General features: G+C 40.9%; 1 protein-coding gene across 1 annotated transcript; it reads right to left on the minus strand.

Annotated features, from left to right (window-relative positions):
• Window positions 1-191024: 191024 nt before the first annotated feature.
• LRP1B (LDL receptor related protein 1B) lies at window positions 191025-939649 on the minus strand. The gene is made up of 92 exons (XM_060279545.1): window positions 939336-939649; window positions 726939-727058; window positions 595769-595906; window positions 498673-498792; window positions 497821-497949; window positions 488695-488952; window positions 473496-473658; window positions 416129-416351; window positions 413009-413180; window positions 407486-407629; window positions 405323-405559; window positions 399577-399757; window positions 391660-391879; window positions 389628-389817; window positions 385267-385389; window positions 383980-384120; window positions 377839-377964; window positions 376367-376483; window positions 368016-368096; window positions 366341-366508; window positions 361035-361217; window positions 357893-358093; window positions 356991-357236; window positions 354097-354294; window positions 351787-351991; window positions 350022-350186; window positions 348529-348773; window positions 346844-346975; window positions 345541-345768; window positions 343185-343359; window positions 342176-342270; window positions 334861-335010; window positions 320443-320583; window positions 316035-316160; window positions 314241-314372; window positions 312744-312878; window positions 310140-310269; window positions 309262-309388; window positions 308965-309116; window positions 308535-308659; window positions 300701-301072; window positions 294119-294308; window positions 292215-292419; window positions 290208-290400; window positions 287754-287879; window positions 284700-284828; window positions 284392-284511; window positions 281966-282079; window positions 281589-281738; window positions 281049-281171; window positions 279552-279671; window positions 278871-278999; window positions 278604-278726; window positions 276742-276882; window positions 275219-275406; window positions 273062-273245; window positions 271602-271687; window positions 269487-269609; window positions 267626-267807; window positions 264445-264644; window positions 261508-261696; window positions 260338-260486; window positions 259518-259611; window positions 255620-255736; window positions 254065-254184; window positions 253674-253793; window positions 252498-252614; window positions 250793-250899; window positions 249184-249313; window positions 248727-248833; window positions 247661-247793; window positions 245605-245727; window positions 244469-244591; window positions 243155-243292; window positions 239410-239544; window positions 237706-237825; window positions 236165-236406; window positions 233407-233630; window positions 232064-232170; window positions 229251-229367; window positions 227705-227878; window positions 225787-225912; window positions 224317-224481; window positions 215538-215699; window positions 213169-213343; window positions 212368-212472; window positions 211863-211976; window positions 202111-202187; window positions 199791-199881; window positions 197951-198089; window positions 195315-195413; window positions 191025-191899 (listed from the first exon to the last, which is right to left on the minus strand). Exons 1-92 carry the CDS (start codon window positions 939418-939420, stop codon window positions 191759-191761), a joined length of 13905 nt encoding a protein of 4634 aa, XP_060135528.1. The 5' UTR covers window positions 939421-939649; the 3' UTR covers window positions 191025-191758.
• Window positions 939650-1153433: the final 213784 nt, after the last annotated feature.

Genomic DNA, 1153433 nt, shown 5'->3' on the forward strand with positions numbered 1-1153433 from the left:
ATGCTATTATACAAATCTAAGGCATGCACAGCCAGTCCAAGTTATTTTGGCACTGGAGGCAAACCACCAAATAGTGACCCCACCTCCCCACCAGGGATCAAGGTATGAGTAAACATTTACAAGAAGAACAAGGGAGGAATAAAGATCTACATCAGGCATCCCCAAACTTCGGCTCTCCAGATGTTTTGGACTACAATTCCCATCTTCCCCGACCACTGGTCCTGTTAGCTAGGGATCATGGGAGTTGTAGGCCAAAACATCTGGAGGGCCGCAGTTTGGGGATGCCTGATCTACATCAAGATTGGCTGCTCCTGTGGATCCTGTTACCTAAGGCAGTCACCTCACCTTGCCTCATGGAGGGCCGGCCCTGATGACCAAAACTGCAGTTGGAATATTCTGGTTGCCTGGCCTCCAAAAACGATATTGTGGAGTTGACAAAGGTTCAGAGAGGGGCAAGCAAAATGATTGAGGGAATAGAGAAACTGAAGGGATGCTAATACTCTAGAATGGGGATCATTAAACACTCTAAAGTGCCAACTTAAATAAAATGTTGTGGGGACATAGGAAGCCCCATCCCATATAATCACATGATGTGGTGCACACACACTGTTTGAATGACCATTCTCATCAACTTGGGAGGAGATGGCCCCCTCAAATATTTTATTGTGGGGGCCGAAGCCCCCACAGCACCTAAAAGTTGATTCCTATGCTCTAGGGCGGGGCTAGCTAACACCCTATTAAGGGTCTTATCTGAACTTCCAATACATATTTTATTATCTCCCCAAGACCCTACCAATTTTTGCTGCAGAAGGGGGATTGTGTTCCTCTATATTTGTCTGCCTCTGTCTGTCTGTCTGTCTGTCTGTCTGTCTGTGTGCGCGCACACACCCACACACCGTCTGCATGTGCATATTCTTGTGAGGGTGAATGCAGCTGTCAGTCCCCCTGCCATTCTAGAGATAGGTAATACCCGCATAGGATACATTTTGCTGTATGCAGCATAGCAACAGCTTCAGATGTCTACCAGGCTGCTTGCAGATGTCAACTTATCGTCTTCAGCTACAGATGTGGCTAGATGAAACAGCTTCCCTTCTGCTGCCTGACAGGCTGAAGTGTTTACGCTTCAGATTAATAGGCGTTCTTGTCACTAAACTCAGGTGGTAACAAGATACTGTATTTTATGACGTATTCTATCCATCTCTCAAATATCAAGCTTGAAAGCAACGGCTGTGCAGAGAAAACTATTTGAGGGTGCTTAAAATTAATTGCAATTGCAATTTATGTGAAATGGAATGATGTGCATTCCTGATACTGTATTATTTTTACATTGTTGCAAGAATTAGCGAGTTTAAAAGGCTGGAAATAAGAAACAAGTCTTCCTCATAAATATCTATCACATCCATGGGACTTGCTTCTGTGCAAACCTGCATAGGCTTGCTCTGTCTGTGTTTTGTTTTGTTTTTAATGAGCATTTGTTCAATTACCAAGCAGTCTGGTACATACTGTTGTTACTCTATTGGTCCCAGTGAGACGATGAGGCATGCTTAAGTGATAGGGTGCTGCTTATGCTTGCCAACTCTTGGTTTGGGATTATGGACTCTTTGGATCAAAAACCCTTATCCGACAAGCTGCCAAACCAATTCCCTTATTGCAGCATAGAAGTGTAACCTTGGTAGAAACAGCAGCTTCTCCTTGCTCTCCCACTCCAAAGCTTTCAAAACCTCTTGCAAGGCCTGGTCTCCTTTTATATTGCTGCATGCCACCCAAATCTCCAAGCGGTGCGAGATTCCATGGGTTCCAGGCCTTTACCCAGGGTTGATGTTATTTTAGGAAATGAAACACAGTGGAGACTGTGATGTCTTCACATTTTTGCTGTGGCTGCCAGCCTCCACCACCTGCTGCCACCTCCAGGGCCTGAGCGCCAGAGTTAAGGCAGTAGGTGATATGCAGAGGTGGCGGGCAGCAGCTGTGGCAGGGGGGGCAGCTCCTGGAGGTGGAGTCAGGCTGCCAGCGGGTGTCATTATGGTGCGGCACAGTGGGCACTAATGTTGGGCACCCGCAGTGTGGGCCCCAAGTCTGAGCCCCTGGATGTCTTTATGATATATGGTTTATTTACACATATATCCAACTTGGGCTTACGATGGAGGGGTGTGCAGCATTAACAAAAGTTTCTTGTTTCTCTCATAGCTGCAGCCTTTGATTCGAGCAGAAATCAAATATTGTGCTCTGCCTCTCTGCCTTTCCAGCCTGCAGCCTTTTCCATGCAGCTTCTAACTTACATAACTCCTTGTCTAACCTCCCTACTCTAAACTCTAGCTTTAGCTGTTGAGAGAGGGGGTCCTCACCCGTTTGCCATCTCACACTGAGCCACCTTGATGTTATTTTCCTCTTAATGGCCTATCACACAGGCAATCACCTCAACACAAAAATTTAGCCTGACTTGATTAGCTTTTAACACTTGCTGGATCGAATGATTGGAAGTCTGGCACCCAGCTTGACACCTTGATTCTAACCATAGCTGCCAAGTTTTCCCTTTTCTCGTGAGGAAGCCTATTCAGCATAATGGAAAATCCCTTAAAAAAAGGGATAACTTGGCAGCTATGATTCTAGCACTTACTGGATCCAGGGATTTAGAGAGGTCTAGCAACTCATAACAATGTACTCAGCATGTGGGGTGAGATCTCCTAAGCTATTATTCCCTAGAGCAGTGTTTCCCAGCCTCTGGTCTCCAGCTGTTTTTGGACTACAATTCACATCATCCCTGACCACTGGTCTTGCTAGCTAGGGATGATGGGAGCTGTAGTCCAAAACCAGCAGGAGACCAAAGGTTGGGAAACACTGCCCTAGAGCATAACATATCCACAGATTTAAAAATCACTATAATAGTGGGTGGCACAGTGGTTTAAACCACAGAGCCTAGGGCTTGCTGATCAGAAGGTTGGCGGTTTGAATCCCCACGATGGGGTGAGCTCCCGTTGCTCAGTCCCAGCTCTTACCAACCTAGCAGTTTGAAAGCATGTCAAAAGTGCAAGTAGATAAATAAATAAACGGCATTTCCATGTGCTGCTCTGATTTGCCAGAAGTGGTTTTGTCATGCTGGCCACATGACCTGGAAGCTGTACGCCGGCTCCCTCAGCCAATAACGCGAGATGAGCGCCACAACCCCAGAGTCAGTCACGACTGGACCTAATGGTCAGGTCCCTTTACCTTTACCTTTATAACACCAAATAATAGTGTTTATGCCTAACCTGCTCCCACTACATTAGCTGCCATAACTTCCAGCTATTTTCCTATATCTTCACTCTCCCTGATCTCATTCGTTTCTTCAAGCTGCAGCTCTCTGTGCAGCTGTCTCTCAACTCATCCCTTCTAACTGTCACTTCTCAGCTCAGCTCTCCATCTGTCATTTTCTCCCACCCTGCCCATCACACTCCCCTGCTGTCAATCATTTTTTTCCACTCATCTTTTTATTATACCTCTTTCATAGTGAGGTACAGGTGGTGAAGGCTGGAAAATAGGGAAGAACAGACAATTTTTAGGAATGGGCTGGCAGTTGTAATTAGTACTGAGACAAAGAATCACTAAGGCAATATTTTAACATGAATTCTATGGCATGCGATGCATGCAATACCCCCTAAACTCTCCCCCAAATGTATCTGAAATGCACAACTTCTGTGACTGCAAAAGAAGTAAGGCAGCAAAAGTAACACATTTCCCTGTCTTCAGTCATCCCTGTCTTCTCCGTGGCTCCCAATCCAAAGCTTAAAGTTAAGCAGCTCTTTATTGTTTTGGTGACTGGGCATCACTCCCCATCGTCCAAACAATGTGCAGCACATCAGTAGTGGTTGGTGGTCCAGCAGTGTTTACATGACCTCCTATCATCGGCGTCACTGCGGTGTACCAGGAGTGGGAGAGGCTTGGGGAAAGGGCTTTCAATTAGCTCCAATAATGTAATAGGTTTAAGGAGCAGTGCAGGTAGGTTACAAAGGATTTTCAAACATTCTCAAGCTGCTCTTTAAATTTCTGGCTTTTGGAGGTTTAAGGAAGAGCACTAGCAGCAGGATGTTTTTACAAAGGGCTTTCACTGCTGGGTGACCCTTCCTCATCTGGTTGGATCTTCCATGTGATTCCCATGATGTCTGATCTCATGCTGCTGTTATGAAATGTGGGAGGGAAGGTTTAAAACTTCTCCCTGCCTGCAACCACCCAAGCACTGCTCAGCTGACTGGGGAAGAGCTGAGAATGGTGAAAAGGGGGCTGGACTCAGGAAAAGGAAACCTGAGTCGACATGTGCACACTCCCCAAGGCCTTTTGGGGTTTATGAATATGGCTGGAGGGTGTACAGAATTCATTTTCCTTTGTAGAGTACATGGAAATGTAAGGCTGTCGCCACCCATTTCATGCAGGAACATGAAAAGGTCTGAAGAACAGGGCAGTCTGGTGGCTTCAGAATTGGGTGGAAGGCAAGAAGGGTGCTTAGTTGTTGCAATGTGTGGGAAAGGAAGATCCAGGGAGTTACCATAGGTGTGGTTTGCAAGGGGGTAGGCACAAAAGGAGGGGAGAGGCATGGGCATGTGGATGAAGGTGAAAACAAGGGCGCAAAGCATGCCGGCAGAAATAGAGGAAAGAAATGGGGTTGCGATGGTGAAAGTGGGAAGTGGAAGCCCTAGGGGATTAGTGTGGGGCAATGGCAGAGGGATTGGCAATGCTGATGAACATTTTGGTTTTCGAATGCCGTAAACCCGGAAGTAAATGCTTTGGTTTTCAAACACACCTCGGAAGTCAAACATGCCATGCGGCTTCTGCTGAGTGCAAGATCTGGAGGCCTACCTGCTGGCTATTGAGTTTTTGGTTTTCAAACATTTCAGAACTCGCAAGGTCTTCTGGAACAGATTACGTTCAAAAACCGAGCTCTCTCCGTGTGTGTGTGTGTGTGTGTGTGTGTGTGTGTGTATGCGAGAGAGAGAGAGAGAGAGAGAGAGAGAGAGAGAGAGAGAGAGAGAGAGAGATCAAATTTATTTGGTGAATAGCCAGCTCTATAATATGTGGCCTGATTTTCAGGCAACTGGGGAGAAATACCTATCAGCTGTGATGGTATCTGATCAGCACGGGATAAAACATGATACTGAAAATCCTGCTGCCTGGAGTGGTTTATGGTAGAAATAAGCTGGTGTGTTTTTTATATATATAAAACTCTGTTGAAAGCTTATTGTGGTCCCCTCAGTGCTACACAGAGTAGCAAAAGACACAAATTTATCTTAAAACATTTTTCTCCGTTTTACAGCTCTACTGATGATTTTAAATGTTTATGCTATTGGTGCTTATATGCAGTAAATCATGAATGATATATTGCAGCAACCCTTTGAAGTGAATTGCTTTTCTTACCTTTATTTTTTAAAAAATGTGAATTTAGTGTCTGTGAAGAGTAACAGATTGACAATACCAGTACATTAAGTCCCTCATTTATCTTCAGCAGAAGTGTAACGTGGACAAGAACAATATACTTCCAGCACCCCCCTCCCCTCACGACACCGCTTGGCTCCCATGGCAAGTCACCCAAGCAAGAAGATTCCTCAACTTTGTTATTTTTTGCTCACTTAATCTGTCTCCTCCAGGCTTGCAAACATAATCCTAGGTTTGTCATTTGCTTATCATAATTGGGATTTCAAATAGAAAAGCAGTGGAAAAGAATATCTATTGCATTTCCAGCACTCCAAATCGTCACATTTCACTGGTGCTTTGTTTTAATTTCTTATCCATCCTTACCCTAAAAGCTATCAGTGAGTAACTGCTTTTTTAAAAAACAGGTGGCAGAATAGTAAATTAAGATAAATACTTGCGTATTCAGTCTCTTCCAACATGTACATATAGTATGAAATCTATATCTATATCTATATCTATATCTATATCTATATCTATATCTATATCTATATCTATATCTATATCTATATCTATATCTATATATATATATGTAAAAATCTTGAAAGTGTCGGCCATACTTTTCTCCGTAACCGCTTGACCGATCATCCTGAAATTTTGACACAACGATCCAGGCCACTCCCCGAGCGTTGTTGGGGACCAAAATCCCTGACATCTCACATCTGGGCAGGTAGAAACCTGGTTTTCCACCAAGTCAAACAGCACCCTCAAGTGGCATTATACCCTCCTCCACCCCTTCCCTTCCTGTGAAATCTAAGCCACACCCACAAACCAAATGACATCATCAACCAAGCAACTGAAACCACCAAGGCGGCCATTATCAGACCCCTAGCCCCTGCCAGGCTGCTAGGCCCCCCACTAGGCCCAAGGGGGGGGGAGGTTGAGCGCCCGGATCGCAGGTCGCAGCATGGCCTTTGTTTTATGTAGCCCCCTGCCAGGCCCCCACTAGGCCTGGGGGGGGGGGAGAGGACAAGCACATGGAGCACAGGTCACAGCACAGCCTTTGTTTTATGTAGGCCCCTGCCAGGACCCCACTAGGCCACTGGGGGGGGGGGTAACTCACAGCAACGCACTTGGGGGCACGGCAAGGGGTTTTTACTTTACAATTTAGCACCACTATCAAGTAACATTTTTACTTGATAGAGCTAAAAAAAAAGTTAACCTTGATGTTTGCAATGGAACTTGTACAGCACTTATTTAGGAAAGTGTGCCATTACACCTGAGAAAAGCAGCAATTAGGGGACATAATGGTTTTCTAAAAACAGTTTTAGCTAGCAAAAATAGCAGAGACAGCCTCCCCCCCCCCAGTATTCCAACAACCCTGCTTTGCTCAAACCTCTGCTGTTATTTAAAACTACAATTTTCCTCTCAGTGATTCTCCGCCCATGCTTTACTCAAACCTCTGCCATTGTTTTAAACCACCACTTTCCCCTTCCCAGTTTGTGTCTCTTCTCACTCCCGTTTCATCACTTTTGTTGTTGTGCAACCTGCCTTCATTTCCCCCTTCCAGTACCTTGCCCTGACTTAATGCAAATCCAGGATTGTGATGCGGAACTACAGATCCTCCAATGGCGGCTGTATAATGACAGCCTTACATTTTTATTATATGGAGAGGCAGGACACATGACTACATAGGTATCTGCACTAAAGAATGATGCGCTCTTGCTATGATGAACAGAGCTCTGCAGATTTGCAAATCAAATTCAAGTAGTGGTTTCCCTTGGTCTAATACTTAAATGTGCACCCTTGGAGAGTTACCACATCAAATTATTCTCTTTGGCTACCTAGCCATCATTTAATTTGCTGCAGCAACCTCCAATTTGTTTAATCTAATTTTGAAACATTGACTGAAAATGAACTAGACACTTTGTTTCCACATCTGTAACAAATGAGATGCAAAGGCTAATATCATAAACCAGCCATTCTGGAGAATTTCTGTAAAGAAATTGGTTTATGACTGTGTCCACATTCAACACAAAGGACCAAAGTATTCCACAGGTATTACAATTCAGTAGTTTGCATTTTTTTTCTCTCTATTCTGTAAACTGTCACCATATGAAGACTGGAAATAAATCTGGGAATACAATAGTAGTAACAATGTAGTATTAGATGTAAGTAATGTAGTAGTTATAGAAGCAGTAGTAAGGCAATGTAATGGCCTGACATTGTAGTTTATGGTGCTTTAAAATAAGCAAGAAACCCAAGAACACTAATCCCATAAACAAAAGAGAGTTGCCTGCCCCCAAAGACCATACAATCTAAATTGCTACAGTAGAAGAGAAAACAGAGAAAAGAGACTGCAGACTAGGCCTAACATCTGAGGAAGAATAAGTCAGAGGTTCATACATATTAGATACAGTCATACCTCAGTTTAAGTATGCCTCAGTTTGAGTATTTTCAGGTTAAGTACTCCAAGGACCGTCTGGAACGGATTAATCCACTTTCCATTACTTTCTTCTTCTTTTTTAAATCTATTTATTAATTTTTCCAATTAAAACACAATTATATCACATCCATTATTTCAAATTATACAAATACATATCAATTAAACCGAATGTTATGCCAAATCATAAAAAAAAAATTCAGTTCCCATGCTTCAATATTTGGGGATTCCTGACAACTGTCCACACTGCCGTCTTTATTCTAATGTCCTAATCGTCACTCAAAGTCCGTTATAATCCCGATCTTTCCCAACAGTCGCTCTAGATGTTTTCTTTCTTTCATTCATTTTTTTTCCACAGCTGCTGAGATAAGCATCAAATGAGATTTAACACATATTCATTCTCCTGTTTGAATCTTAATCAGTCCGGCCTCCCCATAAATCTCTCTTTGTCTGGAGTGCCTCTCCTGCTGCGTCAATCTTCCAGCGCAGACCAGCGCCATCTTGCAAGACTCAGATCGGTTTCCCTTTCTTCTCAAAGCTCTTAAACTTTCCATTACTTTCAATGGGAAAGTTCGCTTCAGGTTAAGTACGCTTAAGGTTAAGTACAGACTTCCAGAACCAACTGTGTTTGTAAACCGAGGTACCACTGTAGGACTAGGGCCACCCACAGAAAGTCCCAATGGTTTTAATGAAGATGCTCTGCATATGCTTGAAATCAGCTGAAATCAGCTGGTCTCAAAAGTGCTTAACATTGGCACAACAATAAATTGACAAGATGTGGGGCTGGCTTGTAAGAAGTAAGGAAATGTGTAAGATTCAGCTGAGACAGAGTCTGAAAAATGATAATCTCTGCTTAATTCTAAGTAGACAAAAATATAACTTTTAAACTTAGGCAGAGTGAGGTGACAGTCTCAGGCAGCATATGCTAAGGAGGAGAGAGCGATCAGTTCTCAGTGTGCCACACAGCCTATGCTGCATCCAGGGGACTCTCTCCCATCACCAGCAAAAAAACCACTTGCTGGTCTTGTTGGCTTTTGTACATGGAATGGAGGAAGCACCACCTTCTCCTTCACCTTGCAGGCAGCAAAAAGTCTTGGGCTGACCTTAAGCTGGTCAACGGGAAGGAAATGCCTGCTTTGTAGCCAGCGCAGGAAAGGAATGAGTGTAGGTTCCACAAATACAGCAATAGGATGTTACCTTTTGTCTTAAATCTTCCCTGCATGCATTTATTTAATATACAAATGGTTATATCCTGCCTTCCCATCTTTGATTCCTGAGGTGTCTCAAATAAATTAAAATATCTCAAAAGGCAAAAGAGATTCAAAACCAGAGCTGTTTAAAAGTTGAAAACCATGACACAATGAGACAAAGCAGCAGTGTGGGGAGAGGGAGAGGCAATGTGGCAGGCCCAAAGCCTGCCAAAACAGGAGGGTCAGCAATGAGGGGGCAAGATATCTCTCTCTGGTCAGGGCCATAAAGAAGTCTTGGTCTCATATTCCTACACAACGCTGTTTAGATGCTGGCAGATGTGGAGGGAAACCATTGCTACAGTAAAGAACCTAACAGATGAGCATATACAGGAGGTATATGTGTATGTTGAGAAGTTATTTTCACGTGCAGTGGGATTGATTCGCATATGGAAACTTGTTTCCGTAGTGCTGAGTAGGGAAAACGATCCCAAGTTCTCTTTCTTAAGTGGCAAGTCATATAATGACAAGAAGTGGTTTCCACCCACCCGCACTGCAGATGATTTATCATTTTCTATTTATCAGCGTGGTGTTGTTTGCCATTTTGTACCCGTTCCATTCCCCTGGGGCTCTGTGCTGTAGTGCACTCTGTCATTTTGAGCAGCTTCCTTCAGACTTAACTGCCTTTAAAAGTTTGTCATCGTCTGCTAATTTGCCTGACACTTCGCTCTTTGCATCACTTTTATAGGTTATTAATCAAAAGGAGAAAAATAAGGTCTGATTTTGAACTTGGATTCTCTCGAGGCAGTCATTTTTCAGCTCTGAAGAGAGTCAAGCCACTGATTCTTTATTGTCTCCACTCTTATTCTTTTTCGGACAAACTTTCCTTGACCTCACATGAGTAGCATCTTTTATTGCAAGCTTTCCCCAATAAAAATACTTTAAGAATAAATAAAAACACAAACCCAGGATGCTTACATTTAACAATCCTAACTGTTCCCTGAATCCAGGTGTTCTAATGATTTCTGTTTTCCCCTCATTGCTTTGAACCTTTTGTGCTAGTACTGTCATCTGCCAAGGGCTGCCATTCATCACCAGGGAATTCTCAAGTGAGTGAATTTGATTAATTCCAGGTATAAATGTTTCTACATAGGAAGGAGTTGATATTTTAAATGACAGGGGGCTTCTATATTTTTGTCATGTTCCAGTGAAATGCTGGACAGTGGCAAAAATCTAGTTAGATATCAAGACCTTTTTATTAGATTTTTTTATGACTTTCCTTCATACCCATTCTTCTTTGTTGAGTTTTTATATAGATAGATTTTATACAGCCTCAGACCTATGCTAGCAAGGAATCGTGTGTTCATTTTAAGATCCCTGTTGAAGAATTTCATTTGGAACAAATCAGTTTTACACAGCAGAGTAAACATAAAAAGCTACATAATGAAGCTCATTTCATCATAAACTACAATAAATAATATAAATTTTTATGTTTACATTAAATTATTCTCAATAAGGCATTAAAAGCATAGGCTTCTGCTATATTAATACTAATTATTTTAAGCCATCTTGCGGATTCATTTAATGCTGAGGCCAAATGCAAGTACAGTATATTCATTCCAGAGTCTGAATACAGTGGTGCATAATTCTAAGTGTTGTATATAACTACAGTCATACCTCGTGTTGCGTTAGGTTCATGTTGCATCTTTTCGGCTTGCAAACATGGCAACCCCAGAAGTGTATACTTCCGAGTTTCGACGCATGCGAGTGCGCAGAAGCGTTCTGTGCGCTTCACACATTCACAGAAGCACTCTGTCATGCTCTGTGCTTGCGCAGAAGCGCCACTCTAGTTGCGGACTTTTCGGGGTGCAAACAGCACCCTGCAATGGATCATGTCCACAACTAGAGGTACCACTGTAAGTCATCCTGTTACTGCAAGGATTTCCATTTGTGCAAGGAAAGTCTCCCTCCCCTTGCCTGCCCCAATCTGCTCTGGGTTTTCCTCCAAGCCCCAGCAACAGATTTGGAAGTTTCAGAAGTTCATGATGAGGAGCAAGGAAAGGGAAGTTTTATTGCACAAGTGGAAGGGCTGACAGTAATGGGATTATCCTGTGGGTACAATACTAAGTAAATGAAGGAAATGGTGCCATTTTCATTAACTCATCTTTGAATTTTGTTCTAGACTGCAACCAAAGAGGCAACTCTGTTAAACTCTGTTGAAAACAATGGGATTTTCTACTGTATAATGGGTGGGTACTGTCCAAAGAACCATGGGTTAATGACATTAACAACAACAACAACAACAACAACAACAACAAACGTTAGGGTTACCTAAACTTCATTGAACAGGATCCCAGAAGTTCAACTGATTTATACAGGATATTTAAGCAGATGATTAATTTCTTACATTATAATCAATGAGATATGGTTACCTTTGGTTAGACTACCTACTGAAATAAATGAGACTTGAGTACATAGTAAGGAATAGTACCATTGATTATTACGGGTCGTAAGCTGTGACCAGGATAGTGCTCTTTTCACATTTCATTTCATTACAGTTTTATTATTTGCTATCCCAGCAATTAATTCCACATATTTCATTTTCATGTGTTCTACCTCTTCTCAGTGTTTTTTTTACATCAGAATTGTAAAACAACTGAATTTTCCCCAATGTATCACTGAACCTATACACTCCAATAAATTTAATACAGTGAGATCATACTTATGCGAGGAGGGTGGATGGCAAAATTTGATAGTGAAGGGCAACTACTATGACTGAAAAGAAACCAGCAGAAAAAAGGAAAAGCTAATATGATTCCCTCTCCCCATCCACTAATGAACAGGGGCCGTAGGTCCAAAACCTCTTCTTCTCCTTCCTAAACTTTCTAAGAAATAAACTGTACTTATAGGGTGACTGTGTGCATTGCAAATATGCAGTGCAGGTCAGAGCCCAGCAATTCATCATAGGTAGATAGGTAAGTAGGTATGTATAGATATATTCTTTAAGTACCTAACAGCACCCCACATAATGAAATCCATGGAATGGAACAATGACTTAGAAGAAGCAGAAAAGAAGAAGATCTATGATCTTTAACAAGAAACAAGTTTTTCTATGAGGAAATTCAGAATATAAGCACAAAGTAAAGAGCAAAAGTTTTGCCTAGCAGTAGATAAAGCTATCAATCTTTGTTCACAGGCTTCTGCGGAAATGTGGGGAACTGAAATCAAGGGTAGAAAAATTAGAAACTGACAGAAATTGAAATTTAAAAGTCCTCATGGGCATTCATAAGCATTTTAGTGTAGATCTCTCATAAAACATACATTTTCTATGAAATTTTGCCTAATATTCACATTTTTGCAAAGCAATTTCTCCTCATATAGTGCACTTTCGTGTAACTTTCACCAATGCACACATTTTTTTGTGCGCACCTTACCCTAGTAATATGCATTTTGTAAAAAGGACTTGGTTGGAGAACTGCATTTCAAAATTCAGAGAAATGCAAATTTTGAAGGATGGCTGGTTTGGATTGTGTATTGTTTCAGAAAGTACAAGTTAGGTATGTTCACCTTTCAAGGCAAACTAAATAAAATTTCTCCTTCATCCAAACCTTTGCTTTCTTATTTCATAATACCACCAGCAGTTACCTGTCTTTCTTTCTTTCCTTCTTTCCACCTATCTATGCCAATCCAGACACATGCCAGAATATCTCCTCCTCACTCAGTCGAACTGACAGCTCTGTTTCAGAATCACTTAATCAGAGTAATCACTGGGTGAACTCTGATCAACTTCGCTAAACTAAAGCAAGGGTATGCTTTGGGTGTAAGAGTTCTATTAAAATGTGTATGAAGTTCCCTGAATTGTTTTTTTGTTTAGAAGCAGCGTATGATGACCAAAATAATGGCCAACTTACAGAAGGTGGCTTTCACAACTAGTATGTAACGAATGTGTTGCACGTTTGCTTCATAGGGAAAACTGTATGAGCCTATTCAGACATGGCTTTTCCACTGCCTTGGGTAAAGCTTCTCTAGGAAAAGTCTGGCAATGGACCTTGGGCTTGTACACACCCTTACTCGTTCTTCTCATAGAAAGGAATGAATCTTTTAAAGGAGAACTTAATCTTCCACAGTCATGGGAAACGCTGAGATTGAATGGATGCCCACAATTCCTCCAGGGGAGGAGAGGGTCAGGCTAGGAGCAAGAAATAGATACATGACATGTCATGGCCTACTCCCAAACTCTCCATGGGGAAAATACCTCACAAAGCAGGCACCCCCAAACTTCGCCCCTTCAGATGTTTTGGACTACAATTCCCATTTTCCCTGACCACTGGTCCTGTTAGCTAGGGATCATGGGAATTGTAGGCCAAAACATCTGGAGGGCCAAAGTTTGGGGGTGCCTGTCATAAAGCAAGTGGCATCTAAATAACCCAGAACCATCCCTGCCTGATGCAAATAACAAAACGGCACCTCCCCCCATTCCATATACAAAAGCTAGCAGCTGAATCTGATCTTGACACTGACAATAGGAAAGCTGGCTATTTTAGGGAGTGTAGGGCAGGTCATGTGGAACACACAGCTCTATCTATTTAGCATTTTCCATCTGAGGCGGCTGCTTCACTCTGCCTCACAGTAGGACTGGCCCTGGCTCTATGTGAGCCTACTAATCAATAGAGAATATGCGAAGCCACACGCTTCTTTTGCCGCCACTTTCCCTAAGGATGAGGCAGGCATAATAAAGCGAAAGGGAGATAAAATCCCAATTGTATTGGACAGCAAAACACTGCCGTGTATAAGCGTGGTACTTGCGTTGTTTGGCCTTCCTTTATTTTGTTATATAGCCTGTGTCTTCCACCAAACAACTAAGGTTTACAGTAAGAATAACTGATTTGTAACCCCATTTTAAAAGTGTCCTGCTTTTGTTGTATGCTCTCTGATGCATTATAGCCTGGGTATTACTCTAAGCTGGTTTGTGTCAAATTATGCCACTGCTTGGCCTCAAGTCGAAAGTAATAAATGTTTTGTTAAATAATTGATCTAAGACTATAGAATGAAGCAATTTATCACTGAGTCATGATTTTGTGCCTGTTTCCAGTAAATTGTTACAGTATAATTTCCTCCAGTCATTCATCTTAGAAGACTTCTAATGCTTAATGGCACCACACAATACTGAATTTGCCATGTTTAGAAAGAGGATTTATGCGAGCATCAAGAATATCTGTATTTGCCCCCAATGCAAAAATAAAATAAAATAATAATGTGCATTATCTTTTTAGTTAATTGACCTACGAGGTGAAATTTCAGTTGCATGCAGACTGGGACAAAATCATAATGCTTAATGACAAAACTTGTTGGATAATTGGATGAAAATGCAGGTGGAGAAAGGAGTAAAGTGGAATGTGTGGTAACCATGTCTAACATGCTCCTTCTGTTATGGAAAGGCAGCTTCTGTAATGACTTTTCAACATCTCTTAAAAATGTATAAGCTTATCCAAGCTTTCCTGGACTCCATTAATTTTTAATCTTTTTTTGCTTTAGGCTCAACTCAGTTTTATGTGTGATATACAGCTGCATTTTGCTCTCAGCTTGTTTTTTTGGAAATTTTCTTGAACTCTGTTGTGTTTTTATTGTTTTTATGTAAACCGCTTACAGATTTTATGATATTAGGCGGTATAAAATTTTAATAAATATATAAAATTCTAGGACTCAGCACAGATACTTTATTAAAGACACTCCACAGTTTATCCCTGGTCATTTGTTGAACGAATGAAGCCCTGGGTAGATCTACATTTTATCCAACAGCTGGTAGTATGGTGGGTGACAGTGATTGCCTGGTCTCCCAAGAACTGAGTTGCTACTGAAGGGAATGGTGGGGAGGTCAGTGTGAAGCAAACACACGGGCAGGAATGCCGGATTATCTCTGCCATGTACCAGCCTTCCCATTGCCTCACCCCTCTGCCTCCCACTGCTCCCTCCCAGCAGTGACTTGGTTGTTAGGAGGGCAGATGAGCACTACCTGCTTGGCATGCCATATGCTACTGATTTTATCAGTGGTTTGCATGTAGCTAGTTAGCTAGCTAGGATGATATATGTGTTTATGTGAGTCCCTTATTTCCCTGGAAACCCAATAATCTGGATAAGGGAAAGTGAATTCTGCATATTGATTGGAAAGCAAAACCTGCCATATATCACCACTGCCACACAACCAATAACTCCCCCCCCCAATTATCGCAGTCAAGGGAGGAAAAAACAGAGCTTAGTGAAGACCTTACTGGTGGCATCATGCGGCTGGTGAGGCTGCATTCTCTCCTTGGAAGGTTTCAAGTTGCTTTTGCTAACTTTGTAGCTTCTCATATTAGCAACAAGTTCACTTTTTCCAAGGATGATCTTTGTGATGAGCTGTCAGGCTGCAGCGAGCTTTGGGAGAAAGATTCATTCTGCAGATACTCAACTAGAATCAAGAAGTCTTAACTGAATCAGGCCAAAGGCATGTTCGCACTAGAGTGTTTCAGCTTCCTCCATCTTGCCATCCAACCAGGCTCCTTCTGGGACCCCCATCCTCCACTAGCTTCTAGGCAGCCAGCTGTTCCTTCCTCGGATCCCCACCTCCCCTCAATTTGCTGCTAATTTTCATCGCAGGAAAATCTACCCTGTTTCTCATATTTTAAGACATACCCATAAAATAAGCCATAGCAGGATTTTTAAGCATTCAAGGAATATAAGCCATACCCCGAAAATAAGACATAGTGATAGGCACAGCAGCAATGCCGGCCGCGGCAGGAGGAGGAGGAAAAAATAAGACATCCCTTGAAAATAAGCCATAGTGTGTTTTTTTGAGGAAAAAATAAATATAAGACATGTCTTATAATATGAGAAACACGGTATCAGGGTGACGGAGGAGAGCAGAACTCTTCCCACTTCTACCCACAACATTAAGGACTTTTAAGGGATGAGATCTTCAATCTGAGAAAGTACAAAGAGATGTACTCGCTGTCCTGTTTTCAGCCTCCAAAGCAGAATTGGGGAGGGTGTGGTGCACACGGGGAAGACAGTGGTTAAAGTCCCATTGTGCTTATGGTAATCTTTGCACCAATGGGACATGTAGTAAAATACTGTTCTATGAGAGTTAAACGAGATAGGCCTTTTCATTTTAGAGTCCATTGAAAAATTGACACCAGTTCCCAGGCATATGGAACAAACTCTGTACATACTTGTGCTGTGTGCCTTACTGCTATGTCTAGATATAAATACAAATCAGTCTGAAATTATGTACTTGCACCAGTTATCTGTTGCTCTGTGTTCTAATTTAATTATTATTTTTAACTAGCTATTGTTATCTGCTAAAATCTGAATTTACATTCATATAGCTTATTTGCTTATGAATTAAATTATTGTGGATTTTATTGCCATTAGCTGCCTTAGGCATTTTTTAAATGGAAAGGCGGGGGGGGGAGGGAGAGATAAATTAATAAACAAACAAAAATGGAAGTAGTTGAAGGATGCAAATCAGTTCTCCAATATATATTTTCCCCCAAATAAGTCAACTGAGAGAGGTTGGCCTATGCTAAAAGTTTGCACTGTTCACAGAGAAATAATTCTGGATAATTGCCCCAATTGACAGTAAGAGACAGGTGAGAGAACATCCTGCACCCAAAGTGTAGGTACAGACATATCCTGCCAGTGAACTGAGACAATAATACTATGCTCACTTGGCTTGTGACATAAGTCAAAACACCATTCCTGTCACATGGGAGTGGTTCCTTTTAGAGTGCAACTAATTTCCAACTCAGTTATAGCTCAATTTGAAATACTCCTGCAAACACATCAAAGGTGCAGATAATATACACCTTACTTTATTCAGTAAAAAAATAATTTATCACAAAAGCTGCTTTAAACACAGAGGGGGGGAGGGAGAGGGAGAATGATAGAAGTTTTCGCTAAAGCATTTTTTCCTTGCTTTTAAATGTATAGAGCTGTTGTTCTTGCAATTTAGGTCTTTAAAACATTCTGGGGGTTTTTTAGGAGGGGGGGATGAGGGGGGAATACAAACAGTATCATTGTTGGTATTTTTACCAACATTTAAGGAACAAGATTTATATTGATTTTCTGGAAACTGACTTCACTTTGTTATTTGTTTTTATGCCTTTCTCTCCTCACAGAATACAAGACAGCATACATGTGGTTCTCAAATGGTCACCCATCCAAGCATTGGCCAGACCCTGAACCACCATTCAGTAGAGGGAGCAGGGTTGGGCTGAGGTAAAGCTATCCTAGCTCTCCCACTGCATATAACAGGCATAGGTAAACTCGGCCCTCCAAATGTTTTGGGACTACAACTCCCACCACCCCTGACCAGTGGTCCTGTTAGCTTGGGATGATGGAAGTTGTAGTCCCAAAACATCTGGAGGGCCGAGTTTGCCTATGCCTGGCATATAACAAGCTGGAGAGTAATGGTGTGATGTTGCAGCTAAAGCAGGAGTGGGATGGGATGGTGAATGGGATATCCTTGCTTGAATGCTGGAATGACTGGGTGGAGACTGGGTGGAGACTCCGCTGTCCTCTTGACTTCCACGTATACTGTTTAATTCTTCATACAGTGGTACCTCGTTTTAAGTACACAATTGGTTCCGGGGAGCCGGTCGCTCCCTGAAAAGTACTTAAACGGAGTGGCAATAGCGTGCATGCACGAAGCACCGACAGAGCACTTCTGTGCATGCGTGCACTGCACAGATCACTTCTGCACATGTGCACGCCATGGAACCTGGAAGTAAACACTTCTGGGTCCGCGGAGTACTCAAACCGAAAGTACTCAAACTGCAGCGGACGTAAACTGAGGTATGACTGTATACCTGTGTGTATGTGATGATACACGTGTAGAGCTTTCTCCATGCAATCAGGAAGCCCGGAAAAGTAGTGTGGAAAGAGCACTACAGATACAATTTTCTGTGCATATGGGATTGAGGCTTTCAGATTAAATTTTGGAGGTCAGAAGAAGACACAGCAAACACAACTAATCTCCCCTTCATCACTTAAAAAAATACGTAATCTGTAATCTCCGAAAATTCTTATCAACTCCATCTGCTACTTTCCCTAAAGGGAGTAAACATATTCATGACAGTTTCAGAACACAACACAGAGCTGGGGATTGCTACTGTACCTGTGGTGCTTCACTATTGGTGACAATTTGTAAATGCCATTTCTTGATAGGCTGCAAATAATTAACGACTGAATGGCTAAACAGATTGCTTGGAAATAAAGCCATTGTGAGCTTTGATCACTGAAAATTATTTTCTTTTTTAAAAATAAACCCCCCAAAAACAACCTGCTGCTAACAGTAGGTAAAAAGTTAATGAGAAACATGTAAATGAGATACATGTAAATAATTAATATATCCTTCAGTTCTGAAAAAGATTTGTTGGTGCTGCTGCTTAATAATCAGTTAGTTCATTGTGTTTTTAATCCCTGACAATAAGGGTTGGACTGTTCTTTTCATACTTTTTAAAAAAGAGTTAAATTCTTGTACTAATTACCTGGCAAATTGTGGCTTTTCATGTGTCTACCACCCAAACATTGTATTGGGATGCCTAGGGCAAATCACTTGGTAATATTATGCAAGAAGGAACATGCTACCAGGGCATTATAAACAGAAAAGAGCACATCAGTTTGCTAAAAAGAAGTGTCAACGGCATGGCTGTAATTGCACAAATGTTGCTGCTGCTGCTATTAGCTATGGCAGCTGGGGCAAAGCAGCTAATGTTGAAGGCACCCTTGAGGCCAGGAATGAGATTTTTTGTTAGTACTTTGTGCTGTTCTTACCTTCTTGTGCCTTGATGCTGCAGTTATAGACATGATGCTATTGGGAAACATCAGCCATTACTTTGACCTAGTTTGGTGCACTTGTGTTATTAAATTCTTACATTCTTAATGTAAGACATGAACTGCTACGTGATTAAGAAGGCTCATACATTCTTCCATCATCACCTGGTATGGGATATTGCAGCTGGGTATCTTTGTTTTTCCATTAGTTATTAATTGAGCTCATAATGAGCTGTCCCAGCATGGAAATAATCCAGGTCATTTGAACTGTGAGTTTCAAGTTTTGACATCAAAATTTGCAAGTTTGATGAGGAAGAGCCTTTCTTCAATCCATTGAACAAACCACAGAAAAGTTTCTCTCTGCTTTTCATCAAAATTCTGTATACCAATCATACCTTACAGCTGTGCAAAAGCTCCCAGGGGTAAATCTCTAATTCTCCAGCGAACTGTGTACCAACAGAGTACAGCACAATGAACCTTCTGAGCTCTAGGAGCAAAAAATGTTGACAATGCCGCAGTAGTCTGTCCAACTGTTGGCAAGCTCCCCAGTCAAACTAAATGAAAGCTTAGGCAGAATCATTTTACATATTTTCTCATAGGCACTCCTGCCAGCCAATATAATTGTAGCCAAGACTGGGTAACTAGCTAGAATGGGGCAGTCACCAGCCATAGGAGGTGAGGCATCAACTCCCAAGAGATTTTGTGATGGGACCTTCTAAGCACTAACTTGGATCATTAACTTTTCCTGAACTTGGTTTGTCATGGTTAGGGATTGAACTGGACATTTCTTCCTGAAGTTTAGGCACATGAACAATGAGATTCGAGGTTCAGCAGGAAAATAAAATAAAATCCAGTATCTATTACCTTTAACTTTGCTCTCTTGCGCAAGCTGATATTGTACACAGTGTGAAAGCTGACCACATTGCTAAAAACTTCCAAGACATCTTGCCACAATTTGGACACAAGATTGCACATCTTTGTTTGGATTATACTTCCTAGTTCTCCTGCCTAGCAAGTGATATTTCTAAATCCAGCCCTCTCAGCAAAATTCCTCCTAAGAAATTTTATAAGAAAGTTATGATTGATGAGGGTTGATTTGTGTTTTAACTTTGCAAATTTGCAATATTATCAGCCTTAACATCACAATATGAAGAAATGTCTCCTATCTGAAGAAGTGTGCATGCACACGAAAGCTCATACCTATGACAAACTTAGTTGGTCTCTAAGGTGCTACTGGAAGGAATTTTTTTGTCTCCTATACTGTATTTGGATTCCTCAGTCAAATTCCGAAATGAAAGAAGCTAAAACCAGCTGCAAATATATATACTCCTTTTTCTTTTTCTCTCCCTCTGAATCATATGAGGACAATATCTAAATGAGGACAATACAACTTTCACTTCTTTCTGTCAATTTCAGGCTCGTGCAACTGTTACATGGGGCAGCCCAGGAGAAAAGTATCTGGCCTTTCTCATGTTGTTTTCTATGCTTCCATTTGGAGTCATTGCCAGGCAACCAACCAGGAATACAAGAAGGTGTGGGAAGAGCTAGTATGCTCAGGTTACCTTTTGCAGCTGCTGTGGCAGGCACTTCCAGTGCTATGGAAAATCTCAAATCTATTACCACAGGGCTGCCTGGTAGACTGCTGTTCTGAATCTTATCACAGAGTAGTGCCCAGTAAGACTGGATGAGAAAAAGGGTTGTCCAGCAAGATACCTCATGGGTTCATCAGAGTAGATGATTTTTTAATCAAGGACTTGTGCTTTTTATCTGGCTATCAAGGTACAGAAAATGTAGAATGCACACATGAGTCTACATAGATAGATTGTAATGACAAGGTCAAATCAGATAGCTATTCAGGAATGTAATTAAATTGCTAGAGTATTTTACAACATTTTCATTCATATATTTTTAGTATGTTCATAATGCTTACACATTATCCAGTAGATGGTGGTATTATTTCAGCAACTCTCTCACTCTTATGTCGGAACTGGTGACTCAGGATCTCTCTCTCTCTCTCTCTCTCTCTCTCTCTCTCTCTCTCTCTCTCTCTCAACACTTGGGGTTCATAGAATCATAGAGTTGGAAGGGACCCCAAGGGTCATCTAGTCCAACCACCTGCAATGCCGGAATCTCAACTAAAGCATCCATGACAGATGGCCATCCAACCTCTGCTTAAAAACTTCCAAGGAAGGAGAGTCTGCCACCTACTGTTGAACAGCTTTTATTTCCAGAAAGCTCTTCCTGATGTTTCGTCAGTATCTCCTTTGTTGTAACTTGAATCCATTGGTTTCAATGGAGCCAGAGAATACAAGTTGAGAGGTCACTGGGGGATCTTGGAACATGTTGAAAATAAATGTTTATAAACCTGCCCTGGGATTTACTGATGGCAGTTATGAAAAGTACCTGTATGAGATTTATGAAAGCTTCCGTTTTTGTAAGTACGAGAGAAGCACAGTCCAAAGTGGGCTCTGATACAATTTTTGGTTCTTAGGTTTTACTGTTTCTTCATAATTCTGAAAATGAAGATATGAGAGATGCACATTTTAGTTTTACTTGGTTCCCAGGCTTGTGTTTTTGGCAGGATAAACACACTTCTCATGAAATAAGGTCTTGCTCAGAAATCTCACTAATTAGTAAGCATTCATGGACCACATGACTCTTTGGATATCATCTGTAGGTAGGGCTGCCATATGTCCTGCCAATCAGGCAAATGTCCTGGGAAACTGGAAACAGGGGTTAAATCATGCCTTAAAAAGCTCCTGGTTTAAACTTTTTGAAATATGGCAACCCTATATGTAAGTGCTGTACAAAAAACAACATCAAGTCCCTCCCCACAGACTTTCATTCTAAATTAGCATAACTAAATAATCCAGTGTAAATGAACTGAGTTGTAAAATGGTCTATTATTGTGCTGTAGGCCTTTCTTCTTTTACAGAAAGCCTGGACACGGCAATGGAGCGGATAAGGGCCAATGAACTAAAAATCAATCCAGACAAGATGGAGGTACTGTTTGTGGGTGGTTTGTCCCCCTGGATTAGTAGTGTGCAACCTATTTCGAGGGGAGTTGCACTTGCATTACCCATGTTCATAGTTAGGGTTGCTCACTGATCAATCTTCTGTCAGCATCGGCTGATACACCAACTGTGACTCTAGCTACACACAGGTAACCCTTGCTTCAGTGATCCATGTCCTGGTAACCTCCTGTTTGGATTACTTCAATGGATTGTAAGTCCAGTATATGGCTGAAAGATTGTTAAATTGGAGCTGGGAAACACAAACATATTACAGCAGTGCTTTGACACATCCAGTGATTTCCAGACCTGATTCAAAGTGTTTTTCTAAAGGCACCTCACAGCTTGAGACTAGAGCATTTGAAGGATTGCTTCTCCCCTACCCAGACTTTGAGAGCTTTGCAGAGGCTCTTCCCAGGATATCTCCACTGGCAGCTAACTAGTGCGAAAGAGCCTTTTCGGTAATGGCACCTTGTTTTTTTTTTAATTCCTCCCACAGACAGGGAGGTGCTTACTCTGTTTTGATACCATGCAAGTATCTTCCTATTAACCCAAGCCTTTTAGTCCACTTTTGTTCTCTACATCCTATTCATTTACAGGCTGTCATATGACAAAAATGCAACCTAAAATCAAACCACCCCAAACTGAGTATAAATCAACATCCTGTTGTTCAATGCCACAACTGCAGGAACAGATGGGTGTACCAACAGTGCTGACATACAGAACACAGGAGGTGTAACACAGATGGAACAGAAGCAGCAGGACTGGACATGATACATACCAAAATACCTTCAAGGTTTTCATTATTGTGGCACAAACCTATGTGCCTAATGGTTAGAAGCAAAGCAAGGTTGGTGGTGTTCAGGTGTTGCTAGGCTCCCAACAGGTCCTGTGCTAGGAAAGAACTACGGTAGTTGCTTGAATAAAATTCACTAAACGAGTTCAGTAATCTCTAAACTGCTAGGTGAACTAAAGGGGATTTAAGTGTTGTGATCACCAGTTTATCCCATTTAGCAAAGGGGAAAGTGCTTGTTTTGCTCTGCATAGGTAGGGTTGTGCAAAAGTAATAATAATAATAATTTATTTATACCCCGTCCATCTGGCTGGGTTTCCCCAGCCACTTGGGGTGGCTCCCAATAGAATATTAATAATATCCAAGAGCACACAATCACAGTGTGACTGTATGACTCTCAACAACTTCACCCTTGTCAATTATCCCAGTGACCTGAAATGTTTTATACTGTGATGCCAATAAAGATATTTGATTTGATTTGATCTGAATAATAATAAAGTGATAAAACATCAAACATAAAAAATTTCCTAAACATGAAATAAAAGTCCCTTTTACTTATCCCACATATATATCTCAATATTCCCTTTAGGGCAGGGGTCAGCAACCTTTTTCAGCTGTGGGCCGGTCTACCGTCCCTCAGACCATGTGGTGGGCCAGACTATTTTTTTGGGGGGGGGGTATGAACTAATTCCTATGCCCCACAAATAACCCAGAGATGCATTTTAAATAAAAGGACACATTCTACTCATGTAAAAACATGCTGATTCCCGGACCGTCTGCGGGCCGAATTTAGAAGGCGATTGGGCCGCATCTGGCCCATGGGTCTTAGGTTGCCTACCCCTGTAGGTGAAGTTTGGTAGCAGCTCTATCAAGAATTACCAACATTCCCTTCTGAGTGGAGAGGTATTTTTTTGCTGTGGACTCCCCACAGATGAGACAGAATGTGACAGCCGTAGTCCATCTTGACTATTACAAAAAAAACAAAAAACTTTTAAGAACATTTATTTGGTGCTAAACTGTTCTGAGAAATGTCACTTCTTTTAGAAGCTTATTTTCCCCACCCTGCTTCAACATTTGTTGAATATTTTAGCTGAGCAGAAGCCGATAAATTTCCCTCAGACTTTAACTAGGCAAAATTTAGTGGCAGCTCTAGATGGGGCATCTGACAATGGATGAAAATGCTACGTCTTGCACTATAAGTAGCAGCAGCATAGAGCATCCATTCCACACAGAGAGCCACTACAAGCGCAAAAACAAACAAAAGCAATTCACATTCAGCCCTTAATGCAAGGGAACTGTATTAAAATGGAAAGCACATGCGCATAAGGCTGCCTTAGAAATACAGACATGCTCCCCCTGCCCAACCCCAGTAATATAAAGCAATTTATATGTAAAGCATCTGTAATCGCAAAAAGTGTCTTAAATACAATATTCACATTCCAGCAATAAGAGCTCCTATATCTGACAATGATAAATCAACATATTAAAAGGCAGGCTGCTCTCCGCAGCAGATGCTATTTGGAAGGAAAACAACAAGTGAGGTTTGTAATGCGGAGTGAAAATAGTGACAGCACAAAGGGAGAGGAGTAGCTGTAGGCCAGAATACACACACCTTCAGCTGCAATGTGCAGGCACACAAGGGGAAGAATGAAAAAAATGCAGTGAATTTGGGATGCCTCTCTGGCTGGAAGAAAAAGAGCCAATGACTTGAAGGTTGGGGTTCCACCACTTCTGAATCCTGATTCAGAAATCCTGGCTGTTCTTTTGGAATCTTGCATTGGCTTATCATCCCACATTATTATTTTGTGTCACTATATTGTTGTCAGCTAGTTTGAAAGCAAGTAGAGATATGTGGATATATTTTTAAAATAATAACAATAGTCCTGCTTTCAACAAATCCACTTGTTCACAGAGTCCTGTATTCACACACACTATATAACCTTTTTGTATCAGATCGTCCTCATTTTGACAGCTTTCTCACAATATTATAAACCATGCATGCCAATAAATTTTGACATCCTGGGCATCAGTGAACTAAAATGGATGGGAATGGGCAAATTCAGTTCAGATGACCATCATATCTACTACTGTGGGCAAGAATCCCGTAGAAGAAATGGAGTGGCCCTCGTAGTCAACAGAAGACAGGAATGCCTGGTGTGCTCTAAACATAGCTGCCAAGTTTTCCCTTTTCTCACGAGGAAGCCTATTCAGCATAAGGGAATTTCCCTTAAAAAAAGGAAGAACTTGGCAGCTATGGCTCTAAACCAGTGGTCCTCAACCTTGGGCCTCCAGATGTTTTGGCCTACAACTCCCATGATCCCTAGCTAGCAGGACCAGTGGTCAGGGATGATGGGAATTGTAGTCTCAAAACATCTGGAGGCCCAAGGTTGAGGACCACTGCTCTAAGCAACTAAACAACAACAAACAATGCATGCCAAACTAGGGAGACACCACATCATACATTTAAAGCACCATAATACGGCTTTGAACACTCATAGGATGGAATCATAGGATCCTGAGGATGGCGGCCCCCAAAGAATTCTGGGAGTTGTGGATTGCTAAGGTTGCTGGGAGACTCCTCTTCTGCTCCCAGAGCTACAATTCTCAGCTGCATGGTTTAACATTCCCTTTTCCCGGGAAACTCTGGGAATCATAGTTCTGCAAGAGGAATACAGGATTCCTAACAACTACTTGCATCCTTAACGAACTGCAGCTATCAGAATTCTTTGTGAGAAGCCATGACTATTTAAAATGGTATCATAGTGCTTGCTTGAAATGTATCATGTGAATGTGGTCAGAGTCTGGAAAGTAATGTCTCCACTGACTGGTAGCAGCTCTCCAGAGTTTCAGGCAAGGCTCTCTCCTAGCGCTACTTGGAGATGCCTGGATTTGAATCGAGGACCATCCGCATGCAAAGCAGATGCACATACACATGAGCTACAGACCTGGTTTAGATTAGTGTGAAGCAGATGGCAATTTTTGTAGTTTGCAACATCTCATTCTGTCAGGAGAAGCATTTCAGCTTTTCCAGATGGAAAAATTCCCCCTCTTGTTTTCCTGCATGCTGTTTCAGGGGTTCTCCTGACTCCCCCAGAACTAATACCAGTTGGGGGAGAAATCCCATTGCACAAGTTCAGGGCTTCTGCTGATGGGACCATAGCTGCCAAGTTTTCCCTTTTCTCGCGAGGAAGCCTATTCAGCATAATGGAAAATCCCTTTAAAAAAGGGGTAACTTGGCAGCTATGGATGGGACTCATTAGTTGAATCCCACCCCTTATCTCCATTTTACCTTCAAATGTGTGCCACCACAGTAGTATTGCAATTCTATCCATAATTTGTTTACCTCAGGCTCCACGCATGGTCACCTGTTTGTTGCCAAAAACGTAGTAGTTCTAAATCCAGAATCATCAGTGTTCATCCTCAACGTGCTGCTTTCAATCTAGACCAATTCTAGATTCCGTTGTCCAGAAGGGAGGGTGTGATTACTTGATATGCATTTGTAAACCCTCCCCTTGATCAGGTTATCCACACCTTATCCTTCCTGCACATGCACTGCATGAATGAAGAAGGAAGGAAGAATTACGATCTTGGCCTATGTCCTCCCACTATGTGGTGTACAGATGAGGCCACCTACGTCTATTTTCAAATGGACACATTGAGGAGTAATGCAGAACCCATCTGCAATGAGCTTCTATTTTTTGAAATAAAACCAGTTTCCCAAGAAGCACTTTTCAGGGAAAAGAAAATATGCAGCAGATCTAGTTTGTGCATGGACTACATAGAATAAACAACTCCTCAGTCTCCATTAATTCTAGAATAAATTATTGTGTATGCATAGCCTGAATCTGGGAAAGGGACTGCATGTAGGATTGTGCTGGTCTGCTTCAAAAAAAGAAAATATGCTACTGTTTCCATAAGGATCCCAGATGTATTTTGTCTGAATCTCCACCACAAAACTGATTGCAGCAGAATGAATTCATGGTCAAAATACAGAAATTCTCTATGGAAACTATAACTACCAGCTATTATGAGAGTAATATTTCCATCAGTAAAACAAATCCCCTGGAGATTTTGTTGTGTTTTGTCTAGGGATTGGCTTACTTTATGCGTTAGAAAAGATGATGTGATGTTTGCCACATTAATTACTTTCAGCAAAAATCAGAACACAAATTACAAACTTTGCATGCATGCATGCATGAGGTACTTGAAGTGCAGGTGCAGGCTCTGACCTTTTCAGAATATGCCAGCGTTTGCACCTGTGGAATGAAACCAGTTCTTTGCAGCCTGAGATCTCAGAATCACTCCAGTTTCTCCCAGACTTATAACTGACTTTGGCACATGATGCAGGAAAAAAACAACTTATGCCTGGCCTATGTTCTGCTTCAATGGCAACAAAACAAAACAAAACAAAAGTTTGACTAGGCTGATGGGCTTTCCAACAATCCTAGTGGGGGACTTGAAATTTCAGATGGTCACCATCTTCTTCTCTTTTTTTGTTATTCTTTTTATTTGATTCTCAAAAATATAAACATACAACAAAAAACAATTCACAACCCAACTACAGTGGACCCTCGAGTTACGTACCTCTCTGGATACATAATCTTCGGGTTGCGAAAGCAGCAAACTCAGAAGTATTTTTCCGGGTTTTGCCACCCACACAAAAATCCTCTACCGTAGTTACAGATTTTTCAGGGTGCACACAGACATCCAGAATGAATTAAATCCATATCCAGAGGATCCACTGTAGAACAGTTTTTTTAAAAGATAATTAGCAAATGTGCAGGAATCATAAATCCTTTATAATCCAGAATCACCAATATTAGTTTAGATTAGATTAGTTTATTTTAGTGGCTACTAAGCTAGGTTCAAGGTGCTGGTGCAGGTGAACAAAACCCTATATAGCCTGGGACCAGGATAATTGAAAGCTCATGTCACCCTTTATATACCCAATCCATCAGCAGTAGGTCAGATCCATTCTGTACTAGGAACAGGGCCTTTAGTGGGGAAGAACCTACCCTTTGAAATTCCCTCCAGGTACATGTTAAACTGCCACTATCTCCATTGGCTTTTGGGCCCCTTCCTTTTTCAACAAGCCTTTTTTCACTAATATCTTTATCCCAGTCTGCATCTGTTCGGGAACTATCTTAAACTGTTTTTTATATATGGAAGTGTTTTTAATGGTTTTTACACCTTTCTCATGTTGGGGTTGCAACAGTTTTATTTGTTTTATAAATGCATATTTTATCACTGTAAGCCACACCGGGACTTTATGGTAAAGGATGGGTAAGAAATCTAATAAATTACTATCATCACCATTTATTTATACGCTGCTTTTCCACAGAAAACTACTCTCAAGGTGGCTCACAATAAATGACCTCTCATCTGTCTCTTCGGGTTGCTTGGTATATTTTGTTGGTTTGTTTTTGTCCAACAGTGAGTACACTATGAGCACAAAACAGAGGCAAACAACTACTTGCAGCTTAGTGCGCACTAAGGATGGAGGGAGAATTCATTAGAACTGCTTGTCACAGCAGACCCAGTGAATTCAGCAGTTCCAAAGTTGCCTCAAATCAGAAGACAACTCTCCAGATTTTGCAATACATTTTCAGTGTCCCAAAAATGCATGTAAAACATATACTTTACAGGGGGGTGGGAGGCATATAAGGTGCATATTTTACAGAAAATCACATTGAAAAGCATTGAAATAAATAAGTATTCTGTGGGAAGGCATACAAAATTGTATACATTTCACATATTCTTTCAAACACTCCATGCAATATGGGATGCAACAGACCAGACAAAAATGAAATCCGATGGGGTTAGCCTGATCTGTCCATCCTTAGTGTAAACTAAAAAAGAGAGCTTCAGCCTGTTATGTCTCTCAGATTTATAGCCAGATAACTGCAAACACAGTATGTGTTGCTTTATCGTGTCCTTCCTCAAAGAGGGCACGCGTCGCAGTGAGACCTGGCAACCAAACCCTTGTGTTGTGGGTGGGTATGATTGGATAGCCACAGCACCCTATAGGTAGGTCCCTTGATGCTGGGTTTAATCTGACCAATGGGACACTAGCCAATTGGATCAAGGGACCTATATGTACCTATGCACGCGACCCTGAGCTTTCTCTCTTGGTCAGTGCACCGGAACACCCGCCCACCTTGCCCTATGTTTAGGGCTTGTGCGCTTGACCTTGCTATGCCATCATGTGTTGTCTGTCGTTGGGACAGGGGCACAGCAGGAATTTTGCCCATTGGCTGATGGGCTGGTGCCATTTGGGTTTTGCCTGCCACGTAGCAAATCGTCACAACTTGTAAGGTTGTGGATAGGCTCTGGTTCATGTGATAGGGATGGGGGAACACTCTCGCCATCCCTATGTGTAGGATATTCCGTTAAAGGAATCCAGGGACTCAATGGTTTAGTCAACCCTGTGAGGGGGTTGTGCCTGTGCCTGAGTCCAGGGGGACATCTGGTGGTGGACATAGCATGTACCCGGCTTTCCGCCTATCCAGGTGTTTACCCTAGGCTTACTTATGGTAAGTGCCCTGGGTCAGTGCTACCTGCAATGGTGCAGGGAGCTAGTCGAACCAGAGCCTATGCAACCACTCACTTGCTGTAATCAATAAAGTTGTGGCTTAAATTCTGCCAAAAAACCAAACCCAAATTTGAGTCTTGTGTGAATTTATTTAAAGGTTTACAGGTCTAAACACACAACACACTTTATGCTGTTAGATGTACACACCTAAGAAATGTAACATGTGGAGAGGTTCTTAATTGAATCTCTAATGGAGCTATGCAGTGCTAAAGAAAAATCACAATTATGGTGATATTAGCCCCCCCCCCCCCAAAAAAAGGCAAAGCTCTGCTTTGTTTGTCTTCTAGTGCAACTGTGATAGTAAAAGCTTGGAAATTCTGTTTGTGTTCAAAGCTGCCAACCTTGTCACCAAGGTTAATAGCATCTTTGCCTTGGGCTTGTTCACACAGGCAATGAATCCCAAAGTGTTTTTACCCACTAATCTGAGTCATTCTTAGTTCAAGGTGTGTTCCTGTGAAATACACACAATGACCACCTCTGCCTATGAGGGTACTATTACTCTGCCCGTGATGCTGACTATAAGTTCAGTTATACTGAAGTGAGACAATGGCGAGAAATTATCCAGGGGACTTTCTTCTCATTTTGAAACTGCCATCTTGGATTTACAGCTTGATAATGCACATCTCAGGATAAGTGATCAGGCCTGCAGTAGCGGCAAGATGCAGTACCTCCCCATGGACTCTCAGTTAGCTCCCATCGCTAGCAGCCATTACAAGGGAAGGTAAAATTCTAAGTTCCAGAAATAACAGTGTTAGCGCCTTGGAATGAACTTGGCTCAGTGATACTCAGAGCAGTATGTCACAAAGCAAACCCACCCTCCTTCAGAATATACAAACATACCAAGCAAAATCATAGGCATTTCCTATAATGGCTCTGCAGAGAAGTATAAATTTTACAGAGATTGATTGGTCTGGTAGATAAAGCCCATATCAGGTGAGCATCAAGCTGTGTTGTGAGATAGCTGTGCAATATGGGGCATGGAACATGAAACCTGGGGGAAGCGTAAAACCTGGGCAGAGCATCCAGTTACTACATAAGTAGATTAACACACACAAACACACATGCCTTGGTTCAGCTTTCTAATATCCAAGGCTATATTCAGCTTTCAAATGGGTAAGCAAAAACTCCTCATCCCCGACAGTGTGCTATAAATTCAGGAGGCATAGCTATATCTAAGGTGAAAGCAATAAGCTTAACCTAGCCTTGACTTGCTGTTTGTCCTCCAAAGTTTTGGCTCTTTATTTTGTATTACTAGCCTCCCACATAATTCACAGTAATGAAATGCAAGCAGAACATTATATATATATTTATAATCCTTGGTTCACATTATTAGGAGTCTTAAAATAGCTATTTTGTAGCAATCCATAAAGTTTAATGTAGAGGCTGAATCCAGCATAAAAGAACTCTCTTCAATTTCTTTTGCATAGGGTTACGACCTTATTCATATGTGGCTTCTTTATTAGATTCAGAATGTGCCAAACTTTTTTATATGTATAGAAAAACACAGCAGGAACTGAAGTGACACTTCTGGCTCCTTGTGCACCTTGTGCTTTCATGATTCTGCTGGGAAATGGAGAAACTTGAGGACCCTACAACTTTTGTAGTATTATGCAATAGGAAAGGGCTTGCTGTTAGATTTTTTTAACACCATGTTTTCATTGGTTTTCTAGCAAGCAGTAAAAATAACATTGCAAGTAACACAATCAGTGCTGCAGTGAGTAGACAAATGCAGAGCAATGAAAGAGCAATGGCCAATCAGAATACACACACACACACACACACACACACACGAACTTAGAGCCCTGCCTAAATTCAGTGATATGAGAAGTAGCCTCTCCATTGTGAGACTTGAGGTGCTAGTGGATGGTATGTTGTGCTGAATTTTGTTATCTGTTTATTGCACTGATATCCCACCTGTTTCTCCAAGGATCTCAAAGTGGCATACATGCTTCTCCCCATCCGCATTTAATGTCCACAACCTGAGGGCACCCAGTGAGTTTCATGGCCAAGTGGGGATTTGAACCCTCATCTCCCACTCAAACCTTTACCCCACACTTCTGTTAATAAAGCTTATAAATGGAAACAATGCTATATTGAATTTATTGTGTTTTGCTGTTCTTTTAATTAACCTGTAAGGAAGGGCTTGTTTACAGGAGGTAATAGCCCCTGGACTTTCTTCAACTGTGATTTTTTAAAATCTAGACTCCAACTGTGGTCTGTGGCACATTCTTGCTGTCTATCTCAATACAGGCAGGTTTTTCATGGAAACAATGGCTAGGTTTTCACAATGCTACCTCAGGATACCCATTCCGGAGGGTAGCAACATGAGAACAGGCAGGGCCGGCTCATCATAGACCCCCGGTGGCGCAGGGCACCATGGCGCCGGCCTGCCAGGAAGGCGCCGCGAGCTGCGCCCGCCCGCTGGCCGGCCGGTCCGCTGGTCCGCTGTGCAGCTGCGCGCGGCGCCCACCTGCCCACCGCGCTGGGAAACGGGGTGGGAGGGCACCGGAGAGATCGCGCTGTGTCTGCCCGTGCCCACCCGCCCACCACGCTGGGAAACGGGGCGGAAGGGCGCCGGAGAGATCCGGCGTACCATGGCGACAGGGGCGCTTAAGACGGCGCTGAGAACAGGCCTTCTCTGCAGTGGCTCCCTGCACTGGTTTTAAGTGTGGTACTTAAAGTATGGTACCTTCCATTAACAAGCCGACTTCAGTTCATTCTTTCTTTTAAAAAAATATATTTTTTATTATAGATTTTCTTTGGTTACAAAAGTACATGCTTTGTCCTTTTTTCCAGGTCATAGAGTCTTTTCAGGATGATTCAGACATAACACAAAACTGTGGTTAATTGAAAAAAGGAAGCAAAGGTTCTGATCTTCATAGCCATGCCAGAAAGGTGAGCACACAAGCCTAAGTCTTTTTCATGTAATGACAGCATGTCTGAATGAAGCCAGTGTGTTTGGTAAGCGGTAAAGATTACAACCATTTAAATTATTATCACTCCTGTCTATCACATGGTGAGACATGCAACTCACCTGCTCCTCCTTTTTGAAATTTTCTATGATGGGGAAGGTGCTCTGCTCTTTAGTTCAGATGTTATGCTGCATGCATAAGCAAAGGCAGTTCAACTCCCTTAGCTTGCCAGTGTGTTTTGTGACACCCACCAGCATCCTTGGCCACCTGATGGAAAAGCAGAAAAGAATGATAGAAGCAAAGGAGGGGGTGGAGCTTTTAATTTTTCATAAGCTTCACCAGCTATTGTAGGTATCAAACATTTTCCAACACAGCTATTGTATGCATCAAACATTTTCCCTTGGCTGGCAGAAAATTTTATTTCTTTTTGTTCTTATTATTCTGAATGCTATTTAAATTGACAGTGTCTGAACACTGTGCCATGCACTGGCGTCAGCTATGTTATAATTTTATTTTATTTATTTTTAAAAAGCTGAGTACCAGTGCATGTCATTAGAAATTCCAAATACTGTCTCAAATAATAGGGGGAAAGTGGGAATTTATTGGCATGCATGTCACACACACACACAGTCTGAGGACAAAATACTTGATTGCCTACCCTTAACACAGAACGAGGATTACTCCAGTCATAGATGATTATCTTTAGAAGAGAGGCACAACAGAGCTACTTGTATCCCAAGAAGGATTCTCTGATTAACATGGGCTGATAGTCAGAGGTTTATTTACCAGAAATTACTCACAACTTTCAATTTTGACTTGCCCTTGACCGTCTGCAAGCAAATGGAAGAATTAACAAAAAGGTGGTGGAAGGACAGACACCAGAGCAAAACATAATTGTCTCTTACACTGTGCTGAAAACCAAACCATTTGAATACAGTATCACATGACATGGTTCAAATAATTCTGATTAGCAAACTCTATTAGAGAACACAAAGTTGTTATCACGCAGAGGGAAATGCAAAAGCTACAGTCCCTCAGCTCCCGCAAATCAGTTCGTTGAAGCAAATGGTGCTGCGCTGATTTACAACTGTTGGGGATGTGGCCCATTAGGTTTTGTGGAATCCTCTTTTTAGCAATTCTGCAATTTGATGTCTATTACAAGGTCCATGGAGTTGGCTTTAGGCATTGAAGGAAATGAGAAATACCTTTCCTATAGAGACAGGTTTCTGGGGGTATGGGAATTGGAAGAGGGAAGATTGTTCATTTTTGCTTCAGATCTGAGAGGAATGTAACTACATTTCTAAGAAGACGAGAGATACTTTAAGTGTTCCTAGGTCTCTTCTGCTGTATCCATTCACCTATGCTCCATTTGATAAGTAATCTTGCTGACCGCTACTAATGGGAACGTAATAGTGGGCCAGATGGACTTTGGTTTTTCTCTACCTATAAGAATGGTGTCAACACGTCTTTCTCCAGAATATTGTTTTATCTTATGAAACCATTACCAAGAGAAAGATGTCAAATCCTACCTGCTTTATTGTATGTAGAGGTTTAGTACATCTCCACTACAGCAAAACCTGCACCACTTGTTCACTCTCAGTGTCTGCTGAACTGTGAATGCCAGAACACAGGACCTCTGACAGAGAAAGGAGATGAAATAAGTTTTGGAGTCAGCTGGGGTGCCGCAGTGCATTTTACTTCAACCTTCTCTCACGGCTGGAGTTATCATTCCACCTACTTGAAGCAATTCAAACCACATAATGCAAGGAGAAATTTGTGCACCCAAGATCAATTGGATTGACAAAACTATCAGGGATGAGGAACTTGTCATTATATGAAAATGACTTTGGGTTTCATTTTGTTGTCTGGAGATAAGTTTGTATAGAGCAGCCCCCATGGTCCTGTTCCAGTCCTGCAGAGGAGCACTTGGGGAAAGGCAGTTGTCACAACACCATGGACAGGTCCTAGTGAACAACTTGCTCCAATAAGTGGAATGAGGCCTTTCCTCTGGTCCACTTATCCTAGGCTCTGCCCCCACCCCTTAGGGAACTAGAATCTCTTATAGGAACAACTCTCTGGACTGAAGATTGCCTTCACTCCTTGGCTTCCTGCCTGGTGCGTTCTTTGTGGTTCAACTGGCAAGGCAATGTGGGAGGCACTCAGTTCTTCAGGGGAAAGTGCCAATGAGGTTTCCTCAGGCTCTGGTACGTTGGGATACTGTTCAGTGAGCTCCTGCTTCCCAGGCATGGGAGTGAGCCATTGAACTTCATGTCACAGCCTCCACATATATAGTTTAGTATCCTCAGACCCTGAACTGACCTCACTTTTCCTAGCTGGCTATTGATATTTCCCCCATTCCAGTTATGCATTGCTTGAGCAGCAGGGTCTTCATGAGCACTCTAAGGAGTTTAATGTGGTGTGCATGGCTTTTACGCTCACAACAACCCTGTGAAGTAGATTAGTCTGAGATACAGTGACTAGTCCAAGTTCACACAATGAGCTTTTATTCAATTCAACCCACATCATAATCTAACACTAATCATTACATTACAGTGGGATTTTAAAAAATAAAATAAAAAAATTAATACAAATTGACTGTTGTTACATCCCTCTCTATGAGGGATATGGGTGGCACTGTGGGTTAAACCACAGAGCCTAGGGCTTGCCGATCAGAAGGTTGGTGGTTCAAATCCCCGTGATGGGGTGAGCTCCTGTTGCTCGGTTCCTGCTTCTGCCAACCTAGCAGTTCGAAAGCATGTCAAAGTGCAAGTAGATAAATAGGTACCGCTCCGGTGGGAAGGTAAATGGTGTTTCTGTGCGCTGCTCTGGTTCACCAGAAGTGGCTTAGTCATGCTGGCCACATGACCCGGAAGCTGTACACCGGCTCCCTCGGCCAATAAAGCGAGATGAGCACTGCAACCCCAGGGTCGTCCATGACTGGACCTAATGGTCAGGGGTCTCTTTACCTTTACCTTTTTACATTCCTCTCTTTAAATTGGCTTCTTATTTCTCTCTAGGCCACTTGAATTTTAAAGAGACTGAGATCTCCCAAGCCCTCTTTGTGAGCATAAATGCATGGAACACTGAAATCATATGCACAGAATGGAATGTGGGGGGAGGTCATGTGACCTGAAATAGTTTGGATGGTTCCACAGTATCTGAAGCTCAGGCAACCTTAATTGTTACTGTTTTAGTTGACTATCAATCTTTAATCAAAACTTACTGAGGTTGTATTTTGAGAATAACACATAAAATTCTCTCTCTTTAAAGAAAGAGTTTCAGATAGTCACGTGTCCTTCAATATGGGTCAGACTACATAAAGAGGTGCTAAATGAAACTCGATCATGTCTTTTCAATCACATGTCCCTTTTCTGTAACTGTTCTATGGCTTGGTGCTGACCAAACAGGCCTCCCCCACCCCCCCCACCCCGCTTCTGCTTGGCAAACATCCTTTCCAGAGGAAAGGCAATGCACAGCAAGCTTTATGGATATCAGCTTGTGAAAAAAGAAGTTTACAATGGATTTGCTGACAGACCTTCAACTATTATAGACCTAGTCAACCAGCTATAATAAAGGGATTTATCTTGGATTAGAGTCCCTGGAATTAATCATTAATTGGATTAATGAACAGCAATTCATCATGCATGCCAAGCTTTGCCTTTTTCTGACTTCTTGCTCCAATCCCCTTGTAAAAATTTATCAAGGGGAACCCCTCTGCTTGCATAAAGTTCATGAAGAAGTCTAAGAGATCTGTAATTTTGTCTTCAGTGGAAATGCCCAAAGTGATTACAATTCCTTCCGTTTTCTTTGATTTCCCCTCCCCCTGCCCATGGTTATCTTATTATAATTTCCTTTTACTTACATTGGCTGATTACAGTCATACCTCGGTTTAAGTACACCTCGGTTTGAGTATTTTCAGTTTAAGTACTCCGCGGACCTGTCTGGAACAGATTAATCCACTTTCAATTACTTTCAATGGGAAAGTTCGCTTCAGGTTAAGTACGCTTCAGTTTAAGTACTCCACGGACCTTCTGGAATGGATTAATCCACTTTCCATTACTTTCAATGGGAAAGTTCGCTTCAGGTTAAGTACTCTTCAGGTTAAGTACAGACTTCCGGAACCAATGGTGTTTGTAAACTGAGGTACCACTGTACTCTTATTAAAGGGAAGTTGCAAAATGATGGTGATTGGATTGTGGAGAATTTTAAAGTGGTTTTTTAAAATAGAAAACATGGTCATATGTTTAATAATGCTAAGTCAGGAGTGGGAATGCAATATGGCTAAAAGACCACAACAACTTTCAAGTCTTTTCAGTTTCAGTGATGCTCCAAAGTGCTTCTGTTTGGTTGGAACATGCCCTGGGTAGTTAGCATTGATAACCCCTAATAAGAAAATATATCTTACACTTCAGGGTCCCTTCCAACCCTACAACTCTATGATTCTGTGATTCAATACAGTTTTAATTCTCTCGCCATAGCTTGCTGAAGATGATACATGATAAGAAATAATACAAGAATTGTTTGCAACTTTTCCCTTGGTTAAGCAATTTACACCTTCAAAGGGAGCCATTCGCTGACTATGATACTGTCAAATGAAGGGATTCCAAAATAGCACCAATGGTGCTGTTTAGCTTCTCGAAGGCTGAAAAATAAAATTACAGGATGTTTAATCCTTCTAGAGTTGCTAATCATTTTCTTTCAATACCCATAGCAGTTAGAAATGCTTATAATGCCTCCGTTAACAGCAGGTCAGAATTAGAAAGGCAAATAATGTCTAAAACTTCAAAGTTACTTCATTGTAGATCTTCCTAATGCATATGCACAGGGTTTCAACTTGAAATCAAAGAAGTTGTTAGCATGAAAAACTATGTAAATCATTAAGGCTGCAATCCTGCACATAGGCTCCTTAAATCCCATTCACTTTAATGGTACTTAAGCTGCCTAAATATGTGTAGGTTTGTAGCCTAAATCCTCTTTCTCTCCTAAAAGAAGATTAAAAGGAAAATGCATAAACCAGTATTTCCAGGGGAGACAGACAGTCCCATCAAAGTAAACATACCTTACTAGGTCAGCATTATTTATCTGTGTGACAACTTTGTTTCATTTTCCTTCCTCTTTTGAACCACATTACACCCATAATGTGATGTCACAGAATGCCTAAAGGACAATTATAATCCATATACCGTAGTTGTGTCTAATGCTTCCATTCCTAAGAAGTTAAGAGGAACCCTGCTGAATCAGGGCCCTTCCAGTCCACTGTCCTCTTTCTCATAGTCACCAGCCATAGTCACCAGCAAGGATGGCTGGACCACACAGCACTGGGATTCAGGTCAAGGCATCTTTGCATTTGCCCTATCTTAGTTACATAGACATCTCAGAACAACTAACAAAGCTGAACGGTGTGTGGATAGCCCAGTATAAACTCACCACTAATACCATAGGATTACGTCAATGACATGTTGCAAAATACACCTTCCTCCTCATCAGTGTGGAGGGGCCCGATTTAATTTTGGGGGACAGGAGTGTTGCATACCCTTATGTTATCAAATTCTGCCCAGAGTCACAGCTGAAGTTGCTGCTTAGGTATAATATGAAGAATGATGAAAGAAGAAAAAGAGTGGAGGCATCCTATGCATGCACAATCATTGCGATTCAATAATAATAATAAAAAGGATGGTTAACAGTTGGAAGGGCTACCATGAGGGTGGATCTGGCCTAAAGCTCTAGCCCCCCCACCACCACCACCACACAATCCAAAGAAAATGCTATGAGGAAAAGGCGAAGAACTTAGACGTGAGAATGAAACAAGATTAGTAGACTAGTAAATGAGTCAAGGAGTTGACGAGCATTAGAGTACATGGATGCAATACTCAGGACCTATTGCATGTTGAATACTCAAAGAAACTCTAGACTCCAAGCTAGGGCCAGCAGCTCCATGGGATATCCAACTACAGGCATACCTCAGAGATATTGCTGGTTCAGTTCCAGACCACTGAAATCAAGTGAGTCACACATTTTTATTTTTGTTTCCCAGTGGTATAAAAATTATGTTTACACTATACTGTAGTCTATTATTACAGGCCACTATGGTTGCAGGGGTGGGAGGGGGAAACCCTCCTCCACTCCTGTGGCCAGAAGAGAGGCAGTGGGCAGAGTGGGGCCTTCCTTCCCCTGGAGGCAGCTGGGCTGCCTGCAGTTGCACCCACGTCCTTGAAAGAGGCAATGCCTGTGAAGCTCAATAAAGTGAGGCGCAAGTCTTCCCTCCACTCTTCTACCCATGAATGCTCTGCACTGTCCCCAAATCTGTGAGGCTTGCGGGGGGGGGGCAAGAACAGATTGGGAGGGCACAGCAGGAGAGGGGATAAGTCCCATTGCACAAGCAGAAGTTGTTCTGCCCATGCAATGAGTTACTTGGCACGGTTTGGATATAACCCATGTTGCTGGTTGCCATGGATGCAGTCTGAGATGTGTATGTCCTGGATGATGATACACTGTGGTTTGGGCAATCATAAAGCAAAAGAGGCAGTGTTGTGTGTTCCAGAGCCATGTGATCACTACAGATCTAGACAGTTTTAGAAACCCTCAGGAATGAGTTCACAGGATCGGTTCCATATAACTGCTTTTAATATATTAATGGCTATGTTTAAAGTAGATTTTGATTTTATTTTCCCCTTCCTTGCATTACCATTGACATTAGCAGAGGCAAAGTTAGGCCAGTGCTGAGCACTTCTGCAAATCCCTTAAGCTTCTTAGCTGAACCATTGTAGAGCTCTCTTTTAACACTGCTCATGCTAATGTGAGTTAGATGTGTTTTCCTGGTCCCTGTGGAGGCATCAAACTGTCTTTAATTGAGTTTAGAAAACCATGTTTTCTATCCTGGGCATGGCCCCCAAAAGCTCTGCCCAGATAAAATGGAACAGAAATGAATTTCGAAACAACTCCGATGGAATGGTTAAAGAAACATTTATTGAGGTGGACAAAAGCCATATCATCCATCAGAAACAACACATAGCTTTGGCGAGTGCATTTGCTGAATAGTGTACTCACCATTTAACAATGGAAGCACCTTACCCCAGGGAATTATTTCTGTACAATTGTGTGGCTCAGGTAGAGATTCTCTGGCTGTGATTCCTCAACAAGATAAATAATGGCATGTGCTTCGCGGAACTGTGAATGCAATGGCAGTAAAGAAAGAAAAGTTTATTACATATAATTGCTTGCTCTGTTTATGCGACTTCCATAGGAGTTGGACAAGCAATTTAGTTTACAGAGATTTATAATGGTTTTCATGAAGATGTATGAAACTAAAAAGCTGTGAGCTTTTCCCAACCACCTATAAATCATTTTACACATTTAATTTCTCCTGGTTGCGTGTTTATATATGTATGTATATAAAAAAAATTAAGGCTGGCTTTCTGAACTGGCAGGTACTTTGGGATTTCTTTTTCCCACTCTGCATAAGTACACCCTCCCTTCATTCAATTCGTAATATACATTACAACTGTTTAATGCAGGGTTAATGGATGTTATCATTATGTTTATTGACCCCCCCCCCCCGAAAATAATGTATTACAGGTAGGTGCACAGAGGCATTATATATTTGGCTGCTAAGCTAAATAATAGTAATCATTATGGAAGAAAAATGAAACCAACAACTACATAATGATACATAAACAGGGTTCCCTGTGTCTCCTAAGTAGCCCCAGAACTCTTCTAAAGATCTGGGTCAATTTCCTATCTTCCAACATTACCCAACTGAAAACAGGGACACTTTTATGTATTGTTTGCCACTAGGCCCCTATCCTATTTCTTGGCAGTGGCAGAATCTGCATCTGCTGCTGCTGAAGGGAACAAAAACCAAAAAATGTACTGCTAGCTTACAGTGGGGAGGCCAGCATTAGGAAAACAAGCCGTGCAGAGTCCAGTGCAGGTGGCCATTGTCCGTTGCACTCTGTGACTTCTGTTTTTGAGGGATGCTTGAAAATCTTCATGGATTTTGAAGAACTCAGAGAGCATCAGTGGTGCGTCCTATTGGGAAGGGTAAAGAGCAAGGGAATCTGGTTGCCTTCTCAGCCGCTGCCTCAAGGTGCCTGGAGCATCTTAAAAGCGGTGGTTCCAATGGCTCCCCTCATCTCTTGTCTTTCCCATCACAACAGGAAAGATAAGAGCCCATGGAAGCTGGCTCTTTGCTCCTACTCATCTGTATCATCAGATTTGGGTGGCTGTTGTGGGGAGGAAAGTTTTAAACATTCCCTCCCGGCCACCTCCTCTGCTCTCCTGCCACAGTGGACGGCGATGTGTGGCTCCTGTGTTTGTGGTTTATTTGAGAGTTCTTGGGTATTGTTAGTGTACAGTTCTCTGAAGCATCTGTATTCAAGCTCAAACTGAATGCTCGTCATGAACACCATGCATGGTGTTGCCAAGGTGAGTGAGTCTGTTGTCCCCCATTGGTTATGTGCAAATTGCTTTTTCTGTTACTGATAATTTGGACTGCATTTTACAAAAGATTTCACACATCCTGGGTTAGTTGTAGCAAAGGAAAAATTGAAAGCGTTTTCTTAGCTGAAAAAAGAAAGAAAGGAAGTACTCATTCTGAACCAATGTCACTAGTATACAGTTGTGGTAGATTAGCAATATTGTATTATGTATCAGTGAGTGAGTGAGTGTGCGAGTGAGTGTGCGTGCATGCGTGTGTACATATTCTTTTTGGCCCCTATAGTGCCAATGAAATTCCAGCAGTGAAAGATGTAAAAGAGGGATAGGAGAGCTAGCAGATTTCTGGGCTGTGCATTTCACAGCTAGCTGTACTCATAAGCATTGCACTTTCCAACATAAAAACAGTCAAGTACAATATTACTCATCCAAATAGTCTGGAGTGGGTGGGGGAAGAGAACAAACCATTTAGGCTTTGTACATATGAACAAAGGCAAAACAGCAGCACATCATTACAGATTATATGGGCAGCGGTGGGAAAGCGGCTGCTGATTTGGGTAGTCAGACTTTGGAGCGGACCTTAGAAAAAGCTGCACCTGCTTCTTCAGAAGCTGTAGGAAAAACAACAAAGGAACTTGTGGTGCCTCGACAAGTAACACATTTATTATGGCACAATTTTTATGGTCTAGAGTTCACTGAATCAGACGCATGGTGTGTCACCTAAATTGGAAGGTACACACACACACACACACAAACACAAACACACACACACACACACGGTTGAAGAGGGGGAATTTAGAGGAGTCAGGTTAAAGAAAAACAAAATGAAAAAACAAACAAAAAACCAGCCGGTAATAAAGACACAGAAGTTACTGAGGGTGGAGACGGGGAGAGTACGGGATGGTGAAAGTTTGGATACGATATTCCAGAGCATAAATAGATTTGTGCCTGGGGAACAGTATTAGGTGCTGTGAAGTTCCTGTGAAGGCCTTCTTAGCTATCTCCACACCATCCTTTGGGCTGAACAAGGAAGGGTCAGTGAGTAAGCAAGAGGCTTTTCCTGACTGACTGGTGCAGGTCATGAGAAGTCAGGTAGGTGGAACTGCTTTCATCCTTCTGCCCTGCTAATTTAGCCCTCTTACCTTGCACTATTCCCACCCTAAGTCTGCATCCCAAATCCTGTTTATTAGGCAGCAGTGCAGTCAGTTAAAGGCCAGTTAAGCCCAACAAGCATAAGGATGGGCCCCTTCCTTTCCTTTTCCCTTTGTATATGGATCCTACATACCCTCCAATATTCCACATGACACCCATACCATACATTTAAAGTACTCTTATACTACTGTAAGAGTCATGACTTCCCTCAAAGAATCCTGGGAACTGTAGTTTGTTAATGGCGCTAATAGCTTAAAGGAGGTGCTTAACAAACTATAGTTCCCATGATTCCTTGGATAAAGCTATGACTCTTCCTTAAGGTGGCATAAGAGTGCTTTTAAATGTGTGGGGTGGGTGTGAAATTTATTTGATCTGTCCTCATGTTGTTTTCCTGGCAGAAATAATAGCAATTAGGATGGTGAATAAGTAACATGCATATCTAAGCTCTGGTTGTAATTAATTTGAAGGAGTGTTTATATAGGTAGAAGATTGTGCACTATGTTCTCCATGTCAGACGCACACAGATTAATTAATTAAGCAGTGCCTTAAAAAAACATATCTTCTGTTTGTCCGCATTTTGGTTCAGAACTTTTATACTTAAATTGGACAATTTTGCTTCTTTGCATTTTGTTTGGTAATTAGGAAGAGCATTGCAGCTTGAGCTTTTCAGTGACCTCTCTTTAAGATTCTGTTTGAATCGTAGTTAATTTGTTAATCATAATTAGGGACGTGCTGGGATTAAGACATCCACACTCCATGTATGTTTTTGCAAAGTATACAGAATGGATTAAGAGACATGCTTAGCACAGTTATTGGAGATGCATAAACAGCCTTCTTATACCTTTGGATCCAGTTCACAAGGTCACAAATATAGAATTTATGTGTACATGGTGTAATCCTCCACTAGTGTAATGTCTGTATTGGATAGCATGCCTTCATCCACACATATCCTTGATTCTTGTGAACTTCCCACCTTTAAACATAGCTGCCAAGTTTTCCCTTTTCTCGCGAGGAAGCCTATTCAGCATAAGGGAAAATCCCTTAAAAAAAGGGATAACTTGGCAGCTATGCCTTTAAAGGGAGGGGATGTGCAATGGTAATATTGGCATCCTGAACAAATTAATGATGCCATTTCTTCTGGTGGCAGCACAACTGGAAATCACAACAAAATTGGAGAACTGAGGAAGAGGGGTCTGGATGAAGAAACATAGAATTGAATAATAGAATCATAGCATTGGCAGGGATCCTAAGGGGCATCCAGTCCAACCTCCTTTTGCCCAACATGGGGCTTGAACCCACAACCCTGAGGTTAAGAGTCTCAGGCTCTACTGACTGAGCTATAAGAAGCCACCAAAGGTAAAACGCACTGTTGCAAACAGCTCTACCTCAGAAACTGTTGGAACAAATTCTTGCAATGAAATGCATGCCTGCTGTAGAGATTTATTATGCTGCATTCAGACAGCACCCTGTTCCATTTTCCTGATGTTTCCTTGACTGTTAATTTCCACATTTTATGTGATCTTTCACACAAATAAAAGCCACGTCTGGAAATCTAATAGAATCCAGTAGATGTTTAGCACTCATCGCATTGAATTGTTTCCAGTAAAATCCATTTGTAACCCCATTAACTCAGAAAATCATGAGAGTTTTGCATTGTAATATCTTGTGAGAAAATTGGGAGTGATATCTTGGCATACAGTTCTTTTCCAACATTTAAAAATGAGTGCAACATAGCAGTGTATTGATCAGAAAGGCAACATTCCACGATGGAACAGGTGCTGCAGTGTAAAAGGACATCAGAAATTAATGCAACCTGTATGGTTGGAGTCTAGCAACAACCTACTCATTCTATCCTATTACCCGTAGCATGGCTATGAATAACAACATAGGTTTTCAGTCCTTATATAGAAAGCCTTGTCCTCTTCAATTCCACACTAGTTCTCTATATGGCGTATTTTCAAGAACTAGCAACAGTAAACAAATTATGTGTTTCCATACTGTTTTACATGGCAGTTAAGAAGTTCAATATCTTTCCATTACTTCTGCAATATTTACCTGTTGGGACATTCAGGTGAAAACTATATTTTTGCTCTGTGCTTAAAATGGCACAATTGTAGACTACTGTATCAACTTGCATTTCAAAGCCATAAATCCACAAAATTACATTATGCTTATAGTTGTCATCAAAATATAAAAGGGAGCATTAATCTTCTAGAATTTAATTTTGCCTGAATTTTAATTCCTCTCTTTATTACCAAGGGGATTTATAGATTTTCACAAAGTTTATGCTTGAGTAAATGGTATGCTACAGTACTAAAGTAATTTTCTAGCTGATAGTTTCAGCATTGTCCTCTTATTTTCTATTAATTTACATGCAACTATTATGATACTGATTTATTTCTCAACTCAGCATAAGTGTTATGCTTGCAATATTTCCACACTTGGCTGATCTCTCCAACCAGACATGCCTTTGCCGAGGGAGAAGGTTGGATCTTCCTACTTTCTCCTTTTCCATCTTTGTTGGGTGTAATTTGCATAGAGGCAGCTAACTTTGTTCCAAAGGGAAAATGCTTGTGTTGTTTATTTAAAACTGTACAGGTTGCAGTTTCCCTCAATGGTCCATGGTGACCAACAGATAAAATTACAACTAAAATGCAACAGTAGAAACAAACCAGCAGTACCAAATCAAATAAAAGGCCAGTATAAAAGATGCACAAGCAACAATAATCACCTAAGTTCAAAAGCCTGGCAAAGCAGCAGCTTCCTAACAACCAAACATCCAGTGCACAAGGACTAGGTAAACTTTTATGGGGAGAGAATTCCATAATGTGGCCACTATGGAAAAGGCCCTGTCCTGAATCACAATCAGCTGCACCTCTAATGGTGATGGCATCCAAAGCAAGGTCTCCTTAGAAGACCTCAACAGATGGGCAGATTCATGCAGGAGAAAGCAGTCCTTTAGGTCTTCTGGGACCACACCATATAGAGCAGAAGTGGACAACAGTGTTTTTTTTTTCTGTCAAGAGCTGCATTCTCTCAGGGTTAATTTGTCAGGGACCGCCTGCCAGAAGTGTTTGGAAGCAGAGCTGATGATGGTTGGAGCCAGAACCAGACGTTTTATGGATTCACTCATCTAGAACAAATACCACCTTGCTTTTCACCCTAGCTAACTCAGCTTAGAATTCCACTGCAGGTCTACTCAAAAGTAATCCCTGCTGGGTTTGATGGGGTTACTCTCAAATAAGTATACAGGACATTTTATGTTTTAGTCCAACAGATCAATAACCTTCAGTTGTGGAAAGCAAGTGAAAGTAATTCTTTCTGACTTAAGTATTCTCCATGCACAGACCCTGAGCATTTTTTTTATCAGATAAAATACTATACATCCTGGGACCCAGGTGGCACTGTGGGTTAAACCACAGAGCCTAGGGCTTGCTGATTGGAAGGTCGGTGGTTCGAATCCACTCCCGTTGCTGTGTCCCAGCTTCTGCCAACTAGCAGTTCGAAAGCATACCAGTGCAAGTAGATAAATAGGTACTGATGTGGCAGGAAGGTAAACGGTGTTTCCAGGCACTCTGGCTTCCGTCACAGTGTTCCATTGCACCAGAAATGGAAAGCTGTCTGTGGATAAATGGCAGCTCCCTGAGCCTGAAGGGAGATGAGTGCCACACCCCATAGTCACCTTTGACTGGACTTAACCATCCAGGGGTCCTTTGTTGTTGTTTAGTTGTTTAGTCGTGTCCGACTCTTCATGACCCCATGGACCAGAGCACACCAGGCACTCCTGTCTTCCACTGCCTCCCGCAGTTTGGTCAAACTCATGTTTGTAGCTTCAAGAACACTGTCCAACCATCTCGTCCTCTGTCATCCCCTTCTCCTTGTGCCCTCCATCTTTCCCAACATCAGGGTCCTTTACCTTTTTACCTGATACCCATCCTGGATAGGCTGAAGTGCTTTCCATGAGGCAGAGTGCTGAATATGAAAAGAGAACTCTTGTGGGGAAGCCAGTTTGCCTAAAGGCTGTATCTGGAGAAACTTCCACCTCAGCAGAGAGCCCAGCTGAATTTTCAGAGCAGAATCTGAACCTGAAGGACCTGGTTTGTCTTGACTGGTCAGTTTCATCTTATATTCTTAGGTGGTGTATACATGGCACTATTCAGAAAGTGTGTGTCTATAGTAGTATGGCCCTTCCAAGACTTGTATCACTCCAGAATGCTGGTGGGAGAATCCACAAACACCACCTGCATGCATAGAAGGTTAGAAGAGTCTTCTACTTGATGCCCTGGGTTTCTACAAGCAGAAGGTTTTTGTCACGAGGGAGTCATACCTCTTTTCTGAAATGGCACAGCCCTAGAAGGATTGTATCACATGCCTCTCCCAAATGCAAGGACTATTTCTTTGGAAATGCAGGGCATTCTCCAACTAAGCAGTTACGCTAGTGCAATAATCCTTAGTTGTGCAGTGGAACTTCCCCACCATCTCATCTACCCACATGCACCGCCTGCCAGGTAAAACTGCTCTGGAGGGTTGGAGGGAAAACCCCAGAACAGATTTAGGGGTTCCATAGATGTATTTGCAGAGTGAGCAGAAGGCAAGGAAGTTGCATTGTGCAGTTAAAAGTCCTTACGCTAGCATAACTATTGGACACCACTCAAAGGATGCAACCATATTTAAAAGGAGAGCACTCAAAACTGTCATAGTTGAATTCTGTTGAAGAAATAATAGTGGTTTGTTGAATGTCATCTTTTCTAAAACACAGATCCTGATGGAAGAAGTACGGAAAGGTTTAAGCAAGGATATATTCATTTAGACTTCTCCTTTAGCAGTCTTTGTAGGAAGGCAACGAATAACTTATAAATATAGAAATATGACACAGCTATGTTAATTTAACTCATAAATATTCTATGGACTCCCTAAGATTGCATATTGTTTTGCTTTGCAGCTTCCTAACTTGTACAACCTATTTTTAGGATTCAATTATCATATCAGGAACAGCATCATTTTCAATGAGCACACACATACACACACAATTTCACCTATGAACAGAATTTAGCCAGGTGAGATTATTTAACACCCTCCCAACACACACATTTCAGTTGTACTGTACTAATTAATAGATTGCTAAAAGTAAAAACGTTGTGATGCTTCATGTGGAGCTGCCAGCTCATGGGGGCAGATATATTAGCCTGAACCAGTTACCTTAATTGTTATCAAACCATTTACGTACAGTGGTAACTCTGGTTATGAACTTAATTCATTCTGGAGGTCCGTTCTTAGCCTGAAACTGTTCTTAACCTGAGATACCACTTTAGCTAATGGGGTCTCCTGCTGCCGGCGCGTGATTTCTGTTCTCATCCTGAGGTAAAGTTCTTAACCTGGGGTACTACTTCCGGATTAGCGGAGTCTGTAACCCGAAGTGTTTGTAACCCGAGGTACCACTGTACAGTCATACCTCGACATCCGAAGGCTTTGACTTCCGAAGGTTTTGACTTCCGAAGACAACCGCGGAACGGATTGTCTTCGTAAGTCGAGGTACCACTGTACTGTATTTAGTTTTGAATGGTCTGACATTGTTTTTTAAATGTTTTGCAAAAACTGAGTGTAAGAAAATAATTTCATGAACAGCTGTAAAAAGAAAAAAAAAGCAGTGTTTAGAACCAGGTACAAAGACAATTATGTGAACCGGGAAGTGGAAACAAACTTAAGCTCAAAACTGGCTTAGAGGGTTTATGACACACACATACCTGCCCTAGGAACTGTAACTGAACCATGATTTAAATTCCCTGGCTTATCTTGAAAAGAACACACACACACCAGTCATGATGGATATGTACTACCTCCAGTATTTGTGGCAGTATGCCTAATCTTACCACCTGCTGGAGAGAGTGTTGTTATAAGCTTCCTATAGGCATGTGGTGGACCATTGGTCTGATACAGCATAGCCCTGCTTTGTTCAAAAGGAAAAGTTCAGGAGTTTCTTTTGTGAGTGATAAGGTAAGGGCCTCACTTCCTCTTCCGAGTAACCATAGAGAGGAAGGCAAAAGATAGTATTTTTGTAAGGTAACTGTTGGAGGAGGTGAGAGGAGTAGCAGGAATCATCCTGGGATGGAGGGATCATTATTCTGTTTGCTGCAGGTATTTTGTTTCACAAATATGAAGTTCATATGAATACACAGATAAAGCTAAGCTAAAAGTTTGACATTTCTAGAGGCTGTGCTATATTAACATGAGAACATGAGGAAGAATACTCTGCATCTATGCTATGATAAACTAAAAAGCCTAAAACACTTTGCACCTCTCTCGTGTGAAGATGCACTACCTGTCTTTGATCATTTTGTGCTGCGACGCTGTGCAGATTTAGTTAACGAAGTTGAAATTGCTTCTGAATAGACATGCTTATGATCCAGATGCAAGCTGGCCTAGGGGATATCCTTTCTGAGATGAATAAACCACAGTATCAGTATTATACATGTGGCTAAAGCACACACACACTGATACAATTCCATTTACACTTGCCAGAAATCAGAAATACCTGAAATGAAACTAAAATGATGTTTTCTTTTCCTGCCATGCTAGCTGATTTAGAAATAATATTGTAGGACTGTAATTCATTCTTCCTGCACAGCTGTCAAGGAATTCTTTTTATATATAATTACAATGATACATACAAAGGAAGTAGCCACGTAATTCTATGCATGTCTACTCAAATGTAACTCCAACTGAGGTCAGTAAGGCTTGCTTCAAGGTAAGTATCATAGGTTTGCAACCTAAATCATATTAATTCCAAAATAAAAAGAGGAACAAATTCTTAATATTAATGTATGTATGTACAATACTAAAAGAGGAGTAAAATCCAGGCATCACATTTCAAAGCAAAGCTAACAATGGGATTCTTTTCTTTTTAACATGATGTTGGTACAATACGCTAACAGTTATTGTGGATGTTGCATCTTTGTATGGAAATTGCTCCTTTAAAAATACAATTTTTCTAAAATTATTTATAATAGTGTCATATTTCACACTGCAATTGTAAACTGCACACTAAATTTTCTATATAAAATGCATTTGGATATATATAAAATCAGTTAGATTTTCACAGTTGTGTCTGGACTGGAACCAAACCAAATAGGAATGAACAGGAACTAAACCCATATTTCTAATGGGGCAGCTCTCTAAAGTGAATACAGCAGTGCAGCCTGATCTTGTTCACTGCACTTAGCAAAGAAATTGTGTTGATCCATAAAAACTTCAAACCATAATTGGATAATACCTTCATGAGGACCAACAAAAAAGTTACAAAAATGTGGCAAGCTTTTGAGTTCTCCAGACCTCTTCACCATGCAGGATGTTACAGAAATCAAGGAATGGTGGGACAAGGGGACAAGGATATGCAAAATAAGGGGGGCAAATGTAGTCAATAAGTTAAAGTTAAAGCTTTAAAGCTTAAAGTTAAAGAAGTTAAACTAAAGAAAGTGTTTTTCAACTGTGGACTTTGAAAAATGGTGGCTTGTTCACACAGCCATAACTGCCAGATGTTTTAGTAGGATGTCCAAAACTCTTAAGAGATACAGAAATAGATGGAAATGAGATTTGTTGAAAGGGGGTGGTGGTTGTGGCTAATGCCATTATGTCTTCCATAGACCACCTAATTCTCTTAAATTCCCAGCATGTATCATGGTGGGTAACCTGTAGCCCTCTAGATTTTGCTGGACTCCACTCCCTTCATTCCCCCTCCAACTCGTATATACATACCATTAGTGCAGTTTTGTTGCCTACTGTAACAGGTGAAGAGGACTCAAGAAATGGTCCCGAGTCAAAAAAAGAATAACCCAAGGAAAGCCTGTGGGTATTGCTGCCTATCTTCTACCCCATATGTTGAGAAACTTTCCCCTTTGCTTGTAATCATTATTCCAAAACCTAGAGAGATTTCCAAAAAACTTATCCATCCTTCATATTTTCTCCAGGCACGTTAAATAAAAAATAATCCCTTGCAATTTGCAACTGCGTTCATGTGGTGATCTTTCACCCAAATGTTTTACTGTCCAAAACACATTGCGCCTTCCATCCCATTCATGCTTTACTAAATTTTTGAAAAGGTTAATACAGGTGGGCTTTTTTCGCTTTAATAGCTACTTGATCATTGCTGAAGTCATGCTGTACGCATTAGTCATGCAGGCTAAAGAATATATCTAAATGTCGTATCCAATTATAAAGAGAGTTTTTCTTCAACTGGGATATCTATATTAGCACAGCTGGGATTGAGCAGACATGTTTATTAGGGGAAAGGGCACTGGGTTCAATGAGTTTTGGGTGTCTGCCAATCCTGAGGTAGTTGACTAGACGCTCGCCATCTGGTCAGTCAGTTATTTTGACTGTATAACCCATCCTGATAATGCATGGTAGGAACACACCATTGCTATTTATTCCGCTGAGCGTGGTGCTTTCACAAAATTGCATTGTGTGCTGGGAAAACACAAGCATGTCATGAACAAAGGCACTACAACTTCCTAGTTTCCAGATAGAACATCTTTCCTTCCCCTGAAGGAATCAATGTGAATGGAGCTGTCCTGGCTTGGCAAACTTGTTGCGCAAATGCATGGAAACAGAAATACAATGTACAATGTCACGTGTTGGCATGGTTGGAAATCTGCCAAGGGTCATGGTCTAATGGGAGGTTCGTTGCCAGCTCCCTGGAGGCTCCTGCTCCTGCTGCTTCTCATCCTATTTGTTACTGCCTGTTCAAAGCAAGCAGGTAGGCACAGAGTGAGGAGGAAGAGCAGTGACTTCCACATACTTTGCTCTCTTTCCCATGGAAAGTAAAGTGGGCTGGGCTCAGCGAGAGAGGCAAGTGAATGGGCAGTGGTGGGGAGGAGAGCCTCTTGGGAGGAACTTGTTCAAATTCTGGAGTCAAGGTTGAACAAAATATGATTCATAAAACTCATTCTGCCCATAGCACTCTTCTTGCCTAGTCACAACATTCTAGCTGCTGTCATTACGAAATACAAAAATGGGAGTGAGCTTTTCATTTCACTCTCTTCTTGACCTTAATATCCTATCCAGTTCCCTCCACTGCTACACATTGTTTCAACAGTGCTTTTTTTCTTTAAAAATGTTTAGGAGTACTCTCATTTTGACTCAAGAAAATCACCATTTTATAGTTCAAATCAGGAAAAATAAATACAGTAAATAGACAAAAGTACAAAGATTCACAAAATGTTTAGGGGTATGCGTACCCCTACGTCCTCCCAGAAAAAAAAGCACTGGTTTCACCTATGACCAGCGAAAAAGTCAGGAACACCAGGTGAGATTATTTAGCTTCCCCCCTCTCCCCACATTTCAGTTGTATCAATGCAATGCTGAAAGCAAAGACACTGGTGCTTCATGAATCCTGCCAGCTCATTCTGTTTTCTAAATTGTTATCAAACCATTTAAGTAGAATGCATATTTGATTTCAAACTATGCACTCAAAAGGAGCCACAAGTGGCTGAAATGGCAAGAACTCTGTTCACCCCTGGCTAACATTCAGTCTTTCTCCTACTGGTTTGGCTTTGTACACTTCTTTCCACCATCAAAAGATAGACAAGTTGATGCCTTGTGAGTGGAAATATCAATGGAAGCCTGAGACTACATGCGCTGTCAGGTTGTAATTCACCATTTTCAAATTGCACAATAGAACAGGCATGGGAAACCCTAAGCCCAGGAATGAATAAGGTTGTCCAAGTCTCTTTATCTGGTTTTCCTGAGGCCACAGCCCTCAGTGGCCTTGCTTCACAACTTCTTGAGTATTTTCATGTGGCGGGAATGTATCCTTGAACTCTGATAATGCCTCTTGCTTGCCTGGATGTAAATGAGGGTGTGGATGTACGTAGAAAGTAGCTTAGCATGTGAAGGTAAAATGTACATTGACTGTTCCACCCACTTTTACCTTTGGTCCCGTCCACCAATGGCGTGTAGCTCTCAGGTGGTTGCCCAGGATGGGATGAAGCCCAGTGGTAGAATGTGGCACCCATCACTATGAGGTCACAGATTTTGATCCTGTGATTGTCTGAATTGTAATAGTTTCCTCTCTTTGATGCCTCAAACTCAACTATCGATGGAATATATAAGAAATATACAGTCCCTTTTCTCCTACTAGAAAGGGAACATCCCTAAAATAAACACTTCTGGTTTACATTCAGAAATAACACCATTTATGAATATTATTCAGAGAACTTCTGAACATCCTCAAAGCAATAAAAAGCTTTAAAATGAGACTGAAAATTGGTAGTCTAGAAAATGGCATTTTCAAAATGGTAATGTCTATTCCACTCTTCCATTACTGGCAAAAATTGAGCTTGACATTTGGCGATATTGAAATATATTTAAACGTTCTTCTGAATCAGGTATGGAGTTAAATAAATGATGGGCTTAACATCATACCCCCCTCCCTGAAAAAAAGAGTGGCGCTCCTGCCTCTGTTTTCCACTATGTTATGATTCTGAAATTAGGTAATTTATAGATAGATAGATATTCAGTGAAGCAACATGCTAGCTTTGTGATTATTTCCTAAACACTGGGGTTAAGTAGCATTCTGTATAGCTGCTCAAAGAATCAACATTTCCCCTACCATCTCCCACCCAATCCCTTTATCAAAGCTGTTGTTTCTCCTATCTGTTGCTGATTTGTTGTGTTTTTTATTCTTTCTTGGTCACATGGCTGATCTAAGCCAAACAAGGTATGTTGTAGAAAGAATGATCTTACAATCCAATACAGCCAATATGGCTATGTGATAATGCCATTAAGGGCAACTGAGGCCAAACAATAATGAGGGCAATGTTCCTTGGATCACTCACAAGGAATATCCCAACCATTGTACATCTACAGTATTCAATGTACTATACGCCATCTTCCTTCCAAGGAGCTCAAGGTGGCATACATGGTTGTCCCTCCTATCCATTTTTTTCTTCACAGCACTGCGAGTTTGGCTAGGTTGACAGACAGTGACTGGCCCAGGGTCACCCAGTGAACTTCACCACTGAGTGCTGATTGGAGATTTGAACTCTGGTCCCCCAGGTCTTCCCAGTCTGTAATATTGATTAGGTAAATATTCAAGCAACTATAAAAGAAATGAGTTTTGGATTTGAATAAAATTGTGAAACATTAAATTCTATACTAAGTGCCTCATTAAAATGTCTACATTTACAGTGACCGTTTAGTGTTATGTAGCCAATCATATTTGGCTAGCTGCAGGTGGTACTGAGGGCAAATGAAGTCAATTCAGATGAGGGCAAGTACTGTAAAATATATATATTTGAAGCAATCATTGAAAAAAATCCAAAGAGAACACATTTAAACACAGCTGAAGATTCCCCCCCCCCCCCAAAAAAAAAGTGGAGATGCATTTTGACGGAACCCTAGTATGCATAAATTTGCAGAAGTACTTTATGCACTGAAGAGGAACTAGTACATATTTAATAGATTATGCAGCATAATACATAAAGCATAGTTCGTGTCCTACACAGTTACAATGCTCCCTTGCACATTTCCTCATGAAGAATGTGGTGTACAGCAGCTCCTACAAGCCCCTTTACAACCCCACCACCATAATATGTTTGCACAGTCTGGGTTTATTCCTTCAGGTGACATGAGACATGGGCCCTAACTCTGGGCCTTTGGGAATTAATAGGTGCACTCTCAGATGCTAATGCAAGATGTGGGATAACCTCAGTTGCAATAGTACAGTCTTACTAACTTGCAGTGTGCTCAGCTGCTCATGTTACACACTTCACTCTCCATGACTAGAGAGTGAAGATCTGGACTCTAGTCTGATAATGCAACAATATGTTACAATGGTGTTTTTGTTTGTTTGTTTGTTTGTTACTATTTATTATCATTAGACATAAAGCACTGTCAAAAATTGACACTTTTTTCCAGCATGCATAATAATGCATTGCAAACAAAATAAGCACCATAGTTACATAAATAACCAGTAAAAAGCTAACACTAGATGTTCCAGAAATGCATATTCTTATTAAAATATAATTGAACTTCCTCATTAGGAAAAGAAAAACCCTCTACAAATGTTAATACACTTAAAATATTGCTCAGGTAGCTATTCAAGCAAGAGTAATAGAAATGTGGTTTGCATCTGAAAATAGCTATGCTTAGCATATGGGAGCGTATTTCTAAATGAGGTCAGAGAGATCCGTATCAAATAAAATTGTGAAACATGTAATTATATACCAACTGCATCATTAAAATGTCTACATTTACTCAGTTTCTCAGGCAATGGTGTGGCACAAAGTACAATTAGATAGATATAATTGTGTTATGTTCAAAAGTGTCCCTTTAAGTATAACTGTAGCATGGTTTCCATTGTTATCTTTTCCCCCTTGTTAAACATTTTAATTATGTTTTAAGGCAGCACAGAAACAACCAATAGGAAACAGATGGCCAGTCATGATATATTTTCTGTTAACCCAATCCTAGTAAAGGCAAAGGTACCCCTGAAGGTTAGGTCCAGTCGCGGACAACTCTGGGGTTGCAGCGCTCATCCCACTCTAGAGGCCGAGGGAGCTGGTGTTTGTCCGCAGACAGTTTTTCCGGGTCATGTAGCCAGCATGACTAAGCCGCTTCTGGTGAACCAGAGCAGTGCATGGAAACGCTGTTTACCTTCACGCTTCATGCTGGTACCTATTTATCTACTTGCACTTTGACATGCTTTCAAACTGCTAGGTGGGCAGGAGCTGGGACCGAGCAACGGGAGCTCACCCTGTTGTGGGGATTCGAACCGCCGACCTTCTGATTGGCAAGCCCTAGGCTCTGTGGTTTAGACCACAGCGCCACCTGCGTCCCTAACCCAATCCTTCCCACCTGTAAATCCTGCATTAGCCAATATCATTGGATTGAGTCCAAATGGATTTTTACTCACATTTATACACTCGGGTAGATTATGAATTATTTATGCTGATTTTTTCATTCAGTGGCAGCTTCCAGCAAGTATATCCACTTTGCTACTGATGATCCCTCTACAGTGGTACCTCGGTTTATGAACACAATTGGTTCCGGAAGCCTGTTCATAAACTGAAGCGTTCATAAACTGAAGCGAACTTTCCCATTGAAAGTAATGGAAAGTGCATTAATACGTTCCAGATCGGTCCGCGGTGTTCGTAAACCGAAAATTCATAAACCGAGGTGTTCATAAACCGAGGTTCCACTGTACTTTCAGAGTAGAGTCCTCAAGAGGTCAGAGAAAGAGGGGAGAAATCTGATTTGTTGGTTCCAACCCTGCTGAGTAGAGATGAACAGCAGTAAGGATGCATGAATCTCTCAATTTCCATTTCTCATTTTTCCAGACTTGTCACATTTCCACAGCATTGTTTTGTTGTTGTTGTTTTTTAAAAAAGAAATTTGCATTAAAATTATTCAGCATTTTCTGTGTGCATTCTTTCCCATAATATAATGCATTTGAATAGTCTTTTTCACTAACATATGTGTCTTTATTCACACTTTCCCCAATATGTGTGTTTTTGCACACTTTTTTTGGGTTGAGAAACTGAGTTGCAAGATTTGCAGAAGTGTGAATTTCAAAGGATAGCTAAATTTAACTTTATATTTTGTTTCACAAAGTGTGAATTTAATAGGTTTGTATTAAAATGCAAACTGAAATTCTTCCCCGTCCCTAATTACCATATACCATATACCATGGAGGTAAGACATACCTTAACTGATAGAAAGGAAAAGGAGAAGGAAACATGAAATATTGATAGCAGCCTGGACAACTCAGTTGGTTAGAGCATGGTGCTGATGTTGCCAAGGTTGCAGGTTCAATCCCCATATAGGACAGTTGCATACTCTTGCATTCCAGGGGGTTGGACTCTAGATGATCCTCGGGTCCCTTCCAGCTCTACAATTCTATGATCCTTAAGAATTGGTCAAAATTGCATAACCCCCGCCCCATTCCATATTTTAGGTCAACTCACATATAATATAGACTGCATCTATTGCGACCATTCTTAGGCATTTTATTTCATCTATGAGAAGTAAGGTGCCATCAGAACATAAGTCAATGTTGATTTTATTTGAAATTAGCACAGCCAGATGTTGCTGGACCTTTAGTTAAAATTTAAACCCAAATCTCTTTTGAAATGCTTACATTAGTCATTTGTTTACCAATGTAAGTTACATTACATTAAGTCTTCTAATTATAATGAACAGGAATGCCATTTGAACACTCCTTGTTGGCCTGGTGTTAATTAAGATTGTTTCAAATTTGGTCAAAGTGACCTTTATGGCTCCCTTTTCTGGTAAAAGTTGAAATAATGCCTCTTAGTTGCAAATGCTGGAATTATTTCGATTTATCATTATTCATTCAGTGTCTTTACTCATCTAAAGACTATCAGTTTTCTCTCAATTATGTCCATGAATCTTCCTAATTCATGAATAATCCAAGTAAATTTATTTCCAGGCAAGGCAAAGCTTTGTTTAAATACAAAGTTGGCTAATGACGTTTCAAGATTCCCCCCCCCCATTTATCTTAAAAGATAATGTTGCTAATATATTCATGGATTACTGCATAGATTTAGGCTAGTTTTAAATGATCTTCTGTTGAACCAAGATGACTACGAACATTAATGCTAGAAAGAATTCTTGCTCCAACAGGCAACATGATTATTTCTTATGCATAATTTTAAGCAACTGACATTCCACATCATTGGGGGCTCCTGTATTATTCAGTGTTGTGTTTGATTGGCCTCCACGTACAAAATGTGAAAAGGTATCCAGTCCTTTGCAAAGACCCCCTCCCCCCAAAAAAGCTAATTTCTAACCCTTGTACTTGCAAAGACATACATGCACAATGGTACTCTGACCTCTAAAGTGGGATGAAAGCATACCTTGCTCTTCCTTCAAGGAGCTCAGAACAACATAGTATCACTGGAGGGCAGGGCAGGTTGAAAGATGGCATCTTGCTCTGGGCCACTTAAAGAGCTTTATAGGTCAGTCTATGGTGTTCACATCTAAACCCTGCACTTTATTGACTGTATCACGTTTATTATTTTTGCTGGATTTGATCCAGAGTGGAACTCTGCTCAAAAGACACAGGACAGAAAAGGGGATGTGTGGTTTTTCCTGATTCCTTTTTCCAATTGCAGCCTCCTGAAAGACTGATATGGAAGGTTGGGACTGTTAGAAAAACACTGGAACCTAATTTGAATAATAGAATGCTTGGCATCTGATGGGCGGAGCTTTTGTGTTGTGCTCCGGAATCAGCCCCTCCCTTTGGGTGTTCAGTTAAGTTCAGTTAGAGCAGGCATCTCCAAACACGGCCCTCCAGATGATTTTGGACTACAACTCCCTTCATCCCTCGTTAACAGGACCAGTGGTCAGGGATGATGGGAATTGTAGTCCCAAAACAGCTGGAGGGCCGAGTTTGGGGATGCCTGAATTAGAGAGACCAACTGTCATTCTTGCCTCATGAGGTTGTTTTAGTTTCTCTCAGACAGTATGTTATTCTGTTACAGTTTTCTTTGTTATTAAAGCTTTGTTTGACGTATACATGAGCCTCTTACATTGCTGAAAGAAAAGAAACTCTGCTGAAGAATGGTGGGATATCCTAAACTTGGGTGAGTGAGGGGATATTCCCAGTCTGAAAGGAGAATTGATTTTGTTTTTTAAATCACCTACATCAACCACAACAGGGACACCCTCCAAAACAGCATGGAGGGAGGATCTGGGAATATTGCCTTTCTCCTTCCTCCAGCAGGTGCCTCCTTTGGATCCCAATCTTTTCCTTCTGTGTAAAGCAGCTGGAGGACAAGGAAGAGGAGAGAAAGAATGAAGAAAGAGCTGTGAGTGGAGGGGGGCTTTTCCCATCCTTTGGACACCCTGGGAAACTCAACAAACCTTCTGCACCTGGAACTGAGTGTGGAGGGTGCAGCTGAATGGGACACAGCTGTGGACAGCCTGTGGAAATGCCATCCGCCTTGGGCCTGCCCATAATCAGCAAGTCTAGAGGGAGAGACTAGAGTGATGTCTGCTGTTTCCAGGAGCTCTTCTCATGGTAAGACTTTTGTGGGTGAGCCGAGAGTTTGTTGGACCCTGAGTGAGAACCCAGAGGCAGTGAGGGAGGCTGTGTCAGAAGGAAAAGGATATTGATTTTTTTAAAAAAAATGGGGTTTATAAACATGAAAAATTTTATACAGACAAGTATACAAGTTTTCTCATGTCATTTGTATATCACAAAAATTGCATAATAAATGTGGAAAAATATCTACAACATATGTTTCATTATTAGTGGTCAGTGTACAAGTTCTTGGTTCATGAATTGGTTTAAACAATTAGGAAGGGAAAGAGGGGGAAATGGTGGGTGGGGTGGTTATGCTTCCATTATTCTACTTAGTGTGTGTGAGGGGTTGTGTCACAGTTACTTGTATGGGTTCTCTTACTTGTTGTCTTTCCTTAGTGTTGAGAAAGGTTGGGGTAGCATAGGGTGTGGTTGGTTGTCTTTGGTTAGCTGTAGTGTGAATTGTGTGTGTGTGTGTGTGTGTGTGTGTGTGTGTGTGTGTGTGTGTGTATTTTTGAATCAGGATAGCCAGGTTGATTCGAATGCTGTCGGCAGTTTCTTGTTGTGGTCTTGTTGGGCTGATTTTTATATATTGGTAACTTCGCACTGAGACAACATTTTTATATGTAACTGTGTATTTTTGTGATACTTGTTTAAGTTGTCTGTTGTTACTTCTTGTTTGCACACCACTTAAAGATACTTTTAATATATTAAATGGTATAGCAATTAAATACAGTAATCAAATGAAAACCAAGGGCAAGCCTGAACCCAAAGCTTTGCTTTTACTAGTATCATAGACCACTGCCACAAACATGTGAATAAGTAAACAAAAGCCCTTCCTACTAGGGTTTAGTAGGTTTGCATGGCTATAGATGTTTTCTTCGACTCAGTAACATGCAGATGAGGGCAGTGGATTTCAGTGGCGTGTACACAAGTACAGCAGCATGAAGGATTGGAGTCTAACCTGGGTTTTTCATGCCATCTGAACTGATTTACATCTCCAGTGTAATAGTAGTCGTGTCCCAGCCAAAATTCTAAAGAACAGCAATTACAAGATAAATAGTGCAGAGCCTGCTACCGTTCACCTCGCAGGGTCATTTATAATGAAGCACTGGAATCCTCAAGAGGGATTACCAGGGAGCTGAACCAGTATTTAATGTCTGGCATCTTGAAAAATATATTGTCCAAAGGACCATGTGATTGCCATTAAAACAATCCCTTTGGACTGTTTGATTTAAGAAGCTGGTGGCAGGAGGCAAATTCTAAGCAGATGCAACTAGAACGCAAGGTTAACAACAGAGAGCCTAGACATTTTTTAAAAAAACCTCTTTAACAAAATGTAAGCACACCAGCCGAGAGACACATCTTTATCACTACTCCACAACATAACCAACTTTGGAAGCACGTATGCATGCACACACTCCGTCACTCCAAGGCACAGTCAGCTTACATGTGTTTTATAACATGGTGAAAGCAGTAACAACTCCTCTGCGACTAAGGTTACTTCATATGCCAAGTACTGTTGAGTACTTCAAGTGTCAGCGAAATGGCAAGTTCATTTGTCTTCTTGAATGCGGATCTTAAAATAGAGAAAGATCTTTGCTCTGTAAATGCAAAATGATAATTGAGCTGCAAATCTCAATGACCAGTTAAAATACAGAGGAAGAAAGTGGTGGCAGAGGTGCTGGCTAATTAGTCACCCCAAATTTCAGAGAGTTACCAGTTATGACACTACTAGATCAGCCTCCGGATGAGGAGTCATACCATGAGATCATATGAGAAAGTGTTTTATTTCTAAGCAAGTGTTTTATTTCTAAGCTTGGTTGCAACAGCTTTGAGGACATATGGAGTCCACAGTAATTCAACCACCTGTTGTGTTTCTTTGCACATTTTCTAGTTGAGTGTCTCAATCTGGCCATCTTTTTTCAAGCCCAGAAACTCCTGTGTACAGACTGAATTCACCTGCATCTATGGTGTCTGCATAAATTTTCATGAAGGAAGATGATTTTTATGTCCCTTCCTTTTCACAACCTCCATTTTGAGTTATAGGGAGAGCCAGAGACACACAACCAAAGCAGGCCCATGTGTCTATATAAGTGCAAATAGGTTTTTGGGTTTGGACCCTGCTGTTTACTTGTTTGAGGCAGATTATCCAGAAATGGAAACAGTGCTCAATATGGAGATAATATTACTTTGTTCTTTTTAAACCAACTTTTATTCTCTTTACTTTTTAAGGTTTCCCATGGTTTGCTTCACCCTGGCATTCATTTTCTCCATCCCTCTGCCATTACACTTATTTAGGAATAGATAAAATGGTCAATTTCAATTTCTCATTTTCCCCCAATCTTAAATTCACTTTGTCGTCATCTTGCCATTTTTTTTAAAAAAGGACCCTCCTAAAAATTTGTCTGCATTTTAATGAACATTCTCCCAATATGCACATTTTTGCAATAGGCTCCCTCAAATAGAACACATTTTTGTATGTCCTTTTCAAGAAACCATGAATTTTTATGGGCACTCCCCCTAATACATGCATCCCTCTGCACATTTTTTGGCTAGAAAATTGAACTGCAAAAATTGAGAAGTGTGAATTTTAAAGGAGAGCTGTGCTTTGGTTCCTATACTATTTTGGAAAGTTTGAAATGGATAGGTGTACATCAGTGGTGTGCGGTGAATTCTTTGGTAGGGGAACAGTTAAAGGCAGAGACGCCAGCTTGGGAAGGCGACTTTGTGCACATGTCTTCCTGAAGTCATGTGTGTGAGCATCATGCCTCCCGCTCTAAGCTGGACAGAAGCTTCCCGGGCTTTGGGAAGGAGGTGCCAGGGAACATTTAGGGAACTAGCCTGGTCCACTGACTTTTGCATGTCGAGACCCCGTAACCACCCCCTCAAGGAGGAATAAAAACACTAAGATGCAGGATACAAGGTTAATGTTATTGGGCAAATTTAGGCCACAACTTTATTGGTTACAGAATGTAAGCAGATTCCTTTAACAGAATACACCTAAGCATGGAGGGGCAAGCGATGGCCAGGCCTCCCCTCCCCCATCAGAAGGTCACCCAATGCCTAACTAAAAAACCTTACAAAGTTGTGACGATTGCTACAAGGTAGGCGAAAACCAAATGGCCTGAGCCAATTTGCCAAGTGGAAAAATTCCTACCAGGCCCCTCAATGGCAACCAACCGAGGTCCATAGCAAGGCCATTAAAGACTAAACTTGCAAATAGGGAGGGAGTGTGGGAGATTGAGAACGAGAGCCGCTCACACCTCTGTTTTAACTGGTCCAGGCCACGCCCCCCCCAGCCAGCCGATTGGCCAGCCAATAGATAACGTGGCCGGGATCCCCCGGGCGGCATGGAACAACATCCCCGCCCCCAGAGGGGAGTGAGTGGGCACGCGGTCCACTGCAACTCCTCCCCACAGGGAAGTGGAGCGGATTTACTGGTCCTGGAACTCCCTGTTTTACTTTGTTTTAAAACTTTGCCATCATATAATTCCCTTCCCCTTTCCTTTTACTCTTTTCTGTTGACCCCACTTTCCTTTTCATGTCCACTGTCCTTCTCTTTATATCTCAATTGAATTGCAAGCCAGGAAACTCGTCATTTCATGTGTTTGTGCAGTGGCTCATATATTTTAGACCCTCTAGTTAAATGGTAAAGAAAAAAAGGGAAGTTGTGAATCATTTATAATTTTTCTGACTAATATATAGTCACAACAAAGCAAGGTCAAAGAAGCAAAAGGGAAATCATATTTTAAAAGGCTTCATCAATTAAACCAGAACATTGCTATTTGTGCTAAAGAAGAAGGAATAAAATTGCATAAGGTCATCATAATTACCAGGGAGCCTCCTTTTGTTTCATCAAATTCAAAGGCACAGTTTTGTTCCGGGTCATCTTCTTAATTTTACAGTGGCACAGAACTATCTACAATTATTCCAAAATACCTTCCTTGATTAGTTAGTAGTAAGTAATTCAGTAGTCAGTGGGTTGCTCAAGATGTGTTCTTTTTTTCAAAGTGGAAGTTCAATATAACTTACTTAACTGTTCAATGTTCCAAATAAAATTGTCATGCATCTGTGGCCAAAGTACATGTGATGCAAATTATGTCTCTTAAGTTGTATGTTTCTGACCAGGTGCAAATTGATCAGGCTCTTGAACCTACAGAGGGTGGAGGAATTTAACCCTCTCATGCTCTATCACGGTCCAGATGAAAATTGCCCTTCCAAAATTGCAATTTGCATGAGAGGAAAGATTCCATTAGTGCAACACTGGAGGGGGAGGGATTTCTCTGTGTGTCACCTTTTCTCTTCCCACCACCTTCCCATCACTCCAGAACCTAATTGAGCTCTACTGAGCCTGCTATTTGCATTTGAAAAAAATATTCACACAATATAACATTTAGTATTTGCAGTTTGGCCCCGACAAATTCAAATGAAGACAATAAAGGAGAAATATAGAAGTTGCCTTAGCCTCTAATGCACACATTAAGGCACACACAGGTGGATGGTACCCCCCCTACCCCTTTGCTTCACACCAAATTGATCCCTATAGTTTCAGATAGCAAATGTATTGTTAAAAGCAAGCACATGTCAAATTATTTTCAGCATCTTAGAGGCTGAAGAAGACTAACTTTTTACTAGTTAGGATGGCGTAACTATAGAGATTTAATTTGAGTAAAAAGAACAAGGTTGATTTAACAAGAATGAGGAATTCCGTTGAAATACTCTCTGAAACCTCTAGCACCTCCCAAGAATCAGATTTATTTAAACTGTTTGGGCTTTGCATGGCCATTTTAGTGGAAAGGGATGTGGGACAGCAACTATCTATCCATATGCTTCTTATTATCCCATGCAAGCTGAAAGTAGAAATGCCGTATTGGAGGGACACGTGTATAACTTCTCTCTTGGTATATTGCTACTGAAGCTCTGCAACTTGCACTTCCTTAAAAATGCATAGTTGAAAAATTATTATTGTACTGTACAGTGCTTATATCCCACATTTTGTCAAGGAACACGAGGTAGCATACAAGGTTCTCCTCCTCACCTTTTTATCCTCACAGTAACTCCTGTAAGGTAGATTAGGCAGAGAGTGTGTGACTAGCTCAAAATCAGCCAGCGAACTGAGCAAAGAATTGAATCCTTGACACCCAGCTCCTCGTTCAATCCACTAACAGTTACACCTCACTGTCTCTCATGTTGAAGATAATTAAAGTAAAATATAATTACAGAGGAATGGAGGAGGTGATGATCTTGTAAATACGTTTGAACCAAGCTAATTTATAGGTCAAAATGTGCACTTTGAATTGTACCCTGAAGGCTGCAAGCCTACAAGATGCCACATAAGCAGTGAAGCATGAAGTTAAGACAAAATGCTGGCTATTGCATTCCATGCAAGCAGAATATGAGGAGGGGGGAGTGCTACTGGGAGCCTATTCTGAGCCATCACAATAAAATTGGATAGGAATAATAAGAAATGAATATTCAACCAAAATAATGAATGAAGAAAGCGACTGAATGGCTGATTTTCAAGTAATGAGTGTAGTCAATTTCCTCACATTTTATACAGCACAAAACAAGTTTCCATCAGGAAAGTCACAAGGCATATCCCTTTCCAGATGTTTTATTGAATTATTTAAATATATGAGTCTATTAGCACCAATTCTTGTCAGCGCTACACTTCAGGTGTGAAACGATCTTAAACGAATATCAGATAAAGGATGGACCTGTTGCAGCAATAGATTTACTGTTATGGATTTAAGAGGTCTCCACTGTATTCACATTACTTTATTGCCATTTAGTGCACTCTAATTAAAAATAAAAAGACTTCTCCTTGCCTTCCCCCCTCTTGCGCATTTCTGGAGTGATTTAGCTTTAAAGCGAAAGAGCAAATGACAGATCACAGGAAAATGTTAAACTATAAATCACCCGCTTTTCTGGACACACTGACTATTTATGAGGTTGGAGGGTGAATTCTAGTTAAGTTTCCAGGCATTTGGATACATTAATTCACCTCTGTCACTGTATCCACCATGCACCATACTTCTGTGGATGTTAGTTACTGCCTTACTGAAAACCTGCCAAACATTTAGCAGGTCCTTGCCGGTTCCAACTGAGCCGTGTTGCAGCCTGGCATAATGACTGCAGTAGGTCACTGAAACATGCAATGCATAGAGGTCAGTTCAGGTTGCTAGCATGGCAAACCTCTGGTCATTGTAAGGGAAGAACAGACAGGAGGACAAATCAAGTTCATCCATATTTTAGAGGTGTTTTGGTCAGATATGGGCCAGGTATAGGCAACCTTGGCTCTCCAGATGTTTTGGAACTACAACTCCCATGATCCCTGACCACTGGCCCTGTTAGCTAGGGAACATGGGAGTTGTAGTTCCAAAACATCTGGAGAGCCAAGGTTGCCTATGCCTGATATGGGCTCTAGCTTTTGGAGGGGGGTGGAGGACAAAAAGAACCACCTGTAAAGTGAAGGGAGAATAAGAGAAATGTTGCCAAGATTTCATGGAGGAAAGAGTTTATTTGGCTTACCTTCCATCAAGGGTGAAGAATCTCAGGCCTGGGGGTTGAATGTGACCCTTCAAGTCTCCACAGGATTCCCATCACACCTCTTCCCCAGGCCCATTGCCTGTTCCCAGCCACACCCATAAAACAGCCTTGCTTCACAATCTCCTCGACTGTTTATGCCTGACTAAAATATGCCCTTTAATTCCAATAATTGCTTGCCTGGGTAAAGAATAGTGAAGGATGTGTGTGTGTAGAAGCTAGCATAGCATACATGAAACAGTTACATTCATTGTTCTTCCCACTTTTGTCTCTGGCTCTACACACCCCTGACATATGGCTCCTGAAAGGTTGATCAGAAGGTGCTGCACCCCTCAGGCTGAAAAAGGTTAACCACCCTTGCTTTACATAGAGTCGTAGAGTTGCAAAGTACCCCAAGGGTCATCTCGTCCAACCCCCTGCAATTCAGGAATCCATGACTAAAGCATCCATGACAGATGGCCATCCAACCTCTGCTTAAAAACCTCCAAGGAAGGAGAGTCCACCACCTCCTGAGGGAGTCCATTCCACTGTCGAACAGCTTTTACTGTCAGAAAGTTCTTCCTCATGTTTAGTCGCAATCTCCATTCTTGTAACTTAAGGGCTACCTTCCAGAGCTTGCTCCATCTTCCACATGGAAGCCCTTTAGATATCTGAAGATGGCTATTATATCTCTCCTCAGTGTCCTCTTTTCCAAATGTCTCAAACATTCCTCATAAAGCAGATGAAGGCATCATCCAATTGTGCTGATGCTGGTGTACCATGACATTTCTTCTTTCTGAGCTCCTCCCAGTGGTCATTCCTCTTCTGGGCACTGCTGTGGATACATGACCGGACTGATTGTCTCAAGACACTGCAGTCATCTGCAAGGGTTCACCACATAGCAGGGTTAATGTTGCCAACCTTCATGTCACATTTGCAGACATCTTTGTAGTGCAGAGTTTGTCTGCTAACAGACCTAGTGCCTGAAGTCAGTGATCTTTAAGGATCCTGCTATCTCCCATTCTGTGGACATGACCAATCCAGCATAGATGTCACTGAGACAGGAGTGCAAACATGCTGGGAATGTGGGCTTGAGAGAGCACATCTTTGTTTGAGACTTTGTCCTGCCATGTGATTACCAAAATCTTTCGGACTCTTTTCATCAGCATCAAAAAGTGACCAGGGAAAAAAAATTAAAATTTATTACAGGTTAAGAATTGAACTCAATGGGGCTTATTTTTGAGTAGACTATACGGCTCTCAACCTATGCCTGTCTACTCATAAATGAGTCCCATTGCTTTCAACAAAGCTCACTCCCAGGTAGGTGGGTATAGGCTTGAAACATGAATGTACATAAATCCCATGGGATTTAGTGATACATCTAAGTAAACATACATGATCTAATGCATGCTTAAAGGTAAAGGGACCCTGACCGTAAGGTCCAGTCGCGGATGACTCTAGGGTTGCGGCACTCATCTCACTTTACTGGCAGAGGGAGCTGGTGTACAGCTTCCAGTTCATGTGGCCAGCATGACTAAGCCACTTCTGGCGAACCAGAGCAGCGCACGGAAACGCCGTTTACCTTCCCGCCGGAGCGGTACCTATTTATCTGCTGCTTTTGTACTGCTAGGTTGGCAGGAGCTGGGACCGAGCAACAGGAGCTTACCCCGTCGTGGGGATTCAAACCACCGACCTTCCGATCGGCAAGCCCTAAGCTCTGTGGTTTAACCCACAGCGCCACCCCTGAAAGCAAATCCCAGTAACCTCTGAAGCAGTTAGATTTAGTAAATGTAAATAGGCTTTAATAATAATTAATGAATAGGATCAAGACCCAACAATCAATGTTTATTTTGCTTAATAAGTGGGGTCACAGTCTTTTAATCCTACTTTCCCTTTCTACACTGCTATTTCTGCAGAGCTAGACACGTTTTTGTTTTTTAAAAAAAGTAAAAATAAGTGATATCTCAAACGATGTGCAGAGCAGCATAATGTTCTGGACAACAGTTATTTTATCCTATGTTTATTATGTTAATTTGCTGCAGATTTTCAGTATATCTGTAGCAAAGTAGATCATTATAAGAGCCTCTGCTCATCATGGAAAACATTTCTGTTTGTTTTTCATTATCTCTCTCTTGTAGCAGCTGATTTTTCAATATTCATAAAAATAAAAGGTCCATTGTGCGGTGTATTATACACTCCTGCCAGAATCTGCTTAGTTTCCCCTCTGAAAGCTGAGTGAATCCTGCTTAGCATTATATAGCTGTCCTTAGCTCTCTTTTTAGCAGTGGCTGCCAAACCGTTTGGAATTACTTGCTGTCTTTGTAACTTACACAAATGCCTGCTGGGGACTGAGATTAATACCAATTCACAGAGTATAACCTTTCCCACCTGTTCTCACTTTTACTATTAGGATTGCCTTTTCCTGGGAGGAACAGTAAAAGAGGGTGATTTTCCTTGTTAAAGGTTGTCCTGGTTAAAGGATATTCTTTCAGCACCATTCCATAGTTTCTTGTTTTCTTTCACTCCTTTGTTGATCCAGCTGTCTTTACAAGTTCCAAGCGTTGCCTTGTTAGATTAAAGCAGACTGAATTGAAGGGGGGGCGGGGGGACATAAATGCAAGAATCCCTGCAAGTGCTGCCAGCTCTCGTTCACTCTGACTTGAGCAAGCCTATGCCTAGATATATCCACCATGAATTGGGCCGAAAAGGTGGCTTGAGAATAGCCTGCTTTCCGTGGAGTATAAAGAGAGGGAAAAAAACCCACTAGCCATTAATTGTCCCTTCTAAGATCTTATGTACCACTCTTCAGCTCCCCCTATTCAGGAACTGTGACAGGTGTTTAATAATGAATAGTGAAGTGTTAAATTGTATGTATATGAAGTCATTTTTCCTGATCACCGAAATTCCCCCCCCCCCAAAAAAAAACCCTTTAGCAGCTGCACGTTAAATTCTGCAGGTTATGCCGCCAGAAAAGAATAATTCCTAACCCATAGAGCCATTCATGTATCAATTTAAATGCATTTGTCTGTGTGATGGAATAAAGCAGCTACTCTGTGAATGAAAAGCAGAGGAAAAGAATAATTCATCTAACCTTCACAATGGGAGGAAGTGGATGAGAATATGGTAATTATCTCAATGCAGTTTGACTGGGGCTCTAGTTTCATTACTCATGGAGGAAGCTGTGATTTCTTTTATAAATATAATCGTTTAGAATTGTTCTCTTTTTCTTTCGGTTAAGCAAATAATAAAGTGCTTTAAGGAACTTTATGACAGTTTTGTTTTTTATAGATGTTGAGAATCAGGGCAGCATGTGCTTTCTTCCTAGGAAAATGAGGAGTCAAATCTAAAATCAACATTTCGCCCCCTAATCCGATAATGAGTGGGTCTTTCCTAGGCCTGCTCGCAAGATATGTGTGGTTATTGAGATGCATAGAAAGGAGGGCAGGATTACACCCTGCTCCCAATCTCTGTACATGCAGCTGCAGGTACAGACAGAGGCTGGATCTAGGCACATCAAAGAAGCGCTTCAGTTAAACATGTTGTAAACTTTGTATGAGAAATCAGATTGGCAAAAACGGAACTCCACAGCACCATTTGGTTTCACAATGTTAGAATGCATATACAACACATATAAAGTGCTTTTTCTTTGCCAATGTAGCTGAGTCCAGAGCCTGTGCATGTGTGAACATGCATTCAATTGGGAATGCTGCCATTTGCAGTATTCCCTTTTGCCTGCAGGCTGTGTTCACAGTAGCAAGCATGATCTTGCTGCAATCTCCTACTCCACATGCTCAGAAAACATATCTCTTGTGAACAGGGCTTCTCGAGTTACACAGCAGCTGGTTTAATATGTTGTTTATTTATTTGAAAAAATTTACAGACCGCTTGATTGTAAAAAATAATAATAATCCTCAAAGCAGTTTATAAAAGATAACAATGAAATAGAGAAAAATTAAAAACCATGCTGAAAACATACAATAATTAAAATGCTAAAACAGATTAAAATTACCATAACTTTCTAAACCTATGGGTAGATGTTATAGAGGAATAGTCTGTTTGTCACCAGCATACTGATGACACCCCAAAACTCCTAATGTCCACTCCCAACGGCTTCATGTACCGTAGGTAATAAATAGTACCAGATAAGAAGATGCCAAGGACCACTTTATTCTTATTCCACATTTTTTTTGCGGGGTTAAAATCACATGAGCAGAACGGAGCCTTGGTGACCACTTGCACAAAGTACACATTGGAGGCCACATGTCAAGCAGATCCAGGGATGTTATGTGGCAGAGGCAGCTTGTCTTGTTTTGCCACCGAGGCAAAACAGGAAGGAGCTGCAATCTGCCCACTCCCTCTTGCCAATGCCACTGAAGCCTCGCTTACCACAATCTCATGAGGCTTTCATGAGATCTCCCCCAAACCCAACAGAACAAATTCTCCTTGCTTCTCCAGCAGCAGCCAAAGGGCTTCGGTTTTTGCTTTGTTCCTGTTCCTTTTGTACAGAGGCTGAAATTTTCCATTTTCCCACTGAATCTTCATCTCCCCCTCCCATTTGTAAAGCTTATCTAATCGGTTTTTATAATCGTGCCATCTGAGTGGGGATGGTTTCAGGAATAAAATGGTGAGGCGGGGAGACCATGCCATTATTCCTATCCAGGCTGGGAGTCTTGTGGCTTCTTATTGCAAAAGGAAAGAGTTTCACTCTCAAAAATTTGATGTCACATCTAGCGTGACCCTTAGCAAAGTTGCGTTAAGTGCATATATTGAAGCTTGCTCCATTTTCTTTGTTCCTGTGTAGATAGGTACCTTCCCTTTGGTTTTCACTTGGAAATAACACTGGACAAAAATGAAATGTACACTGAAGAAAGGCCTGAGGATAGCATGCCTTCAGCCCAGAACAAATGGAGGAAATTCCTCAATAAAACTATCATAATTTGCTTCATAACAGAGTTTCCAGACTGGCTATCTGGCTTGGCTTCTCTCTCAAGCCTTTACCTTAACTCTTTTTCTTGGTTTTAAACCTCCAAAACCAATCAATGTCTCAGATCTTATTTGGATAGTCTGGCAGTGTGTGGAGGGATGCCGGCCACGTCATTAGGACTCCCAGCCAATCAAGCCCCCCCCCCCCCCCGGCGAACCAATCAGGTTAGCTGGGGTGTGTAACTGGTGCTATTTAAATTGCAGCGTGGCTGGAGGGCGAATTCCATTTGTCTTCTTGTTGGATCTCTTTGCTGCGGAGTTGTCGTCTTCGTTCACTGCTCTCAAGCAGCTGCTTTGCCCAGGCTCCATCAGCAGCGAGGCGGCTGTAATCCCCGTGCCCCACGAGATCAGCTGTGAAGCAGCTCCTCTGTTTTCGTAGCTCTTGCTTTTGTCTTATCGGAGAGCTTGTGTACGGGCAAAGCACAGCATGGTGAAGGGCTGGATAGTGTCATTAAAGTTCCAATATCATTAACAGATTTTCTGCAGTTCTTGAATATGGATCGTTTGAGCACTGTGATTTAAGAATAGCTACCCAACTTGAAGCATTCTCTTTATACATGAAAGAGAAAATGCCTTTTGCAATATTTACACACATACATTTCCCACCATTCCAAAGGGGGGGGGGAGATGCATTTTCTACAATTTGAGTCAGTATCATTATTATTATAAAGACAAGATGGAGGTACTGCAGTAGCCATAGCAACAGAATCGGGGAGGAAGGAGAGAATGGCTAAGATCTGTATGTGTGTGTGTGTCAGGGCTTTTTTCAGCTGGAACTCACTGGAACTCAGTTCCGGCACCTCTCAGGTGGGCGCCATTACTATTATAAAAGAACAAGGCTGAGTTCCAGCACTTCTTTTTCTAGAAAAATGGCACCTGTGTGTGTGTGTGTGTGTGTGTGTGTGTGTGTGTGTGTGTGTGTGTGTAGACAGACAGAGGGGGAGAGGAAAAAGATGAATGAGAGAGGATATGATATTAGAAAAGCCATCCAGACCTTTCTAAAACAGCAAGTAATATAATCTGTTGGTCAATTATTGCTCATATCTCATTTTTATAGTAATTTTTATCCAGAGTTGCACTAAGGGACATCACAAAGGATGCCCCCATAGGCAGAGGCACGGAGGCAATTTTCACCAAAAACCTTATTCTTCCTGGAGTCCCCCTATGCCTCCTTGTCTGCTCCCAGAAATTGAATGACCCTCAGAACACCACAGGTGATTATAGTAGGCAGGGTCAGTCCACCCATGAGGCAAGGTGAGGCACTCACTTCAGGAGGCAGGATCCATAGTGGCAGCAGATCTGGCCTACAATGGAATGCATTGCCTGCTGCTGTTGCCACGGTGGCAGTAATGGCTGCTGTGCACGCCTTGGGGACCAGATCTGCTGCCTCCTCAGCAGCCCCCTCCCTAAGAAAGAAGATTCCACCTAAACGTTCAAGAAAGAAGGGCTTGTGCTTGACTTGACAAACAAACTTCAAGAAAGAAGATTCCACCTAAACATTAGGAAGAACTTCCTGACAGTAAGAGCTGTTCGGCAGTGGAATTTGCTACCAAGGAGTGTGGTGGAGTCTCCTTCTTTGGAGGTATTTAAGCAGAGGCTTGACAGCCATATGTCAAGAATGCTTTGATGGTGTTTCCTGCTTGGCAGGGGGTTGGACTGGATGCCCTTGTGGCCTCTTCCAACTCTATGATTCTATGATTCTAATGCTGCCTCTACAGCAGCCTCTTGGTGAATAGGAGGCACTGCTGGTACCCTCCCAGGGAACAGATAGTGGAGGCTGCCCTCTGGGATCTCCCACACTCTTCAAGTATCCCTGCCGCTGAGGAAACCTTTCTAGAATTGTGCTGCTGTTAAGCATGTCACAGCAAAAGATACAGACCAGTATGAAGTTGTGATATGACAACAGGTTTGCATGCCACATTCAAAAAAGTAAAAAATGCTAATTAATTCAAGCTATCTGCTTTGTGTATATAAAGCCTTTATAAAGGCCAGGCATGGGACCCCAATTAAAATCTATTAAAAACAATAAAAAATATAGAAAACAATTATGACAAAATACTAATATATTTTCAAGGGAGCTGAAACTAACAGAAGCTGTTGGTGCACAAAACATCTTTGTCTACCAGTGAAAAGCACCCTCAGTTACGCCTTTTGTTTTAAGAACAACTAGAATGAAAATGCTAGACTTCCATGCAGCACATTCTGATCAATGAGCCAAATAATGAAATTCTATTAGCCTTATATATAGTAGCAATAATAGAGGGGCCAAGCAATCTAAAACCTGACTGCGCAGTGGCAGGGACAGTCCCATCATTGTACCAGCCAGAGAAGCAGAGGGCAGAAAAAAGGCAGCTGTGAGCTATGTCAGCCTGGATTTGTCGAGTGAAAGCAGTGGGGCTGGCTTGGGATCCAGCAGATCCCAGGCTGGCTCTGCCCCTTTTTTGGTTCTTTTCAAAGGCTACAATGAGCAAAACACGCACCAGCTATGCTTCCGCCACTTCCTGCAGTGAGCAGGAATTACTCCCATTAGTATTTACTCTACTATATTAGTAATTCAAAAACCAAGCAGTCTGGTCAAAGAGGGACAGATCGCTGTGTCCCTCAACTGTTTGGCAGAAGGTGAGAAGGTTCAATGCTAGTAGCCTCTTAGCAGGCTAATACAAACTTTTGCAGGTTCTGTTGCTCAGCCAAGAACCTCCTGCTCCACAACTGGTCTTTCAAGCAGGGCAATTCCTAATCGACAACTTGAATTGGAATTTGAGGCCTCTGTAGGTAAGTGCCTCCACTTCTGCTTACCATCCTACCCTCTCATCATGCTCTCTTGCCAGCTTGACTCATAGTTTCACTGGAACCAAGTGTTAAAAACAATTCAACAGTTATAAGTTTATCTACGGTAGTCTTTATTTTAAGTGGTTTGGTCCTTTGGGTTTTGAAAAAGAAATCTCCATTTGTAATACAATTGCAAAATGTTGCTCATAAGAAAATAGCAATTGGTTCAATTTAGCAGTAGGAAGTGTGGCTAATGTGCACCTCACCTTCTGCTACAGTCGAAGCAAACAGGGCAGTGATTTCAAATGGCTCTTTGATTAATGATCAGAAAAACTTCATGATTCCTTTACTTGGGTGAACAGCTTTGGTGAAAACAGCAGTCTGCAGGACCTCAAAAGCAGCTGGATTTCATTGTTTAAGAATGCAATAATAAAGTATTAATTTTACTAAACACAAATCCATCAAATAGCAAATCCCTAATGATGGGGGCAGGGGATGTTGTGAATCTGCACCTGGTTTTTCAACTGCTAACATAATTTACAACTGCATAATTTATATTAGAAGAATGATAAACATATATCGCCGAAGGGTTCTTCCTTCTATTTTAGATGGTTTAGCTATTATTTGGGTAATGAAACGACGATAGAATGGCCATCAATGTTTTGGGAGGTGGACATGAAAGGCCAGCCAAGAAGACCAGAAGGGAAATAACATTTGTCTCAATATGTCTGATTATTGCATTCAGTGGAAAAATTTAGCCACATTTATGATGAAGTAAACTTCAGATAAATAGGTTGCAGGTAGGTAGCCGTGTTGGTCTGCTGTAGTCGAAACAAAACAAAAAAATTCCTTCCAGTAGCACCTTAGAGACCAACTAAGTTTGTCATTGGTATGCACATGAAAGCTCATACCAATAACAAACTTAGTTGGTCTCTAAGGCACTACTGGAAGGAATTTATTTTTATTTTGTTTCGACTTCAGATAAATAAGTTTGTCTTTTTGGATAAGTGTTAGCCAAATGTATGGACAACTGTAAAAAACCCATATTTTAGATTCCAAGTGAAGAGACAGTCCTGATATTTCACACTTTAATCTAACCTCTTAAATGTACACTTGACTAATGAGGCTCAGTATATCAACACAATTCTGCCTGAATGCTGCTGTTTGGAATGGACACCGGGAGGGGGGGGGGAGACTCATACATCAGAAATTGCCATGAGTTTTGCGTGTGGAGACCCTTTAACCTGGCCTAGAAATAAATTCAGACAGGACTCAAATTTTAGGTTTGGTTTTTGGCAGAATTTAGGCCACATCTTTATTGATTACAAATCAAATGAGTGGTTGCATAGGCTCTGGTTCAAAAGCTACCTACGGTAGCGCTGACTCTGGACAGCAGCCAGGAGACAGCCGGGTGAACACCTGGGACGGGGGTTGACTAGCACCGGGCCTGGGTTCCCCCAGATGTGCCCTGAACTCTGGCTCAGGGCACATCCTCGCTTGGGGAAGACCAACCAGAAGTCCTAGGATTCCTTTTACAGGAATACCCATGCATAGGGTTGGCTAGGAATCCTGCCACCCCTATCAACCAGAACCAGAGCCTATCCGCCAACCTTACAAGTTGTGACGATTTGCTACGCGGCAGGCAAAACCCAAGTGGCACCAGCCAATCAGCCAAATGGGGAAGATTCCTGCCGTGCCCCTGTCCCAATGACAGGCGACACACGACAGTATAGCAAGGTCAAGCACAAGCCCTAAATATAGGGAGATGTGGACGGGTGTTCCGATGCATGATGACCCGAAAAGAGGATCTCTAGAGTCACGTGCAGCAGTTAAATAGTGGTCCCTCTGACTCTTAAGACTTGCATGCCATTAGCCTAATTGCACCCCATCAGAAGGACCACCAATAGGGTGTTGTGGCTGCTCCAATTGTCCCCACCCCAACACCTAGGCCTGATTGCTGGGTCCCACCGCAACGCTTGCCCTCTCTTGCAGGGAGTACCCGATTTCCTATTCAATATGCATATACACTTTCGAAATACAAAGAGCAAAGAAAGCCGTATTTGTCAGGGGCAGTGGGGTGGGAGATGAGCTATTTATAAAGCAAGAATCTGAACACAGGAAAGGAAAACTAATGAGCGTTTGTTTACGTGAAGGTTCAAGCAGCTTCACTTGGGTTCTCAGCTCCAAAGTAGAGGATACACAAATATGTCTCTGGCAACTCAATTCCTAAATGCATGCAACAGGGAAGCATAAGGACCCACCCTCTGCCTGCACAAAAACTCTCTCTCTCAAACTCCTTCTCCCAGCCCCAGCCCAGCCTCTACCTGCATCCCATGATAACTCTTGCTCTCACTCTCAGCTTTCCTCCTCCCACCGGGTCCATCCTCTGCCTGCACATTTTTGAGGAGTAGAAGAAGCTCAAATATGTGAAAAGGGTGTCCTGTTTGAAGCCCACACAGGACAGGGGATACTTTTCTCAAAAAAACAAAAGGATGATCACATTTTTCCAGGGACAAGTGGCAACCCTAGCTATGGATCATCTACTTAGAATAATTCAGACCCTTAATCAGCATTTATACTTGGTTTTACATTTCAGGCCTTAAATGGTCTTAAATAAATGATAGGAGGTAACTCTAGTGCTGGATTATGAACCTGTCATATCCCACATTTATATTTATGCTAGAAGCTAGAATGGCCTTTTCTTTTTATCTAGGCTGATGCCCAAGTGACTCTGTCATTACCTTATGTCCTGCTATAAAATGCTGCATATTTATCTAAATCAGGCACCACAAGGAATATAGATAGATACACACATACAGATAGACAGAGATACACAGGCAAACAAAATCAGAGGGTGAAATAGAGCAAAGTTTCTTTAAAAACACTCCCTCCCCCAGCAGCAGTTTGTTCTTTTTAAGAGCAAATGGAACTGCAGACGTTAAAATTAAATCAGAGCAATTTCATGAAGGGAACAAAAAATGTCAAGACCAGTGAAACACATGCATAACTACATAATGAAGAATCCAAAAGGAAAATTGGCTAGGAAAAAAGAACATATGTGAGAAAAGACTATTCTTGAAGTCTACTGTGCAGTAACTATCTCAAAGCCTTAAAAAAATATGAAATGAATTATCACCCTCTACTCACTTCATACCACTTATAATGAACATCAGGGAAAGGCTTTTTCTAATGCTAGAAAATTCTATCCATCCATCCCTATTATGAGGCTCATTCATATGAGGTAAAAATCATTTTCATTTCTGATTTTGAGGATTTTATAGGGGAGGATTGCTTATTCCTTTAAAGAAGATTCAAAAAATATCCTGTGTGTTGTTGACTGCCATTTTATAGTAGTTTTTGACAAATTTTAGTACGGGGGCAGTTTCGAAATCACAGGTACAATATGAGTGCACCTAAATCCCAGTTGGGCCAGGTTAGTCTTGACCAGGCATAGGCAACCTTGGCTCTCCAGATGTTTTGGAACTACAACTCCCATGATCCCTGACCACTGGCCCTGTTAGCTAGGGATCATGGGAGTTGTAGTTCCAAAACATCTGGAGAGCCAAGGTTGCCTATGCCTGGTCAAGACGTTGCCAGTAGGCAGCTGTTCCTACAACCCCCTGGCCTTTTCAAGCAAACTTAACTTTTGAAGGGCAGGGAGATGGCCAGCAGAAAAGAGCTTGTAGGCCTCATTCCTAAGGCCTGTGCACACCTGAGGTTTTGTTTGTTTGTTCTGTTACTGGGATACATGGAAGTGTAGTTAAGTCACATCCCTATCCACTGCACAGACTTTAAGAATGAAACATGCAAGGCCAATAAATGTCATGAGCCAGCCTTGTCCACCACTAGTCCCTTGCTCCCTGGCCAAGATCAGTCTTTTTGGGAAGGGTGAGACTGGATGAGGGCTACCACCCTTACAGACCCTCCAAGTGTCACTATTTTCCAGGACATGGCTGGATCTACAGAAGCCATCCTAGTTTCTGATTTGATGCTGGACTGTCCCGCTTTTCCTTAGGATGTCCCTATTATTGGAGAAATGTTGGAAGGTAATTGAGTTATGTGACCCATGAGCCAAGAAGATATGTAACTATACAACCTTTAAAGGTAAAGGTAAAGGGACCCCTGACAATTAAGTCCAGTCATGAATGACTCTGGAGTTTTGACGCTCATCTTGCTTTACAGGCTGAGGGAGCTGGTGTTTGTCCGCTTCCACAGACAGTTTTTCTGGGTCATGTGGCCAGCATGACTAAGCCGCTTTTGGCGAAACCAAAGCAGCACACGGAAATGCTGTTTAGCTTCCTGCCAGAGTGGTACCTATTTATCTACTTGCGTGCTATCAAACTGCTAGGTTGGCAGGAGCTGGGACTGAACAACGGGAGCTCACCCCATCGCGGGGATTCAACTGCCAATCTTTCAATAGGCAAGCCCAAGTGGCACAGTGGTTTAACCCACAGCACCATCCACCAACCTTTAGAAGGTTTAGGGAAGTTTTTAATAATTTTATTATGTTTTTATATATGTCAAAAGCTACCCAGAATGGCTGGAGTAACCCAGTCAGATGGGCAGGGTATAAATAAATAAATAAATAAAATATTATTATGAAACATGACGTTCCTATTTTCATCAGAAAAATGTTGGAGCGTATGTTATAATGAATAACAGTAAATCATAATAATCCCCCCTCTGCCGCTGTGTGAATTTCAGTGCCAAAAGCTGAATATCCTCCCCCCCCCCAAGATTCATAGGCATTATGCACAAGAGATTCATTCCCCGTGTCTGCATTCATGGGATTGTTGTCTATCACATGATGATATATGTTTTCATTCCACAGAGTGGAAAATGAGGAAGACAAGATGTTTGTGTTGCTGTGTGCCATGAAGTGGGACTTTTGTCCTTTGTTCATTTCCTTTGCTGTCTGATGCTAGAGAGAGAGGGAGCCATGTTGCAGTGCTCCATGTGTGTTTATATGTAAATGAAAGTAGATTAGCCAAAATGCTGAGTTGCTGAGTTCTGTTATGCAACTGTGCAAACTCTGCGGATCCATAAGTGTGCTGATGTTTCTTGGCATCAGTCGCTGTGATGTTCGGGCTGAAGAAAGCTTTTGAAGCTCCTGAACGATTGACCGGGAGGGAGGGAGCATGCCAGTCAGGCACATGTCTCTGCCAGGGTCCTACTTGTGAGTAGGAGATCCTAACAATCTCTAGTCAATGAATCTTCAGTCAGATCTAGTTCAACCAAGATGTAGCATGAATATTAAGACAAGAGATCAATGAGGTTTCCCTTCCTCGTGGAATTGCTGAGTTTATTTGCCCCCATTGACACATGCACCCCCCAAAAAAAAACTCCCACTGCAGTAACCTTTGGAAAATACGCAACTCTCAGTGAATACCAGCTCTTTTTTGCACACTAGAGAGGAAGGGATGGGGGGGGATCTCTTCTTCCCATTTTAATGCCACTGCTGCTGTGGTCCAAGTCCAATAAGTAGGCTTTTTAAAGGGAAGGACCAGTTCCAGACTCACCATGTATTCAGTCTCTTCTGATGACACACCCCCATAATGCATATGAACTAGATGTAGCCGTACATTTGGGGAAATGGGGCATCTGTAAACAACTCCAGCCTCAGATTACTCTGGCAGAGGATGAGTAAATCACAGATTATTCAGAATGTGATTTTATACACATTCCCTATAGAAAAGAATTCTTGATGGTGTGGGCTTATTGAAGCTGCTGTGCTGTTCTTATAAATTAGACCAGGTGAAAAACATTGGGGCTATTTCACCTCTGAGGCAAGTTGACATGATTCAGTGGAGCTCCAAATTACAGCAATGAAAAGTGATTCCACATGTGTAACTTTCAGGTTAAATTTACAATGCTATAAAGGAGATTTTTAATAATATAAATAAACTTAAATCCCTCAACCTGCTGTTTTTTGGCCAGGGGGAATGAAGCCCAATTCATTTTCAATGCCATCCAGAGTACATAGCCCCTCAGCAAAGGCACTCTGGGTAACTTTTTTTATCTTTTGAAGTATTTGAGTCTGTTACTAAAATGTTTAGATAATTTATCACCATCTTCACTTGGGAGAGATACTGCCTAAGAAAAACTGAGAAGAAGCCAAGAGGGATTGTCGAATCTCACAAAACTAGCATTTAGCAGAGAACTGCTAAAGAATTTACAGTCAAGATGGATTGGCAAAAACTTTCCTCCATTCAGGCAGGCATGAGTTGAATTGGTTCCATCTGATTATTTTTTGGTAACTGCATTTCCAGATACCATGTCAATGAGAAGCACCTGCTTGTCTTGATCACCCAGAGCAATGCAGAAGAAATCAAATATAATCTAATTTGTTCAGTAATCCAGATCAGGTGGGGGAAATGATTACAAATTACTGGCAGGGAGGGACTTGCTTTGCATTATTCAATATCATTTACCTCTCTACACCACAGCAAGTATACTACTTTATATATATATTTTTACAGGGGTAGCCAATGTGGTATCATGCCTGTGTTGTTGGACTACATATTCCATTATCCCTGATCAACAGCCATGGTGATTGGGGTTGCCAGGAGTTGGAGGAAGATTCCCTACCCCTTCTATTTAACAATTATGTAAGGGAAGAGGACCCATGGACTGCAAGAAGATCAAACCTATCCATTCTTAAGGAAATCAGCCCTGAGTGCTCACTGGAAGGACGTGAAGCTGAGGCTCCAATACTTTGGCCACCTCATGGGAAGAGAAGACTCCCTGGAAAAGACCCTGGTGTTGGGAAAGACTGAGGGCACAAGGAGGGCACAAGGAGAAGGGGACGCCAGAGGACAAGATGGTTGGACAGTGTTCTCAAAGCTACGAACATGACTCTGACCAATCTGTGGGAGGCAGTGGAAGACAGGAGTGCCTGGCGTGCTCTGGTCCGTGGGGTCACAGTTGGACACGACTAAACAACAACAAAGGGAAGAGGAAGAGACTCCTCCTAACAATGGAAGAAGAATGACCACCATGTCCTATGGGGAAAGGAGAAAACCATATCCTGTAAGTACAGATGGGATGGGGAGAGCACAAAAAAGGCAGACATTGAGGCTTGACAGGCATATGTCAAGAGTGCTTTGATGGTGTTTCCTGCTCGGCAGGGGGTTGGACTGGATGGCCCTTGTGGTCTCTTCCAACTCTATGATTCTAATTAAAATGACAGATAAACCCATAGCATCCCTAAAAATGCTGCCAAAGATATTGGAATGTAATGGGGGGTATCTGTTCATGTATGTGATGTGTTCTAAGTAGATGAGTGTTAGAAATGTGTTCAAATTCTTAGGAGTGTCCTGGACACAGGCTGTTTGTACAAAGTACTATTTTCTGTGCAAAGTACCCTTTCACCTTGTTTATCGTTACTAAAATTCCTCCTCCTGAGCTCTAAGTTTGCATGGCATAGGGACAGAGAGCTATAGATGTGTGCTGCAAAGCCCCATCAACTTAGTATTGGTCTTCGTGTGTGGGGTTTATATAGTGGTGGTGCTGCACTGTGACTGGATGTCAACATGCACCGTGTCCCATTCTCTCTAGTGGCAATGTGGGCAGTTGAAGGAAAGTAAAGGAAATTACCTGGACCAGGGCCAGTGTAAAGTTGTACCATCAGAGGGAGCCTGACGCCACTCTGTCCTGTTTTAATGGGGTGTTCTGTCAGGGGATCAGTTCTTCTGGAATGTTATCAGTGGGACATCCGTCAAATCTTTTATCTCATCAGCTGACCGAACCTGATCACAGTATTCTGTCCTTAGAACACAATCCTAAATACAACCCTCAGAATGGAACTTACTCTGAGTAAAGATGTATAGGATTCTGCTGTACCAGAAAGATGTTTGATAGGCCGCAGCAGATCAATGGAAAAAGAAGTGTGTGTTATTAAAACACCTTTATTACCATTCAGCCATTATCTCACTGATGCGTCATGGAGGTAGATGAGGATTTAGATTCAGCTCCTACCTTTTAGTAAAACCTGCAGTTTCAGTAACTTTACCATTATCTTTGTTAAAGCTCTGGCATCTTCCAGGTAAGTATTTCCTATTGCAACCATTTCCCATTCCAGTAAATCTATATCCAGTTCAAAATGGCTGATGAATTTGCAGTTTTATAGAGGTCTTTCTAATTATCTAATTTTTCTCTTGTCGTTTCTCACCCCTGGTAACACTTCTGAGGTTTATCTGTTCAATTTCATGATTTCTTTTTTCACAGAAAAGAAATTAAGACCTGAGCTTGCCTTTAATGAGGGCAATGAAGACAAATGGATGGCAAATAATACAGTAAGAACAATTTCCTAATAAATATAATTTATAGATAGAAAGGATGGAGTCGCCTCCTTAAAAAATACACCTTAATTCTGTTACTTCTATTTTAAGATTTCACGGGGAAAGAATATTGTAAATCCATGTGCTAGGAGACCTTGAATAATCATTTATTTTCTTAGGATAAGAGAAATCTTAACTACAGTAGAATTGAGTAATATTCCTCCTCCCTAAACATTTTATTGTAGTATACTCCTGTAGTATTCAGTGGGGGCTACCCTGGGTCAAGTGACCTAACAAATGCAGAACAATGTTTTACTCACTGAAAATTGTTTTTAGATTGGAAAGAGAGCTCCTACCTTATCTACTCTGCAATCTCTGGACTTTAGCAGAAATGGGAGATGGCATAGGGGAGAAACACAGTGCTTGGCCCTGTTTTCTTGGCTTAATAGCAAACTGCCAATAGAAAATAGTGTGTGCAGAGTTACCTAGACCTATGGCATGGCATGGGGCGAGTTGCAGATTAAAATAGATGGATGCCTCACTGCCCACCATCTCTTAATAGCTGGCATTCTTCTTGCTCAGTCCAGACCATTATGTGGTAAGATGGGAGGAACTTGAAACTTCTCTGACATTTTCATGTGCCTCCTAGGAGGCCTTTAACCGATGTACCAGAGACTTTTCATATTTAGTTAAATATACCCACGTGTACTTTACTACTAGTTAACCCAGGGATCGGGACTCCCCTCCCCATTGGTAACACTGGCTAGGCCTATTGGGAGCTAAAGTCCAACATCTGGAGGTCCCCAAATTCTCCTCCTCTGATATAGACATTGATGAACCTATGGAGTCAGCTTGAACCTCCAATGGACACTTGCATGGTGACTTTAGTCTTCAGCTGTCACAATTTCACAAACGGTGATTAGGAAGTACAGTCTTACTTTAACACAGGTTTTGAAACAGTCCTGGTCTCTACTTGCTCTATTCTCTGTATAACTCACATTTTGAAAAGTACCTAAATACTTTGTGCAAGGAAACAAATGCAGAACGCAGAAGCTAAAATGCGTAACTAAAGGATTTGCTTTGGGGTAGGATTTTCAATAGCAGGAAATGCTTATAGACCACCAGAAAGCTCTGCTAAAAGTGTCCTTTACATGGCTTAAGAAAATTTAAAATTGGGAGTGGGAAGCTCTTGCAAGCATTAAGAGCATTTGGCGTCACAGATTTCTGGATAGCACACAAATCCAAGTTCCTAGTTTCAGAATAATCATGAGCATGCACTGCATGAGTTGTGACCGCCCTGAAATCAAAACATTAGTTTTGACCTGCTGATTAATTATAAATGCGGGTCATGCCACATATTGTTTATTGACCTCCTCAGAATCAATGTAACGTAGATCATACTAATTCAAGGTATCCAGACTGATGCAGCATGCATGCCCATTGTCTTACCGAGGTGGAGGGTTGCTACGTGTATTATTTTCTTTTGTGAAATGCTTGCCTGCTCTTATTACTGTAAAATATTGCTTTTGTCTTTTTCTTTAGAAGCCCTCCCCAGGGCCATGAGATCTAAGAAGATACTTGATGTGAGGGAGGTAGGTGTGGGTTTTATTTTTCCTCAGAGCAATGCTCATTTAGAATTCACAGGAAGAACTCAAGGAGATATTTGCAACTTTTTCCCATCACACAAAGTTAATTTAATTTACCAGTAGTTTGATTTTCATGGCAAGGTACTGAGACACCTGGCATGGTTCTTTTCTGTGATTTAAATTGTATCCACCGGTTCACATGCTATTATTTGCTTTGCTAATCGTCTTGGTTCACCTACCACATCATGCAACAAAGGGCAATACCTTCCATGCCTTAAAAATACCCAGGAATAATTAACCTTCCAAGTAGTCCTGTATGCTCGTCAGAGAAGAGTCGTTAAACAAATGTAGAAACAATGGAGGCCTATAATTAAACTTCACTGAAGGACATTCCTGATATTTTCTGAGCTTCTCTGGGTGCTTTTTGTCAGGCTTTGTCTGTTGCTTTCAATGCTTTCAGCTTTAGGCAGAACTGAACTGAACATTCACTGTCCCCATTGTCAGGGCTTCGCAAAAACATCTGTGAGCTGCATTCAACCCACTCAACCTTTTTCTCTGTTCCCTGCAGCTGCCATATGGTGTGGCACTTCATCATAACCGCGAGGCTTGTTGTTCCAGGGCAAAAGCCGGGGGAACTTGTTTAGGGAATAATGCATTATTACAGGTTGGATATTATGGCCCTAAAGTCGGACAGTGGTTGTTCATACTGATAGATTACACTATTCCATTGGATTTCTCCATGATTTGGATATTTTTATTATTTATTAGATTTGTATACTGTTCTTCATTAGAAGGTCACAAAATACCTAATAAAACAAAAGGAAATGAACAACCCCCCTCCCACAAACACATTTAAAATGCCATAGGACAGTGGTGGCCAAACCTGGCCCTCCAGCTGTTTTTGGACTACAACTCCCACAATCCCTGGCTTAACAGGTCAGGGATGATGGGAATTGTAGTCCAAAAACAGCCGGAGGGCCAAGTTTGGCCAGCACTGCCATAGGATGTTAATCAGCCAAAGGCCTCGTTATAGAGAAATGTTTTCACCTGGTCCCTAAACATATTTAATGAAGGCAATAAACACGTTCTCATGTTACCACCCTTTGTCCGTTGCCACTCCTCTTCTGGAGGAGGCACACAAAGAAGGTCCACAGATGATGGTTGTAGGGTCTAAGCTGGTTCATATTGGGAGAGGTTTAAGTATTAATAGGTTAAAACCAGCACTTTGAATTGGGCCTGGAAACTAATTGGCAGGCAATGCAGTTGAGCCAGAATTGGTGTTATATGCTGTCTTGCCTCGGTGAGCAATCTGGCCACTGAATTTGCACCAACCAGCTAATGTTTATGAAGTGTCTTCAGAGGCAGCTCTACGTATAATGTGCTGCAATGATCTAGGCTTGAGGCTATAAGGTATAGATCTGAGTTAGTTATACCCACTGACTGACCATCATTCAAGAAGATTTTTGTGCTGCCATATTTCTTTTCAGTTGACTAGGCTCAGCACAGCAAGTGCTAAGAATTCGTGGAGAATTTTGGATCTAGAATTACAAGATTCTAAGATACGATATTTAAGAAAATGCATTCACCTGAAGCATCAGGTAGAATGTTATGCAAGATGTACATAAATCTATAGCAGGGATGGGGAAGTGGTTTTTTTTTTTAGATCAAGGGCCATCTCCCTTAATGGAAACTTCCTGGGGTTAGAACACCTGTGGTACCAAGAGCAAAATTTGGTGATGCAACAGTGATTCTTACCTTTGTACATTCCGGTCAGTCAAAATTCAAGGGTTTCTCACACCTACACACCACATACACATTTTTCCATATTTCATCCAGGCAAAGAAGAAGCATGATCATATTTCAGTGATGCATTCCAGCCATGCAAAAGCACTTGAGGAAGGCTGATGAGGGTTGAGTCCTGGGAAGAGTCCCTGGTGGCATCTAGTTATTGCCTGTGGGCTGGAGGTTCCATACCCCTGAATTGAGGAAACCTCAGGGGTTTTAACTGCGACATTATCAGAGCGCTGATAAAACAGACATATTAACTAAATACAGATGTAGGTGACTGTATTACATTTAATCCACTGTTTTACTTTTCCCCCAACATGGCTTTCGGAGGGGGGTTTCATGAATATTTGCTTATTTTCCTGTACGGTGCTTCCTAGCACACAAAGATGTGTTCATATAAGGGAGGCCAGATGCATCTCTTTTTAGTATAACACTTCTTGCACAAGTAGTCAGCAAAAAACACCTCCTTGGCTGTTTTTCATAGGTGTTCTAAAAGGAGGTGTTTTACTAAAAATATACATCATCATCGCCCTTGGCATGCATGCGTTCTCCATATGAGATAGAAAGTAAGCCATACATGTGTGAAGCTTTTGGCAAAGAATGGCAGTATTAGTAGATCACTTTTCATGAGACTGGGGTTGAAGCTGTGTTTGAGAGGCATAAGGTAATTTGTAGTCGGACAATCATGTATATTTCTCAGGATGAGGTTTGCATAATTGATTCATGTTGAGAAAATAGACATACAGTCTATGCCTCGGTTTGAGTATTTTCAGTTTAAGTACTCTACGGACCTGTCTGGAACGGATTGATCCACTTTCAATTACTTTCAATGGGAAGGTTCGCTTCAGGTTAAGTACGCTTCAGGTTAAGTACGGACTTCCAGAACCAATTACAGTCATACCTTGGGTTAAGTATGCTTCAGGTTAAGTACTCCGCGGACCTGTCTGGAACAGATTAATCCACTTTCCATTACTTTCAATGGGAAAGTATGCTTCAGGTTAAGTACAGACTTCCGGAACCAATTGTGTTTGTAAACTGAGGTACCACTGTATTCATAATTGCTTAACCAATTCTTGTTGGTAGTTGTATGGAGAGCAATAACGACAATGTCTATAGAGAATTACCAAATCCTATGACTAACGGGGAACATGACAGAGATATTTAAGATTATTCATGGTGTGGATAGAAAAGAACTTCTCCCTCCATTCTCATTATACTGGGACCTTGGCCCAATCAATGAAACCGAATGTTGTAAGATTCAGGACAGACCAAAGAGAGTATGCTTTTCACACAGTGCTTAGTCCAACTATGAAATTCACTCACACAGAAGTAATGATGGCTGCCAATCTAAATGGCTTTTGAAAGAGGATTAGACAAATTCATGGAGATTGGGAGATTGCCACTAACATTGTGATGCATCCTTTAAAATGCACATATAAAAATATATAAAATCCAACTCATAAGTTTTCCTTAGTGGTAAAATGTACAATGCTAATGCATAGCATCTCCAATGAATTATTTTAGTGACAATATATAATAAGTGATAAAATAAATTCATACATGCAACCATTACTGCACCTCACCTTTTTTCATTTGGAAGCTGGACACAAAATCCCCCCTCCACCCCACAAAAAATGTTTTGTGAGGGAGGATAAAAACTACAGTTTTGGTGGTCTAAAACACAAGCATCACTTGAAGAAAACATGGATTGGGAAGAGTGTGGGACTTCCTAATCCTAATTAAGGCTGATACAACTAGATAAATGGAACCTCCTGTGTACCAAACAGAAGAACTTGCAGTGCAAACACTTCCTTTACTATCCCAGGGATGGCCTTATATGTTGTCCCTGTTGCAAAGATAAAAAAGTAACTCTGTAGAAACTAATGTAACATTATTGTTTCCATTTACTAGCTCCTTCATAATTTTTTTCTTCAAGACCGTAATTTGAGCACTTAAATCTTTGGCTACTTTTCTTTAGAGAAATCCCTAGACATAACACTGAAAATGTAATCCTAAGCATTTGTACTGCAGCCAAGAAAACAGGTCATTTCACTTAAGTCTAAAAATTCATTCTTTAGTCTCCCAGTGTGCATGGATTTTGCAGCACATTAGTTAAAGTCACATATTTTTCAGAGACAAAAATAACAGCTTGTTCTTAAACCACAGCACATTATGGGTTCTTTTAAACAGCAAGAAATACGTGGTTTGATTCAAACACAGTTATTTTTGCAGCTTTGCCAGCATAAAACACTTGAGCATGCATCTGCTAGCAAACATTTTGATCTGTTGTAAGAGACAATCAATGAAATGAGTGTCAGAACATTGTTTCCATATTGCTCCCTAGATTACCATACCCACTGCCCAAATATTACAGCCCAAGAGCGGGTGAATGAATGAATGAATGAATGAATGAATAAATGCCACAAGGTGCAGAAAGTTTGGCTCTCTAATCATCTTGCAAAAGTTGTGACATTTCCAAACTGGCTGGTTTTATGAGCAACTAGTGTATTGAGGTATTTAGTGTGTGGCAGCCCCAGCTCCCAAAAAACCCACCATTCTTGGGCCAATAATTACATTATTAGGTACATGAATGAAACAAGTTGTATCTGTTGGGGAATCGTGCCCATTATTTCACACTCTGAGTTTTTGCCCCTTTATGACCCCTCAGGAATGGGGTAACTGAAACCAGTGCTTTTTTTTCTTTAAAAAATGTTTAGGGGTACTCTCATTTTCCTACTCATATTGAAATACTGCCCCAAACTTAGATTCACAAAATGTTTATGGGTATGCGCACCCCTGCATCCCCCCCCCCCAAAAGCACTGACTGAAACCATTAAGTTGGTAGCACTTGTTGGAAATCATTTTCCTGCATTGTAAAATATCCACTTCAGGATTCCACTACTTCATCTTGCAGCACTGAATTGCAAGGCTACGAACAGCTCCATGACTGGGTATGAACTACGTGGAATTATGTCTTCGCCTTTTTGGTCTCCTCTGAGAACGGTGCAGGAACGTTCCTACCTCAGCAGCTCTAATGGGCCAGAATGGGCAGGGGATCAGGTACAGTACAGCATTTTGTTGATACTGGTACCCTGACAACCTGGTAAACACTTTTCTGAGTTGCTGTTCCAGTACTGGATTTCATAGGACTGGCCTGTAAGCCAGCCTAACAGTAAATTGCATTGTCTTACAATCTGCTTTCCAGTATCATCACTGCTTCATGAATCTTCAGTACTCATTTCTTTTTCACCCCCAATCATAAGAGATCCAGCTGTCCCTGGAATTTTTCCATTGGAATTGAGTCAGATCCTTGCCATTGTCAATATGTACTTTTGTGAAGGTTTGGAAGAGATTCCTTAAGTGGAATTGGAGGTTTCTAATTTGTATTTTTATATGGCTCATTGTTATGCTAATGAAATCACAATGAAATGGCACCAGATGCAGTTTTACTGCCATGTACATGGTTCCTATTTCAAGAATATCCCATTGTGCTGAGTGGCTAATTGACTTACAATATGACTGATGAGTGCAGTATGCTTTAGACTCATTTCCAGCAGTTTCAGCTGTTATCGCACCATATTTATAGATATTCTGGAAATATATACAAGAAATGCCTGCTGAATTATTAGTACAGTCTCCTGTCTATTGTGGTAGAGTCAATAGAGAGCATAGGAACATAGAAGGTTGCCTTATAGCAAGTCAGACCATTGGTCCATGTAGCTCAATATTGTCTACTCTGACTGTCAGCAGCTCTCTAGCATTTCAGACAGGGGGCATTCCCAATCCTACATTGAGATGCTGGGGATTAAACACAGAGCCACAGACTTGTAGATTTGGACCCTGATGGTCATCTAGTCCAACCCCCAGAAATCTCAAGCATACAAAACTGGTGGCCATCCAATTTCAACTTAGAAAACCACCAATGAAAGAGAGTTCACCACCTTCTGAGGGAGTCTGTTCCACTGTTGAACAGCTGTTACCATCAGAAACTTTCTTAAATCAGTATGAGAAATGAGGGTGTGTTGTTGAGTGTTGTGCATAGGGTGGGGGGAAATCACTCTCGGTCTCACACGCATTTCCACATTGAGTTGATCACTGTTCCTTTGAAAGGGAAAAATCAGTAAGTAAGAGGAAGCAAGTGAACATGACGCTCATACTGTCTTTCATATGGGGGGGGGGATTTCGTATAGTCCCTTTGATGACTCCCTAATAAATCATTGCTTACTCACATTCCTTCTCCTGCAAGTATGTTAAAACTTCAGCAAACCACTGATCTTGCAAGACAAACAATGTGCCATCCATTTTAGAAACTATTATCCTTTGCTGTTGACGAAAGAGAGCCTTTTGTGTCTGGCTCTTGGAAACCAAGCTACATTGATATGCAATTCATACAAGTTCAATTATGCCTCTGATGAAAACAATTACAGCTGGAATTTAAAAGTACAGATTAAAAGGTTTGAATACTTGGCAAAAGTGATTTTAAGAAATATTAAAAGTAAATGGCTTTTTAATTCTATGAATTCATCAATTTGTAAGTTAATGAAATTAATGAAGCAAGAAATGGAATGGAAATTCTAGAAGTTTGCAGGCCTGTACTTAGTTTTCTGTCTATGCAAAATCCCAGAATAGGCATTTACCACCACTATGAGCTAAAGGTAATGAATAGCTTCATTTGAACACTAATTCAATTATACAACTCTCTTTCCCCCTCCCCTTTCCCATCCACCAAATAATTTACAAATGTCTGAAGTCAATGATGGATGGACTTTCTTTTCTGACCAGCAGAAATCTGGGAACAAACACAAATGGCCCTGATCCAGCTAAAGTTAGTCCCACTGAAGTCCTGCTGAAAGCAATGGACAAAGGGGGGTTTACTTTAGACTAACTTCTATTCTAGTGGTTTTAGTGGGAATTCAGTCACAGTCCAGTTCAGTTGGATTGGCACAATGGTGAATATGAAGGTTGTAATACATAGGTTGAAACTACAGAACTATTGCTAAGGCTTCTGTACGGGTCCACACACTCCCTCCTCACCCTGAATAACAATATTAGCTAAGTTTCGTGCTTTTTCCTTCATATTGCAATGGCTATACTGAGAAGTGAGACTTTCTACATTATGGAGTGTGAACAGCAACACAATATCCAGAGAAAAGATTTCTTGCCGCATTTTTATTAGGAAGTGGGGAGTGATGAAGAGAGGTCCAAAGGCATTTGCTATAATTTCTTATTCTTTTCAACTTAGTTGCCAAAGGGCAATTTCAAGAAAGAACATGAAATAAACTACAAACAGAACTTGAGATTCATAAAGCCTTGAAGTTGGGGCTTTATTTTTACTTAATTTTGTTCTGCTACACAATATAACCATTTTGTGAATCTAGCCTTTATCCACCACTCACAACCACTCCATACATTACAATATCCTCCACATATATTAACATATCTATTAGGTGCTTATAATGTGGACAAAATTGTCATGCTGCACTTAGACCAGCCCAGTGTTGGCTTTCCAGAGTCTCTGACAGAAAAGGGTTTTGCTGGCAAAGCATGCTTTCTATCATTGAACTTCAACCCATAAACTCCTAATGAACCAAGGCCAAGGTAGGATTCTCAAAAGGAGTAATGAGCTGGAATAACAAAGCAAAGGAAAACCTTTGGGGTTCAACAAATCACATGATGAGGCATGAGTGCAGTCAAGCCTTCAGATTCAGATGTCATACCCTCCAACATTTATCCAATGAAATTAGGGACATCCTAAGGAAAAGCAGGGGATTCCAGGATCAAATCAGAAATGGGGGTGGCTTCTGTAAATATGGGAATGTCCCTGGAAAATCGAGACACTTGGAGGGTCCGAGATGCTCCTTCCTCTGTTCTGGAAACATAGGTAAATGGTGTGTGTACACACACACACACACACACACACACACACACACACACAATATAAATCATTGATCTTCAGTTAATGGGTTGTAGTCCACAAGTGGCTCACACCAGGTGTAACTAATGGACCAGCTAGTTTTAAAGGGGAGAGGGGTAGAATAAAATAAAGGATAAAGAGAAGTGGCAAATAACAGTGGTCCACATGTTGTAAGTTGTGGCCAAACATGGCCCTGAGAAGTTTGAAGACTGTTGAGTAATAGAATTAAACTTTATATGAGGGGAAAACTTTTCAAAGTTGGCAGTGGGCTAACTGTACATAGGCCTATGTATGATGCACCCAGTAGTACTTCCTGTTTTTCATTGCTGTACCAAGATCCACTGGCATCGCATCGGGGGGGGGGGCTGCTCTCCCCGGGTGCCATGTCTGCGGGGGTGACAAGAAGTCACCCTGTGGGGCCTCATGGTGGGGCGAGCAACCATCACACCACCACAGCTGCATGTAGAGGATCTTCTGTTCACGGCTGCAGCCACGAGCAGAGGATCCCGGCACCACTGGCAAACTGGCACACATGCGCTGTACGCAGCGACGCTGCACATGCTTTATATAGTGATTTGCCACTGTCGCCGCTCCAGCGCCATACAGACGGTGCCGGGATCCCTCCATCACTGCTACAGCCGCAAACTGAGGATACCGACACTGTCCGTACAGAACTGGAGCGGCAGCGCCGGCAAACCACTATGTACAGCGCATGTGCGGCATCGCTACGTACGGTGCATGCATCGTACGTAGCGACACCGCACATGCGCCCTACGAAGCAATGCCCGCCCCAGGTGTCACAGCGCCTTCCTTCGCCCCTGCCTAGATCCTGGACCTGATGAGATTTAGTTTTCTAAAACTGGGTAAAATTGCTACTTTGCCCAAAACAAAACACTATTCTAGTTGCAAAGAAATTTTTTTCTGTGAATATCTTTCAGATTTTCACACTAAAGGAATGTGTTGATCTTTGATGCCTTTGACCATGTTCAGTTTGATGCAGTCTTCATCCATTTCAAATAATTACAAATACTGTAATATCTCTTTGTGATATTTTCTTTTTTAAATTTAATCATTGAAGTCATACATAGTGTATGACTAGTGCATGACCTAATCTGTGGTCTTGCATCTCTGGTTCTCATGTTATTGTGGTTGCTGTCTCTCTCTATAGCTTCTCATTGCTATGCTGCATTATCTTGGCAGCAGCAAAGTAATCTCTTTTTTAATCATATAATTAATCTATGAGAAAATGTTGTTCTGCATCATCAAAAACTGATAAATAGGTATTATAAAAGGGTGTGAGCCATGATGTTAAAGTAAATGGAACCTGCACGCAATAACTTGATTAATCTTTTTTTTTTTTTTACTTTTGCAAGAATTTAACCTTGATAGGGAAAATTCTTCTGTGATATTAGTTAAAATGCTGTAATAAATGTGTTCTGTGAGGTTGGATCAAGGGATCCATAGGGTTGTGGTGGGATACTCTGGAACTGGGTAAAGGCTCACAACATGAAAACTATTACAACCGTAGTCATATGGAATAAATAGAACATCAGAAAATACACAACCAAACTGAACAATTTCCACATAAATCATAATAAAATTAAACTAAAGATACAAAAATTAATATATATAACACCAACAACCTCCCCCAACCAAAAACACTAAATAAGCATCTGATTAGTAGTCAGGGAATGAGCAGTCTATTTAATATTTTTAAAGTAATTTTTGTTGTGGTAATTAGGAACTTAAAAAGTCAAGACATAATGATACAGTACAGAAAATATTTTTTCCGAATCTTAAATCAAAGATATTTTTAGACTGTAATTATTATCACTACCAGCTCTTTTGACATGCACTTGCATTTCTCGACACCATACAAGTTTTCTTTAAGTATTGCAATTAGCTAAGCTTGAATATTGTGCTGAACTGATAAAGAATTTCGTGTTTAGCTTCCACTTGATTTTTTTAAAATAAAAAATAAAAAAATGTTTTAAAACAATTTATGGAGTTTTCAAGAAAGTATTACATCATTCCAAGTAATTTGGTTTATGTATAGCATACATTTCATGCTTTGTTCCCTCATATAAAATTATTCTTTGAAATGTGCAGGTAATATTAGACAGCTGAAGTCAACTCATTTTCAAGTTAACCAAAAATGACTCTATAAATTGTTGAAACCAAACAAACTTTTTCTGATGTATCTGAAGAAGTGTGCATGCACATGAAAGCTCATACTAAAATAAAAACTTAGTTGGTCTTTAAGGTGCTATTGAAGGAATTTTTTAATTTTGTTTTGACTCAGACCAACACGGCTACCTACCTGTAACTAAAACTTTTTCTGGTTTGTTGTGATAGCAATAGGAAAGGAGGTTGCCACTATGACAGGGATATAAAACAGAAATTTGAGTGAAAGTGGGTTAGATTTATTTAATTTAAGACATCTGAAGGCAGTCCTGTTTAGGGAAGCTTTTAATGTTTAACAGACCATTGGTATTATTTATCTGCCCCTTCCCTTAAACCCCACCTTCTTACCGGTAGATGAGTAGAAAGGCCTCCCTGATGCACTTTTCCCAGAGTCCCACAACACTGGGCAGCCTGATACAAGCTGACCTCAAAAGTGCAGCCTGCCTTGCTAGGGAGTCTCTCAGTCCTGAAGGCAAATCTTGAGATTTTTAGGCACTTTTAAGGTAGAAGGGGTAAATTACTACACCCTACCTCCTAAATGTGACCAAATTAATTTAACAGCTCCCACTCACCAGCCTATTAATTTACCAGCTCCCACTCACCAATCTATATTTATCATGATAGAGGACTTAAAACAAAACACGGACTAGGCAGAACACACACAATTTGTCAGTTGAGCCAACATGATAACAGGCCAGAAACTCCTACTCATCCCCAAATGATGCCAAGCAGAGGAGCTTTTTACTCAGAGAGCTTGCACCTCTTAACAGCTATCCTGTTTGAATCTGAATATAGATAGATATAAAAAAGATACAAGCTCCCTAGGAAATATTAGTTGCGAAATCTTTTGTCCGCTTCTAATCCCCTTTCTAGGAAGCTACCCGAAATCTTTTCACTAGTGAAGTGATGCTCAGAAATCTGAATTGCAACTTACCGTATTTTTCCACCTATAAGATGCCCCCATGTATAATACGGTAATTGTCTCTGCTCAGTAAGTCTCAACATTTAAGACTGCATTCCTATAGCCAATTACCTGACTGGAAGTAAGCCCCAGTGAACTTAATGGTACTTAACTCTCCGTAGACACATATAGCAGTTTTAGACTTCCATGGAAGAGTCATATATTGTTTCTAGCTCCTTCAAAAAATCAGTATGGAATCCAGCCTGAAATATTTCATGCAGTCTTATCAAGAAACTTTTCTTTCTTTCTTCACTGAATGTTTTGCCCACTTAGAAGACTCTGCACTCATCTTTCTTACTATTTTTTCTAAATTTAGTGACAATACGATAGTTAAAATGTATAACATGTGTAGCTTTAAGTCAGTCCTCAAGGAAGCCAGCATTCCCTTTCCAATTAAAATACGGCTCTGGAAGTGAGAGAGAATATTGAAGTGAATTTTAGTTCCATATAATGAAAGCTATAATGATCTTTATTTCTGAAAAGGAAGCCACAGTGATTAAATATGTAATCATTATAACAGCATGATCTTAAACACTGAATAAAATACCAGCTGGACCCACCTCAGGTGCCTAATTCTTGTGGAGAAGGAGAGCCCAGTGAACAATTTAATTTCAAAATTAATAGGTGGTTAGTAAGAAGCTAGGGACGAGAGCATATAAAACATTGTATGTCAACGAGAAGATAGGGGGGGGATGCCCCAAGTTTGAGTCCATAATCTACATAATTTAGGTATGAATGGATTTGTTCACATGTAACAAAATGCAGATTATGGTATGCATAAGACCGTGGTAAAATAGGAATATAAACAAAAAATTGGATAAGACAAGGTTAGCTTTGCTTAATTAGACCTTTTTGAAAAAAGTAACTCACATTAGTGACAGCAAAAACAGATGTAGTTTTTGTTTCATAATCACTTAATAGAATAATAGAAAGCAATCTTACAGTCATTCCCTTTTAAAAGGGCAGACAGATTAGTAAAATATTCGGAAATATTTTGTTGTTATGCAATGATGCTTCATTAGGCAGTATAGAATCAGGACAACATGGGGAGGTCTTTGCAGACCCCAGGCACTTCATCATCTCAGGCTGTATTTGAACCTGAAAGACCAAAGAAAAGTGTGGATGGATAGAGAGGAAGTTTTAAGCAAGCATAATTTGTGGTGCTGCACATAAATGATCAGGGGCACGTCTGTAAAGGCATCAACCTTTAGCCTAGTCCAGGGAGCTTGATGCAACATAAAATAGCTTTTTAACTGTAGTCTTACTGGCAAGTTTTTTGATCGTTGGAATTTTCTGGTTTTTGATTTTTTAAGATGCTATATTTTTCAAACATAGGTGTTTTTGCATCTCAGACCAGTGTGTGTGCGTGCGCGTGCGTATGCACCACCCTGCAAACAACTACTGTGTTGCAGGATGTGTTTGTGTTGGGGTGTGGAGTTGCATTCCCTTCATGCAGCTACAATTGCGCTTCAAGACCCCCAACCACCCCCCAAAAATGAAGACACAGTGACACAGGATTTAAGTTACAGTCATACCTCAGTTTAAGTACGCCTCGGTTTGAGTATTTTCAGTTTAAGTACTCCGCGGACCCGTCTGGAACGGATTAATCCACTTTCCATTACTTTCAATGGGAAAGTTTGCTTCAGGTTAAGTACGCTTCAGGTTAAGTACGGACTTCGGGAACCCATTACACTCATACTTCGGGTTAAGTATGCTTCAGGTTGAGTATTCCGCGGACCCGTCTGGAACAGATTAATCCACTTTCCATTACTTTCAATGGGAAAGTATGCTTCAGGTTAAGTACAGACTTCCGGAACCAATTGTGTTTGTAAACTGAGGTACCACTTTATTGGGCAAAATTTCAGTCACAGCTTTATTGAATACAGAATGTGAGTGGTACTTGCTTAGGCATTGGAATCATCCAAACTACCATATTTTTCGCTCCATAGGACGCATGACCAACCAGAGTGGTGCAGGACATAGCCCTGCCCACATCAGGAGGTGGGAGATGCTTGGGGCCCCGAGCTCAACACGTACCCTCCTTGAAGAGGATCCCATTTCCCATACTGGTTTAACATTTTATCCCTCTTGACAGGGCACTCCGGCACCTGTGGGGGGAAGAGGGGTCACTTAACTCTCATAACCCTTAACAAACTGCAGGTCCCACAGCTCTTTGTGGAAAGCCATGACTTAAAGTGGAATTATAGTGCTTTAAATCTGTGTATGTCCCCATCCCCCCCACTCTTCTCAGGCTAGAAGCAGCAGGGCTTGCTCTTCGCTGTTTGCTATTACCTCCCAGGAAGAACAACCCACTCAGACTCTATCTACTAATAGTTATTTCATATTATTATATACATTCTCTTTTAATGGAATGGAACTGAACATTACACAATCTTTAGGGTGTTCAGGCTTTCTAATAACTTGCCCACTTCAACTGTGTGGGGGTTCAGCAATGACACCCTTCAACTGCCATTCTTTGGTCTCTTTCCTTCCCTGTCCAACAAGGGCAGGACAGATTGCTGTTGCCACAGGTCTGAACTGATTGCGTGAGGAGGGCTTATTAAATTAGGCCAAGAGCCATTTGAAATTAGGATGAGGGCTGCATGTGGCCCACCTCTGATCCAGGCCAACAAAAAATAAGCTGTCCCTTAAAGCTCTGGCAACACCATTTCACAGAATAATTCCATACACCACAGTAAAAGGAGGTGTGTAACAAACTAGAAGCATGAATTCTTCAGTTTCTCACAGCAAAAAAATAACCCAGTTGTCCAATTTATATTATTTTGATCTGAAAGTTTTCTGTAGTAACTAGTTATTGTTTTGTGGTAGTGGTGGGTTCTTTTTTTAGTAGCTTGGTTAAATTCTAAGCTTCATTGACCTATCTGATTCCTTCCATTTTTCAGAAATTATTTCTTCTGGGCATATTCTTTTCTGAACATGGTTTACTGCCTGCTCACACACACACTCCATTGCGTCTAATCAATTCTGACTATCCTTGTATGATATTTGTATGGAGCGCTGTCAGCTAAAAAGTAGCTGAAGCAGAAGACCTATTTCTTCACAATGGAATGCTAGAAAATTCATCCCTTTGACTCCCCAAATGCATTTGAAGGTAGACAAATACTGTACAATGGATTTTCAGTGATGCCTGCTACGGCATGCGTACCTATCTGGTATATCAAAAGATTTTTAGCTGAAAATCTTCACCAAACTGAGTGGTGTGTCTCCACGACATGCACACATTAACTCACTCGCACTGTAAACTGTTTTTCCTTCAGGGAAAAAAAAAAAAGGTCTGAGATTATGTTAGGTGAGTAAACATGTTTAGCTCCAGGTCAGACATTGTAACAATAATAACATCAGTAAATTATTTCTAGCCCAGTCTCTGTCACATATTCTCGCCAAGAAAGTTATTGGCAAACATAACCCTTTCTTACGCTTCAAGAAACTGAACTCTGTTCGGCTAATTTGCACATATATAATAAATGTTCATAAATGTACCACGCAAACAGTTACAGGAAGACAGGCCTGAAAACCATTTTGACTCTCCCAAACTGACCAGAATTAAAGTGATATCCATCTTGTTGTAGGAGTTTCCCCCACCCCACTGAATCAGACACACACATTTCCACATGACTAGCAACTTGGGAGCCATAATCCTGTCAGCCAGAGGCTCTGCCAACTGGACATTTCTCCATCAATGGTGCCAGACTGCTAGCCATCTCATTCACAATGGAAGACTCCTCCAAACAAAAGACAGTGATCAACTCTTATGAAAATGTTAATTTTTCTTTGTGTTTAGGAATTCACACCTGGGAGGGGTGAGAGGAGGACTAGGAGGTGTCAAAAGTGCTCAGATTTCTACCTTGAACCCTCATTTTTGTGAGGTATTGATTACATAGCTGTGATGTAGGAATTATGTATTGGGGGTGTTTCTTGGTGATGGGAAAACTGATAAAAGTGGAGGTTCTCTTTTGTTCTGGGTTCCTTCCTTGTTCTCCTGCGTGAGGGGAAGGACCCTGTTGCAACAGCAAAAATAAAGGCTTTGCTTCTCAAACTTATCTGGTTGGCCTCTTGCTATACATTCTCTGACCGATGGAGAACCCAATAAGGCTCTTATGTACCCCATAAGGAAATAAGGGCAGATTTTTGCTTTTAACACTACTTTCCTGAGTGGTGTGCAATTTACTGGGTTGGTGCTGTTTGAATTTGGTATCCTAACCTTTGGATGAGAATAGAGGTGGACTGATAATTTCTACTGTTGACCCACTTTGGAACCCTTTGGGGGAAGCAAAAGTGGGTTCAAATCTACTCACTATGTCCCCCATTTCCACATCCAGGCTATTCTTAATGGTTGCTCTGGTGGTGGCTGCTAGTTGATAGACATCATTTGTTACTCTGAATTTCCTCTGTAAGTGACAGTACATTATCACATAGCTTCAGTCCCAAGGCTATTCTGGGGGAGCAAGAACCACCACTTCCCACCTGGAATGCCTTTCTGAACAAGACTTGGTGCTGATGTAGCTGTCAAGAATTCTGCTCAATATTGATCCAGAGCAGATTCCAATGTATAGTTAGCAGAGTAAAATAAATGTGGCACATTACAGGATTCCAAAAAAATAGACCAGAGGCAATTAATATTTCATCAGCAGAGCTTTATTGCTACTGAAGGCAAATGAGCATAATGGCCACAAATCCATACATTCAGGATTGGCACTGTCCATAAGAAATCCAGTTGCAGCAGTCTTAACTGAAACTTACAATAGGACTGAAACCTTAACACTAAGCATACTATGTACAGAACACATCACAAGGAAAGAGAGATAGAAACTGAAACTCAGGCTGCTTCTGGCCTGTTATTAAAGTCTGCATGACTTTGAGTGAAAGAGATAACAGAACCAGTTTAAACCACCTGTTCAGCTTATCTGAAGGAAAAACCAAACATCGGGATCTTTATGCCTGTTTCTAGGCAGAATAGAAATTTGCTTGTCGGTAGAAACTTCCAGCTTGCACTAGCTTGTATCACGCAGAGAAGCTTTCAGAACCCTCCTGAATCAATAGAATAGGGAAGTTCCTTACACAGCTGATCAATACCTTCTGTACCAAGTAGCATCTATCACAGGGAAATGTATGAAAAGGGTGGGGTGTGTGCTGTTGACTGGGGAGACAAAGCCACCAAAAAGCAGGGCTTTTCTTCAGGGGGTACTCACAGGAACTCAGTTCCAGCACCTCTCAGGTGGGGCCATTGCCATTCTAAGAAAACGATGGAGGTGTTCATGGTGAGTTCTGGCACCTCTTTTTCTAGAAAAATAGTATTTCTAGAAAAATACTAAAAGTAAGTTCAGAAATTTGTCCATATCAACCAAGGCTTCCTGAAATGAAAACCCCTCCCCAATTTTGCAACACACATATACAGTATAGAGGCAAAATAGGAGAGGTACATTTCAGTTAAGCCCTAGATGGGAGAGCAATAGAGACTTGTCATTTCAAAAATATTTATGCTCTCTCTGTGTTGAGATCCATTGGAATAGTGTCACTTTCTCCAAGATCTGATGCATTTCAGATTCCTCACTGTTCCCTAATTATTGGCTGCCATCCGCCAGCCATTGTGGGCTATTAACTAGCATTCTGTCTCATAAAGGAATTGTAAGGCAGAAACCACAATAGCATAGTTTGCCAGCAAAGTTTAAAACTCTGCTGCTATATTATCTCTTCTCCCTGAAGACATAACCCAAGATAAACAACTTTACCTTCACTACTAGCCAGCCTAAGGATTTTATTTCTCCTGTTACTTTTATTTCTTCCTCTCGGTTTTGTTTATTCTTTGCACATTTGCATGTGAAATGAGAAAACTTTGCATTAGCTTGGCGAACTAGCTCCTTGGGACATTTATACCTTGTACTTGGCACTGTGTTGAAGTCTATAGACCATCTACATGATGAGCTATTCAATGCATGTCTACCAATTTTAAGATTGCTTCTTAACATCTGTTCAGAATTTGTTCATCCTGATGGCCCAGACATCCTTTGTGCTTGGCTGAACATGGTAACTTATGATTACTCCAGTTATGCCAGTTAAAAATCTAAACAACTGCATCAGTGTGCACTCTGGTTTGTTTGCCTTTATAAATATATTGAATTTAACTTTTTGGTGCCTTTGGGGGTTTCTGTCTGAAATACAAGAAACTCTTTTAGACAACAGCTACAGCATCATCATATAAGAAGCAAACAAGTGTTCTCCCAAGTTTGTCAACCTCCCCTCTAACTTTCTGTTATTACATTATCCCAATCACCCCCAAACTGCGGCCCTCCAGATGTTTTGGCCTACAACTCCCATGATCCCTAGCTAACAGTGGTCAGGGAAGATGGGAATTGTAGTCCAAAACATCTGGAGGGCCGAAGTCTGGGGGTGCCTGCATTACTCTATCACTTCAAGTTAATGCTGGTGCTACATGTAAAAAGGCGCTTTATTGCTGGATTAGATTAGGGTGCCCATATGTACTACTTTCCAGAGGTCAGTTGAAGGGCTTTCCAGTCATAATCCAGTTTAAAGATGAAGACCTATATACTGTATCTCCAGACTGTCTCTCTTTGGTTCTCTCATAGCTTCAGCCAGCTTGAGTCCAGAGCAGCCAACCATGCTCCCCTGTCTCTGAGTTGCAGCTTCTCTAGTCAGTCTTGGTTGTCCTCTCTTGTTCCCCACCAACCCTGGCTCCTTGCAAAATGACATTCTTCTCCTGTCATCTCACTGAACATACTCTCTCTCTCTCTCTCTCTCTCTCTCTCTCTCACACACACACACACACACACACACACTTTCTCAACACCTGCCAATTTCCCTGTCTCTGTGCACTCCTCAGAGCTGGGGCGGGGGAAAGACAGGTTGCTTTGCATGAGCTGGTCCAGTGATTCCTTGTCTGGTACAGTTCTGCAAATTGCATTTCTGCTTCCTATCCCAGCTAGATTCTAATTTATTGGATTGCAGGGGTTGGGGGTCCTCATACCTAGCAACAATGATATAATGGAACCATCATACAACCGCGTCCAGCCGACACACGATACCCCAAAAAACCATGCCTCACCTTCCTATCAGTTTGGTGGTGGTTTTAAGGGAATTGCAGGCTGGTTGGGGGGGGGGGTTGCGGTTGAACCTAGCAGAACTTTTGAGGGCTAGTTCAGTAACAGCCAGTGAGGTGGCACGGGGGGGGGGGGCACTCCCAGCTTCCCAGCACTGGGTTGCTGGCATTTACCAAGAGGAAAGGGGTGAAGTGCAGGGAGGTTTGTGCTATGAAGAGCATAAGCAGTATCAGATTGGCACTGTGGCCATGTACTGCACCACACCAAGCTTCCTGTGCCTTGGCCCTCCCCTCTCCCTCTAAGTAAGCAGCAGTGTTGGGAAAGCAACAGAGCCCCATCCACACTGCCTCACCAACAGCTAGTGGGTGGATTAAACCTTACCCATTTTGACAATCAAAATCCTGCCATCACTTGATGTTTTCCCGCTCCCAGGAAATCTAAATAGTCACCCTCTTTCTTTTCATTCACAAGTGGAAAGCAGATGGGGTGGGAAGAATGGCCCATGGTGAAATGGTTAAGTAACCTCTTTTGCAGTGTCACCGCTGCAGTTGACTTCATTGCTGTTCCCTCTAGCCTGTGCCATGCGTAGTTTGAGCCATTGGATTATTAATCAATACTGCTTCAAAATGCTGCACTAGAAGTTATAATGTCCCCCTCCTTCTTCCAACACCTGGTCATTGTCTGTCAGCAAGTAGTTTACATTTCCAGAAAAAAAATACACCAGTATTTCTTCTAAATGTCAATTTCGTGTGGATGCCTATCTGGACATTTCATGGCTTATATTGATTTATACCGTATATTTAAATTAATATTGATGTGTTGATGCTTATGATATTCAATCTTAATGTGAGATTATGGGTTTTCCCCTCCTTTATCTGTCATTCCATTTTCTTTTATTCCTTCTTTCTCTGTTAAATATCTTATAAAATTAATAATAAAAATAATTTTCATAAAATAATCATCAATCCAAACAAAGGACCTCTGAGTTGATGTTGGGAGGAAGCCCCACTGTCATTGCAGTCAATGCAATGCATTCCTTCCAAGGCAAACAGCAGCAACTGAAGAATGATTTTTCACCATGATTGCAATTGTGGAGAGGCGGATTAAAGGTTTGTTCCCCTTCCCACTTGATTTGCTCCCAGTGGCTGCTGTCTTCATTTTTATTTATTTTTTAACAACACTGTGAACATTAAATACTAATACATTTTTATGTCATGTTCAGCTTGGCTGTCAGTTTGTAGCAAAGGCCTATCTAATCAAACTACCCCATTCAGTCCCTGCCCAGTCTAAAGCCAGTGCAGAATTGCTTTGAGAAATTGCTAAATTGAACTAACTTGTGTGAAAATGCAAATTATGCAATGCATGTTTGAGCCTTCCAAAGTTGTAAACTGAAAAGTTAAACTAGAAGGTTGGGTCTCCCCCCCCCCTCTCTCTCTCTCTCTCACACACACACACACAGAGAGAGAGAGCCTTTGTGTCTCTATACTTCAATCATACCCCTTCTTTATTTTTCAATAGCAGTGGTACTTTATGACACAGTGATTCATGCCATCCTCACTACTGAGTTCAAGCTGCTTCACAGCAGTTTTCAGCAATGCAAAATGAAATATAAGTGGTAATTTCAGAGAGTAGGGAATGGTTCATTCAGGATCTCGGGTAAGCAGGTGTGACCTAGGCAGGCCTACATGATAAACTAAACATTTTGTCTGGGAGTAGTCTTAAGCCTTTGCTCTGAATCTCCAGACAGTTTGTGCCCAACAATTATATCTTAATTAAACACTGAAATGCTTCTTTCTTACTGGAAAACCCTTGCACAAACTCTCCCTGTACCCTATTAAGGTCTTTCCTGGTGCCAGAGCATCACTGCCAAAAGCTGCTTCTGCTTTGGCAAGGAGATGGGCGAGGTCTGGCTCTTAGCAGTGGAAGCTGAATCCGGGCATAGCTGTCAACTTTCGGATTTGAAAATAAGGGATCAGCAGCCTCACCTGTCCTTGGGACAGTCTACGGTATATCTAACAATCCAAGAAAGCAGTGGGAAACGACGCTGGGATAAGGGAATTTCCAGCAAAAAAAGGGAAAGTTGACAGCTGTGGCTTAGATTAAAGGAGTTTCCCACAGAAAAAGGGAGGGTTGGCAGCTATGAATCTGGGATCCCAGCATTCAGTTTTATATTTTGATGATGCTGTGCAGAGGGGCATAGAATCAGACTCCTACTTTCATAGACTTCAATAGGAAAAAAGCAGCTTAAATGTAAGGGTGTCACTTTTAGTGATTCATGGCTCTCATTGTACATTCTCAGTTGCCGTCTCATTAGAGATGCTTTCCTCTAAAGAGATTTAGCTCCTTACCATAGCTGCCAAGTTTTCCCTTTTCTCGCGAGGAAGCCTATTCAGCATAAGGGAATTTCCCTTAAAAAAAGGGAGAACTTGGCAGCTATGCTCCTTACATGCTTTGCTTCATAAACAGACCGTGAGCATCATAATGCAATCTGATGGCGAATGTTACCAAATATTGTTATAATTATAAAAATCACAAAGTTGTATATCCCAATCACATATAAAGCAGTGCACTAATACAATGGATAATGCCTTGACCGAGGAAGGAATATGTGTTCACAGAGCCAGACTTTCACGCACACTTTCATTTCTATGATTCAGAGTGGGTGTTGAAGAGCTGTCTATGTATCAACATTGCAAAGTATGACACAAGTCACCCAGTGGGTGGGTGTGTATAAGTCCCATTTACAAGAACATAGGAAGCTGTCTTTTATTGAATCAGACCAACTGATTCATCTAGCTCAGTATTGTCTATACCAGGTTTCCTCAACCTCAGCCCTCCAGATGTTTTGAGACTACAATTCCCATCATCCTTGACCCCTGGTCCTGCTAGCTAGGGATCATGGGAGTTGTAGGCCAGAAACATCTGTAGGGCCAAGGTTGAGGAAGTCTGGTCTACACTGACTGGCAGTGACTCTCCAGGCTTTGGAGACAGAATTATTTTCTAGGCCTTCCTGGAGATGTCTGCAGAAGCTCTAACCAATGAGCTAAGGCCGTTCCATATTGAAATATGGATAGGATGGATAAGAATGCACATTGCTGCCTAATGACTTGGGCCACTAATCATGCACAACACCTTGTTTCATGTAAGTACAACTGGACTGGAGCCAGTAAATATATTCTAATATCACAGCACTTTAAGAAAGACATTTAAGACAACATAAAGGAAAGGGAAATATTGATATAAAAGATGTAGATTTCAGCATCTTACAAGTGTGTTGTGCTTGTGCTTTTATACTTTTTTATCAACTGCAGGATGATTGTTAACAAAGGCTTCCCCCAGTAGCTTGTAAGCAAAATGAAAGAGAAGATTTAATATGGATAATATGAAGCTCTTACCTATGTGCCAGAAAGCAGCTGATAAGGGTTTTCTTTGTGAAGTGCTGTTTATATTCACAGGTGAGAGAGTACATGCCATTTCCTCTGAGGACAGATTCATCTTTGTGGATAGAATCATAGAATTCTGGAGTTAAAAGGCACCCCAAGGGTCATCTACTCCAACCGGCAATGCAGGAATCTCAACTAAACCATCCATGAAAGGTGGCCATCCAACCTCTGCTTTACAAACCTCCAAGGAAGGAGAGGCCACCACCTCCCAAGAGAGTCTGTTCCATTGTTGAACAGCTCCTACCTTCAGAAAGTTCTTTCTGATGTTTAAACAGAATCTTTTTTGCTGTCACTTGAATCCATTGGTTCAGGCCCTATCCTCCAGAGCAGAAGACAAGCTTGCTCCATCTTACATGTGACAGCCCTTTAGAAATGTGCTAATTTTTTATTTTACTTTGGATGCCAAACACTGACAAAGATCCAAAGGTTCCCCCCCAAAGAAGTTAGCTTCTACAGGTAAACTACTCCTGAAGCTCTAATTCTGTAGTGGCTTGTTGGACATCATGGATGAAAAGGACTGCATTGGAAAGAGGGGCTTCAGGAGTCTAAGGTCCCCCATTCCCATTACGGTTAGGAAATACTTTTCCTTTGAATCTTAGCATAATACAATTGCTAACTTTTAGTTCGACCCAGCATCCCAGAGCAGCAGCAGAAAATAGGAGCAGCTCGTTGCTGCTGCTGCTAGCCCAGCCATAGGCAAACTCGGCCCTCCAGATGTTTTGGGAATACAACTCCCATCATCCCTAGCTGACAGGACCAGTGGTCAGGGATGATGGGAGTTGTAGTCCCAAAACATCTGGAGGGCCGAGTTTGCCTATGCCTGTCTAGCCTGACACAGGATGGAGGAGAGTGGTCACAGTCATCACTCGAACACTTCATGTCTTAGTGAGCCACCAGAGAGCAGAATATTCACATCATCTGACATCACCTCAACAAACACAATGTTTTTCAACTGAGTTAACATTTTTAGCTGCAAGTCATAAAATGACAACAAATCCTGATGTAGTGATTAGAGTCTCTGACTAAGGCTGATTGAAATCCCCACTCAGCTGTGAAATTTGCTGGGTGATTGGGCCAGTCATTGTCTGTCAGCCTAACCTACCTCATAGGGTTGTTGTGGGAATAAAATAAAGGGTGGGAAAGCCATATATTATTATAAGCTGCCCTGAGTTTCTTTGAGGAAATGTGGGATAAAGATGTAATATAAAAATAAGGTGATGTACATGCAGTGTGTTTTTCCCCCTGGCAGTATGCTGTGATATGGAGTACCAGCACCTTGTGGGTGGGGGTGGCATCTTTTAAGGTGTGAGCACTAACATGTCATTTTTTTAAAAAAGCACTTTGTACATGTATGTATAAATAAGCCCAGGCATCCCCAAACTTCGGCCCTCCAGATGTTTTGGACTACAATTCCCATCATCCCTGACCACTGGTCCTGTTAGCTAGGGATCATGGGAGTTGTAGGCCAAAACATCTGGAGGGCCGCAGTTTGGTGATGCCTGAATTAGCCTATCACCCTTTTGTATCTTTTAAGCACCTCTACATATCACAATTAATTATCACACAAAAGAAAACCAGGTGTAAAGACGTATATATTTCCCAAGCTCCAAAACCTGAGATAAAACAATTGCCAAACAGTAGTCAAATAAAACCATTCACGTGTAATGTATCTGCCAAGTGGTAGTTGTCAAAAACTCAAAAAGATCAATTTGAACTGCCTTGTGGTAAGTTTTGTTTACCAAACACAGCATCCAGCCCCATAGCCCCCAAAATATTATTATTCTTTTCTATAATTGTACAGTTGTTTACTCTGTCTACTCTGATTGCAAAATCTTTTAAAGTACATTAGTAAACTGAAACATTGAAAGCAGACACAAAACCTAATTATCCATTGTTTCAAAATACCATATGTTTCTTTTAACATCAAACAATGAAGTAGAACACATGCATATTTCAAAGAAGTTTTTGATAGTAATGGATAAGGAGGAAAGGCATTATCTTGGCCTATATACGGCACGTATGTTAAAAATTTTATTGAATGCTTTTATCTTGGCCAAATGTTTTACTTTTCCTCATACAGAAGGGTAAAAGAAAGCAGGCAATGTGTAGACATAATTTTGGATCCATTTATGGTCCTGTAGACTATTTTTGGCATGTTGATCCCTCTTACAAAATAGCCAGATGTTTTTACCGACTATGAAGGGGCAGGGGAGACGTTGAAATAAAACATATACCGATAGCATCAGGAATAACCCAATTCTTTCTGAGTAGCGTAATCATTCTAAAATGCAAATGAAAGCAATTGCTTTTAATGCTGGAAGAAAAACTTATCTGCTGTGTTTTTTGTTGTTGTTGCTTTTTACCAGCTGGAAAAAAAGAAAGAATTCCAATCACAGCATGCAACCTAAGTATACCCTTTCTTCACATTCAAGTAAATGGGACCTTGAATAAGAATTTAAATGTCAATAAGAGGGGACTAAATAATCCTTTGCCAAAATAAGCCAAAAGATTGCCCATGTGGCTCTGTCTGGGAAAACAATAATTGCGTGGGAGAGAGGAGAGGTGCCGTGTACGCTCACTCTGCCCCTTCCTTTGTCTACCATGTTGTCCCTTCCCAAAGGCTGTTGATAGGTTGAGAGCACATCTGCAGTGGAGCTGCCTACTGAACCCACAGAGGCTGTCCCTGTGAGCTGGAACCCTGAACAGCGGTGGGGATAAACATGCATGTCTCCTCTATCACCCAGTTTCTCCTCTATCACACCATTGTAGCACTTATGTTTGATTAAGGTTAGCTTCTGGTGCTCTTTGGCTATGTGTTGTTCCTAAGAACACCACACCAGCTGCATCACTGACATGCCATTCTGTATGGGATAAAAGCAAGAGAGGACTTTGAAGTTTCCAAACTCTTTTCTTCTACTTCCTCTACATTATTGCTATTATTCTTTGTAGATTAGTTCATTTTTTTTATTGTATTGTTAAAAATTTCAACAAACCTTTTTTTAAAAAAACAAAACAAAACCCACGCCATTGGGTCTCTTCCAAGCATGCTGGGATTTTACAATGTAACAGAGCATAGTTTTTTGTACACTACTTGTCCAACCACACTGAACAATAGAAACTGGAGCCATTAACAGTATTGTAGGATACTCATGAAATGAAATACAACTCAATTTGTACTACTGGTGCAGTAATCCTCCAGGTTCTAGTGTTTGCACTCTGTAGGTGCAGTGTTGTACACAGTTAGGTAAAGGTAGTTTTTTTAAGCTGCTCAGCTGTGGACTGAGCTGCGGTTATTTCTATAGGTAAAGGTAAAGGGACCCCTGACCATTAGGTCCAGTCGTGACCGACTCTGGGGTTGCGGCGCTCATCTCGCTTTACTGGCCAAGGGAGCCAGCGTACAGCTTCCAGGTCATGTAGCCAGCATGACAAAGCCGCTTCTGGCGAACCAGAGCAGCGCACAGAAACGCCATTTACCTTCCCGCTGTAGCGGTACCTATTTATCTACTTGCACTTTGACGTGCTTTCGAACTGCTAGGTTGGCAGGAGCTGGGACCGAGCAATGAGAGCTTACCCCGTTGTGGGGATTCGAACCGCCAACCTTCTGATCAGCAAGCCCTAGGCTCTGTGGTTTAACCCACAGTGCCACCCGCGTCCCTTAATCACACAGTTACCTGGGAGTAAATCTCACTGAACTTAGTGAGGCTTGCCTCCGAGTAGGCATGCTAAGGCTTGCACTGCAAAATACCCCAAGACATCATGGTAATTATGTGCCGTTTCAGTTCACTCTACTTCCCCCACATGTGCCTAAATCCCCTTCTGTGCTTGAGTTTGTCCTTCCTGCTGTGCAATTAAATGCCATTCGAATCCTGATACCATCATAGCAGATTGAGCTTGCCCTTGTGATCTTTTGCCATGGTCTAATCAAGAGAGAATAATAGACTTTCAATGTAGGGTTAGCCCAGATTAATCTCTGTTATATGTTTCCTACCTGCCTTCATTGCGAATCGAGAATAGAACGGTTAGAGTTCAAGAGCTCCCCTACATAACTATCATTATATTAAGTAGAATTATTATTCCTGTGTAGGCTAAAACGCAACCTTAATGATAGCCTCAGTATTATCATTAGTAGGTGTTTTCCTCATGATCCTATTTTTGAACGCTGTTTTCCTTGACTCATCCTACCAGCCAAGGAGAGTGAGAGCTAACCTTCGCTGCCTCAGGGGGACAAAAATCCCCTGTCAACCAAAACAACTGTTGTTTAAGACAAAGGAAAAGTAAGGTGTTGCTACATCTGCCTCCTCCTCTGTGGGAGATAAGCACACATATCCCACAGAGCTCCCCGCCCTGAATAGTCCAACATTATATTTTGTTCTATTTTTAAAGTAATGTTCTGTGCACAGGTGAGTCTCATGCTGGGATTCTGATGGATTTAAGGTCTTAGTATGCAGATTAGTATGGAAATGGGGAAAGGAGGCGGGAGGAATATGTATTGTTTTCCACACTGCAGAAGTCTACTCACATCGGGGGCTTTTTCAAATTAGCATTGTTTTGAGATTACTTTCCACTAACACAGCTGAAAAGTTCATACCACAGCAACACTTCATATCTCCGAGTATAACAGATGCTTGACAGTGCAAGCCTGAGTGTGCTTACCATACCCACGCCAGTGGTGTAGGACTGTAGCAGTGGTGGGCTAATTTTTCCTTGGTTCATTTTGGTTACTGAAATATATTTTGTTAGTCATTCATAAAAATGACATTCATTTAATTAGGAAGCCCTTAAGATCACATGCATTTCTTTACTTACATGTCATATTGTTGGTTCCTTTATTTTAAGGAGCAACAAAGCTGGTTTCAACAGCTCCCTACTGGTAGCCATTGTTCTATTTTCAGAGAGTGTTGTTGTCACAGATGGGGTGTTGGCTACTCCCGAGTAAGCACTCCACACATCCTCTGGATTTTCATAGTTTTATTGTGCATGCTATATACAGTGGTGAGATGTCTCAAATCATGTCTGCTCTGCATGGGGCAGAAGCCCACAATGGCGTCTCGTGGGCTCTGACCCCCCTTTTAAGACTGTGCATCCAAACGCCCCTCCTCCTTGCTCTATGGGTCCTCCGTGGTCCCAAACCAGGCTCCTGAGGTGCCGGTCTACCTCCTTTCCAGCCCCTGCTGAAGCTAGCTCCTCCCCTGCTTCCCTGCTACCAGCCTGGAGCTGAGCCACCAGGACTCTGCAGAGCCCTGGACCCGTCTTAACCCTTCCTGTTCCTGATTTAAACTCCCAGACTTGCTGCTGCTCTCCCATCTGATGGAAGTAAGCAGAGTGGGCTGCTCTCTGCAAGCCCTCTCTCTTACATCCACTCCCCCTCCAGGCTCCCCCCTCCCCCCTTTCTGAGGCCTGGGTTGCCTGGTCTGATGTCTGTAAAGAGGGCTGGAAGCCTGACAGGTCTTCCTCCTCTGCTGTAGTGTGTGTAAAATCCTGTTCCCAGTTGGTGCTGGGTGGCTGGTCCGTGTAGTTCCCTCCGTTGTCATCCTCCTCCTCCCTCTGGACAATTGCTTCCGATTCCCGGAGGGCTCCTTGGGTCTGCGTCTCCCAAGCTCCCCACCTGGGATCGCCCTCCCCCTCTGTGTCCCCTGTGCTACTGACGTGTGGTGGTTTGGGTCTGTGGGAGAAAGGAGCGTGCAGTTCCAGTGTGCGGCCCTCCCCTTGCATGGTGTGCATAGGTGCCTCCGCGTTTTGGGAAGCAGGAGTGTCCTGCCTGGCCATCAGACATTTTAACCCCCCCTCCCCCCTTCGGGAGCCCGGGCTCGCTGTGGCACTGTAGACCTCCTCCTCTTCCTTTCTTTCTGGAACCTCTTGGCTGCTTTCTCCCTCCACCCTTCTGTCTAGTGTCTTTTGTGTGATTTCCTCCCCCTCCCTCCTGTCAGCGTCTTGTGTTGGATGTGTGTCACGTCCTCTGAACCTTGGGCTTTCCCTAAAGTGCGAGAGCAAAGACCTTTGACCCACGGGATGGACCTTCCTCGCTGTAGGACCTTCCCCCCTGAAGGTGACAGGGTAGATCTGTGTCAGAACCTTGAAGGGCCCCAGCCTTCTGGGTGCCAGCTTCTTCCCCCTTCCCCCCATGGGAAGGCCTTCTGACCACAGCCAGACCCTGTCCCCTCCGTGGAAGACCTTCTCCAGTCCCCTGTGATGGTCTGCCCCCTCCTTGTAAGCCTCATTGCCCCTTGCCAAGTCTCCATCCAGTTGTTGGTGTACTGTCTCCCTCCTCTCACTCCATGCCTCAATAGGTGGTCCCCCAATCTCCCCCTCCCCCTGCTCTGGGAAGGCTCTGGGGTTTCGCCCAAGATTGGCCTTACTGGGCGTGAGCCTCATGAAGACGTGTACTGCATGCCCCTCCATGGGGTTGCCATGATATTGCTTGAGAATTTTCCCTCTGAGGGAGTCCTGGGGCATATACCGGGCATCATTGCTAAAGAGTAACCCCTCTTTCTCTGCAAGCCCTTCCCCTGCCCCCTCTCCCTCCCTCAAGTCCCTCCGTATGTTCTGGGTAAAAGTGTCCTCTTTGGTGAGTTGGCTCAGTTTCTCTTCCTGCATCCCCGCCTCTGCGTCGTTCCATCCGCCTGGGGAGCTGATGTGGTGCGATCCTGAGGATTCTCCTTCTTCCATTTTCACGATGGCCACCGTGGCTGTGTGGTCTCGGTGTTCTCCTCCTTCCCTGCCATCTGCATCTCCGAAGGTGAGATCTCCCTGGCACTGGCTGCCCACAGGGTCATGGTCAATTAAGTCAAAAGCTAGCACTTCTGAGTGCCTATTCACTGTCCTCTTCAGAGAGGGGGTCTGTTGTGTGACCTCACCCTCCTGCAATTCCCTGCCGTCTATGGCCGAGACGCTCATGGGAAGCTTCCTTGGGAAAAGGGGAATCTGATTCTGCCTAGCAAAGTCCACCGATAGGAAATCATTGCTGCTGCCCCTGCAGAGAAGCCCGACTGTCTCCTGGGTCTGGCCTCTTGGCAGCTGCAGACTTACTTCCATCTCTTTGTCGTGCTGTGGGGTGTTACAGGAGGGCTCAGTTGTTGGTGCTCTGCCTGGCCCCTCCCCTCCTGATCTGGCATCCAGGCTTGTGTCTGTGCCTGCCTGCTCTCGCCATTCCTTCCTCTGGGGGCAGTGTTCCACCCAGTGGCTGGGTGCATTGTAAAGGCATCTCCCGCCTTTCTCTTCCCTCTGTTTTCCCGCGTCAGCGTTTGAAAGTACCCGCGCGCGGGCTTTGTCCCTCTGCATCACATCTGGCTGGAGGGGTCTGTGCTGGGCTGCAGCTGCCTTCCAGGGACTGTATGGGAACTTGTGGCCGCTGCCTTTCCCTTCCGTCTGTCCCCTCTGCCCGGACTCGCCTCTCAGCCTCCTGCACTTCCACGCCACCATGCCTCTCAGCCTTAGAGCCAGCTTGTGCTGAGGGCCGCCCTACAAAGTGCTGGCCCGTCCCGAGTGTCCTCTCTGCTTGTCCAGCCTCCACTCCTCCGGCTTGGCTGTGTTCAGAGCTGCTCGGTTCACTAAGCCTGGCTTCCCCTGTGCCCGGGTGCCTACCTGGTGCTTGAGCCGTTCCATAGTTGCAGGGTGCTGGCTGCAGCTTGCTCTCTGCTACACCCCTCACGCATGCCAATCCTCCCTTGGCATCTCTCTCTTCTGCTTTAGATGCTGCCAACTTCATGCCGGCTGCTACATTTGCAGCCCTCTTCCCTCGGGGTAGCCATCAAAAGATTGTGGGCTTGCTGTCACAGATGGGGTGTTGGCTACTCCCGAGTAAGCACTCCACACATCCTCTGGATTTTCATAGTTTTATTGTGCATGCTATATACAGTGGTGAGATGTCTCAAATCATGTCTGCTCTGCATGGGGCAGAAGCCCACAATGGCGTCTCGTGGGCTCTGACCCCCCTTTTAAGACTGTGCATCCAAACGCCCCTCCTCCTTGCTCTATGGGTCCTCCATGGTCCCAAACCAGGCTCCTGAGGTGCCGGTCTACCTCCTTTCCAGCCCCTGCTGAAGCTAGCTCCTCCCCTGCTTCCCTGCTACCAGCCTGGAGCTGAGCCACCAGGACTCTGCAGAGCCCTGGACCCGTCTTAACCCTTCCTGTTCCTGATTTAAACTCCCAGACTTGCTGCTGCTCTCCCATCTGATGGAAGTAAGCAGAGTGGGCTGCTCTCTGCAAGCCCTCTCTCTTACAGTTGTGTGGTTCCGAGGCATTCTTGGTCCATGGGGAGGCATAGCTCAGTGGTAGAGCATGTGCTTTACACACAGATGATTCTAGGTTTAATATCTAGCCTGAAAACCTAGAACAGGCACAGGCAAACTCGACCCTTCAGCTGTTTTGAGACTACAACTCCCATCATCCCTAGCTAACAGGACCAGTGGTCAAGGATGATGGGAATGGTAGTCTCAAAACACCTGGAGGGCCGAGTTTGCCTATGCCTGACCTAGAACGCCCCTTGTGGTCAGTGTAGACAACACTGTGCTAGATGGACAATGGTCTAACTTGGTATAAGGCAGCTTCTTATGTCACCTGTTGGTGGGGGGATTGAGTCACAGTTTCCTCCCAGAACAATGCAGTACCCTCTAGGTTGCGCCCATCAAGAGAAACTCCTGCCACTAGGGAAAAATAATCCCTCCCCCAATGACTTATAAAGAGGGAATGAAAATGGACTCCACATTTATTTGCTCAATTAGTACTCCTGATACTGTTTCAAAACAAAAGACGAGTGAACCAAATCTAGTTCAATTTTGTGTTCACCCTGCAACGTGCACCCATAGATTGCAACCCAAAAACTTTTTTCATCTGTGTTGGTTCAACACATGGGGAGAGGTAACATAGTGGCTCTCTTCACCCCAATTATTATGCACAGCCAGAGGAGTTAACTTGCATTGAATGGCAGACTGGCATCTTGGCAGCCAGATCCACAGATGGATGCCCGAAGTTTTCTTCACACATAGCGTAGCCGGCTTCCACTTAAGAAAAGCTTTGCTGGATCAGGCCAATGGTCCACAGAGTGCAGCATCCTGCTCTTAGAGTAGCCACTCATATGGGAAGCTTGAAAGCAGGACCGGAGCACAACAGCACACTCTTTTTTTAAAAAAAGATTTTTATTGAAGTACGAGAATTTTTACATACATTATATTCTCTCCTTCCAATTTTTAATTTCCCGTACCATTTTTCCTTTCCCTTCCCACCCCCTCCCCCACCCATAATCCATTGGAAGGGTTCAAACAGTTGTCCTCAGCCACAGGCACAATGTCTTTAATTTCCACTGAATGTCTTCTGGTCCAGTAGTTGTTATCCATTGAAGATAGGGGTTCCATCTGGTCCTTATCACAGTAGACTTGGCCTTCCATGTTATTTCCTGTGACGTTACTGCCACAATGTCTGACTGAATAAATTCAAACAAATAATTAGTCCAGACCTCTACTGTCCATTTTTCACAGTGCCAGCAGTTAGGGTTCAATCCTGGTATCATATTGGCTAGCTGGGCCGGAGTTCTATACCACTTTAGAAAGAATTTTAGTTTGAGCTCCCTAAATTTGCTTACTTTAATCTCATCTATTCCTTTCATTATCTTTTCGACCTTTGATTCACTAATTTGTTCTTCTTTACTCCATATCTTTTGAATAAGTTGGGTTGTCAGTTCTTTATTTGTAATCATCCTCTTATAGATTTTTCCTATCATTCCTTGTTTAGTTTTTTCCATTTGTTTATATAGTTCCTCTATTGGCTCTTCTAATCTCATATTTCCTATCTCTTGGGCTTTGAGAATTTTATTATATAACCCTCCAATTTTTAACCATTTTAACCATAGAGGAGAGTCCTTAAAGTCATTGCAGGAAGTAACAGAGAACATAGATAACCGACACAACAGCACTCTCCTCGCTTGTTTTGCCCTCCATGAATTCCACAATGCCACACAGCCATATATCAGTCAGCACATAGTCCGAATAAAGCTTTGATGTGGTAGGCCTATCTGCAATCAATACATGTATTTAAATTCTGTGTTTTCTAGAGCAGCCAAACATTTTCTCAGCTGGTTGATTCCAGTGTGGCTGTTGCCATTTGTGTGTTTGAAGGACGGAACGTTTCTGGAGAATGTTAATAATATAAGAGAAAATCTGTTTGATTTGCACTTCGGTAATGTACATATGCTTCATTTCAAAAGGCAAGAGTGCCCCCCCCCCCCCGCACAGTTCCAAGAAACAGCAAATTTCATTTCTGGTTTTCAACACACAACATGAGGTGTTGAAAGACTTGGTGATGTCAGCCTCAGATTGGAATGTGATGAAAGAGGACATACAGCATTACTGGACAGTAAAATGCCTCCAGCCGCAAGCAAACCTGTCCTTGTTAATTTTATCTCAAACCCATTAGTGATTTGTCACTGCCTCTGAATTCTTCAATCCATTTTCTCTATAAAAATGTCGAGCTGTCTCGTAAATTCATTTATGCCATTGGCTTTTATGACCTTCCTTGAGATCTTACTTTTTGTTATTTCCCATCTTGTATGAAATAGCTCTGCCTGAGTGAATTCCCGGGTTGCTCTTAATTTTCTATTTTTGGCTCTGAGGCTGTGTGTCCCCTAGTTACTAAATTCCTTACCAACAGGAACATTTTGTGCAATTAATTATTTCTTTTGACCCAGTCTATTATCAATTAATTGGCCAAAATACCTATAGAAATAACCTCAGCTCAGTCCACAGCTGAGCAGCTTTAAAAAAATCTAGTACGTGCAGATAATTATAAAAAGTTGCAGAAATTATGAAGGGATTGTTCACACAGGGAGTACACACAAAGTGTTCTCATCCAAACACTAGATTATTCAGGGCTTTAATCCATGTCCCTGGAATATATATGTTTATGGTAGCTGGTAGTTGGACAATCAATCTCTGAAACTCTGGACAGCCCCTTGTGGCCTTGGCTTGATTTTGGCTGTGGTAAAATAAGGCATACAAATATATACAATCCTTGGAAACAAGTTCCATTCAAATCAATGTAACTTTACTTCCATTTAAATTTTGAAGCATCATGTTGGCAGCCACAAATCATGCTATAGTTTAAATGCAACAAAGCTTACCCAAAAGAAGCCAGGTAAAACAGTCTATGTTCCAGTTCTGTTTTCATAATATATTGAAAAACAGACTTGCCTATTCAAAATCAGGCTTCATAGAATCATAGAGTTGGAAGGACCCAAGGGCCACCTAGTCCAGGCATCCCCAAACTGTGGGCCTCCAGATGTTTTGGCCTACAACTCCCACAATCCCTAGCTAAGAGGACCAGTGGTCAGGGATGATGGGAATTGTAGTCCAAAACATCTGGGGGGCCGAAGTTTGGGGATGCCTGATCTAGTCCAACCCCCTGCAATGCAGGAATCTCAGCTAAAGCACCCATGGCAGATGGCCATCTAACCTATGCTTTAGAAGCTCCAAGGAAGGAGAGTCCATCACTTCTCATGGGAATGTGTTCCACTGCTGAATAGCTCTTACTTTCAGAAAGTTTTTCCGAATGTTTAGTCGGAATCTCCTTTCTTGCAACTTGAAGCCATTGGTTCAAGTTCTATCTCCAGAGCAGGAGAAGACAATCATGCTCTCTCCTCCATGTGACAGCCCTTCAGATATTTGAAGATGGCTATCATATCGCCTCTCAGTCTCTTCTTTTCCAGGCTAAACATGCCCACCTCCTTGAAGTGCTCCTCATAAGGCTTAGTTTCCAGACCCTTGATCATCCTGGTTGCCCTCCTCTGCACAGGTTCCAGCTTGTCAACATCCTTCTTAAATTGTGGTGCCCAGAATTGGACACAGTATTCCAAGTGTGGTCTGACTAAGGCAGAATAGAGTGGTTCTATTACTTCTCTTGTTCTGGACACTATAAGTCTGTTGATGCAGCCTAGAATAGCATTAGCTTTTTTGATGCTGCATCACACTGTTGACTCATGTTAAGCTTGTGGTCCACCAAGACCCCTAGATCTTTTTCACATGCACTGCTAGTAAGCCTGGTGCTGCCGCCCCCCCCCCCATATTTGTGAATGTGGCTCTTCCTGCCTAAGTGCAAAAACTTACATTTGTCCTTACTGAAATTCATTTTGTTAGCTTGCGCCCAGTTCTCCAATCTGTTAAGGTCAATTTGAATTCTGATTCTGTCTTCTGCGACATTAGCTACCCCTCCCAGTTTGGTGTCATCTGGAGATTTGATGAACATCTCCTCAATTCCTTCATCCTAGTCATTTATAAAGACAACAGGCGCGGGACAGAACCCTGCGGCACCCCACTTGTCAATTTTTCCACAATGATGAGGAACCATGATGAGGAGCCAGGAACTCTTTGGGTTCGGTCAGTCAACCAGGTACAAATCCATCTAACAGTTACCTTGTTCAACCTACATTTTACCAGCTTCCTTGCGAGAATATCACTTTGTCAAATGCCTTACTGAAATCAAGATCACTATTATTGTCCACATCATTTCCCTGATCCACCAAATTTGTAATTCTATAAAAAAATAAAAGAAATCAGATTGGTCTGGCATGACTTACTTTTGAGAAACCCATGCTGGGTCTTAGTAATCACAGCATCCTTTTCTAAATGCTCACAGGCCAACTGTTCTAGACCTTCCCTGGTATCGATGTCAAGCTTGGTAGTTACCTGGGTCTTCCTTCCCCGCCTTTTGAAGATGGAGACAACATTTGCCTGCCTCTAGTCTGTACAGACCTCACCTATTCTTCAAGAATTCATGCCCAGGCCCATGCATTTACCCACTGGAATTTCCCTGTAGAATCAAGTTCATAAGCATATGACCAAGAACAGCAGTGTGCATACAAATTCCATTTATTTGGTGATTTGATACCTCACTTTTTGATTGACATCCTCAAAGCAGCTGACAGTGTTTATAAAATACGTGGATACAGAATATCCCACCCCTGTACAACTACACCCAAGAAAGGATGGCATTCCTCTCAGGGTGAAGCAGGAACCTGATGTCTTCCTTACCTGCCTCCCCTCCAACTTCTTTTTCTCAGAGCAGTTGGTCTTAGGTGCTTCCATGGTTTTCTAGATTTGTCCAGATATAACACTTTCATTACCCTTTTGTAGTTAAAACTTTGACACCTTGGGTTTGTCATGGAAGTCCCATATTATAGTTTCCTACCGTATAGTAAAAATGTACCCTTACCACATACGTTTGTGAACATTCTAGAAGGTTGCTTGCTGTTTTATCACGGTGTAACGTTCAAACCAATGGCCCGTGCATTAGAGAGGCCTTTTAAGTGCAACTGTAAATAAATTCCTGTGCTTACAAAGAAGCAAACATAAATAAAGTTCAAAGGCAAAACTCCCTGAGACATAAATCAGGCTTTGAGCTCACTTTCTAATATATATATTTACATAGGTAAATGAATAAAGAAGAATGAAATTAAATACAACACTCCACTGCTAATAGTGTCAGGCAAATAATAAATTTACAAAACTAATCTGTTCTACACAAGCTGAGCTAATGAGTGTCATATGGGTCACATCCTCAAATTGCAAATAAATGCTATCATTTATCAAACGAACATGTTATTCAATAAATCTTCACCGCCACTCTTTGTACTTATCTACTGTATCATTTCATATTTATTTCCGATTTAAGAAACTGTTTCTCATGTCTGACCTCGTATAATGGAAAACTACAGAAATCAGACAGTAGCTAATTCAAGAGCCGTATAATTTAGAGCTGAACAGAGTCAGAGACCACTGTTGGTGTGCTCCTCTTTCACTGCACTGTGTATCCTGAGCACAGATATTAACAACTGTTCCTGTTTCTGTGAGAAGTTCAGAATGCAAAACTGTGTGGCTTTTGAAAGACTTCAGAATGCACCAAGTTCAAATATGAAGGACTGTCATTCTTAGTGGATGTTCCCTTCACCTGATGAGTGGTGTTAAGGAGACGTGGGGCAATATTAATTTACATCATTACACATACATTTCACTGAGTGAGCTGATACTTTTAAATCATAAGCCACATTGAGCAGAGGCAGGAAAACAAATAAAGGCTCTATTAATGCAAGTTTGAGATTAAAGGGCCAATGTCAAAGGCTTGGGATCCCTAGATGTTTGCCTCAGGCAGCGCTTTGCAGAAGGGTGGTGCTTGGCAGTGATTAGGGTATTCAAATGGCAGAGAATTTCAGGGCGTATGAATGTTAATTTAGTCTGTGTCTCAAACTGCAGCTAAAAATCCTCTCGCCATCTGCAGCTTGCGCTAGTGGTGTGGAGGATTAGTTGAAAGCAGAAGATTCATTAATGCTCTCTTGAATCTCTGGTTCAGCATAGAAAGGGAAACCTCTTTTTCCATGAGTGAGTCAGCTATTGAGTGAGATTCTACTCTTTTTGGGAAGGGTTCCAAACAGCTGTTGGGTTGGAAAGGGGAGCTACATGTGCAGGACCTGTTTGTGCTTCTTTAGCTGGATTGTGGCTGATTTGTGAGAATGCATATAGGAAGGGTAGTCAACAAGGTACCTTGCAGGTGTTGTTGGACTACAAATCCCATTACCCTTGGTTATTGACCATACTAGATCAGTCCAAAAACATCTGCAAGGCATCATGTTGACTACCCTTGGCATATATATATATCATAGGCCATATATATCATTGGCCAGATCCTGGACTCCCTTACCACCCGTGGGCCACTTTGACAGGTCAGTATGACCGCCCATCTGTCAACAACAGTATCATGGCATCAGGTGACCCAACTTCAAAGGAAAGAATTGGGAGTGCACTCTAAGTGAGCTCCTGGTAGTTTCCTTTCTTCTTTTGCAGCCCTACTTGAGTTTGCACCATCACCACCAAGGAAAAATATGGATCTCTGTAGCCAATCCCAGCAGCAGTTGCAGTCAGCATTTATCAGATGACCAACGCTGATTGCGGGCCTTGCTTTTGGCAAGAAAAGGTGCCAAATACAACCTCCTGTTTGCAAAGGAATAATCTGGAGTGCAATATGGAGTGCACTTTTAGGCCCCCTGGTAATTCAAATCCCCAAAATGCAAGAAGAAACTTGCAAAATTTCATAGGGATCCCCAGAATCAGTTCATACATCCATTAACTCAGGTATGCAGTTGCATGAGTCTTACTTTGTCTAACTGCATATGGGAGGGAGTGAACAGATAAGGCTGAGTTTCCTGCTTGATGCAGAAACTGTACCACATGTTCATTGGATGATTATGTCCTCGTCCTGCTTACTTTCTTTTTACAGTTGTAAGGGGTGGGGCAGTACTGAAAGACAAGGTCTTTTTTCAGAAGTGACATTGTCTGTGCTCCTGTGGTGAGATGGGGTTAATTACAGCTACAATCTTAGACAGGAATTCATCCATCCTGTAGCCATAAGGGACAGAATGTTGTAACATCTTGCCTTCAAACATGATTCTCCCTTTCTCCCCCACCCCCCTCTCTCAGAAATATTGGATTAATGTTGAACCTGCTTCTCAGTGTTTGAGTTATTGTGGAAACAGATAAAAAGTTCTTTCTGAAATCCATGCATGCCTCAACACTTAACTCACTTAAAATCATGGGCTTTCTGTCCCCTTCTAAAGCAGTACCCAAGGGGCCCATTACAAAAGGAAATGGGGCCAGGCCACCTCTGCTCAAACCCTGAAACACTTTTACATGTTCTTACTTAGGGTGCACTTGTGCCACCCTTGTGCCTAGTTTGGAAATTACAGTTACTGCAAAATGCATCTGCTGGGATGCTTATTGGGAGATGCAATTTTACACCAGTGTTGAAAGATCTGCATTGTGGCCTACTACCTACCGGTATGAGCCAAGCCCAATGTTTTGCTGCTGGCATTCAATGCCTCAAACAACTTGGGAACAGGGAACCTAGCAGCCACTGATACAGATCTGGCTGATCTTGAGATCCTCCTGGGCGCCCCTGCTGGTTATTCTACAGCAAGCAGATTGTCTTTTAGTGACAGTGTGGAAGCCTTACATTCAATCCTAACATTAAGAGCCAGACAGGGCTTTGGATAAAGCAGTCCAGCCACCTTCAGTCCCTCACCCATTTTAGGATTTCAGCCTTTGTATTCTCTGGATACTGGGGGCATGGAAATTTCTCCAAATGGGGTGAAACATGGCATTACGGTAGAAAACGCCTCTGTCTGAGACCCAGGGAAATGTTTGCTGGTAGAGAGTACTGGCCTAGATGGAATATTGATCTGATTCAGTATAAGGCAGGGTCATTTCTTGTTCAGCTATGCAGCAATTGGGCCAAAAGTTTGGATAGAAACAATTCACCCACAATAATTTCTGATGTTGGTCAAGGTCTCAATACATAAGCAACACTCTTGCCCGCCGGGCATGTTGACAAGAACAACTTTGCTGCACTCAAATAAAGGAAAGATTCTTTTTATGACTTTCAACATTAAAAATGAATTAGCAAAGCATAATTTTCTAGGGGCCTATCTTCAGATGTCACATTGCAGTTTCTTTTGTATATTCCTTTTTTCTTTCCTTCTGAAGCTGGTTAGAGCTGTTATTTGAACATTAAATGCAGAATTATCAGAAATGGGGATATGCTAGTTTAATTGTGATCTATCAATGTGCAAAGATAATGCAGTTCAGAGGGTTACATCTCTCCTGCTTCTTGAGAGCATATTCAAACATGGTCGGTTTCTTTTTCATGTCCTCTTTCAAACTGAGTGAACATGATGGAAACAAACCTGCTGCTGGTATTATTAATATTTTTAAGATTTCTTACCTGCCCTTCACCAGGGCAATCCCAGGACAGGTTACAGAAAACAACAACCAGCAAAGCAAAACAGAACAGAACACCATACAATATTAAAAGCAATTTAAAACCAAAAGAATAGGGTGAGTCCTAAAAGTATGACAAAAGCTGTGCAATGAAGGTACAATGAAGGTACATTTCTGTGGGGAGGGAATTCCACAGCTTAAAGGCTGCCACAGAGAAGGTCCTCTCCCAGACCCCCAATGCCCAAGTTTATGAGGGAAACTAAACTACAGAAAGAGCTCCTTCTGCCGATCTTAACACTCAAGAGGGTCAGTAGGGAAGTCTGAAGTATGTGGCTTTCTTGAACAGCCAATATGGGAATTAACAGGTTCATTATTTATAAGCTGTAAAAAGTGAAATGTACCTACCTTAGTGCTGAAAGACAACTGGTTGACTTCATTCATTGTGCCACCATCTCCTTCCTAATTTTCCTAGCCATCCACCCTTTCTATATTGCACCTTCCCATTTACCTTCTGCATAGGCATCAAAACAGGGTTTCACATAATCTATTAATGAATTGCTACAGAGGTACACGTGCAGAAAAAATTATGTTGTAACAGTATTCTTTTTTTTTAAAAAAGTATCTTAAAAAGTGCTTTACAACACTGCATTTTTACAGTCCAGATCAGTAAAAGTATGCAAACAACACTGAAAAGCCATCTGTTTCAATTTAAGAGTTTGGCTATGATTTAGCATTTAAATCCTCCTTTACAATAGGCCTTCTCACACACACCCGCCACTTTTTTGCTTTTCTGTCAGCGACTCTTGATGCTACATGCATCATTTGACAACCCTGCTGAATTTTGTCGCCAGCATGTTTAGTCAGTCATAGGCTGCTCGTAGAAAGCACCACAGAATACATTGCTCTGTTTCTCTGGATTGCAGCCCATGTATTTTAATAATGATGATTTATAAAATAGCTTACAATGCTTGTGTACATCTTGCTTATTATGAATGGTATATTAGGCCGGTTTAAACAGGCAGCCGCGGCAAACACATTTACTTGATCTTTAATGGTGCATGTCATATTAGAAATAGCTGACTAAACATATGTAAGGCATTTACAGTAGGAAACACAACAGTTAATATCAGGTAAATACATTTTTAGCAATTTGGCTATGCATTGTGGCGTTTCAGTGACATAAACTATATGCAAATGATTTGTAAGACACATATACACTGGTAGGTTTTTATCTTTAAAGGGGAGCATTAAAATACATCATTACCATAACAGCAAAGCAAGACATTCTCATCTGAAGTATCTCAATAGCCTATACTTGGAAGGAAGTCCTATTATGCTTAATGGGGATTATTCCCTGGTAAATGTGCATAGGGTTGCAGTCTTAGGTCTAATAAGGATTTGGAAGGGTTGCTGACCTGTCAAGAATCTGTATGATACATAACCAAATACAGTAGACACAAATCAAGTCTTTCAGGGGATAAGTCCCACTTTCGACTACCAGAGAAGAATTTCAGCAGGCTCTTAAATGTATCCTTGTGCTAGGATAGGGGTGGGGAACCTTTTTCAGCCCAAGGTATGCATTCCCTCCTGGGCAGCCTTTCAAGGCCCACATGCTAGTAAGTGGTGAGGGCAGCTGGGGCAAAAGTGGGAAGAATCATGGGTGTGACTCTTACCTTTGTACATTAGTCTGCATTCAAGCCATGCAAAAGCCAAACTGAGATTTCAGCTGTCAAATATAAAAGTCAAAATGGCAACTCCCTTGCAGGGCTTCTAGGTGAATTACAAGTAACAGCATGAGTATGGGAAAGCTAGACCCAATACCCTTAAGCCCCAAACCTACTCTGTTCTGTGTCAAGTGAATACATTCCTTAAAAAATAATATTCTGTCAACATATCTCCATACTTTTAAACACTTTTACCCTTTAATCCTATTGCCATTGACCAAAAGCATTATCTCATTAAGGAACCATCTAGGGATGGTCACCAGCCTCTCACATTTCTCTGAGCAAAGGTTGTGGTATGAAGAGTTCGTTCAGGAAGGTGACATTGCAGAATGCTATTATCAAGGTGCTACACAGATGCTGACACATGCAGTTGGTCCTCAGAGCTTAGCTGAAAATATATTACTGTCACCATAGAACAGTTCTATTAGAGCCAGATGTTCAGAAAACTTGGTGTACTTCCAAGAACATATTGGCTTCTTCTAGGCCTAGGGCACCCCAGTTTTCTTCAGGGACAGTTCCCTGCCAGCTAGCACAAAGCTGTACACAGAGCAACACATTAGCAGAACAATTAGAAGTTTATCTGATATTTGTGAGTGGAAAGAATGGATTCCATGCTGTAGACCAGGCACCCCCAAACTGCGGCCCTCCAGATGTTTTGGCCTACAACTCCCATGATCCCTAGCTAAGAGGACCAGTGGTCAGGAATGATGGGAATTGTAGTCCAAAACATGACTAGACCACCATGGCAAGGCCAATCCTGTCCAGAAATAGTCATAACCAGTGATAGTGTTAGTTTTCTAGAAAAAAGGGGTGCCGGAACTCACCATGACATGACTTAACATGGCAATGGTGCCCACTGAGTTCTGCTGATAGTGATTGATCTAAGAGCATCCTTAAACCACCCAACTGCTCTTTCAGAGGGACTGCAAGGCTCCCCAGAGCTGGTACATAGCTCAGTTCTCAGACCTGCCATTCCCCCCACGCCACTTAGCACATTAAATTCCACCCATTGTTTTCTTTCCAAAAAGTCAGGGAGATGCTGCAGAAGTTTGCATTTGTTCATTACTGACTTCAAGAGACTAACCTGACAGATAAATAGCTGTGTTAAGAACAAGGGGTAAAATAGACAGAGGTTGGCAAATTGCAAGAATGAATCAAACTTAAATGAATCTGACTCATGTTATCATATCTCCTGTGAGATATAGGAAACAATCAACTCAAGGTCATGAAGTAAAATAATTGAGGCAGCAGGTTCAAGAGAGTGCAAAAAAATCTCACGACAGAGCAGCAAATGGCACTGTCTGAAGCCAAAGTGCATAGCATTAAAGGCTGGCCCCGTTATTTTGACTGAGGCAGAAAATCCCATGTGCACCACTCTGTGTGAGTAAAAATACCACAAGAAATCAAATTACTAAGCATTTGCCACCCTCTCACAACACCCAAAATCAACTGCCCGATGCACCTCTGCCTAATAGTAGAGCCAGACTTGACCATAATAAGAGTACATGAATGCAGAGGTTTCTGGGGCATCGAGTGCTATGACAATCCTATTCCCTCCCCCCACTAAAAATTGCAACACTGACACCCAGCATCTCTTAACTGGAAATATCAGGGATTGATCCTGGGATCTTGAGAGGCCAAAGCACATCTGCAGGTTGCAGAACTGATGCAAGATGACTTGACATCCTAATTCTCCACCATTGTAAGATACAAAAACTGTAGTGGCCATTGGTGCTATTGCTTCATGGCTGGGGAAAGAGACCTCTTAAAGCAGAGGGAGATGGTGGGTGTTGGAAAAGGTCTTCTCAGTTCTCTCAAAGAAGTAAAGGGGGAGAGTTTGTGCCCCATCCTAATGCTCACACAGGACCCTCTGAACACAGTGTTGTATTGGCTAGAAGCAGATTTGTCAATGCCATGGAAAGCAAGTGTTCATGGAGCTATTCAGCACTCTGCCCCCTCCATGATTTATATGTGGTTCAAAGTGTGGGATGCACTAAGAAAAAGCCAGTGTGATCTCATCTAGTGTGTTTGGTTCCCCTTTGTCCCATTCCCATTTCCACAGCATGAATGGGGTGCCAGTTTAGTGGCAGGTCCAACCCTGAACCACAGAACTCCTCCAAAAAACCTATTTATTGAGCAATCACCCTGATTTACTTACAGAAGGCTTGTGCAGAGGTTAGACCATGCCTGGCCTTCACTGGGCATTCATTCTGATTTGTTTATGGGGCAGTTACACAACGGTGAACATTCATCCGGATTTGCTTGCGGGGTGTTTATATGACTTCACATTAAACATTTATCCATCCCAAATTTTCAGTGTGAGTCCCTGTCACTTCCTTAACCACAACAAGTCTGGGTGTTTGTTTTTAATATAAAAAGTAGATTTGCTGCACTAGGGAAACAGTGCTTTAATCCACTTTGAAGGCACAAACCTAAATTTCACAAAATAGGGACAGCCCGAAGGCACCTCTTTCCTAAAAGTTGCACAAAGGATTTATCCAAACCTAGCTCCACTCTCCTGCTCCCCTGGACTTGACTGCAGGTTCTTCTTCCAATTGCCAGTTAGTCTTTGTTTCCAGTTCCGCAGCACAGCAACCATTTTTGCAGCTGTTTCCCTGAATCCTTCATAATGCCTTCCGCAGTTCACAACACATGCCCGTTGCTAACAATAGGTAAAAATCTACAAATGAAAGGGAAGGATGCCAGCCGTAGCCAGGCAGGCACCCGCTCTGTTTGGCATAACATTTATGAATTACCGCCAGGCTTTTTTATAATTCAATATGCCAACCTGTTAAGTACGCAGTTTTGCCAGGCCTTTTCATTCAGAGCATACGATCTCCTCCCTAGATACGGGATTCTACTTCTGTCAGACTTTGCAGCTAAATTGGATACAAGGTTACCTAGATAATTAATCACACCCAGTGCTTATTGTGCATCATCCTTATTACGATGTGTGGGCAGATTTTGCACAGCTTGTATTTTGCTCCTATCTGATTGTGTGAAAGCAGCCGGTTATCTCCCCTCCCATATAATCAGCTCATCAGCACCTCCAGCTTTCTTTCTCTCTTTATCCTTTTAAGAAATGTGAAACATTGCTGGAGATAATACGAAAGAGAGCTGTCAGGGAACAGGTCTCTAAAGAGCATTAAATAACGTTTCCGATTACACAACCTCAGTTACCACTGCGTGGCATTGTGCAGTTAACAGCCACCCAATATTTCGCTTTTCTTCCAGGTAGAAAATAGCGACGCATTATTGTATTGTAACATTTTTGATTGTCACATCTTAGTCAGTCACATGCTCCCCTCAGTTATAATCAGACAATTACAGTGGAGTTAATAGAAACCATGAGAAAAGAATTTGACACAATAACACAGAATCCGAACATATGCAACCAATACGTGGCTATATGTTTGTGGCAGAATAGCTATATACCGTTGAGTGTGATCCAGTCATTTATGGAATATTAATTGCTCAAATGTTACAAATGTGGTTAAAAGAAAGAGGGATCTATCTTTGCTTTTTCACATTGTTTTTTGACTCTTGTTTTTGGTATTTTACCTCATTTTTATTTTATTGTTCACCAATTTAATAGAATCGTAGAACTGTAGAGTTTGAAGGGACCCTGAGGATCATCTAGCCCAACCCACTGCAATGCAGGAATATGCAGCTGTCCCATACAGGAATCCAAACTGCAACCTTGGCGTTATCAGCACCACGCTCTAAGTAACTGAGCTAGCCACCTGATAGCTTCTGGCTGTGATGCAGTTTATAAATCTGTAAAAGAAACAGAATAATAATGGAATGCTGTCCATATCTTTGGGGTTCTGTTTTTAAATGTTGCTGTTGTTGCTTCTCCTCCTAGACATATTTGCCCCAAAGACTGATGTGTTCCATTCTCCTTCTGCATGTATCGCCTCCTTTATTCTCTTTAATCATAGAGTAGCATTGCATCTTTATCAGCCATGGTGAATACCATCAAGACCTGGTTGCAGATTCTGATTAGGAGGTTTATGTTAACTGTGGTTAGCAGCAATGGAGACGTTTATGTTTGCCTGCTCGTTTAACACATTTATATCCCTGCCCTTTAGTCAAAAAGGCTCTCTTGAGTGGCTTACAAAGTGTAGTATTAAGACAGTCCTTGCCCTCAGAATCACAATCTAAAAGACAAGACCACACAAGGAAAAAGGATTAGGAAAAGCATAGCACTATGCCATGGTTAAGCAAACCTGGTAAGGTTTATCAGGTGTGTTGTCTCTGGGCGGCTCAAAAGGTGTTGCCCAGACTGCCTTTGTTACAGCTGTGGAAGCCCCTCCACATTCTGAGCCCACAGAAACAGAGAGGGTAGAAGGAACTCGCTTCACCACCAACTATTCTGTACTACCTCCTCCATGTCCATGTTTCCTCTGGTGTCATGTGGTAGTCTGCTCAGCTGCACCCTTGGCTCAGTCCCTTGCTGTTGAAGGGAAGCTTTTGGCCAACTCTGCTTCTGGGTAGCAAGCAAGCTGACTCTTGGTCTCGTCTGTTTTGCCACAAAGCTCTTGTGGCTGTACCCTTGAGCCACAGCAGAATCTGTACTGTCCTAAGTTTGCATCTTCCTCCAGCTCTTCCCACCCTTTGCTTGTCTCTGTCCTCTCTTTTGCTGCAGTCTAATGAAGCTGCATATACATTCTACCAGCCTATCATGTTGCTGCATCCTTGGAAGCTCACAACCCTTATGCTCCCCAAAAGCTTATTTGCATGAAAGAGGAGGAAAAGGAGGGGAGCAGGGATATTATGAAGGGGAAGCCCAAGGGCCCCCGTGCTCCATATTTATATAAATGAACCATATATATGCGGTTTTTGCTTGGCCAAACTCTCCTGTCCCTTCTCCCTTTTTTAATTTATTTTTTAATTAACTTTGCATACATAAATGCTGGGCATGCTACAAAGTGCAGTTGCTGGGGAGATCTCACAACCACCCATCATTCTTAATTACTCAGACATCTCAAATTCCATCTAAACATATAAATTACCATGTGAAAATTTGTGAAAATTTTTGAGATGGGCCTATGGTAAGTCTTCTTTTAGTTTTCAAAATGTTATTTTGAAGGTAAAATAAGAATCTGGTAAGAAATAGGAACTAAAATAAAGAAAACTGTACAAAACAAAACAAAAAAGGTTATGCACTGAGTCTTTTAAGTACCTAACAATACCTGGGGGTGGCGGGGTGGGGAGTGTGGAAGGCATGTTCCAAAAGTGTAGAAAACCCATGAATGCCACCTTGAATTTCTCGGGGGAACAGTGAGATACAAATGTACCGTAGTTAGTCAGTCAGTCAGTCACATAAGCACTGAATGGGAACACTCTGTCTGCTTTCTGGCCTTTGAAATGAACTATCCAGTCAAAATTTAACATAGTGTTCTTGCTTTTAAAAAACAAACTCAGAGGGAAGTGAACATCATATTCAATCACAGAGGCAATCACAGACAGTCTTTCTTTTCTTTCTTGTCCTGCTAGGTTTGTGGCTTTAAGCTTCTTTTGAAGCACAGAGCCATAAGATGCTGGTATGTTACATTCATGCATTCCTGTGAATGAGTGTGTGTCCTTAGTATAAGAAAGGAAGCTGCTCTGTGCCAGAGGCCAAAAGGGTGGGGCCCCCTTTCTCACCTGGCTGGTAGTGAGAAGGACAATATCCAGAGTTGTGTGAGAGCTGGGCTAGAGGCAGGAAAGCAGGCAGAAGCCAGAAAGTGAGGGCCATGCTTAATTTCTGCTTGAATCCAAGACTGTGACTATTGGGGAAGCTTGATGCTGTGAACTCCTCCATTGTAGGCTCAGGTTGTCTATGTGTGTAAATGAACCATATATGATAAAGACACTACTGTCTCCACTGCCCCACATTCCAAGGAAACTGAACCTTGGTTAAGCACCTGGGACCCCTGGAATCTCATACCTCTCGGTGAAAGAGCGATGTGCAATAATATCAACAGTTTTGTCCCTATATATCTATGTAATTTCTTGCTCTGTTAGAGATAAGAGGGTGGCTAATATTTTGTTTGCATATGTACAAGTTAAGGCTCAATATAGCGAGCCGTACCACTAGTCATCTATTCACACTTGACAACAGAGTGCAAATTGTGGTTTGGGTCTCTCTGGACAGGTGAGTTAAGTGAGGAGTCCCTTTTTAAACCACCTTACCACAGTCTTCCCCCACCTGGTACCCCCAGATGTTGTTTGACTACAATTCCCATCATCCTTGGCCATTGGCTATGCTGGCTGAGGCTGATGGGAATTATCGTCCTCCAACATTTCAAAGACACCATGTTGAGGAAGGCAGCCTTTACCAGTTACTTTTTGTGTTTGCTTCTTTTCTACTTTTCATGTCCCTCCATCTTATGGACATAGAGCTTCTCTTAATTTAATTCAAACTTCTGCAGGTTCATGAAACCAAGCATTTAAAGTAATGATGGGCAAAAACCTCTCAATGTGATTCAAAAATAGATAATAATTATGTGCATTTTAGTGAGCCTTCTTTAAAAGAAAGCCAGTTTCTTTCCAACTGTCTTAAATATATTCATAATTCATCATGCTGCATAAAACTGATTGAAAATCTAGTCCAAACCTCAGACAGCAATTTCTGCTTGCACAGAATGAAGGAGGGGGGAGGGATACCCAAATGGGACTTTTAAAAATGGCCCCAAAGCCAGTGACACAACCCCGTTCATGAAGCTTTAGGCACATGACGGTGCAGCCAAAGAGGTCTGAGGCTTTTTTTTAAAAAACAAAACAAAAAACAAAACAGGTTTTAATAGTTTTCTACCCAGCTAGTGAAGCATTTGAGGTCTGTGACTACCTCAAGATATGTTTTGAGTCAACACAAATCATATACCCAAGCAAATGGCATAATGTCCTCTATGAGATGGCATTGGATCCCATCCAGCCCAGAGATTCCTGCAGGTCCATGGCACGGGAATGAAGGAACACAGCTAAGTCTACTAATTTCAGTGGGTTTACTCTGAGTAGAACTTATTTGAATACCATCCCATTTCTATAAACTCAGAGTATAACATGCACAAGCATTCTATATAACAGGCTTCCTCAACCTTGGCCCTCCAGATGTTTTGAGACTACAGTTCCCATCATCCCTGACCACTGGTCCTGCTAGCTAGGGATCATGGGAGTTGTAGGCCAAAAACATCTGGAGGCCGGAGGTTGAGGAAGCCTGCTATATAACATGCACAAACCATGAATTTCCTCAGGTTCTGCTCAGTTCAGTGGGGATTTCTCCAAGTTAGCTAAGTATATCAGCTGCTATATTGCATGCACAGTCTTTCACATACTTGGTGGATGTACTTGCTATGCAGGATTTGTTTTCTGGTGGTGAATTATAATTTATCTGCCCGTTGCCTGTTCTGCTGTATCACAGAGTATATTCGAATGTTCTTTCTCTTTACCCTCCTCCTTCTTCTGGTCACAAAACTCCTTGATTACTCAGAGATATTAATTTCCTGATTCACTACATCCATTTTCCTATAGGACGTGGGCAGCCAACATGCTGCCTTCCAGGTGTTGCCAGAGTACAAATCCTGTCATTCCTAACCATTGGCCATGCTGGCTGATGGGAGGTGGACTCCCACAGCATCTGGAGGGCATCACATTTGAACCCCTGCCATAGGATGTCCTAACAACATCTCAGTTGTTGAATACTGCACAGTCTCACAGTAAGATTTCATTCATTGCTTTCCTCTTTGCACCTCCTGCACAATGTCTGTTGATCCAAATTGTCCCTACACTGTTAGCGCTGAATCACTCTAAAATGCCTTCCCATTAATGTACTCAGTTTTTAAATATGCAAAATGAATAGACACTGGGTGTATTGTTCTGTAGTACAATGCAATTTTACTACACTGAAATCCCCCAAGAGCAAAATATTATCTGTGATTAGGGCATAACATATTCTAACCATTATAACATATGTTAGAAACAGGCAATATTCCAGTTATTTCAAGAGCATTTTGACTTTGAATATACATTGGGCTTCTCCCACAGAGGATGTTACCCTTATTTGTTAATATCATGCAAGTTGGTTTTAGAAAAGATACATTGGATACATAGAAACAAACTCAGCCCCCACACCCCACACCCCCAAAAAATCATAGTGAGAACAAAATTATGGTAATGGAAACTTTCTTCTTTGAAAAGACACATATGTGGAAGTGAAGATTTCCACCGTCACCAGAACTGACATATTAGTAATTTTCAAAAAGGAGAGGCAGTGTGATGTAGTGGTTAGAGTGGTGGACTAGGCCCTATGGGACCAGGGTTCAAATCCTCACTGGGTCATTAAGATCACTGGGTGACCTTGGGCCAGTCACTGCCTAACCTACTTCAAAGCAATGTTGTAAGGATTGAAGGTGGAAGGGGTGAACCATGAACTTTGAACTCCTTGGAGAAAAAGGTGGGGTATAAATGTAATCAATCAATCAAATGTATTAAAATATTTCATGGAAATGCACAATTATACTATTCCCCACCACCACATATGTGCTTGTTTGCAATCACATTCTCTGAGCCAAGTAATAATTAGCCTAAATTGTTCTTTTAATTATAGACCAAGTTAAAGCAATTATTTGAGTATACTGGAGAATGAATGTTTTACAGTGAACTCAGAAGAAAATCAAACACACAGAGGTCTTAAGCTCCCCCATTATTGCCAATATCCCTTGCTGCCATAGGCATTGAGATATACCGCTAAGTTGAAATAATAATAATAATAATAATAATGTGTATATATATTTATTGTTGCTTAGTTGTTTAGTCGTGTCCGACTCTTCGTAACCCCATGGACCAGAGCACTGTCTCCCACTGCCTCCCGCAGTTTGGTCAGACTCATGTTGGTAGCTTCGATAACATTGTCCAATCATCTCGTCCTCTGTCATCCACTTCTCCTTGTGCCCTCAATCTTCTCAACATCAGGGTCTTTTCTAGAGAGTCTTCTCTTCTCATGAGGGTGTGTGTGTGTGTGTGTGTGTAGAGAGAGAGAGAGAGAGAGAGAGAGAGAGAGAGAGAGAGAGAGAGAGAGAGAGAGAGAGATATGTAGGTAGGTAGGTCTATGATAGTACTGTATGCACACTTAAGTGGGAATTCATTAAAAGGGTTAGAATAGACATACATAGGATTGCATTGTAATTCATTGAATCATAAAATTGTAGAGTTTGAAGGGACCACTAGGATTATCTAGTCCAACCCCCTGTAATGCAGGAATCTGTTGCCCAATGTGGGGCTTGAACCTAGACTCTGAGATTAAGAGTCTCATGCTCTGTCACCTGAGCTATCCCAGAGAGCTGTGTTATCCATAAATCTTCCATATCTTGCATTGTGCTGCGGAACCTTTAAAGCCCAAAAGGCTTAGCTAAAAAGTTAACATGTAAAACAGGGTTTTTACAAACTGAAATTTGCTCATAAAATTCTTATCAATGGAAGTAATTGAGGAAGACCACTATAACATCCCTTGAGCTTTGAAGGTCTGCATTCCAACTTTTAAAATTAATGGAAGTCATTCTATGAATAAAGATACTGCCTTATTGCAAGGAAATTAATTCAGCAGTGAGGAAGCTGTTTTCTCATCTTCCCTTTAAAGTTACACAAATGTGACTTCTTAACTAATTAAGCATCTAGTAAGAAAGAGAGGACAGAAGAAAGGTCACCGTGGTAGAAGCTGGCACAGTTTGTTTCCCTCAAGAAAGATTATGGGATTGCTGCAGTTGAAACTGTTTGAGATTATAGTTGATAATTTGTAATTAACTCTCCAGGGTATTGTGAGACCCAGTTAATAAATACTTGAAACACACTTGGGGACCATTGAAAGAAAGGTGCTATGAGGATGCAAAAGGTCACTACTCTCCTTTCCAGTTTTTTCCTCCCTTTACAGAAGAATGCAGGGAAACCTCTGGATTTCTTGACACTTTGCAAACTGCAAAACCCCTGCAGATGTAAATTATCTCTTCCAGAGGGAGTATGCATGTGTTTACATTGAGTATTACAAGTGTAATTCCTTCTATAGATAAACAGTAATTGTTTTAATAATATTCACACTAATGTTGGTTAAGCTCTTTGCCGGTAGATAAGAGAACCACAAAAAAGAGTGAAATTATAAATACCAATGTTGTTACCCATTAACAAGATTTTCGAGTTTCTGCTAAAGGCAAAGAATGCCAATCACACATTTCCATTTATGAGCATACCGTGCAATTTTTATTCTAAACAGTCTGCAAGGCATTTTAAACAGTTAAATAATAATCGAAAGCTCAGGACTAATTTGCATAGCTGCTGGGCTAATGGAGAGGGCTAGTTTCCAGACTCACAGCGAACTGTCATTTAGTGGCAAGGCAATTTACACAGGCTTACCTGGAACCAGAAGCCCAAATTACAACTATGGGAGTTGCAGAAGGACCACTGACCTCCATCTCCTATCACATCTTAGTTGTATGTAACTGAAAAAAGATGAAAAGATAAATGACGGGACAAACTCTTACTGGCATCTGAAGGCAGTCCTGTTTAGGGAAGCTTTTAATATTTGATGAATTATTGTATTTTAATATTTTGCTGGAAGCCCCCCAGGGTGGCTGGGGAAATAATAATAATAATAATAATAATAATAATAATAATAATAATAATAATAATAATAATTATTTATGGCATTTCCCCACCCCACCCTGCAGCAGAGGTCAAAACAGTTACATGATGGCATTTTGTGGTTCACCTTTTGTCGGCCCTACAATGTATTTCTGGGTCAAGAGAATATTTCCTATTATGGCCCTTAGCACTGCAGGTTGTGATCTCTAATATCTCAGAAGAGAGCAGGGGGGCACAATCCAGTGGGAGATTTTTTTCTGTGCACATCTCACTGAAATGAATGGGAGTTACCCCAGAGGACTGTTCCACTCTTGTGCAGCTCTCATTGTTCCAGTGGGGCATGCAGAGGATATTGCCCCCATCATCATTATCACTACGTTTAGGACAGAGAGAAGTGAGCTTTTGGATAGATCTCCTACCAAAATAGCTCGCTTACTTTTTTATGAACCCAGTTACACTTAAAAAGAAAGAAAAAAAGATGCTCCTAATTATGCTGTTTAAAATTAGAAGTATCACACCAGCTGGGAAACATAAAAGAGAGCATTTACAACATTATTTAAAACACAGCAGCAAAAGAATAGAAGCCACATTGCCTATAAACTATTGGTGGAAAGAAAACAATTCTCAAACGCTAACTATATTACAGGAAGCTACGGTACTTGTCCCTTGACTGTATCAGCCTTTCATAATAAAAGCCTGAGTTGATATCCTTCCCTATGTGGGCCATGGCAGACAAAGCCCTGTGGCTTAACCTACTCTCCAATTCCAGGTGGTGGTGGTGGACTTGTACATGCCTCCTGTAGTCCATTCATTTCTTCCCCTCTCCCTTGAGTGCAACAACTTGGGTAATTTTATGGAGTTCAAGAAGCATGGTAGATGGTGCTATGGGCATTGATGGACAAACCCCTAAGTTTATCTTGAGATGGGACAGTGAAAACAGTATAGACTTCACTAGAGCAACTCCTAAATATCTCAACAGCATCTCAGATATTGTTCTTCGGGGCAGTTTTGTCTATATATGGAATGTTAGGCATCTCAGAAACTAAATGTTCCAGGGTCTTTGCACATGGGATGCTGCACCCAGATCTCCTAGGCACCTGACACCCACATTATGGCACAGACACCCCAGAGAACTATGCCTTCTACGCTGTCTGGGGCTTGGGGTGCTGCTGTGGCAACAATCTAGGTACCAGGAAAGGAAGACATAATTAAGACTTTCTGCAGATGTATCTGTGCTACTTTGCAATGAGGAAGTATAAATGAAGAGTTGGGGCACTTATAGGAGCAGGAACTGATGGAACCTGGCAAATGTTTTATGAACCCAGCCTCAAAACTTCATTTGAAATGGGAATTTCGCAAAACACCTGGGACAGGGGAAGAGAGATTTGTAAGAGGGCCATTGCACATACCAAAATCCCCCCTCAACTTTTCCACTCTGTTTCTAGATTCCAAAATGCCATCTACTTATTGTTCTTAGATCCTCAAGTGTGCAATGTTATAGAGTCTTAAGCAGGCTTTATAGGACAAAATATGGCACACCGAGCTCCCTTAATGTATTAATATCCCCCTGTGCTCAAGGCAGACTGACTAGAAATATGAGCAGCTCATTTATTTGAGGACTACGGGATTATATTGGTTTGCAAAGCAAGGAGCTATTAATTTCTGGCCATACTCATGCATTCTATTGTGGTGAATAAGATGCCTCCACAGAGTTGACCAGATTTAGTTCAGGACCTATATATCCAGCAGCAGAAAGACAGCTCCAAAAAAGATGTTTTAAAAGGTGAACGCTGTTCTCCTTAATCAATAGACTAAATCAAGGTTCATTATGCTCCATCCATTTGTTGCACTGCTTTAAACACAGAATTAATTAAGATTCCTGAAAGCGTTGCCTAGGCTTGCTACAGAGGTAGCAACGGTGCTTTGCTTCAGTTCTGTCTTTCCTGTGGAGTCCAAGTACTGCAGAGAAAACTTTGAGCGTCTGAAGATGATATAATTGCTATACATGCTAGGGGTGTGATCCTTTCCTACATAGCTAGAGCAGTCTCCACAGAGTTCAACAGAGCTGTATTTTCACATCTTCCCAAGCATGGATAAATGCAAGGCAGAGTACCAAAGCAGGCTGAGGAAAGGGAGAGGCATTATATGTAGACAGAATCATAATTTGGCCACATAAAAAAGGAATTGCATCAAAGAAGAACAGATCTGAAATGAGTTAAATATTACTGCAAGAGGAGCTATATATGCTCAGCCATAGTGTGGGCTAGCAGTGGGTATCTGAAAATCAAGTTCCTGTGTGTGGTGACACCAACAGATAACTGCCCCAAGAGGAGAGGCAATTCATGCAGGCATTTCAGTTGCCAGCTACTGGGTTGTGTGAATCAGCTGACAGTTGTAGCTTCAGAAACCTGGCCTTTTAACATGCTTTTCATTGCGGCTGTAGAGTTTGAGCCCATTTATGTGCACTGAGGATATTTTCAGATGGTTTACTCCTTAAGAGCTCCTTCAATAGCTTTTCTCTTAACAATGGCTTTCCCCCAAAAAAATTTTTTTGGAAGGTGTTGTGTGATTGTGGTGACAATCCCCCTAGCTGAGCTTTTATACCCACATTAAAGACACACATCTTGCATCCTACCAGTGCAATTGCTAGAAAGGCTTGTATAACAAAAGCCCTTTCAAACACATTAGCAATATAATCCAAGGACTGGTTTTGGGCTTGCTGTTGATGTGTTTTCTTCTTTCCCCTGATTTATGTTAGCAGCAGGTCACAAACACAACATTGGTACTAACAGAAGGCAACTGGGATGAATAAAATGTGGGATGAATGAGACAAAGGCCAGGGCATATTGAGGGGCTTCTTGAAAAAATGAGCAACACTTTCTCAGACTAAGATACCTAGGAATCCAAATACAACAGGTTCTCTTGTGGCCATAACCATGTGAAAAACATGACCCTATCAACCCAGCAACAGCACTGCAAATGGCAAAAAGGAAGAAAAGGACGGACTTAGGAGTGTGGAACCAGCAGAGTAAAGCAACAACAATGGTGTGAGAAGGTGGGAGGGATGGCCATTGGTAGCCATACCTGCCAAGACTCCCGCTGAAAAATGCGGGATCAGCAATGGTGCAGCACCGAAAGTTGCGTAGAAGCAACTTCCAGTGCCGCTCTTCCCATGTGTGGGCACTGGAAATAGGGCAGAGTGGCACCGGAAGTCGCTTCTACACATGCCTGGCGGCCATCTTGCTGGTGGTCGCATGGTGGCAGCCATCTTGGTGGTGGCTGCATGGCGGCGGCCATCTTGGTGGTGGCTGCATGGCGGAGGCCATCTTGGTGGTGGCTGCATAGCAGCGGCTATCTTGGTGGCGGCCGCCGCCATGCGGCCACCACCAAGATGGCCGCCGGGCATGCGTAGAAGCGACTTCCGGTGCCGCTCTGCCCAATTTCCAGTGCCCACACATGGAAAGAGCGGCATCCAAAATGGAGGCTCCCTGGCAGGTAGGAAATCCGGGGGATTTCCGGAATTTTTCTCCATTCGGGAGAACAGCGGGAAATGGATTAAAATCCGGTGTTTTCCCGTGAAAAAACGGGATACTTGGCAGCTACGTTGGTAGCAGCCTAGGAAGCTTCCTTAAACCAAGTCTAACCAACTGGCTCAGTATGGCAGGGGCTGGCAGGGGCTCTCCAGAGTTGCAGGAGGAAACATTCCTAGCTGTAGCTGGAGATCCTGGGGATTGAAATGGGGACCTCACATACAAATAATGTGCTTTGCTACTGAGCCTTTCTCCTTGAGTGCATAACATGATTAATATACAAATCACTTTCTAAGTGTTGTGCTTTGTCCAGCTCCTCACACATTTCTGGCCAAATGTGACAAGCACTTTAGTGATGTAAGCTTCCTGCAAGGAAAAGGAAAAGTTGCAAGTCTTACCCACTTCACTATCTTCATGTGTTTACAAGCAGAGGGCCCCCCTCTAAGCATAGCTGTCAACCCTCCCTTTTTTTTGCGCGGAAACTCCCTTATTCCAAGCCACAGCTGGCAGCCTTCCCTTTTTTTACTGGAAATTCCCTTATTCCAGTGCCATTTCCCGCTGCTATCCTGGATTGTTAGATATAGACTGTCCCTGGAACAGGTGAGGCTGCTGCTGATCCCTTATTTTCAAATCCGAAAGTTGACAGCTATGCCTAAGTCATGCAGGAAAGGTCTTTGTCCATGGAGTTTTCTTGGCAGGGATACTGGAGTGGCTTGCCAGTTCCTTCTCCAGGTGGATCACGTTTAGTCAAAACTCTCCACTATGACCTGTCCATCTTGGGTGGCCCTGCATGGCATAGCTCATAGCTTCTCTGAGTTATTCAAGCCCCTTCGCCATGACAAGGCATTGATCCATGAAGGGGATTTGAATTATGGTGCTGGAGGAGACTCTTGAGAGTCCCATGGACTGCTAGAAGATCAAACCTATCCATTCTTAAGGAAATCAGCCCTGAGTGCTCCCTGGAAGGACAGATCGTGAAGCTGAGGCTCCAATACTTTGGCCACCTCATGAGAAGAGAAGAATCCTTGGAAAAGACCCTGATGTTGGGAAAGATTGAGGGCACTAGGAGAAGGGGACGACAGAGGACAAGATGGTTGGACAGTGTTCTCGAAGCTACGAACATGAGTTTGACCAAACTGCGGGAGGCAGTGCAAGACAGGAGTGCCTGGCGTGCTATGGTCCATGGGGTCATGAAGAGTCGGACACGACTAAACGACTAAACAACAAATGCCTAAGTCATAGGAGCTAACTCCTAGGGGCCAGAGTCCATTTGCCCTACATAAAATATTTGAGGGGACTGGGACCCCCAAAATTATTGGTCACTGCCATTCAAATGCTATGTGTGTACGGTATCTTGTGATTGATTATGCAGGATGGGCCTTACATTCCCCCCCCCCATTTTATTCAAGCTGGCACCCCTGCTCTCAGTCATATTTTCTCACCATGCTTTCCAGATGCAAACACACCTTGTCGCATGTGTCCTCTGGTGGACTGTGCACCATTTTTCAATGTGATAGTGATATATTTGAAGAAGCTAATTGTTCACCTGGGCCCTTATCTTTATGTAAATGTGTGGCTTTGCCTAGTGTTACGCAGCCTGAAAACCCCAAGACCGAGAGTTCGTCATCTTGTAGCTGTTTGTTTCATAATTAGATAACAAATTGCAATCAATCTGAGACCACTTAAAATGTTCTCTGTCCCTTTCCCCCCAAGATTCTGATTTGCTTGATATTAGAGCATGTGCATCTTCACACAGCTGATTTGGAATTGTGGTGGCATAGGAAATCATGCAGTGTTCTCTTTCATTCTTGCTATGCATGTCACAGTAAGGAAGGGGTTTTAAAGATATAAAGAGACACACACACCCCATCCTTGCTGGGTCCAAAGGCCTAGGAAAAATGACTCCCAAAGATGCCTTTAGATGATGATAGATGAAATGCCTTGTCTGATGAATAAAGACCACCCATACACAACACAGAAGAAAGAAATCAATTCAAAAGACCTGTTGCAAATCAAATAGGAAGAAGAGGTTAAAAAAACAAAACATACTGTCGCAAGCACATTGTTTGCCATATTCGTCAACCTCCATCTTCAAGGCCTTTAGGAAAGCAAAAACAAATGTTGAATGACAAGAAAAGGCCAATAATGTCTGTAGACCGAGCTGGATAACACAGAAAGGCACCCTAGAACAAGAGACTAAATGTTAACACTTCCTTCAGGTACGATTTCTAACACAAAGAACAAATATTATTAGGAGCAAATGTTAAAGTATTCCAAGCTCAGCATTTTAGTCTGCAAAGCTCAGCCCATCTTTGGTGAATAATGCTCATAAATACATCTAAAGGGGAGACAATCATGAGAAAAGAGATTATATTCAGAGACACAGCTTCAAAACTACATTTATTATTAATTCAATGGAGCCCCTCTCTCTTGAATTATTATGCACTTTTCATTTCAGATGCTCCTCTAAAACAGCATCATTGGCAAGACTAAGAATGCAGTTCCACTTCTCATTTAGTATGAAGGCATGAAAAATACACTTTGCATAACTTGATTTATCCAGTCTTTTTTCCCCTAGCCAAATAAACAGGTCTGTTTCATTGCTATACTTGTTTTGACCCAGACTATACTGCATACCTATAAGGTGCCCTATGTTTTCCTTTTAATTTTAGGGTGGTAGCACATGAGGACAATGTGTGTATGAAGTTGTAACCTTTAATTGAAATTAAAGGTAAAATCTCATATGAGCATTGTGTCCGCCTCAGAACACAAACAGGATTTGGGATTAGAGTGAATGACTTCATTAAAACTAATCAGGATTGCCACTATTTTGCATTTTGCCTGAGTCTGCATCCGTATTTCCCTTGCTAGTGTTTTCTAATTTCACCATAAGGAAAAGGAAAAAAGCAGTTTTGTCTGATTCTGCACTGCATCATTTTCTGTATCTTCCAAAGAACACAATGTTATTTCTGCAATCTAACATTAGATTAACATGGCTGGAGAAAAGAAGCAATTATGAAGAGGGCAAGCAAACACCCCTGAAATTTCTTAATATTGAAAATGTCAGCGAGAGAGAGAGAGAGAGAGAGAGAGAGAGAGAGAGAGAGAGAGAGAGAGAGAGCTCATCAAAGTCTGACTTTGCAATCCTCTAGTCAAATGGTTGAATTTAATCTGGGAGGAAGAATTATTAATATTCCTTAGCATTATTAACCCTGTTCAGTAATAAGCTTAGTCAGTGCTTCCTTTCTATTAGAGATGGGTGGACCCATCCCTCTCTGATATCGAATGTGGCTACACAGAATGGATTAATTTGCAGAACATCACTGAATATTCAAATTTTGTCTGTTTTCCTTTGCAGTCCATTCTGAATGGAGGCACCAAAGATGATCCCAATGATGTCATTGGGAGCACAACAACTAGAGGTATCCCCACCATCAGCCCTCACTGCAGGCCATTGCCACCAATTCCCTAACTTACCGGTACTAATGCAAGGAAATGTGAAGGGATTGTGAAAGCAATGGGGAACCACTGGAGAATCTCCCTCCAAAAGCAAATATTAACAGAAGAAGAGGGATTCCTTTCAGGACTGCATTCTCTGATTCCATTAATTCCCCCCCCCCCAATAATATGCTATTTGCATTTTTTAATAAAAAAAGCAAACAACCCCTGTTTATTAGTTGCAAGGTGCATTTAACATCATACATACTTTGGCCCTTAGGCTTCAAGACTAGTGGTGGTCAGGTAATGAGGAAGCACAGGGAAATGTAGTTTCTATGCCTTCCGTTCTGGAGTATGCATACTGTATTATGTGCTCAGCATATCCAGGACACGAGGATGAGGAAACACAGGAATTACATTTCCCATGTTTTCCAGCCTATGCAGATAATGCTAATGCTTTTAGTTGCTGGAAGCCTTCCCCACCAATCACCTCACCCTGACAGGCAGGCCCAAACAATTGTTCTATTTGGAAAGTCATGCTTGTCTTATTAGAGAAGTTTTTTACATTGTGGTATTTAGGGTTTCCCCCCCCCCCCAAGTGCAGATAATAATTCCACCATGTGAGATGACTGGCATGTGTTTAAGTGCTGTAATACTACAAATGAAGCATGAAACAAAATGTTCCCAGTATGGAGTGTTGCAGTTCAAGGTTCCAGTCAGCCAGGCACGTTCTCTTTCAAGATACTCTCTTACATCCTCAACTCTGGTTTCCACTCTTTGCTCCCAAGAGTCATCATTTTCTGTCCACTGAGCATACTCAGTCCTCATTGGACTATTTTGGGTTTCCACATATACACACACAAAACACCACCACCTCAGCTCTGGGGTACCCCAAAGCTTATGAGTATCTCTCCCTTGTGCATGGATGGTTTCATTATGGGCACATAAGTGCCTGCACTCTAAGAAAGGGTTATTAGCATATCAGGTTTGTAAGTCATGCATCTTTTGACTGAACTGTAATGCAGTGTTTCCCAACCAGTGTGCCTCCAGATGTTTTGGGACTACAACTCCCATCATTCCTGACCACTGGTCTTGCTAGCTAGGGATGATGGGAGTTGTAGTCCCAAAACATCTGGAGGCACACTGGTTGGGAAACACTGCTGTAATGAATGCACAAAGCACACAGAAACTCCCCCCAAAATGAGCTTATTCTATCAAATGCATCAGTAGATTCTGCACAACAGCAACCAGGACCAGGGCCGGCCCTAACATCAGGCAGATTAAGGCAAGTCTCAGGCAGTGGGTGCTGAGGGGCAGGGAATCATAGTGAGGTGCTGGAGGAAAGAACTGTGCATGCTGCCCTGCAGCCCTGGATGTCTTGGGCTCACACACCCTGGAACAGGCGTAGACCACTTCTGATCATCACAAGGAAATGTATCTCTCTCATCACAAGGAAATTCATCACAAGGAAATGTATCTCAAATAGACTACCTGAAGAGCTAACTGCCTAATGACAATTCTCTAAAGTACACAGCATTATATTTAAGACTTAGAGGTGACCTTTGCTCAAGTGCCAGTGAAGCAGCTGCCTTCAAAGTGCCCCTGCGTCCAACCTCCACCCCCAGTGTGAAATTGCTGCATCACACCACTGGGATTTTAAGTAGCTTTGACAGGGTGAGTTAATGTGTCAATGCTAACATTCTGCATCAGGCTCTTTTCTACGTGGCTTTCATTCTGTTTTTCCTTATATGGGCTAAGAATGTGAGCCAAGCAGACCCTGGTTTCTCGGCCATAGACTCACATTGGTCTTAGGCAAGCTGGGATGCAAGCAGCATCAGTTCACAAATGCAACATGTGAATGGCAATAATAGCTTTATTCAGGGATTCGCTGGAAGGGCTAAAAGTGAATACAGAGAAAGTGTAAAGGAAAAGGTACAGGGACCCCTGACCATTAGGTCCAGTCATGACCGACTCTGGGGTTGCGGCGCTCATCTCGCATTATTGGCCAAGGGAGCCGGCGTACAGCTTCCAGGTCATGTGGCCAGCATGACAAAGCCGCTTCTGGCGAACCAGAGCAGCACACGGAAACACTGTTTACCTTCCCGCTGTAGCGTTACCTATTTATCTACTTGCACTTTGACGTGCTTTCGAACTGCTAGGTTGGCAGGAGCTGGGACCGAGCAACAGGAGCTCACCCCATCGCGGGGATTCGAACCGCCAACCAAGTGTACCGAGCACCTAATTTCCTGACACAGGAACTAATCATCCACAGCATCATCTTACCAGGATACAATGTCAGATGATGGTGATGATTGCGAGTGCATTTATTACCTGCCTTTCACCAGCAAGTCTTAGTGTGGGTTACAACAATTTAAAATTCAGAATTATTAGCTCCCGTCCAGCCCTTCACTACTCCAACGCCTTCACAGCCTCTCCTGATTCAAATTGGCATCTCCCAATGGTTGTTTTTTTTATCAGGGCCAGCTCAGTACCTTTTGCTGCTAGAGACTAAAAATAAAAAATAAAATGATGCTGTCCCCTTCCCCCACCTCTTACACCAGGCATCCCCAAACTTTTGCCCTCCAGATGTTTTGAACTACAATTCCCATCTTCTATCCTACTGAACTTTCTGAGGTCGCAACACAGCCTTGGCATTGTCCTGAAACATATATTGTCCCCGTTTCCACGATACTCAGTCACTATTTTGAATAGTGTACTATGTCTTTGCAGCTTGGTTAGTTCAAAAAATTGATTTTTTTCCAATGAATATGCAGGAGGCAAGTCTATTCAGATTACTCTGTAAAACACTGTGTGCTTAGTCAATTTTTGTTATTGATTGCACTGTGTTTAGTTTAATGTGTCAAGCCTTTGAGTATTACAACTTACTTCACGGTTCATTCTTTATGCCTGTGGAAATCCTTCTTTTTTAATTGCAAAATAAAAAAAAGCCTGCTTTATAGTGCAGCATGAATACAGATAGATCCTAGCTGCAAACTTTGGATACAAATCTGGATTTATGATCCAAGGCTGGAGGGGAGTTTCATGTAAGTCCAGGAGTTTCATTCAAATTTCCTACTATTTATACTGGTTGGAAGGTGGAGAATATCTCTGTATGAAACATTTAATCTTGGTTTGTGAAGGAATCAGGGGGAGGGGAGCGTTGTCCACAGTCCTATGTGCAATGTTTTGTAAAAGTCAAATGGACTTACTTCCAAATGAAGGTGTCAGACTTGCAGCGCCACTTTGCAAATAGTTCTGCTGAAATTCATTTTCACGAAATTTAGATTGATAGCCTTGTTCCGGAGTGGCATTACTTACTGGACTCTGACTTATTACACTGACCAAGATCTATTGAAATGGATGGTGCTTGCATAGCAACACTGAACTGTGGATTAGGGCATTTACACTTTTACATTCTTCTGAAGATTACCTCCGTAGCAGCTTGAACAACTGAGGTTTATTTCTAACCAGACTCACAGATCACTCTCTGACCTTTACCTTAAACAATATCCCCATGGGGGGGGGGGGTGTTGACCTTAACCATGTTTCGGACGGTGTAGTGTGACAAAAGACATGAGTCTTTGTTAACGCTGGCATACTAAGGTGCATCTGAAGCACAGGAGTGGGCCTGCTTCAGGAGCAAAATACCTGTGTTTCATGTCTGATCATTTAGAGTCTCTTCAAGGCACTAAAGGGAATAAGAGATGGATTTGTTGGGGAGGGGGGAACCCTCTTCCTCCATTTCATGGCTGTCCATGCAGCATCCCTAATTGAATCCCTTTATTGTTTTCCTGTCCACCTCCCATATCCACTACAAAGATTTTGTCCCTAGCTTCAAAACCCTCTTGGTTATCTTTCTGACCTCATAGCTCATGCTCAGTGTTGAATTACCAAATAGGCCAGTCTATGGCCCCATGCCTTTTAGGGCCTCCATATCAATGGATCAAAATAATATTAATTTGATCTTGAAAGAAAGTCACGATCAAGCTTTCTTAGTTCAATGTTATCCCACTAGAACACAAAAATATGTGGACCTCCAGACGCTGATAGAATCCAGTTCCCATCAGTCCCAGTCAGGGAAGTTGGGAATTGTAGTCCAGCAACATCTGGAAGACCACAGATTCTATATCCCTGAACTATGGTTTATTTCCTTATTCCTCATCACTTTACATAAATTAAACTGAAATACATGTAGCTGAGCACATATTCTTCCACGTTGACTCTCCCCTGCTCTTCTTCCCCTGCTACTTTGAGCACTAACAATTCATATTCTAACTTGCATTAGGTGTTTAAGAAAAACCGTAGGTGTGAATATAATACACAGTATTCTGAATGCGATTCAGTGAGCCAATGAACAAATTTAGCCTTGTTGACGGCAGCAGTTATCTAAAAGTTTGCAACACTGAGCCGCACCGTTGATGTGTTTTGCACCGAATTTTCTCATGTAAAGGCATAGCAGAAGACAGTTAACTTGTTTCCGATTGTATGCAACACGAGAGTGATTTTGAACCAGCTGCCAATGCCAGGGCAGTTGTTGCAGAACATAGTAATGCCAGGGAGCAGGGGTGGGGGCAGGGAGGGGAAGAGAATGACACCTGGGTATTTATCAGCTAGCTTCCCAAAAATGCTCTCAAGTGTCAAATACAACTTGTATTCTCCTCTGGAAATCTTTTCTGGTTGGAAGGATTTCTTCATTCCAGAAAAGGCTGCGACCTCCACTTGAGTGCAGTCAGCAGTGCCAATTATATTGGGTAACCCAACTGAGCAGAAACAAACCTTGACTTTCTTACTCTTTCTGTCAAGGCTTGTGCACTGAGCAGAAACTGGATTACATATTGATTTAGGGCATCTTCTCATCCAGGCATGTGTATTCGTGGTTGCCTGAATATTACTGGGCCTCAAGCCTGACAAATTGAAGTAAACTATTAGTTTCAGGATGCAAAACAACACACGCATAAAGTCTTGCTGTCAGGCACACCATGTTCGCAATTTAGTCTTCTCAGAGAAGCTTCCCATTCATGTCAGAGCTTGGTTCTACCAGGACCAATATTGTCAGCCTGCAGGGCTTAGGGAGGCAAGTGTCCCAACCCTTGGACTTCAAAATGAGAGATAGGGGGCGCTGTTGTTCAAGTGGCTGAGAAAGTAGTTTGAGAAAGTACATGGCTTAAAAGGCAAGTATTCTTTCCCCTCTCACTGAAACAGAATCCTGATATGCATGAGCCAATGCAAGGGCGTACCCACCATGCGGCAAGTTAGGGCAGCTGCCCTACTCTAGAAGCAGGGCTGGTGGGCAGAGGCGGAGCACAGCCCGGCGGAGCGCGAGTTCGCCATTCCCGCCGCACCGCGCCGCACCCTCCCTCCAGCTCCCCGGCGCGCCCTCAGGCAAGGCTAAGCGCGGCGGGGAACCAGGGAGCGCGGCGCGGTGGGCGGGAACGCCGAACTCGCGCTCCGCTGGGCTCCGCCTCCGCCCACCAGCCCTGCTGCTAGGGAGGGGCACAGCCCGGCGGAGCGCGAGTTCGCCGTTCTCGCCCGCCGCGCTGCGCCCTCCCTCCAGCTCCCCGTCGCGCCCTCTGGCAAGGCCAAGCGCGGCGGGGAACCAGAGAGCGCGGCGCGGCGGGCAGGAACACTGAACTCACGCTCCGCTGGGCTGGGCTCTGCCTCCGCCCACCAGCCCTGCTGCTAGGGAGGGGCACAGCCCGGCGGAGCGCGAGTTCGCCGTTCCCGCCCGCCGCGCTGCGCCCTCCCTCCAGCTCCCCGTCGCGCCCTCTGGCAAGGCCAAGCGCAGCGGGGAACCAGAGAGCGCGGCGCGGCGGGCGGGAACGCTGAACTCGCGCTCCGCTGGGCTGGGCTCCGCCTCCGCCCACCAGCCCTGCTTCTAGGGAGGGGCACAGCCCGGCGGAGCGCGAGTTCGCTGTTCCCGCCCACTTTGTGGCCCCTCCCCTTCCGTGCCTTGGCCCCTCCCCTTGCCCCCCCTAGTTTTGATCCTGGGTACGCCCATGAGCCAATGGTTGTGGCCAATCGTTATGCTCACAACAATAATCTGTTACCAAGAAGATCAGCTAAAACTCTCTACATGCCTCAAGACCATGTGTGCATGTTAACTTGGCTCTCGGTAACTACTGTGGCGACACTCAGTGCCTTTTTAGGTTAAGTGAGAACTGAGTATCATTTACCAGGGGAATCCACAGTGATTCCCGCCAAAGAAGCTCCTCAGAATGTTTGCCGCAGAAGTGAATTCCCCTACATGTGACCAAAATTATGATCCCATTTACTTAATAAAACCCTCAGAGTTCAATGCCCCTCCCCCATTCAGGGTTAATTAGAAGGACAAATCCTAAATTTAGAGTTGAGTTGCAGTGATGTGGGCAGGAAGCAAAGCAGCAAGCAGGGAGAGCCATGCTGGATCTCTGCTTGAATCCAAGGCTGCAGCTATGGGAGAAACAGTACCCTTTGGAGGTGTTGATGCTGTGCGTTCCTCCATTGTAGGTTCAGGTTGTATATAAACCATATATCATAAAGACACCACGTTCTCTGCTATGCCTCAATTCCAAAAGGAAACACAGACCCTGGGTAAGCACCTGGAACCCCTGGCCTTTTCGGAGATGGGAGTGGCATGCAATAGTGTATTAATGTAAGCATATTTTGATACAGTTATAAGCATTGGTGTATGTGCTACTTTTGGAAATCTGGAATGTATATAACATGTAAAAATTGTGCATATTTTTTTTAAAACAAAACCAGGCAGTAACAGGATGGGGAATAAACCTCATAAGAAATTTTGGGATGGGCATTTAATGCATCAGAATAGACAGGAGACTAAAAAAAACCAAGACGTGGGGAAGGTTTACATGAATTTGGTTCAAGAGAGCTGTAAATAAGCAAAGTATAGGGATACGTGTGTGTGTGTGTGTGTGTGTGTGTGTGTGTGTAGTATATTCAGAATATTTTGTTTAGGGGTGCTTTTAATGTTTAATCGATTATTTCATTTTTCTGTTGGAAGCCGCCCAGAGTGGCTGGGGAAACCCAGCCTGATGGGCAGGGTATAAATAAATTGTTGTTGTTGTTGTTGTTGTTGTTGTTGTTGTTGTTGTTGTTGTTGTTGTTATTTTATATAAAAATCCCCATATAAAAAGATAGGGGTCTGAATCCCTATATTTGTTGACAACCCAAATAATAAAGCATCACCCAGTAGATAGTAACAGTGTTACTGTCTGCTTTCTGCCCTGATTCCTGTGGACAATACTGTCTTATCTTTGCTCATATTTGAGATTGGAGAGCAGAGTGCCTCATCCTCCAGTTCTAACCAGGTAGCACTTCATCTGACCATATCATCTTAGGTTACTGGCAAGATTTTATCTCAATGGGTCCGTCTACATGCTGGGCTGGCACATTTGTGCCAATGGAAGGCTTTTTCTCCACAGCAGCCATGAAGGAAATATCATGTGTGAGAAGGGATGTTCTATGAATAACATGGCTCCCATGAGTCCAGGTGCAGCAGTGGTGACACCCATGTCATCGGAAACTACCCCAGCCCTACATGCTGTAATCTGTCCTTAATGTTTCTAGTGTGGGTTTCCTCCCCCCCCATTGGACAAAATGTTCCCACTTCACCCTTCGTCTATAACTGGAATGAAAAAAAAATACATTTTTATTCCTGCTCCCCATCTGCTGTAAAGAGTAATTTACCTGTAGGAGTAACACCAGTTCTTTATACGCCAGTGATTTCTTAATTTATAAACCAATCAGTTATGCACATTTCCCCATGAGGACCTGGCATGCCAGGATATATTTTAACAGTTTATAAGCACTTCTAAATTAGATTAGCAATATAGTAAGTAATAACGATCAAGGCTTGGGTCATTTCCTAGGTATTAATGGCCAGCTGGGGAAAACTGATAGGGGCCAGGAAGGAACCAGAGATGCTGTTATCATTTTGTTAGAGATTTGTTTGTTTGTTTTCAATTATAGGCAAAATGCTTGTTCCTTTGATGCGATGCAGCATGGCAGCATAGGAATAAAGTCGCTCAGCAGAACAAGAATACTTCCACTCACAATTGCAGGAAATAATACTTCACTATGTTTGCACCTGATTAGATTTGAGTGGAATTTATTTCAGATACATACACTGAGGACTTTTGCTTGTTTATTCATTTCTAACATCTATATCCCACCTTTCCTCCAAGGAGCTCAAGGTGGCAAGCATAGTTCTTCCTCCTTCCTCGTTTGATCCTCACAACAATCCTGTGAGGTAGGTTAGGATGTATGACTATGACTGGTCAAAGGTCACCTTGTGAGCTCCATGGCTGAGTGAGGATTAGAACTCTGGCCTCCAAGGTCCTAGTCCAACAATCTAACCACTACACAACACTGGCTCGCTCTTCAGTCCAGAGAATGGCATGCGTGACACTGCTGCCATGGGCTACCATATGTCTGGGTTTTCCTGGATACATCACCGATTACCGCCCGGACACTGCTTGTGGCTGCAGTATTCCGGCTATGTCTGGGAACGTCCTAGATGTAATTGAAATCAATGAGATTTGGTCATACAGGTATTCTGAAATCCCATTCAAATTAATGGGATTGCTAAATTAACTGACCAGCCCTAAAGTGGTGGTTGATTGTGGTTTTTGTTGTTTTGGCCTCTGAACATACTGGGACTTATTGTTGTAAGGGGGGGGGGGAATGAATATGAGAATTAACCTCTGCAGCATCAGCCTTCATAGCAGACTGCAGTCATAGCATGCATGTTGCTGTCATGAAGGGTTTTGAGCAGAGGTGAACAAATAGTTTTCAGCAGTGTTAATCTCCATGAAATGTAGCTGATCTGAATGAGTTAGATTTTGAATGTGACATGCTTGTAGTTTTTGAGTGTCATGGCAGTAATCTCACAGAAAAAGAATGACTTAGTGGAATGATGAACAAATGATTGAATGACAAATTGAAATATACTTTCTATTTTTAGTCAGATCATGCCTTGTCATGCCACTGTGTTATAACCAAGGCCCAGTTCGCACATGCATATTATAGACCATTTAATTGCTTACCAATGCACTGTTCGGTATGTGATGACAGGCAGTTCAATGGATGAACTGACGAATAAGTGAATGGGCTGCGTTATGTACAGTATGGACAGCAATATTGGCATAGGAGCCAACTCCTAGGGGCCGAGGTCCCTTCAGCACCCCAATATAATCTTTGAGGGGGCTGCCCCTGCAAAGTTGATGGGCATTGCCATTTAAATGGTGTGTATGCACTATGTCTTGTGATCAGTTATGTGGGGTGGGGCTTACCTCCCCCCTCCATATTTTATTTGAGTTGGCACCCCTGGATAATATGAATATTTTGTGGGTGTAAGGAATTGAACTACTGCTTCAAGTAGCAAATGGTGTCTCTACACAGCTTCAGTGAAGAACCATCGGGACTGGCTCTACCTAAACTAGCCACTGATTTCTCCTGGGCAGGAAGGTGTATAAGAGGCTTCCTGTCACAATGAGACCTTTCATCTTCCTGCACTCTAATGTGCTCTTGTCAAGTTATTCCTCTATCCTGCTTCCTGGTTTGTCCTCTGGCTCTGTCTTGCTCATCAGTTCTGACCACTGAACTTGCTCACAGTTCCCTGCCTCCGGATTCTCGCCAGACTGCATTTCACAGCCCTGTCCTATCATTCAGGCACACAAACAATCATTTAATGTTGCAGTAAGAAATACAGTGGTACCTCGCTAGACGAACACCTCACAGCACGAAAAAATCGCAAGATGACAACATTTTGCGATTATTATTTTTTGCAAACTCGGAAGACGAAGTTTTCTATGGCCATGCCATAGAAAACTTCGCGCAACGAAGCAGGGCGCCGCGAGGAGAAAGTCAGACCGAGAGTCTGCCCGCCTCGTGCTTCCGCCACCGCCTCGCGCTTCCGCCTCGTGCTTCCGCCGCCTACCATTGCCTGGCTTTCGCATCAGCCGGATCCCCCCTCACTCACCTTAAGCCTGCCTGCCTGTGCGCGAACAGGCTGTCTGTCTGGTTGGGCGCGAGGGTCCGGCTACTGGGGAAGGAGGGAGGGAGCCTCTCCCTGGCCCTCCTCCTCCTTCCCCCTCCCCAGAGCCTTAAAAACTTCCAGAGCGGCCATGGCGGGTGAGTCGGTGCCTTTTTTTGCACTTCCCCTCCCCATAGGAACACATTGATTAAATTTCAATGCATTCCTATGGGAAACCGCACTTCGCAAGACGAAATTATTGCAACACGAAACGACTCGTGGAACAAATTAATTTTGTTTTGCGAGGTACCACTGTATAATAAAATATGTATGTGTGAGCTAGCTCCATGAAGGAACAGGACATGATACAGAGCCAACTTCAAATGAGGCAAATGCAAACCGTGCTGTGTGGAATGAATCTGTTGGTGTTCACTTTTAGTCATCTATCATTTGACTTATCTTTCCCCTCTATCACCAAGTTTGCAAATATGAAACTGTTCCTTCGTGCTTATCGTGGGCTGGTCTCACAGCACCTGCATTTTAGTATATTTGCTGAAGCTATCGTTAATGACACTTCTAGAGAGGAGCATGTCTACACATGCAACAATTTTTGCAGACCTTGGCATGAACTATGAATTGTGTGGAACCATAAGTACAAGGCGCGGCTGTTTACTGAGGTGGCGAACGTTGTTTATCTAAACCCATCTTTTGAAACCGTCTCAAGGCTCTAGTCATTCTGTGGCCGCCATCCGTATACTGATGACATGGGCTGTATAACAGCTATCACTGTTATAGATGCCCAGCCATAGTTTACAGACACAATTGCATAACCTGTAGTAAATCCAGCCTACACAAAGCACAACCCTAGCCAGCATGACAATAGTCGAGGATAATGAGCGTTGTAGTCCAGAAACATCTGCAAGACACCGTGTTGTATACACCAGACGATGTACACAATGCTGAACTAGATGGACCAGTGGTTTGACTCAGTATAGGGCACTTTACTGCAGTGGGGGAGGAAGGGGAGTGCAGGCCGCCCCTGGTGTCATCACCGAGGGGGGTGAAAAAATGAGTTGTTGTTGTTTTTTTTAAAAAATGGGTTCACAAAACTTTTTAGGAGTGACGTTGTGACTTAGGTGCCTGCAGGTTCCATGCTGCCTGAAAAGGCAGTGTGGGACTTGCGTCTGCCTACTACCTACTGCCTACAGCTGAGGGGGAGGCGGCAGAGAGGCTCCAAGTGGCGGAGAGGCTCATCCCCCCCCCATGGGCATGGATCACCCTGCCCCTATGGGCGTGGATTGCCCTGCCCCCGCCCCAGGCACCCGAGCAGCTAGCTATGCTGCTGCCTTCCTGTGTTGCTATAGATACTGTTGGCAGTGCTTCTGAATAGGGGGCAGGAATTAATGGGTGATAATGGCTCAGCTCCATATTGCTGCTCTGTGCCTTCGAATGGGTGAAATTATGTGCAAATATGAACAAGCCTGCTTTTAGGTACCCTGACCATGAAATTCAAACATGAAGGACCTTGACTCTCACTCTCTCTCTCTCTCTCTGATGTGTGTGTGTGTGTGTGTGTGTTTGAGAGAGAGAGAGAGAGAGAGATTCTTTCATGTTATCAGATCAAGCAGCATAATGCTGAAATGCTGGGAGCCAACAGCATTCTGAGCATTATTCTCTCCTAACTGCTGTTAGTTGCTTCCTGTAGCATAACTTTTAACAGCATGAGGACCACACTTTCTCAATGCATGACTGCCACTTGTCCAGTAGGTGTTCTTGTCAGTCATTCCTCGGTTTGACTTGAGTGAATAACTGTGGAAATAGAAAGGCAGCAATTATAACTAAGCACACAGCTCCTGTGCTATAAGGAGAAGGAAAAAAAGGTCTTGTGCAACTTATATTTTACTCATCACAACCCTGACATCTAGTCATCTGGCTCAACAATTTGTGTGACATGGGTTAGCTGAGAGTGGAAAGAAGGGCTGGAAAGGGAAACAGGCTCTGTCATGTAAGAAAAGCGTATGAAATGTTGATCTGGTGTGAATGCAATGAAATGTGTATGTAGTGTAATTATTTCAGATGTGTGTATCCAGTGATTGATGTGCGTGGCAATGTCAGCAAGTAACATATCTCAGGTCAGATCCATTAGGGAGCTGTGTTTTTTTAAAATATAAGATACATATGACTGTACCTATAAAGCAGAATAAAAAAGGAGACATTGAAAGCTATAGTGAGATGGAACTGGTTGATGATCGAGTTATAGAGTTGGAAGTATGCTGGTTCAAGCCTTGTGCTTGATGCAGGATTCACAATGCAAATAGCAACTCCAGCATCAGTGAGAAATGGCTATCCAGTCTCTGCTGTTGGGAGAAGAGGCTATTATATCTTGAGGTTCCACTGTTGAACAATTCTGACCATTAGGAAGTTGCTCCTAGTTTACTTTATTTATTTTATTTCATAAAATTAGGCACCTCTTGATTGTTTTTTGGGGAGGAACCTCAAAGCAGTTAACAACAACCACCAACAATGTTTAGGTGAAAACTGCATCTCTGCAGTTTTTACCCATTGATTCTACTTTGGCACTGTGGAAAAAACAACAAGGCTTATCCATATTCTGTGTCACAGTCCTTCCAATATTTGAGGACAGTGATAATGTCCACACTTAATCTTCTCTTCTTCAGGCGAATACATTTGGCATTCAACGGTTCTGAGCCCAGAACCAAGAGAACTGAATGATCTAAATGACATTTATTGGTAATTCCACAGGGTGCAACTAAGAAGGGCTTAAAAACATACAACTACAATCAATATCCAGGGTCTGTTGCCGCAAAATGCCCTATCTTCCTGTAATATGGGGACTAACGGCAAGACAACCAAAGTGGACTTTACAAGGGCTTGCAGTTACTAAGAGACTCACAGTGCGAACTTGGAAGGATATTCACCATCTATTATGCAATGGATAATATGCTTGCTTCATTTGAACGTGTTTTCTATATCTATTTGTACATTTGAAGGGCATCTGGTAATCCACATATGTAAATTAAGATAGATGTGTTGATGTTTATTGTATTGCAAATGTGTGATCAGTTTTTGTTTCGTATTTCTTCTCCTTTTTGTGTTGTAATTTTTCCATTTCTTGCATAAGTCTGCAATATATCTATAGATGGATGGATAGATGGATAGATATATGGATGATACTGGGAAAAGGATAACCTGAGAGAAACCAAATTTGACAGATAACCCCATCCCTAGTGTGAATGAGGAACAGGACTTCATCCAATGGCCATGTCCCCACTGGCTGCACATTCAGCATTAGTAGGAAAGGGGTCCTTGTATTGGGTGCAGATGAGAACAAAGAACAGAGGTGCATAGTAAGAGAGGCTAGGCCAAATTCTCTCTTGCTGAGATATGGACAAAGGACTCGTTGCTGTTGTTGTTTAGTCGTTTAGTCGTGTCCGACTCTTCATGACCCCATGGACCAGAGCATGCCAGGCACTCCTGTCTTCCTCTGCCTCCCACAGTTTGGTCAAATTCATGTTCGTAGCTTCGAGAACACTGTCCAACCATCTCGTCCTCTGTCGTCCCCTTCTCCTTGTGCCCTCCATCTTTCCCAACACCAGGGTCTTTTCCAGGGGGTCTTCTCTTCTCATGAGGTGGCCAAAGTATTGGAGCCTCAGCTCCTTCCAGTGAGCACCCAGGGCTGATTTCCTTCAGAATGGATAGGTTTGATCTTCTTGCAGTCCATGGGACTCTCAAGAGTCTCCTCCAGCACCATAAGGTAGGACTCCTTACCTACCTGTTAATACAGTGTCTTCCATGTGCGGCTTGGGAGAAAGCGGCTGAGAAGCGTATTAGTGGTCTCTCTTTTTCTGTGTCTGTGTGTGTGTGTGTGTGTGTGTGTGTGTGTGTGTGTATGTATATACATATATATATATATATATATATATATATATATATATATATATATATATATATAGCTTGGGTTTAAGGATACAGAGGAACACCTGGGAAGCCTTTAGGAACCAATTTATGTTTTAGGACTCCAGTTGCCTATCCCTGCTTTCTGAGTGAATATGGAATATAAATGACCAAGCAAGGAAGTAGCAATTCTTAATTGTAATTTGAAAACATTTACTTAAACAATGAAGTTTTTAAAAGGACGCAGCAATCTTATTTATTCCTGCCCACCACCAAAACCAAGAGAAAACACCCTTTCATTTTGTTACTTAATTAGGCAGCCCTGTTTAGGGAAGCTTTTAATGTTTAATAAATTATTGTATTTTAATATTTCTGTTAGAAGCCGCCCAGAGTGGCTGGGGAAAACCCAGCCAGATGCGCGGGGTATAAATAAATTATTATTATTATTATTATTATTATTATTATTATTATTATTACTACTACTACTACTACTACTTAACTCATCCCGCTTATTAATACTCTCTCTCTCTCTCTCTCTATATATATATATACATTACTTAGATTCAGTACATGCATATTTTACCAAGAATTCTCTGCCAGGCAAATGGCTTGATAATTTGGATTGGAATAGTATTTATTTAGTATGGGCCCTGCCTCTGAAAATAAATTCAACCTTCTGTCCACTGACATCAGCAGTTTGGCGTATTACTTCAATTATGAACATATTAGAAGGATGAAAGGATTGCAGTTCTGTTAGAGGAGCACATGAGAGGTGTAGCCCACTTTAATTATATAAGTAATGAGCCTGGAGGTTGTTGTTTTACCAGATCAGGCGGTGTGCCTTTAAGCAAAAGTAAATATGCCAGACATAATTATTACAAATCCCCCAAAGCCTTCCTTACAAATTAGTTTTTGAGAAAGCAATTTTAAAAATGTCCCCACCTACTTTCTCACAGGATCATCCTTTAATGTTCTTGCCATTATTGGGATTCTGATTCCTATGTGTTTGATACAGCCTGTTCTAATAGACAAGCCGCACGCTGAAGCTCTCAATTCTCCAACACGTAAGCTCAGTTTGTTCATGAAACAGGGTGAAGCCGCAGTTGTAGGGTGGCAAAGTTTTAAAGCCAGTGATTTCGACCCCAGCTGTACCATCACCGTGCCTATTCCTTTAATGATCCACATCACCCTCTTTCAGTAGGAATAGGAAAAATGTCCGCAGGTAAGTAGTTTAGTCATGTTCATGAAGCAAAGTTTGAAAATTCCTGTAGGAAACAAGCCAGCCCACTCTGGAGTGATTTCCCCTATTGCAGTATGAGACAGTGATGTGCTTGATGCCAGCGGCAGAGTGACCCCTGGGCGGCGCGCATGCCCTGTGTCCGGGGCGGGGCCAGCCGCCCACAGGGGCACTGTGGGGGCTCCGAGGAGTCTGCCTGCCTCCTCCCACTCAGCCGCCCTACAAATGAGGGGGAGGCAATGGGAGGACTGTTTGGGGCAGTGTGGAGCCTGTGGGCGCTCAAGCCACCATGTCACTCCCAGGAGACATGGGTGGCTTGGGCCCCACGGTGAGTGCCTCCCACCATTTTGTCACACCCCTCAGTGAGGACAACCGGGGCAGCCTGCGCCCACCACACCTCCCTTGCTACGCCCCTGCTTGATGCATGTTGACAGGCAAAGCACTCACAGCAGGGATGGGGAATGTGGTGCCCTCCATATCATATTAGACTTCAGTTCCCATCATCCCTGAGTTTGGCCATGCTGGCTGGGGATGATAGGAGTCCAAAAGTATCTGCAGAACACCACGTCAGCTGCCCCAGACTTACAGGAATAGTTACCAAGCTGTCTCTGAAGTCAGCTTCTTGTTGCAGTGCAGTAGACATGATAAGACTTGTTGTCTTTGTAAGACTTGCTTTTTCATGCAGGCTTTTTTGGGTTAATGTTTTGGTTTGGCAGTGTTTGTCTCTTTTGCTTATTTGCATTGTTTGTGATTTTATTGATTTTATATATTTTTGAATCCTCCTCCCTGGAACTCTTTGTCTGAGAATCTGATTCTCTCTCAACATCCTGGGCCAGCAATAAATAATGTGAACAAAAACAGGTAGCAGGGAGGGCACAAATCCTTACTAGGAAAGGTACAGGAAGGCATTTTCTCAGTCCCATTGGTGATGCCATTGTGTGAGGTGACTGGCGATTCATAATTAATCAATTTCAGAATTATTTCAGAATCAGATTTATTTATCATTTGTCACTTTTTAAAAAAATCTGTTCTGGGTCTCCCACCTCTAAAACAAACACAGACCACTAGCTCCAATGCGAGAGATTTTTCTGCTAACTTTCTCCACCCACAACCCACAAAAAAAGCGTAACACTGAGACTGCACTGATTGTTTCTGGAATTGCAGCTGCAACTTCCCCATCATCAGAAAACCAAGGAAAAAGAAAAAGGAAAGAGGAATGTTTCCACTTTCTATAAACAACTATTACTACCCCTTCCCCCAACAGCTCACATCAATCAAAGGAGTCTGAAGCCAGTATTTCAAAGATTGCATTAAAGCTGCATGCACACATAAAAATATTTTAGAATCAGTGGAGACTAAGTACTAATTTTTTTTCCTACATATTCCACATACAATCTAGAACTATTTATTTTATTTTCTCTTCTTCTTTTGCCCTGAAAAGTGCTTGTTGAGAAATTGGCTTCATTTTGAAAACAAAAGCTCATTGCAGGTTGATTCTGCATCACCCTGTAGTGTGCCAGTTTGAAGACAAATTTAGGTGGTCCAGGGAAAATGGTAAAGGAACCTTAGATGGTTAAGTCCAGTCAAAGGTGGCCATGGGATTGTGGCGCTCATCTTGCTTTCTGGCCAAGGGAGCTGCCATCTGTCCACAGACAGCTTTCCGGGTCATGTGGCCAGCATGGCTAAGCCACTTCTGGCATAATGGGACACAGTGACGGAAGCCAGAGCGCACGGAAACGCCGTTTACCGTCCCACTACAGCGATACCTATTTATCTACTTGCCACTGGTGTGCTTTAGAACTGTTAGGTTGGGAGGAGCTGGGAAAGAGCAACGGGAACTCACACCTTCATGGGGATTCGAACTGCCGACCTTCCGATCAGCGCTGTGGTCTAAACCAGTGAGCCTCTTGGGCCTGCCAGTAAGAAGGTTGGCAGACATACGTAGTGAGGAAAAGCTAATCAAGGGAAGAACTTTCAAATGTGTATCAAGTAATCACACCCATGCTTGCTAGCAGCAGGATCTAGAATAATTCTAGCACAAAAGCAGCATGTTGATGAGAAGTGTGGAGAATTCCAAATTGAGGAAAACTACAATTTTTATATGTGCTGCAAATGGGCGAGTGTGTATGAAGCATGATACTTTGGAGACACTGACAAAGCTTGAGACAGCTATAGCCCTCAATGTACTGAAGGTGAAATTAATAATGAGTAATGGAAACTTTGCACATATCTTGAAGGAGTTTCTCCTCTCCTGTGTGCATCCTAGAAATTTTAATGTGCAGATTCTTTCATTCAGCAGTGGAGAATTTCCAGCTTAAAACACGTAGGAGATCAGAAGGAACGTGAAAGCAGGCAGACAAGAAAAGTGCAAAACAGCGAGAGCTATTCTGCAAGGCTATAATGACCTTTTAGTGTTCCTGAAATTCCTATGCTGTGATGTTTCATATTGAAGGCTGCCAAACAGATGGCGCTGTTATGCAGTCTCAAAAACAATACAGCTCATATACCTTAGGGAAAATCCTGAATTTCAGATGAAATGCTACAGGTTAGCTATGATCAATTGCACTCACAGTAGAGGCTTGTTTTTGTGTTTTTACAATCTGGGAAATTTCAAAAACACGGATCTAAATCGTCTGCATTTTTTGGCCACATCTGGCCAGAGATGATATGAGCATATCTTTTTATTTTTATTTTACTGTGAATTGGAAAGTAAGTACCTGTCTTAGTACTGTCCTTATAAAAATGCTATGTGTGATGTGTAAGTGAGGCCAATTAAATCCAATGAAGTTCCTAAAGACACAGTTCCAGAATTCAATTACTGGTTGAGATAGTCATATTAATGAATTCAGATTTTTCATTTGGAAGCTAAAAAGAGAGGGGAGAAAACCCATTTTCAAGTTTTATTTCGAGACTGAACCTCTAAAGCAGAAGTATTGTAATAGATTTTCGTGGGGAGCAAAAAGTAGCAAACTTCACCTGCTGCCAATCTAACAATGAGCACTGCTATGCAATGCCAATCACTTTGTGCCCACAGAAAATGAGAGCCGTTTTATCTGAAAAACAACCCTCCTCTTTCAACTTGATTTCCTTGAATATTGCACTATTTCCAATCCAGCAAAATAAAATAGAAAGGGATAGCATGAATTTTGGCAGCATCCTCTAATTATGCTACATCCCCCTGTGGAACTATACGAGGAGAGGGGATTCACACCCAAAGTTGTGCATGATTATTCAAGCTTTGTGGGGACAAACGGTCTGAATCACATTTAAAGCAACAGAGATCACATGTCTTCTAAAGAACCATATGAGCAGTCATTATTGTGTTTTCATCCCTAATGCCCTAAGGATATGATAGCAGCTAAGCAGCAGAATAAGATGACAATTGACTTTTGTAAACTGCTCTGAGAACCCTTTTGGCAAAAGGGTGGGGTATGAATGCTCTTCATAATGAGATAAAATAATAATAACTGTGTGTGTCTATGGTAATATTAATGTTATTGGTTTCCAGCTGAAGTGGTTGCAATGTTCTTTCACATGCATGTTCCTAAAATGAACTCCACTTCATCTGTCAAATGTTCACAGTGGATTGGATCCAGACTAACACATCAAGCTTCAGGTCTCTGTCTTAACTTAGTACACTGTTGTGTACACTGCACAGGGTTAGGAAAAACCACAGTGGACCAGTCAAAGACCTCACTTCTGTGGTCCCCCAGTGGGCAATTTAAACAGATCAACAGCATACTATGCAATGAGTAAAAGGTAAAGGTAAAGGGACCCCTGACCATTAGGTCCAGTCGTGACCAACTCTGGGGTTGCGGCGCTCATCTCGCGTTGTTGGCCAAGGGAGCTGGCGTACAGCTTCCAGGTCATGTGGCCAGCATGACTAAGCCACTTCTGGCGAAACCAGAGCAGCACACGGAAACGGCGTTTACCTTCCCGCCGGAGTGGTACCTATTTATCTACTTGCACTCTGACATGCTTTCGAACTGCTAGGTTGGCAGGAGCAGGGGCCGAGCAACGGGAGCTCACCCCATCGCGGGGATTCGAACCGCCAACCTTCTGATCGGCAAGCCCTAGGCTCTGTGGTTTAACCCACAGCGCCACCCGCATCCCCTTACAAAGGATAAAACACCATGGCTAAACTTATGCAAGTTAGAATCTCACAACAGAATAACCTCTGCAAACATAGACAGAGGTATAATCACAAATCTCATCAGATGAAACAAATGATGGCTGATAAATAATGTCAAGATTGTTTAAAATGCTTTTACATATATATATATATATATATATATATATAAAAGGTCGGAGGCAGGAAGGATTTTACATGGTACTGAAAGGATTGTAAAGTGAGTGCCTGGTGAGCCACCATGGAAAGGACATTCCACAGGCAGCTGCCACTGCTGACCTCCCCACATTGCCATCCTCCAAAATTTTACAGGAGGGTGGTGCTCTGAGGCGGGTCTCCAAGGAACCTTAAGGTTCTAATAGGCTCATTGGTTCAACTAACTAACCACAATCCAATACATGTTGATTCAGAAGTACGGTACCACTGTATCCATTGAAATCTACTCCTAAGTAACTGTGTATAGAATTGCAGCTTTAGTTTAGCTCCAACCCAGAAGAGTAGATCCCCTAATCGTGTACCTAAAAGGGATTACAAAGGCATCCAAGGCATTAGTATTTAGAGACATTCCTGGAAGTATGTCCAGCTTCATAAATATCATGGGAAATGAAGTGTAGGCAAGATCGTTGCAGAATTTAGCATTTATTATCGCTCTCTTCTAAGAGCTGCTCCCTTCTAAAAGTCTGCAGGCATTTATCTTAGTATTCTTTCCTGGAATGAATTCACCCAAAATATCCAACTCCCTTCTTTGAATTATTGCGATTACTAATTTGATTTAAAAGAGGCAATTTTCTTCGACAAGGCCAATCTGTATTTAAGGGAGGACGGAATATAGTATTATTATTCCTTCTGCTATCAATAAAAAAAGAACCAAAGGCACCCTTGCAATTTCCCCCTTAAACGATCACTCCAACATAAAGAAGTAATTTAGCATAACATGATGATTAAAGACCCACAGATGACAGCATCATAAGAAAGCTATAGAGCCCTATGACTTGGAGCATTTTTCTGGTTTACTGCCTATCCTCTCTTACAAGGGATTGTGATTGTGAGTGTTGGAATGAATTCACCCAAAATGACCTCTAGAGAAGAAGTCCCATTTTGCAAGAATGCTTTGAAATCAAGTGTTATTACTGCATTATTATTATTATTATTATTTTAATAATAATAATAATATAACTTTTAAAAAATCATATTGATGAAGAGATAGTAGATAGGCTTTATTATTATTTTCATATTTTGTACGTGAGATGGTCTCATATTAGAAATAAATTAAAAGAAGCAAGGATGGTAAGAACAACAGAGAATGACAGGCCTGCCTTGCTCAAAGAGCAGATGAAATGTAAGCTGAGGAGATAGGCACAGTGCTTTTTTTTTTCCTGGGGGGCGCAGGGGGATGCATACCTCTAAACATTTTGTGAATCTAAGTTTGGCCTCATTGAGGGGCAGTATTTCCATATGGATAGGCATAAGAGCAAATAAGAGGTGTAATGGATAGAGTCCCAGAAAACAGCTAGGGAGCCCTTTCTTCTTCAGACCCCACTCAGCAGTGAAGCCCACTTCATGAATATGAGTCAGTCACCATTTCTCAACATAACCTGTCCTAACAATCTCACAAGGTTACTGTGAAGACAGCATGGCTGGAGGAAAGTACAATGCGTGCTATCTGCCCTGACCTACATGGAGGAAAAGCAGGATAGAAATGCAATCCATAAATAAAACACCCAGACCAATTCAGACTGGAAGGAAGCGTGTTCTTCCTTCGCTCCAGTCTAGCTGCATGCATAACCAACAGCAATTATATGAAATCTCAGAATGAAATGTGTAATATCCCCAAGATCCAGAACATGACCCTGGGCCCTGGAGGTAACTGGGCATAGCTGCCAAGTCTCCCGCTGAAAAATGTGGGATCAGCAGCGGCGCGGCACTGGAAGTCGCTTCTACGCATGTCCGGACATGCGTAGAAGCAACTTCCGGTGCCGCACCACCCATGTATGGGCACCGGAAATTGGGCGGCGCTGGAAGTCGCTTCTACGCATGTACGGACATGCATAGAAGCAACTTCCGGTGCTGCTCTACCCAATTTTCGGTGCCCAGGCATGGGAGGAGCGGCACCGGAAGTCGCTTCTAAGCATGTCCGGGCATGCGTAGAAGCAACTTCTGGTGCCGTGCTACCCATGTATGGGCACCGGAAATTGGACAGCACCAGGACCCAAAATGGAGCTTCCCTGGCAGGTAAGAAATCCGGTGGATTTACGGGATTTTTCCCAATCCGGGCTGCCAGCGGGAAACAGTTTAAAATACAGGGGTTTCCCGCGAAAAACAGGAGACTTGGCAGCTATGTAACTGGGTAAGCTACTATAATTAGGTGTCTAGTGGCTCAGCCTGTGCATTTGGCTCACCACAAACTCATCCAGAGTAAACTGCTGCCACCACCCATAGAGCAGCAGGGCTCTCCTTAAATATGTTTCACCATGAAATATGGGGTGACAGAGGTGCCAACTTTAATAAAATATTGTGGGGGGGGGCCTGCCCTGCATAATCGATCACACGAAGGAGTACATGCACACCATTTGAATGGGAATGCCCACCAACTTTGTGGGGCCCCAGTCCCCTCAAATATTCTATTGTGGGTGCCAAAGCCCCTACAATCCCTAGGAGTTGGCTCCTATGTAGGGTGAGATTTATTTCCCTGGACTCCAAGCATACACATCACGGATTCAAACCAGCTATTGAATATGTTTGGGACGTGTAACCAGGAAATGTAATCATTTAATAAAATATAGGAAACATATATCCAACATGGATCAGAACTGTTTCGTTTCCAGTGTGCAGGAAACAGATAGACAGGATTTTCCCATATTTAACAATGTGATTCTTCTACCTTCCCTCTAAATTGCTACAAGAACAGTTGTATCGCCTGATCCGCAGTTTGTGCAGACCCAGATAGAGAAGAATGTTTACGGAAAAGAATGTTTGGGGCATTGAGAGAAAAAGCACAGTGGTATTATCAGCTGTCATATGTTGTATGCCTCCTGTCTGACGAAAGCAAGAAAGAGAGGTGAATGAAGTGATCCTGCCTGTACGAAGTGAATGGATAATCCGCAGCCTTCCTTTCCAACCTGCTATCCTCCAGATCTATTCATTCAATTCATGGCCACTAGCCATGCTGGCTGGGGCTGATAGGAATTGTTATCTAAAAACATCTGGAGCTGATAAGAGTTACAGTAAATTGCACATATAGGCAGCAGTGGATGTCATGGTGGGTCTGTGCTCATCTGACCTCCCTCCAGCTGAGTCACTACAGCATACCGGGATGCAGAGCCATCATTCAGGGTGTGTTTGCATCATGCCAGTTTTGTTGCTGCTGAGCTCCTCCCCCTCTCAATCCTGGTATGCTGCACTCAGCACAGACCCACCATGCCATCTGCTGCTGCATATAGGACCTTCACTTCCCCCCCCCCTATAGGGAAATGCTTTCGATGTAGGAAATACAGATGGCATCAATCGCCCTCGGTCTGTGAACTGCAGGAAATCTAACCATTTCTCTGAACCAGTCAACTTTTGGAGAGGTTTTCATCTTCCCACTTACAAGGATTTATGGCAGCGTTGCACACCGTAATAAAGACATGTAGTCATTATTAGAAGCCTGTGTTGGATAATCTGGTTGCTTAGGTTACTGGGCAGTTTAGCCTGCCAAAAATGATGCATGAGTTGATATAGCATCCACAAAAAGTAGAACTTAGATAATTTTAGTAAAAACAACAACACCTCATTAAGTAAAGGTCCAAAAGACTTTAGAATTAGCCTAGCAACCATCTTATTCTTTTTGCACAATGGTAACTTTCATTTGAAGATATCAGAATGAAAATGATCAGGTTTCCATTATCACCTTTAACAAGAATAAGATTATCTCCCTTGTTTTTTTTCCTTTAGTGAGAAGCTAGGAAAGGGGAACTTTTCAATGGCTTGGGTGTTACAGATTTTGCTGTACAGTGGAACCTCGGGTTGCGGACGTAATCCGTGACGGAGGCACGTCTGCCACCTGCAGCATTCGTAACCTGCAGCGCTGCATCTGGGCACATGCATGGCATGATTTGGCGCTTCTGTGCATGCGCAAAGTGTGATTTAGTGTTTCTGCACATGCGTGAGCAACAAAACCCAGAAGTAACCCTTTCCAGTACTTCCAGGTTTACCGCGGTCCGCAAGCTGAAAACGTGTAACCCGAAGTGTTTGTAACCCGAGGTACCACTGTATTTGGTGGGAGTGTGGTGATACTTTGCATAGGTGGCTAGGTCTGATAGCTGACAACTTACCCTAGTGACTGGCTCTGGGCACAAGGAAATCGATTACATCATGGTTGTCAGGGCTTTGCCAAGACAAAATGAGTGAACCCAAGACAGCTCACTACACCTGACAGGAGGACAAAATTGTAATTGCACTCACCCAAGTTTCTCTGAGCTGGGCTCCCAAATAGCATTTTGTTTGTCAGCCATAATTCTGTCCATCTTCATGCACGTGATCATCCTCAACGCATGTGTTGTGAAGCCCAGAAGAAGATGATTGTAAAACAGATTAATGTTATTTTCCTTTTGCCACCAAATAATGCTGGCTAGTTAGAAATGGTCTGGCACATTCAGCTTTGAAAAGGTGCACAGATATATTAAAAGAGAAAGAAAGAGAAATAAACACTGCCCTAAATAAAATAGTTCAACCATATGCCAGCAAAGCTAACTAGCCCACAGGCACTCTGAAAGCTTTGCTCATAAGAAACCTTGATTGTAATGCTTTTTGTCCATTAGTCACTTGGCGTGGATGCTTTAATCAGAAATATGCCATTCTGTTCATTACTTTGTATGCAATATGACCACTTTTCTTAAGCTATTTCCTGTGCATTTCCTGAAGGATAATTGTGTCATAGCAATGTGGTTTAGGGTGCATGTATGTATCATATCTATTGAGACCCTCTTGATGACTTTGCTGTCAACTGGAATTCCATCTTGGCTGGATGGGATTCCGTCTCTGATGTGAAATTATTTATCTATATTCTGGTTGCGGTGCTACAAATCCAAAATCCATGTAGCAGTTGCTGCTTTGACAGAATAACTGAACAACAAGCAAAATGTACCTCAAAATCATCCAGGTACATGTTTGCTTTTCACAAATTGGATGTCCACACCACAAAGAGAGAAAGCGAAGAGAATAGATTGTGGGGTCATTTCAGGTCTATGTGATTGAAAGGGTAACAACAACAACAACAAAATCATTGCGTGAGAAAGATTCAAGACAGGTTTGGGAAGCCTGCTTTGGAATACATCCAAAATTAATATAAAAAGATTCTGATTTCTACATAGGACAAGCAAGCTTCCTCAAACTTGGCCCTCCAGATGTTTTGGCCTACAACTCCCATGATCCCTAGCTAGCAGGACCAGAGGTCAGGGATGATGGGAACTGTAGCCTCAGAACATCTGGAGGGCCGAGTTTGAAGAAGCCTGCTCTACACAAAATAATAATTATGACATTAAAAAATGTCCCAATGGCTGAGTCACTGCTGCTTATTGGTTTCACGGTACTGATCTCCCTGCCTCTGCCTCGCCCATTAAGAAGCAGCGACTCAGCTGTTGGTAGGTCAGGTGAGCACCACTGATGTAACACACTGTCCACTAATGGTCACTGTGCTGTTTCCGCATGCATTTTAACTTTCAATGAATTGTCACAGACTGAACTTTTTGCATTTCGTTACCATTTGATCTCTGCTACCATTTTCCCTGTCTACCTGGCAACTGGGGATCAAACGTCATGAGGTCACAGTTTTATACCAGATATATCAGTGTTCTCCAGGAATAGTCATGCATGATGTGTGTGATGAAACCTCCAAATCAGGCATCCCCAAACTGCAGCCCTCCAGATGTTTTGGCCTACAACTCCCATGATCCCTAGCTAACAGGACCAGTGGTCAGGGATGATGGGAATTGTAGTCCAAAACATCTGGAGGGCCGAAGTTTGGGGATGCCTGCTCCAAATCTTTCTCTAAATGTGGGCCCCTGGTTTCTTTATTAGATCTTTTGTGATGCTACTTCTGTAAAATAATTTCTGGACAGAAAGTTGCTATATAAAGCTAAAATAATAATAATTACTTTTGACATAGAACATCTCTTTTCAGAATAAAAAATGGCACCTTTTAATATCCTGTAATGCTAGCTTTCTCAATCTGTCATGCTTCTCCCGACCTGCCAGAAAACCTGCTAATTGTGTCCATAAAATCTTTATTTGTCTAACTTAAAACGTATTGTCCTAAAGCAGCAGCAGAGAGTAACAATAAAAAGAAAGGTTAGATTGAATTTGCAAATAATGATACTTTTGATACTGAGCACAAAAGCTATGTTCTAAATCTAAATTTCTGTTTTCCAATGGAATATTGGACTCTAACCAATTAAGCAGTCAAATATTGTCCCCTGATGAGTCAATTGATTGCCTGTTATTTGACCACAGTCAAATAATATTTCATGAAGGCAGGGAATGCCTCGGCTGACAGCCTGTTATTTTTTTATTGCAGTTATATTTTTATTGCAGTATCTCACTATCAATCCCCCAAATTATCCTATTAATAATAGACCACCTTTCTTTGTTTTATTTTGGAAAACCTCATTTCTGTTTGGTTTCTGCTGTGATCATTTGTCTCTTTTCTCTCTGTACCTTAATAATATATAGAGCGGGACACAGGTCACTGCGGTCTAAACCACTAAGCCTCTTGGGCTTGCCGATCGTAAGGTCAGTGGTTCGAATCTGCGTTACAGGGTGAGCTCCCGTTGCTCTGTCCCAGCTTCTGTCACCCTAGCAATTCAAAAGCATACCAGTGCAAGTAGATGAATAGGGGAAAGTAAATGGCATTTCTGGGCACTCTCGCCTTCGTCCTGGTGTTGCTCCAGAAGCAGTTTAGTCATGCTGGCCACATGGCACGGAAAACTGTCTGTGGACAAACGCCAGCTCCCTAGGCCAGAAAATGGAGATAAGCACTGCACCCCATTTTCAAATTCGAAAGGACTTAACCACTCGTCCAGGGCCGTCTTTACCCGGGGGTGCAAGGGGTGCGGGGCACCCAGGCACCGAATTCTGGGGGTGCCAGGCACCTGCCGCTGAAGCCGCCTACCGGTAAGCTCTTAACCTGTTATGAAATAATAAATTATTTTGATCAAGCTAGAAAAACAAAACACATATATACCTAGGTATTATCAAAATGTATACCTACTGTTTCACTAAAAGACTTTCGACTTTGTGCACTCATTTACCAAAGATGTGCCATGCCAGTGGCGGCGCTTATCATTCACAACAGCATGTTTTAATTTCATCACTTACAGTTCAAATTGGTTTAGAAAAATACTTAAGTATACAATATACTTAAGTATAAGTGTATTGTAAATAAATGAGCAAATAAAAAAGTATGTTTCTTTTTCCTCCCTTCTTTCGTAAATAAGAGATTAGGCGTAAGTGTGGTGTCTGACATAAGCATAATAAAGTTAATTTGAGGGCTAAACTAAATTTGGAGTCGGATCTTTACACCCTGATGGCAAAGATCTAAATGCTAAAGACAGCCCTGCATCCATCCATAGGAATATATAGAACATTTAAATATTGTTAAGTCTACAAATGACTGTTAAGAGAGACCGATGTGGTTGTGTGATTCCTACCTGTAAAAGTTCTCATTCCTTTTACTAGGCCTTGGCAGTTTTTATTTGAAAAGCAAGGTTTGGAATTTCCACCCACTTTTGAGTAATAGAAGCGTAAGCCAAACTATATTATATTTCCTGACCATCATTTTTCACAAGTATCCTTTGCATCAGCATTTCTCTCATGCTAAACCAGCTCCTTTTGCACTAGAAGCCCTGAAAAGGTTGGCACCTCCAATCTGCAGAGGAGGACACACACATTATGCTCTCAAGCTTCAAAATCTTTTTTTTTTTTTTTTTAGCTCTTCTCCAAATTCTTCTCCATTGACCCTTGACTCCAGTGTCACTTAAAATGGCTATTGAAACAGTGATGGCTATTATACAGACTCTGTAAAATCCCTTGCAATTACTGCAGAAATTGTCCAGAGGGATAGGCTAGGTTTGGATATAACTACAGAAAACACAGCTATGCCCGGGGGTTGTGGGGCGAGAGAAATGTTAAGGTGGGCACAAAGGTATTTCTTTTCATTCCTCCAAACTTTGTCACTCACACATTTGTTGCCCGAGCTCAAAATGAAATAATTGGAATCAAAGGTCAGGTCATACAAACGGCTTCTCGCATTGCTCTTTGGGATACTGAAATAAGTCACTAGTCTGGAATCTGGCATCTTTATACAGCCTTTGGTTCCAAAGCAGCAGCAGAACTTTCAAGACCCTACCCGACCCTAGTTCTTGGCTTTGTAAAAGGAAACGCCAGCAAATACTTAAAAATTACCAGTGGCTGCTCCAGATTTTGAGGCAGGCAACCAGACAAACATAGCTGCCAAGTTTTCCCTTTTCTCGCGAGGAAGCCTATTCAGCATAAGGGAAAATCCCTTTAAAAAAGGGAGAACTTGGCAGCTATGGACAAATAGTATAATTCCTGTCCCAGTACTGCAGATTTCTGTTCTCCACATTATTCACCTTTTAAAACTAACTATTATGAAGCAAAGGGTAACAGGTGGGTGAGAGGTTTGTTTGTTTTTTCCATCTGACTAGTAGCTCATGAGCAAACAAAATAGGCTTTCTATTCCCACCACTATGCTGGGATAGCTCTGTTAGTAGAGCATAAGACACTTAATCTCAGGATCATGAGTTCGAGCCCCACGTTGGGCAAAAGATTCCTGCATTGCAGGGGGTTGGACTACATTACTCTCGTGGTCCCAGCTCTTCAAAAGTGACATTTTATTCCTTTCCTTCACAATTTTTATTTAATTCTCTATTGGCTTATTTTCTGCTCTCTCTATAAGTGAGTGACATTCATTCCTGTACAGCGTTTTGCTATGCACTGTGCAATGTGGATTATGAAAGGAGCAAGCCAGAAAAAAGGACTGAGTATTTTGACTCCCACATTATGGGAAATTATAGCTAGTATGATCAAAAGTGATGCATGGATATTCTACATATACAACTGCAAACAGATGCCATGCTCCCACGTATATTTTCCCTGTAGCGTTTAATCTCACCTAATTTGGTATAGAGGCAACATTTACCGTTCTCTTCAGAGAGTTCTTTCACAGCCCAACCCATTTCACAGTATGAACATTGCCTCAACTGTCAACAGCTATGTTTTCCATCTGTTAATTATTTACTCTTATTTTTGGCACTGCACTTTCCACTATGCTATAATTAATTCTCTTGTTTCTTGCTTGCTTCTCATAAATATTTGTCCCTTTGGAATTTTCTTCATAAATATAAGCGGTGAACTGAATGAAATGTGCCGGCTCTCACACAACTGTATGACCTCAAAATGCCTACAGGAGAGTTCTACAGTGGTACCTTGGGTTAAGAACTTAATTCATTCTGGAGGTCCGTTCTTAACCTGAAGCTGTTCTTAACCTGAGGTACCACTTTAGCTAATGGGGCCTCCTGCTGCCTCCGCGTGATTTCTGTTCTCATCCTGAAGCAAAGTTCTTAACCCGAGGTACTATTTCTGGGTTAGCGGAGTCTGTAACCTGAAGCATCTGTAACCTAAAGCGTCTGTAACCCGAGGTATCACTGTATATAGAATCTAACCTCATGTTTCCTCTCCTGGACACGTACGGTCTCCCAGGGCCAGCAAAATGCCTACATGGACTGCTGTCAAAAAAGGGGTCGTGAATACGTAGTGTGGGGTTATATCATCCAATGATAGGATTGCATCAGTTAGTTGGTGAATCCAGACCAGTTCTCTGCATGCAACTGCCTCACCACTACATGGGACAGGTTTAAGAATTATGTAGCACGACAATAAACAGGGATGAGTATTGCTAGCATGCTGGTCTAACCATGTGGGAGGAAATTGCCTGCATTGCTAAGATTCACCATTAGACAGAAGCAGCTATGCTGCTCCAAATAATGTGTGAAGTGCCTGATCAATAACCAGAGACTATCCTCTTCCCTCTCAGCAGCGACCTTAAATGAAGTCAAGTTTAAGAGGGGGATGTTATACAACCTCTTAGCACGATAACTTTGGAGCAGCAGCTTTTTCAAGATATGAAGCTCTCAGCCATGTGAAATGAAACATGAATTTTCACACATCAGTATTCTAATATTAAAGCTTCAATGCAAATGACTGCCCTGAAGAGCCTTCCATGGATTTGGGGCATTTTCTTAAGGATTTAACTTTCATTAGAGAACTATCTTGGAAACTTGAGATAGATATAATCCTGGTCTCATGATTCACAGTCCACCCAGTGACATCCTATCCATTTTTGGAGGCTGACAAATATACAGATAAGAAGTGTGTTGCTAATCAGCATGAGCTTGTGATAATGTATGAATAAAATGGAATTGGCATAATGAAATTTCAGACCCCTAGGAGAAGAAAAATGGATATAGCTTCTTTTTAAACATTCTTTGCCTAGAACAGAATAGGGTTTGCTTATACGAAATGTAAGAAATGTCCTGTTTAAAGCTATCATAAGAGCTATTAACTCAAATCTTAGCATTTGGTGGTACCTGGCTTTTTGAATTTGCAAATAATGGTATTGCAAGAAGCAGCACAGCCAGAGGAGAGGAGGCTGATAATGAGATGCCTGTGTTAGATGGTGCACCGACACATACGAAAACAGGGCTGTCCAAAGAACAGAATTAGAATTTTAATCAATACTTACTGGTATAGTTAGTCCTTATCTATCTAAGTTCCCCCCCTTTCACTTTCTTTGACACTTTTTACAGCAGTCAATCTTGTTTTGTCCATGACGACATTAATAATATGTAAGGAAGCTCCAATCATTAAGTTATGCGGAGTGAGAGAAACACAGAACTGGATTATTATTGTCATAATAATGATGACCCTCTTTGGAATGCTTGGAGAAATAATAATAATAATAATAATAATAATAATAATAATAATAATAATTTATTATTTATACCCCGCCCATCTGGCCGGGTTCCCCCAGCCACTCTGGGCGGCTTCCAACAAAATAATAAATGGATCTTATACAGTCATACCTCGGTTTAAGTACGCCTCGGTTTGAGTATTTTCAGTTTAAGTACTCCGCGGACCTGTCTGGAATGGATTAATCCACTTCCCATTACAATGGGAAAGTTCACTTCAGGTTAAGTACGCTTCAGGTTAAGTACAGACTTCTGGAACCAATTGTGTTTGTAAACTGAGGTACCACTGTACTAACCTATGCAAACTTTTGACAATGACATTGCCACAGTGGATACCTACTATACACAGCGAATGACGTGATTTACCTATTCATAACTTTGTGGCACTCAACTGTCTTTGCTGTGTCCATGAGGACCTAGGCATATGTGACCCTATGACAAGTCGATGATTATGACCCATCTGTTTTACAATCCAGTTCCATAGATTTTGTTTATTTCAATGGATTTAACTCCTCCTGAGTAACAGAGGCTAAATCACCTGAAACTCTTGTTTCAGTCTGTAACTGACTGATTTGTGGATTGCATTTTTTTTTAAAAAAATTCATTTTACAATTTGCTGATGCCCATAGTTTTAGCATTCTTTCTCCATGCAACTTTTGTGGCTGTAGCAATTATTAATATGTTATTAAATTTCTTCTCCAGCAGCTGAGGAGGCATTAATTTTTAAAATGGGCATTTTCATGAAGGTGATTTGAAGGTTCCATCCATGTCATTCAGACATGACAGTGGCTCATTAATACCAATCTATCTGCCTAATGTTGTTTCAGTAAACAGGACTTTGAGGTTCTCTGTTTTGATTGTTTTCTGCTGTCATTTTGCTTTCTTTTTCCTACTCAAGCCACATTATTATTTGGAATGCACAAATTCTTTAACAGTGCTTTCCTTTCAGGGAGAGATGAAGCCCCAAACGATATATGGATGACTTTCTTTAGGACTTCACCGTATATCTTTGGAAAAGTCATTTTCCAGTAGCCATGCTCCAGTAGTGGGAAATCTCCAACCCAGGGAACAAATTAGGTCTGGCAAGGGTTCTACGTTAGCCCATGAGGCTGTTTATGAAGTAGGAAAAGATGCAGGGCATTCTAATTTGTTCCTAATTCAGATAATTTCCCCCTTGTTTTGGTAAAGGTAAAGGGGCCCCTGACCATCAGGTCCAGTCGTGTCCGGCTCTGGGGTTGGGGCGCTCATCTCACTCTATAGGCCGAGGGAGCCAGTGTTCGTCTGCAGACAGCTTCCGGGTCATGTGGCCAGCATGACAAAGCTGCTTCTGGTGAACCAGAGCAGCGCACGGAAATGCTGTTTACCTTCCCGCCGGAGCGGTCCCTATTTATCTACTTGCACTTTGATGTGCTTTCGAACTGCTAGGTGGGCAGGAGCTGGGACCAAGCAACAGGAGCTCACCCCATTGCAGGGATTCGAACCGCCGACCTTTTGATCAGCAAGCCCTAGACTCTGTGGTTTAACCCACAGCGCCACCTGGGTCCCTCTTGTTTTGGTAGCTAGAACCAAAATCTTGTAGTAGAACCAAAATCTTGTAGTAGACTCTCCAATGAGAGGGGATGTCATTGGCAACCCTGAGTAGCAGCAGAGAAGCGATATTGTTAGATAACCTCCAAAGCTCACCACCAATTCATTAGATAGAAATGAGCTGGCATAAGTTGGATGTAAGGTGGTCACTTAACTTTTAGTGATAATAATAATAATAATAATAATAATAATAATAATAATAATAATAATTTCTACCCTGCCCATCTGCCTGGGTTTCCCCAGCCACTCTAGGCGGCTTTCAACAGAACATTAAAACCAAAATAAAACTTCAAACATAAAAAACTTCCCTAAACAGGGCTTGATAAGTCAGCCGTGTTTAGAAAAGCTGATTCCTTAACTTGTGTCTTTGCAATAAATTTGAAATACATTTGCAAGAAGACACCATGAGCAACCATTTCTGTGCTTTATGAAAATCTGGAGAAATAGCCCCTGGCATGTCACAAGGGAGTGACAAAGCTTGCTCCTTAGAGGGATGGCAGCTTCAGTATTGTTGGATGGAACAAGGGTTTAAAGCCCTCCACTTTTCTGTACATCACAATCTCAACTTAGGTCTTACCCCCCACTTTTTTTTTAAACAGCTATGCAAAGTCATGCTATGGTAAAGTTACCAGATTTTTTTTTCAATGAATGCAGGGACACTTTTCAACTCCAACAGATTTTGTATGGGGACTGATTTGTAAACCTGGGGACTGTCCCCTGGAAACGGGTAACCTTATGCTACGGGGAAACTGCCATGCCTCCAGTTTGGGCCTCAGTGGAATTTGAGTCTTATTTAGTAGGATGCGGCCCAATGGAAAAACATTTTAATGATTTTATTTATTATTCACTTTCCAAAATGCAAACAGTTTAAGAGAAAGCTAACACAAACAAACACTGTTTAGTAGCTAACGGCTTACCAGTGCAAAGGGCAGGAAGAGCTTAGAACTCTGCATGAAGCATCATTATCCTGGAATAATTGTTGATGCTGTGAAATGGGATGCTGGTTTGATTTTGTGTAATTCAGTCCCAAGGAAAACAACAGGAAGGGTCTGACAGAAATGAAGGAAGGCAGAATGCAATTTGGTCTTTGATGTGTAAACAGATTTAGTACAACAAAGATCAATGAGGAAACCCTCCAAAGGAATGTGTATTTTAATGAATTATCACATTTCATGATTATTATTTTTCTAAAAAAATAAATAAATTTCAATTATAGACCAGTTTACAAACAGTACTGTGCCTCTTGGGGAAAGCATATGGCAATCAAAACTTCAATCAAAGTCCTGCCAAGTCTCTCATAAAAAAATAAATAGCCATAAGCCAGTGTGTTATTGTCCTTTTAATGTTAGTTGAATGCCTATAATTCTTCTCATGTCCGCCCCCGCTGTCAGCTTTGTGACATTATCGGCCTCTGTTTCACGCTCCTCCCCTTGAAGATAGGAGATTAGCTCATATAGAAAATGTTGGCATGTTAATCTGGAGTATTATTTTGAGATGGGATGATGGTTTCTTTTTTTAAAAAAAAAAGCAAGAAAAATTATACATAATAGAGAAGTTACTATGAGGAGGAAGGAGGGAAATGGATGTATCTTGTGAAAAAAACTGAGTACAGCTGCAGTAAGGCAGCATTCCTCACCAATTATACTCAGAAGTGTAATTAAATGGGGCTTACTCCCAGGTAAGTGAAGTTAGGAATGTACCTTAAACTGTTTCTACAAGTAAATAGTACAAGAGCAGGGCTGCTTCCCATCTTCCCAGAATGCTCCTGTCCAGGGCAGTCTCGAGCAGGTTAGGTGCCCTGGCGCTGAGGTGCGGAAATTGCTCCGGCACCACCGCCCTCGCAGCGCGGCTTCCACACAGCTTTGCTGCGCTACACCCCACCTGCCGGCCCGGCGCCCTGGCACCCCGCGCCACTGGGACTATACCTAGAGCCGTCCCTGCTCCTGTCCACCACACGGACATAGCTCCCTGCCTGCAGAGCGCATAAGTACTTTGGGATAGTGTCACATGATTTCACTAAAGATGATCCTTCTCATATGGGGTGGCGGGGTGGGAAATCTATATAGTATTCAAAGGCCATGCAATGCATCTGCATGGGCAAATGATCTGTAAATCATACTTTTTTCTTATACATTGCACACTTGGCAAGCCATCAGTAATTTCCAGCCACTGTTCCTGTGTTAGTAGCTGTGCTTTTGATTAAAAGTGTCTGTATCCGAGAAGCTGCATGGCCATGCTGACAGAACAGCAATTTAGAATCCTTGTACTACAGCTTCAAAATTTGCAGTTTTTGCTCAGAACTCTTGTACTGAGGAGGGAGGGAGTTCCCTTACACACACAGAGAGAGCTACTGTCGGCATAAGTGCTGCTTATAGGGTAAGGCGTGCACACGCAGAGTCAACCCTAGTGGAAGTAAGAACATACATTGGCAAAAAAAATACATTGTACTCAGTCTACCAGCACTTTCCCACTCATAAGTTACTTCCAGACTGTCACTGTTTTGCAGGATGCATTCAACAGTGTTCTGTTGACTTGGCACAACAAAACCACTTTTCTTGCAGTTTGGGAAACGACAGGGAAATTCATTGAAAAGGATCGGATGAACGCATGATTAATGGAAAGACATGGAGATATCCCACAGACAAATCAGACCAAAATGCTCAATAAAGACCAAGCCTAGTGTAATCTCCAGATATGCTTTCTGCAAGCAAAACAGAATGAACGCACAATAAACATGTCACCCGGAGGAGCTCAGTTTTGCTTCTTGTATCAGCAACTGTGAGAGCAACTACTACCTTATTGCCCTCCCCAAAATCAAAATTAGAGCCTCACAGATCAAGCCTGGATACTTCATTCAGAAACAGGGCAGTCTCGAGCAGGTCGGGCGTCCTGGCGCTGAGGGGCGGAGATCACTCCAGCACCCCCACCCTCGCAGCGCGCAGCATGGCTTCCGCGCGGCTTTGCTGTGCAGCGCCCCGCCTACCGGCCCAGCGCCCTGTCGCCCCGCGCCACCGGGACTCTACCTAGAGCCGGCCCTGCTCAGAAAACTCAAGTCTCATCTAGAGATCCTTGAATCATCCATCTATCTTGAACCTTGTTTGATTGGCAATGTTGCTCCTTGTGGTGAACCAGAGAATGACTGACACAGTCCTCTTTGTCAGTATCAGTTTAGACCAGGCATCCCCAAACTTCGGGCTTCCAGATGTTTTAGACTACAATTCCCATCTTCCCCGACCACTAGTCCTGTTAGCTAGGGATCATGGGAGATGTAGGCCACAATATCTGGAGGGCTGCAGTTTGGGGATGCCTGGTTTAGACACTGCCATGGGAGGAGGGGGAAATAGAAACCCGCTGAACTGCTTTGCCTACTATTTTGCTTCTGCCTTCCTAACTAGCAGAGGTGCAGGAGAGAATGGAATTCTCTGCCAGGTGTTCTGGCTGCTAGCTTAGCTTACCAGATGCAGGTGAGGTAATCACTAATTGATCTAGGAACAAGTGGTTCACTCCCTCTGCTGATCAAGTCCTTGGTACATTTGCCCTCAGTTCCAGTGGGTTAAGACAGATTCCTAAAGGCAGCTGGTGGTCAAACAGAAGGTATACAGTAAGGAGACAAATTACTTCCTTCTAATCCACCTGCTAAGTACAGCCTGAAGTGGAAGGGAGTCTGGATGACAGCCATAGAGGGAAATATCTCAGCCCTTGAGAAGGTAAATATCTTACACTGAAATTCCAGGGGAACTTTTTCACTCTAATGTGGTACCTCAGTTTAAGTACACAATTGGTTCCGGAAGTCTGTACTTAACCTGAAGCATACTTAACCTGAAGTGAACTTTCCCATTGAAAGTAATGGAAAGTGGATTAATCCGTTCCAGACGGGTCCACATAGTACTTAAACTGAAAGTACTCAAACCGAAGCGAACTTAAACCGAGGTATGACTGTATTACAGCTGGAATTAAAAGCGTCCCTCTTTAGCTCACTGTCTTCTAAAGTGATGCATTCTGGAGTAATTCGGGTTCTCCAAAGTTTGAATGCAAAAGGGATAGTGCCTCACTAAAAGAATACTTATATTCCAGACTAAATACTGTACAGTATAGAGGAAAAAGTGATGCTATTGAGGATAGGTGAATTTACCCTCTCCTACTTTCTCTTTCACCTCCTTTTCTTCCTTTCACTAGTTCTATTTATGTCTTACTCATGTGTAGGGCATGAGTGTAAAGTTGGGCTGAGCATTTTGCCCTTCTGTAATGTTGCATTTCCATAATAATTGTTCTTTGTTGTCGCATGTGGATTGTGCTCACCTGTCAGCCATTTTTCTTTGTTGCATATCTGGGAAAGTCACACATATTCCAAAGTTCCTCCCCAGTTCTCCTTAGACTACTTTAGGCATTACAAGTCTAAGAACATGTAGCTGAAACAATTGCATATTATTATTATTATTGATTATATGTGATCCTCAAGGCAGTGGCCTCAGAAGCATCATTCACACTGATGGTGCTTAATAATAACCATACTCAAAGCAACAGTAATATGTTGTTCTACAGCATAAGACCAATTTTATTGGGTCGTTGGTTAATACTCCTGATTTTGGTGCTTCTGTTGTGTGACTTTAAACGGTGGAACCTGCATCTCTCACATTGCCATGCTGTATCTCGCTGCAGCTCAGATTCCTGGAGCTTGTAGTGAGGAAGGCACCCAACTTCCTCTTCCAGTTACTACAGCAGAAGTGCAAAGAGTAGGCATAGCTCTGGAAGCCAGGCACAGCCCACCAGCTATTTCTTGCAGCATGCTTGAAACTTTTCTTCTCTGCAATCTTGTCAGGGAACAAAAATAACAAGTTTATTGAGCCTTGTGGACTGCATTCATCTTGATGAGTCACACGCTGCTCAGGTCTGTGCGATTGCCACTTCTCTGTAATGTGCAATGCAGTCCTCAGAAGTAATATATGTTGGTTTCATGGGCACTTTATTGTTCTACGAGACCAAAGCAGCAATGACTGCCTGTGCCATTTTTAAAAATAGAATTTTGACACTTGCATGGCTGGATTAGCCATTAAAAAAAAACATCCACTGACGGAGATCAAGCTTGGCAGTAAGATATTTTCTTTTCTGAAATGAAGCAATAATTCTTCTTGGTCTCACCACTTGAAGTGTTGTGCAAAATATTGCAGCTACTAATGGGTTAAGCCAAAATAGGGTGGGGAAGCAATAACCCCATGCATACTTTTCTACGAAATGCAGCTGGAAGGCATAAAACATGGCGCAACACATGAAATAGTAGGATGTTTGTTCTTACAACAGTTTCTTGAAGCACTAGGCTGCAGGTAAGATGGATGCGTTGTAAAAGCAAATGAGAAAGATTAGAAGCTGGGGCTGCTGACCTCTGTGGTGAGATGGAGGAGGCCAAGCTGAGGAAGACTTAGCAAAAACAAGATTTCCAGTAGCCTAAATCTTAGGGAATGACAGGTTGCTGGATTAAAGAAAGCCAAAACCACAAGAACACCCCCACCGAAGTCAATTAGTGAGCATATGTCCTCCTAGAGGTGAAGCAGTTTCACACAGAGTTTGTGAAATTACTAATAACATCAGAAGGCTAAGCCTGAAGAAATTAGTTCTTTTCTAGGTATGATTGCTCCAAGTGCCAATTAATGCCTGAGGTCTTCTGACTGCAGGAGAGAATGAGCGAGCTAGTATGTTGCATAGATCGTTTGGCAAAGTGTATTGACCCTTAATGAGGCCAAGTGTGTGGTCCAGAGTGAAGGGAGTTAGCAGCGCGTGAGAGAAACATGTTATTGTCAAAGAGATATAATCAGATTATTGATCCATGAAGTCAAGGAAGGCCAAAAAAATAAGAGAAAAAAGAATGCAACAAAATTTGTTTCCAGTGTTGGCAAGATTAATTACTTAGGGTCAGGTTGGCTACAACGCAAAGCAGTACTGTTTTGTGTATGTGGGAGAGGAACATATGCACAGCTACTTCACTTGCTATTTCTGGCAGATCCTGCCAAAGAGACAAACTGTTAAAGAGATGGCTTGGCAAGTACTGTGGTAGAAGTAGTCATTCATACTAACTACGCAAATTCCAGGCTAGATTACTGTAGCATTCTCTGCCTTTGAAGACAGCTCAGACGCTTTAGTTAGTTCAGAATGCAGCTGTGTTAATTGGAGCAAGCACATAACCCTTACTATATGATCTGCAATGATAACCATATTGTTTCAAAGTGTAGCTTTAATCATTAAAACCCCCAAACAATCTAGACCAGAGTGTCTTAAACATAACCTTCACCATATGGATGTGTGTGGCCTGGCCTCTAAGAACTGCCTCGGAGGCTTTGCCCCCGTTCTCCACTCAGTGGCACTGAGATGTTAACAATATAAGAAGTGCCCTGCTGGGTTAGACCTAGCTGCACATAGTATAATGTTTTGTTCTCACAATGGTCCAACCCAAAGCCCACCAGCAGGCCATGGATGCAACAGCATTCTGCCTAATAATGCTCCATAGTAACTGGTATTCAAAGGCATAGCACCATCACGGCCAGTCACTTTGGATAACCTTATCGCCCATGAAATTGTCTAAAGCAGGGGTTGTCAACCTAGTCCCTACCGCCCACTAGTGGGCGTTTCAGGATTCTAGGTGGGCAGTAGGGGGTTCTACGGCACAAGCTGAATCCTCCTTCCATTGAGCACTGGTGGGCGGTAAGGAAATTTTACAATCAAGAAAGATGTATTAGTGGGCGGTAGGTATAAAGAGGTTGACCACCCCTGGTCTAAACATTTCTTATGCTATCCCAAGTTGATATCTTGTGGTAGTGAGTTTTTGTAGTTTATCTATGTGTATCCTGAATATGTCAGCCTTCAGCTTCATTGGGTGACCGTAGATTCTAATATATGGAGCTAAAACATTTTAATTCCCATGGAAAATATTTCCTTCTGGTTCCAAGCTTCACTGGTCAGTCACAATGGAGCTTGTCATCTCTACCCTTCATTCTTAGTGACATCTGTTTTGCTCTTGCAGACTTGCTTCCTCCCCCAAAGCACAGGGGTCGGAGGGCTCTGCTAAAATGATTCCCTCTGATCATACATAAGACCTCTCAGAGTTCCCCTTCCCCATATGCAAGTTTTCCATAAGCAAGAGATATGCATTTGCAAAGCTACTCCTCCTTGCCTTCCTCCCCCTGCTGTGCTGTTTTGCTAAAACAATATGCTTTAAAAGGTAAAGGTGAAGGACCCCTGACAGTTAAGTCCAGTCACAGACGACTCTGGGGTTGTGGCGCTCATCTCACTCTATAGGCCAAGGGAGCCAGTGTTTGTCCACAGACAGCTTCCGGGTCATGTGGCCAGCATGACTAAGCCGCTTCTGTTGCAACGGAACACTGAAAGCAGAGCAGCACACGGAAACACTGTTTACCCTCCTGCCAGAGCGGTACCTATTTATCTACTTGCACATTTTGGTGTGCTTTCGAACTGCTGGGTGGACAGGAGCTGGGACTGAGCAACAGGAGCTCATCCCATCACGGGGATTCGAACTTCTGACCTTCTGATCAGCAAGCCCAAGAGGCTCAGTGTTTTAGACCACAGCACCACCCGTCCCTTCAATATGCTTAGATACAGCTTAACCATTAGTAGACACTTGTATGTAGCATTTCTGGGGTGTCTGGACCTCGAGGTGCTTCAGAGGGCCCTGGTTTGAATTGTGCATTGTCATACAATTCCTTACAAGGCACACTGCCTCATCTCTCAGTTCAATTCTGATGAAAATTCCTATACTTTTATGACTTACCTAATATTCTAGTACAGTCTAATCCATTTGCCTTAGTAAGTTTTTACTCTGCATTTAAAAAGACAGTATAGCTTTCTGGGTAAATACATTTATTTTTTTTCTGCTCATGCTTCATGAACCTGGAAAAATGTGACGAGAAGTATGCATTCAAGATACATGACTATAAGAACATTATTCAGGCATCATTGTGCATGAATAGGTATGACTGCTCCAGAAATATTGTGAGATAAATATTGTGAGATAATATTGTGACTGTTCCAAAAATAGAAACCCAGTCATATATTTTTTAGTGTATTAGAATGGATCTTCTATAATTTTTAGGATTATTAAAGGATATTTCCAGAGTGTTTATGTAAATGAATTGTTTACACATTGAAGTGGGCTGTAGTCAACAAAAGTTTATAACATAACAACTGCTTAATGCAATATAGGCCTATTGTCACCTGTCAAATTTTGAAATATTTGGATTTTCAATTGCCTTAGCAGAGACCATGTCATTTTGGGTGGACTGTGCAAACTAAATAATAGTTGTAATAGGTTGTCTAGTTAGCTAAAGGTCATCTACAATTTCCCAACTGCAAGTTCTCTCTATCTCAAGAAATATAAATGCAGGACAGCTTAATAAAGAGCTAGACCCACATCATTACATGTCACCAAATTTCAGAACCATACCAGTCCCTTCAAAAACTTGCATAAGCATAATCAGAATATATATATATATATATATATATATATATATATATATATATATATATATATATATATATATATAACAGTGCCAAGCTCTTGCTGCCAGCAAGCTTCAGGCAGTAAATTTATTGTTTACCAGAACTTGGCTATTGCTTTCAGTTGTCAACTGTGTTTAAAAGTGTTGTCTTCCTACTCTGAATAATGAGAAGAAGAAAATACAGGGCTAGGGATTCTAGACATGAATATGGAGCAACCTAATTTGTACATGATAGTCTCTCTTTCAAAACCATGACCCCTGGAAGCCTAAACAAAATGTGTTAGAAAATAGAAAGGTTTATATGAAAATCATCCACAGGCAGAATCTTAAGTCTGTAAAGGTGTGGGCTCCCACCCTCATGAGTACAAAAATCCAGAGAGCTGAAGTAACAATATGAAATTTTCTCCGAAACCACTTGACCGATTGTCCTGTAATTTGGACACAACGGTCCATGTACAACCTCGGATTGCTCACCTCTCATACCTGCACAGGTAAAAACCAGATTTTCCACAAACTAAAACAGTGCCCTCAAGTGGTGTTATTCCCACAGCTCCTCCTCCACCTCCTCCTCCCTCCCCATGGAGTCTAGTCCACACCCACAAACCCCGCCTCCGCCACGAGATCCTGTAAAACAGGGGGACTCTGAGACTCAGGGGGATCTGAATTACCCTCCATTTGACAGACTAACGCACAGCAACGCGTGCAGGGTCAGCTAGTATAAGATAAAAAAACAAATGAAATAAAACCTACATACAGCAACAGTGTTTTGTTTTGTTTTGTTTTGTTTTGTTTTGTGTAGGCTCCTATGATGTAAGTAATGGGCCCCGCCTGCTAGCCTGCTCCCTAAAATATCACATATAAAGGGCCCCTTTACCTTCAGTAGCTTAGGGCCTCATCAACCCTAAATACCCCAAATCCAGCCCTGCTGCTATGACTGGCATGGCCGTCGTGGGTTTCAGATGGTGGTCTTCTTTGCCAGTCTTACTTTAATTTCTGACTTTTTCAAGAGAAGATTGTGCTGGTTTTAAGTGTGCATGAATATAATTTTGGGTTTTGTTTTTTTAAAAAACCTTACTTTCTTTAACATTGTACAATTATGATACAGTGGTACCTTGGTTCTCGAACTTAATCCGTTCTGGGAGTCCGTTCGACTCCTGGAACCATTCGAAAACCAAGGCGCAGCTTCCGATTGGCTGCAGGAGCTTTCTGCAGTCGAGCGGAAGCAGTGTCGGACGCTTGGCTTCTGAAAAACGTTCGCAAACTGGAACACTTACCTTCGGGAGCCAAAACGTACAAGTACCAAGGCATTTCAGAACCAAGGTATGACCGTAGAACGTTGGGGTTTTTTTGTTTTTTTAAAAAATGATTGCATTTTTTGTGGGATTTTAGATTTTTATATTTTGATACTATCATTATGAACCAATGGAAAACAAGATGTAACAGAACTTGGCTTTGAGAACCAGCATTTTAGAATTGGCTCTAAAATACTTTGAGAGATTGCACACTTTTGCATCTAAATAGATATTGCATCTTACATAATCTAGTTTTGGTGCTCTCTCAGTAGTTTGCTTTGCTGGCAAGCCCCTGATTCAAAAATGAATGTCCAGGCTTTCTGTTGGAACTTGGCTTTGTTTCACAATACGAATTTTTATCTGAAATTTAATTTTATTATGCCTGTTCATTGAAATTAAATTGCTACTGGAGTGGCTCCATCTTGGGAAAATACAAATGCAGCATTGTTGCTCCTTGATCAGATTTCATGGTGATCAAATACCTCAATCACACACATTGTTATAACTCAGCCCTTGAAATGTTGTTGAGCAATGCTTTCCATCAGGTTCAAATTGATGATAGGCCACTATATATGAAAAACATGCAACTTCTAGCATCAAAATTCCTTGCTGACAACATAAAAACATCCAAGCTCAGATATATATATATATATATATATATATATATATATATATGTGTGTGTGTGTGTGTGTGTGTGTGTGTGTGTATGTGTATATGTATATGTATATATATATGTATATGTATCAAAAATAAATGAAACTGATTAACTGTTGAGTGCTGCATAGACTACAGCTAATTAAAGAGGCTTCACTGATGTTTGTGCAGATATGCATGTTTATTACATCTGAAACCTATTATTTCCAAGCCTGGGAGGGCAGCTGTCTTCAGTAGCATAACTTGATAACGGCATAGTATTCTTAATTTGCTGACTGAAGATGGCCATTCCACAGCTATTCCTTCATAAACGTTTTGGGACCTAGGAAATTGTGATTTGTATTGCCCAGTTGTTAAAATCCCTATTTGAGGGCATGGTGCTTGAGAGGTAGTGGCAGTTGCCCTCAATTTGTTTAGTCTGGGTTTCGGCACTAAGACCCTAATGTATGAGCTTTGTTGAGCGGGGGTGGAGTGTGATTCTGTTAATTCTTCTTGATCTCTCCGCAGCTTTTGATACCATTAACCATAGTATCTTGCAAGATTAACTCTGTAGAATGGGAGTTAGGGGCACTAATGAGTCCATCAGCAGAAGACTTGTGCAAGGATTTTTACTTGCACAATGCCCCCCATTTCCCCCCATGCCCTCTGAAACTGGTTGCAGTGGTCAGAAGAATCCATGGAACAGTGCAGAACAGGGAGACAAGAGGGTGGTTGTTCTGTCTGGCAGGCTGAAATGCTTGCCCTAATGGAACGATCATCTTAAGGTGACATTGGATTCCTCCCAGTTCTGCTTTCAGATAATAGCATGGGTGGCTTTTGCTTGACTCCATTGCATTGTGCTGTAGAGTCCTGCAAAATTCCACCTTATCCCCCATGCATATGTACCACTTGGTGAGATCATCAGAGGTTTGGAAGTGTGGTGTTTTTCTCTATGTTATCTAAGTCCAGCAAGGCTGTGCAGGTGGTAGGCTGCGGTCTGTGTAGATTACAACTGAATTTGTGTAGATTACAACTGTGCAGATTACAGTTTGTGTAGATTACCACTGTGTAGCTACATCTGAATTTGATGTGGCTTGGATGAGGACAAATAAACTAAAGCCAAAGCCAGATGAGACAGAGCTGCTGTTGGTAAATGGTTCGTTTGTACAGGAATGAGGTGACCAATCTGTTCTACATGGGGTTGCATTCCCCAAGGGAGCGCAAGTGTGTAGAGACCCATGGCAGCTTTGGGGTTGGTTTGCCTCCTACCACAACTCCTGGACTGTGATAGTATTGCCGCTATGATGCATTCTCTGGTTGTTGTTGTTGTTGTTTAGTCGTTTAGTTGTGTCCGAGTCTTCGTGACCCCATGGACCATAGCACGCCAGGCACTCCTGTCTTCCACTGCTTCCCGCAGTTTGGTCAAACTCATGTTCGTAGCTTCGAGAACACTGTCCAACCATCTCGTCCTCTGTCGGTCATCCCCTTCTCCTAGTGCCCTCAATCTTTCCCAACATCAGGGTCTTTTCCAGGGAGTCTTCTCTTCTCATGAGGTGGCCAAAGTATTGGAGCCTCAGCTTCACGATCTGTCCTTCCAGTGAGCATTCTCTGGTTAAACTCTTGATTTGATTACTCAAATGTGTAGTATGTGGAACTGCTGTTGAAAACTATTTGGAAGCTTCAGTTACTGCAGAATGCAATTGCCAGAACTTCAGCTGGCACAGCCCAATGGAATAATTTTACACATCAAATCTGAATGATGTACATTGGATGTCTATTGGCTTCTGAGCCTAATGTAAGGTGCCTCTTCTTCCAGGTTTAGTTAAGCAGCTCGGGACCAAATACATGAAAGGATTATTGCCTTTCCTTCCTCTAACCTTAATCTTAGGATCTTCTGAGGGGTTGGCTCTCCCCTTGCTCTGGGAAGTGTATCTGAAGAAGTGTGCATACACACGAAAGCTCATACCAAAATAAAAACTTAGTTGGTCTTTAAGGTGCTACTGAAGGAATTTTTTTTATTTTGCTTCGACTCAGACCAACACGGATACCTACCTGTATCTGGGAAGTTTGTTACATGATAACAAGGGAGTCTTCTCTGTGGTGGCACCATATCTCTAGAATCCCTTTTCTATAGGAATACTGTTAATACCAATGTCAACATTTATATTTTATTTAGGTATTTTTCATTTATTCATCCCTTTTATATTCCACATTGATATATTTGGAGATGGATGGCAGCAAAAGGCTTTAAATATTATAATAATATTTACCATCTGACTGGGTAAAATATAATATGAACGAAGCTGGAAGAAATACCTTCCTCTTAGTGGATGCCTCTGCTGGATCAAAAGCAATCCCACAAATGCAAGGGGACCAGTTGGTTACTCCTACTTTACTGCAGCGCATTCAAATAAGCTACAAAGCCAGAAGATTGTTGCTGTCAGCCATTCACACTGCAATACACTGAACTGTAATTTGTATTTTACGTACAGTTCTTCACAAAGCATGACAATACTTTTGAACTGTCACTGAGTAACTAAGGGACTGAATTTGGCTCAGTCTCTCACTGTGTTCTAGTGACCTTGCATACTTAATCATAATTGAGAGTCAAGTGACTTTTATGGGACATGAATTTTAATTAGGCTTCACATTAACAGTGAAGGTACTTTGTCTAGAATTCCTCTGATTGTGATAATTAATTGGCTGTCAGGAGTCAGCCTCCTGTCTTCCAGAATCTGTTGAACAGCATATTTTCAAATATTTATGAAGATGTTTTAGTGTGTATCATAGAAAATTTCATTATCATTATAATTACATTTGGAAATAGGACAGTTTTCTATTGTCAGATAAACCTTCGAGATAACCCTTATATACCCAGCTGAACGCTCAGCATGCTCCTGCAGTTGCGTGTGAAGACTTTTAAACCTCCCCCTTAAATAAATTCAGACAAGACTCAAATTTCGGTTTGGTTTTGGGCAGAATTTAGGCCACAACTTTATTGAATACATCAGGTGAGTGGTTGCATAGGCTCTGGTTCGACTAGCTCCCTGCACCATTGCAGGTAGCGCTGACCCAGGGCACTACCATAGGTCAGCCTAGGGTGAACACCTGGAATGGTGGAAACCCGGGGACATGCTATGTCCACCATCAGATGTCCCCCTGGACTCAGGCATGGGCACAACCCATTGACCAAACCATTGAGTCCCTGGATTCCTTTAACGGAATACCCTTCACATAGGGATGGCGAGAGCACTCCCCCATCCCTATCACCTGAACCAGAGCCTATTCGCAACCTTAAAAGTTGTGAAAATTTCCTACGTGGCAGGCGAAACCCAAATGGCACCAGCTAATCAGCCAAGTGGGGGAAATTCCTGCCGTGCCCCTGTCCCAACGACAGGTGACACACGACGGCATAGCAAGGTCAAGCGCGCAAGCCCTAAATATAGGGAGAGGTGGGCGGGTGTTCCGATGCACTGACCAAAAGAGGAAGCTCTGAGTCATGTGCATGGGCATATATAGGTCACTTGATCGGTTTGGCTAGCATCCGATTGGCCTGATTAAATCCAGCATCAAGGGACCTACCAATAGGGTGTTGTGGCTATCCAATCGTACCCACTCACAACACAGGGTTTGGTTGCCAGGTCGCACCGCAACACGTGCCCTCTTTAAGGGAGGACATGATTTACACACATGCCATGAAGCCATATGGTCAGTGCTCTCAGGGGGGTAGTAATATTTGGAGTCTAGCACCAACACACACATGGACCCATTCAAGAAGTGCATTAAGAATAAAAGGCAGATGGGCAAAAGAAAGAGGCAAAATAAAGCTTTTATGGAAAATAAAGAAAACAAATTAAGTCTATCCTATTCCAATTACTGAAGAGCAGGCTTCTGGTCTTGTTGCAGTGTTGCAATCAACATTGCAGTGTTGATAGATAAAGGTTGAAGACCGTTGGCAACTATAATCTTCTAATGGCACTTTCCTGATGGCCTTTGACTGACAGCTGGCTCTTAACTAGCCACTCACAAGACAGTCATGTTAGTCAGGAAGAGGTGCTTTAAATATTTGGACATTGGGAGAAGAGTTGGTGCCTGGAGCTATTTCTCCCTTCCTTGCTAGGTGCAGCCCATTCCTCACTTAGTTTATTCAAGGGATATGTGTGTCTTCCATTATACATAATGGGGGATTAGGTAGACTGGGTAATCTTAACAGGACAGGCTGACAGTAGGGCACGGAGCCATGAGCTTGGGGGGGGGGTCTATATGGTTGACCATGCTTGTGGAGAAGGGGGAGTTAAGGGCTTCAGTGAGTTCTATAAAAAATACTGTTCTGGGATGGTCTGTTCTGTTCATATTGTTTTTTTCTGTCATTTTTAAAAGATCTCCCTCATCTTTATGATTGCCAGACAATAGCAAGTACTAAATTAAAACTCGTGTAGCAGTGGGGTGCACCTCTAGCATGCTTCAAGCAAGAGAGCTTGTTTATTTAAACCACCTGAAGATATGTTTAAGGGGGGATCCCAGTGTATAATATTTTCATTAATACTGAAACTTCCAAACTAGGTATACAGGGGTGGGGGAGATTCCTCAATTCATAGGTACGGTAATCTACCCATTGAAGGGAGTGGGTGACTCTTGGCTTGGCTCTACAGTGTGAGCGGAAGAGAAAGTTATGTGAGAAGTGGCAAAAATTACTCCATCACAGACATTTCCCCCTCTGGACATAAATCGTGTCCCCACTATCTTTTTGGCTGTAGATAAACTGATCAGATCCGTTTTGCAAACATCTCTGTCCATTTAGATTGTACTTAGGTCAACTTTGAAGTTAGGGTGTTTACTTTAAAAGTTAAAAATGACTGCATACAAAGATGCTTTGAAAGAAACGAAAGAGCATAATGTAGGCTGTATTTTCAACCTGCTCCATAGGAAGGAGAGTGTTAATAGGTGCATTATTTTTTTTTACATTTTCCTATGCATATCATTCTGTAACCTGTATTGTCCTTTGTTACTCTCTTTAGTATGTTCTTCAATTTGGTGTATAGAAATTGCACCCTTTAAACTGTTTATTAAAAATGCAAATCCACCCTCTATAAAAGTAAAGTTTAAGAAAATTAGCCTCAGTTGATCAATTCTCAGCCTTTGAAGCACCATGGCAATCTCAGCAGAAAAGCCTCATGGTGTTGCTTTTTGTCTTTTAAGTTTGCTGCTGCGGTGTAATTCAAACTTCATGAGGCAACAGTTTTATCCTGAGAGGAGCTTAGCCTTCTTTGGCAAGCTGAATTTCTTCTTTCACTCAGAGTGGATAGCATGTCCTTTATCGCAGCTGATCGCACAAACATGAAAGGTTGTGTCTGGTGCCTTGCAGGGTACTTTAGATTTCCTTATCATTATAAGTCACCTTACACTGCCTCCCCACCCCCCTACTTCTAAGCCACTATATTCCAAGATGAAAGAAAGAGGCGATAGGAACTCAGAGGAACAAACTTTCATTCTAATCCTTCCACAGGAAGTATTTAGTTCTCTTTTTCTTTCTCTACCAAAGACTACCACATAATGCAGACACTACTTACCTCTTTTCAGATTAATACGTTGGAATATAAGAAAACAATGCTCTAACATGGCACTAATATAGCTTGCCTTCTTTTTATAGGCAAATGGTCTTAACATGACCACCATCTTTCAATGAAGTTTTGAAATTCATGATGTTCTGTCACTTATGTTATCTCAGTTCTTTTTCATTCATCTTAACTATCAGTTTTCTCTTTATATATTCCACTTGCTCAAAGCTGCTAGTGAAAAATGCTGGCAGAATTAAAATAACAATGAAGTATTGAATCAAAATATAAATAGATCAGCAACTTTCTAACATGAACATTGGTGATAGTAATTTTTTAAAAAAAAACGGGCTTGAGGGGTGTTAGGATTTTGTTTAGTTTAGTTTTATTTTGTCACACATTTATGGAAAACAATAGAAAATACTTAGCAAAGTAAAAAACATTAAAAAATCCTGAGCTTATGGTTTCTCCTCATGTTATAAAAATGTACTTCAAAGAAGGCTACTTTTAAATTGTAATTACTATAATTACACTCTATATTATTATACAGCTTCTTGTTTGCTTCATAATATCAATGCAGTACTGGACATTTCTAGTGCACAATCACTGGGCACAAATGTGTGTAATTTCAGACGTAATAAAAACTATCCCCTGATCATTTTTAAACTTTTCTCCCCTACCAATTGTCTTTACAGAGTGGAAGAAAACTCAGATAGGGGGAAATCACTGGGTGAGGCATTGGCAGTGCATTTTGGTAGATGCGAAAACTGGTAAGTACCCAAGCTTTCTCTGAGACTCTTCCATGTTGTTTTGCAGTCCCTCCTTCACAATGCTTGGGGAAATGTGTTTGCTGATGTCACACATAATTCTGCCCTCAAATACCATGCCACCAAATTCTTAATTTTTCTATCCATGTTTCTGATCTTAAACCAAAGGTAGGAATTGACTTCATGATAGATAGAAAGAGAGAGAGAGAGAGAGAGAGAGAGAGAGAGAGAGAGAGAGAGAGGATAAACTGTTGCCTGTGGGCATAAGGCCTCATTATCTGTGAGATCACCAAGTCTGAGTCCCCACTATCACTCTCCCCACACTCTGATACCTAAGTTTCTATGCTCCCTGTATCTGCATCACTGTGACTTGGTTCCATCTCTGCAACTCCAGAAAAGAATTCCCGGGAGGGAGATGTGTGTGTTTTTCCTCCTAGTCTGACAGGTTTGCATGCACTAAAATGGTGTATTGCAACTGGTTTGTGGCTGTGAGTGTTCATTTTGATGCCCAAAGCAGGCTCCTAAACTTTTGTTTTTGTATATCTGTTGAATATCTTCTTCTACTGGTGCTGTTAAAAGTACAGGAAATTGGTGCAGAGAATAGGTTGCAACCATACTTGTTCCCCACAAAATGTACAATCTGGAAAATCTGCATGGTTGGAGCAGGATTGTATACTGCCCAGTGAACTTTGGATGAAGGGCAGTATGCAAATTTAATAAATAATAACAATAGTTGTCATTTTTTTAAAAAAAATTTTTGGCTCTGAACCCAGGAGAAAACTAATATGGGAAAATATGCATTGTGTTGGGTTATGAGATAAAAAGAATGTTGTAGCCTATTGTTCCTATGAGATTGATTACCCTGTGGTTACTAACATAATTCTATGCATTTTACGCAGAAGTAGTGTGTGCAGGCTTGCAGTGCTCTGCCTCCCTTTCTTTCTGCTTCTGCCTACCATTATCTGCCCTACTCTTTGTCCCACTGGCCAGTGCTGGAAACAGAACAGGAGTGCCAGCTCCCATGGAGGTTATTTAAAAGCACATTAAGAGAGATTAGCTAAAATGTAGGCCACAGATTAGAAAGGATGAACAGGACCAAGTGGCTTCTAGGGTAGTTGATTAGCAGTGTCACAAGACTATGGGAAAAGCTAGCCTAGCATTCTGTTCTCACAGTAGCTGACCAGCTGCCTATGGGATGGCAACAAGCAGGACCTGAGTGCAAAAGCACTCTCCCCACTTGTGACCCCCAGGAACTGGTATTCAGAGGCATACTGCCTCCCAGCAATGAGGAAGAATTTAGCCAGCATCAGCTAGAAGCCCTTGATAGCCTTATCACTCCTCTTTTCAAGCCATCCATGTTAGTGGCCATCATTATTTCTTGTTGGAGCAAATTCCATAGTGTCAAGGTAGGTTTCCTTCAAAATTGGTGGACCTTCCCAAATGATGATAATTAACAGGAGTACCTGCTTCGGCAAAACATGCAAACATTGATGGACTTTGAGGAGCAAATTGGTAAAATTATAAATATCAGCAAACCTACCATAACATTACTTTCAATGGGTCTTCTGTGAGTAGGACTTAATTGGCTACTGACTTGGAACATTGAACATGTTTGTTTGTCACTGGTTGGACAGAGAATAGACTTTTGTGCAGTATTCTTCAGACTGACCCAGCAACTAGAACCATGGGTACTAGCCATTTAAAAACCTCTGAAATGTGCCGTTCATTATTCAGAAGGGCGAGTAGGGAGACAGGATTCAGCTTCCTCCTGCAACTTTTTCACTTTTCTTCCATCCGACTAGTGAAATTTCAGCTTTTTTTAAAAAAAGGCTTTGTGTTTTCAGTTTGGTTACTTTGTCTTTGTCGTGGAGCAGAGCCACCATGTTTCTTTACCAACTTTGACTCTTCTTAAAAAGAAGTAGTAGAGTTTGACATTTTGTACAACTTTGTGTTGAGGGCAAAATATGACATAGAAATTGAAAGTTTGACATTTTGCTCCCCACGTTTAGTATTAATGGATCTTTGTTTCTTGACATTGCTCAAGAAATATGTTTTTGAAACTCCTCAACACGGTTGTTAGAGTGTTAGAGTTTCATTTGAGTAAATAGAAGTCAGCATTTTTGTGAAGTATGTAGGACTTCATTTTTTTTAAAAAACATAGGCAAAATGACTTTTTAACCAAATGAAATATATTATTCTATTAAAAATAGTTTTAACCAATACTCAAAAAGGGTTGTGATATGTATAACATCGTTCAAGCACAACTGCACTAGTATTACATGAATCAAGTTCTTTTTAATAAAGGCCTCAACATGGCAAAGTTTAGAAATAGGTAGTATGCATGCACATAATACAACAAAATCTTTTTATAAAACAGCTGTATTTTTTTTGCAATGTTCGTACAAAGGGAAAAAAGAGCCACCACAAACATATTTAATCTGTTAGATTAATATCTCATGACAGCTAAAAATCAGTAATGTGTAGCAGAAGAACAAAAGCCCCCACCCCCATTCTTTGTGTACAGGTGTGTGAAATCTTTTTTGTGCCTTTAAAGTTATGTATAAAATATTTCAAGGATTGTTTTTTTCCCTTAACAACCTAGAGAAATTGCAATACGTATTTCTGTCACAATTGAAAAAAGGCAAATTGTATTGATTTTTCTTTTTTCTTTTTATTCTTCATAACAACATAAAATAAGCTAATACCGTACCAGAGAAAGTGCTGGAAACTCTTTACATTGAACGCTCTCCACCCACTATTGAGAATGTGATTTTGAGGTTTGTTGAAGAAATTTTAAAAATAATCCACAGTAGCTTTTAAACAGATAACAAAATGATGAAGACTGGGTTAATTTAATATTTTTAGGCAAGTATGGGTTTTCCCCACTCTTCCCTTTAAGAATTCTTTTATTGATGTGTGTGCTTATGGCTTTTTGCTCTCCTTACACCATGGGGGAATTCATCATATACAAATAATGCATATGGCTGAGTAAATAAATATATAATATGTGTGTAGGCGATGCCCTCTTGTGCTCCAGGTAAGCTACTGTATACAGGACTGCAGAATAGGCCTTATAGCACACATCAATTAAGGTCTTTCCACTTGCAAGTCGTATATCACTAAGTTCTATACGGTTTTACTAAATACGAAGGTTTTTTACATGGTATATATGTTTAGTATAGCTTGGACGACCACTGAATCTCCAAAAACGGAAAAATCTGTGTTCATGCAGACCATTAGATGTTCTCTATAGTACTCATAACTTCTCGGCAACCTAAAGCTAACTGTAAAAGGAAGTTATGTTTTATTTGTGAAATTAGGTTTCCTAAAATTTAAACATTCTGAAGTGGATTTTTAATGGGCATAAAGAGAGTAGACCATCCATACTTCCACCATTTAAAAGATAAACAAATTCACACACTGTACTACAGCCTTCAGACCATATAATGGAAAAGTGCAGATATCATCTTCATCAATTGATTAAGTAAAACCAAAGGAAAAGGTTCATACAAAATAGATTGCTCATATTCACACTACAAAGGATTTTTTTAAATTTGTAACAAATTCAATGTGTGTTATATCAGCAGCATTGTTGTAAATTTTACTGTAGTGCAGATTCCCCCCCCCCATAAAAATACCATACAAATGGTCAGTCAAGTCATCAGCAAAAGAAAAACCCAGAAAACCACCAACCAAACAGAAAAAGAATAATCCAGAGGTAATGCTGATGCTAAAACAATTATAATACTGTTGGTACATAGAAAAGTAATCATTATATTTTATACATTTATACAGTATACAAAAGGTTACAATGGATTATGCCACAGTCTCCCTTATGCCAATTTCTATTTTCTTTGGAAGGAGTTCTTTCCGCTCATCAACACTGGCTAAGGAGTTTCGACAATTTTGCCCATCCATATACAACTTTGCATACACTGGATTGGAGTAGTTTGTTGGCTGAAAAGAGATAAATATGTGATATTTAGAATAGCTCAAGCACAAAAATCAAGAAACCTCTCGTTTTAATACATCATACAACATGCACACATAGGAACAAATCGGGACATGATTATTCATTGCCTTGGCTCACGCAAATCACAAAGAGTTGTTAAATATCTAATGGGACATGCTTTTAATATAACTGATGACATGCAACATGAAGGGAAACTGTTTTTTTTTTCAGGGGGTACTCAAGAGTACACAGTACTGGCTCCTCTTTTTGTTAAAAAGTGTGGCACTTACTGTAACAACATCATGGCGAGTACCGACACCTATTTTTCAAGGGGAAAAACACTGAGGGGAAATCAAGTTTATTGGAAATATGGGTGGGGAACATATGAAAACTATGCCAATTCATTTCTCAGTTTCTTATATTTTCATATGATCCTGTTATGGAGAATATGAATGGCAGTTACCCTTGGAATGACCACAACTCTCAAGGGATACTGCTGTGGAAATGCTTACAAACTCCATAGCATGTTAGGATACCTTCTCTTCAGCCCAGCTGCCACTGCAGTATTCCGATTTAAAAGTTAGTAATGGACAGAGTGCTTTAGTGACAATAATGGGTGCCTCTCCAGCCTGGATGTTGATCTGAGTCAATGAATAGTGTTTTAAAAGCCTGCCTTCTTACTATGTACAGACACATATATTCACATGTGTGCAGTCCATTTGGATACATGTTCCACAGGCACATGAAGTGACTCTCAAGCTAAGTTCTCCACTTGTATGAGGATAGTTGATGGAGATAGTCATATGCACATGTTTCAAAGGGCAACTAGATCAGACTTAAATAAACTGTTCCCCTAAGTTCTAAATATCCTATTCATACAGTTCAATATTTCACTTGGTAATTATACTGAATATAAAAGCTACCAGATCATCAAGACCACCTTGACATTGAGTCCATAGACAATTATTGGACAGATCTATTCATTAGACTTCGTTATGGTTTAATTATGAGCATTTTTTCAAGATGGTTGTCCATAGATGCTTCCCCCCCCTATAGTAATGTATTTACAGCTTCTGTATCATTTTATTTACAAAATCAGAATATGCTTGAAGCATGAATGAAAATATTAGATAATTATCACCATTGTGATATGGTTAAAGGAAAGTTCTGGATTATTAAGGCAGCAACCTTATGCATACCTAATTTATACTAAACTTAGTAGAATTATTGTTGTGTAAACACACATAGCATTGGGCTGAATGTTGTGTGATATAACCATAGTCTATGAAATTGGCTTGAGCTCCATTTTTCATGGCCAGATAAGCTCACAATTAAGCCCCTATAAAGGCCCAGTGAATGGGTCTGTCCAGTCTGTTTGTCTCATGCTGTATATTGTAAAATAAAATAAAATAAAATAATAATAATAATAATAATAATTTCCAACTCTCCAACGTCCTATGAACATTTTGGTGCAATACATGCAAAATGATATCCAGTTGCAGAAACCACATTACAAATGAGTGTAAATGATTTCATATAAATACATGCATCCTTGCATATGAATATGATCATTAATAATAATGTCACTGATGTTTAAGAAAGTTTAAAGCTTTTTGATTCATTACTCAAAAATTATGGGTTGGAGTCAGTCTTGACTTGTGGACATAAAGACTTGTTCTGTCCACGGAAACCTTGTGATCTATGAGGAAGAGTGGCAGGGGGAGGTTAATTTTTTTCAATTTCCCTCTCACTTTGCTGCCAGCAGTGTCACCCCTCCCCCACTGTTCTGGAGGGTCCCTAACCCTCGGGAAGAGTGTGGGAGAGAATTAGCAAAATTCACCTTCCCTCTTCTACTTAACTGGAGCATACCCTGAGTGGAATGCCACTTGGAATATTTTCACCGGCAGGGAGCAAAGTCTGGATCCAGTCCAGCAGATGAAATTTAGAGAATGTTGGGAACATTCATGTCCAACTACTTACTAATAATTTTTATGCCTTTTAAGTTTACCACTAACTTTATTTCGATTCTGTGCCTTGTGCCCATAAATGTGTTCCACTGCCCTAAAATCTTTTACACAATCCAGGACACAATCAGGTACAGAGAACACATCTAATTGGGCATACCATTTTGCTTATTAAGACACAATTAAATATTGTGCAATGTTACTGTCACATTATTTTGAGCAGCAAATAATACTCCAGATAAACCAATTGTCTGATGCAGGGTATTAATATAAAGTGGCCAGTTGATCCTAATGTTAATGAAAAATTGACTACATTTATTTATTTGCCAGAGAAATAATTTTGTCATAAATTTGTGCATTTTTTGCTCCTGTCAGTTTCTTTTAGTGTGATATGGTTATGCTTGCTTACTATCTGCCTGTTGGTTATGCTTGCTTACTATCTGCCTGAAGTTTCTCTTAGAATTAGTAGCAAAAAGGTGCAAACGCTGGTTTCTGTGAAAACAGATGCCAAAGCATCACCTTCGACACTACTGTCTAAATATGACAGAATATTTGAAATTATTTCTTAGCTGGACCTGGCTGCACCATAATGGGGTAGAGCTAACCGATTTGAAGTTTCAAAGATGGCACTGACAACAACGTAGTGTCCAGTTCCTTTTGAGGATTATAACTCTTCTTCAGAGGTGGCCACCACATCATCTGTGGAAGACAGTTTTGGACAATTTCTCTTTGAAAGACCTGAAGAAGTATTATAATACTCAAAGGTCATTGGGTAATAATTTGCTGATGCTCATCTTTGGTTATGCTTTCATTTGGTTACTTACTGTTTTGGGTACCTTTCCTTCTTTTCTTTGTTTTACTGTGATGGGAGCCATGTCTGTTTTAATTTTTCTGAAGAAGCAAACAATCCATATGCTGCTCTGATGCTACATAGCAAAACATGACTTATCTATGAATAAGTTTCCTTCTTATTATTGCTTTATTTCCAGGGCCAAACTAGATGTGACATGAAGCTGTGTCAATACAATTAATGTGCATGTATCTAAATAGCAGAATTGTGAGGGTGGGGAGCAGAATTTAAATTCTTTATCTGCCTGCCACAAAATCACCTCTTCGAAGCTGCTACTTGTGTTTCTAAGGAAGCTCCCATTTGCAGCTGTATATATATTTGTATATATATTTGCAGCCCACAGTTACCCCAGGCTTCCCTGCAGCTGTTATTCACATAATAAATGTGCACATTAATTGCATTTTCACTTTTAACATCAGGTCTAGATTCATTGATACTGTTTCATGTTATATTGTATGGCTATTTTAAATTAATACACCATTCATTAAATACTTGTTTGCATATTAGTGCTACCTTTATCAGTTGTAAACTCATACAAATCATTTCTAACTCTTGAGTAGGGGGCTATGGTAGAATGAGCATGGAAAATGAATGGCAGTTTCTCACCCCTGCTGTTAAAGGTCCTTTCAGGTCAGAGTTTAAGTAGATTGGCGGTGCTGTGTGGGGAAGCTTGAAGACTGTGGACCCTCCCCCTATATACCTGGCCTGCATTTAAATACAGCAATTTTTTCCATTTAGTTCTTGTTTTTAAAATATTGCATTTTCCTTCTACACTTTGAAATAGTATTGAACAAGTAATGAGTAAAACCACATACTTGAACTTTATCTTTTTCCCAAATATATTTTTAATGCATACAAATTAAAAAAAAATACTTTCATTAGTACAGGAAGCATTTCTGTTCTAGAGTAATCTTCAATTTGTCAAATGGCCTAGGGGCTAGCCCTAATTTATTGTTTATACATGTGATTAATTGATTAGGACACACTTGGCCATTCCTAAAAACTATTCATAATCCAGCTATTCCTCTGTCATAGAGAACTTTATACAATACATCATAGTATTGAAATAATTCTTCAAGGTCTTGTACAGATGATGGTAATTTGGAACAACAGGAGTGTTTCCTTTTAAGTGCTGGGGAGATTCTTTGAAAACTTAGCAAAACTGCTTTGCTAGTGTTAGGTATGCAACTGAGGGGGGGGAGAGACCTGTTCATTTGGCACGTAACAAAGAGAATGGTCAGAATTGTTATGTGCCTCAAAATACTTCACATGTACAAGCTGAAAGAAGCCTCTACCAGTACCATTAGGTCGCCCCATGTTAAGAAAGGATATTACAGATTTGGAAAAGGTACAGGAAAGTAAAGTGAAAACAGTTAAGGGTTATTGCACTTTCCATACAAAGAATCACTTCAGTATATACTGGTAGGTCTTTTTAGTCTAGAAAGAAACAATTAAGGATTGATGAAGTTGCATGTATAGAAATCCCTTTCGCATAATGCCAGAACATTTGAAAAAACAACAGTCATTGACACTGAGATGTGCAGATGGCTGCTATGTCTGATGAATTTCAAAAGAATAAGATCTATTTTCCATGAATGGATCAATTACTGCCAGCATTAAATAAATTGAACCTCTAGGTCTCTGAGGAACAGATTTTGACACCTTCATTCCATATGTGATTTTTCTAGATACACTGCTAGAAACAGAACACTGGGCTAGATAAACCATTAACTCTGACCCATCCAGGCAGTGATAATCATTAAAATAACTTAAATCCCTATAATGTTCCAGGCAGTTCTTAAGTTTTTACACTGTTTGCTCACTATCTTGCTATCATTCCAGCATCACCATTGAACAATTTGGCAATGGTACAATCATCATTATGTAAAATAAGTCATTGAGCAGTCTCAAGCATGAGATATTTTGCAGCAGCGGGAAAGAGTGTGTTTTCCCATCACAGGTCTTCAAAATTAATTAGGTAAAAACATATGGTTAGTGAAGATTTCAAATACCTGGTGGGGATAAGAAAGCATTACGGTTCTTCAATTGAAAACAATCAATATTTATTAGGAACAACTCACAATTGTTACAATGTATAATACTGAGCTGGTTTCACACATGAATGTTTGCATTTGTGACTTATAGATTAAGCATTCTAGAAATAATGAGTTGGATTCAAATGAGTCTTTCCATTTCAGAAGAGGCCCTGATCAGTAAGGTGGTGGAGGCTGGTCCACAGCCCTTCCACTGAAAATGTCACGTAATTAAAAATCCCTTCTCAAAATCTCGAAGCCACACATTATGTCCATATTATTTCTACCTTTCTACCCTACGTTTGTCAGTGGACTTCTGAAATGAAACGTTAGGGCACCGTGCCTGTCTGGACATGACTCCACATACTTCACCAAATCTGGAAGATATTCTCCTAAACCTCAGACATAGCATAGGTTAATTCTGATTAGTGTGGTGTAATGAGCTTTTGCACATGAGCAGAGATTATTACGGTACTTCACATTTTCAGGACTAATCCATGCATTGCAAATATGTTATGGCTCAACTGTCCTGTCCCCCATCCCCCGACAGTTGGAATACTTTTGGGGTTTTTTTGTTTTAATTTAGAGAAACATATTTTGGATAATGAATAGTTAAATTGATTTTGGAGAGAGGAAACCTGTGTAAGTTTTTATGTGTTTGTTTACTGGCAATGGATGTATAGGTGTAAACAATACATAAATTCAAAAACTTAAGTCATGTGGTATGGCTGAATTTCTAAGAGGTGTGGCGTCAATCTTGTCTGAAAATGCTACTTAGACCCTCTTACAAGGAAACACTTTCCCTGTCCAAAGATGTGCAGAGAAAAAGTGTCAGTGTCACTCTGTACACATATAATGGCAAGCTGCTTAAATAAGTGCTGTCAAAATCCTATCGTGATGAAAGAGCAGGTTAAAAAATTCAGCCCTACCAAGTCAAAAAGCTACCAGCCACCACTGAATAAGCAGAGGCATTTTCACCCATTTTCTCCCCCCCCTCCTCCAAAGAGCTTTGGAACACAATAGTGTGGGAAGTACTTAGGAGGGCTGTAGGGGAGAAGAGATATTCGTAAAAATTGACCCCCTCCTTGTCTATTAGCTGGAGCTTCTTTTTGCAAATGGAAGAAGACCTTTGGATCCTACCCAACAATAATATTTTACTATTATTTAAAACATAATTATTTGAATTAGGAAACAAATACTTGATTTTACCTTTTCTGGATTTAATGTAAAATCTGAAAGACTTCTTTCGTTGTGATTATGGCCCACCTCATACATATTATATGATGGATTTCCAATCTCTACATTGATTCCTCCATTTATAATTGGTTGTCGTCGGATTGTTTTTGCCCTAAAATATATCACAAGGGAAAGAGTGAATAAATTAATCTCTATATTGGTTGTGTGTGTGTGTGTGTGTGTGTGCATATATATAATATAAATTGACAATATGTGAAAAGAAGACGTGATTTTTTTGGGGGGGGGGGAGAGATATTGCCTTGCCAGCTTAATTTTCAATGTTTCCAAGGGGAGTGGGAAGCTTTTCCTCTGCACACACCCCCTGCACTCAACTATCCCTTGACAGTTCTGTGCTTAGTTTCTTACTGTTCTCTTACTAAACTCTCTCCTTGAAAAACATATTAATTCCTATGACTTTCAGTTTACCTCATATGTTGCCCCTGTTACCTCTATATATACCCCACAGCTTTCCAGTCTCGCTGTCTGCCAATTGCTCTAATTGATTCTGGGAAGGGAGTTATTGTTTTGTTTTGTTATTACTATTTATGTTGTGTTCTCATTTTGTATTTTTTGTGTGAATCGCCCAGTGATCTTTGGATGAAGGGTGGAATACAAATACTACTACTACTACTACTACTACTACTACTCCACTAGGTTGTCTAATTGCAATATCAAGGTCAGCAAGTCCAAGCCAGAACTATTTCTCTTTCCTCCCAAGCCTTCCTTTCTTTAGTCTATGTCTGGTCTCCTTGGTAAACAGCTTTCATGTCTCTCTTTGTACGCTATATCTAAATATTTGCCAAAGTTATGTCACTTCTTCCTGCACAACAGTGCTTTCAATTTCTCTTTGTTTCCTTTGATAAACTCTGTTTTGTAAATGGGTTATCTTCCACGTTGCACAAGCGTTTCTCTGCCCTTCTTTCATACCTAAGTCCACCACTACCAAAAAGGCCCTCTGCCACATTCAGATGGTATGACAATTAATTATCTGAACCCGGCAGAGGGCCTTTCAGTAGTTGTGCCCACTCAGTGGAATGCCCTCCCACCAGATGTTAAGGATATGAGTAATTATATAACATTTAAGAAACATCTGAAGGCAGCCCTGTATAGGGAAACTTTTTAAGGTTTTATATTTTACTGTTTTTTATATATGTTGGAAGCTGCCCAGAGTGGCTAGGGCAATATAAATATAAATTAAATATAAATATAAATTTGTACCCAACCCATCTGGCTGGGTACAAATAAATTGTTGTTGTTGTTAGTAGCAGTAGTAGTATATCCCCCCACTTCACAAGCTGTCCCTTTGTGTACCCAGCCTAAATATCTTGTCCTTACCTATCGTATCTGTTGGTCTTGATTTGTTGATGCCCATGCTGTCCGCTCCACTAGCTCTCTCTTACTGCCTTAAACAGTCACACCCATTCTCCCTTCTTTTTGCTTTGTTTAACTTTTGCCATGAACATGTAGCTGGTGTCATTTTGTTCCTTTCCTTCAAGGCCCATCTGAAAATGCACCTTTTCTATGTGGCCTTTGACTCATCTTCTTAATCCCAGTTCCCAACTATGATCAAGCTTTAAGTAAGTGAACCACATTTGCTCAAATTCATCAAGCCCTACCATTGACTCTCCCACCTCTGTTCCTGTTATATTCCCCATTGGCTATTTCATATTGCAAATTATTTGTATCTGCACATGGTGCCATGCAGAGATAGGATTGGACTGAAATTACACAACCATCATCACCATCCAAGGTTGGTAGTCCTTAGAACCTATCCAGTAAATTGTTGCTTCTTCCATCAATGGAAATTTCTTACCTTCGCTTTCTTTTACAAAGTAGCAAACCTATTACCAATGTAGTAACCAAGGTCACCAAGAGGACGAGTGGAACAATGATTGCAATGCTTCCTGCAACAAATAAGAGAAACAGGTTTGACTATTTGAAAATTTAACACTTGGCAAGGAAACTTTGATAATACCTCAGTAAGCAGAGTGACATGAAACTTTGATTGTACTGTAGATCAGGTTTTAACAAATAGATAAGGTAAGGTAGGAATGGAATACTGGAAGCTGTTTAATGGTTTTTGTGTCACCTGAAACCTGAGTTGTAGTTTTGTTCCTCCCAAAAAGCTGTGAGCCAAGAATAAACCTTGGTTACAGCTCGTGGGTTTGTTTGGAGATGATACTAAGCAGGAGCATATCTTAGCTCCCAGCAGTGTGGAAGCAGCCTGAACAGGGGAAAGCATTATGTTCACCTTTTAAACTATAGTTCAGTTTAATTGCGTTTCAAACTGATGTCCGAACCAGGTCACTGACTGACCTAAACAGTCATTCCATGAGTTGTTCATTATATTCCAATGTTCTGATTCTAAAATATTCTACTGAGAAGTCTCTTTCTCTATATGACAAGATGGAAAATGTAGATTTCTTCTACTATTAAGTTCCAGCAGTTGGCCTGCCTGTCATTCCTAAAGTCCTTTCTCAAAGCTGACATTTTACTTAAGCCATTTGTTGAACTATTTAATTTCTCTTTATTAGCCATTTCACTGCCACCTGACAGTCATACTCCAGTCCCTATTTGTGTGTCAATCTGTCACCAGTCTCCTAGATACCGGTAGCTCAGTTGGTTAGAGTGTGGTGCTAATGATGCCAAGGTTGCAGGTCTGATTACCATGTGAGGCAGAACCATATTCCTGCATTGCAGGGGGCTGGACTCTCCCAACTCTACAATTCTATTATTCTATCCCAGTTTCAGTTTGTTAAAGTAGATTACAAGCCTTCTGGATAGTGTTCATGACACCATACCATATGGTTAAAGTTTGTAACCAAATACTAGTCTGCCAAGCACAGGACATGCCAAACATGTTTATTTGCTTAAACATTACATTTGACTTTTCAAATGTAAGTATGACCTATGGATCATACTTAACTTTTTCTTAACTACTTATTAACCACCGACTTGTCTAAATAGGTCTCTAACCCAGTTAGAGAGTATACAAATGCAAATACATGTTTCTGCATATGTATATCTTACTTGTTGAGCACAAACAGGTCCTGCCTGGTTATCCTCTTGGACACAATAGCCCAGATTGTGTGCAAGAAGCACTTAATTCTTTTTAAAAGTGAATTTCCTTATAGTTAAATAACTACCTTTGATTTGGTGCACTTTATTTTCTGTCAAGTGCTTTTTCAAAACCTAGTTTTCCATTAATTTTGATTTATTCTGCAATTCTCCTAACTGAAACCAAACTTTATTCATCACTTGTTAACTTTCCTCCTATTGTCTTCTTATGGCCATACTAGATGTCATGCTTTTTAGTTCACAAATTACCTGCCATTGTGGGGACCTTGATTCAGATTGTGATTCAGGCATGGAGGGGTAGCAGAGCTTTAACCTTTACCCTTATTTGATCCTGATTGAGATCTGTACCCCTCCCCTAATCCTGCAAATGTCATGGCAAGGGAGAAGAATCTCCCAGTTGATTAAATGGTCCAATGTAAATTGCAGCTGCAGGGCCATAGCTGTCAAGTTTTCCCTTTTCTCACGAAGAAGCCTATTCAGCATAAGGGAATTTCCCTTAAAAAAGGGAGAACTTGACAGCTATGTGCAGGGCCCCCAATCCATATGAAGTCTGCGTCGGTGTAAACAATTAACCTCCCCCTTTCCAGTGTCCTGTTCCAAATTGTGAGCTTCCATGCTGTCAATTTGTAAAAGAAAATGTTTGCAAAGGCAAACTACATAATAAACATTTCACATAGGCTCTAAGAGTTGCCCCATACTTTTCATACTAGAGTGACCCACATGTCCACAGGAATGGTCAATTATCATCATCATTTTATTTGTATGCTGCCTTTTGAAAGTTAAAACCATGCTCAAGGCGGCTTACAACATGAGAATATTTACATTACAAACACAACAAAAGTAGTCATAAACAAGAAAGAAAATATCAAAAAAAACACAACCAAATTGAACAATTTCCACTTAAATCATAAGATGTAAAAATAAAGATACAATAAATTAATGTCAATAATAGTAGCAAAATGCCAATTCCAATAACTTCCAGTGCTATCAAAATATGCTTTGTTCCTTAAATAATGGCTTAAATTATATTAGCATTGTTATTCAAAAAAACTTACTTGTACTGATATTGTCAGATTTGCTGCTTTTGGGAGCTGGCCTCTCACACTGTGTACCAGACCAGTTGGTGGAGCATCTAAAACAACCCAATTAATATAATAAAATCAACTCACACCTACAAATTATACAAAAATATATTAAACAGACATAACCCACCTTAATGAGCAAAAAATCATGATCTAGAGTAAACACCAATAAGGTGTAATGATGCTAACCATTTTCATTTCTTCAGTATCAAAAATTTATAAAATAGTTATGTGGTAATACAACAATGCCAGTTTGTACTGTTAACATTGGGTATCAAAACCTGCAATGAAAGCCACAAATAATAACTAAATATAAAGTCTCTTGTTAGAAGAGACTGATGACATTAAACATTCACAAACTGGGAAGTTTCATTTTTTACTTTCAAAACTGTTTTCATTTTACTATTCTCTCCTGTGTCTTTTGCAAAATGTCTTAACCTAAAATGTATTGACTTTAGACTAATAGAAGCGCCAAAATAGGAATCCTAGACATATAAATAGCTATTATTTCTGTTCCTGTACAATAATTGTGCTTTTTATGAACAGGCCACAAGCAGAAATGAAAAGCTATTAAAAATGGAATATTCTGAAATGAGTTACTTGTTATCCATTAAGCTTGGGTGAGACCTGAGCTGCATTATTTTAATTGGCTGATTTTCATGGGTAGTCAACCTGGTGCCCCCTCCAGCTGTTTTTGGGCTACAGCTATCAACCTTTGGACATAATGGCAGGGGTTGCTGAGCTTTGGAGTCCAACAACATATGGAAGACACCATGTTTGATACTCCTGCATTAATTGATTTGGGGTGGGGGTGGAATGGATTCCAGAGAAGCAATGCCAAATGAGATAACAGAGTGAAAACTAATTCTACCTCAGAGATGTCTGGCAATGGGGGGGGGGAGCATCTAGGAAGATGCCTGAAGGGGACTGACATAGAGATATACCTTGTTTCTGATCATGTGGGCACATATACATTGTCTGCTTTATATCATGCCAGATATAAATTTTATGAGACAATGCTCAGGAGCAAACTAGTTAATTATTCTTGTCAATTGATTGAAAGGAGTAAAAAAGAAGGCAATACTGTAACAAAGCCTTAAACTTTTCTACATCTCATGGATGGAAGACAGGTATTCTATCTGCCAGTACTTGAGCCCCCTTTTCATCATAAAGGCAAGAGTAAAGCAGGACATTTTAATGTTCCTCTTCTTAAGATGAGAAAAAATGATTAGCATGTTGTATGGTGTAATTTTTCTTATCCAAAGAAAAGTATACGCCTAGCTTTTGTTTTAGTAAAATCTGCCTACAGACTGATATACTGTGTGTGTGTGTGTGTGTGTGTCTATACACACACACACACACACACACACACACACACACACACACACACACACACACACAAACACTTCCTCAGGCAAGGAGGTTCATTAACGCTGAAATAGAATTTGTAGTGATGCAGTGTTCAAGTCGATTAGCCTGATCTTTGCACACTGTGAACTACACACACTTGATCAATTCAGCATAAAAAGTATTAAAAGCAACTCTATTTTCATACTTGCATGAAAGTTACCTTTCATCAAAGAAATCTTCAAAGTTAAATTTAAGCTAATAGTACAAGTGTTTGCTATCATCTGTCATAATATTTGCTGCCATCTGTCCTGTATACCTTTGCACTGTTGTATCTCCATCCCAAACATGTTAACCATTGGAAAAAACTTGCCTTAGTATCACATCTGGTTCTATCCTATATAGAGAAATGCAATTAATCTATGGTTTCTAAGAATATTGCTAATAGCAGCAGACTGTTGGAAAAGAGACTGCGTGGAATGGGATGTGTATGCAGGTTCTGGCTTTGCCTGCAGTCACCGTGCAACCCCAGGAAGGTTCTGCATGACTGAAAGGATGGTGCAATCTGTTATATGGCTGCACTGCATGTGTGTGTGCATGTGCATCTGGGGAGAGGGGGAGCACCACTATTCAATTTTTCAGGTCTATAAAGCAGGCCTAACTTACCTGCAAATGGGATCCTCTTTAACGAGGGTCCTGGTTCTGCACAGGCCCCTGAGAGAACCCCCGCCAGGTTGAAGGTGCTTGGCGTGGCCCAGGCCTTGTCTGTATAGCCCCACAATCACACCAGGCTGTCTGAGCCAATCAGTGCAGGTGGCATGATTGATGGAGGCTGAGGCACTTGCTTTGCGCTGCCAAACACCCGCCCTCCCATCCCTATTTGTAGGCGTTGCTACTTTGGCCTTGCTTCAGATATTGGTTGGTCGCCTGTTTTGGAACAGGCCGGGTAGGAATTTTTCCATATGGCAAATTGGCAGTGGCCACTTGGTTTTCACCTACCCCCTTAGCAATCGTCACAACTGTGTAAGGTTTGGCAGTTAGGCATTGGCTTAATGGTGTGTGGGAGGGGAGGTGTGGCCATCACCTGCCCCTCCATGAATAAGGGTATTCTGGTAAAGGAATCTGGGGGTCCTGGATCTCACCCGGTCCGCTTGGGGGGCTAGGGCCATGCCAGGACCACAGGAACCCCGGGGTGAGCTTTGGTTGATCTTCATCGATGTTGCTCCCTCGTTTGGTTTGCTGGGAGGGCAGGAGTCAGTGATAGTTTGTCAGTCCTAAGCCAATACCGCTCACTTTGCTGTAACCAAAAATGTTGTGGCCTAAATTTTGCCCAAAACTACATGTCAGTGTGAAGTTATTTACTTGGGGAGGGCCTTGGGAGCCTTGGGGCGCAATAGACCATCAGATAGAAACTATAGTTTTTGGAAGCATACTTGGTATAAGAGAGTTGAGAAGATAAAAAGATAAATATAGTAAAAGTTTGGATACATTCCAGTGAAGAAATATGAAAGTGTTTATATTCTATATTTCTGCAGTGAGTATCTGACCGTATTTCTGAAAATACAAATTTTTAAAATCCTTTACATATTTGTAGCTTGTATGGGACAGTTTACATGTTACTTATGCTTGATGGCAACAGATTCATTTCTACGTAGCAACACACATAAATAACTTGCTACTTTCTTTAAATTGTGCTGGCTATAAGTCATAATACCACAACTAATTTAGCACTGATGTATGTGATAAAGTGCTTCCAGATTTTAAGTTCTAAACTTATTTCTGGAATATCTGTACACTTAACTGAAAATTTACAAAGTTATATTTCTTGCTTTAAAAATCCATAAAGTACAGTGCAGCAAATATCACTTTGGTTTACAATAACATTTAGCTTTCACAGGTGATAAATAAAACACCATTTGTAATAGCATACGACATGTGCTGAGTCCACACCTGATGACAACACAAAACAGAAAAGCAGAAAATCATACTACCGTGTTTCTCCAAAAATAAGACACCATCTTATATTTATTTTTCCTCAAAAAACCCACTATGGCTTATTTTCAGGGGATGTCTTATTTTTTATTAAGTATGGTACAGTTTAACCTACAAGGTTAACCTGTATATCAGTATGGCTTATTTTGGGGGTATGGCTTATATTCCTTGAAAGCTATGGCTTATTTTATGACTACGTCTTATTTTCGGAGAAACAGGGTATGTAGCCTAAATTAATGTTGAAAAATAATAATTAAAGCCAGAGTAGCTATCTATTGTTATAACTAACAGACTGTGTTCCTGGTACTAGCAATACTCATTTCAACACCTTTGAATGATGTAGGCGCAAATACTCAAAAACGGGGGAAATGGCATATTATAGTATGGCGGCAGTAGAAGATATATGTCCATCTATCTGTGGATGTGCTGTAAATCACAGAACCTTAATTTGGAGAAAAATCTTTCATACGTCAAATCTTAGTACCTTAACTTCGAAAACAGTGAAATTGGGTAGCTGGTTATAAATTATTATTATATTATTATTATAAATGGTGAACACATTAGGCACAAATCTAGCTAAGACTAACATTTCTATCTCCTATAAATTACCATAGGATCTCTACCCATAACTATTCTTGAAAGTGCTTAATGGTAGCTGGATTGGTTGCGAGTTTGGTTCTGGGGCTAATACAAGGTGCTCATATTAGTGTTTAAAGCCCTAAACAAATTAAGCCCAAAATATCTGAAATACCAGATCGTTCCCTGCAGATGCTCTTGTAGCTTAAGATCAATAGAGGGGCCCTACTTTGTATTATTATTATTATTATTATTATTATTATTATTATTATTATTATTTCAACTTACAGTATATCCTTGCCTGAAGGAGTCCATCTAAACAAAACGAATTTTAACCCCATACAGTATACAATTGGTAGTTCCACTGCCCTCAGTAGTGTTTGCTTTTTGAAGGGTGCAGGTGAAGACATCATCTGTGGCAGTTGTGGCATTCCCTCCCTATGGAGGTGCATCTGGCTCCTTCATTTTATAAGGAGGAATTCATCTGCTCTTTCTTTAAGCACAATCATTTATTCTTGCTAGACAGTAAAGTCCCCTTTTTCTTCTCCTGCATGCTGTTCTGGGGGTTCTCTTGACCCTCCAGAATGGATCTGGCGGAGGTGTGGAGGTGCAGAGGGAGAACTCCTATTGCACTAGTGGGATCTCTTGCACTGGCTTCTCCTAGTGTGAAGGATTGGTTGGGCTAAAGATACCTTTGTATGCTGAAGACATTCTCTCTACTCTGGCCTTTGACCCTTCAGACATATATTTTAGGACCCACTGCCAAATATCCCTCTGCCTGTAATTATTTTTGAACTTTTTTAAATAAAAAAATATTGAATTATAAATTGCTGTAACCAATCCTGTAATGGTGAAGTGTGGATAAGATTAATAATTAATTGTGCTTTCCTCTTCTCAAAATCTGCATTAGTGGGTGAAATGTTGAGAACTTTGGGCATCAAGTAAAGCCCTTGCTTTACTTACTTATGAACAACAGTACCTGTTCTGACACAGCAATCTACACTTGCCCTATATCTTTCATTCCTTCTCCCCCTGACTTTTCCACTGTTCATGAAGACTTCATATATGTAATAAAAACTAAAATTCTCAAATAAAGTATATTAGAATTGTTGGTTGTGGTTTAGACCACTTTCTGTAAACAGAAGACTAGTTGCAGCAAAGGGTTCCTTGTAATGGTACTATCCTTGCCTTGTATTCCCCTCAGAATGTTACTTCCAACACTTTTCTGTGTCAAAAGGGAACCTTTTGAATCCAACCTATTATTTACATACTGCAATCACATGATTAGAGCATTTTATCCTTAGAATAATTTTCTGAAATATATTCATAGATTCACTTGAATCAGTGCTTACAGAAACAGAGTTTTGTGATTGGTGTTATCTGAAAAGATTCTGCAGAATTTATGCTGGAAAAAGGTGTGTGCCTATTCTAGACTAAAAATTGTACATTTTAAAGGACCTGATTTTGAAGGAAAAAATCAAAATATTTTTGATGATATTGTTTAATTTTAAAATGTTCTTATAAACTTGTTATAGTTCAGTACGCTGCAGAGTAGTATTTTTCAAAAGAAAATGGTTAAGAAATGGTTAAGAAAATGTTAGTGATTGTTGTTGTATTATACAGTTCTGTCACTTGACGGAGGTATAGATGAATGCATATGGATGTTTCATATCATTCATAAAATATCAATTGTTTGATGAGAACAATAGTTTTCTACAAGAGCCATATCCATTTTTAAGGGTAAATATTCAATCAATCCACATTGTAGGCTGAAGCACTGATGGCATTTTGCCATTCTGCAGTGTACTCACGGTAACTAAAGTGGCATTCGTAAAAGGAGTGTTTTGCATATATTTGTGATTCACTGATATCTGAGCTATCGAATGATTTAACGGGGCAGTCCTGTACATATCCACTGAACAACAGGTCCCAATGAGTTCAGTCTAAGATAATGCCTAAGATCAGTCTCTGTTTTTGATTACATTAGGTAACTAATGTGTCTTGGTTGGTCTTCAACCTTTCTTCACATTTGAGTAGAGTAGATTTATATCTTCAGGATGATATGGCTTAGGACAAATGAAATGAGCTGGTTAATGTAAAATAATGATGATGCTGCTTCAGGAAGCAATGGCAGTGTTTATAAGGGAGACAGAAAGAGTGGTCTATTTTGGATCTGTGTGCCTTGGATTTATTTGGGCAGCCACGTATGTTTAGATGAACCATATTAGAGAGCCTTTTTATTGCTTTTAGCTTCAAAGAGGAAGTATAACTCAATATTGCCTGTTTACATATCATTTTATAAAGAACAGATGATGAAAGACAACATTCTATGAGATTCAATAATAAACCTCTTATCTTAGGGCAGTACCTTTATTAGGCCAAAATGTTGCAAATACAGTGGTACCTCGGGTTACAGACGCTTCAGGTTACAGACTCCGCTAACCTAGAAATAGTACCTCGGGTTAAGAACTTTGATTCAGGATGAGAAGAGAAATTGTGCGGTGGTAGCAGCAGGAGTCCCCATTACTGGTAGCTAAAGTGGTACCTCAGGTTAAGAACAGTTTCAGGTTAAAAACGGACCTCCGGAATGAATTAAGTTCTTAACCTAATGTACCACTGTAGTGTGCAAGCTTATGAGTTTTCTGGAAATCTTCATCAAGCTAGAGTAACAAAGCAAGAGGGCTGGGGGATGGGTAAGTGCATGGTGATAAAGCCATGGATCTCAGACTGTGGTTTGGTAAGTCTTAAGACAGAATGTGAGAAGAGGCAGCAGACATTTCATTGAGGTTCTGTAGGTGCTCACACATGGTGATATTGTGGCTGGCCTAATAATGGTATAGCCTTAAGACGGATTTTTTAATTCAGCATTGCTACCTTCTTGTGTGACTTGAAAAATATCAAATTGAATCAGTGGAATCCTAAACTGGGATCTTATATAACTTTTGTAGTTCTATTCTTTGGCTGAATAGTCCTTCCATTTTCTAGGAAAGATGCCCAATTTGGTTCATGGTACTTTTTAAAATTATCTTATTAGACCTGCTGTCTTGGGGAGGGATCTATCAATCCATCTATAACACACACCCATGTATGTGAACTCCAGCTTTTAGGAATATATTCCTTGCTTAATATCCCTTAAAACATCCCAAACTCTGTCATGCTTATGCTTTGGGTCATGGCAAAATACTGGGAGCTACTGCAAATAAAATAGGGGTGAACAGTCTCGAGCTCAGGAAATGAAAGTAGCCCTCCATACCTTTCTGCCTGGCCACACCACCTCCTCAGGACCACCCCCTCACCCCAGTTCTGCTCCACATCATCCTTAAGTCCTTTTGGCTGTCTGGAATGCATCCTTGAATTAGAATAATGCTCCCTGCCTGGTAGGGCTGGGCGAAATATCAATATATTGTCCAAAACCAGTTTGAAGTCCATGTCATGATATTCTTTGATCTAGCAGTATATCATGATGTGTGCGCTATGCAAAGTCACAATGTGAGGAAAACTATGAGATTTTGATTCCTGCAGCCCCTGTTAACTCTGCTTGCTCAGCTCTTCGCTGCCTCTTGCAGCAGGTAGAGAATCACAAGAGCAGGCACCAGCAAAAATTAGGATGTGGGGGAAACCCGTTAAGACTGCCAGTGCCCCTGCAAAGTTTCAGACATTGTGATGATTGTGATATATCAGTATACAGTGGTGCCTCGCTAGACGAATGCCCTGTTAGACGAATTTTCCGCTATGCGAATAGGTTTTGCGATCGGAGGTTGCCTCGCAAGACGAGGTTTTTTTTCTATGGCCGCCGCTTCGTCTTCTGAAGCATGGCCATAAAAACCTCGGATCACAAAACCTACAGGGCATTCCTCTAGCAAAAGGGGAACGGGCTGCAGCACAGGAAGTAGGCAAAGGAAGATCAGCTGAGAGGCGCTGACAGCTGTCACTGCCTCTCAGCTGATCTTCCTTTGCCTTCTTCCTGCGCTGCAGCTCGTTCCCCTTTGTGTTCTGCTGGTCTCTGCCGGTGAGGGGCAACCGGCAGAGACTAGCGGAACACAAAGGCTGTAGCGTGGGAAGAAGGGGGGAGAAGTGGATTCTTCCCCCCCGCCGCCTGGGGGGGAAGCGGAGGATCCTCCGCTCCCCACCACCACTGCGGGGATTGGATGAGGCTGGAGAAGCCTCGTCCGATCCCGGGCACTGTGTTGGGGGGGAAAGCTGAGGATCCTGCGCTTTCCCCCCCACCGCCAGACAGGGGCTTGCTAGGCGCCGTTGGAACGGCAGCTAGCAAGCCTGCTGTTGTGAAGGGGGGCGGTGGGAGCAGCGCCCGAAAGGAGCCCTTTCGGGCACTGCTCCTGCCGCCCACCCCCTCACCTGGGCAGGCTTGCTAGGCGTCGTTGGAATGGCGGCTAGCAAGCCTGCTTTTGCGGGGGCGGCGAAACACCCCCGCATCGATGCACTCCGGGTGAAGGGGCCGAAGCGCGCCGATGCAGGGGCAGTTTTACCGGCTGCCTTCCCCAAGCCAAGGGGAACGCAGCCTGCAAAACACCCCCGCACCGGCGGATCTGCGGGCGGGGGGAGGGAAGAACGGAGGATCATGATGTGTCTAGTTCACATCTTAAAAACAGAATCTTTTTCTTACTAAACTCATTCACCGATAGTCTTTACCCAAAGGAGAGCCATATATAAAGAAGGAAAGAGAAATGCCATACTTCCAGCAGGCTGCTGGCAGAATGTTTGAACTGTGAAAAATGAAAATGGCCAAGTTGAGAACTGTTTATTTGTAGCAGCAGCAGCAGCAGCATTACAATGCTCTTTAAGACTGCTAAGTGTATGGATTGGCATGAGCACATAGGTGCACCCATTGGGAATGTGTCACATTGTGTGTAAGGTTCTCCATGCTCCTCAAGCAATCCAGATGGGAAGCAGCTTTCAAACATTAGCGGACCACAGTGGCCCCACCATAACAAAATGTTGCTTTCAGTGATATGCGGCAGCCCTAAATTATGCCCACAAAACACAGTGTATGCTTTCTGCTTTCTGCTTGTTTCTATCACTTGGTTTAAGCATACTTAATTGTATGTGGGACATAGCTGCCAAGTTCTCCCCTAAGGGAAATTCCCTTATGCTGAATAGGCTTTCTCACAAGAAAAGGGAAAACTTGGCAGATATGGTGTGGGATTGCACCTAGTCTCAGTTTCAAATTCAAGATAATTCATTTTCCTGTTGCACAAGACAAGTGTAGCTTCATGTTTTTGATCTGCATATCTGAATTGTGATTAAAATTTGGGAATAAATGAAGATAAATTGTACATAGTAAAGAGATAAGGCAGATCTTCTAATTTGTTGTTTGGAGTAATTGCTTTAAAAATTCTTTTCTATTACATTGATTAAGATGTTTATCACTTCCAACAGCTGACAAACTGTCTGCTTTCCTTGTTCAATTAATCTGTACATTGTAGAATTAAAGTTAAGGTTTCAGAATATCAAATGATGTATTTATGTGTAGTTTGGCATTTTTTATAAACTTCAAGCTATTTAAATATAGACGTATTTATGAACCTCCTGACATGTCACCTTCTTGTCATTATGTAGATAAATAGTAGTATAATATCATGTTCCAATAATATAGCAATAGTATATCTGACACTATTTTAATACACTCATTAGCTCAAGACTACACAAAAGCTACATTTTATTGCACAAATGAACCCTGAGATTAAGTATAAATTGTGAAATGTATATGGATGTGCATGATGTGAACCAATGAACTGTGGCCTGAAATGATGTCACAAAATGCGCAGCATTAAGTGGAAGGTTAAACCTACTTGCATCTCGGTTCATTAAACGCAGTTAAAGTGCAAATTCCCTCATTCTGACAGTAGTAATCACAAGGGTTCACTTTCTGGTCACAGCGCTGACTTTTAAATCCCACAGAGCATCTGCAGAATTTCAGTAAAATACAGCTAAATAAATAAATATTCTGCCTTTTTTTGCCGAACATATTTCAAATGCATAGATAGTAGATAGATAGATATACCACATTTGATGCTAAAACGTACAAGGAGAAAATAGGCTCAGCATATCTATCTATGCACTAATTCAAGTGGGTACAAAGAGCAGTTATAACATATACTATGTAATTAAAGATGCCAATCACCCCTCTATCATTTCCAGTTAAAACTCTGAAAACTGTCAAAACCCCAAAAAAGACCTGGATCAGCAAAAAATTCATTACCACCACACTTGGTAAGAAAAGAAGATAAAATGGCACAAGGAATTGATTGAGTGTAAAAATGTTCTAATAATTGTCAGATACAGCAGCATACTCACAGACAGACGGGTATGTTTGTCTCTGGATCCAACTGACATATACCACCATTGTAGCAATAGCCATCACATAATTGACAACTGGATGCAATCTTTCCATTTGTGCAGCTATAGGAGAAACATCATTACTGTTAGATACACTATTACTGTTGAATGCAGATTCTAGAAACCAAAGTCATAAAATAGTCACTCCCAACCCATGTTTACATTGTCAGTTATTTGATTCTACAAGGTTGAAAAAAAGATAATGCATAGGAAGGTCAGAAGCCCTTGGATAAAAAATAAATATACGAAGATAAGCAAATTGTTCATATCTGGATGGTCCTGACAGTTCCATAGTAAAACACATGCCAATTATCCTAATTGTTGTGATATGAAAACAGCAGACTGGTCCTTATTCTGAGATGAATGATTGAACAATGTGAATTTATATCCAGGTAAGAAACAGAAGTCACTGATTAATATGTCACATTTTTAGCAGGGAAGTGAAGGTACTAATGATTTCCATCCCTCCCATTCTCACAGACACACACAGAGAGAGAGAATTTCCTGGGATATTTCTTCTTCTTGCCTTCTGGCTTGTTTTGAATCTCTGTGTCAATCGGAACAATTGGTATATATGTGTATTTTAAAATCTCATATGTATGGCACCAACTCAAGTTCAAGTACATTTGAACCACTGACTTGATATGCAAGTAGTCACACTGTGTGCCACTACTTTGATACATGTCGATTAACTCTGCATGCATTGCACTGTTAAAATATTTTCCTCCTATTTAACTATTTATCATAATGTAGACTTACTTGCACATTATGTCATCGCTTTCCTTGTCCAGAATGCACTGCCCTCCATGGCATTTTATACATTTGTCTGTTTCACACTTTGGACCTTCATATCGTAGAGGACAGACACATTCTACATTGCCATCATCAGCAATGGTGCAGGATTCAGAATTAACACAATAATGATGGCAAACATCTGCAACGAATAAACATTTCATACATTGCAAGTAATAAAAATAGGATATCTACACCTCATCAAACCCCTCCTTAATACAGGCCCATCCATACAATTTGAAAACTCACTTAAGAGCTACCCATATTTTTGGCCGTGTTTGGCTAGTTGACACAGTTCCAACAATTTCCTGTACCTTCCACACTGCTCTCAAGCATTGCCCTAACATTTCCCATTGTTACAGGATCAGCCTATCAAGAGCTAGAATAGGTAAACTTTGCTTACATGGCAGTCATCTTGGGTTTTAAAAACACAAGGCTATGCTCAAACCACTTTGCTTTCTCTTATAGACAAGGGCTTATTCTCTTCATTGTGTGTGAATGTGTTTGTTATAATTGCTGTCCTGCATATATAATATATGGCAAATTTACATTAATTACTGTGCATTTAGTTTGTGTGTACTTTCTCTTATAATAAGTCATGCTTCTGTGTAATCTTTGAGAGTGTGTTTGTAAGGGGTGGTGTAGGTACACATTTAGGACAGTGTGCAGTGGTTTCCACACAAAAGCTGAGAGATTATGACTGGCCCAAGGTCACTCAGTGAGCTTCATGCTGGTGCAGAAATTTGAACGCTGGCCTCCCATCCTCACTGTATAACACACTGACTCTCTCTCTCAAAATTTTGATTTAAAATTTTGCTCCTCTCCTATTTAAGGGATAATACTACTGGCCTGGATTACAAGATTCTTGTAAAATTACTCCAACAATGCATGAGGAACATACCAAGGCCATAATGGTGTTGTAAGTGTTGTTTATTATAATGAATAAGTGATAAGCTACATAAGCCTATTTGGAGGTAATTGTTCTCTACCTTAAGCCACAAAGTCTAATATATATTTAGGCAACAACTGTTTACCATAAATAATTCTCAAATCCTTGGAAGCATTAAATAAATAACACCCCTTCCTTCTCCTTACTTTTATTTGCTCATTAATGGATTTAGTTTATCTGAAATACGCTGTTATTTTAGACTATGTCAGCAGACATTCAAATCTGATAATCAACACACAGTGTAGCAAGTACCCTTAAATTTACATTTAAATGAATTCTTTTTTTTAAAAAAATGATGTTTGCAGAAGCAGTCAACCAGAAACAATTTGTCTGGCTTTTGAGTAAGCCTCAAGTAAATATTTTTTTCTTAATCTGTGTGTCTGTCTGCATTGATTTATGTACTATATTGTTTTCAAATACCCAATTCAAGTTATTTTAGGATCCATAGAGTTTATTCAATACCAAGAAGAACAGAATCACAATTATTGCTGGGGGGTTTTCATTAAAAGCTTTGTATTTATTTAATAGTCTGCCTACTATAAATGTGCTCAATGGAAATTCTATTTAAGATGCATGTGATTTTCTTTCTTTCTTTTGCTGTTTGACAGATCTTGCTGTATACAAATGAAACACTTGAGTATAATATAATAACTCATTTTATCAGAACTGTTCCACGGTTTTCTTCTGGCTCTTCCAATTTTACAGTAAGAAAAAAATTAAATACTTCGTGGCTTTGTTGAATCTTTTTATTAGTTTGCAACTTTGTTTTTGTGCTTTTTATTAATGGTGGATGTTGTGATTTAAAAATGGGCATAGCCAAGATTTTTGTTAGTGGGGGGCAGAACCTCTGATTTGTATTGATTTTGATTTAGGCAGGCAGGTGTCCCCCCTGCCCCCCCTGGCTATGCCCATGGATTTAAATTATGGCTGTAACGAGTGACATGCCATGATGTGGATATAATCAAAAATATAAATAAGAGCCTCCTCTTTGAAGGTTATGAAAACAATGCAAGGCACAGAAAGCACTTTTTCAGAGGGTGGCTCTAAAAGCTCTGGAATGCTCTGTCCAGTGTGTGTTCATTCCTGCTTATTTTAGAAAGCTTTGTAAAGCTGGTTTCAGCAGGCCTTTCTGGAGCTTTGAAATTGTACATAATAGCACTGGCTGCTTGATGATGGTTCTGTTACTATTTTGATTGTCTGGTTAGGGTTGCTTTTTATTACAACGTAAATTTTAATTATACGGTTTAATTCCGCATGCTGGCTGCCCTCAAGTGTCTAGAAGAAGCTATCATTTTTTAAAATAAAAAAATGCAGTTCGCGCAGGTTGCTATTCATGTTTTAAACTTGCAAAGCTTTAAGTTTGCTGCCTTATATTGATAATACTTACAATATTGGCATCTGTCACCAGTATATTCAGGCTGACAATGGCAACGGGGCTGATTTCCAGCGGTGACAGTGCAGGTCCCCCCATTTTGGCAAAAATGATCACAAACTGTTTTGTTGCAGTTTGGACCTGTAAAGCCCACTGTACAGCTGCATGTAGGCCTTCCTAGAAGACAGAAATTGAATTTGTAAAACTAAGTATGTATTTTTGACTGAAAAATATACAAGTGCAGTTAAGGAAAAAAATGTATGTTACAGACCAATTATCATTCATGCCATGCACAACTAAACATTTTATAATTACTACTCAAATAAGGTAAAGGTAAAGGGACCCCTGACCATTAGGTCCAGTCGTGACCGACTCTGGAGTTGCGCGCTCATCTCGCATTATTGGCCGAGGGAGCCGGCGTATAGCTTCCAGGTCATGTGGCCAGCATGACAAAGCCGCTTCTGGCAAACCAGAGCAGCACATGGAAACGCCGTTTACCTTCCCGCTGTAGCGGTTCCTATTTATCTACTTGCATTTTGACGTGCTTTCGAACTGCTAGGTTGGCAGGAGCTGGGACCAAGCAACGGGAGCTCACCCCGTCACAGGGATTCGAACTGCCGACCTTCTGATCAGCAAGTCCTAGGCTCAGTGGTTTAACCACAGCGCCACCTGGGTCCCACTCAAATAAAGGAAACTTAAATTTAATAACATTAGCAGAAAGAATAGCAGCAGGTCCATAGGTGAAATGGAGGAACAATAAGTGATTTTGGCCCCTGTTTATGTTACGCAAATTCTAAATTTTCTTCTGAAATTCATTTAACATTTAAGGGTTATAAAGTATGGGTTTTTTTTTTTTTTTGCTGAACAGAATGTACAGGGCCTCAATGAGTCACTTTTTTATTACAGATCTAGTGTCTTAAATGATAGTCAATTCATTTTAAATGTGTGCTTCATTATTACAAAATAAGCAGCTGCAACTATGATAGGACGGGTTCCCCATTACAGAGAGCACGATTTGCGGTGGGGGCTGAAAACCACGCCTATGGCAAAGGTGGGGGCATGAGTGGCCACCGTTTGATTGGTTAAGGGCTGTTGTTGGGCAAATTGGTATGTATCATTTTGTGAATCAAACCTTGGGGTGTATTTAAGCTTAACGTTGGTTTTTCTGGACCCTTCTCTTTGGCTGCGTTTCTGATCACTCGAAGCACTTCTGGAGGACAGTGGAGCAATCTTCTCATTGTCTGGTTACATTTTGTTATTTTCCCCTTTGTTCTAATCCTCTCCAGTCCCTTAATTAATTTAACTCCCCTTCCCCCCCTTTTTTCTGCTTGATTTCCCACCCCTCCCCTGGTGGGGTCTTTGTCACCCCAGGAGTGCTGTTTGGCCTCTTACCTGGCCTTTGGGAAGATTCTCCCTGTACCTCTGAGCACTACCCATGCGTTACCCTCCTTGGTTTGCCTTTCCTGATAGGGGCTTTCTTGCAAAAAGGTGCCCCCCCCATTTTGCCCGTTTTATAATTGTAGGCTAGTCAGGGCTGTTCCAAGCCTGGCTGGAATCTCTTTTGTTTATAGTATTCCTAAGGTTGGCTTTATTTTGGGTGTGTGCAGCATTTGTTGGCTGAATTTTAATTTTGCCTTGGGGCTTGAGTACCATTTTGGGCTGCTTCTTTTCGCAGCCATCGCCATTGGGTGTGAGGCTTGTCATGAGACAAAGATTCTTAAGAGCAGAAGCAGTGAGGCCTACACGGCCCATACAGATCATTCAAGCCTAAGCCTGCTACTGTGCTCTCTCTAAAATGTATCTGTTTGCTTGCAGGCTCAGTGTGTGTGTGTAACTGCCTGAATGTGCTGTTGTTGCTAATGCATATCTGTGGCAGACAGAGTGGAGCCAGTGACTCTCTGTGCCTTCAATGACTATGAGCACTCTGTGTATGCTCTTTAACTATGCTATTTCTGAGCCAGTTTATTTTCTTAAAGTATGTTTTGCCCTGATGATAATGGTAGTAGTGGTGGTAGTAATAATAATGATAATAATTGTTATGGTTATTATTATTATCATTTATTTGTATCCCGCCCATCCGGTTGGGTTTCCCCAGCCACTTTGGGCGGCTTCCAACAAAGATTAAAATACATTGAAGGTGCATTGAAGGGTTGGTGTCGCTGGTTCCTCACATGTTTTTAGTTCTTTGCAGATTATGGTGGGGCCTTTTCAGATGCTTCCAGAGGTTGCCTCTCCCAAAGGAAGGAAGGAAGCGTCATCGGAGGCAGTGATCCAGAAGGAGGCAAAGAGGAGCGGGGACGATGATTCCACTTCATCGTCAGTCTGTGCCAGTCTCTCCCAGGTCTCTAGAGGTTGCATCTCATGCAGAGGATGACTTGCTGGTCCGCCGGGCACCATCTTCTGGAGGGAAGTGGCATCAGCGTCGTCTTGCCCTGGCATGTTGAGACAGGATCAAGGATCTGGGTCTTTGGCGGAAGACACTCTGCCAGTGCCGGCCGGAACATTTTCGGGCAGCATATGCAACTCTCGCCCAGTCCTTATTCATCCCTGCGACCTTGAAAGTGTATAGCATCAAAGTGTTGGCCACAATGGCCTATGCTGCACCTTTATGGGCGGCCTTTGCAAATCTCTCACCTTTTGAGTCGCTTCAAAGCCAATTCTTACGCCGACTTCTAAAATTACCAACATGCTCTTGCCCAGGCACCTCCAGACAGGATCCTGTATATGAGTCTTTGGCAGTTGACAGTCTCCAAGTCCCGGCTAGAATGTATCCAGGTGGAAACCACTGACATCTCCAGAGGTTGCATCCCAGAAGAGGATGCTTGTTGGTACACCGGGTGCCATCTTCGGGAAGGAAGCGGCAGCGGTGTCGGTGATCCAAGATGAGTATATTGAGGGGTGGGGATGGCGATTCCAATACCTTGGCATGTATATCCCTCATGGGCTATGATGCGATTCAGTTGGTACCTTGGACCTCTACAGGGGTCTGGGGGGGCCATCCCCTCCCTTCAGGCCCATCGCAGGTGGGGAAATCTTTAAAGTCTTGGCTTAATGGCTTTCAAATATTACAGGGTTACGCTTACTTTCCCCAAAACGCGCCCTGCAGGGGTCTTGGGGACAAGGTTGGGTGGACTTCCGATGGGGCTCCACCTCTTGAATGGCTTCCCCTGAGCATTATGAGTGAGGCAGACGTGCTGGAAGCCGGTTTAGCAGCAGAATTTGGGTCTGCAATAGCGGTTCTTGTTAGCCATGGCCCTGTGTGTGTGTGTGTGTGTGTGTATATATATATATATATACATATATATATATATATATATATGTATATATATGTATATGTATATGTATATATATTTATACATACGCAGCTGTGTGGGAGGTGCCCTTGGGTATCAGTCATACACTGCTTGCCCTATCAGCAGGGCCCCCACCATGCTTTTGATAGAGTGCCCCCCCCTGCAGCAACCCAAATCACCTCCTCCCCAGGCTGATCCGAGGTTGATAAACATGTGTCAATATCCCTTGCCCTTGGTGGCACCCCACTGATTTTATTCATCTTTGATTTTATTTGTCCCCTTTGGGATTATACCTAGTATATCCCTTCTGCCTTCTGCCTGATCCATTATTGATTGCATCGCACAGCCCCCCCCCCAACCGACTCCATTCCAGTGGAAGTCCTTGGATCAGGTGGTTGAGCACATTTAAGGCAACACGGCACTCTCAGTGGGACATAGCTTTTCTATTGTAAGGTGATGCCAATGGGCTGCGCAATCGCTTGTGCTGTATTCTAGTCCTTTTGGTACTTTCCTTCATAGGGCCTCTCAAGTTTGGCATGGTTCACTGGGGTGACCCATTATAACGTTTGTTTGCTTTCTGGGCTAGATCAGGTGTCACCTGCATCGGCACAGCCTCCCTGGTCGCCTCTTCTTCCCCACTGAGGAGTCGGGGGTTCTGTGGGCGGCGGTTAGACAGAGGGCCCGATGACCTTCCTTTTAATTAGGAAACCAATGGGTCATCAATGCTTGAATATTCCATTTGCCTTTGGAGGGGCTGTCTGCCCTGGAGGAAGTTATTTTGTAATACTTCCTTTGTAGCGAGTGATGCTTGTCAGATCTGCTCTGGATGGGTGGTCTGTATCTTGCAATGAGTGTGGTTGCCCCTGGTTGCCACTTCTGTTCTACAGGAAACGGGGTGGAACCCATGCCCAGGTTGCAATTCCTATGTTAATGCTATGGTAGTTCACCATGGCATTATGCCTTGAACCGGCTCAGTGCTTCAGGTTCACTATGATGCTAAGTTCTTGACTTTTGGTCCTATTTCAGGGGGGATGCAGGTATGGCTTCGCCCTTGGGGTGGTGACATAATCGTTTGTCATAACTTTCCTTAATCCCCCCCATTGTAGTAGCAGTGCACATTTGGACCCAGGGAGCCCAGTGATTGGCGGTCCGCTTTTGGTGCGATACCTGGTAGTGGTGAGCATTTTGGCTTAACAGCCCTCACGCTACAGCGAATATCACTGCCTTTCATATACTTCTTGTGCTGCTGCTCGCTTTATTCCAGGATCCTCTAATGATATGGCTGGTATTCCTTTCAGCCTGCTTAGGAAGCGCCTTGGATCCTGGGCTCAGGTCCCTCAGTTATTGCTGTAATTTCCAACCTACCTGTGTCACTTTGATAATAATTACTAATTACAAGGTATAGCTTCCATTTTCCCTTCAGCTTCAGGTCTTAATGAAGGCCTGGACTGCTCTTATGGCATTTAGCTGGCAGTCCACGGACATTCGGAGGTATTTGTCCTCTCCTTCTGAGCAGGTCCTGCAAGTCATGGCTTACTTGCTGCAGAATGGCGGTGATCAGGAGACTACCCATATTCAGCCCTGCTATGTCTGTTATCGTGCGGCTTTTATTCAGAGACCCTTGCAAATGGTTTGTCATGCGCAGGGCTTTGGAGGGTTGGGATAGGTTCCAACCTCACTAGACGTCAGATGGGAAGCCAGTCATTTTGTCCTCTTTATAGTATCCCACAGCTATAGCTAAGATTGTCTGTGGGTTAAGTATCTAGGCGGACCCCCCCCCTTCTCATGCCATTGCATTTTGGAGCATTAAGGGTTGGGGTAAGTGTGTCGGAGCCTGCACGGGGTTGAGAGTCTGGAGGCTTATTGCTTCAGGACTTTCCTTCACAGCCTTGGAGCTTGCCGTTAAGAGTCAGGAGCTCTAAGACGGACCTAGCGGGCAGGGGTACCATCATCAGGCTTCTGGTCACAGGTGGAGTGGGCCCTTGCCCAGTTAGGGATACCTGAAATATCGCGCTCTTCATCCTCTTGGGGGGACTGGCCTGCTCCCAGTGCAAAGATTAAAAGGTTTCCCGTTAACCAGGCATTATTGCTCACCTAGTGTGGCAGTTATTCTGCTTTATGCTTGCCCTTCGCTGAACGTGCCTCATTCCTTCCAAGCAGGGCTGCTACAAAGGTTGGGCACTGGGGACCTGTCAGGGGACAGGATTGTGCATACGGTTCATTGGAAGGGTGACACGGATAAAGGTTTAAGTTGGGAAGTGTCGTAGTAATGCCTGAGCTAATGCCTGTCTGTTATTTTCCTTGTGTTTTCATAGGACCATTGCTGTGAACTGGATTGTCTGCCGCAGCTTCTTGCACTGGGGCTGGCAAGCCCGCTGACAAGTCTGGACTGGGGTGCCGTCTCGGCCGCTTGCCTTTGCAAGTGTATCTTGGATGTCCAGATTGGGAATGCTTTAGGAGGATTTCATTCCTTTGGTGCAGTCGAGTGTGACATGCGAGGGTCCTCCTGCAGCGGTGATGGGCAGCTGGGCGGTTGAGTGGCCTGTAACGGTCCTCCCGTAGCGCTAGTGATGATCTGGGTGGGAATGTTTTGCCGTCTTCGCCCGGAGTAAGTTTGCGTCCTGCAGCAAGCGGACTTGGATGAGCTGTTGGCAGTGCCCCCGGGATAAAGAAAATTTAATTTTAATTTGGGCGACCAAATGTGCGGCAAGGTACCCGCTGCCCAGCTGCCACTAAAGAAGTGAATACGACAGCCCAGGAACTTTGCGGGGGGGGGGTCATAGCTCCTCCAGTAATTTATTTCCAGAGCTCAGGAGTTGGGCCTTGGTTCCAGTCTCGGACGCCCGTTGCACATGCATGTGTCTTGGCTGGCCAGGAGAGGGATGTTGTGGGGCGAATTTCTCCCATTGATGCACAAGCAGTTGCACGCTGATGGACTCCCCTCGGCAATTGTGGTGCAGTTTGGTGAAAATGATTTGCCTACCATGGACTGTCGCACATGGCGGTTTTCAATTTGTGATGACATCCATGAATTGAGTGCCCTGCTGCCAGCTACACGATAAATTTGGTCCCGTCTATTCCAGAGAAGAGAGTGGCGGGGGAGTCGATCCCTCGCTGCCACCGGACGGGCTAGGAGACGGGTGGATTGGGCGGTAGTTAACTTAATCAGGGAATTGGGAGGGCTGATCATTGCTCATCCCCATATTTCTTTTGACGCTGCCCAGGTTTATCGTCTCGATGGGGTTCATCTTTCCACAATGGGTAATGTTTTATGGTTGGAATCAATCAGAGGCTGTTTGCAGTCTTGGTTGGGTCTGTGAGTGGTTTTGGCGGTCGAGCCTTCGGCTCTGGTGGCGGTTAGGCATTGGTTATGATGTTTGTATTAAGGGTCTTAAAGATTAGTTGGCCCCAAGTTTATGCCTGAGTGGTGGGGAAATCCTGGACAGGTATACAGTGGCTCTATGCTGTGTCCGTAACCCCGAGGTAGGGGCCAGGACGGCATATTGAAGCCTCTGGGAGCCTGAAGGGAGAGGGGAGAGTTCTGTACACCCGGTCCCCGTCTCTCCCTGTGGGGATTTCCCCGTGTTGACAAGGCAAGTTTATCTTATTATCAGTTCTGTCCTTAGGTGACAGTTGGGAACCAATGCCTACGCAACCACTCACACATTGTTTTGGATTTTAATAAAGTTGTGGCCAAATTCATGCCAAAAACCATTAAACTTAATTCTGTGTACGTTGTGATTTATTTAGGGGTGATTTGGGGACCTCCACACGCAAAATGTTGTAGTATCCCTACCCCCTAAGACAGCAGGGAAGGACCTATGGCCTACAGGCCTAATGAGGCACACTAGGCATCAGACGATGGTCCCCTAGGGGCAAACTACACTCACTAAATTACTCTGGTGGTATCACCAACCACAATACTGTAGAGGAGTCTGCCAGTTTCGGCATTTCTAGCTTTCTGGACTCAATACCCTATTTGACTTAGCAATACTATCTCCAGTCTGTCCTTCCCATTGAGTTTATATTCAGAGATAGCCCTGCTGGTTCTTTCCTTTCTACCAGGTTTCAATTTATGCCCCCTCTATCAATGCTGTCATCCAAGACCAAGGTCTTCACTTCATCTATCTTGGTATGGAGGTTTCTAGCATTAGCATATACAGACTTATAAACAGTGTCTCCCTTCAAGGGATAAAAATGAGAGCTTTCTATAGAAATAAATGGAGGCTTGTGCTGTAGTTGGGATTGGGAATCAATGTGTCAACCATTTCTCACAAAAAACCTTCCACAAAATCCTTGTGCATCATGGGTGTTTCGGTTTTGGGCACACAGGTGTGGCATTCTCAGCTGATAACTGGTAACAAAATATAAGATTATAGCTTCAACATCCAATCCTATGCATGTGTACTTAGGAATAAGTCTCATTCAGCTCAATGGTACTTACTCCCAGATAACTCTGAGCTCCTGGCTCCCTCTACCTGCTTCTCCGTTATACCCTTTCCCTCTCAGCTCCTCATACCACAACTGACCCCATTCAATAGGTCTCTGTCCTTTTGAGGGATTTACGTGTCCAAGGGGTACCAAGGAGAGTAGGGGGCAGGACAGTCAGCTTCTGCCCTCCCCCTATTTGTTACAAATATGTGGATCTAATCCTATATGTTAATCAGTTCAATAAATTCATTTCTACTGTTGCATTTTGGACACTAATTCTTGAAAAATAGAGTACATTTTTCATGAACTTTTGCTATTGTTCTTCAAAATTCCTACTAGTTTTGGTTTTCTTGAAAATAGTATTACAGCTTTAGGTTTTAATTATGTTTGTCAGAGCTATGCTTTTAATTAACAGATGACATTTTCTTCGGTCACTTATAAGAGTTCAATACAACTGTCACGAATTTATACATTTTAATTAAAACAGCCCCAAACTCTACTTGCATGATGTCCACAGAGGAATTTACCAAAGGGCTTAACTGTAAGTAAACCACTAATGAATAAATCTCAGAGTTGCCGGTGAGATTTGTTTAACAAATTAACATTTGTGTCCAGATAATGAAGATCTATAATTTACAAGATTGTGTAGCACAATTTTAATCCCCAGCACACAATGAATAATAACTTGTGATCTGCCTAATTGTTTACTTGTTGTTATACCAAGTAATATGTCTGATCCATAGATCGACAGGTGCAGTATCATTTGTAGACCTCCCTGTTCTACCTGACATGAAATGGGAAAGGCCCTCTGAATTTCACTCCTGTTTCCAAAGGGGAGACCCTTTCTAATTAAGCCTTGCTGCCGGTTTTGGGTGCTCTATACTCTCATTGCAACATTTTTTTCTTGGGGCACATTGGAAGAATCCAAAGATATGGAAGCTATTCCTGTGCATGTACATTCTTTTATCAGGATTATTTATTCCTGTATAATGCATGTATTTCATCAACTACTGAAACTTTTTTTTTTTTAAAAAAAACAGCTTTCACTTAAAAATGGTTTAAATACTCACCAAGGACAGAAGCTACACAGGTTCCTCCATTTTGGCAATAGTTGTTACAGTGGTTAGTTTCGCATCTTTCCCCTGAATAACTTGGCCAACAGTAACATCTTTGATCTCCCTTTTCATTAATAACACACCTTCCTCCATTTTCACAAGTCAGCTTACATGTATCATCTGTACTTAAAGCATAAACATGCAGATCAAATTCCTATAAATGTTAATCCAGGCATTGAAAGAAAATGAATGCTAGAATGATGTGAATCATGTGAGCTATAAGCATTTCAGAAATCTTGCAAAAATGTGCATATTTGCCTTTACAAATAACGTATGTCAGCTACTTTTCACCTTGGCAAAAATATGCATTGGTGCAACAGGAATGATTCTGTTAGTGCCTCCTAACACGGTTACATTTCCATATCCATAACATGATATGGCTGTAGGAAATAATAATATTTCTTGCTCTGCTCAACGACTGAAATGAATGTGCAATTTCAGATTTTAGCAGAGAAGCACAAATCAGAGTTAACACTTTTCAATTCTCCATGCATTTCATGCAATTTAGTAAGTTTTTTTCTGAAGTTGTTACAGTTTTTGAAATGTTAGTGTTTTTGGAAACTCATCCATTAGTTCAGGCATAGGCAAACTAGACCCTCAGATGTTTTGGGACTATAACTCCCACCATCCCTAGCTAACAGGACCAGTGGTTAGGGATGATGGGAGTTGTAGCCCCAAAACATCTGGAGGGCCGAGTTTGCCAATGCCTGCAGTATATATCTTAAAATCCCTATCGATCAGCGCCTCTGCTCCTGCAGTATGAAAGGACCTTCTACATTTCTTATTTCAGTGCCCCCTATACGATTCAATAAGATCTAAACTTCTTTCCTGGATCCTGCCCTCCATTGTATCTAAAGACAACTGCTTGAAATTCTTATTAGTAGATGCAAATCCTCAAATAACATGTGGTGGCTGTTTTTATTGTGCTGGCATTGAAACGTAGGGATTCCTTGATAGGGACTGTGATCTAGAACAGGACAATTAACACACTTATACATTTCCAGCACATATTAATTCAAGTCCATCCCTGTTCTTAGCTGCTTGGTCTCTACCAGTAATTCTATAATCGGCCTTAGGAGTTTTAAATACTAGCCCTATCTGTTATTGTAATTCATGTTTTATTTTGTTATGTTATGCTTGTAGCTCAGTGCTATTTATGTATTTTATCATCTTATTGTTTGTATTCGGCATTACTTGTTGATGTTGGTCGGGTTTTTGCTATGGCTAATCGCTAACGCAATAAAGAATTTTGACTTTGGCCTATGCCTGCATCAGTTCTAAGACCTTTATATACAAAAACAAAGGAAATGAAATTCAGAATTCTGCAAGGTTCTCCTGTTGGCCATTTGCCGAAAAGGAGACAAACAAGTTAGCAGCTTGTACATTCACAATCTTTTCTTGAGTACAGTAAATCATAATACCCACCTAAAATGCTTAAATCAGTGCATGTTCCATTAAACAATGACTTTCCTTCAGGACATACACAAGCGGCACCTGAAGGGTTGAGTAAACAGAGGAACTCGCAGGTAAACTCCAAACAAGGATTGAGTGCTGTTTGAAGAGGGAGGAAAATCAGAAATGCATAAATGGATTATTTCTGAAATAAAGAATAAACAAATGTGCCAAGGCCTTAAATTAATTAAGTCATGCCCTGAACAAATCTCTATGAATCAACTTGTGCTTTATTTAATTAGCAATGCATTTAATTCCAGAAATAGTATTTTTGTCAGTGAATATTTTCTAAAGCAATCTGCTGTTCTATTACTATTTTAATAAGTATTATTAATAATCATCATCAACTAATTAAGATTAATGTTCCTTTAAAATCCTGTGGTGCAGAAAATCAGAAACTTGTGATACAGAAAAATGACAGGTTGGAGAATTTTCTACTTAGAAAACAATCCAGTCAAAATAATTTTTAAGTATATTGATTTCAACAGGAGGCATTAAAGCACATAACTGACAACACAATCATATACCTGTCTCTTCAGATTAAATTCAATGGGACTTGCTTCTGAGCTGAGATGTTTAAGACTGCATTTTATCTCTCTTAATGATATAATTGGGCATCCATTGCATAAATGAAAACAAAGCTGATACCCCTAAACCTTGAGCTGTGGTCACATTTTAGCCGCATGGGCTGTGACACTGAGGAGCATTAGCTTTGGTATTTTGCTGCATATATTTACTTACTTATTGCATCATCCCAGACCCTTTCTCCTAATCCTTTAATATCTGTATTTTCCTCCTTTTGTGCACTCAGCTCCATAGTTATCATGTGGTAGGGCTGAGCATGGGGAATTATAATATTTGATAGCAGGCCATATCTTAAGCTCTCCAACTGGGTTCTATGCTTTAGAAGAATAATTTATATTTATTCCACAGTTCTATAGGTGTGCATCAATCACGCTGTCTGTTATGTTTCAAGCACTTAGAAATATACTTATAATTAACTAAGAGTATGTTTTAAGACCCTAAATTGGGTATTATCTCTGCTTGATCAAGATCTAAAAGTCCCAGTAGACTTTCCGGAATAAAAAGAGCACTGAACCAAAGTGCTTTGGCTAGGTATCAAAATGGGCAATTAGGTTTCCCAACTTAATATTCTTCTTTCAGTATAACTATTGGGAGTAATCTTCTTCACTTTATATGATATGCTGTGGTGAAATAAAAAAAGATATATTCTTATGTCTGAAGTATTTATACAGAATAGATTTTTTTAGTTAACGGTGCTTTGTAAAATAAAGACTTTTTAATTTAAAAGACAACTTAATTTTAAAATATTTCAACAATTTTACTTGGAAAATACAGTCAATCCAAAGATAAGTTTATCTTAATTAATTTCACCCCACAAACATACCTGGCAACTGAATTATGACTATTACAAGATAACAAAGCCAATTAATTGGCAACATTAAAAGTGCACACCCAACTCTTTGCTGAATATTCATGCTCGATGGGGAGACCCAAAATCAGACAAACTGCATTGAGGAAAGAAGGCAGTTGGTCTATTATTGCAAGTGTACTGGTTACCTTTAGTTTTTCCCCCATGAAATGCTTCCTACCCCCACCACACCCCTTCTCTCCTCTTCCCCCTTTTCTCATCAACCACAACACACTTGGCTATCAGTATCAGTTAAAGAGCAATCTGCACCACCCAAAGGTAGATCCAGTAGATCCACTTATCCCCAGGACGCCAGAAAGTAACTCACTTGAGTACACGTTGACGGCATGCATAACACCTATGAAGTGATCACTTGTTCATATATATATTCCATATATGATGTCTTAAATTTATAAAGATCTTAAAATATTGCATTGAAAAGTAACAAAATATACTCACAGTATGTTTGTTTGTAGTGATGTGAAATCAAGGCACTTTTTGTCTTATCTGTCTCCGTATTTAGATATTCTACGGAGCCGTGACCAAATTTTTGTACTCTAAATGCACCATTTTTAGGTCCTGCTCCATATATATAATTTTCAAAAATATCAATTCTATGGGGATGGAGTAATCCTTAAAGAAGAAGAAATGTGTACATGTCAATTTAGATGCTATCATCTGGTAACAACATATTGCTAGTTGATATAAGCAGAATTTGGAGTGCCCAAGCGATGAAGGGTTTACAAGATTTCCCTGCTAGCGATAGGCACCCATCAATCTGCTGCAGGATTCTGGAGGAATGTATCAGGAGACAAAAACTGATTACAGTATTTGGAGTGCACCACAGCCCTCATCATAGAGTGCTTTCTTCACCACTGTTAGGTTTGGCACAGATCTGGTGGATGGTTGAGTTTCTGGGAGGATCACTGTCCTTTGGGCAGGGAGACTCAGGAAGCGTAGTATTCAAGCCTAAGGCTGCTAAGGACTTGTAAAGGTAGGTAGTGGGCATTCTAGGGACTGTTCCTCTGAGATGTCCACTTCACTCCATTCCTCTTCTTCCAGGTCTGCCAATTAGATTAGGTCTGTGCCAGGAGAAGGCAGAGTGAGTGGGATTTGGGGATTCCCTGCAGCCCTGTCTCTTTGAAGTCAGAATAGATCAGGGAAAGTAGGAAGCCTGGCATCTCTAGCTTAGCCCCTGAGGGGCATCTTAGATCTAAGCAGTTTGTACTGAAAGAGTGGGAGAAGAGTCCATCTCCCTTGCAAAGTGACTGCTTTGTTCAGGCAGGAGCAAAAAACTGATTGGGAGCTTCCCACTTTCCCAGGGAGTTTCTTCTTCTCCCTCATGACCAGAGCCACAGCCCAATCCTGTTATGCCAGGAGGAGATGTTCAAGTGTTACTTTCTAATAGTTTCAAAGACTCATACATGTACAAATACCCAAGAACATCTTGTTCATATCACAAGCCCTGCACTAAAGAAGAATTTACTTTAGCCTAACTTTGTCTAAATTATAATTTGAAAACTTGTTTTTCAAGCACAACAACAACAATTTATTATTTATACCCCGCCCATCTGGCTGGGTTTCCCCAGACACTCTGGGCGGCTTCCAACCGAATATTAAAAACAGTACAGCATCAAACATCAAAAACTTCCCTAAACAGTTGTCTTCTAAAAGTAAAATAGTTGCTTATTGCCTTGACATCTGCTGGGAGGGCGTTCCACAGGGCGGGTGCCACTACCGAGAAGGCCCTCTGTCTGGTTCCCTATGCTGCAGACTTATCTATAAGACTAAATGTATTTGCATGGTGTAGTTTAAGCAAAGAATTTGGTTTACTGCTTGTAGAATATAAATTATAAATCCCATTTTGTGCTGCCTTAGATTGCAATAACCGTTCCAAAGATGGTAAGCTAGTTTTAAAAAGATGAAATAAACTTTAAAGCAGCATTTTTATATACGTTGTGATTCAATTTAGGGCCTGTGGCCAATTGATTCAAATTATACATACCTTGCTTACTGGTCACACATATGACCAAATCAGATCCATCAAAAAGGACACTTCCAATTACAGATAATTCAAAATCAGCCCAGAACAAGCGCTGACTGAAGAGATCAACTACAAGACCTGCAAAAAACAACATTTTTCTCAAAACAATTCTCTTGAAAAATAGTAAGAAAAGAAAAATAGCACATACTCGGTACATAGCAAGAACACAAACACTGTTTTAGAAGTTTGCTTGTAAGGTTAGGTTTTTATATAGTTAACAAAATTTCACGCAGAGTAGACCAATTGAAATTAATGGAGCTAACTTATCCATGTTTATTAATTTCAGTGGGCCTACTCTGTGCAAAACTTCATTGAATACTATCCAGTATCTTTACTCTGTGTCAGTCCTCATATCCAGTACTGCATAACACCATAAAGTGATCAAAAAATGATCCAAACTACCTTTACTTTTGTATAACTTTTCAGCACAGGCTATGTGCGATTAAACAAAAATTCCGGGAACCAACTTTAGTTGCATTATAACCTCCTGTCTGTTTGTAACAGATCATTTAATCTGCTTAGCAATGCTGATTTCACTTATTGAGCTGTAATCATCCTGGGATATTCTCTGGATTAGGCTTGTGACTATAATGGGTATGACAACCATCTAGTGTTTGGTCAAACTTTGATAGAATGACATGCAAAGAACTGTAGTAGGATGTTCTCAATCATTTCATCCACGCAATATGCTGCTGGTTGCTTATGCATATCCTTGAGTTCAATGGGACTCACTCCCAGTTAAATGTATAGAGGACTGCAGTTCTAGGTTTATATATGTGTATTGGAAGATACACTTTCTTTGACAGCAATAAGTACTTTAATGTTTAAAACATAGCTACATTGTTGATCTATCCATGCAAGAGCACTCATATGGCCAGGTAAGAACAGTAGGAATCAATATTGTTGACAATTCTACCACAGAAGAACAGGAACAAGAATCATATCACATTATTTGGACCTATTTTAATCTTATGTTTTATAGCAGAAGAAGTGGCAGAGTGGGACCTTGCTCATTCTACTTGATCTTTCAGTGGCTTTCAGTACCATCAGCCCTTCTTCACCAACTCTCTGAGCTCGAGGCACATTATTACAGTGGTTCCACTCTTGCCTATGGGACTGGTTCCAGAAAATAGCACTGACTGACCACTTGAATGTTGTGGTAGATCAAAGATCTAGTCCCCCATGTTATTTAATATATATATGAAACCGTTGGGAGTGATCATACAGAGATTTGGTGTGAGCTGTCACCAGTATGTTGATGACATCCAGCTCTATCTACTGGAATAATGTGAAACTCTGCAGGTGCTTAATTGGTGCTTGGAAGCTGAATGAGGGCTAATAAACAGAATCCTTAATTCTTCTACCTCCCCCTATGCTATCCTGTCTGCAACTTGAGATTCACCAGGGAGACCATTTATTCCATTATCTAACAAATCTGGTCTCTTAATAAGGCCTTTTTGGTGTTCGCATTCAGATTGTGGAGCACACTTCCTCATAGATTAGAATGGTGCCAACATTAGCTAGTTTTTGGTGTCAGGTGAAAATATTTATTTTGGGCTTTTAAGCGAACAACATTGGTCTTTGTATCAGAGTGTGACAGTTGCGGGATCATGTATATTATTTTACATAGTGATGCGCTTACTGTGTATTTTATGTTTGATTTTATGTTACTGTATTTCTGTTTTGTTGTGTGACCTGCCCTGAGATCATCTAGTGATGAAAGTTAGGGGTCAATTAATTAGAGAAAATTCCCTTTCCTCCTTGTTGTTGTTTTTTTCATTGACATGCTGCACTGCAGAATTAAGGTCCCTTTGGATACTGCAAACCACTATATATAATTCACCCCAAAAATTTTTTTGATGAGAAGCTACTTCTATTAACATAGTGTTGATCCTATGCACATTTCTTCACAGTTTATAAGTATTAGCATTTCTAAGACAGGGAATTAGAACTTTTGGCCCCCACTGCAACTCCTGCTGTCCCTGACCATTGGCCAGGCACACCGGGGGGGGGGGGTGATGGGGGCTGTAGTCAAACAATTATCTGGAGGTCCACAGCTTCCAAGAACAATGATGAACTGTGCCTTATCAGCCTGTAGGCAATGACATTACAGTGAAATCTAATAGGCCATGGTTTAGTAAGGAATGATTAAATGATTACTTTGATGATCTGAGTCATGTTAAGAGCTGCAGATGGTAAAAACATTTGAACCATAAAATGGTTTAATTTCTTGCTGCTGCTGTAACAATTTGACATTTTATAAGAATGAAAGGGTTTTTTATTATTTCTACTGAGGTAATAAGCGTAAATCAAATACTGCAAGTTATATATAGCAACAAAAGATCTTCTGAAAGTACAAAATTGATCTTCCACCGGGAGAAAAAGAGGAAATTGTGAAAGGCTTAATTCTGGATAGGTGAAAGAGATACATATCTGCAGCATCAAAAAATGACAGGGGGGACAAAAGGAAAGGAATGACGCTATCCGGTGCAGCATACAGTGGTCTACTGAATGGGACGTAATGCACAATCAGCACCTTCACTACCTCTGAATGAACTACAGAATGTCTTAATTATTCTTAGCTGAATTAGAATGCATTAAAGTTAATTCTAGTATGGGTAAGAATATTTAAAATATAACAACCATTTTTAACTCATGTACTGTAGTACCCTTGTCAGTATCCTTGTGACAGATTAAAAAAATCATTTAACACATTGAGTCTTTGGAAAAGAATTTACTTAAGAGAGGGTATAATAAATCAATGTTTTCCGTACCTGTTGGTCTTTGCAAATTTTTTTGTACTAATATCCTCCTCAAGGTCCCATCCATTGCTGCTTCTTCTATATGAGAATGGTCTCCAATTACTGTCCAGTACATCATGCTGGAAAGAGCAAACACGAAAACACATCTAAATGACAAGCTTACATAAACAGTAGAGGATGCCAACTGAACTTTGTCAACATCTTCCGTTGGTTTCAACTAAGAATGCAAACATTTTCTTTTGAACATCAGCTATATGCCAACTATATCATAACATCCTATATGCCAAACATTAAATGCAGATGCCCTAGCATTTACCATAATCATGTAAAGGCATCTTGCACCCTATAAATAGGAGGGCCCAAACCTGTACAAGCAGGCATTCTATGGCAGCAGTAAAGAGTACAGAGAGTGGCTCAGCACTGTGCAAGGTATATCTCATATTGGCACATCTATGTGATATCTATGTTGTTTGCCAGTGAGTAGCTTTGATCATTCATGGTGATGTCTCTGCCACCATATTGTGACACTGCCTGGCAATGACACAAGTGATCCTTACCCTGCAATTGTCAGTCAGTGGTGACCTCTTAATACATTGTGTGTTCCCTTGTTGACTAGTGTACCTGAGCTGCCATCATTTCAAGGTTTCCTTGGCTAAGATCACCAATTTGTTGTTGAGGCATGCTTTGTTTTTCCAGGTACATTCCAGTTTGGTTGAATTAATCATATTCTCTGCTATTCTAACTTTGAGGGGTGGGGTTCTGTTAAATAAATGTGCATGATTCCAGTGTGCATATTCTCTTCTTGCCTCTGGCAAATCTCCAAAATCTCCAAAGATCCAACCTACAAGTTCCATATTTTCAACTGGGCTTTGGGTTGCAGTTTCTTAAACAGCACTACCCAGTATGGCACAGGGAGTCTGCTGCTGAACAACAACAACCAAAACCCTGTAAAATAATTCAACCAAACCTTTGAGCTAGTCTGAAGTAAGTTCTCTGGAGCCACACTAGAATTGTGTTTGTTTTTATAAGTGAGATCTTAAAACAAAAACTTGTTTAAACTTCATTTAAAGCTTGAGTAGGACCTATGTGACTCAGGTGAACCACTTAACATATTATTCACATAGGCTGTTGTGTGCAGGATATGTCTTAGCATTGGCTAAGTATGTAGCTTAGAATGTGGAGGAAAGATGTGTAACAATTATTTCCCACATTCTGAACAAAAGTCATCCAAGACACAGAAACCACACTGAATGATCTAGTAAGATAAATTTCCTAAAGCCAACGATAACATGTACAAAGTTAGGTTTCAAACTCATAGAACAAAAATAGATCAAAAAGTCTTCTTAACAACCTACCCTTTCGGAGGATTTACTGCAATTGCATATGGTTCTCCTGCCATATTTGTAAGGAGCCTTGTGCAGTTTGGTCCATTTATCTGTCCTACATTGATGGAATATCTTAAACTTGTCCAGTGAGTTGTATAATAGCTGAACCAGTGCATTCTAGAATGATCAGTCCAGTAAATATTTCCAGCTATCCAGTCAACAGCAATATCTCTAGGCCTTTTGAATTCAGGACACTAGGAAAAAACACATCAGATTTTAAATTTAAAAGGGCATACATTTCTCATATTTTAAAACCAACATTTTAATACTGAGTTCAAATGAACTTTTGAAATAAAGAATTAAAAAGGCATTGATTTCAATAGTCTGCAATATCATACAATTAAACATGGAAAAATCAGTATCAACAAATATATTCTGAGGTTTAACATCAGCAGTCACCAAAGCTTCTCCACTTTTTTTTTGCAAGTTCCATATGACTACAATAAATTGCTGTAGGGAAAATATGAATAATAGGTAGGAGGGTTGCCAGATGGTTGCTTTGTGATATGTCACAATTGGCAAGCTTTCCGTCCCACAGCACAACAGGTAGCTATTTAGGCACCTGTGCTTTGTGGTGTCCGGAAAACATTCATTATGGATTTTGCTAATAACTGTAAATGAATAATTGGCAACTACTGAGGTACCATGCAGCAGCAATGAAGCAGTCGGGAGGTGGAACCCAACTGACAATGAAAGCAAGGCAGACAACAAGTAGCCCAAAAGTGGGGTGATGGAGGAAAAGTCTAGCAAAATCTTCAGGTGATGAAAGAGCAAATGGGGTGCAGTAGCTCTGTCTGCAAAAGCATAGAAGAGTAGGTAGCAGTCCCAGGACGATCCTGTTTGCTCAGCTCACTAAGTTTAGACACTACCAGACAAGCAGTTCAGGAGCCCAGTTTTTCACTGTAGGGAGCATAATTGGTAAAGAACATTCCTTGAAATTGCAGACCTGCACATTTCGTGGTCCAGCAAATGGTTTTTAGCCTACTGGTGTTATATTTTGATCTGTCAAAATACTTAACAATTTTCTTTTTGCAATTCAGCCAAGTAGAAAAAAAACAGATATTTTATTTATCAAGCTCCTGATGGTTGTATAAAACACAGGGCAGACCTGCTTTATCTGATTATCAGACCCCGAACTGAACTAAGTATTCTTGTTTATAGCCCTGACCCTTCCCCTAGAATGTTTCGCTCTCAATTTTTCAGGTATACCACCACTAGCATAGCTGCCAAGTTTCCCCTTTTCTCACGAGGAAGCCTATTCAGCATAAGGGAATTTCCCTTAAAAAAAGGGAGAACTTGGCAGCTATGACCACTAGTGAGCGTATTATATTGTTTCAAAAATGAGCTGGGGAAAAAACAGAATAATATCTTTGCATTCAAAGTGATATATTGTACACAGAAAACATTTAAAGAAATTCTTTTCATAAAGCAAAAGGTCAGTTCAATCTCCAAGTGATATGATAAGGACTGCATGGCGAAATCTCTCTCTCTCTCTCTCTCTCTCTCTCTCTCTCTCTCTCTCTCTCTCTCTCTGTGTGTGTGTGTGTGTGTGTACATACACACACACACACACACACACACACACACACACTTAATCCTTGAAAAATGAGAAAACTACCCTCCCTATTTAAATGAGTATTGAAGAAGAACTCACAATATCATCATAACAATGTTGCTTTGAGATCATCACATGGGCAATGACTTTATCTAAAGAATTGGGCTTCTGCGGTATTCCAGGCTTCTGCGTTAGACAATCTGAGTTCTTATGTTACTCATAAATGCTTTCAATTATTTGCATAAGACAAATGGATCTGATATATGATAGTAACAAAGACCTAATGGTATTACTGTTTGGCACAACAGTTTCCAAAATGCATGGACCAAAACAGAGTTTGAATTTAGGGGACTATCCATAAAAATGCAAATTGGAGAACAATTTCCAAACATATTTGAACACTCTTCAATAGCAGCAAGTCTTTGTTAAATAACTACAAATAAATATAAAAATAGGCCTGGATCCTCTGAACTCCATGCCTTGCCACCTTGATGACCTAGATGTGCTTTTCTCCAACCACCAATACACTGTGCTTTTTGTCTTTACTGCTAACCCTGCCGCCCCCTGCTGCTTCTTTGCTCTGATTTACCCAGTATCAGTGCTGCTGTGCAGCACAGAAGCAGGTCATTGGGCTCTTGTTTTGGTTGCATGTAACGTTTAGCTAATTTTTAAAAAATTATAATAGATTCCCCTGAAGTCTTAAGCTGAATGACTGAAGTCTGTCAGCTGAAATAACCTGTGGGAGGTATTGTGATTCACAACATGCTTTATTTATGTTTGAAGTTTTATTAGTCTCTTTATTTGAATTATTTATATGCCACCCTGGGAAGGCAGCACAACTGAAAAGGCCCTTTCTATGGTCACAACGCACCTCATTTCAAAACGTAGAGGGATTTAGTGGAGGATCTGTGAAGATGATCATAACATTCAGCAGGTTGATGTCAAAGGAGGCAGTAGTCCCAGGACTGCTTTTCAGAATGAAAAACAAACCCCTGCGGGAGCCCCCTTCATATTATTACTAACCTAGGCTAATCTGAATAGTAGGTAATCAATCTTGATTAATGGGCACTTTTTATATTTCAAAATTACCACATGTAGTATACAAAAACCAAGGGGGGGGGGAATCCAGTTCCAAATTAAAAATGAGCAAAAATATATGCTTAGTTTACTTACTATCACACCATTACTGCTTTGTCTCCTTTCTCCCTCATGGATCTTTGTATAGAAAATGCCTCCTGGATTAAACTGAGTACTCCAAATTATAATTTCCCCTTGATAATATAGATCCATTCCAGTTATTCTTGAATTATGTTCAATGTGTGCAATCTGTTGATGAACATCACTGTAGTTGAATGGATATACAAAACCCAGGATATCAGTGTCATTAGCAATGTAGAGAACTTGATCTTCAGAGCCTGGAGATTATTGTAATGAAATACAAAAATAAAGTAAATTTCAACTACTAAGAAGTAATGTGCTTCATGTATGTTAAATTTTCATATTTATTTGGGTACTCCTGTTGCCATCCACACCCCACTTAGCTTTGGATACTTTTAAACCCCACTGAAGTCAATGGGGCAGTTTCAAAATAATTCCAGAGGTAAGAGTAGTGTGGAATGAAACCCTATAAACCTATGGCTTTCCTACAAATAAAATATAATCTAATGTTAGCAACAAGTGTCTCATATGTAGGTATATTGAGTAACCTCCCCAGGATTACTGTTATGTGGGACTTCAACATTCAAGCCAAAACTGCCTTATCACAGCTGGCTAAGAATTTCATGACCACTGTGACAACCATGGGTCTTTCTTAGTATATTACTAGTCCTAGCTACAAAACAAGTGTATTTTAGAGGAAAGTATATTCATACTCTTTTCATGGTTGTCACAGTGAGTTTTGTCTTACTGTGGCTACTTCTCTCTGTGGAGGTTTTAGGCCCATTATGATGACCCACTTCCATAGATTTGTGGAAGCTGACAAGTTCTTAAATGATCTTGGAGATTTCCCAGTTAATACGACTAGTGCTCCTGTGGAAGCTAGAGAAGGTGGTGTCCTTGCTGTATCAATTAATTTTGAGGCTATCAACCACAGTGTACTTCTGAGTTGAAAGTTTATCTCTTCTTAAACAGCATATTATGTGACTTGGCATTCTGCACTTCAGTAGCAACAGTTCAAGGTTTTTCAATCTGGAATATGATACTGAGAAAAAGCTGTTTCCATAAATGCCTCTCTTTTCAAGCGTAAGAGATGCAAGCACAAAGCTGTAATTATCTCTTCACTTAGGGTGTTATTCTTTTCAGCACATATCATAGAGATATCCCAGAAGGCTCAATAATGTTCTGTCTCTCCCTCCCCAGTGATATAAATAGCAACACATGAAAGCAATGCACTTGGACTGCAGAATAGGATGTACACCTCCACAAGCCGTTAATTCAGTATGGTGCCAGGTTTTAAGCAACTTGAGATATGCAGAATTGGGAGGGCTTGATAAGGATATTGGAGGTTTGCAGAGACTTCCCAATGACTAGACTGTCCTGGTGCACTGTTTCCATATGCATATGGGAGGGGAGTGGGGGTAGGGATGGGGAGAAGAGAAGGAATTGTCTGTTGAGTTGTACAGGGATTCATTTGCTCATGAGCACTGTGGACTTCTGTGGGAAAGGATCATGGCCAATATGTCCACTAGTATATTCAATTTGTTTTGTCATCTTACCTTTTGCAATGCATCTGCTGTTTCGTTCTTTATAATTTTTTTCACAAGTACATTTGTATGATCCTTTCACATTGATACAAAGTTGGGAGCAGATGCCAAATATTGCACATTCATTGATATCTAGGAAAGAAAAGCCTTTATCATTTCTTTTTCAATTCATTGTCAAAGGTCGTGACAGATAACAATAAAACTGGAACTAAGGTTTTTAAAAGCCCAAAGCAATTCAACTGTTAAAAAAAGAAAATAGCTATTAGCTCAGTCTACAGGTTTAACCTTAGACTCCTAGACTAAGCAAAAGATGCTCAGATTTGAGTTCTGGCATATTATTCTAGCTATTGAAAAGAGTTTAAGCAGTCAAGATGGGCAGTTGGCAACTTATAGGCAGTCCCTTCAGGACACCAAGTAGACATATGAGACTGTTCAAAACCAATCCAAAGAATCTCTGTTAAAACTGAGAGATAAGTTGGGTAATGAAGTTGGGCTGTAGCCGAGTAAGAGCAACTTTGAAAGTTGCCTTTCTCTCTAGCTTTCTTTCGCTTGGTCTCTGTTTTATTTATGTTGTCTTCCACTGGGACTTTTGTTTATTTGTTTATTTATTTATTTATTTATTGCAACATTCTTTCGCCTACCTTTAAAACTAGAGCAAAACCGCTTCATCTGTTTGCTGCCTGATCTGCACCCTTACATCATGCTTTAGTCACATAATGAATGGAGTTCCTTTTTATTTACTTCAGACTGTCCCTCCTTTCCCCAAGTTGAATTACGATGGCCCAAATAAAATGCCAGACTTAGGTGTTCTCTATAACTGCTTTTATCTGTAAACCTATAGTTCCAGAGTTTATAAGCATGGAAAAAATAAATTGCTTTCCTTGATGAGAAGAGTGTTGGTTGAGGTATGGAAATAAATGTGAGATATTAATGCTATGGGGCTGCTGTCACAAAGGTATCCTGTTGGAAATGTGACACAAGGAAGGATACGATAGTCCCCTGTGCAGTTGGGGAGTTACCCTCCTAGGTGAAAGCAAGCCCCAATCTACCTCTCTCATTCACTTTTCTGATAGTACCTCACTTGCCCACAGACCAGATTAGTTAAGGAGTACAAGGCAGACTAATGCTGGTGGTCTCATAGATTCTTGGAATCCCTGCAATTAAGTACCTTCATTTCTGGAAAATTTGTGGTATTATTTATTTTAATCTGTATCTGTTAAGGGGGTGGGGAGGCATAACAAAGGCAGCCAAATTCTTAATAATTTTGCAGGAGCTTAAAAACACAAGAATTTTATTATGAATGGTTAACTTCCTACTTCAAAATAAAAGGTTTTGTTGTTATTAATTTCAGACCCCCAAAGTGGACATCTCATAACCATTCTTGATTGTTATTTGTCAGCTGTTTCAGATTCATTGTAAATATATACAGTAACTTTGGACCTTTTTATAACTGAATTTCTGTTTTTTTATCTGCTTTTATAATACTATTTTACTGGTTTTTGTGTTGTACCTCTGTTTCTGTTATACTGTTCTACTGTTTTCAATTCATGTTTTTGTATACCACTTGGGGATTTTTAAATACTAAGTGGTTTAGAATGCTTTTGAATACATAAAACAAAAATAATTGAAGGCCATCTTTTGACATTTAATGTTGCTATTCATTTTAATGGAATGTTTTTGAACATAAGGATTTCAAAGCAGTTTCTACACAAATACCTTCACATTGCCAGTTCCTTCTGTTCCTTTGAAATCCAGGCTTACACTGACAGAAAAGAGGTGTTTTCGTTTTATTACAGTATGCATCATCACCACAAGGGTTCACATTGTTTTCGCAGCTATATTCAGTTAAGCCTAGAAATAACAAAATAGGAAATTTTGGAAATAACAAAAGATGCAAAATCAAATGGATTTTAGTTTATTTCCATGTTTGATACAGAACATCCATAGCCAGTGTCTTCATTCATAGCTGATGAAGAATTTTGTCTCCAAAGAAAGTCAGCTTTAATTTTTGTTTTGAAGTAAGTTAGTCCTGATATTGTATATGGATGTATATACTGTAATGCCATGTTTCCAATCCTTCATGGTTTGGAGCATCAAGAATGAGACCCATCCTCCTTTCCCATAATCAGCTTGGTTCTTACTTCATTTGATAACGCCATATTTGAGTGAGCCCTCCAAACCAACTTCAGTTTGTATTCTACATATAGACATAATTTTATTTTTATACTGCCTTTCCATAGCTAAAACCATGCTCAAATAGGTTTACAACGTGGGAAAAAAATACATGATTGCAAACAATGAACAAACACCCCAGTCCAATAATCTGTTCAGGAGCCTCAGTGTTTGGAGCTGGAGTCAGTCAGGGCCCTGTCCTCCCAGGCCAGGTGGAAAAAGGCCTGCAAGGCATGGAGAATAGGGTGGGTCATAAAAAACTTTTTTTGGAAAATGTTTCCTCCCTTGATCTTATATCAGGCGTATGGTATAAACATAGTCAAATTTCAAATTTGGGACAAATCGGTTAATATTTAGACCCTGCTCCTACAGATTGAAATTTTGCCTCACTACGCGTGATGAAAACATAGGAATTTGACTCATTTATTCTCAGTATGTTAAATTGTGAACTTATAAACATAATTTTTAGATTTTATGTAGAGCAATAATAGTTGCATACTATTATTTTATGCAATATTTATTTATTTAAGATAAAACATGTTGATAATTTACATGAAAAACCAATGGTTTTGAACAAATTATATGGATAAATTAAGCAAATGGTGTACTAAACAAGTAAACATAAACATTAAACAATAAAACACAACTCATATTATGTGTTGCGTCAAAACATCACATTATACTTAATTACTTAGGTATAAATTGTACTAAATGCTTACATTTTGTGTAATTAATAAAATTTTGCCTTCTGCAATATCATACATGGTACATGTACACCATATTATATCATGCTAAAAATATGCTTTTATGCCTTACACTAAACGTCTATTTTGATGCAAAGTCCTTATTTGTCTCTTGTTTTGGGAATTTAGAGTGATTGTTCATTGTTGTTTTGATGGTAGCATCACGTCTTTTCTCTCCAATAACTATCCTAGATGCTCTAGTAACCCCCTTCACTGCACGTTCAACCATTTTCAAATGGCACTTGAATTTTGGAATTGTTAATGGAGTGGTCACAATATTTAACAGTTCATTGTTTGTCATGTTCCTGATTATTGGTGGCTCATATGTTTTAAGTTTACGACCATTTTATCATTTGTTCCATACAGCCGGCAGATATGTCAGGCACTAGGGAGCCACCTGCTATGGGCCAATTTTGAGCAGCTGTAAGTCACTGCTGAATTCTCCAGAGATGCGTGCAGATGTAACTTGCCACAAATACTTTTTGTCAGTAGATTGATTTTTCCAAACTACTTATGGCATTTCTGGGATTGAATCTGACTGTGCAAAGCATTTATATTCAACAACTGGCAAATCGTTGACACTGGGCAGTAATTTCCAAATATGCCCTGAAAAGGTGTTAGCCCCAGATGTGGGTCCATCTAGTTCAATGATGAGATGTTGTAGAGGCAGTTCATTGGCAGGAAGGAGGCAAATATTCCATTGCAATGGTCGGCCAATGTCTATTTCAATAAGATGCTTAATTCCTCCCGGGGCACCTATGCTTGTGTTTGTCCCATCACAAGCAACTGCTGCAAGTTGACTCACACTAGGTCTTTTTCTCTGAGAAATGAGTTAAGAGAATTTGCAATAGATTTCACCTTGCTATCAACCGGTGTAACATGACCACCAATGTAATTTCCATCAGGCAATGAAACAATTGAAATATGCTCCTCTGTTAAATTTTATTATTACACAAAATGTAAGCATTTAGTACAATTTATACCTAAGTAATTAAGTATAATGTGATGTTTTGACGCAACACATAATATGAGTGGTGTTTTATTGTTTATGTTTACTTGTTTAGTACACAGTTTGCTTAATTGTTCCATATAATTTGTTCAAAACCATTGGTTTTTCATGTAAATTATCAACATGTTTTATTTTAAATGAATAAATATTGCATAAAATAATAGTATGCAACTATTATTGCTCTACATAAAATCTAAAATTTATGTTTATTAGTTCACAATTTAACATACTGAGAATAAATGAGTCAAATTCCTATGTTTTCATCACGCGTGGTGAGGCAAAATTTCAATCTGTAGGAGCAGGGTCTAAATATTAACCGATTTGTCCCAAATTTGATATTTCACTATATTTATACCATACGCCTGATATAAGATCAAGGGAGGAAACATTTTCCCAAAAAAGTTTTTTATGACCCACCCTAATGGAGGTGGTCTTCCAGGACTCACAGCCAAGCTCGTCTAAGCATGTTTCCCCCACCTCTTACTGCCCAGAAACAATTAAAAATACATCCCTTTCTTCTAGAAAAACTGTCACAATATTTTCCACTACAGTTTTACAGTATTTAAATAGGTTTATTAGTAGGAAACAAGCAAACAAGAGATAGTGTCCAAGATGAACTTTGTAGAGCCAGTGTGGTGTAATGGTTAGAGTGTTGGACTATAATCTTGGAAGACCAGGGTTCAAATCCCCACTCAGCCTTGAAGATCACTGGGTGAACTTGGGCCAGTCACCATTTATTAGCCTAACCTACCTCACATGGTTGTTGTGAGGAGGAAACAGTGAGGAGAACTGTGTACACTACCTTGAGCTCCTTGGAAGATAAAGACGGTATGTAAACATAATAAATATTTTTTTCTCAAGGCTAAATGCAACAATGGCTCCTCCACACTTCCACTCATCCTGTTCCTAGAAAGCACAGATCTGAGAGATGTGCTGCTTCTCCCATAGCTTTCCCCGGGAAATCTTCTCCTTTCTGCTGAATCGGAGCAAACATTAATCTGAGGAAAACCCAGTTGATGTTTGCTCCAATTCAGCGGTAAAGAGTGGGTTTTCCTGAGTGAAAGTGGTGGGACGAGCAGCAAGGGAAGTGTGGGTGAGCCCTGTCAATGTATCTCATTCCCTTATTACATAAAAGACTGCTTCAGATTGCAGATTGGAAGCTGTATTTGCAAAAGGGAAGTGAGTTCTTTAAATCATTTTAATATAGATATTTATGTATTCCCCACATTTTTAACATACAATGCACTTTATGATCCTGATCAGCTAATAAATTAACAAGAAGCAATGTCAACTTTGGCTCAGTGGCCACTTTCACATGTAAGCCAAACTCTGGTTTATTGGCACCATGTGAATGTCCAGGCCCTTGGATAAGGTCACAGATGGTGTGCTCCTCTCCTAGCCGAGTTAGATACTGTTTGGTTGATGCTAATTTAAATTCTATAAGATTACACATATCAGGTTCTATATAATATAAGCACACATTCTTTTTTTATTTATTCTGAGAATGGCAAACTTTCAACTTCTAAATCAAACTTACTTGTTTTACAGCCTTGCTCATCTGAACCATCACCACAGTCATCAAACTGATCACACTCCAGTTCCACCGGTACACACCGCTTATTGCTACAAGCAAATTCATCCTTTTTACAAGGCCTTGCCTTATATGTAGTTTTGTCTGCAAAATGTTACAAGTGAGCAATCAGATTTTTCTCCCTTTGCTATTATTATCATTAATGGAACAAGTGCATTTAACAATGAAACACTACCAGTAAAAAAATACTGTTCCCTGGATATGTAGAGACCTACTATATACTTGCAGCAGCCCATGAAATATGACAACCAGAAGATTTCCATTTCTCCCATGGGAGAATTCAGCATCCCAGGATGCACATGTGAATGCTACAATTACACAGAGAAATACAGTGTCTGCACTTGATGCTTCAAGAGGCGGTGAGAAAACACAAAACCAAGAGGAGGGAGCAGTCTGAGTTGGCATACACTCCCCTACCTCATTTTCTTGTTTTCTACTTGGGAATGAGCTTGGCCCTCATTGTCAGGCTGTTTTCACTGAGTATCATGTGAAGCAAGGAGTGGGAAAAGGAAGATGGAATATGCTGGTCCCACCTATGGTCCTCCTGTGCCTATGCCTACAAACAGCATGGAGTACCACTGCACTGTATACAGAGTGTATAGGACAAGAGACAGAAACTAGCAAAGGAGTGGTGGCTGTTGTTGCCACGCTGATGCTTTAGCTGCAGTCAATTCTGCTACTCATTCCTTTAATTTCAGTTCTCTATTCCACTGGGAGTCAAGGCCTCACTCAGTGAACCAGACATGACTTGGACAGTACAGACTTTGGTACTTATCAGGGCAAAATGATCACAATGGTCCTATGAAGTCCAGGTGATTGTGTCAAAGACCTGGACTTTATGGGATATCCTTAACATGTAAGAGATGTTAGCATTTCACTGGATACAGTTGTTAGCCTTAGGGTTATATATTGCTACTGCCCTGCTACCTACCTAGTCTGCATACATAGCTCAGTTGTTAGAGCACGAGACTCTTAATCTAAGGGTCGTTGGGCAAAAGATTCTTGCATTGCAGAAAGTTGGAGAAGATGATCCTTATGGTCCCTTCCAACTCTGATTCTATGAATATCATCCAATTAACTGCTAATGATCCCATACAGTTCGTCCCATTACTTAACATGGTCTCACCCTGTAGGCCTCCGAATCTTTTAAGGACAGTACACAACGTCTGCACAGTGTTGATGACAAGATATAATCCACACATTTTCATAAATAAAATGAGAACTTTGGTCATGATAATCCAAAGAAAAAAAATTACCCACCACAATGGTCTTCATCTGAGTCATCACCACAATCATCAATCCCATTGCAAATCTGCTCATGTCTCAGACAGACTCGGTTATTTCTGCATCGGTGAGGCCTTGTTGGGGGACATGGAAATTTTACTGTGGAAAGGGGAGAAAAAAACTAATGCTATAATGCTCATTATGGATGCAATGTATCCGCTTTGAATAGAGAGGCAAAAGTGATTACATGCCAGATACTGTATAACCTTGGATTGTATCCAGTGATCCATGTGTGTAGTTCTGCTGTTGCAATGGGAGTTCCATTCACTCTTCTACCCCACCCCTTGCTCTGGAGGTTCCCCCTTTCCTCCTACCCACCTGGGGTGGGTTAGATGGGACAGGAGGGGAAGCAAAGACTCAGCTGTGGACACAGAAGTCTGTTGTACCAGTAGATTTAAGGGATTCAGCCCCTTAAACATTTAACCAGGCCTTTACTGCATGTATATACTATGGCTTTAAATCTGCCAGATTTAGAAGAAAAAGTATTGTTGAAATGTTCTCACTCTAGCTCAACTATAAAAAAAAACCTCTTGGAACGTTTGGAGGGACCATGCAACAACACTACTGTGTTTTAACTTGCTTCTTTCAAATGTAGTATTTGCAACGTTTACTATAAAGACATTGGCTGCATACACACTATACCTTTAAAGAACCTTCCAAACACATACTTCCCCTCAAAGAATTCTGAGCTCTGCAGTTTATCCCTCACAGTTACAATTCCCAGCAACCCCTTAATAAACAACAGATCACAGTATTCTTTAAGAAGGAAAATGTGCTTTGAATGTGCTTTAGCAATATTGGGTGGAATTCAACATAGCGCTAAGTGGGGTATTCATGCAGGGAACAGGGTCACACAATGGGAATTTTCTACTGTTCCTGCTGCACACACCCCAAGCCATTTTTACAGAGTAGGGATTAATATTGTGCAAGCAGACCTTGTTCTATGCCACTCAACAACTTAGTTGAATCCTGCCCACAATGTGTACAGTATGAAAACAAAACAGAACAAAACAAGACAAAACAAAACAAAACAAGTGACCACGCAAAACAGAAAACTAAGTGGTCTAAAGGTAGTCAAATCAACAAACCATACTGTAGGAAATGAAACTTACCACATATTTCAGGGAGTTCATCAGAGTTATCTCCACAGTCATCTTCTCCATCACAAACCCAAAAATGCAGTTTACAGAGTGAATTGTTGCAAAGAAACTCATCCGATCTACATATATTCCCTCCTGAAAAACATGGAAAAGCCAAAATAGTTTATACACATATGTTGATGCTTTAATTGTGTGTATAATGTGTATGATATTTTTCTACTGGGAAACTGTTATCTTGTTTGTTTATGCATTTGGGGGCTCTTGCTGTATGCCAGAGTCCTTTCTAATTCCTGGATCAAATAAGGATTCAATTGCTGGACTAGTCAGACGTTTCTTAGTAAGGACCCCTGAATATGGGTTGTTCAGGTAACGGGAATTGGCTCTGTGCCAGAGGACAAATGAGTGGGCTCCCCTCCCTCACCAGGCTGTTACTGTGAAGGACAGGCCGGAGTTATGCATGTGAGCTAGAGGCTAGAAGCGGGCAGCAGCCTGGGCAGCAGACAGACAAAGCCATGCCTGATTTCTGCTCGGATCCTAGGCTGTGGATATGGGAGAAGCAAGACCTTCTGGAGGTGTTAATGCTGTGACTCCCTACATTGTACGCTCAGATTGTATATATGTTTAACTAAACCATATGTAATAGAGGTGCAGTACCGCAATCTCTGCTGTCCCTCATGCCAAGGAAAATGAGCCCTGGGTAAGTGCCTGGACCCGCTAGAATGTTGCACTGCTTGGAGATTGGGGTGGTGTGCGTATATATTATTATTATACTGCCCTATACCTGGAGGTCTCAGGGCAGCTCAAAGAATAGAATAAAATAGAAATAAAAACAACAACCCAATAACCCCACCCCATATATATGATTCAGTGTTGTGTTTTAATCCATGGACTTGATTGATTGATTGATTGATTGATTGACTGATTGCTGCTGCCAATTGGAAGTGGAAGTGACACCAGTAGGGCAACAATTTAAATCCTATTTTGAAGCACGTCATTTAGATAAAATAGCCTATTTTCAATATGGTTTTATTATGGTCACTTCCTAAATCTGATTTGCCTAAATCTTCTAAAATAATACGCTTTTTCTAAAATGAAAAATTAACTTAATAGAGGAAACAGTGTTTTTCTTCAGAATTATAGATCTCAAAAAATAGGTGGGCTTAATGCAAACACAGAAGGATTGATAAAAGAACAAATCCAAAAATCAGCAGATAGTTTAATTATAAACACAGCCTTCACAGAACATACACTTCAGATATGGAAATTGGGATTATTCCTGTGATTGCCTAGGTTTAGGATGAACTAGATTTGTGAAAAGGCAGCCTCAATGAGATAATATTGCTCTATATTTTAAGGGATTACTACAAGTCATAATTCTATGGCTTTTCTGAAGAAAATAGTGACAGTTACAAAAATGCCAAGTTGTGCTAACAGCCAAGGAAGAAAGTCTATTCTATTGAACAAAATGTGACATTCTGCAGGTTAAGGTAAAGGGGGTGGGAGTATCGTCAACCACCTCTGTTGCTACCAGCTTTTTCTCCTTTTGTGCAAGTTATATCACTTGAACATTTGGACAGCAACCTGAAAAGAGTTGAAGGCTGTAGTCATAAGGCCAAATTGCAAGCTCCCCTTCAGTTCAACAGGGCTTGTGCCAATAGAACAAATATAGTTCTATTGTAGATTCCCCCCCCCCCCCCATGGTGACCTCTTACTCAGAGGCAGCCTCTTTTCCTTGTACATTCTTATAGCAAAAATAAATAAAAATAAGGGCAAATAAGAATTATTTTGTTTGTATTCAGTCTTATGCAATACAATTTTACCCATATCTACTCTGAATCAAATCCCATTGAGTTCAATGGGTTTTACTTCCAGTGTGTTTTGATTACAGCCAATTAAGCACTGGGGAGGTTCATTCTGGTTAAACATGCATAGGATTATCCTGTGGGCGCGCATATAATGGCAAAAGAAAGAAAAAATCATTACAGTACTGACATGGACTGTTATGGTAGGGGTATAAATAAATTATTAATCAATTAATTAAAAAGTGGGGAAGAACATAATGACTCACCTCTGTCACAATGTTGTTCATCACTGCTATCCACACAGTCTTGGATCCCATCACAAAGCCATCTGATAGGGATACAGTGGGCCTTATTTTTACATCGAAACTGATCTTCCTTACATTCTGTTACACAATCCATCTGTTTAAATACATTTATATGCGGCAGTATTTATAAACAAAAGCAACAGAGTTATAGACAGATCAAGTAGAATTCGGCAAAACTGATAAAATTAATCCAAAGGTAGGTCATTTTTCTCTTAGTGACAGAAAAGTTACAATTAACACTGAATGTAAATAACTACAAATGCAGACAACAACATTTTGAGTTATAAAGGAGGGGGCATGAGATCGACACCTTTGCCCTAAAACCACTCCTTAGCATCCAAAGTTACAGGAGTAGCAGTGTGACTGTGCACTGGGCTTTTCCACCTCTCCAGCTTTCAAGCAAGACTTTTTGTGAGTATAGAAAGTTGGGACCTGGGAAAGAGCTCAGGGGTTGGAGGAGGAAGGGGTATAAAAAGAATTGAAGGAGGGATCTATGTTTTGTGAATGGAAGTGCCCTTGCAGAAGCACAAAACACTTTTGGGTACAGCTCATTAACCAGCCCACAGAGCACCACTGTTCTTATGAAATTCCCAATATTTATTTCTTTATGGATGTATAACTTGCTTTTTGACCAAAGCCATCAAAGTGGGTCACAATGTGAAAATGTAAGGATTAAATTGTTGCATCCAGTTGCATATTGGTTTTTAAATGCAACAATTAAAACAGCAAGCCTGGGCGTCTACAACTCAAGTGGTTGTCTGATCTTTCAAGCTTCTCTTTCAAGCGCCACAGACAAGAAACAGATCTGGTGAACCTCTGACATGAGGTAATTCCAGAATTTGGGGGCCAGAACTGAAAGGACCCTACAGCTATGCAAATCAATGAAAGATTCAACTACCCCATTATTTTCTGTACAAGGAAACCTCTGGGGTAGAATGAAATTCCATAATATTTGCTACTTTAAATTCAAATTTCTAAATTTGCTAGCCAAAGCTTTAGGTCAGGTGAAGACTAATTCACTGCTTACCTCATCAGAGCCGTCAGGACAGTCGTATTCTCCATTACATCTGAAAGATGCTGAGATACACCCTCCACTGGCACACACATACTCACTCGAAGAGCAGGTTGGAGATGCTATTTCAGAAATATATTTGGCATTAGAGAAAGGCAGTGCACTGTAAGCTTGGCATTTGGTAAAATACAGAACTACAGAGTGGCATGTTTGGTAAGGGCAAAATATATTTTATATAAGTCATCTTTCCAGTGACTGATTTCTGTCAATTTTCACAGAAGTCAATCTAGACATTTTAAATTTTAGTCTTACTGAGTTTTGGACTGAGGTATAGAACAGAAAAATAATTGTGGCATTAACAATTATTATGAAATGTGTGACAATGTTGCAAACCTATCACTCGAATTACTAACAGTGTTTTTCATTGCAGTTAGTAATTCTATTAACCCCCCCCCTCCAGATAAAGATTTACCTGGTTCACAATTTTTCTCATCTTCCCCAAGAATGCAGTCATCGTGTCCATCACATTTCCACTTTGCGGAAATGCACTGACCATTGGAGCATTGGAACTGGTCTTTTAGGCAGCCAGAATCACAGTATCTCTGTCATAAACAAAATAATGCAACTAATTGAAGTAATATACAATATGAAATGAAAAAAGAAGATTATGCCTGAAAACGAACAGCATTTGTGAATTCTCCAGTAATAAAACAATCATTTCCAAAGTTATACAAAAGTAGCAGAAGTTATAAAATGGAATAGTAATCACAACTGGATAGCGGGTATAGTAACAATTTTATCAATTTGATTGAGTGATAGTCATGGACAGTCATGGACATGGCCACCTCAAATACGGTGACATTTTTCTTTAAGTACATTCAGAATTATCACTTCAAATTTCAGCTAAAAATAGGGATATATGAAACCTTTCTTATTATTTTCTGTGATATTTCCACCTCATGGAATATTGAGACCACATGACAGGGCACATATTAAACAGCAGTCAAATTTTTGCAAGGTTAGAATTTTCAGAACTCTTAATTCCAAAGTTACAAAGCTTCACAGTAGTTTGGACCTGGACTTAAAAGAGATTAAGATGAGGCTTGATTATGCATTGAATCAAAGAATTGGATGGGACCCAAAGTTCATTTAGTTCAAGCCCCTGCAGTGCAGGAATCTTAACTAAAGCATCCATGACCAACTGTCATCCAACCTCTACTTAAAAACGTCAAGGAAGGAGAGTCTACCACCTTCTGAGGGAGTCAGAAAGTTATCCCTGATGTTTCTGCTTTGGAAAAAAACAAGAAACCATATTGCTGTTGGGAAGCAATGTTTTACTCATCATTTCTGATACCAAGTATGGTAGCTTGCTTTTCCTCAACTGAGCAGGCTATGATGACATTTTATTCTGTGCAAACAAGTGTCCTAAAATGCTGACTTCCTTATGCACAGGTCTTACTGGCTAGTTGTTTCTTGTACTATAGCCCCCCCCCAATGCAAACTACTGAATAACTTCCCTCAGTAGATAAGGATATTTCCTGCAATCTAGTTCTTTAAGCAAAGTTAATTGACCCCAATTCTGCAGTGTACCAATGACGTGAAGAATTTTGTGAGACCATGTTGACTCAACCTTACTTTTAACTTTCTAGAAATTCTTACGTTTGAGCCTCTAAAGTCTTACACTTGAGCCTAAATTTTCTTTAGGCAAAAACTAATACTAAAACTGAATTTTTGGCAGTATGTTCTTCTGTCTTACCAATTACACAATGTAAAGGAGTGGGTTTAAAGTCATTTGCCACTCTTGCCATATATTTCTATACTGCCTTTGGGTCTGCTTGCGCAGCAGCTATGAAGGGGAACCGGGACCAATACTTGTAGATTCAAACCAAGTTATTAATCCTGGATCTTACGTAGAGTATTGATCACATGGTTTTAGGTGGTGTGTGCATCAGTATATAAGCCCAAGCATGGATGTCTGGGGGGTATTGAGGTGGAAAAGGCAATTCATCCCCTGCCCCTAGTACCCCATCATATATACAGTAGGTGGTAAGTATCAAAACCAATCTCTTGCAAAGCCCTACCTCATCTGAGCCATCTGCACAATCATAATCACCGTCACACCAAAATCTTGCAGACATACAGTCTCCATTTGAGCAGTGAAAGTCTTTCTGAGCGCATGTCTGTGGTTCTGAAAGAAGAAATGTTTCAGATTCGAACTAAACACAAGTTAGAGAACTATTTTCTTAGTTTGATTTAACTTTCCCAAGCTTACCCTTGATGCACTAAGAACTGGAATCAGAACTGTTTCCTGGTCCCATTAATTTTGTGTTCTCCCTTTATATTATTTATAATGTTATACATCCGAGGGTGCTAATTGGGTTTAATAAATATTAGAATTTAATTAGAACTGGTATGTGAGGACCCATAATAGCTGGATTCGTGTGTATTCAAGATGTGGGCTGGCAGCTGTTAATATGCGAAGAGTTAATTAACCTAAGCACACTTCCTGGGTTGTGTATTTGACATTGTAATCCTGTAGAATCAACAAGTCTAAAAGCTAATTAGCTGAGGTAATTTCCTTGTGCGGTGACCACCTGGGGATAAGCCATTTAGGTGAAACAAAAGAATGAAAGGGTAGGTCTCATTTGCAAATGTGCTGGTTTCCTCCCTCTCTCAAGGGCTAAGTGTGAATAAATGTGAAAAGCTAATCCCTTTTCAGGCAATGAGTTTTAGGACATCAAAGGAAGGGTCTTCCCCTGGGTTATAAAAGAGACCAGAACTTAGGCTATGGGGGTTAGGGCTGGAGTGATGTAACCAGGAAGCTGGGTTGTGCTGGGCTTGTTGTTGCTGCTGCCATGGAATACTCTGGTGTGTTTTGGGCTGCTGCTGCTGTGAGCCCCTCCATTGGAACTCCAGCTTATGTATATATACAGCATATATATATATATATATAGTGTGTGTGTGTGTGTGTGTGTGTGTGTGTGTGTGTGTGTGTGAATAAACTAGCCTCTGTTGAGCCTTATTCCTGAAGGAAACACTAACCCTGGGTAGGGAATGCCTGCAACCCCTGGAATATTATGCAGCTGCTCGGCAGAGATTGGGGTGGTGTGTAATAATATTGTGACATTATTACTATTTTTTCAAAAAAAATTCCAGCTTAAAAATGGGGGGGAGGGGTATGCTCATACATATTTAAAATAAGTATGCTTGAAATTCAGAAACTATTGATAAAAGGTATTTTACTCTTACATACCCACAGAGGCTCTCCACTTTTTAGTTCCATATAAGAACATATGCATTTTTAAAAGGGACTATTTTAACTATCAAAAGCTTCCCCAAAGCTTTTGATGTTACTACAATGTAGGCCAAAGTTTTAAAAAGAGGAATTCAATGTAGTGCTAAGGAGATCACTCCATCAGTTCGAGCATTTCTGCTTGTCTGATGAAATTATCTCCCTCCTTTTCCTCTCCCCACCCCCCGCTGTATGCTGTTCTGGGTATTCTCCTGCTCCCCCCCCCTGGTCAATTTGGGAAGGCATAGGGACATACGGGGGTAGGGGAGGCAGAGGAAGGGGAAACCTCATCTTGCACAAGCTTCTGCAATAATAATAATAATGTGGTCTGACCAAGGCAGAATAGATCTGGACTTGATCTACTTCTGTTGATGCAGCATAGAATAGCATTAGCTTTTTTGTTGTAGCTGCATCACGCTGTTGACTCATGTTAAGCTTGTGGTCCACTAAGACCCCTAGATCCCCTTTCACATGTACTTTCAGAAATTACTTACTGCAGTTTTCTTCATCAGAATTGTCACCACAATCATTTTGGCTGTCACACCTCCAGTGATCTGGAATGCAGTTGCTGTTCTTACATTGGTATTCATGAGGCCCACAAGTTTTTTTATCTGTAACCAAGACAGATACTGCTTTTATTCTAATAATCTAAGGTAGTTAATCATTCTGAAAAATGCATGCCAGATTATTATCTATACCATATTAAACTATGTTTCACTAGCAAAGGTCCTGAATTAATTATCTGCTGCTATGTCAGAATGCATTTTATTTTTACCATATTATTATTTCCTCAGGGGTGGGGATAATTATTTGCTTGGATCCAAACTTGGATGTGGCTGGTGGGAAAATCCGAAACAGAACTTTTCACAAGAGGCACTTCTGCCAGTAGAAGGGAGGAAGCAATTTAAGACCCCCCCCCACTGCTGCAGCCTCTTGTGCCCTCAGAAAACTTGCTTCAGATGATTTAGGGATTGTCTAGAATAGGCAAGGCAGCAGAGGGAGGATAGAATCAACAAAAAGTCCCTCCTCTCCTCTTTCGTCAGTGGGATTCTCCACTGGATCAAAACCCCTTTTCTGCAAGAAGGAGTCATTCTAATATGAAATGATTCCAATATGAACTGACTTTATTACCACTAGTTGTGATGAAACACTTAATATTCTTGGGGTTTTTTTCAGGACCCACTCATTTCCTTGGTTTCAACTGTTTTAAAATATTAATTTTAAATAGCTGCAAATCACCCTGGGACCTACTGGTGAAGGGTGGGTAATAAATTTAGTAAGAGTATTTTAAAAATAAAAAAAATAAAAAGAATTCCTTCCAGCAGCACCTTAGAGACCAACTAAGTTTGTCACCTACCTGTAATTAAAAATAATAATTCTTACAAGCCTTACAACAAAAATTGCTCCTGTACATGGTTACAAAGAGATGGCATGCTCAATTCCATTCCCAATCTCACATGGTTTTTCATCCGAGAGGTAGGCTGTATTCAATGGACAATGAGTATGCTCAGTGGTCTTTGGCCTGTTGGCTTCTCTCACCACTTCATGATTTCTCTCTCTCTCGTTTGGTATGTCTGCAAACCCTGAATTTCTACCTGCTGATATTTCACTCTTGTACATGGGGCAGGCACTAGAGAATCGCATTTGCCAGTAGTATACAGGATACTCACCACAGTTTGCCTCATCAGACCCATCAGCACAATCAGGATCCTCATCACAAACCCATAGTTTAGAAATGCAGTGCTTTGTTGTTTTACACTGAAAATGGTCAGGAGAACAGCTGTTTTCCGCTTTAAAGAAAATGAGCTACTTTAAGTACAGAAACTGTTTTCTAACATTCAGAAATTCTAATTAAAACAAATCAAAGCTATTTTAAACTAGCTTTCTCTAAATTCTCCAAACAAACAAACAAAACCCAACAAAAAAACCAATGTCTTATCTCCACTTCCTACATTATTAAAATTGTATTATTCAAAAGAATTCACCAAAACAACAATGTGTATAGTCTGTTTGACTGACCACAAATAATGCAATTTTGGAGTTTCTGCATAAGTAACTTACGACAATCTCTTTCATCTTCTTCATCACCGCAATCATCCTGTCCGTTACACCTGAGATTTATTGGAATGCACTTTTGATTTTTGGTGCACTTGAATTGACCTGACAGGCAGACATGTGTATCTGAGGACAAACAAATAAGAAGACTCAGGACAGAAAACTCAGGTGATTCTCATTTTATATTGCTCAACTATATTACTGCTGTTTTGAAAGCCTCATTATCAGGGCTGGTACCAGACTTCAGTGAGCACTCAGCATGATGTTTGCAATAAGTCCCCACCTGGATCTCTACCTAGTGTTGCTACATGCTACTACTGGCACTGCTGTCATCACCATCACTGTATGCTGCCACCAGTCACTCTTCTTGCCTTGAATCAGACTGGACAAGGCAGGTAGCAACACCTGCTGCTACAGCATGGCTGCCACAACTTTTCAGTGGGAGCTGAGCTGTTACTTGGTTCTGATTTGCAGTGCTTGGCATATTTGCTTACCTAAAAATCAACCATTACCCAAAATAAAGAGATTTGAGGTTAACTATTGCATTTTGGGCAATCATATTTGATATTGAATTGGCTCTTTGAATCTTGTTTGAACTGTTCATTAAAGTAGTTTTAAGTTCAGACTTCTTCACGTTTATCTTACAACCCGAAACTTGGTGTGTGTGTGTGTGTGTGTGTGCGCGCACACACACACACACACACAGTAATTCCAAGTGCATTTTGAAATGACAAGCTGACAATACATCATAACATCTCCTTCGTGTAATTATGTTTTCCCTTCTCTATCACTCTTTTTCATTCCTCTTGTACATCCATTTTCTCCAGGGTTTATTGCCAGACAGCCTTTTCACCAAACAAAGAAGAGTGTTTAAAGAGGTCATCGTTTTCTTGTAACTCTCCTGATAGCTGTTATCAGTCATCTTATAATAATATTAGAGTGATACACTCTTTGTAATTATCTTCCAACTTCTTAATGATTCTTAAGAGCTAAACATTACTGGCAGCCTGGTACTATTCAGAATTTTAGCTAGGGAAACTCAAACACCTGGATGCACAACAGCTGATAAAATGGCATATTCTCTATATCAGTTAAAGAGACAGACTCGTCCCGTTTTACAGATTTCTAGCATTGTATCAGATCTCCTTAGTACTCTTGTGGCAACAGTAAGTTATAGAAACACTAGGGAGGTTTCTCCTTCAGTTCTTAGAATGTTGTGCTGGGATATTTGTGTGGTTTCACTTCCCCCACACCTTTTCTAAACCCTTGCACAGCACTTCTGCATCTTAAACAGGACTGTCCTCATCCTGGTGCAATAGCATTGAAGACTAAACCAGCCACTGGGTAGGAGATATGAAATGCTGGCAGCCCTTTTACAAGGGAAGAATGAAACTGGAACACAGTACATGACACTGTGCTGCAGCTGATGAATGGCAGACTATAGCATCAGATTCTCTAAAAAGCTTTTTCTTTGATTTCTTTGATTTCAAAAAATTATATACCACTTGATTGTAGACGACAACAGCAACCTCAAAGCAGTCTCATGCCATATAATGCTTACCACAATTGAGTTCATCAGAGTTGTCTCCACAGTCATTCTCTCCGTCACATATAAATGCTGGTAAAACACAGAGTCCAGTTCCACACTGAAATCTGCCAGGCTGACATTTAAATTCAGCTGGAAAAAAGGATCAAGTGTTGAACATCTGCATATGGTAATAAGTTTTTTAAAAAAACAACAGCAACAACACAACAGCCTTTCATAGCATTTCTAGGCTTATGAAAAAGCTATCATATATTTGTTTACTAATAAATACAGTAGATATGTAAAGTGTCTATCTCTCAGTCCAAGTACGTTAATGAATGTGTTCCATTATAAGTCAGTGTTTTTTTAATCAAATGCATATAAAATGTTTTGCAATTAACAAGGATGCATGCCTCTACTTTGTAATTTTTAAAGCAACGTGAGAACTATCAGAAACTGGGTGATTCTAATTGCTTCTCTTTCCTCAATGAAGCAATTAAATGTATTTTCTCTTAGCTGTACTAAAATTGTTTCAGCCAGATGACTCTTAATTTACAAATTCACAGCTACACCTTTCTCCCACAACTATATGACATCCAAGCAGGAGAAGTGGAAGCTAATTGGCATGGAAGCTGAATTTCTCAGCAACTGTAAACTGTGGGATTTCCTGCATTCTGATGTTCCTCAGGACATCAGATTGCAAGTACAGACCAGCAAAATGACTGCATTCAAACTACTTAATGCACCAGTATTTACTGTGAATATCTGGATGATAATATTGATACACAAAGCACAAAGACCTTCTGAATACAAAACAAGAAACAGGGGCAGCTAAAATAAGTATGTGTATGCCTAGGTTAATAAGTAAAACTGAAATTTGCCTCTCTGTGAGTGTGAAACTAGCTTGTTTAAATAGAATCTAGCCAACTCCAAAATTATTAGCAAGATTCTCGGCATCCATAGGAAGAAGATGTTCTAGGCTGGAATTACGACTGCTATGCTATGGGACTGCTACAAATCACTACTATGACACCACAGTCCTATGCATGCTTACTCAGAAATGAATCCCACAGCATCATCCATTGGTACTTGCTGCAGTATGTGCATTTAATATTGTGGTCCATGAGTTCTTAATTTTATTGATTCATTTTTAAAATTCTACATTTCCAGTGTTTTCTAAATTAATGGAAGATTTAATAAAACATTCTCTCCCAAAAATAGTAAGGGTTGCACATTTGGGAAGCCTTTCTCCATCCTAATCCTCAGTGTGAGTCATATTTGTTCTTTATCATGGCATTACCAGTAGTGACTTCACTCCTTCTAAGTAGCAAGCCACTCTTCTCAGGTCACCGTTAACCTTGCTTACATTTCCTCTGCAGCAGAGGAGGATACTTTGAGCTCTAGACCTCAGAGATTTGATTGAAATTTGACAAGTGGGGTCATCTTAATGGATGGTCCTGGTTGCGGGCAGGCCCTCAAGCCACTCCCCCCTGGCATGGGAGGAGTTATTACCCTCATGCCAGGGTGGCACCACAATTACCCAGGGCCAATTGCCCAATCAATCTGAAGGGTAATTGTGATGAGTAGTTTAAAGGCAGCAGTGTGACGCATGCCAAGCATTTGCTTCGCGCTGCCAAACACCCGCCCACCCTCCCCTTTTTGTTGTGTTGTTTTAGATGTCTTCTGGCCTTGCTTTGAACTTCGTTTGGTTGCCCGCCTTGGGACGGGGACCGGGTAGGAATTTTTCCATTTGGCAAAATTGGTACAGGCCACTTGGTTTTTGCCTACCTCTTAGCAATCGTCAGAACTTTGTAAGGTTTGGCGGTTAGGCATTCACTTAATTTTGAGTGGGGGAGGGGAGGTCAGTCATTACCTGCCCCTGCCATGGTACAAGGGTATTCCGTTAAAGGAATCCAGGGCCTGGATCCTGTCCGAAGTCCGTTTGAGAGGCTAGGGCCATGCCATGCCTCAGGGAACACCAGGGAGATGCAGGTGGGGTCCACCGAAGCATTCTACCCTTTGGGTGGTTTACCCTTATAGACTTCCTGCAAATGGGGCAGGAGTCAGATACAGTGGTACCTCAGGTTAAGTACTTAATTGGTTCTGGAAGTACGTACTTAACCTGAAGCATACTTAACCTGGTGAACTTTCCCATTGAAAGTAATGAAAAGTGGATTAATCCATTCCAGACGGGTCCGTGGAGTACTTAAATTGAAAGTACACAACCTGAAGCATACATAACCCGAGGTATGACTGTATAGTCTTTAGCCAATGCCTAAGCCAATACCGCTCACATTTGTAATCAATAAGTTGTGGCCAAAATTTGCCCAATAACCTTAAACTTAAAATTCAGTGTCTGTGTGAAGTGCCTTTATTCTAACAGGGGGGTTGGCTTGGGGGTCTTGACACACAACTGTTGGCCCTGGGAAGCAAAGGCAGTTAAACATAACTAGTTTCCTCCCGAGTAATCCAGTCTGGGTTTCAAATTATAGTGAGAAATCACCTAAACTCCATTTGAATTGACCCGCATGTATAAACATACCTATACGCAGCAGCAATCAGTGTGATCGAGTGGCAGCATTCACTCTTGACAGCTGAGTTGCTGCTGCTTACGGAGAGGAAGAATGAGGCAGTGTTGGCCCAGCGAAGATGCGCCAGCAGTAAAGCTAGATTGGTTCCGCCCAGGGCTGGCCTATGCATGATGCAAGGTGAGGTGACCGCCTAAGGTGGCAGGATCTGCAATGTTTATTTGTTCCTGATGCCAGTCTTCTCTCCCTCCTCCCCTGGCAAGGAAGGGGGGTGCCATTCTGTAGTTTGCCAAAATGCCACGGGGTGACCATGGTTCTGCTGGTGTGTTAGCCCAATGCCATCTTCCCTGCTGCTTTGCTGATCCGCTACATGCTTTTTACTGGCGGACAGCATTTGGTTGTTGCCTAGTAACTGCCTGACAGACTTCCAACATAACCAGATGAAGGAATACTGTTAATTGTAATGGTAAGAAAGTGACCTGCTGGGGATCCTGTTTTGCTTCTGCTGTTGCACTGGAGCTCTAGGAAGCTTTTAGTATGCTGATTAAAAAAAACCTACTGGCCTAGTTTGTTTAAAAAATTGAGAATGAAGAGATCTGAAGAGTGTGTACCAACCAATGTAAGCCATGTGCAGCAGAAAAGCAGTAGAAAAGTCTCCACTATGAATTACCATGCAGAAAATGCAAAGCTACGCAAGCCTGTTTTCATGAATATAATATATTTGTATTCACCTGTCACGTATTCATCTGTCATGGCAAAATTATAGCAGGCATACTTGTACCTGCTGCAAACATTGTTTACTTTTAAAAAAATGACAGGAGTATTGTGGCAGGTGCATGAACTATGAGCCTATCAAAATATCTGCAGATTTTACAGCACATTCAGGATCCTGCAGCAGTGTTATTAAAGTGCTAAGCAGCAGTACATCTTATGAAATCTCTAGTGATTGCCAGACTGCTGCTAATCTTCTTTTGTATTATTTGTAAAAGCTATAATATAAATAAGGGAGCTATTAGGAAATTATTTAAAAAGTTAAATATTATACCAACTTGCAGCAGAAACGCTTAGAAAAAGTTCTATTTCTCCAGATAATTAAGTTATTATATAAATTGTTTATTCACTCTGTGGCAGTCTTGTAGATTTTATTGACTCAACAACAACGACAAATTTATATCCCACCTTCCTCCAAGAAGCTCAAGGCGGCATTCATGGTTCTCTATCTTCCCATTGTATTCAAACAACAAACCTCTGAGGTAGATTAGGCTGAGAGATTGGCCTAAAGTCATCCAGCAAATTTCATGGCCAAGTGGAGACCTGAATCCTACTCCAACCCTCTTAACCACTGTACCACATTGACTCTTACAGTATGAAAATGCTAGGTTAATGCAACTTGCTAAAATACTTACGGCATTCTTCAGGTTCATCTGATCCATCCCCACAATCATCTACAGTGTCACATTTCCACCAGAATGGAATACATTTGTCAGTTTTGCAGCGGAACTGCAGGAGAAAGGTATTATATAGAAAACCTTAAAGTGTTAACAGTTTTTATTGAAATAACATGATTTTTTTTTTTGCAAATCGGAAAATAATTTATAAGAAATCAGAGCCCAAAGCCAGAATATGGAGTCTGCTGTTCTTTGAAATTAGTTTCTTCCCCACTAAAGGTATTAATGATCTGGATTCATAGGCATACTTGAGTGAGTGGAAGGCACTTCCATTCTCATGGGTTGGGGGAGGGAGGTATCTTTGGAAATTCCACAGCATGCCAGTTCAGAAACAGAGGGAGACAGTGGGCTATAAAAGCAAATGAGAGATGGAAGAGCCTGTTCCATGAATAGAACTTTGGAAATCAGGATCCAAGCCAACATATATCAGTCAAGTTGGGGTGGGGGAATAACTTTGTTGATGTACCTTAATGAAATTTATCCAAACAAGGAATATAAAGATAGATAATTTAGGCTTCAACATAACTGTAACACCATAAACCAGATTTTTCTGATATATATATATATATATATATATATATATATATATATATATATTTAAAAAACAACAGCAACAAAGTTCCTAATCAATAGTACCTTCATTCATTGCCATTTAAAACTATTAGTGCCCTCCCCCCCTTAATCTCAAAACTCTCACAAGTCTTTACACTGCTTCAAAGTCTCTAAATACATTAATAAGTAATCCTTATAAATGTTACAATATACACATTCTACTTACTTGACTGGCTGTGCAGTTTGATAAGCAAGTCTTATTATCTGCTGCGAGGTAAAAGTTGGTGGGGCAGGCACAGGTGTGTGTTTTGCCTGGGGCCAGGAGGCACAGGTGACTACAGCCACCGTTAGTCAATGCACAAAGATGTTTAGGCACTAGGAATGCAAAAGAGGAAACAATTAAAATGTGCTAAGGTGATTCACATGAAAAGCAACATAGCTGGCTTTCCCCCAGATAAACGTCTGGCAAATAGAGGTACCTTGGTATGGCTAAAAATAAATAAATAAATATGCATATAAATATTATCATCAGACTGTCTATATGAATGAAAGTAATTTTTTCCAGGGGCGGCACATCCCATTTCGCCACCCGAGGCAAAATGGAAAGGTGCTGCCCACCAAGTCCTCCCTTATCTGGGTCATGCGGCAGTTCCAGCAAGATCTCATGGAGTGCACGAGATTTCAGTGAGATCTTGCCAGAAGAAGCCTGTGTCACTGCCACTTCTCCTCCAGTGGTGGAGGCGATGAGGTAGGGTACCCACCTAGGCACCTCCATTTTGTGTCCTGATGCCAGAGGCAGCTGCCTTAGGCTGCGTCATGGGCAGGCCGGCAGGCCCTGTGTGGGTTTGAATGAACACAATTTAAAGTCCTTTTGTACCTTTTTTTACTTGTTCCTAGGATACACACACACAAAAAGGTACAAAAAGCCTTTAAACTGCATTGATTCAAACTGTCTATAAAATACAGTTTACGTCATATTACCGGTATATTAGTTCAGACTAATTCAGCCAATTGACAAGCCTGAGGGATTCCTGAAATTCAAAAAATACTCTGAACTAGCAGAGAATTCTGGACCCTGTGCAACCGTGAACTCTTTCCTGGGGTCCAGTAGAGACTTACTGGCAGTGGTTGCGGGCTCAGTAAGAGTTTACTTCTTTCCAGCACCCATTACAAAAATTGAGTGAGAACTGAGGCGGTTCACAAAGCCAACAAAGGCTGCTTATGTAATGGACCTTCAGTGTCAGACCTTCAGTGAAACTAACCATACTTCTAATATTTTGCTCTTATTTCTGTCATACTTCTTTAGCAATCCAGTATAAAACTGCTTAGTTTAATCACTAAGCAAAGTCTTCAGAACTCTAATGAATTCAGAATGCTCTTTACAGAAAATATTTACCATCAGGCTGTCTGTATGAATGATACACTTGGATATCAGTTATGGCATGCCACGAGTTAATCAGTGCTACTTTATCTGCTCCAGAGGTTTTATGGGCACGGTTGACTGTCTTGGTTTTTCCATCAGTCCAGTAGATGTAGTCTTCAAATAATGTGAGAGCAATCACGCCTAGAATATGTTGATTAGGAACTGCAACAGAATGTAAGATTAATGTTCAGTTTTGGAAGACTGCCAGCTAAAATATTCCATACTGCAAAAGCTGACAAAGACAAGGACTGCATAACTTCTTGTGAATAATGGCTGTGACAACCTGTCAAACCTGGAGGCTCTTTGTTACCAGTTTAAAGTATCTAGGATTAAGATTAGATACATCAACCCCACTTGGCTAAACTCTGTTGGCCTAACCATAGTGAAAGAAACAGCTGGGTCCCAGGGAACCGATAGCAGGAGACTATTTGTGCGCTGCCACATGCAGATTTGAAAGTTCTTGCACAAATTGTAGGCTGGATGTAATTTATAGCTTCTGCAGGGATTCCTTAATTCTTTGGATGCAGTTTAGTTTCATCATGCAAGGTTATTGTTCTATTTAAAAAGGCACTTCAAGGGCATATTGTTTTGGTTACACTGTGTCTAGGCATGGATATGGTGCGCTTCAAGTCACCACCAAAGAAGAAGAAGAAGAAGAAGAAGAAGAAGAAGAAGAAGAAGAAGAAGAAGAAGAAGAAGAAGAAGAAGAAGAAGAAGAAGAAGAAGAAAGAGTGTCAGAACAGAGCCTATTACCATACTTTCTGGGCATGTACAAAAGGCTGTTGCTTTCCACACAGCTTGAGTTCATGTTCAAGATAGTGAGTAACCCACTTCTCCAGCAATTTTGTTACAGTATTTCATTTCTATCTGAACTTCTCCCTCATTTTGGGATTGAGATTCCAAATTAACTGATTTTGTTTTCAGAGTGGCACTGTACATTAATGGCAAATCATCCTCTCATGTCCCCCCCCCCCTCAACTTCAGAGCTTTGTTCAGACCACTTTGTATGTTTAGGTCAGTGTCCCTTTGCATGCTGGTTTAAGTTCACCCATTACTAGTAACAAGCATGTAAAATAGTCATTCACAGTTCATAAAATTATCTAGCACTCCAGTTGGAGACCAGCCTTTACCAAAGGTGTCATGGACTTTGAAGACACTCAAACTCAGGACGCAAGGGAGAAACATGCTAAGAGGAAGTCACGCTTGGCAAATCCACACTGTGATCAACTCCCCCCCCCCCCCCCGGAAACCAATGTCCCCACGGTGGAAGGACGTGTGGATCCAGAATTGGCCTCCACAGTCACTTACAGACCGATTGTTAAAACCGTGTTTATGGAAGACAATCTTACTCAGATACAAGTGATTGCCAAAGAGAAGAGAGAAGAATATAGAGTATTTTGTCAAAGGTTTAATCAAGAGTTCATATACAATTTACCATTTTATAAAAATTATGCTCTGAATCTCGCTCATTAAATTATATACTCTTTATGACAACCTGTGTACTTTCTTCTTATATTTTTTAAAAATTTGCAGACAGGTCAATATCGATTAATATTTCATTAATAAACTAATATTGATGTTTTTAATATGATTTTGAATACAGTACTTGTGAGATTTGAATAAAAAAATGTTAAAGGTAGATGAATTCAGAAAAGTCCATCATTGCTCATATGTATGACCCTCCATTGTCTTCCATAGAGCTTTAACTATTTCATGTCAGCTGCAGAAGTAGTATTTATAGAGCTGGCCTCATGAATAGAAGCCAAGTTGGGAGACAACTCTCTCATTTCTCAAGCACTATGAGGTTAGGAATAGGGCGCTTTGAAGTTGAGAGCTAACTCCCCATTTGAACTTCCCCAGTTTTGACAATATATACACAAAAATCAAACCGTGCTCACAAGAAATAAATTGGTAAATATGTGAAAAGTGATTCCCATTATAATCCTGATAGACAATATTATTACTCCTTTATTCTAGATGTGACCTGATGCTATGAGACAGTCAATTCCCAGATAACAACTAATAAGGCGAGATTCAAATCAGGGAAGTATTCATTTTAATTAGCAGCTCAATCTGTCAACCATTTGCTGCCTGGGTTCTCATTTTAGTAGCAATAATCCCCCAAGCTTGCCTAGTAGCAAATAAAAACATTTGGTACTTACACATGTGCATGTACATTTGCTGTGAATATATATATCAAGAAGTTTAGTACAGGAGTCAGTGTCACAGCAGTAATTCTCAAATCACTACAGTTGATTAAGGAGGTGAAGATCTCCAGAACTACACTAGCCAGAAGTAGCCAGCATGCTGCCCTCCAGATGTTGTTGAACTACAACTAATCAGGGGCAATGCTGATTGGGTCTGATGGGAATCATAGTCCAATAACATCTGGAGGGCACTTGCACTAATGGAACCCAGTAAACGAAATATAAAAAATGACTGGATTTTAAAAATTCTATTTCACTGGATTTTTATACTAGAGAAAGATAGATAGGAATAGAAAAAAATAGTAAATACACTCCATTAATTGGTCTTTATATATTCTCACTCATTGGTCTTTGTATATTCCTAAGTTACATATTCTTGAATCACATATGTACTGTCATTTTAAAAGAACTAATGGCTGCTCTTTTATTAATGAATGGAAATAAATGTTTTATGCTTGTACTGGTGATTTTCTCCCCTTTTATGTCTGTATTAAGTATTTTTAGCTTTGGATAGGATAATTGAGTAGTGCTTTAAAAAAACAGCTACAGTCTCATGTTTTCCATCCTCTTTGATATGCAGTGTTCTGATTTCTTAGCATACATTATTGGTGAAAATGTAGTAGATAGAAATACATTCACTTCCATAATGAGCATAAAAAACCTAGCGAAAAAACAAAATTTCTGAACTTTGAGAGCAACTGACCTTTATTTCTATGAGAGCCATCCATGTTAGAAAATTCAATATGGCTTTCATCAGCCCAGTAGAGTCTTCTGTTGACATAATCTATTGTAAGAGCCATTGGTCTAGATATCTGTGTTTCTATCACAATTGTCTGATCAGAGCCATCCATGCCAGCTCGGCCAATGTGAGGATACTCACAGCAATCAATCCAGTACAAATATCTAGGAAATAAAATAAGATAACTATTTTGTTTATTGATACAAATGTATTCATCAGAAAAAAATATGTGTATCATCAGGGGATCAATAATTATTCTATTACTGCAATCCTAAACATTCTAACTAGGAAGTACTATTGCTGGTTAGTAAATATAGAGCTCACTGATTATATTACTTGTCAAAAGAGTGAAAATCTACAAACTATGGGGCAAACTAGACTCTATGGCGGTAGTAGCAATCTTAATGTTACAATAAGAGACATGCATTTTCCTATGTCCTCTTCCCCTCAGTTGGAGCAAAGGATTAAGGTGGAATGTGGTTTGGGAAAGAAAAGGGTTCAGTGCCCTTCACCCACCTCTTAATTTTGTTGTTAATAAAATATCCCCACCCCAATTTATATGGATGTCATGAGCATATGAATGATGTCCCTATAAGACCTAGTTTGGCTGTACTGTCTCAGAAAACAGAATCACATATTGCAGGGCTGTTATTGTTGCTCGAGCAAATGATTCTGCAGGGAGATCCTGACTTCATCAATCAAATGACAAGTTCACAAATATTGATATTTTGCATTAGAAAAGAAAAACAAGTGACCCAGATGTGGATCACGGGTCACATAAGATAAGGCGAGCTATTTCCACCACTGCCAGCCCCCAAAATCAGAAAAGGCCTCTGCTCATTTCTGAGGAGGGGAGGAGGATAGACACTACTGCAGAAACAAAAATAAGATTTATAAAGTGCACTTAATCAAAATTTATTCAGGCCAATTAAAATATTGGTCAGGGGCAGTTGAAAACAAAAGAACACTTTTTGTTATCTATATGCAATGTTACACATCCAGGCTTTAAATCTGCATACTGAAATCAATGGGCAGTTCAGAGCATAAAAACACAAATACATAATAAGAACAAGAACAAAACAAAGCAATAACACCCCTCGCTCCCCCCCACACACATTTAAAAGGACATAGAGTCCTAGAATGTTAATCAGACAAAGACCTGGTTGAAGAGGAACATTTTCACCTGGTGCCTAAAGATGTATAATGAATAAAGACATCACTATTGATTTCAAGACGCTGCAGCTCCAAAAGCTGTTGGGTGAGAAACAGCAAGCCACCGCTGAAGGCCCCTTTTCTCTCCCCTACCAGATGTCAAAGGGATGGCTGGGTGCTTGGCAGAGTCAATCAGGAAATCCTACTGCTTGCCTGTTCTTTGATGTGAACACTATTGCTCACCTGTTCTTTGAGATGAGAGCTCCCAAAGCTAATTTCTAGGCTAGACCAAAGCTGGCTTCGCTGATATCTCTAATAAAAAGCTACAGTCCTGACTTGTAACATCCAGAGAAATAATGCCCAAAGAAAATATGTCACTGGGTATAATTCAGAGTAAAACATCTTGTCAAGGAACAAAAAAGCTTTACCAAATTCTTAAGATCTACTGGATCTTTGTAGGGAGGGATCTATCTGCTTGTTAATTGTAAAGAAAAATTCCTTATTCTGAAGCATAGCTGTTTAAATATAGGGGAAGCTTTACTGCTTTATTATCTTATTTAAGGATGTTTCATCTCTTAATGATATTTTGCTGTAAAGTTTTAACTTATTGCAAATTTATCTCTGCCAGGTCACATAACTAACCCTCCTTCTGCCTTCAGAGGAGAAGAGGATATTTCAATTTTCCGTGAGGGTTGCGGAAGGGGTTAAAGACATCCCCAGGATTGGGGGTGGTGTTGGTGAAGAAGGAGTGTATGTAATAGGACCCTTTTTGGTTGCTGGGGAGAAAAGCATGTAGCATGTTTGATTGGCAGGTAAGGTAAAGGTAAAGGGACCCCTGACCATTAGGCCCAGTCGTGACCGACTCTGGGGTTGCGCGCTCATCTCGCATTATTGGCCGAGGGAGCCGGCGTATAGCTTCCAGGTCATGTGGCCAGCATGACAAAGCCGCTTCTGGCAAACCAGAGCAGCACATGGAAACGCCGTTTACCTTCCCGCTGTAGCGGTTCCTATTTATCTACTTGCATTTTGACATGCTTTCGAACTGCTAGGTCGGCAGGAGCTGGGACCAAGCAACGGGAGCTCACCCCGTCACAGGGATTCAAACCGCCGACCTTCTGATCAGCAAGCCCTAGGCTCAGTGGTTTAACCACAGCGCCACCTGGTACTGACCCTTAAATCCTCAGCGTCCTCCAGTTTGTTTCACTTTTGCAAAGAGCATCGGATCTCCCTCCCGCCCACTGCCTTTTCTTAATGGTTAACCTGACATTGCTTTGCCTGTCATGGGGTCGCTTGCTTTGCAAGGGCCCAGCGGGAACTCTGCCAATTGGCTGATTGGCTCTTGCCATTGGTTTTTGCCTACTGCTTAGCAAACCGTCACAACGTGTTAGGTTGGCGGTTAGGCATTGGTTAATAATTCTGGTTGGTGGAGGGGTTTGGCATGGAGGTGCCTACCCCTCATTAAAATTGTCGCTCCACATAGAAGTATTCCGTTAAAGGAATCCTGGGGCTCCGGGGCTCTAGTCCATACACCCCCGCAATGGGCGGGGCTGGGGCCACTACAGAAATGCCTTGGGGAGCATTTCTGGTCGAGGGGAGAGTGCCTGGACACAGCTACCTCCTCTCCCATGGGGTGTTTACTTGACTTCCCGATACAGATAGGGAAGTCGGAGCTGATCTGTCCCAGGCGGGGGACAGATGGGGTAACCAATGCCTAAGCCAACACTCACATTTAATTTGTATTTAAATAAAGTTGTGGCCAAATTAATGCCAAAACCCAAACTAAAATTCTGAGTGCTGTGTGAGTTATTAGGGGGGATGTCTAGTACCCTCGATACGCAAATACTTCAGTTGTCTTTTGTAACCGTTAAACACATTCATAAACTAACTTCAGAGCAGCTTTTGGTGAAAAGAGAGAGACATATATTACATAACGCACATTCTCCTAATCAGATGTGATCAATTAACATAATTAGTTTGTAATATAGTTCCATACCCAGCTTGAGGATCTAAACAGAGATCTCTTGGGAACTTCACCCTTTTGCTCACAAGAACGGTGGGATATAGGCCATTGACTTTTGATACTTCAATAATCCTTTTTTCTGTGTCAGACCAATAGAGATTCTTTCCAACCCAGTCAACTGCAAGTGCATTAGGAACAGCTGTGTTATGAACTACCTAGAGAAATTAAAATTGTATAAGTAGTGGAATACACAGAAAAACAAGAGCAGAATCCATTTCTTATTCTTGAAAAATATTTAAAAGATGCAAGAGAGAAACAAATGATATTACACTGACAAATGTGATTTCATAATTGGCAGCACAATTAATTGTATATCTACTCAGAAGTAAGTTTTGTTGCGCTCAAAGAGAGTATATAAGATTACAGACCAAATTTCCCAAGATATTTGAGGGAAATTATGCATTTCTTAAAGAGTATTAAAAACAACAAAGAAGAGCCTAAATTAAAACCCAGCTTGGTTTGAGAAAGCAGGTTGCGGTGGGGTCTAGCAAGACACCCCTCTGCTGCTGGGCGGAATCGTCTAGATGGCCATGACTGTGATTGGTGTCTTCTGGGTTGTTGGGGAGATTTCTATGTTGTGATTTTGATGGACAGCCCAGAGGCTATATATCCTTTGCTCGCAGTGTTGGGCCTTCTCTTTCACTGCGTGCATTTTTAGTTTTGAAATGTCCGGGCTGAGTTTTTAAGGCTTTTGTGTAGTCCAGCAAGGCCAAAATTTTCCTTTTAAAAAAAAAAAAATTCAAACCCTCGTAACTCAAAAACGGGATGAGATTTTAAAAAATAAAATTTTAGATTTGAACTTAGTTTTGATCATTGAACAAGTGTACAAAACATTAAGGAAATTGGATGACATAAGGTAAAAAGGTTGGCTCACTTGCCATGGAATGCCCCAGTGAAGTTTCCGACTGGGTAGTTGCTGCAGTCAGGGCCCAGGATACTGAAGCTATCAAGGATAACTATCCAGTTACAGCTGTGCCCTTGCATGGGATGGGCTGTACCACTGCCACTTCATGTACAACTTCTGCACCTAATGGTAAGGTCACACATTCCTCATCCCACACAGAGCACACCTGTAATCTTTGATGTATTTTAATGTTTGTTGGAAGCCACCCAGAGTGGCAGGGGAAGCCTAGCCAGATGGGCGGGGTATAAATAATAAATAATAAATTATTATTAGTATTAGTATTATTATTATTACAAGGTGTCACAGGCAGTGTTCCCTGCCCCTCCTGAAAAATAGGTGCTGGCACTCACCATGAAGTTGTTACAGTAAGCGTCACACTTTTTAACATAAACAAAAGAGGTGCCGGTACTGTGTGCCCTTGAGTACCACCTGGGAAAAAGCACTGATCACAGGAGTGTCCTGAGACCTTGTACAACTGTCCCAGAGCCCTGCAAGCAAGGCACGGGGCTTTAAAAAACTGTTTGCACTAATAACTTGTTAAGAAAAATAAGTTGCAAACATACGGGGAGAAATTCAATCAGCATCCTTAAAGGACTTTTCTAAACAATCAAATAAAACAAGCTACTTTGACTTAATTCAATCACATTGTGACATACAACATACAGTTTTGTAACAGCATATTTATTTTTATTTGCTATTAGAATTACCTAACTACACATTTAACTGGACATGTATTAGCTGAATAAACTATTTGCACAATTTGAGCCCAGTTGATCTCTAGTAAAAAAATAGAACAGATATGCTATTTTGTATTTATAATAGTTCTTACTGGCATAAGTTGTGCAAATGCATAACCCTATTTGGCATATATAATAATATTAAGTAGGAACCCAAATAATGTTTATAATTCCATGATTACTTTCCAGTCACCTTGACATCATTTCCATTCAGATTCATTCTGTTTATTCTACTGCCATTTGGCCTGCTGGAATCAATCCAATAGATGAACTCCTCTTTGTAATCAAAGTCTACTGCAATCACATTGTTCAGACCCTGAAAAGGAAAAAAATAATTAACCAGGTTTTTCCATAAGCTATTTAATACAACAAAGATGGCAACTCTGACAAGATAAATAATCAAAGATTAATCAAAAGTGTATATAACTGGTATAATATATGTCTTGTATATTTTCAAGTTTGATTTATATCTTTTAATAGAACATGATGCTGAAATGAGACTGCTCAATTGTGACACCCACATGTTATTTAAACTGATAAATATAAATAACCTGAAATTAACTCCCCATTTGAGTTAATATATGTGTTACAAATTCAAGTCAGAAAGCAGTAAGGTTTGTATTTTTAAAAAGCACATTGAAGCACATCTACTAAACACCTGGAATTCCACAATTTCTGTGGAGGGGTGGTGGAGTCTAATTTGGCTGCAAGGCCATTTTCCAAGACCTTTGATCTCACAAAGTTCTTCTTATTATTATTATTGCAGCATCACTAACAAAATCTATGATCCACATTCTGGATTTTTAAAAATATATACAACAGGAATCAAAGTGAGTGAGGCTGAGAGACTCCAGAGAAGTGTGACTAGCCCAAGATCACCCAGCAGCTGCATGTGGAGGAGCGGAGACGCGAACCCGGTTCCCCAGATTACGAGTCTACCGCTCTTAACCACACCACCACACTGGCTCATTTGTCACCCATTCAGTGGCAGTTTAGGTGCAGAAAATAAATAGTTTGGTTAGGCATGTTGACGTGCTTTAGGCACCTTTAGGGGATGGGTTGGCCCCCAAGGCTCACTTCTCGGATTCTGTGGTTCAGAGGTGAGACAGGAGCCTCCACCTGGGGTTCTACAGTCCCAGGGGTAAGGTCTCCTCACCGGGAATTGGGGCAGGCTAGGAAGCCGTGCCCTAATTCCTTAGGCAAGGGTGGGTCGCCCAATGGCAGTTATACAGTTAAGTTAGTTATTGTCCCATTGGTCACCCCCCTCTACTGATTTCAATTTAAGATCTAAATAAAAGTGTCCCAGTTCAACCCCATCTTGTGTGTCTGCCTCTTTGCCTATTGGGGCGCAAAAGCAGGTGCAGGAGAATATTCAGGATTCCATTAGAAGTGTGAAGTTAGATCACATATCACTCAAATTGGGAACTCTCAGATGTAGTTTCTGAGAACAAGCTCTGGGGGGGAGGGGGGTTCTCTGGGAAGGGAGAATACATGCTGTTCATAGCATCTCACAGTTAATGAATCAAATGTTCTTGACAGGATTTTGAAAGAATTCATCTTTGAGTATGCCAAGCTGGCTTAGGTGCTTTACTAATTCTTAAAGAGAGAAGCAGATTCCAAATATAAAGAGAGTCAATAGGAGGCATTGAAACAACTTAAACGTTGGTCAACTTAAAAAACAAACAAACAAACAAACTCATAATTTTAGCATATTCTAATTCCAGTCAACTGATACTTTAATATTTATGCCCTCCAGAAAAAAGTCCATTAAAAACTGTGCATTTGGAATACATGGTCCAGTATTTCTAGCAGAAATACTTACCGGATTATACATTTACAAAATGGGATGCGATTCACAGTAGAAATATGGGTCTTATTACGAGTAGGATAACACATTATATCATGATGACTGGTGCTCATGAAAATAGGCACTGGCAGTGGAACTTTATTTGTAGGGGGAAAAAACATTTCAGCAGGTATGGCTACTCAGGATATTGGGACCTTAATAGTAATTAGATTTAACCTATTATACATATTCTTATCAGGTCGAGTGGTCCATTCACATAATTAAGTAAGGTGACAAAGGAAAGTGTAATAAAGAGAAACCTCATTTATTATAGCCCTTTACAGTTACTAGAAATACAACAACTGAATTACAGACTTTTAATGCTCACAGCCAACCCTGTCCATAGCTTATATTGTGCTATGGGTTGCAGTAAAGACTGTGGTTTTATGCTCATCAAGCATTCTAAAGAGCAATGAGTATTAAGATTATTAAGTTTTAATTAGATGATAATTGGAATTGTACCTGTTTCAATGAAGTGTAGTTGGATCCGTCAGTACTGATTTTTCTGATTTCATGATGATCAGCAAGAATTAAAAAAGGTTCTTCATCTAAATATAGCGAAAGGGGAAAAAATACTATGCTAGCATTTAAGTTAATTTATGGAACTTCAAGAACAGAAATACAAGTAGTGAAAAATAAAATGCTACATGCTGTGAACAGTGTTGTGGATGAAGGAAACATTAAAAGCATAATATTTCAAGTAAGATCAATGATGCGTCATAATCTGAACAAGAGATTCAATTAGCATTTCTTTCAGAGTACTTTAATTTAGCCTTTGTAATACAGAAAATGTATTAGCACTCTCAATAATTTCAATTCCAAAATGAATTTAAGCACAGCTACTCAGCTTGGCTTTTAAGGGACAAATAGGTGATAAGTAACAGTTGACATTAAGAAAGGGGAAAATTCAAAAGTCAGAAAGGTCCAAATGAATGCATGCCAGAATTTTCAACAAGTAGTGAGCTGGATAGTTCTGAAAATACATTTAACTTACATTTTAATAATTCAAAATTTCTGTAAATGAAGTGCACGTGAAGCATACTTGGAGCTACTGTGCATTAAAAAAATACATTTATAGTGTGATACTATACAGGTGCAATCACAAAGAAGTCCCATTAATTTTATTGGAGCTTCCTAGTAAGTTATTCTCAGCACAACCTTAGAATAATATTTAAGAAATTTACAATAATAGGAATGCCTAGCAAATTCAAACGACTCTAAGCCCTGATTTTCAGAGTGACAGATTTTCAGAGTGACAGTTTTCCAAATCAGTTCCGGGCTACTCAAATGGCATACAGAAAGTCGGTGTTGCCATGATCACTCCTGGCCTGATCCTTCCAGTGCAGTGTATTTTGTGGAATGTTTCCCTGTAATTTCCCAACAATATATGCCTCTTGCAACTGGGCCTACTGAACATTAAAGAACATTTGCATCAATTCTATTCCCACTAGCCATCTCCTGCTTGTGAAAGGTGCATCCGTCCAATTTCCAGGGACCCTCCTTCCTCCGCAGCCCCCACACCACAGGCTGTCCCATTCAGCAGGCCCCATTTAGCTGACCCTCAGGAGAGGATTTATGGAGCAGCTACTGGGGCAAAGGAGGGGAGGAAAGCCAGCTTTCTCCAGCCCCATTCCACATGCTTTTCTACATTTCCAATCCCATAATGTGAAACAAAGGGTGGGACAATATGCTCACATCTGGACAAACATCTATTTTTACCTAAGTATGCCTTAAGACAGTTTGGTTAGTTTAATGCATTGTGCGTTGCACAGCTAATTTTGTTTGAAAAAAGTATGTTTAGGATGACTAAAGGAAATTTTAAAACTAACTTAAGTTGCATTGCTTTCCATGGGACTTAGTTATGACTAAGCTTAACTGCACTGAGACAGTAAAATTCCGGAAGCCAAGTAAGCAAATGATACCTGAAAGAGACTTGCAGCCATTTGGGTTATTAGGTTGCGCTTCATAACCATCTGCACACAAACATTTGTAGGTGCCATACGTATTGACGCACTGCTGGCTGCACGGAAAGCCAGACAAACATTCATCAATATCCACACATGTTTTGCCATCATCCTTCATGTAGAAGCCAGGCCAACATTTACACTACAAAGAAAAATAAAAGCAAATTATGCACCAGACACCCTAAGGGTAGCTGCTTTCTTCCCTGCACAGGCATGGTATCAATGTGATACAAATGTTGTTTAAAACCTAGTAATATAACATCTAAAATAACTTTTAAAAGACAATTCAGACCAAGTCTTCCTCTCCAGGTGGTTTTCCATAACAGAAGTTTTATATTTCTGATGCATGTTTTTGTAAGAAATTCTGAAGCCCACTTTATGAAGGAGAAGAGGTAGCAAGGTTTGAGGATACAAGTTAGAGGTGGACTGGGAAGATATACCCAAAGCATACAGATGACTGTGATCTCCATTGGTAATGCTACACTAATATTTAAATGCTACACTAATATTTACCATCCTGCTCTTTCCATGGCCAAAGCAGGGCAGAGAGGAACGTAACTTTTCATACCAGTCATACTCGGCTAGCAGGTAGAAAGATTTTTCAGCAGCTTCTGCTCCCCCCATCACATACATACACACACGTGCAGATAGACCTTCCTTTACAACTCCCATGATCCCTACCTAACAGGACCAGTGGACGGGGAAGATGGGAATTGTAGTCCAAAAATCTGGAGGGCCAAAGTTTGGGGATGCCTGCCTTAGATGCTTTAAAGAACCTTAGGGAAAAATATTCCTCATGCCACCTCCAATTCTTTCCTCCTCATCTTTTCTCTTCTACTTTTCTCTCATACTTTTCTCCATTTCCCAGCCATTAGACATGGGATGCTAGAAGCATTCATACAAAGTTCTCGGGGAAGCCAATGGGCTAGTAATGTGAAATTTCATTTCCCCCTCCCGCTTCAAAAAGGTGAGCATAATCAAGCTCAGTCTTCATGCTAATTTACAAAAGCTCTAAAAACATTTTTTATTTGTCATATAATTATTTCATTGGTGTAATTTTGATATTTTTGCTGGTTATTCAGTGTGATGGGACTAGTTTCACATGATTTTGTAGTTGTTTTAATGTTCTTTTAATTGTGAACTTCTGAACAAAAATTTGTGGGAAATTAACATTTAAAAGTAAAATGGTGAACAATTAAAATATTTTTAAGATGACTAACATTGCTATGTTAACATTGCTAATGGGACCCAGGTGGCGCTGTGGTTAAACCACTGAGCCTAGGGCTTGCTGATCAGAAGGTCGGCGGTTCGAATCCCTGTGACGGGGTGAGCTCCCGTTGCTTGGTCCCAGCTCCTGCCAACCTAGCAGTTCGAAAGCACGTCAAAATGCAAGTAGATAAATAGGAACCGCTACAGCGGGAAGGTAAACGGCGTTTCCATGTGCTGCTCTGGTTTGCCAGAAGTGGCTTTGTCATGCTGGCCACATGACCTGGAAGCTATACGCCGGCTCCCTCGGCCAATAATGCGAGATGAGCGCGCAACCCCAGAGTCGGTCACGACTGGACCTAATGGTCAGGGGTCCCTTTACCTTTAACATTGCTATACGTTTTTTCTCTGCTGCTTCCCTCAGTCTGTTTCTCCTTTTCTCACTACTACCACCAAAATATTTAGCTCATAGCCTTAAATTAGAGGGGGGAACCTGTGTTCTGGATGTTGCTGCACTACAATTCCCATGGTGGGAGGGGGACTGATGGGAGCTACAGTCCAAAAACATTAGGAGGGTCACAGTTTTCCTGCCCCTGCTTTGCACTACACAGTTTGCTGTGCAGTGTCCCAGATTTTAAGGGTTTAGAATAATCCTTTATTCTGACCAAAAGAAAGGCATATCAAGATATTCAGACATATTTCAGCTTATTTGGCTTTCCATGAAACATCCCCCCCCCAAGACATATAAAACAAAATTAAATTAATGGAATAGCAAAAGCTGGGGGGCACAAGGTGTGCTCTCTTTTCCAGGAAGTGTCAAAATCTAATGTTTATGGTACATATGCAAGTCAAATTTTAGATTTAAAGCTCTATTTATAATGTACTATTTTACACACCAGGACTACCAACCTTGTACCCAACAGGAAGATCTTGGCAATCTTGAGAACAGCCACTGACTTTCTTACTCAAGCATTCATTAATATGGCAGTTTCTCTCATCCGATCCATCACCACAATCTTGTTTAGTATCACAAACATTTTCTTGGGGAATGCACTTGCCATTTTTGCACATAAAAAAGGAACTGTTGCATGACTGTTCTAAAAATAAGAAACAAGAGGGAAAGGACACAAATGGATTGCAATATACACGTTGAGATGTGTCAGAAGTAACATGTGGTCTACATATTAATTTATAAACAGATCATTCGTGAAAATTCAGTCCAGCCCTTCCATATTATGTTTACATATCCCACAGCAGAAAGTTTGCCATCATTTTCACTGGATTGCATCACCAGTCAGTGTAACTATGAATAGTCATAAACATACTGCTGGTTTGTTTCAAATAGTAAATGCAAGTTCTGCCTATATTTCCTTTCGTCCAACACCTATATGTATACCCAAGTGTGGCCCTCAGCTGGATTTTATCTGGCCTTTTTGAGTTCCCTTCTGTCTATCAACTATTTAGCATAAAGAGGGAAAAGGCCTTCATGTTGCAAAATATGGAACAGTGGGTCCTGCCTCTGCAGGAAGATCAAAGCATAGGGGGAGTAATAAAACAACAACAACCCCTGCAGTACCCCACAGCTTAAGATCCAGGGGGCTGAGAAATTCTCATCCAGTGCTCCTTTCTGGAACTTCCTCTGCAGACAAGACCAGAACCACTACAGATCAATGCCTTTGATATCCATCTCCCATACACAGTCCAGGAGGGTCGAAAGCCAAGGAGAGATCTTGTAACAGCAACAGGGTTCTACTCCCGCTGCCTTCTAACAGAGATTATCCATCAGGGTGACCAAGGGAGATTCAGTACCAAACTGTCTCACTAAAGATGGTGATGACCCACCCTTCACCTTATAGTTCCAGGACAGATTCCAACATTAAAACACTATACTAAAAACAGCTCTAAATAACTTATAATCACAGAAGTAAGGTGTGTCCTAAAAATATACACCTCAAATGTCAAAAGTCAGGGTAAAGAGGTACATCTTCATCATTAACTGGAAGCTGTATAAACAAGGCACCGGATTCATCTCTGTGGGGGTTGGGGTTCCCTAGCTTTGGGGCTGCCACAGAGAATGCCACATTCTCGGTCACCAACCCCTGAGCTTCTGAGGGTGGAGGAACTACTTGTGTTCCTTGTAAATATGCAAATTTGCACACCTGCAGTTTTCAGGATGCAATTGTAGTTTTGACGTTCAAGATTTTGAACAGAGAGAGGGCAAGGTTTACAGTTTTGCTGTGCAATCACATTACTAAACCTGGGTTGGACAATTTGAGAGCCTGATCCTCCCCTTAGTTCTTCATGGCCTGAATGTTCTCTCCACACTCCACAAATACCAAATTTTACTGAAAACTACGTACAGCATTATTTAACAACAATGCTAAATTATTATACACATATATTTAATTGTAAAAATATTTTAAAGGCTGAACCTGCACTTCTGCATTTTATGTTAATTGGATGTTCATCAGAATGGTCTGGACAATCAAAATCTCCATCACATTGCCACTGAGAATTTAACAGACACCTTCCATCAGCACAGCTGAATTCTCCAGGATTACAGTGACGATAGCCTAAAAAAGAGTGGCCAAACATTAATAATGTAGACCTCTAAAATTTATATTCCAAAAAAGGTACTACTATCTTTTTCAAACAGGAGCTGATCCATAGAACATTTGCAAGTACTTTGCAGGTGTCTTCCTTAGCAGATGCAAACTTCAGCCATAGTGGTGACCGAACTATCCACAGGTGACCACGGTATGGCCAAAAGGAGCAGTTTCAACAGCTTTCAGCAAGGAGCTACAGGGCCACCACACCCTATTCCATGGCTGGAAGCTGTTGTAACTACTCTGACAAAGCAGAACAGTCCCCAGCCATGAAACAGAGCACACAGGGCTTACAATTCTTCATGACTACAGTAGCAGATTTAGCAGTTTCTGGATCTCTGCTAAATATGATAGGGTTGGGAAATGTCTAGAATTCTACACTGAAACTAGTTTTTGAAGACAGACTAGAAATGTGTCTGATCTGACAAATATAAAGGGTTTGAGTTTAGAACAATAAATTTTCTTACTGTACTTTGCCAAACCTTTATTAGGCATTACAAGTATAGGCCATCATAAAATATTCATATATAAAATTTTAAACTATATACAAATAAACAGCCATATAAAATATATAATAACAAGGATTTTCACTGTGATTTCTTCCTGCTAAATAGTGCCATTCACCACTCTAAGAGATACTATCCAATACATTTGTCAGTTTAGAGTTCTTTACTCAAAATTATTCCATTGTGAGTTAAGCAGTAACCTGGCTGAAGCCACCCAATAAATATTATGGCTCAATTCCAATTTGATCCCAAGCTCTGAAATTTCCAAATCCAATACTCTATCCACAGCAAAGAAATATCTATTTACCCCCTTGTTCTTTGATTTTACTGTGTGGAATATATGTTTTAAGTGTGAAATGTATGTTTTCAAGAGAAATACATAGCGACTTATTTATAAATGATAACTCCATGGCCTATTCAAAGTCGACTGGATTCCACATTTTGTCAAATTAGACATATTGAAAAGATCAAATATCTGTTGCTTCTTAGAAACCGTTTTAATACATTGACAAATTGCTCTGAAAAGGCAAATATTTTCTCTACAGAAATCTTAAAGGAGTATGAGCATTGCTTCCTTAGAAGAAGAAGAAATTAAAAACCTGTTAACTTACTTTCTTCAAACGATTTTATTCTATTTGTGGGGAGTTTATCCTTGTCAACAGACAAATGCAGAGCACACAAACTTCAGCATTAAGACCCGTCTCTGTATCAGAAATTAACAGTGCAATCTCATACAGGTGTCCTGAGTAACTCACATTGAACTTAACAGACTTTCTTCCAGGTGTGCATAGGATTGCAGCCTAAGCTTCTCACAATGCTCCATTTATAGTGAATCAATGTACTACTACTAATGCCTTATTTTAGGGGGAAATATTTTATGGAAAAATGTTTTAGGGGGAAATATATTAGAAAAAGCAAAAGTAAACACAATTCCTTCGGAACATCTTTCTTTGGGAACTTGGAAATTTCAACTGGTTCAAAATGAAGCAGCCAAATTACTGTCTATTATTTAATTTCAAACTCATATAGCTCCAGTTTTAAAACAGCTGTGCTGGTTGTCAGTTTGTGTCCACACCCACTTCATGGTGCTCACATTAAAGCCCCAAATGACATAGGCCCAAAAGTATCTTAAGAGTGCCTCCTTCTTTGCTGAAGCTTTCAGGTGTAAAAAACAATACTTGCCACATTCTAGTGATTCATCCGATCCATCTCCACAGTCATTATCATGGTCACATACAAACTGCTTGGGAATGCAGACTTTATTGTGGCATGTGAAAGTATTTTCGTCACAAGTATTATTAGGAGCTAAGAAAAAAAATGGAACGGAAGACAGTGAACCACCAACTTCTAAAGGACAAATGTCAAGTTATTGTCAGCCACCAATACAGTGGTACAGATAAATACAGCAACCCCTCATCTTATTTATGTATGTTGCAAAATGGTTCATACCACATCCTGCTGTAGCAAGCTCATCACTTCCATTCGGACAATCTCTTTCACCATCACAAAGCCAGTGCTGAGGAACACAGGCATAGGAACCTAAGCAGCTGAACATGTCTGAGGCACAGGTTACGGAGCCTGGGGGGAAAATATTGGTATGATTTTAATTTTATTTGCTACGTACGAAAGTTATATTCTGAAGTGACTAGTTAAAAAATAAAATAATATATACTACAATTTTCTTTAATGATTTCTAAAATCTCAAGTCACATTTGTGTCAGTAACAGTCAGGGACATGCACGGGTGGGACTGCATTGCTCAGCAGGGACAGTGCAGGCGTAACATTGAGACTGGAGGGTTGTGTCCACTTCTGTGCCACACTGTGCTGAGCTCCTTAGTGCCTTTTCCTTCCTTCTCAGTAACTGGCAGTGATGCGCAGAAGAGCAACACAGCTACTCCTGCACAGCCCCACTACTGGTTCAAGGAACTTGGATATTGCTCATCAAGTTGTTATTACTGCACAATACTATATGTCTTATAAGGGATACCAAATATTACATATATTTCTTATCTCATACAGAATAAGATCCAATACTTATTGTCCATTGAGTTGACCGAATGAAGAGTCTAGGGCCAAGTAATTTTGACATGTGCACCCCAAGCTCATATTTGTATCATTGTAGTACTCACCACATATAGGTTTGCTTTCATCCAAGCCATTTCCACAATCATCCTCCCCATCACAAGTCCATTGTTTAGAGATACACTTATTTTCAGAGCAAGCAAACTGATTCCATGAACAAGAGGAATCTGCAAGGGCATGTAAATGATAGGTGTTGCATATGTTCAATAGGAACAGATTCAATATCAACACTATAAGAAAAGCTCTAGCATGCCCCCCCCCACTGACAAGCAAAATTCTTCCTAGAAATTTCTGATGAAGTTCATTTCACATATTGCCCATCTGGAAATTCCCTCCAAAATTCCTAAAGCGCCAATGGAATTTTGCTCAGCTTCTCCAGGCATTGTTAGTATGATCTTAAGCTTGTTTTTATATTTTTAAATCACATTATAAACTACCTCCCATCTTTAACAAATGTAAATAAAAACAATTCTTGTTCTACTATTCATAAAAGCATACCACACAGAGCACACAGCTACGTAGAGGAAAAGACACATATCCATGCCTTCCAACAAGCATTTAAAAATGTAATTTTATGGTAAACAAATATCCTACAACAAATTATGTGAATACTTTTGCCCACTACTAAAGGTATTTTAAGTTTTCATGAACATATTGTAAAAAAACAAAATAGCTCTAAGATCAAAATAATTACAAACTTTCTTAACAGCTTGAATATATAGGCTCTCACAAGAAAAATGGCAAAGTTCTTTGAGTGACTAAATATTCAGTGAGGGACATTCCACCATAGTAAAACATATCAAACTCATTGAAATTGCAGAGGAGTCCTGCAGCAAGGCAGATTTTGATTATCTGTCCTTCTGCAGCCTCCACTGACATGTCCTTCATTGTTCCAGAAAGTTCTCCACCCCCCTGGAACAGCTTTTCAGAAGACTGAATAATTTGTGGAAATCGCCTCTTTCCCCGCCACCTCCTCTGCATACTCTAATCACACCAAAATATATTTATAAGTCTGTTGATCTCTAGGAAAGGAATCTAACAGCAGAATCCTATACATGTCACTTCAGACTCAGCACCTAGGTAATTTTAGACTCTGGAATGAATGGTCTTCTTGCACCCCTCCTTTAAAAGCCACCATGTATTTCAGTTGCGCAGCACGCAGCATTTTTTCTCTCCTCCCTCCCACACTACCATTACCAGATGTTATACTACTTATTTTATGCTGCTCTCTGATGGTCTTTGCAGGGGGCTGGACTGCATCCTAACTGGATCACTCATTACGGAGCTATCCTAGACTACAATCTAGGTATATATGTATATGATTATAGCCTAAATGACCAAATTATAGAATAACGTGTTTGCTATGTAACATGCCTATATAATTTGCAAGGATTTCAAGCTGTTCATTGAGATTTGTAAAAATACCAGTTTAGTTTAGTTTAATTGTATTCTTTTTCTTGCAGAGATTTCAACTGACACCTCCTTTGCACAAACATCCATGGTTCAAAGATAAGATACTAACAACAGTGAGGTAAGATACTAACCACAGTGCAATTCATCACTTCCATCTTCACAATCTTTTTGACCATCACACGCCCAGGTATTCAGAATACACCTCCCACTTGGACAACTAAAATAATTTTCTTCACAGGTATGCTTGTTTCGAACTGCAAATAAAATAAAAGAAGCAATTTGTTTCTGGTAGTCATTGAATTTTGGATGAAATATACATAGAAAAGATCATCTGGGTTAGATTCACTGAATAGAAGGTCTCCTTCCATTCATGGAATGGGTTTTGATTCAGCAAAGGCTCCCACAGGAAAAAGAGGCAATATTTGCCCATTTTCTCTTCCCCATGCAGCCATGCCACATTGTGCATTCTTTGGACAGTTCCTCAGCTGTCCAGACGAGTTTCTCAGGGCACTGAAGGAATCACCAACATTGCCACTTCCTCCTATATGCAGGAGTGTTCCATATGCAGGATTATCAAAGAGAAACTCAACATACAATGAAGAAACAATCCAACTAATGAATAATTATTTATCATGAATAAATATAGAAATTATTTTTATTTCCATAATTACCTGGGCATTTAAGTTCATCTGTGTAATCTCCACAGTCATTAGATCCATCACACATCCATTCTGGTAGTATACAAAGTGATGTAAAATTACAGCTAATAAATCCTGAAGATTTGACTCCAAGTTTATAGAAGTGAGCACAGTCTGTGCTATCTGAGGTACACAAAACGGAATGGGCATACATTAGAATATATTCTTTTCAGTGTGGATCTCATCACTGTGATTTCTTTGACAGTGGTTGCTTAATTTAGCTTCCACAATCACAGCATTGCCTGTTACCAATTAAATTACATCACACAAATTAATTAAACTTACAGTTATATATTAGTATAGTATAAGAAACAAATCGTTACAAATGAAAAAATAACTAAATTCCTTACTGCACTTTTTCTCGTCAGAAGCATCCAAACAGTCCACAATCTGATTGCATTGTGCTGATTTTGCAATACAAGTTCCATCTGCACAGTGAAATTCTGTTGAAGTACATCCTGAAACTACAGGGTGAAGTGTTTGGTGGGTGGGGAGGAAGAAAGATATAAACATAACTTGCATGGTTTGAGATATTTAAGTTTAAAGTTGCTACTAAATTAATTACAATGCTTAAATGTGTGTTGTTTAAAAGTAACAAGTCACACACATCATGACCACAGCCCAGAAAAGCACATTTGAGGGTTGGCCTGTTCAAGATGCAAGCCAATAATACCCTTGTGGCGTTTTATATACCCCTTGCTTCTTCATCCCACAGTCCATTATTTTCCTGGTCGAAAGATCTCTGCATTGTAGGGGGTTGGACCAGATGACCCTCATAGCCCTGTCCACCTCTACAATTCTATGATCCTATGTTTCTAATTGCAGCCTTTTTTGCATGTTTAAGGAAGGTGCTGTGCATTATTAAGTCTCTACCTCCAAGTCTGAAAAGAAAAGCAGCGATATTGATCAGCTTGAGCTGAGAGAAGCTGAAAAGGGACTTTAAAACTGCACACACAAATTTTTGAGCTTCTGTAAAAGAATGTGTATCCAATTGTGCTAATCTGGGCCCTACTTGGCCTAAATACCCAGCAGTTATGATAGGTTTAGCAGAGCATCCATGGTGGATTAAGATAGATGGCATTATGTCTGCCATTTATATATAAACTGCTTGGGATTTTTCTGCGATCTTGTGCTGCTTTCTGTGAGACTAATTGAGATCATGGCAAGAGTCTCAGCAAACAATTGTAAAGCAAAAAAACAAAGGGGAAAGCATAACACATTTTTTGCAAGCCAGCACTGGAGTGTGCCAACGTGCCCTGCCTGAAGAATCGCTGATGAAGCAGTGGTCCTAGTTATTCTCTTCCCCATCCAACTATAACCAATTGATTTGAGATGCTTTAAATATTATCATATGCAAGTTGCCTTACGTTACTTTATTTTTAGATATTTCAGCTCACAGAATTGGTTTTATTTTCTGTACGTTCTACAAACCTATCATTTCACAATGCCTTTGCACTTTGCGCACTAAAAAAGAAAAAAGGTGATTCGCCACAGTCACAGTCTTGAACCTGCTGTTTCATTGGTTAAGCCAGACAGAGATTAAATGAAGTAAGATAGAATTATAGGATAGAAATAAGGTAAGTGTCTGAGAACTACAGTAGACACATCAGAAATTGAGCCAGTGACAATATTCACAATTTTGAAAGTACTAATCACTGGGTTGGAGATTCGGGGATATCTGAAATCAATCTCACACAACATTGGTAAACAGTGCACAATGTAGGAGCATTGCGTTTGCACTCTGAACTGCTCAATTTTCACCTACAGAGGCCTATTTTGCACACATAGGACTGCTGCTGAAAGTGAAAAACGTCTGCAGATGCTTATTTCTACATACAAATTGTCACTTCTAGACTAGGCTTATTTGTTTAACATGATAAAAAAATCCTTCCAGTAGCACCTTAGAGACCAACTAAGTTTGTCATTGGTATGAGCTTTCGTGTGCACCAGACCCTTATATAAAGTGAGAGGGTGGGGAGGGGTATTACTCAGAAGGGTGGTGGGAATGGGTGATCATGTATAATGCTGAATTGCAACTTATTACCAAACTTAAAACCATGGAGAGACCTGGTCTGAATACAGTGGTACCTCAGGTTACAAACGCTTCAGGTTACAAACGCTTCAGGTTACAAACTCCACTATCTCAGAAATAGTACCTCAGGTTAAGAACTTTGCTTCAGGATGAGAACAGAAATCGTGCTCTGGCGGCGTAGCGGCAGCAGGAGGCCCCATTAGCTAAAGTGGTGCTTCAGGTTAAGAACGGACGTCTGAAAAGAATTAAGTTCTTAACCAGAGGTACCACTGTAGAGACATTGGATTCTTATCTCATTATACATGATAATGCTATTTTTAGCCATCTCACCCCTTGCTTTTTCCTGTAAAACCAATCAGTTGTTAACGGTCATCAACAGGTTTACCACACCTATCAGCCAATTACCCATTCTCACCACCCTTCTGAGTAATACCCCTCCCCAGCCTCTCACTTTTTATAAGGGTCTGGTCTCTAAGGTGCTACTGGAATGATTTTTGTTTTTGTTTAACGTGATTTATATACTATATATTTGACAAAATATGTTGACTAAAATATTTGACTGGAATTGGGGGTGGGATGGTGGGATTGAATTATAATTCTGGAGTTCAGATGTGACTTTTATTGGTAGTCAGTGAAAATAAATATTTGGTCATTGGTTCAGGGCACTCACAGATTCTTGAAATTTAATAAATACTAAAATTCATAAACATTATACTGCAAGAAAAGAAACCCCCCCAAATGTACCTTCACAGCCTATTTCATCAGACCCATCACCGCAGTCATTTTTGCCATTGCACACTTGATCTGTTGTAATACAGCGGCGGTTAGAACAGGGTTTAAAGCCTCTTCGACAGCTTCTATTTTCTGGTAAATTAAAATACAAAGACTATTATTTTATTTACATAACCTTCCTATTAACATGGCTAGATGAGAGCAAGGTTTGGAATTTGGAGCAGAGTCAATGAGCTATGAATCAGCTTATATGGCTAGTCAGAAACACTATATGGAAACAAGATATGGCAATGTAACCCAATAAGGTGAAAGAATCTTACCACAATAAAATAACTTCTCATCAGACTTGTCTTTACAATGGGTGATGCCATCGCAGGACAGCTGGTAATCAATGCATTCTCCATTTCCGCATTCAAACTCAGAGTAGAAGTTGCATGAGGAGTTTTTAGCTGAAAGAGTGAACAACAGAAAAGCAAGCAGGAGTTTATTTATTTATTTAAAGTATGCATAATCTGCCCTTCTCCCAAAGTTGCCAGGGTGGAAATATACACAGTCTAAGCAAAAAAGAAAGAAAGAAAGAAAGAAAGAAAGAAAGAAAGAAAGAAAGAAAGAAAGAAAGAGAAAGAAAGAAAGAAAGAGAAAGAAAGAAAGAAAGAAGATCAAAACAAGTGTTAAAAGAAGATACAGAAGTTCAAAGTGAATAGGGAAACAGCCAATGGCAATTATGTAACTAACTAAATATATATTACATAAATCTTGTGTATTTCAGACTGCAAATATTCCACTTAGAGCTGCTGATGTTATAATACAAGCTCATACACTAGATGCTCTGGACCCAAGCCATGGGGAAATAGAAGCCATGCTGCTATGAAAACCTTTTTCTTTCTTTTTTTGTAATTTCCAACTTCATGATGTTCTGAAACCCTGAATCATTTCAATTTCTATCCAATTAAGAAAGACTAGTTTAGGAATAATAGAATCATAGAACAGCAGAGTTGGGAGGGGGCGGCTCTTCAACTAAATAGTTGCACTAGCAGGAGCCACAGCAAAGAGACTCCTCTCTCTTTCCCCTGTGTGCCCACCAATCAGTTCTGGGAGGATCAGAAGAAGGGGAAGGAGAGGGGAGATGGGCCTCTCTGGCCAACTTAAATGCTTGAATTGATGGAATAACCAGCTTAGCAATGTGTTCAATTCCACCCTTTGATGCCAGCCATTTAAAAAAAAAAAACACCACACACACACATTTGTGCCAACCACAGATTACTACTGTCTACTACTGATTCCATACTGTCAATTAACAAGACCTGAACTGAAAGCAATGAATTTGGATCAGAACAGAAGACTAAATTGGAGGTAATTTAGTATACCAAAACAGTAAAAGTATGCTCTTGCCTTCATTTCTCTACACATGAAAAAATTTAAGCATACTTGGGAAAGATGTAAATACAGTGGTACCTCGAGTTACAAACGCTTCAGGTTACAAGCTCCGCTAACCTGGAACAGCTACCTCGAGTTGAGAACTTTGCCCCAGGATGAGAACGGAAATCGTGTGCCGGCGGCGCAGCAGCAGCAAGAGGCCCCATTAGCGAAAGCACACCTCTTGTTAAGAACAGTTTCAGGTTAAGAATGGACCTCCAGAATGAATTAAGTTCATAACTAGAGGTACCACTGTATTACAATGTAGTGTATCTGTTACCTAACAACCAGTGGTGAGATCTATACTAAAGCTGTCTGAGTTAATCAACTTAATACCTTTGGGAAGTAAAAATACTTGAACATGTTGCCAAATTAATTCCAGTTTCGAACTTACTGCAAATCAGCTGTGTGAGGTGTTCTCAGTGATATGCTGATGGTTTGTTATTAGCGGTTCCAAGTCTATACTGAAATAAGCTGTTAATAAGAAATACTAATGTTTTAATTACATTAACTTGGGACCATTGCAAATCAGGTGCCTGTCCATACAATATCAATTGATCTCTACAGGATATGAGTTTCACAGCTATTCTAAGATTGTGGTACACTGCAACTGTGCTAGAGCTTTAATTAACATGCTTTTTATCACTGTAAATCATCTGTAGGAGTCAATTTATCTTAATTATAATGCCAAACAGGAGCACCAATGCAACAAGGACTGCATATGTATAGTATAGTCACTTTAATTTATTTAAGAAAATCTGCTTTAGATAAACTCTACATGCACAATTCCAAAGTTTTAAACATTTTAATTCCAGCAGTCACCTATGCTCTTTAAATAGCCTCTTGATGTGAAGTATTCAAATAAATCATATACATTATTAAATACAATTAATGTAACAAAATATGGAAATATAAAAATTGATGTAAATTTAATTGACGTTTACAGTTGTAAGCAGCACTTAAAGATTCTTAGAAAACACTGAAAATTTCATTGGATAATGGTCCTAAATTTTAGAGAATGGTAAAGGCAGAAGGCTTACATTTCTCAGCTAACTTGCTGGATGTTTCAAAATACTGCTTCACATTTCTAGCTGGTGGTTTTAGATTGCTCACTTTATGAGAGTAATGGGTATGTGGAGAGTTCGGAGGCTGTGAGGGGTGGTTCCACTATTTGCCACTAGTCATGACTCTTTGACATTTGTGCAGTTGATATGCACAAATAACAATTAGTACTGATTTGATTTATAACCAACATTTTACCCTACAGTTTTACACTGAGTCATACATTCGGCAGACAAATAAGTTAAGACAGAAGATAAAGGGTGCAGTGAAAAAGTTTGGGTACTCCTCCCATGGTTATGTGTAATTGTAAGGCATACATAATTCATGGAACACACAAGGGCAAATTCAAGCACTTACATATATATAAAAGAAATGCTTCAAAAGCTTTCATCAATATATTTTCCAGACAATTTAGCAGATACAAGCAAAATACTGCTGGATCTAGATATGCTGTAGGATTTCAATCTAACTAAATTTTACTATGAAATTACCCTGTCAGAACCTGCTTCACCTGATTGCAGTTCAAAATTCCCTATCTATGGCTTTCATGCCTTCTTTTGTTCCTGGTGCCATTCCAGTGGCGGAGCTAAGCAGCCGTGGTTGCCTTCGTTTGCCCTCCATCTCTCGCCCCGCCCCTGAGGTGCACAATACACACACACTCCCCGGGCAGCGTGGAGACAAGCTCCGCTGCCAATTGCTGCTATTATCAATTAATATTACCCCATCCACCCTCCCAATCCCTATCTACCTCGTTTTCCCTCTTTCTTCTTAGTGTCTCAACAAATGAAACTGATTTGCAAAAATGATACATGTTAAAATATGAGAGACACTGCACACACCTTTGTAATTCAAGAAATCCTTAATAAAAAATATTTACAAAAAAAAATATTACTTACGCACACATCTGTTGTCATCTGTAAGTATTCGTTCACCCCTACATGAACAATTAACACGGCCATCAGGGGTCAGAAGACATAAGTCTTGACAGCCCCCATTCATCTGGGCACAAGGGGATAATTCACCTAAAAAAGAGAAAAAGAGAGACATTATAATATAAAACCATAAAAAAGAAGTAATCTAATATTGACATTGGAACTACTTGCTTCATTGTTCAGAAACTCTTGATAATAATAATAATGATGATGATGATGCCCCGCCCATCTGGCTGGGTTTCCCCAGTCACTCAATCTTGACTGATTTAAATCTTAACAAAATTATGGGACACCTAAGGAAACACAAATTAATTTTAAGCTTTGCTCTTAGTACATAGAGGAAAAAATGGGAAATAGGAAGCTGTAAGGTGCTTTATCTGTGACTGTATTTTGATACCTTCAAAACTGTATATATAAATAAAAATATTGCAGTTTTTAAAAAATGATTTTCTTTGCATAGCAGAACCTTGCACCCTTCTCTTTTCCCCATGCCCCCCTCAATCTGTTCTGGGGGTTGTCTCAATGCTCCAGAGAAGACTTGGGGACAGTATTGTGTGCCAAGTCCCATTATGTTAGCAGGAATCCTTGTGCTGGCTTCTGCTAGTGCACATTTCTGCAATTAGTTTTCTCTAATACAATGCATTTATATGCACATTTAACACTAATAATTCCCTAGAAAAGACCCTGATGTTGGGAAAGATTGAGGGCACTAGCAAAAGGGGATGGCAGAGGACGAGATGGTTGGACAGTGTTCTTGAAGCTACCAACATGAGTTTGACCAAACTGTGGGAGGCAGTGGAAGACAGGAGTGCCTGGCGTGCTCTGGTCCATGGGGTCACGAAGAGTCAGACATGACTAAACAACTAAACAACAACACTAATAATAGGCATTTTATATGCATTTTTAGATGAAGAACTGTATTGCGAAATTATGAGAAGTGTGGGTCTCAAAAAAAAAAAAGCTGTCCTTCAGATCATGTACTGTTTTAGGAAGTGCAAATCATGTAGATTTGCATTAAAATGAGAACCAAGCAGAATTTCTTGCACACTCCTAAGTGGTGGTGAGGGTAGCACCATATGGTTGCATTGGTGGGAGTGCTGCTGCCAATCCAACACAAACCTCAATTTAGGAGCTGCCCTGCCCCAGGACGGTCCAGGTAAACAGCAGTGATGTGGGGAGCGGGGCGGGGGATGACTCTACACACACAGAGAGAGTTAATGGAGCAGTCTAATGAGCAGGCCAATAGTAACTATATTAGAAGAATTAGGTATGTTGAATTGGGTGGCATTAGTTCCTTCATGAAGTCTGTGTCTAACCCCATTATTATGAGTTACAGGTAGGTAGTCGTATTGGTCTGGCGTAGTCGAAACAAAATAAAAAAATTCTTCCAGTAGCACCTTAGAGACCAACTAAGTTTGTCATTGGTATAAGCTTTGTCATTGGTATGAGCTTTCGTGTGCATGCACAGTTCTTCAGATATCCTGAATTATGACACTATAATGGTGTGTGATACAGATGGGCAAACTTGTCAATTTCTGTTTACCCCAGTTTCTCATTTTTCCCACTCTTAAGTTCAGTTTTCCACATCATGTTGTGAATTCATTTTTAAAAAGGTCTTGACAATTCATGAGCATTTCAGAGTGACTCTCCAAAGCTTTGCATGCAATTTTACATTTTGCATGTTATTTCCCCTAAAATGGTGCATTTATATATGCAATTTTCACTAATGTGAGCATTGTTTGGCACACTTTAGTCTATAAATCTTTATACTTTGCTGGACTACTGCATTGCAAAATTCAGAGAAGTTCAGATTTTGACAGAAAGCTGTGCTTCAGTTAGCACACTGTGTTAAAATACACAGTTGTACAAATTGTAAATGCATATCAATGCAAACTGAATTAAAATTATCCCCATCCCTAGTGCATGATGTCATAAATGCCTAGTACTACACTGTCTTAGAGAGCAATTTAGACTATGGGACATTCACCCCAAAGAAGTTTGAAATGGATCTCTATCAAACAGTGAGTTCCAAAGACCTTCCTGCAAATTCCAAGCCATACCAAGATGCATTGTGCATTAGCCTATGAAGTTAAAAGTGGCCATGCTGGGCAAGTCTGATTATGGTTATAACTTTTCAGGTGTTTGCACAAGGCTTGAAGAGAATTCTTCATTTTTTTTTATCCAAAGGAACACTGCAAACCCATCATCTTGTGAAGATTAGCACTTGTCAACAAATGCTTTAGTTAAACTTGCAGCCCCATTTGGTATGTGACTTTCCTGTCCTATAAAAGGTTACTGTATAACTAAATAAGGAATTACAGTATGATAAACTACAAAAATAACCCTTTTACTTAATTTTTTTTAAAAAAATAACTATCTGCCAATAAATAAATATGAATGGTGTGTTTGGTAACTTACAGCTGTTAGTGTCATTAGCAACAGCTATGATGCCCATTGGTTGATGTGGTATGTCAGATCTAAGAATTTTTGTATCTCCACCTGTGTATTTATTGGATCGCAGAATAGCTCTTCTCACCCAGTCGGTCCAGAAGATCCAGTCATCATAAACAGCCAGACTGAGAAAGGTGCCAGGTCCAGATTTGACAATCACCTGGTTAGAAAAGGAAATAGACATCAATTGAATGTATATTTATACTCCTGCTGTTTGTCTATTTCATTTCTTCCACAGGATGTTATTTTTGTTTCAATCAATACTGGCACTCGGCAAGACAGATTGTTTCAACAAATGGCAAAAAGATATTTCCAAAGATATCTGGCAAGGGATAAACCATAAAATATAAAGTATTGATAGATGTGAAAGAGAGAGGAGGTTTCTCCCTGCTGGATACGGGATTATATTACGAAGCAGATTGTCTGTGCTGGTTGAAGGAATGGTTGTTATTGAAGAAATCACATACAGTATTTTAGATTTGGAAGGTCACAACAATATTTTTGGTTGGAATGCTTACTTGTGGTATGAAAAGGTGAAAGTTCATAAAGGTTTTACAAACCAGGAAAAAATGTGTATTGAGTATGGGATAAGTATAAAAACTTGTTGGAGACCAGAACACCACTATGGCTTTCACCTTTGGAAGCCATAGAGGTGGGGGAAAAAATATGATGGAAAATTGGGCAATTTATAGAAATTTATTAAGAGAAGGTGAAGAATTTAAATTTAAAGAATTTAAGGATTTATCAGAGATGTTAACAACATGGTTACAATATCATCATTTGAATGAAGTATTTAAAAAGGATATGAAGTGGGGATTTGGGGAACAAACATCACAACGAGAAAGTGACCTGTTAAACTGTAATGTTAAAGTGATATTTAAAATTTATAAGATGTTATTGGAATGGGAGACAAAGGACGGACAAGTGAAACCTTCAATGATACACTGGGCAATAGATATTGGTCATAATATAGAAATGGATGCATAGGAACATTTATGGAACATGGATATAAAATTTACAAGATGTTATAGTTTAAGAGAAAACTATATGAAAACGTTATATAGATGGAACCTAAAACCTAGAAAAATGGATAAAATGTATAAATCCAAATCGAATATGTGCTGGAAATGCAAAGAGAATTAAGTTAAGTTTTTTCATATGTGGTGGTCTTGTAATAAGGTTAAAGCTTACTGGGAAATGATATATAATGGACAGAAAAAGATGTTGAAGATAACATTTATTTATAAAAAACCAGAAGATTTCCTTTTGAAAATTATGTGATCAGAACTATGTAAACAGTATAGAAATTTATTTATGTATGCAACCACAGTTGCAAGAATGTTATTTGCCCAAAAATGGAAGGAATAAGAGGTCCCGCTGAGAGAAGAATGGCTACAAAAGTTAATGGACCATGCAGAAATGGCGAAACTTACCGGAAGAATAGGAAATCAAGATAACAAAGGAAGAAAATGGCTTATTGAGTCTTTACAAGCAAACTGTAAACAGATTAAGACATTGGCAGGATTAATGTAAAAACCTGCAGTTTCAATATATATATGGGATATATATGGGAATAGATATATAAAATAATATGTTGAGATAATTGGAGTATGCGGGAAGATGACGAGAAATTTAAAGAACCACAGAAAGAGGAGGAAGGGAGTCAGAGTTTGAATGAATAATTGTTGTTATATATATAAATTATATAAAAAAGTAGTTGGGATGTTACGTATCAGTTCTTGGCATGCTGGCATCATTGGTGTCATTGGCATACAAAATAGTTCAGAAGATAGTTGCATTTCTATAGCAATGTAGTTGCATTTGGATAATTAAAAGTCACACATTATTTTCCCCACATCAATAAGGATTAAAGGATATTGAATGGTGAAGGCAATATTATTGTAAATTACTTTTCTTTAGTTAGACAGAAAGAATCAGCATATTTCTAGAAATCAGCATTATGATCTTACTCACATTTCTGTGTGATCCATCATATTCACACCTTTCTATTTTCCCCAAGCTGCCATCGGAAAAGTACAATTTCTCTGCACTGTGATCAATCGCAAGTCCATTTGGTGTCAGGAGGTCAGTGCTAATAACAACTTGTGCATTTTTGCCATACAATGTAGCTCTCATGATGCTTGGATGCTGCTCATTCCAATTAGTCCAAAACATTAAACTACAGAAAAAAAGGTTGAAAGACAGACACAATTCCCTTATCTTAAAATGGACATTTCAGCCACATAAATGGACATATAATGCAGCAGTGGTTCTGCTTTTAAAGCTGATGGAATTATTTAAAACAGGTCCTTGTAATCACCATAAAATCGCACCTACATCAGCGGCACTTCTTTAGATTAAGGGAATGGTGAAACAAGTACTGAAATAGGATGAAAGGTTCCAGCGTTGAGGGTAAATCGTCTAGACGTTTTGGGAGTGGGAGCTTTCCTTGACATCTTTTAAAATATGTAGTACAAGCATTAAAAGGTCTCCCCACCCCCACCCACATGGTCCCTCTCTCTGCTCAGTCGCTGTAGGATATGTTTTCCTTAGGAGGTGACATGATGGCAACAGCATTGTGTCGGGATGTAAGTGCTGTTGCTGTCAACTCCTGTCAGGGTGGGGTGGGGGGACTTTGGCTGGCAGTGAGAGACAGCGAAAATGTGCTTAACTCTTGTGCTACTGTTTAAAACATCAAGCTAAGTGACACTCCACCCAAATATTTTGGCTAACCCCACCATCAAAAGCGGAAATGCAATCTATACACACATGCACACACACAAATCCCCACATTAGGATGGTGAAGTGCCGCTTCTGTTCAGGGATTCTAACAATCTAATCTTAGGGTAGAGATGCTATGGATCAGGCATCCCCAAACTGCGGCCCTCCAGATGTTTTGGTCTACAACTCCCATGATCCCTAGCTAACAGGACCAGTGGTCAGGGATGATGGAAATTGTAGTCCAAAACATCCGGAGGGCCGAAGTTTGGGGATGCCTGCCATGGATATTCATCCAAGCTTGACTTGAAAACAAATGTCTGGAGAAGAAGACTTTAAAAGAGAGATTTCAAGAAGCCTGGAAACTGTCACATCTCCAACTTGGAAGAAGAGCAGTACAATATGCCATTCAGTACAGTACAGTACAGTACAGTACAGTATGGCATTCCTTTCCCCCATAGCTACCAGTCCCTCAAGAACCCTTCTCTTTATTTTCCCACAAGTAGGAGGTAGCAGTAGCAGCAAAGACATATTATTTTTTCTTCTTTCCACTCATTTGTCTTGAAGTGCTCCTTGGTCCATAACTCAGGCCTGGGTCTTGAGACTACAGGCCACAATGCCTGTATAGAGATTCCCAAGGGCCAAACTCAACTGCTCTGCCAGTTATAATGCACTCTCCAATGTGTTAGGATACAAGAGGAGGAATCGGGGAGAAACACTTCCTACTATCGCCACCGTACTGTGGCGATACTTTAGGAGCCAACAGGAAGGTGTCCATTTGACGAGTCCTTCAGACTGGCGTGGGAAATAAAACACTCGAACCCTGCATAGGCAACATATATAAAAACGAATGATACATGCCCTTGCCCCACACGACTTCAGTCTTTTTACAAGCATCAAAAATTAAGCAAAAAGATAAAGAACACTATCCAATACCGACAGGAAATTGTAGAAATCAAGACATTTTGGACAAAATCCATAAAAAAACAATAAGGTGCACTTATTCTTTGGTAGTCCCACAGGCTATGATTGATTGGAATGATCTCATATTAGAAACATATACACACACAACACTGTTTGTTTCCTAATGCATCCAAGAGGAACCTAACTTGACAAAGTAAAGTTTGTCATACAGTAATGAATATGACTATGGCACTTACTTTTGGCATTCATCAAGAGCTAATACATGTGGATGATCATCTTCAGACATAGTTATGACTGCTTCTCTGTTGAAAGCACCTCTCCGTTTCTGATCAACTGTGTGTCTTGTGATAGAAGATGTAGTAGAGCTGGTCCAGTACAAAGTATCCCATGTTCTATGATATGCAAGACCCTCCACAGAACCGACATCTGATAGAGAACACATATTCCATATTTAAATCAAGTGAGCACGCTCCAAAATAGAATTGTGTAAAACTGTCATTGTCACATATGCAAAAAAAAAATTGTAATTACAAAAATAAGCTACCTGTGCAATGCTAATGGACACATGAATGTTTTAATTATTATTCTGGAAAATAATGGTTGAATAAGACTTAAATATGATTGAACATGATTGGATATGCTTGTTAAATAATAGTTCAAATTAACAGCAGTGGATAAATACAACAATTGGAATGTAACATTAAGTTTGATTCAAATAGATATATTTTACCATTGTTAGATAATAGCAGCTTTCTGATTATATCATTTTTATTGGATGCTCACTGAATGTGTGCATGATGTCTTAAAGCACACAAAAAGTGCAAAAATGTCATGAATAACGGAAACAATATAATAAATTTTGTGCTCTAAAATTCTATTTTTCATTTAGAAACAGACAGATAAGAGATTTACGGTCCTTGAGAAATTAATTTTGCTGGTTGACTATTTTCCTACACTAGACTTGTGGACTTCTACCTTTGTGGTTGTTCTCTCTTCCAATTAAAGATGCTGGTCTTATACAAAGTAGGAAGGTGTGTGGGGTGGTAGTGGTGGTGAGTTATCTTGAATCAAGAATAAAGGGTGACAGCCAACTAAGTCATATGCAGAGTTTTTAAAGGCTCTACTTGGGGTACGACTAATGTTGAATATCATCCAGCTACTGGATACTGCAAAGCTTCCATACATACACAGAATGCTTCCAACATATATTGCCAGGCAGCTGGGACAACAAACGTTCCCAACATACACAGCAATCAGAGTAGTTTGTACATGTAGCAGGGGGACATAAATGCAGTTTATAAATAGTGGTTTGTAAATGTAGTAGGGGGTGATTTGTGGGGGTTTGCAGAACTATCAGGGAAAGTGAGTACATAAAATGACCCCTTCAGAAGTCATGGGAGAATGGAGACTGCTGCAAGTCCATTGATTTCAACTGTAATGTAGCCTATTGGAAATAGCCATTAAAGATAGATATGAAACCCTTAGCAACTGTCATGCACTAATTATTTGCCAACAAACTCATGATAAATATTTTTCATTGTCATCTGAAGTGTCAAATAATATTTTGATAACATGAAAATCAATGCCATACACTGATTTTCTCGATCTGTAATAATGCACAGGAATTATATATCCATCTATATAATATTTTCTGCCCTGACACACTAAATCAGGGTGGGGAACCTTTTTAGGCTAGTGGGCCAGATCACTATCTCTTCACCCCACACTTTAGTGCCTAAATTAAAGCACCGATGGCATTCAATACAGAGAGCACCAATTATATTTATTTCATATCATTCATGAAGCAACAGTTTATGAGTTTCAAATGAAGTGAGCACTAATACAATATGATATTAATATACAAACACTCACATTATTCACCTGCTCCTGACAATCTGAATTAAATCAGTAATATGGTATATAACTGATTAACTGTCTACACAACGGAAAGCAACAGCTTATGATTTACAGAGGCAATGGTACAGTGATCACATCATTACATTGCCAAATGCCATCTATCACTTTTACTGAACTTAACGAAGATGGATTGCATCCCACCAATGAGATGCAGCCCATGAATACTACCCTGCTGCTCTTCATCTGACTTGCCTGGAAAACGGAATAGCAAATAAATAACAAAAGTAACTGATGAAATCACATGAAACATCCTTTCTTGTGCATAGACAATGCAAACAACTAAAAAACACCAGCCATTGCAATTGACACTTTTATAACTGGTTAGTTTAAACCAGAAAAACACACACAGAGAGATTGTAAATATTTCCCCCCATTTTAAGTTGACAGTTCATTCAACGTATTACGTTTCTTGTTCTTAAGATTCTATTCTTAAAATATCCTACAAAACCGGAAGGCACAGCTATTCCTCCTCCACCTCAGCCCTCTAAGACATGGTGAATAAGGTAGATGAAACCTATTATGCCCCATGCAGGGTTGGCCCAGGACATTTTGCCATTTGCCCTGGCCCCTTGAATTTGGGGAAAAAAAACAATATTGGGGGTTGTTGAACTGAAAGCAGCTGAACAGCTTGATGCACGTTCCTTGTTTTCACACACAAAAAGTTCCTACATAAATCTTTCCATCGGGTAATGAAAAAAAGCGTAGTGGTGGTGGTGGTTATACAAGACTAACGGATGGTTATGCAGCACAGATTTCAGCAAATACAATCTGTTCTCTCACCACTGTATATGCTAAAACTGGGAACTAATAATGGCCATGCATAATTAGGTGTATGGCCTAAAGTATATCCATAAAGAATATAGTGAGCTGAGTTGTGGTCAATGAATTTTTGGGGGTATTTTAACCATATTATGCATTTACTGCTTGTTTTCTTGTTTACTGTGCTCACTCATTGTGTTCACGCAATTTACCTTTTCAGGAAGAGTCTGTCAATTGCTTTCCTAGCCCAGATGCTGGGAATGAGGTTGGTTTCTGACAATCTGTTCACACAGAATATTTGTAACAGACAACAGGTGGTCACCATTTGGTGACTGATATTAAAGCAGTGTTTTGAAGCAATAAACCATATGAGGATATGATTCAACAGTTCACACAAATTATAAATGGCACAATGAGAGCACTAATTAATTCTTTACTCTTTCAGTGGGTTCCTAAGATAGTCACAAAGCAACAAACCATCAATTGCCTACCCCCACCCCCAACATGTAATAATAAGGTGTAAAAGAAATGAATAAATTGGCAGGATGAAGAATTTGTCTCCTGACTGACATATTGTTTGATTGTCTGATTAGATCCTTTTTGCAAACATTAAAAGAAAGATGCATATGCATACCTATTTTCTCATGCTAAGTATGAGAAAATAGGTATGCATATGCAATTTGTAAAATTAGAAAATGTGGCACTTACTGAACTCATCAACAAACAAACAAATAGAGATTTAACACTATAATGACACATGCTATTTGCGGAACTCTTTATAGACCCAAAAGAAAGTTAAATATTAGGCAATTTCTAAGGAGCCTATTAGTAAAAAACACAAAACATTTAATACTTCCCCCCCCTGGATTTTCAGACTTCATATTTTATTCAACTCATGGTGAAATTACAAAAATGATATAAAGATCTTAGGATTTTATTATAGAAAAAAGTTATTGTACAGAAGCCTAAAAATATTAAGGGAACCTAAAATATATATCATGATTAATACTCAATAAGATAAATGCTAACCTAGATGCTTTTGTCTGACAGTTACATAGGAACCACTTAACCAAAAGGAACAGTAACCCACATTTGAACAACCTCAATGGAGAGATATGCAATATATTACAAAGCCAGTCACTTTGTGTTAGGGATAAATTGACTTTTATTCTATAACTCCTATTGCTTAAAGGTACAAATAGTCTAGGCAGCCTTTCAATTCAGAACACTAATATTATGAAAAATGTGACAAACTGACAAAAGCAAATCAATACCATTTTCCATATGCTAGACACTGAATTAATACTAGCTTTTCTCTCTCAGTCCTTTAATATCCTTTCCTCTTTCTGTCAGATTTTAAAAAAAAGATATGTATTGGCTTCATAACTACATCATGGTATAGGAGTTGAAAGGAACTGGAGTCCAGTAGATAAGCTGATAAAGCTGTTGAGAGCAGCCATTAGAAGTTTTGGAGCAAAGTGTCACCAACACATTGATGACACACAGTTCTATTTCTCTGTAGCATATGAATCAGAAGAGGCTGTCAAAACTCCGATCTAAATGCAGTGGTGTATTGGAGGAATGCAGTGGAATGCAGAATGCAGTGGCATCGTTGTTACAAACAAACAAACCTACACTGGCTTCCCACCCACTACCAGGTCAGGCTTATGGTTAGTTTGCACGGTTCTGAACAACTTAATCCTAGTTACTTTATGGACAATCTGGACCTATTTATCCAAACTTGATGATTGAGATCATCTGTAGGAGTGTTGTTAGTCAACTCCCGTTAGTAAGGCTGAATAGTAAGTAATAAAAGGGGAAAGGAGAACCGAGGGAATCCATCTCTCCATCCCTTTCCTCCATTGCAAGTGGAGCTCCATTAACCCCAAGTCTGGCTCCAACTCATCATAATTTTAAACCAAATACAAATGAAAATGCAACTTGTATCCCCAGTTGTTACCATCAGCAAAACAATTCTAAAACAGCAGCTTTTAAAGTTTTGTCAGGACAGTCAAAAGAATACTGTAAACTGCTCTGTGATCCTCAGATGAAAGGTGGTATATAAATGTTGTTGTTGTTGTTTCAGTGATAAAGCAATGATATTTTTTTATTTAACACCATCATAGTGCATGGTGCCTTACAGAGTTACATGGGCATAAAAGATAAGTCCTTGCCTCCAATCTAAGATGTAAATGACATCTAACTATAACCCCCCCATTTAAAAATGATAATTATATTTTAATAAAAGCCTATCTCCCACTTCTCCTATCCTGGTTTGTGGCTTTTGCAAGCTCTCTCCTCATCCTCGCCCCCACGCCAGTCCATGCATAATCCATGTTGGAAAGGATGCAGTGCATTCTTATGGACATTCAGACTGAAGAACTTTACTAATATAATTCAAACATAAAAGGAGAAGATGCAGTCAGTTTTAACTTGCTCTTATATAGTTACTTATGCACCACTACAGGTAAATAATCTAATAAAGTAACAACAACCAATACCAGGTTTATTAATGACCAACCACTAATTTAGTCTTAAAAACCATCTAAAAACCATAATAATTTCACATCTAAAATACCCAATGTTGGAGAGTAATCTAGTAACGTTCATGTGCAAGAGATCACAAGATGACAATGCAGCTGATCTTACATGTTAAACATACACAAGCACACACCCCTTTATTATATTAATCCGATGCTTACAATATAGTATTTAATTTGAAAAAGTGAATGCAGCATACATGACAGTTGACCGAACATATGGTGAGTTAAACTCTTCTTATATTTATTTATGGTGGTTAAAACTTGTCAGTGACTGATATCCTTGTGAGTTTTAAATCTGTTTTCAGTGAACTGGAAACATGTTAGATAATGGGTTGTTTATACACTGTAAATCTACTTTCAGTGAGCTGGAAATGTGTTAGATAATGGGTTGTTTATGAGTTGCAAATCTGTTCAGTGAGCTGAAAGTTTGTCAGATAATGGGCTGTTTATGAATTCTAAATCAATATTCAGTGAGTTGGAACTATGTTTGATAATGGTTTGTGTATGAGTAGTAAATCTGTTTCCAGTGAACTGGAAACATACTAGATAATGGGTTGTTTCTAAGTAGTAAATCTGTATCCAGTGAGGTGAAAACATGTTAGAGAATGGGGTGCTAGTGAGTTGTTAATCTGATTTAGTGAACTGGAAACCAGTTTAACGGAAGACTCCTTACAAGTCATAAATTTGGTTTCTGCGCAAAGAAAATGTTAAATTATGTGTAGGATTTGGGTAACCATTTGCTTTTAGGGATGTGTAAAATCCATCAATAAATAGTGTCTTTTTAAGTAATAAAGGTTTCTGTGAAGTAGAAATGTATCTTCAGATTCACCAATTTTATTATTGAGTGTTTCAATGAAATACTTTAGCTATTTGCTTGAATATACAGCAGCCAGATACAAATTTTGTTTTTTGGATTTACCATGGTTTTCCTTTGAGGTAAACATCACTTAGTTGAAATTGGAAGCCAGTGCTCAATGCTACTTAAATAGCAATTGTGAATGAAGGCAAATATTTTTTTTATAAAAAGTTCAACTGCAACCAGTGCTTCAGTATCAGATGATATCCTAAAACCTTATAGAATATATTTGGATTAAGAAATACTTAAGATGCCCAATTTATTATTACAGCTTCCAATCAATTAAAATTCAGTAATTAATCACTTACCTATTAACCATTTAACCATTTACATTAAGCTAATATTGTGTATTACCCAAAACTCAACAAATTGCGTTTGGAGAGTCTAAACAAACTATAAGATCATTACAATTTAATAAACAAAAGCTACCACTCACTGCTAACAAGAAAATCTAGCTGGAATGTGTGTTTTTTTCATTCCCTGTTATGGGAACAGGCAGCTATGAACATGGCAGTAAAAAAGTGCACCCTTAAACTTGCCATCCCACAAATTAAACCAATTAAGGCTGCGATCTAAAAATACGTACAAAAGATAAAGTCCCAGTGAGTAAGCATTGTACTGTAAAGCTTCATTTATTGCAGTTATAATTAAGGGCATGAGATGGTTGCACTTTTTTGGGGGGGGGTTAAAAATAACTAAAATACAAGTGGATTCAAAAAACAACCATGCATAAGTATACTTACTTTCAACTACAACTTTTCTGCCAGACCAATCGTCTTTAATAAGTTGTATGTTTCCAAAGTGTGCATCACTGAAGAAGATTCGGTTAGTACCTCTTCCTTTTTGGCTGTAGTCAAAAGTCAGTGCTATCACATTTTTGAAATATTCAGGATTTTCATAAGGTTGTATTGGTGAATTTAAATTTGTTTCATCCGAAAGATGTATACTTTTAAATATTGTTCTTCCTGAATAAAGCAAATAGCCATCATGTCTCAGGCATGTAACTCCATCCTCAGCTAGGTAGCCATGTGCACAAGCACATGTTCTCTGCATATTTCCTCGAAAAAGGCAAAGTTGCTGACATCCACCATTGTTCTTGGCACAAATGTTGGTTCCTGGAGGGAAAACAATAAATATTCTGATTTTTATAACTTACCATGTCACAGTGATTTTGATCATGTTCATATCACACACCAGAAATGTTATTCATCCATGCACTTACAGTAATATAACTATTACATAATTAAATTAAATGGCTCTTATACCACCAATGGAAGGAGAGGATCCCACCCACCTGATTTTCCCTTCCATTTGCAGCTCATTTTGTACCCCAAAATAAGCTATGGAGGGTTGGGGGATCCTCTAGAACAGTGGGAAAGGCAGAATCAAGAAAATGACCTCTCTATCTTTCTGCTGGAGCTATTATTTACCACAGTCATTAATCAATAATTGAAAGAATTGTTGAGATTTCTGTACAATTGCTAAGGGTTACTGTTATAGATATATATATCAGCTATGAATGTTCAAACATTTCATACAAGGTCATATTTTATTATTTTAGAGGTATTAGAAGAGATCTATGAAATATTAAGAAATGCTTATTTAAACAACTGTACTTGGAAATAAATTTCAATATAATTTAAAACAAGTGTGGTTTGTTTTTGTTTTTTGTTTTGTTTAAAAAACACAGAGATTGAAACAGCCATGCTATTTTAAAGTATCTGAAAACAGTATAAAACAATAGTTTATATAGAAATTATATATATACTTAAGTATATATAAACATAATCAAAAGCACAGACTTTTGTTTTAAGTGGTCTGGTTGGTTATAAATGTTCATTGTAATATTTGTTAAATCAGGCAAAAATGAATGATTTAAGGACCAACTGTCAAAGTAACAACTTTTAAGTACCTCATGTTGGGAGTCCAACCTGTTACTAACATAGTTGTCAAAACATATTTCAACTATTAATTTTAATTTGTACTTCTGATGTTAGCACAGAGTTTCTAATTATGGCTTGGATCCTGAATTTGCTCCTGCTGTTGGGAGAATCTTATGAATGGTGTTTTTCTAATGGGATGCTCCCACTCGTGAATGAGGGCTGATTTTGGTTGATTTCCCTATCCCTATGCAGCCCCATCCTTGAAAACTGGCTCCAGGTGGTTGGAGGACGCCACTAGAACAACAGCGGGGCTTTAGGGAGAAGGAATTGGTAAAAGATTGCCTCAGCCCTTCTAACTGTGCAATAAATATTTGCTTTTCTGCATTCTTCCATAGACAAAAAGAAGAAGAAAATAGTAATGAAAACATAATGATTTGATTACAAATTCAATCCTGATTCAAATGATTTAAGGAACTAATGTTTACTATTAACATTTTAGGTGTCTCTGACTGTTCACTGTTTTAAAGAAGTCTATCAATTATTGTTCATTCCAGTAGACATCAGGTGACAAACTATTCTGCCACCGACAGCCGGTGGCCAGCTTCTTAATTGGACGTTTTTTCTTGCTAGGACCCAGGCCCAAAGAGGAGGGGCTATCTAGCTGGATGTACGTCCCCTTGCCCCTAGCTGGGACACATGAGGTGGGTGAGTAGGAAGGTGATAAGGTATCACCACGCTGGTGGCGAGTGGCCGCCTTCTTGTCTAGACGGCCCCCTTCTGTTAGGTCCAGCCCCCGCCTAGGGTGGGCCATCTAGGAAGGAGTGTTTGCCCTTGGCTGAGGCATGTGGGGTAGGGGCGACCTTCCTTCCAGTAGACAGGACCCTTTTCTTGACCTTATTAGCTGCCTGCACAGCACTACTAGGGGTGTCCCTCACTGTGCACCTACGCATGCAAGGGGGGGGGGAGATATCACCACATTCAGTTGCCATAGCGTGAGACCTGATGGTAAAACCAGCGTGTGAAAACAAGGACTAATGCTGCTTGACGATGTAACACTGTGGGAGCAAACTGAAATCAAACAGTTAGATTGCTAAACTAAGGTCTAACAGACGGCACCAGCGACCTTACTGCACACACACACCGCTAAAGGAAATACTCACCAGCAAAGGTCCTGGAACCTGGAAGGAAAACAAGTGAGCCTGGGCCGAGGGGCATTGGCCCCTTATGCTTGCCCTCGCCCCATCCCCAGCTGGCTGCCCATAGGCCTGCCGAGATGGAAGCAGGTGGGTGGCTCACCTGTCCCAGGAGCCCACGCAGTGTTGCAAACCCCGCCCACCCAAGGGAGGGGGCGAGCGGATACTGTTTATATGTAAACACATTCCAGTAATTTTGGTGCACTGCTAATGGGAGAGAAACCAAAGGCACAATTCACAGAGGTGCTCCCCACTGCTGATGTAACCTTTCCCACCAACACAAAGCAGCTGAGACTAATTTTTTATTTCAGTATCTCACACACCATAATCTGTTGCCATGTGGCCATAAAAATTGCCTGGCTTTTCCCTTGCCTCTGTAACACAGCAGACTGATATGGAGAAATTAGTAGGTGAAGCTTTTCATGACACAAAAAGTACACATTACTAAATTGCTGCAAATCAAATAGCTGTTAAGACCAACTACAGAACAGTTCAAAAGTTGACAGCTCTTGCTATAATATTTACCCTGATAATATCTTGTTCCTTGCTGGGAGCTTTTGCAACTGTTCTAGCATTAACATCTCCCAGTGAAATATGGGTTAGTTCCAGTGCCATGACCAGTGCTATTTTTCTAGGAAAAGAGGTGGCAGAACTCACCATGAACACCTCCTTTGTTCTATTATAATGACAATGGCACCTGCCTGAGAGGTGCTAAAACAAAAGCCCTGGCCATGACTTTTGGCCTTGCGGTAAGGTATGCCCGGGGTTTGCTTAAGTATCAGATGCCTGTGTAGTATGGGGGAGCGAGGGAGGTAAAAAAGCGGCCATTACAACAAAACAGAGTGAACTTGTAGATTACACTACATGTCCCCAATACAGTGGTACAGAAACGAATGTTTCTACTTACGAACGGAGCTCCGTCCACCATCTTGGATGTGGTTTAGATAGGATTTTTTCTACTTACAAATTTTTAGATAGGGTTGCTTTGACTTATGAATTTTTTCTCCCAATGCATTCCTATGGGATTCGACTTACAATTTTTTTCGACTTACGAATGCATATTCAGAACGCATTAAATTAGTAAGTAGACTTTACTTTATAAGTAAAGTCGAGTTACAAACTCCACCAACCTGGAATAGTTACCTTGAGTTGAGAACGGAAATAATGTGCCAGCTCCAGAACGAATTAAGTTTGTAACTAGAGGTACCACTGTATATCTAAGCACATGCAACAGCTTTCCTTGCCAAGCAATCCAATGAGCCTCTATGTGCAAGTCTATGGATGTGTACAGTATATGAACAGAAAGGCCCTTTCCTTTGGGCAGAACCCAGCCATGTTAAGCACTTTGAACCCCATTGATTTAAAAGGAAGTTTTAAATACAGCTTTAAAGAGCTTGTAAGTTGACCTGAATCATTTCTTCCTTTTCCGAATAGCAGCTCCCCCACCAAGAAGTTGCTCTCTGTCAGAAAACCCAGTATGCAGTGAATCATGCAATGGTTGTTTGCAAATTAAAATGTTATCTCAAAAATTGATCTATCTGTGGTCTCCTCTCCATCTCTGCAGTTAGCACAACAAATGCCACAAACAAGCTTCTAGTTACCTAGCATAACACATTCAACTTATGCTGATGTCAGTTACTAAGTTTATACTAAAATAAAAAAATTCCTTCAGTAGCACCTTAAAGACCAACTAAGTTTATATTTTGGTATGAGCTTTCGTGTGCATGCACACTTCTTCAGATTCAGTTTATACTACTTATTATAGTATAGCAACCGAGAAATACTTACAGTAATTGTTTCTTTTAGATGGAAAGACTTGTGCAATCATGCAAATAATATCAAATATCTTGGAGACATAATTTTACAATCATTAATGTTCTAGAGGCTAGAAAGGTTAATATGTGCTGTGGAAGGGTGTATATGCCACTTAATCAGTAAACATATTTAATAGTGTTACATATTTTGGATCATCTTTGATTGTTGTAATGCCTTTCTGTTGTTGGTCTTCATCTGTCTCAAGAGACCACTGAGTGTGCCTGTGGAAGCTAAGTCAAAGTACTGTGTTAACAGCACCAACTGACCTCATAGGGACACAAATACTGGCATTCCTGTTATATTTTTAGTTTCTTTACAACAACTTTACACACCCTGAGTGACCTTAATGGGACTCTGTGCAAATGAAAACCTGACTTTTGGCTTCAACTACTTTTTCACTGATTTTAAATGCCCTTTTAACCATGCATTCAATTAAGACCCACTATCTAAAAATGAAGTTAATCCTATCAGTACTTAGGATCTTGCTGACAATGAAGATGTGGGCATCTGTGCTAGAAGGTCACATTAGAGGGTCAGTACTTGTTAAAGGATAAAACAGGTGTTTTGTGAACAATGAAATTATGTCTGTGCCAATGCATTACAGCTTTAGACCTAAGTTAATTACTTCTATCTTAATAAAACTTACTTTTAAAAAAATAGTTGAAATGAGATAGAAAACATTTCAAAATATTTTCTCCTGCCCCCCCTTTGTCTTGCTGGCTCACTGACAGCCCCCCCCCAACCCCCAGACATGTTGCCTGGTAAAATGTGAAAAGTGTATTAATATCATGCAGATATGATTTTTTTTTCAAACTGTCAGCCATCGAATTCTAGCATGTTACTTCATTATTCTCCCTTACCCCCAATATTATTTCATCTAGCGCAATCAAGTTGTAGCACAGGCACCATTCACCAGAATAAAACTGTCCAAAAGAAGCATAAAGCCCTCTTGAAGCAAACAGGCATTAAAACTTACTAATTCAGCTGGGAGATATAATTTTTAAGGCACAACACACAAACATGCAAATATTTTTATTTCTAAAGGTCACATGAACAGAAGTGGGCACCAACCATCTATCAAAGCAAATAACAACAACAACAACAACAACAACAACAACAACAACAACAAACCTTCTAGAGCGTTAGCCATGTTAGTTTGCAGCAGGAAACAACAGCAAACCATTGTGTGGCATATTTAAAGACTAACAGATTTATTGCACTATTTCAGGATGTGACCTGAGGACCGTGAAAGCTCATACCATGAATATTCCACAGTTTTCATACCATGAAATATTGCACAGTTTTAATTGTTATATCTCAAGTGGATGCAGCATATTGAGTCATTGCATCTATAGTTACCATGAGTAAACAAAGACAAGCAAGACCTTTTGTATCCCTGAAATTTTATGTGTATTGTGTATGTACAATTATAGTTCTCTGTTACCAGACCTAGTAGGGAAAATGGATGTGTGTCCAATACAAAATCATCACATTTGTGTTCATCTATATTCTTGTAACATTAGAATAAAATATAATCACAATGGGTTTTATCCAACTGATGCCCTTATCATGAGTGCAGGAACTTTTGATCCAGCAGGAAGCATCATTTAATGGAGAACAAGAGCAAGGGATTTTTAATTAATTCTCCCTCTACCCTGCAGCCCCCAGCGGAGGCTTGACAGCCATATGTCAAGAATGCTTTGATGGTGTTTCCTGCTTGGCAGGGGGTTGGACTGGATGGCCTTTGTGGTCTCTTCCAACTCTATGATTTTCTTCAAATGTCCTGGGAAATCTCCCATCAACCCAGTACTGGTTTATTTTATAGGATTCATAAAGTACTACAGCATTCATTATCTATAAACCAATATTAACAATATTAAAAGCCAAAAAATAAACTAAGCACTGCTGAATTCAGACACACACACTTCCCAGCCATGTGACTCATTTCACTCTATGACAGTAGCAAGTTTTAACTCTTTATTAGCAACAATGTGGTCAGTACCAAGAGTCTAGCCTAATGAGCACAGCAGTTCATCCCCAGTAGGTCTTGCCCCATGGCTCAGTGGCCGAGACTGTAAGTTCCTACCACCCCACAGCTGTACAACTTCCCTCTTCTCCAGGGATTTTTCCAAGCAATCAGATACTGTGCCTGTGTGAAGCCTACCTCTCCTCCACCCGTTTCATGCCTCTTCTGGTTCTGGGAGGCCAGCAGGGAGGGGAGCTTGTCATAGCAGGAGGGGGAGACACCTGTGACTCTTCACCAACTTGACTCATCTCTGCCTCTTGGCATCCCTCCTCCCCTGCTTTGGCTTTGGCTTCTGCCTCTGATTCTGAACTTCTCTCTTCCATAGATTCCTCCAGCTTACTAAGCCCTGTTACCTCATTAGGATCTGACATCCCCTCTTCCCAGTCCTCTCCCTCTAACCATTCGTTGTTGTCCCACCACCGCTCCCTGGGGTTTCAGACCTCTTCCCTTGTTGGTTCTCCAGCTGGTTCTTCCCACCATTCCTCTGCATCCAACTAATCCATGGCACTATTCAGTTCATTAAAGACACATAGAAATAATGCCTACGACAGCAACTCAGTCCTGAAAGTTCCTCAGGCTGGAGGTGGGGCAGCACAGGTGAAACCAACCACCCCGTAATAACAGACTAAGTCTCTTGGAAACACCTCTGTTATGAAGGCTCCTAGGGTTGGAGGGTGGAGCAAAGCAGGTGGAAATGTTCGTTGTTCACTGCAGATTCCTTGTCTAGAATTTCAAGTGCTTCTAATTCTAGGGTGAGACTAGTTTCAGCCTGAGTGCAGTCACCAAGTTTATGATGGACTTGGAGGATCATTTTCAGTTCAGCTCTAGTTCTAAGCGGAATTTATCACTCAGTATGGAAAATAGGGTGCTCCTTGCATCCCGATATCAGTTTATGTAATGCCTTCTTGATCACAACAGTCAGGACTGGCCTAAGACATTTTGTTGCCCAAGGTGAATGATTTATTTATTTCTAAAAACATTTATATGCCACTCTCTCATAAAAAAAAACTGAAAACAAAAGCAGGAAACAATATTTTTTTTGTTGCTACGTAAGTGCTAAAGAACTTCTCTATAGAATATGGCTATAAAATGTCCATTTTCTACTTTCTATCATACAATAAATTTCATTTTGAGTGACTGCATATTAAGTACTGAAACTATGTAACCTTTAGAAATTTCCTATATATTCTATATTTATTTATTTACTTACCTACTTACTGTAATATATTTCACCATGTAGGTCCAAAGTAAGGTGGGACTCAATGTCATAGAAATGTGGCTCACTTTAATTCTAAACTTTGTTTCAAACATACTGTGGTAAAATGTAGTACATTTTAATTTCACATTGTTCATTTCTATGATATTGGCCTGAATATTGTATGATCTTTACATATACTGTACTTTCTCCTATTTTTCATTTCCTGAACTATATTTATAAATATTATGTAGGGGGTTATCTTATTTAATCATCTTTTAGAATATTGGTTTATTTACTGTTTCAATAATATACTTAAGTCTTGTATTTGTGACTGCTATTTAGCAATTTATGAAAACATTGCATTCCAAAAATACAGTTGCTATTTTGTTTCTCATGCAAAAAAAGGGGGCGGAAGAGGGAGAAGGGTACAATCAAACATTAAAGTGTTGAACAAAAGTTTACCTTTCTCACGTCCTCTATTGAAGACTTTCACTTCCTTCAAGTTTATTCCAAGACCTGTCCTCATGGATACTGCCTCTGTGGCATCGTTTTTGTGGCCTCGTCTGATGGATCCATTTGCATGAGCTCTGCCAAAAAGATTTTTTTTTTAAAAGAAAATATCTGATCCACAAATCTCAACTAATTAAAATAAATTAAGTCAGTAAAATGCAGGAGACATCTGGCCTAGCAGAAGGTGAAAAAGCATACTTTTGACTGTGATGTTGATATGGTTTAGCTTTGAATATCGAAAAGTGCCTTTTCTCTGGAAATTACATAGCTTTGTGAGATCCTTTCAGTGACCTTGCTAAAGAATGGCTAATCCTACAAGGGTGAAGCATCTGGCACAGAAATAACATTTTGAGACTCAAATACTTATGGAAAAATAAATTACCTGTCAGACCAGTAGATGTAAGCCCCGAAGACTGCGACTGAAAACATATCCACATTGCTTCCTGACAGCACAATCTCCCGATTCCTTCCACTCTCAAGGTCAATTCTTTCTATCTTGTCCATTCGAGCATCACACCAGTACAATTTATTTTCCTATGGATCAATTGAAAGGTAAGCTCCAAATACTTTTATCCTAGCTTTTATTAGGAAAATAAAATAATGAATGTTATGTGGTGTAAATGTTTTAGCATAGCATAGCATTAAATGGACTCTATTTAGAAGAAGGCACAGAACCAACCTCATGGTCTACAGAAATTCCATTAGGCCATGTAATTCCAGTGCCAACAAGAACCATCTTCTCTGATCCATCTAAACGTGCCTTGCCTATGCAGGGTGCCTGTCCCCATTCTGTCCAGAATAAATATCTATAACATGGGAAAAAATAGGATGAAATCTATGTTTATTGAAATTGATCACAGGGCTAGTTCTTGAGTACTATGAGCATTAGAAGGTTTAGGAAAGTTCTCATCACTGCCTGTTCACTGCATCTCTCACATATGTTTCTGAGAGTCAGAGGGTATAATGGATGAATGGTGTGGGATAGGAAATAAGGGGCTACTATAGGAGGTAAAAATGGGCAAAAATCAGACAGAAGCACCTTGTGCAAGAATGATAAACTTAGTATATTAAGGGGTAGGGGTACAATATATGTATTTTTCAATTAAGGTTTTGTTTTCTAAGTTTGCAAACTTGCAATCCGTTATTTTGTTCACACACGCTTCTGTATTCACAAATGTGCTCCATGAGTAAGAATTTTTGCTACTACACACTCATTAATGCACCCACCCCTTAATGGCATCACATCATAGGACCACATACTGGATTCCCAGCATTCGCCCAAAGGGGACTATGAACTATGGCCTAAATCCAAATTATTAAACAGTTGGTTCAGCATACTTATGTAAGCTTTTGGCTTGTGCTTCTTGAACAGCTGCCCTTTGTTCCACATGAGAAACACCTCCATTACTGATAGGAGACTAAGGCTGAGAGAATTACATTTTTATAAGATTGCCAAAGAAATTGAGGGATAAATTGAGAGTTAAACTGGGAACATGAATACTTAACCACTATTTCAATAATTTTGTTCAAATGCATGCATATAAATTTTTAAGTTACCCTTTTTCTGGGTGTACAGCTATAGACCTTGGCTGGTCCAGACCCTGAGAAATGACTACATATCGAAAAGATCCATTCAGTCTGGAAACTTCAATATAGTTGAAGCCATGATCTGTCCAATATATATTACCTGGAATGGGGGGGAAGCACCATTCAGTTATGGTGACATAAGTCTTTAAGAATGCTTATACTAACACGGCTATTAATGTAAGTTTTATGCCTGACTTATTACTTATTAATAAACAAAATCAACAATCATATCATATCATAATCATTCAGTCAAATTATAGTATAGTATACTTGTTACAAATTCATACCTAACAATGCTAAGAGAATGTTTAAAATAAATCTTCAGGGAAAGGCCACAAGGAACAACAATCTACCCCCCCCCAAAAAAAAAGTAAACAGAGTTCATCAGAGCTTCTTACTGAGTTAATAAAACAAATACATCCAGAATAAAAACAAACAAAAATAATGTGGCTAGATCTAGACTCCCCATGAGTGGAGTAGAGATGTCCACTGCAGAAAGGGAGTCAAGGTGATTTTCACAGATTTGTCGCTCTTCCAGCAGCCCACTTTGTCCCCTGAAAAGCTGTTCTAGAGGATTGAGCACTCTCTAGAACAGCATGGAAGGTAGTGTTGGACGCTGCAGGGGGAAGGAATATTATGGGTCTCTTACCCCACTTTCATTAGATTGATGCCTTTTCCATGAGTGGAAGGAGTCATAGAATCATGGTTGGAAGGGACCCAGTCCTTCCAGTCCTATGCTTGCATCCATCCCACTGAATATTGAAAAGGAAACTGAAAGATGCAAGCATAGCTAACCTACTATTTTTCCCTTGGTTACAAAGTAAACTTATGATTTGAAATAATGACTAGTATAATTGGTTGTTTTAAAAAGCATTTGATAGCATTGAATGGAGTTATTTATATCAGATGTTAAATTTAGCTTTGGAGAGAAATTTATCAAATCGATTAAATGGATCTATCCAACCTCCCTGCCATTTGTTACAGTAGAAGGAATGAGCTGTGATACTATCCATCTTTATAGAGGATGATGTGTCAGAGCTTCCCAATCTCTGTTAGTATTTGCTTTATCCAGTTCTTTTTTTCTGGGGGGACACAGGGGTATGCATACCCCTAGACATTTTGTGAATCTTAAATTTGGCCCCTAAACATATTTTCAGCAAAAAAAAGCACTGGCTTTATCAATCAAACAATTCACAGAGTTTATCTAAATAAGTTCAGAACTAAAAGGGGTTAACATTTTAAAAGAGTGCAGGGCAAGACTATATGCAGATGATAGCAAATAAACTTTGTTTGACCCAGCAAAGAGGTTTGAGAATGGGATAAAAATACACTCAGAATTTGCATTAATATCAGGCCGTAAGGTTAATATGAACAAATCAGAATGGTTAGGATTTAACGTTGGGAGAAAAGAAAAAGACATGATAGCCACAGATTATTAAGTTCTTTTGGGGGGGGCACCAATTCAGTAGTTGAAGACATGGAAAATCACCATCATCATCTTAAAAAGGTAAAGGGTAAAGGGGCCCCTGACCATCAGGTCCAGTCGTGTCCGAATCTGGGGTTGCGGCGCTCGTCTCGCTCTATAGGCCGAGGGAGCCAGCGTTTGTCCGCAGACAGCTTCCGGGTCATGTGGCCAGCATAACAAAGCTGCTTCTGGCGAACCAGAGCAGCACATGGAAACACCGTTTTATCAATAACCAATTGCTGTGGCAGAACAATCCAAACCATCAATGTGTGTGGATTGGATGAAAGTGCACCTCTACTGAGCTCTGCCACCTAAGCCAGCCTTCGGACAGCCAACGAGAATGGAGTGATCAGTGCAGCACTTTCCTGGGTGGACAGTAGGATCCCCACCAACAGCAATGGGGTATTCTGTGGCAGGGAATGGGAGGTTCTAAGCTGGCCCAGGTGCTGTGGTTCTTGAAATGGTTTCACTGCTATCACATGCAACACCAAGTCAAATATAGGCTCAACTGCTGCATGAGCTATAGGTTGCCACAGCAATCTACCTTCCATCCACTTTCTGCCAAGGCCACCAAAGGCCACAGCAGGGCTGTGAGGTCAGTGGTGGCCATGCTGCTTTGTACAGTCTCATCAACCAAGATTGTGCTTAGTCATACATTTAAATAACATGATAATACCAGATGACAGATAAATGGTAATAACATTTATTAATGGCAGCACATTAACTATTGCCAACAGATGGAAAACAATTCCACGGTCGTATGCATGAAAACATTGGATACAGTTTATATGGTGAACTTCACCAATGTGACTGAGAGAGAAAAATAATCGGTTCATACCAAAGAGCATCTTTCTCTCTTCATTACTGGAATGACAAAGTGCAGACATGCTCTTGATCTTCTCTTGTGCAATCTTATTAATCTACTTTTGCTGTCATTTGTTTCATATATATAAATTGCCACAGTACTATTCTATTTATTGTTCCTTTTTTTTGGGGGGGGGGTGAAATGGGACTGATAATGTTTTTCATATGAAAGGTAATTAAAAAAAGGAAAAGTCAAGCAAAACCTAAATGAACCTAAAGAATTAAAAATAAAGAACTGGTGTTACCCGCTATCCAATCCACTGCAATGCCTTCTACTCTTCCCAAACCATTTGTAATTATGTCTTCCTTCCATGTCTGGTCCCTTCTAGCTCTGCTTATTTTGTTGAACCCCATGTCTGTCCAGTATATTGTATCATTTCCTATGAAAGAAATATTAAAAATTAGCAATTATCAAAAATACAACCTTAAATCTGTAATAAATGCCATTAATTGACATAAAACAAGATCTTGTGGAACAGGCTCATTCTAATGGCGGCCCCCATCTTACCACCTCAAGTGCATGGAGATGTCATTGATGAGAAACAGTGCCTCCATCTGGGGGATGTGTACATAGCTGCTGTGATTTGTGTAACTCTACAAGACTGGGCGGGTGTGTGTGTGTCAGTACAAGGCTGTTAACTGCAGCCAGCTAATCCAACAACTGCTCACATAAGCAGTGTCCTTCATGAACAGTCTTATTGACAGTGTGAATACACATGGCAGTTTCCTGTGAGCAGGAAAAGAATAGGTTTCCATTTTTACTTCCAGTAGCACCTTAGAGACCAACTAAGTTTGTTATTGGTATGAGCTTTCTTGTGCATGCATACTTCTTCAGATACCTGAAGAAGTGTGCATGCACATGAAAGCTCATAACAATAACAAACTTAGTTGGTCTCTAATGTGCTACTGGAAGGATTTTTTTTTTATTTTGTTTCGACTACAGCAGACCAACACGGCTATCTACCTGTAACTAGATCCATTTTTACTGTTCATAAAAGGTCGAGCTATTTATCAAATGAGAAGCTATGATGTTGTATAAGTTTGGTCTTCTGACGTTTCAATGCTCATGCATTAATCAATGCTATTTGGCTGCAGACACTTATTTGTGATTAAGACGGAACTCAACAGGTTTTACTTCTGATGCACATCATCATATTGACAGTTGCATTAATAGAAGCAGCAGGTACAAGAGGGCTGAGCTATCATTACAAAGAGCAAATCAAAATGTAAAGGTATCAGAATGTTTTTCCTGAATTTTCAGAGGAGGCCCTTGAGGGGCGTAGGACAGGGGCATCCTCCAGGTGGTGTTGCTTTCCTTGGGATTGGGGGCACTGGGTTGGTGGCATTCCACCCATAGAAATGACACACCTCCACCCCCACTCCCATGAGCCACTGCTGTATTAAGTTTTGCACACACTTGCCTTCCCCTTGTCCCTTCTAACAGTAACATAAGCATTCGTTTTTCCAACGTTTAGTTAGTATAGACCTAATCTAGGGATGCAAGTATAGATCAACTCTGATAAACGGTTTCATGTTCAGTTGCATCAAAGATTCAAGACTTCCACTCCCTTCTCGAACTCACAAGTCGCTTCCAAAACAGATTACGGTGACAATATTTTGAAACTGCTCAAGATAATAATAATAATAATAATAATAATAATAATAATAATAATAATAATAATAATTTATTTATACCCCACCCATCTGGGTATGTTAATATAAAGATAAATATTTGTATTCACCTGCATGAAAATCTATACCCACAGCAAATGAGGCTCCTGATATAGGCATTAATGCGTCTGTCTTATCATTTGGATCAAGAGGAACTCCTCTGATTCCGTCATGAACAGAATACATCAGGAATGCTTCTATGCCTAAAGAAAGCACACATGCACAGAAACAGTAAAGATAAAAACAATTATGAGTATCAGCAACCAGGGTGGATGATGGGGACTTCAAGGGACATTGGAAGGGAAAGGGAAAAACATCAAACCTCATTAATGGCCTAATAACAGTTTGGGGATCTTGTCTGTTTAATGATAGAATATATATTATAAATGGAACACAAAAATTCTTACAAAAAAAGTTGTATGAAAAAATAAGCACCTAATGCTACAATTCTACACCCATTTACCAAGGAGTAAGTCTGAGGCAAATGGTTTACTTTGGAACTAATCTGGTGCTTCTCACAGTTCATTTGCACCATGCCCACCTCCCTGGCCCCTCAATCTTCCCTTCTCCCTCATGATAAGTGACTGGCTTACTGGGAACCTAGCAAAGGGGCTACACCCCAGCTGGTGAGCTACTTCTAAATAGCACTATAATTCAATTACTCCAGTCCATTTGCATTCATCGGATAAAACTAGAGCTGAGCAAAAAAATTTTTTACAACATTTCTAAAATGTTAATTTCCACACACACACCCTAAAGAAACCTCTATGGTGGCTGACATTTTCCCCCATTTTGAGAGGCATTTCTACATGGCTTTAAACAGAAAATGGCAAGGTGGGAGGAATTTTACCCTTACTAAGCACTTGGGCAGAATATTGCCTTCACATTTCCCCTTATATCTGCAAATATTAAATAGGGTTTCTTAATAAAAGCTTGATTTTCAAGGAAACTCCTGGAACATTGGATGGTTTGTGTATGTCATGCTACAGCCCTGTAAAATGTCTACAAATACTGATTACTTTGAGCCAATGGTTTTCAAACTTTCTAAACTCAGAGAACATTTCCCACATTAACTTTCTTGCCTTGTAGAGGATTATGTGAACCGAGAATGAATCAAACATTAAAGAGGAACATCAATAATAGCAGACAAGCTGTCTTTCAAGAAATCATGTCCTTTCTTATAAAAAACCCCAATAAGCTTCCAAGGAAACCTAGTGTTCCCAAGAACATAATTTGAAAGTGCTGTTTCAAGCAATTATTTCAGTGCATGTGTACAACTTACTAACACACTGATATAGTGCTGATAGAAAAGTTTGAAAACACACAAAGAGAGAGTGAAATCATTGGTTACAATTTCTTTGGGCGTTTTGCATATTTCCATATGTTTGTTAGAAGCAACATGTCAAAAGGCTACGAAATCACTATTTCTGAAACTGCAATAACTAGCTTTCTGTTATCAATATCAAAATGCAGAGATTGGAATTACAACAAATCCCTGTATTACCATAGTTAATGTTGTAAATTCTATAAAGTTAGTATAGGAAAACCTGTAATAGCAATAACATGCCAAAAATACACTCAGAAGGATCCAGAGCAGGCATCCCCAAACTGCGGCCCTCCAGATGTTTTGGCCTACAACTCCCATGATCCCTAGCTAACAGGACCAGTGGTCAGGGATGATGGGAACTGTAGTCCACAACATCTGAAGGGCAGAAGTTTGGGGATGCCTGATCCAGAGTAACAATATTCATTGTATTTCCCAACTATGAAGCAGTAGGAAAATTACTCCAGTGGTTTTTATTTATTTATTTCCTTTACTAAGCATTATTATTTTATTTTATTTTTTTGTAATAGTGAAGCTGTACCTTGACATGACATACGGTTTTTCCGAAGGTTATAGCCTACTGTACACAAGCATGTCCGGGTTGATTCTGAGGTTGGTAAGCAAAGCTGGGAACACCCTCCATTACTGTGTTGACATGAATTGCTACCTATAATACAATGGAGTTGGGGAGGGGGGTGAAATAGAAAACAATGCAACATTTATGTGTCAAATAAAAATACGTTAAGGCTAAACTACACGTGACCTTAATTGCCTAATTCTGCCCTTGAGTATAGGTTCTGTTCCACAATACCAGAGTAAAAGCTTTGATCCAGATGGGTGCCCTAAATTTCAGGGCAGGGGGCACTTTAACCATTTGTCCCTACTGGAGTTCCAATCTGGGTTGGCTACCCACACCTACAGTTTGCATTGCAAAAACATTTTATTGTTTTAGTCTGGAGCATAAGCACCTTATGCACCACCCTAGGATCTTGACCCAGATTGGGCCTCCAGCACTGGCAATTTGGGGGCCAGGGGAAGTTGCTTCGAAGTAGACAAGTAGGACTATGGCTTTAGTCATGTAATGCTGACATGAATTACAAACATATTTATATAGTATTTTAATTAAAAAGGAGGGTCACTTTTTGGGGGCAAATATTGCAGTGGGAAAATAATCATCAAATTGATTTAATTATGAAATTTAAGGGACTTCTGGTCTACTGTGGAGCGGAATGGCGGTGTGCTCCGTGTCGTCTGACTAAAAGATGACACGGTCCAGGTTGTTAGGGCTCGGGGGGTGAGTGCCAGGGCTAGGTGCCACCCCCCCGGAAAAAACCCCCACAGACAAGTGGAGACTCCAGGGGCCCAGCAGAGCGAGGAGAACTCGCCTTAACCCCAATCTTCCCGTCGCTGGTGTTGCGAGGGGGAGGGGAAGGGGCTTGAGTGCACTCACAGCTCCATCGCACCCTACAGCCGAAGCCACATACTGTCACCAAAAGCACTGGATCTTCCGATTAAAGGTTTTTTAATTTTTTAAAAAAGAATAAATTAGGCGCAAATTATCTGATTTGGTAAAACGGAAGCCAAAAAGGGAGTCAGCTTTTGATTTCTGGGGACAGGCTCTGCAGGGAATCCTTTGTGAATGGTAGTGGCTGCCAATGGAGACTTTTTAGCAACTTGAAGTTTTAAGAGACTGTCTTTCTTTTGGATACATTTTGGCTACAGTTGTGTCAGGTTGCCCTTCAGAGGGTAACTTTGTGATATAAGTTGACAGTCGGTAGATACAATTTGACAGATTGATATTTGGCAGAGAAGAAGGCAAAAAGACTTTTGCACGAAGAGACTGGAAATATAGGCTCTAAAACTCTAAACCCTGGAACTTGGAGGCACAAAACCAAAGCTAAGCAGGAGAACTCTCTATCTATATTGGGGGCAGGAATCCCCCAGGAAGAAAAGAGAACCTGGAATAGCTGGAGTTGGATTGGATTACAAATGCTTACTGAAGACCAGGTGAAATTATTTCAACACTACCTGCAACAGGTAATGCTTCAACATCTTTTGATATCTTTGGAAGCATAGCTCTTAAAGTTTAAAATTGGAAGATCTGGATTATAATATTTTGGATCACAAAGCTAAAGAACTGGACTATAACATATTGGATTACAATTAAAAAAATAGGACTACTTTCCATTCACCGCCACCTTTTTGAAAAGGACAGGAATCGCTGAAGAGAAGTATATTATTCTGCATTGACTATTTGTGCTGGTTTTGCTTACTTTTTCTGGTTTTATGTGTGTCCTGTTGGATATATGGTTGCCATTCTTGATACGTAGGATTTGGTCGAGTTAATTAATTAATTTTTGGGTGAAAGGGATAGATATCATTCACTTTTCTATATATTTCTATTTTTGCTGGCTGGATTCTCTCCCTTTTGTTCATTCTTTTCTTTTTTGTAAAGATTTGCAGGGGTGGGAAAAGGGCCCAAAAGTGTAAAGGGAAGTTTTTTGGTTCAGCTCGCGAGTGGAAAAATAAGAACTAAGAAATGCAGGTGTGGCCTTGAACAGACTATAACAAAGATTCTAACTGTGGGGAAACCCTCTAGTGTAAAAAGTGAAAAAAGTGAAACATGATATGGGAGCTGTTACTAAGAAGGCCTCCATTGAGAAGTAACGTGCAAGTCTACAGGAAGAGACAATAACAGAAAAAAAACAATGAAGGCAGATTATACTGACTTTCTTACAGAGCAATTTATTGATTTTAGGGAGGAGATGGCCCAGTCAATGAAAAGTCTGGTGCAACAAGTGCACTCAGACTTGGAGAAATCTACCAACTTTTTGACAAAACAGTTTGGGAAGCTGGGTGAGAAGGTTAACAATATAGAAATCAAGGTTGACAAGTTGGAAAAAAAATAGTGAGGAACTGGGCCATCTGAAAGAAGAACAGAAAGCTGTCATGGGGACTGTGGGAGGCCTTCAAGAGAGATAAAATGATTTAGAAGACCAGGTTCTTCTTTTGCAGCTAAAAGAGAGGGGGGGAAACAGTGGGAATAAGAGGATTACCAATTTCAGAGGAAGAACATAATTTAGAAACATACGTTGCAAAGGCAATTTCAGATTGGATGGGGGAGAGCCAAGAGTGGGTGGTGGAAATGGCTGTTTCAAAGTTCGCATGAGGGAAACTAGACAGAGAAAGCAACCAGGAGATGTCCTTTTAACACTTGTTACAAAGAAAAAAAAGTAAGGAATGCAATCCTTAAAAAAAAAAAAACTTTGAGGACAATCTTGTGGTCGCTGGACAGAAGGTGGACATTTTTAGGGAAATCCCTTTTAAACTTAAAATCAGAAGACAGAGATACAGGTTTTTGACATCAGCTCTGATAAGAGCAGACATAAAATACAAATGGGAATACCCAGAGGGGATCTCATTCACATTTATGAAAAAGAGATACAGGCTGACAACAGAAAATCAGGCCTTGGAATTTTATGAAAAATACAGAAGAGTCTAGATGCCAGACATGACATTAAAACACTAGCAGAACAAAGGGCTGCTTTGGAGCGGCTGTCACTGGAAGGAGCAGCGGGGGGGGGGATGGATATTGTAAATGACTCTGAAAATGACCAATCTTAAAATATTAACTTGGAATGTTAACAGTTTGAATGACAAAGTTAAACACAACAGAATTGAACATGTAATTTCAAAACAAAAATTGGATATAATTTGTCTCCAGGAAATACATAGGAAAGGAAGGTAGGTTTGAAATTCACAGTTTGTTCTCTATTGAAGGAAGATTATATGAAAATGAGCCTGGTTTTGACTGGGGAGGGCGGGGTAAAAATAAATTATTATTATTATTATTATTATTATTATTATTATTATTATTATTATTGTATATTACACCAGTGAAAATGGCAAAAATGTACAAAGCTGGGTCAAATACAACATAAAGAAAAAGAAGGTACTTTATATCATATGTGGTGGGAATGTAGAGAAGTCAACAAGTTTTGGGAGATGATATATAATAAATTGAAAACAATGTCCAAAATTACATTTGTAAAAAAACCTGAAGCATATTTGTTAGGGATCTTAGGACAAGACCTGCCAAGGAAAACAAAGAACTTATTCATGTATGCTATAACAGCGCCAAGAGTCTTGTTAGCACAAAGAAGAATGAGGAAATACCAATGAAAGAACAATGGCAAGGAAAACTGAGGAACTATGCGAAACTGGCAAAGTTAACATACAAACTGCAGGAGAAGGACAATTGTGACTTCAAGGAAGAATGGGAACTTTTTACAAATTATTTAAAAAGACAGCAAAAGGATTCGGACTCCTTGGCAGGTTTTGAATAAACATCCACAAATTTATTAGTGGAACAGATGTATGTACAATTTTACAACATGGAGAGAACAATATGTGTAAACAAACCAGAGAGGGGAGCTGAGGGAAGTCCATGGAGGGTGGGAGAGGGAGGGCTGGGAGAGATTAAAATGGGGGGAATGTAATTGGGTATATTGATTGATAAACCGTTTTGTTAAATTTGTTTCAATAAAAATATTTTTCTTAAAAATTATGAAATTTAAGTTTTATATTTTATATTTTCAGTCAATCATAATTGTATTTCAAATTTATGTACTTTTTAAAGTCTTCAAACCATGAGGTTTTCAATATTTTACAGAGAAAAGTTATCAAAACCTTCTCTAATAAAATATTTTAATCACATGGCCGCTTTCCAAACTATTTGGCATCCCCCCCCCTAACTCTAATTAGGCTCCAGAGGGCTTCTGAACCCTTTTGGGGGGAAATTTCAGGGGACACAAGGAAATAATAGCAGGAAAGAATAACTGGTGAAAATAATTTATTTGATTCTATTTGTGAGAGAAGAGTGGAGTTCTGCTCACGGATCACTGGAGCAAACCATTGAACTGATCATAATCATGGAAAATACAGTTTACCTTGTTGTGCTGCTTTATCATACACCTTCATATGTACAACTCCTGCAGTTTTGTTTCGCAGAACTGTGGGATTTCGTCCATCTTTCTTATTGCAGGTGCCCAGCTGGCCTAAGTTTTGGTCTGCCCACCATAGCTTCCGATCTGTAAAGACAATGTTTATCATTAAGGAAAAACACTTCTTTACTAATATAACAACTCTAATATAAAAATAGATTCCCATTTGGTGACTTAGTTATTTATTAAGCAAAATGTTTTTAATGTATTACTGTATTTAATTTTAAAAATGCCTTTTCTCTATACCTAAGCATTTTTAATGAACAATAAATAATAGCATGTGGGTGGTTGGATTTATTTATTTGATATACCACCCTTCATCCGAAGATCACAAAGCAGTTTACAACATAAACACACCAAAAAATCCACAAAATACCGGTACATAGCCAAATAGCAAAAAACAATACCATCCATCCAATGTATTAAAAACAACAACCCATGAACAAAGACAGTTCTATAACGTTCAACTACAGTGCTAAAAATGGCAAAGATTTGTCAAATACCTAAAGCCTCTTTTTTTTACAATTCCCTGTCACCCTATTAATAATAATTAAGATAAGTAACAATTAGAAAGTAATATTGTTTAATTAAGTGCAATGCATGATGCTGTATGAGCTACACCACAGATATATGAAGCAAAATACCATACCCTAGAGTTCCGGAAACTGTTTTGATTGTTTTTTTGTTCACAATCAAAACTATTCCAGGAACTCTAAGGGACCAAATTAGTCTATTATGTTTTGAAGAAAGGCATTATATTATAACACTGGGTACCAGGCTCTCAGCACAAGTGGAGGTTCATCCCCTAGCTCCAACACTAAAATATAGTTCCATATAGCCAACCCACTCAAAAAGCCCAAAAAGATTGGCTGCGTGTAAGAGATTACATGAAAAAACACATTGTCTTCAAACTATATCCTGTTTATGTTTTGACTAAATCTTGCAAAGAGTATTACTGAAAGAGAAAGAATTGGGAGACCTAAACAAAATAAAGAACAAATAACACAGTAAGGGGGGGACTGCAAAAGAGAAGCCGCAGTGAGGTGGTGGGAAGTCACAGGTGGAAGAAGATTTGTATGAGTAGATGTATAATGTATTAATTTAAGGATTTATGTTGTAAGTAACTCAAGAATATATGTATATGTGTACAATCTACACTCAATAAAAATTAAACTTAAAATAAATAGTCCCATCCTCTGTCAAAAATCATTGTAGCTGGACAAGCACGGCTCAAAGGCTGATATCATATACAGAATCATCATGCAAGTTGCCTTTTAAAAACACAGAGCAGGCCAGCACTATCAATGGCTCCAGAACTATTTCCTGGGAGTTATGAGACCAGTCCTAGCAACCTATGACAACTTGTGCTGGTAAAATGGCTGGTAAGGGGAAAAGCAAGAAGGAGCAGAGATTTTAGAGGACATGTCTATTGCTGTTGCTTTTTCATTTTTTGAACGGGTAACTCTTTATTAAGGCAAATGCCAGACAATCAAATAAGTTCACCACCAAAACTAGGATTCAGGCACCTACTTTCTCACCATGCATTTCTTTATCTTACTAAATAATTTCTACCATACCCTTCAAGACCAGGTTTCCAGGCAGTTTACAAATAAAATGATAAAACTCTATCAATACAAAAATACAACCGAATGCAGTTAAAAGCAGCATTAAAAAACAAAAACACAGTGTAAAAGTCCTTTACAGCACATACTTATACATACATAGGCTACTCTTTAAGCAAGAACAATTGAGTTCCCTGGTAAATGTGCATAGGATCACAGGCTTAGGATTAATTTCTTAGTTCTTATTAAAAAGCCCAAATATTTTTAAAATCCTAGGAGAATAAAAAAGTGTCCAGAACACACATGTGAAGGAAGTGGATTTTGCTATCCTGGATTGACCGTAGGTCAATACTTGTAGGTATTGTAGCATAATTTACATGTATGGGGAAAGATGTCTTTCTTATATGGACTGTTGCATTTTGTAGGGGGCGCATATTTTTACCTGTCTCTTTATTTGGGAGATTGTCATATTAATGTGGACTTCCACATTTGTAATGGGACTTCCTTTCACTCTCCTCTCCTCATACCCCATGCCCCTCAAATCTCCTAGGGAAGGCTGGAGGAACCAGGAAGTATTTAAGCAAATACTTCCTGGGGGGGGGAAAGCTCTTGCACTAATGGGATGACTTTGTTGGATAAAACCCATTGTTCTCTTACTGTGGTCTGCTTTATATAAGTTCTATATGTTCTGTTTTATGTAATTGTCTAAGATTTTTTCAAAAAATAATAATAATTGATTGTTATAAATTGCCTTAGAGATCATATGGTCAAAAAGTGGGATGTAATTAAATAATGCATACATTAAATAAACATTAATAAAATAGGTAAAATGAATTAGTATTTTCTCTTGCTGAAAAAAGCTCATTATTTTCAATCAGAAAACACAGGATCATCAGTATGTTATTGAAGGGTCCACACAGGAATTCTAAATATGAATAATAATCAACTGACAGCTGTGAAAAAGGAAAATTCCATACTTGGGATCATTAGTAAAGGAACTGAAAATAAAACTACAGAACCTATATCATCACACAATTATACAAATCTATGGTGCAACTGCATTTGGAATAATGTGTACAGTTCTTGTTGTCTTACATCAAAAAGGATATTTTTGAGTTGGAAAAGATTCTGAAAAGGGCAATGAAAACAACCATTCTCCTATGAGGAAAGATTGCAGCATGAATGGCTTTTTGGTGCGGAAGGAAAGGTAAGAAGTGACATGACATAAGTTTATACAATGATTCATGGCGTGCAGAAAGTGGATACAGAATTTTTTTCTCCTCCCTCTCTCATGACACTACAATTCGTGTGAAGTTGTATGTTGGAATATCCAGTTCTTCAGCACACAGAACATAGCTAAACTCAAAGCAGGAAGTGACAGCCACCAGTTTAGATGGATTTCTAAGAAAGGGTTAGACAAATTCAATAGCTAGTACCAGTTCGAAAGCACATCAAAATGCAAGTAGATAAATAGGAACCGCTATAGCGGGAAGGTAAATGGCATTTCCATGTGCTGCTCTGGCTCGCCAGAAGCGGCTTTGTCATGCTGGCCACATGACCTGGAAGCTATACGCCGGCTCCCTCGGCCAATAATGCGAGATGAGCGCGCAACCCCAGAGTCAGTCACGACTGGACCTAATGGTCAGGGGTCCCTTTACCTTTACCTAGTACCATAACTATGCTGTGCTGCCACGGTCAGAGGCAATATGCTTCTGAATATCACTTGCTGTAAACCACAGGAGGGGAGAGTGTTATTGTGCTCAGGTCCTGCTTGTGGGTTTCACACAAGCATCTGGTTGGTTGTGTGCCCCTTATGAGGCCTGCCCCACCCCATACCTCCCATTGCTTAGAACTATTGCAAGTGGAGTCCCCCACTGCTCTCCCCAGCTCCCCTCTTCCCAGGCACATCTTACCTCCCTTACTTAAAGGCAAAAACCCCCAAATTAAAACACACACACACACACACTAAAAAGCAGTTAAAACAACTTAAAACATTTTAAACAATTAGGGCAAGGCCATCCCCAGGGAACATGATGTCATTCCTCCAAAGCCATCCCCCCCCCCAAAAAGAAGACCTCGTCAGCCCCACTCCCCTGGCAGATTGAGCCAATGTAGGCTCTCAACCAGTCAGTCTGCAGGGCGTGGGGCAGGCATCCCTCTGCTGGCCAAGGGTGCAAAATGGCAGGCTTCCTGAAGAGGAAGCAGTTGTGTCTCCTAAGGTCTTATTAAGATGCTGTCTCTTGACATATCTGCTTAAGTGTTCTCTTCTAATGAGGCAACATGGAGTTTTCTTGGCAGGGATAATGGAGTGGCTTGCCAGTTCCTGCACCAGGTGGATCACGTTTAATCAAAACTATCTACTATGACCTGTCCATCTTGGGTGGCCCTGCATGGCATAGTTCATAGCTTCTCTGAGTTATTCAAGCCCCTTTGCCACGACAAGGCAGTGATCCATGAAGGAGCTAGAAGTAAGAGCTGGAGCATAAAGAAGACTGATCGCTGAAGAACTGATGCTTTTGAATTATGGTGCTGGAGGCGACTCCTGAGAGTCCCATGGACTGCAAGAAGATCAAACCTATCCATTCTTAAGGAAATTAGTCCTGAGTGCTCACTGGAAGGACGGATGCTGAAGCTGAGGCTCCAATACTTTGGCCACCTCATGAGAAGAAAAGATTCCCTGGAAAAGACCCTGATGTTGGAAAAAATCGAGGGCACAAGGAGAAGGGGGTGACAGAGGACGAGATGGTTGGACAATGTATTCAAAGCTACCAACATGAGTCTGACCAAACTGCGGGAGGCAGTGGAAGACAGGAGTGCCTGGTGTGCTCTGGTCACGGAGAGTCAGACATGACTAAACGACTAAACATCACCAATGAGGCAACAAACACATGTCATAAATAATTAAATAGCAAAGTCATTTAATAGCACAAATCCTAGCCATTAGAAGACCAGCTCCTTTTTTATTGTTTGCTGAATTGCCTGACAACCAATAAGCCCTTATCACTAGTTAACATTGCAAAAAATATGCTCTCAGAATACCAGGTCAGCGCCTTCACCTGGGTCTACCTAGTGATATGCTAATGTCGCCAAGGGGATAGAGTCCTGTTGCATCATAGAATGCCTTAGGTCAGCTTTCCACAGAGAACAACAAAGTCTAAACAGTTCCCTAATTCCACTGAGCTGCTTGCTTTTAATTAATTTACAACTCAATAGCCCAACAACCTATAATACTCAGCCTCCTTTCTCCACGCTCTCACACAAAACACACACCCTCACCGAAGGTTTAATCTCCTCCCCACTCCCCACTTTTGTGTTTTTATTGAATCAACCAAGAAAAAAGTAATTTATGGGGCTGATAGTTCACAAATCAGAACACTTGGCTCAAATTTTAGGAGGGGCCAAAATCACTCTCCTGAAAATAGGTATGACTTGAAGGGTTAAAATTCTTTTTTAAATAAAAAAATTCCTTCAGTAGCACCTTAAAGACCAACTAAGTTTAAGGTGCTACTGAAGGAATTTTTTTATTTTACTTCGATCCAGACCAACACGGCTACCTACCTGTAACCAATTCTTTTTTAAAAATTCAGGGGGCTTATCCTTGGTGATGGTGCAGTGGTCCTTCTCAATCCTTTTCTTTATGCTACCTCTGCTGACCATGGGAGTGACAGAGCTTCTCTTGGCAGCCAAATCTACCCCTTCCCTGCAAATGACCTGTTGTAGTACAACTCGAGGACATTATGGGGACATCAGTGGCATCCACCCACTCCCACTGAAGCCAATTCCCTTTAATACCTCATCAATTGCTTTTTAAACTTAGAAGTCACTATATTGCAATAGTGCAATAAAGTGGGCTGCTGATCCCATATATATCTGATATTTTGTAAGTCAGGCATATCTACATATAATTAATTTACTTTTAAAAAATTCTCTTGAAGCAAATATGAGAACTGAAAATCAAAGCAGCTATGATTAACAGAAAACAATCTTACACATGTCTACTCAGCAATATATCCCACTGCACTCATGGAAGGGGTAGCCTTTTGATCCAACAGACATGTCTACTGCTGAAAGGGGAAGGGAGTATTATCATTTTGTCTTTCCCCCTCCCCTATGTCACCCTCTTATGGAGAATCACCTAATTATTTGACGCTGGTTTTCAGGGATGCAAGGTTGAGGGGAATCAGTAAAATATGCCTCCCCTCTTTTTCTGTCGGAGTAGGCATCCATTGGATCAAAGGTCCTTCTGTGAGCATAAGGGCATCAACTGGATCCCAGTCATTGAGTTCAATGGGGGTTATCACCCAGGAAGTAGGTATAGGATTGGAGCCCAAATATATGTATCACGTCATTTCATATATAAATAACCAATGGCACACTCGTTCTTTTCTTACTCATAATGCATAGAAATTCAAAGTGTTTATTAGGAATCTATACAGATGCTTTGTGCATACATTGTGAATGCCTCACTGAACCGCAGTAATAACTAATGCATTTTTTTCTAACACTTTAAACAGGATAATTAAGTCCAAATGTAATGGTATCCACTTCCTGTGCAATATGATAAATTTATAAAATGATAATGGCATCTCCTAACCAATAATTCTGTGAAAAGATTGTTCTATACACATTATTATTGTAAATGTTTCTGAAGAGGTACAATGAATGTGTTTATTTACAGCCACCGGCATGGACATAAGATGGGGACAGCAACAGCATTAAATAAAACGATGGAACTATGAAAGAGAATTTCTAATTATGAACCAGATCATCAAGCCTGGCCCAGTTCTGTTAGATGGATACAGAACAACAACATGCAAATAGAGAAAAAGGTAGGCAACACTATCCTCCTCCAGTACGAAGACAAATTATACTCACTATAACAAACACTTTCACCTTTCCTACGTTATTTATGATGCATCAAAACTCACAGTACTGTATATATATATATTGCATGCCTAGGCTACCCATATATAAATGCTGTAACGGGAACCCAACAATCCATGCAATGAGAGACTATATTTGCTGTGGTCAGTATCATTGCTAGATATTGTTTAGTATGTTAGCCATACCCTCCACTGTTCTAGCATTGCAAAAGTGAGGCAATCAGGAGTCAGACTCTGTTGACTTCAATCAAACAAAGAAGTGTTCTAATAGTAACTCCCTATGAAATTAATAAGCGGAATATTCACAGTACTGTTTGACTAATAGGCCTAACAAAATTCTTGCTCCCTGTCAAGTCCTATACAGTACCAGGTAACTCTGCAAATGGGAGCTTCCCTGTGTAATCTGAGCAACATGTCTTCAGCATACCCCAAAGGAACATGTAATGGCGAGGCTCTTCTGCCTATTGAGCTACTAATTAAGATAGTTGCTATTTGCATAAATAGTAAATAGTCTCTAGTCCACCTACCTCTCCTGCTAATTCCAATCATGTAATTAGACAATCCTGTTATCTTTGTTCTCAGATCACAGAATCATTTTTCACAACAGACATTAGAATTAGAAGACAATTCAGCACAGGGTTATCTCATCACTAGCCCTTAGAGTATTGGCCTTCTTTGCAGTCTCCTGCACCTATACAATTAAAAAAAATTCAAAAAATCAAAACAGAATTCTCAAAAATAGCCACATGCTGTTATCTTGTTTTCATCTTTGCAGTGACAATGGCTAAAATCCTTCTTAGGCTGCAGAAATCCCATTAAAATCTAACTGTGAGCCAATGTCATTTCCTTTGTACCACTATTTTTTTAATTACAGTAGAAGCTGTAATTTCGTCAAATTGGGGGGGAAAACCATTAATAAATTTGACTAAGCTCAGGAACTAAAAGTCCCAGTCACACAAAGCCTAGGCAATAAACTACATTTTGAGGAACCAGGAAGACTTGACATTTCAATGTTTGCAAGTAAAGAAATAAAAGAGCCTAGTTATTCAAAAGGAGATTTTCTATGCTCACCTGCCAAATACATAACCTTAAGCTAAAGAGCAATGTTTGTTCCCATTCAGTTGGAACAGAGAAAACATAGCATAACACAGCTTAAGTTCCATCTATTTTATACAGACAGCAAGTGTGCTATGTAAGCAGAAAACTTGTATACTTTTTAAGTGTCCTTCGCACATTCTTAAGCACAGACATTTGTTTTCACTTAAATAGTTTATTAACTGGATAATATTAAAGTGTATCAATATTAGAATAGACAGATCAAATTAAAATACCTACCTGTGCTATTCACATGCTATTTTATTTTAATATTTTAAGTATTATGTTACATTTAAAAATATATAATTGATTTATGCCAACAGTGTTTTCCAGTAGCTAATTATAAACTTATTACTGTAGTTGGTTTATAATGATATACAGGTGTGTGTGTATATATATATATATATATATATATATATATATATATATATATATATATACATACCTGTATGAGAGCACACACACACAAACACACACACAGACACAGTAACACTTCTATACTTAGTGATACATGTTTTCCTTTAAGAGTTGAAACAATACTTTGAATACAGATTCTGACGGGGCATTAATTTTCATTAATGATGGTTTAAATCCTTAAGAGATGACAACCATATACTGTACTTAAAACTGGACAAATTGTCCAGACATATTTCATATATTACTGCTAATGTGCTTAAGAATATTGTGGCAGTTAGAAAATTTAGGTGTACAGCGGTACCCCCGGTTGCGGACGAGATCCATTCCGAAGCACCGGTTGAATCCTGAGGTTTCCACAACCGGAGGGACCACTTCTGCACACACACGAGCGACGGTAGAGCACTTCTGTGCATGTGTGCGCAGCAAAAACCAGAAAATATACTTCTGGGGTTTGCCGCTTACGTATCCCGAAGTTTACGTAAGCAGAGGGATACATAAGCGGAGGTACGACTGTATATATTTAACATCTGTTATAGTGAATATTGCCTGTCATTATAATCAATTCAAGACTCCTTGAATTGCTAAACAATATGTAGATGGATATCTGTTTAGGTGAAGTCTAATATAATATAATCATATATCATGTAATGTAATGCATGCATCAGTTTATTTAAAATGTAAGCTACAACTTTCTACATTTCTATACTGTGTGAAATAAGTAAAACACTTCAGGTATTCAAAGTATTTGTCATTTGCTTGCCTCTGTATTCAATAAAAAATGTATGTCATTGTAGTAGTTACAGTCTTAATTATTGGTTATCAAATCCTATGGCAATTTTGCTAGGGTGCATGCATATCCTGGTGCATATACAAAACAAACATGAAGAATTGGAAAGGAACTTTTTGCCTTTGCCCGTGGTTATCACAGAAAATGAGATGGGGGAAAACAGGGAACCTTTCCATTAAATCTTTGTTAAAATCAGCATGGTACACAACGAATATGAGCAATTTTACATTACATAAGAGTATATAAAAGTGCACAGCTGATACGTGCATTTCAGAAAGTTTGACTACTGGAACAATACTTAATTCTAATTTGCACAGTCAGTATCATATTTTATCAATTATGTGCCTAGTTTATTTGTTCTAGTATATTATATTTATCACTTAACTAACAAAAGCTTGTTTGACATATTTACATTACTTTTTAGTCACATGTGGGATGGGCTTGAACAAGACTAAAGAACATCTCCAAAGAAGACCCCTCTGCCCCTTGCAAATCCACCGTGACCTGCATTGATTTTGTACACCTCATCACTGTTCACCAGATGTAGAGTGTCTAAGAAAATCCAAATCAATGCCTAAATCAATGCCTAAATCAGGATGCCTTTCTAAGGAAGAAGGGTGTTGGTTCTCAACTTTATTGCTACTTGCTACAAAATGCAATATGTCTGAAGTGGAGCTGGGGGGGGGGTGGAACTGAAGGGAACTGCCCCAGGACTCACATATGAGAGGAACACATCAACACTGGCCTTGCAGCATTGTTGCCCAGACTTATGAAAAACAGAGAGTGAATAACTCTATCTCCACTCATTGTTGATTTCACCAACTGGGCTGGGGTCTTCCTCTCTGCATACAGAGGCCATCTGCAATCCTGCCCCATCCCCACCCTGGCCCTGCATGCAAAAGTGACACTGCTACCAGGACACTGCAATGCTGCTGCTCCCCATGGCTACTCCTGACCACCCATAAGAGGTAAAGTGAGGCAAGCCATGCTAATTGTTCTTCAGTGATGATATATTTGTGAGAAGAAAAATCCCTTACAGACCCATCTTTCTCCAGGAAAGCTAACTGGGAAGAGGAGTTTGATTCAGGCAAAGGGTGCATGAGGGGAATTTGTTCTCCTTACAAAAAATGGGCAGCAGGATGCACAAAAATTTAAGGGCTAAGTGAGCACTTCTGAATATGTACAGAAGATGCAATTTCATCATTTTACTTAGTAAGCAACAGAAACGGTAGCTATTGAAACAGCTATTGGGGGAATATGAATTTAATTAGCTGCTTAGACTTAGGTAAAGGTAAAGGTACCCCTGACCATTAGGTCCAGTCGCAGATGACTCTGGGGTTGCGGCACTCCTCTCACTCTATAGGCCCAGGGAGCTGGTGTTTGTCCGCAGACAGCTTCCGGGTCATGTGGCCAGCATGACTAAGCCGCTTCTGGCGAGCCAGAGCAGCGCATGGAAATGCCATTTACCTTCCTGTCGGAGTGGTACCTATTTACCTACATGCACTTTGATGTGCTTTTGAACTGCTAGGTTGGCAGGAGCAGGGACTGAATAACAGGAGCTCACCCCATTGCGGGGATTCGAACCGCCAAACTTATGATCGGCAAGCCCTAGGCTCTGTGGTTTAGTGCCACCCGCGTCCTCAGACTTAGTTGAGCTATTAATTTGACTAGCACAGTGCTGCCCTATTCTGTCTGGCAACTATGTTTCTGGCATGCAGTCCTCCTACCATTTATGCTCTTTAACTGGTGATGCTGACAATGGAACGTGAGACCATTCCCCCTGCACAGACACCATCAGAGTACCCATCACAATTTGCAGGGCCAGTGGCAAACATCAAGGGGTCTTCAGCATGATCCAGGGATCCCCAGTCACCACTAATCCTACTTCTTACAGCAGCAGAGCTGTCTATCCTCCTCCTCCTCCTTCCTCCTCTATATTACTTTAAAAACAAAACAAACACACGTTCTTCACCAACAGCTCCCTAGGCACCTGGGCTCTCAACAACAAGAAGAGTTTGGATTTGATATCCCGCTTTATCACTACCCGAAGGAGTCTCAAAGTGGCTAACATTCTCCTTTCCCTTCCTTACCCACAACAAACACTATGTGAGGTGAGTGGGGCTAAGAGACTTCAAAGAAGTGTGACTAGCCCAAGGTCACTCAACAGCTGCATGTGGAGGAGCAGAGACGCGAACCTGGTTCCACAGATTATGAGTCTACCGCTTTTAACCACTACACCACACTAGAGCCAAAGGAACCCTCCTTCTCATAGAGCCAGGCATCGTGAATTGTTGCAGAATTGTTTTTTAAAACTTAAAAAAAAATACCCTAAGTTTTAAAAGCATTACCAGCTCCCATGACAACAAGTAATAATCATTACTAATTTAAAATAGTTCAGTTTTTGATCCTTCCTGCCTCTTTGGCAGTGCCGACGTCAGGCTCATATGTGCCCATAGTGCTGGCAAACCAAATGGGTCTGGTAGTGGTGCAGGCAGAGTCTGGTAGTTGGCACCAGCAGCACTGCCCGTTTGTGTTCTCTGCTCCCCCAAAATTAAAACACACCCTCACTGATGCAGGCAGAAGAAACTAAACACAGCAGCAACAGACTCTCCCCCTTCCACCACTACCTCTGAGACTGGCAAAGTTAGCAGTTGGAGTAAGTAGCAGAGCACAGTCTGGAATCACTGAGTTGGCAACAGATCACAGTTTGACAACCCTGATTAAATACCCAAACTCTGAACATTTCCAGTTTCACATTTTTAACTAACTTTAAAAAAAAATAGTGATTTGCTTTTACTGCCCTGTCTGTCAGCTCCAATCAGGGAAGCGCATCCTCACGATCCCTTTCCCCATCTCTCCTGTAATGTGAAGGATCACTTACACTATGTTGTTGTGACATCACCTCATTGTACATTTTCCTAATCCTGTCAGTGGCTGCCAATAAGCTACATTAGAGCTGGGAAAATGTACTATGTGATGACATCACGATACAGCAGGCATCCCCAAACTTCGGCCCTCCAGATGAGATTTATTCATACAAAGTTAGAAGTCTAAGGCAAGTTTACCTTTTGTTTTTCTGTTATTCATGGAGTTTGAGGAACTGCAGAACGCTGCTTAGACTAAATCAGGCTTCCTCAACCTCGGCCCTCCAGATGTTTTGGGACTACAATTCCCATCATCCCTGACCACTGGTCCTGTTAGCTAGGGATCATGGGAATTGTAGTCCAAAACATCTGGAGGGCCGAAGTTTGGGGATGCCTGCGATACAGGATCCTTCATAGTACAGTGGAGAACATGACATTATGTTTTGAGCATAATGAGGAGAGTTGCCTTGTGGATACAGGGAAGGATTTAGTCCAGGCTTTCTCAACCTCGGCCCTGCAGATGTTTTTGGCCTACAACTCCCATTATCCCTAGCTAGCAGGACCAGTGGTCAGGGATGATGGGAATTATAGTCCCAAAACATCTGGAGGGCCGAGGTTGAGGAAGCCTGATTTAGTCTAAGCAGCGTTCTGCAGTTCCTCAAACTCCATGAATAACAGAAAAACAAAAGGTAAACTTGCCTTAGACTTCTAACTTTGTATGAATAAATCTCACAAAGCAGTTTGGTTTCATCAGTGGATCACTGCAATGCCACGCAAAACCACACAGTTATTCTTAATAAGAGTAATGGATCCTTTCCTGCCTGTTTTGTTGTTGTTGCTTTTTAAAATCACCTCCAATACTGCTGGTCATTGCCAATTCCAGATACTACATAGTATTACATTGTAAGATGCAGGTGGGGTTAAAATAACTTGTCACATGTGTTTATTCCTCAGAAGCACCACTTTTACTGGCCAAACCACCACAAATTATACATACTTCGTTACTAATTGCTATAAATAATTGCATGGGTCTTCGCATTAGATATAAATGCCCAAGCTACAAAACCTTATGTTTAAGAATTATGACAGTTTGACCCTCCTTTACTGTATCTGCAGCTGTGACGCCTAGTTATGGCCTAGCCAGTCCAATTAAATGACCATCCCTGACTCGTTTATTTCCACTCCCAAAGTGCAGAACAGGCAATGAGGCGAACCACTGCCACACATGACACCAGCATGCCCCCAAACCCTACTTGTTACCAACACAGCAGCAAGCTACCCTGCATTCTCCTATGGAAGATGAGGTAGGAGAGGTTGCACAACGTTCATAACATCCTTTGTCCCCATCACAGCTGCACACGCAGAGTCCTTGGATTCAGAGTCCCTGAAAAGCAGCAGCTCTTAGGAAATGGACCTACTCCCTGGTCCATCCAACACAGACCCACCAGCACCAGATCCCTCTCCAAGCCCTGCAAATCCTAAGGATTTACCTTTAACTACAGATATCAAGGAGTGGGCTACCTGCTCTTCTGAGGTTTAAGAAAGGCCTGCAGCACCTCCAGTGACCAGCAGCAATTTATCATGGCTAATATTGTGTGGCTACACCAACTAAAGCCATGGTTACTAACAAGGGTGCCACAATTGCCAGGATTTATAACGAGGATTTGAAATTCATTTGAAGCATACCATGGTGCTATGGTCTCCTCCTTAAAAAACAAAACAAAACCCCAAAACTTGTTACAAAATTGTGTGCTTGTGTGGTGGGATGTCCGTCTTTCTGGGGCTGGATCTACATTCACCATTTAAACGTTATTAGAACAATATTAGAAATATCGTTATAAAAGATCAGGACAAAATAAGTCCCATTTGGTTTCTCTTTTGCTTCCTTTCCACAAGGTCTACCTAATTTATGACAGCTAGTTGCTCTGCAGAGCGCTCTGGTGTCACATTTTAATAACACATTATTAACGTTTAAAAAGAATGTCATATGGCTATATGGTTATCAGAACCATTCCTTAACTTTTTTTTAGCGTTAAACATGAATGTAGATCCACCCTCAATTTTTTCAAAGCAGTATTTATATCAAGCAAGAATTTGCAAGAATCATAGAATGCTAGCATTGGAAAGGACCATGAGGGTCATCTAGTCCAACCCCCTACAATGCAGGAATCTTTTGCCCAATGTGGAGTTTGAACCCACAGACCTAAGTTTAATAGTGTAATGCTCTATCGGCTGAGCTGTCCTAGGTTCTTCTACCTCTGGTCCCTGTCCTTAATGGATGAGGCATAGTATACCTGTACCAGTCCTAAATTAACAATTCTAGAAACTGATCTTCATTCTTTAATAGCAGCCCTCACTTACTTGCATAGCTAAATACTAAAAGCCGCATATTCCACAATACCAAAAAGGGAGGTATGGAAAGGTTTGTTACAAATATGGAAAAGGGGCTGTAACTGATAATGTTATATTCACTGTGGAGCAGAGAGACTCCCACGGATAAATAATGCACTCCCAAAATCACCTAACTTCCAAAGTTTCTAAAACCATCTAGTTTAAAAGAAGATTTCTATACTATAGCTCAATGGAAATTTATCCATCAAACAATAGTTTAAACAAAAAAAATTAAAATAAAAGATGCTAACTTCAAAAAATTATACTAAGAAAGTACTTTCAGAGCAACGTGGGAGTTACTTTGAAAGGCTGACAGGAAAATGAAATGCTGAATATCAAACATGCTTATTTAGCTGTTTACTTACCCATAATGGTTAAGGCTGTAGCTTTCGTTAGTTCTTCTTTCATTGAATCTATTACGTCAAAACCGCCACCATCTAAATTGCATCGGTTTATGGTTCCATTTCCTGAACTGATCCAATAAAGCCTGTTTTCTGCATAATCTATAGATAAACCTGAAAAAATACAATACATGAAGCATATTTGAAACAATTTAAAACTTATGCTTTATTTTCTGAATGCTTACACAATAGCAAAATTTATCTACAAATTGTAAGACATCTAAAAAGTAAAGAACTGTTTGTGGCAAACAGCAAGGTAAGTTTTTATTTGGCTGAATAGTGTTGTGAGTTTGTGGGTGCTAGACCTCTAAATTCCTGGATCCTTTTAAGTGTTAGAATTTAATCAAGGCTCCAGGTGCCAAACTGAGTGCCAGACACTTCTAATCCCTGGATCCAACAAAAGCTAATAGCTAATTAAAACAACAAAGTATCAAAGGGCTCGTGCTAGATGGCAAATGGGTAGAGCCCCCTCCCTCAACAGATAAAGCCAAAGTTGAGAAGAGTTATATGAGCTAGAAGCCAGATGCAAAAAGCTGCAGGATGGAAAGGCAGAGAGAGAGAGAGCCATGGCTGATTTCTACTTGAATCCAAGGCTATGGCTATAGGAGGGGAAAAAAGACCGTATGGGGTGTTGATGCTGTGAACCCCAGCATCACAGGCTCAGGTTATATATACAGTGGTCCCTCGATTTATGAACTTAATCCATTCCGAATGCACATTTGTGGGTTGAATAGTTCGGAAGTCGGAACGCGGCTTCCCATAGGAAAAAAAATATTGCTTCCGTCTTATTTATTCTACCTCTCACTTATTAAAAGAACTAACAGGGATGGTCTGGGGTAAACCGAGCCTCCCCCCTATTGCTCCCCTTAGCCTTTCTGTATTCCCTCATGCACTCGAGGGTTTTATTCTATTTCCTTTTCTTTTATACAAAAGAGAGGCCTCTTCCAGCACAACTGTGGCCAGGTACCTATTAGGGCTGTATCTGAGACTATCCCTTGTGTCCACAGTATAGGACATAAGTTCTGCCTCTAAGAATCCCTTTCTGTAAAAGCTTGCCCCTTCCCTGAGGTAACTTTATGACACCCTGGGTCTGTCTGCCTGGCTCGCCCCCTTTTGTGCACCCCAAAGATACAAACTAACAGTTCCACTATTGAAGGAAATGTTGTCTTTTTAATGGGTGTCCTCATGAATGAGTTTCATGTACCTTGGCTGGAAAATAACACAGACGATTTTCTGATTGGCACTTTAACACTGGAAATTTTATTTCTCAAGAACGTAATGGTTGCTTTAAGGTATTCCTGTTGTACAAGCTTGGTTTCAATCGTAATAACCTTGTTACTCATGTACTGGATAACCCAACGACTACCTAACCTTAACCTACTCTCCTAGATCTTCTTTACAACCACCCTCACACTCCCGTTCCCCCAGCACCCTCTCAACTGACAAAACAGCTGTTCCTTCTCTTTAAACATTCAACCATTCCCCTCCCCTCATGGAATGTCCAGTCAGTCAACACGGAATCTGAGTTAACCCTTGATGGGTCGGGTTGATAAAGAGTAAAAATGTCACACCAAGGCTATGGCTATAGGAGAAAAAAAGATGGGTGTTGATGCTGTGAACCCCAGCATAACAGGCTCAGGTTATATATACAGTGGTCCCTTGACTTACGAACTTAATCCGTTCCGAATGCACATTCGTAGGTCGAAAAGTTCGGAAGTCGAAACGCGGCTTCCCATAGGAAAAAAAATATTCAGAAAAATTCGTAAGTTGAAAAAATCGCATGTAAAAATTCGCAAGTCAAAAAAGCCACATTTAAAGCCGCCAACGGTTTCCGTTCGGATGTAGAAAAATTCGTAACCTACAGATGTCAAGTAATTCGTAAGTTGAGGGACCACTGTATGTGCAAATAAATCATACATCTTAAAGACACCACAGTCTCTGCTGTGCCTCATTTCTAAAAGGAAACACAAACCCTGGGTGATCGCCTAGAACCCCTGGAATCTTGTATCGCTCTGAGACTGGGGTAGAGTGCCACAATATGTTGTCTACTGTTCTGAGAAAACACATGGTCACTATACAATTCTTTCTAAAAGGGTACTTAATATGATTGCTTAGTATTAATTACTGTTGCTGTGTTCTAGATTAGCATTTTTAGGGGGGAAATGGAGATTGAAATACTAAGCAGGCCGCAGGTTTATAGAAAATATGATATAAAAGCATATTTTGACAGTAGCAGTATAATTACACTTTAGGATAAGAACCCAATAGTACTATGAAAGCATTCTGTATAGCAGCCTTCACTAAACGGGTGCTCTCCTAGATGTTTTGATGCTGGCTAGAGCTGATAAGAGTTGTAATCTAAAATACCGGGAGGGTGCCAGGTTTGTGAAGGCTGATGTATAAGGTTCTTCTCAGGTCTCACACAAGCAGAGAGCATGGGATTTTTTTCCTTTCCTTCCTCCCTTCCTTGGCAACCAGATCAGAAATATGTAGGGAATTCATTTAGGATCACCGCAGTCAGATGGAGGCCTAGCAATATTGCCATCGTAGGACTACCAGAGGATGGCTCCTTACTCTTCTCCACTGCTAGCAGACAATGGGTGCTTGTTCCTTCTGTGAATGGAAGGGCTCCAGAGACTGACATTCAGTGGAGGCTCAGTGCAGTCATAAGGGGAAGGAGGATCGTCCCCTTGCAGATCTGTGTGTCATAGCCTACACTGATTCATCTTTGTGGAGGCACATTTTCAGGAAACTGTAGGGGAGAAAGAATGGGTGAAAACTGACCCCTTCTTCCTACAGTGGAATTGTCCTATGACCACAGTTCTGCTCATGAGAACTCTGGAGCCCATCCATAGAATAACTTATTTCAAAAAAGCAAGGATATATGAAATTGATTACTTTGAATTTATAGTATTAGGTTAAATAACTTCATTTTTATTGGCTCAGAATTTTGGTCTATGCCAGTATTTTTGCATTCTATTCACCACTATGGTTACTCTATATCATAAAGAGTGCACATTGTAAGAAACATACATAGTGGAAGATTGAGATGTGTGAGGGAAGGTACATGTTTATTTGAAAACAGATTTTAGAGGCAGGGATGGGGTGGGGGGACTCACACCAGGAAAGGGAAACTGGAAAATACTTTAACTGGAAACTGGAAAATACTTTAAATTAATGACTCCAACCACATACTTCTAATTAATGAGTTCATTTAATTAATGAATCAAGCTTTTGCTCTTAATACTTCTGAAATCAAGCCATAAATCTAAATTAGGAATATTAAAGAATGGATTAGCTTTGAATTTAAGAGCAGCAAAATTCATTCAGCCAAAACTGCCTGAAGGCTGCAATTATTCACTCAGTACCAGTACTCACTCATAGAATGCAAGATGGGTGTTCTGACAAGATTATGATGCACTTGTATTTCAAAATTTGCTTATGATTATAAGGTCTGGCAAAGTAAGTAAGATTTTAAAAACCAACAAGAACAAAACATAAACCAGTCAATTATTGAACACTTTCTTTCTAAAAAAATCAATCCAGTGAACTCTAATAAAAGAAAGATTTCATATTAAATAAATCATTATTTCTTTACAATTCTAGATTTTGTGGCTTTACTAATGCTATTAGAAAGCTCACCTTCGTCCAACACCTTGAATGGGGCAAGGCAACAAACATTATATGCTGCTCTTTCAAGCAGCTCTTTTTGGATCTCGCTTTTTGTTACCTGCTTAAAAGCCTGGCAAAAGCATTCTGTACCAAATATAGCTTGCACACCATTTTCAAGGGTAATCCTATGTAGAATGCATCATAACAGACCAATTGATTGTAATGTTTCAAGGGCAAGGATTACTGAAGCTATCGTGGTCTAGGGTTACTACATTGGTTGCTGAGGCTACCCTAATCTATGGATGGTCATAGCTGTTGAACCCACAGGAGATAAAAAAAATAGGCACTCCTAGCCATTGAAGCCACCAGGGCATCAAGTGACAAGACTGGATCCAGGGGGATCCCCAAACTATGTCTTTGATCCTTTAAGGGAAATGCAACCCCATCAAGAACAGAAAATCTTCCCGTTTACTGGACACAGGAGCAACCTACCTACAGTACCTCAAAGTCACAAATCTAATACACCAGGAACATTTATGAACAAGTCGGTAAGGAAATATTTATGCCAGGATTTAGACATAGAGCGGAACTGAATGTGGATAAAGAATTTGCCAAGGTTAATATTGGATGACATTAAAGAAAACTATTTTAGAACCCTATCCCCGTGGTATTTAACTCCATACAGAATAAGTAAAATATATGGAACAGAGCAATGTAACTGCTGACGGTGTAATACACCTTCGGCAGATTTCATTCTTGCATTTAAGAACTGCTGGATAATACAGATCTACTTGATTTTGTAACCAGTGCATCTAATACAGTATTAATATCATATGTACTCTGATTTCCTAAGTTGAACTGTCCCCAGGGGACATTAACTTACAACCGAGGAGGGTTGGAGATAGAATTGCCAGTATGCAAAAAAAGGAACAAAGGTGTGCATATTCTGATTGACGGTTGAAGGTTTAGAATTCTTAGTAAGGCACAGTGGTTGGCTAGGGCTTGCCTAGACTGGCCAGAAGAAGTGAATATAAGTCTGGGTGCTAGTCAGACAGAGGTCAGTCAGTGTTGGTTGTTGCTCGGTGTTCCTGGTGGGTAGCCAAAAGAAGAAGACAGCACAGGAAAAGGAGGGAGGAAAACAAAGACCTGAAAGGAAGGCAGAGTGGCTTGGTGGCTCCAAAACTTGCCGGGGTAATATGGCGCCCTGAATGAGAACAAAATTTGGAGTGTCCCCCAAAAAAATATTCCTCATTTTCACAATAATTCCTTTTGGTGCAGTTGCTTTTTTAATGGATTTTCTCAGTAGGTACACTTATAAATATAGAATAGTAGTAATAGTAATAATAATGATGATGACGTCAACACCACCACCACCACCAACACACCCCTTTGGCTCGGTGCCCTGTGCACCTGCACTGCCCTAAATCCAGAGCTGGGGGTGACTAAATTACTAGGTTTAAGCTGAAGAGAGGAGAGGAGAACCTATCTAGGGTGCTGATAGGCAGCTGGGAATGCTAGGCTGTGGTGTTTAGTAAGAGAGCCAGAGGAAGATTCCAGGACAGCAAAACCAGGCATGTGCTTCAAAAGGTCAGTAGGAGTTGAAACAGAGACTTCAATGAAAGACCGCAGTGACAGTGTTCATGAGGCTTAACTGGGGTGGAGTAAATAGAAGGGCAATCTGGAAAAAGTGTTTTTAAAAGGTTCCACAAAGCTGTCTTGGTTTAGTAATAGTAGCATTAAATAGGCGGTATTTAAGTAACAAGTTAGCAAAGTAGATACAGTGGTGCCTCGACTTACGAAGGGGATCTGTTCCGCGGCGCTCTTCGTAAGCCGAAGCTTTCAGTTGTTGAACTATCTATTGTGCGCAAGCGCAAAGTGTTATTTTGCGCTTTGCACATGCGCAGGCCACGCACGCCGCTTCTGCACAGGCGCAGAACGCACACACGATGAAAAGACTTCCGGGTATGCCGACTTCGTAAGTCGAAACCTTCGGAAGTCGAGTCATTCGTATGTCAAGGTACCACGGTACCTATTTAAAGACACAGCCAGATGGGCGGGCTATAAATAAATTATTATTATTATTATTTAACTGCATAAGCTTCTGTGCTACATACTCTTGCAATAAACATTAATATCTTGTTAAAAACACTAACTTGCTAGCCAAACCCCTACCATTGCCCTGCAGTAATCCTCTAGACTAGAGTATCCCATTCCCATCCCACGCTACTACTAAGCTCACTTTTCACCTTCCCAACTTAGATTTCATGATTTTATTCTACTTCCTGCACATAAAACAGACAGCATAATGTAGATAAGAATTGTTTAAAGAATTGTTTAAAAAAAAACCAATGTATTAGTCTGCATTGGGTACAATTTGACATGTCGTAATCAAGAAATGCTCTGATTGTGTCTTGGTTAAAATTTCAATGCTGCTGACCCTTTTATCTCTGTGTGAATAATGAGCCACTGTTTCTTTTATCATTCATGTATCACCAGACCATGGAAAGAATGAGCGTCATTAAAATAGCTCTAAGTGATATAGATCACAAGTGAATATTTTAGGACTTAGCAATAAAAAGTCAATTAAACTATCTCCCAAAAACAGACATTTAGACATAATTTATCATTTTGTGTTCCTAGAACTCTGAGAACATCCAAAGAGATTATCTGGTAGTTCTCAGACTCAAAAGCACATTATATTTACGATAATCTTGTTAATTACGTGCTGTGCTTGTCAAACATGATGCTATAAAGCAATAATAAATGATGAATGAAATAAGAAATGAAGAATGCTACAATGTTAAGATTCTAGAAGAAAGCAAATCTGACCTTGTAGCATACAATTGGAAGAGTGCATGACAATATGAATAATTTTCAGCATTCAGGAGACAGTTATTAGAACTACATAATGATAAAATGTTTGAGCAGTAGCCTCTAGTAACAACAGTATATATTAATCAAAATCCATGGATACATCAATCTAGAAACACAAGAGAGAAATTTTCCTTCATCTCTTTTTGTCACTGGCTACAGAATGGCAAGAGAGCTGAAACCAATGCTATCAGTCTGGCAAGAATGATTTATTGGATAGAGAATTTGAAACTTGGTCTGTAGTTTGGATTCGGGAACACTGAAAAGATACTACTGTGAAACTTATAAGGTGACACAATCCATGTCACATGAGCAGGCTTACTTCCCCTGGGTCTTCCACCACCTCCTACACCTCTGGAGCTGCATGTGGGGCTGCAGGGGTGAAGAGAAATCCATTCTGCAAATGGTGTCCATTCCATTAAGAGACAGACACCACTGGTTTTCACCCATAGTGCTGTATACTTGCTTCTGTACTGACCTCCCTCCCTGATTATCCACTTAACTTGTTCCTTTCATAACAGAGCTCACATGCTACTTGGAGTATCTCCACAACTCATACAGCAATTCTAACAATACAATAGCAAATTGAAATCTGGAAGCCAGATTGCCCATGATTCCTCATCCTCAGTCCTGAACAAGCTGTGACCCAGCAAGCCAAACACTAGGCATTGTGACCTATTTTTCTCCTTAAAATCATATAAATTATGAATATTATGCAAGATTTTTTTATTTTATTTAAGAGAAAGTTGCACCAAAGTAACTTTACATGAAAATGAGTGATCATAGTAATATTTACCAACTGGATCCTTTTGATTCTGAAACAGAATTTTGCTGTTGCTGCCATCCATATTTGCCACATTAATGGTGTTTCCATCAGTCCAAAAAAGTTTTCTTTACAAAACAAAAGAAACAAAAATTACATCAAAAAGATCAAGCTGCAATCCTATTCTGTTTTACATTATCATATTGGAATTAAAATTCGCATGAATCCAGAGTGTCTCTGTATAGATTCTACAATATTCTTTTTTGACCACATTCTTCCCTTAGTTAAATAAATAAGTATGGTAATATCATATACTGACCATGCCAAAGGGTCACAATACAGATTGGTGAAAAAGCAACACAGAACCTTCCCCCTCAAACAAATAGCATCCCCATCAGAGATGAATGCATGAAAACCCCATTTGTGATTTATTCTTCCACACTCCCCTCCCCCCCTTTTGGTAGGTGTGGAATTCTGAAAATTCATGGGGCCTCCAACTCCCACAATGGGTTATCTATATTAGGAAGCTGGTGATGCACAAGAACAGAGGCATCACTTCATAACTTAATTTACTAGTTAGTACAAGCAGAGCTCATCTTACATAAATTTCACTTATGTGATTGCACCTATATGCAAATCACCCCAAAATAAATAAGCAAATAGAGCATGGGAGAAGGGGATGGGAGAGCGGGAAGAAAATGGCCAGCAATCCCATCAGCTACTGGGAGAACACTTGGCTATAGATGGAGAGTTGGCAGAGTGCAGAGAGAGACTGGAGGAAGGTGGAGCAAGCTTTGGAGGCAGTTGGAGAGAGATCCGAAGAAGCTGGAGAGGTTGCAGAAAAGGTTGGCAAGTCATCGGAGAAAGTTGGAGGGATTTGCCAGGCTTTTAAGGTTTTCTATGGAGTGTTCTGGTTTTAAGTGATTTTGCTTATACTGTACACACAATAGCTAGGAACGTAACCCTCATGTAATATGAGATCAACCTGCGTTTCACCTGAAAAACAATTGCAAAAATATTGGTGTAAATAATCATACTTTACCCTTTAGCTGGATGAACAGCAAGACACTGTGGTTTATCAATTCCATGTATAACTGAGGTTTTTAAAGAGCCATCTAAATGTGCCACATTAATTTGTGTTTCATCAAACTCTGAGCTAATCCAGTATAAATTACGGGATAACCAATCCACAGCCAGTCCCCGAATGCTTTGAATGTCTGCAAAATGTCAAACAGCAAATAAGTTGCCTAATCAGCTCTGCCAAGAAGTTTTCACTCATTTTAAGAAGGCTTTAAATATCACTGAAATTGTAAACAGGAAGACCAAAACACAGGTAATGGGATGGATGCATTTGCCATTTTGTAATTAGAAAGAATTTTTCAATCAATGGAAGGGACAGAGATCTAGCAGAGGCTCCTCCTACTGGTGGAAGGAACTGTAAGGCAATTTGGGGTGATTTCATCCTGCAGCTTGCAGAGCCATCTCCAATACTGTTCTAGAGGGTCCCATGCTTCTCCAGAGCAGCTTTTTCCCCCAATGGAGGTACAGGGTATTGGGGAAGTCTATGAAATTATCTCCTCCCTTCCTCCAGTGGAAGAGTACTATGGACGGTTAATGGCCCACATCTTCCTATATCTTTCTGCGTTTAGAAAGGCATTGTTCACACACCTGTGAAAACTGTGTTGGTTGCAAAGTGGGAAATGTGTGAAAGGGTCCCATACAATACAAATTTAAGCATTATTTTTTCATAGATCTGTAGCAGTATCTACTTTTCTTTCTTTTAAAAAATGCCCTTAAACTATGAATCTGTCCCTTCAATGCTGAATTTCATGGTGAGAAAATTGAACTTAAGAACTTAAGAAATGGTTTGTTGGACCAGATCGAGATGCATCTAGCTTAGCCTTCTATTCTATTATCAAAAGTGGCCAGATGTCTCCTGCAGCTCACAAGCAGGTATGAAATCGATGACCTTTATCTGCTTATTACAAATAAGATTCTGCCCCTGAAGCATCTTTGAAGGACTGTTTGTTCTAATTTCCCTTAGACTGAAACTGAATTCACTTAGCAAAACCACTACAATGCATAAACATGGGTCCTAAAGTTCATACAGTATAATATACCCATTGCCATAGCTATTCCATGACAACTCTCCAACATAACATCGTTAATGATGCAGAGCAGAAGGATTAGAACTTGAGAATTACTTACAAAATCCCAGTGCTGCATCAATGGTTTCTTATTATTTGACAAACATGAAACTGCTGCTGTGGTATGTATCATTAAGAGTGAATTCAAAATGCTTAAATTCCATATTCTCCTGGGAACTTGTTGGAGGCTTTAAAAAGGCAGCAGAATTAAATTAAAATGGTGGTTGTGGAAAAAGGTGAATTCCATGTTAGGTATTGTTAGGGAAAAGATTTAATTTAAATGGCTAAAATCACAGTGCTGCTACACAGACCCAAAGCGTAGCTGCACTTGTAAAGTTCTAGATACAGCAAAACTAGAAAAGGTACAAAAAGAGAAGCCATAATGGTCAAGGGGCTGGAGCAACACCCCCGAGTACCTAAGAATCTGGGATTATCCTATGAAGCGGAACATTGGAAGATTCAGGAGTTAAATAGGGACTACTACTTAATTCAGTAAATAGTTGAACAGTGTTAACTGCCACAGGATGTAATGGTGGCCACTAACTTGAACGGCTTTAAAAAGAAGTTAGAGATATTCATGAAGGATGAGGCTACACAGGAACACTGGTCACGGTGACCATGTAAAATGTCCAGTATGGTATGTCTCTGAACACCAGTTGCAAGTGGGATTAGTGTATTGCTCATGTTCTGCTTGTGGGCTTCCCGTAAGCATCTGCTTTGCTGCTGTAAGAACAGGATGCTGGACTAGACGGGCCATTGGCCTGATCCAGCAGGGCTCTTGAGGAACACAGGATGCTCTTTGACACTGCATCAGACCCATTGGTCCATCCAGCTCAGTATGGTTTGCACTTGACTGCTCCCCAGGGTTTCGGTCAAGAGTCTGTCTCAAATCTATGTGGAGATGCTGAGGATTCAATCTGAGGCCTCCTCTGTGCAAGGCACATACTCCACCAGTGATCTACAGCCCTTCCTGCTCTTATAATGCAGTTACTCAACACCACCATTTCTAACCTGAAAAATTATTTCTCAATATAGTCTTAGGGTGCTGAATGATTCAAACTAGATCAGATACATGCATTATGTAATAATTGACAAGTGTCTTGTATTGTACCAAATAATCAAAATTAGTTTTGCACATTAAACATCGCAACAAGATGCTTTTAGGCATAAGTGTTGTCAAATCTCCACAGTTCAGTTTGATAGCCCCGTCCACCAGCTAGACTTGGAATGTTGCATTTAAAATATGTTTACCTCTTGATATAACAGTTTCTAAACCAGTCCCATTAATGAAGGCTCGTTTTATAGTTTGCGTTTTCACATCAGTCCAGTATAAGCGCTCCTCTGCTGCATCAAAATCTACAACTGTTACATCATCGATATCAGGAACCGTGAAGGCTGTTATGTAGTTGAAGTACGGGTTCTCTATGTCAACACCTCTTATTTCTGAACGTCTGGCATAAAGAAGAAATTTTTTCATTTCTGTAAAAAATATGTATGCCATTTATTAGATGCAGATCAAAGGAATATTATTACAATCTGTATTTCGTTTTAATGATGATCTGAGTTATACATTTATATATTATAATCTGGTATTCATACATAATTTAGTACAAAGCAGGTAAGCACATTCATCTGGTCATTCGTAAAAAGTTCACATTGTCCACGATATGTAAAAAGTCAGCCATGTTTGTTTTTAAACAGACAAAAAACTAAGAAATTGTTTAAAATCCAAGTATCTGTAGTTCAGAATATTGTTAAAAGACATAACATTATTTGGTAATTCTAAATGGCAGTAGCAGGCAGTGTGCTGGGGAGGTGGTGTTTATCAGCTGCATCAGATTGGCCTACTACAGGCAAAGGCAAACTCGGCCCTCCAGCTGTTTTGGGACTACAACTCCCATAATCCCTAGCTAACAGGACCAGTGGTCAGGGATGATGGGAATTGTAGTCCCCAAACATCTGGAGGGCTGAGTTTGCCTATGCCTGGCTTACTAGGATGTAATGGGGAAGGTGTGAGATAGTAGTGAGGTTGATGAGATGCAAATGCACCAGCAAAACCAATATGCCGTTCCTGCCAATGTGTTTGCATCATAATGCATCACTATAGTTTTTTTTTAGTATTTCTTCTTATAAGCTGCTTTCTGAGCTAGTTCTTAAGACTCTGAAAGTGATATCAAGACAATTTCAGAAGATGAGTGCACTGAGATTAAAAACTGTTAAGTCCTTTTTTTTTTCATTCTGCACTTTACCCGCCTCATCATTTTCTGATGATGCCCTTTCTGCTTGCCAACCTCCCTGTTCTGCAGAGATAAGTTCGGTGAACGTACTAGACACATCCACAACAAAAAAGCAAAAGTAATAAATATCAAAGCTTGACAAGCCAAATACATTTGGGCGTCTTGTTGGTTCATGCGAGACAAGAGTTACCCTCAAAGTTATCAGTAAACAACATGTCCCCTACTCTGAAATTTAAGTAGTTAAGAGAGAGAGAGAGAGAGAGAGAGAGAGAGAGAGAGAGAGAGAGAGAGAGAGAGAGAGAGAGAGAGAAACTTACCATAGCATGTTTTTCTGTCTATAGACAGCTTCATCAGGTGAGGACATGCGCATGCAGCACTTCTGTTGTGATTGATCAGGCACATATGAGAGCAAGGACCTCTTCCATTGTTAGCAGCGCAAGGATTGGGAGCTAGAATTAAAAATGTAAACTGAACATGTTAGTCATACTAATAAATCTATTCTGAAGGAGACCAATGAAGGCTGACAATGAGAAAAAATAGATATTAGAAGAGGGGAGGGGAAGAGAATGGCAAACAAATTTATTATATAGTAATAGTTCACCACTGATAGATCGCCTTCATTGGAGGTTTTAAAGCAGCGGTTGGATGGCTATCTATCACAGATGCTTCGGTTGAGATTCCTGCATTGGAGGGGGGTTGGTCTAGGTGACTCTCAGGGTCCCTTCCAACTCTACAAAATTCTGTGATTCTCTGCTGTTGCATTCTGGTCCTTCTTGCAGCCTAGGCATCTGGTTAGCTACTGCAAGAACGGAATGTCGGACTAGATGAGCCACCAGCCTGATCTGGCAGGCTCTTCTTATGTTCAGAATTGTGTACTCACTCACGTGGGTTGGAAGAGATTGAGATCCTGTGGAGGCTCCCTAAAGTCAAGCAGTCTTCACCAGTTTGCCTACATTGACTCCACGCTGCTCTGAAGCACCCCCAACCCCCTGGAATAGCTAAGAGGGATGAGAAAAAGGAAATCCCTCTCCTCTACTGCATTCTGTTTATGGGAATTTTGGATTCAAGCCATTAAAGCTTCAGAATAACCTCTTCAGAATTATCTCCCTGGTAAGCAGGGCTTTTTTTTTAAAAAAAGCTGGAACTCTCTAGAATTCAGTTACAGCACCTCTCAGGAGGGTGCCATTGCCATTTTAAGAGAACGAGGGAGGTGTTCGTGGTGAGTTCTGGCATCTCTTTCCTAGAAAAATAGCACTGCTGGTAAGTGATCTGTTTCTGTATAGATGCAAAATAATACTACATATATTTCTTAATTTGAAGACTTGTATTGTAGTAACCAAAGGTAATTTGGATGGCATGCTAAGAGATGCCTTTTTGAACTGCAATTATTTACAGCAAAGGCTTGTAAAAGGGAAGCAGATACTTGTAATCCCTTCCCCTGCCTCAAATCACAAGAGGTGTTCCTGCTGCCATAGCCCTTATAAACCACAGGAAAAAGCAGCTGTTAACATTTGCCCCCATTCCATACCGATCTATTAAAAATAATGGCAACATGAGAAGGTTCCAGGTCAGTGCCATATACAATATATCAACACAGCCTAAAACAATATTTGTTATGGTTCTGACCTAGGGCTAAAAAAAATCTACTGTCTCCCATTTTCAAGCGATTGCTGGTAATACTTCACTGAAGCAGATGCAAAGGGCTGTTAACTCAATGTTTATGATTTCTTTAGTGCTCTTAATATTGCTAAAGTTTTAAGATGTCATTTAGCCAACAATAATGCTGCTCAGAAATGTTCCTTTTCTTTATATAAGCACCACAAAACAGGAAGCATTAAAAAGCATTTGAAGTGGTACTCACATAATGTCAATTTAACAAGTCAGTCATATAAATAATAATACTTATTAGCTAAGAGGCATTCATTCATACTGCTGGTATGTAATGTAGAATCTGACTATGAACAAAAAGACTATGACACCTTTATTAGAAGTGTTAATTTACCTTGTGGTTGACGACTTGGGTGATAGATCTGAAGATCAAAAGGTTGTGCACTAGTTTTTTGTATCACACTAACATTTTGACCTGTCCATTTGTTGGCCTTTGACAATGTGTTTGTCCTCCAGTCTGTCCAATATACTTCGCTCCCATATAAAGAGACAGCAAAGGGATGAGAAAGATATTCATGTCCTCGTATAATTTCTATCATGTCAGTTCCATCATACAGTGCGGAATAAATAGCATCTGACCTGAAAGATAACCCCCCCAAACAGAAATCCATTGTTTGAAAAAAGAGCAGATGTGAGATAAATCTGAAACTGGGCTTAGTGCAGTTATGACCTTGAAACTATATTCTGGAAAATTAAACAAATATGAAAGGAATGTAATTCAAATGTTTGGGAAAGGATCATAGCTCAGTGGTAAAAATATAAAAAAATAAAGAAATACATGCAAAGGGGTCCCAGATTCAATACTTGGCATCTCCAGGAACAACTGGGGGGTGGGGTGGGTGAGCAGGGCGAGGGGCGGCCTGAATCCTTGGAGAGCTGCTGTCAGTCAGTGCACACAATAGTGAACTAAAGCATGAGTGAGTGGCTAATCAGCAGTCATCCAGATGTCATTGGGTTTCAACTCACTTCAATCCCAGTCAGCACTGTTTATAGTTAGGGATGGTGAAAGTTTAATCTAGCAGTATCTGGAAGGCAATATGGTTCCCAACCCTGGGCTAAGAAATCTGACACGGTGAAGGCAGCTTCCTTATCTGACGTGCCTCTAGCCAATTCACTGAGACTGTGAGTGGAAGCGTTGTATAGGAAGTGAGGTTGGAGCAGTGCAATAATGTCAGTAGGGCCAATTCTCCTTCCGATCCATTTACATTACACGAGCCCCACCAACAGGGCTTTTTTCAGCTGGAGCTCACAGGAGTTCAGGTGGGCACCATTGCCATTCTAAGAGAACAAGGGAGAAGCTTATGGTGAGCTCTGGCTCCCCTTCTTCTAGAAAAATAGCACCGCCCGCCACCATTTAGCCCCTCCCTCTTTGGTTCTGGTGTGCAATAGAGATCAGCTGGTGGGGGTTGTAAGCAGCACAGCCCCAGAGCTGCCTGAGAGGTTGGGTTCTGGGAGTCTGAACACAATGAGTGGCTTGCCTTTGTGGCACTGTGGAAGTGCCTGGTGTCTGTTGTGCGCATAGCTTAGTGAGATGGATAGATCACCCTTGGACCCAGGGTGGAATTACTCATGCCAGGTTGAGAGTGGGAGAGGAAGAATCCCAGCTCTCACATGAAGTGTAGCGAGCCTGCACCAAAGGAATGTTAGCTTGTTGCTAACCTGTCTCCTTATGATGAAAATCTGGTAAAAATTAATAGGGCTGTTCCCATTTATCCCCAAACACTTCTTGTGCCTTCATTCCTACTTACAGGGGTGGGAAGACAAAGAATAAATGCAGCTCTGCAACTTTTCTTTTTCTCATACAAAAAGCACAGGAAACATGGTTACCTGGCATCTGTCCATACTATTCGTTTTTCAAAATGATCCACGGTGAGGCCATTAGGCCATGCTCCACTATCCATGTCTTTATATATTATCTTCCTTCCCGCTCCACTCATGGAAGCAGACTCAATGCGAGGAAAATTGGCATCCCAATCTGTCCAAAACAGAATTCTGAGTGATGCAAAAAAAGAGAAAGAAAACAAAATGTACACTAAAAGATGAAACAAATAATATGTACAGGTGTTGTTTTTTTAAAAAATACCATCAAATTAGCAAATCTGGGCTAGTTATTCTAAGTAGAATACATTTTTGACATTACCAAAACGGCTATAAAGTTTAATCATGGAGTTCCCTAACTTTCTAACACAATGAAACTATTCTGAAAGGAAATGAAACTTTTCTCAGGATAGCTCAGTCGACAGAGCATGAGGCTCCTAATCTCAGGCTCCATGTTGGGCAAAAGATTCCTGCATTGGCAGGAGGTTGGACTCGATGACTTGCATGGTCCCTTCCGACTCTACGATTCTGTGATTCTATGAAGTTGAACAAATAGCCCATTTATATTAGAAACCCAATTCTGCCCTATTTCCTATGGCCTCAGTAGCGGAGACACATGCTCAAAACAGTATCTCAGTCCCTCCTTGCCACCAGCATGTCCTTGTCATTTACGATAGGGAAGCGAAATAAGGAGTGCGCCAGAAAGGACTGGAAAGCATAGATACATTTTCATTCAGCCTAGACTCCAAATGGTGTTTGGGTGTGCTCAGATCTGATCTTACTCCAACATCCACAGGAAGATAGTAATAATATGTCAAGGGGCGGGGGATAACATTTTAGAGTTGCGCAGGAGGTGATGCAAAAGATCCTAACCAGGAATTCACCATTTTGAAGCACTGATAAGACTGATTTTCTCCCTACCTGATTTTCTTCCCTGCAGTGTGCCCTTATTCCCTCTTCTAATATTGCATATGGATAGAATTTTGAGACAGGTGCTTTACATTCCAGTGTCAAGATAAGTGCGAGTAATGTTAAGGCATAATCAATGCTAATTGGATGTAGACCTGATACGCAATGGGCATTTGATTGCATTTGGACGTATAATTGCAACACATTTGAGGAGTGGTAGAAAGTAATGATCATGCTCTAAATCTATAAAGGATATGTCTCATTGTGAAAGAGGTTCAACTTGGGAATTAAAGATCCATTTCCCCAAATGTAAGGGAACATGGCTGCTCTGCCTTCAGATACATTAAACTGGTATGAAGCAATCCTTGGAATTTGTGTCACTGAGGAAATGGGATGAAGGGGGAACATTATATATAGCTGATAACATTACACAAGGCTCTTTTGGCAATTATACTATTTAATTTTCCTCCTGAAATATCCTACTTGATTTAATTAACATGTTGCTCTGACAGTACACACTACCACCTCTAGAAACATGGGAAACGAAAATGAATGTGTGTGTGTATTAATTTTATTAACATTATTATTATTATCCTAAATTATTATTATTAACATTATTATTATTATCATCTCCACATCAGAACATTAGATACTCAGGAACAGAAAAATATATAGACGAGTGAGAAGTCATCATGCTAATCTCAAAAACAATCTGTCTTCCAGAAAAGATTAATAACTTGTTTCATAGTAGGGTGGGTCAAAATTACCAGTGCTAAGGACAAATGAAAAACCACATCTCACAGCACCTATGAAAAACATTTGCGCAGTTTCAATGTAAATAATAATCACAAATACATTTAATTACCCATATCTAGGATCCAAAGCAATAGCCCTAGGATGTTCCATGGCACCTGCTATTAATGTTGTCCTCAGTGTACCATCTAATTTAGCAACTTCAATTTGGTCCAAATTGCTGTCTATCCAGTATATATTTCCAGCAATCCAGTCAACAGTAAGACCTTCAGGGGTAGCTAAACCATGCTGGACCACTACTTCAATGGAGCTTACCCCTGTGAAAATATTAGAAGTGTTCTTAAAATGATTAATGCATTAAGTTTAAACTTGCACAAAGTAGACACTGCAACAGAAGAACTACTTACTTTTAAAATAACGATACTGGAAAACATTAGAAAAATTAAAATATTAAATATTAAATATTAAAAAAATTAAAATATAGTACTATAAAACATTATAAAATAGTAGGTTTATAGCCCATTCACAACTTTGCAATTATGGAGAAAACTGAGAAGTTTACTAATTTCAGAATGGTGAGCTATTTTTGCAACAACATTCACCTTTTTAAAAAAATGGCCCCGTGTCAGTGGGACTTGCTCCCAGTAATGTGTGTAACCCTATACACACATTACTGGAAGCAAGTCCCACTGAATTCAATGACGCCTACTTCTCAGTAGACATGTATAGGATTGCACTGTGAGACACTTACTGTGGAACAGGAATTATCATGACCAATCCTCTAATATGCAAATTACCACACTAGGCATAGTACGATACGCAAACTATTAGGATTTACTAATATTATTTTCTTACTATAAAATACAGTACATTTCTGGCGTGCATCACAGGAAGGGTGGCGCAGTGTCAACTAACCTTCTATTAAGGCTGAGCAGAATTTGGCCACAATCCTGCACACTGTGTGCATGGAGAGCATGGTATGGATGGATTCCACGTGTCCTCTTCCCGCCCCCCACTGTCGCCTCTGTTCATAAGCCTTCTACTATTCTAAAAGCCATCGTGTGACTCGACTGGTCAATGCCATTTGCACTAGCAGCTGAGACCCTCCCCCATCTTACCTTCAAGCATTTGGAGCCTGCTCTTCCCCAGGCCCATGGTGTGCAGGCTACTCCCAGCAGAAGCAGGAGTGGAGACACGTGCAGGGGTCTGGTGGGAGAGGGGAGGTTATACTAGAGCCCTACGGGAAAAACTTCACACTCTGTTCTCTGTGCAAGCAGCATGCAGGATTTCGGCCTGTGGAAATTTTAGTGTATATGTGTGTGTCTCTGTTTGTTTGTTTGTTTTTAAACATAAATCAATCATATCAACTGCATCATTTATTCTACTGGTGGTAGGCTTTCCTTCCAGAGGAGAAAGAAGAAATGCTGTGAGCAGAAAGCTCCCCTATGTTAATTGAAGCTTAACAGTAGATATGGAGCCTGAAATAGAGCAATCTGAGTAAACATATTTACTCAGAAAACATATTTACCGGTACTCAGAAAGAAGCCTATTGTATGTGCTTTAATGTATCCATAATGCACATTTCAAAAGGCCATAAAATGCATGTATTTGGATACAGCAGAATCCTGTGTATGCCTACTCAGAAGATAGGGTTGCAGCCTCTGCAGTCTGGCAGGGAAGTGTCTGCCGTTCTGCCTACTTCCAAATGGTCTCTTTCTCAAAAATGTCATGTCCTTTGTATTGTGTCCCCCGGTGGGACCGCCCCATATTCTGAGAACCACTTTCTGAACAGCTTCGTATTCTAGGCTTGAGATGCCTTATGTTTAACACAACAGCCATACCAATAACCCTACTGGATCCATCTAGTGCAGAACCCTGTTTTCCACAGCAACCAGGTGAGCTTATAAGAGGGTCTTATAATAGTTCTCCCTCACTATTGCCTCTCAGCAAACTATATTCAGTGGCATACGGCCCTAAACATAGAGGTTCAAGTTTGCCTAGGAAGCTTAGTTTGGTCAGAATTGAGTATACACTTCCAGAGTTTATGCTAACTACATTACTTCTGGTAATTACTTCTGGCCCATGAGAGGGCCGTGAAAATTTATGTCTCAGGCTTTTTAGACTCGTTTACCCATGTACTATCTGAAACCAAAGGGGGACGTTGGTTGCCAGATGGATTTTTTTTCAGGTTTTCTATCCCACTAGTACCACAAGCAAAAGGTGACAATAAAAAAAGTTTGGAGAATGTTAAACAAGGGGAAAATAGTATCACATTATAAGAACCATTTTGGACTGTATTATTTAATAGCATGTGGGGAGAAATAATTTGCCCAAATTTCATGGATTCAACATAATTTCACCAGTTTTCTCCAGTTGGCTTTTACCAAGATCATTTAAAAAAAATCTAAACTTCATTTCATACCTCCAGTTTCAGAAAGCTTGCCTCTGTAAATTTTATCTTCAACCACATCTGTCCAGTACAGTAAACTCTGATTGAAGTGAAAATCAAGGGCTATTGTATTTCTCAAACCAGGAACTAATAGGCTGTAATCCCGTTTCTGTAGATCGATCCTTCTGATCTCATGCCGAATAGAGAAAATTATGAAAGCTTCAAATGGATCTGGGATCACAAAAGTACAATTTGTATAAAATATAATGATTAGATCATTATTGTGACAGTAATAAAAAGGCATTCATTAGACTAACCCTCACAGAATATTATAATTGTAAAATACTTATGCATTACATTTCTTGTAGTATTGTTTTTCTAAAATACACATTGCCACTTAAATCTAATCTTTATTCAGATACAATAATATTGAACTGACACTGCAAATATGAAAATTAGATTCAACAATCTAACTGTGGTCTGAAGCTCTAGTAGCATAAATTTGTCATTGGCGACAGTTCAGAAATATTCACAGCAGAATCCTGTACATGTCTACTCAAAAGGAAAACCAACTGTGTCCCAATTGTGCTTTCTCTCATGTAAGAAGTGCAGCCTGGCAGAGCAATCCACCACCTCAAGACAAGGGAAGGAAACAATACAGTTTTCATTTTCCTCTCTCTAGAACCCTCCCCAGTGTTTTGCTATCTAGCCCTGAAGGGCTGAGCATTTTATTGATATATAGTAGAAAGTGTGGGGCAATTCTATTGTGGGAAAGGAAAAACATGTCCTTTTATCCTCCTGCAACTTCACTGTATTTGCAGATGAGTTTTTAGAAAGCACTTCATGGCACTCTGTCCCACCACCTCCAGGTGCCTAGGGCTCATTTCCTACCGTTTCCTTCTCTCCCCTCCCCACAACTTACACCTTCAACATTCCATGCTTCCTGGAGGCTACTAAGCATGTTCAGTCCTTGCTTATTTTCATTTTATGAACTAACACATAAGTGTTAGGATTATTGCTATCCTGGGCTGCTTCAGCAAGGACTGGTGTGATTTGTTTATATCACATGAGTGTCATGAGTCTGAGAGAGTGTGGGGAATGGAAGTCTGTTTTATCTGTTTCCTACAGAGAGTGTTATTGTATTACAGTGGTACCTCGGTTTGTGAACGCAATCCGTTCAGCCGAGGTGTTCACTCGCCGAAGCGTTCGCTCACCAAAGGCACGCTTCTGCGGAGCGCAAAGCGCCGATAGAGCACTTCTGCGCACGCGCGCGCTGCACAGCTTCTGTGCATCAGACGCCGCGGAACCCGGATGTAAACACTTCCGGGTCCGCGCCGTTCATAAACGGAGGCGTTCATAAACAGAGGTAGGCGTAAGCCGAGGTTCAACTGTATTCAGTTTCACTTCTGGTGTGTCACAGTTCAGTGTGATTCTGTTCTATGGTGGCAGAGAGAGCAGATGTGATCATGGAGCCTCTGTATATAGTTTGCTAATGAAGTAATTTTAGAACTACACATGAGTCTTCCTTCTCGCCCCAGCAGACCGAGGAGAAACGCCGGCTGAAGGAACTGGCTCAGCGGCAGGCAGAGGAGGAACCCCTGAAAGCCCCCACCGTGGTCAACCCCAACCCCAACTACAGAATAGAAATAGTGTTCCAGAAACTTCATATATGTCAACATATCTTCAGGCTCAGCAACAACTTTAGCCAGGTTTACCAAGAAACAGGAAAACAAAATAGGATAAATAAAAATTGTATTACTTTTATTTATAAGTAATAACCCATCTAAATTCAACATCCATTTGGAATGAGAGGAAAATTGGAGATGAATATGTATATTATAGTGTTGGATGCCTAATGGCAGCAGCTTTATTTTTTAAAAAATAATAATCAGATAATAGTTAACCAGTTGAAACCCCCAACTCTAGCCCTGAAGTTGTGAATCATAAACCCCTTTCCTCGTAACAGATTTAAATATATGGGGTTCTTTGGTGTAATCTAGGCCACAGGAACTGTTGGCTTAATCATGTATGGATGTCTCTAGGTAGATGTTGCTTGCAGTCTGTAAAAGAGGGAGTGCTGTTATAAGAGTTTTAAAGAACTCTGTTTTATTTTGTAAAAAAAGAGAAAGTTTATAAATGTTAAAAGGAGGCAGACCAACTATGTTAATCCAGTGTTCCACTCATTATTACTCAGAAGGGCAGTTACTCACACAGAGGTCAGAACAAAGATTATATAATCCCCAGATAATAATAATAATAATAATAATAATAATAATAATAATAATAATAATTTATTATACCCCGCCCATCTGGCCAGGTTCCCCCAGCCACTCTGGGCGGCTTCCAACAAAATATTAAAATACAGAAATCCATCAAACATTAAAAGGTTCCCTAAACAGCGCTGCCTTGAGATGCCTTCTAAAAGTCTGGTAATTGTTATTCTCTTTGACCTCTGATCGGAGGGCATTCCACAGGGTGGGTGCCACTACCGAGAAGGCCCTCTGCCTGGTTCCCTGTAACTTGGCTTCTTGTAGCGAGGGAACCGCCAGAAGGCCCTTGGTGCTGGACCTCAGTGTCTGGGCAGAACGATGGGGGAGGAGATGAGGAGATGCTCCTTCAGGTATACTGGACCGAGATCCAAGCTTACTCAATGCTTCACACTATGAATGTCCCCCATGTGAAAAATACAAGTATAAACAATCAGATCTGTAATGTCAAGCTTTGTTAATTGAATGGCAATTTGTACATCTCTACAATTTGTGAATAAACTTTCAAAACCTTGTTATCCTAGGTGTTTAAGAGTTAAAGATGAAACAACCTGAGTGACTCATACTGCTTCTCCAAAGTGAATAGGCCTTATTTTGGTTCCCCTATATTTTCATAAATAGAGCTCTACAGTAGTGAATAGTCTGTAAATGTCAACTTACCAATATTAGCACAGCTTTCTCCATCTTTATTGAGCTTCCAACCTTCGTAACAGGAGCACTTAACAGTATTTTTATGCTGTTCACACACTTGGCTGCACTTCTGGTGTTTGGCACAATGATCTATGAATTCACAGGTTTTATTGTCTGAGCTCAGGTACAATCCTGGTGAGCATGAACACACAATTCTACCTCCAGGAACTATTGAACACTGGTGGCTGCAACCGCCATTGTTAAGCAAGCATTCATCTGCAATTGAAGAAAACAAAACAGAAATTGGTGTTTTTCAGACATAAAATGCAGACTAAAAGAAGGCTACTTAGATCGGTAGTAAATTGTACTGGATTGAGACTAGAGAAAATTAATGTATAGAACTTCTCAGGAATCAGTATAAACTAATTTCACTGCATCTTTTATTAGCATTGGAAGGAAAAGAGGAGTATGTTACTACACATAAGGATTTTTGCTTATACAGTGGTACCTCTGGTTACAAACTTAATTCATTCCAGAGGTCCGTTCTCAACCTGAAACCATTCATAACCTGAGGTACCACTTTAGCTAATGGGGCCTCCTGCTGCCACTGCACGATTTCTGGTCTCATCCTGGGGCAAAGTTCTTAAACCGAGGTACTTCACTGTATTCACTTTGAAAGTGTGAAAAGTGTCACTGAATGCAGAGCTTGGATGTCTGCTACAACCATCTAGAACTGGGGAAACGAAAATTGTGCAGATCCATTTCAGTGAAATGTTGTGCAATTTCAAGCGTAACAAGGAAAGGGATAATGAAAAGCTCAAGTGATAATGCACAAAGCTTTCACAATATTAATGTTTCCAAAGGGCAGAGGCAAGCATACACAGTAAATCTGATAAAGGGAACTTTTTAATATAGGAAAGAGCATGAAGTACCACAAAGGACATCTTCATCAGATCCATCCGGGCAATCTCTTATCCCATTGCAGAGCTTCTCTGGCTGTAGGCAGATGGAAGTTTCATTCGCGCAGGGGTATTTTGGTGGTCCACACATATACCCTTCACAATGATCTTCATCAGAGCGATCCTCACAGTCAATGTCCCCATCACACAGCCATGCTTTGCTAATGCATCTCCCTTGAAAAGAGCAAAATAAACACACAGAATCAGACCAAAAGCAAATGCAGGAAAATATTCTGAACAAAAATGTTTGGAAAAACTTTGCTTCGTATCTTAAAATAACACCTATAACACCTACAACAAAGTTGAGAACAGCCATTTCCTGCCCCAATGTCAAATTTAAAAAGCCTTTGATGGAACAAAAGTGCATGGAAGTAGTTCAACATTTTATCTGTCTGAGGAGAGTATATAGAGAAAACACGTGTGTGCGTGCAGTGTTATTTAAAACGTGAGCTTTGTTCCTCTTCCTATTTAGTGCATTTTTAAATGCAAAAGAGGAGGAAATTTTATGGGAACGGTTACACTTTGCAATGTGAATAGGTAAAAACAGAATTATGAATAAGAATAGAAGAGGGAACAAAGTACCACTACCACCACCCCCGTTCCAAGATGAATCTGAAACAAATTTATGAAGGATAATAATTTTTGAATAATAAAAAATAAGAAGGGGTAATCTATGATCAGTTATTTGTTTAGATAGAATACTTATAACCAGCTTCATATCTCTGAGACACTCTCAAATAGGGTTGCCATGTTTCAAAAAGTTACCACTATATCTGGTATCAAGTATAGAAATGTCCCTATAGGGACATGCTTATTCAGGTGACATTTTCTGCCTTCAGCCTTTTTCTTTTCTTTCTCAAACTGACATTTTTATTTAAGCAATATTAAAATAGAAATCTGAATTATTGAGATTAAAGGCAAATATTGGGAGTTAATATGCTCCTAAATTTATTTCAAGTCAATTGAACTGCCGAAGCACCGGTTTCGTTTTAATCGCCCTTCTGTGATCATTCTGTAATTAGCTGTATCTCAATCCCGGTTCAAACATGAATAGTGGCACTCGGGAACCTGCTGTTTGGGATTAGTGAAGCGCTATACAAGCTTCACTATGTATTTTCATTAATATATACAATGTTATGCACACTTCCCCCAAATATACACCTTTTTTTTGTTGGTAAACTGCATCATAAAATTCAGAGAAGTGCGTATTTTGAAAGCTAGCTGTGTTTTGCTTCAGGTGTTGTTCCAGGAAGTATGAATTCCTCCTCATCCCTACTCAGTGGCAGAAAAGCTCCCCAGATCTGCAAATGAACAGCAGCTGTTGTCTCTCACTAAATTCAAACTTTTATAGCTGCCAGCAGGCCCCATACTGTCTATTTCAAAGATGATGACATTCAACTTTCCCTGCTACATCCTGCTCCTCTCCCCCCCCTTGTTTGATCCCCACCCCCAATATTCTCAGGTCTCATCCAACATCTCACAATTGTTATTTTTTTCAAAGCTGCTCATATTTCCTCCTCTGTTCTCTTCAAGTCCGTTGCCTTGTTGGCCCAACATGATGTTTTTATTTAATTGCCCAGTCTAGGCCAACAGGGAGCTAATGAAAGCCACTGATGCCAAGTAAATTGGAAATAACCCAAAGTAAATTGAGTTCGCTCCCATAATAACACACTGCCTCAATTTTGTTTTATAGATATATACACTTTTAGAATAAGTCTACTTCCTTGACTTCTTTTTCACCTTTTCCCCATAATTTATATAAAGATGACAAAATGACATTGGTGACCTCTATTATCTCAAAAATTCCAGGCAGGACTTCCAAATGGTATCTGGTCTAACTTTTGACAGGTCTGAACAGATTATTAACAGAGATTGTGGATGGATATTTCCTTCTGCCTATAAAAACACAAATATCCATTGATTAAACCAGCTGCTGTTACAATTTTTCATTGGGTTAAGGTGTTTTTTAAACAAACAAACAAACAAACAAACTTACCTTAAAATATGTAAGTTAAAGGTATCATGTTGTATAGCTTATTTTAGACATGTTTTAAGTATTCCTGACATCATATAGCATATATGTAGTACAACCCATTTTAATGTACTTTGCATGTTGTGATATTTTACTTGTATGGTTGTTGATTTAATTTTGTTCAGGTTTGTGACCACATAATAAATATGTTTAGACTTCTTTTCACCTTGATGAAAAGAAAATAATCTATAATAGAATATTCTTCCTACACTCTGATAGGCTAGACACTTGCTATTATCTAAAACAAAATGCATATGTGAGCACATTAATCTTTGTTGCACTACCTAGGAAAAGGCCTACAAGTAAACTTTTATTGTTATGCATGTTTTGATACTTATTTATGAAAAAAAAGGTTTTTCCCCTAGACACTGTTTTATTCTGTATTATTCTCTAAATAACTGCCCTATAGTAATCCATTCTTTGCTTTTATAGCTGTTACATACACACAGCTTCTACCTGCAAAGCTTTCAATCATTTTGAAATATTTACACTATGCTATATTTCTTATTTAATAGCACTCTTTGCCAATTGCATCTGGAGTGTTTTACATTGAAATAATACAATGAAATAGATAAAACCACATCAAACAAAACTCCAGAAATAATTTTAAATGAGGGAGGTCACTGTAATTTATAAAATAACACAGCATAACTGTGTGTATATATCAGCATTTCTGCTCACAGGAAGTGACACTCACCGTGCATGAACAAGGTCTACTAAGGTAATAAAAAAGAAAATATTTCAAGCAGTAATGTAGCTTTTAGTCAAGCAGTCCCTGGGAGCTTGTCCCATGGGCCACAGGATAGTATCAGACCTCCCTTCCAAACTTCAGAAAGATTTTGGATCCAGTATCCCTGCCAACACAGAATCCTCCGTAACCCTGGCAGCTCCCATGTTGGCATGGCCAGCGGTTCTGAATCCAGCTTTAAGTGAAAAGCAGATAGTAGCATTAAAGAGAAGCATGACCACTTTTATATTAGCAGAGCCAAAAATTATCTCTGGTTTTCGCAATATAAAATTGGCATATTGCTTTCAAATAAACAAATATTACTTTACTCTTAATAAAACATGTTTTTTTGGTACCTGTGGTCTTGCAGGAAAATTTTGTTTTAGCATCACATGGGCGTATGGTTCCATTACAGAACTTTTCGTCACTGCCATCCTCACAGTCCTTTTCTCCATCACAGCGCCATAAGTCAGGAATACAGTTTCCATCCGGGTGGCACTGAAATTCTTTCCCATTACATCCTCCAAGAGAGGCTGTTTCTAATGTGATAATAATAATAATACAAATAGATGGTCAAGATGACATGTCCACATGTACCAATACTCCACATGTTTCATTAACTGCAAATAAACAAACACAAATGTATCTGCCCTTTGCTGGATACCGAGGCGAGATGCAAATGGGGGTTGTGCTACACCCCTCTCATTTCCTAAAGATCTCAGATGCAGTGAAGTGGGTGTTTTTTTTAGTTTCCCTTCAGTGGATTAGAATGAACTGTGAAAACAATTTTGACTTCCTAGAGTTTTAGTGCCAAAATTCAGTGGAGCAGGACTACATGGTTCAACCCATCCTGAGACCACAAGCTTGATGGTTGTATAGCTAACCAGTGAGTAACAGAAAGATGGCGGGTGGGAGGACTCAAGCACCCTACACTATTCAGAGATCCAATACATTCTGAAGACCAAATAAGCAAGTTGGAGGAGCAACTTCCGGCTATATAATTATCATCATTCTTTTCTTAGAATGGGTTTATGTATTCTTCACCCCTCTTCTGTTGTTAACCAGATAGTATTCTCTGTGGGATTAACAAGAATGAGATGAAATAGGATAGGAGCTGCTGGTCAAGTATTATTCGCCTACACACCATTTATTCTGATTTCACCCCAGTAGTAAGGAGGGAGAGACTAGTAGATTGAGGGGACCTTCACCTCCCACTACTCTGAACCAGGTCTCATACTTCTGCCGCAAAGAAATGTATTTTAATTAAGTTCGTTCTTACTCCTCCTTCCTCTGTGATAGTCACAATCCTATGCTTTCTTTAAACTTGGAGACATCCTTTTCAGTTACTAATTTTCTTTACTCAGTCTATTGATGCCGAGAAGATCAGAAAACTGTTGCACTGATGCAACTTGTTTCTTTATTTTACTCAAAGACTGAAAGAACTTCAAGGCTACCTATGGTTGTTTTACAAAAATGAATGTACCATAAATTTAGCTTTTGCAAGGTTTGTCAGTGTAATTGCTCCTAGTTCTCTTTGAAGTTTTATACTGCTATTTTTGTGGTGTTACTTTGAGGCAATTTCAAGCAATCCTTGCTCAAAGTCATCACATCACTGAGTTTCAAAGCAGGGAGAAATCTGTGCTTGTGGCTTCACAGTGAAGTGTCCTTAGCACGACATACAACATATTCCACAACACAGAACTCAAATGCTTATTTCATCCCGACTTTTCAAGCATAAAGAACGTATGCTGGTACCCTGAGAAAAAAATGCTATTTATGAGGATATTTGCTGAAATTATAATGAAACTGACTAGTTTCTATCATATAATGATATTTGGGTTTTCAGGAGTCTAAAACCTAAGTGTGCATGTGTTGCTCATTTCCAAACTTTCCAGCACATAATGATATTCCAATGACCAGCCATTCATAGTCATGGATTTATGTGGGACTTGACGAGTGGTAAACTGCATGCAGAACCACTTGGCAAAGACATCCAAGCAGATCTTACAGCCTATTTGTAATTAAGTCACTCAATTTTCTCTTAACTCAGCAGTCTCCAACAGCAGCCAACTTTCCTGCTGTTGACAGAATGCCCTGTTTGGAACCCGGTGGGAAGGCAGCTTCTGAAGCAGTTTGAGTTAATGGTGCATTATGCAGCCTTCCCTGCTGTCTTGCTTCCCCCCTCCTCATAAGTAGCAATGACTCAGCTGTCAGAAGGTCAGGTAAGCACTGTCACTCCACCTCACTACCTGCCAATGATGCAGAGTCAAGTGTCCTTCTATCCACAAACACAGACAATTGCTCTCTAGTTGTTGTTTTTTTACCTGGAAATCTTTATTCCTTTTTTTCCTGAGTCTACAACTAGATTTGGATGCCATTCTTTGCTTAGGAGTGCCCCTGTTGGCATCTACTTTGCCCATAGCTTCTCCTTTCCCTAAACATGTTAAACACTGCACCTTTTTCCTGAACATTTGCCCACTTTCCAAACAGGCATTTACTATTCTAGGTTGGTTGCTTGATTCTGCCCTCATCTCCCAGTAAATCCTTGTCATGGTCACTGAATGAGAATTTCATTTTGCTTTGGATTTATGCTGTGTCAGAGGATCCCCACTTTCACTCTTTTGTCACAGGTTTCCAGCAGATTATAAAAGGAGTCAGATTTCAGCACTTTCCCCACCACACCACTTGATACTGAAGCATCACTGTGCATGCAAGTATTACCGGTATTTTATCTGTAGTGCATCAAGCCTTCAGTAATTTGCCTTACGATCTGCCTTGAAAAAAAAAAGTTTATCCAAAAAAACCTCTCCCTTTGTTACTCCTGCTTGGGTATCTCAGGAGGCCCCCCTGCTACCTAGAACAAAGCTCCCAACATTACACACATAACATAAAAGTTTATGTTACATGTAACATAAAAGTTTCTGAGCCAGTTCTGCCATACTAACAGCAGCTTCCCCTTCAGCAGATTGGAGTCAGGGCTACAAAGAAAAATGATTTTCTTAGCACCAGATTAATTTCCTCCACTTGTTTAATAATGTTTCAGAGGGCTTATTCACAGAATGAACATAGGAAGTGTGGGAACAATATACCTTTGGAACAGAGCACAGGCAACCTTTACACTATTTATGAAGCTTTGCCTAAATGTCATGGAACAGAGATGCTTAAAATGAGTGTCTTCTTCAGTTTGACACTATTCATCTACAGTCCACTTGGGGAGGCTGTTTTCCATATCCCAATACCATCTGAGGTGCAATTGGTGGGAATATTTGAAAATACCTCATCTGTTGTAGCACTCACAATATGAAATGCCCTGCTATGAGATTCATTTAGCCTTGACCCTGCTGATATTCTATGGCCAGCCGAGAGCAGTCTAACTTCAGCGATCTTTCATCTAACCATTGATTGCAATGATTGTTCTTGGCACTCTTCTTGCGAGAGGGGGAAATCATATGAACCTTCTCATACACTGAAGTTACAGGACCACACTGACTGGCCTTGGCTTTTACATCTGGCTGCATGTTTGGCAATTGTGTGAAGTGCCCCTATGCACTGAGTTATGAGAAAATGACTCCTCCTGCAAGGGAAAGTCCTGGACCAATCAGGAATACTACATTATTGTTTTATTTTTATCTTGCTTTTCAGACAATTATTCTCTCCCAAAGTGGCTAGCATACACAATTTTTTTTAAAAAAGAATGAGAAGCTCTACCACAAACTAAGTACAGTCATACCTCGGTTTAAGTACGCTTCGGTTTGGGGACTTTCAGTTTAAGTACTCTGCGGACCAGTCTGGAACGGATTAATCCACTTTCCATTTCTTTCAATGGGAAAGTTCGTACTTAAACCGAGGTACCACTGTATGCGTAAGAAGTCCTGTTGGATCAGGCCAGAGCCCACCTACTCCGGCATTCTGATCTCACAGTGACCAAGAAGATGCCTTGGGGAAGTGCACAAGCTGGGTGGTTTTTGTAAATTAAAAAGAGAAAATGAGATACAGAGATCCTGTCTTACAAATTTAAAGGACAATACACTTCTGGGGGAAAATGGGAAGGAGAAACAGAAATGCCCTTCAGATGTTGGCGTACTCCAGCTCCTGTCAGCCACAGCCACTATGGCCAATGGACAGGGATTATGGGAGTTGTAGTCCAATAATTTGGGGGATCTGGAGGGCCACAGATCCCCAATCCCTGTTTTAGTAATTAAATGTGAAATGGAAAGGAGGGAATTTACATTTTTAGTTAATAACATAATAATCAATTAAAATGAAATAAATTGAGTCTACTCAACAGCGCCTCAGGATTTTCTTCAGCCAGCACCTACTTGGGTTTCTAGTCTTTTTCCAGTATGCATGGCATCTTTCCTATACTTAAAAGAGCAACATAATTCAGTGCAAACAGAAATGTCTGCATAAAGGGCAAACTAGATTTTATAAAGAGCTGCAAACCAGATTTTAAGTATAGTATTTAAAATCACATTCTCACAGACAGCTTGGCCTCAAGCTAAAATGTAGCCTGAGGATAAACACACATTTATAAATAATTCATGTTGCTTTTAATGTTTAAATATTAATTCTTTTGTGCTAAAAGCATCAGGATAAGGGAAATCTGTGAGGATAAGTTGTGATTTTTTAAAATGAAGATTTTAATTTGTGTATGTATTATGCATGTGATTTCCTCCCCCCCCCCCAAGCCAGTCTGGTTTTCCAGCACCTCATACACTGAAAGCATAAAGGGAGACGGAAATGATCCATGCTTCTGGAGCAGGGCAGTCCAACCTCTCAGACCAAGTGGGCCGCAAGAGTTCTTAGACACAGAGCCCATGGGCCACACAATTAATTAAATTTCTGTATCGTAAATAAGAAGTCATTGCAAAGCATACTTCTCAGAAACATCATTTCTGTCAATGGTCTTGATAGTTTGGCTTGTTCATCATTGCTGCTTACCATACACAAATTCAATCCAAGCAGATGAAACCCGAGAGCACAGAATGAAGGGAGTTGCAAATTCACTCCCTCATGAGCCTGCATTCTTTGAATGGATTTTTACAGATCATCTTAGAGAGTAACATAATGCAATATCTATAAAAGTATTTATATAGTGCCCTTCAGTCCTGAAAGGGGTCCACAAGACAGTTAATTACTATAAACATACACCTCAATACAGTGAAAACTGAAAGCACTGAAAATATATAAACAATTACTTTAAAGATAATAATAATAATAATAATAATAATAATAATAATAATAATAATAGTGTGCATTTAGTAATTAGATTATAAACTACCGAAGAATAAAAATGTTTTAGTTGGCACTTAAAAACCACACATGATCAAAGAGGGGGCCAGCCAATTTTCTCTAGAGAGAGTTACAGCTGCTGTGCTAAGACTGAAAAAGCATGGTCATAATAAAAATGTTCCCATCCTTAACACGTGGTATATTATATTTTGACTTTTTTTCTAATGGAAGTCCAGAATGTTTACTAAGATTTGTTAACAATCCTTCAGATGTTCTGAGCTGTGTACATCTCTTCTTTTATACATTTATACAGGCTCAAGTTTGAAGTTCTTCAATACCAAATATCATATATGTGTTGATTCAGTTTAGCAGTACGTTCTCATGCGTGTCTACTTGGAGATGGGGGAGAGAAATTATATATAATGCCAACCTTCCTTGGTGCAATTCGGTTTGTTTTCATCACTGAAGTCTCCACAGTCGTTGTCCCCATCACAAGCCCAATGACCTGGAATGCATCTGCCATTGGAACATCTGAACTGGTTGTCAAAGCATGAATGAGCACAGTTCAGTTCATCACTGCCATCCCCACAGTCATCATCTGTAAAAATGTGTAAATATTTTTACTCATGCCTTAAAGTAGTATTGTGAGCTATAAGCAGAAAATAGAATTTAGGATGGGTTCTCACTTCAGTTTAACCAGCCTTTAATTCATATTATTTTCTCTTTTTCAAATCAAAGTTAATACACACTCACCAAACTAATAATTGTGTACATTTAAGTGGATCAAAAGTCCTCACCTTTAAACAATGCAACTAATACAGATAGTACACATATACATGTGTATGCACTTGACTCGCATAACCATTTTCAATTTCATGAGACAAAGTCCCTTCCGGCATAGCAGGAGGGGAGGTTGCGGACAACCACAGGCCCTTCACGTGCTGGGTGTGTGTGGCTGTCATCCCTCATTGCCATTGGCTGTGCCCCGGGGGCAACGCTCCTTGGTGCGTCCAATCTGGATGTCCTGGGGGAGCGTGGCTCACTGATTTAAGTGAGCGTGCGGCCGGGGGCTCAGTCTCTTGTGTCCTGCCCCCAGCCGCCGGTTAGGCATTGGATTATCGCTGAAAGGTTACCGGTGGGGGGGAGGTTGCTGCCATCACCTCCCCCAAAATGCTGAAGGGCACTCCCTTAAGGAGTCCGGGTGGTGTGGCCATGTCCGAAGCCGTGGTAGGTGAGGGCCTAAGGCACGGCCCCTATTGGTGGCCCCAGGGTGAGTTCCTAGTTGATCTGCGTCGTAGGGCTCACCCAATGGTGGTTAACCCTTCCCAGACTGCCAGCACATCGGGCTGGAGTTGGATATAGTTGGTTAGATCCAATGCCTAAGCCAATACCTCTCTACATCCCTAATCAATAAAGTTGTGGCCTTTTTATGCCCATTAACCTTATTCACCGTGTCCTGTGTCTTTATTACTTCGGGAGGGATCGGGGTATCGCCACGCAATACACTGTATATGGTGTGTGTGTTTGTGTGTGTGTGTGTGTGTGTGCTGTCATGTAATACATTCCCTGTGTGAATGGAGACCTTGTGCATTTGATGCCTCCCAACATGTAGAAGATTCTCACTTTAGGAACTGCTGAAACAAAGCCCAAGTGAACCAGAACAATAGGCATATATATAAACCATGACACTTGAACAATCTGAGAAAATTTCCAGAGTAAGGACATTTCTACCCCTTCCAAATGAGACTCTGCCCTCCATATAGAGCAGGCATTCCCAAACTCAGCCCTCCAGATGTTTTGGGACTATAATTCCCATCATCCCTGACCACTGGTCCTGTTAGCTAGGGGTGGTGGAAGTTGTAGTCCCAAAACATCTGGAGGGCCGAGTTTGGGGATGCCTGATATAGAGAATAATTACTTCTTTACAATGCAGACAAAGAGAAGGAAGGAAATTTTTGTGGTATTGTTTCATTAAATATGATGTTCCACTAACTATTCAAATAATTAGATACTCATGTCCTGTGGCAAAATGTGCTCTTGATACACTAAAGCATTTAGGTTAAAAACATACATATGGTCAAAAAAACTGAATTATTGGTTCTTACCAGAATCGCACTGCCACTTGCTACTAATGCATCTTCCATTTTTGCATATAAAATGAGCTAGTGGGTCACAAGTAGGGAACTCTGTAAAGAGAAAACTCTAACATGAAATGACAGAATTAATATACCAGTTTGACTCTTCCTTCACCAATACAGGGATGGAAAATAAAAGTGTTATTACATTAGTAATTGTGGTGACTGAATCACGAGAAAATAATGTATATCTATAAATTTGTGCCATCTTTTAAATGCCTACTGAAAATGCTTCCATTCCACCAGGCCAACACAGACAATGAAGAATACATCTTTCCATAATGGTTTATTGATATTCATTTTAAACATTTTAATATGTTTTTATTGTATGTTTTATGTATTATTGCTGTAAATTGCTTTTTTCTTTTGATGATATTGTGGTATATTATATACCACACTCTTCCTTGAGGTTTCTAGCAACCGGTATTCAAAAGCAAACTGTCCGACAGTGGAGATTTAACATAACGATCAGGGTTAGCAGCCTTAGTGTTTAGTACACAGATAAACCTATAAAATAAAACATTTATGGACAGTCCCCACACATTTCCTGCAGCCAAAGACATCTCAATGCATTAAACACACCAGGATTATCACCAGCTGTTCTGATAGTCGTACCTGATTTATGTCAGAACATAAATTAAATTAGCTCCTAACTTGTGTATACACCCTGAGAGATGTTTATACAGAAGTCACAAGCTTGGTATTTTCCCCCCAAGTCCTTAAAAAAAATTATTTATTGTACTAGCATTTATTTATGAACTATTGAACATATTTGCTAAAGCATTATTATTCCAGCTGAAAAGATTTCAATGCAAGTTGAAAGCTAGATACAGACAGGACAAAGGTGAATCAATGTATGACACTGTATTCACCTTTACTGCATTATACATAGCAAATCTTGCTTCTGCAGACAAGGTTAGAATATATTATGGCTAAAGCAGAATCAACACACAGTATAAAGCTAGAGAAGCACCCACCCAAAAAGTAAACATATTTTGTTACACATGCTCTCCTTAACAATTTCATCAGACAAATACCGTGTTTCTCCTAAAATAAGACACATCTTATATTTATTTTTCTGCCAAAAAAACACAACATGGCTTATTTTCAGGGGATGTCTTTTTTTTTTTAAGCTACTACCCTGGGAGGCTCGGCCCGCCGCTGCCGCAGCCGACATCCTCCCAGGCAGAACGCTCCGCAGCGCTTTGCCCCACAGCGAGCCCTTCAAGGCGCCACCACCACCGCCACCGCCGCCACCGCCGTTGGCCACCAGGTGCTGCTGCGGATGCGACGTCGGCTCCTCCTTCCGCTGGCCGCCGCTCATTGTCCTTTTCGGCCGCCGCCTCCCTCCCTCCCCGCTGGGCCGCTGCTGGGTCGGGGCTCGAGCGGGCGCCGGCAAAGACAGGCGCGCCGCCTCCGCCTCCCTCCCTCCCCGCTGGGCCGCTGCTGGGTCGGGGCTCGAGCGGGAGCCGGCAAAGACAGGCGCGCCGCCGCCGCCTCCCTCCCTCCCCGCCGGGCCGCTGCTGGGTCGGGGCTCGAACGGGCGCCGGCAAAGACAGGCACGCCGCCGCCTCCCTCCCTCCCCGCTGGGCCGCTGCTGGGTCGGGGCTCGAGCGGGAGCCGGCAAAGACAGGCGCACCGCCGCCGCCTCCCTCCCTCCCCGCTGGGCCGCTGCTGGGTCGGGGCTCGAACGGGCGCCGGCAAAGACAGGCACGCCGCTGCCTCCCTCCCTCCCTCCCGGGCCGCTGCTGGGTCGGGGCTTGAGCGGGAGCCGGCAATGACAGGCGCGCCGCCGCCGCCTCCCTCCCTCCCCGCTGGGCCGCTGCTGGGTCGGGGCTCGAGCGGGAGCCGGCAATGACAGGCGCGCCGCCGCCGCCTCCCTCCCCGCTGGGCCGCTGCTGGGTCGGGGCTCGAACGGGCGCCGGCAAAGACAGGCGCGCCGCCGCCTCCCTCCCTCCCCGCCGGGCCGCTGCCGGGTCGGGGCTCGAGCGGGAGCCGGCAAAGACAGGCGCACCGCCGCCGCCTCCCTCCCTCCCCGCCGGGCCGCTGCTGGGTTGGAGCTCGAGCGGGAGCCGGCAAAGACAGGCGCACCGCCGCCGCCTCCCTCCCCGCCGGGCCGCTGCTGGGTCGGGGCTCGAGCGGGAGCCGGCAAAGACAGCAGCGCGCGCCTGTCTTTGCTGGCTCCCGCTCGAGCTCCAACCCAGCAGCGGCCCGGCGGGGAGGGAGGGAGGCGGCGGCGGAAGAGGATAATGAGCGGTGGCCGGCGGAAGGAGGAGCCGACGTCGCATCCGCAGCAGCACCTGGTGGCCAGCGGCGGCGGCGGCGCCTTGAAGGGCTCGCTGTGGGGCAAAGCGCTGCGGAGCGACTCAGCGAGACCCAGCGGGACCCGGGAGAGACAATACCCCAACACGTCTTATTTTGGGGGATGTCTTATTTTTTTTTCCTTTCGAAAATTGTGCCATGGCTTATTTTAGAGGCACGTCTTATTTTAGGAGAAACACTGTAGATGGCGCCTAAATCCGAATTGATATGACAGCTTTCTTTATTTCAAACTTGGCTTCAAATGAAAAACAATGTGACTGAGAACATTGAGCTGAAAACTACCCTAACAAGAAGACTGTTGCTTGCCTAATAGTTGTGATATAATAATTTGTGCATGCGATAAGAATTGCTGGTGATGTTGACAGAGATCAATGTACCTGTGTTTTTGTTGCCTTGTGCTAGCTACTTTGAATTTAAACAGCTTACATTGTAACATTTTGATATTGATGTATATTCTATAAATATCTAAGTGATTTGGATTAACCAGTGAAAGGTTTAACTAAATGAGGATTTTTGTGTGTGAAGAAGATAATGTTCATACGTCTAAGGAAAATTTAATTTGAATGTCTATTAGCTTGCACTCTCTTAGAAAAAAACAAAACCTTCCAGCATTATTTCTCATACCCAACGTGGAGGAGGAGGGGGAAGAAGCTTGTGCGGTCTCAGCTAAAGGCAGTTCTGCTATTACAATGCCCAGCAGTATGCAGAAGAACATTGCTTTAAATCCTAAGCTCCACAGGGCTCAGTACAAGGATAGTATGGCATAATCAGCATCTCAGAAAAGCAGACTACAATAATAATAATAATTTATTATTTATACCCCGCCCATCTGGCCGGGTTCCCCCAGCCACTCTGGGGGATACAAAGGTACAGGACAATATGAGCAGTATTTCCTTTGTTAACTTAGCTTTAATTGGAAAAGGAAATGCTGAGTAAACAGGTGTCAATTATTCTTGAAACACATTGAAGGTCTGTTGAAAAACTCATGCAATATTCTAACGCGTTTATGGTAAGCAGAATTAACACAAGGCCCTTTTTCATATTATCTAATTTAAGATCAAGATACTAAGGATGTCTTAGTCATCCTTTGTATCTGGGTGTAAAAGATAAGTAACTAGTATCATATTAAGCCAAACTTAAACTAAAAAAGGCTCGTTTTCTAGAAAGCACCACATGCAAATTTTTCACCCCCACCTCACCTATAATATAGCTAACTTTTACATACAATTTGATGTAAAGTTGTGTCTAAGTGCAGGGGCGGAAGATCCCTTTCCCTGCCTTGCTGCTCCCACCACTGCCATACCTGTTGTCAGTGCAGCTTCTCCACCTGCCCTGCCACTGCCATAGTTTTAGGCAAGAACTTGCATGGTTTCAGATGATACCAGAAGTGCTTCTGTGCCAGAAGCGGCAGAGAACCTGCAGGTCTGCAGGGGGGGGGGGACTTCAGCCATCTCAGTTTAAGTACTCCGCAGACCCGCCTGGAACGGATTAATCCACTTTCCATTACTTTCAGTGGGCAAGTTCGCTTCAGGTTAAGTACGCTGCAGGTTAAGTACGGACTTCAAGAACCAATTACACTCATACTTCGGGTTAAGTACGCTTCAGGTTGAGTACTCCGTGGACCCGTCTGGAACGGATTAATCCACTTTCCATTATTTTCAATGGGAAAGTTCGCTTCAGGTTAAGTACACTTCAGGTTAAGTACAGACTTTCGGAACCAACTGTGTACTTAAACCGAGGTACCACTGTATATCATTCACATATCTTGAAGTGAGGTTTATAGGTATCTTATCGCAGGAGTGAAAATGTGTCTATAGATGTAACAAATGTTAGTGATAAAAATACACTATTTATTATATGTTCACCCAAGTGAATTTTTCAGATCAAGCATTTTGCAGTACCTGAATAACAGAAATCAAGATCCTGTGACAGTTATTATTAGATATGCATATTATTATTATTATTATTATTATTATTATTATTATTATTACTATTACTTATACATCAGGTGTCATTTACCACAGCTGCCAAGAAATTAATGTGCACACATTTTAATGCATTTTGTTAAAGATTTTAACTGATTTTAATCATCATGCTAACAATTCTAACTTGCATGTGCAGTAAACAAGGTGTATATAAAATTTGTTCATGATAGATTTCTATGCATACTGTCAAGGTACCTTTTTGAACAACAGCAACAACAACCACAACAACCAAACAAAAAGCCACTAGTTTTATGCCAGCAGAAAAAATAGTCTCTACTGTGTATGCTGTAGAAGAAGGAGAGGACAAAGGAAGAAAGAGAGGACTGAGAAGGAGGAAAGATGACAGACGAGGATTATAACAAGTTGAGCAGCAGACCAGTGAGTGCATTTATCGTAAAAATAAATAAATAAAGTCCTAAATAAAGAGTGAGGGCATGGGGCGGGGGGAAATAGATAGCTGTGATGGTCCAAGAAAGCAGAATTATTTATTTAACCTTTTATTTTTTTTCAATTTTTTTACCACACTCTTCACCTGTAGAGGATACCAGAGCTGCTAGCAAATCAATTAAAAAAACAAGGCAGTCCTCACACCTTTCAGGTTTACAATCTGAAAGTCATGACACAAAAGGGGAAACAGAAGTTATAGGAAAGAAAATGAAAATTGCAAACCAGTTTGGAAGCAATTCAGGGAGAGGAAAAGGAGCTGGACTTACATGAAGTTCCCCACTAACTTCTTAGTGCAGTCCTATGCATTTTATCCAGAACAAGCCATTCTAGATAGCAGTCCCTCAGGGACAACCTTCCAGGCGTCAAGTGGCAGTGGTGTGTCGGTCCAAAGTCCAAGTGTGTTGAAAAGGTGGGTAATGCAATGGATGTGACTCTTACCTTCTGCACTGTAGGATGCATTCTACCCACACAAAGTCCACACATGGACACATATCCGTGCATCCCTCTCCAAACAAGCAAGATGAATTATCATAGTCCAAGAACAAATCTCAGTAAGACAAAATGTCTGTGACATAGGGAAAGGGGTATGGCCTGAGGAGAGGGTGAGCCCAGGGAGAATCCAGAGGGCTGGAATGAGAGGTCTAGAGGGTCATATATGACCCCCAGGCCTAAAGTTCTAGGCTCTGTGACACTTACTTCCAGCTCGGCCTTATCCAACTGCTAGGTAGAGTGAAACAGCTACCTCAGGAAGCTGATGTGCAGTGTCATGAAAGAACAGCAAATTGTGTGTTATTTATTATTATTGAAATACATTTTGTTTCCATGTGACCTTTTTTGTCTGAAATGCCAGGATAAGTTGGAAGCCATAGATACTCAACACATTGGCAATTATTATTATTATTATTATTATTATTATTATTATTATTATTATTATTATACCATGCCCATCTGGCTGAGTTTTCCCAGCCACTCTGGGGAAGGATGCAACATTTGCTATAATGTCTCAGGCTGAAAGACATCTTGGCCCAGGCTGACTTCCAGGTAAGTGTACATAATTCTGCAGCCTTGAGAACTCAAGCTTGCCAGCAACATACAAAGCCTGTTGAGCTCAATCTACGCTTGATAAGTCTATAATTTGCATTCAGAGAAAGGAAGTAATCCAATGTTGGTAAAAAGCTACTTAATTTTGAATAGTAGGATAGCAGTCACAGTAGGGTTTATTGATGCATCTATATCTATATCTATCTATTACCTATTATTTATTATCTATGGTAGAGATCACGTTAGCCTCAAAATGCACTCTGGTTGTCTAAATGACAGTGCCACCTCAGCAAAGGACTTTCAGAGGCATACATAGGAAAGGTAAAAGGGTAAAGGGACCCCTGACCATTAGGTTCAGTCGTGACCAATTCTGGGGTTGCGCGCTCATCTCGCATTATTGGCCGAGGGAGCCGGCGTATAGCTTCCAGGTCATGTGGCCAGCATGACAAAGCCGCTTCTGACAAACCAGAGCAGCACACGGAAACGCCGTTTACCTTCCCGCTGTAGCGGTTCCTATTTATCTACTTGCATTTTGACGTGCTTTCGAACTGCTAGGTTGGCAGGAGCTGGGACCAAGCAACGGGAGCTCACCCCGTCACAGGGATTCGAACCACCGACCTTCTGATCAGCAAGCCCTAGGCTCAGTGGTTTAACCACAGCGCCACCTGGGTCCCATAACATAGGAAAGAGCCTATCTCAAATCTCTGTCTGGCTTTCTATGGTGACCCATAGAAGAGACTCCTGTGCAGAACAACAGCATACAAGCTTATAGTAAAAATAAATAAAGTCCTAAATTGGTTGTTGTTGTTTTTTACCATACTCTTCACCTGTAGAGGTTTATTGATTTGCTGCTAGCAAATCAATTTAAAATAAAAACATAAGGCAGTCCCGACAGGGAAACATAGAACAACTTTAATGTAATTCTAAAAAGACTTCCTGCTTTATTTGTATGTATATCAGTTTAATTTTTTTCTTCCTCTTTACTGCCCAGGTTTTATCAGTACAAATTAGTGGCCGAAACTATTTACCACATTACCACACACTGTAAATGTGAATGTAAAAATATTAATATCAAAATAATTGCTGCTGTTTGCCATTACTTCATGTGTGTGCAATGCACTCTCTCTCTCTCTCTCTCTCTCTCTCTCTCTCTCTCTCTCTCTCTCTCTCCTGCTTCTGAGAAGTGCAGTTTGTCAGAATAAAGGTAGGGCTGTTTTTCACATGTTCAAAAGAACTCATCATTTTTCATTGAAAGTGATGGAATAAAGTCCTAATGAAACTTATAACCTTGCCAGCATAATGAAAGAAAGGGAAAAGCCTCCATTTGATAAAATCATTAGTGATCTCTCTGCAATGACCTCTATGCATAATGTGGAGTTTTGGGGAGAGAGGGTGCATTTTTGTCTTGTTTAATCAGGGGAAGTCATGCTACAGTATTAAACATTGATCAGCAGACATTCATTATTGGACTAATGTCTTTCTGTTTCAAGCTGAAATACTAAGCACTCTGGGGAGTAGGTACCTTTCGACTCATTTCCTTCTGGGTAAACATCTGAAAAATCTTTACATTCATAGGTAAAGGGACCCCTGACCATTAGGTCCAGTTGTGACCAACTCTGGGGTTGTGGTGCTCATTTCGCTTCACTGGCCAAGGGAGCCGGTGTACAGCTTCTGGGTCATGTGGCCAGGATGACCAAGCCACTTCTGGTGAACGAGAGCAGCACACGAAAACACAGTTTACCTTCCCACTGGAGCGGTACCTATTTATCTACTTGCACTTTGACGTGCTTTAGAACTGCTAGGTTGGCAGGAGCTGGGACCGAGCAACGGGAGCTCACCCCGTCGAGGGGGTTTGAACCGCCCACCTTCTGATCGGCAAGCCCTAGGCTCTATGGTTTAACCCACAGCGCCACCCACGTCCCATATTCATTCATAGGATGGCTCTTTAATTCTGTGAACAGAACAGATGATAAGAACCCAGGAGAACCATGAAGGCAAACCTTCCTCCCCTCAGACATTCACACCCAACATACTGTACATGCCAGCAATGGTACAGCAGCTCCTTCAGTTCTGCTACTATGCTACTGGCTCAGAATCACTGCAATATATAGAAGGAATTTATTCTGTGACATTGGTCATGAGAGGGGTAAAGAGGTGAGGCAATGCATTAACCCCTATGGATGGAAATCAATGTAATGCTGGAGGAGGGGGAAGTATGCAGGGAGACCCTTCCGCCCTAAGGAGTTGGTGTGCCTGCTTTCTGTCAAAATATGTATTTCATTCCAAATTCTTCTCGGCTGAATTCCCAATAGCATTACCAAATCAGCAAAGAATAGTGAAAACAACAACAGGCAGAAATCTTCCCATCACTGTAATATCTCATGCTTTATACAGGAAGTGTGGAAGACTTTTCAGATGGCAAAGGGAACTGTTTTGTGCATCCTTCCTCATGAAAGGGAAGTCTTGGCAACAAATTGGAAGCCATAACATATGTCTTATTTCCAAAAGGGGTATTAATTAACTTACCACAAGATGCAATTTCATCTGATTCATCACCACAGTCATCTTCCCGATCACAAAGCCAGGAACTTGGAATACACCGTCCATTACCACAAGAAAACTGGTCAGCTTGACATGTTCTTGCTTGAGAGGGAAATTGACACCGAAATAATAAAGTATGGAGGTCAACTATAGTCTAGTTGAATCATACGTAGTTACTATATATCAATTTCATGCACAACTGTACTTTCTAATATACATTCTATAGTAGCATCATACTTTAATTGAGCCATTGAGCTTCTAAAGCATCAAAAACCATTGTCAAAATTAAAGCAAATAAACCTCTTAAAACATATTTAATTTATTTATCTTTAAAAAAGGGAAAAAAACCTTCCTGATATTCATGATATGGCCTTAGGAAGAGAAAAAGGGTGAGAAATAAAACAAAAAAAAACTCACAATAATTGCAACACACACACACAATTAAAAAGTAATAATATAAATAATGTTAAAATCACAACACTATATTCAGAGATAATTCAAATATGACTACATTAAATGTATATTTATGTTCTGAACTCTCATGTGCATCAGTGAAATCACTCTAAATGGGGAGTCACCTGTCAGCTCAACAAAGCTCCACTGATGAGTGGCAAAGAAGTTTTCCTGCTTGGCAGCTGAGCTGATCAAGGGAGCCCCGCTGACCCTCCGGCTCACGCAAGCTGGAGAGGCAGTGGATTTGCATAGCTGGTGCGCAGGGAAGCTTCTACACCGTGTGTCAGCTGAGCTGATCAACCAAGCCTAAGCTGGAGTCACAGCAGGGCTTTCTGACTAACAGCTGATGCATGGGAAAGTGCAGCAGCCACCGCTTTCTCATCCATCACTTGTTAGCCAGGAACCTCAGCAAAGCCCTGCCGTATCCCTGGATCACAAGGAAATATGATGTCCCCTTTGGGGTCTGTGGAGGGCCTCCTCGTGAGCCAGAGGCACAGTGAGGCTTTGCTGAGGCTCACCAGGTCTCTCCCCACAGAGATCTGCATGTATGCATGGTTGTATGTGAATATGTGTAAATGGGGGGAAGGCAGCCGGCATATGTAAATACATAAATAATTATAACTCCAGGATTCAGGATGAAAAATAACCTTACATGATGTCTGTCAGTGCATCCTGCTTAATTTCAACTCCAACGAAATGTTTAAGAGGGACAAGTTTCTACTTTCAAAACAGCATAATGCTCTGATGGTCAAGTAAAGCCATATGGATAGATTAACTGCCAAATCACTTTGGAACAGCCAGGCACAAATAATAAGTAAAATGTCATTGGCATTCCAAACCTACTGCCATCAAAATCTCAATTCATTTAAATCTGCAGTAATCAGATAATCACTAAGAGTTTGGTTCAGTGCAATTTTCCGCCCAGAGAATTTATTCAATGTAGGATTAAGATAAAACTTTGTCACCTCAGGAAGAAAGTTGTGGCTTCCCTCCCTCCTTTTTACCTGCACAAGTTTCATTTGATTCATCTTCACCACTGCCACAATCATTTGCTCCATCACAAAGCCACCTCTTGGGGATGCAACGGTTATTGTGGCACTTAAACTGATTGTCAAGACAGCTGTGATTGACTGGAGAAAGAAATACTACATTTTATCTTAAGTACGTAACCACAGTACTGCTGAAACACTGATAATATGGCTTATTTTACATCACATTTGGTGCAAAAAGGGTGATAGGCATATAGTGTAATGGTATACATGTCTACCCAGAAGTAAGTCCCATCAAGTTAAATGATTGTAAGCCATTGTTTTATCTTTGTTAAATGAATTTCCCCCCCAAAATTAGCTCAATGGGGCCGTTTTCCAGGGATATGTGTGTATATGTTGCAATCTTCACATTTTTAGACTACATACATTTCTTTATTTTGGATCCTAAAGTTTCAGTTGCCAAAAAAGAATAATTCATAATTTTTAAAAAAGAATTAAGGATTGAAATTACCCTTATAAACAAATAAAGCTGCAGAATTGGAAGGAACAATTTTAATGTACAAAGGTCAGAAACTAAATCATCCCTCAAATATGTTAAATTAATTAATTAATTTAGCAAAACTTATATACCTCTTGATTGTCTAAGGCTATTTACAAAAAACATAAAAATGTTTAATAAATACCAGGTATTTAGCAACGTTCAAAATATGATGAAAGTCATCAATAGCCAGAAAGAGATAAAATATATGCAATTTCTATATGTCTCGATAATGCTGCTTAAACAAAAATGTTTTAAACAGGTGAAGGTACCTGCATGTCAGAAAACAAGGCAGCAGCAGATGAAATGTATTTGGAGGATACAAACCCTAACAAAGATTTTCCCCACTCCATTCTGTTTTGTTGATCTGGACATTGGCAAACATTACAATAGAATATTCAACATTTGGATTTAAAGAAGCATAACTTTCTCTCTCTCTCTCTCTCTCTCTCTCACACACACACACTCTCTCTCACACACACACACACAAAATTCTAAATACAAGACAGAAATTGGGATAAGGTTTTACCAGGGATGGGTACCAGAAAATCAGGACTAGGATTCATGAGCAGAACTACAGATGGATTTTGTTTTGTTTTGTCTTCATCCCTCAACATTCACCAGAACCAGTAAATTAATGGGTGCTGCTGCACACTGCTAACTTTTAAGCAATATTTAAGGCTTAAAAGAACTATCTCATGACTCCTGGGCAATGAAATGGCATGACTGGGATGATTTCACTTCATCTGAAGTGATATGCAGTTTAATATTGTTTGTGCTTTGAACACATAATTGTGGCTCTTTTAGGTGAGAAGGTTTTTTAGCAATCTACCCAATACTGAAAAACCTGAAGACAGTGCTATATGTTTGTTTATTTATTTATTTCTCTATCTGCTTATTTAATTTTCTCACAGACCATCACAAAAAACTACCGTTTGGAGTAATAGTATTTTACTTGTTTGTTGTTGATATGTGTTTGAGGCAGTAGGAGTGGTTGATTTATGTTTGGGTCTACTTAGAACTGAATTGATCTCTAAAATTGCTATTCATTGCACTGCTGTTACTCAAAAATGCTAACGTGCAAAGCTTAACATGAAGTTCTCTAGTCAGCTATGGTTACAATAAAACAAACAAAACCACCACCGTAAAGTTAATGAGCATGAAATGTTGCTTATGATGCCCATTCAGTACATTCTTCCATATTTATTACATATTTTATAATGCCATAACTTATTACTACATGCCTTCACAATAATTATCTATCCATACATATAAAATTAACGTAGTTGAGGGCAATGCCTATTAACCAATAAAACAAGGCATCTTACAGTTCAAACCAAGAACAATAAAAGTTAAAGGATGAAGGAAGCTTATAAAGGCATAATGTTTCACAGGGAAGTATTAAACTTCCATAACAAGACACACAGGGAGCCAGAGCTGACTTAATACCAACCTACTGTGTTCCTTATGCTTAAAAGCCCCAAAGCCCTTAACTAGTTTTTCATGCTTTGTCTAGTTATACTACAGCCGTCTTCTTTTGGAGTCATTTAAGTATGTATAGTAGCCACTTATAACACTAACAAACAGAACATTTTAAGCAATAACAAACGCTCATTACTTTTGCTGCCTTTGACCCAACTCTGTATGTGGTACCAAATGAATTGTTACTATATATTCTCTATATTATGCCCAGACAGGTAGACTGTGTATTGTTAATACCTCTGCTGCTTTTATTATTATTAAGCAAGTTTAGGATATGAGCTTCATTGTTCATAGGTTTGTTCCAGAGACTGTTCGCTGTTGTATCCGAGTATGTTTTTATGCTGCTGAAATTATGTCAAGGTCCTGCATAACATGATGTGGAAATCAATTGACCTATTAGGTTATGGGCACAGGGCAAGATGCAGTAGTTTGCTTTGTACGCCTGGTTTATTGATATGCCACCACATCTAATCACTGTGTATATTTAAATGAGAGCCAACTATTTCTCAGAGCATCTCTCTTGCTGAAATCAAATGGAGTGTTTAATTTATGCTTGGATCATGCCCTGTGCTTTTAATGACACTTCCTATCGGTTTCATTTTGCATTCTCACATTTTGAATGATTCAAAATGATGATCTAAAGGGCTTTGTATCTGCAAGCCTATTGCTATGATTTTGCACAGACAATATAGGTAGCAAATGGTAGTAAACTTGCCTAGGAAACACAACAGCGTAAGATGAAAGCCTAAGGCTCTGAGGTCATAAAAACCACCTACAGTTCAGCAACCCTTCCAAAATGATGAAAGGAAATCTTTACTGGACTGAAAAAAAAGTGCAGCATATAAAAATGTACCTTGTGCTAAGCATTAAATTAGTCAAGATCTAAAACTGATTAAAATTTGATATAAAGCTTTTATATTGTGCCAACAACTAATAGTAGAACTACAATTCTCACTACAAGAAAATGACCACTGTTATTAAAAAGAAAAAAGGTCTGTTCAGTTCCTGTACTTATCAAATACTTGTTAACATCATACAGTTGTAGTGCGATTGTGCAGGGGCCAAGAAGCCAGTAGTATTCACAGCCATTGCTTATTATTACTATTCCATAAGCAGAAAATGAGGGATATAACCAAAGACTACAGAAAGAGTGAAGAGAGCCTCAAGCTGTTAGTCCAAAACCCTGGTGATTTAATAATACAACATAAAATGCCAATTTATTATTATTGCCTTATCTATAGATATGGACATCAACGGGTTGCAGTATTACATATTATTGGTCTGTAGTAGCAAAGTGCCCTCAGAATCAGGCTTTTGGTAGCAGAAGAAACAGAAGATTGGATTTTCACTTTTATCTTAGTGTAAAACTAGTATGGGAACAGATAAAAGCCACGGATGGAGATGGTGAAAAGCAAAGGAACAAAGACATAAAATCTAACTTCGAAACAGAAATTCTCTATCACACAGTGTTCCAAAAGCACTGCGCTAGTCTTAGATCATACTGAGGGCTTCTTTGGCGATGGTTAAGGGATAGATAGCTTTGAATCACTTTTGCATTTGTTTCATTGTATGTCCATGCAGTCTCATTTCCACATTAATCTTCGATTTTAAAAAAGAAGCAAAAATTGGCATTAAGATACATATATTTGAAAATGTTTACAAATGCATATAAAATACAGTGGTACCTCGACTTACGAACAACTCGGCAACCAAATGTTTCGACTTACAAATGGGGGTAATGGCTGCGCGCTTAGGAATGTCTCGACATCCGAAAGAAAACCGTGGAGGTTTTAGATAGGGATTTTTCGACTTATGAATTTTTAGATAGGGTTGCTTTGACTTACGATTTTTTCCGTTTCCAATGCATTCCTATGGGAAATCGCGTTTCCAATGGCGTTTTTTGACTCACGAATTTTTTGACCTACAAAGGTGACTTCGGAACGGATTAAATTTGTAAGTCGAGGCACCACTGTATGCATTTCTGAACACATTTTCTCTCTCAAAATGCACATTTCTAAATGTATTTTTATACCTAATATGAATTTTAAGATGCATTTTAAAACTTTTTTGAGCCAATAACATCATCACAAAATTGAAGTGTATGACACCTGAAGGATGACTATATTTTGAGCCACACATAAGACCCCAGTGATGCGGGTCAATTCAGCCCCATTAATATCAGAACTTCAGAAGCTTTATTCTTCAAGCACTCTTAGCCGTGCCCTTACTATATGCAAAGTCTGCCGTTACTGGTCCAAACAATTGCTTGCAAGTGCACATTCAAATAGTAATTTACTGGTAATGATTGAATGTTTGTCATCTGGAGAGAAAAACACTGCTAAAAAAGTAAGTGTGAAAAGTTATAAAGTGCTATTTTTAAAATGAACAACTTGAACAGACAGCAAGAATATATGCCTAGAAGTATGTCTTTTACAGAGATCAAAAAAGTGTTCAAAAATTCATCTGTTCAAGATAAAGAAACAAGAATTATTTAAGCACGTATGTGTCTTTCAAACCTGAAAAGGCACATAAATAGCTCCCAATAAAGACCTTTATCCTTTTTAAAATGATACCATAGTGATCACATTTCCCTAAGCCGGGTACTTTGATTACGGGAAACTTTCTCATATGCTCACTCATCTCTGTAAATTCAGGAAACGTTCACACATAAAAATCTAAATTTTATATTAAAATACAGAATTTTTTTAAAAAAATTGATGCATTTTGGAGCTGAGAATTGCATTGAGGCACATGAAACTGTGAAAAGGTGATGGATAATTCAGTTCCGATCTGCACTTCACTCCCAAAAGATCAGACTACATACTTTGTTCTGGAATCTGCAAAGACAGAATTCGCCCAGCATTCCTGCCTATGACAAATTGGCATGCTGCAGTCTATCACCCTGTTCTCTCCCACATGAATGTAACACTTTACCCAAGATATGGAAACAACTTCTGTTTGGCACTATTCCCTCATGGTATGTGTGAATTTGTTTATTTTAGCACATTTATATTCCATTTCTCTTCCATCATGGAACCCAAGCTAGAGTATATGGCGTTGCAAGGCAGTCTCTTCCATACAGACACTGATCAGGTCTAATATTTATTTAGCCGCCCTGGGACATTTTAAACAACTGGGTGGAGGTAGACCCAATTGTGTTGAGTTTTCCTCATCCAAATGCCCCCAACCATGTTTCTGCTTACATGCAGGTGGACCAGATGTCCCATAATTGCATGAGATTGCACCACTCGGTACATGTGGCCTGTGACATCTGCAATATGTATTTTCAGGACGCACCATATCATTTGTGATATTTTTAATCAGAAGTTTCAAAAGTTGTTTTTAATAATGTATTTAAATTGTTGCAACCTACTCTGGGACCTTAGGGTGAAGGGCAAGTAATAAAACATATATAACTATAACGACTACAATATGAACTAGAACATTTGAGAAGCATTTTAAGATTCACAAAGAAATAGGGACGCTGCAAATTATTGCTGACATGCTGTTGCCTCCAGTCGCATAAGCATTTTTCATCCTTACAATGGCTTTTAAGTAGTAAAGTAGTGGCAAACATTTAAGACATCACACTTTTGCCTGCATTTCAGTTCCCATATGTCTCCTTTACAATATATCGAGGCAGCAAAAGCTGTACAGCATCTTGTTCCAAACTTATGTCTGTTTTCTTGGACACTCTTCAAGAAACCATTGCCAAGAAGCAATGAAGTGTTTAGCGACCTTCTGCACAGTAATTCTGGCTCCTGGGCATTTAAATTGATTTCCCTCAGTTTTTCCAGCAGAGTTTACCTCCTGGCCCAACAACCATGCAAGGGCAAGGGGCAGTAGCATGTGAGGAACAAAAGCAGACACATCAGAGGGTGTGAGGATCATTAGCATGATCAGTGTTATGAAGCAGGGCCCTCCCAGTATGCTTTAGAGTTCCTATTCCCTACAAATGCAGACCGAGGAAAAAAAATGAATGATATATACATCAAAATGATTAGTCAGCTATGGCAGCTTCATTTCCATTCCCCTCAGACACTTACATACCGTATTTGCATAGATTTTTTTTTTAAAAAAATGTAATGAGAGTGTTAATGAGAAAAACACAGACCACACTTTGCACAGATACATACAGCAAATCTCTGAATGCTCATCAGAGCCATCAAGGCAATCATCATCCCCATCACAGCGCCAGCGGTCTTGGATACAGCGCCTGTTCTGACACTGAAACTCTTCAGGTTTGCATAACCTGGGTAGCACTTCTCCAGAATTAACTAAGGGTACAAATGTATAAAGAATATGCAGTATTAGCTGTCTATAGCAAGCATTAAATATTCTTTCTACTTCACAGCCTTCAGCTCTCATTATTACATATTCATAAAATAACAATCCTATCTGGAGTTTTCTGTAATAATAATAATAATAATAATAATAATAATAATAATAATAATAATTTATTATCTATACTCCCCAGCCACTCTGGGCGGCTCCCAACAGAAGAATAAAATAATTGATTGAAGATTAAAAGCCTCCCTAAACAGGGCTGCCTTCAGATGTCTTCTAAAAATCTGGTAGCTGTTTTTCTCTTTGACATCCAGTGGGAGGGCGTTCCACAGGGCGGGCGCCACTACCGAGAAGGCCCTCTGCCTGGTTCCCTGCAACTTGGCTTTTCGCAACGAGGGAACCGCCAGAAGGCCCTCGGCACCGGACCTCAGTGTCTGCGCAGAACGATGGGGTGGAGACGCTCCTTCAGGTATACTGGACCGAGGCCATGTAAGAGCAACAAAGTGCTTAGGAATCAGTCTACTAATTATTCCAATATTAATCAATGCTTTAGGATGATCCTACATCATCCTTCACTATAATAACAGCACCCCACTTCCTTAAGTGCTAAAGCAGAGATGGGGAGCCTCGGGTCCAGGAGCTGGATGTGTCCCTCTGAGCCTCTCTATCTAGCCCTTGAGACTCTCTTCAAGACATACATCTCCCTAGCCACATTCCCTCTTCTCAGGACACACCCATCACCAGCCCTGATTCACACTGTCTGTGAGTGTGTTTGCCTGCAACAAGGGGAACATTTATATTTCTTACTCTGCCCACTTCTACCTCTGACCCACTTCAAAAGGCTGGCCAGAAGGGAATGCAGCCTTCAAGCTGAAAATTTAAGTGGGGAATAATTTCAGTCTAGGTTTAAAACAACCCCAAGACTACCTTTAAAGCCCCAAGCATTGAACAGAAATCCTTAGAACACTGAACACTGTGCTCAGTAAAAAAAACCACCTCTGTGCTTTTCTGTTCTGCTGGTGAAAAAGCATAGTCCCCTACAGTTAGACATTTACAGTTTTACAGACATTCGCAGGCTTCCTTTTTTCTCCCTGCAACATTAGGATAAACTCAGATACTTTCTAGGAAGATCGTACTTGTGCATCTTGTACTGTTCGCCTCCAAATGCTGGTTATCAGCACAAGCACACACTCTGCCTCCGGGAACAGCTAAACAGAGAGTGCTGCATCCTCCATTGTTAACCCGGCACGCGTTGTCGCCTGAAATAAAATAAAAAAGCAACCTTAATGACAAATAAACAACATGTTATAAGAGTATAATATACAGAGACCATGAAGAAAATTGCCTTTATCTAGCAGACACACTGCTTTGATCAATGTGGTTTCCTGCAGGTACAGAAGGTACAACATGATCTAATTTGGTCACAGTCTTATCTCTTACTTTTAAAAGTATAGGACTACAATGAAACACTACACATTAGAATGAACTTATTTGTTTCATTTTCAAGCCACCCTTCCTGCTTTATCGTAACTGAGGTAACATATGTGGTGTGGTGCTGGCGGTGTGCATTTAAGCTTACTTGGCAATTTAAAAACTGGCAAAATGCTGGTGCTTGAGAACATTGGCATGCCAAGGGAGGGAGGGGTTGATATACTGAAAATATTCTGGTAATATCCTGTGTCAGTGATGGTCAGGCAGGGGTGTTATAATAGCTTTTCCCCTCATACACTCAATTCATTTTCACCAAGAGGAATTCCTTATAACCATCCATTCCATATAGGACAATTGAACTGATGATTAAGTAGCTGATGCTACTTAATCTGCATTCTGGGTTCAGTTTCTCCTTTACAGCAGAGTAACAAAACATTGGAAAAGTGGGTCAGAAAGACTGGAACTGTCTTTTTGATTCTTTTAAAATGCATAGTGCATCTTAAGGTTACAATCCTATAGCACTTACCTGGGAGTAAGCCCCATCAAACACAATGTGGCTTATTTCTGAGTAGACAGATATATAGGGTTGTGCTGAAAGCAACTGGTGTCAGTTGAAAGTTGTAAAAATAAAAATGCATGTCAAGCTACGAAACAATAATATAAGATGAGGGCATTGACTAGTGTTACTGCTGAATTTTGCCTGAAGCTATATTGGATGCGGATGTTAAGGTTTTAGCTCTTGCAAAACATCTGAGAAAGAAAGAACTGGTTGGTTTTGCCACAACTAGAAAAATTCCTTAGACATTTACACAAACTTAGGTCATCTCCAATTCCACATAAAAGAAAATTTAGAGCAAATTTGGAGAGTCTTTTTGAGGCAAACAATTTCAGGTTTTTCAAGGGACTTTCAGTAAGCCCAACATGACACCTCAGAGGATTTTGAACGTCTTCAGATGGATGTGACCGAAATACCATTTCATCATTTTGAAACTTAAAATCTTTTCTGATTAACACCACAGACCACACAAACTAGAGAGACCTCAGGTGTTTACAAGCTCCATAATACAATTCAGCTTTTAAGCTGTGTGTCAATAAGGCCTGGTTTAGATTGTTCAATGCATCACTGACTACCACTGTTGAAATATAGGCTCCACATAGCATTAAACTTTATTGCAGGCCTTAGAATCATAAAGAATATCAGTAGCCAGATTATAGTTTTTAGGCAAACAGCATAAAGGTAAAGGTAAAGGGACCCCTGACCATTTGGTCCAGTCGTGACCGACTCTGGGGTTGCGCGCTCATCTCGCATTATTGGCCGAGGGAGCCGGCGTATAGCTTCCAGGTCATGTGGCCAGCATGACAAAGCCGCTTTTGGCAAACCAGAGCAGCACATGGAAACGCCGTTTACCTTCCCGCTGTAGCGGTTCCTATTTATCTACTTGCACTTTGACGTGCTTTCGAACTGCTAGGTTGGCAGGAGCTGGGACCAAGCAACGGGAGCTCACCCCGTCACAGGGATTCGAACCGCCGACCTTCTGATCAGCAAGCCCTAGGCTCAGTGGTTTAACCCACAGAGCCACCTGGGTCCCCACATAGCATTAAACTTTATTGCAGGCCTTAGAATCATAAAGAATATCAGTAGCCAGATTATAGTTTTTAGGCAAACAGCATAGACATTGTCTTATATTTAGTTAAGACAATGTATATATGTATTTGTGTGTTTATGTGTGTGTGTGGGATCCTGAAAGTGATTCATTCAACAATACTAACAAGGCAAAGTATTTCAAAACTGCATTTTAGTTAACAAGAAAACCCATTAAAGTAAAAAAAAAAAAAACTTGGATGGCTACACAAATAACTCATATGTGACACATCCTTCAAGTCATCCTCAGTACAGCCTTAAAAAGCTGTTAAGTGGTTTGTAAATGTAAGCTGACTAGAGGCATGTAGGGTCCATTTTTCAAGACTGTTCATAGGTGGCATCAAATTTATGCATGTTTGTGTTGTGGTTGTTTAGAACCTGAAATGTTGGATACATACATTTTAAATCCAAATCAACACTCGGTTTATTGAGCCATGTAACTACTACTACAAGTCTTGGAGGAGATATAAAAGTGGGGATTATTGATTAGGCCGTAGATGGATTTTTAACAAGCAGTTTATATAAGCTTAACTAGCAACATAGGCTTATATCCTACTTCCATTAAAGTAAATGGAAAGAATCAATTTGGATTCTGTGGAAACCAAACTGAATGTGCATGAAGACTATATTATTCTTCATCAAAACAGATCCCTATACCATTACCAAATAGCAAATCAATTACCATGTGATGCTTCTCTGTGTCTTTGAGACCAGCTAGAATTGTACATCGCAATTGAACGTTACAATTTTAGCTAGTGGCACAGCTAAAAGAGAGCCTGAGGTGAAATCTCCCTTGAAATGTGAGAAATCTCCCCCGCCACACACATTCTGGGTAGTATAAAGGAAGACAAGCTACCAATATTCAAGCACCTGGTTATTTCCCATACCCAGGGCCCTTCCAGGGCTGCCACAATGTCTTATGATTTATTTTTGGATGTATGTATTTTGTGGATTTCTGAACAAATGTTCTCTGTGTTAAAAAATAAAAATAAAACACACACAATGAAATCCAGAAAGATGAAGACCAAATAAAATAAAATAAACTATAAAACCTAATAAACTATGGATCTGTGGTTTAGATCACAGTGCCACCCGTGTACATACATACATACATACATACATACATACATTATATATAATGATGTTTATGATTTGTAAATTTTGGATTATAACTACTACTAATAATACATTTACCATACTTATTAGCCACGTGTTACGGCTGTATTTAGCAGGATATGGGGAAGAGCTGCTGTCTCTTCCCTCACCTTCCCATGCCTAATCCTAAAGTAAGCATCTGGACCTTGGGGTACTGAAGGGAAAGGAGGAAGAGATGGCATGAGGATATCCTGCTCAATCTCCAAGTGAGCAAATGATCAGATGTACTATTCCTAATATCCATGCTTGATTTTTGTGAGCTTAATCACGGCAGATAGCACAGTCTACCTTCTGTTCCTGAATTCCATCTCTCTCTCTCTCTCTCTCTCTCTCTCTCTCTCTCTGACTTTCACTATATCTCTCTTCTCTGTGATGTTTGTTTATTTTGATAAACTCACAATTGCAGAATCCATGCAGAGTACCTCCTCAAATAAGGAAGTCATTTATGGATTGAGAGAAAGACCCCTTCATCTATTGTTTATTGTTTTCAGTCTGTCTACCTAACTGGAGGAGATTAGACTTAATCCAAACACTAGCTGCCCTCCTGCCACCGAGGGGGGAAGAATAAAAATAATTGTATGGAGGTCACTATGAATTTCTAGTGTTTTCTTTTTCAAAGAAAATTGATCATATTCAAAATTAACCTTGAACTTTTTGCTACACAGGAAAAGAACTGAAAGAGTTATCGGTCATCAGACTTAAAATTACATAGGGGAATGGCTAGATCTACTACATCTTCAAAGCCATGAAAATGTTATCAAAGCACAATGAACATAACTTCAGACCTTTTAAATAAATATTTGCAGACCTTAAAAACTTCACAGAAAGATCTTCAGATCAAAACCACAATAGGATTTGTTCAGCATCCAATAATATTTTTGAGAAGGTCAGAGCAAAAACCTAACAAATCTCAATATCTATAATTAGTGAGTGGAGCATCTCCTCCAGTTAATAATAGCCCTGATGTATGTTGACTGGATCAATGAATTGTTGGATTAATAATACAAGAAATAGTTAATTGTAACAACTACATAATCCACGGACATCCAGAAAGTCATTTGGAATTCATTTCAATTTAAAGAAATGCATCATATTTATGACTAACTTAAGTCATATTTATTTTAATGGCAGTTAGTTGTAGCTAATGTTTGCTGGAATGCCTTACAAGTTAATGACAAATGTTGAGACAGTGTAGTAAAAAGGTAGCCTTTCTGTAATTAATGTTAAAGCACTGCTCAGTGTAAATACAGAAAATATTGTTTTCAGTACCTTGCTGCTTGTGGGGATCATAAATCTGAAGCCCAAACAGAGGTGATCTTTCACTTCTTAGAAGTGTCACGTTTCTAGTCATCAAATCCAGTTGGAAAATAGAGCCATTCATATAATCTGTCCAGAAAATATAATTCCTATGGTGTGACAGTCCAAATGGATGGTTTAATTCTTTTCCACTGTAGACCACCTACAATTAATCAACATTAGTTAAAGAGATGTTAAAATTCACTGCACCAGTAAAAAGCTTTACAATTCCACCTTAAAACAGGTAAGGGGAGGGGGAAGACAGAGACAGAACTTGAACAATTTTGTCCAAGCATAAAGAAGCTGATCAGAAACAGGCCATGTTCAAGGTCTTGTCGTTAACACACAAATCCCCTGAACAACCCAGGGCCATGTTACTTGAAATACCAGCTGCCTCATACGGACCTGAAAGATGTCTTAGATCATCTTGCAAAATTGTCTTAGATAATCTCATTGTGGTACTGCGTCTTACACAATGTCATAGGGTGTTGATAAAAAGGGCAATTTCCTGGTATTGACCCTATACTTTGGAATGCCATCCCTTCTGCTATATGTGAAGCGGCAGCCATCAGTTTCTTCAAATGTCTTATAAATTTCCTGATACTGTATTCTGTTCCTGATTTAATGTGTTTTAAATGCAGTTTTATACTACTGTTTTACTGGTTTTATGTTGCACCTTTGTTTTAATGTTATCATTTAAATTTTTTAATGTGGTTTACCACTTAGGGATTTTTTTTATAAAAAAAAATTAAGCAGTTTATATGTGTTTTAAATAAATAAAATAAACCATATAGTCACAAATACTAGGATTGATGTGGGTAATATTCACTAGCTTTGAATGTGTATCGGAGGAATTGTTCCTTTGTGCTGCATTAACCGTTTGTGTGAACATTCTCCATAAAAATTAAAACAATCTTAAGAACATTCTTAGCTAGGGAATAGCCCCAAAGAGCTATTTAGCTGTTTTAAGATTGTTATTGGTGTACTGACATCTCTGTTTATTCTCAGTTTCACCTGAGGGTGCAATCAGGATAGAAATTGTGCTCATTGATCAACTAGAAACACTTTTTTTTTTTTTGCACTGGTGATGGAACAGACCGAAAGCTGCAGAAATCTTTAGCAAAGGACAATTTAGTTGTTGTTGTTTTTCCCTTTGCAGAAAGTCCTCTAGAATGTCTGCGTAATTAACTGGAATTTTCATCCTATCCACAGAACTGGGAAGAAATTAAATGCAAGGAGCCAGGCACTGATAGGATTGTTCACACTTCACATTAAAAATGTGAGGATACCGGAGCAGTTTTGTCTGACTGTTGATGGTTCTGTGATTCTGCCTAATGACAAACATTGGTGAATATTCACTACATTAACCCTATGTGTACTGCTAGCTGGTATAGGTGTATTTTTAGAATGTTATGCATTTATTTTTACATATCCTTCTTTGCCTCCAAGGAGATCAAGGTGGCAAACATGGTTCTCTGGTTCTAGGAGAGGCAGGCACAACCACACTGTCTTCTAGGTTCAAAACAATGGACTCTGCTATACTAGCGATCATGAAAGTGTGAACTCTACTATACTGTCGGAGAATGTCAATGTCGGAGAAGCAGCATGTGCTACAAAAAGTATTTATATAGTTGGCTGTGACCAATTAAGATGGTCAGAGAAAGCACTCCCATTAGTTTTAATGTAGACCTTTGTACTGTACTGCATCTCCATGTACAGAAAACAACTCCACATTAACACAGGATTACCGTATTAGATAACAAAGTCTCTTTGTGTTCTGCTTCTTCTAAAGAAAATAAATAACATATGGGCTGCACCCTGCATCAGGATGCCAGCTAAACTACCTTAGTCATCCTTATGCTGGGAGTCTGTCCCCCCCCCCCATGAACATAGATCAGCCTTAGAAGGAAAGAAATAATAATATTAAAAAAACTCAAAATTTAAAGTTGCAATATAATTCAGTGAAATGAAAGCTTGAGGGCATCACAGCATCACATTTTTTCACCTTTCTGTCAGTTCCATTCAAAAATATCCTTTCAATGTGATCATAATAGGCATCACACCAGTATAATACGTTGTTTTGATAGTCCAGAGTTAATCCATTTGGCCACAACATCCTTGATGTAACAAAAATCTGTCGGTGGTAGCCATCCATCCATGCCTTCTCAATTCGTCCCACGCTATCGTCTATTTCATCTTCTTCCCAGTCTGTCCAATACATCCAACTATGAAATGATAAATAAGCATCCATTTATTATTTGAACCAAATTGCGGAATGCCTTCTACAGAGATGCAGTAGCTCCTTTGGGTTTCTACTTTAAGCCTTCTTAATGCTTCCTTCCTTCCTTTCAAGAGCAATAAATGAGTAACAGAGGTAATCCACCAAGGGGGGTGGGGGTGGGGAGAAAAGCTACTCCTATGTGACCTGAGAGAATATAATCAATTATATGATTACAAAACTGAATTGATTGACATGGAAAGTTGATGCTGTGCTAATGAGCTGCTTCAAACTTTACATAATCACACTAGGCTTAGGAAATCTCTTTCTCTTAACCGGCAAACTGTCTTTACCATAAAGGAATGAATTATGTGACGATTGGAGAATATGTATTTCTAAGGCAAACTAATTTAACCATTTTCCCAGTTTGTGGAAATTTAATAACTAGGTGTGAATTAGTTCTGCAACTGGGAATATTCCTCAGCACTCCCATTAAAATTGTTTGTTTCCATAAAATATTGTGAATCATCCCCCTTTTTACAAAAATTACTATGTTATAACCAGGGGCAAACACTCTACACTATGGGTGATATGCAATTAAGATACAATAGACCCACTGAAATACATTGACTTAAGTCCAGTTTCAATGCATTGAGTATGGCTTACAGGGCTGTATTTTGCAATAAAATGTTTAGGATACTCTATACCCTGTAAGTCGTACTCTGAGTAAATCCGCTGAAAACATATAGGGGTGTATTTTGTAATTATATTCAACTAAGTTTAATATTTTGGCAAAATTAAGCCTCAAAAACATAGAAAGGAGGGAGGGGTGCTTTGGAAGCTGAAGCAGCTGTCTAAAGTTCAGGTCCTACAAAGGCTCAAGAACCTTAAAGCTGTTTGGAAGGAAAGGATAGGACCCACAACATGATCTTTTGGAGGATGACTCTTGAAGGTTTGGTTTGTAAAAAACAAAAGAAAAAAGTTGTATCTTAAGAAAGACACACATGGAAAGCAACAATTTTTAATTATTTATAGCAAGGGAAAATACAGAATTCTAACACAAATTCATCAAGGTATAAGTTGCCACTGACTGGTATATAGCATGATGACAGTACAGATAAAAACAAAGTTTGGCATTCTAGATTTCTGAATTCTATTACAAATTGGCACCAAATATTATTTGGTCTTATTGAAGAATCGAGGGAGCGTCCAACATGCATGTTTCATAAATTCTGATGCAGGTGTGTGTGTGTGTGTGTGTGATGCCAAGCATGTTGAAAGACAGCTTATGCGATTGATTGACTATTGAACATCCATTCTGATTTGTTTATGGGTCAGTTGTATTACAATGATCATTCATCCTGATTTGCTTGTGGGATGTATACATGTTTCTCCATTTAATCATTCATTCCACACTCTTTCCCCCATTACTTTCCTAACAGCAACAAATCTTCTTTAAAAAAAAGAGAGAGAGAGAATTTGTTGTGCAAGGATAATGTAACACTTTCATCCACTTTAATTGCACAAACTTGAATTCCTGGTATGCTCTTGAATTCCTCCCCCCGCCCCCAACAGTGAAAGTCTGGAGGCACTCATCCAGTTGTGCTCATCTGAAGACACCTTTAGTAAAATCTTTATGTCAGCTATCTTGAATTGAAGTAAATAACCAGATCAATATACTCTTTGCTCTTCTCAACAGTACAATGAATCAATAGCACTTGCAAACATTTATTTGACTTGTTAAAAGGCCATTGCTTAAAAATAGTCCTCTTTGTTTTACAGTTACCACCAGACAACCCAAGTAGCATTGATGCTCACATCTGGAATTAATTAAAAGACAGGCATAGCTCCAACAATATTTATCTGAAGCACATAGAGAATTATAATGCAGTAACTAATAGTCCTTTCTATATATAAAAAAAAACACCACACGTTATTTTAAAAAATACAAATGGGGGAACTGGTTGCTGTCAGGCATAGGATGCTCAAATACATAGATCACAATTCTGCTTAACTAAAATAGTTTAGTAAATGTGTGTCACGACATCCTTTTTTTCAAACATTCCCTTTCTCAACTATATAAGCTTAGTATTACGCTACAAATCTAGAAGACTGCAACCCATGAACTGGAACATTTCATAAATACAATTGCCAGTGTCAATTTGATACAGGTTCAGCTCACATTTCTTCTATGTAGTTTAAGTCAACATAAGCTTCTTGTGGAATAGCTTGTGTTCAATCAAGTATTATCTAAAGGTGCAAACCCTGGAAAAATGGAAATTAGTCTTACCATTGAATTTCTGTTTAATGATCTGGATGAAAGACATTCCTCCTATGGGGAGACAGACTTTCAAGGCTTTTGCTCCTCTCCAGGCAGAGGAATCATCCCCACTGAGTATGGACCACTGGTTCCTGAAGGAGAAGATCCTCCTGAACATCAAACCTCCAGGGAGCCTGCACCATCAAACTGACTAGATCTGGGAACCAAGCCCCCCAGGCCACCAGAATCACCTCTGTTTGGACTTGATGGACTTTCTGCACAGTTCTCTGAATCAAACTGAAGCCAGAAACGCATAAAGTGATCCCAGATGTCACTCTGTCTCCAGTGCATCCAGAGACAAAAAGTTTGAATTGAAGGTGCTTAGCTGAACATTTTCTGCTGAAGCAAACAGGGTTGTCACTGGTTGACCCAGCTAGCATGCCAAAAAGTAGAACACCATAGGGTTCAGCTGCCACTATGCTTCTTTCACTGTTATTTGGCTCAACAAGCCCACTCTTTTCATATGTTCTGTCTTCAGGCTGAGTAGATGACACTGAAAGGTTTGGCGAACTCAGAAGTTTGGACACCTCTGACATTGACATGCAGTATCACGAGCCTCCCTGTCTACTGACATAAGCCTTGGCCAAATTGTTGTCAATCCAGATCAAACCAGAACGAATATGGCATCCCTGGTCCTCCAGAGTCAGGATCCTGAGGCCCATCTGGACATCTTTGACCTGGATAAAGCCCCCCCCCCCCCGCCAAAGAGGTTTGAATTGGTTGTGAGAACCACACAAGAGGGCTCCTCCAGGGACACTCCTGCAGACAGATTATGGGGTGCCAGCCACCAAGACAGCTCCCTCTTCAGTGCAGATGGAATCCTCACCACCTCATACCTCTTTGCTGCAATGACATATTGATATGACCTGAGCAGCTGATTAAGTGACCAGGAAAACAAAGCTTGGCAGGAAAACAAAGCTTGGTAGCATCAGGCCCTGCAGATAGGTAGATTGCATTGGAGTGCTTGGCAAAGATGACAAAATGACACATAAGGCCAGCAGAAGTTTGTCCACCCATTCCGGCATCAGACATATGGAGAAACGTTTGGTGTCAAGGCAAGCTCCAAGGTGCCTAAGAAACTTGAGTGGGAAAGACAACACTCTTTTCCATGTTGACCAAAAATGCTGATTCTTGCAGACAGGTGAATATTGTGAGGGTGTCCTGCATGCACTGATTCTGAGAAGGGCGTGCACCAGAATGAAGGGAGACAAATGTTCCTAGAGCATAGATGAAGTCCTTCACCCAAGAAAGGAATCAAGGAAACTTCCCCTCCCTTGGAAAGGCAAATGGAGGACTAAGGCTCCATGGAGTATTCATTCCTGGCCTCTGCTGGCTAGAAGCTCTATATATGACATCGGCCAGAAGAGATTGTACAGCCACACACATCCTGGTGTCAGAAAGGTCTCCGGAGGGGCAACCGACAAGTGAGAGGAAGCCATTGGAGCAAATAGAACCACTTTCTGCCAATTGAAGAAAAAAGGTGGGGAAGCCACTGCTGTATACCAAATGTTGCAACCACTTCTTTTCAGCAAGTACTAGCATGCTTGCTGAGAAGTTAAGCTGGGACTACACAAGCTAGCCAACTTGCCAAAAATTGAAGGGTGTAACACTAGTGGTCACTCTGAGGGTACTTATTAAAAGAACCCCTGGACGGTTAAGTCCAGTAAAAGGCGACCACGGGGTTGTGGCACTCATCTCTCTTTCAGGCCGAGGGAGCCGGCTTTTGTCCACAGACAGGTTTCCGGGTCATGTGGCCAGCATGACTAAACTGCTTCTGGCACAACAGCACACTGTGACAGAAACCAGAGTGCACAGAAAAGCCGTTTACCTTCCCACCGCAACGGTACCTATTTATCTACTTACACTGGCGTGCTTTCAAACTGCTAGGTTGGCAGGGGCTGGTACAAAGCAACGGGAGCTCACTCCATTGTGGGGATTCGAACCACTGACCTTCCAATTGGCAAGCCCAAGAGGCTCAGTGGTTTAGACCACAGCGCCACCCACGTACTTATTATAGGCCTGCTAGCAAGAGAAAAAAAGAGCCAGCCACAATCAATGCATAAATGTAACTCCCACTTCATGGTGGTTCTTTGTAGGATTTGCCAAAAAGCTGTTGCTGTGATGAAACTGGCCCCTTGTGGATATAAAGTCCACAAACACACACCCTAAAGGAAAAACACCCACAAATAACCCCAGAGGGTTGGGAGTGCGGGGAAAGGACCCAACATTTTCTCATGACAAACCAACAAGTGACCAGGAGAGAATACAATAATTCATAAAACTCACAGGAGGTTAGTGAGTCAAGGAGATTGGGGGGGGGATCAGGAAAATAGTCAGAAGGAAGGCAAAAACAACAATGATAGTCTGAAAATCTATCGACTTCTGGGGTGTCCTGGTTTTTACCTTTTTAAATATGGCAACCCTACCTTGGGAAGGGGATGCGGGTGGCACTGTGGGTTAAACCACAGAGCCTTGGGCTTGCCAATAAGAAGGTCAGCGGTTCGAATCCCCGTGACAGGGTGAGCTCCCATTGCTCGGTCCCAGCTCCTGCCCACCTAGCAGTTCGAAAGCACGCAGTGCAAGTAGATAAATAGGTACTACTCCGACAGGAAGGTAAACGGCATTTCCACGTGCTGCTCTGGTTCAACAGAAGCGGTTTTGTCATGCTGGCCACATGACCCGGAAACTGTACACCGGCTCCCTCGGCCAATAACATGAGATGAGTGCTGCAACCCCAGAGTTGTCCACAACTGAACCTAATGGTCAGGGGTCCCTTTATCCTTGGGAAGACCTGCTCGAAGCGTGCAAAAGGAAGCATCATCTCATAGGAGGAATGTCTTTCATCTCTATAGACTAGTTGGTATATAGTTCATTATTCGGTAATATTCTGGTTTACTTTGGTTCTAGAATAGCATGAAGGTTCATTTGCTACACACTATGTAACTCACCCACTATTAAAAAAATCTGGTGAACTTGAATAATGAATAACATAGAAAGTGGCTTGCTGTCTTGCAACATTATTTTGTAAGGTTTTTAATATGCATAGTGCATCTTATAATGTACTAGTTTCTGATCTTTTAAAAAATTCCTTAATAAGAATATTACTCTAACTATCTTGAAACTAGTGGAAGCAGCAAAGGAAGCTGTTTTATACAGTACATTCACTTGAGACCATGATCCATTAATTTTGAAATGAACTGTTCTTTGAGTACATGTTCACTACTGACTGCTGTCTCCCGTGCCCCAAGCTGACAAAGCAGAGCAAAGAGCATTCTGATTAACATGAAACTCATAACTTCTTAACATATCTATCATTTCTTGGTTCTCTAAATTACTACCACAACACTTTGTGTAGGGGTGGAGTGGGGATCAGTTATTTGCACACTGTCAGGTGAATGCTCTGGCCTGATTTCCCCTGGGCAGGTTTCTCTGCTGTAGCCTTGCACTGAGAAAACATGCTGCAGCCAAATGCTGTGTATCTCTGCAGAAGACATGGGCAGAAAACTCAGCACAATTTCAGCTGTATATCTCTGCACCTTCAGCCCTCTACATGGCAGATCTAAACCTAAGTACTGACTCTTCAATTAGCTATTGGTCCCCATTATGTCCAAACCAGGTTCAGAGCAAGCCAGGTTCTTTAACCTGTTTTATTTCACAGGGGTACCAACTTAAATAGAATTGGGGAGGCAGCACAAGTAAGCCCCACCCCACAAAATCAATCACACACACACCATTTGAATGGCTAATTATGTGCACGTCTTCGATTTAAATACATGGCATTTCCTATTTAAATGGTGGTGATGATTATTTCTTGTTTGCAAGGTTGGCTTCATTTAAGCTTTAGGGTTGATTTTCTCACCCCAAGGTATCACCTGAGCATAGGGGGATACATTCAGAGGGTGATATTAGATTCCTTTGCTACCAGTCTCCCATGTCAGGTTTCTCCAAAACTATTCAGTCCAAACATATAGCGGTCAAATTTCTCGATGTATGTCAGCCCCTATTAAAAGCTTAAATCCACCTGGTCTTTGACAACTGACATCCTCTTTTAAATTGCATAAAAATTGAGTTGAAACTAGGTGCTGGCAAAGTCACCTTGTAGTGGGGCAAAAGGTGCTGTGATTCCATTGGTAGTTCAACTCAATATTTATGCAATTTAAAAAGACGATGTCAGTTGTCAAGAGTTAGCTATCTTGCTGACAGAGTTCAATGAACACTACTGCATACTAGGAAGGCTAATACTAAAGTTGTGTCTTTAAGTAGATGGAAGCCTGATGTTTGTGGACCAGTTTGAGATTATAAAATCACTACTTCAATTCAAATTCTTAGAGGGACTATTGCAAAAACAGGATGTTATAACATAAACATATGAAGCAGCCTTATATTGAATGTAACCATTAATCTATTTAGCTCAGTATTGCCTACACGGACTGGAAGAGGCTGTCCAGGAAATGCTGAGTTTTGTGTTTGAGATGAAGTCTTCAATGTGAGTAAATAGCTACTAGGCAATCTTCTATTAATGTAACAATCTAAAAGATTTCAGTATTTGACTGTTTTTGAAAACCACCTGTGAACTTTGCTGAATTGGCTCTTAAACTATTTGAGATAAAATAATGCAAACAATTAAATAGAATGCAAAATTGTTCTTCACCAATTTGGTCTTACTTTTCGAAAGGGATTTTAAGTATCACCATATTGTGCCATCTCCCTGTTGGTAGGGTTGGAATATTTTCAAAATCACAATATTGGACTAATCTACATAGTTGCTGTTTTCCCTCTAATCCCTATTGTGCTCCTTCATATCAGTTTGACTCTTCCCTTCACCTTCTGTTAAAATAGCCCAATTTTTACAAACAATTACCACTTCACACTCACAAATTATATACATACAATGCATGTATAGGGCAAGGTACACATTCTGGCTTTTGCTTTCCCGGACACAATAACTATTCAACTGACTCTCCTGCTCCGTTCCACCCTAGAAGCTGATGTCTACTCCAGTTTTACGCCATTTCCCGCTGGTTCCATTCTAGGCAGTGATTTTTATTCCATTTCCACTCTATTCCTTCCCAGTCTATTCCCACTCACAGCGTTTCCCCACGCCCTTTGTAATTGTATATATTTTATGCACAATTACCTGTAGATAATGCTGCCTGGATACAAACAAGGGGAGTAATGATGGGCTAATCACAGTGGAGAACCCAACTTTGGTGGTCACAAAAACAGCAAATTCCCAAGCATTATTCCCATGGACATCTAGGCATACAATTCACTTACATCCATTGAAATATCTAGTTTAACAGTGTGAGAGAATATTATCGGGGGGGGGAATGGTGAAAAGGGGCTAAGTTTTATTTAAACTTATTTTTTAAAACCTTTCATACCCATTGACAGGATCCACAACAATTCCTCTTGGGTGTGACATGTCTCCTTCCAAAAGAATCTTCCGACTTTGAGAGGCTTTCTCTAATCTGGCAACATTAATTGTTTTCCTATAGCCATCATTTGTCCAAAACAGATTATTTCCAAGCCAGTCTACTGCAATGCCTTCCACATTATCGAGATCTGTTTAAAGAAGCATCAGATATATTACACACAATATATTGCTAATGTTGTTATGTATCTGTCATGCTTTAAACTAGTTCACTTTCTCTTAAGTCATCCAAATGGGATTAAGCAGTTAAGAGTGCATACTACGAAGGAAGGAAAACAAATTGATCCACTATAAAAAGTCCTAAACGTGTTATAACATCCATATGTGAAATGTGCAAAAAACAACAACAACAGTGTGGTACAGTGGCTAGAGGGCTGGCTGGCTGGCTTTTTATTCAGTAACAAAAGCTACTACCTGGGTTGTGAGGCTAAACTGCCATGCAGAGCTCCTTCAAAAAAAGTGTTTATAACAACAGAAATAAATATTTGATCAAAAACAAGAATATAATCACTTCTACATGAAGTCAAAGGAAGAAAGCAGAATCAGACTACTGTACAATTGTAGACACACTTACCTAGGTATATGTTCCATAGGACTCACTGCAACTTATGAGCACACATGCATAAGACAGCACTGTTAGTTATACAGTGCACACAGAGACATACGTACATATGCACTGCCCTTTGAGGGAACTGAGTATTATACATATTTCATTATGTCATGAATTCAGTATGTAAAGCCAGAAGATGTGGACAACATTGTTTATTAGAATGCATGCCAACAGACTAAATGTAATGCAGGCATCAAGGAAAGGAAAGGAAAATATTTCTAAAGTGTTTTGGCAAATCTTCACAAAATTTGTAAGGGTCCACTGTAAAGATAGGGAAAGGAAAAGACCTAACTAAAAGCAACTGAAGATTCGTACTTAGCTCTTCTTAATAACTGTTATCAAGGAAATGGGTTTTTAACTTTCTAGGCACAATGAAGTTATTTCACTGGACGTCATCTGTGTGTCACACACACACACACACACACACACCTGTAAGTTTTTGAATTAAGTGAATCTTTGGGATAACACTGTAGTAGCACAGAAAGTCACATGGCAGGCATCTGTTTCCAAAACACAATATAAGGAAATAAAAAAAATAAGCATTTAACGAATTAAAAGGAATAAGGCTGCAAGCCGCTTAGGCCCTTTCAGGTCCTTAAAACAAAGGTTTTGAGTATGTTCTAACAACATAGCAAAACATTTTCAATAAAAAAAATACTCTGTTTTTGCTTTCTACTCCCCCACTTCCAATATATTTCCTGACTGGCACTAGGCTTGACAGTTTCCAAAGTGATTAAATATAGCAGGTATAGCAGTAGGTCTGTGAGAAAGCCAACCCAGCCTCTGACATGGTAGATTATAATATGATTATATTGTGATACATCACATTTAAGCTTGGCAAAAGTAACTGAGGGATGGTAATAGAGGTAAAAAAAGATTGTGGTATAGAGGTAAATTTTGAAGTGCAGATCTCATCATGGCATCCTCATCCCCAAAGGAGAATCTGAAAGAGCAAGTACCTATGTTGATTAGGTATAAAACCCAAAGAGCGGCAGTATTGCACAATATTCAATTTATTGAAATGAGCTAGCAGTCACAGAACAGACAGAGGCAGATTTAGGGTAGCGCAACTGGTTCCCCCCACAGGGTGCCTGTAGGGGGTTCCTGCCTGCCTCCTCCTCAAAGCCTAGTTAGCACTTGCCCAGCTTTGGAAACAAGAAAGAAGGGTTCTTGGGAAGGACGTGGCAGCCAGGGAGATCGACCCTTTCCTCACCCCCCTAGCCATGCCACTGTATAAACAGAAACAAGAAAATCAAAGGGATAATGTATACATTGGCAAATATGTAAATGGAATGGAACATGCCCAATGAACATGAGAATTAATTTCAGAATGGATTGTGACATGTTTGTACATTCCTATCTATAATATACAAAAAGTTCACTTTCTTTTATCAAAAATTCCTGCAAAACTTGAATCCCTGCCTCAAACTAAAATTCTTCTCCATCTTATGATACTTTCCATCCAATGGAAAATGAGTGAAATGTTAAGGGCAGACTTCTATGCACACTTAGGTAAAGGTAAAGGGAGCCCTGACCATTAGGTCCAGTCGTGACTGACTCTGGGGTTGCTGCGCTCATCTCGCATTACTGGCCGAGGGAGCCGGCATACAGCTTCTGGGTCATGTGCCCAGCATGACTAAGCCGCTTCTGGTGAACCAGAGCAGCGCACGGAAACGCCGTTTACCTTCCCGCTGTAGCGGTACCTATTTATCTACTTGCACTTTGAGGTGCTTTCGAACTGCTAGGTTGGAAGGAGCTGGGACCGAGCAACGGGAGCTCACCCCATCGCAGGGATTCGAACCGCTGACCTTCTGATCAGCAAGCCCTAGGCTGTGTATGCGCACTTACTTGGGAGTAAACTCCATTTAACTTAGATGGAGCTATTTCTCAGTAAACATAAATTGCATCAGCCTACACATATCATTAATCACGACTGCTCCTTTCATTGCCTACACTTCAAAATAACAGTACTCCTCAGTTACTAATCCAAAAGTGAAAAACTTAATTAGTTTCACTTTGGAAAAAGAACCTATTAAGGATACTCTTTATATATACACACACACATTCTCTTCCCTTCGCTGTTGCTACACAAACAGCAGATGCACACAACCTCCTCTAATGGCCTTTCCAGTTTTTGTATTTGATCTCTTTTAGTCTAAGATCATTTTAACCCAGGCCACAGACAGAAAGATAATCAAAGCTGCTGGAAAATTGCAACTCTTACCAAGCAAGTACAGAAGTATTGCTATGTTGTTGGCATCATTAAACAGTGCCTGTGACAAGTACACCTAACAAGCACCTTCCTTAGCAAATATAATGAATGCTCCCCCTAAATTGATGGGCTTTTCTGCCTGTTCACTTTCCCTCCTTTTTCATTGTAGGTTATGCTCCAACACGGGGCATACAGGTGGACTAATAAAGGCTCAGGCAGCTTTTAATTATTTCTGTTATCTGAGGCAGGCAAAGCTGTATAGATCAGGATATGAACTCAAGCTGCAATCCAGACCCTAAAGGGGGAGCGGTGGGCTTAATGGCATGACGGTGCCACCACTGCATTCATGCCAGTTGGGACTCAGGATGGAAGGTGGCTGGTAGTTAAATTGCTAAAGATCCCAGGTTGGATCAGCGCCTTTCTGCCCTGTTTCAAGGTTGGCATCCCTCCGTAGGAGGAATTATCCACTCATTCAAACTCTGCCCTCACAAGGCCAGCACAAGGTGGGGTTTTGTTTTGTGTGTGTGCAGCCTCAGTAATAGGCTGGTCAATAAACTAAGGCCCCTCAAGACAGATGTGCTGTGGGGGGATACAGTTTCATCATATTCTGTATGATGATGCATGCAAGGACTCTCCTGATCCACTTCAGGCCAAGTTAGCCTCAGTGGCCCCTAGTATCAGGTGACTGACCGGTGAATGGCCTCACTCATCTGTGAAATTTGGCATGGCAGGGATGAGAAGATAGGATCTGGCCCACCGCTCCAATAATGTTCTCCGCCCCTGACTTAGACTATATACTGACGGACCATATACGTACAGTACACAAATGCAGTGTAATATAATATACAAAACAGGAACCAATGGTCCAGATTTGGACCCCATTCACCTATTATTCATCCCTGTTTTATGTAGTTCAGACCATTCAAATGCCGTCAGATTATCTTGACCAAGAGAAGAGAATTTATTCAGAAAGGAAAAGTGAGGGCGACCTAATATATAGGAATTCTGTAAATAAAAAGAATCTCATTTGCAATTAGATTTGTCCTTTGTTTTGATGATGGGCAGAAAGAGAACTAGAAGGAAGAAAATAAAAAAGTGGCTGGAATATTTGGAGGCGGGGAATATTGGTCGAAACAAATCACATCAGCAACCAACTACAGTAGAAGGAAAAATAGTATCAAGATTCTGCCAGCTGCAGGATATAAAGAAATTGATGCAGTGGGAAGGGGGAAGGGATAGATCATTTAGATCTATTAGCACTTATTAGAAATCAGTGCACCTAGTAGTTAGTTTGAAATGTTCAAATTTTCCTTAAGCACAGATTAGCACTGTGTTATAAAGAATCTGTCTCATGATTAGAAAATGATTATTTAACAGTAGCTGAGAAAAAAATCTCATTACCATGAAAAATGCAACAGAGTTTTCATGAAACAAAAGCATAAAGACACAAAAACGGTATTCACTACTGTACTCCTGGTCAGCTCAGCAAGGGCTATGAAGAATAGCAAATGAGATCAGGAAGGAAGGAATTAATTCCACTGTCACTTAAGTAGCAGAGCTTGAAATGCTTTTCTTTGAAATAGGAGTTTGGATATAATCTGCTGGTGAGTGAAGCTGCTTAGATGATTGACTGCTACGTTTCTTTGGTATGTACAAGTTGAACTAAAGATGTCTTGGAAATAAGCTTGGTACCACTTGATGCCTTTGATGTATTGGGGGGACCCTTCTCTGGGTATTTGGGTCATGCAGGATATGTTAAAATTTGATATACCAATGACCATAACATGCAGCATGTGCTTTGCAATAGTGTTTTTGCAGTTCCATTATGAAACAATTCTATTACTTTGCTGGCCAGGGGGAGGGGGGGGGATAACCTTTTTTAAATCTAGAAAAATGCATAGCCATAGAGGATGAAAGTAGGGATCAGTACCAGGCTACCTGCCTTGTATAGATCTGTACGATCACTACATGGGGGATGGAGAATTTAGGACTGGGGGTCAAACACAGCCCTCCAGACATCATCATCCATCCCTTGGGATTCTCCCTATGCAACACTTCCCAGCCAGATCTTGCCCCTTCAGGTCATATTCTGCACTGGCTTTGCATCGTCCTTGAAATGCCCCACCCCCATGGAATGTGTTCTTGATCTCTGATATTGCCTCCTTCTTGCCTGACTGTATGTAGAAACTGGCTGGACTAACACATTGCTCTACCCAGTGTTGCGGCCCTTCCCACCACTGGCACGTCTTGCATGTGGCCCCTGGAATGTGGCCCTTCGGCTGAAAAACGTTCCCCATCTCTGACTTTGACATTTTACTCAGGGCACCACACCTTACATATGGCCACGAACCCCAAACAGGCACGTTCCACCCTCATCCCTACACTTTGGAACTCTCTTCCTTCTGCCGCATGTGGAGCACCAGCAAAGATGTTGCTTCAAATGCTCAGTAAAAAAAGTATATTTTTTGTGTGCAGACTTTCCCTGATCCATGAGACTGGATCCATACTACTGGATTCCTGTTTAATTCTGTTTTCACAATGTTGTTTTACCACTTTGATTGTTGATTTGTATTGTTTGTACACAACTTAGAAACATTTGAAATATTAAGCCATTTAAAAATACTTTTTGAAGAAATAAAGCGATTTAAAGCAGGATTTCCCAAACTTGGGCCTCCAGCGTTTTTTGGACTACAATTCCCATCATCCCTGACTACTGGTCCTGCTAGCTGGGGGTGATGGGAGTTGTAATCCAAAAACAGCTGGAGATCCAAGTTTGGGAAGCATAGAAACATGGACACAAAGTAGGTGCCAAGTTCTTGCAAATGCTTGGGTGAAATTTTATGTTTGTACGAAATCCTTCTAAGTTCCACCTACCATCTTTCAAGATTGTCTCCCGCTCAGAGCCATCAATTTTTTGACGTCCAATCAGGAAGCTGGTAGTGTCAGCAAAGTATATGTAATTGGTCTCAGCATGAAAATCCAGAGCTCGAGGATTAACCAGGTTTTCTATGGGGATCATATATTCATCAGCTACTTTGGTATTCAGGTCCATTCCCCGTATTATTCCCGGGCGTCCCTTGCCATAAAACAGGAACAACTCATTCTTTGGTCCTGCATAAGAAAGATTACAAACGTAAATGACCAATGCTGCCTAATTTCTTTACACTGAATACTGTCACTGTTTAATTAAATGGTGCAATTAGTGTCCCCCCCCCCAATTCTAAATTCAAAATTAAGCTCCCAAATATTCTGAATGTATCTAAACTCAGTATGACTGGTTAATTGCATTATCTTAATTAGAACACAAATTACTTCTGTGACTGAGTTATATCTAATTAATCACTGCCTTTTCTGTAGCAATACATGTTTCAAAAACTGAATCGACCATAGGATAACATTAGAGCCAGGGTAAAATGGCCTGTTATACTCTTGCAGGCATTCTCCAAGTCATTAGGATCTATTAACAATACTAGTACAGTAAACAGTCAAAAATGTGCAAAGCAAAGGATTGCAATTTCAACTGTTCATATCTGTGCAAATGATGCATTCTGCCAAAATGAAAAACGTAACATACAAATACCAATCATGTTGTTTCTTTCTTAAATAGTGGCCCATTTAATAACTTGGGGCATTGACAGAATTATGAAGTCTCCTTCTGTATAAACTATACAGTATTTAAGATCTTCCACTTAACACTGTGAGCATGTTTTTGTAGAGCCACTTTTAGCCGTTCGGAAGATCACTTCGCAAAGCTATGTCCCAGATTGGATTACTGCAGTGTGTTCAATCTGAGGCTGCCATTGAAAAACGTTCAGAAGATCAACTGGCACAGAGCAGCCTTTGCCAGCCTTGCGCCCTCCATATGTTTTTAGACTACATCCATCTGTGCAAAGCTGGAACTGAGGTGAGCTGTAGTCCAAAATATCTAGAGGCACCCAGGCTGACCAAGGCTGGTATTATAAATATTCTGTTTATATCACTCTCCTGCTGTTTCAAGTGTTTTGGTTGCTCATTTGCTTTTGAGCTCATTCCAAAGTGCTGGTTCTGACCATTAATATCTACATGGTCTGGAATCAGGATACCTAAGGAACTTACTCAGGTGGTATCCCATTGCCATCTCATGCACAATGAGTGAGGAAGCCAGGCACGGCCTTTTTCTGACTACAGTATTTAGGCTGTGAAAGTCTTCATCAAAGGTATTTGCATACCTGCCTCACTGCACACCTTTTAAAAGTCAAGCACTCAGAAATACAAGGATCCAAACCTTGGCTATTTGGAAAACCTTTGGATTAATTTAATTATGTAGCTGTCAACTTTTGTCTACATTTATATGGGCTTTGTCTTTATAGATTTGGTAAACTTCTGCTTTTGTGAACTGCCTTCAAGATTATTGCAGGGAATGTGAAATATTAATCTTTTAACGAGTAAAAAGAACAACAGATGCTACGGACTACAGCCAGTACAAAAATGTTCAGAGGAAGAAAATACTTCTGCAAAACTACCTGAATGGTTCCATTTAGCAAAATGTTGAGAATATAATGCTGTTGCCGTTAGCTCTGGGTCAGTAAGATTTCGGTGAAAGCAAAGGAAGTGCAAACATTTCATGTACTGTAATTTGCACGAAGCAAATCCAGTTTATAAAGGCAGCAAATGTATTAAATCAATAAGTTATAGGACTTTTTTTGGTTACAAATTAATGATGACTGAGAGCCCTTAATGCAGCCTGAGAAGGATTTTGTAGGATTAAGACAAAGACTTATCACAGTAGCATATTGTAGGAGACAAGGATAACTAGATAAAGCCACAGGACTAATTTACTCACCTCTGCTGCTGCACAGCCAAACCCGAGCAAAAAAACTTACACCAGGAAATAAAAACAGGATGGGGGTAAAATAGCAGGTGCATATTGCCAAGCACAATTCATCAACTATCACTTGAGGTTAGCACTGCTGCTGTTGATGATGATGTTAATTAACACTCGGAATCCCACTCTGAAATATTAGCTGCTGGCAAAGTGTTTGATTTTAAACAACATACTTTTGCATGACCTGCCATCACTTCCCAAGACGAAGCCCATCCTGCAGCGACAAGTCCTGGCTTTGTAGCTGCTGCTGAGCAAACAGATGTGTGAGCATCCCCCTGGCATTCCATATGGGTCTAGTTCACATGCATGGTTCCTGACTGCAACAAATGAAAAACAGCAGGTTAGAAATCCCTTTAAAGCATCACTGTCATATGCATCAGTGTGGAGAGAGAACTTAGGTGACAGGACACACTTGAATGCCACAGCATTGTTGCCCCCCACCCCTGCCACACGCACACACACACACTCACTCTCACACACACTCCCAGCAGCAAAGAGTGTTTAATAAAAGGGATGCAGCACGTAGTCCACAAACAGTAAATACTACCTATTTGGCTAGGACACAGGATAATCTTTATGGATTAAAGCACTCTTCACATATATATTCTTTACTCGTGATTATATTACAGTGGAAATTATAACATTTTGGAAAAGTGTGCACTGCATGATCACAGCTGCTATTGCTAATCACTGTTCTTCAGTGATCCATGTCTGCTCTTAATGTTGCTGGATAAATGAAAAGTAATGTATTTTTCATCTTTTGTTGGAAGCCACCCAGAGTGGCGAGGGAAACCCAGCCAAATGGGCAGGGTATAAATTGTTGTTGTTGTTGTTGTTGTTGTTGTTGTTGTTACTTGCCCTGGCTCATACAGCACTGCTACTCAGATCTTGTGCATAACTGTTGTGCAACTACTATGGGTGCACAGTCCATGTTGTACATCTCCACTGTTCCTAAAACCCACATTTCCCTTTGATCATATTTAGTACAAATTTCAGTATAGCTTGTAAAACTTTACCACATACATTCATTATTTTTTTAAAGGCTGGGTGCTTCCATACTATGGTAGGATGACCAGGATACAACCTGGAAATGGGCTATACAGTGGTACTTTGGGTTACAGATGTTTCAGGTTACAAACGCTTCAGATTACAAACTCCGCTAACCAGGAAGTGGTTGTTCCAGGTTAAGAACCTTGCCCCAGGATAAGAACGGAAATCGCATGCAAGTGGTGCAGCGGCAGTGGGAGGCCCCATTAGCGAAAGCATGCCTCAGGATAAGAACCATTTCAGGTTAAGAACGGACCTCTGGAATGAATTAAGTTCTTAACCCGGGGTACCACTGTATGTTCTTTCAAATCACCAGATTAAATGGGGGAAATAGTGACTCACCAGTTCTTTCTCTAATTCCTCTCCCTGCCTTGTAATGAGTAGATCTCCAGATATATCATAGAGCAGGAAGAGGAGAACAACAGCCAGAAGATCCAGGTACCAATTGAGGAGACCCAGCTGTATTGCCTACTTGTAATGTAGTTTTAAAGGGGCAAGTCTAAGATGATTAACCTGGAAACCCTGCTCTTTAAGGTCTGCTCTTGCAGCCCTTTTAAAGAACAAAAAAGGTAAATATTAATGAGGTTTCCTCTTCATTTACTGCAATGCACTGCCACTTATTTCTTTATCTTTCTTCTTCAAAAGATAAGCACTAACACTCTGAGGACTGGTACAAACATTTCTCGTTTGTTTTAAAGGAACAAACATGCCTTTCTTGTAACCATAACCCCCTGCTATAAAGTTGTCCCTCATTTGCTTTGTTCCTATCTTATACCCAAGACTCAAGACTGACCCCATTGCTCCCATTTCTGAACTAACAACAATAATCACTTCCTGTATGTGCTAAGAAATACAATGTTGAAACATATGTACAAAGTGTCTGGTAACTAAGACTCCCGTATATGTTACACTGTAGGAGCTACTTTCCCATAGTTACAACCCACAACACTGCTATAATGTTTGAAGGCTGGTAGCCACATGAACAGGACAAATAATACAGATTGTGCTCTCTCTGATCCTACTTCCATAATAAGAACCTGATCCACTGGCCAGACCCATGAAAAAGGCACCCAAAACACTAATGTTTAAAAGGCATATGATAAGAGGAGTAATACACTTTAGCTCTGCCATTGTAGGGATTCTATACTTAATGCTGATAGCTTTACTGTGCCGTTGTAATATAACTGTTCAAAGGACACTCACATCATTTATTTTTTTTAAAAAAAGCATGGTAGTCATACAATATAATTCGAATCCCAAAATTCCTATACTGGCAATAAGTAGTGAGGAAACATCCCAGCTCACGGTATAAAACTCAGTGAGGGATTCCACATTGCGCCACAGCAATCATTTTGCCATCACAAACTTTTCAGTCTACCATACATATGATCCTGCCTCTCCTCCCCCTGCATGCTCTTCTGAGGGTTCTCGCCCCCCCCCCCGGTAAGAGCCAGTTTGAGGGGTGCCAAGTGTGCAGGGGAAGGAGAGGGTAGAAAGCCTCATTGCAATCTCACCACCTGAAGAGGTAGGCAAATGACAACAGTTTCCACTGTAGATCTTAGCATGTGATCCGGTTAATACGGCACTGAGGACAGCGGTAGTCATATAACATATCATGACCACTACCATATTCTTTCATTTCCCTGTGCGAAATCCTGGACAAAATATTGTGATTTAGCGTGCCTGACTACTGAAGAGCAGTGAAAAATGTCAGGATGAAAATAAAATTCCTCCACATCAGCAGCAACATAAAATTACTGAAAGTGAAAGTTAAGGTATATCACTTAATGTGTTCCACATTGGCAAGAGTTTCAGATGAGAAGGGTTTTTGCAAATCTTAATCTCTAGAACATCCAGGTACTCCTTTTTAGGAATAGAAATAGAGGATGAATATCTTTCCCCCAGTTTCATCCAGTATTATTTGTTAAAAGAAAAACACATTATAGCTAAATCTCAGAATTATATAGTTATAATAAGCGTTATCACTGATTCAGGCCTCAGGTTAGAAAGAGGATGGGAGACAAGGGCAATAATTATTAAGGGAGATTCTTCTTTTCTTTTCTTTTCTTTTTTGGATTGGAAACCAGAGCAGCTGCACTGTTACAAACTACTACCAGCTAGTGCCCTATTTATTTCCAGGTTCCTGACCTAATAACATTGGGAGAGCAGTTTCCCAAATTGTAGAAGTAGTTTGAGATAAAAACCCATTATACCAAACAATTTGTAAAGATAAAGGGAACACTATCAAGTATAGTGTTCTGCAGACTTGCCTAAGCAGTTTTTGTATGGAGGCTCTTTCACATCTGACAAGCCATGACTTGCTACCGACAAACCATGATTACTTTTTGGAGTTTTTGGTTATGGGCTGGACATGATTTTGTTACAGGTGAATTTCAGGGTCACCAGTAGACACCCATGTTCATAAGGAATGATACTGATCTACAGGGCTATATTGCTTTTTAAGTACTGACGGTGGTTTTTCATTGTTGGTTACTCTACAGGAAATACAGAATGGGCCTCAAAAGAGATTGAGCAACAAAAAGGACAAAAAGGAATATTGCACCAGAATACGAAATTGGTAGAATACAAAATACAATGGTAGAACGGAGAATAATGTAGATTTTTTTTAAAAAAAATCCTCGGGGACCAAATGGAATCTGTTGTAATCCTCAACAGAAAAAAATAATTACCAGTACCAACTAGAATCATCAGATGAATTGCTCCAATCCAGGTCTAGCCATGCACAATGAGCTCCTATGGGAATGTTTACCCCAACCTCATCAAAAGAAAACACCCAGGTTTGCATGCACATCTCTATTAGCTGTGCACATGGGAATGTTGCTTCTGTTCACAAATATCCTTTGGTAGATGGCGTTAATATTTCAGTCAAAGTACCACTAGCATGTATGCAAAAGGTCTTGTAAGAATTAGCAGATGATGACGGCCGCTGGAGCAGCTCTTTGGGCAATGGTGATTGCTGTTTTCTCTACCTCCTGTTTCAGATATATGTGTCCAAAGTCTCAGCTTCCATATACTTCTTAATAATACCTATATTTTAATGATTTTCATTTCCAAAGGAGCAGCTGGCTAAGTTTCTTGTATTCTAAATACACCGGTAACCTGTTTGTATGAACTCTCAAGCATAAATATGAAATGTTTGATCTTGAAAGACCTAAAGTTGCATCCCAGCCACTGCTACATGACATTAAAGACCTTACTGGGGAGGGGGAAATATGAAGGGAAAATAAAACAAGGATTATATAGCCCATTGCATGTGGAAAATAAAATACAAAATACTTTTGTTATCAATAAAGGTGCCCCCCCCTTTATTCCTATTCTGTTAGCTTATTTTTCAAAAAATAAATAAAATGGCTCACAAAGTTGGTAACTGTAAAACAGCAAGATAAATAATACCCAGCTGATATGGTAGCCAGCCCGGCAAAGCTTAACAAGCAAAAACATATCAATTCAGAATAATATAATTGCAGAAGTATAGCAAATGGCACTAAAGGATAAAACGTAATTACAAAAGGTGCAAGAAGCAGTAGAGCATAATAATGTACTAGGCACACTCAAACCTCCCAACTCCCTCTGAGAGGGATAGAAAGTCATTTTGCAGCAATATACTTCTTCATGTGCTGACATCAGAGATCTGAACTTATAGGATATATGGATGTTCTCTCATTCAATGTTTATCGTCACACTTGACACAGCTTTTTGAATCCTTTGTAAGAAAGTAACTCTTATACAAAAAGTGTGGCCACAAGTCTACATCGTTATGTTTAGATATCCTGTTTGTGACAACAAATAAATCACAGCCATTTCTTTTTTCTTTCTTTCACTACTGCTAATGGTTACTAGGTGGGCAACCTATGTAAGATAAGAATCATAATAAATTTCATTGGGTGGGAAATCAACCAATGAGTCCAGTCAACAGAAGTCCTATGCAAGGACACTTGCACAATAGGGTTTCCTCCTTCATCTCCATCTGTGCCCCCCTCCACTCCCAAAAATTGTCTGGGGCGGGGTCAGGAGAACCCTGGGACAGCATATAGGGAGAAGAAAGAGGGATCATTCTTTCTGGAAGGCCTAGATGCTTGCACTAATGGAATAATCAGAAGAGGGTGACATTGAATTCCTTCCGTTGTTGTTAAGAGTTAATTTTTTAGCATTAATTTTATAGTTTTAAGAGAAGCATTAATGGGGACATTGGACCTGGTTGACAGACTATTTTCCTACCATGATGCAACTGTGGAACAGTTATCTTGTGGGCATTCATATGGAACCCGTTCTTGTTAATGACTTTTCCACTTACCCTGTTGGACTAAAATTTTAAGTTCAGCTAATGTCTTGGTAGCTGTCTAGTGGAAATAATGGGAAACTAATTTAGAATAATAACAACTCTGCATTGGAATGCACAAATGTAATTCCAATCCCTACCGAGACACCACCTTTTGGAACTGTTTGCACACTCGGGTACCAATCACTTTTCTCCCCAGCATAAGTGAAATTGAATAGAATCAGAATGCCCATACCAGTGGAACCATGCCTATAATGAAGAGTGAAACTGCTTCCCTGATTTCAAGGTCTACATTGTTTCCTTAAATCAAAGGTAGTAAAGGATAGCAATGAAGTTGCTGGAGCCTTACCTGTTGGTTGGATTCTTGTGTGGTACACATGGATCTCTTGAGCATTTTCAAGTCTAATTAACACCTGTGTATCTGTGCCATTAAATCTGTTTATTTGTATGACACTGTAGTTATCTAAATTTGTTGCATACAAATAGTCTTCAAATACAGTCAGCCCATAAAGATGTCTAACCTGAGGGAAGAAAATATATAATCATCATATGATCTTATCAAAAAATTTCCTAATCAAATGGTAATGCAAGGCTACACACAGAAATGAATAATGGGAATCATATTTATAAAGTCAATATTTGTTAATGAAAAACTCATTAAGACTCAAACCACAAATGAATTCTGCTTTCTTTTTACTTCCACAATATAATTTTGTTTTAAATTAACTCAGAAGAGTTGTAAAGAGGTTTAGGCAAGTAAGAACATATCAGATGCCAAAGGGATTAGATCAAGCACAATAAGCTTTCTCCAACTGTGACCAGTATTAAATACTTGAGCCTACATCAGGCGTCTATTTGAAGGAAATAACACAAAAGCAAGAATGATCGATGCTTCTGATGTAACTTCCTAAAGGCAGGGTAGAGTGACATGTTCAGCTAAATCATATGGACAGAAGCACATGGGATGAGAGCCAATAAACCATGTGGAGACACAAGTCCACAGCCTCACTTGATTCAGATGTCATGTCGAGAGAGTGGGTATCATCGACATAATGATGGCATTTCACCACAAATTCCTGGATGATGCCACCCAGTGGTTTCATATAGATGTTAAAAGGCATGGGAACAAGATGGTACCCTGTGAAACCTCATAGTGCAAGCACCAGGAGGCTGAGTTAAAGTCCCCCAATGCTACTCACTGGAAGTAACCCTGTAGGTAAGAGCAGAAGCACCATATGAGTTCCATCTCTCATAAGAGCCATTCTAAAAATATATATATCATGGTTGTTGGTATCAAAAGTTGTTGAGAGATCCAACAGAAGCAGCATAGTGACACTCATGCTGTCCCTCTCTCTCAATTTAGGTCATCAACCATGGTGACCAAGACTAATTTAGTGCTAAAACAAGCCCTGAACAGCTCAGATAATCCATTTCTTCCAAGCATGCCTGAAGCTGTCCAGTCACCATGCTCTCTATCACCTTGCCCCAAAGAGGAAAATTTGTAACTTAGCAGTAGTTCTTCTATACATCTGTGTCTTAGCATGGTTTCCTGAGGAATGGGTGCCTGCACACCTATAGTCAGCATCACTACCCTCCCACAAGGATGTATTAATCACCTCCTGGAACTACTCTATCAATCTATTCTGCCCAGCTTTCACAACTGATGAACTGTGGCCAAGAACACAGGAGGTAGGCCACATTCCTTCAAGCTCCTTGTCTACAATTTCAGGCCACAACAACTGAAAGGGTCTAAAACAACAGAACCAGAGTGTTCTGGACACCCTCCCTGATACTGTAACTACACCACCATAATGTTTGCAACAAATCTTAATGACTTTGTCCTCAAAGTACCTTGCAAATCTGTCACAGCAGGCATCAGAGAATTTTGTTGTCCCCATCTCTAGCTAGCCTATTTCCCACCCCGAAAAGTGCTGCAAGTTGCTATTTCAACCTGAAAACTCAACAATGGCAGAGAAGTAAGATTTCTTTTCTGCTATCACTGACACATGATAGGCAAGCTTGTGTGCGCCTATCTGTGTTCAGTCATGCTCTAAGATTTCTGCCATCTGCTCTCCAGCCATCATCCGGCTTATTTAACTGCCTGCAGCTATCTCTCTCTCCCCCCCCCCACCAAAAAAGAAAACCAGGGAGCTGATCAAGATCTGCAATGCCAGAGAGGATGCTTAGGAGCAATGTTGTAAATAGCTCTACTGCCATTCCACAGCAAGACAAAGGCCTTAGCAGGAGCCGGCAAAAAAATCCCCAGAACATTCAAACTCTGTCAGAGTCTATAAATCTCTTGGGTGGGGGTAGATCATCTTAATCCTTTCCCTTTCAAAAATCAGGATAACCTGCCACTGAAAAATCTACCCCAAAACTCAGGGTCTCTGAGAAAGTGAAAGGTGCTACTGCTAGGAGACTAGTGTGCGGATGTGCGTAATGCAAATGCATGAGATAGATACAACAAATTAAAAAATTCTTATGTAGAACGAAATCTACGGTAATCCTTTGACATTCCTGTTGTGATTTAAAACTGTGTCCTACTAATACTCCCTCGTGGATTTCATTTGAGCCTGTTAACAGCAGTAGTTTTTGGCAGCCCACCCTGAATTTAGTTTAGATTAGCTTTCCATATGCTAACCTATATATCTATAGGCAAGCTGAGCTTAAATCAGCAGGCACACAACTGGAGGTCCGAATAGGCCAGGCATCCCCAAACTGCGGCCCTCCAGATGTTTTGGCCTGCAACTCCCATGATCCCTAGCTCACAGGACCAGTGGTCAGGGATGATGGGAATTGTAGTCCAAAACATCTGGAGGGCTGAAGTTTGGGGATGCCTGGAATAGGCTGACCAAAACTCGCAACTGTCACAGGCTCAAAGAACTGTACAATACAGAGTCTTCCCAAAGCAAGGACAAAACCTAATGCTTGATGGTTCCTTGTATCAAGAGGCCTGTCGGAGATGTGAATTAGCCAGAGCTCAACACATGAGCTTCACTGTATGCTCACTTTGCGAATTAGTTCACACCATTAGATTATTTGAAATTACTCTGAGGAGCAAAACTGTATGGGGTCCAAGAGATGAAAAGCCACTTACTTCCATCACATACCTGGGCTGTGTATTATGCATGCTCATTTCTCACGCTACTACAATTTTGTTTACTACAATTTAAAAACCTGCATTTCTGGGTCTTGAGTTTGGCAGTTTCAGGAAGTCCATGCTGAATTGATATTGAATTTTCATCATAAATGCTCAAAAAAACCATGTAGAATTTAGTATACAGCAACAGCCAGGCAGCCAACACTTGTCTCACTTATAGGCTCACGTTGTTTGCTAAAAATTATGAAACCGTCTTTCTGTAAAGTATTTCAGTGGACACAATAATTGCCATTAGGAATGGCTAAAGCTATGGACATTCACAACACATGCATACACACATGTAAGTATATATGGAAACATAGTACTTACAAGTCGTCCTTTGATTATTGTGTGTCTGTTGTGTCCCTGGTAGTCAACAACTTCTACAGAGTCCAGATAGACATCTACCCAGTAAACATATTTACTGATCAGGTCTAGAGTAAGGGCAGTTGGCTGCTCTATTTTAGATACTACTATCCTTGTTCTGTTCATCCCATCCATGTCACATCTCTCAATTTTAGCAACATTCCCATAGTCGGTAAAGAAGAGTTTTCTGTGAAATAACATTAAGGCACATTTAAAAAAAAAATATGCATTTTTGACAGGAAGCAAAACCACAAGGTTTATTCCCTGAAAGAAGAGTTCTCTCTCTCTTAAATTAGTATTTAAATATATTAACTTTTAGAAGAATAGCTGTTTCAACCTCTTTTAGGGGAAAAAAATAAAGGTGCAATCCAAACTCCTCGTCCTTGACAGTGGGGCTTTGCATCTATGGAAGCAGTAGCAGAAGGTGAGAGGGGCAGGGTGAACTGGCCCAAATTGGGCCTGATGATGTTGCATGACGACAATGAGACTGGCTTGGATCCATGTGATTCCGGGTTGGTTTAATTCCATCCCCAGCCCATCCTTGGAACATCCCGTTTCAGGGCCTTTCACTGCCTACAATCAGTGGGCAGCCCATTCAACGGCACTCCCACCGGCACATTTGGCAAGGCCGAAGGCTGCATAAAAAACTCATGCTTGCATCAGTTTGGTAGTGGTGGCCAGCAGATGGTCAGCTCAGATGGGAATGTTCAACAGAGGGCCACTTCCATCTAATCCAACCTCGCCCACCCCCAACCCAGAATAAGAAGGATGTGGCACTTAAAGACTAAAGAAAGTGTAATAGTGTAAGTTAGTTCCACAATAAAACAGCCTTTTCAGATGCTAAAATACTTTTCATTGTTTTTAAACCTTAACAGCTCATGAATTGCAATATTAATGAATATCAAAACGTTTTAAAAAACAACCTAGTTATGGTATTCAACTTTTACTCAGAGTAGAACCATTGAAATGAAAGAACATGACTGTTAGGTCTATTAACTTCAAGGGGTCTTATCTGAGTTGAATACTACCCTAGGTAACAAAAGTTACAACGATTCTACTTTATGTTTACAGAAGAATGACTGTTACAATTTTGAATACTGAAAAGTGTATTCCATAATTTTATTTGTGTAATTTGTATACCGTCATTCCTCAAAGTAAGTCACGGCAGTGTATATGAGGTAACTGATTTTCACAACCTGTGACGTAGGTTAGACTAAGAGAAAATGAGTCACCTGAGATCACACAATATACTTCCTAGTTAAAGAGAGTTTGGAACTCCCACCTCTACAACCCTTTCTTATAGCACAGCAATACATGTTACAAAAATGCAGAAAATAGACACATCAATGTTGTTGATAGTGGAAAATAGAAACTTTGCTGCTAAATACAAAAGACAGAGAGATACCAGACCAAAGCTACGCATGACTTATTTGGGCTCAACTGACAATGTTGTCCTCATGCATATTCAGAACACAAAATTTAAATTATGGTTTTGTGAATATAGTTTTTAGTAGTACAGAGCGGCAGAACAGCAAAGTAATTAAGCAGCTGGAAAAGTAAATGTGAGCTATTGACAAATAATACATGCAGAAGTAATCCAGAGTTCATGACTATCTCATCTTTTGCAAAGCGTAACATCTCACAGAAGGCAAACTATTGACACATTAGTCTTATCCATTTTGAAAGAGAGAGAAAAAACTGCTAAGCCTTGAAGAAGCTCTACTGCATTTATCTCTCAATAGATTTGACTCACTGATTCATTAAGTATAAGACTAACAAGAATCTATCAAACGTACCTCCAAAGCTTCTAAGCCTGATATTTGATTAGCAACCACTATGTTTAGTAAACACAAATCAATTTCAATTAGCCTGACAATATTTTAACAAGATTACTTTCTCATGAGACTAAATTACATTTGTAAATAGAAGACCAACTTGCCATGACTTTTAACACTATAAAGAATAATCCGATTTCGAGAGACTGAATGGCATAATATTGCTGTACAAATCAATGAGATGATTTTCCTGTAAAGTGCTGCTAAGTATTAGAATTTGAAGAAAAGGCCTGAGTTGATGATGATTAAGTATTTTTTAAGTTAGTAGGATTTAGCCAATCTAAATATTGTGTCATCCCACCAAGGGCATGATCCAGTTAAAGTTAAGTACTTGTAAATCCCATTGATTTCAGTTAGAGAGACTTAAGAATGCACTTTGCAGAATCAGACCGTAAGTCCAGTAAAGGTCAATGGTTTTCTTCAAACTGTGTTCAGAGGAACTCTGGGGTTCTTTGGAAATTCATCTGAGTTTCCAAAGTTACGATCAGTAATGATGGAGAAGCTTTTCTTAAAGGCTGCTTGCTACTATTGATCTAGAGATGCATGGCAATGGTGGACTTGGCAGTACTCCACATGAATGTACTATGCAACCTAGAACATGCCCCGGAATTCTCTGCAATATTCAGAGGTCTTTTTTTTTTTTTGCAAATGGTCAGGGGTTCCCCAGTAGACAAGATATTGTGAAATGATTCCTAGAGGGTAGAAATTTGACACCCATTCTCCTCCGCAGGTAACACCTGTGTTATTTGAAAGATGTCACTAAGTATACTTATAATTACTGGAGTAAAGTGCTGCATCTATGTGGAAAATTTAAGTGGTTGGAACATGTAAAACAGGTCTAAAGCACAACTTATGACTAGAATATCATGGACAAATCTTGAAAAGAAATTTCATAGACAAACAAGGCTATAGACTAGGTTTAGCAGACATTTTCCCACTGAAGTATGACAGATGGCTGTGGTTTCATTCCGGATATGGCAAGTGGCCATGAATTTGTTAATTACGGGAAACAAATCTGGTTTACTACAGTGTTATTTATGATTGTTATATGTTGCACTTATCCCTTCCAAACTGAATAATGCAATGAAACATGAAGCAGTGGGTAGAAGAGGAAATAACAACGCAAGTTAACGTATGTTATAAAATGTGTCTCCTCTTTTTACTCATCAATGGCACTAAGAGCAGACTACAAAATATAAGAAAACACAGCAACAAATATATACAACAAAAGCTACCATTTGCTAATTTTTGTTCTGTTTAGTGCTGGGCTGAACCTTTTTGATTGACCTTTCTTTTGCCATTGAGGAGAAGACCAAATATGGTCCTAAAGAGAGTTATTCACCTGATATGACCAAGGGGTCTAGTCCTAAAACACACAGAGACAGAGCACTGTAAGGCTCTATGCATGGAGGGTCTGAGCACTTCCTGGAGTGACTCCAGGAAGCTTGGACCCTGTGTAGATAGCCTAGGGTTCAACTAAAGGCTCCTAGGCCACCCCATACAAAAAAGGGTGAGTATAACCCCCTTGCAAATTTCTTTGAAGATTTCTCACTCCTCAAGTTGTCCTCCAATTTTGTTGAGGACAAATGAACAGGAAAGTTATGGAGCAATTTTTAGCCCACTGTTATTTCTGTTGCTGAAATAATGCTTTTGTCAACATTAGTGACAAAGCCTCCTGCAATCTAGCTTCTTGTGCATAGTCGGGAAAGGCTGCAATCAATACATCTTCTGAAGAACAACTGCATCGTCCATTAACTTTGTTTGCTCTCTCAATCACCTTCATTATCATCAATAGGGGTCACAAGTTCTCATTATACATTTTATGAGGCCTGAATGGATATCAATGTAACTAACATCTTATTAATAACAACATTCCCTTTTCATATCTTGGGAAATTGCTAACATAACTGAAGCTGCAGTCCTATATATGGTTACCTGGGAGTGACCCCTACTGAACACAGGACAGTAAACATGCAAGGTTTCGTTCATCCTGGAAAGGAAATCCTTTAAATAAAAACTTCAGGATATATACACACCAAAGTAACAAACAAAAACAATACCCCCAGTTAAAAATGTCATAGATTGTTGAATTAACTAAAGGCCTGGGAGAAGATGAATGCTTTTGCCTGGAGCTTTAAAATGTGTAATGACGGCACCAGGCGAGCCTCCTTAGGGAGAACATTCCACAAGCCAGGAGCCACCACAGAAAAGGCTTGTTCTTGTGTTGCCACCTCCTGGACCTCTTCAGAGGGGACACACAAAGAAGGGCCTCAGATGATGATCACAGCATGTGGGTCATATGGGGAGAGGTAGTCCTTGAAGTCTTCTTCTTCTTCTTCTTCTTCTTCTTCTTCTTCTTCTTCTTCTTCTTCTTCTTCTTCTTCTTCTTCTTCTTCGATCACTCATGGTGCTTTAGGTATTGCAGTCCTGACCCTGTTTTGCAACAGATGCCCTCAATTTTCCTCTCTGGGTACAGTCATACCTCGGTTTAAGTATGCCTCGGTTTGAGTATTTTCAGTTTAAGTACTCCACGGACCCATCTGGAACGGATTAATCCACTTTCCATTACTTTCAATGGGAAAGTTTGCTTCAGGTTAAGTACAGACTTCCGGAACCAATTATGTTTGTAAACCGAGGTACCACTGTACCTGACAAACAGGCTCTCTTGTTTCCACCACTAGGGCCACTGAGGGATGCCTTTTCTGATTTTAAACACATAGAGTCATCACCATCCATATTCTAAAATGGGCAATTCAAATAAACAGTATCATAAAAGTGAAATAGACATAACTAAGCTCCCCTTCAAGCAATTCAATAGCATTAGGAAGAACAGCTGCATGGAGGATAGGATCTGCTAAGTAAAGCTATGTTATACAAGTCTAGATTTCTAATTTAATATATGTATTAAAGATTCAAGAGTTTCAAGGGATTCAAAGGAGAATTGCAGTTAGCATTAGAATAAAAAGATAGAACAATGTTGCTTAGCTAACCATTACATTCTAAGATGATTGCTCAGTGTCTTACCAATCTGAATATAGTAGTCTTATGAATATGGATAGAGATACAGTAAACTTATTTATGTGGTAAATGTGGGGATCCAATCATGTCATGTATCATGTTTTTTTCTCTCTCCATGGGCACATAGATGGAAATACTTTGCACACTGTGGAGTTAATGACAATAACCCAGCATTTTCTCCAACCTGGTGTCCTCCAGATGTTTTGGGCTAGAGCTCCCATCACATGGGCCAATAGAAATGCAGCCTGGGACCAATGCAAACTGTGGTCCAAAATATTAAATGGTTGAAGGCTGCTCTAAAAGGTTTCATTACGAGGAAGCATTTTTCCTCCTGGAACCAGGGACATAGAATACATATGGAAACCTGCCTTGGGGGAGTATGGGTGACAGGAGGGGAGAGATATTTAGAAGTGAAGAGAGGAGGAGGTTGGCTCCAAGTACACATTATATACATATATTATGTTTAACCGAGTCAAAATATTTAAAAGCTGACAAAATTAATTAGTGATTTATCACAAAGCTAACCCCTTCCTCGTGTTGATATTGGTATCTCTCCATTTTTAGCAAGTGCGGGTGATGCCAGCATTACTAGCAGATGAAGAAACAGTCGTGCCATTAGTATACACTCTGCCTGTTTAAAGCAGAGACAATTCAAATATGCTACAAATATTTATCCTGCAATCCAAGGGGGGAAGATCCAGGATTTAGAGGAACCCCCCCCCCTCTCTCTCTCTCTCGGTATATATATACCCTTATATATATATACATACCCTTACAACCCCCCCCACACACACCATTATAAAAACATTACCTGGAGAAGAGAAGGTTAAGTAAGGGGTGATATGATAACCATGTTCAAATATATAAAAGGATGTCATATAGAAGAGGGTGAAAGGTTGTTTTCTGCTGCTCCAGAGAAGTGGACACGGAACAATGGATTCAAGCTACAAGAAAGAAGATTCCACCTAAACATTAGCAAGAACTTCCTGACAGTAAGAGCTGTTCGGTAGTGGAATTTGCTGCCAAGGAGTGTGGTGGAGTCTCCTTCTTTGGAGGTCTTTAAGCGGAGGCTTGACAGAGGGGGCATAATAGGTCATAGATCAGGACAGAGTTGGGGTATTCACGGGGATGAGGGAGGGGGATGAGGGAGGGGGATGAGGGGGGAATCACAGGGGTAAGCGGGGGGGGTGAGGGGCAGATTGGGGGAATCACAGGGATACGTCATGGATCGGCACAGGGTAGGGGGAATCACACAAATAACCCACAGCAATGCGTGGCAGGGCCAGCTAGTGTGTGTATAAAAATGCATATATTTAGTGAAAATGGCATACAAAATGCATCATCTTAGATCAGGGGTCCCCAGACCTACCCGACTTTGGGCTGGTGCCCGCCGCACCGATTGCGTGGCAGGACAGAGGGCGGGGGAGTGCACGCCAGTGCACGCCCGTGCGCATGCGCACACACACTTACTGGCGCGGTGGCGCGCTTCCAGGTCAGAAAAAGCGCCGGAAATCGTTTGTGTGCATGCATATGGGCCTCCCCCGACCTGGAAGTGCACCGGAAATGACCTCTTCTGGGTTGGGAGAGGCCCATACACAAGCACACAAACAATTTTCGGCGTTTTTTTCCGACCTGGAAGAGCACCGCCGTGCTGCGCGCCGTAAGAGCAGGCAGCGGCGGCGGGCGGCAGGGGTCGCCGCGGGCCGGATTGGGAGGCCAATTGGGCCGCATCTGGCCCGTGGGCCATAGTCTGGGGACCCCTGTCTTAGATCATTTTAGAGGACACTGCTTTGTTTAAAAAAAAAAAGTGTGCATGAGGCAGAATTGCATAGAATCATTCCTGCATTGCAGGGGTTGGACTAGAGAACCCCTGAGGTCTCTTCAAACTATATGATTAGGAGAAATTATGATTAGGATAAATTCACTAACATGCTAATTAATTTTCATTCTCTCTCTCTCTCTCTCACTCACTCTCTCTCTCTCACACACACACACAAACACACACACACAGAGAGAGGGGGGGCATTCTTGGAAGCAGGTCTCTGGGCTCTTGCTCTAATTCTTTTTTTACTATATAGCAGTATCCCTGGTAACGGGGTTAAGTTTAATTAATGCCATTTCTTTTTCCATTTAAACCAGGTAAAGATCAATAGATGTGATTAATACTTTTCATGGTTGCAAAGTTTTAATGTAAATTAGTGCAAATTTTATTAATGTGTACCTAGAAGCTAATTTGGAAGTAATAGTATTACAATTCTGCCTTGCTGGCTTGCAAACACTTTTCTTTCTGCCTTCTCCTTTTGCTTCTGTCTTAAGTAACAGAAAAGAATCAGTCAGGCTTGAAAAAAAGATTTGGCAGAAACCAAATGATCCATTTTATAACTAGGAAACAGTAAGGCTCCGCCAGTCAGTCTGACAGCTCTTGTTAGAAAGCTACAGAACAATCTGCAATAACATTGTCTGCATGAGCCAAATGATTGTTAAAGCTTAAATAATTTCACTTTGAAATGAATTAGTATACACCCAGTCTGATCATACACCATTTAAATGAAGGTATTCATTTAGCTACAGAACAAGGGCAACACCAGGCAATAATTAGCCTTGCTTCTTGTACAGCATTAACCAGTAGAGGTCCAAATATCTGCCTGATGTGTTTCCTCAGCTCTGACCTGGAGGAAGATCCAATTTAAACTATACTATCATTCAGAGCTTATCCACACTTACTTTCCCCCTGCTTTTTCCAGGCATGGTCTCTGCTTCATACCTTCATTTCTAAACACCCTTTTTTGCTCCAGAGCTTTCCCCAAGAAAGCCCACTCTTTAAAGCTCAAGAAGGGCAAATGGCAATTTGTGGAAAACCTGAATGGACATTTGCTCTGATTGAGTGGTAAAAAGTGGGCTTTCACAGGGAAAGCTGGGGGGGGGGGATATATAAAAGATACACACATGGGCAGGGAGCTTTTAAGCACAGACCAGTGCCTGGAAAGAGCAAAGCAAAATGTAATTGTGGATAAGCCTCAGTCTTTTCTGTCTCCTAGAACGCCTGACCATAGGATTAACTAATGCACAATCTAGCACAAGAGGAGCCTGCTGGATAAGGCCAATGAACCATCTGCTCCAGCGTCCTATTCTCACAGTGGCCAACCAGATGCCTGTGGGCATAGGAGCCAACTCCTAGGGGCTGAGGTTCCCTGCCCCCCTTAAAATATTTGAGAGGGCCAGCTCCCTCCCCCCAAAAAACATGGGCACTGCCATTCAAATCGTGTGTGTGTCTTGTGGTTGATTATCCAGGGTGGGAATTACCTGCCACCCCCACCCCCCATATTTTATTCAAGTTGGCATTCTGGCCTGTGGGACTCTTTCCTCTTGCTGTTTCCAGCAACTGTCACTTCATTCAATGGCTGAGCGCAGATCATTGGCAGGCTTGATTCTCACAATACAATTGGACAGAAGAACATTTTGCCTTATATTTCAGCTTCTGTAACTGGGACTCTGCCGCAGCTGGTGGCCTAAATAGAACAGGGTGGTTTTTTGTTTTGTTTTTTTAGGATAACATGCGGAGGAGAAAAACCATGTACTTGTAATCCTTGAGGTCCTTGGAATAAAGATGGAGTATAAATATAATAATATTAATAAATATATTTTCCTATATTTCTCATCTTCTTCCCCCGCCCTTACCAGCCCCATGCACATTTTGCGATTTTCCTCCTGATACTGTAACCCACACTCACTCAACATTTGACCAATATACACCATATATTCCGGCGTATAAGACGACTGGGCGTATAAGATGACCCCCAACTTTTCCAGTTAAAATATAGAGTTTGGGATATACTCGCTGTATAAGAAATACGACCCGGCGTATAAGACGACCCGTGACTTTTGAGAAGATTTTCCTGTGTTAAAAAGTAGTCTTATACGCAGGAATATACAGTGGTCCCTCGACTTACGAATTTAATCTGTTCCGAATGCACATTCGTAGGCCGAAAAGTTTGTAAGTCGAAAAAAGCGGTTTCCCATAGGAATGCATTGGAAACAGGAAAAATCGAGTAAACCGCATCTAAAATTCATGAGTAGAAAAAAAAACCCATCTAAACCACAATGGTTTTCCTTTCGGATGTAAAAAAACAAAACAAAAAACCGTAAGCGTGCGGCCATTTTTTTCATTCGTAACTCGGAATTTCGTAAGTTGAGTACTTCGTAAGTCGAGGGAATACTGTACAGTATATGGGGTAGAATTCACCTCAGAAACCCTGTCAGGTGAAGCCCTGCACAAGGACTTCTGTTTGCAGCATAGGGCTTTCCCCCTCTCATCCTGCTGCCCCACAATTGACGTGTGTGTGTGTGTGTGTGTGTGTGTGTGTGTGTCAAAAGCACACACAGAACAGCGTTGGGGGGGGGATCATTCCATCTGGCAAGCAGCAATGCTTGCGCAGACAGAACATTGGTAACAATGTGGCATTGAATTCTACACGTTTTAAACATTTTCCTTGACCTAACACAACAAATAATTCGGTTTGTCACAGTACAAATGGAGAAATATTTCCCCCAAAGCCACCACATCATTAGATGGAAGAAAAATACACACCTCCTGTCAACTTCACGAAGCCACTCATCACATATTCAGAATAAGCTGCTTTTTATCCTTTCCGTCCCAAATGTGGCACAAACTATCCTCAAACTTTCCACTCTGACACTGTCAAGTTTTGAATCAGTCCACTGATCCACTTCTAACTGTAAGCCATAGAAAATCTGCCCCCTGGTTTCTCATTATAATGGCAGCCGACTCATTCTTAACATTGGGCCACAACTGTGACCCTATAATTCAGGTTGTTTTTGTGTTACTTTTAGAACTTTCTCATATAAACTCTTCAAAAATTGTCAATTTTGTTGGAGGTAAATAGATTCACCTATGACTTTCTGGATTCACAGTGGTAACCTATAGGCCAAAAGGTTTCATATCCCATTACTAATCCTCTGAGTCAGAATCCAGACACTGGTTGAAGACTTTCTTTTTGATAGCTTTAGGTTGTGTGTGTGTGCGTGTGTGTCTCACAAAGCCTAACACCATGTCTCTCAGCAACAGAATAGGATCATTAAAGAGCTTTTTCAAATGCCTCTGATATGAATGTGGAAAAATCAGTTGGTTGCTATGATTTTTTACTTTATTAGTTTTTTTATTGCTTTTACACAATGAAGCACTATTAAACTTCTGCTATGAGTGAATGAAAATAGGATTCTTTGTTTTGGAGAGAGAGAAATACATTTTCACCAAGAATGAGTCACCCATTTAATTATGCAGCAAGAGAGTGCAAATTACCTTATTCCTGCATCGTACAAGCTGAAGTATCAAAATGGCCTGTAAGCTATAAAGATATTTAGGTAATCAGAAGCTTGGATATGTGGCAGTTCTCTCAAAGCTGCTGATGTATAGTCACACAACTGTTATTTCCACTATGATGTCTTTTCCTACTTGTTCAAATCCTGGGTGCAGGAGTTGCTTAATGCATTTTGAGAAACTTGTTTTGCATGGAAGTCCATCACAAAAAAAATTGCAACCCCTCTCCAAAAATCAACACCTATAGCAAAAAAGGGGGGGAAGCAATTGCTTGAATTCACACTTAGGCTATGATTTAACGCCTTGCAACTGCATTGTTTAAGTGGGTTGAGAAGGATGTGAAATAGTGGTCAGTGTCTTACCCACCACCATAGGGTATTGCCCAGCACCGCTGCTGCTACAATGCTACAATAGATAAAATATGAATGGTATATAAAAATGCACCATATGAAAAACACTGTACAGTGGTACCTTGCTAGACGAATGCCTCACAAGACGAAAAACTCACAAAACGCTTTTTAATGGAGACTCGCAAGACGAAGTTTCCTATGGTGTGCTTTGCAAGACAAATTTTTTTCATTCCATAGGGTGCCTCACAAGACAATTTCCCCCCCATCTTGCGAGGCACCCTATGGGAAACTGCACTTCAATGCGTTCCTATGGGAGCCGCTTCACAAAACGAATTTTTAGCTATACAAAGCGACTCACGGGACAAATTAAATTTGTCTTGCGAGGCACCACTGTATTGTCCAAGCTACTGCTCAAGTCAGGGTCATGACATGCAAGAGCAGTGGTGTCTGCTGCGCATTGGGGCTGGTAGGGCAGAAGGTTAAGAGACCAACAGCAGGTAGAGACAGAGTCAATGAGAGCGAGGACAGCTAATTCTAGTTTTTTGGGTTTTTTCTCCACACTTCTTTATGCACAAGGGCAATACTAAATCTAAACAGGAAGAGGTTCAACTGGCTTTAAGAAGGCAGGTAGGCAGATGTGAGGCTGAGTGAGACTAAGGTTGGCTGGGCAGTGTGAGCAGCTTCCACTATGGAAGAGGAAATCATGTAAAAGAAGTGAAATCTGTCCACCCCTAATCTTAAGGCATGTCTTCTTTCAAACTCAATCCCTTGGCCAATTGCTGAAAAACGTTGGTGAGATACATCATTCTGAAAGCCAACTATCTTTCATTTCTATATATTTTTGTTAGCATGCTATACATATTGGATGTCTATCTTTTAATGAACACATTGTCCCATTTATTACTGTTCAATGAAGTAACGATGAAAATTATTTCAAATCTTGGTTGTATCACAAATTTATTCTCTTACTTCTGTAGCTGAGCCACAAAAAAGTAGTTGCTGATAAGTGATTTTCCATGGTTGCCAAAATGCTAAATACCTGGTCAAGTTTGTGGTCTTTCTTTATTAAATTTATCATTTATTTATTGTTTCCTTCCCTTGATGAGACTGCATTAAAAAGCAGGCTTTGTTCAGCACACCTCAAAACTGAAGTTATTTTTTTGTACATATTTGAAGCTATCACATAACAACTTGATAATTTTAAACTTAGCACACCAGTTAGTGCAGACAAAACCTTACTCCTTAATGCAAGACAAGGTTCACATGCAACCCTGTATGTGCATAGGTGGGCATGGAAAAGAAAGAAGAAGCAAACTCAGTCCAAAATAAAGCAAACAATTTAGAGCACAATATGTGGTGACGTGGGTGGCGCTGTGGTCTAAACGTCAGAGCCTAGGGCTTGCCGATCAGAAGGTCGGCGGTTCGAATCCCCGCAACGGGGTGAGCTCCCGTTGCTCGGTCCCTGCTCCTGCCAACCTAGCAGTTCTAAAGCATGTCAAAGTGCAAGTAGATAAATAGGGACCGCTACAGCGGGAAGGTAAACGGCGTTTCCGTGTGCTGCTCTGGTTTGCCAGAAATGGCTTAGTCATGCTGGCCACATGACCCAGAAGCTGTACGCCGGCTCCCTCGGCCAACAAAGCGAGATGAGCGTCGCAACTCCAGAGTCGTCCGTGACTGGACCTAACGGTCAGGGGTCCCTTTACCTTTACGTGGTGGATAGTACTTTTGCATGTGTTTTGCAAATGTTCTCTAAATCTGCTGTTTTTGAGCCGACACCCTGGGTGGTGCATCAGCACTAGAATAACAGGACACAAATGATACAATCACAATAAGAGTAGTGCGGAAGGATGAAGAGTGCTGTAGCTGGTGCTGAACATTTGGCAACAGGAATAACTTGGAAGAAGACAGATACAAGCTGTCTCTACATGTGCACAAGGTTTATGTGAAAGACTCTACATTTGTTCAGCTGTGCAGCTCAACTTAGACTATACACTCATTGAATGCTACGTGTAACTATGAGTTTACAGCTCAACTATTTGTGTGCAGTTGTTGAATGTTACATGGGAACACACTCACCCAACCAGCAATGGAAACTGTGGCACCACCAACTGTGGCCTATTAGGTTTGATATCACAGTATTATCGCTGCTAGTATTGCTATATTGGCACCGGCAATGTATCACGCTGTCAGTAACACAGGTAACTGAGACAGGTTGCCAAGCCCATTCAAAGAGATGGTACCGACATATTTAAACGATACAAGGCTTGCAGTCTGGATACAGTCAGTCAGTGCATCTTCTGCTCAAAAAGAAGGGAGAGTAGCCTGGTACCTCACCTCTTAATCTAGTATGCTGAATGCTTGAAAATGAGTTGTGCTAACAGAGCCCTTCCTCGCTTTTCATATAATCAAGTGAATAAGGATTCAGGAAGCCATATTCATGTGGTGGCTTTCAACTGTCACATATTTTACTGGGTTGTTTAAAGCTTTCTTCATATTGTGACAGACCTTGCCATTGCCTTTCCATCTTAATGTTGCAGCTTTCAGTGGGAAAGCGGTTAGTTATCTTTGAAAGCTCTCACATGAAAATATAAATTCATCATGAAAAAAGTTGTTAAGGAACCTGAGTTCATTCTCAAAGGTATCTCAAGGTACCACTCCCACTCATTCATATAGCAGACAGAAGTAGTCAATGAAAATTGGCTGGAGCATGGGTTGGCAAACTAAGGCCCACGGGCCGGATCAGGCCCAATTACCTTCTGGATCCGGCCCGCAGACGGTCCGGGAATCACCGTGTGGATCGCCAGCATGCACGTTCTTTCCCTCTCCCTCACATGGGCGGCAGCGGCGGCACCTCCCTCCCTCCCTCCTCCTGGCTTCTCCCTGCCCTGCCTAGAGGAGGAAGGGGGCTGGGCTTTGTTGGTGCCAGCAGCAGTAGCGCTCAAGCAGCCGCCATTTTAAGCAGCCCCTCTCTGGAGCCCTTTTGCGCACCGCTCATCGTCCGTCCCCCCACCGCCAGCCCCTACCGCTTGCAAGACACAGGTAAGCAGCCACCAGGGCTCATGGTGCTCTTGCATCATTTTTATTTCAAAATATAGTCCGTCCCCCCACAAGGTCTGAGGGACAGTGAACCGGCCTCCTGCTGAAAAAGTCTGCTGACCCTTGGGCTGGAGTAAGTGGTATTAAGACTATACTCTATGGGCATAGTTGTCCTGCACAAGATTTGGCAAGTAATTTTGTCTTGTATCTTCATTTTTAAAGATGAGAAGAAAACAGACTTAAGCTTAGTTTATAAACATAAATAAGGCTTAGCAGATCAGAGGTGAAATATGGTCCCCAGACTGATAGGTTGCCCACTCATTCACCAGTATATTTGGACAAATGTGCTTTAAAAAAGATGACATTTTGAGAAGCTTGAGTCATTGAATCCTTGGTGTTTTAACTTTTAAATTATTTCAAATACCATTTATTTCATAAAATCAAGAATTCTGAATGATCATTGCTATTTGTGAGTTGTCTTTATTCTACTAACATTACCTTGAAGGTATGCATAAGGAACAGGAGCTTTCTCCACACCCATAATACATTTTATTAATATAAAAATAAATTATAAAAACATTCTTTTGCCTTGATATTTTATGACCTATGCTAGACTAAATGTCAGCAAAAGTTGGCATTTGAAAGCCTGTCTCATCCATCTTTTTCAGAAAATGCTACAATAAACATCATTATAAAGGATTATGTTAAACTAATCACAAATCTGAAATTTGCCAGTGCTACGAATGTCATATGCAGAATGGGAACACACATAAGGCCACACACAGAAGCACAGATTTTTATCAAAAGTTTGTGACCCTGGTTATTTTTTTATTTTTAAGTGATAAGTGATGAAAACACTTCCAATTTGGCATTTGGAACACAGGTAAAATTCTTGTTGGTCTTGCAGAAGCTTATCATCTTCATCAAGATGCCTTAATTCAGTATTATTCTTTACAACATTTCACAACCATGAGGATGTGGAAGGATCCCCCCCCCCTTCTACTGGCAGACCTTCCTCTAAAAAACTAATTCAACATTTCATTCATGCAATATTATGCTGGCACTCGGGTTAAAATGCCCCCAGGAAGAGATCCTTAGTTGCAATATCTCCCCCATCATCTCATTCAGAAACACCTTCATGTGATCAAAGCTACTCTGTACAGAACTACAGAGTGCAGCCCCTGATAATTATTGTTCTAAGAAATGCAAGAGTGGGACGGGGTTGTAGCAAAGTTAAGGGTAATCTTACATGGGATGCGGGACTCCTGAGCACATGATGAAACCCACTAATCACATTTGCATTACAACCCTATACTGTATGTACAGGGACTGCCTGTTATGAATCTGCTGTTTTTAAAATATTGTTATATGGTTAAGGGATGGTTTGGATGAGGTCATCAGGTGCCCTCCATGCCTGTGGTTTTATATCTGAATGATAGGAGTGTGTAATAGAAGGAACTGCAGAAAAGGGCAGCCTGGCCACCATTTTTATCCTCCACAATTCCTCATACCTACTGCCATCTGGGGTCATAGTAGGAATAAATGGTGGCAAACCAGCAACAACATGGTAGGGAATATTTGGAGAAAATTCCCCAAGGTGGCTTCTTTTTTCCTAGAGTTGTGAGAAAAATAAAAATATTGCATAATGTATGGGAGGGGGGAGTCTAAGAAATTTCAGCTCAGTTTTAATTTGACTATCAACCAAGAGTTATGTCAGACGTACTCACAAAGCTACTGGCTTTCCCTTTTGCTAGCTATGAACTTTTTTTTTTTGCATATAAAATAGGATTTGATAATTAACTCATCCTTTTATCACATTTTATGATATTCTCTCCCATTTTACCTTGCAGGGGGGTATTGGTATAGATCAGGCATCCCCAAACTGCGCCCTCCAGATGTTTTAGCCTACAACTCCCATGATCCCTAGCTAACAGGACCAGTGTTCAGGGATGATGGGAATTGCAGTCCAAAACATCTGGAGGACCGAAGTTTGGGGATGCCTGGTATAGATGTTCCTATTCTTCATTATCTTCTATTTATACATTGGAGTATGATAAAAATCATTATATATCATTGTGCTTCAGCTGAAACCATACCTGGCTGGGCAAATATGCATTGATATTAATGCAATTATGGTTTAGGTTTGTTTGTGATTTCTTTGACAAATTAGGAGTTTAGCAAACTTAATAAGACCATCTATATCCAGGGAATATGAAATATGTATTTCTTAAGACACATTCATTAAGCTATAATAAATGTAATCCGTGGCAGTCACTGGCCATGCAATGATGAAACATATGTTTACCAACAATTTAGCTGCCAAATCTAGTCCTCTTTATGTCCACAGGTGAACATTTATATGAATTGGTCATGACATCTGTGAAATAGTTTTATATAATTGTCCAAAGGGTTATTTGTGCAATCAAGATTTACTATAAGCATAGCCTGAGAGTCGGTCACCAGCAGTGACTGACATTCATGCCATAATTCATTTGTACATGTCTGTGTTTCTTCATCTGAAAAATAAAAATTCCCGTTTCTACCTGTCAGTTACTGAGAGATTTTTATAATCACCTAAAGAAATTACTGCTTGTATGATTCCCCCCCCCCAAATATGTCTATTACAGATGTAAGGCAAATATGCTCACATGTGATTCACTGACACTGGTTGTGGGCTAAATATTTTCCCATCTAGTTTGAATCCTGACTGACAGCTCATGTTAGAATAGTAACCTAATTGAAACTTCCCCTTCAAATTCTTTAAAACATCCTCAGAATTGGTTTGAATGCTCGCATACAAATAGCATATGCACACCATACAGTTTTCATAGCAGTCATGCAATCTTGAGCCGCCCTAGACCCAAAGGCCTCAGTGGATCCCCCGAACCATCATCCTGAAAACTTCAAAAGCAACTCTCAGACCACCCATGTCAACTCTGGAAGGAAACTTATAGATAGCAGTGTGGATGATACCCCAGAAGAATCCACAGTCTGTCCCACACACCCAACGCATGAACTCAGTTGGCTAGGAAGCCTGAAGGAGGAGATAGAATTGCTATAAAACACAGCAACTGTCCCTGCCCAACCCTCAGGCACACTCTAGTGCTGAGCTGAGTAGCCAGTTAGTCTCTCCCAACTTTGTCTAACTCTTTCCAATTCTCCACCCATTTGAGTAAGACATGCCCTATAAGTATTTTTAATCTACAGAAGGAACAAACATTATTCAGAATGCCAAGATCATTATGGAATCAACATATTTAATGAGAAAAGTATCCTTTCAACACCAGAGTAATAGTGAAGATAAAATGGCTGAGAGAAAACATCCCATGCAATTGTCTTGATCTACATGCTTGCAGTAGGGACACAGATGGTGCTGTGGGTTAAACCACAGAGCCTAGGGCTTGCCGATCAGAAGGCTGGCAGTTCGAATCCCTGAGACGGGGTGAGCTCCCATTACTCAGTCCCAGCTCCTGCCAACCTAGCAGTTCGAAAGCACGTCAAAGTGCAAGTAGATAAATAGGGATCGCTACAGCGGGAAGGTAAACGGCATTTCCATGTGCTGCTCTGGTTCGACAGAAGCGGCTTTGTCATGCTGGCCACATGACCTGGAAGCTGTATGCCGGCTCCCTCGGCCAATAATGCGAGATGAGCGCACAACCCCAGAGTCGGTCATGACTGGACCTAATGGTCAGGGGTCCCTTTACCTTTACCTTTACATGCTTACAGTATTGCTAAATTGAATGAAATATTTCCATAGGGGGAAAGATGGATGGATGGGTGTGTGAAGGGAGCCCCAGTATAAACATTAAATGGAATTCCTTTTTTTTTGGTCAGCTGCAGCACAACTGGAAATAGCCCACCACTGGAAGTATTTTGCAACGTTTATCGTACAAGTTTGGTAGTCCAAGGTGTGGCATATTGCATTAGTAGGAAAACAAACTCAATGTTGTGTAACAAAGAAACACAACTTTCTGGGTACCCGGGACCCTTTTCTGCATTATATGGCAAGTCAAGGTGGTGTTGTGAAATGCCTAACAACAACAACAACTGGATTACTGTGTCACAAAATGATGCACACCTAAAAAGTGTGTCACCAACATAAAAAGTTTGGAAATCTCTGTTCTACACAATGCAGATAATTCTGGGCTATTTTGTAGGGTGTATTCTCAGTTCAGGCAAGTAAGTATTGGTCCACAATCAGGCAGTTGGTCCACATCGTCTGAGAATGTGTGCACCTCATGTACAACACTGCCCTGAGGCTAGACACTGCGAGGAATAACTGCTGATGCCGGATAAACTGTTTTTCAGGTAGCTTGTCTGCCATCACCAAGCTTCTTATCAAGAAGCCCCAGGGTCCCTAGAAACACACTTTTAGAAATCACTGCATGAAATTATAAAGGACAGTTGCAAAGGTTAAAGTTTTTGCATCGTCTATGGCATGTGGCACATAGAGTGTGTGATAGCATGATAATTTACTAAAGGCTCGTTGTTAGTAGAAAGCATTTATCTAGGTTCTGGCCTTTGGATTCTTTACAGATGAAAGGCTTCTGAACTGATACCAAAATATTTTTTACATTTACACTGCTAAATTCAGAATCAAGCATATGTTTCAACTCCACCCACAGAAATCTTGTTGCTAGTTTCTTTAACATCCTTTTTCATTTCAGCTGCACAACTGGGAAATCAAAGTTGACCATTTAATTTTGAAAATAATTCTAGGGCTTGTATCTGATATTTATCATTTGTATAAAACAATAGGCAGCCAGCATGTGTGAAACCAACAGTAGGGAAAAGATAGAGAGAAAACATGCCATCATTTCTGAAGGTCCGTGATCAATAGATGGTCAAAAGAAAATAAATAAATTTTGCATTAGAAAAAACAGTTTGATCAAATCCTGCTCACAAGTTTTGTGGCTTTCCCTTGATTACAGACCAAAGCCTGTCATCTTTCTCAGCAAAGGACTCTTCATGTCCATTTGATCTTTTGCTTTTCTTTTGACTTCAAATGATGTTACCAGTTAATGATAGCTAAGATGTGATTTGCTTGTGATGTAGATACTATAGAAGCTAAAATGAGGCTGGCGCTGTTACATCAATGCTGGCCACTAGCTTGCTGTCTGATGCAAACCACTCACTCCCGCTATAAAACTTTGATGCACTTGAAATAATTATCTATTTGCAAAAGGTTCTAATCCTTATTTATGAGACCTTTCCTCCATGACCCCATACATTTGCTACCTAGGAAGAGTGATCAGTTTATAACCTTCATTCCAAATTAGTATAAATCATTTATAATTTATACTTGGTCTCTTCATTAGGAAACTTGAGGAATTCAATCTTAATAAATAAGATGATCTGGACCTTTCTGCACCTAATATGCAGATCAGAAAGTAAATTAGCCTTCAGATTTCACAATTATCCAACCTTTAAGATGCAATCCTTGCCCCCACCCCCACCCCAAAATAACCACACACACACAAATACATACAAATACATTGGAAATGCATATTTGGGGAGATGTGTCTAGAAATGTATAATTTGTGAGAAAAAATAAACATCTAAATATGTATTGAAAAGTGAAATTTCATGCAAATTACAGCTTAATATGGGCTCCAACTCTGAAACGGGAGAGCTAACAGGAGATAAAGAAATGGTCAATGCATTGGGTATTGGGGAAAGTACAGTGGTACCTCTAGTTACGAATTTTATTCGTTCTGGAGGTCCATTCTTAACCTGAAACTGTTCTTAACTAGAGAGGTGCTTTCACTAATGGGGCCTCTTGCTGCCGCTGCACAGCCAACACACGATTTCCATTCTCATCCTGGGACAAAGTTCTCAACTCGAGGTAACTCTTCCAGGTTAGCGGAGTTTGTAACCTGAAGCGTTTGTAACCTGAGGCAGTTGTAACTCGAGGTACCACTGTACTTAAATCTCAGGAATTTAAAAGGTAAATTTGTATAATTTAAAATTTAATGACTCTGTGTCAAAGTCTTCTGCTGGCTGGGCCCAGAGAGTGAGGTGACAATGCTTGTGGGAGAGTTCAGCCCTCTCCAGACCACAAGCCTGAAGTCTCCTCAGAGGAGGAACTAGAACTAGAGAAGCGGGAACCTGCAGTAGATCTCCACACTGTGATAACTCTTGTCAATTGATCCAAATATGCCTTTCTCATATCTGGTGCCCACACAAACTGCCTATAATCCTGTTCAGATCTCAGACCATGCCCTCTGATCTCCCCTAAGTCCACAGGAGCTTTAAAAGCAGCAGCCCAACCCAACAGAATCAGACATGCTGCAGGATATGAGGGGACAGTAAACCATGCAGAAGCTTTAAAACCAACAGCTACCTTCCAACTTCCAGCTTTCTAATCTGGGAAAGCAAGTAGTCAGAGACAAGTACACAGTCAAGGTCAGGCAGACATTAAATGGCAGGCAAACAGGGATCAGAGGTGACAGATACAGTAGCAATAGTCAAAGGGAGGCAGGTGTAGGTGGTCAGGCTCAATAGTCCAAGATATGGGGGTGATGGTGGACCACAAACCTTGCAGGGACTGTGTTATGAAAATATGTGGCTGCCCCACAAGTTGACGGGGACAGTCATCTTTTTCAACATACAGTGATCTGTGCAAACAACCAGACATGGTTGTGTCCTTTTGTTTCCAGGGATCATTTGCAGCCCTGTTTTCACAGTGTGTGGCAGTCTCTGTCCATCTTTCAAAAGATACCAAGAAACAATTACATGTCAAAAGAAAGGGGAGGAAGGAATTAAAAGCAGCCTTCATGGTTGAGCAACTTGTACATAATTTACTCAGGCTTCAAATTCCAAATCAGGACTCAATTCTGATCTCATTAGTCCAGGGGATGCAGATCAGGATGATCCAGTTTGGAATCCAGATGTGATGAACTCCTCTGCTCCTAGCTTGCTTTCCCAAGGTGATCAACCAGAAACATTGATACAACCCCTCAAGAGCCTTCTGGTTTTTCAACAATCTCCCCCTGCTCAAAGACCACTTACTGGGCTTGCAACAGATGTAACAGTGATGATGATGGTGGTGATGCACAAAGTGAGAAGAGGAAAGGATGGAGATCTTCTTCAATGTCCTTTCCATCTCTGACACAGTAACAGTTATAAAGGATCACAGGTACTTTCTGTCCTGGAGTGCCAGCAGACAAGGGGAGGAAAGGACAGAAAGCTTGACCCCTTTTGTTCCTCTTATTTTACTGATGGAGGACAAAGGGGGAACTGAGGGTCTTGAAGGGGACATGGATCTGAAGATTCAGAAGGCTGGAGATTAGGAGGGAAAAGATTTGGGGACTGGACGAGGGCAGTCCAGAAACTCTTCTCTGTCTCCAGCCCAATATTTTAACCTGAGCTGTAAAAGAATTCAGAGCTCAAATAGCTCACCTCTTCTATGAGGTCAACTTTACAAGTTCTTCCAGGCAGAACCTCAGCTAGTTTCACTGGCATCTCTTTTCCAGAAAGGAGAAATTTTATTTATTTACAAGGAAGCTCAATCCTAGTCTCGATTTCCAATCAACTAAAGCTGTGGCAAGATTCAACACCCACACTTTTGGACGCTTATTCTAATTCATAAAGTTTTGTAGTTCAACAAGAACAAATAACAGATGCCTCTGGGGCGGTAAAAAAAGAACACAGTATATGAAATGAACCCAGTGAAGCATAATGCATGTCAAATATGCTGATCAGTTGCTTTCTATGAAAATCTTGAGTATCTACAGTACAGCTAGCTGGGAAATGCTTGAATAAAATGCACAAGACTTTCACAAATCTACAAGTTCAGAAGGACCTCTTTTAGACAGACAGCAGAGAAAGCACTATTGGCTAAATAAAACATTAACATGGAACAAACCTTTCATTAGAATATTGCAATTTATATAATTTTTCATGGAAAAATATTTACCAAGATGATCTTGCATATCAGCTCTTAGCTCTCAGTGGAAATTAGAAATAATCCATCTAATTATACATTTCTACAGCTTATATGTAATGAAATGTCGACCTTACCTATTTTTCATTGTAAGAAAGTGATCTGCAAGGTGGAATTGCTTGGGTTTTGATTCCACAAATGGCAAGTCTTTGAAATGTAGAAAGGTGTAATAAAAAAAGTTAAACTGGCTTTGTATTATGCTTTAAAAGAAATGCTTAAAGGAGATCTGCATGCTATGCTCCATAGCTGCCAAGTTTTCCCTTTTCTCGCGAGGAAGCCTATTCAGCATAAGGGAAAATCCCTTAAAATAAGGGATAACTTGGCAGCTATGTATGCTCTGTTTCAAGAACAGAAAATGGACCTTTAACAAGTACTGGAAGAGCTGCATACAAAAGAATCAACCCTCTGCTCTCAATTAAAAGAAGTAAATTTGCATGACTCTGAACAAGTCTTAGTTAATCCGATATCAGCCCTTTGCTTCTGATTGCAGATTCTTATGTGAATTAACAAGACAGAAGTATGCTTTGAAAGAACTAGTGACGACAATTCTGTCTATTGTGTTATTGGTTCATTATGGTGTGGTAAGCCTAAAAAAAGGCAACACAATCATCAATATTTCTTGCTCAACTAAGAATAATCATTCAGAGCTTCAAAAATCCCCAACATTTGCTGATCTATACATCAAACTAACGCGGGTGGTGCTGTGGGTTAAACCACAGAGCCTAGGGCTTGCCGATCAGAAGGTCAGCAGTTCGAATCCCCGCGATGGGGTGAGCTCCCGTTGCTCGGTCCCAGCTCCTGCCCACCTAGCTGTTCGAAAGCACGTCCAAGTACAAGTAGATAAATAGGTCCCACTACAGCGGGAAGGTAAACGGCATTTCCGTGTGCTGCTCTGGTTTGCCAGAAGCGGCTTTGTCATGCTGGCCACATGACCTGGAAGCTGTACAGAGGCTCCCTCGGCCAATAAAACGAGATGAGCGCCGCAACCCCAGAGTCAGTCACAACTGAACTTAATGGTCAGGGGTACCTTTACCTTACATCAAACTAAATGTGGAGGGGTTTCTATTATGAGATTTCCCATCCCCTCCTAAGAAAAGCAGCCATGGGTTAGGAGGGTGAGGCTGGTTCAAATGGGACTGTAGTAGAATGGGAGAGGGTTAATTATTTCTCACCAGGTAGTTTTCTGAAACCTAATTTCCTCTAAGCTATTTGCTCAAAAGAGGAGTGGGGATCCAGGCATGTTTCACCCTGGAGGGAAAATAACAGTGGGTCAGTGGTCAGAACCTTGGTCTGGAGGCAAAGCTGTTATTATTTGGATGGGCTAGAGAGACATCCAATGGAATGGTTGACAACACAGGGGGTGGATAGAGGTTTTCCTAATGCCATCCAGATTGGTACGAATGATTTGGTTGAGAGAAAATGCACTTATCAGCTGCAAATCTCTAGGTTTTTTCATACACCACAACTAGCTTTACCTTCTTTTGGTCTGAACATTTGGGGTGCCAACAATGGTGAGGCAGGTGCTAATGACCCAAAGCGTATCAACCTTTCCTGTAAAAAGGTTAACAGGGCAATGTTCTGGACAGTATACCGGCTAAATGGGCATGTTATTTGGTACCCTGAAATCACCTCTGATGAAATGGACTTGTTGCAACCAGATGGGATATACCTATCACCTATTGACATTGAGGCCTGGCTATTGAATATCTACTGGGGCTTATGGGATTTGTTACAGATCTGAGTGGTTTGGCAGCAAGTTGATGGGGAGGAGCCAATTTGTGTGGCAGAAAAAGGCATTGGGTTGGTTCCTTAGTCTAAAATTGGAGGTGGGTGCCCCACCCTCCAATATCCAGGATGAATTTCAGAGTACCCCATTAAAGGGGTCCAAGGGTTGGGCTACATCCAAAATCCCAGATGGGGGTTGATGAGCCATAGAACATCCCTGAATCGCATTCTGGTGGGATTCCACCATTAGATCAAAGAGGGTTATCCTGTTGCCAGGATTGACCCAGATGGAGATATCCCCCAGCAAGTGGGTTGGCTGATCCAGAATAAAAACCCAGTACCTATGCCAAAATCCATTTTACATCTGCAATCCATAAAGTTGTGGCCATTTTTGTTTTTCCAATTCCAAGCTGCTGTCTTGTCTTGCTTATTGCAAAACATTGTCATTTCTCTGCCTCAGTGGCTGCCGGGCTGCTGTGCTTTGACCCGCCACTGATTTTACTTTTAGGGAAAAGTTCAGATATGATCTCAATTTCCATGACATATCTAGGTTTTTTCGCCCAAGGACTGGCCCTCGGTCACAATGTATGCCGAATCATTCACTAGAGATTGATATAATCTCTCTGGCAACCGTGGCTACAGAAATGAGAAAGGGGAGCAGGAAGAAAACAGGTGCCTGAATTCACCTTTTTACCATTATAAAAGTACTCAGGCTGGATATAAGCAATTTTGTATTCTTTTTACACATTTGAAATGCAGGTTTCTCTTCACAAAGTATGGATACACATTTCTCTTCTTCCACTGATAAGACAAGATTTGTATGTTTATGAAATAATACAATAACCTGGATACGTACTACCAAAGGTTTGTTTTAATAATAAAAAAAGTGGGATGAGTGCACATACCAGTGACCCTAAACAGGGCATAACAGTGACCCATAAATTTCTTTCAAACTGCCTCTGTCCGAAACATAATCTGATACATAAGTGTGATAAGAGAAAGCTTGCATATGTACGTTTTAAATAAATAATATGCACAGCATGCACCGCAGGAATCAAATGGGTTTATACAGGATAAAGAGTATGCTACTGAAAGCTTTCCTCCATTAAATAATAAAGAACTCACACCTTTGGTAAGTACTCAACATTAGGTAAATTCAAATGCCACACATCAGAACTTAGTTGCCTGCTGCCTTTGAACAAACTGGTGAGAAATGTTTAGGTATTCTTTATCAAAATATCTACAGCTGGACACCAGAACTTTGCTGGTTTCTTGATAATGATAGTCTGATACATGCTACATTTTTTCTATGTTGACCACAAGGGTCAGCATTGCAGCATTAACTACATAGAGGTTGTAAGGGGGAGGGCTTATAGAGAACAGCCCCCCCCCCATCAGGTTGAGCTCTTCGCAGAGCAGCAAGTCCAGTAACAGATCAGATTACAGGAATCAGGAATTAGAGAGGGAGGAGAGAGGCTCTGACAGCATGCGAGAGTCTCAACACCGAGTAGAGAGGGAAGCAGCTGGGAAGGAAATGACGGGATTGGCCACTGGAGAGCAGTCAGAAGGATGGCCCTCCCCCCCCCGACGTCTGAATTGAGGTGCACAGCATCCCGTAGGGCGAGAGGGAGGTGCTTTGGGGTTCCCAAGCTGTTATGTTGGGCGCGAAACAGGAAGAAGCCATTGCGAGGTTCTGACTCGGAGTAAGCAGACATGTTTTCCAGACTCTTTGCACTGTAAATAATATGCACAATAAAAACACCTTAAAGACAAGGAGGTGTGGAGCATCGTTACTCAAGAGTAGCCACAAAAACCTCTGACGTAGGTGAAGGGAGATTTTGTGACAATGTGTTACATGCTTTATTCCTGCCCCCCCCCAATCCAAAGTTGTGGTTCCTCCCCTGCTGAAATGTTACAATGGGCACTCTGAAAACACAAGTGACCCTAAGCTGGCAATTCCCAAACTCCTTACTGCAAAGTAATGTCATTAAAAGTAAGTCACTTTTAGAAATAAGTCATCTAATGCTTGTTTCTGAATTCTTTTAGCAGAGTTCACATTTCTCCTGGTAGTGCTGAAAAGTTGCAAAGAGCCTTAAGAGACCAGGAAATTCTTTCACGCAAATTGTGCCTCTCCATCATTAGGATGTGTAGGCTGAACTCTGTTGCTCAATTTAGAATCCAGAAGATGGAGGTCTGCAAGGTGACAGGTATTTTGTCCTAACTTCTTCTCCCACAAGTAGGCAATTATCTCTGTTGTTCAAACACTTTTCTAACCCAGTGCAGAACACTCTCAGGTACTAACAACAGGACTTCAGGAACTCTTAATTCTTTACTTTAAAGTACACAAAGTAGTGCACAGGTCACAACAACAAAAACGGATTGCACTTTCATTTATAATCCATTTGAGCCAGCAATTCAAAACTAAACCTTGTGATTCAGACAACTGAATCTATGGCAGTCATTTAACAACAATGGAAGCTAACATGAAACCACATAATGTTTGCAATAGGTCACTGGACATTAATGATATATCCACTAATCTTTATTTAATTTGAATGGGAATGAATTTTGATGAAGGCACATAAATGCTATATAACATGCCTTTGTTTTATCATTGCTCAGCAGTTGCCCTTTGAATACAGTATATTTCCTGCTATATCATATAATAAAGCTGGGGAAACTCAGTAGCTCTAGCACAGGCATCCCCAAACTTCGGCCCTCCAGATGTTTTGGACTACAATTCCCATCATCCCTGACCATTGGTCCTCTTAGCTAGGGATCATGGGAGTTGTAGGCCAAAACATATGGAGGGCCGCAGTTTGGGGATGCCTGCTCTAGCACAACTTACAGATATATATTTTTTAAAAATATGGTCATTAAACATCACTTCAAACTAGTGATTATAATTGTTCATTTATAATAATTTGTATTACAAATATAGACTATGTGAACTACAGATCAGTTTCATAACAGAAGGTCAAAGTATGCTGTCTCCTCTTGGGTGTGTTTTTAGCTCTGTGTCAACAAAAAAAATCGCAGTAATGGTGCTTTGACATGTCACAAAAGTCAAACCAATGTAGGGCTGATATAGCAAACATATAAAAGTAGTAAGTCCAAGGAAACATGACACTGTATTTGATTTTAAAGGAATTAACTCACCTACATCAACCACCATCTCTAATTCACATGTCAGAAAGCTGGTACTGATTTGCCATTCATCTGTATTGTGACTCATGGTGCAAACTGTGGACCGCAATAAAACTGTGTGTGTTTTGCTGCCAGGTGTGTAGCAAATGCATGTTGAGAAAAGACCAAAAGTTAGGAACCAAGGTGATGGGGCTTACCATAATCAAATCACTCAAATTCTACTGATTATGAATGCAGTCTTTATTCTGTAAAAATATTATAATGTTGTCCTATATTCATAAGTGTGACCAATCCTCCAACAATGGTACCTCAAGAAAAATAGTCTATTTGTCCTTGTATTATCTAAATCTTGATTGGAAATGGGCATTTCAGGGACTTAGGAACAGGTATTTTATTTTGCAACCTTGCTACCAGAGATCCCTTAACAAGAAATGTCAGGGATAAAACCTGGGTCCTTATTCCTAAACAACACAAGCTTTATCAACTGATTTGTGAGATTCTCACAGCCTTTGGGCACAGTGGCAAATGTCACACAACAATAATACACCTTAAGTTAAAACGATGAAAGTACTGATGCAAAATAATCCTTCACCCTCTCTTAATCATATAGACATTTTACCAAACAACCCCACACTATTTAAAACTGTCAATAGAGTAGCCCAAGCAATAGATTCACAATCAGATAATCAAGAGATGACCTTTTCTTTTGATTAAGCATTTCAAGGCAACACAGAATTCAAGGAGCATTAACTTCAAGCAATAATACTAATATGATGCGAGAAAGGCTAGATGTCCCCATAAACCTGTGATTTAAAATAAAACCAAGCTGTATTTAAACCCTTCCACTCATGTACGCAGTTTAAATACTCTTCTCATAAAATAACAGGTTTGCACATACAGTTCTGACAAACTAGGTGCCAGGCTTACTCTCAATAATTTATTAGGAAAAAAGTGGTTGTGGCTCCATGAAACACTATTAAACTCTGTGTTTTTGTTTTTTGTAGAACAGAAGATGAAAAGTGTCAAAGCCACTCAAGTTACTCAAAAAACAAACTTGTGTTTAACGCCAAATTTATATTTGCTTCAGGGCAATTCCAGCTCCGAAGTGACTGTACCTATATTATACATGTGGTTTTCAATATTCACTTGTCAAATCCAAATTCTATATTTCTTTGCATATGGCTCAATATCTCAGATGCACACCAAAAGAATGTAACATATGAATAAGTTCTAAGAATTACAGAATAAAACATTTCTAAAGCTGAAATGGCTTATTTGATCGACCCTAAATTTGGCTAACACACTTTGCATCAGAAGTGTAATGATCTAATAGTGCAAATGAAGTCAGCATAATGGAGCTATATAAAGTTTACTTCAATGCACACTGGATTTCATATGTAAAAAACAGAACTATTTTGCATCTTCATCAAAAATAAATAAAACAAAATAGAATTCATGAGCAGAACACTGCTTGCTGAAGACCATGTCATCTTAAAAAAGCCAGCTTGCAACAGAAGAGACAGAAATGATGGAATGCTCTTGCTTATATTTTAAAAATATAGGCCACATTTTCACAAACCCAAAAGACAGACAACCTAACACCCACAAGGTGGGGGGCTCAAACCTGTTCCTCCCACATGCTGGGACTATATTAAAGGAAGGATAGCTGACAAGCACTTTTTAGGCCACAATTTAGGGGTGGCATCTTGATGAGCCACAAGTTGTGCAGGCCTGTTTTGGGTAGTGCAATGTTGTTGTTGTTGTTGTTTAGTCGTTTAGTCGTGTCCGACTCTTCATGACCCCATGGACCAGAGCACGCCAGGCACTCCTGTCTTCCACTGCCTCCCGCAGTTTGGTCAAACTCATGTTCGTAGCTTTGAGAACACTGTCCAACCATCTCATCCTCTGTTGTCCCCTTCTCATTGTGCCCTCAATCTTTCCCAACATCAGGGTCTTTTCCAGGGAGTCTTCTCCTCTCACAAGGTGGCCAAAGTATTGGAGCCTCAGCTTCAAGATCTGTCCTGAAGGATCTGGGTAGTGCAATCCAGTATCTGTATTGCACTACCCATTCTACCCATTCTGGGTAGTGCAATACAGTATCTGTATTGCACTACCCATGTCTATTGTAGTGCAATACAGGATATGGGTAGTGCAATACAGTATCTTAAAGGGGGGAAACTATCACTGGAAGAGAAAAAAGAAAAAAACAATGTTTTCTCTGTCTCTAAACTAAGCAATTGCCTCCAATAATGTTTGTTAATGTGTTAAGAAGTTTATTCAAAGTACAAAAGAAAACTGCCAAGGAATATTTTTAAACTTAGCTGCAGGTATCACTTAACTTTAAAAAGCAACATCCTTTATCATTGAAACTAAGCACACATACAGCAGATCAGGACAGAGTCAAGTTCCACTACTGTAGAAAGTGTATTTTAGCTCCTCCACCCCCATGATATATATTGTTAGCATGGATTCAATGTCTAATCCAGCACATGCTGTGTTGAAAATACAGCAGAGAGTGTTTCTTATTACCAGCTGTCATTTTCCTTTTTGTTCCTCTAAGAAGTATCCATTACCTGAGTTTACAGTGCTAGGATACCAATAATGAGAAAATAAATAGAAGTCAAGATAAAGGACGCATAAGGAATGCATGGCAACTATGATACATGATGACCACTAGTTAATACAATACCGATAGTTAATACAAGTTAAAACTTTTTTAAAAATAGATTTAACTATGTTATCACAAAGGAAGGCATTGTTCCCCTTTCTCCTCCTAACACATAATATCTCCATAAACTCTCCACAAGCTTCATTTAGTGAATAGAGAAGAGTATGGTGTAGAAAAGAGGTTGCCAACAAGGTTCTCGTGGGTGCACATACACCCAAAGAGGCCTTCACTGGTGCCAACAGGTTCTAGTCTTGCCAAAACTAGACTTGAAAGAAGTATTCTACAGTAGTCAATAGAACAGGCTGCAATGCAAGCTTGGTTTCAGTATGGAAGTGTAGTGTCCTCAACAGTTTATCCAGCTTGATAATGTGCCTGGATGCCCTAAAGGGTTGGCAACTCCTGGCCATTCTTTAACTAGACATTCTCTTATTGGTGTTTGTTTGTTCTTTAAAAAACAAACTAATAAACCATTTCCTATTACTTAAAAAACCAAAAAAACAAACAAATGTGATGTAAAGTTACAATTGAGTGCTACTGAGACAAGTGCTGCATTAGTTCACATAGCTACTGCAACATACAACATCCTTTATTCATTCCTTATGGTAAGATGGCAAAATGTCTCCTATTCCTTGGGGGGAAAGACCGGACTACAATTATGCACATTCAAAGCATAGTGTGTGTCTTTGTCATATTCCAGTAACACAAAGAAATTGGCAGCCCACGCAGCTGGGGGGGGGGGAATCCACAGTGGTTATGTTACCTGCTCTGCAAAGTGGTACAAGGCAGGAATAACCAGAAGAGGGCAACAAAAATGGTCAAAGGCCTGGAAACGATGCCTTATGAGGAACGGCTTAGCCTGGAGAAGAGAAGGTTAAGGGGTGATATGATAGCCATGTTCAAATATATCAAAGGATGTCATATAGAGGAGAGAGAACGGTTGTTTTCTGCTGCTCCAGAGAAGTGGACACGGAGCAATGGATTCAAACTACAAGAAAGAAGATTCCACCTAAACATTAGGAAGAACTTCCTGACAGGAAGAGCTGTTCGAAAATGGAATTTGCTCCCAAGGAGTGTGGTGGAGTCTCCTTCTTTGGAGGTCTTTAAGCAGAGGCTTGACAGCCATCTGTCAGGAATGCTTTGATGGTGTTTCCTGCTTGGCAGGGGGTTGGACTGGATGGCCCTTGTGGTCTCTTCTAACTCTATGATTCTAGGAATGAATGATGTGAATTTTGTAAACATCTTTGACTGAGCTTGGAATTACTTCATCCCCACAATTTCAGCACAGTATACCCACCAATTAATATACTGTCCATCCTCTCATGGTTGTGCTCCCCTCCCCCCCTCCCAAGTTTCTGGTATTTCTGGTTTCTAAAGTGTTGTGCTTAGTGCCAGTCAGCTGTTCTTCCTGCAGTGAAGTATTAACAGGTTCCAAAGCTCAGACCTTTCCCTCATTACATGCAGAAAGGGAAAGCTTTTTTTTTGGGGGGGGGAACAACCCTCAAGATGCAATCTGTCAGCTCAGTGGGGAAGCAGTGACCTGAGGACAGCAAAAAGCATGTATTTATAGTTGATAGCAGAGATGTGTCCAATAGTGGGATGTGTGTGTTTTTATTACAGTCTGTTTTCCCATCTGACATCTCTGTGGGGGAATGGCATGCCACTGAACGACAAGCGCCATCATTAACCCCAAGAGAGCACATTAGGGCAGATGTAAACTTCATTGGCCAAGGTAAAGAACCCTACCAGAAGAAGCCATGACAAAAAACAGCAAGCAAGCAAGCTCTGTGAACAGAGTGCCTTGTAAGTCAGGAAGGAAGGAATCTTGTTTCCCCCACCCCCTTAGATTCAAAGGGCAGGAGGCTAGCCCCCAGCACACACACATACAAAGCAGGACAGGAAGATGCATAAATGTATTTCGAGGTAAAATAAAATAACATAAAATCATTTCCACAGGATTCGAGCCTTTGACTAACCAATCACAATGTAAGTGGCCATGGCCTTCTACATGTGGAACAGAAACAGGTATGCTAATTTGGAATCTTAGGTACTGTGGCTGTACAGTGGAACCTCGGTTTATGAACACCTCTGTCACAGTGGCCGGAGCGGACTACTTCAGAGTAACGACGCTACGCAGCTCTGCATTTTATTCTTTTATTGGTGCTGCGTATTTACAGTGCTAAAGTCATTGCTATTTACACGGAGTGATGTGATCAGTCGGTTTCAGAACCTCCTAATGGCTTTTGGCGCGTCTTTCTCCAACACAAAAGCTTTGGCAGACCCATCCTCTTTCCCCTCCTCTTTCTGCGTAGTTCTGGCGTTGGGGGGATGGGTCTCCCTCCCTTATTCGCCCCTTCCTGTCCCGCCTGGGACCCTGGCTCCTCTACCTTGCCTGAGCCTCGGACCCGACTTCCTGCTTCCCTACTGGAATCGGAACTCTCTCTGCTTTCCCCTGTGCTCGGTGATTGGCTTGAACTCAGGAGGGGAGGGACTTCGCGATATCCCCTGTCCCTCACATCCACCCCCCTCCCAAGCTCTCCTTCACCCCTCCCCAGGTCCCCCCCAGGTGTCGGTGACGACTGGAAGCCTAAGAACTCAGTGCTTTCCGAGCCCGTTGGTGTGAACACCTCCCCCCAGTCCTGCAAGCCCCCCCCTTCCGCCTGGGAGGATGGGAATCCCAAAAAGTCCGTGGCGTCAGAGCTGGTGGGGGTAAAAATGTTCTGCCAATCTGCTCCTTCCTCTGACTGGGTGGATCTCGGTGACACCCATACCTCATCCTCTGGTTCCTCAAACTCCGCTTCCCAGCGCCATGGTGAACTGCTCTCCCGTGCTTCCTCCCCCTCCCCCTCCCTTTCCATGTGCCAGGGCTTGGGTCTATGGGGAAAGAGGGCGTGAAATTCTTCTACCAGGAATTCCTCCTGTATCTGAGTGGCTGGGACCCATTCATTCTGGGACGGTGGAGCATCCTCCCATGCCATGAGGTACTCCAGTCCCCCCACCCCCCACCTTGAATCCAGGATGGCCGTGGCCTCATTGAGTTGCTCCCTGCCTTCCCTCTCCCCCCCTCCCTCAGGGGTTTGTTCGCTGTCTCGGAGCCTGCTGCTTTCCCTGTACGGCGACAGCAGCGATCTATGAAACACAGGGTGCACCCTCATGTCCTCTGGCAGTGCCAGCCTGTATGCCACCGGGTTGACCTGTTGCGTGACCGTGAAGGGGCCCAACCTTCTGGGCGCCAGCTTTTTGCATCGCCCTCTGATGGGAAGGCCCTCCGAGGACAACCACACTTTGTCCCCCACCCTAATGACCTCCCCCGGTCGCCTGTGGCGATCTGCCCCCTTCTTGTACGCTTCCTTGGCTCTCTCCAAGTGTTCTCTGAGCTGCTGGTGCACCGTCTCCAGTTCCTCTGCCCAATCCTCAGCCTGTGGGCCCTCCTCCTCCTCCTCCCCCTCCCTCTCTGGGAAAGATCTGAGGTCACGCCCGTAATTGGCCTTAAAGGGCGACACCCCTGTGGAGACGTGCACCGCATTGTTGTAGGCAAATTCTGCCAGTGGCAGGCGATCCACCCAGTCCGTTTGCCGCTGGCTGACGTAGCATCTCAGGTACTGCTGCAGAATGGCGTTGACCCTCTCCGCCTGTCCATTGGTCTGCGGGTGTCTAGCCGTCGACAAGCTGACCTCCACCTGCAGGAGGTTCATGAGCCGCCGCCAGAACCTGGAAACAAATTGGCGGCCACGATCCGAAATAACCCTTAAAGGTAATCCATGCAGTCTGAATACGTGATCCACAAACAGTTTGGCTGTCTCTTCTGCAGAGACCGCCCTGGCACACGGTATAAAGTGGCACATTTTGGACATGAGGTCCACCACCACCAACACTGCGGTCTTGCCCCTGGACGAGGGCAGGTCTGTGATGAAGTCCATGGACACTACTTCCCACGGCCTGTGCGGTGTGGCTAAGGGCTCCAGCAAACCTGCTGGTGGCGCTCTGACCACCTTTGCCCGCTGGCAGGTGTCACAGCCCCTTACATAATCCCTCACATCCTCCCGCACCCCTGGCCACCAGAAGTGTCTCATGACTAGGTGAGTGGTTTTATCCCTCCCAAAATGACCCGCCGTTGGGTTGTCGTGCATCTGCTTGAGGACCGTACGTCTGAGCTGGGTGGTGGGCAGGTACAGTGCACCCTTGTAGAAAAGCAGTCCCCTGCGTTCTGCAAAGTCGTTTGCCTGCTCCCCCCCCCTCTCAGTTCTCTGAAGATGCGGTTGGCAAACTCATCCGCTGCCGTCAGTGCTGTGAGTTCTGCCTCGCTTACCACTGCTGCTCCGCAGGACCAAGCTGACGGGGGGAAGATGTGCCTGGGTGCCGGTGGCGCCTCCTCCTCCATGTACTCTGGCTTGCGGGAGAGGGCATCCGCCCTGACATTCTGCTCTCCCGGGATGTAGTGTATGGAGAAGTTGAAGTTCGAGAAGAACTCTGCCCACCGTATCTGCCGCTGGTTGAGCACCCTGGCAGTTCTCCAGAACTCCAGGTTCTTGTGGTCTGTGCACACCTGGATGGGGTGCTTGGCGCCCACCAGGAAGTGTCTCCAGTGCTGGAACGCAGCGTGGATCGCAAGAAGTTCCCGATCAAACACCGTGTAGTTTCGCTCTGGCTGGGTCAACTTCCTGGAGAAGAAGGCACAGGGTCTCCACTCTCTGTTGGCGTCCAGTTGCAACAAAATGGCGCCCACAGCTTTATCAGAAGCATCTGTCTCCATGCGTAGGGGCGCGTCCTGAACCACGTGGAACAGGTTCTGGTCTGAGGCGAACACCCTCTTGAGGCTTTCAAACGCTGCTTGCGCCTCTGGTGTCCACCTGAACTTCTGCTTGCCTCTCAGGCAGTCAGTGATGGGAGCCGTAACGCGAGAGAAGTTCTTGATGAACTTCCTGTAGAAGTTGGCGAAGCCTAGTAGGCGTTGGGCATCTTTGCGCGTCCTGGGGCTGTGCCAGTCCAGGATGGCCTGCACCTTGTCCTTGTCCATCGCCAGCCCCTTGTCTGACAGCTTGTAGCCTAGGAAGTCCACCTCCTTGGTGTGAAACTTGCACTTCTCCAGCTTCACATACAGGTGGTTCTCCTTCAGGCGCTGCAACACCTCCCTGACATCCTTCACATGCTGCACTGGGTCATCGGAGTAGATAAGGATGTCATCCAGGAAGACCAAGCATTTCCTGAAAAGGAGGGACCCCAGGACGTGGTGCATGAAGGCCTGGAAGCATGCTGAGCCCCCTTGCAACCCGAAGGGCATCACGAGATATTCAAAGGAGCCCAGAGGCGTGAACATCGTGGTTTTCCATTCATCGCCTTCCCGGATCCTGATCAAGTTGTACGCCCCCCTCAGGTCTAGCTTGGTGAAAATCTTGCCCCTGCGTGCCGCTGTCAGGAGATCATCCACTCTGGGCATGGGGAAAGCCACTGGCTCTGTCACTGAATTCAGTCGTCTAAAATCCACCACAAGACGGCGCTGTTGCGTGTCTTTCTTGTCCACCCAGAAGACCGGGCTGCCCCCTGCTGCCTTGCTTTCTCTGATGAACCCCCGCTTGAGGTTCTTGTCGATGAAAGCTCGCAGATCCTCCAGTTCCTGGTCTGACATGGCGTACAGCTTGGCTGGGGGTATAGTTGCCCCCGGCACCAGGTTGATCTGGCAGTCAAAAGGCCTGTGTGGGGGTAGGTGGTCGGACTCCGCTTCGCTGAAGACCTCCTGCAAGTCCCAGTACGGCTTGGGTATCGCCTCACCCCCTTTGACGTGCATGGTGGCCACCGTGGCTATCGGAGGCCCCTCCCCTGGTTGGTGCTGCATGCAATGTTCCAGGCAAAAGTCCGATCCAAAAGTGATGCATCTTTGGTGCCAACTGATGGAGGGGTCGTGGCGCGCCAGCCAGCTCATGCCCAAGACGATGGGGGGGGTCTGAGATGGTGGTGACGTTGAATGCCAGTGTCTCTGAGTGCCTCCCCACCGTCATTCTCATGGGGGGGGGGGTTGATGAGTGATGGCCCCTCCCAGCAGCTCTCTGCCGTCAATGGTTGCCACGTGCAGAGGAAAATCCAGCTGCAGAAGCTGGATCTGGTGCTCTTCTGCAAAGTTTCTCGAGAAGAAGTTTGCTGACGCCCCACTGTCAATTAGGGCGAGGACCGTCAGGGGATAGCCATTTGGGAGCGTGAGCGTCACTTCTAGAACCACTCCTGCTCTGGGAGGGGTGGGCTGGCTCTGCTCCTCTCTGTGCGGGTGGGTGGGCTGGGGCTGTTGTCTGCTGACTGTGCCTGGCTGCTGCCCCTTGTCTCCTGCAGCCAGGCTTTCCCGTTTCCCTGCTGTGGTGCTGCGTCAGTGGGGGAGGGCACAACCGTTCCCGCCTTTCCTTGCCACTCCCTGCGATGTGGGCAGTCTCTGACGAGATGCTGGGGGGAGTTGCAGAGAAAGCAATTCCCGCCCCTTCCCTCCTTGCGTCTTGGCGCCGCTGGGGTTTGAAAAGCCCGCGCGCGCGCGCTATCAATCTGCATGGGTTCCTGGTCCTGACTGGCCCCAGGCGTGGCTTGAAAGGGTTGTTGGGGGAGTGGCTTCTCCTGCGACCGTGGGAACCAAGCCCGCTTTGCGCGCGTTGCTTGCTTGTCGCTCCACCGGGATTCCTGTCTCACCCCCACCGCCAGAGCCGCTTTGCTCAGCTGATCCATATTACTGGGCTTTGGACCTCTTGAGAGCTCATCCTTCACCTCCTCATGCAACCCCAAGTAGAACGCCGCTTGCATTGGGGGTGACTAGAGTTCCCACCCCAATCTGTGCACCAGCATGGTGAATTTCGCCCAATACGCGCGAACTGTCATATTTCCTTGGCGTAAATTATGAAGTTCCTCCTTAGTCTGGTCCATATGACTATCGGACGAATACATCGTTTTCAAACCTTCTAGAAATAGTTTGACATTCTTCATGCAAGGATTCTTTGTTGCGATTAACGGTCTTAGCCACTCCCTGGCTGCCCCGGTAAGGTGCTCCACAATAAACGCTACCCTGTGCTCATCATCAGGGAACTCAGCGTGGTGCAGCTCAAGAGCATACACAATCTCAGTCTCAAAGCCCTGATATTCCCTCGGGTCTCCATTGAACTTGCTTACTAGGGTCCCGGCTCTCCTTCCTGGCAGCACTTGGACTTGGGGTGCCCCTCCCGCCTTGTTTTTCTCTGCATCCAGCTTGTTTTGGAGGTCTACCGCCACCGCCCTTAATTCCTGCTCTCTTTCCTGTAGCGCTCTCACCTGTTCCGCAAGTTGTAGCCGGTCGTCCTGGACCTTCCTAGTCTCTTCTTTAGCTGCCTTCAATTCCCCCTGCGCCTGCAGCGACAGCTGCTGCAGTTCTTGCTGGGCTTGCTCCGCGATCTGCCGCCATTTCTCCGCCTCTGACACGCTCATCCCGGCAACTCCAAAGTAGCCCCAAAAGCCATTAGGAGGTTGCTGTCACAGTGGCCGGAGCGGACTACTTCAGAGTAACGACGCTACGCAGCTCTGCATTTTATTCTTTTATTGGTGCTGCGTATTTACAGTGCTAAAGTCATTGCTATTTACACGGAGTGATGTGATCAGTCGGTTTCAGAACCTCCTAATGGCTTTTGGCGCGTCTTTCTCCAACACAAAAGCTTTGGCAGACCCATCCTCTTTCCCCTCCTCTTTCTGCGTAGTTCTGGCGTTGGGGGGATGGGTCTCCCTCCCTTATTCGCCCCTTCCTGTCCCGCCTGGGACCCTGGCTCCTCTACCTTGCCTGAGCCTCGGACCCGACTTCCTGCTTCCCTACTGGAATCGGAACTCTCTCTGCTTTCCCCTGTGCTCGGTGATTGGCTTGAACTCAGGAGGGGAGGGACTTCGCGATATCCCCTGTCCCTCACAACCTCGGTTTATGAATTTTCGGTTTATGAACACCGCGGACCCATCTGGAACGGATTAATTCATTTTCCATTACTTTCAATGGGAAAGTTCGCTTCAGTTTATGAACGCTTCAGTTTATGAACAGACTTACGGAACCAATTACACCCATGCTTCAGTTTATGAACGCTTCAGTTTAAGTACCCCGCGGACCCGTCTGGAACGGATTAATCCACTTTCCATTACTTTCAATGGGAAAGTTCGCTTCAGTTTATGAACAGACTTCCGGAACCAATTGTGTTCATAAACCGAGGTACCACTGTACTATACACACAACTTTGGCTGAGTCTTGCCACTAAGCTATGCTATTCCATATCCTGTCATCTCTCAAGGCAGGATTCAAACTTCAGAAATAATAATAGTTTGTCAGGCAAATGGCATTTCCCCCTGCGTTTTCAAAACAACGATCAGCAGAAAAAGTCAGGACAAATATGGAGAATAAAAGGATATGAGAGCAATAAAGGAAATGTTTAGGCTGGGGAGAGGGAAGATAAACTATTGCCAAGTACCCAGCATATAAAGTGTAACTGGATATAATTTCAAAACTGTACCTGTACATGTATCACACTCTCGTGAAAGCTGTACTCAGAGTGTATTATTCACTGACTCTGCTCACCCTGTTCTTCTCTCATTGTAGGGTGTGTTTTGTTTGTCATAGTATGGAAGTTAGGCAGAGAGAAAGGGCTTCTTTCCACAGGAGGAGGAAATAAAACGAATGATTTTATCATATTGATCTGGCCTTCCTAACATGTGACCACCAAGCTTAATGCTGTTCGTGAGTCATGAATTATGGTCTGCCAGATACTTGACAACCTTTTCCCTCTCCCTCTACTTTTGCAGCCAAAGGTAGAAATGGAAACATGTTTATCAAGCCCTCCAGAAAGCCTGATGTATGGATGAGTAGTATTGATCACATTGTAGAGGTCTGAATAACACTGATTCTAAGACTATTTAACACACTTTAGGAAAAGGGCACTTGTAACTTTTCAGTGCCCATCCAACAGGGATGGTCTGCTATAATACATTTACTGGCGATATTATTCTATTTCTTATCAGGATACAGAGCACATGCTTATTTCAAATCTACTCCATATGTTTCTTGTAAATAAGATACAAAAGGAATTCTAAAAGCAGCAGTTTGCATAGGTTGCATGTTGGCATCTGTCTCCACTGGGACACAGTGGAGGAGTGCACCTTTGGGAGTGAAGTCAAACGGTTGGAAGGTGAAAAGGCCAATACAGGAGAGACTTGTCTTGTTGCAGCTGGGGCAAATGAAAAGTGTCTGGTTGTGCAAATGCAGATGCACCACTGCATTTCTTCTCTCAGTGGTAAATCCTCCTCTGGTCACTGATCTGTCTCCAGGCACTGCAGTCATCTGCAAGGGATTCCCACACAGTGGAGCTGATGTCGCCAGTTTTCATGCCACATTGGCAGACAGAGTTGGGTCTGCCTATGGACCTGGTGCCTGAAGCCAGCTCCCCATAGAGCACATCCTTGGGGATCCTGCCATCTTCCAGTCTATGGATATTACCAAGCCAGCATAGCTCACTGGCTTGCTATTGTATCTCCCACTCCCACTTCTAAATTAAACCAAATCCCACCAGAAATCATGGAAACAAAAATTCTATCCGGCATACAGTCCTGATAGAAACTTCATTGTTTCATCTATTTTTCAATACTGCAGGAAGTGGGAACATAAAACATAGACTTTTTTGTAAAGTATATGCTTTCTACATGCACCTCTGTTGGCCTTCGTGAACATTATGCTTGGCTTGTCATCCTGAAATGGCTTACAAATTGTGGGACTTCTCCTTGGTTTCATAATTCTTAGCTGCTAAATACCACACTGCACTATGTGAACAAGTTCTCTAAATGCTTTTATTTTATTTTATTTTATTTTAAAAGTACTATTAATGTGTCAATATTTATTTCTATAAAGTTCAATAAAAGACAAACAAGCAATACTCTGGTCCCAGCTGCTTAAAGCTTTTTTAACATTCTTGTTCAGAGACATCAAGCAATGTTTATTCATGACTATTTAAATATTGAGGGGAAATGGCAAAATATGAGCAAGATTATTGTTTACAAAACAATCCTGAGCTTAAAGTGCATAGAATTCAACTTCTAACTATATATTACTATTCAGAATTTATGGAAATGTATAAATTAAAGCTGTATATCCGTATAACTATGCTTAAACAGATTCAGCTGTCTAAATAGATTGATTTAAAACAGTGCTATGCCAATATCAGTGGCTGACTTTTTCTCAGCCTGTTGCAGGAGGAGGAAATTTGAAGAAAATGATACAAAATTCTGGAGAATATTGGAGGGGTACAGGAGTTTAATATGGTGCTTACCTTATTAAAGTGGCAATGTGGCCCAGGCGTGTGTGTGTGTGTTCTTCCTTCAGTTTTGTTTTTTAAAATAATCCTTTTAAAATAATCCTTGTGTGACTCTCTGCAGCTTCCCCAGTTGCCTGCACTGCCCGGGTGCCCTAGAATACGTTCCCCAATGGGAGGATCTGTGGACAGCTGGAGAGGCAGCCACTAGAGAGCCTTAGAGTGGTACAAAGTCCTTTAAACTTTCAAAACACTGTGTGCACTCCACTTTCTCTGTCTGTTTGTGAGTGGGCATTTCCCACAGGATTATTCAGAGACCACTTGGCGCTTGGTTGCTTCTACACCTTAGGCCTGCTGGAGATATGGTGTTGTGGAAGCAGCCCTAAACTGTATGTGGATGACGAGAGGGACTGCTGCTCTGGAAAGAGGTTTTGATATGTACATTCATGTTCTTCATTCTGAGGCAGAGCTCATGCTTCGCTCCAGTACTTATGGGCTTTATGCCCTCAGGTATGGGAACTAAATCAAAGTAAAGCAATTTGGTTTCAAATGGCCATCTTGGTTGTTAAGAGGTCGATATTGCAAAAAAAATGTAAGGCCCTAATGGGAGCAGATATATACTGATCTCATGACATCTTGCCACATACAACCAATGAGAACGTAACCTATATCAAAAAAGAGAATCCTGATATGGTTGAAGATATCTGACAATGATTCCTTGACCTTGCTGGGGATTGAGAGGGTGTGTGGAAGCTCTGATTAACTGGGACAGTTGATGGAGAACCTCCTGCTTTCTCCTTCATTTCTCCTTGCTTCTGTTCTACCACACACACACAGCCGGCCCGCCCACAATATATTTATCTATTTACTTAAGCTTGTTTTATGTGTTCTTCAGAGCCTGAGAGTGGGGCTCTGAAGGAGGGAAGGCAGTTGAAGGGGGATAGGGGAAGGGAAGGAACAAAATGAATTTAATATCGACCAACTGTTTTGGAATACAAGCTCTTTTATTGTATTAATATATTTCAAGTTTTTTTTAAGCCGTGAATAAAAATGTAGTTTTTATGTGATAGAAAAATAATGTGTATAGGTATCCATGCAAACACTTTATTGCTGTTCTTTCAATTAAGAAAATTTGCAAGTCTCTTAATACTCTCTGTCACCTGTTGCCTGCATCTGCTAGAAGTGCCCTTTCTCAGGTAATGACCATAGTTAAATCTTCAAAAGACAATAAAAGAGTTTCAGAACCATGATGTCACAGAAAGTAAAAGCACCACCCGGCAACGAAAACATTAAAAGCACCATGAGGCATTCAAGACACCATCTGGCATAACTCGAATTGTCAGCAAACACAGAGTTCAAATTGATGGGCATATTACTGCTTAACATAGTTGACCAGTTAAAAGGTAAAATTATAATTAGATAGTCATTGTAGAGTTTTATGGCTTATATGGACAAATGAGCATAGTCTTGATTAACTAACTACAAACTCAATGGAAAGTGTTGCTCAAGCTAATGTTTTTGAAAGTTAAAACCACTGAAAACTGAGCATTTTGCTACTTGTCTGAAGAACAGCTTAGATTTACAGGAACAGAGGGGATATTCACCATGCTTTTCTAATTTAATAGTATGCATTTGCACATTTCATACTAAAGAAATAATAATTATACTATGCACAGCTGCACTGTAATATACATACAGAATACATATGAATAATATATTTGATTTGTGTAACTTTTAAATGTTTTCTTCCAGTGATTAGCTAACTTCCTTCATCTCAAATAATAAATGGGTTGTGAAACCCTCTGTTGAAATGGAGGGGGAAGCACCTATATCATATGTACCTTAGTTTGGGATCTCCTAAAATGGCTAAACACTCAATCTCTCTACAAGTTGTAATCTAATCAAAGCAACTATTTACTGGCTGTGGAGTGCACAGAGACTTTGAATATCCTTGGCAAGAAGTACTTTAAGATCCGTCTATAGGCTATTGTTAAGCAGGAACAACACAGTCATCCCTTTGTGAGTACAGTACTTGAAAGTGAACATTCAAGGATGACACTACCATTTTGAGTCATTGGGCACTTCCAGTGCTCTTTTTCTAAGGGGGGGGGAGGTGCCAGAACTCACCATGAATGCCTCCCTTGTTCTTTTATAATGACAACTGTGCTCATCTGAGTTCCGGAGAGTTCCAGCTGAAAAGAAGCAGCCCTGGGCACTTTTAAACAACAGCTATTTTGCCAGTGGGATTCCACCACAGTGTGACAAATTCAGCTTGTGCACCACTCAGCATCTGTAGCTATCAGTTATCTCACTCCTCACACACCCCTAAGAACAGACTTCCTAGTTAATCATTAAACTGCAAGTATTATTTTTCAACTAAACTTCTGTGGCTCTCTGAGTACCTTATGTGGGCAGTCCACCACCTGGTCTAAGGAATCAAAAGTTATTCATGCTGTGACCCCTGCGTTTATTTAAGTTCATGTTTTTATTTCAAGTATTTCTAACCATTTTTCACTAGAAAAGATCTCAAAGTTGTTGCTAGTTTCTGAACAGACAGAGAACAGTCTCTTTTTCAAGCATACGCTAACAATGGCTACTGGCCTTGGACACATCATCTGATTAATGCTGACCATGCAAGTGGCTAAATTAGCACATATGCTCATAATATGATTTGAAATATTTATATTTTTCGTCTGAGCATCTTCATTTTTTTCTCGGCATTCTAAGGTTTTAAGCTTCTACCTGGTTTCATTTTCTACTGTGCTTTCCCAGTTTGCTTATTATACTGGGAATGTTGTTCCCCTGTTGGGTCAATGGAGAAGAGCAATCAGAAGCTTTAAATTGTTTTAAATACGAAATTGTTGTATTTCTTTATTGTTGCTGTTTTTATTGTTTAAACACTTGAACAAAATTTATAGGAAGCAATTCATGAAGGGGAATAATGAATACATAGATGTGTCACATAATCCAGGAATATGTGTACATGGATGTTTTTTAATTAAAAACAAAATTACGCATTTTCACCAGTTCCATGGATTTTTTATCTAGCAATTGTTGAGAAGAAAATGGTTTCCAATCCATGTATGTCACCCCTATCCCCCCTTTGATACCTTCCTCAGCAGCTCTTTTGCTAAATGCTCAAGGAATCCATAGGGGCAGGGGAAGGGATGCAAAATACTCTCAATATATATCCAATGCATTTGACAATGCTGCTTGCTCCTTGGCTCTCAGCCAACATCTCTTTTTTTAAAAAAAACAACATCTTTTGTAAATGAAACAAGCCTAAAATTGAAGAACTTTGGATGAAGCCAAGTTGCACAATCACTAGATATGCAACCAAACAGAAAATCTCCAAACAAACACAGTCAACAACATGGCAAAGGCAGCCTCTCGCACTGAAGGTAAGTTAAGCAGTGTGGGTTTTATCTCTCCCTCCTCCCTCCATGATGAAGTACTCTTTGCAGTATGTATAATAAACAGTCCTAAATCAGCATGTTAATAAATAGCATGAAGTCAACCTTGCAGAAAAAAAATATTCTTAGTAACATTAGTTGCATCAGCACTTTGCAAATGGAAATAGTTTTGAACAATAGGACTATCTTATATCAACGGAAGTTCTAGGAATATAGAACTGTGTTGTGCCGTGTCATCAATGTCTTTCTAGCCTCCAGTTAAAACTTGTGAATTACTGTTATTTTACTTTCAAAAGCTGCTTGTGCAGTATGTCACCAGTCCACAAACTCAAAGGATTCAGTCTACAGTTGTGTCTCTTCTAATCTTTCACCCCGTCACTCCATAGTTTTTAGCCATGTAATTGTTGGGCACACTGGCAACTAGGGCTTGCCCATGGTTATAGCCAGTCATGGGTAAGCTTGGGTATGGTTTGGGGAGTGGAGCAAAAGTTAGACTTTGTCCCTCTGGTCTGCTCTCTGACTATAAAAACCAGCCATGATGCCTGGGCCCCAGCCTCAGTTGTTGCTAGATTCCCCGCCCACGTTACCTGCTCTTTATGTTGTAGTGCTGCTGAAAGGTAAATGGGAAGTCCTTGCAGAGGACATTGCTATGGAAGTGTTCAGTCATCATACAGGGGGCCAATGTAACCAATCTATTCCTTCATAAGCCCACTCACTCTCATTCATCTGGCTACCAGGCTAAATACAAGGCTCGGCTAAAGCTGTTTGCAATTTGCCACCTTAGTTCTTACATCGTCTATTGTTTTTTCATAGCGATATTTTGATAGCAGGTCTTAAGGAATCATATGAAAGACTGAACTTGTTTGGTGGGAACATCACTTTCAGCACCTGAAGTGAAAATCTCTGTGTAATTTGTGTATTTTAGATACATTTAATCTCCACTTTAAAGTATTTTGTTGTAAAGTTATATGCTCAGTGCTTTCATCTGAGTCCTCAATTGCTAAGTGTGTTGAGACATAGAAACAGAAATTTATTTTATGATTACCCTTCCACTGAACAAATTATTGCTGCAACATATAATTGAGAAACATAGTTTTCTAGTGCAAAATACCACGTACGTAAATTCTGTAGTTTCTGCTATTGTATTACTGGACCACTGCTTTATAGCTACATTTTTATATTTTATATTCTGTCATACTTGCATATACCTAACTGCTTCTTTTTTGTATGAGTCCAGCACAAGTTAATAGAAAATTAGAAGTATGCTATTTCTTCTGAACCACCTTACCGCACCAAAGATAATTCTTAATTAAATGAAGGTAATAAGAAAAAGGAGGCTAACAGACCCTCAGCCTTCAGCAATCTACATAGAAACAGAATGTTTTTATGTGAACTCTTACTGTGATCATGCCAAAGACAGAACTGTCATCTCTGAAGTGAGAAAGTAACTTTATAAGAGAACCTGCCCAATGCCCGTAGTGAGGCGGGGGGGGGGGGAAGTACTTAGGGTTTTGATTTAATACAATTAAAGATATGATAACAGGTCTGGCCTTGCAAGCCTCCTCTTTTTTGCAGGTGCCAAACTCCCAGTGCCCAACAAATCAGAGGAAGATTTTGATCTACTGCATCCACAATTCCTGACATGCCCCAAAGGCCGGGAGGGGGGGGGGCTACACCAGGCCTAGAACTAGCACACAATTTCCCTTCCCCTGGGGCTGATCTGGAAAATTCAATTCAAAAAGAATAAGCCCCGAGAAACAGACGCCCCCCCCCCTTTGGCCGTCATGGAGCAGTGGATGAGGGTGGGGAGGAGAGCCTGGGATTCTTTTTAAATGCTTGAGTAGTTGTGTAAATATGTAAATCATTTTATCAGTAGCAGCAATTGATAAGTTTTACTATGCTTGTCAAACTTTAGTAACTATTTTTCTTCAGTTTTACGGGGCTATGGAAATGGGACAACTATTAGGTTTGGGTAAAATCCATACTGCCTTATACAAAATTGCTACCTCCTCTAGTGTTAATACTTAATTTAAATATTCAATGCAGGGCCGTCTTAAATTTATCTGGCGCCGTGGTGCACGGATTCCTCCGGTGCCCCCCATCCTCAACCCCACCCCACAGGCGTTGAGAAGGGTGTCAGAGCGGGGAAGGACCCGAGCAATGCTTCTCCTGAGGCGTTGGGATACTGAGGCTTAGCAAACCTTCGCGTGTCACAGGGTAGGGACGTGTGACCTGGAACCCCCATTGGTAAGGGCTGGTGGGGGAAGTGAGGGGTGATGCTGCCTGCCTGCCTGCCTTTATTTTACTTAGGCTGCTCTGCACGCCTGTCTTTGCTCGTCGTGGCTGTGCTCTGTTTACATGCAAATAGTTCTGCCTAACAGCGAGGATCGCCAGCCCTGCTGGAGTACCCCACTGCCCCCACCCCAAAATGAACCTGTGTGCCATCTGCAGCGAGGCTTGCGGAGCGTGGAAAGTTGGAGGCAAACTTAATGCAATAATGTGCGAGCCATCACCACACGATCTGGGATACTGAAGTCTTTGTGCAACTATTTCTAGCCTTTCCCATTGAAAAGCCCCCTTTCGCTTTGATTCCGAGAGAGGAGAAACACAATGCTTTTGTCTCTCGGCACAGCTCTTGGCTCCTTTACCGAATACAGTACTCTCCCCCCCCCCCGCAGAGATTTCCAGATCTGTGTATCTTGCCAGCCCAGTGCGCCAGGCAATGAACGCATGGTGGGGTCTGAGAAGGCTCCGGAAAGTTTTGGAGCGGTTTGAAATGTTTGTGCAGTGCTGAGTTCAGATGGGAGACCTTCCTCGGGTTTATTAGCCGCAACTGACTGCATGTCTCCTGGCAGAGAAACATGCTGGAGCTCAGCATGGTGGAGGCGGGCGAGGGCTGCACTGCCAGCGGGGCTGGAGGGCAGATCCTCCAGCAGGGAGGAGATGCTGTGGAGGAGCCGGGCTCGGGAGCCACCAGAGCTCTTTCCACAGCGCACCCCGGCCTCGCCTCCACGTGGGCAGCGAGGCGGCGCTTGCTCCGCGCACCTCCCCCACTCGTTAATTAATAAATAATTATAATAATACTTATTATTCACTTTCTAAAGCACCATTCTCAAGGCAATTTACACATAAAAAAGTTAAAAACACAAATACAAGACTAAAATGCTAACAAGTGGTAAAGACCAAACTTATCCAGCTGCAAAACCCACTGAAACAAAAATGCCTTCAAGTGTTTCCAGAAAGTACAGCTTGTGAGTTCCTATTGACTTTCAACCAATTCTAATTCATCTTCATGTTCCTCCCTCAACCTGCCAAACAGGGGGCCTGGACTCTTAGCTTTCATTAAAAACGCAAGTCAATCAGACATATATAAATAAAATAGGAAATCAACACATGGATACAATGCGCTAACACTTATTAGGCAGATATTACAGAGGCACTGCTGCAGCAAAGACACTTAATCACTGTAGCTAAGCAATCAGAAGGGAGGAATATGAGGCATTTCCTGTGCTGTATCTTTCTTGCTGAAGTGATTCACTCTTTTCCAACTGCAGTGAGTACAGGTACAGGAACACATATCAAATCATGTTTTTAATAGCTGTGTGGCAGGGACAAATTAAGCACAGTAAGCCTTTTCTAGTATGGAAATTCAATTATGGGGAAAGCTTTCCCCATTGACATTCTGTCCAATATCTTATCACTTCTGTGTGGGGCCCTGATTTACTTTTGGACTCTATAGTTCAGCAAAGCAGCTCGTAACATTCTAAATGCTGAATAAATTCTTGAGGGTAAAAATTTTATGAACTAAAACAGTTCATTTGGATGAACTTGGATTGAAATACTTTGTTTTGTAAAAGTACAAACTAGAACTAGTTCCTTTTTAAAATGAACTTCCCAAGCAGCTGGGAGACTTTGAACACAGCCTTAAAAACAACAACAACAACAACAACAACAACCCTTGGCATGCTTTATTATTAATGAGAAGTAGTAGCATCTTTTCTAACAAGGAATGAATACAAATTAAGCTAGTTAATTAATTAAGTTAGTTCAGTGAAAACTGGGTGCAACCCTTTATTTACTGGAAATATTGTTGAATGTTGCTTAAATCCATCTATAATGGACTGAGATTAAACTGAAGTGTCATAAGTCCATCATTTTTATCATAAGGAGTTTCTGCTGCTGCTGCTCTGTTAAAACTTGTGCCATGAATTTTGTCCCCACATAGGTATTTTCACCAGCATCATTCATTATTATTTTTTCATTCTGTCTTTTTGTTTTTTATATAGGTTTTCGTTAGCACACAGCTCATTTTTAAAGTATTTTGTTTCTTTGGTACTTTATGACCAACTGCCATCATACCAGTCAATCAGTGAAATCTATTTCATTCTAGCCCGGGCATCCCCAAACTCTGGCCCTCCAGATGTTTTCGCCTACAAGTCCCATGATCCATCGCTAACAGGACCAGTGGTCAGGGATGATGGGAATTGTAGTCCAAAACATCTGGAGGGCCGAAGTTTGAGGATGCCTGTTCTAGCCTATAAATATTACAGGAAAATATGGTGAAAGTTATAAATTCTATACCTACCCTGGACCCACTGCTCTGCAATAGGTATTGCGGCTTCTCACAGACTCCTTTTAATGTACCTTTAACATGATGTGGTAAACTATTGGTTTACATTGAAACATATGCACTTAAGAGGCCATGCTACCACTTCACTGTATGTGTGAACTGAGGAAAGAACTCAGGGATGATGTGTCAGGTGCTGGAAGGCTTCAGCCAGGAGCCTGGCATGTCAGACACTCGTTCTCCTGCTTACTGTGCTACTGGAGTTGGTTACTTCATCTGTCTTCTACCATGAATTTGTTGATCACTCCTAACTTTAAGTTCGGCCAATTAATATTTTTTAATAGGACATAAATAACATTATCACTGATGTCAGGAAATTTGTTTTTTGCTACTAGTTCTCCTTATCTAAAGGGCAGGTTCATCTGGGTCCAGTTCAGTTATCTCTGCTTATACACTCTTCCCAATCGTTCATCTCTAATGACTGGTAAAACTAGACATGTTTTCATCACTAAAGGATGCCGAGGTAAATCATGAAATAGACTTCTAAGGCAGGAAGAAAGCTATCATCTATCTGTGTCCTCTGTTATTGATTACTGTTCATGTGGAGTATTTTGTTTTTGACAGAATACCTGTGTCCATCTCAGTAAAATAATTGGACTGAATCCAATCTTTAGCTATCCATAAAAAAGGAAGGGCTACTTCCATTCTTGGAAAAGTTTTTTAGTTGATCAGAGGAATCTTGTTGGCAGAATAAGGAAAGGGTGATGTTTGCCGGTTCCCACCTAGGAAACCGCTGTCCTGGAGGAATTCCCATCTGACCAGATTTGATTTTTTTGAGAGCACAGGGGGGAGTGGAAATTGTCAACAACAGCAAAAGCCCCCCCCCTCCATTTCCATCACTGGAGGTGTTCTCTGTGACCAAGGCAAACTATAGAGCCAAACCTTAGCAGGTGCATATATAAACATTAATTATTTTCCCCATTGTTAAGCATATTGCTTTGCAATTTATTAGAGGTCCTTTCATGAGCATTTTATTTGTTCAGTCATTTCCTGTAAAATAGGTATGTCCTATTTTTCAAACATATAAGTATGACTACACAGATAAAATGCTTATTTGTCTCATGAGAAGTGACAAGTTCTGGCAGCAGAATGAGAGTAATACTAATTTAGAAGATGGAGAATGGTGGTGACAGCTCAAGTTTGTACTTTGTGCCCAGAAAAAGAAGGGTCCCTTAGTACCATTTATCAAGTAAAGAGAGCTGAGGGTAGGGGCAGTTAACAATTCCAGTCTGATGAAGTGGGAAATGTAATATATAATTGTAAAACACAGATTTAGGTCAGCACTTGATCCTTCACAATTTGTTAATTTATTTTCTAACAGGGTTGTTCCAGCCCCAAACTGCAACCCAGTATATGCATCACAGAACATTTTGAACTAAAAAGAACCCAAAACAAAAGCAAAACTGAATATGTATGTAATTTCATTCTCCCCTTTGTAGCATAGATATCTATGTTATGGACAATTTACTTTCTGCAACATGTCCTTTACTTGAAAGTAATCGGAAAAGAAGATAAAGTGGCAAGCTGTGTAAGGCCTAAGAGGTAAAGTAATTGTTTTCAATTTAGTTTTCTTTTAACTATGTTCTTTAAAAGAAACTGCTGCTATTTGCTTCATTTGAAGAAATATCACATCATATTCCCAGCAGAAATATTTTTAAAGCCAGAGGAAAATGCATAAGGAGTCTGTGTCTAGCAGGTTAAAAAATAACAAAATCCAATAAATGTTTTAATGTAAGATGAAAAACCCAATTATTACTTATGTTCGCCTCTTAGAAATGGAGAAGTGCTTCACATATTACATTTTCTGCACCCAGGCTAAAGTCCAGGAAATTCTAAGCTTAATTTGATTTTGAGAGCTGCCTAGAATGTCGCAGGTACCCACAGAAGTTTTAATACTATTAATAATACTTGTGTGCCCAAATCACTTAACTACCCAGCAGCAAACCTGTTAAGCATTACTGTCATTTAACCATTATCAAGAGAAAAAAATCCTTAGTCTGAATAATAGCATTTTTAAAACAAATACTATCAGAGCAATAATGCTCAAGATGGACAGGTTTTCAACTTGCAGTGCATGAGCACACATAAGTCATTTTTGTTAGCACATTTCAGATCCCCCAAATATATATTTGTCCAGCAACTACTTGTGGACTCAGGCACAGGAAGTGTGCAGCCTAGTACAGGGCAGGCCAAGGGAAGAAGACACATGACGTTGGCACTGGGTTGAAATAGGCCTCAACTTTATTGATTAAAGATGTAAACAGATTTTGGCGAAGGGACCCAGGAGTCCCAGGTAAGCTGTCATTTTTAGATTCATGCACTCTCTCAGATTTCATTCATTAGTCACATGGGAAACTTTGCATTCCTAAATCAAGAAATATCAAAGCTTGTATTTGCCCGGAATACTCATATTTTTGGAAAGAACGCCCCTTTTCCCATGGACAAAGGGTGAAATGTGCAAAATACAGTACTCAATATATTCTGAGGGACACTTGTTCCATCATGTGTTCCAGCACTGTTATAGGTTAGGCTATGCACACTGTGCACACTTACTCATGAGTAACCCCTACTAAGTTTAGTGGGACTTGTTGCCAAGAAAACCAGCATTAAAGAGTCTGGAAACACATTTTGCATTTAGCAGGTCTGTCTACTCTTGTGGAATGTGATTTAAGATTTCTGAAATACCCCTGCAATGATTACCTTAGCGAGAGAGCAGCAAAGCACATTATCCTTAGTGCATTCTACTACGTGCAGTAATAACAGCTCAATTGTGTTCATTCACAGGCTAATGTGACACATGAAAGGATGTGTGGGTTGTGGCATCTGCTCTGTGGATAATTTTAAAGTCCAACTTGTAAACAGATGTGTGACGGACAGCACAGCCAGACTAGAGTCTGGTGATGTTGTTCCTCTGAAACCCCACCAGAGTGCTGGAGCATCTCACAGATTGGCTACAGAGTCAGCTAGCCACAGAGTGGGGAGGAACAGCACTTTGGGAGGGGGAAGAATAAAAGGAACAGTTTCTGAGGGAGAAATTTAAGCTGGATTTAAATTGAGGGATAGGGTTTGGGTTTTGAGAAGGGGCAAAGGTTAAGAGATACAGTTTGATGTTAGTTAGGGAGTGAGATAAGGATAACTGGTTCTGAGTGAAGTTAAACATATACACTGAGTCTCAGTCTAGCCAGGAGGGGAGAGTTCTTCTAGGTACAGAAGACTCCCAACCCAGTAGCAAAGAGTGAGGTGATCCCCTGGTGATCTGTTATATCATATAGAAGACCACAGGTGTGGGGATGATTAAGAGAGTGGGTAACTGGAGGAGAAGTGTCCCTCACTCATGAAACAAAGTATTAAGCTGTGAAGGAAGTATTTAACTGCAATATCTAAGTGACAGAAACTGAGTTGAGCATTTTACCATCCGTTCTAGCAGCCCGAACACCTACCACCTGAAGTGTAACATCTGGTTTTTAGTAACTGAAGTTTAAGAAAAGTTGTACCTATAGTTTTGTATTTAACCCTGAGATAGCTTAGAGTTGGTGGACAAGGGAGGGGCATCCCTCGCAGAGGAGTTGAATGTCTTTTTTGCCCGCTTTGAAGCAACATCTGCAGCAACACCTGCGGAGGCTAGGCCACCATCACCACCGTCGCCACCATCGGTGCAAAGGAATGTGGTATTCAAAGTGGAGGAAGGAGAGATGAGGAAGGTGCTGAAGGGAATCAACTCAAGGAAGGCTACAGGGCCAGATGGAGTAGCTGGAAGAGTCTTAAGAGACTGCGCAGACCAACTAGCGGGAGTCTTCACTGGGATTTTAAATCGATCCCTAGCCCAGGCTACTGTCCCATCTTGCCTGAAGTCTTCTATTATTGTTCCAGTACCAAAAAAATCCAATCCGGAGAATCCGAACGACTTTCGTCCAGTAGCACTTACACCCATAATTATGAAGTGCTTTGAAAAGCTGGTACGAAATTATGTCATTGCCTGCCTACCAGAGGGATTGGACACATTCCAATTTGCCTACAAAACGAAAAGATCAACAGAGGATGCCGTGGTGATTGCCCTCCAAGCTGTTCTTGCACATTTGGAGCAGCGGGGGAGCTACGCCAGACTGCTTTTTGTAGATTTCAGCTCGGCATTCAATACCATTCTCTCAGAACGCTCCCAGAGGGTCCGGTTGGGCCCTTATATGTCTAACATGCTTAGGACTAACACAGGAACACCACAAGGATGCGTGCTTAGTCCGCTCCTTTATACTCTTTATACATATGATTGTGTCGCTGCCCACCCTAGAAATAGGGTTGTCAAATTTGCAGATGACACAACCGTGATCGGGCTCATCTCTGATAAGGAGGGTGAAACTGAGTATAGAGATGAGGTGGAGCGACTGACAGAGTGGTGCAGAGTCAACAACTTGCTCATAAACACAAAGAAAACTAAGGAGCTTGTGGTGGACTTTAGGAGACAGAAGAACGAGGTCCAGCCACTCTTGATTGACGGAATTTGTGTGGAGAGGGTAACAACGTTTAGATTTCTAGGCATTGAGTTACAGGAGGATCTGTCCTGGAGTGTTAATACAAGGGGGCTTGTGAAGAAGGCGCAGCAGAGACTGTATTTTTTGAGAATTTTAAGGAAAAACCATCTTCCACAAAAGCTGCTGCTTGCCTTCTATCACTGTGCCATACAGAGCGTGCTCACGTACGGTTTATGTGTGTGGTACGGAAGCTGTACTTCCCAGGACAGAGCAGGGCTGTGTAGAATTATTAAAACAGCAGAGAGCATTATTGGCTGCTCACTCACCACCTTAGAACAAATTTACACCACCAGGTGCCATAGAAAAGCACTAGATATATCAAGAGATCCAACGCACCCTGGTCACCATTTCTTTCAGCTCCTGCCATCAGGACGGAGATATAGAACAATGCAGGCAAGAACGAGCCGTCTCAGGAAGTTTCTTCTCTAGAGCAATTTTGGCCTTAAATGGAAAGCCCGGACTTTGAAGTCATCTTATTTTACTTGTTATTTTGTAGTATATTTACTGTTTTTAATTAGCTTTTGAAATTTTGGATTATGCGGAATGCTTTATCTGAGTGGATGTAGCAACCGAGTAATTTCGTTGTTCCCGCAAGGGGACAATGACAATAAAGATATCTTATCTTAAGTAAGTTAACTTCAAATTGAAAGAAGACATTTCCTGACCCACTTTGTTTCATACACTTCTTTTTGTTTAACAAAACCTTTCTTGTTTGTTTGATCAACTCCTGCCTGAGACTCTAAACCATTAAGTTTTCCCTCACACAAGTCCCCCACTAGATAATCCATTGTAAATTGTAGAAAATCATGTAACTGGTGTACCTTGAGGTGGGTGCATTATATTTAATTGGGGGCAGTTAGCGGGAGTGGATCCGCCACATTATTAATTGGTGATATTAGATGGTGGGTTCGCTACATGAGTCTATTAATGAGGGGTTGTTTTTATAATGGGAAAAAAAAACCCATCATGTATAAAAATCCGATAAATTCAGTGCCAAAGCAGACTGAAAAAGATATTCTGTTTCATTTATTCCAGCTTGGGGAGTCTAGAAAATTGATTTGGGCACTACATTGTCATTCTGACAATGAATTATGGGAGCAAAAACACAAATCCAAAGGTTCATCCCAAATGCTTTAGCAATCTGTCAGAAAAAATATCATGCACATACATGATTTGTCAGATTTATTTTTCTCTATGGAACCTTTCAAAATGCTAGGGTTAACCCCAGGAGCTTAACCAACTAGACTTATGCTACTTCAAAAAGCATTTCAATTGTTTGGGTATTCTGTTGGTCTAAATTGTTAGACCAACAATTATTTTGGTTATTTTGTTATTTTGTACATGAAGTGTGCAACTGACACACACCTTTTGCTTTGTGCAGTGGGTTATGCATGTGGTGTCACTGTCAGAAACATTAGGGATCCCCTCCCTGTCTAGCCCAGCTTACAACCTGTAAACTTGGATTCAGTATATTCAGAAAAGAGTTAACATGGTGACTTTGTAAAGCAGCAATTACAACAAACCCTAGTTTTCTGCGGGAGCCTTCTCAGCCAGCAAGACTCCACCCCTTCACACCATTCTCCAGGGATGATCTCCAAATTCCAACCTTGATGTCTATTGTAAGAAAATGTCTCCAGATTACTACAATCACTGCACTGCCAACCCTTTCTTTTCTTTTCCATTTTTCTTTCTAGCACCTGACTGTGTTTCTCCGTTTTGCCTAGCAGCAAATCTAGCTTTCCCCTATCCTTCCATTATGTGGAAATGGACATATTCATCACTGGAAATGACTAACACTTGAAAGTGCTAACAGAAAGCCTTGATCAGAAAAGGCCCTGAGAATATTATTTCCCTAAAGCAAAATGTAATTTATTTAATCCTTGAATGAGAACAAATTTCCATTTCAGAATGAGTTTCCTTAAAAAAAAAACCAAAACTTCCTTGAAGATTTTTGGATAGCAAAACCACAGCAATGCTACAGCTTCAAAGTCAATGCCTACCTATAATGACAGGTTGGAGGCCTTGGCAGTTTCCTAAGAACAAGAGCCAAGTTTTTTGGAAGACTAACTCAAATCCAGGCATGTCAAACCTGCGGCCCTCCAGATGTTTTGGCCTACAACTCCCATGATCCCTAGCTAGCAGGACCAGTGGTTGGGGAAGATGGGAATTGTAGTCCAAAACATCTGGAGGGCCGCACCCCCCTCTTTCTCACACACACACCTTAATGTGGAGGAAGCTAAATAGGGTTAGGAGGTGGTTGCTGATGGCAACAGGCAGATTATCTCTGTAATATGGCCCATTCGTGTAGTAACTGGCTTTCAAAACTTGTATCCCCTCATAGAGCACTGCCATATAGAAACTTGCATGGGAATACTTAGCTTGGTTTAGCTTATTCTATCTCACTCCATTTTAACCCTCTTATAAATTATTGTCTTTTTATTTATTATTATTATTCTTTTTTTAAAAAAAGTAGTTTTACATCTTTACCCCGGGATTGTAAAAATGTTCATTTTTTATTTGATTTCACTGATCGCGCCTGCGGGCTGCAGCAGTGGATCACGGCTGGGATCAGCAGCAGCCAGGACACTAAAAAGCCTCCTGGAAGCTGTACAAGTAGCAGTGGTGGTGATCACGCCCCAGTCCCAGAAATCAGCAATAGTTACAGACTAAAAAAAACCCCGCTCTTTAAAGCTGAAGCGCAACAAACGGCAATTTGGGTTTTCTGTGGATTGTCATTTTCTCTGATTCTGCTTTAATTTGCGGGTTTCCACAGGGAACGCTCTAGCCTAGAGCACAAATGAGAGGGTGCTCAGACACAGAGCTTTAAAGCCTGAAAAGAACAGAAGAAAGTTAAGTGTCAGTAAACCCAGAGAGGCAGTTGGGCTGCCTCACATCCTGGGTTCCCTGACTCAAACAGGACAATGAGATGTCAACATATGGCTATGTGTATCCTAGGCCCTACCCTGACAAATACAAACCACTGTCAATAGGATCCAGTAATGGAATAGATCGAGCTGGTTCAAGACAGCAATTTGTTTATTGATACCGATTACTAATAAAAAAGCTCATATTTGCTAAGTGTGGTTTACTATTAATATAAAAAGATTATGGTCCTGAATACATTAATAGCAGAAGATAATCTTGTAAGAGCGTGTATATAATACCTTATGGGAACATCCAGTTTAACTTGCTAAATATAAAAAATGTACATATTTTGTAATTAAATGTACAAGGCTGATGAATGTAGGCAACTTTATTAAAGTGTTGTGCACATATTTATATGCCCCATTCATTTCATGCTTCACTTGCAATGCACTCTTATGAAGAAGTTTTATTAAAAAATCTAATAAAGAATTAAATAAAACCAATATCATTATGAAACAGGTAAGGACATTATAACTCAATATACTCAAGCAGAAATTCTGCTGTGGTGGTTAGGTAATAATGAATTCATATGAAAAATAAGAACTTGGAAAAAGAGAAGAGGTGAGGTAAAATGTAGTAGCAGGAGAAGCTACAATATACATATATTGAAATGCTTATCTTTTTCACTTTTGTGTCTTAAAAGGGGTATACCATTAACCATCATTTTTATAACCACAGGTTAATATCTGGAATCTAAAGACTACACTTCAACATCCATTAACAGACCAAAATTACTAGTTTAAATTACATAAAATAAAACCCAAATATATTGCATAAATAAATACACGTGAAAAGGGAGCTAGGTGGTTTGAAAATATCCCATTCATTGTTAAGAGAATTACTAAACAAATCAGTTTAAATACAACTTCAACTAATTTCTTTTGAAACATCACTTCAGTCAGATCTAGTCAAGCTTACCATCTGTTGAGTACACAAAAGCAGCTCTATTCTAGAATCACACAGCTTCCTTTGCAAAGTTTGCATGCAAGCTGTTCTTGTCAAAATTAAACCCATGTGATTATTCATCTTAATATTCAATCAGATGTTAAGTAAAGAGTGACAAAAGTCCACATATGGATGACAAGCTGCTTCTGTAGTAAATATTTTCCTTTTTATTGAACAGAGTCTTATGATATTGTAAGATGTTCCTCACCAGCCACTACAGACTTTGCTATCTATAGGCTAATATAAAACAAGGTTGAAGTAGCCACTTCAAATCTCAGGCATCCACACCATTTACATTATTAAGCCATGTGTCTACTGCTGCGGCTGATAATGAATACTAACTTGTTTATATGATTGGTGAAATGACAAAACATGGTTCCTAATACTTTGCATTATTTTATTCTCCAAAAGTCTGCAAATGTGTTGCTATAACGCAAATATACATTCTCGACTGCTGATACAAAATATTTTAAAGCACTGGTACAAAATATTTTAACTGGCGCTCCAAAGCACATTGAGAAGGGTGCCTTACTATTGTATATGCATACACTACGTTTCAATGTCCTCATTTAAAAGAAAAAGTTGACAGTGACATCTCTCTTACTTATCTATATTCCATAAAATTTACATTGGAATTTTAAGCAATGGACTTTTTGAGACAGTGACAACGAAGTTATTTTTCAATTTCCTCTGTGATTTGGAAATGACAGGGAAACATAGGAACTAAATTGTTCTGAAAATATTTGTTGCAACTGAAGCAAGTTATGGAGGCATACCATAGAAACATTCTGTATCAGTTATGTTCAGGAAAGCTTTGGGCAGTGAGTAGCAAGGAGAAACAAACTTTTGCTAACCTGTGAATGTTATCATTTGTATTCAACAATTGTCCATGGAGTTCAATCGTTCATTCTCTTAGCTACAGAAACCAACCAGAAACTATGTAGAAAATACCACATTTGTTCTCCTTCCAGTTATATCTCCCCCCCACACACACACAAGGACCATGAGAACTATAGTGCTGGTTGCAGCAGCAACAATATCTTGCCTGGGATGTAAAGAGCTAATCTAGACACACCTGAGCACATTCCAGTGGGATATTTTTAAAAATGATTTTATTTGAGCAGAAGGCTCTCTCCCTTCAATACTACAAACTGCTTTTGATAGGATTTCAAAAATGGCTTGTGGTATGATATAAGAGGCCAGGTGGTTGTTTAATACTTATAAGACCATAATTACTTCGGGTATTTCAAGCTACTAGGTTCACTTCTGAATATTCTTCACCATCTTTTTCTTATGCTATGTGCAAGGGCAAACAGAAAAACATATACTTCAAAGCAAGGCTTCTCAAATGTTGTGGTCTAACTTCAGATAACCAGCACACTTTCCAAGTGAGAAAAGATTAAAGATTGAAGTGTTATCATTAACTGATCATTCAGAATGGATACTAATGAGAATACACACAGGGGGGGGGAATCTATCGGAACCTTTGATTTTCTTTATACTTAGCATGCCTATACACATCTTACAACAAACAAATATTATATCATTGAAAGACTCACCCCAAACCTGGATCCACAGCAACTGATCTGGGGTTGTGGAGGTCAAGATCGATCAGGATGACACATACAGATCCATTGTAGTTGCATACAAAGATTGTGTCACTCATACGATCCACAAAATAAAAATTCCCAGTAAGCCAGTCGACTGCCATTTGCTGTATATCTGCCAGAGTGAAAAGATTGTTAAATTAATTATGCTAATCCAACTTCTGTAACTCCAGATATTACTCCAAAGGAGATATTTTAAACATTTGAAAGAAGTAGTTAATGAATTCTTTGAGAACAAGGGATAACTATGAGCAGTGTTTTTTTTTCCCCTGGGGGGATACATACCCCTGAACATTTTGTGAATCTAAGTTTGGCCTCATTGAGGGGCAATATTTCAATTAAGTAGGAAAATGAGAGTACCCCTAAGCATTTTTAAGAAAAAAAAGCACTGGCTATAAGTATAGTACATTCTGCCTAAAGTAAAGTTTAGTCATAGAATACAAATAGAAGAGGAATGTTATAGTTGCCATTTTTACTTCTGTTGTGAATGGATAAAATTTCAGGTGCAAATGACATACTGTAATGATCGCAACTGCAACCCCCCATAACATTTCACTGTGAGTGCATCATAGAAGGAGTAATTATGACTTTTTCACAGAAACCACAGATTTCCACCATGTGAGGAATATGTTGGTTTGTCACTAACCAAAGAAGCAGGATATGAAATAAGCTATGAGAATCACAAAAAGCTTCAGAGATGTATTGCAATCCTGTCAGTCTAGAAGAACCCCCCTACCACAAAAGCTCCCCAACCCTATTTCCTTCAGAACAATGAAGGAGGTCCATATTTTCCTCATCACTTGTACCTTCACTTGGCTTTCCTCAACATTTTATAACCCTGCACATAAACACACTACAGCTGTAGATACAGTAAAAATTTGTATAGAGGAAAGGTAACTAGACCTTCCTTACATGGGTCCCCAACTGTTTGTCCTAAATCCATGGGCAGTGGTGGGATATATTGCCATATACTATATATCCAAAATATGAAAAGGAACAGACATGGATCAGAGTCCATCCTTGAATGGACAGAGTTTGAGATTGGCATAGGGCTCAATGGAACCTCCCTCTTTTCTTGCCTCTTATCTGCTGTTGTACACGTGCAAGGCAGGTAACTCTCCGACTAAAAATCCATGTTTGCTTTATTGTATTCATCCGGCCTTCACTCTCCACCATGGTACTTCAGTTTGCAATCTGTATTGCTTGAAAACCAGGCACAGGGAAGAGATGGGCAAGGGATCTATGCCTGTACTGATTCGTGTAGTTGTGGCTATACAACAGATGGGTTGTATGATATAATTTCAGTGAGATAAAATGAATATACTTAGATGAAAGTATATGCCTATCTTTGAGTTACAGTAGTAGGCATGATTGCAGATGTGAGGATGTATTCAGAAGTTTTCATTTCCAATTTTATTGATCACAGCTTGCTGTGTTGTCAAAAACTGAGAAACTGGTAAATCTTAGCTATGATTTGTTTGGAGCAAGCCAAATTCAAAACATGGGCTATGAAGGTGGTTTATTTAAATACACCTTAGTTAAGATTTGAACAAAATGTGGATCTGTGGATACTGGAAAAAATGAGAGCAGAAGCTTCTGATCTTCTTCTCAAGGCCACGCTGATGAAGGTGCACCAGGCCAAGGCTCACATAGGTTCCTATCAAAACTAAATAATATTTTATCATGTTTCCTGAAAGCAGCTGTTATGTAACAGGTAATTTATACAAAAGGTAAATTTATAGCCATTGGACCTTACAATAAGGAGAGGTGGATGAAATATGCAAAATTAAAAAATGTGGAGTAACACTTCAGTTGTCTAAAAATATATTTTAAAAATGGTTTCTATGATAGTTTTTAAGTACAGATAGGGTAAGCCTACAAAATTAGCAGCTTGCTGCAATCAAGCCTTTGAAACATCTCTATTAGGGCTTCTTATTTTTAAGGAAAGGGCTGGTTCTCTGCTGTTTTTAGTGTAACAATCTGTATGTAAATTGTAATATTAAAAATAATGATATAAATTATGACTGCACAATGGACTACACAAAACAAAACAAAAACGAGCACTGGGTGGTATTCAGCTATTTTGTTTTACATATAAAAGATCCACAGAAATTAATGCCCGTAACTTAGATATGTTCATTCATTTTAATGGATCTTATCTGAGTAAAACTGATTAGAACACTTCAATTGAACTTAATATGGTAAAATATCGACTCCTTCCTTTGCTTGTAAACAGGGGCACTTGTGAGGTGTTTTTAAGAGGAAAGGCTCATAGTGCTGTCTCACTCTGTTCTGTTCTGTTTTATAGACAATGTTTTCACTCCTGTCTTCCCATACACAGTTCTTCTGACACCCCTTGAACATTGCCCTCTCCTGTCTTTCCCCTCCCTCCCTCTTTCTGACTTGCCTTTATCTTTCTATCCTATTCCCCTTCTTCCTCCTTGTTGTCCTTCCTGAGGCAGACCAAATTCCCTTTGTTGCTCACCCTCTTTTCCATCCACCTCCTTCTCCTCCTTCCCTAGGTTTGGTTTCCTTGCCGATATTTCTCTTCCATTGGCCCAGGATGCTACTCGCTGCTGGAATCCATGAACGCTGCCCTCTTATTTTTTGCAGGATGCTTTCAGAATCCTTATCTGCCACTCCCGCCTCCTATTCCTCAGCTTTCTCTCAGCTCAGTTGTTGAGTGACAGTGTCTGCCGGAATCCCTCTACCATAGCCTACCACCTACAAATAATAGTAGGTACTCAGTTGACCACCATTCTAACGCTGCTTAAGGGGCAAATCACTGGAAAACTTTCCTTCCATTACAGCCGTCATAATTTACTCTTCACGCTGTCACTTCTATTTATAGCCTTTCTCTTCCCGCTCCTTCTTTCCCCTTTTAATTCAGAGGTTTGTTGTTGTTTTTTAACCTCCTCATTGTTGCCGCTGTTTTTAGAAATGTGCAGCTTTACTATGACAGCACAGACTAAAGTACTACCTGCTTCAGTCTCCTTTGTCTGACAGTAGCCATTGCCACATAGTTTAAAAGAAGGTCGAAAGTTGCAATTCATTGTTTTGTCTTTCTTCTGCCCTGAATTGCCAAACTCAAAAACAGATTTAAACAATTGCATAAAATGTTGCTTAGAAAAGATGTGGCATTTCATGGATGTTTGCTTGCATGTGCACACGCACACACACATATAGTCGTGAGATAAACACCCAGCTTCCCCCCCGCCACAGATTGGTATTGAGAAAGGGTAGGATACCTGCTTTGCATGCCGAAGGTCCCAGATTCAATCCCCAGCATCTTCAAGAAGGGCTGGGGGACTTCTGGAGAGCAGCTGCTAGTCAATGTGGACAATACTAAGCTAGGTGGATCATTGGTCTGATTCTCTAATAAGGCAGCTTCCTGTGATTCTAAGAAAGGTCGAGCTTTTTCTACAGGTTTAATAGTTTATTGTATCATCTTTCCAAAGGCTAGTGCACATTTATCACTGGTGGCTAGATTATTATGATAACAGAAGATTACAACAGGCGGTTGTCAAATCAATTCCACTCACTTTGATATCAGTGTTGGATCTTCAATATAGCCAGCCTGCAACTTAACTTGTGCACCTTCAACTTTACACAATTGACCCCCCCCCAAAACCCTAAACATTAAAAATAAATAAAGGGGGGGGCTTTGTGCCTGTCTTGTTGTGTTTCTGTTGAGCATCCTGCCAGTGAATTATAAATGACATGCTGCTTTCAAGTTTGGAAAGTTGTAATGGATTACCAAGTTTGCCTCTGTCTAAAAAGCACATTCCACACTTTTCTGTGCACATCATGAAAAACCTACTTAACTTGCAAATGCATTTTTAATGAATAAGGCTTCTAATCTCTGCAGTGTTTCTCTCTCACTAAAGAAATAAATGACATTAAACGTCTTCTTTTTAAGGTCCATAGTTGTCAGCAAGTAGGTTTCAATATACCTAGTGTAACAAAGCTTTGGGGACACTCCTTTTGTTAAAAAAAAATACCACCAACACTTTTCTTGCCTCCTCTCCAACTATTTAAATGTCTCTAACAACCAACCAATTAGAATTCCACATTGCATTTTAGACCTATGTGGTAACACTAGAGCCAAATTATGTACATACTAATTAACTTGTAATCTTAAATTTTTATTAACAGTGTTTTAACAGTGCTTTTAGTGCCTCTGGATGAATCACAAAATTGTGTTCTCTATTCGTGTAAATGGTACCCACTTAAAGATCAAGTAAGAAACATATTCAGCCATGTCCAATTTTAATACACCCAGGTGGCGCTGTGGTTAAACCACTGAGCCTAGGGCTTGCTGATCAGAAGGTCGGCGGTTCGAATCCCTGTGACAGGGTGAGCTCCCGTTGCTTGGTCCCAGCTCCTGCCAACCTAGCAGTTCGAAAGCACATCAAAATGCAAGTAGATAAATAGGAACCGCTACAGCGGGAAGGTAAACGGCGTTTCCATGTGCTGCTCTAGTTTGCCAGAAGCGGCTTTGTCACGGTAGCCACATGACCTGGAAGCTATACGCTGGCTCCCTCGGCCAATAATGCGAGATGAGCGTGCAACCCCAGAGTCGGTCACGACTGGACCTAATGGTCAGGGGTCCCTTCACCTTTACCTTTTTAGTGCCTCTGGATGAATCACAAAATTGTGTTCTCTATTCATGTAAATGGTACCCACTTAAAGATCAAGTAATGTAAGCAGGGCTGGCGCATCCATTCAGGCAACCTAGGCAGCTGCCTAGGGCACCAGAATGGAGGGGGCGATGGCCAGCCTGCCCGCCGGTGCTGAGCGGTTTCAGGCTGCTATCCCGAGGCGTACGCGTACCTCCGGAGAGCGGCCTGAAGCCGCTCTACAGGCTACAGCTGACAGGCGCAGTGAGGTGGCCCCAGGCTCGCGCTCCCACGCGAAGCTCCAGAGGCATGCGGGAGCCTGGGACCACCTCCCCGCGCCTCTCAGCTGTTTTTATTTTATTTTTATTTTTTCTACTTTTTTATTTTATTTTTATTTTTTCTACTTTTTATTTTTTCCATTTCTATTTTTATTTTTTCTACTTTTTCTATTTTTCTATCTTCTATTTTTTCTATTTTTATTAATTTATTATTTTTTATGTGGGGGGTGCCAGAAGGTCATCTCGCCTAGGGCGCAAAAAAACCCTAGCACCGTCCCTGGTAGTAAGTCTCCCTCTCTGATATCCCTTTGAATACATAGGTGGAGGCAGACTAGTAGGGAGCCTGCAGGACAAAGTTTGATAGGAGAAACAGTGGAACACCATCTGATGCAAAGACAGGATACAAATCTAGCAACCAAGCAAGCGAATAATATCCTTTTTCCCTAGCATGTTTACTCCAATCAAAATCAGAGCGTTTTCCCATGCATCCCTGGTTTCCTTCACTGAAGAGGTGCCCTGGTGGGCAACTACATCTCACTAGCTGCCCTGTGTGGTACATGGGCTCTACAAGGGTGGTATAAAATGACCAAAACAAGACAAAAATGCTCCTATAGTAAAAGGCATATAGAGACTCTCTGTGTGAGAGGAAGAAAATACAAGTGAGGGGGTAAGGATGTAAGAAGAGGTGGCTGGGGGTACACCAACTTGCGCCTTTCCCCTATTTCCCAATCTGCTACAAAAGTGGGTGTTGATGACTGTACACACACCTGTCTATGGACTGTTGCCAATGAAGTACCAGGCAACAAGAGGGAGACGGGAGGAATTATCACTGTCAGCGGTGCAGCATATGCCTGTGCTGCCCAGGGCGGGCATGCTCCCGAGGGAGGCATGGCACAGAGGGTGCCCTCCCAGGCGCAGGATAGCCACTCGGGTGACTGGAGTGGCGTGCGTGCCCTGCAGCCATGGGCGGAGTGAGCCGTGCATAGTGGACATTTGGTGCACTGCCCACCCGCAACTCCCCCAAGCTGTCAAAATGAAGGGGGAAGGGGGGAATGCTGCAGGCAAAGCGGTGCAGCTCCCCCCTTACCCTGATGGCTTGGGGTAGGCTTGGGAGTCACAGGCAGGTGGCGTGCAAATGTCACCCCCATCAGTGAGGGCACCCAGGGCAACCCCCCCCCCACTGCATCCCCTTCCTACGCCCCTGCCTCCTGTTCTCCGGACAGCTCATTTTCCATGTTCTACTGTTAATGAGGCAGCAAGCAATCCAGACTTCTCTGCACCACATAGTATTGCTTGTGGCCTGACATGTTGCAGCATGCCTTCCATAGCAAAAGCCTCCATATCACCTTTGGTAAGATCAACATAGCATCCTTAGTAATTAAACATATTGAACTGACAACCAACTATAACTACCAGATGGTGTTCGAAAACATTGCCCCTAATGTACATTCCTCCCTATAACATAGTATCACTGTATTTCAATTTCTTTTCGCCTGTGTACAGTAGCACACGTGCTAGCCATAAACACATGCCTGGAGTATGCCCTTAACATGCTAAAGGATTTTGACAGCACTTCATTAGTATAGTAACAATTCTTTACTAGCAGGTAATCCCCTGTATATATTTTAAGGATCACAGTATATTCAGCTTCCAGAGCATTGATCTAGTTAGCATATTTTACTCCTTGTCTTAGCTGCCAAGGGCAAAAAACCCATTTAAAAAATGTCCAGAAGAGCAATCTAAATGGCAATTATCAAGGGAAATATAGTTTGTTTTGTTTGTAACATGTGAAGATGCTTGGTTTTCACAGATCTTATGCCAATTCAAGAAGTTTCATATCAGTCCTTGTGAAATTGCTCTATAGTGGAATAAGAGCTGTGAATTTTATTTTCTCTTTCCTGTTAGGGTTGTTGATTTCTGGTTCAACAAAAGCCAAAGACTAGCACCCTCAACATGGAACTGAAAATAACATTCACAACCCTGCTGTCAATTGAGATAGATTTCATAGAGCAACAGAGGGTTCTATAACAATATTCTCATGTAAAAAAATATGATGCATATCATCAAGTGATTGGAGGATTGTTCAGAATTGTAGGAGTAAAAGTAAAGTTTATGCCAGTGGCAAAGTAAATTCTGTTCTCAATATATAATTATAAATGTTTTCATACAATATGGTTTCTCTCTGGTATCACAGACCCGGAAATAGTCCCACCATGACTTGTGCTAATCCAGTGGGCATCACCTGCAACTTGAGAGTGTGGCTGCCAGCTCCTTTAGTTTGATCTAAAGTCTGAACATATAAAGTTTGTGACAATATCAAGTCACAAACAAGAAAAAATGGGGCCTTTTCGGTGGCTCCCCATTTGCGGAATGCTCTCTCCAAAGAGGCTCACCAGGCACCTTTGTTACATACCTTTAGGCGCCAGGCAAAAAGGGCGGCCTGCCCCTTTAAGCACTCGTGGAGCAGACCAGAGTGAAGACTCCTGCTGTGTGGTCCATTCCATTGCCCCACCCAACCCCAGCTGCCATTGATTGGCCAAAATTTGAACTGGGTTTGGCGGGAACCCAGCTGGCTCCGCAGCAGCCAGGGGAGAGGAGACAACAGCTGGAGCAAAGATGACGTGGTTTCGAGGGGATGAGGGAAGCTCTGCACCGGGCCACAACCACCCCCCACCCTTGTAAGTGGCCATTCTCTTCAACCAAGCGTTTGGCTGATTAACATTCTCTGTCTGTGGGAGAGTAATTATTGGTGTGTTTTGCTTTTGTTTTGTTGTTTGAATTTTGCGTCTTTATTCTGTATTTTTCTAATGTGAACCAACCTGTGATATCCAGATGAAGGGTGGTATACAAATTTAATAAATATAAATAAATAAATACAATTTCATACCCTAGGAAAGTTCTTATTCCGGATCAGGACATCTCCTTCAATAACTGGCCAAGGTCTCCAATTATCTCCAGCAAGGTTGGGAACTATCTCCAGCCCATAGTGCCTAGCTGTCACCAATTCTGGAGACTCTTTGGCTTATTTTCCACTTGCACAGCACAAAAAAGCCACCATGAATGAAGCTCATGGACCAGTTTGAGAATAAACAGATCCATGGGTCAATCTATTCCAACTCTAATACATTCCGGTAGCCCATTTCTTCATTAGCTTTGGACCTATCTAATTTGGTCTTGTTTTAACAATGGGATAGAGTTATATCATTCTGTTCGCTCCAAATTTTGAAGTTTGCATCATGTCCTGATTAATGAAGTCTTTATTTTCAGACTGCTATAAACAACTGCCAACATATATTTATCTAACTCTAGGAAATCTAAAAGTTCCAAAATGTCCCTTATTATGCACATGCACATATATGTATTTATGTATGTATCTTACAGAAAGAACATATTTATTTTATTTACCTAAACTCGGGTTAGTACAAATATATCCATTGCCTCTTATCACTTATCTCAGGGGTGGGGACTTGGATCTGACTGGTGGTCCTGATCCTTATATTTCCTACCCCTGCAAGCTAACTTGTGCCTGCCCTTTTCTAGACTATATAGCGTAGTTTTTTTTTAGTTACTCTTCCATCTTCTGTTCTAAAGCAAACTTTTCCAAAAGCAGTTAAAAGCAGACTTATTCAACTTGTACAATTACCTGGGAAGAAGTCCCATTGAACTAAATGGGATTTACTTTTGAGTAGATACGTATAGCACAGCACTGATTTTAAAAAAATACTAAGGCAGGCTGCTTAATTTGTTCTTGCTGTAAATTGCTCCATACTGACCACATCCAAAAAGGGAACAAAATATTATAAAATACTCATTTTTCGTAATCTGTGACCACTACAAATGAAATTATGTCTTCCTTGATTGTTTTTTAAGTAGCTGACTGTTTTTGCTGCCAATTTCAGGAACAATCAAAGGGTAACAACAGAAAGTGGTCCCATCTCCCATTTCTGCTTTACTGATTTTTAGTGGTGTTGCCAAATGATTGTAAATTTGCAATAGGGTCTCAGCTGTTTGGCACCTCTGGAGAACAATGACGGCAGATTTATAGAGGTACAACAGCCGTAACACTCTCTTTCTTTTAACGACACATTCAAAAAGCGTACTATAAATCTTTGCAGACAGTAAATCAAAACTGGTTATTTACTTCAAAGTAGTTAAGTAATCTGCTGCTAAACTTAAAATTAAAGCATAATTTAGCATCAATTGATGTGCCATCAAGTACCCAGAGTTTAGTGAACCAAGCTATTAAAGGGGATATATGGCATGATTACGCTACCCTACACGCTTTGGCTGTTTCCAATTGTCTCTTTGCAAGGCATTGTGTAAGCTCCCTCCACATTCTCATTGGAATTCTAGTTTACACTCTGTTTTTTTTTCTCTATGTCATGAAGTTCAGTGGGGGGAAAATAGCTTCTGTTCTTCAAAATTAATGCTACCATTTTTATGTTATCCCATAAAGATGCTAAGCAGTGGGTAATTAAAAATTTTAAGTTGTATACAATATTTTAATAAAATATGGATTGACTTTCTAGTAAAAAGTTATTAAGAAAATGACTTGAGGGGGAAAAAGGTAGAATGTTTTAATACTCTGAGTGCAGGTCCTCAAATATGCTTCTCCAGGGATAATATAAAATCTATTTATTATAGTCAGCTTCTTAAAAGGGAATTCATATTTCAGGCTTTATTATGCCAGGTTGGCATTGGGGGCTGGGGTTTGCTAAGCAAACAACATTGATTCACACTACTTGGAATTGCAATGCATTCTCCTACGTAAATTAGGACTTTTAAAATGCACATAAGCCTTAAAACCACATTCTATTTACAGAGACAATGAACAAACATGTTTTGTGTTGTTTTTTTTAGGTATGGACAGATTTACAATACACAAGTAAGTGGCAATTACAATAGTGTTAAAAATGCACTTTTTCTCCTTTTCCCTAAATTCACCTATGTTCTTCTCAGAAATCAGCATTTCCTGGTTATCGTTAAATATTTAGTGCTAGTTTTTAGCTTCTCAAACATGGATGAAAACCCCCAAAATATTGATGTCTATTTTGGAAGCTTTCAATGTGAAACATTTTACAAATGGGTACGACAGTATTTTATGCTGATGTGGCAATACAGAAAACAGTGGGCATCAATTAAGCATGCTCAATCAGATAAAAATAAAACTGGGTAAACATTATCAGCAGAAAAGCATCCAATAACGATCATCTTGTTGATCCATCAGCAATATTTAATAAGCCAATTAAAGCAGCTTATCCAATATTGCACAGTTATTCCTTGGCTACTAAGGAATGAAATGCACTTAATTTTATGCATTCAGTCATAGCAAAAAATAAATAAATGTTGTTACAAGAATTAAACTTAGGTTGATGTGATTCACACCCTCACTTTTGGCTCTCCTTCACATGGAGGGTGGAGCAAGTGTAGAAATTCGAGCCACTTCATCTCCTATTAAATTTCCAAGAACCATGGGAGTAGGGGCTATAGGAACAACATTTCCTTGGAATGAAAGAAGCTCTCAACTCTACTCTGGCTGGCCCTGGCACTGGCTACTGTCATTCCCTGCCTCTGCCTATCAGCTGAGCGTGAATCTCATTGCACCTCTTCACACTGCTATTTTCAATAATATATGCATTGCATCTGGATACATTGTGATGGAAATTATACAGGGTTTCCTTCCCAACAGTTGCTTCGAAATTTAGCAAAGAGCTTTGTGGATACTCCCTTGTCTCTCTTAAGTAAACTGCATGTATAGGACTGTTATTCAAAATAGCAAACATACAAAGTTGCAAATATTTGCAATTACTGTAAATTGTTCATATATTATTTAGCTTAAAAAGCCAATGCTATTCTGGGCTGCATCAATAGGAATATAGCATCTAGATCAAGGGAAGTAATAGTACCACTGTATTCTGCTCTGGTCAGACCTCACCTGGAGTATTGTGTCCAGTTCTGGGCACCACAGTTCAAGAAGGATACTGACAAGCTAGAACGTGTCCAGAAGAGGGCAACCAAAATGGTCAAAGGCCTGGAAACGATGCCTTATGAGGAACGGCTTAGGGAGCTGGGTATGTTTAGCCTGGAGAAGAGAAGGTTAAGGGGTGATATGATAGCCATGTTCAAATATATAAAAAGATGTCATATAGAGGAGGGAGAAAGGTTGTTTTCTACTGCTCCAGGGAAGCGGACACGGAGCAATGGATTCAAGCTACAAGAAAGAAGATTCCACCTAAACATTAGGAAGAACTTCCTGACAGTAAGACCTGTTCGGCAGTGGAATTTGCTACCAAGGAGTGTGGTGGAGTCTCCTTCTTTGGAGGTCTTTAAGCAGAGGCTTGACGGGCATATGTCAAGAATGCTTTGATGGTGTTTCCTGCTCGGCAGGGGGTTGGACTGGATGGCCCTTGTGGTCTCTTCCAACTCTATGATTCTATGATTCATTCCATTTGTATCCCACATTTCAGACCTATAGATTCTCCTCTACCAAGGCAGCTAGTTTGGATTAGAAACCTGGTGCCTTCCAGATGTAACTACAACTCCCATCAGCCCTAGCCATGTTTACTTCAAAGTATCTTGGGGGAACCAGGTTGGGAAAGGGTGGTTTAGTTCCAGTTCCGATCCTGGTTATTGTACATTGTTCCCCATTAAATCTCTCTCTCTCTCTCTCTCTCTCTCTCTCTCTCTCTCTCTCTCTCTCTCTCTCTCTCTCTCTCTCTCTCTCTCTCTCCCTCTCCCCAGAACTGCATCTGCACTCATGCAGACTGTATTCCACTTTGCTGGTCAAAACAGATTCCTTCCTCTCACCATGGTAATGCCTCATATGTACCATTCTCAACTGAAAAACTTTTGTGTTTTACACACTATCCAAAATCTTAGAGGCTATATAAAAAAGCTATTGCTTTTTATAGCTAATTAGTGTCTAATAATCAATTTGACACACAGACTTTGATAAATGAATGGAATAAAGAATTAATGAGCCCCATCTTAGTTAAACAATGGGATAATGTACTAGCCTCCATTTCTAATGTGTCATTAGATTTCAAACTATGTCTCATACAACAAAAGATTCTCTTTTGAGTTTATTGGATTCCACCACGATTGCTTAAAGGTAAAAGGTAAAGGGGCCCCTGACCATCAGGTCCAGTTGTGTCCGACTCTGGGGTTGCGGCGCTCATCTCGCTCTATAGGCTGAGGGAGCCGGCGTTTGTCCACAGACAAACTGGCCAGCATGACAAAGCTGCTTCTGGCGAACCAGAGCAGCGCACGGAAACGCCGTTTACCTTCCCACCGGAGCGGTCCCTATTTATCTACTTGCACTTTGATGTGCTTTCGAACTGCTAGGTGGGCAGGAGCTGTGACCGAGCAACGAGAGCTCACCCCGATGCAGGGATTCGAACCGCCGGCCTGCTGATCAGCAAGCCCTAGACTCTGTGGTTTAACCCACAGTGCCATATAAATGACAACATGCTGTTGGAGATGCAATATGGAAAATGCTTCTTTGAAACATGTTCATAAAGTGTTCAGTGTCTGCAATTTTTTAGGGGAAAATGCTAGGATGTATAAATGCTATTGTGGGGAAAGAGTTAAAAGTTTCATCATTTAGAGCTATGTATCTAATATATGGAGCTTGACAACCGGTCAAGGTAAATGGATTCTCTGTGCCCTTACAGCTGCAAAAAGGCATTGGAAGGATAAAAATATGCTCCCTTTGATCAATGGATAGACAACATGACAACTCTTGCAACCTATGAACGGACCGCTTTCAGACAAAGATTACATATGGACAAAATTAATTATATTTGGAACATATTTATTGAAAACATAGTTGACTCCTTAACTGACGTATACTTGAGGGAAATAATAAGTATCTACTTACATATATGCTACATAGTTCTTCAATCTTAATTACATGTTATTGTTAACTTCATTATTATTGTTTTCCTTTGCTTTGTTTTTTATGTATTTTTTTCTTTCTCTTTTTTCCTCATTTACTTTAATTCACTATATAACTTTCAATAAAATAAAATAAAATACAAAAAAAAGAAAGTAAAGACAACTAAATAATGCAGCTGACCCTAAGCCTAGCCTACTGTCAAACATTCAGGCTGCTATGGCCTGTTCCTTGGCATAGATCTGAGACTTAGCAGGATTCTGAAATTATATACATCAGTTCTCTTAGCAGTAGTGCCAGCTATTACGTAATGTTCAGGGAAGTTTTTAATGTGTGACATTTTAATGTATTTTAAATCTTTGTTGGAAGCCGCCCAGAGTGGCTGGGGAGACCCAGCCAGGTGGGTGGGGTACAAATAAAATAATAATAATAATAATAATAATAATAATAATAATAATAATGAATCTTGATGAGAATTTTGCTTTTTTAAAAAATTGGAATCAATAGTTTCATATACTTATAAAAGGGTGTGTACCTTTCGTTGAAGTCTCACTGACTTCTGCAACACCACACTTAATCAGAATGCACGTGGTGGGCTGCCCTTGGCAATAAAACAGATAATCAGAACAACAATTTGCATTATTTCTAAGATATTCAATTTCATATGATGTAGAAAGTGACCACTTAGGAAGGGCTTGTCTCCTTTTAACTGAAGATGTTAAATTACTGCACACTTTCTTTTCCCATTTAACCAGGCAGATTTTAGTTTTCACCCATTAAGGATTCTACAGGAAAGAGATATATATTACAGGGCTTGAAAATGGACCGTTGTTCAGTTATTGAGAAAGTTTCAGGATAAATAACGAGGCAATTTTGCACTCATTTTAGCTCTGCATTGCACATGCAGGCTATTCATGCTTTGTTAAACATTTTCAGGTGTCAGTTATTGAGCCATACTCTTGATCTCAATGGCTCATTACGTGCATTTTCACCAGTCTTTCTTTTGCTTATAATCAATTTCCTTTGTGAATGAGCAAAACCTGAGTACATATTAAAGAGAGGAGGAAGATTTTTTTTGCTTACTTTAATTTCCATTATTATGGATTTTCAAAGTGAAACACAATGGAAATAAGGTTGCCATTTTTATTTTGATGGGGGTGTGGAGAGGAGAATGCAAGGAAATGCTGGTGCATGGTCTGAAAACAAGTTGAAGAAAAGCCCAGAAAGACATCTCTGGAACAACATACAGGGACGAATATTCAAGCACTCTCCAATTAGTTCATTATTTTTGCTTATATGGTGTGATGGAGTGTTTATGTAATTATGCATGCGAAGAATATTCAGACTTTAGCATCAACTCCAGAACCGTCATGGTGAAATGCATAGACCATCTCATCAAACTCCAGCTGCTCTATGACATATTGATAAAATGAACAGCTTATACACGGTGACAGGACAGCCCAACCTTCTCATACATTAATGGCCTTACTGCCTTTATTAAATTCCTTCAAAGCATTAAATGACTTTGTTTTCAAAGTGACTCAGAAGAATTGCACAATGACAACTTGGCTATGCTCAAAGTAATTCCGTTCCACTTGTTTATAGTGAACTTTTCAATCCAAGAATAAATGTTCAAATTCATAGCCATCATTACAGTCTTCAAATCAAAAAGCCTCAAGTTGCCTTTTCTCTAAACACAAAGAATCTAATATTGTTCATATCCACTCCCAATTTTTAAAAGGCGTTCATTGTTTCCAAACAAAAAATAAATCTATACCCAATAACATTACACAGCTTGCTTATTTAAATTTGTACATTGCCATATTCTAAGACTTCAGTAAAAAAAACAAAAAAACACACCCAGATTTATGAAGGAAGATAAAGAAGGGTGTCACCTGTGAGGAAGTCCCAGGTGCAATGGGATTTGTTGGATGGCCCACTCTGACTTCACAGAGCCAATATAAGAAAAGGGAGAACCAATGTCAGATTTCCCTTCCCTATGACTGCTGAAGCTTCTGACATCCTGACCCAACAAAAGGAGCACTGACATCAATATGCCGAAAAAGGGAAATCCAGGAAATGGCTTGGATTCATCCAACCTCCCCTCTCACACGCCCAAACTGGGAAGAAATTTAGAGATGTTCCTAACCACATCTAAACCTCTCTGCTTACATTGTTTCCATGGGCAGTGCTTTAGATATGACAATTATATGGCCTTATCTCCCCTGATTACTACCATAAGATGCCACCCTAAATAACGTTCGTATAATAACATTAAACCTGTAAGAAAGTTTGCTGAAAAAAACAGAGGCTCTTATCATTTTGCTTAGAGTTACTTTCTCAAACTTAAAAATACTTACTGTGAAGATAAGGAATAGTGCTTATTATCCATTCATCTGTTAGCATGCCAGTTTTTGATGTCTCAACGCATTTCAGCTGACTTGAAGATTCCCTTGATTCAATCCAACAAACTGTGTTTGTGTTGTATATAAAATCCAATGTTTGAATTCCAGTTCCTCTCACAAAGCCAAGGGGGGATGATTTAGTTCCATTTAGATATAGGACCTCAATAGTATCAGAGCTTGCAATCAAAAGAACTGGAGGCGAATCATTAGGATCTGAAAAACATAAACAGAACAAACGTTAAGGAAAGAAGGGAAAGGTTAACCTTGGGAGTAGCCGCAACAATCCCCTGACAAGACCCAACAATTCCTTTCAGGAATTATATCAGTTAATATAGATTCCAACCTGGAGTGCTAATCCCACTTTCATTGTGTTGGAAGAAGTAATGACCAGCCACCTTACATTTAAGATTAAGTTGTGAAGATGTAGCCCATTTTAGCATGGTATGTGTGTGTGTGTGTGTGTTAAATAAGCCATAGTTTTAAGTTTTGCTTTGAGCATGAGTAACTCATTATTGCCTGCTTCAGAAGGACCCATGAGTGTACTCAAATTGGACAGGAAAGAGTAGGTGGAAAGCTAGCTGTGGAGAGCGACAGAAAGAAAGGTATTGTTAGAGATATGTGGCAAAACCTATAAATTAATAAATGTCAGGGTTTTGATTTCCTGGGGGATGGGTTAAGACAAAGTGCAGGGCTGCGCCAGACTGGGAATTCCTGGGCTGGGTTATGCAAATCAGCCTGACCAAGCTAGGTTAAGGGAACAATAGAGAGCCATTGAAAGTGCTGCCAGTGCAAGAGAACTGCTTTGAGGTGTGAACAGGGACAGGGGTTGGAAAGGTTGCCAGGGTAATTGCTCTGGGGAAGGGCAAGGTGCTTCTGGGGGGAAGAAGGGGGAGGAGGAAGTAAGTAAGTAAGGGGGAGATCCATCTTGGTGAGGGTGAAGGAAGGACTGCCTGCAGTGCTCTGAGCCATGCTGCAAGATCAGGACCCCCTCCATACAGACTGAGGGTGTAAATAGGCGAATAGCCCCTATTTCTTAATGCATGAGTGTGTCCACAGTGTTCTATTCTCCAAGGGACATAGACACTGTGTGGGTGCCTGAAATCCCATGCGCTCTTGCCATGGCTTGGCAGAGAGAGGGATGGGCGCTAGGCTTTTGTAACAGTATGAAGTCTAAATCTGGTCTGAACTTCCACCCAGGAATGAACAGGCTGAGAGAAGTTCTTGAAGAAACTACTATCAGACACCAAAATCCTCAAACCCCAGAGGAAAACATAGCTTCCCTATTCTGGGCATCACCAGGACAGCTGGTCCATCCTAAAAAGTGTACTATTGGAACTGGGGAATGGATCTGCTGAATTCAGACCCTCCACGGGACAGTCCTGGATTGACAGAAGCCATCTTGGTTTCTTATTTGATCCTAGAATGTCTCGCTTTTCCTTAGGATGCCCCTATTGTCATCAGAGAAATGTTGGAGTACAATGGAATAGGATGTCCCCAGGGCTTTTTTCCCAGTCAGAACTCACCACAACTCAGTTCTAGCACCTCTCAGGTGGGCACGATTGTCATCTAAGAGAATGAGGGATGCATTCATGCTGAGTTCTAGCATCTTTTTTCTAGAAAAATAGCACTGGATTGCCCTATTTTCCTCAGAGAAATGTTGGAGGGTATGTGAGTTAGGAAGTCAGGCCACCTTACCCTATATATATATTCGCTTATCTCCTCAGATCTCCTAACAGATTAATTTGTGAAGATTTGAACTGGAATTACCCTGATAAAGTCAGATTAAGTTAGGCTAAAAATGTTAGATTATAAACTAAGAAGGCATATGAATCTGGTTTTCTGATATAGAAACTTATCTAGCTTTTATACAACACAGACTCCAGTTCGACACTGAAAATATAGTATTTTGTTTTTAAAAATGTAGGCTCTAAAAGGATGCAATAATCTTTCTTAGGCATAAAACTAAAAATGAACATTTGCAGCAACAAACTAGTATTGAAAGTTGAGGGAAAATAAAAATAAATGAAATTCAAGAATGATTGCTGTACTCTTTTTGTATAATGATGAAAATGTATGGCAGTGTGTCCAAGAAATTCATATTGGATAATGGTACTGAACGATACCTCCCAAAGAGGGGTTTGCACATCGTCCCAGGTATATTTATGACAAGGGAAATGGTATATTCAATATTGAACTGCAGTAACTGATATTTTTTTTAAGTGCTGTTCATAGTTGGTGAAAACAAAGGTGAAGACAACAGGCTTGTGATTTAGAATATAAAAGTCTATGTTCGGAACACTCCCACCCCTGAACTAGAATTTATCTCAGGAGAATATCATGCAGTAAGGCCACACACCAACACAAACTTCATAAAACTGGAACTAAATAATAATTCACATCATTAGAGGTTGTGTCAGTCACATGTTGACACCTAATCTATACGTGTTAACTCATATTCCTCCTGGAGAGGTCTGGCAAATTGCCATCCTCCTTAGGACCATCATTTAAAACAACAAGACTGACAATATCCTAAACTGGAACAGATAAGCAATGACAATTCGCTGTAGAGATTTGCTTGCCTCTGGAAGAAAACAACCAGATTTGTCTTCCATTCTGATTCACTTTGATTAGCTTCATGACATTCACTTGTTGCAACTGCTCATGAATTTTCAGAAAACTGCAGGAAGTTGTATGTACTTACAGGATGCAACTATTCCAGGTATTTAAATGTGAGAGTGTTCACAGTAAATAGGTATTAAAATATAAGTTTTGAAAGGATGTTAATGTTAATGCTATTTTGGAAGGTGTTTGGTTGGGATAGCAGACCAGTTATTCTCTTTATGTCCTTATTCAGCCCTACTATTTTGTTGTCATTTGACTATATTACTTTACTCATCTTTGGTTTATATCAATGATACACTGCCGTCTGGATGAAAGATCTAAGTATTTTGTTTTGAATAAAATAAACAAATTGCTATATTCACAACCCAAGTGTTTATAGCTCTAAGGCAGGAGTAGCCAATGTTGTGTCCTCCTAATGTTCTGGACTCCAACTTCCATTGCCCCAGCCAGCATGCCCAATGGTCAGGGATGATAGTCCTCAACATCTGGAGCACATTATGCTAGCTCAGGCATCCCCAAACTTCGGCCCTCCAGAGGTTTTGGACTACAATTCCCATCTTCCCCGACCACTGGTCCTGTTAGCTAGGGATCATGGGAGTTGTAGGCCAAAACATCTGGAGGGCCGCAATTTGGGGATGCCTGTGCTAGCTTCTAAAACAGGTCTTAACTGCAATAGTCATAAGTCATGCATTGTGTAGACCAGCTTGTTGGAAGAAACCCTAAACTATATGCATTACATTTTAAATGTTTTATGCAATACACAATTTGCTGGACAAGTTTAGATAATGCAGGTAACTCACAGCTCACTTGCATTGTGCAGATTCAACTTTACGTGGTTGACAGCTGGTCAGTTGAAATCCCACAACTTCATACGCATGGAAGGTAGGGCGTTTATAAGTTCTTTTTGCACTGGGTTTTCCACATAACAAATCATACAGAAGATAATGTAAACTGGTGCCTCCTCTCTTTACATATCCTCTATGGCAAGACTCACCTAAAGTAGGAACAAGCCACCAGCAGACACTTTCGTTCTATAGTTCTTATTCATTCACCGGGGCTTGTGTAGTAGAACATCCTTGTCAATTGTATAAGTGTCCTGCTTTTACTACCTATTTTTGCTTGCCTTATGTTACCCTTCTCTTCAAAGAATCACAGATTTGTAGAGTTGGAAGGGGCCATGAGGGACATCTAGTCCAACCCCCTGCAATGCAGGAATATTTCACTCAACATGGGGCTTTAACCAGTGACTCTGAGATAAAGTCTCATGCTCTACTCACTGAGCTATCCTCAGAGCTTGTTTCAAAATGACTTGCTGTGGTCCTGTTCTCTCTCTAGTGGCCTCTGATCTTTCTAAAAGCCTTCTGTTATTTTTCCCTACACTACATTATATTCCAAATCTCAAGTGTATACAAGATCTCAGGTCCACAACAGCTAGAGATAAACAAAGAAAAGCACACAATCTAAGCATTTTTGCAGTGTTTTGAACATATATGCGGATCTGCTGTATTTGAAAGGCTGTAAGGAAAGCAATATTCTAGTGACAACAAGACTATAATTAGGCCAAATTAGTTTTAAACTGTTCAAATAAGGATGCTGTATTTGGTGTTTTAATGAGACATGGAATGGCACACCTCTAACCCACGTATATAAAAAAGTCCTTAATTATATCTCTCTTTCTCAAAAGGTAGTTAGTTTGCTCCTTGACTGTGGTTAAGATGATGAAAGACTTGTATTCTCTTCTCTTCCTATCTGCTTTTTACTTGAACCACAGATCAATAAACAGTGTCACAACACACAAGAAACCAAAGTCTCCCCTGCTACGCTGCCACCATCAGCTGCAACTCTATTGCTGAAGAAAATCTTCAGAGTATTAGAGGATAAGCTTACCTTATAGAACATCTTTTACAAAGGAAAGACAGAAAAAACACTGGGAAAAATTACAATCCACTTTGAATCATCTTGCTATATTAAAAACAAGCTTTATAACAGATGATTCAATAGGATCTGGAAATTTGCTAGGACTGAGACAAAAGGCAGGTGGAAAAGAATGCATGAAGTACAGTATTTGAAAGAAAACAAGAGCAGAAATATATTTCACAATTATATGCCTGAAAAAAGAGCGGTGCACATTTGAAATCCTAAAACTTTAATTTAATTTAGTGAGTTTCTCACATGAGCATTGTCAATTTGTTCTGAATAATTTTTTAGAAGAGTAGAAAAACATACACATTAAAGACTGTGCAGAGCAGACACCTTTTGATCATAGTAAGGCTCTATTCCTTTCATTAAAGTCTATTTTTCCCCATAGATCTGCTATAAATGAGAAATATAACCTTGCATGAGCTTTTCCAGAAGCTAAAAATTTAAGGACCCTTTTTTTGATATTCTTTTTCTTGCATTGACACTAATATAGTTGTGAAAGCCTTGCGAAGAAGAATAAAGGTTCTGAATCTTCAGCAAAACTCTATTTCATTCCCCCCACCCCTTAACTAGGAGCTCTGGCCTTCTCTCAGTAATGCAAATATGAGTCCAATTGATTCCAGTAAGCTAAATGGATGATTATCAAGGAGCAGGCCTGCAGTCTAGTTATCAACTAGATATTGGGGGGGGGCTTTTCAAAAGAAAAAGTAGACATAAAAGGATTGTAAGAAAGCTGATCACAACTTTATGGCAGCTATTTCAGCATCTAATTTCAAATCTCATTTTGGAACTTGATTTTTTTTTAAGCCAATGATGGCCACTGTCCACTAGGACTGGTGAGGTGAAGGGCAAGGCAGAGGGCAGGGCAACTAACAGCAATCAAAGCTGGAGGAAGGCAGAGCACACGTGCCACATACAGAGACAGAACTTAAGTAGTGAAGTGGGGAGAAAGAGTAAGGCGAAGGGAAAGGGAGAAACAGGGAAGTTAAGGGGCAGAAACAGCTGGGAAAGGGCAGACAAGTTATGGGCAGGTGAGAGCTCTTCTGTGCTGCACTGCAAGACAGGAAGCCCTTTTACCCCAGCACAACACAAAACCTAAACAACCAGATCATGGTTCCAATATATCAACTTTTCCTGTGCTGCTTCTTGCCCAGTCTTGGAAGTGGTATGTTGGCTAAGCATCCTTCTGTCAGAATAGAACGCAGCATCACCAGCAGTGTGAGAGGTTGAAACCACCCTGAATGAATTCTAATTGGTCGAGGGATACCACTCAAGAGTAAAACTGAGAGAAATAGGACTCATAGGATGCAGGTTTAGTTAAGCTCAGACTGGCTTGACATTCATAAGGTACTGGCAGCAAATGCAGATCTAGGGGAGTTCGACTAGTTCGGCTGCCCAGGGTATGGAGCTTCTGGGGTGCCACAGCAGGCACCACAGCCATGAAGTCCAATGGAAAGCAAAAGGTGGGAGGGGTGGCACTAGATTTTGATGTCACACAGGGCACCACTGAAATTGGAGACTCCAGGGTCTGCCGCTGCTGGCACAAACAGAAGCTGAACAGACACTATATATAGAAAAATATACTCATGAATGAAACCCCCCACTCAGAATGTTTCTCTTGTTGAAGGCAAACAGGTAACTTTCACATATTCCCTCTTGGAGACCTCTTATGTCCCCTGAAAATCTGCCTTAGAGGGTAGGGGGAAATAACATCATGTTTAAAATGATGTCTCCAGTGGATTGATTGTGGGCAATGGTCTTGATTGAACAAGCCGATCAGCTAGCTGGCAATGTTGTCAGGCTCAACTTTGGCAAGCTCCACCCCCAAGTTCCTGATTGAAAATTCTAAAGTGTAGCTGATCCCAGTGAGGTTTGAAGTTACTGCTGATCAGCATAAGACTCCAAGCCCTGCTTTCAGCAGAGATGGGCTTCTCTTAGTGCTTGCATTGGGTGCCAAATTTAAAAGGCACCAAGTACAAGCCCCACTAGCCAATAAAAAGTCAGGAGTGCATTTTAAGATTCCTGACTGTTCCTTTGCAGTCACATCTTTACCTGCCCCATACCTGACATCATAAGTGGCATCAAAGGTGGGTGTGGCTTGGGGGGGGGGGAAACAGCCCCACAGGTAAAATAATAAATTAGGATCGGCTGCCAGGTTTAAATAAGCCTTGAGGTTGCCCACTGCTGATTTAGAGAATCGACTGATTAATACCGGTATCTAGCTATTAGAATAAAATGGCTGCCACTGAAAATTCTATGGGAATATAATAAAAACATGGCACTTCATCTGAATAAGTATTGTATTGCAATCTTTCTTCAGAGTTGGAAAAGGCTCCTCTTGTGCAACCACATCCACTGATACCAGAAAGCAGGGCTAGGAGTGTTGTTGGACTCCAACTCCCATCAGCCCAAGCCAGTGTGGCCAATGGTCAGGGATAATGGGAGCTCTAGTTCAGCAACACCTGAAGTAAAAAAAAAAAGAAACTGACCCTGTCTACGTGAATATCCAACATAGACATTTTTTGGCTATCAAACAGCAAGCCCCAGTGATTTAGTGCCACTATATGCATTTTTTTCAAAAAGCAGCTTAGTGATGCAGAGTTCTGGTCATTTTGGCTGATAGAATACTGCCAAGATTCTGGGCCCTTGAGGGGGAAAGGAACACGTAATTAATTCCAGGCTCTACATTTCCTTAGCTGAGAGCTCTCCCATCTATGGGAGGGATGTAGAGGCAATGAAGGGCAGGAACAGCTGCTAAGGCAGGCCAAACAAAATGAAATGAAAAAGAAAGCTTCATATAGCGGACATTTTCCTTCCAGCAAAGTCCCTTGCTTACAAGGAAACAGGGAAGGAAGAGCAAAGGAAGATTTTTCTGTCATAAAACATAGAACTGTATGGCCAGAGCAAAGCCCTACATTGACACTGTACACTACTAACCAGGCAGGGCTAGTTACTACTGTTTTAGTTGTATTTATCTGCAACCCAAAGGAAGTACCTGTCTGGTACCACTGAATAATAGGAAATGCAAAATATATAGATGGGCTGCACCAAAAAGAAAAGAAATAAAAACAAAAACGAATGGTATGGGAGTAAAACAAAACAGGGATGGTGTAAAGTTTCCTAGGCTCGCAAACTTAAGAAGTTTGCTGAATATACTTTCAATTTGTGGCTGGCCTAATCTGATGAATGCTGTAATCCAACATATGTTAATCACAAGTAGAGTTTAGTCCCAGGTAAGGGTACATAGGTATCTACCCAAATACTGACAAATACTTATTTCATAACAGAAAAAAACCAGGTTAAAGTTTTAAAAGTGTTTATCTGTAGTTAATTGGCAGTTGTGAGTACAGTATCAGCAATGACACCTGCCAAATCTCACTAAAATGACATTCATGATGAATGACAAGTGAAAAGAAATATTGAAATTGATTTTTGCTGCATAATCTTAGTTTGTATTATATTACTATATTTCAAATCCATTGCTGTGGTTTATTTCTTGGGCTTAAAAATGCCTTTATTTGTGTGTACTGCTCATAGCTTCATGATCCTATGTTTACTTTAGTTTCAGTATAATAAATTTATGTAACAGTATGAAGACCATCCAATAAACCCCTCTATATGTCCATAAAAAACAGTGCAACACCATATGTGTCTACTCAGAAGTTAGTTAATTCAATGGGACTTACTCCATTGTAAAAGTATATGAAGGCAACCTAATAAAAATAAAAAACATTTATTTTGTTTTTCATTTGCACCATGGAGAAGGGTGGTCTCCTTTTACATGCCAATTTCTTTTTCTTCTCTTTTTCACAGTAAGGCAGAGTGCCTTGTATGTCATTATGCATGCTGATGGTGAACAGATTGCAGGGGAAAAATAGGCTGTAGAGTCAACACATTGACTAGGGAAATCCTTTCTTCAATTTGACTTCATTAAACCAAACTTGCTAATTCCCTTAAATGCTTAGTTTATTATTGCTAATGAAAATATGCATTAATTATCTAATAAGGCATAGTATTAATATCATTAAATTGATTCTCATGGGATGTTGCTAGGAGCAAGGCAGAGTCTCAGGTCTAACATCCAAAGGGAATAATTACTTCCTGATAGATTCATTTAAGGTGGACTTAAATTATTATAAATACTCATCTATATGTGGGAGAGAATCAGATGAGATATAGTTGAAGGATAGAACTGACTGAATTAACCTTGACTGAATGGAGCTGTCCACTCGCATTAAACTTTTTCAAATGTTTTTGACTAATATAAAGACTACCATATAATACTTCGGGAAAGGTTTTAATCCAGCTTTCTGCTGATGTGTTAGTTTTCGATCTGCAAGGGGTTTGAACTCTTGACACCTTGAGGGTTCTGTTCTGGTTTTCCAACTACATAAAATGTAAAAATGAAAGAAATTTCATTCATACTTTGGCATAATCTATCACATTTACTAAGGCAATAAGTTTTATCTACTGAAAATCAAGATAAATATGAAAGAGCTGGGGGAAAGAACTACATAGGTGACAATGGTTTCTCCTTACCTCTTTTAACTTTGCAAGATTTTTTGTCTGGCTGAAGAAGATAACCTTCCACACAGCTGCAAGCATACGAGCCATCTGAATTTTCGCAAGATTGGCTACAGACCCCATACAGGCTGCATTCATTTACATCTGATGGGAACATCAAAATGGTTTGATTATAAACAAGTGTTAGAATGAGAGATTTACATACAAAGCCCCCTTCCTTTTGTCTAAACGTCAAGCTTTCTTTCCTGTATCTTCTTGAGTCTCAAGTCATATGGTACAGCTGAAATCTGGGACATTAGCTGTCTGAAAAGATGGTCTGACTATCTGAGGGCTACCCAGTAAATGTGTGAAAGTTGATGCAAAAGTTCACATCCTAGTTAAAAGCAGGATGACTTTCAGCTTCCTTCCAGCATTTCTGTGACTGCACTCTAATATGTTTTCAGGGTTTCAATGTTCTCTTTTCCCCATGATCTGCCAATCTCACCCCTCTGTTCTGCTCTGTTAAGTCGGATGATCTTGGCTAAGCAGCAATGACATTCCATTTCTCTCACTCCTTGACAAAGGATCTTGCTAATCTGAAGAGTGACAGCACTGATTTCGACATTTTGACCTTTTTTAGGACCCTTGCATAAAAGCAATGTCCTGTTTGACCATTGGCTATTTTCTCACTCATCCATGACCAGGACTGAAATGCTATCCTGTTCTATCACAAATATCTTACTATTTCAAGGTGGTGATACTTCAGACAACTATACATTAAAAATCATATGCAACCTCTCCAAGATCTCCTGAAATCAAGATGAAACCCCACCAAAGTAGTTCATTGAGCTCGAGGGTTTAAAAATAATGACAGAATGGTTGGTGTACCTTGGCACGTTTTCCCATTGATGCCAAGTTCATATCCTTTCTCACAGTAGCATCCAGTTCTGTTCCTGGATATAGCACATTTGTACTGGCACCGCATTTGTTGACATTTTGGTTGCATTTCTGCAAAAGATAGAGAGTAAAATGTTATCAAAGTGAGCATATTTCATATTATTACTACAGTAACATTCTTGTTAAAGTAAATGCATTTACACCACCAGAGGCAGGCCAGAATGGAAAGACCCCGACTCTGACATTCATGAACTTGAGTCTCTAGCTAACACAGTTTTCCTGAGGCAAGTTAATAAGTTCACAGATCAAAGTTTTGCCTTTTCCACCCTTAAAGCCTTAACCTGAAACACGGGGAATGCAAGAGAGCAGGTTGTTCTTTGGAGCTGCATTGGTTTTAGAATAGGAAACCCTTGCTAACCTCAGGTAGGTGTAGGGGTGTGTGTGTGTGTGTGTGTGTGTGTGTGTGTGTGTTCCAAATTTCTGGGAGTCCTTCAACTCATGAGGAACTGTGGGCATTTCTTGACTCTTACAATAATGCCCCTAAGCAAGATGGATTGGTATTCCTTTTAATCTACCCTCAACTACATTCCTGAACAGAAATCCCGTGACAGGGATTTTTTTTTAAATGTAATTTCTACATCTAAATCCACCAGTTCTTAAACATCTCTTCATATTATACAGACAAGGTGAAGAACTTTCAAGCTGGTGAAAAAGAAGCCAGATGATCACTTGGTGCTAATTATAAATTGAATTCCCAGCTCCTAATTGGTGGTATTGGCAGCGCTGCCACTACCAGGGTAGAAGGGCAGCAATAAATCAAACCAAACTGAAGATCTTCCCGCCAGATTATCTATTTAGCCTGTCACAAGTTCTAAATTCTCCCCGTAAATGGGGAGCAAGGCAATTGCAGCACAGTTTCAGTGAGGTTTATAACTTGGTTATTAGTCAGTTAACTGTCACTAGTTGAAGAGCAGTTTTTGTCAGGTATTTCAATTCCTATTGCTTTGTTTCTGCTTTGCCTTTTCTTTTGCTGATTATCTTCTTGCTTCTCTTCTTTCTTTTTCCCCCCATGTCTCCTTTCAGCTGCTCCCGAAACCAAATTTCTCCCTAGGTTTTGCCCTTTCCAAGCTTCCTGCATTCCTCTCTTCACTGATACAAGTATTCTGTCATCTCACAGGTGCATATATTACACATGGCCTCCAGCTCCTGCTTCCCCTTCATGTCAGCAAGCATTAACAACTTTAACACTATGGGGCAAAGATAATTTAGCTTGCAATTCCAGCAAGTAAGGCAAAGGCAAATATTAAAAAACTGCTTTAAAATGGGAGTGACTTTAGGGGAGTTTGTATGCTACATTCAACAGGTGTACAGTTTGTGTACATGCCTATACAACCATTTAGCTGTACATGTGTTATTCACATGTGACATTCAACAAGTGTACTCTTTCTAGTCTATACACATTTGCTGGCTGCAAAAGGGAATTGCTTCAATGACACTTATTAAATTTGTCACGGAAGCAATTCCCTTTTACTGGCAACAAGGCAAGGCATGCCAGGCATATAGCACTTCCTTAAACAGTATTGTGTTCATTACTTGTTCCTGGCCACTTATGTTCTTCTTAGAATTACAATCAATGTATTGCGTAAGTCAGATTTGAAGTGAAATGTGTGTCGGCCTTCTAAGGTACAAAGGAAGTGAAACTTTCCCAAGGGTTAGTAAACTCTAAACATCTTTGTCAGGTATATCTTGAACTGAAGAACAAAGCATGTTTCTCCTTAAACGCAACACCAATATGAGGAAAACCAAAAGATTCATGTCTGAACAAGAGATACACTCTTCAAGTTTGCTGTTTAACAACAAATGGTTTTAAAACTTTTATGAACATGGTTTAAAGAAGTGGAAAACACGTAGACCTGTCTGCCTTTTCTATTGCATTTTTATCTTTGATCACGGCTCCAGGCCTACTTTGCCTCATGTAACAAATATGCAACACAGTAATATCCAGTTCTTTCTAGCTGGCTACTTGAATAAAGGTATCACCTGTGACAAGGCCTTTCACCTTTCTAGGGAAAGTCTTAGGCCTGCAAAACTTCCCCCTTTACTGCACACTGGTTCTGGCTGAAAGTCAAAGCATGATTCTATCCCTTGGAACAGGCATAGGCAAACTTGACCCTCCAGATGTTTTGTGACTACAACTCCCAACATCCCTGACCGCTGGTCCTGTTAGCTAGGGATGATGGGGGTTGTAGTCCCAAAACATTTGGAGGGTCGGGTTTGTCTATGCCTGCCTTGGAATGCTGCTAGAGGAGTGGCCACAGTTTATCTACAGTTTCACCAAAGGAAGTAGCAGGATAAAATTGAACTCCATGTGAAATCATGTTTCCATCCGTCCTTAGGTGAAGAGCCAGTGATTTTGTTTCTTTCAACGTTAGAATTAAGCATCGTTCAGTGAAATTTATTGCCGGCAGCTTTAGGACAGCCCCCCCCCCAAAAGTGTCTTCACACAATGCTTTGTTCATTTGTGGAATATGCTACTATGGGATGTGGTGACGGCAAGTGACTTTAAATGGCTTTGAAAAATGATTGGCAGAATTGTGGAGTGTATGTGCCCCAAATAAACAGCAATTGGCCCTGACAAGTGGGACCTGCAAGAGCATTCAGGCAGGCGTGGCCTGAAGGGGTGGGGCGGGGTGTCACACATGTGACACCATGCACACGCAACAGCTGCCTCCCCCCAAAAATGTGGGACCCAACTCGGTGCACCTGCTAATGCCTCACTCTTGTACATACAGAAGAACCTAGAGAACTAGCATTACTGTTAGTACATACAATGATAGCTATATGGAACATCTAGGATCAAAAGTAGTCAATGGGGAAGTGTCGACAGGGGGGGGGGATTGAACAAAGGGAAAGGTTGTTTGCCTTCATGCCGTACTTGTTGACTGCCTGGAACAATCTGGCTAGTCAGTGACAGAAATCACGATGATGAACTAGATGGGCCCCTGGTCTGATCTAGAAGAGCTCTCACATTTTTCAAGCTAATGGCCATTCATTTAGTCTTATGGCTACAACTGCCTGAGGCGTGAGGTTGCAGAAGCTTTTGTATTATTCCAGGAACTGTTTTGCATGCTTGGCACAATTCCTCAGTTAAAACCCATCAGGAACCTCTGACTTTCACTCAGCTGTGTTCCTAATTAAAAGATCTTGCAATTTCATTTGTCAGTCAAGTTCTCGCTGTCTTATCCTCAACTCAGCGAACCACCTCTCACACAAAAAAGTCTTTATTGATTTAAGACAACCTCTCTCTGGGTTTTTGATTTTAAAAAAATGAAAACAAGAAATGAAAACCTTGCCAATCAGCAGTTTGCTGTTCATTCATCTCTTTAGCAATGACTAATAAACTTATTGCCCTCCTACCCACCTCCTACACACAATGAATTTTCAGAGAAAGAAATCCACTCATAACACAGTAATTCCAGCTAATTACTATCCCTTATTAACCCTCCAATAACAGAGTGAGTGTGAAGCAAGAGCTTGCCTTTGTATATGGTCTGTCTCCAAATAGTATGCTTATCTGTGGTACGTTAACGCATTTCAATACTATATTGGAGTATCATCCAACTGTTTTGCAAAGCTGGTGTCAGCTACTACAGTGAGGTTGTTGGGTGACAAATCTTTTATAATGGACAGATCAAATGATTTGTTCAGACAGAATAGCATGAACAAGTTTTGTTTACTTGTTTCTCCCATTCCATCTCCTCCACCAGCACAACCCTGAGAAGAGCGGAAGCATTCAATTCCATTTTTCATGAACTGCAGTTTAGTATTAGATCCAAACCTTGAGAATTCCACTTGCACATAGATACCACAGGGGTTACCATGATAGTTACCCTTTTTCTGGGATGGTGGTGGCTGTGGCCCCTCACAGATCATCCGTCATCTCTAGTAGCCAGGATGCACAGGCTTGGCTGGCCTTGTAAATCTTTCTGGCTGGCCCCATTGCAGGGTGGGATTGCCCACTAAAATCTCTAATTTGAACAGGCCAATCAGGGGCCTGCTAGTGGGCAGAGCCTCACTGATGGACCGTGATTCGGATGCTTCCACTGTAGTCCAACAGTGACACATAAAAGCTACCTAGATAGTTTGGAGTCTTGGGGAGGCCAGAATCCTTGGCACGGCCCTGACAAAAGTTTCTGCCCTCTGGCTGGCGGATGAAATGGATATACACCCAATGCCTAGCCAAAATCCACCTACATCTGGAATCAATTAATTTGTGGCCATTTCTAACCCAAATCATTCTTTGCTTGAGGTTGTTCATTACAGCTTAGCTGTAGTCACTGCACAAGGGGGTGGTGGTGCTGTGACTAGGAACACAACTTTTATCTGTCACTCTCTCATAGGCCTTCAGTTCTTATAAAAATCAATATTTTTTTTCTTAAACACACAAATCCAGGCAGCTCTTTGCTGATGCCACTTCATGCATTCAAAGGCATACAACATTTTACCATAAAGGTAGCTTGATTTAAGACGTTGTAAAAGAATAAACAATAGAAATATATAGCTTGTCATCTTTTACTAGTGACAATAACAATAAACTTTATTGATAATTTAAACATAGTATATAATTACACAGTTCATTGAAAATTGTTAGCCTGCATGTGTAATTCTTATGCCCTAGACAGGTTGTATTTCTTCTTCAAGCAAGCATGAAGGAGGAGTCTGCTGAATTCCTGTTGCAAAGTGGGGAGCCTCTCCTAAAATGTAACCTGATTTATTCATCTCTGTTTTATCTTTTGACTGATGAAAAGCATTTAAAAATATTTAAAAAGTGGGTAACCAGATTCAATTCCCCTTTTCGCTCTTCTAATTGCTCAGAGAGGTGCTGGTTTTCTTTTTAAAAAAATGTGTATTGAATTCCTTCACATTGCCATTTATGTCCCATTGAATTCAGTAGGACTTAGGGGCAGGTAAGATTGCTGTTCTGTTCCTTAAAACATGTTAACAAATTATCATTATGACATCAGGTGACCAAGAGGCAGATTGTCCCACCCACCTGTTAAAGTAGGCCTCTGGATGTGGGGACAAGTAATGACCTGGTCTGCTAGGACAAAAAGGTTCACTTCCCCCTGCTATATGGGGAGGGGAGAGGGTCCCCCCCAGATTTCCCCAGAAGGGAATGTAGCTCAGTGGCTAGCCCTGTGGCTGCATGAAGAACCCAGTCTCAGGCCCTGGCCATTCCAATTAATGCACCCCAGGGAGCAATGAAAGGAAATGAATTGGAGAAAAGGATCAATTAGCACTGGATACAAAAGAAGATGGAAGGCTGAACAGGGAAGAAAGACGTATGAATATGTTAGCCAAGCCACATGTGGAGAATGAGCAGTCAACTCTCCCAAGCAGTTCATCTTGAGAAAAAGAGAAGCCTTCTCATGAGTGGTGCTTGTTCTCATTTTTCTTAAAATATATTTTAATGCCCTTCTTATGAAAAATTCCAATGTGGTGCATGATGGAATTAAAAAAAGAGATTTACACAGAATTGCTGTAACTTCTTGCTTCTTTTGCTTTGCCTTTCCATTACTATTCCTAAGCAAATGCAAGGTCCATGAGGCTCTGGCTAGACTGTTGCCCTGGTCAAAGTACTGCCTTAGTCAGCTGGTTGGGGTTGTCTAGTGATAGTGCTGCTATCATTGTTGCTATGATTTCACAGAACCTAAGTAATACTGTAGTTCAATTTACCTTTTATATTTTCCAGCATAATATCTACAGTACCACAATAATAATTTAAAAAGACCATAGAGAAAATATGGGTGGATTCAAAATTTGTTTACATTAAGGGAAACCTCACCAGATTCTACAGGTTTTACTTCTACATAACTATATTTTGGACTGGAGCCTCAGGACTTGTAACATTCTTTAAACACAATGGCACCTGATTTAATTGAGCCCCACACTGTCATAGCTCCAAGATAGTCTGGTTACTTTATTTAAAAAGAAAGAAAAGTGCAGTCATTGTGCTTTGTTGTTTTGCTCTGCATTTTTGTCTTGGCATGGAGACAGGCTGAACAGACCCACGTCACTCCTTGACACAGTCAAGGTACACACCGTCTTCAGTCAAGCTGAGGGCATATGAGCACAACAGGGAGAAGTATAGGCCAGAGAGAGTTGGAGAACACAGCCCTATTACACACCATGCTTTCATAGGGTGTCTGAGGATGAACCTTCATACTGGATTGTGCTGCATATGTTCTCTTGGAATAACACAATCATTTTATGGAGCTTAGGTGAGCATCCTATCTTATTGACCAGTGTGAGAAGTCCTTTTTGGCTGATGAGATCAAAGTCTTTCATCAGGTCTATGAAGGTGGTGTACAAGGGGGCATCTCTGCTCTCAGCAGCTGGCGGAGTGAGAAAATCATGTCGACTGTTGACCTCTGAGCTCTAAAGCCACATTGTAACTTGAGATAGACCAGTGTTTCTCAACCTTTTTTGGGCCACGGCACACTTGTTCCATGAAAAAAATCACGAGGCACACCACCATTAAAAAAGTTAAAAAATTTAACTCTGTGCTGCCCTATATTATAATTATGACTGTAAGAAACACTTGCCAAATATTGCTTTCCGGCGGGTTAGTGCTGTGTATTGGCGGCCGCCAGGCTCGTTTGCACTGAGCTTTGGGAAAGAGGAGGAGAAATATTGCTTTCCGGCGGGTGAGCGTTGTGTATTGGCGGCCGCCAGGCACGTGACAATGCAAATTGCCCTTCTCGTCGCCGCACGTCGCGGCACACCAGCCAGCGCCTCGCGGCACACTAGTGTGCCGTGGAACAGCGGTTGAGAAACACTGAGCTAGACCCTGTCAGACAGAGACTGTAATCTGTTGAGTACTACATGGTTAAAGGTTTTCAACACAGCACTGAGCAGGGAGATTCCTCAGTGGTTGTTACAATCATGGTGGTCACCTTTGGTTTTGTAGAGGGTCACAATGCTGGAGTTTTGCATGTCTTGTGGCATGGACCCTGTTTCCCAACACTGCAAGAGAAGGCCATGGAGTTGCATCATGAGGGTGGAGTTGAGGCTGGCTATCAACACTTCTGTTGGGATTCCAACCAGTCCTGGGGTTTTACCACATGCCTGTGAGTTGATGATGTTTTTCAGATCGTCAAGGGAGGGAGGGACACCCAGCTCTTCCAAGACAGACAGAGTCTGAATGCTGTCAACTGCTATGTCAGCAACCATGTTTTCCTGCAAGTACAGTTCTAAATAGTGCTCTCTGCCCATTGCTTCATCTGTTTGCTGCGGTCTGTGACGATTTCTCCAGACAAAGTTTTCAGCGGTGCAGTTTTCCTGACGGCTGTTCCAAAGGCCTTCTTTGTGCCTTCATACATTTAGTGGGTGTCGCCACTGACAGTAGCAAGCTGAAGGTTCTGACATAGTGTTAGCCAGTAGTCATTGGCACATCATCTGACAATCTGCTGGGCATCGCTCCTTGCCTTTCTTGCTGCAGCAAGTGTATTCTCACAGGACTCATGCTCAACCAGTGCAACTAACCCTACAGCATACAGTGAATGTAGGGTCATTCATCTCTCTCTCTCTCTCTCTCTCTCTCTCTCTCTCACACACACACACACACACACACACACACACACACACCCTGTCTCACACAAATGTTGAGATAACTGTGAAATCAACATAAGCTATACATTCTGGAACCTTGCTGCCAGGGCCAAGTATACCGTGAAATGATAAAACACTGTCATCTTGTAGTTCTGGAGCAATGGGTAGCCCTTGGAGTCCTTCCTAAACACGGTTGTGGACAATGGCAAAAAAATGTACATTTAAAGTATGTCTTATTTGCTCTTATCATGGGTGCCTCGAACTTTAGGTGCATTCACTTCCCAAAGGCACACACAGCAGCCATTGCTACTTACATTTAATATGCTATTTATCCCTTTTGTAACACAGAATTAAATGTCTATCCAAAAGGCTAGTCTTAAATCACACACATAAAGTCATTTATGCCAGCAAAGCACATGAGGAGTTCTATTAGTCTCTAAGCTTCACCTAGTAAACCATACAAATAAGGGCAAAAAGGCTGCTATACTGTGTTCCTGCCAGTATTAAGGAACATCTGCGTTCATTATTTTGTTTATTTTTAAGGTCCTTTTTTTGAACTATAGTGCTGCTGCTCTAGTTATTTTAAATGGAACATGTTGCATATGATAGAATTATATAGCAGTATCTTTTTTCCATTTAAAATGACCTACTATATTATGCTGAGGCATCATCTTCTGCTTTACAAGCAAGAATTGTTCAGTACCATGCTGCCCTTGAAGAGTACAAAGAACTTTAGGACAGATTACTAACAGCTCTTCTCAGAAATCACATTCTAATTGTATACCATACATATTCTAATATCATTTACATATTCAGATTTTCTTTGCCTGGCTTGTGTTTCCATGGATGTGATTGTATCTATTCATGTTCTTTTTATTATTTGATACTCTAATGTCTAGACCTTTATCAATTATAAGCCATCATTGTTTCTCCCTTACCCCCGCCATTTTATATTACCCATTTTTCAGGTACATTTCTTTTGCAGATTAGCTGGTATGATCTAATTTAATTTGCCCTAAGCTTTTTTGTCGTTTCTGCAGCATAACTCTTTCTTGTTTTCTTTCTTGACAGCAAAGGATACTATGATTGATAGAATTCAATTGCTGGTTTGAAATAATGCAGGCGGTTCTTATTGTACAGTTGTCGGCCTTTTTATGAGATTTACCTATTGTACCATGAAAAATGCGACAAAAATATAATGATCTTTGGTCACACACCTGGTCCCATAACTCTGCCATGGTAAATATACCATGGAGAATAGATATGGAGATATGAATTGAGATTCATAAGCTTGCTTACCAGTCATAGCTGTGCAGAGTCAAAGGCCAACATAGTAGCAAAATGATTCACATTTAAGATAATGTGAAATACATGGAGAAGACAGATGTGCTCTATTAGTTATTGCATGAATAAGTTAGAAAGTTAGGCAAGCAGGGTAATTACTTTGCTCAGTTCCAGATTCTACCCCATGTCTCCAGGTGTGCATCACTGTTTCCTTGTGTATAAGTGAAATACGCTATAATACTATGACAGCCTTTACCAACATGGTGCCCTCCTGAAGTTTTGGACACCGCTCCCATCAGCCCCAGCCAATTACTAGCATCCCTTTTATGAGTAAGATGCTTGAGAGGATGGTAAGCTGGGCAACTGTAGGCACCCCAGGATGAAGCAGTTTCTGGCCCAGTTTCAGCACCAAAACTGTCTTGGCCACACGACTGATTACCTTTACCTGGAGGGGGATGGGAAAAATACTATTCTTAATTTTCCTTAACCTCTTTGTTGGCTTTGATTATTGTAGACCGCAATATCATCCTATAGTGTCTATGGGGGTTGGGGGCACTGTGTTACAGTGGGAGGACCCTGCCTCCAGGATCACTGCCAGAGAGTAACATGTGGAAACTCCTCTTTGAACCCATGGTAAAATTGCTATGGGGCTATGGGGATTCCATATTGGCTCCCATGCTATTTTAATGCTCTAGTTATTTTTTAATGTTGTGTTAGTATTTTTCTTTTAGTTACTATTTTTATTGATGTCTATGTTGCACAGTGATACATACACATCCCTCTGAGCTCTTCTGGAGGAAGGGATTTATAAGTGTCTTAACGAAATAAATATTGCAACCTTCTGCTACCTCCACAGCTACTGTAGTTCTATGGTCAAGGTTCACATAGATGACATAGTTAATTCTGTGTGCAATACTTATTAAATCTAAAACATTGCTAGACCCTCTATTGCCATATCTTCTGCTTTGCAGTCAAAACATAAATATTAATTATAAAAACCAAACAAACAGGTCATATAGGGCAGCAAAAATACTGTATAAAAATGTGAAAGAAAGCTTTAAAAATTGTTCACTAGCGGGGGGGGGGGAGATAATGCCAAATAAACTTATTTGATGAGGATATTCTAAAGACAAGGAGAAACAAACAATTAGTATATGAATGGCAATTTCTAAAAAATTTCTATAGATCCCATTATACAGAATTTTGATGCCTTTGGAGTTTTGTTTCAGGAGACCCTCTTTTGTAAAAAGTCAGAAATACTCACAAAGGCTTCCCTTCATTATACAGCACAGTGGAAAGTAATTTGTACGAAATTACTTCAAAGAGAGGTTCTGAACCACCTGAGAGTGAAGAGTCAGATTAAATCGCATACTCCCAACTGGACATAAACTGCAGTTAGATGGCTGTGCTGTAGATCAGCAAACAAATTATCAGTGTTCTCTCTCAAAATGGGAAGAAAGCAGCAACACACTTCCCCCCTGTGATGTCAGGCCATGAATTTGGACCTCCAGGGTGATGACCACTATTATTTGTACCCTGCACCTTAATCAAATTAATAAAACTTGAACACAGCTAAGCATTTGATTCGGCAACATACATTTTCATTGAAATCACTGCACTTTTAGACATACAACAAAACCTAAGATTTAAAAACTGGACGATCTGCACACAGGCAGAAACCAGCACTTTAAAAATATTGCTGAATAATTGTAGAATCAAACATGGATGAAGAATCTCTTATAACCTATATAGACAGAGAGCCTATAGGCTCAGTACCTCATCCAGTCAGACATCACAGAATGATTTCTAGATCTTAGATAGATTGAATAAGTTTATATTGGGGAGGACAAAATCACTGTCTATTCAAATGTCAAGTCTATTATGTGAAACTGCTTTTAAGCTCTTAACAGTGTGTGCTGCAAAGCAGTTTTGCATTGCAGATAGAGTTTCCACACACAATAACTTTCTGACCTTCAAAGCATTGGTGCTGACCTTGAAAGCCCTAAACGGCCTCGGTCCTATATACCTGAAGGAGCGTCTCCACCCTCATTGTTCTGCCCGGACACTGAGGTCCAGCGCCGAAGGCCTTCTGGCAGTTCCGTCCCTGCGAGAAGCGAAGTTACAGGGAATCAGGCAGAAGGCCTCCTCGGTATTGCCACCCGTCCTATGGAACGCCCTCCCATCAGATGTCAAGGACATAAACAGCTATCTGACCTTTAGAAGACATCTGAAAGCAGCCCTGTTTAGGGAAGTTTTTAATGTTTGATGTTTTATTTTGTTTTTAGTCCTCTGTTGAAAGCTGCCCAGAGTGGCGGGGTAACCCAGCCAGATGGGCGGGATATAGATAATAAAATAATAATAATAATAATAATAATAATAATAATAATAATAATAATAATAATAATAACTCTAAAAATCTGAGGAAAATTGGGATTCCGGTAATCAATCTTCTAAATACCCAGTATAAGAGAACTCACCTGGGTATCTGCATAGATGGCAAACAGCAGCAACGGAGAGAGAGACAGAGGGACAAACAAGAGGATTATCCTTTACAACTCTCAGATCACATTGAGAATCAGTTTTATGAAGCCAGTGCTGATCCTGTTTCTGTCTCACAGGAGGAGACTGAGTGCTTTGCATTTTAAGTGCACAGGGTTCAACATTGCTTTGGAGTTATTTTTTCAAGCACTTAACAGTTTTATAAAGTTTTGATCTTCAATCCGGAAGGTTAAGTGAAGCATAACAGCAAATGGCTTTAATTCTAAGCATCAGTATTGGCAGGAGGTCTGGGATCTCTAAGGAGTATTTTTTTCCTTGCCATTTACCTCTAGTTGGGAGGCTGTGCTCCAGGTTTTTGAGGCTTATATGATATCCCAAGGCACTGGTTGTCATAATTGTATAGCTTGCTCTTTATCGCCATGCTTTTTATGTCTTTATCTTTATTCAGTGTCAAGGACCTTCACAACTGGACAGCTTAAATGCTCCATCAGATTATTACAAAGATGACATGAATATTTTCACAATGTTTAAACTGCAGCTGTGCTGATGTTCACCGTTGAATGCTTTCAGCATGAAAAGGAGCACAAGCTATTCCTTGAATATGTTTTTCATGGCTTTTTGCTTTGTCACTGCCCCTCTCAAGAACACCACTTTGTGGTAGCTGGAATGATATTATTGCACCAATTCAAAATAAGAGCAACACTTTTGCCCCTGTTCACAGCACCTCAAAACATTTCAGTCCCTTCTGGTCCAAATGTATTGAAATACCCCACATTAAATCCTACTGCTTTACCACTGACACAAAAAATTATGTGTGAAACCAATTCTGACTTGGCTAAGCAGTATTAGGGGTATTAGGACTTCCAGTTTGACGGTGCAGTGCAGTATCAGGTAAAATATGCATGAATGGGGACAACTGTAACTTTGTAATCCATGGTACAGCATAACAACTCACAAAAATCATTACCTAAAAAATAAAGGAACTTTATGAAGTACACATGCAACCAGAAAAAAAATGATTTGTCTAAAATGTTTCCCACTACCAACCAAGAAAACACAGTTGCATTGATCTTTCTCCATTTCACAAGTTTAGCATCTACAGCTTTTATTGACAAATATCTACATTCTAGTAAGATATTTGTTACACGCTAGATAGGACTTTTTCCTGTATGCACAAAACAGCTAAAGGACAGTGCCACCAAGTGCATCAGAATACACTCCTCTGAGCACTGAATACCCCTAGTTAGATGCCAACTTGCAACTATACCGAGCACCCATATCCTCTGTTGCTTTATTTTCTATATGTTCTGCAAGTTCACATTCTGCAAGCTTATGTTGCTGGGGTTTCACAGTCCTACCAGCTACCTTCTAATTGAGTAAATTAATGTACAATCACAACACTGTCATCAAACTGTGGAGGTCTCTGGTTTGCTCTACAGGTGGCAGCTGCAGGAGGCAGGACCAAGGCATTATAAGGTTTAGATCAGTGTTTCTCAACCAGTGTGCCTCCAGATGTTTTGGGACTACAACTCCCATCATTCCTGACCACTGGTCTTGCTAGCTAGGGATGATGGGAGTTGTAGTCCCAAAACATCTGGAGGCACACTGGTTTAGATAACAACAGAATAGCCAAATGGGATTTAAACAAGCTACAACTTTATTGATGTCAGCAGGTTTTGGGATAGGCATAGGATTGATTGATTGATTAGATTTATATGCCACCCTTCATCATAAGATCTCAGGGCAGTTTACAGATGTGATGTCTACCCTGGATCAACCAACCTGTCTTCTGGTTGGTTATTTTTTGCAAGGTTAATCATGGTTTATGATCGCCCTATACTGTACATCAAATCAAGGCGACCTCTTCAAGATCACCATTTGGGAGGATGCTATGGCTCATTAGCCCCCCCCCATCATGGGTGTCTGGACAAAAGCACCCCCCTGGATCCCTTAAGGGGAATACCCTGAATTTGAGGGGCAGAGGGGCTACACCCTGCTTCACTTTGGCTAAGGATTCAGCCCAGTGCCTTATCTGCCATCTGGTTGTGACAGTTGCTATAAGGTAGGCAAAAATCCCAGACAGGTCCAATTTGACTGAAAGCAAATTACTTCATGGCCTCAAATATGGTAACTGAAGACTTCTATATCTAGGCCTGCTGCAGGGGCTAGCCTCTTTACCCTTGAGCAGCCCTACAACATAAAGAGCATGGAGGGTAAGCCAGGGCCTCGGTGCAGCTGGGGAAAATCTTTCCTCTGGTCTTCTCCCTAAACCATGCCCCCCCAACTCACCCACAATTGGCTACAATGGCTGGGGAGCCCCAGAAGGCAGTGTGTGCAGCAGAGGAGGGAATTGCACCTTTCCCCCATCACACCAGAACTAGGAGGACACCAGCAGCACTAGACCACAACCTTCGCTCCCCACAAAGCTGCTGGTAAGCAGCCTTTCCCCAGTATTTCAAACTCTTCCCAAATTGCGAAAAAGCACTGTATATAATACACATACACACAAGATCCCATCTTTCAATGGTTATATGCAGACTCTTAGCCACATGCACAAAATATTGCTGCAGCTCTGAGTTCCAGAATCTCTCTTTAAGCTTGTTTCTTGCCTCTTTATAGTATCTTCTTTAGTCCCTCAACGAATCTCTTCACAGTCTCCCAAAGACTGTCCTTAAACGGTGCTGAACCTGCCCTTTTATTCTCTCCAGTAAGAACCCTTTAACCTATCACCAGGTTCACACAAGAATTCCAAAACTAGTTTAAATGGAATGTCTGATAAACGAGCTATCACGTTCAAACTTTTTGAATTCTAGTGAACCATATAAAATCTGAGTACTGCTATCAAATGTCATAAGTGAAGCTCATAAGTTACCCAGTCAACAGCTCAGCATTGAGGAATGCATCTTTCTGACTTCAGTTAGGATTAGAAGACCAGATTTTCCCCTCAACACACTAAACCAAATACAACACATACTTTGTTTCCAGCAGAACAGCATTCTGGTGTGGTGGGTGAGTGTTACCCTCCCCACACTGATGTTGCTGCTGCTTACCTAGTTGGGGTGGAGTGGGGCAAAGTGAAGTTGGGGCTGAGTGGGAACACCAGAGTTGGCACCGGATTGGCTCCTTTGCAGCCCTATCCTCATTGCCAACCTATCCCCCCACTCTCCTCAGGTAAGTGGCATCCATGTGGTTTTGAGTGGACAGCTCAGTGGCATTGTCCCACCATACTAGCCCTCACTTGTTCTTACATATAGGGACTTCCGGTTAAGATGGCATCCGAGGCAGCAGCTTCTAGCAGATCTCTGACCCTATAGTTCAGCTTTAAATGTTTTAAATGCTTTTATCACAGTCTATTAGTTTTAATTGTAGCCTCCTGTTGTTTTATTTTACTGGCCTATTTTATTGTTTTATTGTCGGTCGCCATGCTGGCCTGCTATTATACAAGACACCTCACCAGCTGTAACACCTCATCAGCTGTAATCCAAAAGCAGAGAGATTTTAGGATGAGTTACCGCTTCACAGAGAAGGAACACCAGATGATACTACCAACTTCAGAGCCCGGCCCTGTCGGAGAGGAATTACAGAATGACTGCAATCTACTCTAATTACTGTGAGCTGCTCCCCTCTCCTCCTTTCCTCTGAGCCCTGGGAAAGCAGGAGAAACATTAAGTGTCTCCTCATAAAGATAGTTTCTTCACAGTTTATGTTGTCAAGTCAAGATCTACAGAGATAATTTGGATCTTCTCCCCCCCCTTCTGCATTACTTGCACTGGTCCAACAGACTTGCAGCTACACTTCAGGAAAGACAGAAATTCCAGAAAACTTTCCTAAATGACTATACCACTATGATGCTTTCATATTCCCATTGGTTAGATAATGTATTTTCCAAAGTACTTAAAGATTCTCTGAATGGAATCATTTTTATTATTATTTTTGTATTTTACCCAATTTTATATTTTGTGAAATTGATAACCAGCTCGCCCCCACATTGCCAACAACAAAATCCGAAAACAGCTTCTCTCTCTTTTCTATTCCATTGCCCACAGAAACAGAAATAAAACACACATCAATTCCCATTTGAGCAAGATTATATTACTATAAAATAATTCCTTATGTGATACAATCTAATAACATTTTCTTGGAGCAAAACTTGGGGGGGGGGAATGCCATCATTTCTGGTAAAGAAAATGAAAAGGTTGTCATTTTCAGAGTGGCAAAGGAACCTAGAAATTCCTACGTAATAACTGATAGACCTAACAGAAAGTCGGGATATCACAACCCTGAGAGCGTTATTACTGTTGAGAAGAAGAAAATAGCAGCAATATTTGTATTGCCTTGGAAGACTTTGTTCTTTTTGATAGTTTTCCTCACACACTACATTCAGGCTACTTTCAAAGTCCAGCTGATCTTTTTAGTATTAGGTTCATCTCCATTGGAGCCCATTCTATAGAAAATGCCATCATTAATGGTCACAAGTGCCCTATTGATTGCCACTAAATCAGGTAAGGTTAATTGGCTGCTGCTCCTTGGCATCTCTTTAGCATTTGACACCATTGATCACAAAATCCTCCTTGATCAGCTGAAGCCTGCAATTCAGTGGGACAGTGATAAATTAGTTTACATCTTGTCTTTGAGGCATGCAATTTACAGAATCAGAAAGAAGTCCTTCTGCCATCTACCACACAACACTCATCTGGGAAAGGGCAAGGGTGTTTGCCTGTTATTAAGAGCTTTCTGAGGCTTTTATTTGGGCCATAATTACACTGAACTGAACACACCACTTGACTCTTCTAGCTCTTCCTTGGGTGGAGAACTAATCCGGCAGAGTTTTATATCAACCGAGGAGCTTGTCGGTCTACCAAATTATACCAGGAGATGGATATTCAAGACCACTGAGGTCTCATCAAGTCAACAGAATTGTTGATCTTGGATTTGGAAAATCAGAGTCTTCTTGAGCCAGAGACTTACAGTGAGCAAATTCCCATTGTTTGGCTTCAGTAATAATGAAAACAATAAAAAAAAGACTGTGATACACTTTGTACACTAACAGCACACTTGTCTACTCAGACGTTAATTCCATTATCTTTAATAGGGTTTACTCCAGGTAACTGGGTATAGGATTTCAGTCTAACGCTGCATATTTTGCAGGGTGAACATCCCATTGAACTGAGTGAGGCTACCAATAAAACAAGCATTGGATTGGGCCGTAAAAGTGCTATAACCTCGATTAATAACTATATTTTATCCTATCAAACTTCACTGTGTGAAGTTGAAAAGCCAAGAAATGTATTTTGTGTAATGCCTTTTACTTTCAAATATTCTACTAAATCTATTCACCATTTCTGTTGTTCTCCCTGCAGAGTCCCTGACTTTTCCAGGCACTTGCCATGAAGAGAGAGAGTGAAAGCGAGAGAGAGAGAGAGAGAGAGAGAGAGAGAGAGAGAGAGAGAGAGAGAGAGAGAGAGAGAGAGAGAGAAGGGGAAAGAAAAGAACAAGAACATTGGTAATAAATCAAGCAAGCATGTGGCATATCCTTCAGATGAATCCATTTGAGCCACTTGTATTTTTTAGAGTGAGGCAGCAGTCATGTTTTTAAAAAATATATGAAGGGGAAATTGCTAACAGTTTTTCATTGAGAAAGGCATTGAGGCTTATTAATAGTGGGCACCATGTTAATAAATGTTATGGGCCTCACCGTATCCCTGCTCAGCTTCAGAGATATAGACTGGAAAGGTTGATATATGGCCAAACCTACGATGGAGCAAAAGTTCTTAACATTAACTACAGAGTGTCATGGCTTTTTACAGATTAGGAGACATGCATTTGTCAAAGAAGTCTCAAAGGAGGCAGCAATGAGGGTCAGATACACAGGCGCGCTGAATGAAGTCAACCCATTCCCAGACTACACTACAATGAAGAGATGCATCATTCTCATTGTCCTCTAATGTAATTGTTCGATGAGGGATTTGAACCCCGTTCTCTCATGTCCTAGTCCAAAACTAAACGCTACCCTACCCTACACTGTCTTCCCAGTATTCTGATCACTACTAACCCTCTTCAACTTGCTTTGTAGACCATACCACCATGCCTCAGACCCTGACTTTCGTCGGAAAAGCACCCTTCAACTCTTCAGTTCTACAAGTAGGTAAGGGTCTTGCTATTTTTTATTTATTTAACTCTTCCAAAAAGAAGAGAGCAGGCACAAAGGAACAAGGAGCTCATTTTCCTCTACTAGCTATTGGGGGGGCACTATGGCAGCTGCTGTGTGTTGCACACTGGTGGGGAGAGCTATTGCAATGTTCTCTTCTGCATAGCTAACAAATATCATTTGCATTGAATAAGGAAAAGAAAATGTGGCAGTAAGCTTCAGTATAAAGATGAAAAATGGAACTTTGTCTAATCCTAGATCAGAACATACAGCGATATAGTGTTTTACCTTTCCACCCTCCAGGTGAAAAATAAATAAATGAAGGCTATACTTCTAATCTTATGCTTGGAAAATAAAATAAAAATGTTTTGCCACAGGAAATGCTCAAATAAAAATAAAAGTGTTGTTTATATGAAGTTAGAAACATTAGAGCTATGGGCAAGCTGCTAAAAACTCCTTTCACATGACAGCATTTTTTTGTTACACAGATGTGACAGCAATTATAGGAGGGGTCACCAGACTTAGGGGCTGTGGGCATATTTGAAATTATGTGAAGATGTCACAAGCAGCACCCCTTTCAGCTTCCATCTCTTCCCCCTCCTCAATGTCACACTCCCTCCCTAGAAAGAGGGAAAGCACACAGTTGCCTGAATGTGCAGATGCAAACACACACACACACACACACACACACACAAACACACACACTTTGCTTTTCCAAGGAGTGTAGCTAGAAGTCAAATCCAATATAATTAAAATGGATCCCTTTAAATTTGCATGTTTTTAGCCCCCCCCCCAAGTGTAACAGATTAAAGCTTACATTGGTACACACAATAAAAACCAGAGACCCAGTAATTGCCAGCACTACAAAAAAAACATTGCTCCAAGGCATAGATCCTAAAAGCTTCATGAGTTTTTCCATGGTATGACAAAACCAGCAACAAATAACAGAACAAAGCGTCCACACATAGGAGGCTATGAGTTGATGGTGGTTCTGAGGGAATTAGCAAACATTATGAGAATCTATACGGTTCTGTGAATCTGATTATATTTTTGCACCATGGCAGAACTTACGAGCACTGGATCTGTGATTCTTACAGTTCAGCCAATGGCAACTGCTGGTGGCTGGAGCGTGTGTGTGTGAAGAAGCGTCTCCACCCCTATCGTTCAGCACAGACACAAGGTCAAGCTCTGAGGGCCTTATGGGACCTCCGTCCCTGCGAGAAGAGAAGTTACAGGGAAGCAGGCAGAGGGCCTTCTCAGTAGTGGCGCCCGCCCTGTGGAACACCCTCCCACCGGATGTCAAGGAAATAAACAACTATAAGACATCTGAAGCAAACCTTGTATCAGGAAAAAATTTAATGTGTAATATTTTACCATTTTTAATGTGCTGCAAGCCACCCAGAGTGGCTGGGGAAACACAGCCAGATAGGTGGAGTATAAATAATGAAATTAATAATAAAATTAATAAATTATTATTATTATTATTATTATTATTATTATTATTCCACCTTTTCAAGGGACTCTGTTCCACTGGATCTGACAGGTGTGTGACTTCCCTCTGTCTCTGATACTCCATCCTCCTGCTCCATTCCTCTGGCACCCTACTTTCTACTCCTCCCTCTGCTGCCGTTCCCAGATCTTTCTCCTTTCCCTTCTACCTTCCTGGGTCCTTTTTCAGCAGGGTGGGAAAGTAACCACACATTCTACCTCATGACAAAGGAGGCACTGGAACTGGTGACCAGATAACATCCAAAATGGCACAACTGCATCTTGCGATGCCACAATGGAGACAACAGAGTTACATCATTTTAAACATCGGCCTAGTCACATCTGCTTGTGATGCTTAGGAGAGTGACTGTCCACATCAGACATTCCCAAACTGCGGCCCACCAGATGTTTTGGGCTACAACTCCCATGATCCCTAGCTAACAGGACCAATGGTCAGGGGTGATGGGAATTGTAGTCCAAAACACCTGGAGGGCCGAAGTTTGGGGATGCCTGGTCCACATGATTTACAAATGCACGACAGTTACAAATACATGATGATGATGATACCTTTATTGTCAATTACAACCTGTGTACAATGAAATTAACTGAGCCTCCCTCCCCCACACACAAGCACTCAATCTCATTGCACTTTGTGTATTTGTCGCACAACACACCAATCCCGAAAGTCAGTTACACTATATTACTTTCCGTTCAGCAGCCTAACAGCCCATGGATAGAAACTGTTTTTTAGCCTGTTGGTACGACTGATTATACTTGTATATCTCCTGCCCGAGGGTAGAAGATTAAAGAGGTGCTGGCTGGGGTGTGAATCGTCCCTGAGAATTTTTCTCACTCTACTAAGGCAACGATCCCTTGCGATGTCATCTAGCAGGCTCAGGTGACAGCCCATGATATCATATGCTGTGTTCACCACCCTCTGTAAGGACTTTCTGTCCGTGGCTATCAAGCCAACATACCACACTGTGATACAATATGAGAGGACACTTTCTATTGTGGAGGAGGTCATCAATTGTTGTTTAACATTGTTCTTTCGCAAGACCCTGAGGAAATGGAGTCTCTGTTGGGCCTTCCTAACCATCTGAGTTACTGTATATTCCTGTGTATAAGACTACTTTTTAACCCGGGAAAATCTTCTCAAAATCAGGTGTCGTCTTATACGCTGGGTCGTATTTCTTATACTGCGAGTATATCCCAAACTCTATATTTTAACTGGAAAAGTTGGGGGTCGTCTTATACGCAGATTCATCTCTACCTGTAATTAGACCCATTATGGCAGTATCATCTGCATACTTAATAATTGCAGTAAATGGATCAGTATATTCTCTATCTCAACCAAGAGAGAGGGAAGATTCTCCCTCTCTCTCAACTACTCTCCTTCCTATATATTGAACACACACACTTCTCAATATGAACTATTAAATATATGATTCCCTCCCCCCACAGGCATATTCTCTTAGAATTCATAATCACTTTGCAAATAAAAAGGCAGTTGAACAGGGACTTAAAATATATCAAAAGCAATGAAACCTCTCAATGGGGGAAAAGGGGAACTGAAATTGAAATAGGTCTTCTAAATATATATAAAACTACTTATTTGGTTTCTTTCAGAGGGAGTGCTGTGGGATTGCCCAAAGGATCATAAAAAATAGATTGTGACAAATATGCATCTTATTTTTCATATTTTATAAATAGAATCTGACTTATTATTTATATTATTTGGGGAAAAGAAGCTGGAACATACACATTTGTACACAGTGTGCTGTTTTGTGCAGACCTTTTCTCTCCACAGCTTGTGATGAACTGCAAAAATATGAACTCACAAGGTGGAACAAAAATTAGAGAGGAAATGTCTCAGAGTAACAAAGATGTATTTTATGTTTTCTGTAGCCTTTCTTTATGCTAGCTAGTTGGACCCATAGACTGCATGGCACTCTCAGACCCACAACAAAAATTCCTAGGCTCCAAACTTCAGGACAACAGATAAAATACAATGCTTACTGAGGGTAAAACAAAAGCGCTATTCAGAAAGTATGAGGTGGGCTGCCTCCTGTCTACTTCTATTTCAGCCAGTGTGTTGTTATTCAGATTAGTTCACTCTTTGTATAACAACAACAAAAACCACTCCATTTGTAAACAGACTAAGTACTAAATATCCATGCCTAACAGTCAAAATCATTTGCTTTAAATAGGTTGATTTCTTACCTTGCTCAACACAGCTTTCTTCTTCCTCCCTTTTTTTCAACAGGATACATACACACCTTAAGTGAGGTGTGAGTTAAGGGAATTAAATAACTGACAGTTCCTCCAACCCAATTTAAAGATGACTCTCCTATTCACCTCTTTCATAATTGCACAGAACACAACCTATTGGGCCAGTATTGTCTATATGGACAAGCAGTGCCTCTGCACAGTTTCAAGCAGCAGTTTCCCCAAGCCCTCCTTGCTTCCCTTTTCTACCTTGCCTGCTGATTGCAGCATCTGGGCTTGATGAGGCATGGGACCCTCACCTGTTCCAAGCCTACTCCAGCTGAGGAATCCCAGAGCTAGTGAGCCCCAGCTGTGGACCCTTGCCTGCCTCAGCCTCCTAAAGCTTTCCTCCCACTGCTCCCTATGCCTCAGAGCCCTCTGTCATCATGGAGACAGGGGTCCCTCTGGTGATGGGCTCTGCTGTTCTGGTTCCTACGCACTGACTGCCATCCCCTGTCACTCCGTGAGTACTTCCTACACCAGGCATAGGCAAACTCAGCCCTCCAGATATTTTGGGGATACAATTACCATTATCCCTGACCACTGGCCCTGTTAGCTAGGGATGATGCGAGTTGTAGTCTCAAAACATCTTGGAGGGCCGAGTTTGCCTATGCCTGCCCTACACCAACCTCTCCTTCCCCGTCCCCAGCTTGCCCCTGTGGGTCCCAGTCCCAGCTGCACTCCACACTGGGATCCTCTTCTTCCTCCCCATCAGCCTGCCAGTTCATGACGGCACCTGTTCTAGTTGCATGCATCTTCCATTCCCACACACCTCACCAGTCCTTCTCCCTAAGATGAAGTGCAGACTGATATAAATATGTGAGTTATTGATATAAATGGAAATTGTGAGGGTGAACAACTGGACTTAGTGATGCCAGGATCAGGAAGTCACCATCTACCCAACTAGAATAAATTTCATTTCTGAGGAAGCTTCTCATCAAGACTAAGTAAGAGACAAAAGTTATGTGAATTCAGCAGCCTGCCTGGTCTCATGAATGCTGTGTATATATGCAAAATATATGCGAAATGAGATATCAGCTTGAAATACATGTTAGGAACAAAGGAAGCTAGCTAATATTGAATTAATATTGTCTGCACTGACTGGCAGCAGACATTCCCAGCCCTAGCTGGAGACTTTGGAGACTGAACCTGGGATCTCTCACATGCCACAGCACTACACCCCTGGAACTTTTCACTGTTCATAGAATTGGAGTGGGTATAAGAACTCATTATTTGTGAACATAGTCAGCGGTAATATCACCAGGCAGGCGTGCTAGAAAATAGCAATTGAAAAGTTTCAAATTAATATTAACTATTAATGGATAAACTATAGTATAAATAGAACTCCTAATTGGACAACACAATTCTCTGTGTTCCAAATGCAGATGTAATAAATTCAAAGTACTTTCAAAACTATGATGACATCAGTGACTCAAGTAATAATATACGTTTCCTTCCTTGCTTTCTTATTTGTGTTTGACCACCTTCCATCCAGTATTTGCTCCATTTTTAAAACCAATTTATTCTTTAAGCAATTTGACAGCCAAGAAGATGGAAGGGTGACCCATAGCCTCTCCATTTTGTTTATAGGTTTATCCTTCTCAGACTGACAGTTAAGAAAATGGCAACATAACATCTTAAAATGAACTCAGAGGAAATATTTATCATGTATTGTAAAGTTTGAGAAAAGCAATGCACAAGACTAGCTGTGGAACCTATTAGTGATTCTTTGGAGGGTGCAAAGGAACAACAGTTTTGCTCTTAACAGTAACAACCGTCACATGTTCTTCACAGAAAAAAAAATTCTGGCTTAACTGGAAAATGATTATTTCACATGGAGTTTACACTTTTTGAAAGCAATGCAATGCATTCTTTCCAGATGAATTATCCAAACAAGGCTACATACATAATTTATTTTGTTTCTAAATGTATATTTGATATAAAAAATAAAAAAATTCCTTCCAGTAGCACCTTAGAGACCAGGTTACAGGTAGGTAGCCGTGTTGGTCTGGATCGAAGTAAAATAAAAAAATTCCTTCAGTAGCACCTTAAAGACCAACTAAGTTTTTATTTTGGTATGAGCTTTCGTGTGCATGCACACTTCTTCAGATATGTTTGATATGTTTGTGCTCTTTGGGGCTTTGGTTTATCACCTTTCTTGACTGGATTAGGGAAAACACAATTGAGTTAAAATATGTTAAGGGGAAAAATATTGGGATACTGTACAATCCTATGGCCTTGCTGCATATTAGTTTTCATATGTAGCTGCAGAAAATTATTTGAAGTTACATTTAATTTTTCACCTTTCAAGCTACCTGAATATGAAGGTGATCTGCACAGAATACATCCAAGACCTGCTTGCTAGTCCCCTTAAAATACCATGCTGAAACATCAGTGCTATAAACAGCCTCTGGAAGGTGACACTTCTGTGAATGTCACCAAGCTTATAGAGCTAAACTGTAATTTGCCCATTAATCTCCAATACTTTTGCTAACATGGGCTAATAAAGGCTAAGCTTGCTAGCACCCATGAAAACATTACAAAACCTACCAGCTCTCCAGAATTTTCCTAAATGAGAAGTGTTTTATATAAACAAGCTACAATTAAGTTGAAAGAGAGAACAACAAAGGGGGGGGGCGATACTGTAGCTGCTACAGAACTGGCGAATGAATGCCAACCCTACAACAGTGCCAAAGAGGCCAATCATTCTGTGATGGCAGCTTCATGATTGCTAATTATCGAAGGTGAATCAAAAACAAGCTGACATAAAACTGCTGGTGGCAATTCTTTTCGTTTCAAACACAAGAGACAACTATAAGAGACCTGCTGAGAATAAGCATACTTCAGCTGATGCATCCAGTTTTTGGACCCAAAGTATAATGTGAAGGGGTCATAGAATATTTAAAATTAAAAGGGTGTAGGAGTGCGCCTTTTAGCAAAGAATAAGAAATGCTTCTACCATAATAAACCTCAATATTCTATAGCTTATATTCTATAGCTTACCCAAAGGGGACTTGTTGTGCTTGAGACTTTGTGTTTATGATCTACCTGATATAAATTTCAAACAGATCCGGTACAAATTGCCACAGGCATAAGAGGCTTTTAAATGCTCAGAACTCTCACACTGGCCTCTTTTCTTGCAATGTTTATACAGGTACCCCGTATACTACTTTCTCATGAAAACTAATGTGCTTTATTCAGTGTTGACATAGACATGGGGTGGCATTCAAGTAAGTTTTACTCAGAGTAGGACCACTGAAATTAATGGACATGACTAAATTAGGCACATGCATTTTAATGGGTCTACACTGAGTAAAACTTAGTTGAACACCACCCACGATTTCATCGGTTTGACAAAGTTCTGAGCGTTCCAACGTACTTGTGCCCCATTAAAGCCTGTGGCAGCAACTACTGGCAAAATAATACATGGCACATGTATTATTTGAAGCAAAAATTTGCCATGACTTCAATATTTACAGGGGGGTGCTATGTGCAATGCCAGTTCCTTTCGTTGTGATGGAGCGATTAGATATGGGGATGTTACCAACCTTTGGGGGGCCCACAATATACCTGAAAAGCTGAGAAACCATCATGGAGAAGCATACCCCACAATCCTGAGTGCTCCTGCTGCAGCTTCACACACATCAACACATATCTGTAAGCCGTAGCTCGCATGCTCCAATAGGCGGTGCATAAATAATAAATTATTATTATTATTATTTTATTATTACCCTCCTCAACCTACAACCTCACACAAACAGAAACAACACTTTCAGCAGACTCTTCCTGTACCCATGTAACCATGAATGCTGGCACTATCCACATTGGCATTCCCCTATCTAGTAGGCAGTCCTTTAAAATCCATCTAAGTATTCTCTCAATGATAGTGACTACTCAGATGCTTCTGGGTGACCGAAAATGTGTATCTGGGCGATCAGAAAGAAAAATCTTATAGGAGAAATAGTGCCCATGGTAACAAGGCAGATATGTTAGTCAGGTGCGGCTAGGCCAGTGAACAGATGGATCGTGGCCAAAGACTACAACTGCTTCTGCAATAAAGCCAGGCTCAAGTTCAAACAGGCTCCCAATTAAAAGGAGTTGTGTAATACAGAGGCTACAACTGAAAATGCCTTCTGAGTGCTGATGTGACCTTGAAGTTCTGAGCTTGATGCATATTTGGCACTTTCAACCTTCAGGGCTGCAGTATGGCCTTCAATGTCCATCTTCCCTTATGGGTTACACATGCTGTTCTGTGATGGAAATGCTAAAGGGCTTTTACTCCACCTAATTCAGAATATTTTTTCAAGTGGTGTAACAGCTGCTTTGGGACTCAGTATTTTTCAGCCTCTGCACAGTGAACAATTTTTCTGTAATAGGTTTTCCAAACCCTAAAGTTTGCCTATGTGGTGCCAGGTAATTTAAGGGCCCACTAACAAGCCAATCATTGCGGGAATGCTTTCTTCTTTTATTCAACATTTTGTTTCACTCCCACCTGACCTATTTCCACCTGCAGCAGCCTATTTTAGCTGAGCTGCAGTTTGTTAGCTAGTGATATTTTTTTCATTGATTCAAAGTACCATCCTGGGCAAAGTTGGACAATATAGAGAAAATGCAAGTTATTACCATTCCAAAGAGTAAGAGAGGCTGTTAAAAGGATTTGCGGTCATTAATTAAAATGTCAAATGTGTGTTGTCCTTAAGAGCTATTATGGAACTTTTCAGATGCCCAGCTACAACTACAAACTTTCTTTTGAAAAACGGTCCTTAAAATCTCTCTTCCCTTACACTTCTTCCATGCAGAGAAGCCAGATGCATATTCCTGCATTGCAGGGAGTTGGACTAGATGATCCTCAGGGTCCCTTCCAACTCTACAATGATTGTGTGATTCTAGGAAGCTTTTAACCGTACCCTGCTCAAACCAATACAGTGGGGCTTCAGGTCAGGTTTGTTTTGCCTTGTCCCAAGTCTCAGATTTCATGTAACCCACTAAGCCCCTCATGCCTTCCAATCCTTGGATATTTTGTATGCATAGTAAAATCCTAATATTTGTTATATGCTTGAATTATGAAAATGATTGCTTTGTAAGAATACTACAGCATAAGCCTTCTCTTTCACCATATGCAGAATACAAGGGAGCATTCTCACCGGCAATGCAAAACTATCACTAGGATGTATAATCCTCATTAAATGACATATTATTTATATTAATCTTTCTCTTTTCGAACTACAAAGTCCTTGTCAGAAGCAGGGAGCATGGGCATATAAAATAAAGCACATAAAATAAGTCACAGATATAAGCCCTGAGTTAGAGCCATTTCAAGTTGAATGGGGACGTGTAAATCCTGCTGATGTGTAAGTGTAAATCGTCTTGAAAATCATGCTCTGCTTCAGCATATCTGCAAGGGTCAGAGGAACATCTCAGATTTGAAATCTCGCCCGCCTTCGCTCAATGCGGTAAATACATAATTTTCTGCTTATATTACTAGTTAACCCTTTAATCGATAACCCAGTTCATCATCTGAGGTGCATACTGGGTGTCATAATATAAAGCCAAAGGAATAGTAATCAAGATTGATTGGTTGCTGTTGGCTTACCCTGGAAATATTTTTAACTATTTTGTTTCTGATTGCCCATTTTTATGTTGTTAGGTTCTAATGAAACTGTGCTGTTTTATGTATGATACAAGAGATTCAGTCTGACAGAAATGACTTATCTGACTTTTCCGGGGATGAAAATACTACAAAAGGTCATTTGACATTACTTATCTTCCTAGTGTTAGCTTAGTAGTAGCCGATAATTATTTGGAAAAGATATACCGTATGTGTGGTATGTCTTGTGGGGGGGGGGAAGCAAGTGGAACTTTCTGTTAAAATAGAAGTCCTAACATTCTACAAACACTTCTACAGCAGAAGGCATATCAAACCCAGTTACTGAGATGAAGCAGCCTTTGGGATGAAGCGTCGTGGCTGTACTTGACGAACATGAGCTATAGCATTGCATGCAAGTGTTATGTATAACTTCTTGCTCAGCATAAAATCTTGCTCTTTTAAAGATAACAGCGGTAAGTTCAGTTCTCAGGTGCTCTCATTTGCCAAAGGAAGTCTGTCTGCTGCATTCCTTGTGTGCTCTGCATGAAAAATTTATATGACTTCTTGAAATGGGTTCTAAAATTCTACAAACCCATGATCAAACTTCAGTACATAAAAAGCTTATATATATCACATTTTCATCCACTGATGCTAATGCATTAGCTTACAGTATCAGGAGGAGAGACTCTGAGTACTAAGAAAAAAGCCACCGATACCGATAAATATGAGGGAGGCTACATGGAGTAAATTATCTGAAGGAGACAGATGTCAGGGGTTTGATTAATGGATCAGAGCAGGAAAAAGTTAGAGGAAAAGACCTCTTATGATCTCCGTAAATTGCTGCATTTGGACAAAAGACATGGTAAACCTCCCACTTACGTTTGCAGATTTAGCAGTACCTACTTTATCCTAAACTTTTATATGGAAACGTTTATACATAGCAACTTGTCAGATAGTCCTGTGGTCTCTATAGCAGCAATCATGACACAAATTGCAGTAAAGGGTAAGTAAAAGTAAAGGGACCCCTGACCATTAGGTCCAGTCGTGACCGACTCTGGGGTTGTGGCGCTCATCTCACATTACTGGCTGAGGGAGCTGGCGTACAGCTTCCAGGTCATGTGGCCAGCATGACAAAGGTGCTTCTGGTGAACCAGAGCAGCGCATGGAAACTCTGTTTACCTTCCCGCTGTAGCGGTACCTATTTATCTACTTGCACTTTGACGTGCTTTCGAACTGCTAGGTAGCTCACCCCGCCGTGGGGATTCGAACCGCCGACCTTCTGATCGGCAAGCCCTAGGCTCTGTGGTTTAACCCACAGCGCCACGTCCGCCAAATACTAGGAACCTTAGGGCTGACTTATACAGGCATGTTAATCATTTGACAGCGTCAAGTGATCACACATCAGACACTAGAAACAGAATGTTTGTGTTGTTTTCATTTCCGGGCACAAAATGGCACTTCTAGAATCCATGGCTTCTGCTTGGAAGGCAAAATTATAGCAACTACAATCCCACAATCCTTTGCAAGAAGTGATGCTCATTATTTCCACAGCAGTGGACCCGGGGAGGAATGACTGCTAGGAGGAGCACAGAGAGAAGCAGCTCTGTGGTGTTAACACTGAACAACTGACTCATGGGGGGGGGGCGTGAATACCAGGGAATATATACAAATCGTTCTTGTTCAGGCATCCCCAAACTCAGCCCTCCAGATGTTTTGGGACTACAACTCACATCATCCCTAGCCAACAGGACCAGTGGTCAGGGATGATGGGAATTGTAGTACCAAAACATCTGGAGGGCCAAGTTTGGGGATGCCTGTTCTTGTGCAATAGCAATGTCTGAAAAAGTGAGCAGATGTTTGGGACAGTTTGGAGAAGGGATCCCATATTCCAGCATTTGCCACAGTTCTGCCTTCACATCCCAAACCACAATGTGCTATAGGCAGGGAGAAGTACAATAGAGAGGTTTGGCTGTGTACACACAACAGTTTAAAGTGGATTTGATGCAACCCCTGTGGGTTTGTTTGTTTTTTGTGTGAACCACACAACATTGTCCTCCAACAGACAGCCTGCATAGTGTGGGTACTTTGTGGTTTGTTATGTGTGTAGTGTCATTTTTCTGGGTGCCATTTTTCACCACACACCCCTACTTCCATAGGCGAGGTAGTTCTCGGTGGGCTGCTGTTGCTGGAATTATTATTATTATTATTATTATTATTATTATTATTATTATTATTATTATTCCCAGTGTTTTGTGCAAGTTTGGTTCATAGGAAAACTTGTATCTCAAAAATAGGAAAAACTGACCATTCACACAGGTGACAAATATCTGTGAGAATACCCACCATTGATCTTATGTTTCCAGAACTCAGGGAAGTATTAAAAATTGCAGGGAAATCGCTACATTTCAAATTCTTACTATGCAAGGAGAAACTGAGGGATAAGGGCATCAGAATTTAGCAGGAAAACAATTAGGGGGAGTGGGGGACAGTGCATTGCAATTAAATTAAAAACCATAAAAGAAAAAGATGAGAAACTGCAAAAAAAAAAAACATTGAAAGCACCAGAGTAGGCTACCTGATAATAAAAGCGGAGACAAACGCTTGTGAAACAAAAGTCTGGTGTAGTACTATGATTTGCCATCCCATAGAGTGATTGCTGTATCCTGAGATACAATCATTTTTTCAATTTTTGTAAAGAATGAAACAGCATTCAAAAAAGACCTTCAAGAAGAACAATGGGCAACAGCTGCAACATTCTCCTTTTGATTTTCAAAAAAAGTGTGTGAGAGGAGAAGATGTGACCTGATTGAGAAATGTCACTCGGCATCAGTAGCTCTGACCCGTCCTCTTTCAAAAGAAGAGAAGTGCACCCTGACTGAGAAAACAGTGCCTGGAAAGCACATTCTCCTAATCTCTCTGAGGAAACAAGAGCCAACTGAGCTCTACCAGGCAATAAGCCTCTCTGTTTGTTCTCCTTCAAAGAGTGACAAGAAGACCTCACAGAGAAAAAAACAAAATAAGAAGCCCTCCTTGCTCGTCAGTAGAAGAACTGCAGAACAACTGAGAAACAACTGCAGAATCTCATAAGATGTATACCCTATAGATACCCGAACATCTGTGAGGTCATGATCCAAAGTGGTGAATGTTTGTTCTGATATATAGAGGGAGAGAGAAGAGAGGAATTGCTCTCTCAAAAGCTTCTTCAAGAACTATCAGCCCACACAGACAACCATTTTAGCAGTATCTTGGACTGATAGAGGGCAAACAAATAAAACTAATATCGTCACTCACTGGGATGACAGAGCTCACCCAAGGCAGGTTGGTAACTTATATGGGCTTAGAGTAATGGGGAAATGAAACATTTGCACCAGTGGCAATTTCCTTCTCCAACCCCAAATTGCACTTTGAATTCGGAGGAGTTTAAAGAGTCATTTTGAAGTTCTGTGGATACAGCTTCTAAGAGGTGAAATTCAGAAGACAAAATAGCCCCCGCTGGATCACAACCATAGATTTTGATCTCTAAACGGCAATTATTACTGAAATTAGCACTGCAATGAGTAGGTTTACTTTTACTTTTTGAAAATAACTCCCTTAAATCAAATGAAAAGAGCAAAAAATAATTCCTTTCAAACCACTAGGATATATAAATTAAAGTCTCACTTTCCACTTCATGCTAGCTTTAATAAAGCGAAGAAAGCCACAGTAAAGCAGAGCAATGCACAGAAGTGGGTTGTAGTAATTTGGTTCACATTGTTTAATTAATAAATCCAGTAACTCAAATGAAAATATAAAAGGAAATTAAAAAATTATGTGACTCATGCACAGGATATGCTTATCTTTGGAATATAATAGTGGAATTAATGTGTGTGTGAAAGAAGAATATTGTTTGGTGAGAAAACTGGGTTGTGTCCAGAGGTTGAGAGAGCAGAAGAAAGTTAGGTTCAACAAATCTTTCTTCTCCTCTCCTTTCTACTTTCTGCCCGCTGTACCTCTTGAAGACACTAGCCAGAGTTTGGGTGGACAGTGGCACTGTTGTATGCAGGGCTGCACCAAAATCAGGTGGAAGGATCGTGCAGCAGCAGAAATTCCACTCGAGCAACATCCTCCTGCCCAATTTCAGGTTATTCCTCTTCTCACACTGTAATCAAGTATGATACAGTGCCTGCCCTGCCCCCCCCCCAATTCAAGAGGGACTTCAACCCACTGTAGGGTTTTTTTGTGGGGTTGGGGGGGGGAAGTACAGGGGCTTCAAACATGAGATTGGGGGGAAGTAAGATCAGTTGAGCCAGCTGCCTTCTGCTCACACAAACACTGTATACAACCCATTCATAGAAAGGTTTGATCCATAGCTGAATAGTTGGGAAAGCATCATGCAGCTTTCTAAGCAGATGAAAGTTTAGAGAATGGTTCATATTTATAAATGCACACAGACTAAACTTGAGAGTAATATGACGTTGATCACATCTTGGTTTTTAATATGCTTGGAATAGTTTTACCTATTAAATTATTTTGGAAAAAAATATATCAATGGATATATATATATATATATATGAGAAAATCAGAGACCTTTCTGCACCCATTTTTAGGGCCAAAGCATTCATGGAGATATTTAATCCTTTCATACCTCTTCCTCTGAAAAGCCCTCTTCCTAAAGATGCTACTAGCTGCATTTGGAAAGAAATAACTTGGGCTGAATCCAGTGTTCACCTTCTGGAGATGGAAAGCCATCTGATTTAGCATAGGGAAGCTGCTGTGGAAGAGGAGGGAGGCTATTTTTCATCCCCCAACCTCTACAATGCAGCAGGTGGCTGTGGGGAGAAGTGAGGTACCAGCAAATGTTGCCTTCCTGTCTCCCAGTGGGAACATCCCCTGAGTGGAACTTCATCTGAGCATGCTGCCACTGGCCGAGGCAAAGTCTAGATCCAAAGCAATGTTCAACTTTTTTGTCCCCTTATCGCTCTCATTTTTGATGTGTGCACAAACACACTGCTTTGTACGGTGAAGATTTACTATATGGTGAATGGAATCTATGGAAGGAAAGGTAAATGCAGTGTAAATAAGCTGGTCACAGGCCAACAAAATACCTAAATTTGGAACGTAGTGAGAATTGGCCACCTTTTTTGAAGTCAGCGTTAATTCAAGAGAACAAAAGCAAAAGAGGATAAAAAAAACCCAGATCAATTTCAAGCGGCCTCAAGTCACAAAGGATACCTGCTTTTAAAAATCCCACAGTATTTTAAAGATCTCAGACTGCCATGGAATACATTTAAGGAATAAAAAATCTTAGCTCAGTCAACACAGTTTTGCCTTCTGTCCACCACTTCTGCTCAGAGAACAGTGAAAGAAGGCGGCTAATGGCGATGGTGTTAAAATAAAGTTAAAGAATGTATACAGACTTAGCAGCTGCAGCTTAACAAATCAAACACAAACAGTAAAATATCCATCAGTGATTCCAGTCAGACAGCTTTCATAACCTTTATCCACCATCTACAAATCTCAGCATTAAATATTTTCCTCTGAAGTAATTAAGAGCTCTCTGATACATTATCTTTTTTCAGTGGTAGTCTGGACATGTGTCAAGCTGCCCGTAGATAAGATGTTATGCTGAACACAGTGGAAGACAAGCAAGATGTAATGCAGAAGATAATCACTTGCATGACTGAATAAAATGAGCTCTCCCTCCTCCCAATTCAGTTTTGCAATGTAATTATTAGAATATTATTAATTCTTACCTCTACTGTATAATATCAGAGATTACCAGGTTTGCATATTAGGCACTGCTTTATGAAAGTGAGTCATGGGCAACTTACAACCGCCAGGAGCGACGCCTCAATGCTTTCCACATGTGTTACGTCAGGAAGATTTTGGGCATCACATGGCAGGACAGAGTCTCAAACAAAGATGTACTCTCCCAACCCCACGTTCCTAGCATGTTTGCACTCCTCTTTTAGTGATATCTCCACTGGCTTTGCCATGTCCACAAAATGGAAGGTGGCAGGGTCCCCAAGGATAGCTTCAGGCACAAGGCCTGTTGGCACACGAACTCTGCATTACAAAGATGTCTGCAAGAAAGACACGAAGGCTGGCTGTTTCACTTCACTCCCAAAGGCACAGTCTTCCATTGTCTTCTGAAAGAGATGGATACCAACAGCAAACATGGCTATGTTTCAGTTGGTTGTTCCTGCTTCTGTTAGAATCAATGAGTTTGAGATATGCTTAGAATGACTGAATCAAGGGTTTTACATTGATTGTGGACAGTGATCTGGACTCAAAGAAGCATAAGTGTAATTCCAGGTATTCGAAAATACTTTGGATAACTAGCAGCCTCCCATGCTGCATAACATTTTATACTTGTGGAAACCATTTCAGCATGTAAATGGTATATAAATTAACAAAAACAAGAATACTAATTTGAAACTGAATGGATTTTGCAAACAGGTTTGAATGTATGATATGGAGGTGAGCCATTCAAAAGGAAAAAGTCAGAGAGATGAGCTTTGTAAAATCACCATCTTGACTTTACCCTAGGCTTTGAAGTTAAAGGCACTCCAATGTTATGGGATTTCTCGTGAACAACACTCCTCAGCTCAGTGACATCCATCAACTGGATTTAACCTTGTGATTACCAAACATCTCACCCTACAAGTATATAATGTGGGCTGAAACTGATCAGTCACATGAGTAAGACAAGTTTTAGCTGTGTGCTGTGGATCAACTTCAGGATTATGGTTTCAAATATTTGCTTTTTTAAAAAAGGGAAAGTGCGGGGGGGGGGGCAATTCGTATCAAGTAAGCAGAGGGAGAAAACAGCTGCAGTGGTTTGCTGTGTTAAGGCTACCACTGTTACAATCCTAACTTAGTTCAACAGACTTATAACATCCATTGTCAAGGAAGGAGTTCTTGACTTGATCCTGACCAGCTTCAGTTGAAAATGAATGGGGGCAGGTAATCCATCTCAAACTATGCCTTTTAAAGTTAAGTTCGGGAGAAGGAGTGGGTGGATGGTGAAGAGCTCAACATCCACTCAGAAAGAATCCTGGGGATTCTCACACTACAACACACAGGGAAGAAAGAGAGTTGCCTATGCCAAAGAAAGATCTGGATAAGGTCTACACATGAGGATATTTCTCCCTTCCCCCTTGGTAGGCAAGCAAACTGTGCTTGTGATTATTTGCTTAGGGATTATGGATCACTGAAGAAAGCAGAAAAGGGATCGGAGGAATCCTGCAGATAGGGGATTTGGCCTTTTTGTTACAACATGCAATGAGCATGCCAAATGCACTCCTTGGAACCCGCTGCCCAGTGCCCATATAAGCAATGCACAAAAAACCTCATCAACGAAACCCCATCATTAGCAGTGGGCCCTTCTTTCTGTCTCACCGGCAAGCACAGTGACACAGGACAGGGCCTTTCCTGTTGTGGCCATTCAACTATAGAATTCTCTCAAACCTGTTGGGTTTCTGCCAAGTTAAAACTTAGCCTTTTAACCTGGCTGTAAGCTCAGTGCTACGGCATAGACTTTGCAGCTTCCTGTGTTGCTATTTCTTTTCCTAAGCATTTGCAGGAAATTAGCTGAGCTGTTTAAGGTTCTTGTTTTATTCTGTACTGATGTATGTTATTGCTGGTTGCCTTTTAATTATTGCATTTCACTGTGCTTCTATGTGATGTTATATTCTTTTGAAATATGTTGGAAACCACACTGTGTTCATCATTTATGATGGATGATCTAGAAATTTTTGAAAGTAAAATTAAAAATTAAAGAAAACTGCCATACAAGAAAACTGTCATATACAGAAGACCCAGCATTGAATGTAAGTCCAGACAAGTATCTTCTTTTAATTGTTATTTTCCATACTGTGTAAGTCACAGCTGAGCAAAATGAGTGTGTTTGATGGTGAAATTTTGACAAAGCACAATACAAAGGCTTTTCAACCTTTGACTTTCATTTTGTAAAGGTATAAAAATACAAGACAGGAGCCTGAATTTTAATGGCACTGCTATTGTTCTTGAGCTTCTCAAAGCCTTGTTAGCTAGTTCACTTTTCTCTTAAATCTTCTTTTGACATAGGTTATCCGGATGGAACTGAGAGCAGAATTTAACTTCTGAAGCCACAGACTGGTTAATAATTCTGTTACTGTTATGGATACATGACCCATAAGAGAACCTAAATCTCCTTTGGATGTTTTGGCTTAAGCTTTCTTTTTCTTCCCCACCCCCTAAAACACTTCAAATTCTTTTATTCTTCAAATAATCAATTTTTGTCTGCTATGTATGTAAGGAATGGCTGCTTTGAAACAACAAAATGTCCAACACAAGAGCCCACAATTTCAGTAGCTGTTTCCAGCTGTGCATGCCAGAGCCACAAATAATTAAGGTACTGGATACTTAATGAACCACGGCAATGTTACTGAAATGTACCGGTAAATATTGTATTGTATTAATAGTGAGAATGATTATTTTTGCTTCTTTTCAAAACATACCTGATGGTATTTCTGATAGTTCAATACTATTAAAATGCAGGTAACTAGTTTTGGTTTCAAAGGTTTTGAGATGAGAGGTTAGCAGCTTTAAATACTAGCTACACCAAAGCAAAATTAATCCTCAAGGTATTATCATCTGTTTTGGATCTTGAAGAATTCCAACGAAAATAAAAATGAGAGCAGAAATTGCCGTTTCCTTATTTTCCCCATGTCTTGGAATGGAAATCAGTCCATTGAATACAATTGGTGTACGCCATTCTTGCTTCCAGTCTGCAAATGTTACATAGTGGATTATGCCCCCACCCCCATTTGCATAGTTTCTTTTGCATTGATATGGGATGGAATAATCTAATTTATGTAATTTCACCACAACCGCTGTTGAGTTGAATAATGCGTTTTTCAGTGGAAGACGAACTGTAGCGCAGCAGAAACAGTGATACATGTGAGGAATGCAGGGTGCGACTGAATATGATGCATTCTTACATCATTCTCTGTATTTATTTATTTATGTAAAAGCTTACCACAATTCGGATTTTTTTAACCACTGAAAAATTTCAGAACTCGTAAAATGTAATGGAAGCCAAACAGAATGAGAGCCAAGTAAACGGACGATTTAATTCTAGGAGCACTGTAGTGAACTGAAACTGTGGATAGTGGTTATGTGTAGATGGAAAAGCAACCCTTCCTCTTTACTGAAAGAAACAAAGCACATGCGGGGGTATCTGATCTTGGACGTTTAACATGTCTCTAACACTGTTTGCAGGCAGCTGCAAAGAACCTTCATCGGCTTTCTGCTTGGAGGTATGTAGCCTTGGGCACATCTACTACCACCCAAAGCACTCCTTGGGAACCTAGCATTCTAGAAGCCCCAAACAAAAATCAATGTTCTTTTCAATCATTAAAGCCTACTTGACTGCTTGGTTTCTTTCAGGATCCTTTCCATGTCTATTAGCCTCAAACCACACCATATCACATCAAAAGAAAACAGGCCTTCTCTTTTAGTGATGTAGTACAGCAAATAAATGGAGTGTCACAATCCAGTTAGACATTTATTCAAAGACTATATGGAGAAAAGAATTATGAGAAAATATGTAGCAGACATAAAGATACAGTATATAAATGTTGGACAATATTCCCCCTCCCACCCCCGTCATAGAATGACGGGGCTGGGAGGGGAATCATGTCCAAAAAGCCTTTAAAGTTATATAATGCCCTCAGGCTTGAAAACACAGAACTATGATCACTGACAAGAGTCAGCTTGTCAGTCTGTCTTTTAGACATTTGGGTTTTGGCTACTCACATAATACCGTACACAGGAAGAACTTCCTTCCATATCTTTACTTCATATCGAAAAACTATTGATTGGAACCAACCACAAATTAACCTAAGATCAGTGTTTCTCAACCTTTTTTTAATCCATGCCCCTATTTAACTAATATAAAAATCCCATGGCACCTAATTCATTTATTTGAATTTTCAGAAGAATTGGAATATTATAACTCTTAATAATAAATAGTAATAAAACCCAATCAAAGAGTTGGCTTCAATTATGATGCATGCTTCTCACAATCTTTTGGGTTCAGGGCATCATGGAAGATAGACAACATTTTAGCTCACTTTCAGCATCCAGACCGTTGCACTGTTTTGTTTCAACAGCTATAACAGCAGAGAAACCAGCTTCCTAAGGCATGTGGATGAAAATGGCATAATGATGCACAGAGTCTGTTCTCCTGTTTTGGGATATTCAGGTAGATATTTCTGCCCAATCCTTTCCAAAGAAAATTGTTTGAAATCATGGTTGGCAGCTGAATCACACCTGAGTTCCAAAAATTCCTCTTGGAAATGCTCTGGCAAGGACTGAACATTAGTGATAAAAGGGTTCCTCACAGTGTGCTCTACAATCAGCAGAATACCCTGGCAGTGGGAACTGAGCAGACTATTTCATATTGTCTGCAGAAGCAAGTTGCCAACCAATGAAACTTTTCCAGGTGGTTCCTAGGTAGTCACAGTAGACATAGTCAGCATGTCTGGAAGCAGTGGTTGGACCTGGTTGGGCATTGGCTGTGAGTAGGAAGTCCACTGCTTCTCTCCTTGTGGTGATTATATGTGTTTAATTGTTGTAATGTTGTAATGTATAATCAGTTTAAAGGGAAAGCCTCATCTATTGCAGATGCACATTCCAGTGCAGAAACAGATATCTCCTCTGATGAGTCTGGGTGCTGAGATTATTTTAATAATTTGTGCCAGACCAGTATAGAGATGGGGTGATCAAATTAACACCTACCAATTTTGGCAGATGTCACTGTAACTGGCCCCCAAAATTGGCATAATTCTACGAAGTGTACTGAGAAATGCTCTCTCATGCTCTCTTTTTCCTTATATATATATATTCAACAGCATGCACAGATTTGGGTGCAATAGCATTTGCAATTATACATACTAAACAGTGGCATATAACCCACATGTGAAAGGCTAACATTGGCTAAACCTAGAAATATACCTGCTCAGTTGGTAGAGTATGAGACTCTTAATCTCAGGGTTTGAACCCCCAATTGGGTGAAATATTACTGCATTGCAGGGGCTTGGACTAAATGACCTTTGTGGTCCCTTCCCACACTACAATTCTACCCCTGCTTATGCAAAGGTATTCCTGTTCCTATTGAATTCTTTTTAACGAACAGCTAAGAACTCAGCTCAGCCTCATTCTGCCATCTAACAGCAAAAAACAAATTCAACCTCTTGCTGCTGAAAGGGTGGCAAATTGGTTCCTGCTGACAGCTGAGTTACTCTAAACAGTCGTTAACAGTTTTGAATGAGAGCCCTCAGAAAATACAGGTCTTTAATGGGAATTGGCTGAATTCCATTATTTGGTGCATAAGAGGGATTTTACAACAGCTAAAATAGACACTGTGTCACAATTAAATTATTTTTGTTTTGTTTTTCTGCAAGCCACCATCTTCATGCATGGATAGTAATGATAAGACTTTCCCCCCTCTAACTCAATTTGATTCATAACCATGGCACTTAATTTGTTCCTCTAAAGCAGGGAAAACTGGATCACCAAAGGATATGATCAGTACATGACTTATTTTTTTCCTTTTATACAGTAATTACTCAGAGAACAATATTTTCTTGAGCATAGTTATAGAGTTGAATATATCTCTGAAAATATTTTCTTCCATTATACACAATGGCAAAGAATATAGTATTTGGAAATATACCCAGAAGGGGAAATCTCTTTGGCATAGTAGCCTCATCCATTTCTTTAATAGTCAAAACAAAATGAACACAGTACTTAAAGTAATAGGTTTTTAAACGTTTTCTGAGATGAAGTGGTACTCACTCCAGAGCATTTAATTCAGTACTGCACAGTTAGAAAATTGGAAAGAATGAACAATTTGTTGTAGCGTATTTGGTTGTGTAGACACAATGCTGCTCCTATCAGTATTATGATGCAATCTACCACATTATTATATATTTGTACAAAAGCTGACATATGCAAAGCTGAGTTTCCAATGCTTTCTTTTTCATCCCTTAGGAAACTGCCTAGGTGGCACACAGAAAACATTACTATCTGCAGGAAAACTCAAGGCATCATATTCTCCTGTTGGCTAACAAGAATAAGTTACCTTGCTGTTTTAGAAGACTAAAATGATTAGCAAGGAACAGGAAGAAAACAAAGTTGCAAATAGCAAAGTGAACTTATTTCTTCCCTTCTCCAAGTGATCTTTTTCAGGCATGTGTGGAAATAGCAGGATTCAATCAATAGAAGTTGTGAGTTTATCTATTTATAACATGCAGAACAATGCTGTGCTTCAGGTGAATTCATTAACAAACTCCTTTTGGAATTGAAACTTTATGTTTCACATTGTGATGACTCTGCCAAGAATATTTGCTTTGGTATCCTTGAATGCAACCAGATGGAAACAGTTTCAGCTTCAAAGCTGCAAGTTGCAGAAAAACAACATTTGAAGCATGGGCCAACATGTTTATATATGTCATTACTGTATATATGTCATCGAAATTCACCTCTAGTTTTGATCCAATGTTCATTTTTATATATCAGTGCAAATTACATTGCACTGGACTAGATACATAGACAGATAGACACACACACACACACACACACACACACACACACACACTATTGAGCACCACATAATGAGTATCACAAGCAGCTTATTATAAAGAATGTGATGTGAACAGTATGACTGTATACTATTGGAATTTGATGCAAATTATAATGCAGACATAAGACTTTAAGCCACAGCTCCAGCTGAATGACAAAGACTCCTCTAGCACCTTTATGACTAACAAATTATTGTGCCATGAGCATTTGTAGGTCTGCTTCAACCTAATCAGTTTTAGCTGAAGAATTATACGTCAGCAATCAGGTCAAGCCCAATATGGTGCTTTTGTTTAGCCATTCTCCCGCACAGATGAGGAAAAGCTCTGGTAATCAAGTCTTTCCTCTCCCCCTCCACCCCACAGATGAAGTGTTCTGTCAAGACCTGACACCCATTACAACTCCTTTGAGAACTTATTGTACTTTTAAAGATGATTTATAGTGTGCTTTGAACATTGTTGTTTCATATGGTGAGGTCTTGTTAAAATGCTGATATATTGAGACAGAACACCACCACCTTCTAAATATAGCTGTGATCATATATAAAACCCGTCTTGGAGGCTGTGTAGCTACAGAAATTGCTTTCCATAAGAAACAGAACCCTTCATTTCTCTTAAAAGCTTTTCACCCCTGAACAAAGACCATTTCCTTAAGGGATGTCAGTCCCTAATTGATTTTGGAGGATCTGACATAAGGTTATGCAAAGATGTTTCATGCATTTGATGCTATATGCTGAGAATCAGCATATTTTTATGAGTCAGCAGATAGTCAGTTTCATTTGAGATTTTTCTTTTGTAGCCATACAAAACTCATATGAAAGAGGCTTATAATTTGTTTAATGACACAATTATGGGCACGTCCACATGACAGTGTCCTCATGAAAACACAATTCCATATTATTTTCCCTTTCAATCTGGATTTACTGTTTCTGCACAAAATTCAGTAAGTGGAGAAAAAACGAAGACATGATAAATTGATCTTAAAATGGGCTGCGGGATGTGGGATGACATCATGTGGATGCTGCAAAAAACATGCATGCCTAAGAAGCACTGACTCTACAATAAACTGTGTAGAACTGCCCTCTATATGCTTTAAACAGCAACTTTCCTACTGACAAAAACAGCTCACAATAAAGAGTAAAAACATTCCCAATCCTAGTGTGAGGGCACATCTGGTAATCTACACCCACACTACTAGGACTCCAATACTTCTTTAATAATCCAATGAAAGACACATGGGGGGGGGAGAGGGAGCAAGCCTGTGATCTGCTAGATTCTGATCATGGCACAAGGAATGAACTCAATCTGCCTGCTCCCTACCTTGCTACCACTGCTGCTGGGCTACATATGTGGCAGACTGCTGCCTAACACACTAACAGCACAATCCTATGCATGTAAGCAGTAAGCTCCATTGAGTTCAACAGAGCATAGTCCCAAGGAAGTATGTATAGGACTGTCACCTAACAGTGTCATCCTGTGAATATGTACTCAGAAGAAAGTACCCTTAAATTCAGTATAACTTACTCCCAGATATGTATCTATGTATAGGATTGCAGCCCAAAAATATTACTATCACTGTGGAGTCCTACAAAACAGGCTGAACAACTTCCACCCCTGTATGCTGATACTCTTTTTTAAAGCGGCTTTGTCATGCTGGCCACATGACCTGGAAGCTATACGCCGGCTCCCTCAGCCAATAATGCGAGATGAGCGCGCAACCCCAGAGTCGGTCACGACTGGACCTAATGGTCAGGGGTCCCTTTACCCCTTACCTTTACCTAACCATTAAATATAGTATATTTGTACACATGGGTGTCAACTGCCTGCAATTTCCCATCTGCCACACCCCCTTAAAATGAAGTATGTGTTAAGACATGGGAAGGCATCATCCAGATCAGAACATGAAAGATTGCGAGTTAAGATGAAGTTTTCTTGAAACACCAGTCAACTTGCTGTCAGTACATCTACTATTCTATAAGCTCGACTTTTAAAAAGTTGTCTGTCATCCTGCCATTGCATTCATGACAATTGTTCTCTTCTCCTGAAGATTGCTTTTTGCACATTTCAGAAACAAAGCATTTCTCATGCTGTGATCTTCTCCAAATATATCAGAAAGATGTGGATCTGACTGCTTAGTTTAGCAAAACCCAGCATTCCAACAGACAAGCAAGTTACTCAAATCAGTCCAGATGCTTCCATTTACTTGATGTATGTTGTTCACAAAATTGTTCACAAAATTAACTATAGAAAATCCCTATGGCTAAAGCACAAAACTGTTTTTGTGGTATTTTTTTAAAAAAAAACTCTGAAGGCAAGTTCATGCACATTAGTACTTTTAACCTGTGCTGGAACTCACCTGAGGGGTGCTGGTAATGGGTTCTTGTGAGTTCCCCCTGAAAAAAGCCCCACTTTTAACCACTCAACCCAGCATAGCTGCTTCTCTCTACTATCCTGAGTTTTCCACCCAGACGGGGTTTTGTTTACATCCAGGCCTTCAACTATTTCTCCTCTAAATTTATCCTTCTAATTGGGTCAACGATGTTTTCTTTGATCTCTTCTTCCTCAGAACTCTTCATCCATTGCTCCCTCAGCTTCTTGATTTTCAGTCGATGTTTACTTTGCCCTCTTCTTTCAACTATCCTGCACCTAGACTTCCTGGGCCTTCCTTACTGTCTCTGAACCCTTCCCTCTCAGTTTTGCAATCCTGTCTGCCTCCTAGTTTCTCCTGTCCCTCTGTGAGGCTTTTATCGAGCAAGATGATAGCTCTGGTCAGTGGTCACACAAAAAGGAGGATTGTATCTACTGCCCAGCCTTCAAGGCTTGATCCCAACACTTTCATTTCCCTGCAAAGCCAGTTGTTGACCATATTCCTAGTTTCTCAGTAGTGTTTGTAAACATTCCATTACTTCACAGTAGTTCAGCCAGAAGTTTCACTACTTCAAAATCCTCTAGATCATTACAATATAGACCATTTACTTTAAAATATTGAACAAAGATCTAAGTCTTAAATGATGTAGACACCCAAAATCTGAAAGACCACCCCCTTCCCTACATAATAATAATTTAATAATAATCTTATTATTTATACCCTGCCCATCTGGCTGGGTTTCCCCAGCCACTCTGGGCAGCTCCCAACAGAACACTAAAAACAGAATAAAATTTCAAACATTAAAAACTTCCCTAAACACGGCTGCATTCAGATGTCTTCTAAAAGTCAGATAGTTGTTTATTTCCTTGTCATCTGATGGGAGGGCGTTCCACAGGGTGGGCGCCACTACCGAGAAGGCCCTCTGTCTGGTTCCCTGTAACCTCACTTCCCACAGTGAGGGAACCGTCAGTAGCCCCTCAGAGCTGGACCTCAGTGTCCAGGCAGAATGATGGGGGTGGAGACGCTCCTTCGGGTATACTGGACCGAGGCCATTTAGGGCTTTAAAGGTCAGCACCAACACTTTGAATTGTTCTCAGAAACATATGTATATTCTGGATTAATTTCAGTTTCCGGGTCACCTTCAAAGGTAGCCCCACATAGAGCGCATTGCAAGCGAGAGATAAGTAGAGCATGCACCACTCGGGCGAGGCAGTCTGCAGACAGGTAAGGTCTCAGCCTGTGTACCAGATGGAGCTGGTAGGCAGCTGCCCTGGACACAGAATTAACCTGCACCTCCATGGACAGGTGTGCGTCCAAAATGACTCCCAGGGTATGCACCCAGTCTTTCAGGGGCACAGTTACCCCATTCAGAACCAGAGAGTTCATCCCACACCTGCTCACCCCCTGTCCTCCAAAAATAGCACTTCTGTCTTGTCAGGATTCAAACTCAATCTGTTAGCCACCATCCATAATCCAACCCCCTCCAGGCACTCACACAGGACCTTCACCACCTTCACTGGTTTAAAAAAGAGGTAGAGCTGGGTATCATCTGCATACTGATGAACACCCAGCCCCAACCCCCGATGATCTCTCCCAGCAGCTTCATATAGATATTAAAAAGCATGGGGGAGAGGACGAAACCCTGAGGTACCCCACAAGTGAGAACCCAGGGGTCTGAACACTCATCTACAGACACTCTCAGGTGGGTCAGGATCAGCAGAAGGGAACCTCAACCATATAACTATAGTACAGTTAGATTTTATAACGTAACAAACCATTTGGACAGAAGTATCTATTCCACATATGGAAGGACACCTTTGTATACAGGCAGTTATGTATCAAGACCCATGTGCCCCCCCCCCCAAAAAAACCTATGGGGTTCAAATAAGCCATGTCATCTCTAGATTGCCATTAAATGAGCAATCTTCTTTCAAACAGTCTGTTGTTACAGGAATAAGGAATTAAATGCTGTCAGAATAAAGCACCAAAAATCTTTTTAAAAACTGCACTTCATTGCTTCGAGAAGGTCTAGAACGACATTTCTGAAACAAAAAGTGAGGCTGGGAGGAGGAAAAGCTGTGCTTTTTAGGCAAGTGCAAGTGCAGAGGACAGGAAGAGTGCAATACCAAACAGTCAACAGATGGCAGGGTCAGTAGGAGAGCAACACCAGGCAATCAGCAGATGGGTAGGTCAGCAGTGGAGCAACATCATGTAGTTGGCAAGTGACTACAACAGCAGGAATGCTTCTACACTCACTTCTCAACATGACATTAATCATATCTGTTGGAATTTGTATACTTCTTTGGGAAAAAAATGTCTGAAAGAATTAGTGTTAAATTTAGCAAGGCATTTTAGCTTTGTCAGAAGCTAACCACTTGCCTGCTGCTAATTCTTTCAGTTTATCACTCTTGCACTGATAGAAATGGCTGGAGATCTTAGCAAAATAAAGCATGAAAAAATATATATTAGCAAGCCTTTCTTGGACAGGTTGGGTTTTTGTAAGGAACACATCGAGCATTTGACAGAGAGCAAAGAGAAGGCAGAAGGACGGTGTTGGAAAATACAAAAAATAAAAATAAAAGTTCCAAAACAGCAACCATCAAATACACATTACAACAGGCATTTCATTAATTTCTTGAAGAAAGGCCATTGTGTAATGCAAATTACATGTAATGAACTATTACTATAAAATAAGGGTCCTTTGTCTTGTGTTGTTTAGTAGACTAATTCCACGGGATTGGTAAGCAAAAAGAAAGGGTGGAAGAAGCAGCCAGTATTGCTTCTCAAAACTCCCGTGATGCATATTCCTTTTTCAGAAGATTTGGAATGGCACAAGAAGTAGTTGGTGCTCAAGGTTCTTATGCAGGCACCCCCAAACTTCGGCCCTCCAGATGTTTTGGACTACAATTCCGATGTTCCCCAACCACTGGTCCTGTTAGTTAGGGATCATGGGAGTTGTAGGCAAAAACATCTGCTCTTATGCAAGGAGATTTTTGTTCTGACTAATCAGGTAAAAGGAATGAACTTTTATACAATCCTTCATTGACCCTTTCTCTCCTCCTATAAAATAATAATATACATGCTTCAGGGTCTGAGAAGTGTGGAGTTTCACTTGTGCTTTGCAAGTGAAAAATGATACATAAGTTGTTATAATAGTAATTTCCCACATAGTAGTTCCACAGGTATTGCCTCCTTAAATTTGGACAAGTGGGCAACATGGGACCTCAGAAGACAAACCCTCATAACCCAAAGATATACATGGATTAAATTAGATAAAATATTAAGTCATACCACAAGGGCATAAACAACAGAAACAGATTAAGAAAGACAAGATTTCATATTCTGACCACTGTTTTCCTTCCCGTTATATGGTAATTTCTGAAGTTGCCACTTGGTGAGATCCATGTGAAAGCAGGTTCTCTGAAGAGGAAGAGGTGTGACACTGAGCCCCAAACTGGGGGATGGGGCATGTACAGAACTCATGCTTTTGTGCGGCCTCTGTCCCTCCACACTTTGTTTCCTCTTGCCTCGCCTATCATTGGCACGTGGCCTCTGGGAGGTTGCCCATGAGGGACTACAGTTTTTGAGCTGAAAATTGGATTCCCACCCCTTCATAGCTGCCAAGTTATCCCTTTTTTTAAGGGATTTCCCCTTATGCTGAATAGGCTTCCTCGTGAGAAAAGGGAAAACTTGGCAGCTATGCCCCTTGGCTTGAAGGATCATAACTGCTGGATTTTGTAGAGGGCACAAAACATGGTGGTAGAAAGGGGTACGTGTAAGTTGGCATTTAGCAAATCATCCAAACTCCTCGTACAAAACTAGCCCGGAGGTGAAACTGTACCACACTCAAGACAAATGCAAGACACTTTTCATACTATCATGGCAGGCCGATGAGTTAAAAATAAAAGTTGATTTTACTTTTTTTCACTTCCATGACATATACATATATCAGGCAGGTCACCTCTGTGACAGTATGTCTAATTGGAAGCCAGCCATTAATTCAGACAGTGAATATCCAATTTGCATTTCTATCAAAAAGTGGCATAAAGAAAATCTTAGAACACTGGCATCAATTTAACACTTCCTTTTGCTTCTGACCTCCTTTCCTCACATGTTGCCCTATTAGTCCTTTTTCTGTGGAAATTGGGCCAGCTATCTGCATACAGAATGCTGGCCTCCTCACAGTTGGCTTCCTTATTAACTAAATATGGCAAGTAAGAAAGTTAATTATGTCTCATGGAATACCAATCACTTGGGCTATTTTTGTAAACAAACTAGAGATGCTATAAAAATAGTAAGTAGCTGATCACTAGACACATTTCCATGCCTGTTTAACTGATTTCTGAGAGAAAGCCACAGTGTCATTTAAATTTGAGAGCTTGGAAAATATTTCACTTGCTTGTTTAGGTAAATGCCACTACAGTAAAGCTTCCATTATTTGAAGCTTCTGATCAGGTTGACTCTCTCTCTCTCTCAAAACAACATGTATCTTTCATGCAGACTTCTGAATATTCATTTGGGAGACTGTATTTTGTTATAATAAATAACAAACAATATAAGCTGCTGCCTTATATTCAATTTCACCTGTTTTGCTTGTTTTTAGATTTTATTTCTGCCACCTGCCCTGGGATCTTGTGGTGGAGGGTGGGTAAGAAATATTATAAATCAACCAAATAAATAAATAGATAGATAGATTCTGTTGGTCCAGTTATCTGTTTAGTCCAGTGGTTTTCAACCTTTTCGAGTCCACAGCTCTGTTGACCAACTATATTCTTTCTGCAGCTCCTCTGTGGGATACCTGGTAAAAACTTGTGTTGTTTTGTTATTTAGCAGCTGTGCCTATCATTTTTTAAGGCTTAACATTTAAGCAGTAGAGCTTTGAAAGGCATTTAAAAACTATGAGTCATTCATTGCCCTGCTAAATGCTGCTTTTGTAAGTTGTAACTAATTTAAATAATAAAAATTAATAATCATACAATCCGAAAAACATATTAACAAAAAGAAAATACAGACAAAGTGCACTTTGATACACTTTGAGAGCTCTTCCCCCACCTAGGTGGTCAACTTCTCACCCTCAGGGAAATACAGATTACAAGGCAGGTGAGATTATAGAAAATGGGGAAGTGAAATAGCAAATTGAAGTGGGGGAAGCAGAAGCCATTATAAGGCCAGAAGGAAGGAGAACTAAACCACAAGTAGGGGGAAAACTTTTCCCTCTCCCAAGCCCTCCCTCTTGATCCACTTAAGGAAGCCCACAACCCCAACAGGTCCCCCCCCCAAGATCTTTTTTTTAACAGTACTCTCGCTTTTTAATTAACCAAGAAGCTCTCACTCCCCTCAAAAAGACAAGACACCTCTTTCCCCTTCTTGTTACTTGCAACCATACTCTGCTTCCCCCACAACCCCCCATCCACCCACATCATCAAAATGGGTCTCCTTTTTGCAGCAGGTAGAAAGGGGGGCATCTGGAAAAGTATTCCTCCTGCCTTCTTCCTCTCTGCTCAGCCCCCTCGCCCCACAACCAAGCCTTTCATGCATCTGATTAAGGCACTCACCAAAGCACCACAGCCAGGATCTGGGCCCCAGAAACCTCAAAAGAAGGAAGGTGGATGTGTGGGTGGGGAGGGGAGGATGTGCAATCAATGACTGTGTGTCAGCCCCATATGGTGGCTGGCTCATTTCTGGTGCTTTTTTGCTAGGCTGAACATGTTATAGCCAATCAGGAGGCAAGGAGAAGGAGAATAGGAAAGGAGGATGGGGAGAAATGTACATGCTGTAGCCAAGAGGAGGGGGAAACACAGGAGGTTTATTTAACCCTTTCAGAGGACTTGGAGGACTAGATTTATCCATTAAGAGGAAGGCGGGCGGGTGGGCGGGCAGGCAGACAGACAGACAGACAGACAGATGAAGGCTAGTGCTGCCTCAGCTTTCCCCACCCACGGCTCCCCTGACGATCATTCAAGGCTCCCCAAGGAACCACAGCTTTCCACTCAAGAACCACTGATCTAGTCCATCAATGTCAGCAATGGGGTGCTTACATGTTTCAGCTGGAGTTCCAAACATCTTTCTAGCTCTGCGATTAAGGAGCTATTATATGGAAACTATAAGGATAAAAAAATTAGTGGGTGGACCCTATATACTACTGAGCAGCATCCCTGAAAAGTACAGCATGTGCCTTCGTTATTAATAATTTTAGATTAAAACTGATTGTTATGAGGGCAAATATTATGCATAATTTATTTAAAAGTGTAGTTTTCCAGAGAGCTTCTAACACAAAACTCACTTGCTAGAATATACTTCTTCCATTACGATGGAGAAAATTGCAAACCTTCATATTTACAACTCCCCACTCCCCACTGCCAATCTAGGTCCTGCCTAAACAAAGCTGTAAGGCAGAGATAAAATAACATTTCGCCAAGGATTAGAATTTAGAACTATGTGCAGATATTAATTCTGTCACTGGGCTACTCCCAATCTATGGACGCCTTAGAGCAAGTGATGCAAATATTCCAATCTCCCGCTATCACTACACTATTAGATCTGCTTAGCTGAGGTTATACAGAAAAACAAAATTAACAGTAAAGGTAATTTCTGAATTTTTAAATAAACCATATATATATATGAAGATGACTAATTTGCTGGTGTATGGGTGCGGGTGGCGCTGTGGGTTAAACCTCGGAGTCTAGGGCTTGCCAATCAGAAGGTCGGCGGTTCAAATCCTCGCGACAGGGTCAGCTCCTGTTGCTTGGTTCCAGCTCCTGCCCACCTAGCAGTTCGAAAGCATGTCAAAATGCAAGTAGATAAATAGGAACCGCTACAGCGGGAAGGTAAACGGCGTTTCCATGTGCTGCTCTGGTTCACCAGAAGTGGCTTAGTCATACTGGCCACATGACCTGGAAGCTGTACCCCTGCTCCCTCGGCCAATAGAGTGAGATGAGCGCCGCAACCCCAGAGTTGGTCACGACTGGACCTAATAGTTAGAGGTCCCTTTACCTTTACCTTTAATTTGCTGGTGCAGAAATAGACCAGACACTCCCCTAATACAACTCCATATTCTAAAACACAGCCTTATCCTCCATGAATTTTCCTAATCTCTTTTTAAAGCCGTAGAAGCTGGTTTCCATCAGTACATTTTGGGAGAGCAAATTCCATGATTTAATCTACTTTGGGTCCACTTACTATTGGTTTCCTTGTCTTCTGCCGTACAAGTCTCAACAGGACCACCCGCCACTGATTACTATAACTTCAGTCCTGTATTATTGAACTAGAGAAAGCAATTGGTTGAAAAGACTTCTCGTTTAGGGATCTGCTGGCCCTCTTCAGGCCTTCCTGCACTGACAGATTCCTGTCAGTAAAAACGAGAAATGACTGCAGAGATAGCAGAGGGTGTGCCAGCAGCAACAGAGTGAATGGAAGGCAAGAGCAATCCAAGTCTACAGAATTTCTTCTCTATGAACAATACAGTAGCATATTTAAAAGGACGAGTCTTGGGCAGCATATTCAAGGCATGCCCCCACTGGAATGGAAGCAGGTAGTGGTATTGAGGGCTCCTTTCACTATTCTACCCTCTCATTACATTCAAGTGAAACCCCAAATCTACTCTCAAATTTCATTTAGAAGCAAAGCACGGTGGAAAGCCTGCTTTCACTTATCTTGTAATAGGGCTGCTTCACATGCTTTGTTTTGAAGTTTTTCTCATCTATATTATCTACAGCTAGGAGAACTAGGACTGATTATCACTGCCAATTAAGGCGAGCTTGCTGTAAATGTTTGAAGCAATACTTCTGAATCACGTTAAAAAAAAATACACAAAAAACCCCATATTGTTAACCTCCACTTTGAGTTCTATGCTGCTTGTTCCACTTGGCCCTGCATCTTATTCACCTCTTGTTAGAACGGCTGCAAAGTTCAAAGCTAATAGTTCCCGGCTATAATAATCATGTGCATGACACAGACATGAATTTAATGAGTTCACTGTCAGCTGTAATAATGAACATTTGACTTCACTATGTTGGATTTAATATGCAAAAACGATGATAATATGGTCTCAATATTCCTATAGGTAAGGAATATTCAGATGAATGACTGCAATGCTGCAGGAACATTAACAACTGTAATATTATGATTACTGTGTGTATGTGTTTGTGTGCGCGCGCAGAGTCCTGTCCTACAGTTTATTTCATAGCTTTTGGTTTTAGTTCCAGAGTTAAATACTTTTCATCGTTTATTCTTGCTGAGTCTTTTTAGCTTTCTGCTCTCCAGTCCATGGTAGCAGTTCTAAATGGTGTTGCATTATTCCTGTTTACTTTCCCAAGCTATTAAATGTCACAACGAAAAGTGCCTATTAAATTTTGTGTGTGTATTAAATACCACAATTCTATAGGCTCTTGCAACTGAAAGAGTTTACAGCAAATAATGTTTATGTAACCCCATTACCACTGGGCCTCTAGTTTTTGCCTCAGATTCCCCACAGCATACTACTGTACTGTGAGGCATTGCTGTAGCGTATAAATAGAAGCCGAATCAATTACCCTTTCTTCTCTCCCAGGCCCAGACAGTTTGTATCCTTGGTTCAGACAATTATAAAGCACTACAGAATTTTATGGAGTTCAGGTTCTGTTCTAAAATAAAATGACTTGTCATTTCCTAAACGTAGAAGATATCTACGTCTTATATTGGAAGGTGCTAAGGGGTTTTGTGGTGGCAGAGAAGCCTCTGGTAGTGATTTGTTCTGCTGGTCTGATGTCACAAGACACCATGCTTCAGGAATAAAGAAAGAAAAGCAGCTGTAGGGAGAGATGAGCCTGAAGGAATAGTGGAAATGAAGAATGAGAGTGTAAACTTAGAAAAGGGTTGTAAGGGGCCTAAAGAGACAAAGCTTCTTGTTCTGAGATCCATCCCAATAGTTTGCTTATACCAATTGGCTGAATATATATGATGCAGAAGATGATTGGACTGAGCAGCAGAAGCACAAAATGATTATACTTTTAACTTTAGCTGAGATGAAACACAGAATGGAAATCAAGATTCATTACATGTTAATGTGGAAATTATGTAAACATATGTTCCTATAAGAGCATGTTAAATTGTCATGGTCAGTGAAGTAAGGCCCCTGATAATTTGGAGCTAATGGAATAAAATTGATCACTTTTTCTTACACCATAAATACATTCTGCTTGAGGGTGGCAAATCAGCTGTGGGTCTGGTCATTCAGAGTGACCTAGCAGCCACATCTTATCACCTCAACAATATTAGGATAAATGTATATAGGTGGGGGGAGGCAGGTGGCGCTGTGGGTTAAACCACAGAGTACTCAAACCAAAGCGTATTTAAACTGAGCTATGGCTGTATTTCTACTAGATAAATGGTTTGAAGACTGAAGACACAGTGGGTACCCTGCTAAAGGGATCCAGGGTGTGTGTCTTTGTCCAGGAGCCCACATGGGTGCCAGTGGGCCATAGTACCCTTCCAAGGGGTGGCCCTGACAGGGTAGTCCTACTTGATAGATGTACTTCATAATTAAAATAATTTGTTGACATACATCTGTTTTTCTGTTATGCAATCTTAAGCCCCGTTACATTATTTCCATTTTAAAAACATCTATTTAGACCCTACCTGAAATATCCAGCATATTAAAAAGAATCGAGGATCTCTAGCCAGCATAACTGATCATACCTGGTTCACAAGTAATCTTTGTGCACTGAAAGATTTGGTTTGGATGCCCAGTGTATCCTGTAAATTGCATCCAGTATATGGACAGTTTCAGAGGACGAAAGCTAGCATCTGTAACCATATTATTATTATTATTATTATTATTATTATTATTATTATTATTATTATTTTACAGTCAAGTTCATTTTTAATATTTATACATCAGCACTTTAAAATGTGTTTGTAAACTGAAACATATGAGCTAAGTAGATGTTGATCTTTTTTTTCTAAATAAATTTCCCATCAAGCCGACCAACAGGATCATGTTTCTGCCTCCTGTGATTTATAACAGCTGTGATATTACACTTGTAAGATTGGGCTTTCCTTCCTCAAGCTAAGCCTATTCTTCATATTTGTTTATTTTCTAATTAATAACATGGCTGGTGGCTTTTCTCCTCCCTTCAAAGAATAGTTATCTGCCCATTCTTTCTCTCCATCCTATTGCAACCCATTGATTTCCACTCTCTTTCCCCCTTCCTTTATTTTAATAGTGCATATAGTTGCCCTGTGAATATTTGAGCCCTTACGTGCTGCTTTCTCCTGAGGATTCGTGTGTGACAATTAAATATTCACATGAGTGTATATAATACACTGGCAAAATATAATGACATTTTATTTCGACCCAGTAGAATTGTCTTGATAGACACTGGAATTATGCTTTCTTAATCCAATTCTCAAATGGTCCAGTTAGGAGATAATGTGGTAACCACACATGTAAACCTCCGCCTGCAATCTAAATTGATCCAGTCTAGTTACAGGTTTACAACCACTATTTGTGAGAACTAGGCCAATTCTGGCACAATCTAAAAGATTTTGGACAGATATAATTGGCCCTTGGGGTATATATATCTCAAGCTCTGTATTCTCTGCCTGCCTCTATTTTATGTTTTGCCTTTTTTTAAACTTTCAAAGATAAGTAAGTATCTTACTTTTGGATACCAGAATGCAATTAAATTTAGTGAATTGTTCTGTCAACTCATTGTGCAGCTAATCCAAAAAACCCAACAAGCATTCAACTGAAAGCATGGAACAGAGAAGAGTGGAAACAGGGTTTCTTTTCCCTGAAGGATCATATGATTTTGAATCTGACTTTTGTCTCAGCATATACTACCAAAAACAATGCCCATCTACCACCACAGTACTACTTTGGTAGTTAATTAATATGTTATCATAATTATGCTATTGCAATATTTGTCTTGCAAATATAGTTAAATAAACCACGACTCAACCAAGAATACCCAATATTGTTAAAACAGGTTAACAAGCATCCAACTCTTCATACTCATGTATCATAGTCATTGATGAGGCTGTTATTCTTCCGTCAGCAAAACAGCTATTAAAATTACTTGCTTACACCAATATGTGCTTAGCTTAAATCAAACAGAAAAGTATTCCTTCCTTGCAGAGTTATAATTTTAGAACATTCACAATCAGAACTTTCCTAATTCACAACAGAAAAAGTCTATCAGAGTAAATGATCCAAGCTATACATAAAACACCATGATTCACCCTAGATAGGCTTATACAGTATGTCTGAAACACCTAGCATAGCCTCTGAAGAAGTAGGGAAACAACTTCTCAGAGCTTGTCAGTAATCTCTTTTCATGGGCAGCACAGAGGATGAGCTTTTAAATTCCTCTGATAACTGGACCTAGCACTTTAGGATTTTCATAATGGTGGCTCCTACAATTGTTGTAAAGCCATCATGCCCTTGCACATAGATTTGCAAAGCCAACAAACTCATCCTTCCTCTTCCAGATGACTTACTTCTTACCTCACCTCACCTCAGCTTTTATTGTCTGTTGCCATGAGAGCTCACCATTAGACAGCTGGAAGGTTTAGGAATTCTGGTCCTGGCAAAACTATCATTGTGAGCTTTTCTCTCAGCAAGAGCCTCTGGACTGTTAAAGAAATCCTTCCCCTGCACTTGGCCTCATGCTGCTGCTAAACTCTTCAAAATCACTAAGGCTGGGTAGACTTCCTACTTGCCTCTGATGTTTCAAGGACTTCACTCTAAGGGTAGGTGTACCTAGGCAGGGGAATTAGATGGAAATGAAGGAATAGAATGCTGAAGTGGTAAATGGACGGCAACATGCAGGTGGATAAAATTGCATCCTTAATTTTTAATGCTCCCCTGAATAAATGAAATTCCCTTTCAGTGTAAATATAGCATCTGCATCCCACTCCATTATATACTGCCGCACCAGAAATACACATAGAGTAGGCAGAATTTGTGAATGATGCTCCCTTCTGAGAAAGTTAATGGACCATTTCCTACTAACAGCAACAATGTTGGAAAGAAGGAATTATATTCCCTCCACTTTGTTTCCAATCAAAAGTGACATTAATAAAGGTGATCCACTGTGCACAATTCTTTCCATGGGTCAGTAAGAGAGCCCTACAAATTTATTCTAGATTTTGGATGAGAAAAGTGTGCCAGTGATGATCAAATCAATAATGTCATACAGATTTCTTCTCTTTTTTTTGGGGGGGGGTGTCTTGTGGTCATTTGTCATGATTACATTCCCATCTTAATTCAGTTTATAGTCATTAATGTTCAATGGTATACTTCAGCATGTTATGTTGCAGCCAATTCTAACTGCATGCAAACCCATCTCAGACTTTTCCTTAGTAGTTAAGAGGGGATCAGCAAAAACTGAGTGTCCCACCCTTGCACAAGTGGAAATGCTTCTTCTCCTAGCACAAAACCTTCAATGGATGCATTTCATTACATTTCCAAATCACAAAAGAAAAGGGACAAATGTCAAAGCAGTTTTTTAAAAAAAAGAATGAAAAAAGGATTTTGATGGATTGAATTGTAGACACGTGCAGTAATTGCTCTATGTAAGGTCAGCAGAGATGAAAATGAAATAACATTACCATTAGATTAGATGTTAACAAATGATTTAACACGCACACAGAGACATTGTGTGAGTCCTCTACTTGCAGGTGGCTTGTTTTCTTTCTCCCTTTGTCTCTGCAAGGTTAATAGCCAAAAAGCCCAGTTGTATTATATCATGTATTATAGGTTTGTATTAAGCACATCTTTATAGCAGGTTTTACACGATTCTTTGTGTTCTTTCCCCTAATTGACAGTATTTCTTATGCTGGCTTGTAAGTGGAGAATTATATATTTGTCTTAACAGGGCCGTCTTAAGCATATCGGGCACCCGGGCGCCATGGTGCGAAGATCGCTCCGGTGCCCCACCCCCACCCCGTTTCCCACCGTGGCTGGCTGGCGGGCGCAGCGCCGCTGCAGCGGACACAGCCGTGCGGCACCCTGGCACCCTGCGCCAGCCAGCCTTGCCTTAGAGCCGGCCCTGTGTCTTTAGGTGTTGCTATTTCTTTTTCCTAGTGCAGATTTTATCTTCTAATCCAGCTGCTGTTGCTCGGAGTAGAAGGGTTTGCCCTTATTGCTTAGTACTGTTAATTTTTCAGAATCTTCTGAATGATCCTTTGCCTACACATTGTTAAACTACAGTGTATCTGAACTACTGGACATCTAAACAATAACTAGCAACTGAATACTTCTACTTCCCCTCTTTGCTGCCCCCAGATGGCCCCGACAAGATTAGTGCAGTTAAATCTGCCACCACCCCAAACAAAATCTATCATTATTGTTTTTAGAAGGTATGTGGCATCACCCAGTACTGACCAATGGTGTATTCATGGTACCCCATTACAGAGGGTCTTGGTGGATGTCCCTGTACAAAAGCCAAATGTGGGGAAGAGAGACCGTAGGGCTTCCAACAGTGGCCTCAGTAGATTGGTGTCTTGGGAAGGCCATAATCCTTGGCATGACCCTAAGGTAGTTCCAGTCCTCCAGCAGTGGGCTGGAATATACACCCAAATGTTTGAGCCAAAGGTCCACCTACAACTGTAATCAATGAAGTTGTGGCCATTTTTTAATCCAGATCGTTGTTTTCTATGTTTGTACTGTTGCACCTCACCATAGTATTAGGCCTGGGGTGGGTGGGTGCACTGTTACTGGGACCACAACTGGAATTCTTTTTTATTATTCCTCCCACCCAGCCACCCCCTTGTAGAGCAACAATACCAAGATGTCTTGGCTCAGTATATGACTGTTTAGATCAAAGGCAAATGCATAATACAACAAAAGGAAGTTTAGGTTTCTTTCTGCATCCCATCCAATGCCTTTGCAATCTGAACAATGGTAAATCCTTCAGGAATCCCTTGTTTAGCCTCACTAATTAATCAGAGATAGAAGGCAAACAGACTGTTGTTTGAAGATAAACGTTCTGTAGATTAACTACAATGATCAATCAAGTGGGTCAGTTCTACATTTATTTATAATATCGCTGTTTATTGCACTGAACAATGCCTTCTCTAAAGCCCTTCAGCGTTGTTTATGGTTCAAAACTATTGAAGTAGGTGAAAACCATTGAAGTGGCTCCTCAAAGAGTTATTTCAATAGCCAGACAACAAGTAAGAGAGAGCCTCCCCACAGGGCCTCCTTTTATCACATAATCATGTTTGCTATCATGTATTTATCATCAGTGCAACCACCAGCCACTTGGATAACGACATCTTCTAAATGAACAGGGTGCTCAGTATACAACATCTATGTTGCAGTACCTACCATTTAATTTCTTCTCTGTTGGAGAAAGTTAACCCTGTGCCCGGTTTATAGGCATCACTTTTTTGTACTCCTTAGACCCATTATTTATGTGGTTATTCTGTATCTTCTAAACACTACAATTTGTCCTGTTTCTTTTTCTTCTATCAACAGCTGCTGTCATCTTATTTTTGGTCTGCTTACACCCCTCTCAGTGTTGCTACACAAAATGCTCATAGCAATTTAGCAGGTCTTTCAAGGATGCATATTATGTAAGGGGGAATTTGCATGTAAAAGATAATTGAAAATGCTTGACAAATAATGTTCATAACAATTCCAAAGTTTGTTAGAAGCAGAAGTTTCCTTTTCAGAGTTCCCCAGCAAGTCGGCTAACTGCTGGTTTTAGTTCAAGCTGTGAAGAAATTCAAGACTGACACAAAGAAGGCCCAGTCACTGCCTGGTGGACTCCACTAATTGAGTCAATCTATTCTAGAGCCTGAGCCAGGTAATTGAAGTCAGTGGGAGTCTTTGCATTGACTTTGAAGGAGACGCTTGCTTGCTTAAACAGGAAAAGTAGTTCTTTTCACAAAGTTTGTGGTTCCTATAACTCTAGCCTGATGTTAATTATATGGATAATATTAAATGCATGTAGTGCTAAAACTAATTATATAGTAGTTAAAACAGAGTACTGAGAATATGCACATCTGGTTGCAAATGTTAACTTTTTAATGATTAAAATATTCACTTGGGGCAGGTAAGATAACTTATGAATGAGGGTGAACTAATTTAACAGACGACGGATGGTTAAATGATCATTTATTTCAACTGGGGCAAACAGACATTATGGTTCTTCAACTTAAAACAAAGGTCATTATCTTTAATTTGTAAAGTTCCTGAACAGTGTTAATAATTTAGAATAAAGGGTGTTTAACATAAAAAAAAATTAACTAGATCCCAGCTCTTATGGTGTAAGCTTTCGCTGCCAATTTAATTAGATTACTTTTTTTGTATGCCGCCTTGGCCTGTTAAGATTAATAATGAAGAAATCGAGTTAAATGTTGCTAAGTTAATATAAAGTGCAAGAAACATGCTATAGATTAGATGAGGACCAAAAAATTGCAGGAGGGTGTGAGGCAGACTTAGAGGGCAATCCTATGCATGAGTTCAATGACTTGCAAGGAAATGGTGTAAGATTGGAGGCTTAATTGGATTAGTCTCTCTAATTTAGCATACCATGTCAAGTGCAGCTCTAAAGCTGTTTTTGTAGTACAGTAATGATTTACAGCATATGCCTGCCTGTGATGGTACTTAGATGATTCCTTTGTCACAGGCACACTATAATCTTGGTAGACAGCAACAAAAATACAAAGGCAGATAACCACATACAAAGATGTCCTGTAAACCACCCTTCAGTTTTCTCATATGGTGATAAACAAAAAAAAGAAGGTATGTAATCATAAAGACTCTTTTGTCCAAAACTACTCCCATCATCTTTTACCTTGAGAGATATATGATAGCAGTATAATAGATACAAGAACAGCCTTCTTTCACTTGATATATAATATATCATGGGCGTCTTCAGAGCTAAGCGGCAACAGAGGGAACAGGAAAGTATACAAACTTGCAGTTTTTCTTTAAAATGATAAACAGTGTATTTGTATTTGACATGTATTTATCACCTGGGCAGGCCAAAAAGAGATTTATTAAGACAAGATTTCCGTGGAAGTGCAAACAATAAATAAAACATTGGGCAGGAAAATGTCACAGGGTTTTAGCCCTTGCTTTGATGCCTGAAGCTTTGTTTTCCATTAAAGAAATATCAGTTGTTAAAAGTTATTGCTGTTCCAGTAAACATAGTTCAGCATTTGTTAATATCCCTAATGCTTAAAGATGAATCCTTCTAACCAATGTTTCATCTTCAGACAGTGAATACAGACAGACAACCTATCACAGAGTGCATGCAACTCAGACCTGCACATCTTGTTAGCCACCAAGTCAAGCACAGCTCAGGAGCACTGTAGTTTGGCCTGTCAGTTGTTTGACAATTCCCCAGACAGACAGCAAATCTGGGTTTATTGAGCTCCTCTTGGACTATCTTCAGCTTGGTGGGTCACAAGTTCAGCAAACCTGATGCAACTACTTGGGAAGTAAGCCATCTTCATTAATGCTGCCTGGTGGTAAGGACAATTTTACCACTGCCCTGCTTTCTTATATTTTTGATCCAGTAAAATTTTCCTCACCACTTCGTGGGATGAGACAGATTACAAGAGGTTACATGCATGTTATTCTTTATTACCACTTGGTAAATATCCATCTTGCAACTATACAGCACCCTTTAAGACACCCCCAACTCAGCATTTGATGTGCAAACCAGCTAGCTTTTGATGTTCTAAAATGCTAATGCTGCCTTTTTTTGCTGCCCTTCTGATCATTTCACTTCATTTTGTGTTGTTTTTTTGGTGGTATATCCAATTACATCTTGTGATTCATCTTATTGTCAACCCATTTGGGATGGTAAGGAGCCAGGAACAAGACAGAAGTCAGGACCAAGGAGCAAGCTAGAACCAAAAGACAAAGAGAAGGCAGAATCAAGGAGCAAGACATAAGTCAGGGCTTGAAGGGCAATGTCAGAGGCTGCCCACAGCTAGGCCTCCAGGCAGTTTGATCAATGGTAAACACAGGTGGGTGAGAGGAAAACAGTTGGTTGAGTGGGATGCTCTCACCCTCCCCAGCATGTTATGAAGAAGAAAAGTCAGAGAGGGAGGACCAGCCTCAGTAATAGCTTATTCTTGAAAGGAAAATATATTTACAAATTGAGACATTGCCTTAGTGTAGGAGACACAGCAGGAACCAACAGCAGGAAACACTTTCTGGGTGGCAGGCTCAGTGGTGAGCCAGGAAATCCAGGAATGGGTATTGAGGGAAGAGTGAAGGGAGGAAGAAATTGCATGGTACCCCAAGGATAGCTAAATGATTAGAAGAGTCCCAGTCCTCTTATACTACAAGCCATGGACACATCAAGGCCTCTCTGAAGGAAAGACAATGTTTGGGGGCTCTGAAGGTGATCATAAATTGGCTGCTAATTTTAGGGAGTGGGGATATAATCCAGGACAAGAATGATTCTCTAGAAACATAAGAAAAGTGTGCTGGATCAGGCCAATGGCCCAGCATCTCCTCCAGCATCTTATTTTCACAGTGGCCAACCAGAATGAAAATAATTATATACCTTAAAAAAATAGCTGAAGAGCTATTTAAGGAATAGAAATGAGCAGAGAGAGCAGGTAGGATAGTTAGGAATAAGGGACTCAACACCAAGTGACTCAACTGACAATATATTCAGGAAAACTGAACCTCCATGTTCTAAGTTTCTGTTCCTTCTGCATAGCATGAGCTGAGGACAGCAGCAGGGAAGGGCATCTGACTGACCATTAGGTGGACTTTCAGTGTAATTCAGAAAGGCCTTCTAACTCAGATGTTTGTGTATTTACAATTGGAGCCAATACATGCAGTGAGTTGTTCAAGTGCAGTCGCCACATTTTCATGGCAACTGTCGTTTTATCCACAGAAGGACTTGTATTTATAACCGTACCCTCTAGATGGGTTTCTGCTTCTCACTGAAGCAGCAAGTTCACATATTGAGAGTACTCCTAGAACAAACACTGCTCTGGGGACTCAGAGGAGGCAGCAGTGACCATGACAGCCTAAATGAGCAGGTGCCTCCTTTATTTGTGCTCTTGTCACTTCCAGGTCAGAATACTGCATTGCAGTCTGCATGGGATTCTCCTTGAAAAGCAATAGTTGTGGATTCCTGAGTTCTGACTGGAGACAAAAGTCTGGGTTGTTTTATACTGATCCTTTGACAGCTACACTGGTTTGCCCATTCCCTTTAATGCAGGGTGCTGGCTCTCACCTTTAAAGTCTTGAATGGCTTGGGGTCACAGTATCTCAGGGAACATGACCAGTCATATAAGTCTGATTGAGAGCCAGGTTCTACTTCAAAGGCCTTCTCTGCACCCCCTCATGACTGAATGTATGGTGGTGAACACTGAATACAGGATATTTTCAGGTACAACACCCAGAATCCAGGATAGCCTCCAGAGAGGGTTGTGTCTGCTCTCATTGGTGCTCATGTTGCAATGGAAAGCAAAGGCAGTTAAAGGTCAGCAAGATTTTTCAGGTTATTGGCTTTAAACTAGGACTTCACTACTGCTGCTACACTTATAAATTTGTTATAAACCTATTTTGGCTTCATCTTATTTGACTGTGTTTTGTTGATTTATGGCTTGGGGAGATTGTTAGTCACCTTGATTATTTTCATTAAAAGACAGCACAAATGTATTAGAAATACATAAAATATAAATAATATGTGTGAGAGGAAAACAACATAGTTTAAAAAAGAAGGTGGGTGCCACTGGTGAATGGCACAGAATCTTTGCAGAGGAGCAAAGGCCAGTTTAGTGTAGAAATGCTAGCATGTCAGGATCATGCCAAGATCTCAGTCATTTCTGCTGTGAAATTTTATGGGTACCTTGATGGCAATTTTAATAATTAATCCATAAGGCGAGCAAAAGCTCTCACCTCATCATCATTTATAGGCTGCTGTAATACAATATGGCAGTTTCAGTTTCATGGTTTGGACAGGTCAGCAAAACTAAATTTGGAATTAACCCAATGGTTAATTGCAGAAAGATAGCTGCAAAGACGCTGCAGTCTGTTCTAAGCACAAAGCATTCATGTGGCTCAGAAAACTCAGGAGTCCAGAATTAGCTTTTTGAGTTCTTCAACTGACCTTTCTAAATATTATTAAGCAATTACTTGTATTCTGTTTCTAGCTGTGAAGCAAAATATCCCCCATTCATTGTCTTTCTTTTCAATAACTGAAATTACATCATGTAGTTCATCACAGATATGAAGGACAGGTGTGTGTTCTGAGTGCAGTTCTGTCCTGCTTGAATGTGGAAAATTGGATACTGGGTAGGGACAGGGAAAAGAATTGATCTGAAATGACATATGGGCTAAAGGTGGAAGAAGCCGTTTCGTAAGGTCAAAATGGGATCATAGGTTAGTTCTTGTTAAAAAGAGAGCGAGAGAGAAACAGGTTTCTGACAGCTTTGAGATATGCTGCTTTTCCTTATTTTTCTTTTGTTTGTTTACTATTTTTTGTTTTGCTTTGTAATTGAGTTTGTGGAGGGAACACTTTAAAACAGAAGACTATGAACATGCAAAATGCATCTTGGAAAAACTTGATGATAATCAGTCTGCTTTGATGTTTATTTCTTTGTCCCGTCATCTTCTTACAATCAGCTATTTAAAACTTGTTATCAATAAACTTAGTTCTGATTGTTGTTGTTGTTGTTTAGTCATTTAGTCGTGCCCGACTCTTTGTGACCCCATGGACCATAGCACGCCAGGCACTCCTGTCTTGCACTGCCTCCCGCAGTTTGGTCAAACTCATGTTCGTAGCTTCGAGAACACTGTCCAACCATCTCGTCCTCTGTCGTCCCCTTCTCCTAGTGCCCTCAATCTTTCCCAACATCAGGGTCTTTTCCAAGGATTCTTCTCTTCTCATGAGGTGGCCAAAGTATTGGAGCCTCAGCTTCACGATCTGTCCTTCCAGTGAGCGTTGTCTTTGTCCATGGAGTTTTCTTGGCAGGGATACTGGAGTGGCTTGCCAGGTCTTTCTCCAGGTGGATCACATTTAGTCAAAACTCTCCACTATGACCTGTTCATCTTGGGTGGCCCTGCATGGCATAGCTTATAGCTTCTCTGAGTTATTCAAGCCCCTTCGCCATAACAAGGCATTGATCCATGAAGGGTAGTTCTGATTAGGTTAGTTCTGATTAGGTTAGTAGTTCTGATTAGGGTAGTCCAAAAGCAGGGTTTTCAGCATATATGTTCTTAGATTTGATGCAACTGTTAACAAACCCTTGAAGAGTCAGAAATGCAAAAATGCAGTAACAGTTTCTTACACACACAGCTTGGACCCACCAACAAATAAAAGTCTTTGTCTCTAACCTGAATAAAAGTATCTGGGTCTGTACACTTTATATAATGCTAGGCTTATATATTTCTGAATTTTCTTGATGCTATGTTTTTCTTCCTAAGTGTAACGGAGAAGCTTGATCCTCCCTGGTTGTTTTGTTGCTGTTCTGTTCTGAGCCAAGCCATGGTTTAGCTTAGCTTGTCATCCAAACCTGGTGGTGTTGTTTTGTTCTCCCAGACAAACCATGTGCTGTAAACCATTGGACAAGCCTTGATTACCCCTCTGGGTTTGTCTATAAACCATTAAATCACGAACCTTGGTTCATACTATAGGCTAACTCAAACTAGAGTTTAGTTCAGCACAGTGCAGCTGGAAAATGATTCGTGAGAGCAAAGGAGCCACAGTCTCCTCCCTGGCAGCCCACACATTTGTTTGTTCATATTAAGCCATGGTTTGACTTAGCATTATGTGCAAATTGGGCCATTGTTTAAGACCCAACACTAGACTCATAAAAATGAATTATTTAATGTGTTCATGACTTGGGAAGAGGTGGAGACAGGCTATTTAAGCCTGCTCTGCCTACATTCTTCCTTCTTCCTTAGACACCTGCCCTCCCATCCTTTGCAGTATAGGCTGTTTATTAGCTGGGGATAAGTAGGGGATAAGTAGGTTGTTGTTGTTGTTGTTGTTGTTGTTGTTGTTGTTGTTGTTAAAAAAGATCTGATAGGCTCTGGGTCTTTTCTTTTTCACCTACTTTACACAGAAGGATATAGAGAATGGTCTCTCATCTCAGATATGGTGCCTAATATAGGTATGTGTTCACATCTCTAGTCTATGAAATGAACAAAAAATAAATAAAGACTCAACCTCTGGAGTTTTTCAGAAAGAAAAATACAAAACCACCTTTTAGGGCTTTGACAACCAGATTAGATTCAGTGACAGAAGATTCTGAATTGTGAATGTTTACAAAAGAGAGGTAAAAAGGAGGTGGGGAAAAAACACTAACAGTGTAGAGTGGAAAATGTTGATGTAGGCCTTTTTTTATTCTTCTGTCAGTCACCCGGTATCATGTAAGACATTTATTCATTACACCGTTATGCTCCTGAGAATGAAGGGTTTCGATTGAGATTCCTGAAGACATCCAAACACCTTCAGCATTTAAAGTACATAAACTGCATCCAAACACTTACAGTTTAGCATCTTCACCTGTGCATCACACTACAGGGAACTATGCATTATGTAGACCCCATACAAAGCAGGGCCCCTAAACACAGAGAAAGTATACACAGACCCATACTCACAGCTGCATTCTAGATTATTTTCTCACCTTTTATTATTATTATTTTGGTCATTTTTCTCTCCTTTGAGCTGACAAAATTTGCCGGAGAGTGTGTCAGAAATTGATTATCATATACAAGAAAAATAATAGAATCTAATAGCATTGCTGATCAAAATTTCACTCCCATGTCAGAGAGAAAAATCTAAAGAGGGCAAAAATAATGCTAGAATATATTGATTCATTAAAAGCATGTAAGGAATGCTGTGATAAGGGTTTTTTTAAAAAATACTGTTTCTCCTGCAGTGAAAATGCAGCACACAAAAATATCCTATGGAAAGATTGTAACACCCTGTGTCATTGTTACATACAAGAAAGGCACTGATTTTTAGCAGCACTTCTTCCTTCCTTCCTTCCTTCCTTTCTGAAGTGCATACATATGTGATTCCTTGCATAAGAGAAAAACCCAAGCTCTGTGACCTCCCCCAGGTTGCAGTAAATGATTGGCAGTACAGAAACCCTCCATTTTTATTTGATATAGTTGATAATTTTGACCCTTTATGATCTGTAGCAGGTTTCAGAGCAATCTTCTATATTCAGGAGAAAGGGTTATACAACCTTGCAGAATCATTTCCTCCAACCAGGAGATTGTGAACAAGAAGTTCAACCGGAGGCCATGTGCTCACATAAATGAATTCTCCTTCCCAGCTAGTGGTGGTACTTTTCAGGTGCAAAGAGCCACTTGCAACAGCTTGTATGCTGACATCAAACAGTATTTTGAAATGTTACCTCTTTCCCCAGTATTATACTTGGTAAGTATAACTCAGGTCCTTGACAGTCAAACACCTTCATACCTAGGTTGTGGTTTTATTGAATTTGCTTTCCCTCAGCCCATTACATTTATTGCAGCAAGAAAAAAATGTACAGAAACTATAAGACAATCATAATGGACTAGAGTACGAATAAGCTAAACTGGGATTTCAGCTCCATACCAATTCAGAGAGGGAAATGTATTTCTTTTGCAGGTTATAAAATAGGAAAGATAGAATGAAGACTTGGGGGAAATAAAATGTAAATAGGAAGAGATAAGACGAGAACATGAACTCATACTGAAAATATATATATATATATATATATATATATATATATATATATATATATATATATGTAAAGGGACCCCTGACCATTAGGTCCAGTCGTGACCGACTCTGGGGTTGTGCGCTCATCTCGCATTATTGGCCGAGGGAGCCGGCGTATAGCTTCCAGGTTATGTGGCCAGCATGACAAAGCCGCTTCTGGCAAACCAGAGCAGCACATGGAAACGCCGTTTACTTTCCCGCTGTAGCGGTTCCTATTTATCTACTTGCATTTTTTTGACGTGCTTTCGAACTGCTAGGTTGGCAGGAGCTGGGACCAAGCAACGGGAGCTCACCCCGTCACAGGGATTCGAACCGCCGACCTTCTGATCAGCAAGCCCTAGGCTCAGTGGTTTAACCACAGCGCCACCTGGGTCCCTTGTGTGTGTGTGTGTGTGTGTGTGTATATATATATATATATATATATATAGTAAAATAGTAAAATATATATATTTACAGTCTTGCAATGCTGGATAAAATTACCACTTGTCTGTTCAGCATAAGTCAATTTTATATGCTCATACAGAACCAACCATCAGCCAATCACAAGGGCTCCTCTATAGAGGTTTTTTGCTAAGTATCTAATATCTAGTCGGCCCCCTTAGGAAGATCATTCAGTAACACCGATGCCACAACTAAGGAGACTCTGTGGAAACCCACTATGTTCCATCAGTGTGTGAAAATAGCAGGACCTCTGATGTTGCATATAATGCACAGGGAAGGATTTGTAAAGGACAAAGTCATATACCCAAGCCCCAAGTTGTTTAAGGCCTTTAAGAGAAGAGGCAACTCAAACTGAGTACAACATTTCCAAGGTTACTATTGAAGATTCACTTTTACCCATGTACCAAAATGTATGGAATAGTAAAATAAGCTCTTGCCTTAACTTCCACATCTTGTAAATGCAAATATCTTCTGCCCTTTTCGAGTGGGATTCAACTAGTAAGTCCCATCAGTGGAAGGCCACACAAGGACTTCCACTTGTGCAATGGGGTTTCCAGTTGTTGCTGTGGATGAGCTGAAAAGTGTAAAGGCTGTAGTTCACACTTTTTCAGACAATAGAATTTGTAGTATGTTGAAAAAGGCAGGCATATTACCTATAGAGCCCCCTTTCCAATGAACAAATAGGAGTGTGCTTAGGGTTCCTAGTTTTATTCTCACAACAGCCCTATAAAGAAATCTAGGCTTATATGTAAGGGACTGGCTTTCTGACAGAGCAGAGATTTGAACCCAGATAATTCCAAGCAAAGTTCATTACGACACTCTGGCCCATGCAACTATCTGCATAATGGATCACACTACAAGTACCATGCTAGTAAGCCTGTCCTGTTTCAGATTTCTAGGATGGATGCATCCCAGTCTTGCCCAAAGGGTGGAAGTTGCAGAAATCACCAACTTACCAGGACAGTAGTAGCTCCAGAGACAGCTAAAGTTAAGCACAACACATTTGGTGCATGTTTGTCTTTATGCTGTGAATGCCGCAGCAGCAAAACTCTCAAACAGTGCCACTAAAACAAGTAAGGTTACTCCAGAGCTGCTCATTTGTGAACTACTCCTTCATTCTCTTCCAGTGTTCTATAATGAAAGCCATTCTCAGTCCTCGAACCTAGATGGAGTGTTAACCATTCATAAAGAAAGCACACACCTTGATGTGCTGTTGCATGAGTAAAGATTCTTCCAGGGCAGATAATCCCCAGCTGCTGAATGTGAGCTAGTGGCAGAGAAGAAAATATTGAATACCATGCACCAGTGTTTCCTTATCACTTCCCCCTGTGGCATACAGATCACAGTGATGATAAAATACTTTCCTTTGACAGATTGTTTCATGTTTCCTTGCAGTGTGATGAATTAAGCATAAATATGACCTTGCAGTGGTACAGGGCAAATAAAGAAAACAAAAACAAGCAGCAGTATCCACTGCTGAAATGAAGAGGTCTCAGTTGCTGCCAGAGCAGAGAACCGTTTTCAGAGCTTTTATCCTGAAAATATCATCTACATTTATGCACACATCAATCAGCGGCATAATATGTGGCTATATATACCAACATCACCCTTGGTTATTTAAGTTGATTGTGTTAAAAAGTACAGAAGATCAGCAGAGTTGATAGCTAGCTTAGCTGGTGGTAGCTTCTGATATCTCAGATACATTTTTCCACCTTGATTTACTCAGCTCTGTGGGATGCAGGATCAAGTAATTCTACTTCCCTTCTTCAGGCCAGGCTGCATAATGACAACAAGCTGTTAGTTCTCTTGGGAGGCAGGCTGAATAGGCATCATTACTTTCACTTGCAAAAATTATAAACCGTTCTCCCAAAGAGTAATTTTCAGTTATCTGGAAAACAATACAGCTATTTAAATTGTTATTTCTGTCAAAGACCACCCTTTGTCTAGTCCTCCATAATTCAATTCTCTCCTCCCACAACATATAATCTGATCTGACAAATAAACCCATCAGGCAGAGCCGGCAATGAATAAAAATCGCAATTACGGAATGCAAGTAAATTGTGCGAATACCAACAACACAGTTTTCACGCCCCCCCCCATGCTACTTCAGAAGTATGGACCTGAAACTGGCTTTGTAATGCATGTAGGCATTTGCAAGCTTTGGCTTTGTGTCTAAAGAGAATGTTCAACATGGAAACTCTAAAAGGGAACCTACCCCAATGAGACAAGCCCTTACATGTCACCCTTGCAGAGTCACCACCAAGGGAAGCACACTGATAGCAGGTGACAAATCTGGAACTGGCTTTGATATAAAGTAGTTTGTCACATATTTGTCTGCCACAGATGCAAATGGCAATTTGGTGGGCAGGGCTTAAGCAGGGATGGGGAGCCTGTGGTCCTTTGGACCAGCTTTAATTGGTCCTAGCCAGCATGACCAATGGGCAGGGATGATGGGAGTTATAGTCCAACAACTGGGGGGGGGGTCCAGTCAGTCAGGCTTAAGAAAGGATTACACTCATGGGGACGGGCGCTGGAAATAATCCCACACCATTCACTCCAGAAATACCTCCAGGTTACAAACCTGCTCCTTCAAAGGGAGTGTAACCCAATCTAGAGCAGGGCACATTTCACTTATCCAGTCCAGAGAACCACCCAGTACCCACTAGCAGTGCTTCAGTCTTGTCTGGATTGAGCTTTGGTTTATTGGCTCTCATCCAGGTAATTACAAGGCAAGGCATTCACTGCCTGAAGATATAAAGGCCTAGAGCAATGTGTTGTCAGCATATATACCTGGCAACTCACTCCATAGCTCAGTGGTTTCATTTAAATGTTGAACATACTGAGAGGAAGACTGAACCCTGTGGAGCAGGCCCATGCAGAGGGTTGTGGCAGCCGGGTACACTTACCCTAGACTTCAGAGGGCTAAGTTTCCCAGGATCCCTGCCAGAGACTGGCTGCTTTTTTGTTTGAATTTATAACTTCATTCAAACAAGCTCTGTCCACATTGAAAGCTCCATGAGGCCAAACAATGTACCCCAAGCACCACTCTTTGAAAACCACAAATAAAGTAGGACTGGAACTGCTGCAGAACACTGACCCCCACTCCTAGCTCAGACAGTCACTTCCAAAGGATAGCATGGTTGATGGCATCAAAAGCTGCTGAGAGAACAAGGAGAATGAAGAGAAGTACACACACACACCCGTCTCTTTCCCAGTAAAGGTGGGTGACCACGACAATTTCCATGCCAAAACCAGGCTTAAACCCTGACTGAAATCAATTTAGAAGAAAATCAGGCTGGATCTGGCCCACAAGCACTATTCATGACCTATGATAAATATCTATATTTATTTATTTATTCACTCCAATCCTATTTTCATCCAGCATGAGACTCCTCTTTGATATTTTCTGCAGTCTCTTGGTACAGAGCTGCTTTGGCTAAAACTAGTGCTCACTTATTCCTTTCAAACTGCCCCTGTGGTTCTCCAAATCCCACTATGAGCATTTTTTATTCAATAAGATATGCATGTGTTTAGCCTGGTGAATCTATCTGGAACCAAAAAGAAAAGGCATTTGGTAGAGAAATTAATTACTGAAGAGTGAGTGCGCATTAGTAAGCATTGTCTCATCAGCATTTGCAACTGGTGCTACAGTAGGGAGGAAACAAAGCTGAAACAGGAGATAGAGGAGAGATAAAGGGGTGCTCTGAATAGTAAACACTCTTCCTTTCAGTGTGCTGCTGTTGATTCCTTTGCCTCTCTCTAACAGATTTGCTTCTCTAGAAAGTCAGTGGTCTCTCAGGTCTCCAGCAGATGCCTCAATAGTGCCACATACTAAAGCAACACCTAGATGGGATGCAGCTGTCCATAACTACTAGCATAAAGCCAGCTTTGTTATCCTTAAGGCTGGATTTATCTGATGAATCATGCACAGATGGGGGGAACTGTTAACTAGCAATCATAATACTCAGCCTGCATGGCAGGCTTAGTGCTTCAAGCACGACTCTAGCACAGAGGCACGGGAGCTTTTGCAATTCTAGTGTTTACATGCCCACAGTTTTTCTTATTGGAAAATCCAGACAGAAAATAGTAGGATTGTTCTCAGGCCATTGCCTATGTATTCTTTTTGACAAAGAGATTATTGTTAGGTAGTAGTGATGGTTGCTGTGGAGATTAAGATGAGTACAGCTAAGTCAGTCTGCGTTTTGAACATTTCACAACATTGGATAACAGCACAATTGGGATACAGAGAAATGCTGCTTCAGAGCCCATGAAGACAGAAATGGAGAAATCAGCTGCTGAATCCTCCTCCTTTCGTCTTTAAGTTTCCTAACAATTAATTTCCATGTGCAATAGGACAGTGTTGGATAGACTCAGAACCAGAGTAGGCTCCAGGTTTGAAGGGGTCATTGACAGGGGGTCCTTTGGTGGGCCTTGTAGGAATTCAATTTTAGGAGATTTTAAATTAGGTACTAGTTGTTTGATCTAGAAGATCCTGCAAAACGTCCTTAACAATCCATGGAGCTTAGGTTATCCACTGGATGTACAGCACAATTAGAACAAATGAGATGTTGGTTTCAGAAAAGCCTCACACCAACATTGCTCCCTGAACCCACATATCCCATGAGTAGGGGTACAGTCTAAGACAATTCCTGCACATCCTGAACACACTGCTCTGTTTCATCTTAGTTGGTTCTTAAAACCTTGGTGTCCATAAATGGTTGTCTCATTCAAATTCAACACCCCACTGACTCTTTGACCACCCCTTTTCTCCACCTGTGACTGACTTATGCTCCAGTCAGTCATGTGCATAAGTTGAGTGTAAAAAGAGTAAGAAATTACATGAGATTAGTAAAAATACAGCGTTGCTGGGCGCTGACTCTGCAGACCGGCTCCTCGATCCGGTGCTCCGCGCAGCGCTCACATATGTTCTAGCACCCGTTTATTTAACGGGCTGAACAACACTAGTATGAAATAAAATGCCTTCTCTACTTGGAGCCTCTGGATTAGCAAATTCTTCCCCAAATGGGGAGGCTGTCACAGTAACTCCAGCGTAAATGTCTGTATTTAGTTAAAGAAAAGCTGAGATATGGAACTTCTCACCACAAGGAAAATGCTGTGGAAAAGAATTTAGCAATTAGTAGAAAATGACGCCAGTATTTGCCAAACTCTGCCTCCATCTGCCCCTATTTTGTGATGTGTCCTGCCCTTGCAAAAGCATTTTGTGACTGTAGGACCTCAGCAGTTCTTAGCCAGCTCAGGGGGGCTCCGGAGGGTAGAAAGTTTGAGAACCCCTAGATGAGAGAATTTGCTGTCTGTATGTAGGACCTATGCATTTACAAATTTCATTATATTCCTGGTGAACCCAAACAGCTATGCAGTAATTGCTGCCGCTACCTGTTCAAATTGAATAGGCTCAAAAGGAGGAGTCTCATTACTTTAAAATAATGCAATAAGACTGCAGCCTTCTTGAGCGCTTGTCAATAAAAATGGATTTGCAATCAAATTATCATATGACAGTAATCGCTGCTTTCTAGTTACTGACATTTCCTCTCTAAAGTTTACTTTATGACTAAGGAGAAAACAAGCTGTTATTTTGTCACTGCTGAAAGATGGATGAAGGCAAGGAGGCACATATACCACTGCAAATAACCTATGGCTCTTTGTCAATATAAGTGGACAAAGCATTTCACTTGACAAGAAGCAACATAGACCAATACCTCATTCTCATAGAAGAGGTTGTCATGAGAACTGTACAAAGCAAACATTAATTCTTGTTAACATGAGTTGATGAAAGAATGGAAGGTTGCGAACATTTAACCCATCTTTTGAGCGTGTTTGTTGCTAAATATATTACACTCCAGTTACCTTATGCATATTTTCATACGTTTTTCAAGGATAATTTCACTGAAATGTAGAACATTGCTTTCCTTAAATATAAAGCCTCACTCTTGCTTATTATTTTAAATTTTAGCTATGCAAAAGAGAAATTGTTGTCAAAAGCCCATTTCCACCCAGTCAGAGTAATATTACTGATTGCTACACCAAGCCAGTCCTAGGCAGAGTCAGTTACGTTTGTAAAGCTCACTGAATATATTGGGACGTACTTCTGAGTACTATTAGTAGTAGTAGATTTATAACCTGCAAGCAGCTACTCATATGTAGGAGTTCATTATAGCACGAGTGCCCTATGTACAAGTAATGTGTGAATAGCACTGTTGTTAATTCAACAACAGTGACAAATTTCATTAATCCCACCTGCCATGAACATCTTTCAGTTACCAGAACTTCTTTTATATAATAGCAAGTCAGTACCAAAGGTCCATGTAATTAGTTTCTAGAGTCTCCTTTGTTGAAGGCTTCTATTTTTCATGTGATGCATAGCCTGAGCTACACAAGGAAAAGTCTTCCTTCTGTTACCACTTTCATAAACAACAGCTGTGGGATCCCAGGATGCATTTATATGAAAATTATTTGGGATTTGGGATTTTTTTCTATCTGGTTGTCAGTTGTTCTATTATTTAATACTGAGATTCACTCTGTAGTTAATAGCTTAATGCAAAACTGCTTTTAACTCTCATGTCTGCTTTGTCATTTCTATTATCCATTTCTCCATTTGTGTGGATTCTACAGGACTCACTTTAGGTTATCAGATTGCATTAATCACTTCCTCCTGATAAACCTAGTCCTTAGAAACTCCTGAGCTCTGCTTCATTGTTTATGTCAGGTTCAATTCTTCCTCTGGCTCAAACCAATACTCTGACAGAGGGGAGGGAATTGCAAGTTCAAATGCAGGGATCATTCAGTTAGTAACCTAAAGGTTAATTCTGTTGATCCTTAGCCAGCCAAAAGGAGTATAGTTGGAGGTGTTGCCTAGCAACCAGTCAGAATGGTATGCTCCTTGTGGGGGGTAACTCATGCTTTGATAGGCTGTGTAGTTCTGAGGTGTTTTCCCCTATATGTTTAGTGTTGAGTACCTTCATGCTATGAATTTGGGCTGATCTAAGAAAGACAAAACCTCTCTGTTCCTTTCTCCTTATGTTAAAGTATACAGGTGATTAGGTAGCCCTTGTTGCTCAAGGAAATCTATGCTACAAAAGGAATTCCTTTAGATTCCTTCCTGCTTGATAGAAGCAGACAATGAGGCAGGCTGGCTAACTGGTTAGGGTTGCCAGACTCAATAGAGGACAGGACTTCTGTGCCTTTAATTGCCCTGCTCTCTTTTGAGTCTGGAAACCTTAAAGAGAAATCAGTAGACCCTTTGTTTAATTTCCAAGCAAAGGGTCTGCTGGTTTCTCTTTAAGGTTTCCAGACTCAAAAGAGAGCAGGGCAATTAAAGGCACAGAAGTCCTGTCCTCTATTGAGTTTGGCAACCCTACTGACTGGGTACTACCTGGCCAGATCTCAATGGAGGTTGCAGTTATGTGGCTCACCTGGCACAGTAGTAAGCAATTCCTAACAGGTTGCTGCTTCAGATCCCCCCCACAGGCTTTTTGCCTACCCACCCACAAAAAGAAAAGTCATAAAACCAGGTAGCAGCAACAAGCAAGGGTGCAATCCACACATTAGTCTGGGAAGTGCAGAGCAGGTGAGCCAATCTCAAAAATAGCACCCACCAGATTCCTTGGGCATCCCTATCTATGAGCATTCAAAGTCCTAACATTCTCCTGAAATAAAAATTTGGGGGCCTATATCACAATAAGTGAATGGTGGAATGAATGAAAACTGTCATTTGTCTTGTTTCTTACAACTATGCATACAATTCTGCCAGAGCAGTTTATCATTGTCACTAAAAACATGACAGGAAAATTAGCGGTACTCTGAGAAATACCTCTAAAGCTTATTAATTGTGCAGGTTTGGTTTGGTTTGGTTTTTTAATGTTTGGAAATACCTGAGGTTGCAAACCTTTGAAGTTTACCCATGAAGTGATTTTCTTTTCAATGACTCTGCGAAACTAGGACACTTCCCAAAACAAATATAATTCCTGGGTATATTTACAACAGTTAAAAAAATAAAAGAAACCCCTGCATCATATATATATATATATATATATATATATATATATATATATATATATATATATCCACTGCAATATTAAACAATGATAATGCCCATCTAAGTTGTTTGCAATCTTTCTTACGAGTTATACAAAGAGACCCACTAACTCCAGCAAAAGCGTTTGTGAGTCTCCTCCATAAACTGCTATTCTGAATTTAGTGATAAAAATAAGGGCAAATCACGGTGGAAAGCACTTTCCCCATTAAGTACAAAATGGTGAAGTATTTTACTCTTTGGGGGGATTACACATTGGCCTGTGTTTTTAGATGTGCTGGCTTTCCCTCTGCTCAACAGTCAAGAACTCTAAGCCCAGAGTGCTGCTTAGTTCTGCGCAGTTTTCATCCTCTTGTCAAAAGCAGGGAACCAGCAGGATTTCCCCAAAGAGCTGCACTGGTGGCTATCTATTTTTAAACATCATAGATTATTCAACCATACAGCATAAAAGTAAAGAAAACGGCCCATGTCAGGCACAGTCAGGCTTGTGAACAATTCCCTGAAGAATTTAATTGTACAAATGCTACTGGTAAAACATGCCGTAAACCTGAAGTTGCGCTTCACATGATTGTCCTTAATCGCAATGCATATAAAATGCAAACACTTGTAACATGTATGTATAATATGTCAGATTAAATGTGTTTGTGGGAGGGAGGTTTTTGGTTTGTTTTTGGTGTTATTGGGTAATTTGTGTTTTCACTTTGTACTTTTTATTTTGTAACCCGCCCTGTGATCTTCAGACCAAGGGTGGTATGCAAATAAAATAAACAAATAAATAAATAAATAAGGAGGTGTGTCACACGGAATTATAGAGATATTGTTTCATTATCTGCGTTTCATAGGCATTATGTATTCAGTGGTCTGTGTTTGCCTGAGCTTGAATCTGGACTAAGGATTCTTAGCCTCTGTGTTCTGATTCAATACATGATATCCAATCACAGAACATTTCAGGATTTGGGCCACTGCCATTGGCCCTTAAACTCTGAGTTCTGATGCGCATCTTGGGCATTTAGACAGCCAATCATGTTGACAGTGGGAGTTGCTTTGCCCCTGTTGTCCAGTTCTCTTAGTTCCATAAAGGTTATTGCTGTTATCACTGTGTCTTGCTTCGTGGGGACCCACCTACACTTCAATAGGTATTTAACTTATTGCTATTTTCAGATTTCTTGGTCCCAATGGAAATTATTATGTAGACGGTTTTGCTGTACAGATCAAGCAAAATAATAATACTAAGTAAATTCTCCAAAATCTGTAACTTTACTTCAAAAAGTAAAGAAACCTTGAAATAGTGTGTTTTTGAAAAGTGTTAAAGGTAGCTTGCCTATGGGCATTCTTGGAAACATATTTGGTAACCAAATCAACATTCTACCTCATGAAGAGTTTACATAAAATTTTCCTGCATACAGAACCCTCCAAGACCAACCACAGCCCAAGCCAATAAACATAATTAGACATCCTTTCTATTTAGCCAATGTTTGCCAGTTTTTTTTAAAAAAAACATACAGACCGCTAGAAAAGCATGTCTAGACTTGCACTTGAATAAAAAACATCATCTATGGAAAAGAGAAAAGTTGTTTTGATCACTTTCTTTGGGCAGTATAATACAGAGGCTTTTCACAAATCCAAAGGTCCTTCCAGGAAATAAACAATAAGCTGTGTTGGCATCTGCAAAATACTGGGCTAAGTTGTATGACTGAAAATTGATTGAATTTTTTTTTTTTAAAAAAAAAACACAAACCTTGTTGGTTTAAGATCAGGGTTAAGACAGATAATGCCCAGCCAACCAGCGAGGCCTCTGATTGGCCCATTTGAACTTAAGGTTTCAGCTGGCAACCAGGCCCAGCCATAGCTGCCAAGTTTTCCTTTTTCTCGCGAGGAAGCCTATTCAGCATAAGGGAAAATCCCTTTAAAAAAGGGATAACTTGGCAGCTATGGGCCCAGCGAACCAACCAGCCAGGGAAATTCCCAGATAGCCAGCCAGCGACATGAGCTCTGACCACCCAGAGATGGCAGCTAGGAGCCAGGGATATGCCGTAACCATCACCCACCAAGTAAAGAGGGTGAGCAGCCATTAAGGCTCATAATTGCTCAGGCTCCACAAAGCCAGAAATCAAAAGCTAAGGCTGATGCTGTAACAGGCATGCCCCATGAGGCTGTGAGCAGTGATGTGTTCAATGTCACAAACTGCTTACAACTTACCCTCTGTGCACCTGCCTTTTTCCATGGTGTTTCAGGCCCAAAGACAGATGGGTCGAAGTGCCAGAGACCAGCAAAGATCCCCATGTTATAATTTTCTCTATTGTCTTATGAAGCACCTGAGCTTTATTATTTTGCTAAAGACATCCTCTTGCACATTGACTTGCACCAGTAGAAGAGAATAAACACTATTCACTTAGTGTTAGGATGCCAACAAGTTGGTGTGCTGAAGAGGAGCAGTCAGGGTCAGATAAAACCGAGGTCAACATTCCGGGTCAGAGTCAGCCGAAGTCAAGCAGTCACATAGGGGTCAGGAGTAGCCAAAGTCAGTTCAAGCCAGAAGTCAAGGAGCCAAGGTGAGGATTAGCCAGGAGTCAGAAAGCCGAAGTCACGAACACAGGAACCAGAACAAAGCGAGCGTGAACAACTACGTACTCCAGCACAGCAGTTGCAGACACTGCAGAATGGGGCAGCTGGTTCTCCTTAAGTAGCTGGTTCACTCCCACACTTCTTATGAGCTGCTGCTGTCTCTAATTGCCGCCTACGCTTCTCAGCTCGGTGTTCTACAGCTGAGAAGGGAGGAGGAGAGGGGATCGGGCTGATCCCCTTCCTGATTGGGACCTGCTCCTGGCTCAACTCCTTCCTCCAGCTCTGATCTTCCCTCCTCTCTGTCAGATTCCTCCTCTTCCGAGGAGTGCCGCCACCAGTCTTCCCCAGGCATGAATTGCTCAGAATCCTCTGTGGGTGCCGCCTTGTCAGGGGGGGGGGACATGCCACCACTCCTCCTCATCTAGTGAACCTCAGAGGAGGCTGAGGTTGTTTAGTGTGTGGCAGGGTATGTGGAAAGGGATTGTGTATGTTTCAGTCTGGGATTGTGTTTGTGAGGTGGGGGTTCAATTTTGGGCAAGGGGTGTATGTGTGTTTCAGTGTGGAGCAGTGTGCCTGGGAACTGTGGGGTGGGGGTTTAGTGGGGGCATAGTCTGGGGTTTCAATTTGGGGTGTGTATATGGAGTTCATTGGGTGGGATTTGTCGGTGGGATGTGCAGGGTTGGGTACAAGGTGGGGTATGGAGTATTTATGGTGATGTGAGGCAGAGCCTGTGTGTGGAGGTTTGTGTAGATCTTTCACTGTGTCACTGGTTATTTGGCAGCTTGTAGCATGGAATAGGGGCAGGTTTGCAGTGTGGCTTACAGGTGTGGTTGAGTGCGGTCCTCTCTAGTAGTTTGACATGCGGTTAAACCCATGGTAAGCATCTCATACTGATACACTGCCACAATCACTATCTCTCCACATTGCCTACCTTGCAGGGTTAAAGTAAGGTAAAGGTGCCCCTGACCATTAGGTCCAGTCGTGTCCGACTCTGGGGTTGCGGCGCTCATCTCGCTCTATAGGCCGAGGGAGCCGGCGTTTGTCCGCAGACAGCTTCCAGGTCATGTGGCCAGCATGACAAAGCTGCTTCTGGCGAACCAGAGCAGTGCACGGAAACGCCATTTACCTTCCCGCCGGAGCAGTCCCGATTTATCTACTTGCACTTTGATGTGCTTTCGAACTGCTAGGTTGGCAGGAGCTGGGACCGAGCAACAGGAGCTCACCCCGTATATCAATGTCTCTAGTACAGCAGTTACCATTGCATATGCAGATGACAAGAACAATATGTAAAACTTTAAGAATGATTAATTGCTGCTGTTCAAATACCATCTGATTTTCCTGATACATTCTTTGATTACTACATCACAAGGTTCAGATGTTTCCATGTTGTGGTTTTTTGTTCCTATATGAACCAGTCTGTATAATTATTGCGTGGTTATACTTGGGTTGAAGGGGGCTTAAATGCTGGCTATGAATGGAATTAGGTCACATCTAGCACTATTTAAGGTTTTAAGTTGTTTGTAAATAAATAGGTTTTTGAGAAATATAGAAATGCTAGATGTAGAAGGTCTGAAAGAAAGAAAACTTGCATTTATTTTCTCTTCCTTTATATGTAATCTTGTTGAGACACCAACTAAAAAGTTAAGCTAGCATTATGCAGATATACCTGGGAGAGTAAATCAAATTGAACATAAGTATTTCCAATTAGAAATGCCTAGGGTTGTGCTGTTACTCATTTGCAGCAACAGCAATTTATGTCAATTTCATAGTCACCTTGATGTTATATTTTAAGTTGACTTCATAAGAATAGCAGGTATGCAGCCAAATCCTATGTATCTTTACTCAGAAAAGGATCCTCTGTGTTCATTGGGACTTACTCCTAGGTAAGTGTACAAAGGACTGCAGTCAACTGAAGTCCTGAGGGATGCACAGATTCGGCCACAGCATCATGCACTGGGCCCGAGCACACACTTACGATCGGAAAATGGGTCTTAATTTGGGGCTTCCTCACTGGGTCAGAGTGACGTGGATCACAAGGAGAGGGATGCGTTGGGACGAATTCCTGCCAGCGGTGAAGGCTAGGGCTGCCTTGCAGGGCTCCCCTGATATTCTGGTGGTGCAGCTTGGAGAGAATGATTTGGCCTATCGTAAGGGCCAGGATCTGAAGTGGAAAAAATTTTATGGACTTTGATGAACTGTTGGCTGCCTTCCCAAAATTGGCCATCTTTTGGTCTTCACTGTTGGAAAGGCACATCTGGCGTGATTGCATCTCCCCTGCTGCTAGTCTACAAGTCTAGAAAGTTTCTGGATCTATCTGTGGCCAGAAGGGTCTCGGCCTTAAATGGATATGTTATACCACACCCTGCAATCAAGTTCAGTGAGGCGTCACTGTATCGTGCTGATGGCATTCATCTTTCAAATGATGGAAATGATGTTTGGCTTGCTGACATTCTAGGTGCTATTAGGTATTGGTTACGGTTGTAGGGGTATTGGCGGCGAGCCCCTCTGGGGGGCTCGATTGGCGGTAGGCATTGGATTATCTCTGGAAGGTTTAGGTGTGGGAGGGAGGTTGCTGCCATCACCTCCCCCAAAATGCAGAAGGGTACTCCCTTAAAGAGTCTGGGGGCGTTGCCAAGTCCAAAGCCGTGGTAGGTGAGGGCCAGAGGGCACGCTCCCTAGTGGTGGCCCTAGGATGAGCTCCTAGTTGATGTGCATCCCAGGACTCATCCAACAGTGGTTAACCCTTCACAGACTGCCAGCAGAGCGGGCTGGAGTCGGATATAGTCGGTTAGATCCAATGCCTATGCCAATACCTCTCTACATCCATAATCAATAAAGTTGTGGCCTTCTACACCCATTAACCTTATGCAACGTGTCCTGTGTCTTTATTTCTACCAGGGAGGCATCGGGGATCGCCACACAACTCAGAAAAGGATCCTGTGTGTTCATTGGGACTTACTCCTAGGTAAGTGTACAAAGGACTGCAGTTAACTGAAGTCCTGAGGGATGCACAGATTCATAAAAAGTGGGAACTGGCAACCAAACTTGTTGCAGGTCATGTGGTACCTACCTTTGAAAATATCAAATATTTAAACCAACTTATAAATAAATAAAAAGAACTGTACTGTCAACAGCAATGAATTATGCTGGGTTGTGTGCTAATAATTAAAAGGTACCTTTAAAGTTGCCTTAATATGAGGGTTATATAAGGAATAATAATGGAAAAGGAGCATGTAACATTTAAATAATTCTAGATAAACCATTAAGATTAATGCAAAGAATTAGAGGAAAACAACAGAATGGGAAAAACCAGAGATCTGTTCAAGAAAATTGGAGATATGAAAGGAACATTTTGTACAAACATTACCATAATAAAGGACAAAAGTGGAAAGGATCTAACAGAAGCAGAAGACATCGAGAAGAAGTGGCAAGAATACACAGAGGAATTATACCAGAAAGATATGGAGGTCTCGTACACCCCAAGTAGTGTGGTTGCTGACCTTGGCCCTGGAGAGGCAAATGGGCCTTAGAAAGCACTGCTAATAACAAAGCCAGTGGAAGTGATGATATTCCAGCTGAACTATTTAAAATTTTAAAAGAAGATGCTGTTAAGGTGCTATACTCAATATGCCAGCAAGTTTAGAAAACTCAGCAGTGGCCAGAGGGCTGCAGAAGATCAGTCTACATCCCAATCCCAAAGAAGGGTAGTGCCAAAGAATGCTCCAACTACCACACAATTGTGCTCATTTCACACGCTAGCAAGGTTATGCTTAAAATTCTACAAGGCAGGCTTAAGCAGAATGTGGGCCGAGAACTCCCAGAAGTGCAAGCTGGATTTCGAAGGGGCAGAGGAACCAGAGACCAAATAGCAAACATGCGCTGGATTATGGAGAAAGCTAGAGAGTTCCAGAAAGACATATACTTCTGCTTCATCGACTATGCAAAAGCCTTTGACTGTGTCGACCACAGCAAACTATGGCAAGTTCTTAAAGAAACGGGAGTGCCTAATCACCTCATCCGTCTCCTGAGAAATCTCTTATGTGGGACAAGAAGCTACAGTTAGAACTGGATATGGAACAACTGATTGGTTCAAAATTGGGAAAGGAGTATGACAAGGCTGTATATTGTCTTCCTGCTTATTTAACTTATATGCAGAATTCATCATGCGAAAGGCTGGACTGGATGAAACCCAAACCGGAATTAAGATTGCTGGAAGAAATATCAACGACCTCAGATATGCTGATGACACAACCTTGATGGCAGAAAGTGAGGAGGAATTAAAGAACCTTGTAATGAGGGTGAAAGAGGAGAGCGCAAAATATGGTCTGAAGCTCAACATCAAAAAAACCAAGATCATGGCCACTGGTCCCATCACGTCCTGGCAAATAGAAGGGGAAGAAATGGAGGCAGTGAGAGATAGAAGAAGAAGAAGAAGAAGAAGAAGAAGAAGAAGAAGAAGAAGAAGAAGAAGAAGAAGAAGAGGAGGAGGAGTTTGGATTTGATATCCCGCTTTATCACTACCCAAAGGAGTCTCAAAGCAGCTAACATTCTCCTTTCCCTTCCTCTCCCACAACAAACACTCTGTGAGGTGAGTGGGGCTGAGAGACTTCAAAGAAGTGTGACTAGCCCAAGGTCACCCAGCAGCTGCATGTGGAGGAGCAGAGACACGAACCCGGTTCCCCAGATTACGAGTCTACCACTTTTAACCACAACACAACACTGGCTCTCTTAGGTTCCATGATCACTGCAGATGGTGACAGCAGCCACAAATTTAAAAGACGCCGGCTTCTTGGGAGAAAAGCGATGACAAACCTGGACAGCATCTTAAAAAGCAGAGACATCACCCACCATCACGATGACTGGAGCTGATGGAGTTGAACACTTTATGAAGGGTCAGTTTTTCCCAATCTTGATGTAGATGGAAAGCCAGGACAGAAATTAACTCAAATAAATGCAGAAAGAATATTAAGGTGCATCCAACTGTGTGCTGTATTTTATGAACCAGCAGCAAACCAATGGACACAGAAGGCAAAATTTCTATTGCTAACCCTGCAGATGAAAGCTTAAAATGTTACTTTCCCCTTGTATCCCTATATTTATTATGCAGGGTTTCCCCAAATAAATGCTTCTTATAATCTGGTGAATTTACCCTTTCAAATTAGCTGCATGAAAGCCACTTGAGAATAGCTTCAGGGGTTGTCAGTAAGAGGTCCCTGAAAATCAGCTTCATCTGCAGGAACCAATTTCAGGGGATAACAGTGCAATCATATGCATGTTTACTTGCATATACAACTGTATGCAATGGAATTTATTCCTAGATAAATGATTTAAGATTGTAGGCTAAATCTAACTCCACTATTATTAGCCACACAAGCTAAAATCTCCTTGAACATTTCCTCCCTTCTTCTCCCTTCCTAACTTTGTGTACAATCTACAAATTTTACTCAGATTCTTTATCATGTTGTCTCACTAACAATCTTGATTATCACTTTTACAGATTATTTTCACACTGGATTTTGACCTTGTATGGTAATGAAAGATAATAGTGAATCATTTTCTTTTTTTCTGTGTGTGTGTGTGTGTGTGTGTGTGTGTGTAGAACAGGTAAGAAGATTGATATTTTAGACATCGTAATTCATTCTGGAAGTTATTTCAGCATTAGTTATGACACATATCTTCAGAGTTAAAGTACAGAGGCCACTGAAAACATTAAGCACATAAATGTCTTCATGCTTGTTAGTCAATACCTCTGATTAAACTGGTCTGTCAGAATCTGCACTTTTAAATATGAAGAAATTGTTATATGGATGTACTCCAATAAGCGCCCTGTGACCCTGGAGATGTTTCTTTGCCTCCAACTCTTACTAGCCCCAGTCATTACAGCAAATGGTCAGGCAAGATGGGAATTGTAATCCAACAATATTTGGAGACCCATGAGATTGCCATCCTTTTTTTTTTGTGAAGCCCAGAGGGGGGCACATACTATCTTGAGAAGACTAAATTGAGTTTATATCTAGCTCCTCAAAATAGTTGTTTGCTTTATGTAGTTTCCTGTATTTACTTTCATTTAAAATAAATAAAATAAATACATTTATATATGCATTTATACAGAAATTCAAAGTGGCTTACAGGTTACTAAAACTGACTGAAACAACTAACAAAAATAATAATAAAAAATTATTTAAAAAAACAAAACAGTAGTCTTATAGGAGTGGAGAGGTTAAATAAAAAAATTCCTTCAGTAGCACCTTAAAGACCAACTAAGTTTTTATTTTGGTATGAGCTTTCGTGTGCATGCACACTTCTTCAGATACAGTGAAATGGAAGTTTCCAGGCACTTATGTAGAGAAGGGGTGGGGAGGGGTGGGGAGGGGGAGGGGGGATCACTCAGAAGGGTGGTGGAAATGGGTGATTGACTGACTGATAGCTGTTGATGACCGCAAACGACTGCAAATGGTTTTGCATGAAAAAGCAAGGGTGGAGATGGCTGAAGATCGCTTATCATGTATAATGAGATAGGAACCCGATATCTCTGTTCAAACCAGGTCCCTCCATGGTTTTGAGCTTGGTGATAAGTTGCAATTCAGCAACTTCTCTTTCCAGTCTATTTCTGAAATTCTTTTGTAGTAAGACAGCTACTTTGAGATCTTGTATAGAATGTCCTGGGAGATTGAAGTGTTCTCCTACTGGTTTTTCTGTCTTCTGGTTCCTGATGTCAGATTTATGTCCATTTATCCTTTGGCGTAGGGTTTGGCCTGTTTGTCCAATATAGAGAGCTGAAGGGCACTGTTGGCATTTGATGGCATACACAATGTTAGAGGATGAGCAATTAAATAGTCCTGAGATGGTATGTTGGATGTTGTTGGGGCCAGTAATGGTATTGTCTGGGTGTATGTGGCAGCAAAGTTGGCATCTGGGTTTATTGCAGGCTCTGGTACCAGTGTCCATGTTAAGTCTGGTGGTTGTATTATTGTGGGTGAGGAGTTGTTTAAGATTGGGTGGCTGTCTGTAGGCAATGAAAGGTCTTCCTCCCAGAGCTTGAGAAAGGGAGCTGTCATTGTCCAGGAGAGGCTGTAGATCTCTGATGATGCGTTGTACTGTTTTAACTTGGGAGCTGTATGTGATGACTAGTGGTGTTCTGTTATTTTCTTTTTTGGGTCTGTCTTGCAGCAGGTTCTCTCTAGGTATCTGTCTGGCTCTGTTGATCTGTTGTTTAACTTCATCAGGTGGGTATTTTAGTTCTAAAAAGGTTTGCTGTAGATCTCTTAGGTGAGATTCTCTGTCTGTAGAGTTGGAACAGATGCGGTTGTAACGTAAGGCCTGGCTGTATACGATGGATTGTTTGGTATGTTTGGGATGGTAGCTAGAAGCATGTAGATATGTTTGTCGGTCAGTTGGTTTTCTGTATAAGGTGGTGTCTATATGTCCATCCTGTATTTTTATAGTAGTGTCCAAAAAATGTATTTCTTGCATAGATTGGTTCATTGTTAGGTTGATGGTGGGGTGAAAGTCATTGAATGTCTGGTGGAAGGTTTCCAGGGTCTGTTGTCCATGTGTCCAGATAATAAAAATATCGTCAATGTATCGCAGGTACAGGAGAGGTTTGAGTGGGTAGGAGTTAAGGAAACGTTGTTCTAAATCTGCCATGAAGATGTTGGCATATTGTGGGGCCATGCGGGTTCCCATGGCTGTGCCATGGGAGTGGAGAGGGTATGGTTTGCATGTAATCTGTTGGACCCATCCAACTCTGAAGTTTTATATTAATAAATTGGAATTCTGTAGTACGAGGAACTGCTGAAGCAGTCTCGTTGTAAAGTTAATGTCCTTGCCAAGTCTGTTAAGCATCTTTTTACATGGCTAAAGAGTTGGCCAAGCACTTTTGTTGCCATAGTAACAACTACCTAGTGATGCTTCTATTACCTGGCTGGAGGCCACGGCATGCTAGCAAGTATGAGAACAATAGCTCAGGCACCAGACATGCTTGATCTTATCAGTAGCTGGGAACTGTAAAGACGCAAAGGCTGAGCTTGCTCTGTGTGCTAAAGCCAGAGCTATGGGGTTTTTTGTTGTTGTTGTTGTTGTTGTTTTGTGGGGACCAGGACTTCTACACCCAACCAAATAGATGAACAATATGTTTTGGGGTGTTAATACCCTTCCATCCTGTGCTCAGCCTGTATATGTGTGTAAATAAAAGTATATATCACAAAGAAGTCTCTGGAACCTTCATTCCTGGAAAACCAAACCCGGGATATGTGCAGATCCCCCTTGGAGACTGGGATGCACATAACAGCACTATATCATACGAGCATAGGTTGAAACAAAATTAAAAGAAGATAAAACATTAAGCCACCTGAAAAGCTTGGAGAATAGAAGGAGCTTAGCATCATGCCTGAAGCTTAAAGAGAGGAAGTGAAGCATACCTCTCTAGGGAGAGAGTTCCATATTTTGGGTGCTGCAAGAGAAAAGGCCCAATTCCCTTCTGAGAATAGTGGAACACACAGAGAGGCATTTATCTTTTTTATTTATACAAATTTCTACAATGCTCTTCAAGCAAGTTTCCTGGGCAGCATTCCAACACACACATATGCACAAATTGCATTGCGTTTTATGAACCCAAGCTGTATACATGCTCCTAAAATCTACAGCAAGAAAAAATATTCACAATTAAATTTTAGACCACATCAATGTGTCTATTTTAACATCAAAGGAATTGAAAATAAAACTGCCACTATCATAATGTCATTATACAAATCTGTAGTGTGACTGCATTTGGAAAAATGTGTACGGTTCTGGTCACCTCACCTCAAAGAGGATAGTATAGAGTTGAAAAAGGTTCAGAGAAGGGTAACAAAACTGATCAAGGGCATGGGTCAACTCCCCTATAAGGGAAAGGTTTCAGCATTTGGGACTTTTTAGTTCAAAGAAGGTGTGATTAGGAGGTGACATGATAGAAATTAGTAAAATTATGCATGGCATGTATAAAATGGATAGAGAAAAGGTTTTCTCCTCTCATTACCGTAGGGTAGGCATAGGCAACCTTGGCTCTCCAGATGTTTTGGAACTACAACTCCCTATATGGGAAAGGTTTCAGCATTTGGGACTTTTTAGTTCAAAGAAGGTGTGATTAGGAGGTGACATGATAGAAATTAGTAAAATTATGCATGGCATGTATAAAGTGGATAGAGAAAAGGTTTTCTCCTCTCATTACCGTAGGGTAGGCATAGGCAACCTTGGCTCTCCAGATGTTTTGGAACTACAACTCCCATGATCCCTGACCACTGACCCTCTTTGCTAGGGATCATGGGAGTTGTAGTTTCAAAATATCTGGAGAGCCAAGGTTGCCTATGCCTGCAGGGCCTAGGGACTAATCTACACTGGTCAGTTAAAGTGTTTAGAATGCGTTATAAAAATGTGACACCAGAGGGTGCTGTAGAGAAGTGACTGTTGTTTAGTCATGTCTGACTCTTTGTGACCCCATGGACCAGAGCACGCCAGGCACACCTGTCTTCCACTGCCTCCCGCAGTTTGGTCAAACTCATGTTGGTAACTTCGAGAACACTTTCCAACCATCTTGTCCTCTGTCGTCCCCTTCTCCTAGAGAAGTGACTAGTCATCAATGTAAAATTGTATTGAGAGCTATACTACTTTTTTACAGTGTTTTCCAGATTGGTGTAGATCCAGCCTAGAACTCATGGACATCCAATGAAGCTGAATGTTGGATGATTTAAGATAGATTTTAAAAAGTACTTCTTTGCACAGTGCATAGTTAAACTATGGAACTCACTCCTATAAGAGGCAGTGGTGGCCACCAACTTAAAAAGAAGATTAGACAAATTCTTGGAGGATAAGGCTATCAGTGGCTACTAGGCATGATTGTGACTTCTACCCTCAATAATTTAATTCATGCCTATTTGAGGTTGAGGCCCTAGCACACATCCAATGATGCTACCAGGAGCATGCCAGGGCCAACAGACCTAAGCGTCTGTCCCACAGCCACCCCAAAGCTGGCAATGCAGTGGTGGAAAAGATTTGCTAGCTTTGAATGTTGTTTATTAAATTTGTATGCCGCCCTCCATTCGTAGATCTCAGGGTGGCTCACAACACACACAAAAAGCTTGCATTCATGTCCATGACTTGACTAAGAAATTCGTACATAGTTCTGGTAGTACAGAGCATAAACAAAGCGGCTGTGAATATCCCCCCCCCCAATCCACGTAAATTTGAGACAAGGAAAGGAAACAAGTAGTGGCAGCGAAATGTAGCAGGAGAAGCATTTTTAGTCATTAAAAGTCTAGACGAATCCAGGCCCAATTTGGAATGGGCTCGGAAAGTTCAAATCAAACCCACACATAACCAAATCAAACTTAATTCCTATAACTGAACACGACCTTTTAACTCTCTCTTTTTTGTGTGAATGTACTTGAAATGTCACATTATAGCTATTTCACAGATGATATTTTGGCTGGTTTTCAAGTTGTGGAATTGATGTTGCTGAATACATTTGCTTTCGGTTCTTGTAAAATTAGATCTAAGAACAAAAAAGCATATTCTTTAGCAGAGCTACACAACTTATTATTTGATCTACTAAAATCAGCACAGGACTTCAGACCACAAGAGATTCAACAAATCTGATTTTCCTGGGCTTTGAAAACCCCAAAAGTTATTAAGCCCTTTAGCAGGTCAAAATAGACTTTTTGGCTCACAATATGACTTTCTGTTAAATCTCCAGATCCATGACTTCCTTTCTCATTGACTGGAAGATAGGCTAAATCCCATTCACTCCAATATTGACACACTGGATTCTGCTTGCCTATAATAAGATGTGGACAAACTCTGTCATGGATTCAATATCTCAGCAGTAAGGCTTTGGTGACCAAGGGGTCACGTCAAAGGAATGGAAAAATTTAGTTCCATCGAAGTTGTTCTACATGTAGGTATGAAGTCACATATTCATTCCCCCCACTGAATAATGTTGTCTTAATAGTTTAATGCTATATGACATTTCCTGAAATTAAAAAATAAGGCTGCCTCTCCCTCTAAGGAATACTAGCATGGTGAGAAGAATTTACTATTATTTAAATAAATGCTTATTCAGAGAGGCATAAATTGACTTAAATATTGACGTGAAGCCTCATCTGATATGTTGAGGTTCATAGTGGTAAAATTATCTGGCTGAACAAAACATTCCAAAATGTGAAGTCAAATCATTTGATACTGTTCGGTGGAGAAGTGTGTGTGTCAGACTATATGATGTTTAGAAGGATTTTGAGTCAGCACATGAATAATAATAAAAAATTTATATGTTATAGTGACATGCCAAGATAGATGCCAAGGTTTGAAATGCAATGCTTTAATTTTGGTTGAAAGTGTGTAATATCATTTCCAATTGAGAGGGTTATTTGCTTCAGCTGCGTAAAATTGACTGTAGTTGTGATTAACAATTTGGAGCTAAAGCCATTTGAATTATTAAACTAGTCATTCTACAGTCTTTTATAACCACCAAATATTTAATGATTAAAATATATTACTAGGCACTGTCTTGTTTTTACATTATGTATATACAAACAGAACACAGTGGACTTCTACACAGTGCTGCACAGTGTGGTTATTTATTTCAGATTCATATATTTGCACTAATTTCTGTTTTAAAACTTTTCATATCTTAAAGTACAGGGCATATTTATGCATACTTGCCATACAAAAAGGGATAAACACACACAGGCATTGTACCTTGATTCCCTATTTTATTTTTTGGTGTGGCAATCTTTCTTCTTGTTTTCTGCATCATCTTAGAGCAGCTTTAGCGGGAAGAAGATCCACAGAAACTGGGCACACTCCAAAGCAGGTCTGAATAATACACACCTGAAGATGTGGGGAAGAATTACCTGAGACAATGGGTGAATGTCACTTTTGCTGCCACCAGAAGAAGAGAAGGCCAGAGAAAGGCTGATGCCTGAGGGGAAAGGGGACTTTCCAATTTTGCCGCCATTTATATTGATTTATATTCTCCCAAATATATTGTCCAGAGTTGCAAACACATCACTAAAACAATTTTTATTTAAAAATTATAGAAACAGTTTTAAAACAATCATGTTTTCTCAGTGAATTATTTCATGGTTGCCAGAATAGTATCTTACAAGCCTCAAATTCCTGGGTTAACAGCAATTCTTTTAAATTCTCCCCAAAAGCCAACAGTGTGATAGACAGATGAACCTCACCAGGAAGCGCATTCTCATACCTTCCAACATTCCTCTGATTAAATTAGGGACATCCTATTCAACAACAACAACAAAGTCTGCCCATCTGACTTGTGTTGCCCTGGCCTCTCTGGTCGGCTTCCAACATATATGAAAACATAATTAAAAAATTAAACATAAAAACTGCCTTCAGATGTTTTCTACAGATTATATAGTTACCTATCTCCTTGGCTCGGGGGGGGGGGGTGTGTCACATAACTCCATTCTTGCCGACATTTCTCAGATGAAAATAGGGGCTTCCTAAGGAAAAGCAGACATTGTGGGATCAAATCAGAAACCGAGACGGCTTCTGTAAATCCGGGACTGTCCCTGGAAAATAGGGACGCTTGGAGGATTTGCATTCTACAAGTGGGAACCACTAACGAAAAGACTATGTCACTGGGCAGCACTAACTAGACAACCCCCAGTGGCAGCACCACCAACAAGGCCCCCCTGCCAATCTCAGGGTCCAAGATGGTTGATACTGGGGAAGGCACTCATTTAGGGCTTTGTAGCCTAACAACATTTAGGACTTTGTAGGCTACCACCTTGAATTGGGCCTGGTAGCTCACTGGCATGCTGTGCTTGTCAGACAGTTACTTATGCTAGTCAATTACTTCCACTTTGGAAAGCCACCTGACAAGAAAAGCTAAACGAAGCCAAGAAGTTAAGAGTCAGCCAGTCGGAGCACCTCAGCAACAAGAAATTAAATGAGTTGTGGAGGGAAAACATACAACCACCCATGTTCTCTCTCTACGGCTAATATGAGCTCTAGAGAGGGGAGGAAATGTGGATTAGGATTGCAATGCAGAAGTGAAGGGTTAAATTTGTGACTCTTTGTAAATGGTTGTAAGCTGCCCTAAATGTAAGGGCGGCGGCGGGGGGGGGGGGGGGGAGAGGCAGAACACTGGAAATGCACCTCCAGCATCACATCCATTTTAGCAATTTCAAGGAAGCTCAAAAGGGTTTGGATAAGACTCACAACATTTTTCTGTGCGGGTCCATGCAACCCTGATTTGTATCAATTTTTATTACACATTTGAAGTTAACATAACTATTGGTCTTCTAAAATTCAGATGATGTAAACACAGGGTGCATAAATCATTTCTGAAGCCATCTGTTGTTATTTCCTTCCTCTTACTGCTAAAAGCCAAAGTAGAGAAGACCAGGTCTCCGGCCCTCCAATACATTTCTCTTTTGAAAGTTTGTTTTGTAGCAGAACCTTCGTGGTATAAAGTACAAGAGAATACAGATGTATTTATAATAAGACAATTGGGGCAGAGTCCGTGGTGTTGTTAATGGAGAATTATGTGATTCCTTCTAGCAACATTGTTCTTTTTTGCCAGGTTTACATTCCTCTGGGATCTCCACTCTGTGTTTATTCTCTTGCTTCTTGGGTTGCAATGGATTCAGCTTCACTCAGAGATGAGAGGCAACTTTTGTGAGCTAAGTTTCTGAGAGTTTTGCACTACTTGTAATGAATTAAATTTTTAAAAGGTTTGGACACTGGCAGTTACAATCATCTTAAGATACCTTCTGAACTTTGTTTAAAACCTTTGAGTCTCTTGAGGCTCTCTCTTTTTCTCCCCATTAACACTTTAAAGAACACTGACCAAACTTCTGACAATCTCCCTCAGGACAAGAATAGCTTCTTCCTAACGTGCTCCTTGACAGGTCCTTTAAAGTCATTAGCTTCCTCTTTTTTTGTTTCTGTTTTTTTTTACTTCAAAGTCCACATGTATCTTTATTTCACCCTGAGCTTATAGCAAATTCCTCCAAACCTTTGAAGTGTGTCTTAGAAGGCAGCAGTCAATGCTGAGCCACAACAGCTAATATCAAGTATTCTATGGGTTTGTTTCTCACATTTTGGATTGTTTGCCAGAGGAATGAGAAGACAAAGACAACTAAAGGTCTTGGCTGGGAGCCAAAGTACTGCTTCAGAAAAGAATTTTTGGGGCTTCTATTTCTCAAACCACAGTCCCCTGTGCTGCATGGCAAATAATGTTTGAAACTGAGTCGACTTTGTAAAGTAGTTTGTGTAGTATGGTGTAGCCCAAGGTTCTTCAATGCGAATTCAAAAATCCCACTGTGAATACCTTTTGTATATGACTCCCAACATTCATATTTGAAGTGGTGTTGTGGGGAAAATAACATTATCTATATGCTGAAAGTAAAATACCTAACACATCTGAACTGCCCTCTTGAGAGAAGATTCTCCAACAGTTTGGTGGAACAGTAATACAGAAGACGACACTTATGACTATTTAAACGTATGAACTCCTAGAAATGGTTTTTGCACCTGATTATAAGAAAACATTAATTCACTGGAAATAGCTTTCCTGAAACATTTTCTGCTACCCCATCAGCAGAGCAAGAATTGAATTTGTTATTTGCCTTTGGCAAGCAGACATTGAAACCATGAATACATGCATGATGGAAATTGGACTCCTCTTTACTATCTCTTTGTGAATATATGCATTTTTTGTAAACGGCTTTAAAATAACATTGTATATTTTGTGTACACACTCTTACTTAATATTTTCAGGCGGTCCCTACCATTTTTCTACCTTACTATTTTAGGTATGTTGTTCCTTCCGTCCCTGCTTTTTGCTGTCCTCTGATCTAACTTGAGATGTCTTCTTCTATGAAGTTGAACCTCAATTTCTATGTCAAGTCGGCTCCTGCCAGCTGCACAATGCTATGTCTGGGAGCACTGTTGCAGCTGGACTACGATTGGCTGCTTGGCTTGCAGATCCACTCAAGCACCTGCATCTAGGGGTGTGTTTGCAGGCTTCATATGTTTTGGCTATGTCCCCTGAGGGACTCACGCAGAGCCTAGGGCTTGCTGATCAGTAGGTCAGTGGTTTGAATCCCCACGACGGGGTGAGCTCCCATTGCTCGGTTCCTGCTCCTGCCAACCTAGCAGTTTCGAAAGCACGTCAAAGTGCAAGTAGATAAATAGGTACCGCTCCAGTGGGAAGGTAAATGGCGTTTCCGTGTGCTGCTCTGGTTCGCCAGAAGCAGCTTTGTCATGCTAGCCACATGATCCGGAAGCTATATGCCGGCTCCCTCGGCCAGTAAAGCGAGATGAGCGCTGCAACCCCAGAGTCGTCCGCGACTGGACCTAACGGTCAGGGGTCCCTTTACCTTTACTCAACATAAGGTGGGGCCAGGCTTTGGGGCTTTGCCTTGTCACCATGCCCCTTGGAATGGGCAGGATTTGGGTCAGCCACAGTTAAAGCCACATTAGCTTCCCTCTCTTCTCATTTCCCCTGCAGACATTATAAATAAAATGTGATCCTAGTTCATCCCATCACTTCTGTCTCACATCTGTATTCCTGGCTCCAGTCAGTACACTCTTAAGAGTACCGTATATACAACAGCTCAATATAGGAAGAGCTTCAAGAAAGCCAATACAAAGCATGCATTTTTCTTTGCATTGTGACCACAAAACAGTGGTCATTCCCAGTACATTGCGTCCAAAATAGTTTTGAAACTGTTACACTGAAGGGAATAGGAAAAAGAGTTGCTATCTTTAAAAATAAAAGAATTATTTGGCTTGTCTCATCATCTCCTCATCTGCTGTGTAAGATGAAGAACTAATATATTTTTCAAAATACAATGCAAAAATGAGCAAGTCATTGGTATCTTATAAACAATATAGGTTGTTTATTGTGCTTCTCAGACTTGTTCCCATATACTGTACATATTATTTCAGATAACCAAGCATCAAGAATCAGTTTTGAAAAACACTGAAGCTCATAATGTAAAACAATCAAACATGATAAAACCATTTTTATTCTCTGCTACCATGAAGAAAAGCATTTATGCAGTTTGCTCACCAAGAACAAAAGACAATTGCCTCTATCTATAAGCTGACAGTAAAGAAATGGCGGTGCCATCACCTGTTTCATTCAGTGTTCATATGCATTACCTTTTTATGCTGCAGATACAAGCATAATGTAACCTTGCACTGAAAAGCACTCTGCCTTGTGTATGTCCTATTTAAAATGTTAATGCAATGAATTAACACAACAGTAGTATTCTCCCCATTGTAAAAAGCCATTCAATCATTTAAATTAATCAAATCCCCTCCATCTCCCACAAAAGACCTGCATTTTTAAAAGGTACATAAGTTACAAGGATGCTTATCTAAACTTTTATAACAAGGTTTCTGCAAGCAAATTGCAGAAATGCATTGGATTCAGTTTATTTTCTTTATGTATTTATTTTATTCTCACCACCCACCCACCCATCTTCCCTTCCTCCCAGAGACTGAGTAGTTGACATCTTTCCTATATTTAATGGAAATGAGGCGTTACATTCAGTCCTTTGTGTAAGAAACCTAAAAAATCAGATCATCAGGGTGGTATTCAACTAAGGTTTACTCAGAGCAGACACATTTGTTTTATTTATTTTATTTTACAGTGGTACCTTGGGTTACAAATGCTTCGGGTTACAAACGCTTTGGGTTATGAACTCCACTAACCCAGAAGTAGTTGCTCCGGGTTGCAAACTTTGCGCCAGGATGAGAACGGAAATTGCACGGCGGCGGCAGTGGGAGGCCCCATTAGCTAAAGCGCGCCTCAGGTTAAGAACGGTTTCGGGTTAAGAACAAATCTCTGGAATGAATTTAGTTCGTAACCCAAGGTACCACTGTATTTATGAAATCTGTATACCTCCCTACACCCATAGGTCTTAGGGTGGTTCACAAGATAAAATTAGAATATAAAAACACAAAAGACATAATCCAAATAAAAACAACCCAATAACACCCCCCAACACATTTTAAAAGGGCATTGGATGTCAATCAGCCAGAGGCCTGGTTAAAGAGGAATGTTTTTCCTGGCACCTAAATGTGTTTTATCCTGTGAACCGCCCTGAGACCTGTGGGTATAAGGTGGTATATAAGTAGTAGTAGTAGTAGTAACAACAACAACAACAACAACAACAACAACAACAACGGCGCTAGGTGAACCTTCGCTGGGCAAATGTTCATTTCATTCAGTGAAATGAATGAGATATGGTTACCAGATTTTTGGGAGTCAGCAGTGGGAGTGGTGAGGCAAAAGACATGCATATTGTATAAAGGTGCAAAGCCCTTCTTTCACACCCTGTGAATCATAAATGCACGAGTTTTTAAAAAATGGGCAACGGCTGCCCGCCCGCGACTCCCAAGCCTCACCCAATCAGTCAAAAGAAAGGAGGAAGGGGGCAGGAGATCACACAAGACACATCATATGCACACAAGACACATCATATGGGGACTTCCGGCGAGGAAAAATGGCAGGCGTCACAGCAGCGAGTAGCTCCTGAAGCCAGCCAGAGCCAACTGCACTACCAGGCTGGCTCTGGGCTGCTGAGGCTGCCGGTGCCATATTTTCCAGGGACAGATTTGCAAATCCGGGGACTGTCCCCGGGAACCAGGGACATCTGGTAACCCTAAATTAAGACTACTAATTTTAACAGGTCTGCTCTGAGAAAAGTTAGTTGACTTACTCCCACAGCATATTGTTATGGGTTTGTATGAGGCAATGGTCCCCTAAAAGTCCTGGGCGCCAGCTTCTCCCCATAATTTCTGAAACTGGTAAATATGGGGTTTGAAGCCAAGCCAGCTTCCTCAGGAGCTGGACTTATGAGAAGTGCCATCCAACAACAAAGGCAAGTGATAGCAGGGTCATTACCCTGACATTCAGCATCATACAACAAAGGGGAAGGTTGCCAGGGTAACAGGGGTGTGTGATGTCACTGCAGGAAAAGAGGGTATTCTTTTACACTGAGGTTTTTTGGCAAGGCATTTTGGGAACAAGACAGAGGAAGTAGGGAGAACTCAATGCTCTGAGAAGGGGGGGCTGACGCTATGAGAGGAGCAATGGGGAACGCTCTTGGGTATAATGTTCTGCACCCCCTCCATTTTAGGCCTTAAGTGTAAATATGTGTAAAATAAACCATACTTCTTAAAGACACTAGTCCCTGCTGTGTCTTGATTTCCCAAAAGAAACATAACCCTGGGTGAGCGTCCAGAACCCCCCTTATATCTTGCTACCACTTGGCAGAGACTGATATTGGTGTGTAACAATATACAGTAGGTCAGGTTCACTGCACAAGACAGTTAACAAGTAGGGACTCCTTCAATACTTGGAAGAAGGTGTTGCCTTGAGTTTGGAAACAAAAATATTCCACCAACATTCTACCTTTGATTAAAATCGTTTTTGTGTTTTTTAGTCATCACAAGCAAAGCTTGTCCTTATCACAGATCTTTTCTAGCAAATCTACCACTGTAGAGGGGTATCTGAAAACAAATTAGGGCTTATACTTTTACAGGATATTCAGTGTCAAACTGAGCATGAAGATACATGTTTGATGTATATATTATTTCATGTCATAAAACAAAAAAGATGTAAGAATAAGGTAACAGCTATCCCTTTAATGTATACCTTTTTTATACCTTTTTTCATGTGTTTGACTTTTAATCCATCTACTCCCTAGGTTCTACAGTAGCATTTCTCTCCTTGACTCTAAGCTTTTAAAGCGACACACAAAAGCCATTATCTGTCGCTTGAATGAGCTCTTAACTTCCTGTACCCCTTATTAAATTCACCGCTATGCATATCAGTTGTGAATTACTGATCAGCACTGTTTTCAATTACGCAGTCATGCGAATCTGAATTTGGTTTGCATGGTGCTTCTTTGGTACCAGTACCAGACTACATTACAACATTTCAGTCTTCATTTCCATCTGTAAAGTTGAAATAATACTAACATACTTTGCAGGGTTGTCCCAAGAAGAAACCACAAATGGCATCCTAATAGCATAAGTTGTCATCCATAGAGGGCTGTTTAGACGTGAATCCAAATTAACAACTAAACCGTGCTTTCTCTCAAGTTACCAAGTGGTTCAAATATTTTGCAATGAAAGCTTTAAATTTGAAAAAAAGAACACCAAAGCCAGGTGACCTAATCCTATATTCTCATGCACATACCGTACATGTTGTGCCAGCTGAAAACAGGTTACAGTGTTAAGCTTCTTTTGTTAGGGTCAGTAGAGCACCAGACAGAGACATCAATGCAGTTGCAATACAAGTGGAGGGCAGCCCCTATTCCATGCAGCTGCTCTATGCAAACAGCTTTTACTGACACTGAGGTGGAATCTACACACATATTTAAAAATGCTGTGAAAATGCTGTGAAAATGCTTTTTAAAAAAACGCTTTGAAAAATATATTGAATTTGGCATAGCTCACTATCGCCATCTAGTGTCCCATTTGTATACTGCACTTTACAACACACTTAAGATATTTTATTTGCAGTTGTGCAGCTGAGTCCTGGGGTAGAGGAATGGCAGCACTATGGCTGGTGTAATAAATTATAGCCTGAAGGTTTTTGGAATGGGCAACAGCACAACTTTTGCAGAGGCAGAAACTTTTTATGCTTTACACTGAATATTCACTTTTGAAATGCCTCCATATTTTAATAATTTATATTTTCTTTTGCAGCTACAAAAGAAGAAAACCCATAAAGACCACAATAAAGAAAAGAAAGCAATCAAATCAAGAACATGGGCCACTACATGGTTGCAGTTATACATTCTGAATTTATAAATTAGGCTTTTAAAAGTTTTACTTAAATTTTTTACAAACACTTATTTCCTTTGAAATCAGCATTCATAAAGCAATTTCAGAATTTTGTCCTGAAATATAAACATTGCATAACAAATTGCACACTTTTTAAAAAAAGTGAGTTCTTTAAATCAGAATAGTTGTATTGGATTTGCCAAGTACCTAACAATGGAAGCAATCAATAGAGTGGCAACCTTGTATTTTTATTCAAGTTGTACAGATTTTGAGTGCCACTCTTTTGGCAGAGAACACAATCTATAAATATTAGAATAAAATAAATAGTTCTAAGGCTTGTGATGTTTCAGTATTTGTACATAAATAAGAACAGCTACCATTTTAATGAGCTGATTTATAACCTTGCCATGTTACTAATTAGGCTTATTCAGTCATTTAGCAGTTTTAACAAACATATACGGAGGAAGGGATCCCAGGAGCATAATTCTTGTTGAGGACCAAAACAAATTGCACTTTAAAAAAATGGCAAATTAAATGAATTATTTTCTTTTGACAACTGTTTGAATAGCACTTTTAATCATAAAATGCCGGAAGTTTTCTAAATGCCATTATTAATAGTTAATTAAAGATTCAAATTCTCAGAAATACAAAATGATTTGGTCTACTGAACCATTTACCACTTTGACCACCAAAACAGTGTAGGGCAGAGAATAACATTAAAAACCTTTGTGTGTTTGACATGTGAATGACAACACAAAGCATTATCTGATATTGCACATCAATCAAATCCCTAAATGTGGAAGCAATAGTAAGCCTGCTATGGCTTTGCAATTATGACTACTACCAAACATTTGCTCAAGGTAAGCCAGATGAACATGTATATACATTAAATTTACATCTCAGGGTAGGTCAAAAGGTAGGAACTTGACAAATTATTAGTGATGAAGCGCTAGGAATACCAAGGTGGATATGGAACCACTGCTAAATTGAATCTAGTCTGGCTCTGAAGCAGGGGTACCAACTTAAATAAATATTTGGGGGGCAGGTAAGCTCCACCCTGCAAAATTGATCACAATAGGTGATGCATGCACACCATTTGAATGTCCATCAACTTGGGGGGGGGGCTTCAAATGTTTTATGAGGGGGTAAAGTGACCTTAGCATCTAGGATTTGGCTCCTATGCTCTGAAGTGGGTTTAGAGAAGATGGAAGTGGGTTGATGAATGAAGAGGAGATACCAAAAGTAGCATGGATGACAAGCACACGGAAGGGAGTCAGAGAAGATGATGTTGGAAAGTAACTGCGGCTACAAAAGGGGTGTTCCCTAGCCATTCATTTTCTGGCAATATGTCATGGCGTGTGACGCCAAGGACAGTTTATAAGTGGTAGTGATACAAGAGGAGGGAACTTTCAGAATCGGAAGAATTTCGTACTGCCCCTCTGCCCACAAACCCCATCTCTTTTTATAACATTTCCTTGCAAGACAGCCCCAATCCAGCTAAAGTTCAATGAAGCTATTAGGAAGCTAAAAGGTTCTGCTAAAGAGTAAAAGTGGTAAACTTGCATTTAATGTATCCACAAGAGTAAATCTAAAAGTTAAAAATAATAAACAAGCTCAACCACTACCATCCCTAAACCCCCGAAAGTGGGAAGTTTCAAACCATCATCAAATACACTTACCCCGACAATGTACGCCTTCATCATATCCATCAGGACAGTCATACACGCCATTGCAGAGTTGGGACAAGTGAATACATCTGTCGGTGCCAATACATTTAATATGATTCAGGGGACACTTGAATTCTGTTTCTTCAGGACCTAAAAAAGAATATATACAGACTAATTAATATGCAGTCTGATTCTGCTCAAATAAATAAAGATTAGTAAAGCAAAGAAAGTACCCTACTGTCATGTATTTGCATAATATTTCCACTTTAATGCTAGCTGCAAGCTTTTCTATGCATTTGTCTACTATGCAGCTTTTCTGTGCATTAGCAGCAGAATTATAGTCTCTTAATAAGGATTAACATAATTAAAAGAAAATCAACTGTTTAAAGAGGATTATTTTTTAAAAAAAATGAAGACTATGCAATTTATCATTTTTATGGCAGGTTTACTTTTCTCTAAAGATTAGGGATGCTGAAAATTATATTTAGCAACGTTAAGGACAGTGTGCAGATTGTTTTCAAATATTATTCAGTTCTTATTTTTCAATATGATTACAACGCAAGCCTGCTAGTCTTTTATTTAGCAGACCTTAGGCAAGGATTTAACCATTTATAGCAGAGGAGGGCAAAACAACCTAAACAAAAATGCATTCATTATGATATATGGCAACATCAAGAACACCAAAATACTAATTATTACTATTATTGCCCACACAATATACACTTGTTAACTATTGATATTCTTGCATTTTCTGTTATAGAGCGGGTAGTAGAAGGGGAAAGTAGGGATGGAAAGGGTAAAGTTAAGCCACAGATGGGTTTCAAAATTTATAGGTGGGCCTCACATCAAAATGTTTGCTGCATTAAATGCTAGGTTTGTTTGAAGCCCTAGATTCAGGAAATCTAACTAGCAGCCTGAAAGCTCATTCTGGTCCCCATGGGCTTCCCATCTGGCCCCAACATAGCTCCCAGCCCCCCACCCCCACCCCAACTCCCAAATTGTGGTTCATGCAACAGCTCCGATTTAAACAAAGGACTGTTTATCAGGGTAGCTTTGTTAGCCTGTTGCGGGAAAAACAAAGTGTATTATGGCACCTTGAAGACTAAGAAATTTGCATGTACAGTACACAACTTCAAACACCAATGGTAGCAGCACACCGGAGCCGGAGTAAATGGTAATGTGTGTACACAGTCTTAGTGGGTTTTCCCTAGAAAGGGTAGATCTGGATTAAACAGAGGGAAATACAACCTGGCATTTTGAGCCAACAATGTCATTGTATGCATGAGGAGCACTGAACACACAAGAAAGACCCACCTGGAAACACCCTGAGCCAGCCAAAGATGAATAAAAGGAGGAAGAGTTTAGTTCCTTTTCACATTACAGTGAAAATCAGAAAAGTTATTTTATTCTATTGACAGCAAAATAATTTGCATCAGTCTTCCACAAGATTACCTTCCACTGTACTAAGTCAATTGGCTCTTATACTTCCTTCTGCTAAAATATACAGACTCTCCTATAAAGAGCATTAACACTCTAAAATCTTTAAAATAATATCTGACTTATCCCCGGTAAAGGGGATCACACAACTACTTGCAAAAGCCTATTTGTTTGTGAACAGGGGATTGTTTGAAGTGAAGATGAATAGACTCCCAGAAATATATACAAATCATGAAACTACATTTCCAAGGGGAATTTTTTATTCTGTTTACAAAAACAAATAAGCAATAGATCAAGAGGGCTGATTAACATACAAATGTTATTATTCTGACATTGAGTGGTCTGGGTATATGTAGTTAATATTCTTTCTTGGCATATTGCTCTCTCAAGGCCAGGTAATATTGTAAAATAAAGTTATGCTAGGAATGAGTGAGAAAGCCTAAGCAACGGGTTGGTTTAGGGCAGGCATCCCCAAACTTCGGCCCTACAATTCCCATCTTCCCCGACCACTGGTCTTGTTAGCTAGGGATCATGGGAGTTGTAGGCCAAAACATCTGGAGGGCCGCAGTTTGGGGATGCCTGGTTTAGGGTCTCCTCATCCTAGGGGTTTTCAGTGCTCAGATGCTGGAAGAGGAATGCACTCAGTCAATCTTGATAATTTATTTCCTCAATATAGAAGATACTGGGAGAAAACACTATGAAGTGCTAAATACTATCTTTCCTACATGTGGCCAGAATAAGAGCTTGCAGTATGTTGCTATTCCTAGTTAACCTAGGCATCATACATTTAAGAAAATGATGGTAGTTTCCCTGAACTGGGCCCCTTATGTGTTTTGTAGGGTTTTGCAGAGTAGGTCAACACGGCTGCAAAAATATAATTATAAAATTTCACTCTAAATTTTAAATGAGCTTTGCATGCCTTAGGCTTGCCATTATGTGCAACCATGCAGCTATCCAGAGGGGCAATGGGAGGGGCCTTGGGTTAGGAGACTCATAGTGACTAAGCTGCCATATTGTGAGTGACATCAGTAGGTAGAAGAGAACTGGAATTTAAGAGTTCATGCACAGTGAAAGAAGATTCGTGGCATCCTACAGCTGCATCCCTGTTCATGACAGCTTGGTAATGCATAAAGTCATCAGAATTCCATGGGACTTAGTTCTCAGAAAAACATGTATAGCAGTGATGGCCAAACTCCAGCTGTTTTTGGACTACAATTCCCATCATCCCTGACCACTGGTCCTGTTAGCTAGGGATGATGGGAGTTGTAGTCCAAAAACAGTTGGGGGGCCAAGTTTGGCCATCACTGATGTGCGAAAGGCCACAGCTAAGCTCAGATAATTGCCTCCTTTATGCGTGCGTGTGAGAGAGGAATGACTTTAGCATTCAATAAAGGGGACAGGTAAACAGGAGCACCCCTGACTGTAGGCTGCAAAGAAAGATGAAAGCTGCCCAAGGTTCAGCAGGAACTCACCTTAGGGCACAGGGAAGTCAGGGCAGCAGATAAAGGTTTGGCACTCCCCACCCTCAGGGCACTTCTCCTCGATGTGAAGCATTCCCCCCACCCCTAGGGAAGGGAATGCAGCTACACACTCTCAGCAAGAATTACTGTGGAAAGAGCATGCGAGGGTGGTTTCAGGGGCTCGTTCTTATTATAAGCAATTTCAGCTTTACATGCTACACCCTGGAACGTAACCCCCATGCAAGATGTGATCCTAGTAGTATTACTAAGGAAGGTCAGTACAACAATGGAGTCAAAGTTTTAAAGCAATCAGAAAAAAAAATACTTTGAAACATGTAAACATTTCAAAGTCACTCTACTTAAAAAATTTAAATGTTGTTTTTGTCCCTACATATCTCTTCTGTTCTTCAATAAAACCACATCCTTCTGCTACTGGAACAGTCACATTACAATGAGAAGACGGAAATTATGTTCTCTCTCGAAATGATCTCATATATGACCATACAACATAATTCAATAATACATAATGCATTTGAGGACATCATGTATCACGGAAAGACAGTTTGATATAAATCGTCTCAGATTTTAAATTGGTTTTTTAAAATAAAGAAATACAGATGAATCATTCTTTCGAGGGCTCACATTCTTTGCGGTTCTATAATTATCCCCTCTCCCAGTGGAAGTGCATATAAAAGTGGTTCTTAATGCACGTTTTTGCCTGTCTGTGTTTGTACATAGGCATACAGAAAGTAACCACTATCATTTGGAAGTTTGGAGTGTCACGAGACAAAGGTTCTTGAGAGCAGAAGAAGTAAGGCAAGACCTACAAGGCCTATACAGTACAATCATTCAACCCTAAGCCTGTTAACTGTTAACAGCAAACTGCTAAATCACTGTGACTCATGACTCATCTTGAGCGATGACTCATTCTCCCTATAAAAGCAGCCAACTTCTCTGCGGGCCTCAGTGTCTGTCTGTGTAGCTCAGTGTGTGTGTTTGTGTTGTTGCAGACAGAGTGGCTCCAGGACTCCAGTTAATCAGCAACCAAGACTGTGCCTCTGTGAAGAGTTAGATAGCTGCTATGAGCACTCTGTGTATGCTCTTTAACTAGGCTGTTTATGAACAACTTTATTTTCTCAAGTAAAAGTTTTATTCTGTTTATGAAGAATACTCTGTGTGATTAATTTATTGCTGTGTGACATGGAGCAGGTGATCATTCTTCAAATGATCATCCCATAATTAAGAGAGAGAGTTTATGAGTTGCTTCCTGGATTTGGGGTTGCTTCCAGGATTTTATCTGAAAAATCAATCATCTTAAGTCAGTCTACACATGTTGGACTTGTTCATATGTGTAGCTCACATGTATAATTTGGTAATGTGAGGGATGTGGGGAGGTGTGTCAGGTGAATTGGGAGGCACTGTGTCTTGTCACTCCTACCGTGCTCAAAGGGGCCAACTGGATAAAGGATTGTCTTATCCAGCCCTGAGACAGAGAAAAAGAGAGAACGCTCTAGTAATGTTGCCTACAGCTTTCTGTAAAGAAAGTAATTTAAAATTCTTATTTCATCAATATCAGAATTCTAAATCCATTTATCCACATGTGCTTAGCTTAATATTGTGAGGTACTGACTTGTCCAAGAACGTTAAAATCATAGTGAACATGGATCTCCAATGTACACATACCCAAGATGAGCGTACCACACCATCCCTATATCTTCAAATGTTTTCTTTTTAAAATGAATTTGCAAATAATTACTATGAGGACAATATGAATCAGCTGCCTTTCCTACCCTCAGCCATTCATTAAGAGCGGTCGGAGGGTGGCAGGGTGACTGTGTAGTGACCTAAGAGATGGGAGTCCTTCTGGATGAGAGAGGAGCTCTCCTTCCATTGACCTTGGATCTTTGTAGTCCCCCAAAAGGCCATCCAGGACCTCGCCTATCACAAGTCTTCAGATGCTTGTCATAATATTCTTGGTACTGGCAATCAAAACAAAGGTTTCTCTGCAGTGGTTTTCACAAAGCAAGCACCTATGGACTCTCTCTGCAGTATTATCTGATGAAGTTGATTAATGACTGTAATTAAGATATTTAAGCTAGAAAGAGCAATCCATACAACTACCATTAGAACTATGTTTTATAAGCATAAGCTGAAATGGTAATGCTGTACTCCTGAAGAATACAGTATTTTGGCAATTGAGTTTAAACCCATAAACAGGCAATGGAAGGAGAATTGAAAGGGGTGCAAGCCTAATTGTCATGCACTATACACAGCTAATTAAAGGACTGAAGCTAAAGTCCAGGATACACTCCCCAGTCTTGTCCAATTGCCCTTAGTCTAAAAAGGGCTGCCTTACTCACCCACAGGGCTCTGTGTGAACTACCGTGTTTCCCCCTTTTTAATACGTAGTCATAAAGTAAGACATGGCAGGGTTTTTAAGCATTTGAGAACTATAAGACATACCCCGAAAATAAGCCATACTTCCGCGCCGCGCGGAGCAAGACCACCGAGCACCCCAGCCAGCTAGCGGGACCCAGCACACCGGCCGCAACAGGAGGAAGCCTGCCGGGTCGGGTCGGTGCCCGGAAGCGGCGGCGGCTGCTGCAGCACTGATAAAGCGTGCAGCAGTGCCGCACGGAGCACCAAGGGCACAAGCAGCAGGAGGAAAGAGAGAGAAGCTCGTTGCTTGCGGCCGGAATGGGGGAGCAGCCCGTTAATGGGAACAGCTGCTGCTGCTCCGGCAGTTCACTGGGCGAAGACGGGGGAATTCCAGCACCGAGGCTGAGACCGGGAAAACGTGCGGAGGGATGGTAGCGTGCGTGCGTGCGTGGCTGCTGGCGAGGCCAGTGCGCGCCAAGGTGGGAAGCCGCGGCAAGGGCTGCTGAAGCGGGAGGAGGAGGAGACGGCGACCACAGCAGCAGCAGTAGCGCAGAGAAACAGGGAAGCTCCGTTTCCCTCTGGCGTTTGCGTCTGGGAAGGCTCCTCGCTGCCAGTTCCCCACTCCCTGGTGAAGTTTTCCGAGACGGAAAGCCAAGCCGAAAGCTCCTCGTTCTCCCTACGCGTGGAGCATGCCGAGCGCTACGCAGCGCCGTTCGGGCCAGGCGGAGTGCCTGAGCCAGCAGCCTCCACCTGGCCCGGCCAAGGAGGTCTGCCTCCCCGCCGCCCGGAACTGGCGGCTGCAGCACCGAGCACACCAAGCGCTCCGCAGCGCCAAGCGCTTGGAGCGCCCTGTCGGGCCGGGCGGAACGCCTGAGCCAGCAGCCTCCGCCTGGCTCGGCCAAGGAGGTCTGCCTCCCCGCCGCCCGGAACTGGAGGCTGCAGTGCTGAGCGCTTGGAGCGCCCTGTCGGGCTGGGCGGAGCGCCTGAGCCAGCGGCCTCTGCCTGGCCCAGTCTTGGAGGCCTGCCTCCTCGCCGCCCGGAACTGGCGGCTGCAGCGCCAAGCGCACCAAGCACTCCGCAGCGCCGAGCGCTTGGAGCGCCCTGTCGGGCCGGGCGGAACGCCTGAGCCAGCGGCCTCCGTCTGGTCCGGTCAAGGAGGTCTGCCTCCCCGCCGCCCGGAACTGGCGGCTGCAGCTTGGAGCGTTGGAAAAGACTCCTGGATGAAGGCAGAAGAGAAGCTGGGGGGTTTGTGAGTTGACCCCAGGGCAGAAGAATCGTGGGCAGTGTGGAGGGATGCAGAATGAAGTCGGGCAAAATTAAGACACCCCACCGAAAATAAGACACCCCGTGTTTTTTTGAGGGAAAAAAGTTATAAGACGGTGTCTTAAAAAGGGGGAAACACGGTATGACAGCCCCTTTCAGACTAGTGTCAATCATACATCCTCCTGCACATTCCCATTTGCCTATTCATGCATTCAAACTGAATGTCTGAAGACAGCTTTGGTGAGGCTTAAAATTGAGTAAACGTGGAAATCTTAACTGTTTGCACAATGTATAATTTTTGGGAGGAAGAAAGCAAAAAGACAGTAAACACTCAAGTATGGGGGGGGGGGCATAAGCAAGTTGATAGCAAGTGATAACAAATATATCAGCGTTCTCTTTCTAGAAGCATAGCACTGTAAAGTCCCGAGGGTCATCTAGTCAATGCAACAATCTCAACTACATAATACATACAGAATCATGGTGTCTAAGTCTAAACAGATTGAAAGTCCCATTCATATGCAATCCCTTTTGCATAGTTCTACGCTATGTACTGCTGTTTGCAATGATATTACCATTTAACTGAGTTTGGGAGCATCTCAGTATGATGTATACTTTGTTTAGTCCCTTTAAATAAAACAAGCATACATATCTGTATTGTATTTGCATTGCAGCTGACTGAAGGATCCTAGACAATGAGCATCGGTCTCAACAAACAACAACAAAAGAGAGAGCACTATGAAAAGCAATAGATGACAGCAAGTATTACCCGCAAAGCTGTAAATATAAAAGTTACAGAACTAGACCTTGGCTTCATTAAATCATTCTAGCTTTGTTCAAGTCATTGGAGCACCTCCAGTTTACAGCACCCCAGGACGAACTCAAAGTAAATTGGTCTCTTTGTAACATAACAATGAAACAACCATATACATACACTCTCAGAAAGAAGAAACTGTTTTGGCTTTTAGTTTTGTTTTGGTACATTTCACTCCAAGTGAGAGCTTCCAGTTTCCATGAATAGGATGCCATTCATTCTGGCTTATGCTTAAAGTGTTGCAGTACAATTAAGCTGTTCCAGACTTCCACATAAATGACCCATTCAAATTAACTTGAGAAGGGTGGTTGTATTGGCATCACAGACTTAATGGCTTGAAAACGGTAAATGTGCATCTAGGCCTGGTTATTATACAGTAGTGACACAATAAGCTCTAAATGAATGGACTGTGTCCTCCTACTGTGCCTAGAGCTTATTTGTGCAACTTAATGATCAAGCCCAACCACATTCAGTTTCAGAGTGCATAACACCATGGGCGTACCCAGGATCAAAACTAGGGGGGGGCAAGGGGAGGGGCCAAGGCACGGAAGGGGAGGGGCCACAAAGTGGGCGGGAACGGCGAACTCGCGCTCCGCCGGGCTGTGCCCCTCCCTAGCAGCAGGGCTGGTAGGCGGAGGCGGAGCCCAGCCCAGCGGAGCGCGAGTTCAGCGTTCCCGCCCGCCGCGCCGCGCTCTCTGGTTCCCCGCCGCGCTTGGCCTTGCCAGAGGGCGCGACGGGGAGCTGGAGGGAGGGTGCGGCGCGGTGCGGTGGGAATGGCGAACTCGCGCTCCGCCGGGCTGTGCTCCGCCTCTGCCCACCAGCCCTGCTTCTAGAGTAGGGCAGCTGCCCTAACTTGCCGCATGGTGGGTACGCCCTTGCATAACACAGACTTACTGGAGATATTAATGCACCCGTAGTTGCTGATTGGTTCTCTCATGTGATGGTTTTCTTCCAATCATTGTCTAATGAAAGTGAGAAAGGTGAAACCAATCTTTTGCATACTTATTTGGAATCAGCTCACTGATTTCAACAAGACTTACTCCCTGGTAAGTGTGCATAGGATCAGTGCCTCAGGGGCTTGAAAAGAAATAACCCAGCTTAAATTTCTAAGATGCGAGAAGAGCTTTTAATGCAGACTGCTGTAGGCAATCTCCAACAAGCACCAACATTATTCAATTTGGTTATGTCTCTTTTCTCTTAGCCCTGCTTTCTGCGTGTAATTTTCCAAACCATCATTTCCACTTCCCTCCCACCTGATATTAGTGAGAAAATAACAGACATTTGTTCATCTTGTTTTCAGCCTCAGCTTGCATTACTTCCATTTAAAAAATATATATATTTCTCCCATTGTGAATAACATTTTCTCTTGTAATGGATCCTTGGTGAAGTTGGAATTGCTTGAATGATTTGCTCTAACTGCTGTAACTACACTGATAGGTTTTAACTTTGTGGAAAATTTTGGTCCCATGGGGTTCTCCTCCTTTTTAAAGCTATGGAGCTGGTAGCTTTTTATTATTGGGGAACATAAGGAAAGGCAAACGGAAATAACACATGAATGATTAGGCAGTGAAAGTGTCCCCCCCCACAGCATGTTGCAGTTAAATGTCCCAAACCAATGAGGAGCATCAAAAATATATATGAAGGCATATACTAATACAGTAGCAATTTCAAAACTGTCAGTCCTTACGTAGCCAAAATGGTACCATCTACAACTAAAAGAAAGGTATCAGCAGGCTTAGGGGGTCCTTAAGGCTTGGATAAGTATGAATCATCTTTAGTGGGGGGAACTCTGGGGAACCCCACTCTCCCTCCCAAAGCCCAGAGTGTGTTCACTGGAGAGAATAATGCAGGCTATCTATTTAGAAAGGAGGGATGAAAAACCAGGGGGAGGAAAATGGAATGGACTATTGACGCTGAAAGGACGTTGAACAGAAAGACCCCACACTGCAACAATTGTACATTGTTGTCTTAAGTGAAAAGCATTATTTTCTGTAAAACACACACACACCATCTTAGAGCTAGAGCTATGACCAGCAGGGTCGTCTTAAGCAGATCGTGCGCCCTGGTGCTGAGGGGCAGAGATTGCTCCGCCGCCTGCCCTGCCCTCGCAGGGCGCAATTGTTTTCCGCACGGCTTTGCCGCGCGGCGCCCTCCTTGCCAGGCCGGCGCCCAGCTTACCAGCCCCGCGCCGTGGTGCACTGCGCCACCGGGGGGCTATGAAGAGCCGGCCCTGATAACCAGGCTGACTTGCCTAGTTGGGGCCAACAGATTGCAACCCGCAGGCTTTGAGAGCAACCTTCATTAGTGAAGTGCCAAGGTGATGAGATTTATAGGGATTATAACATAGGTACAAAACCATAGTAGTAGTTCAAAAAGAAGAAATGCATGTTTCTTTAGGATGCATTTGGAACAAGGATAACTAGAAACCATCCTCTTGAGAAATTTCACTAGTCTTAACTTTGCTTGAAATTCATATTTTTCTCAAACCAAACATTTCCATTTCTCCCTTGGAATTTTGCTTTAAGGTCAATATGAATGGCAATTCTAGGACTAGCATTGGATTTACACCAATTACTGTATTTGCATTACAAATATTAGGAAGTGGCATAAAGCAACCATTACAGTCATGGGTAACTATGCTCATTAAGCAGTTTTTAAATGGTCCTCTTCTTTGAAATCATTCCCCTGCTCCCCCCCCTCAATTTGCTAGATAACTGTGTTAAAAGTTGATTCCCCCCTTAACTTATGAATGCCTTCCTAAACTTTTAAAATGTATTCCACTCTGAATCTGCCCTAAAAAGAATGCCTATAGTCCAGAAATCCCATTATTTCACATGCACATTGCAGTGGATGATGCTAGCTAATAAGTAACATTGAGCAGTAACATCATTAGGCGGGAAAACAGTTTGGCATTTGGATAGGTGCAATTAAGAAATCGCAAGAGGATGTAGATTGCCTTATTGACTAAATTTGGTTTTTGAATTCTTAATGCCTTCTGTACATTATTTTAGGAATCTTACTTGCAAAATTAGAGTGTGCCACTAATCTTTAGTTGAAAAATATCTTCAGAATTATAGTTAATTACGTCAAAGCTAGTCTGCACATTTTTCTTAAGGAAAAAGAAAAACCAGAAAAGTAAACTGAAACCTACAGTTCACACACATGAAGACTGAGCAGCTCCTACCAATTGCACAAGAAAGAGTTCTTCAGAGCACATTGTCCAACCATTTCAAGAACAAAATTGTGAACCTCTGCAATTGAATTGAAAATCAAAGAAAATGTGCCAAAGACTTCTTTAGCTTGCAGAATGCTTAAATAGCTGCTTGTATTCTTTATACTGTATTCTAAGAGACTGACATAAAAGCTTTGTTAATGGATTTTTCTGGTGATTTAATACAACACACTAAAAGCAGTGTTTTATGCCTGTTGTAGTAAGAAATGAATGTTGTCTCGTGTAAATTGTCATTCATTAGTTATAAGGAACCTATTAGTAATTTTAAAGGTTTTTTTCTTTTAAACTTAATTAGCATCACACATTTTGAGGCTTCCTTGTGTCAATTGTTGTAATGATTTGATGTCTGTGCATGCTAAAGAATGGGCTGATAATAAGTGCCTCAGCTTGAGAGAAATGATAGTAAGGTGAACAAAAGGGTGTTAATTACCCATACAATTAAAATGTCCAATACCAGCAATATTGTAACACTTCCCCACTTATGGTTCGGTTATTTACGTACCCAACTTGAATAAATGTCAGCAGAAAAATGTAGATGTTTATCTTTGTAGAAATGTACTGAGTATAGGTAACGGAAGTACAAGGTTTATGATGACAGCAAAATAGTAGGCACGCAATTTGAAGATCCTATACAATATCCATCTGCTATTCTTTTTATTCTTTCTGATTTAAAAGGATACAAGCAAATGGCAAAAATCTTTTGTAAATGCACTGTGTTCCCTGAATTTCACAGGACCACACAACATTTTCCTCAACTATTGGGCCAGGGTGGTATATTGGTTAGAGTATCAGACTAGGACCTGAAAAACCAGGGTACAAATCTTCACTTGGCCATCAAGACCATCACTGGGGGCTGGGGGTGGTTCTAAAGCCAGTCACTACCTCTCAGCCTAAATGACATCACAGAGTTGTTGAGAAAGGGAAGAGCCATGCATGACACCCTGAGCTGCTTGGAGGAAAAAAGTGGGAGATAATTGTAAATAGTATATATATCATATTAAAATATGCATAATTAAATTAAAGTTGGAAGGTTTGTTTGTTTGTTTTTTTAAAAAAAGAAATGTGAAGCAACAACAGCAACAACAAAACCCTACCAGAATGTCCAGCTCATTTAATACAAGTTTGAGGAAAGTATGTTTTCATAATTATTAATTCTTTTGGTATTTCCTATACAATGTTCTCATCTTATAGTTGAGAAATTCAAGAGTTGGATACAGGATCTCCCCTCTCTGGAGGTATCAGCCCTAAGTAGAGTTATGTCCAATAAGCTCCCATCAGCATAAAAAGGGGAAGGCTCCCCCCCAAAAAAAGTCCTCTTCCCTTGTAGTCCCCAGTGCTTTGCTATTCTAGAGGGTCATCCAACTTCCTGAAATAGATGGGAAGATGGGAGCAGGAGGAGACGACAATTGATATTGTCTCTTCCCCTATTCCACCATGGGAATTTTTCCACTAAAAGATTAAAAAGCCTTCTGTTCACAAGAGGCAAAATCCAGATCCAAGCCATAGTATTTTCTACTCTTCAATTATGAAAATGGGAAAATATTATGGAGGGCTGATTCTCAGTAGTCAGGGGTTGGAGGCATGTGGAAAAGATAAAGGTTTGTGGCAAGAACTGTCTTTTAGGTGTACATCCGTTGGCTATAACCCACCTTCTTAGTTTAAAAGGTTGTTTTTGCTGGGTGATGTTCACTACTATATTAATGTGTAATTTAGGTATTTAGATGAGAATTTGCCATTATAACATTCATACTTTTGAAAACAAAATAATGTTATTTACAGAGCCAACTTGGTCCTTTCAAATTATGGATCACTTTTAAAATAGAGGGATGAGGGAACCAAAGTATTGCATTATTTAATCTGTGTTGTCACTAATTTTCAAGCTTTTTTACCTATTAATGCAGCAGTGTAATGAATACTTTTTTAAAAAAGATTTGCCTTTTTTGCAGTGTATTTCATTCACTTTTGTCCTCTAGAAGAACACATAAATGTAAATGAAATCTCACTGAAACAGAATGTGTAAATCATTTCTTCATATGAAGTACTGCACAGAAATAATATAAAACCATTTTTCCCGTGAGAATTCACAGTTGAACATTAAGCAGTTATAAAGTGCCTTTTTACGATGTAAAAGCAAAAACTGCATCTAGAAGAAAAACTTTACAAATCACAGACATTGTGACTTCTTTTTGGCTTTAACATGCTGAACAGTGTGCAGGGGGAGGAGAATGGAGATTGTTCTGTTGATGTAATGATCAGAGGGCCTTGATTTCTTTCCTATGTGTCTATGTGGAGTTGCATGTGCAATGAGAATATAAGCGCCACTCACAAACACTTATCCATTGTGATTGACAGATATTTTTATAGTGTTCTGATTGACTGTCAGTAGGGTACTTTTATACAACGGCATCTAACAATGTCATTGCCACTCATGCAATGGAACTTCCCTTCCCCCTCTCTCTCCCCCCATTAAATTTACTCTGGAGAGTTGAGGGGAACATCCAGAGCAGATTTGAGATGGAGTGGAGAGGGGCAGGGAAGGAAGGAGAACTTATGTTGCACAGGCAGAAGGCTTCTGCTCATGCAGTGATTTCCTTGACTACAACCCTCCGTAATACTTCTTTCGCATTGGTATGTTGTTCACAGTTTTATGAGCCTATAACGTTATATAAACGAACCATAACATAACTATGTTATAGAAGGTACACCAACAGGATTAATTGTACCGAGGGCCTCCAATTCCATTCAGAAACATTCAATGACTAAAAGATATATCCAGGTTCCGAGCAGAACAGCTATTCAACCAAGTCAGAACAGCGCAGATCCACATTCCTATTCCACTTCTTATCAATTGGGAGTATCCTGTTAGAGCAGCAGAAAACTTGCAATAGGAAATTCTGTTTTACACCCAAGCTTGTAAGACTTATTTGCAGGTTCTTCAAAAGTACATTGAAAGCAAATATGAGATCAGTTTTAATTTGTGAAGAGTTGTTTTGTTAAACACAAACAGCATATTTTTTGTCTGAATCCTGAACATGGTATAGAAATAGCATACTTGATGGTTCAGTTGACTGAGATAACCTTTTATAGATACCAGTTAACAATGCAGAAGTAGAGGCTGTTCCGCCCTCCCTCCCAGCTTTCTGGCTTTTTCTGTTAATGCATAAGGAAGGGAATTTCGCAGCATTTTCAACTGCCTCACAAAATCTGCTTGAGCACACTTCATAGGAGTCAAGAAGCCTTTAAATAAAACAAGAAGCAATAATTCCTTGGGACTCAGTGATTAAATTTAATAAACTACTAGGACTCCCTTGTTTCACCAACAATATTTCATCCCACAACAAAATTGAGGATGTGAGGGGAAAGAAACCAGCCCTTTTGGGAGAAAGTGAATTATAAAACCTTCGGTGTGAGGTATTATAGAAACAAAAGGCGTGCAGTTTTAAGAAATATGTCAAAAGTCACAGGCACAGTATTACCTGCCAACAAGGAATTTTGCACTGCATTATCTATTTGCTAAAAGGTATTTGGGACTTGCCTTCTACTTAGTCTGCAAACTACAGGTAGTGGACAACACTGCAACACAATAGTTGACAGGAGTGATTGAGTGTGCCAGCACATTACACCTGTGCTCAGTGATCTGCAATGGCTGCCAGTTTGCTACTTAGCCATGGCAAGGTGTTACTATTCATATAGCTCCTGAAGGAGCATCTCCACCCTCATCGTTCTGCCCGGACACTGAATTCCAGCACCGAGGGCCTTCTGGTGGTTCCCTCATTGTGAGAAACCAAGTTACAGGGAACTAGGCAGAGGGCCTTCTCGGTAGTGGCACCCGCCCTGTGGAGCACCCTCCCACCAGATGTCACCTCCCACCAGAGAAAAACAACTACCAGACTTTTAGAAGACATCTGAAGGCAGCCCTGTTTAGGGAAGCTTTTAATGTTTAATAGATTATTGTATTTCAATTTTCTGTTGGAAACCGGCCACAGTGGCTGGGGAAACCCAGCCAGATGGGTGGGGTATGAATAATAATTATTATTATTATTATTATTATTATTATTATTATTATTATTATTATTATAGCCTTATTAGCTACTAAGGGTTCTTAAGTTGCGCCCAGGCAGGGACAAAGACAGTCAATAACGACACCGGGGGTTGAGTTCCATTCAGAGAAAGAGTTTAATCTCTAATTAGAGAGACTCTTGGTGATCAGCTTCACGACAAGAATAAAGAAACACAAATTTGCAAAGATTCTTATACACTTCTTGGGCTCCTCCCCCCCCCTCAGGCATCCACTCTGTAAGTGTGCGCACATGGTAGGCTTTAGTACCGCAGACCCAATATGCCTTTATGTCCCCATGCTCCGATACTGGTGGTGCTTGCACTCTCCCCTCTTCCGCTTCCCAAATCAGGGAATTAAGGCTGTGGGTGATGCCATGTTTATGGGTTAGGTCTGAGCTTTCCCCCAAGGATGGTGGTGGCATCGGGCGTTGGGCAAGCAGGCCACAAGGCCGGCACGCTGCTGGGCTGCTACCCACCCATGGTGGTGGTGGTGGCATTGTGCATCTGGTTACTCTGATATTGCCCTCCATATGTTCCAAATACTGGGCTATTCAGAATGCTCTCATTCCATGGCTCCAGCACAGCGCATTCACAGGCTCCAAAATGCAGACTGTGCAATTGGTTTGGCTAGCAGAATAAGCCACCATTTCTGCCATTTATAGCCACTTATTATAGGCTCTAGAAACCACTATAGAAATTGCTTTCATCCATTGCAACTTACACTCTGAAGAGGAAGGAGCAACTGGCTCCACTGGTGGATCATGAATTGCCAAATGGAGATGTGCCTAGTATCTTCCATTGGATTTCTAGAAGGAGACCATTGGGGGGTGGGTTGGGCTCTCATTAACTGTTTGGTTACTGTGAGCGATGTCGGCACACAAATAGCCAGTGGGAGCATTATGGTCAGAATCAATAACATCAGGGGCAGCTGATGAAGACCTCATAGCCTATATTTCCAGGTGTGATTTAACCATGCCAAAAACAGAAATGCCATTATAGCTCAAAATATGCCCACCCATAGGCCCATCCATTACTTAAGATGACTTGATGACCTCAGCCAATGCAATCTTATTGGCTAAGCTGGGTCACTGCAGAAGGGCTCGCTGGTATTATTAAGCCAGTAACACCTTGGCACCAGTTTACTGCAAGTGCCACTCAACATCCACCATTCCTTTAATGTGGCAACACCTTGCTCTGCAATGCCCTACCTATTCGCATGAGGCAGGCATCTTCACTATGCCATTCTAGATGCCTGCTGAAAAATTCTGTTTCAGAGGATACAAGATCTTGTTACACCTTCTTTTACATTAGTTTAATGTTTTACTGTGCTTGTTGCTTTAGAATGTTTCAGATGTTTCAAACTGTGTTTAAAGGTTTTTAATTAGTTTCATTTTTAATTGCGCTGTTTTAATGCAGATATGTTTGCCACCCTGGACTTCTTTAGGGAAGCGTATTAAATAAATAAACTAATTCATCTTCATATAATAATGGGCAATATACGGCATATTCTTGCCCACTGAGTTCAGTGTTCCAGATAGCGTAAGCACCATGAAGCAACAATTTGGTATTCTTAAGAATATTTCACATTTTGACAAATTTCTCCACATTATAGCAAAGAGCCCAGAAATATAGATGGGTCAAGTGTTTAAGGAGACTCTTGAAATTCAGTGTCTTCTCTCTCTGAGGCAAGTGAGCCCCAATTCAAGTTTGGGAGCGACCTACTCAGGCTTGTCCAGTGAATTGAGACTCACACCCTCTGAAGCTGTCAGATGCACCCAAGGATCCTCCAGGCTTGCTAGCCTCAAATTAATGACGACTCAACATGAGGAAAGAACATCCTCTGATTGGCTGAAAAGAGCTGTCATTTGCAAGTAGGGAATCATGAGCATGTCAGTTCCATTCAGTTCTGTTTCAGCTCCATTGCCCATCTATTTCTCATAACCAATCATCCATGTGGCCAGCAGGGCATGCACATGCTTTATAATTTCCTATTGCTTCATATTAATGCTCCCAGTTTAATGCAAATGGTATAGACAGTGAGCTAAAATCTGCTAGCATAATACAGTGGAATAACATTAAGAGAGTATTTTATTTTGAGAAACGGAGGATTACACACACACACACACACACACACACACACACACACACTGCCCACAGTTCTATGTATATTTGAACAAGTGTTGTATATTGTTTATACAGTGATTTAATCAAAACACACTTAGATTCTGCTGGGAAAGAATAATTTAGAATAAAGTCAACTGTCAAGGGATGGAAATAGAAACTGCACAGTTTTACAAGCACAAACACTCACTTTATTGAAAGCAATCCATCTCTTTCATGTACTCATATTCCTAGCAGTTAAAAGATTTTTCAGTTAATCATAACGTAGAGTGTATTCAGCTGAATTTATGACAGATATTAAGAACATCTGCCCCCATATTAGAGTGAAATTTCACTGTGAAGCATCAAGACTCTAAAATGTATTCAGATGAAATGTTGCTGTGTTTTAAAACATGAAACCCCAGAATGTGTCAAGATCGTTTATGGGAAATGTTGTAAATGCCAGTGTTTTATTATAAGGAACATACAAGCTTTCGGAAAGATATGGTAGCTGCCAGATGGCCAGAATAAGCCTACAGTTACTATTTAGTTTCTCATTCTAAAATTTTTACATTGCTTTCTACAGCCATAGCATCTCTCCTTACCCTCCAATGCCTTAAACAATCACATCTAGAATATTTACCCAGCAAATAGTAGGCCCTTCCCAAATCATCATACCTCTTTTGCCTGCAAACTGCACATTAATTCCAAATATTGTTTTTTTTCTTGTTCCAACTATTATGCACTGCATTACTTCTATGCCTATTTAGAACTTATGGAGATCCAGGACTTAGTCAAGGCATTGGTTTCCAGGGAAAAGGCTCAGTCCTTCAACATGCAAAATAAGAAATATTTTTAAAGCCCCTTGAACAGATGAACCGTGCATCTCTCTCACTACCAACTGAAGATCAAAGAGTGTCACTAGATGGCAAAGATTGCAGCATTAAGGTGCAAACCGTGTGCAGGTGGGTTTGTGAGAAACCAGTGAAGGTTTAGCAGAGCAATCACAGCACTGCAGTGGTATAGTATGTGTTGCCAGTGCCTGGGGCTGCATGTAGGTGGGTGGGTGGGAGGAAGGGAAATGGACAGAGTGGCATCTGCATCACCCCGGAGGTTGCAGCCACAGAGATAATAAAAGAAGAGTTGTTCTGTGCGTCTGGAGAGGTCACTTCCTGGTTTGCATGGGAAAGCCGTTTTCAACGGAGTCCAGCAACAGAAGCGTACAGCTGTATTGAGGCAGCATCAGGTGTTGAAATGTTGTGCCCCTAACAATTTTGCACCTGGGACAACCGTCTCTCTGCCATCCCTTGAATATATAAAAACATTAAAACTGCCACAGTGGTGACATAGCACAACTTCAATCCAGCTTGGAAGGGGGCGGGGAGATTGCATAGCTGCCAAGTTTTCCCTTTTCTCGCGAGGAAGCCTATTCAGCATAAGGGAAAATCCCTTTAAAAAAGGGATAACTTGGCAGCTATGGGAGATTGGGCAGTAATTGAGTGAATGCCTCTTGCAACTAGACATGTTGGCAATTAATGGGGGTTCAAGAGAGAAAACAGTCCAATGCAGGATGCCAACCATTCATTTAAGGTACAAGGTGGGGTTGGATGGGGATTGGACAAGGCTGGAAAATCTCGCAATCCCTAAATAATTCCTCTTTTTTCCCTGTGTGTGTGTGTGTGATTTTTCATCCCTTTTGAAAACTTTACAACTAACATGTTACTCCTCCTCCTCCTCTAAAATTTGAACTGGCTGTGTGGAGGAATAATGCGGGCAGACTGGGGGAGCATCAGGAAGCAAGTAACACAATGATATGTTGAGCAAATGGTCCAGTATAGATTGGCCTCAAATTCACTATTAATGACATGTCGCCGAATACACCTACAGCAGAAGTGTCACTGGGAAGTGACCTTTAAATAAAGGGACAAAGGTTTTCAGGTAACCTGGCATCATGAAAGGGATAATCGCTTGGTATGGCGAAGTCCTTGATATTGCAAATAAAAGCAAATCCCTAAGAAGCATATGTCTAGATATTTTCAGATATTATAGATATCATTTATCAATTATGTACCATATTCTATGTATATTTGCTCAGAAATAAGGCTCGTATAATTGAATGTGAATAGCTCCAAAGAAAGTAAACAAAGAACTGCAGCATAACAATCTGATACCTATTTATTCAGACATAAGTCCCTGTTAGTTCAATGGGGCACATTCTCATGTAACTTTGCGTATGACTTCAGCCTGAGAGTGCAAAACCTATCCATGTTTACTTGCATGGAATCATACCCAGGTAAAATGTTTGCAATTTCAGCCTTAGCAATTGACTTGGAATATCTTGCACAGTAGGTGCCCTTGTGGCATATCAGTTGTTTCTGAGTTGGTTGAGCATTTTATTAGCTGCAAGAGATATTTATTTCAGTAACAGATTGATACTTTAAGCACCTAATGATATATTTAAACTGCAGTAAAAACAATCCATGGCTAAGCAATTTATCTGGCGGGGGCAGGGGAAGATGAAGCCACTAGCTACAGTGGCAGGGAAATAATACAAGCAGACACCCCAATTTTGCAGTTCATTGCACGCAATTACGCAAATGAATTTCTACTTAATTCAATAGGGCTTCAAGTGAGCTTCGATTCCACCCCATATACTCCAAGCTGATATATTAGTGTCTTAAGGGTTAAATTTAAGTATTAAAGAAAGGAAAGGAAACAATGTCTCCATGCCTCTCAATTCAATCTTTTGCCATGACCCTAGTTATTCATAAATGAATGAGTACAGGCAGATTACTGTTCCTATCAAACTAACTGTTGGCTTTACTTGAACTCTACAGAGAATTGTGACTGTATTCATGTACTTCTGCAAACCACTAGAAACGCAGGATGCTTGTTTTTATTACCTGCCCATGTTTTATTTACTAAACCCATCTTGAATCTTTACCGGTACATATAGTCATGATCCAGGAGTACTAAAACCACTGGGTGGTAGCCAACTAAGTTTTACTCAGAGTAGACCCATTAAAATTAATGAGCATAATTAAGTTAGATCAGGCATCCCCAAACTGCGGCCCTCCAGATGTTTTGGCCTACAACTCCCATGATCCCTAGCTAACAGGACCAGTGGTTGGGGAAGATGGAAATTGTAGTCCTAAACATCTGGAGGGCCGAAGTTTGGGGATGCCTGAGTTAGATCCATTAATTTGATTGGATCTGCTCTGAGTAAAACATAGTTGAATACCACTTGTAATTCAGAGCAAACCGTAATGACAGTCCTCTCACCCTATACTAGATTAGGAATGGACCAATCTGTCATTTTTGGTTTATCTCAATTTCCCATTTTTCCAGTCCTCTCACATCTCCACACCAGGTTGCAACTTTAAAAATAATAATCTTCAGCATTTTACAGTACATTTCTCTACAATTTAATGCATGGTTACAGGGCCGTCTCGAGCAGGTCAGGCGCCCTGGCGCTGAGGCGCGGAGATTGCTCTGGCACCCCCGCCCTTGCAGCGCACAGCACGGCTTCCGCGCGGCTTTGTCGCACAGCGCCCCCCCCCCTGCCGGCCCGGCGCCCTGCACCACCGGGAGTGCACCTAGAGCCAGGCCTGCACGGTTACCTAACAAACACATTTTTCCAAGCTATGTTCCCAAATACAATGCATTTTTGTATGCATGCTTTCACTGATACGAGTATTTTTATCCCCATTTTCAGCAAATTTATGCATTTTTGCAACAACAACAAAGGGGGGGGGGGTCAGAAAACTGCACCACAAAATTCAGAGAAGAGAATATTTCAAAGGATTGCTATATTTCATTTCACCTGATGTTTTGGAAAATACAGGTTAGGTAGGCATGCATAAAGGTGGAAGCTGAACTAAACTTTTCACCATAGCTGCCAAGTCTCCCATTTTCCCCGGGAAAACCCCTTTTTTACTTACCTTTTCCCGGTGGTCCCCCGTATCACTTCGTCTCCCGTTTTTCTCCGTTATTTTCTCCTGCCGGCGGCCATTTTTTTTCTTTCTGATTTGCCCTTCTATGGGCACCAAAAATGGCCGCCGCCAGCTTCAAAAGCCGCATGTACGCATGTCCGGAAGTGCATAGATGTCACTTCCGGTGCTGATGGCGGCCATTTTGGTGCCCATAGATGGGCGGAGCGTCACCGGAAGTTGCGACGGAGCACTTCCTGACATGCACACAAGCGATTTTCTAAGCCGGCGGCAGCCATTTTGGGTGCCCATAGAAGGGCAAAGCGACACCGGAAGTTACATCGACACAACTTCCGGTGTCAAATGGCTGCCGGTCCCAGATTCTGCAGTCCGGAACTTGGAAGGTAAGCTTTTCACCCATCCCAATAATGGCTCCAACTAAGTCCTACTCAGAGTAAACCTGTAGAAGTTAATGGCCCTAAGTTAGTCCTGTCAATTAACTCCAGTGGTCCTACTCTAATGGTTCTAATGTTGGCTAGGGAAAATCTCCCTCTGTAACCCCCCCCCCCCCGAAATTCCCACTCTGTTGAACTGTTGGAACAAGGTGGGAGGGATTTTGGGGTTTAAGGGAGCAGGTTGTTTTCAAATGTCACCTTCCTCTGTCTCTGCCTATGGAATCCTTCTGCTGGATCAAAAGCATTCTGAAAGAGCCTTTCTGTTTGTTGACAATGAAGCCAGGACCCAACCCTCTGTGTTTTAAATGACTGGAATGTACAGCTGACCAGTATAACGAATCTGAAAACAATTATTTTCTAAGGTTTGCAAGCATACCTTTGATCAAACATTATGAATAAATGTTTGTTGTTGTTGTTTGGTAGAAATAAATATGAAGCAGTACCACATGAGCTTGAAGTTGTTTACAATCCTAAAACCCAGGGTGGAATACTACATCTATTAAACATGGGTTACTTTATTTATGCTAAACAGTTCAGTACCTAGTTATCAGCATCTTGTATGGGAAAATAAATAACACAAGTTAGGCTTTGGATATTTCTTCAGGGAATAGCAGCAGACTATGTTATGTTGGTACATCTGTCATGATTGGCAGCTGCTCCTAGAAAAAAATTATAATGAATACCTTTGTGTTATTCATCAGAGTTGTAAAAACAAATGGGGAGGAGCTGGGGAGTGGAGACTCACCTAGCCAGAATACTTGCCTTTTTAAAGTAACACAGCAGATAATTTTTGAACAACCCTACATTTTGGGCCTTAATTATCAATCAGCTGAGACTGTAAAGTAGATGCTGAAAATTAGGGCAGCAAAGTAAACATGCAGTTTTATAACTAAGCTGCAGAATTTATCCCTAATGAGCTTCTTTTTTCACTTTTACCCTGAGCAAAGAGGATGGTTTGCAGCATGTCTAGAAAACCAAACAGCACTGGGACACTTGGGGGGGGGAAAGCAACCTGGGGATATATGGCAAGCTGCTTGTTTATTGTTTATTTATTTATTTATTTCACCAAGATGGCCTGATTTTAGTTTTTATTTTGCTTTGCTGTGTCTGGAAATGGGTTTCTAGAAGACTTGCCTCCCCCCCCCCCCAATGTAGCAAAAGCCCCAGGCCGCTATGGAAGCTGTGTTAAGCACAAGCCTATAGCTGAGTTACATCTGTAGACCACAGGGAAACAGTCTTTACCTTTATCTGTGCCTCTGGAGAGGATTAGGATTAGGTAGAGATGTTCCTCTACCTGACTTTGCTTGGCTCTTTTGGGCTCCAACAGTGGAGGGGCACACAGAAACCCCCACTGTGCTGTTTGGGAGGTGTAGGCTGTTTGGTAGTGTAGCTGCCAGCAGCAGTTGTTGCAAGGCTCAGATATAGGGCATTTGAAGGGTGAGGGTGGAGCAACACTGACCAAGGATCTGCCAGATCCTCTGTTGACCCATTAACAGGTGAGACCATCCTGGAGCTGGTGCAGCGAAAAGGAAAAACATGTGTTCCATCTTCTGCCCTGGCCATCAAGGATGTGGCACGGATTCTGCTGTTCCAATTCAGTCCCAGGTTCTTTCTGAGAGCTTTTTCACATGGGACAGTGCATATAGAGATAGCAGTTTACCAACTGTGCATATAGATATCTGGCTATAGAAATGAACTTTTTGTCAAAAGTAACTATGGTTTACATATGTTCTTTGGTATTTACTGCTCTGCTGTATATTACAAGACTAGCCAAACTGAAATTATTTAGCATATAAATCTTTCAGAAACCAGTAAAACACCAATTGCACCTCATGGTTATAGGCCACCTGGCTTTAAGAGGTCACTGATACTATACTTCAACTTCCAATCAGAAGCAGTCCTAGTTTGTGATGCATAGGGGAAATGGTGTAGAACTGAGGCACATTCATTGCACGTTATTCCTGTTGCAAGACCTGAAATTGCATGATTGGTGCTAGCAAATGGATGTTTTGGGTGGGTTGCAAAAGTGCTGCTCTGTGCAGCGTTCAAGCCTGAGGTGAGGCTCTGGCATTCTGAGACAATCTGAAATGTTGCAGCGAGCTGGCTCTGCAACAGCAAGAACTGCCATGCTCATTTTATGGAATTACGAAAAACAGCTCAACAGAATCTGCATGTGTCCATGGCGAAGCTAAGGATCTCTAACATATATGCCATTCTGAAGCTTTTTAAGGTATAATAAATCAAGCTACATTTGAGCATACATGCTTGAGTTATCAGCACTCTACGACAGTAGGAAAGTGACACATCAGAAGGCGGTACACATGTTGTTAAAGCTAGGCTGTTACATGCTTGTTCCCACACCTCCTGCCCTGGACTTTGAATATAGGCTATTTTTGCCCATGTCATATAAGAACTCATCAGTTTCTGGTGCAGAGGCTCACAAACAAGGGTATTTCATCATTCAGTACTGCAGTCAGACATAACATTAGACCCTGGACTTAATTGTATTATAGGGGCCCTATTTAGGTGATGTGCCAGTTGCAAGCGATGATTTTCAGGTTCATTCTGATGCATTAGGGAGTATGGGTTTCAGAGTTTACTTTAGGGGATGCTGGTGAGCTCAGCCTTAAGCGTTAAGGTATCAAACAAGAACTAATATTCCTGGATCCCCTCCCCACATTCCTCTTTGGGAGGGGCTCTTCTGGAACCACAGGGTGCACTTCTAAACAGATAACCAGGCAGTAGTTAGGATTTTAGCCAAGCAGTCATCCTGGTTGGACCGGGTACTCCAGTTGCTAAGAGCCTTTGTGTTTTAAAAATAAGAAGAAAGGGTGCTGGTTGATGAAGGAGCAACCAGCATTCGCTCCAATTGACCCCGGCTGCTGATGCTGGGCCTATTTGCCAAGGATGCAGCATCATCTGCTACTATTTGAGAGTCATAAGGGGGTGATGGAACCCTGGACTTCTGCTGCACCAGTGCTTCCATAAGAAAATAAAATGACCTCAAAAACACTGTCCACTCATAATAATATAAAATGCAAGACATTGCGACTTGTTTCGGTATATCACATTATTTCTGTACCCAAAGAAGACAGCAAAAATGTACAAGGGTTATTTTACAAAAGAGAAGCGGCGATTATGTTTGCTAAGATACTGTAGCCATCTAATGTGATATATAGACTTGTAGATTGTGGTTGCAACAGGTAAAAAAGATGCTTTGCATTTCAAGATGAGACCTTTTGGATAATTCCACACTTCAGATCAAGTGTGCCTCATACAGCCTTCAAAGCACTGATCAGTCTTGCTTTGTTAAGCACCCTTGTGTGAAAACGGAATTGTTTTTTTTCTGTGAAAATTGATTCTGTATGTTTATAACAAAAAGGGCTTTGCTATTATGAATCTGAAAAAATCATGGTTTTGTGAGTATATAATAAGATTATTTTTCCTGTACCATTAACAACTGTGTCTATCGTCAGCCAATAGACCTGAACCACTTTTAATCCGTAATGTTGTGCCACTGGACATTGCTATGAGTGAGGAAGAGTGTCTTCTAGGGTTTGTATTTTAACCTACTTGACTGAATTATAAAATAAAAAATGTATTTCAAGTAAAGTATGGAGGGAAGCATTTGGAAAGTATAACTTTTATTTTCTGCTTTTGTCCATAAATATCTTAGCTCTTCCTGAGCAATACTGGAGATCATAAAAAGTAAACCCAGAAGAAAAGCATTTCCACAGTCTCTGAAACACTTTACTATAACAAATACTTTCAGAGTGATATTTTGAGGATTGCTGGTTCTTGTCTATTGTACCTTAGAAGCTTTTCTGGAGGAAAAAGCCAATGCATTGTTGGGGGGTCCTCCTCCCATTTCTCTTTATCGTAGTCTCTTGGGTAACCTTTCTTCCTTGTGTTTTTTTTTAAAGAGCACTTTAAAGTGTGCTTTAGTACTCAATTCATCCTCTGCACTTCACTCTCTTTTTGCTATCTCTTGACAGTCAGTTGTCGTGCCCTTGACAGGCATACCACACTAACTTTTTTCCTTTTTAAATGTTCAGAATGAGTTAATGGAATCATCATATCTCTTTAATGTCACCTAATAGGACCAGTCCATCAACAGAGACATTCAGTTTACTTGCCAACATCTAAAAATCCCAAATATGTTGCTTTCCCTCGTGGCCTTTCAATCCCTATTTTGTCTCTGTTACTTTAACCAGAATGATTTGGCCATACCTGAACCATACATTTGAAGCACAAGGTTCCTCTCCCCCCCCCCCCCAAAAAAAGGGAAATGCAGTTTGCTAAGGGTGCTGGAATTGTAGCTTTGTGAGGGGTAAACTACAAATAAGGAAACTCAAGAAGACATGACCATATTTGCATTCACTGGGATCATTTCTCAAAATATGCACTAAAGCAAGGATTGAGATTGAATATACAGTGGATTTAATGATTATTCAAAGTTGTAAACTCTTATCTAGGTACTTCATGCTTAGTTTTCTACAACAAAGCTAGTTTTCTGTTAATTATGAAACATTGCTAAACACGAGCAGTTAAATATGAAGTCCTGAGCAGTCTGCTTGCAAGACTTTCAAGCTGAGCTATGTAACAACTCAGAATGAATAATAATAATAATAATAATAATAATAATAATAATAATAAACATTATTATTATTTATTATTCATACCCCACCCATCTGGATGGGTTTCCCCAACCACTATCGGAGGCTTCCAACAAAATATTAAAAATACAATAAAACATCAGACATTAAAAACTTCCCTAAACATGATGTGAAAAGCTTACACATTCAGGGAACATGCAAGGTGGCTGAAGAAAGGAAAATCAATAAATTGCTGGGTCACTGTATCTTAACTGACAATGTTTCTACATAGGAAATCCATAGTAGGGTGAATGGGGTGGGGAGTGGGGAAAGAAGAGTAATGAAAGGCAGGAAACAAGGGGCGTTTTTTAACCAGAAAGGATGGAAATTGTCTTGTAAATAGGTTGAAATCCATTGTAATGTTAGCGCAAGTTGCTGTAAATTGTCCTGATATTATTTTACAAATAGTGCTATATAAATATTTTTATACCGTATTTTTCGCTCTATAAGACACACTCCCCCCCCCCCCAAAAAAAGTAAGAGGAAATGTCTGTGCGTCTTATGGAGCAAATGTGTGGTCCCTGGAGCCAAATTGCCCAGGGGCGAAAGGCAGATCATGCTTTTTTTAAAAAAGAAAAGAAAAGAAAGAGCTAAAGCAGGCATGTCAAACATGCGGCCCTCCAGATGTTTTGGCCTACAACTCCCATGATCCCTAGCTAGCAGGACCAGTGGTTGGGGAAGATGGGAATTGTAGTCCAAAATATCTGGAGGGCCGCAAGTTTGACATGCCTGAGCTAAAGGCTAACAAGAGGGAAAGAGAGTGTTGAAAGCAACCCGCTCAGCAGCTGATTGCAAGAGATCCAGGAGGGAGATAAGGGAGCTAGCTCCCTTCCAGGCCTGCCCAGGCCCCTTGCCCAGGCCTCAATTGTTGTCTGCAGAGGGAGGCTGTTTGTTTCCCCAGCGACATGTGACTGGCTGATTAGATTATCTGTCTAGAAACTAGAAACGGGTCCATTTCCTTCCCTAGAGAAGCTGCAGAACTGTAAGTTGAACCCCATAAAAACAGGATTTTCTCCCTTTGCAAGGAAACTCAACAACTTTGAGCTGATCCTCAAAAATGGAGCTTTCCACCTTTGCAAAAAAGATGCACAACTGTGAGCTGACCCCCCCTCCACGGGGCTTTTCCCATTTGCAAAACAAGCTGCACAACTTTGAGCTGATCCTCCAAAAAATGGAGCTGTCCCCCATTGCAAAAGAAGCTTCCTCAAATATCTAAGGGGGGGGGGGCAAAGCCACCTAGGCCTCTAGGACAATTCAAGAAAGCAAACTATTTTTCTTCTTCTTTTCCTCCTCTAAAAACTAAGTGTGTCGAATGGTCAGGTGCGACCTATGGCGCGAAAAAATACGGTGAATAAGAGGCTACAACATAGCTTGAATATAGTTCAGGGGGAGCAGCGTCTTCTCAACAGGCTAAAGTGGCTCCCAGATGGTTCTGCCCCTCTCCTCTCTAGAGAAGAGAGCACCAAAAGTAAAAGCTGGGCGAAGCAGTGATGCCAAGTCCTCTTTCCACCTCCTAGATATTCTAGCTGCTGGTAAGTGTCCATGCACATGGACTGGTCCCACCGGTGCACCAACATTTCCTCAACGTCACCGCTACTGTACCCTGCTCCAGGGGAACAGCTCTGTCCTACCACATATGTCACTGCTGAGTGAATGAGTGAATTAGCCACGTGGAAAGTGGCAAACACTGACTGGCAGTGTCTAGGCTGCCACAGAGCACTTTCTGCTTTCCTCTCCCAGACCAGACTGCAAGGCTTCATGGCATGCTTTCTAACGTCTCCCAGCAGCACTTACCCTTATGACACTTTTCTAGTGCTTAATTTGTCTTTCCATTATTCCTTATGTTATGCTATGCTATGTTACTTAATAATAAGGGCAGAGGTTGCTTCTTAGAGAAATTGTCTGTTCTGACAAGCAAACTGAAAAAGTTTTACATGGACTTAACTCTGAAATGTGCATTTTCTTTCCTGAAGCTGTTTTCATCTCTCTGTGTGGGCAAAAACCTCTCTCTCTCACACACTAAATTCATTTCCTTCTCATTATCATCAGAGTCAGGCTCATTTTCTCACTTGCACCATCACTTTTAATTATATCCAGTCTCGTGGTGTTATATTATTTTGTACATTAGTCTTCATAACCGTGTAGCTGGTGATCCTGTCAGTATCAGTGATAGTAGCGGGCAATGTCACACTGATTTTTGCGTCCAGTTTTTGCAGCATTTTTTCTTTCATCTTTACCACAATAAATAAATAAATTAAGAAACTGAGACTCGCCATCACATCCATGTATCAAATCAGCATGTCTGTACATTTCGCTGTGGTTATTCCAGAGTCCCATGGAAAATCGCACAACTTCCTTTCCTTATGGCCAGAATATAGTTGAAACTTTGAACAAGTTGGTTTATTGTCCACATTTGTATTCAAGCCCTCCTCCAACTTAACTTAAAGTTTTAAAAACAACTGAAAAAGCAAAGTAAAATTCTGTCCCCTTCAAAGAAAGTGACTACTTTCTTTGGTGGTGATTAAAAGGTTGATTCTCTTCCATCTGAAGACACAGTGCTGATGGACCAGAATAATCTTAAGAGAGTATCATGAATGCTGCAAACTTTGATTGTTCCCATCCCTGGATAGCATTGCCGCCATGTGTTAAAGAAAGGGATTAGTGCTTCAGATAGCTGTACGTGGCTCTGATTATTAGAGCATGCTACGCACCTCACAGAGCGACTTGGGTGGTTGACAAAGCTGAATTTACTGCTGAAAATGTCTAAAGCTAGGCTGCTTGCTTGAAGGGTTTCTTTGTCACAAGCAGTTGCATTAATTAAAGTTGACAAATCAGAAAGGCTGTTATAGTTATCGGCACTCTGAAGGAGCGGAAGCCTCTGCAAGCAGTTTCCCCAACCCTTATCTCACCATTTCACCTCATGGTGACTTTGCCTTCTTGCAGACATTCTCTTTCCTGACCTAAAGTGATTTCAAATTTATCAGTGTTCGACAACAAGGAAGACGGTGAGGAGCTTGATGTCTGTTTCCATACCACTAGAGATTGTACTCCCACCCCTGAGATAAGGACAATGTTGACATGCACCAAGATTCAAATGATTGTCAGACATGACTGTAATCCGTATTTTGTAGAGTTTCGTCAAGCTGCTATAGAGATACAGTCCCAAGAGAAAAAGCCCCTCAATACTCATGAGTTTACTGACATATTCTTTAGGCCTATACCTGTTCTTTAGACGTTGGGCTCGTCTTACTAAGCTGACCTAAACCTAGATAAAAACTGTAAGGGAGGGGAATTGTATGTTCCTGAAGTTTCTGGATTTGGGATGTCACAGAGAAGAAAGCATCAGGCTTCGTTCACAGCGAGATGAAGAATGTGACTGCAGATTTTCAGAATGTACAAAACTCAGCTCCTTGCAGTGGACCTTTGTTAAAAACAAACCACCACATAATTCCCACTTAAGCTTTCTACCGAATGTTTTATGTGACAGCTCTGTGGTACAGAGCTCTTACTTTAGCAATCTACAGGTGTGGATGGCACCCTTTCGGTGTACAATTTTCATCTTGGGTGATATGTGTGAGCATTAGTGCGGTAAAAGAAGGTGGAGAAAAGAAAGATTATGAAAACATTACTCTTTGGGATGTCAACGGAAAAATCAGAGAAAAGCAAAAGAGCAATTATTTTTGGAGGGCCAATAGACAGGTCTTCAAGGCAAAAAGCTACAAGAGACTTCAAGAAACTGAAACAATGCAAAATAGCAAGCCTGAGGTTAGTAAGGCAAGAGGGAAGAGGTTAAATTTCTGATTGTTTCTTCATACTGCACAGACTAAAGACTGCACACCTTCCACTTGCCTGCACACAGAGCCATTCATATGTGATCTAGTGGACAGAGAGTGGGACTTGAATTCAGAAGTTATAGATTTCATTTCGTCTACTGCTGTGGACTTCAAAGATGGATTTGGATAAGTCACATATGCAAAATGTCTGAACCTATGGAGCAGGATTTGTTACCTCAGTTTTCCTTGTGGTTTTGTACACATCTTTTTATTAAAGATTTTTCAACATACCACTACTGAAATACACTAAATAACTCATCATAGGTTAAGTAGACAGAGCCCAGCATTGAAATGAATTAGGTACATAAGACCATTAAGAACAGTACAAATAAAGAGCCAGTGGCAATCTTGGCCATAAAATTATTCACCTTATGTGAACATAAACCTTCCACATTGGGGAATGTTGAGAGGGGCTATAGAGGTCCTTTTCTCCTATTAATAGAACTAAGAAAGAGAATTCGTCCTGTGTCAAACTTCTCATATCTGAAATCAACTCTACCCACTTTCTGATGTCATGTTAGGTTTTGAGAGGGCGCTATTCTCTATATCAGTCCACCAGTCATGCACTCCCCGCCCCGGATGGTCAGTTTCTCAGTTGCAAAATGGGGGTAATATGACTAATTTCCAAGGTTTTCCTGCACAAAGTTTGCAAAGTACTGTTTAAAGCAGGGAAGATAAGCCTGTGAACCTCCAGATGTTGTTGGATGTTGGACCTGTCCTGGCCACTCTAAACTAGACTTCTGATTCAGGTGCAGTGGAGCACACGATTGTGTTACCAGTGTTGAAGTAAGATTTTTCTTTCCCAGTCAGCTGTCCAATGGAGAATAGAGAGGGAACGACATATTGTTCTTTGCATCAGGCAACAAAATATTTTGGGGTGGCTCTGGGTCTGAGTATAAGGCAGCTCCTTATATTTCTTCCTTGAATTCTAGCAATGTTGCTACTAAAACATCAATAGGTATACCACAGCCTATTTAAGGCCTACATAAACTTGATTTGGTGTTTAAAGTCAATTATTTCTATCTGGAACATAAGAAAGATCAGGAAATGCGAGAATAAGGTAGTTGAAGAAGAGAACAAAAAGAGAACGAACAAAGAATATTATACCTGAAAATGGCAGAAAGAGCAAAGCAAAGAATTAGTTGCAGAGGAACCCATGTGAAAGAAGCAACAATAAAATACCAGGCTACAAAATGTAGTAGGGCAGACCAGAAATATGTCATATTTCTCAAGGATATTGGTTTTAATCAAGTTTAAGATGGCTGCATCTTGAGATTATTGCTACATAACAGGAGTTGAATAGCACATCTGTCAAGTTCCACCCTGGTTTACCAATCCACCACAAAGGTAGAAATGAAGAGGCTATTAAGTATGAATCAGCACCTTACTCTTTCCAAGTTGAGTTTTAAGAAGGCTAATCCATCACAGTAAGAATATAAACAAGATTGCCCAGATTTCCCTCTTGAGAAGCAAAAAGTTACCTTTTCTAAGGATTTTAAGGTAGCAGTTTTCACAAGTACAAAAGCTGGGTAATTTTGGCTAATAAGTAGGCTATCACGGCATGACAAGGATAGCACTGAAAAGGAACTAGGTGAGGAATGGGAAACAATAGCCGTTATTCTGATGCACTGCAAAAATGTCAAAGTAGGTTTTGACAATGGCAGTGATAAAAGATTTGTAATGTCATGTCACTTGAGTGAAAGCTTACAATGCAATGAAAGGGAATCTTCCATTTATCAGGACCATGACACTATTGCTACTTGCTGTGAGAACAACCCTGACTGAAATAAGAATAACAACCCTGACTGAGCAAACAGCATCTTTAAAGGACAACCTTTGCCTTAAAGGATACCAGGTAAATAGCAATGAAATGAAGCTATAGAAAAGGCAGTGGCTACTATTGCTTTATTAAATATAATTCCTGGCTTTATATCAACCTCTTAAATATTTGATAGAAGCAAATATTTTAATTTTGGTTTTTTAACGATTAGAAGAAATGCAATTAAGTTGTCAAATCAATCAACATATTTGATGACAGGGTAGAATGGTAACAAAATATGTGCAATGCCTCAGATGGCAGGTGATGGTTCCTACTGGCTAAGTATCCAGGTCTCTCAAGTTAGGCCACACTTGCAAAGACTTGAGAAGCAGTGATACTTTCCCACCTTTCCCTAATATTACAGAATATACTGCAGCTCTGATTAGGTCCAGACCTCTGATTCTCTGGGAAACCCATATAACTCTCATTCCTGTACATTTGACTGGTAACCAAGTGCTGGGGTATGAGATACTTCCTTCTGCCCTCCATGCACTCCTTGCTTCACCTTCTACCTACATAGACTCTTTCAGTGGAAATGAACTGCAGCATATATCCAAAATGAACATTGATAGTTGACTATACTGAAGTCACATAATTGTTGTTGAAGTAGTCACATATGCCGAACACTCCCTGAAACACCTCTATCTCTTTTAAATATCCCTCCAGTGATGTTTAATGGAGGAGGGAGGTGCTTCAGAGAGCAAACCACTCTCTGAAGTGCCTCTCAGTCTCCTTTCAACAGCTCGCTTGGGCTGCCTGCCACCCACCCTGCTTGCTTGCCTGCAATTTGGCAGCAATGCAAACCGTAGCGTGACAACAGCTCTACAGTTTTATTATATATAGATTTGCGCGCACAGACAGAGACACATTTCACTTATGTTCTCTACTGAAGTGAACATAGGTTAAATGAAATGCAAATGTTGTGAAACAGAATTTCCATTACAACCTATAGCTCAATAGATAGTGGTCTTTCTGTAGCAGCTCTGTAACATGACTTATATGGTGCCCGTTACCCTTCTTTTATCCAAATCAAATTAGGAAGAACTCACAGCTCAGGGGTATGGCAGGAATTTTCCCCACTTGGCTTATTGGCTGATGCCATTTGGGTTTCGCCTGCCATGTAGCAAATCGTCACAACTTGTAAGGTTGTGAATAGGCTCTGGTTCAGGTGATGGGGATGGGGGAGCGCTCTTGCCATCCCTATGTGTAGGGTATTCTGTTAAAGGAATCCAGGGACTCAATGGTTTGGTCAACCCTGTGAGGGGGTTGTGCCCGTGCCTGAGTCCAGGGGGACATCTGGGTGGTGGAGATAGCCTGTTCCCGGCTTTCCGCCTATCCAGGTGTTCACCCTAGGCTGACCTATGCTGTTGCCCTGGGTCAGTGCTACCTGCAACGGTGCAGGGAGCTAGTCAAACCAGAGCCTATGCAAGCACTCACTTGCTGTAATCAATAAAATTGTGGCCTATATTCTGCCAAAAACCAAATCAAAATTTGAGTCTTGTCTGAATTTATTTAAGGGGAAGGTTTAAAGGTCTTAACACACAACTGGCAGATCTCCAAGAGAGCTCTCTGAGCCTACTGGAATTGATTCTAAGAAAGTGCTATTTACCCACAATGCTTCACTCTGAGGTAAAAGGTAAAGGTACCGCTGACCATTAGGTCCAGTCACGGACGACTCTGGGGTTGTGGCGCTCATCTCCCTCTATAGGCTGAGGGAGCCGGTGTTTGTCTGCAGACAGCTTCCGGGTCATGTGGCCAGCATGACTAAGCCGCTTCTGGCGAACCAGAGCAGCGCACTAAAACACCGTTTACCTTACCACCGAAGCGGTACCTATTTATCTACTTGCACTTCGAAGTGCTTTCAAACTGCAAAGTGGGCAGGAGCTGGGACAGAACAACGGGAGCTCACCCCGTCACGTGGATTCGAACCGCCGACCTTCTGATCAGCAAGCCCTAGGCTCTGTGGTTTAGCTCACAGCACCATGTGATCCCAAAGAGTACTTGCGTCATCGCTGCTGTGCAGCAACAATGAAAAATGCTGTTGGAGGCAATCTCCAAGGACATCTCACCCACAATGCATGGATGGTCATGGTGTGACTGCAGGTCAAAGAGGAAGAAGGTGAAAGAGCAGGAATGATGGGATGCATGGAAGAAGGCAGAGGCAGTGGTTACAGAGGCCCAACATCAAAGGCAGCAGTAGAAACAGAGAGGGGGAGGCACTATAGTGTTTTGTGACAACTTGATGTTGTCAGGGGCCAGATGCTAAGAAGATCATCGTATATTTTTGTAAATCAGAATTTTCAGAATGTACTGATCACATTATGAGCATAAAAAGTATAACTTGGCTCCCCAAAATGGAAGCAACCCACAGCAGTCCTGTTGTTTACTTTGAAGAGAGCATTGCTTTGGGTTAGGTCTCTCAGCAGGCAAGATAATCTTTTCAAGAGCACTGTGGCAGTACTCAAGAAGAAAAAGATGACTCCAATTCTAAGCCATTACTAGTATGTAAGCCATATCTGGACTGCTGGGATCTAAATGCAAGCTTGTCTTCCAGTCTCATTACAGAGAAAGTAACATTAGGTTTGTATTTATATAAAAGTCCCATCAAGGTCTCATTTGTACATGCTGAGTTTTCCTAACCCAAATTATATACACTGAGATAGGGAGCTTTTTGCTGATAGTTGGCAGCTGTCCAAAGTCTTCAAACAGCAAATGAAGAACAGAACACCCTGAGCTGCATTTTAATTTCCATCTTATTTCAAAACAGGATATATGTCCTCTACTCAATCAATTCAGGGTAGAGATTTAGTATGTAAATCTTCAGCTCTTACAGGTGCTATGAGCTTTTAACTCACGTATCTTCCCTACTTCTTTTTTCAAAGATATTTTTGTTCTTGTCATGAAAAAGCTATTTCCCACTTTGTTCTTCAGCTTTCTTTGCCAAAAATAGTATATCTTTTGTGTTCTATTTATTTTTAATTAATCTTTCAGGTTCAAATACTTCTACTATGATCTTCTGTCATTGTTATTTCTTTCTCATTCCCTCTCAAATTTTTCTTCTTAAAAATAGATATTGATATATTGTAAACAATAAGATTCTTTGAAGTTTTTAGAGGTTTTTCTATTTCTGCTCTGATTTGTGTGTGTAGTTTTAGATTAATAGATAAGAGAGAATATTCACATGGAAGTTTGGGGTATATTCATTTCATTATCTATCTATCTATCATCTATCTATCTATCTATCTATCTATCATCTATCTATCTATCTATCTATCATCTATCTTCTTCTTCTTCTTTGGCGATCACTCGTAGCCGAGTAAGATTGTCTTCCATAAACATGATTTTAACAATGGGTCTGTAAGTGACTGTGGAGGCCAATTCTGGATCCACACGTCCTTCCACAGTGGGGACATTGGTTTCCAAGTGGGAGTTGATCACAGATTTGCCAAGCGTGCCTTCCTCTTAGCACGATCTATCTATCTATCTATCTATCTATCTATCTATCTATCTATCTATCTATCTATCTATCTATCTATCTATCTACCATCTATTCCATTAATACAAATTAGCTAAGTTAGCTAAGCTTATAATATTCACATTCATTTTTTGTGTGACTGCACCATGATGTGATCTCACCGACATTTATCCCAGCTTCTGATTACTGAATTTGTTTGGATGTTCCCCAGGCCAGTTCGATAAATGAGATTGCATCTTCTCCACAGTGTGAGTGAATAGTCCAAATGGAATAGCATATCAGCACCACACTGTACAATAAATTTTCATGCAATGAAAACCATTACACAGCATTTCTCCCAGATTTTCTATACTAGCAGTATCCAATCTTGTTCAGGCAGGCACACTTGAAGAAATGCACATATAAGAGAAGTCCAAACAAAGGCGAAGGCAAACCTAGCTGTCAAAGGCATTCACAAAGTGTCAATTGACCCATTCTGACCAGCTGGAGAAAGCAGCTCACTTCAAACCCATCGGTTCAGGAAAATGAGGAACTCTGTTGCATTCTGAGCCCATTTTTTGTACTAGGCTAATAAGACTCATTACAGGCCCAATATTTTGGGTTTTAAATGACTATTTTAATAGACTTGGTACTCTGTTGTGAGTGTGTGTGATGAGGAACATGAATAAAGAGTTTCAACACCTGAATACTCTCTCTCTCTCTCTCTCTCTCTCTCTCTCTCTCACACACACACACACACACACAACAACATACATTCCTCCCAAATGTATTTATGTGGAATGTAATCATGTCTCTTAAAAAGCAGAGACATTACCTTGCCAACAAAGGTCCGTATAGTTAAAGCTATGGTTTTCCCAGTAGTGATATATGGAAGTGAGAGCTGGACCATAAAGAAGGCTGTTCGCCGAATAATTGATGCTTTTGAATTATGGTGCTGGAGGAGACTCTTGAGAGTCCCATGGACTGCAAGAAGATCAAACCTATCCATTCTGAAGGAAATCAGGCCTGAGTGCTCACTGGAACGACAGATCGTGAAGCTGAGGCTCCAATACTTTGGCCACCTCAGGAGAAGAGTAGACTCCCTGGAAAAGACCCTGATGTTAGGAAAGATGGAGGGCACAAGGCGAAGGGGACGACAGAGGACGAGATGGTTGGACAGTGTTCTCGAAGCTACCAACATGAGTCTGACCAAACTGCGGGAGGCAGTGCAAGACAGGAGTGCCTGGCATGCTCTGGTCCATGGGGTCACGAAGAGTCGGACACGACTAAACGACTAAACAACAACAATCATTTGCAAATGAGACTATGGCATAAAAATATATATATGATTCATTTCAAAGGAGTTGTATAAGTGAGTTTACAGGCCAGTGCTCTGCTCTTTCTACAGATAGATAACTAGAGATGTGTAAATAAATACAGCATTTTTGTGGTGGGGAGGTGAGGAGAGAAAAAGAGAACATCCGCTTGTTTTGTTTTCTGAAAAGAAACCTTTACTTTGTATGATGGATGACAAACAAAATGGTTCTAGGGCACTGTTACTGGAGCACAAGTAGCTAATGTCATTTGTAGATTCCAGGTTTAAGCCTAATTACTGTTTTTTTCACATATATCAGTGAATATGTACTTCCATATACAAGAAGGAGGTGTCCCTCCTACAAAAGAGTAAGAACACAACACTGCATAAACTACGTTACATGCAAACCTTACTATCTCTAAGACTGGTAAGTTGTTTCAGCTGTCAAGACTGTGTACAGTACAACACTTTCCTAAAATTCCCACTTATAAAAGAGGGTCTAATCCTGTTATGAGCTAGATCCAAAGGTACATCTTTATATTTTCCATTGAATGATTAACCATATCCCATAACAGATAAATTTTACATCTTGGGATATCAATTACAAAATGCCAGTGCAACAACAGTAAGCATTTAATAGAAAAAGACATTCTATTATATTTCATTGACCAAAACAATTTGTTGTTATGAGCTGTCCTTTTAATTTTGCATCAAATCATTCTGTTGTGCGTAAATAAGACAGACAAGTAGAGATCTGAAAATGTGGATTAGCAAACATAAAAGTAAAATTAGAACTAAAACTATTGAGGCCCTACTAACACCACGTTTTCTGGAAAATAATCCATTTTCCTGGATGTTGAAGGCTTCCAGCAAATGAAAAGAGGGATGTTTCTACACATAAAGGGAAAGATATCCACATTTAGGCTGCATTCGTAACATGGGGTTTATTGCATTAAAGGCTAGTTCTTCTGTTCCATTTTCTATCTTTCCTTTCACAATGCACACAACTCTTCCATCAAATCTCAACTGCAATACCACCATGTTGCAGTAACTGTCATTCACACAGCAGGAACAAGCAACTAATGTCAAAAGAGTTATTGGTTCCACTTACGCTGAGATTTACCCATGATTCATTGCATTCCTCTCCCTCTACATTCTGCCATTATTTACCTTTTGGGCATGACTTTCAGTGCTAAAATACTGGCACATTCTGTCGTGAAGAAAAACAGGTGGGGAGCATAGCTGCCAAGTTATCCCTTTTTAAAAGGGATTTTCCCTTATGCTGAATAGGCTTCCTCGCGAGAAAAGGGAAAACTTGGCAGCTATGGTGGGGAGCACAGTACATGTTGGTATGCCGCCTCATAGTTTGTCACATGAGCAGCTGTGGTGTAAAAACCTGAAAATTGTGGGGAAATTGCCATGCAAAAAACTCACAATTTTCCAGGTTAGGAGGGTTGGAAATGGATGTTTCCCAGAATCAAATAACACAGAAATGAGTGATAAACTTGCATTCTATTCCACAATATTCCATAGGTTTTCCAGAAGGGGTAACTCTTAGCAGGTTAATGTGGGAGGAATGACAGCGGAGGTGGTGAGCAGAGCAAGCCAGGATACATCCCCTAGTATCTGTATGCTTTATTCTTATTTATATGTGTTGATTCATTATATTTGTATAATACAACACAGTATAAAACAAGTATCGGGTTGCGGACAAAGTTGCCTCATTTGTACAAGGCCCATGCAACTGAACTCCTCTCCCTTTCCCCATCCCCCATTGCTCCTCAAATCTCTTCTGGAAGTTCAGTGTACCCTTCAGAGCAGATTTGTAGGAAGCATGTGAGGGGCAACCAAGGAGAGGGAGGGGAAGTTCTGTATAGGTTTTACTCAGGCATAGGCAAACTCGGCCCTCCAGATGTTTTGGGACTACAACTCCCATCATCCCTAGCTAACAGGACCAGTGGTCAGGGATGATGAGAATTGTAGTCCCAAATCATCTGGAGGGCCGAGTTTGCCTATGCCTGGTCTGGTTGTTGTCTTTATAGCAGGTAAACACAGGAAAATGAGCCATGTCATGTTCAAGCATTACTGCTGCACAACCTCCATTTGTTTTAACGGGATGTGCTCATGATCTCTACATACAAAGCGTCCCCTGAAATTACTGGAGGATTAGAGTAGTAGTAAAAAGTACAAAGACAAAGTTGTCACAGTGTCTGAGTTTTAAAAACTTTTTCCCCCCTGAGAACAATGAGGGGGCTCATTTGGGAGGTTTTTTTGTCATTTACACTGAAGAGAGCTTCGGTTGCAAGCCTTGTCTGCCCATCCCACCCCACACCCATTGACAACAGTGTGATTAGTAAATTGTAGAGCCACAACAATTCCTAAGCATCTTTATTAGAAGGCTTTCGGTTCCTTTTAAGCTTCCTCCATAGTGTTTTTATTTTGTCTCCTTTCGTAAGTGTAATTACACAGAGTTTTGTAATTGCTCCATACTCTATAATTACAGAAAATGCTTTTCCTAGTGAGAGAATTGTGTAAGGACTGCCAAATCATGGAGTGATGTAGAGGCCCAGAATGTACACAATGTACAAGTGGAAAGGACAGTGTTTCATGGAAGATATTATATATATTTTGTTGCACAACAATAAAGTATAATATCTAAGCATTTTTCGAACCAAACAGTTCTGTGCTTGAATAGTTTCATGCAACATTGTGTTCTTAGAATGAATGCATGTTTACTAGTAAATGGATTTGCAATAATTATTGATAATGCACTGAAACAGGCATGTTGTCCATTTAGGAAAGGTGTTCACAACATTTCTGTTTTCCTCATGACATTACCAAATATATTTTCAGTTGGTCACACTGCCATGTTTTTTAAAGGTTTTGTTTTTGTGTGCTATTTTAGCCCACCCAGTTCTGAGATAATAGAAAAGTCACAATAAAAATAGTGGACAATATTCTGTATTTCTATGTGACCAGGTAAAACTAAGTGTGTTGTGCCAGAGAGTTGCATACCAAACCCACATTTATTTGGAGAAACTTTGCATTTCTTTTAGTAGAACAATTACTTCAAGCTTATAATGTTAGATCCACTGGGAACAGTCACTTATTCAGAGCCATAAACTGAGGCTCTGAGACCCAAATTCTGTTAATCTTGATCACTACATAGACAACCCTGGTAGTCCCATCATTGCTCCCATTTCCATAGCTTCCAGAACCACTCCTGCTCCTTCTCTCTTGCTTTCAACCATCTCCCTAAATCCTTGAAAACACTCTGCTGCAGGTAAATGCTCCTCTGGTGACTAGTCCTTTTCTAAGCAAAGCTGGTTCAGGTATTTGCCACTAAAACAATTCAGCTCTCACCCACATTGACTGAATCATTTCAGTTTTCTATGGAGGAATAATTTATTTGAAAGTATTCAGCAAATTAAAATAATTCTACTGATGAAAAACTTACCATGTCACAGGGAAGGAAATTAGCCTTCTCACTGCTGAGATATGCTTTAATATGGCAGTGTCTAGAATTCAGTACTTAGGTCCAGGAATTGCAACTGCAAACTCAACTACAAAGTTTATTGGAGCTGTGGCCAATGGAAAGGGGTCCAGCAAGCTGGGAAGGTCAGGACAGTCTAAGAAAAAGATCATGGGGGAGTTCCTAGTGGGGAGATTTCCTTATCTCATCTCACATCACCACCAGTCCCTGAAGCATGGACTCCACGTCTGTCTCCAGATCTGGAAGGCTCTGGCTCATCCACTTGGCCTATTGAACCATCAGCTCTTGAGTTTTCAGAAGCCATGGCTAGCTCTGCCTTTCCAGGGAAGGGGGTTGCCCAGCCTATTCCATCTCATAGAATTATAGAATTGTAGAGTTGGAAGGGACCACAAGGGTTATCTAGTCCAACCCCCTGCAATGCAGGAATGTTTCGCCCAACTCAGGAATCAAACTCACAACCTTGAGATTAAGAATCTCATGCTGTACCAACTGAGCTGTCTCTGAGTTGGCAGTAGCACATCCTCCATTGTCCAAATCACAGGGGCACCAATGCAGGCATGAACAGACAAGATTGGCTGTCTTCTTTGTGAAGTGCTAGGTTGACTGCTTAATCTAAGGGTCAAAACTGCTTGCTGTGCTATGTTGAGCCTGCCCCATTCCCTTATCATAGGGTTGCAGGGGGCATGCCACTTTCTTTACTTTTGTAGCCACGTGTACACTGATCTGAGCATTAAAGATTTTGGTAGAAACCTCACCCTGAGTTTGAGCTGTTCATCAGGTTGAAGCCAGGATACTGCCAAAGCACCATATTATTTATTTATTGCTAAACACAAAAAAAATATGCATTCAATAATAAGGTGAAACAGTTCCCACCAGGGAATCAGTCATCGGTCTCAGCTAGGGCAAAAATGGGAAGGACAGGTCTCCATTGGGTTCTAGGACACAATGCAAACAACTGACGTCTTCATTAACTTCTGTTCACTTTCCTCAGGCACCTGAAAGCTACATAAATTGTTTACAAGCTGCAGATGGATGCTGCTGATCCCATTCAGGTGACCTCTTTTACAGACAGTTTTGAGATATAGAGAGGTAATTATGGTATCCACAACTCTGAATAAATCCTGCCTAGTATATTCATTTACTCTGCTCTACATAAATACACCATCTGAAATAAATCCAGCACTGTCTGATCAGATGTAGTTCTGCCTAAACATAATATCTAAATAAAGAAGAAAGGGAAAGGGTCATTATATGCCACTGATTAGCAAAAAGATGAATGCACCTTGTCTGGAAACCTTATAAAATGAGAGCTATAAAAGTAGGAAAATATATTTTTGCTCCTTCTATTCTTGCACATCAGGCCTGTTACTAGGGATACATAATTCTGTCCATTTCAATTTCTCATTTTTTTCAATCACAAGTTCATTTCCCCACATTTCCACATCAGTTCGCAAATATTATTTTAAAAATTCATTAAGAAAAATCCACCAGCATTTTAGTGGACATAATTTTTGTATTTTTGTATGTGATATTCCTTAATATACACATATTTGCAAGCTATTTCCACTGGTTAATGCATTTTAAGCACACTTTCTTGCTTGCTTTTTAAAAGCACACTTTCTTGAAACATGAATGTTTTTGTACACATTTTTCTGGTGGGAGAATTGCATTGCAAGCATAGGTTCTGCATTCTTCATATAGTCAATGGTCAGTTTTGCTGCGTTGATTAAACTGCACAATCATAGATAAAATAACAAGAAAGTTACCCATTCTAACATGCAAAACAAACTTAAGAAGCTGAAGAAAGTGCAGGTAGCCACTGCCAAAATCTATGCATGTATATATATATTTCCCTTATAAGTCTTCTCCTGTACACAACCATTTAGAAACGTTGGACATTCAGTCTAGGTGGCATGGGATGAAAATAACCCTTCAATGTCTTAATTTGTTGTATACAAGAATAGACTTGTCAAATTGTGCTCAGTTCAGAATGCTGCACTGTAAGACAGATATAAACATTTTGGAATATTCAGAATGAGAAACAGAATGAGGAAAGGTTGAAGGAACTGGGTATGATTAGCCTGGAGAAGATGGAGGAGGATATGACAGCTTTATCAAAATACTTGAAGAGTTGTTTCATACTTTACTTGTTCTTTGCTGCCCGATGAATAGCATTAAATCTACAAGAGGGTAGATTTCTGAAGTACATTGGAATAAACTTTCTGATGGTGAGGGAAGTTCAACAATAGAAGCAATTACCAAGACTCTCCTTCACTGGAAGTCTTTGAGCAGAGGCTGCTGAGGATTTCAAGAGGAGGGTTAGACCAAAAGGCCTGAAAGACACCCTCCAATACTATTATTCTATGGGGGAAAAAGATTTTTTAAAATATGCATGCAATCAATTGGTTTCTTTAAGCTACTGTCAATAGAAAGAGTTAACTACCAGATAATGGTAATTCATGTCACCAATGGGTTATTTGTTAATCATAATACGCTAGCATCTAAGGTTAATTTTCATACCTTCAATGAAAATATCTTCCATAATGCATCTGGACACTAATTAGATTCCTTGTTTTTCAAAATATAAGTATGAAATTTAATATTGAATGGATAACTTATGAGTCCATTATTTCTGTATAGAACAAACTCATGGGGGAGGGGAGCATTATAGAGAAAGATTGTGCCCAAGTCTTCAAATGAGATGTCATATATTTGTGCCAACATCTTACATGAGCCAATAAAGGGAAGGAGTGTCTAGTGCCATGATGCTGATTTCCTCTAAGTTTCATTCTACCTAGATCAGGCATCCCCAAACTGTGGCCCTCCAGATGTTTTGGCCTACAACTCCCATGATCCCTAGCTAACAGGACCAGTGGTCGGGGATGATGGGAATTGTAGTCCAAAACATCTGGAGGGCCGAAGTTTGGGGATGCCTGACCTAGATGAAACATTGAAAAGGCTATAGCCTAATGTCATGGCACTTCATTCTTTGAGCATTATAATACTGAGCAACAACAAAAACAGGATAATATTTCATATGTACATCGGCATTATGTACGAGAGTGCGAAAAACAGAACAGAAAGCAAAAGACTGAACCACGGATGTCTCCGCAAGCAGAAATAGCTATCAAATAGGTACAATCTGCGAACAGCTAAGTTGCATTTCTAGCTCCTGAGAGTTTTTGCAGCCAATAATAGACCGCTTCCTTCTTCTTTCTTTAATTGCATGGATATCGGGCACAGTGGGTGGGAGAGATAACATCTTCAGCAACTAATTAGCCGGAGACCGTTGCAGTTTCCAGCCATAGATGAAAGACTTTGGGGCAGCCCAGCACATATGCTCTTGACATTGTAGCCTTTATACTTCCATAAATACATCCATAAATATACAACTTTATATACTGTGTTTCTCATATTATAAGACACGTCTTATATTTATTTTTTCCTCAAAAAAACACACTATGGCTTATTTTCAAGGGATGTCTTATTTTTTCCCCTCCTCCTCCTGCCACGGCCGGCATTGCTGCTGCGCCTATCACTGTGTCTTATTTTGGGGGTATGGCTTATATTCCTTGAATGCTTAAAAATCCTGCTATGGCTTATTTTATGGGTATGTCTTAAAATATGAGAAACAGGGTATTTAAAGTTTATGTTATGTTAAGTCTATTGTGGTTTTTGTTGCAAAAGACTAACACCCAGAGATCAAATTCTTTATATCCATCATGCTGCCACATTCATCATGTGTTGTTTTTTTTTATTATCACCACCATGACATCTGATTAACGTGTGAGAAATTCTCGCCATGGTGGAATAATAATTTAATATAACTTTATGATGAAGTGCCCCCAGATGATGGTAGAACTTCAGTAAATTTTTTACTGAAAAGCAAAATCTCAAAGGTTTTCAAAACTCTGAGATATCTAATAATCCTCTTGCCAGCTGCTAAAGAATTTACTTAGACTCATGAAGTTAATATTGCTTTTAATAAACTTTTGCTAAAAGAAATAGTTTGTTATTTAAATCACCATTTGGAAAGTTTATTCTATTCAATATGATGAAATCAGTCTAATCACAGACCTAAGTAGCAGCGAACAACACTAAAAGTGTTGCCTCTTCTTAGTAACACCTGCATTATTTTGTTTCCTTCAGATAAATGCTTTGTTCCAAGATTATCTGTGAAACTAATTAAGGAAGAAAACAGCCATCTGTTGTCATTTTAAGATTGCATGGCCACTTTGTATTGATGTGGAGCATTCTCCTTTGCTGATAGCAATGGTTCTGTTTGTGAGCATGGCCACTTAAGCCTTTATTTAACAACGGAGCAAGCCCTAGAGAAACAACAGCTCCCAGCATCAAAGCAGAATACTTTCTAAAAAGCTACACAGAAGGATACAGAAGTATTAATTTCAATTATAGATTTAGTGTATGAAAAGGCATTTTAAATTCAACTTGCGCAATTTTCATTCTATTATGTTACGTATAGAGCTAGCAATATACAGTACACAGTATAAATGGCATGAGTCCCAGTAAAATCCTTACATTCAAGGGTTCAAGTTTTAAGACCTGATCCCTTAAATATAAGCATTTTACTGGTAATCAAGTCCATTCATACAGTGTACATTATTAGTCATCCAATCACTTCCATTGCTGTACTTGCCATGCAATGAAGTGGTTTCATTGCCATGCAATGAAGTGTCATTTAAATGATACACTAGCAGCTTGGAAGCCACTTTCGTGTGTGTTTGTCTCATGTAATAGCATTGAAAGCCCTGCACTGTGGGGGTTTCTCCAAAGCAATAGTTACTCTCCCTCCTGGTGGAGTGCCAGCTACATGGGAATCGTAGAATCATAGCACTGTTGAGTTGGAAGAGACCCTGAGGGCCATCTAGTCCTTGCACCGCAGGAATCTCAAGTAGATCATATATGATAGATGGCCATGCAACCTCAGCTTAAAAACCTCCAAGGAAGGAGAATCCACCACCTCCAGTGGGAGTCTGTTCTAGCTTTTACTGTCAGAAAGTTCTTCCTGATGTTTATTTGGAATCTCTTTTCTTGTAACTTGAATCCACTGGGTTGGTGTTCTAGCCTCTGGAGCAACTTGCTCCATCTTCCATGTGACAGCCCTGGAAATATTGGAAAATGACTGTCATGTCTCCTCTCAGTCTCCTCTTATCCAGGCCTGACATACCCATACTCAACCATTCCTCATAAGGCTTGGTTTCCAGACCTTTGATCATCTTGGTCGCCCTCCAGCTTGTCAAAATTCTTCTTCAGTCGTGGTACACAGAACTGGACACAGTATTCCAGGTGTGGTCTGACCACACAAATAGCTCTACCTGCTTGACTGCAAACCTTTAAATCTGGGATGGGAAAGCTCAGGCCCAGGGACCACATCCAGCCCTCCAGGCACCTCAATCTGCCCAGACCACATTTGTCATAGGCCCTGTTCTGCACCCTCCTCCAGCACATTTGCCTGCTTGGAATGTTTTCTTGAACTGTGATAATGCTTGTGTGTGTGTGTGTGTGTGTGTGTGTGTATGTCTGAGTTCTTCATGGCTGGAAAACAGCCTCCCACAAAGGCAACAGTCACATCCACTTTTGCCTCTGGCTTCACTCCCTGCTGACATGTGGTCCCTGGAAGGTTGTTCACAAGGTTGGCCATTGTGGAAACGTAATAGTGCACGAGATAGAACTTTGGTCTGATCCATCAAGGCTCTTTTGTTCTTTGGGGCATGTCTGTGGAGCATGGAAGGATCAAAGGAAACAGTCCAACAAAGTGGGACTGTTTTTGCCATGGATGAAGTAGGAAGAAATTCCTGTTTTTCTAGGCAAAGCAAACAAATAAACAGATGAACTTGACTTTGCCTCAGCCAGGTAACAGGTGACATCATATGTGGGCCCATGCTAGTATCTACAGAGCCCTATCGTCAGTATATAGTCAGTAACCAATCCTGTCATATCAGTGCCTTTTTGGTGAAGGCAGAAATGTAGATCAACCCAGATGAACCCATCACACGTTTCTATTTAAATTTCTTCTGCCTCATTTAAATGTCTAGAAAAGGCGATACTTGCCCCTCACTCTTTATAATTTAATGTAGTACAATCATTAATGGAAATTACATTCATAGCACTTTTAAAATTATGTTAAAATAGCATTTAATTGACAGTAATTATTGAAAATTCAAAAAAAGTGTCTCTAATACATATCTTCTGCTTTTGGGAAGGAGCATTTAGGTTGTCAGCAGAACACTATTTGTGCATATTTTATTAATAAATGTTGTTGTTTTTTCCATTACAAGCAATTATATTGGATTTAAAAAATCTTAAACCATTTTATTGAGTTTTTCAAAGTACTAGAAATATTTTAACCCCTTTGCTGCAACTTATGCTAACAATGTAAATCTTAAACCCCATTACCTCTACATAAGATAAAAACAACAGTCCAAGCATACAATTGCTCAGCAAGTGTACTAAACAGACAGTGGAGGACTGTGCCCCCATTCTGACCTTAAAATAAATGTTATTATATAAGACCTTAATGATTCTCTTTATGGAAATGAGATATCCCAGATAATATTCGGTTGAAAATATGTATTCCAATTCAGAAATTATAAATCCTATGTAACTCTTTTCTGCCTTCCATAAGCCTCATTTTACAAATCAATTTATAAATTCTTCCATATTTTCTCTAGCCACTATCTATTAGTTCTGTACTCTTTTCACACTGGGGTGGGAAAACACTTTTTAGATTGAGGATTATGTTCCCATCTGAACAGCCTTTCAGGAGCTACAGGCCAGTGGCAGCAGAGGAGGAAGTAGAGTCAAAAGTAGGAGAAGCAATAAATGTAAATGTTACCTTTGTAACACTAGGGTAGTTTTTACACACATTCACACACCCCTTTCTATCCTCCATCCAGGTTACAAAGAAGCATTATCAGAGTTCAATGACATGTCCTAGCCAGATACAGTGGAATCTCGGTTTATGAACACCTCGGTTTATGAACACCTCAGTTTACGAACACCGCGGACCCATCTGGAACGGATTAATTCACTTTCCATTACTTTCAAAGGGAAAGTTCACTTCAGTTTATGAATGCTTCAGTTTATGAACAGACTTCTGGAACCAATTACACCCATGCTTCGGGTTAAGTTCGCTTCAGGTTGAGTACTCCGCGGACCCGTCTGGAACGGATTAATCCACTTTCCATTACTTTCAATGGGAAAGTTCGCTTCAGTTTATGAACGCTTCAGTTTATGAACAGACTTCTGGAACCAATTGTGTTCATAAACCGAGGTACCACTGTATATGCACTCAGTGACAGTATGAAGTAGGGCTGGTAAGGTGTGCATCAGAGCAGGAGGTTTGGCTTGAGGATAATCCCAAGGGCAAGAAAGATCTGGAGGGACGCATTTCCCCCCTATGATATCTCCTTACCCAAGTTTGTCAAATTCTCACCTGTTTCCCATGCAAATCTTAGAATCATTATTTTAGAAGCCAAATACCAGTCTAATTGCAATGAATAAAAAATAAAGTTAGTTGTAGTCTGTGTTTACTTGCCTGTTTTCTGGAACATTTGCCATGCTGTTAACATGATAAACGATTAACATATGGGAGAGCCAATTTATGTCAATTTATGACAAAAACTCGTCTTGCAACTTTGGGTTACTGCTACATAGTCATTGCCTGTGCATACTATTATGTAACATGAGGCTGAAAATATTAAATTGCTGAGCCCGTCAGAACTTGACTAATTATTTTATACAGCTATGATGGAAGGTGCTATGGTCAAGTGTTATTTAACTTTATAAATACTAAGGCTGATGTTCATTAGAGCTGCAAATTCACAGCTTTATCGTATAACCATTTAAATGTTAATCAGTCAAAAGGTTAGAACCATTATTAATGGTATTAAAGCTCTGGCTTTGATTCAATGCATAGGACACTGAACATGAGGGGAATCATTTCATTATTATTATTGTTTTTAAAAGTGCACCAGTTAATAAACTCCCCATATTTTCTACACAGCACTGAATATAGCTCTTAAACGTATCTTCTGACATTCCTTGTTCTGCCAAAATGGCATGACAGGCTTCACCAGCATGAGCAATCCTTTGATCTAGCTAGCATATCCAGTGACAATGATTTAACATTTTGGAGGGATTGCATAGTTGCCTGCAACTGAAAATGTCTTTCTGGTGACAGCTTGGTAGGGAGGGAAGACAAAGGTGTGGAAAATATCCATTTAACTATACAGTGGACTACTGTATATGTTTTCAGGCTTTGTTGACAACCATGGGCTAGATTAAAGGTTGTGAATCTGATGTATGTTTGAAGGTGGCCATATTTTTAAAGGTATACCTTTAAAGCAACACAGAATTTTGATGTGCAAAAGATCAAGGCACAGTTAAAGACTTGGAACTCCTGTTGATTTCAATGGAAAGAATAAAGCAGGCTTTTAGCTGTCTCATTTAAATAAGTGGAAATCAACATGCTTAAGAGCAAAATCAGACAATATACCAAGCTCTTAAGTGAAACAGCAGTTTCCCTCACTTTGCAATAGAACTTGTGTCTTGAAGTCATGATGTTCCATGTTTACTCACCCCACACAAGGAATGGCAGGCAATAATGTTATACAGGGACAGGGCACTGGATAACATTGTTGTTGTTAGTGGTTTAGTCGTGTCTGACTCTTTGTGACCCCATGGACCAGAGCACAAGTGTATGTGTGTTTGTTTCAGGAACTTTGATTCTTTGCATCAACTGAAGTAATGCAAAAGTCATTTTCAGTAAATTGGGTTTAGTGGTGTTCACACCCATGTGAGTACAGGATTGCAGCCTGAATTCTTAAAAAAAAACAGCCCCTAAAATTAGATATGGACAGTCCCTATAATTTTCCTGCAGTCACTTTTAATTCTATTTCAACATATTTCAAGACAGGTCAGAATAACTGCAGAGGTCAATGGCTTTCAAAATATGGTGGATGCAACTTCTTGTAATATTTAGAAGTAAATCCTGGCCATCATCTCCAATGCTTAGATGCAGAAGAAACTGATGCAGGGCCATTGCAATAAATGATAGTAGATAAACACTGCAGGTAGAATGCATATAAGGTGCTGAGAGTTGTCAGGAGACCCCTTCTTAACAGTCCACGAATCCCTCTCCCAAGGGAACTCTCAGAACTGTAACTCAATGAGGGGAATACGGGTCTTCTAACTACACCAGCACACTATAATTACCAGGATTCTTTGTGGAAAACTATGACTGTTTAAAGTGATGTGGTACCAATTTAAATGTGTAGTGCAGATGGGCTCCAGATCCTTATGCCAGACAGAAATGCGTATATACTATATTTATGATAGGAACAGTAACTTTACAAGTTTTGTGTCACTCTCTTGACAGCTCTGCATGATATAGGAGACGGTATATCTGGTTGCCTAACTGTTTTGTCCTTTTTAGGTGCTTATCAAGGAAGATAACACACTGTAACCACAAGAAAACAGTATCAGGCTTCTGACAGAACCAGCAAAGAAATTAACAAAAAGATGTTTAAGAAAAAAGAATGGGAAGCCCTGAAAGCAAACATTATATTTGTTTAGGATTTAAACTGCAGTTGGAATTCCTTTCCAATTCCTATACTGGTAGATTTGTTTTGAAATCATTCAGGGCAGCATGTGCTCTGTCCTTCAAATTTTAATTAAACTGACCACAATATATATTATTTATTATTTATGAAGTTAATTAATCCATATATATTTTGCACTCTGTATTACAGAATAATACAGACTGCAACGGGTGTGAAGGAAAACAAGAGGAAGCGTTGGATCCAATTCTGCCCTTCCATATGCAGGTGGTTAATTGACCCAGTGGATGTCTCCACTAAGGGAAGAGGAAGGAAGATGGCAAAATAGCATACAGTAGCAGAAACAGCTGCTGTGAGACATGTTTATGTGGTTGCCACCTAGGATCCCCAAATCAAAAGTGTTTCTGGTGAAAAAGTTGGAATGGAGCATCAAGGGCGTACCCACCACGGGGCAAGTTAGGGCAGCTGCCCTACTCTAGAAGCCAGCTGCCCCCCCACAAGGGCGTACCCACCGCGGGGCAAGTGGGGGCCGCAGGCTGCCCCTCCCTAGAAGTAGGGCTGGTGGGCAGAGGCGGAGCACAGCCCGGCGGAGCGCGAGTTCGCCATTCCCGCCGTGCCGCACCCTCCCTCCAGCTCCCCGGCACGCCCTCAGGCAAGGCCAAGCACGGCGGGGAACCAGAGAGCACGGCGCGGCGGGCGGGAACGCCAAACTTGCGCTCCGCTGGGCTGGGCTGGGCTGGGCTCTGTCTCCGCCCACAAGCCCTGCTTCTAGGGAGGGGCACAGCCCAGCGGAGCGCGAGTTCGCCGTTCCCGCCCGTCACGCCGCGCTCTCCCTCCAGCTCCCAGTCACACCCTCAGGCAAAGCCATGTACGGCGGGGAACCAGGGAGCGCGGCAGGGGGGCCTTCCTGCCCTGGCGAACTCCTGCCTTGCTGCCCCCCTCCTGCTATTGCCGGCGCCTCCCCAGCTTTCCTCTCTGTGACAAAGGCGCCCGCCTTTGGCCAGGGTCTTTTCGATTGGGCCATCGCGAGGCAGCGGGAGAAGCGTGGCTCTGTCATCTGCCCGCATGCAAAACCGTGCAGGGGTCGGCAGTTGCTGAGAACAGGGTTACAAGGAGAGAGGGGCGTCTGCGCGGTTCCAGATCTCTCTTTCTCTCTCTCTCTCAATCTCTCTCTCAATCTCCCAGCTGGAGGGAGGTCGCGCCACGGTGCGCTCTGTCGGGCTGTGCTCCGCCTCTGCCCATCAGCCCGGCGCCTCTGACTGCACTTTCCCCGCCCACTTTGTGGCCCCTCCCCTTCCGTGCCTTGGCCCCTCCCCTTGCCCCCCCTAGTTTTGATCCTGGGTACGCCCATGTGGAGCATGCTTGAGCCCTGAGTGGTTCCAAGATGGATGGCAGACTAAAGACTGTATAACAGAAACCAAGAAATTAAACCGGCGTTCATCTTACTGGTGTAGCCTGCATACATTAGAGTAGCAGCAGCAGCAACTGCTTATAGCAAAGGCTTTGTGCTCTGCTTAAAGTGTACATACGTGCTCACACACTTTCTGCAAGTCTCCCATCTTTTTCTCAGTGGGTTTCCTGCCCTGCTGCAAGAGGGATTTCTCAGTGTATAGGACCATGGCCTATTGGCCAATCAGATCGGTGGTATGATCATGGGGGAATATAAAAGGTGGTGGCGCATTTCTGGGTATTCACATGGCTTCACAATGCCGAATATATGTCTCCTTCCCAGGGTGGTCCCACAACAATCTACTCCAGAGAGCTGAGAGACCCTCCAAAATAGCCCAGAAAGTAGTGTGGGGACTGTAGGGGGAAGATGAATCAACAAATGAATCCTTCTCTTCCCTTTCCATTGGTGGCAGAAGCTGACACATCAAAAATTCTACCCTGAAGAGGCCTTACATTTGCATGAAACACAACTGGAATGTTTTTCATTGTAAGCAATCAATACAAAGCAACAGTACTTTTACAGTGCAATCCTAACTATGTCTACCTGCTTCTGAATTATTTTTGATTCAATGGTATCCACTCCCTGGGAGGTGGAGGTGGGACTGTAGCCTTTGCCACTAATTACAAAACAGATTCAGTAGCATTTATTTCTGCATGTTATAGTACTCTTTCCTTCCAATCACCCCAATCAGAAAAGCTGACTTGAACATAGGATTGGGACTGAATGGAAAGGGTTCCGGGCATTTTGTCTGATTACACAGACACCACATATTCCCCAATTAAACATACAACAAAATAAAAAAGTATCTCTTCAGTTACAGCACTACCATTCAAATAATTGTTCTGATACAAATAAAACATGTCCCAATTTTTGGATTTTGTATCACTTGTTCCCCTTTCATAACCTATAAACCTGATGCATTATGGGTAGCACAAATGTAGCTATGACTAACTGTGGTGATTATTTTTCCTATTCCTCCTTTATTACAAAGGCAAAAGAGTAGAATTTGTGGCAGTGGACTGGTGACTTTCATGCCTCAAAAGATATATTGCACCTAATGCATCATGTCCTTCAAAACTTGCATTTATTCCGCAAAGCAAGGTTGTTGTTTTTTTGGGGAAAAAATTCCTAATATATCTAAACTGTAGATTCCCCCCCCCCCGCCTATTAGACCAAATAAAACATTGTGATTTTCTTCTTCCTAAGGAGAACAATTCCACATGATTGACTGTTATACTGGAGATCCCAATGTGTGAAAGCAGTCCACGTTATGCCCATCCTTCAATATTTTTTGTCCCTGTGCACCTTACTCAAGTAAAACAGCTGGAGAAGTTTTTAGCTTGTTAAAGCACAGAACAAAGTACAGCTGGGCTGGCTCCCTTCCGTGGATTTCTTTTGCATTTTAATAGCAATGGAGTGAAATTTGCTGACAGATATAGAATTGCTAATGTAGTCCCATTAGAGATTGATGAGTGGGTGGGCTGCTGCTCTGTCCCTGATATATAGCATAGAGTTCCTGCTACCTAGGCATCTAGAAGCCAGGCACACAGATCTGGCACACAGATCTAATGCTTCAGATCCTGCTAAGATGGTGGCAGGTTGGTTGCATGTTGAAATCAAAAGGTGCACAGCAAAAACTACAGTGGGCTGTAGATGAGCTGAAACACATCACCTACATGTTGATGACCAAATTAAGGAAATTTTTTACTTCTGTAGCTCTGCACCCATTTGATGTCTAATGTAGATGTGGGATTCATACAAAGTGGACAGCGGTCATTGTGCAGTTTGTGATGGCTGTAATCCCAACTCCACTTCCTTGAGAGTAAGATCCATTGAATTCAATGGAATTTCTGGGTGGACATGGTTAGGATTGCCACTTAAGAAATGAAGTTTCAGACTTCACAGCAGTCTCCTCCAACCTGACGTCCTCCGGTTGTTTTGAACTACAACTATCAGCTCTAGCCATCCTGGCCAATAGAGTGGTGGAAGTTGTAGGTCCAAACACCTGGAGTGTACCCAGTTGGATGTACCCGGTTGGATTTTTATAAGCGCAGCTTAGAAGAAGTCACATATATAACAGCACAAATAAGAATATTCAAGCAAAGGAAGAAACACACAGAAGCTCCTTCTTTGCGGCATCTTTATAACTTGTGAAGCACCCAAATAATGTTTGTTTTTTTTAAAAAAAATATTGTTCTTGCACTCAACTTCTATGGCAAAGAAGTTTGAAACAGTAACTGCAGTGTTCCCCTTTCTTCCTGCAGCATTTCTCAAGAAAAACAAAACAAAAGTCAAATAAGAAAACCCCAAGTATTTTAACTGGCTGCAAAAATAATAGCATGACTGGAAAGCCTTCTTCATATTTGTTCTGTATACATTTGAGGCTGGCAATACTAAAGGTTTTGGTCACCTTAGGAGCCTCAAACCTTAGCTAGAGAGAAGTGGCTTCACACATTACATTTTAAGTGTCATTTGTCACATTTTTCTATCACATTAATGAAAATGTGCAAATTGGCTTTGCGACCCACTGGCAAGTGATAAATTTTCAATCCTGACTTACAAGATACATAGCCTGCCAAATGTTGTCAGACTCACAACCAAGGAGGGCGGGGAAGTCACAGTGCACACTCGGATATGTACTATGTCTCATCAGACTGAAAACAAGTATATGATACATTTCAAAATATGGTAATTTCAAAGCATGTAAGCAGTAACTGGTTGAGACCAACAACTCATAAACCTAAATATTTGGTTCTCAGTAGTGCCTGATGAGTTCTGCAATAGTGCAATGGAAACATTCACAACATTTTACTTACTCACTGAGAACACTTTACAAGTTATACTTTTAGATATATAGCTAAAAATATAGAATTGAATCCAAAGTTTTCATTCCATTTAAAATCGAGCTATGTCCACAGAAGGCCGCCTTACATGACCACAACTGTCGTTCTGTGGGTAAAATGGTCATTCATTAATAGAGTGAAAAGTTTGAAATCAACTCATAAAGTAAATGGAAATCCAGGATGGGCTTTGACACCCTTTTGAGTATAGTGACAAACAGAGGTCTGTTGCTGTGCAATGTGCAAGACAAAATGACAGGGCACTTCTATATTGCCTCAGTGTTGTTACTATCTCATCTATAAAAACCACCATTGAAGAAATACAAACATTTTGTGTGCCTGCATGTGCATGATCTAAGACATGCATGTGGAGGAAAAGAACGGCTGTCCCCGTCACTGCACATTCAATGGGGAAGTCATTGAGATAGAAACTCCATGTGAGAATTGGGGGTCTTGTAGCAGTAAAGGACGGCAGGATATTGGATGCACCAGTTTATAAATGAACTTGATGAGATAACATTTTTCAAGAAGACAATATAGTCGTCTTCTTTTTAGTGCATTTTGAAAATACATTACTGTGACCTTGAGAAGCAATCTATTTCATTACTAAGGGAGTTATTCAACTACTTTCTTCTTTTAAGGCTACTCTGCTTTAACAGTAAATGACAGTCAATTGTGGCATTCCATTTATTAGCTGGCATTTCAAACCTTTAATTTTGCATCCATTTGCATAGTATTTCCCTTATAAAGTCATCCTGAGTGAATTTACACAGGCTACTTCCAATTTCCTTTTTTTATTTTCTTGAATAAAAAACGTTCATTTTCTATTTTTATTTTTCTAAAAAAAAACTAGTAGCTGCAGGCAGCTAGAAACAGCAAGGTTGAAAGCACTGCAGCAGCTTCATCCTTAACCACTTTTCTTACAAATAATCATCATAAACTGCTGCCTCATTTAGCATTCTTCTTTTTATGCGGGTAGTTCATAATAATTTTAATTTTGAAAGTGAAGAGATGCGGATATTAAAAGTCAATGTACTGTCTTGATTGAACTGCTCTGTAACTTGAGCAGCATGGTCTTACGAGGCCGTTTCAGCTGGTATAGCTTGGTTTGTGCTCCTGCAGACAAAACAGCATAATATGCTTGACAAGTGAAGTAGAGACACAGCACTAATGAAAAGGTGCTCTGCCATTGGAATGGCTTGGCAATGCCTGACTTTGTCCTGGTGTTAGTGACAGAAAGCTGCATTGAAATATACATATACATTTACTTGGTCACCTCCCAGAACAATGAGATGGCATTGTCCTTGCAATGGATGGATAGCTCAATTAATCTTGCTTTAATTCATGCTGCTATCGGTTGGCTTTCGGGAACGAGATCATGGTTCCTGGGCAATGATGATGCTTCTGGTGTTACCCCATGTTTGCCAAAAGTAGGCAAGGATACATTTTTTCTTCCTGTCTCATAATACTAAAGCTTGGGGCACTTGGTGAAGCTGAATGTTGGAAGAGTCAGGCCAGACACAAGAAAGCACTTCTTAACACAATGTGTAGTTAAACTATAGTATTCAGTACCACAAGATGATCACCAATGCAGATGGCTAAAAAAGATAAAACAAATTTATGGATAACAATGGCTATTAGTAAAGATAGCTATGTTCTCTCTCCAAGTCCTGCTTGTGTGCTTTCCATAGGCAACTGGTTGGCCAGTGTGAGAACAGAATGCTGGACCTGATGGCCTGATCCAGCGTGGTATTCTTATTATTTTTATGCAACAAGGAATCTCAAGGAATCCTTATTCCCTCTCTTGGAACAATGGTTCGTAAAATGACAAAGAGAAGGAGGATCATTCATAATCATGCTATGGACGCAGAACAGTTGTCCCCTGACCATGCTATGTTATTGAAAATGTCACTATCCTGCTTGTGAGATGCCCAATACATCTAATATCAATCACTTTAAACTTTATAATATAAAGCAATTCAAATTCTAAAACAATTAAAAATGAACCAAAAAAAGGCGGCAGATTAAAAAGAGCAGAATGAACAGGGAGAATACACCGAGGCCAGCTGGGGCAGGAAGTTCAAAACAGCTGTGAAGAGCTTTCCTTCCAACCACAGCTCAGATGGGAGCAGGACATGCAGAAGGGCCTATCTGGCTTGTCTGAGTGGATTGGTAGTAGCACATACATGGTTATATGGTCAAGGTACACCTTAGCCCTTGTGCAGCATATATTTTGGTAATCAGTTTCACACACGGTGGGTGGAGCTTTGCCCTAATGTGGCAGCAGAAGGAAAAGGTGTTCCTTTTTGTTGTTGCTAATATCGTATATTATGCTTTATCTGTGGAGCATATTATCAGCAGCTTTGTAAAGCTTTGTTCCATGACACCATCAAATAAAATATTTGTGGATTAGTCGGTGTTATTATAGTATTATGTTACGTATTTTGCTGCTGTTGTACTGTTGAAATATATTGGTTTATTATTTTACTTATAAGTTAATATGATTTTAGTAGGCTTATTTAATGGTATGTATTGCTATTTTTTATGTTGTTTGTTGGCCACTTTTGGCTTTCTACAGAAATGAAAAGTGAAATATAAATATCAACATTCGAATGGAGTGAATATCGTATGGATTTGCTGGGAAACACAAAAATAAATAATTGTTTTTTTGGCAAGTGGAAAGTTTTAACAACTCTAACTTAGGCAATCTGTCATATGACATTCACTTCAATTCTGGAATGTTGCTTCCACCAGCAAACGAAAAGTTGATGTTCCTTTGTTGCAACATCCATTTATAAAGACTAGTGCTAAAGTCACTGACACTAGCTGCTACTAATGATTAGGTCACTGGTACTTGAAAGGATCTTTGCTCAAAATCTATGTCAAGAGCATAAGTGGCTTCCTGCCTGCATTAGGGGTACTTTACTGTGTGGTGCTCTGGCTCAGCAGACTCACAAAAAAGTCAAAAGCCTTTATCTTTCCTTCACCTCCATAACTAACAAACATAAATCATGCATAATAAAAGCTCATACTATCAAGGCTCTGTGCTGTAAACACTGTGATGAATGCTTTTTTGTGTGATAAATGTTTAATATGGAATGAAATGGTCAATTTCTCTAGAAGCCGTCTGCCAGTGTATCTTTCATATCACTGAAATGGGCTGACTTATCACAACAAAATGAAAGCAATGTACCGAAGAAAGCCAGGGATGCCTTCCAGAGGAAAGAAACCACAGATGATGATTATCTCATGGCTTCAGATTTTTGCTGGGTTGGGGAGGTGCTAGAGGAAAAACCCTGAAGCAAACTGTTCACAACTCTCTCTGTCTCTTAATCTGCATTCTGTTGTGAAGACAGAAAATTAAAATTAAGTGGCAGTAATAATACATAATCCCAGGGGGAAACAGGCAATGCAATACATTCAAGCAGTCTGGTGGTAATGGCACTCGTTCCTAGCCAGGTTGGGACCACTGGAAGCCAGAGCAGAGAGCTCTTGTAAATTTGTAATATCTGCTACAGTAGGGAATAGTAGAGCAAGATTTGCCATCCTCTCTAGCAACCTTGGGTGCAATTCTGTATATGTTTAGGCTGCATAAACTCTGTTGAAGTCAACTAGGCAGGGTGCACCATTTCTCCAACAATATTTTGATCTAATTCAACCTTTGCTGACCTGGTGCCCTCCAAATGTTTTTGTCTACAACTCCCATCAGCCCCAGTAAGCATGGTTGTGCTGGCTGGAGCTGATGGGTGACGTAGTCAAAAACCAACTTGGTGAAACCTGGTTAAATTCAGTGAGGTTATGTCGAAAACTTGTCCTTCAAAGAAGCCGAGTGCCTCATTATATTGATCTGTGTTCTGTTCTTTCAGTACCTACTAGGCAAACCTGGATGAAGTCACAGAGTTTCATCCCTAGGCCTTGTCATTAGACAACAAAACAGTGTGAGATCAGGTAGGAGGCTGACAACACCGGAGCACTCCTCTCTTCCAGAGCATTTAATGTTATTGAGAGCTTCCTTAGTGCTGAACAGGTCAGCACAAGTCCGTGCCATTTCTTGTACTGCTGTTGATGCTCCTGTTCCTCAATCTGAAGAGTCTGTAAGTCACTTTTCAAATATGTAATGAAACAGGACTCCAATGAGTGGCCTGGAAACAGATTTGTGTAAAATCCACCACATTTTTTTAACGAGGATCTGTTTCCAGTCCACTCATTGACTCATCTGTCATTACATTAAACAGAGTCTCAGGCAACATATGCACCATTCATTTAAACCTCCCCTTAAAGAAATCTGGGAACTCTAAGGTTAAGGGTGCTGGGAATTATTAGGGGACCACTATTCCCCTAACAGAGCTGCAGTTTTCGGAGTGGTTTAAAAACCAGTACCTCTGTTTTAAAAGTGTGGTGTGGATGTAAGCCTTGGTTTCACCAAGGTCGATTTTATTCACAGTACAGTTAATTGACAGATCTACTTTTATTACTGAATTTTCACAGAACACAAAATAACACCTCATATTAAATGTATTTTGCATTTGATTGCATCTGAGGCATAGAGCACATGGTGCTGACATGCTGTACACAGCGCTGATGTCTCTTTTGAGCCATATAAGTTTATACTGGTGCCTCTCTTGAAAGATAGTCTATTTGTTTAAAAGTCAATGCCATGGTTATTCTCAGTAAATCAAGTCTAGTCAGGAAATTTTCCTTCTACCTCATGGACCAAAACAAACAGTCTGATTTATGACTTACTTTCCACTTGGCATAATGATGTCTAACAGTTTTTGAGCACATGAGACATCAAAAGTAAAAAATGATACTGGTCTTACTGGCAACATCAATCCTGTGGTTTAAATATTAATTCTTCAACTTACATCTCCCACCAACATTGTTATCACCTCAGTTTTAAGAAAACAATACACATTTTTTCTGCGTTTGTGAATAACACACACAAACAATCTTTGGTCAGTGATCCAATTGAGGCTCCCTGTTCCTGAGTAGTCCACAGGAGCCAGTTTTAAGGGTCTCATCATGACTCCAGGCATCTTCTTAAAATCAGCTCAAAGTTCAAAAACCCAACAACCTTGCACAAAGAAAACAGGGGAAAGCCTAGCCAAAAACTAGGGTTGCCAGACTCCATAGAGGACAGGACTTCTGTGCCTTTAATTGCTTCTTTTGAGTCTGGAAACCTTAAAGAGAAACCAGCAGACCCTTTGCTTGGAAATTAAACAAAGGGTCCGCTGATTTCTCTTTAAGGTTTCTAGACTCAAAAGAGAGCAGGGCAATTAAAGACACAGAAGTCATGTCCTCTATTGAGTCTGGCAACCCTACCAAAAACATTCTCTCTGCTATGTAGTTTTTTGTTTGTAGAAGGCCTTATTATGTGAGTCCTGAACAATGCTCCAGGTGAGTGTGAACTTTAAACAACTCTTAGTGCATACGCTAATTAGATTTTAAATTTTAAACCTTGTGATATACAGCTGACATTTGTGAACAACAAGCATCACACCATCAGCTGGGTAATTTAAGTATTAACAGCCTCCAGCAGGAAAACCAGACAGACTGCAAGTCACTTATGACAGACTTTCTAAATGTAGGTTTTATTTGTTAATCCTATAAATGAACAGGCTTTTATACAATATTTTGACAAACTGAGGTGGGAAATGCCAGGAAAAAGCCAGCAAATGGTATGAGTCAGAATTTACATAAATCCTTTCAAGCATCTGCTAGTCTCGGACCATATGGATTTAGACAGCAAATGAGGGTACCTTTTCCAGTACCAAATGTTTTGTGAAATTAAAATAATGTAGAAACGATGTAAGCAAAATTTCCTTGCCTCTTTGCCTGTTCTACTGAAGTTCATTGAAGAAACAGAGGGCTTTACTTTGACAAATGGGCAACGTCAATTCATTTTAAAAATAATTTATTGGAAAATAGGCTGTGGGTTTTTTTATTAAAAATTCTCAATTTAAACATCTGCATTCTTCTTCAAGGGAAATTGTACACTACTGATACACAAACGCTGGTCACAGAAAAAGCTGTTATCTTCCAATTTTGTTTGTCCTTTCATCTTCGTTCTGCCCATTTTTCAGTGAACTTCAAAATCCAATTTTATAAATTGGCTTGAAATGGAATATTTAGATATTAAAAATGCCACCTGTCCTTCACATTAATTAATTTCAATAGCTTGAATTCATATGATTAAAAATAAACTCTTTAAAAAGTTATGGTAGCTTGTATGTGTGACTCCCAAACACAATTTCAACATTATACATGTTGTAGAATAGCCTAACAATGTAGACAAATTTAGGAAGTGCAACTTCAGAGATCATAAAATATTTGCCCCAGCATATACGAAAACACCAGAGTACTGCATGAAGAACAGATACAGAGTTTCAGCTCTGTTCAGTGATTTCATTAAATTAACAGAGGGCAAATGGGTAGGATAGACAGTTTTAGATTCAAAGACTTCAGTATTTGTGAAGTCTGCATGGTATAGGCATATCCTCTTTTATAAGCACTCCTCTTTTATAACATCAGAATCCATTTAATTAACACATTGTTAATTAACATGTTGTTGCACTCCAGCTCCAATCAACCCCAACAAACTTGGCCAATGGTCCACAGTGATGGGAGCTGGAGATGAACAAGATTAGGAGGGCAATATGTTGGCTACATCCGCTTTAAACAAATATGATGCCCTCTTCTTATATCCTAGCAAACATTTTAGCATTTTTACTAGGAAAACTGTCTCCCTGCTGCGTACCTATTTAGCATCGAATGGTATCAACTTGAAACTCACCCTTCACGTTCTTTGCTTTCAGCCTACCATAACCTGGTAGGGCTAATCTCTTAAAAATATTTAGAAAGAAAGAGGCATCAATTACAGGGACTTTAATTAGCACTGAGATTAAGCTTGGGGGTGGATGTTGCCTGCAATTTGTGTAAGAGTCTTGCATGTGGCAAATTAGAACTCATCCAGAAAATTAACCAAGTGTATAATGATCACAATGCCAGTTTCAAGGCACTGAATGTTAAATATAGGACTTCCGAATAATTGTCTCCTGAATAATTGTATCTAGTTGTGAAGACACAAAAGGCTTTTAATCCAGCCAGGTTTTAAATTTTAGTAACACAATGAGTTGGATCATAACTAGAAAACCCGTGAAGCTAGCCAATGTTGATTTCAATTCCTGCAGCCCCTGTTAATTCTGCCAGCCCAGCTCCCCCCTACCTCATGCAGGTGGCAGCAAATCACAAGAACAGGTGTCCCGGCAAAAAAATCACGATGCGGAAAAAACCGTGAAGCCAGCCAATGCCTCTACATACCTCCATCCTTATTTCAGACATTGTGATATATCAGTATATTGTGATGTTTAGCTGGCGATATATCACAATGTTGAAAACCAGATGTTGCCCAGCCCTATATTCCACTGAATCTTAGCCCCATATATGAAAGAAAGAAGCCTTTTCATTTGTGAGCACCTTATTAGAATCTAACATTGGTATATGTGTGTGCATGTGCACATATGTGCGTGTGTGCATGTGCACATACAGTATATTGAGAGGTATCAATAGACCTCCTCTCACACATTATGATCCACTGTGTGTAGAAAGGGCAGGTACCATGCAAGGGCATTGCTGATTTCCATGGGGAAAGCTGTGGAGGATCTTGCTGCACTGAAACTGACCACTGTGCATGCAAATTGATACTAGATGCCATGTGCATGTCAATACAACCTTGGTCTTGCAAGGGCAGGGCTCCATTCCACCATGAATGGAGATGCTGCTTCCCATCTATTTTAGGCATAAACTACATATTACAGTTCGGGACCCAGGTGGCGCTGTGGTTAAACCACTGAGCCTAGGGCTTGCTGATCAGAAGGTCAGCAATTCAAATCCCTGTGACGGGGTGAGCTCCCGTTGCTTGGTCGCAGCTCCTGCCAACCTAGCAGTTCGAAAGCACGTCAAAATGCAAGTAGATAAATAGGAACCGCTACAGCGGGAAGGTAAACGGCGTTTCCATGTGCTGCTCTGGTTTGCCAGAAGCGGCTTTGTCATGCTGGCCACATGACCTGGAAGCTATACGCCGGCTCCCTCGGCCAATAATGCGAGATGAGCGCGCAACCCCAGAGTCGGTCACGACTGGAGCTAATGGTCAGGGGTCCCTTTACCTTTACCTTTACATATTACAGTACAAAGAATGAATGACTGCCACCAGCTCATGGCCTCATCCCTGTGGACAGAAACACCTATGTCTATCGGAAGATCCAACTAAAGAAAATAAATGACATTATGCCATCCTGCTCTCTGCCTCCACCCTCCTTCTTTGACTGCCTCTTGGGGAGGTAGAAGCCCTTCGTAAACTGATAGTGTGTCACGCATAACGAAACAGAAGGCATGTGGAGAACAAAACAGAGGAGAGGAGCTGCTGCTTACAGTGGTGGCCATGTGTCCCTCACAGTTAGTCTGTATTGTCTCATTAGAGGCCTGTCTTTTGCTAAATTCAAGCGCTTATTGCACAATGATGTCTTGCTGTGTATGAGCATTGGTACAATTCATTAATTTCTGCTATCAGTTCAAAGGTTCAATTTTAGTATATCTACTTAGTTAAAGTATCTCTTTGAGCATCCCTCCGCCCCTCCACACAGCAATTTCATCTAAAACAAAAGTATTCTTATTCCATTCTACCAGCATTTTTCCCTTTCAGTGAAGGCTATAATAGAAGTCAGTTTTAAAATAGCTGAGCCATCAAGTAACTGATCTTCGCTGTGGACTTTGCAGGAGTCTTTTATTTAAAAGTACCCCCCGGAGAGCTAAAGGGGGGGGGGAGAGAGAAATCAGCAATGCGCTGACATCTGTCAGCTAGTTGTCTTCAATTAGCAAGCATAAATAGGATATATATAGAAATCAACAAAAACAATTCCATCACATATTTTTAAATACATGTATTTAGTAGCAGTCCAATTCAAAGTGATAGTTTCGACCTTTAAAGCTGAAGTAGTTTGGGATCCAGTTACCTGATGGGTTTCTTGCACCCATATGATCCAGCTCAAACCTTGAAATTGACTGCAAAGGCTCTGCTCACAGACCCATCAGTTGGTACAATCAGGCTGGTGGGAACACAGGACAGGGTCTTTTCTATTAAATCTTTTGCCTATGAAACTCCCTCCCGCAAGAAATAGGTTTGGAGTTCTCTCTATTTGCTTTAGGTGGTTCGCAAAGACAGTCTTGTTCAATACACCTTATTCTAGGAAAGTTGAGAGATCAATTCATTTGTGATCTCATTTAAAACTGTTTAGTGTAGTGGGATTTGGGGATGCTAGGCTAGTTGTTATCATGTTTTATGCTTTTTTGCATTTTTAGAAATTCTAAATTGGTGGTGCACGTAATGGCTGAACATATACAGTGGTACCTCTACTTACGAATTCAATGCGTTCCGAACGCACATTCATAAGTCAAAAAAAAAAAAGTAAGTCGAATCCCATAGGGATGCATTGGGAGAAAAAATTCGTAAGTCGAAGCAACCCTATCTAAAAATTCGTAAGTAGAAAACATCCTATCTAAACCGCATCCAAGATGGTGGATGGAGCTCCGTTCGTAAGTAGAAACATTCGCAAGTAGAGTTATTCGTAAGTAGAGGTACCACTATATATTAATGAAGTTGATTATCTTATTTTTGTTTATAATTTCCTCACCATGAGCCACTTTGGTTTTGAAAAACACCATGCAAATATATATCGAAATACTCACAATTAAATCCCATTAAAATCACTAGGTTCTATTCAATTGTATCTGTATTCAGTCAGAAGCAGTCATTTCATTCATGGAACAGTCTTTGATCTAGCTTGGTAAAGGTAAAGGGACCCCTGACCATTAGGTCCAGTTGCAAACGACTCTGGGGTTGCGGTGCTCATCTTGCTTTATTGGCCAAGGGAGCTGGCATACAGCTTCCGGGTCATGTGACCAGCATGACTAAGCCACTTCTGGCAAACCAGAGCAGTGCATGGAAATGCCGTTTACCTTCCTGCTGGAGCGGTACCTATTTATCTACTTGCACTTTGATGTGCTTTCGAACTGCTAGGCTGGCTGGAGCTGGGACCGAGCAACGGCAGCTCACCCCGTCGCGGGGATTCGAACTGCCAACCTTCTGATCGGCAAGCCCTAGGCTCAGTGGTTTAGACCACAGCGCCACCCGCGTCCCAATTTGATCTAGCTTACATCTCTGCTAATGGAAAGGGACAGGGCAACTTCACCCCAATTTCTGTCCTCCTCCAAGGCTTCTTCTGCTACTTTCTGCATTGTTTTGGAGGAGCCCCCAACCTCCCAGAACAGATATTCAGGAGAAACAAATGGTAAGGGATGATAGAGAAATTTGGTTTACCGAATTTGCATTCCCTGAAACAATATGTGAACTGAAATGCAGCTATTCTTCAAAATTCCCACTTTTCCTAATTTTGCAATGCAACCAAATTCTACTCTAACTAAAAAACTGTACATAATATTTTACAAAAATGCATTATATTAGTTTAATTTTTTTTTCTGGTAATACTCCCCAGTACAGTATTGACATCTCCCCTGCCCCCAAGATGCTCAGCTACATGTGGAGCCACAGCATGAGCAAAGCCCTGCTGGGGCCCTGCTACCACTCCCCTTTGGGGGTGTGTGTGTCCAGAGCATGTGAGTCCTACTCCCTGAGGAAAACAAGAATGGGCAGTTCTGCTTGTGACACACTTCCCCCACCATACACTTGTCGTGGTGGGGCACTGGTTAAAATTGTTTTCAAAATGCTGATTGGTTTTTGTGAGAACTTAAAACAAACAAACAAACAAACAAACAACCAGAAACTGGTATGGAAATGTAGTGCTGCATTCAAGAATGGGAAAAGGAAAAGCTGAGATAAAACTGAATAATTTGCCTATCCCTAGAGGCAGTTGCTGAAGTGAGCAGGAATCAACAAAAGGGTTCTCCTTCTTTCCTTTGTGGAGCTGTCTGCTGGATCCAAAGCACTTCTGTTAAGTACATAAGTAAAGCCTGCTAGATCAGTGACCAAGCAGATGTCTGTAGGAAATCTACAAGCAGGACATGAGCGTAAGAGCATCTCCTCCTGCCCTATGGTTTCCAGCAACTGGTATTCAGAAGCATTACTGTTTCCATCCATTATATTAATGGAAAATAACAAGTAAGTGAGCCATAGGTTTCTGTTTCTAAATTAAGCTGCAACCCTATTCCTAACTGGCAATGCGGGTTCACCATTATGGTGAGCACGATTTGCGGTGGGGGCTTAACAAACCACTCCTGAGTTCCAAAGGTGGGGGCATCAGTGGTCACTGTGGAATAGGTCCTCGGCTGTTGCTGGGCAAATTTGGATGTTGCAATTTGATGGGTCAGCCCCCTTGGTATAAAAGCCAAAGAGAGAGGTTTCTCTTTCTCTTTGACTGCGTTTTCGGATCCCCACCCTCCCTCCACTGTTTTTAGGCCTCTGTGTTGACATTGCTGTGCCTCTCATGGGGTCACCTGTATTCAGGGGCTTGGTAGGAATTTTTCCATTTGGCTGATTGGCTGGTGCCATCTGGTTTTTCCTACTGCATAGCAAATAGTCACAACTTGTAAGGTTGGCGGTTAGGCATTGGTTATTGGTTGTATATGGGGTCTGTTGACTGTGTTGGCCCCTTGTGTTAATGCCTGAGTTAGGGGAGATTCCGGTTAGGAATACAGGGGCTGTATGCAGTGTCCATAACCCCAGTAGGGGGATCAGCAACACACATGAGCCCCTGGGAGCCTGAGGGGAGAGGGGAGAGCCTATTGGACCCGACTCCCTGTCTCTCCCTGTAGGGTTTCCCCTTGTTGACAAGGCGAGTTTATTTCTGTCCTTAGGTGACAGTTGGAGAACCAATGCCTACGCAACCACTCACTTGTTTGATATTTGTATTTCAATAAAAGTTGTGGCCAAATTCATGCCAAAAACCATTAAACAAAAATTCTGTCTATGGTGTGAGTTATTTGAGGGGTGGTTTTGGGGACCTCCACACGCAAGTAACCCCACTGAACACAAAGGATCTTACTTCTTGAGTAAGCATAGCATTGCTCTGCTAGCTTTTTTTGTTTGTTTGTATAACAATCCTGCATATTTCCAAATAGTAAATACTTTTACTGAATCATTTCTTGACTATTTCCACTTGTTACAGACTAGGTAACCATAAATGGGGGATGGCGGGAATGATTCACTGCTAATTCTGCTGCCGTTGATTTTGCTGCTCTCATCCATGCATTTGGTGCTGTTATATAATGAAGAAAAAAGATAGAAGCAAGCCTGACTAAATGCCTGCCTCTCCAACTGCATGCATTCAGTAGAACAGAATGTACCACTTGACATGCAAGACCGTGTGCCAGTAACACTGGCTTAATACATCACTGGAATCAGATAATTGTCAGATAGAATGGGCATTTCTGATCAAGGTACAGCAAGAAATGTAATATCTTCTTTATTTCCCTTTTATTTCCTCATCTAGCATTTATAAATTCCAGACAGCAGAAATACTTTAATGACAGAACATTTTGCCCTCTCCTGAGGAGCATGTGAAAATAAGCAAAAGTAGAATAGGTAGAAGGCAGATGGCATGAAATGCAAAGTAGTCTAATGTCAAAATAATGGTTATGGAACAGCTAGGACAGAACAGAATCTTAGAAGACAACTGAAGGATACTATGCAGATTAGTGCAAGTGTATCCCATGCTTTCTTGCATTAAAAGCTCTTCATTAAAAGCACGAAAATATATAAATTTAGAGTTGTGTGTGAGGATTACATAGCATAAAGCTATATACAAGTATATGATATCAGTATATGTGTAGATCTAAATGTGGTTTACATTGGGACAAATTTAGCATAGCAGTAAGTGGGGCATTTGTGCAGAGAATGAGATCCACTCGCACAATGAGACTTTCTCCTCCTCCTCCCCCTGCATGCACACATGCACGCGCGCACGCGCACACACACTCCAAACCTGTTCTGAGCATTCCCTCAATCCCCCAGAGCAGACTTAGGGGGCATGTGGTGAGGAGAGCAGGGTGAGAAGTGGTCCTTGTTTTGTGCACACAACAACTTAGTTTAATCCTGTAAATTCTGTTTACCACACAGAAAGGGTTAAACCACAGAGCCTAGGGCTTGCTGATTGCAGTTCGAATCCCCGCAATGGGGTGAGCTCCTGTTGCTCAGTCCCAGCTCCTGCCAACCTAGCAGTTTGAAAGCATGTCAAAGTCCAAATAGGCACCACTCCGGCGGGAAGGTAAACGTTGTTTCCGTGTGCTGCTCTGGTTTGCCAGAAGCGGCTTAGTCATGCTGGCCACATGACCCTGAAGCTGTACACCGGCTCCCTCGGCCAATAAAGCAAGATAAGCACCACAACCCCAGAGTAATCTGTGACTGGACCTAATGGTCAAGGGTCCCTTTACCTTTACACAGAAATACAACACATGTCCTTGGTAGTTCCTTAAACCTGGGACTGCCTTTGAAGACTGATGCTACTGAATGGGAATATACTTATCCAGGTCTAAAACAGCAGCACTGCCCCCTGGCCCATTCGTACACAGTTCAACATGCATGGTGCTTACATTTTAAGTCATACAAAGTAGGGCCTGAAATATCACCTTCTCTCATTTCAATCTCCCTGTGCACAACAATCATTTTTGATCAGCATGACTCACTGTCTGAGGTGACAACTCTTCTCCACTGGCCCTGTCACTCACTGCTGCCTCCTCTGGGTTTGGGACACTTTGTTAGTTTCCCCCACCCAAATTTTTGAGGAGGAGGTATCGGCAGCAAACAAAAAAGCAAGTAGAAGAGACAAGATTGATGTGATATAGCTCACATTTAATTTGATGGTATGCCTGAAAGTTCAAGTTTGAAGGTGGACTTTGAAAACGTCAGAAGAGCATGCTGTGAGTTCTCTTGATATCTCCTTACATCTGTCCCATGTTAGTGTGCATGATCTCATGAGTAGCAGAGACCCTGTCTTGTGTTACCTGATGAATTCAGATAACATGCTAGCCTTGTGTTAATAGGAGAAATTTCCAGGTATCATGTTAGGAACATTTCTCTTAGGTGTTAAAATTGCTCTAAGGTCTCCATGGCACTGATCCTACCCTGCCCCGCCCTGCGCCCCCAACCCCCCCCCAAGTGCAGCAATCTATGTAAATCCTTAACATCAATAGCAAACTCGTTCTGAATTGAGCCATTTATGAGTTTCCCCAATATAGATAACAACCTTCCTGCTTCCCCTACTGTTTTCACATATCCTTGGTCTTCAAGTTTCCTGCTGAAACCAATCTCAGTCAGAGAGGCTATTTTCTTGTTATCAGTTCTCTGATCAGAGGCAGAAAGTACTTATAATCTCCCAAGAAAAATGCTCTCACTAGATTTCCAGGCAGTTTGGAGACCCAAGAGATTTTGATAGCTGAGATAAAGTTTTAATAAGAATCAACATGGTTGGGTGCCTATCAGAAAAGAGCTTAGACCTCAGGACCTTTTGATGCTTGCCTATTTCTTGTGATAAGGGAAAAACAAATAAAATGCAGCAGTCTCCATTGCTTGTTTGTAACATGCACACCAGGAAATCTTAACAACACTATAGAATTCCCTGTGATCCAAGATATCTTCTAAGTCTGCAAGTATGCTTTCTGCCAAGACAAACAAGCATTTCTCTGAGTTAGAATTTCTGAATAAGTCGCTATATGTGCCAATCAATTTCCCCACGATACTTTATTTCTTGACTTTGTTTCCTTCTATGACTGGACAGTGATTTTTACTAAAACATCACAGCAGGTGTTAGAAAAAGGTCTACCCTGAAGGATATTGAAATGTTTCAGGGATTGTTCACACCAGAGTTTACTGTGTGTTTGCTCCTGTTTGCATTCTTATTAAATTTGGGTAGCCCACATGATGTTGCCCCTGAACAACACCAGTCTTGATGCTTTTCATCTCTAAATTTGGATCTACCCTTTTTTTCTTAAAACAAAATGTTTCGGGGTACTCTCATTTTGACTCAAGAAAACCACCATTTTATAGTTCAAATCGGGAAAAATAAATAAAGTAGACGGACAAAAGTACAAAGATTCACAAAATGTTTAGGGGTATGTGTACCCCTATGTCCCCCCAGAAAAAATTACTGGATTTACCTGATTTTATAAATTGGGGTGAGTGAAAAGTGCTCCAGATTATTTTTTCTTGTCCCCCCCCCCCTACTTTCTGCTATTCCCCTTTCCTTGCCCACTACTCCCTCAGTGCTTTCATTTCTTTTCTGGCTGTGTTCCTAATGATTCCTGCTGTGCTTCTTTTGATCCCCAGATTTACACAAAACTGGAAAACTGCACAAACAAATCTCATTTACAATTTCTACACCAGATAAGTTGGGCAGCAAACTGAAAAATGTGCACTGAGAATTTACAAAGGCCCATCTTGTCCAGCATCTTGCTGTCACAGTGACCAACCCTATGCCCATGGGAAGATCTGCAATCAGAAGCTGAGTGCAACAACTCTCCCCTTACTTGACAGTCCCAGCAGCAACGGATAGTGCAGGTAGAACAGTCTTCATGGCTAGTAGCCACTGGCAGTCTTATAGTTCGTGAGTTTGTCTAATCCTCTTTTAAAGCCATCCAAGTGGGTGGTCTTTACTGCATCTTGTGGTAGAGAACTCTATAGTTTATGTTCTTTTCTGGTCTGCCCTGATTATTATTATTATTATTATTATTATTATTATTATTATTAGCTTCCCTAAACAGGGCTGCCTTGAGATGCCTTCTAAAGGTCTGGTAATTGTTGTTCTCTTTGACCTCTGATGGGAGAGCATTCCACAGGGATCATCCATCATTCTGCTTCACGGGATGTCACAGGTCCTGGTATTAGTTGTACATGTTCCCATAAGCCATCTTCCAAGTATAAAGAAAGATAACCAGCTAATTTAATACTGTTTCCGAGATTTTAACCAAATGTTGCATATGGTTTTATAGTAAATAATGAAATGCAAAATGCCTTCTTGGATAGGTGGAGAATAGAGAGGTGAATATGATACATGTGGAAAAAAGATGTGAATGTGATACATGTGGAAATGGAAGAAGCAGTTGTCCCTTTGTAATACTACTACTACTACTACTACTAATTTATTATTTATACCCCGCCCATCTGGCTGGGTTTCCCCAGCCACTCTGGGCGGCTTCCAACAGAATATTAAAATACAATAATATATTAAACATTAAAAGCTTCCCTAAAGAAAGCGATAATACTAAGACAACTTCATGGATATCATTGGCATTTCAATAACTATTGTTGCTCATAGCACTCTAAATCAAGGTCTGGAACTGCCCAAAAAGTTTATAGAATAAATTGGCACATGATTATAGACATCCTATACATCTGCAATCAATGGAAGATTTTTCACTAAGCCACTTTTTAGCCTATCTTTTATTTTGAAATATTATTTAGTATCCCCTTTGTGCTAGAACACAACTATTAGCAATACTTCTATAAAAATAAAATTACTACCATCACCTACTCCTACTAAAAATAGAGAAATGTCTACAAGCCAGTCTACAAACAGCCCTGATAAAAAACATCCATAGTTATAACCCCTTTAAAAATAAAATAATAGCAGCAGTGGTTAGGCAATAGAGCTGCTGCCTTTTGTTTGAAACTGGCATCTCTGCTGCTATATTCTGGCACTTACTGCAGGAAACACATGTTGAACTTTACATCTAAGGCAGGCAGATTGCTGAGATCTGAGTTTTGTTGGTTTCAGACACTCTGCCAGAGAGCTCTGCATCTGCAACCTCAATATGATTACAAGGTCACAGGATAAAGGAGAATTTTTAGGTTCAGTAACACTGATTAAAACTGTATGCTCCATGTTTGGGCATGAGGAGTTTGTAGAACAAACTGGCACATGTTTATTGGCTGTAAAAGATAGGGTCACATCTATGATTTCTAGGCAGAGGGGAAATAGCTAGAGAGCACAATATTACTTGACATAATGCCTAAGGTTTCATTCAGGCATTCCTGCTTGGAATTCCTTGAGGCAACAGCATTGCTAAGTCACGTAATAAATATATAGTAATATCCAACATGGGTCTTATTCAGAAAAAGAAACTCCATTGATTTCAATGGAGCAGGGTTTAATTGGCTATCACACAGTGCACTCAAGCTAGGACTTCTGATCCAGTGGACACTTCTGCTAACCAAAGAGGAGAGGCACATTTTTTTTTACTATTCACCTTTCTCCCTGTAGCCCCTCTGTAGCATCCACCACCACTTCCTTTTACCCTGTTCTGGTTCCCAACTCTCTGGTTTTGTCAGGATTTCAGGGGAGAGAAGGAATCAGTAGAATTCCTACCCCGTCTTTTGTTAGTCACCACCCACCCTAATTTGGACAGTCACTCCAGAAGGATACTAAGGCCGATGGTATCAAAAGCCGCTGAGAGGTCAAGAAGAATTAACAGGGACATGTTTCCCTTGCATCTCTCTCGACAGAGGACGACCAAAGCAGTTACTTTGTCAAAACCGGGCCCAAACCTCAAATGAAATGGTTCACGAAAATCAAGTTCTTACAAAAGCACCTGGATCTGGTCTGCGACCACTCGCTCCAGAACCTTGCTCAGGAAAGGGAGATTACCAACTGGTCGGCAGTTAGGTTTTCCAAATCCAGGGAAGGTTTCTTAAGGAGTAGTTTTACCACTGCCTCCTTCAAACAGGCAGGGACCACCCCCTCTCATAAAGAGACATTGATCGCCTCCCTGGCCCAGCCAGCTGTTCCCTCCCTGTTTTCTTTGCTACAAATTGTTTTCATCCATTAAAACAAAGTCTACACTCAACCCAGTCTGCCTGTCTCTGCCTGTGTAGTGGTGATACTAGCCTCACTCTTTGTGCACAAAACACCTTCTTTGCCCCACTGGGCTTTTGTGGAAGCCAACAGACCCTGTTGTTACATCAGCTCCAGGATGGCGTATCCTGGAGCAGCCTTTTGCTTGCCCCTCGCCTTCCACCCAGGACATTGTGAGCACTGCAGCTCCATCATGCCTTCCACTGCCCTGGCTGTGGTTTGGACTGTTCTGCCATTTGTGAATTGAAACAAGCAGACCTTGCTCATTAAGCTAAGTCACAAATTACTTGTTTGTTTGCATGTTAATTAAAAACCCATAATATGTGTTAGGGTTATAAAACGTTGGGGGGTGGTAAATGAACTAATTTTAAATGGTAATTGGTAAGTGGATTCAGTACAGCTTTTCAAAGCATCATCTCCCTGTACAACCTTTCTTCCCCCAGTACTGATGATATGAATACATGCCTGAATTCCACAGATATTAAATTCTGTAATTTTTCATTTCTGGAAAGTAATAATTCTGTCTATTTATGTGGTCTCATTTTTTACCCATGCCATATCATCCGCAGTTCCTACTTACAATATTGCATTTCCCATAGCAATCTTGGTTGTGCTGCTGATAGAGCCTTCTGCTTATTTCAACTCAAAATGTTCTATGTAAACATAAAGTCTAAAGCTAGCATGCAGTCTGAATGTTATATACGCTTGTGATGTAATGCAGAATGAAGCATTTGCAATTATTGTTTCCGATCTACATAATTTATGGAAGCTTTCCTAATTGTATATTCATTTTTCTATTCTTTCCCTTTCTGTGCTCTGTCACATTTTCCCTACTTCTACAAGATGAAATGCAACAAGGATTTTACACTCATATCTAAGGCACAATTTCCCGCTCCGCTCAGAGCTTCTCTCACTCCTGTTTTGCATTTGTGCAAAATACTGCTGGTAATTTTGTATATTTGCTTATGTATTCCATCCACGAACAAGCCATCAAAGAGACAGAGGTGAATGTTCTGCCATATCTGAAGAGCTATAAACATGTGTATGGATTCAGAATTTAAAGATCCTGCTGAGGACTCTATACCCTTGGGAGAGACACCATATCCAATTTATTATCTTTCCTCTGACAATGGCATTATTACGAGTGTAGTAATACCAGTTTGCCATACTACTCATGTCTACCATTAAATGAATGTTAAATTCCATCCTTATTAAAGAAATTGTTCCATTTAAACACAGCCCTCTGAAAATGAATCTGCCTTTCATGCACCATGACAAGAGCCAGATAACAATGAAAATGCTATTAAAAATGATAACTGTATTTAAAATGTCATTGCATTGCAAACTCTTGTGGTAATCTGCTTCTGGTCCAAAAGTGAGAATATGGCTTTGTTGCTGCCTAATTGATGCTTTTGAATTATGGTGCTGGAGGAGACTCTTGAGAGTCCCATGGACTGCAAGAAGATCAAACCTATCCATTCTTAAGGAAATCAGCCCTGAGTGCTCCCTGGAAGGACAGATCGTGAAGCTGAGGCTCCAATACTTTGGCCACCTCATGAGAAGAGAAGAATCCTTGTAAAAGACCCTGATGTTGGGAAAGATTGAGGGCACTAGGAGAAGGGGACGACAGAGGACAAGATGGTTGGACAGTGTTCTCGAAGCTACGAACATGAGTTTGACCAAACTGCGGGAGGCAGTGCAAGACAGGAGTGCCTGGCGTGCTATGGTCCATGGGGTCACGAAGAGTCGGACACGACTAAACGACTAAACAACAACAACAATGAAATGCCCATCAATGTTTTCAGCTGCTAATACTTAGCAGGCAAATATTTTGTTGGTCTTTTCCAATTTAAACTAGCTGGATAGTATGATTAATTCTCCTGTTCCCCATTTGTAATATGTAATAAAACCTTCATACAGACTTAATGCTGTTGCATTTTTACCCAGCCCCACTCTACGTGGTTGATTACATTGGTGGTGGGGAAAGAGAATCATACAATGACATGATGGTGATGGTATCTAGATATGTGAATTCGATTTTGGTGGCAGCTACGTATGCAGGGTAATGTCTAGTTCAAGAGTTCCTAACTGTGGCCTGTAGACCACTAGTTGTCTGCAAGCTTCAATGAAGCTTCAATGCAGCATGTCTGAAAAGAACACTTACAATTTGAATTCAACAGATTTCTATGGAACTCACAATTTTAATACAAGAACATACAATGTGAAATGGCAAGCGCAGAGGTTGGTTTTTTCCCCCTATTCCAATAATTCTCTGAATAAATCCAGACCTAAGCACTTATTTCCTGGTCTTGCAAGCAATTTCTCAATGCTGGTTCCTCTCTACAGATCTACCTCGATGCTGTTACCTGGGATACAGTTCGGAAGATATAAGACTGTACTAAATTTAAGTGTAAATATATAGCAAATGACAGAAGAAAAGTGAGAAGTGCATATATTGTGTGACTAGCAAGAGTATAACAAGCACCATATGACCATTCTGCCTTTGTTGATATGCCAGATTGTAAACCTGTGAAAGCAGAAGCCAGCCCCTAAAAGCCAAAAAGTATTTTTATGGTGCATTGTGTCATTCGTAAAAAGGGTTTAAAATGAAAAAAAGATGGTTTTTCTTTAGAATAGACTCTTACCCGAGGGCTAACACAGCTCTATTTCATGCCAAATAAAAGTTAGATGAATCTCATAATAAAATGTTATGGCTGCTGGCACAATTAATTAGGGCTTGTGGAGAGCAGAATGCAACTTTCACCTCAGTCAGAAGTGTCATAGAAGAAAGGTGACAAATATTGGGAGGGAAAAATAAATCTGTGTATAAAGGAAAAACTAAATCCATCTGAGAAGGAAGAGGCTGAGAAAATATTAATCAGCCAGAATTATGTATCTGGGCATTTGTTAAAATAAATGTCAGAGAAAATGTTAGGCAGCCACAAAATGGGTGTGTGAATAACAAATGTATGTACCATACTGCTGCACTGTAATATGATTACAGAAAGAAACCAAGGCTAAATTGTGGTGAATAGTTAAGTAGCATTCCAAGTGATAGCTCCCTCTGTGCACAAATTAAACCACAGGAAGGAGGGGGAGAGAACCCCACTCCACAAACCTCTGTATGCAGTTCTAAGCTTCTCTCAGTGCTAAACAAAACCTAATGCATCAACAAATATTTCACACAGAAAAGAAAGTCTCTAGTGTCCCCTAGAGAGAGAGAGAAAAGAAAGTCTCCAGTGTCCCCTAGAGAGAGAGAATTAGTTGAACTCGCTTTCCCCATACAACATCAATATTATTACTATCTACGCTTTCAGGCACTGCAAACAGTGCTTCACAATTACTTACCCTGACCACCTCCCCATAATGAAAATTCTGCCCTGTTGTGGCCTCCGAGTAGCAGGAAGGGAGGCAGCTCAACAACCTATGGTTCCCTATTAGTAGGATGTCTTGGTGAGTAGAACACTTCACATCTTGCATGTGCCGGATTTAGCAGGCAATTGGTCCAGATCCAGCCCCTGGGTTTGCCTACCCATGATCTTGGCTTTCAGCTCCCTTACAAGCATCTTCTTCAGATTCGGCTAAACTACATTGTCTGCATTCCAGTGCCAGCTGTAATAGTTCTGGGTGTTGGGCCCATCTTACTCCCTTTCCAACTCTTTACCCCCTCTCTCAGCATCACTACTCTGGACTACATCTTTCTCATCCTCTGCGCCCTGCACTTTCCCCCAACGGAGTCCACCCCCTGCCTTGGTTAGTATCGTCTTTCAACCCTGCTAATCCATGGCCTTGTGTCCTGATTCTTAATGCTATCTGCTTCATTCAGGGCCTCCTCCAGTCTCCTCCTCTGGCTGGCTCCCTCACTTCACAGTCCACGAGGAAAATGAAGCAGAAATTGCTGAAACCGGCAACAGCAAGCCCATATTTATCCCACCGGTATGAAAGGTGAATTTTTTAATGAGCAAAATTCCAGATGTTCAATGGTCTAAAGTCAAGCAACATCCATGAAATATATAGTTGTTATTTGACAGAAATGAAGACACACTAGCTATATATTACAGGGCTTCAGGATTATTGTAGTACAGATTTATCCACATGAAGAAATGTGAAGTAAATAAATCTCACACCCATACCAGGAGGTGTAGTACCACTGAGTAGAGGCTGCAGGAAGGATGGAATCCAAGCATCTCCTTCTCTCAAACTTAGAGAAATATTATTTGCAGGAACCAAAGGACAAGCAGATCTGCTCAGAAGCTTATCAATAAAAACCACCCAGATAATTGAGAATTTAGAAATATAATAAAGTTGTGTGTTGAATGGAAACAACTTAACTGAAAGTTGGGTTGTATCACTTTAGAATTGAATTTTGAGGAAGCTAGAGCTGAGTTCTTTCAAGCTGAAATCTCATGAAGGATGACCTCCTGAGAAACAATCACAGAAAGGGGCATATTTATATAGCTTTCTGACAATGGGATGAAGAAACTTACTGAATACAGTATTTGGCAAGTCAGAATCCAGATCATATTGTTTGCCAGTCAATCAGTGTGCAGAAAAATGTGAAAAATAACATCTATATGCCAACAAAAATGTTCTAATGACTGGGATGTCTCTTGAGATTTCTAACAAATTTTACAGGAAAAGTCTTCTAGCCCTTGTTGAAAGATAATTTCTTTTGCATTGGGTTAAATGGGTTCAGGGAAACCAGTGCAAGTAATTCAGATACTGCTGGACCTCAGAAGGAACATTACTCTTGAAATATAATAAATCATAAAGCTCTCAACCTCCATTTATAGGATCTCAGATAGCAGGGCTCGAAAACACTCTTGTCTGATAGCCAGTCAGGCATAATGGACTAGATGAACCAGCTACCATCTGACTCAGTAGGAGACAGTTTCATGTGTTCTAAAGGAGGCCAGAGTTTTGAAGGAAATTGCTTCAAAATATTTGCCTATTTAACTGTGTGCAATTGTCAGCCACCCTTTCTTGCAATAAGAAAATTAAGTGTTTGCTGTGAGAACATTGCGTCAGGCAGGGCAATTCAGCAAAGCAAATTGCTAGGAGATAACGCAAGTCTGGCCCATCCTGTTCCATGTTTTGATAATATGGTTTGTTAGTGAAGAGTTCTGCTTGACTGCTTCAGCAGCAACATAATATGGATAAATGCAGGGGCACCGTGCAGTTTCCTCTAAGCCTTATTAACAGTGATGACTTGACATGGAGCTCTATGGCTGAGAGATGACAGATAATGGCATTTTATACCATGATACATAGCCTACAGGATATTCTTTCTTTTTAAAAAATGAACTTTCATTTTAATCATCTCTCTCTCTCCAGATCCATAGGGGAAACCTATGTATATATGTTTCCCCCATGGATTCATCTTTCTCTGTTTAGGAACAGATGTGAGAAGGAAACACGGATTATGGCACAGTGGTTCTGAATTAACTCCTTTATGAATCTCATTAAGATGCAAGCTAAATTTGATATCCCTAGACAATTCCAATAGATTTCACTACGTCAAGCTTTTTATTTCATTAAAAGGCAGTTTTCACCCCTCCCAAAAAGAAACTCAAACAAAATTTTCTAAAGGCTTATGACTTTTTATCTTTCATTAAAGCTGCTGCAAAAAGGGGGTTAGAGGAAGATGATGGTGGTGATTTATACCTGCTCTCTTTAATTATTTCCTAAGACACCCTCACCAACCCTGTAATGAGAAAGTCGGGGTTCTTCCATTTTCTGAACATCACTATCCATATTAAAAAATCTAAGACAAGTGGAATAAAAATGTCCAGATGTGTCACGATGTGCTTAATTTCCTGAAACAGCTACCTGTTTGTACTCCCAATAAATTCATGCTGAGCCACATGGAGTCAGTTTTTGGCACACAAAGCTGTGGGAAAAACAGGCTAAAGGAATGGAGAGAGGACGGAATGAGACTGCAAAAACAGAATGCTAGAATATGAAAGGAAGAAGGAGAAAGAGGAAGAGAGGAATAACATTTCCATAAGAACAAAGCCATATGAAAATCTGCAACAAGGAATGAAACCATCAGCAGGGTAGTCCAGGGAGTATGCCAGATAAGCAAACTTTCTAAAATTCTATTGCCTTTTAATTATCTTGTACGTAGACCTTGATTCTACTTCTTTACTCAGCAAATCTCTTCAACATTACTGAACATTTTCCAATTTAAGATACATACATATACACCTACTTAGGTTGGAATGGGAGCCTCTGGCCCACGGGTCAGACTTGACCTGCCAGGCCTCCACATTTTGCTTGTGAGGCCATTTTGGGGAAGCCATGCCCACACTCCTTAAACCTGATGTTCTGCAGGTTTTAGGTGTAGGGCAGATAATGGCAGGGCTTCAAAGGAACGTTCATGAGCTCATAGTGAGCTCCTGATTGCTCCTTTGCTGAAGCAGGACACACTCTCACCCTTCCATCAGGTGGTGGCTGCTGAGAGCACACCTAGATCAAGGAGGAGGAAACCTTTTCAGTTTAATGGAAATAATTTCTTCCTCCCAGCGCTGCTCTTTCAACCTCTAAAAACCGAATGTTCAAAGAGCAGCATTGTGCATTTGGAAAGCCCTTTGCCAACCAATATACTTTAAAAAAAAAGCCAAAACAAATTAGGAAATCATACACAGGAACAAAAGGAACTGAATTGCCCCACTCTCTACAGCACACTAACGATACTGGAGACAGATGAGTGGGATCTCCTGGCCATGCCTATGTTTGCAATTGGAGGAAGGGCACACAGAGCTGACTAGCAAGAGAATGGGAGGTGGGGAGAAATGTTTCCCTGAACTGGCCTAAATTGAAATGGATTATAGAAGGATATATGGGACAGGAAAGAGTGTGGCCTCGGAATTTTGGGGAAAACTTCTTTTTAAAAATTCTGATTGACATTTCACCTGGCACGGCTATGCCCTGGTTTCCTTAATGGACCAGCTTCCATGGCATCATTGAAGCATCTAGATCAGGCTTCCTCAGCCTCAGCCCTCCAAATGTTTTTGGCCTACAACTCCCATGATCCCTAGCTAGCAGGACCAATGGTTAGGGATGATGGGAATTGTAGTGTCAAAACATCTGGAGGGCAGAGGTTGAGGAAGCCTGACCTAGATCATAGAAGTCTCTTCACAGAGTCGTTTATGGTCTCTTCATAGAAGTGCTTGCACTTGCAATAACAAAGGCTGTATTACTGCTACAAGAGTAGTAAAAACATTATCTAGAGTGGGGTAACCAGCAAGCAGCTCCCTTCACTGAGATTTGGCCATGTTGGCTGGAGCTGACCAGAGCAGTAGACCACAATATCCAGACAGCAGTATGTCAGAGTACCTCTAATGTAGATACTGTTTTTTGTGGTATTGATAATGTGAGCTCCACTGCTAGAGACTACTTTTCCGAATAATATGAACAGCTAAGCATGAGTTCACTAAGTCAAAAACATTTTCACTCAAATAAAATGATCTCTATTTTCTGCATGGAACTTTTAATCTTCTATTAAGTGGCATTTATATTCTATGGTATTGCCATCATAAAATTAAATATATTAATAGACCGATAAACAGTGCAGTAATCAGCTGAAATTACATTTTAATCAAAGGGCAAAGTAGGAAAAGGAATAGACAGAAATCATATTAGGTGCTTCTAATAGCATTTTAATTTTTTCATTGTAGTGCTACTAGTATGGTAACTCTAAATTGAAAACTATTAAGACATCGTTTTCTCAGAAGCAACCTAACCCTTATATTATTCACAGGAATGATGGCACACTCTGCAGAGGAAATGAATGTTAATTTGTTTCATTTATAAGCATTTTTCCCACACTAATTATGTAACTTCCAAAATACAGTACAAGTTCCTTGTTTTAGTTTCAGATTCAGGCATTCACAAAGAAGATAGATATTTTGTATTTGTGAATAATCTAGCCTAGCCTTAAAAGCCACTAGGTGTGTTTTGTTGGAACTGTAATCTGGTCACGCTGCCCTGTTGTTTATTCTATATAATATACATTCAATCTTTTGCAGACACACTTATGCTATTGCCTGATAGCCAACATGATGATATCATCAAGTAAGCACCAGGAATTACCGACATACACTGGAAAACTAAAAGTTTAAGATTCTTAATAATATAATGTGGCAAAAACATACAATAATATACTGCTTCTCAAGCAATGCTGACACCACTGAATCAGCTATACTTCACTAATGTGACTCAGCTCAACAGTGTTCGAGTGGCTAGTGCAGGGGTCCCCAAACTAAGACTCGGGGGGGGGTGGATGCAGCCCAATCACCTTCTAAATCCGGCCCACGAACAGTCCGGGAATCAGCATGTTTTTACATGAGTAGAATGTGTCCTTTTATTTAAAATGCATCTCTGGGTTATTTGTGGGGCCTGCCTGGTGTTTTTACATGAGTATAATGTGTCTTTTTATTTAAAATGCATCTCTGGGTTATTTGTGGGGCATAGGACTTCATTATTCCCCCCAAAAAAATTATAGTCTGGGCTCCCACAAGGTCTGAGGGACAGTGGACCAGCCCCCTGCTGAAAAAGTTTGCTTACCCCTGGGCTAGTGTGTTATGTTCATTAGAGAGGCATGACCATGAAGCACAAACGGGGAGTAGGATGTTTACTGCTAGCATTGTTGCATGACTTTTCTAAACAAAAACAGCAGCTCAGCCTAGCCCTAAATGAATACAAGTGTCAATTGTCAAGTCAAGTCACTGGTGCATTGTCAAATTCATCTACTTCTTCAACTTCCCACCATCAGCAGCTCCCTTCACTTTGTGCATCTAGGGTATATTTGAAATGTAACACACACTCATAAACTTTGAGCCCTTGTTGCAGAGTTATACTTACAACCATTGCCCAAAGTCCCTGGTTCAGTTTCACAGTCCCACAGCTCTCTGAGCAACAATCCACTAATTGTTATCCGCCCAGAGTATTATCTCTCAGAAAATTAATTTAGGCCACTCATTGCAACATTACCAGCAAATGGATTGTTCAGTAGGAAACCCTGAAGATATTCAGTTTATGAAGATGGATAAGGGAATATGAGTAATTGAGGCTATAATAAGATGCATGGGTGAATAACCATACTGGGTTGTATTATGCTGATGTCCCTCTGCTGATGGCTCTTAGATACAGAAGACTCTTCCATCAGCAGAGCAGAAATCAAGACAATCTCTGCCAAATTGTACCCCTGCCCCTGGCATTGCCTCCCATGCTGTAATGAAGGTTCTCCAACTCCCATAGAGCAGATGTGGGAGGGGTGCAGAAGATACAAATTAGTACAGTTCCCTTAATGAGTTTTATAAGTAACTTTTGAAAGAAAGTTAAGAGCTTGACAGAGGGATCAGTACAAAATGCAAAGGATTTCCCCCCCCATAACCTAGTTATTTGATGAGTGTGACATTTTTGTGGGTAGAAGACAGAGGAAGCTGAAGAAGAAGTGAAGGCAAGTACATGAAGATGCTTTCACTTTGGTGTCTGGCTGGGTTTTTTCTCCCTCTCTCATAGCTTAAAGTCATGGTTATGACATTCATATGACAGCATTCCATTGCAATTAAGCATAGCTATGCAGAATGAATGTGCAGGGAGGATCATGTCTGCTGACCTTGGGCCCGGACCTCTGTATGTTCATCAAAACTTCTGAACGGTGCCTACACAAGGTATAGGGAAAAAAGGGTCTCTATATGCACACTGTAGCTTGTATTCCACAAAGACCTTTTATATGTCCAGTGTAAGAATACTAAAAATGCACAGAAGGGGAGGAGTGCAGTTGCAGCTGGCCCAACTAACAAATTATGTGTGTTCATTTGTTGGTGGAAACTGACCCTACACTGCTGCTGTACATTAAAATAGTTTTGGCACCTGTGGGATAGTTGGCATATAACCCTTTCTTGGGGAACACATTCTTTAGAGTGCTACTTGCATGTTGGTATTATTGTGATTATTTAGACTATGGCCAGGCTTTAGGCTCCACCCCAACACCTTGAATCCTAAATTTTACACTAATATTGACTCCTATGATTTAGAGTTTTCTTGTATTCACTACAGTGGATTTGAATATTCACTTTATCCATGATAATACATTGAAAGGGAACATAAAAAGAGGTGTTGCTACAGCTAAACAACAGCATGAACTGAAAGCATTAATTGAAAAATTACAGAAAAACAAAACAAAACAAAAAAACCAAGGCAGTGACAGCTGTAATGTCATCATGTCAATTAAATCTGCTAAAGCAAATCTGAGCTTTAGCCTTAGGAGAGTTGTCTGCTGTAGCCCAATGGACAATTTCAAATGAATTCCCTACTGCAAAGCAACTCCCGGAGAATCAGTTTCTCAGATGCTACTAATGTCACATTAGAAGATTCGAAGTGCTAAGAAAAACACATTCTTTAGAATCAGTTCTCATTTGTAATTATTGCACCTAAGGAGATAGTAACATTGATTAATTATTACTTGGGGGGGGGAGCTTATTTTGCAGTGTTAGCCAAGATAGACTTGTAACAGTAAACTATTGTAGCAAGCAATATTATCAGATACAGTGGGAGCTCGGGTTAAGAACTTAATTTGTTCTGGAGGTCCGTTCTTAACCTGAAACTGTTCTTAATCTGAGGTACCACTTTAGCTAATAATGGGGCCTCCTGCTGCTGCTGCGCTGCTGCTGCACGATTTCTGTTCTCATCCTGAAGCAAAGTTCTTAACCTGAGGTACTATTTCTGGGTTAGCGGAATCTGTAACCTGATGCATCTGTAACCTGAAGCGTCTGTAACCCAAGGTACCACTGTATTGTCATGGACTGGTTAGACACAGGGGAGTCGTGGGAGGAATGGGCTGGGGAACCACCAAAGGGAGAAGGTTCAGAACCCAGGGAGTGGTGGTGAGACTAAAGTGAGGGGTCAGAGGGAGAAGACTGGGAAGAGGAGGTGTAAGAAGCTGAATGAGTGACAGGGTTCAGTGAGCTGGGGGAGCTTGTGACAGAGAGAAATCAAGAATCAGAGGCAGAAGCTGAAGCTGAAGCAGGTGAGTGGTTGGTCAAAGGCAGAGATGAATCAGGCTAGAGAAGAGTCACAGGTGTCTCCCTCTGCTACTGTGACATGCTTTCCTCCTCCCCCCACCCCCGCTTCGTGACTCCCAGGAGTGGGATGAAACGGGTGGAGCAAAGACAGAAAAAGACATAAACAGCTGTGAGGAGGTGGGGACTTTTAGTCTTGGTAATTGATTTCATGGAGAAGGACCCATAGGGCATGAGGTCCTCTGCTCCTTTGGCCTAAAACTCAGCCAAGTATGTGAAGATTATGTTTCACTAAATTGAAAGAGTTGACTCCAGCTTTTAACCATGTGATTTCCTGACCAGCTTGCTCTGTGACAGATATTTGAGTGGGTTGTAGCTCTACTCAACCATTTTAGAAATTAGGAAATGCAACATGTGAGGGGACCCTCAAAGGTATAAGTGGATTAGCCTTGCCTTCTGTCCCTATACCATTGCTTCTCTGCATGATATAGGCCCACTGTGCAATGTATAATAGTTAAGGAGTCAGACAGTCACCCTCCAACTTGTGGAGGAGCATGTTGAGGTGGAGCTAAAGCATGCACAATGCATTTCCTGATTTCTAGAATGCACAACTAGGGCTTGTATAAAGTTGGTGGTTCTCCCTATCTTCAGTACTGTCCATACAAGAACCTTATTGCTTCCTGACTGAAAGAATCACAAAATTTCCCCTGACTCCACCCAGATACAACTAAGTCCTATGCCACCTGGTAACTAAAACAGAAAATGACACTGTAGACACACAGGAAGGGCTTCTAAGGGTCCTTTGCAATGGAGAAGGGACTGTCAGGCTGCTTAGGTTGATAGCACACTACTGCTTAGGTTGATAGCACACTACTAAGGTGGAATTGCTGGCTGCTTCAACTCTCCATAAAATATTAAGCTGGCAGTTTAATACATGCGGCCACACACTTCAGAGCATCTGCTTGAGGTCATGATTTTTTCTCTCAGATAACACATAAAATATTTTAATATTTGCAAAATCATTTGAAATGTATTTTCTGAATTAATCATAAATTGTTAATCCAATTGCCACCAGCATTGCACACTTTTTCAGATAGATAGCTCTGACTAAAAATCTATACTTTTAATTAATAAATAGTGAACAAAAATGTACAAAAGCTTCTATGACTCAGTCTAGGGATGGATGTATTAGTCTAGTTTTGTTCCATTTAGATTCATCCCCTGCTCTTTCTGTGGGTTAGTCCTGAGCAGAGTAGACTAATTGAAATTGATATATATGACTATGCTAAGTAGAACTTAGTTGGATACAAGTCATTTTTCCCCATTCTATTCTATTCCACATCATATAAAAGGATTTTTTGTCTTGTCTTGTTTAACAAAACAAAACACCCCCATACAACACTTAGGTTCATATAAAAGTAATTATTTGGGACCATATTTGACTTTTAAAGCATAATTTTGAACATGTATACATTTTAATGCATCTTTTAAAGAGAGAATTGCATGACAAAATTTGGATGATGGTCATATTTTATTTATGTTCTTATCTTTAAATTTATAACTCACTTTCCGTCCAAATAGCTCAAAATGTAGGATACATGGTTTTCCCTCCTCATTTCATGCTCACAAGAACTGTGAGGTATGTTAGACTGTGAAACAGTGACTGGTCCAACATCGCCCAGCAAGGTTTATGGTTGAGCAGGAATTTCATTCCTGATTTCCCAAGTACTTGCTCAACATTGGAACAATCACACCCTTTGGGCTCAGATTATACTATACTCTATGGATTAGTTTGAGAGTACAGATTAGTTTGGCTCAGTTTTATATGTGAGATGAATGAAATCCTTGAGTGTCCGTAACTTGGTCTCTTGAAAACCGGAGATGCAATTCACCTGAAATTGGGGGAGGGATCTTGCTCCAGCAGAAGTTCTGCTGGCAGAAGTTTCCTCTGCACTGTTTCAGTGATTCTCTCTCCGCAATGCTACACTGTTCAGGTCCCACAACCCTCTGGAGAGAGTTTTCAGTGGGTATAAGGGGAAGCAGGGGAAAGGAAGGGAAGTGTAAGGTTGGTTGTATGAGCTCCCATTCTTTTGTGCAACCATCGGATGCAACACAACATCTGTAACACAAACACATAGTGAGTTAACAAAATCTGTAGTGATTATTTTTCAGACAGTTCAGAAGCAGGAAAAATGTTCAACTTGCTCCTTATGTTTCAGGGATGGCTGAAAAATGAAGGCAGGGGAAAGAAATTGATTCATCAGCATGTCTATCTGTGCAACTCATATCTTTGAAAAAGCAGCTAGTTACCACCCAGCTCATTTCTATTTCAAAAGTTAAATGGACATCACCATACTAATCCTATTTTAGAACCAGCAATAAAAGTTCATGGTGTAGATGTATCCCTCTCCTTCATGTAAGCATAAAACCTGATTGAAATGTAAATTTAAAAATTAAAATTTCTAAGTGCCACAGTAAATAATAAAAATTACAGCCACACGATGTCATTCACAACAACTACAGTAATTTAAAAGAGTCTGATTTCTTAAACAGCATAAATAAAAAAGTGCTTTTTTAATTATAAAAACTAAGAAAATCTGAGCAGCATGAACAAAACAAAAAAAGCTTCTAATATTTGATTTGGCATTTTCCTGTTGACATTCTGCATATTTCATTTATATTTTTCACTGTATTGTTTTCCTCAATAAGTCCCCTCAAAATATTCCCTTAAAGGCAAAAAGTTTGATATCCAACTGCTCCTACAATCATCTTCATATTTCAAACACTTAGAACATAAATTAGGTTAAAATGATTATCGTGGATTTTACCGGGCTTGTAGTAACATGCTGTTTCCTAGTATTCCAATTAATTATGTCCCTTTGAATTTTTATAGAGCATGCTGTGGTACAAGTACCCCATATGTTCTAATTAATTGTATTTTAAAGGGGAAATGTGCTAACTCAAGAAAATAAGTTACATCTGGAAAAATAAGAAACAGAAGGCCCACAATAAGTTGAAGAGAAATTTTCTGCTGAATTTTTTCCATCAGAATATGGACAGATTTCTATAATTCACAATGTAAACAAACCACCAGATTTTTTTTTCAAGGAAAAGAAGCAATGATGCCATCAAGGATTCAGTCCTGCACAAGGGGCCATTCTCACCACATTTGTATATGGATAGTTTACCATATGGCAGTGATGATGCGGGTTAAGATATCCACAGACACCCATCATTTCAGAGTAGCTTACAGAGCTAATAAGCATGTTTAGTTTAGTTTAAGAATCATCCTGCTGGTCAAGGTTACAGAACCCAATACAGTACACCAAATGCTACACCAAATAATAAAAAAATTAAGCATGCTTCATTTTTTTTTAAAATATATTTTTATTAATTTTCCAATTAAAACCAATTATATCACATTCATTATTTCAAATTATACACATATATATATCAATCAAACCGAATGTTATGCCAAATCGTCTAGAGAATTTTTTATTTGGGTTCCCATGCTTCAAGAAATTGGGGATTCCTCGCAACCGTCCACTGCCGTCTTTTTTCTAAAGTTCAAATCGTCCTCCAAGTTCATAATAATCCAGATCTTCCCCTTACAGTCACATAGATGTTTTCCACTTTCAACCGATTGTTTCCCAGCTGCTGAGATAAATATCAAACAAGGTTTCACAAATGTTCTTTCTCCTGTGTGGGTTAATCAGTCCAGCCTCCCCATAAATCTTCTTAGTCTGGAGCTCCCTGTTGCGTCAAAGCAGCGCCATCTTAAAAAGCTCAAATCACTTTCGTTTTCTCTCATAGCCATGAAGATTAACAATCTTTATAAAATTTACAGCTTTTCCAGGCAGAAGACCCAAACATCAAACCATAAACTCTTGGTAAATTAATGGATCTCCTTGCCCTATAGCTGAACTTAGCTTCAGGTCGCTGCTCCAATTCAAAGTGCGTCACAGCTCATAAATCCTCCGAACGCGTCCAGGACTCCTTCCGTCCGACTAGGGGGGGGGGGCTTTTCTCATCGGCAACTCCACATCTTTAAAAAATATGCTCAGTAACAACAGTTTATAAAGTTCAACTCACACAGTCTTTTGCTTCTCTTTCACTCCAAACAAGCCAGGACATCGTGTCTGGGAAGGTACGAAGTAACTCATATGAAGAAAAATAAAAAAAAACTCAATTCCCTTATCGCTCCGTCCCCATCAATCCTTCTTCCAGATGATATACAGCCTTTGACTCCTCTCCCTCAGCAGCATAAATTTCTCAGCAGTAAACAGCGCTTCTTCCCCTCCTTCTGAAGTATGTCCATAGTTTTAAGCCTAATTATCTTCTTTAACCATGGAAATCCCCGCCATGCAGATTAGCGTCCGGGAGTCCTGGCCCTCGTAAGTGCTTTTCAGCCCAAGCTCCCCCCACTCCATAAACAGTCGGAGTGGGTCTGGGGGCATCGCGGGCCAGCGGCCCCTCTCCGTAACCCCCGGAGAGGGTAGGGGGTTGCCATTTACTCCCCTAGCAACCGCCAAATTCCTTACGAAGGTCAGAGGGATGGAAAACAGGTCCGCCATTCCTGCCGGCGGAAACCGGAACCCAAGCATGCTTCATTTTAAATGCTTGGAAAAACTCATTGATTCACCACAAGGACTGTTAATAGAGAACGGTGGGTTAAGCTACAACCCAAACAGCATATACTGTATTGTGAAGTGAGACATACTGAAGTCCAAGGGATTTCCTTTTGGATAAGCGAGTGTGGAATTCTGGTGCAAATGAGTTAAAACGTAGCTATATCTAAACTACATTATTAAACTACAGAGGCTGAAGTTGAAGGTGTCACCGATGCTATTTTGCAAGGTCAGAAGAATCTCTGTAAGACAGTCATGAGTCAAAGTGGCCTGAATGCTTTGTAGCCTCGGCAATGCAGGCATGAAAGAAAGAAAGAAAGAAAGAAAGAAAGAAAGAAAGAAAGAAAGAAAGAAAGAAAGAAAGAAAGAAAGAAAGAAAGAAGGCACACTGGACGTGGTCTGTTTTATAAAGCGTTAAATATGTAAGAACCAGATCTAGTGACCTGCTAACATCCCTAATATACAGAATAATAAATCATACGGTATGTAAATGGAAACTTGTCTTTTTATTCCATGCTTGACGTAAGCAAAGTTGGTAGAAATTCTGCAGACACATTTTCTCACTCTTCCACATTTTCAAGTCACAGTAAGAGCTACAAGGAGGGATTTTCCGAAGCACTGAATCTTAGCCTCACAAAGCCCACTTTGAGATTAATGGGAATCTTATCAATGAGATAACAAACAAAAGCAGAAAAGCTCAGCCACATAACATCAATAGCAGTTAAGGTATTTCAAAACTTTTCCGTAACTAAAGCTGCTGGTTCACAGAGACTTTTTAAGTGAGCAAAGCAATTAAAAATCAAAGTAAACTGTTTGCCCAAAGCCATTAGGGTTTAGTTCCACGCTATGTGTTGTCAGTGTAGATTCACTATATGTGGCAGGGTACAGGGTGGGCGAACCCACTTAGGAAATGCACCTGTGCATTATGAGATTAAATATTATGTTCCAGCTTCTTTGTAAGTGTGTGGCTTTTAAATAACATAAACACCCACAGTGCCAAGGAACGGAAAGTGCAGCAAAGGTTAATCACCGAAACGCATTTGCTACAACAATTTAACAAATTTGGCTTGAAAAATGAAGTCAGGTTGCCTTGAGAAACCAGGCTAAAATACCCTAGGCTCTTACTATACCGCAATGCCAAAATGTCCTCTCAGTTAGGGGGAAGGAGGGGGTGAAAGAAAAGAAAAGAAAGATTAACAAGATGCTGCATTGGACAAAAACCTAAGGGAAAGTTCCAGAGGTTGCTACAGTTGGTATTTGCGGTAGGAGTCTCATTCCAGAGCTTCATTAATAATCCAGATAAAGGCCATGCTGTTAATTAAATTTGTATATGAAAGTAAATCGGTAAGTGCTGCATACAGACCTCAATAATAAGCATATTTGTGCTGATTTTGATAACACCTAAGTCAATGAGAAAGTCTCATTCGGTAAAGTGTGCTTTAAAAAGAAATTTGGCTGCTCTCCTGAAACAATTTATTGACTTTAGTGCTGTGCTTTTTGAAGATGCTATCACTATATCTACAGCGACAAAGATGCAGGACACATAGATAAAGGAATTGTGTTCAACAATGTCAACCCTAATTTTGCCCATTTCATGGATTACCTGTCCCAAAGGAGAATTCTATTCGTCTGGGATACCTGCAGTAATACTCTGATTGTTAACACCACACTTTGTCTCACTTTTTGCCAAATCAGGAGAACGAGGTGCATGTGCCATTTACACAGGTTTGCTTATTAGAACAAAGTCACCTTTTCCTGGCTGAACTTCACCCTTCTGTGTAATGAGTACCACCAAAAACAAAGGTTATCCTGATTATACAGAGTAAAACAAACAGAGCATTTTCAACATCTGTGCTGATTAATCCTCCATAGATGTTCCAGATGTCACCTAGGACAACTGATTTTCACTGAAGGTCACTAAAGAGTTAGACGAATCATAAAACCATTGATTCCACCATCCTGTCCAAAAACGACCCTCAAGTATGATGCTTGAGAACTGAGACATAAGTATTATTTTTGTCTTCCAAATCTCTCTGTGTGTGATATGACAGAAGTCATACAAGAAGTAAGTAAAATGTTTTTATTACATCAGAAGCATCTTGCCTGGTGGGGCACAGATGCAATGTTGCTGTTGCTAACTAATCAACCTCTCTGCATCCTGCTCTTCCTTTAGAAAGGTGACAGCAGCTCATGCTACCCTGGGAAAGATGACCTAGCACTGTCACTCATGCCATATTAAGCTCCAGATTACAAAATTGCAATGCACTTCATGAAGGGCTGCCCTTGAAGATAGTTCAGCTTTAGTTGGTCCAAAACGAAGCTGGGCAGTTACTAATTAGTGTGCACTTTTTGAATCATGATATGGTGCCAATATCATTGGACTACATTCAAAATGTTGTTGCTGACCTTTAAAACCTTACAGGAGTGGATACCCTAGAAAAGGCCCTCTCCCTCTTCTAGCAATAACATTATCTGGTGAGGCCCAGCTCGGAATGCCTAAATCCACCCCTTCTATCTTAGTGTGGGGTTCTCCCTATGAGACCTGCAGTGGTAGGCTCCTTTTTGCCTGTTAAAAACAATTGAAGACTGCTTTAGTTCCATTAGGGCTTTAGGTGATCATACCATTTATATGTATTTTGGAGCTGTTTTAATTGGTATTCCATTATTTTATTATAATTTCACAGAACCATGTAATTGTAGAATTGGAAGTAAACCTAGGAGTCATGCAGTTCAACCCCCTGCAATGCCGGTATATCAACTAAAGCATCCATGACAGATGGCCACCCAGCCTCTGCTTAAAAACCTCCAGGGAAGGAGAATCCACGACCCACTGAGGGAGTCCATTCCACTGTTGAACAAAAGGGGGTGGAGAGGAGGATGAAATTTATTGCCCAGAATTTATTGCCCTCTCAGGCCTTCACCAGAAGGCCTGAGAAGTGCTTATAGCAATATAAAGTACAGCATTTAAAAGCTTAATACACATAAAACTGATATTTTTTGGCCCCTTGGGGACCCAACTAGTTAAAAAGCTTGGGTGAAACATGTCCTTATCATGTATATGAGGCCACTAAGAAAGTTTACAGAAAAACACAGCAGTCCAGTGCCATTAATGATCAGACAATTCATGTCTCTCATTTTAATCTAATACACATTCTATATTATTACTACTTAGTATCTGTCTAGAAGAAGTAACTAAGCTGACTAAACTGAGGTGATTTTTTTGGGGGGGGGGTCTAATACAGACCAGACAATTCCCCCCCCCAAACTGTGAATAATTTGTGCCATCTGAGAGGGTGAAGAACTGGAAGAATATTATTCTGGGGCTTAAATATCTGCATATCTTTCTTTTGCCTAAAGGGCAAAACGTAACATGCTTATTTTGATTCATTAAGAATTTAATGTCTTAGTCTGACATATCTGATCCACTTCAACCTAAAGTGCACTGTTAAGAACACCATGCATGTACTGCTTCTGGAGAGAAAGGTTCTTAGTCACTGCATCACAACTAGTGTTATTTTTCTACGTATAAAAAAGAGGTGCCGGAGCTCACCATGAACTTTTCCCTTATTCTCTTAGAATGGTAATGATGTTCACCTGAGAGGTGATGGAGCTGAGATCCAGTGAGCTCTGGCTGAAGAAAAGTCCTGCTCACAACTACAGAAGACAACTATTAAGTTGTCTAAAGTTAAGCCATAATTTAGAAATGTTGCAGACATTGGGTTGGCGTTCATAGGCAAGGGTTAAGACTGTAAGGGAATGGAATTTAGAGTATATTTTATATATTCGCTGTTGTCAGTGATTGGCATGGTGGGATGGGTTATAAATTCAATTAACACTAACTACAGAACAAAAAAGGAGTTAAACAATGAATCTGTATGCAAAACAGTAACTTCAGATGCACAGTACAGTATTCTAGTTCTTATGCAGCTTATTATCTGTGTCCCCTTTGACACGGCACAGGTAAGTAAAATATGAATGAAATTTCATTTGCTTAACAGAGCTGGTTGTATTGAATATTAAATGCACATCTTTTGAAAACCCAGCTTTCGTATAGTAACAACACAATGCTGTTAATTCATTTGAGTAAAAATTAAAAGCTTTTGCTTGCAGAACTTTAAGCCAAAGGCAATTTGCATTTATTCCAAAACTATGGCTAAATCATGGAAACCGGCCAGCACTTTTCTGATTGCCAGCTTATTTCTGTAGTTTTATATAGGGTTTTGTGTTCTGTTCTGTTTTTGTTTTTTAAATGAAGCCCTTTTATTCAATTCCCACAATCTCTTGAGCATTTGAAATGAAGGCCAACATAATCAAAATCAATTTCTCTTCTAATCGTGTGGACTATGTTTAGCATTCAGGATATATGCCTGAAAGAAAGATACTGAAGGGGTTTGTGGGTGGAAGGTATCTAAAAAGTTGTCCAAACTTGTCATGCTGTCTTTCCAAATGAGCTAGCTGTGCCTATTAAATAACTGATTGCTCCAGTGTAGACATTGCCTTTGCCTTCTCTGCATGCCTTTCAATAAGGTTCTTCCCATAATGAGATGTACGCCTGAATAAAGTTATCTGTCATATTTTACTTTTTGACACACTTTCCATTCAGCAGGTACCTGCAGCCTTGCTATCAATTTTGACCCAGCAGTTCTCAACAGTGTCCTATGAGCAAAGTGAACAGAATGTCAATTGGAAAACAAGAAATGGGAGCAGAGATGATACACACGGTGGATGAGAGATTCCTTTTCCTCCTCCTCTTCACTTCCAGAATATATCCAGCAGCATATTTCTTCCTTATACAGTATACTCCTCCTTTTTTTAATATGTTATTTACATCCATCTCAGTACAGGAAATTGCACTTTGAATTCAGTAAAACTGCTGGAACAGCTGCACTTTGTCGTAACAGTACAAAATCAGATACAGATTGATATTTCCATTAATCCTCCTTTCTCTAGCCTGCCACAATTTAAAAAGTGATTTTTGGCTGCAAACTCCATCCTTCATATTGTGAATAACATCCTCCATTTTTATTACAGTTGCTTCTATGTGTTAGTTATAACACATATGTTACAACAGTGGTGGTTGCCCTGCATTCTAAGTGGAAGAGTCAGATGTCACCTGCAGCTTCATTATGTGACAATACCTTTTCCAGCCACTGGCAGCTATAAACAAGGTGAACCACTGCTGATGAAAACATTTGTTGTTGTTGTTTAGTCGTTTCGCCGTGTCCGACTCTTCGTGGCCCCGTGGACCAGAGCACACCATGCACTCCTGTCTTCTTGTAGTCCATGGGACTCTCAAGAGTCTCCTCTAGCACCATAATTCAAAAGCATCAATTCTTCGGCGATCAGCCTTCTTCATGGTCCAGCTCTCACTTCCATACATCACTACTGGGAAAACCATAGCTTTAACTATTTGGACCTTTGTCGGCAAGGTGATGTCATTGCTTTTCTCCCAAGAAGCAGGCGTCTTTTAATTTCGTGATTGCTGTCATCTGCAGTGATCAAGGAGCCCAAGAAAGTAAAATCTCTCACTGCCTCCATTTCTTCCCCTTCTGCAACACATACATTTGTATGTTGTAGTTATAACTCTTTTTTCTACAACACATACGTTTGTACACAGTGGTGGTTGCCCTGCATTCTAAGTGGAAGAGACAGATGTCACCTGCAGCTTCATTATGTGACAATACCTTTTCCAGCCACTGGCAGCTATAAACAAGGTGAACCACTGCTGAGGAAAACATACAACCATGTTAAAATGAGCATAGTTTTTAGCATGTACAAAGTTGCACCTGGGCATAGGAGATAGCATCATTTTCTGTTCTGCCTTTATTTGTCACGTCATGCACTGTTTCTTTGCACTTCACTTTCTGCCAAAAGCTGCATTATTTGTCTTGCTGTTCGTTGTGGTAAAATTGCATAATTACTGTAAATTATGTCATTAATTATGTAAATTAGAGAACTGCATTATTCCACCCCATGCATTTCAGTGCAAAGGAAACACAATGCAAATGGGGGGAGTTGGATGTAACCAATTATGTATCGTTTGCAGACTGCAAGCTATACAGTGGAATTACTAGTATAAAATATTCCAAATACATATTATAGTAAATATAACCAAATGAGGGATGTCAGAACAAGAAAACAAAGTTGGTGTTGAGTCCTCATTTTTAAATGGAAAAGTAGAAGGGAAAAGTAAATGACAGGGGAGGGGGGAGAGCAATAAAGTCCCAATTACTGAAAATTCCAGCCCCTGGACCTGTCCTCAACCTCACTTATAAATCTGACAGGATTGCAGAGCCACAGCATAAATGTTTGCAGTATAATTACCATCAGGGCATTGAATCTTTCTTGATAAGAGATACTGTAGTTGCCTTCCGGAAATTGTTTTATTTCCTTCTTTCTTTTCTCAGCAGTTTTCCCCCACATCTTTTAATCCCACAATATTAATCATTTAGTAGTCTAAAACAGAAATCCTAAACATGGGATGAAACAGTATAAGCTACCCCTATTCCAAACTCTGTTCAGGAGTAGGACTACTGCTTTACGTTTTGCCAGCTGAGGCCTGGTTGAGGTTGCATAGCCCTAGCTCAACCTAGCTGAGGTCTTACTTCAGCATATACCCGGCTGAGCCGTGATGCGGGAGTTATGTTGGTATACTCATCTGAAAGAGCCTTATTCTAAACTTGATCATCCTAGCAGAGCTTGGGTTTGGATTGTGCTGTTTGGGAGGAATCCTACCTCTTGGCTAGGAAGCAGAATCACTTAATACTCACACCAGCTCTCCTCACCCCCCCCCCATTTTTTTAATGCACCAGGTTTAGGTTGGCATAGTAAAGAGGCTGAAATTGGACCCCTTGCCAGTAGCTGGAACAGCTTAAAATACCAGCAGATTATTGGCCAGCTGAGGTCCCCACCCTTCCTGCCCTAAGAATGCCCCGTTCCAGTTTATGCTGGCTTCCACCTGTGAGAATACCAGTGTCAGTAGCTGCTGCCTACCTATGCGATTGGTGGGCATAGCAAAAAACTCTGCTGAAGAAAACCCTCTCCCAGCAATAAAGCTGATCCAAACATCTTCCATCACAGCAGATTTTTTTTTGGGGGGGGGTATATGCATTTGGTGCTTTTTTCTGATATGAGTAGGAAAATGAGAGTACCCCTAAACATTTTTAAAAAGAAAAAAGCACTGTATGCATTATTCATTTAAAATAAAGAAAAATATTCTTTATTGGTTTCCTAGAGCATTGTGTTCCCAACACACTTCTTTCTCGAATTCTTCTGCTCATAGTATTCCTTTCTTTTCTACTATTTATCGTTGTTCTACCCAATACATATTGCCAGGTGATAGAGATGTTCCACATGTTTAACTTGCTGGCGTCAAGTTTGAGTGAAGCAAAATCGACTGCTTGGAAATGTGAAAATAGTGGTGTATTTCTACTCTTGCACATAACAATTGACCCATAGCAGAGGAAGGAGGAAGCAGATGCTATGGATGTCTTTTCTGTAGATCACCTCATGTTGTATAACATCTGTGCTACAATAGAAACTCATTTTCAGCAATTCAGACCAACATATAAATTATGTGGAGATGGATTTTTATCTCATAACATTTCCTGACAGAAAATTGTAGTCTGTACATTTCCTCTTGCAATTTTCCTTGCATTTTAAAATTACCTACAAGATGTTTTGGAAGCTTTGCACAATTAGGCCATAGTCCAAGAAAGCACTTTAGCACTTAGGGCCACTTCACACAATACATTTTACGTGCATAGGTGTAAAAAAGACACATGGAGTGATATGTATACCCCACAATGGCTGAGAGTTTGTCACATGAGTATATATTTATAAGCAAAAATGTCTGGTTTCTACACATATCATGAGGCAACAAATAATTGTGGAATTTTCACATATGAATATTACATAGATATACAGTATGTACAGTCATACCTTGACATCCGAACGCTTCGACTTCCGAAGGTTTCGACTTCCGAAGTCGGCCCCCCCCCCGATGTCTTTTTGCCCCACACGGTTGGTGCCTGCGCGAAATCGTGCTTCGCGCATGTGCACAAGCGGCACTTTGACATCCGAAAACCTTGACTTACGAAGACGGCCGTGAAACGGATTGTCTTCGTAAGTCGAGGTACCACTGTATTCTGATCCATCATTCTTGCCTACACACACATGGGTGGGGTTTAAATAAAATGCTGTGCAATGCAAGCCCTTATAGCAACATGCCTGTGTTTTAAAGGTAGAGGCTGTCATGGCTTAATACAAAAGGAACTGAGTCAGCATGAGTCAGCAGTCTACAATGAATTGTCAAAGCCTGCATGACTCATGCAACCTTTCACCTACACATGCCTGTATACAAAGAGTGGTCATTGATTGTATGTGGTGTGGGTTGGTCGAAAGCTCGTTGTATTTGATATGTATAAAAGCTGTTGGTCGTAATTGGAGAAGATTATTTTTAGAACAAAAGCAGCATTCTGCAAAGTACTTTCTCAAGGACTCTTGTGCTGACTAGGGTCCAAGGACCAGGCAAAGGAGGCAAAGGAGGTCAGAACCTTCCCCCCCCAAACACTGACAGAGGCATACCTAGTTACAGGTAGGTAGCCGTGTTGATTCATAGTTGAATCAAATAAAAAAATCAATCCTTCCAGTAGCACCTTAGAGACCAACTAAGTTTGTCATTGGTATGAGCTTTCATGTGCATGCACACTTCTTCCAATACACTGAAACACAAGTCACCAGACCCTTATATATAGTGAGAAGGTGGGATCAGAGACATACCTGATCCAGTTTTCAATTCTGATTAGCAGAAGCCACAGGAAGAGAATGCTTAATATGATGTGAATTGTTTCTCTAAAAAAAATACACATTGCCAGAATTTGATAAATAAACGATAAGAATAGAACCATGTAAGTAAGCAAAGGGAGTGAGGAACCATCCCATTTACAGCATGCATAATTGTTCCCCAGGTCTTCCGGAATCTTGTCTTGGTAAGCGTTCAGAATGTCAAGCAGTAGGGTTTCCATCAGCTCCCTTGTGAGGCTATTTTATTTTACCAATGCATTTTACTGACTAGTAATATAAACTTTTAGCGTGGCTGGGGGAGGTTTTACTTTACAGCTAAATTGGAGTCACCACCCTGGTCAACTGCACTGAAAACCAATGAAGAAGAATCAGAGTGTTGTATTCTTTCCTATCCATCTTCTGGTGAAAACCTTCAAGGGTGATGATCTAGGCAGCTTCAGTCCCAGAAATGGGTTGAAAACTAGAATGGAATGTATCTTAAAATATATATCTGTACCAAAACCTGGAAAATACCTGAAGCTGACTGACCAACATACACACTCAAGGATCGTGCCTCAAAAGGGCTTATATAAGATAAGGTAGCAATTATTTATATAACGGTGCACCTACTTTGTGCAGACTGGATTTCTGCTCAGGAAAAGTTGATTCACAGACAGACAGATAAAACAGTACTAAATACTATTGCTTTATGCCACCACAGGACAGCATTCTGCTACACTGTCATGGTAATTTCATGCTACCAGGGTAGAGAATATTGCTCCACTGTTATAGTAGAAAAATAATTTCAGATGACTAGATGTATATCTTGCTTTTGAATGGATTTTTACCTGTTTACGCTATATTTATCTGGGTTGTTTTTAGGGAATGACAATGTTTGTAAGAAAAGCAGAAGCCTTTTGAGGCTGTTGGAATTTTGACTAGCAAGAGGAAATTCTTGATATCTCTTTGTTTGCCTTGTGAAGAAAAGGGGGGGGGACACCCTAACCAGTGCTATTTTTTACACTTTCAAGCAAGCAATTTTGCTGGAGAAGTGTTTCTGCATTCAGCACACAAACGCAATAAGATTCTTTAGCATTAGTAACATACACAGTAGCAAACTGCAATCTCCCCCCACCCTCAGTAATTTGGAGGGGGTCCGGGGCTGGGAGGGAAAGGATGTGTAACACTTTGTGAGAAAAAGTATTATATGGTACTTCATACTAAAAGCAAAAGAGAGCAAAGATGCGGAAAGCTACAGATCGATGTAGAAGACAGAGAAATATCACAATGCTATATGCAAAGTAGAATTTACTGTGGAAGAGGGTTGTAAATACCTGCATATAAGAAGAAGCATGCAAAAATGTATTCTGCTCAATACATAATTATGGGACTGTGCAAGATTTTGTATTCCAAAAACTACTGTTCAGTTTGAGGGAAGTGCTAAACTTCAAACTAAAGTCATTATCCCAGGTTGATACAGCTTACCTGCCCTATACAAATGTTAAAATCCCTTAAAACCAGCCAGCTTTTATATTGTGAATTGCCTCTGGTATCACACTGTGCTAAATTATATGTGGTGACTAAAAATTGCAGCATTATGATTCCAGACTGACACGTCTGGCTTATGCATTGATTATGAATTGCATTGTGGGTATAAAGATGAAAATTCTCTTATGTACAGGGAGTTTTGATGAGCTTCTGAAGCAGGCATGTTTTAAGTTTTCTTCTTCTTTCTCACTCCCATTACAGTGGTACCTCAGGTTACACACGCATCAGGTTACAGACTCCGCTAACCCAGAAATAGTACCTCAGGTTAAGAACTTTGCTTCAGGATGAGAACAGATATTGTGCCGCGGTGGCATGGTGGCAGCGGGAGGCTCCATTAGCTAAAGTGGTGCTTCAGGTTAAGAACAGTTTCAGGTTAAGAACGGACCTCCAGAACGAATTAAGTTCTTAACCCGAGGTACCACTGTACTTTCTAAATAAAACCTGTGCAGCACCCCCTCCCAATACATTGCAAAGTAAGTTGAGTTTTTGCTTACTTCTATTTAATTTGGATTTACACATTCCACAGCTCTTGCAGCTCTGAGCAATATTTTCTCATTTGTACTTGTCTGACCTGATTTTATTTCTATATTTTCCCCTAAATCACAGAGGGATGCTATAAATGTCAATAAAAATTAAGCTCTAGCCAATATAAAGCCACATACTCCAATAAGCCGCTCACCTGTCTTCACCTGTAATAATTAAAAGCAGCAATTTGCTATACTTCTTATGTGAAATTATACACTAAAAGTAAAACAATTCCGGTAGCATGTTAGAGTAGAAAACAACCTGATAGTGATCTATTGTTTACCATATTTACTAAAGGATACCTTTGTTTACAAGCACAACAGCTTGGGTTTTGGTTGGTAGACATTCACTTAAGCACCTTGCCCAATTCCAACAAAAAACCTATCAGATATCAAACCACTGTCCCAAATCTGGATAAAGGAGATTCCACAATCTGCCAGGGAAGCTTGAACAAGTGCTGTGCTGACCCTAAAGTTAGGAAATTATTTTTCATATTTAATCTAAATCTGACTCCTTGTGGTTGAAAACGTGTTTTTTTTTCCTCGCAGCACTATGAATATCCATTATTTCACACTTCCAATTTGAAAATTGCATATGTGCTGTTAAAAATGCTTACTACCCCAAAGTTAACAGCAGGTTTAGGAATATAATTATCAGATATGCTGGAGGCGGGCGGGTAACTTAATGAAAATGGTAGCGGGCAATTTGGTTAAGTATCAGCCTCCATGATTCAGAGCTGCATTATACTGCTTCTAGGCGGGTCTGTACAGAAAACATGATGATGATGATTAAACCGATTGTATGCCTTTAGTGACTTCGTTCACATATAAAGCTAAACCAAACTATGGCTTAGCAAAAATGAACCAATGTTCCTGGAGTGATGTATGTGGCTCCTGCATCTCTACTACTCCACTCTTGCTGCTGCTCCTACACTATCTGGGTCTAACTTGTGGTTTGGCTTAGCATTTGGCAATATTTAATCTAGGCCATGCATGACTAAACATAATTTCTTTGGTCAAAATACCTTCCAGAAATATCAAGTGACTTCATTTGGGGTGCATTTCATGGTCGTGTTTATAATGGTATGGGTTTCCTACTAGATTTCTGTGAGTAGGAATATCAAGTATGAATTATCCTCAAGAAATGCCTGGACAGAGCCTTGGACTTGTTAGTGCTGATAACGATGGTGATGTTTCTCTATGAGAACTATGAAGGCAAGTTAATGATCAGAGAGGACTCACGGGGGACTCAGCTAGATTGGTAAAGAAAAAGCATTTTATATATGTTGTATATGTGATATAACACTGTGACAGCGGATTTCCATGGAGGAGTTTACAATGTGTTTAACTGAAATGCTTCTTTCATGTGTCTGGATCCAGCCTTGGATTGTCCCTGCTGGCCAGGAAAGGGGTCAAAATGCCTGTGTGTGAAAATAACAGAGGCAGTGATATGAGTCAGAAAGATTAAGGGGGCAATCCTAAAGCAAGTTCCACTGAGAGGATCAGCAGAGGATCAGCAGCAGATCTTTGGCTCAGTCACAATCTTGGCTCAGCCAAAGATAGGCTGATGTAACTTGCTCATCCTGGCTGAGCCAAGACCAGTGTAAATCCCCAAAAGGAGACATTCCAGGAGCATGTTGGGGGCAAGACCATAGCTGCCAAGTCTCCCACTGAAAAATGCGGGATCAGCAGCGGCACGACACCGGAAGTCACTTCTACGCATGTCTGGACATGCGTAGAAGCAACTTCTGGTGCCGCTCTGCCCGATTTCCGGTGCCCAGGCATGGGTGGAGCTGCACCGGAAGTCGCTTCTACACATGTGACATGCGTAGAAGCGACTTCCAGTGCTGCGCTACCCACGTCTGGGCACCGGAAATTGGGCGGTGCCAGGACCCAAAATGGAGCCTCCCTGGCAGGTAGGAAATTATGGGATTTTTTTCCAAACCGGGCTGCCAGCGGGAAACGGTTTAAAATACAGGGGTTTCCCGCAAAAAACAGGAGACTTGGCAGCTATGGGCAGGACCAGGGAGGGCTGGATTCTAATCATGTTCACCTCGATCACACAGCCTAGCAACCTGGTGTTGAACACTATTTTGAAGGCTTAGGCAGAGCAGCAGCAGCAGCCTCACTGTTGAACAAGACTTGGATCAAGTGTAACTTTATGCCAGCATAATTTACACCTGCTTGCTTTATGCCAGCTTCATGTTCACAGTATTGCTCCCTAAGGCTACAATCCTATACACACTTACTTTGGGATAAACACCACTGAACACAAAGAGACTTCTGACTAGAAAAAGAATTGTACTATGAGAAAGGTTGATAGGTTTGGGTTCTTATGCGCTAACAGCATTTGATGTGCTGAATGTCTTCCCCTGGAGCTCTGATGTGGAAGCAGTGAGCTTTGACTGTCTATTACTGTATAGTGTTTAAGCAGTGCTTGCAACTATGTATACTATATTTGTATACAAATTTGTATATTTGTAAACAAACACAAATATTACAAAGTGTTTAATGTCCCCTGCCAAAATAAACTATACATTGGTAAGCACTGTGCATCTGGATTTTTTTTAAAGCTCAGAGAAGGGTGGGTATAACAATACAGTATGCACAATTTTAAAATGAATGGTTCGTGTAATTATTTTAGAGGCAGGGCTGGTTACAGATTTATAAGAATGCATCAGATATGAATTTAAGTTCTGTTGGGTGTTGGGAAGGCAGGTCTGCTAGAAAGCCGTGCCCATGTAATCCCACCAGGATTGAAGGCGAAAAGTACCCATCGTGAGCCGACTAGTCAAGTGAATGAATATGATTGTGGGTAGATGCTTGTTAGAACATCCTTAAACTCCTCTGACATTTCCCTAAATCTGATCTTGCACACTGGCAAAACATATGTTTGGAGGTGTGAAAAGAGAGCCCAGTGCCAACTTTCTCCTTTCTTTCTATCCACATATGACATATTCTCAACTATGCCTGCAATTTGGTAAGCTTTCATCAGACGCAATCTCTCATTATTAGTCTTATTAAAGATAAATAAAAATCAAGAGCATCACTTAAACGTAAGCCAAAAATAAATAAATCAGCATTGTGAGTGACTAAGCTATAGAATTTTATTTACATTAACAGAGAGAAAATATTCCTTTCAAGACAGTAGTGGGTTTTAATTTTCAGTATAAAAAACTCTAAAAATATTGTGTATATTTATTTGCTATTGTGTTCAAAAGCCTCTGGCATAATTTCCTTAATATGATACTGGGAGGTAGTGCTGGCTTAACACATTCCCAACTTTTCCAACAATTTTCACCAAAAATGAAAGAATTTATGTTGCTGCTATCCAAGCCCATAGATTCTTTTCATTTCTTTTGTTATGTTGATAGATAAAATGGTTGAGGTTCAAGAAAACCTCCTCAGAAACATTTTATGGACAACAACTTCCCAGTTCTATGGAACAACTTCAGAGTCAGTCCTAAGAAGTTTATAAATCTAATGGAGTGCAAATGTTCAGCTGAATAGTCTTTCCTAAAACAGTGAAAGCATCCTCCCACATGTCTTTTCAAATGATATCTTGAAATAACATAAAAGCAAATCGAAGGGAAATCATTAATAATATTTTTATTCCATTTGCTGCCTTGTCCTGTACTGTACATGTCTATCATAAAGATTATCCTCAAAACCTCCATGGGGACCTAATGTGAAATTGCTCGTCAAGAGTAGGTCAAGAGCCGCATTCATGGATGAGCACATTGGTTCCCTGCTCATACTCTTGTGAATTTAATACTTTATAGAAGGTTCCCTGTTCAGTTGTAAAAGATGAAACTTCAAAAATTTAACATGGGTAAGTCTATCCAGAGTGATTAGCTCTAAAATCACATATATTAATGGCAAACTCAATTCCCTAAGTGTCAATCCTTTTGTAGCCAAATGCACCCAACTCAGAAACATAGAAGATGTTAGTAGGCCTGAGTAACCAAACAATTTTACAGAACAACAACAAAAAAAGAAAAACTTGGGTGGATGGGGTGGGACAGAGAACCCAAAACAGCCCAATGAGGACTGTGCATTCTCTTTGAGCCCAGAATGTGGGAGGGGCAGAGGGAACGGAGTCTCCTGGAATAGGGCATGGCTGATTAACTGGAACCCTGAGCAAGAGCATTTCACACGCAGATCTTTCTAACAGAACGTCTATCTCCAGGGGTAGATGATGGGAAAAATAGCATACAGAATTTACCATGATAGTCTACATGTGCGTTTCTCAGAGGAGTCTTGCTAGAGACAGAAAGTTAGCGTACATGGTCATTGCTCTCATCCAGCAAAGCAGTTTCTAACCTTCTTAAAAATAATATCAGGCTTGAATCTTCTTCACTGAAGTCACATTGGGAATTTTATTTGCAGAACTATTTTAGTCTGCAGCCTTTTCATCATCTGGACTAAAAGCATTATTAATCAAAAAGCAGCACTTTGGACAGGGAGGCATTTGTGGTAGCAACAGGTGCAGTTTTCTCCCTTCTTAGCAGACCCCCTTGGTGCACTGTGTTCATGCCATCATTTTCACCTAGGCGGAGACTGAGCAGAAAGGATGGGCCAAAAAAATAACGAAAGCCACAAAATAAAAACAGGTTGTGTGGGTCAAAGGACCCTAAAGAGATGAAATAGGAGCCAGAAAGGAGTGTTTACTGAAATAAAGAAGCAAATGAATTCAGGGTTACCCCAGTGGCACCCAGAGTGAGATCTCTCCAGGGGTGGGGCTGTTATTGGGAAAGACTGCAGTGGAATTTAGAGATGAGGGTTCAAAATGGAGATAAAAGAATGGATATCAGGGTTTATCGGGGATGGTCTATTGGGCTTCAAAGGCTGCACCATGCAGAAGATTATAATAATTGTTTGCTTGGGCAGAAAAATATGTAGCATAGCCCTAGCAGTTGCCTTCATATTTCATTCTGTGTTTCATATTTTCTCATTAGTGAGTTTACTTCTGTCATACCTTTCCCATTACATCCCACCTGTATATTCCTATCACATGGATGCCCCACTTTTTAGTTCCTAAGCAATATATTGTGTCAGGACTCTTTTGTCTTTTTAAGCTTTTTTCATTCTCTGTGTCTCCATTCATTTTCACCTCTCTTTTCCTAGTTCTACCCATTCAATTCTTCACCTTTATACAAGTGCTTTCTTCAAACGCATGCAAAAGAAAAGTGTCAACAATTCTCCGTCAGAAGAGCTGCAAACGTACATTTCTGTAGGAATTAGGTGTTGCAGAAATTGCAGGGTGTCTCTAGAATGCATTTTTCTTATGTTCTGCAACATCCCATAAACAAGAAGGATTTTCTCATTCTCAACACCACTTTGATTTACACAAGTCAGTAATGTCAGTGCAACTATTTCACAAAAGGTATTTTTCAACTACAATGTTAAACCAATGCTTATTTCATGCATTCTCTGGTAGCAATTTAAAAAAGTGACTTTAGAGAAGGTAATACTCATGGAGACCTCCTGTACATCTGAAAGGAGGGGGGAGGAATTCTCTTTGTTGTTATCTTCCTTTTCTTGAAAAAAAAATTATTAAAAGAAGCAACATCTTGGTTGTGTTAAAGAATATATATTTTTGTCTGAATATAGTGCTATTCCCACTGAAAAGGAAATTCACTGAACTGAAAAGTAAGTCAACCGAGAACTATTGTACTTGAAAGAACTCTTCACTGTAAAAAAAGAAAAATAAAGGAAAACCTTCCATAAAACACAGCTTTTTGCTCCATTAACCCATATACAGCTAAAAAGGATTACAACACACTTATAAATTTCAGGATGGTAGGAAATAGTAGGATTCAAAGCGTAAGAAATTCTCCAAATATTTGCAATTACCAACCATATCTAACTTGGATACATTTAAAATGTCATTAGACAAATTCATGGAGGATAAGACTATTGGGGGTGGCATACCAGTCACGACAGGAGAGAGACTGCTGGAATCACTGCAATCTTTTTCACCTGCCATGACCCACCTGCCTGCTTAGAAGCCTTCTAAGAATGAGCCGCTGCTGTTCCCGCTTAACATTTTGTGGGGAACGGTCTTTGCCTTTTGGGCAGGAACATGAGTGAACTGGATGTTTAAAAACACTTTTGAAATATTACAGTTTTGTTTTGAACTTTGGTTACTTGTATTGCGTTGTTTATTTCTTTGTGAGGTGCCTTGGGGGCCTTTTTTGTCTAAAAGCGGCAGATAAATAAACAGTAGCATAACATGGCCTCCAGCATTAGAGGCCTCCAGCAGCCTCTGAATTCTAGTTCCTGGGGATTACAGGTGGGACAGAGCTGCTGGGCTCCTCTTCCGCTTTGGAACTCCCTAGGCTAGGGCATCAGTTTGGCCACTGCGGGAACAGAATACTGGCCTGGATGAATGAGTCTGAGGCAGTAGGGTTCTTATGTTCTTAACTGCCATTTGCATTTTAGGTGGATACTTCCCCGCTCGCCCCCACCACCTCACTGTTCGGTGAGGTATAGATGTGTAAACCTATCAGCTCCATCTGGTACGCAGGCTGAGACCCTACCTGCCTGCGGACTGTCTTGCCAGAGTGGTGCATGCTCTAGTTATCTCCCGCTTGGACTACTGCAATGCGCTCTACGTGGGGCTACCTTTGAAGGTGACCCGGAAACTACAACTAATCCAGAATGCGGCAGCTAGACTGGTGACTGAGAGCGGCCGCCGAGACCACATAACACCAGTCTTGAAAGATCTACATTGGCTCCCAGTACGTTTCCGCGCACAGTTCAAAGTGTTGGTGCTGACCTTTAAAGCCCTAAACGGCCTCGGTCCAGTATACCTGAAGGAGCGTCTCCACCCCCATCATTCTGCCCGGACACTGAGGTCCAGTACCGAGGGCCTTCTGGCGGTTCCCTCGTTGCGAGAAGCCAAGTTGCAGAGAACCAGGCAGAGGGCCTTCTCGGTGGTGGCGCCCGCCCTGTGGAACGCCCTCCCATCAGATGTTAAAGAGAAAAACAGCTACCAGATTTTTAGAGGACATCTGAAGGCAGCCCTGTTTAGGGAGGCTTTTAATGTTTAATATCTTATTTTACTTCATTTTTCTGTTGGAAGCTGCCCAGAGTGGCTGGTGAAACCCAGCCAGATGGGTGGGGTATAAATAATAAATAAATAAATAATAGTAAACCTCTTGCTTTCTGCTGCGCTTCTCTCACCCCCTCATCTCATTCTTCCTGCCTGTCCAGCTGATGGTTGGGTGGGGGACAGATCACTGAATGGACCGCTTTCAAGAGAAATAAGAAAACTAGGGAGCATAGGTTTGTAGTGTCAGTCCCCCCCCCCCGAAAGACGGGCTCTTTCTAAACCTCCCATTAAGCAACAGAAGTACCATGTTTGACACCACATGACATCTTTTGCTGGCAACACTCTCCCTCTTATGCTGCACATGTCACAGGAGGCCTTGCTGCAGGAAAAGCAGGAAAAGAAGCAGGCCTCATGCTATAGATCTCCACCAAGTATGCTAAATAAATGTTAAGACTGTAGTGTTTACCCTGTACAATGTAAAGGAGTTCCTACTACTATTTTTAAAGGCCTCACCACAGTCTTCTGTACAGCGACTATGATGCTATCGGAGAAAAATGGTAGATGAAGATGATGGCTAATTATTAATGTATAGACTGGAGAACACAGAATATATTACTAGACATGCTTCATGCTTTCTGTATTGACGACGGATGAGAGTTCACAGCAAGCCCACTTCTCTAGGCCAGTTTTTTTTTTATTTTAGAGGCAGCCAGATGGGTGGAGACTCATATATAATATGCTAATATTGCCGTTATATTAATAATAATGCAGCTGACTAGTCTTGCTTTTAAAACTGTAGTGGACCAATATTATGGAAAACTGATGCTCACTATCCATATTGTTACTGAAGCACATTACAGCTGAGTTTTATGCAGGTACCTATGTCCTATCGAGTTTATGGTATCCACCAGGCTTACCAAAGGAAGTCGTAATGTGTACATGATTAAACCTTGAGGACAGAAAGAGAAGCTTGCCCTTCTTCACCAGTACAATAGTGTCACCTCAGGGTGTAAATTTTGTGTGTGTTTATTTCCTTTTAGATTTCTTTCTTTCAGCACTTTGAATCGGAATCTGTGTGATAGGAATAAAAACTCCACACAGATGAAGGTGTAAGGTACCTCCAGGGAATTTAGGTTGCAAATGATTGATGTGCTAATAGGATGCTTTGTGTAAAGATTGAAAAACAGACTAGAGGGGGGAAAGGCACATTGGCTGTGGTATTATAATGTTTCAGAACTAAATTCCATGAGAAATAGAAAGATCTTTGGATGTATGTTTTCACTTACTCCAGAGACTCATACTTCCTCCAACAGAATTTGCCTCTAAATAATAAGTAAAAATTGGCCAGTTAAAATGATTTAAGCCTTACATTATTCAGATTCAGAGCAGAACGTGTATTCCAGTGTCTTGTATATATTCTCATGTATTATTTTTCAAACCAATTTGCCTGTGCACTTTAAAGCAATTAAAACATTACAGCACACTTTAAAAACGTGTCATGCCATATTAAAGTGAAAATCTGTATATATTCATGACTACAAACAAGTAGTTTGCTTAACCCACTGGAATATTCTGGACATTTCATCTCATTTCATTTTTGAAATGGCCAAGTTAAAAAACCAAGTATTATTTACTATTACTGTAATCAAACCCTTCTGCAACAGAAATGCAAATGTTCCATTTATATAGGGATCATAGTACTTTGAAACAGTGCTTCTCATAGAATCATAGAGTTGGATGAGACCACAAGGGCCATCCAGTCCGACCCGCTGCCAAGCAGGAAACACCATCAAATCATTCTTGACAAATGCCTGTCAAGCCTCTGCTTAAAGACCTCCAAAGAAGGAGACTCCACCACACATCTTGGCAGCAAATTCCACTGTCAAACAGCTCTTACTGTCAGGAAGTTCTTCCTAATGTTTAGGTGGAATCTTCTTTCTTGTAGTTTGAATCCATTGCTCCGTGTCCGCTTCTCTGGAGCAGCAGAAAACAACCTTTCTCCCTCCTCTATATGACATCCTTTTATATATTTGAACATGGCTATCATATCACCCCTTAACCTTCTCTTCGCTAGGCTAAACATACCCAGCTCCCTAAGCCGTTCCTCATAAGGCATCGTTTCCAGGCCTTTGACCATTTTGGTTGCCCTCTTCTGGACACGTTCCAGCTTGTCAGTATTCTTCTTGAACTGTGGTGCCCAGAACTGGACACGGTACTCCAGGTGAGGTCTGACCAGAGCAGAATACAGTGGTACTATTACTTCTCTTGATCTAGATGCTATACTCCTATTGATGCAGCCCAGAATTGCATTGGCTTTTTTAGCTGCTGCATCACACTGTTGACTAATGTCAAGTTTGTGGTCTACCAAGACTCCTAGATCCTTTTCACATATACTGCTCTCAAGCCAGGTGTCACCCATCCTGTATTTGTGCCTTTCATTTTCTTTTGCCCAGGTCTACGGTAGTACTTTACATTTCTCCTTGTTAACATCCCTCTTGTTTGCTTTGCCTCAGAAGACTGAGGCAAAGAAGGCATTGAGGAGTTCTGCCCTTTCTCTGTCCCCTGTTTGCATTTCACCATCTTCTCCCCTAAGTGACCCCACTGTTTCCTTGTTCTTCCTTTTGCTACGGACATACCCATTAAGCCCTTTTTAGCAGGCCTGAGTTCATTCTGTGCTTTAGTTTTTCTGACTTTGTCTCTCCACGTGCTGGCTATATATACTCATTCTGCAAATGAGTGGAATGTAGTTAAGCATTTTACTATCCCCCCCCCCCCGATAATTATGCAAGTCATTTATAGCTTTCCTTTCTTGATATGATATTTGCTACTCATGACATTTCCAAAGTCCTATCTATTTGTGCATCTATATTACATATGGTATTTCCCCCACTATAATAAGAAGAAAGCTTTTCTCAATAGAATAGTAAAGAATTTTGCATTGAAATAACATTCCATGCACGTAGGCAACTTAAAATCTTGATCATGCAGGTGCATAGGAATAGTTCCCCCCCCCCAACCTTGGGCCACTGGCATGACTTGTCCATTAGAAATACAGGATCAGGGCTTACAATAATTCATTCATCTGTTGATTCAGGCAAATAATGCTGAATCAGTCAGAGCTGTTCTACTCATTGTGCAGCATGAAGTGATGGACTGAGGTGGTAGAATATTGGTTGTACCACTTCAGACTAAAGAAACATCCAAGTAAGAAATTTGAATGATTCCCCGTACTGTATACAAATGACATGTAAGAAAACTAGGAAATCAGAAAGAAAGCTCCTTTCTTGATCAACCTTCAAAATAGGATAGGTGCACTAGTCCAGAAGTCTAACAGTTCAGTCTTCTACCTTGTTTTGTATATTGTGCAGAATGTCTCTGCTTCCATCATGGTAGCAGCTTGGGAGCTGCTATATACTACTCCTTCCTACACCTCAGAGGTAGTGCGAGAGCCCCACACCGTTTGGGGGCTGCCTACACTGAGACTTATGTCCACGTCATTCCAGAAGGGCAACTCTTGCTTGAGAAGGAGCAGCAAATGGAGCTCAGCTAGCATCTCCCCCTGTGTTGCCCAGAACTTTCCATGCTACTTTGATGGCATGGAAATTCCAGCAATTCAGTGGTGCTTACGCCACTGAAATAATGTAAGAATGAGCTCTTCGTCATGCTCCATAAAGACCTGATTTTAGGTGGCATATAAACAAACAAACAAACAAACAAACAAGTAAATAAGAAATAAAACCAGGCTTCCTCAACCTTGGCCCTTCAGATGTTTTTGGCCTACAACTCCCATCATCCCTAGCTAACAGGACCAGTGGTCAGGGATGATGGGAATTGTAGTCTCAGAACATCTGGAGGGCTGAGGTTGAGGAAGCCTGAATAAAACAGTACTAGATAGCAAACCTATTTTCATTCAGTAGTGTCATAAACACTACTTTTATGATAGTGCAGAGTTCAAACTGGCAAATTAAAGCAGTTAAACCACATATCCTTTTCGGATACAAAGAAACATTTGACAGCTCTAGTAATCAATCACATATAAATTTCCAGCTGCCACTCATGTTCATTCTATCTGTTTTTCTGGTGTCTGTTTAAGTACACATTATCGGCTGACCTATTTCAGCATCTCATTCTTTGCTGCCCTGGCTACGGGAAAATACAGACAAATGTAAAGGTACTGGTAAAAGCATTCAATAAGTTGAGAACATCACCTCACCATCTTATTGTAACACACTGCATGTTCAACAAACATCAAGAATCTTTGATCAGAGGAAAAAGACATCAAAGTTTCAAACCTCCACTCCAAAATTATATCTATCAAATATTGCCTTTATTCGCAGTTTTAAAAATGAGGAATATTCTCAAATGTTCTTCTTTGGATAGAACTTTCTACTGGGCAATTGTTAAAATAAATCACAAAAGCCTTGTAAATTGGTCTTTGTGAATGCAGCATGCTAAAGAAATCAATATACACATTTGAGGAAAGTGAAACCATGCATTTATGAGTCTCTTAATGTGCAAGTCATCCACACTGTTTCTAGATTCTTTTACTCTTTTAATAAATTCCTCACTGTAATGATCAATAAAAGGAACACCAGGAGAATTCTAATTTCAATGTCTCCAAATGAACAAATAAGTCATGTAAGTTATTATTTAGCTCAATTATACTCCACCTTGTTGGTCCATTGACCTACCACTATATGATAAAATATAATAAAAACATTACAAGTGACCCTATGAGATTCATACTAAATTCGCAATAGAATCGAGAAAAGAGTAGTGGGCAGCTTGGGGGGGTGGCAGTGCTTACCTGACCTCTGACTGGTTGCATTGCTGGTTCTTACTGGATTTAGAAGGGAAGGGGCAAGGCAGCTGTGAAGTCAGCCTGGTGCAAATCCATTGGTGGGAACATTGGTTTCACCAGTGCATTTACACCACGCTGAACTCACCACCTCTTTGCCCCATCTCTATCAATCACCTGGTAAGCTGCAGCAACATGGCTAACCAGAACTCTGGCAAGTACTGACACCCCACCATGCCATCTGCAACTGCAAGAAACCAAGAAACTGTGTCTATATCCACAGGTAAATGTGAACAACAAATGTGCACAATAATTAAGTGTGCAATGCTTTTATTTTCAATTCTTTACTTGCAGGAGTTTATTTTGCCCAGACCTCCTCCTATTTTCAACCTCCAAGCATCCAGTGGCTATATTTGAGCATGAAGTTTTTGAAGTTTTTCATCAAAATGTATTTATACATTGTTAAAGAACATTTGAGGCAAGAGGTACAGAGCACCATTCCCCCTCCTAGCAACAGCTTAAGGAGATAAGCAAACTTGGTGGCTTGTATATGCATGGTATTTTTCAGAGCTTGGTTCATGGCACCAAAGGAGACATGCATCAGCATTCCTTAACTGTGTTAAATAGCACCCTAAAGGTAAAGGTAAAGGGACCCCTGACCGTTAGGTTCAGCCGCGGACGTCTCTGGGGTTGCGGCGCTCATCTCGTTCGATAGGCCAAGGGAGCCGGCGTTTGTCCGCAGACAGCTTCCGGGTCAGCATGACTAAGCCGCCTCTGGCGAACCAGAGCAGCGCATGGAAACGCCGTTTACCTTCCTGCTGTAGCGGTACCTATTTATCTACTTTGACGTGCTTTCGAACTGCTAGGTTGGCAGGAGCAGAGACCTAGCAACAGGAGCTCACCCCGTCATGGGGATTCGAACCACCGACCTTCTGATTGGCAAGCCTTAGGCTCTGTGGATTAGACCACAGCGCCACCTGCGTCCCTATTGGTGCTATTTTATGCATCAGGGCAGGGAGAAGCTGACATTGATGGCATTACAATTGCAAGGCCTTTCTTTTTTTACCTATTACTTCTTACAGTAAGAACTTCAAGAGTAATCATGGCACTGTAAATTAATGGGATTTGACTTTAGAAGGAATTAAAAATATCGCAAGATATGACACCCCAGAGGAGCCATTAGTTGTATTGTTATCTCAAAGTGAAATTTTTCACAGGAGATTTGGAAATGACATTTATTTTTTTGACAGCAGATTGTATGGTCATTTGTTTTAATTGTGAAAACTTACAATAATTTGGGATATGATGTTCACGATTAAATTAGCAAATGTGGTTAAAATTAGAGAAGGCATGCAGCAAGAGTATAGATTTATAGAAAAACTGAGTCTTTTTATTTCATTCTGGAATAATAATTTTTGCCATTCAATAAACCCTTATAGTTTATCAGGAGTAACTTAATTTTATTTTTTTTCTTCCTTATAGATTAAATCATAATTTGAGATAGAAATACAGGAATATATAGTTTTATTACTTTATGTATCCCTCCTTGTCATTTGTCTTTCTGCTTTTATTTCATTTTACTAATTATAATACTTTCAGTTCCTAGCTCATCGCCAATTTAGACTATAAATACAGTTGTCAGTGGATCTTAAAAGTGTATTTTTCTGCATTGATATTATATGAAAAACACTGGTATATCATCATGTGCCAAAGCCTTGTTTTACTTTTGCTCAGAAGCACTTTTGATTTATGTTAATTTTAGTTCATGAATGTTATGCTGTTAAGTTCTGAAGTAATATCACACATTTCCTTTTTAAAAAATAAGAAATGTCCGTGATCCAAGCAGTAGCTGCTTTTGTCCACATACAAATGGCTTGCTGATTTCCCCATTGGCTGTAGCAATGCAACATTATGTATGCACTGAATGCTGTTCCTGATAGTTGCTTTCACTCTTCATTTTCTGACAGCTCTGGTGTTTGGGGTGGATGGCTAAAAACTTCTGATTGTGCATGGAACAGTGCAAATATTCATTTGGAACCCAACCAACAGAGAAAACGTCTGCTTCACTGGCTTCACCCACCCCCTAGAAAGGGATAGAGGAGTGCTGTGGCAGAGGCATTACAGTAATGACAAAAATAGCATCAGTTTCCCCACCAGGGATTATGGGTCTAGATGTTACAGACCCATCCACGGCAGAGACAGATTCTCTGCTAAAATCTCCAAAGCACAAACTACTGCTGCTTGTCTCCTCCACCTGTTTCAAGGTAAGCAACAGAGTTCTTGCAGTACATGCAGAGGAAGAGGGAGGCTGTGCTCACAGATCTGATGCGAGCAACAGACTGTACTGTGAGCAAGTTTCTGCTCACCTTGAACCTGGATTCAAGGATTCAACTTTTTGTGACGTTCCTACCACTACCAGCTAATGTTTACCCCGCCAAAACAAGTGTTACAAAATCTATGCACTACCCATTACTTTTAAAAACAAAGTCATTATTTGAAGACCATAAAGAAATGGTGCCTCATAAATAAATGCTTCTTCATGGTAGCCTCTCTCCTGCTTATTGCATGACATTGGAACGACACATAGGAAATCACGTTTAGTGAATGGCACAAGACTCTTTGGGTGAAATCATTGTCTGAGAAATTAACCAGCCAGATTAGAGCAACAAGGAATGCTGTGTGAGAAGATGACTCTCACTCTTCACTGACTGGCATGCCTTTATAACATTTTTCATCATGTAGGTAAGCAAAAATACAACCTCCTGGCACACATGGTTCTTTATTATCTGATTCGTGTTGTTAGGAAGAAAGGTCACAGGTTAATACTGCTACAGAATGGAACCTGATTTAGGAAGTAAAAGGATACTAATGCCAAGCTTGTCACATATATTTACTGTTTCTTGGTTTTCTTTTTTTTATGTAGCTGATAAAAATCTCATTAAAAATGTTTACTAAAACATGGGAAAGCTTTTTCAGTTCTGATACAGGACTGAAACAGACTTTTGCACAATACAACATAGGAAGCTGCCTACTGAGTCTGACTATTTAGTCCATGCAGCTCAGTATTGTCTACACTGACTGGCAGCAGTGCTCCAGAGTTTCAGACAGGGTTCTCTCCCAGCCCTACCTGGAGATGCCAGGGAATGAACCTGGGACCTTCTGCATGCAAAGCAGATGCTTTACCACTGAACTATAACCCTTCCACCTGCTTTCTGACTGTCACTCCGATTTCTGTATCTCAGGGATGGAGACTCTGTGGCCCGCCATATGTTGCTGAACTACAATTCCCATCAACCCCAACCAGCATGGCTAATGTTTAGAATAGTGATAGGAGTTGTAGTCCAACAACTGGAGGGTCTGTGGCCACAGGGTCACAGGTTTTGCATGCCTGCTCTGATTTTCTTAGGAGAATCTCCTGAAATCTAGCTCCCTTGCCTGTTTTTATATCATCCATCTCACAGCTATTTTTGTATGTACGTTTCTCCAACATCCCGCTATAGAAACATCCATCTGAAAATAATGAATGATAATTGAAGATGTTATTTCATGTGATTATATTGCCTAATTAACACCTTCCTGAGTTTGGTAAAAGCTTGCTAGCTTACAGCTCCGTATGCAACAACTGTTCAAGGAAAACTGATAGTTGTGAGTATTCTCATTGTGATATTTTATCTCCTCTGTATGTTTCTCTTTTCTGTGGCTGCCTATCCTGCTATGAAGAAAGTTCAGGGTGTTGGTTTTTTTTGCTTTGCAAATTGGCTGTAGTCTCCAGTTAATCTAACTTATAATAAAACAAAGGAAAGCAGCCCAAAGTTATTTTTAATTTGAATCTATTATTTCCAGTTCTGCCAGGTTGAATAATGAGAAGCCCTCTTCTATGCACATCTCATTTTCACCTATTTTGCAATGCCACATTCAAACTCCTTGCTGCTCCAACCTTCATTGCACCCAAACAAATGCCATGTGATATGCTGGTTTTGGATTTTCACTATATTTTTTACATCTGCTTCTCTACATTCTTCACATAGCCCTGCTTCAATGTTGCATGCAAGTACACACAACAATGTATCAGCTTATTTATAGAAAATTTAAATGTACAATACTGTCCACAGGATAACAGACTACCTAATTTGCTTCCTCTACTATACAACTGGACTTTTTCAAGTGAGGGGGAAATTATACTGATAATTACTGTATTAGATTGCATAATCTCCTGTCAAAATAAATAAAAAATTATTATTATTATTATTATTACTACTACTACTACTACTACTACTACTACTACTACATTTTTGAAGATGTAGGGAAAGATTGCAACATTAGAAGAAAGGCTGGTGTGCATGTTCAGAACACCATTCTATGTTTTGAATTCTTAAAACAGCATGATTCATGCACTTATTCCAGGTTGGGGAGATGCAAATAGAATGAGATGTTACAGTGCTTTACTAGTTTCACTGTGACAAAATGATGGGCCCTTTAAGCTTCTGCTTATTTGGGTGTGTGTATGTGTGTTTTGTTTAACTTGCATCAATCCTCCTGGTGTGTATGTGTGTATCCCAAAGGAGCCCAAGATGATTACTTCTATTAATATCTATTTTGCTTCCGTTGTGACTTTTGAGAGCACCTCTGAAGTCCATGGGGTCAGGCAATATTTTGAAACCATCTGTAAAAGCAGGGTCTAGCTTTAACATTCTTATATCCTTAATCTTTTTGCTTCATTTATTTGAGGAAGCGAAGAGTTAGTGATTTATTTCTCTTTCATGCTGTGTTTGTTTATACTGCCATCTCTCAGTACTTAGCGTAAGTGGGAACTCCTATGCTGATGATCCATCTTAATGAGGATGTGCTCATATGGGCTGAGACGTGAATCAAGGTCTCTGTCATTTCAGTACTGCATTCCTATTTTGATTTTAGGAATGGACATGGATATTTGTCCAAAAACGTGTGTGTGTTTTGTTGCCTGTTATCAACCAATGTGAGATCCCTTTCTGATGATAGTTAAATGATACTCAATTAATTACATTTTATCCTTCCAATCGCATTGTGTGTCCTTTTTCACCAAAATGAATGGGGTGGAATAACTTAATGACAACATAATCATGCTACAGTAGACAGAGAAAGTAACACAGTATTTGAGAGATGACCTGCAGTTGAATGGAAGCAGTGCTACATGTGAAATGATGCTTTATTTTATCCCTCTCTGTGAGTCATGCTTGAAGTATGTACCACTATGATCTACGATAGGATGCAGATGATAAGAGTAATCCTATGCACATCTACTCAGAAGTAAGTCCCACTGAATTCCCCAGGCCTTAACACTCCCAGGTGTAGGACTGCAGCCTCAGTCATTAAAATGTGACTGGCATACTGTTCTGTGAAAATAATACTAGATGTTACATGGAGTTACTCTGTGAGAACACCTGTGTAGGTTATGCTACAAATCTCTGCTTAAATGTGGTAGAATGAGATTTATATGCTTCCAGCACTGCCTTAAAAGGAAAAATGCAGGCACAGCAAAGTGCCAATTTACCTCATCTCCATAGTTTCCCCACCTGCTCCTACACATTTTCCACCAACAAATGAAGCCAACTTCCTTCTCTCTTACCTACGCTAGAATTAACCTCTCATTAAGACCCACTGCCTCTCCCAAATCAAACACCCACAGCTAGGACTTTTATTTTTAGCATGATGCATTTAAAATTAGCACTATTAATATCCACTCATTATTTAGCTTAAAGTACTTTATTTTATTTGCATGTTTTAGCATAAAAAGCACATTGGTTAAAATTGAATTCTGCTCATGAAATGACGTTTGATTCAGTGGAGGTGTTCCCTAACATGAAGGAAGGGGATTTTCTCACATTTTCTTCTTTCCCCTACATTTTCACATACCACCCTCCACACTGTTCTGCAGGGTTTCCCAGCCATCTGGATCAGATTTTGGACATGCAGTGGGAAGGGCAATTCAAAGAAAATTGTTCTCTCTTCTCTTAAATTAATTGGTGCTTCCACAGATCAAATGCTTTCACAAAAGTGGAACAGCAACATTGGATTTCACTCATAATTTGTATTGTAATTTATTGCACTTTTCTCTCACCCAGCAACTGCTTGAATATTTATTATACAAAGTACAGGTCCGCTCCCCCCCTTTTTTTTAGACTCCAGAAGTGCCTATTTTACATCTTCACTTTTTAGATATATTACATTAATGAGTTGGTTAGAAACCTCCATTAGACTGTGCCTCTTGTTTTATATGGAAATAATACTATAAAAATTCTAAGAATACTAATTTCATGGGCATGGAAATGGTCAGACGTTAATGCAAACAACAAGAAGGATGTCTGTGGCGGCAGCGCACAATACATGGGGTTGCAATTTTTTTCCTGTTGGGTGTAAAACTATCACATAGGATAGTTATTAAATAGGATCAATTGCAATATATTTGAGGGAGGGGGCAATGTTTCAACTATTTGAGATATTCGAGCTTGTTTTGAAATTTATTTTATAATTCAACAATTCTCTTGCAACATTTCATTTGCTATACAGAAAGGGCATATTCACAATATGAAACATGAAAACAGAAGGGATATACTTTTGCTGAAAGACAATCGAATAATAAAAATACTTTTAATAGTACATTTATTTATTATCTCCTCTTTGCCTTGCTTAGGTAGGTTGAGTGCGTATTTTGTAATGTAACTATCTGACTTTTAGAAGACATCTGACGGCAGCCGTGTTTAGGGAAGTTGTTAACGTTTAATGCTGTATTCTTTTAACACTCGATTGGGAGCCGCCCAGAGTTGCTGGAGAGACTCAGCCAGATGGGCGGGGTAAAAATAATAAATTATTACTATTAATAATATTCTGTTGGGAGCCACCTAGAATGGCTGGGGAAACCCAGCCAGATGGGCGGGGTATTATTATTATTATTATTATTATTATTATTATTATTATTTATTGGATTTGGAGGGGTGGTAGTTTCACAATAGTCCTCTACTCTTTTGCATGCCACGTGCTCCCTGATATGCAGCATTTGTGACATTTATGTCAGTGATTGAAAACAGTATTGAAAACTGTTAACATGTTCTTATTCCCACCCCCACATCCCACTGATAAATACAAATTCTATCATGTATTTGCTGTTAATACTGTAATTACCTGAAAAACAACTTTCAAAGTACCAAGCTTGCCTAATATTGTATTTGCAGATGTGGCATGCATTCATTGTTGCTAATAAACTTACGAAGCAGGTAAAAATTATGTGGAAAAATAAAGCACTGAATCACCAGTACTTTAAAAATAAAGCACCATCTCAGGTCACTGCCAGAAATGGAGCTTAACTCTAAGGAAGAGTGTCCACTGCTTTACACATTTGTATTATTGACCCTCAACTTACTGTGTCTGGTTGTAAGGTGGATTAATGTCAACAGTGGCATGAAGAGGGAACTCACACAATACTACAGATCAACTTCCATGTTCAGGAAATTCCATCTTTCTAACACCATTCTGGTCACTGATCTCTCATATTCCATGTGCTCTTTCCTGATATGTTACACTGCTCATAAAAGTATACCACTTTGAGTGAGCGCTGGAAGTATTAAATGGGCACATCAGTGACTGACTCTAATGTATGAATTGGTCCTAATATATATTGCATTAACAGCTATGCCATCCAGACAGAGGGCCTTCTCGGTAGTGGCACCCGCCCTGTGGAACGCCCTCCCAGCAGATGTCAAGGCAATAAGTAACTATTCTACTTTCAGAAGACAGCTGAAGGCGGCCCTGTTTAGGGAAGTTTTTAATGTTTGATGCTGTACTGTTTTTAATATTCGGTTGGAAGCCGCCCAGAGTGGCTGGGGAAACCCAGCCAGATGGGTGGGGTATAAATAATAAATTATTATTATTATTATTATTATTATTATTATTATTATTATTAGAAAAGTTGATCACCCATGTCAAGGCCTGCTATTATATATACACTCCAAAAGAAGATTTTCAAATCTTTGGTTTTTTTCATGCTTAGCAAATGTCACTCCGAACAACAATTTTGCAGTGCCTGCATATGTATATAAGTTAATAGGCAAGCACCACACAGCCGAGAAAGAAGTCATCTGAAGTTTTTCTTTTCACATACCTTCAAGTGCATTACCGAATAGTCTAAATTGCATTTCATTTGAATTTCTATTGCTGGGTAGAATGAGGCATACACCACTTTCTACAGTTATACATAATGCATTGTTCATAAGATCTTTTGTCCTGTATTATTTCCCTGTCCACAGTGAAACACCTTTTCACTGGCTAATGCTACTTTGTGCTGTATGCCTAATAAAACATCTAAATCCTTATTTTAAATTGTGGCATGGCTTTTTAAAAAGAGCAATTTCACATTTCTTTGGGAAAGCCATCTGCTTGTGAATGACAATGGTTCTCATCAGTAATTTTGAGAGGAAAAACAGTCATTACACTTTAACACATCTCCGGGTACTGAATAAAGAATAACACGCAACTATTATTTAAATAGACTGCATTCTTTACAGTGTGATCTTTAAAGGCCAGGCGTGTCATTATTATAATAAGAGCATTTGTAATGGGTTGCACTGTAACTGAGGCCCAAGGTGAAGTGGCATTATCTCAAGCAGCAGCCTTTGAACAGAACATTTTGCCACAAAATATTATTGTCATTTGTGAATCTATCTACTGCAAATATGGTAATTATCTGTTTGCTCCAACAAAGTCAATGCGGACACTGGAAACAACTTTGCTTCCTTTATCTTCCCAAAATGGCATCCACCTAAAGTAAATCAGGTTTGGGAAATGTTTATACACCTAAACATGGATAGTCTTGTGAAACATTTATTTATGAAGACCTTGCACCAGGAACATTAAGTTCAAACAGCTCAGATAGGAATTAGAGTTCCTACCACTAAAGGAAAACATAGCTATTTATAATCACGTATGTGTTTTATTATTTATTATTTTACGAACCACCTTTTACATGTCTCATGTGTGATTACAGCCTTCGCAATTGTTGAAGCATGCGTGTGTGTTAAGCTACCCAAGTATAAGATGTCAAGTGATAAGCTAACATATATTTCTGAATTTAGAATAGGAATGTATTGACCCCATCACACACACACACACACACACACACACACACACACACACACACACACTAATCACACTTTCCCCTGAATAGTCCTGAATTCTGGCTTAATTAGGAAATCTCTACTTAATTCTGAATTTTAAGCATGCACATTTTTCCACACTTTTCGATTTATACAGTTAATCTGCTTTTCTCCCTCTTCTGTATCTCCAGTAGTCACTGTGCATTGATAAAACAATGAAAAATTCCCAATACTACAGAAAGAAGAACAGCAGGGCAGTATCGAGCAGGTCGGCCGCCCTGGCGCTGAGGGGCGGAGATCGCTCTGGCGCCCCCGCCCTCGCAGGGCCCGGCGCCCTGGCACACCATGCCACCGGGGGTCTACCTAGAGCCGGCCCTGAAGAACAGGCCATTCAGAACTCCCAAACTTGGGGGAGAAGCATCCCTATTTCAGAAAGGGAGGCAAGTGCATCAGCATAACCCTATTGAATGGTTTGACTTTTAGGATGAGATTCGTACTTTGCAGCTCTGGCATGACATCACTAGCATCCTACTGCCTGTGGTACATTCTCCCACTTCCTGCAATACAATTGCATGGCGTCTGACAGAGAGCAGTATGGCTTCTTTCAAAAGACTCATGAAAAGAATCCCGTAAGAATGTAAATCAAGTGGGAGAGAAAGGTGAAGCACGTAAGGAAGGAGCTAAGAGTCAGAAACTTCATTTCTATGGCAGCCCTAAGTTTTCACACAGAGTCTGGCAACTGATGCAAAGCACCCCTTTATTCTCTTTTGGTGATCTAGCTGGAATTAGAAGAGAGATGCTCCCTGTGTAGCAGATGAAGCAGAAGAGTGTGAGGGGAAAGAAGCTGACTAAACAGGCAAAGCACCTGACTCTCAGCAAAGGCAGGCCAAACTCTAGAGACAGCTAAGTGATCTAAGGTGTTATGTTAGCTTGTAGAATGTACAGAGGGCAATGCAAGTGTCTTTTTGCTGCCTACCCTCCTTGCCCAGTGAAATGTGAAAGTAGCTTTCTTGCGGGTGGGGGTGGGGGTGGGTGGGTTGCGGTTGGGCAGGAGTTTGAGCTGGATGCTACAGAAATGATTAGACACATTCAACCTATTTCTCTTTCAACCAATTACCAAAAAATTGAAAAATAAGAAAACGGGAGCCACAAGTTCTTAGTTACATTAATTGGGATTAAAAGTACCATACAAGAGAGGTTGATTTTTTAGCCACCGAAATAACAGTGAAGGCTGAAAGCACAAGCAAGCTGTTTGGCATCTAATGATTTCCCAAAGTTGGATGCCAGCTCCAGAATTCCCAAATAATATAAAACCAAATTATATTATTTGAAAATTATTTACATATATCTGCATAGCATCTGCATGCTCTGGTCCATGGGGTCACGAAGGGTCGGACATGACTAAACGACTAAACAGCAACAGCATAGCCTCTGTGTTGCATTTCAATAAGCCTGCACAGTGTCTTCTCTGCACCAGATCCACAACTTTAGGCTACTGAAGCTTGAAGGGAGATCGAATATCACTGTTATTGCCTGTCAATAGGTGGTACGTTGCTGTTTGATGGTCCCCTCCTCCTAAAGGTACACCACATCACATCTGGTAACATTATTCTGCAAACCAGAAGAAAAATTTATAGCTCCAAATAAGCCTATCTAAGGGCTTGACCGCAGAGGACCAAAATGTGAATTTGGAACAGCTGGCCTGCCCATTAATGCAGGGCCATCCACATGACATCTCTCCATCCCAGTGTTGTCCCAGACCTCTCCCACCCCACCTTAAATGCAGACTTTTTATCTTTGGAAAGTCCAAAATGGAATAATCCTGCATTTAGAGCAGGAAAGGTTCAGGGTAATCCTAGGATAGGGTCTACATTTTATTCTGGTGTGAAAAAGCCAAGGACTCCCCTGATCACTTTTTTTTTAGGAGCCGTAATATCGTACATCAATCTCCTTTGAAATGCCTCCCTCCCTTTTATGGCTTCTCCCCCCCAAAAAAGAGAGCCCCTTTTTCCTGCTTGGTGATGGCAATGCAGATGGATAGAGCAGTAGGAGCATTGCTGATCTGCAGTTTATAGAAATGTTGGAGGAAAAGCTTTGCAGCCAGAGGATAGCATTGGCAGGGATGCGAAATGAGAAATAAAAAAGAATAATTGAAGGAGGCAGTAGGCTACAGCACTGCAGAGGTGAGCAAATAGCTTCCAAGAGAGGAGAGAAGAAAAATAAACAAGATAAAGGAGGTGAGAAGTTAAAGACAGCACAATGGGGAGGGGAGGGGGCTTGTGATGTTTTGTGTCATAATCAGGGCAGCAGCATCCAGTAGGTGCACTCAACATCAACGGCAAAGCTAGAAGTGTTATTAACTATATCACTCTCTTGCCCCACCACCACTGCCTTGCTGCTTTTTAAATAACAGCCACACATATACCAATATGTATCATGATCATGGCAGGTTAAAATAGGTAGTTTAATCGTTTCCTCCATGCTAGACCCCACTGAAAATCTAACCAGAGCAAATGGGATTCATTGTCTATCTATCTATCATCTATCTATCTATCTATCTATCTATCTATCTATCTATCTATCTATCTATCTATCTATCTACTGGCCGCCCTAGGGTCCCAGAGTGAGTTTTAGCATTAAAAACAATTAAGCTCTCCTCTCTGCCCATGCTATGCTCCCAATCCGGATCCGTTCCTCGTGAAAAAAGCACACACACATATGAGAAAGAGAGAGAAAGAATGTTTATGATTTGTTTGGCCCTAACCCAACCACTTTCCCAGGTTTTAGACTTATAGAGCATGATGAAATTGCTTTCCCATTACTGCAGGTAGGACTACAACCACAATTTAGACAGGATTTGGCTAGAGTCTGGGATGTGACAAAGGAAGCTAATGGCCCTCAGTAGGAGCTAAGGCTAAGCTAATGATTTTCTGATGAAAAAGTATCTGGTAATGTCAAAGGTGTTCAGAAGGCGTGTTCCTCACCCCACACCCCGACTGAGGAGGGGCTGTTGCAGGGCCATGTAAGTGTGTGGAAAGGAAACAAAATAAGCATATTTTGGATCTCTAGAGAGGAGCCAGAAAAGCAAAGAAGAGCTGAGCTCCAGAAGGCAAAAGTATATATTAGACTGCCTCTCTGGGGATCAGATGAAGGGCAGTAGGTTTGCAGCCTGCAGGAGTGCGTAAACCTTGGGTTGGCAAGTGATTGTAATTAAGCGGTATACAAATTGCCTAAATAAACAAACATAATTATTAATTATGTTGTCTCTGAGTGCACATGGATTCACAAATGCCATCTTTGGTGCCACAGGCTTCCCTTACCGAAATTAGTCTTGAAAGAAGCTGATTTTGTTGTAGCCGATAGAATAGGTTGCAGCAAGGGCTTGGTTGTTTGGAGGTGGGTTGATGCCCATGGCATTTTATACATGTTCCTATGGACTTAAGTGGCTCATCTCCACCTATGCCCTACCTGTATACGTGCAAATAAATGCAATGCTACAAAACACCACCGGCTATCTCTCTTTTAAAAGGAAACCAAACCAATGTTACTGCTTCTCTTGGAATATCTCGCTGCTCAGGGAAGTAGAAAGCACGTAACTGGAGGATATATAATACTACAGTTTACTGCTCCTAATGTTGGAAGTTTCACTACTGGTTAACAATGATCTTCCAGTTTCAGGCACACCTGCTGAATCCCTATTGGGTGGTTGATTCTTCCTTTTCTCCCTGTAGCTCATGGTGTTAAAGAGATGAAGGAGTTAAGGGATGCATCAGTTTTGCATGCCATCATTCTTCCCCACAGTCCACCCAATACCATTCCCTTCCAAATGCTTTTTTTTTAATGAACAGGGGACACTGTTGCAGCAGGAAAAAACAAGCCAAGGGGAATAAACCACAAAAGAAGTAGAAAAGAATGAAAGTCAAATGGATGAAAGCTCAAAGAACTCATCTGCTCGAATATTCACTTGCACTCTGGGGGAAAGCATGAAAGACACAAATGGTTCCCCTGAGGGATACAGAAAGCCATACAGAACCATGCTTCCTTACAGTGCTGTTAAGGTGCCATAGGTTGAACCAATACTCTGAAGCATAAATCCTGGTACTGTTGGAAACGTGTAGCTGAGTCATAAAAAATAACATTGACCTTTGGCTAAAAAAAGAAGAAAAAGGACAGCATCATTTGAGTCTAGGTATTAATGATTGGTATAGTTTTGCCTTTTAAAAGGGATCCCCCTTTTTAAAAAAGTTACTGGAGCTCAGTTTTCAAATAGGCACACATTTTAAAAAGCTAGCGCAGAGAAAGTGCAATTTAGCTAGCAATTAATCCTTAATGTGATCTAATTATTCCTGACATTTGGGCATCAGGCACTATACTTCAGGGGCCATACTCTTCTCTTGCACCATAGGTAGGAGTTTGCATTGAATTCAAGTAAGCGAACTGCTGCCATCAGCTTTCAGTTAAATTAACTTCCTCCCTACAAACCTGATCTGGAAACAAAAGAGGCATAAGATAATTAACCATGGCTAAAGTGGAAGAAAAGCTGACGTTCCCCCATGACCATACTTTGCTAGTGATGCAGAATAAGGTGCAGTCTAAATCCTTCCTTTCCAAATGTGCAGCTGCACATTTTATTCCCAAAGACAGATAAATTGCAGGGAATAAGCATACCTGACAAGTCGCAGAGACCTGTATCTGCACAATTCTAGGCTTCGTTTAGGGATTTGAGTAGTTCTCATTTCTCCTTGCAGTGGTTGCATTTTAGTGGTGGGGGAAGTGACCTCCATAGCGCCTGCTCGCGCCGAAAACAGAGAGAGGATGTTGATTTATTTGTAGTGGCAAAGTGCTTTGACACTCAAGGGTGAAATTCACCTGCTTGAGAAAGGCCAGCAGAAAGTTTATGCTTAAGTGTACCTAAGTGGATCATATAACCAGCTTTTGCTGATCAACTGCAGTGGAAAGAAATTTAGCATTTAATACAAGGGTATGATTGCACTTTGTGCAAATTTATGAGCAGGAATAGGAAAAAAAACAAAAAAAAACTTTTTGTATTTATGCTGTTTTGCTTTTTACTGGATTTATGCTGCTTTAAATACTCATTTATATTTCCTTATTGTTAGATGGCTCAGAGAACTTCTGTGGTGGCATACAGATACCATTGGTAAATATATAAATAAGCAGCTCTGAACATTTTTCTATTGCCATTTAGGTTCTGCAGAGTTTGCAGCAGAGGAAGCTTATATTAGCTTGACTCCTATCCTTATATAGCAACGTACACTTACTTGAGTCATTTATTATGCCTTTATTGCTTTGACTCATTTATTATATTTTTCTCTGCAATAGGAAGCACTGCTTTTATCAGTCAATGCTTTATTGTTGAGAGCAGCTGAATTTAGTTCTTGGGAAAGTAGCATACAAATATGAAATCAAATGATATCAGAATGCAGCACCAAGAGTGTGCAATCAATTACTGTAATAAAAACAAAGAAAGATGCCTGTCTTTACTAAAATATGCTAATAATGTACATTACTTTCTTGAAACAGTCTGCTACTCATATAAAATTATTTTAGCTTCTGTTGGCATTGCTCATATATTATATTTAAAGAAGAACTCCATTCATGTCAAATGTCTCTTTTCATGAATTTTGGTGTCAACTCTGCTAAGGGTGCATCATAAACCACTTTTCTCAAGGGCTTGACTGTTCTGAATCTTATTACTGGGTGTGCACTGGAACATTTAAATCAGGGTCCCCAAACTAAGGCCCGGGGGCCAGATGCGGCCCAATCGCCTTCTAAATCCAGCCCCCGGACGGTCCGGGAATCAGCATGTTTTTACATGAGTAGAAGGTGTCCTTTTATTTAAAAGCATCTCTGCGTTATTTGTGGGGCCTGTCTGGTGTTTCTACATGAGTAGAATGTGTCCTTTTATTTAAAATGTGTCTCTGGGTTATTTGTGGGGCATAGGAATTCGATCATATATATTTTTTCAAAATATAGTCCGGCCCCCCACAAGGTCTGAGGGACAGTGGACCAGCCCCCTGCTGAAAAAGTTTGCTGACCCCTGTAATATTCCAAGCTGAGTCAATAGCTGCTTCTTGTCCATGTGAAGGCATATAGCCCATAAAGAGTCTCAATACTGCTCCTCCATCTGGCTCCAAAAGTGGTCTGATCAGGACTACATTTCCAGGTAAACGGGAAGACTGGCAAGAAACCACTTCAGGTCTCCCAGAGCAGACTCATTCCAGCAAAGGGGAGCAGTAGGCAGAGAGTATAGAACAGGCATCCGCAAACTGTGGCCCTCCAGATGTTTTGGCCTACAACTCCCATGATCCCTAGCTAACAGGACCAGTGGTTGGGGAAGATGGGAATTATAGTCCAAAACATCTGGAGGGCCGAAGTTTGGGGGTGCCTGGTATAGAAGGAGGAGGAGGAGGAGGAGTTTGGACTTGATATTCCGCCTTTCATTCCCCTTAAGGAGTCTCAAAGCAGCTAACAATCTCCTTTACCTTAGTCCTCCACAACAAACACTCTGTGAGGTGAGTGAGGCTGAGAGAGTATGACTAGCCCAAGGTCACCCAGCAGCTGCATGTGGAGGAGCGGGGAAGCAAACCCGGTTTACCAGATTATGAGTCCACCACTATTAACCACTACACCATACTGGCTCCCTTTAAGGCCTTGCCGCCCACCTCCTCCTCATTATTCTTATCAGATGTGGCCCCCAGTCCATCCTCCTGGTATGTCAAGTGAGACTAACTGGTCACCACATTTGGGGTTGAGTAGAATTTGTTTGTTTTCTTCAGGTTGCAGTAGGGATTTTTCCCTCTCCTACTCCACATTGTGGTGCCAGCTAAAGACAGCTAAGCAGTGAGTGTCAGGTTGGTTGGTTCAATTGGTTTGGTCACTTGCCAGGTGTGTGTGGGAAGGGAGGAGATGGACTTAGATGGCAAGTACCTTGAGGCACTTTGAGGTGACTGGGGATTCCAGAGAGTTGCACACAGGGCTCTAATACCTGTGGGATGGGGTATGGATCACTTTTAGGGTTAACCTATGTCACTCACCTGAGGTTGTTCAGCCCTGAGAAAGTGTGAATCAGGAAGACCCTCCTCACCCAAAGAGGCATGGCAGGGGAAAAGAGTTGGATTTAAAACCAGCTATTACTCCTCACAGGGAAGACTCACCCAATCAGCAGGCTTATGATAGAGTTTTGAATGGTTTCCCACACAAGGTCTCTTTCCCCTGTGTAGCTGTAGAAGTCCATAGTTTCTTAGTTATATTGTAATGAAGTGGCCCTAGTTTACCCTACAAGTGGTGTCTTGCCTTTACGGTTCCAATCTCCTAGTGCAATTTCTCCTGGTCAAGTCCTATAGTCACAACTCTAAGGCCAGCTTTTGCTCCTCAGGAAGGCAATTTTGATCTACAGTTAAGGAAGGGTAGCAGAGTTAGAACTTGTCTTAAAAAGGCACCAGGAACCTCAATTGCTGTACTACAAAACATCATGTTTCTGTTTTAAATTCCTGTAACATTTATCCTGTCTATACTTCAGATAAGATGCGAGTTAAAACTGTCTTGCCAAAACAATAATGCTTGCATAAAATTTGTCCTGTGCCTTTTCTCCTAGTAGGGAAGCTTTTAATGATTAATAGACTATTATATTTTAATGTTTATTGGAAGCCGCCCAGAGTGGCTGGGGAAGCCCAGCCAGATGGGCGGGGTATAAATAATAATTTTTTTATTAGTAGTACAGTATTATTAGTATTAAATTTTGGCACTGGAGCCCTGAAGAAATGTATGTGCTCCATTTCCAGACTTTCCTTTTTCTTTTATGGACAATCTGTTCCCAAAACATATGATAGAAGTTTTTGGGACTGTCAAAACAGTCCCTGACCCCCCCCCCAAAAAAAAAACCAAACCAAAAAGCCACCCTCTTTAGGCTAAAACACCAAAAAAGCTACTGCCCCTTTTGGCCAAGTTAAATAATGTACCTAGTGGAATATTGTAGTAAAAGTACCAGTCAAATTGGACATAGATTTGTGGACATAGATTTTTGGATGGAAAATAACAATGCTGTTCAGCAACTTGACATTTCAGATGATTATTAATTTTATGTAAATACTGCAACATTCCTGTGATCATGCACACTTACAGCTCAGTGCTAAGATTTAGATTAATCTGTCAGTGAAACTGAAAAATGCCATGAGCCAAATCCTCTGTTAGTTCCATTAACTTCACAGCATTGATGCCAGTGTGCACCAGATGAAGTTCTGGCCTCTCCATTGATTCAGGTGCCCAGCCAAGCTGGTTGGAGTTGAACATTGGAATGATTTAATTCACAAGCAAGCTACAGGCCTGGATGGAATTATAATGTGGTGGTTCTTAATTTGAAAACCCAAATATATAGAAAATATAATGCATTCTTTTTCTAAACCAATTGAATATTGAAAGAAAGCAGTTAAACATGAAGCAGGAGATCAAATCTTTTTATCCAGTACAACAACAGCAGGTGACATCACTGAAATCAGAAAAGAAGAATAGCAGCTAAAGTTAACACAATGGAACAATTTAGTGCTGTATCTAAAAACAACAGCTTGCATGTTCATGTAGGGTTGTAGAAGAGCGAGTATCCTGTAGCTTTCCCTTCTGTGGACGAATAGCAATGTACCAGATTCATTGCATATTGGCTTTGAGGGGAGGAAATGCCAGTTCAAACTCAACCTATGAAACAGAGTTATGAATTTTGCAAAGCACTTCACAGTGCAATGTAGCTAAAATTTTCACTTTTGCTTGTCATCCATAAGCAATGCGTTATTGGCTAGTGTTCAAAAGCGTGGGTGAGTGCGTTGACAACAGAATGCTGACAAACGTCTGATGCTAAAATTTAAGATCAGCCTGGAGACAAGGTGACGAGGTAGGCAGTGACCTCAGAAGGATGTTTGAAAGGATGAAAAGGGAGGAAAGACTAGAGAGGAAGCAAGAAAGGAGGGGACAAAGGAAAGGGTTTTGGTGAAAACATCACACAAGGCCTAAATGTAGTACTATGTACTCTTGCCATGAAGGAGGGAAGGGAGAAAGAGGGGCTAACACCTGAGAAACTGAATGTGAGGCATATATCAGAGGCAGGTAGTTGAAGGAGAGGTAAATATGTGTGACAGCACGAATGTGAAAGAAAGTGAAGCAGAAGAGTCCGTATGAGAAAGAATAAGCCAAGGCAAAGGAATGGAGCTGGGGAGGGGGGCTAGATATTTATCTTTTGGTAGACTGAGAATGATTCTATTCACCTTTTCAATTTATTTTTTATATTTGTATACTTCCATTCAGGCCAGAAAAGCCCTCCCAGGCAGCTAACATAGCATAATAAAAAAATAACATAACATTAAAATAAAAATAAAAATACAACACAGATACATAAATTGTTAAGTAAAAGACAACAGGATAAAACAACACAAACCCAGACCAGCAATCCTCAGAATCCACAGACCAATTCCAGACTGTCAGGAGGTTTTGCAAGAGGTTTTCAAGTGCATGCTGTACTAAGAATTTAGGTTTGCAAAATTAAAATGGAATAAAGCACCCTAAAAAAAGAAATGGACTCTTTGAAGTTAGCAAAGTGACAGGGAAATGTATTCAAATGGATGAGAAGAAAAAAATAACTAATGGGGGGAAATGTATAAACACCCCATAAGCAAATTGTGATGAATGCAGGATGAATGTCCATTGTTTTATAACCTCTCTGCAAACAAATCAAAATGAATACTCAATAAAGTCCAGATATAATCTTACCTCTGTATAAGTATTGTACAAGTAAATCAGGATAAGCATTCCATAAACATGTCAACTGGAAGAGCCCATAATATAACATACTACCGGTAAGCAGTGGCAGTTTAAAAATCCAGCCCAACATCATTAATTTGAAGCAAGTTGGAAAGGTATTTAAGGACTAATTTAAAACAGGGAAGAAAACACTATATCCCAGGGGAGAGAGCTCTACAAAGTTAAGTATGCTTCCGATTGTTGGGAACTGTTATTGCAGTGAACACCTAAATGTAGATCTTCAACTGGATAGACAACAGAGAAGTATCAAAAGCAAACGGCTACGTACTAGAAACATGGAAACGTGCAGTAAAAATAATAAAAATCCTTAAATACTCAACAATAAACAATCCTGCTACCAGCGGGATTCCCTAGTGTCTCTATTGTCTCCCTAACTGTTCAGCTCTTCACTGACTTTTAGCCTTGTTCTTTTTGGTCAGCTAAAGCACACGGTGCAGAGAAAGAAAGCTCCTGTTGTCATCCGCTACAAGAGAAGTGCTATTCTAGGAAGATACGTCTATTGCTCCCAAGGGATAAAGGCAGCCTATTGAGTCCCTTTAAAAAAAAAAGGATTTGAAAAAGAAAAAAACCATATTCAAAGGAGTTTTTATAAGAAGAATCCCAGTAAAGCAAATTACATTTTTTTTAAAGGACTATAGATAACACATTGCATTATACATTAATTTCTTAGTGGCTAAGAATTTGGCCTTCAGACTGGATTGGCACTGGGGTATCAGCACTTGAGTAATAGTTGCCTCGTGTCAAGTGGTGTTAAAAAGATGGTGTCTCCCCACAGTGATGTCCCCATCTGGCAACGCCCAGCTGGACTCTAAATTCTCCAACCAATGTAAACAGGGAGGGGGGGCTCAACTGGTGAATCCCAACCCCCTCCCTGCGACTCCAAGAGTGGGAGCCACACACCAAAAGTGCTCCCAGGACAAGGAAGAAGCATGGGGTTGAAGAACGTGACTGGCAGTAGTTCAAAAGGGAAAGGAGAGAGGAGCATTTCAGCTGACTCATTTGAAAAAAAAAAAGATGAATCTGAAATCAAAGATCTGTGGGTATTAGTTCACATGGGTCTTCGTTTTCTTATTCAGTAGAGTCTTCCCAGCTCAGATCAAGGGCTTACTTTCCAAGGTTACAGGAGGAGCATTTGTTGCTCATGCCACATCCAGGTATGTATTTGGTTGAGAGATGAGTGGGAAGCAGATGCCTCCCCTGAGATAAAAATGGGCACATCATTTAAGATGGGCAAACTCTACTGAATAGGAAAATCAGAAACCATTAATACAGATTTAAGTGCTGCATGCGTTAATTAAGAAAAGCTAAAATATAGGGCACAAGAAAATTGACACCTACCAACTGGAATAGGCCCTCCTTGGGAATAGGTGGCTAACTTGGGAACACCCTTGTGCTTCAGCACTACATTCGCTGAATCATATCCTATTGTTTTATAATCCGATTGCTCTGACTATCATTAACTAGTCTGGCTACATATGAAGATTAATAAAGAGTTGGATGTGGATTGTGTCCGCCCCTCCCCCTGCCGCCCCAAATTGGGCAATATATTTCCTGCCTTGCCTGCCATCAATACCATGATATGCTGTGTCAGCTACAAAAATTCAAAGCTCCCACTGGTCTTGAGTAAAATCAGTCCATTTTCTGGTCTTGAGTAAAATCAGACCATATAAATATTATCTTTGAAATGTCTTCATTCTTTCTTCTCACTGGAAATTGCAGAACCCCGTATCTCTTTTACCTGACACATGAAACTTTTTGTGTTTATATCCTATGGTCTTTGACTTCCTGCCCCCTTCCTCTGCCCTCCAAACTCACCTCAACACTTCATAATCCAATTTTATTACTAGCTACTCTTACATGAAATGATTATCTTGAGGACATGGATCAGAATTCCTCATTTTGTTCTTAGTTCTAAAAACAAGGGAATGTGAAGATATAGAGATTTAGTCTAATCTCAAGAGTGCTGAGGAGAAGCCTACACTCAAATAGCCCTCAGCCACAGAGAAAACAAGATTTTTTTTTTATGGTGATGATTAAACATGTTTTATTAAAGCTTTCCCTGACATTTTTCATACTTTGCTTCTTTCACCTATCACTTTCTTTTTCATTTTCTCCCTTTCCATTTTCCTTTGAGGTGTCCGTATTCCTCCTACTTTTGTTGCAAATGACATTTGGTATACTATTATTTTCTCTCTCCTTTTTACTTCTGCCCTCTGTAGCTAATCTACTAGGTCAGAAAGGAAATACGGAACATATGCTTGGACGATATTGTTCATTATAAAGTGAGACATGAACAAAACACCTCTCTGTTCTTTCAATGCACGTTTCTACAAAAAGTCTATACATCACGAAGAATCCACCTTTTATACCGTAGCTAAATGACACCATCAGAAATGTCACAGTTCAAAGTAAAACTAGGAACCCGCAATCCACTTTTACTTACAGACATCTATCGACTCATCAGAATCATCAGGGCAATCAGGTTCTCCATCACAGAGCCAATTTTGAGATACACAGGTCTTGTGATCATGGCAAAGAAACTCGCCTACGTCACATAAATATTCTGTAAACAAAACAAAAGTGAATAATGAAATGGTTTATGGATGATTGAAAATAAAAACAGGGCAAAAAAAAACCTAAAAAAACCCCCACAAATAAATTACAAGCTAATGAAATGAGGCTTTTAAGCAAATATGCAAAAAAGCATAAAACATAAAATGCATTTGTTGTTCACTCTTTCACCCAATACATAAAACACTACAACTCCATTTAAAAGGTATATATCAGATACATTAGACAAATCCTCACAATGTATAGTTTATATGCTGAAATTGTTATGCCGCATAATAATTCATTATGACGGTTTATTTACTATCACACACACTAAAAACACTGAGGGGAAAGGCCTTGTGTGCAACACCTGTGGGAACCATTTCCCCCTCAACTTTGTCCTGGCACTGGCTCCTCAGGTGAGTTTTGTGGTTGCCTAGCAACGGTTAAGACATACACTTTTCCCCAGAAGCTGCTAGTGGGGAAATTCAGTCGACAGAATCACTGGCTGTCAACTATGGGATGATAGATTCCTACCATTACCTGTAAGTATCTATTGGGGTTCTTCCCTGTGTTCACAGGTGTGGCGTTTCTCTGATGCCGGAGGCAGCATATAGCCATGACTAGTGGCCATTGATATACTAGGGCCTAGTCTACACCTGCAGCAGAACGAGGCGGCCTAAAGCTGAGGTGTAAAAACGGACTGCGCCAAGTCAGCTTACAGGTGGTGCATTCCACCCCTGTGTAGATATGCTGCTACTGATTAGCCAGCAGCACTCCACACAAATACAAACTTACTGGCCAATTGTGCTTTTGCTCATTCACTAGCAGTGAGCCTGCAAAAATATCCAACATCCATAGATAGCTCTCCCCCCGCTCACTCAAATTTATCAGTGGTTGCAGCCACTTCCTGTTTTCTATTCTACCTCACCTGCTGTAGGTAATAGGAATGTTCTATTACATTAAATAATCGGGGGGGGGGGGTTCAAAAACAAATGGCAAATTTTGCTACATTCTTTCTGCCTGATGTGTTAGTTCTTTGTTGGCAGGAAGTTTTTTTAAAAAACTAAATGGGGGAGTGTTTAAAGTAGCATTTACCTCCTTTCCAAGTCTGAGAGGGTTAAATCACGTATGTATTTTACAGCTCTTCCCCCACCCAGTCATCTTTATCCAAGATAATATATTTCTTTTTAGGAAGGCTTTTCCTGTCTTTGTTGTTGTTTGTTTGTTAAAAAAACATTGTCTCTTTGAAATATTTTTAGGGTGTGTATGTGTCTGGGATTGCTTATGTCTCTCGCTTTGTGCACATTGTGGATGTGGTGTTAAGTTGTTAGAACTGTTCTTAGTCTTTTGTATATTTTATATTGTCAGTCACGATTGTAGTGGTTTGGGTTTCCATGAGACCGAGAAACAGGATAAAAATGCCAGTAAATAACTACATTTAAATTTAAAATTTAAAAATTCAAATCATGTGCCAACAGTTTCCCCCTAAACTTAATTACCTTTGTTACGCTTGTCTCATAATTATCTCATATCACAAAGTGATATGTTTAGTTTTTCGATAATAAATTGCTATTACGTGCTTGGGCACTACCTGCATGAATGATGCTCAACAAACTGGACCTAATGGGAAGTCTCTTTGCCACAGTATATGATTCAAATGGCTCCTTCAGACAAGGTGTTTTTTGAGCATTCATCCTGCTTTGCTTGCACAGCAAAGTGAGATTATATCCATCCTTATTGTTATTTTTTCTGGTTCATCTGCAGGGTGGTTATGCAATTATGAGCATTCACCCAGTACAGTGGTGCCTCGGGTTACAAACACTTCAGGTTACAAACACTTTGGGTTACAAACTCCGCTAACCCGGAAGTAGTACCTCGGGTTGAGAACTTTGCTCCAGGATGAGAACGGAAATCATGCATTGGCGGTGTGGCGGCAGCGGGAGGCCCCATTAGCGAAAGCACGCCTCAGGTTGAGAACAATTTCAGGTTAAGAACAGACCTCCAGAACAAATTAACTTCGTAACCCGAGGTACCACTGTATTCATCCTGATTTGTGTGTGGGGTGTTTATACGTCTCCCCCCCCCTAGCCATTTGTTCATCCCACACTTTTCAATGCATTTCCCTGATACTTTCCAAACTGCAAAAAGCCTTATATTTATAGTGGCTTTGTTGCACTAGAACCCTTTAAATGCACACACCTAAAGTTCCAGTATGTGCCTGCATATCTCCCACAAAATAGGAACAAGTCTGGCGGCACCCTTAGCTTTACAGTGATTATTTTGGAGCCTGGAGGAATTCATTGCTTTGTTAGATAAGTTAAACAGTAAAAGAGACTAACAAAACTTAAAAACCTAAACAATTTAATAAGCTGTTGTGAAATACGCTGGGATTAATTGTTGTCTCAGACAACAGATCTGTATAGAATTGGTGTAATCAGGGCAGAGAATGCCTCTGGTGTGCTTGCTAAAGCAGTCTCAAAGCTTTAAAGAAACTGTTTATTGTTCCACAGTGTTAGGGACAGTTACATATTATCCCTCTAGGAACTAACAGTAGGAGGGGTAGTTTGTTGTAAGCACCCTATTTATTTTATTTTGTATCCAAGTATACTATTTTCAAGGTCAGCTCCTGAAAACATTGGCGGTGGCACATTCAAATGAGTGAATTTCTTCCTTCAACGTAGATCAACCGTTTGTATTATTAAGAATACCTAGTGTGCTATTTTCTTGACTCAGTGGAAAAGCTAAGTAATGTTTTGCATGTAAGCACATATAATAAAGCAACCTAGACTGCTGAGCAGCGGAGCGAATGTTGTTTTTAGCCATCTTGTCTTTGTAAAAGAATAAACTACTTGTTAATTAAACTGTGGGATTATGGATCCCATGGAGGAGGTTTGGTTTAAAGTAGTTCAAAACTCCTGTTTTATTGTACCACTGTTTAAATGTACACCTGAAACCAAAACAGAGAGCAATTGTAACCCCGGTTGTCATGTTTACTGAATAAAAATTGCTCAGCCTGCCTGGAGCCGACATAACGCTACATGCAAACTGCAGTGGTATGCTACATTACATCTGCAAAGGCCTTTAATAGTAGTATTTTACATCTTCCCAACATCCCTAAGAGGAAAATAGGAAACTGCCATATACTGAGTCAAATGAATGGTCCATGTATCTCAGTACTGCCTACAAATGCTGGCAGTGGTTTAAGGCAGGGTTCTTTTCCACCTCTACCTGGAGCTGCCAGAAATCAGAGCCGGCCCAGCAATTAGACAGGGCAAGGATGCTGCTTCAGGCAGCAGAAGCCCCCCAGGTGGCATGTCCATGGATGCTCCACATGCGCTTCCGCCAGTACTGTAGTGAAGTGCCACCACTATCGGCACCAATTTAGAGCAAGATTGCATCTATTGTGGGTGAGGTCTCACCCAGAATCAGCACAATCGTGCCCCAAATTGGCACTGGTGGTTGTGCTTGCTTCTCTACGAGCAGCAGATTAAGTCAGAACACGTGGCGGCGGCAGAGCAGGTGGTGGCAGCAGGAGCAGGTAGGTGGTGGTGGCAGCTGGGCAAGGTGGAACTTTCCATTTAGCCTCAATTAGCAAAACAGGACATGCCTCCTCTGTCAGGAACTCAACCTTAGGGCCATTGTAGGCTAAGCTACAGCCCTTCTCCAACCAGCTTCAGGGGGAATTCAAAATGAAAACAAATAAGCAAGTCTTCTCTTTGTACAGTGTTAGTTTCAAAGGTCAGTTCTGTTCCTTCGCAGGGCTCATTGATTTCTTTGAGCAGGTCTATACTATATGATCTTTTCAAATGACTATTTTTTTTAAAAAAAATGTAATAAATGCACAGTTGTGATTGATTTATTGTATTCAATGGGACTGAGTCATACTTATTAAGGAAGGACTACTGTTGTGCATAACACTGAATGAATACAATTCTCTGCCTAGTTAGCACACCTGGATTGGAACTTGGAAGCTGTATGTGGAATGCAGTTATACAAGTGTCATGACCATTTACTGAATCATGCTTGTAACATCACTACCACCATTCTTCCCCCTCCCCATTATATTTTTTTGGGGGGAAGGGGAGTGACTTTCTGAACAAGTTTAGCATTTGAGCACTTCCCCTGGGTACCTTTGTATTTTCCAAAGTGAACTTAAAAAAAAATGTCTGGGGCTTACTCTCCAAACATAGCTGACATATCAAGTTAATGACACTCATATTCATACACACACATAGTACTTGATCTTAGCCAAAATGCTGGGAAGCCTTTTGACATCTCAGCCGAACAGAGATTATGCTCATGAAACTCTAATGTGATTGAATCCACTGGGCATGTTCTTCTATACTGCCTGTTGTACTGCAATACCCAAAAAGAGCTAAGTTTACAGTCAGTATTAAGAAAATTACGTGGCTGCTCAGAGGAAACTCATGCTAAATTCCTTCTTGCTGATAAAGATCCAGATATCATCAGACTTGTTGCAAATTCTGTTTTATAGCAACAAGAACAAGACAGGATGTGGTGGAAGTGATGGCCTGAAAATGAGTACCAATTTTCATCTCCGGAATACAGATTTTAGCTGAAGAAGTGTTATTTTTAATTCAGATAAGTTTATAGGGAATGTTTAGTTACATCTACTTCATTACGCGGATGCGGCTTATGTTGTTGTTGTTGTTGTTAACTTTGCTGTCTGGTCTTTGACCGCAATAAAGATTGATTGATTGACTGACTGACTCATATATAAAGTTACAAGCAAGAGGTTTCTTTTACTTGCAGAACAAAACTAGATGGACAATGCAAGGTATATATCCTACATCTTAGGGCCCAGTTAGACAACAACAACAACAACCAACAACAACCCCTATGCATGACAAAGCACAATCTTGTTCTGTCTTTTATTTTTTTGTTTGTTTTACATCAGTCTTGCAGCTTGATCCTATTTACTCTCAAGTGCAATTAATTAAATGGCACTTCATCCACATAAGTACACATAGGATTGCAGCATCACTAGCTGCATTTGATGTTGATGGAGTAATCCAAGTTTCAGATCTGGGGGAAAGACATTTAGTTCAAAAGTGTATCTTCCAACTTATTTTTCTAAGAATATTAGAACAAGGATAGCTGAAGGACACAGAAGTCTCTGAACTATTAAGGTAGAGGCCTTTCTTCTCTGCTACATTTTATTATGTTTGATACTTTTATCTTTTCTTTTTTAAAATAAAATACAGTTTTTCCTCCTTGACTTCAACTGCCAGTCAAAATACATCATAAGCAGACTAATGCCTGTAATAATGAACAAAAATGCATGACAGCAACCTATGAATAGCAACATAAATGTCTCAGTAAATGGAAGAACCAGCTGAGAAATATATGAAACCAGAGAACTGTCTTATCACCAATTTCAAGGATAATGAGAGGCACAGAAAAGGAGGAAAATATACCTTTGTTATGCAAGAAAGAAAGTCAAGGTGGAGGCAGAAATGCTTGCTGTCATTTCATCCAAAAAGTAGGGCTATATTTTTGTAATTGAGGTTATTGACTGTAGCATTTGTGGCATTCCGATAATTCAAAATGACTGAAGTAAGTCCAAATTAGTGCAAAGAGTCTTTGGGAGTCATTTGTGTCCTACTTGCTGAAAGAAGAGTTTAGGCATTGAGACACACTGGGTAGGGGAGATCCGTGTGCCTTTCCATATTCCCAGGACCCAGTTTCACTTCTCATTTGTTCCCCTTTGCTACCGTAGTTCCACACTACTGTCATAACATCATGCTGTTATCTGTAGTACACATCACAACACTACCTGGTGCAGTTCTATTTCAGCCACACTCGCTGTCTGTCTAGCACCTGAAACTCCAGTCAAAGCAAAAAAAAAAAGTTGACTTCCCTGGGGAATGATGTCACACTAGTTGCAAGCTGCTTTATGGTTTGTAGACTTGTGCAGTATTTTGCCAGTCAAAATGCAACAAATATACAGTGTAAAATGGTACTCAAGTTGAAAGGTTTCCTCCAGATTATAAAAGAGACAGTTTGACCTGACTGCTGCCTTCTTGTTTTCAGAATATTATACACTCATACAATGAAGTGTGCCAAATAACTGCATGGCCTCAAATTTATAGCCATTTTCAGCAACACTGGAGTACTCAAAACAGTCCGCATTGGGTGGTACACTGATAGCAGGCTGTATAAAGGTAAAGGTATCCCTGACCATCAGGTCCAGTCGTGTCCGACTCTGGGGTTGCGTGCTCATCTCGCTCTATAGGCTGAGGGAGCCATTTGTCCGCAGACAGCTTCTGGGTCATGTGGGCAGCATGAATAAGCCACTTCTGGTGAACCAGAGCAGCGCACGGAAAGGCTGTTTACTTTACCACTCGAGCGGTACCTATTTATCTACTTGCACTTTGACGTGCTTTTGAACTGCTAGGTGGCCAGGAGCTGGGACCGAGCAATGGGAGCTCACCCCATCATGGGGATTCGAACCGCCGACCTTCCAATTGGCAAGCCCTAGGCTCAGTGGTTTAGACCACAGCACCACCTGCATCCTAGTAGGCTGTATATAGCAGGACAAACGTATGCTGCAGTAGAGTACTATAGCTGAGTGGTATAGAATGTGCTTTTGTCAGAGATGCCAACAAGAATTTCTAGCCCCAGTATGTGTATTGGGCCCTCCGACTCACTCAAAAAAAGAGCACACAGATTTGCACACGTTTTGTGCCATATACAATTTTGTGTCCTCTTCTGCAGGTGGAGTAAAGGGTTCACACATATAACAAAATGCTGGACAGATAGAATGAGAACTGGTGTAGATTTCCCCCCAATTCTATTTCCATCCCTGAAAATGCTTAAACTGCTGAATTGCTGCCTGCCATGCAGCTGTTTCAGGCATAAACACGCTGCTTTCTGCCAGTGCCAACCATAATACAAAGCCTAGGCTGTAACTCAGTAGCTACTTACCTAGGAGTAAGTCCCAATAAAGGCTGAAATTCAATGTTGCGCTATGATGTAAGTTCCATCATCTATGCAACCATTTCAGCTTGTCAAATGGAATAATCTCCTATCGCCTCCTCCCATGTGCTGCTGTTCTGAGAGCTCTCATGCCCCCTCCCCCAAGAGCCAGTTTGGGGGAGCAGAGGTGGTGCAGGGAGGATGAAACCTTTATAGTCTATTTAAGAATAGCAGTATTCTATATCGGCTGCATTCTCAAGTGAGGCATTTTTAGCATCACTTACAAAGTGCTCTAAGATTAGCTTCCTTCATATTGTTAAAGTGAATGCTGGCTGCAATCCTGCATACAGAAAGGCTGCTTAAGCTCTATTGATTTTGATAGAATTTAAGCAGCCTAAGTGTGCAGGACTACATCTGCCGCCTTTTCTTGACACCTCCTGCTTTCTCGTCTTAGATCATCCGTCAGCGCTCTTTTCGATACCCAGCTAGATCGCTCCCAAAAAGTGGAAGTTCACAGACCGTTGTGAAACAGTAGGAAGCACATGGTTCCAAGTCACCTAACTTTGGGACAATGAAAATTCTGCTCTTCAACTCTCCCATCTTGTACTTCCACTACATGGCAAAAGGTTGCACCTGGAGAAGTATGGGTAGAGTTCTGCTTCTGCAGTGAAGCATACTCAAAATGTGGTCCCTCAAAGATCTACTCCTGAGGATAATGACACTGGTCCACCCTGCGTGAAAAGAAGTGCTCTCCAACGTATAATAATAATAATAATAATAATAATAATAATAATAATAATAATAAATTACTATTTATACCCCGCCCATCTGATGGAGGTGGAGACGCTCATTCAGGTATACTGGACCGAGGCCATTTAGGGCTTTAAAGGTCAGCACCAACACTTTGAATTGTGCTCGGAAACCATAGCTGCCAAGTTATCCCTTTTTTACAGGGATTTTCCCTTATGATGAATAGGCTTCCTCATGAGAAAAGGGAAAACTTGGCAGCTATGTCAGAAACATACTGGGAACCAATGTAGATCTTTCAAGATCTTATAATTAAGCTGATATGCACACATGTACAAGCCTAAACCTATGAAGCTTGGTGTGCAAATGTAAAAGCAACTTGTCTTTAATATACTCCAGAATGTTTCTCTTCATAAAGGGACTCATAACTTAAAATACATGCTTTAGAAACATAGACTTAGATGGACTCTGCTCAGGAAAACAAAAAAACCAGTGAACATTATCATCTTGCGATAAAATAATTTAGGATTGCCGTAGATTTTTTGAGGGACTGCAAAATTTACCTTTCTTTTATTATCCAATAGTTCATTTAGCCCTTCAAAATGTGGCAGTCGGAATATGCTTTGAATGCAGGTGGCAACCAGTGTCAGCTAGCTAGGAAACAGTTGCCCTTTGAAAACATAAATTTTAACCCAAAATGAAGCTAAGGGGTAAAGGTTATTTGTCTTTGATCACATACTCTGTCTGAGGTCAAAGGTATTCTCTTGTGTTGTTAGTTGGTTGAATATAAATTAAGAAGAGGAGGTCAATAGGCCTCTTAAAAGAACAAAAGAAAATATTATTAAGCAGTTCTTCAGAAGGTATTTCAGTTCATAAGCATGCAAATGAGCCGAATTTGAATCGACAGTAAATTCTAAGTATAAAATAAATGAACTATTGCCATATTTTGATAGTTTGGAAATATTTCACTTCTAGAACGACACATTCTTCCTCGTATTACTTCCTCTGTCTTTCATGTCAATGCCGAGAGTTACTTCCAACTCAAAAGTTCTATACTCTACATCTTTTCTAATGCTTCAGTCACACTTCCTTCAGACCCTCTAGGTAATTGGTGTGCTGTCTTCAAAGTGCTTCCAAACTCCATCTGCTCAGAGAGCTTGAGACCCCCAAAATCAAATTTTCCATATGCTAGCACTTTGTAAAGTAAACAAAACATAAATAGCATGGAAGGTTGTCTGTTCATCATAGTCTGGAATGTGCATATTAAGCTCTCTTTGGGGACTTTAAAGAACATTATTATCATTCCACTCAGCCAGAGGTAGCAGCATAGGTTGCCTGGGTAATTAAGACAATTGCCAATACCTCCCCACATGTTGGGCTTCCATTCCACCTATTCTCAGACTTCGTAACAGTTTATAGTCCACAGTATGCAAATGGGAAAGGGGGAGTCAAAAGCAACCATATGAGTTGACATACCGTTAGGAACATAGGCAGCTGCCTTATCCAGAGTCAGAACATTCATCCATTTTGCTCAGTACTGTTCACACTGACTGGAAGCAGGTCTCCAGGGTTTCAGGCAGTGAATAATTCCCAGCCCTACCTGGTGATGCATGCAGAAGGTCCCAGGTTCAATCCTCAGCATGGCAGATGCTCTACCACTGAGCTATGTCCTTTCCCATTGTTATTTGATGGACCTTTGCTGTTCCAGCTGTTTGAAATCTGAATATGGTTTTTTGAAAATTAAAACTAATTCACCTCTATGTGTCCTTCCTTTGCAAATAGTTTCCTTATAGCTTTGCTCAACCATTCACTTCCACACAATCCCAGAACACACAGAGCAGCAGAGCTGCTTCCATTTGTCCTGTTCCCACAAGCTCAAGCTCTGCCCTCCATGTATGCAGAGGGAAAGGTGAAGGGGGGGGGGGAGAATTGTCGTGTGTTTGGCTGATCGTGCTTAGAATCCTCCATGTCAATGGGAATGCCAATCATGCAGGATTCCAGACAGTATGAAGTGTGTTCAGTTGTTCCATGCACAAAGGTCTGTGATGGGGACATAAGGAGAAGGGCTAGCATGCATCTCTCTCTCTCCATGCATTCTGAGCCCGGAGGCACTGGCACAATGGAGGATAGCAACCCAAACATTTGTGGATGGTAAGTCCTCTCTAAGCTTTTGAAATATGCTAAACTACGTCCCCCCAAGCCCCCAAATATAAAACAACAATGAAATAGCTTTAAAATTTCTGAGGCAATCTGATCTCCACTTCCTTTACCTGAACAGTGTTGCAAAAGAGTCCTGCACAGGATTTTGATGGAAATCTTATGCCATAAATTTTACTAGTACAGTATAGGTCTTTCTACAGACTGCAATACTTTTATCTTACAGGTCTGGCATTATTTCCAGATTACAATAAAGTCCCTTCCGGCATAGCAGGAGGGGAGGTTGTGGGCACCCACCAGCCCTTCACGTGCTGGGGGGATGGCTGTCATCCCCGTGGCCATTGGCTGTGCCCCGGGTGCATCCAATCTGGATGTCCGGGGGGGGGGCGTGGCTCACTGACAAGTGAGCGCGTGGCCGGGGCTCAGTCTCTTGGTTCCTGCCTCCAGCTTTGGTTTTCCCGCCCACCCTCCCTTTAGGCAGGGCTTTCCTTTAGACATTGCTGCGGACCTCGGTTGGTTGCCGTTGAGGGGCCTGGTAGGAATTTTTCTACTTGGCAAATTGGCTCTGGCCGGGTGATTTTCGCCTACCTTGTAGCAACTCGTCACAACTTTGGTTCTGGTGGTTAGGCATTGGATTATCTCTGAAAGGTTATGGTGGGGGGGGGAGGTTGCTGCCATCACCTCCCCCAAAATGCTGAAGGGTACTCCCTTAAGGAGTCCGGAGGCGTGGCCATGTCCGAAGCCGTGGAAGGTGAGGGCCTAAGGCACGCCCCCTATTGGTGGCCCCAGGGTGAGTTCCTAGCTGAGCTGCGTCGCAGGGCTCACCCAATGGTGGTTAACCCTTCACAGACTGCCAGCACAACGGGCTGGAGTCAGATATAGTTGGTTAGATCCAATGCCTAAGCCAATACCTCTCTACATCCGTAACCAATAAAGTTGTGGCCTTTTTTAATGCCCATTAACCTTATTCAATGTGTCCTGTGTCTTTATTTACTCCTGGAGGGATCTGGGTATCGCCACACAAATGGTTAAATAACCTCCTCCAGCACCTATGTTTAATCAAAGCACACAAGAATCACTGCATATCTTGGAATTACTACTAGTGGTGGCCTTTAATGAACAGAAAGTCCACAGAAGTATCCCCCCCTTTTTTTTGTTGACATAATAGAGGCAGTAATGTAAAGGTCATTACTTGTAATCACATTATTTGCTAGTCTTTTTTCCTCTAATGGGCTCTAACTATATAGGAGATTATCAAAGTACAAATTTAGAACTATCAGGTTGTCAGATGATTGCTGATTTGATGTCCTTTTCAAAACAACGGAGCTAGACTCTCTAGTATATGGTGCTGCAAGTGGGAGGAGAGGAAGTTCAACTGTATAAGCAGGCGTCTGTTATACTCACATTTGGACACCTAGGAAATACCAGGAACTACAGTTACCTGGCCTAGAGAAACTTTATATCTACATGGTTTATACTTATTTCATATGCTGATTTGAACAGTCTTTTCCTTTCTTTAGATTCTTGCAGTCCTTCTGAATATATATAATCAGGAAAGACAGAGAAATAGACTTTTTGGTAAAAGGAGAAAAAAAAGTGCCAGCACTCATATCCTGATGAAAATGCAGTAGCTGCCAGCACAAAATGGCTACCGTGGGCAGCAAAGCAAGAGCTGCCAATACTCTATATCAGTGATTAATGTCACAAAAAACCATGTGTATTCTGCATTCTATAATGTACACAGCATGCACCACAGCTTCAGAGTGTTTCTCAGTTTCCAAAAGGTGGTTGACCCCTCATGCTAGCGGACTCCATAACCTAAAATACACAGAGACAGAATGTGTTTTGCATTTGGTTCTGTAACTAAGCAATGAGACAGAGAGTGATGAGTAAAATTGTTGGTGAACACCAATCAAGGATAAGGCATAGGGCTTTGATATCAGGGGGGGGGGGACTCAACAAACTGGAGAAAAATGAATTATGAAGTATAAATGGCTTTTTCTTCTTCTTTGGTTCTTAACAGAGTTCATAACACAAGTTTTACGTTCCAGTCACTCATATTTCTTGACACTTCACTTGGTTTCTTCCCACATGGAGCAGTTTAATTAAGAGATAAATGATGTCTACAACAGATGTCTTCATGTTTGCTGAAAGATGGAGAAACTCTGCCCACAACTTCTTCTAACAAGAGTGTGGCAGGGGAAATAGGTAAACAAGCAGCAATAGAATGAGGATGCCCACTTGAAGGGGGAAAACCAAAGGAAGGAAGACTTTGAAGCAGAAAAAAATTGGCACATGTCAGCCTTTCCCAATCCGGTGCCCTCCAGATGTTTTGCACTACAACTCCCATCAGGGAGAGAGGGTTGATTAGAGTTGTTGTCCAGAACAGCTGCAGGACATCAGCTTGAGGAAAGGCTAGCATACATCAAAGAAACATTTGTAACGGCAAACCAATGTAGTTAAGGTAAAGAGTCAATATACACAAGTATCTCTAACATACAGTTATTATGCAAAAAGGTTGAATCAGGGAGAACATCACATTTATGTTGATAAGCAGGATTGCCAGTGTGGTCCACCATGGTCCAATCAAAATTCACACTTCTCCACATTTTTAAAAATAATAATTGCAAACTCATGGAAATATGGATAACTGAACTTAATATTGGTGTGGGGGGGGGTGAGAAACTGAGAGGAACCAAAATGGACAGCTTCACACACCCCTACTTCCTCCTCCAGGAAAACATAATGCTGACAGACGGGGAGCCTGAGGTTCATATTTAACCAGTCTTTCTCTTGTCCATATTCCATCATTCTGCTTCCCCCAGTAACTATATTGAGCTGGATCTCTGAGTATGACATATGCAGCACTGTGACTGTAAAGATGCCCAAAATTATCTGAGATCTGGATATTTGAGGAAGAATTCAGTGTCACAGTGTGATTAACATTCCATTTGCACAAGCATTTCAGCTTGCCAGATGGAAACAAATTGTCTGTGTGCTGTTCTGGGCATTCTCATCTCCTGATAACCCAGGCCAATTTTGAGGTATGCTGAGCATGCACAGGATGTGGCAGCAGAAGGGAAGCCCCATTGTACAAGAAGTTATTACTCAGGGCTTCTGCTGATAAGGCTCATTAGGTAAATCCCACCCATAAATTATCCTTTAAATTAAAAGTATTAAACAATACTGGTAGTATTGTTTTTTTGGCTGACAGTGCATTGAAAACGACACAAATGCTCACTTTTCTTTCGCTGCTATTTAGTGCCTTCCCATTAGACTTCTTCTGACTGCTGGTGCTGCTAGGTGCTGCATCTTCTTTAAAATAAATCACATACAAAGCTTCAGCCACTGTAGTACACTGATCATGTACATAGTGGAATGATAGAAACAGTGCTATGTAGCAGTAAGATTTAGCTAGAAGGCAGTGAGTGCATTGACTAGAAAGCCAGTTCAGAGTAAGGGCAATGCTTCCAGGAACAGCATTTCCCTCACTCTTAATGGGCGAACTTTTCTGCCTCATTTGAGAGCAACCCTTGGAAAATTACCCCAAAGAGGATAATTTTTGCCACTGCCAATCAGGTCTGTGAAAAAGCACAAGTCCCATATTTGGCTCAGGCTTGCTTAACCAAACAGTTTAGCTATAAAATATACTTTGCTTATTAAAAATGAATTTACAGAATGAAACCTGCAGATTAAGATGTGCCAAGAAGATAGAGTGCTCTTCTGAACAAATACTGTTCCTTTTCTGCTTGTTCAGAAGTGCGAACAATAGTAGAGAAGAATGCATTCAGATAAAATAGGCTCTTCATTGCTCCTATCTTTCCGTCAATTCATTTCTTTAATTCAGCAGTTTATATATATATATATGCAAAACATGGACTTTTTCACTTTTCCTCAAAACCGTAAAGGGAAAACATGTTTTAAATGCAAAACTGGGGGAAATTAAAGATATGACAGTAATGTCTTGCTGCAGCTGGCCTAGCCATTTATTGTCGTTTTATGCTAATTAAAAAAATTAGAGAGAAAGTAAAATATAGACAAGCAACACTGCAAAAATTTTCATCTTAATAATGCCAGGTCTAGGAAAGTTGTGAGATGCACAGATGCTCCTAGAAACAGATGTATGCTAGTGCAGAGCAAAATGAAAATTTAAACATTTATTTTCTAGTAAATGTAGATGTTGGTTAAAAGAAAGGCTGACCAGACAGCATTAAAGATGTAGCAAAGCTCTAATAGCCTCCCACAACATGATTAGAGCTTCCTTAATTACCAGTTTTGCTATCTCTATCAGACCGCATAGCTCAGTCTGGATTATTTGAAATGGAATCTGTTAAACATTTTTCACAGTCAACCCAACAACAATTACATGGAAGAGGCAAGATGTCATTGCTGATTAAAACATGCGGGGACATGTCTACTACAGCAAGTCATGGTGCACAGGGAGGAGCACTTATAACCTGCGAGATCAGAAGCAACCTGATTGTGATGATGGATCCAAACTCTGAAGAAACTATAAGTGTGTCCAGCATCCAACTCTGTGGGTGTCGCAGATCCTCTTATTGGTCTGTAAGTGGTTAAGGTACATGAAGCAGAAAGCTGGAATGAATTGAATGTTCTTCCAATGGAGAGAGGTAGGAAGTGGGGCTCCCCAAGGATCGGTATATACACACAGTGAATATAATTCTATAGAATTCACTACCACAAGACAGAACGATGGCCACCAGCTCAAATAGCTTTGAAAGAGGATTAGGCAAATTCACAGGGGATTAGGTCAGGCATCCCCAAACTTCGGCCCTCCAGATGTTTTGGACTACAATTCCCATCTTCCCCAACCACTGGTCCTGTTAGCTAGGGATCATGGGAGTTGTAGGCCAAAACATCTGGAGGGCCGCAGTTTGGGTATGTCTGGATTAGGTTATCAATGGCCACAATGGCTGTGTACAACCTCCAGTATCAGACACAGTATGTGTCTGAATATCAGTTGCTGGGAATCACAAGCGGGAACAGACCTGTTGAGCTCATGTCCTTCTTGTCATCTTCCCAAAAGCATCTGGTTGGCCACTGTGAGAACACGATGCTGGACCAGTTGTGGAAGTGTGCATGCATGTAACACACGGGTTATCGACGAAATTTATTTTAGCATATTCTGTTATTATAATGATTAATAATAATAATAATAATGCATTACTTCTGCAGCTTACGGCACCAAGTTCTGGAAGAGTCCACCAGCTTGGGATTCATTAATACCAATAGTTTTGACAAGTGCAGAGCAAATTAGATCCATTAGCAATGCTGTCCAATCTCTCTATGTATGTTTAGTGGAAAAAGCAAAACAGAATGTCATGCTACCTGGGCCAATATATTTTTAAATTAGCACTAAGAAGAATGGAGCTTTTCAGCCATGTAGCACAAAGATCTTGTGATTTAGCTATTATTTGCTGAACCCAGTATCAAATGTCCCTTGCCTTACTCGAACCAAGATTCTGTCCAAGACATGGCATAAACACCCAAAGACCCCAAAGGCTTAATATGAACACGTGTAGATTTAAAGGAACTTTACATGCCTCCCCTTCCCACTGTATCCTCTTTTGACCAGCTCCTGAAAGTTGGAGATCCCTTCCTAGCAGTTTTTAACAGCACTTGGAAAATAAAACGGGCAACTATTTCCCTGGGAACAAATGTGCTTGGCTATTCTAGCAGGAGACACATTATATCTCATTTGAATATGCTGGCAAACACCTACTGCTACATATTGCAAAGGATTCTGGGACATATTCTAGTTTACAGAGCGTTGCTTAAGCATGTGCCTTGAGAGGCGAATGTTTGGTTCAGTCACACACAGAGTTGCAGTAGTATTATCCGTGGTTTTAGGAAAATGTAACTTTATCTATCAGGTGCACTTTTAAATGTGTAGATCTCAGCAAGGAGAAGGTGACTTTATCAATTTGAATGCATAGCAAATATCCTTTAGAGCTGCTTCTGATAGTACAGATTTTTCCCATTACACACACAGTGTGGAGCTTTTCATGAGCAGGTTCTGCATCAGAGTGGTTTATCAAGGATTCACATGATGTGTCTTATTTCAGACAGCAGGATAAAGGATATGTAACTGTGTGGTCTGTAGGAAGTGCATGTGTGCATGTGTGGGTGTGCATATCTCTGTGTATGTACCAACTGCAAAAATTCAGTAGGCCATCTGTCCTGTTTTTCCACCACTGCTGTTATTCATTACTGTAAACCATTCACATAACACTTTAAAAATGCAATCTGTTTTAACATATTCGGTTTCTTCATCCACACAAAAAAACCAATAATACAAAACTCCGTCAAGTAGGTCATCGCTGCCTCACAAATGGAGAACTGAGTCTGACAATGAATTGCTGAGCAAAGATTTGAAACTGGCTCTTTCTTGGTGCAAATAAACCCTTAACTTTGTGTTGTACCCTAGCTCAGTGATAAACGGTACACTTAAAGCATACACACACCCATAATTGTTGCTCAGTAAGGGGTGAACTACAGTTCCCAAGATTCTTTGGGGAGAAATTGTGTGTGCAGTCACAGGACATTAGGACAGTGCCTTGGCCTTGTTAGGTCTAAATCATCTTGCCAGGCAACTCCTTGATTGATGAGTGGTTTCCAGTCATATATACTGTATGTTAATAGGCCCAGATTGTTTCCAAGGCAATCCAGTATGGTGTGGGAGAAGGCTCAGATACCTTCACATACTAATAAAATGTGACTAAATAGTCATCTAACCTTGTTTAAAGCTCATTTTCTTTCCTTTTCTAGTCCTCATTTTAATATCTGTGACTCTCCTCAATTTTCTAATGTTTCCTTGCTGAGATAGGAGAAGAAAGAGAGCTTCAAATGTGCAAATCAGGTGGATCTTGGGCACCTCAAGGACCCACTCGTCAGGCAAGGAGTTGCCAAGCAATTGACAGCCTCCATCCTAAGAAGAACTCTGAAGATGCAGATCCAGTTGCCTGTCAACCAACCAGATTCACACTTTTGAAAGTACCCATGCATTTCCTGCATGGTTCCAAGGGCAGAGTGAAACAAAGCCATGGCTGGATCTTGCCTGTGAACCATAGGTGTCCACTCATCCTATAGGCAGATAGGGATTAAATGACTTCGGCAACCTTTCCTCACCTACTCATTAGGTAACAGCCCATTCTGTGCATCAGATCTGCCAAGAATAAATCTTGAGGTCCCATAGGGATTGGTGGAATCAGATGAACTAATGCTAAGCTTGCCTGTTAAGCAATTTGCTCTCTTTGTAGCTAACAAGTGAAGCCCTGGGAAGCTTTCTCATGTGGATGTTACTGTTTAATTCAAATGCTCTTGTGCTATTTTTAGATCCTCCTTCCTCTGCTTTTTTAGAGATGAGCTACTCTGGCCTTACAGGTACTTAAAAAAAATACCCATCAATATATAGCCATCTCTGATGTAAGTACTGCTGTTTATTGACATTATGGACTGCCTCCAACATGAAGGGGGCTGCATGCCAAGAATCTACTGTCAGGCATCTGTCATTCATAGCAAGCATTATTTTCTAATGAAAGCACCATAACTGCCAGTAGTATCTTACTGCAGGTACAGGTTACAGACAAAGTGTGACTTCATACATTGCTATGGTATTATGATACCCTCCCACCCCCAGCAATTGAAAACTCCTATAAAAGCTGCATGAAAACTGCTAAGAACCTCAAATGGGGCCTGTTTGAATCAAACTGAAGTTGCATATGATCTATTTTATTTATTGATCATAATACTGTATTTCTAAATCTCCAGCTTATTAAAAAGAAATGTCATGGCGGTGTACAATAAGCGCATCGGAAAATGATGAAATCAAAAGAAGCAGACCAATGGCCAATGCTGACTCAAATTAATTATCCAAAAATGCTGTCCTGATATTTCCTGCAACAAAAGCTTTGCTGCCTACCCCAAGTGGTGGTGCAGCTGTAGTCAGCAGAGCAATGGTGCTGCCCATATGCAAAGAATGTCTCAATTGGAACAAGACTACGTAGATCATCATGACACAGAAATTTCCCTGGGGGCACTGTTGGTAAAACAAATATCAAATAATTTGGAGTTCTAGTTGTGAGTTAAATCGAAAGGAAAGTTACCAAGAACTCTGGCCAGAAATTTCAATGTAAGGAATAAAACCTACTCACGAGTTGCAGTCAAATAAAGGTATGTATTCTAGTGAGAATAACAGATTTAAACAGAACACAAAAAAGCTTCAGGTTCACAGGAGCATATGTAGCTTCAAATAGGTGTTGCACCTTAGAATTCACAAAATGTGTATACCATATATAATAGTACATTAGATAAAAACAGCTAGTTGAATTTTAGGATGGAAAGTAGAGTATGGAGGAAGAGTTAAGTACAACTTCTTCATTTGCCCCTCATTGTCAACAGGAAATGCACTGGTTTGGCTAACTGGGATGTGTTGCAATGTGCAGTTTGGTTTTCTGTAGCCTGTGAAGTAAAAGAACTGTTGACTAGTGAAACAAACTAAGAAGAGCTGTTACAAAGTGGTTAGAATCCATATAATATGTCACTGGAATTCAGTGAAGCGTTCTATAAAATGACCTGTACCCACGCTACCTTATCTGTCTTCTAAAGCTTTACAAAAAGGTAGGTGTTTTTATCATTGCTTTTAGAACAAACACAGCAAATGACATCCCACAGTTGGCCAAAACTGTGTATCAGCACCACTTGCTTTTTCTTTAAAGGGCACTGAAGAGACACGGTACACTCTGGAATCTACCCAAATGCTTCTCTTTCTCCTTGTTTGGCCATTTATCATTTCTAAAGATGCTTAGAAGGTGAAAACAGACTGGGTGCAGGTGAAGGCTGGGGAGTTGTAATAAAATAGTGGGTGGTGATTAACTGCCTCTCTCTCTCTCCCTCTCCCCCCTCTGCCCCCCCTCTCTGAAACTCAGAAAAAAACTCTGAGAACATGTCCTCAAACATCTACAACTTTGATGCAGAATATCTGTCAGCTATTCAACAAGTGGTCCACCAGAAAGTTAATCAAAGCACATGTAAAGAACCAGAAAAACTGTACATGCTTATGTTTTAACCTCGTGTTCTATAATACAGCTCTATAATAAAATAGAGGCATATTGGAGTGATTTGACACACTTCTGACAAATTCCAGAAGTGTATAACCATATTTTTGCAACATTTCTGCCCAAAGTTTTATCATCAGTTCTGTCCAAAGTTTCATTCATTTAGAACTGACACACAGTGATTGATTATGTGAATGCATGTGACATGTGCATAGATTATTGGTGCACCTTTTTTTTGGGGGGGGGGTGACATGCACCTGGTGATGGGTGTGATAGTGATCAGTCACAGCACCAGTAATCAAAGTCACAGTCAATGCCACTGATATTTCCTTTGATGAAAGGGTAGCTGCTATCTTGCCTAAACTCAAAGTTCCTACATTGCACTCTTCATATGAGTAAACAGACTTTCTGTCCCTAAGCTGGCAGCCAGGTATATTCTTAGAAGCAACCTTAGGCATGAGCAGCCGCATGGTTGTTCATGGTTATCTGAAGCCAGTACCACTGAATTTGATGCATAACACTGCATCTTTCCTTGGCATGAACAAGGCTATGTCAAACCTGTTACTAAGATACACCATCATTATTATCATCATCATCATCACCACCATCACCATCTGCCTTATATTTGATAATGTCCAAATACTTGGATGGGTAGTGACGAGTTTTTGAAGTATGTAATCCTACACATGGTTCTTTGGCATTGGCCCCAGTGACCTCAGTGGGACTTACCTCTAAGTCAAGATGTGCAAGGTCAGGCGGTGATGTGTTGTGGTTAGGGTGTCAGACTAGGAACTGGAAAGCCAGGGTTCTAGCCCACACTCAATGGGTGACCTTGGGCCAGTCTAATAATAATAATAATAATTTATTATACCCCGCCCATCTGGATGGGTTTCCCCAGCCACTTCCAACAGAATATTAAAATACAATAGTATATTAAACATTAAAAGCTTCCCTAAACAGGGCTGCCTTCAGATGTCTTCTAAAAGTCTGGTAGTTGTTTTCTTTTTGACATCTGGTGGGAGGGCGTTCCACAGGGTGGGTGCCAGTATAGAGAAGGCCCTCTGCCTGGTTCCCTGTAACTTGGCTTCTCGCAGTGAGGGAACCGCCAGGAGGCCCTCGGCGCTGGACCTCAGTGTCCGAGCAGAACGATGGGGGTGGAGACGCTCCTTTAGGTATACTGGACTGAGGCCACTTAGGGCTTTAAAGGTCAGCACCAACACTTTGAATTGTGCTCGGAAATGTACTGGGAGCCAATGCAGGTCTTTCAAGACCAGTGTTATGTGGTTTCGGTGGCTGCTCCCAGTCACTAGTCTAGCTGCCGCATTTTGGATTAGTTTCTGGGTCACCTGTTTGTCAGCCATCCTACCTCACAGGGTTGTTGCATGGATCAAATAGAGGAGGAGAACTATGTATGCCACCTTGATCTCCTTGGGGGATAGATTAGATATAAATGTACAACAACAATAACTATTATTTTCATTTGATTCCAAATTCCTTTGGTTTAAACTATAAAGAATTCCACCCAGATTAAGACAAAATGGTTGTTAGAAGTTAATAGTTGCTGAAAATCATTAGCACATATCCTGTATTCTTCATAGCATCAACCAGAGAATTAGCAGATACACATGTGAACATAATGGGTTTTTATAATGTCAAAATATGGTCATTTACAGGATGAGTGCAAAATACGCAGTTCTTTGCTAAGCTAAAAATTCCATTCACATAAGAAAGGAAGTCAATTGGAAAAGACGATGTTCAGATGGAATAGACCAGTTAAGCCAAAAAAGATTTAAACAAAATGCCTACATTTTACTTTGCATAATTGCATGCTCAAATATTGTAAATGCCAACGATAACTTTTAAATATGCATCCGTGAAAATAAATCTTCATACACTTTAGATAACTGTAGGAGCAGACCCATGATTCATGATGACTTTATTAAAACAACAGAAGTTGTACACTTTGGAAAGTCACATGGAATGTAATTGGTTTAACTCATTACAGATGTGCATTAGTTCTTGGACTTAGAAAGCAAAAGACCAATTAGAGCAGGGAAGAAAGCTGCTATGATTATCCTAATTAAAATTTTGTTAAGTTATTTATAGAATTACACAAGGAAATTACATTCCTTATTCCATAAGCTATGCAACAAACCATTAAACGCAGTAATAAAATCTATCACACAAAAAGACCAATTATAGCACATTCATGTAAATCTCTTTGTGCAGTAAATCAAAAGCATCAATCACTACTGCTTCCTCACGCAAACACAAAAGAGGCATTTCTGTATCCTTTAATCGGTCAACACACTTAGACCCCTAGAAGACTGTAGTCTGTTAGATTTGGTTCATGATGTATTGACTAGGAAGCAAATATCACTTCTGTATCTGGCTACCATATTTTATGGTACTAAGCTTAGATTAACAAAGTCAAGAGATGCGGGGGAAAGCCAAGAACTGCTTCATTAAAAAAATACTCCAGAAAAGAATAGTAAATTGTTTCATCACCTCTTCAAAATGTGTTGATTTATTCCTAATTAAGAACTGATGAAGCAGCATTTTGAAATCTTTCTATCAACACAACACACATGATTAACTCATAAGCAATCAAGGCATTACGGAGAAAATTAGAAGTAGGATTGTCATAAAGAGCTGATGATCTACACCTGCAAGATGCATCTGGTAGGGTTTAATTTGCACTATGAAAGAGTTTGCCTGCCATTTTCCATATCTAAGATTTTAATTATGTTTTCAAATCGTATTTTAAATTGAGCCTTAAAGATGAAAAATAAAAGGTCTCCGAAAAGAACATTATTTTATTGTGATTTTTTTGCTGTCCAAATAAATGTTAAGAGCTTTTATTTTTAAGAAGAAGAAAATTAGAAACTATTCTTAGATACAAAATTTAATGACCACTGGTGTCTATTTCACTACTAAACACTTGGAAAATGGTAGTATTATAAAATTTGCCATATATGTTGTTACACAAGTGCATTTATTCATACAGTAAGAGTCAGCAATGCTCTCAAGATTAACAAATTAATCAAAGTCAAGAAAAGTCTAAAAATGAAAAGCCCCACATTTCCAGTTCCTTCTATAGATGACCTTCCAGCTTTAGATCAAAAGATCTAACTGTGTTATATGTAAACACTTAGGGATTTTATATATTGAGCAGTATAAAAATTAAATGAATGAATGAGGCAGTAAAAGAAAGGCTGCTGGAGAAGCGATCTCATTTTTCTGCCCCTAAATCCCCAAATTCCATTTCTGTGCTCTGAGACCTTAGTCAATTCTGCAACCTCTTTTCTTCTTCAATGATTCCTCTCCCAAGTTCTACATAAAGGCATCCTAATTATTGTCTTTCATTTATCCTGATACTGATCAGAAAAGTTGTGGCAGTCATGCAGGTAAGAATAAGCCTTCATATATGTCACAAAATGAAGCACTTCTTGGAAATCTATACAACTTGTTGAACTACCACAGGCAATGATGTTTATAGGCTGAAGATAGCTTTTTCAAGAGAATCTTACTTAATCCACTGGGGCTTTTTCCCCAGACTGCCCTAAGGTAGCAACCAAGACTTCCTTGGTTATAGTCTTATTTTCTTCTCTTCTTGAAGTAAGGTATTATTAAGGATGCTTTAAGACAAACCGGGTTTCTTTCCAAGTGAACTGCACTGGTTAAGCGGCTGTAAAATGTATGAATTTAATCTCTTCTGAGAACTGTGGCATGCCCAGGATTCCATTAATATATTTCCTGAAAACTGAAGTCCTTCAAAATATATTTGATTACATCCCCTTCAATTCTAATGGGTTGAACCCACACATGCAGGCATATACAGAGTGTCTTAGCATTTTTAGAGATGTGCTAGGCTAGGCAATCTTAAATAGGTATACTCAGAAGACCCACTAAGTTCAACTGGATTTACCCCCAGGATAAGATTGCAGCCTTTTTCTTTCCTTTTTTTGCATTGGGTTTCAACAATAATTCTCCGGAATCCAAGTAGAATACATCAAATCCAAGTGAATGGAGAAAATGCCTTCCATGTTTATTTATACCGCAATCTGTTGTACTTTATCTATGATTCTGAGATCAGTCGCCAACCATTTTATGTCTGGCAATACACAGATAATTGGTTCTTTCTCCATATGCCACTATAGACACATGCATGTGTGTGCATGTACACCCACCCACACATGCTTTGATTAGCCTTCTTTGGCTGCAAAGCTAAATGTGCTTAAAATGGAGTAATTCCCACTGAACAGAGGTGGGACACATTTCCATCTAAATAAATGTGTGGGATTGCATTGTTGCTTTTATTTCTGTTGCAAGGGGATGCAGAAACATCTAATAACATACCTCCTACTTGTATCCATCTAAGATCCAGCAAAGCAACCAGTTTAAGCCATTTAGAACATGAAGGTCCCAAGAGCAAGACCTACTACTGTATTCATAGGAAAACAGCTCTAATTCTATACTGTACATCCTGATGGTTTCTTTTGATGGCCAATGGTCAGGGATGATGGAATCTGTAGCATGAGGAGTGTCATATGTTTGCTAGCAGTGAACTTTGGGCAAGGAAAGGTAACTGGTTTCATGCAAGGACCACACTTCTTCCGGGGAGGGCTGCTGGGAACTGAATGCCATGTGTGTGCAGGCGACTGTTACCAGATACTATCTGATTAGGAATAAGAGGTTCTCCCCTCACTGCCCCCAAATCATTCTTTTTTTCTTTTCTTTTTTTCTTTTGTTTCCCTGCTTTACTCTGTCCAGGATTCCGCTCATCACAAATTCTGGTGTAGCTAGGAAATTTGCTAAAATTAATTTCTGAAATGGATAATGGGCAGCTTGTCTCAAATTACAGTTCCTACATCTCGTTTGCCTATTACTCCCTTCTGCATTGATGAATCAGTAGGGGAGGGAGTCTTGATGGGAGCTGTATATGACTGCTTCAGGATTCTTTTCCTGTTCTCTTCAGTTAGTTTTGCTGATAGGAACACAGGAAGCTGACATACTTAATCCATTGGTCCATCTAGCTCACTGTGTTCTACACACAAAAAAATGCACATATTATTTATATAAATGTTCTACAATGACAGGCAGCAGCCCTTTGGGAGTTTCAGACAGGCATCTCTCCCAAACCTTCCTGGAGACACCAGGGATTGAACCTGGGGACTTTTGCATGCAAAGTGAATGCTCCACCACTGAGCTGCAGTGCCCCTGCATGGTGGTAAAGCAGGTTCTCCCCTTAAAGGAGAACATGGGTTGCGGAAGGGTTAACAAGACATCCCAGGGTTGGTGGGGCGGGTCAGTTTGGATGGCCACATGTGTGATTGGTGGGTGTGCTGTTGCTGGGGAATTTAGCATGTAGCAAATGTTTGAGTGACAGCCTTAGCCCTATATATGCTTAACGTGCAGCTTAGTTTCACTTTGCTGCTTGCAACGAATCTCCCACCCGCCCTCCTCTATATTTAGGGGTTCTCTGCGCTTGACATTGCTGCGCCTGTCATGGGGCCACCTGTTTTGGATCAGGGCCTGTTAGGAATTTTGCCCACTTGGCTGATTGGCTGGTGCCAGGTGGTTTTTGCTTACCACGTTGCAATAAGTCACAACTTGTAAGGTTGCGGTTAGGCACTGGTTCAAATTGAATGGTGGAGGGGTATGGATTTTGGTTGGGCCTGCCCCTCATGGTTGCTTCTGCCTTTAGGGGTATTCCATTAAACAAATCCTGGGGTTCCACATGTTTGTCCATTTATCCCCGCTAGGGGCCAGGGCCGCGCATGAGCCTCGGGGAGCATTTGAGGGATGAGGTCAAGGGCTTGGGCCCCTGCCCCGACCTCTCTCAGAGGGTGCTCACCTACTGGCTCCCCTACTAGGCTAGCGGGAGTCAGATCTGTCCCAGGCGGGGGACAGATGGCTGGAACCAATGCCTAAGCAACTACTCACATCAGTTGTATATTTAAAAAGTTGTGGTCAAATTAATGCCAAAAACCTTAAACTTAAAATATTGTGTGAAGTGTGAGTTATTGGGGGGATGTCTTGGTACCTCGGCACGCAAAATGCCACACTACACAATCCTGATACATGTACAAATCAAGCTTGCTCCACTCACACCCCTGCCACTCAGTGATGTTTTATCAATTCAAATAAGTGCACATGCTCCAGAAAGTGGTAGAATCTGTTGAATTTTTAAGTCACTTCACAGGCTAGTAAGATTTTTGTTTTGCTTTTATTCGGTGCACCTTGCTGAAGCACTTGGCAAAGAACGTTGTGTTTGAATTTAATCCTATTAGACATTTAAAACTGTCAGTTCTCAAGTGAGGAGGAATGGCAGGATTGGACCCTAAAATTACAAATTAATGCTGTCATAATATTTCCTGCAACTTATTATTTCACAACGTATTCATCTGTTTCTTATCATCCAGCCACACTGACAGAGCTATTAATCTTGGCTACAGAGAAAACAAGCCAATTAAAATATTAGCTTCTTTCTTAAGCCCTTTGGAAGTTTTGAGCTCTGTCATTTCACACAAAAAAGGAAGGCAATTTAACCTTAGTAACTCTCACTCCCACTAGTAGTGAACAGTCTGCATTTAAATCTGCTTTGTAAATGAAGTCAATGGGTGCTCCCTCTCTTCTTGCAGAGTATTTTACATGTTCAAGCACAAACCAAACTTTACATCACTTTTTGTGCACTTTTTGTGTGTATCTGGTTTCTAGTGCTGCAACTCCAGCCCCTTGGAATGAGTTCCCAACTGTAATAAGACAACCATTTAGCATCTTGATATTTAGGCAGTTTTGAATACATTTTTGTTTAAAAGACTTTTCCTGAAGTATGATGGTCATTTTATGGAATATTAAGGCATAAGTGTAGAAATCGGGTTTTTTGTTTTCAATTTCATTAATTTTGTAATCTTCCATCTTATTTTATCTTACTGTACACCACTTCAGTGGCTCTTAGGGCTGGATTCAACTAAGTTGTCACACTAGCAGAAGTCAGCCAAACAAGTCCCACTAGTGCAATGGGACTTTCCTCCCTCCCTCCCCAGTACGCCTTCCCCAAATCTGTTCAGAAGGGTCATGAGAGCCCACAGAACAGTAAGGATTCAGAAGCTGTTTATAAATTAGCAAATAAAATAAAACAATTAAATGATGGCAAAAGAAGAGTATTGAACCTTGACTGAAGTTTGCTGTTTGACATACATATGCAACCTGTCTTGAAACACCCTGCCAGTAGGTGGGAGGTGGCCACAAATCACATCTTAGGCCACAGGAGAAAGAATGGTATCTGGACTTTAATCAATCTGACCTCCTCCATAGTAGATATGCAGACTGCCAAAGGTAGGGTTGCCAGACTCAAAAGAGGTCAGGACTTCTGTGCCTTTAATTGCCCAGCTCTCTTTTGAGTCTGGAAACCTTAAAGAGAAACCAGCAGACCCTTTGTTTAATTTCCAAGCAAAGGGTCTGCTGGTTTCGCTGTAAGGTTTCCAGACTCAAAGGAGAGCAGGGCAATTAAAGGCACAGAAGTCCTGTCCTCTATTGAGTCTGGCAACCCTAGGCAAAGGCCCAAGAGCCTTTAACTGTGATGGACCATTTGGCAAATGCGAGCCCCGGCACCTGCCTGACCATGCTATATATGCTGACACTGAGCCTGGATAGCACAAATTCAGTTAAGGTAAATATATTTCCCTGTTCTTGCAGATGTAAATGTCATCCGTTGGAGCCAAAGGTCCATTGCATAAGCATAGTGGCACTCCTTTTTGAGAAAGATGGTCCTACTCCAAAGTTCCACTGATTCCTCCTTATTTTGCTGTTTCCAGTACCCCATCTTAAGCTATTCCAAAGACCTGATTTAAAGAGTGAGAAGGAGGGGCAGGAAACTGACTGTATGAGCAGAACACTGTTCAGATTTCTTTGGATCCAGCATTATGTCCTTAAATATTCAGTTCAACTGCTAGTCATAACAAGACTTACGGCTGAAGAAGCCAGTTTGTATTTGCTATTTGGTGCCTACTTTCTGTTCCATCTAAAAAAAAAAAAAACATCTACGTACATTATAATTCCCCCCCCCCACAACTGCAATTTTCACTTTTATGCCCAGAATCTACCTTGTTTTCCTGTGAAATTCAAACTGTGAAGAATCTGCACAGCTCGGTGTGAAGATGTTTTCTCGGTGAATTTGTTTTAGAGACTCTTCTAAATCTCATCCGTGAAAGATGCTAAACAAAACATCAGCAGTGGTATCCTGTGCTATGATAATTACAACTTGTTTTACCCAAAATGAAAATAACTTACAGGTGGAAGTGGAGAGGGGGGTGGGGCGAGGATAGCTTCAACTGTTGGATGTGGTTGCTCAACTTTTGCATATTAGTATACTGTATTATCAGAAAATCAGAAAACGTCTTAAATAGGAGCTAATCCTCCTAAGCTATCTAGCAAACCGTATTTGCTCATTTGTGACGATTTCATGGGAGCATATTCAAGATGCTTTGATCTAAATGTGTGACAGTTTAACAATAAAGAGAGAGGTCCTCTCTGTCTCAGAGCAGCACCCCTGACAAACAAGCTATATGGGCCAAACCACCAATAATATATTCCACCAACCACAAGCCTGTCTATGCCTTGTACTGTGTTGTGCCTTGCCTCTAAAGCAGTTGAGTTAGCTGACACCAATATGTTTGGGGTTGTTGTTTTTTGGAGGGGAGAAGGTTATATTAAAGTCCAGGGTTTTGATTTTAGGAGAAGCACTTGGATAGGCAGCTGCCTACTTTCCCTCAATATCTCTGGCCCTTGAGCAAAGCTAGCTTCCCTCTCCAATCCTGTGTTAGACATGAAGCCTAATGAAAGAATTAAGGTTGCTGACCCCAGCCACCCTGTAAGTTACTTAAAGGCACCACCCAAATAGCACTGGTGTGTGTGTGTGTGTGTGTGTGTGTGTGTGTGTGTGTGTGTTGCAGTGGTGCTCTGGAGGTTCAAGAGTTGTGCTTTTGGGCACTTGGAGGGGGAGCTGCCAGACTGGTCCTTGGAGCCACTACTAGGCCACTCTCAAACCTGGCACCAGCCCTGAATTCCAAGGAAAGTTAGAAGAAGCAGAGAATTAAAATAAAAAGGCTTTGGGTTGCCCTTAAGAAAAGAATGATGTTCTAAAGCTAATCACACAAAGGCATAACAGATGGTTTCAGAATACACAACTACTAGTGACTCAGTGAACTGGAGACATTCTCAGAGGAGTCGGCCCATGACCTAACACCATGTTGATCAATCTATTGGGGATGGAAATGCATACTCAAATGTCTCATGGGTTGACTCACTTAAGAGCAGAGTTGAATAGATGTTCATGCAAAGCTTCAGCTAACAGCCCCAAGTAGCAAATGAATTAATTGTGCCAACTGTCCTTGTATATCATTAACCTCCCTTACGTAATGGTTCTAAAATAGTCAAAAGGAAGAACCAAAGCACAGAGCAGAATAATGTTTAGAGACAAGATAAATTCCTGAAGTCATGCATCACAACATCTGGGAGAGGGACCTAGACAGTGGCTATGTATGATAAAGAGTAAGAAGCAGCTTCTCCAATGTTTTAGTGGATTATTGGTAGAAAAGCTCTCTGGTAGAAACTGGTAAATTACTTGCAATATTCTCCCCAAGAAGAGTCCAATAGATTTACAAGCATAATATTCAGACCTCTTTCATTCTATCATACTGTAATGCACATCCTTATTTTTTTTTAAAAAACAAACAAACTCGTATCATATTCAAGAAAATGTAATCTTCATAAAACCAGCTCCACTTAACGAGTTTGATATAAATCCAAACCCGTTTTCAACTAGAGGAAACAGAATTAAGCTAGTAGAATATGGTGTGTGTGCACAGTTATGGAAACAAGTGGCTTTGTGCCAATCTGCACTTAGTATTTTGCTGTGGTGCGAGAGGGGGGTTGTTTAAGACATGATTAAAAGTTACCCAGCTGATAGCTTGATTTTGTGCCATTTTGACTATCTTGGAAAAATTGCGTAAATTCTTGGGTTGCATCAGACCCGGTGAAGAAGAGAATCTGTTGGTGTGTCATCTGCCTCACAAAGTTTAATGAGCTATAGTCACGTACCTGGAAAATTGTGCTCGTGTTTTGTTTTTTTTAATTAGGAATTAAATAACTTCTCTTCCCCCCTATTAATTATAGTGATGCATGAGAACAGTGTGTTTATTTGCAGATATCCTGTGAGTGGCACTGGAGGAGTCTATGACATGCACAACACAGAAGGAAAGGACCCCAGAGATTACGATTCTATTAGTTGGTTAAATAGATGGCTGCTTTAAAAAAATATAATTATCTGAGGTGTGTGTGTGTGTGTGTGTGTCTGTCTGTCTGTCTGTCTGAGTGGGTGACATTATAAAGTGCGGAAATTCTACAAGAAGAGGAGGAGGAGGAGGAGGAGGAGGAGTTTGGATTTGATACCCCGCTTTATCACTACCCCAAGGAGTCTCAAAGCGGCTAACAATCTCCTTTCCCTTCCTCCCCCACAACAAACACTCTGTGAAGTGAGTGAGGCTGAGAGACTTCAGAGAAGTGTGACTAGCCCAAGGTCACCCGCTGCAAGTGGAGGAGCGGGGAAGCGAACCTGGTTCACCAGATTACGAGTCCACTGCTCTTAACCACTACACCACACTAGAATATTCTACCAGTATTCTACAAGTCAGGGGTTGGGAATCTTTTACTAACCCAGGGGTGAATTTCCTCTTTGGAAACCATCCATGGTAGGTGTGAACAAAACAAAGGTGGGTGTGATATCACACACTCTTGCACACACGCACATGCACACGAGCTCACACACACTATACACAGCACACCATTGCATTCATGCCAGTATCTTCTAGTGATTAGAGTGTTGGACTAGGACCTGGGACACCAGAGCGGTGGCATAGCATGTGTTGCCAGCACCCAGGGATGCACGAAGGAGTAGGCTGGGAGGCAAGGAAATGGACTGCATGTGCATTCAACTGCCTAAGGAATCCATACCACCCACGAGGTTGCAGCCGCAGAGATAAGAAAAGAAGAGTTGCTCCATTGTCAGGAGAAGTCAGTTCCTGGTTCACATGGAAAAGCTGTTTTCAACAGAACCCAGAGATTAGGGATGCCATATGTTGAGATTTTCCCAGACATTACGGGGATTTCAAGGCGGAATTGACATCTGGGGGGTATTTCTGATAGATGATGCTTTGAAAAATCGCATTTTTTGGCATTTTTGTAAAAAGAAAAGAAAAAGTGCTCAACAATTTGGGGGCCTTCCTAGAAAAACTCAACAACTTTCAGAGTGTCCTGTTTTTTAATTTTTGAAATATGGCAACCCTACCAGAGGTGGAAGTGCACAGCTGTATTGAGGCAGCACCGGGTGTTGAAATTTTGCGCCCCTTACAATTTTGTGCCCAGGGAAACAACCCGTGTCCCCTCCCATGCTATACCACTTCACCAGGGTTCACACACCCACTTGGCCATGAAGCTTATTGGGTGACCTTGGTCAGTCGCTGCCTCTCAGCCGAACCTACCTCACACTGTTGTTGTGTGGATTAAATTCAGAGGGTGAAAACTGTGTATACCACCTTGAGCTCATTGGAGGAGAAAAGGTGGGATATAAATGCATTTAATAATAAAAATAATAATAGTCATAGATCCACACAAACACACCAATTCAACACTACACACCACTCTGTTTTCCTGTTTAGCCTCCTTCCTTTTCCCACCCCCTTCTCTTAGGTCCACTTCTTAGACGACTGCTCTGCATTAGAAATTATTGCCAGCTGCTTAATATAATAAATTGTATTGGTTTTTTTATAAAATAATAATAATAATGCATCAGTATGTTTTTTTGTCTTTTGAGAAAAATTAAAACATAAACGTTTAACAGAATTATATATTTTTAAAAAATCAAAATATGATGTTTAATTACAAAAAATATTTAGGAAAATGTTAATCAAACATTGTTTCCCAAGGCAAAGTAGGATAAGCAAACAAAACAAATGTGTATTGGTCCTATGAAATACGCTTTTGTTTTTCAGGCAAATCCTTTATTTGGTCTGCAAGGCAGGAGAAATATTTGCCAAGCGCATTCAAAGGCGAATAATTTACCCTTGGGAGCTAGCAATTTTGTTTGGTGAAGTGGGCCTGTCATTCAAATGCCCAATATGCTTTGACAGTAGAGTTAGTTTGAGAAAACACAGGGGTGTCTAGAATCAGATCCTCACATTTGTGCTATCAAATATGACACCCACCAGGTACCTGGTATGAGGATGTTTTCAGAGAACAGAAAATTCTAACACACACATTATGCAATACCGACCCAGACAATAAGACCGATTAATATCCTGAAGCCTTTTCCATGTGAAGATCACCTTCCTCAGAGTAGGGTGAAAGACTATGTTAACTACAGCATGGCATTAACAGTGCAGACTTATGTATGCTTACTCAGATGTGAGACCCATTGAACTCAGGGAAGCTTACTCCGTAGCAAGAGCAAATAGAATTGTGGTCTTAGTCGAGCAAAAGAACACATTTACCCCCTATTTTTGAAGCAGAAAAAATGTGCAAAACACTGCTTTTGAGAATGATCACGACTGCAACTAATCAAGATTTTCTTTTTGATGACTGTTAACACCTGCAAACCCAGGTAATTTCCCTTTCTGCTCATTTTTCAGTTCTTTTAAAAAATCCCCTCTTGCCGCTTGATTAGTGTTTAGATAGGTTTGATCTCCTGATGCAATAAGACTGCATTTGAAGCTTAAGACAGTTATAGTAATACATATATTCAGGGGAAAATCATGTTCAGGGGGAAAAGGAAAATAAAGCACCACCCATCCTTTAATGTTTTAGTGCTTATGCACACAGAATCACTCTCACCTGAAGAAACTCAGAGAGGGAAATGATGTGTATGTCTAAAAGTTTCCTTACTGAGGCAGAACTTTTTACTTAATTGGCTGTGGATTGGCATTCAACATGTGTCTGGGGTAGAAATGACCTCCTCCTTTCCCACTATTTACCTACTAAAGAGCACAGTTGCCAAAATAATAAGAAAAATGAAACGGCAGAAACATGATATACTTTTCAAAGTAAAAAAGTCTCTTTGAAGTTCAGATAATTTACTTTGTGGTGTTGCTGAGCATACAGTTTTTTTAAAATTCATAGAAGTATGGGGGTGGCATTTGAACACCGTAGTTACACAACAGCAGGATGGCAAATTTAGCTTAGGAAAAATATTAAAAGCAGCAGTTTGCTTGAAAGCTGTGATTGAGCAACTGCTTTCCTACATGCGCTGAAAAAATATATATGTGTGTTTTTCTTGCTGCCAACTGCATATTCTACAGGAAGCAAACGGTTTTTACACCAAGACCTAAAGCAAGAGGCAAAATGCCTTTGAATTAACAGTTGGGGATATTGGATTATATATATGAATTTCTGCACATGTTTAGGAGGTAAGTCCACAAAGCTGCTTATGAGTCTAAGCCAAGGCACATGAGGTTACCAGCTTGCTAAAATTCAGCAGTGCTGGATCTGACCAGTGCCTTGATGGGTCTCTGCCTGGGAACTGCATGTACTGTGCCCAAGGTTCCACAATGGAGGAAAAGCAGGGTGTAGATATAATATACTGTAATGTGTGTGTGTGTGTGTGTGTGTGTGTGTGTGTGTAAAGTAAAGGGCCCCTGGACAGTTAAGTCCAGTCAAAGGTGACTATGGGGTTGCAGTGCTCATCTCACTTTCAGGCCAAGGGAGCTGGCGTTTGTCCACACACAGCTTTACGGGTCATGTGGCCAGCATGACTGAACTGCTTGTGGGTGCAACGGAACACTGTCACGGAAACGCCATTTACCTTCCCACCACAGCGATACCTATTTATCTACTTGCACTGGTATGCTTTTGGACTGTTAGGTAGGCAGGAGCTGGGACCGAGCAATGGGAGCTCACCCCATTACAGGGATTCAAACCACCAAGCTTCTGATCAGCAAGCCCAAGAGGCTCAGTGGTGTAGACCACAGCACCGCCCACTTTTGACATGCACCTCTTATATTAGAAGCCTTGGCCATGCAAAGCACTGTTGGGGGAGCCAAATAAGAGGCACCTTACCTCCTTCCTCCAAAATACAACAGTATGGGATGAGTATGGGATGAGTTTCCAAATCAAATGTAGCTTTAAGAATCTCTCTCTTCCCGTTCCCCCTTAAAGCAGCAGCATTTCTAAAAGAACCAGGTGCTCCTTGAATGAACCAAAGCATTTCTTTTTTAAGGAAACTTTATATGGCATCTCTATAGCTAAAACAGCACATTGTTTAACCCCACATTACAGGTCAACAACAAAGCAAATTACAAACACATGTGTCAATAAGGATCAAGAGCTTCTATCGCTTGACCTTCTCACCAACATAACAGGAAAATCAATGCATCATCACTCTCTGTGTTTCATGCTGCTTCATTGACACAAACCTGCTGTCTAAAAATGAATGCTCTCCCCGTGGTTAGATTACTAGGTCTAAATGATCCTTTCCCCCCTTTTAGCTTTACCTTCAGACATTTACATTCTTCCAGTTTATAACCATTTTATCAGCCACATTTCTATCCCAGCCTTCCTCTAAGGAAAATTCATGTGGATTAGTTTAGTTTATCCTTAAAACACTTGTGTGAGATAGTAAGGGTGAAAGAGAGAGACTGGGGTCCTAGTCAACCCATGGCTGAGTTGAGAGTTCAACCTGGGTTTCCCCAGACCTAACGCCACATTTCATCTACTGCACAACAATAGAGCCCCACCCAGCCTTCTGCTATGAACAAACATTTAGGGACCTGGGAGTCTGTGTGCTGGTCCCACTTCCCAGTGTTACACACCCACCAGCTCCACTTGCAACCTTGAGACAGGTAAGAAGGGTGCTTCCCAACCATGTTCAGAAGTCTGCATGTTGAACCATTCCCACAACTGGTTACCATGTGTTTGCAATTAGGCAAATATCAATTATGTCTTTGTACATGTAAAAATTGAGCTGGCTGTTCCAAGTGAGAAGTATTGCCTATAGGAACTTTACAAAAATTGGCCTTTTAGGCCACACAAACGAGCCATACAGGAATGCATGAGCGGCTGGCTAATAAGACTTGCTGTGGGTAGTAATTCTGGTAGATTTATTTGCAATGAATATGGTCTAATCTGGTGAATTAATCTACAGAGCTATTGCGTGAGTATTTGTAATCCTATCCTGTGCTGGAAATTAATACCAATGGCATTTATGTATATATATATTCTTTTGCATTGCCCAATTTCAAATTATGTCATTATGGAAGAAGTAAACCACAAAGCGATACATACACCCATTGATTAATATTTTCCCAAAGCTTACAAGTTACAATTGTTTGTGTTAAGGGACTAATAAGAACTCTAAGATTCAATAAAATCAGTAGTTCTCAACCTTCTAGTCACATTGAGTACACAAATGCTGCATCACCACAGAATAACCTTGACATAAAACTGGCCCTTTATGTAGAGCTTAGTTCTTTTACCTGAAGTGCCCATTTAAAACATGGTTCGAAGTATATTGCCAACTATCAAGGCAATAATTCTCTTCAAAGCACTTATGTCATTCACACTTTCAGACAAAAAAGAAAAAAATTCCTTCAGTAGCACCTTAAAGACCAACTAAGTTTTTATTTTGGTATGAGCTTTCGTGTGCATGCACACTTCTTCAGATACAGTGAAATGGAAGTTTCCAGGCACTTATGTAGAGAAGGGGTGGGGAGGGGTGGGGATGGGGAGGGGGGATCACTCAGAAGGGTGGTGGAAATGGGTGATTGACTGACTGATAGCTGTTGATGACCGCAAACGACTGCAAATGGTTTTGCATGAAAAAGCAAGGGTTGAGATGGCTGAAGATCGCTTATCATGTATAATGAGATAAGAACCCGATATCTCTGTTCAAACCAGGTCCCTCCATGGTTTTGAGCTTGGTGATAAGTTGCAATTCAGCAACTTCTCTTTCCAGTCTATTTCTGAAATTCTTTTGTAGTAAGACAGCTACTTTGAGATCTTCTATAGAATGTCCTGGGAGATTGAAGTGTTCTCCTACTGGTTTTTCTGTCTTCTGGTTCCTGATGTCAGATTTATGTCCATTTATCCTTTGGCGTAGGGTTTGGCCTGTTTGTCCAATATAGAGAGCTGAAGGGCACTGTTGGCATTTGATGGCATACACAATGTTAGAGGATGAGCAATTAAATAGTCCTGAGATGGTATGTTGGATGTTGTTGGGGCCAGTAATGGTGTTGTCTGGGTGTATGTGGCAGCAAAGTTGGCATCTGGGTTTATTGCAGGCTCTGGTACCAGTGTCCATGTTAAGTCTGGTGGTTGTATTATTGTGGGTGAGGAGTTGTTTAAGATTGGGTGGCTGTCTGTAGGCAATGAAAGGTCTTCCTCCCAGAGCTTGAGAAAGGGAGCGGTCATTGTCCAGGAGAGGCTGTAGATCTCTGATGATGCGTTGTACTGTTTTAGCTTGGGAGCTGTATGTGATGACTAGTGGTGTTCTGTTATTTTCTTTTTTGGGTCTGTCTTGCAGCAGGTTCTCTCTAGGTATCTGTCTGGCTCTGTTGATCTGTTGTTTAACTTCATCAGGTGGATATTTTAGTTCTAAAAAGGTTTGCTGTAGATCTCTTAGGTGAGATTCTCTGTCTGTAGAGTTGGAACAGATGCGGTTGTAACGTAAGGCCTGGCTGTATACGATGGATTGTTTGGTATGTTTGGGATGGTAGCTAGAAGCATGTAGATATGTTTGTCGGTCAGTTGGTTTTCTGTATAAGGTGGTGTCTATACGTCCATCCTGTATTTTTATAGTAGTGTCCAAAAAATGTATTTCTTGCATAGATTGGTTCATTGTTAGGTTGATGGTGGGGTGAAAGTCATTGAATGTCTGGTGGAAGGTTTCCAGGGTCTGTTGTCCATGTGTCCAGATAATAAAAATATCGTCAATGTATCGCAGGTACAGGAGAGGTTTGAGTGGGTAGGAGTTAAGGAAACGTTGTTCTAAATCTGCCATGAAGATGTTGGCATACTGTGGGGCCATGCGGGTGCCCATGGCTGTGCCGCTGATCTGGAGGAACAGGTCATCACCAAATTTGAAGTGGTTGTGGGTAAGGACAAAGTGGCAGAGTTTGGTAGCAAAGTCCGCTGTGGTTTTATCTGAAATGGTGTTCCTTATGGCTTGTAAACCATCATTGTGTGGGATGTTGGTATATAGAGATTCCACATCCATAGTGGCTAGTATAGTATTGTTAGGAAGATTGTTCAAATATTGTATTTTCCTCAGAAAATCTGTGGTGTCACGTACATAGCTGGGAGCACTGATAGCATATGGTTTCAGAACAGAGTCCACATAGCCGGAAACACCCACTGTAATGGTGCCAATACCTGAGATGATGGGGCGTCCTGGGTTTCCTGGTTTGTGTATTTTGGGTAGAAGATAGAAAGTTCCTGGCCGAGGTTCCGCTGGTGTGTTTGTGAGGATCTGTTCTTGGATGTGTAGGGGTAGCTCCTTAATAATCTTGTTCAGTTCTTTTTTGTATGCTTGTGTGGGGTCTGAGTCCAATTTCATGTAAAAGGCAGTATTGGAAAGTTGTCTGTGGGCCTCTTGGATGTAATCAGTTTTGTTCATGATGACGACAGCTCCACCCTTGTCTGCCTCTTTAATTATAATGTCTGGGTTGTTCCTGAGATTTTCTATGGCTCTCCTTTCAGCATGGTTTAGATTTTGTTGTAAGCGATGGTGTTTTCTGGTCACATCCGTTTGGATTCTGTGGCGGAAGCATTCGATGTACAGATCTAGTGTGGTATTGCGTCCATCAGGAGGGGTCCATGTGGAGTCCCTTTTTGTGTAACTTCTTTTCGGTGGTAGTTGGTGGTCAATGTTCTGTTCATTGATGCGTTTGGAGGGTGATGGTTGTTCCCCAGTAAGTTGAGAGGTGTTGTGTTGTGGGGATGTAGTTTGTTCTACTTTGTCTTGTTCTTGTGTGTGATGAAAATACTCCTTCAGGCGTAAACGGCGGAAAAATGCTTCCAGGTCCCCGCAGAACTGAATCATGTGTTGGGATTTGGCAGGGCAGAATGATAGTCCCCGTGAAAGGACGGATTCCTCAGCTGGGCTGAGTGTTTGCTGTGAAAGATTGACAATGTTGTTGATCTTGTTTTGATTGGTGGCCTGTAGGTTGGAAAGGTTGCAGAGTTTTTTATTTTTCTGGTTCTTCAGTAACTCCAGTTGAGAGTGGTAAATGGTTTGTTTTTCCTTGTGGAACTTCTGCCAGGCCGGGTGATTCCTGATGGAGTTCTCCAGTGCAGAGAGTTCCTCCTTTATTAACTTCTGTTTGGAATACAGAACGCCGATAAGATGTTTCAGCAGTTTCTTAGATAAAGTGTGGCATAGTTTTCTGGCATATTCTGTGGGATAAGTTGATTGAAGAGGGTTCTTAATTCTAAGACCCTTAGGTACAATGTCCAGGTTTTTGCATTTAGATAGAAAGAGGATGTCAGTTTGTACCTGGGCAAGTTTCTTGGTGAGGTTGATGGACTTCCATTTCATGCGGCTCAATGTGGTGCCTTCCATAGTTCTGGTTACAGGTAGGTAGCCGTGTTGGTCTGGATCGAAGTAAAATAAAAAAATTCCTTCAGTAGCACCTTAAAGACCAACTAAGTTTTTATTTTGGTATGAGCTTTCGTGTGCATGCACACTTCTTCAGATACAGTGAAATGGAAGTTTCCAGGCACTTATGTAGAGAAGGGGTGGGGAGGGGTGGGGATGGGGAGGGGGGATCACTCAGAAGGGTGGTGGAAATGGGTGATTGACTGACTGATAGCTGTTGATGACCGCAAACGACTGCAAATGGTTTTGCATGAAAAAGCAAGGGTTTTCATGCAAAACCATTTGCAGTCGTTTGCGGTCATCAACAGCTATCAGTCAGTCAATCACCCATTTCCACCACCCTTCTGAGTGATCCCCCCTCCCCATCCCCACCCCTCCCCACCCCTTCTCTACATAAGTGCCTGGAAACTTCCATTTCACTGTATCTGAAGAAGTGTGCATGCACACGAAAGCTCATACCAAAATAAAAACTTAGTTGGTCTTTAAGGTGCTACTGAAGGAATTTTTTTATTTTACTTCGATCCAGACCAACACGGCTACCTACCTGTAACCAGACAAAAAAGAATTAATTTTATGATTTTTTTTATTGGATTTCTTGCCCAGCCCTTCACCATAAGGTCCCAGGGCAAGTTACAAGAATATAAAAAATGCAATAGTAAAATCAGTTAACACAATTTGCAAGCAAAAGAATAGGTCCTAAAATAGATATATATCTCAGCTGTCAATGAGACAGATGATGGAAGCTATATAATGAAGGTGTCTGGTGCACCTATGTGAGGAGTGAATTCCACAGTTTAGGGAATGGCAATCAGTAATTTATTTTCAAATAAATTTAATTTAAACACCAGTGTTTTGGATCTCCACATCATGACGCTGCATTAACTTATCACAGGATGGGAACAGTGTTTTTAAAGTAACGGTAAACAAACATTGAAGACATCAATAAGTACTTTACTGGACCAGCATGTTTGTAGAAATGCACCTTTGCTTTGGTTCTCCGCATATGCCACCCACGAAACTGAATCTAAGAAAAGCAGCATCTTGTTCCCACACTGCACAGATATCATCCAAAACCTTACATCCATTAGGCTGCTTTGTTAGCACAGCAAACAGCTGTGCAAGTGACGACTCAACATCGTTGGAGGTACCTCCTCCCATGGTTCCTTACCACACTGTAAAAAGAAACCATGCTGATAACTGACAGTGGAAACTCATACAAGAACCTTCACTTGTGTAATAGGGCTTTCCTCATCCTGCCCCTCATCCCCAAAATTGGCTCAGGGGAGCAGGAGAACCCCCAGCACTGTGCCCAGGGAAAGGAGAGTGGGAACATTCTGTATGGCAAGCGGAAATGCTTGTGCTGCTGGAAGGATCAGCAAAGTGTGACACTGAAATATATTGTGCATTTACAAAAAAGAAAAGAAAAAAAGAAATATATTGTGCATACATTTATTCCCCACCTGAATTTTGTCATGGACTCAAAGTAGTATACATGTGGGTATCTAATAATAATAATAATAATAATAATAATAATAATAATAATAATTTATACTGCACCCATCTGGCTGGGTTTCCCCAGCCTCTCTGGGTCGCTCCCAACAGAATATTAACAATAATAAAAAAGCGATAAAACATCCCTAAACAGTGCTGCCTTCAGATGTTTTCTAAAGGTCAGATAGTTGTTTATTTCCTTGACATCTGATGGCAGGGCATTCCACAGGGCGGGTGCCACCACTGAGAAGGCCCTCTGCCTCTAGGCACTGACCAGATCCAGACCAGCTTAGCTTCAACTTGATGGTGGTCTCATGCACTCTTAGAGCATACCCTGGGGCCATACAAGCAAAATCGAGTGCTAACATAGCATCTTAATCTCACCAAGAGTTGGTTTTATCAATACAGCACCAGCTAAATGATGCACACAAACCGAATTGCTCATGTCAGTGCAAATATAACTCAAGAGCAAAGGACTCTCGTGACCTCTCAGCTCCACATCTATGAACTGTAAAATAGGAAGCGAATCCTCTGTGCATTTATTGTATCAATGTTCAACCGGGAATGAGAGTACATTGTCAGAATAAAAGAAAAATTGCTATTGAAAGTATCATCATTCTCTGTTGCCCCTTCAACAAACTTTTTGCTTTCTTCACTTGCTTTCCAAATCAGGGTGATTTAAGTTGTCCCAGGAAGTGCATTTTCCCACCCTTTTGATTCCTGCTTATGGGTGAAGTTGGGATTCCCTTTACTATCTGCTAAAACAGAAAAAGAAGTGGTGGTAATAATGAAGATGGTAGTTACAAAAGCTATGCAAAGATGTGGGCTTTGTGTATATTGATTTAGAGACTGAGTGTACAATGGATATTCAGTAATAACACATGCTTCCACTTATGCTCCCACTAAAATAAAGTCACCACTTCTGTATATATTGCCAGTGAGCCATTGAGATGGTCACTTAAAAGTAGTGATGACATTTTTGTGTGATGTCGGTAGTTTCAGGGTGAACTGAACTTGAACAATAGTCTCGTTTCACATAAACCACTGAGCAACCATTAGAAAGTGATGATGTTCAGTCTCTAGGACCGAACTTGTGCCAGAATGGAACCAGTGACCTTTAAATGAACCACTCCATACCTCATTACCAATCCCATGAGCCGTTCAGTCATCAGAAAAACACTTTTAAAAAAAAGCATTCTAGAAACACAACTCGCTTTGAAGAATTCTGGTACACAAAGTTTATTTGTTGATAGCCCAACCCAAGAGATTGCAAATGCTTCTCTTCACAGCCAATTCAAACAGTTTCACTTTATGAAATTTTCAGTACTATACAACTTAACAAATCATTAATCTACACACACACACACACACACACACACAGAGAGAGAGAGAGAGAGAGAGAGATGCACATTTTCAACAAGCATCAAAACAAAATATAAATATTTTGTCCTCTAGATCTGTAGTCTATATAATGATTCCATAGCCCAGCCTCTCTCACCTTGGGGCCCCAGATGTTGTTGGACTACAACTCCCATCATCCTTGGCCACAAGTACTGTGTAATACACTGGTAAACACACACACACACTATTGTGTGCAGTCTGCTTTCTGTCATAGTATCACATGTATCAGTTAGTTTGAAAAATATCACGGAGCAATGGATTCAAACTACAAGAAAGAAGATTCCACCTAAACATTAGGAAGAACTTCCTGACAGCAAGAGCTGTTCGACAGTGGAATTTGCTCCCTAGGAGTGTGGCGGAGTCTCCTTCTTTGGAGGTCTTTAAGCAGAGGCTTGACAGGCATATGTCAAGAATGCTTTGATGGTGTTTCCTGCTTGGCAGGGGGTTGGACTGGATGGCCCTTGTGGTCTCTTCCAATTCTATGATTCTATGATTCTATGACACAGCTGTAAAATATGCCCAAAGCTATATTTTCTCTTTCAAATATCTCAAAAGCTGCCAAATCTTTCCTGTGACACCACTTCAGCTTATTGGACACCCAATGGTGAGCTTGGGTGATGCAGTCAGTTTGCTGTCTTGGAAAGGAGGCCTTTGAGTCTATCATGTTTTTACCCAGCTAATGAGGTCAGAACCTTGGTAAATGTCAAGTTTATGAGTAATGTGCCATGGGGGTCATGACCATACATGCAATGGAGTCAATAGAGAGTTGCAATTATAGCACTTATTATTACTAAGGGGGAAAGGTGAAAGCCATGTGTTAAAGAAAACTAGAGCACAAAAAACCCTCTATTGTTTAAAAATGTTGTATTCCTCCCCTCGTCCCGCTGAACAAGTAGCAAACATAGATATTAAATACAGGAAAACCTAGACAATTTTTAGCACTAGAATTCATGGTCTGATGTCTTCCTAAACCACAGTGTATAGTATTGATTGTTATTTTATTAGTGTACACAATGTGCTAGACATTTTATAGACTTAAGTGAAGCTTAGTTTCTGTCAGTGCGACAAAAACTAATTATTTTATTTTAGTCTGCCCTCTAGCAAGACGAAATAATAACTTGATTTATATCCTTCAGCCATTCCAAAACATATGGTCCAGAAACCGAAAACACAGCAGCTTGTATACCTGAGAAAACCATCTTGCTTGCAAATGTAATTCAAGATGCTGTGAAACTGGCTCCAAAAAACTCACAACGTCTCTCTCTTTCTCTCCTTTGGTGAGAACCTACCGGGTATGTCCTGTCTTGCTAAGATGACTCTCAAACTGGAGTCAGTGGGGAGAGGTGGGTACGATGGCAAGAGAAGCTTTGAGGAAAATGCAATGTTCTGTCTACTAAGGAAGATCAGAGCAGTGAGATATACCAGCATAAACAAGATCTAATTCAGATCCTGGGGCATATTCTAGCATAGACTTTCTATGAAGCTGATTTTCTCAGTTTAGCAAGCAGTTCTTTTCTTTCCTTCCTTTTTTTTCCTTTGCCTTGCACTCCTTATCACAGCTTTGCAGGGCAGGTCTACATTGCCGTAACATACAGGGCAGCATAAGCTATCTGCAACTGTAGGAATCGCTCCCCCCCCCCGCCCCCAAACAGTCACTTACTTTAATACAACGTATCAAAGCATTAACATGACTGCTCCTTTAAAAGGTCAACAATATAGCCATCTCTGTCACAAAGCAGGCAATTTTGCTGATCACACCTGCTCATCTTAAGCAGCTTACGCTCCCTAAGAAATGTGGGAAATGGGACATGATATGAAGCATCTGTTATTTGCTTCATGCCGTATTTTACATGCTAAGAAATACATTTTGTTCTAAAGGTCTGACAACTGAGACAGGTAAAAGAAATAACAACAGTGTTGACTGTTGGGCTGTGCGAGTGGTGCAATTCATTTTTACCATCAGGCGTTCAGAAAGAATGAAAAAGCAAATGCTCTCTCCGTCCCAAATCCATTTTATGTTACGGGGGTAGCTATCAGGACCCATGAGGCAAAGATGGACAGCTCATTGCCTTTCCATTAGTGCTGCTTTAATAATCTGGTAGTTTTTTAAATAGAATGCAGGCCTATTTTATTTCCTTTGCCTTAACAATTGTAACAAGATTCCCCCCCCCCCAAAAAAAGTAATATATGTGGAAAGCTATTTTATTCTTGGATTTCTAAAGGTGAACTGATCTGACCCTACCCTTCAGAAACCAGCTCTGACACTACTCCTTGAAAGGCAACCATTGCCCCCCCCCAACTCAGCAACCATATCCTCAGAATCATGCAGGAGACATCAGAGGTAGGTGAGGGGAATTATCCTTTTGCAGTTTGGGACCCTCCTCATGGAACTAGATGGGGTTAAAGCTGGGTTATGAGGGAATTTAAACAGCAGGCTATTTCTGGAGGAAGTGAACTGGAAAGGACTTTTGTTTCTGTTACAGTTGGCAGAATCTATCAGAGCTGGCAGAGAAACCCAAAAGCAATAGATGAGATTTCTGATAAAGGTAGAGCTAATATAGAATTCTGTTTTCCACCCCCAAAAAAACCCCTCTTCTTTTTAAGTCTGAATTTAAGGAGGTCATCCAGAAAAAAAATATTGCACAGACTCCCCTCTTATAAGTTCACCTCACGTTCCAAAACTTTCAAAAGACCTGCTCTATTTTCTTACTTCTACAGTCTCTTTATAACAGATTGCAGGAGAATACAAAGAACAGGTGTCTTTCAGCTGGGATTATATGACGGGAGGAGAAAAGCATGACACCTGTCAGGTTTCATTTGATCATAAACACAATATTGTTAAATACTGAACCCGAGAGTGACGAATATTTGCTTACTCTCTAGCAAAAAGAGTAAGGCAGTGGCAGGGGGTTGGGAACATGTGTATGCAGAGCCTTGTTAGGTCAGGCCGAAGGTGTATCTCCTGATCTACTCACAACCAGAAGCCTTTGGGAAGCTTTCAAGCAGGAAATGAGCACAACACTACTGGCATTCAGAGGCATCCATCTTCTAATGGGTGCCTTATGCCATACATTTTATAATGGCTTCTTTATGGAACCTTTATTCCCAAAGGAAAGGTCTCTAGTCCTGGAGCTTGTAAGTGGCTTTTGTTTATGTTTGCTCAGTTTCTTTGTACCCACATACAAAGACTGTCACAGCAATAATGGGGCAGAGTTGGAGTACATCTGTGCTATTAGGGACATGCTAGTTCAAAACACATTTCGCCCTGAAGATGTTCTCTCTTGTTACCTCTGGCTCACCATTACCCTCATAAAAGCCCAACATAATGAAGATCTGTTGGATCTCTCAGCACTTATCACATTTATTCCTTCACGGCAAACATAAACAAGGATTTTTCAAAGTCTGCTATAACTAAATTGATTTCAATTGGCTTGTTAGAACTAAACTCGGGTCCAGCAAACTGCAGCTCTTTGATTCTGATGTATTATTATAGGAGATGAGAAAGCTGGAAGACATCATCTGCTCTCTTGGAACTTTCCTAATACAAGTTGTGTACACAGGCTTTATTAGTAGCTAAAAGCCGGTATTATTGTTGGGCTCCCTGTCCATGAGAGGCTGCACATGGCTCTTCAACGAAAGTGCTGTTTTCCTGAGACAGGATGTCAAACACTGGGAATTACCGGATTGGGCACAGTTATCAGTCTCCTGGGTTGAAGGAAGGGAGAAGGGAGATTTGGGAAACTTAAAAATTCACAGAGATGATTGTATTGAATAATTTCGGTGCAGGGAATCTGGGTTCAAATCCTTCCTCAAGTCTGTGTTCACTAGCTATCCTTCACTATGTCACTGGCTGCCTATTACCACACCAGGCTAAGTTCAAGGTGCCCTGTGCAGCGTGGGACCAGGAGACTCAAAAGATCATATCTCCCCTTATATACTCAATCAATTACTGTGCTCCACAGGGGAGGGCATTCTGCAGATACCATCTTATCAGGATGCCCATGCCACGCAATGTAGGAATTAGGCCTTTTGGAATTCTCTCCCCATGAATATTTTCAGCATCTCTGTTGTATTTTCAGCATCTACCAAAGGCCTTCTTTCAACAAGCCCTTTAAGCTGAAATCTTTCTCAGTCTTCATCTGTATTGGAATTTATTTTTATTTTCTTTTTCTTTTAAAAAATAGTTTTTATTGTTTTATCAAGGTATGAATTTGGTAATGAAATAAGTATTGTACAGTCTCAATTCTCCCAGTGTACAATGGCAGTAATGGTGACCAGTGGCATTTTGAGCAAAATATATTCACCCCAAATCCTGTGTACCTATAAGCACCTCCCTCATTTTCTTAGAATGGCAATGACACCTGCCTCAGAGGTACCTGAGAGGTGCTGGAACTGAGTTCTGCCTGAAGAAAAAAAAGTGCTACAAAGTGCTCTTAACTATATTTTAGCTTGAGGAACAAAGAAGGAATAAAAAACAGCTGCGAGCCTGGTAGAGGAAGAATGAAAGCCATAATTTAAACTGGTCAGTTCTAAAGTGGCTTTACCCAGCTTGATTTGAGTGCCCCAAAAAACCTTGCAGAATGAATGCCAGTTGCAGGTTCAGGGCTACCGGTAATTCTAGGCAGAGTGATGCAAATGTCTCAGGAAGCAGATGCTAAGAATAGGGAACAGAGCTCCCTAAATAAGTGCTTGTAGTGCCTTTTGAATGCTCTTAAAATAGGAACAAAGAAAACACAGGAGAGAATGAGTTTCTCAGTGAGGCTGCCTGACTAAAATATATGGTGTGTAATATGCACATATAAGTCCTATCAGAGGTCTATCTAGCCCAGTACCGCCTATTCTGACTCAGGACCAGCCCAAGGCAACTTTGCTGAGTACTGTAGGAAAACATGGCACTTCCCCATCCCCTGCTCCATTCAATCTAAAGAAAGCAACTAGACTGCCCGTTGAATCTTGTTTCAACAATGGGGTCCACCACAACTGAAGGCAGCAAACTATTTTTCTATAGCAGGCTTATAACCAAATCCTTTCTCTGGCCAAGAGACAGTTGCTTTACTTGCATAATGTGGAAGGAAAAGAGGCATATTGATCTTCCAGCATGTGCATTTTCTTTGTATAGAAAACCAATCAAGGCCAATAAAGAACTAATATGAATGGATGTTGGGGTTCAACATGTAAACAACTGGACTGAAAGACAAATGAGATCAATGGAAAACTTTGGATTTTACTAACAAGGTAGTATGTGTGCTTGTGTGTGGGCACACATAGGTCTTTTTTCAGCTGTAACAACACACATTTATGCATTTATTTACACATTATATGATAATATGTTACAGCTAATGAATGTGTTCCAGGTTATATGTGTCAAGTTATAGCTTTAGTGGATTGTAACAATGTAAGCTAAAATTGTATGTTAGTGGTTAAATTTCTGAGGAGTCACCTAAAACAGTTTTAGTTTGCCCTTCATAATTTTATATATTTATTTTATAGGATTTATATTCCTCCATTCATCATAGAAGATCTCACGGCAAGCAACAACAATTAAAAAGCCAAAAATATGAATACAATTAAAATAGTCAAAATATATTATAACTCTCATTTGTCAGGAAGGCCCTTTGGTGGGTTATCAATCATTTGACCTAATATCGCAGTAGGATTAGTATGCCCAGCAGATTTCAGCATCAAAATAGCTCAATATGGGAAGAAATAATCTTTTAAGTAGGCCACAATTTGTTTGGGGCATTGCATGTCAGAAGAAACATCTTGTATTGGTCTTAGTGAGGAACAGGAAGCCAGTAAAGATCTTTAAGGACCAATATTACATTACATTTTGCGCAAGCTTCAGTCTCTGAATTGCCTTCCAGAGTCACCTCATTTACAAATGAGGAGGATACTAGGCCATGAAAACCAAGGGCAGTCTATATCTGTCCAGAATGGCCATAGCAAGAAAACCAGCCACATCTGGAAAAGGTACTCCACATCACTGAGTCCACTTAGGCTTCAAGTGACTGTGCAGAATCTAGGAGCACCTCTAGAATATCCTTTAGGAAGAGTGTGATCCCATCTACCACACACCACCTTTCTATTTCTTCTCTGAAACTGGCTCTGTAGAGCCTCCAATTCCCAACCCACAGAGCTGGTCCAGGTGGGTACCATGGCCAATGGGCAAGTGAGTGATTAAGGAGAACAAATAAGGCAACACTCTACTGTGTACCTCTTCTGAAAGAGATCACTTAAGGTAACTGTAGATAAAGTGGGGCTTTGACATTTATGTGAGGCAAGCAAGACTGAAATCGACAACTCTGCTCCGCTCATCCCTGATAACATACACATAACAGCTCCTTTCTGGTGCAAGTGAAGCTAGCAATCCTGGCATTATGTCGGATGGCACAATGGAACCTGTGAATTCTGCCCATAGCCACAAAATCCCGCTTGTGTCCTACTGTCACATAGAAATAGCTCCCCAGCTCTGGCACAAGAGGATGTGTGGTAACCTCTGAGGAGCAGAGAGGGCAAGGATTTGGTAGTCTTTTATAAGATGATGGAGCTCAACTCAAAACCAAAATGTGTATTTTGAAAGGTATGGTGAACTGAAGCCTTGTCCTCAGCTTTTCACACAGATACTGAAACACAGAAACATTTGAAGGGGTGTGCATGCCTTTTCTCGGCAAATTCCGCCCAGGGTGTAGTGGGGAAATAAACAGATCAGTAATAGGATTATGTTTGTCTGGCTTCAACTTATTCATGTTAGCTTGCTTAACAGTGGGAGACAGGACAGGTGGTGGCATGGAATATGAATCCATGATAATGGCTTCAAGATTTTAAGTCACAGTAAACTACTATTGCAAGCTCATTGTGCTGGGGGGAAACAACACTAATTGTTATTACTTTAGTAGCCCTCCAGCCATGCAACTTCTTTTTAGTATGCAAACTATTTCTTCATTGCAACAACTTTTTCTATATACATCTTGCTAGTTTGATCATGGCAGTATTAAAAGTTTTCCTCCCACCCTGCTTGTGAAATAATAAAAGCTTTCCTTTATGTTGCCAGTAATTATGAAGCAGGCAAGATGTTGCCCTTGAACCACAAAGCAGATGCAATATTCTAAGAGTTTTAATTTACTTCCAATTGAAACTTAATGTTGCACATGCAAAAAGGGTTTCTTTTCATCAGTCTTTTTCTTTAATAATAATAATAATAATAATAATAATAATAATAATAATAAGTTGCTGGGCACATCTAAGCACAACTGTCTCAAAGATATCAAAAGTAGATTGTCATATGGCAGATGTTCTTGAGTAAATATATTTCATTACATTCCACAACAAGGTAGAGAGATAATTTTAAAGGAACCAATTAACTCAAATGTTCACTTCCCCCCAGCCTCTCTCCTTTTGTTTCAACAAATTTCCAAGCTTATAAATTAAAGCAGAATATTGTCACATTCTCTTGAGTTTTGGGTTTTTTCTACGTTTCTTTTTTCTGACTTTTAAGCAGCATTTGCCTTTGGGATTAGTTATTTTCTTGTAGGACACGGAAAGAGATTTCTCTCTCTTTGCTTTTTACAAACACATGCAAATTTCATGTAAGCAAGGCATATGCTCGATCTAAATTGAGTCCAAGCAAGGCAGTTCGTTCAGGAAAAGCAGATGCATTCACCTTGGGAGACTGGTTGGATATATAAACAGGATGTAAACACTGATTTATTTAAAAAAAGAATGTAGCAAAGTGAGATTTAATGTATTGAATTTGCATTTTTTTTTTACTTCCTTACATGGGCGTAACCCCCCACTGACTTCAGTCAGATTTACTTCTGAGCAGAAGCAGATGGGATTATGCTATGAGAGTACCACAAACTTAGTTGATTGGTTGCAAGGGAACTGATCCAGAAAATCGAATTAGAGAATTCAAATAATACTCTAGAACTGAAAATAAAGTTTCTCTGAGGGGCGAGTTCACACATCATCATTCCCCTGGTCACTAAGCACGCAGATCTGCTTATATTGGGGGGGGGGGGATGCAATAAAACAATAGCACACAAATCTTATGGAACATGAACTTTAAAAAAAAACAAAAAACATACAAAAAACAACTATTAAAAGCAACCACTGGCAGTCACTATGGAAAGAGCTTTTATATCACTTCACTTTGAAAGAATATTCAATTAATGTAGTTCAGGAACCAATGACTATGGCCCACTTCATATATTATGTGTGAAGCCATTCTCCATGTTGGTACCCAAATTGTGGAATACCCTTCCTTCACAGATTCCACTGGTGGAGATCCAACCCTGATTACCGATTCTTGATGTCAATTAAAAAGGCTTCTAGTCACCTTGGGCTTTGTCGAAACTGGTTGTAGAGTTCAGTAGCCTACCCCTGCTGATGTGATGTATGTAATGAGGATTTGCAATGTTATATCGGTTTTATGAAATGATAAAAGAGTAGAGCCTATGCTAAGCTATACCAAGGAAGTTTGGTCAATTGAATGGAATCTTTGTCACCAGCTTCTCCGGAAGTTGCTGCTGAACCCATTATTGAATGTAAAACTCAGAAACACCATTTTGTACTTATCAGTATTTTTTCTTCTCAGTTCTACAATACTTAATCACATACTCTCTTTGAAAGATACATAATGGAATTTGACAATTCAACCACCAAATTAATTATGCTAAAAGAAAGAAAAACACATCACATTTTCAAAGTAAAAAGATCTGGTAAAAACTAAATAATAAACACAAATGAGTAGTAAACACTGGGTGTGTGTGTGTGTGTGTGTGTGTGTGTGTGTGTGTGTGCAGTTTTATCCTAATTAAAATCCAGAATGTTGTTTACTGCATGATGTTTATTTAATTGAGGCTTGTGAGGCACAAGTAACAATTTACTTTTATTGTTCAGCAGTTCTGCTCAGCTTAATTCTGATCACAGAAAAAGGAGCTACTCACTTCACCACTCTCTCAAGGAGTCCCCCCCCCCACCCAACCCACCCCAACTGGGAATTCTTCCTAATGGATTAACCCTTTCAATTGAAATTTTGACACTGTTGTAATTGTTCCTCGTATGCAACCTATCATGTCAAATGAAGGAATAAAATTAAGAGAAACAGTGGATAATTTGGTTCATTCAGATTGTGTTTGCTCTCAAGGAGACAGGCTATTATTTCTTAAGAAAAACCATAATGAGAAATTTTATGAGCCGATTGTTCAGATCAAGAACAGGGCATTAGAAGAATGTGGATTTGATTAAGGTCCACCTGAAGCCTGAAGCCTCAGCATATCAAATAGGAGGGGAAGTTTTCTTTACAAATCATTTCACAACAGGGGAGTTAAACATAAGGTTGAGGGAAGGTTTTTTTGAAAAAAAAAATAAGGAAAAGAAAAAAAATCAGCATTTCTCTTATTCTGATATTAAGCAATATAAATCCAATTCTTTGGAGAATGATCACCCCCTTTAAAGAAATAAATCATGATTTTATATATGTATTGCACAAAATCAAAACAAAAAGCATAGCTGTTTGTAACTTATATAATAATTTGTTACCTGAATGTCATCATTCTGGTAATAGTAAAAATATCATTTAAGCAACATTAGGGTTGCCATATTTCAAAAGGTGAAAATCCGGACACAAAATCCGGACACAAAAGGAAATTCGCCAAAATCTACAGTTGTCTGGATTTTCCTGGACATTTCACTGATTTTTGCCCGCAAGGCAGAAACCGTGATGTATATATGTTACACCTGTTGATTAGCTGGAGCTCACTATTTGTTGGATGTGAACTATCACCAAAGTAGTTTTGTGCACAGATTTTATAGTGATACACACACACACACATACAGTGAGAGCGAGGGAAGAAAAATCTAGAGCTTGTTTTCTAATGTCTGCCCCTTGTAGGATATCTGCCCTCTCAAAGTTTCTGGTACAACAAAGATTGCTGATGTGCATATAAAACTTCAGAATGTAAGGGCTTCACTATTTAATTGAATATTTTAATTGGAATTTTAAAATTTTAATTGTTATTACAGGTTTACATTCACTAAGAAGCACAGCTTTGCACTGGAAAAAAACCTTCTTTCCTCAATCAGGCATTGTTCTTAAGTGTGTGAATGTACATCTCACAATCCCATCCATTGCTTAACATGTGCAGTGCGTTCCCGACTAGCACGGTAGATCCTCCTTTGTCTTCAATTCAATGAAAGGGAAACAATCCCCATGTCCTCTGGAGAGATGCATGAATGCGCTTAATGCCTTCCGTAGTGCTAGGGAGAGACACAGAATCATCCTATTTTCAGATCATTCTAGCAGCAGGTGTTTTGCCACGACACGTACAACATTTCATCTTTCTGTCTCTCTACGGCTACAGGATCTTAAAAATTTGGATACATTTTTAACAAACTGCCCAAGCATGCAGGCACCCATCCAGTCACTCTCAACATAAAGTCAACTGGCGTTCACCAAGCATTGTCATTTCCCTACCCATCACTGGAAACATTCTCCTACAGTCCAAGGGTATGAATAGATAATCTCTTGCATGTGTGAGTTGTCTTGTTTCCAGATAAATCCCTTTCCCCCAACATTTTGCACGGCCAAGACATTTACAGTGGTACCTTGGGTTACAAACGCTTCAGGTTACAAACTCCGCTAACTCAGAAATAGTACCTCAGGTTAAGAACTTTGCTTCAGGATGAGAACAGAAATCGTGCTCCGGTGGCATAGCGGCAGTAGGAGGCCCCATTAGCTAAAGTGGTGCTTCAGGTTAAAAACAGTTTCAGGTTAAAAACGGGCCTCTGGAATGAATTAAGTTCTTAACCAGAGGTACCACTGTACTTGGGCATAAGTCCCACTGAGTAGGCGTCTCCTTCCAAGTAAATGTGCTAAGGATCACACTGCACAAGATAGATGTTATAAATTGCTCTCTCTCTCTCTCTCTCTCTCTCTCTCTCTCTCTCTGTGTGTGTGTGTGTGTGTCCGTCCTCAGTGTTGAATAATCCTTGAACAGGGAGACATTTTTGTTCTAAAGCTTACTTTAATTTTTTGGTTTAAAGAAAACTTTTTTAAAAAAAAAGCAGCAAAAGGCACTGCCGTATGGTCATAATCAAGCCATGAAGTCCAGGCACAACTGCAAGACCGTTATTCAGAGAAGCAACTCTGTATGAAGTGGGGAAATGTCAGGGTGTCAGGCGTCCAGTATGTCCCAGTGCCGTAATATATTTTCCATAACCACAGACTAGTGGAAATTTGGCAGACATAGGAAAGCTTCTAGAAAAGTTTATATATGAATTTACTACTTTCTTTGGTAACATGGACTCCTTTGGTTATTTCATACCTTCCATGGATTTAAATCAAAGCAACTCCAACTAAAACCTAGTCTCTTGGCTGCTTAACTACAACAGGAACCAAATGTATCTCAGTTACCTTTCCAGAAAGTATGGAATATTGGCATGAGACATGACACATCTTTCGGGGGGGGGGGGGAGTTATGAGGCTGAGGTCATGATTCCACCTGCAGGAGAGCTCTAGCTGGTTTCTGCCAATGAATCACATAACTGCAAGCCTTAAAGGGAATATCTAAGCTCATCCAATCCAGCTACCCACAGAGCTACTGAATTAAGCACGCTCAAGCTAATTCTGTCAGAGCAATTCCTAAAATAGAAGGCTTTGGGCTATGATAAAAATAAATTGCACCTTTGGGCTACCAGCCGAGACTGGGAGGGATTCAGAAAGCCAGTAATGCCAGAGGTGTTGATAGAATAAGAAATATGTCTTTACATGTAATATTTGCAATTCTGATGCAGCAGATTAGTCATTTGAGATTTCCTTCACAGACCAGCTACCACAGGTAGTGCCTTTTATTTGCATTCAAGCAATATCCTATCTACAGGGAGAAAAGCTGACACATTAGATTCTTATTACATCATAAGTGGCAAAGGCTACAATCTTGCACACAGGAAGGCTGTTTGAATCCAATTGACTTAAACTGAATTTAAACAGCCTGAATGTGTGGAGGATTGCGGCCTTGCCCCATTAATATCAATGGGTATTTTGCTATGGATTTCAAAGAGGGCAGAATTACACCGCGCGAAGATATCATGTAAAGTCACACTTTCAGGACAGTCCTATGCATGGCTCAATCCCAGGTAAGTATATATAGAACTGCAGCCATAGTAAACTGTAAAAGAGTCAATTGTCATTGCGGCTGGCCCCCACTTCTAGTCTGAGCCAGTAGGGAACAGTGTAGTGGGGCAATGCCAATCAGGTGACCTTTGGTCAGTTGTAGTGCTGCTGCTAACTGGGCAGTACAGAGGGAAGGGTGATACAGCAGCTAAGTTGGTGTTTACAGCATAGTGACCTTGTCACTGCCCTGTCCCTCCACACCTCCTGGTAAATAGCAGCTGTATGACTGGAGGTCAGGTGGGCAATGGCACCCCACCATGCTGTCCATTACTGATCTGAGCCAGCCCACCTTCAGCTACCAGATCCTGTTCAGCCTGTGTGAAACCCATGTTGATCTTCTAGATTGGCCATCATTATGTACGGTAAGGCAGAATAGCTGGTGCCTTCCAGATGTTGTAGAACTCCTCCGCCTCCGCCTCGGCCTCCTCCTCCTCCTTATCACCATCATCATTTTCCAGTGCCTCTGCCTATGCTGGCTGGGGCTGATGAGAGTTTGAGTCATTTGGCTGTCTACTCTTGGAGTATGGAACAGTTAAGGTCTTCCAGTACATTTCTTAATTTCTATAACACACTTTTTATGTAGAACAATGTTTGCTATCTCCCCAAAAATAAATTCAGTGTCCTTTTCCTCCCTTTTGTATTTCTATACTAATAGGTAAAGGTAAAGGTACCCCTGACCATTAGGTCCAGTCGCGGACGACTCTGGGGTTGCGTGCTCATCTCACTCCATAGGCCGAGGGAACGTTGTTTCCTTCCCGCCTGAGCGGTACCTATTTATCTACTTGTACTTTGATTGCTTTCAAACTGCTAGGTGGGCAGGAGCAGGGACCAAACAACAGGAGCTCGCCCCATCGTGGGGATTTGAACCACCAACCTTCTGATCAGCAAGCCCTAGGCTCTTGGTTTAGACCACAGCACCACCCGTGTCCCCATACTAATACTTTCTGCCTAATACTTTCAGCTTTCTTTTCATAGAAGTCAAGGAAGTGACAACAGAAAAACTATGTTATGCAGGTGATCAGGCCAAAGTTAGAATGAAGCATGCATTCTGGAGAATGAAATGCACATTCAGAAGCCAACTACATTCAAAAGCTGGAGAGAGGAAGATTCCATTTTCTTATCCTGACTGTTTGGAACACATAAAAGCAAAACTTTGAGTGGAGGACATTAAAAACACATACACATCTTAACCCAGCGTGAACTCAGTATAGCCACTGGGGCAGACTGAATCTTTTGAGTTCAGAGAACTTGATGTAGCAATCAAGCAACAAAATCCACACTTGGGTGATTTATAGCTTTCTAATGCGGAAATGTTGCTCTTGGACAGCTTTTTGCAGAATTGCTTGTTAATTTTGCCTGAATTGTGAAGAATGTTACTTCCATGCAAATTACGTTAAATCTCATTTGCAGTTTATTTTTCTCCATGACTGGTCATCTTTCATTTCCTCTGCACATGTGTTCACAGCTCTGAGTCGGTGTGCAGCCAACCAGAGGCTGGTGATCCCTCCTGAACTCATTGAAGTCTGCATACAAGAGGGCATACATTAGCACCAGAGTTCAGGAAGAAAGAAGTATTAGCTCTCTTTGTATTATGCAGAGTTTAAATGGACCATCCCTCACCTCTGGCAGCTGTTGCTAGATGCTGACATAATGTCACAGCCGCAAGGCAGGCGAAGTTTTTAAAAAGAAGCACAGAATGACCAGAAAGGTCTTCCAGGGCTGCAGCTGCTTTACTCAGATCTCGTATCAACTCCATTTTATCAGCCCACAAAATACTGAGGAAGGAGGGAACAGGGCAGATGCATGCTGAGCCATTGCTACAGCCATGCCCTCCTATTATTTAAGGCTCCTAGACTGTGCTAACCTACTTTTGGAGGTCAGAGTGGTGTCTATCTCTTGAGAATCAGAAAGTCAAAGTGCTTAAGCAATATCCTCTTCCATGTTCTCTGAGCATAATAAACGTCCGATACATGGTGCAATTCCCACCAGTCTTCACCTACAATGAAATTCAAAGCAAATCTAGGGATGAGTGCTTGAGAAAGACATGTGGGGAATTCTGGTGAAAGGCAAAAGCGTTGTCATAAAATGAGTGAAATGTCTCAACAAGGTTTCCATTCCATTCATTAGTTCAGTGGCCAAATTCCACCTAAGATAATATTAAGGACTAATCTGAAATCAAAACATCCAAGGACTTTTGAAGGAAGGAGCAGCCACACTTGAAGGAAGGAACAGCAAGACATTTCAAAGCTTTGGCTCTGATTCACATTTAATGAACTCAGGAAGGCAAGGGAGACAGAGCTAACAAAGAGGAAAGGATGCACAAAAGGAGAAGCCTATTTCCTCAAAAGTTTTCACATGACTTATTACAGTTCAATGAGTTTAGGGACACAGGTTCCTTCTCCAAGAGCAACCTTACAATGTAAAATTCGAAATTCTTCCTCCTAGTGCAAGATAGGCAACACAATCGGTTCAACTTGCTTCAGAGATCCTATAGAATTTTAAAGTTTGATATGGCTCCTGAAGAAGGAACCCATGTTCCAAAATGCATTGAGCTGTAATCAATCTTATTTTCTCCTTTTTGCGTGCTTAAAGAGGTAACAACAACAAATCTCTCAACCAAGAGCTGTTAATGCCCCATTTATTTCACATGGTATTTTTTCCCTATATGGACATACGCTTATTCTGGTAATGTATTCTGTACAATGTGGCCATCATTGTGCTCTAGCTCTAGTTCGATTTATACCACTATCACTGCTTCAGTTGTAACAAAACTATTATTTCATGCAGTGTTTATCCCACAACTAACAGCTAAATGCTAAGGTTTGTTAACAAAACAAAACCATGCCACTGTACAAAATTTGGAGAAAATAGTTTCATTTCTCTCCAAAAATGTATCCTGATTTCCTGATGCTTACCCATACTGTGAGGCACTGGTGTTAAATACAATATTCTAAAGCAGCCCTGTCAAGCTCATAGCCTGTAGGCTGAACACAACACAGCAACTGTGTATTAAGGCTGCCAGGTGCTTGATAAACCCTCTGGTGTCCCGCCCCCCCCAGCTCAGCCAGGGTTGCAAAAACAGGGGATTTAGTAAGCACCTAGCAACTGCAATATGTGGTTAAGATGCAGCCTAGGGACTGTGAGTTTGACAGGCCTGTAAAAATTTAAAGGAATGCTGCTTTAACATGCAAATGAAATGCAGCTTAATGCATGTGAGCCCCATCTGTTTGAAAAACTCAGCAGCAGAGATGTATGGAGGCCAGGAACACAGTGTATATAAATTCATCAAATAAAAAGTAATTACTCTTGGAAGAAGGAGAATCATCTTACATTAGCTCTGGCAATAGCATTCCATTCCATACACATTAAGAGCAAAGCAATCCTAAATGTATGATTAAAGCAGGCATTAGAGCAAAGATTAATTAATTGACACTTCTGCATTGTAGTGCCAGTACAGAAATCACATGATTGGGATTCTGGTAACACATCTTTAAATTTGACAACTCTAGCATCTTCAGTGACTTTAGCTTCCCGACCCTTAAAAATATATATCTGATGCAGTTAAAAAAGACACACACACACACACACACACACACACACACACACCGCTGTAGTGAAATGTATTCTTCCACTTTCAGAAGACTGTAGAAACTCATAGGTGATGGAAAGAATATAGGTGACCTTCAAATGTTTAGAAATTTATAAAGAGGTGTATGTTTTCATAGAGATTTTTTTAAAAAGTCAATACAAATCAGTCCACTAATCACAGCTATTTCTCTGCCTGCAAAATCAGTTTCATCCTGTTGCATTGGTGGTTCTGGATCAACAGTCAGCCTCTAATAAAAGAGAGGCATTTCATAGATGTAAAGAAAAGTAGCTGTAATAACAGTGCTTCAATGCTACTTACTTATCTCCTAACCTCCTCCTTTCAAACCTTTCCATGCTCTGTTGCCCACACTGCTCTTACCCTAGAATTAGCTACCAGAAAAACATTTGACATCAAATGCTGCCTCCCAGTAGCATTGTGCTGCCGCCAAAAGATTCACAGATAACTCCCCTAATGAGATTGTCAGCCTCCTGCTTGTTAAAAATCTACCTCCTCAGCCCATACTCAAAATACTTGAAGGGATAATCGGTTACAGTCACTGTACTAGTTTTAACTAAATTAACCTTTACAGGCAGATTACAGGGGAGTTTATTGATCGTGGCATCATTTCCCTCCAGCACCAACATATTGACTTCTGCTGGTCATCTTAATTCCGTAATATATGTCGGTCTTCACAAGCAAGAAAAGGATTGGGGGAGGGGCCTGCTTCGAGGGGCTTGAATCAAAAGCACATGCAAAATGCAGAAGCATCTTGCCCATGGCTGAAAATAAATGCTGCAATAATTTCTCTGCCACAGAATCTCACATTCTTCAGCTAATGAGCCCTTTTGGGAAGTTGATATGTTGAAGAACACACCATTACAGCCTCATTTTGTTCAAGCATTCTGAATATTAACATTGCAGGCTTCCAAGACCCAACATCTCTGAGGTTTAACTATGTGCTGATGTTATTGTCCGGACTCAGTAATGTGTAATTGGTTGGACGTAGGGATGGGGGAAGAATTTGAGCTGCATTTCACAGTGAACGGAAGCAATCTAACACACTTGATCTTTCTTGCAGCTGACCACACAACTCCCAGTTGGATGATGCATTTTGTAATGCACATAAAAATATGTATTTTACACAAAATATGTGTACAAAATGTGCCTTTTGCAAATGAATGCATGGAAGTATTGTGAAGTGTGAATTTTATATTTTAAAAGCGCGTGTTTTGCTGAAGGAGTGGCCTAAAACGTGCACAATTTAAATGCAGACTCGTTCAACTGCTCTTTCAAAAAGTCTCCACAATACTGGATGGAATGGACCTATCATTGTCAGCAAGATTCATGTGAGACTGAATAAGGTTGGTCAGTCCACCCCAAGCTAGACACCTATCTAATTGCGTGGTGAGACAGTAACCAAGAAGGCATAAGGAAATTGTTGCTGGTAGAAGGAAGCAATTTGGCTCCTCACAGGTATAGGACTGGAAAAACTCAACTCCATTGCAAGTACAGTATGGAGCAGATGAAGAAGTTTCTTGGCTGGGTAGCTATTCTTATTGTGGCTGCAGGTAAAGGTCACCAGCTGAAATAATAATAATAATAATAATAATAATAATAATAATAATAATAATAATAATGGTTTGTTTTAGCCAGAACTCACCAGAACTCAGCCTTTGGTATCACCCAGCAAGTCCCTTCCAAGAAAGGTTGACCTCATCCTAAATTGGATGGAGGTATCTCTGCTCTGGCTGTCAGTCATAATAAAAGTATACTTCAGTTGCTACTTGCACTGTTGCAGATTAATCCTATCCATGTGATTAGTCAAATGGACTGGGATTGGCACATCATGAATAAAAATGAAATGAAATTCCATGAGTATTATTGAAATAAACTCAAATTTTGAACTGTTCATCTCCCATTGTTTAAACCAAGAAACAGAACACACATTTAGAACCAATTGCATGGCAATGTTTTCTTCTGGAACTTAACAGATATTAAGGATAAGTTCAAACCACCAAGTCTGGTTGTTGAGAATTTGCTGCAGTGGCTTCTTCTTCTAGAATCTGATATGTGGTAAAGTGGTTGCGTGTGTACTGGAATGTATCACATGCTCCAAATTTAGTCTAGGTTTACTGCAATAAGCTGGTCCTTCAAAATGCAGGTGCAGCACTCAGGACAGCATTGGGGAGCAACCCCCAGCCTTCTCTGAGCATGTATATTTTAAAAGGCACAGGCACTAGATATGTATGTGGGCTTTACATCTAATTCTGCTAGCACGTGTTCTGCATCCAAGTACAAAAAAACAGAGTGAATAGCTATCGTGAACGTTATTTGGACATTATTTCCATGGCAGCAGGCTGAAGCTGGAAGAAAGTTGCTCGTTTTTATTAAGAGATAAATGTCCAAAGCTTGGCACATCAACCAGTGTTCCTCTAGGCAGTTTGTGCTATAATGAATGGAGAGGCGGCACTGACAAGTTTCAAGGTGGTTTGATTAAAGCAAAGTATCAGCGGGAAGAAATGTGGCAAGATAAAAGACTGATTACCCTCATTTGGATGGCTTAGAACCAGAATTTGTGTGTGTGTTTCCTTAAGCTCCCAAGTACATTATTTAGAACTGGCTTCACATATTTTAGAGACAGTAAAATTTTAAGAGGATTGTATACACTGTAGGAACACTAGATTAAATGGACTATTTTCTAGGAGCCACAAGACTTCATGCTCACTACCCACCAGTGAAAAAAGAATACTGTGCAGCACTAAAATAATAATAATAATAATAATAATAATAATAATAATAATAATGTTCCAGATTTAAAATCTGAGGAATTGAAAATATTCTTAGTATCCCCTCCCTTTTTTACAGGAACATAAAATACAGTTATATTTAATACAGTTAATTGGTTAATGTTTGCTTCATGAACCTGAAAAGTAGATTATAATTCATTTTGACCCTCTGCTTAGAACTCCACAAAAAGCATTTGATGAAGCCAAAGATGCTGAATAGAATGTGAAACAGCAAATCTGATGGCATTATTAGTAAATCAGGGTCATGTTATTAAGAGCTTTCACTTAAAAAGGAGTTGGCTGCATAAATAAAGCGAAAATGGATTTCAAGATTCAGCTTTCAAATATAGGGTGAAGCAAACATTCACCAACAGTGGATCACACATTGGGCCTAAAGAAGATTCCAATGGGATTTGCTGTTCTGGCACCAGATGAAGAATGGACCTATAATATTATAGTTTACAACTGAACTAAATAATAGATCAACACCTTCCACGTATTTTATATATTTCCTTATTATAGCTCCTCAGAATTATATCCATCCTTAACAAGGTTAGGGGAAAGCCTAAGAGAGACCTAAAACAGCTCTTAGTGCTCCCATGCTCTCATCAAATCTGTTAAATTTTATATTGTTGCTACTATTGAGATGTTTATATGGAACTGATTTAAATGTAAGCCACCAATACAATTTCATATGCCCACCTTGCTACTATTCACAATTCTGCTCTTTTTCTAAATTCCATCCACTTCTATCCCCTTCTTTTCAGTTTCCTTATTCTCCCCTTTACCTCCAGTCTTATCCTTGATTATACTGACTCTTCTTTCGCTATGCCTCTCCAGATTTCCATTTCCCTCCTCTCTTTATTTCATAGCCAGTTTGCATTTGCATGTTCATGTTCATCAAGTGAAGGTGTGAATCAGCTGTCTGTTCCAGATGAATCACAAAGAACAAACTTTTATAGCACCTGGCTTCAAAGAGGGCTGTGTCAAATATTCTATACTTTTCAGTATCTTTTTTCTCTCTCTCTCCACACTCATGTCCCTCTCTGAATTCCGTTTGACACTCTACATTAGCTGGTACAGCTCTTGACTATTCTAATCACTTCTGCTCTGTTTTGAAGATTTCTCTTCTTCACTCATCCCACCATCTGGAGGACTCCCAGAAGACTCCACCCATGCTTTTTAAACTGGATTCTACTAATATTGCACTGACATAACTCTTGAGTTAAACCTTGTTTATGCAGGTCTAATTGAGAGGAAAACCACAGGTGCTGTAGGCACCCTGAACCTCCTTCATTCCTTAGCTTGGTTGTACAGCCAAACCATGTACCTCTAAAACTTGTCTGACAGGCCATCTGCTTCTGATTAACTGGCTTCTTTTTTTTGTCCCAGTCTCTTCCCTGTGACAGTTTGTGTTGAAGAACTTAGGGGAAAACATGACAACATACTGCTTTGTATTTTGAAAAACGGTACTGCCTGCTCACACACTGATTGTATAAGCTAATCTTTTGCGATTCAAAAGTTTTTGTGCATCATTATGGTACTGTGTGGGAAATACAAACTCAGAAACCAAAAAAGTCATTCTACACTATTATGTGATAATATCAAACCCTCGCTACGTATTTTAGCTGAGAGACAGAGCAATCCTGACAAGGTGTGGGGGACAACTGAAGCCATAGCATCACTACCACATTTGAAGCCCTCCCTGCTCATGCTGGTCAGGGCAGGGGGTGGGGACAGATGTTGGTGTTTTTGTGTATGCGCAGAAGGGTCTGGATCAGGCTCCCCTCAAGGAGCTGGACCAGCTTTGTACCCTGCAAATCCATGGCTGGCCGCCCAGCTCTGTTCCCACCCTGCCCCTCTTTTGGAGCCCTCTGCCAAGGGTAACGTCTGGTAGAGATTCAGCTTCCACTACATTAGTGGCACACCTTTCTGCTAGTGGAGGCTGGTGGTAACGAACCAGTGCGGACTCCAACACTCTCCTCCACTATTAACATTAGGGTAGAGATTAGGATTACAGCCGAACTCGTGTTATAAATTAAGTTCAACACTTGGGCTATAACATTATTGTGTGCATATTTGTTCTTCCAATGAGGTATGAAATGACAAGACTTTAATAGCTAAATTGTTAAAAGCACATGCATAAAAATATATGTGTGTGTATATGTGAGGGTGGTATTTAACTAATGTTCACTCAGAATAGACCTAACTTAGTTATGATCATTAATTTCAGTGGGTCTACATTGTGTAAAAACTTAGTTGAATACCATATTTGCATTCATGTTACGTATTCACTTTTGTGTATTTTAAAAAATCAGATCCACAAGGTTATTAAAGACATAGCTGACATTCAAAATTACACATAAAAGGTATACATCTTTGCATAGTGATAGCGGTAGCTGTTTAAACTGAATACTGGAGATCCAGAACAGGCATTTTGTTTATAAGGAAAACAAACACTGGAAGAATTTCCTGAAATGTAAGCTGTGTATAATTTGCATATTTTGAAAGCATATATAATTATTTAGCATGCCTGAGAGCAAGTGTGATCCACTGGATAGGTTCCTGGACTTTGAACTAAGGCTCCTTCATTTTAGCAAGAAATTGCCACGAAGGAACAGAGCACACAAGCCTAGGTTCAAACCTTGGCATTACCTAAAGAAGTTCTCACACCAGAGCTTTGAAAGATGGTTCACTTAGACCCCAGAGAGCCTTTACCAGTTTGGTTTGACAGTTCCAGGCTAGCTGGCAATAGATCAGTATCTGGAAACCCTTTATACCCGCATTCAGATCCCAGGTGTGCTATGAGAAATGTAAGCTTTTAACCACTTTGCACACATATTCTTATAGTAATGTTTTCGTGATTCTCTAAATGAGTCATAGTTGTTATGACCATCAATCTTACTCTGAAGTAGCTAATTTGCAGCCCAGAACCACAACCTATGAAATATTACAATCAATGCAATGCTGAGAAAAGCGGTGGCATGTTTCACCATCTGACCCACCTAAACCCTTGGTTTTCAATTTCCCATTAAATCTGCAATATGAACCCTGGCTGCCAAATGATGGTGCCTTGGTCAGAAAAGTCTACGATTGCATCTCCAACACATTTTTAGTGGTAGTTCAGACCCACATGCTTTTGTGTCCCGTCCCCCCCAATACAGTATCAGGGCTCTGTCTGTAGAGAAAGGCATGCTCCGTAACTTAGCAAAAGGGGACACATTAACCATCCAGGTGCTGAAACTAATGGTTACAGTGCTAATAGGGCAATTATCACACAAGTGGCAAAGTGTTCAGTGAGTTCCTCATTAACACAGTTATCAACTGCATATTAATAAAGTAGATTCTTAGCTTTTACTTGCATCATATTACAGATGGGCGCGCACACACACAGCTTGAAATGACTGCCATTCTCTGTTTCCACATATAGAACTAACAGTTAATTTGCTCTTGCATTTGTTACTTTTCTCCTTTCCCAACATCTATCTGAAGCAAAGCGGGTGAAACGGTGGAAAAGAAACTGTGAAATATGGAAGACGCAAATGTTTTAAGAATGGGATCATTCCACAAGGATTTCTTCACATTTGCACAAAGGCTTAATTTGGACAAAGCACATCCTATTTTATTCACTAGCCTCCAACAGATGCTGCTGACAGTTTACTGAATGGTGCGCCAGTTAATCTATTTCAGACAATGAGAAAAACAGCATTAGTTTTCACGTAAATTAAATCATGCACAAACACATATTAATTGTGAAGTCTGGAAGCAGGGAAAGGGATCGTGCGGAGCACATGGTCCCCTAAAGTGCTTTGGGAATTTTTTAATCTTTTCAATAAAACATTTTCTTTGAATAGCAGTTTCCAAACATTTCCAAAATGGTAATAGAGGTAGCCAAGTACAATTTAGAATCTCCCCTTAACATCCATTCCACATTCAGTAAATAGTGCAGGGGGGCTTAGAGGAGAACCTGGATACAACGCAGGAATACAGATTGTCAGTGTGGTGAACTTATCTGGCCTGTGTCTGTTTGGATAAATTGGGATACTTGATTCATAATGGGTAGGTGTGGGGAACCAGTGGCCTTCCAGAAATTGTAGGACTCTCATGAGTCCCAGACAAAATGGCCAATAATCAGCAATAACAGGAATCACAATCTAGCGATTATCTGGAAGAGCACATAGTTCCCACCTCTGCCTTAGTGTGGCCAGCTAATGGTAGTTGAATAAATGGATGATCTGATAGCACCATGTGCTTGGCTGAGAAGATCATTGCTTCCAGCAGCACTTGATGATTTCTGGTCTTAGGCCAGGAGCCAAAGAACTGTTGCAACAACACTTAAAAGATGTTTGCACAATCAACAGGAAGTTCTTGTTCTTTGAGCAGCAAGCCCCCATGTCCTATTTCAATAGCTTTTAAAATTTCTTGAAATTAGTTTGCCATGGGAAACAGCTTTCTCTTGAAGGTATGGAACAAGTTGCATGATTATTTGGATCCTGACCTACATGTCTTCGATGATCAAGTTGCCAGTGTTTTTTCAAGATAAGTTTATCCATTGTATATTGTGCATCTATGTTGTTTTCAATAGCACATTGCATATGTTGCTCTGATTTTTAAAGCACTATAAATCTGTACGGTTTCCAACAGCAACTATATTTCAGTAGCAAGTCTGTTGTTGATTATGTGAACTTTTTGATGCTAAGGGAATAGTTTTCCCACAAAACTATCTGTAGAAACTAATCGAGCTAAGTCCTTTAGGTCTCATAACATCCTCTAATGAGATGAAGCAGGATCTAAAATGTTGATAAGTGCAGCATATAGCATGCAATATAGCTGTCACAAACTGGTAAAATGTTGCTATGACTGCTTAATCAAACTTTACTGGTTGACAACTGAAACGAGACTGTAGGGGGAATCAGTGTAGAATTTATATAGGTGTTGAACACAGATACCTATATTGCCTTGTAGAATTCAGCTGCTTACAAAATGGGAGTGGCTTCATTTTTTCCAACTAAATCTGCAGGTTTCCCTTTTACTGAAGACAAAAAATATCTAGTTCTAAGAGAGAAATGCTCTCCTAGTGGAACTTGTTAAACACTACCCTGAACTTAAGTTCTGACTCTGATTTAAATGGGAAAGGGCCAGCCAGATTCATCAGCAAACCAGGCTCCATTCTCTTAGCTAGGACAGAACCCCTACCAAACTGCTTTGAAGTTTATTTTACAATCAAGTGGTTTAGAAAATTAAACAAACAAACAACCTATTCAGCCAAAGGCATCTGAATGAGGACCTCTGCACTTAAAATACTCAGAGCCCAAGGAACCATCCCCTTCCACACCAGGGACAATACATATTCTTCAACTCTACCTGTTGATGCAAGCATCATCTGGAGGGAACCATTTGAGAAAAGGAAGGATACTCGTCTCTAAGCCTGCCCCTTTAAGAGTTTCTATTTCTCAAGGAAGGGTGGAGCCTGGGAGACATGACCTGGTCATGGAGATCGTCCAAGGCTTCCTTGAAGCAAGCTGCTCACTTGTTGCTTTCCATGTGCTGATCGGTTCAATCATATTAGGTAAAGGTAAAGGAACCCCTGACCATTAGGTCCAGTCATGACTGACTCTGGGGTTGTGGCACTCATCTCGCATTACTGGCCGAGGGAGCTGGCATACAGCTTCCAGGTCATGTGGCCAGCATGACAAAGCCATTTCTGGTGAACCAGAGCAGCACACGGAAAGACCGTTTACCTTCCCGCTGGAGCGGTACCTATTTATCTACTTGCACTTTGACGTGCTTTCAAACTGCTAGGTTGGCAGGAGCTGGGACCGAGCAACGGGAGCTCACCCCATCGCGGGGATTCGAACCGCCAACCTTCTGACCGGCAAGCCTTAGGCTCTGTGGTTTAACCCACAGCGCCACAGGAAAATTCAGTCCTGGTCAAAAGCAGCAGCTATGACTCAGATATGGAGAAGGAGAAGTCAGCTGAGTCTGCCTTATCTGAGCCTCCAGCAAAGAACAGAACTTCAGGAACTGATCCTGAGATAGGTGGTGTGGAACCTGAGATCCCTCTGAAAAACAGAGGGTCCCAGCTGAGGTCCCAAAGATAGCTCTTCCTGAGCACCCCCTACCACTTACTCCCTAATGCCTGCTCCCTGGTACAGAGAGCACATCAGACACGAAGTAAGGAAAGGGCACCCAAAATGCTCCAGGCTCATAGGTTGTCTCTTTAAGGATTCTCACCTTTCAACCATAGAGGAAGTTAAGGAAGGAAGCCAGCATATTAGGTGGTATTTGAATCTAGGATTCCATTGGAGTACTTCACTGCACACAGTGAGCTGTCCATGGTCCTCATATATCTTGTTTCTGAGCCTTTAATTTCTCCTAAATGCTAGACCTGTACTAGTTGCCTGTCTCTTCCTATAGATACCATAAAGGATGGTCCTCCTTAATTCATGTTCTTGCTGCCACCCCGACTACTGGCTTGCCTTCCTGCCTCTCAGGCCATTCATTAGCTCTACCACTTCAGAACAGGAGTTCTGATTTTTGTTGTAGTTCTCAAGCTTGGCCAGCAGTCACAATAATTCTTCAAATAATTTCATTTTCTTCACATTTTAAAAAATATATAAACGGAACATAATGTCTTTGTTTAATAGATCCATTGGAGTGGATAACAGTTTTATAGGTTTCAATGGAGCCATTGGCCCATGCTGCATCCTGAATCAACAATGACTTGGGGTCATGTTGATATAACTCTTTTGTTTCCAAGAAAACAGTTATGCTTTCCCCACACAACTGTGTGATCAAAGTATGATTGAGTGGTTTAAGGATAAATCCTCATCCCCTTGTGACGGGGGGAAGAGAATGGCAATTAGCTCTTTACTCTGCCTTACCTACTTTTCTGGCACCGGGCCTAATCATCCCTGCAACTGGTCCTCCACAAGGTAATTACTTATTTCAAGATTCCTCTTTTGCGAACCCTTTCCCCATCTGCTCTGTTTCCAGGAAGCGATGCCAAAGGAAGAGAACTGACACATGGGACATGTGCCATGAACTGACAACTCCTTGGAGCGAGGATCAGTTAGAGAGATAAAAGCAACTGCAGTTAGCAAGCACAATGTTATGAATTGCTAGTACACGGAACCAAGGCCACCCTCTGGGCATTAGGGGCTGAGGTTTCTACAATTATAGTGCTATAGTAAACCTTGAGCTGGAAAGACATATACTCATCTCAAAAAAGATATATACAAATTAAGTTTTTTTGTTTCCATTAAGCAGTTTTTGATTGCATGAAGCAGAGCTGCAACTAATTTAGCATTCAAAATTGACACCAGAGTTAACTTCAATACTAGAGGCTTGAAACAGCATATTTTAACTGATAACTATATATATATATATATATATATATATATATATATATATATATATATACACACACACACACACACACACACACACACACACATACATTATATCATTGGCCTTTTCCTCTTAGAGCTGAGGGTAGCATTCTTTAGGCCAATTCAAAATGGATCTCTCCAAAACAGATTAATTTGAAGGATGGCTACCAGACACAGAAAATCTGTTAGTAAACTGGATCCATTCCAAATCAGCAAAATCTATAGGACTTGCAGCACTCCTGAAGACACTCCAAGGAACACATCCATTACTCTTTCCTATGCCCTTCATTTCCCAGAAGATGATAGGATGCTGAGATGAGACTAGGCCTGGACCAGCAGTGCAGAAGGATATTCCTTCGATGGTTTGCAGTACCACTATATGATAATGAAAACAATGGAAGTGATGAGAAACGTAGTTCTCATGGTTCTCCGGCTACTTCTGTGCAGCAGCATCTGGACCTCAATGCATTACTGTGTAGGTTTCTGTGTTATCAAGGACTCATTACTTTGTTCTGGGTATAAGCTTTCATGTGCATGCACACTTCTTCAGATTCAGGGAGCAAGGATAAGTCACCCCCCCCCCCCGCTCAATGGATGCCATTCAGACATGTCTCTTTGCAAACAAATGAACTCCTTCCATTCATGGGAGGAACTGGGATACAGCAGAGGCTCCACACCCCAGGAAGGGAGAAGAGGTTAATTTTGGCCGATTTCTCCTTTAGCATCACCTCCCACAAATGTCAGAGGGTCCCCCAACCTTCCAATCAGCTTTTTTCAGGGGGCACAGAGGGCTGTAGGAGAAAGGATGAATTGGTAAAAGAGGAAGTCTTCTTTCTCCTTCCTCCAGCACAAGCATAAATTAGGTAAATTTCTGGTTGCCGTAGCCAGAATACTACAGTTGGAAGCAGTGTCTGGGTGGAAATTGCTGAAATATCTGGGGAAATCCGGGGGGGGGGGGAGAGAGCTTAAGAATTCTGCCAAAAAAATACCCCTCAAGAACTTTTGTGTACAGATTTTCACTTTTTGAAATATGGCAACCCCAGCACAACTGCTTTTCCTCCCTTTCCTCTATTTCATCAAATTTAAAAATGACTCATGTTTCCATTTCTGCAGCCTCATATTAAACAAGTTCTGCTGACATTTGTCTGCAATCATTTATGCACAGAATGATTGCTCAACGTTTGGTATGAAAAATAATCATGATTAACTATGTGATACGGTAATTTAAAGAGAGGCAACAGAGGCATTATTTCATGTTGATTTTATTAATACCTTTTCTTCATGGTTTTTAACACCTCTTCAGAGCTTGAAAATAAAATTTCCCTACCATTTTGGTCTTTTTCCTATTTGGGCAGCATTGTGCCTAATGGAGCTTGAAATTAACATGACTCTTTTTTTGTTTACTTCCTGTTTTGCACAAGCAGCATCAGGGATGTTGATCTAGCTTGTTAGTTAAATGCTACAGCAAAGAATGCCCAAAGCATAATGTGTTATTTCCCATTAGTTTCACAAACTTCACAGAATGACTGCAGTTTTGTGGAATGCAAAGCAGACAGTTAAGTGAGGATTGCTGAGCCTTGATACGGAAATTTTCCACAGGTACAGGAGTTTGAGAGTTCATGTGCCTACTTGGCAAGGATTGCATAAGGCATCTCAGTGGAAGGGTAGCTTCACATAAGAGCACTAGGCTACCCTTCCATTAATGAAATGGATGATTTGCACAAGTGAACTCATCGGGCACAAAGGAACTTACATGAAGCTCTGATTAAGGTGGTAGTGTAAGCCATCCTGTTTTGGTAGACAAAGGTGCTATGCATTCCAGAACAAAACTATGTATTTTCAGTGATAATCATCCCCTGACACAGAATATTAATATAATATTACTATTAACACTTATGGGCATGACAAAAGAACCAAAGTGTTGGAAGGCAACTGAAGGGACTGTGTTGGTGTTCAGTTGTATTAGGAAGACCTGATACAGTGGTACCTCGGTTTACAAACACAATTGGTTCCGGAAGTCTGTACTTAACTTGAAGCGTACTTAACCTGAAGCGAACTTTCCCATTGAAAGAAATGGAAAGTGGATTAATCCGTTCCAGACAGGTCCGCGGAGTACTTAAACTGAAAATACTCAAACCGAGGCGTACTTAAACCGAGGTATGACTGTATTTCTAATTATTGGCTAGCATTGTACTGTATTAGTAGAATGGTAGTCATGATGACAAAGGACCTTTATTTCTTAATTTACCGAATTTCCTACCTGTTCTTCACAGTTACAATCTTATAAGAATGCAGTATTAGAATCAGTATTTTTTTCAGCTTAGTGTAAAGTGTAGATTTGCCAGGGGATAATGAAATGGAACCAGAAAATGAACCTCCTTTCCCTCAACAACAATTCACCTAGAGGAGAAATAGTAGTTCCTCAGGCAGGCATCTTAAACCACACACTCACATTAGCCAAGTGGGATTTTGGTGTACATCTGGTGGCCTAAAGTGCTGCTCTATGATCCACAACCGAGTGAAGGGTTTTCTTGCAAGAGTAAGATGTTTCTAAAATGTAGGTTCTATATTGCTGTACTACCTAACAAGCAGAAGCAAAAACCACAGGATATCTCATAATCCAGAGATGAGATTTTGTTGCTTGCTATTTTCCCATGAATATGTCTAATGAAATCAAATGGTCTCTAATAGTCAAATTTAGTACATTTATACTTTCCTGCTGTCTCGCCTGCTACTTCCCTGATTTATCTGTGCTGCTCCATTTATGGTACTTTCTAAGCCACATTTTTTTATCAGTACTTATCTATTTAAGTATTATTTCCAGTGGCAGGTTTTTTTTCTTTGTGTGTGTGTGTGTGTGTGTGTGTGTGTGTGTGTGTGTATCCTGGAACTTTTTCAATATATATTAATTTGTATTTTTAAAATTACCATTGTGTAATTTCAGGAGTGTTGAAACAATTCTAATTCAAGATGTTGATTTTATACTGTGACAATGCTTGCTCTGCCCACCCTTCATTGAGTTAAATGTGGATCACCATTAACAATCAAGGTGAGTCAGTGAAAGCCAGGTCATTGTACTATATGAATATGATGCATTGCCTAACAAGCATGTGAGAATCTAGAGAAATTGCTAATGTGGTTCACTTTCTTCATGGCATTGAAGACAAGTCACTGTTGTCTCCATGGCTTTCAGAATCTTTAGCTCCTTGAGCAAAAAGAAAAAGAGGGGGGCATAAAAAGTGAAGGCTCTATAGATATTGGGCATCAGAAACCATTTGTGTAATACAAAGTAGCAGCTACGAAACAAAATATATCATAATGTATGTTGTTTGCTATTGAGTATTGCTGTATGAAAAATAGAAAATGGGCATGGTGATATTTCTCTTCAGCAAGCATTTGTTCTTGATATTGTGCCTTATATAAGTGTACCTGTCTAAGTGTACCTGTCTATATAAATATGACAAATAGAGACGAATTTGAGTCTTATGTCACACAAAACCCGCCAAGCTCAAGGTGGCCTCAAGGTTGAACACAACCTTATTACCTGTCCGCACTGTCAACCCTATTACCTGCCTTTGAAGTGTACTTTCTCTGACCCCCTGGTTCAGGCAAGAAACATAATACACCAGTAATGTTAACTTGACTCCTTGGAAGAGTAATACCATTTTGAAACAAGCACAATGTTATTGCCTGGCTCCAATCCAAACCACACATACACACAAATGAAAACCAGAAAGAAAATTGGTATCAGGTTATTTTTTACACTATGTATGTCTTTTGGTCTTTTTGCAATATAGTTTCCTTGTAGCTCTTAACTGTAGTTTTAAGAATGTAATAAGAACTGGAATATTAATAGATCACAATGGTACTTTTCAGTATAATTATATAATTCTGGGCTTTTTATCTGGACCAAGGTGAAATACTGGGAAAATAGACTTGACACATTCCTAAATTCTGTTGAAATGTGCCTTTGGGTCATGGATAAAAAGATTTTGGTTGCCCTAATCAGGCAGACTGCTATAGGAAGTGCTTCTCGCTGAGCTGGCAGATAATAGTAAATAATGCACAGTTCATTATGCACAGCTTGCAGAGATACACACTGCATGTATGACACCTGCTTAAACGTCATGCTTTTGGTCTTGCATATGGCAGTCTGAAATAACAAGCTTTTTATTATTATTTTAGGGGCAAATAAAAGCTCCCTAGAACTTGACAAGCACCAAAGTAGTCCAGTATTTCCTCCCTCCCTGTCTATTTGTGTTGCACAGGGTGCTCTATAAATGTTTCATGAAGTTCAGTTGGGGAAGCAAGGCCAACCCAATACATGTTGCTATTGAGGCAAAGAACAAAATGGTGCCCTCCACCCATTCCACACACAAAAGCTGACCTGGCAACTGGAACTTGCTTCTACACCGGCAATGGGACAGCATCCTCCACCATAACTAAAAGATGGCAAGCTGGCTAAGAGGCAAACAGTGTAGTACACACAGGTGTGGTCTCCAAAACACCAGTGCTGCGAGTGCTCCAGTTGGAGAACAGCCTTTACCAAAGGTGTCATGGGATTTGAAGAAACTCGATCTCAGGACGCAAGGGAGAAACATGCTAAGAAGAAGGCATGCTTGGCAAATCCACACCGTGATCAACTCCCACCTGGAAACCAATGTCCCCACTGTGGAAGGACGTGTGGATCCAGAATTGGCCTCCACAGTCACTTACGGACCCATCGTTAAAACCGTGTTTATGGAATACAATCTTACTCAACTACGAGTGATCGCCAAAGAAGAAGAATCCTTGGCTACCTCACTCCTCTTAATAGTAGGGCTGATCCTGTGGGAAATCCCCCCCCCCATCTTCTCAATCCCAGAACCAAGAAGGAAAGAAATTGGCTTTCCCTTTAGAAAAGGAAATGCTTTCTAAAAATATGGGATCATACTGTTCAGTCATCTTGTAAATGATACCGAGTTTCATGAACTTCCAGTAACTTGAATGATCATCTGTTTCTACTATTGCCACAAACAAACATTCACAAAATCCATCAGCCAACCACCTTGAAAAAACCAAGCACGTTTCTCTCTCGATATGAGGTGATATCCTGCTTCTGCTTCAATTGGCCTCAAGCAGACAACCAAGATCTCCCCCCCCCTTTTCTGAGGAGCAAAATACTGGTACAGAAGTGGTGGAGACTAGAGACAAGACTGCCTCTGTTAGATCCAAATCTTACACCTTGGCACTGGGATCGCTGCCCCATATCATATTTAATTAAGCAGCAGGGCATTAGGTACCAAGGCTGTGGGTAGAATTTGCTGCATTCACAACTTTGGTCTTTAGAGCTGGAGGTAGCAGCTTAGCAAGTCGAACCACAACTGTGTTGTAGTGAAGGCAGAGCAACGAGATGCAGAGGAGCAAGAGGAAATAAATAAATAAGCAAAAGGTCTGTGGTAAACAGACACTTCAGGGCTACAGCTGTTTTATTATGCCGAGCTCTAAGCTTCAGCTAGCAACAACAACTTGCTTGGGAATGGCTCCTTTGAGAATCATCATGAGAGAAAAATGTCAATACTGATCAGGCAATTGCAAAGAGAGGTTTTCAAGGAAGTGCAAAGCTTTGTTAGAGCCAAAGATTTCGTTAAATATTCAATATTTGGAGCCTGGAATTTGAAAAGGCATCCTTTTATTGATTTCTTCACATCTTATCCTTAACCGGAATGGAGACAACATAATCACAGTGTCTACTTCCTATGTTGCTGCTTATTACAGGGTTACAGGATGAAAGATCCCAAAATGAGAAATAGACACTGATCCCTAGGGTGTGCCCCCTTGTGGGTGTGTGTCAGAATGAATGAACTCCGCAGGAATCAGAGTTTATTCCTGTTTCCTAACAAACTAAGTACATTGTTCTCAGTAAGTCCCCTTTACAGCCTTTTCTTTCACCGTGTAATCCCCAATCTGATTTTAGTCAAAGCCACCTCAAGGTTTTAGCTTATTTTCTAACAAATAGACAAGAGAGATATTATTTTACCATATTACTGAAGCTCATTCTTGTACATCACATTTTAAAATAACTAATATGCGTGTGCAGGTGTAGAGATGTTAAGTCCCAGTTTCTATGTGCATTCTTAGAGCCCAAGTTATCAGTGAAAGAAGAAAACTAGAGAGTTCTGGAAGGCTACTAATGGGTTCTATCCATGAAACAGATCACCTAATGCTGCAGAAAAATCACATGGATGGTGGAATAATCATTCACCTCCCTCAAAACTGCTTCTAAAAAATCATGCTTGTGTGATTCCCTCATGGGGGAAATATCCCTTGTGGGGTAATATGTCTGGCAGCAAACTGAGTTTGCCCTAGGATGGTTTGTGTGGGGGAATTAATTGTGCCAATAGAATTAAGTTACCATCCACAAAAATGATAGTTAACCTGTAAAATTTTCAAGGTTCCCATTTGTTTAGAATTACTTTCTGCCAATAGAAGTATCACTAGGTTTTTGTCACTTCTTCCACACAAAACAAGAAATGGTAATTTCATAAACTGCAGTACAGTGTTCACACCACCCTGTTAGGCAAATCATTAATAAAAGTTCTGTCTCACTGCCGTAATCCTTACTTGTCGTTGTGCCAAATATCCATCCTTCATTGCATTTTTACTCCTTGCTCTGTAAGAATGGAAGGGTAGAAGGACTTTGATGGTCATATTGAGTTCCTTGCTACTTCATGATTATCTTCATGTAAATAGGGCGGCCTACATGATTTAGGAGTGCAGAGGCAAAGAGCTTCATACCAGGAAACTTTGCCCAGCTATGCAGTCTCAGTCCCAGTGAAGTCAATGGGTTATAACATATATCACCAGGAGCAGAACTGCAATGCATGTCAGGACTGCAATGCAAACAATTAATCTTTCTACTAAGATATTCCCCCATGCCAATTTGCATTTAAAAAAAGCTCCAATGAGAAAATATTTATTAGTAATAACATATGTTAATGGCAGATAAAATAAGCAATGTGCTATGATACCTGGTCATTTTTAGTTAAAAGATGTCACAGCCAAGTTGCAATTTATTTACTTTCCTGGTTACAAGCATGTGTTCATCTAAAGAAAATTTCAGATTGTAATCAACAGATGGCAGAACATGATTTTTTCCCCTCTTTTCAATTTTCTTTCCATTTTAATGTTTAGGTCATTATCTTTAATTCACTTAAGCCATTCAACAAAACTGCAGACATAGTAACTCAGTTCAGCAGAGATATGTCTGTGCTACAGAAAATGCTGAAAATAAGTTTCTGTGTAGAAAGAATTTTGGAGATATCCCATTAACATAACAGTGGAGATAAGAGGAAAAACATGAAATTGGCTTGATCTTGAACTAGACAATATACAGATAGCATTTCTATTTGATAAAAAGTCCTGATAAAAATTGCTGAGAGAATACATGCATAAAATAAATAAGGTAGAAGTGCAATATGTATTTAATCCAGGTCTCTGAAGCGTCCTAACACATATTTTCAGGTAGTATCACTACTAAATGTGTTGGAACAAAACCAGGAATTGTCTATAAATAGGGGTCTTAGCAAAGGGCATTGATTGTTATTTTATCTTCAGATCTGAAATTAAACTCCTTATCCTTGTAGCACCTACATAAATAACTTCAGTAATGTTTGTGAAAGGTTCTAGTGAAAACTGCAGGGCTGCCTTTTGGATGAAGTGTTGATAGTTCATGTGCAATAACATCTCTTCTAAATACAGAAAATGAGGTTGTTTCTACATTACTCTGGTTTTTTTAATTTAAAACCCCCCACATAAAAACCCACATTAAAATACATTTTAAAAATGTATTTTTGAATGCTTCTCAATGTATTCAAAATATGCTTTATGAAATATGTTCTGATGTGCTTTTTGAGCTGAGAATTGTGTCACCAAATTCAAAGACCTGTGGACTGCCAGCACACCAAGGGACAGCAATAGAAGAACTGCCAAACAATAAGCAAATTATGTAAGGATCGGCCAGCGGGTTTGAATTGACATATGAGATAAGCATCCCTCCACTCCTCCAGGCATGCAAAGGGCTGCTGGGAGAAAAATATCCCTTCTTGCTAAGTGAGCTTTGGGTACATGAACCCAACCTGCACACCCAGACTCCCTAAAGGACAGCCCCAAATACCCTGCAAGCCAAAATTTGTGGAAGATGACTCAAGAATGCCCTTACACTACAAAATGCCTCAGGGTGCGTGACAATTAAGTTCTTAATTTCCATTACCTGACCACAATGAATGCCACAGGAGGTGATCAGTGTCGGCTAGTTCAGTTGTGCAATCTCGACAAAAACTCTGTTTTGATTGGTATATTAGTCTGGGTTAAGCCTGTGCAGCTGGGGAGCAGTCAGGTACACTTGACTCCCACCCCAGGTCTTGGACAAGCTCTGTACAAGCCTGGTCTGGGAGACACAAGTCAGGTCAGTTCATATCCCAATGCACAAAACCAGAATTCCTCAAGCATCTTCAGACCATAGGTCCATCTAGGATATGTGGAAGCACTACTCACCTCTAGAAGTTGTTAAACCCCAGTTCCTACCAGCTCCAGTCAACATAAGCAATGGTCAGGGGTGTTGGGAGTTGTAGGCCAGCAACATCCATAGTTTCCCCTACCTGAACTACGGTAGGTAAATATCATCAACACTGATTGGCAGCAGCTCTTTGGGGTTTCAGACAGTGGGCTTTTTCAGCTCTACCAAGAGATGCTGAGGCTCTTATTTGTCACCTACATGCAGAGCATGTGCTCTACCACTGACCTATGGCCCTCCTCCCCTTTTTACAGAGCAATGTGCCTGCACCATTTGCTTCAGCTTTCTGTGCCTTCAGTTGTTTCATGAATTATACTATGTGCATATTGATAAGAAACTAACTGCAGAATAGCAAAGTGGTGGGGGAAGCAAGTAGTGTTTTTATATGCATCAGGGCACCAAGTTTGTGTTATATGTGGTATTTGGTTATGTGCCCAGGTGCATCAGAAATGTGCAACTGGAAAAGTTGTGGAAAACTGTCAAATTTTAAACTAAACTTAGAAATAATCCTAGTTAAAATAGAGTTCAGGAGGAGGAGGAGGAGAGAGAAAGAGAGAGAGAAAGAGAAGATGATAAGGCAAATGAACAGAAAGAACAAGGGCAAATCTGTTCAACTCTGGAGCATTCACAGGTAACAGAGTCCAAATGGTTGAGCTTGAAAGTTATTTCATATAAAACTATTCCAAAAATTTGCCAATTGAAGAGAAAGTAAGCACATATCCCAAAGTCTTTAACAGGGGTCTGCTGGATATCTGCTGAAGTTTACCTGAGAAAAGCAGCACATTTCACATTAGTTTCAGCATCCAATGTTTGAAAACAACAGAAATATATATTCATACAGAGGAGAAGCTGGCACATTTACAGAAGTGCAATGACTCGCTTCAGTGCTGCTGGCTCATCTCAGGGTGAACTTAGGCGATTTCTATTCTTGAAAGCATGTGTGACCTTTTTTGGAAATAAAAACAAATATCTCAAATGTATCTGAGAAGAAACCTCATCTCTCTCTCTCTTTTTTAAAAAATAAAAAACCACCCCTAAATATTTGTTTTGCATCTCTCCCTCATGTTTATAGAGCTCGTATGGTTATTCACCTGAAAGCTGCCTTATACCAGAACAGGCTATTTGGCAATGTAGCCCACCAATGTCTACTCTTACTGGTACTGGCTCTCTAGGGTTTGGGGCCAGGAGAGGTTTCTCTCATCACCTGTTACTGAATCCTGCTTAACTGTGGGTGGCTGCAGATAATCCACAAGGTAAATCTTTCCAAACACTATGAGGAGGAAGCAGCTCAACTACCACAGGTTGACCTTCTTCAATCTGGGCCTATCCAAACTTCCTTTTGCACTGCATTTCCAGGTACAGGTCAGTGCTTTGTAGGTCCATGTCAGAGTGGGGTCCCCCCCCCACACTTTCCCAAGGGAAAACCCACCATTTGCCACTGAACTGGAACCAACAGCAACCTGTGAGAAACCAACAAGATATGATTCAGCCCTTTGAAAGTGTGAGGGCTACCACACTGATGCTCAATGCCTATCAGCCCTCATTCTTTATAAATGTATATCCAATAGAACAAGAAGGAAAGGTGTTGTGAAAAACTGGAAAACTACTCAGCTTCTTAAAAAAAATTCAATGAACTGAGGCAAATTTTGATATCACAAAAAAAATATTACATTGCTTCTACCAGGACATAGAAATGTTTGCTTTACTGCGCTAATGACAGAGATGACTTTGAACATAGTTTTATGATTTGGGCAATTGAAGGGTGGTCATTTTAAGGCTCTTTAAATGTGCACAGATTTGTTTTTAACACTTCAGGGGGTGAGTTTGCAAGAAATATATATGAAACGCCAAATAGCTATTTCGGTACGATAAGCATCACTTTGCATTTGTCTTAAAAACAAAAACTAAATGCATATAGCCTCATACTGGCATGCTGTCTCCATTTCAAAAAGCATTCCTGCTATATTACTCAAGGCAGCTGGGCGGCATGGTAAATGTGTCATTTGCTATTTAACTTCTCTGTGACCTGGATTTAAATTCACAGTAGTGCAGAATAAGACTTCAGTTCTCTCAGAAGGCTATTAAGCTCTACTACACAGAAAGGCTTGTGCGGAATTGAAAATTAACAGAAACACTTCCCCTGTGCTGACCATTTTGTATATACAAACAGCAGTGTGTGTGTGTGCGTGCGCGTATGTGTCTGTGCGCACACATTCACATGCACACACAAAACATGCTCAAACGCTTGAAAGCATTAAGAAGGGGGAAATAAATGATTTTTATTAAAAGGATTCTTTCACAATAAAAGAAAGGGAGCTGCCATGAATAAATCTTCTGTTCATTCTGAGAATCTCTGCAAAATAGTCTAAACAGTCAGCAGGCACTGTGATCCAGCACATACTTACTCATTCCTATGTGCCGCCTCTCATCAGCATGCTTTTCAAATTGTCAGTTTCCCCTTTTCAGAGAGGACAGAAAGGGATGCCACTAAAAAAACCTCCACACAAACACACCCCAAGGAATGTTCACCTTCTTCATCACTGTATCACTTTGCGTTTTATTAAAGCCTTTTTATTAAAATGCTAATTCATAGGGAGAAAAAGAGATTTGCTATAATCATGCTGTCTATCTTTATATTAACCCACTATGCTGCAGAACTACAGTTCATCAAATGATGTCATTACCAACTGAGGCCACCAGAAGGAGAGGAAGCAGCAGCCTTTCCATTATACGGTACTTTGATCCAGCTCCATGGCTTGTTGAATTATTACTGGCTGAACTTTGTAACTAAGAACTGTTGCAAAAGTTTGTTTTCTTCCTCCTCTCTCCCAATCCCTTTTTGTTTGATGTTGTGTCTTCTTATAGATTGCAAGCCTGAGGGCAGGGCCTTTTTATTTATTATCTTTGTAAATCTATCTCAGGTTAAAAATGCTTTGGATAAATTCATTAAGTAATGATATGGCTTTGGTAATGACTCCATCAATGGACTGAGAAGATGAGAAAAATCACACAACCTGCCACCAAAGAAAAAGCCAGCAGCTGTAATCCCAAAGCCTGTATTCTGCTCTAAAGTTAATACAAGGAAATGATTTAGCATAACTTTTCAAAATTTGAGATTTGGGGCATTTTAATGATGATTAGGATGGGAATGAGCATTGGAAACAGTTGATACTTTGGGCTACTGGCCTGAGGAGGTAGAGAAGTGAATGAATTAAAAAGGATGGAAATCCACCATGTGAAAGTCTAGATTTGTGCAATCTCAGTCTCTCCTCCTCTTATGTTTCAAGAAATCCCTGTTAGAAATTTCTATTTCTAAATGATCAACCTATAATATTAATACACTTTATGTTATATTTTCCCTATCTTGAGAAACATGTGTCTGCCTGATGATCAAGCTGAAACAGCTAAATAATTTTAAATAAATGAATTGATAAAATATAAATGATCCCGTTTGCCAAAACCAGAAACGAACAGCATCATGATTCCAAACACAAATTCTTCCTTCAAAATACAGTATTAATTTCGCTTCCCACTTCTATGCTATTTTTGTGTTCCTAGTCTTGGGGTTGGTTCACACACTTCAGTGTTATTAACATCAGAGTTACCACTGCCTATGCATGCCTGAGAAAACAATAGCCTGTTTTAGAGGACCAGATGAAGCATGCATTTGGATGCACTTACAAGTCCCTTTCAGACAGGAGTCCCCTGCCTAGCATGGGAAAGTTGGGGAGGCTTTTTGGGGATGAGCCAACATTATGCACTCATAGGAACATACAAAGTTGTCATTGGTCCATCTAGCTCAGTAGTGTCTACATGACTGACAGCAGCTCTCCAGGGTTTCAGGCAGGGGTCTCTCCCAGCACTACCTGAAGATTCCAGGGATTGAAACTTGCACCTTCTGCATGCAAAGCAGATGCTCTGCCACTGAGCTAAGATTCTTCCACCCTGAACATAGTGACCCATGTATTGCTTGTACACAGGTCAAATGTATGAAATGGCACCACACCAGTCTCAATCATGTTTGGATCAGTATATTCTGAAATTGTTTAGGACTCAGAACTGATCTAAATGGAGGGCAGTAGAGAGAGTCAAAGGGAAAGCTCTGTGCTGTCACATTGCATATTATCTTCCCCCTGAACATGCAAAAGGGGCAAGAAAGTCTTATATGTGCAAAATTTGGGAGGACATTTTCCCTACTAGGAGTTAACTTACATCTGTTGAATGAAATGTGGCCTCCACATTATGGTAGGAAATGCATGGGGGAAATCTGCTAGTGCAGACATATACGAAATTCTTATTCTTTTTTTTTTTTTGACACAGAAAGTCAGGTGGGAATGTAAATTGTCCATCTTTCCCAGATGGCAGGAAAATCACTGACCATGAAAGGGAGGCAGTGACAGCAATCAACACAGAGCGTGCCACACAGTTACCTTGGTATACAGTAAGCAAAGGTCAGTCTTTACATGTGGTTTCTCTCAAGGGGATGCTACACTTGGGAGGAAAGTCAAAAGCCTAGTAACGGCATTGGGTTAGACACATTTGTTGCCTTAAACTTATAAACTAAACTTTAAAAGAATGGATTTTATACGCAGTGCTATATAAAAGTCAGTAGCTAATGATTCACCATAATACATGATTTAGCTGCAAGCTACAAAAACATAAAATAGTGCAAGAAACTAATTTCTTATGCTGCTTTGGGCATTTGGATGATTTAAACTCAGATGCTGCCATATTTTTTTTTAGATTCCTGACTCATGGCATCTGATGAATGACTGATCTGTTTAGACATCCTTTTTCTAAAATAAATGTGCTGAAATATCCAGATAAGCCAATAAAAGTTAAGATCTCCCCACCCCCAAAGGTCAGGCAAGGATACTGCTCTACTGTACCACAAACTTTGCTGCTTTCTTTCCCAAACGTTAAGATACAAAAATAATGAGGCATCAGTAAGGTGTTTCTGCATTTTAACATGCAAAGTCATGTGGTAGATGTGTTACCTCTATGTACTTTGTGCATGCAAGCACGGATCTGATTGTATCATTCACTGTAACAACTACAGGACCACCTAGCACATGACCACAACATAGCTGTCAACTTTTCCCTTTTCTCGCGAGGAATCCTATTCGGAATAAGGGAATTTCCCTTTAAAAAAGGGAAAAGTTGACAGCTAAGCAAAGCAAATTTGCATATGCATTAGAGTGTCATTGTTTACTTCCCTGCATTACTGGGAATGCTCTTATCAGCTGAGCACTGAATAATGAAGAGCAGCATTTGGCAAGAGAAAATAAATGCATGTGCTTTTAACACATTAAACTGTTTATGGAGTCAATCCTTATGGAGATGAGATTAAGTGGGAATTGATGAAATAATTCCTGGAAGGTTGTGATGGGGAAGGCATCGAGCCTATCTTTTCTGCCACTCCCCATGAAGGAAGAAAAGAGCAGAAGAGTCTGAAACAGAATAGGAGTCCTGTTCCCTGTACTCTTTCCCTCAGCCCCCAGCTTGCTCAGCCTTGAGGAAGAAGTGTATCCCTGATCCTTCACTCCATCCCTGCGGTAGAGGAGGAAGGAACAGAGCAATGTGAATAATTAGCTCTCTTCCTAGATTGTCCGTCTCCTATACCAAGTTAGTCTATTAGTTCTCCTAGGATGGCATCTGACTGGAGGTGGCTTGCTAGTGTCTCCAGCAAGGGTCTTTTCCAGCCCTGCTAGTTAAGATGCTGGGGATTGAACTGAGCTATGGGGCCCTCCCTCTGCACTCTTGAACTTCCGCCCTCCACCTTTATTAAAGCAACTAAACAATCTCCATAATTGCTATCCAAGAAAACCAATGGATATTTCTCTTATATGAATTACTCCCTGTAATAAGTACATCATTTATATATGGATGGCCCAGCGTATACCTAAATAAAATGGATGGTAAACTAAGAGATGATTCATGCAAGCAATTTACCCCTGGGTCTTATGCATTTCATTTCATCCACTTAAAAACAGACATAGGAGAAAACTCATTTCAGGATAGTTAGCATTGTCTATAGTTCATGTAAGCAGCATTGTCTATGCCAGGCATGTCAAACCTGCGCCCCTCCAGATGTTTTGGACTACAATTCCCATCTTCCCCAACCACTGGTCCTGCTAGCTAGGGATCATGGGAGTTGTAGGCCAAAACATCTGGAGGGCCGCAGGTTTGACATGCCTGGTCTATGCCAATTCACACACTGTTGCGTCATATCACACACTCTTTGCACAGTTGGTAACAGACGTCTGATAAACAAAAAGCAAACAAGCCCCCTCATATCTGCTTAAAATTTGTAGAAACAAACTAATGTGGAGGCCCTGTCTGTGATGGTGTCCCAAATATGGAATTCCCTCCCCACAGATGCCCAGTTGTGGCATCTGTTGAATTTTGACTCATTCTGTTGGTTGCATCTTGCCCTGAGAGCAATTGATATAAAATGAAGGAACCCCTACTTTCACCTGTAAAATCTTGTTTGTGCTCCTCTGGAACCATTCAGGAAGCACATTGCAATCAAATTGATCCTCTTCCTGACCCATATCCAGTGCTACTAGAGCCCTACATTTGCTTAATGCATCGTGTGTTCATAGTCTACATCAAATCCTTCAATGTATTTTGCAGCATATTTGTGCCAAGACTCATCCAATTACAAATAAAAGCATGGAGCCAGATGACCTAAGAGTCTGTAGTCTTGTGTTACACACTAAAATGAGTAATGCAGTAACATTGCAATATGTCAAAAGAGGAACGTGATTTCAGATGCCTTGAAAAGCTCCTCACCAGTTTCAGTAGAAATGTTGCAAATACATCCATAGGAACAAATAACCTTAGAATTTTAGAATTGGAAGGTACTCCAAGAGCCATCTAGTCCAACCTGCTTCAGGAATCATTGGTGAGTACTCTTTAGGTTCAGTCAGTCAACCTGCTACTAATCCTTCTACCGGTAGCAGTAACATAATCTAGCCCACATTCTACCAGCTTCTCTGCAATAATATCATGGAGGACTTTGTCAAAAGCCTTCTTGAAATGAAGATACACCACAACCACAGCATTCTTAGATCAACCAAGCTTGTAACTCTATTGAAAAAGGAAATAAGAATAGTCTGGCATGACCTGTTTTGGAGTGGTTCTCCAGGTTTTCAGACTCTCCCAGCCCTACCTGGAAATGTCAGGAATTACACCGGGGACTTTCTGCATCCAAGGCAGATGCTATGGGTCTTCTTCATATACCCAAGCCCAGGATATATGAAAGGCTTAGAGAGAATTAATGATCATAATGCCCCTTGGCAGATATATGTGAAGACCAGAAGTGGCTCTTATTGTATGTGGGTGTGATTCCTTTTTTATGTCAATGGCCCATTGCTTTTTGTGAGAATCACAGCATCAGTAAAGACACCCCACCAGCACTACCAATGTATTTGAGGCAACAGCTGAACTTTAAACAAAATAACCAAAAAGACTTATCAAATCTATATCCTCCCAGAACCAACAATAAGGGAGTGAGAGTATTCAGAGCAACAATATTGAAGGAATCTCTCACATATTCTGTGAGTTAAAATATGCAAATGCAATACAGTTGCTGGGAGATGGAAAGCTATTTGAACCTGTGAAAACATTGCAATCTGTGCTGCTTTTGAATTTCCAAGATCTGTATGTTTCATGCTAATCAGTTGATTCATATTGCTACTATGCTAAGCAAAAGGATACCATATAAACTATGCTCCCTCTTTAATACTCAAAGGCAGTCCTCTGCACCTAACACTGGTTCTTAATAGGCAGATCAGAGAAATACAAATGTACAATCCTCCTATCTGTCAAAATGCTTCAAGATCTCCATACTATATTACTAATCTGCAATTCTGGAAGTAAGTTTTATTGAACACAAAGGAACTTACTTCTAAGTGTGAATAGGATTGCACTATATGTTTTTTCTGTTGTACAGCTGATTGCTGATTTTGGTAGAAAGACTATAGTGTGAAAGAGCATTCAGTTGCCATATAAATAGAGATAGCAGAGTTCAAACATTACTAGTAGCTCTACGGTAGGAGACATTAACTTTGATCACCCTCTGAATTACTAGCTGAGCAAAGCCAAGAGTCATCAGCATTTGTTGAGGCAAGTCCAGTTCTTCCCTAATCTACTGCTAGTAGGGTTTGAGGAGAAATTCAATTCAGCTTGCATTTAAAGGAGGCTTTATCACATCTTCCAAAACAATACGAGAAGCAAAACACCACAATATTTTGTGGTCCAGCAAAGTATAGAGCTAACCAACTGTCAAAGTTTTGGGGTTTAAGTATACTTCTAACTAACTTCTACAGAGAAGGGAGAGGGCTTCCTTCGTGAGTGAATAAAATGGCACCAAGTCCTTTGAATTGTTGTTTGTTCCTTCTAGTGTGCTATTGTGTTTTATGAGATACACTTGAAGTGAAAATGACATGACCTTAATTTTGGAAAGAGCACATCTTTAACTTTACAGTTCCTGAATCTCAAATTTAACTCAAAATATTCTCTTTCATTGTCTGTGTGAAGTCTGTTCCCTGCTAACAGGAGGCTGATAACAAGATCTTTCTGCAAAATACAAGGAATAGCACTCTGATCTTTTCAGCAGCTATTAGGGTCAGGATGTAAGCTGTTCTTCCAGCTTATGTGTGAGACAAGAGCTTGTACTGGTCACAGATAGTTCATGAAGGCTCTATTTTATTAGATAGCGTTTTGATTACAAAGCAAAGTATGAGCACTAAAGAAGTATATAAAATGCCCATGAAAATTGGGTGCATGCACAGAGAGTTTTAACAAGTAGGGAGCAGTATATAGCAAGGCATGCAAGTCCTTGTTTTAGGGGAAATCCACCAAACAGCAGTATTTCTCAAGGTAGATATGGCTAATGCCATGTGTCATGGAATCAAACACCTACAGTGAGAAGACACTGGAGCCAAAATAAACAGTAATGTGTACACCGACTATGAGGGAGAGAAATAATCACAGGTCAACTGCCATAGAGAGGATCTGCCTCTGCATGTTTGCCTGACCTGCTCTTCTCTGAGGTGCTTGTGTATATAAAATGTCACTGTTTATTATGATAATGCAAAGCTAGTATGCCTCCTCTGTCACTCAAATATAATGCACTGGTCATAAATCAGTAAGAAGCCTACTTAGGCATGGCCTTTGTAATCAGTACTGCATGTATTGGCTGTTCCCTACATAATGCACTTCTAAATGTGGGCTATTATTTTACACCAGGAATACATTAGTACAATCTGCAGCCATTCTGTCTTTTGCAAATCATCCAAGAGCATCACACTCTCACATGCACAGAAAGAGAAAGAAAAAGAAAAAGACAGAGACTTGCCTGCTTCTCTTGGAACAAATGTTTTGACCATGACAAATGTGTTTAGCAGTCTTAGTGATGAATAAGCAAAAGGAATTATCAATGTCCCTTTAGTGCATTGTCATTTTTGCTTTTACACTTCATGGTTTTCTCAACTCAATGAGTCACAAGCGAAATACTATATTCAAAAACATCTTATAGAATCCCATGTCTCTCCCTAGTAATCCTTTGCTTTAAAGCTTCAGAGTCTGTGTATGTTTGTTCTGAAATTCATACTCTGTTTGGCATATACTAATATGATAAGGCCAATGTGTTTGCTCTTCAACTAGTTTTTAAAAAAACCCAACACAAGTAAGAGACGTCATTGAGATATGGGTGAAATATAAAGGAAAATTGATACCAGTAAATTCCCCACTAACTCCAGTGGTGATGATAGAAGACTTTGCAGCAATTTTTTTAAAAAGAAGTGAAAGCGAAGAAAATACTTAAAATGAAGGAATGGGTGGAGAAAATGAGAAGCAAGCTCTAACAGGAAGCAAAATAACTTGGTTTAACTGTATACAACTGGAGCAATGGACAAAGAAGGGAAAACAAGAAATGCAAAAAATATACAAAATTTGAAAAATGATTATAAAAAGGGGAGATAAAGAAGAAAATATAGCTATAAAAGGGGAAAGCAGTGAAATTTATAAAATATTAGTAGAAACAGAGGCTCAACAAGATCAATTAAAAGAGGTGTGGGAAAAGGAGACAACAGGGCAGATAAATAGTCAAAGTTGGGAGAAAATATGGGAGAAATGCGCTTTGCAAATGTTGTCTATAAGAATAGGCAAAAATTCAATTAAAAAAAAAAGCTTTCTTAAAGTTCTAAGTGCATGCCTGACTATCACTCAGCTTTCCCTTGCCTGTATATAATGAAACCCAATAGGACATGATCACTTCCTCCCAAGGTTTTGGTGAGGACCATAGAATCAAGTCCAAAAGAGAGGATCCCCTGGATGCTTCTTCTACCTTCTGGTGGGAAATGAAATTGTCAGTGAGACAGCTGAGGAATTTGTTGGACCTTTGAGTTCCAATAGATATCGGGGTATCTCTCCTTTTTGAATGTTTGGTAACAGGGGTGCCAACTTGAATAAAATATGGGGGGAGGTAAGCCCCACCCCACATACAGGAGGACATACACACACCATTTGAATGGCAATGCCCATCAACTTTTGGGGAACATGGCCCCACAAATATTTTAGGGGGAGGGGAGGAGAAGGGACCTCAGTCCCTGGGAGTTGGCTGCTGTGCTTGGCTATCAGCTCTAAGAAGGCATCATCCAAGTCCTTAGATAGGCTTGGAGGTCTCACCCACAGTAAGGTCATTGTTCTTTCCCTTTCCTACAATTTTTACCCATATACTGTACCCTTAATCTGCCTTCCATGCTCCAAGTCATAGATCTGTTCATACTGTAAGTTTTACACTCTTTCTGTTTGATCTACTCCTTTTGAGCAGGTTGTACCTCTCAATTTCTACATTCCAGTCATGAACAAAAGATTCCCTTCCCTACCTCCATGTAGTTGAGTGCTTCCTTTTTCTCCTCCTCCTCTCCCTTCTTCCCTGGTGCCTACCTTATTGTCCTTTTGGCACCATGCAAAGACAGGTTTATTCTCTTGAGCTTTTGAGATGCAATTTTAAATCCTTCTGACTTTTATGCAGCTTTTATGATTCTGTGGCTTTTACTTTTTATTATGTTCCCATTTACTTTTCCTATTGTTTTATCCTTTTTTGGGGCAAACCTCCCCGGAAATATGATTGAAGAGTGGTATAAAAATACTTATAATAAATCAATCTCTGATGACAGATTATAGTGCAATCTGTATGAATCATACTATATGGATAGAAGGGTGCAAAACATTTTTAATAAGGACGTGCAAATCTTGTTCCATTGTATTTTACAGAATTGTATACTGGTCTATTATAATCAGTGTCAATCGTCCATTGTTTGAAATGTCTTTGGATTTTCTCAGAAGTTGTGTGTGTGTGTGTGTGTGTGTGTGGTTTCTGCCCTCAAAAGTCATTTATAACCCTGGCATACAGTAAGATCAGCAGATGAAACTGATAAGCTCTCCATGCCACCCCCCCCCCCCGCAAGCAATTTCTGCTGCAACTCTGGAGTGTCCCTTCACTGTAGATGTGAAAAAGGCAACAGTTTTAAAATCCCTTGTCACTTAGGGGCACTTCCAGACTGCCACTATTTCTGGGTGGCATTCTATCACATACCTGCAAATTCAAGTTGCGTAACTGAAGTTGATTTGGCGCACTCACTCAACCAACCTGCTTCTTTCCCCTGCTCCCAACAAATTGGACTTTTTGCAATAAGGGGTGGGAAAATGTGGCAGGGAGTATAGGATAGCAATAACTAAATTTCATGGTCATTTTAAAATACCAACCTAGGCAGGTTGTGGAGTCCCATGACATTCCTAACTCTTAAGCTGGAACTTAGTTTAATAATGTATCAGGGTGAATGTTCAATAAACCTGGAAGTGACCTTACACTAGGCATCCCCAAACTGCGGCCTTCCAGATGTTTTGGCCTACAACTCCCATGATCCCTAGCTAACAGGACCAGTGGTCGGGGAATATGGGAATTATAGTCCTGAACATCTGGAGGGCCGAAGTTTGGGGATGCCTGCCTTACACACACAGTGCTATTTTTCTAGAAAAAGAGGTGCTGGAATTCACCATAAATGCCTTCTTTGTCCTCTTATAATGGCAATGGAGCTCACCTGAGTGTTGCCGGAATTGTTTTCTGCAGTGCTTTTTTTCTAGGGGTACGCAGGGGTATGCATACCCTAAACATTTTGTGAATCTTTGTACTTTTTGTCCATTTACTGTATTTATTTTTGAACTATATTTGAACTATAAAATTGTGATTTTTCTTGAGTAAAAATGAGAGTATCCCTAAACATTTTTTAAAGAAAAAAACCCACTGGATTTCCGGCTGGAAAAAGCCCTGCAAAGACCTACACAAACACGATAGTGAAGAGACTGGTCCCAACTTGCTGCTGATGTGGAAGGAGAACAGTGCACATTTCAGGCTTTGCACAGAATTCTCCAAGGTCCATGATTTCAGTATCATCTTGACAATGCAGAGTCCTCTCTGGACTTGCAACAGAAGTTGCTGGGAGCAGGGGCTGAGTTTGTCAGCTGACATAAATGTGAACTGACACACAAAGTTGCCTTATACTGAGCTAGAATATTGTGCCTTCCAGCTCAATAGTGTCTACAATGACTGGGAGCAGCTTTCTAGGATTTCCCATGAGACATTTCCTCCCCTCCCCGGAGAGATCGAACAAGGGACATTATGCACACAAAGCAAGTGATCTACCACTGACAGACACCATACTACCAACGACTGGTTTTTGTAGGGGCTGCAGCCTCTCTGATTCTGAAACTGTGGACACCATTATACAGCTGCAAATAAAACATGTTAAGTGTGTTGTAACGTGCAATATACATATGTAACAGTAGATGGTGACAGTGAGCTATGGCAAACAATGTATTTTTAAAATGTCTTTTTTTTTTTTACATGTGTGTAGATTCCACCTGTTAGTACAGCTGGCACTTCCTTTTAGCTTTTGGGAACAAATTTAAGGATAGCCAATTCCCTCAGTTTTGTGGGTGACCACTCCCTCACGCCCCCTGCAAAAAAAATGCTACTGCAGGTCATAAAGAGTAAAATGTAAGACGAGCAGAAGTGCACCTCAGATGTCACAAAGCAGTCTCACCCAGTAATCTCAGAAGTCAGAAGGCAGCCATCTCACCCAATGAAAATTAGCATTTGGCTTGTAGCCCAGACCACAACCTCAAAATAAGTCTGGCCCTAGTGTGGTTTTCAAAGACCAATGAAATCCTTGCCACTGAATAGAGAACGAAAGCTTTGCTTGCAACTCTTCCTTATGCAGAAACCCTTCTTCAGGAACGTATGAGCAAAATAGTTCTCACATCCCCACTCCCTATGGCTTATACACCTTTGCAGCAGGAATTAATTGCAGCTATTATGTGTACCTGGTGCTTATTTTTGTCAGTGCTTTTTTCACATTGTACAAGCTTATGCTGCTATAACTGAGAGCTTCACTGAACTCTGGATATTTAGGCAATGTTCAAAGAACAGGCGCTAAAGACTATTTCACATTTAAAAAAAACAAAAACACTAGAGGTGCCAAAATATTCATGAAGAATAAAAAGCACCATATTTTTCCATCTATAAGACGCCCCCATGTATAACACGCCCCCTATTTTGGGAGACTCAAAAATGCACAGTTCACCATTGGCACTACCATGTATTTTTAAAGGAAAAAACCTAGTCTTATACGCGAAAAATATGGTATATCAATCTGTGCATGAACAACTAAAATAGTACTGATAATTTATAATAATAATAATAATAATAATAATAATAATAATAATAATAATAATTTATTATTTATACCCCGCCCATCTGGCCGGGTTCCCCCAGCCACTCTGGGCGGCTTCCAACAAAACAGAAATTCTAAAATACAGAAATCCATCAAACATTAAAATACAGAAATCCATTAAACATTAAAAGCTTCCCTAAACAGGGCTGCCTTGAGATGCCTTCTAAAGGTCTGGTAATTGTTGTTCTCTTTGACCTCTAGTGGGAGGGCATTCCACAGGGTGGGTGCCACTACCGAGAAGGCCCTCTGCCTGGTTCCCTGTAACTTGGCTTCTCGTAGTGAGGGAACCGCCAGAAGGCCCTCGGAGCTGGACCTCAGTGTCCGGGCAGAACGTGTAGTGTAAGGGGGGGGGGAAGGAACAAGGGAACAAACTAGAGACTGCAACATAATGATATGTGGCACCAATATGTCAGGCATAGAAATATGAAGGCTCTGGCCAATTTGTTTTGTCTTCTAAAGTAAAGCTTTTCCAGAGCTGTCACCCAGCTAGATACACAGAGTAATAGTAACCAAACTAGGAAAGATCTCCAGAGATATTTGAAAGGGGGGGAGAAGATTCCAAACCGATGGAAGAATAAATCCTAATTCTCTTCTGAAGAGAGAGAAAATGGGATAATCATGAGAATACTAGAGGGATAAGCCTGTTGAATAAGAGCCAGAGAATCTTTACCAAAGTCACCCTAAGTAGGATTGAGAAAACAGCGAATGAAACTAATAATATAGGGATTAGAACAGTTTCTTGAGGAATTGGTGCTTTTTTATAGAAAATATTCATAAAGATAAAGGTGGTGGTGGGGGTGTTCATGAGACAGTTTGGACAGATCAATTGCTTTCCCACAAACAAAACAAAATCAAAGAGAACCTTTAAGAACCTGCTCTTCTGTCTTGCAGGTTCATAGGAAAGGAAGCAATATTTGAAACATTATTGTGGCAAAGTGAAAATAGTTGCTTTATTACTAGCCAAAAAAGAGGAAGAAGAAAGTGTGCTTTAGAGGAAAACAGTGCTTTGCACAAACAAGATGATTATGGCAACAGTGTCTCACAGTTCAAACCTGCATAGAAGAATGATGTACAAACAGTTCTGAGGAATAAGAAAGCAATATACTACCAAGAACTCCAAGAACCTGTTCAGAATAAGAAGCTTTCCACTGTAGATTAAGATGTGAAGAACATAAACTGACATTTATGGAAATGATTTAGGCACAAGGTGATTTATTTATTTATTTTAAAAAACTGATTGAAAGCTGTACCATCTGGAAAAAAATGTAATCAAAGGCAGAAAGAACTTTAAAGAGAAATCTGGCAAAGGTCATGAGAAACCACAAATGCTTTGATATATGAATGTTAATAACCTGGTGGGAATAGGTGGGTGGTTCTGATGTACTGCTGTTCATAAAGCATTTCCATTCCATGGCTATGTTAAGAGGTTTGCTCACTCCTGCAGTTTGCAAGACTCCTTCAGTTCAATGGAGTTCATGCTATCAGAATTGCTTGAAAGACCAAGTGGCTTCAACATGTCTCATAAACTAAATGTCAAGTGTCCATGATAAAGCTTAAAAAGGTAAAGGTAAAGGGACCCCTGACAGTTAAGTCCAGTCGCAAACGACTCTGGGTTTGGGAGGCTCATCTCGCTTTACAGGCTGAGGGAGGCGGTATTTGTCCGCAGACAGTTTTTCCGGGTCATGTGGCCAGCATGACTAAGCCGCTTCTGTTGCAATGGAACACTGGCACCAGAGCAGTGCATGGAAACACCACCGTTTACCTTCCCGCCATAGCGGTACCTATTTATCTACCTGCACTTTTTGGGGTGCTTTCAAACTGCTAGGTTGGCAGGAGCTGGGGCCAAGCAACAGGAGCACACCCCATCACAGGGATTCAAACCGCCAATGTTTTGATCGGCAAGCCCAAGGCTCAGTAGTTTAGACTACAGTGCCACCCGCATCCCAATGATAAGGCTTAACATGTTTTAAACCAATACTATGCATATTAGAGTAGTGATTCCTACAGTGATTTAAAAGAGCGTTATGACTGAATATCTATCACCCAGAACTATGTGCTTTGGAAAGGAGCTCATTAATGACTTCCTATATTTATTTAGTTATTGGAATTCCAATTATCTCTTTTTGCCCCCAAAAGTGCTATTTATTTTGATTGTTTTAATAGCTTTGCAATCCATCCTGAGACTCGTAATACTGCAGGATTAAGAATAATATGTCCAGACTTTTAAAAACTTCATAATAATCCAGATTTCCTTCCCTTAAAAAGTGTTTATTGGCATTCCTTGCATGTATTTGTTATTCCTGAATACAGTGGTACCTCAGTTTATGAACCTAATCCGTTCCAGAAGTCTGTTCTTAGACAAAAGCCATTCTTAAACTGAGGTGTGCTTTCCCTAATGAGGCCTCCCTCCGCCAGTGCCCTCCCACCGTTAGGCTTCCGTTCTTAGACCAAGGTAAAGTTCGCAAGCCGGGACACTGCTTCTGGTTTTGTGGAGTTCATAAACCAAATAGTTCATAAACAGGACTGTTCTTAAACCGAGGTACCACTGTACTGTGAATTGCAAAAACAAAGACAACCCAACCCCTGTCAAAACCATGGGCATGGCTGATTTCCGTGGATAATTTTTATTCTCTACAAAAGTGTGAGAATAATTCAACATAGCATTGAGGTGATCACTCCATCAGGTGTGGCGGGGTGTGTGTGTTAGAGGGGATCCTGTTGTGCTATTGTAAGCCCTTGCATGGGCTTCCATGACAGCAGCCTTTCTCAATCTTGAGTCCCCAGATGTTGTTGGACTACAACTCTCACCATTCCTAGCTAGCAGGACCAGTGGTCAGGATGATGGGAGTTGTCCAACAACAGCTGAGGACCCACAGTTGGGAAAGGCTGCATTAGTGGGATCAGTTAATTGAACCATATGTAAAAGAGCAAGAGAAAGCAACTTATATTTCGAAGTGGGAGTACAAGTACTCTGTCTGGAGTGTCTCATGTTGAATATTGGCTCACTGGCCTTATAAAATTGTCTGCTGATCACTTATGACCATTTATGTTGTTTGTAAATAAAGAATAGGTAAAGGGACCCCTGACAGTTAAGTCCAGTCAGGAACAACTCTGGGGTTGCGGTGAATATCTCACTTTACTGGCCGAGTTTTTCCGGGTCATGTGGCCAGCATGACTAAGCCGCTCCACAAACAGTTTTTCCAGGTCATGTGGCCAGCATGACTAAGCTGCTTCTGGCACAACAGAACACTGACACCAGAGCAGCGCACAGAAACACCATTTACCTTCCCACCAGAGTGGTACCTATTTATCTACTTGCACTTTGACGTGCTTTCGAACTGCTAGGTTGGCAGGAGCAGGGATCGAGCAACGGGAGCTCACCCCGTCGTGGGGATTCAAACTGCTGACCTTTTGATTGGCAAGCCCAAGGCTAAGTGGTTTAGACCACAGAGTCACCCACATCAAATAAAGAATATATTACCCCAAATCGCTATGGGTGATGTCCAACGTAAGGTGCTCCGGGCAGACCCACTGAAATAATCCAATGATTTCAATTCACTTTGAGTATGAAATACAGTCATACCTCGGTTTAAGTATGCTTCAGTTTGAGTACTTTCAGTTTAAGTACTCCGCGGACCAATCTGGAATGGATTAATCCACTTTCCATTACTTTCAATGGGAAAGTTCCAGAAGTACGGACTTCTGGAACCAATTACACTCATACTTCGGGTTAAGTACGCTTCAGGTTGAGTACTCCGTGGACCCGTCTGGAACGGATTAATCCACTTTCCATTGCTTTCAATGGGAAAGTTCGCTTCAGGTTAAGTACGCTTCAGGTTAAGTACAGACTTCCGGAACCAATTGTGTACTTAAACCGAGGTACCACTGTAGCTGGCTACTCTCACCCCCTATGTTTCCCATGCTCTCTCATTCAAAGGAAATCAAGTGTGGGTTAGCACTGCCCTTTCAATTTCTCACTGCGTAGGTTAGTAGGGAACTTCCAACAATATTATGAGTAGATTACACGAGTACAGTACTTTACTTCAGCTGATAAGCCATCATTGACTTTAGTAGTGAGCCAAGGCAAATGTGGCCTCTAAAAGTACATGACGTTCTCAATAAGATATCAAAAACAAATGTACTGGTAAACAACAAAGGAAACTACTTATTTTTTGTATTCTTTCACTGTTTCATTTTCATATTTTCCCCATATTTGTTTACAAGCTCCAATTGGCAGAAGGGAGGGGGCGGAAGGGAAGATCACTCCTACACTAAGAATTCTAATGCTTTCTTTGGGATCACACCAGGCCTTTGCTTAACATCCTATGTATATTCCCTTCTTAAGATTCAGAATCCGCTTGCATTTTTAATAAAAGCTGGTATTACTGAAAACCTGGATCAGAATCCAATATTTTTCAGGAGTCATTTTACAACTTGGTTTATCTGGAGGTTCTTGCAAAGCCAACATATACATCAGAAACAAATATAATATTTTAGTTCTAGCTGAACAAATATCTTAATAGGCATTGTATTTGCCTGCCTGGATACCAAGGACTCAAATTGCCGGTTTAAGTTTTATAAAACAGATTTGAAATTGCACATATTAATAATAATCACAACTCTACCTAAATCTCACAAACTTATTGTCCCTTGCAGTTTAATTTCCTGCATGGTGGTGAACATTTGAACACCAAACAATTTAAAATCTGAAAGGTTGTTATTGGTCAAATTCTTACCAGTGATGTAGACTTCTGTCACTGCTCTTTCTAAGGAATTCAAAGAAAGCACAAGTCACTCACAAGGATGGACCCAGACACACAGGACTCCACAAAGCCTTCAGTTGAGATGGATTAGTGTGTGTGTTCCCTAGTTTGTGTCAATTGTGCATCTCTACTTAAACCAGCTGCATCCCATTTCTGTGTTAGTCTTAATTTTTGTGTGGAGGGAGGAGTCTGCATGAAAAAAAATAATTTAAATTCATGCTTGTGGATTCATTTTATCATAAAATGTGCTGTCTAAATGTGTTTTCTCTTAAAATATGCATGTCTAAATACATGTTATTTTTTGGAACTCATAACTGTATCACAAAATCTGAAGAAGTGCAATCATAGGGTAACATACCTCAAACAGCTTGAGTCCCAAAACCGGGATGCACGTCTTCCCGTCTGTGCTCTCGTGCAAGTCACATGACCCACGCGAGATCACAGAGCCCAAGAGACACACTTATTCAGAGCTGTGCTCACATGGCAGCCAAGAGCACACTTTTTGGGGCACAAAAAGCACTTTTTTGAGGTGAGAGCTTGATTTGAAATTGTGTGGGATCATGCCACCCAAAATAGCTGCTGTGCTCTCACAGAGGAGAAAAGTCCCATTTTTCTTGGGCCACTTGCAGGATATGGGGTAACTATGTCCTCTTCTGCACATTTGTCCAGGAAGTGAAGATCAAATAAAACAGGGTTGTTGTTTTTTACAGACAAAAGCCCAAGCACAGAGAAAAAGATAGTTTTGCATAATTTTTCCAAATATCCTCTACTATTTGGGGGGGGGGGTGCATTCATCTTTCCTTTCTCTAGCCACCCTGTTCCCTAGGCTGCCACAAACACATACAATGCCCTAGAATGGGAGAAAATGGTGACCAGGCAGCCAAAAGAGTTGCTGTTGTTGCTGCCGCTGTCATTCGGAGTGGTGGCAACAATAAAAAATATAGGGGCCACTGCTGATGGCAAACCCCACCTGAAGAAACTGTCAGAGAATTTATGCACCCACCCATCAGGATAAATGGTTCCCCCATATTTATCCACCCACAAAGAAACTGGAAAATTTCCAGATGCCATTTGCATACAACTCTAGCTTGCATCACATTTTGCTAACACCGAAGTCCTCAAGCCCTACACTTGATATATGCTTATAGTACTCCTAATACTCAGCAGAATTCAACAATTCTGACATCTGCATGCTAGAGCCTTGCTTGAATTCATTATAAGTACATCATGATTACATTCCCTGATACTGAAGAGAAAGGGGAGGGAGGCTCCCTACTTATGTTTCCTATTCACATTAGGGATCCATGGAAGATTTAAGGCACTGCAATTTTGAACCTGGAACTCACTGGGTCTGGGACTGAGGTGCTTTATTCTCTGTACCACTGTGATGGTGTACCAAAGGAGTTAGCTACTGTACTGCTCCCTGCTGTACTTCCCTGTGGATGGTCAAAGGATATTTCAGAAATAGTCAAGTGACATGAAGTCCCAATAAGCTCCTGGGTGTGGTTTCGTTCCTAAGTCTGAATCAATTATTGCTCAAACCAGGGCCGTCTTACCCATAGGCGCGAGGGGTGTGGGGCAACCGGGTGCCGGGCTCTCAAGGCCGCCAGGCTAAGAGTCTGGGGCCCAAGAGTTGAGTCCAGGGAAGAGCTGGCCCATCGGTTGGAGCACCTTGGCAGGCTCTTCTGCTGCGGGCAGCTCTGTGCCACAAGTTCGGGGGTGACCGACGCAGCGAGACACTGAGGTGGCTGGCCAGCTCTGCCCTCCTGCGCGCCTGGGACTGGGCAACCTGGGGGACGGGTGCCAGGCAGATCTTTGCACCCCGGTGCTGCATATGCTTAAGACAGCCCTGGTTCAAACACATACTTAGCTCTCAAATCAGACATCTGTGTGTCCCTGACAGTCCACTCAGATGCAATGTGCCACTTCCTGCTTCCCGTCTAGCCAGGACAACAGTTTTTAAGCTGAAGTTTAACTTGAAAACTCATTGTATATGGATCAATTTTAGCTCCAATGACACTAACGGTGACTTGCCGAATCTGGTGTACTTTTTAGGCAACCCTCCCCTCCATTTCCATTCTCAGAAATGTCTTACAATTTGTCATTCCTCCATTTGAAGTTCCAGAAACTGTCACTAAGGACCAGTTCTGGCATGATTCTAAAAGACCCAGATCTGTAATCTCATCTATACTGAACGGTTCACCTCAAGGGCAAGATACCCCACTCCAGTAATGGAAGTTTGGATATTTCAAATCATAGCATCAGAGTGACTACTATCTCGTTATTTGACGTTGCTGCCTTACTGGGCTCATTCCCAGGTTGAGCTGAAAACTAATTCAAAATTCTAGTTTCCCAGAGTGTAATGGCTGACAGTAATTCACAGCACTTCATATTCAGTTTCATTTTTTTGCATGTGATGCATTAGATTTCATCACTTCTTGTTAAAATATGATACATGAGATAATGTGCTAGAACACAGCATCATATGCCATTCCTCCCCACAGTTCATCACTTATGTGACTCAATCAAACTGGTAGAGGGTGGCATATATTTACTGTACCTTTTATTGCTAATATTGATTGGATCTGACTTATAAAAGGAACAGCTGCAGGCGTCATACAATGAAAACTGTGAGTGTGTCATAGTTTTCCTCTGGTTCAGTGCTCTCCTTAGCAACTTACATTCATCATACTTGTTGAAGGAAAAGTGAATACCCCCCCCCCCCAATACCTCCACCATGTCCCGAGAGTGCAATTATTGATAAAAACCTATAACCTATTGGCCTACTTAGAACTCTAAGTGGTCTGCTGCTCGTGTTCTTCCCTTGAAGATCCCATCTATTCAGTAAACAGGACATCTGGACCACAGAATCTAGTCATATATGAAATGTGAGTTCAAGGCATATTGATCTGTATGATAAAGGGAGATCACAGGTTGTGCTGGCCTAGTTTTTGTTGCTGTTGCTGTTTACTGGTTTCTTTTTCCTGTAAAAATCATCCTTGATATTCGTCCTCTTTAATCTCACGCAAGACAAAAGATTGAAAAGCATTCAGAAATATATGCATTCACATTTCAACATTTACTTCCCTCTTCTTTTTGTTTTGCTTTGCTTTGGGTAGATGTTTTACAGAGTTGACTGGCACAAGGGAAAAGGTTTGACTGACGGGCATCGTATTCAGGATGATAGTTTACTGAATCTGTTGAAGCAAACTGAAATAATCCTCTGAAAGTCAAATTTTTGCAGTTGTATACCGGTAATTGTAAGGAGCACATATGCAATATCCAATTTGGACCTCTGTGGTTTCCATTCTGATTATGTTTCCATGGGATAATAAGGTGAAATTCCCAGCCTTTAGTTCCTTGATCTACTGTGAGAGAAGGATGGGGGATGAAATTTGATTCAATTTGCATTTTAACATGAATTTGCTTAATTCAAGATTCCAAAAACAATATGTGAACTGAAATGCAGCTGTCCTTCAAAATTCACACTTTGCAGTGTGGTTCTCCAATGAAGAATATGCATATATGAAGGAAAAATGTAATGATGCATCCATGTAATGGAAATTTCCATGTAATTGAAATGACATGCAAAAATGAATTATACTAAAAATAATTCCTCCCAAAATGTGCCTCATTATAGAAATTAGTAGTAAAAGGCTGATGTATTTTCATGAATATTTTTTGGAATAATTATGGAAGTATGGTGAACTGATAGTTGGAAAAATAAGAAACGGTGGGAAAGCAAAATTAACAGATCCTTCTGCCCCTATCTCTAGCTTATATGGACCTGGAGATAAAGTGGTATGTCTGCCTCGTGGTTTTTCATTTCATCTTGTGGTAACAGCATCCCCAAAGGTCAGGTAAAAAAATTCCTTCAGACCAAAAATTCCTTAAAGACCAACTAAGTTTTTATTTTGGTATGAGCTTTCGTGTGCATGCACACTTCGTCAGATACACTTGAAACAGAAGAGTCATACCCTTATGTATATACAGAGGGTGGGGTGGGGGTGGGTGGGAATGGGTGATGGGCTGATGGGAGTGGTAAACCTGTAGATGGCTGTTAACGACTGCTGATGACTGCAATTGGTCCTGCGGGGGAAAAGCAAGGGCTGAATTATCACATTTCCCCTGATAACTGTTTATAGGAGGGCTAAAGAATTTTAAAACGAAAAAATCTGGGGTCCCTGCCTAGGGGCGCCAATGAAAGTCTTCACGGGCACAAGGGTAACCCCTGCTCTGGTGAGTTGTTGCAGAGCAGAGCCTATAGGTGAATTTCAATCTGAACCATGCCCAAGGGTCATTACAGAAGAACAGAATCCTACTCCTTTCCCTGGACAGCTACCAAGAGGGATTGGGACTTGAAAAAATTGAGACATACACTCCACTCCACTCCAGCTGGATTTTGCTGGGTTGCATTCATTTGTGCATTGTAAGGTTGTGGCAAACATTTGCACTTCTTAGGATGCAAATGTAGGGTTGCCATATTTCAAACAGTGAAAATATAGACAGAAAAGTTGTTTAGGGTTTTTTTTGTTGGCAAAATTGTTGAGCTTTATAGAAAAACAGCAAAAATTGCGCTGCCGATTAGGGCTGCCAGTATTCTGGATATGTTTCGATGTGGCCCCTAGTGGTATTGGGGTGCTCATGTTTAAAAGAACCAAAGTTCTGTTTTCTTTATCTCCTTACACATTAGGAGTGGAATTTCATGTTAGTGTTGTAGTTCTAGAAAAGCAAGCAAGTGTTAATTTTTACAGCGGTTGTAGATTCCTACAAGTTCAGACCTTTAATATTATCATTTTAATGTTTCCATCTCTACTTTCTTTATCTCTTTGGGGCCTCAACCTTATTTTCTTCAGACAGAACTAGATTTTTTTCTCTCTTCAAACAGCAACATCTGAGTTGAATTAAATAGACTTATCTTCATCTCTTTCTTCTGAAAGTACATCCGTGCACTGCATAATATAGACCTCTAATTGACTCAATGGGTACTTTTACATGCAAAGATGCCTGAAAAAATAAGCTTCCTTTCAGGACTATATTTTGAGCCAAATAAGAGAAATTGCCCTAAGTAGACATGCAATTTAAAATTAAACGTAGACAGGAACAGAGTATGCTGCCTGGCAAATTTTTATTAAATGTAAAAAAAATGTTTCCAGTATTCTCATGACATGCTGAAATGTAAATCGTTTTAATACTCTTAACTAATGGCAAACTTGAGTACTTTTACAGAGGAATTCTACACTCCATTATGTTGGGGGAGAAGAGATGTTGCCATTATGTTGGCTGAACAGCCTCTGTGTCCTATAGATGCTCACTCCAGAGAGGGAGAGGAAAACACACAATCCAGGAAACCCCCAAAAATGATGTACAAAAGGCAGCCATGCCCCCTGGATCCACGAGTGTGCCAGTGTTGAAGCCCGCATGCTGCCTACACACAGGAGGAGCCAATGGAATTCAAAGGATGAGGAAACACTTCCAGCAATGTACCAAACAACAACAGAGCGTCTCAAATGCCTCAACACCAGTGTGGACGTGAAAGTTGTCAAAAATGACTAGTATAAATCTTAAAAATGTGGAGGGGATATATAGCTGACACATCTAAGATTCCCATAGGAACATCAAAATTTACTGTAACATACATATAGAACACATATCTGGAATGTCACATAATCCAGTTGTCACCTGAGTTGGTATTTACTGTTAATCAGCTCTGTTGACTGATTAAAAAAAATTAATCCTGGGCAGCAGAAACAGCCAATTAAGTAGCAATTTTAGGCCTAATCAGTTGTTAAATGTTGTCACTACTAATCAGCTTTTTAGCACCCTTAATGGTGGACAGCCGATTAGCTCCCAGAGACTTTTAATTCTGAGCATCTCACAGATGGACAGTATTTCCAGGATCATTCAGTTATCTGGAAGCAGCAGAGGACCCTATACTCATCTACGTTTCCCATTAACTAGGTTTGAGAGACCTCACAAGGGAACTATTTTAATGCAAAATTCTGAGGCAATGTTCTTGGGGAGGGGGGCGGAATAGGTGATTACATATTCACAGCTAAACTTCTGCCTGACCATGGTAAGAGAGCCAATAAACTGCAGCTCAGTTCAGTTAAAGCACAGTCTCTGTGCATAGCTCCTTAGTCTACTCCCTGAAGGATTAGGTGTGCAATTTGAAGTGCACCTGGATCCACCATGGCCATTGCAGACATGAATGGCTCTTGTAGGATGGTTTGCCTTTGTTGTTTATGACTTTATCTGGATAGAGCCTGGGTTCAGATGTCTACACCTGGGCGACATCTAGGTTTGCATTCTTTGTGGGCTGCCTATGAATATGGTTTGGAATTTGCAGTTAGAGCAAAATTTAGTGGCAGTTAAGTAAAGAATTATGAATGTGCACAAATATCAAAGCACCATATCATATCAGTTCTGGTACATCCACACTGGCTGCCAATTCACCAGTTAAATGCTAATTTTGACTTATTAAGCCTTATATGACTCAGAACTCCAGTAGCTTGTGGACTTTCTTTGCCATCTGAGCTGGCTCAGAGCTAAGATCATCATCTTAAGCCTTTATCAGTTTGCCTCCTATTCCTATTTTGTTTATGATGTTAATAGTTTATAGATTATAAATGTCATATTGATTTGTTAATCATATAATGCAACTTTTGCTGCTATTGTCATGTTTAGCTTATTTTTAGTTTTGTTAATGTTTTATGGATTGCAATTGTTTTATTGGTGATTTGTTAATTGCTTTATATGCTTTATTTTGCATTTGTGACGTTCTATGATGTTTTATCATGTTATTGTTATTTATTGTTTGTAAGCTGCTTTGAGATTCCTTTGAAAGAAAATCGGCATAGAAATACAATAAACCAGTCAAACCAGTCAAATCAAGAGAAATGTCATTTAAAGTGGCAGCCCTGCATTTTATTTTAAAACCTTCACCTCTGAGCTGCCGCCTTACTGACTTTTCAACAAATTAAAGTGTTTGTATAGCAATTCCACATTTTGTTTTTATGCAAATGAATAAAATAATAATAATAATAATAATAATAATAATAATAATAATGCAATCAAAGTGAGCTTCCTCAACCTTGGAAGATGTGCTTTGTGAAAAGTTACAGTGATAGCCTGGCTTTATTTTACAAACATCAGTTTGTCAACCCTTTTTCAGCAGCCAAATCTTTTGAACCATTTTAAGTTTTAAAAGAAGTATAGAATGGTTGTATCATGATGAATGAGCATGCAGGATTCTGAAACATTCACTTCTAAGTGTAAAAGAAAATGTCAATATCTATCTCTTCAGTGTCCTCGGCTTTCTGCTAAAGTGTGTGATATCATTACAAGAATCACACTATTTCTGCAGAAAATGTTTCTATTTTTGTTCGTCTTCTGCAGCAGTGGTTTTACGAGAATGCCAAGACAAGGCACTAATTTAACTTAGAACATTGTGGTTTTTTGGTACGTACTATGATGTCTAACCTGGAAACATCTGTCTAATCTAGGCCACAGGGCATCCACACATGACCTTTAGCGTTCCCTCCCTGACCACATTCCACTTTGCTAGATTGCTTCTGGCCATACTTAGGCATACAGGGCATACAAGGCTCTAAGAAGACACAGAAACCAGCACAATCTGTGCACAATATCACCTTGCATTCTTGTTTTCTCCCAACTCCATCAATGTGCTCTGTCCCTTCTTGTTGAGTCTTTTACCTCAGACTTTACTGTAGTTTCCCCACTGTGTTTCCCTATTTTAAATCACCTCTCTTTAAGGTTTTGAAAAAGGCCAAGCTTCCCTTTCTCAACGCGCCTGAGACTTTCAGTGCTGCCAAACAGAATGAGTAGCCAACTGCCTGAATATGGCAATACAAGGAGTGGGGGAAAGGAGAAGTACCAGTTGAGCATCCCACGAGAACGACTATAGGATGCTAGCATGCTGCCATTCCCATGACTTTGAACCAAGATAAATCCCTGCTAATAGAAGGCACCAACAGAATAATAGGCTACATACCTGCCAGGTGGGGGTTATCAAAAGGAAGAATGGTTCCACTGAGCCACACCGGCAGAAAAATGAGTAATTCCACAACACTGAAAAGCCCTGACCCAACAAAGCACAGAAGACTGGAAACAAGACTTTGTGCAACTAGCAGCTCATGAGAAAATTCAGCTCTATAAATCACATTAAAAGGTCAAGATTCCAAGAGATTTGGAGTGCATTTATGGAACTCTTCACCGAGTAATGCACACAACTACCCTGTTTCTCATATTTTAAGACATACCCATAAAATAAGCCATAGCAGGATTTTTAAGCATTCAAGGAATATAAGCCATACCCCGAAAATAAGACATAGTGATAGGCGCAGCAGCAATGCCGGCCGTGGCAGGGGGAGGAGGAAAAAAATAAGACATCCCTTGAAAATAAGCCATAGTGTGTTTTTTTGAGGAAAAAATAAATATAAGACGTGTCTTATAATATGAGAAACACGGTAGAAGCAAGTGGGAGGCACAATGCAGGGATGGAAACACAGAATCATAGAATCATAGAGTTGGAAGAGACCACAAAGGCCATCTAGTCCAAGCCCCTGCCAAGCAGGAAACGCCATCAAAGCATTCCTAACAGATAGCTGTCAAGGCTCCGCTTAAAGACCTCCAAAGAAGGAGACTCCACCACACTCCTTGGCAGCAAATTCCACTGTCGAACAGCTCTTACTGTCAGGAAGTTCTTCCTAATGTTTAGGTGGAATCTTCTTTCTTGTAGCTTGAATCCATTGCTCCTTGTCTGCTTCTCTGGAGCAGCAGAAAACAACCTTTCACCCTCCTCTATATGACATCCTTTGATGTATTTGAACATGGCTATCGTATCACCCCTTAACCTTCTCTTCTCCAGGCTAAACATACCCAGCTCCCTAAGCCGTTCCTCATAAGACATCGTTTCCAGGCCTTTGACCATTTTGGTTGCCCTCCTCTGGACACGTTCCAGCTTGTCAGTATCCTTCTTGAACTGTGGTGCCCAGAACTGGACACAGTATTCCAGGTGAGGTCTGATCAGAGCAGAATACAGTGGTACTATTACTTCCCTTGATCTAGATGCTATACTGTACTCCTATTGATGCAGCCCAGAATTGCATTGGCTTCTTTAGCTGCTGCATCACACTGTTGACTCATGTCAAGTTTGTGGTCTACCAAGACTCCTAGATCCTTTTAACATGTACTGCTCTCAAGCCAGGTGTCACCCATCCTGTATTTGTGCCTTTCTTTTTTTTTTTTTTTTGCCCAAGTGTAGTAGTTTACATTTCTCCCTGTTAAAATTCATCTTGTTTGCTTTGGCCCAGTTGTCTAATCTGTTAAGGTCATTTTGAAGTGTGATCCTGTCCTCTGGGGTATTAGCCACCCCTCCCAATTTGGTGTCATCTGCAAACTTGCTCAGGATGCCCTCAAGCCCATCATCCAAGTCATTGATAAAGATGTTGAATAAGACTGGGCCCAAGACAGAACCCTATGGCACCCCACTAGTCACTTCTCTCCAGGATGAAGAGGAGCCATTGATGAGCACTATTTGCTTGTCTAACATAATGTGCTCCAGCAGAGCATTGACACTCATTGATCATAACCCTTCTGTGAGCATGCAGAACTGAATGCTGTATACCATGCTAAACAACCGGGGGGGGGGGTTGTACTGTTCTGTTGTAATAATGTGAAAATCCTAATAAACTATAAGTTATAAAAAGAAAACAATAGCAACTCTTCCCACGGTTTAAAGCTGACATTTGCACCGGAGATCTTGGAAGACCACCAGTGGCCACAATCCCTGGATGGAGATGTACCATGTGGTCAAGTGTGTGCCTTTTCCTGGCCACAGAAAGCCATCATTTGGATGGGGTTGTTTCAATTCGGACTGTAAACCAGACAAACTATTTCCGGATATTTTATTATTATCACTACTCTGCTTGTTTCAAGCCATATCTGGTGACCTATCCCTGGGAGGAAGTCTTTGCCTAGGTCAGCAATGGTCAAACTTGGCCCTCCAGATGTTTTGGGACTACAATCCCCATCATCCCTGACCACTGGTCCTGTTACCCTAGGGATGATGATGGGAGTTGTAGTCCCAAAATAGCTGGAGGGCCGAGTATGGCCATCACCGGTCTAGGTAATCAGGATATTTTCTGGGTTTTTTGGCTTTACATTTGTCCTCCCCACAAATAGCAGCTCTGCTCCAATGGCTCAGCTCTAACACATGCCAGCCTATCATCTCCTGAGCACAATTGTGAGTGCATGGTATAGATTTCTCCCAGGTGAAATATTGTGGACTGCAGATGTATCAAGCTTCCAGGCAATCAGGTATAAATAACTGTTTTGTATTATTTCACCTTCAATACTGAATTCCACAAAAGTGTTGGTAACCTCTATTTTATACCAGGCCTTTGGGGGATCTGATTCCTTACTATGGCACTTAGATTGTCCAACTGTTTTATTGCACTGACTAGATTGTACCTGTCTATTCATTTTAATGTTTGGATTTGTTTTATTATGATTGGAAAGCATTCTGGGACCTTTCGTTGAAATGCAGTCAATGAATTCTCTAAATAAAATAAATAAAATTCCAACCTGGAACTATTTTGCAACCTTTCTGTTAAAAGATAATTCTAATTACTCTATGTGGGTGTTTAATTATTTGTGCCTTAAGCCACCCATTGATAATGAACAGAAGCTACATGAAGTGGAACACATTTGATTGAATTCTAGTATTATTATTATTATTTTTCTGAAACTAAGCCTTTTTCCATTATGGGCCAAGTACAGATAACATACTAATTTGATGGCTGCATTTACACATTTAATTAAATAAAAACACTGAGCAGTATTTAAGGAGAGAGTAAATGGTCTATAAGACATCCAACAATGTTCGATGTGATTTTTGTTGTTGTTAAAAAACAAAGAATGAAATGTGTATAGTTCTTTGGAAGCTTGTTGAGAGATAAATGTTGTGGGCAGAGTCAATGAAAATTCTCAGTGTTCAAGCTGTTGCTGGTATACATGCAGCTCGATTTCTTTAAACCATCTGCCTTGGATCATCTTTAAATTTATAAGTACGGCGTCTGAAGAAAGTAACACCTTTCAAAATAGTATATGGAATTTAACACCATCGGAAGGCTGCTCGTGATGAAATTTCCTTGCAATTAAGTACACACGCGTTACTAACCCATGTGTTAGTTTATTTTAATTTTAGTCTGACTAACCCCCTACACCTGTGCTATTCCCTTGTGGCAATATGGAAGGGGGGAAAGCTAACTTACACCCAGTTTATGTGTTCATATCTCACCTTTCCCTCCATGCTGGATTTTAAAGGGACAAGCATGGGCTTTTTAGGCAGTTTCCCATCCAGCCACTAAATAGACCCGAGACCAGCTTAGCTTGAGCAAGGTTGATGTACCACATGCTTTGGGAAGACACCTTGATGAAAGTCCCTGTGTGGTCCCCTAGAACCAGTTCTTACATACGAGAGGCAACCAGATGAGTAGCCAACTGCTCTAAAGATTCTTTATATTGCACAAGTTAAATACACCTGCAGAAACAGCACAAATGAATTTATCTGATCAGGATGCAGGGAACAGATAAATATTGACACATGAAATTAATGGGGCAGTGAGAGAGAGAATAATTAATTGGATGGGACTATGAGCCTGGCTTTCAGCTTAGTTTACCCTCAGCATTTCGCAAAGCACCTCAGCATCCTGGGCTTTTTCTCAAGTTTGGAGGCTGGGGGATAGGGACTTATTGGGCGCGCGCACACCATAGCTGCCAAGTTATCCCTTTTTTAAAGGGAGTTTCCCTTATGCTGAATAGGCTTCCTCACGAGAAAAGGGAAAACTTGGCAGCTATGGCGCGCACACGCACACGCACACGCACACACACAGACACACAGCCAGATTTCCATCATATACTGGAAGCTGTACATTGATATGGCTAAGGAGAGGGCATTCCACCACAAAGGGGGAGGGAAGCTGGTACTGACCTGCTGAACATCAAGTTGCCAGGGCCAAAAATGAGACCACTCCTCAGAGGAGCAAGAAAACCAATATCCCAGATAAAACCCTAGCACTACCAGCAAACTTGAGGAATCTGCTATTCCTAACAGACTCTGACTTTTAAGCTGCAAGACCAGGGGTGTCCATATCAGTTGCTTCCACTTCTGGCTGTGTCTTGGACCTCCCCATCCCCCTCAGGGCCACAGGAGCAGAGGGAAAGGTGGGCCAGACACAAGCTTCAGGATGACAATTGATGTGCTGAGTTAGCCTCGCAAGGGAAGAGAGGAAAGCTCATGTAGATGCCTTCCTGGATCAAGGGCTGGCAGAGAATCAAGAGGCTGAAGCTCATACAGTGGTACCTCCGGTTACAAACTTAATTCGTTCCAGAGTCCGTTCGTAACCGGAAACCGCTCGTAACACCAGGCGCGCTTTTGCTAATGGTGCCTCCCGCTGCTGCTGGGCTGCTGGAGTGCGACTTCCTCTCGCATCCCGGGGCAAAGTTAGCAACAAGGGGCATCTACTTCTGGGTTAGCGGAGCGTGTAACCCGAAGCATTCGTAAGGGGGACTGTACGTAACATGAGGTACCACTGTATATAGGTTCTCCATCTGAGCTAGGCATTTCCCTAAAGTAATAGCTCCCTCTGGCAGGCTCCAGGCTCCAGGACACGGCCAACCAGTTGTCATGTTCATATCCAAGAACTTCTACAGAACTGAATCTCTGATCTTAATCTGACTATGCAGCCAAATAGTGAAACGAGGACAACCCCAGCATATTTAGCTTTTAGGCACCCCTCATCCTTCTGAAATGAAAATAAAAAATGTTTCCTGAAACTTCTTAAACTATTCTTCTCCAGCTCTACTTAAAACACCAGTTGATGCATTCATTTCATATCCTATTGTATGGCATAGTGTCCATGCTCCTTATTCCCCCCACTTTGCTAGCTATTTCTTTACTGCTCCAGTCATGGATTGTGAGCTCTTTGGGTTAGTGTTGTAAAAGCATAGTGCACATTGATTGCACACTATATTAAATAGTAAAGGTACAGTTGTTACACACAGTTACCAGGTGTACGTTTTCCTCTCTGAAGACAAATGAAGAACCATCAGATCACAGAGGCCTACAGTAAACCTTTTCCAGAGGTATCACTCTAAAATTTTTATTGTACCTTGCACGGGAGTTATTTCTTGTTCTTTTCCTCTTAGAAAAGTTCAGTTTCTTTAAAAATGGATAAAAGGTAAAGACCACTTCCTCCCAAGTCAGCCTAAAAGGGTTTATTGTGTTAAGCCATACTGAGCATATCTGTCTATCAGATCATTATAACTACAAGGCCACTTTCAAATGTGTGCACCTAAATGCTCAGAGGATAACAGCATTTCTGCCTACTCCATAATCTTTGTCAGATTTGTGCATTCAAGCGAAGTTCCACATTTTGTGTTACTAAGTGGCAGAGAAAGCAAAGAAGAGTCCTTGAAGGGGCTGCATTAAATAGTATGTGAGAGAGGACTACAGTAGTTGCACAATAAAGAAGAGTGGGTGGGGTGATTCCTTCCCAACAATAAGGAACTTTGGTAGTCTCCTGCTGTTTGGGCTTCTGCAAATGAGATGCTTGCTTTTTGTATTGATGCGCTTAAACAAATTGTTCTTAGCACTCCATCAATTGTGGGCTGAAAATGGTGCTTCTTCAGCACCGCTCACATTCGTTCTTCACACCTAAGCCTCTGTACCTTCAAATTAAGGAAACTGATTGGTACCAACGGCATTGTCAGTGTTTACTGCATTCTTGCAGGCAGATGGCCTGCTATGTCACTTTAGCTCTTCTTATTAAGTTGGGGAGGGTTGAAAATGCTTTGTGTCTGTTCTATCGTCGTTTTATGGAGCTTGTATCTGCTACCTCTCCCTGGGATCCACTGAGGTGAAAGGCAGATTAGAAAGGCTCTTAATCAAAAATAAATAAACATTTGTCTGGAGCATTCACTTGGTCTTGATTAGTCATCTTTAATTCACTCATCAGATGACGTAACATCTGATTCACTGCATTCTACCTTGTCCTCCCTCCTGGTTTTTCCGGATCTGATTTATGGTAAAAACAACAACAACAATTATTGTTTCAGCCTGTCAAGTGTGGACTGTTAAGAACTATTTAACTTTTTCAGGGCTAACACATCCTCAATGATGAGCTTTGTGCTTGTGGCCTCTGCTTCTAACTTCCCTTTTCTATGTAGTGCAGAATATTCGCCTAAATTTGATCTTTAATTATTCTGCCACTGAATCTCCAAAAATCTGCCCCCCCAACCCTCCATAGCAGATTTGGTGGGGTTCAGTGGAGCTTAAGGGAAGGGAGGAGGGGGAAAAGTTTCGCTCAGGCAATTACTTCATTGGATTCAACCCTTAAAATTTTGAATTGTGATAACCAGAATTTATTAAATGTAATTTCCCCTTATATACAGTGTTGCTGATTTCGACCCTGCATAAGATTGGATTGCCTGTCCCGGAAACTTTGCACCATAAACTATTTCTGCATCTCTGAATTGACATGCTGTCTTGTGAAATAGTAACGTAACAAAATAACAGCATTCTTTCCTATAGTGCAGGGCTGGACTTTGAGGCAGAATTCACCCACTCAGCAGAATGAGTAAGCTGGCCCCAAATTTCAAGTGGGCTGTTTCATTTTGCAGCAAGTGATTAAATTCCCATTAAAATCTAAAGAAGGGGGGGGGGCTCCCATAAGACAATTAAGGGCAAAGTCTAAAATTGCCTGGGTGCAACACTGGTTATTGCTGCTAATATCAATGTTGATTCTGTTATCACCATGTCATTATTTAAGCTTTAAAAATAAATGCTGGTATGCTTACTTTGTGCCAGCTATGTTCTAGGTGATGTTCCCTACTGTTCCGATAATAAAACAGTTAAATATAACTCTTGTCATTTATTTAGTAGCATGTTTTACAGGCCACACATCTTGAGTGAAGATTGCGCCCTTCATTAATTTGTTTTGTTGACAAATGTCTCTGCCACCTTCCTCAAGTAATGCAGCTGGACCTGTGTTACATCCATTCCAATTTCCAGCTGCGGTGATGTGCCACAAAGAATTGCTACAGCTGTACCAAGAGGCAGAATGAGCAAGATTTAATTTATGAATATGGAGGGTTTCTACCCCTTCTTCCTTCAGCGCTTCTGTTTCCAGCAGGAAGGAACTGGCACATTTTATGGAAAAAATATATAACATCCACATAAAAGGATGCAGGGCAGGGTTTGCACATTCCGCTCCCCCCCCCCGCGCTTTTTTGAACCCACTATATTATTTCAACCCAAGAAACTACAGCTGCAGTATTTGACCCCCATGATCCTGGATACTGTGCTGAATGTTAGGCAGTGGGAATGAGTGAGATGGTTCTTATTTGATTGGCAACAGGGGAGACAGTGATGTGTGTGATATGTGACCTTGAATAATGTGTAGACAAGCTCAAAGTAAGGAAGGGGAGTTAAATATAAACGGAGGGTGTTAAGAATGTGTATGTGAATTATTTCCTTAACAAGGTTACTCGCACAAATTCTGACAGCTAGAGGTGTCTTTGTGAAACTCCCTCCCCTCCTTTTTCCCAGATACTTGAGGAGAAACGCCTGAAGCACAGCTACCACTAGCTTATTATCTCTATCAAGCAAAAGCACTAAGTATCACCTGGATCATTCTCTGCTATACACCTTTAAAATCCAAACTTGGAAAAAAAAAACATTTCTTTTCATAGGAGGGCATGCTCTTGTTTATGATAGCTGACAACAAGCAGCTGTTTGTATTTTCTTTTTCAAAAGCACTACAAAACCCCCAAAATTCTATAGACACACACGAGTGTGACCATAGTCTTGCACAGAGTGGTGTCTCTCATTCGTTTCACAGGTGCTAGAAGTAACGTGGCAACAAGACAGACAAAATTGTTTGTGTATCTAAAAAGCCAACAGGCTAACGGCATTAGCATATTATTTTAAAGCCAAGCTGTTCATTGACGTCTGTAGTTCTAGCTCCTTTCTGAATATGGAAAGAAGGGACGACGGATAGATATCCTGAAAACATGGAAGAGAGGGAAAGTGGATGGGCAGGGGTTAAATCTTCAGCAATGAGCTTTATTGACCAGCAGAAGATTGCTAAAGCATCCGCTGTTCATTACTGCGCGAGTTCACAGAAATTTCCCTTGATGAACATACACAAATGTTAGCATTGGGCCAATCAAGAAAACAATTAACCATGCTCAATAGTTCACTGATTGCACCCAAGGATGTCATCCTGAAAATATTGAGAGGAGGAAAAGCTATTCAAGATGTGGGTCAATATATAGTTAGAGGTTTGCATCCTAAGGACATGGGTGGCGCTGTGGGTTAAACCACAGAGCCTAGGGCTTGCCGGTCAGAAGGTCGGCAGTTCAAACCCCCGCGACGGGGTGAGCTCCCGTTGCTTGGTCCCAGCTCCTGCCAACCTAGCAGTTCGAAAGCATGTCAAAGTGCAAGTAGATAAATAAGTACCGCTCCGGTGGGAAGGTAAACGGTGTTTCTGTGTGCTGCTCTGGTTCGCCAGAAGCGGCTTTGTCATGCTGGCCACATGACCTGGAAGCTGTAGGCCTACGTCAGCTCCCTCAGCCAATAAAGCGAGATGAGCGCTGCAACCGCAGAGTCGGTCATGACTGGACCTAATTTACCCCCCTTTACCCCTTACCCTAAAGTTAGGCACTGAGAGCAAGAATCACTTTTGTCATACCCCCCACCCTTTTTGATGTGGCTATCAATCTGATTGAGCAAAAGTGCCCATGAGCTAAAACATTACACATTCATCACTAATTACACTCATCCATTAACTCAAGAGTTAATCAGATCCTCAACTTGATTGCCTGTGACTGGCAATGATGGGTGGATGGGTGGGGGGGAAGGGTGCAGAAAGAGAAAGAAATGTGATTGGCCCCACTCAACTTTAGCTCTGGCCCCACCCCTTTGGGCCTCTGCCCTGCCCACATTCTACTCTGGCTCTGCCCACTCGCAGTATGTGACTCTTGGCAAATTATCCATGAGATAATGTAGCCATCAAGAAATGGGGGGGGGGGTACTTGTCCACACCTGCTTTAATGAAACACCTCACCTTTTTACAGACAAAAAAGCACAATAGCTAGGTGCTTTTTCTAATTGGAAATGTTGTGGAATGAGCCCCAATTCACAAGTGCATGCACATCACCTGAAATCCACCACCAAACTCTATGATTAGATATTTCAGTCAAGAGAGAGCACACTAAAGGAGCAGGTTCACAATAGGAGCCAAGCAGGTCGAAATCAGCCTTGTCCATTTGCCTCTTTCTCTCGAGTCACCTGACACAGCCCTAAAAAGCACGGCTATTATTGGCATCATGGCTCTTATTGTTGCCATTGGTCTGATGACATGGCAGCTTGGCAGCCTAAGCATATATAGTTATCTACTAAGCAGGCTGTAGAATTTAAATGTACCATATTTTTGTAGACTGAGTGAGCAGTTTCAAAGTCTTTTGATGAAACCAGACAGGCAATACTTGATACATGTGCACAGGGCCAGCGCAATAAATTTTGCTGCCTGAGTTGAAGGACAAGGTGATGCCTTCCTCTAAGGGACATACTGAAGCCAATTGAATCTTCCTCCAGTACTCGTGAAAGGACAATATCTGCCACTGCTCTTGTGGGCAGCAGGCTAGCAAAGGAGGTACAGGGCAGGCCATGTGACACTCACAGCTCTGACCCCTCCCCACCCCTCATCATCTGCCACCTGAGGCAGCTGTGTCACTCTACCTCATCATCGGGCCAACCGTGCACGTGCATGATAGATAATTGCAGTCCATTTGACAAAGGATCAACCCGTTACCAGCATATGTAATGTGTCATGTTCCTCTTTGAGGACTCTGATAAGGATCAGTGGAAGAAGCATGAATCAAAGTTTTCCTCCTCAAGCCCCCAACTTGGAGCTAGACCCTCCCATGGAGACTTTCCCAGGAATCCTAACCTTAGGCGTTGTCCCTGAACCTTGAAGCTGGTTTGACCCTTGCCTCATTACTAGTGCCTCAGGACTCCTGGACTAATTTCTAACATTGTCAGTTTGTTATAATAAAACTTGGCTTCCTTATTTACAAGACAGTATACCTGTCATTCTTGGGCAGTAGCCAGGATGTCAGGAGTCCCGGTTAATTAAAAAGCACAGTTAATTAAAAAGGGAGATTTATTGCAAAAACAAACAGGGTTCGTCAGATGGCTCTAACAAGCCACCATCCTCATCAATCATGATGATCCTTCTGAAGACTGCTTCCTGCAAGACCAGAAGCAACTGAACTTTCGCTTCTGACATCTCTTGTTTTGCTTCCTGTCTTGGAGCCCTCCCATTTGCCGAGACCTTGAACTGAGAGGGTCAGCTCCCAGCTGTTCCCCATTCTCTGAGGGGCTGTCCCTTAGCTCTTTCCCGCCTGATAAACTGCTTCGTTCTCTGTTTGTGGCATTTTGCACTTCTCAAGAGCATTGGCAGGGTTCTGGCTCGCTTTTAGTCATTCCCTTATCAACCCTCATTCCAAGGGGCGGGGGAGTTGGCACTAGCCAATGCACATCCTGCCTGGCAATTAACCCTCTCTGTTCCTGGTTGCTTCCTTCAACTGGTTGCAAATCTTCCCTGGAATCTAGCTGCAAACCTTCCCTGGCATAGCTGTCAAGTTCTCCCTTTTTAAAAGGGAAATTCCCCTATGCTGGGGAATTTCACGAGAAAAGGGAAAACTTGACAGCTGTGTTCCCTGGGGGTTGGCTCATTCATGACACAGGACATAAGGCTGGTATAACAACAGTCTAAAAACCTGCCAAAATAATATTAGTTTAAACCCTAATTGGGTGTTGTTCTTTCTGAAACAATAAACTTATTTAGTTTCCCTAAATTTTACAATGGCACATTTAAGAATCAGATACACTCTTCTCTTTAGCTTTACAAAAAGAGGAAACTGAGGTAGAGGACAGATTGTTTCATTAAATTACACTGCTCTGAAGTATCCACATTGTAGTCCCTAAACACTTCATTAGGTTGAGTTGTCCTAGATCTAATAGTGAGTCATCAGCAGAGCAGGGATTAGGATTCAAGAGTTTTTGGCCCTCTACTCAGCCTAGTAAGCTACAACACATCTGGTACCTTACTGTGGCCACCAAATTATTGGCACTGGGGAAGAGAGAGAGAACGAACCGTACAATTCCCCTGCCATATGGATGCAATGCTGACTCACTTCACCTTGAATATATAAATGGTATAATGACTTTTGCAATAAGACTTTGAGATGGCTCCAGAGAGCTCCTTTTATAAGGTGACAGTTCTTCTAAGAACAAGCTTTATTGGCTTACATTTCCAGGGCTCCTGTAGAACTGGTTATCACATTAAGAGCACCCTTCATCCACTGTGTTGTGTGTGCATGTGTTTTACAGCATTATTTGTACCCATCACACCTTTTACCTATAAAAATAAGAGGGCAACTTTAAAATTCTGAATGCATTACGTCTGCACACAAGAGATATTCACATACAAACACAGCCCTCTGCATGCTCACTAGACCTCTGTTAGTGGAGATTGTGTGAAAGGGATTACTTACAGCAAGAAAAGGAAAAACAAATTGTTGTAGTCAATCTGAGGCACAGCAATTGTATGCTCTCTCAAGTTGTAAACTGAGTATATATGCACATACACATGAACAAATATACAGTAAATGCGACCCTGTGCTTCTTCTTTCCAGACTTATCCCAAATTCTGTCATTTTTTGGGATAGTGGGACATAATTAATATGGTCTAATTTGACATTAAAGCATCCCACTTTTTCTCTCTCCCAGTTTTATTATACTTTGAAAAGTCCTCTGCTCACCAGAAAGAAACATAATTGCAGGTAATCATAGGAGAATGCATTGATGCACCACTGAGGCTACAATCCTGTACCCATTTTCCTGGCTGGGATGTAAGACTCACTGAATACAGTGGGACTTAGGTCTGCGTATACGGTTGAGCAGTAAAACTGGAGTCTGTAGAGGAATTTCCTGCACCGTATCATCCTATTTAAGAGGGGATTTGTCCCATGCTTTCTGTTATCAACAATTAAGTTCCAAGCCTCAATCTCAGGGCAGTCCTAAAATGGGCATCAAATAAAGTGAAGAACTGAGGTCTTCATTAATGATGTACATTATGGATGCCTGCAATTTTCATAGTAAAGCAGGAACATATTGGTGATTCTTTCAGTTCAATCCTATGCATGTGTACTGAGAAATGCATCCCATCATATTCACTGGGACTTTCTCAGAAGAAAGTGTTCATACGATTGCATCCTGAAGCTGCTTGAAATGTGTGTGTTATGTACAGAAAATAATAATAATATGCTAATGTAAGCAGACCAAGATATAGATATAGATATAGATATAGATATAGATATAGATAGATAGATAGATATAGATATAGATATTTAATAAAGACAAAATACAAGCAGCATCAAACTGTATCATACCAAAAAACTAGAATGGATAAAAGGGAAAGGGGGAAAAAAGAGGGAAAATAATACCCTACATTAATTCATGTGATGCATCTTTTATAATCACAATCCAAGGCATCAAGAAATCACTTTATCCTAATCTTCTAAAATATATCCTCTTCAGAAACTTAATTGGGCCATTGGGGGTCTGTGTTCCATCTCTGTTGTATTGGCATATATCAAAATTTTAGGGCAAATAGCATACAAATGATTTGATTTATATTCTTTCCTAGTTGCTTTTCTTTGATACAGTATGTGAAACACTCAGAGAGAGCTATATCCCAGACTACCAAACCAATAATCTACTGAGGGAGGTAAGCAAGATTTCCATTGACTGGCTATTAACATTCTTCCTGTTGCTTGTAATAGAACAGTGTTTTATGAGATACTCCAGGACTTGTCTTACTTCCTATTGAAAGCAAGGCCCAAACTGGATGTGGCGGTAGTGACTGATCTTTGAATTGAGAGATAATGGTAAAAAAGACACTTATCCATAAACTATATAAAATTTCACATTCCTACTACATATGCATATAAGTTCCAAGGATATCTTAAGACCTTGGGAAGAGCCCATTGCCTGGCTTACTAGTAATATTGGATAACAAGTCTTTAGAATCCAGAGATGTTTGAGCAATTAAGGATTCAAAAGTAGTTAGAGAACATAAACAACCCTCCTTAAGAGCTAGAGATTAATCAAATGTAGTAATCTGAATTAACTGAATTCATATATGTGGAATATTACAATTTTTATGCATTTTAGTTCTAAGGCAGGACGCAGAGGATCCCAGCTCCCCCCCCCCCCCAAAAAAGAATCTGGTAGCTATGATCTCTGCAGAATTGCAACCAAACAGGAAAGCTTAATACTATCAATGTGTTTGGAGAAAAAAATAGAAATTATTATCTAGTTTTGTTGTAAACTAATTGTTCTTTATGACACCCTCACTTTCTTTCTTGGTCACACTTGTGTGCAAATACACAGACACGTATGATGAAAGAAATTTAGTGGCTTAAACTTCTTAAGAATGTATTGGACATTATTGCCCTAACTATATCAAGGGTAAAATAAAAAAATTCCTTCAGTAGCACCTTAAAGACCAACTAAGTTTATATTTTGGTATGAGCTTTCGTGTGTATCTGAAGAAGTGGTATGAGCTTTCGTGTGTATCTGAAGAAGTGTGCATGCACACGAAAGCTCATACCAAAATATAAACTTAGTTGGTCTTTAAGGTGCTACTGAAGGAATTTTTTTATTTTGCTTCGACTCAGACCAACACGGCTACCTACCTGTAACTATATCAAGGGTATTAAGATGCTGTAATTCTGACTTTTCATCTCCTGAGGTCACTGTTAGTAACAGTGGCTTTTTTGTTGTTGTTGATCATACCTGACTTCCAGTGATAATGAAAGTTTGCACTGGAAATCTTCAAACTGCATGCACGAGAGGGGAAAATAACATACCATGTAGCTCAAAGCTATTTTTTGCTAGCTTCTTCCTCCCTTTATTACATTCAAAGTTGTCATTCATTGCTATAATACCTCACAATTAATGGCAGTTAATTAACCTCAGAGAAACATTAGTGATTTACATTTTTTCAGATGTCTACTTAAAAAGAAAAGACGCTGTCTCATAGAAATGTTAAGTGAAGGAAGACTTGTTAAAAAATATATAGCAACCCTTATGAGTTTGAGGGAGAAAAGTTACACCATCTTAAACTTTCTTTTTTTCCTGCTGTTTCTTTGTTCAGGGACTTTTTAATAACTGACAGCTGCTAAGGGTTGACAGCATTCCCACAATGACCTGCTGTTTTTGAAAGAGCAGTACTTGCTTGACAAATTGTGCACTCAGGGGAACAGGGGCACAGATTTTATGAAGCCAGTGCCATTTTCACAAATTATACTGCACCACAGAGCAAAAGTTTTGACCATGCAATGACTAACTAGCTGAGCTTAGCACATAGAGATCCCCAGGAGCATGAGGAATGAAATCTTCTTCAAAGATGGGAAGATATACTGTCAGTGGCATTTTGTCCTTGGGGTTGCATTGTCTTCCTCCATGGGGACAAATGTCTGGCAGATCTACCAGTACAGCTCTATCCATCCAGATACTGCGCGTATGAGAATACTGTGAGTCCTGAAGAGCATCATTACACAACATGCTGCAAGTGCAAATTCACACTTCTCAGTTTTTGACACTCCTTTACAAATGGAGCTCTGTCGGTCGTGACATTCTCTGGAGATTTATAGTAAGGTGCACTTATTAAAACAGCATCCACTTTAACCCTTTTAGGAGCATTACATATGTAAAATGAATATATCCAGGAAAACCTAAAGTCGCAATGCTGTATAAATATTCAGAAAATATCACTGACTTTCCCCATAATTTGATTTCCCTATAATTTGATGGACTTTCAGTTCACCTTAGGGGGAAAAAAAAGGAGAGATGTTACCAAGAAGCTGTCATTAGCCATTGTTGAGTTTTGCTTTTCTCAGCAGAGAGCAGATTTTCAACAGTTGTCCAAGCACGGGCATGTTGTTCTGCACAATTTGTGACCCAACAATATTAAATTATTTTGCCTACGGCTGTAAAATAATAATTTCAGATTTCCCTCCCTGTAAAATCATTATAAGCCTCCAGGCACTATTAGATTTAAATCACAGACTTCAACGTTATTTGTGATGCATTTTGGAATTTAATTTGTTAGCAAGTTCTTTTTTTAAAGAGTTAATACTCCATTTCACGGAATGCTGGTTTTTTTGAGGTGTTCTGTCACAACTTGCGTTTGCGTTTAACTGTGAGAAAGAAACACATTAAGAAGTGTAAAAATGTATGGTCTTTTCCTTTAAAAAAACAACAACAACTCACTACTGATCTTCCAATAGCCTGTAAAATATATTATAATCTGTACAAGACTATAAAAAATAAAATAACACAGAAGGAACACAGTAGGGCATGGAGTTTGCCTCCAGCCCCAGCCTGGGGGAAAGTGATAATTCTACTCAAAACACAACCACAGATCAATTTTTTAATAAAAAAGACCATTAAACCACTACAGCAAATGGCAGAAGAGAATGTGAGGTGAAATAACAGGAAAACAACAGCAGAATAAATAGAAAGTAGGGCTTGTAATGCGAATAGAACACATTGGCAGTAAGGAAACTCTTTATGGGTAGCAAACATCACATCACTTCAAGAAACTTTTGGGAATTTTAAAAAAAAGTTTTTCAGGCTTGTATTCTAAGATAAATAAGCGCACCTCCTGCACAATGCAGATTTTCTGCCCCATCATCTACACCTGAAAAGTCACTCTTGAGTGATGGGTCAAAGAGGATTACAAGTAGGGGTTGGTGGGGACCACAGCTATATGAACAAAGGGACCTTCTGGTTATACAAGGGTACTTTGGGATCCTAATCCTAGTCTCTCTCTCTCTCTCTCTCTCTCTCTCTGTGTGTGTGTGTGTGTGTGTGTGTGTGTGTAAGACTAATGGCAAGGGGCTCTATAAACAAAAAATTCTCGGCATTAATGTAAAAGAGCTCAGCAGATCAAGACTTCCAGCTCCTATTCAGCACCCTTAAACTGTCTTTCATTTTGTTATATGTGTCCTTTCATTTTCAACATCTAAAAGAATACATTAATACAAGGCCATTTCTTTCCCATTTATTTATTTATTATCTAAAATATTTTCTGAGCAAATGGCCATCCAAAGAGGACTACTATTAAAAATGAGGAAAAGATAATAGGCTTTAAGTTCATCTTAACAGGCTGCATTTTTTCTGATTTCGCTAAAAAATGGATGAGAATGTTGTTTGATCTGCATTTTAAGCAGAGCTACCTAATTTGCTGGACTACCTAATTTGCACCTCCTGGACCAAAACATGGATGACCATGTAATTATCATTCAGATTTTGCACATCTTAATTTTCTGCTAAAATTCTTAGCTTCATACACACACACACTACCTTTATGTATATTGTGTTGCTCTTCATTAATCACCTGTTATTGCAGAAATGGACTGAAGAATACATGCACAATTTTCATGGACCAGAAACTGACTGAGATATCTATCCTTAGCTTCCCCCTGTTCTTTGCCTCTCATGAGAAGGCAACAGTAGCTGCTCCCATAGAGAAAACTGTGTACTGTATAGTTATTTCCTTGTTCTCTCTGGCAAGGAAAAGAGAGAGTCTTTGACAATGTTTTTTTTCCAGCTATAGGTTCTTGTGCTGTCTTTCAAAACTAGATGCCTGTGCAGGCACAGAGGGAATTCTGTATATGTGGTGGTTTATGAAGAGATTAATGCTTGAAGCGGCCTTCAGGAATGTGAAAGACTAGGTTTCTACTGTGCTATTCAAGACCAAAGAGATAGTAGACTGGGGAGATGTTAATTATATGAATCATTGGCTTTATACTTCCTATCATAGAAAGGAGTTCATTAGTAGTTTTCACATACAGAAAAGACAAAGACGAGAGAGGAACTTTGACCCAGTTCTCACTGAGGAGGTAAATCTGTGTCTTGGCGGTACCACTTTAGATTGCAGATGTGTATCCACATAACTGAATGCTCCCCCTTAGCACGTGGGCACACACACACAAATTCTTCTATAAGAAACTATACAGACAGAAGTATTAGGGTTCCAGCAATTTCTGAGTATTTATCTATTTCAGTTGTAAACTGCTATAATTTAAAATATCTCAGAGCAGTTCACAAGTGACACTGTCAAATATATATCAGAACAAAACAAATCCATTAAAAACATTATCAGCCTTAAAACAGCAGTGAGAAAACAGTTCCATAGGCCAGTGTTCTCCTGTGTTGGGTCTCCAGATGATACTAGACAACAACTCCCACCATCCCCAGACTGCTTAGCCAAAGGCCAAGGCTATTTGGAGTTCTAGTCTAACAGTGTCTATGGACCTTGAGTTGAAGAACACCAGGTCTACAAACCAAACTTTCCAAAGCCTATTTAAGAAGGTCCAAAGGCCTGAATCAAGATATAAACTCATTTTCATTTGTGAAATCAATCAGGTGAGCCTTAGACTCCAAAATGGTACAACCCAGACACAGGTTCACTTCTTTTGTAGAAGTGTCCTAAGAAGTTTTATCACAGCTGTTACACTGAAATTTAATAATGTTTCATGGAATACACCACAAGCATCAGTTGTGATCCTCTAGTCTAGACTTTTTGCCAAATGTACAGGAAGTAAAATTAACCAAAGAATAACTGCTGTTGGCAATGTGTTAAGAGATGACAATTTCAGAAAGAATTGCTGCAAACAGTATTTTACTCATCACGTATATGCATACTTCACCCAGACTAACATAAACTTAAATTCACTAAAATTCTAAACCAAGGTCAACATAAATGTTAATTTGCCATTTGCTTAGGATATTTACTTCTTCTACAGTAGGTAGCCCTTCATGTGATGCCAGGGAATTAGGATCCATAAGAGCCAATGGATAAAAGCGCAATCAATATAAATACAAATTCTTTCAATACAATTGTTGTACAATTATAATACCATACAATTTTTAGATTATTACAGTGATATAATTGGTAGCTGGGCAGTTTCTAGACTGATGAGCAATTTCTTAGCATTAAAGAAATAGCCATATTGTTTCTAAAGACTGATCATGCTGTCATGAAGAGGATGGAAAGGTATTACAAGTCAAGGGGAATTGTTAAGTGGGGAGGATAGCTTTAGGAAGTTGATGTCCTAAAAGTAGAAGAATTTTAGATTTATATAATTCTTTAAAGATACTAACTAATCTTTAATATTCCATGTGTCTTGGTGTCTTAGTATTTTAAAGGGAGAACTTTAATGCCTTCTGCCCCTTCCCCTCAAATAATTAAGAGTAAGGCAGAAGTAATAATCAGAATGCAACTGCTCTAAGTAAATTGGCTGCCTGTCTCCTAAACTCACATAACACCCCATTCACAATCCATTTAATAGCAAGGCATTTTTGACCAAGATAGATTGTAATTTTATATAATCAGTATAACTGTGCTTTAAAGCTCAGACACTCAGTCAATGCGATCTTTCAAAGCACCATTTCTAGGGGACACTCACCGACTCAAAGCTCTCTTCTAGCTTTCTAAATTTCGCAGAATTACCATACAAAGCAAAGGGGTACAGTGGCTGCAACATCATTTCCAAAAGTGATGAGATCATGTGATTATGTCATCATTTCCATAAATTACTGCACCGTGATTTCCTTTCATACCCTTTCTAGCTTTTTAGATAAAAAAAGGGCTGCAGACTTAAGCACCGGGCAAGCTTCATTGGTTATTGGCACACTGTGGTAAAGTAGAAAGGATCAAAGAAATGAGGATGGAGAGCAAGAATAGACAGATTTCTCCCCAAGGCAGTGATAGCCAAACTTGCCCCCCCCCAGCTGTTTTGGGACTGCAACCCCCCACCATCCCTAGCTAACAGGACCAGTGGTCAGGGGTGATGGGAATTGTAGTCCCAGAACATCTGGAGGGCCAGGTTTGGCCATCACTGCCCTAAGGACTAGTCCAGGCATAGGCAAACCAGATGACCCTCTGGATGTTTTGGGACTACAACTCCCATCATCCCTGACCACTGGTCCTGTTAGCTAGGGTTGATGGGAGTTGTAGTCCTAAAACATCTGGAGGGCTGAGTTTGCCTATGCATGGACTAGTCAAAAGTGGGGGGAGGGGGTTGATCAGGAACAAAAGGACTTACTATATTCACCATCTTTGATTTCTTTGTTTGCCTCTTTTCCATGGTGAACCATCCTCAAGCAACTCACATCAGAGAAAATTGTACAATAAAATACAGCAACATTTCTAGCCAATTCACTGATTACAAAACATGACAAAATTTAAATAGTCATACAAATATTAAAATCATAGAATTGTAGAGTTGGAAGGGACCACAAAAGTCATCTAGTCCAGCCCCCCTGTAATGCCGGAATCTTTTTGCCCAACATGGGGCTTGAACCCATGGCCCTGAAATTAAAGAGTCTCATGCTCTACCAACTGATGTAATGCAAACTTCAACCCACCCCTCCAATTTCTCAGGTAAGTCAATGCACTAGCAAGCCTAGAAGATCCAATTCACAGGCAGCAATGCATTCCTATAGATTTGAAACACCAAAAAAAAAAAAAAGCTACTGGGAGAAAGAACTTGCAAAACAAAAGACTAATGGCCAAGTCTACAGACAAATGGTCATAATAACTCAAAAGTGTAGGTGCTTTCTTTTACCTGTACTCAACATTATACATCAATCCCCTTTCTAACCCATCTAGCTTGGATTCAATAAATTATTGCAAGAAAATATCTAGCATAGGTTTCTAATAACTACCTGATAACTAAAGAATGCCTGAAGCATTTTTAAAGTGAAATGTCTTCACTGTAAGTGATGGTTTATCACCAACACAGTGAGAAATAGCCTCTAATATAAGATCGGATATTAGCAGCTGCTTTCATTTTGGGGACCTACTCAAAAACAACAACAAAATTGAAATATCCATTAGAGAACAGATTATTTTTCTTGGTGGGTGGGAATGAATGGTATGGTTCTAATGGAGAAGAGATATTTGTCAAAACTGGGAGTCATTTGTTTTTAGGAGTCATTCGTCCAGTGATTCATTTTTCAGTCCCTATTTCTGCTACCTTCAGACAATTTTGATTTTTTTAAATTCATAATTTGGTGTGTCATATGCTATTGTAAATGCAGAACTAACAAATCAAGCGACTAGCATAATATTAAAAATGAAATATTTTACAACTTAAGGAAAAAATGCAATTGATTTTGAGATTGACCTTGGAAACTGCACATCAGCTGTACAAGTGACTAAATTGCACTTTAATTTTGTTTAATACCATTTTCCTCCTTCTTTGCCATAATTTTCCTTGGTTCCATTTGTGTACACTGCTGTTTAATCTGGTTCACTGTGGCAACACAAATAACAATAGGTGTATCCAGGCATGTGCCTGAAATACGTTTCCAGTACTTTTTTCCCTTTTTTTGCCATCAATGCATTCCCCACTGCATTAAATGCAGTGCCATTTAATTTAATTCACCATGGTGAGCCAGGGTGTGCTGACATCACTACACTACCTCTGAAGTCATCAGCACTCATAAACAAAAGGCATATTCAAGCATTCTCTCAAGGTGTGGATGGGTACAGAGATGTGAATTCAACTCCCTGCTCAGGGTCAATGTTTCCCAGGAGAGGAGGAGGATGTATCCGTTTCCCCCTGGACTATGTGTGCCCCCCCCCCGTGGTTGTGTCTCATCCCTGTGTTTACTCCCATCCTGTAGCGACCCATGAGGTATCCTGTCCCCCTCCCCCCACCCTGTGGCTCCCCCCACCCTACGTCAGCCCATGACCTGCTTGGGCCCCTCCCCCCATCTCCGGCTCCATTCAGGATAGTATTTAAAGGGCTGTAGAGCTGAGGCCTAGTCTGTAAAGTGGAGCCGAGGCCTAGTCTTTAGGCTGTAAAGTAGAGGCGAGGCCTAGTCTGTGAAGTATACTCGAGGCCTAGTCTGTAGGCTGTAAATTAGAGCTGAGGCCTAGTCTGTGGGCTGTAAAGTAGAGCCAGGGCCTAGTTTGTAAAGTAGAGCAGAGCCCTAGTTTGTAGGCTTTAAAGTAGAGGTGAGGTCTAGTCTGTCGGCCTTGGCTTGGGCTAGTATTTAAATGCGAGCCAAGGTCTCCGCCTTGTATCTCCATTCCATGGCCCCGGCCTGACTCTGTGGGTTGTCTGGTAATGGCCGCCTTTGTGGTTTCAGTTGCTCGGTTGATGACATCATTATTTGGTGCCGCCCTTCAGAGCTTTTGCTGGTGACAGTGCGTGATCTGCCTTTCTATTCGATGCTGCTGGAGTCTCCAGAGCTTCTGCTGGTGGTGTATAATTTGTGTGCCACTTTTTGTGTTTAATCATTTGCCAGATCCCTCCCTAATGGGCAATGTATGCTTTGTCCTAATTTGATGCAATTTGGTTCTGAGGAAGGGTGTTACATCCACGCACACAGTGGGAATAGATAGATAGATAGATAGATAGATAGATAGATAGATAACATTCAAGGTCATTTGATTTAGGCTTAATTGTAGTAGCTGGGAATAGCTGATTCTGCTGCATCTCTTTTGTAGGTGGTATGGGAATATACTGGTTTGTATGTTTTATGATTGTGATTTATAATATTGCATTATTGGAGTGCATGTTGTATACTGCCTTGAGCTGTTATTGCTGTCTAAAAGTCAATAAATAAATATACAAGAATGAAAGAGGATTAAAAAAAAAAGTCCTGCGCATAAGGGAAAAAGCACTTTTGGGGAAATGGCTAGTCAAAAGGAAAGTTCTGCTATTTTTATGATTGCTTCATTCAGAAGATCATATCTGTGAGCCAATATAAATAATAACTTGGCTTCTTACCTGTGCCTTTAAGGGTAGGGTTTTTAACAGGAATTGGTAGCACAGAGTTCCCAATCTTGATCAGGACTCTAGCATGACGCACAGCAGCTCAGGTAGCAAATTACAAGCATTAGCTTCTGAAAATAGTCATCACTGATTTTGATATCAAATATCATCCAGAAATTCTCAAATTACTCAAAGAACATTTGCCACATTTTTATATATTTGCATTTGACACCCTATAATTAAATTTGATACAATACAATATTAATATTGAAATCAAGTATTTTAAAGGTCATGTGCAATGCTATTTGGCATTTGACATTTTGATAGCTGACACTCAGTAGTATCTTGACAACTTTCACTGGTTTCATTTGATAGTGTTCAGTATCTGGCAGTATGGATAGATAAATAGAATGGCAGGTAGTTCTGACAACTAACAACTTGTGATTTCATGACTGTCAAGGCCAGGCATCCCCAAATGTTCAGATGTTTTGGAACTACAATTCCCATCAACCCTGACTACTGGTCCTGTTAGCTAGGGATGGTGGGAGTTGTAGTCCCAAAACATCTGGAGGGCTGAGTTTGGGGGGCGCCTGGTCAAGAGAAGATGCCTATTAAGTCTAAAGTATGTACTGTACTTTGATTGTGAATGTTTTGGTTAAAAAGCTCACACTAAAAATGTAAATTTTCATTATTAATTCTCACCCTCAAAATTTGAGTGGTAAAGTTGGGTGATTCTTCATAGATCTATAATTTGCACATGCTCGCTTCAGCTCTCACATCCAACACTTGCTTATTCTGGGGGATCACCATATATATTTTCCATAGACTGGGAACAATAGGGAAAGTCAGTTATTCCAAAACTTAACCACTTCACAGTTGACACAAGAAAGAAAGAAAGAAAAAAGGAGTTTGGATTTGATACCTGCTTTATCACTACCCGAAGAAGTCTCAAAGAGGCTAACATTCTCCTTTCCCTTCCTCCCCCACAACGAACACTCTGTGAGGTGGGTGGGGCTGAGAGACTTCAGAGAAGTGTGACTAGCATAGCTGCCAAGTTATCCCTTTTTTAAAGGGATTTTCCCTTATGCTGAATAGGCTTCCTCGCGAGAAAAGGGAAAACTTGGCAGCTATGGTGACTAGTCCAAGGTCACCCAGCAGCTGCATGTGGAGGAGCGGAGACAAGAACCCGGTTCACCAGATTACGAGTCCACTGCTCTTAACCACTACACCACGATGGCTGGTACAAGAGTGCCAATAGATGACATTGTGTGACACAAGTGTGCACAGTGTGGCACAAAGGAACAGAGTTTCTCCCTGTGCTGCAACAGTGCTCAGTATGCCATATCCTATTAGCAACTCCTTTAGCAGATCGTAGGTTCAGTGTACAGTGGTACCTCGGTTTAAGAACAGTCCAGTTTAAGAATGATTCGGTTTATAAACTCTGCAAAACCGGAAGTAGTGTCCTGGTTTGCGAACTTTACCTCATTCTAAGAACGGAATCCGAACGGTGGAAGGGCACTGAAGGAGGGAGGCCTCATTAGGAAAACCGTGCCTTGGTTTAAGAATGGTTCCAGTTTAGGAACGGACTTCCAGAACGGACTAAGTTCGTAAACCAAGGTACCAGTGTACATGCAATGACCATTTTATGCGAGGTTCTGTTCTTGGCCCCCATGCGCATTGGCATAGCACACACAAGTGTGCCACTCCGCACCCAACCCCGTTATCCACCCCGCCTTGTTACACCTCATTAAGCCCCCTGTTTCACCCCCTTTCTTCCCTCTTCCAGGTCCAAAAAGACCCACGTGTGGGCAATCACGTGTCATTTGGACGTGCCTAAAATGGTCACCACCAATTTAATCATTTTAAACTGCTATATCTCAGTAGAGCTGCTATTACTGAGGGAGAAAAGAAAAGAAGAGGGTTAGATACACTATTGTGTACTTTCCTTTTCTATTATGAAGTTACTATTCTGCTACATCTGTTGTATTTTTATTGCTCAACCGTTACTGATTAGTTACACTGGTCCAGGATTTAATAAGGACTGCAATTTGAAGTCTCCACTGCTTGCTTGAGACTCTCAGGGTGGTGGGAGATTGAAGGGAGGAAATAAAGGAAGCTGTTTTTACAAGGAAGCTGTAGATATTTAAATACTGGTTGGGCATTTATTTGCATAATGGGGCAAACTATTTTTATGTGAATTTTTTTGCTTTTATTTCTGTTTTGCTTAACTGTTGCTTTTATGCCTTTGCAGTTTAAATTATCTTAGCCACCCTGGGCTCTAGGATGGAGGATGAATCTTGAATAAATAAATGAAATGAAATACACTTTACAACTATATGGCTTCTACTGGGTAGGAGGGGTTTTTTTTATTCCTTTTTTCATAACAATCTGAAAAACCTAACAGAAGCTACAATTTTCAGCAAGTGTTTTCTAGATTCTAATCTAGTGTTAATCTATTTCTAGATTAACACTGCTACCAGCGCACTGCTGTTCATATGGCAACATACATGCTTAAAAAGAGAGAGAAAGAGAGAGATCTGTTTCATGTCTCAAGACATACCGTTAACAGCCACAATCCAGAATTTAAGTGCAGTATGCAAGTGCATTGATTTCAAAGTGCTAAAGGGTGCCTAGCTTCTTAATCAGATTGTAGCCCTTTCCATTATTATTGTTATTATTATTAGCCAGCAGAATCAGTGCAATTAATCAGCTATTATAATACTAAAAACATTTGTCTGTCACTAAACGGTGTTGTGCTCACTGGTAGAGCCTGCTTGCTTGCCAGAAACCCATTAACATCACATCACAGATGAAAAGGAATTAATCTACAAATGATTTCAAAAACAGGTAGGACTATTGTATCTGAACTAATGATTCATAAAATCATTTGCAGCTATTAGTCTCTAAGGATAAGTGCTGTTACCGCTTTTATTTCAGTGCTTGGCATGGCTCTGTCAATTTAGATTCTACCTGGTGCAATGTGATGGATTTGTGGAAGCCTTTGAGGTCCTGTCAGAAATTTCAAGTTTAGATTGCTATATACAATTACAAGTGTCATAATATGAAATAACAACTGAAGTCATTTAGAAGAAAGGGGGTGGATATCTGGGTGGGTAGGGGAAGAATATCCCTAGGCTAAAAAGGCAAATGTTTAATACTGTATTCCTTTAAAAATGCAGTGCAGCCTTTTAACGTAAGAAGATAAAAGATCACATCTCTGTGGAAAGGCTGACATCATCTTGGAACCCAGAAAATGTGGAGCTGGAGGAGATGTCACATGTGGGAATATTTTAATAGGCAGATGTCAACACCTTAGAGCATTTCACCAGCTGTCAGTGGCACAATCTATTTTGGCTGGACACATTTTTTTAGGGGAAAAAACCCTCAGTTTGAAATACCTTAATCAGCAGTTCTTTCCCCCCTGAACCTTAGTTTGACAGGTATAAAAGCAGGACTTTGCAATGTCAAACAGATCTACATGAAATCCTAGGAGAGAGGTGGATGCTGTTGTAGAGCCTTAGAATTTCAGGTGATAACAGAAGGACTCCAGTGACAGTAATTCCCGATTTGCAGTGGTGCAGCTGAGTACAAATTCTGGCCTGGCTGGTGAGATATCTCAGGGGATGAGAGACTGATAACAGAATTCAGAACCTTACACTTCTAGATCTTCATGTTAAATCCAACCAGAGGATCAGGGACTGAAAATACAAACCCAAACATTATCTAAATCCTCTTCAGCTGTCTGTGGGAGAAGAATTATAATTCTCAAGCCATTTGCTAGAGTAGAAACATTTCCAAATTCAAACTTTATCGCAATGGAAACTTCAAGTCACTCTCCCACTTCTGATGTAGGACCATAAATGACACTACAGACTGTTATATAAGCAATAGAGAGAGAGAGACACATATTGTATTAAGAGCTTACAGCCTAAACCACAATGGAAGAGAAAAGAAGTGAAGCTATAGTGGAGCAAGGTAGACAGATACAAGGATAGTTGGGAAATATATCCAGCAATCTAGTAGCTCTGTGGTACAGCATCTGCATTATATACAGAAGGTCCCAGATTCAGGTCCCAACATCTTCAGGCAAGGCTAGGAGAGACCCCTGTCCAAAACCATGTAGAAGCCATTGCCAGTCAGCCTAGACAATACTGAGCTAGGTAGTCCAATCGTAATTAGTATAAGACAGTTTCCTATATTCCTGGCTTATTTTTCTGACAGCAGCGAAGGTGAAATGGTTAAGTTAATGGCTCCCTGGGAAAGGTCCATTTTCAAGAGGGTTTGGAGGGCTAAGAGTTGTAGGACCGGATAGGTATTCTCAGAGAGATTTCCAGGCTTAAAGGGCATGAATGGGAAGGCAGCAGGAACTCACCAGGCAACTGAGGATCAAAGATAAAGTGCAGTGATTCTGTTGATTCAAACAATCTGAATGGTCTAAACAGTAGATATTCATTCGCAGTGGGACCAGATTTCCCAACATTCCATGTTGTGGCCTGCTTGTCTGACCCGGAAAAGAAAGCTTCCCTTACAGAGGGAGAAAGAAGAGAGGAGATGCTGCAAAGGAGAGTGAATGGAGACAGAATCAGAGGACCACAACTTGTGAGCCGGTTTGTGAAGGAGCTTTGAGACTCGAAGTAGAATATCCTTATTAGCAATCTGGAAATTAACTGTGTCAGAAAAGCCCTGGAAAAAGAGGGACCTTTTGATGCATATTGTTAAACTGCCAACCACAAACGCCTGTGTAAGGATGTGACATTTTTACATTTTGGATCCTGGTTTTATATACCACCCCCTAAAGGCCTTGAGGGACCCAGGTGCCGCTGTGGGTTAAACCACTGAGCCTAGGGCTTGCTGATCAGAAGGTTGGCGGTTTGAATCCCTGTGACGGGGTGAGCTCCCGTTGCTTGGTCCCAGCTCCTGCCAACCTAGCAGTTCGAAAGCACATCAAAGTGCAAGTAGATAAATAGGTACCGCTACAGCGGGAAGGTAAACGGCGTTTCCATGTGCTGCTCTGGTTTGCCAGAAGCGGCTTTGTCATGCTGGCCACATGACCTGGAAGCTGTACGCCGGCTCCCTAGGCCAATAATGCGAGATGAGCGCGCAACCCCAGAGTCGGTCACGACTGGACCTAATGGTCAGGGGTCCCTTTACCTTTACCCTAAAGGCCTAAATGATTACATGTTTCCTCATTTGCCGCCTCCTCGTTACATCACCTGTTGTTGTTAGCCATGTGTCCCTGTGTTTGCTAGAGGCCACAAGGCTATTATAGAGATTGCTTCCATACTTGAGTACAATCCTGGCTGCACAGAACTGCTAGTATTCCATAGCTCATTGCAGAGTTTTCTCTACAAAACATAACTGGAAGATGGATTTCAGAGCCACCCATACTCTGCCTTTTCAGTCCCTGCTGATTCAAAGCTTTACAAACCCCTTTATTCTCCCCTTTCCTTCTCCAAGCCGATAAATGATGTAAAAAGTGAATCTGATATCCACAGTTCTTGTCACAAATGGCCTGTGAGGTGGCACGCTGCAGGCAAGAGCAGATGGCAAACGCTAAGTAGACACTGCACCAGATAATTGGGCTGTCCTCAATGCCAGTATGATACAGCGCCAATTGTATTTTAAGAAGTCAATGTATGTGCAGCTCAACTCACACATATCTCTGCGTCAGATCTATTGTCTCACTGTGTGCGTCTTGCCTGCGAGTCCATCTTGGCTGTGAGTCCTGGAAGATCGGCTCTCTGCCTTGCAGGCCTTTCTCCACCTGGCCTGGGAGGGTGGAGCCCTACAAAAGTTGAGGCTGCTGAGCAGACTGTTGGGCTAGGGTATCACTTAAGGGGTCTTGTTGGGGGGGCAGGGTTGTTGCTGTTATTGGGTTTTTTGTATCTTTATTATTTATTTATGTGAAAATTGTTCAATTTGGTTGTGTAATTCTGGATGTTTTATTTATTGTTAATGAATACTTTTGTTATGTTCTGAATTATGATTGTTTTCATGTTTTTCGTGTTTTAAGCCACCTTGAGCACTGTTTTGACTTTGGAAAGCTGGTGTACAAATAAAAGGGGATGTTGATGTCTGTGTATAGGAAACAGGTATGGCAATTGTAAAGCCCTGACCATTAGGTCCAGTCATGGACGACTCTGGGGTTGTGGCGCTCATCTCAATTTATTGTCCTTCAAATTACCGTGGGGTTGCCATGTGTCCTCTTTTTCCAAGACCTGTCCTCTTTTTCAGGGGTAAAATTTCTGTCCGTGTGGATTTTTTAAATTTGCCAAAATGTCTTTGGCTATGATTTCTGGATGAGATATAGACATAACTGGTGTCTGAAGACTTGCTTTCCTCTTCTCTTCTCCTGTCCCCATCAGCAATATATCACAGCTTCTATAGTCTACATATAGTAGGAGTATTCAAAATGAGAGTCGTCCTTTTTTTTGCTCTTCAAAAGATGGTAAGTCTAAATTACCACCTTCTAACCAACAGTGGATTTTGCTTTTTTGGGTTGTTTCAATAGTCAAAGAGAGTAGTAAAAACAGGCAACAGTAGACAGGTATGAAATGGCCAAGTATTTTTGCTCTGGAAAACTATTAATCATTACTACTATTATAGAGATGAATGCACACATTGTGTTAGAGATTTTTTTTTATTTTTTTTACATTCCTTGAAAAAAAAGGAAGAATTGCAGCTCTTTGGACCAAGCAAGATCTTCTTGATCAGCCTCAAATGTAGCAGTTTTGCCACACACTCCTTCATCCCCAGCATGGACCCCAAAATATTTTACTTCCTATAGATGATTTGTCTCAACGTAATCCTCCAGAGCCTAGGGTTTCGCTTGCCAATCAGAAGATCGGCGGTTCAAATCCCCGCAGGGGGTGGGCTCCTGTTGCTCGGTCCCAGCTCCTGCTAACATAGCAGTTCAAAAGCACATCAAGTGCAAGAAGATAAATAGGTACCGCTACAGCGGGAAGGTAAACAGTGTTTCCGTGTGCTGCTCTGGTTCGCCAGAAGCAGCTTTGTCATGTTGGCCACATGACCTGGAAGCTGTATGCCGGCTCCCTTGGCCAATAACACGAGATGAGTGCTGCAACCCCAAAGTCGGTCACGACTGGACCTAATGGTCAGGGTCCCTTTACCTTTACTTAATCCTCCAGATAGTATTGCAGCCTCTTCTCTTCTACAGATTACAAGGAAGAAACTCTGAAGAAATTAGATTTGTGTCCACGTGTTGTTTTTATGATGTTTCTAAAGACAACTGCATATTTTGCAAAATTAATATTCAGAAAACATCAATATTCAGAAAACATGTCACAATTGCAAATGCACTTTCAAATCTATACAATTAACATTAATGCATTTGATCTCCATTTTAATAAGGAGCTTTTATTTTCTCCAGAACTATTATGCCCCCAACAAACGTTTTATTGCCAAGGTAATACAGTCCTACTAATTGCAAAGGCAACAACCAAGGGTTAATGGAACTATTTCATGGAAAGTTGATACATTAAAGAATTGTTGCAACCAGCACTTTTGTCATACTCCTGGCAAGGTTATAAATGATTGGCTTTTTGTCTAGTCACTTGTTAAAGAGGCTAATAGCATACTAAAAATCCTTCCCTTTCATGTACAAATTAATTGTATCCTTTTGCAACTCACATCAATGTGCCTTGCTCGGCATTTTAAGGCTTATGAAAGGTTTATATGGAACTGATGCATCCTCTCATTTATTGCACACACTACCTCAATTATCCCCTTTCCACAAATTGAAAGCAAAGACTCACTGCTGGCTACAGGCCACTATCAACATGCACCAATTTGGCAGAAAAATGAAAAGTTTCCTTCAAAAACAAAACAAAAAAGGAGAGAGTGAGGGGGAAAGGAACCTCAGGAAGCCTGCTAAAATGCTGGCAAATTATGTCTGTATCTACTAACACCTCCAAAAGAAAAGGCTGCATTTTAAAAATGAACTGCACGTTACTGCTGTAAATTTACAAGGGACCTGATCTCATTCTACTAATTGTGGATAAAAGAAAGCATTACACAGCCGCAGAATTATAGAACTCCCCACTCTGCACATCCTGTTAGCAAGAGACAAAAAGATTTTAGCGCTAAGTGCTCTAGTGTCATGTCAGGCAAGAGTCTTGTTTAACACGAGTACATCATGTTTACAATAGTGATGGATCTCTAAGGGGATGGAATAGAGCCTTCGACAATCCTCACTGCTGCAAGAGCTGCAGGGGGAATTGAATGTCATGCGCAGGTTGGAGTCTTGAGAATGAGGCGTTTGCCCTAGTGCTCTTGCTTTATATACGGTAATTTTCATAATTCAAAATTATTTATATTCATTGTGGAAAGAAACAAGTGGGTATACAAAATCAAAGCAGTAATATGAATAAAGTTTCAATAAGACACAAACTGGCATATTCTGAATTCAGCAAAGTATTAAGGATCAGTGCCCAACAGGGCCGGCTCTACATAGACCCCCGGTGGCGCAGTGCACCACAGCGGGGGGCTGGTAAGCTGGGTGCCGGCCTGGCAAGGAGGGCGCCGTGCGGCGAAGCTGCGCGAAAACCAATTGCGCCCTGCGAGGGCGGAGCGGTCGGCGGAGCGATCTCCGCCCCTCAGCACCAGGGCGCGCGATCTGCTCAAGACGGCCCTGGTGCCCAAGAATGTCTGCATGAACTGATAAGTTTTTACTAACTGGCAGAATGCTTGCACTGTAGGAGCCCATCATATCTCTAAGGAGAAATCATTTCACCTTGCGGGAACCACAGCAGAGTTGCCATAAAATGCATCTCTGCTAGACATGGCATGACCAGAAGGGCCACCTTCAACATCCTCAGTGAATGGGCTGATCTATGTGGGAAGAGGCAGTCTTTCAGGTAGCCTGCAGCTTGCATACTAACCCCAAGGGCAACTCCACATACAGCATATTGCAATAATCCAATTTTGAGATTACTGTTGCATGAATTACTTGCCCAAAAGCGATGCAGCCCACATTTTACCATCTCGTCTGCAAGAATATCACAAGGAACTAGCATGGGCGAATATCACTGGCAGCCTACTCCTAAGCTTTAATAACCACACAGATTCTCAGTCACTCACCATTCCAATAAATGAAGCCCGTCATCCGCCAACAAGCTTCTCTTCCCAATAGAACCTCACTACCTGTCTCTCACCCAAGAGCCCCTCCTATTATAGCACAAGCAATCACTAAGCTAAAATGGGTAACACCAGTGCACCTTGTGGGATCCCAAAGGGCAGAACCCCTTTGGTGAGGTCACTTATAAAGTAACCCTGAATTCAGTGAGTCCTCTTCTGCACAGTGCTTCTCTGGTGAGCATTGCTGCTCAGCAGAGGGTCTTTGAGTTCTTCAAATACAGTAGTGAAAACTTCCAGGCTTCTAAATCCATAGCTGCCAAGTCTCCCGTATTCCCCGGGAAACCCCCGTTTCTCCAGCTGTTCCCAGCTGAAAAAACGGATTTTTTTGTTTTTTCCCAGTTTATTCTGGCACGGTGGCCATTTTGGAACTGGGCAGAGCATGCTCAGAAGCGACTTTTGATGCAGCTCTGCCCAGGTCCAAAATGGCTGCAGTGCGACTTCTGGCACGGTGGCCATTTTGGAACTGGGCAAAGCAGCATCAAAAGTCACTTCTGAGCATGCTCCGCCCAGTTCCAAAATGGCGGCAGCGCTATTTCCGGTCTGCTACTTCCGGTCCGGTCCCTTATTTCTCCGATAGGAACTTGGTAGGTATGTAAATCATGTAGGGGACATACATGGATGGAAAAGGTTATCTACACCAGAAGCTATCCCTCAACTTGTGAAGAAGTTATGTTACCTTGGAGAGAGGCTAAATGCATAGACTGCAACCCTTTTAAATCTGTGTTGCACACAAAGAAGAGCTGTGTTCGTTCCCTGCTACAATATCTTGTTGATTGTGTTGATGCTGAATAATGTAAGACCCATTTTGTACATTACAATATGTGGGAAGAGAGAAAGCATGAGTAACAGTTCCTGTTTTTGTGCTTCCTAGATAAACAGCCAAAGGAGACATCTGTGCATCACCATCATAATGGGATGCAGAAGCTTCACATGCAGACGCAGGGAATGGATGGGGCTATCTACTTTGATATTACACAAGTAGCAGTGAAATCTCATTCCAGCTTCTAAAAGCCACTTCACGTCTTTAATCTGTATAGCTAAAATATAAAACATGGATGATGCAAACAAATTCATGGAAGAGAAGGCTATCAATGGCTACTACCCCTGATGGTTATGTTGCACCTCCATTGTTCAAGGCAGCTTCCTTCTGAATCACAGCTGCTGGGAATATAAAGTTGGGGAAAGTGATGGTCCGCTTAGGTCCTGTTTGCAGGCTTCCCATAGACCACTGTGAGAACAGGATGCTGGGTAAAATGGGCCACTGGCCTGACCCAGCAGAGCATGTACACTTTTCAGAGAAGCAGAAGTGGCTGCATGCTCCTCTTGAGTGAACACTCAGTGGCAAAGCAAGATTAGCCTCTATGTGATGCATAGAGTAGCCCTGAAAGATGCTTTTTGAAAACCAAGGGAGAGCAACAACACAAACAGTTTGAGGTCAGAACAAAGTTAAATGCAACAGCATCAAGTGGTGTTGTTTTTCGTTTAAGTGGAGCATCTTGATGCCTGTATTTTATTTTTCCTTTGTTATGGGAACATTTGCCTATTCACAAAGATAATTACTTGCCAGAAGCTTCATGACATTGTGTTGCTGTAATGATACTATATCAATCTGACATGAGGTCAATTCATTTATTATCTTGATGGTGGGTAGGGGGATCTTAAACAAACTCCAACCAAAATTCCATATATGTGCCTTTTGGCTACAGAGGTTTAAATGCAAGGAAATTCCGAGAATCAAAGAGGGAAGAAATGTAAACTTTCTTAGGCCTGCCTTTGCCTTTTTAGCATCTCATATTTCATGCTATTTGATAGTATACATGACTAGATTTAATACTCAATCATTTTCCCAAATCCAATTTGACTGCCTAACGGGGTTTAATTTACATGATGATACAATTTCTCACACCAGAAAGCATAGTAACCCTTCTTCTTCATAGGTTAATGGTGATCTAGCTTAAAGCCTAAAAGATAATTACAAGGAATGTGCTTCAGGTGACAAAGTACTTTTGACAATCCCAGACTGTTGATAGCTTTTTAATTATAGCTCTCTCCACCATAAGAAACAGTGAGCTTTTCTCCTAAATAGTTGGAAGGCATTTTCTGCTCTATTTTTATATTTTATATTATTTTATTTTTACTAAATTGCACTGTGTAGTAATCAATATTTTCAACTGATGGGTTCCCCCAGGCTTTCTTCTTTTTTCTGCTTTTATTTTAAGGTTAAATTTAAGTTGTGGGTTAATTTCCTCCCCTCCTTCCCTTATAAAATGAAAACAAAAACAAATGAGCAGCAAGGACAGAATACAAACATTTATTGACTTGCCTCTTGTCTTTGGTACTTAGTTGATATTTTGTGACATTTGAAAAACGGAAACTTTGCAGGGTATTTAGGAAAGCGCTCTGGAAAGAGAAGGTCAGGAACCAAAGGAAACCATTGAGGGATGGAGTTGAAGATTATTAACTATGATCAAGGGCAGAGGAAAACATTGGAAAATGACTTTGTAGGTTTTGAACATCGCACTCTTTTTGATTTTACAGGTCACTATATAAAGCTATAGATATTCTGTATGTGAAGAAAGGTGGTTTCTTTTGGAGTTTGCAAGCTTCACGGGTAGGGTTTTGTTCGCTTGCTTGCTTGATCCAGCTGCGACATCACCATTGCCAACATTTTGAATACATAGAATGGCCCAGCAATTTCTTACAGCATACTTATTGATCACTTCCTTGGGTGTTTTCTTTAAAAGTGATATATCAATCTGAGATGGTAGACAGACACATGCTTAAGATTACTATCTTCAGCTAGGGTTGCCAGACTCAATAGAGGACAGGACTTCTGTGCCTTTAATTGCCCTGCTCTCTTTTGAGTCTGGAAACCTTAAGGCAATTAAAGGCACAGAAGTCCTGTCCTCTATTAAGTCTGGCAACCCTATCTTCAGCAGGGTTTATTACACTTACACACACACACACACACACACACACACACGGAAGCATAGAATTGTGAGTTGTGCAAGAAGTAACATAAACTTTCTATTTAGTCTACTGTATATGCAACATTCAGGAGTACCTGGTGTGCTATGGTCCATGGGGTCACGAAGAGTCGGACACGACTAAACGACTAAACAACAACAATATGCAACATTCTAGAAGAGTTCTAGCCAAGATGATGTCCTCCAGATGTTATTAGATTACAACTTTCATCAGACCTAGCCAAAACATCTAATGGTCATGGATGATGGGAGTTGTAGTACAGCAATATCTGAAGGCAATATCAGTGAGAGATTTTACAGAGATTTTACAGGCAATATCAGTGAGAGATTATCAGTGAGAGATTTTACTTTCTTGGGCTCCTTGATCACTGCAGATGGTGACAGCAGTCACGAAATTAAAAGACGCCTGCTTCTTGGGAGAAAAGCAATGACAAACCTAGACAGCATCTTAAAAAGCAGAGACATCACCTTGCCGACAAAGGTCCGTATAGTTAAAGCTATGGTTTTCCCAGTAGTGATGTATGGAAGTGAGAGCTGGACCATAAAGAAGGCTGATCGCCGAATAATTGATGCTTTTGAATTATGGTGCTGGAGGAGACTCTTGAGAGTCCCATGGACTGCTAGAAGATCAAACCTATCCATTCTTAAGGAAATCAGCCCTGAGTGCTCCCTGGAAGGACAGATCGTGAAGCTGAGGCTCCAATACTTTGGCCACCTCATGAGAAGAGAAGAATCCTTGGAAAAGACCCTGATGTTGGGAAAGATTGAGGGCACTAGGAGAAGGAGACGACAGAGGACGAGATGGTTGGACAGTGTTCTCGAAGCTACGAACATGAGTTTGACCAAACTGCGGGTGGCAGTGCAAGACAGGAGTGCCTGGCGTGCTATGGTCCATGGGGTCACGAAGAGTCGAACACGACTAAACGACTAAACAACAACAACAATATCTGAAGGGCACCACGTTGACTATCCCTTTCTAGAATATGTCATTTGAGAACTGACAGCTGTTCACAGAAAGGCTAGAATCGCAGCCTGTTACACAGGATTTAAGTATTATTTTCCATTTTATCTCTAAGAAAGTTCAAATAAAACCAACTGAAAAGGTTTCCAAAATGCAGTGCAAATAGCCAATCTTTTAGTTAAGGGTGCACTTTAAATTTCAGTTTTCTTAATTAGATGACCTTTTGATTTTTATTCTGGGATATTTGTCCTTGTTAAGATCTAAGGAAAAAGGGATTACTTACTGTATGGCAAAGCTATTTTGCAACTGAAATGTCTAGTTGTTCCACAAAACATAAATTTTGACAAAGTGATTTTCATACTGAAGGCACAATAAACACAGGTTGGTACCTTGGACTTTCTATAATAATTTAGGAAGAAAGTAATTGTTTCTCAAGTTGTTTTAAATTGAATAAAAACAGAATGGAACTGACAGTTTGCAAAGGAAATCGTAACCAAAAATCTCAGTTTTCTATTAGCTAATGTACTTGAACTGTAATGGAGGAGAAAACGAGTTGTTTAAAAAAGGGAAAGGGAAAAATGTGTAGAATTGTTCAAGATAAATAGCAATTAAAATATATTGTAAACTTGAAAACATTATTCATTACTAATCCTGGTAAAAAAACCAAAGCTACTTGAGCTACTATCTTACTTCGACGCTGAAACCAAAAGTCAGGCTCACTCTCAGTGTTTGCGTCATCCTTTTCAAAATTTCCTGATAACCATTATCAGACTTCACCTCTTCTTTTCTCCTCGCCCATTGACAACGTTCTCTCTTCCACCCACACTTCATCTGTCTTTAGTAGCCGCTCCAGTTAGAGCTATGATCTGCTCAGCAGGCAGCTTGCAAGATATGTTGAATATGAAATAAGTGTTTCACATTACAAACTGCACAAGCACATGAATGTGTGTCTGGCATGCGTAGGTGGCACAGCTGTACACTGAATTGGGGTAGATTAAAATGAACCCAAATCTTAACTGAACCCAATTCATGCCCACTTCAGCTGTGTGATTGAAACATGTGATGTGCAATCTGCTCCCTATAAAGTGACGAACGTTGCAGCAAAAAGTCCCTGCTTCATATATATGCTTATGGGGGTTTGAACTGCCAGCAACTATCCAGGGAAGACATCTAGCAGTGGCTATGGATAGCTTGACAGAAAAGGTCCCAGTCTGGAGCAGCTATGAAAAATGTGATTTACATATTAGAGATCATTAGCAAAGGGATTGAAAATAGAGCTGCTGATATAATAATTCTGTTATAAAAATCTGTAGTGCAAGCACACATGGAATGCCATGTACCGTTTTTGGTTGCAGCAGAGCTTGAAAATGTTCAAGAAAGGGCGACAAAAATGACCCAAGGGTTGAAATAACTCCCTTGTGATAATGAAATACCGGTACATTTGGGAATGTTGAGTTTAGGGAGTACATGATAGAATTGTAGCCAAGAATGCAAGAGGTGGTGAAGAAGATAGACCTTTCCCTAATACTGCGCACATGTGTTTTAATAAAATATTATAAGTTGATAACCCTCCCTCCAAAAAGCTAAAGACTCTGAACATGGACTTGCTGCAATTTATTTCCACACCCCTGAGAGAGGGATTAGAGCACTCGTGGCTGAGCAGGGATTTGGATCTGGGTGACGATGGTCTGAATCCAACACTCTAGCCCAGGGTTTCCCAAACTTGGGTCTCCAGCTGTTTTTGGACTACAACTCCCATCATCCCTAGCTAGCAGGACCAGGGGTGAGGGGAATTGTAGTCCAAAAACAGCTGGAGACCCAAGTTTGGGAAACCCTGCTCTGGCCCTGGTGGCAAATCGGTTCTCTGCCACTTTAGAACCAGAATGGAACATGCATACAAGCCATCAACATCTCCTAGCCCTTCTCTGATTTCTCCACAATTAGTGACATTTGGTGTGGTGTCAAATATTCTTTTCCCCCCTCTCTAAGAATGCAGTTGAGTTTCAATCAATTGCAACCAGTGTTGCCTCAGAGTCATTTATTATTCTCCATGGTTGTTTTTCATATAGTTCACCTGAACACTAGCTCCCCGTGTGCATTATAGGACCTTTTCCTAAAAATGTTTTGTGTCTTGCTCTGTCTATAATGTTCTTCACTGCGGCTATTCCTGCCCCCTGGCAATTTGCTGCTGTAGAACTCAAAATATCTGATCAAACTATGCCTGCTTTGTGACAATTCACTTGAAAGATGACCTCACTCCATGTCCTCTTCCAAAATTCATCTGAAAACCCACTTGTGAACTATTGGATTCGAAACCCATCTTTTCCAGGGAATAAATGGCTATGCTACCCTTGCACAGCTGCAAAATCTTTTCTCCATCTCATGACAGGCAGCAGTGGTTATTTGGGAAAAAAATAGTCTGAACAAACTGAGCAGCCACTTGAAAGCAGCGAAGGGAAATAATTAATCGCAGGAATTGGATTAAGTTTGTGATGCCAGCGTCACTTTCATTCATTTGCAGTAACTCCTTGTGCAGTTCCCAGAAAAAGAGCCTGAGCTATCTTAGCTGCATTTAAGCAAAAGAACCTGAGGATTTATTCAAGTGCCAGCTGTGGATTAAGCCGAAATGCACAGCACACCCTTTTGGCTAGGAAAATGACCAATGTGACTGCAACCAGATTTGGGGGGAATGCACAAGCTGCTTGTTGGGCCAGCCAGGATCCAACCCTTATGCTCCAATCCTATATATGCACAACTGGTATGACCTTGCCTGCGATGCCAGGATAGCATAATGGCTTATATTCTTCTGCAGCAGCCTGTAATGCACACCCTCCTTTCTGATTTGCTGAAGCAGCAACTCTTAAGGCTGGGCTGTTATTGAGCCTTTTCTTTTTTGGATACAGAAAAGGGGGAGGGGCAATCTTGCCACCTCTCTGCACTTAACAAACAGCAGTGCCTGCAATCCATAAATCATTGATCTGAGTCGCAATGTAGACTCCACTGAGTGTTCTGCAATGCTACACGTAGTCTGTGGTTTGTGGCTTGCAAACAAAATGTATAGGAGCTTCTGTTTTTGTGTGTGTGTTTGTCCTTTGTTGTCAAATGCTCCAGTCCTAATAGCAGAGGGGACTGTTTTTAGGTGTCTGCATGATTAGGAGGAATATTCACCAAAAGGTTCAAAGGCCTGATTCTCAACATAGTCAAGACCAGCTTGGATGGAAGTGGGGAGGGCAAGCGAAGAAGAAGAAGTAGTACTGCTGCTACTACTTTTTTTACATCTCATAATGACAAGATATATAGCTGCCCCAGTCACTGAGATCGCAAAGACAGCATATAGATTAGGTGGAATATCCACTGGCATCTATCCATACTCCTGTACCAAGGTCTTGTGTGATCTGTTCAGGATTTGATCAGACCCCACATGCTGCATCCTATATGGCATTGTAAGTACACAGTTCTATGCATGGACTCAGCTAAACCGCTGCAAATAAAACATTTTAAGTGTGTTGTAAAGGGTATTATACAAATGTGACACTACATGGTGATAGTGAGCTATGGCAAATTCAATAGTATTTTTCAAAACTTTAATTAATTAAAAAACAACCACCATGTTCACAGTGTTTTCTACATGTGACTAGATTCCACCCATGTTTATTCAGACACAGGCCTCGGTGTCTTCAGTATTGCAGCCTAAGGCAGGCATCCCCAAACTGCGGCCTTCCAGATGTTTTGGCCTACAACTCCCATGATCCCTAGCTAACAGGACCAGTGGTCAGGGATGATGGGATTTGTAGTCCAAAACATCTGGAGGGCCGGAGTTTGGGGGTGCCTGGCCTAAGGCATCTCAGAGTGATTCAGGATGCTGTGTGTCAGTGGCATGTCCCATGCTTTTCATTGTTGTTTTAAAGTTTTACAGTGAGTGATGCTAGGAAGCCTCACAACAGCAAGTTTGATAGCGTTGCAATACTTGCTCAGTTAGTATAAAATAAAGACTTTAAAAATAAAGACTAGCTACTTAAATATTGCTGGTGTTCCCAGGGTTCTGTTATAACCTATATTCTGAATTCTATGGTGGAAGGGAGGGGAGGGGAGGGGAAGGAGGAAGGAAGGAAGGAAATGAGAGAATGCACAGTGCTATCGTTGTCTGATCCTTTAAACCTTAGGTATACCATTGAAAGTTTGACATCTTATATGTCTGATGGAGAGAGAAAAAGAAAATGCAGTTCTCTTTAACATTACCTCCAGCACTTTTTAAACAACAGGAGGTGGGGTAGTTACAATGGAGATACCTGTAAGTCAGGCCTTTGATGGATCCCTGAGATAATTGCCAAATTTTCTTTCCAGTTCCCATTGTCAACAACAATTTGAGGGTTCTGGAAAACATTACTCTGTAAATTGGGCATATTGACATATGTGGCACCTTATCCTATGCTTCCACTTAAGTTAAAATTACAGTGGAAAGCACAAAATGCAAATTAAAGGCACTGAAAAATAAAAGCCAGCATTATAATTTAAAAGCATCTCATAAAATAAAAGGTGTTTCAGTAGGAATCCTGTGAGTACTATTGACTGCTCAGGCCACCTGCACAGACATTGCTGAGCTTAGACTCCTGCTATTATAGCATCTTTTCTATTCGTTTCTTGTAACACAGATACAATGCACAAATAAGATTTAGAAAAAAAGGAGCTGGGAGCTGGGTAATACCAAGTGAACTATTAATTTGGCTGACAGCAAGGAAAAAGACAACCCCATCTGCATTGAGTCTATAGGAATAAACTATAATTTCCACCTTTTGCATAATTTTGTGTAGCCTATATGCCATTGAATACCTCACATTCCCATTTTTCTCTGGCAAATTCCTAACCTTTCTGTAGATAAGCAAACTGGAAGAACTTAGTCTGTTTCTTATGGCTGTTCAGATGAAAGTGCAATTTTGATTTTATAATATAAACAGAACCAATTATTGAACTTTGAACATTCAAAGCGCAGCATCAAAGTGCAGTTTTAAGATCTATCATGCACATGGCAAATCTCATCATGTTGTCAACAGTAATTCCTGCCTGCCTATTCTTGGTCAGAGAAGCAAGTAAAAATGAAGATCAGTGCTGTGACCTGCTATTATATAAAATATGACTGGCTGTCCAGCACACTTCTAAGTCTTAATTGACAGCAGTGACATTTGGAAATGGGCAGAGATGATCACTGGGCAAAAGTAAATATGAACTATGAAATAAGGACTAGTTGGCAAATCAGTGGGTTTTTCTGATCTTTTCTTGATCTTTTTCTGAGAGGTGTTTCGGGTAATCAAAATGCTAAATGGGATCCTCTTCAAGGAGGGTCCTGCTTGCGTTCAGGACCTTGGGGCCCCCATGGCATCCGGAGGCAAGGCTTAGCCCGGCGTTGCTGGGGCGGTCTCTTGATCAGGTTGTTTTGCAAGTTGGGGAAGGGTGAGGGTTTATAAAAGGCAGCATGATGTGTCACAGCCTGCCGAATACCCGCCCACCCACCTTCGGTTGGTCGCCTGTTTTGTGGCAGGGGCCTGGTAGTAATTTTTCCACTTGGCAGATTGGCACTGGCCATTTGGTTTTTGCCTACCTCCCAGCAAAAGGTTTGGCAGTTAGGCATTGACTTAGTTGTTGTTGGGGGGGGGAGGCGCAGCCATCACCTGCCCCTCCTTAAAAAAGGGTATTCCGTTAAAGGAATCTGGGGGTTCTGGATCTCGTCCGAAGTCCGCTTGAGGGGCTAGGGCCATGCCAGGACCACAGGAACCCCGAGGTCAGCTATCGCCGATTTGCATCAATTTAGCTCCCTTGTTTGGTTTACCCTTCCAGACCTCCTGTGGAGCGGGCAAGGGTCAGTTTTAGTTTGTCAATGCCTAAGCCAGGCATCCCCAAACTGCGGTCCTCCAGATGCTTTGGCCTACAACTCCCATGATCCCTAGCTAACAAGACCAGTGGTTGGGGAAGATGGGAACTGTAGTCCAAAACATCTGGAGGGTCGAAGTTTGGGGATGTCTAGTATTGGCACTATAATAGTGTTATTTCCCTTTAAAAGTAAAGGTAAATGTACCCCTGACCGTTAGGTCCAGTCATGGATGGCTCATCTCGCTCTATAGGCTTTTGTCCGCAGGAGGCAGGAGCCGGCGTTTGTCCGCAGACAGCTTCTGGGTCACGTGGCCAGCATGACTAATCCGCTTCTGACGAACCAGAGCAGCGCACAGAAACATTGTTTACCTTCCCTCCAGAGGGGTACCTATTTATCTACTTGCTCTTGGCGTGCTTTCAAACTGCTAGGTGGGCAGGAGCTGGTTCCAAACAATGGGAGCTCACCCCGTTGTGGGGATTCAAACCGCTGACCTTCTGATTGGCAAGCCCTAGGCTCAGTGGTTTAGAGCACAGCGCCACCCGTGTTATTCCCCTTTTGTTGTTGTTGTTTAGTAATTTAGTCATGTCCGACTTTTTGTGACCCCATGGACCAGAGCACACCAGACACTCCTGTCTTCCACTGCCTCCCGCAGTTTGGTCAGACTCATGTTGGTGGCTTTGAGAACACTGTTACCCGTGTCTTAAAGGCAACTTCCTATCCACGTACATCTCTGCAACACTCTTGGGAACTGTTCTGATCCTATTATGTCAACTTTCCATTCATGCTGTCATGGGGCTTCATGTAAGAGAGGACTGGGAGTCCTGAACAGAATTATCAGTACCACAGGTCCCCAGCTTCCTTCAAAAAAGCTAAGGCAGTGAAGCTCATTTGTTTGCATAGTAGATATGCCTGCAGAGCACAAAATGTATAACGAGTCTGACTAATAACACTGCACATAAAAGGTCATGATCCTGTCAGGCAACCTTTCACACATAAATATGGCCTCCCCACTGCTGCCTTAGAAAAGAGAAATAACTCAAATGAGCTTAGAAAATTCAGTTCTGTCTGCCATTGCAAGAAACAGGAGTCTCCAAAATGTGTAAGGCTCTTCTACTTTGTCGCCAAATGGAGACCCTCTGTGAGCAGGTTCCTCTAGTTATTTCAGAAAAAGAGAAAACTCCACACCTTTTCAAGCTCTTCCACTTCACTTCACTGAACTCCTTTGATAATGGCGAAAATATTTCATCTTAAAATACAGGTTGCTGGTGGGGTTTTTTTTAAAGTGAAAGCAAATATAAAGCAGAAAAAGAAACTGCACAAGCGACAGTGCTTTCACTCTGTGAAAAAGAAACTTGCATATGAAAGGGACTTCACAGATTCCCACTTGGGGAGGGGGAGGTAATAAGTAAGCTTACAATGTAAACAGGTAAAGTGCACACAGCTCCCAATTTCTTCTTCTGATGAGACCGTGTGCACAGAGCCGCTTTTTCATTTGCTGCCCTGCTGCCTGTCACAACATGCAAAAGAGCTTCAAATCTTTGCGAAAGGGAAGAACAAAGTGGAATGCTGGGCATGCAAACTAGCCTTTCATTTCTTTTCCTGACCAAATGACTCATTGAAAAATGGAGCAGGGATCTAAATTCGAAAAGTCCGTGGCAGCGCACTTGCTATGGCATACTCATCTTGGGCAAGAGTACAACCAGCAAGTTCTCTTCCCACCCTGGAAAAAACACTCCCTCGGTGATGGGTATTGTGGTAGTTGTGGGGGGACCATTGTAGCAACAGCAGAAATGCATGCTCCTAGCTCCAGCCCCTCAGACTCTGCCTATTGCTTTAAGTCAAGATATCTGAGATCACCGCCAGACTGTCAGTGTTTTGCAGAACGGATTCAGGTGAATAAAGTAAATATACATTTGCACAACTAAAATTGATTAGATTGTTCTGTCACCTTGACACAACAAATCCACTTTTAAAAAATGAAAGCAAAACAGCAGCATTTTATAATCAGGAAAGTGAGAGGGAAATACACTGAAAAGTGTGGGACAAACAAATAGTTGACAGGAAGATGTATAATCACCTCACAAGCAAATCAAGAAGAAAGCTCATTGCGGTGTAAGCTCCCTGCAGCCAGATGCTGAATAAATACCGGACGCAGTCTAACCTCTGCATAAGCAAGCAAATCAGAATGGATGTTCAATAAATAGTTCACCTGCAGGAGGCCCTGAGGCAGCGAAAGAATATGCCATGCTGGAATCTCTTGATGTTGGTTGTACAGATGGACAGCTGATCCCTTTTGTATTTGCCACTTGGTGTAGCAAGCAATAATGTGCCCCACATCAGTGAATGAGCCCTGGTGGGGTTCAGCCTAGGGTGAAGGGCTTGCTGCCACCAGTGTCAATCAGCGACAAGAACATTTGTTCCTCTCATGTGACAAGCATCTTCCTTTGATAACCTGAACTAGAATGCAACACTAGATTGTTGGCGAGGGTAAGAGAGGCAGCACAATAAAAGTCAATGAGCCTGAGTTACACAAGGCTGACACCAGTTTCATCTCTACGGGCTCATGATTGACCGAGGCAATCTGAGGTTCTGATAGCATAAACCTACACAGTCCACTAGGAATATTTGCTCTCCATTTCATATATGCCATGAAGAGCCTTAAACTTGTTTGCTGAATGTCACTGTTTCAGTTCATCAACTCACAATGCAGAGACCAAAGTCAGTTCTACGGGGACAAATTCTTCCCCTTTCCTTCCCCCCTTCCTCTTTGAGCAAGCACAAACGGGGCATGCTAACAGGCTGTGAAATGACTACTCCTGGGTTTTGTTTCAAATAAACATCTTCCGTATTAAACCTTCTGATTTTTCTAACCCCAATGCAAATATTTACAGAAATCAATCATCGCTTGTTGCCTCAAAATGCTTCCAAATCACCTATCCTATCACTCTCTCTTTCCTAGTAGGTCACAAAAAAAGTTATTAAAAATAATATATAGTGCATCGCAGTGACAGCTGTCAAAGCAGCTGCATAAAACAAATGTGTTTTCCCAATTCTTGCCCAAAACAATAAACAATGGAAATTCCCGATGAGGGAATAAAAGACCTATCAAAATATCACATTGAAGTTGTGCCCTAGCTTGCCATCAATTGATTATAGACTCATGATTTTGCTAAGGAGCAATGAAAAGGTATCAGAAATAATTGTTTAAGGAAAGGAACAAAGCCATGGGAAATTACTGATGATTTTCTGTTTCCAGCTGAAAGTACAATAGGCTGTTGCCTTGCTGTCTCAGGTGCATTTTCCTAAAGTGAGCCTGTCATGGAGTGGTACAGTTTTAAGCTGCCTGGGATTCATCCAACTTGGCCACCCCTGCATATGTCGCAGCAACAGCAACATCCTCGTTAGCTCAGATTATCTAGGTTTCCATTTTCAGGCTTGTTATGGGCCCATCTTGCCATTGCCATCCACATACCCTGCCAAATTAGTTGGGGAATATCAGCACCACTAAGGCACGTGTGTGTGTGTGTGTGTGTGTGTGTGTAGAATGTTTCCAAAGAACACACTATGGGTGCCTCTGTCACTCTTTTGTGAGAAGGATTCAGGCACATACCATACATTTAGGTTTCTGCAATTACAGTGGATTAAAGAACTCTGTCACCGTAGCACAACAAATCCACCGACTTTTAGCAGCTTGGGAGTTGACCAGGAAATGCACTGAAGAAAGTGTGGGGAGAATGCATGATTAACAGGATAATAAATATATACAAGTCTGGGTGAATGAAAGATGAATACTCATTGTCATGTGACTGCCCCATAAACAAATCAGAATAAATGCTCAATAAAGACTGCATATAATCTCACCTCCATGTAAGCTTTGTGCAAGCAAATCAGGAGGAATGCTAAAAAAACCGGCCATTTGGAGGAGCCCCAAGTTCCTTTCTGAGATATGGCAACCCATGCTAAGCCCCACAAGATGGTTATTTCAGAAGTTCAGAGTTGTGAGTAATGGATTCGAATATACTTCTCTTCAGTTTGCTTTCCTGAGCAAGCTCACATTCAGGCAAAGGGTAAATAATATCCCCACTTAAGAAAGACAGGTCCAAGTTATCTGTTCACCTGACAGAGCAGAAATGCAGCTAGTCTTATCTATCAGGTACTATGCAGAAAGCAATCAGTAGTTCTCTCTTTCCCTCTAGCTTCTAAATGGCTGGTGATGATGATTAATTCTCGATTAAGGGTGAGCTTAAGTGGCATTGATGCAGCTTCAGTTCTGCACCTGAGATTCCATGTATACTTACTCTGAATTGATTAATTAGCTTGGCACTCTCTCCAGGATCCCGGAGTCTCCCTCCACACCACTACCCAGCTCAGAGAGTATGGGAATTCATGGATGTTGAGAGATGTCTGCATCAATACTTTTGCTGATGAGAATTCTTAGAAGGAAAAAGGTATGAAAATCCAGAGAGGACATGCCAATTGATTTTCTATGTAAATAAATAACCAATTAAAGTGACCACATGCTTTTGCCAGTGTGGAGTTAATGACTGCTTAAAGGGAGAGTAAATTTTACATTGTGGCTTCATTTTTGAAGTGTATAAAGAGCTTAACCAGCAATTAAAAACTGATGAATAAATGGTGCCTGTGAGTTCAGAAAGGTACTGTAGAGGGAGGGGAATTTTTCTTTACTCAGCTCTCATTTAAGGTATAGTTGCTTAATTCACACTTTCTGAAACACAACCACCTCTTGAAATCTGCACCTCTATGAATTTTGCAATGTAGGTCCTGCTACTGTACAAAAACACATACAAAAATGCAAATACTAGGTTTAAGTTCATATATAAAGTCATACATTAGGGAAAATAGCATGACAAAATGCACTGGATTATGGAAAATTTCTTTGCCAAAAAAACCGTATATTAGGCAAAATTGTACACAAAGTCACAAATATTAGCAGAAATTCACATCTGCTGGTGCAATTTTCACGTGAAAAGAATTCACAAACTGATGTGGAAAACTGATCTTATGATTGGGAAAATGAGAATCCAAGAAAAAGCACAATTGACATCTTTACACATAGCTCTGGGTGATTAACCACACCACTTGGGCATGTTCACAAACTTGTTCTCATCCCTCTGTGGTTTCCTTGTGAAGGTTACAGTGTCATAATCTGAATCCTGTGAACTCAGTATAAGGCAGTCGAAATATATATAAAAAAATTGTCCAGTAGCACCTTAGAGACCAACTATGTTTGTTCTAGGTATAAGTTTTCGTGTGCATAAGGCAAGTATGGTGTATTCAGGCATGGTGTATGAAATACAACCGAGCCTTCAGATTCCCCTCCCTCTCTTCCTTAGTCTAGGAGAGGGTTAGACAAAGCAGTGCCCTTCAGATTTGTGTACTACAACTTCCCTCGTCTATTCTTCCCCATTGCATCCCTACACTCCCCCAAACTGCCTTTCATTCATAACAAGGTCTATTTGGATTCCTCCTCATATATCCTGAAGTACCAGGGACCTTGGAAGTTCTTATGCAGCTGAGAACCCCTTTCTGTATTGAATAACATCCAGCTGCTTACCACTGATGACATTGAGTCTAAAAGGAATAATCCCTGAATGTTTCTCGCATAGGACTAGCTCACTGTGCCAACTTTACAGAAGGTTAAAGATCAGGCAGGAATCCATCTGAAATCCTAAAGGGGAAAAATATTTCTTCTCTCAGATGTCCAACAGCCATCTCAAATCTACGGGGAAAACTCCCCTAGCTTATTTTTCCACTAATGCTCTCAGTATTGCTTTTTTCCCTTCTTCTCCCCTACTTCTCCCCTCGCAAGGGAATTGAGCTGTCTGCCTGGCTTAGCTTTCAGCATCAACAATTCCATTCTGTTTACCACATTCTGCTGTGTCTCCAAGTTTTGATGGCTCCTCTAAAAATATGATAGATTTCCTTCCTTTCCATATTCTCTCAGCAATTAAATATGTTACGTGTAAACTGCTGAGCCCTGCCAATACGCTGCAATTGTTCCTTTGCCCCCCTTATTTTACTGCAGCTCATGAAAATCTCTTACCAGGTATTTAGTTCTATGATTATCAATAGCCGGCAATGAACCCAATATCTTACTTACAATACCAGGTTCAAGACACTATTCCTACTGATAAGATCAATGTAAGATCGGTTCCCATCCCCACCCCTGCCGCCTTCCAACTGCATAATCTTCAACGTATTGCTTACAGCTTCATGAATAATAATTCTGCTTGAGTCACATTCTTTATTTTGAATGATTCATAGAGCCTCTCTCCCCCCCAAAAAAACACATTTGAATTTTAGCAATATAAGAAATATGGTTATGATACTTGCATCTCACATGTACCCAAGAACTCAAGGGTACAAACACTTTTACATTACAATGTGAAAATCGTAGGCTGCAATCTATATGCATGGTTATGTGGGAAGAAGTTGCAGGAAACACAGTGGGGATTAATTGTGAGTAGACATGTATAGGATTGCACTGCCAAGCATGCACGTAATTTTCCTATTTACATCAATATAACATGAAATTTTGACTTGAGGTGGCTTGGGGCCTGTCTTTGAAGAGCAGAGCAAGAGGCTTCCTGGTGCCTTTCAATATTCAGAACCATGCTTAAAATTTGTGAGGGAAGCTTTTACAGCTTTGTTGCTTCCAGAGAAACAGACAGTGCCAGTGAGATAATATTTTATTTTTAATTTATTTATATAATCTATCTGCTGCATTCTGTTGAGGAATACCCAAAGTAATTGTGAACATAAAAATATCACTTTAAAAAAAGGTGAAGGAACATTTAACCACCATACCCTTAAAACCTAAATCCTTACATAACAATCCACATATAAAAATACAATTGGTTTATAAATAGCTAGGCAAGCCACATATAAATAGAGACATCAGTAAAATTAACCACTTTGAGAATCACAGATATTGCAAACAAATAGCTCCTAAAAATACTTTTTGATATACAAAAAAAGAAAAATACTAATGAGGCAAGACAGTATCAGACACATCTTTCTTTGACAGGGCATTCCAAAGTATGGGGCCCACCACTTCACATACCCTGCTACATACTGTACCCCAAACTGATACGTACAAAAGAAGAAGAAAAGAGCAAGGATAAGTGTCTGGCAGAAAGTTTTCCTTTGACTGGAACAGGCATCTTCCACTGTAACAGCCAATGACTCTAAAGCACTGGTACTAAATTCTAGCAAAAATAAGTACAAAATGTTATTTATATTTATATCTCACTTCACCTCAAACTGATGGCAGCCTATAATCTGAACAGCATGAAACTTCATTAAAAGCACAGCATTGGTAGATTATCATTATACCATCATAATATCACTGGAGCAAACAAAGGTCAAAGATGTTCAATCTGCTGTGACAACCTGATAAGAAACTCTGTGGCTTTAGGTTTTGTTTTTCTTTTCAAATGTTACCAGTGTGGTGTAGTGATTAAGAGCGGTAGACTCGTAATCTGGTGAACCGGGTTTGCGTCTCCACTCCTCCACATGCAGCTGCTGGGTGACCTTGGGCTAGTCCAGTGTTTCTCAACCAGTGTGCCTCCAGATGTTTTGGGACTACAACTCCCATCATCCCTAGCTAGCAAGACCAGTGGTCAGGAATGATGGGAGTTGTAGTCCCAAAACATCTGGAGGCACACTGGTTGAGAAACACTGGGCTAGTCACACTTCTTTGAAGGCTCTCAGCCCCACTCACCTCACAGAGTGTTTGTTGTGGGGGAGGAAGGGAAAGGAGAATGTTAGCCGCTTTGATACTCCTTCGGGTAGTGATAAAGTGGGATATCAAATCCAAACTCTTCTTCCTCTTCTTCATACTCTCCATGTTTGGTTCCCCCACAAGTGCTTAAAACATAATCAGCAGCATATGTTTCCCTTGTATTGGGACCTGACTGCATACCCTCAATTTCATTGCTTATGATTTTAATTAAGGCTTTACCTAATTGTGTATTTCATCTTATACTACCTCTTGGTCTTTCTGCGGTCTTCACAGCTTCCCTCCAGCAGAAGGACATCTAGGTAAAATTATCTTCCCAACCCCCTGCTGCCAGTTTCTCATGTTTCTGTTTTATATACAGTACTACTTATCCACCAGTCCAAAACTAGATTCTAAAAACATAGCATAAAATATTTTACTGAAGTGGAATTAAACATCTTGCTTTTGAGAAAAGCAATAAAGAGAACTGTTTCCTTAGCCTTTACACAATCTTTCCTGATGTATAAATTGCCCATTATTGATAAAAACATTTACTATTCTTCTGCTGCTAATCTGAGACTATACTCCTGTTTAGACAATTGTTTTCTGCTGCTTTACTATGCAAAAATCAATTTTCATCGATCCATTTAGCAGTTCAAACTTTGTTTTCAACAAAAAAAGGTAAAGTATGTTGAGCAAGGTTAGGTACTCCCTCCCCCTAAATTACAAGTCCCGTCTAAAGGCAGAATAATGCTTGAAAATCTCACATCATTTGGAGTTATGAATGCATGTAGATGTATATAGTTAGCCTGATAATCAAGTTTATGGAACCAGAAGCACATGTGCACACACACACACACACACACACACACACAAGGAGAAGGCTCAGGATCACATTGGTCAGGGATGATGGGAGTTGTAATCCAGCAATCCTTGCGGAGCCACAACTTCCCCATCCTTGAATCAGAGGACCCTTTGCCTAGAATCCCCTCAAAAGTAGGGCTCGCTTGCATGGCTATCTACTACACACCTAACGAATATACAAATTTACTTAACAAGCATTCTCATTTCAAGCCAGCCAATGGCACTCCCATTTACATCGTACAATTGTTTAAAACTCAAAATGGATCTAGGAAGAAAGTTCAAAATTGTTATTTTTTTAAAAAAAAAGTTTCGGCAGTGTTTCTGGTATTTAATAAATTTGCCATGGTGCTCCCAGCCACAGCTTTGGCTGCAGCTTACCACCAGCTGACGTGAAAGCTGCTCAAAATAGATTGTCCAGGTTGTGCGTGGCCCAAACATATTGACGGGCAGATGGACATCAAGGAGCAAGTGGCTTACTACTTTTGCTAGAGCACAGCCTGTTCTATTTCAGGAAGCTTTAGGAAAATCCATATGAAGCATGTATTTCCACTGTGGATACAGAGGTGAAAAGCAAGGACATTCCCCCCATTTTAAGTTTTACACTTCATCGCTAACAGTCCTTATAAATATTGATCAGCCAGATATGCAGGATAATAGTATCGCTTATTTGGCTGAATGAATGGTTAAAAAACAAAAAAACAAAAACAGGAACATGGGGATTCTGGATAGTCATCATTCAGAACAGAGCTGATAAAATACAGGAAATGAATATATTTATCAAAGTATAAAATAGGTTAATCATAGTAAATGCATTTAAAGGGGTAAGAGGTATTCCTTTTGTCTTATCCCCATTAATTCTGTCTTTGCCCTGGTGCTGCATCAAATAAGACATTTCACAGATGCAGACCACAACCTACAGATTGCAAAAATCGCCATTCTTTTATTTAACCTTGCTGCCCGAGTGTTGAAAAATTTGCAGGTTGGATTGCTCTAAATCCTCTGCATTTATCATATAAAAGCCCATGGAAAGATAGCAGGCTTTGCTTTCAGCTGAAAAAGAGAGGTCAAACCACTATGTGCAATAGCACTTGAGTTCCTATATTACTTAAAGTGTCTTCTCTGGGTTTAGTTTTCCCAAGTGATCACTTTAGGAAATTCTGTCAGTTAGGATACTGATCCTGTGACATTTTCCGATGCTTCCACAAACACCCAAGGGAAAATATAAATGCTTGTCACTATTTTTGCCAGGTCTGCTGCCAGAACACGGTTGGAATTTTTATATTCATTTTTAATACTCTATTCATATTTCCCCCTGTTCTATCCCAAAGGCTCATGGCGAGTAGCAGCATCTTTTAAAATCATACTGTTTTATAAACATGGTTTGCGTAAAGACCTCGGGGATGTCTACCCAAAGTCAAAAACTTTTCCACCATCATTCCTTATTGTTTGCTTCTGCAAACGACCTGCAGATTTCTCTGGTGTACAGAACCAAAGTTTCTGCATGAAGACAGATGGAGAAGGTAAATAATGCATGTAAGCGATAAACTGGGCCTTTTACACTGGTATAGTCCATTGCAGGTGTGTGTTTGGGAATTTTTGGCATGCTGCCATACAATGTCATCATTATTCAGCTGCTATTCTGGAACAATGTACCGGTACTAAAAAAAAAAAAAACTGTTTATTCTTCTACCTCAAAAATGTATACATTTATGAAGAATCTGGAATGGATCCTCATTATTTCCATTTGTGTGACATGTGTACAAGCAGTGCCCAGGTTTCTTCGTGGAAGAAGTAAGGGTTGGGTGTGGTTTAGAAGGTGTATGAGCAGTGTGAGCTGAAATTGTAGTGGCTGTGGGTTCCATTGAGACTTCAGGAGGCAAGTTATTGATATTAGGCAGATCCTTCTTCATTGTATATTATTTCCGACTACTAATAAAAAAAGTCTTTGTTGTTTAAGCAAGCCTAGTCAGAGATGTATTTTTATTATATAGATTTGGTTTTTTAAAACTATTGACTTTATATTTTGGTAATTATGTCTGGTTTATTAAAGTCTGTTGATTTTAGTGGTATTTTAATGGATATTTTACATTACTTTATATTAGATTGTTTTATTTATTTGGTTATATACAAATATTGATTGATTGATAAATAAATAAATAAATAACACATAGAATTAGCCACCTTCCATTTTGACATTAGCAGTGGATTTTGAATAACTGTTCATTTGGAAACCACGGGGCCCTTTTTAAAAAAAATTCAACCCCAGATAAGTACTGTGCAAAGACCACAGTGAAATCTCACTGTCTGTACTTGCCATGGACGAAGCCAAAGCAAAGAGCATAGTTGTTCTAGGGTATGTTTTCAGATTAACATAAAACCCTAGAAATGCTGCTTATGAATGATTCAGCTAGAAATTGATATTACAAATTAACTACGTTTGCATGATTGATTCTCTTTTTTTCTTCAAAAACTGGTAAATTGATTATTGTTAACACACACCCCTATTTAACAAAAAAGAGTTTGGTATTATCGTAAATCTGTTCCATTTACACACTAGCTTGGACAGTGAAATATTACACCTTGCCAAAGAAATATTTATGAAGCACAGGATAGCCTTTTGACAAAGAGGAATCATTCCTCGCACTGGTTTCTCGGAATCATCAGTCAGATCATTTTTTTTTATTAAAAACAACAACTCTCAGACAGTTACAAGCACCATCACTTATTATTATTTTTAAATAAAGAAAACATAATGAAACAAACAACGAAATCTGAAGTTGACAAAAGTAACTGCATCATCAAATCAAAGCACGTACTGTGGGTGTTAAATAAGATATGTAGGGCTGCAGCAATGGCATGTGTAAAAATTTTCATAGGGCAACTGTTAGGGCCAGCTTGGGATGATGTCATGAACATTGTGCCTCCCTCCCTAAGCCAGACAGAAGCTTCCTGGGCTTTGGGAAGAAGGTGCCAGTCTTAAATGCTTTAATATCCTAATTTACTGGGAGCATTTAGGGGACTAGCCTAGTCCCCCTGCCTAGTCCATTGATCACACGCCACTGGGTTACAGCAATGGCAAAAGGTCTTTAAGCAGACTTATGAAAAGGTATAGACTTATGAAAGGTATAGACTTATGAAAAGGCATAGACTTATGAAAAGGACACTCAAGGTCGCAAAGGCTTTTTTGCAATTTCCCCCCTATTTTCTCCCTTCATTTAAACCTCTGCTCTTTTTGATGATTCTATGGGGCATGTTTGCGTTTCCAGAGCTTACACCCCCTTCTCTGCACTTGGTATTCAGGTAGTGGTGGCAACACTTCACCTGGACCCCTTTTCGAGTCCCATCAGTTTAAGATTTGGCTTCCCCGCACACAAACTCCCAAATCCGAATTACCCTTCTTTTCCCTAGTAAAATTGATGCTTCCACTTAGCCAATCAGATCTGGCAATGCAGCAGTGTCACAGGGACCATAGGAAGCTAATTCAGAATGAGGGAAATGCTTCATTCATAGCATTTTGCCCTGGCTCTAAATGTGGTTCCTCATCAGTACACGAATCTGATTAAACATGTGGAAATTTTAGTGGTCCCAAGAAGGCCAATTTCAAAACAAAAATGAGACTTAAGCAGCAGACAGTTGCGGTTGCGAATGCCCATGAGGAAACATAAAAAGGTAAGCCTGTTGTGCTCAAAATAAAGATTCTACTGAATTATATACCAGAGATGCATCCAGTTTATCTTCCTGTTTCCAACAGTGACCCAACTTTATGCCTCTAGGAATTCCATAGATAGGGTTTGATGGAAATAGCTTGTAGTAATGGGTAATAACAATGCCTCCAGTAATGGGTAAGAAACAATGTCTCCAGTTACTATGGGTTGGTGCTAAGTCCACCCTTTAGCTCAGGCATCCCCAAACTTCGGCCCTCCAGATGTTCTGGACTACAATTCTCATCATCCCTGACCACTGGTCCTGTTAGCTAGGGATCATGGGAGTTGTAGGCCAAAACATCTGGAGGGCCGCAGTTTGGGGATGCCTGCTTTAGCTTGTCTCATTTTCTTATGCAGTGGTTTGTTAACCTGTTCATTAGTACAATGGTTCCCAAATTGTGGTTAGTTATGCTCAAGACACCAATTCTCAACTTTATATGTATGTTTACACTGAATTGGGATGTGGGATGAAGTGGGATGTAATTCTCAGGGAACCTGGAATATTAGTCATGGTTAATGTGTCACTTCCACAGAACTTCAGTGCAGCTAAGCCTTTGGGTGTAGCCAACTTTTCTAAGGTTAAGAAGTTTAAATAATAGGAAATGGTAGTTCAGATTGCCCAGAGGATGGTTTGAAATCAGACAATGAATTTCTTCTGCTTAGAGAGAAGGCCACATGGGAACCATACTTAAACAGCTCTGAGGTTCTCAGAGAAAGAGACTTGTGTTAAGTGAAATTAATGCATCAATAAATAATAGATACAACATCATAAGAAATTATCCAACCACAAGAGCAATTTACCACTAGAAAAGAAACTCCCCGGAGTAGTTGTGTTAAGTAATTTGGGGCATTCCATGACAAATAATTTGTCAGGATAGCTTTAGATATTTGGTATCAGCGCAATGAAGCTAGGCTATATATTCATGTGAAGTGCCTTCCAAGTCTAAGATTCCATAAATCTATAACTGGCAATCTATTCCAGAAGGAGGATACTGTATTTCTCACAGTGTTTTATAGTGTTTTCAGTTGGGTGATTTAACCAATGGCCTTTCTGAAAATAACTTACAAAGCATTTTACAGTTATGGGCCTGGACAAGACATGACAAAAGGCCAACCAGATGCTTATGGGAAACCCACAAGAAGCACACAATCACAATCACATTCCTCTTGGTCAGCTGCCAGCTTTCAGTCTACCTGACTCACAGTGCTGTGATGAGGAGGCAGATAACATACGTTCTGCTTTGAGCAGCTCAGAGGAAGTGCAGCATACAAACGTAGTCAGTGATTGAATGGGCAAATAACAGCAAAGTTATCAATGCCATCAATTATTTGAAGAAGGTATTCCATTTCAGTCAAGTTTACCATTTGATCCATAAATCCATGATTACTTATCATAGTAACAGATACACTATCTGTTTGTTTGTTTTTAAAGAAAGTCTGATTCTCAAAACTAAGAGTTCCAAAGATGTTAAAATAACCATAAAAGGGCTACTGGGTTTATAAGCTGTGAACCAAAGCAGGAATATTTTGCATTAAGAATACAGAGAGTAAATATAACACATATAAAAATTATTAGTGATTTATACTGTACTTTTACAAATATCTTGTAGGTCCCTGGAGTCTGCACCACTCAAAACACCTTGGATTTAGAATGAATTATGAAAATAAATACTGCGGTATCAGTCTTGCATTTCCTCCCCGTTCCTGTGCGTAAGTTGGAGGGTGGCAATTCAGAATATATAAGATGAGTTCTACTAAACAGGCATTTTAATAAAATTATATTCCCATTGCACTCATTTTTATACCAGCCTTAACCTGCCATAAAAACAATACAGTCGCTCTGTTTTGTTGATGGGCCACCTACTTAGCCATCTGTGCATAACCTCAGGACATGACTTAAGTTTGGCATGGAACACAGCCCCGTGGAATTAAGCCATTCCCTTTTAAGCACACTGCAGTATTTCCTCTGGAGGAAATCATCCTGGCTCATAAATGTGCAGAGATGTTTGCTGTAAGGCATCAGTGTCAGGCAAAGATTAGGACTTACCACTGTTCTGGCAACAAAACATTCATGCCGTGGCCCTTTATTGATCAGACCAGACCTAGTGTTCAATGCTGGCGGTGGGGAGGTGTTAGAACAAGAGATAGGGGAACTTGATTCGTGTATTTTGAATAAATTGGTACCCTACTCATTTGGCTTCCTTTGTGCAAGAGATGTGTCAAATTTATCCCACGTAAAAAATAAATACCGTATTTTTTTGACCCAAAATTAAGAAAGAAATATTTCTTGAGTTCCTGAGCTATTTGGGGGGAAAGATTGCTCTAAGTCGTTGAGCTTTTTTGGGGGGGGGGAGAGGTCGCCCTTCAGTTTGGCTTTTCTTGGCCAGCCCACTTGTTGCCAAATGCCTGTCCACTTGCTCACCTCCAATCACCTCCCCATTTGCTCACCACAGCCACCAATCACAAAAGCTGTGAAGCTTTTTTGGGGGGGGGAGTCCTACCATTGTTTCTCCCCCCACCACCAATCAACCAATCGCCTGCCCGCTCAATCACCCTACTGCCTGCCTGCTGCAACTGCTGACAATCGACCACCTGCCCACCCCACTACAGTCATACCTCGGTTTAAGTACGCTTAAGTTTGAGTACTTTCAGTTTAAGTACTTCGTGGACCCGTCTGGAATGGATTAATCCATTTTCCATTACTTTCAATGGGAAAGTTCGCTTCAGGTTAAGTATGCTTCAGGTTAAGTACAGACTTCCGGAACCAATTGCATTCATACTTTGGGTTAAGTACGCTTCAGGTTGAGTACTCCGCGGACCCATCTGGAACGGATTAATCCACTTTCCATTATGGTACTTTCAATGGGAAAGTTCGCTTCAGTTTAAGTACGCTTCAGTTTAAGTACTCCGTGGACCGTCTGGAATGGGTTAATCCACTTTCCATTACTTTCAATGGGAAAGTATGCTTCAGGTTAAGTATGCTTCAGGTTAAGTACAGACTTCCAGTTCCAGAACCAATTGTGTACTTAAACTGAGGTACTACTGTATCCGTGTATAAGGTGACCCCCAATTTTTGCCAAAAAAGGAGGGAAAAACAGTGTCTCATACATGGAAAAATACAGTAAATTGGATTGGAAATGTGGGTGGATCCAGAATATTACACTAAAAACTTTGTATCAGTGGGGAACCTTTATCAGCCCAGGGGCTATATACCCTCATGAGTAACATTTCGGAGGCCACATGCTAAAATATTGATGACACCCTATTTCTCCAAATGTCTGAGTCAGGTGAGGACAAGCAAGATTTGGATTGATGCCTGGATGCGGTGGTGGAATGAATGGATTTAAATCCTGGCCATATGGGTGAATGGTTCTAATATATTGCGGGAGATGAGCCAGTTCCTTGTTCAGGACAGGACTGCACTCCTCCTGATGGAGCAGGTACTGAGACTGGGGCCCTCCTGGATCCATCCTTGTTGCTAGGAATGTCTTTTACCACCACATCAGCTGAGGGCTCATCCACACCTACCTTTTGCCTTGTGCTTTCTAGGTGCAGGTCTGTGCTTTAAAGTGACATGTTTGAGTGCTTTTTCTTTTTTGACCTGCCACTTTCCCCAGGAAAACCTGCTCTTTAATGTTGAAATGGAACAAACAGCAATTTGGGTTTTCCACGGATTGCTGTTTGCTCCGATTCAGCAGTAAAGAGCATATTATCATGGGGGAAAGTGGGGAGGGGGGAATTCCTGGACACAATGCTTTAAAACACAGACATGTGCCTAGCAATGCGGTACAAGAGGAAGTCCAGGTGAGCCCTGAAACTGTTGCTGGGTCAGGCTTCACTCTGCTTTGTTCAGTAACAGGAAACCTTGAAGACAGATCACTGTAATGAGCTCTGGGCTGGGCTGCCCTTCAAGTTGGTTCAGAAGCTGCAGCTCGTACAGAACTCTCCAGCCCTGTTGCAACCAAGTGTTGGCTACTGACAACAAATAACACCTGTGTTGAGGGAGTGGCTGCCAGTACACTACTGGCTTTATGGCTTTACAAACTAAGAGTATCTAAAGCCATAAACAACCTGGGAGCGGTGTACTTAAAATACTGCCGTATTGTCTAGATCCATGCCTGATCTCTGCAATCTGCCACTGAGACACATCTGGCAATGGTTGGGAGTGTAAAGCTGCCCACAACAAGAAGCTATGCCTTTAGTGTGGTGCTGCTGAGTTTACAGAACCCTCTATCCAATAAAATCAAGCTGGCACAGTCTGTACTGTGCATTTCAGCAAGACTTCTTATGAAAGCAATGTGCTTTTTTATATAATGTCCTAGTCAAGTGACCCAATTAATACATCTGATTCTTCAATGTATTTGCTTTTATTTTATTTACTACATTGTTTTTGGCTTTAATTGAGATGTTATGCACTGCAGAGATATATGAATCTGCAGTATAGAAGTGAATGATAATGCCAGAGTGGCCAGAGGCAGAGGGGAAAAGTAGGTGGAGCAACCAATAAACCTATACCTTTGTATAATAAGCTACAATGCAGGCACACAAAAACCAGAGGTTTCTATACTCAACCATCCTCCAACTAGGCAAGTGCGTCACGTTAGCAAGCGCATATTAGAGTCAGGCAGAAGCATTTCAGTAGGGCATGGTGCATGGTCCATGAGTGTGGTCTGGGGAGGACCCTGAGGGCTAGAAAGAGAAGAGGAGGAGGAGTAGTAGTTTGGATTTGATATCCCACTTTATCACTACCCAAAGGAGTCTCAAAGCGGCTAACATTCTCTTTTCCCTTCCTCCCCCACAACAAACACTCTGTGAGGTGAGTGGGGCTGAGAGACTTCAGCGAAGTGTGACTAGCCCAAGGTCACGCAGCAGCTGCATGTGGAGGAGCAGAGCCACGAACCTGGTTCTCCAGATTATGAGTCTACTGCTCTTAACCACACCACCACACTGGCTTGAGGGCCACATTTGACTGCTTTAAATCAACAAGCCTTTAATCTGTAAAAAAATAAAATCGGGCAGTGGGGAGAGGATTTGGCTGCCCATCAAAGTAATGCAGTCCTGTATCCGCACATATTCCAATAAATTATCAAATGCAAATGAGCAATGGCCCTGGGAGAGACGTCAAGACTGTTCTGCTCTCTTGCTTGGATGTTTACTGATGCAACACCTATGTCCTCCATTGTGTAACTCCTGATTTACACACCAGATTTGGTCGAGGTTAATTGTGGAAAGAACCAGACCTTGTGGGAGAAGTGAACAAAATTATATTGTCTTTTAAATCTAAATTAGAAACAATGAGTCAATCTGCAAAGGCCCACAGAGATTCAGCAGTGAAAAACATAATGGGTCAATTTTTAAACTAAATGGAGCCCTCTAGCTGCTGTTCACTGGGCTTAAGCTAAAGGCTATGTGGCTGATTCATTCCAATAGATCACAGCTGGCCAAGCACTTTCATTTGTGATACCAGATACACATACCCCAAAATCACCCTAAAGTGAAAGCAAAGCAAAACTGAACAAAACAAAACATATTAGGCACATCGTAAAAATCTGTTAGGATTGGTTTGTTGGTTTGTTTGGGGTAATAAAAATACAGCCTTTGTTTTTAAAAATAAAAGTATCATTTTTTTATGATCAGGCATCTGCCGAGTTATATTCCTGATATGCAAAAATATTTTGTCTGTTCTGACAAGGAAAAGACAAATAATTTGAGCCTGTAGCACAGTTTTATCTATCTTTCTATCTCTCTGTCTTATCTATACACACATCTTGTGGCTTCTCTGAAATTAAATGAACACGTCTAAATAGAAGAAAGTACATTTCAAATATGGATGAAAAATGAGGTATTGAAGAAGGGGACTGTATCTGAGTTGTAGCATAAATGTTTTTTCATTTGTTTTGTCAAAAGTCCCAATCCCCTGGCATCTCCAGTGAAAAAGGTGTTCAGCATTACTGACAGTGACCTCCTATGTATAAAACTCTGGAGAGCTGCTGCAGAGGAAATACAGTAGACAACATTTGGCTAGATGTTCTGCCTCACTATAAAGGTGCCTTCATATGTTCCTCAATCGATCAGGTGAGGCGTTCCAAAAATGATGGTAACTAAGGGTGCAGCAAAAGGTCTGGTCAAGGGAGAAATCACTTTCCTAAAGTGCATCAAGCAAATTTTGACCATTCTAATAAAGTTGCACTTGCTTCTGCAAGAAAGAACCCAGGTGACTGGACTAGTCCTGAGGAGGATTGGGCTGCTGTCTACAGCCTTCAGCCAATTGGAAGAAAATAAGCTCTCTCCAAATTCTGTATTTTATGGGATACAGCAGTAGTGTGGAGAACAGAAAATGCATGGGTGCTGTCGTACGTAGCAAGAGATTTTGTGTGAAATGTTTCCTTTGTGGCTTGAACAAATGTTTAACCTTGATAGCACAGCTGTCTGAATTTCATCATTCATGCTGAAGCAATTTGCTATTGGCAAATCAGCTTTTTGTGTGTGTCTGAAGCAGGCTATAGAACCAGAGAACTCTAGGAATTCCATCCATAGTGTGGAAAACCCAAGCTTAACAGATGTATTGAGCTTGCTTTCAGTTGAGTGCTGTCAGCCGCAGTGGCTACAATTCTTAATGTCTGAAGGAAAGCCATAGTAATTTCATCCTGAAAGGGAAGATATCTGCTCGCTCGAGATACGAGCTGAAAGGAAAAGCCAGTGTTTCATTTCTTTATTCATTAAATTTGGCATGAGAAGGACAGAGCTAGCATGTCTGTGCATTCTGTATGACTGCATGCCCTTCAGAGGTCTTGTTTCTTGCTTATTCTCTTGCCCCTATGATTAATTGAAGAATGGGGATTTTAATTTGTGAGGAAAGGTTGATTAATCTACCAACAAAAGCTGCAATTGTTGGTCCTCGAGGTCTCTCTATATGCAGCGTCGGATTTAAAGCGCTGTGGCTAGTTTCCCTGCACAGGATGCCGAGCTGAAGGTGCACAAATAGTAATAATAATACAGTAGTAGTAATTATATAGAAACCTATATTTATATGAGCACCTACTGAGAAGATTCATAAAAAAGCAACGGTACCAAAATGAATTATTGTGAAAATAAGGGGTTCTTTTTTGGGGGGGGGTGTCCCAAATTTTGTCCTCACTCAGGATGCCATATTACCAGAGTCTGCTATATGGTCCTTGGAATGGCATGCTCCATACCACTTCTTCTCAGGCCAAACCCCCTCACAGAACACATTTCACACCCCAAGCAATTTGCCCACCAGGAGCATGTTAATACCCCCCTGAATGAAGGATAGAGAGGTGTTTGTGAATGTGTGGAAAAACTAGCCCGCTCTTGAAAGATAAACTTTACATTTGCGGCTTTCCCAGCTTTTGCCTCTGGCCCCGCCCACAACTAGCATGTGGCCCTCGGAACATTTTGCCCCATGGAATGTGGCCCTCGGGTTGAAAAGGGTTCCCCCACATCTGCAAGGACTAAGCCTCCTGAGATGACCGGGATGTGCTTCTGAGGAAATGTTCACAGGATTGTGCCCCAAGGCAGTCTTAACCTTGCTTGTAAATAATTGAACACAGTGGGACTTCCTTCTGAATAAACGTCTCATGCTAGCATCCCCATGAAACCAGTGGGAGTTGCTGCCTGAATTTGTACATGGTTGTGCTTTTCTAATAAAGTAACTCACAGATACTGTTCATTCTTTTGAGATACGCTACATGTTTCCACAATATGCGTGCGGGTGTGGTGGCTGTCTTCATTGTAGATATAAAACAACACACTTTCTTTTTATTGTAATCATGCCTAGAGTTTTATTACTATAATTAGTACTCCCACAGCTATATGTAGCCCCAACCTCTTCTGAGCTCCTCTGAATGCTGATGATGAGATACAAGCGTTTTATCAACATGATCCAATAATTTCCTTTAGGAAAAATAAGGTAAACAGAGGCAAGCTAAAGTTTATTTTCCCTTTTTGCCAATGGTGAGATTCAGCAGAAATCATCTCTGTGAAAGCCCTCCCTACAGGGAGCAATTGTATCTGAAATATGCATTTTCCTAGGCTCCCTGCTGGATCTCTCAAATCTATCTCAACCAGGAGTCCATTTGCAGTAGTCTGAATGATAGGCTGGGGGTCTTTCAATATGCTTTGTAGCTGTCGATAGGTCACAGTCTTTATTTTTAAAAGAAAAAAAGACTAACAAATGTAAATTCACTAATTGGTTTTTTAAAACATGTGTCTGCTTAAAAACCAAAGTATGAGGCTGATATTCCCCGGAATTTTAAGCAATGTAATTATCTGGAGTTGTGAATGATACGGTGCTTCAAGTGGATTTCCCCTAAGACATCAATTTATTTAAATGCCCATGATATTCTGTGTTCAACTCTTTCACAGAAAAAGGCTTTATATCACAAGTATTCCCATTTTTAAAAAATCACATTGCAACAAAGCAGCCCTTCTGAACATTTCCTGGAATTGCTCAATAATGGGTTTATCTCTAGAATATCCTAGGCATCAGTTCTGGCTTATGATATCACAAATGACACCATTCTACCATGGTTTCCTGTGAGAAAGAATACAACTCCCTGCCCAGTTTGTATCTGGAGGTCAGAATCTGCCATAGAAACTTAAAGGGCTGGTAGAGTTTCTGACTTTGGGGGAACTTCCCCTTGTCTGACCTTTAGTCATAACAGCTCTTCCCTGCAGCCCTGACCATTAACTGGAAGCAGATGAGCAATGTATCCTTGTGAAGATGCTTCTGGAGAAGACAGGCATGCGCTGAATTTTCCAGCACATGGAGTCTAATGTCAAATGTCTCCTTGTGGAATTCACCCACCATCTACCCATATCCAGACATAGATTAACTGTTGGATCTAGGCTGCAGTAGATTGCAAGTTGCACATTGATCACTGCCAAGCCCCTCTTTCATCAAGTTACCTTGCGGAGGAAGATGGAACACGCATGGTAAAAGTGCCTCCATACAAGTATTTTCGTCTGCATAGAAAGCCAAGGCTTGTGCTTGACATTTTTACATGCGGGAAGTCATTAGTTTCTGGATAACATGCTGAAAATATGGACCAATATGAACTAAAAGAACCACCATAACACGTTCAATCATTTCACAACATAAGTGTTGCTGCGTCTGAGCCAGTGATTTCATATTAGATGCCTTTGGCTTTTAAGAAAGTGCTAAAAACCCTTGCAGTCAAAAGTTCAAGAAATGCTACTAAAGACTTGTAAGTGTAACCTTAAAAGCATGCAGTAATGTGCTGCTACTTAAGGGGTTTATATTCCAAGTGTTGGAAAGAGTACCATAAAAATCTTTGTACTTAAAAAAAATCAGATTTAGATAGTCACCATTACAAATGAGCAATGAGATATTAGAGCTCTTACACTTTGAGAGACATAAAAATTGTAATTTAATGATTACATGCTACCTTTGATCTCTAGAAGCATCCCTCTGGTATGGGATGAAAGACGGAATAAAGTCCTAAATGCAAGGTCTACTGTCAGCCACTTCAACACCTAATTTACTATACCTCCAAGAAATCAGCAGTGAAATTCTATGTCATATTTTTAGGCTTTAGCAATTTTCTCATAAATTACCTTGGATCATATGTTCCCCATCAGTCTGCACACTTGACTCTTATCAACATGAATACTAATTCCAAATCCAAATTGTGTCTATGTTTATTTCTACTCTTTGGTTTTACTTTTTGGTGTTTTTTAAAAAATAGCAATGTTCAAAACTCGACATACAGCACATGTATACACAAGTTACAGGTTACCGCTATTTTAGCTGTAAGCTGCCTTGAGTCCTTGTCAAGGGAAAAGGTGGAATACAAAGAAAGAAAGAAAGAAATAATTATAATAATCTAAACAGAAGCAAGTTCCGCTGTCTGTTCCACTGGGCTTAATCCCAGGTAGGTGGAACTGGAGCTTCAAGGATCCTTATGCAAATATCTCTGTGATAAGCTCCCAGCCACAGAGAGAATTCAAAGGGCCAAACTACATGTTAGGTGGGAGATCCAAGATTAGACCTGCTAATGTATTTTTTCTCTTAAAATCAGTCTGGGGAGGGACATACTTGCAAAAGATAGTTAACCCTTTCACCCCATCCCAGTCTCACTATGTTATATGCCATGGCTACTGATTTCTTATGGGGCTGTTTTGAGAGTTTCTTTTCACAGTTTCTCCATCTGATTTTTTTTTTTTTTTGCATCCCTGTCAACATTGGGGTTCTCCCGAGTTTATCAGTACCTCCCTCTTCTGTGTGGGTGTTGCCATTTTGGCTACATAATAGTAGTCACTCTCCCTTGAAGTATTGGAAATAGACAATGAGATGGTGGTGCCATCATTCATATGCATTTTCATTGCTGGAGAAAGGGAAAGTCTATTTGGTCCCTTTAAAATCAAGAGAGAAAGACACCAAATCTGGCCATCTAGGCCTGTCTCTTTGGCCCTCAGAATTCTCCCCATGTCCTTGAACTCTGATAATGTCTCTTGCTAATCTGGATGGAAGACAGAGCAGTACAAAGGTAAAATATACACTAACTACTCTGTTTACTTTTGCTTCTCTTCTCACTGGCCTAGTGGTCCTCAGAAGACTGTCCAGAAGGGAATGTGGCTCTGAGGCTTAAAAAATGTTCCCCGCCCGCCCCCCCACTACCCCTGGTGCATTAAAGGGACTCAAGATAAGCAAGGTCACACATTGCTATGGTTTGGCAACGCCATTCTCAAGCTTGTTAAATGCATCTTTCTCACTTGTATGCTTTATCAATAATAAATGCCATCTTAAGGGGTCAGACTAGGGTGCCCTTAATCGAGTTACTGAGTGCTTTTACATGTCTGAATTGCAGAGAAGGAGGCTACTAAAAGCTAACTTTTCTGGTTTTGCCTTTGTTGGATGCCAAGACCATGGTGACACATGGTGCATTTGAATGTAGGGCAAGCCTCCTCTCAGAGCAAGGGAGCAGCCAAATTAAACTTTGATGCCGCCAGAAAGGGGTTGAATGACAACCAGAGAGGGGGGCTTCAGATGGAATACATGTCATTTGGAGCTATTAAGTTTAGCATTTGAGTTCTAGATATTTCAAGGACCATTAGTGTAATCATCCCTTGCTAGATGTTTTGCGTGGCATTTTATAACAACGTAAGGTCAGAATAATAAACAATTCAATAAACAGGATGACTAAGTCTTAAGAGGAAAGCTGTCCATATCTGTTCCTATGGAAACTATACCAGCAACCAAGCAAATAAATAAATAAATAATGAACGAATGAATGAATGGCACATTCAAGGCACATTCAAGGCAGCCCCCCCCCCAAAAAAACTAGCACAATCGCACTAATCAACTTTCTTGTCAGATATTTGGAGTTTACCACCATTAAATTTATCATTGTGTTGTTGTGGTTTTCAATTGCCTTACCACTTGCTGCCTACTACCCTGGGCTCCTCTGGGAGGAAGGGCAGGGTAGAGATTTTATAAAATAAATAATACTATCAGAGAAAGACTAGAGGGACCCAGGTGGCGCTGTGGTTAAACCACTGAGCCTAGGGCTTGCTGATCAGAAGGTCGGCGGTTCGAATCCCTGTGACGGGGTGAGCTCCCGTTGCTTGGTCCCAGCTCCTGCCAACCTAGCAGTTCGAAAGCACGTCAAAATGCAAGTAGATAAATAGGAACCGCTATAGCGGGAAGGTAAACGGCGTTTCCATGTGCTGCTCTGGTTCGCCAGAAGCGGCTTTGTCATGCTGGCCACATGACCTGGAAGCTATACACCGGCTCCCTCGGCCAATAATGCGAGATGAGCGCGCAACCCCAGAGTCGGTCACGACTGGACCTAATGGTCAGGGGTCCCTTTACCTTTATCAGAGAAAGACACTAGAAATGGTGAGGGCAAATGTTATTGCCTCTGTACCAATGCTGCTCTGGGCCAGATAGTAGAGAATGACTGCAAGCAGGGAGGCTGCTGTTGTACTCAGATCCTTCTTTCGGGCTCCCTGTAGACATCTGGTTGGACACTATGAGAACAGGATGCTGGACTAGATGGGGCTTTTGGCCTGATCCAGCAGGGCTTTTCCTATGACTTTATGGTGGTGAATAATGGCAAGGCTGCTGAGTCATGGAAGGCAAGAGTGGGCCATAAGGAAAAGAAAGAACAAGTAATGAGTCAACACTAAAGAACTCTATTTAGGAACTGGAAAGCCAAAACTGAAGTCAGCATGGTGTGGAGCAGCGAGGTGGATAATACTTCACTAAGCATGAAAGATAATGACACGAATGAGTTGCTGCGCTCTATTATATAAATGCCTATACTCTGACAATGTGATATATGTATTGTATGGTCTATACAACATAATCGCTCTCTAAAGTAATTTATATGCAGATAGGGTATGTATTTATGTAAGATATTAAAATTAATTGTGTGATAGACCAAGCAGGTATAAGAATCCATTATTTAAAAAAGATGGTTTAATCAAGTAGCATATAGAGCATGATTCATTCACTGCTCAATTACGCTTTGCGAGGGTAGTCTGCGTAGTACATCTGGTAGTCTGCGTAGTAGAGAGTGCACTCGTTTCATCCATGTCAACCATGTCTAGTATCCTGCAGCTACTATTATTTTTAATGCAGGTTTTAAAATCAGATCCTTTCATTAAAATGGCTCAGATCAGATCCAAACCTGGCACTCGGCAAGCAATAAGTGATAGGTATGCCAACCGTGAAGCACTCATAACCATGTATTTTCTGCTTTCCCTGTGCTGTGAACCAAATTAGGCTTTAGAGAGTTAAGACAATACATGGTCACATTTGGACATTTTATGGAAACCTTTTAGGTTTAACAGGCAAAGCCAAGAAGAGTCATTTTCTAGGCAGTGGTAGTGATTGTTAAAATGCTGGGATAGAGCTTTCCTTTCTATATCGGAGTCTGAACAGTTTCAGGGTAGGTCTAAAACAGGCACCCCAAAACTTCGGCCCTCCAGATGTTTTGGACTACAATTCCCATCTTCCCCGACCACTGGCCCTGTTAGCTAGGGATCATGGGAGTTGTAGGCCAAGACATCTGGAGGGCCGCAGTTTGGGGATGCCCAGTCTAAAAGTTATTTTAGTCCCCAAACAGTTAAAAACAATTATGCCTAAAGCAGAAAGTTTTGGCTTTTTCAGGCCTAATCTTGGGACTGAAACGGCCTTGGTCACGCTGGTCGATAATCTCTGGTGGGCCAGGGACAAAGAAGAAGAAGAGTTAGGACTTGATACCCCACCTTTCACTCCCCTTAAGGAGTCTCAAAGCTGTTAACAATCTCCTTTCCCTTCCTCCCCCACAAGGTGAGTGAGGCTGAGAGACTTCAGAGAAGTGTGACTAGCCCAAGGTCACCCAGCAGCTGCATGTGGAGGAGCAGGGAAGCAAACCCAGTTCACCAGATCACGAGTCCACTGCTCTTAACCACTACACCACGCTGCTCCCTAGTTCACAGGTGAGAAACCTGTGGCCCTCTGGATGTTGTCTGACTGCAACTCCCCCCCCCGACCACTGGCCAGGCTAGCTGGGGCTGATGGGGGGTTGGAGTCCAACAACATCTGGATGGCACAGACTGCCTACCACTGCTCTACACACTCACCTGGGAGAAGGTTTCACTGAACTCTTGTTGGCTTAGTTCTGAATAGACAAGTATATAGGAGTGCTTTGCAAAATTACAAATAACTGCTAAACTGGACTGTGTCCTAGAATTTGGTGTTCTATTATCTTGAATGTGATAGTACTATTATTTATTTCAAGCATTTTTTATCCCAGTCTTGAGTAAAAAGAAGCTCCCAGAATCGCTTACGTTAAAACGACAACACACAACACAGTCCCTGTCTGCAGGCCTACACAAAAAGAAAAAGGGGATCAAGAAAAACAAGCAAACACAGAGCACCAGTTTCTTAAGGCTACAAAATTATTCTAACATTTGTAGCTTGAGCAGTTCAGGCAGAGCCAAATGGATGTGATCTCTCAGCAGCAGAGTCAATGTAGCAGGCTCTGCTTCCTATATATCCCACTGGAGCAGCCAGATAGAATAACCATGCCAATACTATTTTTTAACCCTGAATTGGAATTCAACACTTTTAAGTTTAATACTTTAAAGTCCTCCCTTTCCATGAGCAATTAGCATACATTGCACGAGTAGCCTAGCCTTAATTGTACTCCTTAATGGTCCTCTCCTCCTCATTATTCAGCAACCCTTCATTGGCCCCTCAATGTAGCATGGTAATTTTTCCTTCTATTGTTTCTTCAGATTTTAAGCTGATAACGGTGCCTGCCAAAGTTATGTGAAGTCTAGAAGTGACAGGCATTATCTTGACTAAGCAGAGCTTCAGAAAAATGGCTTCCACTTTATTAGCATAGACTGCTTGTTCTCAAGTGAATTCAGAGTCCTTTAGCTGCACCTGTGCAGATTATTTGACTGAAGAGGGCAAATGGCGAGGCTGATCTAGAAAAATACAATTTTGTTAAATTAAGTTATGCTCATGTTTGCATTGCATTTACTTTAAAATATGAAAAAGGGAAAGAGGGAAATGTGAGGGGAAAGATCCAATCGTGTTCAATCCTCTATACAGCAGATTTCACCTTCTGAAAGTATTTTCGGAATAACACAGGCCCGGTTCACACATCATATCAAACAACAGTTAAGGAAAAACTATGATGAATATGCTTATACAATGTGCTGGTGCATACTGGGAGCCAATATTTTATCTTGAATTATGGATCTTGGTTTGTTTGGAGAGAAACCATGAGCCCAGGTTCAGACACTGCGACTTGTTTTCCAGTGATGTGGTAGCTGCATGAGCAGGAGAGGTGTGTGTGTGTGTGTAAAAGCCGTGGTTTGGTTTTAACTATAGTTTAACTATAGCACCAAGCCAGGTCACTTTCCTTCTTATGTAAGCAGCTGAAAGCACAGAAGTATGATCTAGCACTGCAATCTGATTTCATGATTTCCACTTGTTTCATTACCGTTGGAATGAGGTGAAGCAACTCCACAAAACAGTGAAGGTGTAAATAAGAAACTCTTGTGGCGAAATGCAGCCTTAGCTTAATTTAACTCACAAGACACGAAGCGAAGGAGCACAGGCTCTTACAGATAGCAATGTGGTGCATGACATTTTTATGGGTGTGGGGATGGACAGCTACTTAAGAAGAACCTAGCATTGCAAAAGGATCAAAGTTGGGTTGGTTACAGCTGATTCATGAAAGTCAAACATATTTGCTGAACAGAAACTGTGTCACCCACCCATCCAGAGTCCTTTTTGTTTTTAAATTAGGCCTTTGCTGCACAGATTTAGGACCATGTTACCGTATATATTTGCATTTGTTTGCATATCTTTAAAATAGTAGCTCACAATCTCAACCATGAAGCAGTTAAATGGGGTCAATCCCCCCTCCTGGTGCCATAATCCAACAGAACTCTTCTATCACCGAAGCTGCTATCTACCCAGCAAGGGAAACTTCCAATGGCTAGTGTCAATCAAGATTAAATGCCAAATCAACTTATCTGAGTTAACAGATGTCAATGAAAGTAACTGGCAGATATGCTGCTACAGCTTTGTATGAGGGGGGGACTAGGTTATTTTGTTGTGTTGTGCCACTGCACAGCTTTCCAGGCTTTTATTGAGCAAGATATGAAAGTATTCACATTTGGGCAACCAAAAGACCCTCCCCCTTTTTCCTTACAAGGGCAGAAATTGCCCAGGACTCCACAAATGAAAGGGCCCCACACATGGAGGTCCTACATCAACATTGTTTAATGCTGTATTTGACGTTTATATTAGGGTGATGAAACATGAGAAAAGGATCCATGTGTGGGGAAAATGTAGGAGTGATATGTATCACTCTTGGACACTTCGGAATTATTTTCTGGCAACATCTAGATCACTGTACGTAAGTATTTTAAGCTGCTATTTTTAAAAATTGTTTTAATCTGATTTAGTATCGCTTTGCTTTTGCTTTTAAATTGTCTATCTGCTTGCCGCCCTAGGCTTCTCCAGGAGGAAGGGCAATATATAAATTCAGTAAATAAATACATCACTTGGGAAATCCAATATAGTATTTAATTTTGTCTTTTAATTTTAAAGACATAAAATATTAATATTCTGGTTCCATGTATGGATGGCATTTGAAAGAATCATATGCACATTTATTTATTTCCTTCCTGGGAGAGGATGCCATTGGCACATAGGACTGAGAGAAGGAATGGATGAAGCCCTGGCCTCTCCTATTCTTAAAAGTGCCATACTCAGAATGTTTTCCCATTCTTAATTCTATTCACTGTACACCAGTGTTTAACTTGCCTGGGAGTTCTGCCCCATTTTGTATCTGAGACACCAACTTTGGCATGTGACATCGCACGCATGATGTCGGGAGGAGCCAGCGGGTGGAGCCGAATGTGGCGGCAGCACAGCTTCAATGGCCAGCAGCTCCTCCCTCTCCTGCCACTGCTACCAGAGGGGGCTGTTTCACCACTCCGTCCCATCTGCTGCTGCAGCAGGAGGAGGAGGAAGAGCCAGGAACTGAAGCCATGCCGCACTCTGCTCTGCACTTGGCCTCCTCCACTCCCTTTGAACACTGGGGGAGGGTGGCCAAAAATATGGGAGCCCCAAAGAGCTTACCCCCTAGGAGATGGCGCCCCAGAAGCCAAATGTCATTGAGGGCCATGTCTGAACTACAGCAAGTCATAAATCTTTGGGTACATGTGTTAAGGCTTAGCACTACCTAGGAGTATATTTACCCATGCTATATTTTGTCTTGCTTACCCAAAGGGCACTACTATGATTAGAGTATGATATTACCAACCCCTTGCCACACCAGGGTTATCAAAGCTGTGGTGTGCCTCTGTTCACATATGCAGAGTGGATTGCAGAATCCATTCTGGGTTCCATATTCTTGGACCAGAGTCCACCTCATAAGATACCTGAAGACTTCATGCAACAAAGCTTTTTGTTGTTTTTCACCACAGCAAAGCTGATTCTCAGATCAGATGCAGGTAACATGTAGTTCAGGAACATCTGAAGGGCCACAACTCCCAGCATCCTGGCCACTGGCTCTGCCTACTGAGGCAGATAAGAGTTGTTTGACAAGATCTGAAGGGACAAAGAGTTCTTCACATTTGCAGTCTACACCATCCCGTAAGTGCTTTTTGTTTAAAAACCATACACTGAGTGTAGATGTGTTGTTTATACTCCCATTGCTACCGGTATATTGTTGATCTGTTCTCCTTACATAATACATAATATTATGTATGCTCACTCTCATCGAACCTCAGTTTTGTTGCTAAGGATCTTTAAGGAAAACCCCAAAACTTCCTTTTTAAAAATATCCCAACTGATACAGTCCATGGCCACATGCTCTTTAGTACCACTACAGATTTCATCGGAAATGACTAGCAACGTAGAATGCTTTTAAAGAGCAGGTGGTAATTGAACTGCAGACAGCTAAACCACATAATCACAATTAGCAACATTAGCAAGAGAGTGCAAATCTCATTGAAATCAAGACACCTGGTTGTTTCCCCTGGTATCTTTAACACTGCTTTATATTCTCTTGATTGCTCTTGATTGCCCTTGTGAATCTACTGTTTGTGTCTTCCTCATTCTGATTAATTACTCTTCCATAATATATTACCTTACATTCTATCCAAGAGCCTACCGTGCTTACACATACTTTCCTTGCTGAGAGTTAGCAGTTTCTCCTTACATAGAGGACATTTAGCAGTACTTTCCGGTCATGTGATTTAGTCGCATTGGCTTTAAGTGCTTTATTGATCTTGTGTTAGTTTTTAATCATGGGTTTATGTACATTTGTTTTTAACTAGTGTGTGCATTTTAGTCATGTTTTATATATAATTGGATTTGTACACTGGATAATTTGGGGTGGGGGGACAAGCGGTTGATAAATTTCTTAATAAATAATTATATCCAAATGCAGAAGGAGTTTTGGGGGTGGGGTGGGGGTAGGGGTGGGGGTGGTACCCTTGGTCAATGCATCTTTGGTGGAAATCACAGTTTCCGATTCTGGCCAGTTTCAACAAACCTTAGTTTAAACTATCCACACTGTGCTTTTATCGTATGACAAAATTACATCGTGATGCTTCATGGGAAGCAAATCATTAAGGCAAATTGTTATCATCATGTCTTTGGTTTAGTATTTTATCTTGGACACTGTGTCTGAAGTAGTTAAATATCCATCCACTCCAGGGCTTTTTTTTCAGCCGGAAATCACCTGAACCTCTCAGGTGGGCTCCATTGCCATTGTAAGAGAACAAGGGAGGTGTTCATAGTGAGTTCCAGAACCTCTTTCTCTAGAAAAATAGCACTAGTCCCATCATTGAAAGGTGAGCCCTTGCCTGCTCCTGCAATGAAGCGCACAGCAACCCTGTCCTGGGTCAGTAAAGGGGGGGATCAATAGTTCTCACAACAGCAAGGTAATTTGGCCTACAGCATAGTTACTTCCTATCCATTACATTTGGTTTAGATACTGGGTTGCATCCAATAGTGTTCATACTCACTGGTAGACCCAGTCAAAATAATGGACATGACTAATGTATGTCCATTACCTTCAGTGGGTCTCCTCAAAGTAGAGCTTAGTTGGATACGCCCTCTGCTCTCCTGCATTTGAATCAGAACTTGAAGAAGTATTCTGCAAAGACAGATACACACTCTGAACTATGCATGTGGAGAAGCCCTGGTATACAAACCCGTCAGTGAATCATCTTCCCTTTTTTGATATGGACGCAAATTCCAAGCAAATTAGATGTTAGATTTTGCAACCCTTTAAAAGTACTGTTAACCTTTTGAAGCCGGTAGGGTAAGCCAAACAGAAATGATGTGGAAAATCTGCTGCCAATACTGCATTTCAGAATCCACCCCTCCTGCCCCCACTTTGAACAGCAAAACTGATTATTCTGCTGTAGCCAGCAAATAACCTCAATTAGAATAGAAGTTACATGAATTCCTGTAACAGGGACTTTATCTCCCCTTGGCTAAAATGACCTTTGAAAAACTAAGGTAAAACTTTTAATTAAAAATGTGGGTAGCTTTTTAGCTTGCTTGTAAAACAGAAACTTTTTGCACACTCTTTCATTGTTTCTGAAGTACAAAGGCTTGCAACAAGTTCTAAAATATTCATTGTTTTCTATGGGTAATATGTATTCACTTATAGGTTTAATCTTCAACTCACATTTTTCACATAAAATATGCTCGCATGAAAGGTCCATTTCTTTGTTGCTACGATGCTTTATGAATAAAATAGGTTATGGCATTTCCATTTGGTAAGTTTGTATATGAAAGACGGGGTTCATTACGCCAAATTGATTAATGAGTGAAATATGTCAGTTTGCACTTGACGCGCAATAAACTGTACTGTTGGAGAACTGCATTTATTAGTATAAATCATTTATTTGCTTACGAGCTGCACTGGGGTGAAGCTAAATGTAAGTTGAAGTTAAATAAATACAGGCATCTCCTAGCTTGTGATTCATTGCACACAATCCCCAAAGAAGTTAATAACTTTTCTATCTTGAGTACGGGCACTTTTATTTTCTTAGGATGAATTACAGAAATGAAAAGTAGCCTTGAGATACCTTTATGCAGATAATTCATAGTAGGCTAAGCTGATTAGTTATTGTTTTGAAACATGCCCCTTCTTTTCAAGGGCTGCGCCTTATCCCATTGCACAAGAGAACGGCAGTATAAGTGCCTCTAATTTAAAAATATGCAAAACATCAATTATTACTCTTTTCTAAGAGAGAGAAAAGGTCAAACTTTGCAATGGATAGTTGGAATTTAACATATATGTCTGTTAGTGATTCTGAACAAAAATTCTCCCAAATCAGCTAGGTACATACTAGGTACATAGGCTTCCAGGCATAGGAGCCAACTCCTAGGGGCTAGGAGCCCCCCAATAAAATATTTGAGGGGGCCAGGCCACCCCAAAATTGATGGGCACTGCCATTCAAATAGTACGCGTGCACCACATCATGTGGTCAATTATGCAGGGCAGGGCTTATCAGCCCCACCCCCAATATTTTATTCAAGTAGACCCCTCTGCTTCCAGACACTTATCATGGATGCAAGCAGATGCTGCTGGTCTAACAACATTAAGCAGCAGCCAGTTCTCTGAGAAAGTAGTCTCATCAAGTAAGCTGCAAGTATGTAGATCTAGTGTACAATGGGCATAACAGCAGATCAATGCAATTGTAGCTTCTTTGGCATGGCTTTGCATGTGCCTAGTTGTGTTCAGGCCATCATGTGGGTATCATTCATGAACTGATGAGATTACTGAGGGTTCCGCCAGGGTGGTGTTTTATTGTAGGTGTATTCTGCAGCTTGACATTGATGCAATAATAGTGCATGAGTGGTGGATTTACTCTGCTTTAGTGTGATCTATGTTGCGTCCGCAATGCTACCACATCATTGTTGTCCAGAGGGGCAACAATGCAACAAAAGCTGAACAAAAATAAACCAGAATGTTTGTAATGTAAAAAAGTATGGGATTTCGGCAGGAAGTTAACTGGATATGCACTGACTGGAAATGAAGCATGCCACTCTTGCAAGTGCAAACAATAAAGAGCTTCTAGTGCATGCAAGCATCCCGACAGCATCATGAGCACAAATAATCATGAATGCACAGTAAAAATGACACCTGGATATGTCCCTTTGTCAAAGAATTGGAGCCATCTAGCCTAGCACTCTTTAACTAGTGGCAACTTTCTAAAATCTCAGGTAGGGATCTTTCCTAGCCCCTAAGAACTTGGAACTTTATGCATGGGGCTTACACCCATGCAACAAGTAGTCTGATCCTCTGCCACACAACCAGCACAGTTGTCATCTAAATCTGTAGTAGTTTAGATGCAGATGAAGGAGCATTCTTTATCTGAGAAGCAGGGCAACCGTACTGAGGGCCAGGTATTTACTTGTGGTTCTTTATATACAAAAGTTGGAGGACAGCAGATTAGGGGATTCTGCGGCCCCAGCCATCATGGCCAATGATCAGGGAGTATATGATAGGGCCCTGCCTCTTCTTGTTCCCTTCTTATCCCTGGCAAAGTCACTGAAGGTTCTTTCCTGTCATAGCTGAGTTGCTTCTGGAGAGCATGTGAAAATTTGCTTTGTGTGCTGGCCTACTGCTGGCATATTAGTATCACATCAAGACAACTAATGACCCCTTTGCTATAGTTTACAGATACAGTACTGGTATTGAATCCTGTGAAGCACTGTACTTGCTCAGTCCAACAATGGGCTGATGAAGCATTAGCACAGGTTAAGTCAGCAAGATAATGGCTGGTTCCTAATGTGCAGCACAACATAGGGGGTGGAAATCACTACAGTGGAACCTCGGTTTATGAACACCTTGGTTTATGAATTTTCGGTTTATGAACGCCACGGACCCATCTGGAACGGATTAATTCATTTTCCATTACTTTCAATGGGAAAGTTCGCTTCAGTTTATGAACGCTTCAGTTTATGAACAGACTTCCAGAACCAATTACACCCATGCTTCAGTTTATGAACGCTTCAGTTTAAGTACTCCGCGGACCCGTCTGGAACGGATTAATCCACTTTCCATTACTTTCAATGGGAAAGTTCACTTCAGTTTATGAACACTTCAGTTTAAGTACTCCGCGGACTGTCTGGAACAGATTAATCCACTTTCCATTACTTTCAATGGGAAAGTTCGCTTCAGTTTATGAACGCTTCAGTTTATGAACAGACTTCCGGAACCAATTGTGTTCATAAACCGAGGTACCACTGTACATATCTACTGCAAGCTGCAGGTGGGAGTACCTCATTTCCTCACGCACCATCTAAATAGGAAATATCCACAACAGGATCCTTTTTCCTTGATATTAATGTATGGGAACATTAACAATATGCCTGCTATTGGCACAGTGACTGTTGAGCACCCACACCAGTGCTGCAGAGCCTTGCCCCTGGTATTCTAGGAAGCTGCATGCAATGATACATGCTGGATGATGGCTGGATGAGTGCCAAAGGCATACTACTCACTCAGAAGCTGACCAAGCACTGCTTAGAGCACATAAGCACACCTACCATGCGGCAATAAGGTCTTACTTTGCAACCTCTATTGTGGTCTCAAGTGATTGTCCAGAAGAGCTTTTCTGGGCATTCACAGCATCTGGTCTCACCTGTTAGTGAGGATGGGCCTTTGGAGGTAATGGATATACTTTATGAAAGTGTGGATGATAAATACTGAAACAATTTAAACAGTGTAGTTGGGAGTGATCCAGTCTATGCCAGTGCCTCGTTCTGCTGCATGTATAGATCAGACGGGCACCAACCAGACTTTTAAATAAAAGCATTGACAATTCCTGCTTGATCATTCCACAACACAGGGGCCCTTGTCCAGATTTTTAAAACTACATGAAGAGCAGAACATATTTTAAAAACACAGCCAAATTGTCAAGTAATCATCATTATCCAATGAGCCAACTTTATAGTGCTGGCTGGCACCAGAGTCTGTCATTTCAATTTATTGAACTTACATCTGCTAACAATGGTATTATGCTTTGCCAAATATATTTTAAGAGGGGTGCCAAAGGTCTATGATAGGTCCCACTCCTCCAGATTTTGATTTTGTGTGTGTGAGTGTGTGTGTGTCAGACTGTTATACACACATTCTGGTAAACAAGAGAATGGAGCAGTATGAGACAATTTCATCCAGCAGCCAAATACATGGTGTTTGAGACTACATGCCCACCAAAAAGTGAACATTTAGCAACTGTTACCAAGCAACAGTCTCTGAGAATAAATTGAATCCCAATTTTTGATAGTGGACATAAAAGACTTAAATCTTTTGATCAGTGCTGGCTGTAGCATATCCTGTATGTACACTAAGCAATTTCTGATATTTTCTTTAGCATAACATATAGCCTCTTTTAGTGTATGTTTGTAGGCAAAGCTAAACCATATGTTTCATGAAGCAATTCCCTAAGAAAACTACTCAAGTTTTTTTAGCATTAGGGTAATGAAGAAAACCTGACTTCACAGAGGATTGCTATAGTGTGATATCAAGTACCCATCACACAGGAGCATTGCATCATGATTTGATGTAATGGTGGTCTTACATTTTCTAAGCCCTCCAGCTTTCCAATTCAGGGGCACCAGTTATTAGCCCATCATGCTTTCGCTGTCGTTGATCTACTGTCCTCCAAACCCCAGGCAAGAGTGAAAAAAAGTCCGGACAAACTGTCTTTGGTTTCACTTTAGTTTGTGCTTTGAAACAAAGTTTTGATTTGCCTCCCATGTTGCAAGGAAATTCATCACAAGATTGCTGTAGCAAAACTGATCTATTTTTTTTTACCTGAAAGGAATGTCCTGTAAAGAAATAGATATGTTTTTGTACATTTCGTAAAAGGAGGAGGAGGAAAATTCCTTCCTCTGGGTCTTTCCAAAGAATCTGACAACCTGGTTTCATGCTCTTTGTGAAACATGTGGCAGAGGCAGATTTAGGAGACCACAACCAGTTCAGTTGTACTGGGCATGGAGCCATGGTGGTGCGGCAACTATGATTTAGAATCGACTGCAAGAGATGGAAAGGGGGCATCGGATTTTGGCATTGCACAGGGCAACACTGAAATTTATGACTGCATATGAACTAAAATCATTCAGGACAGTAAGAACCAAGGGCTCCAGAATTTACATAGTGAGTGTACAGTAGTGATTTTGATTCTGCCAAGGATATCTTACTATTGCTTCAAAATGCAGAATTTCCTTTCATATGAAGAGCATTAATTCTGAATGATTTACCCAATGCACTTATACTCACTCTGTCCAATAACAACTAGTAATTCACACCCAGACATTTGTCACCTTGGAAATGCAATTTAAAATCATTATCTAATCATTCCTGTCTGTTTTCTTGGGGGGAAAGAAAGGAGGGAAAATCTGTTTTTCCCTCAAGACGAATAATAGGAAGATATAAAGCACCAGGTTTTTACTTTTCATAAAATCAAAAGGGGCTCTTGATCTGAAAGAGATTCACTCATACATGGTCCAAGTTACAGTCAGTGTTTCAGTTTTTTTCACACGAGAGAATTGAAAAGGGTTAGCAGCAGCACAAAATGCTTATTCAGATATTTGTAAAATGTTCAGGGTACATATTCTTCCTGCCACTGTACCAATTTTGAAAACAGGAAGAGGGTGGTCTGTTTTAATGCACACATGCCCAATGTCAAAAAGATACAAAGCAGATGTTCCAGGTGGGAACTTTCTAGCCTAGTTATCAACCAGAGATGCAAACATTCAATGGAGGAGCATTTGAATATGCTGTTCCCAGGGCCAGATTTAGGTTTGATGAGGCCCTAAACTACTGAAGGTAATGGGTCCCTTTATATGTCTAGCTGTCCTTCATCACCAACAAATTGTCGCTGTTTTTTGTGTTGAATATATGCTACATGGTAATTTATGGACCTAGTAGGTATCTAAAGCCATTTGCACATAACAAATAGGAGCCTACACAATACAAAACACTGTTGCTGAATGTAGGTTTTATTTTATTTCTTTTTTATCTCATATTTTGGAAATATACACCCTGGTTTTTTTCCTTTACATTTTTTTTGGGGGGGGGCAAGAGAGTGGGGCCCTAAGCTATAGCTTGTTTAGCTTATATGTAAATCTGGCACTGGCTGTTTCCACCACCACCTGCATTCTGAAGCAGTACGATCCTAAGAGGGCTGCACTCATCTGTTTTGACCTTAAGAAACTTATAAACTGTTCTCAACAGGTTCCTAACAGAATCATAGGTTTTGAAGGGGCCACATTTAGCACAGTCATTTCCCTAGCTTTTTCTTCTTTTCTTTCCAGATTATCCTTTCCATATTACCGGCAACTTGTCTACCAAGTCACCCCTGTCATGGAGCCTCTTTTCACGGCAGAGGAATCTAGAGCAGAGCCTCACCACTGGGACTTGCCATCATCCTCATGAGATGACAGAAATCTACAGAAAGCATGCTCAACACTCCCTTGTCTTGGTTTACTGTAGAGAATGATTGGGAATGATAGAGAAATTGTCTATGGGAAATGGAGTACTCACATCACCATCTTCTAAGTGAGAGTTCCTGCTAACCTTCCCTGGGATGCAATCTGCAAAAAAATGTTCCTCTTGCCTAACTTCTTCCACAAGGCTAGGCCATCTGTCTGCTTTCCCCCTGGCAAATCAGCCTACAGAACGGATACCACAGTGTGTCGTACATGTTACAATAATGCAGATAAATCGAATGAGTTGATGAATATATTCATGGAGTGAACATGTTATCCTGGATTGAAGACCTGGATATATTTAGATCCCAGTCCTAAGCATATTTACTCCAAATTGAATGGAAAGGATATCTGAACAAATAGCTAAAATTGCAGCATGAGCTGAACTACCGGTACTAAAAATGGACTGAAAGTTGTACATCACTGAATTCTAGTTGCTGGGGAGCAACAATAGGAGATGGCCTCTGATGGACCACTGAGGATAAGCAGGACTGAATGGACCCGCAGGGCTTTTCTTACATGTTCATATTATATGATAAAATATTTTAATAAGACAAATGATATTCTATATTGAGACAAGACTAGATCCACAAAATTTCATAGTGTCTACATTTTGCTCCAGACAACAGGACTGGATATAGCTAACTAACCTAGTTACTAATATGGTTCGCTAAAGGCACAAATCAATGGTTCAAATTAAAAGAGCATGGCATTTTATTAGTTATCAACATTGCTTTTCAATTTTAAGTATAGACAAAGAATTACTACCTCCTTCTTCAACTCTCACCCAAGCTTCCTCACTTTGATCTAAAGAAGAGGATCTAGCCATGCACAGAAGCAGGCTTTGGGGAGCTGATTTGCTTACCAGGAGCAAGATAGGGTATAAATTGAACAAGCATCCAAATGCATACCTGACAGAAAGTGAGTATCTGCAAGGTACATCTTCCAACAGAATGCACATACAGATGTGCCCAGAAAGGCCTATTCTTATATCAACTATGCAGTGTGCAAATAGACATCTGCAGTATCCAGACAATTTGGATCTGGATACAATCTCTATTTGTGCTATAATCCACTGAATGGGCATAATAATATGAGTTGGAAGGGACCCTGTGGGTCATCTAGGGCAACCACATGTACAGGAATCTTAACTAATGCATCCATTACCACCTGTGCATAGAAACCTTCAACAAAGGAGAGGCTACCACCTCCCAAGGGAGTCTGTTCCACTGTCAAACAGCTCTTAGAATCATAAAGTTCTTCCTGGTGTTTGGTTAGGAATCCCCTTTCTTATAACTTGAAGCCATTGGTTCAGGTCCTAGCCTCTGGAGCAGAAGAAAACAAGCTGGCTCCATCTTCCATGTGCCAGTCCTTGAAATATTTGAAGATGGATATCGTATCTCCTCCCAGTCTTCTTTTAATGGAGATCAATTAATGGATAACACAGCTCTACCTTGGTTCAGAAGACTGTGGGTTTCACTCCCACCTGGTCACCTCATGTTATATTGGGGAAAGGGGTTGCGGCTCAGTGCCAGAGCACATGCTTTACATGCAGAAGGTCCCCATTTCAATCAAGAAGGATGGACAAAGACCTCACCTGAAACCCCAGAGAGCCTAAACAATGCAAAGTTAAATAAAAAATTCCTTCAGTAGCACCTTAAAGACCAACTAAGTTTTTATTTTTTTATTTTTTTTATATCAAAATAAAAACTTAGTTGGTCTTTAAGGTGCTACTGAAGGAATTTTTTTATTTTACTTCGACCCAGACCAACACGGCTACCTACCTGTAATGCAAAGTTAGATGGACTGACTTGGTAAGGCAGCTGACTAATTCCTGAATTCGGTCCATTTGCAGATAAGGAGATTTAAACTGGGAAACATTTCCTGGCACACCTTGGAATTTATTTATTTAGCAATGTGCAAAGAAAAACAGGGCAGTCCCTGCTTCAAGGGGCTTACAATATAACAATCAGCACAGCACGCAGGAAGTCATTTCAGCCCTCACTTTTTATGTATCAGTATATACGGTAGAACTTCATTTTAGTAACAGGGCAGTGATTGGGGGGAAAAATGCCTTCAGTTGTTAATATATGTTTAAAAATCTGGCTCAGCCTGTGAATGCTAATGACCTCCATCCCGGAGTGTGTGACAGGTGCTGAAAATAAAACTCAGACTGATTAGCATCTATTTAATGTCTTTAAATGAGGCGTTTCTTTTCTTCTATATTTGTTGCAGCATTAGTGGAACTGCCATTAAATCCAACATGTTTCTACTAGAACAGACACATCCACCCTGAAGCCAAAACATCTTGGCCAAAATCAATGTATTTTAACTCAGAACAATAAAACTATATCCAAGACAGTATGCTATTATTAAAACCAATAAATGCCTCCTAAAAAAATACATTTTTTTTCAGTGAAGCCAAATGACAGCCACTGAAGGAGTAAGTTGAAATCCAGTTTATTAAAGAATTATTGTTAAGGTACTTGCTACACAGTACAGCTCATGGTGGGAATTTGATAAAAAATGTGAAGTCATATGGACAACGTATGGAGCAGAAAGTAAACATCCATTTTTGGTTGTGCAGATGCTTTGTGTGACTGGATTAGTTTATTTTAGTTGTGTAAGAACATAATAAGAACCCTACTAGTTTGGACTAGAGGCCCATAGCCCAGCATTTTGCTCATTACAAATAAGTAAAGCTGTTGCTTTTTTCTTTTAAGAAAAAGAACATTACTTTCTTTGCTCAGCTTTTCCATTTAATAAATGAAGAGTGATGTGGATGTTCTTTATGATTACCCAGTTTGCTGTTTCATTAAAAATGGTGGCTGAGATCCACCAATCAGATGCTGCCTAGTTGGGTCTCTGCAACACTTGGAAGAATGAAGAGAGATAATGTAAAACCAGGCAGAGAGCCTTCTCGGTAGTGGCACCCGCCCTGTGGAACACCCTCCCATCAGAGGTCAGAGAGATAAACTACCTGACATTTAGAAAATACCTAAAGGCAGCCCTGTTTAGGGAAGTTTTTAATCTGTGATATTTTAATGTATTTTAATGTGTGTTGGAAGCCGCCCAGAGTGGCAGGGGAAGCCCAGCCAGATGGGCGGGGTATAAATAATAAATTATTATTATTATTATTATTATTATTATTATTATTATTATTATTATTATTATATAAAAGTGCCTTCAGTCAAGCATCATGCTCATGGTTTGTGTTTGCAACAACTCGGAAAGAACTCTAATGTTATTTTCAAAAGACTCTTTGTAATGCCACATGCTGTGGCCTGCACTGTGAGAAAAATAGGACGGAAGGAAGCATGCCAGCTAACCCAGCCTCTCCTTAACATCACTGCTACCACCAGATGGATCAACACCTGGCTTGCCAGTAGTACTTGTGAAAAGGACAAAAAATGAGTCAACAGTATGATGTAACAGCAAGAAAGGGGGGGGAAGCTAATGATATTCTATGTTTAGCCTGGAAAAGAGGAGACTGAGAGGAGATATGATAGCCATCTTCAAATATCTAAATGGTTAAATATGGAGCAAGCTTGTTTTCTCCTGCTCTGGAGGCTAGGACCTGAACCAATGGCTTCAAATTACAAGAAAGTAGATTCTGACAGCATCAGGAATAATTTTCTGACAGTAAGAGAAGTGGAAAGGACTCCCTTGAAAGGTGGGGACTCTCTTTCCTTGGAGGTTTTTAAGCAAAGGTCGGGTGGTCATCTGGCATGAATGCTTTAGTTTAGATTCCTGCATTGCAAGGGGGTACCCCCAGGGTACCTTCCAATTGCAATTTTATGATTTTATTATTCCTGTTTCCTTGGCATCTTCCACTAAACAGCCACTTTCTGAGATAACCAGACTCATATGACCAACATGCTTAAGTCTAATTAATATATGAAGGGGTTAATAGCATAGAGCGGTGTCCACTGGTTCTTAACTTGTGCTGGCCCACGTTACAAGTATTAGCCAAAGGGGCAGCTTCAGCTGGTAAGATGTGCATTATTGTAGCTGTTACAGTACATATTCTTGCACTTCTGACCAGGCATACGGTAAGTTAATAGGGCTGAGTTGCTGGTTGAAGACATTTCAGTATGTGTCATTTAAGAAACACAGGACCAAAGACTCAAATTGACCCAAGATAATATCCAGTTCATGCCATGCATGCTCTTTTACATGACTCCCCCCCCCCCTATCATTCAGTGAGTTATTCTATACAGATTACGGTATCTGTCTTGTTGGTCAATTTCAATTGGTTTACAATCATATTCTGATCACTACTGAGGCAACACTGAGAAGCTGAAGTGAAAATCAGTCCCCGCCCCATCTCCTCCGCCTGTGTGGCTATGAGATGATCAGGGGCGTTCACTTCCATTTTCAACTAAACCTTGGTTTCAGTTTGTGATATGCAATGAAAGAACTTAACTATGAACCAGGGTTCAAACAGACATACTGAGTCAAACTTTGGCTCAGCAGAGTGTGGCTCGAAAGTAAAAGAAGAACAAAGTGCTGTGAGCTCATAGATTCAGATGGTTGCAGTAAATCATAGTTTAGCTTCCTGTGTTGCACAAACCAGGCCAGTATGCCCTAAATGGAAACTGTGGTTAGTGTTAACAATTATTTATTGAAACAGGTCAGGATTATTAACTATGGTTTGCAGTTGGTTTGCATCAATAAACCATGGTCATCATAATCACAGTTTGTCCAGATTCAGAGAGCAAATTCTTCTTTATAGAAGAGGACACAAATACAATATTAAAATTGAAAGAAGACTAGTCTGAATAAACAAGTTTTTAAAAAAATAAAAATAAAGGTCACAGAGAAGAGTAGAAAGGGAATGATTAATAATAACAATAAAATACAGCACAATGCTATAGTGTGTGTGTGCATTGCACACACAATTGTCTACATAAATCTTTTACAATTCTAGCTATATTTCCATAAAAAAATACTGCTTAAAGCAAAAGACTGACTTCTTTAGACCTTGCAACAAAGCTGCCAGTCACATATTACTTTTATTCATATCACACATACAGCATTAATATTCCCTGCTGATTGAGCTTGGAACGTAAAAACCAGCAAGGAATTCAGTTTTATGATTTTAATTTATATTGTGTAATTGGTTAGTCTTTGCTGATGGCCAGGGACCACGAGTAAACAAAAATTGCAGCTTAATGAGGTTATCATGAAAAATTATCATTATCATATCAACCGATAGTTATAAATCTGTTATAAAAACTTACAAAATCAAGGTGTTTCAGAGTGCAACTGAAAACAAATAAATGTTACAGAGAAATGTTGATTTCTGCTGGTCACCAGACTCCACATAAGCCGACATGTGTCACAAATGTGTTGCTTTCTTATCATGGTACAGTAAAACTCAATTCAGAACTTGCTCTCTAGCCCAGGGGTAGGCAGAAATTAGATCAGGATCTACTCGTAGATCCTGGGGGACCAGCTCTAAATCATTCCAGCTTCCTATGGTTTAACAATAGTGGGGGGGGGGGAATACATATTTCCACATACTGTATATTTGAATGCTCAATAAGCAGGTTGCAGAGAAGTGCCTTTGTGTCTTTTGCACTTGGCTGTGTCTGGCAGATCTTGGGCCACTACTACAAAAAGGCAAGAAGCAAACAAAACAAAGTAGACCCAACAGCGCTTAAGCCTTCCCAGCCCTGCTCGAGCCAACTGTGCTTTGGAAGTAAAGTGGAAAGGCAGTCACTTAGCTTCCATTCACTGTGCTTTCTTGCCATGCTATCCTTATACACACGCACCAACCATTGGGGGGATTGGAATTAACATTTAATAATGAATAATTGTCGCCTGATATCTTGGACTCACTCCCTTTTATTCTCAGCTGGCCTGTCCCACTTGCTATGCCTACTTATAGCTTACCTTTGAATCTCAAACAAGAAGATAGGAAGTTGACCAGTTAACACAGAGATAAGCCCGAAGTATTTTAGACAAGAAACCCAATTTGTCCTACTTTCCATCTGCCAGAGAGTCTTCCTTTCCCCACCTTTATCACATCATTAAATATCCCCTGTCTGAAAATTGCTTGGAGCCCCATAGGTCAATCAATCGAAGGAACAAGATACATTCACTTCCTGAAGGCAAACAAAGAGGGGAATTTTATTTGCCCAGAGAACCTGATGGTTATATAATTCCTTCATTTACAATCTTATTCGGTGAATAATGACTTTGAGAATATCTTGCAAGGATCTGTTTTACATCTATATTAGTTTCTACACTCTTACTAATTTGGAAACTCATAAATCACACCATTCCCCCACAGACAAAATCGACATAATAGGAGATTTAACTGCAAATTTCTATATCCAAGGCCACAACACAAATGGAAGTAGATATCATACTTGACCCAATGACAGCATTTGAACACCAATGGTGGATTCACAAAACCATTTCCCCACTATCTGTCAGTCATCAATCCCCATAAACATGGGTTTCTTTAAGCAGGTATTCAAATATTCTGGGGGTAAGGGGACATTCTGTTCCTTTCTTCCTGCTTGAGGATTGTGTAGGGTGGCTAAAGTGTCCTACAGCCCTCTGTTAGAAGGCATGTTTTTAATCCTCTCTGAAGATGTCCCCTATTTGCAGGATAGTGCAGTCAAAGTTCAGGTTAAAGACAAACAACTATAAGAAGATAGAGCAGGTTCCTTGAAGCTGTCCATTAGCAGGTAGCACCTGGACATCAGGCACACACCTGGTACATAGCTGTCAAGTTCTCCCTTTTTTAAAAAGGGAAATTCCCTTTTGCTGAATAGGCTTCCTTGCGAGAAAAGGGAAAACTTGACAGCTATGACCTAGTAACAGCCTTCCTCCTATGCTGAGATGTGATTTATTCCTATTTGCAGGCCTTGGTGCGGTGGAGCCATGGGTAGGACAGGGCAGATATGACATGAGTTGCAACAAAAACACAGAGCAACAGTATTGAGATATAAACAAGGCACAACTTTGTTGATTACAGCAGGTTTCGCCAATGGCATTGTGTACGTATCCTAAGATCAACCAGCCTGTCTGCTGGTAGATGCCTAGCAGGGTTAACTAAGGTTAAGGGTCACCCTATGACATACATTAATTTAGGGTTAACCCCTCCTCCCAAAATCACTATTTGGAGTGCTACGGCCCATCAGCCCCCATCTGGGCATCAGGACAATTGCACCTCCCCCAGGATCCTGTTAAAGGAATACTCTGAGGAGCAGCGGGGGGGGGGCACCCCTCTTCTCAGTTAGAACTAAGGATCCAACACAATGCCTTATCTGCCATTAAGTTGGGATAGTTGCTATGTGCCAGGCAAGAAAACCAAGAGAAGCTCAATTTGTCTGAAGGCAAATTACTGCATCACCCTGAATAAGGCGACTGAAGGCTTCCATAGCAAGGTGGGTACATAGGGTGCACCCCATACCACTGGACACCCACAAACATATAGAATAAGGGAAGGGTGGGTGGGAATCCCACATGCAATTGGTTTTTATAACCAGGGAGCAGACCAGAAGGAATAAGTTTTCTCTCTTGTTCACACCCAAGCCACCACACCTCATAGCTTGCATGTGACTGGTTGGAGCAGCAGACAAGGCCCAGTGTATAACATGGCTGACAGAAGAGGAAGTTACATCTTTCCCCAGCTGCACCGAAGCTGAAAAAAGGAGGCGCTGTCCACCTGCAGCCACGCCACACCACACCACAACCACTGCCTCCTGCCTTGCAGAGGTAAGCAATTTCTGTTGCAATTATTTCCAAATTTCCACCCATGCATATAAATTATCATGTGAATATTTTATGCAAAACTTGTCTGGCAGGGGTTACTAATGGGTTTCCTATTTTCTGGTGGTGATGAAGTGGGCACCATTACATTGTGCAATCTTTCCCCTCTAAAAAAAAGCATAATCTCTCTCTCTCTCTCTCTCTCTCTCTCTCTCTCTCTCTCTCTCTCTCTCTCTCTCTCTCTCTCTCACACACACACACACACACACACACACACACACACACCACCACCACCACCACCACCAGGGCCATAGGAGCAGAGTAGGCAGAGAACTAGGTGGGAGCTTCAGGGCTGACATCAAATTGCCTGTCTAGCTGCAACTCAGGAGGAGTGAAAACCACCTTCTACATAAGCTCACATTCTGGGCAGCTTCATTCCCTCCCTGGACTGTGGAAATGAAGACTAACTACCTGTATGATGTTTTTGAGCTTGGTAGGTTGGTACAAACTTTGAGAGATACTTGAAACATGACAGAATTTTAACCTGCCATACCAGCTGACTAAATGCACTCCCTCAAACTCATTTCCCTCAAACTCATTACTGGCTTTGCTCTAACAGCCATGTAGACTCCCAGATCGGTTTCCCATTTGGAAACCTTAACATCTACCTACTGTACCTTTTGTTCTTAAGAACCAAACCATTTTCTGCATAAACATAGCAGATTGGCATACCCAGCATAGCTCGTGTTGGGGAAAGCAGCAAATGGCGCCACTAAATACCAAAATCTGTTTCTCTTCAAAGCACTACATTATGTATATGTGTTAAACGGCATGTGAATTATTCCAAACGAGTTTTACATTGTGAAAAAATATGCTTAAAATGTGCCCTCTTTAACATTTCATTAAAAAAAACCTTTTAAAATAAACCTTAACATCCCAGTGGCCAGCTGTACCAGACAAGACATTAATGATTTAAAGGGATATTAAGAAGATCAGCAGATTCTTGCTTAATTACACAGGCACAATGGTCAAATATACCTAATGTAAAAGCACTGTGGCTTCAAGAAACAACTTCTTCACGCCACAGTATTGGACTCAAGTGGACAGTTTCATAACATCCTTGCTCAGTGCTGCATTAGTGAGCCATGATGTACATATATGGGACCTGCTAAAAAAAGAAGCAGTCTAATTCAGTGTTTCTCAACCAGTGTGCCTCCAGATGTTTTGGGACTACAACTCCCATCATCCCTAGCTAGCAAGACCAGTAGTCAGGAATGATGGGAGTTGAAGTCCCAAAACATCTGGAGGCACACTGGTTGAGAAACACTGGTCTAATTCATAAAGTTAACATATTCTTAAAGGATATCTTAGCTGAATCTCCAACAGCCTGGCAGAATATTTACCACTACTGGTCCATGGGGTCATGAAGAGTCGGACACGACTAAACGACAACAACAACACTGCACATTTGGATGTGCACCCCAGTTACTGTGGTTCACACCATGTGGGAAGAAATTGAAACTGGAGAAGTACACCTAAGCACACTTGTCTTCCAAGACTTCTTCCTGTCCCCAGATGGAACTAGAAGGGGCTACTGGCTAAGAGGTTCTTGTATTCCATATACCTAGTAGGGTAAAGATCCAGACCCAGACATCTGGTATGCCCTGATGGCTATGCTTATACATGCAAGGGAATCTCTGACAAGTGTCTGCTAATTAGGTAAGTACCACAGACATCCTGTTTTTCAAAAGCCAAGCTGTGGACCCCCAGCTTCTGAAAATGTTGATGCCTCTATGGTAGTTTTCATTGTGTGAATGGTGCCAAGGAACCCCTGGGTGGGTTATGCAGACCCCCTGGGTTCCACGGACCACCAATTGGGAGCCACTGCTCTAGATCCAGAGGATCCAGAGCTTCCCTATTGGCTTGACCAAATACAACTCCAACACATCCCCATCTTTTCAAGTGAGAAGAGAGTCTTCCTCACAGCTTCAAAAGATATGATGGGCTAAATTGATTCCAGGGATGTGTACCACAAGGCTGGCCCCGTTTAGCTTGTGGCTTATGTTGCTATATAATTTTTAAGGTATTTCCCCCCCCCCTTGAACCATTTCACATTCCCAGTCCGACTTTTGTAAGCAAAACCGTTTGAAGCTGCAAGGAAGATTGTCTCTTCTCACTTGAAAAGATGGATTAGGAATTAACATTTTAATTAAACATGGTTTAACTAATATTGGGAGCACTGCAATTAAAGCCGACACAGATACAGATAAACATATCTTTTTATAGTTTGTGTCCTTTTCTGCTCTGCAAAAGAACTGATAAGATTTAGGACTTCCAGCATCCTAAATCATAACAATATGATATCACGCATCAGATAATTGTACAAACATAATACCCCCAAAAAGGCAGATGGTACTGTAGCGAGAACACTTGAAACAGACACTGCCTATTCTTTGCCTCAAACGTGTCTGAGGACATGCTCAATATGTAAATTAATATAAAACACCATATTATCATGCTTATTAGTCGAATGGACTCTGTTGTGGAGATAAATCACGAACAGTTTTGAGGGGGTTGTCCTTAGCGGTGGAGATGGTAGTAGCGGTAGTTGCCTCTCCATGGCTGCCCCTGCCAGCCTCCTCTCTTGGGCTGCTTGTAGTAGCTCCTGGAGAGCAGGCAAGGAGGGAGAGAAGCTGCCACTGCCAAGGCCCAGCCTCGCATGACACTCCAGCTCTGAGGTGTAGGCAGAGGGCAGGAATGCCCTGGACAGGAAGAAACAGAATGTTGGAGAATATGCAGTCTGTGCTCCATCCTCCTGGCTGTGTCACAATCTAAAATCACCACCTCAGGTCCCCCTCTTCCTACAGTGGCCTTCTATTAGCTGGCTGCCCTGGTGGCATTTAAACCCTCTTGCGGAAGCAGGTAGGTTAATTTCTTCCTACCAAGGCTCCCAAAGCAGGTGAGAAGGAATGGTCCCATCACTTCAACTGCTCCTGGGAACACCACTTTTAGCCATGGCTTCCAGCTAGTGACATTTTGTGTTCGTTAGTTAGACTTTGTGTTTTTGTTTTTTGTGAATGATATGCTGTCAGTGACTTAATGCTTAATGTCAGTGGTTAATGCTTAATGTGTCATGCTTAATGGCATCACCAGTGCCTGTCCCTGTGAAATCACTAAAGAATGTCCCTAGGTCTCTGGTTTAGGACCCCAAATCCCCTGGGATTGCTCCTGACATGGCAACTCTGGCACTTTTCGGATTTGGCACTTTTTGAATTTTTCTGCAACTTTGTTTTTTTAATTTTGTGCAATCTCTTGCACAAGTGAAAGCATCAGAGCTGCTATGGAATGCACCTATTACACGAATACTTGTGCAAGCTTTTGCAAACTAGAACCAGTGACTCTAGATAAGCAATTTACATTGCTGGAAATGTTGTGAGAGTTCTGATTCTTTCTGTAGAATGCAGATTCCTCTTAGGTTTCTGTTGTTTTTGTAGAAATGTATCACATAACACACCTACTGAAAAAATGGGAACAAGATGTGGGGGACAAGCATGGAAGTTTGCAACATAACTTACAGCAGTTATTGCATTTTGGAAAGATATACCTGCATTTCAAGAGGTGTGCATGTCTCATTTCAAGCAAAGTTGCTATGGTGACAACCTCATTAGAACACTGCATTTGAGAAAGCTAACCTGCATTCAGAATGTTAGAAAGAATGTCATTTATAATAACACTTGATGCAGTAAAAAGTCAAAGTACAGAAGAGTTATGTGGAAGAGAGTCTACTAATATAAATTATGAGAATAAATGAAATATAGCCCCATGCTCTGCTGCATTATTCAGCTGTAACAAAACCTAGCCCAACCAAGAATGGTCATCTCAGATCTCCTTGAACACCTGAATTCTGATGTTTGATCTGTGTAAGATAATATTTGGCTTCCTGGGATTCTTGCTTTTTCTAACAAACCTAGGCAATGTCTTCATCTTTCATTATTTCTCTTCCTTTCCCTTCCAGAACTTGAGAGTTCAAGGCTTCTTTCGAGTTTCCCTGCTTAATTAGAATTCTCACATGCTCACCTCAATAGTGAAGTCAGAATTCAAGCATCAATTTAGCCATAGCTGGGGTAACTTTGGATCCTCTGTAGACTGTGAAGCATTTTCCAATGCAATGCGTGGAAGATCAGGAAGGGTGGGCATAAGACATACAAGGACCTGAGTCATGTGTGTCCCTGCTGACACTTTGATCCTTGGTGTGTTTAGTGAATGTCTGAACATGATTCAGGTGTTCAAATAATACATGCGATCTCCAATATATCCTCCTACTCAGGTTTCCCTTTTCCTGGTCTTTAACTACAAGTTTCTTATTCCTGTCTCAGGAGGTGTTCACAATGGAATCGGACTATATTTTTTATTCTGGTTTGAGTTCTTTTTCAGATTGTGAATATGGTTGACACAACATGACACAACACATTGTGTCACAACATGACACAACACAGGAGGCTGCCACATCTAATGTAATAGTCCCTGGAAATGAAGCGGCTTAATTTGATCTAAATAATCTGGTAGATGGGTTTATAAAATAGTATTCATCACCGATTGACAAATTTGGCATAGGAAACCATAGCATCTTGGCTCCCTTCTTGCATTAGAGGCTTTTCTGAAAATACCCCCTCCCCACAAACACTAGTTGGAGGATATAATTATGAATGCAAATATTTGAAATATGGATTGATGTGATATCATCAAAGAAATGAAGGGTATTCAACATCTTTTGTGAAAGCATCCTTATAAACTTCGCATTCTGACATACCTTCCTTGTAGACTATTCAGATTTTATTAACAAACAACATTCTATGAAATCATTTAGACAGTTGACTGGCAAGCATTTTTAGTAATCTCTGAAAAATGACAGGAGGGGAAAGAAGAGCATGGCATGGATAAAAGGTGATGAACTGCAAATGGCATCCACTCCCCGACCCCCAAAGTGGGTTGTTGTTGTTTTGTGGTGGTAACATCTGCTGTGGGCAACAATGTGGTGATGGGTAATGAAGGGTTTTTGGGGGGGTGGGGTGGGGGGGAATACCTTCCCACTCCTTTGCTGATCTGCATTTATCAGCTGAGGAGCATGGGTGCATTGCGCCTGTCTTTGTGCAGCGTGCTCCGATGTGCTTTTTGGCCATGCCCACTGCTGGATTGTGGCTCATAGAGATGCTATAATGGGGAAATGTTGCCCTTGGCTAAAAAGGGTTAGCCTGCAACTTGACTCCTGCATGATTCATTGCAACTTACTAGGCACTGCTGACCGACTGGAATAGCAATCACAAGGCAGTGGCCAGTAACTCTAAAATAACTAACTATCAGTCCTTTATGACAGCTAATAACTCTTGCAAATTTATCAGCTGTTCCATAGCTGAAGAGGAGGAGGAGGAGTTTGGACTTGATACCCTGCCTTTCACTCCCCTTAAGGAGTCTCAAAGCAGCTAACAATCTCCTTTCCCTTTCTCCCCCACAACAAACGCTCTGTGAGTTGAGTGAGGCTGAGAGATTTCAGAGAAGTGTGACTAGCCCAAGATCACCCAGCAGCTGCATGTGGAGGAGCGGGGAAGCGAACCCGGTTCACCAGATTACGAGTCCACTGCTCTTAACCACTACACCATGCTGGCTCCCAGCTTCCCTCCTCCCTGCTTCCCTAGTCAGAAATGCAGCAAATGCAGGATAGAAGCTGAGTACAGTATCTAGATCTCCCTAAAGGAACATCTGCTGCATTGCAAAGTTAGCCAAAGGAGGGCTCAGCTGCCGTTGAAATCAGATTGGTCACATCCATAATGCTGAACAGTGGGCATTCATTGACTGAAGTATATTAATGTATATTTGGATTTCATTATTTTAAATCTATGATTTAATAACTTTAATTGACAGACATAATGCATGGGTACAATGCATTGGAAGTTGCTTTAGGGTTTATAACAAGTAGAGATAATTGTAAATGAAAAATGAAAGAAAACTGCATGGCTTAGTAAATGAGTAATTAACCTTTCAACTCTACAACTACAGATGGAATCTTGACAAGAGTGACTGAAATAGCGTTAATGGTTGTTAAAGAGTGCAATAAAATTAATTTGATAGTTTTAGATTGATTTCTTTTCCCTTCCCTTCATACTGCCATGCTGGAGTCCCGCTCACAAGCACATTCCACCTTACCATCAAATCCATTTGTGAATCATGCCTCATCGAAAAGGATTAATTTCTCTTTTTTATCTCCATTCTCCATCTTAAAGACTACAATTATCATTTCAATGGGTTTTACTGGGCTAAAGAAACAGGAATTTAAGTGGCCTGCCCATATGGTTACTAGAGCTCTATCAACAAGAGCAAAGTAGTTGGACTAGCAGATAACCCATTTTTGTGGCTCTCATTTTGTGCCAATACTTTACCCTGGCTACTAAAATGGCTTAAAAATAAAAGTCTAAAGGAAATTGCCTAATGAAACAAGCCAGAAGAACTTATTAAGCTTTTCCCTGCAGCTGATCCACTCCTCCATCAAGATGGCAGCTACAGCAATGTGCATTCAGAGTGAACTTATGTGTCATCCTTAATGCCAGACACACATATTTTTGCCCAATGGTAATAAATTCTGATGGAGTTTGGACTGCAAGCCGCTGCTCAATTAAGGCATGCCTTCCTACATATATGGAGTTCTAGCTGCAGGAACAATGTGTTTGAGTAGAACATTTTCATTGTACACACCTTTAGACTAACATAAGCAGCCTGTTCTGGCATGTTCTTCATTCAAGCACTATTGATATTTTCTGTAATCAAATAATTCTCTAAGGAGGCATACAAAAACCAAGCAGTTCTAATTGATTTATTGAATTTGTTCCCCATCCCCTTTCATATGAAATCTCGGTGTGAAGCAAGTCATCATATTAATAGCAAAAAAAAAATAAGAGTTCAATTTTAAAAGTTTAAGGAGACGGAGTGATGAGTTCTAGGTAATTCAGATGACAATAGGACAAGGCTGTGGCAAAAAAAGAAAAAGAAAAGCCCACAAGCCAACTGAGAGGGAGTTTGCTTTTCTTAGGGATTCAAGCAAGAATTTAGTAAAAAGAAGACTTTCTCCTAAATATCCCTGTACCCACTGATGGTGGGGAAGACATGTATTTTATTATCATAGTGAACAAATAATTAATTAATAAACTCAACCTATATAAAGTACCAATGAACTGCTGTAACATACTGATTGTGGGCAGTTCTTGTTGACACAGCCATATAGGAGTATGTGTAGATTCATTTGCAACTTACAGATTTTGCAATAAAAGGCAGTGTTGGCTAAACAGTTAATTGAAACCCCCAAGGACATTACTTTCATCCTCGCCACTTAGTTTGTATTCTTACTCTGCATTAGGCACCTCTTTGACAACCAAAACCCCAAATCCACATTTGTTGCGGTAGATTTAAAAGATTGGCATGCTTTTAACATTATAATTAATGCTCATTTCTCACTTACAACATAATACCAATTCTCATTCTGATGATATTTGGTTTAGCTTTGTTGGCATGTCCACTAGCAAAAATATATGCTTGAAATCTCTATTGTTCCTAATCTGGTCATATTTTGCTCTTCTAGGGAGATTATAAGGGTGAGTGAAAAAAAATAATCTCTTTTTCTGTTTTGTGAACATGGCAATGTCCATTGAAAATGTCTTTGTGACCCAGACAAGTTAGTTGCTCTTTCTGTCACCTCTGATTTGAAGTTGCAGTGAGATGAAATTCATCAAGAAGATTTTCTTCTGAAACTATGGGTATATTGAACGATAAAGGGTAAATGGCTGGCAATGGCTGTGAGAAGGGGAAATTATTGTGAAGAAATGAAAGCTTGTATTGCATTTCCTAACCTCACGGTTCTAATTCTGTTTTTCCTGTCCTTAAGAGTTGCATCTTCCATTGAGTAATTGAGAAAAATATTTAAAAACACTTACATGCTACTTATGCAGCTTTTCCATCTGTGTCTCATTTGTGGTATAAATTTAACTTTCCCATTGTTTTGTAGCTTAAGAGAGGAACTTTGAATAAATCAGAGCTGCAGTTACCAATTGAGTAAGATTAATCTTTGAAAGGAAAGCATGAGAAACTTTAAGAGGTGATCTGATTACAGTTTATAAGTGCATTCAGAGGAAGAAAATTCTGGATGTGTCAGATACATTAAAGGGGCAGGAGAATGGATTCAACAATGGCTAAGAGATATCTGGAAACACTGTTACATTTTGTACTTTTGTAATTTAGATAGTTGATATAAATCTGCCTTCATTTTGCTTCATTTCATCTTCCAACCAATGGGACCAGAAGCTCAATCCAGAGCTTTTATGTAGTTAACCGTAGTTCTAACGCATTAATGGATTTTATGAAGAACTAACTCGTTTTTAATAAGAGATACAGATGGTGTTCTTCAATGATGGGAAGGCTTGCAATATGAAGTGGGCACTGAAGAGATTTCAGCACCACATTTTGTCAAGATGTGGCAGAAGGTCTGACCTTATGAATGATATCTGCCCTGATGGGGTTTTTTTTAGCAAGTAAATATTTTAAGTGGCACTTGACAGAAAATTTGTGCAAACATCTTGCTACTGAGTAATGAGGTCCGTGAGCGTACATCCCACTTGCTGCTTTCAAAATAAACTGATTTCAATGCTTCAACATTTAACAAGCGCTTCGAATTACTGAGTGGATTTTGATCTATGCCTTATTCTTCTTGCTCATATATTTTCTAGGATACCTAGAATCAGCTGTGGATAAAAGCGCATTATCAAAAGTGTGAAAGAGGAACAAATAGATTCTTCTATATCTCCTTAAATAAAATAAGCATTCATCCATTCATTCAAGCAGATTTTCTTTTTGAGAACAGAATTTATTTTAGAGAGTGATGGGGATGGAAGCAAGTTGGGGGGAAAACAATGATTTTTTTCCATGGTCCTTTACTGTCATGATGTAAGCTAGGTTTTTGTTTGTTTGTTTGTTTTTAAAAAAAAGGTTCACTCCTCTAGACAGCTTAGTTTTGCTTACTTCCCATCGCAAGTAGATTTCATAGATATCATGTAGTAGGATGACCTGTAACCACAATGAGCATCAAAATAATAAGGTTTCTAGTGAATTGTTGTGCAAAGATGGAGGTTTGTCCCTATCCTTTCAGCTTCTATTATATCATATCTTCCAATACCTTTTCTGTACAATATTTCCTTGTGGACGTGGAACTGCTGAATCTTGTGATGATGGAGCCATATCTGTTCTTGTGAGAACTCACTAGCTCTTCCTGTCGGTTCTCGTGAGAACTCACGGGCTCTCCCTCATTTTAGAGTCTTTCGCTGAGACTTTATGTGGTCACTGCTCTTTCAGGGTCAGAATTTTTTTTCCCTCTCAGTCACAGCTGGCTCTAGGTTGTGAGATTCTTGACTTTCTCCCACTGACAAGCAGGCTTTCTTCTTAGGCGTTAAGTCACACAACTTGAATGGAAATGGAATTGGGCAGGATTTCAAGCATAAGAGGACCCTCATATAGGACCATGAGGTGATGTATCAGTTCCTGGTCATAGCTTGTGGGGATATGAGCCTGCCATCACTCACCTCAGACTGCCAGTGGGGTCCCAGATGCAAAGCCTGTGCCATATCAGGTCTTCCCTACTAGTTAACTCCTGTGGATATTCCTCAACTTGGATGGGTTTTCTTCAGACCAAACAATGAAAATTGGAAGTGGATACAGATCTGTGCCATATGCTACACTAATACTGCTTACTTTGTTATAATCTATAAAGTTGTGGTTTGTTTTAACCCACACATATGTTGTTTTGTCTTGTTACCCGATCCTTGCCCCAGAGACAGCCTAACATGCTAAAGGTGATACGATGGGGCGCAGTTTACTATACCCATATTTTCTATCTCTGTCATCTCTTGATATATATATATATATATATATATATATATATATATATATATATAGTCCAGTAGCATCTTAGAGACCAACTAAGTGGTCTCTACTTGGTTGGTCTCTAATGTGTTACTGGACAATTATATATATATATATATATATATATATATATATATATATATATATATATATATAGACTGCATCAGACCAACACAGCACATGAATCTCTGGATAAAAAGGTTTTGAAATATATGGGGTACAGAGACAATTGTGAGATAAATATAATCAATGCCAATATTGTATCATCTTGAATGCTTGGGCAGGGTCTAGCATTAGCTTCTAAGTAGAAGGTAATAAAATGTTCTTGGACATAAATATGGGTTAGATCCATAGAAGCATGGGTGGAAGGAAGGAAGGAAGTGCTACTCTGCAAAAGGTTGTACAAGATTCTACTCGGTGCTGAAATAGCTTGATTGTATAGGAGTTCTGAAGCTTTGGGTTCTGTATGTGATTGCACAAGCTTTTGTGGAAGTGAATGAACATAGTTGGATTTAGTTTCACTTTTCTTGTGCAGCACTTTGGTGCAAATTGTAACACATTTCTTCAGTGAGCAAAAGACAGCTTCCACAGGTGGAAGAATACCATTGGAACTAAACCTATGTGATCTGTTCAAAAAGCTTAGGACAATTAAATTTATTGTCATCTTAAGAGTATTCTGTGTGTTAAAAGCTTCAAGGTGTGCTTTAAAATTGTGAATTATCTTTCTCCGTGTCCCTTTGAATGTGTGTCCATTCCCACACCTACAGACATTTTTCTTATCTTCTCCAATATATATCACAAGATTATTCAAAGGAACAACACTAGAATTCCTCAGACCCTTAAGTTCTCTTTGTTCATTTCAAGAAGAAGGACTTCTGAATTGCCACTAGATTTTTATTTTTTTAACAATTCTCAGTAGTAGTGAAATCCTTATGGGATATTTCTAAAAGTTAAGTTTTATTTCAATAGCACCCGCATGGCTCAACTTGAAGGATAAAGTCATTCAAGACATTGCCATATACAGAAAGTTATGAGGGAATATCCTATTGATAACAAGAATAAGACAAGTGAAAGTCCTTGGCGCTTTCATCTTAGCAGAAGGAGGGAAAAAGTATGTATGTTCTGCTTTCTGAAGTGAAGCTATCTCTCAACAGTGAGCGGTTCTGTCAGAACATCAAGTCATTCAAGATGAAGCATAATGTGAAAATTTATTTAGGGACATCCTGCTGACAATAAGAATACGTTACGGGACAATGCAATACCACTGTAGCGGTAACGTTTCAGAAAATATATATTAAGATACTTTTCTTTTCTTATCAAAGAGTTGTAGCGCAGTTTTATCTAAATAAGACCAGCAGAAAGGCTGCCCAAACAACCCTTTTCTTCTTCTTCTCCAAAGTGGCATGTCTGCTTATTAAAAGAATTACTTGGTGATACAGATGTCACCAGGCATTTTGACCCATGAAGAAAACACTATTTATAGGGCAATGAATCTAAAATAAGCTCAGCAGAGCATTATAATAAAATGTACAGGCAAAAGATTCTACATGTACCAAAAAGATGTCCCAGGTGGAGGTATTTATTGGAAAAATAATAATAATTAGTGGCCACTAATGTTTGACCTTATTGGATTTTAACCATTAACATGTTTGCATCACAAAAGTTTGATTTCCAATCTGCTGAATGGCCTGAGAAAACAGGGTTCAGAATTCACATCAGTCATGCACATTCAGGTCAAGTTACAATCTTGGAGACTCAGTTCCCTAACTGTAAAGCAGCACTTCCAAAAACTGAATGGGGTTGTGTTTCTTTTGCCATCATCACAATGTTTGTTTGTTTGTTTGATTTTTTTTTAAAAAAATGATGCTACAGTCTTGGTAATCCTCTAGATTTTTATTCTGTTCTGTAATACAGGTATGTTCAACATATTGTAACCTTCCATCTTCCGATAATGAAATAATACATGCTTCAGATACAGTGGAAAGTATTTGTTGAAAGTGCCTCATTATATACGGTATAAGATCAATATTTAAATGTGTGGTTTTTTTATAAAAAAAACTTGTTTAGGTCTACAACTAAATGTATGTTTTGTTAAATATCCTAAGGAATACCTAATTTATGGTTCTCATGCAGTATGTGACTAGGATCCTGAGTTCCCATGGAACATTCCTGCCCATGGAAAGAAACATGGTTCAAACTAATAAAATAATAATAATAATAATAATAATAATAATAATATATTTAACAAAATAATAATAATAATATAACAAAATATTAAAATACAGAAATCCATCAAACATTAAAAACTTCCCTAAACAGGGCTGCCTTGAGATGACTTCTAAAGGTCTGGTAATTGTTGTTCTCTTTGACCTCTGGTGGGAGGGCATTCCACAGGGTGGGTGCCACTACCGAGAAGGCCCTCTGCCTGGTTCCCTGTAATTTGGCTTCTCGTAGTGAGGGAACTGCCAGAAGGCCCTCAGCACTGGACCTCAGTGTCCGGGCAGAACGATGGGGGTAGAGACGCTCCTTCAGGTATACTGGACCGAGGCTGTTTAGGGCTTTAAAGGTCAGCACCAACACTTTGAATTGTGCTCAGAAACGTACTGGGAGCCAATGTAGGTATTTCAGGACTGGTGTTATATGGTCTCGGTGGCCACTCCCAGTCACCTGTCTAGCTGCCGCATTCTGGGTTAGTTGTAGTTTCTGGGTCACCTTCAAAGGTAGCCCCACATAGAGCGCATTGCAGTAGTCCAAGCGAGCGATAACTAGAGCATGCACCACTCTGGCGAGACAGTGCACAGGCAGGTAGGGTCTCAGCCTGCGTACCAGATAAAAACAGCCACAATAAATCATCTGCTGCTTTCCCCCCTGATCTTGAAGATAGCCAAGAGCAGTTCTTCAAATGTCATGCTTTTTCACCCTGCCACAAGTACATGAAATGTCTTGCCTGTTTTGTGAAACCATGTGAAGCTCATGATACTTTCAAGAGACAAATCTTTAGCTTGAAAGGATGGAGCTTCTACCACAGAAATGGGCTTGATCTGAGTCTTTACAAAAGAACAGTGAAGCATCCCAACTATTCCATGTAAGCCATTCATATGGAAAATGTAACACAGATACATATACAGAAAAATGTTCAACCTCTATCTAACTGAATCTGTGGACATACTAAACAAGCCAAATTCTAAGGATCTTCAGTGTCAGAATGTGGCAGGGCTGCATGCTTATTTATATATTTTACTTCTAAAGCAATATGAAATTTCACCTTTAAAAAACCCACTCACATTTTGACAATGACTTCTCTTCCTAGGGAAGTGGATAAACATGAAGTGGCTTTTAAAAGACAACAACTGTCTAAATCAGATATTCCTTAAAAGCTGCCATTAGTTCCATGTAACATTATGCTAATATGCAACTACAGCCTGAGAACTGCTAAAGAGTTTCTTCCTGCACACAATTATATTGAAGAATCCAATTATATGTTTAAATAATGACCTTGTGCCTCTAGGCCTAAGCAGTGCTTTGTGCTTCTTTACTCACAGAACAGTTTCTTCACTTACCAACACAACCTATTGAAAAAAGTTCAATTACATTTATGAGCTATTGAATTCTGCCTCAGTGTTTGGCTACTAATATCTGACAGAAAGATTGCTTACATTTACTATATATATGACAAGCATTCTCCTTAAGAAATATACTGCATTTTGTTAAGCAAAATCTATTAAGTAGTGTCTGACAAATTTATAATTATTTAAATATGTATGTTGGCCAAGTACCAATAACATGAGGGGGCCTCTGCCTTGTAAATGTGGGGCAAAAAGAAAAATGTACAGCAGGCGTCGACAACATTTTCTTCCCGTGGGCCGGACATGGGCAGCACAGGCGCAGAAGCCATTTCCAGTGGAAATGGGCAGCACAGCACCAGAAATCATTTCTGTGTATGTCTGTGGCTGCGCAGAAGCCATTTCCAGTGCTGGCTGCGCAGAAGCGATTTCTGGCGCTGCTTGGCGAGTCCCCACGCCGCGCCGGTTTACCGCAGCGCGCGGTGGACTTGCCGAGTGGGCGGCTTGGTTCACAGGTGGCCCGTGGACCAGATAAATGACCTCCATGGCCGTATCCGGCTCATGGGCTGGAGGTTGCTGATGCCTGATGTACAGCTTCCTCCTTCACTGCAACACTCTGAAAGACAAAACTGTAGCTGGTGAAATTCAGCCTTCTTTGCAACTCTTAAAGGCACAGGTCCTGGTAACTGGTGTTGGCAGTCCTTGTAAGGGCTGGGTGACAACACCCCTCCCTCTTCTTTTCCTGGCAGGAGCACTCTCCCTCCCTGTGTGAGTGTCTCAGAAAAACCAGGACATCTCATTTGTTTCGTGTGAGAGCACAGTGCCTTGCAGGTGATGGAGTTGTGGAGAGGGTGTACCAAAAGGAAATGCAAGTTTAAGAAAGCCATGGAAACAAAATACAAATACACACTTCTGTAGCAAACTTCCCCCTGAATTATACTTGTTCTGATTGCATCCAAAAGTGGTCAATAAAAGCTGTCTCTTCTGTACCCTACATATGACTGAAACAAAAAAAAGGACATTGCATTCCCTGTCTTTTATCTCACTTGTCAGAATTGGACCATCCCTCTGGTTCTGGAAAGCCTTTCATTTTTCAAGGGCTCAGGGACAATACAGCATTCTGTGGTCATGTGTATCTCCAGTTTCTACAGCAGAGTTGGAGCCATTAACACATTTTCTGGCCTTAGCCAAAGTACTGTATTATAGCCATAGGCTCTCTGTCTACAAAATAGGGAAAAGGGTGAAGTCACCTACTTTGGCAGGAGCACTCTCCCTCCCTGTGTGAGTGTCTCAGAAAAACCAGGACATCTCATTTGTTTCGTGTGAGAGCACAGTGCCTTGCAGGTGATGGAGTTGTGGAGAGGGTGTACCAAAAGGAAATGCAAGTTTAAGAAAGCCATGGAAACAAAATACAAATACACACTTCTGTAGCAAACTTCCCCCTGAATTATACTTGTTCTGATTGCATCCAAAAGTGGTCAATAAAAGCTGTCTCTTCTGTACCCTACATATGACTGAAACAAAAAAAGGACATTGCATTCCCTGTCTTTTATCTCACTTGTCAGAATTGGACCATCCCTCTGGTTCTGGAAAGCCTTTCATTTTTCAAGGGCTCAGGGACAATACAGCATTCTGTGGTCATGTGTATCTCCAGTTTCTACAGCAGAGTTGGAGCCATTAACACATTTTCTGGCCTTAGCCAAAGTACTGTATTATAGCCATAGGCTCTCTGTCTACAAAATAGGGAAAAGGGTGAAGTCACCTACTTTGGGAGGGAGGAACTCAAGTGGTGGAGCAAGTCATCTTAAAGTGTTGGCCTGGGGAGGGTTGGGATTTATCCCTATACTGTTGTTAGCTTCCCATTTACTTCAGTTAGGCTAACTGGGGGGCGGGGATTCAGAATATTGTTTGGTTTTTAATCTAAAAATGCACACAGAGAGAGAACAGATTATAGCAGGCTCCAGAACACCTCACATGCTTAGCCATGTATTTGTTGGGATTACCTCTTGGCCCAACTGCTTAGTGCTGAACGATGGCTCACAAGGACACATAATGTGGGTGCCTCATATACCTTCTGCAGGTCTACTATGAGTTATAACGTTACCAGGGGGCAGGAAGGACATTGAGATTTGGGGCATTAAAATGTCTCCATATATCCTGCTGACAGTGATAGTCCTTTTACAACTAACCTATAGTAAAATATTGTTTAATGTCAAAATAAATAAACATACACCTACCAGGTTTGTGTTTTTTAATGTCTCTTGGCCCTTTAAGGTTTTCAAGGTCCATTAATGATAAATTTTGAAATTTTGCATTCATTAACAAGTTTTAAAGCACACACACTCACACTTCAGCGCACAACTGGTTTCAAGCTCAATGTCATGAGCATATAGTACAAACTAATTAAGATAATGGGAGTTTTGTTTTAACTTCATTTGGAAAGATGAACAAAATATTATGAACAGAATACTATGCCATTTGAGGTTAAAAAGTGAATGCTAATTAAGGCTCCTGTGTACCTTCTGAACATTAGATCAGTACGTAGTCCCCGTAATTACAGGAGAAACACAGGAGTTTTAAGCTTATGCAGATTTATAACTTTTGGCAGAACTGTTCCTTTAAAGTGTAGCAGAGAGTTAGTCATAATTATACAAGAATTGAGCGTGGGAGAGAATAATTTGTACAGCACACTCTGCCTCAGCAAAACATCTTTGTCCTCTTATTTCAAGGACCATTGTTTTTAATAAAGGATGAAAACTAATAAATAAATGCTCCCTACATTCATTTTACTCATAAAATATAAAAATCCAAGGGTAATCATATTGAAACCAGGTTAACATACTGTATGTATATGCCTTTCTATTTCTTTTTTAATGATGTTGCAAGGTCGTATTCTTCCGTACCTGCTTGATAGAATCCAACCTCTAAGTCAGAGATCACCAACTTTTTAAGACTCCTGGACGTATTTGAATTTTTGAGCAAGTGCCATTAGTACCTCCAATCTTTTCTCTCTCTCCTCCCCCAGATCAGCCACTCCACTACATACAGTCAAATATAGAAAGTGTGCACAAACACACTTTACTGTTCCAAGGTATCTGAGTAAAATGGTAACCTGACCCTTGAGAAGCACATAGAGGTGAATGAGGAAGTGAGAAAGAGACACTCTTCCAACTTCCTCCTTCAGCTCTATGTCCTTTTCACAGGAGAAAAGGAAGCCACCTTCAGCACCTCATAACCAAGGGGGCAGTGAATGAAGTGGGTGGCTAAAAGGCTTCATGGGCACCTTAAGGCAACTATTATGCCCATGGGAGCCATGATGACCCTATATAGCAAGTACAGTTGCATATTCTTGTGGGAGCAGCTGTTGGTTATGCCACAGTTAGGGCAACAGTTTTAGTTTCTTCCCCATACTGAAGTTGGAGTAAATGCAGAATTATGCATGGGAAGACCAAGGTACATTAGAACAAAGATGGGGAACCCGTGGCCCTCCGGATATTGCGGAGACTGCTATCCCTGACCACAGACCATGCTAGCTGATCTAATGAGAGTTGTAGACCAACAACATCTGGAGGTTCACAGCCTCCCCATCACTGGATTGAAGCAGAGTACATATTTCACACATCTTAAGTAGCTGGAGGCATGGTTTGGGCTGTGTTTTCAAGAGTCAAGGGAAAATGTTTGAGTCATGGTGGTTTGGGATACTGTTATTTACTTAGGAGAAGCATATTTGCTATGCAACCAATGGGTGGTGGGATGGGGGGCTCACATGCCCTTTGGTCAGTTGCATCGTTGCTGATTGCCAAAAGGTATACAGGGAAGAAAGAAGTGGTCGGGTTGGTGTGGTGTGTATACACCAACAAAGGGCCGCTACTGACCTGAGGTCAAAAGAGTGCCACCATGTCACTACACCATCAGCTACTTGTCCTATGTATGTTTACTCAGATGCATTCTCACTGTAGTCAATGGATAATAGAAAACTGTATGCACACCGATTTATTCTGGGGTTTTTTCACATATTCAAGTATTTGCATGTATTCCTTTCCAACCCATCTTGCCAATGAACACAAGGGCATACAACGGTGGGGTAGAAGATAGACTATGACTGAGGGACCCAGGTGAAAGTCCCCACTCAGTCATGACACTCACGAGGAGACACTCTCTCAGCCAAACAGAGCTCACGGCTTTGTTGTGATGATAAAAGAGGGCAGACAAACATGCACACAACCTTGAGTTTCTTGGAGGAAGAGTAGCCTAGAAATGTAATAATATTTTAACTGTACACATTACGTACTGAAACACAGGTGGGGAGAGGCATTTGATGGGATCTAACATCACATCAAGATCCTTTTCGAGATGCTTTTCACATCAGTTTGTGTCCGTCAGGAAGCCCCACAGAATTTAAATATGTGAATGAACAGGGAGGTGCCGCAAATTGTCTTTACACTAATTCAGAAGTAATTTTAAGAATTTTCCATGTGTTTGTGGATGGTGCAGATATAAAGAATAGTGGAATGGATTTAAGTAGGGGAGCCCACTTAGTCCTCTATGTAATCATCCGTAGAGATTTGCACTGAATGGGGTGATATAACCATGATCTCGCACATCTTACCCCTGTGACTGTAACTGCATACATTCATAATATATATTAATGGAGCAACAGGGAGATTTGTATGAGAACAGACAACTCAATATTGAAGCACTGAAACAGCTTTATTTGAATTTGCCCATCTTACAGCCGCTGAGAATACTTCCCGTCAGATTGACAAGTTGAAGTTCCATGTGGCAGAGCACCGTACAGCTGGTTTTTGAATGTTCTGCTTCTAACACCCAAGTATTAATAATGAGATTGGAGCCCAGCCTAAAAACACACCCAACAAGAGCATTTGCTGAAAGGCTTTGGGATCAGATTTTTTTTTTTTAAGGTTCACAAACAAGGATTAAAAGAAAAATGGCTACGTTGAGAACCCTGACTTTATTGCATCGGCACAGAATAAGCCCGTATTTGGTACACCTCAACTGTCTGTTAAACCACAGCAATTCTGTTTTAAAGTTGTTCCTGCATTTACTTACATGTTACTAAAGAAATAAAGCAACATTTCTCTTAGATGTGTGCATTCAAAAGCAACCCTTGCCTAGTTTGTAGGAGTCTGGAAAATCATTTCCATAAATTTTATTCATGGTGAAAGGAATTCAAACTATCTTTAGAAGAAGAAGAAGATAAACAAAGACATAATCTATGTGTGAAAGGGCTTGAGTTATGCGGCAAAGGCATCTTGCTGGTATAACATCTGTCTGCTTCCCTGTACAGTGTGTTTTCATGTCTGACAGTGCAATGCCTCTCACAAGCATCAGTACATTGTTTGCAGGAGAGATGGTTTGATTTGAACAGGCTATACTGAAGATAATGACACTAGATACAAACAAATTAATAGTTCCCAGTTAGACAACCGTACAACCCATCATGAAAAATCGCCAGTCACCAGCCAGAGAGAATTTTTGAGTTCACTGAAACAGTTCTATTAGCAACACGCCCAATTTTACTAGAACCTAACAGAATTCACCGGATGCTGCATGTATTTCTGACATGTTGGGCAATGACATCCAAAATATCTGATATACCAATAATGTTAAAGGCCCATATTGGCATGCTGCCTCTTGGAGGAATTAACATTCAGTTCTGCTTCTAAACTTTAGAGCCCCATGTGGCTTGGAGTTGCACACACACCAAACCAGACCCAGAGGTGATTTTTTGAGGCCCTTCTCTGAGTGCCCCCACCAAATTTGGCGAGAGGTGACTACCAGAATGCAGGCCTTTTGGGCGGTGGTGCACCAGATATTTAATGCCTCCCCAGGCAGGCTCACTAGGTGCCACATTATGATCCTTTTGATGTTCCCAGTCATTTTAAATGGATATTTTGGTGCTTTTTAAACACTGCTTTATATTGTTTGCTGCTGGTGGCTTTAGCTCTCCTCTTTCTGTTGTGATTGTTTGCTTTTTAAAAGGAGTTCATAAATTGTATTGTTCGCCATTCAAATAATATTAAATAACCGGGTGGTAGGCAAATGTGGTAAATAAACAAGCATGACACACCGTAACACAGCAACAGTGGAAAAAGTTGGGTGCAAGTTGACGATCCATGTCCTTTTCATTATATTTTCAAAATCATATTACAGATATTTGGCCCCACGTTCTCAAGCTGCATGGCTACCATTCTGTATACATTCAGGACCCATCCTCATTAGAGCCCAGCAGAACCCTTTGTCTGGCATACCAGCGCCCTGCATGCCCAGGAGCCCATTTCATTGCTGTGATTGTAGTATCAATGGAAGGACTGAGACCCAAGTTAGTTAACAAGTACTGACAATCCAACAGGTTGTTCTGTTGTCCAGGCTCAGCAAACCTATCTGCTGATGTCAACACAGTGGCTGGCAGGATTTGGAAGCAAAAGTGTCATTCCTATAAGGAAGCATGTCCCCATCAGTACTCTAAAAAGGAAACTGTTAATATTCTGCATTATTCTTTTTAAGGAAGCTTGGTTGCCTAAAATAAACTTCGTGTATTGCTTTGATTAAGCAAGCATTTTTAATTATTGTGTCATCCCTACAAGATACTAGTGTTACATTGGCAAAACTTGTATGTCATCAACAACTCATAGTTATCTCAGATATGTATATTACCTAGTTTGACAAGCTGTGATATTATTCTATGGCTTCTAAGTAGGCTACATAGAAAAGAAAAACTTTCATTAAGAAATTCTGACATATTCCACATTACCAACCCACTTTCTCATAGATACTAATCCCATTCTCCTACCCAATTTCACCAATCTCCTTTTTTATATTTATCTAAGCCTTCTTAATGTAATCATTACTTTCCACTACCACCACCACCACAACCAAGTTCATATACACCATAGTGTCTTACTTTGGATATTCTGCAGCCTAACATGGAGAACTGATGTTAAACAATAACCATCGCCTGAATGGCTTCTGCAATCCATATAAAATGTCACATGGTGTAGAAATGTCACATCAGGCCCTCTTATGTTCCAAATCCTTTTTAGGTTGAGAATGTATGATTTGTTTAAACACGATGTGCAGATTCTTAATTTGCCCTGCAGTTCTCCTCTTTTATCCAACATGACATAGTGATATGATGAGCTAGATGATCCTAAGTGAATTTGATTTGGCGGGTATAATTTACAGGAATGTTGTCTTTTTAGGACTAGATTGATTGTAACTTAGACAGACATAGGACTTTATCACATAGGACTAAAACATTAGCAAGCAAAAACTGACACATACACACACACAAACAACACACCAAAGCAAACATTAAAGCCAGAATTTTGAATGTGTCCACTAATCTCACATACAGTGAATATGGACTTTCACCTTACATTCTACAAAAGGTTTGCAAATGTACTTATATGCCAAATGCAGTGATGGTTTCAACCTACAGTGGCTGAAATCTGGTCTGGGGCTTTAAAAGAAAGCTTGAGAGATTTTGGAATACACACCGGGGGTTGGGGTAGAAGATGCGCTTGGGAACCAAAGTCCTTATGGGATAAGATGCTTAAGGATGATATTCCATTCACTGATCTGAAAGGATCCACATGTAACTTTCAGGGTTTTCATTTTGGGAGGTGGTGAGTACTTACCTGTTTCCCCCCTTGCTTTCTATCAAGTACGTTTCAACTGAAGGCATTTTTTGAGGGCCAAAGTGTTGCTTTTCTTTTTTGGACAACCATAAGTAATGTGCAGTACCTATTTAATTTTTGAGCGCCAGCTGGGAAATTGACCTAACAGGTTTTGGTAGTTCAATTACAGCAGAAACAAGGGACCAAAATAGCATTACTAAAAACCATTTGTACTTGTTCAAATGAGTTTTAAACAGGCGAGTAAACAATTTGGTATCTGGTCTGCAGAGCACAAGAAAAAGAAAAGTTTTCACAATGTAAATTCAATTTCCTAAACAATTACATTTTTGAATGGGAATCTAATTAATTCCTTGTAAACTAGATATGGACATATTCAATGCATTCTCATTTCTTGCTTCCTTTGAGGCTTGCACAGTTTAGGAAGCTATCCAAGTTAATAGGATTTGCTTTGCATCCATTCTGAAACAAGATATACCATTTGAATCATGCTGGCAACTAACCTTTCTGAGTTTAACAACTATGAAGAAGAAAATAGAAACCATGCTTTGATATATATACTTCAAACCAGCCACCACAACAAAACAATGGAATCCTACATGTCCTTGTTGTTATTATTAGGCATATGGGTAAAATAAAGAAAGAAAGGATAGCAAAGAACCTTCACCCAACTATGAATGCACCGTATGCTTTAAATCCAAGCAAACGAAGACAATTTCCTTCCTGTATGGGCTCGATCCGTAAGCCAGTTAAACTGGGATACTTGGACATCAGTTGCATCTAATACTCTTAATTTTCAGTCTTTGACTTAAATGGTTTACAAATCAAATAGAAGATATGAACAAATATAGGACCTTTCACCTGATCCTAAACATGTTTACTTGGAAGTAAATAATGACTGAGTGTCCCCTCCCCCCAGGATGGAACCTCTAACACTGAACATGCATGAGATTATAGGACCACCACTGTTCAGAGCTCCTGTGCTTTTAAAAACTATGTGGTGGGCAGAAATGCAACATGAAAATTTGGATTAAATTTATGAAACTCATGAATTTCTGTCTATTTTGCATCTTTTAAAGTTGCAAGAACCCTTTCAGAAAAAAGGTGGCAGCACTTTAAAAAAAAGAGGATACTAATTTGAAATTAATGAGCCTTACATGTTCCAAGTAATGAGTTTAGAGTGAGGGATAACAAATCAACTGAAATCTGGTTTTATGATTAGGCAATAAGATTGGAACAGTTCTGTCCAGCAAACATTTACTTTCTATTAATTTCACTGAAATCTGCTTCCAAATATATTCATTCGGTAGGTCTCGTTGAAATAAATGGGCCTTGACTTCAGGGAGCTATATTTACTACTTAAACAGACATTTGCACAGAGTATCGGAAGGCAATCTAAGGCTACAATCCTATGCCCATTTCCCTGGCAGTAAGTCCCATTAACTTCAATGTAAGCATGCATAGGATACATAAGCATCCTAAAGTTGAATATTCTGGATTAAACAAACAAACTCTTGTGTTGTGTATTGCTGGACAGTTTTATATAGTCCTGCATGAACATTGAACTGCTTAAATGAACACTGATGAAAAGGAGTGAATCCATAGGTTACTTTGGAAGCAATAGCTAGTCAATAGTTGCAGAATTATGCTGCTGAACAACTTGTACTTTCACTAAATCCTCAGCTAGTGCTGGATAGATTTGGAGAGTGTGTGTGAGGATTTCAAAGTAACAGAGAGATGCATCACTCATTGTTACTGCCTCTTCTTTCTTCCTGGTAGTAAAGCTATTGTTTCAGATCTATAGATAATTGCTGTCATATAAACACATCCATAGCACTCTCCTCATTTACCTGGGAATCACAATTCCATGTAATAGCACAATTCTAAGACATATCTACTAAGAAGCAAGTCTCACCAAGATCAATGAGGCTTACTCCCAAGTAAGTGTGCCTAAAGCCTTCAGTTGACCCAGTTTCCTGACTCCTGTGTAGTACTATATGTCCTTGAGAACCTAAATACTTCGGGAGTTTTCATAGCATATTATGTTACACTTAAGCCTTTACTGATCAGTGGAGATGTAATTAGAATCTGGACGTTTTCCTGTAATGAACTGCATGGTACTTGACTACAATTTACAAAGTGTCAAACCAGCAGATACTCTTGATAGAAAGTTCACCTGATCTAGGCTTAATTTTGTGTGTGTGTGTGTGTGTGTGTGTGTGTGTGTGTGTGTGTGTTTAAAACAGAGCCTGTACAGCAAATTTAGATGCTTTCAGCAAAAGGACATGGCCAAGTGTCCTTATAATCCTAACCACGGTCGTTCAGAAGCAAGTCCCATATGAATTCAAAGGGGTTTAGTACGTGGGGTTAGGATTGCAGCCTGATCCACCTTATGGGTCTGACCTCCAAGACAATGTGCATAAGATTGTATGTAAATAAAGCATCCTAATGTCACATATATGCGCTGTGTGTGTGTGTGTGTGTGTGTGTGTGTGTGTGTAAGTAAAGGTACAGAGGATCCAGGTGGGAGGCAGCCATCCAAAACACATTTCCTGCCAAGGAGTCCCATTGACGGCTACAATTCTAAACGCACTTGGAAATAAATCCCACTGTAATCCACTGGGTTTACTAAGTAAATTCCTCAGGATCAGGGTGTTAATAAGATATCCTACTCAGAATAATAGTCGGAGGCAGTTTACTCATTCAAAATCCTGCTGGATTATATCTATGGAAATATATAATTTTGCAAAACTGGCCAGGTGGAAAGGAAAGGGAACTTACTTCCATGCAAGCTATGTTAAAAATCGGAGGCTCAAGAGGAGCTTGGAAAAAGAGTAACCGGCTCCTTATTCGAAAGTGGTACAGGAGGAACCCCCGGCGGCCGAAAGGCTTCGTGAGCCCCAGCAAAAACGAGCGAGCGAAGTTTATGACCTATTGCGGTCCTCCCACCCCCCAACCTGCCCGGCGCACAGCAGCCGCGCAAGAGCTAATTTCATGTGTGGAAGCAGAACTGGAGGGGTGGGGAGATGGAAACTGGTCCTTGGAGAATGGGACCATCCTAGATCCCTTACAGGGAGTATTTAGGGGGATAATAATAAAATAATAATAATAATAATAATAATAATAATAATAATAATAATAATAATAATAATAATAATGGGAGCCTGGAAGCAGAACGAGTTCAGACCCAAGCGGGCTTTTTCAGGAGCTCTAAGGAAGAAAGCGAAAGGCACTACAGAACCGAGAGGAGCTCAAACTCCCAGGGAGGGATGCAACACCATCATCTGCAGAGCCGCCGCCAAGTCAACGCCGCCGCCGCTGGCGAGGGAAGGACTTTGCTCGCTGGAAGGGGTGCAAGCATACAAGCATCTCTCTCCCCCACACCACCTGATTTTGATCCCAGCCGAGTGGGAGATTATAGTTATTAAAACAAACAAACAAACAAAACAAGCGAAGCGCAAGATTGTCCTAGGGGCAGCTGGTCTGCAGGAGTCTTAAGTGAAGTTTGCGCTACTTTATCCAGATATAGAGCCGTCCCAAAAAGAGAGAGAGGTGGGGTGAGGTGACACAGAAGAGGTGGCACAAACCATGCAAGTCGGACGCCTTACCTCCTTCGGCTCCCACTGCCAGGACCTTAGCAATAGGACATAATCCCGAGACGGTGAGGACGGCGAAAAGGAGAAACTCGGGCATGGTCGAGGGAGCGGAGTCTCGCGTCCTCCTGCTCCTGTTTCTCCTCCAGGCTGCTGCTGCTGCTTGCTCCTCTTCTTCGCCCTCTTTGGCCGCCGCCGTTGCTCGGTTCACCCTTCGCTTAAAATAAAATAAAGAAAGAAAGTCACTGAGCGGCAGCAGCAGCGGAGCCGACGAGGAGGAGGGTGGCAGGCTGGCTGGCTTGCAAGAGAGCAGCGCGATTGGCAAATGTCACGGGGGTGGGATTGTGCTCCAGGAGCCCAGGCTGCCTTGCCTTGCCTCGCCTGCCCGCCTTCTCCGCTGCTTCCAGCAGGATTACGAGGTGGATGTGTGAGAGAGCCGCTTGTGTGTCTCGACTTCTCAATGCAGAGTACGTCTGATCTTACATCACGCAAGAGGGGCAGTCAGAGAGAGAGAGAGAGAGGAAGAGAGAGAGAGAGATGCCAGAGGATGGGAATCTCACTGATTAATCACGGAAGCCGCCATCCTCCAGCTTGGGTGTCCACATAAATCATATCTATTACTTAGTAAGAGGCATTTAACACAACAAGAAGCACACCGCTTCAAATGGAAAGCCCTACAAATCAGACCGAGGCAGTCCAGCGAGGGGAGAGGAAAGTCAGCCGTCCACGTATCCCTTTGGGATCTAGGTGCGAGAGAGAATAGATCTGGGTGGAGAGAGGGGGAGAGCGCTCGTTCGCTCGCCTCCAGCAACAAAATTGGGCGAGCCTTCCTTCCTTCCCGGGAATAGGAGCGAGCCGCCTAACTATCCCAAAAGCCAGCCAACACAGCCAGGCAGGCAAGAATGGAGCCTTTGGGGAAGGGAAGCAAAGTCAGCTCGTTTTGCTGGTTGGGAAATTGGCGAAATGGCAAAGGAGGGGAAGGAGCGACGGGAGAGAGAACCCAAAGTTCTCAAAGGCAGCGCTGCTGGACTCATTGCAGGATGTTCGTTTCCATTGCAAATTGACAGGTAGGGTCAGGTCCTGCTGAGTGACTCAACAACAACAACAAAAAGGTTTCTCACCTAGGAGAGGCCGAAACTCCAGATATGCTTAACAGTCCAAAAAGAAGCGGCGAGAGAATAGGGCAGCTTAATTAGGATGTATTACCTCTCCAATGCAGAAAGTGGAAGCAAGTGGCTTCAGATTACAGTAGTGCCAAACTGCTCTTTAAAAAGTTAAGCGCTATCTGGTACAGGGCTGGGCAGATTTCAGACTTGTAGGGTCTACTCTACTAGAACCCTCAGGGCCACCAAAGGGAGACACATGCAAAGTAGGGGCTAGCTCCTCCCCTTGTACATTATGTTAAGAATTAAGGGGCTTCTAGGGTTGCCATATTTTGAAGACCAAAAAAGGGGGCACATTTTCCTACTTCTACTTTTAACTATGGATTGCTATGACAACTCTTGTTTTACATACCCATAAAAAAACAGGGTGTGCATGCTGGACCCGGTAATTTGTAATCAAACTAGTGGATTTTCACTGCACCACCCACACTGCCACTCTGACCTTCCCAGTAAGCAGAGGTGACTCACCTGTTGGGAGGGCAGGTAAGCATCTCCACCCCATGACACCATCTGCTACTGGGCAGAACATTACATTTGTTCAAATGCATCATTACTTGCTTATCCCCAAGTTATTGGGTTACTCCTAATAACGTATTTTAAGATGCACTGCATAAGAGGCCAATCACACGTGGTCTTCAGCATAGTTTATCTAGCCAAGGATAGCCTTGCTAAGTGTCTGGTGCACTGGTGATCACAACAGTTGATTACTGTATTGCCCTTCATATGAAACTGCTGTAGCATTTGCCAGAAACCTGTAACTAGTACAGAACGCAGCAGCTAGGTTAACTGAGCTATGTGCCTGACTGTGGCATGCAACACCATTCCTAAAGGAAGTGTACTGGTTGCTGCTTTGCTATTAAGCCAGGTTTAAGGCTCTGGTTTTAACCTATCAGGCCCTAAACAACTTGGAACCAAGAAAATGCCTTGTCCCATACAGAGCTGACCAGTTGATAAAATAATCTACAGATGTCCTCCTGGTTGTGCCACAGCCTCCAAACATCCATCTGGCATCAACCAGCACCCTTTCTGTGGGGGTACTTGCTCTCTTGAATAGTCTCCCCATGCTAATTCTCTCTCTCTCTCTCTTTTTACCATGGCTTTTGGAATCTACCACTACCAGCTGTTTACTGTCTACTTGATTATTATATAGACATTACATTTTATTATATTGTTGTACACTGCCTTGACATGCCCATATAACAGCTGGTATATCAATATTTTAATTTAATTGATTAAACATTGTCATGAGTGCCATTCCATTGATATTTTAATGATAAATCATGATTGTGACAAAGACACGGTTCTCCCCAGTTCCATTGACTTGAATAGAAACTTATTCACCTAGGTAGTTCGATTCCAAGCAGCACTGAATAAGAACACCTTGTACCTATTTTCATTTTCAATTTATAAGGAAGGGTCAAGGTTCCTAAACTGATGTATACAAGAAAAATGATTAAGAGCTCTCTCCCCAGGCACCTGTGTCCCTTTCCCAATCTGCTCTGGCAGGAAACCTAGAACAGAGGGCACACAAGAAGAGAGGCAGGCAAAATTATGCTGTGAGAGCAAAAGTCCTTCCACAAACAGAATGACCTCATTGGATACAGTCCCTTAGATGAAGAAACGGGAGACTTGTGCAAATAGTGCATTAGATAATTCTGCATATGCAAGAGATACTGAGAAAGAAAATGGCTTAGAAATGGAAGACACAACCTATTCTTGCAAGGAATAACATGTGATAAGTAGACTAGATAGAGGCCAATAGATAGACTAGTTTAAGAAACTCATCATGTGGCTTTGGCCAAGTCGCACCTGAGTTACTGTTATATGCAGCCTAAGTACACCTAAAGGGGGGGGGAGCATCTTCATATTCAGGCTTATCCCCACTTACCTTTCCTCTGCTCTTTCCAGACATGGTTCACACTTTAAAGCTCTGTGTCCAAGCATACCTCCCTCCTTCCATTTTTGCTCTGGAGCTTTCCCCATGAAAACCTGCTCTTTAAAGTCCAATCAGAGCAAATGGCAGTCTGCTGAAAACCCAAATTGATGTTTGAGTGCTAAAGAGTGGTTTTTCATGGGGAAAGCTCCTGGGCAAAAAAGCATACAACCACAACACTTTGACAGAGCTTTTAAGCACAGGCGCCTGGAAAGAGTGGACAAAAAGGAAGCATGGTTAAGCCTTTAGTCTTCATGACACATGTATTCCTTAATTTTGATGAGGTTTGAAGGCCCATGTGGTGTTTCAAGGCCCCAATCCAAAGTTTAATGAAAAGTTGATGCTTTTATTTTTGCAGCTTGTGTAGTCAATTTTATCACTATTGGAATGACTGAGATAACTGGAAAACTATGTACATCAAGACAATCTTTTAAATATCCTGCTTAATGTTTTAGTTACTCTTCATGTCTGTAGATGCTTAGACCAGAACCATGCAAGTGCAGAAGAACAATACTTGCACAGTATACAACTTATTTACTTTCTTAACATAACTACAAATGATATTAGAGGTCAATAGTGCCCTGTAGGTTTACAAAGTCCCTCCACAAGCCTCAATTTTTAAAACTTTTTTTTTTTGTTACCAGTAAAACTGTCATCGTCGTTGTCCCCATCAATAGCTCTTTGCAGAATTACTAATTTTGCTTTTTGGGGTCATTTTGACCCCAATTACAATGCTCTTTCTCAGTGCTTTGTGCCATCTGAGTACATTGCAGCTGATGAACAATGACTGCCATTCAGTGGAAGATGTCCAATCAGAAAGTTCAGAAAGTATATCATCCAAATCATCAAAGCAGGCATAAAATTGTGGCTGTTCTCCAGTTCCAAAAAAATTGTATGCTTTATGATGCTAACATATATAAGAGGAAGGAAGGTGATGTTCCAGTAGCTCAAAATCTAGGACAGATTGTGGTTGAGAAGCTAACTACAAATTTACAGGGTTTTGGACTAGCTGTAATAACTGTGACCTTTTCACCAATGTGCCACTAGTCTTCTGTTGGCACACTGGGGGGGGGGGGCACACACCAAAGCAATCATAAATTACCCTAGCATTCTTTATCTACATATCTTGATACACCACCAGCAGCACTTTTGCTTTTTTAAAAAGATTAGCTAGTAACATACTTAGTCTGGATATCCCAGACTTGGGTCTTCAGCTGTTTTGGACTACAATTCCTACCATCCCTGACCACTGGTCCTGCTAGCTAGGGATGATGGGAGTTGTAGTCAAAAAAAAGCTGGAGTACCAAGTTAGGGAAACCTGGTACTAAATAAAAGAAGGGCAGTGGTCTTCCTTTCTTCAATGCTGCAGTCTCAGACTACAGAGCCAATCCTGATAGCATTCTTGTTATAATAAGACTAAAGGTGCTATGACAGGCACCTATGGCACTGTGGGTTAAACCACAGAGCCTAGGGCTTGCTGATCAGAAGGTCGGCGGTTCGAATCCCTGCGATGGGGTGAGCTCCTGTTGCTCAGTCCCAGCTCCTGCCAACCTAGCAGTTCGAAAGCACGTCAAAGTGCAAGTAGATAAATAGGTACCGCTCCAAGCGGGAAGGTAAACGGTGTTTCCGTGCGCTGCTCTGGTTCGCCAGAAGCTGCTTTGTCATGCTGGCCACATGACCCGGAGCTGTCTGCGGACAAACGCCGGCTCCCTCAGCCAGTAAAGCGAGATAAGCGCCGCATCCCTAGAGTCATCCACTACTGGACCTAATGGTCAGGGGTCCCTTTACCTTTACCTATGCTTATATAATCACATAATACAATGTTTTAGTGTACCATGTTAGTTGTCGGTCTTTTGAATTTGGTATTTCTCACTGAATACAGCATTTAATGCATTCCAATTGTATTCTGAATCTTCTGGATCTGTGGTAGTGTTATTGTCCCTGTTTGGACCTGGCTTGATTACCAAGGCTTGGTTACTTACTTTGAACCCAGATAAGCTCAGGTTCCTTAACTGATAATTGGGCTACATTCGACTGCATTTCCAAAAAGGTGTCCACATATACTTTCATATGCACAATCAAACTTGTGGTTGGAAGTTCATAATGGTACGGACATTTTAAAACTCATCACTGCCTAGTAGACCTGGTTCTAGAGTTGGTAAACCTTGAGTTGGGTCTAGGGACATAGCCAGTTTGCCAGGGATGTTGAGAGGCCCAGCTTCAAAACTGGTAGAGCCTAAAACTATTGGCATCAAGAAGAGCAGTTGCTGGGAATCACTAGTTCAGAGAGTGCTGTTGTGCTCAGGTCCTGCTTTCTGGCTTCCCATAGACATCTGGTTGGCCACTGTGAGAACAGGACGTTGGGCTAGATGGGTCACTGGCCTGATCTTGCAGGCTCTTCCTGTGTTCTTATGTCATCTCTCTTGGCAATTATATGACAGAAAATCACAGCAACAATGTGCTTCATGTAACCATTTTGCTTGTTCCCCTCATGCAGTTGTGGAATTTGGAGATTGTGCTTATGCTGTGTGCCATGGCTACAAGTTTTAGGAAAGTTGTTAAAGGTAATTCACAACTGATTAGTATTGCACTGCTATATAATGGTTATATATGTATGTTAATTGAGCAATGTCCGACCCTCCAAGTGCCCCTATTTTCCAGGGACATCCCTGATTTGGAGAAGCCATACCGGTTTCTGATTTGATCCCAGAATGCCCCACTTTTCCTTAGAATAGCCCTATTTTCATTGAAGAAATGTTGGAGGGTATGGAGTTATCTGACGCCCAAGCCGTCTGAAGGCAATCCGGTATAGGGATTTTAAAAAAATGATTAATGTTTTATTATGCTTTTATATATGTTGGAAGCTGCCTAGAGTGGCTGGGGCAACTCAGTAAGTTGTGTGGGGTATAAAATAGTAAAATGATCATTATGGAATGGGATGTCCCTATTTTCATTGGAGAAATGTTGGACGGTATGCAATGTGTGTTTTGTGTGTGTGTGTTGTTGTTGATGTTGTTGTTGTTGTTTTAAAAACAACAACTATGGAGTCAGTTAGCCTGCACACACTGGTCTTGTGGCTATGTGCATTGTGGGATATTATGGACCCTGATGATTTATTTGCTTCAGTATACTAAAAAAGGAAAAAATGTCAATGAAGACATGTTTTTTTTCCTACTTGTAAATAGAGTCATGCTTACCACCAGAACTCAAATGTTTTATTTTATGGCTTTCTTTGGATACATTTGAACCTAAAACACAAAACTGATTTGATTTGGTCTTCTTTCTTTCTTATTCTATTGATGAAGATTCCACTATGTGCTCATCCTTTTACAGGTAACATATATCATCACAATGATCATCCATGCTGTGAGTATAGAGAAGGATGATCAAAGCCACACACAAGAGATGCCTACAGCATGAAGAATATGCAATTTGCTTATTGGCAAACTGGCTCTAACAAATCAATCTGTATTGAAGAACTGCTTTTACTAAAACATATTCCCAAACATCTAAAACCTTATTACTGTTTGGTTTCCCCCCCTGTTTTTGTCCCCCCCCCATGTATTATTTCTATGATAAAATAGCTCAAATTGTTAAAGTTAGAGTAAAAGAGTCTTTGAAAAACCCATTGATCTTGCTTTCTATATTACACATATGCCCAAATGTATTAATATGGGGGGGGAATCATTTGGGGGGGGACTTAAATGAAAGTCAATGGAGTATTTACAGGAAGTCAGGTGTCAATACACAATATGCTCCGGGAATTATAAATAAAAATGCAATTATGCGTAAGTAATCATTTGTCAAACAACCATCCATAAATGAAGCATGGTTAAAATAGTGTCATAAGGAGATGGTAATTATCATAGAAGCCTGGTTTTAATATATAGGCCATCGAACAAATAAAAGTTGACCTTTATTAAATCACTTTCCCCCTCAATTTCATTTCCATTAAACATTATTCACTATGAAGTCACATCTATGTAATGAAACGAAACTACATTAACTATATAGATCAGAAGTGCAAATATGTTTGAATAATGTCCATTTTAATCTTTTCACCATTAATAAATCAGCACCTAAACCCTATAAATTGCCTGATGTGCCTGGCAAACATGGGTGACTTTGACTGTTCATACATTGTACTAAAGCTGAACTTTATGTGAAGTAAGCTGGTTGCAAATATAACGTATCCTATGTTAATGATAAATCAAATTAGATATTTAAGTATTACTGAAATATATCAATTAGGAAAGACTAATAACCAATGGGAACTTTGGGCTATGGATAGCCAGTCAACACCAGCATACTTTCAGGCAATACCTAATTCCGCCATAAGAGTAACAGAAACTTGCTGGACAGCTGGAGTGAATTTAAAGTACATTCCACATTCTGAAAAGGAAACTAATTTCCTTTTTTTTTAAAAAAAAAAGAAACTAAAAAATAAAATAAACACTGTAAATTTTAAGCAATAAAAGCAAATTTCAGTTTACTCCATCAGTTGTGCAAACTTTGGCAGTCAAAAGAAACCCAAAGGAAAATCCAAACTTCATACAATAGTCTCCATTTGCAGGCACACAGTTTAGGCTGTACTGACATACCTTAGAAAGGAAGTCCCAGGATTCCACTGTTAGTTGACCGGCAGCCACAAAGGACAAGTTCAGCAACTTGAATTATATTTGTAAATTTATCAAGCAACATCCAAAGTGGTGGCTGAACAAACCAGAAGAGTGATTCTCCAGAATGCCATGGATTTTTAAATAGTCACCTATAATATGAATTGGTCTTTATTTATTTGTATAGATAGCATTCCTCAAAACTACTTATTTTGGAATGGTTCCATTTTGTTCTTGTTTCAGTGATCTAGGGATGGAAAAGTTTGTGACCACCTAGATTAGGGCTCATTCATATACAGGTACTCAGGGCTGGCCCACCCATGGGGTAAGATGAGGCGATCACCTCAGGTGGCAGGATCCACAGTGTCAGCAAATCCTGGTGTACATTTTCATTCCTTGCTCTTGGTACAGATCTTCACTCACCCCTTCTTCCCTGGCATAGAGGGAAATGCCATTTTGTAGTTCGCCTCAGGTGCCAAAATGTTTTGGGATGGTCCTGCAGTATCTTTTGACTCAGACATTGGCAATTACCAGTTAGACCACGGAAAAGAAAAACAGATCACTTGGAGCTTCTTCTTTTTTGTCTTTCTCTTTCCTTCAATGAAACAAATAATCAGTACGTTCAGCTCTTGACAGCACTGACCTTCCAGAAAGAGTGAGGGATACGAAAATACACACTATGGACATGCATACGTTCTCGTCAGTATCAGCTATCAACCAATAATTGTGCACAGGTTAGCCGTGGCACAGGTTAGCCGTGTGGCAGAGTTTAGAAAAAGCATAACAAGAAAGATATGAGAATCTACCTCAGGATATTGTGACCTGATATTTTCAATTTCTTTCTTGTGAGCAACAGTAATGAGATTTGCTCGAGAGTATTCCTCTAAAGGGGGTTGGGAAACTGTCAATGGCTGAAAGTGCTTTTTATAGCCTTGTAACAAAGATTATAATTAAATAGAAAATTAACAAAGAAAACTAATGAAGAACAGAGGAATCAAAGCTACAAATGCTGTTCAAAACTAGTTTGTTCCTACACTGCATTATAGCTTCTTCATCCTAATTGGTGTTATTAATACTGACAAGTTAAATAAATGAATTCATCAAGCTATAGAATATTATGAAATCTCTTATTGAGATAAATTAACAAAGCCGAACCAATCATTCTAACTCAACTAGTTTAAAGCAATACAAGAATATTAATTATCACCCAGAGTTAATTTTACATTAGCAATTATGGAACTGTTTTGATTTGCTTATTGAGAAATCAGTTTTATTGTCTTATTTTGTTTTGCTGGCTGCATTATGCTGCTAACTAGCGATTCACCTGTTACCTGTCAGGTCACACTTTGAGAAGAAAGACAGTGGTTGTACATATCAAAGTTACTGGACTGTGTCAAAGGGGTGATGTATGCAGCTTCTGACAAGGAGAAGTTGGCCTGTGAAGCCAAGTTGCTAGGGAATGAGATTGGCAGCATTTCTGGAAACAGGCCAGTGTCCTGCCCCATCCTTCCAGATATTAAAAAAGTTGCTAGGCAGCAGATGACACAGAATGAGAAGAGTAAGAACAGCACTGAAGGGAGAGAAATTGAGGGGCTTCACTTGAGCTCTAAGGTTTCCCTATGTATATATATTCTGCGTAAAGCAACCATCTCAAAATGACAACTCAGAAAAACAGTTGCTATGGGGTTTTACCGATGGCGTGATCTAGACATAAAACTCATATAAATGTGTTGTGATGAGCTGTTAATGTGCATTGGTAACAGCTGCTGACCAACTTCTGCAGGACTTTACTGGAATTTGCATTATGAGAAATAACTGCCAATACTTAAGGATAAACTCACATCTCACATTTGATTTGCTCATTTCAGTGTGTGTGTGTGTTTGTGTGTGTGTGTAATTCACATCAATTTCTGAACTTTGGGAACCCAGCAGGACGAGTGCCAGTCATTTGACAATCATTGACTCGACTTTTTTGAAAGGATTTATACAATAGTTTAAGAGGAAACAGTTCACTAGCAACAGGGAAGCACTTCAAACTGCTCCTGCGGTTAATGCCTTCAATATTCTAGCTGGTTGAATAGCCGAAAGTCCAGAAAAAGAACTTTGCAAGTTCTGAAAGTCATGTTCCCTTTTATAAGCTTTTAAGCAATGGAAGACTGGGGAAAAAACCATGACAGCTTTATTTGCAACACATCAAAACACTCATCCGGTACTTATGAGTAAGTGTTACCATGTACAAATCCCAGGGTAACACCACCACCACCCTCCAAGGAATTGTTCAAATCACAAACTACAAGGACATTGAGGATCTGTCTAAACCTCCAAAGAATCTCCAAAAGATTCACAAAATGAAAACAACCTGCTATTCCTAGATCTCATAAACACCCATTTGCTGAAGTTTTAGGTCCAAAGTTTTATATAAACTCAGTAGCCTCTAGCTATAATATGGCTCATAACAAGCCTTCATTGCTAACTTAAGTTACTCACCTTGGTTGTTGTTTTTTTCATACAATCATGAAATATACTAACATTTAAACCCAATACTATGACCCAGTATTTCACACGCCACCTTCTCCACCAACTATATTGGTCTTGCATAATCAGGGCCAAAAATGAAACAGGAGCAGGATCTTATCGTAAGCAACTTCCTGCTGCGCATTTTCTACCAAAAATACCCAAACCAAAACAACAACCCAACTACTCTCCCCACCACAATCTTTCCCCTTATACATACAGGGCAGCTGCATGTAATTTAGAGTGAGGAAAATATTTGGAAGGGGAAGATTAAGCAACACTCTCCCTTCCACTGCTTGCTCAAGATATTATCCATCCCAAGGATGCTTTTCTTCTGCCTGCAATATCTATTTTGTTCCTGAGCTGTACCACACAGAAATATCTTAAGTAACACTAGAAGAAAAATATCACGACATGCACAGTCTCCATTGTAACATAGTATACAAAAGGCTTCTAAAGGGTCAACAGACTATTGCAGATGACTTTCCTGTCAACAAGGGAGGGGTGGAGAGAATGTCTGTTGGAGAGGAAGAACCAGCCGTCTTTCCCCCACTTAGCAGAGCTAGGATGTTTCTTTAGCAGTAGCGGACACCCAAAGCAGACTGAAAAGGTTGATCTTTAAGTCCCCGCCACAATCTAATGGGATAATAGTTTCTTTAAAGGAAAGCCTGTGTTTTGAAGTGTTTTAAAAATCCACATACTGGTATGAGTAAGAAGTCAATAGCACAGAGAGAATAGATCAGTATAAAGTTCAGTTTGGAGTCATAGCTGTGGAACTTTTTAAAATTTCATCAGTTCTTACAAGACACCAAAATGCAAGTAAGTGGTTGCTTTAGAAAGTCTCCCATTGACTTGAAAGTTAGGATATTTCTTGCAAAAGAAATGGAGGGAGAGGGGCTGTGCTTTTCCTTCCCAATAAGAGGCAGCTGTTAAGGTAGCTGCATTATCTTATAGGAAATGGTATATAAACAGTGTGCCCGCCCCCCCTAGAAAAACAGGTGCCGGTACTCACCATGAAGTTGTTACAGCAAGTGCCACACTTTTTAACAAGAGAGAGAGAGAGAGAGGTGCCAGTATATCGTACCCTTGAGTACCCCCTGCAACAAAAGTTTTCAACTTGCAAAAAGTTCCATGGACTGTTTGCAATGGCAGGAGGAAATGAGAGAAGGGAGTAAGAAATTAAATGGCAACAACACACATACAGATGGCACTTTGTTTGAAATTATTTCTACTGCTTGAAACCATGTAAATGATTGTGTTAGTTGCCAGTGCATTTCCAGGCTCAATTCAATGTTCTTTAAAGTCCTAGAAGATTTTGGGCCCCACTTCCCAAGTGAGCCAACCCAGGTTCTGAGGGCATTCTGAGGACACTCCTCAGAGAGCCCCCTCCTGCAGAAATTCTGAAGGTGGCAACAAGACCTCTGATTGCTGACCTCCCCCTCCCCCCGCCTACGGAATGCTCTTCCCAGGACAGCTTGCCTGGCCCCCACTTTGCAATCTTTTCAGTGACAGGCAAATAATTTATTTTCCAAATAAGTTTTCCAAATATTTCACACAAAAAAACTGTTGTTGAGTTTTTGTGATGTTTAATCTATGCATTCTACAAACTATATTGGGATATTTTGTGTTTTGTTTCACTAAAACTCGTCTATAAGTTATTGTTTAGGCATCATGTAAATTCAATATTAAAATGAGATTCCAGGAACAGCTTAGCCTTTTTCAAGCTTTCTCTCCACACAATTCCCTGCCCACACACAAGTAGAGCCACCCCATTGTCAATGTATTGGGGGGAAAGAATGGGAAAAGGGAGCCTGCTGTGCAGGATGGAATCTCTCCCATAACTGGAAATCCTGGGGTTAATAGTAAATGGGAACTTCTTAGGGAGTAGGGGCTAGAGAAGTATTCTGAAAGTTAACCCAGACAAAGTCCTGGTACTGGGCAAACCATCAGGCTTGGGTTTAAATCAGCTTTGTATTTTTGTGAGTACCCTAATACTGTCCTGTGAAGGTAGCATTGATACCAATGGGTGTGTTAGCTAGTTTGTCAATTACGAGACCTAGCTATGCTAATTCATAATCTGGTGGTCTTCAGATTAGACTACTGTAAAATGATTTGCATAGAGGTGCCCCTGAAAAGTTTCCCGAAACTCCCAACTAGTGCAAGGGAGGGAAATGGGATCTGGGCAGCTTGCTGGATTCTTACCCACCCCTACAGGCCAAGTTTGACAGATGCTACCCACCTGTTAATCACCTTGCATCACAATGACATCGGGTGACCCAATTTCCTTTGCCCAGGTGGTTTGAAACCAAGCCATGCAGGCAAAGGCACAGCACTGCAAAGCACACAGGCAAAGATCACAGCAATGTACAACCATTAGCTGGAGGTGTCATGAGAAGCCCATGTGCAGAACATAAGTATTAGTGTTCTGTCACCTAAAAATTGGCACTTAGGAGTGCTGACACAACTTGGGTGTCCTTCCACTGCTGTTTTCCAAGCAGCTGGCTTTCTGAGGCATGCTGTCCCTGATTCTGGTGCTAGGATATAACCACCATTTGTTTTTATTTTATTTGAATATTCATAAACTATACTTTCATGGGAAATATAGCCAGGCATTATGTGCAACATAAAATTATAATTTAGCAATAACAGCTTCAGTAAAAGCACCAGTAGCGTGTCAATAAAAACTGATAGGTAAAACAAGTCAGATACCAAAGACCTTTATGAACAGAACATTAAAAAAAAAAGTCTAGAAGTAAGACTGTGCAGGAACTCCTCAGGGCAGGATCTGCCACACTAAAGACCTGAACCCTGTTAAAGGCTGGCCACCAAAAGTGCCCTGTCAGAAGATCTCAGTGATTGAGGTGGAACATGGGGAATCATGCTTAAGGTACTTTGGGTTTAGATTGTTTCAGGCTTTGATGAATAAACACAAGAACCTGGAACCTGGTCTGGGTGCAAACCAGCAACCGTTCCCTCAGAAAAGGAGTAACATGTTGCATTCTGCAGCTTCTGGACCAGATGTAAGGACATCTCCAGATAAAGCACATTACAATTACAGTAATAAAGACTTAATGTTTATAATGCATAGACCACCATGGACCTGATCTAGTAATGGTCACAGCAGGTGTACTAGCCAAAGCTAGTAGAAGGCCCTTGTAGCCAGAGAGGCCATGAGGGCCTCTAGTGACAAAGATGGATCAAGGAGTAACCCCAAGCTGTGAACCTGTACCTTCATCATGCATCCCCATCCATAGCAGGCAACTGACCTATCTCCTGGCCATGGAAACCACCCACTAAACATGACTGCTGCTATTGATAAGTTTTGTCCTCCATGAACTTATTTAATCCTCTTTTGGTGGCTTTCACCACATCACGTGGCAGGCAATATCATAGTTAAACTGTATGCTTTGTGAAGTACTTCCTTTTGCCTGTCCTGAATTTCCTGCAATCAGCTACGTTGGATGACTCCAGGATCAGGTGTTGAAAGTTGGACAACAATGTGTGGGCACACTGATACCCTCCTCCACCAATTTTCTCACACCATCTATAATTTTATAAACCTCTCCATGTCATCGTCCCCCCCCCCCCGCTTACCCTTTCTCTGAACTAAGGAGTTCCAAAACTTCATTTTGTCACAGGGTAGCTTCTCTACTCCCCTAAGCATTTTGTTTATCTCTATCTTGCCTTTTCCAGCTCTACTGCTGTGCACCTATACACATTATTCCAAGTGTGGCCATACCACAGATTTGTATTAAGGCATTAGGATACTGGCACTTTTATTTCCACTCTCTTTCCTAATGATCCTTAACATGGAATTAATTCACCTTTCCCACAGCATCTGTCACTGGGCTGATGTTATCAATTACCTGAGAGGAAGACACCGAAGAAAGGGGGGGGGGGCAACAGAGCCTAGGAGGAAGTAAAAAAGAAAATAAAACTGCAAAAACTGAATGATTGGGCAAAGAGACTGATTTCCTTTCTCATCCTCTCCAGTTACCCAAAATAGTAGGGATCCATTGACCTTCTGTTTATCCAATTGATGGGAGAAGACTTTTTTTGTTTTTTGGATGGCCCTTAAAAAAAAAGCAAATACCCATTTGATTAGGAATGGTTCCAAGCAGCAAGCATAGTATTCTATCAGCTGATGCTGAAATCTGCTGAAGGGACACAAAGTTTGCTTAGTAATCATAATCCAGTTGGTGTGAATTAGGAAGTCAGCTGCAGCAAGCAATGTAGCCTACTTTTTAGGGATATAGACAAATGGGCATACATCCCGTAGGGAGCTTCAGCTAAGAGGGAATGTGCCTCACTTTGGTAGTAGAGAAACAGAACTATAGCTCCAAGCAGAACTTCTTATCCTTTCTGTTTATTTCTCCACTTCCCCAGATGTAAGATTTCCTTCTTCATTTCTTACACAAGTCTTTCAACGGGCTTTTGAGATTTTCCTTTTGAGCAAAATACACACCTGGCTGACTTGCAGTTTCCCCTATCCTGTGTAGGCTTCCATCAACATCCCAATCACCTAGTCTTATGCCAGCAGAAATATTATCAACATGAGGAAGAAAATTAGGGAGGATATGAAAGAGTTCCTCTGAAGTTGTTATGACTGCTGAGCCCAGAATCATATACGGTGGCCACTCCCAGGTTACCCATTTATTGAACATTCATCCTTATTTGTTTGCACAAAGTTTGTGGGACGGTTAGATGATGATGTAGGGTGTTTATGGAGCATTACCTCTGATTTGTTTGTGGGGAGGCTAGAAGACATTGCATCAAGCAAGTATTATCCAATACTTTCTAGTTCATTTTTCCATCATCTTGCTTGCTGCAAAAAAGTCTGACACTGTGTACAGACTAGAGCTTTAAAGCACATTTGAAGCACAAAGAATTATGGGCATTGCACTTTGCATCTCACAGAGCTACATGCAATGCTGCTTATATTTCACCCGTATCACACTTCAGTTTAGGGCAGGAAGCATGTATTAATCCTGTAAATAAAAGACTATTTTCTCCCTTTAATTCATATACAAACTCAACATGATTTTTTTTTTAAGTATTTATCCTTCTGGGTTATTGCGGCCCAGCATCAATATCTTAATCACCTACCTTTTTAGTTAATTAGGCCAGAAGTTATCGCTTCTATACCTGTAATGCTTTGCAAAATCCAAGATTCGTTTTACTTTAGAGGAGGATTAATAGTGTTATGTGCTGCTCAGCCTTTCATTTTATAGAAGCTGTATCCAAACGGGTACATAAGATTGTATAATACACTATTGCAAAGGGTGCTTTTAAAAGAACCTTCCTTAGGCCACACAGGTTTATGCATGCTTAGAGAAGAAACACGCATATGCTGGCAACCGGGTGCAAGACAGTGGGTACTTCATCCTCATTAGGAATTAAAGCGTATTAATCATAAAACCATCCAAAATAAAGGAGCATCTGGTTCAAGGCTTTTTTTGAAAAAAGGAATTCAATAAAGGGCACACAAAGGCAGTCCGAATTATTGTTGTGGCAACAGGATGCAGTGGACAAAGTATTTCTTCCCTGACAAGATTATAACAGGAACAAGAAGATGAAGAAGAAAAAGCATCTGTAGATAATTATGCCAGTCCTCAAGTCAGCAAGCTGCATAAAGATGACGGTGCCTTTCTGCTATCCAAAAAGTCCTAATACTCTGCATGAGACTAATAATTCTAAGTGGATCTAATTAGAAACCTAGTTCTGCATCATCATCATTTTTTAAAAAAAAGAAATGGTGTACAGATTGAGTATAATCGTGGTTCTGAAAGTCATTTGAATGTACCTTTGAAAATATCCCTTTCAAGGGCAACAGTGCAGAGGCAGGGGGTGCAATGTTATCCTGTTTTACTCTCTTTTGCTCCCTATATAAAAGGTAATGGGAACGCATGCCCTGGGCCTGTCTGCCCCTTTCCATAGGAACATGATCTGACACTGCTAGGAGAAATGTGATTCTGTTTGTGATACTTGAGTGACCCCTATAGGATACTTCTCAAATTATTGCTTGAACTCAACAGTGCAAAAAGACTGATAAGTTTACACCACAGAAGATTGGATTGTTACACCCCAAACAAATAGAGGATTGCAGGGAATATGTTCGAGAATCCTCTACTTCTCTCCTGCTTCCCCAGGGGATAGTCAATATGTATGCTTTGTTTCTTGCAGTGGGAATTTTAAAAGCATGCATAATACTGGCGAAGAGGATGATTTTTTAGGCAATGGGTGTAATAGCTCTGGAAATCCATGTTTTTAAATTTCATGGAATAGCTGCGCATTTGCAGACATAAATTATTATTATGTTGCTTCTTCCAGGTTGGGACATGTGTGACTTGTAAATTAAGGAACGGTTTACTTCTATGGTATATCACACACATTTGTATTTAACCCTTTCCTATTTATCACACACACTTTAACCCTTTCCTATATATCATTTCCTGTATATGTATATTTTCTCCGCCTTCTGAATTGCAGCAGGAGCAATCACTGCAGGAGTGCAGCCAGAGGGAAGGAAGTGTTTAGCTCTTTCGCAACACAATGGTCCCACTACAAGTTGCTTCCCACTAAAATAAACAATGTCTGGAGCTGGGTAAAGGGTGGTTTATGTCCTCCTTCATTACAGGTTATTAGAAGTTTGGAAGCTAAATTCCTACTCCACTTTTAGCTTAAAGCAGAAAAACAATGAACATGGCACAAATGGATTACAAAATTCAGAGACATGCAACTTTCAATGGGTGGCTGTGTTTTGGTTTTTTGTATTATTTTAGCAATTGTGAAATAGATAGGTTTGCCTTTAAATATGAACCAAACCAAATTTCTCCCTCTATCCCCAGGTTAAGTAAGGCCTCACCAATGGCACCTTATTTTTATTCAGGTGGTAAATTTGTGGCATGCTTCCCAGATATTTTCTTTAAAACAAAAAAAACGACACAGAGAAAGTGACCTTGTCACAGAGACAGCTAGATGGCTCCTTCTCACCAACATCTATGGCTGGCTGGCTGGCTGGCTGGTCCACTCTCTCTGTGTGTGAGTGTGTGTGTTTCATGTGCAGGACCTACAGTCTAAAGCGATACAGCACAGGAAGAAGATTTCTGCTAGAGAGCAGCCTAGGACTGCAGTTTCCGGTGCTACAGCTGCTAGGTAAAAGGTAAAGGGACCCCTGACCATTAGGTCCAGTCGTGACCGACTCTGGGGTTGCGCGCTCATCTCGCATTATTGGCCGAGGGAGCCGGCGTATAGCTTCCAGGTCATGGGGCCAGCATGACAAAGCCGCTTCTGGCAAGCCAGAGCAGCACATGGAAACGCCGTTTACCTTCCCGCTGTAGCGGTTCCTATTTATCTACTTGCATTTTGACGTGCTTTCGAACTGCTAGGTTGGCAGGAGCTGGGACCAAGCAACGGGAGCTCACCCCGTCACAGGGATTCGAACCGCCGACCTTCTGATCAGCAAGCCCTAGGCTCAGTGGTTTAACCACAGCGCCACCTGGGTCCCTAGCTACAGCTGCTACTTGCTGCCTAAACACCTGCACTTAAAGCTACCTCAGAAAAACATGCTGTGTGACTCTGACTAGAGGAATAACATATAAAGGACATTTTCCTCCACTGCCTTTCCTCATCTCCTTTCTTGCCTCACTGAGATGTTAAATTAAGGGGAGCCTCGGAGTTCCTGTCAAGTCTGAGCAACTAATCTGTTGCAATGTCTTCTACTAGCAGAGGAAGTTTTTTGCCCAGTTCCTTTCCTGGGATTCCACAATTTGCAGGACTGGAACGGATATCAATTTCCAGCTCGCCAAAACATAACACCAAACATAACACTCTCAAGTTGCTGCTGCCACACATGAATCAGTGGCTGATATAACGCACTGCAAGTACAGGAAAGGCAATTCCCACTTTTCATTGTTAGAAGTCCCTGTGGCACTTGCCTGAAGCACAGGTGGAACAGAAGGTATGGCTGATGGTATTCCCAGGGTGTTCCTGTGGCAGAGCTGGCCTGGTCAAGGATCCAGCTAATGACAGTGGGCAAAATACAGGCCTCTCTGCTGTGGCGGCCTGGAGATAGTGCAGCAAAAAAGGAGATGGAAAATCCCCACCTCCTGCCCTGACCAGCAGGAGTGGAAAAGCTGATCCATTCAGCCCCATTGATCCTGGCTAGTTAGGATAGGATTCATTCACATTCACACCATATGCCATACATTTAAATCACTAAGATTCCACTTTAAACTGTCAGGGTTCCCCCCCCCCCCAGAATCCTAGGAACTGTAGTTTTTAATTGTTGTTAGGAGATCCTTTTTCCTCTAACAAACCTACAATTCCCAGAGTTCCTTGTGAAGAGACAGTGATTGTTAAACATGGCGGGCTCATCCATACTATTTTTTTCGTGCTTCCCAGTCTGTCTCTGAACACTTTTCCCCGGGGTATCCTAACAACTCTCAGCACCCTTAACGAACCACAGCTCCCAAAATTATTTTGGGGAAGCCATAACTGAGGTATCATAATTCTTTAAATGTATGGCATGACTGTGGCTTCAGTAATATTTAGGGTGACATGTATTACACATTGTATACCCATGCTACTCGGTTTTAAAAATGAATATACACTATGAGGATAAATGCTACTCAAATGGCTTCATTTGTTTTGAGCAAAACATACTTTGTGGGCTTAGAAATTGCAGCTATCCTTGCAAGAAGACCACTGAATAGCATGAGGTTTACAGAAAGGTGGTTATTAAAGGCAGCAGGAAGACAAGGGTGGAAACCTCCAAATGCACAGGAATGTGTTTCAACCCAAGACATTTCAAATAAGAGTCTTAATATAAAACCATGAAATAATGAAAACATACAAAATAACAAACACAAAACTTAGCAATTTTCACAAAAGTAAAAACTATAAACCAGGACAACCAAATTATGGCATTTTGACCATATAAAAGTACAAAAACAAACAAACCTCAAAACCTTCTAAATACAGTAATTGATATCAATAGCAGTGAAAAGAAAAAAGTGTCAGATATGGCCTCAAATAGACAATACTTGAAAAATGCCTTCCTTTTGCTGGAAAAGGAGAGGATAAACTAACCTCTTAGTTCATGAGCTTAGTCCCTCAGCCTCCAGCCTAGCCTGCATGAGTTTGCTAGATCACTGCCAACAATGGGGTGGGAGAAACCCTGAGGAACCACAGGTGTGGCTCATATCCAGAATCTGTAAGCCTCCAACTGCCATCCTAATTATGCCTGCAAGGAAAGGAGATTAACTCTTTAGTTGCACTGAGAGACTTCCAAATAGCGGAATGAGAATGCAAGAGAAAGAGAATCCAGCTCATTTTTGTTTTTCACAGGGGGCTGTCATGATGAGCTCCTGTACTTCAGAAGGCATCGTTACACCACTGAGGTAAACAAGGAACTCCTTGAGAGAAGGTTGTAGGTTCTCCGATGAGCATATCCTGTTACCTTCCCCTCTCTCCCAGCTTTTCTTCTCCCACCCACTAAGTAGTTGAAGAAGAGAAGAGAAGTGTGCCCAAGTGACACACATTCATAGTAAATGGATCTCCTTTTCAGACAAATTAGGCTGGCCCGAGATAAGAGAGGACAGGGTTGCTGCACTTTTAATGGTTGGATAGGAGAAGAAATTTCATCAGGTGTCATTTGCATGACCAGCCACACCTTATGGACTGTCATTTTCTGCACAACTATCAAAGATGCAAGAGTCCTGTCCTTTTTGCAGCTGGACACCTAAAGCTGATACTACCACTGCCACCTTTGAAACGACAGAAACGAAAGATACACCCACACACCTCTCACTATCTTTCATCCAGACAAGAAAGTAGCATTACCAGTATGCAAGAACACATTCTAGCCTGGCAAAAACACTGTGTGTGTGTGTGTGTGTGTGTATACAAAGCAGGACTGGGGAGGGGTGTGGCCTGGCAAGAAGGGGTGTGGCTGTGGAGAGGAGAGTCCTGAGGGACAGACAGGGAGAGTTGTGTGACTTAGAAAGAGACCCAACAGCCACACTAGGGCTGGGTCTATACTCACTCTTTATTTATTTTATTTTTAATTGCTTTTTATGGAGATTTAAATTGGTTATTCATATACATATTCCATTCACTCTTTAACATATATTGTACACATATAAAAACCAAACAACAATATTTCTACACTCTTTGAATGCATTTGGTTTCTTAGTTCATTTCCTTTTCTACAAGGTCTACCCACTTATTTCACAGGTAGAACTCTGCAGCGTCCTCTGGTGTCAGATTTTTAATAACGCATTATTTACGTTTATCATAACCCTTTATAAACTCATTTTTAGTGTTAAAAGCCACAAGTGTAGATGAGTCCCAAGACCATAGACCTGAGGTTACCAATCCCCGAGCTTGTTCAAAAACTGTGGGTACTGAATAGAACAGTTCACAGAAGTGGATATGAGTTATGGACTCAGAAACCTTGAGGATCTCTGTTGGTGCCTGTATCTATTGCCTCATCCAGTATATCTTATAGATAGCCCAGCTTGCTTTTCCTTTTCTGGCCCCACAACACTGTTCAGAGGTCAGAATGAGGCTCGTTCCACCCAGTTGGGATTAGCTTCAGTATTCTGTTGTTCCATCAACAGCTTTCCAAGCGAACCTTCACCACACATAAAGCCAAGCTAGCTATCTGGTGCAGGGGTTGCCTGCTTTCCCCCCCTGTCCTCATTTTTCACAAAATGCATTAAAATGCCATTTGTTGCTTTCCACCCATCGCAAAGTCCGCTGCATCTTTCTGGGAAGGACATATCTGCTGCTTTCCAAGAGGAACCGCTAAACTTGTACTTTATAAAGTGAAGCCTATAACTCAATCTTTGCGAGTCAGTGCCATTTCCAGACAAAGTGAGATCAATGAGTACAAGACAAATGATAACCCTCTTCAGTTACAATGAAGTATACAGCTCAGATCCGTTAAATCAAAGACCTAAGTGTATGGCGGTGATATCTCTTAAGCTATGTACAGAGCCAACTCCTGAGGTGGGCACATGATTACTTTAAGGGAGATGGCAAGTGAGGGCAGAAAGGAACTGGATAATCGATCTTGTCCTTGCACTACAAAAGGTGCTTCTAAATGATAAGGTGGAGAATGAGCAGAATCAATGAAAATTCCCATTGCCTCCATTCTACAGAAATACCTTTAGGCAATCAGTCAAAATGCACTTCACACATGTGAGCCTGCAAGCTGAGGTAACATTCCCATCACAGAGCTCTGTCAGTTCAAAGTTTGTCTTGTCTACTCAGAGCTCAACCAACAGGGCTCAGCAGTAGTCACATAAGGGAGAGAAATATGCTTCTTGCCCACCCACCTCCCAAAAAGTTTGACATTGTGTAGTGCGCAAAACAAAGAGAATGTAGAAGTGAACATATCTTTTTCTTTCTTTCTTCCAGTGCAATTGCCCTCAAGAGACGAAGGAGACATGGCCTATTTGCAGCTCTCAGATGTGACATTTGGCTTTGGAATGAAGGCAACACCTCAACTTTAGTTAATGAAACTAGATAGTTTTACAGGAACAGATCCCACCACAACAAAAAGCAGCATATCTATTTACTTCATGGAGTGGAGTGCTACTCATGTTTTATCTGAAGAGGGCCTTTCTGTGCTTGCTCAAGGGGGTTTGCTTTCAAGCAAAGCTTGCTTGGGATTGCAGCCTTAAGCAAACATTTCCTTGTTTGTCTGATGGTAGACTAGAGATGGCAAACAGGCAGCCCCTGGCCCAGACTGGATTCATTTTGGGGGGGGGGAGAGAGGGAGAGAGAGAGAGAGAGAGAGAGAGAGAGAGAGAGAGAGAGAGAGAGAGAGAGAGAGAGAGAGAGATACTTTCTACATAATGTTTTGTCTTGGTGTGGCATTGCACATAAGATCTGGCCAATAGCAACTTGGAAGCAATGTGTAATGACAAAAGGCTTGGGATGCAATTTACACGCTGCTTACTTTGGAGAAGCTTCATGAGAGAAACAATGAAATCTATGAGGCTTTTTAAGAGTAATCTCATCTACAGTAAATGCTTTGTGCATTGCTCCTTCAGGGCCTGTTTACACCATTGCCTTTGACTATTAGGGCTTACCCATATGGCTCTAATATCAGGGACCAGGCACACAGTTTCATTACTTATCTCTGAATTTCTGAGGTGCTTCTTTTGTCTCCCCACTGCCACCAGGATTGATAGCAACCGTTGCGGGCTGTGCAGTCCAACATCTGGCTTACTGCCCTCTGTGGGGATGTCCCAAAGCAAAAGGCAAATCTCAGTTCCTCTTCTTCAAACACTTTGACATGTGCAAGACTTAATACTCTGAACATCACGGTCTGGAGAGAGTGCTGGGGTGGAATTTAAGCAGCCTGTCATCTTTCTGAGTAGTTTATATTGCGGGTCCCCCTCCCAATAGTTATTGGATTTTAAGACAACTGTTAACCACACTGGAAGTCCCATTCTGGGAATAGGATGCTTCCCCCTCCCTCCCTCCCTCCCTCTCTCTCACGTTTTGCAGATAATAGTTAAATAAGTGTTAAGTATAATTGATTTAATTGACACAGAAATGGAAAGTGTGTGTGTATTAACGAAGGTTTAAAATGCAAAAGGGATATATGTTTATTGCTAACACTGAATCATATTTTTATGGGCCTGGACAATGATTTCTTCCAAAAGGAGTCAGTTCTTATGCTTCCAGTCATTTCAAACTCCACAATATTAATATATGCAATAATAAGTACAATGTGAAAACTCCTGACCCGGTTTGCATGCTGTCCTTTGAATGGAAATGTACTGGTGTACAGAGCCTTGAACAGCTTGGGCCCAGGTTATCTTATAGACTGCTATAGCCTGCAAGAGATGAGCCAATCCCAGAGCTTCTTGGGCTGCAGCATTAGTGGTTCCCCATGGACCAGAAGCATGATTCATGTCAGCCAGGAGCCATACCTTCAATGTAGTGTGCCCAACTCTATTGAACTCCCACAGTGCATTTTTATTTTGTTTATTGAAGTATTTATAGTCTGCACTTCATGAAAGTATATCAAGTCTTGCCTAAACAGTTTCTAGATGATGTTGGAAAGAAGGCAAAGTTGAACCTCCACACTGGCACACTGCAGGATTTGTCCCTTGTGATCGGAAACTAGAAATCAGACAGGTACCATCCTTGTTCATTTCAGGTGCCCAATTTAAATAGTTCTGTTTCAGAAAGCATGCCTTTCTGTATGCCACCTTGAGACATCTAGTTAAAAGTAAAGTATAAATATATCAAATCAAATAAATAAATGGGAGCTTATTTCTTGATTTACATACATGTTCTAATTGTAGGTTTAAAACAAACAAAAAACACCCCACCTTTTATTTCAGAGTAAAGTTAAAACTCTTACAAATTCACTCATGAAAACTGCAAGTTAAGGTTCCTGCCTTTACTTGTATGTATACCATGTAAACATGCAATGTCGCTTATGTCTGCATTTCTTGCATAGTTAAGACAGGTGTTTTAAACATACAATGCCCATGTTTTCTGAAACATGACTTGAATTTGTATACAGCTTAGCTCGACTTTTAAACCAGCAGTTCAAAATTTACTGAATTACACCTCACTCATGTAATTTCAAAACATTCAGATGCTTTCCCTCCTTTTTTACCACATTTTCTCATTTTAAAAAATGTGCTTGTTTTTGTAAATGTATGTGTTGTCTTGTCCTCTTTATTTTCTTTTTCTTTTTTCAGGCCCTGATGAAGACTTACGATTTACACAGGCCAAAATGTTATGGGCTTGTTGAGGAAAAAAATCATTTCCAGCATCTTGAGATTCCCCCCCCCTTTTTTTTTGTTCTATTTGAATGCAAACTGTTTCCTGCTACCTTTTTAAAACCTGAAAAGAAATGCTTAAAAATAAGCTTACTGTAAACCAATACTACTCTTCTCTATCCTACCCTATCTCATCCAAATTATCAAGGTGTGTGATCTTCCTTTAATGCTATTATAGGCACAGCTATGCACATGAAAGCTCATATCAATGACAAACTTAGTTGGTCTCTAAGGTGCTACTGGAAGGAATATTTTTTTTTAATTTTGTTTAGAAAAGTTCAGTTATGGGGGTGCACAGTAATGCACTTAATAAATAAGGGAGAATCCTAGTTATGGGATGCCAGTGTCATTTATTCTGGCTTAAATTAAACGGGCATAAAGTGTACCAGATCAGACTCCAGTCACAAGCGAGGTTACTGCAGGCTGAGTTGACCTAAGCCCAGCAGAGGGAAAACACACGTTGTTTTTTTTAAGAGTAATTTTTTGTAAATTCTGCTGGTTGCTAGGTCATGTGACAAAGCTGAATGGAGTTAGGATCCAGTACAATCCTCCTCAGCCTGGTTCTGCTCCCACTCCCCTATAATTCTCATTTTTTTAGTGCTTACACCAGCACAGCACAACACACACACACACACACACACACACACACACACACACACACACACACACACATATATATATATATATATATATATATATATATATATATATATATATTCCTGTTTAAAAATGTACACACATAAATAATAAAACATGACGTGACTGACAAAAATGGGTCACTGGGGGGCGGGTTAAAATATTAAACATATTATTTCACTCTACGTAATAATGAACAGTAAACCAGTTCAATGAATTATTCAGTAAATCAACTTGGAAAACACAGAATAATAGGAGTGAGCTAATGAGTAGTGCCTGCTTATCTACTCCATGTTGCAAAATATGTTGTAGGTATGTCTCACCCATGTGTTGCTTCATTGGTATATTTCAGGGGTGGCCAACTCCCAAGAGTCTGCGATCTACTCACAGAGTTAAAAACTGGCAATGATCTACTCCCTTTTTTGAGGTTCAGGTCAAAGTTGTTGAGTTTTTTTCAGGGAGGAGGTAAAATGTTGAGCTTTTTTAAGGAGAGCCGCAGTTGTTCAGCTTCTTTGGGGGAAGCCAATGATCTACCAGTGATCTACTGCATGCGTCTAGTGATCTACTGGTAGATCACGAGCTACCTGTTGGACATGCCTGGTATATTTCATACACCAGCATAACTTCCTTCAGTCGTAGCTCAACTACCTGATCCCTGGCTGACACAAGGTTGGGGACTAACATTGCCATGCCTCCAGTTGAGCTGAGAACCTGCTGGCTAAGCTCAAGATCCTCCGCATCCTAACTCACTCTAGCAGATCCAGGGTTAGGATTATGCCCTACATAAATAAATAAGGAGAAAGTAAAATGGCTGCCTTCTCCTTTCTATTTCAACAGCGGTTTGGCTCTTTCTTGTCCCTTTTCATGGATTCCACCAGTTCTTCCCTTTTGTAGAGACCCCTCTAAATATGTGCTATTCCTGTGCATATGTTCATAACTCTGACATTTACGTGTGGAGACCCTTTAACCTGGCCTAGAAATAAATTCAAACAGGACTCAAAATTTTGGTTTGGTTTTTTGGACAGGTGTTCCGGTGCACTGAGACCTGAAAGAGAAGCTCAGAGTCATGTACAGCGGTTAAATAGTGGTCCCTCTAACTACTTTGAATGGCATGCCCATAGCCCAATTGCTCCCTGTTAGAGGGACCACCAATAGGGTGTCATGGCCGCTCCAATGATCCCGCCCCAACACCTAGGCCTGATTGCCGGGTCCCACCGCAACATGTGCCCTCTTGTTAGGGAGGACCTGATTTACTGGCTGGAACATCCACAAGGGCACATAAGCGGTGTGACTACAGCCTGGAACCTTTCTCAGGAAAGCTCTTTTCCCAGGCTTTTCCAAAGGGTTTCTTTATTAATACTTGGCATGAAAAGATCAATATATGTTACTGTAAATCCCAATAGTTTAATCTTCATGTAGATTCACCTCCTCTGCAATCCTATAAATTGCTGTTCGGAAGTAAGCTCTGTTGGGCTTGCTACAAGGTAAGTGCATATAGGACAACAACCCCACCCTCTCTCTGTGTGTGCACATGCTATCAATCATAGCTGCCAAGTTTTCCCTTTTCTCACGAGGAAGCCTATTCAGCATAAGGGAAAATCCCTTAAAAAAAGGGATAACTTGGCAGCTATGCTATCAATATGTGAAACTGCTATGAGGATAGCCTCACTTTTGTTGTTGCTGGGAAAGGAAAATGGCTTAGCTTTGAAAAATTACCAGCAGACTCCAAGTTCAGATGCTAAATGGGACAGGCTTAAGATGGAAATCAACATGCCAATTTCCCTTTCCCCAAAGTATGAATAATTCTATTCCTTCACTAATCAAACCACACAAATATATTCCAGATTGGAAGAGGATTCGCTTCACATTTCTTCCACATGCTGAATTCCCATTGTCTGCAATCAGGGTTGTTCACAAAAAACACCAGCTATCCTGTCAGCCTGCCCACAGGCAAAATGCATGGAGAATGAGTACTATTTAACAAAATCCTGGCAGCCCAGTGGACTAAATCAGATCCAGGGAAGGGGAAATGTTGGCCTCTTTCCCAGGGCTACAGAATGTCAGTGTTGGCAACTTGTTCCATGCTTACATCTAAGCAGGCTTCCAGATTTACTTTTCAGGCCTAGCCAAGTGTTCACCTTAATACATAGTACCACTGCCGATGATATAAGTAACAGCCCCCCACAGCAGAATAAGATGTGCTTTGTCGAGCAACTGCTCTACATGCTTTGATCCCCCTTGAGAAACAGCAGCAGTGATCAAACGGAATGTGCACGAGCTTGGGCAGAAGCCCTGGAGAACAACCAAGTTCTGTCCACCATCATCAGAAGCATTCTCTTTTAGATCCTGGCATGCTTGCATAACCTCCTTCCTGGAGGACCTTGCAAAAGCATGTCTGTTCCATGACATATTGTCATTGGGCAACCATTCCCCCCATTCACCCCAAACTTTGTAGAGAGAAGCTTTTAATTATGGAGCATATGGTCATCTTTGCAGCCTACTGTCAGTGAAAGAAGCCACACTGGCTTATGCTGAAAATTCTGTGTGGAGGAGGAATGCAGAAGGAGACAGAAGTCTGAATGGCTCCTGTGGACTCAGCTATACAGCTGCAAATAAAACATTTTAGATGTGTTGTACAGTGCTATATACAAATGTGACACTAGATGGCGAAAGTGAGCTATGCCGAATTCAATGTATTTTTCATAACATTTTGTTTAAAAAAAGCATTTTCACAACGTTTTTTATATGTGTATAGATTCCACCTGTGTCTACCATAAGCATCACTTAAGAAGCACAAATGTGCTTTCATGTTTATTTATTCTCTCTCTTTGATTTCTCCCAGGATGTGCTTCATGGGTGCAGGGGGAATGACAGGCTCTCTCATTTTGATCTGACTGCTATCTGCAGCAGGGAACTTTCTTTTTAGCTGAGAGGCAGGCCTGACTTTCTCACTGTTCTAATGGTTAATATTGCTGCTGGCTTTACAATTGTTTTCTCCCAGCAGTTTAATTAGTTTTATATGAGCGTTTTGCTGGATTGTGAGATATTATCCACTGCTGTTTTAAACAGCTGTACTTTATCGAAAAGGAATATTGTAGTTTTGTGTTTAACTTTTGTGTACTTTTGTCCTGAAAGGCAGCCTAAAAAATTTAGCTGTTCACCCGCCTTCTTCTACAGCTTGAGGCTATGGACTAGGGGTGCTTCCTTCCAGACTGTCACTCTGTGCAAGTATAGTTGATGGTGAGCCCTTGCTCAACAAACCTGCTTCCTTCCAAAGACAGGGCTTTTGTGATAAAAAGAGGGGGAAATGCTGAAAAGTATGCAATAGCACTTGCACTGCAACATCATAGCACTTGCACTGCAACATCCAGGATTTAAAACTTCAAAGCCAAATTGAGAGTATCTGGGTCAAAATTAAGGGAGAGAAAAACAACAGTGATCTCATTGTGGGAGTTTACTATAGATCCCCAAGCCAAACTGAGGACACAGATGATGCCTTCCTGGAACAGATGGCCAAGCATTCCAAAGGAAGTGAGATAGTAGTAATGGGGGATTTCAACTATCCTGATATTTGTTGGATGTCAAACTCAGCCAAGAGCATAAGGTCGAACAGATTCCTCACTGGCCTTGCAGACAACTTCATTGTCCAGAAAGTGGGAGAAGCAACAAGAGGATCAGCCATTTTAGATCTGGTCCTAACCAATAGTGATGACTTGGTTAGTGGGGTAGAAGTGGCAGGATCATTAGGTGGGAGTGACCATGCTCTTCTGGAGTTTATTATCCAGCGGAAAGGAGCAACCAAGCATACTAAGGTCCAAATTCTAGACTTTAAGAAAGCCGACTTCAGAAAACTTAGGGAAACGCTGGGTGAAATCCCATGGACAGTAATACTAAAAGGGAAGGGAGTTCATGATGGTTGGGAGTTTGTTAAAAGGGAGATATTAAAAGCACAACTTCAGGCAATACCAATGAGACGGAAACATGGAAGGTGCCTAAAGAAGCCAGGCTGGCTATCTAAAGAACTTTTGACTGAGTTAAGATTTAAAAGGGATATGTACAAAAAATGGAAAAGGGGGGAAATCTCCAGAGAGGAATTCAAACATATAGCCAGCACGTGTAGAGACAAAGTCAGAAAAGCTAAAGCACAGAATGAACTCAGGCTCGCCAGAGAGGTTAAAAGCAACAAAAAGGGCTTTTATGGGTATGTCCGTAGCAAAAGGAAAAACAAGGAAACAGTGGGGTCACTCAGAGGAGAAGATGGTGAAATGCAAACAGGGGACAGAGAAAGGGCAGAACTCCTCAATGCCTTCTTTGCCTCAGTCTTCTCCAAGAAAGAAAACAACGCCCGACCTGAAGAATATGGAGCAGATGATTCAGCAGGGGAAACACAGCCCAGAATAAGTAAGGAGGTAGTACAAGAATACTTGGCTAGTTTAGATGTATTCAAGTCTCCAGGGCCAGATGAACTACATCCAAGAGTATTAAAAGAACTGGCAGAGGTGATTTCAGAACCACTGGCAATAATCTTTGAAAATTCCTGGAGAACAGGCGAAGTTCCAGCAGACTGGAGGAGGGCAAATGTTGTCCCTATTTTCAAAAAGGGGAAAAGAGAGGACCCAAACAATTACCGCCCAGTCAGCCTGACATCAATACCAGGAAAGATTCTAGAGCAGATCATTAAGCAAACAGTCTGTGAGCACCTAGAAAGAAACTCTGTGATCACTAAAAGTCAGCATGGGTTCCTGAAAAATAAGTCATGTCAGACTAATCTGATCTCATTTTTTGACAGAATTACAAGCCTGGTAGATGAAGGGAACGCTGTGGATGTAGCCTATCTTGATTTCAGCAAGGCCTTTGACAAGGTGCCCCATGATATTCTTGTAAAGAAGCTGGTAAAATGTGGGCTAGACAATGCTACCATTCAGTGGATTTGTAGCTGGATTACTGACCGAACCCAAAGGGTGCTCATCAATGGCTCCTCCTCATCCTGGAGAGTAGTGACTAGTGGGGTGCCACAGGGTTCTGTCTTGGGCCCAGTCTTGTTCAACATCTTTATCAATGACTTGGATGATGGGCTTGAGGGAATCCTGAGCAAGTTTGCAGATGACACCAAGTTGGGAGGGGTGGCTAACACCCCAGAGGACAGGATCACACTTCAGAATGACCTTAACAGATTAGACAACTGGGCCAAAGCAAACAAGATGAATTTTAACAAGGAGAAATGTAAAGTGCTACACTTGGGCAAAAAAAATGAAAGGCACAGATACAGGATGGGAGACACCTGGCTTGAGAGCAGTACATGTGAAAAGGATCTAGGAGTTTTGGTTGACCACAAACTTGACATGAGTCAGCAGTGTGATGCAGCAGCTAAAAAAGCCAATGCAATTCTGGGCTGCATCAATAGGAGTATAGCATCTAGATCAAGGGAAGTAATAGTACCACTGTATTCTGCTCTGGTCAGACCTCACCTGGAGTATTGTGTCCAGTTCTGGGCACCACAGTTCAAGAAGGATACTGATAAGCTGGAACGTGTCCAGAAGAGGGCAACCAAAATGGTCAAAGGCCTGGAAACGATGCCTTATGAGGAACGGCTTAGGGAGCTGGGTATGTTTAGCCTGGAGAAGAGAAGGTTAAGGGGTGATATGATAACCATGTTCAAATATATAAAAGGATGTCATATAAAGGAGGGAGAAAGGTTGTTTTCTGCTGCTCCAGAGAAGCGGACACGGAGCAACGGATTCAAACTACAAGAAAGAAAATTCCACCTAAACATTAGGAAGAACTTCCTGACAGTAAGAGCTGTTCGGCAGTGGAATTTGCTGCCAAGGAGTGTGGTGGAGTCTCCTTCTTTGGAGGTCTTTAAGCAGAGGCTTGACAGCCATCTGTCAGGAATGCTTTGATGGTGTTTCCTGCTTGGCAGGGGGTTGGACTGGATGGCCCTTGTGGTCTCTTCCAACTCTATGATTCTATGATTCTATGATTCTATGATCATCTAACTTCCCCATAACCAAATCAGGGTGGATGCACATTAAACAGTCACCGTCATCTAATCTCTCTGCAAATGAATCAAGATGAAAAAAGGTTGTCTGAAAGCGTCCTTGGAAACTGTACTTTGATTATCAGTTTCACTACAAGCTAGGGAATATGGTCAGACAGTAGGGCACTAAAGGAAGACACTGTTTTGCAGTTGGGATCAAATTGCAGCTAAAGCTCTCTATATGCCCGGGTTGCCAAATACCCGAGAATTCCCAGACATGTCCTCTTTTGAAGGTCCTACATGCCCATCTGTGAGCAATTTTACATTTTAAAGAAAATGTCCTAGATTTGGTTTTATAGGTATATATATGTTGTTGTTTTTTGTGGGGGAGGCTATGGTACATGTGTGGGTGACCCCAGCTCTGGCTTAATGGTGGTGGTGGTGCTATTGGGCGATTGCCCTAAAAAAGCTCAACAACTTTTTGTGTCCAGATTTTTACCTCTTGGAGTATGGCATCCCTCCATTACCCTAGCACAACAAATCCACTTAAAAGGACTTCTTGCACATAGGAAAGTGATAGGAGATTGTACTGGGAAAGGGAGGGATGAATGCAAGATTAACACCATGACAGAAGTCATAAAGGTGAAGGTAAAGGGACCCCTGACCATTAGGTCCAGTCGTGACCGACTCTGGGGTTGCGGCATTCATCTCGCGTTATTGGTCGAGGGAGCCGGCGTACAGCTTCCGGGTCATGTGGCCAGCATGACAAAGCTGCTTCTGGTGAACCAGAGCAGCACACAAAACACCGTTTACCTTCCCGCTGTAGCGGTACCTATTTATCTACTTGCACTTTGAGGTGCTTTTGAACTGCTAGGTGGGCAGGAGCTGGGGCCGAGCAATGGGAGTTCACCCCATCATAGGGATTCAAACCACCGACCTTCTGATTGGCAAGCCCTAGGCTCTGTGGTTTAACCCACAGTGCCACCTGTGTCCCTGACAGAAGTCATAATCCCAAATTAATCACCTAGTGGTATTACCGTAAGTAAACAAGTTCATTCACTAGGAAGGATCTAGTATCAGCCATATTGTGAGAGTGTGGGATACAGATTAGATCGTTCAGTTTGGCTGATCTAAACATGAAATAAGCACTTCATTTTGTAAGAGGCTGAAAGATTGCCATAGCCTACTGTCTGCAGCCCTCTCTAGCTCAAAAAGGTAATAAATAAACTCTCTCGAAAGAGAGTTAAACTTTAACTCTCTTATTTGTGTATGTTGCTTCTGAAATATATATAATGAGTAACTTAGGAACCAGAATCAGAATCTACAAAATGATGTTTTTCCCAAGCTATTTAATCTCATAGTCTTCATTGGAACCTTCACCACCTCTTCTGGATTGCTTAATGAGTCATACATAGAGAGAGAATAATCCTGACACTTTGGGGGGAAATGCATACATAAACCAGACAGCCGCCAACTGAATATAAATGCATTTGTGTTCATATAGTTTTGTTTGACTTTGCATCTCTTACCCTAATTCAGAACATTCACTGTCAGACATACAGTTCAGGAGCCCTGAAAGCAATCAGGAATGTATCATTTATTTATGGATCCCTTTTCACACACACCTTAACATTTAAACATTAAGGAAAGAAATGCCGTCTGAGTTTATTTTTGATGTTTCGCCCTGTGTAATTAAAAGGATGTTTGTGAACCTTTTTTTAAAATTAGAGTTATGCAAGCTTTTAAGGTTATCATTTGCTTCAGACAGAATCTCTGTGATGAGAAGGTTGTTTCAACCTGCTGTCTGACCAGATCTTGTTTTGAGTCTTCTTCTTCTTCTTCTTCTTCTTCTTCTTCTTCTTCTTCTTCTTCTTCTTCTTCTTCTTCTTCTTCTTCTTCTTCTTCTTCTTCTTCTGTGAGAAAGCATATTTGTGGCATTCAAAATTGTAGGCAAGTACTGGAATTCACGCCTGTCTTAGGGCAAAAAGTATAAATTATGCATCCTCAGTTTTTGCAACATCAACTAACACTGAATGAAGACACACTTCGTTAAGTTATGACTTAATCATGCAGGGTAGGCCTTTGCGGGATCTGTGCCTCAGGCTCTGTTTCACCTCTGCAGTTCACCCAGAGAAAGAAGTACTAGCTATTTTATATAAAATCCCACAAACATAAACCAGAATAACTCTTCACTTTTTTGTTTCTATGTTAGCCACACTGCCTCCTATCAATCAAGCCTCCTACTTTTCTGAATCACGTAACCTGTGGCAAAGAGCCTCAAAGAATGGCCGCAGCTCCTTGCAAAGGCAAGCCTTGAAAATAAAAGATCAATAATAACCTGAAGCTTTACTTGCCAGCTGTGCAGGCAGGGGTGGGGAGGAGACTTGTTTTCTCCCCCTATTAGTCATCATGAAGGCAATTTCCCCCTTTTTGAGTGTGGACAAGAATGCAAACAATTAAAAAGAAGTTATAAACAAAGTTATTGCCTAACTAGCACTGGAATTCACAAATGCTTTCATTAAAAGGGGAAGAGGTAGACATTTAAGGCTATTGGGTGTGATATTATCAGCTGAAGGTAAGGTGCAAAATGAAATGAAATAAATCCAGGTCAACATGAATTAATTTAATACGATTAAAATGAAATTTAGATTTTAGAACTACCAGAGACCCACAGCCTGCTTATTTCATATTGGCTATCTGGCTAGGGCAGGTAAAGTGTGTGTGTGTGAGAGAGAGAGAAAGCGGGGGTGGGGGGAGAGAAATATGAGATTTCATCCTCTCATTCATTCCTGGCATCATTGCCCCCATGTTTCCATACCCTTCCCATCTCCTTGATTGTCTTTCTAGTCTCATTAGCAATGCACAGTTGTTCCCATCCCTGGACCCTGGCTAACCTCCCCACTTCCAATCTTCTTCTATTTACAGAACTTCCTGTGCTTAACTTGTTGGCTCTTCTAGCCCTTTCCCCCTTCCTCCACCTCTCAATTCACAAACCACGTGAGTGAGATGAACCCCAAGAGGTGTGGGTTGGTTTTCCACTTGGGGGAGGGGGAAGGAGTTCCCACTTGGAAATTCTTGACAAAGGAGGCTCAACTAGCCCTATCACTCTTGAGATTCTTCCAACAGGCTTTATTTTATTTTATTTTATTTTTTTAGACATCCTGTAGTGAGTCCAGTACAGATGTTCTGCCAATGCCAGCTGCCTGGAACTATTCCCACATTCCACTGAAGGAGTGTAAGGGTGGGAAATAGATGCACCAGGGGCATGTCTCTACCTCGTAAACACCAGAGAATGCCAAGGAAGGAAGACATAAGGAAGAAGGGGTCAACAGAGGAAGACAGCATGGGAAGAAAAGGAGCAGAAAGAAATACCGGAGAAGAATGATTGTAACAATAGTTAGTAAGGAGGTGCAAGGAGAGAGATTTCTCTCCAATACAATTTTCCATTTGACTGCTCTTCTCCTGCATCCTAACTGGTGCCAGATGTATTGCTTTCCTTTCCTTTGGAACACATCAGTGAGGCCAAAAGAGAGGGGTCTTGTCATCTGGGCAGCCCTGGACCTCCAGTCTTGTGCCCCGGAGAGGTCACTTTGGAGCTGCAAACACAGATCCTCTTCGGTCTCACCTACGCTGACCTTTTATCTCCACTACATCTAGACTTTGGAAGGACATATTATTGTGACCTTGGTGATCGTTAGTAGTATGCTTGCCCTTTGACTGTGTGAGGACATGACTCTCTCGTTAGCTTCAGAATGTGGAACTAGAGAACGTCAGGTGGGGCTTTAGCCTGTGCTTCCCCACCTAGCTCTATCAAAAGAAGGACATTGCAACAAAGACAGGCAGGAAAGCAAGGAAGTCACACTTAGTGAGTTGGTGATTCACCACCCAGACATTGCGTCCAGTAAAGCTGAACTGTATCAGCCAGATGGAGTCCATCTTACAGATGTTGGAAATAACATCTTCCTGTCTTACCTGAAGAAGAGCCTCCAAGAGGTGCTTCTCGATGGGGGAAATGACAGATTTTTGTCCCCTTTTGTGGCTGTTAAGGTAAGCGAAGGGGAATAGTTGTGTTTCAGCCTGATGAGTCCCTTTAGGCACATTTCTGGGTGATGGGCTGGCCCTGAGGCTTACTATTTGGGCTCTGAGGTAGGATAAGAGCCCCCTTGAGGCTAAACTGCTTCTTCGACCTGAAGCTATGGGGCCTTCGGGTAGGGTGTGTGGAGCAGCATAGGCCTTCCTATTCACATTTATGGTGTGGCCTGGCAATGGGAGGCAGGTTGCGAAGCCATGCCTGCAGTAGCAGGGCTTTCAAATTTCAGCAGTGCCCTGTGTGACACCAAAATTCAGAGGACCCCCACCTCTCACTTTGTGTTCTAAGTCATTGTTTCAGATAGCCCTGTGGTGCCCTCTCAGCTCAGTGCCCAGTGCAGGTGAACTGGTAGCATTCCCCTAAATCTGCCTCTGATGTCTATGTTTCCTGCATAAGAGGTTTTTTGGTTTCCCCTAGAGGCTGCAGTTTGTTCATGTTTGCTCCTGTACCAATGGCATTTTCCCTATGCAGGGGTATTTCGTGGGTTTTATTTTTAAATTAGTTATACCACTTTGTAACTAAACCAAGTTCAACTGCCTGTGCAACTTTTTAAAATGCAATATGGAAAAGCACATGAACCAGACCTTTGAAGAATTTGTAAGTAAACAAAATTTTACGTTATCAGATGAGTGGTCTTTTCCTATAGTGGGGGAAGAGGGAAGTTTTTGAACTCACAGGGGCATACTTTAAAGGTCTAGCAGTCTATATTTCATCGTTTTACTTTGCTGCATATTTTGGGACTTTAAATCTCTGTGGTGGTTCTCTCACCAAAGAGTACTTGCCCCAAACTTGGATCTTGGCATCCAGGAATTCTCATTCCTCTCTATGTATCCTTTCTGTGCACCAACAATTGAGCCATCAGGTCACAACATATTATTGTGCCCTTGGCTTCTCCCTTCCGCATGATCAGCAGTAGTAAGCCTACTGTAAAACTGTGTGAAGACATGACCCTCTCAGTAGCTTCAGAATGTGAAACTAGAGAATGTATATCCCCACCCAGCTCTAGCCAAAGAGGAAAATGGCAACAAAAACAGGCAGGAAAGCAAGAAAGTGACTTTATGTCAGAGCAGTCACATTGTCCTCCCATTGTGGGGAGAAGAAAAAGAAAACTACAGGAAACCAGCCCGAACAGCAAGGAAACCTCTTTTATATATAATAGATACATACACATCTATTCTATTCTAGCTTCAAACAGAGCTTTGCGAATCTGTGGCACTTGGTGCATGTAGAAAGAGTTGATTGTGGAACAAAAATAAGATACAATATACATCTATTAGAATAAACAATATGACAAATGAGATATAATACAAGAAAAATGAATAAAATCACAGTAAAGAGCAAAATTTGTTACAGATTGGAGCTAGAAACTGAAAACGTATTTGAAATATAAATGATTACTGGCTCCCAGGGTTGAAATGCCTTTTGGTATATTAGCTTTCAATTTCTGGAACACAGTTTTTAATCATTGCTAATTGTTTCCAAATCTTATTTAATGATTCTTTCTTCTTCCCTTTTAATGCCTCAAATTTGACTTCTAATGTTTAACAAAAGCAATTTTAGCTATTCTCAATGAACATAACAGCAGTATATCAGGGATATTTATTTTAACTTCATTGAGATGAAAGATTATAGGTTCTAAGATAATTGAAATTGAAAATCTCTTTGATAATCTTATCTGCCATTTCCCAAAACTTCATTGTTCCCCCACATTCCCACTCCAAGTGTCTGCATTCCAGCATTTGAGTATGAAACCTATTGATTGCAGACCAATGCAATATGTGGCACACCTGTTGGGAGAAGAAGGTATAGCCACATGCCTAACGATCATGCTTGAGTTTAGTCCAAGGTGAGAATCCACATTGCCCACACAACAATTTGTATAGCATTGTGTGGAGAAACTGGATAGAGCAAGGTTTTTCTCCTTTTCAAAATACTTGAAACCAGGGCCATGCAATAAAGCTGAATGTTTGAAGACTCTGGGCAGACAAAAGAATATATTTTTGCACAGTACATTTAATAATAATAATAATAATAATAATAATAATTTGCATACCACCCTTCATCTGAAGATCCTAGGGCCATTCACAACAGAAAAAGACAGAATAAGAATACGAAATTATGGAGTTTGCTTCCAGATGAACTAGTGATGGACCTCAACTTTGACAGCTTTAAAAGGGGATTAAACAAATCCATAGAGGAAAAAATCACTGGCTGCTGGCCTTGATGGCTGTGTGCTACCTCTGGTATTGGAGGAGGTGTAGCTCTGAACAGCACTTGCTGAAGAGCCCATTAGGGAGACTTGCTTGTAGGCTTTCCTTAGGGATCTGGTTAGCCTCTAGGAGAACAGGTTGCTGTGCTAGATGGGCCTTTTGTCTGATCCAGCTGGGGTCTGCTTATAGTTTTATCTGGTTCCATGGACGGCACTCAAAATGCACAAGGGTAACAGTTCTTTGGTCAAATGGAATTACTTGTATCATTTGGGGGGGGGGATTCCAGTATTAATAATACAATCGTCTTCTATGTCTGACTGTCAGGATTGAAGAACCCCCAGTTCGGAATAGGCTGTTGTCTGTTGAAGATCTGCCAGCAGAGATGGAGGAAAAGAGGGAGGGAGACGTTGCAATGCAGGTGGCCGGAGAAACAAGCAGACAGACAGTGGGTGAAAGTTTTGCGATAGAGTGAGGGAACTAATGGGGAATGACAGCTTGCCAGAGGGAGGAAGGGAGCCTGTGAGCTTCAGAACCCACAGGAGGGGAGGGCTCCAAGCAAGAGAGCGGGAAAAGCAGTGTCATAAAAAAATGGGCGCGCTTCCGTTTCTGCTGGAGACGGATGAACAAAAGTGAAAGTTAAGTCAAGTCATTGTGACTATGGTGGAAGCTGCTAGAGAGAGAGCTCCCAAGTTTCGGTGTTTTGTTTGGCAATAAACCAACCTTTTAATTAACCGGACTTGTGTGTTATCAGCGGCCACTCACACTGACTTTCTCACTGCTCTCTTCAATAAGGGCACCGATGTGCTACGAGTCTTACCAAATAAGTTCCCCTCCTCCAGCAAAATAATTGGAGCCGTGACTGCTGAGATAACGGAACAAAAAGGAAAGAAAACACACACCTACATTATTTACCATCTTGGTCCCCCACTCCTGCCCTGACACACCCCCACACCCTGGAAAGCTAGATTAGCTCTGAATAAGGAAAAGAAATTTCCCAAGAGCATCATTTGGCAGCAGATCACTGTTTGGTTGACCTGTGGCTCTTTAAATGTTGTTGAACTTCAACTCCTATCATTGCTCATCATTGGCTTTGTTGGGTGAGGCTAATGGGAACTGGAATCCCGTCACAACTACAGGACCCACAGGTTCCTCATGGTGACAGAGCAACCCAAGGTACCCTGAATGTGTTGGTACTATAATTCTAGAATGGGAGCATGGAGACCAGGGGTAGAAATGGATACACTCCAGAAAAGAAATCTCAAAGATACAACTCTATAACCTCAGCACCCAACTCAGGTTGCTTGCATGCATTTGCATGTCCACACAAATGTATGTGCCAACACAAAATTATATGTCTAGGTGCCTTTGGCTCTGGGTGGTATTATTTTTCATTTGATAGGGCCAATAAACGTTTGGATAAGAAGCTGGCTGTAGATCACAAAGCAGATGAAATAGTGCACATATTGGCAAAAATGGGGAGGAGGGGAAGCGGTGCTGTTGCCAAGTTTCTAATTATTTTCAGCCACTGCTCCCTGTTCCTGCAACTCTGTTCTTCATTTATCGGATTTCCTTCCGTGACCAGGTTTAGGATGTGAAATTGAAAAATATATTGGAAAAAGTGTAGTTGGGAGGGTGGAGGTGGATTTTCCTCCCCTATTAAAAAGAATATCAATGGGGGGCATGAATTACACCCCCCATGCTTATAACAAAGCAATAAAGTCTTCTTAGCATGCTTCCAGAGATTGCATCCTTCCAGGGCATATTGTAAGTGAAAGGTGCACTAATTATGCATGTACAACACCTGGAAGCCAGATGAGAACTTTGCCTACTGCTACTAATCCAAGCAGAGACACGGGTGGCGCTGTGGGTTAAACCACAGAGCCTAGGGCTTGCCGATCAGAAGGTCAGCAGTTCGAATCCCCGCGACAGGGTGAGCTCCCGTTGTTCTGTCCCAGCTCCTGCCCACCTAGCAGTTCGAAAGCACATCAAAGTGCAAGTAGATAAATAGGTACCACTCTGGCAGGAAGGTAAACGGTGTTTCCGTGCACTGCTCTGGTTCGCCAGAAGCGGCTTAGTCATGCTGGCCACATCACCCGGACAAATGCCGGCTCCATTGGCCTATAGAGCAAGATGAGCGCCACAACCCCAGAGTCATCTGCAGCTGGACCTAATGGTCAGGGGTACCTTTACCTTTACCATTCCTGATCCAAGCATGAGAATCCTGCCTGGCACCTATTTAAACTCTCTTTTGCCTAACACTGCAAAGAACCGGGTAGCCCTCTTCAGACATTTGGCTCTCTACACATAAGGGTTTAAAGTATGTAGAAGGGCAGGAGGACACATGTAAAGTCCACCTCCAATGTGATGTGCAGGGGTTCCTTTGGAACCTTCACTCACTGAGCATGAAGGTCTGAAGGGAGCTTCTAAATGAGTTCAATTAAACACATGTCAAAGCCCCCTTCAGACTGTCACTGCAGAAATTGGGGTGGGGCTTGGATGTATGCCCCCTACCTTTCCACCCAACTTCACATACCCTCCAACATTTCTTTGATGAAAATAGGGACGTTCCATTGCATAATGTCATATTTACTATTTATACCCCACACATCCTACTGGGTTGGCCCAGCCACTCTGGGCAGCTTCCAACATATATTAAAACATTAAACTTTTTTTTAAAAAAAATGCTTCACTGTACAGGATTGCTTTTAAACAGCTCAGGCACTGGATAACTCCACACCCTCCAACATTTCTCCAATGAAAATAGGGGCGTCCTAAGGAAAACATTCCGGGATCAAATCAGACACCAGGATGGTTTCTCTAAATCCAGGACGTCCCTGGAAAATAGACGACACTTCAAGGGTCTGATTTCCAATCTTCCATTTTCATGAGGTAACAACATAATTGCTTCTCCTAAAACCACACCACTATTCCTTGTTCCACTTTAAAAGGCCAGACAAATAATCTTCAGAACCCTTTTTTATTATTAAAGAAGAGACAAGACATTGCATACATTTATGTATATATGAAATGCATTTCTATTATATAAGTGTATTAATATTCTGTGGAACTCAAGGGGATAGACATTTCTCCAGGCACTCTCCAGGCACTGCCCTGTTTAATGGCAGCAACACCAGAGGCCTTTAATGCATCAGGTGTATTGATACCATGCCATAGGGTCATAAATATTTACCTTCGTTTTCTCAGAGCTGATTACCTGGACAGCTTAACTCCCTTTCCTCCTTATATTGTTACATCATATGCTATGAGATTTTGAGCACGTTGTGTTGTTTTCTTTGTTTCCTTTTTCCACTGACTATTAGGAGTCTTCTAAATCAAGATTTATTTATTTTGAGGGGCAAGTGTTTATGAAATGGTTTTAAAAATACATGGGGCATTTGAAGTTATATGCCATTTACTTCAAGTTAACATCATTGATCTATCATAAAATCCACAGGATCTTAAATGAAAGCATTGGGGTTTTCTCATGCCAGATTTTACCCTAGAGATTTTAATAGTATCATAAAACAGAAGAGCTTTGATTTATGTACACACAGCCCATCAAAAGCACACAGCTGTGATTTTATAAGGACTTTTATTATTTTTCCTGACTGTGATCCACATACTCTATAAGTAATTGTATATTAATAAGCCTCTAGGTGTTTTATATGTTTCCATTGCATTTATTGCTAAATAAGAAAGTGTGGATTCTGTTGGCATTTTCAGATACACAGGGTGCTTCTAGATGGGAGCCCTCTAGCACAAACCATTGATGGATCCCCCTTCCATGGACAATTGCAATCTGCCTTTCATACTGCAGCAGAGATTGTGGTCCTTTTCTCAGCTTGCATAACCCCTTTCCCTGGATCAACTGCTATCGTTGAGGCAGAGGCTGCTTGGGTGGTGCAGGGTGCCTTTCACCAGCTTAGGCTGGTGGCCTATCTGGATAGGGAATAAATCTGGCTACAATATTCTATGCTCAAGGTTGGATTATTGTAATGTGCTTTATGTGAGGCTGCCCTTGAAGATAGTTCAGAATGTTAGCTGCCGGACTCTTGAGAACAGATCACATAACACCAGTTCTATTCCAACTATACTGGTTACCTGAATTCCAAGCCCAAGTCCAAGTGCTGGCTTTGACCTTTAAAACTCTTTACAGCTCAGGACCCCAATATCTTCTAGAATGCCTCTCCCAATATGAACCTACTTGGGCCCTGACATTTTTATCAAAGGTGCTTCTCCAGGTCCCTCCCCCCCCCCCCCCGAGGAAAACTCAGAGGATGGTGGCAAGGGAAAAGACCTTTTCGATTGTGGCTCCCCATCTGTGAAATGCACTCTCCAGTGAGGTCTGCCTGGTGCTTTCATTGAGATAAAGACTAATATTTTTCCCCTCAGCCTTTTGATAGACTGAGATAAGGGTGTTTGTTATTACTGTGCTGCCAGAGCTTCCTGTGGATTTTTGGGGAGGAGGGGGGTTGTTGCTGTTGCTTATTTTGTTTTATGGTATGCTATAATTATTCATGTTCTAACAGTGCCATAGGTCATTTGGATAACTTTGGTTAACAAGTGACTAACCAGTCTAATAAATGATAATAATGGTGATCCTGTCCACATCAGAACATGATCAGATATAGCCAGGCTTCAACTTGATTGTCCCTGTTTTCTTTCCCCAGCTTCAAAGTTCATTTTTTCCTGAGCATGTGGGGGTACAACAGTGTGTGTGTGTGTGTGCACGTGTGTGTGTGTGTGTGCCTGCATGCACACTTTTATTTTAATTAGCAGAACTGTACTCTATTGAAATTCTTAAATGGCGCTATATGCCTTCCCCAGTGCTATTCCTTGCACATTACAAAGCCTAGTGCAATTATCCTGCTGTGTAGACTGAACAGTGGAATCTTGCATTCAAACCCATCCACTGATACTGGACATCTATAGGACAGTGGCTGAGAGGATGAGAGTGGACCTGTGATTTCTTGGCACCTGTTTCAATGGTAGCCCATGGGTATGAAGGGCGGGACATGCCAAGGGCACACAAAAACCTGGTGCTGATTCTGCCTGGGGACACAAGGGGAGACATTATTATTGCATATAAGCAAGCACATAGCCCACCTCCATCTTTTCCATAAGGTGACTGTGGGTTTCACTGACATGCAAAACATACTAGAATTCATAGCAGCCTATTTCTAATAGAAGGGAGCACCAATGCATACTCTCCCCCAAGTCATGCACAATGCAGCCAAGTCCCAATCTAGAAGGGGAATCTCTGTGCACAATCTTGTTTCCATCTGCAGAGTACTCTTGCTAATGTACTTTTAGAAACAATTATTGTCAAACCTACGGGGGAAACAGCAGCTAGGTTTAAGAATCCACTTATCTGCCCCAGGGAAGCTCAAGGAAATGAATAAAAACATCCACAAGGATTTACTATCGCCACAATAGTAGAGGTAATTGGGCTGGCTTTAGGACAGGATAACTAGTTTAAAATAAAGCTTTATATGATGAAAATCCTAGGTCTTTTTTAAGGACCTATTTTTGATGTTAACTCTAATCTTTGGACATGTTCCATAAATTCATGCAGTTCAGTTGTGTTCACGTAGCTGTTACTGTATTTGAATCTAACCCATTTCCTCTCTGTTTGTATGAACGACCTAACCTACTATGGAAGCTGAGGCTGGTGTGAATGGAGGTGGGCATTAGGAGTTCTTAGGCCTGTAGGATGAAAAGGGATGCAAAAATGCGTAAGAGAGGGCTTTGATTTTCCTATGCTAAATTGACAAAATTAATGCATTTGATAAAATGCAAGGAAGCAAGCATGCTTCAAGATGTGACAACTTAACTTTTTGTCCCATACTCAAGGCTATGTCAAAGGGGTTTTTTTGGTGTGGGTGTGGGTGTGTTTGTCATTTTGTAATGGTCCAAAGGGACTGGAGGAGAAAGGACCAAAAAGCGGAAAACATTGATGGATTCAGAGCTGGAGTACAAAATCAGTTCTTGGTTTATGGAGCCTTTGCATCAGCCTTCTTCAACCTGATGCCCTCAAGATATTTTGGACTACAACTTCTATCAGCCCCATTCAGCAAAGCCAATGTTCAGTGATGATGGGAGTTGTAGTCCCAAACATCTTGAGGGCATCAGGTTGTGAAAGGCTGCTTTGCATGATTCTAACATTAGAGAGAACTTGCTACTGCACAGCAGAAAAGAGACTGGCTGGAGATAAGACCTTCCACCCATAGTTCATAAGGTGTTAAAACACAAATATTTCAGAAATAGGAGACACCAGCCAATTCTATATATACCTAGATTTTCTGCTGGGCTCCCTGGATACCAATTGTGTGAGTTGCTATTGACTCAAAAATAGGGCCATTTCATAACATATGAATAAGCTCTAAGAGCAGCCAATAGAGGATGCTTCTGTGTCAAATTACACATGACAGGACTGTTGTGGTGTGATTTATCCACCCCTACCTGTCATCCCAAACTTGAGGCACACTCATGAGCAGATGTGAGGTTTTAACATGCTCTAAACTCCTTTCTTTTCTCCAAGAATACTCTCATAACTCTTCCATTTAGTACCTGTGCCCCCAAGCCAAACTGTATTCTACCTTTGGCTTGGGGGGGGCAGCAGATGGTATCTGTGTCACCATCTGAACAAGCTGAAAATTACAGAGGGTTTTTATGGACAAAACCAATCTGATCAAAGCCTTTCTCAGCTTGCCCATCCATTCTGATTACAGGATTTCCTGCGGTCCTGTTTGAAAGCTCTGTTGCACCAATGAAGAGTAATAGGCTGTGGCCTCTCGGTGCCTCTGGGAGCTTTACATTGATTAGGAGGTCTGTAATTCTACTTGTGTGGTCTCCATGAGTCAGAATGCTTAAGTACATAGGGACACTGTGGTCACAGAAGAATGGGAAGAGTATCCAAAACAGCTTCTTTCAGTGCATGGTGTTGCATTTGTTAAAAGCACTAAAATGGTAGAACAAAATACACTTCTGTGTTTGTCTAGAGTCAACTCTGCGCATTTTGTCGTTTGTATGTCTAGAATCCATGGAACTCTTTTGATGCATCTCTGGCCTAGTTATGGGAAACAAAAATATTATTGAGATGCACGAAAAATAGGCAGACCTCACCTCTGGAGTTCTATGTCCAGTTCTGGGCACTGTAGTTTAAGAAATATCTCGACAGACTGGAATGTGTCCAGAGGACAGCAACAAAGATGGTGAGCAGCCCTGGAGACCAAGTCTCATGAGGAAACAGGAGCGTGTTTAGCATGGAATAGAGAATTAATAAGTAATATGATATTATCTTCAAATGATTGAAGGGCTGCCATATAAATGATAGCACAAATGTATTTACTGTTGCCGCAGAGCACGTAACCCAAACCAATTAAACATTGGGAAGAACTTCCTGATAGGATGAGATGTTTGGCAGTGGAACAGGATGCCTTGGAAGGTGATGAATTCTCCTTTGTTAGATGCTTTTAAGCAAAAGCTGGAAGACCATCTCCCAGGGATACTGTAGTCCTGGTTTTCTTGCAGTGGAAATAGAGGACCTTTGAGGTCCCTTCCAACTCTAAGATTTACCTCAAAATGTCTGTATGGTAGAATTGTGGCAGTCTGACTTTGGCACATCAGAAATGAGCTGAAAACAATTTGTCGTGGCCTGCTCAAATGTGGCAGTTACTCTGTTATAGGAAACTCTATTTAGAATGCAATCCCACAGCTGTTTTCCTGGGAGTAAACCCATTGAACTCAATGGGGCTTATTTCTGAATAGACATTAATAATAATAATAATAATAATAATAATAATAATAATAATAATAATAATTTATTATTTAGACCCCACCCATCTGGCTGGGTTTCCCCAGCCACTCTGGGTAGCTTCCAACAGAAAAATAAAATACAGTAATCTATTAAACATTAAAAGCCTCCCTAAACAGGGCTGCCTTCAGATGTCTTCTAAAAGTCTGGTAGTTGTTTTTCTCTTTGACATCTGATGGGAGGGCATTCTACAGGGTGGGTGCCACTACCAAGAAGGCCCTCTGCCTGGTTCCCTGTAACTTGGTTTCTCGCAGCGATGGAACCGCCAGAAGGCCCTCGGTGCTGGACCTCAGTGTCTGGGCAGAACGATGGGGGTGGAGATGCTCCTCCAGGTATACTGGACCGAAGCCATTTAGGGCTTTAAAGGTCAGCACCAACACTTTGAACATTGCACCATTAATATCCTCATTGCGTATAAAATAAATATGTTGTCATGGAATGTGAAAGCATTTCTCATCAAATGCATGCAACTTTCCTTCTGGAGTCCGACATAGTAGGATCTTCCTACAAACATACCCAAAAGTGACTTTTTGTTTGACACACAATCTATATGCCAAAAGTATGCCAATCTGGATAACAGCTCATGGGCACTAAATGTCAATCCTTTTTCTCTTTCATTAGCTAAAAGCTTCTGCCCGTTATCCCTGTCTCACAGTCACTAAATTGAAAACAAGAGAAATTTTACTGGAAACCATTTCTGGTTGAGTCTTGTATCCTCTCAAGTGGGTTCCTGCATTAAAAGTTGTTGCCAGGCTAAGAAGTTCAAAGCTCTGCAAAATGTGTCAAGCAACTTCAAGAAGGGTACCATTCACCATTAAATTAAATGATTTGAAGTCTGAGGATCAAAACCCAATTCTGCTGTGGCCTTTGCCTTGAGCAAAGTAATTATTACTCTGACTCAGTTTCTTCTCTGTAGTAGAATCACAGAGTTGGAAGGGTCTTCAAAGGCCATTTAGCCCAACGCTATGGACAGTGCAGGAAACCCAGTACTTCTGCATCCCTGATAACTGTCAATCTGGCTCCTATTTCAAAACCTTTAACAAAGGAGAATATAGGAATAGTAGTCACCAGCTTCACGGGCTCTTTGTGCAAGAAGAAATGCGGTTTTAAAAAATGTGCTACTCTCTCTTAACTGTAGAGCTGGTGTGGTCACCTGAATAAATAATAAAACTCCCACACTATTACAGTATAATCGAGAAAAATCTCTTTTATTCTCTGTGACAGATGGAAATGTTTCGACATTCAAAGGAAACATTTGGTATTTCATCTTTATTTTGCATAGCATCTTCTCATGGATCAAAAAGTTTACGACACTGTGTCATATTCTTGGTTTGAGAGCTAATGTGTTAAAGGAACTTTGACAACTACGTCGGAAAGCAGTAGGAAATGCGATAAAGAGTTGTGGGTTTGGGAAACATTTGTACCCTGTGAACAGAACCACAAGCAGGGATGAATATGGCGAGGGAAAGCATGCTACAGTATTTAAAAACATTTGTAGGGACACTCTAGATAACTGTTGTTTTTCCATGCCTGTTTTATGCACTGATAACTGTTTGCTGGTGGCTTTCCAGGATTGGTGCAGAACATATCAGAAGTGTGTTCCAGCTTTTGTCACCTTCAGAAGCTCTTATTGTGAAAATAGCTAAGTGGGTCATTTGGTGGTGGGGTGTGTGAAGAATGGTACTATTTATATCTGGGGACCAGGTATGTTCCAGATATTTAGTCCTCTTCTTTAAACATGAATAAGCTGCAATTTTTAGATATCCTCTTTTATTTAGCTTCAGGGACTGGACAGATAAAGTTTGGGTCTTAGCTTGGGGCAGTGGTGGTGAACTTCAAAAAAAGTTGTTACTACATATTTGTCCTTTCACAAACAGCCTCCTAAGGCCAGAAAATATCATGGTTTGGAAAATATATGAGCACATAAGAGTAGTAGGCAGGTGGGTATAGCTTCAGTTGCCTAAATAACATTGACAGAGCCCCCGCCCCCCATTTCTTTGCTGGTCTGGTGAATTTCTGCCCTTCTACAGAAGCATTAGAGTTGCCCAGAGGTGAGATCATTGATGTGAGCAGTCAGTTATTGCAGTGGGTTTCAGTATTTGGCTGTTCCATCTTGGATATTTGTTCTGTACAGCTCTTAACAACTACCCATTTTAGCCACTCTGGACTTTATACACAGGTACTGTACACTATAAAAATGTTACATCTAAGACATCACAGACAGTCTACAGGCCCAGAAGCAGGAAACACTAACCTAACAGAGAGAGCAGGTATCATTGATGCATGAGCTTTAAAAATTTAGACCATTTAGACAAGGCTCCTTCCATCACCTCTCATACGGCACCTCTGCATTTTCAAGCCACAGAGGAGCAATTGTTAGAAGCACAACTATTCTGTAGCCAGCAAAGCGGGGGGGGGGGGGGGGTAATTTTGCTGGATACATTCCCACATTCTTCAGCACAGATGTATAAATGCAACATCAGCTTCACATAATGAGTTTTTCAGATGAAATCTCATTTTAGATGAATTAAGCAAACACAATAGCCCTTACCTTAAGTTCTTTAGTTTGATTAAATTCAGATTGCTTTATCCTTCCCTTATAAATCAGGTACTTATATTGCTAGAGATTGTTATCTTTAGGATTCATAGTAGGTAATACCAATATGTGGAGGGTTGTCTTATACTAAAGGATGAATTCTTTTTGAGAGAAATGTAGGCGGTTTGATAGAGGGGTTGCCCTTTGTGACACCAGTGTGCAGTATTCATCTCCTTTGACCTCTTGTGAACATGTTTTGGTAAAGAACTTGGAAATTTTTTGCATTGTTTCAAAACCAGACAATGCTTCTTTAGCTAAAGTTTGAAGTGGTACAAAAGGAAGGTGCACTCTGGGCTAAGGATGGCTGTATCTCTCAATTTCAATTCTCCTAGTTTCTCATTCAATTCACTTCTCCATAGCAGTTTGCATTTTTTCATATACAGTAAAACAAAATCCTCTTGAAAATTCATCAGTATTTCACTGTGAATTAATACTAATAAACACATTTCATAATGAAATTTTCTCCAAATTTAATGCATTTTTGTGTTATTTTCCATAATACATGCATGTTTATGCACATTTCCCCCTAAATATTTACAGCTTTGCCTATATTGTTTGGCTAGGGAACTGCATTGCAAAAGTGTGCATTTTGAAAGATAGCTGTGCTTCAGTTCATGTATTTGTATAAGTGAATTAGAGAGTTTCTCATGAAAATGTAAACAAAATTGAAAGTAACCTCCATCCCTGTTCTGCATCTTCCCAGCTAAAGTGCAGATCAGAAGACCCATAGCTCAGGGGTAGAACATCTGTTTTGCATGCAGGAAGTTCCTGGTTCAATCCCTGCCATCTCCAAGTAGGGCTACGAATGTCCTTCAACTGAAACTCTGCAGAGTTTTTTGCCAATTAGTGCAGGCAATACTGAATTAAATGGATTGTTGGTATAAGACAGCTTTTCATGTCCCTAAAAATTAGCTAGCCAGTGCACTTTGTACTTTTTGAAAGTTTTGGTGCAATTCTTAACTCAAAAAGGATGGGCATGTATTTTAAAATGCATATTTTGAGAGAACATAGTTTGAAATATATATGTTTAAATAATATTGTGATGCATATTTGAATGATGGCATCCACATCCACCCCACTCAATCACATATTAATATGAAAATAAGGTGAAGTGGGCTTATGGGGAAAAGGGGCCAGAACTTGACTGATCTGCCCATCTTTGCTTTTGACCCTCTTTTTTAAAAAACAAAAGGAAAAACAAAACAAAACAAAATCCTGTGGCTCATCTCCAGCCTTCAATTATGAAGAAGCTCAATAGAATAGCTAATACATTAGTTCACCTTTCAGTTCAATGTTTAAACACTGATTTCCCATTAAAATGACTTATGGGATATATAGAGTTGCTAGGCTTGGGGCATCCCAAACCTGAGACCTAGGGGTGGCCTCTGGTAATGTCACAGAGGTGGCACTGGATGTATCTCTTTCTTCTGTATCAGAGACTACATTCTACACACATACAAATCAGGGTTCTACACACACATCTGGGCAAGCAAGTTCAAGGACCATCCAGGCAAGCAAGTTCACAGTTCAAGGACATATTCTATCAAGGCAAAAGTAATACAGGGGAGCTGAAGCAGGACCAGCGAAGGGTGTGGCCTGGGGAGGGGAAGAGTCCTGAGAGCCAGAGAAACATTGGGGGCTAAATTTGTTGAGCCTGGCCTGAGGTTTCCCACCCCAAACCAGGATCAAGGTTGTTTTATATTGATTTGTGCCCACTGACAATTCATTGCCATTAAAATAAATTTGTGCAACCTCACTTCTCTTTTTGTATCTCTCCAGTGACATATTTTAGCCACTTTGTGGAGAGGAGGAATGTTGGAGAAAGCACCAGAATTCCAGGCCATTTCTGATTCTTCTTTCATTTCATAAATAAAGCTTGCCTTTCAAGCCGGCGTTTCTTTGATAGCTGTTGTACAACGAGCCTAGAAGCAATGTACTTCACTCAGTGAGACCTATTTAAATAAAACAAATGAATTCATGATCAAAAATAGACCCTGGCATAGCACAATGTATTATTATACATGGTGAGATGACCCTCTTTCATATCCTACTTTGCATGACTGCTGTGTGGGAATTGCTAATAAAGAATTATCATTTTACATGCTGCTTCAAGAAGACAAATCCTGTTGATGCCAAACAAAGGGGAACTGCCTTGGCTTTGACACTCCATAAGAAGCATGTGATGTAATACATTTCAGAAGTCTGAGCATCAAAAGGGCAGTGAGAAATTCAGTGAATAGTTAAATATTTATAGTTTTCAGCAGATTCTTGGGCTTTTTCAAAAACAAAAAATCTGCTTTGGTTCAAATCAGAAAAATGTGGTCATTGCAATTATCACATAAATGTGGCACATTATCAGCATGATTAGTACAGGCTGGTGACGACTGAGCTTGGTGATTGTGTCTTCGCACTGGTGCTGTTGCGGAACATGGCATTTAATCTGGAACAATGTGGGGAATGTGCATAGGGAATGATAAAGTGAGACATTAAAGGAAATAAATAAATACAAGGCCCTACGGAATCTAACCTGGGTGCCCACGCTAATAGAAATGAAACTTCCTTTCATTGATCGGAAGAGGAAAGAGCTCCAAATGTTTGCTAATGCCTCGGACAGTATCTGATCCATTTGCAGACTGCTAACATAAGCATGTACCTCTATTTGGACATTTACTAGCCCTGACAAGAATGCACGTGCCTTTTCCAACAAGTATTGCCCCTACTGGTAAAACAATTAAGAGTTGCTTATATCTCTGCATCTCTTAAGCTTAGGACCCTCCACTTCAGGTGCACAGGGATATCTCTTGGCACTCTGAAGTTTTGCACCAGGTCAAAGGCTGTCTGGACTTAGCCTCTTCTTAAGATGGGCACAGAGACTTCAACTTTGCTCCCTAAGCCTATCCATAGTTGCTCTATACAGAGAAGCTTAGAAAGTATCTGACCTCTGGCCACTTAGCACTCCAAGAATCTGTTCCTTCCATGAGGAACAGTGCCAAGGCACACAGCATGCCCACTTAGGGTTTTGTACATGTCTAGGAAGACTGAGCTAGATGAACCAAGGGCCTTTCTCACTATGAGGCTGTTTTTCCCTTGAAAGTAGAAGGGATGAGCCATCAAACTATTGGGGGGGGGGGTGACAAAAAAAATCGCACTGGGTACCACCTGGGCTTGCTATGCCTCTGAGTCCATGACTTCACTGCCAGCCAACTCTCTCTCTCACACGCACAAACAAACACACAAATTGCAGGGGAGAGGCAGTTTTATCTATAGTGGTAATCTCTAGAAAGTGCTTCCTGAGCTCAACCCCACAGAGAGAGTCACCCCTCTTCTGAGTCCTCTTCTGGGGCTTCCTGGAAACTGGGTTTCTCTCTTGTCATGCCAAGCTTTGGAGCAGAAAGAAGAGTTAAAGAGACCATCACTTGACTATTAGGAGACACAAACAATCCACTAATCACAAACAATGGCTGGCTTCTAAGTCAAGCTGAAACTAATGTATAATGCAGATATCACCCTTGTTTTTTCATCATTATCTCTATTATGCATTGTTTTGTGAAGCTGGGTTCCTAACCAGCTACTCTGCACCTGATAAGGAACAGCGGGAGTTCAGTTGGTAGGGAAGGATTCCTTCCCTGCCTATTGATCTCTTGAGTAAACATCCAATCCCAAGCAGTAGAACCAACGACATTAAATGGAACATCTCCAAATGAAAACTGGAGATGCCTGTGGATTCGTAGGACAATGCCTTATACCAGGTGAGACAATCCATCCATCTAGTCCATAATTGTCAACTAGCAGCTTTTCAGGGGTCCTTCCGTGCTATTTGAGTCCTTTTAAAACTAGAGTTGCCTGGAATTGAAGAATGCTCCCCTCCTTTGACTAGAATTTGATGCAGACTGCCTAGTGAGAAATATAGATAGTTACTGATCTCCTAATGTTATCTGCATTGTGCATTTATCAGAAGCTTCTCTGGTGCATCTGCCTTAGACACTGGCCAACTCTTGTAACCCTCAAAGTTCCTATGAATAGACTTGAAGTCTGGATGCAGGTGTCCCCATGATTATCTGTACCTGAAATATATTTAATCAGGATACTGTTGAGCTGTCAAGTGGGTGGATTGTGAATGGTTTAAAAGACCATTCCAAATATGACAATGCATGGGCAGTACAAGCCAGTATTTCTTTTTAAACCCTGGAAAGAAACCAGGGTACATCTGTTGTGTTCATGTGCCAAAACTTTCGGCAGAGTTCTTCTAACAGCAGCAGAAAGAGCAGCAGTCCTATTATACATGGAAACAGATACAAGACAGGCAGCTTTTGTTTAAATGTTACTGTTGTACTTGCCACCTATCTACAAACCTTTTGTTGTCATAGTCATTATCTTCACTGCTAGATAATTACACTTTTCCCTTTGCTTCACAAAAAAACCCCATACCACTTATTAGCACGCAAAAGCTGAATGCAGCATGCAGTGTATTATCTTGGTAATGACAATCAGTATTAAACAATATTTTGGGAATGGTGCTGCCCACTGACCAGTAGTGGGGAGGGGTGTGTGGAACAGCCATGATTTATCCCGGGCAGCTTGGTCTGCATTGCAGAGATCAGCATTTCACAGCTTTTCACAGCACAGAGAAGCTAATTTCAGCTGCTGCAGAGAAGGCACAGGATAAAAGTTGGCAATTCTGCTTGGAATGGGGGGTGGGGATCACAGTTTTTTTGGCCTTCAAAGAACTAGAATACCGTGGGGTTTCCTGCTACCCACCAGGCATTGCATTACGTCAATAGGTTTATTTATTAAGAAGAAATACACACATACCAATCCTAATCCCATAACATTCCCATGCCATCATGAATTGTTGTTCTGTGTGGAGCTCAAACATTTCATTTATTATATTTATGGATAATGCTTCTATTTTATTCAAGAAAATCCTATGGGTGGCTCACCTTGTTTTTGAGCAGAGGTGCTGAGGGCCACATTGACTGATAGTCATCTCTCCAGGGAGAATGCATGCGAAAGTGGGTGTCAACAATGTGTAAAAGTGAAGGTGCTGTTATTAAAAATCTTTTGGTGAGGACAAATTGTGGGGCTCCTTGGGAGGGTTAGAAGATCATTTGGCATCCTAGAACCACAGCAGGAGGCCCCCTGGATTAGTCTCTCTCTCTATCTCTCTTGTGGGAGGGGGAACAAAAAAAATATTGGGGAACCAAATACGATCATGGACCATGGCTGCCATAGCTCTTTAAAGTGGAGGTGGCTAACCTGTATGTGTGAAACTGGAGGCCAAAGTACCTCCCTGGTCAAGTGCCATAAACAAAGGAGATGGGGTGATATAAAGCTGCCATGAAAGTGACTGTGACTTCCTAAGCCAACTTTGTATGAAGCTTTTCTACAGCAGACAGTAAAGCAATCAGACTGAGAAGAAACCTCCATCTGTTGTTGGACTTCTCTCTCTTGCCTAACCTAAAGTGCAGGTTGTTGTGAGGGGGAAGCGGGGAGCAGTCAAAAACAACATTCCCCCTTGAGTGCCTTGGGAGGAAATGTGTGGTATAAATAAATGAGTGAATCATACAGAGCCTGGGTGGAGACCTTCTGGCCTTCCTGTGTTGCTGGACTATAGCTTCTATCACCTCTTACCACTGGTCATGCTGGACTGATGGGAGTGGGAGTCCACTGGCTTGAGGGCCACAGATTAGTCATATCCGCCATACAGACTAAAGTTCCAACCCAGTACTTACATAGAGAAGTCCTATTGAATTCAATGGAACTTGCTTCTGAGCATAGATGCATAGAATTGCGCTGTAACAAGTTTTTGATGACATACACGTTCGTGGAGTGGTGTTCTCTTAATCAGATCAGAGCCAACTCACAAAACCTTATGCCATAAAAATATATTAGTTTTTAAGCACTAAAAGATTATCTGTTACTTTTTTTATCCTGCAGGAGAATAACATATCAATTGCTATGGAAGTTAATTGGGAGTCAGTCCCATTAAAGTAACTTGGACTTTCTTCAACGAATCATGCATATAACTATGCTGAGCACGAGTTCTTATAATTTAGTAGTTGGTGAGGCATGTTTACATTAGCCCTTCCTCCAAGGAACTCAATGAAAAGTATATATGATCCCACCTTTTTATCTTCATGACAGTCCTACGAGTCAGGTTAGCCTAAAAGCACATGGCCCAACATCACCTAATAGACTCCATTCCTAGGGTGGGGTTGGAAGATGGTGCTTCCCTGGTCCAACTCCAACACTATAACAAACTGTATCTTCTGTTGTGATCAATAATTTTAATAGTTGCAGCCATGTGGTCAATAAAGTCCTGGTGTCTGAACTTCTGTTAACTTTGACAGTTAGAGGAATCTGAAACAGATAATATTGCATGGATCATCATAAAGCAACAGCACCCATTTAACCAACTATTTTCCAGAGTCCTTTTGTTCCTCTTGCTCTCTGCCTCTGGAACATGGATCCTGCTGGCTCATTGTCAAAGGTAAAGGGGGCCTGATGTGATTGAAGTTGATCCTGCTTTGGGGCAGAAGACTGGGCTGGATTGCCTTCTTGTCCCTCCAAGCATTATGAATCCATAACAATGGGAAATAGCTTGGATTTCTGACTAATTTAAAATTGGATGCAAGATTCAGTTGGAGAGCTCTGAGCGACATTAAATCTGTCTTTTCCGATAACTACTGGGAGAGAAGGCCAATTACCTCCATATTTAATCCTGTGAAAACTGGCAGCGCAGGCAGGATGATTCAAATTTTTGTCTTCCCCACTTGCTAGAATTATTGGATTTGATTTGGTTTATTGGAAGGATCAATGGTTGGTGCTGCTAAGGCATACGTTTAACTTCATCACTCATAGTGACTCCTGTGCTCCTACTGTATTGTTCTGCTTTGTATAACTCCTACTTTGCCTATCTTATTCCCCACGCTGGGTATATCGACACTTTATGTTTGTAAGCTACAGCTTTCCATTCAAACAACATGAGTGTCTATAACTAATACATGTCAGAAATGCCAGCGCTATGTTAAGAGTAGTGGAAATGCTTGATATTACTGTTTTTTCGTATCCAAAGCAAAATGTGAACAAACATTTCCCTTTCACTAGCCCATAACTAAAGTTTGAAGACCTGCATAATATTAACTATATTTCTGCTTAGACCTGACTTCTTAGAGGTGATAAATGTTCCAGCCATTGTGAGCTGCCTTCGTGGGAGATGAATAGATGTGCATGACTACATTGGTGGAGGAACATATGAGACAGATCAGTATGATTAATTTCAGCATTCAGAGAGTTAAACACCATCAATAAATAAAAAAGGCATAGAATAATAGATGAAGTAGGGATGGGAAAGGTATTTGGGAAAGTTAATGTTTGTTCATAACTTCCTTTAATAATTTAAGATCCAGCCAATGAAAAGAGTGTTGAGTGAAGAATGCAGCTTGATGTGAAAGAATTGGTAAGCAGAAGACCTTGATGCAAAGAAATTAGCACCCAGAAAGACCATTTCATTATGGGTATCTAGATCTTCGGCAAAGGAGCCCAAGACTCACATTATGCCAGGTGTGGAGGTATGCTGCCATGACATTAGTGGAACAGCTGCTGTATCTTATGAGTGCTCTGCTAGAGAAGAAAGGAGGGACACAATTAGTATAGACAAAAACAGCACAATGATGACAGATATCTTGGCAAGACACCCACAGCCCTCCTGGGACAAGGGTTCAAGACCAACCAGGAAAGGAAAAGCCCCTTTGGCCAAACAGCTACACTGAAGCACTTTTAGTAGGTGGTTCCTTAGACCAGATGCATGGGAGGTGGCTGCTCTTTATGGGGCCACACACCTTTGCCATCATTTCAGACTCAGGTGGTCTCAGCGGCACAGAGTGCCTTCCATCCGTTTTGGCTGGTGCCCAGCTGTGCCCCTATCTGGACAAAGATAGCCAAACTTTTGTCATCTATGCTCTGGTAACTACCAGGTTAGATTACTGCAATTTGTTATATGTAGGGCTGCCTCTGAAGACAGTTCAGAAACCAACTGGTGCAGAATTCAAGCAGCTAGGTTGCTCACCAGGGCCTTACAGTTTGAACATATAATGCCAATCCTGGCCTGACTGCCCTGGCTACAAATTAGTTTCTGGGCCCACTTCAAAGAGCTGGTTTTGACCCTTAAACGGCTCACGAATGCAATACCTCAAGGACCGCCACTCCCCATACGAACTCACCCAGACTTTGTGATCATCATCTGAGGCCTTCCTTCATGTGTCTCCCACACAAGAGGTCTGAAGGATGTCAACATGAGAACAGACCTTTTCTACAGTGGCTCCTCATTTGTGGAATGTTTTTCCCAGGCAGGCTCACCTGGTGCCTTTGTTACACATCTTTAGGCACCAGATGAAAACATTTCTCTATAACTAGACCTTTTGCGGATTAACATTCTATGGCCTTTTAAATATGTTTGTAGAAATAGGGTTATTGGTTTGTTTTTGTTTCATTATATATTTTGTGTTCACATTTTGTATTTTTATGTTGTGAACTAAGCTGTGATCTTTGGATGAAGGGTGGTATACAACTTTTAATAGAAGAGGAGGAGGAGGAGGAGGAGGAGGAGGAGGAGGAGGAGGAGGAGGAGGAGGAGGAGGAGGAGAATGGATTGAAATTGGTAATTTGAGGTTCTCTGTTCTAAAGACTGTTCAGCATCTGGCAGATGTTGCTGGCATAAATTACAGAAGCCACAGGATACATATTGCCAGTTCTGATTATACTGGTAACTAGGGAGGAAGCACTAAATCAGAGACTCTCCAGAGGCCATTTTGCACTTTTGAGGCAGCTAATCCCAAACATCATGGAACCAAACCTTTCACCCAGGCTTAATAAAACACTTTGAAGATGAAAAAGGCTGTACAAGTTCCAAGGATTATCACAGTGACATAGAAATAGATCAGAAATTGTAAGGGGAGACTCAACGTTGCCCATCTTTTGTATTTCATCAAGCGTTTGAAATTGACACCAAAGTACTATGAGTGATTATCTTTATTTATTGGCTCTTTCTTTTTCTTCTAAAAATTTTTTTTAACTTTGAAACTGAAACTCAATTAAATTTGAAGGGGTGCTCTTGCAAAAGCACCGTGAGAACAACCTGTCATCTGAAGCCTAATTGTCATTTGTATTTCTACCAGATTTCAGTACAAACTGGATTGACAAGGTCTGGATGGGTCAAATGATTGTATCCCCTGGAAATAAATACTATATTTGTCCTGCAGGATCAACTGTGCGAGTTGTAGGCCTAGTAATCAAAAATGGGCTGTCAGTCAAGCAAATTTTGCAGCTCAACACATATGCAGAGATTCCCCCTGCACTAATCTGCTGTCTGCAATCTGTTATGGCATATTGGAGGAAAAGAAGACAGTTGTGTAAAGTGGGAATAAAGCCTGAAGCTACTATGCAAATGCAGGCTTGATTTGGGGAAATTGTATTTTTTAAAAAAAGTAAGAGCACTTCAAATATATGGAGATTTTTACAGCCACCTTCCTTGGTATCTTATTTAGCAAACTTGTGGTGTTACTTCAAATGTTCCAAAGGGCACCAAGTCATTCTCTCCATTAATCAAAGTATGCCTCAGTCCAAATATTGACTGTTGAGTTGCAGAACTCCTTGAACAAAATCGTTAGGGAAAGAAAATGTTAGAAATGGGCTTCAAAATTCAGAAATAAGCTGGACCTGGAGACAATTAATAGAAAGGAAAGGGGAGAAAGGGTGAAGGGGGCACAAGAGGAAGGAAATGAAAATCCATTTAAAAAATAATAATTTAGGAAAGCGATTTAAATATATACAATTCAATGTGAATATACAAGCTCTGCTAGCTATCCCTAATTATGTTTTATAGCAGTGAATGAAAGCTGTATTGTCATGTAGAATTTAAGTTCCCTTTTCTGTTATATTTCTCCTCTGTAGATCCTGAGGAATGTCCTTTAAGAATTCATAATCTTAGTCATTATCTGTAGTCTCAGTATGGGTTTCCGTGGTGCCCTGTCATCCAGTTCATATAAGTTGCAGATAATATCGGGTCCAGGACCAGTTCTTGCATGCCCTTCTTCATACATGAATTCATTTTTCAGGCCAATCAGACAGAAATATAGTTCAGTATGGAGTGAAATGCAGCCAAGTATAAAAGAACTTATATATTATGCTAAGATGCAATAAGTGGCTCTACCTCCCGCCCGCGCCCTTGTGCAGGGCATATTGATGAAGGGTGGTATAAGATTGTATCCCAACACAAATGTGGTACAGCCCTCTTCATATGTTTGGGTAAATGTGTAAGGGCTCAAATTGTGTAGGTGGCACTGGGGGGATATGCACTGCCCCCATGCATTCTGAGTTTTCCACACCCCATGGGAAAAAGACTCAAAATGACTTTGCCCTGGGGAGGAGTGAAAGAAGGAGCAGGTAGGATCAGGCCAGTCAGGATGGTGAAGAAGCTAAGCTTTATAAGAAGGCTGTGCCTCAAACACTCAGCCCTTCTCTTTGCAGTTCCATTGGCTTTGTGCATTTGGGGGTCTGAGTATGAAGGGGGGGACCCCTGATTGGCCTTGTGACTCCACCTTTTCACCTGCTCCAAACTGCTGGGAGTCCTGTTCTTGGAGATGCTTTTTTTATATTTATAGCTTCCAGTCTGGGCAGCAAAAACAAGACCTGATGGGGTCAATAACTGAGGCATTATTGTGTTAAAGACACTCTTTGTCACCCTATGCCATCTTGCTGCTGGGTCTTTTGGGGTGCCCTTTAGGCTTGGCAGGTGCACCAGAATGAGCGCCAACCTGGCGGGGCTATGGTGTGCTTGTCAGATTCACGCACCCTAGGAGAAGTGTTCCCTCCATAGCTGCCAAGTTATCCCTTTTTTAAAGGGATTTCCCCTTATGCTGAATAGGCTTCCTCGTGAGAAAAGGGAAAACTTGGCAGCTATGGTTCCCTCCAATCTTTAGCTGTTAGGCCAGAGGTGGAACCTGCAAATATGCCAAGGAGTAAGGAGAGACCTGCCTGGACTATATTCTGATTCAGCTTATTATGTTTATTTGGTTGTTTGCAGATCTTCAATGTAGTGAATAAATATATTTGAACGAATCTAGTCTTCTTTAAAGGTGTGCTGGCAAAGGACCATATGAGCATCAATTTGAACTAAATTTCAAAAGATCAGTTCATTACATCCCTTTTAATAAATCTAACAAATATTTTGGTCCCTTAATGTTTTCAACTTTAAAAGATATCCTTTAATATTAAGTAAAATTGCAGAAAACATTTGCAGAAAAAAACAGCTGTGTTTGTTTCTTTCAGCAAATTACATTTTGATTATATTTTTTACCAATCTTGTATCATGCTCTACTACTAAAGATTATTATAGTTTATCTGATGAGATGAGATATCTCACTGACATTTATCGAGCTGGAAAATATTATTTGCTCTTTGCTGCCAATCAAATGGTTGACTCATACATTTAGTAGAGTTGCCTTTTTTTCTGGCAAGTCAACTACATCATTAAAAAATGTATATCGGGGAGAAATTCTACAGTTGAAGGTTCTCGACTCCCTTTATATCTATGCTGGATATGCAACTCTTAAATTTCATTCATACAGATTATAATTCATTCAGAAAATTTGAAAACAAACAAACAAATGGATGCAAGATTGTAAAGGAAGAGGAAATGACTTAGTATCCCACAAAATACTGGAAAATTCCTTAGGCCTGCATTAATTACTTGCATTTCTAGACTGGTGTTGTGATCCTGAAGGCAATAACTTTTTGAAGATGTGGGAATGTTTTCTTGTAAACATGGATATGTATGAAGGTAATCACCATGCTTTAGATACCCATACAATATCTGATGTGGGGGTTCTTATGTAATAATGCTTCACATTCATTTCTACTCAGAGGACAAATCCAGAATCTTAGTGCATACACTGAGTATCTGTTTTCACTGACCTTGCAAGCAAACCTATATACATCAGAGATCAGATCCTAAATATATCACTGGATCAAAACGAATGTATTTGTGAAAGGAATCAATACATTCCTTTGGCCTCTGAGTCACTTTCAGAATTCATTTCTGAGTCACTTTCAGAATTCGTGCATTTTATGTGGGTCCATGTACTACCAGTTCACCAGTACTAAGCAGTATTGGCTTAGGCATTGGCATCAACAGACTATATCTGACTCCTGCCTGTCTTGTAAGGATATACCACCAGTACGGGGAGCCCCGCTGATGTGGATCGACTTGAGCATCCCCTGGGTTCCCGCTGGGGTCATGGCATGGCCCTAGCCCCTCCTGGGCTTCAGATGAGATCCACACCCCCGGATTCCTTTAACAGAATACCCTTGAGCACGGAGGGGCAGGTGATTGCAGGGGCGATTCCACGTCATGCCGTGGTTTAAATTGATTTGCCTGATTGGCCGCTTGGCTAACTGGTGTGGCTGGGCCTCCCCAGTGTAAGGCAGGATGCAGTCCCATCCCACATGCTATGGGGGGAGGCTTGGCAGCACGCCCGCAATGCGTCCCCACAAGGAGGTGGAGCTGATATATCAATATGCAACTTTGAAGCTAAACAGTACCCCAGTCCAACAGCCTGTTCAGTAGGCACAGCTTTTGTAGCTAGAGTCAGTCAGTGCCTTGCCCTCCCAGGCCAGGTGCAAAAAGGCCTGCAGGGCAGGAAGTAGATCTTTCAGGACTGCACAACTTTTGACTAGTCACTCTCTCTGGCTAATACTACCCTATCTTTCTGGTTTGTATGGGAATTTGAGAAAGGTGCCCGGGGGCGGGATCAGGTACTCCAAACTGAGCTCTTAAGAGAAAGAGTGGAATAATAATAAATAGTAGTAGTATTAGTGAGCTGCAAAGGTGACTTCTGGGTAAAGTTGTGCTGCGAGTGTAGTGGCCACTGGTGTACACACATATCCAACGCAATTTTTCATCTTCAGGTATTTTCAGCTTTAATAGAAATCTTCTCTGTAGGTAGGTAACCTTACATTTCTGGGGAATTCAGCATCCAGACCTATCAATCTTGGGGAGAAAATCTTCTAGCACAGACATTTTTGTGTGTGAAGGGCAGATGAAACTGGCCTCTGTGCTTCAAGGACTCTAATGCCCAGCTTCTTATCAGTACCAACAAGGAAGTATGCAAATTGTATTTCTTCAAAGAAATGGGAAAACCTGAAATGTGTGGTACAACAATGGAGATACTAGCCGTGCGCTATTGTAGTCAGATCATAATCTCACCTAGGCAGTATATTAGACACAAAGAAATATATAGCTAGTACAAAAAATCAATTGTACCTATGCAAAATTCAGCCAAGACCAAATTGATTCAACTGCGACTTTCTTAGAGTCATCAAAAGAAATGGCATTCTTTGGTGCTTTAATGCTTTCAGTTTAGATATCAATGAGGGAAACAATGGTTTACCAATTATCCTTTCAGGAGGGTGCTTATTTAAATTAAAAACATTATTACATATGCAACCGTTTAAGTGGGGGAAGAGAAAGCAACTTGGAATATGATCAGCATTCAGTGAAACAATTCTATACCTTTGGTCTTTGAAAGCAATTCTTTGCTTTATAATTATTTGGAGTCTGGATTAAAGTAGCGGCTCAAAGAGATATTAGGCAGCAGAACTTGTGTGCAAAATGTTGTCCCTGCTAATTAAATTTTCTTAGGTATTTTCCTCATTTGATTACTTTATGGTATGAAGTTGGCAATTAGATAACCAGCAGACCATATATACACATCTTATAGGTGAACCCTTCCCACCACCACCACCACCCAGTGTTAACAAAAGAACAATGGGTCTTATCTCTGCTTTTTTCTGTTTTATATGCCAGTACATTGCTGCTGAAAATATTATACCCTAACATTGTGAAAAATGTGAAATGTCTTTCACAATAAGTAAATGTGAAAAATCAATTTCAAAGAAAAAACCCACATATCATAAAATGTAAATATTTAATATCCCTTCATAATTTTATTCGATGGGAAGGGTAGTCTGGTTGCCCTCTTTGGATACTATCCAAGCTAGTAGTTATTCCCCTGTAGGATGAAATTCTGTAGTGGAAGAGGCTTGTTATGTGGTCGAGCCATTGCCTTTGTTAACAGACTTGGCTAGAGCCAAAAACGTAAGTATCTCTTTTCATAACTAATGCATACAAGTGACTGGGTGCCACAGAAATCACCAGATATTTCCAAAAGAGGGAACAAGTCTCTCCCCCATTTTCTGACTCGAGGCAATGTTATCAATAGTGCGAGAGAACAGTAGACAAGGACCAGCCTCAACTGGAATTGGGAAGAGAGATGTTCTGCCTTGCTTTTTGTGCTGAGCCCAGAGGTGTGCCTTGGGGACAGTGGCTTAGAAATCAAATGGGATAGCAATATATGTTAGGCTATATGAAGCACTAGAATTCAAAGTCGTGCCAGAGGCTGGCAAGATCATACCATAAAACTGAGGCCTTTCATGTGCAACTGATGAATGCTGTCCATGAATGCTGACCCCATGGTGGTCTTATTGGGTGGGATTGGACCCCTTGGTGGGTGGGATCAGGCCTCTGCATCCATTATGCAAACCCCAGAAGTGAAGGTCGTCCAGAGTTTGGGGGCCAAAATGGAAAGGCTTCTGTTTCTGTTTGGGCTCGTGGCTGACTGTGAGAATAAACAGAGTTAAAATCTTCTTGCTGTCTGGCAGCTTCCTCCTCCTTAGCCTCAGAGTTGCCCTTCTCGAACTCTGCAGGGAGAAGGATGGAAGCACATCTAAAATTAGTTCACTTTGCCTGACATTGGTTCTGGCTCCACCTGTTGTTCTCCCTGCCTTTTCATCTTGCCAGTCTCAATGGACAACAGATTCACTGGGGGCACAAAACACTGTGAATGAGGTCTTAGAAGAACCACTCCACTGCTCTTGGGGAACTTTTGTTTGTATCATATGTGCTAAAGCAGGGGAGATGCCTGCCTCCGTGGTTAGGTAGATTATTGACTATCCAGCAGTCAGGTTTAGATTATGAAAGTCTTTTTTTTTAAGGGGGCTGATTCCTGAAGTGTGTTGATAGTGTTAAACTAAACAGTCAATCCATTACTAGGCAATCACCCTTTCAGGGCAACCCACAATTTAGTTTGCATTAGTAAGAATTTCCCAACTTGCCTAGAAATAGACTGAAATACGGCTGAAATTTCACTATGGTATTCTAATTTTTAATTTCCCACAAATCTGAAATGGAGGACGAAAAAACCCCAAAGGCTCTTTTCACCTTGTTACCTATGTATTGCAGACTGAATGGTTTATATATGGAAACTAAGCTGTTTTACGGCAGTCCCTCATGGAAGATACTGGAATCCATTTTGTGCAGAGTAGGCATAAAAATGGCCGAAATGTGAGCAGGATGCGGCAAAATGAGACAAGGATGTGTGCATTTAGAGGCACAATTGCTTCTTCCAATAATGACTTGAGGGGAACAGCATGGCAAAAATCTGCATTGGTGTTACCCTCATAGAAGCAATTCCTACCAAAGAAAATGAACAGGAAACAAAAGAGGGATATGAATGAGAAACTACAGGCCGTATTGTTGTTGTTGTTGTTTAGTCGTTTAGTCGTGTCCGACTCTTCGTGACCCCATGGACCAGAGCACGCCAGGCACTCCTGTCTTGCACTGCCTCCCGCAGTTTGGTCAAACTCATGTTCGTAGCTTCGAGAACACTGTCCAACCATCTTGTCCTCTGTCGTCCCCTTCTCCTAGTGCCCTCAATCTTTCCCAACATCAGGGTCTTTTCCAAGGATTCTTCTCTTCTCATGAGGTGGCCAAAGTATTGGAGCCTCAGCTTCACGATCTGTCCTTCCAGGGAGCACTCAGGGCTGATTTCCTTAAGAATGGATAGGTTTGATCTTCTTGCAGTCCATGGGACTCTCAAGAGTCTCCTCCAGCACCATAATTCAAAAGCATCAATTCTTCGGCGATCAGCCTTCTTTATGGTCCAACTCTCACTTCCATACATCACTACTGGGAAAACCATAGCTTTAACTATACGGACCTTTGTCGGCAAGGTGATGTCTCTGCTTTTTAAGATGCTGTCTAGGTTTGTCATTGCTTTTCTCCCAAGAAGCAGGCGTCTTTTAATTTCGTGACTGCTGTCACCATCTGCAGTGATCAAGGAGCCCAAGAAAGTAAAATCTCTCACTGCCTCCATTTCTTCCCCTTCTATTTGCCAGGAGGTGATGGGACCAGTGGCCATGATCTTGGTTTTTTTGATGTTGAGCTTCAGACCATATTTTGCGCTCTCCTCTTTCACCCTCATTAAAAGGTTCTTTAATTCCTCCTCGCTTTCTGCCATCAAGGTTGTGTCATCTGCATATCTGAGGTTGTTGATATTTCTTCCAGCAATCTTAATTCCGGCTTGGGATTCATCTAGTCCAGCCTTTCGCATGATGAATTCTGCATATAAGTTAAATAAGCAGAGAGACAATATACAACCTTGTCGTACTCCTTTCCCAATTTTGAACCAATCAGTTGTTCCATATCCAGTTCTAACTGTAGCTTCTTGTCCCACATAGAGATTTCTCAGGAGACAGATGAGGTGATCAGGCACTCCCATTTCTTTAAGAACTTGCCATAGTTTGCTGTGGTCGACACAGTCAAAGGCTTTTGCATAGTCAATGAAGCAGAAGTAGACGTTTTTCTGGAACTCTCTAGCTTTCTCCATAATCCAGCGCATGTTTGCTATTTGGTCTCTGGTTCCTCTGCCCTTTCGAAATCCAGCTTGCACTTCTGGGAGTTCTCGGTCCACATACTGCCTAAGCCTGCCTTGTAGAATTTTAAGCATAACCTTGCTAGCGTGTGAAATGAGCGCAATTGTGCGGTAGTTGCAGCATTCTTTGGCACTGCCCTTCTTTGGAATTGGGATGTAGACTGATCTTCTCCAATCCTCTGGCCATTGCTGAGTTTTCCAAACTTGCTGGCATATTGGGTATAGCACCTTAACAGCATCATCTTTTAAAATTTTAAACAGTTCAGCTGGAATATCATCACTTCCACTGGCCTTGTTATTAGCAATGCTTTCTAAGGCCCATTTGACTTCACTCTCCAAGATGTCTGGCTCAAGGTCAGCAACCACACTACCTGAGGTGTACGAGACCTCCATATCTTTCTGGTATAATTCCTCTGTGTATTCTTGCCACCTCTTCTTGATGTCTTCTGCTTCTGTTAGGTCCTTACCACTTTTGTCCTTGATTATGGTAATCTTTGTACGAAATGTTCCTTTCATATCTCCAATTTTCTTGAACAGATCTCTGGTTTTCCCCATTCTATTGTTTTCCTCTATTTCTTTGCATTGCTCATTTAAGAAGACCCTCTTGTCTCTCCTTGCTGTTTTTTGGAAATCTGCATTCAGTTTCCTGTATCTTTCCCTATCTCCCTTGCATTTTGCTTGCCTCCTCTCCTCCGCTATTTGTAAGGCCTCGTTGGACAGCCATTTTGCTTTCTTGCATTTCCTTTTCCTTGGGATGGTTTTCATTGCTGCCTCCTGTATAATGTTACGAGCCTCCATCCATAGTTCTTCAGGCACTCTGTCCACCAAATCTAAATCCTTAAACCTGTTCCTCACTTCCACTGTGTATTCATAAGGGATTTGATTCAGATTGTATCTTACTGGCCCAGTGTTTTTTCCTACTTTCTTCAGTTTAAGCTGGAATTTTGCTATAAGAAGCTGATGATCTGAGTTACAGTCAGCTCCAGGTCTTGTTTTTGCTGACTGTATAGAGCTTCTCCATCTTTGGCTGCAGAGAATATAATCAATCTGATTTCGATGCTGTCCATTTGGTGATATCCATGTGTAGAGTCGTCTCTTGTGTTGTTGGAATAGAGTGTTTGTGATGACCAGCTTGTTCTCTTGACAGAACTCTATTAGCCTTTGCCCTGCTTCATTTTGAACTCCAAGGCCAAACTTGCCAGTTGTTCCTTTTATCTCTTGATTCCCTACTTTAGCATTCCAGTCCCCTGTAATGAGAAGAACATCCTTCTTTGGTGTCATTTCTAGAAGGTGTTGTAGGTCTTCATAGAATTGGTCAATTTCACTTTCTTCAGCACCGGTAGTTGGTGCATAAACTTGGATTACTGTGATGTTAAAAGGTCTGCCTTGGATTCGTATCGAGATCATTCTGTCATTTTTGAGATTGCATCCCATTACAGCTTTTGCCACTCTTTTGTTGACTATGAGGGCCACTCCATTTCTGCTACAGGATTCTTGCCCACAGTAGTAGATATGATAGTCATCCGAACTGAATTCGCCCATTCCCTTCCATTTTAGTTCGCTGATGCCCAGGATGTCGATATTTATTCTTGTCATCTCATTTTTGACCACATCCAGCTTACCTCCACTCATGGTTCTTACATTCCAGGTTCCTATGCAATATTTTTCTTTACAGCATCGGACTTTCCTTTCGCTTCCAGGCCGTATTACCAAAGAGGAAAGGGGACAAGTGACTTTAAATTCCACCCAACCACATAGTCACCAAATGATCTCTCAGCCTTACAGGCTTTAGAGCATTGTTGCAAGGGTAAAAGCATATTTGAGAATTAAAAGTGCAATTTCAGTACATTTTAATTCACTTTTTAAGGATATAATTTAACTTGATTAATTATTTTAATTGAACTTCAGCCTTCATGGGAATTACTTTGAGTCTTCCAGTATCAGTTATGTACATTTCTATGCAGCAGTTGAATTTTTTAGTGGATGATATAAAACAATTCCAAACAAAATGACATTTTTTCAATACACACCATACTAACACTTCAGTTATTCAGTGTAGCGGACATAAAACAAATACAATACAAGATAGCAAAGTTGCATTTCTATACACGTTTCACAACATTTATATTTAATAAATGCTTTACTACCAACCTACAAGACATATATCATTATCCAGCAACAGGGATCTGATCCTATAATTTACCAATATTAACTTTTTTGTGCCTTAATTTATCTCTTCGTAGCAAAAATCTGTCTTTTTTGTCTTATACCTGTACAATGCTAAGGGCTAAAGAAAGAAATATAGTGTATATAAGCTCAAAAGAATCTATTTACTACTTTAACATTTCTCAAGTCATACATTAACATTTAGCAAGTCATAAAGAATTTACATCTCTAAGCTATTTGTGTGTAATAGAGGTTAGCAATATGCATATCATGCTGAATATGAGCAGCATTTACAAAATGAATTCAGTCCACCTCAAATTGTAAATAGGTTATACAAGTAGCATTGCTCAACTAATAAAACATATATGGCCCCCAAAATATTGTAAGAAAATCAGAAGACTCAACTGGATTTAAACTGGGCCAACATGTTATTGATGCAACCATATATGATTTGCAAAAGGGCTTATAGTGGATAAGCACACTAAGAAAATCTAATTCAATGTGGTAGGGACTGGATCTGATACAGTACCATCTAACAGGTTGCACCCCAGGTGGGAATGTCCAAGGGGCACAGCCCTCTCCTAGTCTGCAAACTGTAATAAAGACCATGGGTTACTGAGGCTCACCTAGGTCCATTCATCCACCAAACTCTAAACTTCTTAAGTTCCATTGGGTGTGCTAGGGGTTCATCAGCATCTTTAGAAGGAGTAAATCCTAAGGGGATTACAATTTAACTCCCTTTCTTCAACCTCACTTTGAATGCTGGTCAATTATTGTGGTCAATTATTCTGGTTCCACATAAAGCTGCTCTTTTCACTTAAACATTACTAACACTTAGTGACATTTAGAACCAGCAAGGAAGACACTACAAAGCAGGCAAAACCCCTCCCCACAAAAAACAAGGAAAATTCCTGCATATCCCCCAGAGTGGATGGAGATGAGCTCCAACTCCTTTTGCTATATTAAACATTCTGTTACCTGGTCCTTAGAACTGTAAGCTCAATACAACCTGCACACCTAGTGGTGGCAGCTAGTTTCCACTTGACATGCTTCCAGCTACTCATTCGTTTGTTTTTGCCACCTTGTAAATTCTTAAGTCCTCCTCAGATTTATAGACTGAATAATAGTTCTAGTCTACAATTGGGATAAATGAGGAATATAGGCATTCTGGCAATGCCCAAGAGTTGAGTATTTGGCATATCAACATAAATCAAAAGCTGTCCGGTGATTTTATAATAACCAAGGTGATTCCTGGAAGAAATGTCAACGTCATTTCTAAAATGCAGTAAGAGACAACAAAAGTAGGTCAACAGATCAGCAGTGCATGAAGTCAGATTAAACTGCAACCACATTTCCGCAGAGCAAAAATTTAAGATGGGGTCATTTGCAGCTTACTGAATGTGAATTTGATGGATGAATCTACAGGAGATTCCTTTGGAATGTTGCAAAATATTTTATGTAACCATTCTTTCTTAGTAAATGTCATTTCATACATTTTGCCCCTGCTGTGATCACTTTCCACATTCAAAGATGAGACTTACCATGAATTTTAAACTCACAATCCTGAGTATGTGTGGAATAGGAATGCTGAGAGCAAGACCAAGCCTTTAGGCATAGCCCTAAGCTAACAAGAGTGTTGTGACTCCTAAATACAGCATTAAATCACAATGGCTCTTCTGTTCCTTCCTGAGTCACAGGCGATATTTTTCTGACAAACATCAATGGCTTATTGGTAAGCCAAATACATTTTACTTGGGCCTTGTAACTGGCCGAGATATGTGAAGAAGGAAGCCTTTAGTCTTTTGCAGTCTTTGTTTACTCTTCCAGTGAACGACTAATGCCTATATGCATCTTGTTTACTGCTTTCTGCTTGAGCATCTGAAGTAGGTGTTCTGGTCTTACAAAGATAATTGACTTAAGTGAAGCTATTCTTCTGCTTAGTTTTAATACTGGGGGAAAGGGAGAGTCAAAACTAGACATTAAGTAGGACAGGAGAATGTGCTGCCAGCCTTAGGTCTTCTTTTCTGCAGACAATGCACAAAATATTAAATTGTAGTAGCAAGATACTATTATAGCAGCTGTCCAACCATTTCCTTTGTTAGAAAACTTACTGGTTAATAATCCTGGGTGAATGGCTGTTGTTCTCTCAGTGGAAGCTAATGGTTTGGACATAGTTGGGAATTTATTTCTTGTGCTTGAGTGAGACACCCATTAGAACATGCGGAAAGTAGCATTGAATGCCTCCTTTCCACCACAGCCCCCCATTTTTAAGAGGACTGGGCAGGTGAATGTTGTGCATATTTGTGTGAATAACCAGCAGTTTTTGCAGTTGGAAAAGTTGGGCAGAAGAAGAGACAAACCTAGGAAGTATCCAAAGACATCTTTGAAGATGAAAGTCATCTCCCTAGGAATTTGATGTGAGAGAGTAAATTTGTTGCTTTGTAGGAGTACCTGCAATTTGCTTCCACGTGTGCTTTTTTTTTACTTAAAGGAAATACCACAAGAACACCATAAATCTCCAATATTCTCACCTCTTAGGGAATATGGAGCAATATGAATTCTCATTTACAGTGGAATGACTTTTAATGCTTTTTCTGCCACCATTATTGTCCCGTCAAGCTTTGGTAGCAGAAGGAGAGAAGAGAGCTTCAGCAAGAACAGAGAAATACTTGTCTATAGGTAGGAAAGCTCCAGTTTTTTGCTGGGGTATGCCAGGGGCCACTCCTCATCTTCAGTGAGGCAGGATGCTCAAGAATTAACCCTTTTGTTTCCCATCTCTGCCTGCTGTGTTTATTCCATACTGATGTTTCTTCTGACTATTGTTCCATGTGTTGTTAAATTACAATTCACAAGCCATCTATTAAGCGTAAAATGCATTTAAAAAGAAGAAAATATGAATTAAAGCAAAGCTTTATTTTTCTTTTCTTTTCTTTTCTTTTTATAAAAAAGTCACATCAGTAAGAATAATGAATAAAGTTTGATAAATTTGGGCATCCTTACTAGCATTTTGTGAACAGGGAACAAAAGCCTAAATTTGTCCAATAATTTATTCACTATTAATTGTTTGTTCTGCTCTATCTACCATTATGCTGAGATAATTTGGACATGCCATATTTTGTTGTTTGCTCAGCTTTTCTACTGGAAAACCTTTTTTTCAAAAAATAATAATGTGATAACATAAAATGGTATGTTTAGACAAATATGTTTAATGCTTAGTTAAAATGTTTCACTCAGTATATTTCTCCCATTGAAAAGACTCTGTATATTTTGCCCATTGGAAAGACTGCAAAAATCTCTCTCTCTTTTTAGCCAATTAGACTTCTTGCATACTTAGTAGATTTACCTTGTACTGTACATAATACACTGTTTATACTTAATATAATGTGTTTTATTCTGAGGAAAGAAATTATTCACAGCTACATTTCTGGCAGTTAAATTACACTTGCTTGTAGTTTCACCTGCCTACTGCCCTTTATATATTCTGAATATTATCATATTCTTCTGAAGTCCATAGCAAATATAAGTCAATCCCTTTGAAAACCTAGCACACAAGGGAGGCCCATTACTGGGCTTCAGCTGAGACATCATTAGTTTGAAGCTATGACTTCACCTGGATCTGAAGCTGACTTGATTCCTCAAATATCATTCTCAGCCTTTAGTTGTGGGTCACCTTTTGAGCAGGAAGGCTTACAAGATCTCCTGCTGAAAGGAGGGAGGGAGGGGTTCCCACGTGGCCTCTTTGGGCCAGTAGGCTTGTGAGAGGAAACCTCCTATATACAGGAGGTCATTCCCCTGTGTCCCTATTCTCCTCATCTTTCAGCTTCTTGCCCTCCCTTCCCATGATTTGAGCAGTGTGGGTCTTGCCAGTTACCGTATGGGGTAAGTAGGAATTGTTAGGGTCCTCTCCGATTAACTTTGGTTCTTAATTTAATTGGGCTGGCTTTAATCTGGCTGCTGCCTGTTGGTATACTGTGTGGGCAGGGAAGTTGAGTTTTAAAATGGACAGCACCTTCAGGCATGCTGAGTGAGTGGTACACCATCAATCTCCTCCTCTTGTCAATGGGGTTGGAGGGCAGCTTGGTTTTGTGCCGTCAGGAATTCATGTGTGCCACATGGTGATGGTGGGAGTACCTTGCACAGGTCAGGTCACCCACTCATGACTTCCTTTTAGGAGAAGATGCTGTTGATCTACCATTAGGCCTTTGTGGGTGGAGGAGCTCCTCTGGGGTGCTTTGACTCTCTACCCATACATATTTTGTTTGATTTGTGCAAGTTCTTTCCCTATTATATTATTAAATAGAACCTTTAACTCAATTCTTTAGAGTGGAGTCTTCATTTTAGGTGTCAGGTAAAAGGCTTAGTTACAGGTAGGTAGCCGTGTTGGTCTGAGTCAAAGCAAAATAGAAAAAAATTCCTTCAGTAGCACCTTAAAGACCAACTAAGTTTTTATTTTGGTATGAGCTTTCGTGTGCATGTACACTTCTTCAGATACACTTGAAAAAGAAGTGTCAGACCCTTATATATATATACAGAGGGTGGTGGGGGTGGGTGGGAATGGGTGATGGGCTGATGGGAGTGGTAAACCTGTAGATGGCTGTTAATGACTGCTGATGACTGCAATTAGTCCTGGAGGGGGGGGGGAGCAAGGTAAAAGGCTTATCCACATAAACCTGGTCCAATATCTCTATACATTCTTGCGCTCTCTGCACAGAAATTGCCCTTCCTGGAACTGGAGTGTCTGAAAAACATGATAACCTGCCCATCAATCAGAGGCCCTCCAGTGGGCATTCCTGCCTTTTGAGTGGGCAGGGAGGGAAGGGGGGGAGAGAGAGGTGGGGCATTTTCAGTTGTGTTTTCAAGACTACAACACTTCTGGGAATGTTAACCTGCTTTGATTTATATCTCTTGGTTGGCAGGAAAAGTCGATCTTGTTTTCTTGAGGGTGTAGTGGAATTTGATGGCAATTTCTACGCTTTTAATTAGAGTATTGTTTCAAACATTTAACTTGTCAGCTTTCTGTTATTATTGTTAGTGTTGTTGTTGTTGTTAATATTTTTTATGAACTATATGCCTACGTAACTGATACCAGCAGAAATTCACAGTAACCATACTGCGCATTAATGAATGCACACTGTCCATTTGCTCTTTCCTCTGCTCCAAGGGTTTCCAAACTCTAGAGTGAAGTATAAAGTTCAGAGCCAAACCTTTTCATCTTGTGTAGGTAATTCAGAGTACGAACTGAACTTATATCTCTTGGCATCTGATTATACATACGACTCCAGGAATTTTTAGCAGCTTGCAGTGTAAGGAAACACTTCAAGACTGCTGTTCCAACTGATTTCAAAGCACAGTGGGTTTGGCCTCATCAGGCAGATAATAAGTAGCTCAAAGAGAGTTTAAGGCAAGTTTTAGACAATGGGAATGCTCTGTTTGCTAGGTTTTCAGATTGTTGGAGTTCCTGTCTAAAAACAGACAAATTCTATGCATTTCTTTCTTTCTTACCTTCTTGACTTGAATTTTGCTCCCCCTATTCAACCTTTGTTTCTTCATTTTCATTTATCCAAGAAATAAGCACACTTTTTGCCCCCCCCCCACACACTGCTTTTTAAAGGATGATGAGAGGTGTCTTTTAAAACTGTCACATAATTGAGTATTGTCAAAATTGGTTGTTTCTTTCATGAGGACAGCAGGAGAACATATATTTTATTGTGTCTATTTTTAGTATCTGATTAATGTTCCATGGATAATACATGATTACAAATGCAACTATTAGCTGTTCCATTTCAAATATATACTTGTATTATCCATACTGAGGAAGGCTTTTTCACAGCACAGATCCACTACTGCTGGGCTCAGTCAGAGAATCAGAATGAAAATCTTTTCTTATAGTATGCTTAAATACTATTTAAAAGGTTTGCCATTATTTCAGTTCTCTTTAACAACTGTCTAACTTAGGGTTTAGCTGGAAATCACATTATGACTGAATATTATTGGAAATGCACCAGAAAATTCATTTGGAAAATTCAGATGCATCAGAACAAGAAGGGACCACCAGAGTAATCCTCCAACATTACGGATTCACGTTTTGTTGCATATGAAATAAACATACGTATGTTTTCAGCTAATGAGTACTTACATCATCATGTTCTCTGGGGCTATTAAAGGAATTGTCCCTACCTGGTGGAGGGCCCCAAGACCCCTGGAATCTTGTGTAACACTAGGGAGAGATTGGGATGGTTTAGTACAGTACCTTTCTTGCTTGTGTGGATAGAGAACAGAGACAGCTGTGTGTTTATATGGCTTTCATAGTAAAAAAACAACAACAACCCATTCTATTCATACAAGGAATTCTACCTGCACAACAAAAATTTCCCTTCTTTTTCATCTCCCCATACCCTGCCAAATCTCCTCTGAAGGGTGGAGATAACAGGCGTGAGGGTGTAAATGGAAATGGAGCTTCATCGCACAAGTTTCAGGGACTGGACAGAGGAGGAATGGTGGAGACCGCCTCCCTAGCTTGAACCTTCCAGAGAAGAGAAAGACAGTTCAGAATTTCAGAATTCAGGGTTTGAGGGAGGTCACAGCTCAGAGGCAGATGAGGGGCAAAGTTTGGAAATAATGGGAGAGGGGGAGGAGGAAGAGGAAGAGGAAGAGCTGGAGCAGCTGGCTGACGGGTTATCACTAGAAAGCATTCCAGACCCTGCTTCTCCCAGAACCCGGTGGGCAGTTAAAGTAGGAGAGCAAAGAGTCCAGAGGCAGATGGCCCTAAGCGGCAGCCATAAGGTGGGTGGCACTGTTGACAATTGAGGAAGTAGATGAAAAGGGGTGTGTGGAGATTTACTTGGAGCAACACAATTACTCCAAGAGGCTGTATTTCTAAATCTCTCTCTGTGAATATTGAATAGAAGACATTGGTAAGAACTTTCCCTGTCTTATCTATTCCTTGCAGCCTACCATGGGAGGATCAGATTCCCTGACACCTGACAACAAGTGAAAGTACTTGCATGAATGGAACAATTTTGGTGATACAATTCACCGTGTCCAGTTCTGCTAAACCAGAAGCCATCATTTTTCCAGGGATGAATTTCTTTTTAATGGTGGCTTTCAATCTGGCCCTCTCTGGAATTCTCATATTCATTCAGTTACCTTTCACACAAAATTCAAATAAGATTATTGACAGATATTGAATTCTAGTGTTTTCTGTTAATGCATGCTTTCCCCCCCTAGATCTGATTTTTTATATTCTGTGTGTGTGTGTGTGTGTGTGTGTGTGTGTGTGCGCGTGTGTTTATAATTAAATGTAAGCACCTGTCTTCCATAGTGGACAGCAAAGCAACACAATATCACAGTTTCAAAAGATATCAAATCTTCAATTAAAAGCTTCCTGCTTGTAGGGTCAGCTAGTTTATTCCTTTCTTCTTAGTGTGGCTATTTCACCATATGAAAATTAAAAAGGATAGTGAGGAACTAAAATATGAGAGTTCTCCCTACCACGGGAACAGAAACTGACAATAAGAGAAAGTTATGAGAGGCTATTCAAGAGTAATTAGGGGATTATTCATCATTCATTATTCATTACCCACCCTGTTGCACTCAAAAGGGCTGAAAAAGCAACCAACTTTATTATTAACTTCGGGAGGAGGCATTGCTGAATGAACTTAAACATTATAGAAGTATCTTGGCTCTGAGGAAAGTGTTGCTAGAAAATATAGCACTGGGTAGAATCACTGTTTCAGTTCCACTTCCAGCTAATTGCAGAAAAGCAATCCCTCAGCAGAGCTGGAGGGCTCTAGTGTGGAAGCAACTGAAGATAGCAGTTAGACACAGTTGCTATTTTTCACACAGAGAGCTTGCCAGTTCTTTATTTCCTTTGCTCCTTTATTACCCCAATGAATTAATTATCATCACTCATGTTTCTGAGGAAAGGATTTTGCCAAAGGTCCTAATTCAATCAACACTGAAGTCAGCAGGTCAGAATGGCATGGTTTATATTTTGCAATAATTAGCAGGTAGCTGAAGCAATGACATGGGGCAGATTACTGTCAGACATTTTTGTGCTTTCTTTTTAGAAAGTGATCTCAGGAAACTTTCTTTAAAACAAACAAACAAATAAGAAAAATGGTTTTTTTAATTGTAGAATAAAAAAACTATTACTTTATCATATCCTAATGAAATCACCGTCAATGTAGCAAAATGCATCAGCATGCATTACAAGGAACCAAATGATTGAAGTTGCTGACTAACCACACTGGTACTCAAAAATTCTTTCTAGTGTGATTGTGTGACAATGCACACAACATATCCTAGCTTTTTGTTGTGCTGTTAATCCCAAATAGTATTTTGCCTATTGTATATGCGTTTGACTGTATTCTCGTGGCTGATATGAGATCATAACAATAAAGATTGCTTGATTTTATCACATAAAAATTCAGAAATATAATTTTTCCAACTTAATTCCAAAATTAAGAATGGAAAACTGATCATAAGTATTTGCATGCACTGTAAGCATTATAATAACATTTCAATATTATAGTCATTCATTTGAAGGATTCTACCCTATGTGGCAATAAATGCTGCCATAGAGGCTTACACAATCTGAAAGGCATGACACAAAAGGAAAAAAGAGGGTTGAGAATGGAAGAGGAAACAAGCAAACTCAGGCATCTGTTCTTAAATGAGATGCTGGAGCTGATCTTTCAGCAAAGCCAATGGAACGGCCCTATTTTTTCCCCTCTCCCTCTGCTGCAGTCTGATAATGACACAGCAAAGAAACAATTTTATCACGTTGCTGTTGTTGTGTAGTTGTAAGTGGATTTGTAAAGAGTGCCTTCTTGGGCTCCACTGGGAGGGAGGATGGGATATAAATTTAATAAATAATAAAATCAATAATGATGGTAGTAATACAGTCGTACCTTGGTTGTTGAATGAAATCTGTTCCGGAAGTCTGTTCGACTTCTGAAAATGTTCGAAAACTAAGGCACGGCTTTCGATTGGCTGCAGGAGCTTCCTGCATGCAATCGGAAGCCACGGAAGCCATGTTGGATGTTCAGCTTCCAAATAACATTTGCAAACTGGAACACTCACTTCCAGGTTTGCAGCGTTTGGGAGCCAAAACATTTGACTCCCAAGGTGTTCAGTTTCTAAGTTTTGACTGTACTCTAGAAAAGTCTTCTGTGCAATAGAAGCTTTCCCCAACTGTGGTCTAAAGCAGAGGTGAAGAATCTGGGTGCATTCAGAAATGCGGGGTATTGGGGGTAGTATTGTGTTGGTTTTCCTGGTTATAATGCCAGCACTTCTGTCCTGGTTTATAACATTCTTTGTTATATGATGGAACTGTAGATTTTGTGTTGATATATGGCCATGGGACATGGGTGACGCTGTGGGTTAAACCACAGAGCTTGCCGATCAGAAGGTCAGCAGTTCACATCCCCGTAACGGGGTGAGTTCCCATTGCTCAGTCCCAGCTCCTGCAAACCTAGCAGTTCGAAAGCACGTCAAAATGCAAGTAGATAAATAGGTACCACTACAGCGGGAAGGTAAACGGCGTTTCCGTGTGCTCCTCTGGTTCGCCAGAAGCGGCTTTGTCATGCTGGCCACATGACCTGGAAGCTGTACGCTGGTTCCCCCGGCCAATAACATGAGATGAGCACCGCAACATTAGAGTCAATCACAACTGGACCTAATGGTCAGGGGTCCCTTTACCTTTATGGCCATGTCACATTGCTGTGAGACTTTTGTGAGCTGACAGTTTGTCTGAACCCTGGGAGAGAACCTGGAGGCTGAGAGGAAAGGCGTGTCAGAAGGAAAATGAATTGATATGGATTTTTATATATTAGTAATTTTCTTTTAATGTAATGTTTTTTTATATGTAACTGGTTTTTTTGTAATATTCTGTTTAAGATGTCTGTTGTTGTTTCAGTTTTCTGTACACTTCTTAAAGATACGTCACCAATCTCTCTTCTACCTTTTTCATGGGAGACAAATGGGAAGTTTGTCGCAGCTGGAGAGGGAGACACCTGTGACTCTTCACCAGCCTGTCTCATTTCTGCCTCTTGGCCTCCCTCCTCCCATTTGCCAGCTTCAGCTTCTGATTCTGGACTTCTCTCTGCCACAGACTTTTGCAGCTCACTAAGTCCTGTTATCCCCTTCAGCTTCTGACACCTCATCTTCCCAGTATTCTCCATGTGACCATTCATCATTGTCCCACCACCACTTCCTGGGCTCTGAGCCTTCTTCCCTTGACGGTTCCCCAGCTGGTTCCTCCCACCATTCCTCTGTGTCCAACCAGTCCATGACAGCAGTGAGGAAGAAGACCAGAGGAGCGTTTGGTTCTTCATCTTTAACAGCTGAACAGAAGGTGGAATTTCAGCAATGAAGCACACTCTGCCTGCACATGGCAATCAGTGCTTGCCAAAAATGGCTTCTTCTAAACCTGCACAAGCATTAAAGGTTGTTGTTGTTTAGTCGTTTAGTCATGTCCGACTCTTCATGACCCCATGGACCATAGCACGCCAGGCACTCCTGTCTTCCATTAAAGGTACAGGAGTCCTATTGGTATTTGCGTCTAGGCATCCTACCAGTTACCTGCAGCGATGCTGACAACAACAAAAATAGCTTGGCCTGTTCTTTTGTTTTTAACAGTGGCTTGATTGGCAGAAATCAGGCAGCGAAGCTTTTCGCAGCTTGGAGATAAACATTCTTTCTTGCTAATTAATTAAAGCTGCTTTTAGAGGCACTACTTGAAGGTCTGGTTCAAATGTCAGCAGAAGTCTTAGTCTTGGTGATTAACATCCAATAAAAACATCCATTAACTATATAGAAGTTAGCCAGTTTTCGAAAAATGCCACCACTTTTGGACAGCACAATTTTTATAGTGCTTTACCTAGTAGCATGGTGAGGTGCCGCCACTGCTCACCAGACCTCCTGTTCATTACCAGAAGGTAAGAGTGAGGGGCAAGGCAGTGGTGAGGCTGACCAGGGGCAATGGCACTGATGGAGTCAATCCAGTGCTCCTGCTGGTGTGTTCGTACTACACTGACCTTGTTGTTCTATCTCACTGTAAGCAGGAACAAGTGGCCAAGTGAGTGTTGCTCAGCTGAGTGGTGGCACCCAAACACGCTTCTAGTTTACTCTCATATAAATGCAGCATCTACTGGCAGAACATTACCTTTAAGTCTGTGGTCTTACTTCTCTTTTCCAGCTCCTTTTCACTAAACAAACCAATGCCATTGGGAGGAACAATAATATTTGCACACAATTTCATAAAGCAATGCCATTTTATTTTGGGGGTTTTTTTAGTGTCAGGTTTATTTGTTAAACTCTGGTGACTAAATATTGACATCAGTTGGTATGACAAGGCAATTCCCACGACATCTTCAGAAAAGACACACGAGGAGTCTATCCTCCTTGCTTGGAAGTTAATGTTAAACCTCCCACTGACTTCAGTGCCCTTTCACATAGGGCTATAAGCAAAAACATGGATGTGAGTCTTTTGATGGAGTTGAGACCGGGAGGGTCTTGCAGCTTTGTCAGGCAGCTGTAAAAAAAGGACTGTCTTTCCTTCTCTTTGTGATAGGCTCAGAAGCCCTGCAGACAAGGCAGCCTTTCTAACCAGTCTCCAAGCCTGAGGTGAACTTCAGTATCCTGTGGTTTGCACAATTTCACTTTCAAGTTATTCTGTCAGGGAAACTGACAGACTCAATGATGTTACTTTAAAGACTTCTTGGGAGGAGAAAAAAAGAGAGAAAGAATAGGATGTCAGAATTCTCTTCCTCAAATGCTAAACTCACCAAAGTTTTATATGCCCCGGCAGTCAAAGAGCTAAGAATTCAGTTGATCTTGCATTGCTTAAAAGATCTTGGCTTCATTTAATTTCCTCTGTCCCCAGACTGAGCTGCGTAGTATTGGCACAATGAATAGCCTTTAAGAGCATAACCTAGAAATATTACATATACTGCTTTCAAAAAATAGAAGAAAGAAAGCTTACCCAAAATAGAATATACATTATGCTTTCAGAAGTGAAAGTTTGTGATATTTACATCACCTTTACAATGCACCACCAAAATGTTTTAAGGCCCCAGACAGGCTGTAATCATCCAACCAGATATTCTTGAGAAAGCCAAGTGACTACTCAGGGACTACTTCAAAGCAATTGGCTTCTTGATGGCAGGGAGGATGGATTGGAGAACATAAAATCAGATCGGTTTCTGAAGGACAGTGAATAGGAAATTGTTGTTTAACCTTTTATGGCATAGAAGAAACAGCAGGCATGAAGAAAACAAATGAATTGTTGTTACTCCACTATATATCTATGGAAATGTAGCAGTAGTAATGGCCAAAACTGCAACAGAGTGGAAGAGAAACAAGAACAACCCCCACCCTCACACCTACCCCCACCCCCACTAGTGCTGCTTTTAAGATGCCCACAAAAGTGCAGATGTCATTATTTGTTATCGTTGTTTTCTGTTCAAATTATAGTTAGGAATTGTAGTTACCAGAGAGAGCCTCTATATCCTAAACCAGGCATCCCCAAACTTCGGCCCTCCAGATGTTTTGGACTACAATTCCCATCTTCCCTGACCACTGGTCCTGTTAGCTAGGGATCATGGGAGGCCAAAACATCTGGAGGGCCGCAGTTTGGGGGTGCCTGTCCTAAACCTTCAAGGTAGCTTTGGGACTCACAGAAATGATAAACTAGAACTCCCTAAGGTTAGTTTATCTCCCTAAGGTTAGTTGATTCTAATACCAATCATTTCCCACCCTGTGGCATCTGACCCTCTTCAAATGATGACACAGATGAAACAGGTCCTCCCTGTGGCATCTGACCCTCCTGTTGTCGACCCCTCCTTTCCCAACACATGTACATTATCTCAGCAAACTGGATTTGGAAATACTGATTGTAACAAGCAGTTCTGCCCAATGTACATCTGAGTTCAGTGGAGAAGCTAAATCTTTCCAGATGAAACCAGTGCTACCTAAAAGATGTAGCATTAGGTGAAACAGGCCCATTCTAAACTTGCAGAAGCCTTGTAATGATAACGGGGAACTTTATCACATAGTTCCCCCCCCCCCGGCAGCATAGGACTGAACTTCAAGCCATGCTGTTCTCTTCTATATTTAACAGTGGCTCAATTATCATTCATGCAACGTTGACTGTGTGACAGGAGGAGAGACAGTGCATGAATTACCTATCATCCAATGAAATTTCCAATTAGAACTCAAAATACAGATCTAGCACTTGGGTCGTTCACGTACCTTCCTGAAAGCTGATTACAACGTCATGATATGAGAGATACCATTACTAATGCAATATCAGTGCCAGCATCGTCTCCTCCAGCGTCTCAAAAACAAGTAAGAGGAGAGCATTTAATTAGGAACCTTTCAGTATTAATTCTCTAGTTTAATAGGCTTTTCTGGTTGATAACGAAACTGATTATGTGCCAACAACAAATTGCCTAATGGTGGGCACAGCATTTCTTTATTTTCAAAGGGGGGAAAGAGGATGGGAAGTGGTGGGGGAGGGGGACATGTTCCCTCTCCAACCTGTGTTTTTGTTATTACGCCATCTGTATTTTTTAAAGCTTAGCCTATATTAGTCAAATTAGTCGAAGCACAAGTTAAGCTAACTCCCTATATTTCCCCATGGATTGAAATGCTAAATATTTTGAGGGGGGGGGGTCAATGAATATCTAAAGCCCACTGCATTATTGCTGGTTTATGTAACATTGTCGGGATAAACAGACTGAATGAGGTTAACAAGCTATTAGGGCCACTTGAAAACCTTTGCTGCTGAATGGGTCTTTGTAGTGTCAGAAACTTCACACACAGCAGCTGGACAGTATTGCACACACATTCGGTGATACTGGAGCAGGTAACTGGAGCCAGGAAAGCATGCTCAGTCGAAGAGGAAGCTATCTAGGTCACATCCACACCATGCACTTAAAGGCCACTTAAAGTGCATGGCTTTTACCAAAGAATTATGGGAATGGTAGCATCAGGCGTGAAGAATCCTCTCCCCCTCCAGTAGCATCAAAGGCAAGAATAACAAGCAGTTTGTATTTTGTAGTCTTTTTATTCAGCCATCTGGTTGCAAGACAAGAATCCATGTCTCCACACAAAGAGAGATGTTGGCTACTCTGAGCTCCTCCTTTTCCATCCCCAACAACATCCTGAGCACCAATGGGAAGTCCCAGGATTCCCACCCCTCTGCCTTCTAGAAAGCAGAGGGACCGACGGGCCTATGGAGATGGAGGATCCCCCATACTCTCCAGGGAAGTGTCCGCCGGCTGCACCCTCACCTCCCCTTCCTCCTCCCTATCTCGTAACTAGGCAATTCTCCCTCAAATGGTATAGCATCTCTCTCCCTCTCTCCTCCTGAAACTGCTGTAGACAAGGAAGGGGGACTCCCCCCTCCTCTTTGGAGAGAAGCTGATCAGACTGAGTGCACACTTTCCAGTCTTCCTGTTCTGACTGTGCTGAACTGTAAACTACGTACAGTTCTTAGGATTTTGCAAGGGGTGTGTGGGTAGCAGAAGCAGCCATGGCTATTGAAGTGGTAGAAATGTGCTTTAAATGTATGGTATGGGTGGTGACCTCAGGACAGAGGAGGGAAATGACATGGGGTAATTTTTTCCAAATGGGGTATCTAAAATTAGGACTCGTGTGTGAATTTGTTTTAAGTTCTTTTTAATATTGCATCTTAAGATTGCTGTAATCTGCTCCGGTATCTTATGGTGAAGGGAGAGTAAGAAATTGAAAGTAAGAATAAGTCCACTAATTGCTCACAGAAAGTAGGCCCAGTTTAATGAGGGCTTAGGTGGAATCTAGACACATATTTTTAAAAGTTGTGAATATGCTTTTTTTTTTAAAAAAAAAAGGATGTGAAAAATATATCAAACTTGCCATAGCTCACCATTGCCATCTAGCATCACATTTGTATAATGCACTTTACAACACACTTATTTGCAGCTGTATAGATGAGTTCTTCATTTCCCTCAACCTGGTGTTTATGCAAAACTCACTACAAAATAGGAAGACAGGAACCTGCCTAATACTGCCTAATCCTCTATCTGGCTCAATATTGTTCACGGACTGGCAGCAGCTTTCCAAGGTAATTCAAGGACAGAATGATGATTTGTAGTATCAATTTTGTAGCACTTAGTAACAGTTGTCATCAGCCTCACATTATGCTAAAACTAGGGTGCACTTATTCCACTTTATTCTCATACCTCTAGTGAGTTAACTATGTCCAATACGGAATTCAGATTCAAGGTTCTAGATACCCAAAGGTTGCAGGTCTCAGGTACATGATTAGAAACCTCTTGCTGAGATCCTGGTGCCCTGATTGCAAAATCCAATTTATTTCTTGATTCTACTCCCCTCTCCTCTAGGCAACTATGCACACCAATTTATCTGCCTCTTCAACAGTTAATTGTCAGATCCCAGTGATGCTAAATCAATTCATGCTTATTAAATAGGGTTTAAGACCACATCTATAAATGAGGAGTGCTGTTGTTATGCAGCTTGCGTGCCTTTTTTTGTTATGGTTTCTTCATGGTCAATGGGGTTATGCATCTGCTGACTCTTGGATAAACTTTAAAGCATGCTTGAAAAAATAAGGCATCTACAAGCCTAGAGCAAAACTTCCCTTGTGTTGAATATTGTGATGAGAATACAGAGGAAAGTAAACAGCTGTTGTTCAGGAAAGGACCTAGATATGTTTCGAATTCTCAGGTCTGGCGCATTGGTCAACAATCGCCTAGCCCACCCCCACCCCCACCCCCATGCTACTCTCACCTCTAAAGCTGTGATTCTGCCAGAGACACTCTCCCACAGGATAAAAAAAATTTCCTTCTAGTAACACCTTAGAGACCAACTAAATTGTCATTGGTATGAGCTTTTGTGTGCATGCACACAACAAATTGTGTGCATGCATGACAAGTTTGTGTGCATGCATGACAAACGTAGTTGGTCTCTAAGGTGCTACTGGAAGGATTTCTAAAATTTTGTTTCGACTACATCAGACCAACACGGCTACCTGCCTGTAACTATCTCCCACAGGAGGCAGTGATGGCCAACAACTTGGATGGCTTTTAAAGAGGATTGTATAAATTCATGGATGACCAAGGTTTGAATGGCTACAAGCTGCTAGCCATGAGGGCCATTCTCTGCCCCCCTCTCCCCGCTCTGAATACTTACAGGTTTCTCACAGGGATCTATGCAGCTGGCCGCTGTGACATCATTTGATCCAGCAAGTTCTTCTTATATTTTTCATGTGGCCACATTCCTGCCCCATGCTTTCTATCTCTGCATCTGATGGAAGGCAGAGTCACCCATTGTTCATAATAGCGTGAGTAGGGTGTATGGGCATAGAAAGGAGGCACATTTATTTTTCAAAAGAGGAAATACATCACTCCCAAATGACGAAAAAATGACATTGGTTTGCATATAATTTGAATAAAATTAAGATGACATATCTAGAAGCAGTTTGCTTATGAGTGGGAAAGGACCGCAGGGCCCTTTCCTTTCGCCCTGCTTCCAATGCCACATGGCTCATGCCAGGTTTCCTGTGTTCTAGTGTTAATTCTTCAGAGAACAGTCTTTTCTATGAATGGTGGCTCCCCACATGCTCTTACAGGGTCTTAATCACGCTTGTGTTGCAAGGTGGCCTGGAATTTAGTTGCAAACTGCCCTGGGATTTTCAGTTAATGGGGTGGCATGTAAATATATTAATAAAGAAAATAATAAAATACCCCCAGCCCCTTCCCACTCATGTTGCCCCTTTCTTGTCTGAATAGGCCTTGGGAGTCTTCCAAATTGTATGAACTTCTTATGCATGTGAAACAAGCATTTTGCCAGCATTCTCTTTAATACGCTGTACTGAAATTAAAATGCATGAGCAGGTTTCCAGAGTTTATGTCCTATTTGTGTAACTGTTCTAATTTTCTATAACTAATCCCCACTGTAAACAAAGGGGGGGGAGAATATGAGTAATCAGCTGCTTTCTTTTTCCTCCTCATTATCTCTTTACATGATAAAAATAATAATCTTTAAATATTTACAGTAACGTTTGTTCCTTCATCAGGAGAATGAGATGCCAGGCAGGTCAAGCTTTCAGAGCTGCTTCTCAAGATATGGCCACTTCTGGGAGATTGACTCAACATGATCACAGTCAGCTGCCTCAGTAGATCTGCTCGGCCAAGCTCTGATAAGATAGCTGATAAGGACAGTGTTTGGTGTTAAAAGGATTATGTTTGGATTGCTCTCTGTCCTGCTGAATATCACCCAACTCAGTACGTTTCCAAGCACACTTCAAAGTGTTGGTGCTGACCTTTAAAGCCCTAAATGGCCTCGGTCCAGTATACCTGAAGGAGCGTCTCCACCCCCATCTTTCAGCCCAGACACTGAGATCCAGCTCCAAGGGCCTTCTGGCGGTTCCCTCGTTGCGAGAAGCCAAGTTGCAGGGACCCAGGCAGAGGGCCTTCTCAGTAGTGGCACCCGCCCTGTGGAATGCCCTCCCACCAGATGTCAAAGAGAAAAACAACTACTAGACTTTTAGAGGACATCTGAAGGCAGCCCTGTTTAGGGAAGCTTTTAATGTTTAATAAATTATTGTATTTTAATACTTCCATTGGAAGCCACCCGGAGTGACTGGGGAAACCCAGCCAGATGGGCGGGGTATAAATAATAAATTATTGTTGTTGTTGTTGCCCCTTCTTCCTGATTTGCTTTTCAGTCTGGAGCCTTATATGCAGCTCAACCTTTCAAGGACTATGGTGGCCATGTATAGCAATTTAAAACACATTGAGTGGCCATGTTGGGATAACTGGCATGCCCCACATGCCAGTTCACATGTCATTTGAACACCAGCACAGAGGTCCTCTTCATTTAACTTGTGAAGCCTCCTACCTTACTTCCTTGCAGTCCCAAGTGCCTCCACAACTCCAAAATAAATGTCTCTGACATTCTGGTGAGCTCATCGCCCTTTCAAGGATAGGATTCTTCTCAACAGCAGGAACTCTCTTGGGTTTGTTTATTTATACCCGGGCCACTGAGGTATGCTGCACCTATCTTTTAAAACCTCCTTCTTTCCTCATGTGTTTCCTCTCCCTTCCAGGTTATGCTTGTATCCTCTTTTATACAGCTCTAAGCTTTCTCTTACTTCTCCATAGGTTCTGCTCTTTCTCCTTTCTCCTTCTGGTTATCTTCACTTGTTTTTGGTGTGTTTCTGAAATATACTCGGAGTCGAGAGTGAATTTCATGCTCTTTATTCAGCTCATAGTCATCTAGGAGAAGAAGTGAAGAATGCTCTTTTCCCAAAACCATCTGCTTATATACATTATTTACACAATGGGCCTTGCGTGATTGGCTACTTCAGGGCTACACCTGTGGGCCAATCAGGTTGTGGATTGACTTCTGCCTGCAGCCTGATTGGCTGCTCCTACGGGCCAATCAGGTTGCAGATTCGCTTCTACCAGCCGCCTGATTGGCTGCTCCTGCAGGCCAATCAAGTTGCGGATTCACTTCCACCTGGAGTTGGATTGGGTAGCTCCTGCGGACCAATCAGACTGCTGATTCTGAATCCTATTGTTCTAGGATTCAGCTCAGTACATAACAGTTTCCTACTTGGTTCTCTGCTTTTTCCTCTTCCTCCTCTGCTTCATACTCCCTCACACATTCACACCCACTTCCTGTCCTCCCTTCTAGTCCATGCAGTCTTTCTCTTCTCTTCCACTTGCCTTCTCTTTCACTGGCTTCCATTCACCTCTGCTCTCTCTACTGCCATTCCTTTTGCTCCTGCTTCTTTTCTTGTATGTTCATTCATCCACTCCTGTTTCCCTTTCTTGGAGGCTAGGACCCAAACCCAAGGCATCTCTCAGCAAGCTGAGTGGCACTGTGTCCTGAGCACATTCTCCCCACAACAGTTCAAATGACTCACCTTCTTGTTTGACCACTCAGCAATCCGAAGAAGAAGCCACCCTGCCCTGTCTCCACATGACATAAGGGCAATGCTCTGGCATTCGATGAATCAGTGATGGGGAACCTGTTGTCCAAGAGCTGTTGGTGGATTCCAATATGGCCAGTGGTCAGGGGTGATGGACGTTGTCGTCCAACAACATCTGAAAGATTCCCCATCCAAGCAATTAATGGATTTAGCTCGGGAGCAGTCTCTGCACCATGCAATGTATTCATTGAATGCAGTCTAATGGTTTTCAAATTGTCCAAATTCACAACTTTCCCATGGCAGTGGTCAACACAGTATATTGGTTAGGAAATTGTGGCTGACCCAAGCAAATGGATGCAGTTGGCAACTTTACCTTCCCTTGTTTCTTTTTCTTTTCGTTTTTTTGTTTTTTAATTCCAGATATAGTGGTGGGGAAAGAAAAAAAGGAAAGGATTTTTATCAAGTCTCTGACTGCGCCTCATAGATTGAGGTTGTCGTAGTGCATCATGGCTTGCACTACACTACAGGATTTCTCCACCTCATGAGAAGACATATTTTGAGAAATGGCCCTTGGGGTAATTATCTTTCTTCTCAATGCAGTTCAAATTCAGCACGAACAAGGCTACTTGACACGAACCCGCTCATATGAATATAACACCTGAATGGTTTCCCTTTCTTTATCACTCTACTGTCCCAGATCAGTACATTTACTAATTCAACAGCAGCTCTTAAATATAAATTTGTCAGCTTATTAAGGCATGCCAGGCAAAGCCAGAAGGAAGATCACAGATCAACAGAATATAAACGGTATTGATTCAATATCTAAGCATTCAAAAACACAATTAACACAGGCCATCAACATTGCCTCCATGACCTCACTCTTCAGCACAGCATGATCTTGGATACGACTATCCGCAGCTGCGCCAAAACGCTACTTTCTGAAATAACACTATTGTCAACATGATGAACGACCAGTTCTATAATGTTAACCCAAGCAAAAATTCTAAGTGTGGCATAAGACATCAAAACATAATGATTATGTCACCCCTTTTATCTTACCAAGACCAGGGCAACAATATATAATTGAGCAGTTTTCCCTCCTTAGTAAACAGTCAATTTATCAAAGTTTCATTTTCTTGGGTTTAAAAATTCTGCACCTGCTGTCTTACTGGAAAGGGGTGGTTTTGTTTTTCCCCAGACCCTGTCTCCTCAGTTCATTCAAATCAAGTAACTCCTCCATAGGCAGATGCCTCCTTATTCAAGAGCAGGATCTTTCTGCACTTGGGTGAAACAGACATAGGATTCAATAGTGCCAACCTCTCCCCTTCTTGCTGGTCATCCTTTGCTGACCATGCCACAAGGTACACACAGAATGAGAAATTCATGTGCACCTCCTATATATCCATCCAACCCATCTTCTCCTCTGCAGGATTGCAAGATTATTGGGCTAGTGCTTGAGCAACTCATGATCTAAGACCAGGGTGGGTTAAATAGGTTTCCATTTCTGGGCCTCATCCAATCCAATGGAGCTTCTCCACCCCCATTGTTCAGCCCAGACACTGAGGTCCAGCCCCGAGGGCCTTCTGGCAGTTCCCTCACTGCAAGAAGTGAGGTTACAGGGAACCAAGCAGAGGGCCTTCTCAGGACTGGGACCCGCCCTGTGGAATGCCCTCCTATCAGATGTCAAGGAAATAAACAACTATCTGACTTTTAGAAGACATTTGAAGGCAACCCTGTTTAGGGAAGCTTTTAATGTTTAATAAATTGTTGTATTTTAATACTTCTGTTGGAAGCCACCCAGAGTGGCTGGGGAAACCCAGCCAGATGGGCAGGGTATATATAATTTATTATTATTATTATTATCATTATTATTATTATTTATCATGCTTTGGTTTGTGTGCCTGAAGACTAGCTGAGAAGAACAAGGAAGGTAGGTGTACTATGTGCCCTGTGCTGATCCTATTCTGAATTTCAACGCACCTTAGTAGAGTCATAGATTGATCTATAATAAATGGTGTCACTATTGTGTAAGTAAAGCCATCACAAACTACTACTAATCAGAGACTACTAATAATACAATTGACATTTCGGTTCCTTTGCCATGTAAATGAACATTAGCAACACATTTGAAAAAAGGAACTCCCATATTAAGCCATGTGAAGGGGGGAGAAGCTAAAACAAGAAAGGCACATATAATCAAGTGTTCAGCGATACAGACCAAAAAACAACAACAACCCAACACCCAACACTCTCTTATGAGAAATAGCTGCAAAGCTTATGGAAGGGCAAAACTAATTATTCAGATCAATTCACAACACCTCCCGCTTTCAAATCCCACACAAAGTAAACGGCCTGTACAATAGAGTGAACTACATGGAATATTTGCTTTTCCCGCTGATATGTTACTCTTTCAAGATCCGTCACCAGTCTAGGTCTCTGTTTAAGTTTGTATTACTTTTCTTTTCATCATCATAATTATCATGAGGGTACCATGATGACCTTATGCATTTTGACTCTTTTACTATATATTTTGAAAAAGTGGTTTGTTCGTCTTTTCTCTATGCGTTCAAACGCCTACTGAGATGCCATTATCAAACTTGGTATAACACTTCCTGAGATAAAGGAGCATCCCCCCCCCCTACATTCGGATCCCATTTTGAACCAAGGTGCAGCTTTGTAGTCTCAATGTGCAGATGAAGCAATGATGTTGGGTGGAGAGTTTGAATTTGTTAGGTTAAGGGGAAGATTCTGGGGCAAGCTGGGCCAGTAGAAAAGGGACAAGCTCCTCTTGAAGTGGAATGGAGCCAGACTACATTTTTGCTTGAATTCAAAATGATGATAGAGCAGTTTTAAAACTGATTGGAGGGAAGGAAGTGGCAGGACCTGAGGAGGGTCCAGTTCATTCCCTATGGGATGAAGACGATAAAGGCACTGTTAGTGGGTGGAATGGATGGGGGTTGCCTGCTCTTGAAGGATCGGGTGTGCAGCTTGGGGCTCCTTCTGGGTCCATTGCTGTCGCTTGAGGCTCAGGTGAGCTCAGTGGCACGGCTGGTGGTCCAGCTGTGCCCCTATCTGGACAGAGGTAGCCTAAATTCTGCCATATACTGTATACTTTGGTAACCTCTAGATTAAATAACTGCAACACATTATACATGGGACTGCCTCTAAAAATGGTTTGGAAACTTAAGCTGGTGCAGAATTCGGCAGCCAGGCTGCTCACTGGGGCAGGGTGGCTTGAGCATATAAAACTGATCCTAGCACTGGCTACAAATTAGTTTCTGGACCCAATTCAAAGTGCTGACTTTGATCTATAAAGCCACAAATGGCTCAGGATTACAATACCTCAAGAACCGCCTTTCCCCATATGAACCAACCTGGACCCTGTGATAATAATCTGAGGCCTTTTGCATGTGCTTCCTTCACAAGAGGTCTGGAGGACAGCAACATGAGAATGAGGGCTTTTCTGCAGTGGCTCCCCACTTATGGAATGCTCTCCCCAGGGAAGATTGCCTGGCTGCTTCATTACATATCATTAGTTGCAGGCACAAGCATTCTTCTCCTCCCAGGCCATTGGCTAATTAAACAATCTATGGCCTTTCTTGAGAGTCCCATGGGCTGCAAGAAGATCAAACCTATCCATTCTGAAGGAAATCAGCCCTGAGTGCTCACTGGAAGGACAGATCCTGAAGCTGAGGCTCCAATACTTTGGCCATCTCACGAGAAGAGAAGACTCCCTGGAAAAGACCCTGATGTTGGGAACGATGGAGGGCACAAGGAGAAGGGGATGACAGAGGACGAGATGGTTGGACAGTGTGACCAAACTGCGGGAGGCAGTGGAAGACAGGAGTGCCTGGCGTGCTCTGGTCCATGGGGTCATGAAGAGTCAGACACGACTAAACAACTAAACAACAACATGGCCTTTTAAACTGGGGCAGGGGGCAATTGTTTTTGTTTGTCATTACGGTATGTATTTTTGTGTTTTTATATTTAAACTTGATAATATAGAAATTTAATAAATAATAAATCAATAATAATACAAATTTCCACCCTACCCTTGCAAGGATGCCATTTGCTATGTTGGCCTTTTTTAATAAAAAAAAAAGCAATTGAGTACGTTTCAATGAGTCCAGTTGCAAATCTTATCCGTGACACTTCTGTGCAACCTAAGAATATGACATAAATTCTTCATGGGACAGCAAGAGGCAATTTATGAAGCTGGATTAAACACCATGACCGAACACACTATGACAGAATTGTTGCCATTAAATATGCAAACACACAAAAAAACACAATATGCCAAAGAATAACCCGCTGAGGTTTCACAACAAAGGAATGTGAAATTCTGAAATGTTCCTTAAGGAAATACTAATCAAACATAGTTTACTAGTTCAGATATTCCCCTGCCATAAATTGAAATAGTTTAACAGATGCAAAATTGTGATTACTTAACTAGATGTTTTTGAAGATCTGTTGCTGGTTGCTAGTGAGGCACTTTCTCTTACCATATTTGCCTTTGAGAAATGTTTTAAATGAAGTTTAATTTCATTGTGGTTTTTTTGTGATTTTTATATAAAGTGCTCAAGTGGCTGAGTTATGTGCAATGCTTATGCATGTTTCGTTGGCAGTGAGACCCATATATACAATGGAGCTTATTACTGTGCAATTCTTACTTATACGGGATAAGTAAGGATTGCACAGTAAATCATCTAGTGCTAAATATTATGCACACTTACAAGGGAATGCCGGTAAGTCTCACTGAACTAAGTAAAACACTTTTCCAAGTGTAAGGTCGGGTGAAAATTATGCGCTCACTTATTTGACAGCAAGGCCCATGCAATCCATTAGGACTTATTTTGGGAGATGCGAGAATCTGTCAGTTTCACTTCCTCTCAGTTTCACATCCTAATTGGGGGGTGGGGAAGTCTACCAAAAGTATTTTGGTGTGAATTACTCCCTGCCCCATATATTCATTGAATGCAATTTTGCTTAATACCTACATATTTTTACAAAGCAATTTTCTCTGTTATAATGTAGTTGTGTATAAAATTTTCTCTAATACATGCATTTTAATGTGCAGTTTGCCCTAATGAATTTTTATACACATTACTTGGCTGGAGAACTGCATTGCAAAATCTGGAGAAGTGCAAATTTCAAAGGGCAGCTGTGTTTCAGTTCAGGTATTTGTTTTACAAAAGGTGAAATGAGCAGGTTCACCTTCAAAGGTGAACTGAATCAAATTTCTCCCCATACCTAATTTGAGGAAGCATCAATAGGATTTGGTTGCATATCACAGAATTGTAGTGTCCTTCTAGCAGAGTATGCTCCTGTCTCATTGCCAATGGTTCTTTGTCAGAGAACATTACTATCCATTACGTACTTATTGCCTGATCCTTTTAACTAGAGCAGGTATGGGGAAAATTTGGCCCCCCAGAAGTTGCTGGTCTTCAATTGCCTTCAGCCCCAGCAAGCATGATCAATGGCCAGGGTTGATAAGAGCTGTGGTTCAGCAATGCCTGGAGGGCCAAATATTTCCCACACCTGAATTAGAGAATGAGGGACCAAACCTGGAACTTTCTACATTCAAGGCATTGTTTTACTCCTGAGCTATCTCCTCCCCAAATAATAGATTATTTTACAATATAGTATTTATTATGAAATAAGTCCATAACTCCAAATGATTAGTTAATGTGTACCCACCCTTGCTTCTTTAATGTGGTTGTTTTACTTCTTTACTTTACATATATTGAAGACCTTCTGTCCTTTCATTCTTCAGTGACTCAGTGGATATTTCTAATACTGAAACTGATGCTGTTAACTCTTTGTAGAAGGAGGACTGGGCTGCAGCAGAAGAAAAGGTAAAGCAAGTATTGACAGGCTACTCCTTGCTGTATCATCCTCCGTATTAATCAAGACACGAGGCATAGCTAATGCCCTCTGCAGTGATAATGGACATTTCTTTCCATCTCTTATAATCATTATTCATATGGCAGGCCTTTTTACCCGAGCCACAAGGTCCACTGCTTCATTCACGAATCACTGCTATCATGCCGATGTGTTTTTTTTTGTTGTTGTTGTTACGAATCGCCATAAATTGCTTCTTTGAGGTGCTAATGTTATATTGTTTCCCTGTGTGATTTGTGTATTATTCATTGGCTTTCTCACCGCACACATATGCAAAGCCCCTTTTACCCCTGGCTCAAATATTTGTTTTCTTCCAGTGATTGCTTTTGGAGAATCACTCATTATTCTAAGACCTCTGTCAAAAGAATCTCTCTCCTGAATGGGAGTCTGATAAGCCTTTCTTGATACCTGCCTTCTGCTGGCATACAGAATCCTTGGAACTGGTGCTTTGCTCTAATGATATACTAAGTATTTCAGTCCTTTGCACTATTATCTAGTCAGCTGCTTGCATGTCCAGATTTGGAACTTCGTGCTTTACTTGCGTAAGGATGCTCTTGAAAATATGTCCTTCATAAAAAGCTTTTATGCTAGAAAAACATTCTCAGGTTTTTTTTTTTTTTTACCCAGCTTAAAGTAACTATCACACTTCAAGGCTGTGGTTGCCATAATAGCTGTGATGAGCTGCTTGCATACATTACAGCAACTACATGTCTGAGATTATGTGTTTTTTGCATGTTCTTGTTTTATCCCAGTAGTAGTTTTAGGCTGCAATTCTATGCATGCTTATGTAAAAAGTATGTCCCAAGGAAGGTTGTGACGCTTACATCTGAGCAAGCATATGTAGGTTTGTACTGTCAGTCATGCAGGATCTTATTCATGTTCCTTTTCTAACCCAATGCTCTAGATACCTCTAGATGCTTTAGACTACAGTGCCCATCAGGCAATGTAGCCAATGGTCAAGGAACATGGGAGTTATAAGCTAAAACCTCTAAGGACAACAGAATGTCCTGCTACAGAATGGGAACAATGGTTACTGCTTATAAAATACTCTGGAGCATTCAGCGTCAGTATGCACATATTCTCTTCTTGTATTTCTTAAAATTACTGTGCTATATGAGCCAGTTCCTCCCACATTGCAGATGTGGGTTGGAGCAAGGGGTGGGGCTAAGTCTGAGAGTGGATGTGAAGCCTTGGTTTAAAGCTGGCTTAATATCCTGGTTTGTTTGTAAGCTATTCATCATGGTTTCTGAGTTTGCACATAATAGAAAGGGAAAGGGCCCCCTGACCGTTAAGTCCAGTCGCAAACGACTCTGAGGTTGCGCACTCATCTTGCTTTATTGACCAAGGGAGCCGGCATTTATCTGCAGACAGCTTCCGGGTCATGTGGCCAGCATGACTAAGCCACTTCTGGAAACCAGAGCAGCGCATGGAAACGCCGTTTACCTTCCCACCAGACCGGTACCTATTTATCTACTTGCACTTTTGACGTGCTTTTGAACTGCTGGGTTGGCAGGAAAGCTTTGGTTAAATGCTGTATTGTGACTCACATGAAGTGGCAGGAAAGAGTTTGCGTATGATACACACCACTTGGCTTAGTATTGCCTGTGAACATGGGCAATGAGGCAGCAATGCTCAGATAAAATCAAAAGTCTTAAATGCCCAAGAATTGTATTTTGGTTCACTGTTTTGTCAGCCATCAGAATGACCGCTCCCCACATCAAAGGGGGGGGGCTTTTGCGCGGTTGCCCCTGGTAGTTCAGACTGGCATACTCCCCAGGCTGGATACCTGGGGTCTCCGCCTACCTCAGCCAAGTCGGCCAATCCCTCCTGGGGTGGTGTTGCCAAGGGATTGGCCAGGTAAGGGGAGGGATTATCCAGCACACACAAGGCAGGTGAATCTTACCTGGGAAGCAGCAGTCGGCTCCAGAGCTTTTCCCACCCTCCACACCCTCATTTAAGTCTTATTTTGCAGGTTAACCTCTTTTTTCCTCAAATACACAGGCGCTGCTATGTCAGGACCACTGTTGAAGGGCTGGAAAGGAATTTTCCTGCATTGGCAGGTTTTGCCTTTCCCGTAGCAATACGTCAAAACTTTGGCGGTTTCAGGGCTTGGGCAGAATCCTAGTCTATCTTCCTAAATGGTGGGGGGCATGGAGCTGTATCCCACACCCCCTTTGCAGTGGTGATATTGGGGTTCCCCGTTAAAGGGGTCTTGAGGGGAGGCATTGTCCATACACCCAAGGGTTGCCATTGCTCTCCCCTCCAGAGGTGGCAAACGGGGGGGGGGCTCTCTGCTTGAACATATATTCTCCAGAGCCAGCAGCCCAATTCCCACACATTCTGGATAACCCTGAAGTCTCCCAGATTCCCGGCCGGGGGCTGGGAGGGATAAACGCCCAATGCCTGAGCCAAGGTCTCCCTTAATAAAGTTGTGGCCAATTTTTAATCCCATAACAAGTTGTCTTGAGTCATTATTCCGCTCAGGGGTTGCCTGGGATTTGGGGGACTCCACCTGTCTGTGCAGGGACCCAGGTGGTGCTGTGGTTAAACCACTGAGCCTAGGGCTTGCTGATCAGAAGGTCGGCGGTTCGAATCCCTGTGACAGTGTGAGCTCCCGTTGCTTGGTCCCAGCTCCTGCCAACCTAGCAGTTCGAAAGCACGTCAAAATGCAAGTAGATAAATAGGAACCGCTACAGCGGGAAGGTAAACGGCGTTTCCATGTGCTGCTCTGGTTTGCCAGAAGTGGTTTGTCATGCTGGCCACATGACCTGGAAGCTATACGCCGGCTCCCTCGGCCAATAATGCGAGATGAGCGCGCAACCCCAGAGTCGGTCATGACTGGACCTAATGGTCAGGGGTCCCTTTACCTTTACCTTTACCTGTCTGTGCAATATTCACTCATTCAGCCCTACCACACAAAATAAGACTTGTTTTATTTCACTTCCCGCCCCCCTTCTTTTTTTGCTTTTGTCTCTCAATTCCTCCATTTCCTTGACCTTGTTGTCAACTACTTTCCATTTTACCTTCAGATTCACAGGTACATAATCCACTGTGGTGAGATATGTTAGATACCAGCCCAGCCTATTCACATCTTTTCCAAATACTGCATCTCTCCCCACTGCAAAATAAGTCTTTCCCTTCTTGATCTCTTCTTCTCCACATACTCTGTCTTCATTTATCCTATCCTCTTATAAAACCTCCACAGGTCCATCATGTTCCCTGTATGCAACTTACCCTTTTTACTCTACTCCATTGCTGCTGTACATTGATGCACTCTGAACAGCTTAATTATGATTTATACTTGCCATATCCACTGTCAGTTTCCATCTGAGACTTGCATACAGTTGAGTTCCAAAATGATTAAGAGAATGGAATATTTTGTATATTATGGATGCCTTAAGCACGAGAACACTGAAATACAACCTAAGATGTTTATAAACAAGTGGTTTCCATTTTGGGAGGGCAAGGGGAATTCAAAACACGTGTACCAGTAGTTACTTATTAGGAAGACGTATGAGTAATATGGTGAAGTCTATTATCATTATTATAGTTGTTTTAAAGACTCTTTGTGCTAGCTGTGCATCTCAAAGGAACAAATCTGTTTGCCTTTTCTTTCTTTTTAAAGGTGACTATTTGCCCAAGGTTATTAAGATTGTCGTGGATGTTGCGTGAAATAAACTTGTAACAGCAGCAAAAACTCTTTAGAAATGCACCACTTGATCTTAAATATTTCCAAGACTAGGTCTTTACATTTTGCTGTGAAACTCATCTACTGTAACATGAAATGGTGTCCCTCGGGTTTGGGAGAACTTGGAAAAATAGTTCACATTATCATGGAATATATACTTATAAGTAACACGTTTAAGTTGAACAAAATATATCTAAACCAAGCTTATACATCCTGCGATGTACCAGACTGAATCCAGTGATTCTCTACCATGCATGTCGGAAGATGTTTTGCTGAACACTCAAGAACCCTTTGTAGCCTGCCTGTAGATGGTGATGGAAAGTGCTCAGAAGGCTGATATATGTGACTGATGAGCTGTGTTTAGCTTAGTATATTACAAGTTGTCCAGGCTGATTGGTTCCCACTACAGCTCATAGCTATTTCAGTTCAACTCTTATTGTCAACCATTGGCACAGAGTGTTGTTGCCGTCAACAGCGTTGATAAGGATACGTCTGCCTTGTAACTATTTGCTATGCTAGTCAGCAATACAAACTCCATTTTCTAAGACATCACACTGCTATGAGATGTGTGGGGTTAACAAGAACTTGCCCTGCTTGTACTCATCCCCAAAGTGTATGATTGGCCCTGCTTGTAGGAAGAATAACGAGGTACCGTAAATAGATTGATAGATGATCTCATTCAGCAAGTCAATAATGGTGCCCTAATGTAGGAAAATTCGTTGCATTGTATCCACTGACAGCACATTTCCCCGCTTCTCCTTGCACCTCTGAAAAGCTTTTCCAAAGGGTTGGGGACTCCCTGAATAGTATGGTCAGTAGGCGGGAGAATCAGCTGTAGACACTTTTCATGATGTGTCTCTTCCTGATTTAGGGCAATTGCCCTCTCATCCTTCAGTGCCCAGCAACACAGCACTTTCTGTTTAGGAGGGTCCCTGATCCTGCAGTGAGGCCTTTGGGTGGGCTCAGGGGGCTATAGGGAGAAGTGCAGGAGGGGAAAGATCAGTTGCATGTACTTTCTTCCAGTCATGCTACCACTGAATGCAAGCCATAGATCTTTTCATTTGCATGCCCTTACACAAAAATAATTTCTTTCCTGATCATATGATTTAGCACCAAATGATGTACCTAAATGCTTCTTGTCTTTGGATCTTCTAACTGGGCCAGCCTAGATGAAATTTAAGCGAATCAGTTTCATCTTACCCCAACTCTGCATATACCTCCAAGCAGTGCTTGGAGTACTCTCATTTTGACTCTAGAAAATCACCGTTTTATAGTTCAAATCGGGGAAAATAAATACAGTAAATGGACAAAACTATAAAGATTCACTAAATGTTATGGGGTATGTGTCCTCCTGCGTCCCCCCAGAAAAAAAAGCACTGCCTTCAAGGAACAACATGACAGGACGTCATACTGAGATATGTAACAATGCTCAGTCCATTCCATTTTTTGTGGGAAATTGGTGCTTATGGCTCAAAAGAGGCCCTTATGGCTCATAAGCGTGTTTCTTTTAACTGCTACAGTTTGTATACCCAATAAAAGTTTTCTTTTTTTGCCTACACTATTTCTCTGAATCTACAAATTGCCATTTGAGAAATTCTTTTTTGCACATAATATGGTTATGTGTAAAAAGGGAAGGGGGGAACAAGCGGCACATTGTTGAATACTATGGAAAATTGATTTATCCCACATGCTTATGATGGCTGCTGTATGGGGTCTGCTGATATAATACATTTTGTTAAAACAAAGAATTTTGCATTCTATCAGAGTCCCTTTCTTTAAAATCCAAGCTGTAATATAGGGTCATGTGAATTGAGCCAAAAAACAATTATTAGCTGTATACATTTGATTTGTTTGAAATGAATACCAATAAGCTAACGCACCCATCTAACAGTGGGTAGACAATGACTATTCACTGGTGCCACAAGTCTCCCATTAATGACCAAACCACCTTTGTAACTCTTGTAGAAGTTAGTATGCGGCATTTATTGTCATGCCCTTTTCTATTATTTTTGATGTTTCATTTCAATAACATAACATGTTATACAAGTAGCTAAGCTGTTCTCCTGGTCTTCTCTGCCATTGTTTTAGCAGCGGGGTGGGGGGTGGGGTGGGGATATCTTTTTTTATGATTCTTTCATCCAGTTCAGGCTCTCATTAAAATGCATTGAATTCTTTTCCCCATTGTGCTCAATTCTCCTGCCAGTGTTGCCTCTTGCGAAGGATGTTTACACACTTTCTGCCACTAAGGATGTTGGCAAAGGCTGGGTTATCTGTGTCAATTTGCAAAACTGTCTCCTGGTTTATTGGTGTGTACATGTCACTATTTTTTTTAGAACTACAGCAGTTTGACTATAACTGGAACATAATTCAAGCAGATAATTAGAATATCACAAAAAGGCAGTTTAGATTTAAAGAAAATTGAAAGTGTCATATACTTGATGTAACTTGGTTTCATCTATATTATTTCCCTTGCAATCACTGGGGAATCCTCTCTGTGAGGAACTTCAGACAATGTTTTTTAGATTACCCTGCTCCCTACCAAAAGGGATCCAGATGGCAGTGCTTTTGTGGGCAGGGGGGGAGGGTAAAGTAGGGCGAGAAGCCGTTTTATCTCTGGATAAAGCTGGCAATTGCCAGTAGAGTTAAGGAGTGAGCGAAGGTCATAAATGGCCTGACTGCCCCCTCCTGCTCCTCAATACTTCTTTTTCTGTGGCAGATGTGCGAGGGGGGGAAAGGTAAGTGGACAGAAAAGGGTGAGCATGACAGAAAAGGGTGAGAGTCTTGCACACTGGGCTTTGTGATCTTGTGGACAGGGTATGGCTCACTTTTGAGGTGAACCCATGCCACTAACTCAGGACTGGGCACCTTTGAGGAGGAGTGAATCAGGGAAATCTTAAGGGTGTGACAGGGGGGTGAAGGAGCTGGGTTTAAGGCCAGCTTGACTCTGTGTGATGGGTTTACCTATGTAAGACAGGCTTAGAAGCATGAGAAATAGTTTGGGATTCCCCCCCCCACTCATAAACCAATTCCCTTTATGCAGTTTAGAAAGTTGAATAAGCTCTTGAGTTTGTGCTTAAGTGCTTAAGTTGTAGTTAATAAAGGGGCCCTCGTTTATCCCATTACCTGCATCTTGTCTTTACTTTGGATCTCTTTACACAAAGGGGAATACTGGGGATAGCTTTCTCACCCAGGTGTCTTGCAGGCACTACTACTTTTCTAGAAAAAGAGTGCAAGAACTCACCACGAACGCCTCCCTTGTTCTCTTGTCATGGCAATGGTGCTCACCTGAGAGGTGCCGGAACTGAGTTCCATTGAGTTCCAGCTAAAAACAAAACAGAACCCTGCTTGCAGGTCCAAACACATGAAAGGATTTAACATGAACTGGTTCTCTGTGGAACTCTGTTTAGAGATGGTCCAGCCATAATTCACAGACCCATCGATAATTCGGCTTATGTGTATTAAATGTTTCAGATGCATTGGGGAAACTGAAACGGCATAGCCACCAAATAGTTGGTTTACCTTTTAAAACACCTTTTTAAACATTTATTGTATAAATGAATTCAAGGAAGGGGGTAAAGTATGTGACTCTACTGTGACCAACAGTAGTGTAGGGGAGGTGGACCACAGGGAAGTGTAGCTGGATGGTATGTGGGATCAATGACATCTTCTTTGTCAGCGGTATTTGCCAATGCTGTCAGCTTGGAGTGGCAAAGGATTGGAAGATAGGCTTGGTCGGGCAAATGTTCCCTTTATTAAGGTAGGCTAGGCTCAATCAGAGACTGGCCCAGTATCGCTCAGAGAAATTTATGGCTGATAGGGGATGTGAATCTAAACCTGCCTGGCCAACATCTACCCATCCTTGGCCAGCTCACTATTCTACAACTGTCAGCTGGTCCTAATAAGGGATTATCATTTTATGTAACGATGCTCTTTGGGGTATGTATGCATCAAGACAACTGGCATGGCTATGGACACTCCTGGGTGGGCTATCATAAGAAGCTCTTTCACTTCAAAACCTACTGCTACACCTCTGGTAGCTGTGGTTAACTGTGGCCATGCACCAGGGACACTGATTGGTTCATAATTATGAGCATATGAAGCAGCAGCAGGCTACCACTAAAAAAAAATCGTACAAAAGGTACAAATCACCATTTTCTTAATCACATTGACATTGATGTAACAGCACAAACCTCAGTACTGTTATACAGCATATTACAGCAGGGGAGCTTGAAACATCTGGAGAGACAAAATATTACAACATTATTGGACACACTCTAAGGAACCATGTGCTTAGAATATCCATTATAACAGGAAATTAATGTTATGAAGATGACAACTGGGGGTTGGTTTGTTTGTTTGTTTTTACAACTGGGGTTATGTGTTTATTTGTCTGCTGGAAGTCCAACCCATTCCGCTTCTACAAACTCTGAGGGCTGTTTCTCATATTATGCAGCAGAAAGCAGGATCATAGGAAGCTGCTTTATAGCGAGTCGGGCCATTGGTCCATCTAACTCAGGTCCATCTAACACAGACAAGCAGCCATTCTCCAGGGTTTTGAGGCAAAAGACTCTCCCAGCCTTACCTGGAGATGCCAGGAATTGAACCTGGGACATTCTGCATACAAAGTATATATTCTACCACTGAGCTACAAGCCTTTTCCTAGGTTTGCCCCACAAGTTTGCATTCAAGAAGATGCTATAGTCCAACACTACCTGCTGGGGAAATTATACTTGAATGAGGCACGTGTACAGAGCATTTACATTTTGCATTCTTAGGTGACACTAAAAAACAGTGCATGAAGAGAGTCTGAATTTGGTGAAACAGAGGTGGGTGAAAAAGAGGATGGCATTTTACTTCTGATTCCCTATAGTTTCCTCCCAATCTGCAGAGAACTAGCGAGCTGTACCGTACTTGATTGAGTGAACTCAATTACCTTCTGCTGTTTGATCAAGACAAAATATGGGGTTTACTGGCAGATTATAAATACATTTAAAACAAAACAAAAACAAAAAATTCCAGTGGTAGACAACACATTCTGGAGACCAGAGTTCTGGTCTAATACCCCACAATGTATGTTTGTGATTTATTTAGTAATAGTATCTGTTCTTTGTAATATAGAGACTTATTACATGTCATTATTTGTTAGAAATGCCCCACAATTCACTTCATGTTTTACTTTCCTGAATGCTACATAAATTAAAGGGGGGAGCGCCTTGTTCTTATCAGATTTGTTGAACATGTCTACACTGCAATGAGGGCTTTGCTGATCTTCTAAGTCCTAACCCACTTGGACATCTTTAAAATGTACTGGTAGATTCCATTTGAGCAAATCATTCTTCAATTGTTCCAAATTCTGGATGATTTTTATTCTTTAAAATTAATACCCAGTTGATAGCACTCTCTTTTGAAAAAAAAAAGCTAATTAGAACACAGGAAACTATTGTTAATTTTTGTCCTTTTTTATTAGTTAATCCTTACCTTGCTTTTTGTTTCTTATTCCCTATTGGTAATTTGGCATTTGAATTCTTAAGTTATATGATTATTTGGGAATGTAGTGGAAGTAAACACATAAAGAAGAGAAAGTAAATGAGACGTGACCTAGAAACTATATTTATCACCATCATTAGAGCAGTGTTCTTAGGGCAAAGTAGGTTTATATTTAAAAAAACATTTTTAAGGCCTTGTTTGGAATAAAAGTCATTTGGAACTTGGAACAAGTTTGTTTACTGCAGCATAAATAGATGTTTATGACATCTACAAATGATCTTAGCAATAAATAAGGCATTTCATGAATCACATTTTGTGTGTGGTCAAGAAAAACTAAGCTACCAGTACTTGGTGAATTATTTGAGGCAGCCTATCAATCTGCTTTAGTGGTGTACAATGGCAGCAGCCTGCAGAGTCCATAGGGTATCCGTAAAGGGACCATTATATATTCTCTACCTTCTCCACAATTTCCCCAATGGTATTGTATTTGGGCAAGGGCTTTTGGGTATTTGTGGACTGTCTTGGCAATTTGTGGCCTTGCAGTTTGAATGAATGCCCAGGATTATGTGCCTTACTTTATGCCCTGCTGTGCCAGTACAGTTGCCTGTGAGTTCAGTCTAGTAGAGTCAGTATTACCTACTCTTTGCTCAGCCTTGGAGATATTACACAAGTAGGTACTAAAAGTGAGGCAGCTTCTTCTGCCATGCTCATATTGATCCTGAAGAATGATTAACATTATGAGCTGCAGGGTTGTTGCCACACAACGGTGAGTAAATTGTTACATGGGCCATTCTTGAAACAGACGGTTGAGTGTGCCGCTGAAAACATGGATTTCAGCAAGAGAACACAGATCATTATTATTCTCTTGATAGTTCATTTATAACAAAATATTTCCCCTTCTGAGTCACACAGCCAGAATATTGCATTTTATTTATTTCATGCATGGTCCTAAGGAGTAAATAATACTGTAGTTTCTTTCAAACGCATGCACACTCACAATAGCATTAGTTTGTATGTAAATGAAGTTGTTAGTTTATATTTTGTGAAGAATACACATTGCCATTTTAAAGCACCATGTATAGAATTCCTGAAAGCTCTATTTCTTCATTTGTTTTAATGCTCATAATATCAAATCAGGATCACCTACTCCTACAGTTGAATTAGGAGATAGTCCTAAGCACTTTCCTTGAGGGACACTTGGGAGAGGAGAATAACCCTTTTCATCTACATGTTACCTCTATATCCCTCCCTTTATGTGGGGTTAACAACTACCATGGCGGAGAGCAGTGAAAGTCATGCCTGAGGAAAGTTGTTGTTAATATTATTTATTAAACTTGTATGCTGCCCTTCATCCGAAGATCACAAGGTGGTTTACAACATAAAAATACAAAAGGAAAACACAGAATACATAATAAAGCAAAAACAAATCAATAGCACCCTTCTCAATAGATACTATCTTTGCCTTGCTGCTGCTGCTTCAAGCAGATTTGCAGTCTCTCCCCAACCCCAACTCCCCATTGCCCAGGGCTGTATTTCAGGTTTGAAATGTCAGGAGATTCAATCATGGTTCTCCCACTAATGCATACTTTGGCCTTTAGTTAGCCAATTCTGTCACAGGTTGTGCTGATTTACTGTGCACATATTATTGTACCGGTAGTATTTCTACAGCGTAGAAATATGAACAGTAGATACACAAACTAGCTAGTCCAAAGCCCCACCCAACCCCAATATTATACTTCCTTCCTGAAACCACTACTTCCCTTCAGTGACGTGATACACAATGTGGTGCCCTCCAATTGTTGCTAGACTCCCATTCCCATCATCGGGGAAGAAGTTTGAGTCAGTTTACGTTTAAAGATCTGTATTTTCTTAAAACAATACGCAAACCAAAAGCCATCCTTCAAAATTCACACTCAAATTCTCCAACCAACCAATGGTTACAGAAATGCATGTATTAGGGGAAAGTGTGCATAAAAATGGACACACGAGTGAAAACAACATACAAAAATGCCTTGCTTTCTGGAAAATTGCTTGCAGAAATGTGTACATTATGCAAAACTGCATATAGAAATGTGTTTATTAAGACAAATCCACACTAAAATACTGATGATTTCCTTTTTTTAAAAAAAGAACTTTATTCATTATTTCCTTCATACATAAAAACAAAAAGATAAATTGCAAGAAGTTACATTGCATTACAATTTTAATTCACTATTCTATACATGCCTTCTTCCCCCCCTCCCCGCCCCCTTGTTCCCTCCCATAACCCACCCTTATTACTTCTCAGCCTGAACTGGACTTGTCTAAACCTAACCCTATGTTGACCACACACTATACTCCTTTTATAATGTAATAAATTCGAATAAAATACATTAAAATACTGATGATTTCCATGAAGTTTTTTTTCTTTAAATAAAATTGCTGTAGAAATGTGGTGAACTGAATTTAAGATAATAATAAAAATATAGAAACCTAGAGGGCTGGAATTGACAGATAATTCCACCCCTAGTTGGGACTGGTGGGTAACAGAGTCCACCAACCCCTGCAGTTCTCTGCCTTGGGTACCCTTGAACGATACAGTGTCAGAAGGCACTTCTGTCCAAAAGGCTGGTTGGAACCAGCTTTCAGTTTCATGTGTTGAAGTTTTATGCAGGTAATGTGACCAATTAAGCTCAATTGTAGGAACTCAGAGTAAAATGCTGCATTAAAGAAATGGGGCAAAATAGTCTGCAAGTTCATGTAAAGTGCAGCATGCGGAATCTAAACCAACAGAAGACACGTTGACTGCACAATGTGAAGCTGTGATTTTGGTAAATTCATTGAAGTGAATGAGTGTTTAAATATGTGATTAAAGGCTGAAGTATTCGATGGAAATTCCATATACCAAATGGTGAAATATAATGACTATCTGATCTGTTAAAAGGAAAAACCTTTTAAACTAATCGATCTTCTCCACAACAATTTATGTCAATGGCTTTTAAGATGATCCCATCTTGAATGGGGGAGCTGACAAAGAGATATATCAGATGGGGCTGCTACGGGGATAAATCTGCAGTGCAATGAGACTGTGCATTTAAGAGGTCTTTCGCATTTCTTGAGAAGGTGTTTTAAAAAAAGAATTCTTTTGCAGCTTTTAAATGAGCAGATTCTTAAGCAATGTTTTCTCGCCTATATGTGCTGCTGGTACCACACCTTAGAGTAAAAAGAACAACCTCAAACTTCATTTTAAATCCTTTTATTTCAGGAAGGATTTGTAGGAAAATATCAATTAGGTTTTAACAGTCTCAAAATGTGGTGGGTTGTTGTTTTTTTTAAGAAAAACCATTTGAACTTAGTTTTATGTCCCTTTTCAGATTATGAGAGACTATAAAATACATGGTGTGTATTGCCCCCCCTCTCCATCTTTATTTGAATGTTTAAAATGCCTCGCTATTTTAAAAAAAAGCACTTTAGGCAGTAATTACTGCATAATGGGATCTTGAAATATCTACTTTCTAAAAGCTCAAGCACCTAGATATGCAACAGTTTATATTCCTGAATTGAAAAGAAGGTTAGTTTAAATTTCCTTTCCTATCATACTTTGTAAACAAGGCATGGTGGCTGGTCTTCCCATAGCTTGGTGGAAAAGCCAGAAGGTTGGCTACCATGTGCCTGGCAGCGTTTCATTGTTATATTTTTAAGTGAAGAACTTATTATTATTTATTAATTAAAAATATTTATTTACTATATTTATTTGTGCAAAACATATCCAGATGGTGTACAAAAGTAAAAATACAGATGTCATTTCGGTTTGCTGTTTCACATTATTTCAGAAAGTGTACATCTGGTAGGTTCATCATCTTTCCATTCAAAGTGAATCAAAAATTTTTCCCCATCCCTAGTGCCACCACAGAAAAGACCCTGTTATGTTCTTTGCTGTTTGGATCCTGGCCAAGGAACAGAGCAGAAAGAGTTAAAAATCAAATTCTATCTTGCTGTTGCATTGACATTGCCACTGTCTTCCAGGAATCTGCTGGTCTGTCATGCTATAACATAGAAATATTGGGGAGTGGGATACTGTATGTCAAAAAAAGATGCATCAGGAAAAGTGGGTCATTCCGACAGTCTGTGAATAGCACAATAGATATTACTGAGGGAGGGAAGAATGACCAGTGGGAGCAGATTCCGATTTAATTTATTTTATTTTATCATTTGTAGAATAATGGGAATGGAAGATTTAAGATTATGAGCCAAAGACTAAATAATAGGCTCTCAGTGTATTTCAGTATTTAGACTACAAACCTTTCAGATGCACAAATTTAGCAAGGGGATACGAAGGATCTAAATAAGTGTGTGTGTGTGTGTGTGTGTGTGTATGCATATCCAGTCCAAGACAGACTCGTTCATTTTTTAGCAGAAGAAGAAAATTGGAAACTTACTTCAAAAGGAACTGAACATCATCTGTAGCAACTGAGTTGCCAAGAAATAATATTCTTTTTTTTTTTACCAAGGGAATTAAGAATTGAAATATTATCCGCAGGTGATAGACTTCGCTAGATCAGTTTCCCCTCTCCAACGATGACAAACCTACATCTGTTGCATTAGAGTGTCTTGGAAGTAATCAAGCAATTCATTCTGCATATATTACTTTCAGTTTAACATGGAACCAAGTGCAGGTGAAACTATATATAACATAACCATAAATCTGCGATTTGGTTAAACAGCAACAATAACAGTGAATATGAGAAGTTATTGCCGCAATGATGCGTGCTTTACAAGGCATGACATTGTTTTCTTCAACCTATGATTGATATTTTACAAAAGTACAGTTTGTATTCAAATGGAATGTATAGTGTTTGGAGTGCAGTAACCAAGAAGTTATCAGCACCTGGAAGCAATCCAGCAGTTGAAAATATGGATCACCTTCCAGATTGGGGGAGAAGAAAGGAGACAGTCAGAGTCACAAGGACCCATAGCCTCCCAGTGGTCCAGCAACACTTAACTTGGCGAGTGGGCGCCATACTGTGCTTGCTTAATACATGCAGAAGCCATGGGAGGACCAAGCAGCAAAAGGCTCAGATGCATTTTCACACGTTACATTTGCAACTTGAGATGCTATGCCATGGATGATCATTTCTGTAGAAAACAAGGTGTGGTGTATTATTTTAATATGCCTGGCATACTATATTCGTTTGCTACTTTTTCTTTCATACAAATTATTTGGTAGGGTTTTTTTATTATTCAAATGCTTAAAAGTTGGGGTATATTTTTCACTTCCTCTTACTAGGTTTCTGACAAATGTAAAGGCTACAAATTTGTCAGAGTCTATTTTCTAATGTATTCTGTTTATCATCATTTCTTTGTCATTATACAGGTGCTATTTTTGCTGCACCACAGAAGGTGCTGCTGTCAGAATTTCCATTACAAACATAGTTTCGGTGGGAGGGGAGGGGGAGATGCAAGTTGCCCATTAAAATCCCCTCCGAGATGAAATTTGGCAGACAAGTCTCAGCACAGAAACGTTTTTCTTTCCAGTAGAATGTAAATTGACTTAGCCAGCTTTTAAAAGTCGTCTTTAGAAAGAAAGAAAAAGAAAGGAAAACTTAACTACAGGTATTATAAACCACATCCATACTATAGGGCATAGATTTAAATAGCTGCAAAAACAAATTGTCATTTATACTTATAAAAAAAAATGTTCTGAATTTCAAGGGATATCAATCTTCTGCCACTAAAAATACAGCCGAAGAAGACCTGATAAAGAATTAAATTCACTTCATACTTCTACATTGACAGTATCATGACTTTAAGTCACCTGTTGTGCATTTACAAAGCAATAAGATAAACTGCTGAATTTGGAGAAAGATGTGAAGCTAACTATTGTGGAAATGTATGACAAACGTAGGAGAGGCACATGCTTACCTGCATCAGATAAATATTTGCTCATTGCATGCCTCTGTTAAAATATGAAAGCACAACACATCACCACCCTTTTTGTGCAATGTGTTTGCAAGAAACATAACCGTGTCAAGTAGGGGTGGTGATGTGTTGTGCTTTCATATTTTAATAGAGGCATGCAATGAGCAAATATCACAATTATATCTATGTAGGAAACAACTTGATTGGCTCCTAACAGTCCCTTCCATGAATGGAACAGTCTCTTCTTCCATTCATAGAAAGCTTTTGATGCAGCAGAAGGTCCCACTGGCAGAAGTGGGGAGGCAACTTTTATTGATTCCACTTCCTCCATATGTTCCAGAAAGTCTTGGAGTAGATGTTTGCCATGAGCTGAAATAAAGAACATAAAATCAACACTCGACTCCCAGTATATTTCAGTGGGGTAGGTTGGGGGGGGGTGAACTTCTTGCTTGGGTGCAGGGTGGGACACTTGTTTGCCTCCTTCCCTCTCTGGCACCTCTCATCTTAACCATTTCCATGGGTGGGTTTTGTGTTTCTCTTATGATACACCCTGAGGTGAAGGGCAGATAGAGGCTTGGTCCACTCAATGATCAAACTGTTGCGCTGCTCACATGCAGATCATATGCCATCTGGACTAACACTACTCATCATAGGCATTGTTTCAAGTAGATGTGGCTTGTGAGTTATAAATGCTATCTGGATTAAAAGGATCCTGAAAATCTGTTTGAGAGAAGCCATCCAAAGCACTGGAGAACAAGATTTGATTATGCTGCTTTTCCCAATCTCAACTGGTTGCAAAGAATTAGAAGTTTTAGAGGCCTTGCAACATCACACCAAAAAACCAAACCAAAATAAAATCCACTAAGCAAAGGATCAGGGCTTTGTTTTATTTTAGAAGGGGTTTCAAAGCTAGTATGGGCAGATTGCAAGTCCCACAGGGTTTTTCTTTATTATTGAGGCTGAAATCAATAAAGTTTCATAGTTCACATATAATATTCATGTCATAATTTTGAACATTGATTTATCAAAGGAGTTTGAGAAAGCCTTTACATTTATATTCATATTCCTTAAGACGTTTTCCTTGAATTTAGTTTCCTAAATAGTTTTGCAGCATGATGTATCAACATATCAATACAAACTTCAAGCTGGATTTTTGTTTCCTTGTTTCATTAATTTGTTCCTGTTGTTTGGTTTATCACCATTTACCGTTCCTACAGCATCTTTCAGAATACAAAGTGCTTCTCAATCCTTACCTCATTTATCCTCACAACTACTCTGTAAAGTTAGATTAGTCTGAGAGATAGGCCTTGTTCATACATTACTCTGAGCAGTGTGATTGTTCCCAGAATGCTTTGGGTTTTCCATTGAACAGATTAGGGTAGATTACATGGTTAAAGGGAAGATTACCATACTAAACACAGAGGGAATATGGGGTAAATTGCTCAGATGAAACATACCACACAATCTTTCCAAATCATGTTGTCAAAAGAAAGAGGTAGACAGGACGACCTCGGTCCTGTATACCTGAAGGAGCGTCTCCCCATCGTTCAGCCCAGACACAGAGATCCAGCGCCGAGGGCCTTCTGGTGGTTACCTCATTGCGAGGTTACAGGGAACTAGACAGAGGGCCTTCTTGGTAGTGGCACCCACCCTGTGGAACGCCCTCCCAGCAGATGTCAAGGCAATAAGCAACTATTTTACTTTTAAAAGACACCTGAAGGTGGCCCTGTTTAGGGAGGTTTTTAATGTTTGATGCTGTATTGTTTTTAATATTTGGTTGGAAGCCGCCCAGAGTGGCTGGGGAAACCCAGGCAGATGGGCGGGGTATAAATAATAAATATATTATTATTATTATTATTATTATTATTATTATTATTATTATTATTAAATGGTGGTATGGGGATGACCAACAATGTTAATCAGTGTAATCTATAAAGATGGAGGGTCAATGATTTACCCAAGGTTACTGAGTGAACTTTAGAGGTGAGCAAGGAACTGCACTTGGTTTCCCATGGGCAAAACTAACTATCCAGTGAATCATATCAGTCTCTTCAAATGACTGTTGCCAAAAATATCAAGAATTGTGTTATGGTACATAAATAAGTGTGATAGAAGGAAATTGATGTAGACAGCTTGGAAATGCTGTTTCCATGATGCAAAGTTCCTCAATGCCATTTCACACCTTCTCATTCAAGAGCAACCCTCTTAGGAAAATTTGAGAACATATGATGAGGCTTACAGTTGGGCTAAGGAGAAAGGTCTTCACGTCAAGCACCTTAGATAAATACTCTCTACCAGGGTGCCCTGATAATAATCTGTCAGGGGAAACTCAGTTCGGAGTTGTTTCATTAAGTGTGAAATGTGTTACATTTGTGTCATGCACATATGTGCAACAGAAAGAATGCAACTCATATCTGAACTCCCTTTCATGTTAATACAGCAGGCTCTGGTGCTAATTTGAATGCTTACAGTATTTTACAAATCCAAGCAATGAATGTAGCTATTACCACTATGAATATGTTTGTGATTTGAAGAGGTAAGATAATGTGAAGGAAGGAAGGAAGGAAGGAAGGAAGGAAGGAAGGAAGGAAGGAAGGAAGGAAGGAAGGAAGGGAGGGTTACCAGCACTTACCTCCGAACCATGTCTAGGTTTGTGTAAAAGCAAAGGAAACCTTTGAATATTATGAATTTTATGAAAGTTCCATGTCAGTTTTTTACCATTGCCTAAGCTTGCTAATACTGGGGTGGAGGGGGGTGGGTAGAATTCTGCACTAGAAATATTAGGCTTGACAGTGTTAGTGAAACTTTACGTTTTGTTATTTTACTAAAGACCACTAAGCCTGGATTATTATTATCACATAGTGGCAAGTATAGGGCTCAAATGATTCACAGGAAGGATTAATCCAAATGAATACCTGCCATGCTGAGTTGTTAAGTGCCCTGTGTTCTAATGGGCCTTATAGACTTATTGCCACATGTTCTTCTGGCTAAATAGTATTTCTCCCAGATTTTTAAGTTGTCAGATAGAAATGTAGAGGGGGCTATTGTCAATACAAGGGAATAAATAATTATTATTTTTGCTTATTTTTTTTTAATAAAAAAATCCTCCTTAGTAGTCACTGACGTATTACATGTATAGATTTCCAATAAAATAATAGGTCACAAGCAACACATGGAGAGAGAGAAATGGGCAAAATAGCAAGGTAAAATAACCAGCAAAGCAAGAACAAGTAAACATTGCTGAATCTTACACATTTGTTATAGGTGTTCATACTGCAGACTGTAAGAGAAGGAAGTTTGCTTTAAGTACAGTTGACGCCACAATATTCTGCTAAAATGGAAATTGATTCGGAATGAAACAAAGCAGATTTAGGAAGCCACTGATTCAAGGCAAATACACAAGAAATTAATTCACTCCAGTTCAGTGAAAGGGAACCTGTGGACTACAACTCCCATCAGCTCCTGCTAAGCATACCCAAAAGGGCTGATGGGAGGTAAAGTCCAAATTCATCTGGAGGGTCACAGATGAGTTTGGACTTTTACATTGTTCTACATTGATTTTTGTCATAATACTTTTTCATATTTAAACTCATATTGAGGTGTGGTTACAAATGAAATAGGCATCCAGTAATGTGTTCATGCTAATTTAAGACTACAGATTCTATGATGCAGTACAACTGTAGGTAACCAATCTTTATTTCAAGTATGCATTGTGCATACTTAATATTGTGAAGAAGAGTAGCATAAACATAACTGGCTCAAAATCACATGGTCTGATTGATTTTCCTTCTTTGAGTTGGCAAAACAGATTTAGAAATTAAAATCTCCTATAGGCTTCATGTTTCATGATCACCTCATTTTAAATACACTGATAAATCCCTAGATGCTCTTGAACTGGCAAATAATGAAATGTACTGCCACGATATGCTGTGTCCCTGATCAGCAATAATAATTACTGATGGACCATTTTCAAAGTGAGAAATGAAAAGGTTGGCATCCAACCCATTCCCAAAAGTACCTTTGGAAAACAGAATTATCACCCTCTATGGCTTGATCTAGACACATCAAAGAAGTGTTTCAGTTAAACACATTGTAAATTTAAACAGAGAAATCTGATAGGGAAAAAACGGGGCTCTACAGCACCATCTGGTGACACAGTGTTATATAGCATATACAACACATACAATTCAGTTTTCTGGATTTGCCCCGAACATCCAATTGCTTCTTTTCTGCATGTATAAAATGCTACAGAACTGACCAGGAGTTTACAGACTTGGTAATATACACCAAATGAGAAGTCAGCTACAAAGAAAATTGGCCAGAGTGTGTGATAGCATTTTAGATCATTTTAGCAAGTCCAGAATCTTTGTCTATGATAAGAGAAACTAAAAAGGGGTTATTGTGTAATAAAATGACAGCTAAAGACATTGCTTTTCAAAAAATATCACCTTCTTGTAGTCATACTGAAAGAAAATATTGTTTATTGGATGTCTATGTCCTTGAGTAGTGCACATTTAGTAACCTATGTTACATGACTCATTAGAAGAAAAGTCAGCCAGAGGGGGTTTTAAAATCATTTTTTGATCCCCTGGTTCCATACTTTAAGCCAGCCACAGAATGCTTATTGATTGCAGTGTCTTTGAAACTTCCTACCTCGATTCCCATTTCTATCTTTTTCAAAACAACACCAAATAGATGAGCCACTTTCCCATCAGCTGCATAGGATGCTTTCTCAAATATTTTGGTATGGCAAATTCAGTGTCACTGAGGACAGCAGCATGCTATGATGTCAAGGCAATTCCACAGGAAATTTAAGAGGCATGGACCATGAAAATGTAGTCAACAATAACCATAGCTGCCAAGTGTCCCATTTCCGCTGGGAAAACCCCTTTTTTCCTACCGTTTCCCGGCGGTCTCCCGTTTAGTCTTTAATCCCGATATTCTCCCTTAAATGGCTTCTGACGGCGGCCATTTTTCTGGTGCCGCTTTGCCCTTCTATGGGCACCAGAAAATGGCGGCGCCGGAAGTCGCTTCCGCGCATGACCGGAAACGCGTAAAAGCGACTTCCGGTAGCGCTTTGCCCTGCTATGGGCATCAGAAAATGGCGGCGGCGGCGGAAGTCACTTTTACGTGTTTCCGTTCATGCGTGGAAGCGACTTCCGGCGCTGGCGCGGCCATTTTCTGGTGCCCATAGAAGGGCAAAGCGCCACCGGAAGTTGCGTTCACGCAACTTCCGGTTTTCGCGCGCTGCCGATCCCGGATCTTTCCGTCCAGGACTTGGCAGGTATGACAATAACATTAATGATCCACACATGATAAATACTATGTAGAGACTACTTGCTGCTCCTTAGGATTCAAAGGTGTATCTTCATCAACATGGAGATTACTAGATCCCCCCCTTCTGTTCCTTTATTGTTCCTCTGATGTTTTACGGACGTGCAAGCACACTGCATTAGGGAAACACATAGAGACTGGGGGGGGGCATCAAGAGCACGATCATGTCAAGGCTGATTTTCCCATGTTTTGTCAATTCAGTTATGCAAATTGTTAGTGTCACAAGGTGGGGGCCTGAATAAGCTAAAAAAAAAAAAATTGAAAGCCGGGACACACTGTGCATACAAACTCTTCTGTAGAAAGACTGGGTTTAAAAACAACAACAGAGAATTTCTAATGCATTGGTTCCACTTTGGAAGCAAACCACCCATGGACCCAAAATCCATGGGGAAATTTTGAAGCACTGCCATTTTCACAGATAGCAAGAATAGAGTATGCTCTAAAATGGGTTCAAAAGCAAAAGCAATGTACAATGGATTTGTATATAAACCTCTTCCCTTTGCTGGTGATAAATCTGCAATAGATCTGAACTTTTGCAGTCAGTGCATTACTAATAATCAGTTCAATCCAAGCCTAAGTCGGTGAAAATTTTGCCAGCTGTAATTTGCTTTCAGGGTCACATTGATGGATTCAAATCTCTGGAACCAAATCTAAAATCATTTCTGGTAGTAGCTTTAAATACATGCCCATATACTAAACCCCGTATACTCAGTGCTGACAGCTCTGCTGTGTTAATTGGAAGCAGGAGCATATTCTCCCCACCCCCTCCCATCCCAGAATAAGTGATGAGCTGTTTAAAATACTGCATTTCCATTTGGAAAATTTATTGCACAGTAAGTACTGAACATTTGGCGACAGCACTTTCACTTTGGACCCTCCTAATGAGTCTATAATCATCGTCTTTTTTGCTGAGGATTTTTATCCCAACAGGGTTGCTCTGACATTCACACAGGCACTTAGAATTTCAGGAGGTGAAACCTCGCAACAAAGAGGAACTGGTGACCATAATGATGAATTTTTTTGGCACAGAACACCTGTTGGTGGAAGCCTGCAAATGCTACATCAACCACATCCAGAAGGTAGTCCCAGCTGTTGCTCAGAGCAGCAGTGGACTCCCTGGCCTGGGAAGTCAGAGGAGGACATTCTGTAATAAACACAGGCATTCATTTTGCAAGTGGCATTGTTACAAATGCCATCAAGCCTTTATATGATGGCACTGAGTTCCTTTATTTTTTAATGCTAGGAATTCCATTAAGTGGCAAATATATTTGCCATGAAGTAAAAGGCAGCAGTCTTTGGTAGGGTGTAACCATGTGTGTGAATAATTAGGATTAAATACATATTGGAATTAAGGGCTCTGGGGTAGAAACCTGTGTCCAACAGAATTAATTGGATTGTGTCCTATTACAGAACTCATGCACAGTTCGATATTCGCACAGGGACTAGAGCTGGCAAAGTTCCCCACCAAAATATTTTATGAGATTGGCAACTGCTTGTAAACTATTCCAAGAAAGGTAATTATTCATAGCTAGGGACTGTATTCCTGGGCTAGCTGAGAATGGCTAGCGGAAGAAATGGCCCTGCTCCTGCAACACATCCCCAACAATCCTAGCAACTGAAGTATGTTACCTAAAGCAGCTGATAAGATACACACACACACACACACACACACACACAGAGAGAGAGAGAGAGAGAGAGAGAGAGAGAGAATTGCTGCCACTTATTTAAGAGAGCAAGGTAGAGAACTATTGTAGGGCTCGGGGAAATCAGGACTAAAACAGTCCTATAAATTAACTTTCAATTAATATTTACTTGAGAGCAAGTCCTACTGATTTCCATGGAACTTGAAAATGGACCAAAACGTAGCAACAAGGCTATTGAAAGAGTTTTGAGGAGCACGTGGCTCCTCTTTTATATCAAGTCAATTGGTTGCCAGTTCATTTACGAGTGTAAATCAATGTACTGGCTATTACCATCAAAGCCTAAAGTCTGCTATTTATTATTATTATTATTTAAATTTCTATACCACCCTTCATCAGGGCAGTTTACAATATAAAAACACAAAATTCATACCATGTTAACAAACAAAAACAACACACACACCCCAGTTTAAAATGCCACCTCAATAACAGCGAATTGTTGTTGTTTAAAAAGAGATACCTGGCGTACACACTGCCACCCAGGAAAAAAATCCCAAAAACTGTTAAGAAATTTTGCCACTCTGAAACTGCACGTTCATCATATTGAACCCCTTGAAATTCACACCACCTGTTTTTAAGGGGGGAAATTGTTTTCGAAAGAGAACTTTCGGCTTAGCATTAATTTGTAATTTTTCCGTGTCAGACTAGACTGGTGAATATATCCTTTCCCAAGCCTGTCAACTGGGAACGAGAAAGGGAAAAAAGAGGCAGTTAGGAAATAAGTGCTGAAATATTATTCAAACGAATGCATGGAAGTGGATTTAGCTAGTGTTTTGTCATCTTTGGCCTTTCCATTTCTATTAACCTAGATTTTACTGGATGTGGTTTCACTTCCTTCTTAAGAATCAAACAGTAATCACAGCACCAGACAGATTGATTGTTTGTTTACTTGCTAATTCATAGCTGAGGCCCAATTATCACCTATTTTGATGTGATAAAGGCATCGTGAGGTGATTCTTTTCACTCATGTTTGTGTGGCGACCCCCCCCCCCAGCTTCTGTTGATTCTCTTTTAACCCATGTCATGAGGTAGCTTTTATAGATATCTTTTACTTCATGATACCTATACTCAGAAGATCAATAGGGAATGAAAATTCTCTGAGACATGAGTCCTCTTGAGGTATTACAAATACAAAGTAAACACACGAGGGGAGGCAACACAAGAGCATTAGCTCTGCTTCCCTCCACAGCCATATCCACCAACATATTCAACCTGTTCTGTAAGGTTGGGAGATGAGAAGCAGCTCAAGGGGCTTCAGGATATAGGAGGAGGAACCCCTCCATTCGTGGAAGTCTAGTCAGGATGCAAGCCAAAGGAGAAAAAGAAATATGAAGACATACAATGCAGTAATTCTGTGGAAGCTTAAAAAAAATCTGGGCTTGATGAAATGCCACTTGGGAACCACTTGTATATTGCCTTGGGTTCCCCCGATGGAAGAAAGTTGGAGCATATATTTTAGAAAGAAAGCTCTTCCATTGGGTTTCATAATTGTTAATAATGTTTCTCAAAACAGATATATATTTGTCCAAAAACAAATGAGGACTCAAAATATAGAGTAGGATTCACCTAACCAGTTTTGTCAGTGGAAGCACTGTGCAAGGACTTCTACTTGTGCACCCCCCCTCATGCACCCCCCCCACCAAAAAAATGGTGCTGGCAGCAGCTCAGGTGAACCCCAAGAAAACAATGCAAGGGCAGTAGGCAGGGTTGTTCCATCTCACAAGTTGAAGACAGAATCATTTGAAGAAGACTGCAACATTGAATTACATGCATTGTTCTTTTTGACTTGGACTTAAGTCAAATTAAAGGCAACAAATCTCAAATTTAGATTCTTTTTTGTCTTCTTTTTTGCTATTTTGCTGTAGGAGTATCGAGATATTGCGATTTTCCAGCTTATCTCCATTCAACTTGCCTTTCTGATAAACAGAAAGGTTGTGTGGGTTTTTTGTGTGATGCCTGATCAATTTCAAACCATTGTCTGCATGTCTGCTGAGAGATAACTGCTTTTAGTCTGCATATTGAATTTTTAAGTGTGTTCCTGAGTCATAGATGGAAGTTCTGCTGTCAAAATACCCAAACCACCTACTGTTTGTGAAGAAAATTGGAACCGTAGTGTGCTCTTGTGTGGCCACATTAATGGGTTACACTGGGATGTGTTTATACTGTTGTGTGCTTTAGAGAGGAAGAGAGGTGTTTCTATTTTAAACGTTCGCATAATTTCAAAGTATCTGTTCTGTTGTCAAGTGCTACAATAAATTGAGTGGCTCATGAAAATCACCATGGCCAGAGCAATCCTCAAGTGGAAGAGATTTCCACAGCACAGAAACCAGCACTTCCTTAGCTATTGAAAGCCAGGGCAGACAATGGGGATTGATTTTCTCACTTTGGTTTCACCTTTTAAAAACAACACAAAAACCCATTATTTTAACACCCACTAGATCCATGGAAGGCATCATTTTTGCCTCTTTTGGGGGTGGGTGGGGGGTGCTGGAAGAATGAGGGGACTTGGATCCTGCAAATCCAAAACCTATTACAATTCCCCCTTGGCAAGCCCTTGAGTGACATGCCCCCTACTATATTGGAAAACGTATATCACTTCTCCTACCTAGGCAGTTATCTTTCCACAAGGGCCAACATTGATGCTGAAATCCAGCATCGCCTGAGCTCTGCGAGTGTGGCTTTCTCCCGATTGAAGTGCAGAGTGTTTGAGGACCGGGAAATTCACAGAGAAACCAAAATGCTTGTTTACAAAGCTATTGTACAAAGCCGCCAAGACCACATAACACCGGTCTTGAAAGATCTACATTGGCTCCCAGTACGTTTCCGAGCACAATTCAAAGTGTTGGTGCTGACCTTTAAAGCCCTAAATGGCCTCGGTCCAGTATACCTGAAGGAGCATCTCTACCTCCATCATTCTGCCCGGACACTGAGGTCCAGCACCGAGGGCCTTCGGGCAGTTCCCTCGTTGCGAGAAGCCAAGTTGCAGGGAACTAGGCAGAGGGCCTTCTCGGTGGTGGCGCCTGCCCTGTGGAATGCCCTCCCAACAGATGTCAAAGAGGAAAACAACTACCAGACTTTTAGAAGACATCTGAAGGCAGCCCTGTTCAGGGAGGCTTTTAATGTTTAATAGATTACTGTGTTTTATTTTTCTGTTGGAAGCTGCCCAGAGTGGCTGGGGAAACCCAGCCAGATGGGTGGGGTATAAATAATAAATATTATTATTATTATTATTATTATTATTATACTACCAACCTTATTATATGCTTGTGAAACATGGACCACTTATAAACACCATCTCCAACTCCTCAAAAGATTCCATCAACGGTGTCTCCGAAAAATTTTACACATCACTTGGGAAGGCAGGCAAACTAATATCAGTGTACTGGAAGAAGCAAAGATCATCAGTGTTGAAGCAATGATTCTTCAACATCAACTTCATTGGTCTGATCATGTTGTGCGGATGCCTGATGATCGTCTTCCAAAGCAACTACTCTATTCCGAACTTAAAAATGGAAAGCGTAATGCTAGTGGTCAACAAAAGAGGTTTAAAGACTGTCTCAATGCAAATCTAAAAAAAATGTAGTATAAACACTGACAACTGGGAAACACTGTCCTGTGAGCGCTCCAGTTGGAGAACAGCCTTTACCAAAGATGTCATGGGCTTTGAAGACACTCGAACTCAGGACAAAAGGGAGAAATGTGCTAAGAGGAAAGCACGCTTGGCAAATCCACACCGTGATCAACTCCCGCCTGGAAACCAATGTCCCCACTGTGGAAGGACGTGTGGATCCAGAATTGGCCTCCACAGTCACTTACGGACTCCTTGTTAAAACCGTGTTTATGGAAGACAATCTTACTCAGCTACAAGTGATGGCCAAAGAAGAAGAAAGAAGAACTTGCGCAGGGATAACCCAAGACATTTGGCTGTCTGGGGCAAACCTGCATTCCATGGTGCCCACATGCATTCCATGTACAGGAGGCAACTGGCAGCCAAATCTTACTGGAGGGGGTGTAGGGCAAACCATCAGAGGGAGTCTAGGACAAGCCATCACCATCAGAGGCACTATACCTCTGAATTCCAGTTGTGGTACTGTTGTGCTCATCACCTGCTCATCCCACAGGCATCTGGTTGGCCACTCTGATAGATGCGCCACTGGCTTGATCTAGTGGGCTCTTCTTAAGATCTCACATGTGGCGCACACATTCCTGTCTTCCAACAGAGGGAAATTGCTAGGACCGCTCATAACAGCAGCAGTTCTGCTGCTGCCTAAGGCATCTGCTACCCAAGGCAGTCCTCTCACTCTGCCTAATCATAGGGTGGGCCCTGCACTCGTGGCACATCACCAACAGTACATCAATGCTCACAGAGCCTCCAGCAGGCCACATATAATGAACTATCATTCAACTTTCAGGATTGTGGCCAAAACATATTATATAATTTATACAGTTCCAAAGCTGTACAAATTCCACAAACATATTCTGAAGATAAATAAATGCACACAAAGCTTCTGAAATGGCAATTTATGAAAAGGTGACCTTAAACATAAGCTATTGCCCAAGGCAAATGCATGTCAGCAGGAGATGGTTTCAAGAGAAAAGTCTAATTCCTTTTATTTTGTTTTTGTGTGCATGCTTATCCGTCTCCACTGATTTCATAGGAAGTTCTTTTTTCTACCACTAAAAGAAACTCGAAACCCAGGATCCTCAAGGAGAAAGAAATATCACAGTTTAGACTTGTGACTTACCTCCGAAAATGCTGTTCTTTAATGCAAGCCATCTGAGTATTATATCCACAACATTTATATTAAGCAGGAATATTGATGGCTTCTTTCATACTCAAGCATAGTATAAAGCAAATGAAACCATTATGGATCCCGGTTAGCATTTCTGTGTTCCTTAATCCCTGCTGAACAAAAGATGGAACATGTTTTAAATGTGGAATATGCTTGTCATAGTTGTATTCTCCTATTGGAATGCTGAAGTTAAAATGTAAGAGTTCAGACTTTCCATTGTTTTAAAATATGCATTTCAGTGCCAACCTGAAGCTAGTGTGGTGTCGTGGCTAGAGTGTTGGACCAGGACCTGGGAGGCTAGGGTTCAAATCCCCTGTTGTTGTTTAGTCGTTTAGTCGTGTCCGACTCTTCGTGACCCCATGGACCATAGCACGCCAGGCACTCCTGTCTTGCACTGCCTCCCGCAGTTTGGTCAAACTCATGTTCGTAGCTTCGAGAACACTGTCCAACCATCTTGTCCTCTGTCGTCCCCTTCTCCTAGTGCCCTCAATCTTTCCCAACATCAGGGTCTTTTCCAAGGGTTCTTCTCTTCTCATGAGGTGGGCAAAGTATTGGAGCCCCTGCTCAAATCCCCTGCTCATCCACAAAGCTCACTGTGTGAACTTGGGCCAGTCACAGTGTCTCAGGCTCCCTTAACTCACAAGGTTAACTCCCTTAACTCATAGCTGCCAAGTTCTCCCTTTTTTTAAGGGAAATTCCCTTATGCTGAATAGGCTTCCTCGTGAGAAAAGGGAAAACTTGGCAGCTATGTGTAAAGTGAGAATAAAATAGTGTGGGTGAGAAGCATGTATTTCACCCTGCACTCACTGGAGGAAAAGTGGGATGGGCAGGAAGACAAGGTTTGTCTCCATCAGCACTGTACAAGCATAGGTTATTGACTAGATAACAGTCTCCACTGACATCAAAAGCCTGTGCTTACACCAGGGGGCACTAGCCAGTCAACAACTGTGTGCTTGCATCTTGCAGACTGAGCGATGCTCTACTTCCATCGTTGTTCTTTTGGTGGTGGCGGCTTACGGGGAGAAAGGGGGAAATATCCATGCATCACTCGTGAGTCTTTGCAGTTCAGATCTATTTGTGCTCTAGGGCCGCTCTCTGAATAGTGCACATATGCGAATTAAATTATTCTCTTGTGCAACACAAAATAGACTTGCTGTCATATGACAGTGAACACAGAAACAAGCTCCTTTCACACATGCACAAGTGTTGGTGTTTATTTGTACAATTACTGTTTACAGGGGCGGAAGAAGGGGGTTTGGTGGGTGCGGGCTGCCCTGGGTGTCACCACTGAGGGGGCTGACAAGATGCCGGGCGGCACTCACCGCAGGGCCTGCAATGTGCCCGAGCCATCCGAGAGACGCGGTGGCTTGGGGGCGTGCAAGCTCCATGCTGCCCAAACAGTCCGCCCGCTGCCTCCGTCCCCACAGCTGTATGGCGGCTGAATGGGAGGAGGCCGGCAGACTCTGGAGGTCCCACTGTGTGCCCTGCCCCTGTGCGCCCCATGTGCCCGAGTGGCTTGTTCTGCCGCTGACTGTTGAATATTGCATGTGAATAGTTATGAGTACATAGCTCAATTATTTGTATACACAGTTGGTTCACTTGTTAGATGTAATGTGTGAACACCCCTATAACATGTGAACAGTTACCTAAAAAAACATATTTTGGAGATGAGCTCCTTAATTCAATGTGAACCAACCACGGGACAGCAACGGAGTGATTAAAAACTACAAGAGAATACAATCATGTACATATAGCTTAGATATGCCCTGCCCCATTTCTGAATACTTTGCTGAAATATGCATCAAAATTACAGCATATTTTTTAAAAAAATACTGTAAGGTGCATTTCAGTAATTAGGGTGAGAAATCGCTAACCTCAAAATGCATCGCAATGCAAATAATATTCTAACCCCAAAAAGAAAATTTCAAAGAGCATGTATAGTTTTAGCACACTGAAATAAGTAAAGTACAGGCAGACAGCTGGTGACTATGGTTACACAAGGAAAGAGGACGGAGCACGACTCAGAGAATGTGAATCTGTTAAGGAATCTACACAACACCCTTGAGAAGCAACTACTGTTATTCCCAATTTACTCATATATAGTTTACCAGGTGTTATTCTTCATTTACTTGCAGTGTTAAGGGATTTGGGTGGGGGTGAGGATGGGGGATTCAATGTGGGTGAGGGAGAGAAAAGAAAATATACACAAGTAGAACAGAGGGGGTGGGATGAAAAAATGCAGTCTTTTATATTAGCATCTCAGGTTTGGGAGGCACTCCTCTAGTATTTTTGTATAATGCAGCAATAAATCTTACAGTAATCAGTGACAAGAAGATATCTGACACATAGTAAATGTTAGATTTTTATGTCCTTTAGCATTGTGACTTAATAGGCATCTTTAAGCCCCACTGACTGGTCTCTTCTAGTATACAATTATTACAAAAGGAATGGCTTTAAGGAGAAAGGATTTTTTTTTGAAAAAAACAAACCTCAGCTAATATGGGAGTATTTAAGACAGTAATAACTCATCTTTCTTTTTTTCCTATGAACAGAATTCTCTCACAGACACTGGAAAGCAGTTTATATTAGTCCCAGTAGTGACAGTGTTATAGATAGAACCATAAAACAAAAGGGTTGTGTCCTAAATACAGATGCCCCACTAACTTTCCTCAGCGAAACATATCTCAGCCATTTTAGCACAACCACTCTACAACAGATGGTTATACATCATGCCTTAGAACTGTTAAGATTGGCTGCTAAAGGCCAGCTATTTCTCTGTTCAATCTGAAATATCCCAGCACCTTGATTTATTTACTGTATTTTTATTTACCTCAGGATAGTAGGGGCTTACCACACAGAGTAGACATCAGCCTCCTTAAACATTAAAAAAAAATCCCTCACAATCTGTTGGGAAGCTTGAGTGCTTCTGTAAAATAAAATAAAAACAGCTTTTGATGTTATAGCTGTGACAGATATTTTTTTTTTTGTTCCCCTCAGTGGTCTTTCTACAAAGTACAAACATGCAAATCCTCTTATTTAACTCCACACTGGTAGTACATGAACAAACACTGGCTAAATACAGCTTGAGACCAGAGACGCAAAAGATCATCTCACTCCTTATGTACTCAACCAATCACTGTGCTCTGTAGGAAAGGACCTCTTGCACATAGCCTCTCATCAGGAAGCCTATTCCATGCAATATAGCAATCAGGCTTTTAGCGTAGCAGCACCTTGGGAACTGCTTCCCATTATATATGAAAGAGGTGGGGTCCATAGCTGCCAAGTTATCCCTTTTTTACAGGGATTTTCCCTTATGCTGAATAGGCTTCCTCGTGAGAAAAGGGAAAACTTGGCAGCTATGGTGGGGTCTTGTTTGCCTTTTCAGCACCCATCGAAGACCTTCCTCTTTCAACAAGAGTTTGAATTGGATAATTTTTTTATATACCAGTCTGTATCCGTGTTGAATCTGAAATTGCTTTAATTGTTGATGCTTTCATTGTTAAATCGCTCCAGGGTTGTTTTCTAGGAAGCGACTCATAAACGAAGTGAAATAAATAAATAATCCCGGCGCCAAATGATGGAGGAAACAACTATAATCAGTAATGCAGAAGGTGCAGGGTTTTTTTTAATATATATATATATATTCCAATTAATAAATAAGACATGTATGTTATTCGATTCTTGGGCCACACATTTGCTATTTTGAACAGTGGAAATACTGTAACACTGGATTGCTATTAGCAGGACTTAGTGCTTAGATTTCCTTACTTATTTGCTTCAAATTACCTATTTCCAATTCTGGTTTAGTCACTCAGATTCCATTTGTTCTTTTCAGCTATTTATTTATTTATTCAATATATACAAATGATAATATGCTAAACAAACAAATACCTACCCCCATCCCTGCATACTCTTCCTTTAATATTATTGCTTTAACTGAATCTGAGAAAGGGTTGTTGTTTTTCCTTTTTTTAAATAAAAAAAATCTGCCTTTGCTACTAATTTATCCAATAGCAAGCCTCCCATCCAATTTCCTGTTTAGTTCTACCAGGATTAAAATAATTACAATCTCTGGACTATCACAGCATGAAGAGGATAGTGATCACACCAGCTTGATGTACATTCATTCATTCATTCATTCATTGAAAGATCTCAATGCACCTTATCAGCAGGAAGGGTCTTCCCTTATCTTTGATGACCAACCTCCTGCTTCTTGCTGATTTAGTTCTCCCATGCCTACCTTTAATGTGAAATCTCTCTCTCTCTCTCTCTCTCTCTCTCTCTCAACAGAAGCAAAGAATGATGCGAGAATTCACTTGTCAGACAACAGTAGGCAGCATTGCTACTGCTACAGCTCATAGCTGCCAAGTTATCCCTTTTTTAAAGGGATTTTCCCTTATGCTGAATAGGCTTCCTCGCGAGAAAAGGGAAAACTTGGCAGCTATGCTACAGCTGCTAACTAACCACTGTTTAGAATTGAACTTGGAAGGGAGGGTTCCCCATCATTAATATTTCCTTTTATCTCTTTTAAAAGCGGTTTTGAAGAGCATATTTCCTTTCTCCCAATCAGACAATGACCTTCTGAGCCACAGTAGCAGGATTCCCCCTCCCACTCTACCTCACTGCCCCTTTACCTCTCATCTAAAAGGAATTGCTGTGCCCTCGTGATCTACTTGCTCTTGCTTCTCATGGAAAGGACAGAGAATAGTCACTGCCCTGTTTGATTTGTTTGGGGGCGGGGACGTGTGTATGTGCGTGATACACTTATATTTACTGCTGGCAAAGGGGCAAGTAAAATCCTCTGTGCCTATACACAGATGCAACAGTCATGAGTCATCAGTAAAACATATGCATGAAGCAAAGGGGATAATATTGCCTAATAAAATGCTTGCCTCCAGGGAAAGTGAAAGTGCTTTGCAAATCTATATACATCCTGTTGTGGGCAAAGGTGGTGAGCAAATGAGGCTAATAACTTTCCTGAAATAAATCTGACAAGAGGTCTGAGTAGGCTCAGCTATCCTCCCAATCCACACTGTTTCGCTGCAGCAACACCAGCTTAAATATTTATGACCTCATTGTTAACCTATTGACTTCAGGACTGTATTCACTTTATGAGATAAAGCGAGCATCTGGTACATTTGTGGGATTCTGATAGGCACAGATAAAGGGGATATAGATCTGATTAAAGCTGCAACTCTGTATCCACTTATCTGGGAATAAATGCCAATGAACTCCATGGTGATTTACTTCTGAGTAAACATGCATAGGATTGTGCTGTCAAGCATCTGAATATATAGACTGGGGAAACCCATCCAGATGGGTGGGGTATAAATAATAATAATAATAATAATAATAATAATAATAATAATAATTGCTTTACATATGGGGGAGGTGCTATGGAGGTGTCCCTTTCTACCATTACAGTGTTTCATTCTGCAAAATGTCTTCCCACCACTTTAGCAGCCTGATATTCCAGAAGCAAGGAAAAATTGACATCGCAGGTGACCTTAGCCTTCCATTTGTGGCCTCTGCTTCCATAGCCTGCAGTTTCACAAATGGGTGTTGTACAAATTTGTATGGATGTTGCAGCTTCCTGTCAATGTAAAACCCAGCTCTTAGAAGGGTTTTTACCTAGCCCCTAGACATGTCTCATAATGAGTCCCCTTGAACAAGAATCCTTCCCCAGGATATCGTTCAGAGGCCAGCCAAAGAATCCAGCAGACTTGAGTAGAGTTCATTTGATTGCATGGCACTTGACCAAGTTTTACTCAGAGTAGATGCATTAAAATTAATGAACATGATTAGGTTCATTAATTTTAACACTGAGTCAAACATGGTTGAATACGACCCATGGGAATGTGCCGTTCTTTGAGTCATACCATCAGTTCATTAAACCTGGGTCAGATCCACACCATATGTTTTAACACAATGAATCCTGGGGACTGTAGTTTGTAAAGTGTGCTAGGAATTGTAGTTCTGTGAGGGAGCTACAGTTCCCAGGATTCTCTGGGTGATGCCATGCATTGTGTATACATTAACCACCAGCAGCTCTTCAGGGTGTCAGCAAGGAAAGTCTACTAGTACAACCTAGCCTGTGATCTGCTACTGAGCTATGTCCTGCAGCGACTATCAAAATATGTTTTGGTAAAGAATGACTTTCTGGAGTTTGAACCCAAGACTGTAAGCTCAGACCATTCAGGTGAGGATCTTAGTTGGCCACATTATCTATTCCATTCTTTCTCCAAGGGAGTGAGCATTTGAGAATACAGTGGTACCTTGGGTTACAAACTTAATTCATTCCAGAGGTCTGTTCTTAACCCAAACTATTCTTAACCTGAGGCGCGCTTTCGCTAATGGAGCCTCCCGCTGCTGCCGCACTGCCACTGCACAATTTCTGTTCTCATCCTGGGGCAAAGTTCTCAACCCAAAGTACTACTTCCGGGTTAGCGGAGTTTGTAACTAAAGTGTTTGTAACCCGAAGCGTTTGTAACCTGAGGTACTACTGTATGAAGGGCACAATGCAATAGTCCTGTATTCCTGTGACCATCTCATCTGGCATGAGGGATAGAGCTGTGGCAGTCAATAGACTCTGACTGGGAATATATGGGCTCAGTTGAGATTTGACCATATTAGATCACAGCCTCCTTAGCAGAAATCCAGCTATTTGCAACTGCAAGTGTATGCACTAATTTAAATGCAAACTAGTTCAAGTTAGAAACTCCCATTGTGACCTTGCATTTGAATAGTACATGTGATAAAAATTTAAATGTGAAAATGTAACTTTGTGAAATTAGCTAATTTGCTCTGAATATTCATCTGAGACTAAATATTAGAGACACTGATGTATGTAAAGCAGAAAGCACACATTTCCCATGTTTAATAAATACTGCCTATTTCCAATCAGCGTGACTATCCTCACTGTGGTAAGGCTACTTCTCCAGTAAAAGAACAAAGTATTGCATTACTAGCATTGATCTGCTAGTATTGTGTTTAAACAATTTTTCTTATTCTCTGGAAAGTCTCATTTCTTGAATCTAGGACTTGTGTATTGTTAAGGATTGCTTGACTCCACTGCCTTCTTATTTTGTGCACAAATGTATTGAAACAAGGACCCAAAGGAATATTTAGATGATATTTACTTTTTGCATTATAAAAACGCCTTCAGTTCTGAATAAGCTCTTTCTGTTTGATTCTTTTTTATGTGATTTGTGCAGGCCAACATTTGATGTTTCAACATTTATTGTTCCACCGCCCTCTGTTTTGCTGAAAGTGTTGTGTATTCTGCTGATAATTTTCTTCGTAGTAATCACTCTGGTTTCTATATTCTGGTTAAAGCTTGAGAAATGAATATGAATGTATGAAATTAAACATTTTCTCGTGGTGGGGGGAAATCTAGGCTCACTTTTGCAACTTCAAAACAGCAGATTACTTTGACAAAACAAAATGCTTTAGTAGCAGCAGTGATGGGACATAGTTCAAACTAAGCAAGTTTGGAATAAGAATTCTCCAAGTTTGAAAAGCTTCAGCTTCAGCCCACTGTGAGTTGTACTCAAACTTCCTTAAATTCAGGTCCAGCTTGCAATTGATTTCATTCCCGCCCCAGCAGCCCTTCCTGTAGTTCTCCCACTCACAAGCCAAGCACCTTACTTTTTTCAAATAGCACTGGGAATGACTCACTTGAGGACTTATGAAATTTTGTCAGGCCTCCTTTCCAGGACACAATGTTTCTGGCACGCTAAAGGGCACCATTTGCTGCCAAGGGGCATGGGATTTGAAATATCTTCTGCCTTTTGCTTTTATTTGGGAGGCAGACAGGATTTGTGGTTCTGTTGTTCCCCATCAGGTTGCATTACAGAAGGGGCTCATAAAAGGCCAGTCCTAGCCTGCCAACTGCTAGTGACTCCCTCCACCTACTCAAAGTTTTTGCACATGTGTGCTTAAGAAATAGACTGGTAAAGAGAGGGTAGCATGCCCAGCCCACTTCTCTTTTGTTAAAAAAGGTAAAGGGACCCCTGACAGTTAAGTTCAGTTGTGAACGACTCTGGGGTTGTGGCGCTCATCTTGCTTTACTGGCCGAGGGAGCTGATGCTTGTCTGTGTTGTGAGGTGGGGTTCGTGATTTCAGCTCTCTTGACATAATATGCTGGAGACAGTTCTCTAGTAACACTTCTTTATTAAAGCAAACAAGACTAAGCTCTGAGGAGAGGAAAGCTACATTTAGAGGGACGGGGGACTAGCTAGAAAGGGATACATTTTGGAGGGAACAACATCAGGCAATCACAGTGCTGCCTTTTGGAGGAAACCAATAAGACAGAGGATCCAAATACAGCAGCTTAAATGAACCAATAGTAGCTGTACCCTCTGGAACCAAAAGGCAGTTACTTTATCCTAATGCAAATACAGACAATAGTAATACAGATATAAAATCCTTTGACTCAATACACAACAGTCTGCAGATGGTTTTTCTGGGTCATGTGGCCAGCATGACTAAGCCGCTTCTGGCAAACCAGAGCAGCACACAGAAATGCCTTTTACCTTCCCGCCAGAGCAGTACCTATTTATATACTTGCACTTGACATGCTTTCAAATTGCTAGGTGGGCAGGAGCTGGGACCAAACAATGGGAGCTCATGCTGTCGCGGGGTTTCGAACCGCCGACCTTCTGATCGGCAAGCCCTAGGCTCTGTGGTTTAGACCACAGCTCCACCGGCGTCCCTTATCTCTCATTATAATCCAATTTTATTGGGGATTTCTTGTTATATCTTAATATACTGCTTAGAAATTTTAAAATATCAAATGGATTGGAAATGTTTTTAATAAACAAATAATGGTTTACTTTGTTTTTAGTTCCATCTCCCAGATACAATGGCCTTACCCATTCCGCTTGGTGAAAGAAGTCAAATCCATGAACAGTCTTTTGATGGAAAGCTTCTCCTACCACGTGGTTGGGGAACAAGTGACTCTTCAGATTTTATGTATTGTTTATTTATTAAATTTAAATCCTGCCCTTACTCCCAGAGGAGCCCAGGAAAGCAAAAGAAGCAATAAAGCAATGAACAGTGCTTTAAACAAACAAACTAAAAACCCTGAAAAACAGTTCTAGTACAGATACAGACTTGGAAAGCTCTCTTCTTAAAAGTCTTTTTTAAAGAGGCAAGTCTTCAACAAGTGAAGAAAAGACAATAGAGATTGCATCTGTCTAATACTGAAAGGGTCGGATTTCTGAAGGGTAGGTGCCATAAAGCTAAATAAAACTTTAATGGACTTCCTGCTCTGTTGCTGAAAGGTCAGCATCGGGGGTGGGTGAGAAATTTGATTTTGCTTGCATTTGCCCCCCCTTTTTTTGTCTGAAACAATATATGAACCGAAACACCAGCTCGTCTTTCAAATTTGCACTTCATCAAATCTTGCGATGAAGTTCTCTACCGAAAAAATGGACAAAAGTGCATATAAAAGAAGGAATGTGCATAAAAATGAATATATTAGTTTAAATGACATGCAAAAGAGGCTTATATTAGAAAAAAATGCTTGCAAAATGTGTAAATTGGTCAAAATTTAATTACAATGGTGCCTCGACTTACGAATTTAATCCGTTCCGAAGGCACCTTCATAAGTCGTAAGTCGAAAAACGCCATTGGAATTTCCCATAGGAATGCATTGGAAACTGAAAAATTCGTAAATCGAAGCAAACCTATCTAAAAATTCATAAGTCGAAAAATCCCTATCTAAAACCACCGTGGTTTTTTCCCGGATGTTGAGACATTCATAAGCGCATGGCCATTACCCCCATTCATAAGTCGAAAAATTTGGTTGTCGATCCGTTCGTAGGTCGAGGTACCACTCTAGTTTATTAGGGAAAAATTGCAACAAAAATGCTGAAAAATTTCCATGAGGAGTTTTTTTCATGCAGATTGCTGCAGAAAAAAAAATATTAAGACTGGAAAAATGAGAAACTCAGAGAACCAGAAATGACAGGTTCATACTTCCCTAGTCACCACACAAGAACCTCAGACGTGCATGTATAAATTGTCCTTACGAAAAGGAAAATACTCTGGTCCTTTTTTGCCCATGAGATAAATAACACAAGCCAGGCCTTCATAATCATTTGCCTTACATCTCTGTCTATCACAAACAAATGGAGTGCTTCCTCACTAGGAAGCATTGGATGACAACACCAATGATTTCACAGTAGTAGATGGCGCGTGAGGAGGGGGAAAACATACTTTTGTGGGAACAGAAACAAGTCATTTGCTCATGAACAACCTCTAACAAGGTCTGTAACAGTGCTCATGTGAATGCAGCCTGATGAAATGTGGCTCCTTAGGCAGAGAGGAAACAACATGATCACTGTCAACTTCAAGATGTTAAAACCATTTAAAGACATATGCAGAATTTACGAAATGGCTGTAGGTTGCCACAACAGTATGCTAGCAATGTTGTCGAGGGCAGTCAAATTATGACACGTTACTGATGAGTTAACATGTGCGGGGAGGGGGGGGGATATATTTTGGGGAACATTAAAAAGCCTTCTCAGCACCAAAGTTTGTCTTCTGCCTTATATATTATTACCTTTTCTCCATCTAAGATAAGTATGGAACAAAAATGTGTCATTCTTAAAAAAATATAGCAGTTTGCACTTCAGAGCATGACAGGTGAATAAGCACGAGAGCTGCCAGAATAACTTTAGAACCAGCATTCCAAAGTGTGTGAAATTCTGTCATTATAGATCAACCTCCCACAAAAAGACATAGACTGCATTAGACTAATATGCTGAGTTATTAACAGAACAAGCCTATCTATGGGAAGCCAGCATTAATTTAGGCCAGTAGAAGTTATTCCTATTCCAAACTCTGGGAAGAGCTTCTGGAAGAGGCTGCTGCCTGTTTTCAGAACTGGGTCTGAGGTCACATGACTGAGGTGAACCATCCTACCACTCTCCTAGGAGCCCCCTCTTTTTACTTAGACTGGCTTCAATTACATGTCCTGTGTCCCTTGATTAGGCATGTGACCCTCACCTGTTCATAGCCTCCTCCAGCATACTTCACGCACCTCCCAGAGCCTTTGCTTGCCTCAGCCTCCTGGAGCGCCCCACCTACTGCTCCCTATGCCTCAAGGAAACAGGGGCCACTCTGGCTGTGGTGATTAGTCCTGCTGCTCTGGTTCCTGTACCTTGACCCCCACCCCTTCACCATCCTCTGTCACCCCGTCAGTACACCAACCTCTCCTTCCCCATCCCCAAACCCAGTGTGTCCCAGTCCCAGCTGCACCCCTCACCGGGATCCCCTGGCACCTCCAACATGCCCCTGGCACCTCCAACATGCAAAGCAAGTGCTCTCCTAAGCCAGTGTCCTTCATCACCAAGTTGAAATAGAAACATATAGGTTTGATTGCAATCTGTGATAAGAAAGAATAAACGCCTTAACTCACCTCTGAGTGTTTAGTTCACTTCCCATGCCTACAAAGGTTCCTTTGTGCCTGATTACATTCATACCCCACCCCCAGCAGCAGTTGGAATGTATGCTTACGGGGAAATGACATGTAAGGTGCCCGCTGATTCATATGGTACCAGGGCATGGCATATAAACATGGGAAGGATCTACACTCTAAAGTACTGCGCTCTCTCATTTTTTGAGTGCCTGGCAAGCAGCCAAACCAGAAGTCTAATTGTGCCCTGGTGGGCTAGTGTACATGCATGGTACACCATTTTTAAATTTATGTATTTATTAAGAAACTTTCTATTCCACTCTTCTATTGCAAGAGAGCAATACTCATGGCAGTTACAAAAAAATTCCAAAAAGGTAAATTTAATTGTTATCATCATCATCAACTAAAACATTATAAACAAAGACAAAGTGCTGTGGATTTTTAAAGTCTCAAACAGAAGAGTATTCCACCCAAATCCTGCAAGAACAAAATGCCTTAGCTAGTCCAGGGTATCACTGGGAAATGTATTTTATTCAGTCCATATTTTAAAGGAAGTCTAACGTGTCCTTTGCAAAACACAAGAACCAAAATACAGTCACCCTTTGAAATTAGCATTTCTCATAATTTTGTAATGCGGTTTATCAGGCAAGTATTGTATATACTGGGCTGAAGTGTGCATAGAAAAGCATATATTAGTTAAAATGACTATAAAAATGCATTATTAGGGGGGACTGCTTTGCAAAAATGTGTAAATCAGGCAAAATTGCATACAAAAATGTGTCTGTTGGAAGACATTCACACTAAAATGCTAAAGACTTAAGAATAAACTGTTGTGAAATGTGGAGAACTCGGGTTGAGACTGGGAAAAAGAGAATCGGAGAAACTGAAATTGTCAGATTTGCTCATCCCTAATCAACAGAGAGGGAGCCATATGGACTTACCATGGCAGGATGTCCCAGTACTGGGTGTGGTCACATAAAATGCTCTCTCCTATATCAGCGATGCCTCTGCCACCTTCAGGACAAAGAGGAAAGTCTTTTCTGTCAATGTTAAAGTGCAGGCAGACTCATACAGAAGAAAGCATTCATATGCTGTATTGTAAAATGTGCACTATTTCCTCTTCATGGAAGGATTAAGTGCACTTTCTCCATGTGCACAATGTCCAGTTATTATACACCAGGGGTCCTCAGGCTTTTTAAAAAGGGGTCCGGTTCACTGCCCCTCAGACACTGTTGGGGGCCGGACTGTAGTTTGAAAAAAATATGAACGAATTCCTATGCACACTGCACATATTTTATTTGTGGTGCACAGAAAACAGGAAAAACAATACAATATTTAAAATGAAGAACGATTTCAATCAACATAAACTTATAAGTATTTCAATGGGAAGAATGGGTCTGCTTTTGGCTAATGGGATGGTCATTAGACGGATATCTAAATAGGAAACATTTTTTTCCCCAGAATCAAATTTCTAATCACAGAAGCATTGGAAGGGGTCACCAGGATCATAGTCCAGCTCCCTGCAATGCAGGAACCTTTCACCCTACGTTGGCTCACAACGCTGAGACTGAGCTAACCAACAGTAAATACTGGGGAGAATCTGCAGCCACAAAAATATGTTCTTAGCACACACTTCCTATCTATCTATCACCTATCTATCTATCTATCTATCTCAAAACTCACACCCAGCCCTTCCCTCTAGCTTCAGACTGGGTGGCTCCCACGGGGACAGGTGAAGGGAACCTCTTCCACCCTTAGAGTAATTTTCAGGCCCAGCAAGGAAACAAGGCCAGGCACAAGCAGCAATCTGAACCCAGATCTCACGTGCCGTGGACGCTGTCTCTTGACATGGACGGTTGCCCCCTTCCCCCCCCCCAAAGGGGGTTGTTCAGCAGAGTCGGCAGCGAGTCGGCAGCTCCTGTGCTAAAGTGCAACTTTCTGGTTCCTGTGGGTGGTCAAAAAAGGCCCGCAGGAGCGCACCCATCCCACGTCAGTTGGCAACCTCCCTCAGTCTCCACACTACTACTACTACTACTACTACTACTACTACTTGCAGCAAGAAAAGGCGTCTCCTTTGGCTTCTTCTCTTTTTTTTTAATATAATTTTTATTAGATTTTAACAAGAAATACAGGAAAAAAGAAAAAAGCACAGAAAAGAAAAATACAACAATCAAAAAAAAAAGAAAAAAGACAGAAAGACAAAAAAAAAAACAGATTCAGGCTTCCTCATTTCCTCTTCTTGAGTTCTTATTGTTAAAAATAGTTCTCGCATTTTCCCATTCTAACTTCACATTCTTTTTTCTAAGTTTCAACTTTTTCATTGCTATTATCCATTCTCCTTATACTTTGACCTCTTTTCTCTTAACATCCTCTCTCCAAAATTATTATTATCTAATCCCTAATCTCTTTCCCTTACCCAAAAATATATAAGATTCGCATCCAAATTTATTACCCATTTACTTCCACCCACACAACAAAGTTCCCACCCCCCCTTCCCTGAAATCGAAGTCTCCAGATGTATCAGCCAGGTTCTTCATACAATCCTTAATACATTCCGAGATCAGACCATATTATTTCAGACAATACCAAGTAATCCAGAACCCCTCAACCCACCCCTAGTCTGTCCCATACCAACTTTTGCCGAACTCTTGCCCCCCTCTTCTGTAATCCCATCACTTTATATCTTTGCACCTTTTCATCCTCTTTCTGCCCCCCAACTGTTTGCATCCTCCCCTCTCTCACCGGGGCGCTGATTTTCCCAGCCTCTTTTTTGGGGTGCTTTTTTGCTTTTACCCTCTCCTGTTTCACTTCTCTCACCAGTGAAACAGTGTTTTCTCCTACTTTTCCTCCCTGTTCCACCCCTCCCACCAGTAGAACAGTGTTCTTTTCAGGAAATAAATCCATTGGTTCAGCATATTGTCCTTCAATATTATCTTTCTCCTCTTCTAGGTTTTTTACATGCGTCACTCCAGCACGGTCCTGGTCTTCCAATCTTTTTTCTTCTCCCTTCTCCTGATCTTCTATTTCTGTTGGTTCCTGTGTTTTAAAGTCAGAAACAAATGTCTCGACAGTCTCTTCTCTCAGGAAATTTACATCAAGCTTGGAGATACTCACTTGCTTAGTAAGATCCAAAATTGTTGCCAATATTAAGTCCCACTGTGTGACTTCCTGTCCACTCTCTGGAACCTTCTCTCCTAATCCTTTGTCTAAAACCTCCTCCATCTTTGTGCAGACAGGCAGTGGAGTTGATGTTTTGGTCCAATATAAATAAAAAGTGAACAAACAAGCAAAAAGCCAGGAATCTAGTCCCACTTGGTCAAAATCTCTCTCTTTACTCCTTCTTTTCCTCAGAGTCAATACTGAGCAGCCTCAAGGCAAAACAAGTCCTCTTTCACTGTTTACAGCTCTCAGTCTCTCACATTCAGCCAGACACATTCCTTTGTATTGTGACGTCATTCAGCAGACTGACTGATCTTTCCTTTGACCCGACTCCAGGCTCGCAGGGGGCTTTTCTCATACTAGATCTCAGTCTTTTGCAGAGATAAATACACCGCTTACTTTTTCCTTTACTCTGCCTCAGGAAAAAGTTCTTTTTACAGCATTTCTGGGTTTTCTAGCTTGCTGCAATCTTTAGTTACTCAATCGGGGGGAGATGGCTTCCCTTTTTAATCTCCGCCTCCCACTGTCCTTTGGCTTCTTCTCTCCCTGGGAAGTGTCTCATCCGGTGGCCACTGCCAGGCTTCCTGCTTCCTGCCAGGTGACGGCGAAACCGCGACAGGAACTGGGAGAGAGACGCTGAGGGGAGAAAGGGAGGCACTGCTGCCAATGCCGTGGCTGCTCTGGCTGCCGACAAAGCTTCGGCCTGGATGCCCCCGGGAGCCTCGCCCAGCCTCCGCCCCGGGGCCTAGAGTGAGCGCGAGAGAGCGCTGAGCAGGGAGGAGGGCTGAGGAGACCCTAGCACCCTTTTTCCCGCCGCCTCCTCCCCCACCCAGGCCGGGCCAGCACCTGCCTCGCATCTCCTCTACACCGTGTGTGTGTGTGTGTGTGTGTGTGTGTGCTGCTGCTGCTGCCCTCCAAGGCCATAGACCTGTTACAGTGGCAGCCGGGATGGGTTCAGGACCCTGGCAGGCCGGATCCAGCCCACAGACCGTAGTTTGAGGACTACTGTTATACACATTGACCAGGCAACTTATATTGGTTCGTATAGTGTGTGTGTGTGTGTGTTTGTTTGTTTCCCAAAAAAGTATATTTTTACATTTGCAACGGTTTTAGCTGTGGTTTTATATTCATTTTTATTGCCTTGTGGGAAGTAATTCATAAATGAAATAATAATAATAACTATAATTATGTTTTTAAGTAAGTATTCTTAACAAAGGACATTGGATGCTGTGATCTAAGAGACCATGGGTACTCTCAAATAATTCCATATGTCTTTTTACTTATGGGTATCTTTCTCTCCATGTTTAAGGCTGCTATATTTCCTCCCTTGCATGTCTTTTGAACTTCTGTGTTTGGGATCACAACATGTAGCTATAAAGCTGCGGAAGAAGAAAACAAAAGGCAGTCTGTACATGTATCAGAATAGGAATAAACAGAGTTGGCTGTATCCCTACTGCCTATTGGAAATATGCAGTAATAAACACTCCCCCCAATGTTATTATGATGAGTTAAACCATCGTATGGCACCAAAGAGCAAGAGTCCAAGCCCAGGGCACCAAATGGTCAGAGTGGCAGGTTTCCATGGCAATATGGATGAATGCTGATGTTTTGTTCGCTTTTCATTGGCTGAAAAGCCATGTGAAATGGGACTTCTAGCTGCTTTCTCATTGAAAGTCTGAGGGTAAATAAGAGTTTCACAAGCCTGAGAATTATTTCAGTATTCTAGTGCACTTCTGCCCAACTTTTAAATTTCTTGCCAAGTAACTCACACACGCACAAGCTCTTTGAGTTAACAGAAATGGCAAGTGATTGAAAAGGTATGTTTTAAATTATATTTTTTCTTAAAAGGCGGAAGAATAAGTAGCATCCATTGTGGTCTGCCTGCTGCTTTGTGTCTCAGTCTCATAACTCATTACTCTAAGTTTCTAACTCACATTACTTCCAACTCTCTAAACTCTGGCTTCATCTGTTGAGGACGCCCCACCCATTTGTCATCTGGCACAAAGTTCTCTGATCCTCTGTTTTCTTAATGGCTCATTCCCCATTAGCCTGGCTTAGCTTTTGGCACTTGCTGATTCTAGGGAATTAGAAGTGTCTAGCACACAACTTAATACACACAGCTCTGGCACCCAGTTTTAACACCCCAAGCCTGCTGTATCCAGAGATTATAGTGGTCTGGAACCCACAAATGCACAACACTGTTTACCATTATTTCCCAGCGTATATTTTAAATGCTTTCAGGATGCTAAAAGGCAGGATTGTGCATTGTTTTCTTTTCCTACCATGTATATTGAAGCTAAAGTTGGCGTATGATGTTCTGCCCTTTGTCCCTGGGATGTTTTTCATGTGGATGTGTAAAAGATGCATTTTTTATTGTTCTCCTAGGGGAAGATAACGCATTCTAGTCTGGGCCGAAAGAGCATTAAGAAATACACTGCCAGCTCATAACGATCTGAAAGGTGCATTTCCATAACAGAAGTAAGCTAAGCAAACAGAAAGCATGGGAACATATATTTCTGAAAATGCTTCTCTTACATCGTTCTTGATTAAAATATGTTTGCGAAGTCTGCTCAGACATCGGCAGAAGTGAAAGGACAAAGAAAGAAAATAAACATTCAAGTCTCTTTCCATCTCTCCCCCTCCACACACAAATTCAATGGAAAGTTCTGAGGCTGTTCAAAATCTATAAGGTCCCTCAGAAGTGACAGAAGTCCCAGAATGATAAATCTCCTTCTTGAGGATTGTACAAAGTCTGGCCAAAAAAATAAATAAATAATCCCATGCACATAGTTGCTGCCGAGTTAAAAATAAAATAAAAGTCTTTCTCTTGAGCAGTTTGGGGGGGGGGGAGGAGAGACCCTTGTTTAAAAGCCCCAGAAGCCAAGTTTGATTCCACCAATCCCCTCTCTCCTGGATTAAGTCACTGCTTGACCCCCCCCCCCCAGTGTAAGTTTCTGTCAAACACAGGCGCTATACAATAACTTTTGAATTTTAGATGAGCCCTTTGTCATTAAAGTAGCATGAACATTGTGAAACGAGTTCAATAATTAATAAGCCCTAGATTGCAACTTTAAAGTAAAGGAGCAACACATTCCGGCACAGCAGCTCCTAAAGCTGACAGGAAAATTAATTGTGACCGAAAAACGTATTTCTGTCCTTTCCCCCTGCCTCTATTAAAGGATGCATAACTTACTTTACTCTTTCATGTGGAGAATGTTCTTCATTCCTGCATAACCATTCAATTCTATCCACGCCAAGGACTGGGTTTGTGGCAGAGGACAGGGAGGAGAGAAAGCCTTATTTATTTAAAGTATTTATAAACCACCACTCATTAAAATAATACCAAGGTGGTGCACAATAAGATGTTGGACCTCAGACTGGATCCAGGTTTTTAACGGCTTTCTGCCTCTGTCCTGTCTCTCACTGTCCGCTCTCTCCACTGTTCAAACTGAATCACTTATGGGCCTTTTACCAATCGCATATGGCACCACTATCCTTACAGCTGCTACCAAGGATTACCCTCATTGCCATCTACAGGCCCAGTTCCAAAATGGGAGGGGTTCCTCTAGACTATTAACAACATCCTTAACAATGTGGACCTTTTTACTCTGTAAGTCCAGTCAAAGGCGACTATGGGATTGTGTCGCTCATCTCACTTTTCAGGCCAAGGGGGCTGGTGTTTGTCCGCAGACAGCTTTCCAGGTCATGTGACCAGCATGACTAAACTGCTTCTGGCGCAATGGGACACCATGACGGAAGTCAGAGCACATGAAAATGCCATTTACCTTCCCACTGCAGCGCTACCTATTTATCTGCTTGCACTGGCATGCTTTTGAACTGCTAGGTTGGCAGAAGCTGGAACAGAGCAATGGGGGCTTACCCCATAATGTGGACTAGAAACGCCAACCTTCCGATTGGCAAGCCCAAGAGGCTCAGTGGTTTAGACCACAGTGCCACCCGCGTCCCTTGCTCTGTATACTTGAATTGTCTCTTGTTGATTGTTTATGACCTGTTCTTTCTGTCACCTCCTTCTCTCTGTCCTATAATATATTGCTGTCTTTTCCCCCCACCCACTTGCCCCACAGTCTGTCAGTGGCAATATCCTTATTCTATTTTGGGGCTGGGGGTGGGGGACGAAGTGAGATCTACCAAGTAATGTAGGAAGTTCTAGATTTTGGAATTAGCTTTTTTGTCACTTTTTACATTTTTTCAGTGGAAATTAACATGTTTTCAATGAGTATTGAAGGAAAGAGCATAACATCTTCCCTTCCCCACTGTTACATTGAGCTCTAGTGTCTGAATATAATACAGCTACCCAAAACTCTGTTTTTGTTAGACTTGGCTATATAACTGCAAATAAAAAGTTTTAAGTGTGTTTTAAGTGCAATATACAATGTGACACTAGATGGCAAAGGTGAGCCTTATGAAAAATTCAATGTATCTTTAAAAACTTTTTTAAAAAAATGCATTTTCAGAACGGTTTTTATATGTGTGTAGATTCCACCTTGCACAGTTCCAAGCTTAGCTACAAATACAACACAGCTGAATCTTAGACCAAGTATATGCTTCCTTGTTTCTTGAAATGTGGCTATAGAAGAGACATAGGAGACTAATTCACCTTACACCCATGCCAATTTTGCACTTCTGTGACTCTATGATTATAATATACAGAGTTGGGTAATCTTTAGAAGTGCCTGCTATTTTTCAGAGACAATTATCAAATAACAATCAAACGAATCTCCAAATTAGTACCTGGAGCTAGCCATCTAAATGTCTTCTGGGCCATGGAAATGTTCCCTTAATCATCACAAAGGTTTCATTAGGGACAAATAGTTACCACACTTTTCATTTATTCAGACTACTGTGCTTCTGATCCCTACAGGTTCAGCCATGTGTCCTTTGCTGGTCTTTCCTCATGCAGTTACAATCAGCAATGTAAGTGTTTCAAGACTGTAAAATTGATATTGTTGTTTATGCTGCTAGAAGTCACACATAAATAATTAACCTGCAGTTAACTTCATATATTAAACTACAAAGAAGAACCACTTCTTCAGGAAACATTTCCCCAATTCTGTTCAAGATAGCTTGAGAAGGGGAGATATCCCACCACCACAATTTTCAATGAGTTGTTTTCCACAAATCTCTGAAGTTCATAATGAGTTAATCCTTTGGGGGTGGGGTGGGGATCTTGGAGTACATCAGTAATGTTCCTTTTGAAATTGGTTAGATTCAGATGGTTTCTTTTGAATTGTGTTTCTTGTGTTGCTTTTCTTAAAGAACACTTTGCTGCAGTAAATAATTCAGGAAATCAACTTGTACTCCATTGTTCTTCAGGCATATGGATTTTTTCTCCCTTCAAAGCCTGAATCTCTATTGTATGTGGAAAATTTCAAAGCTCTCCAAGGAATTGAATACAGGTTTTGTAATTATAACAGCTTCTAGCCTAGCACCTGTACATCATCTGTACCCTGTGGGGAATAGAACTAAAACAAAAAATGTATCTATTCCCCCTGGGTAAAATGTGACAGGATTTCCATTTTCTATTTTTTCAGGCCACCGTGGCTTGATTATTTTTAGAACATTATGGATTGTTATTTAGTAGTGGTGGATTGTTGTGGGGGGAAAACAGACAAAATGCATACTATTATCCAACTCCTACCCAGTAAGAACTGTTCCAGACCCATCCCTTTTCTTTTTTGTACATATAGCTGCAGGGTGTGGAAGCTATGCCGTGTTACAGCACTCTTTGATTTTATGGAGGACTTTGTGAAGGAACCATCATTAGCCACTTTACTCTATAGAATGTGCATTATGTGCTAAAGGTGTTTTACCCAGATAACTATAACCTTTACTCAAGACTTTACAGAGACTCTTTGAAAGGCAGCCTCCACTGAATATATAATGGAAGTAAATAAAGTGTGTATTTTAATAGCTCAGAGCTGATTTCATACTAGACCATATATAAACTAAGCTGGAGCAAAATATTACTGGTTATATATACCCATTCTCCGAGAGCAGTATGCTATAGTTAGGTAGAACAGATGGAAAACACAGCCCTCTTGGCTGCACTACTTACAAACACAGCTACTTTATGCAAGATATATAAGAAGAACTTTTGGCCACTTCACAAAGGTGCATAAGCATTTTCACAATGGTTCTCAATTATGTGCTTTTCTAAACCCCTATAAATGGTTAACGCCCAAAATATACACATATACACATAATTTGAGAGCGGAAGTCAGATCAGATTCTTTATCCCAGAGATAGGCAGAAGCTACATTGGGATCAGCTGTTCCATTTGAATTGGGAGTGGAGGTTGGGTGTTTGCCCACAGTGGGTAATAAATAAAGGTTATCAGCATCAGCTTCACCATATGGAAACAAAACTGACCACATGACCAGTGGGCCTGCTCAATTTGCTGTCCATGCCAACTCCTGGTGGAAAATTTCAAGATACTGTACCTGCTCTCATTTCTTATGGTTCTTTATCTTTTGGACTTGATCTTCAAGGTGGCTCCTTTGGACATAGGGATGACATGGTAGCTTAGCAGGTTAGATTCCTAAAATTGATACTTTCATTCTGCTGCTGCAAACAACTCACTCACCCAACATTTTTTTTCCAATTGCTTCCTCTTCTTTACTTTCTATTTTTTTTAAAAATAACATTATGTCAGTAGAAACACATATTCTTGCCACTGATGAGGACTCATATCCATTGTAAAGATGGATGTCAGAATTTAGATGGGCATTCGGAAACAAGGATATACAAGACAATCTATATAACCCTCTACCACATGTGCATAATACCTATGGGTAGAACAAGAAGTGGTGCAGCACCTCATTGTCCCCCTACCCCTGTTGTGCACATTATTTTACTGTCACTGCATCACAAAATTTGGAGCAATGCAAAATTCATGCAATGGTTGTTTCAATCAACATATTGTTTTGGAAAGTGTGACTTAGATAAGTTCTCCATTAAATCTAAAACAAATCAATTTTCCCCACCCTCGTCTTAATGCCCAGGTAGCTATGCTCAAGCTTGTCTGCAAGTGGAAGATGTTACAAGTTCATCTGTATCTGCCATTGACAATCAAGCTTAAGTCCTATCTAATCTTCCTTTGTGCTGTATTAAAAACAACATCAAGACCAAGTTGACTTATATTGTACAAACCCTTAACCTAATAAAAGCTTCAGTGGCTTTCTGTGTATTTTCTCCTTCATTCCCATATAATCCATTTTTTCTTGTCTTTGTAACATCTCTGGCTCACACTAGATACATTTCCTTTAATGTTCCCTTTCATAGAAATTAGCATGCGTCCTTTGTGTTCTTCAAATTTATGGTTCTGCAAGGCAGCGTGTGAAAACTGGAATTACCAGTGCACTGCTGTTCAGGTTAGTTTGCACTATAACACATAGTGACTAACAGCTTCCAAAGTAGTAAAATCCTCAAGTCCCCAAGCTCACCATTAGGTGACTTTTTGGATGCAACAGAATGTTTGGAGCTAAAACTCAAATTACATGTTTTTAACCTTTTCACTCAATTTTAAAGATTTGTCCAAAAGTGCAGCCCACGACAATAAGCCAAGAGAGACAATATTGCTGCAAAATATATCACATAAAGCATGTGACAAATTGCTGTGACAAGTTAGTGATGGCAGCTTGTCTGCACCTTGAGTGAAATAAAAGATGCTTTGGCTGAATACAGAAAGGGTGTTGTATTATCAAGGCTCTAATTGAAAGGGCCACATGCAGGAATCAAACAGCGAAGTGTTGTCTACATTGTTCTAAAACTGTCAGGAAAAATTGAGAATTTTAAAAGAAAAGGACTGCCTAGGGCACAGAAGCGATGCTTGCTGTAGATTTAATTTCGAGAGTGCTATGACCCCCTCCCCCCCGAATCATTTTTGTTTATTACATGTATCAGAATGATAACACCAGCAATCATCCTCGATCTTTTGTCCAAGAAAAAAATATAAATTGCATGTGCCATTTATGTTGAGGAAGTGCTTCCCATTCAGGTAAAGACACTCTATGGACATTGATGGGTGATGGACATGCCAGAAGGCAATTACTATCCAATTCTGGGGAACACAATGGCACTTACTCTTCATTCCACTTAGCTCTGCAGAATCAATACTGGATCTTGGTAAGTAATGATGCAGGTTACAATCCAAAGCTTGTGCTTAGGATCAGAGAGTGCAAGCTTTCAGGCTATCCATGCTTGCTCTGAAGTGGTTTGTTAAGACATGGATGCTTAGATCAGAGGCTACCCACTGCACACAGGATTATAGATAAACTGGCATATGGTTGGAATTTCCAGCTGAGTGACCTCTTCCTCATCTTTTTCTGCACAACTGAAGATCACGCCTTGCATTAGGCTGGCTTTTCCAGAGCACCAAACACATGATTGCTGTTTGGGATAGTCCTCCAGGGAAATGACTTGATTCAAGTTACAATTTCAAATTTTAGCATATGTAGAACAGAAGGTTAGGAGAAAATTAATTATTAGGAAGGAAGGGCGCATGGTAGAGTTAGGGGAGATATGAAATAAGGATTTGCCTACTCTCAGGTTTGGTTTTAGACAAAAGAGGATTTCCTATATGAGGTGCAGGAGAATAGGAGCTACGTTCTGTTCTGTTCTGTTCTGTTCCGTTCCGTTATTTCCTTCCTTACATTCCTATCCTGCCTTTCTTCCATCATGCAACCCAAGGCAGCAGACATTTGTTTCTGAGACAGACACCCACCCAAGCTCCAGCAGATTGAGTGGAGAACACCAATTTTGGGTCCAATGGTCAAGATGGTGATTTCTAGGTGTGCTGTAGAGGGGAGTTTGGGCAGATGGGTGCTCACCAATCTGGGAAGGTAGCACATCTAGGAGGAGAATTCTGTTCCTGAACCTCTGCTGCCTTATGGGATATCTTTGGGAGGGTGGGTCTTGTCGTTTGGGTAGCCCAGGACTTCTATATACACTGTTCATGCTTGCACCACAGGGATGTAACACAGCTGTTTGACTTAACCACCAGAGGCATACTCCATTGCCTCTTGAGACAGATACATTGGTACCTCTGGTTAAGAACTTAATTCATTCCGGAGGTCCGTTCTTAACCTGAAACTGTTCTTAACCTAAGGTACCACTTTAGCTAAGGGGGCCTCCTGCTGCCACCACGCCGCTGGAGCACGATTTCTGTTCTCATCCTGAAGCAAAGTTCTTAACCAGAGGTACTATTTCCGGGTTAGCAGAGTTTGTAACCTGAAGTGTTTGTAACCCGAGGTACCACTGTATATGCCAACAACAACAATGGCTGTCATTTGATACTTGAAAGTGCATTATACAAAGGTTTTCCAAGGGTGCTCCTCCAGCTTGGTGGTTGCGGTGTTCTTGCAGGTGTATACTGCAACACATTATTAATGCAATATAAATGCATTAGTGTCAGACAGAAGCAAATGTTGGAAATGGTGTTTGGATGCAAAAGAGCTTAGCAACTCATCACTGGGGAAAATGAATTTTGGGGTTTTCATCCCTGGAACATTCTGTTGAAGTTCAAACGCTGCCAGATTACTGCAGGCAAGCAGATGAGCCAACCACCACTTAAAGCAATGGAAAGACATTGCCTTAAGGAAAGAAAGAAAGCAGCCCTTGTCCCCCTCATATTTACTCAAGGTAAGACACCATCCTGGAAATGGGCCTTCTCAAAGACTGGTTCACTCTTGTGGGGCATTATCACTCGCAAGCTGCCAAAAATATTTTGGCCCACTTCTAGTGAGAATCCCTCCAACACAAATGTTCAAGCTCTCCTTAGACAGAAGGTGGTTTTGCCTTTATGTGTTATATCACTCTTTCTGTCTACTCAGTCAAATGTGTTAACCTGAGCTCCGTAGTGTTGTTAAAACCCTTTCCTTTGGTTAGTGTGGCTGGGGCTGTAGTCTGCATTTCTTATGCCCTACAACTCTTCCAAGATTCTCCATCTGCAGCATGGGCGGTTTGCTGAACCCTGCAAATATTTCTTCTTTGGTAATGAATACTTTTTTTTTTTTTACAGCAAGTATTCCCATGTGTTTGCTTTTTTTCGCCTCCTGCTCTACAGAACCCTTTTCTACACAAACAGCAGATTGCATAGCTGCTAGCCTTTTGATCTTTTAGATAAAAATTCCCACACCAATGATTCTAACTTGATTTGCCTTAGCAATAGTGTGTCAAGGTTTCATCCCATTGTAGTTTCATTTCTGTCAGTTTTCTAGAACTTTACGCTCAGTACTCGTGGCTTCTCGGGTGCCCCCCTCCCCCCTTCCTCACACAGTCTGCATAGGCCTGCCAAATCTCATTCATTTGGAGAGACTTGTTCAGTCTGATTTTAAAATTGCATTGAAATTAAATAACTCCACTCTTGTGAAGAGTGATTTACATAGTGGGTTTCAAAGAGATGTTTCAAATGGTACTTCTCATTCTTTGAAATTTCACACATTTAAATTGTCACAGTTTGAGATCCTTGTCCCAGCTTCTGTGGATTTGTAATTCTTCCTAGTAATAAATCACTATCATCGGCCTGCTTTCTCCTCCCCATCCTCCAATTGTGTCAACTGGATTTTGCAAAAGCAGAGGAACAGCAGCAGCAATTGTGGGCAGCAGTCTTGCCTTTCTATTGGCATGCAGAGGATTGTTCGTTTTCACACATGCTGACTCTGGGACACAAACTCTCTTTTTACTTAAAATATCAGAAAACCTGAGTAGTTGTACTTGGTCCCTGGCCCTTTTTTTAAGAAGCAGGTGTCAGCCTTTTGGTGCTCTTTTCTCATTTAGAAAATGTGATCGCCTGATTACAACCAAGAAAAATGTTTTAATTAGTTATGATGGACAGGTTTCCACTAACCCATTGGTGGTAAGGCAATCTCAAAAAATACCTCCGACAATAAGTGGGCCATAGCCTGTCCACAAGTGAGGGATAAGTCAAGAGGAACCCTTTAATTATAATATCACATTTCAGTGCATATGTCTTCAGCTAGAGCAATTATTGACTAACAGCCTTTGTTTCATTTGGCCTAGACATCATGAATCTATCTACCATCATTTATGGCAAGATTTACTGTCACAGGACAATTCCCACAAACCTTTCAGATTCCTGTGCAAATCTGTTGTGAGCAGGAATCCATGCTCCTGTTGTATGTTTTATAGTCATTACAACAGCATTTCGGAGGCATTTCCTAGTTTCTAATGAAAGGTAAGGACCAGTTTCTTATGAAAAGCAAAAACAAAACACATACCCTGTTTATTTTAAATGCAACACTACTGAGAACTAGAGTCTCACTACAGCATATTCAATAGCACTCTTAACAGCAACTAATAAGGATATCCTTCTCACACTGCCTAAGGAGGCAGATGACCCCTTCTTAGCTTTCACTAACCATACTGTTTCATATTCTTTACCAGAAGAATTAGATTACAAATTGACTTCAACTTTGTGACCATTTGGAAATGCATTTGCTTTTGTGTAGGTATATATATATATATATATATATATATATATATATATATATGCTTTCCTTGGCTTCATCAGGCAGAGGAACAAATGCAATTTTTACCCTTGCAAAGTAGGCTAATCTCTACACGCCTACACATTGCTCTCCATTCTCTATTCTGGCAAGCAGGATGCAATATTAGAGTTCAAGGACACATCCAGTCAGGAAAAAAACACTCAAAGAGGGTGCAAAGCAGGGCTGGCAAGGGATGTCCCAAGTACCAGGCAGAGAGATCCAGAGGGATGCATTTGGTCCCCAGGACCGAGGTTCTTTATCCCTGCTATAGGTCTTTAATATACAGTAATGGTTAACAAGTTCTCAACCACTTTGGGGGGAAACTGAAAGCGGGATTTGTTGACGTTGATTCAGACACATAACCCTGCCTTCAAAAGAGTCATTCTGTTTCATTGGTTATGATAAATACTTCAATGGCACCACCAACAAAATGAGGACAGCTTCCATTCTCTTCTGCAGGACTGGAGCTTTAACATATTCCATCAAATGTCAACTCTTGAGGTACTGTGTTTGTACAAGGCAGCATGGCGCCAGTTCCAAAGAACATTTCCCATCAAAGTTCATGCAGAAGCATGGTTTTATCTCAGTGTTGATAGTAGCTTAAAAACGCACACTTTGTCTCAATATTTTAGTTTTACTTTTCTTGAGATATCATATCACTGACTCTCTCCAAGGTTTAAAGAAGGCCGTTGTTAACTTTGCAGGTCTGCTGTTGTAATTGATCCAATGTGTTTGGCATTCATAGATATATATTTTCTCAAAGTGGCTAGTGAAGACGCATGGTTCAAAAAACGCACACACAGAGCTATTATATTAGTGGTCCCTTGATTACTATCTCTTTTGGGGAAACATTTTCATGTGTGCTTTCTAGGAAAATATTACACTAATATGTTATGAGTTAAGAACATATTTGGCCAAGGTCAAATTTGTTGGTCAAGGCCAACAAGATATTTTGCAACCCACCGGATGTTCTTGCCTCAAGCCAATAAAGGCAAGACTTCATACCAACGGAATGTATCTGTTTTCAAGCAGAAATTTCGTTTCAGATCTCAATGGGCTTGAACTAACACAGAGAACTAAGTGTGGTACTTTGATTCAGTGTTAAGGATACAACAAAAGTAGAACCCAAGGCTTCTTAGAACTCCTGCCCATTCTCTTTGAAGGTTGCTTCTGAATGAGTCTTCTTGAAACAGCATATGGTATCCGTTTACAAATGTTTAAATTTTAAAATAACTCATTGGAGCAGTAGTGAGGTAGCTTTTCATTGGGTTGCATGGTGAAACAACATCCTTTGGCTATTTAACACCTAAGAACAACAAATAAACACACAAAGAGCTGAAGTAGAGAGTCTTAATGGATAGCAAAGGCATTTGTCTGAAGCCAACCCCCCCTTTGAAAGTATGTGCATATTTGATGGTTTCTGGCTTACTGGCAGCTAAATGTCTGTTCAAACATGGCCCACTGACATCTGCAGAAAAATATTTGAGCTACCTTTCCCCCCTCAGTCTAATTTCTGGAGATAAGTAACATTGACAGGAAATGTTATCTGCTTCCATTGAATCTGAAAAATCCAAATTATAAGAATATGTTCATGGTTTTCCAATTGCAACATTTATACTTAATAGAAGCATTTCATCTAGTTTTCATGCTAAAGTCGTTTAATTCACAAATCTCAGGGTGGGGGAGTGGGGAGTGACATTTATGAATTCTGACAAGCATTTTCCATCTCTTGAATATTTCCAAAGAAAAAGTAAGGTTTAATTATTAGTGATAAGCAGAGGTGTTACTAGCAGAATTTAATTATTTGATTAAATTTTCAAACACACAGCTATGCACTATACAAAGTGTAGTAAAGTAATAATTAGAGAGGACATGAATTAAGATAAGGAACATATTTCAAATACAATAGGAGAGAAAAAAACATTTCAGGAGAATAAAAGTAAAACTTGTATGACTTTAGCACTCTTGTACTCTAAAGCTGAAGAGGAGAGATAAATTAATTGATGTTCTGCTGATGTTCCATTTTATCTGTTCTATCCTCATATGCATGTTTGACATGAGATAATCTAGTATAGAACTGCAGCACAATCTGTATTTTTACTTGGAATCACCTCTTGTTGTGTTCAGTGGGTCTCATTTCCAAGCCCTCTGCACGGTAAGGGTTATGAAGGGGCAAGATGGGTACAAAAAGGCTGTGGGGGCCTGCATTTAGCCCTGCCCTAAGGTCCTATGGCCCCTCCAGTCTTCCATGTGTTGAGGGGAAACTTTTGAAGCTGGGAGTCTTCTATCCATGGAGATAATCCATGCAATTTTGAACCCTTGGGTGTGGGACTTGTCTCAAGATCTCTCATATCATTTACCTCTATGATGTCACTTCACATGTTTAATGTGAAAGCTTTAGTTGCAGCCTAACATGCTAAAGACATTTCAGTGAGTCCCAGCAGTACATAGGCCTATAACATGCAAGGATATCTTAAAGTCTAACCCAGGCACCTCCAAACTTCAGCCCTCCAGAGGTTTTGGACTACAATCCCCATCATCCATGACCACTGGTCCTGTTAGCTAGGGATCATGGGAGTTGTAGGCCAAAACATCTGGAGGGCCGCACTTTGGGGATGCCTGGTCTAATCCTTAGCTTTAAGGCAGGACCTTTCGCATAGCAGACCCTCACCAATGAACCCACATAATCTATCATGTGTCACCAAAAGATAGCAAGAGTTACAATGAGGAAATTATATTACGGTGCCCATGAAACCAATAAATTCAATGAATGACTCAAGCTAAGTACTACTGGAATAGTCACAGCACCTTCAGGATTTATTCACATCCCCAGCTTTTTCCATAATGTTATGCTCTCTCTCTCTCTCTCTCTCTCTCTCTCTCTCTCTCTCTCTCTCTCTCTCTCTCTCTCTCTCTCTCTCTAAAATACCAGACAAGACCTCATGGCTCTGACATAATCATGATTAACTAGGTTAAATCGGAGCACTCTTTGCAGTGGATTACGCTGGATTGAGCCATAAACTGTTGCAATTTCACTGGCTGACATTTAACTAGAGGGAGCTATTTTGTGGTAATCCTCACAGATCTTATTGTGGAGCCATCTAGTGAGGCTAAGGTCATATCCACACCATATATTAAAAGCACATTAAAAGCACTTTAAAAGTCATCTGCTTAAATGTGCTTGAAATGTATGGTGCGGATGTGAGGTGAGAAAAAGTTTCATCCCGAGGTCTTTTTGGGAGCAGGATTGCTGTATGATCCATTAAACTAAGCTGGTTGGGCTTAACTAAATCAAGGGTTATGAATGGCTACTAACTGTGATGCCTATAGAGTTCCTTCACAGCCAGAGGCAGTAACGTTTTTGAATATCAGTTGCTGGAAATCACAGAAAGGAAGAGCGTTCTTGTGCTTGGGTCCTGCTTTCTAGTTTTCCACAGGTATCTGATTGGCCATTGTGAAAACAGGATGCTGGACTAGTTGGGCCATTGGCCTCATCCAGTAGGTTCTTCTTAGATGCTCCATTAACAAAATGGCTAGCAATGACACTGTGGGCATTAAATAATAATAATAATAATAATAATAATAATAATAATAATAATAATAATAATAATAGGGTGGTGTAGATTATTCTCATCAGCACCCAGCACGTGGGGTGGGGCGGGTAAATCTTTCCCTCTCAAACTATGACCACTACCACCCCAGAGCGGCATTATTAGTGTTGGGGTGGATACCATAGGATTTGAGATGGAGAGAATCTCTATAGGCTTTGTGCCCTTTATTTTTGAGGATTTGGCAGTAAGCTATGTTTTGTTTTGTTGTTTTGGTTTTTGTTAGAAAGTAGAATGCCTTTTTTATTTTTCCTCCTTTTTGGGTGAGTCTGCTATTTTATTATTTATTCATTCTCCCTCCTTTTGCTTGCTTGGTGTGTGAGTGGGTGGGTGGGTATATCCTTATTATTTTATCCAAAGCTGCTTTGTGGATATCAGTGTTTGAAATCAATAGACAACTTCCCCACACATCAGATTGGCCAACACCCTAGATTTGCTTTGGCTTGCCCCTTGCTTTATTTGGCTTGCTTTGCCTTTTCCAAGGTTGCCAAAAGCTTAGCTTAGCAGCTGTCCCTTCTGTGCATGGGACACAGAGGGCATAAGAAATCAGAATTCGGTGCTACAGCATCTGCTTTGAATGCAGACCCTGGGCTCAACCAGCTAGCTGGAGAGGTGAAAAATCTGTGCCTAAGAACCTGGAGAGATGCTTTCATGCAAAGTAGACAGAAGTGGGCTACATATAGTCAAACAACCTGACCTAGAATTGAACAGCTTCTCATGGGCAGGATCCAATAAGGGGGCCCATCAGTAGAAGCCCCAACGAATGACATGTGCTAGCACAATGGGCCTCCCCACCCCACAAACTGGGCCAGGGTGTTGAGAGAACCCCAGAACAATGCATGGGCAGGGGAGAGAAAGGGGGACTGTTCCATATGACAAGTAAAAATATTTGTCAAGCCAATGTACAGAATGATCGAAATAGTGCAATATTGAATTCCTCCCAAAATCCCTGATCAGAGGAGGATGCACACCATTTAAATGGCAATTCCCATAAACTGGGGGGCAGCCCCCTCAAATATTTTATTGGTGAGGGCAAGTGATCCCGTCCCCTAGAAGTTGGCTCCTATTCAAGAGGCTAGAGGAAGAACAGGCTAAAGCAGGCATCCCCAAACTGTGGCCCTCCAGATGTTTTGGCCTACAACTCCCACGATCCCTAGCTAACAGGACCAGTGGTCAGGGATGATGGGAATTGTAGACCAAAACATCTGGAGGACCGAAGTTTGGGGATGCCTGGGCTAAAGGGATGCTGTTTTGCCTAGTCTGTGGCAAATAACAAATGCAACTTGAACATTTTTGGAATGACTGAAGTCCACATTCCCCTCCCCACCCCACCCCACCCCATGGAAAATTGTTGGGAGCTGCATCCCAGTTGCGGACAGGGCCAGACCCACATACAGTCATGCACCCGTAACACACACACACACGTGATTATATACACACAGAGATAGCTGCTGTACTGTTGCTGCTGTTCTTTTAATTGCATAGTATGTTTTATAACATATTACATTGCTGTGCACCACCTGTTATCTTACGAGATGGTGATACGTTTTATAAATAAATAAATAAAAGCACTTATTTCCCATGGAAACAGAGGCATCTATTTCATTCTTAGTAACTCCACTGATGTTTTGCCTTCCATTTTCTTCTTTTTTATGAAGTTTGTAAAGGCAGTATTGAAAAGAGTCCCCAACACCGTCCCAACTCTGCAAAACAACTGCCATAAAGAACTTAGCAACCCAGGGGGAGGGGGGAGGGGAATGCAAACAAGGTCAACGCACCACAGAACTGTCAGACCTACCCTACAGCTACATAATGCTTCAAACATCAAAATAGAATTGCATGCTTTAAAAAAAATGCATGCAGGCTGTTGCAAAATGGATAGGCTGCTTTTTGCACATTCTGAAGGAGTGCAAGCAAGTCTGCTGAGACGTTCCCTCCTCTGCTCTGTTCTTTTTGTGGAGGAAGGAACTGCAGTCGCATACTTTTCATTACCTGAAAGGACCTTTCACTTCAGCTGAACAGCTGGGAGGGGACCCAGATTTACAGCTCCCATTGCAAACAAATGCCAGCTCTGCTCAGAACATGGTGTGTTTCCTTGATATCAAAGCAGAGACAGGGTATCTAAAAGAGGAGTACACTAAAGGGGCGCACAATTAATGCCCAGCAGCAATTTGGATTAGATGCTGATTTGGCTCCATTTTGATGGTTTTATACATTTCAAATGTCCCACTAGACCCAGCACCCCAAACTCGGCCCTCCAGAAGTTTTGGGACTACAACTCCCATCATCCTTAGCTAACAGGATCAGTGGTCAGGGATGATGGGAATTGCAGTCCCCAAACATCTGGAGGGCCAAGTTTGGGGATTCCTGCACTAGACAGTTGAATATTTTCTAAAGTTTCCCCAAACTGAATCTGAACATTCATTCCTATGGCATCACTGAGGGATGAAGTTACCATCCTCTTCCATCAGCCAGGTTCCAATGTTCTTCAACCCACCCCCTTTTATATCTCCCATATTAATGCTGCAAAGGTTTGACAACTCCCTCTGCACCCCAAAACCCCTATCATGGTGCTTTGCAACCATGTGTCAATATGCAGAGAAAGCAAAAGCTAGAAATGGGAAAGAGAAGAATGAGGAGAGCTATTGAATCACTGTGCCCTCAAATAACAATAAGCCAAGGACAAGCTGAGCCAGAAGCAGAGCTGAGAATCTTGCAGTTCTGGGTGCAGGATAAAGTCCCAGCATACCAAGACATGACAGAGCTTTCCCTTGGCCAGCACTGAGATGCCTCGAAACCATCTCCTGCATTGTCAAATCCTTGCCACTGAAGCCACGAAAATTACCAGTTTCTCTCTTTCCTATGTCAAGTCTTGGCAAGTATATACCTAGTGAAACTCCAGCTTCTTTGTCTAAGTAAGCACTTAAAAATTCAATATCTGCTTTAATAATCTGATTACGATGGGCTGGATCCTGCCAGTTTCCTCTCAGCCATACAGGACTTGCTGTCAAAATGCTCTTGCATTCCTGTTGGCTTTGACTCTAGTTCGCAAACCATTTAACTTGCACAGTCAGACTCCCGGTAGGCAAGGATGTGGGGAAAGACTGCAAACCTTTTTGTCTCCGAAGCAAAGTGTTTTTGGCATGACTCTCCTTCCTTCCTTTTCTCAGAAAGCAAACCTAAATGGAGCATCGGATTCTCCTCCGTTTCCATCAGAAATTTGTATGCAACTGCTCTCCTAATTTTACTTTCAGACCTTGAACATCCATCTTAAATGAAGCATCTAGCCTGAAGTCAATTAATAAATTGGTTGAAATGTCTGTTTGATTAAAACTGGTCTGTGGATAAACACCTCAGATGTGCTATATTCTTTTTCATAGTGCCCTTTAATTAAGGATTTAATGCCCTGCAATTATCCAATTTATTCTCTCTTGGCTTAAATGCAGGTCTCGCCACCCTTAGAAAACTTTCTGGGTTTCTATTCTCGCCTACCAGCACATCACAAGGGATGCTTCCTTGACAACAAAGACAAAAAGGACCATCATGGCTCCATCTTTTATTCCAGAAGGATGCACAAGTGAAATAGTTGGTTTACATCATTTTAATTTAAGTCACAAATGAGCTCTGCGGTTACACAATATTTCTGTGCTGATTTTTTTGTTGATGTTATTGGCAATCTGTAGGCTTTGTTTTTCACATTTAAAATACTTTTTCTAGACAAAATAAATAAATAAATTGCTACCCTAATGCTATTATTATAACTCTTATGTGCAAAAGAGTACAGAGTGGGGTAATCAGAAAACAAAAACAGGAAGACAAAATCCAGCTCTACTGGATCGGTACTGGATTCTATCCACATGTGGAGCTTCTAAGGAGATTTGAGGGACCTGACCAGACCTTCATCTCCCAGGCTGAGGAGAGAGAGTAGGAATGCAGCTGCAAAGCTCAGATAGTGACACAGACACAGTAATAGTGGGGGTGCAATCACCCCGATCTCATAGACTCACAAGATTAGCCGAGAAACGCAAAACTGACAGGAAGAGAAGGTGGCGTTTTTCCTGTTGGGGGAAAAGGGGCGGAGCTCAGTTCCAGCAACTGTGTCATTGGAGGAGGACTGAAATTAGCTCAGCTCCAACCGGGGCTTTTTAAATTGCCAGTAACGGTCCCAGCTCCTGCCAACCTAGCAGTTCAAAAGCACGTCGAAGTGCAAGTAGATAAGTAGGTACCGCTCCAGGGGGGAGGTAAACGGTGTTTCAGTGCGCTGCTCTGGTTCGCCAGAAGAGGCTTAGTCATGCTGGCCACATGACCTGGAAGCTGTACACCGGCTCCCTCGGCCAATAACACAAGATGAGCGTCAAAACCCCAGAGTCGGTCATGACTGGGTCAGGGGTCCCTTTACCTTTACCTTTAAATCTGAAATAATTAACTGCAAGAGCCATCTCGTGTGTGTGGGAGAGACCCAAGTCTGACAACCAGCAACAACAAATTCTACAAATTTATATACCCCAACTCAACACAGATACTTTCTCTTTTACCTTCCCCACACCCTCCCCACTATACTGTGTTGGATTTTGCATCATGAATGTGGCTTAGAGTAGTCTCCCTCCCTCCACACACCCCTTTCCACCACTTCCTGTTTCAAATCCCTTATCTCAGAAAAATACAGGCAACAATCAGAAATACTACTCAAACAAACTGCCATTACTTTATATTTGTCTTGACAAAAGACATAGTCAATAAGAGAGGGGGGTATGCTACTCTATTGTGTCATGATAAGATTCACCACTAGATGGCACTGGAAGGGAACCAGTTGTTTACTGTGTCTTGTTTGTGAGAGACAATAAAGTTCTTGTCTCACTTCCTGACTGGTGTGTCCTTTGAGCCTTCCCTGACAAGCGCTATTCATAAATTATACAGAATATTGGTTTCATTGCAGAGTATTTGACTGTTGCTAGGAAACGGCAAAAAAAATTAACCAGGGGAACATAAATGCTGCAAAATCAGACACCATGCAGCAGACTGAAGTGTACCACAAGATGAAGAAACATGGTTTTGACTTTCTAAACGTTAAATATAGGAGAGGGTAGAATCAAGAGACATACTGTATGAAACCAATGTTAAAGTAACATTTCTAGTATAAGCAGGGCTTTTTTCTGGGGGAGACAGGACGCAGGGGTACGCATACCCCTAAACATTTTGTGAATCTTTGTACTTTTGTCCATATACTGTATTTATTTTCCCCCGATTTGAACTACAAAATGGTGCTTTTCTTGAGTCAAAATGAGAGTACCCCTAAACATTTTTTAAGAAAAAAAAGCACTGAGTATAAGATTCTGTATTCTTTTAAAGTGGCATTGCCTAAACGCAGAATATTTATGCTGGTGACCAAACTGACAATTAACTCTAGTTTTTTTATTGCTTGTGCAACAAAAAGAAAAAAACTGGAGCACTTGGAAGCTTAAAATGTGAGTTTCAGACATTTCACAGAAATAGCCCTTGCAGAAATGCATCTAGGGCTTTGTGCATTCAATGAACAATGCTTGTAGGGAGCAGGTCATGACTTCCACCCAATAAACCTATGTGCCTAGTCACAGCACAAGCGTATGTTGCAACATGCATAGGGTGCAGGTGGAATCCACCACTGCAATGCCACGCTCTGCTTGATGTGTGCTCAGTGAATCCATAGAAGGCAGCCATTCTCCTGAAAGGGCTTGAGAAGGGATCAATATTATTAATAAGCACTGCTAGTTCACAGCTTGATTGCTTCCACAGTACTGTATACAGCTTGTGGCTTGACAGAAACATCTGAAGCCCCACTGCTGTTACTAGAAGGTGAGTCTTCATTACAACTAACCATACAGCAAGCCAGAGCTTCCCTTTTCTGTCTCCTGGAGAAAACAAATTCACCATTAAAAAAGGGTTGCATCAGCATGTTCTTCATCTTAAAGCTCACCCTAAGCCCATCTTCAGTGTTTTACTGACCAAAAGATGAAAGTACCAACAGATGGAAAACTGGAGGGATCCATCCATGTTATCTATCTCTTCTCAATTCTCCCTCACTTCCACCTCTACCTTCTTTTGCTTCTGCTCCAGTTGAGGAAAGCACAGTTTTGTGTCTGATGTGCAAACCACTTAGAAGTTCGGGTGATTAAGTACAGGTAGGATAGGACTGATCACCTGTCTTCTGAACACTAAACATCAATGCCAATTCCAGGAGAAGGGCAAGGCATTGGAAGCTCATTGTGGTGCAGGTGCAGCAGCGGGATAGTTGGATTGGTCCCATTCCTGTACAGAAGATGGGCAGCATCTCCTTTATATTTTGGGAAGTTTTGGAAATTTTTGCATGATGGTTCCTGCACAGTGCAGGTTTTCCCTGGTCCTGAATGGGGTAACTGTGCCCCTGAAGGACCAGATGTGTAGCCTGGGAGTCATTTTGGACTCACAGCTGTCCATGGAGGCGCAGGTCAATTCTGTGTCCAGGGCAGCTGTTTATCACCTCCATCTGGTACGCAGGCTGAGACCCTAGCTGCCCACGGACTGTCTCGTCAGAGTGGTGCATGCTCTAGTTATCTCTCGCTTGGACTACTGCAATGCGCTCTATGTGGGGCTACCTTTGAAGGTGGCCTGGAAACTACAACTTACCCAGAATGCAGCAGCTAGACTGGTGACTGGGAGCGGCCGCCGAGACCACATAACACTGGTCCTGAAAGACCTACATTGGCTCCCAGTACGTTTCCGAGCACAATTCAAAGTGTTGGTGCTGACCTTTAAAGCCCTAAACGGCCTCGGTCCAGTATACCTGAAGGAGCGTCTCCACCCCCATCGTAAGGGCCTTCTGGCGGTTCCCTCGCTACGAGAAGCCAAGTTATAGGGAACCAGGCAGAGGGCCTTCTCGGTAGTGGCACCCACCCTGTGGAATGCCCTCCCACCAGAGGTCAAATAGAACAACAATTACCAGACCTTTATAAGGCATCTCAAGGCAGCCCTGTTTAGGGAAGCTTTTAAAGTTTGATGGATTTCTGTATTTTAATATTTTGTTGGAAGCCGCCCAGAGTGGCTGGGGGAACCCGGCCAGATGGGCGGGGTATAAATATTGTTGTTGTTGTTGTTGTTGTTGTTGTTGTTGTTGTTGTTGTTGTTAGATTGGATACAGTTGAAGACCACTTTGAATGAAGGTGGTGGACTGAACCTTTCAAAACGGCACTAATTTTTATAGTTTCTTAGAATTTCTGAGCAACACTGGGTACGAGGCTGATGGTAAGATATAAAGAGGAGTCTCAGTGCACTGTGTCCAGAACTGAACTAACAGATGAACATGCTAAGCTGCTTCTTCCACCCATTCCCTGACTTTCTGCCACAAGCTCCTTACTCTCTCATTGTATCAGCTGGAGAGTTAACAGTGCACCTTGCTACTAGGTGTCTGAGAATGATTTCTTTATTTATTTCACAAAAATTATGGTGGTTGGTGGGCAGAAAGAAGTGGGGCAGAGTTGCTCACCTGCCTTCTGAACACCAAGTTCTGCTGGTGGTTTCTGAGAAGGTGAGGAGTGAAGCACAGGGAGCTCAGTGTGACATCTTCTGCTTCCACATAATTTTTGTGTGTGCTGTCACAGGACTTGTTGCCCACAATACGTTATGGGGCAGTGCAGCACTGATGATGATAACTTTTGAACCCATCATTTTGAAGGCAGTCAGCAGAAGTTTTGTTGCTGCCACAGTGCTTCTCAACTCCATCATCTTCTGGGTTCCAACAGAATAGTGACAATAGTACCACCGATTTAGTCCTTCTGCCATAGAGCCAATTTCCAAATGACCTGAGTCCTACCTTCCAGAGCATGAGAAAACAAGCTTGTTCCATCTTCCATGTGACAGCCCTTTGGATATCGTATCTCCTCTCAGTCTCTTCTTTTCCAGACTAAATATGCCTAGCTCCTTCAACCATTCCTCATAAGGCAGTCATGCATGATGTCAACTCTTATCTCTCCTGTGTCTTCTGTTTGGGAGGAAAGTGACAGGATGCCATTGCTTCCCCAACCATCCATATGCAGTCAATGAAGCAAAACAGAATGGATGGGGGGTGTATAAAATTATATCACATATTGTTCCACTCCACATTGCACATTGGCATGCAAAGTGAGACACAGGTCAGTTCACCCATCCTTAATAAATTCATTTCAATATTAATTTCACCCCATCTATGCTGCTTACTCTTTATTATGTTCCACCCCTTTAGTCCTTATTCATTTCATTTCATTATTAATGTAAATCTCTCACACCCCCTTCATTCTGTATGAGTTCAGACAACAGTGCGCAGTGAGCACCCACACCATCATTCATTACTTTATTACTTTCACTTTATAATTAATCCCACCCCGTGTAGGGTTTTATTTTTTGGGGGGGGGGGTGGTGGTCCTTTCTACATTATTGATTCCATGCTCTGCTTGGTTGGTTCTACTTGGCACCAATAAAATAAAATAAAATTGGCCACCACTGTCACCAAAACATGGAGGCTACAGGAAACCATTTTTTTGTGGGGGTGGGGAGCAGTATATGGCCTGCAAGCTATGGGTTAGCAACCCCTGATTTAATTCATCCAAGCATCCCATAAGGTCCCAATCTAGATCTAGGGAAGTAATAGTACCACTGTATTCTGCTCTGGTCAGACCTCACCTGGAGTACTGTGTCCAGTTCTGGGCACCACAGTTCAAGAAGGATACTGACAAGCTGGAACGTGTCCAGAAGAGGGCAACCAAAATGGTCAAAGGCCTGGAAACGATGCCTTATGAGGAACGGCTTAGGGAGCTGGGTATGTTTAGCCTGGAGAAGAGAAGGTTAAGGGGTGATATGATAGCCATGTTCAAATATATGAAAGGATGTCATATGGAGGAGGGAGAAAGATTGTTTTCTGCTGCTCCAGAGAAGCAGACACGGAGCAATGGATTCAAACTACAAGAAAGAAGATTCCACCTAAACATTAGGAAAAACTTCCTGACAGTAAGAGCTGTTCGGCAGTGGAATTTGCTACCAAGGAGTGTGGTGGAGTCTCATTCTTTGGAGGTCTTTAAGCAGAGGCTTGACAGCCATCTGTCAGGAATGCTTTGACGGTGTTTCCTGCTTGGCAGGGGGTTGGACTGGATGGCCCTTGTGGTCTCTTCCAACTCTATGATTTTATGATTCTATGATTCTGTGGTTGAGTGGCAGAAAAAGAAGCAACCATTAGGTTTTTCTGTGTTCTGGCTCAATGTGTCTGTAGCCATGGGTTCCTTTGCTATTGAAATATCACTGCCCTAGAGAAAGGAGTCATGACTGTCCTTAGATTTTTGTGGCTCTGCTTCAGATTCAAACTTCTAGGCTTGCATGCAGCACGCTGTGTGGATATGTCACCACTGTGTGTGTGTGTGTGTGTGTGTGTGTGTGTGTGTGTGGATTTTCCTTCTCTGAAAGCTCTTCTGTGTCAGAATGTTAAAACTCTTAACACTCAAGAAAACAGCTGGGCTAGAAACATTTTAGACAGCATGAGCACACTATACCAGGCATCCCCAAACTGTGGCCCTCCAGATGTTTTGGCCTACAACTCCCATGATCCCTAGCTAACATGACCAGTGGTCAGGGATGATGGGAATTGTAGTCCAAAACATCTGGAGGGCCGCAGTTTGGGGATGCCTGCACTATACCATCAACATATTTACATTAAATGTGTGTTTATTTTAAATGCATGGTACCTATGTTGGCCCTTTCATGGATCAGTGCCTTGTCGTGGCGAAGGGGCTTGAATAACTCCAAGAAGCTATGAGTTATGCTGTGCAGGGCCGCCCAAGACGGACATATCATAGGCGAGAGTTTAGACTAAATGTGATCCACCTGGAGAAGGAACTGGCAAACCACTCCAGTATTTTGCCATGGACATAAAAAAGGAGAAGCTTTGAGAAGAAAGTGAGAGTTTCCAAGGCATGCTCTGGTTCATGGGGTCATGGAGAGTCGAACACAACTAAGATGACTAAACAACAACAACAACCTATGTTGGAATAAAATATATATATTAAAAAAAAACACGAACCTGGTGCGAAGTTGCATTTGACAATAAACAGCCATGGATTTGCTATGAATCAGAGGCTATGCAAATGCCCACAGATGAAGAAAGTAAGCATGCAGAACTCGATTGGACATTAGCATGAGCCACAGCTGGAGTCTGAATAGCAACTGGACTGATCTGGCAGTTCCTGTGTTCTTAGCTGCCAAAGTGTGTATACATTTCTGTCACTAAACCTGCTCTACAGCCAAGCTTCTTCTTTCAAATGTTTTAATGCTTTGTGCCACCTTTGGAGCTAACAGTTTGTGGTGGGCTGGAAGAGATGCTGAAACAAAGCCCTCAGCCATGTGAAGTGTCTGTTTGGGGCGTGGGGGGCAGAAACAAATTTCTTATTATAGTTTCTAAATATTGGTGTGTGTGTGTGTGTGTGTGTGTGTGTGTGTGTGTGTGGTGTGGGTGTTTGATTCTGTGAAATTTATGAATTACAAGCTCAATAGAGGTGATTTGGGTGAGGTTTTCACATTCCTGAATCAGGTTCCCATAGTCCTACCTTCTAGATGTTTTGAACTACAGTACATCTCTCATCAGGACCAGCCAGCCAGTGGCATGGCCAGTCTCAGGAAGATGGGATCTTTCCAACACATCAGAGAGGCACCAAGATTAGGTAAAGCTTCCATAAGCAGTCACTTGCAAGAACTTTGGTTTTTGTTCTATTCCATGAAAGGTTAAATTCATCACACGATCTCAAAATGGATTGCATTTCTAAAAAAACTTACTCTTTCACAACAACTCATTATTCATGGCATATTGCATCTGTGATCTTACCAGGTTTTGCCTTGAAACGCCACATACAAGTGAGTTTATATTTATCCGTGATTTTTTTTTGGGGGGGGAGCTTTAATATTTAACTTAGCTCAGTCCAGTCCTGACAGTTTTAGGTCATTGAAATAATTTGGCATATTCAGCATCATTGCATGCATTTTAATTTCATTTTGCATTAGAACAGAACACAGTAGCAATACGTATAAGAATACAGCGGTTGCAAACTGAGCAGACGAATATTCTATATTCTAACTATTCAGGTACTGGAAAAACACTGCTGTTGTGCTGACTAAATGACAACTGCATCCTCTGTGCACTCGGCCTGGAAATGGGAGGTGGGGGATACACAAGCAGAAAATTAAAATGCAGCAGATAAACAACAGACCCAACCACAGCATATCTGCCAACTCTGCCAGGGCTGACTAGTCAGGACTGTGCTGGTGCTCCAGTCATGTGCTTCCCTCACACATCGAAAAAGTGAATGGACTCACCGTAATGGAGACATGCCTCCAGCAAGCCTCTGCATCATCACCACACATAGCATTTAAGATGGTGCCACAGAATTCCTATTTTATCAGCACCAGTGGCACAGCCAGCAATTAGTTTGTTACTGCCTGTTCCCCGGCATCCATAACAGGTGGGGTTCCACTTATGCTCCTCACAACCACTGTTTTGGAGCAACGCACAAAGGGAAAGAAGGAGAAGGCTATACAAGCTGCCACATGCGTTGCATCTTTGTTCTAGAGAGTGGCAGAGCTAAGGGGCCCATTCCCACACCCTAGTAGGTTTTGGTCTCAGGATGGGACTCTGAGGGAAGGTTAGCTGGGACCCTGGGGGGCTCAGGAGCACTGGCCCCTCCACTCTCTGCTCACTCATGTTTGTTGGCAGGCTGCTGGCTACAAGAGTCTGGAGGGTACTCCACCCGCTATGGCTTATAATAGGTCAAAATGGCTTCCTGTGCAGTTTCCTGTTCACCAAAGCAAGGAGGCTAGAAGCATCATGTGGTAGGACTATATTAATTCATAGGAAACAGCAGGCCATTGAGAAATAATGCTTTCCTGCAGACAATCAATTCTGGAATTGGCTTTGAAGCTTTTGTTCAGAAAGGTATATAAACCAGGTTTCAGAGCTCATGCGTTCATTTTGTTTTTTCTCATTCTGGTGCTTGGTTCCATTTCCTGCTGAAATCACTCTTGCTGAAAATCACTTTGCTGCCTGAACATCTAAACTCTAGTATGGAACCCAGGGTCTGGCCCCATTATCTTTCCCTTCTTTTCCTTCACTGTCTCCAATTTCCTGCCTCCATAGATTCTCACTTGCTGAAGCGGAGATTTTTGTTCCAGCTGCTGAAAGCTCCTTTGCAGGGCTTCTATCTATTGCTGCATCCTTGGCTGCCTCTGGTTCTTGCTCCTCTGGATCCCCACATGCTGAGGGAGAGATGCTTGCTTCAGATGATGGAAAGTCCTTTTGTCACCTGGCTGTGCTGCTCTTTCTGCTTGACCCAGGAGTTTAAAGGTGCCCCGTTCCACTCCTTCGCCATTGCCTACTGGGGTGTGAAAGGTATCTTTTGCTCTCTATCTTCTGTTCCCAACAAATTTTAACATCCACATGTGTGCCCTCTTTTTATCTCTGAGTATGTGTGACTATGTTTTAGCAAGTATTTTGGCTCTTTCCAAAACCAGCCTTCCACTAAGTTCATGTCAGCTGTGCATGACTGAGGTCTAGTCATCAATGTGAGCCTAGAGAGCAGGCTAGTGTGTTTCTTCAAGCAATGAGCTGACCATGCCTTCCTTTCAAAAAAACCCACATCGTCTTCACCCCAGTTTACTCATTCCTTAGCCTCTCCACCCTTCCACCTCAGCTAATTCTGCCAGTGTTTCCTCCTCCTTGCATGTATGTGACTAAACTAATGCACACATATTTTAGGGTGGTATTCAGCTATGTTTTACTCAAAAGTAGACCCACTGAAATTAATGAACCCGACTAACTTTGGTTTATTAACTTCAGTGGTTCTCCTCTCAGTAAGACCACCATCTTCTTTATGTATTTTATCCCATTATATTTCATGAACTGCTTGGGTTTTATTTAGATAAAGGGCATTATATAAATATTTAATAATAAAAATAAATAAAATATATCTTGACTCTGCTCAGCGCAACCCTGTCCTCCTTTGCTTGCTCACTTTCTCCCCCATAGAAGCTAAAAAAATAGAATCATGTTAACTTCACATATTAAGTCATAAAACCAACTGGTATGTTTTCAGTTGGCAAAAGCTGCTTGTCCTGTATCGCTGAATCATTTTGTATTTGTGCAATGAAATTAAGATCGTAGGTAGCTGGGATCTCAGCAGCACTACAGCTTACAATGGGTCCAGCCATTCCATAAGCAAATATTTGTTTGTTTGTTTGTTTTTAAGATGATTTTTTAAGTTTTAAAAATGTGAGGGAGAGGCAGGAAATGCAGGGCCCATTTTGGAAGACCCAAGGCTTAGACCCCCTTTGTTAACCCCCCCCCACACACACTCCACAACATCCCTGTTAAGTGAGTTGGACACTATTGGGGGTGGGGAGTAAAGCAAGCAGTAGTCTTACATCATGAGCATTCCTGTAGGGTTCTTTAAGCAAATGAATATAAATAATGTAAAACACATTAGCATATGGAATACAAAAAAACCCAAAAAGTACATTACAATTTTAAACTCAGAACAAAAGCTGATCAAAATGAACAAGATAACCAGGTCAAAAGCTAACACAATCCAAAAATGAAAGAACCTTCTCACTTTTAACAAGGGAGAATGCAGTCTGAAAAATTATTATTCCTGGAAAATAACTGTCAACTATAACTTCAGCATATTTTAAAGAGTTTGGAGCTAATTACCATATCACCTAGACTTGAAAGAAGGTAGATTCTAATTCTGTACTTTTATATAATGAAGTTTACACAGAATTTTAAGATGAATTAGTTAGATTCCACCCTGGTGTTTTGGAGATTAATAACTGGGTAGAAAACAAGTACAGGTCAAGATTAGTGAAGCAGCCCCACATGTGTGAAATAGGCTCTCTCATTGGCTTCAAAGTCAGGGTGATGCACCCCATGGCTTGGCAGAACTGCATCTGCCATAGCCAGCAAATGTAGCCCCAGGAATGAGAGGATCTGGACTTCGGCCCAGTTCAGTGGCAGAAGCGGGAGGCATCCAACTGATTTTAAAATACTTAAACTGGATGCTGCCATTGTGAATATAATCCAGCTAACCACTATCAACTTCTTAGTGCATTGCAGCAAAGAATCTTGAATAAATAGGGGCGTTTGTGTGGGTCATTGGAAAGAATATTGAGTTCGTTCTGGATATTGCTATCTAGTAGGAGTGGAGACTACTTGAAAGTTGTTTTATCCATTTTATTTATAAAAGGAGGCAGGTACAACTGTTAGTAACATTTATTGGAACATGATAAAAGCTTATGTAAATGTACAGTTGTGGTAAGATGTGTGCTGATGTGATCCCTGTATTGGGAAATTGTTAATGTCTGATGTTTTTCAATTGTTTATATACAGTATGCTGTAAGCCACACAGAGTGGCTGGGGAAACCCAGTCAGGTGGGTGGGGTTATTATTATTATTATTATTATTATTATTATTATTATTATTATCCATTTCACAATCCACCATACAGGTTTCTTACCCACTCCCACCCCACTTTGACTGATTGATTGCATTTATATACACCCTTTCTGCCAAGGCCCCAAAGTGGTTTATAATTAAGACAAAAACAAATGATATGATGTGTAAAGTTGGCTGGGAGGGAGCTGAGTCTGGCTGGAGCAACTGTGGTGTGGTCTTTGACTGCCTCCCCCACTCTCTTCTTCCTCTTTACATGGCAGATAGTGTCCATTGGCCTGGGAAAGGGAGAATCAAGTCCCTCTTGGAGTGTTAATGCTGTGAACCCCTCCACATAGCTGCCAAGTACCCCGTTTTCCCCGGGAAACCCCCCCGTATTTTCTTACCGTTTCCTGCAGGTGTCCCGAATGGCAAAATACCCCGTATTCCCCCAGATTACGGAGCTCCTGATGGCGGCCATGTTCTTCTGGTGCCACGCCGGCACCGGAAGTTGCTTCTACGCACTTCCGGACATGCGTAGAAGCGACTTCCGATGCCGCTGTGCCCATTTCCAAAATGTCCGCAGCACCAGAAGTCGCTTCTACGCATGTCTGGAAGTGCATAGAGGCAACTTCCAGTGCCGCGGCGCTGCTGATCCCGGATTTTTCAATCCGGAACTTGGCACCTATGCCCCTCCATCATAGGCTCAGGTGTAAATAAACCATATATCACATAATGCCTCTACCCATAGCTTCTAACTCACATTGCTCCACCCCCTCCAAACTAGATTTTTACCAGATTTTTTTCAATGAATCCGAGGACAGATGATAGATAGATAGATAGATAGATAGATTAGATAGATAGATAGATAGATAGATAGATAGATAGATAGATAGATAGATAGATAGATAAGGGATCCCTCAGCTGGGAAGGGAGGCTTCCCGTTGCCTAACTGAGAGATTCCTGCCCCCTCTTGCTTGCACGCAAGCTCTGATACAGCGTGAAGCCTCCCTTCACAGCTGAGAGATCCCTGTGCCGCTCCTGCTTGCATGCAAGTAGGAGTTGTGAGTCTGCTCCGATAGGCAACATGAAGCCTCCCTTCACAGCTTAGTTGCTGGGGTCAAGGAAGGTGGAGGCAGCCCGGAAGCTGCATCTTAGAGCCCCTGCACCACCATCATATGGGGACTTCCGAGCAGCTCCTGAAGCCAGCTAGAGCCAACTGCTCTGGGCTGCTGAGACTGCCACTGCTGCGTTTCCCGGGGACATTAGATGAAATCCAGGGACATTCTGGGGATTGAATATATCCGGGGACTTATTCACAAATCCAGGGACTGTCCCCAGGAAACGGGGACGTCTGGTAACCCTACTCTAGACTCTAAACACTGGTGTTTATCTGCTGAGGGAGAGGCCCTTTTCATTTGCCATCTCAGATGGAGTTATTTGATCCTTCTTTTTTTAAAAATGACTCATTCCCCAAGCTGTCACCTCGCATAGGAAACTTAACCTGGCTTAATCAGCTTTCGACACTTGCCGATTCCAGGGGAAGTGTCTAGTACACAACCTAATACACATGGGTCTGGCACCCACAAACTCATAACAATATTTTTGGTGTGGATTTTGAGCAATAGTTTTTGTGCATATTTGGAGGTGTCCTAGAGACCACTTTCCCCTAAAAGCTGGCATTGCTGACAGGGTATTCAAGCCGGTACTTGTATTATAAGATATATGGTATGAGAAACTAAACAAAAAGCATTTAGGAGAGGAAAACAGGCCTGTTGCGGTTATTCCCGTTGGAACTCCATCATTGTTTAGTGCTGTCATAGAACCATCTGGCATGTATTTCAGATTTGACTGTCTATGAGGATTAGGGATAAATCAGGACATAATGGTCGAAGAGGAAATCTGTGAGGTAACTCTGTGATGGAAAGTTGTCAGAATGAGACATGTCTAAACTAGATTGTATTGAATAGTTAACTTATATGCGTGAAGAGGATCACGGTGAAGTCTCATTTTTTAATATAAACTGTGTTGTCACACAAATGAAATGCTGATGATTTATGGTTCCAGTGACAAAGTCTGTTCAAATCTTTTATTGGAAGGTTGGAAGATGGGGGGTGGCGGTTGCAGACAAATATTGCAGACAGAGCATTAACCAAAGAGACCTGCTTTCCCCCCACAGTATTTGGTTTTTTCCTCTTTGTGAGTAGAAAATCACAAACAAAATGAAAGACACTTATTGAAAAGTAAATATCACCTGCCGCTGTATGAATGTCCTGAATAGGTTTGCAAAAGGTGTTATTGGATTTGAAGGAGGAAACAAAATACGAGCAAGAAAGCCTAGCATGGCTCATAGTCATCATGGGAGACTGGTGAGCAATAACCCAGCTCACAGATGCAATATCCATGCCTATTAGTTAACCAGGCCTGGGCTGTGAATGGGAAAATGTAAAGAAAAAGCATGGCACTATGTGAAATAGCAATGCACATTAGCTAGCCAGGATTTGACTTTGAATGGGAAGCTGACCAGCAATAGCCCCAAGCAATTTTGCAGGGTGCAATGACTAGCCAGTGTTGTCCTTGAAAATGTGAACTAATAGTCACTGGGGGCACCCAACACACATTTAAAGCGCATGACTCCCCCCCCCCCAAAGTATCCTGGAAACTGTAATCTCCCCTCACAAAGTTACATTTCCCACTATCCTTAGCAAACTACAGTTCCCAGGATTCTTTGGCGAAAACCACGTCCTGCAAATATTTGGTGTGGATCTACCTGAAGTTGGACCCAGACTCTCCCATCCACAGACGGCTTTTTCCTCCAGTGATGGAGGCATAGTTTTGAAGCTTGCAGGGAACTGCAAGGCAATGGGGGAATGTGGCAACAGTTGCCATCCCCTTCCACTCAGGTGATGCTCCTGTTGCCAGCAGAAGGTAAGTCTGGATCCAACCCACTATATTGGCATAATAGACATGGGGTAACAAAGGTCCTAGCTGCGCTTTGAGTGGGGAACCGGTCAGCAACAGGACAGGACACCATCTGATGGTGCTTTCAAAAAGGAATGAAGATGAGAACTGGAAACACCCATAGCTGCAAAAACTGTCTGGAAATGTTCTCTGCAAGGGAGGCTATCAGATCAGTGACTGTGTTCTCGATGACACATCTCGGCTCCAATAGCAGAACTTCAAGGCAAGGGGGACAACCCCTCTCCCTCCCTCAAGCCACCCAAAGCATCTCATGGTACTTTCATGTAGTGAAACACCTCGCAGCCGCCGGCTGGATGTGATTTAGCACTATAAACCCACTTTTTAGAGGCTCTTAGATGTTTAGCTAAAGTCAGAGATGCGTATTTAACTTGTCTGAAAGCGTGCCTTACTCTAACTGAATTTACAACCAATAAAGCCCTTCTAATAAGCACTTTCCAACTTGACATAGCTTTTAAAAGTTTTATTAATTTAAGAAAAACTTTTCCTTTTGCAAAGAAACTAGCAGGGCAGCAGTGGTGGGTGTCAGCTAAAACAATTTTTTCTCTCTCTCAGAAAGCATGTAACTTGAGCAGAATCAGATTCCACCGACATTGATATATTGCTTAATAATTGCCAAAGGAGTGTGTGTGTGTGTGTGTGTGTGTGATATACATTTGGATATTTAAAAAGTAAAATACTATTTGAAGCAGCATGAAACTTTTTGGGTTTTTTAAGTGAGCATTGAATTGTCAAATTTGCTTGCCCACTTTGGGGAAAGGGATATTATACCAGGGCTGTTCTGCTGATCTTAGGGGAAGGAGCAAGATGAATAAACCCCAGAGCCTTCATGACCGATTGGTTATTTGGCACCTGGCAGTAACAATCAACATTTCACAGTTTTGAGCAATCTGCCAGTTCTGCCATCCAAAAGGATGTTATTGAAGTCTGCCACATTGTGCCTCTCTCCCATCTGCTCTGTATTTCCCTTCATGTGAAATGAAATAGAGTCCCAGAAAATCCACAAAGCAGAACAACAGACATAGAAAGCTGCCACATACCAAGCCAGATCATTGGTCCCTCCAGCTCAGTATGGAGCCAAGCGGTGACTCCAGTGGTTTCATACAGAAATATTCCCTAGTCCTATGTGGAGATGCCCAGGCTTTAACCTGGAACCTTTAGCATGTAAAACAGGTGCTTTGCTACAAGGGACTGCCCGTCCTGTTTTGCTGCCTGAAGCAAAATGGGAAGGTGCCACCTTCCTGACCCCAACTTGCCGAAGCCTTACTTACCGGGGTCATGTGGTTGTGGCTTCCCAGGTTCCAGCAAAATCTCTCAAGAGCCCAGAAGCCAGTGCAGCTGCTTCTCCTCACTTCTCTAGTGGACTTGAGGGGATGTGTTCATGAAGACACCCCTTGGATTCCACTGCCTGAGGCAGCTACCTCATGGACAGGCCAGCCCTGCCTGTCATAGAGAAAACAGTTTGTAAACTGGCATAGCCAGGAAGGCGGTTCTCACTAAGGAAGGGAGAATGGAGCCACTTACAAATCCATTTAGAGAGTTTTGTGGTTACGTGGGCTGTAAATATTTCCAAATATGAAGGATTAAGTTCACTCTAAAACCATAGACAAGAGGTCAAGAACATATATAGCAAGATAAGAAACAATGATTAGTCATTTTCTTCTTCAGTAGCAATGCAGTAAGTTTCAGTATTTCCAGTCATGTGATAAACCTCCACCTTCTTAGGTTATGTGAGGTCCCCACTGAATATAAGAAGAGATTATTTCCAAGGAACTGTATCAAAGACTGCAGCTTTCCATGGGCACAATCTGAGGGCAACTGATGCAGCCTCTTTACTGAAGCAAAGCTGGTCTTCGTCTGATCAGTGCCTTGGATGGTCTGGTACACCATCTCATTCAGAAGACATACTTCTCAGGCAATAAGATTGACAGATAAATGAGGCCAACTGGTGCAAAGGGACCACCCAGCTTTCTTCAGAACTTTCCATGAAAGACACAGGAGTCGATGTGGTACCCAGAAAAAACTCGTCAATATAGGAAAACACTCGTACTGCTACAGGAAAACACGAACATTTTGTGGGGGAGGGGGAGTTCATCTGGAGGTGGAAAACCAGAAGAGAAGAATGGGTCTTTGCTGTCAGTCTTGAGTTGGAAATTGTAGCCAGGCTTACAAAAAATGTAGCTTAAAAAGAAGAAAATGCCATGCTATTATATATAATGTGACATTTGAGCCTTAGTCCCCCCCTTGCAAGTACCTTCTGCACTATCCTCTTATTGGTGTTTCATGGGTCATACACAAAGCTTAGCACAATGTAGTCAAGAGAATCTCCTAATAGGTTGAATGAGTTTTGAAATAGCTACTAGGCCTGGAACATTTGGCCACATAATGTTCCTTCTGTGCAGAGTTTAAGGATCCCCATATTTAGCATGCCACTGAGGAAATAATAAATCTAATTCTTCCCCACAAGGCACTAAATTACTGAGAATGCATCTGAACACTGGACTTTACAAAGGTTAAGCAATTATCTCATATAATCTTTTCCTACAAAGACTGAGGAGTTTTGTGCTATATTTCAAGAACTACTTTGAACTTTTTGGAAAAAAAAATACCTGGAAGAGTCTATGGTGTAAAATATACATATTGTGTGATAGTAATTACTAACTAAATAAAAAGCACACATATGTAGCGTCCTTTAAAATAGCAGTCACTTTAGGAATTGTGCACATATGAAAATGTGGCAAGTGTCTCATTACCACTTTTCAATCTGAATATATTTTAAGGCTCCCCCCCTCCCTCCCTCAGAGAGCTATGGTGCTACAAATTAAGCTGCAATTGCCTTCCAAACATTTAAGCTACAGAAATCAATTTTCTATGTATTTATCTTTTGTAGTGCATTTAAACTGTTATTGCCATAAGATTTGGGCAGGCGGAGGGTGGGATGTAACACTGCTGAATACCAACTCAGGTTCTGTAACTGCCTTAAGGTTCCTATCTTATAACTTTTTTCTGTGCTTACTGAGAGCTATTCCAGGTTTGCAAACTAATCATTTGCGTGTTTATTTAGAAGCACATCCCATTGTGTTCAATGGAGCAACATTCAGTAAACCCATTGCTTCTCTCCAAGTCAAGGCTCCTTGGAAGAGTCAGCTTTTGCAACATCAGCACAGCCGACCCAACATTTGAAGCTTTTAGGTCACATGCTGTCCACAAGGTTCATCTCATTTTGCAGCTGAGGTCATTACATCTATTGGCTCAGAAATAGACAGCTAGACGTGTTGTAGTAGAAAACAGAAAGGTCTGGGCCAGAGATATTTTGAAAGATGTGAATATTTACGTGGATGTCTGACCACAGATTTCTGATTGCACAGACTCTCTCTCTCTCAGCAGCCTTGTCTGAGAGTCCTGACTCATCTTCATCCCTCAGTTTATCTGGGCCTGGGCTTCTCTAAGAAGCAGGGGCTTCAGGTTGTCCTCTAACAAGGAATCCCCTGGCTGAGGCATGACACCCAGACAACTTGTCCCACTCTGTCTCAAAGCCAGGGCCATGACTCTGAAAGGCTCTTTAAGTTCTGCATCCCTACTGAATTTGCGAAGATGGATCTGATTTGTCTCTTGCTCTGTCCTCAGCAATGATTCCATGCCTGCCCTGATATTGTATCTCCACAGAGTGCTTTTGGCTATACCTTCTTTTGGCCTGAAGTCATTACATAGCTGCATTCCAGCTCAGTCCATATCAATCCAATTTGGCAGCTCTGTCTAAAATTTGTACAGCAGCAGCAAATGCCAGGGGGACTTTATATTAATGAACCTCAGGCAGCTTCAGTGTTTAGCTGCTGCATGAGCCATTTTGACCAAGGCTGACTTGGGTCAAGAGAAACTATAAAATGGATTGTTTATACCTATTCCTTAGTGCAAGGCTCTCCTGGTCCCGGATAAAGGCAAATATCATTAACTTGTTGCTTCCGGGGAAGCTACTTTGTAAATATTTTTCCCCATTCAAAAGAGAGGCATAAGTTCCTCAACAAATAAAAATAAGTCTGTTAACAAAATTCCACCAACTTCAGGAGAACTGACACACACCTGTCCCTTGCAGGCATTGTGGGGGGGGGGGAATGCTAGCTTTTGTGAAGTTACTGCAAATTTGCTCTGTGCTCAAAATAAAATGTTTATTTAAAAATACCAACTAAACTACAAGCATATACAAAGCATATGTGCTTAACTGGGAAACATGGGGGGACCACATCACTGTCATTCATACGGTGTGTGTGTGTGTGTGTGTGTGTGTGTGTGTGTGTGTGTGTATATATATATATATATATATATATATATATATATATATATATATATATATTGCATACCTTATGTTGCATGTCACATTGTATTGGCGAAATCTTTGTTTCTGCAGACTTTGTTGGCAAGAAAGTATCCTACAGAAGGAAAGGCTAAGGGGGACAGAACAAGGATATATACTAGTACTAGTTCATATCTTATCTCTTTTCATAGATATTTAATAAGCATTAAAAATCAGTGTGCAGTTCTGGAGGCTCTCTCTGTGTTTGGTGCAATGAACTTCCAGGCTAAGGGAGGGGTGGAAAAAAACCTGTGGATACCCAGATATTGTTGCACTCCGGTTCCCATCAGCCTCAGCAGGTATTGTCCATGATCAGAGAGGGTGGGAGCTGCAGTCCAACAACTTGTGCAGTGCCATAGATTCCCAGTTCCTGTTGTAAGGAAACATCTGAGTTGGTTGACAAAATCTTCAGGAAACACCAGGCGATTGAAGTGATTATGATTTGTGACCCACCAAGCCAGAAGCAAGCCATTGGGAACTCAAACATCTTGTTTTTGTTGACATTTGGAAAAAATCATGTGAATGCATCAAGCAGCTAACTAGGCTGCGGAAGAGACCCAGGGGGACTGTATTTGGCTCAACAGATGCAGGCGTAAATCTATTCAGGGCGAGAATTGCCTCAGTGATGCAACTTCTAAACTAATGAAGGAGTTGGAAGGGATATCAATGGTGATCCATTTTAAACAAGAATCCATCGTGACAGTGCCTTGTGACCATACAGTCTCTCCTTGAAACCCCTTAATGAAAATGAGTCTATCACTATCCATGATTCCGTGGAGATGCTGGCTGCCACTTTGGGGGTTTCTAGCTTCCTGGACTCAATGCCCTCTATGATATTCAGAGCAACACTACACCACCTCCAGTCTGTCCTTCCTATATAATTTATATCTTGATATAACCATATCCCACTGGTTCTCTTTGTTTCACCAGATTTCTGCTATGCCTACTTTATCAATGCCATCCTCTAAGACCAAGCCCTCCAGTTCACCCATCTTGGTTCGGAGGCTCCTAGAATTAGTGTATAAACACTTGTATGCATTTTCTCTCTTCAAGAGTCTTTGACTCTTGCATGTTGACCTGTGGTGCTTTGGCCTCTGTGAATTATTATCCTTTGCTCATGCAGTCACAATCAGTTCCCCCATCAGTTGTACACCATCCTCCTGGGAGATGGTCTTTCTTTCTTCTTTAAAGAGAATCCCGGTTACACTGTCTTAGTAATGCTACTGGAAAGCTAACCCACTTGATTTTTGTTTTTCTTACTGGCAATAATACACCTTTAAAAGTGTGCTGAACATTACCATTTCTACATCTTTCCCACCCTTAGAATTCAGCTCCTGATTTATAAGTACTTGCATGATTTGACTGCTAGCACACAATGACCTTACTGTGTCATCATTAGTCTGGGCTGTTTTAATTAAATAAGTAAATAAACTGGTGTTACTACCCTCCCCTGCCATATCTGCTTAACTTGCTCAGACGCTTTGTCAGCTGGGGTTCCCTGTAGCTCATGGTGAGACACAGGATTCAGCTATACAGCTGCAAATACAACATTCTATGTGTGTTTTAAGTGCATTATACAAATGTGACACTAGATGGCAATGGTGAGCTAATGGCAAATTCAATATATATTTTTAAAACTTTTGTAAAAAGCACATTCACAGCATTTGTTTTTTAAAATATATGCCAAGATTCAGCCACAGATCAATTTGGCAACAGAAATTCAGTGTTGGTTAAACTCGGACCAGGATCTGGGAGCTATGACCAGTAAAGGAGCTGTTTCATTAGCAGTTGTTTTCTAGCAGCTGAGGCTTTTACATACTAGGGAGAAATCTGTTCGCAATGTCATTCATATGCTGTGAATCTCATTACAGTATTTGTTGCATTCATATTTCCCCTCTGCCATTTGCTGTTTCTGCAGCATTCCCCAACCTGGGTATGATAGAAGTTCAAATTCAGAACATCTGGGAAACACCATGTTTGCCGTAAAGCTCCTACACTCTGAACAATGGGAGTGTTATAGGGTTTGCACAGTGGCTGGAGTTTCTTTTGTCAGTGGGGAACCAAGACCTCTGGGAGCTGTGAAGAGGAATGTGTGTAAAAATGTTTGGATCTGGCTGTGGTTCTAAGAGAAGCCTTTCCTAGCTACATGGTCTCTGGCTCTGGGGAGGGGGGTGGGTTCTATCTTGGAAGTTACCCTCCTTTCTGTAGGAGGAGGATGCCCTCAATTTCAGTTGCCAGGTCCTACTGTGACAGCTGCAGAATTGATCTGCAATTGGCTTCTGACATGCACAGATAAAGCTAAGCAATGTTGATTAAGTGTGGGGTAACAGACAACCATGACAGTCTGATTACCTCCCAGCTTGGCTTCCATTGTTGTACAAATACCCACATGGTAATAATAGACAATTGTTTCATTTTCGATTCCTCAATATACATAACAATGTTTGAATCTTCTGTCATCGGCTATCAAGCTATAACTGCAAGTGGCATGCAAATATGTCAATGCACCCTGAGATTTCCCACTCAATATTTCTCAAATGCTTCTCAATTTTTTCTAAAGGCGAACCAAAGAGCAGAATAGGAAACACACTCAAATATGGACTCAGCACACAAAAAATCCATTTCCGTATATGAATAAACATTGCCAAGAGAAACCGTGCAAAAACTTTATTAGTATCTGAAGTAAGTTATAATATTCATCATGATTTACAACAAAATAATTAACAACATATACAGCAACGGGGTTCAGCTGACACCCAGATTTTTCATGAAAGAACATACACACTCATCAATGCAGTTTGAAGGCTACAACAACTTTAAGCAAAACTTACAACAGGAATATCAGGCTGAGACTGGATATAGCCATTTCCCTTCCTTGGGGAAATGGAGTTGCGGGCTGGGCACGAACTCGCCCCTTGCGTGGGGTGTGTGTGTGGTTAGCCACCATGTCATAGGGAGTCTCTTGCACGTTACATGCATGCAAATGAGGTGCCGCGGAGCATTGTGGGGCACCACTGTCTGTGCTTGCTGTGACTTGAAGGAGTGTGGGTGGAAGGTAGCCCAGGTCCAGGTCCAGGTTTCCCCCAATGGAGGCAGCTCCATTGCCGCTGTTGCCGCCTCGCTTCAGCCACCGCTCTCGGGAAAGGAGCAGAGCAGGCGAGGTGGAGGCGTGGGCGGCTCCGTGTGCCTCCTTGATGTGCCCCTTGCTGGGTGGGCACCCAGGTGCACCGCACCAGTCAGCCCAATAGGAAGGACGGCCCTGCTCCCCCTATTGGTGGTTAACCCTTCTGAGACTTCCTGCAGGCAGGCAGGAGTCAGATATAGTTGGTTCGGTTCCAATGCCTAAGCCAATACGACTCACATTCTGTAACCAATAAAGTTGTGGCCTTTTTTAGCCCATTAACCTAAAATACTGGTGTCCAACCTAAAATACTTTATTCCAACAAAGGGAGAGGGTTTGGGGCCTTGCCATGCAACTATTTGTGTGTTTATGTTTTATGTTAAAAAAAATAGTCTGAACAATGTAGATGAAGAAATATGAAATGATTATCTCTAGACACTCACTGTGATATTAGACTAACCTTACTGCCAGATATGTCAATAAACTAGTGCTATTTAAAGAAGACCTTTTTGTGGATATCAAGGAAAATGTCATTGCTCCTAGCAGGTAATAAGTTGTCTTCATAATATGTTTTCATTAAATGCTTTAAATTGATATCATTCGTGAGTTAGACAGATTGCTTTCCAGCTATTAAAAGTTCTTGCCATAAAAGAGCCTTTCAACATATATTCAACACATATTTTTTTTGAAGTGGAAGAGGTATCCCTGCAATATTTTTTAAATGAAGTTGTCTCCCTTGATTAGTTTAGTGGACCTATCACCATGCCCCCCCCTGACAAGGTTGGTGGTCAGTTGGAGATGTATCAAAAGGATTTACTGTTTCTTTATGTCCTGGAATCTCTCTCTCTCTCTCTCTCTCTCTCTCTCTCTCTCTCCCCTTGGGAATGTAACACCTTTAACAGCTTGGGAAAATTACAGAGAGGCAGAAAAACATACCGTAACTGTAGTTTGATTTTGGACAGGAATGTAGGAATGGCAGCTACCTAGCAGCCATCTCTAAAAGGCAGGATTTTAGGCTTTGTTGCTAGAATTTCTATAGTAAAGTTGGAGTTAACTGCTTAAACTCAGGTGGGAAAATATTTGAAATCAAAAGTTGGCAGTGCTTCAATTCCAGGCACATTTGAACAATTTATATTTGCACTAGTGCAAACGTTAAGCTTTCGTTGATCACTTAATTCTTTCCTAGTTCATAACATAGACTTAACATGTTCTGGCCCACTATTATGATTATTTTAGCAAAACAACAGGCATAGGAAAAAGAAAGAAGGCATACCAAGTTGAGCATCCATTCCCTCCACAGTGACCAACCAGATGCTTAAAGGAAGCCCACTAGTAAGGCATGAGGGCAATAGCACTCTCATGCAATAGCACAATATTCTAGAGATCCCAAGCCATAAGGTGGCTAGATTGGCCTCTACCAGGGCCAGGGCCTTTTCAGTATTGGCCCCAACTTGGTGGAACGCTCTTTCACAGGAGACCAGGGCCCTGCGGGATTTGTCATCTTTCCGCAGGGCCTGCAAGACAGAGATGGTCCGCCTGGTTTTTGGGTTGGACTTACTCGGACCCCTGTGTTTTCCTCCCTCATGGCTTGGATTTATGGACTACTTAAAATCAGGCTGCATTTTAAATTTTAATACTGTATTTTAATCTGTATTTTATCAATTGCTTTTTATGTTTTATTGTAATTTTATTGGTGTGAGCCGCCCTGAGCCCGGTTTTGACTGGGGAGGGCGGGGTATAAATAAAATTTTATTATTATTATTATTATTATTATTATTATTATTATTATTATTATTATTACTGAAGGTATTCTGAAGCCTGAGCTACTAGGTGTTGTTTGGGGCATCAAGATAGAGACTGAAGAGTTGAGGCCTTGCCTTGCCTTGCACCCCCAATATTTATTACAGGTAATTTTGAAGAATGAGAAAGGTGTTGTTTACATACAGTATATATATTTTTGGGGGTGTCACTGTTTTGCCAAACGTTTTTGTGCATTTAAACTGTGTTTTCTTGTTTGGTAATTATCTGTCATTATTAATTTATTATTACAGAGAATTAAGGCCCAGTGTAGCAAAAAAAAAATGCTAATCAATAAAAATAAGGTTGAATTTTAATATTATAGCACACAAATAGTTTTGTGATAGAAAAATCAGACAGGCATAAGCAGCAAGATATTTAAATGTGCAACATCCAACTTGATAGGGGGAAAGTGTGTTTTCCCCACCACAGTTCTTAATGGAAATGACTGAAAGTAACAGTCGATTGTACTGTCAACAGTCAGCTGTAATATCTCTACTTCTATCAGGTCGAACTGATCATTAACCCTTTTTTTGTAACAAAATAAAAAAAATCCTTCCAGCAGCACCTTAGAGACCAACTAAGTTTGTCATTGGTATGAGCTTTTGTGTGCATGCACACTTCTTCTTTTTTGTAAATTAGCTTTTCATACATTTACAGATTTAATTGTTGTACTCATAATAGACAATAATGATCCTATTAAATCTTTGGAGACTGAAATTTTAAACAAAGATATAATGCGGGTTCACCATCATGGTGAGCACGATTTGCAGTGGGGGCTTAACAAACCACTCCTGAGTTGCAAAGGTAGGGGCATGAGTGGTCACCATTTGATAGGTCCCTGGGTGTTGTTGGGCAAATTAATATGTTGCAAGTTGATGGGTCAGCCCCTTTAGTATTTAAGCCAAAGAGAGAGGTTTATCTTTCTCTTTGGCTGCGTTTTCGGATCCCCACCCTCCCTCCGCTGTTTTTAGGCCTCTGTGTTGACATTGCTGTGCCTCTCATGGGGTCGCCTGTATTCAGGGGCCTGGTAGGAATTTTTTCCATTTGGCTGATTGGCTAGTGCCATCTGGTTTTTGCCTACTGCATAGCAAATAGTCACAACTTGTAAGGTTGGCGGTTAGGCATTGGTTATTGGTTGTATATGGGGTCTTGTTGACTGTGTTGGCCCCTTGAGTTAATGCCTGAGTGTTGGGGAAATTCCGGTCAGGAATACAGGGGCTCTATGCAGTGTCTATAACCCCGGTCGGGGGCCAACAACAAGCATGAGCCCTTGGGAGCCTGAGGGGAGAGCCTATTGCACCCGACTCCCTGTCTCTCCCTGTAGGGTTTCCCCTTGTTGACAAGGAGAGTTTATTTCTGTCCTTAGGTGACAGTTGGAGAACCAATGCCTACGCAACCACCCACTTATTTTATATTTGTATTTCAATAAAGTTGTGGCCAATTTCATGCCAAAAACCATTAAACAAAAATTCTGTCTATGGTGTGAGTTATTTGAGGGGTGGTTTTGGGGACCTCCACACACAATAAGATCCTTGTTGTCCCTGTACTGCAAGCACAAGATTCATGTAAAAAGTATTCTAAAGATATGGTTTACATGCTGATATAACAGTCATAGAGTCACATCTGGCCTAACACCTCTTGGGCTCAAGACATGGTCACACCACAGTAGGAAAGTACAGACCACAATACAGCTCAATACCAGTGGGCAGGTGGGACAGTGTTGCTTACCTGGCTTCCCAACACCGAAAGGAAAGGGCATAGATGTGGGGAGGTCAGTGCCATGCAAACACAGCAGCAGAGCCAAACTTCCACTGCCCTTCTTCCACTGCTCCCACACCATGCTTTCCACCCTCCCCCTATTGCACTGGGGAGCCAGGTAAATAACCCAACCCCACTAGTTGTTATTCATGTCTCCATCCCAAGCCAGGTTTGCTACCACCACACACAAAAATGGCTCTGTTTCATCATCCTGATTTTCAAAAGAAATCTGCCTACTTGTCCAAAAAGAAAAGTACCTACAAGATCGTCTGAGGGCTGCCTCTTTCTTCCTGTTTAAATATTGACCAACCTACCTGCAATACTATAATCATAATAAAAGAGCTAGGTCCCTGTGGGATTTACATAACCCATGGTTTATCAGGTTATACATGTATAAGTACAGTACAGTATGTAATAGGAGTTGACAGAGAATGCAACAGATGATAAAGCAATAGTCTGTCATATTTTTGAAGCGTATAGCTATTCTTCCAAGCCTGGAATAACAGACCTACTCCATCACCTAAATACGTGTTATGGCTTTACTTTAAGTCATTCAGCAACTAAGAAAATTAGCCAGAGAATCAGAGAACACATTTCTCCTATTTTGTCTTCTCTTTTTCCTTTCAGCATCTTGAGCTTTATAGAAAGATTAAGAAGTGGTATGAGATATCACCCTTCTTACTATAGAAGCTCTTTGGAGCTTATGGTAACTAATGGTTTTGCAAGAGGAACATTGATTGTTTCTCTGTTGATCCTTTATATTGGCTTGATATATATATATAAATGAAGCCACTGTATATGCCTCTTTGCACAGCTATTGATTGCTATTGATTGATTGCATCAATCAATCTGTAAACTCTATGTGTGTTCCATCATATTTCTGAAACTATGCAGTAGGATGACTGATCAACTGTCTTGTCTAGTATATTATATGAAGTTGCTACAGACACAAAGAATTATTGAGATGTTAAAAGATAATGGATGATCCAAAGTGAGTACCTTTGTTGGCCTTTTGGCAAATACTTTTTTTTCTCTAGGGAAAATGTTGCATTAAAGCGAGATCCAGAACAGATCAAAATGTGTGGATTGGGGATATGTTCAATTTTTTATTCAATAGTAAAGTATTCAATTGATGTGTTTTACATCTGCACTCATTTGTGCTTTCAGCTACAAAATTTTGTTCTGATTACCAAACTTGTCAGACTGTTAGTGGGAAATATTTCTCTCTCCTTTACTCTCTGTTGCTGTTGATGCAGAACTGTTATATACGGTATTTGCCTTGATATACCACAAAATAAGCTTATGTACACTGAGAACTTAGTTGGCCCAGAGATGAGGGAGATGGCACAAATTTGCTGACAAAGTTGTGCTTCATCTGTTCACACCTTTCGTAACCTCTTCTCTCTTAGAAAGTGTATGGGACTTTCCAAAGATGAGACATTGTTTGCCCTGGACATTCTTTTAAGGCAAGTGTGTGCTATCTAAATTTACCTTTTTTATAGGTAAATTGTGCCAATTTCCACATCACCAGATTGCCTAAACTGCTTGGTGTCAGCTATTAGCTGTTTTTATCTATACTATCAAATTGTGATGTTATGGTATTCTGTAATCTACCTTAGAATGGAAAATAAGTACAAGGTATATCTATGTTAAACACATAAAAATTTCATTAGCAAAATGCGAAGAGCACAAAAATAATATGAAGAGGGAAGAGAAAATAAATATTCTGAGAGTGCCTCCTAGCCATCAGGATTTCACAGGAGGGTTTCAGGTGTATACGGGGAATTTGGATAGTGACAAGGAAATGAATTGAAACATGTGGAATGAACAAATGGTTCATGGGGAAAATGTCTAAACACCCCACAAGCAAATTAGAATGAGTGCTAAATGAATGTTCCTCATCATATAACCACTATCTAAACATGTTCAGAAAAGACTAGTCGTAGCCCAACTACTATTTAAGCTTTGTGCAAGCAAATCTGGATGAATGCTGAGCAAGGAAATCTGGATGAATACTGAATTCACAGGTTATATGAATGGAGGATCTGTGAGCATAATGATATTGAAGTCGGTGTGCTAACTTGATCTGACACTGTTTGGGACTCTGCCCCAAAGTAAGTTTTGGGTTGGGGGGGAAGAGAAACAGATGCAACATGGAAGATCTAGGCAAGCATATTCCTATGAGGACGACAACCTTAGTCTAGGCCCTGCTTGAAAGGTCTAGCTTATGCAGGAGCACTCTGACTTGAACTCTCACAACACTCCTAAAGTAAATTATTTGCTATTTCCATTAGAGAATCATAGATCAAAGTCTGTTCTATGTTAACACTGCTGGGTCATTTCCTCTATCCCTTTAAGCACTTAGGTCATCAAGCTACTTGTTATATTCAGTTCAGTGTATAACAAGGCTTGGAAACTGGGCAAAGGGAAGTTGTGGAGAGAAGTGCCACACTAAACAAGAATGTTCACACACAGCCTGTAATCTTTTTGATACTGTTCTAAAAGGCATTTAACCTCCTGGAAGTTGGGGGCATAAGACCTACAATTTAATTGCTGTAATAATTAAAACCATTTTAGGAAAATGCAAGGCATCACAAATGACAGAGTGATAGCCTGAGCATAACTGTGTCAGTCTTTATGCACAGGGGGATTCAAGTGTAGAACATATGATATATTTGCTACACAAATAAGTGAAAGCCATTTGCCACCCCAAATAGGGAACTAGGGCTGGCTTTACCTTTTGGCCAGTGCCAGATTTAGGTATAAGCTTAAAAAGCTATAGCCTAGGGCCCCACTCTCTTGGGGGGGCCCAAAAAAAATTAAAGGGGAAAAAACTGGATGTACATTTCCAAAACATAAGATAAAAAACAAATAAAAACCTACATACAGCAAATGGCTTTAGATACCTATTAGGTCCATAAATTACCACATAGCATATACAGTGGTACCTCGGTTTAAGTACACAATTGGTTCCGGAAGTCTGTACTTAACCTGAAGCGTACTTAACCTGAACAGAGCTTTCCCATTGAAAGTAATGGAAAGTGGATTAATCCATTCCAGACGGTCCGCGGAGTACTCAAACTGAAGTGTACTTAACCTGAAGCGAACTTTCCCATTGAAAGTAATGGAAAGTGGATTAATCCGTTCCAGACAGGTCCGCGGAGTACTCAACCTGAAGTGTACTTAGCCCAAGGCATGAGTGTAATTGGTTCTGGAAGTTCATACTTAACCTGAAGCGTACTTAACCTGAAGCGAACTTTCCCATTGAAAGTAATGGAAAGTGGATTAATCCGTTCCAGATGGGTCCACAGACTACTTAAACTGAAATTACTCAAACCGAAGCATACTTAAACTGAGGTATGACTGTATTCAACACAAAAAACAGTGACAATTTGTTGTTGACAAAGGACAGCTGGACATATAAAGGGCCCTAGTACCTTCAGTAGCTTAGGGCCTCATCAAACTTAAATCTGGCCCTGCATTTGGCAGATTGAGCTGGTCACTTGAGACAGCTGATTTGGGGTATCATGGAAGGATACCATGTTGTTAGTTATTGGATTTATTATTTGTGTACTTTTACTGTCTGAGGGGTGAAAGATGTTTGTGGGATTTTCTGCCAAAATTACCTGACTTTGTGTATTAACTTGTCATGATGGAGGCAATATCTGTGCTCCACATCAGGCAGCAATCCTAACCATATTCACCTGGCACTATGTACCACTGAGTACAGAAGAAGAACTTCTGAGGAAATATGCAAAGGATCAAGTTCCATGCCCACTTCTTGCTACATATGCACTTGTAAGAGAAATAAGATGATACTCAAGGGTTAGTGATGGGGCTGAAATGCATTTGAAATCCCTCTTAAAGGTGAACCTACCCAATTCTCACTATATGAAACAATATGAAAATCAAAATTCAGCTGTTCTTTGAACTTTGCACTACTCTGAATTTTGCAATGAAGTCCTCCAGCCTGGTAATGGGTACAAAAATGAATATATTAGTGAAAATAACATACAAAAATGCACTAAACAGAATTAAATTGCTTTGCAAAGATGTGTATATTAGGTAAAATTGGGTACAAAAATGTGTATCTTAGGTGAAACTTGCATTATAATTCTGATTAATTTTCATGAGGATTTGTTTTTTTTAAAAAAAAATCACATATTGCTGCAGAAAGTGGAGCATTGAATTTAAGATTGGAAAAATGAGGAATTGATAGGGCTGAATTTGACAGATCCATTCATACAGCCTTACCAAGGATGGTATCCAACTAAGTTATACTCAGAGTAGACCCAGTGAAATTATTAATTCCTAATATTGTTTGAGTAATGTTGGATATCACCCAAAGTATTCAGTGTAGTAACAATGCATTGAATTGCCACTCAAGACAAGGGAATTATCTCTACATTTTACTGTGATTTATCACAGGTGCTACGAGATCAGTAAAGAAAGAAAGAAAAATGATGTGTTTTATGACATGAATGCGACCCCTGATCTGAATGTGAACTGAACTATACACCATTGACTGAGAAAGTGGATAAAATGTGAATGTGAATGCATGTTAGAGGACAGCAATATCCAAGGTTCATATAGCACTTATATGTGACTCTAACATTATGCATGCTTGTGGATTTATTTTTGCAAAGGCAATTCCCAAGTAGAAAAGCATGAGCAAATAATACTAATCTTGTAAACAGATTTGATAGGATAACTTAATAACGCAAGGAGTTAATGTTTATGTGATTGACAATCCTAAGCATGGTTACTCAAACATATATTCCATTGTGTTAAATAGGGGTGACTCCCATGTTAAGTGTCCATTGATTTTCAGATAAAATATTCGATATTTTGAACAGCTACTACACCCTTGGAAATCCACTCCTTCTCCCACTGTGCTGCAGCCATCTGTCATCATGCGTTTGTTGCTACACTGTCACAGGTGTCTATCCCAGAGCATCTCTATCCTCACCTAGAGATGAAACAAAATGTTCTGTCAAATTCTAGTTCAAATTATTAGGAGCAGGCGAGATCCGAGGTGCCCCTAAAATAGGGAACCAATTCCAGGAAGGGAATTCTCTGACAGGCCAACAGGCTTGTAATATAATTCCAGAGCATTGTTGGGGGGGGGAATTCTTTCTCTCTCGCTCTCTGACTTTCTTGAAGGGACACATATATAATCAACCACTTGATAAACCTTTATACTATAGAGATTGTGTTGTGCTTCAGCAGTAAATTCTTCAGTTCAGTAAGGTTGGCATTCACCTGTATATCATACCTCTCGTCTGTTAATTATAATGCCACCTCATAAAATGTCAGGTCAAATGCAGCAGTGTCTCTCAGCATCCTTGTGTGGGTGACAACAAATTCTCTCTGTAGCTATGTTCCCCTGCAGGGTAATACAAGTAACCTGACTTTATAAAGCACAGGGACAAGGCTTAGGGACTCATTATAAGAGGAGATAAAAATATGACACTCAGATGTCCTTGCCTCAAGATTGAAGCATGCAGCTTGCTCCTTCAACTGAGCTCTTCACTACTGCTGCTGAAAAAGAAGAGAGAAAAGGGAGATAAGAAGAATATAGAAAGAAAGAAAGAAAAATCCATAAAACAAGAAATAAAAAGGAGATGGGAGGAGGAAGAGCCCTCTTCCCATGGACTTACTGACAAAGCAGACATATCCTGCTATGACTTTGCTTTTACATTTGGTTAACAAGGGTAGATGTTACATACAAAACCTCTGATTAGTAAGATCACTCAGGTCACACCCTCAGCATACATTTAAAGCATTCTTATATCACTTTAGCAGGTTGTTTCCCACAAAGAATAATCGGAACTGTAATTTGGTGGGAATGCTGGGAATTGTAGATCTGTGAGGGGTCTTCTAACAGCTCTCATCACCATAGCTGCCAAGTTCTCCCTTTTTTTAAAGGGAAATTCCATTATGCTGAATAGGCTTCCTCGCGAGAAAAGGGAAAACTTGGCAGCTATGCTCATCACCCTTAACAAACTCCCAGAATTCTTTGGGGGAAGCCATGCCTCTTAAAGGGGCATAAGAGTGTTTTAAGAGCATGGTGTGGCTGTAACCTCAGACATTGATTTCCAAAGTCATCTGTAGCATAGCTTCATTGACTTTAGTGGTAATTTCCCATCTAACTCCCTTTGGTATAAACATGTTATCCAAATGACGTATAATTTGCTGAGCAGCCACTTTACATGTTTTTCTGCAGCCTAAAATATCTTATAGCATCCTCCACAGTCCCCATCGCGTTAGTAGTGGTTACATAAAGCAGGTGGTTCTTTAATGTGTGTTGTTCACAGCCATTGCTGGAATTCCTGTGATGTCGTGGGAAGTTCACAAGCAGGCTAACTGCTCATGAAGAGCTATGAGAAATAGAATGTACCTGTAAAGAAGAAGAAGAAGAAGAAGAAGAAGAAGAAGAAGAAGAAGAAGAAGAAGAAGAAGAAGAAGAAGAAGAAAAAAAACCTGGCCACTGAGTTCATGCTTGGTTTCTAGAGCACTTGGTTATAAAGAAGAGATTACATAGCACCAAATAGTTGTGTTGAGGAAATAGTCTGTGAAAGGCTTGTAGTGTGGATATCTTTGACAGAGCACTGTGAGGTGTGGGTGTCATTAACGATCACATATGAGGATTTCTAAATTCTGTGACTTAAGACACAATCCTATGGTCTGCAAGCACAGCGCTGTAAGGGTTTGAGGATCTCTCTCTCGTGGGAGGTAGGTCTGCCCTTGGAAACTCTCTCCCAGCTGCTGCAGAAAGGAATACTGTTGTTGCATTTCCACCATTGGGAAAGAAGAGGTTTCCGGAGGCACATCAGGAGAGGAATTTATGGTGGCTTTGGATATGCTGGAATCCCATCCCCTCAACATGCTCCCAGGATAGAGGGGAGGTACGCCAACCCTGGAGCTGGTGTGGTTTCCCCCATCTGGTTCCCCAATCTATACACCTTATGCTCTGCCTGGTTTGAGACAGGTAGCTCCAGATTTGGCAGTTCTACCTTCACAGAGTGCTCACTGGAAGGACAGATCGTGAAGCTGAGGCTCCAATACTTTGGCCACCTCATGAGAAGAGAAGAATCCTTGGGAAAGACCCTGATGTTGGGAAAGATTGAGGGCACTAGGAGAAGGGGACGACAGAGGACAAGATGGTTGGACAGTGTTCTCGAAGCTACGAACATGAGTTTGACCAAACTGCGGGAGTCAGTGCAAGACAGGAGTGCCTAGCGTGCTATGGTCCATGGGGTCACGAAGAGTCGGAAACGACTAAACAACTAAACAACGACAACCTTCACAGATCGTCCCTCCCTCACCTTTGTTATATTGCCCTACTCAAGTGCTACTCTACCCAGTTGTATTAAATTTGATGCAGATTGCAGGCTGTATCCGGTGTTCTCAGCCCACTAGTGCAAGAGCCCTTATGAATGACAGAGTTTAGAGCAACAACAAAAAAAATCCAATGCAACAGTTGTGCTAGTGAAAGCTTGTTGTGCAACAGCTGGTCCTTGTTCCGAAACCCATTACGCAACAATCTTTGGAAATGTGCCTGTGTTTTTCACTGTGTAATAAGGCTTTCAACAAGTATGCCACTGTGACTTTAACTCAGCGCGACATTGGATACGACCTCTACGCTACCGTATTTGCGCATATTGACAACAAAGCATCATGGCTACTATGCAGATATTCTTACCAAGGGAACGTCATGAAAAACCTCTCTGATTTGTATGCTGCTATTTTTAGATGTTAAATAACAAGATATGGTACCCTGAGTCCTTTGACCCACGCTGATACATAAATTACATCTCTTCACAGGGGCAGTAGATTCCAGTGAACAGCACTCTGTCCATATGCTGATAAATCTATGTCTGTCCACTGCTCATTAGTTCGAACTTCTAAGACGTTACTAAAAAAAAAAATAGGACTTGATATGCGCATTCACAGAAAACCAAATGAAATGGTTAAAATCATAATCAGATAATGTATCCACTTTAAAAGAGCTAATTTATTGTAGTGGGCTCTGTAGATACATTTTCCGCATTCTGGCATTTTAACAAGAGACACAGTACTATTTTCTTTGTTATGACACAATTAGGTTTTTCAGTTGTAATACAGTTACTTAACGAGAATTGTTCTCAGTGACAAGTTCCACTTGACTACAGTAATAAAATTCGTTCAGTTATTTATTCTGATTTACTATAAGGTAAAGCTTGACTCTGAAAAGGGAAGCTAAAATTGCTTGGCTGTCTTTGCCAGGGTTTTGCATTGCCATCTCAGTAATTTAATTTGAAGCAAGCCTGAAAGCAAGCACCTTCTTAGAAGTATCTGAAATGCTGTTTGTCAGTCAGCCTGTTCTTGGTGAGTCCTTGTTTTTTCCTGTATATAATATGGGTAGCACAATGAACTGGCTGTGATGTTTTGCAGCTCTTTCAAATTGCTTTATGCCAGTACATTACTAATGGGAACCACAAAAGATGAAGTTTGAACTTTACTGATATTCAAAGAGATTTTTTTTGAACTAACCTCAGTCAAATGACAATAAGTTGTTGACATCACCATCATTATCTTTCATTGTAAAGCTTATGAATGAATGAATGAGAATTCTACACCATGCTATGTGAAGTATTTCTGGATTCAGACAGCTGGGAGAGTGTACAGAGGCTCATATATGTTCTTTTTTATTATTAAAGTATTTTTTTATTAAAGATTTCTTGAATTACAAAGGTGTGTTCAGTGTCTCTCATATTTTTACATGTATCATTTTTGCAAATCAGTTTCATTTGTTTAAACACTAAGAAGAAAGAGGGAAAACGAGGTAGATAGGGGGTGGGAGGGTGGATGGGGGTGGGATTAGGTGACGATGTTTCTGTTTTGCTTAATATATGTAGGGCTTGATGTCATATATGTTCTTGAAGGCAGTAATCAGTTATGGAACTCATTCTAGCCTGCACATCTCTTATAACAGGTGGGGAGGGGTATGTGTTTGAGGACAGCAGAACTAGGAGATTGGAGGGTTACAGAGCATTCCTATGGTGGGATAATAATAATAATAATAATAATAATAATAATAATAATAATAATAATAATATATTTATACCCCGCCCATCTGGCTGGGTTTCCCCAGCCACTCTGGGCGGCTTCCAACACAATATTAAAATACAATAATCTATTAAACATTAAAAGCTTCCCTTAACAGGGCTGCCTTCAGATGTCTTCTAAAAGTCTGGTAGTTGTTTTTCTCTTTGACACCTGATGGAAGGGTGTTCCAAAGGGCAGGCACTACTACTGAGAAGGCCCTCTGCCTGGTTCCCTGTAACTTGGCTTCTCGCAGCAAGGGAACCGCCAGAAGGCCCTCAGCACTGGTTGGGGGAGGGAGTCCATGGTAGAGCAGCCACCACTTCTAAGCCCTGCTGGACATCTGAGATGGGATGGATTTCATAACTAGACAGGCTTTTACTGGTCTGAGATCCCCCAAAATATGTGATAGTATGAAAAACCTGTTATTCTCTTTCAGAATTTCTCTTCCGAAAAAGCTCTGCACATGCCCTGAAATCCAAGACTGTTCAAGCAGGTAATATGCAACTAGCAAAGTTATGATGACTTTATTGATTTGATTTGCAAGGCTATGCAATTTTCCCCTTCCCTTTCCCCTTTTTTTGTTTGGGTTTGAAAGGTCTGGAATTTCTCACTTAAGGCCCTTTCTTTGCAATCTCTCCAGCACAAGCGAGACATATTTTTGGTGATTCAAGAAGGAGGCACTACCTAGATATATCAGCCTGAGGGAAGGCTCACACTCTGCAGATAAAGTGGTCCTCAAGTGGTGTTCAGATGGACAGGTTTAGGCTCAGATGAACTTCCAGCTCAGCACTAAAATGGACTTTTCTCTGTCATTTCTCATGAAAACCTTCACTATTTCTGGAAATTAACGTGTTGCAAATAAAAAAAGAGTGAGGCAGTAACCCCATGGCTCCTCAGAGAGCATTTCTGGGGGGGGGGGGGATATGATGCTTCAAGTTCTCTGAGGAGAGAGAGAGAGAGAAGAGAGAGAGAGAGAGAGAGAGAGAGAGAGAGAGAGAGAGCCACTCTCAGCGCAGCGAGGGAGATCTGACTTGGTGCACCCATGACCTTGCCTTACCAATACTGGAGCTCTAATGTTGACAGAGGCAAAAAGGAAGCATGTCAGGGTTGGGTTGAGACATGCTAGGGCAAATGTATCTGAAGGATCTACAGTCTTACCAGTCTACTGACACCCCTCTCTCTAAAAAGTGGGAAGGACCATCCCCACCCCAAATAAAAAAATGGAATCAATACTGATGAAGGGACAGTGCTCTCCAATATGAAAAAGCAAATGACTTTAATGGGCTACGTTTCTTTCTTTTTTTATTCATTTGTTCTATCAGTCATACCTATTGCTCACCCTCCTGAGATCCTGCAGCAAATGCACTTAGAATCTTCTGCACCCCTGTGAGTGGGAAAGGCAACTGTTGTGAGATAATGTGAACAAGGGTTGAACATGGTTATATGGAAGTCAATGACTGAAAGAAGGAGGTTTTCGCATTTGTTCACATTGTATTTCCGCCTGCATATTCAAGCATTTTATTATGTTTATGAATTCTGTTTTCTTCGCTGAGCATTTGGGATAGGAACCCATTTCAGAAATTACATCCACACATTAATTCAACCAATGCATGCACAGGGAGCAAAGGCATGATGACTAGCTCTGCTCCCCCCCCCCCCGACATCTGCCACATACACAACAAGAACATCTGTAGCAAGGAAGCCTTCACGCATACAACTGTAATCACAAAAGATTCCCCCCTACAGATGTTAGGAGCTGTATGTGCAGCTGCCAGAAGGCAGGGTTTGTCAATGCAGCTTCCCTTGTGCATTGATTGTGCTAGGAATATAAGGAAACAATAAGACCCCTCTTTAACATCTAAAGAATTTAACTGCTCTCTTTCCCCCTTTTCCTCAGTCGGTTGAAAACTTTGCTGGAAGTTACCCCCAGGTTCCTGGGAAAGGTTTAAGAGTTTGTTGGGAAGCCACATGCTTCATTCAGCATCACTTGTCTTGGTTTATTGACACTGGTCAATGGTAGGATCCAGCACCAAAGGGCAAGTGCTCCCTTCCATCAGGCTCCAAGAGTTGAAGCATGCCGAGTGGCATCCCCCACAATGAAGAATTTAATAGTTATAGCAAAACAATTAGGCTGCAATCCCACAGGCAGTTCAGCCACTTACAAATGCTCTGACGCTGATAGCATTCAAAGAGCCGAGCTGTGCAAAGGATTGCAGCCTTAGTATTTACTAACATTCATTGACTAAAATATGGCCACATAATTAGAAAGTTGCTACTTCCCAAGGGACCTAACAGATGCTAGAATAATTCCTTCCTCTAAAGTTTTTGTGCTTGCCATCTATGCAGTTCATGACAGCAGTGGAAACAAAGAATTAATATAAAATTAGAGCATCTGGTGGAAAACCTTTTGTGGTGAGTGAAAGGAACTCAAGATCATTTTAATTATCCTATTTGCTATTTGTTAATTATCCTTTCATTTTATACACACAGATTTGCTGAGGCAGCATGGTTACATTCCTATTTAATATGCCTCACAATTATGACTTTCCTATAACATTCAGTCAGAGGAGCGGGCTGCTAAGCTCCCCAACTTTTCCTGTTGTTCCACAAAATCCACTTCATATATACGAGAAAAATCTGTGAAGATATTTAAATTTTTCCTCACACATGCGTTCTCCCATACATGCTGTTACTTGCACATTGATTTGCAGTGTTATGCAGAGATGTTTGCCTCTGGCTATCGTTCATTGTAAGATCCAAAAAGCACTGGCTAGGAGATTCATCCTAGTCTCATGGCAGCATTTGGAAGAAACTTTTTAAATAATGGCTGCTGGCTGTTGTAAATGAGAAAACTTGGGAGCATTGCAATGCACTAATTAGCCTTCTCTATTAAGGACTGAAATAATGCAAGCTCTTATGAGGTGCAGCAAGTTGTCATGGCTAAAGTAGACAATTCTTCGGCAACCATGAATCCTAGAAGATGGGGAAAGGCCTTATTTAGAGGGTGTTGAGAGCTCCCGCCAACCACAAAATGTGGCTTATAGGTGGTGCAATAATGATCAAGAGCTATTTTGTATGCTAGAATTGCCCCAGTTAGTAGCTGTTTTCCAATTTACCACCTTGCTTTTCTCTTTTAATAAAGCAGACCAGTGTACAATAAGTTAATAAATAGTAAAGCCTGAACACAACACTAAAATTGAGTCAAAACTGAAAATTAGAAATAAGTAAAACAACATAATGCTTCAGAGCATTGAACATTTATTAAGTGCTGTGTTTTAATTCTACTTTCAGTTGGTTGTTAGCCGCTTTGAGACTCCTTCAGGTAGTGATAAAGCAGGGTATCAAATCCAAACTCCTCCTCCTCCTCCTCCTCCTCCTCCTCCTCCTCCGCCTCCTCGCCTGGTCTTGGTGTGTGTGTGGTATTGCTCTGTTATTCTCTCAGCCTAAAGGATGACATTCCTTCTCTTCAACCCTGACTTGCTCACCTACTATTGGATGAAAGTTCTTTCCATTTTAACGTTTGAATGAATACTTCCCCATTTTATTTAAAAGACCATTATGCTGCTTAGAATCATTTTAACTACACCAAGTACTGTGTGAAAATACTCTTCATTCTGTCCTTTAATCTAAGCACATGAGATACAGAAACTCCCAAGAGAATTTTGCTATTGTTACACTCTGCTTACTTCTCTGACTGGTGAGAGGTTCCATTGGGTACAATGCTGACCCAGGGTTGATTTCCTTTGGAAGGTGATCCCTGGAGGCTTAGTGGCATTTAACTATATGTTTATTTACAAATACACAGGGTCTGCATAGGTGGAAGAACAGCTTAAACACTCCAACAGACAACAAAGCCCACTGCTTCAACATCAGATCTCCAGAGAGACAGAGAGAAACAATGCAAGATGTTTATAGACACAGCTCTCTGTCTCTCACTGCTTCTCTTCACACAAAGACTTTGGATGATCTCTTCCCTAGTGGGGAGTTCTTCCCTTTTCTCCAATTGTTCCCCCCCCCCATTCCCAAAACAACCCTTTATCAAGAATGAAGAAATTGTCTAAGCATTCCATTTCCATGACAACACATCACCTGTAGTTGACGTAGCCAACTAATATGCCTGAGCAGACACAGCCCTCTGACCAACTTTAAGCAGTCTCCCTAGCCCTTTAGGCCTCTCCAGTAAAAACCTCAATTTTGCAGTATTATAAACTGTGCTTTAGAAAAAGAGCTAGGGCTAATTAATTAATCAAGGGCTAAATAATTAAAATAGTCTGGTGATTAGTGAATGTGCTAATAATTTGATGTAGTATATATGCTGATAATTTGCGTAGGCATGAGCACATGTGTTAAACAGTACAAAGAAAACTATTAAAATTGAACAGAAGCTCCCTTACAATCTCAAAGAGCCCTTAGATTGTCAAAGGAAATATTGAAAAAGTGTGGTTCGCTGTGGTTAAACCACTGAGCCTAGGGCTTGCTGATCAGAAGGTCGGCGGTTTGAATCCCTGTGACGGGGTGAGCTCCCGTTGCTTGGTCCCAGCTCCTGCCAACTTAGCAGTTCGAAAGCACGTCAAAATGCAAGTAGATAAATAGGTAGCGCTACAGCGGGAAGGTAAATGGCGTTTCCATGTGCTGCTCTGGTTTGCCAGAAGCGGCTTTGTCATGCTGGCCACATGACCTGGAAGCTATACGCCGGCTCCCTCGGCCCATAATGCGAGATGAGCGTGCAACCCCAGAGTCGGTCACGACTGGACCTAATGGTCAGGGGTCCCTTTACCTTTTTACCTTCCTAACATACTGTGTTTTTTTCCAAAAATAAGACACCGTCTTATATTCATTTTTCCTCAAAAAACCACACTGTGGCTTATTTTCAGGGGGTGTCTTATTTTTTCCTCCTCCTCCTGCTGTGGCCGGCGTTGCTGCTGCGCCTATCACTATGTCTTATTTTTGGGGTATGGCTTATATTCCTTGAATGCTTAAAAACCATGCTATGGCTTATTTTATGACTACGTCTTAAAATAGGGGAAACAGGGTATGCTCCACCATTTCCATAGCATATGAAGACACGACAGGCAGGTGCAGCACATGGAGTAACGTGCTGCTGCTATGTGGATTCTGTATTCATTGCTACCACTAATCTGGTGCTCCAATACTATCACTGCCACACCCCATCTTGGGCACAGTCCATGACAGTGCTTCTGCATCTAGGAAAATGGTGTAGTATCAGCAGCCTAGCTCACATGTCACAATGGATGGCAAGACCAGTTCACCCACCATACCAGAATACAGGGCTTTCCCGACCCCCCAGCCAGAAATGGCTGGAACTCAGTTCCGGCACTTCTCAGGTGGGTGCCATTCCCATTATAAGAGAACAAGGGAGGATTCATGGTGAGTTCTGGCACCTCTTCTTTCAAGAAAAATAGCACTGCTGCATTTCATATGCCTTGGACTTGTATGCCTCTTCTCACTGTGCACATTGTTTTTTACAATGGACGGAGACAAAGCAGAGGGGAATTCACAACTCATTCTATGCTTGGGCAATGCTGTTTATCCCTTGCTACAGAAGAACGGGAAGCATTGTTTCTGGAGCACCACTCTGATCCTTTTCTCTTTTTTCAAGCTCACTGCAGAAAAGAAAGCACCATCTAAAAATGAAAACGAAAGGGTCTTTGTGTGGAACAAGCTTGAAGTTCATTACGCTGAGGAGAATTTGTGCACCTTTCAGAACTTCTCAGCAGGAGCCAGAAGCAAGTGCATTAATCGAAGCAATGGAATATACACAAGCCTGAAAGGTCACAGTTGTCACCAACCTCCAAAGATATGTGTGGTAAAGAATGGACTATGACAAGAACAATGTTATTTATGTAACTGGCCCAGAAATCTTACAAAACATTTTTTGGTAATGAGCAGTTTTGATAAACAAGGTCTGCAACGGTATATCCATTCTGGGACGGCACTGGAAAACTCTCTACCTGCACCCTGAGGATTATTGAAGAATATGAATGGAACTCCCAAGCTCCTCTATTCACTTGTACAGATTGTTTACTCTATACTGGGTTGTTTGCTAGTATTATAACAAAGTGTCCCAATTTTTAACTGTCCCCATTTCTAGACCTTATTAAACGCACAAGGTGATGCTGGAAAGGTTAGTAACTGATTTTCTCACAAGGGGAACAGGGTTCTTTTTAGAACTACAGTGGTACCTTGGGTTAAGAACTTAATTCCTTCCAGAGGTCCATTCTTAACCTGAAACTGTTCTTAACCTGAAGTACCACTTTAGCTAATGGGGCCTCCCACTGCCACCAATGCGCGATTTCTGTTCTCATCCTGAGGTAAAGTTCTTAACTCGAGGTACTATTTCTGGGTTAGCAGAGTCTGTAACCTGAAGCGTCTGTAACCTGAAGCATCTGTAACCCGAGGTTACCACTGTAGGACCAAACTTCACAAGGTGCAGAGGGATGGGGGGGTTTTGGACCCAAATTGGCTCCTGTGAATAGTTGCAATGGAACAGCAATGAGCTTTAGCATGACAATAAGAATGTGCAGTTATTATAGAATCTCATGGAAAAGATAGTTAAACAAAAAACAAACAAAACAAAAACAGTTTTGAGTGGAAGCTCCAATTCCACCAATGTGGAGAGTCTGGTGCAACAGTAAGGGCTTATCCACACCTATGTTTTGCCTCGCTCTTTCCAGGCATACGTCTGCACTTAAAAGCTCAGTGTCTGAACATTTTGTATTGTTTTGCCCCAGAGCTTTCCCCGCAGAAACCTACTCTTTAGTGCTCCATCGGAGCAAATATCAATTTGGATTTTCTGTGGATTGATGTTTCCCCTGATTCAGCTTTAAGAGAAGGTTTCCATGGGGAAAACTTTGAAGACGAAGAAAAAGGGGTGGGGGGGGGGGAGAGGCCCTCAGACACAGAGCTTTAAAGTGTGGGCCATGCTTGGAAAGAGCAGAGAAAAGTTAAATGTGGATAAGTCCTAAGACACTAAGAGTTAAGATATGTGCTTTTCTTTCTTTTCTTTTTTTGTAGTACCAGAACTGAATGCAACTTGCAGTCCTTCTGCACATATACAAACCCACTCATGGCTTTCTCTCCTCCAGCTTCCATCATTTCTGCAATACAATTTAGATAGCACAGAGTTATTTGCTGCGGCTATTGTTTAAAGAACTAGGAGCCAACATCTTAGATGGTCTACTGCAAATCAACCAGAGATCTACCTTCAGATCCCGATTTAGCTTCTTCCCATCCCTGGTCCATAGTATAGGGAACATCAGGCCTGGGGGCTAAGTACAGCCCTCCTGTCCTCTCTTGGGACTCTCCCAAGATCAGAGCCCTTTTCCCCAGGCCACCCACCCCACTGGCTTTGCTTCAAATGCTCCTTCAGTCTTTTTGCCTGGCTGGAATGTGTCCTTGAACTCTTATAATGATTATTTCTTGCCTGGATTGAGGGTTGGCTGTAGAAATGAGCCTATTGTACAAATGGAAATTTTACCTTCTTTTTCTAAAAGAGAACATGACAATTGGCCTGAAAAATGTTCCCCACCCCAGTATAGACTCTAGCCACACTGGGGTCTTCTTTCTCAGCATTGCCTGTAGAGGCCAGGAATTGAACCTGAGACCTTTTGTATGCAAAGCATATCTGCCATTAAGCTACAGCCCTAACCCTTCCAGCTTCAATTGTGCTGGTGTGTGGGTGGATGTTTTAGCATCACTTTCTATAAAGAATATCCTTTGCCCTCAAGTGGCTGGCTATGGATTTTCTGTCTCAAACCATGATGCCATGAATTTCATGGATATTATTTGGCGTTACACAGTAAATATGCCAGGGCAAATTCAGCATGCCATTCAAAAATGTGACATGTACGAGGAAGGAAAAATATCTGATAGGTGGATATAGTTGTCCATGTAGTTGTAGTGGCCCCAGAAATGCAAAGCAAAGGGGTGTGTGGATGAGCCCTTAGTCCTATACACGCTTCGATCTCAGAAGCAAATTACACAAAATTCAATGGCACAATTTATTTAGGAATAATTGAAGCTTTTAATATACACTCATGAAGGTAAAGGGACCCCTGACCATTAGGTCCAGTCGTGACCGAATCTGGGGTTGCGCGCTCATCTCACATTATTGGCTGAGGGAGCCGGTGTATAGCTTCCAGGTCATGTGGCCAGCATGACAAAGCCGCTTCTGGCAAACCAGAGCAGCATATGGAAATGCCGTTTACCTTCCCGCTATAGCGGTTCCTATTTATCTACTTGCATTTTGATGTGCTTTCGAACTGCTAGGTTGGCAGGAGCTGGGACCAAGCAACGGGAGCTCACTCTGTCACAGGGATTCGAACCGCCGACCTTCTGATCAGCAAGCCCTAGGCTCAGTGGTTTAGCCCACAGCGCCACCTGGGTCCCATAATATACACTCATAATAAGTCTTTTTATTTCGAGTGCATGGGAAAAAGTATAGTTACGATTATCCATACATTTCTAATGTTTTGGGTCCCTGCAATCTCTGCAAACTGTTAGTTTCAATAAAAACGTGCTACCGAAATTTCCTGAAATTAATTATGTGTTGAGTTAGAGCTAAGAGAAACCAAAAATACAATAAATATGTGAGCAAGCTTCTTTGCTATATATTAAAACATCACTGGAAACTGAAACAAGAGGCTCTGCAGGAATAGGCTGATCCCTGCAATGAGCAAAGGCGCTTCTGTAATATTGCAAACGAACATGGGAAATAAATGCTTCTTGCCTTTCGTATGACTGAGACCCATTTTTCATTATGTTAATTCATGTGGTGTAAGGGCTTCCTGATTGACACTAATTGATTGTCCCACCTGGGGGTTAATTGACATAAGTTTGCCTTTGTTCACCAGCATTCTTAATCAGCTTTTTACCTACTTTGAAAAAATTTCCCAGCAGGAGTGCATCCCAGGGTTATATCCTGACAATATGGTTAGCTCGCATGAGTGCTCTTTGCTTGATATAGGAAGAGGCTTGGGGTTTTTTGTTTTGTTTTGTTTATTGTTTTGTTTTTGTTTCTAATATTTTAAGATGTGCATGACACAGGGCACTATGTTTAGTTGCAGTGCAATTATATATGTGTCACTGTTGGTTCAATTCTCCGTTTACACTTAAGAATGCAAGAAGAGGCCTAAGGAATAAGGCTAAGAGTCCTCACCACAGCCCCTAGAAGTGTATCCTTTAACTGTGCACTGCATGACAAAGGTCTTCCTTCTATCTGTCCTGAATCTTGTACCATTTATCATTGGATGATCCCAGGTTCCACTCTTATGAGAGGGAGAAAAAGTCCTCCTTATTCATTTTCTCCCCACCACACATCCTATATAACAGTCACATCCAACTCCCAAGAGACTGGGATCTACTCCCAGTATAAAAAAACTGGCAGTGATCTACCCATTGTCATTGAAGTAGGGGGAGCGTGTGTGGGGTGGGTGGATTGCCCAGAGTTGTTGAATTTTTGGGGGGTGGTAGGATTGCCCAGAGTTCTTCAGCTTTTATTTGTTTAACTTTTGGTAAACTTTATTTAATCCCACAATCGATAAGGGTCCCGTGAACTATAAGGATCAGCCGGGGATCTACCGGTAGATCACGATCTACTGGTTGGAGATGTCTGCTATATAATAAAGTGCAAGTGTCTCTGCGTCCAGTCCCTGTGTCCATGGGATTGCGCTACTGCGCATGTGCCCCACGGACAGCCGTAGGGACTTGGAGCACAGAGACTTCGGACGGGATAAACCAGGACCATGAGAGAGATTACATGCTTCCATATACACAACCATATATAAAAAAGTGTGCAGCTTCCCCTTGCCTCTGCTGCGCTAAGGAAGGATCTCTCTCTTTCCTCCTGGTTTCTTCTCCATTAGAGGGGAAGGAGAGGAGGCAGGCGTGTGCCGGCGAAAGGGAAAGGGAGGGTAGGTGGGTGGGTGTCGATAAAGAGCTCGTGCGAGCCGCAAGTGATGCGGCTGCTGGGCTGAAGGATCGTTTAGCCATTATTGAGGGGCAAAAGCAGGAGAGCGGGTGGGCGGGCGACCCGGAGGGAAGGGGGAATCAGTCCCTGGAAGTGTGTGTGGATTTTTTTGGGGGGGGTTGGAAGTGCTGCTGCAACTGAGACCAGCGAGGGGAGAGAGAGAGAGAGAGAGAGAGGGAGGGAGGGAGGGAGAGGGAGAAAAGAGGAGTAGGAAAAAGATGGTGGGAAATGGGGAGGGAGAGAGGAAGCTGAGGAGGCAGCTGGCTGGGGCGGGGGGCGGGGAAGGGACTGAGTGAGGGGCTGAGGTGGTGGTGGGTGGGTCACCGGGGGGGGGGGAGCCCGTAGAAGGGAGAGGCAGCCTTTTGGGGGGGAGGAGGGTAGGCGGGAGATGTGAAAGGCGAGTGTTGAGGGGCCAGGGAACGGGATGGGGTGGGGTACCCCCCTACAAATCCATCTTCAAGGCAGCGAGGGGGGCACCTCTTTTGGATAGAAAGGTGTCACCCTCCGAGGAAAGCTGCGCGGGTGGCTCCCAACCAAATATTAAAAACACAATGAAGCGGCGGGTGTGCGCGGGCATGCGACGGGATGCGCTCTGCGCATGTCCCCGAGGTTGCTAGAGCAACAGGTCTGTTCTAGCACCCATTAATTTAACGGGCTCATGATACTAGTAATTGTATAAACATCCAGCCTTACTCACCATTTTTCCTAAGCAAAGAAGCCCCAAACCTTGAAACCTTGATTAATTTATTTTTTTACAGGGAGATAGATGGAAGGATTTCTGTTGTGTAAACTACTTTTGTTCCATTTCAAGTGCAATTTTACCTTCATTGTTGTGGTGCTTCTTATTATGCATGATGACTTTGCCAGTACTAGAGAATGCATTCTTTTCCCATCCATAGACAGATCCTTTGTGTATTAATCTCTAGATGTATGAAAGAGTAACGACAAGTGCTGGTATTTGTTAGGGACTAAGGATGAGAACAAAGTCAACAAGTGAAGAGGCAGGGATAGAAAAGAATGCTTAGTACAGCTTGCAACCACTAAAGCAAAGTAGAATTCTTTCTGGAGTCCTAGTGCATTAAAATACAGGTTGTCATGGCACATTGTTACCGTAGGTCATTTAAACATGACAGACTTGGAATATGGCTTCACTGCTCATTCAAACACAATTGCTCATTCAAACACAACTATACAATTCTGCAGGTTTTTTCTCACTCTTCTTTGGTCCAGACTATGTCTGTTTATTGTCCAAATCTAATTATTTTATGAAAACAGATATTCCCAGCCATGGGAGTGGCTTTGGAGAGTGCTAGCCGTGTCGTGCTCTAGGACCCAGTGTCCTACCGCTTGCACAATGCAAGCTGGCAATCTCAGACAATCTATGGGTCTATGAGACAGTCCTACCCCTCTCGGAGTCTGCCAGGGCTAATTACCCCCATATCAGCCCTGAATTACTGGCACGGCAAGGGTCCGATCATATGGGAATCAGTCATTTCCCACCACTGGAACCAGGAAGCCGCTAAGGTTTTAAGTTTTAAGTCCTTTAGTCCTCAATTCTGTTATCAATCTTAAACTAAGGTTTCTGAGCTTTTAAACAAACTAACCAGGTGTCTGAGCACATCGTTATTCAATAGAGGTTCCACCTCCTGGTCATTCCTAAATCGGGCTTTCTCACCTGGGGGAAGGATCCCTGATACTTAGCGTCTTAGGGCTCTCCTTTCTGAGCCTCACGGTCCAGTCCAGGGCCCCCTTCCTACTCTGCAGCAGGTATTTTCAGGTTCAGGAAGCCCTCCTGAGCCTTTTGGGGCTTTGCGAAGCCCTGCAGCCCCCATATCACCCCGGAGTGAGTGCAAATATCTCAGAGAAGAGAAGACGAGCATCCAAAGTCGATCTGCAGTGATCCAGAAGTCAATAATCTGATCTTCTATAAATCTGAGTACAGTTCCATGGTATACATATAATCCTATTTCAGCCATGGTATTAGTTAGCAAATTTGTGCATACTGTGTGCCACTCTTTCAACTCCTTGATTTTTCCATGGTGTTACTACAATGAGAGTTTTAAAGGAGCCAAATACTCTGTGCATTTTATATGTAATATGAGCTTTGCCCATGTTTTTGCCCAGACTGCAGATGCACAAAAACAGGCAGTGACTGATGAAATCAGCATCCTAAGGATCTTTGCTTTCTCAAAGCATGCTCCTTTGTAGCCCTTTTAGCTGCTGAGAACAACTTAAGTGAAATCACAGAAGCCTAAGGAGTAGATGCATACATTTTCTGCTGATCAGGAAGTAGGCTCCTTTTTGCTCCACATGACCAGTAGAAGAAAATATAGTTATGGAACAATACAAATCTCTTGACAATCTCATTGGGAGGGTTGTTCTCTAGTGGAAGACTTATAGTATAGGACTGGTGCTTGGACCCATCCCCAAATCCACACAAATTTGAGCACTTCTCCATTGGCTCTTGAACGTCCTGCCTCTGGAAAAACACTGTAGTGGTCAACAGCCTGCTACTTGATAAGGAAATTCAAGACAACTGTGAAATAACTTTCCTGGTGATGAATGACCCTTTAGCAGATTTCCTTGGCAGGGACAGTGTAATATGGCTGTGCCCCATTTGCCAGGGTTCAGGTTGCACGTGAACTATGGTGGTCCTTGACACAGTGCCTGCTGCACCCCAGTTAAAATGGATTTATAGGAGCCGATTGCTAGGATCTTTTGTACCCTGCACTAGCAAATGTTTACAACTGACATTTGGATTGCTTACCCTACTTTCGCCCTCTTTTTCTGGTTAAAAAAAGAGAGTAAAAAAACCCACAGTTGCTCAGTTTGACACCCTGGACTAATAGCCTGCTCTAAAGTTCATTCCCAGAGGATCTCCAAAATAATTGAAAAGGTAAAACTTACCACATAAAATTGAATATTGGCTCCAGACACTCTGGCAGTCCCTGCACTGCTCTCTTTGCAAGAAATACAGGTTTTCTGGTTCATCAACCAAAGCTCAGTTACAGAATAAGCTATTTCAGTTGTGGCTGCCACTATTTCCAGGATTTCTTTTACTAGACCACTCTTTCTTTGCATTGCAATAACATGAATGATTTCTTTGCTTTCACCAAGCTCTTTGTGCCTTCACTCCTTTCCTTCACCACGTCCAATTCCAACCTTCTCTCCAAAAGTCTTCATGTACACACTCATTGCCACAATGCCATTAGAGAAGGAAAGCAAGCACCCAGTTGTCATTGTGCTTCCAAAAAGGAAGTTTTTTCCTTGCATGATAAGGGAAGCGGTGGAAGGAGACATCCGTTCTGGGCAGGGGGAAGGGAAAGCAAGATACACAGAAATTGTTGTGACCTCTATAAATGAGCCATGCCCACTTTTCTTTTATATCCTCTCTCTTGCCTTTTTGTGTTTCCGTGGTCGTTCCAGCTGGAGATCAGAGGAAAAGAAAAGCTTGTGATTTCTTACAGGTTGTGCTGGAGGGAATGGAATAACAGCTCTTTCCCCATATTGGTATGCTTTGTTGTTTATTGTTTCCTAATCAAAATTAGTACAGTCTCCTGTACAGTCTTGGATTGCTTTCAGTGCAGTGTTAAACATTAGAAGTCGATGCTATTACTTTACCAACTAGTAGACTTGCACTGAGAACAATGACCAGGTCTCTGTGTAATTTACTCTGAGGGGGCTCCCATGCCTGTAAATCCACTTTGGTCAAATGGAACAAAAGTTGCAGCTATTTTTAATTCCCCATTATTGTGAATGGGGAGGATATAGAGCTTCATTTTATACAAAGAGGCTTGGGATCCCAATTACAAATTGAAATGGAGAAAGCACAGAGTGACTCAGCAATAGGTTGGTTTTTAAAAAAATGCTTGGATGCAAGGCAAAATTTTGTAACTTCTGATAAACACCTGTTGACATCAGATTGGAAAGTTATGGACAATTTTCACTTACAGTATTCAGACCCATTCTTTCCCTACCTGAGTTAGTGAATATGCAAAACTAATAGCAAATGTGTAGAAAGTATCAGCAACTAGTTCCCAGTAAACTGCTCCCCCCTTTTTTATGTACTACATTTACTTCCCACGAATATACTAATTGATGCTCAACCATATGTTATTACATTTGCTTCTGTAAAGAAATCCACTTTATTTCCCCTGATGAGCTTTCATTTATTTCCCCCCCCCCAAAAAAAAGCACTTTGCTGTTACAGCTAAAGTACTGGAACTTACTAGCTGATTCCACACATAAAAATTTTTAAATTTTTTTAAAAAAAACCCACACATTTAAGTCTCTGGGATAAATCCATTTTATTGTGGCCAGTGTAATGCAGCTTAAAAATAAACAAGCTTCATATTATACACAACAAACAAAGCTGATCCGGAGTCACTGACAACAGCTAAGCATCTATTTGGCAGTCAGAAGGTTATCTATACCAGGCAAGTAGCCAGATAGCTTGTGCAGAAGAGCTCTAAGGGGCAGTGTAAGGAAGCGAGGAAGGAATCAATAGACAACAAACAGAACATCAACAAAGGTGGCCTAAAATGCTTGAAGCGATTTGCATCAAACAGTAATAAAATGGCATTTAAAAATACACAATTTCAAAATAAGCATCTACCATTACCCTAACATCTTTGCATTCATTTGCCGCAACACTGGAAGATGGGAGAGGTCTTATGTCTTACTGAGAAACAGGGCACACTATTGCCTGCATGCTTTTCCGTGGGTGATTAATTAGAAAGGGAATCAGAATAACCCTGTTGGAGCCATGTCTCCATAGACACCCGATCACTATCGACCTTTCGTAAGCAATCATGACTCTAAATCACATGGGGAGCTTACACATAGAGAGCATATTCCCCACATCAGGTCTTCCTCTCCGGCATGAGGAAGAAAGTGAAAGGGACTGAGACAGTAGGGGGTGGGGCCAATCAATGCACCTTGCTTTCCCCCATCACACAACTATAATAATTTTAATAAGGCCTGTAGAGTTAAAAAGCATCTGTTAGAAAGAGCAGAGGGGAGTTTGAAATTCTAACCCTATGTAAGTAAGCTACAACATGTTCAGGAAGACTTGGTCCTGGGTGTAAGAACTGCAATCCTAAACATAGCTAACAGAGCTAGCACCTATGTTTAGCATGGCTAGGTACCTGCTATGAGTCTCTGGGCTCAGAAGATTCCACCACCCACCCTGCTCAACCCAGGGCTATTGGTGCCCTGCCTTGCTTGTTGCCAGTGCCACCACACACTCCCCTCCTCCTGGTGGAGATGTTTACCCAGTGAGTAGTGGCAGCAGCACTTTTGGATAGTAGGAAGGCTCCAAGTCATGATGAGTGGCCACCTTCATAAATTCTCCATTGCAAAATGCCTGGTGTCAGATATTGGATTCTGGGATTGGGAAGTGGGTGACCATCAACTATGGGTTGATGACAAGTGACAGTCTTCTTCCCATCTGAAAGTGCCACTGAAGCCTGCTGAATAGACACATCCAGGATGAGATGATGAGCAATGAGCACAGCGCTCACCAGGGATCCTGATCATTTGCCCCTTGGCAAATCACCCTCACAATGTGGTGATAATGGGGATGATCCCACCAGCCAGGATACCGGCCCTTCTAGCTCAACATCCTGCTGGCTTCACTCACTTATTCAGCATTTGCATCTTCTCTCTAGGGCACCTGCAGTGGGCTAAATGGCCATCCCTGCCCTCAGGGTTACCTGCATGGATGGAGGGGAGGAGCGCATAGCCAAGAGAGGAGAGATTATTGCTTTTCAAAGGGGAACTAGCAGTGCCAGCTGGGGACCCATTGGCAGCACTATGCTTAGATTCCATAAAATTCTGGCTCTGACCACTAGACTTACTCCAATGAGATTTTTTGCTCTGTTGCATATAGTGGTCACAGCCAGATGGGGGTTTCAACCCAAGCAAGAGATCCAGCAGGAGACCCAGTTCAAGGCAAGAATTCAGCCTTCAGGCAAGGCAAGGATTTAGGCTTAAGGTAGCACCCTGGACAGCTCTAAGTAGAAATCACACTGAAGTCTCACAAAAACAATTGTTTTACCAGCAAATATCCCTAGATTTCAATAGGGGTACAGCTCTGTTGGGCGCTTAGTTCTTGTTCTACTGCAAGAATATTCTTGTAGTTAGTGAGGCCTTACCTGCTTTAGCAGCTGTGATGGTGACAAAATGAGCTCTACATATGCTCTGACTTTTGTGGAAGTGGGGATGATCATGGTCAGTGTTGAGGAGAACCCCCGCCAGCCACCTCCTTGGAATCCATGGCCTCATTCCTTGAACATGAGGTTCAAGGGCCATCCCAGGGCCATGACTTGTTGACAGTTGCAGTTTTTTATGATATGCTATTATATCAGTTAATACCTACCCCCGGCAAAAAAGCTTTCCTTCTGTGTCACTCTAAAAGACAAAAGAGCATTATTGTGAAAGGAGTCCAGCAACCCTGAAGGCCAGCTCACAGGTATTTGGGCTGCACACAGAAACCCTTCCCCCAAATCCAATTTGTGGTCCTAATTTGTAAATCCAGATTGGACAAGATTTGGTTCAGTCTCATTCCAGAAAACCCCGAATCCTGATCGCAATCTGGAAACTATGAATCTCTGGAAATCCCATTGACTTAAATTGCGAAACCAAAACAGACATACCTTGGTCCCCCCCCCCCACACACACAAAGGGCATTACATTTGGAGAAACACTAGTCCCTACATATGGGAATAACCAAGAATTTCAAAAGGTAAATGCATGGGTTTGCATGGTAGCCACCTTTAAAATTTGCTTTTTCCAAAATAGGTGTATCCCCCCCTTTAAAATGACTGTGCGTACACTGTCAAGCCAGTTCTCATGTACCCACATCTGTTCTGTTCAAGAAGATTTTGAAAATGTCTTAAGGATTTTATTAAAGTTAGATTTGAGATACTAGTCTCAAGCAGGCTTTGTGGGCAGCAGCACAAAGATATGCATAGGTAATGGTGGTACATGAGTCTTTTGGGGGTCAGATTGTCAGCAATGAGAAATAGCAACATATTCATTTGAGTCACAGAAGAAACCCTCTCATATAGCAGGTAGATTGCTGCCAGCAGTAGTGAGTGAGAGGGGAAATAACACATTATTTAATTTTACATAAAATACTAAAATCAGAAGGTTGATTATTATGCCTACAAGGTGTGGGTGGCTAATTATAATTATTATCAGAAAAGCACCAAAAAGATGTGACTGGCTGCTACAATAATGAAGTACTGGGCTGTGTACAATATACTCACAACACACACAAAATACTAATAAACAGAAGACACAGAAAACTGAATGCAGCTGTAAATAAACCTTACTTAAAAACTAGAGCCAAAACTGGGTGGAAAAGTAATACACAGATAGCAACAACAACATTTTTAAAAAAATAAGGATGGGACTGAAATTTATTGGAGAAAGATAGAAAACTGGAGAGTGTTGTGTAGGGTGAGATCATTTCTAGCCCTACTTGAGCTCCCCTCTTTCTCCTCTCCCCACCCTGGTGTTCTCCTTATGTGTGGTTGTATTTACTAATTGCAACAGTTTAGGGGTGGTCTGTCTGGCTTTCTGAAAGATTGCTTTGAGCTACAGATCAGCACAAATTCTCACAAATCAATTCAGGACCTGCTCTGTAGTGGTTTGTAGCTGTTTGAACCTGGACAGGGCACAAATTGTCCAGATTTGATTTTGGATCTGGAGCACAGTTGCAACAGATATGAGAGGTATTATTTTTGTCTTATTGTGTACATAGACATGTACATAAATATTGGATACTTCTGTCATCTGTGCGCTAGCCTTGAATGCAGTGTTTCTAGGCTCAAGCAGAACGCTGCCTACCTCTCATTATGGTAAAAAGACAAACAATTGAAGTCAGTGAAGAAGCACCAATTATACCGAAAGCACCTAGCAACTGTTCTCAGGGCTCCAGGAGGAAGCTGAATTATTGTTACTTGATATATATGAATGTCTCACAAAGAAGTGTTTGGTTATATTTCTTGTTTTTAACAGGTTGAGAGAGAATAAGAAATAAACTGAAAACATCAAAACAAACTAGAAGCCACTAAGGTGATTGCGTCCTCAAATGAACTCCTATCTGTCTTTTTCACTGAAATCTGAAGGATGCAGACAGCAAACAGATGCAACGGAAGGAGCTGAGGAAGAAGGCAGAAGATCTGATCTGGGAATTGTATGTGAAGCTTTCTGCAGAATTTCAAATTCTATAGAATGGGGTGAATTTGAGTAATATTAATGAAAATGAAAATGCAGCACAGTGATGGTGAGACAAACATTTAGTCTGTGATGTACTGGGTATGCTTTTGCATTTTACAAACTTTCCAAAGTTCTTAGACTACCACAATAGTGGTGGTGGATAATCTAAATGTCTAATGGTGCACAAAGAAGGCCCACCCCAAACACTGGCCACTATTCTTTGTTTCCACTTATATGTGACTCTGGTTTTGTTTTTGTTTTCATTTCCAACAACTATCTGAGATATTCACTTCTAAATAGAATGAGTACACTTACGCTATCTTATCGAAGTGCTTACTCATTCATGCCCATCTTGAATTTGATTCTGGGTGAATGTAGTTTGGCCAGAGCATCTTAATTATCATCCACAATATGTTTTGTGTTGGTCCTTACATTTACATGCACCCCCTCTTAGTGCCAATCTGCTATATGGCAATGCACCACAGCTACCCACTCAGTTCAATGATGTAACATAAGTGCAACAGCATTGCTTTGCTAGCTCAGATCAAGGTTCATCTAGTTCGACATTCTGTTTAGAATAGCAGCTAAGTAGTTCTGAAAGCTTTCAAGTGGGAAATTAGAGTGATGCCTATCTCCTGAATATCTTGGATCTGTTTCGTTAGCATAGACATACGTACTGTAATAGCATTTCACATTAGGATTTTCCCACTCCTTCTTAAAGCAAAGCAAATTGTCGTCTTCACTTCTTGAGCAGCGATAGGCAAATCTGTCCACCAAAAGTCATATTTAAGTAAGCATCTTCTCTCAAAAGAATTTGCATTTTAAATATATTTTTTGTTTCGGTTTGTAAATGAAGAACTGCATCAGAACGTTCAGAAGGTGAAAAGCTGGTGGACAACTAAGTTCTTTTAAACTTAAGGCATGGGTCAAGTCAAATGATATTCTTCAAACAGTCCTTATCTTGCAGTCATGGGTTCTACAATTCTGTTCCATTATGCACATCACCAGATGCAGGATTCTTTTTCTTCCTATTTTGCTCATGCTACAGAAGATCCACGCATGTAGATGAAGCTGCTTAAATGGAAAATCTGTTATTTCATAGGACAGCTCTGTTTGCCAAGGCTTTGGAGAGCCTTAAAGCTGTGCAGTTTTTGGAAACTGCAAGTTCGACAGATTCACGTTTAAATGCTAACTGAATCCAGTTTCTTCCCCATCCGTAATTGTGAACTGCCTGAGTACTGAAATCTTTCTTTTCTTGCTTTTATCCTGTCCTTAGTTTTTAGCAAACATGTGAGTTTATGGCAAACTCACAATTCATAGCTGATCCTGCCAACTTCTTTTTTTCTGGAAAGGAGGACCTTCTAGAACAGCTTTTAATTTAGCAGATCAATTAAGCAGATCCATTAAAAATTTCAATATCCTGTTACAAAGTTCCCGTTCCAAAACCAATATGCTCATATATTCTGGAGGCTTGTTTTCTTCCTATAGTATTCCAGAAAATATCCCACTGGGGGAAGAAGGCAAAACTTAATTTTGCTAAAGATTTTTTGGCAGTAGATGTAGTCATAATTGGATCAATAGTTCTGGGGCAAGTTTGAACAGAGGAAATTTCTTTTACTTTAGTTACAAATTCATGAAAAAGAAACATAGGCGTATTGCACACAAGAATGGGTTATTTAAGTGTGGTTTATACTCCAGAAAGGCAGTTTTTATTTTAATATCAGCCAGCAGTGTTAACTAAATAAGAAGCAATTAAATGTGCATTTTCTTACTCTATTTCTTTTGAAATAGAGCTTATTGTATGAAAAGAAAATGGTGCCTCTCTGTTTTCATACTTAGATTGTCCTTGAATTCCATTAACATCTTGTACTTGGCTGTGTCTGGTGCAGATAAAAACCTACGGTAACCAAATTAGAGGTTAAAACCTCTCTACAATCTAACTACCATTATTTATAGGTGAGAAAACAGCCCATTCTTTTGGATCAGTGAGCATGACAGTCCATAATACTTATCATATAGTTCAAACCCTGTCTTCTTTCACTATACAGTCATACCTCAGTTTAAGTACGCCTCGGTTTGAGTATTTTCAGTTTAAGTACTCCACGCACCTGTCTGGAACGGATTAATACACTTTCCATTACTTTCAATGGGAAACTTCGCTTCAGGTTAAGTACGCTTCAGGTTAAGTACAGACTTCCAGAACCAATTACACTCATACCTCGGGTTAAGTACGCTTCAGGTTCAGTACTCCGCGGACCCATGGAAACATGGAAGGTGCCTAAAGAAGCCAGGGTGGCTATCTAAAGAACTTTTAACTGAGTTAAGATTTAAAAGGGATATGTACAAAAAATGGAAAAAGGGGGAAACCACCAGACAGGAATTCAAACAAATAGCCAGCACGTGTAGAGACAATGTCAGAGAAGCTAAAGTACAGAATGAACTCAGGCTTGCTAGAGAGGTTAAAAGCAACAAAAAGGGCTTTTATGGGTATGTCCATAGCAAAATGAAGAACAAGGAAACACTGGGGTCACTTAGAGGAGAAGATGGTGAAATGCGAACAGGGGACACAGAAAAGGCAGAACTCCTCAATACCTTCTTTGCCTCAGTCTTCTCCAAAAAAGAAAACAATGCCCGACCTGAAGAATATGGAGCAGATGATTCAGCAGGGGGAACACAGCCCCGAACAAGTAAGGAGGTAGTACAAGAATACTTGGCTAGTTTAGATGTATTCAAGTCTCCAGGGCCAGATGAACTACATCCAAGAGTATTAAAAGAACTGGCAGAGGTGATTTCCAAACCACTGGCAGTAATCTTTGAGAATTCCTGGAGAACAGGCGAAGTCCCAGCAGACTGGAGAAGGGCAAATGTTGTCCCTATTTTCAAAAAGGGGGAAAGAGAGGACCCAAACAATTACCGCCCAGTCAACCTGACATCAATACCAGGAAAGATTCTAGAGCAGATCATTAAGCAAACGGTCTGTGAGCACCTAGAAAGGAACACAATGATCACTAAAAGTCAGCATGGGTTTCTGAAAAATAGGTCATGTCAGACTAATCTGATCTCATTTTTTTGACAGAATTACAAGCCTGGTAGATGAAGGGAATGCTGCGGATACAGCCTATATTGATTTCAGCAAGGCCTTTGACAAGGTGCCCCATGATATTCTTGTAAAGAAGCTGGTAAAATGCGGGCTAGACAATGCTACCATTCAGTGGATTTGTAACTGGCTGACTGACCAAACCCAAAGGGTGCTCATCAATGGCTCCTCTTCATCCTGGAGAGTAGTGACTAGTGGGGTGCCACAGGGTTCTGTCTTGGGCCCAGTCTTATTCAACATCTTTATCAATGACTTGGATGATGGGCTTGAGGGCATCCTGAGTAAGTTTGCAGATGACACCAAATTGGGAGGGGTGGCTAATACCCCAGAGGACAGGATCACACTTCAAAATGACCTTAACAGATTAGACAACTGGGCCAAAGCAAACAAGATGAATTTTAACAGGGAGAAATGTAAAGTACTACACTTGGGCAAAAAAAAAAAAATGAAAGGCACAAATACAGGATGGGTGACACCTGGCTTGAGAGCAGTACATGTGAAAAGGATCTAGGAGTCTTGGTAGACCACAAACTTGACATGAGTCAACAGTGTGATGTAGCAGCTTAAAAAGCCAATGCAATTCTGGGCTGCATCAATAGGAGTATAGCATCTAGATCAAGGGAAGTAATAGTACCACTGTATTCCGCTCTGGTCAGACCTCACCTGGAATACTGTGTCCAGTTCTGGGCACCGCAGTTCAAAAAGGATATTGACAAGCTGGAACATGTCCAGAGGAGGGCAACCAAAATGGTCAAAAGCCTGGAAACGATGCCTTATGAGGAACGGCTTAGGGAGCTGGGTATGTTTAGCCTGGAGAAGAGAAGGTTAAGGGGTGATATGATAGCCATGTTCAAATATATAAAAGGGTGTCATATAGAAGAGGGTGAAAGGTTGTTTTCTGCTGCTCCAGAGAAGCGGACACGGAGCAATGGATTCAAACTACAAGAAAGAAGATTCCACCTAAACATTAGGAAGAACTTCCTGACAGTAAGAGCTGTTCGACAGTGGAATTTACTGCCAAAGAGTGTGGTGGAGTCTCCTTCTTTGGAGGTCTTTAAGCGGAGGCTTGACAGCCATCTGTCAGGAATGCTTTGATGGTGTTTCCTGCTTAGCAGGGGGTTGGACTGGATAGCCCTTGTGGTCTCTTCCAACTCTATGATTCTATGACCCGTCTGGAACAGATTAATCCACTTTCCATTACTTTCAATGGGAAAGTTCGCTTCAGGTTAAGTACACTTCAGGTTAAGTACAGACTTCCGGAACCAATTGTGTTTGTAAACCGAGGTACCACTGTATACATTAAACAGTGGGGAAATGGTTTTTTTCCCCTCCCTTCTTCTGTGTTGCTACATCTTTTATAGGATAGGAAGCATGCATAAGGTGGCTTCATGTAATTCACTCATTTATAAGGTTTATGTAATATTAAGGCTGTTCTTCAGTTTTTCTGTTCTTCTTATTGGGAAGACTGTGGGTGGAATATTAGGTGCAAATCTCTCTGGATCTTTGTCTCTGCATTTGGAGTGAAGCAAGTTTCCAACCTTGTTAGCAAGCATGAAATATGGATACAGTGAAATAAAAATAAAATAAAATAGGAACCTTTTATAGCCCGAACTGATGCACCTCCTCCCTGCCTTCTGGCTGCTTCTGCTGATGTGAACTTCCTAGTCCTTCCTGTGTCCTTCTAACTCCCCTGTTCCTCTGGCATTCCCTTCTTCATCTTCCCTTCTGCAAGAATATAGGCAGTGCCATTTCAATGACTCCAGCAGCACCATTAAATTGTAACTCTCCTGTTTTACTGGCAACCTAAATCGAGAGCTGCCTAATGATCCCAGGAGAAGGGTCTCCTGGCATAGCAGAATCTAAAGGAAATTTAGAGTGGCAATCCATTGGGGGCTACAAATGAAGCCGTGCTGAACAACTGCAACCAACACAGCTGGTCAGATTGAAAGTCCTTTGCTCTTCTTATAGTGCCGTGATTAGTAAAGTGTTGCTTTAGTGACTAAAGTTTAGTTACTATCTCTCCCCCTGGGGAAATCCCTTCTGCTGTACATTTCCTGCTGCCAGGATGCCTACAATAATCCTGATGAGCATTTATCAATTTTACCAAATCTTGGAAGTTAGAAAACACACACCCATAAAGAGAAATTCCTTTGCTCTATTGGAGCAAAGTTCTTCCCCATGAAATAGCACAATAAAATGATTCTTAACTCACAACATTTTTATGTTGTTATTATTCCACTGATAAACCTGACGCCCAGCTTACTTGCCCAGCCTTTGCCATTGTGCAGACCCTAGTGGGGGAGGAGTACATTCCACAAAGTATTATGGGCATTCATGGATACATCGTTATGCAAGAAAATACACCATTCTAGTCCTGAAATGATACAGGGATGAGACCAGCCCCACCTCCCTTGTGGCTGAAACTATGAAAGGACCAGTTGCTGCGTGGAGTGGGACCGCTGTTTGCAAGAGGGTGTGTTCCATGCAGGGCTGAGTGGAGCCTGTTGATCAGCCCTCATCTCCCTTGTGGCTGAAACTTTGAAAGGACCTACTGTTTGGGACTGTGCATTAGGTCAGGAAGTCAATGCCCCCAAGCACAAGGGATTATGTCCACTAGCACTGAGCTTCTGTTCAACAACTATTACTAATAAATTACAAAATAAGTTTGAATGTTTATGTGTTTGTTCTGGAACTGCATCAATGCTTTATTGAATGGTTTGGTTTTTTTGCTACTTTATGACTTGTATATATGCTACTATGATATATATATATCAATGGGTGGGATGTTCTTACCACTACAGTGGTACCTCTATTTACGAATTTAATGCGTTATGAACGCACATTCGTAAGTCGAAAAAAATTGTAAGTCGAATCCCATAGGATTGCATTGGGAGAAAAAAATCGTAAGTCAAAGCAACCCTATCTAAAAATTCGTAAGTAGAAAAAAATCCTATCTAAACCGCATCCAAGATGGCGGACGGAGCTCCATTCGTAAGTAGAAACATTCGTAAGTAGAGGTACCACTGTATTGCTTTCTTTTGGCTGTGAGCCTCTTTGGGCACCACTTTGTTGTTAGAAAAATGGTATACATATCCCCTACACACACACTATTTAGGAAGAAAATAAAAAAATTCCTTCCAGTAGCACCTTAGAGACCAACTAAGTTTGTTATTGGTATGAGCTTTCGTGTGCATGCATAATTCTTCAGATACACTGAAACAGAAACACTATTTAGGGTCAATGGTATGCATTGGTGGGTAGAGTCCTAGGGTTAGATGGATAGCACAAAAGTCTTCTTATAACATGTGGATTGATTTTAATTGTTTAAATTGGATGCCCCCCATTCTGTGATTTTTGTGATAAGGGGCTGAATAAATATAAATAAATACAATACAATACAATACAATACAATACAATACAATACAATACAATACAATACAATACAATATAAACCAGCTGGCTCCAGTTGGATTTGGAAGGTAAACTGCCCCTGGACTTAGCCAAGTCAAGAAAGAAAATATGATAGGCTGCCCCAGTTTGCCCCCATTATCTTGTACTTAAAGAGCTATATGATAGTCTACAATAGACAATTTGATATCACAGTTCAGATCATCAGTTGCTGGGGGGCAAGCAATAGATGGTTGCTATCATCCACCATGTGTCCGACAGGTGATCATTCCAGATGTATCTGACACTATGCTACACTAAATGGACCTTGGTCAAATCTAGGGAAGGTGATCCTATGACCATCCAGATGTTGTCGGACTCCAGTTCCCTTAATCCCACCCAGCATGGCTATTAGTCTATGGGAGGTATTGCCCAACAACATCTGCAGGGTCATAGGGCTGCTCCCTCCATTAAATCTATCATGGCAATTAGTCTGTTCTGAAGCAACCTTTGGGTTGTTAAGATTTTCAAGGGGTACAACTTGCCAGGAATGGGTAGCACCCAAATGGTTGAGTGTTGTCTCGCCTTGCAACAATGGGTGTGATATAGTGCAGTTGTATTCATGCTTTTCAACTGTTTGCTGCTTGACAGGAACCTTTGGCATTGGAGCATGTCAGTGCTTTTTTGCCTCTGTAACAAGAAAGTATAACTAGCAAGTAGATCCTGTATCAGATCTGATTGGTCTCTTGCAACCCAATTTCTCTTCTAACCAAAATGTTATGCATTTGGAGGGAGATGGCTGTGTGCAGAGACCCTCCTGACCCCTGGATCCAGCAAATATTGGAAGTTAATCAAGGCTTCAATTTTTTTCTGAATTGCCATGCTAGCCACCTGGTGAGGATGATAGCCTGGGTGATGAGCAATTAAAGGGGATTAAAGGGCTCTGTGCAATACAGCCAACAGGTGGGGCCTCCTCCCTCAATAGACAAAGCCAGAGTTTGGAGTAGAGTTTTGGGGCAGTAATGTGACCTAAAAGTAAGGCAGCAAGCTGGAGAAAGAGTCAGGCCAACGATTGAGAACAATATTTGATTTCTGTTTTAATCCAAGGCTGTAGCTATGGGAGAAACAAGACCCTTTTGAGGTGTTGATGCTGTGAACTCCTCCATTCTAGGCTCAGGTTGTATGTGTAAATAAACCATATATCACAAAGGCACTACAGTCTCTGCTGTGCTTCATTTCCCAAATGAATCCTGGAACCTATGGAATCTTGCACTGCTCTGAGATTGGGGTGGCATTCAACAATATGCTCATCTAAAGGAGTGTCTCCACCCCCATCATTCTGCCCGGACACTGAGGTCCAGCTCCGAGGGCCTTCTGGCGGTTCCCTCATTGTGAGAAGCCAAGTTGCAGGGAACCAGGCAGAGGGCCTTCTCGGTGGTGGCACCTGCCCTGTGGAACACCCTCCCATCAGATGTCAAAAAGGAAAACAGCTACCAGATTTTTAGAAGAAATCTGAAGGCAGCCCTGTTTAGGGAGGCTTTTAATGTTTAAGAAATTGGTGTATTTTAATATTTCTGTTGGAAGCCGCCCAGAGTGGCTGGGGAAACCCAGCCAGATGGGCAGGGTATAAATAATAAATTATTATTATCTCTTATATTATCATTCTCTGACATTTTGTTCCTACCATGGTCATTCTTCTTTTTTCTCAATTAGTATTTTTCCTTCTCAGTGGGTGCTTTTGCCGTCTTAAGCTGCAAAGTGATTTCAAAGACCTATTGTGGTGCTTCACTTGGTGTCATCTTTAAGAGTCAATCTGTTCAGGATGCTGTGACAGAACAAATCCATTCATTTCTCCTGCAAATGATACAATTACTTTGACAGAGATTTCACAGGCCCTTTCTTAAGAGTGCCTATTGTGAACACAACCTTAGGAAAGTTCTTCATGTGCCCATAAAGCTGGCTGTATGTATTGTGTTTGTTTCAATAGAAAACAACAAGAAGAAGACTCTAGGTCAGAACTGTGTGGCTCCTAGAAGCTGTCAAAATGTGACAGCAGCCACGCTCTGGGAAACGATTTCACCTGGCTGGCTATGCCAGGTGAGGGTAACCGATGGGTTAAGGACTTCCCCTGCATGCAAAGACAGGCTCTGGCAGATTAAGCAGATGTGGGTACAATGGTCATGAAGGTGGTTTCGGCACATGCTGTAGAGGGGACAGATGGATGCCAACAAGGAGAACATACCACAGATATACAACTAAAAGGAAATAAGAGAAGAAATAGAAAAATCAAGGGCTGTGGTTTGTCAGATAACAAGTTTTAGAAAGCAATCATTGCCCAGAAAATAAATAAGCTTCCTACTTAAGACCTCTTCATGGTAGAGACGCACCCTGACCTTCTGATGACCATCTTTATTGTGATATGATTATCACTGGTGGAGAAAGGGGGTCCAGTGGGTGTGGGTGTCATCCCTGAGGGGGGGTGACATTGCCCCCCGCCCCCAGGGTGGTTGCTGTGGGCTGCTAGCCCCACCCCATGAATGGCTAGCCCCACCTCCAAGGATGCCGCTCTGGGTGTTGGAGCAGCTAGCTCTGCCTCTGATGACCATAAAGCAAAACAGAACCCTGCAGTTTGCTCAAACCAGTTGTACCTACCGCTCTAGGGCAACAGCATACCAGACCCAACTGAACATTCAGCAGGATACAGAGGGAGCTCCACCTTGACTTGAAATGCTCATGGGTAGCCAGGCTCTACCATGGTAGTAACTGAAGTTACAGTCCATGCCCACCTATGGCAGCTCATAGAGAGCCATCAGTCTTGGCTGCAAGGATGAGTGAGTGCATAGGGACATTGCTGACAAGCACCACAGGGCAAGTGAAGAAGGTGCTAACCTCTAGCTTCCTGGCAAGAAAGAAGATCCTTGGAAGATCCATAAAACGGTCCTTGGCATCTGCAGCTGCTTGAGGAACCAAGGCATAGAATCACTGGGGACTTAATGCAATGCCAGAACAACATACTCTAAGAAATCAATGTGTGCTGTGTACTCTCATGTTGTTATGACAAAATAAATAGAATCTAATAAACTCAATGGTCTCAATGACCTACATCTTCTCTTAGAATTATAGTTAACTTTTTTTTAATTATGGAGCCCAAAACCTTCTTGATTCAATTCTGCTTTTGACCTTTAAGAAAAATTGCATTTTGCATTTTGGAATTCTGAGTGGTTCTTATGGTTTCCTCTTACTGCCAGCCTCCTTCTACAGATTGTTAAAATATTAATTGATTGTACATGCCCCAATACCAATTTTATTTCATGTATTTTATCTCAATTTACTAAATGTCTCCCTTCTTGGTTTATTTCCATTTTTCTTTCTCTATCTGATGCATAGAATGCTTCCCAATCCAACCCAATAGAATTAAATTCCTTTGACCTAATTTAAATACCCTGATAGCCTCTTCTACCTTGAATGGGATTTCAGTACATCCGCTGAAGACAAAGGCATCAGGAACAACTAAGCCTTGAATCACATATGGGCCATCTAAATTGAACCATCTCCTCTTCATATTCTGAAGTAAGAAATCAATTATGGCCAGAAAAGATTCACAGAAAACCTTTACAAAATTTGACCTTGAAGTTTTAGGTTATTAAGTGAGAATTATTTATACATACTCTTCTGGACTCTTGGCTCTACTTTGTCAAAATATGGGAGAGGCACAGCAGTGATCTGCAACAGGTATAAAATGGGAGACTTGTGACAATTTTCTATATCCGATTTTCTAAAAAACATGAAAAACAAAACCTTTTTCTATGCAGTGTAATCAATAGGATTAAAAAATAATGGCACTGAGGCCTGTTTGTTTATACATTGCTAACAATTAATTATCAGAGAGTATAAAAACAGGATGCAAGTCACCGTGACATTCTGGAGGCAGTTTGATTTTTTTTCCTCAGCAGCACCAAGTTAAACATGTTTAAGCCATTAAGCAATTGCATTTGTTCAGATTCTCTTAAATAGGTGTCATACTAATAAGAGTGTACAGTTTCTTCCTGTATGGAAACGAATAAGAAGCTTAACTATTGATTCCTAAGTGCGCCTTGTAGGATAAAGAA

Source organism: Zootoca vivipara, chromosome 1 (genome assembly GCF_963506605.1).
Source record: "Zootoca vivipara chromosome 1, rZooViv1.1, whole genome shotgun sequence".
Classification (NCBI taxonomy): Eukaryota; Metazoa; Chordata; class Lepidosauria; order Squamata; family Lacertidae; genus Zootoca; species Zootoca vivipara.

Coding starts and splice junctions, on each gene's coding strand:
- LRP1B (XM_060279545.1), bottom strand. CDS start 939,420: ATGCCCGAGTTTCTCCTTTTCGCCGTCCTCACCGTCTCGGGATTATGT. Junction 405,560..407,485: donor TGATGGCAGGTCATGCAAAA/GTATGTTGTTTA, acceptor TTTCTTATGCAG/GACCAAAGAATGAGTTGTTC. Junction 212,473..213,168: donor AGCGATGACATAATGTGCAA/GTAAGTCTACAT, acceptor TTTCTCCTATAG/CTGCACAAATGGAAAGATTG.